Genomic DNA, 969896 nt, shown 5'->3' with positions numbered 1-969896 from the left:
ATCGTTTTCGTTTTTTCTGGAAGAGAAAAAAAAAAAATTTACCACACAATTTGAGTTGGTAGGTCACTGCTGCTTAGTACGCGTTTTCTAGAGAGTGCCAGTACCAGCACCAATATTTGCCTTGATGCCTATGTACCTTCAAGTTGATGCCTACCCACCTACGTAGCATTATCCACTGTGCGAATTGCCTACCAGGATATCCAAGGTTCTCTTACCAGGTCAGTATAAATACAAGGGACTACTGTACCCTGTTGAACTGGTTGCAGTTCATACAAGTACTAGGTAATCGTGTACTGCGAGTATGTATCGGTACCCAGCGGAGAAAAAAGTGCCAGGGAACATGTCAATCTGCTTTTGGAAAGCCTGCTAGGGATTCGCCGCGTTCCAGATGCCTAGCCGAGTCGATACAACGCATCGCTCCACAGGCGTTTACAGCATGTACAAAAGGGATCCATTGCTAATCATAGACGGGCAGACTCACATGCGAACCCCCCTTCCGCCCTGCTCTTGGACGAAAAGCCTCTTAATTTAAACGAGGCTTGACATAATCAAGCCACAGTCAATGGCAGAATGTTTAATGAAGCAGCTAAACGGCCGGAGAAAACATCCTGAAACTCGCATTGGCAATGCCGCGGGCATTTGAGTTGACGCACCGTTTCTCCCCACATGGCTTGCGGTGATGACGAGTTTGGTCAAGGCCAGGCCTGGCGCTACGACGATGCTAAGCTTTCACCCATGCCAGGGCCTGTATCTCCGTTCTGGGACAGCTTGGCCATGTCATAAACGGCAAACAACATAACCTTATTAGCTCGGTTTGGGTTGAAGGACGGGGCCCGGCCCTGCTCTGCAGAACATCGACGAGCTGACGACAACTACCCATCCCATGATCATGCTTGTATAGATCTACAGTCTAAGCAGCATGCATAGACTGCGCTTTTCACGCGTCTCAAGCTAAATATAGATATATTATACGAAGTTTGGCGGAGCAAGCACCCAAAACCGATTTAAACATGTTTTTGATCCATTCAACTTCGCCCGTCTATGCTCGCGAAGCCTTCCCAGTGTTTCGTATGCATCCCAAAGGGGACGAAGTTGCAAAGAGCGAAGGGGGCTGTGAAAAGGAAAAACAAGTAAATGCCAGCAAGATTACAAATATATATCATCAACCGGGGGATAAACGCCCGATGAGCCAAAAGTTTTAAATGTATTAGTGTTTCGAAACAAATGAAATAAAGCAACCAGCGGTTGTCAGCAGCATTGTCCGTAGCAGTTTCAAGTTGACATCCCAAACACGAGAGAGAGAGAGAGAGAAAAAAAACAGGGAAAAGGGCCAATAAGATGGAGAACATCACAGGAAACTATCATTTAAAATCCTTCCTTAGCTGGTGCGCTGTTTTTTATTGTCTGAGGTCCATCCTTGCGTCCACAGCCACACCGCAGTGACGTACATATTTTCGGCCATGTTGCCAGGGAGCATTGGTTGTGACCTCATCTCAAGGCCACGTTTAATAAAACACGCCAAGCGTTAGGCTACATGAATCGAATACGGAAAGCAAAACGCATACAGAGGTACCTATGCTCTGTGTGCTCTATAAACTCCTGGTCAGTTCTTATCCAAACAGTCGACGGTTTTGCATTTGACATTTGACATAATCTCGTTAAAGAAAAGAAAAAAAAAAGCGAATTTCTCTTTATTGCTACCAGATGTAGCATAGCCCGTCCCAAAAGCTGCAAATCTTTCGGCTACCGAGAGCCAATCGGCTACCAACCCTCGCCGCAAACTAGATCCCTTTTCCTATTGGCCAGCGCCTGGACCCTTTCATTCGGATCAGCTTGCAAGGCTCTCCGCAAGGCTTTTTTTTTTTTTTTTGTGTGTGTGTATCCCTTCTTCCTCTTCCCCTGGTCTCTCCCTCCACGATGCTGTGCCCTTGAATTTACCACAACTAGTACAGAATACTACCTAGCATTACTCCCCCCTGGAATTCTTAAACGCCCTTTTCATCGTACCTTTTTTTAGACGATTTAGGAAATGTCCGAATTAAGGGGGGGCCTTCCAGATTGGCACTTTTGCGGGCGCTAATGATTCCCGTCCTGCCGCTGCGTCTGCCTGTTGTGGACGGCGTGCCTATTCTGGTCCCATGTAGCGCGCTTTCGGTGCTAATACTAGCAGTAAATACCACCCTGATGCATGCTGCAACTCCGTGTATTCTCGTATCACGTAGACTTGATACGGAGATTTGAGTTTCAATCGCGAAGTCTAAGCCCTGGCAGGCGTCTAAACCTCTCAACCCAGGATGACTGCGGGAAATTGAAATCAAATGTCACGGGTACCGCAAATGTCACTGTAGCCACTCTCGCCTATTGACTGAATCGACTGATCCATCATCATCATTGCGTCCTCGCCGTTGGCTGCCTCATCGTTGGTTGCCTCTTCTCACCATTTTTTTTTTTTTTTGCCTTGGGTAATTACGTTCAACATTCAGAGTTGTTGTAACAGAGTCGAGAGAAGAGTCCTATCTGTCTACCTATCCCAAATTCCATACGCCGCAAGTTCTATGCAATCCCTCCCAAGTTTCTAGCCCAATTTTTCTAGGCATCCGGTCAATCCTATGTGATATCCTATGCAAACGCTCTTTTCCCCCATATTAAATCAAAACGCAATAATATCAACCATGACACAACTTCGTTTCTTGAGTCTAATTAAATTACATCCGTACGCTCATAGCCTTCAGGCTTGAGGGCAGGCTTGGGAACCTCCCGGTCTTTGAATTTGCTGACAAAAGGGTTGGGATCCTCAGCCTGGTTGAGGTTACCCAAGGTGTGGTTGACGCCTCTGTGGCCGGCCTCGTCGGCTCGAATGTACAGGATCAGATCCTTCATGGTGCGGTGGCCTTCAGGCATGTGCCAGTACTGCAAATAAATCTGTCAGTGGACGTGTTCTCGTATCGAATACATCCGCTTCTCCTTCTGTTATTCAATTACTTACTTGAACTGCAATATCAGGGATTCGAAACTTCGGGTCGGTCCACCGGGGCAACTGGCCCTCTTCGATTTCATGAATAGCCCGGGTATAAGTGTGAACTGCTTCTTCTTCCAAGTATCCAACGAATCGATGGACAATCTTGGGATGTAGAAGATAGGCAACAAAGAGACTGTTGAAGAATACACCCTGGGCACCAATGATCATGAGTTTCATAAAGAGTCCGGGTTCGCACATGGTCATGAATGTCAATAGATGCATTCGTTCGTTGTAGCTTTCTTCCAGGAGCGTCTCAATCCAACCGTTATCGCGCTTCATACCGCGGAGACTTCTCAGGTGGCGAAGCATGCCGCCTACCATGCCTGGAACTCCCGCAATGCTTTCGAGGAAGACGAATCTGACAAGCTATTTGAGAACCCAATGTAAGTTAGTCAGATTTCTTGACATGAACTGTTCAAACAGCTTGATGCAAACAGAAAATCATACCCATTGAGCCTCTGTTAGTGGCTTCTCGGCCTTAACCGCTGTCGTCGGGTTCTTCTTATCGACCTGCTGGTCTCTATCCATCCCCGTAGCCTTGTCCATGCAATATCTCGCAAACCGCACAATCTTCCACGCAGCCCAATCGCCAAATCCTCGAGGCTGGCGATGGGACGGCGTTACTTGAAGGAGCTCTTCCATTGTGTAGCCGGGGTGGGGCCATGCCGCCGGTGTGGTCTTGATATGAGGGGTGTCTTTGGCAGGGAAGATATCCTTCAATTGGGAGACTGGCGTCGTCGAGAATGCTCGGATTGTCTGGCTGTAGAGGTGGTATGAAGGAACTGTGGCCCGGCCGGTGCAGCCCAGCCTTCGTGTCAATGCTGGATGTCCAGCGAGTCTGTAGGTCGCATGGCTGTTAACCACGACCTTGGCAAGCTTGACGGCCTGCCTAGGGGCTTCAGTTTGGGTGTAAGTCATAGTGAAAGCTAAATATAGCTGTGGTTTAAGTCAATGACTAAGTAAAGTACTACCTACTAGGCAATACTGATGGGATACTTGGGAACTATGCCACAAGGCTGAATGGTGATGATACAATTGAGCATGGTCTCTGGTCTCTGGTCTCTGGGACACTTGGTTTTTTATATCAATCGGCTCGGTACTAAAATAGTATGGATGAAAGGAGGAAAATATTACAGGTCAGACGCATGCTTCTTCGTATTACCACACACCTCCTTCGGGTAACCGTTGCCCTGAGGCTGCCCGTCTCTGGATATCCGCCGCCAGCGCCGCTCTGCTAACACTGCTGGATAAGCGGGTTCGCCGTGATGAGCGCCGGTATGCAGGACAGGCACGGCGTCCAATGGGAAGAGACTCTATCAATTTTTTATGGTACTTGGTCATCTGCCAGGCAAAACGACGGGTAGTCATCCCCTATACGCACTCGGCATCTCTCAGAGTTACGAGGTCCGAAGGCAAACAGGCAAAACCTAGTCGGGATCTTTCGGGGGAAGCTGTAGGTGACTCTTACTTTTCTCCTTAAAGCGTTCCGGTCAATTTTCGATGCACGCTGTTTGCGAATATTTGCGAATATTTCCTTGCAATTAGGGATGAATCATAATCTGCTCTCTCCGTGCTCCTGTTTCCGGCGACCTGTCTGTCACATCCCGGTCCTGTGTCGTCATAGCAAAAGGATGCGTTACCAAATGTCTGGATCCCGCCATGAATTTCTCCTTCACTAGCAGGGCGACAGATCCCCACCCGTCGCTTATTGGCGACATGCGGCCTTCGGCGCTAGTTGAGTCGGTTTAGCTCTTTGAAATAGAATGCTTTCAATTGGTTTCTCTCAGCCTATAATGTAGCCATCATCAACTCACATTAGAACTAATACCTCAGCTGCTACAAGTATGAGTATAGTCTAAAAAAGCGAGTTATCGGCCCGTAACATGCCTCTTTGTTGCGAGTCAAATTCGCTCTATGGAGCGGTCTTGTATCTTAGTTCGGTTGTTGCTTACAGACAGACTAGCGTTAAATTCTGAAGCAAAAAGCGGCATTCTGCTCATTCCAAATCCACGAGATGCATAACGCTTATAGACGCAAAGAGATGAGTTTTGTTTTAGCTGAGAACTATCGACTAGGCGCTTGTTTGGCGCGGATCATAAACGCCTCCCGCCCATTAAATTTGAAAAATCAGGCCACTCTTTTGCTTCTGCAGCTGTATCAGTATTAAAGGTAAACGCTAGATAGGGTAGTACGCTCCCAGTTGCATGGAACTGATAGGGTTGTTAGTAAATCTCTTTGCATCATCAGCTTTCAACATTTTTGTCACTAGTAGAGAGACTAATCAATTGGATGGACCACGGTTGAATCAAAGTCTTCATGCAAAAAAAAAATTTCTTGGCGTCTTTCTGTGCCTAGATCTTTTAAAAATGGAATTGATTTATTTTCCCCCCTTCTTTGCGGCAACCTGTGCGGCCAAAGGGCGGCACGTCAAATAGTATCGGTGCCCAATTTTACATCCTGTATCCGGTTAGTACTCTTTAAGCTTACAAGGAAACAACGGGGATTTTATTCTCTTTGAGATAAAGACGAGAACAGAAAGGGATTTTGCTACATACCTCTCAAGCGGCGTCAAGCCAAGCAGCTTCATGCCGTTGGACAGAACAATTCGCGCAGCGTCGTACAGCGCCATTCGAGCCTTCATCAATTCCTTCTCACTGCCTACCACCTGCAAATGATCGTAGCTGCTGCTCACAGCGTGGCTCATCTTGAACAGGTAAGTGAGCACGGTGGTCGGTTCGAGGGTCTTGAGAGTGTTCTGAACGGTGTCAGGCCATTGTGAGAGCATTCGCACGACGTTAGTGGCATGCTGCTCGGTGAGCAGTGAAAGGTCTGCGCTCTGCAGGTCTTCCTCTGTCAAGTTCGCCCGACGCTTGATCGAACAAAGCCGCGAGTGGGCATACTGCAGGTAGGGACCCGTGTCACCCTCAAACGATGTCATGGCGTCCATGTTAAATGTGTAGTTGTTGATCCTGTGATTGATGATGAGCCTAGATGAATTACTAAGCGCCGTAAAGGATGGCAACTCACCTCTTGCCACTCATGTCCTGAACCATGACACTGCTGATGCCGAGAATATCTGCGGTTGCAGCTGGGTTCTCAACTTGGGCATATTTGTCCTCATTCTTTTTCATGGTCTCATGCATGTGATCTGCGCAGTCCCTCAGGATGTCATCCAAGCTATTGCAACGTGTATCAGCCAACTGTACGCTGCCAACCAATACTGTGGATTAGGGTGAATTAGGCGTGACAAGAAGAACTCACAACTTGACGGTACCCTTCCTGGTGCTCATTCCCAGAACAAGGCCGAAGTTAATGTGCTGGCAGCGGCTCGCAATATCCTTGTAGCCAAGCTGTCCAATAATCTCGAAAAGCTGTTTCAGATGGAGATCTTGGGCACTTGCCACAACATAAATCATGTGGTCAAACTTGTACTCTTCGTACTATTAAAGGTTGTTAGCAATCTTGTGGCACTCAGTAGAGTATAGTAGATATTGGGTTTACTTACTCGAGCGAGAAGTTCGCAGATATCACGAGTGAGGTACAAGGCGGTACCATCCCTCTTTCTGTTATTCCAAGAACATTAGATATTTCGTAATAATGGATCAATCTTGTTAGAGGTAGAGCATACCGAATAACAGTTACACCAAGTCGCTTTCCTTCTTTGCCAGGGAGAAGCTTGGTGAAGTCAACAAGCACGGCGCCGTTATCTACTCGGGAAATATTCTTCTCTTCCATCTCAACAGCAATCTTTGCCATTGCCTCTTCAGAAACCTGACTCTCACCTGGGATTAATAAAGAATTAGCGATATTACTCTTTTATGTCATGAGAGCTGGAACTCACCGCTGTATTTGTCAAAGGCGATGTTGAGTCGAGAATATGTCTCTATGATATGTATTAGTATTAATATACCTTGGATACAGGCAAGGCATGGTCGCCAGCCAATGGCATCTTACCCTTATATCGCTTAATGCTGAGGTCTCGGAAGATTTGCCACTGCTTGAGCACATCTTCGTCCCTATCCGTCTGAGTCAAATTAGCTGGGAGCCTCAAAATTAAATCTAGAGTAGACTTATCACTTACCATGCGCTTGAAATACCTGCGAGCTTGCTCATCAAGGCTGTTGGCCTCAAGCTCGGTAACGTCTTTGCCCTCCTTCTTTTGCGCCTCAATAGACTCCTTCTCTGCAGTCATCTCAGAGTTAATCTGCACATAGAGCTTGAACAGGTGATCAATAGGATCTTTCTTCAATGCTTCCTCGTTGCCATATTTCTCATACGCCAAGGCGAGAAGTCCATATTGCTTGCCCCAGTCTCCTAAATCTATAAGCGGATGTCAGAATTACTGTTCTTGGATGTTATAGCAGTCTATCAATCGGATGGATCACTTACAGTTAATTCGCACCACATCCCAGCCACTGCCTTCGTAGAGGTTGGCCAAGAAGCTACCGATAATAGTTGATCGAAGGTGGCCGGCATGGAATGGCTTCGCAACATTGGGAGAGCTGAACTCAACGAGCTGGGATACAGTTAGCAGCTAGCCAGCTACACCCTAAGAAGGGAGGGTTTGAGGTTACAATGCGCTTCTTGCCCTGCTTCGGGTCTTTGGGGTCCTTCAAGCCGTTGAATCGGTTACGGCCTAATGACAGAACAATGAGTTTCTATGAGATGACATGACCTCAAGATGAGGGAACATACCATACTCTTCGCCGAGATTTCGAATCATCGGAATCAAGGACTTGGATAGCGGGCTTCCCTTGAAGAAAAAGGACATGAAAGGTCCGCTAGTCGTAGGCTTGTCAAATAGAGGGTCCTCCGCAGGGAACTATCAATAGTTGATCAGCTCTGAAACATGCAATGACCAAGACTGCTGCTTTGTACCTCTTCCGCCCATTTAGTAGCAAGAGCATCTGGCTTCTGGCCCTTGATCCTCAAAGCTGGAACAGCTAGAACAAAATCACCCTTGTCGAGACCAGTCGTCCAGTTGATGGCGGGGTATATGATTTGAGAGTCTACACCAGATATTCCGGCCAAGACATTGCTAACGTGTGCCCTGTAGAAATCCAGAGGGTTGATTTCGGGATGAGCCTGGGGGTATTTCTCAGCGATGGAGTCAAGGCTCAAGCCGCTGACCAACGTTGTGAGTTGGTCAATGCCCGCTGGTTTAGCCATGTCTGATATGCTTCTTAGACAGCCGGGGGTGGAAGCAGTGAAAGCTGAGTTCCACAGAAAGGTTCTGCAGTTTGATGATTTTTGAGTATCTGAGATATGGCGTTTGTGCCGATGCAAGGAGGCAAAAGGCCGGGTCGAAGTCGATGGTGGATGCTGAACAAACGACCTCACAATCCGCGGAGAGCAGAAGCTTAATATACGATGACTGCTTCGACTGGAAGAAATCTGGCAAATCTTCATGGGAGGTGTGAATTTTTGGGGCTTGGTACCTGTGACTCAATTTTGGTCCTAGCAGGAAGTTAACCACGGGTGCTTTTCCCCACCACAGCAGAGGAATGTAGGCTTGTGAGTCGTTGGTGGGGGAGCTGCAACCTGATTTTCTCACACGGTATTTCGTTCCGCCGGTCCTCCGCACTCCAAGTCAGATATCTCTATATGAAATCGGGTTTCTTTGTGACTACAAGGATGGACGGGGTATTTTATTGCTAAAATATAAAGGAGAGATGCTTTGAATATGGCTCAAATTTCTCGTATTTTTTTAACCCTAGAGTTAATAGTTATTGACGTCCATCTTCGATCGGTTCATCAAAATTGTTGGAGGGGTCATATCTTATCTAAGATGCCAAGACGGTGGGCAAAATGGGCACCGCAACCACTTAAATCAAACTACACGTATAAATACTTGTAGTTAAAAATTGTTTACATATAGCTCTTCTTGAACTGATAATAGAATGCTATTTACTTGTATCTAGCCAAGAAAGAACCCATCAATAAGCAGAATTTGTAGCCAGCACTTCAAGCTTTCTATACGGGCTTGTGGTGTTAGTGCTTGCGGCCGCAAAATTTCAGGGCAGCCTAAGCCAACAGTTGCGAGGCTACGTGCACTAGCACTAAAAGTTTTTGCCCCTCCTTGCCCGCCATAAAATTATCCATGACAGCCTAGTAAGGACAGAACGTTTATTTCTTAGACTTGTCCAGAATCAAGCACACGATTCAACCCGGCAGCGACCACAGCTAAACGCAGTAGGCGTATCGGTTATATTAGACTACCTCGATCTCCTATTTCACGACTCCTATATCAATTATCTACCACCATGCCTCCGAAGAAGTGGGGTGAGTCACGAGCGCGCAGTGTTCACGCCTTGCGGGCAATACTGCCAATTCGCCTCTTTTCGATGCGCCAGAGCACAGCCATTCCGGCAACGTGAGAACACTCAGCTAATCATTCTCGGGAGTAGATGACGAAGAAAGTGAAGGTGGCGACTCCGCCCCTGAAACCTCTCCTGCGGCCGCGGTTGGCCGTCGACGACAGTTTGACGACGAAGAAGATGACGGCGATGTGAGTATCAGCAGCGTCGCTTTCGAACCTGCTACTAATTTGCCATCGAATACATATAGGTGCTTGACTCTTGGGACGCTGCTGAGGACTCCGAAGTAGAGCGCGAGAAGGCAAAAAAGGCTGCCGAGGCTAAGGAAAAGGCTGCTGCTGCTGCTGTCGCCAACAAGAAGTCAAAGACTCAGCGCATCGCCGAGCATCAGGCTGAACGCGCTCGTCTCCAGGCCGAAGATGACGAGGAGAGCGAGGAAGAGACAGAGTCAGCTCGCCGCGAGCGACTTCGCCGCACTGAGAAGGACGCCGATCTCAAGCACGCCGAAGACCTTTTCGGAAGCATTGGTATCAGTGATGGACGGAAGGCCAACCCTTCCAGCACCATGATTGCCGATCCTGAAAACCCCACGAACCTTATCAACCTTGCGGCCGTCCCGATTTTCAACCCTCAGACAAAACTGCAGTTTGAGAAGATGCGCGGCGTTCTCTCACCTCTTGTTGCTGCCAACACCAAGAAGGCCCACTACGGCCTCTTCCTTGAGGAGTTCTCCAAGGATCTTGTCAAAGAGCTGAACAGCGATCAGATTAAGAAGATTGCCAGTGCTCTTACCCGCGCCAGTAATGAAAAGCTGAAGGAGGAAAAGGCCGGAGACAAGAAGAAGACCAAGGCCGCCAAGACAAAGACCTCCCTCGTCGCTAGCAGGGCTGGTACTGCTGATACCGCGGCTTATGACGATGATGCCTTTGGAGAGTAAGTATTTGAAGATCCACTTTCTGAAACAACGTTTAGATCCTATTTTCTGGCTGCTTTTACGAGACACCGCTGACTTTTCTCTCTCTCTCTCTCTTTTTTAGCGACGACTTCATGTGAAGAAGTTTACGAAACCACATTCAATAAAAGCAGAAAAAAACAACTAGAACAAGCGTTATCATGGCGTTCCCAGCGTATTACTATCCCCGCCTAAAAGTAGAGATACGAAGACTCTTTAATTTCCCGGACTATATTCTCAAGCATCAATGGTCCTGGTAACGAAGCAGCATCTTGGCGTTAGCGCAAGCTGAAGATTATTCGATATGTATTTTGAAATTGGACGAGTCACGGGCAAATAGATATAACGGATGACGAAAGTTCAGAATGAACCACACAACGTGACACTAAATGCCCTTTGTCTTCAAAGCGCTTGGTCCATGGGATGGGGTGGACAATGCCACGGTTTTCGGGGATACCAAAAAGTTATGACTAGGATAATAGAACGATTTTTTCATTACGTGTTTTTCTATTTTTCTCATTTTTATTTAGTACCAGTATATTGCTTTATTAGAGTGGTTTTGTTTCATACTGCACTGCTTCAATAGACAAGAGGCTAGGGTATCAGTTAGAGATAGCTTCCCATGAAGCAACAAAGTAGTTCATAAAAAAATTCATAAAATCCCCTAATCGCCAAGAAATGCCGAAATTGATCCCACGCAGCAACGCCATCATTAAACCTCACGTCATATACCGCCGCCTATCCCGCCATAGTCGTAAATATACAGCAATTCTACAAGAATCCATCGCCCCTTTTCCCATGCAACATGCCTTCTTTTACACTTTTCTTCTTTTCTTCATACCACGTTCCCAGCCATACCCATGAATAGAGCATGGATAGCCAACGATAGCGTCCAGAATCCAACTTTCCGGAATCGCCTAACGCGGCTCTGCTGGTCTTCGACATCCTTTGCAAAAGCCTCATATGTCTCGGCAGATGCATCGTCCAAGAGACCACAGTCAAAAAATGTCCAGCTTCCGTCGAAGTCAGCTAGCGGCTTGATAATGCGGCTAGAAATCGGAATATACGTCTTTTTAGCGTTTATATACGCCACAATGGGCCGAACCAGCGCTTGGTTCACATATGATAGATCGGGGGTGAACAAGGGCACGGCAGCCTTAACATCATTGAGATGAATGCGCAAGTCCATGATAAGGAGCCGCCTGTCTTCTTCAGATTCACTTGTTTGTTTCTCAAATCCCTTCTCATTTGCTGCACGACCACCTTCTGAGATGTGTTCAGGTGCAGGGGCTCTGGGAAGAAAGCGGTAACGGTTCGCAATAACTGTGCCTTCTAGCTGATCATAAAAATCTGCTACGACTTTGGTTATGCTGTCGTCCATGTCCGCTGGAAACATGACGTCTGCGACGATGTCAACGTTTCCCTCATATATCCAACCGAATGGGCCTTCCACTCCACGGTTTAAGTGGTCAATCTTCAAGCCGTCGATTCGTAGCCTATTAAATTTTTTCCATGATTTGGACTCTTCTAATCCCATCATGACTCCTTGGTATCGACTTGAGACGGTACCATGAACCTGCCTGGGGTGGATCGTAAAGAGAGATCCGTCAAATGACCCAGACATATGGCTAGCGGATAGAAAATCGTAAAAAAGCCATTGTTTTCGCAGCCGTGGTAGCTCACAGGAGTATATACTGACTGAAAAGGGGCGGAAGCCATCGGGCTGGCGAACAGTAAGCAAAAGATCTTCCAACTTGAAAGATTCGATTTCGAAATCGCCAGGTTGGTGTTTGTGGCGATAAGAAAATGGATCGATCTGTCCCTCTGGCCAGCGAACAGAAGTGCGGTCAATGACTCCTCTAACACCGTTTACCTCTACATCCTTAAGAAGCCCTCTACCATTCCACCAGTTGAGGAATGAAAGTGTGACATTAACATTCGCAATTGTTACGTCGAATTGTGTATAGTTACCATCGTCTACGGCATCAGTCTCATGATGTTGGATCTGTCGCCCTGCAGCAGCGGCAGCAACAGCGGCAGCATCAGATGAACCTTTGCTGACAGATGACTCGATTTGGCCGGGTCTTCTCGAAACAAATACATTGCGGAATGCAATAACGCCGTTTTTCCATTTTGGAACTATAGCAGATTCGAAGACAACGGTAACGCCGGCTGATTGCGTCAAATAGTCTCCAATCCATTGCGCAAGTGTTTCTGATGATCTGTTAGCTATGCGAAGAAACCGCGGGTATGAGAACAGATAATTGTCACTGTACCTTGAGCAAAAACAGTGTTGATAGAGAAAATGAGGATAGAGAAGAAGGTTGTTGTGCCCACCAGGATCCAGACAATATGGCCCAACATGAACCAAGAAACAAATGCCCCCCATTCATCAATGTTCCAAGGTCGCATACTTCTGATAGAGACCCATTTAAATCTAACTTTAAGCCTCTCCCAAAATCCATTCGCGGCCGCCAAAAGCTCCTCTTTAGAAGGCCTATGAGGCAGCGCTGGCAAATTCAAGTATTTGGATACTGATGTTGCGATTGATTCCTGCTCTTGATCTTTTGGGTCGATCCCGGTTTGTTCGATGTTATTTTTGGATGCGGCCCCGGAGCTTTCATGGGGTTTGGCAGTCGATCTCCGGCCATCGAGCTCGCTTTTAGAATCTTCCTCAGCATTCCTCTTGCCATTGACGCTATTACTGTTGTGTTGATCACTTTGAAGAAATCTCCGCGCCGTAGCTTGAGAGACGCTGAGCGACATTCGATGCCTGTCCAGGACATTCAACGGAGAAAAGCGTCTATAGCTGCCATGGAGAGATGACGGTATACCGAGTCCAATCGACGTTGGCAAAAGACACCCATCTTTCCAAGGGGCTAATTTTGGTATTGGACTAATCTGCGCACATTGAGAGCTCGCTCTTTGCGATGGTCGATTCGACAATGGAGCTGCATGTGGAGATCGCCATACTGGAGGGGTTGGGTAGCGGCATGTTAGATGGCGGCGAACATTCTGCCATGATGAGATGCCCTTAGACATTCTTAAGGTTCATGGCGACCAGCAATCTAGAGGCGGGGCGCCAATAAAACGGTTCAAGCAACGCCTTGAATATCAGACAAAGTCAGGAATCAAGCATCGCTGTAAACGATGGACAAGCCAAGGCGGCGTAGAAGTAATTGCATGACGCGCCACTCACGTTTTGCATTGTGGATGATACCCAGCCAATAGATAAGCTCCGATAGCCATCCACAAATTTTTGAGCGCCCAAGGTAGAAACGGCATGTGGCTTGCCTACCAAAATCCAGCGCGATAACATTTTTTTTTCTCCGAGTACTTGCGACAGAAGGAAAGGCGCATGATCGCAGTCCTCTGTTACGGTTAATCTATATATTGATTCGGATTCTCAAGTATTCTCATACGCATCAGAAGCAGCTTTTATCCTTCAGCACCATGCCTGCACCTACGGCCATCAAGAAGGCGGAGAGCACCCCGCTTGCTGCAGATGTTCCATCAGCTGCTCAAGGTATATTTTCTCTCTCTGGATTTGCCTTTATCGGGACTCATAGGACTAACTCGCACATAGATAATGACCAAGAGTTCCTCCTTGATGCAGCAGACGTTGCATCAGCCGATGCTGAAGTAATGGTACCAGAAGCCCAAGACGAGGGTGACAACATGGCTATTGACGAAGAGGGACGGCCTCGCTTTGCTCCGTCCAAAGATATTGTACGCCGAAATGCCGCCTAATGGGATATTAAGAGCTACTTTGCTGACGTTTACCAAGGATCCGATGGCCAGAACCGAAACACGAAAAGTACCCATCCCACCTCATCGCATGACACCATTGAAACAATCATGGCCTTCTATCTACCCTCCCATTGTGGAGCATTTAAAACTACAGTGCCGCATGAACATCAAGCGGAAAACCGTCGAGCTAAGGACATCCAAATTCACCACTGACTCTGGTGCGTTACAAAAGGGTGAGGACTTTGTCAAAGCTTTCACTCTCGGCTTTGACGTCGACGATGCCATTGCTCTCCTGCGACTGGACGACCTTTATATCGAAACATTTGAGATCAAAGACGTTAAGACGGTGCACGGAGACAGCCAGAGCCGTGCCATTGGTAGAATTGCTGGTCACCAGGGCAAGACGAAATTTGCGATTGAGAATGCTAGCCGTACGAGAATTGTGCTCGCTGATTCTAAGATTCATATTCTGGGAGGATTCAAGAACATTCACATGGCTCGTGAATCCGTCGTCAGCTTGATTCTCGGAAAGCCCCCAGGCAAGGTCTATGGCAACCTGAGGACCGTGGCTGCTAGAATGAAGGAACGTTTCTAAGTTGGTTGGGCAGGCATCTGCGGTAGTCTTGGCGTTCAGGTGGGAAAATAATCATGATTCATGTCTTTTGGCGGATTTGATGGTCTGTATGTGTCGGAATTGTTCTTCTGCATAACGTTTGAAATAGAGCATTGCTCCCTAGCATGATGGATTTGCTAAAGGATGCGGCTGGGGGTAATATGGACTTGTAATTCATGCGCCCCTATACTTTGTACGTGGCAAATGAATTTGACGAGAAAAAAAAGCTTTATAAACATCAATTAGTAAAAAGGTGCCATTTCTCAGAAAATCTCGTAATACCATACTAGACTGGCCAACTCCTTGACGCCAAACGGGCCGATAAAAATCTCGCAACTTTTGAGCCTGAATAGAATGCTCACGATGTAAGGGAGATATCATAGCGATTTCGGTGTTTCTAGTTCTGACGAGGCTTTATCATTCCCTCCTGTACAATGTAATATACAACGGTTGAGTCATTATGCAAGGCGGCCAGGACGATTCGCTTAGCACCCTTGCGATCGTCTGGAAGGGCGTCCATGACTGCCGCAAAGTTGGAGAGCGTCCATTTCTCGGCGAGATGGACCGCCAGCACCCATTCAAACTCAGCGTCATGTTGAGCCCTTGTCCCAGCTGACTTTTCATATGCAAGCGCTGCTATCTGATCGTCTGGGTGGAGATATAAGAGGCGTGGTGGGAGGCCTCGAATCATTGGCCGCGACAGCCCTGGGATGCTAAGGATTTCCAACGATGCCCATTGGTGCTGGTCTTGGAGGTTCTCAAATACCGCAGAGGCGACATCGGCAGAATACCGGTGTGGCCCATCCATGTCAGAAATGATAATGATAGGTAGCTGGCAAAGGAAATCGTAAAAGAAATTAGAAGAGAGGACGGGAATGACCAAGTTGGTGACTAACTTCCAAGTTGGTAGCCCATGAGGTGCCTGTAGTAGGGACAAGGTGCCCGAAACAGGCATAGAAGCCTTTTTTTTTTTTTTCTTACGGCGCTGAGGTCGGAGAAATACTAGCGCTGCAGCTCCGATTTCTCTGTCTACCGATAAACGTAAGTAGTGGCCTAATCATTACCTCACAAGCACACCAGCTCCCTCGCGCAGGAGCTCTTAGGTAACTCCCTTGTTATCTTAGCAGGATACGCCCCACCCGCTTCACCCCTCCATTTTCTTCTTCTACGCCAGCAGCAGCAAAACACCACTTCTTCCTTTTCCTTCTACAAGACATCTCGACTCATTCAGCTTCATAGGAAGAGCTTGAGAAGCCCAATCGATCTCTTAACTACAGGTACGGCGGTTTTCTTTCTTGCAATGAGCATCATTCCCACTTTAGTCACCTCAGCTTTGCCCCTCTTCCTGTTTTCACCATCCAAGTTACCCCTCCATTTCAGCGGGAAGCTGCTGAAGGGACGGTGTCAAATGAGCATTGAGGCATATTTCGATAACTACTAGCGACTTACACGGATGGCCAGCTCCATCCAGTGAAAGGGATGTGCGCCAGGAGAAAAATACACTACTATAGCTCTGCTCTACCCATTTTCAAGCTTCGCAGTCAGCACTTCAGCTACCATTGCAATGTTTTTTTGCTAACAAGATCTGGTTCCTCCTCTAGAAACCTAAAATAGCTTTGAAAATGGCCATTACCAAGGTTCACGCCCGCTCCGTCTACGACTCCCGTGGTAACCCCACCGTGGAGGTCGACCTTGTCACTGAGACTGGCCTGCACCGCGCCATCGTCCCCTCTGGTGCCTCTACCGGTTCGTGCCCTCGACATCCCTCAATCCGTATAGCTGCAGGAAATAACTGGTATCCCAGGTCAGCACGAGGCTGTTGAGCTTCGCGATGGCGACAAGGCCAAGTGGGGTGGCAAGGGTGTCACCAAGGCTGTTGAGAACGTCAACACCATCATTGGCCCCGCTCTGATCAAGGAGAACCTTGATGTCAAGGACCAGTCCAAGGTTGACGAGTTCCTGAACAGCCTTGATGGCACTCCCAACAAGGGCAAGCTTGGTGCCAACGCCATCCTGGGTGTCTCCTTGGCTGTTGCTAAGGCCGGTGCCGCCGAGAAGGTAAGCGCCGTCATGTGAAACTGTCATTGACGAGTAGGAGCTTACACAAAGCAGAACGTCCCTCTCTACGCTCACATTTCCGACCTCGCCGGAACCAAGAAGCCTTATGTCCTCCCCGTTCCTTTCATGAACGTTCTCAACGGCGGGTAAGTAATTCACGCGCCTCTAGAGAATAAACCACCAGCAATCGCTAACTAGCTGATCAGTTCCCACGCCGGTGGTCGTCTTGCTTTCCAGGAGTTCATGATTGTCCCCTCGTAAGTTAACCAACAGCTTCACTTCTACGTTTACGCCTGCTAATCCCCGGTAGTGCTGCTCCCAGCTTCTCCGAGGCCCTTCGCCAGGGTGCTGAGGTTTACCAGAAGTTGAAGACTCTGGCCAAGAAGAAGTACGGCCAGTCTGCTGGCAACGTTGGTGATGAGGGTGGTGTTGCCCCCGATATTCAGACCGCTGATGAGGCTCTTGAGCTCATCACCGATGCCATTGAGCAGGCCGGCTACACTGGCAAGATGAACATTGCCATGGATGTTGCCTCCAGCGAGTTCTACAAGGAGGCCGAGAAGAAGTACGACCTCGACTTCAAGAACCCCGAGAGCGACCCTACCAAGTGGATCACCTACGAGGAGCTCGCCGCCATGTACTCCGACCTTTGCAAGAAGTACCCCATTGTCAGCATTGAGGATCCTTTTGCTGAGGATGACTGGGAGGCCTGGAGCTACTTCTACAAGACCCAGGACATCCAGATTGTCGGTGATGACTTGACCGTCACCAACCCCGTCCGCATCAAGAAGGCTATTGAACTGAAGGCCTGCAATGCCCTCCTCCTCAAGGTCAACCAGATCGGCACATTGACCGAGTCAATCCAGGCCGCCAAGGACTCCTACGCCGATGGCTGGGGTGTCATGGTCTCTCACCGATCTGGTGAGACCGAAGATGTCACCATTGCTGATATTGCCGTCGGTATCCGTGCCGGTGAGATCAAGACTGGTGCTCCTGCCCGTTCTGAGCGCCTGGCCAAGCTTAACCAGATTCTCCGCATTGAGGAGGAGCTTGGTGAGCTTGCCATCTATGCGGGCGACAAGTTCCGCACCTCTGTTAACCTGTAAATGGTAACATTGAGCCAAGGAGATATATATAAAAAAGGCTGGCCACCCAGAGAATGGGTTAATATGGGCGAGTAAAAATATAAAATAATGATTTGAAGAAACGCCCATATGGCGGAAAAGTGAATTGAGCTATGACCAATAATTATACAACAGCATGTTCATGAAGCCACGTGAAACAACCTGTTTTTGCAGTTGGACATCTCTGGTGCCTTAGGTGTTTCCCAACATGTAGATACCATAACTATCGTCGACAGCTTCAAAATATGTGACTAGAAAGCCAGACCTGAGCATCTCGGAAACAATAAGAAAAACTACACATACTACTCTCACTGTATCATTAGTTATAGAAAAAAAAACGCCTCTAGGTAGTTACTAAAGTATCATCTACCTGCTATACCATTTATTCTTACTCATTTTTTCAAATACTTTCTTTTAGTAGCTATTCCTCACTTTTTACTGATAAGTGTTATGCTATGTCTGTAACGCTTGTGATGCTGGTGGGGTGCAGATACTAAAGATAGACCAAGTTAGTGCCAAAGTACAAGGTACGAGGCCTAAGTTAAAAGAACATTGACTAGAGCAAATTCTGTGACAGTCTAAAAGTGCATATCAGCAATAAAAGTGTACAGGTACTTATTATTTTGATAAATACCATCACTAGAGCAACGCGGGGTCGAAAACACATCCCACCATAACACGAAAGCGTTAAGCCGCTAAGTCTATCAACATTCAGGGAAATTTTACCCGATAACATTATTCTTGCCCAAAGCGACCATTTACTGGCATCGGGCATTGCATCCCGTATGTTGATTCATAGACATAGGCAACTATATAGCAACGCGTTTTAACCACCGTTCAGGGCCGTTCAGAATCCATACTGTTTCGATAAATCACAGAGTTGCCGCCTTTGATGTTAAAGCAACATGGCGGGCGCCGACGATTTGACCGACTTTGACGTGATTGAGAATCAAAAGGAGAATATTCAATCCCTACCTGGAGGCCGATCAGCGAAAAAGCTGGCCAGTCTTTTCTCTCCATCTCCTCTGCACAAATTATCCACACCGACACCGACCGACACGAGAAATGTCAACGATTGCATCCGCGCAGAATATGAAGCAGAAATCGAAAACCTAGCCGAGTCCGATGATCCCTTGGACGTCTTTGACAGATATGTCCGTTGGGCTTTGGACGCGTACCCATCAGCACAAGCGACGGCAGAGTCACAGCTGCACACAATCCTCGAACGCGCGACGAAAGCATTTGTTATGTCGTCCCAGTACAAGAACGATCCTAGATATCTAAAGCTATGGATGTATTATATCCAGCTATTTTCCGATACCCCTCGCGAGACTTACCTGTTCCTCTCTCGACAAGGAATTGGCGAGAGCCTTGCCTTGTTCTACGAAGAATACGCTGCATGGTTAGAGGGCGCAGGCCGGTGGGCGCAAGCAGAGGAAGTATATAAGCTGGGGATCCAGAGAGAGGCTCGGCCAACCCAGAGGCTACTGCGCAAATTTAAGGAGTTTGAGGCAAGACTTGCTCAGCAGCCAGATGCATTGGCGGAGCCATCTTCACCGGCCCTGCCAACTGTTCGCCCCGCGCTGGCCAGTAAGATGGATCCCTTTGGCAGCTCATCACAGCCAGTGGATCCCCAGGCTCCAAGACACACCAGCGGTGTTGGCAGCTCATCTCGACCTACAAAATCCAAGATAGCCATCTTCTCTGATGCGGATGCTCAACAGCCTGCCATGTCGTCAAGGGATGCCGCCTCCAAGGGCTGGGATAGCATAGGATCCCTTGCCGATCGAAAAAAGGAAAACACGATGGAACCAAAGCCCTGGGTAGGAGAGACTCTTAAGGCGGGTGGTAAAAAGCCCGGGTCTGGGGGGACAAAACTGGCAGTGTTCAGAGATCCGGTATGTAATCCCCCACTCCCGAGAAATGTTCAGCTGTTGATAAGAATAGGACTAATGTATTGCTGTCTGTGGTGCTATGTAATTCAGTCACTCGCTCAAATACAAAATATTGTCGTTGTACCATCCAAACATCAAGTAACGGTCCATCCACAGACGGGAAAAAGAGAATATATCTTCGTTGATCTGGCAGCTGTCTATCCTACCCCTGAGGAACCCGGGACAGAAATGGGCTTTGAAGAGATTATTGCCGCACATCGTGGTTGGCTCGACCGCGAGTGGGATACTGACTATGCGAAAGAAAACGATACCTCAGATCGCATGGTACCCCTACGTGATATTGAGAATCTGACTCAAGACGCGACTGAGAAGCTAATTATTGACGGAGACCCTATGATGCTTGATGAGAATGGTGTAGCAGGGGGAAAGTCTCGAGAACCTCGCACAGGTAGAAAGAAGAAGGTAATAGAGGTAAATGAGACACAGATCAGTAAGTTTCTAGTCTTTGCCCAAGCAAAGATACTTCTTTCATAAGCCCCTAACACCTGGTTAGTCCAAACTAAGCTCGACTCTCCTTCGGGACCAAAAATCAAGAAGAAGAACGCAGCTGAGCCCACCATGACTCTTCATACAAGAGCAGCTACGGATGATATTTACGACATTTTTAATGCACCGCTCAAGCCAATATCCTTGGCAGGGGACGAGACCGGCGATGATGACGACGACGACGAAGATGAGAATGATGATGATGATGATGACGACGGGGACGAGGACGAGGACATGACCGATGCCTACTATGGAAGTGATGCTGAGAGCACTGGCACCACGAAACAAACCCACCAAGGTGAGCAAGAAGAGACGATGAAGCAGCAGATGCCATGAGCATCGACGAATAATCGGGCATCTCGACCCATAAACATATTCCAAATGGACATATGCAGATTGATCAAGGGAGCGAGGGAACTCGGGCGTCTAATTTGTTAATATAGATGAACCATCACACAGCTCGTACGTGTACGACGATGCGGAAGAAGATGACGAGCCAGAACCACCTAGGACTCGCACGATCTTCATTCCCATGCCTCCAGAAGATTATGAACCACCAACACGCCCGTATAGGGATCCGGCAGAAGTGGCCAATAATCGTCTGCCATTTATGACGCCTATTGCAGAGAGAACTGAAGTATCGCTGGACGTGGATATGGACGTGGACCGAGCTTACCAATTCAAGACGCCTAGCAAGCATCATGACCGAGCTACGCCCATTGAGGAGTTGTCGGATTCAGAACCATCGAGCAGTCCGTTGAGAGAACTTTTCCCAGAAGAAAGGCCTTTTATCAATGGACGAACACCCTTGGGGTCCAAAGCAGCTAGAGGTGTGCCCGTTAAGGGGGCCATCATCAAGGAGGCACAATGCAGTCCCGTTGATGGCGGTATCAGATTGAATATCCTGACAAACCTACATCCTCCGTTGGCAGCATACCCCGGCTTCTACGAGCATCACGGTCAAAGGTACGATCGTGGCGGAGAGATTCGAAGGTTCGCCAAAGCCGCGAGCAGACTAGGTAAGACGGGTATAGATAAGGCCACGCCGGGTAACCCTCCAGTAGTTATTGAATTTGCCGACTGCAGTTCCAGATACACCGTGAGGAAAGAACTCGGCGCTGGCGCTTTTGCACCCGTGTACTTGGTGGAAAATTTACGGCCGGACCGAGAGGAGGATGATGAAGAGGGGGTCTTTATGGGCAAGGGGGCATTCTCCGTAAACCAACGTGCCGCGATAGAAGCTTTGAAAATGGAATCTCCTCCAACACCCTGGGAGTTTTACATTATGCGCACCGCCCATTCACGGTTAGGCCCCCAGCATCGGGCTACAGCATCAATCTCATCAGCACATGAAATGCACCTATATCAGGACGAGGGCTTCCTTTTTCTCCCATATCATCCCCACGGCACCTTGCTAGATGTAATCAACTTCTTTCGAGCAGAACCCTCGGGTGTTATGGACGAGCAACTTGCCATGTTCTTTTCGATCGAACTACTACGCACCGTCGAAGCTCTTCACTCGAAAGACGTGCTTCATGGCGATCTGAAGCCCGATAATTGCCTCCTTCGTCTTGACCCCAGGTCATCATCTGCGTCATCTGACCAGGCTCTCTCTAGCCAGTGGTACGCTGATGGGCGCGGTGGCTGGGACTCGCGTGGCCTCGTTCTCATCGACTTTGGGAGAGGCATTGATATGAAAGCGTTTGTGCCAGATGTGGAATTTATCGCAGATTGGAAAACAACCGTACAAGACTGCCCCGAAATGCGGGAAGGTCGGCCCTGGACGTGGCAGATCGACTACTATGGGCTAGCAGGCGTTATCCATTGCTTTCTCTTTGGCAAATACATTGAAACTGTGCGATCCGACCAAGGGGGACTGGGACGAGGCGGGCGCAAGTACAGGATCAGGGAGAGCCTGAAGCGGTACTGGCAGACGGACATCTGGTCAGACTGCTTCGAGGTGCTTCTCAATCCAGCGTCGTTCTTGAATCATGAGGATGGCGGCAAGATGCCTGTGCTGCGGTCGATGAGGATCGTCCGCGAGCGAATGGAGGCGTGGCTGCAGGTGAATTGCGAAAAGGGGGCGGGACTGAAGGCTACGATGGGGAGAGTTGAGGCCTTTGCGAAGAGTCGCAAGTAAAAGGCATTTTTTGTCCTCTTTTTCCCTCTTTCTCTATTCTTTCTCTTTGTTTGTTTCAGCCCCTGTTCATGAGTTATGTACACCTGTTATACCCAGCAAAGTTGGAGATACAAGTTTGTGGTACGTATATTTAATGGAACGCGTTCCTTTAAAATACAAAAAGAAAAAAGAAAAAAGAAAGAAAAAAAAAACATAGAGGTACAAATTATCGCAAGATTGAAGAAGAGCAGGGGCGTCACTTTTGTTTATAAAGTCAAGCTTCCATTATAGATTGTATCGCGCTATTATCGAATCATTTCGACATAATATACATATAAGGGCCGCCTTGAAGGATGGCGGCACCTACTAATCAAACAAGGCCATACTATATAGCCAACAGTAAGCATTTTAAGATTGAGCTTTTTGCTTTTGTTTCTTCTAGTCGCTCTCTTCATCACTTGTCGCCTCCTTCTTTTTCTTCGGTGCAGCCTTCCCCTTCTTCGGGGCACTCTTGGATTTCTTGTCCACCTGATCTTGAATCTTCTTCCTTTCGTCACTACCCTTGGCTTGCAATTCCTTTTCTAGCTTTCTAAAGTCTTCCGTCTCTGGATCCATGCCAATGAGGCTCTCTAGGAGCTTGATCTCGTCGGCCCATACTTGCTTGTCTTCTACTGATTTGCCATCCGCGCCTTTTCTATCAATCGGCGTCTCCAGAACCATGGGCTTATTCTGGAACTCTTCGTGATTCATGAGGCTGTGGAAGGCTCGGAGGCCTAGGAATCCGGTTCCGATGTTGGCGTGGAGATCTCTCTTGGAATTGAAGGGTGCTTTGCTGTCATTTACTAGATATCCAATGATCAGTATGAGGGAGATGTAGAAGAAAAAAGAAAGCCAGGCAGTAACTTACAGTGAAAAGCCTTCAAGTAATCTGCGCCAACAATTTCATTGAAAGAATCAACAGTCTTTTTGAAAGTCTCGGGCGTCCGCAAATCGTAGCCCGCTGCAAAAGCATGGCAGGTGTCGATGCATACTCCCACACGAGACTTATCTTCCACCAGAGTGATGATATCCCTGAGGTCTTCCCAGGTCGATCCCACAACGTTGCCACTGCCTGCCATGTTTTCCAAAACGGTGATGACAGTCTTGGTAGCTTTGTGGGCCTTGTTTAGCTGTGTAGCGATGCGCTTGATCGCGGCGGCCTTTGTGTCGCCTCCGGTAGATCCGGGATGGAAGTTATAAAGCTTGATGCCCAGTTGCTCACACCGGTCGAGATCATCGACAAAGCTGTCATATGCCTGTTTAGCTTTGTCCTTGTCTGCCTGCGCGAGATTGACGAGATATGAGCCGTGAGGGAGGGCGTGTTCGTTGGCGTGATAGTGGTGCTCTTTGCACTGGCTTATGAAGCCATTTTTGGCCTCCGCTGTGATGGGAGGGTTGCTCCATTTGCGCTGAGATTTGAGGAACAACGCGAAAGAGTTGGCGCCGATTTGAACAGCATTTGCGACGGCATTCTGAACACCTATTGGAAAGCAATTTCAATTGTCAGCAATCAATGTTTCTTCTTCTTCTTACTTCTCTTTATATATATATATCTGAGAGAGTCTGAAGGTGTCAAAGTACCTCCTGCAGCACTGACGTGAGCGCCAATGTACATGGCCTTGCCCAGGGCCGATACAGCAGTTCGCTCTGCCAAAACCATTGCTTCTTCGTCGCCTTTTCCTTTTCCCTTGCGCTTTTTCACAGTTTTGGAAGCTTGAGCTTTCGAATCGGCATCGGGCTCCGAATCTGCTTTTCGCTTCGTCGCGGCTACAGACTGGGTTGGCTTTGAAGCCTTCACTCCGTCGATATCGTCTTCTTCGCGCTTGACAGCCTTCTGGCTACCTCTAGTAGGGCGGGGCATTCGGACGATGTGTTTTGTTATTGTGAGGTATAAATTCGGAGAATTTGCGCAAAAAAAGTACTGGGGGAAAAGAGGAAGAAGGAAAATGCAATTTGAAAAAATAGAATTGAGTTACAGAAAGTAACGTTCGAATTGCCGTGAACGTCTTCACGGTGGCGGAGGGGAATCGCGTCAGGACCTGGACGCGAGGTCAGGTGACCTTTTAAGGCAGTTACACCTACATCCATCGCAACGCCTTGAGAAAGAAGAATGAAGCAAAGAGAGCTGATGGAAGTTATTATTGATTTAAAAAAAAAAAAAAAAAAAAAAAAAAAAAAAAAAAAAAGGGGGGGGGGGGGGGTTCAAATGATTTAATCATATTATTACACGAATGCGGGCCTATAATAGTTCCAAAATGTCGTATTCAAAAGTTCTTTTGTTTTACAATCTATTGATCCATAACTTGCTTGCTTAAAGCGCTCTTACTCTGGCACCCGCCATCGATAAACTCCAACGATTACGACTACTCCTTGAAGATTTGTTTTGTCCATCCTTTTGAATTACCCTGAGTCCAATAACTCATATCCCTATCCAATATCCCTAGCAAAACAGACACACAAAAAAAAAAAAAGAAGAGTAAACATAAAAACAAAGGGGGAAGAAAGAAGGAGACAACGAAGAGAAGCCGGTGATGTCATCAGTACGCGAGTCAAGACTTAAGCAGAAATGACAAGGTCAGACGTCCGGTTTTTGGCAAACTGATCCTTGTAAGTCTCCCAAATCTTTTCAATTTCTTCGACATACAGCTCGTGGTACCGGTCCACATCCTCTTGTGACGGCTGCTCACAGGGAGGCGAGTCGATGCGGATCGGCTTGCCCACCACGATGTTGACCTGGCGACGGTAGGGCATGAGACCGACGTCGTAGTTGAGAATGCCTCGGCCATGGATTGCAGGGAGCGTAAACTTGAACACCTTCAGCACGAACATTTGGAACTTGTGGACCATCGGGTGCGTCTCCGCGGTTAGCTGGTCGTATAAGTCGTTTTCGCCAAAGGCGAGGACGGGGACCAGGTCAGCTCCCGTGCGCAGAGCCATCTTTACGAAGCCCTTTCTGCCTTTGAGGATGAGCCGCAAGGTTCCCGGCTGGGCCGTCAAGGATTCACGAGCTCCGCCGATGACGATCGTGACAGCACGGCCTGTCCCGTCGTTCTTGGGACCGCCTTGCGTCAGCGTGTTCCGGATGGATTCCTTGGACACAGAGGCCATGCCCATTAACAAGATCCAGTCGCGGTAAAAGGGAATTCGGAAATTCGACTCGAGCGTCAACAGGGTGTTTGTGATGCCGGGAAACTTTGCCGAGAAACCCAGGGCGTTTGTGCTGAAAGCGGTCCAGGCGCCGTGGGAGATGATGCCATGTGGATGATAGCCAAAGATGTACCTCCTGTCCGGTGGAAGGTCGTATGTCTTGTGCAGCCTCATGGGGAAATACGCCGCAAAGAATCTCCAGAGGGGCAGAGATCTCAGGTACTCGGATCGGTAGCTGAGCTTGCCATTGGTCGCCGCGGTCGAAAGCGTCAGATGCACCAGATACGGCACCAGGATGGGCCACGTCAGAACGTTTGCGCAAGTGAACCAGAACAGCGAGATCAGGGTGACGAGAGTCATGCAGTGGAAGAAGACGGCGGCGGTTTGCAGCCGACGAGGAAAGGGCATGCGCAGCGGCGCAAAGCGAATGCCCGCGGCCCTCCAGGCGCCAGACTCGTGGCCCTGGGTGTGTCCATTATCCGGCAAGGCAGGATATGATCGATCGTCGTCATGGCTGTGGTCTCCGTTGACCGTGACAGCGCCGTTGAGGTTTGTGGAATCGCCGTCACCGTTGCGCATCGCCTTTTCAGCCGCAGCCATGGTTGGATGTTGATAAGCAGCCTCGTGGACTATGCCACTAGGCCTCCACCATCAAGAGCTTGGGGATAGAGGCTTGTGCTCGGTTCGTCTGCCGAGCTCGTGGGTCGTCTTCGCCTGATGTGTGTTCGAGCAGCGGTCTCGCACGGTGGCGTCGATGGGTCGGGAGGAGATATGGAAATGCAAACTTCGCTCAGGCAGATGGTCGTATGTGGTGGTTGATTCTACATGGACTCGACTGCAGTAGTTGCTCAGTTGCCCAGAGCGAAGTTGCGATAGCACCGTCTCTTTGTTTGGCGCAAAGCCCCCGGCGCGCCACACTCCAGGCACCTTAAAACAAGCTGTGCAGCTGCGTCTATTACCTCATCGAAGCGCCAAGCTCCAGGCGGTGCTGCCCCTGGCCAGTGACGTGACAACTCCGAGCTAAGAGAGCCGGGAGGTACCTGCTGGAGAGCACTTGCCCGCCGTCAGAGCAGGGAACCTGCCAGTCACAGTGCCAAACACAGTAATTGCACGGAGTACTCTGTGTCAAAGTCCCGGTATATGCATAACCTCGCAGCTTGCTCAGGAGCAAAAGCAGGCCGTGGAACGGGCAAGCACCGACTGGGCAAGCCCCGTGCATGCCTGCGCCTCACGGTGGGCTGGGAAAGTCAGCATCAGCCTCGGTACAGTTCGGCTGGCTTGGCCAACTTTATCCCGCGTGCTCGTGAACAGCTCCAGCTGTTGTGCTCCGTACGGAGATCCTGATTGCTGCGCCAGGTATGCTTGCCAAGCTCTCTAGCAAGGGCCAGTACTTACTCTAGCTTAACAAGACTCGGGCACAAAACTGAACACTTCATGCGAATAAATCGTCACTCCATTCCTACAATACTCTAAAATAGAATAACGAGAGGATGCCTTTCCGAATGCCACACTGCAAGGTAGCATGTCTGATAATCACACAGGTTCTGTATACTACTACAAGATGGGAACAACAGAGAGAGGGAAAGATAAAAAAGAAATCATAAATAACCGGTCGCCATCTTTTTGCATGGAGGTTTCCACCATCCACCCAGATTCCCAAAACCTAAACGCCATTTCCACCCCCATTTGGTAGGATTCTGTGCCAGTCCAGATCGTCAAAAGAAGACCAACATGAGTTGCCACCAGTATAAAATAGAAAACAATGAAACCAAAAGGCGAATGCATTCTAAATGTAGATTGTTAAGCCCGGCTCCCCACCCATTTAGAACACACCATGGCGCTTTATGATGAGGCGCGTCGTGCTGGGTTTTCTCAGCCAGCGGGAACTCCTTCACGATTCTCAAGCTTGCTTTTCAGCGTAGTCATCTCGTGATCGAGCGATACTATCTTGTCCGAAAGTGACTTGACTTTATCTTCCAAGGTCTGGATGTAGGCCCACACGCTCGGATCGCTCTGCGCAAACATGTTGCCACTATCACCGCTTGACGCTGTTGCGGTTGGCGGACGGCCGTGGGAGAAGCCCGGGGAGGTTGCTGTGGCGTATCCTGGATGAGTCAACCCAGGCAGTTTTGGCCTATTCTGTCCACTGTGAGGAGACTGCATTTCTGACTGTCGCCTGCCCATCTGCTGCTGCTGCTGCTGCTGCTGCTGTTGCTGTTGTAGTTGATGGGATAGACTGGGTGATCGCTGTCGCACGATGCCAGAGGCATCATGGCTCTGTACACCACCGGGACTCAGTGGCTTTCCGCTTTCTGGCGCAAGTGCCTGTGAATAAAGACTAGCATTGGCACCGCTGACCGCAACGGACGAAGAAATGCTAGTATTCGGTGTGTGACTACCTCCAATACTATTAGAGATGCTCGAGCTGCTTGTCCCAGCAGCCTGGTTCTGGCCAACACCTGGGGGGTATAAGCCGGCAGCAGCTGTAGCAGACCTTGCTCCGGCTGGAGGGTACGTCCGGGCGTGACCACCGTACTGGTCTGGTGGTCCCCCGGGGATATGCTGGGCACTTAGGCTGGGCAAGCTCTGTCGCCTCAACTCCTCTTCGTCGGGGTTATCGTAGGCAATGCCCGTCATTACAGCAGCCTCATCTCCTTCAATGGCACCGTCCAGCTCATCTCCATCAGCAAAGCTACCCATGCTCGATCGCCTGCCAGCACATCCGCCCAAGCCTTTGCTGTGGCGGGCCAAGGCATCACCTCGAGCAAATTTACGATCGCATTTGGGACACACGTGGGGCTTTTCACCGGTATGAAGCTTGCCATGACGTTTTAGGTCGTGAAGACGGCGGAATCGCATCTGGCAGTCTGTGCACACATAAGGCTTTTCCTGGCTGTGCGTCAGGAGATGGCTTTTGAGGTTGTGGTGCCGAGTAAACTCGGTATTGCAGTATGGACACTTGTGTTTCTTGTTTGTCGAGGATGGCGGAGAGCCCTGGCTTTGGGCAGGCATTGGGAAGCTCATGCCCCGAATTGGCGAATCCGGAATGCTACCGCTTGTTTGTAAAGAACCGGGATAAGATAATGATCCAGGCTGTGGTCGTTCATCTTGTACGGCAACCTGCTGAGAGACGAGAGATTCGCCTTTCGCATCGACATCCATCGCCGTCGGGCTTTCGGTTACCTGAGCGCCGGCGATGCTTGACGGGCTCTGGGGAGTCATGTCACTTCGTTCTTCGATACGATCGCCGCCGTTCTGTGATATAGACAAGGCAGCCGTGGCGACCTTGGAAGATGGCTCCATGGCGGCCGTGGGGGCCAGTTGCGGCGCGTCCGCCGAACGACTCATGGCTTGGGTTCCCGCGGACATTAGAGCAGCTAAATCACGCTGACTAGGGTTCTCGCCGGGCGCGTGAAGATGCTCTTGTTCAAGCTCTCCGTCTGTTTCTTCTCTACGCCGTCGCTCGTCTTCCAGAGCCGCGGCGCCAGCCAATGGAGGCGGGGCTTGACCAGTTGCAAGCAGCAGCTTGGCGGATTTCGATGGAGGCGATTGAGAATCGGGTTGAGTGGAAGCAAAGGCTCGCGACGACGAGGAATCAGACTCGCGCCGCCTCTTGGGCAGTCTCGCGACGTCGTCCAAAGGGAGAGCTGGGGGAGGGGTTGGAGTCGGGCCAGACGGGAGTGGGGTTCCGGTAGCGATGGCAGCAGCGTGAGAGGCCATAAGAAGATGCAATAGAGAAGACGATGAAGGCGACGGCGAGTCCTGGGAGACGGATGGCATGCAGTCGCAAAAGTCGAGGCAGCTAAACCAGCGGCACCATTTCGAGGCTGCTCAAGGTGTGGCTGAATATTGTGGCGAGAGCTAGGGTAATTTTCTGCTCTTTGGATCGTTGCTTCGGCAGCCTTGTCGCGCAGTAACGCTGACTATTCCGAGACTACGCAGGTGAATTGCATGGGGCAAGCGGGTGCTCTGCGAGGTCCCGGAATTGGCAGGCGATGGCGATGGCAAAGGTGGTGGTTGATGATGAAGGTGATGGAGATGGTGATGTATTGGGGCTGGAAACAGGCTGGGGATGGGAGAAGAAAGTCGAAGTGCGGCCGGGCCAGCTTAGCGCAGTACGCGGTGCTGGGCCAGGCCAGGGAGGCAGGGCGGTGGACAATAAAAGGCGTACGGTGGGCTGCCTGCGCCACACAGCTGCTATTGGACGCCGCGTCTTTCTGCTGCAGCGCGGCACCTGCCGGGGATGACATGCCTGGACACTTGAATCATGGGAGGAGGTTGATGGAGTCATTTTGTCTCTCTCTTTTTTTTTTTTTCTTTTTTTTTTCTTGTTCTTTTTCTTTTTTTTTTTTCGCATCCCTTTTCGAATTACAATTGGTATCAATGCATAATAGTGTAGCTAGAATGGCGTGGTTTAGCAAGTGCTATCTATGTTGACATGGCAAAATGAGGTGGCTGGTTAATGTTGCACATGCCATGTTGTTGTTGTTGCTGTTGCTGCTGTTTTTAGCTTTCACTTTTTTTTTCCCCTTCCTTTTCTTTTTCGAGGATATCATTATCATAGCATCATAGCGTTGTTGACAAAGTGGATCAGCAGCGTGCCAAGCCTAGTGCGCTCCCACGTCCTCATACGGAGACCAAGCCACTTCCACGCCGGATCTCTTCAACTGGCTGCCGACAAGGAAAATAATCACGGCAAGCTAGCGCGCAGCTTGATCCGCAGGTGCCGTAAACACGCGAGTCTCGAATACCTCGGCCGTCGGCGCTGCTGGCTCAGAGCATTGGGTATCGGAAACAATCTTGTCTCGACTTAGCTTATCATTCACCGGCGTTGGTGCTGATACAAAGCGCCACCTCCTGGGTATCGCGAGGCAGTTACATGCTGATGATGTTGACATTACCCGACTTGCGCTTTGCCTTCCATCACGGAACTCGCTCCGTTCTGTAAAGGATATTGGGGGCTTAATACTGCTTAGGCACATGTATAGGCTATTATTAATGGCTACTGCAAGTAGGTAGGTCTGTAGCTGGCAACCTGGTAAAACAACAGTGGCCTACTACTAGGTTACTCCAACCAAGTGATGGACCAGGATCTCCGCTGCCTGCGTTGTACCTACTTGTACTAACTTGTCTGAACTTCCAATCAGAAATTGCCAATACGGCCAGAAGGTTATCTACAACTGTATGATTTCAAGATAGCCACATATAGGCAGTTGCTGCAATCGCTATCGGACTATCTCGAATGCCACCCGAAACGTTGATTTGCACTTGGTGCCTAGTAGAGACTTGGAAGCTTTGCTCTAGCAAGAACTACCGCAACTGCCACAAGGCACTGCGCCTCTGTCACGATGAGAGAGGAGCCACCAGTTCCACCTTTATGGATCCGTCTTGGCTCGCCGGGTGGCAAAATGCTGACAGGCAGATGGAGCAAGTGGCTGGTAAGCCCGGGCAGCGTTGCAAGCTGATTTTTGTCAGCCATGGCTTTGGCCGAGCCTAGCCACAAGTCGTGTCTGCTGAAGAACGGGGAGCAGGCCGTAACTGGTGCGTTTTCCTCGCTGCAGTAGCATCTGCATGCACGACGTTGGCGGCAGTGCCACGCCAGCGCGCCCGTTAGCTCAGGCGAGAGAGTGAGAGGCCCAGGTTCTGTAACAGTATGTCAGTGGCTGGAGAAGGAGGATGGGCCCCCTGTTTGCAAGGCTAGAAGGATCAATGGCTACTAGACAGCGAGGCAAGCAGCCAGCGAAAAGTTGGATCCAACGCCTTTTTGGCGCAAGGATAATGACGACGGGCTCTTGTTGTTTGCCATACGAGGTGCTTGTGTAGTACCTACAAGTATCTACTGTAGAAGTAATTCATTCCATCCCCTCTCGTGGATGCTGTCATGGGGAGAGAGTGACTGCTCACGCCGTGAGCTTGACTCACTATAAGTATAGGTAGGTATTCATGACGAGAGTTATCCAGTAGAGCCAGGCAGCCACACACAAGCTTCCACTGCACTGCTCATCTATCACGCACATGCTCCGCTGCTCCGTCTAGCTACGGAGCATGGCCGAGCCATCATAAGCAGTGCGGCATCTCTTCGCCGTGCTCTGCAGGCGCGCTGGTAGCACTACGGTTAACGGCTGAGTTGAGAGCGTGGCGGTGTCAAACGAGGTACATGTACGGTACCTGCTACTGCACGCTAGCCCGGGCGGCCGGGCATCAGCCACTGTCATTGCTCTGGCGCTCTCCACCTTTGCCTCGTCTTGTATGTAGACCAAGGCGTCGGATAAACAACGAGGGTCGAATCGAATACGGAGTGTTCCGCAAACGATGCTGCATGATAGGTCAACTCATCCATTAGCATGATTGGCTTGCAGAGGTTAAAAAAGAAGCAAGCACTCCATTATTTGCTAGTCTTCATAAATATTTCTAGTAAGGAGTAACAGTTGCCAGTTTTTATTATATAGAGTTTCTTAACCTAAAGCAAAAGGCTCTCATGTAAGAGAGACTGCCTGGCAACAGTGCCTAGTAGGGTAATCACTTCATTGACTTTAGATTAACTTGTCTGCCTTTTCTCTCTCTCTCTCTCCTCTCCTCCTCCTTTTCTTTCATCCTCGTTTACTTGTACCCGTTCTGTTCTTCTGTCTCTTTCAATCAACTCCTTGCACTGCTCAAGGCCCGCGCTGTTGATGGCTCCCACCAGCTATACCAATGCAGGATAGAGTCGCATAGGAAACAACACGAGCAATCAAAAGTTACCAGCTGAATCTGGCTCAGCCACTCAAGGGCGACGTCATCTTACCGACGAGTGCTAAAATACTGCTGCAGGCGGTATCATTACTACCCTACATACAGGTGCTGGCTCGCGCTGCTACGACTTCACTCTTTCTGTCACCTCTTTGTCATGGCAAACGCCAGCCTGTCACTTTCTGCGACGACCAATACAGGTATAATACTCGAACTTGTAGAACAATTACACACATGTCCCAGGCTTAAGATCCTTGGGGAGAAAAAACACGTGGAATACTGTCTATCTCTTGGCACCATCTCGAAACCTGCGCAATCGGAATGCCCCTACAAAACGTTGGCTCCATAGCCGTGCGGCATCCACCCCTACGCCGTGTCGATGAAGAGATCCCCTGATTCCCACTCCATCTACCGCTCCTGCGGATATTCCTAGATAGGTTCTATCTTTCTGTGGAGCTTCGAACCCTCGCTGCATTTCAAGCACCCAGCAACTCTGCGGAATACTATAAGCGCCCAGGCCATTTTTTCTCCGATCCATACCTACTCTACGCTGGCGTTTGCCCCATGAACGAGGGCAAATCCACTGCCTGTATGGATGAATCGAGAGATCTGTGCCAAACATCTTGGATGTCGAATTCGTCACAACATGATGCATAGTATAGTCCGACAGTACTGGGATACCTAGATACAGCGTATTGCGCGACGCTGAATCCCTCTCACGCTTTGCAGCCAATATACAGCGTGTATAGCGTGATACTTGTGCCGCACATCCACGCTCCACGCTCCAATGATACAGTATCCCGTCTCCCATCACGTTTTCATTAGCAATCCTGGCATGTGCTGTTTCATCCTTTACCTCATTCGCTTCACGTTAAGTTAAAAAAAGGACGCTTCAGCCCTCAAGAATCCAAACGGCCCCACTCCTAAGAATCAAGCCAAGGCACACTCAGAATACATGACAAGCTTGGCACATGCGACTTTTCGGGCCCAGAACATGCTGCGGCTCCCTTGGCGGCATGCTACACAGCACTATACATCATACTAGCGACCACTTTATACAGGCAAAGGCGAAATAAAGCGTGGTCGGTGCTTTTCTTCTTTTTCTTCTTCTGTTCTTCTTCGTTTCTTCTTACAAGTATTTCCTCTCACGCGCAATTACATAATTAGGCACCAACCTGGTCTGACAGCTGCCAAAAATGCATAGCTGCAGCGGAAATCAGCTCAAACAAAGCTTGGTGTTTTTGTCTTTCGGAAAAAAGGGATATATCTGACACGCATGGCACTAAAGATTCCGCTGCTGTCGATGGGAATACCTGTGCTGTTTGATGTCATAGAACCCTAGTAGGTAGATGTAGCACTACCTAATTAGTACCTTAGTAATACCCACAGCAGCAGCAGCAGCAAAGCAGCTGAAAAGCAGTAGAATCAACATGGAAACCGTCAAAATCGTTTTGCTTCCTGCCTGTGTCCTGCACTTTGCTCGTATCGACGGATCGCAATTCCGCATCCACACATCGAAAACCCTCTTTTTTGCATCTCAAAAGAGCCTAGCAGGAATAAGGAGCCGGCGTCCTCCGTAACCGTGCTTGTACCTGGCGAGCCCAGCTCAGGGGGAAAAGTGCCTCAAACCAGCCTAGCCCAGGCACCTTGCGCCGCTAACGCAAGGCACGAACGCTGTGCAAAAACACGCGTATCGCGTCACTCTGGCAAAAAAGCAGAGCGCTCTTTTACTCTAGGTACCCATCCATGCTGTTTCTGTACCTATGCTTTTGCTTCTTCTTCTTCTGCTTCTTCTTCTACTAATAACTTTCCCTGCAATCTTCATATACAGTGCCTCTACCATAGTACTTGTGCAAGTTAGTAGCTTCTAGGTACTTACCTATAGTATGATCTGCACATACCTACCTAGGCATGTTAATAGGCACCTAATATAAGCAAATAAGGAGGTCAATCACTCGCTTCGCCAGCACGCACGCACGTACAGGTACCAATCGCCGCCACCGCATGGGCCTCGGCATGGGACTCGTTGGCGCTTCCTGGGAAGGGGGCTGCGTGCATACCCAATTTTTCTTGTGATTAATTACAGCAACTGGCGCAAGCGAAATGCTGTCCTACAAGTACCAAGGTACTACACTTTTTTTTGCCTGTTCTCGTGCCCCCATCAAGGCGCCTCTCTGCAATAAAGTACTCTGGCATTGTAGTACTTAGTAGTGCAGAATACTGCCCTAGCTACGGGGCCTAGGCACAAGTTGCCGTATACCTGGCGCCCAGAAGCTTCGTACCGGCGTCATTTTATTGTTTTATCCAGCCGCCGGTGCCTTCTATTGGAAGACTTGGAACATCCTGGCTCATTTCCTGACCTGCGGCGGCGATCGTTCACTAGCAGTTCTGTTAGCATGCAGGCCGGCGGCTGGACTAGCGGCCTCTTGCGTAGGCTCGGCCGTTTCAGCGTAATGGCGATGGCCTCTTTTTTTGGCATTCTCGTCAGTCTATCCGCAACGCAGCGCAATGCAATGCAATGCAATGCTCATCCTCGCCATATATAGTATACAGCTATGTACCCTGCTTCCTCGTTTGTATGGAGTAAGCAATACGTACGTAGTACTACTACCTAGCAGGTATACTGTAAGAGACAGAAGCGTCGGTCTTGAAAGCGCCCCCTTGATCCGGCAGAGAGTCGCGGGCCAAGGCTGATGCGAGGAGCCGGCAGCAGGCTCCGTCCCGGCATCAGGCAATGCGGAATGCGGTGAGTGAGCAGCTCCACGGAGCAGAGCGCAGCTCTTCATCCTCTCTCTCTCCCCCGCTCAGCAAATTGGATTGTCGGCGTGTCCAGAGTGTACGGTACAGGTACAAGCCGCTCCTCACAATCCTCCAGCCAAAATGCGTCGTCTCTGCAACGGTCGAGTCGTAGCCGCAGTCATAGTCGTCGTAGCCGTTACTCCGTAACAGCAGCACTTTTGGTGCCTGCATATTGCGAGCGACGATTGATTCGCTTTGGCGCCAAACCGGCGCTGAAAAAGCAATTTCCCAGAGGGCACCCCCTTCTCAGGAGTGGCACCCCCTTGTCTCGCTTTGCGCACATCCCTGGCATCCCCCTCCTTAGGTTATTGATCTCCGTGGGTCAATGCCATGGAGACTGACAAGGTCCCCCCTCCCCCATGCATCCAGCTCCGTTTTTCTACCTGTCCTGCCCTCCCTTTTGACGCTTCGTTCTTGTTCATCATCTTCAGTCGTGTTGTGCCCTTTTCTTCTCCAACAGAGAGTTTTTGTCTGCTCTCTACCACACTCTTTTTAAAGTCAGGTTCATTACACCAATTACTCTCGTTTTATCTTTGATATATATCCCTTCTTGTTTTACTTTCGCCAGGTTAGTACATTCGAGGTGTCCAAAAATCGCGGTTCCTGTCCATCTTCCCCTCGCCTGATATCAGCGGCTATACTCGTATAGCATATATATCGACATCGATCAGAATATTTGGTCTAACCAGTTGCGATTTGTGAGCAGCGCGCATTAAACATTTAACCGCGAAGATGAAGTACTCGATTCTGGCTGCCTCTTTGGCTGCCAGCGCTGTCGCCAGCCCTTCTCACAACCACCACCACCACCACCACCACGCGAAGAAGGAGGCTGCCAAGGTCGAGAAGCGAGCGGCAAACGTTGTCACCACCGTCGTCGTCGGTCCAACCGCCACCCAGTACGTGCTCGATGGCAAGCCTGTTGACCCTGCCGCGGCCAAGGCCGGTCTGGCTCAGGGCGAATACGTTATCGTCGGAGAGACCCAACCAACTTACGTCCCGCCGCCGCCGCCTCCTCCTGCTCCCTCAAGCACCTCTGGCGATATGAAGGCTCAGTTCATTGAAGAGGCCGTTTCGACAGCTCCCGCGTCGACTTCGACCTCTATCCCCCCGCCACCACCCGCGACCTCGGCCAAGCCCTCGACTAGCCAGGCGGCTCCCAAATCCTCGGCCCCTGCCCAGCAGCCCTCAGGTGGTACTGGATTGACCGCCAATTTCCCTAGCGGCAAGATTCCTTGCTCTCAGTTCCCGTCCGACTACGGCGCGGTGGCCCTGGACTGGCTGGGCACGGAGGGTTGGTCTGGTATCCAGTACGTGCCTGGCTATACTTTGGCTTCGACCGTTATCAACGAAATCATCACTGCTGTTTCTGGTCAAGGCTGCAAACCGAATGCCATGTGCTCTTATGCCTGCCCTGCTGGTTACCAGAAGACTCAGTGGCCCCAGGCTCAGGGCTCTACCTTGGAATCCATCGGTGGTCTCTACTGCAATGCGGATGGAATGCTCGAGCTTACGCGCCCATCGCACCCCACGCTTTGCCAGCAAGGTGCGGGCGGTGTGACCGTTCAGAACGATCTTGATGATTCCGTTTGCACTTGCCGTACCGACTACCCTGGTATTGAGAGCATGGTTATTCCCGCATGTGCCAACGGCGGCGCATCCATTCCGATCACCAACCCCGTTGAGTCCGACTACTATGTCTGGGATGGCAAGCAGACCTCCGCGCAGTACTATGTCAACAAGAAGGGCTACTCAGCCGGCGATGCTTGCGTCTGGAACAGTGCTAAGGACCCTAAGGGTGCTGGCAACTGGGCTCCCGTCAACCTGGGTGTGGGCAAGACTGCCGATGGCACCACATGGCTCTCCATCTTCCAGAACCTGCCCACCAGCACTGCCCTGCTAGACTTCAACATTGAGATTACTGGCGATGTCAGCAGCAAGTGCTCATACATTAACGGCGTCTGGACCGGCGGTAGCAATGGTTGCACGGTAAGCACCCCCAGATCAAAAAGAAAGAAGAGACATAAAACTAACGCGAGCTTGGTAGACCTCGATGCCCTCGGGCGGCTCCGCCATCGTTCGATACTTTTAAGACGACGGCTTTGGGACGGACTTGTTGATTTTTTTCCCAGTACTTATAGTTGGATATTCGTGTGCATATTCCTTGTGCAGAGCACGTGGTGGGAGGTAATCTGGGCCATCTTTGTCATGCGACGGATAACTTCGTCGAAATCTGTAAGGATGCAAGGGGAAAGAACTCGCGATACCAGGAAGGCCATTCAGAGATCATTCGGCCTTCCACTAGTGCACTTGCGCCTCTCTTCTGCTATCCCTGGCTGCATAGCCGCCATGATGCCGCGTGTGATATATAGACATGCGCCGTCTTTGGCGGTGCACAGTACTTGGATCTCATTTAATGTTGCTTTTTTTTCTTGTTTCATTGTTGTCTACGGGTTTATTGTTTCCAAATTAAAAAATCTGCTCACGCAGCAGTTGGTCTTGGGGTGAAGATATAATGAGTCGTTGATAAATTAGAATTCCATGGCAGTTCCCGCTCCAGACTCCCTTTCCTTTCGTAGCTGATCATTCCTCTCGTCCTGTTCCTCTTTCAACCTGGCCTCCACGTCGTCCCGGAAGCCACCTAAATCGGGTGGGATGACCTGCATCTGCACACTTGGCGCGGTCTGTACAAAGCGCAGCTGCTCTGTAACGTGCTGCACGATGTCCTGTAAACGTTTCTGGGGATTGCGATTCTGTCGCGGCTCGCCCAATATCTGTTCAAGCGTTGGGAAGAGGGTGTCTTGGCGAAATTGCTCTCTCCATGGGGTATGCTCAGGCAGAATAGGGTTGATTTTGTCTTGACAGTCGATGGCTATGCTGGTCTCGTATGTCCACGCCCGGGCTACGTTCCGTGGAGTGTAGCCGCCCCCGCCAAAGAGAATCATGGGGATGTTCATCTTCTTGCAAAACGCAACACAAGCTCCATGCCCCTGCACTTGCAGATTGAACCGACCCAGACGATCTCCTGCTAGAGAATCAGCACCACACTGAAGGGCGATGGCGCCTGGGCGAAATTTCTCAACTATCCTGCCGATGATGTTGTTGAATAGCATGTCGTATTGCTCGTCAGTAATACCATCGTTGAGCGGAACATTGACGGCGTGGTGTGCTCCAGGATTATGCTCGCTCTTAGGGCCATTATCATCTAATGCGCCAGTACCAGGAAAGAAGTTGTTGGGATCATATTTATGGAATGAGACAGTCATGACTCTGTCTGTTGAGAAGAAAGCCTCTTCGACGCCATCACCGTGATGCACGTCAATATCAATGTATAAAACGCGTGGATAGAAGCGCAGCAGCTCCAGAATGGCAATGACAATATCATTGATGTAGCAAAATCCAGATGCCTCGGCCTTCTTGGCGTGATGTAGGCCACCTCCCCACGCAATAGCAATGTCGGACTGCTTGGCGCATATCTTCCTTGCAGCATCAAGCGCGCTCCCGGCAGACATAGAGCAATAATCATAGAGGCCGTCAAATAATGGGCAGTCCGAGCCACCCAAATTAAATCTCAGATCTGGGTTCTGGCTCTCAAGATCCCGAGGAACCGGCTCGGGGAGGACAGTGCCGAGAAAATCGAGATAGTCGGTAGAGTGGAACGAAGCCAGCTCCTCGTAAGTAGCAGCCCGGGTCACGAAGTTATCCATGGCAAAGGACATGCCGTATGAGTAGATTAGGCTCTTGGAGAGCGTCAGGCGCCAGGGCTTCATTGGATGTGTCATGCCGAAGTGATGCTGCTCCATGTCGGGGTTGCAGTGAAAGGAGACATTGTGGCCTTTGGGGCGCGTTATGCCTGATTCTTCCGCCATGCGTTTGCACTGTTGATAGAATTTTGCATTTTCTGCCTCGCCAGCTAAGCCAAGAGGTTGGACATACTCCTCTACGATGTCGTGATCAGGGTCGATGTCGAGTTTATGGGGGAGGTAGTTCGGTTTAGGAACACGAAATCTGTAGGTGTCCATGATGGGTGATGGTAGTGAGTCTGCTGAGACTTATGATTCAGGATCGCGATAGATGGTCAATTATGAAAGAGAATCACTTGTCGACGCAGCGTAGCGTTGCTCACCTCCTTGGTGGATGAGAGCGTAACGGCAGTGAGCGAGGGTTGGAGCTGCAACGTAAGATTGACCAAGTGTGAAAGTGAGAAGCGTTGCTTTTTATTCAGCTGTGACTAAGAAAAGTGAAGGGGCATTATGCTGAATAATTGTTGAAACCATTCCAGAGCGAAGCGAAGAGAAGGGATAGACTCTCATAACATGATGAGTAGAGATATGTAGGTGAGGGAAGTTATGGGTAGCAGCTGTAAAGTGGACTGGGATTGGCTACGCTAAAGTCTGTTCTGGATTGAAAGAGCGACTCGGCTTCATCCAGCGGTGTCACGTGAGTGATGCGCTTGTACTTCTACCTACTACTAGTAGGTCTAGTATCAAGCTTTTGTAAGGAGAGAGATGAAGCACAATAGCACGAGTACAGTTGCTATATCAAAGGTACTAAGGTACTAAGGTAGGTACGTGCAGCATGAAAACCATTCTCCTTTTTTATTTTCTCTTTAGGTACCCACTGGATTCTTCCTCTTCTTTTTTTCCCCCTTCCATTGTTCAACGATTGGTAATGACGACTGCTGTACGAGTATTTACTGTAGTCTCGTAGGTACTAGAGAACAAGCTTTGCGGAACATTTCCGGGTGGCTAAGCCTCGGAATATGCTAGAAGTCCCTGCAACCACCACCCGATTTTGACGTACTTGCATCTCCTAGCCTGCATAAACCTCCAAGCTCGCCCCATCACTAATTCTGCATCTCCTCCGGATTGGCAGCCCAACCAAGCCAACTTGTTCGCAACGCGCCGCGTCCAACTCAACTCTCCATCCTCCCTCATCCGACCCAAAGCAAGACAGGCGCCGCAGTTGAAGTGGCATCGAGGTGAGCATTTATCGAGTCGCTCTGCGCCCGTGTTTGCGTTTGCCTTGCCTTGCCTTGCGTTGCTCTTGACAACCACTCTCTGCTCTTGGAGAGGGCCCATCCACATCGTTGGAGGACTCATTCATTCGTTCGTCATTCGTTAGAGGCGCCTCCTTGCGGGGGGGAGGTGGCTATTAGCTGGTGACAGTTTTTTTTCTCTGCTGCAGAGCTATTGCCATGCACGCCTGATTATCCGTACATCTGCTGTGTCTGCTTCGTGCCCCCTACTCTCAGTGGATGGGCTATGCCTCGTCGCTTCCTCTATTCTCTTTTTCTTTGAAGCACCGTTTGTACTGCACGGTGAACACAGAATAGATGGGAGCGCAATAACCGCCTCTTTGAAGCACATGGCCCAGTATTAGCATCAGCCTGTATTTTTCAAGTCTATCTATCCACTACTCTTCACGGCTGCGCCGGTGCTCCTCCCGTCTATTCTGTCACAGCGTTACACTGTCTCATTCAAGAGCCTTTCATTTCATCAAATTGCATCAGCCTCAGCTCATTTGCTAGCCTGGCCACCTCATCTCTGGCTGCTGTTGTCTACCCTTCACCTGTTCATCATCAAATCCATGGGCTCGGCGTTGCCAAGTCATTAACCATCATGCCTAGAGACGATTTGTCCATCGATTTTGTTAAGAGGATGCCGCAAGCCGAGCCTTTAGACCCCGGCTTGATCCTCGATGACTGGATCAACCGGGTCCAGAACCTTCCCGAAGAGATTCGTTTTATTCAAGAAGAGATTTCAGACAAGGATCGTCAATATAATGACTGCATCCGCATGATCGAAGACCGCGATGGAAAGATTCAAAAGTGGATAAAGACGAATGGGAGTCATGAGCCTAACCCTAAGGAAGATGTGTTGCGAGCCCAGATCCGCGAAAACTATGCTCGGGCAGACCAGTTTGCGCAAGACAAGATCAATCTCATGCAGAGATTGCAGCTTGTCATGGATAAGCACCTGCGTAGCTTGGATATTCAGATCAAGCTGCTTTATGATCGTGCCGAACCTGGTTTCACAGATCCTGACGAGGTTCCCTCACTCCTTCGTCCCAGTGCCACTAATCACAGCGCCCCTTCAGCTCGTACATTAAACTTATCAAATAATATCAACTCAGCCGGTCCTCTGGCTTCACCTCGCAATCCCGTTGTCGGCTCTGCCAACCCGGCCATGGTTCGACTGCCCAACCAGCCCCAGATAAGACATCCTCAGGCCCAGCAGCACGTTGCACAGTACCAGCAGCACCCATCCTCCGCACCGGCTACGCCTGCCGCAAGCATAATACTGAGCAGGCAGCGAGAGAGCTCAGCCGGTCCAGCAACGAAGAGAGGGCCACGGTCTATCACAGGGCCCGGAAATCTGCCTACAACATCAAGTGGTCTGGCGAGGCATTCATCCCTGGGGCCTGGCACGCCAAAGAATGGAGCCGGAGCAAATTTGGGAGCTGGAGGCGCTGTTCGGGCAGGTAGTGCTGGGCCGAGAGCAGGGTCAGTTAAAGCGGCAGTTGGAATAGCTGGCCGCAGAGGGACCCCGACAATAAGCGGTCGGAAGAAGCCACCCAATAGGTCATCGCTGTCACGGGTGAAGAAGGCGTCCAATCGAAATTCACCAGCCTCAACGGCAGATAGTGACCTGTCAGACGCTGGAAGCGGCAGTGGCGAAGAAGACGACAGTATCGAGCCCAGACCGAGGACCAACTTGGCTAGGGATGGCAAAAATGGTAACGAAGCGCCAGGAGATGCCGATGATGACGAGGACGGTGGCGATGACAAACAATATTGCCTGTGTTATAATGTGAGCTATGGAGATATGGTGGCTTGCGACAACGACAATTGTCCATATGAGTGGTTCCATTGGTCATGTGTTGGACTTAAGAGCGAACCGAATGGCACTTGGTATTGTCCTGAGTGTACCGAGAAGTTGCGCAAGGGGAAGTAGAAACGAATAGTCCTATGCAAATAGTTCTGAACAACGAAATTGTAATCAACAGTCCCTGGCTGAAGTATTACCTCGATTTCGATTAGTATAGCCAGCGAATTTTGACTCAGAGTTTCCATTATAGTAGATTTGCCTTTGCATTGACATAAAGCTGGGATAGATGGAGTCGTACTTTACTGATGGCCCTGTTCCTGCAAGATACAGTGAACTACACCACGTCGTACACCTTCACTTTCCTCTCTCAGCTCTGTAACTGCAGCACCCTTTGACCGGGCTGCCTCGATAAAGTCGTCTAGCGAGCCACCAACCCCAAAGTATAGCTTTTTTGCAGCTACGTACGCAGCCGCTCTAGCATTACATGTCTTTTCACGATCCAAGATGGAAAAGACGAGCTGCGTGAATGCCTGCAATGCGAACGGAGAGTAGATCGTCTCTGCCCCCACCATGAGTGTGGTTGGCGCCGGGAGATTGGATGAGAACGCTGGTAACTCGTATAAACAACGAATGAACTCGGGCGACCATGCTCCAGAGATGAATGAAAAATGAATCCCGCTGGATGAGAGGAACTGCTCGAAAGCTTGGATGATTTCGGGCGATAGCTCTAGCTCACCCTCAATGTTAAATGCGTCCTGAAGCACTGGGTTTTGGGTGTTTTCAAGGGCCCAGGCGAGGAGGAAGTTGGGCAAAGTGACGAGGCGGAGGACGGATGGGTTGTAGTCAGCCAAAGTGAACGAGAGGGGCTTTTGGTGCCATTGGTTGCGTGAGATTCTCTTCATGATCCAGGTAAACATTGCCAGAGAAGGGAGGGCAGTTCCACAACCCAACTAGATCGACAAAGAAATGGTTTGTACGAGTTAGTTAAATGTTGTAAGTGAAGCAAGAAAGGGTGGTTGGAGTAGATCGATTCGAGGTTGAGGCCAACTCTCTCGTTCGTTTTCTTTTCTCTCTTTTCACGTCTGCTTACCTCAATGACACGGAGTGACGAGGCTTCTTGAGCGGCACTCAGTTCATCCTGCGCAGCAAGCACCTTGACGAGATCGATGCTGCTCTCCCAGCTCTTGAAGCCGCCTTCGTAAATGCCCGTCTTGACATCGTGTTTTCCGAGCCCGCCGTCGTCGACTCGGTCCTCTCCATTGGTCACGTCGTCATCCTCGGCCATGAGCTGCACTCGCACGTCCCACAGCTCGCGGCGAGGCAGCCGCAACTGGGTCTCACTGGCACCAGCATCGGTAGCCTCGATGTCCAGGAGATCATAGGCGATTTTGGAGGGCAGCTGCGAGAGGAAGTCAGAGAGGCTGTGGAGCGTTGCTGGCAGCTGTGGTTTACCGGGCACCGGAAAGGCACTGTAAGAGGTCGAGGCTGAGGGTTGAGCTGCGGCGAGAGCTGATGGCTGAGACTCAGCCATGTCATTTTCTATGTCGTCCCCGGCGAAGCCAAATGAGAATGACATTGTGATTGATGGGTTTGCAGTGTATGTCTATATGCTCTCTAATTTGATGGAAACAAGTCACGGCTTTATAAGCTTCTTGAGCATTTATAAAAGTCGACAAAAGGCGTGTTTCACGGAATGAGTGGAACAAAGAATGGTGAATTATTGAAGTGGTAGGAAATATTGCAAAAGATTCAGTGCTGCTGGTGGGGCTGCCGATTTGAGCTTCTTTGCAGGTCTGAGGAAAAAAAAACTGGTTCGGCGCTGTTGCGGATCTAAACCCATTAATTAGCCTTGGAAATCATTGGCCGCGGGCGACTTCATAGATGCAACATGCCTCATTGACATAGCATGGCGGTTTAACGATTCTTTTTCTCTTTTTCTTTCTCTTCCTCCCTAGCTTATAACGGTTGCCGAGGTTATTTTACGCTGCTTCCTTGGAGGAGTTCTGGCTTAGCAATCCTTATCGACTCTTCTGCTGCACCATCGGTTACACATTGGTCGATAAGAAGCCGTCGTATAAAACAGTATTTCGTCTATCCGTCACAAAGACAACTTCTCGCACCATGCGCCAAACCATCGCAAAGTTGGCATCTGCCTCGGCCGTGCAGAATGGCCTGCGGCCTAAGCCGATGGCCCTTTTGCCGCCCATTCCTCTTTACCGACGGCTTTTGCGCGCTCACCGAAAGTACCTCCCGGCAGACATGAGGCTCCTCGGCGATCAGTATATCAAGGCCGAATTTAGAGCTCATCGCAACGTGGACAATCCGGCTCATCTGGTATGTTTTGAATTAAATTAAAAAGAGACAATGAGATTCTTCTTTTCATTCATCCCGGCAATACCTAGTTCCATTTTCTCAGTCGGCATGTGATTGACTGATCTTGAATTTCCGATTTGTTAGATTGGCTTTCTCTCAGAGTGGCAGATATATGCTCAGCAAATCGAGGGCGAGTCCTGGGTTGGTGAAAAGATTGACCAGGGCAAACTTCAAAAAATGAGTGGTGAGTCTTTTTCCTAGCGTATCACTTCCTCTTTTACTCGATGCCTCTTGGTGAAGTATGGAGGCTCATTTATATACAATCTTCTAGATGAGCAAATCCAGCAGTTGTATGAGTTGATGCAGGCCATACAGAAGCATCGCAACGGAGACGATACTGAGTGATCAGAATCATTAATCGCTTGCGTAAAATACAACTTGTAGAATTAGAATATATCTTTAATAGCAGCTGTATAAATATATATATATATACCCATTTATCTATATGCTATTGTGCTTCTGTGTGAGATGTACGCTTCTTTTTTTTCTATCCAAAAGGACCAAGGGTATCTACTCTAATTTGCATGTTTATCTCCCTAATGCTTCAGCAATCCATGTTGCCTGGATTGCACTGACTTTCTTCGCGTAGTTTTTGTTTGTATACACATGCTCAAGGAACATGATGGCTTCTTTCTTCTGGCCATGCATGACACTGGATGGGTGGATGGCAACTACATGCTTGCCATTGACAGTCACAAAGCTTCCATCGGGCGCCAACATAGCCGTTCTCATCGCGAAGCCTCTAAGAAAGCATTTGATAACTGCCTCCGCCTTATCAGGCGACAAAGGAGTAAATGGCTGAGGATCAGGCGGCGGCATCTCTGAAAGGAGCTTCTCCTTCAAGCACATTCCTCGAAGCTGTCGACGAATATTCAACGCCTGCTTCATGTTGCGGATATTAATTTTGCGCTTCTTGCACCACTCTATTCTGTCTGAATTCTCTGCAGCATACAACTGCATGGTGGTCAAGTACGTGATGATGTCTCCCTCTCGTCTCTGCAGGTCTTTCCGGTGCTCCTCTACTTCCTCTGCGCCTTCCTCTGACTGTACATGAATAAAGATGTCGTCTCCGGATGTGAGGCATGAGATGGCATCAATTACTTCCAAAACGCAGTCAAACTCAGGTCCTGAGGCGGCGAGAAGAACCGCACCAAGGGGAGCTGAGAGAGGAAATCTAGCCATCGTTTCGCCTGCCGGTGTGATAGTGCCGTCATCGTTAAGAGCGCCAAGGAAATGCAAATGCAGTAGTGCCATTTCTATGGCTGCAGTTTCCGGCGCATCTATCAGCGGGAAGGCTAGCACATCCTGGATGCCACGAGCCTTCATCGTGAGGACGGCTCCAAGAACATCATTTCTCAAAATCTCAGGAAGATCTGAGTCTTGCATCGTGTCAAAGGCATCTTCAGTATAAAGCCTGAAGCACTTGCCTGGTCCTTCACGGCCTGCACGGCCTGCACGCTGCACGGCGGATGACTTGGAAATGGGCTTGGCTAACAGCGATTCCATACCCAGCCGTGGTCGGTATTGCTTCACCTTGGCTTTGCCGCAATCTACGACATATCTCACGCCAGGGACCGTGACGGATGTTTCGGCAATATTTGTTGCGAGCACGACCTTGCGTGTCATGGGAGATCTAGCCGGCAGAAAGGCCACCCTCTGTGCTTCAATAGAAAGCTGTCCATATAAGGGTACAGCAATGATTTTTGGCACGTTGGACGCAAGGCTCGTGGCATATTCCTCAATCAGCCGCTGCGCAGCTTCAATATCTTCCTGGCCGTTGAGGAAAGCCAAAATATCTCCAGGTAATGGCTCTTCCACATGGATTTTGAAAATCTTCTTCAATAGCGCGTCTTGGAGATCCGCAACCGGCCGGGGTTCGTATGAGATCGTGACTGGAAATTGCCGACCCTTGATCCGAAGCACCTCAACGTTGCTTGCTTTCTCTTTCCCTGGCGAAGCCCCACTGCCGAAAAATTCTTGAATAACGCCCACCTCAGCTGTAGCACTCATGATAATGACCTTGAGAGGGATGCCTCCCCGTTCTGTTTTATCTCCAAACAATATCTGTTTCAAAAATCCGGCCAGGAGGTCGACATCTAGGCTTCTCTCGTGAATTTCGTCAATGACCACCGCGCTGTACTGTTTCAGATAGGGATCCCGAAGAAGTTCCTGCAGCAGAGTACCCTCAGTCAAAAATTTGATCCGGGTACCTCGTGGCACCTGATGATCGAATCGAACTGAGTACCCCACGAGCCCATCCGGTCGTCCTTTGCCAAGTGGAGTGCCAGCTTCGGTTGAAACGCGATGTGCTAGGGTTGTAGCTGCAACACGTCTCGGCTGCGTAATAGCGATCATGCCTCCAACATATCCGTCTTCTTGCCGGCCTGGCAGCTTGACCTTGTGTTGTTTGCACCAAGGTTCCTGGTATAGAAACTGTGGTACTTGCGTACTCTTACCAGAACCAGTCTCTCCAACAATGACAATAACGTCGGTGCCTATGCGCTTCACGACCGTTCGAATCTCATCTTGATGCTGCCATATTGGCAACTCGCGGCGAGTCTTGAGTAGGGCTTGGTTCCCAGTTCCATTCGTGCTTCGTGATTTGTTATATGTCCCTTTCTTATCTGGCAGATTGGGTTTGGTCGTTTCCTGTGCTGTTTGCTGTGATGTAGTGTTCGTAGGCTGCTCTTGTGTCGAGTTTGGTAGTGTTGGCTTCAGACTGCTTGCGTCGACTTGTTTCTTGGGTCGGGAAGGTGTAAGATATCCTGCGACTGAGATGGTTTTGCCTCCAATTGTGACAGACCCAGAGTCTTGTCGCGTTTTACGCCTCTTTGTTGCATGCTCTGTCGCATTTGGGGCAGCCATTATTGATTGACGGAGCGAATGGCAGAAGTATAGAGGGATTGCATCAACGGTGGCGCACTCAGTGGTATCCAAATCTATCAAAATTTCAAAATTTCACATGCCTGGGTGGCAGGCTAGGCTAATTAGGTACGTAGTAGTAGTAGGTAGTACTCCGTAGTAGCGCTCAGAAAACCAATTCGCTAAGGAGCACTGGTTATATAAAAACCATATTTAGGAAAAAAAAATTGTTATTTTTCTCTTAGATAAATTATATGAAAAGAAGGTATATGAAGAGATTGTATATATATATATAACGAATAATTCATTGTACATATAAATAATTATAATTATCCATGTGTATTTTAAACAGTATTACAGTACATATTCATGGATCGCCAACTGACTAAATATAGCCTGTAGCGGCATGGCAGGCTGAGAGTGGACAGAGCGCTGAGGCTTACTGCAGCACCTGCGGCGGTGTGGGACCCAATAGACCCCAGGGTCTTGGGCTGTTGTGCCGCATTCGTTAGCGTCCAGGACGGAGTACGCATGGAGTGGGTGGCTCAGATAGGGAGTTGACACCCAAGCCTTACCACCGCATCTTTGTTCGCCTCTCGTGACATCTCCTTTCTCTCTGCATCCATCAATACCCTCCCATTATTTCTTTCTTGTTTTGTAGTTCTCGGCTTTGCATCTCGTTGTATTTGAATTCAAAAGCTCTCCAATAGAACACGATGAAGAAATTCGGCTTCGGCAAGAAAGGCGACGACGGCGACGACGCCAACCGAAATGCCCTTTTTGGCAGCCGCAAGAAGAACTCGACGCCCACTCCCTCGGAAAACCCATATGCCAACCAAGGAGGCAGCGATCCCTATGCTGAGCAAACCAAATATGCAAACATGGGCGCTCGTCCCTCACCTCCTGCAAATGGCTACAGCCCATACCAAGGAGGACAGAACGGAGCCCCTCAGCAGTCTGCCCCCTCAGGGTACGGCAGTGATCGATACGGCTCGGGTGGTGGCTACGGCTCCAACCGCTACGACAGCGGCCCTGGATCAAACTACAACAATTCTCCGGCAGCGGGGGCTAGGGGCCCTGGAGGCTACGGAGGCTTTGGTCGCGATGCGCCAGACAGCAACAGAGACGCCCTCTTCGCCGGCGCACAGGAGCGGCTCGAACAAAAGCAGCAGCAGGCTGCAACATCGGGAGCCGATTCATCGGGTGCTACCGGGGGCTCTTATGGCGGCTATGGCGAGCAGCGGGAATTGACAGAAGAGGAACAAGAGGAGGCTGATTACCAGGCAATCTTGACTGAAAAGCGACAAGTTCAGCAGGACAGTGTTGCTTCAGTCAACCGCTCGGTGCAAATGGCTAGACAAGCCAACGAGGTCGGGCGTGCTACTTTGGCCCGTCTTGGCGCACAGGGAGAACGACTACATAACACGGAGAAGAACCTCGACCTTGCGGCCAACCAGAATAAGATTGCTCAGGACAGGGCAGCAGAGTTGAAGACGCTCAATCGCAGCATGTTCGCAGTCCACGTTGGGAACCCATTCACATCCAAGCAGCGTCAGCAGAAAGCCGATGAGGAGATAATGTCTCGCCATCGGGCTGAGCGAGAGCAGCGGGAAACGACCCGGCGAGACGGCTACGCTGCGACCCAGCGCATGGAGCAGAACATGCGCCAGATTGGCAACACCGGGGCAAACCGAACAGCTCGCAAGAAGGATTATGGAAAATTCAACCTGGATGACGAAGAGGGCGCCGACGAGCTGGAGGACCAAATCGACGATGGTCTCACCGAATTAGAGGGACAGGTCAAGATGATGAACATGGTCGGCCGAGCCATTGGCGCAGAGGTGGACGCCCAAAACAAACAAATCGATCGAATTATGAACAAGGTATTTAAGTCCTGGACCTCCCTTTCTACACATGTTGTTTTTCTTTACTTTGTTCTAGATGGCTAATATCTCTTTTTTTTTTTTTTCCAACAGAGTGACGCAGTTGATGATGCTACAAGAATGAATAGAGAACGGTTGGCTCGTATTAGGTAAAGCGATGAATAGAATTTTGGTCTAGAATGCTGGGTTTTGCGTGTGTGTTTTCATAATATGGGGTATTTCATATTATATATAGGTATATATATTACATGAAACGTTTAATATTGCTCTCCATGAAGCGTCGTTCACATCATGCTGTCTGAGCCTCGCCTGTACGCAGCACCGTAAACCCTATAAATTTGTCAGGGGCGTTTAGACTTTTGCGCAAGGCTTAGCTAATTCCTCCCCAGGCATTATTGCCACTACAAGCATTTTAGTCATAGCTTGATCTGTATTCGGTAGTTCCTAAACTCTACCTTGCGTCTATACCGCTAGCGGGTGGCATCGAGATGTCCTATTAATGTACCTCCCCTCGGCCATGCGTCAGGAGACACCGTCAAACTGTGTTGACTCACACATTCGCGCTGAGCGCGTTCGCTGTCAGTGGCTTGGCTACTCCATGCTCATTTCATTGACGGGCTGATTTTCTGTTTAAATACTCGCATAAACCTCGTGCCCTGACCTCATTCTTGTTTCAATTTGCATTCCTCACCACTGCTCAGCATATGCTGCTATTCCCATCCGTGATCCTTGGTCATCAGGAGGCTGTTTGCACCCCCTGCAGTTAGTATCGCAGCTGCTTACCATAATGATATTCCATGACCGGCATTGCATTGCGGAAGTACATCGGACCTTCATAGTATGATTCGGGTTGTCTTAGTAGCGCAGGGGAACATCCAGATCAAATCGTTATAATTGTTTTCAATGGCCTCAGTCTTTACCTACGACCCGGACCCTCCTCGGGTTTCCTCGCCCTGGATTCTGGCGGACGACGCAGAAAATTCTCTGGCATCAAGTGCAGCCGTGACTCAGACCGGTTTGCTGTCCGAGTATGGCGTCACGAGGCTGGATGCAGAGCCGCAGACTGGCCCGATCGAGTATAAGCTCCATCTACTGCTTCGATCAAGACGCAGCTATGTGTACATGAGCACGGTCGACCAGAAGCGAGATAGGCTTCATGCCCAGCCTGGAGACGGGTCGGCGCTGTATTCGGCCTCTCCTGCTTCCTACTCGGCCTCTCCCACTCCTGCAACGTCGAACCAGCCACGCCAGGAACGGCTTCAGCGCCTTACGACGCAGCTGCTGTGGCGCCTGCAGCAGTCGTCGCCATATCATGCGTCGAGCTCAAGAGAAGTGAAGATCCCGAAGCTGCCTAATGGCAGCGCAGATGCAAATTCGCCGGATCTTTACGGCACCCAGATTCCTGGTCTTGAGGAATCGCAAGGAGCTCTATACGAGATAGGCGTTTCTGATGACGGACATCTTGTCGGCTTGGCCAAGGATGAGCTGGACGAGAGCATTGCGACTTTGAGAGTCATGGCAGCTAGCCTCGGATGCGGCGTTACTGTCCTGCGGATGGTGATTGTGGGTGATTGTGAATGGATCGAAATAGCCGATCTCGGTGAGAATGCTTCTCAGGGACCAACTCAGGTCACCAAACAGGACAAGCTCTGGGTAGCCGAGGCACTGATAACGCCCAGCACTGAGCTACTACAGTCAAAAGATGCCCAGCGTTACAACGAGTCCACTGATGGAACTCCCTTGGAATCTTCTGCGTCAACCACAGTGCCTGGCCATGGCAAATCTACGACACCACAGCTACGGGTTACCCTGACCGGGCCCATAGCATCGGGCAAATCCAGCCTCTTAGGAACGCTATCTACGGGCACTCTGGACAATGGCCGAGGCAAGAGTCGCCTGAGCCTACTGAAACACCGTCACGAAATGGCATCCGGAATGACCAGCTCCATTGCACAGGAGCTCATTGGATACAAGGAAAGACTCATTTTCAGCTTTTCCCATCGCAATATCGAATCATGGCTTGACATTCACGACTATTCCAACAATGGCCGCCTTGTGTTTATGTCTGACTCTGGTGGTCACCCGAGGTATCGACATACAGTGTTTCGCGGACTCATGAACTGGGCACCCCATTGGATGGTCCTTTGCATTGCTGCTGACGATGCTGAAATGACGTCTCGAGCGCATGACGTGACGGCACTGGCGCCAGACTCAGGGGATACTGACTTGGTTAAGGCGCATTTGGACCTCTCGCTCAAGCTTGACGTTCCATTGGCAATTGTCATTACCAAGTTGGATCTCGCATCCAAAGTGAGCCTGCAGAAGACCATGACCAAGATCCTTGGTGCTATAAGGGATGCGGACCGCATACCGAAACTTCTGCAGCCTGACCAACAGCCACGAGACCAGCTGTCAGAAATTCCACAGACCGACTGGGACAAGGTGCAGAGCTTTGTTGGAACCATATCCGAGCACGGAGATCTGCTGAAGCACGTTCCTATTGTGTTTACGAGCGTTTTGAAAGGGGTGGGTATTGGCCTTGTCCATGCCCTACTCGCAAGCCTGCCTCTACCTCCAGCACCCACGCCACAAGGTTCCAAAGAAGCAAGCCCTCAGCTAGAGCAGCCGAGAAATCTTTTCCATATTGATGACACTTTCAGTTTACCAAGATCGTTTGATGATTCACTAGCGAATCTAGACGGAGTTATTGTGTCCGGCCATGTCCGTCTTGGCAGCTTCTCTATAGGGCAAACCATTGCTGTAGGACCATTTTCGTCAGGCCTTGCGCTTGATCGTGGTTCTGGATCTGAATATCAATCATCGCCTGAGGGTCGTGGATCACCAGCACTGCGCGCAATTCCAGCTGCACATGCCAATGGGAACAAGATCGATGGCTCAGCATCCCCCTCAACGAATACAGATGAGTGGCAGAAAGCACGCATTGTGAGTATTCGCAACCTTCGGTTGCCTGTGGGCACATTAGAAGCCGGCCAGGTTGGATCGATTGGGCTTGTCTTCGAGACAAGTCACAGTGATCTCACCGTCCTACCAGACACTCCTCAGATTCGAAGGGGCATGGTTATCACCACGTCGTCTATGGACATGCTGGATAGTGAAGCGTCACTCCACGCTTCCCGTGGGTTCACTGCGGTGTTTGACGAAGACATTGCTCAATTCCCGCCTTCGGGGACATTGGTCAATGTCCTTTTTGCCTGTGTCAGAACTGCTGCTCGGATTCTTGACGTTTCTATTCAACATCGAGGCGAAGCAGGCGAGACACTTGGGCCACTTGACGCAGAACACAAAGCAGAAACTGCAGAAGCCTCTTTGGGAGATACAGTAACAAAAGTGACTGTAGAGTTAGTGCACAGCCGAAAGTGGGCTGAGTTAGGGTCATCAGTGATAATCATGGGAAATGGTAGCCATGATGGATCAGGTTTGCAGGGGTTTGTTGGAAAGATTACAGCCGTCATGTGTTGACCTGAAAAGGCGTGTCTATAGCTGTATATAAGTAGGCGTTTGTGTTGTGAGAAGGCGTTTTGGAGAGCGTTAAGAAATCATTGGGTCGTTAATATATGCATTGAAATAAATTATTGTTCGAACAGATATCGCAATCGCACGTCTGCACTTAATTAAAAGTTCGCTGGCTATCTTTTCCCTTTCCTTTCCCTTTCTCAAGCTCTCACTAATCCGTAGAACAAAGTCCATGTAAGAATGAATCCGGGCAACCCATTAGTTATGCCGCCTGTCCAGAGATCAAGGGCGCCTTTGTAATATCGACTGGTGTCGACGACGCTGCGCCCCTCTGCCAGAGAGCCCGGCGCCAGCTGGAAGGTGTAAAACAGGATGGTTGTTATTAATGAGAAGACGATGTAGAATAAGAAGCCGTAATAGGACTCGAGGCCAAGAATTCCAGCGCTAACGCCAAAGAGAGACGCTGTCAGGCTGTGGAGATTGGTGAGGACCTGCATCGCGGAGGTCAGGTTAGAACATGGTTGGATGGCGGAAACCCTCACTCGTGGCGCGAGAGGGAGTTAGTTTGGCGCACCTTGCTGTTATGGACGACTGAGTCCTGAACAACAGGATTGATCTGAAGCTCTTGTTCCGACGACATTGTTACGACGATGGATTCGGCGCACTCATGCGTGTATGATACAGCACTGATAAGACAGCTTGGTGACAGCTTGGTGACAGCTTGGGGTGAAGTAGCGCGCAAGAGCAGGGAACGCGGGCCGATCGCATCCGAAAATAAAGTGCGGAAAGCGTATTCCAAATTCCAACAGAGGTACGTACTTTGTACATACGAGGAGGGGCAGGAACTCGGCATGACGGTCAATTGGATGGTGGGGTTTCGAGCTTGTGCTTTGCTTTTATATGGCTGCTCGGCTCGCTGACAGCCTGGGCTCCTACAATAATTTTGCACATTTCATTCCCTTTTCTCCCGCAAAGATGTCCGAGCACTCTTTCGAGCCATTGAAGAACGACCTGCTGCTGCGAGCGGCACGGGGTGGGTTTATTGCCATTCGTCTAGCGCTGTCCGCGAATTGAGTTGTGCTTATGCGTATATGTGCGCCCATGGATAGGCCAGGTCGTGGAACGACCTCCCATGTGGGTGATGCGCCAAGGTGAGTTTTGGCTGACGAGTGCTTCTTTCACAAAGGAGGAAATTGCAGAAGGAAGCATTATAACAAGGAACAACCTGTCTGACAAAAGTCTTTTAGCTGGCCGCTACCTGCCGGAGTATCATGAAGCCAAAGGCTCCCGCGACTTTTTCGAATGCTGCCGAGACGCCGAGGTCGCCTCCACCTTGACGCTGCAGCCGGTTGAGCGATTCGAGGGCCTTCTGGACGCCGCCATCATCTTCTCCGACATCCTCGTCATTCCCCAGGCCATGGGCATGCAGGTCGAGATGCTGGACAAGAAGGGGCCTCACTTCCCTAACCCGCTCCAGAACCCGTTGGACGGGCAGTACGAGAAGGTTCTCAACGGCAAGGTCGATGTGGCCGCCGAGCTCGACTACGTCTACAAGGCGATTACCCTTACGAGGAAGAAGCTGGCCGGCAGAGTGCCGCTGATTGGATTCTGTGGTGCTCCTTGGACGCTTTTCTGCTACATGGTTGAGGGAGGCGGCACGAAGCTGTTCGCTCAGGTCAAGACTTGGATTTACAAGTACCCAGAGGAATCGAAGAAACTATTGGCTAAGATCGCCGACGTCTGTGTGGACCATCTGGCACACCAGGTAAAGGCTGGAGCTCAGGTATGGCTTTCACATTGTCCAATCCGCTTTCTCTCTTTCATGATGTTCTGCGCCACTTCGCCATCTCATGCTATGTCTTGGGTAGCTAATGATTTATCTCATCCAGTTGGTTATGGTGTTCGACTCATGGGCTGGAGAGTTGGGTCCTGCTTCGTTCAAGCAGTTCTCTGAGCCCTACCTCGCTCACATTGCTCAGAAGCTTCCCCTGAAGCTGCAAGAGCTAGGACTTGAAAAAGTACCCATGACGGTGTTCCCCAAGGGCGCTTGGTTCGCTCTCGACTCAGCGTGCAATCTGGGCTACAACGTTGTCGGCATGGACTGGCTGCAGGATCCTACCGAAGCCGTGCGGATTCGAGGAGACCGAAATATTGTTTTCCAAGGCAACGCCGACCCCGGAGTCCTGTATGGCACAAAGGCGGCCATCACCGAGGCTGTTGAGACGATGGTCAAGGGTTTCTGGTCTGGCGAAAAGAAAGGCTGGATTGCAAACTTGGGACATGGTAAGAGATGTACCCACCATATGATACATGTTTTCCGTTTACTGAATAAATTGTGTCTATAGGTATTACGCCAGGTGTAAACCCGGATAGCCTGAAGTTCTTCTTTGAGGAAATTCACCGACTGACAAAACCTTGAAAAGTCGACCAAGGAAATACAATAAAACATCATAGAACACATGTAACAGGCTCTCCACTCAGCGACAGAACCAAGTAGTATATTGTAATGATAAGCCACGTTATATTGCAAGCCAGGATATAAAAAAACCAGAATCGCTCCGTTGATCGAACGCCCTTGTGGCTCCAGATGATGTTTCCCAATTAATGCCCACAAGCACAACGCATTTTGAATACCGTTATACCACCGAGAAGACTCCGTGCCAGAATATTAACAGTCAACAAATGCGCCCCAAGAATTCCCAACACCATGAACCAAATACTTTCTATAAAAGGGCGGAGATGTAAAGCAGTGGAGAAGAGAAAAGACAGAAGAAGATGAAAGAAATGGAGTAACAGTTAAAACCAGAGGAGATGGGCGCTGTCATGGCCTCTTGCCGAATAGCCATTTCTTTATTGTTGCGGCTGGCTCGACCTTTTCAATTTTGTCTGTCCTCTCTGAAGTCTTCTCTGAAGTTTTCTCGGAAGCTTCCTTGACAGCATCCTTGGCAGCATCCTCTGGGGTTTCGTCGATGGCTTGTTCGACGCTTCGGTTACGCGCCAGTTGTTCGAGTTCATCCTCGCCTTTGAATACGTTGCCAGCGCCGCCACGCCCAGCGTACTGGGCTCCCGCGCTAAGTCGTCGGGGCACACTGTACAAACGCGCATTTTGTTAGAAATTGTATATCGATCCTGGACATTTTCGCATATGCCAGCGATAGGGGCTTTAACAAGAGAGACGAGGGCGGGTTTTGGGGATGGGTAAATTAGAGAAGGGTGATGACCTGAGGGGAAGGGATGATGCGAAAGACGAGAAAAACCAAAAAAAAAAAAAAAAAATATCCGTCTTTGCGCTATGCTAGAAAATCATCAACTTACGCCTTGACATCTTGGCGAAGACGGGTTTCGTGAGGGTCGTTGTTCTTGGTCATGTTGCCAGTGCCGCCTCGGCCTGTGGTCACAACGGCTGTTTTCAGCACCGGCGTCTCGAGATCGGAGGCCTTGATGGAGGGCGAATGCGCTGCGTCGGCCATGTTGCCCGCGCCGCCGCGGCCATGGGAAGCAAACTGAGCAGTCATGGGCGCTTGTTTATAATGGTGTTCTCTTTCTTCTTCTTCTATTTTGGGTTTCTTTCCCTTGTCGAGGATGATGGTTCTTGGGACTGGGGCGCTTCGGTCTAGACACTGCGCAGGAAGGTTGAGACTGTATGAGTCGAGAGAGAGTTTGGGTAGCCTTATGGGCGGGCCGGGTCATCTGCCACAGGGGACTTTTTTTTTTCTACTGCTGCGCTAGGGGAGGGGATTGCCATGCATTAAAAGCAAGGCCTAGCCCGGAGATGGCCTAGCGCTGTGCATGAACAGCGCTTCTTCAAACGATGGCTTTAGAGCGTATAAGACTAGGTACGTACTGGCCAACAAGCGAGTGCCTGGGGCATCTACCTACTAGGTCTAGTAGATACTAATCGGCCAAGTAGGTTAGTTAGACAGACTATGGCAGCTGGAAAGGCTCTCTTTCGTCTGTTTCCTTCTCTCCCGAACGACACCAAACAGCTCACCCTCACTCCCCCAACTGCCCACGCCACTGCTCTCAGTTTTCGGGGCCATGAGGATCCCAAGATCGATTGCGTCCCAAACGAGAAATGGGTGTGTTGCATCGTCATTCGTCACATCATCCCGTGCCCGGTTTAGCTTCCCCCCGCTCCCAGCTATCACTGCCAACCGCTAAGCGCTAGCTATTCCGGCTGCTGCAGCACGAACAAAGAGAGCCACCACTACTGCGTGCTACGACTAATCTCAAGACACATGCAACATGCGCCGAGCGGTACCTGCACCTGCTTGGAGCTGCTGTTTGGCACCCTGTGGAGCAGAGCTGAGCCGCATGGGGTATAAATACCGGCTGGCAGCTGGACTCGCTTGGCTACGGTATGTAACCTCGCCATTTCAGCCTGTCCTTTGACCCCCCACCTTTCGCTCTGCGTTTGCGTCTGCTTGTGCTTTTCGTTGCTTGAGCGGGCGAGCGAGCGAGCAAACAAGCGAATTTTTTGTTTTCTCTCCTTCAGAGCTGCCGCTGTCCTCGTTCGCAGCCATGAGCAGCCTCTACGACTCCGAGGACGACATCAGCGTCCGCGTCGCTCGTCACGACCGCTCCCCGCCCGCTGTGCGCTACGTCCATAGCCCGCCGGTGCGGGGAGCGCAGTACGAGTACGGCTCTACGCCCACCTATCTTGGCCCCGAACACCGCACCACCGTCGTCGCCGCCAGATCGCACTCGCGCACCCGATCGCCTCCTCGTGATTTTCGCGAGAGCCCTCGCAACAGCCGCGTAGTCGTAGGAGCGCCGGTGCCTCCTCCTCCTCCTGCGCCAGCCCCAGCTCCCATCATCATCAACAACCGCATCTACAACGAGCACGACTCAGACGAGGACGGCGATGACATTTACCGTCGCAGTCGCAGGCCCGCTGCAGTTCCAGTGGTCTATCGCCGCTCCTCCAGGTCCCGATCTCGATCTCGGTCCCGGTCATCCTCTCGCTCATCACACGGGCCTCGTACTGGACGCATGACTCGAGATGAGTGGGAAGCGGAGCAAGCACGCCGCGACCTTGAGCTTATGCGCCTCAATCAGGATCGTGAAAAGGAGGACCGACGTCGCGAGAAGGAATATCGTGAGGAGGCAGAGCTCCGCCTGACACAGCGCCAGCTTGAAGTAATTAAGAAGCGTGAGGCAGAGGAAGAGGCAGAGAAGCGTATCAAGATGGAGATTGAGTTTAAGCAGAAAGAACTCGAGTTTAAGCGACATAAAGATCGCGAGGCAGAGGAAGAGCAACAAAAGCGCCTAAAGATGGAGTTTGAGTTTAAGCAGAAGGAGCTTGAGTTTAAGCGACATAAAGAAGCAGAAGCGGCCGCCGAGGAGAAGCGAAAGCGGGATAAAGAATATCGTGACGAGGCTGAGCTTCGCCATGCCCAGCTTACGCTCGAAGGCATCAAGAAGCGCGACGCAGAGGCAGAGCTGGAGAAGCGTATAAAGAAGGAGCTTGAACTGAAGCGCCTCAAGGAGGAGGAGGAAGCGGCTGAGGAGAAGCGGCGGCGTGACGCCTTGGCCCACGACGCTGTTGAGAAATATAAGAAGGCCGAGGCCGACCGCATTGCTCATGAGCAAAAGATGAGGGAGCAAAACGACAAGGAGTATAAACGCCGCCTGCACGACGATCTCGTCAAGTCGGGCCTTGATGAACACGCCATCGAGGCTATCCTCAGCCAAAAGAAGGTGCAAAAGGCTCCGGCTCCGGCTCCGGCTCCGGCTCTCCCTCCAGCCCACCCTCCAGCCCACCTCCCGATGGTGCCTGCTCTCCCAGCTCCAGAGCTTCATATGGAGCGCCATACGTACACGCGAATGGCACGCAGGTACCTGTCGATTGAGACACTGCGGACTTTTAACATTGATTTTGAGTTTGACGCTGTAAGTTGGCTCTAGTAGCCTTCCTCCGCCTTCTCCCGGAATTGTTTGATATCGAACCCCGGCTAACTAACATGTTTCTAATTTAAATAGGATCCCGAGTATGTCCTAGTCAAGCGTTGGGTCCCCGAATGGGAGCAGGACCAGTTCTGGGAACATACCAAGCAAGTTCGAGAGAGGCGGACCAAGACCACCTTGATGGTTGAAGACAGGCACTCCTCTCATTCCCACCACAGAAGCCGAAGCACGGAGCTTGAGATTGTCCGCAAGAAGTCCAAGCACGACCGCAAGAGGAGCAAGTCTCCGGGACCGCTGCTTATGTATTTGGCAGGAGCTCGCCCGTCCTAGACTAATGAATGATTTATTATGAGACCATGTTTATTGCAAAAATGTTTTTTTTTTTTTTCAGGCCGAGTATCTATGTATGTAGTTAGTATTACTGCTATTGATTGGTTTTGAGGCTTGTGTTTCCTAAATGGTAGAGTGGAAAATTTTGTTAATCTTATGGCCCTTATGCAACATCTCCTATTCTTTCCTTCTTTCTCTGTACTCCGAATATGAGCTTTCTTTCGCAAAATAAACTAAAAAAAAAAATTACATTGACTTGAGACTACTCCTTGCACCGTAGCTGCCAGCATATCTACGGATAAGTTCCTCATATATCGTCCATGAAAGCGCAGAGCTCAATGCCTTACGGCTCATCCGGAGGACTAGCCCACGCCACAACGAATGGAGGCCTTCTTCAGTTACCATCCTGTAGCCAGCGTGAAGCAAATTCCGGTACTGGTCCGGTTGTAGCTGAATCCGAGTCTTGCAGACATCAATTGGGTTTGATATGGCTGAGCAGATTGCGCCCGCCGAGATGGCTGAAGCAAAGTTGACAGAGCTGGCCATGGAGGGTGTCATGGCATCTTGAGAAACGAAGGACCCCAGTCTTCTTTTCAGCATCTCGTAAATGGATACGTACATGCCCGCATAGGGGGCATCCCGGATTGCGGTTGCGCCAAAGCCCGAGAAGAAGCCCCGGATGCCTGCCTGGTGATGGATATCTTTCACGGCGGCCCACATGGATGGGTAGGAATAAAGACTTGACTCAAACCGGACCTTGATGACGGTCAAGGGCATCAGGACAAAGCCTGCCCATGTCCGTGCCACAGCGCCAGCCACCACGTTGGCCGTATTGGTCAGCTTCGGCAGCGACGACGACGAGGTGCTGTGGGTATGGATCCGTTGGTTGAGTGCATTTGACCTCTGGATGAACTCGCGGATGCTATGCAGCGATGAGAAGTAGATGGCGGATCCTATGCCCGTGCGTAGAGACGACGGCACAGTTCCCCTCCATAGCGCCCGGATCGGGTGTGGCGACTGTGTCACTTCCTTCCAAGAGCCCAGCAGTGAGAGACGACCGGATTGCTGAGTCCGCGTCTTCAAGAGATCCAGCGGCTGTAGCAGCACGGCCGAAGCTACTCCAGACCCAAGGCCAGAGAGAAAGTGTTGCACTAGGAGCTGGGATGAGAATTTTCCATAGAACGTGCCATTGTGAGACGCGCACCTGCCATAGCTGATTTTGCATTTGCTGATGATGATGTTGTTGTCGTTGTGCCCATGATAATTAGTAGTATATCTGAGTCTGACTCCTGCAACGGAGCAGATATGATGTAGCTGAGCTTTGCTGCACTGCGATAACACCAATCACAAAGAAAGCCCTCATATGGATATATAAACAAACAAAAAAAAAAAAAAAAAGTCCTTCAGTGTGCGTGGTTGTACGAATCGATAGCGCGACGGTAAGATATTAGTGCTATTATATACGGGTTCAGGTAGGTAGATGGAGGAGAGGTTGGTTAAGGTTTGGTAGCTCAATGCATGCAGCCCAAGGTTTGCGATGACGCATCTGCGCACAGTGGCTAAAAAGTGCCTGGACGCCTTTGTGTGTGGTGTTTTACCGATAATCTCCGATGACTGACTCCAGCCGCCCGGCGAGAAGTCTGTGGCGCTTGACCAAATCCACCCACTCGCTAACTCCAGCCATGGCTAACAGCATGCCAAAGTCGGCCCCTAGTCTGCCCAGGCTGCCGGCGCAGTAGAGCACCTGTGTAAGAATGCTTTCGCGGGCAACCTTGTCCTTGACAGCGGGGAGATAGACGCGGATTGGCTCGAGGAGGATGTTGACCAGGTGGATTGGGAATGTAGACAGCGCAGACGGCAGAGGATGAAGCAGATCGAGGTCATCGGGGGATGCGTTGCCCAGGTTGGTGTCTACGCTCTTCGACATGGAGACAATGCCAAAGCTGTGCTCTCGAAACACCTCAATGAAGCGTTTCAGAAACCGTTCTGTGTGCTGGCCACTGGATCGCGACTGCGGCGTCTTCTCCTGGTTCAACCGCTCGTCCTCGGCCAGTCGACGGAGAGGCTCCAATGCGTCGAGAGTAGCAGTCAACGTGATGAACCGGCAGATTAAAAAGACAGCGGGAATCATATCTTCTGCCGGCGCCGAAGATATGAGGTCTGGAATGGCTCGCTTCAGCCACCCTACCGTTCTCAGTGTAGCCGCCAGCTTCAAGTTTGGCGCCTTCAGCGTGTTGATGAGATCCGTGGCAAGTCGCAGGATGGAAACCTCAGACTCGCTCAGCACATGTTGGACCAGCTGTGAGTCCGGATACAGGGCTCCGAGGCGCTGGATGTGGCCATACAGGTCGAGCGTAGATGAGAAGCCAAGGGGTGAGATATTGGCCGTGGACGACAACAGAGTAGGGACCTGCATGAGATCCGTCAAGCGGTCGGCGTTCTCCAGCAGCTTCAGCACCTGCTTCCGGCGCGCAATAAGCTTGCTATCACCAGCCTTGCTAACGCTGGTGGAAAACTGCTCGACCTGCGAATCCAGGCTGGAGATGAGCCGACTCAGCTGCAGCACGTTGGTCGACAGAGCCGGCACCGAATCCCGTAGAGACGCATGGCTCTCGGCCGAGCTGACGACCGCCTTGTAGGACTTCTTGGACAAGCCTTGTATTGAGAGCAGAGTCGAGTTGGAGGCCTGTGAGAGAAGCTGGCGCTCTGAAGACCGCAGGGCATCGACGGGCTGTCCCGCCAGGTACGAGATATAATCCGAGGTTGCAGCATCGACATTCTGCCCGTTGCCCAGCAAATCTTGCAAAGCTTCTGCCATGGCGGAAATGAGGGAGGCCAATTGAGATTAAACGCGCATTGACTGATGAGATGGAAAGCTCGGATAGAGAGAGAGAGGCACAGATCGGACGGTGTATATCCAAGTATTTGGCTTGCCTGGGCAGGAGATCCAACGCATGGAGCAGCAACCACGTAGTGCATAAAGCACATGGTCAGGTCGGGTAATTGGAGCAGAGCAGCCAGCAGGGGGCAGTACCTGGAGCGTGGGCAGCGGCCCCTCCAGCAGACAGATTAGCGCATTCCCTCAGGTGGGCTGGTGCTTCCATTAGGTAGTATTAGGAACCCAGTGCACCGGAAAGCTGGCAAATTACTACTAATGTATGTAGGTAGCCAAGTTGACAAAACTTCTATCAATATATATTCATATTATAATTACATAAGATTTTAAAGTAAAAATTTCTAGCTTTCTACTCATTATAAGGGCTAGATTTAAGCAGGTAGTCTTCTTGTGTTAAATCAGACTATGTAATTAGCTATATATAACAAGTCGCAGTATAGAAACCTCCGTCTTCCGTCTAGAAACCGAACGGGTTTTCAGGAGCTACCGAGCGATATTGTCAGTAAAGGCAGTAGTAGAGCTTGGGGAGAAAACAACTTACTTGCTTGGGCCAGGTTGGCCCGTCGGCCGGTTGCCTGCGGCGCCAGCTTCTTCGTCTCGGGAGTCACACCGAAACGAACTGGCGGAGGAGGCCCCGTCTTCTGCGGTACAAGCGGCTGCAATGGTTTCAATCCATCCGCTCCTCCTGTTGGCTGCAGCGGCTGCATGCTCTGGAATCCGGTCGGTTGAGGCTGTAGAGCTGGTGGCAGATAGTTGTTAATGCTGCCGGAGCCAAAGGGAGACTGTGCTAAGCCAGGTTGGAAGCCGGTAGGCTGGGGCTGAAGGGCCCCGTACTGGCTTATTCGGCTTGGGTCAACATATCCAGGCGCGCCAGTAAACTGGGGCTGTATAAACTGTCCAGGAGCACCCTGGGGAAATTGCTGCAGGCCCTGAGGCTGAGGCCCAGGATATCCCGTAAACTGCGGCTGCAAGCTTTGGATCTGCGCATTATACTGCTGTTGGAACCGAGCTTGAGTAAGGTCGTTCAGGCTTTGTCCTGGTGGCGCGACCTGGCCCTGGACGAGACCAGTGACTTGGGGGAGGAGTGTGGGAGCGGCAAACATGCCTTGAGGGAGGGTAGACTGCGGAGCGGAGAGAGGTCGTTGCGGTGGCGGCGGCACGACGAGTGAGCCCTGAACTGGCGGCGAGATTGATGGCGGGATGGGTCGCTGTCTTCCTAGAGACTTTGGAGAGATGTGAACTCCAGTGAGCTGAGGGAGTTGAGCCGAAACAACTTGGTTTGGTTGTGGGACTGTTTGGAAGAAGGATGGGCTTGCTCCCAGCAGCTGTTGCTGTTGTTGCGCGGGTGGTGCTGCTGCTGCCGCTTGCTGTTCCTCGCCACCAAAATTGGCAGCAGGAGGCTGGGCTGAAGGCTCAATCTTGCTAGGTTCTAGTGGCGCTGACAATAGAGAGAGCTCCTTCAGAGATCCAGTGAGCGCTGCAGGTGTAGGCACAGGAGCAGGCGCTGGAGCTGGAGCTGCCGCTGGCGTTGGGTTGGCAGCGGGAGTGTCTGCCGGCGGCGAGGGCTGCGGCTGTGTTTGCTGCTGCTGCTCCTGCTTCGTTGGCTTCACATCCCAGGCGTCGTCGTCAAATCCTGCCGTCGGACGCTTGGGTGATTTTGCCGGGCTTGCAGGAGATGCCGGTTTGGCCGCAGTCTCGCCAGAGCTTGACGCTTCCTTATTAGTCGAGAAAACTGCCGCATCAACCACATCGCCAGTTTGCACAGCAGGGGCAGGCCGACCCTTCCTTGTGTTATTCCGCAGAGCGCCCCCTGGGCCTGAGAAGAGACCGCCATCGCCATCGCCGTTGGCTTTACTGCGGCCGAACTTGGCGTCTAGAGTACGCATGACTTTAATGATATCTCCTTCTCGTAGTCCTAGGTTCCGTAGAACACTGGCATCGACATCCGGCAGCACGCTCTCATCCATCGAGTCTCTCGTGAATGCCTGAGCATAGCGTTCACAAAGGCCCACAGCCACGTCGCAAGACAAGAAAAACTGGAACCAGTCGTACTCTGGCTTCTTGTCAATGGACGCTCCAACAGCGGAAGCCTTCTTTTGCTCCGGGGGCTTCGATCGCTTGACATCGGCCAGTGGTCTCTCGTCATCCAAAGAGATACCAGTGAGATTCTCAACATATTCGAGATCCCCGTGTGACATTTTTGCTATGGGTACAGCAATTTTCACACCATTCATCTTGTGGAGGTGTAGCTTGCCATCTTTGAGTCCAAGGAACTGCGCCTCGACGCTGAATGACTTTGATCGATCCGTCCATGTCCGCACTTTGGTTACGTCGGGTTCTGCAATCCAAAGGTCAGCTGCACGAGGTCTTTTGGCTATAAAGTGTAACTAGCATAATTGGGAGAAGAGAGAACTCACTTGTCTTACCCGCCGAATTGCTACCACTATCCGAACGTCCATTCTCGCGTCGATTCCGCTGTTGTCCCAAAATGTTACCATTATCCGGAGTTATGAGGCTGCTGCCTCGTTTAGGCAAATGCATCTCCAGGCCTACCTGCTGAGGCTCCTTGCTAGCCTTGATTGCTTCTTTGGTGAGTCTCATCTCCTCCATGCGATTCTGTTCCACAGTTGATCTGGCCCTTGATGTTGCTTGACCCTCGGGTGGCGGCGTAATAGTACCTGAGAATTCGACATAGCTGCTGGGCACAACGCCTTCCTTGCCGTTCCTGAGGCGGCGAACTTGCCACCAGTCCTCGCTCCTTGTATCGTCAATAATAGCCACCTCATCGCCCGCAGCAACGGTGACTTCGTCCTCGCCCTGCGCCATGAAATCATAGAGAACCGTTCCTTTTCTCTGTCGCTTTTGAGACCCAGCCGCGATTACTTCTCTCAGCCCCTCTGCTCGTGCAGCACCTGCAAGCTCTCCAAGAGAAGCCACAATTTCTTCTGCGGTGTCTTTAGCTCCGGCGTGGAAATCAATGCTTTTGCTGGGGCGAACAAGCTCCATGAAGACGTGCTTTCCCTCACGGGAGTAATGGGTCATCTTCTCGGCGGTCCATTCTTGGGGAGGGTCGTCCTGAGCTCTCTCGGGTGCGATCAAGATGGTGCCAGTCAAAAGATTTATGCCCAGAGTTGTTGGCATCTTCTTCTTCTTGCCCATGACTGAGACCATCTCGTTGATATTGTATAAGTGAAATCCACCAGGGATAAGGTGCCCCTTGGGCTGAGATTCAGTCGTTTGCTCTCGCTCAGGTCTGGGCGTATATTCTGCGGGTGGTGAATATGCTTGAGACTGCGGTCGCGGTCGCGTGGGTAAGGCAGGAGACTTGATAGACTCTTCATCTGATGCTTCTGGCTCTTTAAAACGCAAAGTCGGAGGTTCCCTGACAGATTGCCGGTTCTGGATGACGCTGGCGAGAGCGGCTGCCGGATTGGCAACTGGCGCCTCGTCAGACGGCGTTGAATCATCTTCAGGAGCAGCAGCGATGCTTTGGGAGGGCGGCCGTCTTGGCAGCACCGGAGCTGCTGGCGGCGCTGGCGCGCTTGCAGGAGCGGCAGCTTGCAGCTCGATGTAATTGGCCGGAACAAAGCCATACTCGCCATCCAGACCGGCGAGGATCCAGTCCTCGTCGTTGGTGTCGAAGACTTCTAACACGGCATCTTCGGGGAAGGAGAGCTCCTCATCGGTTTGGCGGGTATATTCGTAGATGGCACGCGCGTGGCCTACTGTCGCTGCCTGATTGATGGACACGAACGTTAGCCTGCCGTACGCAACCCAATTTGATGTCGCACATCCGCAGAAGTCGGCCGGGCAGCTTCACATATGGTCTTGTTGGGGGGCTGACGTAAAGGGTCGGCATGAGGCCGGGAGCTCGGGGGACGGGGAGCGCCTTGCGATGAGGATGGACTTTACCTTCTCAACGTAGTTGTTTGGGACCAAGCCGGTGGGCTCATCTTCGTCGTCTGTGCCGGCCTTCTTCTTGGCTTTCCACCAGCCATCGTCGTCGTTCTGCTCGAGGATGTACAGCAAGTCGCCGGTCGTGATGGCGAGCTCGGCATCCTCCTTGGGAGTGTAGTCGTAGATGGCCCGGTATATCCCCAAGAAGCCCATTTCGCCTTTGTTGTTCCGTTAAACACAGCTCGACGCTCGAAATGCGGGTATTAATCCGACGCGGTGGAATGCACCTCGTTGCGTGGAGTCAAGGTTTCGGGCTGGAGAGTCTAGAGAGGAGGGCTGCAGTGAGTGACGAAAACCGAGCCAGTCCCTACTAAGCCGTGCTAGCGAGTGTACTCCATGCTCTGTGGCTGCGGCAGCGATAGCGAGTTCAAGAATACGGAGAAGCCCCCCGTAGACAGGTTCCAGCTCTGCACGTATATTAGGGGTCCACTCTGCTGAGTTTCTAGGCCTGATCCAGTGACAACCGCCCGAGCTTCGGGCGCTATTAGGCATTTCGGCTCGCTTAGTCACTTTAAATATGTAGTATGTACCCATTTAAGGAGAACCGTATATAACATTTCCCAGGAATGCAAATAGATTGCTGTATGGTTTCCGCGCAGGTTTAACTTGCGCCAATCCTAAATCTCTCTTTTCCCCCCCTTCAATTCGCCAAGCATCCATGGAGTACTAGGGCAATACTGCTAAGAGGAGCTATACTTCTGTAGCAGATATTACATACTAGTAGTATTAGCCTGATCTGCTATGGAATCAAAGTACTATTGACACTAGCGCTAGCGTCTACCTTGGGTGGTAATAGGCCATCTAGTAAGGCCTAATGCCTCTACCAACAGACAGATGTGAACACTCACTTGGGAACCGTCGATGTCTGGATAGCATAACCTACACCTCAACACAAATCATAGCGGCTTGGTATAGCTGCCAGCACTAGTGTTCTCTCCTTTTCTTTATCTTTTTTTTTTTTTCCCTTTGTTTCTTTTTTTTCTTTTCTCCTTATCATATATTCACCTCTAGGGCTAGTATATTATGTGACTTGGTACTGCTGCTGACGAGCTTTGGAAGTTTGAACTGCGGTATGGTGTATTCATTTCTATTTGCAACAAGTAGTCTAAGAGCCAAAATAAACATAAAATAGCCAGTGTATGTTCCAACGCCAATTGCCTAGTTATACAAACATTTACAAAAACGCCGTCTTTCTCCCCTCCTTCAAATTCCCCCTTCAACCTGAGACATCCAGTCGTCAAACTGACTAGGCTCTTCTAGATGTTCCACTTTCCAGTCACTGTCAGTTCCTTTGAGATATGCATCATAAGAACCCCTTACATCCACACCAGGGATCACTGGATCTGTGTGTGATGCCTCAGAAGGTCCTCCCTGATTCCACTGCTCCTGTGCTGCACTCGAGCTGCTGTTGGGCAAATCATACTTCGAACTGGGCGGACAGTAAAAAAGCTTGGGGTCGACGCAAATCTTCTGAACACTCAAACCACGCTCCATTGGGACTCCCTGCAGACCAGTGATGAGAGGCTGTGCATTTCCACCGTGCAAAGAATCTTCGCTGGACCAAACATGCAATCCTTGGAATTGATCATGATCTACATAGTTCCCCGTATAGTATGGAGCAGGCTGGACTTGTAGAGCAGGAGTCCAGTAAGCTTGGGGGGGATAGGGCCGAGCCATGAAGACCTGCTGGTCGTCGAAAGTGGGTGGGTACATCTCATTGCCCAGCTGTAAGGACCCATGGTGTTCAGATAAATCCTTTTTTTTCCGCTTCACTTTATTGTCCTCGGGCAGAGCTCGATCACCGCTGTGCTCAAAATCGCCCTTGTCCAGTGGCAAGGACAGCATCGAGTCTTTATCGTCCCTCTTCTTTGAATGCAGAGGATCATACTTGTATGAGGGAAAGGCCTCTACGTGCCTTTTTCTCTCCTCTGCCGCCAGACGAGTAAACTCACGAACAAGTTGTGAGGACTCGAGGTTCTTCCAAGAATCCCCACAAACGGTCGAAACCTGTTGATGGTTGTTCTTAGTGCAGCACGTTTTGGCAACGTCTTGATAAAATTTGCGATAAAGCATGAATGCATTGAGAGGCCGCTTGATCTTCCCGGCCTTGTCAGCTTCGTCTAGCCGTACCTCGGTCGCGCGGGTAGCAAACAATTCGGCGTTCTTCAGCACAACAGTTTGAGGCACAGACGATATCACAGAGAGTGCTCTGCTAAGAAACTTGGTATGCTCTCCGCGCTTTGAGATTTTCGTCTTTCTTACTGTTTTTCGTGCCTTGGTTGGACGATACGCTTCTTGCTCAGAATCGGCGATTTTCAAACTCCTAGCAGCCGGTTGAGCATGGAGAGCATCTTCCATGCTAGAAAAATTGTACGCTGATTCAGTCATATACTGCGAGTTGGCCTAAAAATTACCATCAGCGAGTGCTTCTTCCATGTATAACGAGTAATGTTCTAGGTCAGTAGCATTGCATTGGCTTCTTACCATCATATTATAATGAGCATCAGACACTGTACGTCGCTGTGTGTAAGATGACTTGGAGATTGTTAGCATTTTTGGATAAGTAGATTCGATACATGTATTGGCTGAGCTTACCGGCAGGAGAACTTGGTTTGAGTAGGGATGGCCATGCAACGTTATGGTGGTAGAATGGCCAGACAAGCCGAAATCTGTAGTCCCCTGAATCGCGGGACCTTTACGCTCCATGAGGGACTCCGTTGAGATAATGTTGATGTTGAAAGTTGATGGAAGTAGAGACTCTGGGGTATCCTAGGTCCAAATTTATTGAATCTTTGACACAAGAGAACGCTGACGAAGCTTTGAGGAATAAGGGCCAGCGAAATGTATGAATTATCTTCAATCTTCTGTTGTAATGAAAAACAGAAGGAAAATATGCAATGAGATCACAGTTCTTTATGAACAAGAAAGGGTGGACTGTTGTCTTTGTCCCAGAGCAGCATCCTTTGATGGGCTGCCCTTATACATATTCATTCCATCTCCCACGACGTCGTCCAAACGCATGACTTACAAGGTCACAAACAAATAAATAATTAATTATCAAAGCTTCTGCCGCATGCGGTACTGTGAACCCAGTGGCATTAATTTCCTTCATCATGGGCCACTCCGTGCACCGCAGCGCAATGGACCACAGGGCCTGAACTCTGTCGCGGACGCCGAAAAGAGATAGCCTGCGAACGCAAGGACGCGCAACTACTGAGTAAGAATCATGGAGGGGATAAGAACAGTAAATATGATGGCCATACGGTATGTGCAGAGCCATCCCGAAGCGCCGAAACAGCTCAAAATGTGCGCTGCTAATGACTGTTGGTCGTGCACCTCATGTGGTTGCTCGGACACGTCTCATCGGCTTGGGGATCTCTTGCTGAAAGGAACGACCCCATCCATTGTAGGCTTCTGTTTTTTTCAGAGCTGAGTTTTGATAAATAAATGTATATATTTTGCTATTGATTATAACTACCTTTGACTTAAAGGGCTGTTGGATGAATGCGATTTATACCGTGAGTTGCGAAAGATTCAGCATCACCTTCCCCAGACGGGGCGGCGCGGATACATGCTATGGTAAACCGGCAGATGCGGCTGCTAGCAATGATTTTTTTTGGATTTATGACATGCAAGTACTTGGTATCTTCCTAAACATTGGCATCTGCTAGCCGCTCTCCAGCGAGATGGGTCCGTAGCTGGAAGGCTCCAGTTCAACCTATGTCTTTGTATTGTGTAGATGTCCAACGGAATTGCCAAAAGTCGGCGAGGCAGCCTCATCGGAACCAGCTGCTTCCTTTGAGCGGCTAATTTGTTTTCAACCATTGCAAACGGACAGGTGCCTCTAAAAATATCTTCAAGAGTATTTTACTTGTAATTACTTGAACAACGGCATCAACAAAGGTTTGAGATTGAGTGTCTTGTAGCTTTGAGACTCGTCAGCTGGTTCTTTGGGTGAAGGTTCGTCAGGTGATTATATGCTTTGTGAGATCAACAAGAATCCATTTTGAATGGAAGCAATCCTCAAGTGGAGGGACTCCAATTATCGGGGCTAGTGAGAGACATTAGCAGCTGATGTACGCATGTGCGTGACGAGGGAAACAGCGTTGTGCCGTCTCAATAAGATCTCCGTGGTCGTTTATAGAATGCCAAACAAAGCGTTGACAAGTTAAGCTGCTGGAATTAGAGATATGAAGCTTCCTCAGCGATGCCTCAAACGTGCTAGTCTGTATTGGCCTTGCGTAGCTCCCCATTTAGATAATGGAAGTAGTGGTAGGAATGACGGCAGTGGTGGCAGTTGCGGAAGCAATAGCAGCAGCAATAGCAGCAGCAGTAGCCGCAGAAGCAGGAGTAATAAGAGTAGTGGTAGAAGCAGTATTTTGACCAACATTACCTTCAGGTTCAGCCTCAGGTGCAAGTGCAGGTGCAGGTGCAGGTTCAGATCTCAGTGTAGGTTCAGGTCGAAGTTCTGGTTCAGGTTTAAGTGTAGATTCAGGTGCCATGTGACTTTTCAGCGCTGCAATAGGATCCCTTTTTTGACGACATGAGGCGCAGACAAAATGAAAATCGGGATGATCAGCAGCGGCTTCGCTGATGCCCAAGCATTTGCTGTGCTGCCATACATTGCAGCTCTCGCATGCCACGCTGTGGTTGCCATCATCCACTTGCCCATACAAGCCGCATGAGCAGTCAAATACCCAACCCTCCTCTTCGTCCTGCATGTTTTTGACACCCCCTGAGCCTTCTCCGACCTGAATTTGATGCTGTAGAAACACTCCAGCTGCTACTACAGTATCATCGCCATCGCCCACAGACACCTGAGCGTCATTCTCGTCATGAGTGGTGCGACGTTCTTCTCTCTTTTTCAAACGTTCCTCTCTAGACGCAAGCCTCATTTCGAGCTCTCTTTGGATTTTCTCCTGTTTCCGCTCCTCGCGGCGCTGAATTGCTTCTGCTTCCCGGAGATGTTCAGTCTCTAATCTCTCCTGCTCTTCTTTCTGTCGCTGCTCTGCCTTCATAGCAATTCTGCTTGACCGTTTGGCATTGGCCATCTTGGCAAGTACCTGCAACTCCTTCTCGCGTCTTAGCTCTCGACGAATTCTATCTTCTTCTTGTTTCTCCAGAATAGGCAGAAGATGGTCTCGAAGCTGTCGTCGAAGTACTTTTTCGTTTTCGTCCCGGGATGAAGCCATACTGTTGACGAGGCCCTGGACTTCTGCAAGCGTCACAGCAACACATTCCCAAGCCATGCCTCCAAGATAATTATCTTCCAAATCAGCTTCAGGGTCATCTTTTATCGAGTCTTCGAAGGAGGAAGCTGTGTCGTCGATCGATTCGGATACGCGTCGCCTTTTGCCTGGACGTCGGGACCCACGGTTTGGCTTGGGCTTTGATGGTTTACGGCTTGGAGGTGCTTCTGATAGTCGATATACTCGATTGTCATCCAGGACGTAATAGATTCGATCTTCTCTATCCCACCCATATGGCTCGATTCGCTACAAACTAAGTTAGACAGCGTAGAGAATAGAGAGGAAGTGGGGCGCACCCATGATGTTTGCTCTGTATCTTTTTGTTCTTTCATTTTCTCTCGAAGTAGCTCCGGCCGGGTCATGATCCACTGGGTAAACTGTTGCATTACTTTGATCTGTCATATGACGGTCGACGTTAGCGAATTATTGGGAGAGCCGGCTCAACTGTAGCGCTTACCTTTGTGAATACGTCGAGATCAGAAAAGGCTTTGGGGGCATTTTCGTCACCAAACGGATTTGATTCTGGCGACCTCAGAACGTACTGCATTCGAGCTTGGTTGTCAAATGCTTCGTGGCTTTGTTTAGATGTTAACCGTTGGACATTGGCTCCGGAGAGAGAGAATGCAATAAGGAATATGCATACGTAAGACCACGATGTGAGGTGACCGTTTTCAAGAGTGCTAAAGCAATATCGTCGAGACCTGGTGAATTTGGTTTGAGACATTCTGCCTCGATATACTACCGCTGTATCAGCATACAGCTACGAAGAAGATACAATAAAAGAACGCTTCACTTACTTCGATGTCAATTGATACGTTAATTGCGACAGCTTCACCAAAAATGTATATCCATTGACACAAGTTGGCGAATTGCCACATGTTACGAATCCGTTGAAGCAGCTCCATGACGTAGCGTAGCTCTCCAGGTAATAGTTACTTGGGGCGACTTTTCTTGTTTCTATTCAGCAGTCTTTTCAAGCTGCATACTCTAAAACGTCGACCTTAAGCCAAAGGTCAACGGAGCAAACGAATAGAGGATACAGGCGTGAGATAGCAAGAAGGCTTTCTCCTTAGCATGTGTAGCGAAGAGCAAATCGCGTCGTTGTGATAGGACGCGTTAGTAATTAATACCTAGTACGTGCAGCAGGGATAATTTTTAAGCTACCTAGTAGGTAGTACCTTAGTACTGGAATTTTTTTAGCCCACTTAGATAATCTGATTTTTTAAAACCAAAATGAGAAGAGTTTAAGAAGAGAGAAAAAAAAAAAAAAAAGAAAGAAAAAAAAGAAAAAAAAAAAATCGACTCATTTATTTAACAGATTTGGTTTAGTCATGATAAAAATAAAACTCTTTTAGAGAAAAGGATACACTGTTGTTTAGCTTGCTATATTGACGGACTATTTTATTGTATACTTAGCACAAGTACCCGTCTGTGGCACCCTAAACATGTATATTTACCAAGCTCTCTTTGCAAGTACCTGTTTACTGACAAATGAACAAGACAAATTCTAATACTGGCGTTGCTAGATTTAGGAGTTGAACGAGTATAAATTTATTGCTCATGGATATCATTAGATCGCTAATAATGCTCCCCATAATGTATAGATCCCATAAATGCCACCCTTCTAGGCACTTAATCAAGCCTTCTAGTTTCACAACATTTAAAACGCAATGATAAGGCCTAACACCCTCAATGTAATTCATCATTGTGAAATTTAAAGCCTCGATATATCCGATTCGTACTTATATAGCTTGGTTTTGCTTGTCCGCTATTGTAAACCTGTAGAGCCAGCCCGCCCTGTAGTCACTTCAAGTTATTCAACTTCGGCTGCAATTAGTGATCCAGCCTTCTTGAAGGGTTTGGCGCTTGCTACTAACCGCCCAGTAGGTTTGGCCGGTGTATGGACAGAACGCCCAAAAGAAGCGACAGACCTATTCAAGTTAGGCCTTGGAGTTGGCTGTGGTCCGTTCGAGACGTCCTGTGATAGACCCGGCTTTGATTTTGATACAGCGTCACCAGTGCTCCAGCGATGAGGAGAAGTAAAACCCTCTGGCCGCGTAGCTTTCATATTCAGATGCATGGGCACAGGCCCTCGAGGAGTGGTAGATGACAAAATTCCGCGCCGCATGGTCGCAGGAGTTTTACTTGGGGATTTTAACATTCCAATATCCTCGGTGTCGCTGGATGCAGTCGATTCGTCGTCCGTCCCCCGCCATGCAACGATTGGCTTCGCTGACAAGGGGAAGGACATATTCAGTGGCACGCCAGTCGACCGCGTCGGTGTTTCAATCGACCTGGCCGCAGAGTCCTGTTTGTTGTGCCTTTCCGCTAACAGATGTCGGCGAACAGAAAGTGCCCGCCAAGCGCTACGGCGGCCACTGGCAGGTTGAGGTTCACGGTTCGGCGTAAATCGCAGGCCTTGCTCTACGCGATCAAAGTCCGGGCCCATGCAGGCCTGTCTCCAGTGTTGAAATGTGCGGTTTCGTTTTTCGCTGTAACTCTTTTGTTGTACTTTAGTCGCGGTATGGGCCTGTCCGCTTCGTTGTAATGACGATATAGACCACGCTTTGAGGTACTGCCGTTGCCTGCGAGTAGCCCACAGTTCCAGCGACTGTATATCCACCTGATCATGCTCTTTAGCAATATCACCCCAAGCCGCTATTAACGCCTGCGTATAATGTTGGTAGGTGGCCAGCTGAAGCTGCACGTCTTCTTCCGCCCGCTTTTTCCATTTCTCTAAAGCGATATCAAGCTGACCATAATAGTATTTTGTATTATAAAGAGCAGCAAACTCGCTTTCAAAAGCGGCTTCAGTGGCCATTGTTCGCCAGTGATCGAAAGCCTCATAGAACTTTCGCTTTTTTCTAGAGGAAGAGACTTCCGTGTATCTCATCATCAAATATTGTCGAACCATATCCTTCATCTGGATTCTTCGGGCTTCTACAGCAGCGTCCATGATGGGTAACGTCTGTGTTGTGACAATGAATAACCTGGCGCGATTGCTCATAACCGATAGCTGTGCGTTGGCGTTACTTGATCGTTGTAAAGTATACAGAAGATTTGACGCGCGGTATGATTTCAGGTGATCCGCACACATATTTTGCCTCCATTCTTCCTGTACGAAATGTCTTCGCCAGCTGTCGAGGGCTCGTGTTACAGATATATAATCCGCCCTCCACCGAAACGCTTGCACTCGTACTGATAAGTTCCAATTGTGGAATGCATGAATGACAGCCGCAGTAGATAACTTGGCCTTATAGGCTGATGATCGCGCTTTAATCTGGATCTGGTCCTCACATTTGTCGAGAGAACCAAATAGCAGTCTAAGTGACCCGATTTGACGTGCTGTTTGAAATTGACGGCTATACAAGAGCGCTTGGTCTTGTAATTTTGACAATGTGGTAACAACGCCCTCATGTTTGTTAAACTTACGAATGGCTTGACTCTTGATAGTGTTGCTGGAGGTGCTTGATCTCCACGCCACTAACGCGCCTTGCTTCGATCTCCTGTCTAACTTCCGACGGTAGACGAGAGATATCAGGTGAGAGCACCACTGGTCAAAAACGCGAGATGCCGTCCTTGCTCGATACTTTTGGGATATAGCCGCTGCAGCGAGACGCAGCTGCTCTTCTTGGTATGATACAGCTCTTTGTAATTTCTGAACCGCTGTAAGAGCCTTTAATTGGTCGATGATTGGAAGCTGTAAACTTGGCGCACGGCTCCAGCCCTGAAAACAGCGAAAGCGAATCATATGTCTTCTAGCTACGCCTTCCCGCTCAAGCCGCGCTGCAGTCCGGTCTGCCCAATGGTTGAACACTTTACTCGCTAGATATATCTCGCGAGCTCGGGTTGCTCTTGTAAGTAGCTGCGCTTGCTGCTGTTTCGATAGCGTGTTTTTGTTCTGGGATCGAAATGGCAGCGGCACCTCGGCCTGTATTGGATGCGACGTCAGTCCGCTGTCTTTAGGTGTGGAGCTGGGGGGCGCCGGTGAGTCTCTGGCATCAGTTTTACCGGCATCTCGGTCAGCTCCAATGGGCAAATTGTGCTTGTCTTGCGATCCAGGCGTCTGATTAATCTTGCCATTATCCCTGGCATGGCTGGCTGGTTTTTGGCCATGGCCGTTGAACGGCCTAGGAGATGCTTCTCTCCTTAAAGGTAGAGCCATTCGCTCTGATTTATATCTCGAAGAACTGCGAGAAATATCGGTTTGTGGAGGTACGGCCTGTGCTTTCACGTCATCGTAAGGAATGCCATCATCTACGGCACGAAAGTCGACAGGCACGTGGTCGAAGAGCGGACTTGGATATTGATGATATTGATCGAGATGCCGTGTTGCGGTTGTAGATATTGGAGCGGAGGGGTATGTATCTGCATCCATGAGGGCGAGATCATCTTTCGTCTGGTTTCTTTTTTTATAGCTTGGTGCTTCAGTGCGAAACTTTTGGAATTCGGGGTCGTATTCTAGAGAGCCAGCGCTGTATGTCCGACGCCTCGTTCGGACGGGCGCATCTTCCTCTTTGGTAGGGAGATCATCGGGGTCCCAGTGGCCAGTGTCTACTGGTTCCGGGGATAGAGGATGTTGGGGATAATCTTGCGGAGTAGTGATGGAGTCGTCGCTGAATTCGAGGACGATGCCAATATGGCCAAGTATTGACTGGAACTTTTCTAATAAGGTGCCGTTCCCTTGCTCGCCGCCAACTCTGAACACGAGGGCGGAGAGATGTTGGTCTGAATCTGGATCAACGCCATGCTCCGGGAGAACTTCGTCATAAGCTTTGAACAATGCAGCGGCAGGCAGTGGCTTCGGGCCCGAGGCATGATCGAGCTGTTCTTGGGCTGCCGTAATGACAGCGTGTAATATTGCAATGTCTAACCTGTTAACTCGGGGGTGCGGACGGGAGGATGCTAGAGTGCTCTACCTCGATTGGAGTAATACGGCTCCTTGGCTGGAAGAGCGCGACTGGGAGATGCGCGAACGCTATCCGGCCCAGCGCCGTCGCCATATTGAGACTGCACAGATGCCACTGCAAAAAGATCCAGGTGAGCCCTCTTGATTTGTATGGATTGTTTCTCAGGCAAGGACAGCGACTTACTCGAGGCGGGATACTATATGTGACATTTGCGCATAGCTAAAGCATCGCGACGCACATGGAGAACTATGTCACTGGTAGGTAGCGGGCGCGACAAATGTGCTGGGTCGACGAGGCTCTAGGTCGAAGTACGGGCGCCAAAACAATGGGTCTGGAGCATCTGCCGTTTGATGCCCAGGCGCCCGACGCCGTAAAAACTTGGCGCGCAGGAATTTGTCGCTTATTTCCTTGTCTATTCCTCCACGTCACTTGTCCTGATAACGGCCAAAATATGAAGCTTGATGGCAGGTTACTGTAAGAAATTTGAGAGAAGATGGCGATTTCCCTTGCAAAAGCGGTATATTCTGTTTTGTTTCATGGCCTCGTATCGCATTTAGAGTTTCCTGTAGTAGAGGCCAACTGCCGGCCACATGTGCGCTTAAACAGCTCAGCTTCAAGAGATCGCTGCAGTTGCTGCTAGTCTGCCCCGCCTGTGATCGCAGAGAGCACGGGTACGGGTAGCGCGGAAGACGTACACACAAGCTCACTCCACATGAGTTCCTTTCTCTTCCAAACATATTCTCTACACTCGACAATTCAGTTTTGCTTGAGCAGATTAGCTTATTGGATACTCTGTCAATCATTGCCAACATCAAATCTCAATGGCCTTATCTGCTCTGCGTTCGGCGATCTGGGTTCCTTATCCAGTCGCCCACCCCGGCCATGGATTCTGGGGCGAACAAACGTCAACACTGAACTTCTGCGAAGAGGTGGGCAAGCTTGGCTGTGAATTCTGATTTATCAATTCATCTTCGCAATTAGAAAGATTCACTTCACTTTCATACACTAATTCCCCCCCTTTTTTAAAAGGACTATGCGCTATCGTGGTATTGTGCCGAGCTCTGCAATGTGCGTACTGCTTATAAACCTCGGTTGGATTGTCTCGCTCTATTAACACGATGGCAGACAATCACAAATGGTCTTTTCATGTGGCTTGGGATTAGAGGGATTAGAAGCTGCATGAAGGAGGACCATCCATCAATATTCCTGATTTCTTACATCGGGTACATGGTCGTGGGACTAGGCTCTATCCTCTTCCATGCGACATTGAAGTGTAAGCGCCTATGCCACCGTTCGCGATGAAGCGAGCTGACAACAGAACGTCGAGATCCTATGCAATTGGTCGACGAATTATCCATGATATATACGACTTGCCTGATGATGCATGCTAGCTTTTCTTACTCACGCTCACAGGTATTCTCAGTCGTCTTAGGGATCGGGCTCCTTTCGCTTGCCGGGTCAATCACGGTAAGCATATGTACCCTTTTTACTTACACACGTATCCGCCCTGCGAGGCAATGAGAATTTCATTCGCTTTGGGCCACGCGCTAAGAGGACATTAGCTCTATTACTACCTCACCAAGGATCCCATCTTCCATCAGGTAGCATACGCTGCTTTGACCGCTACAGTCGTCTTTCGGAGTATCTGGGTGATGGAGACGCAGGTACGGCCAGTCTTGCACGCCCAAGATCCAAAAAGGGCCTCGAAGCTGCTTAATACGATGTGGGCCATGGTAGCTACTGGTGCGTCACACCGATGAGCAAGGCGAAGTTACAGGGTCTAAGCACGCGGCTAACCACCAGTGACAGGCCTGGCGGTTTTCCTTGGTGGGTTCTTAATCTGGAACCTCGATAACTTTTTCTGTTCCCAAGTGCGACGGTGGAGACATGCAGTTGGCCTTCCCTGGGCCATTCTGCTCGAGGGCCACGCCTGGTGGCACCTCATGACCGGGTTGGGTGAGTTGAGCAGCTTCCTCCCATTCCTAATCACCTTGATTGAGTGCGAAACTGACCTGACTTCGTTCATTAGGAGGTAAGAATCCTCACCTTGATGGCCTCGATGTCTTCTATTTTCCCCCTTGTTCACATTCATAACCTCGCAACCCATGTCGAGCGATTTATTATTTTACGCCTTTGAGTATATTCCATGTCAAACATGAATGAGCTTGTGACTGACGAAGATTTGTTCTTCTTTTCTTTTTAGCCTATTATTACATCACTTGGGGCACTTGGCTGCGGCATTGTCTTGCGGGACGAGGCGACAAATACAACCTCGTCTGGCCAAGGCTGCTGACGTCTGTTCCATATCTGAAGATGATAGAGGAGGATCAGGACCAAGCAAAGAAATCCCAATAGACTTAGAGCCGCCAGAGAGCCCGAGGGTTTCGTGCTCGGGGCGCGGGTTAAATGCTGCGTCCCGCGTCGCAATGCTCTACCTGTATGTACAGTAATGTAGGTATGGTGCAATAAATAGCTGGAGAGCTTAGGCCTTGAGTAGCAATAGATTTCGGGGAATCCCACCAATCCGGGGCTGGGTCGCCACTAAAATGGCGCTAGCGCACCCACCCGTATTACTAATATCGCCCTGCAGCCACTGAGGGCGCCGGCAGCTTCTCCTTCTATCGAGGACCTGGCTGGGCCTTATAAGCTCCCTTTCATCTCATCTCACGCAGAGAGAAAAGAAAAGAGAACCCTGAACATAACAAGCCCTCGCCAGCGTTCGAAGAAGGATCTCCGCCGTTTGACTCAATTGATCATTGCACAGCCCCAGATGCCTCACGCATCGCAGGAACAGGACTCGCGATAATGGCTTCTCCATCCCCCCAGGGCCGCAGCTTCACCGTGCGCGGTGTCGCGGCCGGCCTTGGCGTTGGCACCGTGATATGCTCTGCCAACATGTACTTCGGCCTCCAGACGGGCTGGGTGTCCATCATGTCTATGCCGGCAAGCTTGATGGGCTTTGCCGTCTTCAAGCTGCTGAAGCCTCACCTGCAATTCCCCTTCACCCCGGTTGAGAATGTGTTGGTGCAGAGCGTTGCGGGCGGCATGGCCATCATGCCTCTTGGTTGCGGCTTTGTCGGTGTCGTAGGCCATCACCACTCTCCTGCCGCTTAGATTCTCCGTCCTAATTGCTGTATAGATTCCGGCAATGAACTACTTGCTGGGCACCGATGAACAAGGGCCCTTGTCATTGAGCATGTGGCAGCTCATCATCTGGTCCATCGGCCTCTGTTATTTTGGAGTTGTCTTTGCCGTTCCCTTGTAAGTCTAGTAGTGCTTCAAATGAAAGTGACGTCGCACATTGGCTGAGACGAGCTGTGTCTGTATGATACTAGGCGCCACCAGGTTATCATTAGAGAACGCCTTAGGTTTCCCAGCGGCTTCAGCACTGCCGTGCTCATTCGCGTTCTCCACGGCCGAGGCCAAGGCTCTTCTGCCCAGGAACTCGATGCCGCCGCCAAGGGGGGATTTGCCAGCCTTGCAGATAGAGATGACGACGATCCTCTGTTAGTTAATGAGACCAGTTCCAACGTAGCAGACGAGGAGCCAGAGCTATCAAAGGACGTGGACTGGGCATACAACATGAAGCTCCTACTGCTCAGTTTTCTAGTTTCCGGCATCTTCACCATTTGCAACTATTTCCTGCCTATTTTGAGAGATCTTCCCATATTTGGCACTGTTGCGGCCTCTACTTGGCTTTGGACCCTGAACCCAAGTCTCGCATATGTCGGACAGGGCATCATTATGGGGACTGAGACAACACTTCACATGACCCTCGGCGCAGTTGTCGGCTGGGGTATTTTGAGTCCTCTGGCCAAAAAGAAGGGTTGGGCCCCTGGACCGGTGGATGATTGGGAAAATGGCAGCAAAGGCTGGATTGTTTGGGTGTCGCTGGCCATTATGCTCGTTGATGCCGTTGTAAGTCTGGCTTACGTTGCTCTTCGCCCCATTCTCGCAACCCACGCTCCGAGGGCTTTAACTGTGTTGCGAGAACGGTTCCAACAATCTAGGATCGCCGCTTTGTTCGGGAGAAGTCATCAGTACTCTCCAATCCCTCATGGAGAGGAGGATCAGGACGAGCCAGCAATTCTCGATGATGACCAGGCTTCCATCGCCTCGAACGAGGATGCTGGTCTGGATGACGGTCCAGCTGAGCAGCAAGTTAGCACTCGGATTGTCACATGGGGTCTTCTCGCATCTGTTTTGCTCTGTATTCTTACAACGCGCATCGTGTTTGGCGACTTGGTACCCCTTTACGCGGTTGTCACTGCTGTTCTCATGGCTCTGGTCCTGAGTATCATGGGCGTCAGAGCCCTTGGAGAGACTGACCTCAACCCCGTTTCTGGCATAAGCAAACTTGCGCAGCTGTTCTTTGCTCTGATCATCCCGCAGTCCCACAAGTCCAGCGTTCTCATCAATTTGGTCGCAGGTGCTATTGTACGTCTAACGCCTTCTTCCATGTCCCTCTTTGAAAATCATCTAGCCAGCTAACAATTATAATCGCATTTAGTCTGAAGCTGTAAGCTATTCTCTAGACTTCCTCCCTATATATATATATGCGTATATGTATATCCTCGAGTGTCTTCTTCTAACATCTCGATAGGGTGCATTGCAGGCTGGAGACTTGATGCAAGATCTCAAGACCGGCCACCTGCTTGGAGCTGCCCCCAAGGCGCAATTTTGGGGACAAATCATAGGTGCTACCTGTGGCGCGCTGTTCAGTGCTTTTGCGTATCGTATCTACACGGCGTAAGTGCCCCTAATGAGTCAAATTTTCCACAGAGGCGACTAAATCATTGTGGTTTTCTGGCGACAGAGTATACGAGATCCCCGGCAAGCTTTTCCAAGTTCCAACGGCCTACGTTTGGATATTCACTGCCAGACTTGTAACTGGACAAGGCTTGCCGTACATGGCCAAAGAATGGGCAACTGGAGCCGGTGTTCTCTTTGCTCTCACTACCCTGGCGCGAACCTTGTCCGTTGGGACGCGATGGCGTTCGCTGATCCCAGGTGGCATTGCCGTGGCAGTCGGTGAGTATTTCCGCTCACTTTGATTTACGAGAAAATTCCTTCTAATTTTTTGCATGTCAAGGCATGTACAACGTGCCCTCATTTACCTTGGCTCGAGCCATTGGAGGAATCTTTAGCTGGTACTGGCTGAGCGTACGAAAACGGTCGACCACGCCACTCATCATCATTGCATCGGTAAGGCTTCAAAGCTTCACTAGTTATACGCTTGCTGACTCTACGTGTAGGGCTTTATTTTGGGAGAAGGATTCCTGAGCATTGTGAACTTATGGCTGCAGGCTCTAAAAGTGCCTCACTATTAGAAGCTTGCTATCGCTGGCCGATGACAAACATTTCCCGTCCATTCAGTACTCGTTAACTCCCTCTACGCCAACTTCCAGGACCATTTTTTCTCTTCTTGGCTCTCAATGGACTGGCCTTCAGGGCTGCATGTGACATCGATCTTTAGTGCTCTGGCGTTCTCCTCGAGAGCTGCAAAGGTAATTTGCCCAGAGATGGCGCCTGGCAATGCTGAAGGGGGGTTCTCCGGTGGCACCATAAGCAGACCTTGCTTCCAATGGGTCACAGTGCCAGACGGGCCCGTTGTAAACGCAACATTGCCTGATTTCGCCTTCATAAACACCTCAGGGGTCACCTCAGGCTCTGGCATAGGCTCATCGCGAGAAGTGGCGAAGAAGTTGTCGAACCAGATTAAGAAGCCGTCCAAGCCATCCTGTGGCCGCAGCAGCCGTGACTGCCACTTAGCTGTGAAGGACAGCTCTTCTGGCTTAACGGTGTGGAGGTCGAGTGTCTTAAAGGGGTAGGGCTCTCCGCAGAGAGCGGTCTGGGGCATGGCTTCGACCCTAACGTCATCATAGATACCTTCTTGCATAGCTTTCATGTCGAATCCATAGACGTCTCTCCAAAATGACACAAATTCTGACATATACTCTGTATCTTGAACGGGAGCCACCCATATAGTGGCGGAGCTGGGAACCAGCAGACCATCTGGCTTGAGGTATTTATCTCTAGCGTAGAGAACGCTTGGAAGCATAGCCTCATACAGCAGGCAGTATCCCATCCACTCGCTGACGATAATGTCGACTTGGTCCACAGGCAGCTTGACCTCCTCAATGGCACCTTTTACGCAGGTGATGATATCAGAGAGGCCATTGTTAAAGATGTTTTCCGCTGCCTTTTTGATGATGTCTGCATTATCGACAGCGATAACTTGAGCAGCACCAGCTTTAGCGCAGAACATGCTCAGGATGCCTATAAACGGGCGTTAGGTTTTTGAGCCTATGGTTGCAGTTGACTGATACGTTTGACCCTCTTACCTGTGCCACAGCCAATATCGAGAACAACTTTGCCCTTGATGAGGTGCTTATTGTTGTAAATAAAATCACGGTAGGCATCTGTCCTGACCGTATCCTTCAACATGGTTTCGTGGATATCTGGACAAAGTTAGTATTTCCAGGAATGCTGCAGGGTGGAAAGCGTCAAGCTCTGACCATTGTAACCGTAAGACTCAAAATAATAGTTTCCGCGATCCTCGCCCGCACCAGACTTGGCCTTGGATGGAGTTTGCTCCACGTCGTCTCCCCAGCGGCGATCCAGGGTTTCTTCAACGGCAAGTCGATAGTTTGAGAACTGCGTTCGGACCGCCTCCAGCTCGGCCTCCAGCGCTCGCTTTTGCGCCAGCAGCTCATCGTGAGAACCGCCCACCTGGCCAGGAGCGATGTCGACCTTGACGAGGTCGCTGTCGAGAATCTCATCTAGAGACATGATGAGAGCATCGTTCTGGAGAACGGGCTTAAAATAGCCATCATCTTCAAAGTCTGCAAGCGTTAAATTGCTTGGTAGGGCTTGTTGGTTCTGGACTTGGTTGCGAACATAATTGACGAGTTTCACAGCACCGTGAAAATCAAGCTGGAGCTTTTTTATGGTGGCAATCAGGTCGAAGTCGTAGCGCTGCTTGCAGTGGTTGAGCATCTCAGCCCAACTTGAGAATGTCTGAGAGTCGAGGAGAGACACGATAGTGGTGGACTCTTCTTCGGGCTCGACATCGAGCCATTCTCCATCATCTGATACATCAGTGGTACCAGACGATGATGATCTCGCACTCATTTTTGTGTTTGGATTATTTTCTTCACAAGCGCGTAAAATTTTTATTCACTTGCATCCGCTTCCTTCAGTGAGAGGTTTGAGATTCACAATGCCTTTTTTTTTTCTCCAACGCTGAATAGATAGGGTAACTTAGAAGATACTTGTCAAGTACCTGCTGAGGCATCAAGGTACTAGCTAATTGAGCACTGCAAGCAGTAAGGATACCTAAGCAGTACTTATTCATGTCACTAAAAATCTGCCAAACGAAGGGCACCTGTCAAGTCTAAGTAAAGTATTTTACAAGTGTTTTTACACGCAGAGATGCCCCGCCAGGCGCGCGCTAGAATCGATTCTTGTACTTCCTAGGTAGGGAAAAAAAAAAAAAATCTTCCTCCACTATGGAGAGCGAATGATAGATTTGAACTAAAAGAAGAGAGCATGTGAACTGAACAATCTAGGGCTTGAGAACAAGGTAAATGTTCCTTCATACTCACTATTTTCATATTAGGTTTGACAAAAATACAAAGATAAAGAATATGTACTATACATGTATAAAAAAAAAACTTTTGAGAAAAAATCTCCAACTAGTGTTCGAACCTGGAACTTCCAGATGAGGTAATGCCAAAGATTATTGAAATGGAGTCTGCTGGGCCAATCCCACGGTCACATCTGGTAAAAGGCAAGAGGTGAATTCGATGGGAGGTCCCACTCCAATTATTACAGTTCAATAGTGCCTTATAAAGGATTAACACTAACTTGCTTGCACATGAGTTCCCCCGCTACGATCTCTGTGCCTAATACTACCTACCTCCTCACATTAATGTTAACCAACACCTTACACCAAGCTCTGCAATTAATTACAGCACCAAACGAATTCGTAGATAGTGCCTACATAGCTGCAGAACCTCCAACAAAATTTACTTCATTGCTCTAAATTGGTCGACGACGTTGCTATTTTTCGTCTTCTTCGCTCTCCTCCTCGTCGGCGCTACCATCGTCTCCATCGTCGTCCTCTCCATCGGACACATCCTGGCCAAGATCTCGTAAACGACTCTGGTAAAGCTTTATATCAGCATGTGGTCGTTCTTTTCGCGCGCGCGAGGATAGTTTTAATGAAAAGCTAGATCACCCACCTTGTACTTCGCCAACTTCTCCTCTAGATCGCCAAATACCATAAGGAGATCGTCGAGTTCGGACTGGACTGCATCCTTGGCCTTGTCTGCATCCTTCAAGGCTGACGTTGTCTAAGGGATATACTGTCAGTGGTGTAAAGTTGAGCGTCGAGCCTGTCATCTCTTACCTCCGAAACTTCCTGCCGCAGCTTCTCAGCTTCTGACGATGCATCTTCCAGATGTTTTTCCAGCTCGTCATTTTTCTCGTTGGCAGTCTTCAGCTGTTTTTCCAGCCTCTCGTTTTGCTCGTTGGCAGTCTTCAGCTGTTTCCCTAGCTCTTCGTTCTTCTCGTTGGCCTTCTTTAGCTGAGACTCATGCTCTGCTAGTTCGTCTGCATGCTCTGTACGAAGGGCCTGTAATTCAACGGTCTTGGACTTATTGGCCTTTGTAAAATCCCAATTAACAAATCCGTAAAGGTTATTTACTGAATCATGTCTCGTGGCACTCACCTTCATCAAGTCGACTTCAAGTCTGCTAGCAGTCGCCCGCAAATCTGCGATTTCCGCTTCAGCCTTCTGCCTTGCTCGTTCTGCCTCTACCTCGTGTGCTTTTTGAACCTGACTCAATTGCGTTTGTAGGTGCTGGTCTTTGGCACTTAGTTGAGTTTGAAGCTGTCGCTCCTTAGCATCCAGTTGCTTTTGGAAATGAGCTTCTTTAGCACCCAGCTCTTTTTCTTTAGCATCCAACTCCCTTTTCAGGCGTGCGTCTTTGGCTTCCAACTCTTTTTTCAGACGCGTCTCTTTAGCATCGAGCTGTAATTGATGATTCTCGTCTTTAGAATTAAGCTGCTGCTGCAATTGCACGATTTTTTGTTCATATTCCGCAACTTTAGCAGCCTGTTGGCTTTGAAGCTTGCTAGATATACACTTCAGTTGTGCTCTAAACACTCGTTACGGCAAGGGTTTCAGTCATACCTCAGTTCCGTTGCCGTATTTGTACTTGTAGCCTCGGCATCTTCCTTGGCACGGCGATGGGCCTCTTGCGCCTCATGAAGGGCTCTCTGCAATGCTTGCTTGGCTTCGTTAGCCTCAACAATCGCGCCATCTCTCTCCTCTATTTGATGACGCAGAGAATCTACGAGCTGTCTTGATATGCCCTGTTCCATGCCATTCCTGATAACCGATACTTCCACGTCGGGTGCTTTATCAATAGCACGAACTGCCCGACTATAGTTATCTTTGAAAAATTCAACAAAAATGCTATCAAAGAACACATTGACTTCCTCTTCCCCAGTGGGTAAAGCAATTAGTGTTTGTGGTGTGACTTCGAAATCCCGGAGCAGTGGGTGGTTTCGTAGTTTTACCAGACGGTCTAGAAAGCCATCCCTATCTAGCCGCGATTCCAAAATCGAATGTAATGTTGCTCGCGGAATAGGTGAATCCTTTGTAGAAAACTCGTAGATGAACCCTAGGAGCATGGCGCACAAACCTTGTACAAGCTCCCCTGCCACGCGAACTGGCTGTGAGATTACCTGAATAAGGCCTTGGACATTGCTGCCTTCAGTCAGGAAATCGTTAACGGCATCAAGATCCTCAAACAGCCAGCCTAGAAGCAGCATTAGATACCCCACCAATATTCGGGTGTCATCATCTCGACGTATCCTTGTCAGCAAGTGTGCTGTGATTGTTTGTATGCTGGTCACAACCTCCTCGCCTTTAGAGGCGTCGCCTTCGGTCAAGCCTTTGGCCACTGCTTTAGCAGTAGGGTTGTCGTACACAAGGTGGAATGCGATAACAGACGCAAACCACACGCGGTATGAATCGTTCAAAAACACGTCACCAGGTAGCTTCAGCAGAACACTCAAGATGTTAGCAGATTCGTCTCGTCCAGACTGATACCCTTCTATGGCTCTGCCAAGGAAATGCGATTTTACTTCAGCGTGGTTAGAGAAATAGGCTGTTAGACATTGGCAGGCGGCAAATCGCAAATCAAATGCAGCAATATCGTGCACATTTAATGTCAAGTCAAGCAGGCCGTCAATGATATAGATTTTGGGAGGATGGCCATTGGATACGTTTGGGTTGCCGACCATGGATTCCAGTGGTGGAGAGACTGTGAGTGAAGCGAAGCCTTCCTGGAGGGTCATATTGTTACGGATCAAGTCTCCGCAAGTAACCAAAGCCTGTTCGAATTGTTATAATTGTGGCTCAACATATTAAAAAGCAGGGGAGTAGGCCTCCGCACCTCGGCTTTGATTTGCGTTTGAACATCAGGGTCGAACGCAAGCTGAAGGACAAGATAGCTAAGGCCATGCCTCCAGAATGTGGCTTGATTCTGATGTGTCTCTGCGGAGTTTGTAGATAGAAACAGGCGGATGATGGAGAGAAATGCGTATATGTTCCGATTAACCTGGATTTGCGCCCATTTGGCAAGATTATCTTCCTGATTCTGAGCCTCGAGTAGCCCCTTGAGCATCTCCGTGAGTTTTCCCATGCAGTCGGACTCCCTGAAGAGAGACTGATTGGCCGCATTGCCCCTCAACAGGTTGGCTAAGAGAATCAAGCAGTCCTCCACAGTCCTCCCGCCCTCAGAGAGAGAACCGTCGCCAGCGATGATAACAAATATCTTCTCAAAGGCACTCTGGAATGCAACAAGCTTTTGTATCTCAATGGAACTCGACGTCAGCAGTATCAATAGATTGATACCTTCGTTGCGAATCGCCTCCCGTTGATCGTCAAGAGCAGCCACGAGGCGGCTGATCCCTAATGGCGCAGAAAGAACACATTCTTCGGTTCGTTGAGTACGTGCGGTGAGGATTGAGCTGAGAAGTTGCAAACAATACAGACGTGAATAGAAATCGGTAGAATCTAAAAAGTCCAGGACCAGCGTGATGTTTTCTTGACGCTGGGTAAACTCATCTGCCAGCCATAATGCGATTTCGTCTGATGCTTCAGGGCTCTCCTTGTTTGGATTGAACAGCATCAACAGGGTCTCCAGCACCACCTTGATCGTATCGACATCGTCGGCATCTTTGGTGAGGCTGCCAATTAAGCCCCTGAGCGCCCCGGACGCTACAGTCGCTGGATAGTCTTTTGCGAAGCTTCGCAGGCCTAGAACCGCAGCCCGCCGATCTTCGAGAAGGGTCGCAGAACCGAGTCGCCCGCTGAGAACGGTGATCGTGTCGCCAACAGATTGTTTCGCTGGAGTGCTGGAGATGGAGAACATGTCGTCGCTCCCCCCATGTCACCAATTGAGGGAATGGAGCTTCACAATCGATTGAGCATGCAGGACAAAAGGCTGAGCTTGTAGCAATTTAATATACCGAGCTTCTAGAAAACGCCCCTACATAACACGTAGGTGGATATACGACTAGCTGTAACCACACTACAGCTTTAGGCGCATAGTAGCAGATACTAGGCGTAATAGGCAATGATTCTAGTCGCCAATGCCTTTTCCCTCTGTCATATGTATATTGTAAGCCGATCAATTCTTAAGCATACGGAATTACGATATTAATTCCCAAACACCACTTTTTTGCAACGGAGAAAAACACAATTTGGCGACTACCTAGATAAGTAGGTACCTATTATGCATAGGTACCTATACTACTACCTACTAGTAGTAGGTAAGGTAGAAGAGAGGTAGTATATTCCACTTCATCGCAGCTACAGTGCCTGTGTCTGCCACTAGGCCGCTTGTATTAGATACGGACTAGACTTGATCTGGGCTGGTCTCGTTATCTTATCAGCCATACATATGTCCTTGACGACCTGTCGCCGGGTTGACCCAGAGACGCGTTCCACAATCCGGAACAAACAAGCCTGAGCCTTCGCACTCGATCTCGCATCCGCTCCGATGTAGCCCATGCGTTAGCTACCACGCATGGTTCTTCAATTCGTTCTTTCTTTCACTTCATTGATACCCCTTTCGCAATGGCTCCTCGCCAATCAACTTCAGGAACCCAACAACGCTATCGTGCCAGACCAAGCGACATTCAGCGTGCGCGTTGAGCCCCATATCCTAAACCACCATTGCTAACTATCATTCAGCGGGCGATCCACTACCTACGAGACAGAAACGTCGATATCGCCCAGGCACCGTTGCGCTACGAGAAATCAGGCAATATCAAGCCAATACAAAGCTTCTACTTCTAAAACTTCCGTTTATGCGACTCGTTAGTGCCGTCATCATCACCCTTCTGACGTGGACTTGCCTTTTTTTTGATACTGTATAGGTCCGTGAAATTGGATTAAATTGTCGCCCGAGAGGAAAAGAATTTAGATGGCAGAGCCAGGCAATCCAGGCACTGCAAGAGGCTGCAGAAGCATTTATGGTACATCTATTTGAAGATGCACAGCTATGCGCGGTCCATGCGAAAAGAGTGACACTTATGCAAAAAGACATTCAGCTGGCGAGGAGGATTCGAGGTATATGGGGCGGGCTTGGTTGAAATCAAATAGCAGAAATTGGTATATTTATTCATTTTTCAATCTCCATGCACATGGACACGATACAGTCTAGATGTGCGCGGTAACTAGTATGTCGTGGGATGGTTCTATCGTATGAACAATGTTTACTGGCTAGGAAGATAATGCTCTTCGGTTGTAACAGCCCTACAACGTACAAATTGCGTTTCAGAATAAGCAACTTATCTTGTATACGCACCTGAAAGCGAATAATGGCGATCATGGATGGCCACGCCCGTGCCAGTGATTACCATAAGGAGGCCGCGCTCCAGGGTCTCCTCCGTGTCTCCCCTGGTGGCCATACTCGGGCCTATTCCCATACCAGCCTTGCTGCGGCTGGTGCTGCATATTTGGGGCTGCATATGAGCTGGCCCTCGGATCAAAGGCTGGCCCAGCTGGAGGCTGCCACCTCCCATGTTGAGGCATACCATGATGGGGGTTATGCGATTCGAAGCGTTGGTTATCCCTATAGTGCCCGGTATGAGATCCTCGCGAATCTCTGTACCCACCAGCATAGCCAGGCCCATTCCGACCATTGTTATTCCTATATGATCCTCCGTAGTTGTTGCGACCTCCTCGATTTCCCTTTCCTCGCAGTATTTCGATATCGCTCCTAGTCAAAATAGGCACCGGCATTCGCACTCCACGTAGCAACATTGATTTGTGAGTTTGGGATACCTGAGGCATGTCATAATAAACGCTACACCTGATTAGCCAAACATTACAAAAAAAAAAAGAAGAAGAAGAAGAAGAAGCAGAAGAAGAATTGGGGTGATAGTACCTGATTGAATGATCGTAATCTAGATCTGGCATAGATCGTCGCTCTAGGGGATAGTTCAAAGCTCCATGAGGAACCTTGTCTTCTTGCTTTTCTATTTCTCCTGCTAAGCCGTTGCTATTTTTTGTGTTTATACTGAGCCTTAAACGGTCCTGCTTCTTCGAATAGAAATTGGTTAGGATATCGTCGTAGAGCCCGTCATGGCTATCAGATAATAACAGGACGTCTTTTCCCACTGTGTTTCGTGCAACATCTTCTGGACTTAGTAAATGATACTTGCTTTGAACAGCCTTGAGGAGTCGCGGCATGTCAATAAATGGAAGTAAAGCGACTCCCTGCCATGCCATCTTCTTTCCATTTAAATCGACTTGAAATTCTTCCGGATAGAAGTCGATAATCTCGCTATCTTTTTGTAACATCAGGTCATGAAAGACTGTGGGGAGAGCATGGCGAGATGCGGCTGGCAAAACGCTCATCAGCTGTTCGAATGGCCTAGAAATCCGTCCCTTTTCGAAAACAATTTCCATCTTGCTGAGGTCTTTGAAATCAGCAGCAAACGGGGCATAATGGTAAGGATAGTACCATTCCCAAGACGGACATCCTTGGAAGTAATAGAGCAATACCCAAGCCAACCCCTCGACGTATGCCTGAGCCACCTTGTGGCGAAATTCAATGTCTTGTGGATCCTTGTGAAACTTTTGCTGGTAGTAGCGATCTTCATAGCCATCTTCCCATAGGCGCACGTTATCAATTGGCTCTACCTCTGGAGCTGGAGAGGCATTGACAGTGTCATCGGAGTCCATGGCTTTCCTCTTTCCAAGGGACGAATGTAGAGGTTGGGTGATAGGTTGGGTGATAGGTTGGGTGATACCTGCTGCTGCGCTAGAGGTATCCTCATTTTTGTTAGTATCTGCCCGCAGTCGATCTCGCATTACGCTGGCCGCGCCTTTATTGGCTAACGTCACATCTTGAGTCGCATTGCGGCTGACAACCATATCATGCGTCATATTATTAGACGAGTTTGCGGTTTGTGATGCAATGGGGAAAAGCTGTAGCCCTTTGGTAGGATCGACGTGTCCGTCAATTTTGGAAGAGCCATGCTGTCCATTTCTGGCATAACCCTCATTCTGAAGCTTTCTTCGTTTCGCAGAGGCTTCTCGGCGATCTTCCTGCTCTTTTCTTCTTTTGAAAATTGCATTTTCTTGACTGGCGAGGCCATCAAGTATGACTTGCGCTCTCGCCAAATCAATATGGCCATCTTTGGTGACATAACCGCCCATGGATGGCAAGTTCGTCTTCCAGATTGTGGTTAGAGTATCAATTCCATGCTCTCGAATTTCCAGAGCAGGCAAATGAGGTAAAAAGTCATTACCTACAAAGCAGCACATGAAGATCCAATCGTCAATTGCCCGCTCTAGGTCAAATCTGAAAGGAAGATCAGGCACAGCCAACTCGGCGGCGAGATACTCTCTTAGAACAGAAACATGCAGCCAAATGAAAGGCTTTTGAACGGGGCTCTGGAGGCTTTTGCTTTTTTCGTCGGTAGCATCATCACTTGGTTTAGCGTTTCCACGACAGTTATGCGCCTCATGTCCTTTTTGACCACATAGCTTACACGCCCTATTTTTGCCTTCCTGGAAGAAAACATCTTCACGTAGAACTCGGAAGTGAGGCTCGTGCGTGGCAAGTCCTAACATGATGAGATCGGCATCCAAGCCATAAATAACATGGCGGGTGTTGGGGTCATAGTTCGGAGAAGTGCGTTGAGATCGGATGAAGTTCATGATCTTATGTTCACCTTCACCGGGCACAGTAGCATCGGATATGATGATTTTGAGCTTAGCCCATGCTGGATCTGTGTTTAGCTTGTATTGGCACCAATACCGCAAACTCAAGGCGAGAATATCCATGAATGGAGTGCCTGGAGTAATAGAGTTGGAGTCGAAAGCTTTCTTAACGACCGTCTCCGAGTCTGCAGCAGCGAATGTGCCACCATTTTGACGCTTTAGGAGTTCGATCAACGCTTGCTTGTCCTCTTCCTTTTCCTTGGCTTCCTGGGCCGATCGAAATCGGCGGGATCGCTGTTGATTCATCTTGGCTCTTGGCGCAACTCCATCTGATTCATATTTGTTAGTTGAAACTGAGCAAAGGTGATTGTAGGCCATTCAGAGGGATGATGAGACGAGACGCCACACTTACCAACAGCAATCATCAGGATCTTTCGTGGGCGAACCATGTTCACAACGCGATCTGTGTATTTGAAAACCTCGAGCATCATTTCCTCTTCGTCAGCCGGTGCCGGCCTATCCTCTGGGTGGGAGCACGGATGGACAATTCCATTCATGTCTAAATACAGATTGTCCAGCTCTTCCCCATTAGGATTGGGCTGCGTGGTGTCGACGGGTATCGTGATGCCATCTTCGGTGACAATCGGCGTTTGTTCAATCACTGGTGATATGATTTTCGGATATTTGTTAGATAGCCATCGAAAGGCAGCGGGAATACCCATGTTGGGCCGTTGGTATCTTGATAGAAGAAAAAAATTCGGTCCGTGTTGCTAGGCAATGGTAATGGTAATGAACAGTTATCAGTTATCTGAAAGAGCGAGAGACGCGATTGCGCGCGGTCGATGTCTCGATAACCCAAGAAAACGGTTGAATTGTGCAATAAATGTCAAGGTACTATAGCCTCGTGAGTGGCTCTGCGACTGCGAATCTGCAGAGATTTCGCATACAGGCAAGAGACTATGCTGAGCGGCGCCTGAAATCTTGGCGATGCAGGTGTTGCAGGTGAAAATATACCCATATCAGATAAATGCGAGGCAAACTTTATTTTTGGACTGAGGGCGCCAAGCTAGTAGCAGCAGCGGTACCTTGGCTACGCAATACCTTCTTAACATTATATATCACGATAACGCTTACCATTCATGAGATTTTTAATACGTATATGGTTAAATCTATTAGATATTCTATTCTATACATGCATTCACACGTATGAGATTGAAAAGAATTATGGTATACTGCTTTCTTCAATAAAAGGTTCTACATGCCTAGTACCTTTGTACTACCTACTTATGTACCTCTATAGTAGTAGGGGGTAACTTGGACTAGCTTAAAAGTAGCACTAGGCCCTCTTAGGTCGTCGTGCCAAGTGCTTGTCTGGCAGTCGCAGAGGCCTGACACTCGTTCCGTTACCTTTCCGGATTTACCTTGAGCTACTCCAAGGTATATCTGGTCATACACCATGTCTATATCCAATGAAGCTCTGCAAAAGGTGATAGAGACTCTCCTGGATTCTAGAATCTCTACTAATGTTACTAGCTGGCGCTCGAGATCGAGTCCCAAGCCATTGCGGCGCAACAACAGATCGGCATGGTTCGAAGCCAGTTAGCAGCCAAGCAGCGAGAGCAACGTCTACTCCGGTTAACAATGAGCGAGGTGCAGAGCTTTGCAAGCAATTCAGTCGTTTACGAAGGCGTAGGGAAGATGTACGTGAGAGATGCACACACGCGGAGCATGGGTGTTGCGCAGTAGTGGAATTGATGCTGATGTTTCGTGGACTCTAGGTTCGTTTCTCTCCCTCCCAATACTCTGCACGAGAAATTACAGCGCCAGATGCAGGATCTTGATGGTGATGTTGATAAACTGAACCAAAGATTGCTGTATCTCGAGACCACACAGAAGAATAGCCGAGAGCATATTGAAAAGATATTACGTACCCATTAAAAGAGACTTTGACGAGCGGGCGGCGATTGAATATTTCTTGTAAAAAACTAGCTGATATTGCCTACGTCTACTTTGTATACCAAAGCAGAAGAGGGCACAATATGGGATGCTTAGATGGAAGTTAGTTGGTAGCAGCAGTAGTAGTACTAGGTAGTAGGTAGGTATACAAGCACTACTGATGCTAAATATTGCAGTGGCATGACCCCTAAAGCGAAAAGAGGGGGAGAAGAGGGGGGGGTGAATTAAAACCATAGACGACTATATGGCTATAAAATTCTGTATTATATATATATATATATAGGTAGGCACCTAGGTATATATATACATATCTACCTATATTATATAGGTACCTATATGTAGTCACATTGGGTGATATCATGAATGAAGAGCATCCCACCTTGACCTAGTCTTTTTAGAGTTACCTTGCACCGACCTACACTAGAAGTCCTCCAAGCAGCAAGCTTTGCCGGGCCAGGGATTTTTAACGCACGCGCATCATATCCGAGCCCAGCCCCTCTAGTGTATCTGGCTTCTTGCGTCCTCTTGCTGCTGCTCTCGTGCCCCACCAGGAGCTCTTGTTCACCCGCGCGGCGTGTGGCACCTGTTAGTAACATCTAGCTGTGTGCTCTCTTCTTCAGCCCGTGCAACAGCAAACGACATCATTCGCATCATCAACGCCTGATTGCCCTTCGCCCCAAGACCCGGCCCTCTCGACTCTGCTAGGCCCAAGCCCTCACCAAGCCGCAGCCGACCTCCCAACCCTCTCGAGACATCACCCCTCACTGCCCTCTTGTTTCGCGCTGTATCTCGTCACCCCGGCTGCCTGTGCCACCTCTGATCCCTGCTATCGCTGCCAACCAAAATGGTCGACAGTGAAGCGAACTCACCAACTTGGAAGTTTACCCAGTATGTGCCTCCGCTCCAATGGATTCTACTTGCAACTGACCCGGGATGCTCGCAGATGCTTCGGCGACAAGGGCGATGTTGAGGATATCACTGAAGGTTCGCCGCCAGACACTCTCCTCTGACGTATGCTGCCTGATACTGACCGCGGGGCCTAGCCGATATAATCTCAACGGTAGAATTTGATCACACGGGAAATTACCTTGCCACTGGTGACAAAGGAGGGCGGGTGGTTCTATTTGAACGGAACGAGACGGTACTGCCTTGCTCACCTCGCTCCAATTCCCCTCCAAGCGGTGGATGCAGAATCTCTAACCCGTTGTAGAAAAAATCCTGCGAATACAAATTCCACACCGAGTTTCAGTCCCATGAGCCCGAGTTTGACTACTTGAAGTCTCTCGAAATCGAGGAAAAGATAAACAAGATCAAGTGGTGCCGTCGACAAAATGCTTCTCATTATCTCCTATCCACCAATGATAAGACGATCAAGCTGTGGAAAGTTTTCGAAAAGTCTCTTAAAGTGGTGGCTGAGAACAACCTTTCCCATGATATAACACCCGGAGGTGCGGTAGGCGGTGGCGGCGGCGGCCTTCGAGCTCTCCCTACAACCCAGCAATTCAGGAACGCGGCGGATCTGAAGCTGCCTCGCCTTACGCACCATGACACCGTTGTTGCCGCCGTCCCCAGACGAACTTATGCGAACGCTCACGCATATCACATCAACAGCATATCGGTAAACAGCGATGGTGAAACCTTCATCAGCAGTGACGATCTGCGTATCAACCTCTGGAATCTCAATATTCAGGACCAGAGCTTCAACATAGTCGATATCAAACCCGCCAACATGGAGGAGCTCACCGAGGTTATTACTGCTGCGGAGTTTCACCCAATCAGCTGCAACTGGTTCATGTATGCCAGCTCAAAGGGCACAATCAAACTTGCTGATATGCGAGAAAGTGCTTTGTGCGACCAGCATGCAAAATGTTTGTATTGAGACTGCACCACATTAAACTCTTGACAAATGGGATTGAAGAACTAACCAATGGTTTAAAAAAAAACTAGTATTCGAGCAAGAGGAAGATCCTTCATCAAGGTCATTCTTTTCTGAGATCATTTCGTCAATATCCGATGTAAGATTCTCTTATGACGGAAGATATGTCTTGTCACGAGACTACCTTACTGTCAAAATCTGGGACATCAACATGGAGCGGCAACCCGTCAAGACGATACCTATTCACGAACATCTGCGACCTCGGTTATGTGACACGTATGAAAATGATAGTATTTTTGATAAGTTCGAGGTTGTATTTTCCGGCGACGCCAAGAATGTGATGACTGGAAGTTACAACAACAACTTCATGATTTATCCCTCCGATCCGGATAAGGAAGTTGAGGTGGTTCTTCAGGCGGACAAGTCAGCTTTCAAAGCAAAGAAGGTGGGCGTTCCTACACCCATTAACTCATCTACAAGCCCAACAGCTGCGAATGGTGGCAAGAAGGGAGGTTCACGGGCAGGCAGCCCGGCTGGTGGTGCGCAAGGCCAAAGAATGCGGAAAGAGACGGACGCGGACCAGATCGATTTCAACAAGAAAATACTACACATGAGTTGGCATCCATTTGAGGATAGTATTGCCATAGCCGCGACCAATAATGTGAGTCCCCTTCCGAGCCGATAAAGGATTGGAAGTCTACTGAGTGCTAACATTTCGCTGCAGCTCTTTGTATTTTCAGCACTGTAGTTAAAGGTAGAAATCTTGGAACACTGGAGAGCACACCTAAACCAAATAGCAACTCAAGGGTTGTATATGATAGTCAATACTAAGGAATAGTGAAAGAGTCAATCAAAGTCCTAATTATATTTGGGCAAGAAAAGCCAGAGGATTATAAATATAGTATAACCTTGAAATAAGACATACTATTATTAGTTGATACCAGAGAAGAAAAAAAAAATACAAAAGATATTGCCACTTATGAGATTTCCTATTCCAAGAGGAAAAGGAGGGGGGGGGGGGGGGGGGGGGGGTCTCATTGGAATCGCGACGCAAAATGATAGTATATATTTATATACATATGGTTCCTGGAAATTTATGACGAGGAGTAAATATAGAATACTATTACAGTACCAAGAGAGATTTCATTTCAATTTGCCTACTATTCATTTAGCACAAAATCACGTCTACATCCCTAGTGTCTCCGCTCTGCGCAACGCTCTACTATGTTGACCCATGCTTCAATATCGATTGCTTCTAGTAATGCGACCATTGGATGGTATGTCTTCGTCATCTGTCGACTCCCTGGAACTGCTAGACCGAGACCAAATTCTTGCTTTGCTGGCCTCTCTAGTTCTACTAGTGCGCCCCTGGGTGTGATCATTGCCATAAAGGCTTTCACTCTCTCCCTCTTCGTGTTCTTCATACACCTCATCTGTTTCAGGGGTTCTCTTGGATATCTGTTTCTCAACGAGGCGTTCTTCAACTCGTACCATCGTCTGCTGTCCCGGGCTTGGGCCTTTCACGTTGCTTTGGGCTTTCCTCGTGCTAATCTTGAACGATTTGCCTTTGAGAGCCATCCGTTCAGCCATAGACATAAACTGAGAATTTGCTGGCAAAATCACATCCAAAGTGGATCCGCTTCGTTCAGAAGCCACAGATTTCCGAGGTCGACCTCTCTTCCTTTTCGGAAGAGGATCTCCTCTTTCGCCTTCGATTTGTACTTCTTTGAAGGTGTTGATTTGGTGCTCTTGTTGTGGTCTGACAACGCCAATTTTGGCAACACCGGAAGATCTGGAGCTCCAGCGTCGTTGTGGTAAGTCTTCAATGAAATCACCGTCTCTACTATTGGCCGGCTCGTTTGAATCCAGAGATTCCGATTGACGAGTTTCTGAATCGTGAGCGAAGACCATGCCGCCTTGCTGTTTCCATGACACAAACTGCGAGTTACTATCTGCCTCCATGAGTGGTATAGACAGTGACTTCTTTGGGCGACCTCTCCCCCTTTTATTATTTCCACTTTCAATTTGCGGCGGCGACACGTCCTCAGTCGTCACCGGCGATGCTATTCTTGGCAACTTTCTTGGTGGTCGACCTCGACGTTTTGGAACAACATCCCAGACCGCCTCTTGCGTTACTCTACTCGGACGTTGTTCTTCAGCACTACTCCGTCCTTGTCCTCCTCTGTTCGCGGGTATATCTTTATGGGCTTTATCGACTGCTGAATCCTGAGCTTTCATCGAGCTCGCTGTTAGGGTTGGAGAAGCCCGAGGCGCTGCTTCAGCTTCTTCTACTTCGTCGATATCCAGGTCATCGATCTCAACATACGACGCCCGTGGCTTGGCATGTCGAAGACTTGGCTCATTAGTATCAGCCGGAGCAACGAGTATCTTCGATGCATTGTGGCTGGGCTCTCCTCGAGACGTCCCTACAGAAACTTCCCTATCCATAGGAGCAAGCGCAGTTGTTTGATTATGTACTGCTGGCAAAGTTTCTTCGGTAAATAAAGCTGGGTCCATGTTATCAAGGAAATCTGATGGCTCCGTTGTAAGCCTTGGTTTTTTCGTGTGGCTTTTAGGAATAATGAAATCGGGATCGTCATTCTCCCGTTTAGCTTTTCTCTTAGCTGCCCGAATGGTTTTTTTAACAAATTCTGGGACAGTAGATTCGTCAGCCTTAATTGACTCGGTGGAAGGCGCCTGGTATGGGTCAAAAAGTATTTTATCCGGTGTATCGTCTTGTTCGTAGTACCCCATTCCTATTCGCTGGCGTGTGAAAACTGATGGATCAGGATAATGTGATGAATCGCCACTTCTTTGCTCTCGAGCATCGACTGAGGCTGGGACTGCAACATCTTGTGGCGCGATGTCGGCCTTACTGGGGTGTCTGTCGGAGACGTCAAACGTCAGGTTGGATACACTTCCCCTATCGTGACCAAGCACTTGACTCTGATCTCCATACCCGTTTATCATGGAAGATTCTCCTAGGTTGGCAGTGAAAACAGCACTAGATTGCATCTTAGGCTCTGCATGAGATTGCTGCAGAGCATCTTGCGCTTTGGCGTTGTCCGCTTGCTCCCGCAGCCGCTGCATTCTCTTACTGTCCTTGCTACGACTTTCTTCTCCCGCAGCTTTCAACCAAGACAAGTTGTGAATTCGAAAATCAACAAGTGCTTCTACACTTCGATCGTCTGCAATTCGTCGAGTGTCATGTCCGAGAGATGTGTTCTTTGGCATGTATGGCCGTGTAATGCCTGCACGGCGGCAATGGCCGCAATTGCATATCCCTAAGCATTTAGGGCATTGCCAATGCTCATCTTCCATAACGGTCTGTGGCATGAGATCGAAAGCCCGATATAGGACGCCGTAGCAGTATCCTTCAGCACAGCCAGGATTCGTGCACAAATGTATTCGATAGCTATAATCCGGGTGGCAACAAACATGGCAACGGTGGACTTCACCCCTCTTCTTTTTTCTTTTTGGTTTCTTACTCGGCTTATCATCGCCCTCGCCTTGCTCAGAGTCGCTGGGTGTCTTTTCGCGGTCTGGTTTTGTAATGTCCTTCCAAGGGCGTCGCTGTAATGCTTCCTGACAGATCTGAGCGAGCGATTTCTTTCCTACCCTCTGTCTAGCTATCTCGAGTGGCTGTGGAGAGTTTTCCAAATCCACGTGGCCATCAATTGCGATAACAGTTGCTTTCCAAGTCTCGTAGTTATCAGCCAACTCCGACCATGACCATTGCTCACACCATTGAAGGCCAGAGAGGCAGACGCATGACCGACCCATTGCATAGCACTCCATGCAAACATCGTATGCATCCTCTTCTCCATTAGGCAAGAATCTGATACAGTGTTTACAGGTGAGAAACCGATTGAAAATGTTAGATCTGCAGTAAGAGCAGGTAACGCAGGAGTCAAACGGTAGGAATTCGACATCTTTCTCCTTGAATGCAAAGACTTCATCAAGAATGATTTCGGTAAATAGCTGAAACAGTTTCCTGAAGTCAGCCGCTAGCTGCTTCGTGCGCGGAGAGCTTCTGAAGATATCTCGCCCGAAGCCCCCGAAGCCAATCTGCATAATCTCTGACTTCTTTTCAATTTTTCGGAGCTCTGCGTGGTATTTTTGAAGGGTATAGTAAATGATAGCTTTATTCTTGTACTGTTCATCTCGGCACACCAAGCGAGCCTTGGGAAGAGCTTCATGTAGTGCGAGGTCTAAGGTCTCCACTGTTGTGCGATTCCAAGCAACCTTCATCGTTCTGGTCCCTCTGTTCCAAACTTGATGCGCAGCGAGAGGTGGAATAAGTATAAAATCGCCGACGCATTGCTCCACAATGTATACATCAAAGGGGGCCTTCTTCCACGCGTTGATTTGCGCGAAATGCTTCTCAATCTCGATATCATGGCCAAGCATCGACAAAAAATACTCTCGGACCACTTCACGATCTTTGCTTTCAGTCATGAACCAAATTGAAGTCCCCTTCTTTTCTCCATTTTCATCTCGTGATGCCTCAACCATGATGTTCTGTCCCAGCGATGCGCACATCTCCCGATGGGCGGGCGTGTAGGTTCCTTCATGGCCTATGTAGCACATGAGATTTTGGGCTCGCATTTCTTCTGGTAGGCTAGACATAAGATCTCCAGCAGAGGCAGCGGTAGTTTCGCTCTCAAAAATTTCCCCATCGCGCATGCGTATGTCTCCTTTACTTGTAAGATTTTCGTTGAGATAAAAGAGATTAGGATGAATAATTTTCCGTAGCATATCGCGCCATTCCGGAGGACAGTCAATATCCTTGAGATATAATCGCTGTCGGCGCTCGTCGCGATACGTGTTTGGAGTCCACTGATTGGTGAGCTGTTTCATGGAGCGTAGATAGTGTCCAGTGGTCATCGGGATGTCAACGCCGTTGGAAATATCGCGAACATTCTCCTCTGATAAGACAGGCAGATCAGTATAGGTTCATAGTAGCTTGGGGAAATAACGAACGTTTTTTATCATAGACATTCTCAAGCCATCCTGCGCTAAATAGCGAGGAAGGCAGAGCATCATCCCAGCCCTCAATAACAAGGGGTTTCCCGCCAGCTATGACATGTATCGCTACAAGCTTCTCGAAATCATGCTGGCCAAGACTGTTGATTTGGGATCGAGACACCCGCTGAACCCATCGGAAATTCGGTGTGCGGTCTACCAGAGAGTGAAGGTCCAGATCTGGAGGTATCGGATCAAATTTTGCCTGTGGATGTTGTGCGCTAGGCATCTTGTTTCGCGCGGCGAGGTTCAAACAGCATTAATCATGGGTAGTCGACAGAAGGTAATTGGTGGTGTAGTCAGTCGTGGCGGGATCAGTGCTACCTTCCAGCGGCCAAATGTCGACGTCGTATCGTGGCCTTGACTAGGCCATTCTAAAGCCTGCTAACTGAACCTGCGATTTGTAGAGCTCTGGGCAGGGTCGAGGCGCAAGCTTCATCACGCACTCGACGATGCTAGTAAGCGCAATGTGAAAGATGGAAAACAATCAATCTAGCCTTAGCGCGAGCTAAACACTGTCCTGCGCCCAATAGGCCTTTACACACAGGGGTATCCCAGCAGCTTACCCCAGCCTGTTGGGAAGGTAGAACTTGCAGAGAGATGTTGCACAAGAAGAGTAAAATAGAGCCAGACTAATATGCAGCTGTGGTATAGGTATAGGTAGTTACTACTAGGTAGTATAGAGGTAGCTAGTAGCTACTAGGTACTAGGTAGATACTGGGGGTAAAGATACAAGTGTATTGAATTTGATACAACCTATTGATTCAATGCATGTGCTTCATCTTTTGCAAGTGGCGCCAAGCTTTTCGAGAATGTCAATAAGGCTGGGCTACAGTAAAATAATTATCCTTTAAGATGATGGAATATTAGTTTTAGTCTACTCAGCGCGCGAGTGATAGTTGCTGGCTCGCTGCTGTCGTCGCCTTGCTGTTCTGCTGTTCTCGAAGTCGTCACTAATGGCGAATTGCCCCACACTCGGGCATTGTATGCTGTGAACACATCATGCCAATATCCAAACCATGTGCTGCTCGTTTCTCGAATGTCTCCAGTTCCAAGGTAGGGCTCTGCTTGCTGCGAAATTTCAGGTCTAGTAATGAAGTCAGGAGTAAAGTCGAGCCGCTCCCCTTTCTCTTCTTTTTCTTGGTCGCTAGGAATCTCATCTAGAGGTGCATTCCATAAGATATCTTCCCCAGGCGCACGGGCGTCATACTCTGGACTAAAGGCTAGCCCATGCGACTCATCTTCCTGTTGAGAGAGAAGTTCTAACACAGCTAAACCGTCTGACGCTTCCTGGTCCATAAATGAAGATCCATATTTGTCATCGGTCACCAGTGCCTCGGTAACGTATTCGGTGAATGCGTCGAATGAATCGTTTTGGCACTCGTTTGCAGTCTTCCGATTCGGTTCGAACGATGCCTGCTCATGTCCCTTATATGATGAGGATTCTCCAGAAAGATGTGAAGACGATCCCATGTAACTTGGTCCACCAGAAAGCTTGGAATCTGGCACGAAATTGGGCATTTCCCGTGATGTAGTTATGGCGTTCATAACCAATTTTCTAGATGCCTCAAGATGAGCAGCCGCTACTGCCAATCTTTCTTTCTGTTTGCCTTTAGTATCCCCGTATGTATTTTGAAAATCCTCTTCATTCGGTGGACATGAAGATGCAGCATCTTCTGATTCATGGCGGTTAAGAGCCGAGTCTTTCATTGTAGAACAGGTTGAAGAATTACTGCCACGCGGTAGGGAGTGGGATGTATATGGTAGAGTCTTAGCCGAGGTACCCATTGGGATATAAATATGATGCAATCACATGTAGTGGCGCTGCATTACAGATACTAAAGTATAGCTAACTGACTAACGCTAAAAAAAGAAAAGTAAATTTATTAAATAGTACTCTATAATTCTAAAAGAAATATAAATAATAATTTAGTTAAAAATATAAACATATATATATATATATATATTATTTTAAATATTGAATATATAAAAAGTTAGTAATATTATATATATTTAAAAAAAAATAATCTTGATATTATAAATTTTCTATATATAAAAAGTATATAAAATTTAAATAATAAAAAAGTAAACATTTAATAGTTGGCTGTAATATTTAATTTAAAGTCTTAGTTAATACCTATACTAGTTTACCCTCATAATATAATTATTAATAAGCTTTTTATGCATGGACTGCAAAAACGGACCCTGTTAGTGCAATCAGCCAATCTAATCATTCATACCAGGTTCCTGGCAGGGCACATTTCCTGCATGCCTGCATCGACATTCTCTGGGACCCTATGACGCTTAGGCTAGCTGTCAGAGTGCCAATCCACCACCGAGTGCGATGGCGATCGAGCAATTGCTCGATTAGTCCACTCCGGATACTTCCTCGTCCGACGTCGTCCCCTCTACAGAACCTACCAAATCGGCCGCTGGTTTATGGCCAAAGAATCGTCGCCTTCCACCAAGTCTCAAGCAAACTGCAACCAGTCGTCGACGCGGCCAATAGCACTAAGATAACGAACGATGAACATCTAGCGGAATACATCCCAGCCAAAACTGGGATCCTGTCAATTGTCCCGAAAACATGGGTTCCCTACGGCGAACTCATCCGTATTGACAAACCTGCTGGCACCTACTATCTGTTTTTCCCATGCCTTTTTTCTACGCTACTGGCGGCGCCAATGGCAGAGCCTATTGCTTCATTTGCCTCAGTAGCTACCACCGCAGCCCTGTTCTTTAGTGGGGCCTTGATTATGCGTGGTGCTGGCTGCACCATCAATGATCTCTGGGATAGAAATCTTGATCCGCATGTTAGGAGGACTCGATTGCGGCCGATTGCACGTGGTGCAATTACCCCATTCAAAGGAATTGTATTCACTGGCTTTCAGTTACTTGCAGGGCTGGGCATTCTGGTTCAATTCCCCTTGCCATGCCTCGCCTATGGCATACCAAGTCTCGCCCTCGTCCTTACATATCCGTTGGCAAAACGAGTTACCTATTATCCTCAGGCCGTCCTTGGCTTGGCCTTTTCTTGGGGAGCAATAATGGGATTCCCTGCACTTGGCATCGATTTGCTTTCAAATTCCTCCGCACTCACAGCTGCAGCATGCCTTTATGCTTCGAATATTGCGTGGGTTGTCCTATATGACATGATTTATGCCCATATGGATATCAAAGATGATGCAAATGCTGGTATTAAAAGCATCGCCCTGAAACATGAACATCAGACCAAGCAAGTCTTAACCGGGCTTGCCATTACACAAGTGGCCTTGTTAGGCGCAGCCGGAATGGCAGCCGGGGCAGGTCCCATCTTCTTCCTTGGGAGCTGTGGTGGAGCTCTCGTTACTCTGGGAATCATGATCAGGCGGGTGAATCTCAAGAGCGTCAAGAACTGCTGGTGGTGGTTTGTCAACGGCTGCTGGATAACAGGTGGGGTTGTCAGCATCGGTATGGCAGCTGACTATATCGCCAGGTCTCTCGAAGGGACTGAATCGAAATCTACGTCAGAGGTAAGAGAATTAGGCGCCTAATTAGATAGCGACAATAAACCACTCTTTGCCTGCACTTGGTGTGTCGATCGAAGTGAATGTGAGAAGATGCCCAATTCGGTGCCATCTGGTATTTGAACATGCTGAAAAATATTTCTAAAGAGATGGTATAATCCCTTTCAAAATTTTAGCCTCCCATTATAGGGCCACGACTAGTTGTGCGAGTATATCCGAGCCAGTTTCACTCCTCGCGATCCTTATGACAACACCTTCTTCTCCCAAAAGACTACTTTTTTATGATCGGGGCTTCTCCTTCTTCTCCTTCCACAGAGCCAGCAGACCGACACCAGACACCTTGACGACCTTGAATCGGACACCGGGAATATCACCCTTGGCCTTGCCCTTGCGACCGAATCCAGCAAGGAGGACTTCGTCGTTCTCGTCAACAAAGTTGAGGCAACCGTCGTTGGGGACTGTAAGCCCATGTTAGTTGATGCACCGATCAAATACATCATTTACTTGTTGTACGTACCGAAAGCAGTGACCTTCTTGCCGTTCTTGATCAACTGAACACGGACACACTTTCGAATGGCGGAGTTGGGCTGCTTGGCCTCAACACCAACCTTCTCCAAAACAATTCCCTTGGCGTGAGAAGAGCCACCGAACGGTGAAGACTTGAAAGCAGTGCCCAGAGCACGCTTCTTGTAGGCGAGATCAGCCCATTTCTGATCCTTTCGGTTGGTTCGCAGCTTGCGCGCAGCGTTGAGACCCCGGGGTTTGCCACCAGCCATGATTGCTTCGTAATGTTAGTACAAAGAATTGCTAGTTAGGGAGTCGTGGTTTGGGTGACGATAAGGTTGAGTTGGTGTTGAACATACCGATTTATGCTAATATGGCACCTATGGTTGAGTAATGTGACAACACCGAGAGCCAAAGGTTGCAGTTGCAGACCACGAAAATTCCGATAGGGTTTGCGGCCCTAGAACCAAAAGATTTGAGCGGCAGAATTTCTTCACGTGACCTCGGATGTTCCAGCCGGCCGTATTTTATCCACCGCCCAGGCGAGCTACTGACGGGCCCCACACCTCCGTCCTCATCCTCACATGCCAAATTCGTCTAGCATTGGCTGTCCTCATTAAAAATGCCATGTCGTCCACGGGCAAACCAAAAGCAATGGAGCGAGACCCCCCTCCTCTTCTGTTTATGCCTCCATCACCTTCCATCTCTCGTGTCTCGCTTCCCGGCTCTCTCACAACCAGCGTTCAAGCTCTCGGGAGACACAATCTGAAATGGAATCCCACCACCGTAGACGCCTCGCGTTCTGGGTCAGATATGCCACCGGAACAGCGACGTCCTGAGTGGGCCTTACAGACCAAGGGGAGCTATGGAGGCACCGATAGGACAGATGCACTATGGGCAGAAATGCAAGCCACGCTGGAAAAGGTGGAATTATCTGCCTCCGAAGGCACTCATGTATTTGGACCTGAGCATGACCGCAAACTAGGAGATTTGCGGACTGCTCAAATTGTACTTGCACAAGCCTGGGCCAGAAGTGAGGCAGACGATACCATAGAGACTGCTCTGCGTGACCATATGAATGACGTTAAGGGTGATGAACTACATAATCTACGAGACGGGCTGTTGGACTCGTCAAGGCCTGAGAGGGGAGAAGGGACTGATGCAGCAAAGAGCATGATGGGCACATCAAGTGGATGGCAAGGGAGTGACGAAAAAAGAGCTGACCGTCTAGGAGCAAAGTTAGTAGAAGAAACGGAGGCCGACATTCTCCTCGCGAGAAAGAGACGAGAGGCCAACGATGAATATTTTGAGCGCGTTAACGACGGTGTTATCGACGTCATTGCTAAACTTGAATCAGTAGCAGTGGCCATGCGAGCGGTAGAAGAAGAAACAAAAGATTTATGGAACGATACTGCCAGTCCTCAGGTCAAGTAAAGGGGCTGAAACAATAGATATATGACGTTTTGCGACATCAATAATACATTACCTAGTAGTTAATAGGTAAATTAATACACTCCATCGGAATAAGAAACACGTCGTCAAGAATCGGGTTAAGGAAGAGAGGGGCACTAAGAGGGAAAAAAAAAAAAAAAAAAAAAAAAAAAAAAAAAAAAAAAAGGACCATAAACTACGAGAAAAACTTGGACTTCCGACGACCGGACCAGGTTTACCAGCGCTTCCGAAGTAAGATTGATTTACGGATAGATGCTAAAGCTACCTCGGTAGATTCCATTGCGCCTATTCCGTACTCTACTCTTTGTATAAGCCGCAAATCTACTCCGTATCTGCGGAAAATTATACCTTACTAGCAATGTGTCCGTTCGTCCGACTTAAGTGCTGTACAGAGTACATGAGCTTTAAAATAAAAATCCTATAATAATTCTTATGCTATATACTAATTTTTAAAAGAAAAAAATATACATAGTATATGTATATTATATAAAGATAATAAGAATAGAAAACTTAAATTTTATATATTTTCTAATATATAATATATTTCTTAATTAAATTAAAATAATATATATATATATATATATATTATATTATAAGTATTTATATATAGTTTATAATATTATTATAAACTATAAAGTAAATTAATAAATTAACCTTTTTATTATTATTTTATATTATATTTTAAAAGTATTATAGATATGGATTTGGAGAATATTTTATTATTTCTGCTAGCGCCATAGACCAAACTTTAAAGCAGTATATCAAAAACTTACTTGCGCAGCTTCATTGCCCAGTTTATGCTCAACAAGGTATCCTAAATTCCTCTCGCGGCTTCCGTTCCCGCTACAGCCTTTTTCCTCTGGTGCTAAAGTACTCCCTCAACTTCTTCATTTTTTTATAGTAAAAAATTGCCGGCGTGCACCGAATCAGACGCAATGGGGTTTGTAGAAGACGAGCTCAAGCACTTGCGCGATGTTATCAGCGGCCTCGATTCGCGCATCAAGCAGCTTGAGCAGCGCGCTACGGGATCTGCCTCAATTGACGCAGAGAGTCTCCGTATGATCCTTATTGGACCTCCTGGGGCTGGTAAGTGTTTCAATTATGCTATAGACGAACCCCGGCGTTGAATACAACAGACAATGCTCATACGGTAATTAGGTAAAGGTACCCAAGCACCAAAGATTAAAGAGCGCTTTTCTTGCTGTCATCTGGTATGTCAATGCCAATTGAGGCTCCATGTAAAGCGCGTATAGACCTAACAGCACCTATCTTTTATGTAGGCTACTGGCGATATGCTGCGATCACAAGTCGCCAAGAAGACACCTCTCGGAAGAGAAGCCAAGAAAATTATGGACCAGGGTGGCCTTGTCAGTGACGATATTGTCATTGGCATGATTAAGGAAGAGCTTGAGAATAACAAGGAGTGCCAAGGAGGGTATGTTGACCAACATCAAGCTGCTTGAAACGGGGGAACCATTCTGACTTGGACGTATAGCTTTATCCTCGACGGCTTCCCACGTACTGTGCCTCAAGCCGAAGGCCTCGATGCAATGCTCAAGGAGCGTGGCCAGACTCTCCAGCATGCTGTCGAATTACAGATAGACGATGCTCTGCTTGTTGCTCGCATTACCGGTCGATTAATCCACCCCGCATCTGGCCGCTCCTACCATACAACTTTCAACCCCCCGAAGCAGCCTATGAAGGACGATGTCACTGGAGAACCTCTTATCCAGAGAAGCGATGACAATGCCGAGGCGCTCAAGAAGCGTCTTGTCACTTACCACCAACAAACAACTCCCGTGGTTGGATATTACCAGAAGAATGGCATCTGGAAGGGCATTGATGCTAGCCAGCAACCTGGCGAAGTATGGAAGAATATGTTGGATATTCTAGAAGGAAAGAAGTCTCATGGCTCTTCTATCTTTAGCAAAATTGCTGGAAGCAGCTAGGTCACTGAGAATCATGTCCTGTATATCTCTGCATATGAGAATCTAAGCCTGCCACGCTGATTCTGCTTACCATTATCAATCTATTAATTTCTCTCGAGAGCTTGTAATGTAAGAAAATAGCTCCAGAGATTTTTCTTCTTCTCATGCAAGACGGGCTCATAAAGTGATAATTGAATTTCAGGATTGTGATAAGAAATGATTTCTATATAGTTTGCATGCAATGCATAATAAATGATAATGGCCGCTCTAGAAGGGAAGAGTAATCTCTAAACAGAAATAATACTGTAACCGTGAAAGTCATCTACTTAATAACGTATAGGACGGGAATACGGCAACGCTAAACAATCAACTCTTTGCTCACAATACGACCAGTAAATGTTATACTCCCAAAGAGATACCATGATATACAGACGGAGCTCAGCCCTTTAAAATCCTATCTCCTCGAAGTTGCTGAAGAGTCAGGTCAGTAGAGGTAGAGCATGTCCCGTTGGCGCAACTGACCATTCACCAACTGCCTCTGTTTGTTAAGCCAGCTCTTGGGGGCATCATGTCGGCGCTGAAGCACGACGTGGTTGCTCTGAAGTCGACTTGTAAGGTCATACCAAGCCGTCGCAATAAGTGCATTCTCTCTTTGGAGGTTCTTAATGATATGATCGGATGCAGCCTAAACATTTCAATCAGCTGGCGTTCATCTAAATGCAACAAAAAAAGAGTATAGAGAATAGCTTAACTGCCTCCCAGTAACATAATTGAATTTCATCAGAGAGTAAAACATACCTTTTGTGCTGCTGAGCCTTCACCAAGTTGCGCTGCTTTCAGTTTGGTCTGTAATTCAAGCCTTTCTTGTTCTGATTTCTCAAGTTGCTGATACAAAGTGTAAGTAGGAGGTATGTGTGTATTGTATACGGCGTATAAATTACCTGATTTCTCTGAATAAGACGAGCTCGTAGCTTTTCGACCTTCTCGGTAGCTTTCTTAGCAGCTTCCGAGCCGTCGCCATCTGTTGACGAAACAGTGACTTCATTCAAATCTTTGCTTTCTTCTGATTCTTTTCTAAGTTTGTCGTTCGCTAGCAGAGTGTCGATAAGCTGCGATTTCAGTGCGTCTCGTTCATTCGCTATAAAACTAGTTTCTTCCCGCTGTCGCTCAAGCTCGCTTGTCAACGAAGTTGATATCAACTTATCCGTATTCTTCAGCTCATTTAATGCTTCTATACTATCCTTCTGGACAGCGGAGAGATCTGTTTGTGCGCTAAGCAATTCTCGGTTTTTATCACCCAGCTGGATTTCAAGGCTGTTTATTAGTTTTCGAGCTTGTTCATATTCGAGTTCCAATCTTGTCAACTCCTGTCGAAGTTTAATAAATGCTTCGGTCCTAGAGGGTAAATCATGAGCATTAATTTCTCTGCACAACAAGATAGGCATAATAAACCTACCCTTCATCAGTGCTCTCACTCATCAGGGCTTGCAAGTTGTCGCTCATGATGGTATACTTTTCGAATAATCCATTAAAGTTCTGTTGAATGCGTTCCCGTTGGCGCTTCGTTTCCTCCAGCTCTCGTCGGAGCGTGGAAACGTCTCCCGGAGACCCAACTGTCTTCCTAATCAACTCATTCTCTGCTCTCAATCTAGATACCTCCAAGGGTAGGTTGGCCTGCGGACCCCCCTCGGATGCGATTAGAAGTTCGTCTTCCAGGTTAAACGGCGTAGAAGTTTCGCTCAGATCAGCCTCTTCAACCGTACTGGCGCCACCATTATGCTGAAGCTGCTCCTGTAAATCCTGAATGAAGTGCTCGTCGTGCGTTCTTTGGGCCTGTAAGCGGAGGAGCTCCTCTTGGAGAGCCGTGACATCCTTCAAAAGTTGCGCTTTTTGGTTACGCTCATCCCACAGATGCTGCTCAGACTGCGTAATCATCTTCGTTAATTCATCCTCGGCCTTCTTGGTACGATCACTCCGCTCCCTCTCTTCCATGAGTGAACGAAGCTGCTCCTGAAGCTCGGCTCGTTCGTACTGTAAATTCTGCACTTCTCTCACTAGACTCTGTTGTGATTCGAGCTTTTGCTTGTAACGTTCTGCCATGTTGGCCTTCTTCTCGAATTCTTCCGCCTTGTGCCTCCACTCTGCCATCTGGTCGCGAAGCTCGTCAGCCTGTATATTTTTTTGCCCGAGGCGCTGTACTTCGCTCTCCAGCTGAGACACCGATTTCTGGCTACTGCGGATAACCTCCTCGTTCCTAGCAATGATCTCCATTTGTTCATGGACTTGTTCCTCTAGGTGTTTAATAGTTTTCGCACTATGTGCCCCATCTTGGGTTGCTTTCCGCAAAACCTCGAGCTCCCGATCATTTTTTTCTTTGTCATAAGTAAGCTCCTCGTGGCTCTGTTGGAGATGTTCCAGGCGAGTGATATAATCTGACAAAGTCTTCTTCATGGTATCAAGCTGCTGACGCAATGCAGCGTTTTGCTCCTCGACGAGAAGATCCATGTCGCGAGCCCCCATGGCAGCGTCAATAGCTATATCCAGATCATCATCATCTTTGGTATTCGCGATATCTTGTTGCATAGCACGAATTATCTGCATGATTTCGGCTTGTGTATCACGATCCAGGCCGTTCTGGATTCTAGGGACGTATTTTTGATTACCGGGGCCCATCGCAGCAGCTGAGACCATAACAGCGAGAAGCTTGGATATGTGGTAAGTTAAAGTCAGTCAGTTGACGTAGGTTACATGTAACTATACCTGGCTGATGCCCTGCGGCTCAGGGTTCTCGGCAATGGCATGATAGTCGAATTTCTTGGCTTGATAACTGAGTTCGGGTATTTGACGGCGGATGAATCGAAAGAGGCCTTTGTAAATGGCTTGTATATTTCGTTTGTTGCTCAAAGGTTTCGGTATGCCCGAATTTGACTCGAGGTGCGAAGGATCGAATTCGGGATCCAGCTCATGCAAGATATGGCCAAGGGTTATCCCATTCGCCAACCCTTCGAGAGACTCGGCATCGCGATCTAGATCGAAGACTCGGTTAATCTGCGAAGAGACTAGATTAGCATTCCATGACTATTTGCACATACAAAGTGTATTTGAATCGAAACATCATCGGGTTTGCTAGTACTGACAGCCTTCAGGAGTGCCGCCTGGGCACGCTGGTTGTAAGCCGGCATTTCGCTCGACATGTATTTCGGAAGAGGCTTGTCAATGTCTGAAATACCCGCTATTCATATCAGTCCAAAGCTATAGCATATCGACAGCGAGATACACCTTTCGCAGCAAAGAGCTTTGGGTATTAAGTAGGAAGGTCACGGAAGGGTACCTGATACTACCTACTAGCATGCCTCACAAATGCCCCAGTAGGGGATAGAGCATAGTGAAGGCACTACTGCTAGGGGCCGTACTACTGCTACTAGAATGCCTAGCATCAACGCCATCAGAACGCTTGCTGTAACCAAGGGTAGCTGAGGATTAATGAACCGAAATCGTTGTTTAAAAAGCTGTAAGTGAATGAAATGAATGAATTATCACAACTGTCAATATAACCTTATAGACACTTTAACTATCTAATTATTATTTAGAGAATTTACTAGGGCGTACGAAGTAGCGTTTGATCTGATACCCCACGAACTAACTACCGACTCCACTAAACCCAATCTGCAGTCAGAGATCTAATAATACTCAGCGCGCTGCAGCCTCAAACTTGTTTTCAGCAGCCTGACAACCTATACCTACACGTTACTCTACTACTCTTTAAACTTATTATCATCACCATTGCCGCAATCCTGCCGGTGGCTCACCAAATTTCCTCGCACGATTCTCGCCGACTCTCAAGATTCGCTATTCCTCTCTCTCTCTGTCTCTATTTACCGATGACAGCTCTCCCACACCAGCAATCGACAATGTTTTCGCAGGGTTCATCATTCCTTCAACAACCCTCTCATGCCATTGGCAAGAAAAGGTCTCACGAGGAGGCTTCACATAATCTCGAGCCAGATACATCAAACTGCAATTCGCAAAATAGTGGGATGAATGGTGAGGGAATGGTGTTCGTTAAACCGTGTGCGGTTTCTATTGGTGAATCAGATAACCAATCTGGCGCTCAGCTTGACGATGTGATCACTGAACAGGAAGGGAGTGGACTAGCGAATGGTCGACCTCTGAGAAGTCATAAATCCCAAAGGCTTCTCGTTGGGAGCGACCACGCGTCATCTAGTAAATCAGCATCGGCGACCGCATTGCCAAACGCAGACAGTTCAGAAAACGATATTAATGACGAGATAGTCATCGACCACTTCACACTTCACCTTGGAATAGGCTGGAAAAGGATCAAGGATAGTGACCATGTCCAAGCGGCCGCTAGGGGATGGGCACGATTTATCGAGAATAATTATCCTCTCACTAACGTTAACGTCTTGCTTGAAAGCAAAGGCCTACAGTCTTATCTAGTCGAGTCCACAGAAGGCTTCTATCTTTTTACAGAAGATCTACGTCAAGCACAATTGGTCAGCCAAAATGCAACTAAAGCAATCCAGAATTTACAACACAACCCGCCAATTTTCGACAGCATGAATATTTTAATAGCTAAAATATTAAATACAAGTAATAGTAATATTACAAATAATATATTTAATATACATAATTAAATATATTTTTTAATATTATATAATATTTATAATACTATATTAAATTTATAATTTTTTATATTTAATTTTATATTATATTCTATAATTTTTTATATTTAATTTTATATTATATTCTATAAATATTTTATTATAGAATTTTTATATTATTATTAATTATATTTAATAATAGTTAATATTTTCTTTATATTAACTATTATACTAGGTAGTACTATTACCTTTTTATTACTATTTTTATATTAGTACAGCCCCTATGGAGTTAACCGAGACTTTGGTAACTTTTTATTCGAAAGGTCTAATAACAACCTTCTCGCCAGACACTCCCTTCTTGTTCTTTGCCAAAGCGGCCTCTACACTAGCTAAACCACCTGGCACAATCACTGGTCGATTAGGCTCAAACAGGCCACGGGCAATGTAACCGTCATCGCCACCAAGATGCTTCGCGAACGGCTCACTTAAGTATCGAAGCGACGGGGTGCTTCCAAGGCCGATGATCCTAGGAAAAGTTACTTTTGACTCGCCTTCGGCGTCGAATTTCTCAAAATCCAAGACTTCTGGTAGAACTACAACAATCTTAGTTACTGCCGCTTTCGTTGACTTGACTGCTTTCACGATGCCGACAGATAGCTCCCTGGTAGATTTGGCAGAGATGGTGTCAAGGATGAAATCAAGCGGTACATTGTCTCCAATAGTGGCAGCGAAATCATCCGCCGTGGCCTCACGATCGAGCACGACTGTTGCACCTAGCTTCTGAAGATACTCTTTGTGTGCAGGACTCGAGTTGGTAATGATCTTGGAGAATCCCGACAGTCGAGCCAGTTGGATCGCATACTGGCCCATGGAAGAGCTGCCGCCAATGATGACCATTGCAGCACCATTGCCGATTTTATCCCCGCCCTTGTCCCACGGTGCAGGCAATCCATGGCCTGTCTTGTCGTAGTATGCGGTGAGTACAGCTAGGCTGGCAAGCATAATTCCGCTAGCCTGGTCATCGCTGATGTTGTCAGGGGTCTTGGCCACCAGCGCTGCATCGATCTTCGCATATTGTTGGAAAGTAGACGCATCGTAGTTCCCAATTATCCCTTGGAAGAAAACCCTTTCTCCAATACTGAAGTTAGAGACGTCTGGTCCAATGGCCGCAATCTCGCCTGCGGCATCTGATCCCAGGACCGCGGGGTAGTCTGTAATGAAGACCTCGTGGTCACGCATTTTCCAGTCTATGGGGTTGATGGAGGTCGAAGTGACCTTGATAGCCACTTCGCCAGACTGGAGAGGCTGCAGTGATCGGTCAACGATAATATGCTGCTTACCTGGGCTGGGCACTACAGCTGCCCTGAATGTATTGGGAACGGCCATGGCGCTGCGATGTAAGGTATACAGGGCGTGAGACTTGATTTCTGCTTTATATAACTAAATATAAGTCTAGCATAGTAAACTTGGTTAGAACAACAGTAGTTAGTACACCCTTGGCTATGGTTAAAGAAGTTATTGTAATAAAATTATATTTAATATATATATTTTCATTAAGTACTTTATTAATATATAATTTCTCTAGCTTTACTTTATTTATATATATAATTATAAAAATTTTAAATTTAAAATAATATTATTAATTTATATATTTATTTATTTAAATATACTAAAAGCTATATATATATATAATACTTTATATTAGTTTTTAATATAATTTTATATAAAAAAAATAATAAAAACTTATATATTATATTTATTAAATAAAATTTTTTATAAATAATATTAAGTTAAAGTAATATTTTAAATATTATTAAACTAATTATATTATAAAGCTTTATATAATAAATATAAAATATAAATAATATAAAGTTAAAGTTTATTTAAATAATATTTATATTTTTTAAAAAATAATATTTATAATAATATTTATTTAATATAAAATTAAATACTATAATAAAATAAAATAATAAAATTATATTTTTATTTTTTTTAATATATATAATTTTTTAAATACTTTTTTAAAAAAAAAATTTAAATTAAAATTAATATACTTTTATATTTATATTAATTAATTTTTATATAATTTTTTAATTTTTATTTTAAAGTTATTTAAATAAAAAAAATTTATAATAACTTTAGTATAATATATTTTTTATAATTTAATAATTAAAAACTAGCTTTAATATTTTTTTAAAATAATAATAATTTTTTAATAATAAAATTAAAAATATTATAAGTAATAGAATTTAAAACCTTTGAAAAAAGCCTATAAAAATAAATACTATAAGGTATTTTTTTTATTAAAAAAACCTATCTTGCAGGGTACTTAATAAAGTATTTTTTAATTACTTAAATTAATTAAAAAATTTAAATAAAAGGTTTTTTAATATAATTAATTAATTAAAAACCTAAAATTTTTATTTATATAAATAATTTTAATTAATTAAGTTATTTAATTTACTTTACTTTTAAAATATAAAAGAGTATTTTTATAAAATTAAAAAAAATAATAAAAATTAATAAATTTATTTATTTATAGTTTTAAAAATAAATATTAAAATTTTTAAAAAGCTTTAGAAAGCTTTAAAAAACTACTTGCTAGTTTAATAATAAAAATATATTTAAAACTTTATATAAAAATTATTTAATAATTTATTAATTAAATAAAATTTAAAAAAAATAAATTATATTAATAAAAAGCTTTAATTTTAAGTTTTTTAATAATATTAAACTTTTTATTATATTTTTTATTTATAAATAAAAAATTAAAATAAAAAATAGTTTTAAATTAATTTATATTAAAACTTTTATAAAATAATTATAATTATAAGTTTTTAAACTAAATTATTAAATTATTATTTTATATTTTTATATTTTTAAAAATATTATAAATAAAAATAATTTAAGTAAATTAAAATATATACTTTTAATAAAATATATAAAATTATAAAAAATAAAAACTAAAGTATTTATTATTATAAAATAAATTTATTTAAAATAATTAAAAAATTTAAAAAAATAAAAATAATTATATTAATTATTATATAAAATAAATAAAAGTTTTATAATTTATTATTTTAGTTTTTTTTATTTTTAATTAAATAAAAAAATTAAAAATATTTAATAATTAAATTTATTAATTAACTTTTATATAAAAAATAAAAATTTAAATAATTTATAATAAGTTTTTAATAAAAGGTTTAAAAAGTTTAAAAAATAATATTATTAAATTATATTTATATTAAATAATATATATAATAAATATTATATAAAATATAAATAATATTTAAAAAAAGAAATTAAAAAAATTTAAGTATTTATAAATAATTAAAATTATATTAAAAAATAAAATAATAATTTTTTAAAAATATAATTTATTAAAAAAGATTTTATATTATATTATTAAATTAAATATATTAATAAAATACTTAGTAAAAAAGTTTTATATATATTTAAATTTTTTTAAAAATTATTTTTAAATTATAAAAAAAATAATATATATTTAATTATTATATAAAATTAATATTAAAATTATAAAATTTTATTAAATTTTATTAAAATTATTATAAAACTATAAAAAAAAATTAAAAAGTATATATTTATATTTTATAAATACTTTTATAATATTAAGTTTATATTTATAAAATATTAAAATTAAAAATAAAATAATTTTAAATATATATTAATTTTAAAAAAATAAAAAATATATTTAAAAAAAAAAAATATTTTATTTATATTAATTTTAAATATTTATAAATTATTATTTAAATAAAAAATATTTATTTAAATATTTTTAATTATAAAATATAAAATATATTTTTATAATTTATAAATATATAAAATATTAATTATATTTATATATATATTTATAATAGTATTAATAAAAATTTAAATTTTCTAAAAAAATTATATATAATTTTATTAATTTATTTATAAATAATAAAAAATATTTTTTTTAAATAAAATATTAATATTTTAATATTTTAAATATAAAAAATATTAATATTTTAATATTTTAAATATAAAAAATATTAAATTAAATAATTATTAATTAAAAATTATTTTTAAAAAAATAATTAAGTTTAAAAAATATTAAATATAAAAAAAAATAATAAATATAAAAAAATAATAAATATAAAAATATAATAAATATAAAATAAATAATAAATATAACAAAAATAATAAATATAATAAAAATAATAAATATAAAAAAAATAATAAATATAAAAAAAATAATAAATATAAAAAAAATAATAAATATAAAAAAAATAATAAATATAAAAAAAATAATAAATATAAAAAAATAATAAATATAAATAAAATAATAAATAAAAATTAAATTTTAAATAAGTTTTAAAAATATAAAAATATTATTAATAATATTTAAATTAAATTATATAAAATTATATATTATAAAATTAGTTTTTAATTAAAAATATAACTTTTATATAATATAATTTATTTTTTATTATAATAAAATTTTTAATTTTTTTATAAATATTTAAAAAAATAATTTAAAATAAAAATATATTTATATATAAATTATTAAATTTTTTATAAAATAATAAAATATAATATTTTATAAAAATAAATATAAAAAATATATATTATTATATTTAAATTTAAAAAAAAAATTTAAATTTAATATAAATATTTTAATATATTTATAATATTTTAATATATATTTATTTATTTAAATATATTAGAGGCTATATAAAACTTATATTAGTTTTTTTATATATTTTTTATATAAAAGTAATAATAATAAAAACTTATATATTTTATTTTTTTATAAAATTAAACTAAAACTAAAGTATTTTTAATATTAATAAAATAAATATATTATTATATAAAAATTATTTTAAAAAAGTATAGATTTTTATTAAAAAATATAAATTTAAATATAATTTAAGTTTATATTTTTTAAATAATTAATAAAAATATATAACTATTTTACTATAAATATATAATTTTATAAATATATAATACTTTATACTTTTTTATTAACTAAAAAAAAATATTAGCTTAAATAAAATTTTATTATTTATATTTTAAATATTAATATTTTATACCTTATAGTTATTTTAATTTATAAATTAAAAAAATATATAAATATATTAAACTTTTTTATTTATAAATTAAAAATATTTTTTTATTTTTTTAATTTATAAATTAAAATAGCTTATAATTATTATTTTTTATAATATTAATACTTTTATTTAATTTATAATATTTATTTTTTAAAATATATATTTTAAATAAATTAAATAATAATAAAGCTTAAGTTTTAGTAATTAATTATTAAAAAAAATAAAACTATAAAGCTTATTTTTAAAATATTAATATTAATATTAATAATATTAAAAAAATATAATAATAAATTATAAAGCTAAAAATAAATTTTAAAAATAAATATATTAAAATTATTAAATTATATTATTATAATTATTTTATAAATAATTAACTTTAGCTAGTAATTTAATTTTAAATATTAGCTAATATTATAAATATAATAATTATAATATATTTAATAATTTTTTTATTATATATTTATAAAAATTTTTAACTTTATTACTTTTTTATAATTTTTAAAATATTTATAAATTATATTAAAACTTTTATTTTAAATATAATATATATTTTTATAATAGTATTTTTTATAATTAATTATATAAGTAATAAATTAAAGTAATTATATTAAACCTAAAATATAATATATTTACTTTTTTTTTAAATTAAAATTTTTTTTAATTAATTATTAATAAAAATTAAAATTAACTTTATTATAAATATTATATAAAAAATTATTAATAATAATTAAAAGTTTATTTTAAATTTTATTTAATTATATAAATATATATAAAGTAATTAATAAAAAAGTATAATACTTTTACTACAAGGGTATAACCTTAGGGGGGTATAACTTTTTATATTTTTTTATTAGCTAGAAAAAATTTATTTTTATAAGTATTTTTTAGCTTAAGTAATAAAGCTAGCTGCTTTAATAGTTATTTTTATATTTTAAAAATATACTTAAGCTTTTAAATTTATAAAATAAATATATTTTTATACTTTTTTTAATTTATAAATTAAATAAACTTTTACTATTACTTTAATTTATAAATTAAAAACACTAGCTTACTTTTATTTATAATTTATTTTTTTAATAAGCTTTTATTAATTTTTTATTTTCTAAATATTAAACTATATTTTTTAATTATTTAAGTAAACTTTTATTATTTTTTTAAATTTAAAAGTTTTATTTATTTAATATATTTATAATTAAATTAAAAAACTAATTAATACTATATTATTATTTTATATACTTTTTTAAGCTTTTTTAGTAAATATATATTTTTTTAACTACCTACTAGCTAGTTATATTTTTATAAGCTTTATTATATTTTTATTTAATTAATAGTTTAGTTAATTAATTTATTAAAAGCTTAGCTATTTATTATAATAGTTAATTATATTAAAATAATTTATTTAATATTTTTTAGCTTTTTTTATAATATAATAATAATTTTAAAATTAAAAATTTAATAATATAAATTTATAAATATTAACTTTTATAATAATTAATATAAATAAATTTTTTATTTAATAAAATTAATTTTAAAAATTAACTTTTTATAAATTTTATAATAATAAAAAATTTTAAATTTAATAAAAATAATATAATTATTATTATAATTATTTAATTAAATTAAAATTAGCTTTTTTATTATAAATATAAATTTATATATTATATAATATTATTTATATTTAAGCTTTTTTAATAATATTATAATTAATAATTTATTAAAATATTTATTAATAAACCTTAAGTATTTATAATTAATTAAAACTTAGTTTTATTTATATATATTTTTAAAGTTATATTTTTAATTATATATTATATTTTATATTACTTTAATAAATTAATAAAAGTAAATTATATTATTTAAAAAATAGCTTTTTATATTATTATTATTTACTTTAATATTAAAAATTATATAAATATTAAAGTTATAATAATAATAAATAAAATAATATATTTATTAAATTTAAATTAATAAATAAATATTATATAAATATTTTAAAATTATTTATTAATTATTAAACTTTATATAAAGGTTTTTTTATATTTATTTATAAGCTTTTTTTATTTTAATATAAAATATATATTTTTATATAAATAAAATCTTTTAATAAATATAAAAAAAAATTTATTAATTAAAGTATTAATAAGCTATTTATTTATAATATTAAGCTTTATTTATAATTATAAAAAAGTATTTTTATTATTATTATTACTTAAGTTATTATTATTTTTTTATATTTTTATTTATTTTTATTTAAATTTAAATATAATATTTAAAAAAATATACTATATATAAAACTACTATTATATATTAAAAAATTAATTATTAAAAATAGCTTTTATTAAATTATTAAAATTAATAATAATAATTTTAAGTTTTTTAATAAAATATTAATAAAAAAATTAATATATATTTTTAATAAAAAATTTAAAAAAAAAATTATTATTAATTATATTTTATATAATATTATATATTAAACTAAAATAAATTAAATTAATAGCTTAAAATAAAAAAAGCTTAAAATAATTAATATTATAAATATTATTAAAGCTTAAAACCTTTAAAAACTACTTTTATATTTATAAATAATATAAAAATATTTAAATAAAATTAAATAATTAATTTAATTTATTATTAATTTATTTAATAAAATATAAAATCTTTTTTTATTAAAAAACTTAATTAATATTATAGTAAATATATAGCTATTAAGCTTTTTATAATTAATATATATTTAAATATTATAAATATTTTTTTATATAAATATAATATTAAAGTATTTTTATTTTACTATAATATAAATATTATATATTTAAATATTAATTTAATAATTAATTAATTTAATAATTATTTATATAAATATAATTAAGTAATAATATAAAAAATATATAAATATAATTATATTATATTTATAATTATATTAATTATAGTTTAAATTTTTATAATATTTTAAAAGTTATTTATTTTTTTTTTAAAGTTTTAATAATTATTATTTATTTATAATTATATTTTTATAATTTTTATATTTATATATTAATATTTTATAAAATATAAAGTTATTTAAATTAATTATATTAAATAAAAATTTTTATTTATTATTTTTTATAAAAATATTTATTTTATTAAATAATTTTAAAATTTTTTTTTATAAAAGTATTAATTATATTAAAAAAAACTTTAGCTAAAAGTATTAAATTATTAAAAATAAATAAATTTAAAATTACTTTAAGGCTTAATAATATAAATTATTAAATAAAAAATAAATTAATATTTATTAATATTAATAATATTTAAAATAATTATATAAATAATAAATAAAGTATTAAATATAATAAAAAAGAATTATATATATTTAAACTTAAAAGTAATTAACTTTATTTTTTTATTATATTTATATATATTTAAATAATTAAATAAAGTTTATAATTAATTTTTAACTTTTATTAATAACCTTTTATATAATACTTATATTAATTTTAAATTTAATTTTTATTTATATTAATAATTAATTAAAAAAAAGCTATAATTTTAGCTTAAGAAAAAAATAAATAAATATATTATACTTTAGGCTTAATATAAATACTTTTATTTATTACTTTTATAATTATTTATAAAAAAGGCTATTATAAAAATATATATTATAGTTAAAATAAAAATTTTAAAAAAAACTTATAAATATTTTATAAATTATAAAAAAATAATAAAATTAAAAACCTTTATAATTATATAATAAAAAAGTTATTAAATATATTATAATTATTATATTTATAATATTAATTAATATTTAAAATTAAATTATTAATTATAGTTAATTATTTTTAAAAAAATTATAATATTATTATTTTATAATTTTAATATTATTAGGTAATAAAGAAGCTAGGATACAACTAGCTAGAAACTAGCTATTATTTTCTAAGCTTAAATAGATATTCTATGCCATGCTAATAAACTTTAAGTCTTTAGCTAAAGATATAAAATAAAAGGCCTAATGTAATTAATTAAAAGCTAATTATTATAAAAAAAAAAAGTATAAAAAAAAAAAGACTTTTTTTTATAAAAATAAAAAAAAAGTAAAAATAAATATAGTTTTTTAATAATATTTAGTAGCTATTTAATAATAAAAATATACCTAGCTTTACTTAATCTTTTATTACTTTTTTTATAAAATCTAGATTATAATAGTTTTATTTCTTTTAATAAAAAAAAAAAAAAACTAATAAAAATTAAAATAAAGGCTTAAAGTAAAAGTATTTTATATATATTATAATCTACTAGTTTAAAACCTATTATTTTTAATATATAAATAAATATTAATATATAGAAGCTTTTTTTTACCTTAGGAGCTAATAAAGAAAAAAAAAACCTATAAAGGTAATTTAATATAAAAGCTAGTTAGCTATAAAAATATAAATTATAAGCTATAAAAGACTTTATAAAATAAAAAAAAATTTATTTTTTTATATTTAAGAAAATATTAAGGCCCTTATATTAAAAAAGCAAGCTATTAGTAAATTAATAAAAAGCTCTTTATTAAAAAGCTTTTATAATATTTTTATATTAAAATTTAATAAGGCTTTATAGCAGGAACTTATAAATTATTAAATTTAATTAAAATTTATATTTTATTTATATTTATAAAAATATTTAAATAATATAAAAAAGGTTTAGTTTATTAGCTATAGACTTATAAATAATATATAATAATATTAAAATATAAAATAAATAAATATTAAAGATTTAAGATTATTTTTTTTTAAATATATAAAATAATATATTTTTTATATTAAAAATAAAAAAATTTAAATCATAGTAGTATTTTTAAAGCTAAAATACCTTAAGTAAGCACTAAAGAAGAAGTTTTTTATATTTATAAATTAATTTAATATAATTTTAATAAAAGCTTTTTTTATTATTTTAGAATTTATAAAAATTAAATAATTTTTTATTAAATATTTATTAAAAATAAAAAAGAATTTAATTATTTAAAAAAAAGTAAATACTTAAATAAAATTATATAATAAAGATATAAAAGCAAAAGCCTAAAGCTAGAATAAAATTAAAAATATTAAATTTAATTAAAATTTTATATACTATAATATACTATAAATATTTATTAAAGTAAAAAAGCTAAAATAAAATAAAAATTAATAATTACTTTATTATAAAACAGCAGGTACTTTAAGAAAATATTTATATATTAAAAATATAAAGGAGCTTATTATTATAATAACTATAAAATATTAGATTATATATTATATTAAAGCAGTAAGTATATTATTAAAAAGTATAAAAATTTAGTAAATACTTCTGCTATTAGATTTAATATAAAGCTAGTTTAATATATTTATTAAACTTAAAAAAAAAAAGGTTATTTAAATTTATTATAAAACCCTTTTATATAAAAATTAATAAAGCTATAGTTAAATAGCAGATAGAAAAATATAAATATTATATTTAACTTTAAAAGTAATATTTATTTATTAAATATAAAATTTATTAAAAACTTATTTTTTTTATTATTTATAATATAGTAAATAAAAGATATTTTCTTTAATAATATTAATAAAATATATAAAAAAATAATAAAAATAATAAAGCTTATTAATAATTAAAAAATTATAAAAAAGTAATTAATTAACTTTTATATTATTAATATAATAAATAATATATTATTAAAAAAGCTATAGTTTAAAAAAATAAATTCTATTATTTTATAAGCTATAGATTATTAATATTATTTTTTTATTAAAGATAGCTTTAAATTAATAGTATTAAAAAAGTAAATTAAAAAATAAAATTAAATTATTTAAATATATATAATTATAAATTTATTAAAATTAATAATATTTAATAATAATAAAATAAATTATAAATTATAATAAAATATTTTATAAAAGGTTAATAATAAAAATAAAGCTATTATATTATTATTTAAGTATAAGTAATTTAAAAATATATTTTTATTAAAAAAAGTAGTAAAATTAGCTTTTATTTATAAATTAATATATTTAATTAATTTAAAATTAAAAAAGCTACTTTTTTAAAGATTTATTTATACTTTAGTAAAACTTAAGCTATAAAAACTTTATAAATATATATAAATAGCTTTATTTAAAAAATAAATAAAAAAATTTATTAGTTTTTTTAATACTTTAGTATTATTTATACTTAAGAAAGATAATAAGCTATAACTTTATATTAACTATTATATTTTAAATAAAATAACTTATAAAAATTAAATATTTTTTTTTTTAATTTATAAAATTTTAAATTAACTTAAAAAAGTATTTATATATATAAAGTTAAATTTAAAAAATATATATTATTAAATATATATTTATAAAGGAAATAAATATAAAATAGTATTTTATTATAAATATAGCTATTATAAATACTAAATCCTCTTTTTTAAATTTATAAATACTTTTATAACTTTTTAAAGTTATATTAATTTAATTTTATAAAGGCTTATTAACTTTATTTATATAATATATTTAAATAATATTTTTATATATAGTAATAATTTAATAAAATATAAAAAGTATATAGTTATAGTTTTTTTAAAACTATAGTAATATAGGTTATATATAAACCTTTAAAAATATAAATTTTATATAATATTAATATTTTATTTTAAATTTATTATTTAATTTAATAAAATATATATAAAATATACTTATATTAAAAATATTATTAAATAACTATAACTTTATAGTATTAATAAAATACTTTTATTTTTAAAATTTATAAATTTTTATTAAAGATTTATTAAAAACTATAATAAAATTTTAACTTTTTTAATTAATAAAATAAAAAGTAAAATAAAAGTAATATTTAAATTAAATTTTAGTAAGCTAGCTATATTTAATTAACTAAAATAAAAGTTTTTAAAAAAATTAATTTTAGCTTACTATAACTTAAAAGCATTAATATAAATTAAAATTAATATATTTAAATTTACTATTAATATAATATTTATATAATTATAATAAAGTACTTAATATTTAATTATTTATTTATTATATAAATTATAAAATTATAAATTAAATTATATAATATTAAATATAAAAATACTAGCTATAATCTATATATTTTTAATTTAAAAATATTATTTTTTTTATATAAAAAATAAAATATATATTATTATAAATTACTTAAATTATAGCTATTTAATTAATAAAAAAAAGTTAATTATTAAATAAGTTTATACTTTATAATATTTAATATTATTTAACTTTTAAATTAAATAATACTTAAGTAAATTTAACTTTATAAATAAATTATTTTAAAAATATAATTTATTAAATAAAAAAGTAAAATAAAAGGTAGCTTTTAATTATTTACTTGCTTTTTTATAATAATTTTAAAATAAAAAAGCTTATATAGCTGTTATAAATATACTGCAAAAGGTACTAGAAATTTAAATATTAATAAATAAAAATTACTTAAATATTAAATTATAATTAATATTAACCCCTTTAGCTAAAAGAATTTTAACTATAATTAAGCAAGTAATTTTTCTTTAATAAACTACTTAAAAAGTTAAAGTAAATAGCTAGGATTTAATTTAATAAAAAGATATTAAAATATTACTAAAAGCTAGCTATATACTTTTATAAGCTTTATAAAAAGCTTAAAAAAGAAATACTTAAACTATAAAATTTATAAAAGTAAAAGTTAATAAATTTAATTTTATAAATAAATTACTATAATAATATTAATATATAAATAATAATAAACTATTATATTATTAAAATTAAATATTTATTTTTTATAATATATAAATAAAAATACTTATATTATTTTATAATAATTTAATTATTAAATATTAAAAAGTTAATAAAATATTTAAAAAAATAGCTAATATATTTTTTTAATAAAATATAAAATAAAATATAAAAATATATATTAATACTTATATAATTTATTAAACTATAAAAGCTAGATATTATTTATTATATAATAAATTAATATTTTTATTATAATTAATTTAACTATAGTAAAAGATTTTTATAGATTTTATTATAAACCTATTAAAAATTTAATATAAAAAATATAATTATAATATTATTTTTATAATTATAAATTAATTTATTAAATATTCTTTATATATTTTATATATAAAAAATATAATTAATAGTATATTTATTAATAAATTCTTTTAATATATATATATTTTTTATAAAATACTATAAAGTATAGTTATAAATTAAAAAACTATATTTATAAATACTTTTTAGTAAAGCTTTTATTACTTTTTTAATTATAAAAGGTAATTTAATATTGCTTTTTACCTTTAAATTAATAATTAAATAAAAAAGTAAAATTAAAACTTAAAATATTATTTATAAATATATTATAATAAAAATTAATTAAATTAAGCTAAAAAGCTTTTATTTACTTAATTTATATATAATATAGTTATTTATTTAACTTATAGCTACTCTTTAATATTTTTACTTTTAAAATATTATTTAAATCCTTTTTTTATTATAAAAATTATACTTTTTAATATAAATTAAAAAGTAATTATAAAAGTAAAATTATTAAAAGATATATATAAATTAGCCTTTACTATATTATAAAAATTTAATAAAATATATTAAAAGTAATATAATAATAAATATTAAAATAAAAGCTTTAAAGTTAATAATTAAGTTTTTATTTTTATTAAATACTTTAACTTATAGTAATTAATTTATAAGTTAATAAAGAAATATATAAGACTTTATTAAATTAAAGAAATTATTAATAATAGCAGCTTTATATATAAATTATCTTTACTATCTTTAGTTAAAATATATAATATATTTAATATTATAAATCTAAAACTATATAATAGCAGGGAATTAAAACCTAGCCTACTGCTAGATAACTTTTTTATAGTAAAAAAAATATATAAAATTAAAAAAATTATAACTTATAAATATAATAGTAAAAAATACTTTTATTATATTAAATAAAAAAGCTATTTAAATAATAAAAATATTTAAATTAAAAAATTAAACTTTATTAAGTATAAAATTTAATAAAAATATAATAATTAACTAGCCTTTAATTAATTAAAAGGAATTTATTATTAATATTTAATAATATAATATTAAATTTTAAAATTTACTTATATTTTAATTTTTAATCTAGATTTATAAAAATATATTAACTAGGCTATAGCTAGCTATTAATTAATTAAAAATAACTTATTTATAATTTACTAAAAAAAAAAAATTTAAATTTTTTAAAAGAAAAAATTAAAAGCTAATATTAAATTAAATATTAACCTTTAGTAAAATAATAATAAAATAATAGTAAAGTAATATATATTTTATATTATAGTATTTTATTAAAATATTAAATATTAATTTAAATTAAAACTATTTTTTTTTTATTTAAACTTAAGATTTAATTAACTATAAATTAAATATTAATTATAAACTATATATTAGCTAGTTTATTATTTATTACTTAAAATTTCCTTTAAAGTATTAATATCTTTATATTTATTTACAATAACCTTAGAAAATTTATTTTAAACTTTATACTTATAAATAATAATAATAATTAATTTATTAAATTTATAGTTTTAAATAATAAATTAATAATATTAATATTAATTTTATAAAAAGTATTTATATAAATATTTTAAAGTTATTACTTTTTAATAGCTTTTTTATTAATAATATACTTTATAATATAACTATACTTAAGCTTTATTACTTAAGTTTATTTATATTTAAATTACTAGTACTTTTAGAATTTAAATTATTAAAAGTTAGCTACTAGCTAGCAATTACTATACTTTTAAATACCTATTAAATAGCTATATTTAATAGCTAAACTTTAAAACTTTTAAGTAATAAGAAAAGTAAATATATTAATAAATATATATTATTTATTAAAAAGCTTATAATAAATATATTTTTTAAATATACCTAGCTATTAGTTAGCTATAGATTAATAACTACTTAACTTTTACTTACTTTTATTATTATAGTAAAGGCAGAGCTTTTATTTTATTTTTTATTTATAAGCAGTTAAATAATTTAAAAAATAATAAAAATAATAAATATAAGAAATACAGTAATTAAGTAATAAGTTAAAAGCTAGCCTTTAATATATTAAAAATAAAAATATATTTAATTATATTATTAATAATTATATTTTTTTTAATAAATAATAACTTAAGATATATAATAATAATCTTATAATAAATTAGCTGCTAGAATAAAGCTATTTAAAGGAAGGGGTATATAAACTTTATTTAAAATAATATAAAAAAAAAAAAAAAAAAAAACTATCTTTTTATTTTTAAATTCTAGCTGCAGGAAAAATATAGCTGCTGGCTAAAAATAAAATTATAACTACTAAAAAAATAAATTATAATTAAATAACTATAAGCTAGATACTAGAAAAAAACTATTAACTATTAGATAAATAAAAATAATAAAAATTAATTAAAAAAATTTATTTTAAAATAATATAAATACTAAAGGCATTAAAATATTATTAAAAAAAAAAAGTATATAAAAGAAATAATATAGTTAGTTAGTATTTATATTATTACTTTTATTAAATCTTTTTTTAAAAGCTTTATTCTTTTCTATAATATTTTCTTTATTTACTAAAATACTTTTAATATATTTTAGCTTTTTTAAAAAATCTAGGCAGCAGTAACTTAAAAGGTTAATTTTATTAATAGCCTATATATAAGTCTAGCAGTAAATTAAAAATAAAGCCTAGTTAATTTAAAAAATAATTTATAATTATTAAAGTAATAAAGAATATTAATATATTTAAAGAATTAATAATATTTAAATAAATTTAATTAATAAAAATTAAATAAACCTTAATATAAAGAATTAATAATTTAATTATAAAAAAGTTATTAAAAGTTTAAAAGTTTATTATTATTTTTTATTTAGCTTTTATAATATAATCTTTATATTTTTAAAAGAATTTTTTAATTTTTATTTATAAAGGAATTATAATAAATTAGCTAAAAATTAATAATAAAAAAATAAAAAAATATAAAAAATATTACTATATTTAAGATTATTTTTATAATCTTTTATATTAAATAATAATATACTGCTTAATAACCTTTATTTATAGCTTTATAGCCTTTTTTACCTTTACTATTACTATTATCTTTAATATAAATATAAATAATATATTTATTATTATTATTTAAGTTATAGTTAATTAAAAATAACCCTTTTAAAAGTAACCTTAAATAAATTTATAATATAAATATAAGCTAGCTTTATTATACCTGGTTTTTAATATTAATAATAATATATATAATAATAATAAAAGTTTTTTTTAAAAGCTAATTAATATTAAGTTATAAAGATATTAAATAAATATATATTATTATATTAATTATAAATTTAATATTTAAAGGTCTTATATAAGCTATTTACTTACCTTTATCTTTAGCAATAATACCTTATATTTTAGCTATAGTAAAAGTATTATTTAGCAAAAAGCTTAATAAAAGATATAAAAATAAAAATAATAAAAAAAAAATAAAAAAAATTTATTTTATTTTATATTTTTAAAAATAAAAAAAATAAAACTATAAAGAAAGTTATTATTAAATTATATTTAAATTTAATTTATTTATTTATAAAATACTACTTAATAAAGTATTATTATTTATAAATTTAAAAAGCTATATAAATTATATTTAAATAGCATTAGGTTAATGTTATAAAAAAAAGGCAGTATATTAAATAATAAAAAAGCTAGAATATAATTAACTAGAAACTAGCTATTATTTTTTAAGCTTAAATAAATATTTTATACTATATTAATAAACTTTAAGTCTTTAGCTAAAGATATAAAATAAAAGGCTTAATGCAATTAGCTAAAAGCTAATTACTATAAAGAAAAAAAGTATAAAAAAAAAAACTTTTTTTTATAAAAATAAAGAAAGGGCAGAGATAAATATAGTCTTTTAATAATATTTAGTAGTTATTTAACAATAAAAATACACCTAGCCTTACTTAATCCTCTATTACTTTTCTTATAAGACCTGGATTATAATAAATATAATTATTTTTAAAGTTTATTTTAATAATTTAGCTTTATAATTTATTATAATATTTTTTAATATTATTAATATTAATATTAATATTTTAAAAATAAACTTTATAACTTTATTTTTTTTAATAATTAATTATTAAAACTTAAGCTTTATTATTATTTAGTTTATTTAAAGCTTATATTTTAAAAAATAAATATTATAAATTAAATAAAAGTATTAATATTATTAAAAAAAGTAATTATAAGTTATTTTAATTTATAAATTAAAAAAGTAAAAGTATATTTTTAATTTATAAATAAAAAAGTTTAATATATTTATATATTTTTTTAATTTATAAATTAAAAAAGCTATAAATTATAAAATAATAATATTTAATATAAAAGTAATAAAATTTTATTTAAATTAATAATTTTTTTTTAGTTAATAAAAAAATATAAAAAGTTATATATTTATAAAGTTATATATTTATAGTAAAATTATTATATATTTTTATTAATTATTTTAAAAAAAAATAAATAATTTTTAAAATATTATAAAAATTTAAACTATAATTAATATAATTATAAATATAATATAATTATTTTTATATATTTTTTATATTATTATTTTATTATATTTATAAAAGTAATTATTAAATTAATTAACTATTAAATTAATTAATTATTAAATTAATATTTATATATATAATATTTATATTATAGTAAAATAAAAGTATTTTAATATTATATTTATATAAAAAATATTTATAATATGTAAATATAAATTAATTATAAAAAACTTAATAATTATATATTTACTATAATATTTATTAAATTTTTTTAAAAAGCTTTTTTTATATTTTATTAAATAAATTAATAATAAATTAAATTAATTATTTAATTTTATTTAAATATTTTTTTATTATTTATAAATATAAAAGTAATTTTTAAAGATTTTAAGCTTTAATAATATTTATAATATTAATTATTTTAAACTTTTTTTATTTTAAACTATTAATTAAATTTATTTTAGTTTAATATATAATATAATATAAAATTTAATTAATAATAAAAAAAATAAAATTTTAATTTTTTATTAAAAATATATATTAATTTTTTAATTAATATTTTATTAAAAAATTTAAAATTAATAATATTAATTTTAATAATTTAATAAAAATTATTTTTAATAATTAATTTTTTAATATATAATAATAGCTTTATATATAATATATTTTTTTAAATATTATACTTAAGTTTAAATAAAAATAAATAAAAGTATAAAAAAATAATAATAGCTTTAATAATAATAGTAGCTTTAATAATAATAATAATAAAAATACTTTTTTATAATTATAAATAAAGTTTAATAAATATATTATTTTATTTATTATTATTATAATTTTAATATTTATATAATTTTTAATATTAAAGTAAATAATAATAATATAAAAAGTTATTTTTTAAATAATATAATATATTTTTATTAATTTATAAATTAAAAATATAACTTTAAAAATATATATAAATAAAATTAAGTTTTAATTAATTATAAATACTTAAGGTTTATTAATAAATATTTTAATAAAAAAATTATAATATTATTAAAAAAGTTTAAATTTATTAATAAATAATAATATATAATATATAAGTTTATATTTATAATAAAAAAGCTATTTTTAGTTTAATTAAATAATTATAATAATAATTATATTATTTTTATTAAATTTAAAATTTTTTATTATTATAAAATTTATAAAAAAACTAGCTTTTAAAATTAATTTTAATAAATAAAAAATTTATTTATATTAATTATTATAAAAGTTAATATTTATAAATTTAGATTATTAAATTTTTAATTTTAAAATTATTATTATATTATAAAAAAATTAAAAAATATTAAATAATTTATTTTAATATAACTAGTTATTATAATAAATAATTAAACTTTTAATAAATTAATTAATAAAGCTATTAATTAAATAAAAATATAATAAAGCTTATAAAAATATAACTAGCTAGTAAATAATTAAAATAAATTTATATTTATTAAAAAAGCTTAAGAGAGTATATAAAATAATAATATAGTATTAATTAGCTTTTTAATTTAACTATAAGTATATTAAATAAATAAAATTCTTAAATTTAAAAAAATAATAAAAGTTTATTTAAGTAATTAAAAAATATAGCTTAATATTTAAAAAATAAAAAGTTAATAAAAGTTTATTAAAAAAAATAATTTATAAATAAAAATAAACTAGTATTTTTAATTTATAAATTAAAAATTAAATAAAAGCTTAAATATATTTTTAAAAATAATTATTAACTTTTATAAAATTAATAAATAGTTATTTTTAAAAAGCTTTAAAATATAAAGTAATTATTAAAGCAGCTGGTTTTATTACTTAACTTAAAAAATATTTATAAAAATAAATTTTTTTTAATTAATAAAAAAATATAAAATATTATTTATTTATAAAGTTATATATTTATATTAAAATAATTATATAGTTTTATTAATTTTTATTTAAATATATTATTATTAAAATATATAAATTTATATTTATATAATAATAATAATAATAAAAAATAAAGATTTTATTAATATTAATTATAATAATAAATTATTTTATTATTTTTTTTTAAAAAAAATACTAATAATTAATAATAAATAAATTTAATTAATTAACTAAAATAAATTATAACTTTAGTTAAATATACTCTAAAGCTTAATAATTTATTAAATAAAAAAATATTAAAAATTAAATAAAATAAAAAAACTTTTGTTAATTATAATAAAAAAAATATTATTAAATATATTATTTTTTTATTTAAATAAAAAAAAGCTAATTATATTTTATAAATAATTTAATTTATTAGAATTTAATTTATTATATATTTAATATTTTAATTAATTTAAAAAAAGCTTTAAATTATTATTATAAATTTATAAAAAATAAAAAATTTAAAGTATTTATTATTTATTATTTTATTATAATAATTATATTAATTTAATTATAGTTATTTTTAGTAAAGTTAAATAAAAAGCTTTAAAAAAATTAAAAATATATTTTTAGTTTTTTTAAAGCTTTTAATTAAATTATAAAGCTAGCTATATATAATAATTCTTATAGTTTTATTATATATTTATAAAATATATAATAAATTAAAAAAGTTATATAATAATTATAATAACTCTTTTAAAGAATTTAAATTAATAAATGTTTTTTATTATAATAATAGATTTAATTTATTTATTAATTTATTTTAAATTTTTTATTATAATTTTTATATAAAAGCTATTAAATCTAAATTAACTAAATTAAAAAAATATTGTCTTAAGAAAATAACTACTTTTAATTTAATTAATTATAAACTTTTTTTATTTAGTTTATTTTAAAATTTTTAATTTAAAAATTTTTATTTTATAAAAAATAATATATTATATTATTATTCTAATATAAATATTAATATTATAAATCTATTTAAATTAAAATATAATAAATAAGTTATTATTTTTATTAATTTTATTAATTTATTTTATTAATATTATTTATAAATTAATTAAAAATATTAATATAATTAATATAAATAATAATCCTAAAGCTAATTTATTTTTTAATAAATAAACTAAAGATTTTAGTACTTTATAAATATATAAAATCTTATATATTTAATTTTTATATATTTTATATAATTTATATTAGTAATTTAATACTAGCTAATTATTTTAAATATATATAAATTATATTATTATTTTAAAGTTACCTCTAGTACTTTTATAAATATTAATTTATTAATTTATTTATATATATATTTGTTTATTAATAATTATATTTTTTAATTTATTTTTAAATATATATTATACTTTACCTTTAGCTTTTTATTAAATTATTTAATTATTTTACTATAATTGCTTTTATTTTTTTATTTTTTTATTAAATTAATTTATATATATTATTATTATTATTTTAATTTAATTCTTTTATAAATATAAAATTATATAATATTTATTTATTTATTTATAATTTAAATATTAATTATATATTACTTTAAAATATTATAATAATAAACTTATAGTTTTATAATATAATTATTTTATTTTTATATTTTTAATAAATTAATTATTATATTAAATTTATTTTAAAGTTATATATTATTAATATATTATTTTAAAAATATTAAATTATATTTTTTATATTTAATTTATAGCTTTTACTAACTTTATTAATTTAATTAATTTAATTAATAAATTTAATAATTTAATTATATATAGTTTTATAAGTTTTATTATTATAAATATTTATATATATTATATTTATATTATAATAATTAAATTAAAAACTTTTTATATTTTAATAAATATTTTTTTAATAATCTAATATATTTAATTTAATAATATTTAATATATTAAAATAGTTTTTTTTTTATTTTTTTATATATTTAAATATATTTAGCTTTTATTAAATATTTAATTAAAAATATTAAACTTTTTTAATAATTTTAAAATTTTAATTATATTAAACTTAATTAAATAAATTAACTTTTTAAAATATAAAAAATATTAATATAAATAAAAGTATAATAAAAGAATTTATTTTTACTTTTATAAAATTTATAATTAATAAATATAAAATAATTTAAAAAATTATATTAATACTTTAATATAAATAATTAAAAATAAATTTTTTTTTATAAATATTATTATTTAAGTAATATATTTTTTATTACTTAAGTAATATTTTAGCTTAACTAAGCTTTTTTTTACTAGGTTTAGCAAAGACTAGGCTAGTTTATTAGAATAATATAATATATTAAAATATATAAAATTAATTATCAATAAGTATTATAATTTTATATTATAATATTATAACTTTAAACTTTTATTAAAATTATAATAAAAAAGATATTAATTTTTAAAAATATTTTTAATAGCTTTAATAATTAATTTACTTAATTATATAATATTAAAAATAACCTTTAGCTTATTAATAATAAATTTAATTTTTTTAATACTTTTAAAAATAAAATTTATAAAATAAATATTATAAATAAAGCTATTTTAAATATTAAAAATAAAATTAAAAATAAAATTAAAGCTATTATAAGTTTTATAAAAGCTTTAGTTTAAAAAATCCTTTTACTAATACTAATATAATAATATAACTTTTTTAATAAACTTTTTAATTTATTATAATATTATTATTATAATAATAATATTATAATTATTAAAAGTTATTTAATAATAAAGTTAATATTAATAATATTTTTTTTTTTAATTTATTATTAATAATTTATAACTATAGTATTTTTTAAGTATTTTAAAAATTAAATATTAAAAAAATAATAATAAATAAAATTAATTATTTATTTAAAATTATATAACTTTTATTTTAATAAAAACTAATTAAAAATAATTTTTTTATATTTTAAAAAGCTATTATAATTATAAAGTTTTTTTTAATTTATTAATATATAATATTTATTATTATTATATAAAAAAAAATAAAAAAATAAAAAATTACTATTAAAGTATAAAACCTTTTTTGTTTATAAAATAAAAAAAATTATAAAATTATAAAAGTATTTTTTATTTTTAATTTAAAAATATTTATAATAATTATTAAATAATTTAATAATTAAAAGTTAATAGTTTTATTTTAATATAATAATAGTTTTATTTTTTATAATAATATAACTTTTATTACTTTATTAATTATAATAAAAATTATAAAATTAAAATAATTTTTTAAATTTATTTTTAATATAAAATAATATAAAAGTATTTTTTAAAAGTTTTTAGCTTAAATAATATATATAAAACTAATAAATTTAAAATATAGTTTTTTAAATTATTAATATTATAAATTAAAACTTTATTATAAACTTTACTTTTAGGTTAATTAAAATAAAATATTAAAAAAATTATAATTAATTATATATTATTTAAATAAATTTTAGTAATAATTTTAAATTTTTTTAATTTTTATTATTATAATTAATAAAAAAAAACTTTAAATAATATATTAAAAAATATTTTTTTAAACCTATAATAGTAAGCCTGCTTTTATTATATTAATATAAATATTTATATTAAAATAACTTTATATTAAAAAAATAATAACTTTAATAAAGTATTTAATTTTAATATTAATAAACTTATTGTTTTAAAAGCTATAAAAGCTACTTTAAAAGCTATTATAGATTTTAATAATAAAAAAATAAAAAATTATAATAAAAATATTTTAAAAAAGTTTAAAATAAAAGTATATATATTAAAAAAAAATACTTTTAAAGTAGCCTGGGTATAGCTTTTTTTATTTATAATAACTATTAAAAAGCTATTATTAATTATTTTATTAATAAATATTTTTTATTATTAATTAATTTTTATAATATTATATTAAATATTATTAAAATTCTAATTAAAAAATAAATACTTTTTTTTAAAAATAACTTATAAAAATATTAAAATATATTTTTTAATTAATATAAATAATTTCCTTTTTTATAAAGCTTTTATATAAATAATTATATAAAAAAAATAAAATTATTTTTAAATAGCTATAAAATAAAAAATTAAGCTATAATAAAATAATATTAACTAGGCCTAGCTAAAATTATTTTTAATATAAATTCACTATATTATTATTAATTTTTTTATTTAATAATATTACTATATTAAAACTATTATAAAAGAAAATTAACTATTATTATTATATATAACTTTATATTATATTATATAATAATATATATTATTTTATATTTATTATATTATTAAAAAAGTAATTTTAAAAAAAAGTATTATTAATAAAAAAAATTATTTACTTATATTAATAATTAAATAAACCTTTAGTATTTTTTTTATAATTTTTTATATAAAGTTTATTAATTTAATATTTTAAAACTTAAATAAACTATTATTTTAAATTTAAAACTTAAATATTATTAAAAATTTATAAAAATAATTAAAATTATTTTAAAATAATAAAGTTTTTATTAATTATAACTAATAGCTAATTATAGTATTTTTTTTATTAATTTTCAATTAATTAAATAATTAAAAACTATTTTTAAATATATAATATACTTAAATAATAATAAAAGTTAAAGCTATTAATTAAAAAACTTTATAAATAAAGCTAAAGTAATTATAAACTATAAAGCTAAAAAAAATTAAAAAAAAAAAATAAAAATAAAAAAGCTATAGCTATAGCTAGGCCCTAAGTACTTAAAGTACTTAAAGTATTTAATATTTTATAATTATAAAGAAAAATATTATAAATATTATTATAAAAATTAAAAAAGTTATTTTTATAATATAAATAAAGCTTTAAAAAATATAATTATAATAGCTTTATTTTATATTTTTAATTATAATATTTAATAATTATTATTTAGTTTTTATATATAATTAAAGCTACTAGAACTTTATATTATAATTTAATATAAAAAAATAAATTATATAAACTTAAGCTTAATTAAGCTTAATAAAGTAAATATATTATTTAAATAATAATACTTTTATTTTTAACTTTATATAATACTTTATATAAAACCTAGCTATATATATTTAAATATAATTTATTTAAAAGTTTAATTATTTTAATTTATTATTTAATTGAATTTATTTAAAAGTTTAATTATTTTAATTTATTATTTAATTTAATTTACTTATAACTTTAATAATTAATTAAGTAATACTTGTTTTATAATTTATTATATTTTAAAAAAATTTAAAATAAATTTCTTAAAGTAAAATTTAAATAATAAATAAATACTTTTAATATAAAATATAACTATATTATTAAAATATATATATTAATTAACTTAAGCTTTAATAAACTTTTTTATATAATTTAAGTTATTATATTTTAATATAAATAACTTTTTTTATATAATATAAAATATATTATTTTATAAATTTTATAATTTATTTTTTAAAATTTTTTTTAATTAAAGAATTTATAATAAAAAATTAAAATTAATAAAATATATTTTAATTTTTAAATTTTTTATTATATTTTTTAATAAAATAATTAAATACTTTTATAAAATAATAATTATATTAATAAAAATATTATTTATATATTATATATATAAGTAATATAATAATTAATTAATATTATAAATAAATATTTTATATTATAAATTTTATAAATAAATTAAAGTTAATTTAATATTTAAAAGTAATTTTTTTTATATTAAAAAAAATATATAAATATAATATAAAGAAATTATTAATAAATATTAATATTAATTATATTAAAAAAAAGTATATAATATTTATTAATTTTATAAATATAATTTAATAATAATAAATTAAAATATATTTAAATATATTTTAATAAATTTAAATAAATAAAAAAAAATAATTATATAATTATTATTAAATTATATTTAATTTTAAAAATTTTTAATATTTAATTAATTAATTAATATATAAATTAAACTTTATTTTTTATATATTTTTTATTTATTATATATAATATAATTATAAATATTTTATTATATTAAAAAGTTATTATTATTTTAATATATATAAATTTAAATACTTTTTAAAGTTATATTAGTTTTTACTAGTTTTTTAAAATTTAAATTTTATTTTACTTTAAGTTTATAAAAAACTAAATAAATAAATAAATATAAATTTAATAAATAATATAAAAAATTAAAGTTAAATTTAAATATAAAAATATATAAAAAAAAAATTTATATTTATTTTATATTTTTATTATTATTTTTAATAATTAAAATTATAATAATTAACTAATAAATTTTATATATATTAATTATAAATTATATAATTTAATTTAAATATATATTTTAATATAATAATATTATAAAATATTATTAAAATTAAACTATTTATAAATTATATACTTTTTTTTTACTTAAGCTTTTTTATTATTATTATTACTTTTTTTATTATATTTTTTTTATATAATAATTTTATTATTATAGTTTTTTTAAATTTAATAAATTTTAATAAAAAATATATATTTTATTAATAATTAAAAATATTAAAAGTAATATTTTATAAAAAAAAGCTATTAAATAATAAAAATTTTATAATTAAAATTTTATTATTATTTTACTAGTAGTTAAAATATATAAAAAGTAAATAAATAAAAATAATAGTTTTTTAATAAATAAAAAATATATTTTATTAATTAAATTTATATTTAATAATATTTAAGTATTATATTTATATATTAATAAATTAAAGAATTTATAAAAAATATTTTTAAAATAAATAATAATAATTAATTATTTAAAAAAAAGTAAATAAAAGGTTTTATATATATAAATCCTAAAGTTAAAAGTAATAAAAGTAAATTTATTAATTTTAAATATATAAATAAAACTATATTTAATAATAAAGGTTTTATTTAAATATTAATATAATATAAATAAAATTAATATTTTAAAAAGCTATAAAAATAATAATTTAATATTTAATAGTATTAAAATAAATTATATAATAAAGCAGTAATTTAAATTATATTATTAAATTATAATTATTAAATATATTTTAATAATTAAAAAAGCCTTTATATTATTAATTATTATTTAAAACTTAAGTAATTAAAATTAATATTTTTTATTAAAAGTTAATTTTTTTATTAATTAAATATTTAAAATATTAAAAAAAAAATAAAGCTATTGTTTTTAAACAACTATAAAAAATTTTTATTTTTTAAATAATATTAAAAAAGCTATTAAATTAATTATTTATTATTAATAATTATAAATATTATTACTTTAGTAATTTTTTATATAAATATTATAAAAATAATATTTATTTATTATTTCTACTATTATATATATTTTATATTTTTTAATTTTTTATTATATTAATTTTTTTATTAATAAAAAAAATTATAATAAAGCTTTTATTAAATATTTACTTTAGTTTTAAAAAATCTATATTAAAAAGTAAAATAATTTTTTTTATTATTATTATAAATCTAAAAAGCAATTAAATTAATTAATATTATTAATTTAATTATTTAAAAATTATTTTAGTAAATTAAAAATTATATAAATTATAAAAATAAATAATTAAAAAAAGTTAATATTATAATTTAAAAGTAATAATATAAAATTAAAATATTAAAATTAAAAAAAAATAATTAAAAATTTAAATAAATAATATATTAAAATTAAAAATATAATAAAATAATAGTTTAAAAAACAACTATAATTATAGAAAATATTAAAGATTATAATAATAATTAATTTTTAAAACCTTTATTATATATAATAATTAAAATAAAAAAAAAAAAAATAAAAGTATTTTATTTATTATATTATAATTTTTTTTAAATTTTTTTTAAACTTAAGTAAAAAAAAAAAAAAAAAAAAAAAAAATTTAAATATTTTAAATTTAAATAAATAAAAAAAAAGTAAATAATCTAAAAAATATATATAATTAATAAATAATATTAATATAATAAAATAATTAAAATAATAATAAAAATAATATTTTTTTAATATTAATATTTATTATTTAAAAATATATTTAATAATAGTATTTTATATTTTATAACTTTTTTTTATAAGTAATATTATAGTAATTAATAAAAAAGTATAATACTTTTATTATAAAGGTATAACCTTAAGGATATATAACTTTTTATACTTTTTTATTAACTAAAAAAAATTATTAACTTAAGTAAAACTTTACTGCTTTTATTTAAAATATTATTATTTTATAGCTTATAGCTTTTTTAATTTATAAATTAAAATAATATAAAAATATATTAAACTTTTTTATTTATAAATTAAAAATATTTTTTTATTTTTTTAATTTATAAATTAAAATAACTTATAATTACTTTTTTTTTATAATATTAATACTTTTATTTAATTTATAATATTTATTTTTTAAAATATAAGCTTTAATTAAGCTAAATAATAATAAAGCTTAACTTTTAATAATTAATTATTAAAAAAAATAAAGCTATAAAGTTTATTTTTAAAATATTAATATTAATATTAATAATATTAAAAAATATTATAATAAATTATAAAGCTAAATTATTAAAATAAACTTTAAAAGCAGTTATATTAAAGCTATTAAATTATATTATTATAACTTTTTTAAAAATAATTAATTTTAGTTAATAATTTAACTTTAAATATTAATTAATATTATAAATATAATAATTATAATATATTTAATAACTTTTTTATTATATATTTATAAAAGTTTTTAATTTTATTACTTTTTTATAGTTTATAAAGTATTTATAAGCTTTTTTAAAACCTTTACTTTAATTATAATATATATTTTTATAATAACTTTTTTTATAAATAATTATAAAAGCAGTAAATAAAAGTATTTATATTAGGCCTAGAGTATAATATATTTATTTTTTTAAGCTAGAATTATAGCTTTTTTTTAATTAGCTATTAATAAAAATAAAAGCTAAATTTAAAACTACTATAAGTATTATATAAAAGGTTATTAATAAAAGTTAAAGATTAACTATAGATTTTATTTAATTATTTAAATATTTATAAATATAATAAAAAAAATAAAGTTAATTATTTTTAAGCTTAAATATATATAATTCTTTTTTATTATATTTAGTATTTTATTTATTATTTATATAATTATTTTAAATATTATTAATATTTATAAATATTAATTTATTTTTTATTTAATAATTTATATTATTAAGCTTTAAAATAATTTTAAACTTGTTTATTTAATATTTTTAGCTAAAGCTTTTTTTTAAAATAATTAATACTTATATAAAAAAAATAAATTTAAAATTATTTAATAAAATATATATTTTTATAAAAAGTAATAAAAAAATATTTTTTTTAATATAATAAATTCAAGTAGCTTTTTAAATACTTTAAAATATTAATATTTAAATATAAAAATTATAAAAATATAGTTATAAATAAATAATAATTATTAAAGCTTTAAAAAAAAGTAAATAACTATTAAAGTATTATAAAAATTTAAATTATAGCTAATATAATTATAAATATAATATAATTATAATTATATATTTTTTATATTATTACTTTATTATACTTATATAAATAATTATTAAATTAATATTAAAGTATATAATATTTATACTATAATAAAATAAAAGTATTTTAATATTATATTTATATAAAAAAAATATTTATAATACTTAAGTATAAATTAATTATAAAAAGCTTAATAGTTATATATTTATTATAATATTAATTAAGCTTTTTAATAAAAAATTTTTATATTTTATTAAATAAATTAATAGTAAATTAAATTAATTACTTAATTTTATTTAAATATTTTTATATTATTTATAAATATAAAAGTAATTTTTAAAGGTTTTAAACTTTAATAATATTTATAATATTAATTATTTTAAGCTTTTTTTATTTTAAGCTAATAATTAAATTTACTTTAGCTTAATATATAATATTATATAAAATATAATTAATAATAAAAAACTTTTTTTTTAATTTTTTATTAAAAATATATATTAATTTTTTAATTAATATTTTATTAAAAAGTTTAAAATTATTATTATTAATTTTAATAATTTAATAAAAATTACTTTTAATAATTAATTTTTTAATATATAATAGTAGTTTTATATATAATATATTTTTTTAAATATTATATTTAAATTTAAATAAAAATAAATAAAAATATAAAAAAATAATAATAGCTTAAGTAATAATAATAATAAAAAATACTTTTTTATAACTATAAATAAAGTTTAATATTATAAATAAATAATTTATTAATATTTTAATTAATAAAATTTTTTTTTATATTTATTAAAAAATTTTACTTATATAAAAATATATATTTTATATTAAAATAAAAAAAACCTATAAATAAATATAAAAAAACCTTTATATAAAGTTTAATAATTAATAAATAATTTTAAATTACTTATATAATATTTATTTATTAATTTAAATTTAATAAATATATTACTTTATTTATTATTATTATAACTTTAGTATTTATATAACCTTTAGTATTAAAGTAAATAATAATAATATAAAAAACTACTTTTTAAATAATATAGTTTATTTTTACTAGCTTATTAAAGTAATATAAAATATAATATATAATTAAAAGTATAATTTTAAAAATATATATAAATAAAACTAAATTTTAATTAATTATAAATATTTAAAATTTATTAATAAATATTTTAATAAATTACTAGCTATAATATTATTAAAAAAATTTAAATTTATTAATAAATAATATTATATAATATATAAATTTATATTTATAATAAAAAGGCTATTTTTAACTTAGCTAAGTAATTATAATAATAATTATATTATTTTTATTAAATTTAAAATTTTTTATTATTATAAAATTTATAAAAAGCTAGCTTTTAAAATTAATTTTATTAAATAAAAAATTTATTTATATTAGCTACTGCAAGAGTTAATATTTATAAATTTATATTATTAAATTTTTAATTTTAAAATTCTTATTATAATATAAAAAAATTAAAAAATATTAAATAATTTATTTTAATATAACTAGCTATTATAATAAATAGCTAGGCTTTTAATAAATTAATTAATAAAGTTATTAATAAAATAAAAATATAATAAAGCTTATAAAAATATAACTAGCTAGTAAATAATTAAAATATATTTATATTTATTAAAAAAGCTTAAAAAAGTATATAAAATAATAATATAATATTAATTAGCTTTTTAATTTAACTATAAGTATATTAAATAAATAAAATTCTTAAATTTAAAAAAAATAATAAAAGTTTATTTAAGTAATTAAAGAATATAATTTAATATTTAAAAAATAAAAAGTTAATAAAAATTTATTAAAAAAAATAATTTATAAATAAAAATAAACTAGTATTTTTAATTTATAAATTAAAGTAATAGCAGGAGTTTATTTAATTTATAAATTAAAAAAAATATAAAAATATATTTAATTTATAAATTAAAAAGTAAATAAAAGCTTAAGTATATTTTTAAAAATAATTATTAGCTTTTATAAAATTAATAAATAATTATTTTTAAAAGCTTTTAAAATATAAAAATAGCTATTAAAGCAGCTAGCTTTATTACTTAAGCTAAAAAATACTTATAAAAATAGATTTTTTTTAATTAATAAAAAAGTATAAAAAGTTATACTCCCTTAAGGTTATACCCTTGTAGTAAAAGTATTATACCCCTTTATTAATTATTAATATTATTATTATTATTTTTTTTTATTTTTTAAAAATTTAAGCACTAGATTATTATTATTAAATATATTAAATAAAAAACATAAAGCTATATAATATTAATTTATTATTTTTTATTATTAATATATATATAAAGTATAAAAAATTAAAAAAAAAGGTTTATTTTTTTTAATAATATAAATTATTTTTTATATAAATAATATTAATTAAAAATTAATTAAAAGTAATATAATAAAGCAAAAATATATATATTAAAAAAAGTAACTATAATTATTATTAATATATTAATTAATATTAATTAATATAATTAATTAAATTTATATATTAATTAAAAAATATAATTTTATTTATAATTATATTTTAAATAATAAGCTTATATTTTTATACTTTAAAGCTTATATTATTATTTTTTTTTAATTTTTTTTAAAAAAAGTTAATAAAAAAAAGTAAATAAAAATAAAAAAGTAAAAAAAATTAAACTATATTATTAATAAAAGCTTTAGTTTTACTTTTACTTTTATTTTTAAAAATAATAAATTTAAAAAGTATAATAATAATATTAATAATAATAATAATAATTATAATAATATAAAAAAAAAATTATATTCTTTTATATATATAATATTTAATATTATTTCAATATATATTTATAAAGTAATTATATATTTTAATTATATTATAAAGCAGTAAATATATAGTTATATAAATATAAAGCTAAGTAATAAAATATATAAAAAAAAATATTAAAGATTTTATTATTTAATAAAAAAATACTTTTATTATAGCTTTAATTTTTTAAGTTTATATATATATATATATAATTTATTTAAAGTATAATTTTTTTATATTTTTAATAATTATTATATAAAAAATATAATTAATTTAAGTTATTTTCTTTTTTATATTTATTTTAAATATAATATTATTATTTAAGTAATAGAATTTTATTATTTAAGTAATAGAATTTTATTATTTAAGTAATAGAATTTTATTATTTAAGTAATATTTTTACCTAGCTTAATTTATTTTAGCTAGATTTAGTAATACTTAAGTTAACTTATTAAAAAATAATATAATATATTAAAATATATAAAATTTATTATAAAAAATTATTATTACTTTATTTAATTTAATTATAATTATTTAAATTAATTAAAATTACTTAAATTAATTAAAATTACTTAATTTAATAAAAGTTAATAAAATTATTTAAAATTATTTTATTTAATTAAAGCTATTTAATTTAATTATAGTTAATTAATTTAATTTAAATTAATAAAGCTAATAAAGTTATTTAAAGTTATTTATATTATTTAAAATTATTTAAATTAATTACAAATATTTAAATTTATTATAATTAATTAATTTAATTAAAGCTAATAAAATTATTTAAAGTTATTTATATTAATAAAAGTTATTTAAATTAATTATAATTAATTAATTTAATTATAGTTTAATTTAATTAAAATTATTTATTTAAATAAAGTTATTTTATTTAATTATAATTAATTAATTAATTAAAGTTATAATAATTTTAAATTATACCTTTTAATTAATTATATATTATTTTACTTTTTATAATTTAATATTATAATTTAATATAAAAAGCTAGGCTATATAAGCCTAGGCTAAAATAAACTAGGCCAGGTAAAAATATTATTTAAATAGTAAAAATCTATTACTTAAATAATAATACTTTTTAAATATTGCTATACAAGCTGTATTTTTTTACTTAAGGGGCTGTAACTAACTTAATTAAAAAAAAAGCTAAATACTTTTGAGTTTTTATATAAAATATTATTAATTTAAGTATTTATTTTATAATAAAAATAATATAAAAGATTTTTTTATAAAAATAATATTAATATATTTATATTATAAAAGTTAATTAAAACTTTTGAAAATAAAACTTATTATTTTTATAAAAGAAATTAAAATAATAAAATAACTTTTTATAAAAAATTATTATTTAAAGTTTATATTATATAATAATATTATTTAGTATTTAAAAATAAATAATATATTATATTTTATTTAGCTTTTAATTTATTAATTATAAATATAATTTTAAAAAAAATTATTTTTATTTATTTTATTTTATAAAGCTTATTAATATAATTTTATTTTAATATATATAATTTTTTAATAATATTTTTTTATATTTAAATTCTTAAGCTTATTAAAAAAATTTTTTATTATATTAAATTAAATTAATTATAGCCTCAGGCAAAAAAATACAGCTTATATAATAATATTTTTTATTTTTAAGCTTTTTAAAAATATTAAATTAGTTTTTTAATAATATTATTTTTTTAATTAAGCTAGAATTAAGCTTATGTTTTAATTTAGTTAAAATATTACTATTTAAGTAATATATTTTTATTATTTAAGTAATATATTTATTTTATTAAGCTTAATTAAGCTTAAGTTTATATAATTTATTTTTTTATATTAAATTATAATATAAAATTCTAGTAACTAAAACTATATATAAAAGCTAAATAATAATTATTAAATACTATAGCTAAAAATATAAAATAAAGCTATTATAATTATATTTTTAAAGCTTTATTTATATTATTAAAATAATATTTTTAACTTTTATAATAATATTTATAATATTATTTTTTTTATAATTATAAAATATTAAATACTTTAAATACTTTAAGTTTTTAAGGCCTGGCTATAGCTATAGCTTTTTTATTTTTTTTTTTATTTTTTTAGCTTTTATTATTTTTTATAATTTATAATTACTTTAGCTTTATTTATAAAACTTTTTAATTAATAATTTTAACCTTTGCTATTATTTAAATATATTATATATTTAAAAGTAATTTTTAATTATTTAATTAATTAAAAGTTAATAAAAAAAGTATTATAATTAACTATAAATTATAATTTTAATAAAAATTTAAATTATAGTATTATAATATAAAATTATAATATTTATTTATAGTTAATTTTATATATTTAATATATTATATTATATTTTAATAAACTAGCCTAAGCCTTGCTAAACCTAGCTAAAAAAAAATCTAGTTAAGCTAAAATATTACTTAAATAATAAAAATATATTACTTAAATAATAATATTTTTTAATTATAATATTATTAAAATTAAAAAAACTATTTTTTTATAATAGTAAATATAATAGAAATTATTAAATAATATTATATTAAAATAAATAAAAGAAATTTTTTATTATTTAATTTCTAGTATTTTAAAAAGTTATTTTATAATTTTATTAATAAATAAAATAATTTAAATATTATAAAAATAATTAACTTTTTTATTTAATAATTTTTCTTTTAAATATAATAATATTTTATTTTTATTTTTAATAATATTATTATTATTAATATTTAAATAAAGAGTATTATTATTTAAGCAGTAGATTTTTATTATTTAAATAATATTTTTACTAGGTTTAGTTTATTTTAGCTAGATTTAGTAATACTTAAGTTAATTTATTAAAAAATAATATAATATATTAAAATATATAAAATATATTATAAAAAATTATTATTATTTTATTTAATTTAATTATTATTATTTTATTTAATTTAATTATAATTATTTTATTTAATTATAATTATTTAATTTAATAAAAATTTTTAATTTAATAAAAATTAATAAATTTATTTAAAGTTATTTTATTTAATTAAAGCTATTTAATTTAATTATAATTAATTAATTTAATTAAAATTAATTTAGTTAATAAAATTATTTAAAGTTATTTATATTAATTAAAACTATTTAAATTAATTAAAAGTATTGAAATTTATTATAATTAATTAATTTAATTAAAATTTATTAAATTATTTAAAATTACTTATATTAATAAAAATTATTTAAATTAATTATAGTTAATTAATTTAATTATAGTTTAATTTAATTATAATTAATTAATTAATTAAAGTTATAATAGCTTTAAATTATACCTTTTAGCTAATTATATAGTATTTTACTTTTTATAATTTAATATTATAATTTAATATAAAAAGCTAGGCTATATAAGCCTAGGCTAAAATAAATTAAATTAAATAAAAATACTATTTAAATAATAAAAATCTATTATTAAATAATAATACTTTAAATAAAATTTTTTATTAAAATTTAATAAATTATTATTTAAGTTATTAATATTAATATTATTATTATTATTATTATTAATATAATTAAAATCTTGTGCCTTATAGGTATATAAGATTTTATATATTTAATTTTTACAGGTTTTATATAACTTATATTAGCAATCTAATACTAGCTAGTTATTTTAAATATATATAAATAACTATAATTTATATATAAAAGCCTTTTTTATTACTTTATTTTTTTTATAATAGTATTTCTTTTAAAATAATACCTTATAGGCTTATTTAATTTATTTTTTTTAATAATAGCTAGATATTAAATATTAAGTTTAATTTAATAGTTTAAAAAAAGTAATAGCCTTTAGCTACTATATTAAATATATATATAATTGCTTTTTATATATAAAATATTTAATAAAATAATTAAAGTAGTAATATTCTATTATAATAAACTATTTAACTTTTATAATTTTACTTTTTTAAAGTATTATTATAATTAAAAAAAAAGCTTTATATTTTATTATAAATTAAGTAACTAAAGTTTAATAATTTAGCTTATAGTATAATAAATCTTTTATATATAAAGTTTTTATTATTTTATAATTTTAATTATTTTTTTATATATTATATTATTTTATAATTAATATTATATATAAATAAATATTATATATTTTAATTATAATATTTTAATAAATTTAATAAATAATTAAACTTTTATATTATAGTATATTATAATAGTATTTATATATATAATACTATTTTTAATTTTATTAATTTAATAAATTTATTATATTTATTATTTAAATAAAAAAGTAAGCTTAAGGTTATTTATTTAATTTATATAAAATATATTTTTTTAAGCTTTTTTATATAATATTAAAAAATAAAATACTTTTAATAATTTTAATAATTTTAATAATTTTAATAATTTTAATAATTTTAATAATTTTAATAATTTTAATAATTTTAATAATTTTAATAATTTTAATAATTTTAATAATTTTAATAATTTTAATAATTTTAATAATTTTAATAATTTTAATAATTTTAATAATTTTAATAATTTTAATAATTTTAATAATTTTAATAATTTTAATAATTTTAATAATTTTAATAATTTTAATAATTTTAATAATTTTAATAATTTTAATAATTTTAATAATTTTAATAATTTTAATAATTTTAATAATTTTAATAATTTTAATAATTTTAATAATTTTAATAATTTTAATAATTTTAATAATTTTAATAATTTTAATAATTTTAATAATTTTAATAATTTTAATAATTTTAATAATTTTAAAAAAACTATTAAATAATAAAAAAAAATATAATAAAAAAATAATTATTTTAAAATAAAAAAACAATTATAAAAAAAGTAATTAATAAAAAAGTATAATATTTTTATAACTTTTTTAAAAAATAATTAAATAAAGTTTTTTTACTTTATATATTTTATTTAATAGTTTTTTTATAAGTATAAATTTATTTTAATTATTAATTAACTAATTATATTTTTATAAGCTTTATTATAACTATAATTAATTAAAAGCTTAATTAGCTAGCTTATAAAATATTTAATTACTTTTTAAAGCTAAATATATTAAAAGGTTTTTTAATATTTTTTAGCTTTTTTTATAAAATAATAATAATTTTAAAATTAAAAATTTATTAATATAAATTCCTAAAGGTTAATTTATATAGCAGCTAATATAAGTAAATTTTTTATTTTATAAAGTTAATTTTAAAACCTAGTTTTTTATAAATTTTATAATAGCAAGGGATTTTAAATTTAAATAAAATTATATAATATATATTATAGTTAATTAAATAAAATAAAAAAAAGGTTTTAATATTAAATATAAACTTATATATTATATAATATTATTTATTAATAAATATAAGCCTTTTTAATAATATTATTTATAATAATTTATTTAAATATTTTTTAATAAACCTTAAGTATTAATAATTAATAAAAACTTAATTATTTATATAAGTATTTTTAAAAATATATTTTTAATTATATATTATATTTTATATTACTTTAATAAATTAATAAAAGTAAATTATATTATTTAAAAAATAGCTTTTTATATTATTATTATTTACTTTAATATTTAAAATTATATAAATACTAAAGTTATAATAATAATAAATAAAATAATATATTTATTAAACTTTAATTAATAAATATATTTTATATAAATAATTTAAAATTATTTATTAATTATTAAACTTTAAATAAAAATATATTTAAGTTTATTTATATTTTTACTTTATTTTAATAAATAAAATATACTTTTATATAAAAAAAACCCTTTAAATATAAAGAATATTTTTATTAATTATTATATTAAATAATTATTTATTAATAATAATAAACTTAATTTATAGCTTTATAAAGGTTTTTTATTATTATTATTATTAAAATTATTATTATTTTTTTATATTTATATTTACTTTTATTTAACTTTAAATAATATATTTTAATTAATATAATATATATAAAGCTACTGCTATATTATAAAAAATTAATTATTAAAAATAGCTTTTATAATATTATTAAAATTAATAATAATTACTTTAAGCTTTTTAATAAAATATTATTTAAAAAATTAATATATATTTTTTATAAAAAATTAAAAAAAATTTTTATTATTAATTAAACTTTATATAATATTATATATTAAAATAAAGTATATTTAATTAATAGTTTAAAAAAAAACTTATATTAATTAATATTATAAATATTATTAAAGGTTATAATTTTTAAAAACTATTTTTATATTTATAAATAATAAAAAAAAAATTATATAAAATTAATTAATTAATTTAATTTATTATTTATTTATTTTATAAAATATAAAAAAAATCTTTATTAAATATTTTAATTAATTTAATAATAAAAATATAATTATTAAGCTTTTTATAATTTATTTATATTTAAATATTATAAATATTTTTTTATATAAATATAATATTAAAGTATTTTTATTTTATAATAATATAAATATTTTATATTTAAATATTTACTTAATAGCTAGTTAATTTAATTATTACTTTTACTAGTACTATAAGTTATTAATATAATAAATATATTAATATAATAAAGCTATATTTATAATTATATTAACTATATTTTAAATTATTATAGTATTTAAAAAGCTATTTTTTTTTAAAGCTTTAATAATAATTATTTATTTATATTTATATTTTTATAATTTTTAAGCTTAAAAACTATTACTTTTAAAAACCTAAGGCTATTTAAATTAATTATATTAAAAAAGTATTTTAATTATTAACTTTTATAAAAATATATATTATATTAAATAATTATAAATTTCTTTTTATAAAAATATTTATTATATTATATAAAGCCTTAATTAATAAAATTAATTTATTAAAAATAAATAAATTTAAAATTATTTTAAAAGTTAATAATATAAATTATTAAATAAAAAATAAACTTATATTAATTAATATTAATAATATTTAATATTTAAAATAAATTTAAAATTAGCTTTTATTAATAATTAATTAAAAAAAAGCTATAACTTTAGCTTAAAAAAAAAGTAAATATATTAAGCTTTAGGTTTAATATAAGTATTTTTATTTACTGTTTTTATAATTATTTATAAAAAAAACTATTATAAAAATATATATTATAATTAAAGTAAAGGTTTTAAAAAAGCTTATAAATATTTTATAAATTATAAAAAAATAATAAAATTAAAAAATATTATAAATATATAATAAAAAAATTATTAAATATTTTATAATTATTAAATTTATAAAATTAATTAATATTTAAAGTTAAATTATTATTAAAAGCTAGTTATTTATAAAAAAATTATAATATTAAAAAATTATAAATTTAATATAATTACTTTTAAGGTTTATTTTATTAATTTAACTTTATAATTTACTATATTATTTTTAAATATAATTAATATTTTAAAAATAGTTATTATAGCTTTATTTTTTATTATAATTAATTATTAAAACTTAAGCTATATTATTATTTAGTATATTTAAAGCTAATATATAAAAATTTAATTATTATAATAAAAATAATAATATAGTTAATAAAAAAAAGCTATTGCAGGCTTTTTTAATTTATAAATTAAAAAAGTAATAATAATAAAGTATTAATATTTAAAATAAAAGCAATAGAATATTATTTAAGTTAATATTTTTTTTAATTAATTAAATAAAGTTAAAAGTTATATTTATATAAGATTATACTTATATAATAAAAATATTATACTTTTTTATTAATTATTATAAAAAACTATATTAAAATAAATAAAATAAATTATTAAAACTATATATATATTACTTAAAATATATATATATATATTATAAATTTAAAAGTATAATAAACTTATATATTAAAATAAAAAAATTATTTAAGTTTTAAAATAAAAAACTTAAAATTAAAAAATTTCTTACTTGTTAATATATAATATAAATAACTTACTTATTTTAATATATTAATTTAATTTAATCTAAGTTTATAAAACTATATTATATAATATATATAATATACTAGTTTAAAATATTAAAATAATTAAAATAAAATAGTTATTTATATTTTAAATTAAAAAGCTTTAAATTAGTTAATTTTTTACTTGCTAATTTAAAATTTAAATAACTAGCTTATTTTAATAAATAAATTTAATATAATTTGATTTTATAAAAATATACTATTTTATTATTATAATAAACTATTTTAAATAATTATAAAGTTTATAATAAATTAATAATAAATTTAATAATAAAATTATATTTTATATTTTTTTAAATATTATTAATATAGTTTTTAAATAAATTAATAATAAATTTAATAATAAATATTATATTTTATTTTTATTTAATTATTATTAATAAAATAATAATTTTTTTATTATATTTATTAAATTAATAAAAAAACTATAATTAATTTATTAATAATAAAAATAATTTATTTTGTTTTTTTTAATATAATAATAATATAAATTATTACTAAATAGTAACTTTAAATATACTATATTATATTTTAATAAGCTAGCCTAGGCTTTACTAAACCTAGCTAAAAAAATCCTAGTTAAGCTAAAATATTACTTAAATAATAAAAAAACACTACCTAAATAATAATATTTTTTATATTATAGGTATATATTTACTATTTAAATTTTATTTTAAAAGATTTATATTAAATTTTTTTAAAATATAATAAATTATAAAATAAATATTATTTAATTAATTATTAAAACTATAAGTGTATTAAGCTAAGTAATAAATTAAAATATTAATTAAACTTTTAAATAATATTATAAACTAAACCTTATGTTTATATAAGTTTTTTATTTAAACTATAAAAGCTTTTTATTTAAATTATAGTAGCCTGTATATTATATTAAATAGCTTATATATTATAAATTTCTAAAACTACTCAAGTTTTTATATAAGTGTATTATAGTTAAATAAATTATAAAATATATTTAAAAAATATATATAAATAAAATATTATTTAATAAGTTTTTTTATTTAGACTGTAGAGGATTTTTATTTGGACTATAGTAACTTATATACTACACTAAGTAGCTTGTATATTATAATTTTCTAAAACTACTAAGGTTTTTATATAAGTATATTATAGTTAAATAAATTATAAAAAAATCTTTAAAAACTATATATAAATAAAGTTTTTTTTAATTTATATAATTCTTTTTTTTATATTAATTTTAATTAATTATTAAGCTAATAAACTTAAAAAAATTTAACTATAGATTTTAATAGCTATATATAAGTTAAAATAAATATATTAAAACTTTTTATATAATTTATATAAATTAAAACCTTATATAAAAAATTTAATATATAAAGTTAAAAAACTAATAAAAAAATACTATTTTAAAATTTAATTTTTTAAGCTTAAATATTATAGCTATTTTTAATTATATAAATATAAAAAAAGTATATTATATAGTTTATTTAATAAAGAATATTATACTATTTTTTAAAATATTTTTTAAAAATTTTATTATTATTAAATTAATTCTTAAAATTAATTAATACTATAGAAAATTCTAATATACAGGCTACTATAGTTTAAATATAAATCTTCTATAGTCTAAATAATAAAACTTTATTTAATTTATATAATTTATTTTTTTATATTAATTTTATAAAATAGTTTATTCCCTAGATTCTAGGTTATTATTATAAAGTAAAAATTTTTTTTAAAAAATAAATATATATATTTATATTAATAAATAAAATAAATTATTTTATTTAAGTATATTTATATAGTTATATAATTAATAAATAAAATATTACTTATATTTAATATTAATATATTATTAATAATTAATTATTTAAGTTATTTAATAAATATATATATATATATTTATATAATAAATTATATTTATAAAGTTAACTAAAGTTAATAATTAATTTATATTAACTTATATAAAAGTTAATATTAAATTATTATTAACTTATATATAATTAATTATTTAATTTATAGTTAATTTATAGTATATATTTTAAAGTATAATTAAATATATTAAATTATAATATAATATTTATTTTATTAATTTTATTTTTAAAATTTATTATATACTTTTAAGGTTTATATATTAATATAATATTATAATATTTTATAATATATAACTTTTTTAATTATTTATATTTTATAAATTTTAACTTTATATTATTTTCTTTTTTTTTATATTATATTAATATAATATTAGTAAAAAAATATTTTAAGCAGTAATTATATATTATATTATATTTTAATAAAAAGTAATTAAATTATAATTATTTAAAATTAAATAAACTATAAATACTAGAGCTTTTATAATATAATATTTTTATTATATAAATATAAAAGTTAATAATATATATAAATATAATAATTATTTAATTTATTACTAGTATTATATTTAAATAAAAAAAACTTATAATAATAAAACTATTATATTTTTTATAAATACTTTATTTATTTTTTATTATATTTTATTTTAGTAATTAATAAAAATATATAATAGTTTTATTATAAATATATAACTTTATAAATATATAATTTTTTATACTTTTTTATTAGCTAAAAAAAATTATTAACTTAAATAAAATTCTATTGCTTTTATATTAAATACTATTACCTTATAGTTTATAGCTTTTTTTTAATTTATAAATTAAAAAAATATATAAATATACTAAGCTTTTTTATTTATAAATTAAAAATATACTTTTACTTTTTTAATTTATAAATTAAAATAGCTTATAATTACTTTTTTTTATAATATTAATACTATTATTTAATTTATAATATTTATTTTTTAAAATATAAGCTTTAAATAAATTAAATAATAATAAAGCTTAAGTTTTAATAATTAATTATTAAAAAAAATAAAGCTATAAAATTTATTTTTAAAATACTAATATTAATATTAATATTAGAAAATACTATAATAAATTATAAAGTTAAATTATTAACATAAACTTTAAAAATAATTATATTAAAGCTATAAAATAATATTATTATAATTATTTTAAAAATAATTAAATTTAGCTAGTAGTTTAGCTTTAAATATTAATTAATATTATAAATATAATAATTATAATATATTTAATAACCTTTTTATTATATATTTATAAAGGTTTTTAACTTTATTACTTTTTTATAGTTTATAAAGTATTTATAAGCTTTTTTAAAACCTTTACTTTAATTATAATATATATTTTTATAATAATTTTTTTTATAAATAGCTATAAAAGCAATAAATAAAAGTACTTATACTAGGCCTAAAGTATAATATATTTACTTTTCTTTCCCTTAAGTTAAAATTATAGTTTTTTTTAATTAACTATTAATAAAAATAAAAATTAAAATTAAAAATATTATAAATATTATATAAAAGATTATTAATAAAAGTTAAAAATTAATTATAAATTTTATTTAATTATTTAAGTATATATAAATATAATAAAAAAAATAAAATTAATTACTTTTAAGCTTAAATATATATAATTTTCTTTTATTATATTTATTACTTTATTTATTATTTATATAATTATTTTAAATATTATTAATATTAATAAATATTAATTTATTTTTTATTTAATAATTTATATTATTAAACTTTAAAATAATTTTAAATTTATTTATTTTTAATAATTTAATATCTTTAGCTAAAGCTTTTTTTAATATAATTAATATTTTTATAAAAAAAAATATATTTAAAATTATTTAATAAAATAAATATTTTTATAAAAAATAATAAATAAAATTTTTTATTTAATAATTAATTTAAATAACTTTATATTTTATAAAATATTAATATATAAGTATAAAAATTATAAAAATAAAGCTATAAATAAATAATAATTACTAAAGCTTTAAAAAAAAGTAAATAATTTTTAAAGTATTATAAAAATTTAAACTATAGCTAGTATAATTATAAATATAATTTAATTATATTTATATATTTTTTATATTATTGCTTTATTATATTTATATAAGAAGTTATTAAATTAATTAATTATTAAATTAATACTTAAATATATAAAAGTCCTCCTATTTGGACCATAGAGGATTCCTATTTGGACTGTAGTGGCCCGTGCACTGCGCTAAGTGGCCCGTGTACTGCAATTTTCTAAAACCACTAAGGTTTTTATATAGGTATATTATAGTTAAATAAATTATAAAAAATTTTTTAAAAATTATATATAAATAAAGCTTTTTTCAATTTATATAATTCTTTTTTTTATATTAATTTTAATTAATTATTAAGCTAATAAACTTATAAAAACTTTAAGTATAGATTTTAATAGCTATATATAAGTTAAAATAAATGCATTAAAACTTTTTATATAATTTATATAAATAAAAACCTTATATAAAAAATTCAGTTTATAAAATTAAAAAACTATTAAAAAAATCCTATTTTAAAATTTAATTTTTTAAGCTTAAATAGTATAGCTATTTTTAATTATATAAATATAAAAAAAATATATTATATAGTTTATTTAATAAAGGATATTATACTATTTTTTAAAATATTTTTTAAAATTTTTATTATTATTAAATTAATTCTTAAAATTAATTAATATTATAGAAAATTCTAATGCACGGGCCACTACAGTTCAAATAGGAATCTTCTACAGTCTAAATAGTAAAACTTATATATAATATTTATATTATAATAAAATAAAAATACTTTAATATTATATTTATATAAAAAACTATTTATAATATTTAAATATAAATTAATTATAAAAAATTTAATAGTTATATATTTACTATAATATTAATTAAATTTTTTAATAAAAAATATTTTATATTTTATTAAATAAATTAATAATAAGCTAAACTAGCTATTTAATTTTATTTAAATATTTTTATATTATTTATAAATATAAAAGTAATTTTTAAAGGTTTTAAACTTTAATAATATTTATAATATTAATTATTTTAAGCTTTTATTATTTTAAGCTATTAATTAAACTTACTTTAGCTTAATATATAATACTATATAAAATTTAATTAATAATAAAAAAAAAAGTTAGTTTTTTATTAAAAATATATATTAATTAAAAAATTAATACTTTATTAAAAAGCTTAAAATTATTATTATTAATTTTAATAATTTAATAAAAATTACTTTTAATAATTAATTTTTTAATATATAGCAGTAGCTTTATATATAATATATTTTTTTAAATATTATACTTAAGTTTAAGTAAAAATAAATAAAAATATAAAAAAGTAATAGTAGCTTAAATAATAATAATAATAAAAATACTTTTTTATAATTATAAATAAAGTTTAATATTATAAATAAATAATTTATTAATACTTTAGTTAATAAAAAAAAATTTTATATTTATTAAAAAATTTTATTTATATAAAAATATATATTTTATATTAAAATAAAAAAAGCTTATAAATAAATATAAAAAAACTTATATATAAAATTTAATAATTAATAAATAATTTTAAATTATTTATATAATATTTATTTATTAATTAAAGCTTAATAAATATATTACTTTATTTACTATTATTATAATTTTAATATTTATATAACTTTTAATATTAAAGTAAATAATAATAATATAAAAAGCTATTTTTTAAATAATATAGCTTACTTTTATTAATTTATTAAAATAATATAAAATATAATATATAATTAAAAATATAACTTTAAAAATATATATAAATAGAATTAAGTTTTAATTAATTATAAATACTTAAAGTTTATTAATAAATATTTTAATAAATTATTAACTATAATATTATTAAAAAAGCTTAAATTTATTAATAAATAATATTATATAATATATAAGTTTATATTTATAATAAAAAAGCTATTTTTAGCTTAATTAAATAATTATAATAATAATTATATTATTTTTATTAAATTTAAACTTTTTTATTATTATAAAATTTATAAAAAGCTAGCTTTTAAAATTAATTTTATTAAATAAAAGATTTATTTATATTAATTATTATAAAAATTAATATTTATAAGTTTATATTATTAAATCTTTAATTTTAAAATTATTATTATATTTTAAAAAAAATTAAAAAAATATTAAATAATTTATTTTAATATAACTAGCTATTATAATAAGCAGCTAGGCTTTTAATAAATTAATTAATTATATTATTAATTAAGTAAAAATATAATAAAGCTTATAAAAATATAGCTAGCTAACAGGTAGTTAAAATAAATTTATATTTATTAAAAAAGCTTAAAAAAGTATATAAAATAATAATATAATATTAATTAGCTTTTTAATTTAATTATAAGTATATTAAATAAATAGAATTTTTAAATTTAAAAAAATAATAAAAGTTTACTTAAGTAATTAAAAAATATAACTTAATATTTAAAAAATAAAAAGTTAATAAAAGCTTATTAAATAAAATAATTTATAAATAAAAATAAACTAGTATTTTTAATTTATATATTAAAATAATAGCAGGAGTTTATATAACTTATAAATTAAAAAAAATATAAAAATATATTTAATTTATAAATTAAAAAAATAAAAGCTTAAGTATATTTTTAAAAATAATTATTAGCTTTTATAAAATTAATAAATAATTATTTTTAAAAGGCCTTAAAGTATAAAAGTAGCTATTAAAGCAGCTGGCTTTACTGCTTAAGCTAAAAAGTATTTATAAAAATAGGTTTTTTCTAGCTAATAAAAAAGCATAAAAAGTTATATATTTATAAGGTTATATATCTATAGTAAAACTATTATATACCTTTATTAATTGCCTTTATTTTTTATTTTTTAATAATATATTTATAATAAAATTATAAAAAAATTTAATAAATAAAAGTAAAAAGCTATAAAAAAGTTAATTAAATATTAATATTATATTTTTAAAGCTTTAAAGTAATTTTAATATATTTATAAATTAAAATAAAATATTAAAAAATATAATAATAAAGTATTTTATTATAATATAAAAGTATTTAATATATATAATAAAATTAATTAATAAAGTATAGTAGTTATTTTTTTAAATAGCCTTTTTGCCTTTAAGTTAATTAATTTTAAAATAATTAATTTAAATAATTTAATAATATTAAACCTTTTAAATTTTAATAAATCTTTTTTACTAGTATTTATATATTTTTTAAATACTTAATAAATTTTTAATTATTTATATTTTATTATAGTTTTTTATTTTATTAAATATTTATATAGTTTATTTTTATTAAATTTAAATTTAATATTTTTTTTAATTTTATATTTTTTTTTAATTATAATTTTATTATAAATAATTTTACTTATATTTTTATTTATTAAAGCTTTTTTTAATAATAAAATATAAAAAACTAAATATAGTTTTAGTTTTTAGTTTTTTTAAATATTAAAAATATTAAATTTATAATTTACTTTTTTTATTTTTTTTATAATTTTATATAATTTTACTTTTTTATAATTTAATTTATTATTTAATTAATTTATTTTAATATTAATTTATTTATTTTTTTTATATATATTTATAAAAGTAAATTATATTTTTTTTAAAAAATTTATTTTTTAAACTTTATTTAATTAATATATTTTTATATATATTTTTATATAAGTTTTAATTATATTTATAATTTTATATATATTTAAATTATATTTTTTAGTTAAATTATAGCTTTTTTTATATTTTTATTATTATATAATAGTTTATATATTTTTAATTTAAAGCTATAGTTAAAAAAATAATAATATTTTTATAAATTTTAATAATATATTATTATATAAAAGTTAAGTAATTAATAGTTTTTTTAATTAATTATTTTATTATAAATTAATATAATATTATAGCTATAGTTTAATAATTTAATTAATTTTTTTTATTTATTTATTTATTTAAAAGTAATATATAATTTTTACTTTATAATTTATTTTTAATTTAGTTATAAATACTTTCTAGAATTTAAATATAAATATTAATTTTTTATTAAAAATAATATTTTTTAATAATTTATAATTTAAGTTAATAAATTTTATAAAAATATATATAAAATCTTTAGTATTTATTATTTTTTTATAAAAAATAAAGTAAATTATTTTTATTATTAATTTTTTTAATAATAATTACTTTATAATATAATTAAATAAAATTAACTTCTATAGCTTTATAAATATTAATAATAATTAAATTTTATTATAAAATAAATATTTTATATTTTTATTTTATTAATAAATATTATAGTAAAATATAATATATTTAATTATTTTCTTAAGTTATTTAATATAATAATAGTATTAAATTTATTACTTTATTTTTATTATACTTTTATATTTATATAATAAATATTTATAAATTATTTATATAACTTTTTTATATAAATTTTTAAATATTTATATTTTATTATTATAAATTAGTATTTTTTTATTTAAAGTTATTTTTTTTAAAAATATTATTAAGTTTTTAATTTTTTATATATTTTTAGATTTTTATAATTATTAAATTATTTTTTTTAATTTAAAAAACTATAGCTAATAATTATTATTTTAAATTTCTTTTATTATTATATTATAATATATATATAAAATACTTTAAGATTTTTTAAAATAACTTAAGTTTTTTATTAAATATATTTATTTAATTATTTTTTTTAATATAAATTAATTTATAATTAAACTATATTAATTTTTTAAAATATTTAATTTAATATTTAAATAGTTTTTATATTATAATAAAATAAATAATATTATTATAATTAATTTAAACTTTAATTTTATATATATTTTTATATAAGTAATATTTTTATTTTTTAAAAGCTTTTATAATTATTATAAAATTTTATTATAAGTAAAATATTATAATATTAATTTATAAAGTTTTTTTATAAAAATATACTAGATTATAGTTTTTTATTTAAATTTTATTATTTAATTTATATTTTTATAATATAATTTAATATATTTATTTTTATTTTAATAAATTTAGTTTTATTAAATATAATTAAAATTAATTTATTTATAATAGTATTTTTAAATTATTAAAATACTATAATTTTTAGTTTTTTTTATTTAAATTTAACTTTTTTTTATAAAGTTAATAAATAATATAGTTATTTTAATAAAGTTTTTAATAAATTTTTAATAATAATTTATTAATTTTAAAAAGTTTTATACTTTTTTAATATTTAAGTTTTTTTAACTTTAGATTATATTAATTTTAATAAAGTTTATTTATATATTTTTTAATATAATAATATATTTTAAAAATATTACTTTTTATATTTTAAATTAATATTTATTTAATTTTATAAAAAAATAAATATTTTATAGTTTTTATAATATTTTATAAATATATTTTTTATATTTCTTATAAACTTTTAAAAAAATTAAAATATTATTTAAGTATATAATAATAAATTAATTAATATATTCTTTAAGTATAAAATTAATTATTTATTAAAATATAGTAAGTATATTTATTAATAAATTTAAAAAATATAATAAAATATTTAAATAATTTATATTATATTTAAAATATAGTTTTTTATTTATTATTTTTTTTAATTTATATTAAGTTATAGGCTTTTTTAAACTAAAAAGCTATAAATTAATTTATTTTAGTAAAAAACTAAATATATTAATATATTTTTTTAATTTATAAATTAAAAAAGCAATAATAATAAAGTACTAGTATTTAAAATAAAGGCAGTAAAATATTATTTAAGCTAATATTTTTTTTAATTAATTAAATAAAGTTAAAAGTTATACTTATATAAAATTATACTTATATAATAAAAATATTATACTCTTTTATTAATTGCTAAAATTAATTATTAATTTAATAAAAGTAAAAGATTTTTTAAATATTTATAATATAAAAAATAAAATTTTAAAAAGTTAAAAATTTAAAAAAAATAATAATAATATATTAAAATTTTAATAATAATATTTTTAATTTTATTAAATAAAATAATAATTAAAGAAAATATAATTAAAAAAGTATTTTAATAAATTAAAATTTTTTTTTAAAATTTAGGCTTAAAATATTATAAATAATATATAAAAAATAAAAAAAAATTTTATATTATTAAAATTTATTTAAAATTTATTTAAAATTTATTTAAAATTTATATAAAAAATTAAACTTATATAAAATAAGTTCCTGCAGGCAGGCAGTAAATATAAGTTTTTAAATAATTGTTTTATTTTAAAGTTTATTAATAGCTTAAGTAAATAATATTTTATTTAATATATAAATTTTTAAATAAACTATAGTATAAAGGTATTTTTAATATTAAATAATATAATATAAAATATTAAAGTAAAAAAAATAAAATAAAAAAGTAATATATTTAATATATAAATTTTAATAATTTAAAAAAAACTTATATTAATTAATAATAAAAATTTAATTTTAATATAAGTATTAAAATATATATATTATAGTAAAATAAATTATATAAAAAATAATAAAAAAATATAAAAATAAATAAAGCTAGCAGTTATATATAAATATAAAGTAAAAAAATTAAAAAAAAATTTATATTATTTATATTAATAATAAGTATAATAAAAAATATTTATAATATTTTTTAAATATAATAAAATATATTTTAAATATTATTTAAATTTTTAACTTTAGTTATAGCTAGTATATTATATATTAATAAAATAAATTTATTTTAAAATTACTTTAACTATATAATAATATATTTAAAGTATTGCTATTTAGGCAGTATATTTTTACTATTTAAGCAGTATATTTATTTTACTAAACTTAATTAAGCCTAGGTTTATATAACCTATTTTTTTATATTAAATTATAATATAAAGGCCTAGTAGCTAAAACTATATATAAAGGCTAGATAATAATTATTAAATACTATAGTTAAAAATATAAAATAAAGCTATTATAGCTATATTTTCTAAGGCTTTATTTATATTATTAAAATAACTTCCTTAACCTTTACAGCAGTATCTATAGCACTGCCTTTTTCTATAACTATAAGGCATTAAGTGCCTTAAGTACCTTAAGTGCTTTAAATACCTAAGGCCCAGCTGCAGCTGCAGCCTTTTTATTTTTCTTTTTAATTTTCTTAACCTTTATTATTTTTTATAACTTATAATTACTTAAGCTTTATTTATAAAGCTCTTTAACTAGTAGCTTTAACCTTTACTGTTATTTAAATATATTATATATTTAAAAATAGTTTTTAATTATTTAAATAATTAAAGGTTAATAAAGAAAGTATTATAATTAATTATAAATTATAATTAATAAAATTTTTATTATTTTAAAATAATTTTAGCTAGCTTTATAAATTTTTAATAATATTTAAGTTTTAAATTTAAAATAATAGCTTATTTAAATTTTAAAATATTAAATTAATAAACTTTATATAAAAAATTATAAAAAGAAATATTAAAAGTTTATTTAATTATTAATATAAGTAAATAATTTTTTTAATTAATAATACTTTTTTTAAAATTACTTTTTTAATAATATAATAAATATAAAGTAATATATATTATTATAAAATAATATAAAATTATATATAGCAATAGTATTTAATTTTAAGTATTATTATTTAAGTAATATATTTTTACTATTTAAGTAATATATTTACTTTACTAAGCCTAATTAAGCTTAAGTTTATATAACCTATTTTTTTATATTAAATTATAATATAAAGTCCTAGCAGCTAAAACTATATATAAAAATTAAATAATAATTATTAAATACTATAGTAAAAAATATAAAATAAAGCTATTATAACTATATTTTCTAAGGCTTTATTTATATTACTAAAATAACTTCTTTAACCTCTACAGCAATATTTATAGCAGCGCTTTTTTTTATAACTATAAGATATTAAATACTTTAAGTACCTTAAATACCTAAGGCCTGGCTGCAGCCGCAGCCTTTTTATTTTCCTTTTTAATTTCCTTAGCCTTTATTATTTTCTATAATTTATAATTACTTTAGCCTTATTTATAAGGCTTTTTAATTAATAGCTTTAACCTTTACTGCTAATTAAATATAATATATACTTAAAAATAATCTTTAATTATTTAATTAACTAAAGGTTAGCAAGGAGGGTGTTATAATTAACTATAGCTTTAACTTTATCTTTAACTTTATCTTTAATATTTAAAATAGCTTTATTTATAGTATTTTTTTTATAAACTTTATTTTTAATATTATATAATTAAATAAAATTATTATTAAAGCTATTAAAAAAGTTTTTAAAAGTTAATATATTTTTTATTATAATTTTAATACAAGTTTAAAGTTATAATATTATAATATAAAGTTATAATATTTATTTATAATTAATTTTATATATTTTAGTATATTATATTATATTTTAATAAACTGGCCTAGGCTTTGCTAAACCTAGCTAAAAAGGGCCTAGTTAGGCTAAAATACTGCCTAAATAGTAAAAAAACACTGCCTAAATAATAATACTTTTAATTTTCTTTTATAGCAGCTTTAATATAGGAATATTATTAAATAAAAAAATTAATAATAATATAATTAATTTATATTAAAAGCAATCCTAGATAGGCCTAGGCAGTTAATATAATTCTGCTATAGTTTTATTTTTTACTTTATAGCTATTTAAAAATAATTTTACTTTTTTTTTATAATTATTTATATAAAGGCTTTATAAAAATAAAAAAAATTGCCTATATTAATTAAAAAATATATTTTAATATTTTTATAAGCTATTTTTATAAAATTATTTATTTTGTAATTAAAATTTTAATAATATTTAATATAGTATTATAAAAATTAATTAATAATAAAAAAATATTTATTAATAAAATAATTAATAATATTTAATATAGTATTATAAAAATTAATTAATAATAAAAAAATATTTATTAATAAAATAATTAATAATAGCTTTTTAATAGTTACTGTAAGTAAAAAAGAGCTATACTTAAGCTGCTTTAAAAATATTTTCTTCTTTAATATATATAACTTTATTTTAAGCCTTTTAAAGTATTTTTTATTATAATTTTCTTTTTTTTTATTATTAAAATCTACAGTAGCCTTTAGGGCAGCCTTTATAGCCTCTAAAGCAATAAGTTTATTAACATTAGGGTTAAATACCTTATTAAAGTTATTATTTTTCTAATATAAAGGTATTTTAGTATAAATATTTATATTAATATAATAAAAGAAGGCTTAATACTATATATTTAAAAATATATATTTTAATATATTTTTAACAGGCATATAAATTTATTACTATTTTTATTACTAAAAACAAATTTATTAATAATAAAACTAATTTTATTTTTTATTACTAGTAGTAAAACTAATTTTATTTTTTTATTACTAGTAATAAAACTAATTTTATTTTTTTATTTTAGTAATAAAATAAATTTTATTTTTTAATTTTAGTTTTTTATTAATATTAGGTTTTTATTAATAAATTAATTACTAAAATAAAAAAATAAAAATAAAATAAATTATATAAATAAAAAGCCTTTATTTAATTATTTTAAATTACTATTATTTATATATTTATTTTCTAGCTTTTTAAAATCCTTAATCTAGCTTTTTAATAATATTATTTTTTTAATAAAACTAGGCTTAAGCTTAATTTTTAATTTAATAATAATATTACTAAAAATATAAAAAATACTTTCTATTGCAATAAAGGTAGCAAAAATAGGTAAATAATACCTTACTAAAATATATAAAATAGGAAATTTATTAGAATTTAATTTTTAATAATTTAAAAGATTTTTTTATAATAAAAATAAATTAATAAATAAATAAATTATATATAATTATAAAAAAACTTACTTTTTTATTAATAATGCTTTTTTTTAATAATAATATTTTATTTTTATTATTATTATTTTTAACCTTTAAATAAAATTCTTTATTAAAATTTAATAAATAAAAATAGAATTATTATTTTTATTATTTTTATTATTTTTATTATTTTTATTATTTTTATTATTTTTATTATTATTTTTATTATTTTTATTATTTTTATTATTTTTATTATTTTTATTATTTTTATTATTTTTATTATTTTTATTATTTTTATTATTTTTATTATTTTTATTATTTTTATTATTTTTATTATTTTTATTATTTTTATTATTTTTATTATTTTTATTATTTTTATTATTTTTATTATTTTTATTATTTTTATTATTTTTATTATTTTTATTATTTTTATTAAAATCCTTAATTAATTTATTAAAAAATAAATTAATAAAGTTATTAATAATAGGCCTGTTTATTTCTTTATTTCTTTAAATTAAATAAATAATTAATAAATATAATAAAATAAAATAATAAAATAACTTATAAATTATATTTTATTTTAATAAACTTTATTATATTAGTATTTAAATTAAAATAAAAATATAATAATTTGTTTTTTTTTAAAATATATGTTTTTAAATTAAGGATTTAAAAATAAATTAAATATAAAATACTTATAATTATTTAAATTAAAAGAAGTTAATTTCATAAGGAAATATTTTTTTAATTTAAATAACCTAGCTTTTATAATATTTATAAATAGTTTATAATAGTTAATTTATTAAAATTAATAATTAATATAATATAAATAAAATAAATAACTTATTAAATTATTAATAAATAAATTATTAATATATTTTTTATATAATAAATCTAGCTTTTTATATATTTTATAAATATATAATAAAGCTATAGGAATTATTATATAAAATTAACTTTATAATTTAATAAAAGCCTTTATAAAATTAAAAATATAATTTTAAGCTTTTTTAAGTTTTTTTATTGTATTTTATTTAAATATAATTAAAATTAATTAATAAATAATAAATTAATAAATAAATAAAAATAATAAATTAAAAATACTTTTTTAAATTCTTTATTATTTATAAATTTATAATAAAAATATAAAGCTTTTTTTAAATTAATAAAAACATTAAGTATATAATAAATTAAATTCTATTAAGTTATATTATTTAATAATAATTACTTAATTTAATTATTTTATAAATAAATATATAATATAAAATAATTAAAATAAGATAAAATAAAATAAATAATGTACTTAGAGGATTTTTTTTTTATTATAATTAAAAGCTATTTTATTTTCTTTTTTAGCTTTTATTATTTTTTTTATTAATAAAGAATTAAGTTCTTAAGTATATTTAATTAGTAATATAAGCTGCTTAATTTAATTAATTAAATCTATTAATTATTAGTTATTTATTATAAAATAAAATATAAAATATATAAAATAAAATATAAAATATATAAAATAAAATATAAAATATATAAAATAAAATATAAAATATATAAAATAAAATATAAAATATATAAAATAAAATATAAAATATATAAAATAAAATAAAATAAATAACTTACTATTAAAAGTAGTATTTTTATTTTCATTTTTTAATTTATTATTATTAAATTATATAAATAATAATTTATATAATTTAATAATAATAAATTAAAGGCTAAATTAAATATATAGTTTTTTAATATATTTTAAGTTATTAAATTAATAATATAAGCTATATACTTAATATTATTTATAAAATCTTTTTTATAAACTTTTTTATAAGCTTTTTTAAAAAATTTAATAAATATATTATTATTAAATATATTATCTTTTATAATACTAAAAATAAAATTAATATAAATAATAATAATAATAATTTATAAATTAATTAAATAAATAAAAAAATAAAATATACCTTATAATATTATTATAATTTAATAAATAAAAATAAGCTTTTAAAGCTTTATTAAATTATTAAAATATATATATTCTAGTATAGCTTTTAAAAAGTTCAGTAAAACCTATAATAAAATTAATTATAAATATAAATAAATAAATAAATAAATAAAATACCTATTAATTTATATTTTAATTCAAAATTTAAATTAATATATATTAAAATAATTCCTAAATAGGAATTTTAACTATTTAAAGTCCAAATATTAAAAGTTATAGAAAAAAACCTAAAAGACTTTAAATTAACCTCTAGAAGCAAATTTAAATCTAATAAAGCTTTCTTATATATTTCTTTTAATATTTTTTTAATATTATTCTAGTTTATTTTTCTATAATCCCTTATAATTATTAATAAAATAAAATAATTAATTTATAATAAATAAATAATTTACTTATTATAATAAAATAATAATTTATTAAAAGAATTTAAAGCAATTCTATTAAAAAGATATTATTTTTAATTAAAAAAGTTAATATTATTTTATTAGCTTTATTATTATTAAATAATAAGCTTTTTTTAACTCTTTTATTATTTTATAAATTTAATAATAAATTATAATGTATTAAAAAAATAACATTAGCTTCTATTTATTTTATTAATATAATAAATATAATAAAATTAATAATAAAAATAATAACAATAATAAAATAAAATAATAAAATAAAATAATAATTAACTTTATTTTCTTAGCCTTTTAAAGATTTTATTATAAGCTATTCCAGGGTATAAGGCTTAATAATAACAAGCAAAATTAAATAATTTAAAACCCTTTAGTTAAATAATTATAAAATAGGCACAGCTAAAATAAATAATATTAATATAAATAAAATTATTTTATTATAATAAAATTTATTATATAATAATATAAAAAAAATACTTTTAAATAATATTATTTTTATAAAATAAATATTATTAAAAGCTAATAAAATAAATAAAATAACTTACCTAGTGTATTTAACTTTAATTTAGCGTTCTTTATTTAAATTAATTAATAATAAAGCCCTTATATATAAATTTTTTTAAAAAATATAAATTTTAAAATCCTTATTAAGCTTTAATTTATAATTTACTTTATTATAAATTAAATTAGCAGCGCTAATACTAGGATTATTTAATATAGAAAAAGAATTAATAATAAAATTCATTTCTACAGCGTTTATAGTAGATTAAATAAAGGAAGAAATAGCTTCTGTAGATTTAGAAGCCTCGGATTAGTTAAAATAGTCAGAATCTATTTTTATATATTAAAAAAAAAATGCTAATAATTAATAAAAAATTAAAATAAAAATAGATTTTTAAAGAAAACTAGCAGCCTTATATAATTATAATTTTTTAATTTATTTATAAAAGTTAATTTAAGCTAAATTAAATATATAAGATTTTACTGCTTATTTATTACTTATAAACAGGGTTGCCATTTAGTAACGATTTGTATTGTCACTGCGTTGAAGAAAATGAAACGAATTATTTTTGTTATTAATTAATTATAGTTTCTTTATTAATTTAATAAATACAATATAAAAAAAATTATATTTTGTTAATAATAATTAAATAAATATAAAATATAAAATTTATTATTAAATTTATTATTAATTTATTTAAAAATTATATTTTATTAATAATAATTAAAGAAATATAAAATATAAATTTTATTATTAAATTTATTATTAAATTTGTTATTAATTGATTATAAACCTTATAATTATTTAAAATAGCTTATTATAATAATAAAATAGTATATTTTATAAAATTAAATTAAATTAAATTAATATATTAAAATAAGTAAGTTATTTATATTATAAATTAGCAAGCAGGAAATTTTTTAATTTTAAGCTTTTAATTTAAAACTTAAATAATTTATTTATTTTAATATATAAATTTATTATAATTTTAAATTTATAATATATATATAAAATTTATTTAAAATATAATTTTTTTTATTTTTAATAATTATTATAAAAAAAATATAATTAATTTAAGTTATTTTCTTTTTTATATTTATTTTTAAGCTCTTTAAAATCTTTAAATTAGCTTTTTAATAATATTATTTCCTTAATTAAGCTAGGATTAAGCCTATTTCTTAATTTAGTTATAATATTATTAAAAATAAAAAAAAATACTTTTTATAGCAGCAGATATAGTAGAAATTACTAAATAATGCTGCACTAACATAAATAATAAAGGAAATCTTTTATTAATTAATTTTTAGTATTTTAAAGGGTTATTTTATAATTTTATTAGTAAATAAAATAAATAAAATAACTAAAATATTATAAAAATAATTAACCTTTTTATTTAATAATTTTTCTTTTAAATATAATAATATTTTATTTTTATTATTAATAATATTATTATTATTAATGCTTAAATAAAATTCTTTATTAAAATTTAATAAATTATTATTTAAGCTATTAATATTAATATTATTATTAATATTATTATTATTATTATTAATATAATTAAAATCTTTAGCTAATTTATTAAAAAATAAATTAGCTTTAAGATTATTATTTATATTAATTTTATTAATTTCTTTATTTAACTTATAAATAATATTAATAAAATAAGTTAATAAAATTAATAAAAAAAATAACTTATTTATTATATTTTAATTTAAATAGATTTATAATATTAATATTTATATTAAAATAAAAATATAATAATCTATCTTTTATAAAATAAATATTTTTAAATTAAAGATTTAAAAATAAATTAAATAAAAAAGGCTTATAATTAATTAAATTAAAAGCAGTTATTTTCTTAAGAAAATATTTCTTTAATTTAGTTAATCTAGATTTAATAGCTTTTATATAAAAATTATAATAAAGAATCTAAAATAAATTAATAAATAAATTAAATCTATTATTATAATAAAAAACACTTACTAATTTAAATCCTTTAAGGGGGTTATTATAATTATTATATAACCTTTTTAATTTATTATATATTTTATAAATATATAATAAAGCTATAGGAATTATTATATAAAGCTGGCCTTGTAATTTAATTAAAGGCTTTAAAAAAACTAAAAATATATTTTTTAATTTCTTTAAAGCTTTTTATTTAATTTTATTAAAAAATAACTATAATTAAATTAGTATAATTATTATAGTAAAATATTAAATAATAAATATTTTTTTAAATTTTTTATTTTTTATAAATTTATAATAATAATATAAAGCTTTTTTTAAATTAATTAAAATATTAAGCATATAATAAATTAAATTCTAATAGATTAAATTATTTATATAATTTAATTAGCTTTTTTTTTATTTAAATAAATAATATATATATAATGGATTTTTTTTTTATAACTAACAGAAATTTTTTTATTTTTTTTAGCTTTTAATATTCTTTTACTTAATAAATTATTAAGCTCTAGGGTATATTTAACTAAAGCTATAATTTATTTTAATTAATTAAATTTATTTATTATTAATTATTAATATTTTTTTAATAAAATAATAAAATAACTTATTATTATAATTAATATTAGTAAAATATTTATTTTCTTTTTTATTATTATTATTATATAAATATAAATTTATATATTTTAATAATAATATATTTAAATAATTATTAAATATATAATCTTTTAATATATCTTATATAATTAAATTAATAATATATACTATATATTTAATATTATTTTTAAATTCTTTTTTATTAGCTTTTTTATAAGCTTTTTTAAAAGAATTTATAAATATATTATTATTATAGGCATTATCTTTTATAATATTAATATATTAGTTATTTATTAGTTATTTTATTATATATATAATACATTAAATAAATAATATACTTAAATATACTTTATATATTTAATAAATTAAAATATTATTTTAAGGCCTTATTAAATTACTAATATATATATATTCCTATATAGCTTTTAAAAAGCTTATTAAATTCTATAAATAAATTAATAATACTTATATTTTTAATAGCTTTATAAAAAAATATAAATAAAATACCTATAAGCTTATATTTTAATTTAAAATTTAAATTAATAAAAATAAAAATTATTCTTAAATAGGAATTTTAATTATTTAAAGTTTAAATATTAAAGGTTATAGAAAAACAGCCATTAGTCTTTAAATTAACTTTAATTTGCTAATTTAAATCTAATAAAGCTTTATTATAATTTTCTTTTAATACATTTTAAATATTTAATTAATTAATATTAAAATAGCTGCTAATAAATAATAAAATTAATATATAATATTTAAATTATATATAAAATAAAATATAATAAAATAAATAACTTATTTATTATAATAAAATAATAATTTATTAAAAAAGTTAAAAGAAACTATATTAAATAAAATATTATTATTAATTAAAAATAATAATATTTTATTAGCAGCCTTTTATTAAAAATTAATAAATCTATTTTAGGTTATTTATTTTATATATTGAAATTAATTAAAGAGCTTTAATTTAAAAGAATAATATCTGCTATTATAAATTATTAATAAATAAATAAAATAATAATAAAATAAATAAATAAATATATAATATATATAACATAAATAACTTACTTTTTTTTTTTAGTGTTTTTAATTTTTTATTATAAGCTATTTTAGGATGCCTAGTTTAATAATAGCAAGTTAAATTAAAGGATTTAAAGCCTTTAATTATATTTTTAACCTTATAATTACAGCTATATAATAAAGAATTAGTATATAAAATAAATAAAAATATATTATTTATAATATATAATTTTATTATAATAAATTTATTATAATAAAGCTATAAAAAATAAAAATAACTTATATTATATATTTTAACTTTATTTCTTAATGTTTATTAGGTTTAATAGGTAATAAAGTTCTTATAAATAAATTATAATAAAAAACATAAACTTTAGAATCTTTATTTTCTTTTAATTTATAATCTTCTTTATTATAAATAGAATTATTAAGGCCTTTATTAGGGCTATTGTTAATAAAATTATTTATAATTAAATAAAAGCTATTAAAAGAGCTAGATTTAATGTTTATAGCTAATTATATAGGGGATAATAAAATAATATTAGTATTTTCTTTATAATTAAAATCTATTTTTAATAATAAATAATAAATATAAAATAAGTATTTTTAATTAATTAAAAACTATAAATAAATTAAAAATCTAGCAGAAATTAAGGTTATTTATAGCTAATTAATGTTTTTTTTTTTTTATAATCTATTATTTAATTTTTATATATATAAAATTTTAGTGCTTATTATAAGCTGATTATAAAAAAAATTAATAATAAATTTAAAGAAATTAATAATAAATTTAAGTAAATTTATTAATATAAATTTACTTATAATAAAATTAATAATAATAAATTTCTTTAGATTTTCATTAGAATTATATTAGTTTTTTTAAAAAGCTAAAGAAAACTAATTTATTTTATTAAAAATCCAAAAAAAAAACAAATTAAAATTGTATTTCGTTAACAAAATACAAAATTAATTGTAGTAATGAAACAAATTACAAAAGATTATTGATTAATGTAGCAACCCTGCTTATAAATATCTTATAAATACTTATAAATTAATTATATATATAAAAAACTAATTTCATTTATTATATATAAATTATTAATAATAAAATTAAATTAATTTTTTATATATAAAAAATAAATTTAGTTTTATTAATAATTTTTTATATATAAAAAACTAATTTAATTTTATTACTAATAATTTATATATAAAAAATAAAATTAATTTTTAATATAAAAAAAAAAACTAAATTAGTTTTTATTATTAGTAATGAAACTAATTTATTTTTATTTTTAGTAATTAAAAACAAAATTAGTTATTAATAATAAAACGAAAACTAAAACTAAAGATTAATTTTACAACCCTGAAAAAAACGCTTTTAAATAATATTATTTTTATAAAATAATTATTATTATAAGCTAATAAAATAAATAAAATAATATATTTAACCTTAATTTAGCGTTTTTTATTTAAATTAATTAGTAATAAAGTCCTTGTAAATGGCGCCCCATAGGTGTATAGGATCCCGTGCGTTTAATTTTCACAGGTCCTGTATAACTTATATCAGTAATCCAGTGCTAGCTAGTTATCTTAAACACATGTAAATTATACTACTATTTTAAAATTACCTCTAGTACTCCTATAAATATTACTCTACTAATTTATCTGCATATATATTTTCTTATTAATAACTATTTTTTTTTAATTTACTCTTAAATATATACTATACCTTGCCTTTAGCTTTTTATTAAATTATTTAGTTATTTTACTATAATTACTTTTACTTATTTACAGGGTTGCCATTTTAGTCTTTAGTTTTTAGTTTTTAGTTTAATAACTAAAGTTAATTAGTTTTTTAGTTACTAATTAACTAAAAGAATTAATTTTAGTCAGCTAACTAACTAAACTAATTTATTTAGTTAATTAATAACTAAAAACTAAATTAATTTTAGTTACTAAACTAAAAACTAAATAACTAAATAACTAATTAATTAACTAAAAATAAAAGCTATAAAATATACTAGGTAATAGGTTTATTTTAAATGAGTCCTACTATTTGGTCTGTAGAAGATTCCTATTTGAACCGTAGTGGCCCGTGCGTTAGAATTTTCTATAGTATTAATTAATTTTAAGAATTAATTTAATAACAATAAAAATTTTAAAAAATATTTTAAAAAATAGTATAATATCCTTTATTAAATAAACTATATAATATATTTTTTTTATATTTATATAATTAAAAATAGCTATACTATTTAAGCTTAAAAAATTAAATTTTAAAATAGGATTTTTTTAATAGTTTTTTAATTTTATAAACTGAATTTTTTATATAAGGTTTTTATTTATATAAATTATATAAAAAGTTTTAATGCATTTATTTTAACTTATATATAGCTATTAAAATCTATAGTTAAAGTTTTTATAAGTTTATTAGCTTAATAATTAATTAAAATTAATATAAAAAAAAGAATTATATAAATTAAAAAAAGCTTTATTTATATATAATTTTTAAAATTTTTTTTATAATTTATTTAACTATAATATACCTATATAAAAACCTTAGTGGTTTTAGAAAATTGCAGTGCACGGGCCACTACAGTCTAAATAGGAATCCTCTACGGTCCAAATAGGAGAACTCTTTTAAATAATATATTATAAATTAAGTAAAATATATATATAAATTTAAGCTTTAATTTATAAAAAATATTTTATTTATAATATATTATTTATTAAATAATTATATTTTACTATTTATAATAAAGCTAATAATATTATTTTAAATTTTTAAAATAACTATATTTAAAATTTAATAAAAAGCACTTATAAAATTTAATTACTTAATTTCTTTTTATATAAAATTATTATATAATATATATTTATATTATAATAATATATATATTATAAAGATTATTATAACCTATTTAATAATAATATAAATATTTTATTTAAGTATAAAATAAAATAATTATATAAATAAACATTAAAATCTTATATCTAATAATAATAATTTTATAATATAATTTATTATATAATTAATTATTAATTTAAATATATATTTCTTTTATAAATAAAAGCTTCTTTTTCTTTATTTTTATAGCTTTTAATTAAATTATTAAAAACCTATTTATTTATTTATTTATTTATTTATATATTATAAATAACAATTTTAAAAATTCAACTAATATTATTTCCTTACCGAAAGAAAGCTTTAATTTAAAGCTTAGTTTAATTAATTCCTTAAATTTATTTAAAGAAAATAATAGTATTAATTCTAATATTATTAATTCTATTTATAATAAAGAGGATTATAAACTAAAAGATAATAAAGTCTTTAGAGTTTATATTTTTAAGTATAATCTATTTACTAAGCATTTATTACCTATAAATCCTAATAAATATAAATAAATATATATTAAATATATAACTAGTTATTTTATTTATTTATTTATTTATTTATTTATTTATTTTATTTTATTAAATTCTTATTAATTTAAATAAATAATTTAACTAAATAGAATTTAATTTATTATATATTTAATATTTTAATTAATTTAAAAGAAGTATTAAATTATTATTATAAAATTATTAAAAATTTAAAATTTAAAAAAGTATTTATTTTATAATTTTATTTATAATTATTATTATTTAATTATTAATAATTATAGTTATTTTTTAATAAAGTTAAATAAAAGGCTTTAGAAAAATTAAAAAATTTATTTTTTATTTTTTTAAAGCCTTTTATTAAATTATAAGGCTAGCTTTATATAATAATTTTAATAGCTTTATTATATATTTATAAAATATATAATAAACTAGAAAGCTTATTAAAGCATTATTTAAATATTCTAATAGAATCTAAAATAATAAGTTATTTATTAAATTAAATTAACTATTTATTTATTAATTTATTATAGGCTTTTTTTTATAATATTTATATAAAAGCTATTAAGTCTAGAATAATTAAATTAAAGAAATATTTTCCTAGGAAATTAAATTTATTTAATTTAATTAATTATAAGCTTTATTTTTTTAGTTTATTTTTAAATCCTAGATTTAAAAATATTTATTTAAAAAAAAATAGCTTATTATTTTTTTATAACAATATTTATAAAAATATTATTAATTTATTTAAAATTAAATATAATAAGTAAGTTTATTTTATTATTTTATTATTATATTATTTATTAACTTTATTATAAATTAAAAAAAAAAAATAAACAGGCCAGAAATAATTACTAATTTAATTAATTTATCTTTTAATAAATTAACTAAAGATTTTAATTATAATAATAATAATAGCCTTAATAATAATTATTTATTAGATTTTAATAAAGAATTTTATTTAAAGACTAATAATAATAATAAAAATAATAAATTATTATTATATTAAAATATTATTTTATATATATTTATTTACTAATAAAATAACTATAAAAAAACCCTTTAGAATATTAGAAAATAAATAATAATAGATTTCCTATATTATTTATTTTAGCAAGGCATTATTTAGCTATTCCTGCTACCTCTGCTGCTATAGAAAGTATTTTTTTTATTTTCAATAATATTATAACTAAATCTAAAAATAAACTTAAGCCTAGTCTAATTAAGGAAATAATATTATTAAAAAGCTAGATTAAAGATTTTAAAAAGCTAGAAAATAAATATTCTAAAGACAAAAATTAAAATAATTAATTATTAATTTATATAATTTTTTTATATAGATTTTATATAAGTTATTATAAAATATAATAAAAGTTATATATAATAATTAAATTTATTATAAAATATATTAAAAAATAAAATAAAAAACTTAAATATTAATATTTTAAAAAATTAAATACTTTAAAATTAGCTAATAAATATAAAAAAAAAATTAAATTATTTATTATTAGCTTAAATAAAAATAATATAATTTTTTTAATATTTTTATATAAAAATATATTAAAAATAGAATATTATTATAATTTTTAGTTTTAAAAATATAAATATATAAGCTTATAAATATAAATATTAATTTTTTTATAAAATATTAATTAATTAGTAACTAAAATTTTAGTTAATTAGTTTTTTAGTTTTAGTTATTAATTATTAATTAATTAACTAAAATTTTAGTTTAGTTTTAGTTACTTTAGTAACTAAACTAAAAACTAAAATTTTAGTTACTAATTTTTTAGTTACTAAAAAATTAATCTTTAGTAACTAAATTAGTAACTAATTTGCAACCCTGCTTATTTATCTTTTTAATTAAACTAGTCTATATATACTATTATCTTTTCTTTAATTTAGTCTTTTTATAAGCATAAAGTTATATAATATTTATTTATTTACTTATAATCTAAATATTAATTATATACTGCTTTAAAATACTATAATAATAAACCTATAGCTTTATAATATAATTAATTTATTTTTATACTTCTAGCAGGTTAATTATTATATTAAACTTATTTTAAAGTTATATATTATTAATATATAACTTTAAAAGTATTAAATTATACTTTCTATATTTAATTTATAGTTTTTATTAGCTTTATTAATTTAATTAGCTTAGCTAATAGATTTAATAGCTTAATTATATATAATTTTATAAATTCTACTATTATAAATATTTATATTAGCTATACTTATATTATAATAATTAAATTTAAAAGCTTTTTATATTTTAATAAACATTTTTTAATAATTTAATATATTTAATTTAATAGTATTTAATATATTAAAATACTGCTTTTTTTTATTTTTTTATATATTTAAATATATTTAATATTTATTAAGTACTTAACTAAAGAATACTAGACTTCTTTAGTAATTTTAAATCTTTAACTATATTAAGCTTAATTAAATAAATTAGCTTTTTAAAGCGCTAGAGATATTAATATAAATAAAAGTATAATAATAAAAAAACTTATTTTTACTTTTATAAAATTTATAGCTAATAAATATAAAGTAACCTAAAAGATTATATAAATATCTTAATATAAGCAGCTAAAGATAAAAAATCTTTTTTTATAGATATTATTATTTTTTAACTTTATATAATACTTTATATAAAACCTAGCTATATATACTTAAGTATAATTTATTTAAAAGTTTAATTAATATTTTAATTTATTGCTTAGTTTAATTATAATTTTAATAATTAATTAAATAATATTTACTTTATAGTTTATTATACTTTAAAAAAATTTAATATAAATTTCTTAAGGTAAAATTTAAATAATAAATAAAGAGTATTGCTATTTAGGCAGTGCATTTTTGCTATTTAGGCGGTATTCTAGCCTAACTAGGCCTTTTCTAGCTAGGTTTAGCAGGGCCTAGGCTAGCCTACTAAAATATAGTATAGTACACTAGGATATATAAAATTAGTTGTAAATAAATATTATAACTTTATATTATAATATTATAACTTTAAATTTTTATTAAGATTGTAATAAAAGGTATATTAACTTTTAAAGACTTCTTTAATAGCCTTAATAATACTTCTGCCTAGCTATATAATATTAAAGATAGCCCTTAGCCTGCTGATAGTAAGTTTAATTTCTTTAATGCTTTTAAAGATAAAGTTTATAAAGAAAATATTATAAATAAAGCTATTTTAAATATTAAAGATAAAGTTAAAGATAAAGTTAAAGCTACTGCAAGTCTTATAAAAGCCTTAGCTTAAGAGATCCTTTTACTGCTATTAGTATAATAATATAACTCTTTTAATAAGCTTTTTAATTTACTATAATATTATTATTATAATAATAATATTATAATTATTAAAAAGTTATTTAATAATAAAGTTAATATTAATAATATATTTTTTTTAATTTATTATTTAATAGTTTATAACTACAGTGCCTCTTAAGTATTTTAAAGCTTAAGTATTAAAAAAGCAGCAATAAATAAAATTAACTATCTATTTAAAATTATAGCTTTTGCTTTAAAAAAAGTTAATTAAAAGTAAACTTTTTATATTTTAAAAGGCTATTATAATTATAAAGCTTTTTTTAATTTATTAATATATAATATTTATTGCTGCTATATAGAAAAGTAATAAAAGATTAAAACATTGCTATTAAAGCATAAGGCCTTCTCTGCCTATAAAATAAAAAAAATTATAAAGTTATAAACTAAAGGCGCTTTTTATTTTTAATTTAAAAATATTTATAATAACTATTAAATAATTTAAAAATTAAAGCTTAGCGGCCTTACTTTAATACAGCAATAGGTTTATCTTCTGTAATAGTATAATCTTTATTATTTTATTAATTATAATAAAGATTATAAAGTTAAAGTAGTCTTTTAGATTTATTTTTAATATAAAGTAATATAAAAGTATTTTTTAGAAGTTCTTGGCCTAGATAATATATATAAGATTAATAAGTTTAAAATATACTTTTTTTAAATTACTAGTATTATAAATTAAAACTTTATTATAGAGTCCTTCTATTTGGACCGTAGAGGATTCCTATTTAGACTGTAGTGGCCCGTGCACTGCGCTAAGTGGCCCGTGCACTGCAATTTTCTAAAACCACTAAGGTTTTTATATAGATATATTATAGTTAAATAAATTATAAAAAAATCTTTAAAAATTATATATAAATAAAGCTTTTTTTAATTTATATAATTCTTTTTTTTATATTAATTTTAATTAATTATTAAGCTAATAAACTTATAAAAACTTTAACTATAGATTTTAATAGCTATATATAAGTTAAAATAAATACATTAAAACTTTTTATATAATTTATATAAATAAAAACCTTATATAAAAAATTTAGTTTATAAAATTAAAAAATTATTAAAAAAATCCTATTTTAAAATTTAATTTTTTAAGCTTAAATAGTATAGCTATTTTTAATTATATAAATATAAAAAAAATATATTATATAGTTTATTTAATAAAGGATATTATACTATTTTTTAAAATATTTTTTAAAATTTTTATTGTTATTAAATTAATTCTTAAAATTAATTAATACTATAGAAAATTCTAACGCACGGGCTACTACAGTTTAAATAGGAATCTTCTACAGTCTAAATAGTAGGACTTTTATTTAATTTTTTTTTTAATTTCTATATTTATTTTTCTTATAGTATATTTATTTTCAGGTTAAGTTTAACTAGGTTTTAAATGCTATTATTTTATAATACTTATATTTTCTTTACTATTTTCTTATATTATTTATTTTAAAAAAAACTATATTTAGCTTTTTAAAATATCTATAGTTTTATATTATTAATTAATAACTTAAGTAAAGCTATAAATATAAGAATATTAAATAATAACTATTAATTATAAAATAAATATTAAAGCTTAAAGTACTTTAAAACTTTATTTTAAAGTTTTAGTTATTTAAGGTTAATTATTAATAGTTTTAGTATTAATACTTTAATTATTAAAAAAACTAAATTTAATCTTTTATATTTTTTTTTTTAATAGCTAGTTTTTTATTTATATTTTAATACTATATATAATTATTACTTAAAGTTAAAAAATAACTTTAAACTTAAAATATATATTTAAAAATATAATTACTTTACCTTTAGAGGTTAAAAAATAGTATTTAATATTTTTAATAAATTTAAAAAAAATATACTTTACTTTTTTATTATTTAATTTCTTTTATTAAGTTTATAAAATAAAGTACTAGATAACTATATTTATTATTTTAATATTTAAAATATTTAATTATTAGCTAAATATAAACTTAAATAATATTTTATTAAATACTTTATATAGACTTTAGTTTTAAAAATAATTAATTATTTTAAAGACCTTAAACTAATATTTTTTAAAAATACTGCCCTTTATTATTATAAGCAGTAGCTTATTATAAATAATAATATTAAAGTTTTCTATAATTTTATTTAACTAATGCTATTTTATTAAAAATACTTTTAGCTTTATGCTTTATTATACTGCCTATTACTTAAATTCTTAGTTATTAAATTCTTTAGCTTTATTTAAATATATTATTTAATAGCAGTATTTTTATAGTTCTTTATTTTTTAAAAACTATATAAAATATTAAATAAACTTTTAAATACTTTATTTATTTTTAATTACTTTATTTTTACTAAATCTACTATAGTTATTAATTAATATAATTTAATATTTTTTTTTATTATAATTTATAATATAAAATAACCTATAGATATTTATATAAATTATATTTTTTATATATTTAATAACTTAAAGTTAACTATTATATAGCTTTTTTTTTATTTTTTTTTAAAAATAAAGTTTATAAAAATAATATTTTTAAATAGTATTTATTTTATTTACTATATTTTTTAATTAAATAAGGTTATTACTACTTAAGTAATTTATTTAATTATATTATAGTTATATCTTAAGGTTAATAAAGTAAAAGACTAATGCTTATATTAATAATATATTTATTTAAAGTATAAAAAGGTTTTTAAAGTATTTTACTAAAATTTTAATAATATTTTTTTTAATAGTCTAGCTATTTTAAAAAACTATTATTTTCTTTTTATAATTAAAAAGCTAAGTTATAAATAATAAATTAAGTTTTAGGCTTAGTGTAAGAAGTATATTTATAAAAATAATAGTTATTAATATATTTTTATTTATATATTTTTAAATTATTATATTAATGTCTTTAATATTAATCTTAAAGTTTTTTATATTATTAAATATATTATTATATAGTTAAATTAATTTTAAAATAAATTTATTTTAGTAATATATAATATATTAACTATAGCTAAAGTTAAAAATTTAAATAATACTTAAGGTATATTTTATTTATTTTAAAAGTTACTATAAAAATCTTTTTTAATTTTAACTATTACTAATATAGCTAATTCTAGCTTTTTTTAATTCTTTTATTTTATATTTATATATAACTAACAGCTTTATTTAATTTTATAGCCCTTTTACTGCCTTTTTTTTTAAAAAATAAATTATAATAACTATCTTTTATATAATTTATTTTACTATAGTAAGTATATTTTAATACTTTTATAAAGACTAAGTCTTTATTTTTAATTATTATAAGTCTTTTTTAAGCTATTAAGGCCTATATATTAAATATATTACTCTTTTATTTTACTTCTTCTGCCTCTGCACTTTATATTATATTATTTAATATTAAAAATACTTTAATACTATAGCTAGTTTAAAAGTTTATATATTAAATAAAGTACTATTTACTTAAACTATTAATAAACTTTAAAATAAAGTAGCTATTTAAAAGCTTATATTTACTACCTGCCTGCAGGAACTTCTTTTATATAATTTTAATCTTTTATATAAATTTTTAAATAAACTTTAAAGAAGTAAAAGTATACTTTTTTTATTTTTTATATATAGTTTATAATACTTTAAGTTTAGATTTTTAAAATTCCTCTTTAGCCTATTAAAATACTTTTATAATAATATTCTTTTTAATTATTATTTTATTTAAAAAAATTAAAAGCATTATTTTTAAAATTTTAATATATTATTATTATTTACTTTTTTAAACTTTTAATTAGCTTTTAAAGACTTTATTTTTTATATTATAAATACTTAATAAATCTTTTACTTTTATTAAATTAATAATTAATTTTAATTATTACTTTTAAATTAAGTAATTTTTTTTTATATTTAAATATAAAAAAAAATAAAAACTTAATATATTAATAAAAATTAAATTAATTACTAAACTTATTAAAGTACTTTATTTTTAAATTATAGTATTATCTTTAATATTGCTTTTTTATTATAATATATTATATATTTAATATTATAAAGCTAAAACTAGATTTATTTATAGTATATAGACTTTATAGCTATAGATATTTATATTGCTTAATAATAATAAAATATTAATTATTTTATTATTTTTAAAGTTTTTATTTATTAATCCAGAAGTCTATTGCTTTACTATATTTAAGCTGCTATTAGTTTTTATTTAATTTTTAGCTTATTAATTTACCTTAAACTCTTAAATTTATTTCTAAAACTAATATTAAAGTTTTAGTTTTATAATTAAATTATTAAATAATAGTAATCTTAATTAATAAAATCTTTAATTAAGTAGGTTAATCTTCTAGCTATTAACTATCCTTATATTTATCTATATCCACCTATGTTTAAGATAAAATATACTAAAACTATCCACCTGTATTTAAAGTAAAATATACTAAAACTAATAAAATTAATTATTAGCTAATTTAAGGGTATAGGTATTTAATAATTTAGTAAAAGCCAGGCTTATAACTTATTAAAAATATAGGTTTAATTAGCTTAGTATACTATTATAATAACTAAATATAACCTTTTTACTTATATGCTGTAGCTAGGCTGACCCCTGCCTGCCTAGGTACTAATACTTCTTATATAGGTGCCTTTATTTACAATAAATATAAATAAAATTAATATTTTAAAAGGCTATAAAGATAATAGTCTAGTGTTTAATAGCGCTAAAATAAACTATATAATAAAGCAATAACTTAAGTTATATTATTAAACTATAATTATTAAATATATTTTAATAATTAAAAAAGCCCTTATACTACTAGTTATTATTTAAAGCTTAAGTAATTAAAATTAATAGTTTTTATTAAAAGTTAATTTTTTTATTAATTAAGTATTTAAAGTATTAAAAAAAAAGTAAATAAATAAAGCTATTACTTTTAAATAGCTATAAAAAATCTATATTTTTTAAATAATATTAAAAAAGCTATTAAATTAACTATTTATTATTAATAATTATAAATATTATTACTTTAATAATTTTTTATATAAATATTATAAAAATAATATTTATTTATTATTCCTGCTATTATATATATTTTATATTTTTTAACTTTTTATTATATTAATTTTTTTATTAATAAAAAAATATAATAAAGCTTTTATTAAATACTTTAATTTTAAAAGGTTTATATTAAAAAGTAAAATAATTCTTTTTTATTACTATTATAAAGCTAAAAAGTTTAAAATAATTAAAAAAAATATTATATATAATTACAAAATATTAAGTCTATAGTTAGTTAATTTAATAAAGGTATTAAAAAATAAATTATTTATATTAAAAAAAAAGCCTAAAGTAATATTATTATTAATAAAAATATCTTTTATTACTTTAATTACTTTAATATAATTATAAAAAATTTAAAAGGCAGTTAAGTTAATTAATATTATTAATTTAGCTATTTAAAGACTACTTTAGTAAATTAAAAATTATATAAATTATTAAAATAAATAATTAAAGGAGGCTAATATTATAATTTAAAAGCAGTAATATAAAATTAAAGTATTAAAACTAAAGAAAAAATAAAAAGTTAAAAATTTAAATAAATAATTTATTAAAATTAAAAATATAATAAAAAAAAAGCTTAAAAAATAACTATAACTATAAAAAATATTAAAGTTTATAATAGCAGTTAATTTTAAAAACCTTTATTATATATAGTAATTAAAATAAAAAAAAAATAAAAGCGCTTTATAATATTAAATTATAATTTTTTTTTATTTTAAGGCTTTTTTAAACTTAAGTAAATAAAGAAGAAAATAAGTAAAAAAAGAGGCAGGTAAAGTAAAATTTAAATGCTTTAAATTTAAACTTTTTTAAATTTAAACTTTTTAAATTTAAGTAAAAAAAAAAAGCAGGTAAAGAAAAAAGCAGGCAAAGAAGTAAAATTAACTTTTTTTAATTTAAGTAAATAAAAAAGTAAGCAGGTAAAGTAAAAATTTAAATACTTTAAATTTAAATTTTTTAAATTTAAGTAAGTAAAGAAAAAGGCAGGTAAAGAAAGGGGCAGGCAAGGAAGTAAAATTAACTCTTTTTAATTTAAGTAAGTAAAAAAGCAGGTAAAAAAGTAAAATTTAAATATTTTAAATTTAAACTTTTTTAAATTTAAACTTTTTAAATTTAAATAAATAAAAAAAAAGTAAATAATTTAAAAAATATATATAATTAATAAATAATATCAATATAATAAAATAACTAAAGTAATAGTAAAAATAATATTTTTTTTTAATATTAATATTTATTATTTAAAAATATATTTAATAATAGTTTTTTATATTTTATAAGCTTTTTTATAAATAATAATATTATTATTATTATTATTATTTTTATTTTTTAAAGGTTTAAGCATTAGATTATTATTATTAAGCATATTAAATAAAAAGCATAAAGCTATATAGTATTAATATATTACTTTTTATTATTAATATATATATAAAGTATAAAACACTAAAAAAAAATTACTTTTTTTTATTTTCTTTAGTAATATAAGTTATTCTTTAAATAAATAGCATTAATTAAAAATAATTATAATATAAACTTAATTAAAAGTAATATAATAAAGTAAAAGTATATATATTAAAAAAGGCAGCTATAATTACTATTAATATATTAGTAATATTAATTAATATAGCTAGCTAAATTTATATATTAATTAAAAAATATAATCCTGCTTATAATTATACTTTAAATATATTTCTTATATAGTAAATCTTTTAGTTTAGCAGGAGGTGCTTTAAATAAAAAGCTTGCATTTTTATACTTTAAAGCTTGCATTATTATTTCTTTTTTGATTTTTTTAAAAAGTAAATTAATAAAAAAAAAGTAAATAAAAATAAATTATACTGCTGGTAAAAGCCTTAGCCTTGCTTTTACTTTTATTTTTAAAAATAATAAATTTAAAAAATATAATAATATTAATATTAATAATAATAATAATAATATAAGAAAAAAAATAAAAAAATTATATTATTTATTTTTCTTTTATTCTTTATTGTTTATATATATATATATATACCTAGTATTTAATATCATTTAAATATATATTTATAAAGTAATTATATATTTTAATTATATTATAAAATAGTAAATATATAATTATATAAATATAAAGTTAAATAGTAAAGTATATAAAAAAAATATTAAAGATTTTATTATTTAATAAAAAAGTAATTTTATTATAGCTTTAATTTTTTAAGCTTATATATATTTTTTTTTAAATAGTATATATATAATTTTAATAATTTATCCTGCTTATTTTAATATATTTTTTTATAGCTACTCTTTTACTTTAAAATAATTATTTTTTTATTATATTTCTTTCCTTTTTTATATTATTTAATAGCCTTTTTAAAATTATTAAAATTATCAAGATTATTAAAATTATCTAAAGTATTAAAATTATTTTATCCTTTAGTATTATATAAAAAAGCCTAAAAAAGCATATTATATATAAATTAAATAAATAACCTTAAGCTTGCTTTTTTATTTAAATAATAAATCTTTATAATAAATAAAGCAGATTTATTAAATTAGCAAAATTAAAAATATTATTATATATATAAATACTATTATAATATATTATAGTACAGGAGTTTAATTATTTATTAAATTTATTAAAATATTATAGTTAAAATATATAGTAATTATTTATATATAATATTAATTATTAAATAATATAATATATAAAAAAATAATTAAAATTATAAAATAGTAAAAACTTTATATATAAAAGCTTTATTATACTATAAGCTAGATTATTAAACCTTAATTACTTAGCTTATAATACTTAACTATTATATAAAAAAAAAGCATAAGGCTTTTTTTTTTAATATTAATATTTTAAAAAAGCAGGATTATAAAAGTTAAATAGCTTACTATAGTATAGTATTATTATTTTAGTTATTTTATTAAATATTTTATATATAAAAGGCAGTTATAGTTATATATATACTTAATATAATAGCTAAAGGCTACTACCCTCTTTAAACTACTAAACTAAGCTTACTATTTAATATCCAGCTATTGTTAAAAAAAAAAAAAATAAGCCTATAAGGCAGTATTTTAAAAGAGATATTATAAAAGAAATAAAAATAAAGCAGCAGAAGGGGCCTTTATATATAAATTAAAGCTATTTATATATATTTAAAATAACTAGCTAGCACTAGATTGCTGACATAAGTTATATGGACCTGTGAAAATTAAATACACGGGATCCCATACACCTATGGGGCGCCCTTGTAAATAAGTTTTCCTAAAAAATATAAATTCTAGAATCCTTATTAAACTTTAATTTATAATCTACTTTATTATAAATTAAATTAGCGGCGCTAACACTAGTATTATTTAATATAGAAAAAGAATTAATAATATAATTTATTTTTACAGCATTTATAGTAAATTAAATAAAAAAAGAAATAACTTCTGTAGATTTAAAAGCCTTAGATTAATTAAAATAGAATCTATTTTCATTTATTAAAAAAAAACGCTAATAATTAATAAAAAACTAAAATAAAAGTAGATTTTAAAAAAAAACTAACAGCCTTATATAATTATAGTTTTTTAGTTTATTTATAAAAGCTAATTTAAGCTAAATTAAATATATAAGATTTTAATGTTTATTTTTTACTTATAAATATCTTATAAATACTTATAAATTATTTTTATATATAAAAAACAAATTTAGTTACTAAAAATAAATTAATAATAAAATAAATTTTATTTTATTAATTTATTTATATATAAAAAACAAGATTTATTTTATTATTAATTTTATATATATAAAAACAAAATGTATTTTATTACTAATATTTTATATATAATAAATGAAATATGTTTTTTATATATAAAAAACAAAATTTGTTTTTAATATATAAAAAAAAAACTAAATTAGTTTCTAATATTAATAATAAAATTAATTTATTTTTGTTTTTAGTAACTAAAAATGAAATTAGTTATTAGTAATAAAACTAAAAACTAAAACTACTAACTAATTTTATAACCTTGATTTTTAAGGCCTTTTTTTTATTAATTATAATAATAAAGGGCAGAGGGACCTAAAGTTATTACTAAAAGTTATTTAAATAGTTATATAACTAATTATAGCTTTTTTAATACTTTATTTTAATTAACCTAAAGGTAAAGTTTATAATAAAGTTTTAATCTATAATACTAATAACTTAAAAAAAGTATATTTTAAATTTATTAATTTTATATATATTATTTGTTAAAACCTTCTAAAAAATACTTTTATATTATTTTATATTAAAAATAAATTTAAAAAACTACTTTAACTTTATAATCCTTATTATAGCTAATAAAATAATAAAAATTATATTATTATAAAAAATAAATCTATTGCTATATTAAAGTAAAGCCACTAACCTTTAATTTTTAAATTATTTAATAGTTATTATAAATATCTTTAAATTAAAAATAAAAAGTACTTTTAATTTATAACTTTAAATTTTTTTTTATTTTATAAATAAAAAAGGCTTTATATTTTAATAATAATTTTTTAATTTTTTATTATTTTTTTATATAATAATAATAAATATTATATATTAATAAATTAAAAAAAGCTTTATAATTATAGTAGTTTTTTTAAATATAAAAAGTTTATTTTTAATTAACTTTTTTTAAAGTAAAAGCTATAATTTTAAATAAGCAGTTAACTTTATTTATTACTGCTTTTTTAATACTTAAGCTTTAAAATACTTAAAAAGCACTATAGTTATAAAATATTAAATAATAAATTAAAAAAAGCATATTAATATTAACTTTATTATTTAATAACTTTTTAATAATTACAGCACTATTATTATAATAATAGTATTATAATAAATTAAAGACTTTATTAAAGAAGTTATTATTACAGTCCGGGTCTTATAAGAAAAGTAATAGAGGATTAAGTAAGGCTAGGTATATTATTATTGCTAAATAGCTACTAGGTATTACTAAAAGACTATATTTATCTTTACCTTTCTTTTATTTCTATAAAAAAAAGTCTTTTTTTTTATATTTTTTTTATAGTAATTAACTTTTAGCTAGTTATATTATACCTTTTATTTTATATTTTTAGCTAAAGACTTAAAGTTTATTAATATAGGATAAAATATTTATTTAAGCTTAAAGGATAATAATTAATTTTTAACTAGTTATATTCTAGCTTTTTTATAGCTTAATATACTGCATTTCTTTTATAGCATTAACCCAGTGCTGCTTAAATATAATTTATATAGCTTTTTAAATTTATAAATAAAAAATACTTTAAATAGTATTTTATAAATAAATAAATTAAATTTAAATATAATTTAGGAGTAATTTTTATTATAAATTTTCTTTTTTTTCTTTTTAAAAATATAAAATAAAATAAAATTTTTTTTTTTTATTAATTTTATTTTTATATTTTTTATTAAACTTTTTATTAAATAATACTTTTACTATAGCTAAAATATAAAATACTACTGCTAAAGATAAAGGTAAGTAAATAGCTTATATAAAATATTTAAATATTAAATTTATAAATAATATAATAATATATATTTATTTAATACTTTTTATAACTTAATATTAATTAGCTTTTAAAAAAAACCTTTATTATTATTATATATATTATTATTAATATTAAAAACTAGGTATAATAAAGCTAGCTTATATTTATACTATTAGTTTATTTAAGGTTATTTTTAAAAAAGTTATTTTTAGTTAACTATAACTTAAATAATAATAATAAATATATTATTTATATTTATATTAAAAATAATAATAATAATAAAAATAAAAAAGGCTATAGAGCTATAAATAAAAATTATTAAATAATATATTATTATTTAATATAAAAGATTATAAAAATAACCTTAAATATAATAATATTCTTTATATTTTTTTATTTTTTTATTATTAACTTTTAGCTAGTTTATTATAATTCTTTTATAAATAAAAACTAAAAAATTCCTTTAAAAATATAAAAACTATATTATAAAAGCTAAGTAAAAAATAATAATAAACTTTTAAACTTTTAATAATACTTCTGCAGTTAAATTATTAATTTTTTATATTAAAGCTTATTTAATCTTTATTAATTAAATTTATTTAAATATTATTAATATTTTTTAAATATATTAATATTTTTTAAATATATTAATATTTTTTATTACTTTAATAGCTATAAGTTATTATTTAAATTAACTAGGCTTTATTTTTAATTTACTACTAGATTTATATATAGGCTGCTAATAAAATTAACTTTTTATATTACTATTGCTTAAATTTTTTAAAAAAGCTAGAATATATTAAAAGTATTTTAATAAACAGGGAGGATATTATAAAAGAGGATAGGGCCTTTAAAAAAGAATTTAATAAAAGTAATAATATAAATATTAACTAGCTATATTATTTTTTTTATATACCTTTTTTTTTAATAATATTTTAGCTCTTTTAATATTTATATTATTTTAAAATAAATTTTTTTAATTAATTTTTTATTATTTTTATTTATTTAGTAATTAGTTTTTTTTAGCAGCTAGCTTATAGTTATTTAATTATAATTTACTTTTTTAGTAATTATAACTTTACTTTAACTAGCAGCTATATTTTTCCTATAGCTAAAATTTAAAAATAAAATAGTAGCTTTTTTTTTTTTTTTTTTTTATATTTACTTTAAAAAAGGTTTATATCCCCCCTTTTTTAAATAGCTTTATTCTAGTAATTAACTTACTATAAGACTGCTATTATACCTTTTAATTTATTACTTATTAAGAAAAATATAATTATTAGCAATATAATTAAGTATATTTTTATTTACAGTATATAAAAGGCTAGCTTTTAATTTATTATTTAATTACTATACTTTTTATATTTATTATTTTTACTATTTTTTAAGTTATTTAACTATTTATAAATAAAGGTTAAAATAAAAGCTTTACTTTTACTATAATAATAAAAGTAAATAAAAGTTAAGTAGTTATTAGTTTATAGTTAACTAGTAGCTAGGTATATTTAAAAAATATATTTATTAAAATATCTGCTTTTTTAATTATTTAAAAGCTTTAAAGTTTAATTATTAAATATAGTTATTTAATAGGTATTTAAAAATATAGTAGTTATTAATTAATTATTAACTTTTAATAATTTAAATTCTAGAAGTACTAGTAATTTAAATATAAATAAACTTAAGTAATAAAGTGTCATGAACCAACTATATAAGATCCCTCTGGTACATACCTCCAGGTAAACCACAGACAAGATAACTAATTATGGTAAAGGAAATGTATTTTTAGTAAAATATGTACCTACTTATGAGATAAGACTGCAACTCTAAGGAAGCATTTTTATTAAGTATAATATAACTTATATAAGTAATAACTATAGAATGACTTACTATATAAGACTGTTTAAAATGCTTATTAAATATAGCTTAGATAGTTAGTTATTAATATAGTATTTATATAATAACTAAATTAGACCTTTATTTAAAGTTATTAGCTATGTGACTAAGACTGCTTTTAAGATTCTTTGTATCTTTCTGCTAATATAAACCTAACGTTAAAGGTTTATCCCTTAGGAACTAGTTACTTTATACTAGGTATAGGATTAAAATGTTATATGTTAATGACTCTTATTTAAAAAGATACTTTGGATCTTTTGAGCAATTTGGACTACTATAGCAACCTTAGGTAACTTTAATACCCCTACCTCTGATCTTATTAAGGATATAAATGGAGACATTAACCTTACTGGTGAACCTGACTGGGATAAGCTTACTACTAAGCAGCTTAAAAAACTTATTAAAAAACTATATGAAAAATAAAAAGCACTAGCCCTAGGAAAGGATATTAGAGTTACCCTTAAGCTTTAACCTCCATTAGTATATAATAGTAAGCCTATTGAACTTTAATTATTTATTATATAACTTAAGGCTTATTTTTAAAACTTTCTTATTATTTTTAAAAAGGAAGAAGATAAAGTATCCTTTGCGGCATTTTATCTTTTAGGACTTGCTTTTAAATGGTTTAGATTAATTTAGGATGATTATATAGAATATAACTTTGCTGCTAAAGACGCTACTAAAGTTATTTTTAGAAGTTTTAATAAATTTAAAGAAGAACTTAAAAAAGCCTTTAGGGATGTTGGAGAAATTAAAATAGCTGAAAATAAACTTACTATTATTTACTAGAAAGGGAAGTATTTAGACTATGCTGTAATATTTTAAGATCTAGTAATATGCATTAATTGGGGAGAATTAGTATTTGTTAAATAATTCTATAATGGATTTAAACCTGAAATTAAGAAAGAAGTTTATTAGATTGATTAAGAATAATATAATCTTTTGTTTTTTATGGAAAAATGCATAGAAGTAGATAATTTGCTATGGGAATTAAAGATAGATCTTTTTAAATAAGAAGGGAAATATTATTTAGGATTTTAAGTAAATTAAGGTAAGAAATAATAGAAATTAATTGCTAAAGATAATAATAGTATAGCTGGACCTATAGACTTTAATATAATGTAAAAGAAGAAAAAGGAATTTAAATGTTATAATTGCAGGAAGCTAAACTATATAGCTAAGAACTGTAAATCTTTAAAAAAGGAATGATTTATAATTCCTAAGCTAAAAGCAATATATATTATAGATAAAGGCAATAAGACTATTTATTTATTGGAATAATTAGGATCTTCTGAAAATAACGATAACTATGACTTTTATAAATCTATATTTGAACTTTTAAAGGTATTTAAGACACTGGATGAAGAAATTAATAATGAAATCCCTGACTGATAATCTATCCCTTAAGTTGATTTTATGAACCTAGCGAACCTAGTTAAAGGCATTGCCCTGGAAAATAATAAAGATAATAAATAATGTAATTATAGATATTATTTTAAAGAAACCTGAGATGTTATATAATATTATAAGAATTTTACCCCTGAAATTATAGTATTTAATTTATTTTAATGCGACATTATGGATAAAGCAAGTGTAGATGTAGAAAATACTTTAATGGTATTATATGCTTACTTAAATAACTTATAAAAGTAAACCTCGGAAATACAGTATATTATTAAGGCTGTTATTATTAATTAAGCACTTACCTAAGGCCTTGATTATAGAAAAATAGTTGGAGAATATAACTACATTAACCCAGTATATCTACTATATTATTAGATTAGCTGGATTAATTACATTACTTATAGATGTATAAAATATTTTAAATAGAAAGCTAAAAAAAATATTTTTTTAATATATATTCCTTAGTGTGCAATATTAAAACCCTATAATGATTTATACTGCCTTACATAGGAAGCTACCTAACAATACCGATCCCTTAAGACAGTTGTCTTAGAACCTCTTAAATGTCTAGATGAAACAAGCCTTTTTGGGTGCACTAATTAATCTTGCAAAGTATATGAATTAGGAAAATTATAGGATTAGCATAAGCAAAAAGAAACTAGAAGAGTAAAGCTAGATTGTTAATAAGAAGAATTTAAAGATTGCGATGAAATAGAATGTTTATAATATATAGATGAAAAGATTAAAAACTGGCATTATTTAAAAAACTACTAAAGTCCTTTGCAGAAGGGCAGCAGGAGGACTTATAATACTTGAATATTATTAACTTAGAATATAATAGTAAAGAAGAAGAAAAGCACCTTAATAAAAGAATTATTTTAATAGTGTTATTAAATAGGAATTTACTTAGTGTTTTAATAGACAATGGGTTAGGAAGTAATTATATATCTGCTATAACTGCAATATGCCTGCAGTTACTAGTGTATAAGAAGAAAAAATTATATTAACTTTTCTATGCTAAAGGATAAACTTTTAAGTATAATGAAGGATAGATAAAGCAATGGATTAATCCCCTGCTGCTATAAATTAGCAACTGCATTATAAATGTAGTATATAATATAGTTAATATTCTAAAATATAATTTTATCTTAGGAATACCCTAGTTGTATAAATATAAACCTAATATAGAATAGAGAACAGGCTAAATCTATTAGCGTAATAACGGAAGTACTTTAAATAGAACTAATATAGAAATATTAAAAGAGGAACTAGGTCGCTAGAAGCCTAAGGTTTTTTTTAGCTCTTTAAATATCCTTCTTCAGCACTATTGGAAAAGGAAGAAAATAAAATAAGTTTATATGCAAAGGCATGTTGCTATCTTATACTAAAAATTAATAAAACTTAATAAAGAATTGCATAAGTTAGAAATAAAGAAACTTACTTCTAAAGAATAATTAGCATTAATCTTAAAGCAATACTGGAAATATTAAAAACTCTTTAATGATTAATTAAAAGAAGGGTTACTACTGTATTTGGAATAGGACTATAAGATAGTGTTAAAAGAAGGAGAATTACTAAGGTTTTATAAAATATATAACTTAAGTGAAGGAGAATTAAAAATACTTAAAGAATAAATTAAAATATAACTATAAAAAGGATATATCTGTATATTAAAATTACCTATTGGATATTTTATTATCTTTATTTTAAAAAAAAATAGTAAACTTTAATTAGTTATTAACTATTATAAACTAAATTAAATTACTGTTAAAGATAAAACTCCTTTACTATTAATTTTATAAATTAAAAATAGATTATATAGGAAGAAATGGTTTATAATCCTTGACTTTACTGGAGCTTATGAGCTTATATAAATGAAAGAAGGAGATAAATGGAAGACAGCATTTGTTATAAGATATAGGTTATATAAATATGTGGTTATATTACAAGGGCTTACTAATGCATCTGCATTCTTTTAAAAGAGAATAAACTATATATTAAGACTATATTTAGATGACTTTATAATAGCTTATATTAATAATATCTTTATCTTCTTAAAGACCTTTAAAGAATATAAGAAATATATCTATCTTATACTATAAAAACTTAAAGAAGTAAAACTCCTTATTAATCCTGAAAAATGCATTTTTTATTTTTAATAAATAGAATTTCTTAAATATATTATTACCCTAAAAGAAATCTACATAAACCCTAAAAAAGTTACTGTAATTAAAGAATAGCTAATGCCTATAACGCTTAAAGAAGTATAAGCATTCCTTAGACTCGCTAACTATTATTAAAAATTTATTAAAGACTTTATGTAAAAAGCTACTCTACTGATAAATATAATAAAAAAAGGTATTTCTTTTAAGTGGGGGGAAGAATAGTAGAAAGCCCTTAAGGAACTTAAAACAGCAATAATATTAGAACCTGTCCTTGCTATATTTAACCTAGAAAAACCCATTATAATTAAAATAGATGTATTAATATTTGCAATAGGAGGAGTATTAAGTTAACCTAGAGAAGACGGCAAGCTATAATCTGTTGTATTTTTTTTATATAAACTCTATAGACTAGTAATATAATATACTATATATAACTAAGAAATGTTAGCTATTATTAAAGTACTTAAAGAATAAAGATATTACTGCTATAGAAGCTAGCATAAGGTTACTATCTTTATAGACTATAAGAACCTTGCTTACTTTATTACTATATGAGAACTATTAAGCTAATAAGTTGGATACTTTAAATTCTTTTTATAATTTAACTTTAAATTTATTTACTGTAAAGGATTGGAAAATAGATGAGCTAATGTATTAAGCAGAAGAGTTAATTATAAATAAGAAGTACTTAAATATATAGCGCAAGCACTATAATTTAATGATAATGGAAATATTAAATAAGTATAAATTTATATAATGTTTAAAGTCTTAGAAAGCGACCTTATGCTTGAAGAAATTAAAGAATTTGTTAAAAACTGGAAAAATGAATAATATCTAGAAAATGTTACTATAGATTTAGAATATCTTAAATGATATAGGAAAATTTAGGTATTTAAAGAACTATAAAAGAAAGTAGTTAAATATATTTATGAATATCTGCTGCATGGATATAAAGGTATAATAAAAATATATAATTAAGTTTTAATATACTATAATATTAAAAAGCTTAAAGAATATGTAAAGCATGTTATATTATATTATAATGTATGCTAATAAATAAAAGATGGAAGATATAAACCTTATGGGAAATTATAATTGCTACCTGTTGCAGAATGACCCTGGGAATTAATTACCTTTAATTATATTATTAATCTACTTTTATTAAAAGAACCATTTATAGGCATATAATATAATAGTATTTTTATAGTAGTCTGCTGATTTATAAAGTAAGCCTACTTTTTGCTGTATAAAAAGTTACACTTATTAAAAGACCTTGCTTATACCTACATAAGAATAATTACCGCTAATCATAGATTACCTAAAGAAATTATCTTAAATTAAAGATAAACATTTGCTTTTAAATTTTAGCAAGAACTTATAGCTAAACTAGAAATAAACTATAAACTTAGCACTGTATATTATCTTTAAACGGATGGATAAACCAAGCGCATGAATTAAATTATTAAAGCCTACTTATAAGCTTATATTAACTTTATACAAGATGATTAAGTTAAGAAACTACCAGTGGCTTAACTATGCTATAATAGTATACTATTAGAATCTATAAAACTAACGCCTTTTTTTATAAATTATGGATTTACACTAGAAGCATTTAGACCACTGCAAGATAAATTTAATTTAAAGAAAGTATAATTATAAGCAGAATTAATAATTAATTTATATAAAGAAATGTATGTATAACTTAAGTTTATTAGCAAGTGTATAAAGAAATATATAGATAAAGACAGAATTGCAGGACTAATTCTCTAGAAGGGAGATATAGTTTACCTGCTGCAATATTTACAAGGCTATAAACTACTAAACATTAAGATAAACAGGCCAAGTGATAAGCTTAACGTTAGAAAAATAGGACCTTATGAAATTTTAAAATAGATTAGAGAAGTTAATTATAAGCTAGCTTTATTAAATATAATGAAAATTCAGAATCTAGTCTTTTACATGTTATAACTCGAAAAAGCATAAATTAATGAAGAAACCAGAAGACTTATTCTAGATAAAATTATTGTGGAAGATTAAGAAGAAGAATATAAGATTAAAAACATTATTGCTGTACGCTAAAACCCCGAAACCTAGAATATTGAATATCTTGTTAAATAGAAAGGATACTTGGAACTTAAAAATTTATAAGAACCTGTTGAATATTTTAGTTCTTAGGCGCTAATAAAGAAATTCCTTTAGACACTGGGCCTAAATTAGCAAGCACTGCGTTTTAATTAATTATGTTAACACCGCCGCTAAGCTATACATCCACTACTGCCTTTAATTTAGCATGCTTTAAGTCGTTTAATTTATTAAGAGACTGAGCCCTGCAATAAAGCATTTGCTTACCCTGCACATTAACCTGCTGACGCTGCTCTTAAAGATGCAATAATTGCATAAAACTTTTATTTATTTATTAAAATAATAACATTAACTATTGTTAATACTTTATTAATTTCTGTTGCTGCTTAAGAAGCTTATGCTCGGCCTGGCGCTTAGCAGTATTTAAATGCTTTTTTTCAGCCGCCAAATATAGTGCTAAAAAATATAAATTAGTAAAACATGCACTTATTAGAAGCCAAGGAAAAACGCTTACCTGCGGCCAGAGAAATGCTATTTCCATTATACATCCGACCTCTACAGGTATATTCTAGACATTTACTATACCCCATCGCCATTTTGCAGGGCAAGCCATAAGAATTATAAAAAGAATAAGGTATAATAAAGACTTTAATAATCTTGATAACTATTATTGATGCTTTATGATAATTAGTCGAGCTCTTAGGAACTGAAGAATGTTATTTAGAAATACTATAAGGCATTATGAAGAAATATAGTTATTTACTACTAAAGGAAGGAAGAACAGGACTTTATGTAGTCTTAAGGCCTTAAGGACAAGACTAACGGAAGGGGGGCATTGTGTTATAAACCAACTATATAAGATCCTTTTAGTATATACCTCTGGGTAAACTACAGATAAGATAACTAATTATGGTAAAGGAAATGTATTTTTAATAAAATATATACCTACTTATAAGATAAAACTGCAACTCTAAGGAAGTATTTTCATTAAGTACAATGTAACTTACATAAGTAATAACTATAAAATGACTTACTATATAAGACTGTTTAAAACGCTTATTAGATATAGCTTAGATAGTTAGTTGTTAATATAGCATTTATATAATAACTAGATTAGACCTTCATCTAAAGTTATTAGCTATATGATTAAGACTGCTCTTAAGATCCTTTACATCTCTCTGCCAATATAAACCCGACGTTAAAGGTTTATCCCTTGGGAACTAGTTACCCTATACTAGGTATAGGATCAGAACGTCACATAAAGCTTAAGTATAGTTATATTATAAAGTATACTACTAGTAAAAAAGTTATTAAAAAGTAATAACTTTAAAATACTTATATAAATATTTTTTATAAGATTAATTTTAATATTATTAATTTTTTATTTATTTTAGCTAAAGGTATAGCTACTTATATTAATATAAGTAGCTCTTGGATAGCTTATAGCTAGCTTTTAATTTACTACTAAAACTATAAATTTAATAAGTCTGCTTTTATTATTATTTATAAGTATAAAGTTTAAAATAAATTTTTTAAAATTATTATTAATAAATATAAAAATATTAATGCTTTAGAGGAAATTTTAGATAATAAATAGTAGATTATTTAGTAAATAGCCTATACCTAGTATTTAGTTTATAGCTAGTTAAACCTTAAGTTTAAACAGAGATAGAATAGTTTTTTTTAATTTAAATTAATACTTAGTGTTTTAATAAAAATGTTATAGTATAAAATATATACTGCCTTGCTGCTACTTTACTTAAGGTTAGTATTTAGTTTAATATTAACTTTTAATTTTTTATTTTTTAAAAATTTAAATTTTTATTTTTTAGTAAATTATAATTAATTTGTTTTTAATTAATTAATAGCTAGCTATAGCTTAGCTAGTATACTTTTATAAATTTATATTAAAAATTAAAATATAAATTTTAAAATTTAATATTATATTAAATATTTATAGTAAATCTTTTTTAACTAGCTAAAGGTTAATTAATTATATTTTAATTAAATTTTATATTTAATAAAGTTTAATTTTTTAATTTAAGTATTTTTATTATTTAAATAGTGTTTTTATTTAATATAATAAAGGCATTTTTTATTGTTATATTTATAAGTTATAATTTTTTAATTTTATATATTTTTTCTGCTATAAAAGGGTTATCTAGTAGCAGGCTAGGTTTTAGTTTTTTATTATTATATTATTTTAGATTTATAATATTAAATATATTATATATTTTAATTAAAAATAGTAAAAATAATTTATATATAAGGCTGCTACTGTTAATAATTTCTTTAATTTAATAAAGTTTTATATATTTTTTTATTAACTTATAAATTAATTATTATAAATTAAAGTATTTTATATAAATAAAAACTTAATTATTAACTTTAAAGTTTTTATTCTAGTATTTATTATTATATTACTTTTAATATATTTTATTAAATTTTTATAATATAGTAAAAGCTAATTTATATATATTTTTTAATAATTTTACTTTTTTAATTTTTTTTTTAATTTATATTAAAAAGTATAATTTTTATAATAAAAAAAGGATTTAAATAATATTTTAAAAGTAAAAATATTAAAGAATAGCTATAAGCTAAATAAATAACTATATTATATATAAATTAAATAAATAAAAGCTTTTTAGCTTAATTTAATTAAATTTTTATTATAGTATACTTATAAATAGTATTTTAAGTTTTAATTTTACTTTTTTATTTAATTATTAATGAGTATTACTATTCGGGCAGTAGATTTTTACTATTCGGGCAGTACGCTTACCTTACCAAGCCTAATTAAGCCTAGGTTTATGCAACCTATCTTTTTACACTAAATTACAGTATAAATTCCTAGCAGCTAAAACTATATACAAAGACCAGACAGTAGTTATTAGGTACTATAGCTAGAAATGCAAAATAAAGCTATCGCAACTGTGTTTTCTAGGGCTTTATTTGCATTGCCGGAATAACTTCCTCAACCTCTGCAGCAGCATCTGCAGTGCTGCTTTCTTCTATAACTGCAAGGCATTAAGTGCCTTAAGTGCCTTAAGTGCCTTAAGTGCCTTAAGTGCCCGAGGCCCGGCCGCGGCCTCTCTGTCTTCCTCCTTAATTTCCTTGGCCTCTATTGCTTCCTGTAACTTATAATCGCTTTAGCCTCGTCTGCAAGGCTCCTTAACTAACAGCTTTAACCTCTGCCGCCATTTAAGTGCGCCATATGCTTAAGGGTAGTTATATTACAATATAAAGTTATAATGTTTATTTACAACTAATTTTATATATCCCAGTGCACTATACTGTATTTTAATGGGCCGGCCTGGGCCCCGCTGAACCTAGCTAGAAACAGCCTAGTCGGGTTAGAATACTGCCCAAATAGCAAAAATCTACTGCCCGAATAGTAATACTTTTATTAATTTAAGAGTAAAAAGCAGTATTAAGTTATCTTTTATAGTTAAAAAGATAGTAAAAGCTTTATTAAAAGATATTTATAAATATAGTTTTTTTAATTTATAATAAGTATTACTATTCAGGCAGTAGATTTTTACTATTTAAGCAGTATTTTAACCTAACTAAGCTATTTTTAGCTAGGTTTAGCAGGGCCTAGGCCGGCTTACTAAAATATAGTATAATATACTAGAATATATAAAATTAATTATAAATAAACATTATAACTTTATATTATAATATTATAACTTTAAATTTCTATTAAAATTATAAAATAAACTGCTACTTTAAATCTAAGACCTAGATATTATTAAAAATCTATAAGGCCGGCTGAGATTACTTTAGAATAGCAGAGTTTTTATTAATTATAACTTACAGCTAATTATAACACCCTCCCTGCTAACCTTTAGTTAACCAGGCAGTTAAAGACTACCTTTAAGTATATAGTATACTTAAATAGCAGCAGAGGTTAAAGCTATTAGTTAAAGAGCCTTGTAGACAAGGCTAAAGTAATTATAAATTATAGGAAGTAATAGAGGCTGAGGAAATTAAAAAGGAAGATAGAGAGGCTGCGGCCAGGCCTTAGGCACTTAAGGCACTTAAGGTATTTAATATTTTATAATTATAGAAGAAAGCAGTACTGCAGATGCTGCTGCAGAGGTTAAGGAAGTTATTCTAGTAATATAAATAAAGCCTTAAAAACTATAGTTATAATAGCTTTATTTTATATTTCTAGCTATAGTATTTAATAACTACTATCTGGTTTTTATATATAGTTTTAGCTGCTAGGATTTTATATTATAATTTAATATAAAAAAATAAATTATATAAACCTAGGTTTAATTAGGCTTAGTAAGGTAGGTATATTGCCTGAATAATAAAAATCTACTGCTTGAATAATAATACTTTTTATAATTATACCTTATAATATTTTATAAAAAATATATATATATTAAAAGAATTTATTAATAAATATACTGCTAGTTATTTTTTTTATATATAAAATATATAAAAAATATTTAATAAACTAGTTTATAATTATAAAAATAATATAATTATATTTTTTAAATTAAATTTTTAATAAGTTTATAATAAAATCTATATATTTTTTTATTATAATTAAATTAGCTATAGTAAAAATATTAACTTACTATATAGTAAATAATATTTAGCTTTTATAGTTTAATAAATTATATAAATATTAATATATATTTTTATATTTTATTTTATATTTTATTAAAAAAATATATTAATTATTTTTTTAAATATTTTATTAACTTTTTAATATTTAATAATTAAATTATTATAAAATAATATAAGTATTTTTATTTTTATATTATAAAAAATAAATATTTAATTTTAATAATATAATAATTTATTATTATTTATATATTAATATTATTATAGTAATATATTTATAAAATTAAGTTTATTAACTTTTGCTTTTATAAATTTTATAGTTTAAGTATTTTTTTTAAGCTTTTTATAAAGCTTATAAAAGTATATAGCTAGCTTTTAGTAATGTTTTAGTATTTTTTTATTAAATTAGATCCTGGCTATTTACTTTAATTTTTTAAGTAGCCTGCTAAAGAAAAACTATTTATTTAATTATAGTTAAAAAATTTTTAATTAAAGAAGTTAATATTAGTTATAATCTAGTATTTAAATAGTTTTTATTTATTAATATTTAAATTTTTAATACTCTTATAATATATTTATAATAGCTATATAAGCTTTTTTATTTTTAAATTATTATAAAAAAATAAATAATTAATTAAAAGCTATTTTTTATTTTATTTTTTTATTTAATAAATTATATTTTTAAAATAATTTATTTATAAGGTTAAATTTACTTAAGTATTATTTAATTTAAAAGTTAAATAATACTAGATATTATAAAACATAAATTTATTTAATAGTTAATTTTTTTTTAATTAAGTAGCTATAATTTAAATAGTTTATAATAATATTTTTAAATTAAAAATATATAAGTTATAGCTAGTATTTTTATATTTAATATTATATAATTTAATTTATAATTTTATAGTTTATATAATAAATAAATAACTAAATATTAAATACTTTACTATAAGTGCATAAGTATTATATTAATAGTAAATTTAAATATATTAATTTTAATTTATATTAATACTTTTAAGTTATAATAAGCTAAAATTAATTTTTTTAAAAACTTTTATTCTAGTTAATTAAATATAGCTAGCTTACTAAAATTTAATTTAAATATTACTTTTATTTTACTTTTTATTTTATTAATTAAAGGGGCTAAAACTTTACTATAATTTTTAATAAATCTTTAATAAAAATTTATAAATTTTAAAAATAAAAATATTTTATTAATATTATAAAGTTATAGCTATTTAATAATATTTTTAATATAAATTTATTTTATAAATATTTTATTAAATTAAATAATAAATTTAAAATATAATATTAATATTATATAAAATTTATAATTTTAAAGGTTTAAATATAGCCTATACTACTATAGTTTTTTTAAAACTATAGTTATATATTTTTTATATTTTACTAAATTATTATTATATATAAAAAAATTATTTAAATATATTATATAAATAAAGTTAATAAGCTTTTATAAAATTAAATTAATATACTTTTAAAAAGTTATAAAAGTATTTATATATTTAAAAAAAATTTTAATATTTATAATAGCTATATTTATAATAAAATACTATTTTATATTTATTTTTTTTATAAATATATATTTAATAGTATATATTTTTTAAATTTAACTTTATATATATAAATACTTTAAGTTAATTTAGAATTTTATAAATAAAAAAAAATATTTAATTTTTATAAATTATTTTATTTAAAGTATAATAATTAATATAAAGTTATAGTTTATTACTTTTCTTAAGTATAAATAATATTAAAGTATTAAAAAAATTAATAAACCTTTTTATTTATTTTTTAAATAAAGTTATTTATATATATTTATAAAGTTTTTATAGCTTAAATTTTACTAAAGTATAAATAAATTTTTAAAAAAATACCTTTTTTAATTTTAAATTAATTAAATATATTAGTTTTTAAATAAAAATTAATTTTATTACTTTTTTTAATAAAAATATATATTTAAATTATTTATATTTAAGCAGTAGTATAATAACTTTATTTTTATTATTAATCTTTTATAAAATATTTTATTATAATTTATAATTTATTTTATTATTATTAAATATTATTAATTTTAATAAATTTATAATTATATATATTTAAATAATTTAATTTTATTTTCTAGCTTGCTTTTTTAATATTATTAATTTAAAGCTATTTTTAATAAAAAAATAATATTAATAGTTTATAGTTTATAAAATAATAAAATTTATTTTTTTAAACTATATTTTTTTTAATAATATATTATTTATTATATTAATAATATAAAAGCTAATTAATTACTTTTTTATAATTTTTTAATTATTAATAAACTTTATTATTTTTATTATATATTATATATTTTATTAATATTATTAAAAAAGAATATTTTTTATTTACTATATTATAAATAATAAAAAAAATAAATTTTTAATAAATTTTATATTTAATAAATAAATATTATTTTTAAAGTTAAATATAATATTTATATTTTTTTATTTATTATTTAACTATAGCTTTATTAGTTTTTATATAAAAAGGTTTTATAATAAATTTAAATAGTTTTTTTTTTCTTTAGTTTAATAAATATATTAAATTAGTTTTATATTAAATTTAATAATAAAAGTATTTATTATATTTTTATACTTTTTAATAATATATTTATTACTTTAATATAATATATAATTTAATACTTTATAATTATTATAATAATAAACTCTTTTATATTTTTAATATATAAATATTTTTTTAAAATATTTATTATTTTATAGTAAAGTAATTATTAATTTTTTTTTTTATTTTAGCTTTTTACTTTAATAAATATTTATAATATATTATAATATATAAAGTTTTAATTAAGTTTAGTATTTTTAATTTTATTTTAGCTTTAGGCCTTTATTTTTATACTTTTATTATATAATTTTATTTAAATATTTACTTTAATTAAATTCTTTTTTATTTTTAATAAATATTTAATAAAAAACTATTTAATTTTTATAGGTTTTAAAATAATAAAAAAAGCCTTTATTAAAATTATATTAAATTAGTTTATAAATATAAAAAACTTTTTTTTAATATTTACTTAAAGTATTCTAGCTTTAAAAATAATTTATATTTTTTTATTTTTAATATAAAAAGTATATTACTTTATATATTTAAAAAAAAATAATCTTAAGTTTTTATTATTTATTTATTTTATATTTTAATATTACTATATATTATATATAAGTTTATAGCTAATAAACTAAACCTTTTTTATATTATTTAAATATTTTTTTAAATATAAATAAAATATAGATTTTAATTAAGTTTAATAACTTATAAATTCCTGCTATATAGCTTTATTAAATTTTAGTATAAAAATATTATAAAAGCTTTTTAATAAAAAGCTTTTTATTAATTTACTAGTAGTTTACTTTTTTAATATAAAGGCTTTAATATTTCCTTAAGTATAAAAAAATAATTTTTTTTTTTATTTTATAAAGTTTTTTATAGCTTATAACTTATATTTTTATAGCTAATTAGCTTTTATATTAAACTGCTTTTATAGGTTTTTTTTTTCTTTATTAACTCCTAAAGTAAAAAAAAGCTTTTATATATTAATATTTACTTATAAGTCCTTCTATTTAGACTGTAAAAGATTCCTATTTAGACTATAGTAGCCCGTGTACTGCGCTAAGTGGCCCGTGTACTATAATTTTCTAAAACCACTAAGGTTTTTATATAGGTATAATATAGTTAAATAAATTATAAAAAAATCTTTAAAAATTATATATAAATAAAACTTTTTTTAATTTATATAATTCTTTTTTTTATATTAATTTTAATTAATTATTAAGCTAATAAACCTATAAAAACTTTAACTATAGATTTTAATAGCTATATATAAGTTAAAATAAATATATTAAAACTTTTTATATAATTTATATAAATAAAAACCTTATATAAAAAATTTAATTTATAAAATTAAAAAACTATTAAAAAAATCTTATTTTAAAATTTAATTTTTTAAGCTTAAATATTATAGCTATTTTTAATTATATAAATATAAAAAAAATACATTATATAGTTTATTTAATAAAGAATATTATATTGTTTTTTAAAATATTTTTTAAAATTTTTATTGTTATTAAATTAATTCTTAAAATTAATTAATACTATAGAAAATTCTAATACACAAGCTATTATAGTTCAAATAGAAATCTTCTACAGTTCAAATAGTAAGACTTTTACTTATATATTAAAAATAATAGATTTTAAGCTAGTAGATTATAATATATATAAAGTGCTTTTGCTTTAAGCTTTTATTTTAATTTTTATTAGTTTTTTTTATTATTAAAAAAAATAAAATTATTATAGTCTAGGTTTTATAAAAAAAGTAATAAAAAATTAAATAAAGCTAGGTATATTTTTATTATTAAATTACTAAATATTATTAAAAGATTATATTTATCTTTGCCTTTTTTTTATTTTTATAAAAAAAAGTCTTTTTCTTTTATATTTTTTTTTATAATAATTAGCTTCTAGCTAGTTATATTAGGCCTTTTATTTTATATCCCCGGCTGAAGACTTAAAGTTTATTAATACAGTATGGAATATTTGTTTAAGCTTGGAGGATAATAGCTAATTTCTAGCTAGTTGTATTCTAGCTTCTTTATATTCTAATAGTTATATTATTATACTAGTAGCAGTAGAGAGATTTTTTAAGCTAAGGCTTTTATAAGATTTATAGCAGCTTTAACTTTATTTTTAACTTTATTTTTAATATTTAAAATAGCTTTATTTATAGTATTTTCTTTATAAACTTTATTTTTAAAAATATTAAAGAAATTAAATTTACTATTAGCAGGCTAAAGGTTATTTTTAGTATTATATAATTAAATAAAATTATTATTAAAGCTATTATATATATTTATTATATTATTTTTTTTAATATTAATTAATTTATAATTAAACTATACTAGATATTTAAAGTATTTAATTTAATATTTAAATAAAGTTTATATTATAATAAAATAAATAATATTATTATAATTAATTTAAACTTTAATTTTATATATAATTTTAAATAAATAATTTATTAATTTTAAAAAGCTTTATATTTTTTTAATATTTTATAAATTTTTTTAATTTTAAATTATATTAATTTTAATAAAATATATTTATATATTTTTAAATATAATAAAATATTTTAAAAATAATATATTTTATATATTAAATTAATATTTTTTTAATATTATAAATAAATTAATATTTTATAGTTTTAATAATATTTTATAAATATATTTTTTATATTTTATATAATTTTTTAAAAAATTAAAATATTATTTAAATATATAATAATAAATTAATTAATATATTTTATAAATATAAAATTGTTTATTTATTAAAATATAATAAATATATTAATAAAATTAAAAAATATTTAAATAATTTATATTATATTTAAAATATAGTTTTATATTTAATATTTTTTTAATTTATATTAAATTATAAAGTTTTTATAATTAAAAACTATAAATTAATATATTTTAGAAAATTTATTTTTTATGTATTTTATTAAACTATTAATAATTTATAATTAAATATAATTTAATATTAGTTTTAAATATAAATTTAATAAAGTATTTTAATATTAAAAATATTTAAATATATTTTAATTTTAGTTATTTTTTTAATTATTTTTATAAAATTATATATTTTATAAATTTTAAATAATATTTTTTTTATATTTAATAATATAGTTATATTTTAAATATAATAATAAATTAGTTTTTATAGTTTTAATATAAAGTTTTTTATATTATTAAAATTTTTATAAAATAAAAATTAAATTTTTTTAATATTTATTATTATTATTTATATTTTAAAGTTATATTTTTACTTTTATAAGTTTTATATTTATAAATATTAATTTTTATTATATATATATATAATTTTTTTATATATTTATATAACTTTTTGTTTACTTAATTTATTATATTTCTAAAAAAAAATATTATAAATATTTTATTAAATTTAATTATTTTTTTAAAAAAAGCTTTTTTTTAATTTTTTTAATTAAGTTATAATTTTATTAAATTATTAAACTTAAATTATTACTTTAACTTAATTAATTTATTTATTAATAAATAATAAAAGTATATATTTTAATTATATAAGTTTTAAAATTATATTAAATTTTTTAATTAATACTAAATTAAATTATAATAATATAATTTAATTTTAAATTATACTTTTAAAATAATTAGTTTTTTATTAATAATAGTATTATTATAAAAAAAGTTTTAATATTATATAGTTTAATAAATATATTTTTTATTTTATATATAATTTATATAATTTATATAAAGTTTATAAAATATAATAATATATAGTTTATAATTATTTTAGTATTTATTTATATTATACTTTTATAGCTTACAATTATAATATTAATTATATATTTAATTTAATTTTATTTTTTTTATATTTTTAATATAATTTAATTAAAGTTAATTTTAATTTAAAAATATTTATTTTTTTATTAATTATATTTTATATATTAATAATATTTATTTTATAAAATATTTATATTTTAGATTTATAATATTATTTAATATATTTTTAATTAGCTTTTTTATATTACTTTATTATATATTTTTTATATAAAATTCAATTATTTATATTATAAATAATTAATATAATTATATTATATATTAACTTTTATAAATATATAGTTAATATAAAATAATTATATATATTTTTTTTAATTATTTTATTTATAATTATATTAAAATAAATTAATTATTTTTTTTAATTTAATTTTTTTTATATTTTTAAAAAAATATATTTTAATTATTATTAAATAATAAATATATATTTTAACTAATTTATTTTAAATAAGTTTTAAAATAATATAATTAATATAAATATAATAACCTTAAGTATTTTTTATAAAATAAATATTTTAATTTTATTAATAATTATATTATTATTTTTTTATATAAATATTAAATATATATTAATATTTTTTAACTTTATTATTAATTTAATTAAGTTTTATTAAAGCTTTAGTTATAAAAACTTTTTAATTAATAATAATATTACTTTTAATTTTATATTTTTTAATAATAATTAATATTATTTAATAATTTTTAAATTTATTAATTTTAAATAAATTATTATTTTATATTATATTAATAAATATAATTTTTTTTAATTAATTTTATAAAAAATTAATTTATTTTTTTTATATTTAATATTATTAATAAAAATATTTATTAATTTAAATTACTTTTTTAATAAATTTAACCAAAGTATTTAATTTTTTTAATTTTATAAAGTTTATTTTTATTTTTATTTTTAAATTTTTAATAAAAGTATTTTATAAAAAATTATAAGTTTTAATTAAAAATTAATAAAATTTATATAAATATTAATTTATATATTAAAATAAATTTTATATATTTAAGGTTTATAATTTTTTAAAATATTTTTTATTTTATATTAATATATTTATAAATATATTTTAAAACTTTTTTAAATTTAAACTATTATTATAATATTTTTTTATAATAAATTATAGTATATAAAACTTTAATAATATTTATTTAAAATTTATTAAACTTAAGTTAATAATATATTTAAAGTTTTATAAAAAAAGTTTAAGTATTTTAGGTTTTTTAATAAAAAGTTTAAGTTACTTAAATTTTATTTATTTTAAAATATATACTTAAGCCTAAAGTTTTAAATTTTATATTTTAAATATTTAAAAATATTTAAGAATAATACTTTAATAAAGTAATTTTTAAATAATACTTATAGTTTTATAATTATTAATTATAATTTTTATTATTATTTATTTATAGAATATAATATTTATTTAAATAAAAATTTTTAATATATAATAATTTATTTTTTAAATTTTAAAATAATATTTATATTTTTAATATTTATATTTAATAATTTAAAAAATTAATTATATTAATTTTATATATTTTTTAAAAGCAATTAATATACTAGTATAATACTTTTATTATATAAGTATAACTTTATATTAATATAACTTTTTATATTTTTTTATTAATTAAATAAAAACTATTTTTATAAATATTTTTTAGCTTAAGTAATAAAGCTAGTTACTTTAATAATTACTTTTATATTTTAAAGCTTTTTAAAAATAATTATTTATTAATTTTATAAAAGCTAATAGTTATTTTTAAAAATATATTTAAGCTTTTATTTATTTTTTAATTTATAAATTAAATATATTTTTATATTTTTTTTAATTTATAAGTTAAATAAGCTTTTATTAATATAATAATTTATAAATTAAAAATATTAATATATTTTTATTTATAAATTATTTTTTTTAATAAGCTTTTATTAATTTTTTATTTTTTAAATATTAAACTATATTTTTTAATTACTTAAGTAAACTTTTATTATTTTTTTAAATTTAAAAATTTTATTTATTTAATATATTTATAATTAAATTAAAAAATTAATTAATATTATATTAATATATTATATACTTTTTTAAATATTTTTAATAAATATAAATTTATTTTAATTATTTATTAACTAATAATACTTTTATAAGCTTTATTATATTTTTATTTAATTAATACTTTAATTAATTAATTTATTAAAAGCCTAACTGCTTATTATAATAGCTAATTATATTAAAATAAATTATTTAATTTTTTTTAATTTTTTTATAATATAATAATAATTTTAAAATTAAAGATTTAATAATATAAATTTATAAATATTAACTTTTATAGTAATTAATATAAATAAATTTTTTATTTAATAAAATTAATTTTAAAAGCTAGCTTTTTATAAATTTTATAGTAATAAAAGATTTTAAGTTTAATAATAATAATATAATTATTATTATAATTACTTAATTAAATTAAAAATAGCTTTTTTATTATAAATATAAATTTATATATTATATAATATTATTTATTAATAAATTTAAGCTTTTTTAATAATATTATAATTAATAATTTATTAAAATATTTATTAATAAACTTTAAATATTTATAATTAATTAAAATTTAATTTTATTTATATATATTTTTAAAATTATATTTTTAATTATATATTATATTTTATATTATTTTAATAAATTAATAAAAATAAATTATATTATTTAAAAAATAGCTCTTTATATTATTATTATTTACTTTAGTATTAAAAATTATATAAATATTAAAATTATAATAATAATAAATAAAATAAATTATTTATTAAACTTAAATTAATAAATAAATATTATATAAGTAATTTAAAATTATTTATTAATTATTAAATTTTATATAAAGGTTTTTTTATATTTATTTATAAGCTTTTTTTATTTTAATATAAAATATATATTTTTATATAAATAAAATCTTTTAATAAATATAAAAAAAATTTTATTAATTAAAGTATTAATAAATTATTTATTTATAATATTAAATTTTATTTTTATTATTATTATTACTTAAGCTATTATTATTTTTTTATATTTTTATTTATTTTTATTTAAATTTAAATATAATATTTAAAAAAATATATTATATATAAAGCTATTATTATATATTAAAAAATTAATTATTAAAAGCAGCTTTTATTAAATTATTAAAATTAATAATAATAATATTAAACTTTTTAATAAAGTATTAATTAAAAAATTAATATATATTTTTAATAAAAAATTAATATATATTTTTAATAAAAAATTAAAAAAAAATATTTTTATTATTAATTAAATTTTATATAGTATTATATATTAAACTAAAATAAATTTAATTAATAATTTAAAATAAAAAAAACTTAAAATAATTAATATTATAAATATTATTAAAGCTTAAAACTTTTAAAAATTACTTTTATATTTATAAATAATATAAAAATAGTTAAATAAAATTAAATAATTAATTTAATTTATTATTAGTTTATTTAATAAAAAATAAAAGAATTTTTTATTAAAAAGTTTAATTAATATTATAATAAATATATAATTATTAAGCTTTTTATAATTAATTTTTATTTAAATATTATAAATATTTTTTATATAAATATAATATTAAAATACTTTTATTTTATTATAATATAAATATTATATACTTAAATATTAATTTAATAATTAATTAATTTAATAATTATTTATATAAATATAATAAAGCTATAATATCCTAACTTATACTATTATACTTAAGTATAGGGTAGGTTTTTAATTTATAAATTTAATATTAGGTTTATATTAGTAAATAAATAAATTAAAGTCTTATAAGTACTATAATTATATAGTTAATAAAGTTATAAATAATTAATTTAATTATTATTTAAAAGTATTATATTAATAACTAATTATTTAAGTTTTATTTAAAAGGTATTTTAAATATTTTTTTATATAGTAAGTTATTTTATAAAGCTTATAATTTTAATTATAATTTTTTTAAAGTAGCTTACTTTAGTATTTATAATTTATTAAAGATAGCTTATGCTTTTATAAATAATTTTCTTTTAATTAGTTTATTAATTTATAGTTTATTTATAAGTATATATTTTATAGTTATTAAGTTATAATATAATACCTTTTTTTTATTAATTTTATTTTTAAAGCTAAGTATATATTAATTTTTTTAATTTTTAAATATATTTATTTTCTTTATTTCTGTTATTTATAATTTATTTCTTTAAATAATAGTATAACAATTAATTAAATATTTAAGTTAATTCTTTATAAAACCTATAAGTATAATTTTTTTATATTATTTATTTTTTTTTATAGTTTTAATTTTAATATATTATATATTTATTATTTTTAAAAAAGAATTTCTTACTAAATAATAAAAGATTTTTTTTATTATTATAAATATATTAAATATAGTTATTTTTATAATAAAGTTCTAGTAGCTTTTTTTTATAAATAAACTTTATTTTTATATTTATTTATATTATTAATATTTTAAGTTTTAATAATAAAAGTATTAAATTAATAAAAGAAATTAAAAGTAAAAAAAAAGCTATAGGTAAAGCTTTAGAGTTTTTTTAATTTTAGCTTTTTAAGTTATAAATTAAGCTTTTTAAAGCAGTAAGCTGCCTGGCTTATATTTATTATATAAAAAATAAAATAAAAAAGCAAGATAATAAATTAATTTATTATAAAATACAGGAGTTAAATAAAAAAAATAATATAGTAAATAATTTTTAATATATAAGGGTTTTTAATAATATTAATTAATTTTTTTTTAGTATTAGCCTAAAGTTTATAAACTTTAGTTTATTAATTTTATAAAATAAAAAAACTTTTATATTAGCTTTTAAAAGTTAAAATAATTTTTTAATTTTTATAAATTCTTTAGTTTAATATATTTTTTTTATTTAATAAAATATTTAATTTTATTAAATTTAAAGTTTTAATATATAGCAAGTACTCTTTAACTTTATATATATATATTTTTAAATAATAATTTTATTTAAAATAAATCTTTTTATAAGTTTATTAACTTATACTTTTTTTAATTATAATATATAAAATACTAGGCTTTAAAGTTTTATTATATTTAATAAAGCTAGTTTATAGTTAATTTCTTTAATTTATTTAAGAATTTATAAAGTTTTATTTTTCTAATATTTAATTTATTACTTAGTTTATTAATTTTAATATTTAATACTTTATAGCCTTATAAGTATTATAATAGGTAAATTATATTTTCTTTTTAAAAAATTAATTTTATAATTTTATTTTAGTTTATATATTTTTTTATTTTATTTTAAATAAATTTAAATTATATATATATTTTTTTTATATAAATTAATTATTAATTTTACTTACAGTCTTGCTTTTTTAAAGTTAAGTTTTTCTTATAATAGTTTAAATACTTTTAATATAAATCTATAGTTTATATAAAATAATATAATCTTTATAGATTTTAAAAGTATATTATTATAATAGTATTATACTATTAATAATTTTTTTATTTAATTATTTTATATAAAATTAATATAGTATTTTAAATATACTTTAATAATTTAATTAATATATTTTATTTATTTATTTATTTAAAGGTAATATATAATATTTAATTTATAGTTTATTTTTAATTTAACTATAAGTTTTTATTAAAATTTAAAAGTAAATATTTATTTTTTATTTAATATTATTTCTTTTAATAGTCTATAGCTTATAATAATTATTTTTATATAAATATAAACAAGGTCTTCTGCTGTATATAATTTATTATATAATAAAAAGTATACTTTTTTTTAAAAAGCAGCAGACTATTATAAAAATACTATTATATTTTACTTTTATAAAGGGTTTAATAAAAAAATAAATTAATAATATAATTAAATATTATTAATTTTTATAATTATTTTACTACTAGCAGTAGTTATAGTTTTTTATATAGTTTATATTTTTTATTTTTTATTTATTAATATATACTATAGTATAATATAATATATTATATATATACTTTAAGTTTAATTATTTTATAATATATTTAAACTTAATTATATATTTTTTATATTCCTTTATATTTATACAGCAGATGCTTATAAATATATTTTATTATATTTTTTTTTAATTCTTTAAATACTTAAATTTTTTTTTTATATTTAAAGTATTTTTTTTATAGTTACTTTTTTTAAATATTTTTTATTTTTATAATTTTTATATAGTTTTTAATTTTATTAAATATTAAATTTTCTTTAAGTATTTTAAATATTATATAAATATATACTTACTTAATATTTTTTTTATTATTATAGTATAGTGCTTATACTATAAATTCTAGTATATTTTATTTATAATTATTTCTTTTACTTAATATATTAACTCTTTTATTTTCTATGCTTTTATAATAAATAAATATATAATTAAATTATAATAGAAATTTAAAGTATTTAATTTATTAACTAAAAAGTTTTTTAATAGTAATAAAGTATAAAATATTTTTATAATTAATATAAATAATAATTTTATATTTACTTTTATAATAATAATATTTTTATTTTTTAAATACTTATAATATTATATATATTTTTTTATTATAAATAAAATATTATAGTACTAGTTTATTAAGTTTATATAAAAAAAATATAATAAATTTAAATTTACTATTATTATTTAATTAATTTAAAACCTCTTTAATTATAGAATTTAATATATTAGTTTTAATTATAATAAATTTCTTTAGGTTAAATATAGTAAGAATTATTTTTAAAATAATAGCTTTTTTAAAATTTTTAAAGGCCTTTTACTATTCTTTTTTTTATTTAAAAGATTTATTTTTTTTAATTATATTAATAAGCAGAATTGCTTTTAATAAAAAGTCTTTAATAAATTTTTAATAATAATTTATAAGTTTAAAAAATATTTATAAGTTTTTAAGTATAATTAATACTAGTTATTTATTAATTACTTTAACTTTATTAAAGTTTATATAAATTTCTTTAGGTATAATAATATATTCTAAAAAGTTAATTTTTTAAAAATAAAAAATATATTTTTTAAAATTAATAAAGTATTTATTTTCTTTAAGTTTTTATAATATAAAATAAATATATTTTTTATATTTTTTAAAGGTATTTAAAAAAATTAAAATATTATTAATATATATAATTATAAAATTATTTAAATATAATTTAAGTATATAATTTTTTTTTAAAAAAATACAAGTATATTTATAAGTTTTTATAGTATAATAATATATTTATATAATTTATATTTTATTATAAATACTATTATTTATTTATATTTTTCTTTTATTTTAATAAACTTATAAGCTTTTATAAAATTAAAAGTTATAAATTATTTTTTTTTATATAGTTTATTTTTAATTTATAAAATTAAAAATAGCAGGGTTTTATTTTTAATAGTTATTTTATTTAACTTTTTATAATTAATAATTAATTATAGTTTATTATTCTTTTTTAATATAAAAATAATAAAGTATTTTACTAAAGATTTAAATATTTAAATATATTCTTTTTTAAATTATACTTTAATTTATTTTTAAAAGTTTTAAGTTTTATTTTATTAAAATTATAAATCTTATAAAACTTTAACAAAGCTTTATTTTTTTAAAACTATCTTATAGTTTTATTTTAAATATAATAAAAATCCTTTTTTTAATTATTTTTTATAAAGTTTTTAATACTTTTTATATTATTTAAAAACTTATACTAGTAAATTATTTAATTATTTAATTTTTTTAAGTTTTTAGTTTAATAGTATTATTTTTTAGTATAAAATAGTAATATATTTTTATATTTTTTATTTTAATATTTTTTTTTAATATATTAAAAAGGTATTATAGTAGGCTTAAGGAAATTCTTAAGCTTCTAGTTATTTAATTTCCTTTTTTCTAAGATTTTATTATTTTACTAATAAATCTAGTTAATTTCTTAATCTATATTAAAATTATATTTACTTAACTAAAGTATTTTTAAAATAAAGTTATATTATAAAATATTAGCTATATTATATATAGTTTTAATAATATAATTTTTAATATTTATTAATAAATAATTAATTTATTATTTAATTTATTTATTATTATAAAGAAAATATATTTTCTTTTATATATTATAACTAATATTTTTTTTTATATACTAGTAGCTGCAGGTATATTATAGTTATAGCAAATATATAATTATATTATAATTTACTATTTATTAAAACTATAAGTAATTTTTTATTTAAAAATATATTATATAATATTTTTTTTAAATATTTTTTTTTCTTTTTTACTATTATATTTATTATTTAATTTAAAAAATATAATATATTTTAAGTTTTTTTATTATTTTTTTTTTTAAAAAAACTTATTTATATTTTTTAAATTATACTAATTTAAAATTTTAATTTTTATATACTATATATACTTTAGATTTTTATAGTTAAAAAAATTAATTTTATTATATTTTTTTTTAAATATTTTTTTTTTATACTATATAAAAATTTTTTAAATTTTATAATATTTATAAAAGGCTTTTTTATAAACTTTTATAAATTTATTTAGTTTTATATATTTTCCTTTTTTTAAAATAATTACTTTAAGGGATTTAAACTTTTATTTAATATTTTATAATAAAAAGTATATATAAAAATATATATAAATAATAAAAAAAAATAAAAATTTTTTAAAAAAAAATATTATATTTTTTATTATTATTAAAGTATTTTATATATTAATATATAATATAATTAACCTAGCTAATATAATAATATTTTAAATAATTTAAATTAATATAGTTAATATTTTTAATTTTTTTTAATAATTAAAATTCTATTATAAGGCTTGGTTTAATATAATAGCCTAAAGAATAAATTATTTTTTTACTTTTTGCTATTAAAGTTTAAATAACTATTTATATAAAAATAAAAGAATATTATTTTTAAAAAGTTCTTAGGCTTTAATAATATAATTATAAAATTTAAATAATTAATTAATTTTTAAAGTTTAATTATTATATTGCCTTTAGATATTATTATTATATTTATAGTTATAATTATAATTTTATTATTTAAAATTTTTATTTATTTTAATATTTATTTTATTTATATTTTTAATTAATTAAAAATTATTTTAAAGAATTGTTTATTAGTTAAGTATTTTAAATTCTTTAGCTAGTATATTAAAATTATTTAATAATTTAGTTTTAAACTAATAATAAAAGTATTTATTTTTTTTTTTTACTATAAGGTTTTTTTTATTATTAAAATAATCTTGCTATTTTTTTTATAGTATAATTATTTTTTAATAGTAAAATAATAAACTTTTTAAATAATTTATAGTTTTTTATTATATAGTTTAGTTTTTTATAATTATAGTATTTAAAGTTTTTTTTTTATTATTTTTTTAAATTATATTAATATTTATAAGTTCTAGAGTATTACTATTATTTTTAATAATTTATTTATTATTTTTATTTTTATTTTTTTAATTATTATAAATACTTATATTAAATTTATATAAAAGATTATTAGCTTTAATATATTTTTTAATAAAAAATAAAAGATTATATTAAGTTTAATTAATATTATAGACTTTTTCTTTAATACTTTTTTTATATTTATTATAAAATTATTTAATAAATATAGTTTATTTTTATTTAACTTAAAAAGTAAAGTTTTTAAATTTTATAATATAATTAAAGTATTTTTCTTTTTAAAATACTTTTATAAATTTATTTTTAATTATTTAAACTTTTTTAATATTTTTAAATATTTTTATAAGTTTTTTTTTAAATTTTTTAAAGCTATTAAATACTTTTTTAACAGCAGGCAGGGGGTTAATTAAATCTTTAAAATATTTATTTTATATAAGTTAAAATTACTTAAGTATAGTTTTTTTAAAATATAATACTATAAAAAAACTTTTTTATTTTTAATATTAATTATATTTTTAAAGTTTATAAAATAAACTTTAAATTAAATTTGAAAAAGTTTAAATTTATTAATTTTTTTATTAAATATAAAAAACAGGTATTATTTAATAAAAATTCCTATATTTTTTTTAGTTTTTTTTTTTTATTATTTAAAGTATTAATTAATTATTTATTAATTTAAAATATATTTTAAAAATATTTTTTTAAAGCATTTTCTTTTAAATTATTTTAGTTAGGCTTATAGCTTATAGCAAGATTGCTATTTATATTAATAAGTTTAATAAAATTAAAAGTTATAGCAGGTGCTAGAGTAATTTAAAAAGTTATAGTATTATTTTTAATTATAATAGTTTAATTATTTATAAAATTCTAAAAAATTATTTAAATAAAAGTTATTAATATATAATATTTTAACTTATATTATTATACTTAAGTATAAGGTAGGTTTTTAATTTATAAACTTAATATTAGGTTTATATTAATAAATAAATAAATTAAAGTTTTATAAGTGCTGTAGTTATATAATTAATAAAGTTATAAATAATTAATTTAATTATTATTTAAAGATATTATATTAATAATTAATTATTTAAGTTTTATTTAAAAAGTATTTTAAATATTTTTTTATATAGTAAGTTATTTTATAAAGCTTATAAATTTAATTATAATTTTTTTAAAGTAGCTTATTTTAATATTTATAATTTATTAAAAATAATTTATACTTTTATAAGTAATTTTTTTTTAATTAGCTTATTGATTTATAGTTTATTTATAAGTATATATTTTATAGTTATTAAGTTATAACAAAAGTAATAATATAAAAAGTATATAAATATAGTTATATTAAATTTATAATTATATTAATTATAATTTAAATTTTTATAATATTTTAAAAATTATTTATTTTTTTTTAAAGCTTTAGTAATTATTATTTATTTATAGCTATACTTTTATAATTTTTATATTTAAATATTAATACTTTATATAAACTAAAGCTATTTAAATTAATTATATTAAAAAAGCTTTAGCTAAAAATATTAAATTATTAAAAATAAATAAATTTAAAATTATATTAAAATTAAATAATATAAATTATTAAAAAAAAAATTAATATTTATTAATATTAATAATACTTTAAGTAATTATATAAATAATAAATAAAGTAATAAATATAATAAAAAAATTATATATATTTAAATTTAAAAATAATTAATTTTATTTATTTTACTATATTTAAATATATTTATATAATTAAATAAAATTTATAATAAATTTTTATTAATAATTAATTAAAAAAAATAATAATTTTAATTTAAAAAAAAATAAATATATTATACTTTAGACTTAATATAAGTATTTTAATTTACTGCTTTTATAGTTATTTATAAAAAAGCTATTATAAAAATATATATTATAATTAAAGTAAAAGTTTTAAAAAAGCTTATAAATATTTTATAAGCTATAAAAAAGTAATAAAGTTAAAAACTTTTATAAATATATTATAAAAAAATTATTAAATATATTATAATTATTAAATTTATAATATTAGTTAATATTTAAAATTAAACTATTAACTAAAGTTAATTATTTATAAAAAGGTTATAATAATATAATTTAATAGCTTTAATATAACTATTTTTAAAATTTATGTTAATAATTTAATTTTATAATTTATTATAATATTTTTTAATATTATTAATATTTTAATAATAAGCTTTATAGCTTTATTTTTTTTAATAATTAATTATTAAAACTTAAGCTTTATTATTACTTAGTTTATTTAAAGCTTATATTTTAAAAAATAAATATTATAAATTAAAAAAAATATTAATATTATAAAAAAAAGAAATTATAAGCTATTTTAATTTATAAATTAAAAAAATAAAAGTATATTTTTAATTTATAAATAACAAAGCTTAATATATTTATATAATATTTTAATTTATAAATTAAAAAAGCTATAAACTATAAAGTTATAGTATTTTAAATAAAAGCAGTAGAATTTTACTTAAGTTAATAATTTTTTTTTAATTAATAAAAAAGTATAAGAAGTTATATTAATATAAAGTTATACTTATATAGTAAAAGTATTATACTAGTATATTAATTACTTAAATTTATTAATTTTTAATATTATAACTTTTTTATAAATAACTAGTATTTATTAATAATTTAGTTTTAAATATTAATTAATTTTATAAATTTAATAATTATAATATATTTAATAATTTTTTTATTATATATTTATAATATTTTTTAATTTTATTATTTTTTTATAATTTATAAAATATTTATAAGTTTTTTTAAAACCTGTATTTTAATTATAATATATATTTTTATAATAGCTTTTTTTATAAATAATTATAAAAGCAGTAAATAAGAATACTTATACTAGACCTAAAGTTTAATATATTTATTTTTTTTAAACTAAAGTTATAGCTTTTTTTTAATTAATTATTAATAAAAATTAACTTTAAGTTTATTTTAAATATTATTTATAATATTATTAATAATAATTATAAATTTATTATTAACTTTATTTAATTATATAAATATATATAAATATAATAAAATAAATAAAGCTAATTACTTTTAAATTTAAAAATATATAACTTTTTTTTATTATATTTACTATTATATTTATTATATATATAATTATATTAAATATTATTAATATTTATTAATATAAATTTATTTTTTATTTAATAATTTATATTACTAGCCTTTAAAATAATTTTAAATTTATTTATTTTTAATAATTTAGCTTTATTAATTAAAGCTTTATATAATATAATAAATATTTTTATAAAAAAAATTAATTTATAATTATTTAATATAATATATATTTTTATAAAAGTTAATAATTAAAATATTTTTTTAATATAATTAATTTAAATAGCTTTAAGTTTTTAAAAATATTAATTTTTTAATTTAAAAATTATAAAAGTATAAATATAAATAAATAATTATTATTAAAGCTTTAAGAAAAATAAATAGTTATTTAAATAATATAATAATTTAAAATATAATTAATATAATTATAAACATAGCTTTATTATATTAATATATTTATTATATTAATAATTTATAGTATTAATAAAAATAATAATTAAATTAATTAATTATTAAGTAAATATTTAAATATAAAATATTTATATTATTATAAAATAAAAGTATTTTAATATTATATTTATATAAAAAATATTTATAATACTTAAATATAAATAAATTATAAAAAATTTAATAATTATATTTTTACTATTATATTAATTAAGTTATTTAATAAAAAAAAATTTATATTTTATAAAATAAATAAGTAATAAATTAAATTAATTTATTAGCTTTATATAAACTTTTTTTTAATATTTATAAATATAAAAGTAATTTTTAAAAGTTATAAGCTTTAAAAATATTTATAATATTAATTAATATAAGCTTTTTTTTAAGCTATTAATTAAATATACTTTAATTTAATATATAATATTATATAAAATTTAATTAATAACAAAAAAAAAGTTTTAGTTTTTTATAAAAAAAAAGTTTTAGTTTTTTATAAAAAATATATATTAATTTTTTAAATAATATTATATTAAAAAACTTAAAATAATTATTATTAATTTTAATAATATTATAAAAGCTATTTTTAATAATTAATTTTTTATAATATAATAATAGCTTTATATATATTATATTAATTAAAATATATTACTTAAAGTTAAATAATAGTAAATAAAAATATAAAAAAATAATAATAGTTTTAATAATAATAATAATAATAAAACTTTTATAAAGTTATAAATTAAACTTACTATTATTAATAAATAATTATTTAATATAATAATTAATAAAAATATTTTTTATATTTATTAAAAGGTTTTTTTTATATAAAAATATATTTTATTTATTAAATAAAATAAAAATATAAATAAATTTAAATATATTTTTATTTAAAATTTAATAATTAATAAATAATTTTAAGTTATTTATATAAAATATATTTATTAATTAAAGCTTAATAAATATATTATTTTATTTATTATTATTATACTTTAATATTTATATAATCTTAAGTATTAAAGTAAATAATAATAATATAAAAAATTATTTTTTAAATAATATAGTTTATTTTTATTAATTTATTAAAATAATATAAAATATAATATATAATTAATAATATAATTTTAAAAATATTTATATAAATAATTAAGTTTTTATTAATTATTAATACTTAAAGTTTACTAAAAAAATATTTAAATAAATTATTATAAATAATATAATTAAAAAAGCTTAAGTTTATTAATAAATAATATTATATAATATATAAGTTTATATTTAATATTAAAACTTTTTTTTTACTTTATTTAATTAATTATAATAAATATTATATAATTTTTTTTAAATTTAAAATTTTTTATTATTATAAAGTTTATAAAAAGCTAGGTTTTAAAACTAGCTTTATAAAATATAAAATTTACTTATACTAGCTATTATATAAATTAATATTTAAAAATTTATATTAATTAATTTTTAATTTTAAAATTATTATTATTTTATAAAAAAAATTTAAAAATACTAAAGAATTTATTTTAGTATATTTAGCTTTAAAAAATAATTAAATATTTTATAAATTAATTAATTAAGCTTTTAACTAACTATAATTATAATAAAGCTTGTAAAAATATAATTAATTAATTAATAATTAAAATAAACTTATATTTATAAAAAAAAGTATTAAATAAAGTATATAAGGTAAAAAAACCTTATTTAATTATTTTTTAAAAAGATTATAAAAATATTAATTAAGTAAAGTATTTAAAATTAAAATAATAATAAATATTTATTTAAATAATTAAAAAATATAGCTTAATATATAAAAAATAAAAAACTAATAAAAGTTTATTAAAAGCTAAAGGCTATAAATAATAATAAACTAGCTTTTTTAATTTATAAATTAAAGTAATAACTAAAGTTTATTTAATTTATATATTAAAATAAAAGCTAAAGTTTATTTAATTTATAAATTAAAAAAAAATTATAAGTTATTATAATAAATAATTTTTAAAGCTTTATATTTAAATATAAAAATTAATATTAAAGTAGCTAGCCTTATTGCTTATATTAAAAAATATTTATAAAAAGATTTTTTTTAATTAATTAAATTATATTAAAAGTTATACTTATATAAAACTATACCTGTATAATAAAAAATATTATACTTTTTTATTAATTATCTTTTTTAATACTAAACTTAAAAATATTATAATAAAAATAATTTAATAAAATTAAAATATATATTTTTATAAAAATATATAAAGTTATAAAAAATAAAGCTAAAGCTTTTATTATTATAAAATAAATTTATTAATTAAAATAATTAATAAATAAATTTTTATAAAATTTATATACTTTAAAATAATTAAATAATTTTAAATATAATTAATATATAATTTATTATTAGGTATAGTAAGGTACCTGACAGTAGTATAAACTACTATATAGTATATTATATAGTATAATTAAGTATACTATACTATATATAACTAGTTCTAAGTAATAAATAGCTTAAATAAAAGAATTAAATATCTTTAACTATATAAAATAAAACTATAATAAATAATAATAATTATATAATTATATAACTATTAATATAATATTAAATAATATTTTTTTTTCTTTTATTTTTACTATTACTACTAAATAATATTAAATATTATTATTATTAAGCATTATTATTAAATTATAAAAGACTATATTATTTATTAATTAATTTACTTTACTTAAATTAAATACTTTAATATATTATTAATTACAGCTGCTGACTTTAATATACTTATAAAATAACTTAAAATAATACTTTTACTTTAAAATAACCTAAAAATACTACTTAAATAAATTAAAGATTTAAAAACTTTAAAAAAAAATTTTATACTTTTTTTATTAAATAGCAAGCTTAATATTTTAACTTAAGTAAATTAAATAATCTAGTATTAAATAATATATTAAAATTAAATAAAATAAAATTAAATTAAATTATTTAAATTATAATTACTTAACCTTAAGCTTTTATTATATTATTAATATAGTTTATTTACTTTATTTAATTTATTAATATATATTAATAAAAAAAGCTATTAAATTTAATAAAATAACTATATATTAATATTATTAACTTTATTATTTATAACTTTTTAAAAAAATATAACTATAAACTTTAGCTTTATTACTTAAATAAGAAAAATTAAATAATATTAATATTATTAACTTTATTTATAAAAAGTAATATAGTAGTTATTTTACTTAATTTTTTAAATAATAAAAAAAATATTTTATTTACTGCAGTTATAAAACCTTTTTTTTTATTTTTTATTAAAATTAATTTTCTTTTATTAATTTATTTTTTAAACTTTAAAACCTTTTACTTTAGCTATATTAACCTTTATATTTAAAAACTATTTAAAATAATAAAGCACTATATATAATAAATAATCTATATTTATATATATAAATACTATTATTAAGCCCTAAAGAAATAGCTAGTAATCTCTTAAAGGTACTTTTAAATAATTAAATAATTACTAGCTTTAATATAAAAAATAAAACTACCCTTTTTTAACTTATTTTTTTAATATATTTATTTAATAAATAATTTAAACTTTTATTTAAATACTTTATTAACTTAACTTAAATTAATAAAAAAATATAACTTAAAAATAATTAAAAATTATTAAATATAAAATACTTTAATCTTATAGTAATTAATAATATAATAGTTAATAATATAATTATTTAAAATTAAATTAATAACTTTATTAAAAGTATTTAAAATAATACTATAATTAATAAATAAATTAAATAAATTAAATTAAACTTTAACTTTTTTATAATTTTATATTAAATTAATAAATATTAATAGTTTAATTAATTAAAAAAGAATTTATAAAAATATTTATATAAAACTAAACTATAGTATTTTATTATTAGTTTTACTTTAACTATATAAATATTATTATAAAATTAAATACTTTTTATTATATAGCCTAAAATTATAAAAATAATTTTAATATTAAATAATAAATAATAATATTTTTTTAAATTACTTAAGTAACTAAATTTAATATAATAAAATAATAATTATTATAACTATATTTTTATATTAATTTTATTATTTATAAGCTTATTTTTAAATTATTCTTTAATATAACTATTAAAGAATATTTAAAATATATTTAAAAAAAGCAATAGACTTAAATTATTATAATTATATTTATTATTAACTTTAACTTTAATATTAAAATTATATATTATAAAAAACTAATAATATTCTTTACTATAGCTATTTTTATTTAATTAAATTTAAATTAAATAAAATATACTAGCTATTAATATAATAGCTATAAGTAATTAAATAAACTATATTAATATTAAAATAACCTAAAATAAAATATATATAGTAAGTTTACTAAATTTAAAACCTTAAATTATTAATATTAAGTATTTTTTTTTTATAACTAAAAGTAAATAAAACTATTATATTAAAGTAAATATAAATAAAACTATAATAATATATATTAAAAATAATTTTAATAAAATAAAAAATACTTTTTTTAATAGCTTAAATAATTTAAATATATATACTATTATTAATTTTTTTTTAAAACATTAATATTAATTTTATAAAAAATAAAACTAAAAATATATATATTACTATAAATAATATTAAAGCAGCAAATATTAAATATAATTTAAAAAAATAAAGTTATTAATTTATAAAAGAATTTAATTTATTTAAAAATAAATATTTTTATATAGCTTATAATAAAACTACTTTTATTTATATTATATTCTCTTTTATAATTACCTATACTATATTAAATATAAAATTAATATTATTTTTTAAATTAAATTAAATATAATTAATACTAAAGAAAGCTTATAAGCTTTAAATTTATTATAAATATAATTATAAATTTATATTATAAATAATATTAATATACTATATTTATTTAAATATATATATATTATTAAAACCTTTTAATATTAAATTTAATAATAAAGATTTTAAAAGAATTAAGTTAATTAAATTATTTTAAATAAAATTAAATAATATAATATCTATATTTTATATTAAATTAATTATAAATAATTAACTATAAACTTTATTAAAAATTATAAATTTTTATTTTAAATAAAACTAAATTATTAAAGTATAATAAAACCTTAAATATAATAATATATTAAAATATAAATATACTTAAGTTACCTTAAAGTTTAACTTAAATAAATTAACTATTATAGCTATAGTTAATATTAGCTATTTTAATATATTTATTAATAAAATATAATTAAAAACCTTTTTTTTTAATATTTAATTATATAATTTTAATAAATTAAATATTATAAATATAGTAAATAATTTACTTATATTAACTATAAAAGTAAAATTTAATTTTTATATAAAAAAATAAATAAAAAATATATTAATTAATATATATTTTTATATAAAAGCTTAAGTAAAGCTAATACTTAAATTAAATATATTTATTAATATAAACTTTTTTAATAAATATAATATTAACTTTATTATTTTATAATAATACTTTATAATAAAAGCAGCTTATAAAGTAATTATTTTAATTAAAATTTAATATAAAAGTAAATTTATTTATAAATAAATAATTATATTTAAAAGTATTATTATTATATTATACTTAAGTATTTATATATTAATATATTATATAAAACTTAAAAAATTAAATTTATATAATATTTAATAAATATATTATTTTATATTATAAATAAATAATATTATAAATTATATTTATACTTTATAAATGCCTAAAGTTATATTTAATATAAGCTAGATTTTTATTATTAATAACTTTAATAAACTTTTTATTTTTTATTAAAAGTAAAAAGTTAATATACTTTTTAATTATAATAATAATAATTATTTTTATATTTTAAAATCTTAAGTAAATATAATATTTAATATATATAATAACTTTATAATATATAAATTAAATAAATCTTTATTTAATAAAATATGAAGCCTTATAAATAAAAATATAAATATAAAATATTATAATATTAACCTATATCTATTGCTAAATAAAAAATATAAAGCTATATTTAAATTAATTAATATTTTATTTAAAACTATAGTAAATAATATTTATATTTATAATAAATATACTTAAAAAGTAAATATTTTTTAAAAAATTACCTTTAAATATAATATTTAAAAAAATAAAAATATTATATTCTTTTTTTTTAAAAAGAAAATATATATATTAACTTTATAAATAATTAATAAAATTAAAAAATATATATTTAACTATACTTTTTTAAATTAAAAAATTAAAAATACTTAAATAATATAATAAATAACTTTTATATATAAGGCTAAGTAAGCTAAATAAAATAATTAATATTATTTAATTATTTAATTTTTATAATTTAATAAATAATAAATAAATAATAAAAAAGCTAAATAATAATAAATTTATAACCCTTAAGTAAAATTATTATATTAAATATATACTTTATATTATTTTAAAAAAATATTATTAATTTTTTTTAATATAAAAAATATATTACTATATTTAATACTTTAGCCTTTTTTTATTAACTGCTTATTTATAATAAATATAAAGACTATATAATATTAATTAGCTTATATAGTTTAAAAATATTTTATATAATTATTATAAAATTTAAAAATAATTTTATATTTACTTAAAGATTTATAAATTAAAAACTATATTTATATTAAAAATTTATTTATATATATATAAATAATATTATAATATTTAATAATAGTTTTAATAAATATTATATATATTTATATATAGTTTTTAAGCTATTTAAAAACCTTTAATTAATTATAAACTTTAAAAAGTTATTTATTAAATATTTTTTAATATACCTATTTAAATTTTAAATTAATATATTTAACTTTATAATAATAAAAAAATAAATTAAGGTAATAGTAAATATTAAAATATTAATAAACCTTATAGATTTAAAAATATACTTTAATATAATAATATTTTTAAAAATATTTATTTATAAATTTTAATAAAAAATATAATTATTTAAAAGCTAAAAAATATAATTTTTTATTAAATTTTATAAATAAAGCTAAAAAATAAATAATATAAATAAAAAAATTTAATATTTTAAACTTTTAAAAATTATTTTTATATTTACTATAGCTAAAAAAAAAATATTTTAAATTTTATAAAACTACCTTTTAAAAAAGCTTTAATTATATTATTATAACCTAATAAAACTACTTTTCTTTAAAATAAATACTAATAATAAAAGATTTAAAATATTTTTCTTTTATATAAAAAATAATATTTAAAATAAAATAATATTATATTAAAATATATAATTAATTATATTTTTTAATTAATTATTTTTTAAATTAAAATAAAAATATAAATTAATTAAGCTAAAATTAATATACTTTATATAAGCCTGCTGTTTACTAAAAACTATAATTTAATTTTTTAATTAATTTATATAAGTTTTTATAAATTACTTTATAATAAAAAAAATATTAAAATATATATTAATTAAAATCTTAAACTTTTTAAAAATTAATTTTTAATTAATAATTATATTAATATATTTTAATTAATTTTACTTTAATATATATTATATTTTTAAAAAAATAAACTTTATTTTTAATATACTTTTAAAGCTTTTTACTTTTTATAATTAATAATATAAAGTAAATTAAAAAAAAATATTTTTTAAAGAAATATATAATAAATTAAATAATATTTTTATTAATATATACTATATAATATATACTTTTAAAATTAACCTAGTCTTAAAAGCTTAAATTTTAAAAAAATATAATAAAAATAAAAAATATTATAAAATTATTCTATAATTTATTAATAATATAATTAATATTAAACTTTTATTTTTTATAAAAAATAATCTTTTTATTAAAAAAAAATAAATAATATTAATAAATTATATATTTTAAATAATTATTTAAAACTTATTTTATTAATTATATATAATAAATAATTTTATATAAAAATAAAAAAAACTATAGCTATATTTAAAAAACTTAATATTAAGTATATATTAAAAAAAGTATAATAATATATAAACTATTATTTAATTTACTTTAAATATAATATAAAATAAATTAAATTATTAAAAGAACTTTAATTTATTATATTTTTATTTTAATTATTTTATATTATTACTATAAACTTTATTATAAAACTACTTTTAATAAATATATATATTTTTGAATAATTTTTTAACTATAATTTAAAAATAAATTTATTACTTACTATTACCTATAAATAATCTTATAAAATTATTTTAATTTTAGGCTTTATATAATATAAAGCTAAATAATAAACTTAAGCATTTATTTAATCTCTTTTACTTTATAATTAAAAAATACCTAAAGTTATAGTAAATAATAAAAACTTAAAATTTATAAATAAATTCTAAAAAGTATTTTTTTAAATAATAAATATAAAACTTATATTTAATATAAAATATTATCTTTAAATAAATAATATATTAAAATACTAAAATTAAATAATAAAAATTACTATATAATATTATATAATAACTTTTAATATATTATAAATTAATATAATACTAGCTTTATAATTTAATTTTAATAATATAATTAATATATCTATTAAATAATCCTTAAATAAACTTTTAATAAACTTTAAGCTAAAAAATTTTTTAAATTTATTTAATAAAAAAATTATTATAAATAAAAAAGTATTAAATATATTATATTAACTATATATAAAAAATATAAAATAGCTTATAGCTAAAGTATAAATATTTATAAAATAACTATATAATAAAAAGTATAATTTACTATAATTTTAAATAAGCAATAATATATACTTTAAATTATATAAAAAATATACTCTTTTAAGTAAACTTTTTTATAAATAGTTTTAATAAAAAGCTAGACTTTTTAAAATTATTAATAAAATTAATTTACTAATATATAAATTAAAAATATTATTTATTTAATACATTTATAATATAGTATAGTATTAATAATATATTTTTTACTTATATTAAATATAAAAAACCTATATTACTATAAACCTCTAGAATTTAAAAGAATTTAAATTAATAAAGAAAAATAATATAAAATATAAAAAATTATATAATATAAAATAATTAAAAAAAGTTAATATCTTTAAATAAAATTCTTTATAAAATAAAAAAACTATAAATTAAAAAATAATTAATAAAAAAAATACTTTAAATTTATTTAAATAATAAAAGAATTTATTTATTAATATAAATAATTATATTTAATAATAAAAAATATTTTTTAAATACTATATATAAAAAAAGTAAATATTATTTTAAAAATTAATATTATAATATAACTGCTTGCTAAATATATTAAGCTATAATAACTAATAAAATTTAATTATTTTCTATAACTTAATTAATATTTATATTAATATTATTTATATATATATATATAAGTTTTTTTAACTTTTTTTATATTTTAAAATAAAAATAAAAGTTATTTTTATATAAAAATATATTAATAGAAATATTTTTATATATAAAAAACTAAAATATAAAAAAAAAACTATAATTTTAATATTAATAAAACTATTTAGCTTTATTTTATATAAAAAAAGGCTAAAGTAATTAAAAAAATAATATAATATAATTATAAAAGTAATTTATTAATATAATTTTAATATAAATATTAAAAATAAAAAAAGTATATATAAAGCGCTTATAATAAATACTTTTTATATAATTAATATAATATTAAAAGATTATTTAACTTACTTTATAATAATTATAAAAAAAGCAATAGTAATATATATACTTTAAGTAAAAACCTAGTTAAAATAAAGCAGCTATAAAAACCTTAATATTAAAATAACCTTTATTATTTAATATATTAATAAAAAGTAATAATATTATTTACTTATAGTAATATAGACTTTACTAGCTATAATTTTTTTTAAAATTAAAGCAATTATATTAAAAAATAATAAAAGCTTATAAAATATAATAATTAAATATTATATATTTAACTATATATTATTTATAATTTATTATTATAAATAATACTTTAATTAAATTTTATAATTTAATTAAAATTTTATTTAAATATAAAACTTTAATAAAATAATATTAAATTAAACTATTTTAGCTATAAATAAGGCTTAAAATTAATTAAGCCTAATACTATTACTTTAATATATAAAATAAAAAAATACTATAAACTTGCTTTATAACTTTAAATATTTTAATAAAATATTTAAAAATAATAAAGTTATTTTATTAAATAATATAATTAAATATATTATTAAAATATTTTAAATAATTATTTATAAAAAAATTAAAAAAAAATTTAAAGAAATTTTATATATATTTATAAAAAATAATTACTTAAATAAAAGTCTGCTTTTTAATATAATATTATTAAAATTAAAAATCTTTATTTATTTATATAAAACTTTCATAAATTATTAAACTATTAATATAAATAATAGAATTATTTAAAATTAAAAAAACTAAATAATAAAAGACTTTTTTATTTATATTTAAAAAAAAATAAAAGTAAAAAAGTTATTTTTAATATAGTTAAATTATTTAATATAAGAAATATAAAAATATATTTATAATTAAATAATATATAATATTAATAATAGTATTATTTTAAATTTTATATTTTTTAAAAAAGTATTTTATAATTAAAAAAAATATAATATAAATAAAGAGTTTTATTAATATTTTATTTATATTATATATAAACTAAAGAAAATATTATATACTATAATAAAATAAAACTATTTAATTTAAAATACTTTTAAAAGCTATAAAATTATAATTATAAATAATAAAATAGTATTTTAAAAATTAATAAAAACTATATTATTTAAAAAAAAAGTATATATAATTAAACCTTTTAAATTAAATATAAATATTAATTATACTAAAATAAAAAAAAATAAAAAAATAAAAAGTTAAAAAATAAATAAAAAATAAAAAATAATAGTATTATATTAAATAACTTAAATTAATAAATAATTAATATTATTTATAGTATATAGTATTATATAAGTCTATAAAGCAATTAAAATAATTTACTTTTATAAAGGGGGAATTTATTAAATATAGTAAAGTATTTAATAGTAATATAAACTACTATATAGTATATTATATAATATAATTAAATATACTATACTATATATAATTAATTTTAAATAGTAGATAGCTTAAATAAAAGAATTAAATATCTTTAACTATATAAAATAGAACTATAATATTTATATATATTTAAAAACTATAATAAGTTTTTATTTATTATATATTATATTTATTTATTATATTTAATTTAATAACTTTTAATTATAAAATATAATTTTTTTTTAAAGTTTAAAAATATATAAAATATTATTTAAAATTATATATATATTTATATTATTATTAATAAAAACCTAAAGCTTTAAAATTTTTTTATATTATTAAATTTATTTATTATTATAAAAAAAATATATTTTAAATAAAATAATAATAATTTAAATTTAAAAAATATTAAATTAAATAATTATTAAAATCTTTTTAAAAAATAATTTTTTTTAATTTTTATAATTATTTTTAAAAAAATAATAAATATAAATAAAATTTTAAATTTATTTTAAAAATATAAAAATATTTTTAATAATATTTAAATTAAATTATTATTATAATATAAAATTATAAATTATAAAAGTATTATTATAATATAAAATTATAAACTATAAAATTATTTTTTAATTTAAAATAAAACTTTTATATAATATTATTTATTTTTTATTATAATAAAATCTTTAAACTTTTTATAAATATTTAAAAAATAATTTAAAATATAAATATATTTATTTAATATAAAGTTTAATAAAAATATTAATTTTTTTTATATTAAAAAAATAAAATATTATATTTATATATAAATTATTAAAGTTTTAATAAAATAATAAAAAAATTAATATTTTTTATTATTAATTTTAAAATTTTTAAATTAAATTAATAAAATATAATATTTTATAAAAATAAATATAAAAAATATATATTATTATATTTAAATTAAAAAAAATAAATAAATAATTATTTTTTAAATTTAATATAGCTATTTTAAATTTTTTATAATATTTATAAAATTTATTAATATATTTATAATATTTTAATATTATATTTATAAAATTTTAAAAAAATTTATAAATATTATATATATTATATATTTTAATAATATTTTTATATATTTATATATAAAAATAATTAAAAAAAAAATTATAAATAGTTAAAAAATTAATATTTTTTTTTAATAAAAAATAATATTATTATATTTTATTTTAATTTTATATATTTAATTTTATTAAAGTAAATTATAATATTTTAAATTTAAAAAATATTTATAATTATATAGTTTTTTAAATATTAATAATATTATTTTAATTAAGTTTTATATTTAATTAAAGTTTTATTAAATTATAATAATTTATAAATATTTATAAAAAATAAAAAATAAATAATTATTAAGAATCCTTTTATTTGGACTGTAGAGGATTCCTATTTAGACTGTAGTAGCCTATGCACCGCGCTAAGTAGCCCGTGCACTGCAATTTTCTAAAACCACTAAGGTTTTTATATAGGTATATTATAGTTAAATAAATTATAAAAAAATCTTTAAAAATTATATATAAATAAAGCTTTTTTTAATTTATATAATTCTTTTTTTTATATTAATTTTAATTAATTATTAAGCTAATAAACTTATAAAAACTTTAACTATAGATTTTAATAGCTATATATAAGTTAAAATAAATGTATTAAAACTTTTTATATAATTTATATAAATAAAAACCTTATATAAAAAATTTAGTTTATAAAATTAAAAAACTATTAAAAAAATTCTATTTTAAAATTTAATTTTTTAAGCTTAAATAGTATAGCTATTTTTAATTATATAAATATAAAAAAAATATATTATATAGTTTATTTAATAAAGGATATTATACTATTTTTTAAAATATTTTTTAAAATTTTTATTGTTATTAAATTAATTCTTAAAATTAATTAATACTATAGAAAATTCTAATGCACAGGCCACTACAGTTTAAATAGGAATCTTCTACAGTCTAAATAGTAGGACTTATTATTAAATATAATAATATATATAATTAATATTATTTAACTTTATAATTAACTTTAAGTAAATAAAATATTTAAATATTTTGAATTTTAAGTAAATAAAAAATTTAAATATTTTTAAATTAAAATAAAATTAAAAAATTAAAAATAATTTATAATATAATTAATAAATAAAAATATAATAAAATAATTAAAATAATAATATTTTTTTTAAATAGTTATATTTTTAATAAAATATATAATTAATAATAGTTTATTTATTTTTAAATTTTTTTTTAAATAATTATATTATTATTATTATTATTATTATTATTATTATTATTATTATTATTATTATTATTATTATTATTATTATTATTATTATTATTATTATTATTATTATTATTATTATTATTATTATTATTATTATTATTATTATTATTATTATTATTAAATAATTAAAAATTAAAAATTTATATTTTTTATATTATTTTAAATTTTTTAAAAAGTTATTTATATATATATTATATAAACTTAAATTTAAGTCTATAAATATATTTATAATACTTTTCATATATACTAAGCTTTCTGTATTATAAAAGGAATATACTTGACTATAACTTAAGTCTTTATCTTGACTTATTATTTCCCCTATTACTTGGGCGCGGTTAATTATATCTTCAGGTATTCCATTTAACACGGCACATTGGCTTCCTAAACTCATCAAGCCACAACCTTTACTTAGCTTAAATAAGTACGTGACTTTATCTTCTGCATCGGCAGCGTTTATGTCGCTCCTCACTTCCATGTGCATTAAGGAGAGCTGCTTATGCTGGTTTAAATAGCCATGTGAAAACACTTCATGGAAATGTGTAGCAACCAATAGTTTTGGTATTGCTGTTGCGGGAGAAAGGAAATAGTCCAGCATTGCTGTAAACATTCCAGCACCGCCATCAGCCGCAGTCCCATTTCCAAACTCATCCATAAGAACCAGGCTTCGCGATGTAGAGTATTTCATGGCTTGGAAGACTTGTTTGAGATCTAGTGCAAATGTGCTCCCTATGCGGGAAACGCTTTCTCGCGACGGCATCCGAGTCAATATTTTATCCACAGTGCCGATAAGAGCTGCTTCAGCGGGCACAAAGCTTCCGATGTGCGCAAGATAAACAATTACGGCAACCTGCTTAATGTAAACGCTTTTTCCCGATTGATTTGGGCCAGTCAGAACCAGTGCTTGAGTCCCTCGTCCTGGGGCCATACCCTCATCCCCAATAAAACAGTCATTTGGCACAAATGATGGCACCAGTAGCTCTTGGAGTGGGTGCCTCCCACCCTTGATATGAATGACATTGGCAGCTGTCATCTGGGGAGCATGCCAGTCATACTTTGCAGCGCCGATCGCAAGAGCTAGAAGTGCATCAAATTCTCCACATAAGTCTGCAGCTTCCAAGAGAGCTTTCTCGTGAACAATGACATTTGAAGCCAGCTTTTGCATCACCTCAACTTCCTTATCTGGCTGAATATTAGCATAACCGTGGTTACGTAAGGCGTCATGGAACTTACCACTTATCTTGGAGTACATATCCCCGTAATATCTGTCCAAATCTTCCATATGACGGTTTTTATAATAGGCCGTCCCGTTGTGAGTGAAAGACTTCTTCCATGAGTTATCATTTACACTTCCCCCATTAAATATGTCGTTTCCTAGCTGAGACTCCTGCTCAACTACGGTTAAAAACCCAAGCTGGGGAAGGAACACGCATGATTGGATGTATTGACGTGCCCACACTGGCAAATCTTCAGCAACACGGTTGACGACTGCTGTCAAGAAGCTACTCATGCCGTCGTATTGTCGTTTTAACGCATCCAATTCGGTATCCACGCCAGGCATAACTGAACAATACTGCTGGGACTTGGTTTCATTAAAGTTGATGGCTCTGTTGATCATGTCGCCCACCAGAGTAAGAGATACCGGGACGATTCTGTCGATTATCTGGAGGCATATTAGAACTGGTGCCTGAGATGAATCAAGAGTCCTACCTTATTGATAATGTTACTCTGGTCTGCATTAGAAGAGAACGCAATCGCCACTTCTCTCAATTCAAGCGATTGAGATACGAATCTTCTTAGTGTACCCTATACACTAATATTGAACGCCCCGTGGGAAGACGGTGAGCTAATTCCCTTATGGAGATGAGCGATTGCATGTGATACGTTGCCCATCTTCCGTAAAATAGCAACAGCACGTTTCTTCTTCTCCTCATTGCTGGGCTGGAGGAGCAGTGAAATCGTTTGGTGCCTCTCGGAGAGGATATCAAGATTCGAAATTGGCCTTAGGAACATGTATCGCAGGTGAGACCGACCCTGCGGTGTGGAGGCTAGCGGATGGAATAAACCATAAATAGAGATATTCTCCTTTTCAACTGAACTTTTGGAGTCGACACTCCAAGTCTGACTATTTGGGTGTGACTCGTGATTGATGATTTGTAGGGAGAGTCTAGACTCTTCACTGATGAAAACATAGTCTGACAAGGTGAATAGTGTAACGGATCTCACATTAAACATATACCCCATGCTAGAATTGCTAGATGGAGATACGAGTGACCGCCGTCGGTGTAGGTATATGAGAACGGCACCGGCGCAGCTCAACTGTTTTATCTAAGCACTCATCTAGGCACTGGATACCAAATGTCTGAATACTTACGGATGAAATGTTGTCGAGGTCAATTAAAGAGCTGCAACGGACTAGCTTCATGCACTGAGGTTCTTGACGGTCATGTTCCTGCAGAGCCTGGATACTACTCTTAACACATTGCCCATCCACATTGGCAGATGATGTAGTTCGGAACGAGCAGATCCCATGAGTATCGAGTGATGATAATTCTTCACAGGCAAATGTGTGAGAGAAGTCAGAGGGAGACACCAGGCGTAAAGTAACTTCTAGCTCACATTACCGTAAGTAACGGAAACAGACTGGCCATAAGAGATGCGGACCATGCATAGAAACCGCACCTTTGATAATCCTCCCAGCATGCTTTTCAATGAAGGCAAAGGTTGATTCTGGGACTCGCCGTGAAACCAGAATCGTGGTTGGTTGCGCATAGCTGAGAAATTGCTCCACCACATCTTCGCCCGCCATAGAGATGTCAGCTCCTATCTTCAAGACGCCGTCTGTAGTGCAGAAGACGCTGCATCCTAAGGTGCTCCGATCTTTGACATCGATGGCCAGGATCGACTCGCTGAGATAAGGGAGCCCAGCTTCTTCATCAGACGCGGTGCCCACTGTAGCATCCATTTTGGATTACCTCGTCGGCGACGGTTGTCCTAGGTTTGGAGACCTTTGGATGGGTAAAGTGGAAGGGTTGGGTGCTAGCTACCAATGATGGATCAAAGGAAGCAGGTATAATGCGCCTTCCCTGTTCGCTTGTCAATATAGCAGGGTACATTGCCCAGACATAAACCAAACCCATTGATATATAATAAAATTATCATATTAGAGTATGTAGTGAATTTCAATTATTGTATTAATTAATTATAAGCCTTTAATAACACTCACTTGTATCCATCGCTATTGTATGTAGTACACCTGTTTGATAATACTTGCATTATGACTTATAGAGATGATACTGTCTCGTCTTCTTCCACGCGAATCGAGTGCTCTACGCCTAATGTTTGGACAGAGGCGAGCGCATTTGCTGGTGCGATTACGGCAAACCCACTATAATAAAGTCAACGGCGAATTCGAACTCTGCGAACCGGAGAAACGTACTTGATGATAGTGTATGTATGTGTGATTTTACCTCCAGCTTTCAAAATACTGTCCTTGACCTGGTTCATAATAGCGGCAGGGGTATCTGGGTTATCAAACCAAATGATAGCTGACTTCTTCTGATCAACGGCGAACCCTAAATGGAAAAGACTTAAAGCCGCGATAAACCACAGGCACCTCATATTGGCGTAGAGAGTAGGTAGATGTTGAGTGTTGGAGCTGTATGTTGTATTGGTCGACGTTAGGAATGGGGCTCCTAGGCGGGTCAACGGGTATAAGATAAGTGGCAACGGCCACTGTCTCTTGCATTAGTGCAGTAGCTATATATACTACCTACTCTATAGATTACATACAAGTATATTTTTTTTTATTTTATTAAAATATTATATAATTAAAAAATATAATTAAATGTGTTTTAATATAATTATAATAATTATAATTATAATATTTATAACTTAAGAGTATTAATTTAAATATATATTTTAAAAATATATAATTATATATAAAAGCCATTAAAATAATATAATATAATTATAATATTTAATTATTATATTTGTAATAGAAAATATAAGAGTTCTAATATTTAAAAATTGATTTATACTTTTTTTTAAAATAAACTTTTAGTATATTTTTAATATTATACAGATAAAGTATAGAGTACTAATGTGGCTGTGAAGATGAAACTGTCTCGCTACACTATACGCCTCCATTCTCCATAAAATACTTAACAAGTTGACGTATGACTATTCCCTATAGGTAGCTATTATACAATTTATGTAGGTAAGATGATTCTTTCCCTTGAAAGCACTGTTGCGTTTCATGTAATACTCATACGATACCGGTACCTATAGTAACTGCTGTCTATGCTTCCCCTGCGAGGATGTTAGCTGTGAAGCTCTATCCGTGATGTCTAGTCCTTGCTATAATTATCACCTATATTGCCTCGAAAGCTGGGAAGGCTGCAACAATGTCCTCCGAGTTGCCAGACGACCGCACGGCGCGCCCGCCGCCAATAGATTTACCCGCTACCAGTTCTCGAGACTACCAAAATGGGCTTGGCAACTCCCAGCAACGTGCCGGCGATGAATCTACGACTAGAACAGTTGGTGGACCGGGCCTGTCGTCCTACTGGCACACTTCGTATAGCTCTCCTCATGATCGCATTAGTTTCGAGTCTCATATAGATCCCACGGCACTGCAGGCAGCGCTTCCTCCTGATATTCCTCCGCCATTGACACAATCTCCACGCTTTCCTCCAGATTCCTATCACTCGTTCGATGGAGGGTTACAATATATTGAGGAGTCGACCAATCCCTATTATGCAGATTCTGATAGAGTTCCACTCACAGCGGGAGTTCAACCGATTTCTGGCTCTCCTCCTGGAGACGACCATGGACTCCATGGTAGGGAGAGTTTTCAAACTGTCCGCGACCTTGATAGCAATCCAATTCGAGACCATGAAGGAAAAGGTCTTGGGAACCGTTCCAATCTTGGTTACTCACCTGGCGGTCACCAAAGCTATGGCCTAACGTTAGATCCCGGCGATTTTCGCTTATCGCGATCGGCTTCTACAGCTGGAGCTTTCCAGCGCGCCGGATCAATTGTTAGGGCCATGTCACAAAGAGTTGTGAATCTAAGCGGGGAGTCGGATGTTGCTGACCAACGCTCCTCTCGCTATCGCTCCCGGTCTCGCGACTCGTTAAGTGAAAGACGGCCCAATCCAACACTGTCAACGTATGCCGATGAGCCGTACTATTCTCGAGCGACTTCATCTCCGGCAGAGAAAGCCGCTCAGAATGTTTTTTTAACTACTGAGATTCCAAGTCGATTACCTTCACCAGCTCGCACAAAGGCTACTAATCCCCTCAGAGGAAACTCATTGGGAATATTTTCTCCAGAAAGTCGATTTAGATTATGGATGTGTGACTTACTTGTTAATCCCTATACTGAGCCTTTTATACTTATACTTATTGTTTCCCAAACAATTCTACTTGCTGTAGAATCTTGGCCGGATGTTTTCAGCCCCGGAAATGCGCGCCCCGAGCAATGGGGTAACAGACCGATAGATTGGACAATGCTTGCGCTCTTCATTATATTCACACTCGAGATTATTGCTAGGATTGTGGTGTCTGGTTTCATATTGAATGCAGAAGAGTATAGTACCATTGATCGCAAGAGGGGCATTCGAGCAGCGGTTGCCGATCGATACAAGTCCATCTTTCAACCACAGAGGCAAAGGTCTACTAAGAGAATTCGGTCTGCCCAGCCTCAGGCCCCAGCCTTCGCCCGATCGTTTACAACTCTAATGCAGGGGCAGCAAACTGGCCCCAAGACTGTTGAGGACCAGCAACGGTTCCAGTTAGCACGCCGAGCCTTCCTGCGGCATTCATTTAATCGTCTAGATTTTGTTGCTGTTGTCTCTTTCTGGATTACTTTTGTGCTGGCTATGACTGGCACTGAGAATCGACACCACTTCTACCTCTTTCAAATGCTCAGTTGTCTCCGTATTTTGAGGTTACTGGCTCTTACTCACGGCACTGCGGTAAGTATTATCCTTACATTAACCCGGTATGATGCCATGCTTATATACCATAGATTATCTTGAGAAGTTTGAAAAAGGCAGCCCCTCTTCTTGTTCGTGTAGCGTTTCTTATCAGCTTCTTTTGGCTCCTTTTTGCCATTATCGGCATACAGAGTTTTAAATCAAGTCTGAGTCGACAGTGTGTTTGGTTGGATCCATTGGATCCGGGTAATCTCACGGCCTCTTTTACTAACAGCATGCAATTCTGTGGTGGCTACCTAGATAATGTGACTGGAGCCACACTACCCTGGGTGAAGTTCAGTGCTGCAGGATCCCTAGAAAATCTAGTCAAGGGCACTACCGAAGGAAAAGGATACCTGTGCCCCAGAGGGTCAATATGTCTGCAACAAGAGAACCCTTATAATGGGACAGTTAACTTTGACAACATTGTCCAATCTCTTGAGTTGGTATTCGTCCTAATGAGTGCCAACACATTCTCCGACCTCATGTACTATACTATGAACTCAGATTATCCTCAGGCGGCTTTGTTCTTTGGGGCTGCCATCATGATTATGATGTTGTGGTTAACCAACCTCCTAATAGCCGTCATTACCTCATCATTTCAGGTCATTCGTGAAGAAAGCAAATCGAGTGCTTTTACTGTCGAAGCGGAGCCATCCGCCCAGCCACATACAGACGAGCGTAAACGAAAAGTTTCACCTGCTCAGCAACTGTATAAAAAGACATCACTTTTTTGGTTGCTTGTGGTCGCCTTCGCTTTACTTAGTGAAGCGTGCCGTAGCGCATCCATGTCGGAGTCTCGGAGAAGATATATCGATGCAGCTGAGATCGTTGCTACTATACTACTTGACGTTGAAATCGTCATCCGAATTGTGGCCTATTGGAGCGTGTTTCATCGAAGCTGGCGGAATATTTTTGATCTGGCTTTGGCTATAATCGATTCTGTTATCCTCATACCAGCAATCCACAATTCCCGGGTGTATGCCTGGCTGACTGTCTTTCAAGTTCTCCGAGCGTACCGACTTGTCTTGGCAATACCCGTGACGCGAAAGCTCATACTTTTGGTGCTTGGCAGTGCGGCTGGTATTGGTAATCTCATGCTGTTTGTATTTTTAATGACCTTTTTGGTGGCAATCTTGGCTGCACAGCTGTTCAGAGGGCAAATACCCGTTTATGACGATGGAAACCTAAATCGCATCTCATTTAACACCGTTTTCAACTCTTTTCTCGGCATGTACCAAATACTCTCGAGCGAGAACTGGACTGCTATTCTATACTCTGTCACTTCTTATACAAAAGCACTGAAAACCGCTTGGATTGGTGCAATATTCCTGATAGGGTGGTTTATCTTAGCATTCTTTATCTTGATCAACATGTTTATTGCTGTTATTCAAGAAAATTTTGATGTGTCGGAGGATGAGAAACGTTTAGAGCAAGTGAAGGCTTTTCTGCAGAGGAAGGAACTTGGGCGTACATCCAATAACCTCACGCTGTCTACGATCTTCAGCTTTGGAAAATCTCGCCGACGGAAGGACCCATTAGACTATGGCCCGGGCATGATGGAAATGCTTCTCAAAGACACTGTGGTACAGGAGTTCTTAGACGACGAAGTGGCTGACCCTCTCCGTCTTAACCCAGATCATAGAAATCGACCACAACGGAGCACCACAAATCTGATGGGAGACGGCAAGCCGGGCTTCTTAAAGAAGATATGGGATCGGTTTAATAAGAGCGGGCCTAATCCATTTTACTCAAATCTTCGCTTCGACGGCCCCAATGGCACTTTGGATCCTCGGCAAATGGCCCGACAGGCAGTATCAGCAACGTCAGCTCGCCGGAAAGCTCAGCGAGATTATCTCGCTCAGAATCCTCGATATAATACGTCGCTATACATATTCCCCCCCAACAGCCGCCTCAGACGCCTCTGCCAAAGACTTGTAGGCCCAGCCAGGGGTCTCGAACGCTTTGACGGGGTTGAACCTAATAAGATAGCTTGGTATTCGATATCCAGCTTTATCTACGCGTCAGTGTTTGCAATGGTTGTTTTAGCTTGCGTTACAACTCCGCTCTATCAGAAGGAATATCGAGAGCAGCATCCATCCACTGTCACTCAATGGTATATCTGGACAGACCTGGCCTTTGCTGTGATATTTACGCTCGAAGCAGCCGTCAAGATAATTGCAGATGGCCTTTTATGGACGCCCAATGCATTCCTACGCAGCTCATGGGGCATAATTGACGCAGTTGTGTTAATAACTCTTTGGATTAATGTCGTAACACTGTTGATTGACGATGGCGGCATCTCAAGAGCATTGGGTGCTTTCAAGGCGCTTCGAGCACTCCGGCTACTGAACGTGAGCGACAGCGCCCGTGATACGTTCCACTCACTGATTATTGTCGGATGGTGGAAACTCTTAGGTGTATGAACATATTTTCTACTCGGCTACTTTTGCTGGAGACTGCTAACACGATTTTAGGCTGCGTTTGTGTCTATATCTCTCTTGATCCCGTTTGCTATTTACGGACTAAACCTGTTTAATGGATTACTGGTATCTTGCAATGATTCTGGCGATAACATCTCAACTCTAACGCAGTGCTTCGGCGAATTCAACAGCACCCCTTATTCTAACGACTGGCCGATGCTGGCCCCAAGGGTGGCGTCGAATCCGTACTTTGGATTTGATGATTTTGGCTCGTCGCTTTTCACGCTGTTCCAAATTGTCAGCCAAGAAGGATGGGTAGACGTTTCTTTCGCAGCTCAGGCGATTACAGGCCTCGGCATGCAGCCGCAAAACCTAGCAAACCAGGGGAACGCAATGTTTTTTGTTGTCTTCAACCTCTTAGCCACTGTCTTTATTCTTACGCTCTTCATCTCCGTGTTCATGAGAAATTATACCGAGCAGACTGGGGTTGCGTTTCTCACAGCAGAGCAGCGATCGTGGCTTGAGCTGCGAAAGCTATTGCGTCACATCTCACCATCGAAAAGCTCATACGACGATTCAGAAAACAAATGGAAAAAATGGTGCCATAAGAGAGCCATTGAAAAAAGGGGGAAATGGTACCAGGCGGTTACGGTTGTTCTGGTTTTGCATCTGCTCTTGTTAGTAGCGGAATTCAACAATGAGCCATCGTGGTGGACGACAACCCGAGAATACGTATTCTTGCTCTTCATTCTGATATACATCACCAACATCACGATTAGGATAGTAGGTCTGGGTTGGACGCGTTTTAGGCGGAGTTCTTGGGACCTCTACTCTCTAGTAGCTGTATCGGGTGCCTTTATTGCTACACTTGCACTACTAATTGCAGACACTGGAGCCGATACATATGTGCAGCTTCACAAAATATTTTTGGTTGCTATCGTTCTTCTGCTTATTCCGAGGAACGATGCGTTAGATCAACTGTTTAAGACAGCTGCAGCAAGTCTGCCGGTCATCAGCAACCTCTTGGCCACCTGGTTTGTTTTTTTCCTTGTCTTTGCTATTGCGATGACGCAAACCTTTAGCCTAACTCGCTTTGGTGACAACGAGGGAAGTTACATCAACTTTAGGACCGTTCCAATGGCTCTAATATTCTTATTTAGAATGAGCCTGGGAGAAGGGTGGAACCAAATCATGGAGGATTACGCTGGGATTGAATCTCCTCTCTGCGTTGAGACTGATGACTTCTTTGACAGCGACTGTGGCAGCAAACCATGGGCTAGATTCTTATTTATCGCCTGGAATATTGTTAGCATGTACATCTTTGTGAATTTGTTCGTTTCACTTATTTTTGAGAGCTTCAGCTATGTTTACCAGCGTTCGTCTGGGATGGCCGTTGTTGATCGGGATGAGATTCGACGATTCAAGGAGGCCTGGCGAAGCGTTGACCCCGCCGGGACTGGCTATATCACAAAAGAGGCCTTTCCACGCCTCCTTGGTGAGCTGTCCGGAGTTTTTCAAATGCGGATTTACGAAGCAGAGGATTCTGTTCGGCAAATCTTGGAGGATGTGCGGGAAGATACAAGAGTTTCTCGCCATACTTCCATCGTCTCAACAGCTGCGCTCAACGACGTTGACATTAGTCGGCTGAACGAAAGACTGTCTCAGTTGGACATCAAGAAAATTCGCAAACGGCGCCATCGGTTTAATATATTCTACGAGGAAGTTCTCGTAAGCGCAGACCCTGATAAGGGAATTGCCTTTACCGATGTTTTAATGATCCTTGCTCACTACAACATCATAAACGATAGCAAGAGCTTAAAGTGATTCTTACTACTTACCTTTCATTCATTACGACAAAGTTCAGTTTCGCTAACGAATACTAGACTCGAGGAATTTTTGCGGCGCCGTGCACGTCTGCAACGTGTTGACGAAGGTATACGGCGGCGAATCGTGCAGGGCTTCTTTGATACGCTGTAAGTGGCACAGTGACTATACATTTTGAACATACTTATTGCCTGCGGCAGTGGACTGACTAGATTGGCTTAGGTATTACTCGCGCAAGTTTAAGGAGCATATGGAGCGAAAGAGAGCCTCTCGCATGACAACAATCCCGCAGCTTAGAATCCCAGACATCCTAGTTGAAGATGACGATGGCCTTATGTCTGGAGATGCCGAAGTGAAGATGCGACAACTTGGTGTTGATACTGGCGCGGATGAACAAAGAAAGCTAAGCTGGCACGGCAACACGATATCAGGCACCACTTCGCAAAGTCACCCCCTTGGCTTGCCTCGCTCGTCACTAACGGCAAACGAGGAGCCCAGGGGCTCTTCAACTTTCAGCTTCGAACTTGAAACGCCTGATATCCAGGAAGCTACAGCAGCAGAGCTTGAACGCCCGGCAGATGGTAGCAACCTGGCTTCGGTTCAGGACATGCTAGACGGCTCGGTATGGATTGATAGCATTCGACGCAGTACGACTTTGCGCGCTACGGATAGAAGCTCTTATCGCTATGACGACTTACCCTAGATTTAGACCGCCTACACTTTTGGCCAGTTATATAGAATGAATTGAATGGAATACTAAAGAACGTGGCTCGGAACAAAATATATTTGTTTGTGTGTATTTAGTTTTGGCCAGCAATTATGAATCTAATGCCATGACGCCTTTTGGTACTCTCCTCCGTTTCCCATTTAATTTTAACGCTTTTTTATCTTTCCTTTTTATGCAATTACCATTTCCCATTACTTAGTTATCGTGTGTTGTGGATGTCCAGGACCAGAATATCCTGAGCTCCCACTCGCTTCAAGTCATCCATGACGAGCGCAATCTTCTTCTTTTCGACCATTGAGCTCATAGCAACCCAGCCATTATCTAGTGATGTGATTGTGGGAGCACGCTTTCCCGGCGTGATCTTCGTAGCCGCAGCGATGCTCGACCGCTCAATGTTGTATTGGCACAAAACATATCGCTGGGCAGTGATGACACCACGGATACGTGCCGCAATGAGGTCTACCAGGTCCGGCTTAGACGGTGAGCGAGACTTGATGAGGACAGCCACCGACTCGACAACCGTGTCGATGGCCTTGAGTCCCGCAGCTCTCATGGTCTCTCCCGATTCTACGCAGAGTTAGTTGCCAGGTTCGGAAGGTTCTTTCTTTCTTCTTTTCTTCTTTTTTTTTTTTTACACAACAACATGCAGAGTAAAGCGTAGTTACTGGAAATAGAAGCGGCTTACCAACAAGATCCACGATGCCATCGGCGACGCCTAGCGCACAAGCTGCCTCAACACTACCGCTCAGTTCGATGATCTTGGTTCGCAGTTTCTGAGGCGCAGCTCCGCTGGACTGTGCCTCCAGCTGGGCAAAATACTCTTCAGTCAGGCTGACGAAACTCGTGCCAATGGTGCGGCCGATCAGGTCTGTGCTGGTGGCGTATTGTCCCTTCTTGGGGACCTGAACTTGGAGCTTGCATGCGCCAAACTCCAGCTCCATAACCATCTCGCTGCCCGAGACTGGCGAAGAAGGATCCTCGCTGGCGGCGGCCTTGACGGCAGCATCGTGCTCCTTGACCTGGTCCCATCCCGTAATGCCAAGGTCAACGCGGCCCTGGCCGACAAACGTGGGGATGTCCGCAGCGGGCAGGAAGATGAGGGCTATGGGGAGGTTCTTGACAAGGGCGATGTCGAGGCGGTTCTCGCGGCGAAACTGGATATCGGCGCCCTCTAGGAGATTCAACGCAGCTTGGTTCAGTCGGCCCTCTGTGGCGGCACGAGCGGCTGGTCAGCAACAAGGCATTTGTCTTGGGGGGTTTGATTGATGCAGAAGCAATTGGCAGGGTGTGTGCAGCCGAAGACTAACTTTTTGGTACCGCAAAGAGCAGGCGTCCTTCGAGACTGAGGCAGGCAAGAGAATCAGCAAATTGTTGCGCGTCACTCACTATAAAAAGAGAAGAAGGAACAACGAAAGAAAGAGATAGAGGGTGATTAAAAAATTGCTATAATAGCTGTCATTGGCTTACTTGTTGACGAGATCCATTGTTGCGACGATGGTTGACTACAGGCAGATGCAAATCAAAGAAACGATATCGCCAATTGACACTTTAAAATCGGACGACGAGGTGGAAAAGTAGTCACAGAGGTAGGTGGGACTCTCAAGCTGCGTTCGAGTCATATCGGGCCCGATCTCTCATTAGCAGCCATGTTATTCTTTTGTTCCCACCACCCAAAGCGCTAAGAGTATTTTCTGCAGATATGACAAACTTTGGATTTCAAGCCTCCGGTTGCGGCGCGACTTGATTTTTTTTTAAAGCCTCGCAGGGCCAAAGAAAAGCTGCTGGTGCTGGTGCTGGTGCTACGCCTATCCAGTAAGTCGCCTAGTAAGAGCGGTAGGTACTTGGCTGGTTAGTCTGCTGTGTTCCGTGCCGGCACTGGCACTGGCGGCATTCCGTCCTGTGTCTGATGACATGACGCTGCATCTGTTAGCGGTATTTAGGCCATCGGCAGGCTATTTTAGGACAAGGCGACACGAGACGTAGCCGTCAAGTGCCATTGGTCAGGCGCTGCCAGGAACTGCAATAGTAAACTTGGAACCTGTTTCACGAGGCCGGGAATATTCAAGACTCAACTTGGACAAGAAAGAAGGGGATAGAGGTCGAATACTGGAAAGTCACAGCAACAATAATAATGTTAACACCGATATTTCAATTATCGCAACGTGCAACGTTCATTACTTTGTATATTAAATCAGGACTAAAACTTATATACTACAGGCAAACATACCTCGATTTATCCTCGCTTAGTATTTATTTATATTGTGTCCCTTCCCCCCCCAAGGAATGTCGCGCCGTCTACTATGCCAGGTCTACATCTTTTGTTTTTAAAAAAATAAATAATTAAGAAAAAAAAAAGACGCCATACAGGTGAAACGGCGATCTTGGTTAACTTGACCTGGAAAAGAGAGCCTCCCAAGCGATTAATGACGAGAAAAGGCAATAAAACAATGCTGGGAATCCCAGCTATAACATTTTTGCTGCAACGCAGTGAGCTCTTCGCCATACCCATTCTACCATCCAATGTTCAAGAGAGAAAACAATAAATAAGAAAAGACAGATGCGCTGCGACTGGTTTCGCTCTGAAAAACGAAAAAAGAATAGTTTAAATGATATGCCGCGTTCTTCAAGTTGACATTATACGCAGTATAGCATGATAAAACCGTACCTGAAGTGAGAATGCCTGAAGTCATTGCTCAAGGAATCGACAACTCTTCCATTGCCCTTGGCTTCCCTAGCATCCTTTGCGTGTATTTAAAATGCAGGTCCTAGCCCATTGCGCGATTGTCTTTTGCTGAAGCGATTCCTTTTTGCCGGTGTGGGATCCTCGACGTTTGCCTGGCCTTTGGTCAAATGACCACGTGCAGATCGATCGCTGGCGGAGAAGCCGTCAGAGCCATTCCCTCTGCCAACTAAAGTGCTGGATGGCGTTGATACCGTCGAGGATATCTCGCCAAATGCGCTATCAGCTGTTAAAGTCTGGGACAGTGCCATGTCTCTGGCTCTCTCTAGGCTTTCAATCCACTCTTCAGCAAACGCAAGATCGCCTCCTGAGCTAGACGATGATTTCGTTTCTTCAAAGGTAAAATGTTGACCACCCTGTAAAGTTTGTAAGTATCCTGACTGCCACACAAACACAATATATATAGAACGAAAAAAAAAAAAAAAAAACGGAAAAAAAGGGAGGTGGAAGAAAAAAAATTCATCGAGAGAACTTACCGTATCGAGACACCATACGTGCTGGCCCTTAGCGTCTTGATGAGGTTTCCACGTTGTGTCAGGAGCCAAAAGTGACAGCTCCTGTTTTGCTCTCTTTTCTTCACCCCCGGCTGGAGCTAGCAAAATGCGGCCGCTTGAAGTGACCATTACAAGTCTCTGTCGTTTCTTTGTTGTACTTCCGCCAAAGAATCGAGCCAGTTTCCTATGGCCCTCATCGGATCCCTTTCCATGAGATCCGTTGGGTATTGGCGTAGAAACTACCATCAAATCCCCGAGCTTCAAAATACGTTCGTTGGTTTTTGTAAGCACAGGTGACCATTCAATGTCTAGTTGTGTTGGGGGTGGTAATTCTGTGATGATGCGGGCAGGTCGGCTAGTACCATTTGATGAGCCGCCGGGCGTATTACTTGATGGCTGTGCTCGAGTATTCGAGCTAGGGTTTGCCGAGAAATTGTTGAGTTGGATGATGTTTGGCTCCGGGGTTGGAGGGACGTAGGGTCGCAGTCGTGGAGCTTTGGACCTCCATAGGAATCTCCCAAACTGCTGCCCACTGAAGAACTCATGGTTCTTGATGTGCTCAATAGTAAGTCTCCTAGCAGGGTCAAGGACGAGCAATCGTTCGACCAAGTCTCTTGCCGGAGGAGGAAACCCTTGCGGAAACTCATATTCCAGATTGACAATCTTCTGGAAAGTCAAATATTCGCTTCCAGCCTTGAAAGGCGGCCGTCCGGCCAGTAACTGGTAGATGATACAGCCAAAAGCCCACAGGTCACTAGCCTTGCAAGCATTCTTGTGCGTGAGCAATTCAGGGCTTACGTACTCAGCCGTTCCGACAAAAGAGGCGGCTCGGCCATCATCGCCGTTCCGACTATCCGAATCTGGCCCATCGCCTCCATCAGCTTTTGTATCCTGTGCGATTCGAGGGTCGGGGAGAAGCCTAGCAGTGCCGAAATCCGTGATCTTGACGTGCATTTGATTGTCAAGCAGCACATTCTCTGGCTTCAGGTCTCGATGTATAACGCCTCGGGAGTGCATGTAGTCTATTGCGTCGAGGATCTGAGCCCCGTAGTATCGTGTGCATTCGACATCAAAGGTGCCGGTTCTCTTCAACACGCCTAGTAACTCGCCGCCGTTGCATAAATCGAGTACATAGTAAAGCGATGTCTCGTCTTGAAACGTGTAGTAGAGACGAACAATGCCAGGATGCTCCGTTAGGCGGTTTAATGTGTTCTTTTCGATATTGACATACTTGATTTTTTTCTCCTTGATGATGTGTCTCTTTTCCAAAACCTTGATGGCGTATTCTTTGAGTGTTTGGCGGTCGGTTGCTAAATATACGGTGCTGTATGAACCCTCCCCAAGAATCCGGCCAAAGGAAAAATCTCGAACTCCTTTTTTGACCTGCCGAACGACAGGACGGCCGCTCTTATCGAGCTCCCGGCGTACGCTGACGGCAGCACCGCGGTCTTTCCACTCTTCGCTGGTCGTCGGAACGGGGGCATCTCCTGCAAATCCTTGGGGCTTGGTAGAGGAGCCATCTCGCTGAGAGGGCTGTCGAGAAATCACGGGTTGAGGTTCTTGTTGGAAATGAGGAGACGACCTTTGGCTCGGCACCCGGCGGGGATATTGTGACGCTGGGCCAGAGGACACAAAGCCAGGCGCTGCTGCTGCATCGGGGCCGTCTGGCCTCAGGCCGTCCGAGGAGTGTAGAATGCGTGGAGGCTGAGCATGAGGAACGTCCAGCTGATTATGGGCAGCTGGAGCGGGAGCTGGCTCAACAGGGCCAGCGCCTGGCACGACAAGCGTTGGTGGTGCGGCCGGTCTCAATTCGTCTTGGCTGGTTGGAGCATTGACAGCATCAGTGGTATCAGAGTCGTCTGGGTTGGCTATTCGTAGCCCTCCGAGCGCCTGGGAGAGGCTCAGGTCCCCATTCATCTTGACGGTCAAGGAGCACAAGATGCTCCTTGGGGATGGCGGGCGGACTCCCTATGAAACAGGGTGACGATAAACAAGTAGCCGCAGCCAGCACGGATGGCCGTGTGCTAACTCACTTCTAGCTGCTGGGTCCTAATAATGCAGTGGGCTCAGGTCTCCCTTCATCTGGCGCATTACAGGTACTATGAGCAGGTACGAAGTACCTAGCCGGTATTGGCCAGCGTCCTGAAAGAGTAAGGGATGCCCCCCCTGTACTTCAGGTACGGAACGGTACACATTAGCAGCCCGCCCCAATGTGATGTGTAAGTCAGCAACGCAGCTTGACGCGTAAAAATAGGTAGGTACTCCGTATTGTACAAGGACAACAACAGATTATGATGCCAGCCAAATACGAAGTACTTAGATAGTAGGTATACAGGGCATGTCTATTTCATTAAATAATTATAGATAGGTAGAAAGTGGGATTACAGGTTTCTCTCCCAATAAAAGAGAAAGATCTCTTGAATTCCATTTGCGCAATTCACTACCTAGTAGTACGGTAGGTACCTACAGGTAGTAGGAAAGGCAATACCAATCTACAAGCTGCCAGTATCTGGAACTTGGCATGCGCGTCCATGCCTGCAGCGTGCTGCTGCTACCGCCAAGTGATCCCGTCAAATGGCACCAACGTCCACTAACAATACTACTCCGTAAGTACTATATACCTCGGCACTATTATAGAACCTAATTTGGATGTGCCATATGACGAACATGACTTATGCTATCGCTTATCTGAATAATTTGTTGAGAACAAAGGAACCAACCCCTCCCTATAACATCGCTGCCTTCAGCCCCTAAAGATCCCTTCCCTTCTTCTTTGCACGTCATCTTCATGTTTCTTTATTCTGTACGGACGCCCTTCCTTTTGTGATCTTGCAACAAATTCGAGAATATTCTACAGAATGAAGGACCCTTTCTTCATTCCGCCAATACCATGGCTGTCCGAGCTGGTGCGGCCCTGGTGTGACCGCTTCGACCTTCCCTCGCTACCGGACCACGTTCACGAAGTCCTCCTGTCCGCCGTCTTCTATTCAATCATCTTCTGGCCGATTTCACCACTGCTGTCGCGATTAATAGCGCCTCAGCACTACTTGAAGCTGTCTCGAAAAAGACGACTGAACTGGGATGCACATGTCGTGTCATTTATCCAGAGCACGCTGATCAACGTCATCGCCATTTGGGTTATGATAGTAGACCAAGAGAGAAAGAACATGGATTCGGAAGAGAGAATATGGGGCTACACTGGCGCTGCAGGCATGGTCCAGGCATTGGCAGCTGGTTATTTCGTATGGGATCTGTACGTGACCAGCACTAATCTGGATGTCTTTGGGCTCGGGACTTTGGCGCACGCGATCGCAGCTCTGCTGGTCTATACACTTGGTTTTGTATGTTGCACCTCCAGAAATGTCATAATCTATTTGACCCATACTAACTTTCTGGGTAGCGGCCTCTTGTGAACTATTATGGATGCGTCTTCATTCTATGGGAACTATCCACGCCCTTCCTGAATGTTCACTGGTTCTTTGACAAGGTCAACATGACTGGCTCTAGCGCACAGCTTTATAACGGCATTCTCCTGCTCTTCACTTTCTTCTCTGCCCGACTCATCTACGGTACCTTCCAGTCCTTTTGCGTCTTCAGAGACATGTGGGCCGCCGTCAACGCCCACCCTACAAAGGCATTCTCCCAATCGCTCGTCATGCAGTATGCGACTTCAGAATCCACCGTCCCGACTTGGATTGCAGTGTCATATCTCGCATCAAATATCACCCTCAATACCCTCAACTTCTACTGGTTTATCATGATGATACGGGCAGTTCTCAAGCGATTTAAGCCAAATGAAGAGCATACTAGCGCTACAGAGGTCGAAGTCGACTTATCTTCGGTTGCTTCTGGAGTGTCTATGGGCACGGGGCTGCAACATCGGAAACAGGCGACGTCTTGAAATTTTGAGAAGTATGATGATCTGCCTTGGTTAGACTATGGTGCTCGTGATGTTGTCATTTAGAAGGGTATAGAGCTTATTGGGTGGGCAACGCGGCGCAGTCAGGCGACCTAGGAGGTTGCGGGTATAATATTTGCTAGTGCTATTTGCGGGGTCTATTTTAGTATCGGGTTTTAATTGCTATATAGGACTTGTCACTGTTTAACTACTTCACGCTCATGTATGAATATAAACGAACCTATTTCTCCCCCTGCGGGAGCTTATAAAATACAAGACCTTCTTTACAAGGATTATTCTATAAAAGATAAATAATACACATATGCTAGGAGGCCGGTAAGCTTCCGCTATGCTACTGAGCGGATCCTAGTTGTTTTAATAAAACTGCCTATAAACAAATAAGGCACGGTACTGAGCCATTACTAGCTTGCTATAAATTAATACTAAAATATAAGATTATTATTATTTATTAAATAACTAGCAATTTTTCTTAAAATAAAGTATTAAAATTGAAAATAAGTATTAGTTAAATATTAGTTTTTATATTAAGAAAAAAAAATATTTAAATAAAGCAAATAAACTACTATTTATTGTATATATTACTGTCCTATATGTATACGCTAGTATTATTCAGATTGCTAACGCAGTCTTATGTAATACTAGGAGTCATACTAGGTATTACTGCTAGCAGCACCTTTATAAGACCCAGCGGGCCAGTTCCCACTTAAATCTTTTTCCATCTTTATCACATCCATCATAGCGAGGCCACCTGGGGGATCATCTCCGTCGGGATCGCTATCCCGCTTATAGTTTAGGCAGCGCACTAGAGTCCTGCACCCCTACCTGACTTGGATGCTCTGTCTGTCACTTCATCCAGAGATATCCACAGGTTATGCTGGACCATCCGACTTGGACGTCGTGAAATCATGAATTCAGCCTATGGCTCTTCTGATGCGCCCCGGCAGATGCCCATCGGAGGTCATGGCTCTACGCTGGCAATGCCTCCAATCGCACCTCCAAGCTCCGCCTCCAATTCGGCGGCTCTAGATCATCTCTATCATCACCACCAGCCGCAGCCGTCACTACGCCATCCACACAGTGCTGCCCATTCTCCGATCCCGAACCAAGCTCCTCCACCACACCTTCACTCTCAGCCTCACCATTTCCCGTATCACCAGCCGCCGCATCCAGACCGAGAACAGCAGCTGCCTCCTCTTCAAGCTCCCTACGACACGCATCCGCCGGCGCCGGCGCCGGCGCCGCCTCCTCACTCGCAGCATGTCCAGCACAATGCCTTGCCACCACCGCGGCCAGACCCATCTGAGCCCAGCCATTTGAATCAGCAACATTATGCTGGCGAACACAAGGATCAACCTCAGCGTCTCCTTGATCATCCGCATAGGCCTCATGAAATATTCACAAGCATGCCTGCCAGCACCTTGATTCATTCCGAATCGCAACAAATCGGGACAGCGAACATGCTGATTCCCTTTTCAAAAGTAGACGAGGCGACAGGTCGCAGATATCAGTGGGTTGCCTCTATACTGCCCTCAGTGACTAGGTCAAGCTAATATAGTCTCCCAAGCCTTGATGTTGCCCAACAACCTCGACGAGCCCGCATGTGTGGCTTTGGAGACAAAGTAGTATTTACCTTTCCAAAAAGCAGAGTGCACTGTTAACAGACCACTAATGGCCCTGTAGGACCGACGACCAATAACACCACCACCCTGTGTGCGGCTTGTTGTCACCGACATAGCTACGGGGAAAGAGATAGACAGCAAGTACGTGTACTTTAACGCCGCCGAATATCTTCGTTCTTGCATTGGGTCAAGAATGCTAATCTGTCAACAGTGACATTGATTTTTCTATGTTTGTACTTAATGTTGATCTCTGGAACGAAGACGGCACACGAGAAGTCAACCTTGTTCGTTCGTCCACCAGCAGTCCATCAATCTCCTCCACAGCACCATATCAATATATGGGAGAGAGCCCCCAGTCAGCCTATGGACAAAGCAGCCTTCCTCCGAGCCGGGACGCAGCCTACCCTCCGCCGCAAAATGGGGGCTACTCCTCGGATTATCAGCCTCAGCCTAACTACACACAAGGTAATAATTGTTTAATTAAATATTCACCATGAAGCAGCCACGGCTAATCAATTTCGTTTGAAATGGCAGCCTCTTCAACATATCCACCTGGCGGCTCATATGGCCCACCACAGCAGTATTTCCCACAGCACCAGTCCCAACCCTTTCGCTCAGACGCAGGCGGTCCTCCGGGAACGCAGGCGAGCGTTACATCTTTTAGAGGATATCTGCCAGATCAGACCTCCCTAACGAGAATGGCTGTGGTGGGTGGGCAGCCTCAGGGCATGTTCACACGAAACCTTATCGGAAGCTTAGCTGCAAGCGCTTTTCGTCTAGCTGATACAGAGGAGCGTATAGGCATTTGGTTTGTCTTGCAAGATTTGAGTGTCAGAACAGAAGGCCCATTTCGGTAAGTCGGTTCTAATTCATACAAGTAGAGGTGCTAATTGTCTGGGCAGCTTAAGATTCTCCTTTGTCAATGTTGCCGCGCGCGGGGGAATGTCGCAGAATGGCTCAAGGGTAAACACTGGGAGGGCTCCGATATTGGCGTCCTGCTTTAGCGACGTATTTAATGTTTATTCTGCCAAGAAATTTCCTGGGGTTTGCGAGAGTACGCCATTGAGCAAGGCCTTTGCTGCGCAAGGTATCAAAATCCCGATACGAAAGGATGCAAATCTCAAGGGAGGAGATGGAGAAGATGACTACGGAGACTAGAATTTTATTTATAATATGAGGAAGCCTGTTCACTTCATTACTACGGTTATTAAACCTGAACACAATGTTGGTGGCAATGTAGAATGTTCAACATGAGAAAGATTTAACAGGAAAAGACTAGCTTATGGCCTAAGAAGCTCTCAACTATAGCATACTAACCAACCCTTTTAGAACTACTGAATGCGTAAATTAGACATGATCTGTGATTCTATCACGTAGAAATACATTTATGTGTCAGAACATATATTATATATACATACATACGGTTCTCTATAAGCCAAAACTATCAAGCAATGACGCAGCATCTGGCTCATGAAAAGTTGAGGGTGGCGCTACAGGATGCTTAACCTGTTCACGCTCGGCCAATATCTTGGCGTGTAACTCAGACGTGTGAAGGTCGTTGACGACGAGTGAGCTTCTTCGCCTCAAGAGCGCCAATGGGTTTATATCGCCTCCTATTCTAGGCGTTGTCTGTTTTTGGAACTCCCATGTACGAACTATGAATAAGACTCTATTAGCTTTTCTGTTCATTGAGAAAAAAAAAAAAGGATCACAGGTTCAAGAATGCATACCTAAGCTAAGACCAAGGAGATCGCAGCCCATACGATCATAGAGCTTTGCGCTGTGAAGAACAAATTCCCATTCTACTTTGGGCGACACTTTGGATGCGCCTCGTAGCGTCTGTAGTGTTTGCTGTCGCAGCTGGGAATAGAGAACGACTAGAGCAGGATCGTCGGCTAAGAACGATCGAGACTTCAAGTCAGGTGAGGAAGGCGTTTCAAGGAGAGTATATATAGGGGTCTGGTATATCCGTCAGCATTCTTCACTGGTTTATTTGAAAAAGGGTGGGATTTAAGGCGGCAATACTCACAGCTAGCGCCCTCACAGCCATATCTTTTCTGCCCAGCATCCAAAAGGCCCAAGATGCAAGCCAGCGATTGCCCTCATGCGATGCCACTGTGAGGACTTCTTCCTGCAGCACTTTTCGCAGCACAGGGCCGTCATTGCCCTCATAAACGCGAGTGATTGCAATGGCCAGCTGTAAATCTTTTAACTGCCGGAGACAGACCTCGACCGCGTCTTCCAACCGGTCAGCTAATAAAAAGAAAGCTGCTGCGTACTCTATTGTTTGCGAACATTAGAACCAAAAACGTTGTGTTTTAATAGGATTTCAATGACTTCAACATACTAAATCGTCGCTTGCTAAGAAGAGCATATGCATTTTTCAATGCCGCTGTACGCCATCTTGCCTCCTCAAAGTCATGAGCCAAGAACCGCTGAGTCGTGATTTGTTCTTTATCACCGCCGGCCATACGCCAAAGCCCCTGAAGTACTGCTTTCTTGCGAAGCGCAATGTAGAACAAGCTACAGTTCACTGGGTTTCTGTTTCCATCCTTGGTATATTCGTTTCTGGCAACCGCTTCGAATTGTCGTTGCTATCCAAAAAGTTAATATCTTTGTTCTGCTCACACTCTTTGAACTGATCTACAAACCAAGTGTTGTGTGTCGGTAAGCCACATAAAAATACCGCTCTCGCGAGCGTGCTCCCATAACATAACGTTATGGTTCTGTCGAGACACGAAATCAGCGAGAATGTCTTGACTTTCGGAGTGGTATGCCCAGTTGATCTCTCTCCAAGAAAGCTGTATCTCATTGGTGCGTCCTTTACGAAGCGCGTGCTGCCGGAAGAAAAGCATAAAGCGAGCCCCGTTCTCGTCTATAGATCGGCGCTCTCGCTCAACCAATGCTACACATTCGATCATATCTACTAGCTGAATCTGCTCATGACCAGAGAGTTGGGGGACACCTAGCCGAGTGAGCTTCTCGTTAATGGATGTCGCAATTTCTTCGGTAAAGACTTCAGTATCTTCTCCATTGGTGGCTTTGTCTGAAAAATCGAAACCTGTGTGAAATGCTCGATTGGCATTCTCCTAAGCCTCCAGTTAGCAAATGGGATTATAAATATAGAGTGAAATATTCATACGGAGGTTGGTTGATAAAATTCTTCCAACTCTATTCCAAGGTAGTTATCCACAGATTCTCCTGGCACGAGGAATTTCAATGTTTTATGAAGTTCCACAAGGATTCGTCGCACAAGCTCATTCCTTCCTGCGAGGATACATTGACTTAGGAACTGAGGGTGAAAAACGGGGAGGGGGCCGTTAAATCTCTGTACTGCTTCAAAGAGATCCCATGTGCCATCTTGAAGATGAGGCAGTCTAAGGTCAGTAGTAAGGGATTCTTCGGCAGTAACCCGTCGGTCATGGACGAACAGCTGATTGCCGGCCCCAATAAGCAAATAGCCATTATCTAGCCAAGTTGAATCTCCGATTGGATGAGGTGTCAGCTCACGAATACTAATCTCACGGATTGGTATCCAGGCAGCGCCCTTGTTCAAGTAGTCGAATCTCATTTGTGATAGGAGGAGGACACGATATTGGAAGCCAACCGCTAATATGGATTGAGCGTCAGGAGTTGAAGTCCAATCCAAGTCTTGAATTGAATCTTGTAGCTGATAGTCTTGGTCAAACTCAAGACGAGCTCCGCCAACATCCCATATGGCAAGCCTCGACCTATCCGACTTTACTATTGCAGCCTTTTTGAGCATGCTGCCGCTAGCTAGTGATGGATCTGCAAATCCTGTCTCAGTACTACATGTTAATAACCAATCGACTTTTCTGCGTTCTAAATCGACACGAGCAGTCCAGAGGCCAATCCGGCCGGTTTGCGTACAGGACATGGCGATATCACGGGCAAAAATATCCAGGAAGCCAGATGATATAGGTCCAGAACCAGCAGGATCAACAGGAAGCACATACTTCAAATCATCAGCAGACTTGAGGTTAACCTGGCTAAATTCCTTGAAACCGACATCCAAAGTAGTTGCTGAATCCTTTGCATAGTTTGGAAGGCTGAGCTCCCAGACAATGCCACGCCCTTTGGACGTTATCATGGCAATATGCGCAGTCCTATAATCAGCATCTTGCGGCTTGGGCAAAATGATGAGACAAAGAGGATCCCCCGGCGCCTCATACGTACTCTGGGCAAGGCTGATCCCCCTTTCATGTCGGCAGTCCCATAGTGAGATGACAGTTTTTCTGAGGAAGACGACGAAGCGGCCTTTACGAAGGACGCAAATGCGATGGATATGTCCAGTCTCCGGAATAATGCTACGGCGACTGAAATCAAGAGCGCAATGTGAGGACCCGACGGGATTCGTCGGCGAATGTTCCCAAACGATGGTCTCACCATGGCTTGTTCTCGACACCACTGCTCGACCGCTAAAATTGCGCACTATTTTCTTGATCGAAGCAGAATGCCCGGACCATACTGAATGGAGTAGCAATCGCTTATCATTAGCCGTAGGATCAAACAAATCTGCTGCACTGCATTCAAATATAGCTATCCTGCCGTCGAAGATGTGCAGCAGTATCCGCAGCTGTCCAGTTTTCCGATTGCAATACGTCTCAATTTGCACATGCGAAATATCATCCGGATGTAGAAGGCTAGATAGATTCTCTAACCCTGGTGATATTGTTTGAGCGATATTGAAGATTTGGCGGTCGTCGGTCGAGGTGCTACCAACGTTTTCCAGAGCCCAAGCCGTTAAAAACCCGGATCGGTTCATAGCGAGACATATCTCGGGACTCCGATTTGCAATAGCTACCAAGTGGTCTAGTGCTACATCATCAGTGCTGCTATCATCTGCCATTCGTTGCTCGATGGCCCTCTCCACGGAAGCAGTGAAATCCCGCCCATCGATGATGCAGGCCAGCCATGGTTCCTGTTGAGAGACATCGTTCGGTATTGACTCAGTAATGTCAATTTTACCCCAGAGGTGCCATTGCCAGCCTTGTAGCGTGTCGGTTGGAATCCACACACGTACGTAACCATCTAGGCAGCTCGTATATAAAACATTGCCCGTCGCTTGTTCGACGTGGAACGGTTTGCGCCATCTGATGTTCGTAACGACATCTGGGTGAGGAAGGTAGGCCAAATCAAATCGAACATCGTCGGAGCCATACGTCAAACGGCGCCAGACTTTGGCCAGGTAATCATGATGACCGACAGATGCAATATAAGCCGAGTCGTATGACAGCGCGGCTATCTTGGCAGGGCTGGGAAGTAACTGTTCCCAGGATCGGCCTGAGTGCTCCCCTGTGCAGAACAGAGACAAGTAGTCGCCAGCAACTAAGAGCTCCTCTGAGCTGCCCCAAGACAATGCGCATGCTGTTTCTGAGTCGTCGCGAGGGATGTCAAAGGTAAGTTGCAGTGCCCACTACTAACATGTGAGCTCGAATAATCACAAAAGCTGCAAACGGCCTGGGTGATGTGACCTTTAAAGCATCCTCCTGTAGACCTCCAAGTGGTTTGTAGACTCGAACTTGCGTTGCCGTGCTTGTAGCTATCTTGCCCGTTAACTCGTCGATGGCTATCGCCTCTAGCGGTTCGTCATTTTCGTCGTATATGGTCTGAAGAATGGTTTGTAGTCCGTCAAGAATGGTAAATGCATTTCCAGTGATGTATGCCTACACAGTAGTATCAGCATATGGTAGGCTCGTGTAAGGTCGAGCTTCGTGCGTCGCAGACGAGGGTGGCCTTACATTCAAGTGTAGGTTGTTCCAATAACCAATAGCCAGACCTTGAAGTCTTGACTGCGGCTTACCCGGCAGGACGACGCTCATGCTACTGGATGACGGAAATCCAGCAGGCCAGCGGAAGGTTGTCCAGATTGAAGTTCGAGAGATGAAATGGCGATAAGCATGATAATGTTGAAGCTTGTATGTAAGTGAGATCAAATGACGTTGTGGTAAATTAGCAGCGGAGCTTAGCGCATTCAGCTATCAGCAAGCCACTAAGGCTTATTTCGAACTCTACAGGTCAGTCAGTCCTTATAAGGGCCGACTCAAAACACATGTTACTTTCATGCAGTTTAATATAATAATCATTAGTATTGGAATGAAACACGAAGCTGATAGGCATGTAATGCTTCTTTAACTAGAGGCCTCGTGAATGGTCTGTTTCTGCGTTCATATCACTTCGTAGGAGGAACAACATCGTGAGTATTGGTTAGGTATAAATTAAACTTGTACTGAGAACCAAATAATTTGGAAAAGGGTACCTAGTTTTGCCGGTAGATTTACGATAGACAGGAGGTCATTAGCTAAGGCGCTACTGCGTACTCTGTACATGCTCATTTAGTAGTATGTCTCCGGGCCGAGGCTGGACTAATCTCAAATCGGACATCGTATAGCAACTGGTGCGCAAGTAACTACTACTTTGTGCCGCCCAGCAGCGACACTCTGTGAGGAGTGCACACCTCAAGGTCCCGCTCAATTCTTCTTGCGCAGCCTGTTGGAACATTCACAAAATGTCTAACCCGTCACAGCTTTTTTTATTAGCTGATCATATAAAGCTATCGCTGCTCGAGTGGCAGCGTGCTCAAAATCTCGATCCCGACGACAACTCCCACAATAGCGACGTCTCGCGTTCGTTCGACCAGCTGCGAAATGGCATTGCTTCGCTAGAACAGGAGAGCGCTCGCCTCCAAGAGGCCGGCGATGAAGCGTTTGTCTCCCCCTTTCGCCGCATATATCTACAAGATCGCGGCATTTACTATTGGTCTTCTCTTTATACTAATTCTCACCAGGGCCTCCCAAGCCATTACTGAATCTCTTCCGGGACTGCATAAACAGTTTGACGAGTTAATATCTCAGTACCATTCTCTTGCCGGCTCATCCTCTCAAGAACCCGGCGAAGAAGCAGACGAACTCTCGTCCTCGGCCAACCCAGCTGCTCGTAAATCAAAAACCGTACGGTTTAGCGAAAACCCCCCTTCGCCGACCCAGGAGCTTTTCGGCCGCTACCGCGATGATCCGAATGCCGACCCTGAATCCCTCGGATATAGCGACCATGCTGCTGGATTATCCAACCAACAAATACACGCATATCATTCACAAATTTTACAAGAGCAAGATGATCACCTTGATCGCCTAGGAGAGTCCATAGGGCGGCAGCGGGAACTCAGTATGCGCATTGGTGATGAACTAGAAAGCCACATGGCCATCTTGGAAGAGGTTGACGAAGCTACTGATCGCCACTCCAGCCGACTAGATCGAGCCAAGAGGGCTCTGGGGAGAGTGGCGAAAGGTGCTTCGGACAACAAACAAATGGCGATCATTTTCGCTCTCATTGTTATTCTTGTGCTGCTAATCGCTATTTTGAAATGATCTTACTACTGCATGTCACTGCTGGATTATCATACAATATCGGTGTTGGCGTTGGCGTTGGCTTGGCGTTGAAGAAATCAGTTGGTCCTAAATCTTTGCATGCTTGGGTGTGATATCTCGGTTGCTTTTGCTATGGCACACCAACTAATCCCATAGATCACTCACACAATAATCACCATGATCGAATTTTGGCTTCCCTTTCAGGGAGAAATTTATTTCTCACACTAGTACTATATAATTAGGTATGATAGTGTTTCTTGTTCTTACAATCTAGAATTCGCTTCACGATGACTCTGTTCTGCATTTATTATGTAGCAAGTTAAAGGTGTGCCTTCACCGAATCACATCCCCTTCTTTGTCAATACCCTCCAGACTTTCGAGAATGTCACTACCTCCCAGCATCCCCGTTCCCCTTCCTACGATCTTCCCTTCATTACACCAAATTTCATGAAATTTCACACTCTTATCGCTTGAAGCAACAACAATGCATCCCTCGCGAGATTTTCGATCAGGGTGCGCTGTGTTTGACTTTGCCGAGCGTCGGGGATAAGAGATGGCGTACAGAGCACGAAGTTCTCCCTCCCATGGAATCGCTGCAACCTGCTTGCATTCTGGCCAGCTGAAAATGGCAATGCGGTACGGATGCTCTGGCTCTGTATATCCAAAGGTAGCAGCGATCTCACGTCTCGTCGATGACCAAATAAGAGCTGTCACCTGAGCCGAAACTGCAATGGTAGCTAAAGCTGAGCCTGAAGTTGTATGGAAGAAGTGGATGCATTTATTATTAGACCCACCACCCGTTGCAACCAGTCCTTCGCGCCAAGGGCAAAATGCAATGGCCTTGACTGCAGCTTTGTGTATCCAGCGATGCTTCTCTGATCCAGGGCCCAGTCTCCGGATTGGGGTGGACAATGGCCTTGCGGGGCGGTCGTCGACTGCATCCTCCTAGTCAATAGCATTATCTTGCTTGAGCAGTCGTTCTGGAGATGATGTGCAGCCTCTAGTCTGGCCAACATAACCTACTTTGGTGCTTTCAGTTGCCAAATGCCATCCCGACCATCGTGAGCTGTTTGGGGCGGATTCCTGTTTTTCGACAAGCACGCTGTCTGTATTAAAGAGGCAGCATAGATTATCGTTTCCCCCAGAGGCAAAAAGCTTCCCGTTTGGTGACCAGGCCAGACCGCATATCTGCTGGCTATGGGGTGAAACTCTAGCAATAAGATAAATTGTCCCAGGCCAGGTATCTCGTGTAACCTCCCAGCCCATCGGCCACTCTACTACATAGTAGTATATCACACCGGTATCATCACCGACAACCAAATCTTCAGTCTGCACGGCAATGCCGGGGTTAAACGGGTTTCTGGAAGGCCTCATGGTGTTTATCGGACGCCAACTCACGCATGATATTGGAAAAGGCTGTTGTACCTGGAAGCGGGAGAGACTATCATAGATGGACTTGAGCACCAAGGATCCATCTGAACGCCCGATAGCTAGGATGCAGTTCCCTCCTTGAACAGAGGAGAAGGATACCGATGTCAGCCATACATTATTCGAAGGAGATCCATGCATGGGCCGAGGCCCCGTCCCTTCAGACCAGACATATAAGACATTTCCGAGGCCGACCGCGAGCTTCTGGCAGACTGGTGAATAGGCCAACACGGAGCAGTAATAATCATCACGCAGGTCCGGGGCATCGAGAACCCTTTGATGAATTAGCTTGAACCGATAGACCTATAAGCTATCTCGGAATTTCAATTACCTGAAGGGAGCCGCAGGAAGAGACCGACGTGGCGACGGAGTGTAATTCCCTACTGAAAAGTTAACAATTTACACGCTGCTTGGTATGGACACTGCAAATATGGTCTCATACGGGGACTCTCGTATATATCGTTATCATTATTCGCGCATGTCCAAGAAGCATGCTCCACGTCTGCTAACATGGACATTGCGCGAATGGGAAAATCAGGGGTGGCAGGCTGGCAGCAAGTAAAGTCCAGTACTCGGCGAATACGGTCAATTCTTAGCGCAGACGCGACGCGGCCGTGGTAAAATGGTGAATCATCATCACGGCGACTGGGCCTCGTTGTATTCACAGACATGGTGAAGAGACGAGCCGGCGTGCTACTTCGGGCTGGTCGACGACGGTTACGATCTATCTCCAACGTCTCTGTTCCGGGAGCTAGGCCGCCTACTATCCATACGTTTCCTTGGCTTGGCTGTCTCGTGGCCGAGTAGATGAGTGAAGGAGGGCTCATCGCTATCAATCTCGATCAGCAAACCAGCTTCCACAGCTCTACCTCCTCCCCCCTTTTGGGTGGAGCTGGACAGACCTCGGCCCTGGGATTGACCAGCCAATGCTACGCGAGTTTCGCCAAAAACATGTGCTTGAGGACGCTGCGGCGTTGAGAATGGAATCAAAGGAGCCCTCTTCCTTCTCAGCAACTTCTCGGTCGGGGAGAGGTCTTGAAGAGACTTTGTTGTCTGATACACCTGCCTGCTGGGCTCATCACTATCCCGTCGAGGCACAAATCTGTCTGGAGTGCGAAGACATCCACCGCCACATTTCTGTCGAAAGGGGGGCGTACTCGTGACATCTTTGCTACCGGACGCTAGGTTCAACTGCTGCGGCTTCCACGCCAGGAATGGGCGATAACGCGCCAGACCTGAGCATGAGCCCTGAGATAGCTTCGGCAGTCGTTCTGGTATAGCGCATGAAGCCTCCGCCTTGGATCTCTCGGCTGATGTTCTTGGGCCATGATATGATCCAATTTCAAGCTCATCACTATGCGAAACAAAGCTGCCCCTAGAGTGATGGGGCGAGATTGGCGAGTCTGCAGAGCCTCCATCTATTGATCCATATCCAGAGTCAGATCTAGGAAATAGGCAGGTGACATTTGTTGCATTCTGGTCTTCATGCCGAGTATAGACCGCATTATTCGTCACTAACTCGAGCGATATTGAAGAAGTCATGGCACGAGCCAAGCACTGCCTGTAGGCCCACCCACGGCGGCCCTCGAGTCGCTCCAGCTAGGCGAAGGCGAGATTGTGTAAATGCTGCTGCCTAACTGACGACACATGGAACTGATTATTGTGAATGTTCTCGGCAGCAAGGAGCTGGCTCGCTAGACACCAATACCTAGCGATCAGTTCTGTAATAATACAAGGCTGTGTGATGTACGGATCGCCCAGCCGACGACCAGTTAATTCAACATCGTAGCCACGAATGCTACAGATACCTTGATGCTCGATGGAGGGGGGGGGGGGGGGATAGATTGTAGGGAGAGGGAGAGTAGTCTTACGGCCAAGAAGAAACATGGTTGTTGCTGGCAAGATAGAGTTGCGGATGGTGTATGCTCTTCTTGCCCGCTTTGACAGTCAATGTTGCATCACATTTGCTGCTGCTCATGTTTGCTGTTGACGACTGCCGCACAAGCGGTTTTCCTTTTGGAATATTACCTCGGCCTTGTAGGGATACACTTGTAATGTTAGTGTCTGGGTGCTTTATGCTAGCTGAGAACGGAAGGTAAGTGGTGGCAGACTGATGCATGCACGTATATAAGGCTCCAAGGCCCGTACCAGGACCTGCTTACTACTTACTTCTAGGATAGGCATCTTGGTAACCTTGGCAGCTGACAGATGCTCGTCACCAGTGGTACTGTAATCAGTTCCAACACATGCTGCTTGGGTGGTGGTATGATTTGCTATGTCAAGAGCGTTATAAGCCATATCGTGGACTCTACCAACAGAAGCTGTGATTCTATCAACCAGATACTATTGCCAGGATCTAGGTACTGTATCTACGGGGAATTATCTGCTAGTAGTAACAGTGCCTGTAGCGGCAATACCGATACTGCTACTCCGTAGTACTACTATTACCTACTACAAGTACTTCGGTATGTAGGTGTGGTAGCAAGTTGCTCAGTTGCCCAGCAATGGGTAAAATGCTAGGCGGCATAGTGATTGTAGGGTTGCATAACGGCTATTTAACTCACCATAAAGATCTTGGATTATTGGAAAAGCTACGCCACTACTCCGTAAAGGGTTCATGTTAACGTGCAAGAGCATAATGTTTACCTTAATTACTAGCTTATATCGCATTTTAATTCGCGCCGGCCACTTGCTACCCCACCTGACACAGGCAAGCAACTCCTTTGATGAACGACGATTCCCCATTTGGTAGGTAACAGCAATTAATCCCGACTACCGCTTGTCAGTTAAATCACGTAGCTAATCCGGCCCCTCTAGGCTGGGTCATCCTCTCCCTTAGGTACCGGCGCTTGCTAGGACGTGATAGCTTAAAAGTGCCAGGTGGTGTTTCACTCCTCCCATAGTACGTTCGTTGGGCTCCCTGTAAAAGTTAGAGGCCATCCTGCATCTGCTTTGCCGTCAAGCTTGTTGCAAGGCATTGGGTCGATTGGTCTGGCATTGCAACAAGTACTACCTGCCAGGCGGTAGCAGCAGCATACCTAGTAATCGTACCCAGTCTAAGTGGTCTGGGCAAATTCCTAATACCAAGGCATGTCGTGAAATATCCCTGGGTTTAACTCGTGGAGGCGCCTATTTACAGAGATGCCTTCGTCTAGCGACAGCTCCAATGTGGCCGTCATGCTCTACTGTAAGCGCTCTCTCTGCGTTCCTGCAGAGCTCCCCATGGGGTTGCTGTGAGGAGACCACACGGACTGCGACCTAAAGCCTTTCCTTCTTCGCAGGCGCCCGCTCTGATTCCTCCCCCACGGAGCTGCTTCGGCTGCTTCCTCTCCAGGGTATAGCAGAGAAAGCGCCTTCGATAAGGCGACCAACGTAAGCCTATACTCCGTCCTTGTAGTAGATATGACCTGTACATACTAAGTAGGTAGGTACCCAAGTATATACAAGATGGGGGTCTAATTCCCTAGCCTCGGGGCGCTTATCCAGGCAGGTCTCGCAGTGCCCTGTTATCTCCTGCCCAAAGAGGAAAACTGGCAGCGTCCTGGACGCGGCTTGAACGAACCTCATCTGTGGCGGCGGTGGGCCCTTGGCTGATGGATCACGCTCACGCTCACGCTTGAGAGGATATTGCAGCTGTGGAATGGCTAGCGGAGCCTCAGAGCTCGAAATACCACGTTGTAGGCGAGGCGAACTTGGAGATTTTGGCTGCGTTTGCCGATGGCAATGAGCCCTATTCCAAGATGCATATCATTGCGGCAGCACGGCGCATCACCAGCTGCATAGACAGGGCGTGGCAAGTGGCATCTGCAGCTGGCAGCAGATCGGGCGCATGGGCAGCCTCTCGCTAACTGTGACTTCTTGGAATGGGCTGGCGCTTCGCTGTGCGCCTGGGTTCTTGGCCCCTGAGACATTCCCTCCCCCCGGGAAGTCGGGTGCCTCTAAGCATATCGGAGAAATGCCACCATCAGCAACGTTGCTAGACTTGGCGAGGTGCGGCATAGTTTAGTGATATTGCGCCGGGGCTTCCCCTGGATATGCTTATCTTCTGAATCTGGGGAATCTTGGAATTCTACGAGTCGACAGCCGCCGAGAGTTGGGCACGGGACAGGGGGCTCCTGCACCCGTGGAGATGATGGCACTCTTCTGGAGCAGACAAGTGAGCATAACGTTGCGATTGATCATATTGGCAAAGCATGGGTTACATACTCGTGCTAGGAACCTGAAAGGGAAGCTTCATAAGTCAACTTTGGACATCGTAGAACAATAGGAGGCTCCACATTGACTTATAAATATCCTGCATGTCCATCTGGCACTTCAGACGAAAATTCCATCCAGCAGCGGCAACTTGGAGAGCTTCCATTCAACAGCAACTTCTTCCCTTCAAAGCCTCTTTGATAAGCTTCGCTGAATCTCAAATACATCACCATGTTGGGTTTCCTCGGAAAGTCCGTGGCCCTGCTTGCTGCGCTGCAGGCCACTCTCACCTCTGCATCTCCTGTGTCTACAAACGACGTCTCAGTTGAGAAGAGAGCCAGCGGATACGCAAACGCTGTCTACTTCACCAACTGGTGAGTGAAGCTAACTCGTGGTCATGAATTTCAGGGCTAACTATGGGCGATTAAAGGGGTATCTATGGCCGCAACTTTCAACCCCAGGACCTGGTTGCGTCGGACATCACTCATGTCATCTACTCTTTCATGAACTTCCAAGCAGACGGCACTGTGTAAGTTTCGAAGCCAAGAGTTTTCCATCTATATTCAGTCGCTGACCTTTTCAACTATAGTGTCTCTGGAGATGCCTACGCCGATTATCAGAAGCACTATTCTGACGATTGTATGACAGCTCTTTCCCCTTAGTACTCCAACTTTGAGCCAATGCATATAAACTAACATCTATAATAGCCTGGAATGATGTCGGCAACAACGCATACGGTTGTGTGAAGCAGTTGTTCAAGTTGAAGAAGGCCAACCGCAACTTGAAGGTTATGCTCTCTATCGGTGGCTGGACCTGGTCCACCAACTTCCCTTCTGCAGCAAGCACCGATGCCAACCGCAAGAACTTTGCCAAGACGGCCATCACCTTCATGAAGGACTGGGGTTTTGATGGTATTGACGTCGACTGGGAGTACCCTGCCGATGACACCCAGGCCACCAACATGATTCTTCTGCTCAAGGAGATCCGATCTCAACTAGATGCCTATGCTGCGCAATACGCTCCAGGCTACCACTTCCTGCTCTCCATCGCTGCCCCCGCTGGACCAGAGCACTACTCTGCGCTGCACATGGCCGACCTTGGTCAAGTTCTCGACTATGTCAACCTTATGGCCTATGACTATGCTGGTTCTTGGAGCAGCTACTCTGGACACGATGCCAACTTGTTTGCCAACCCGTCCAACCCCAACTCTTCACCATACAACACCGATCAGGCTATCAAGGCTTATATCAACGGAGGCGTTCCCGCAAGCAAGATCGTTCTTGGCATGCCTATCTATGGACGATCTTTCGAGAGCACTAACGGCATTGGCCAAACCTACAGTGGAATTGGATCTGGAAGCTGGGAGAACGGTATCTGGGACTACAAGGTTCTTCCCAAGGCCGGCGCTACAGTCCAGTACGACTCTGTCGCACAGGCGTACTACAGCTATGATTCTAGCAGCAAGGAGCTCATCTCTTTCGATACCCCTGACATGGTCAGCAAAAAGGTCTCTTACCTCAAGAATCTCGGCCTGGGAGGCAGCATGTTCTGGGAGGCTTCTGCTGACAAGACTGGCTCCGACTCCTTGATCGGAACAAGCCACAGAGCGCTGGGAAGCCTGGACTCAACTCAGAACTTGCTGAGCTACCCCAACTCCCAGTATGATAACATCCGAAACGGTCTCAACTAAAGACCCTTTCTTCTTCTTCTATGGTTGTACCAACATTTCAGACGTTATGGGAAACGATTATGCAGGGAGCGTTATTTTTGAGTAAATAGTTGCCTATTTATATGAATCTGTACATAAAACATTAGTATATAAGGAGACATGCAGGATCTGGAATTGACTACCGTCCCTCTCACTTCCCTCCACATATTTCTCAACATACGAAACGGTAGAATGCGGTACTTGCTTTGAAATTGAATTCTTGTGGTTTGTTTTCTACTTGGTGTTTACAAAGTGGAGGGAATCGTTATTAACGGTAAAATACAGCAGGCGATATATTTGCCAAACGAAGATCAAGTATTGAATAAAATGTAGCTGAATTTGACCAAACCATGAAATATCCATTCAGGTATTTTTGAGGGAAAAAAAGGGAAAGAGTGGCGGATGCTTTGTGCGACTCCTTGTATCTGATCTTTGTGGCCCCTTCCATGGTATTAATTCCTTATTCATGCTGTACGTATTTCGACCTGGCTTTTGTTGGAAGGAACGAACGTTGATATGTTTATTATTTAAAGTTTGGTCATGCAAATAGACTTATATAAACACGTCGTACATGGCACACCGTACGGACCAAACTTAGTTCTCTAGTGATCTCCAAAACACTCATTTTACGTTCGTCTTCTTCATTCTTCAACAGCTTTCAGTTTTGCTGCGGCTTGTGATTTTGATGCACCGGATGTGTCGCTAGTACTTGCGATAACTTGGGTTGCAAGTAGTGATACGGGGTATAGGGGACCTATGTCGCGCTAGCAGTGGGCATTTTGCTAACAAGATTAGCGCTTGCACGTGACTCGGATCGTAGCCGTGTTCACGACGCGGTATCACTTTACACCAACGTGAGTCGCAATCGTTTTTGGTCCTTGAGTGCCCGTCACACTGCGACTTCAGCCCAAAATGCAGTCACAGTACCGTGCTTATGCCCAGCAGGCGCCACAGCGATCGCCGCATCCCCCCAACCAGCGGCGTGGAGGGATTGGTATGATTTTCCAAGCCTACAGGCCAAATCGCATTTCGTCTAACCAGCCCAGGACCCATGATGTCGTCTGGACCACATCCCTCTGTTCCTCTCACACAAGCGCAAATTGCGCAACAACAACAAGCGCAGGCGCACGCTAGCGAACTGGCGAAGCGAAGAAGCCGCAAACCGACAGACAAGAATATTCCCGATGGCGTGGAGGATTGTATCATCGATCCCGATGGCGTCAAGAGATATGCCGAATTGAGAGAGATTGAGAGGTTGATTGACGCTACCATAACGCGGAAGAGACTGGACGCGCTTGATGACGCAAAACGAAGCTCCAAGGTCGCATTTATCCCCCTTTCTACTGTTTGCTTCGAGTTTTGTATAGCCCTACTGACAGTTTCTTAGTTGCGAAAAACGTTGCGAATCTGGATTAGCAACACTACCGAAGATCAGATCTGGCAGGGAGAAAGTCTCAATGCGGATTCTTTTGACTTTACTCCGGCTATGGAAGCATCTTACCGCGTGAAGATTGAGGGTTACCTCTTAGACGAAGACGATAGCGTGGTTGACCAACCGAAGAACGACCAGCCAGAGGACAAACCCGCTGGTACAGAGACGAATCAAATGAAGCACCGATTTTCGCATTTTTTTCAATCTATTTCTATAGAATTTGATCGCTCCCGGTTCCGGAGTGGTTCTGAGCACACGGTAGAATGGAGAAGGCCAGAAGGCTCGCAAAATCAAGCAGCCCCTACTGCGCCAACCGATGGCGACTTTGACGAATTTACTTTTAAGCGTAATGGCGACGAGAATATCAACATCACGGTCAATCTACAGAGACACGAGTCACCCGAGCGATACCAACTAAGCCCTGAGCTGGCGCAAGTAGTTGATATGACCGAGGCGACACAACATGAGGCTGTTATGGCCCTGTGGGAATATATAAGGCTCTCAGGGCTGCAAGAAGATGAAGAAAGGCGCAATTTTCGGTGCGATGGCTATTTGAAAAAGGTTAGCATCGTCGCCTTCCTCTTAACTTTCGATTTGTGATTACTAAATAATCTAGGTTCTTGGACGAGATTCGGGCATTATACCGATGCTCAGTGAATATGTAATGCCACATCTTCGCCCCTTGCCTCCAATATCTCTCCCGTATACAATTCGAGTGGACGAAGAATTCCACAGAAATCCCCAGCCTACGGTCTACGACGTTCAAGTATTGGTAGAGGATCCAGCCAAGGCAAACTTGCGTCCGATATTGAATAATCCTCAATACGCAACCACACTGAAGCAGGTTACCGCGCTAGATGAGCAGCTGGCAAGGCTTGTGCAAGCAATTTCCATGTCCAAAGCCAAGCACTCATTTTTCACATCGCTGAGCGAAGACCCAGCCAACTTTGTTAAGAGCTGGCTCAGCTCACAAAAACGCGACCTTGAGATTATCATGGGAGAAGCAGCAAGCGATGCTGAAAATGTTGCCGGTGATGAGTGGCGGCGGGGCGGAAATAATAGTGTGTGGAACAGCCAGAACGCCAGGGAGAGTGTCAACGTGTTACTCTCTAGGCAACGATGAGTAGCTTTGTGTGATGGTCTGAGGTTAAAGTGGACGTCATCGTAGATGTCTGGGATGAGGAATGGGAGGGAGGAAGTGAAAGTTGCAACAGTAAGTCATGAACTGTTGCTCGGAAATCTACGGTATAGATAAAGGGCCGCCTGGGTGTGGTATTTATCCAGCGAACTTATTGCCTGCACTCTGAATCAATTTGTAATATTATCTTTTCTAATGGCATGCCTTGACCCGCAGATGATTTGATGTGGCCCTAAACTCCACGGTATTAATAAACTCCAATACAAAATGAAAACTGAGAGCAGGGTTTAAAAAAAAATTAGAAGGATGGCCAGCAAGACGCTCATTGATAACGCTTCCAACTATGCACGCTCTCCCAAAGAATCGAGATAAACTATGATGCGCTAACAGAGCGTTGAGAGACCACAGGAGTCGATGGCATATTACGAATTTGCTTTATCAAAAATTCTCGTTCATCAATAAATTGTTCGTCATCAGTTCGATCCTCAAGGAAATGCGCCAGGAAGGTCAAGAGTTTCTCGCGGTTCATGAGCAAGATCTTTTGAACAGCGATGGATTTGTGAGGATTCGCAACGAACACCTTGAACACGTGAAATCCTTCGTACTGGACCATTTTCCTGTCGTCTCGGAGAAGGTTCATGCATATTTTTAGATGCTCGCCGCTGTCAACGTACGCCGTCATGACGCTGTAGTTGGACCGGTCCAGCAGGAGTTCGCCAAGGAGTTTGATAGACTGTCGCTTGGTGACATAGCTGTTCGACTGCACCAGGGTATTGTTGTACTTGTCAAAGAAGAGGTCGAAGTTGGTGGAGAGATATTTCGGAATCAAGTCTTTGTGCCGCGTCAACAGCTCCTGTCTCACAGTTAGAACATCCCGTTTCAAGTCTTTTGTGTCTGTTGTAGCATTGTTTCCCCACCCGAAAGGTCGTAAAGGCATCCGCAGCTACTTCAAAGGAGCTCTTGTTGATCCAGTCGAAAAACCTCCAGAAAACGCCTCGGCCGCTCTGGGGTCGGTTGCGGTCAATGGCAGCAAGCCCCTTGCAGCTGGATCCAGGTTCATCGCCATCGTCGTATAGGATTATGGCCGCCGCAGCCTCGTTTTTTAGAAGCTCTCGAAGAACCGATCCCGCTGGAGTGGCGCTCTCCTTGTGGTCGTAGGCGCGACAGAGCTCGACTAGGACTTGCGGCCTGTTGCACACCACGTACGACAGGGCGATGGGGTCGCTTTTTGGCGCTGCCGCCGCGGGCCGAAAGCGAAATACATAGGAGAAGATGACTTGAGTATCCTTTCGCGATTCAAACGGTAGGCGATAGAGGTTGGTAGCTAGGAGGTGGAGCAGGTCCTCGTCTATCAAAGCGGTGACGAGCTGATAGATCTGCTCGGGTGAGCTCTCAGTTTCTTAAGCTAGTGTTAATGCACCCAGATGGCTAGGCTGAGGACAAGTGGGATGGAAGAGAGGGGGTCATCAATTCCAGGGAGCGAGTACCTTGAGTGCCTTGGAGAGCGACCTTCATCTGATTGAGCACGCGAGCAAGCTCTTCGGCCTAATCGCCGTCGCGTTAGAAGCAGTGCCTCAGACGTCGTAGGAATCTGCTGCGTACCTTGGAGACCCCGTTAGGGCTTTCAAGCTTTAGGATATGCTCGCGAGCTTGCCTGGGTAGATCGGCCGCAGCCCGCGATCTGCCTCTCCCGAACAAGAAAGACATGGTTGGGGTCGTACTGAGCTTGCGAGGGTCTGGTCGTCTCTCTCTCTATTTGTCTAAACAGTTGCCTCTAGACATAACCCTCCGTCTCACATCGGCCGCCTAAAAGCCCTGCCGGAGGCGCTATTCGTTGTCCGCTTGCTCTGTTTCCAGGGCGCTCCGCCCAAGGTGACAAGCTGTGAATAGGGATGCCAACTGAGATGCGTCAGCGCGCCTCTGCTCTGTGTATACGAAGTACATGCACGGACTTGGGCCTGCTGTGCTCTATGAGGCTTAGACCCCACAGCTTACAGGTATGCTGCTGTTCTCGTGCTAGTGCCCAGGCATTATAGCCACTGGAAAGGCATGTTAGTGACTGCCCACCCCACTTACCCTCTGAGGAATAATGAGGGGCTATTACAAAGCCCCTCCATTTGAACTTTTGACTCACCCGGGCCGAAATTCAAACCTGTGAGTCGTGAGTGTTGAATCTTTCCCTTTCGCTTGACAAATTTCGGATTTCTCCCCCTCCTCTATCCAGTTTGTGTATTGGTGCGAGAGAGACGCGAGCATCATGTCTATCGATTTTCCCAAGGAAGAGGAGATCACCCTCGAGCGGTGGCGCTCCATCAACGCTTTCCATCGTCAGGTACGTCGATATGGAATTTATTTCCTCCTGGTTGAAGCGCATCCCGACTGACAAATCTCAAAGCTCGAATTGTCCGCTGGTCGCCCACCTTACACATTCTATGATGGCCCTCCATTCGCTACCGGTCTTCCTCACTATGGCCATCTGCTGGCGTCCACCATCAAGGACATCATCCCTCGATATTGGTCCATGAAGGGCTATCACGTCGAGCGAAGATTTGGATGGGATACTCATGGACTCCCCATTGAACACGAGATTGACAAGAAGCTGGGTATTTCTGGAAAAGCTGCTGTGGAGAAGATTGGAATTGCAAAGTACAACGAGGAGTGCCGCGCCATTGTCATGCGCTACGCTGCGGAATGGAGGACCACGATTGAGCGCTTGGGACGCTGGATTGACTTCGACAACGACTACAAGGTCAGACAATCTTTCAACTCCCACTTTCTCTGTTATTCAATCCACAAGAGCCATTACTAATGTACTGCTGCAGACCATGGACCCGACCTTCATGGAATCGCTGTGGTGGGTGTTCAAGCAGCTTCACGACAAAGAGCAAGTGTATCAAGGCTATCGAGTCATGCCTTACTCTACGGTGTTGACGACCGCCCTGAGTAACTTCGAAGCCAACCAAAACTACCAAGACGTTACAGATCCAGCGGTTGTCGTATCATTCCCACTGCTGGACGACCCAGACACTCACCTTTTGGCATGGACGACCACCCCCTGGACACTACCATCGCACCTTGGTCTGGCGGCGCATCCCGACTTTGAATATCTCAAGATCAAGGATGGCAAGTCTGGAAAGACCTACATCATTCTCGAGAATTTGCTCGGAACTCTGTACAAGGACCCCAAGAAGGCCGACTTTAAGAAAGTCGGTACCATCAAGGGATCAGAAATGCTTGGGTGGAAATATCAGCCATTGTTTGACTACTTCTATGAAGAATTCAAAGATTATGGATTCAGAGTCCTGAATGCTACCTACGTCACATCGGACAGCGGTGTGGGAGTTGTTCACCAAGCCCCAGCTTTCGGTGAAGACGATTACAACGTGGCATTAGAGAACGGCATCATCAACGAAAATCGCCCCCCTCCGGATCCGATCAATGAAACCGGACACTTTACTGACCGAATTCCCGAATTTGCCGGTATGCACGTAAAGGAAGCTGACAAACACATCATCAAGCACCTCAAGAAGACCGGGCGATTGGTCGTCGAATCCCAACTTCGCCACTCTTACCCTATGTGCCCCCGTTCCGATACTCCCCTTATCTACAGAGCTGTGCCTTCTTGGTTCATTCGCATTCCAGAAATCATCCCAAGCATGCTTAAGAACATTGAAGACTCTCATTGGGTTCCATCATTTGTCAAAGAGCGTCGTTTCGCCAGCTGGATTCAAAATGCCAGAGATTGGAATGTTGGAAGAAACCGATACTGGGGAACCCCAATTCCGCTCTGGGTATCCGACGACATGGAGGAGCGCGTCTGCGTGGGAAGCATTGAGGAACTCCGAGAGCTCAGTGGCTACACCGGAGACCTGTCCGACATTCACCGAGACAAGATTGACCATATCACTATTCCCAGCAAGAAGGGTAAGGGTACCCTGAAGCGTGTTACGGAAGTCTTCGACTGTTGGTTTGAGTCTGGCAGCATGCCCTATGCTAGTCAACACTATCCTTTTGAGAATGTTGAAAAGTTCAAGAACTCGTTCCCTGGTGACTTCATTGCCGAAGGTCTAGATCAGACACGAGGCTGGTTCTATACTTTGCTGGTGCTGGGAACACACTTGTTCGGTACTTCGCCTTTCAAGAACTGTGTTGTGAACGGTATTGTTCTGGCAGAAGACGGAAAGAAGATGTCAAAACGATTGAAGAACTATCCAGACCCAGCTCTTGTGATGCAGAAGTTCGGATCGGATGCCCTGCGACTTTACCTCATCAACTCTCCTGTCGTGCGAGCAGAGCCACTGCGATTCAAGGAGAGTGGAGTTAGAGAAGTTGTCCAAAAGGTACTTCTGCCACTTTGGAACAGCTACAAGTTTTTCGAAGGCCAAGTTGCGCTTTTGAAGAAGGTTGAGGGCGTCGATTACATGTGGAACGTTGGACTGGAGACCACAAACACAAATGTGATGGACAAGTGGATTCTAGCCAGCTGCCAGAGTCTGCTGCAATTTGTCAACGAGGAGATGAAAGGTATGTGATCAGCTGCTACAATGTTTAATATTCCCTAATACCCTACTGTTATAATCCCGGGACTAACACCCATTCAAGGTTACCGACTGTACACTGTTGTCCCTCGGCTCCTTGAGCTCATTGACAACACGACCAACTGGTACATTAGATTCAACCGACGCAGGTTGAAGGGTGAGAATGGATTGAACGATACTTTGCATGCGCTTAATGCTCTGTTTGATGTCCTCTTCACTTTGTGCAGAGGATTAGCTCCTTTCACCCCTTTCCTGTCCGACACCATCTACCAGAAGCTCCTTCAACATATCCCGAAGGAGTTGCAGGCCGAGGACCCTCGAAGTGTTCATTTCCTGCCATTCCCAGAAGTTAGGGAAGAGCTATTTGACGCTGAAGTCGAGCGACGAGTATCAAGAATGCAGCGTGTCATCGAGCTGGGTCGTGTTTCCCGTGAGCGCAGAACCATCGGTCTCAAAACACCACTTCGAACCTTGGTTGTCATCCACCATGACAATCAGTACCTTGAGGATATCAAGTCACTTGAATCGTACATCACTGAAGAATTGAATGTTCGGGATTTGGTACTCTCTTCGGATGAGGCCAAGTACAATGTCCAATACAGTGTGACCGCTGACTGGCCGGTTCTTGGTAAGAAGCTCAAGAAAGACATGGCTCGGGTCAAGAAAGCCTTGCCTACCTTGACTAGTGAGCAAGTGCAAAACTATCTCATTGAAAAGAAGATCCTTGTCGATGGCATCCCCTTGGAAGAAGGTGATCTGGTTGTGCGCAGAAGTGTGAAGGAGGATGAAGCCTCCAAGATGCTGGAAATCAACACAGACGGCGCATTATTGACCATTTTGGATTCTGAGATCCACCCGGAGCTGGCTCAGGAAGGATTGGCCAGAGAGATTGTCAACCGAGTGCAGCGTCTGCGCAAGAAGGCTGGCCTGCAGCCCACTGATGATGTCAAGATGGAGTACCAGGTTGTGTCTGACCCTGAGAACCTCGGACTGGCAGATGTGATGGTTTCACAAACAGCTACTTTTGAGAAGGTGCTCCGACGACCTGTCGAGAAGCGCGAGGAGGGAGCTACTGGCGAGCTCATTGCGGAAGAAGAGCAAGAGATTCAGCAGGCCATTCTGTTGCTTCGCCTTGTAAAGCTTTAAAAGAAAAGATAAGAACTAGAGGTCTGTGTACTCAATTAAATTAGAGTGAAATTTAAAATAAATAAATAAAAATTCATGATACATAAAAATTGTACGCATTAATCAACTTGTCAAACAAAATCGTTGCTATGACTACACTTTCTTCATTGCTGCCTTTTTGTTTTAAGAAGAAGTCTTGTTAGTCTCTGGGCGTGAGAGGGGGGAGAAAATATAGAGAGAGAAATGGAAGATGTACCAGATAGCAATCTTTCAATCTCAAAAATTCCCGAGCACACTTGTCCTTGGTCACGTCGTTATAATCTGCCACGATGCATTTCCCGTATGCCGTCGCCTAATGAGAGAGTTTTTGTTTTTAGTATCAGCCAAACAAGCCATACACAGCTTTTTAAACACACCTCTGCAGCGCATTTAGCAACTGCTGTTGATAGTTTCTGGATCGGGCGACGGGAGGTTTGAGGATTCATTTGTGCTTAGCTAAGTATCTTCCGGAGCTATTATATTGGAAAAAAGGAGTTGTTTGTGTGTTTTTGGGCTGCGTGGACGAATGATGGGCTGCGTATAGTTTGTGGAAAGTAGGTTTTGAGCGTCTTGGAGGAGTAGGTATTGTGTATGAAGCAAGTAGAAGCTCGACTAGCGCTGTGGGGAAAGCTGGTGATGCTGAGTGGCATGAAGCTCGCTCAATATCAACGGTTAAAAAACTTTTAAGAATTTTTGCACTTTCGAGTTTAAAAAAAAAAAAAGAAAAGAAAAAGAAAAGAAAAAGAGCAAGAAACAGGCCAAGAAATCATTTCAATCCCTTTTGAAGAATGGTCGTGCACATATATGCGCCATGAAATGGTGTGGTTTTCAAGCACTGTGGGCATTCACTGTACAGCCTATTTGATATTTTCATGGCTTCATTAATCTATCCTATAGTTGAAATGCTACTTTGCCCGGCTATCCACTTTGAGCCAGGTTTCTGGAGCTGTTATTACGGTGCTCTCTGGCAAGAATTCCAGGAAACATCATCGGATCGTTCCCAGATACGTGGCTATCTGCCATGGTGCCAGGAGGCAGAAGTGGATCCCCAGTATGAGCCTCGATGGATGATGCATGCCCTTCTGGGATTGCATCCATATGCTCGGCCGCTGTATGTGCGACTGAGGAAGTAGGCTTCTTGTTTTCCTGAAGATCTGCTCCCAGAGCGCTTGCTGGTGTGCCGTTTGACACCAGTTCATTAAATGCGAGATACCGGGTCAAACTAAATATTGCATTAGCATATACGTATACGTGAAAGAATAAAAAGAAAGAGGAGGGAAGGAAAGAAGGATGTAGAGGGTAATGATTACTTACACGTCTCTCTCCTGCAAGAGTGTATGATACCGGAACTCTTCTCTGCGATCGGGCACGTTTGTCTTCACCATCTTGTTTCCTTCTTTCCCAGGCTTTTCAAAATCTGGGCCCAGCCACTGCTGCTTGATGGCCTTTTCATATCCGCTCTGCTTCACCGAATTCTTTGCCAGCTCGCACATATCAACAGGGCTCAGCTTGTAAATCTGCGCAGCCACAGCATATTCCTCTATCAAAGGCTCCTTGGTAAACGCAAATTGCAGCGGATCGTCTGTAGATAGTGAGACATTCAGGCCTCGTCTGAAATACTGATGGAACGGGTTGCGCTCATAGGCCAAGAACAAGGCATTGTTACTCAACGGCGACATTGCGATGCCAATTTGATCCAAATAGAAAATATATTGTAGCAAGGGAACCTTCCGCAGCAACAATCCGTGACTAATACTATGGCAGCACAATGCCGCCACAGCCAGGTGCTCGCTGTCACCTGCCTCTCCGCAATGAGGTCGTAGGACGAACGTATTGAAGCCGCGACTTCGCCGGAAGTGGTTCAAGGAGGTCATATTAGCAAATAAGAAATAGATCCAGTAGCTGTAAGGAGGGTTCTGCTTCGTATCCCAGGCTCTGGGCACGGGGAACTTCCTGAAGAGTCGCCTTTCGGTTTTGCTTTCGTCGTCTACGCTGTCAAAGCCAATGACACGCTGGAGAAATACGTGGAGCTTGGGATGAGAAGAAGGATCTCTCGTGACTTCGAACAAAGGTTGGAACACATTCTTGATGACTTGCTCGAACGTATCCATCAAACCGCTGGCTTTGTAGATGTCGTAGAGGCGAGGGATCTGGACCAGCCAGCGAACGTTATGGGAAAAGAGCTTGTTATCCACAACCCACGCTGCAAGCTTATCCCACTCATCTATAGACTTGCCATAGATAGATATGCGCCACTCCACCATCTGGTATTTGCTGGACTCTAGATCAGAGATCACTTCTTTGGTAATCTCAGCTAGGTAGCGTCCATGGATGAAATTGTCCGTCTTAAGAAATATTGTCCTGAGGCGCGACTCGCCGATAGGGTTGTATTTAAGATTGAATTTATCGAAGCGATGGAACGAGTCGGTATGCGCCTGTTGAATTAGCATTCTATTGTGCCAAAAAGTCTGTGAGCTATATAAGCTGCGACTTACATGCATGTCAAGCGTGTCTATGCTTAAATCATACGCTGTTAAATTAATACTGGCAAATACTTCTGCCAAGGTGAGATGCTTTCCATCTCGGAAGAGTACAACTTCGTTTGGATATTTCTTCATCTTACTCTTGATAAACCGCAAGAGATGCTTCTGGTTCATACACGCAGAGTGGTGAACGTGTGTATCCACCTTTCTGACATTGTAGAAATCTCGATGTGGCACCTTTTTGCTGTCCGCGGTCTCTTGATATTCATTGAGGAGAACATACAGATTAAATTTTCCTTCCAGATACTGAAGCCGGCGGAAAGCAAAGCTTTTGCTTGGACCATCAGACGAAACTGCGAGAATTTCCTCCAAGTCCATATAGAATTCTCTGATAGTAGGCACTCTTATAGCGGGGGTTTTACTGGCCGACTTGTCAAATACCTGATAAATGCCTTCGCTGTCGAGCTCAAAGGTCATGTCACCACTCTCTGGCAAAGGCAGTAAGTCTTCCAAGCAGAAGTCATCTCCAATATCTTGACCGGGTTTTCTCTTCCGAGTTGGCTTTTTTCGTCCCTGAGTACTGGAAGGAGAGCTTACACCCTGCTTCCCGGTCTCATCAATGCCATGACCATGACCATGGCTCTGAATCCATGCAGGGTCGGGAGGAGGGGGATATATGTCCCAGCTAGGGTCATCTCTAGGATTGTCATTCGGACCCTGAGCCGAAAGGGCGATGTACTTGCGCCTTACATCAAGTATTCTATGGATTTGCTTGGCAATAGCACTGAGCTCAGCTGTTATGTGAGGCTCAGTATCAAAAAGACCATTACCCGGCAAGCCAACAGAAGGCTCATTGGCAATTCTTGCATCGTTGAAGGCCTGGCTAGTGGGGTCACCAGGCTTAGGATAAGAGGCATTGGATGGACCTGTTGACCCGAAGAGACTGGCAGGGGTGTCTACGATTTCTGGCTTGTCTAGCACTTTAATTAGCAATCCCGCTCTTGTCATCTTTCGCAGACGGATTGACTAATCACCATCAGTGTCGAGGATTAAGGAATCAAGTCCGTACTCGGTGGCCGGGTATGAGCCTGAAGGAATTTGTGGACTTCCAAAGGGAGTGGACTGCGGCCAGGGAGAATTTCCACTCCGCGTATCAATCTTGCTCCTCTGATAGAATAATTTTGCATCCGTTTGGGTCATCTGAAGCTCTGCCACTGGATCATAGAAGGTCGTGCGCTCTGGGAGATCGCGCAGCAGCATTCCATCTTGGAGATTGTCTTCGTGGTTCGCCAGCGACTCTGAATGCTCTTCATGGTCGATCAAGCCGGTGGTAGCCGGGCTCTGTATAGCTTCGTCGTCGCCTTCATCCCTAGTACGTACTGGGAGTGACATACTGCCACTATGTAACGCGTGGTCTAAAGGAGATTGATTAGGAAGAGTGGTTATTGGGATTTTAAACAAGCAAATCGCGGGCTACTGATCGTCAAAACAAGAGGGGAAAAGAGCTGAGGTGACGCCCGCTTTGTTAGGTGGGATAAAAATACAGCCTAATGGATCGAGTCCATCCAAGCCTGCCAAACATTCCAAACGCACATCCCTGGTAAATACTTACCAGTCATGGCTTCAGTATATTATCAAAGTACATAAATCCCCCAACAATGGCGAGAATCGGAATGCCTAGAGCGACACAATCAGAATGAAGAGTCCGATTTGATTATTTTAAGGTTACACGGAAAGGATTAGAGCGAGGAACCGCGGCAGGGTATTCTCAGGCACAAACAAAGCACTAATTGGATTAAACCTATTCCGGGCAAAGGGTCATCTAGATTGGGTCTAGCGCATATTTTCTGGGTTTAAGCCTGGCATCGGGGATGGGCTATGGCTTGCAAGATGTAGTACTTCTATAATGTGCTTCTTTGCAAGCAATGGTACCTACTATAGGTAGACGGCGAGATAATAAGTACCTTTATTAAAATATGAATTATGTGAAACTCCATATCCATCATTGAGAAAGATATCGTGAAAGTTGCTAGCGATGGTCAGCAGCATGAATGCGCCTGGCACCGATTCGCAGGTACGTTTAGTGCTATAGGTTGATCTTTTGTTGCTGAATCCCAAAAAGAGCATATAGAAGGTTAATTTTGTACTCTATATAGATTCTCTCTAAGCGGCCATTTCAAATTCTATGACAACGGCAGGTTTATCTATATACCGCCTCTTGTATCTTCAACCACAAGGCGAGATATGTACGCCGCACAACCAAAAGTCTTAACTCAGCAAGCTCTAATAGCCAATGTCAAACTTTTTTCTTTTCCTCAGCTGCAGCAGGCTTTGGGACAGGCTTTGGGGCCACGCTGTAGATTCCTGCGGCTCCAAATACGACAATTGCGCTAAGTATGGTATTGACTGAGAGGGTATTGCCAAACAGCCAAATACTTAACAAAAGGCTCATGAGTTTTCTAATACTCAGTATTATTGTAACTGTGAGCGCCGATGCGTTTGCTGCCAGAAGATTTACGCCACGAATACAGGCATATTGAGTCAACACGTTGACTGCTAGGTAGGCGAGCTGAGATGGAACTCGGGTAAGTGGCAGTGACGAAGCAAATGGGATATTAAGCTCCAGAGGAGTGCTTTTGCTCAGCTCGACTAGATTGCGTCGCATAGAAGGCATAAAAGGCAAGAAGAGAGGCAGCGCCAAAATATGGGCATAGAAGAGATTTTCTTTCCACTGTGGCCCATACTTGCGATATGTTGCTTCGGTATACAAGCCCATGATGGATGAGAGAACTTGAGCCACAAAGATAATTAAGAGTCCGACGTTAAAGACTGGCTCAGCGCTACCTTCGCTCGTTTTCTGCTTGATTGGTTAGGACGAGCAAGGAATATAAAGATTGTTTAAGCGTTACCTTGTCCTTAGAATCTGACCAGGCGGCTAGACTGACGCCGATACTCAGCAGAAATACTGCAAAAACTTGGACCCGTGAATATGTCTTTCCGCAAAAATAGCCCGCAGCCATAGTTGTTATGCTACCACCAGATCGTAAAATGATGTGAACCGGTATAGATATGTTGTAGCTAAAGGCATGATTGTTCAACACGTTGATTGTGAAGAATAGCAGGATATTGACGAGCCATCGACGAAGCGGGACGACGTTGGGAGCGAAGAAGAACGGCGGACGCGTTTTATCGAATTGCGCTACATAGCCAGTGATGGCTATGAACAGAAATTGAACAAAAGTTATAAGCGTTCCTATGTGGCGTGGATAAGTATATGCGTGTGATCAGTCTCGTATGGAACAGCGTGTATTATACCATTTGTGGGCTCGAAGCTGTAAAAGTTAAATTTTGGAACTGGTAACTGGTGTGGGCTGAAGAGGCTTACTTGATGATTGCTTCTAAGGCGTACACCTATGAGCCGGAAAGTTAATTAGCTGGACAAGACGCAGACGTGGCTATGGAGATGTAGCACATACGTTGGAGCAACATCCGCCGAAGATCAGCACGGTCATTACCGCCGTAGCAAACAAAGTTGAGCCGCTGTCCACGGCGAAACGACGGACAATATTTGCCAAGGTGGGCGATGGAGATCCCTTGTTAGACATGGACTGAACACCCTTGGCCGGTGCCAGTTTCGGTAGAGGCTCCATTACGGCTCCGATTGTGAAGTGAATGTCATATCGTGTCGAGGAATTGAGACTGCCGTGGACAGGTAATCAAGAACACTACAGTGTTCAATTACCAGGTATATATTCTGGATACCTGTAGACTAGACACTTCGCACCTAGTACTAGCTAGGTTAACCGCCAGGGGTGTATCGGAGATCAGTTATAGCATAAGGCCTAAACATAAAATATATTGTGCAAGGAAAAAGGACCAATAATACATTTAAAAACTACTAGTATGAATATTACTCCAAGCTGTTAATATATATATTTAAAAATAAATATTTCCTTACTAGGAGTATTTATAAATTAATAAATAATTAATATATATATGTAAATATATACATGTAAATATATATATATATATATACATATATTTATATTCTAGTATGTAAATTACTTAAATACATAGAATTAAATCTTACAATCCTTTTTATATAATACCTATACCTCTTGATTAATTGTTTAAAACTTAATACAATTGTAATCTGTATCCTGCCCCCATCAACGTGACTGGCCTCTTTGCGGCTTAGCGTGTTTTGGTAGCTTTGGTGGAGGGGTACTACCAGCATGACGGAGTGTGCTGCGACGTAAGTCGGATAGGTACCTAATTGCTTCTTTGGTAATTCGAAACCACCAAGCAAACACTGACGATACCGACCATAACCTCCAAACCAATCGGCATTCTTTTTGAGAGTTCCCGCTGCCCACAAACAACTTCCGCCTTCTTCAACTACTGTGGCCTTCTTCGCTCTCTCAGGCGCTGAGCCCTCCAATCCGCTGTTTAAAAAGGTCCAGTTCTTACCATCAGCTACAATGCCTACAACCACCGCGGAAACACTCTCGCTGGTCACGAGAAACGTCTCCGTCGCTCCGCTAGTTCTCCTTTCTGCGGTCGATCATTACAACCGAACAGTACAGAACAAGACCAAGAGACGGGTTGTTGGTGTTCTTCTTGGTCAGAACGATGGAAAGAACGTGAGAGTGTCGAACAGTTTTGCAGGTACGTCGTAGACTGCGCAAGGGAATCTGGAGAGATTCTGCAACTCAGAGCGGCCACACTTTCTAACAGCTTACTTCATTGTTTAGTCCCATTCGAGGAGGATGAAAAGGACCCTTCAGTGTGGTTCCTGGACCACAACTACGTCGAGTCGATGAACGACATGTTCAAGAAAGTGAATGCGCGCGAGAAGCTGGTGGGCTGGTACCACACTGGACCCAAGCTTCGCGCCTCTGATCTTGAGATCAACGAGCTCTTCAAACGATACACACCCAACCCCTTACTAGTCATCATCGATGTTCAACCGAAGGAATCCGGCGTCCCTACTGACGCGTATTTTGCGGTCGAGGAAATCAAAGATGTAAGTCGTTCATATTCTAGCATCTTGAGCAAGAAAGCCGAGCTGATTCTCCCCTTCCCCTCTCTAGGATGGCACCACCACTTCTCGAACATTTGTCCACACACCTTCGATTATCGAGGCCGAAGAGGCTGAGGAGATTGGTGTCGAGCACCTACTAAGGGATATCCGCGACGTTGCCGTGGGCACTCTGTCCACACGCGTGACTAACCAGCTTCAGTCACTTCAAGGACTGCATCTCCGGTTACGAGACATCGGAGCCTACCTCCAAAAAGTTCTCGACGGCCAACTTCCAGTCAACCATGCGATCCTTGGAAATCTGCAAGACGTCTTCAACCTTCTCCCCAACCTCTCCACACCCGATGATGACAGCAAATTGGGAAGCCACGAACTATCACACGCCATGAGCATTAAGACCAACGACCAGCTGATGGCCATCTACCTAAGCAGTCTGATACGTGCCATTACAGCATTCCACGACCTAATAGAGAACAAGATCCAAAACCGACAGCAGCAAGACGAGAAGGAGACTAGGAAAGAGGAGTCTAATATCAAGGATGAGAAGAAGGATGGTACCACCGCCAACGCTAATGGAGAGGCCAAGGAAGGCAGTGAGAAAGAAAAGCCCAAGAAGAAATGATATAGGGACAGCGAATACGAGGCTGCCTCTGAATGAAGGCGTATGAGTGCTTAGAGTAATAAAGTGAAATAGTGGTTTCTATATGTTGATGATGGCGAACTGCTAAGCAAAAAAAATCAACTGAAATAGATATTTTGCATTTCCATCTGCTTCTTAGCCGTGACAGCTGTGTTACGGGTGTACTAGAGGCCTCCAATTATGGCAGCCAACTCTTCTTTTGTTATATATTTGTCCTCAACATGGCCTCTCGGGGTTCCTCTCCATTTCTCGGCCAACAGGCATGCGAGAAGGTGCTTACAACAGGGAAAATCCTCCTGCAAACCCAGCCGAGCGTCCATCACCAGGCTGCCAAACTCTCCAGATGATATTCTAGGCTCCTGGAGCTGCTCAGTACTGCCTGTCATATCGTAGTTGGAATATGCATCCAGGGCAAAAGCACCGCAATTGCAGCTCAGCGCATCAATATGCACTGCGTATGATTTCGACGCGTGCGACGTGTGTCGCCGCCTGCCCCGAGATGCAGCCGAAGCAGCAGACTGAACACTGTACATGCATATCCGATCTTTACTGAAGCCCGTTCCCTGCTGACGGCTTAGGTCTCGATCTGTGTACTGACCTTGTCCAAGTTCAGTTTCGCCATGTTGAAGGGCGTGACTTGCGTGAGAAGTCGCAGTGTGCGATGTGCTGCCTACGATGAGACGGGTGACCAGCCCGCGATCCAGCAAGTCTAGGGCCGGCAAAAGAAGACTTGGGAAAATGACATGGAGGGTCAGTAGCTGCTGACGACAATTTGAATCGTCGCTTGTCGATTCTCCAGCGCTAGGGGGAGGTGATGGCGGAATAAGGGCCGTGTATAGCTGATGATGAGATGGGAGACAATTCCCATTCATCATTGTTGTGGAATTGGCGAGTATGGCGACTCTCTGTCGAGTCTTGCTATGTGCGGCATCGGTAAAGTGATGCTGATAGCATCTGGTTATAGGTGCTCGATTTTGATGGAGTAAAAACGCGAATACATAAGGCAAATGGCGGCGAGTAGATGTATTACATACGACGAAGAATGTTATGTAGTCGAGCTTGGATCGAGTCACAGTGCACATTAACCTGTTTTAGGCACTAATATAGGTGGTAAATCACGATACGCATTTTTATTCGCTACAAACCCAGCTGTAGCTATACTACTGGGATAAATCTCATCGACATCAATTGCCAAATTAAAAAGCAAGTACTATTTTTTTTTATCTACCTTCCTCTATACTACTACAAAGTATACTGTTTATATACTAGTACATATAACCCTACGCAATTACAGAAAAGAGTCGTACCATTATTTTATACCCACTCCTTGGGCTCCTTCAAAACGTCCACTAGCCTCTGCTCCCGGCTCTTAGGCTCTGGCTCGTACATGTACTTCCAGCTTGCCGTCAACGGCAGGCTCATGAGAATACTCTCCACTCGTGATCCAGGCGTATTCAGGCCAAACGCAGTTCCTCGGTCGTGAACCAGGTTGAACTCGACATATTTGCCTCTGCGGATCTGCTGCCACGCCTTCTCCTTTTCATCAAAGGGCATGTCCTTTCGCTTCTCTATAATGGGGACGTACGACGGCAGGAAAGACTTTAAGCAGTCCTGGATGAATGCAAAAGTGTTTTCCTGGTCACGCTCACCCTCGTCTAGGTCGTCAAAGAAGATGCCGCCCACGCCTCGACACTCGCCGCGGTGCTTGTTGTAAAAGTACTTGTCGCACCACTTCTTGAATCGAGGATAATAAGTCTTGTCGTGATTGTCGCAAGCGGCCTTGATCGTCTTGTGGAAGTGGATAGCATCCTCGTCGAAGAGGTATGAAGGCGTCAAGTCGCTGCCGCCGCCAAACCACCAAGCCTGAGATGTGCCATCGGGATTGGCCGTCTCAAAGTATCGGTAATTCAGATGCACGGTTGGGGCCATGGGGTTGGACGGATGAAGCACCATGCTCAGGCCAGCGGCGAAGAATTCCAAAGACTCGACGTTGGGATCGAGATTCTTGTGGTTTTCTCGCATCTTTGCAATGGCCGGCTTGGGCAGCGATCCGTAAACGACGCTGACACCGACACCGGCCTTTTCGAATACGTTACCCTCCTGCAGCACGCAGGTTATGCCGCCGCCGCCATTCGGCCGTGTCCACTCATCCCTGCGGAATTTCTTTCCATCGATGCGCTCGAGTTCTTTGACAATGATTTGTTGCTGCTCCTTGATGAATTTCTCCATCCGCAGGCGCATCGGAGATTCGTCGGTAATGCTGGCTTCTCTCTTCTTCTGCTCATCCTTCTCAGCAAGAGACGAGACATCAAGCTTAGCAGACTCTGCCGTTGACTAGGAGAAAAAAGACACATGTTAGTCAAAGAAGCTTTAATTACCCATTAGTTCAAACTCACCAAGCTGTAAGCCAAGGGAGCAGTGATGCCAATAGCGGCTGCTGCAAGCCAAATGGCTGCTGAGGAAGAAGCTCCAAAGCTAGCCGGAGACCGACGAGCACCTGAAGAGGAAGATACCCATCGATTGAGAGCCAATTGGCTTCTCAGAGGCCGTGCTGAGCGTAGACCGGCCTGTGTGACCACGCGCTGAACATGGCGAGAAGCCGCCGCGGGCGTAGCCATGGCGGGGTGAAGATGGCGATGGAGAGATGAGATGAGAGCAATTGAGGAAGACAGAAGAGACACGGACCAGGTGGGCGCAGCCCGGTTTTAATAGTAGAAGGCCGGCGCGACGAGAGGATAAGCCGGAGAAGAGATTTTTTGGTTTTTCTTCTTGTCGTCGTCTCGTCTTTCTCGTCCAATTCAATTGGACAATTGGCTCCTCCACTGATCGAGCCACCGACTTGCCGGTGGCGTGTTCAGTAGTTGATATCTTCCCACATCGTAGGCCATGCCTGGCTAAGGCTGATGGCGGTCGGCACAAGCTCGGCTCGGGATTCGCAGAGGGACCTTGATAGCGCTGTGGTTAGCGCAGCGGTAGCGGACCTGTCGCATCGTGTGTAGGAGGCGGCAGCTATGCCGTGGAAATGCGTACAGTGGCTCGTGCGCCATGAAGTCATCGTTTGCACATTTCCTAGGCACCAAACGAAACGTCGAAATCTATCTTATGTAAGTTCCCTCACAAGATGGAACTTCACATGGTACCAAGTAAGTAGGTATCTGTGTAGGTATGTAAGTCGACTCATCCAAGTAGCACTACTAGTATCAGCATCCATAGCATATGAGGTTGCTAATAGCCTACGAGTGCTTCGTACAGAGAAGTACTAGAATTAATGTTCTGGCGTCATGTATATAAGTATGCAGCACTTGCTAAGCTTTAAGAGATTACACACAGATACTGCTAGTACCAGGTACTCGTTTAATGGATTTGGGATTCCGCAGAGCCAGATTACAGATGCTCTCATCTTCCCCCTTGCAGATGAAAGCGAATACGGCAGCGAAGCGAGAGTTTCCGGCCAGTCAGCCTTACAAGCACTACCTGAGGTACGGGGCAGTAGCTCAGCTGCGAGAGCGCTATCCAATGCTTGGGGCGGTACCAGGTACCAGTGACAGCGGCAGCATCCACGGCATCATTCCGGGGTACAGGGGACTTTGCAGAGCGACTGACTGACTTGACTTGCCCGGTGATTGTGATTGCTGAGCACCGCATCAAGGATCCGGACAGGCTGATCATGTGGTCTTCGTGCACCCTGCCGCACGCGGGTACCTGCCCCGGGGGGGTCCGTGTTATGCGTGTACAAAGACTGAACCCCCCCTTTTCCTGCTGTTCCCTCGTTCCCCGCCGTACCCGGTCTGTACCGCAGTACTAAAGCCGCAAGTCACGGGCTGGGTGATTCACACACCGCATTCCCGCATCAAGCTGGCGCCACCGCCCCGCGCCACCCAATGCGTGCTGCTGATGGCGAGCGTCACTGCCTCCTCTGCCTAAAGCTCGCTGTGCTGTTCCACGCTGTTCTGCCTACCGCCCTCTTGCGTGTGTCATCCAGTCATCAGCCCCCCGGAAGTCACTGGGTCACTCCCGCGACGGCCACGACCGGCACCCCTCTCCTCCACTTCGTCACCACAAACAGGCTCGCCCTACTTCTACCGGCTGCATCATCGCTGCATCCCTTGTCTTCCTCTTTCTTTTCCCCCTTTCATCATCGCTCCGCCAAAACCCAGGCTTGACCTGCTTTACAAGACGACTACAAGTCCGCGCGCTGATATCGCACAAAGCACCACCTAAATCTACTGCCATCTCGTCATCGACAGCTCCCCCAACACCATCTCAACTTCAACCTCTCCAACAGCCAAAATGCGCAGCAAGTTCAAGGACGAGCACCCCTTTGAGAAGCGCAAGGCCGAGGCCGAGCGCATTCGCCAGAAGTACTCTGACCGTATTCCTGTAAGTTGACAGCTTCATGCTCTGCTCCCTACCTCGTTTCGTCGTCGTCTTACCCTTGGCTCCGCTGGGCATACATGCAACCAAGTATACTTTGTGGCTGCCTAACATCATCACCATCACCATCGTCATCAATATTCGTCCTCTGCGTTTCCCATCTCTCAAGCTCGATGGCTAACATTCCCCGCTCCAACAGGTCATCTGCGAGAAAGTCGAAAAGAGCGACATCGCTACGATCGACAAGAAGAAGTACCTGGTCCCCGCCGACCTGACAGTAGGCCAGTTTGTCTACGTCATTCGCAAGAGGATCAAGCTTTCTCCCGAGAAGGCCATCTTCATCTTCGTAGATGAGGTCTTACCCCCTACTGCTGCTCTCATGAGCAGCATCTATGAAGAGCACAAGGACGAGGACGGGTGCGTACTTTATCCCATTCCCACACCATTCCACTACACCCCGATCCAACCAACATAATCTTGGGTGCTCCTCAACAGAGCAGGAAGCTGACTTTTTGACCTTTTTTTTTTGTAGCTTTCTTTACATCACCTACTCCGGCGAGAATACCTTTGGTACCGCATAAACACCGAGGCGATACAGGGAACTTTCCAAGCCGAATATGGCTGATGCAGGCGTTTTGGTAGTTGGGCTTTTACTCTTTTTCCGTTAGGGGATATCGGGACCTTTGTTATATTGCGGATACTTTTTTATTAAACAGAAGAGCCGAGATGAAATAGATGCCCAAGGCATCCCATCTCTGTGCTGCCTTTGTCACGAGCCTTGACTTTGGAGGGAAATGATTTGTGGCACGGCGAAGGAGGCTTCATCCAGTGACGTGTGGATGCATGCGGCTATACATTTTGATTGTTTCAGCCCCTCCTGCGAGTGACTGCTGCCTCCACTTTTGCCCTTGCGCCTATCTATTTGCTTGTTTTCTGTCTCATAGTCGACAGCGAAACAGAGATTAATAACAGCTTTATCTCTCAAAGATGTCAAGTTCTAGTTAACTATAATCTCCCATTAATTGCCGTAGAAGGAGCCCAGAAGCATAATGAGACATTATTATTTATTCATATGTATAAACGAGCATTATAGGTATATCGTTTGTAGTGGTATATACGTCCAATCAAGACGCATCAATCTCGTGGTAGATGGCTTGCTTCCTTTCCTTCATTAATACTGATCATCATCAAAAAAAAAAAAAATTATCCAAAACCAAAACCAAAGGAAGAAATGAAACGAAAAGAAAAGAAAAATCAGACTTTCTCGATATGAGATTCGAGAATTCCATCGTACTGGTTCATAACCTTTTCGTCGATGGATTCGTGGAACACATCCACCTTTGTGGAGGCAAAGTTTCGCGCGCTGACCTTTCTCTCGAAAAGCACGTCGATTTCAGCAAAAGTTCGGCCGCGGGGCTCGGGGAGACGGAAGTAAGTGTAGATGATGCAGAGGAAGCAGATTCCGCCCTGTAGAAATTATATACGTGGTTAGTCAAGAACACTCTCGAACGCGGCTCGGGTAATCTCCTTACCCAAAAGAATCCAGTATAGTTGCTCCAGTTCCAAGCGGTGGGATTCAGCATGTATGGCGTCAGAACGTTGGTGATGATGCCCACGACGTTGCTGCACGAAGATGTTAGTATAATTTGGCTAGACGATATGAAATGAAAAATATCTGTACGTACTAAAGATTGCGGGCAAGGACAACAGTCTTAATCTGTAGACGACGCGATGAAAGTTCACCGACGAGGGAGTAGCAGACAGTGCCGACGGTGAGCTGGTAGAAGAGGGCCCAGACAACCATGATGCTGCCGGTGGCGAGGGAACCTTCTCTCCTGTGCGACTCGGGCACCAAACCCAGGAAGCCGAGGATGAAGAGCATGCTGCACAGGCCGCAGAGACCATACAGATACAGGGTGCGGCGTCCGATGCCCAGAGCCATCAGGCCCCATGCGCCAAAGACACCGACCATGTTGATGGCGTACTGGCCCAGGGCAAACGAGTAGGAGTCGTGGTCAGATAGGCCGGCTTGCTGAAGGAAGTAGGTGGAGTAGTTGGAGAAGGCGTTTCCGCTGAGGTTCTGGATGGCCCAGACCATGCAGACAATCTCCGTGCGGCGCAAATCCACTCCCTTGAAGCAGTCCCAGTAGGAGGCGCCGGCTGTGACCTTCTCCTCCAGGGCGGTCGTGTGGATCATCATGGCGACCGTCTCGTCGGCGTCAAAGTCGGTCTCGCGGTCCAGGCTGGTCAGGCGGAGCAGGGCATGCTTGGCATCCTGGGCCTTGCCTTGGCGGACAAGCCACCAGGGGGATTCGGGAGCGAAGTAGATGGCGATGAAGAGAGGGAGCGGCCACATCCACTGAAGACCGTAGGGGATGCGGTATGCCCACTGGTCGTCGCGCTTCAGCATGGCGAAGATGACTCCGATACCGATTTCCTGGCCAAGACCCCAGCAGAAGTTGACGTAGGTGGTGAGGTAGCCTCGCAGGGCGACGGGACAGACTTCGGAGGCGTAGGTGACGGTGAGGGTCTGGAAGATGCCCCAAGGAATACCGCACAGGATCTCGGCGACCAGCAGAGCCTTGACATTGGGCGCAGTGAAGAAGATGGCCGTGAAGGCGGCGATCATGACGAGGCAGGCCATGACGGTTTTCCTGTAGCCGAATCTCTCGGAGACAAAACCGTTGATGAAGAGACCAATGATTTCGCCGACAGCAGCGCCCTGTTGTCAACCAGAATGTTAGCCCGGCTATGGTTGAGATATTGGCAACGTTTATAGATATGTATATATATATATATATAGAAATATATATAATGGAGATATAGATTTCGGGATAAACTCACGTTACTCAAGCCTGATTGCCATCTGGCCGGCACTTGGTATTTGCCGTCTGGAAACAGCTCACCGTATTTCCTATTGAACTGGTCGAACGCATCTAACAACAGGTTAGTCTAATTATACAGAAAAACAAGACTCTCGAGAGAAGACATACAGAAATTGTTCACCAAGCTAACATCGTAGCCCTCCATGACAATGCAGGTAGAGATGATCATGCTCCATGCAATGGCCTTGGGATACAGCTTGATACCTTGCAGAAGCGTCATCTTCTGCTCCTTGGCAGTAGCTGCTCTGGCGTGCTCGATGACGGTGCGATCCCTTTTTGAGAACTCTTCATCGCCATCGACATCGATGACGCCGCCTGTGGTGGCATCTTTGGACACTTGGATGTCGCCACCATCGGGGTTAGGCGAGATCTCCTTGTCAGAAGCCATGGTGTGTGTGTTGTGAATATGAGAGTCGTGATACAAGCAGACAAGAATGTTACGAGACCTGAAGGTGGCCCGGCGTATCAACACTCTTCACAGCAGCAGAGTTTGCTGAAGAAGAGGAAGAAAAGAGACAGAGACGAGAAAAAAAACAAGGATCGAGAAGAGAAGGTGGGTGGGATCAGAGACCACCATATATAGGTGAATGAAGAAGCGGAGTAGGCACGATGCTTGGAGATGAGATGCTTGCTCGAAGCGATGCCGGGGGGGTGGTGTTAAATAAGCCGAGCCCTAGTACCTGTAAGGTATTGGAGGTCTTTCTGCTCCGGCGATCCAATGACGCCCGCCTGTTGTTCTGGAGCCGTCGATGGAGGAGGAGGTGGTGGGTTTTTTTTTTTTCCCTAGACACAATATCAACTAGATATGCAGCTAGGGTCAAAAGCCGAAGGAGAAAAAAAAAGGTAGCGAATTAGGATTCTCGCCGTCTGACGCTTTGGCTAATGCAAGGCTCTTGCAGAAAGCAAACAGTCCTTTGGAACAGAAGAAAGGAAAAAAAAGAAAAGAAAAGATTTCTTTAGCCCGCAATACTCCAAAAGCACCTCTCTGCTCTCCTCTCCTCCCCCAACGAAGAGAGGGGACATGTTTAGTTTAGCAAGGAACTAGTCATGAATGCAAAGCCGGGAGTGGCTCGTGGCGGCGGAGAAGCCCGCTTAAGCTGCTAAAAAGCCCAGGTCTAGCCTTGGTCCAGCAAGTAGAAAGGCTGCAAACAGAACCGTAATAATGGGGCAATTGAATTGGAGAATTTCTTGTGCCCCTGGTTTCTTCCACCTACGGTCGGCAGCGAGTAGGGAAACAGCAAATTTTTTTTTCTTCTCTGCCCTGGTCGGAAGGGCCATGCGACCGCCACTTTGGAGCTGCGATTCCATGGAGCAACTCGTATCAGCGCTATGGAGCAGTTGCATAACGGCATAAGCAGAGAGGGTGGTGGTTTGGCCGTGGGCTGCTAAGGGAGATGATCAAGCCAGTGGAACATCTCTTGTCTATAGACAGGGTGCAAGCTACTATTAGGTACTCTGTAGTATTAGATAGATCGATAGCACATAGGAGAGGCCATCTATAAGCAGGCTCCCCTCTTGAGGCGTTTGTCTTTGCTGATTAGAATGGTAATAATTATCCCATCAATCACATGGACATGTTTGTAGAAAGCAATAGTAACAATTAGGTACGTGTTGAAGTAGACCATCTCGATAATACGCCGCAAGGGAAAGACACGCCGGAGCTGAGGTGCTCGCTCGCTTCCCACGAGAAATCTACAGCCACCAGCCAATGACAGGCACTGCGATTCTACACACCAGGCAGCTTGTCGTCATTTGGGGAGCGCGAAACCCCACGGGGAAGGATCGCGATGCGGGGGAGACGAGACGCTAGATCGCAGCCCTTCAGCCCCATATGCTTATTCGAATCTGGCATGCTGGGGAATCGACGTGCGTTCGTTTCGCTCGCAGACTCGTTTGGCGATGGCCAGGCCATCCGACATTTTTGGTGTCGTGGGCCGCAGAAAAAGGGAGTTTGGTCCACCGGCTGTGCGGCGGCACTAGCCTAGAGGGGCGATTTTCGCAGACCTCCATCGCCGCAAATATCCTGCTTTGGGCAATTGGGATTTTTCTGATTGCTGAGTGGACCAGCGTGGGAGGGGCGCCACTCATTATTGGCCTAAAGGAGTAATATCCGCCTGGCCATGCCTGCTTTCTCGACTTGGCCGTCTTATTATCCTACTCCATACTCCATACTATCCATCACGAACCCTCACATGCCTCACATGCATTTGACAGCATTTGCGATTGCTCAGCTCTCCCCGGATTTCGATACATAGTTGCTTATTAGCTAGATGAGCTAGACAATCTCGATGCGGGGGAACAAGCATTCACGGCTATTGACCATTTGCCGACGGAGTCCAATCTCGATAGCGTCGAGTCTATATGATGGCCACGGCGGTCGTGTCGTGTAGATGGTGAGCACGACTGCATGTATGGATGGATGGATATGCCTCCTCCACCACGCCCAAGATGCCGTCTCTCGCCTCGTAAAGGGCGTGAAAGGACGCGGAAAACATGCAAAGCAGACTCGCTCGTTTTCGTCATCCTCAAACCATCTATGCCGTGATATCTTGTCCATTGACTAATAAAGGCAAGCTGCTGTGTGCTGCGTCGTCTTCAGCTTCGATCAGATAACGAACAATCTTCAGCGCCTCTCAGGGTCCGTGCCGTGCATATGCACGCCATTCGATATAGAGTTGCTCTTTGCTTCTAGAAGGCTGAGCTTATCTGCTGTTGGCGCCCATCACATCACCCAACCAACATTACATAACTGTCCCCCCCGTTTTTCTCTCATCGTCAGCCACGCAACAGCAACAACAGCAGCAGCAGCAGCAGCTCCGCCGGGAATACGTTTCCCCGTATGCCCTTCCTCAAGGGTCCTGCCTTCACTTCGGAGAAGAGTCGGAGCTTTGCTGAAGCTCTCCCGACTCTCCCCGCAAGGATTTGCATCCACCTTCTCCAGCACTTTGAGCTCCATGTGATGCTAAAACAGCTGCTAAAACAGCTGCTAAAAAAAACTCGGGCGGGGGACGAGAAACACAATTCCAGTGCAAAAAGCGTCAATGCATATAAAAATGATAAAAATGATAAAAATTGTATTAATAAATACATACAGAGACTGCTTGGAATATATATAAAACACCAGAAGAAGCAAAACACTGCTCCTGTAACACTGAGAATGTTAATATTACTCTCACCAATCCCAGGTGAATTTTTTTTTTCCTTATGCCGCCGTTGCTCCGAAGTCACCAAACTAAGCCAAAGCCCGGCCCACCGGCATTTTGCTCAGTGTCAACGCAATCGAACCATCCCGCTCCGGAGGTGTGACTGTGCCTGTCCTTTTTCGCCCGCCTGGCTAAATACCCCTTCAGCCACAGACAAGCTTCAGATCTTCGTCTGGAACCGCAATTGCCCTTCTGCCACTCTCCATTTCTGCTCTTCTCGCAGGCCTCAGAGGTGCAATTCGCTCGTCCCCTCCCCTCAACCCCGCCGACTCTTTAACTGCCTCACCTCCACACAGACGCCACCATGTTGTCCGCTCTTCGAGTTGCTAGCAGGCGAACTGCCCTGCGCCCTGCGACCCTGAACCTCACCAGCCGTGTTGCTCTGTCTACCTGGATCAACGTGCCCCAGGGTCCTCCTGTGAGTTTCATGCAAATAACAAAGCTGGTGCTGTCACAGGTCGCCTGTTGCTGACAATTGGGTTGTAGGATGTAAGTTTGATTGAGTTGATAGTGGCGGATACCTCGGTCTCTGGAGCATTGAACCATTGGACCTTTGGACCTTTGGAAGCTCGATATATGAAACGAGAGCTTCAGTTGTATGAACCGTATAGGCTAACAGAGTGTTCCTTCTCACTGTTTAGGCTATTCTTGGTACGTCTACCCTCCATTGAGTCCTGTCGTCTGTCTCTCGTCGCGCGACTAACCGTTCCATCAGGCATTACTGAGGCTTTCAAGGCCGACAAGTTCGAGAAGAAGATCAACCTTGGTACGATACCTCCACGCCCTTTCGAGCGCTCCTGGTTTGCGATAGCAACACCTGCTAAACATGTAATCATTGCGCCCTTATAGGTGTCGGTGCCTACCGTGACGATGCAGGAAAGCCCTACGTCCTCCCCTCCGTCCGCGAGGCCGAGGAGAAGATCGTCAACAACAAGCTGAACAAGGAGTACGCCGGCATCACTGGTGTCCCCGAGTTCCCTCCTCTGGCTGCTAAGCTCGCCTACGGCCCCAACCCCGCCGTCCTCGACCGCGTTGCCATCTCCCAGACCATCTCCGGAACCGGTGCTCTGCGGCTAGGTGCTGCCTTCCTCCAGCGCTGGTACTCTGGCGACAAGAAGATCTTCATCCCCAACCCTTCATGGGCCAACCACAAGGCTGTCTTCAGCGATGCCGGCCTCAAGGTCGAGACCTACCGCTACTACAATAAGGACACCATCGGCCTTGACTTTGATGGCCTGGTTGCCGACCTCAAGGCCGCTCCCCTGGGCAGCGTCTTCCTGTTCCACGCCTGCGCCCACAACCCTACTGGTGTCGACCCCACCCCTGAGCAGTGGAAGGAGATCTCCAAGGTTGTCAAGGAGCAGAACCACTTTGCCTTCTTCGACATGGCCTACCAGGGCTTTGCCAGCGGCGACACCGACAAGGATGCCTTTGCCGTTCGATACTTTGTCGAGCAGGGCCACGACATTGCTCTCTGCCAGTCATTCGCCAAGAACATGGTAAGCATAACTCTCATCCTTGATGGGTTTCCTGCTGGTGTATATGCGTAAACCAGAGCGGCCAGAGTTCTAGTCGATATTATATAGAGCCTCTCTGCTAACCACTGCTGCTTTCACTTAAAAATAGGGTCTCTATGGTGAGCGTGTCGGTGCCTTCTCCGTCACCACCGCCGACGCTGAGGAGAAGAAGCGTGTCGACTCTCAGCTGAAGATCCTCATCCGCCCTCTGTACTCCAACCCCCCCATCCACGGTGCCCGTATTGCCGCCGAGGTCCTCAGCAACCCCAAGCTGTACCAGCAGTGGCTGGGCGAGGTCAAGGGCATGGCCGACCGAATCATCACCATGCGTGCCCTCCTCAAGGAGAACCTCGAGAAGCTCGGCTCCAAGCACGACTGGTCCCACATCACCAGCCAGATCGGCATGTTCGCCTACACTGGCCTGAACGCCGAGGAGATGGAGAAGCTGGCCAAGGAGTACTCCGTCTACGCCACCAAGGACGGCCGTATCTCCGTTGCTGGCATCACCAGCGACAACGTCGGCCGCCTGGCCGAGGCTATCTTCAAGGTCAAGGGTTAAGAAGAAGAAATAAAAGTTAAAAATTCATGCATTACAATGGAAGTGATGAAATTAAAGGGAAAGGGTAGAAGAGTGTTTTTCTATTCAGGTATTAGGCGATCTAAAAAGGAAAAAAAAAAAAAAAGACCTTTTTTGCATTGTTTAGTGGCCAGATGACTGGTTTATAATAGCCAATGTAACAATAATCATGAAGAAACGCCTGATGATTGTATTATTTGTACCCATTCGCGTCTAAGCGTTTGCAAATCTCCATTCAGAATTAAAAAAGAGAGAAAAGAAAATCACTTGCGCGCTATATATACAGATTGAACAAAGATTGAAAGCGCTTTATTTATCGTTAAAATCATGACAGTCGTAATCGGTCCATGTCTCGTTTCGTATCCTCCACGTGCTGTCTTTCATCTTTGTAATCTCCGTGCCCATCTTCTGATGATCCTCCTTCTTCTTCTTGACTCTCGCCCATTTCATCTTGAGAGTCTTCTTCTTCATCATCATCATCATCATCATCATCATCATCATAAGCTTCTAGGTCAGCTTGCAGATCCTGCACCTTTTCAGCGACCCGTGTGTTGGCGTCTTTAAGGTGCGTGACGTAGTGCTGCAGAGCGGATATGCTTTCAGGGGTGTACACCTCCTTTCTGAGCTTCAACATTGTTTGCTCAGCCTGCTTCTCCGCGCGCTGCGCATCCAGGGATATATCCGAGGCGCGAAGCTCCAGGCTACGAGCAATAACGCCATGTTTGGCCTCTAGCGTGCGCACGAGGCACGTGAGGCATTCTGAAAAGAGCTGGAGGAGGTTGGTGAGAGACGTGATGGTGCGTATCCGGGCGGTCTTGAGGGTTTCCTCGGCAGCAGCTAGACCGGTGTTGAGATTCGCAAAGTCTTTTGGCAGAGAGGCGACATAGCGGTGGAGGTAAGTAGGGTTCGTGGCGGGATGGGCAAGGCGGGCGAGGCCCAAGGCAGAGGCGTGTAGGTTGGAAGATATCAAGTCGGCCAGGTCGGGCAGCAGAGCTTCAAAGCCAGACAGCGGCGGGCTCGAAAGCAACAAGGCGATTGACTCGTGAGGCAGCGTATCGACGGTATCGAGGAATGAGGGCAGGATGAGGATCAGCTCGAGGAGCGCCTCGGGCGTGGCTTCGGCGGAGGACTGGGATTGTTTCTGTTGGAGGCGCTCGCTGGCTCGGGAGAGTCTGGTGGAGGCTGCTGATGATGATGCGGGCTTCGGCTCGGGAGGCGTGGCGGTTGCGATGGCGCGTTCTAGGAGGTAGTGTTTTGCAGCTTTCTGGCGATGCTTGTCTAGACTCTAGAGCGGAACTTGTCAGTATTTAATAGTGAAGTAGATAAAGGGGGGGGGATAAAATTGTTCTTCAGAAACTCACCTTTTGCACCGCAGCCCGATCTTTGGCCTCGTCGTCGTCCTTGGTAGAGCCATCCGGGTTCAAGATGGCAGTGGTGATGACGCGATAGAGCTTTGCGAACTCCGGATTGCTCTGCAGAATCTTTTGCTCAACGGGAGGGAACATGCTTTCTCTACTCCTCCATCAATTGAACGGTCGTGCTTACAACCACAATAAACTTCTATAAAGAAAAGAAAAAGGGCAATACGAAAGAAAAGAAAAATGCAACAACAATTGGTTATAAGTGGCCAAAGATATTGCTCCAATAAGTCTGTATCGAAAGAAGTAGCGCCTCCTTACCACCACACACACACACACACACACCCCACGAATGGCTGCCCAGCCCAGCGACTTTGGTGGGGTAGCAATAAGAAGATGCCCAAAACGAGAAGCGCCAGTTTTTGGATGGATGGAGCTCGCGAAAGAACCGCGGGGTCTCGTGACTTTGCAACTTCTCAGAGTTACCTCCCTAAAGTACCTACCAGCAGCTCACTTTCACCCCGCCTAAGCTTCCCGGGTACAAGTCCGGAGCGGATCATCCAATCTTGCGCGCAACAGAGAAATTATACGACTCCAAACAACAAACAGGCCATTGCCAAAATTCTCAAAAGTTGGTGGGATCGAGGGGTCATTTTTTTCTAAATGCTCAGCGCACCCCCCCATTGAATTCGCATTGCTACTATAACCCCTTGCCAATGGTCTTGTCATAAGGCCTTAGAGGGATTCCTTTTCATTTTTTTCTACATTTCTGTACTTATAGCGGCCAACGACGCATATAAACGAAACCATCATGTCGCCAACATTATTACCCTCATCATCGGCCCGGCCTCTCATGGCTCTCGCCTCTCGCCTCTCCTCCACAGCCTCCTCCTCCTCGCTCCGACAATCTTCATTAGCGACGCCGCCGTCGTCAACATTATCAGCATCAGCAACCCGCGCCTTCTCCGCCACAGCCCCCCAATCCACCAAAACCGTCAAGCCGCACCGCCTCCCCAGCGACCTCATCCCGCCCTACCCCTACGGCGAGCGCCTCGTCTACAAGCAGTCCAACGCCGGCCTCTACGGCAGCGCCCGCATCCGCTTCGGCAACACCGTCGCCCCCAAGCACAACAACAAGGCTCGCCGCCTCTGGCGCCCCAACGTCCACGTCAAGACGTTCCTCATCCCCGCCCTTGGCGCCCGCATCAAGACCCGCCTCACCCTGCGCGTCCTCAAGACCATCCGCCGCGAGGGCGGCATCGAGAATTACCTCCTCAAGAGCAAGCCTGCGCGCCTTAAGGAGCTGGGCCCCGGTGGCTGGAACCTGCGCTGGCTGCTGATGCAGAGCCGCGCCGTGCAGCAGCGCTTCAACGACGAGAGAGTTGCGCTGGGCCTGGAGCCAAGGGAGCTGGAGGACCGGGACGACATCATCCAGTATGCGCTCGATTACGCTACTCCCGGACCGCTCAGCCTGCGGAGTAAGGCTACGTTGGCCGAGATGAGGGCTGCTTTGGACCAGACCTTTGTGCTGGGCGACGAGGATTTGGCGGATCTTGAGGGAATTCAAGAGCTGTCTGACGAAGAGGAAGCGCTGCTGATGCAGCAGATAGACCGTGCGGATGAAGCGGCAAGGACAAGCCAGATCCAGGCGGAAAAGGAAAAGCAAGGCGCTAAAGTGTAACGATTCAATCTTATAGATTTCTGTTTTTTTTTTGTATATCATTGTATGTACTCTTGTAAAATAAACCCAACTATATGACACAACTAGCACAAACATAAACTATGAAAATGCCGGATATCCTAAGTGCGGTACCGCAAAACAAAAGAGCTTTTTATGCCACCACAATCTTATATGCTAATGAAAATCCTCAACCCCAAACTTTTTCTTAAAATCGAAGGTCCCAGCCAATCTTGGGTCCGAGGCGAGGCAGCTCCTCTGCCACGCTCTGCACATCCTTGTCTCCTCTGCCACTCAGGCAGATGACCAGGTCCTCGCCCTTCTTCATCGTCTTGGCCAACTCAATGGCTCCGTAAATTCCGTGAGCCGACTCTAGAGCAGGGATGATACCCTCCAGCTGGCTGATCAGCCTGAAGCCCATAAAGGCCTCAGCATCAGTCGCGGCGATGAACTTGGCTCGCTCAGTGTCCTTCCAGGAGCTCAGCTCGGGTCCTACGCCGGGATAATCAAGACCGGCAGAGACCGAGTGTGTCTCAATGATCTGGCCGTTCTTATCCTGGAGCACATATGTTCGTACTCCGTGAAGAACGCCCTTTGATCCACCGGTAAGGGTGGCGCTGTGTCGTTCAGTGTCGACACCATCACCGCCAGCCTCAACACCCAGAAGCTTCACTGATGGGTCATTGGCGAAGGGGTAGAACATGCCGACGGCGTTGCTACCTCCGCCGACGCAGGCAACAACTGCGTCGGGAAGCTTGCCGCGCATCTCTTGCATTTGCTTCTTGGTCTCATCACCAATGACCGACTGGAATGTCCTCACAATGGTAGGATAGGGGTGGGGTCCGATAGCAGATCCGATGATGTAATGAGTGGTGTCGAGGTCAACAACCCAGGCGCGGAGAGCTTCGTTGACTGCATCTCGCAGAGTCTTGCTACCAGCCTCCACAGCTACGACCTTGGCGCCAAGCAATCTCATTCTGAAGACGTTGAGGGCCTGTCGACGAACATCCTCCTATTAATTATAGTCAGCATATAGTTTCCAAGTTAGCTGGCGATTTCGGTGGATTGAGTCTTACAGCTCCCATGTAAACTGTGCATTCCATGCCAAATTTGGCACACACAGTCGCAGTAGCAACACCGTGCTGGCCGGCTCCAGTCTCAGCAATGATCTTGGTCTTTCCAAGACGCTTGGCCAGAAGCAGCTGTCCGAGTGCGTTGTTGATCTTGTGGCTACCCGTGTGGTTCAGATCCTCTCGCTTGAGCCAGATGTTGGCACCGCCGCAGTGCTCTGTAAGACGGTCCGCCAAGTGAAGGCGAGACGGTCGTCCCATGTAGTCGTAGTATGATCGGTACTCCTCCCAGAACGAAGGGTCGTCCTTGATCTTGTTGAAGCCCTCTTCAAGCTCGGACAAGCAGTCCATCAAGCTCTCTGGAACGTACTGACCGCCAAATTCTCCGAATCGCTCAGGGATTTTGCCGTGGAGAGCTGCAAGCTGGGCCACCAAATCACTGTCTTGCTCCGCAGTGAGCCGGTCACTATCCTTGACAACTGCGCTGACAGACACTGAATCTGCGCTGGCACCCTGGTTGCCGGGCGCATCTTGAACCAACGGAACTTCTCCAGTAAGCACTGGTCGAGCATCACGGCCGCAGAGATAGGCGCAGTAGTTTTCAACGTCGGCATCGATTTGGCCAGAGGCAGCCTTTTGGATCGTAGTGATGATTTGGCTGCCGACTACGACGCCATCGGCGATGGCGGCAACGCTCTGGAAGTGTTCGTGGGTGCTGACACCGAAGCCAACAGCAGCGGGCTTGTTGCCGCTGTACTTTTTGACGCGGCTGAGGAGGTCAGGGAGATGTGAGCTGAGACTTCCAGTGGCGCCGGTAACACCTTGTCTTGAGACAACATAGATGAATGAGTCTGCGAGCTGGCACAGAATCTTCATACGGGTATCTGAGGTCGCAGGGGCGATCAAGGGGACGTATGAAAGGCTAATGTGTTTAACCCTGATTAGTATGCTTCCCACCTGAGATCCCGTAATAAAGCTGGCACTTACCCGCCCTTGGAGCAGAGCTTGCGGAATGAGACGGCCTCTTCCGGGGGCAAGTCAACGACAATGAAGCCATTGACGCCGGAGCTCTGGCAATCTTGCAGCAGACGCTCCTCACCGTAGCTGAGAAGGGGGTTGTAGTATCCCATGAGCATGACTGGGGCCTTCAAGCCGCGGGACCTGGCCTCCTTGACCATGGCCAACGTGGACTCGATGCTGACGCCATTGTTCAGAGCAATCTGTATCACATCAAAGTCAGACATGCACGTCGAATGATTTTGACCTCGGTATAGATGTTCGTACCGTGTTGGCGGTTTGAATAGTCGGTCCGTCGGCAATGGGATCGGTGAAGGGAGCCCCGAGCTCAAGGACGTCTTTTCATCTCAAAATCAGTATGACTCCCATTCTCCATATATCTCTCTTCACATGATCAAAACTAACCGGCTCCTCCCTTCTCCATGGCCAACAAGATGCCAGGAGTATCCTCCGGTCGTGGGTAACCCGCAGTCACATACGTGACCAGCGCCGGCTACAATTTTTCGAAAAACTCAGATGTCAGCGAATGCATCTTCCAGCAATTGCTACCCCGCGGATGCCGTCAATGGAGGGGCACTCACTCGGTTCTGCGCCTTGCAGCGGGCAAACGTCTGCTTGATGGCCTCCATGGTGTTCGTCTCTTGTGTCGTCTCGCTTCAAATGAAAGGCTCGATTCACCAGGATGAAGGATTTTTGCGTCGATGTCGAGATCAGTGGCAAACAAAAAAGTCGACGTCGATCGGGCGTTTTTAAAGAAGTCGAACTTTCTGGCACCCGATTCCGGATCAATGCGGTCCGCCCCTCCAGATGGCTCCTGCCACGACTAGCACCTGCATAAGCCCCACCTCCCGCAGCTGCAGCCCAGCCCCACAGGCCCGGACTTGCCCAATCCGGCAATGCTCAGCAGGCGGATGCGACATGGCTATGATCCCGATCCACGACGTTGGCCAGCCTGTATTCAGCCGCTCGACTTCTCCGCAAGATCGGTATGTGACAGCAATGCAATGCAATGCAATGTATGTGCAAGCAGCGCGTATGTACATGCGGCTGACATACAGGTACGGGCGACATGCTCGATACTCTTTTGGCTCAATCTGCCAGAGTTGCCACCCGTAAACACTTGCCTAGACAGTCTTCACCTCGTCACTGCGTACAAGTACATAGTCTACGTCTTACATCTAGTTCAAGTATGAGTCAACACTGGGAGAGTTAGAAACGAGATCCTTGATCTTGTTACCCTAGACTTTTCTTATCTTGTTTTCAATATCAATCCATACGGAAGTACTTCTTTCAGCGTTCTGCAGCTTGTCCTATTTCTAAAGAGAGATGAATTATATGATAATTACTTGTGCGGAGTAAACCAATCTAAAAGAAAGAAAAAATATCAAAGTCAAGCCACCAACAAACATGAATGAATATCCTTACGCCGCCAACCTCTATTGCCCCCCCCCCTAAGTATTTTTGCCTTTTGCCAGTATTGTTTTTTGCTTTTCTTCAGTTTGTCGAGCCAGCTCGAACAAGCCCTATTATTATAACGTTTCGTATATTCTCACATTCTTTTCTTCATCCTCCCCCTTAAACTTCATTACTCTTGGTTACTCGAGTTAGCTAGATTAAAAACCGGTCTTTTCATCAGGGTAGTCGTATGGATTATTTGTCATTTTCGGCCTTATTGGGCTCGCCGCACCGTAGATAAATTTCTCATGAAATGAGCCCCTTGCTGAACCGCCGCTTCCAACGGAACTGCTGGAAGAAGAGGCCGCCGGCTCCCATGGAGGTGGCGGGTCCTGCGACCAGGAACGCTCTGCAGGCGCATTAGAGTGCATTTGGCCACCGTCTATGCTTGGGTAGCGTATGCCTCCCTCTGCCCGGCCGCGCTCGTTTGTGGCCATCCCTATGAGAGTCTGAATCACACCAATCAAGACAATGATGACATAGGTGAGAAAAATGCCGGTAGACATGAGGGCTTCCTGTACCAGGTTGTTATGGAGCCGCTTGGTAACATGACTGACAGCTTCGCTTATTTCATTGGTTGTGGCATCGGAAGGAGAGGCAAGGAAACTATCAATGCCCGACTCACCAGACAGAGAACTGTTTGCTCCTGCGCTGAAGGTATCGTTGGGAAATAGAGGCAATTCAACGTGAGCGTGGTCGTGGACCCACGTAAGCCCCTTCTGAACGCTCTCAACCTTGAGTCCAATGACACAGTGTAAAACCGACTTGATGGGGCCCAAGAGAATAGTTCCATTGAATGCGAATTCCAGGCCCTCCTCCATCTTGTCCATAAAAACGTTGATGGTATTGTTGACCGCTCCTGTTGCGTTGCTGACATAGTCGAGGAGATCATGGTTTATGTCGTCGTTGAGACCTGTAATGACTCCGTTGGCACCATCGGCCCATGATTGAGAAACATTCTGCAGGGTTCCCACAACATTATCAGCAAAATGTCCGACTTCTTGAGCCAGCTCAGGTGTCTCTTTTTCTACTGCTCTTAAAAGAATGTATTGGAAAATGCATGAAAGGAATCCAGACAGTGCGAGTGATAGGACGAATAAGGCAGCTGGCGAGGTAGCATACGCAATGCACCAGCGGACAAGGATCTGTCGCTTCGCAGTCATCTTGCTCGTAAATCGGAGACCGTAAGAGGCAGTAAAAGGCCGAGAAGCAATGTAGACGACATCCATCGGGTCTTGATCGTTCCGGGCGACAAGCTTTGCATAGTTCCTCTGCTGCCGCCATCGACGAATCTCCAGCCACGCCATGGGAGCAATGACGGCGACAGCCGCCAAGGAAATGACAACAATGAAGGCAACTCTAGCTTTTGCCACCAATTTGAACAAGTGATCAAAGATGTTGTTCAGCGAATCGTTGTCGGAGCAGAATGTCATCTGTTGCTTTTCAGCAAGCGGAAAGGCACTCTTGTTGAACGTGTAGTTGGCATATCTCTCATCCAGGACAGTGCGTAGGGCTTCAAACGGGAGAGAGATGGCGGATTCAGTAAAGTTTTGAACGTCTTCAAACGTGGGAAGGTCTTTATCCAAGAGTTGAAGACCACTGACAAAACTGGTCGTGTTGAGCTGAAAATCCAGAAGCTTATTGAGGGGCTTTGAGAAGTTGACTTTGGGAATCTCTGAAATCAAGCTACCAAACACGGTATCTTCAATGCCAGACGTCAGATTTGCGATGCCATTTTGCAAAGAAGTGGCGATTTTGTTCATATCGCCCACCGTCCCGTTGATGAATTTGTTATAGGTCTTTGTCGCATCCGCGGTGACGTTGGCGACTATCTCAAGACTGCCGTGTATGAGAGCGGTGATAAGACAGGTGTATGTGGCAGTCAGGAAGTTGATGTAGAAGATGATGATGCCTTCAACGCCGCTGATGACAAGGTCGAGCATCTCAACCATGCCGTGGACGGTCTTTTCAACTCCGGTGGCAATGAGTTCATTGACTCCTTGAGAGAGATAATGTGGCATTGAGGCCATAGCACTGCCCACATCTTCAACCTTGGTACATGCAGAAAGAGCTTGCGTTTCGGCATCTGCAATGTTGTCTCGTAACTGAGCTATAAGAATAATAAGGCGAACGAGGAGAATAATTAGGAGGACAGTCCATCGGTTGATCCATATCTGCGAAAGACGAGCTGGAAGGCCGAGATATGGCGTAATGTAGGGAGCCGTATCTGCGCGCGGCTCTATGGACTGCTGGGGTATTGATGGGACGGACGGATCGCTTCGAAGCGTGTTTGGAACGTCGGGAAATTGCGACAGATCGCCGCCTGTGCGAGAAAAGGCCATTCTCAGGGCAATGAATGTAAAGAAGAAGAAAAAAAGCGGATAGACCGCTTGGGATTGAAATCAACGAATAAAGTTGCTCGAAAGTGGTATTAGGTGCCGATATTGGTTATTTGTCACGGCCGGCCGTTGGAGATATAAAAAGAAGGAAGTGTAAAATAGAAGAGGACAATGATGGTGAGAAGATGAGAAAATTGCAAAGGAAAAGGAAGGAAAGGAAAAGCCACAAAGGAAATGAGAAAAGAGATTGAAATGCAGAAATGCCTATTTGCCCATGGTGAATGTCTATTGTCTGAACAGAAGTAGGAGAAAAGAGTGAATCATAAATGAGCAACAAAGGGTCAGAACAATAGCGCGCAAGCACCATAATAAGAATCACTGTGAACACAAACTGAACGCTGCCCACGGGGCAAACGGAGAGGGGCCTAGCCGAGCGCATATCGATCGCACAGAGCCTTTCAAACACGCTTTTCGCCTCCCGGCAATTAGAAGAGATTCAAAACAGCAGCCCGGAGGCCGTCGATTCGACGAGAGAGGCCCGAGCAGGCATCGCAGCAGCCGGGCTGTATGTGGATCGGTCTAAGCGCCTGTCAGTCAGCGCCAGCCAGTGAGAGCGAGCCACCAGGCCGCAACAGGCAGAACCCCAAACCCGCCATCAGAACGAAACATTTTGCATCTGCCAAAAGCCGTTGCGCTGCCGGCTCTGCATAGCAGCTATTCACTCATTGGCTCACCGGCCACGAACAAGGGTCTCGATGCCAGCAAGACGCAAACGCCGGCAGACGACACTCGAGAAGCGCTGCTGCCACCCAGGCCAGAGGGCAGGTGAAACACCAGCACAAGCTGGCTGCGGCATCGATGACGTACAAGGGCCAGAAAAACACGGCGCGGACCAGCCCGAAGAGAAACAAGATCGATTGGCTGCGCGTGAATCTTGGCAAACGGAACCGCGATGCGTTCATCAGAGCCTGAGATGGCCTTGGTAAGATTAGCTGCCACTTGCTGGGCGGCGCATCACGAGACACAGCTTCGTGTTCATCTGGGTCACGCGGATATCATGGTGACGGAGACACAGAATAGATGAAAACAGCTCCAGGAGCAGCATATTTGAAGCTTCAATGTTCCTTTTTAATTATCAGGATGCTATGGAGAGCTGTTGCAGCGTTTGGGATGCTCTGGTCCAATCAATAGCCGCGCGCATTCGAGCCAGCGCTTATGTAATACTCGCTCATTGGAAGATGGAGCTGGATAGGTGCCTCGGCACTTGCATGCGCCATGAAGTCGACCATGCCATGTCGACAGACGTTTCAAACCCTCCCTGCAATATCCAAAAATGACAGATGAATTGGAGGCAGCTCCAGCGCAGCAGCTCAAACTCGCGCCGGCAAAGCGCCTATCGCCAAGTTTTACCGGGTAGTACAAAGAGGCCGGCGCTTCGGTACCTACCTAGGTATGGACTTGTATAGGTAAGGCTGAAGTATTTGCAGTGCATTCACGCGGTGACTGTCTTCATCTGAACGCAGTACTATACGCCGCATTATCTAGTAATTGGAGCAATCTCCTGGAGAATCCATAGCTCATAATGACACCACTTGATTTTCAAACAAGTAAACGTAGCTAGCTAGATGTTGTATTTGTTATAACTGATACTATAGTATATCGAGAAACGACTGGCTATATAGCTTTTCAAATGAATGAATATAGCTGGAGCATATATCTTCATAACCGTACTGTCCTGTTAAGCAGTGAAAGTGATTCGTAACCATCCCCTTTGCGTAGCAATCTGACACATATTCGCAAATACTCTACATTCCACTCTGTGTCATCTGCATATTATATCAGCTATGCTCCATAAGACCATGAGATGGAATAACGGCTAGCTAGTTAAGCCTTCTGTCCATGTTGCTTGATATATTTGCCAATATCGCTCTTGCTGGTACCGTTTGCAATAGCTTGAGCAACATTGGTATAGGTGGCATCATCGTCTTTGTGTACCGTCCAAGTTGAATCATTCTCACTCCATCCAAAAACATTAGTTTCCATTTTCTCCTCACAAGGCTCCTCCTCATCATTATCTCGCTTTCTAATCGAGGTGGTCCTCCAGCTGCCGCCCGAGATGATTGGCGTTCCAGTAGGACAGACACAAACCCCACTTTGCAGTTGCTCAATGACTATAGCACACTGATTGCCGGATTGACTTGAGAAAGCAGTAGCAATGCCTCGATTATTGGACGATGCGAAGTCCATGCAGGTTGCAAGCTGGTTCGGTTGCAAAAAACAGCATACATTCGGGGGCAAGTTTACGCAACCATCGAAGAGACCCGATCGACAGACATCATCGGTATTATAGAAATTTATATTGGCCAATTGAGTAAGTGCCAAAGAGGCAAAGCCCAGAAGAGAAATTAGAGTGTGTGGCAACATTGTAATTGTAACGAATACACTGCAAGTGGCTTGGTGAGTTTATCGAATTGGCTCAAAGTATATTGATTGTGTCTTGTAAACTTCAAAATCGCTGAGGTGGTTGATTCACTGGTATATATAGTTTTGTAGAATGTCTTCAGTAGTCTTTAAACGGTAAAACAAACAGCCTGCTGCTTGGTTAAGGTTTCTTTGCGCCCGCAGTCTTGCATATCCCACTGCTTTGGACATGCCAATTTAATTATCACCCATACTCACAATCTTTTTTCTTGATACTACTTTCAAGAGTTGGTGGTGTGAGTTCCTGTGTGTGCCGGCAAGTTTAGTGCTTCTCTGCTACTTGATACTATTCCCAAGTTATGTTATATATTACTCGTTACTATTCATCAGTCGATTTTGCATACTAATATCTTGCTAGGTGTTGCATCGGGGGAAAACCATACTGTAAAGGCAGGTATTATTCAACCAACCATAACTTATGATAATAGAGGGTCAGAATCCTTTCATGCAAGTAATACAGCCTATATTCAGTTATTTTCAAACATGGCGTGACGTCCGATTCAAGCTGCTGCGGCATTGATCTCATTGAAGATCCAATGGTTCATAGTTTTCCACAACTGAAGAAATTATTTCATTAAGGCAGAGGAATACCAAGGTTATTGTATAAGCAAAGTATGGGATTCAGACTACATAAGAAAAAATATATCAGTTAAACACTACTTGAAAGAGAAATATAGAGAATGTAGTGCATCGCTGTGGAGTTGTGAGACATTGTTTTAAATCACCTGAGCTTCGATTATATGCGCGTATATCTCATAAATGATATACTATATATTATATAAAACATAACTGCTCGTTGTTGACTGTTTGTCATAATTACATGCAAGAGAATATGATACATAATTAAGAGTGCGAATAGACATGACCAGAAATCGATAAATAGCGATCAATTTAGACAACGTTCTATAACAAACAGTCAGTACTCTTGTGTAATGGCGTATATGTATGATTTGCACCGCTACAGATAAGAGCTCAATGGCGATAATTTCCAATTAGGTATATCAAGCGGAAATATACTCGGGAATATGCCGACCCTTGCTGACTGCGTCTATTGATTCATCACATGTCAATTGCCTAACTAAGCTTATATTCATGCATTCCAGCCCACCACTTTATATTCGTATAGGAATTAGGCAGACCACCCTAAGCAACTTATAAAGTGACACGCGGGGAATTTTTCGGACGTTTAGCTTACAACTCTGTTGACGCCGCAGTCATTATCAAATATTCTGGAACTCGCGTGTGCAATAGAAGCAATGTTAGGATCAATGACTAGAGATTGAGTATGTAATTTCCGCGTAAAGCAAAGGGCCATTTACAACCGCAGCTAGGCTGCTTCAACTTGTTAAGGGCTTCACCATAACTATATCTTTCTTGCTATACCAAGAATGTATCCCGTAGCCTCTATTTCATCAAACCCGTATATAATACCTACACGGCTCGTAACTGGCTCCTGCTCCTTTCCGCCGAAACCGATCTGACGTTCCCGCAACAGGCTCCACGAACAAAACGCCCGTCACAGAATGCCCGTGATCCTTCACTGACGGGCCATCGAGCTTCCTATACCCAACTTTAGTTCGTGTAGATATTTGCAGCGTATGAACGAGGTAGCTTTTCCCATTAGCCCGCAGCTGGAGCAAGTCTGGGCCTCTCAGGCGTGTCCCATCCTACCGCCGCCGTCGGCGCCGTGATGGGGCATATCAGCTGTTATATTTGATGCCTTTGGGTTGTAGGAGCCGTTGTTTTGCTGACGGGGTTTTCTCGGGTTCCCTGAATTCCTTTCGCATACAGTTTATTTTTATCACCCCGTCAGAATGGCGAGACCCTTGTCCAACGCAGCCATCAACAGCCCACAAGTGATGAGGGGCTGAACCTTACCCTTTATGTGAAGCCTACCTGCCATCGTGATCACATGCGCGGCCGAGTTCCGCTCTGCATATCTGATATCTGGGACGATTTCGCAAGTATTGACAGTCACAGGATGTTTCTCAGGCCAAGTGATCTGCCCTTCAAGCGACAGCCAAGACCAAGATGCGGGGCACCGCAACCACACACTTTGGGCGTCTCAGAAGCACCCGCGCCACAGCAGTCTATAATAAATATCCGGCAGCCCGAGCCCTGAGGCGTATGGAAAATGACAAGTACTTTCAAACACCTTGACCGCTGACTTTGGAAACGATGCCACGCTCATGACGTTTGCGAACTCCGCTGCAATACCGGCAATTGCATTGAGATGGTCGCTGGCTTTGGCAAGGCTTAAGCGGGGATGGGATTGAGCCATCAGCTAATACCAAACGTGCAAGCCCAACTCGGAACTCGAAGAAAGCTGGCTTTTGAATCCAAACTTGTCATCCTGGAATCTTTGACAGTTGAAAATGATTGGCATGTTTGGAGTTGTATCTGGGGCGTTGACGTCCTGGCTTCCAACCGTAAATGGGGTTTGAGTGCGGCACTGGAGGAACGTATTGCCTGGTGTTAGATGAAGGATTCGTGGACTCAGAAACCATTCCTGGAACACCCATCCCCGCGATAATAGCACGGTCTGGATGGCTTCAGTCAAATACTGCCCTTTGGCTCTCTTTAATTGTTCGAAAACAAAATAGTGGCCTCTCTGCTTGCCGGCTTCTCTGTATGGTAATCGTACAAGCCTGTTAAATGGCCTTGGTATGGACAGCGTCTCATTATCTGATCCTGGCTCAGCCTCAGCCGTCAACTTAAACAACGCGTGCTGGTAAGATTAGGCCATATTGACGAGTTCTCCTCTCAGATCTGCGGCATCATCTTGAAGAATGCTGATTGGATCAATCCAGACGTACTGGATGCCAAGTTTGCGTGCCAGAGTAAATAGCATACCTGAAAATAACAGGCAAAGGCGATGTATTAAAGTCCAGCATCCTAGAGTTATAATATTGCCGTATAGTCCTCGAACACTCTGTCTCGGAGGTCCAGCGATGACTGAAGACGATATAGGTGCCACGCTTACCAGAGCACTTCGTAAGGTGAGCATGGCATTGCAACGCCTCTCTAATGCATGTTTTCTGTTTCAATGCCCGTTTTGAGCCGCATTTAGATACATTTGTTGTAAATTCCCCAAGAATAGCGATTCCCACGTGTTCTTCCTTCCTTCTTCCTGCCTCGCCTCTGCATCTCACACTGAGATTCCCTGAATTTCCACTACCTTATTTCCTTGCGTTCTTGAAACGTCCGCGAAAGCAAACAGTTACCGGTTAAACCACAATACAGGCGCCTCAGATGATGAATAGCAACTATTTTCCACCATCAAATTTAATACTAATAATCATATATCCTTTCCAACCCCCCTCAATCGATGGGACTCAAATAGCCTGACATACATCTTTGGAGCGCATTCCAAACATGTCATTGCTGGCATTCTCCTAACCACCAAATGGGCCATTGGGTCGTACTTTGCGAGTTACGGCCTGTCCTTCTCCTTAGATTCTTCAAATATTCCCATAATCAGTCTGGAGGTCTCCTAGTTGTTTGCCATAAGTATACGCAACATAACTTACTCCCAAGCCATGCACACATACATACCTTTGAGGCGGACTGCAATCAATCACCGTATCTTCAGCACTCTGCAGCTACCGTCTCCTATTCTTAATATTGTCATCATCGTGACCTCTCAATGCCACATGGTCCAAATAAAGGGTGCTATTCTCGGTAACATCCATCCACCTATGGACTATACTTTATTTTTGCGTGACCGCCATCTCTTTCTACAGGTATTTCAGTCGGCTCTGCCGATCAACGCCTGGGCATATCTACTCCATTGTCTCATCCATCCGATGAATCCAATTCGAATGACGAGACCTACTCAGACGACGCTCTGTGCGAGACGTATAGGGATTAACTGAGCCAGGTGACGGAGACTGAGAACATGCCTATTCAACATGTCCATGGTGAAAATCAAGACGAGGTCCCGGCTACGCAAGTATTTGGCCTGCGCTTTGCACCTAAATTCCCTTGGCAATCTCGAGCTCCCGAATCCGAAATCGCTTCGTCTCGAGTCAAAACCTTCCATCAATATATACTCATTGTCTCCTTGATAATGTATCTTGTCTGCAATAAATGCTTCCTCACTCTACCGCCAACGAATCCAATGTAAGTAAACTCGTTTGACAGCTCAAGAACTGCAACAGCTCCAGCAGATTCTAACATTCCTATAGAGCATATATAGCGCCCCATTTGTGCACCCATCAAATCATATATGTTTCAGCTCGTTCCATCGCCATGAGCCGATATGCTAGCTGTGCAGTGTCGGCTGCCTCCTTGCGGTTGACTCGATTTCTGGTAATTTTAAGCGCCTTATCTCGGTCAGCCACAGACATGATTCTTGTCATTATTACTGTTTTTGAATTTCTCAGCGGAATCATCCTCATTCTCATTGTTAAAAACCCGGGCAAACCATTAAATAGCAAGCTGACGTTTTGCGGCGAATTAGACTCACTTTGGAGGAATACGCTGATTTGTAGCATGTTTGCCTATATTGTAGCTAGCGTAGTGTCTATATGTGGCATTTTGATGCTCTTCGACTTGGTTCGTTGGTATACACTGTATGTTTTCCGAGAGAATGACGGGACAAGTGTGAGTATCGGCGACTCCTGGTGCCTATATCCTTATGACATGTCTACCTGGATATTCGTCTTCCTACAAACCTGTTTAGAGTATTCGTGAACAAATAGACACGTGAATGAGAACGAGGAAAGAAAATTACTCCACAGTAATAACGTGTCCTTGGTATTGAATTTAAATATATGGGAATAAGAGGCTTGCTTAAAAGCCATGCATTAAATCATTTAAAATCAGGAGCATTAACGTTCGAAAACGCTTCACAATCATCCAAATCCAAAGCCGGATTCCTCCAACCGTCCGACATCAGCAATAAAATCATTAACCACCCTTTTGCCTATGTACAGACACATTTGTTTATGCCTCCACGTGCTTGTTAGCACCAACGACGACATCCTCGATTGTCTCGTCACTGAATTTCAGATCCTCTTCAATCGAAACGTGGTCCTTGATCTTCAAGAAGACAACGGGTGCGGCCAGGATCAGGGATCCGGCGAGGACACCCCAGGTAGCGCCAAACATGGTGTTGTAAGGGGTGTTGAGAGAGTCGAGACGCCAGAAGATGGCAGCACCAGCGGACTGGAAACCCTTGTAGAAACCTATAAAAATTTGTCAGTAAAAGATGAATCGGCCAAGTTGTCCGATGGGAAAAAAATAAGACTTACCAGCCAAGTTAGCAGCCTTGCGGCCAGAGTTGGACAATGATCCCATCCACCAGTAGATGTTGGTCTGCCAGATGGCATCGTAGAATCCGTAGAAGAAGTACAGGAACATGGGTCCAATGAAGAGACGGCCACCATCGGTCCAGTCAACCTTGTTTGGCTCGTAGTTGGCCTGCGAAACCACGTCACGAGTGGGCTGCATCTTCTGCCAGGCATAACCACCACCCCAGATGGCAAAGGTGAGGACGAAAAGGAAGACAAAGGACAGCTTGGCGCGCATAGCACGGCCAATACCAGCGTAATCCAGAGCGTAGCCGTTGATAACAGCACCGATGATCTGGGCGAGCCAGTACAGCAGGTTGTTGAGAGATCGGGTACGGATGTTGAAAGCAGCAGCGTTCATGTCGTTGTTCTGGTAGGTGTAGAAAATGTTGGAAGCGAAGAACATGGGGAACAGAAGAAGAACCCAAGGAGCGCTGTAAATAGTCTGCCACAGACCGATGAACTCAGACTGCCATGAAGGGTTCTTCATCAGGACAATCTTGGTGCCATCCTCACGAATGACCTTGTCGGCATCCAGCAAGAAGAAGGCGACAACCAAGCCGAGGAACATGAGAACGATGAAGGCAGCATAGGTGCCATCGCTGACAGTGCCGGTGTGGTTCTCAATGTTCTGAGCCAGGGGGATCTATAGTCGGGAAGGGTCAGTATCAGCCATTGATGAAGATGAGCGTTTGGGAAAAAGAAGAAGAAAATTGAGAAACCCATTATAGGAGAAAAAAAAAAGGGGGGGGGGGGGGGGGGGGGGGACCACATACCAGAGAACCAATAACGGCACCAAGGTTAAAAATGATCCAAAAGGTCGAGATATAACGACCCTTCTTGTTCTCAGGAGGATAAGCCATCATGACAGCACCCTGAGCAGTCCAGAGCAGACCGGCGCACACACCGAGGAAAGCACCGGCAAAGATGACGAAGCCAACGTTCTTGTTGTGGTTGTAGCTGAGGAAAGAGGCGCTGTAGATGCAGTAACCGAGACCACCAATACCGATAGTGAGACGAAGACCGAGACGGTTGGCAAAGGTGCCAGAGAAGAAACCAACGACGGCAAAGGTAGAGTACAGAGCGACAGAGGAGTGATCCTGGGCCGTGGTGTCGACTTGGCCACCACCTCCCAGACCACTCAGAGAGTTGTACATGCCGGGGCAGAGGAAACACACCAGGGCAACCAGCAGCAGCTGGATTCTGGGCGAGGCGTAGTAGATCTCACGGCCAAAGATCTTGTAGCCCTTGTAGATCCATCCATTAGGCCGGTCAACATACTCGTTCTGGGCGGCGGCGTAGTCATCGACGGGAGCCACCTGTGGGGTAGCGTCCACAGCGTGCTTCTCCTCATCAGCCATGGCGAAGAAGAGAGGCTCAAGCCGTTCCTAATTGCTTTATAAGCCTGGATGGGGATTTTCTTTGTCGAGGATATCAACGCTCGGCAGCAAGCAGAGCGGATCTGTCTTGGGTTGGAGGAGCTGCGCACGCGAGTTCCAACGGGAGGTAGCCGAAGCCGTGGAACAAGATTGGGGAGCGGACAGTGAGGAGAAGAAGAGCTCAAGAGAGGATCCAGAGAGGAATCCGGGGGACGTGATGATATATGAATTGTCGCGGCGCAGATCTGACGGGCCCAGCGCTTTTGGAGGGTAGTATCGGCAGGGCTACCCCATCCCGCAATTGCTTCCAGGGGATGGAACGACCAAAGGGCCAAGGTCAAGGTTGCTTGACTTTTAGCACCAGACTAGCTCTCCAGCAACCACTTTCTATTATGGTCCTGTGGATGGACGGATGAGCGGCGAGGGCACCAGGTATGGGTGCGGAGACTGGGCCGGGGGGACAGGCTGGACGATGGACTGCAAAGTCACACCACAATCATCTGCGCGCGGCCTGGTACCTTGGAGGCGATTGCTGTACGAGAAAGGAGTCGAGAGAAGGATGCCGCAAACGGTGCCTAGTGCCTAGCCTCGTGCACGCAGAGTGCATACAACGTGGATCCCGGGGCGTTGGTAGCAGCCAAGAGCAGTGCGCCAGAGCCTGCGCTGGACGAGAGAGGCCCTGGTTGGCCAAGCTAAACGTTAATGAGGACGGCAATGCGACCTTGGAGGCCGGGCAGGGGTCTCTGTTGGCCCGGCGCAGGCTGAGAGTAACGGGGTGGAGCAGGAAGAAAGGTTGCATCAACAGGCTACGTGACAATCGGGAATGTGGGAAGGGCGCTGACTAGTGCTCGTACAAGCCGTGCTAGTCCTGCCACTCGTTGCAGAGGAGACGAGATAGCGGTATCAGTGGCATTGGCAGCAGAGCGGCTGCTTGGGCCGAGAGCCTTGGTGAGTTTTGGCGGCGGCGGCGGTGGTGGTGGTGGCTTTTTGGGGAACAAAGAAAAGGGTTCCGTGATGCTTTGCAGCTGATGGCCACCGGAATGTACGTACCTGCCAGCAATTGCCAGAGCAACCGACGAGACACGGCGTGGAGTGACAATTACTGGTTGGCATGTGCCTTTTGCTCTTGGCCGATGCATACCGCTATCTTCTATCTTCCATCTGCTAATTATAGGATACTGTTTCCCGACGTCGGAAGAATGATAACGAGATATCAAGATGGAGCATTACTATCTACTAGGTATGTAGGTATCACGCCCTGACGGCAGATGTGATGGCATGATACTACCTACAATGCGCTGATAGGGAGTAGGTACAGTACAAGTAACATGCTCCAACGCCTCGTATCTCAGGCGGCAGATTGGAAAAAGAAAAGTTCACGCCGTCACAAGACAAAAACCCAGCTATACGTAAAGAATTACAGATTAGAAAGGGAAAAAAAAAAGGACACTAATACCCAGCAAAAAGGAGACCAGGGTTTGGCTCTTTTTTTTTTTTTTTTGATGAGCGAGGAGCCGCTGGTGGAGCAGCGCCACTCGGCTAGGCCGCCACAGCAGCGCGCGACTGGAGATACGGGCAGAGTCGAGATGGCAATGAATATCAATGAATGGATACTACCTGTAGGTGTACTCCAATTTTAGGTGCGAGTACTGCAGTCCTGCACATGAGGTAACTTGAAGACGCTGGGCCATGGATAGGATCGGTATCGCGTGTACTCGTGGCTGTGATAGCAAGTGTGTATGTGAGATTGGACGGCTCTGTTGGTTTCAACAGCCAGGCGGCATGTAACAGCCGCACACGCATTGGCCAAAGGCAAAATGCAACCCATGTCGCATCCGATATTGCTTTTCCTGCACTAGCAGGTCGATGCAGAAAAGGCAGGGTGAACGAGGGAACAACTTCTCTGAGCCGTCTGCTGCCCCGCGGCGTGGCGGTCTCGTTGAGATTTGGAGTAAACTACTCTCTTGGTTCTATTTTATTTTTATTTTGTCTTTATTCTTTTTTCCTTCTATTTTTTGCGAATGGGTGTGGTGGCGTTGCAGTTTAGCTTGGAGTCAAACCCGCCGTTTGAATCGCGCTGCCCGTCCCCCAGATTCTTCCCCATGCCCCAATTAGCTGACTTTGTCCTCTGTTTTCTCTCGTCATTTCTCATCTTCTCGCTTCCAACAAACGCAAAAAAAAAAAAAAAAAAAAAGTGTCGAAGCCATCCCTGGCCAACTCACAGGCCGGCCACGCTACACAACCCTTCCCTCCTACCCGTATCGGACAAGGCTGGGGTCCTCGTATCTCACTCGCCATCGTAAGCTGAGCCGGGGTGGCCCCCAATTCGTCAGGCAATGCGAATTGCTCGAGGGGAAATATCCCAAAAAAAAAAAGTTGACTCTTAGCGAACAAGGGCGCTGTTTCTCTTGCCTGTCTTTCGCTCTCCCCCTCCCCTGCCTCATCACCAAAACGAACCTGTCAGCTCGCGGACGAAGGCCCGAATGGCCCCGGCTGCTGGTTGGTCACCTTGGGGATTTGGCCCAGATCGAGGCGCGCCGCCACCGCCCCTCGAAATGCAAAAACAAGCATTAGCCTTCCAGTGAACAGCGCGCTGACTGGCCGCCTGCGACCCCTGGGCGACATTTTCCAGTGGGCTAATCAGCAGCCGATGCCGCGACTCTGCGCTGCACCCTGAGGAGGGAAAAAGGTCCGGGGCGGGGCGCGCTTCGGCATGGGGGCCAGCTAGCAGCCAGTTGGTGCTAGCACAAATTATGGTAGCCACATGATGAGGATAAGAGGCTGCAGGCCGGTTCGCTGGAGCCACAGATGGCCGGCCGCTTCATCTTCGGTTACTATCAGGCCAGTGACTGATACTGCTGCTGATACCTACTGCAGCAGGCATCGATAGGCAGCAGGTCTGATGCTTGGCTCTCTAATCCCCGTGTCCGGCGGCACACATACGAGCGAGCACATGATGCAGCAGTAGGACGCACACAGCAGCATCCCACTGCCGGCGCAGCATCCCATCGCATCGCCATACGAGCACGATACCCGCGATACGATACGAAGTCGCTGCGCAGAGCCAACTGCCTCCAGCCCGGAAACCCTTCCTTGGGCGCTTCTCGATCGCACCAACGAGCGCCGGCTCCGGGGCCAAGCCATAAAACGGGTCACCCGCCTGCGAGAAGCCGAAGCGCCAGCTCCTTTGGCTCAGCAGAAAAGGGAGATCGCTTCTTTAAAGTTCCGAGTTGGGCCTAGGCCACCCATGTAACGTTCCCTCGTCCCGTCCTTTTCGGTGTCGATGTCCTCAAGCCACAAACCACAGCGGGTCATGGCGGCTGACTAACCCTGGCAGTAAACTCATCTCGAACTTCCCCATGATGCCGTACTTGTAATTTTAGCATTTCGAGATCGTGGCAATCGACTCATATTTTCAGCTCAGCCATCAGTCAGGACGCTAGACGCTCCCTTGATACTGGCACTAGCATAAGCGCCAGTGGCATCAGTGGCAGCCGGGCTCTGCAGCTGTCTGGAGCTGCCAAGAGAGGATACATACCACTCCAAGGAGCTGATGGCCTCTTGTGTTGGGCATCGCTGCACTGGCTCGTGACATTCGTCCCAGTCCAATGCCAATCCGAGGCCCTGGGGCCCGTCAAGAGGATGCGCGGGCCTCCACACTCCAATGGCTATCGCGGGGCCCCAGCTGCCTATATTCTCCCCCAGCCATATACTTGTTACAGATAGAGGTAGTACGTATTAGCAGGCAGTAATTACTGTATACCTACTAAGTAGTTATATGCACGGTGAACAGGCAAATCTTCCAATAGGACAAAACGAGTGAGTCTTTTCAGCAAAAGGATGTACACCTTTAGTAGCGATGCAGACTTGCTCCCCCTCTCCCAGTGCCTAGAAATAGTAGTAAATTTTTTAATTCCTATTCTCTTGCTTGTTCCTCTCGTAAGCACCCTCACCTCCCATAACATGCACGAGCACATGCACATGTTAACGAGTTCCCTTATCCGACTAGCCGCGAGATGCTCTGCTGCAGTCGATCCCTTTAATCTTTCTTTTTACTACTATTTTTCTGGCTACCCCTCACCAAAGCGCGCTGCATCCAAATTAAATTGCACACGCTATCCGTTATCATACAGCAGCGTGGTGGTGTGGTTCACGGTTTAATATATTGGCTCTTGCTGTATGGACGGACGGGCTTCCATACTGTATGTATGTACTGTACCCATCCATCCATCCACACCCAACCTCCCATGCCATCCATCATCAATCAACCAGTAAGAAAGAAAGGACAAAACCCACACAAACAGCGAGATAGGCAAAAAAAAGAAACCCTTTTCCCACCAAACTCACGCCCAATAACGGAGCCCACCCTCGGTTACCGGGCCATACTCCTGGTACTCTGGTACATCGAAAACGGTACGCGGTTCCAACACCTTCATACGGATCGTGCTCCGTACTCCAAAAAACGAAATGTTACATTTGCCGGGCCTGGCAAAAAAAGACTATTAAAACGGGGTCGCGCGAGGCGTATTATAGGTACGCTCATTACGTACTCGAGGTAGTTTAGTAGTTACTGTGCGCGCTAATACTACATGCCACCAGCCAAATCGCCAAAAGTCATTTTTACCCATTTTTACTCTACTGTGCGATAACCCTCATGCTTTGTTCGTATTATACGTGAGCTCCAACTGGAAACATTACGGAAATCTCCATACCTATACACGCTGTCCATAAGTCTCAAAATTATTTTTTACAATCATTCTATAGTCCTCTTGTAGTATTCCGTATCGTCTCCCCATATCAGCATGTCCGCACTCCCTGTTCCTTTCACTTATCAGTCATGGCAAAGCAACAATCCCAGGTTCCACCAACCAATCGAGCATGTTACCTACTACCTTACTCTAGTCCCTTGTCCATCTCCCAATAGTCCAATCTGAAGGAGCTGATCTCACAACGTTGGATTCCATTTCCCCGTGGCCTACCTAATGCCCATGCCCGGGCCTAGACAGCCTAGACAGTCTAGACTAGCTGGCAGCCAAGCCATCTGACATGCCTCCATCTCCATCTCCATCTCCATCTCCATCTCCCTGCCTTCTATCCGCTCCATCCCTCCATCTTCAACATAGTACATGCCTAGGCATGTGCCAGCATAGGCTTTCCGCGTCTGCCACGTGTACGGGGTTACATCTTTCATATACATCGCCATCTCGGCTCATCTCAGCCATGACTAGGCGCCAGTGACTATCGAGCTAGCCTTGCAAGTTCAAACACCGTCCCTTGTGCTTCTATCATTTGTATTCTCCTTTCATTTCAAGGGAAAAGTAAATTCAAATTTTCCTTCTTCTTGCTCTACCTGGTTTAATTTGCCATCTGATACAGATTTTAACTCCATGCTATACACAAACTCCCCTTTTACCATGTCTTCTAACCTATCTCATCCTATCATGACGCCATTCCACGACCGCTTAAGCATGTTCACGTTACACACTTCTTCCCAACAACTTGATAAAAGAGGACAGATCGTGTATCATCTCATTCAATCGGATTTGCTCCAAAAATTAGGCCCTTTTGTGTTCCAACGCCCATGCACCCAATAGAAAATTGAAAGCCAGAATCACCAACGCCGTTACTTTCCACCCCCTTCCGAACGAACGATTGAACAGAAACAAGAAACAAAGAGAAAGACAGAAAGAAAAACATCGTGGAGTGAGGCATCAGAAACGGGGCAACGTACTCCCTCAGCTCTCCTATATTCAATGAACCCCTTCGCTCGAGGTGTCTAAAAAATAACGTGCGCATTTTCATTGTAGAAACTTGGAACGACGCTCTTAGTAGCATTATAAGAGCTTTTCACCAATTCCAATTTTATGGAAGACACCGTCGTTCTGATTGACGGTTTCCTTAGTACGCCTCGGTTTAGCGGTATGGTGCCTCGCGCTTCACGATTTAACATAAAATGTAGCCAGAAAATAATGCCAGGGTATCGAAATCAAAAGCAGGCAGCAATGTATATGTGGGTGCCAGTACGTAGAATTTTTGGAATGTTCCATTCCTGGCTGGAAAGGGAAAAATGAAAACAAGGCAAGCTTATGTATCCTTAAGCTTGTGGTGTCGAGTTTTGTCCAACACGATCACGCGTAATCCAGCCGAAAATATCGGGTCGACCAGCTGCTGCCGCCGTTGCCGTTGCCGGCGACTCAGCAGTCTCTCGCTTCACTATAGGCTCGCGTGGTTCAAGCAAGAGACTCTTTCGGTAGTATGTCACTTGAACGTTCCCTTTGCTTGCTTCACGGATTTGCTGAAACTGTGCTGATAACCAGTCCTGCATATCAGGCAGCTCCGTCAGTCTATAAGGTATTTGAAACCGTTGAAGTTCTCCGATAATCTTGGACGTCTTAGAATGCTTGTCGAAGTTGACGACTGTCAAGCCGCCTGCGCCATCTACTTCAGATTCGCTCCCCAAAGATACACGCTTCGTTGACGGGTTGCCGATATCAACAAAAGTCAAGTCAGTAAGATACATGCCAAGGAAAGGCAGGCAGGGAGGGACGTGATCATGTAGTTTTGTGCGAAGAACTTTGTTGTTTTGCGACGGCTCTACAATCTCTTGCAGGTTTCGGAGCACTTCTTTACGCTTCTGTGATATCGCATCCCAAGTCTTACGCAGGCGAGTGATGGTGCTGCTATTAAGGATGCAGATGATGGCTATCAAACCATCGTAATTATGAAGTTCCAAGAATGACTGCGCAATTTTGATCCACTGCTTAATGACGGCGGCCCGCTTTTTGAGCTCTGAATGCTGAAGTATTGTTGCGGCAACCATATTTGATAGGTCGGTCGATAGAGCAGTCATGGCTTTGACATTTGGCGCATCTGCTCCGGCCTTCTTCATCCATTGGGAGGCCAGAAGCTCCTGGGGCAAGATGGAACAAAAGATGTTCATCTGCTTGACGGTTAGTTGGCGGGCAAGCTCTAGAGGATCAAAGTCGAGTATTGTAGGCGAGACGCCGCCGGCCTTGAAGGATTGCAGTGCGCTCTGCTGGCCCTTTGAGATAATAGAAGATGGAAGAGGAAGATCAGCCGGGACGTATTGGCCGATGGCCGTGTTAGTCTTGCCCATAGAAGAGACAAGCCGAGGCACCAGCGCTCCTTCATTAGACACACGAGTCGTTAGTTCTAGCAGCCGTGATCCGGCAGATGGCAATATAGAATTAAGCCGGTTCTCAGCAAAGGGAATAATGAGCTTCAGTGCATCTCGGTCGGTCTGATCGCGCCAGTGAGACTCAAGCCAGCCCTTGAAAGCATTATATACCCGCAAGCGAATCGGGCCTGATGTTTGCGGCGACTCTTCCGCATATTCAAATCGGTCAATGAGTGCCTCTGTCAACTGTATGGGAGTGGCAAAAAGCCTAAACGTCAAGTAAAATGTTGAGACGAATGTGGCATCGGGCGTAGCTTCGTGAGTGGTTAAACGCTCAACCAATGCTGGAAGTGTGCCACCCGTCACCTGGCCTTCTTTGTTGAATACGAGCTCGTGTGCGTATGTCTTCATCAACAACTTTGACTCGACATCATCAGCTTCTTCTGTATGGGTGGAGCTTCCGGTAGTGCTCAGCTCGGATAAAGAGGGCTGGTTTCGGGGAACCAGCGTTTGGTCAGGGGTAGTGGCTCGCGTTGAGCTCTGAGATAGGATACTGACTTCTGAGTCTCTACTCAGATATGTTGTGCTGCTTCCAGCACTAGAGCCAGCCATGCTATCAAAAGACGAATGAAGGTCCAGTTCGCGAGCAGAGCCATTTTCGGTCGTATCTGCGGGTATCGAGGTTGTGGTAAGTTTTGGAAGAGGAGGGAGTGTTCGACCAACAGATGTAGCGGAGGAGGCTGGACTTGATACCGCTTCTCCCACTACCGATGAGGGTCGAGAGTTTTTGGGAGACGTAGCTGGCGGCGTAGCCTCTTCATCGGGCTGGCTATCGGGGACACGAGGCAAAGGCTTATCAAGTGCCACGACACTTGGCCGCCTGGCAGGGGAGTTTGCCGATCCGACAACACTAGCAGCCTCGGATCTCTCTGCCACTGATGGTGTCCTTGATCTAGTTGCAGGGGCATTTAGAACAATTGCATCCAAAGGCAGGGCATTCCCAACAGACTCAAGTTCAAAATCTCCCGATCTCTCGATTACACCTTTTGTCAAGGCGACGCACTCTCCAGCCGCTCTCACACAGCTTGTCGCAGAATTTAGCATGATGTTGTTATCCTGTGGCATAATGATGTCTGCTCCTTCCGTTTCCGCATTCGCCAAAGTATCCCGAGCAGCGCACACCAAGTCCTGAATACGCTCCAGGAGAGCATCTCTTGATGAAACCAGGGCGTTGATCATAGAACTGCTCTGCGTACTAACCGCATCAACAACAGCCATAAGCTCTCCTCCAGAAATAGCAGACTGCTTAATGGCTGTTGCAAGCTCATGTCGCGATTGTGACTGCAGATGCAGGCGGCCGATAAAAGATCCAAGATGGGAAAGAAACTTGTCGTGGCTTTTGCTAAGACGCTCAGACACAAGGTGGTGAGGGCGAGAGAGCGGAGATGGTCCAGCTAGCGATAGTCGGTGAGCCATGTTTGCAGAAAGACGATTCATTTGTGCCGTGCTAGCTTGAGAATGCCGATTTGAATTGGTGCCAGCCTGAGCATTCAATGACGATAGTCGCTTGCTCCAGCGGCTGGGCTGGACTAGTTGTGCAGCAGCATTGGTCTCTTCAGAAGCAAGAGAAGCCTCATCGCCAGCTGTGGCAGCAGCAGAAGCACGGTCATCTGGAACTGTTTGTGTCTGTTCGGTAAACACACCCCGATCTGCGGGAGGCGTAGGCGGAACACACGTCTCTTCGATTACAGGAGGCATTGTATGAATGGTGTGCGAGGATGAGTGAGCTCGCTTATCGTCTTCGAGAACATCGAGAAATCTTACTCCCTTGGTAACGACTTTAAATGCCTTTAATATCATTTGGTCCACAACGTCATTCACTTCATCAGGGAACTCGAACGCCACCTGTTGAAGGTCCTGGAGCCGCTTCGCCGTTTTCACAAGTGATGAAAGTTCTGATAGCAGCGATTTACGGCATCTGCGTAGAGGATCACATCGCTTAATGAGCATTGATTCACGACTTAGACACCGAGTGCGCTCCTATACGGAATACGTTAGCTTCAGTTGCCCGTTGACAGCCATACCACAACAAGGTGACTTACCAGAAGATAGCGCACTCCACCAATGAGGCCCTTCATAAACTCTTGGCTCTGAAACATATGGTCCTCGTCAATCGTTGTTATTCGTAACAGGTCCCAGAAATTAAGTAACGCCTTGAGGAGGCTGCGCATTTCCCCCGGCTCGTACGCCTCGCAGTAGTTGGTTGGAAGCCAGCCCCTGGCGCCTGATGTTAGAAGTGTCCCATCTGCCCACCCGTTTGTGTGGATCGAGTGCACCAGAACAACGTCTCCTTCGTCTAGTGGTAGAGTAACGCTAGAATCGGCCATTGCGAGAGTCGGGTGAAAAGGATAAAAGGCGCGGAGGAAGTTGTGGAAAACGGGCGGCATATGGGGCGTCGATACGGAGGATAGGTCCTCCTGCGAGCCATTGGGAGTCACCGGAGGCGTCATTTGAGAGCGAAGATGTGAAGTTTCCAAACTTGATTCGCCTTTGGGAGTTTGGTTGTTTGACAGAGAGCCATCGTCGGCCTCTTCAGGTCGAGATTTTGTGAGATCCAATGGAGCCACCTGAAGGCTCGCTCGCATATGATTGTCGCTCAGCATTGGGAGGGCCAAGGACACTGGTTGTTGATCAGGTCATCGGATAACAGTCTCCCAGTTTAGAACCCAGCGCCCAACGGCCGGTATCAGATAAAGATTTAAACAAAAGCAGGCTGGGATCGGGTCCGGAGGAAAATCACAGCCAATATCCAATAGTAAGCAGGAAGTGATGGAGTCGTCTGCGTCGGGTGCCGAGAGAAGTGAAGGAAGAAGACAAGATTCCCCGCAAAGCCGTAAATGGCAGATTTGAGAATGGTCTAGCTTATTCGCTTTGTAGGTCGCGTTGTTTTAGTATTCCACGCAAGTCTTTGCTGGGAGAAGAAGATGGAAAGAGATGTGGTCGTGACGGAGCTCAGGAGCGACGAGCTGGTGGCGCAGTGCGCAGGGCAGCTCCTGAGGCAGGCTTTGGCTATGGTATCCGAAGGCGATGGAGTGAACTGGACTGCGTCATCAGCAAAAGCGCATCATGCCTCGGCGATGCTGTGTTGTGGCAAGCAGAGCCTGGCCGTGGTTGGAATGAAAGGAGGTCGTGATGGGAGGCGGGAAGCGGAGCCGAGCAGGAATGAACAACACTTCATTCGCCCGGCAGCTTCCGTGACAACACGATGCTGGCGATGGCGGGAATGGCGGAGACGACCAGCAGGTCAAGGGCCACAGAGCGATCGTGACGCCGCCTTACGCAGCAATGAACCCGTCTGTCCTCGGTCTGTTTTTTTTTTCCTTTGTTCCTTTTTGGGGGGGCTCGTGCTGGTGCTGGTGCTGGGGAGCTAGCGCAGAGAAGGCGCTGTAGGAAATAATGCTTGGTACTTACAGATTCAATCGATGCTTATGGCGCGGTATGACAGGCCCCAAGCGATATTGCGATGGGAGCCGGTGCGTCCTTGAACCGGTAAGCCGCTGCTGACTCGAGCGGTTCGATGCAGGCAGAATCGAGATCAGAGGCCAGACTTTGGGGAGAATCGGAATGCAAGACTGGCCATGCACTGCGGCGATCCGAGTCGGGTGCGCACGAGCAGGGTTGGCCGTTGTGCAGGGTTCGTGCAGTGGGCTCAAATCAGTGTCTTGGCCCCGTGGCCCAGACGCTTCCCTGGGCGGGCAGTATGTACTTCGTACCTGGGAACTGATCCCACGTTCTTGCTTCAGGCGACGACGAGAGGCCTGCGAGGGTGGATTGGTTTTTCGTTTCTCTTAATCAAAGTCGTCCAGCGGCGGCTCCGTACCCAGATACAGCCTCTGGCGGGTTCAGCCCTCTTGGCCTCTTCCACTCCGAATCTGGCGTCTCTCACAATTGTCGTCGTGCGTCTGTCTGTCGGTTTGTTTTTGCTGCTCGTTGAGTGTTGCCGCAACTCCAAGCTGATGTTCGGTTCGCCTTTCGTATTCTAGTTCAAAGCCACAAAGCAGCGTCCTTTTCCAACCAGTGGGCAGCGAACGATATTCGTATGCTCAAGTCCACGCGCAGGCGAGGGAATCGAGAGGAAAGGAAAGGTCAGACAGCCGTCTCTGAGTCTGGCGTCTCGGGGAGACTGCTGTTTATTGCTTGGAAAAGCTGGATCGGTGCGTGTCCATCTGAGTAACTACCTACTTGTTCTACCCACCCAGCATGTTCCGCCTCGCCGCCAATCACTCGCCCCCTTTGGCCAGTTCGTCACCTCCAAAGGCGTGTGCTGCCAACTCGTATCCACGCCCCTAGATGCTGCACATGTTTGATGCTGTCTTCGTCACCAGAGGCTAATGTCCCTTGCCCAGGGTATCAGAGTGACAGCAAGACAGACAGACAGCAGCAACGTACTGGCACTAGATGGCTCAGGGACCAGGGAAGCCGCCAGAGGCACACCAAGCGCCTGCGCTAAGAGGACAATCAGCAGGGGTTTTGATGGGCTGCCAAGGACATGAGCAGGGCTTGCAGGGATGCATGCAGGGGTTTTGCAGAGGTCTCCTCCGGCATCACAAAGTGGCCCCTGCCCACGCCTGGCTGGCTGTGGTCCATGCTCTCAAGCTGTCGGGCATAGCACCAGCAGCAGCATGTCATAATGCAGTGGCGCCTCCCGAGGCGACGGGAACAACGGCCAAGCTTAGACGCAAATTGGACAGAGCTGGCAGTGGAAATATGGCAATGCGGCGGCGCCGTACCATGGGAAAGGCTGCTCTCACAGCTATGAGTCTTTTTCATTCTGGATAATGTTTGATGTCAGGTCATTTACTACGAGAGCTTTTAGAGTTCGTCTTATTATGCTCCCTACTCCGCACGAGCGCCCCGATTCCAGGGCGCAATCATAGACACTGATGACCACCTAAGGAACCTTACTCTGCATTGCGCCACAATAAATCCGATGGTGGTGTCAAACCATGGAGTCAATTGCTATCAGGCATATCCTGCAGGGAGACGTTGGCCAAACCCCTAGGCATTGAGCACCATTGTCAATCTCTTAGTGCTCTTACTAAGTACTGCCGGTGTGGTGCTGGAGTCGACCTTTTGTTGAGAACAGTCTCCCTCCCTTTACGATCAATCAGATTTCATTCCAACAAGAGAAAGAAAGACGCTGTCATTCGGAAGCTGCAGCTCCGGTACGGGGCACTTCTCTCCTGAGAATAAGGAGTGCGATTTTGTATCGTATTTCAAATTGCTGACCTGCGACTACAGTTCACCACCAGATACTAGTCACCGCCGTGCAGCAACAGCAGACAGTGTGTGCGTGGCAAGCTGTGAGAAACTTGCATTATAACCAAAAAATAATAACTTGTGGGCTATTTTCGTTTTCCAAAATACAAGACAGATCTTTAAAAGAAAAAGAAAAAAAAGAGGAAAAATGAAAAATGAAAAATGGATGCTCTCGCCAGGAACTGTTTCAGCTAATCTATGCACCTAGAAGCAATCTCGCCCAAGACAGCCCGAGATCCATACGATATGTTTTACATCTGTCTCGCTGTTTTCCACCTTTTGGTTGGCGAAAGGAGAGAAGGCATCCAATTTTTGAAAGCAAAGAGAGCATCTACTGCTAGAACTTGGATTACGAGACACCTGATCAATCTGTCAGCCCACAGCTTTGATTTGTGATTCATCGATTTCTCACAAGTGCGCCGCATCCCCAGTATTCTAGGTTCAGTAGTGTCGCTCTACTCTGACACACATCCAAGTCTCTCAACTTCATATTACGAGTGCTGGCTGCATACGCCGGTTCTGACACAATCTCGTTTTATAGTAGACCTCTAAAGAAACTTCGAATTTGACATTATCCTCTCGATGCACGACCTATCTTTGGCCTACTATACGAAGCATCGACAGGAGAGGACATGCGATTAGGGGAAGTTGTTGTATGAGCTCGACCCCCAATATTCACCACTCCACGCTCATCGTTTCTTGTTTGACCTGCTGGCAGATCTCTTGGAGGTAACGGCATCGCCTCAGCCTTCCCGCATATCTATTCGTTCGCGAAAGCTGGCTCCATAACCTTATGACATGCCTTACTTGGTGGGTTAGCAGGCTAGGTCTCTCGGGGTCAAGTGCCCCCCGTGAGCTCTCTCATTTCCTATTCTGTTTTCTCCGTCAAGGCCATTTCCGGCCTTGGGTTTTGCCTTAACCCATTGTGGCTATTCAGAGCCAAAATTCGCCCTGCCTAAATTTACGACCCCCTGCCTCTAGGCGGGCCAGGCCCATCGTTCAGAAGCGAGCAGCTCAAGGGTCAAATTGGGGGCACTAACGTCTCAGTACTTTCCCATGATACTGCCAAAACTGCCTAGTAGTAGAGGTCTGGCCCTCCCCACTCCCATTCACGTGCCAGACTCGTGGAAGCAGCGAGATTCAGTCTGTTGATATCCATTTCCCCTTAGATGCAACATGCGTCTAGAATAATCATTCTAATAGATGAGTTAGTGCCTTTGGCACATACTATCATCACCAGAAATCTGGCGGCAGTATGCTTACAGCGCAGTTATCGCTAAAGTACCAGTCCAGGTCCACATCCAAATCACCAACACGGCTCTCCCCCTTCCTCTCTCGTGGTCCATGTATCCCACATAGCTTCCCATGTTGAGATGGCGTGTCCCGTATTCTATACTTGTGAGGTATAGAATATTGTGCATATAAGACTACATGTGCGTCCTAGTAGACTAGGATGTCCCAATATCTACAAGATGAGGCGGCGCGAATATTGCATCAGCGATATTTGACAGCTTATATCGTCTTACAGCTGCTATAATAGTCGGTGCCTACCATCGGTACCGCGAGAACCAGCTAGGCTGGCAGAAGTCAATGCATTATTACTACATTTGGCCATGGGCTGACCAAATAATCACAGTCTATATATACGAATCATAGCAACCAACAAATTCGCTATTTTTACAATTGGCATTCCCAACATCACCCCTTGGCTTTGTTTTACGGCTGACCGGAAATCCGTCTAGGGTAAAGACTAATATTATGAGCTACGGCAGTAGAATGTCAGCCAACTCCCGTCCCAGATCTACGGAGCCAGGTCCGCTGCTGAGCCCGCCGCTCGAGTGCGGAGCACATAGGCGAGAGCTCTAGGCACTAATATTACTATCACCTCTATGGCGTAGCGCGTGAGAGCGGCATCGGACATAACGAAGCCGCCAAAGAGTGTTGATCTAGCTTTTGCCCAGCTTCATTCCTACAAGCACTAACACTACGGCTCTGATTATGGTAGGCCATAGTTAGTATGACCAATGTCACCATGAGGTTTTTACGCCTTGAATTACAGGTAAGAAATGGCGGGTGATTGGTATTAGCTGGCTGCTTTGGTTCAGAATTATCTACTATGAATTTACAGTGTCCTTCAAGCATTAGTGGACACTGGGTATAGAAGATCAACACTGCACTTCGGGAAGCAAGCCTTAAAGACTTGAGCAAAACAGTACAGACATCCTGAGCCCGAGGAGGAACCGAGAAGCTCCAGTCTCATTGGCACCTGTACATAGATTGCGACGATCAGGTCCAGAGCAATCTGCTGGGCATGCATATGAAGCTAGGATCAACGATTCAACGCACTGGATCAACAGTAGATGGCACACATCTAGCCTTTCATTCTACATGTGAGGCTCACAATTCTAGCCCTTGATGCTATAAGAAATCATTAGAAGAGATAAAGACAATGGTTGGGCTGGGAATCATCCAAGGGGACGCGTGATTGAGATGGACTTTGAAAGCTAGGCTCTGCCAGTCGACCCCCCAACACGCTCGCTGGATTGACTCCATGTGGACCTCCATTAGGACACGCTCAATACCGAGTTAGAGTTGATGTATATTCGCTCGGTCAATAATAACTAGACTACCGTCGTCTTATAACGGGATGTATGCTAACCAAACAAAACAGATGCGACATTAGTCCATTCGATCCAGGCAACATGCTACGCTTGAGCTGTTTGGGACGAAGAACTCGAACTTCGAAGATCCCTGAAGCAACATGGGGAATAGGAAACCACGGACCATAATATGGGCCATACGGATTGCGTTCCGTCTGTAAGATATTAAGTGACAAGCTTGGACTGGCGCCTCCAGGTGGCGTTGTTTAGTGCTGTCGAAGTTGAGGGTCTGGCGTTGCTACCCTGCTTGTCTGCCGTGCCGCGGCGCAGCTCGAGACGGGTCTCAGTCAACACGGGATTGAATGCATCCTGGGGGCGGAATAGTCGTTGATGTTATTGAAGTGCGACCTAAAATCGAATGAGAAATACGAGCGACTTAGCAGTTGAGTGCACAGAGATGGAGCCCGTTATTGGCCAACTGCCAAGCGGTATTATTTGAGATCAAATTCTAATGATGTGCTTTCTTGGCGGGGCGTCTTAGGCCCGTACAGACTTCTCGGCCTCTTTCTCTGGCTTTGAAGCTCATGTATTGACAGATGAGGGAGCTTTGTTCTAACGGTCGAACCAGGACTGGGCTTATCTCGCCTATTGAAACTTGACTACAAAACTTATCATAGTCTGACCAGTCTTTCGTTCACCTCATCAGCCGCATTTTCGGTTTGCCTGAGGCTTAGGGCTAAATATCTGTACTATTAAGAATGACCCATGTCAATATCGCTCATAGTACGAATTATGGCTTTCGCTTTGGACATAACCACCACTCCGCCAACGTGCGGTGTGTACCTTTCTTTCTTTTTTCTTCCCAAATCGAAGTCATGGAAAGCGTGATGAAATTTACGTGGATTCAATATGCTGCTTAGCTATGGATACCTGGCCCCTTTCCGATCGATGGAACTGGGATTAAGGCATAATTGACAGACAGGTGGGCGTGTTAGTGAAACCGGATACACCCATACCGAAAGCAATGACATATAGTTGTCGGAAGAGGCCGATTAGCGTCACTTATATACGCCAGAATCGCGCCACTGCTGCTGCTGATCATGAAGCATCCCGAACAATTTCTCAATCTGCTAAGCTGTTGGGAAAAATTTTCGTGTGGGTTTAGGAAATGAGCAGCGTTTCGTACGGGGTCTAAAAAGCAAAGGCTCCCTATTGATCCCAACGCCACAAACCAACAGCCGCATGTGCTGAGACGGGAACGGATGCACGATATGGTTTCCCCGAAATGGCTGTTGCGCCACTGATGTCGGCCTTTAGATTTGCATGTGAGCGGTACTACTTTATGTCTACCACTTACATAACATCTGCATGGAGTAAACAGGGGATTGTGGCTCACCGGTCAGAGAGTGGTGTTGCAACAAATTAAAGCACCGCCCCGTCCAAAACGCCTCCTGCTCTCGACTTCTTAAGATGGTAATATTATATATGTATGCGAGTGGTACATGGCGTTTTGGCTTACCGGCGGCCCCCAATCTCGTGTTGCAATGGCCTCGCTGGTCTCTCAGCCACGGTCTGTGCTCCATGCCACGAAATACAGCCAGACGTCTCGTCCGAGACCGCAGTGTGTAGTGATTGGCAGTCAGAATATGGAGCACGACTCAGCTGAATGAAAGGCTTTTTGTTTCAATCCCAACGGTTCCGTACGTAATCACAGCTTTGCTTTTCCCCAGTCTGTCATTTGTCACCTGTCACGTTGGAAAAGAGACCCTTGCCTATCTATGTGAATGGTAGCCAAAGGGCCCGGAGACTTTCCGTTAGAGCTGCACAATTGGCCGGGGGGGGCATTGATCTGTGCTTTATTCGTGTACTTTGTAGTACTAGGACTCATAATACGCACGACAGACGTCTCTGGTACTCCCTTCTGATCCGGGGAATCCCTTATCCGGGGAGAGCATTACGTGGCCAAGAGACATTTACGAGAGTTGATATGACATACGCTTAACAATACACGCGTGGGAGATTGGAGTCTGGAAAGAAGTGACAACCATCATTTATTATTTAAGTTTAGTTTTTGTTTTATGCTTCAATGGACCTTTACAACATACTAGCTTGAGAAGCAGTTGCAAAAGTTGTCATCTACTACATACTAGCGTATCAAATTAAAAGTTGAAGATTTAGCATGGCTGGTATGCTCATATTCTCTATTATTTACGGCAACAAATTACTATGCTGTCCAAATTGCTCGCCGGTTCGCCGAACGTCTCGGAGAGATCGTGTTCGCTATCAACGACTTCAGATGAACGTAGAGAGTCTACTAGCATTTGTATATGGCTTGCTCGTATTGGCATCCGTACAAAGCCTCTCTTTCCGTATTCTTGAACGATGTCTATTGTAAAGACTTCCCAGAGTGCATTTCCAGAGAGAATAAGAAGCGTAAGATAAAGGACAGCGTTAGAATGCAAACGTCATTGAACTTTAAATACTCAGGTATATGCTAGTATCTTTATTGCATGTATTTCAGCTAGGTAGGCAATACGTTATCCAGGCCTAGTGCGGCATGATTGCCCTTTACATCTGAATCATCAAGGTCATATAAGAAGAGCTTGTAAGCAGCGAATTATCAGGAACCTGTAGCGGAAGCTCAATAGTTATACCTCGTGTGCCATGAACTAAACCATGGGTGAACTTGCGCAAACACTAGCAACTTGCCAATTTTGAGGTCCAGGTTGCGTGTATACTTTCATTAACGGTGATTTCTGGCAAAGAATAATTCTTCTTCTCTTACTGAAAGTTAACACGTCTAATTTATGGGCTCTTATACAACGACTATGCTACTGGGCATATAGGAGCGATCACCACATATCAATGCCACATGGTAGGCTAGACTCTATCGTCTTTACATCAGCCATGCCAGCATATCTCACGATTGGCACACCGTAAACTTTCATCTCATCTCTGGAATCATACAAGTTATCGGCGTCTTGTCTAACTTCAATCTTCACTTTACAAGTGCGTTATAGCGTAAATATGCCATGGCTGGCCGAGATGGCGTTGAATGGGCTGGAATGATGAAATTGTTTAACATATACGAAACATGATCATCATACCTCGTAAACTCATAGGTCTAATTTATTAACTTAGTCTCTAAAGAGTCGCGCAAAGCATCTGGCTGTCATCTCTTTATATCATTGTATTACTACTAACCAACCCCCCCCGCCGACGATGAACTTTCAACAATACTTGCCTAAATGAGCTTAAATAAAGAATAAAGGGTAGTTACGCATAGATATTGCTTGAAATGACGATTAAAAACATCAAGTTCATCGATTGTTCTGATATATTTGGATATTCCCGTCATAAAGGAGGGACCGATCGTATAAACTTGACCAGGCGGTTATCAATGAGTGCTTCTCAAAGGGGCCGACGAGCTATATTTCCCAAAACTTGATTAAAGATGTCGAAGTAGGAACTTTTTACTGAATGCGTCTTTGTTTTATGTCAATTAGAATATTCGAGGACATAAAGTGGCATGAGATTCTGATACATGAACTACTACCCTACGACTTTATCGGATGTGGACCATTTGTCTTTACACTATGTCCTTTCATGTCAACCTGGCTGTTTCCAGAATTCTCAGTCATTTATTTCGGTCATCAGAGAACGCGCAATTTGGCGATATTAACTCCCTTCTGCGGCTCGTAGCTGCGGGAGAGGCTTGAAAAGAATGTCGATTTCACTCGCTCCATCTATACAGCCCCATATGCTGAAATGTTGGGAGATCCCCATATGGGAGTTGAATAAATAAAAGAATAAATAAAAGATAATAAGATTCAATACTCCTCATATCAATTACTGATGGTACTAATAGCGATTTTGTTCTTGGATGCTGTTGCTCACACTGGATGTCATCTGCCCTCCGGGGCTCTCTATTCCTTATATGCTGCATTTCACCCACCACCAAACTTTATATTTCGTTTCCTCCCCAAAACAGATAATAACAGCTGCAAAACCAATCTGAAAATCTACTTAATCAGCTTCTATTCTCACGCTACAGCAAAAATATACGCAGTGGCATCTCTCGTGGATGAAGCTTCCTTATAGAAACCCGCAACTCGCGTTAGCGCTAATTAGCGCTTTTAGCCAAGATGGCCGAGTGGTTAAGGCGATGGTTTTAAGTATAATTAATTGACACCATTATCGAGAGATTCCAGGGTTCAAGTCCCTGTCTTGGCATTTTATTTTTTGCGGGTTTTTTTTTAAATGTTGTAGTAGTATAATCTGATGTGGAGGTGGTGTAATATGTTTTGCTGTGGGCGCAGTGGTATAGCTGATAGTGGAAATTGCGCAAGCGTTAGTTGGTGCGGGGTTGGTTCATGGGGCGTATAAAAAGGGAGAGAGTTGGAATTTTACATGGACACGAACAAAAGATGGAAAACGGCAGTATAAAGCAGTCGATGGGATCCTGCCGATTTAATGATTAAAGCGTGCATTGCCTCTGTTACCGCAGTTGAGGATATATTGTCCGTGTAACACGAAACCGGGAAAGGAAATGGCGTGGTGAAGGAGCTTCTCATACCTAAAATACATATTCTACTCTCGCGTTTGCTTTGTAAATGAATAAATAAGTCACAGAGCGACTCTTCGGTTGGGCTGATAAATTGAAGTACTCATTTTCCTATATATCCGAGGCCTTGAGCTGGACCAAGTATGTTGTAGCTATACTTGTTTAATAGCAAGATAAAGATTATATCGCTGAATGCAAAAAAAAAAAAAAAAAAAAAAAAAAAAAAAAAAAAAAAGTTGCAGGCAAAGAGAGTGTCAAACGGCTTTTATTTTTGTGAGAATTCATCTACATGAGTGTTGAATCGCTAGTAATGTTGTTCTACGTGCAAAAGTGCAGGGTAAGCAATGGATTACAAGACTAGGCCATGCAAAGCGAGAATGAACCACATTTCTCCCGTATCAATAGCTAATAACACGTTTGCCAGCAGCTATAGAATATAAGTGTTCCGTATTTGAAGAATAGAGGGAGAAGATTGCCGCTTCTTGTGATATAGCCGAGATTTCGGCCTGGCTGTTGTAAGTCAAATCTTACCCGATGTTCATATGTCATTCTGATAGCTAATAGCAGTTTTGGAGAGGCAATCTTAACTAGTGGAAGATGGCTGCTTTCTTTTAGATCTCTGAGGATAAATTCTTAGCTCAACTGCAAAGTAATTTGATAGTTTGTGCGTATGATAGTATTCTTTTCGTCCCCAAAATTGCTAATAACTTATAGCATCAAGTCTGCCTCGTCCTTATTGAACCATCATATCAAGGACACCAGTGACTTGAGTAATTATAATCTTCGCCAGCAGATAAGCTAGTACCCTTGGAAATCGAGAAGAAAGCCCCTATTTGCCTGAGTTGGACTTGTCTCCCCAGTAGAAGATTCGGAGTACTAGACCATATTCTGTGCAGAAACAGAAGGAAGGATTGACTCAAAAGAGATGGATTCTCGCCTTTGATTCATACAAATAAACTGGTTAACTTACTTGGCCATAGTGACTATTCCCCGTAGAAAAGGACGCAATCTATCGAGTCATAAATTCCGTTAAAACCTAAAATAAAAATATTTCTCGATGTTCTCTCTAATATCGGAATGGCCGCCAAAGGAATCTCTATTATGCTGGGAGTAGAAGCTTACAAAACATTCTACGGACGACATACACACCCACCATTGCTTACAATGCTAGACAAACAGTATTCTTACCTCTTCGCCGTAGCCATTGCAGCGGGGAAAACGCTCCGTCTCCCAATTCTTGGCATGATAGCATCTGGACCAAGCTACAGAACTACAAGAGGACATGTTGCTCCAGCAAAGGCAAACACCCCCCCCCAACTTACTTTCGAGGCCGTTGAAAAAAGCCAAGAAAACCAAGATCTCGAACACGAGGCAAAGAAAAATACAACTAGCAAAGTTTGGCAAACAAGCATAAAAAGATGAATGGGCGAATAAGCCGCGTTCAAAATGACACGCCAGCAGAGATCGAGGTGCAAAGCGGAATCCTTTCCATTTGCCACCAGCCGCGCGGAAACCGAAATGTTGAAAAGAGCAAATGCCCCGATGAGAAGCGACAACACCACTTCTTCGGTCAAGCCACGTGCACGCCCAAATTCCCTCAATAGGCAATTAGAAGCATTTAGAGGAAAACTCTCTTCCCCCAAGCGCGGCGCCTCCTTCTTTTGGGGGCTGGCTACCCGTCTGGGGAAGAAAAAACTTTAAACCCCAGGCTAGAAGGTTTCGAACATCGAGAATGAACGGTTGGAACGTATTCCTCTCTTTGGCTTTCGTTTTCTACTTGGCTGAAAACTGAAGGCGTTCGTCTTGATACTTGAGCCGTGTCGGATTGTCACTCGCGTTTACCCCAGCCCCCCTGAATATTCACCGGATAACTTCGGAAGCTGCATGCAGCAGTAAAATTGAGCTGTCGCAATACATCCAACTGCAAGCCGTTTTCGTCTCGATTTCTCCTAGCATGGCTGTCGGAGTGGCTGGAAGCCACAGCAACATAGCAGTGTCAGCGGCCCAAAAACAAGGCTTGCCCCATGAGTCAGTGGCAAAAGCCACACCAAAAGAACAAATACAGGGGAGATTTAATTAACATATTCGCCATTGGCTAATCACATCGAAGAACAAGAGCCCATACCGTGCCCAATCAAAATGCAACATGCAACAATGATGGTGCAGCTGAAAAAGGCAAATTTCGTGATCGCGCGTAGAATGTTTGCAGGAGGGTTTAGCCGCGAATTGCCGAGCCCCAAGATGTCGCGTAAGTCGTATGTAGCAGTCGCGCTACGATTGCACGGGGCCTTGGATTCCTCGTTAATTGAGTTCAGCCTCCTCCAAAATAGAAACCAAAGCATCTCTGACGCCCAAGGTTCAATTTGTGGCGATGATCTCGACCAAGTTTCCACACGGGCACGGGCTGGACCCATTGGATCCTCTTCCCGACTGCTTGCCACCAGATTCATCTGCCAAAAACCTGGGGCCCCGGATTTGCCATGACAAAGAGATATTTGCATCTCTTCAATCTTGGAGCATGCGTTTAGTCGATGGGGTAAAAACTGGAGTTGCCCAGATTCCAGGATCTCGCCTTTGCTCAACGAAGTTGCAAGTTTGTACGTAATTGAAACTCCACCATGGGGAGGGGTGAGCCGAGAGAAGCATAATGATCCCATCGTGAGTTTTGTCAACTCTGGCAACTCTGGCAAGCTACTCCGCAACAGTTGAAATATTCAATGCCGTCTTTCCCTGGACTTGGAGACGGAAGAGGCGGAGGGGAGGCGCTATCGAAAGACATGGCGGAGGGCGACTAAGAAGAACTCAGATTGTGAAAACGAAGAGCACACTGCCCAGTTAGCTGTGACTACTCACCGTCGCATTGATCAATTTAAGCTTGAATCAAAGTGATCCGTTTGGAATGGTCACAGTTCCATTATAGGTAGTATCTGCGTCGCAAAGAGGGAGAAGATTGTCGTTCAGCGGCTGCGTTTCAAGAACCAATCCGCTGCTTGGCATGGTAAAGATGCTACGCAAATGCACACGAATTCCCCAAGAGGTGATTGGGTGTCAATGTGTGGTGCACTGACGGCCCGGAGCTCGACCCTGTCTGGATGAGACCGACCAGGAGCATGCTGCTGCTGACAGTTGAACGTCATGAGGGGTTTTCCCTCAGCTGTAATAAGCGATGGATGCCAGTGGAGCGATATCGAGTTGATGATTCCAATGAGGGGGGGGGGGGAGACCAAACGCGCCATCGCCTTCAGCTTTGAGCGCTTAATGTTCGAGATTGCGGAGTATTCTCTTAATAATGGAGGACAGACTGACGTTATTTGACACTGACTCGTACAAGATTCGACAAACAATCAAACTTGTCACTGCTTCCCTGTCTAATCTTTCGGTCGAAGCGCGGCGGATCCTCTAAAAGGGAAGACAGGAACCCACCAAGGAGGAGCAGGGTCCTCGAGATATGGAGTTGACACATAGCTTTCTCGAGACGGGAACGATTTGTTGATCGTGGCCAGCTTGTGCCCTTTCCCGCCTTGCCTAGTGATTATTGTCATCACTTTCGTCCTTCAATCGAAGGGTAATAGCTCGCTCGCCTAGCTCTCTAACTCAGTCGAGTCAAGACGCGGCTGCTCCGTATCTAAATTTTGGGCACGAGGGCGACATTGAGCTTATCAGCTCGGTCTGCTTTGGTCTTAGCACCGCCATTACAGGCATACATATGCATACCGAATCGCGTATCCTGTGTACGAAGCACTAGCAGAGGGAGCGGCGTCGCCGATCCTTGAGCAACAATGCCATTCGTCCATCTGGCACGCCAGCAGAGAGCAACTAGCCATTTCCGGCTAACACTGGCCGGAGCAAGGTAAGTGCAGCGGGCATTAGTCCAGCATCCCAATAGCGTCGTGGGAGGTGGCATGAGATTGCAAGGGCCGTTGCTGAGGCCTAGTGGTCAAGCAGATTCGCATGGCCTTAGCAGGACTCTATTATGGTAGCATTCAGCGGTGTCGTCTTCCGGGAAATACGGGGACTGCATATTGAGAGGCATTAGTGTGTGTCTGGCCGATGACACCTGAAGCAATCCGCGCCTGGCTTGAGGAAAGGTGAGGCATCAGCTCTGCGTTCGGTGCTGTTTAGCCTTTTCCAACGATTCTAGAACAACACAAAGGTCTGACGGTCACTCCCTGTTGACAAATATAGACCGTCCTAAGATGCGCCCTCCGTGCCGCCTTACCCTACGGAGAATTTGGTGCTTTGCGGGGGTGGCAGAAATCGCTTCGATACATAGCAGTAGAAGCGGCAGAAGGCCAGCTAGGCAAGGCACGTCCTGCAAGCTACTTTGGCGCACCAACAAAGGCTGTTCCTGCGGGCGGCAGGGCGATGCTGACTAGGTCCGTAGGTTAAGTGAGGCGCCGTAGATATGATCCGCACTGCCAACGTGTGCTCGGTGATGTATGTAGCATCAGGGCTATCGTCCCGATATCCATGCAACGAAAAACCGTTGAGACAGCGGCTGCTGCTCCATATTCGAGGTCGAGACGTCAGCCGAACCGTGCCACTGCAAGTGGATAGAGCGCACGTGCATTGCTGCCTCTGCGATGCCGAGATTCAATCCATTCTCTCTCCACTTGACATGTGTTATCGCCCAGCTGTGGCTCTTGATTCTCGCCAACGAGCCACTTCACCCCAGACTAGTCGAGCATATGAGCTGTTCGTGGTCCGTGTGTACCGCCAAGTTTCGTATCTAGTGACAGTAGTATCCAAATACGCACGTTTAGATTGATATCTTAGCTGAGAAGAGATACGAAAACGACGCTAGTAAGCAGGGACAGCCAGTCATCCGCTCCAAGGGCGGCATGGAGTCGAGGGCATCGAGCAGCAAGGCCTCCAGCCAATCAGGCACTCTGGGTTAGCAGCCTTCCTGCGCGGATGTGGTGTCATCACGGGATAAAACAACCTCCTGCTAATAGCGCCATCTAGGTGTTAACCGGGCTTCTAGAAAAAATGTCGCATTCTAGTGTTGGCATTCGGGCTTGTGGCGGACAGTCCTCTGCCCTGGGATGCCTCAAGTGCCCTCGGCTATCATGAGGGAGGGGTCGTGTTAGCCGGACGAAGCAAAAGGCATAGCGCCACAAGCTACTGTAGTTGGAGAGCGCTAAAAGCATTCTAAATGATTCAAGGTTCTGGCGTGTCCATCTGGAGAAGAACGGGAGTTGCAATTCAGGTGAATCGGACTCTTAGCAGGGTCGACGGTCAACCCACGATTGTTATCGCGGCCTACGCATTTGTACTAGCGGCGTGGTCAGTTCGCAGACACCTGAAGGGCTACGACAGGTAGTTATGCGTCGTAAGTCTGCTAGGCGCCACTAGTGATACAGCAGATAGAACTACTCTGCGCCGCGTGTGCCTGCAATCTAGGGACGCTGGCCTGGATGGGGTTGCTGGGCGAGGCGAGAAACAAGCATCGCCAAGATCTTGGTGGTAGCGTTAAGCTAGACTTCACTCATCTGTCACGGGAGGCAAAAATGGCCATTGTGCTCCCCAATAGCCCTGCTGAGGCTGATTATATGTCGCTAGCGCTTGGCCATGACCATACTTTGTACGTCTCGTCAATACGCGATGAGAAAAGAGGCGCTGCAAGTTGGAAAGTAAACCATGTGCGTGGAAATTGGGCTGGCTGTAGGGATACAACGAATTTGAAGCCTGCGGGCGACGTGCCCGAATGACGACCAGGATGTCAAAGCGCAGTTGACTACTGCGAGCTTACTGGATAATTAGTAGTAGTAGCATTCCCTCCGGAGCAATGCCAGAAAAGAGAGCAAAGACCCCTGGAAAGACTGGGCCATGCTCTTCGGTCAGAGGTAGATTATTGGCCTCTCCCTTGCCCTAGGCAGATAAGCAGCACTTGCTGTGTTTATATTATGTAGAGCAGATATGTAAGTTGCGAAAAAGTGAGCAGACGGTCCTGTTCCTGTCTTTGAAGCAGCGGGCCTCTGCTGGCTCACGACTCGTGTTCGCCCCGCGACTTGTGAAATTGGATGGTCGGCGATGATACCAGAACGGAGCAGAGCATGCAGAGCAGACAAGATGCGACCCGCCGTCGCTTCGGGCCAAGACGACAGCTTTGGGCCAGGAATGGCAGGTCAGCAGGGCAGAAGCTTGCTAGAATGCTTCATGGAAGCCCACATCGCCACCGGGAGGGCATCAGATCCAATGGCGAGCCGTGTATAGTGCTAAGCTTGAATAGAATAGATAAACCGGCTGCGCGGGGATGCAACCACCAACCACACGCTGTCGTCCTATCATGGTGTGTGGAGGCCTAGGGACCAGGGTGTCTGTCCTTGGGCCTACCACAGGCGACGCCGCGGTTGATGTGCTAGGCAAGGCTTTCATAATGACGCCAGCAGCCGGTGTGTGATCGGTGTATGTGCTACCTTTTTGCTGTAGCGGTATGAGACAAGCGACGAGGCAAAAGTTGGCTGGCTTCTAGCTGTCGGCTGGGCCGTGAACGAGCTGATGGGATTTCGGACCAATCACACGCCTATCGCTGGATGGCATGGCAGCATGGCTATCAGCAGCAAGGCTGTCCTGCAGCGGGCGGTATCATCGAGGCGAATTTGAGCCATGTGGCGTGGGCAAAGAAGCTTGGAAGGGGAGTGTGACAAGATGGCAGCCAGGCTGGCTGGAGAGAAATGGAACCATTGCGGAGACGAGTCTGGTGATGTCTGGACAGCTGTGTGAGCGATCTGGATGCAGCGGAGTGCTCCAGAGGCCCGAACGAGAGCTGAGCACAGGCTAACACGAGTAAGTTGGTTGATCGAGCCCAGCAGATGGCGTGAGGCGTTTCTAGTCTCTGATGGCAGATGGTGATATGTACTTGAAATGGCCGTGGCTAGCTTGATATCAAGTCAATGCATGAGTCGAATGTGAGTCGAGTACCTATGGAGTGGACAGGATTCTGGGCTTGTGCATAGTGCCTGCGTATTCCTTCTACGAGGCGAAGCAGCTGTCTCTGCTAGTGCTCGCGGCTGCCACATCCTGTACATGTTAGTAGGTAGTATATGTAGTATATGTATTACAAAAAAAGCCTATCCCAATCGCCATAGCCCATGGTTGACAGCAAATGGCAAGCGGCGTGCGGAGTAATTCGCACTGGTGGTACCGTGAGGTAGCAGCAACAGATGCTGGAGGCCAGGTACCGCATAAGGGTCCTCGCCGAGATCCAGAACAGAGACCCAGGCAAATGACACCTCGATTCAGATATGCATTGTGCTGTGTATGCAGGTGCTGGCATGTACGTAGCAGTGATCAGCGTTGCCATGCGCATTGTCGCCACGAGGCTGCGTGCGCTACAGAATTAGAGTCAAACAGCATCGCTCGCCCGTACGCTCTAGCAACCAGACGCCCGGAGCATCGCCAGACGTTGCGCTGCACCTCGACTCGAGTCTCTGCAACTGTGCAAGAGGCACGCGCAGGGATTGTGCGACCACCCAATTGGCGGACTAGCCTTATTTGCGGCCTGGGGCTTGGAGTAAATGTCGCTTGCGCCACTGCCCCGTCGCGCTAGCATCTCCACGCCCTAGCGCGGCAGCCAGAGACCACTAAAAGAAGGCCGGCAGCCTCCAACCCCCAACTTCCCCGTAGAGACAGCGGGCTCCGAGCACTATCTGGTTCGCTGCTAGCGTCACGCGGCATCCACTGATAGCGGCAGCGAAACGATTTGATAATCATAATCGATGCATGGTGCGGGGGACATGATAAACGCACAGGCAGCAGGGAACGTGGCTCACCAATACTACTGTATGAATAGATGGATGCATGGGCTACGGAGTAATAGGTACCATGAGATTGCATCCTTGGTAGCCATCCAATTCATTGCGCGAGCCAGAGACGATAAGCACTGTGGACAAGGCAGTCGTTCCTAGCTCCTGGCAGCAGCACAGCACAGTAGGCGCTGCTAGCACCATCGCTGGGACTGCCGTCTGGTTTCGGGCAAACACAAGGGCCGCCAAGATCTGCACCACCAGATGCTCAATGCAGCCATGATTGGGGAAAAAGGCCCAGAGGCAAGGGGGTGCGGGGCCTTCCCTCGACCGGGACCAGGATGCAGCACGCGCGTAATAGACTGGGCTACCGATTGCCCAAGTGACGGCGTTGGAGATATGATATGCGCCATACTGGATGGCGTAGCGCTCGTACTGTGTTTATGAGCCAGCCTGCTGCACCAAGTGCTGTCTGTATACATGAGCAGCAGGCAGTTGTGCCTGTGTGCTCCCGTGCTACGTACCAGCAGCTGATAGTCCTCCGTCGTACTGTTTGTAGTGTCTGTACATGTACCTTATGCCTGCAGCTTCTGCGCTATGGCACATGTACGAGGTTCCTGTGCAGTAGTCTCAGACGAGAGACAAGGATTGGGGGTCGCAGCAGCGTGCTTCCGTCGCCTTGGCTCTTTTTGCGCACTGGTGTGGCAGTGGTACCAAGGCCATGGTCCAGCCGGGTGCGAGCGAGCAAAGCGCTGGTACTGGTACTTTGCTGCCGACGGGTTGATCAATCCATCACTCTCATGCTTAGCCCATGTGCTGCGGCTGTATAGGTTATAGGTACTGTACAGCACGCTGGACGTGCAGCAGCCCCATCCCATCCATATAGGAGACAAGGCAAGGCAAGGCAAGACAAAAACGGTATCCTGCAGCAGACAGGAGAGAAAGGGCCTTTTGCTCTTGGCTCTGCATACTATACCTTACAGTAGTAGTACCTGCTGCATGTGCCGCTGCTGGTACCGCTGCTGGTGCTCACCTCGTCCAGAAAGAAAACGACGGCGAGTGAGTGATACGATGCAAGCGTCAATACCGTGGGCTGTTTGGATCTCCCCGAGGCCCAGGCCAGGCCAGGCCAGGTCCAGGTACCTTCCGCCTCGCTTGCTCCACGGTCAAGGCAGGATCCCTCGGTCCCCTCCTCCTGCTCTCTCTTTCGCTTTCCGCACCCTCGCCGCTGGGATCGTTTCCTCGCCTCACCCCCCCGGTAGCTTTACTCTCTCAGCCTAGAAAAAGAGCTGCGAAGCTAAAAGCCTCCAACTCCGCTAGCCTCACACACCAAAAGCAAGCCTCCAAAATCGCCCCTCTGCCACCCCGGCCATAGCGCCAACACCAAGACCAGCGCCAGCACCCAGATCCAGAGCCACGACTTTCTGGTGCAACGGCCTTTGGGGTCCTTTTGGTTCCTGCGAAGGCTTCCATGCATAAATTGTCCCTTCCCGGCCCTCCTTGTCGACACCGCCCTCTCAATCGGTATCCCTGCCTCACTCGGTCCAGAGGGTTGTCGACTGGTCCCCAACTGCATCTTTTCTTTATTTAGACCAATTGTCCCCCTCATCTCTCCTCATCTCTTCTCTTCTTTTCCTCACCTCCTCCCTCTTCTCTCCCCTTCTTCTTCACCCTCAACGAGACAGACAGACAGACACAAGAAGAGCAACTCTAAAGCCTTCATCATGTCTTCTAAAGAGGAGAGTGGCAACGTCACTCCTCCCGAGAAGGGAGACAATGTCGTCGACTACCAGGCCAGCACGACAGTCATCCCCAGCGAGGGTCCTGACCGCGACCCCAACTGGTTCACGCGCAATGGCCTCAACATCGACTCCTTCAAGAAGAAGCACTATGGTGCGGGCATTGTCGAACTTGAGCGTCCCATGAAGGCTCGCCATCTTCACATGATTGCCATTGGCGGTTCCATTGGTGCTGGTTTCTTCGTCGGCTCAGGCGGTGCTCTGGCCAAAGGTGTAAGTTTTTTTTCCTTCCTTTTTGTCCTCTCATTCCCGACAATTCTGTCCTTGTGAACTCTTCCTCTTCTTGGCGCCAGCTGGAAGTCAACCAAACCCTGTTGCTAATCATGTCTTGTATTACAGGGCCCTGGTTCTCTCTTTGTCGACTTCCTCATTATCGGTATCATGATGTTCAACGTCGGTAAGTGCTATTCGTCGCACGATCTGTACCCAGTAAGACTGTGATCTGACAAGGCTCCAATAGTGTATGCTCTCGGTGAACTCGCCATCATGTACCCCGTCTCTGGTTCTTTCTACACATACTCTGCTCGTTTCATCGATCCCGCCTGGGGTTTCGCCATGGGCTGGAACTATGTTTTTCAGTGGGCTGCCGTTCTTCCGCTTGAGTTGACAGTTTGTGGTATTACGATTTCGTACTGGAACTCAGAGATCACCACCGCCGCTTGGATCAGTCTCTTCCTCGGAGTCATCATCATCATCAACTTGTTTGGCGCTCTCGGCTACGCTGAAGAGGAGTTTTGGGCATCATGCTTCAAGTTGGCCGCCACTGTCGTCTTCATGATCATCGCTTTTGTCCTTGTCCTGGGCGGTGGTCCCAAGGATGGCCGATACAACGAGTACTGGGGTGCCCGATACTGGTATGACCCCGGCGCGTTCAAGAATGGCTTCAAGGGTTTCTGCTCTGTCTTCGTCACTGCTGCCTTCTCCTTCTCCGGTACTGAGCTGGTCGGTCTTGCCGCTGCTGAGTCTTCCAACCCAACCAAGAACATGCCCGGTGCTATCAAGCAGGTCTTCTGGCGTATTACCGTCTTTTACATCCTTGGTCTCTTCTTCGTCGGACTGCTGATTAACAGCGATGATCCCGCTCTGCTCTCTTCCGCCGCTTACTCTGACTCCAAGGCCTCTCCCTTTGTGCTTGTCGGCAAGTACGCTGGCTTGAAGGGTTTCGACCACTTCATGAACCTCGTCATTCTCGCCTCCGTCTTGTCCATCGGTGTCTCTGGTGTGTATGGTGGATCCCGAACCCTGACCGCTTTGGCTCAGCAGGGCTATGCTCCCAAGCTCTTCACCTACATCGACAAGTCTGGCCGCCCCCTGCCCTCCGTCATTGTCCTCATCCTGTTCGGCTTCATCGCCTACGTCAGCTTGGACGCTACCGGCCCCGTTGTCTTCGACTGGCTTCTTGCCATCTCCGGTTTGGCTGCTCTCTTCACTTGGGGCTCCGTCTGCTTTGCCCACATTCGTTTCCGCAAAGCCTGGAAGTACCATGGCCACACTCTGGATGAGATTCCGTTCAAGGCTGCTGGCGGCGTCTATGGCTCATATCTCGGCCTTTTCATCTGCGTCATTGTCCTGATGGCCCAGGTAAGAAAATACATCCCCCATACCTGCTACTGAAAAAAAAGGAGACATTTTACTAACCTCTCTGGCTTTAGTTCTATACCGCTATTGCAGCACCTCCCGGTGAATCAGGTGTGGGTACCGCAAGCGACTTCTTCATGCAGTATCTGGCCGCACCCGTCGTCCTCTTCTTCTGGTTCATCGGCTGGGTTTGGAAGCGCGAGCCTTTCCTGAGAACTAAGAACATTGATGTCGATACCGGCCTCCGTGAGTTTGACTGGGACCAGATCAACGCTGAGCGCGCAGCCCTTGCTGCTATGCCTGCATGGAGACGACTTCTCCACCACATGTTCTAAGAGACCACAGTCTCGATGATAAATTTCTTTTATCTTCTCTTTTTTTCTCATTCAACAGATGTGTTGTTCCTCCGTCGATACAGTATGGCACCATGTGGGGTGCAGACTGGATGTAGCGAGGCGGAGGGAATCCAGATGACGATGATGTAACGCTGTATATGCAACCACGCCCACGATGCTGTGGGCGACTTCTTCCTGTAAACAATTAGCTTTTATTTCTATTATGCAACAAGATACCACGGCGGCTGTAAGCAAGTCTCCAACGGGGATGGGAATCAAATAAATATATACCTGTTCATACATGTAATCTTATCGAACCATAAAAGAAAACCCAAGTTTCTTTATTTTGTGATATCTTTGTCAAAGCCGAAGTCGGTATAGGTTTGAAAAGCGGCGCAGGTGAAATTGCTAATTTTGCTCGACGCCCTTGGTTACTGACAGGTCTCGATTTAGTTTTGTCGATGTGTTGCTTGTTACGAGCTGCACATGACGGCTGTAGACGAAGCCGACAGGGTAAGGATGGCAAAGAGCTGGAAAGGGTAAGGCAGACATGATGGCGCTATGTCGATGTCGAGTTCGTATCGGTCTCCTCCAAAAATGAGAATTTGATATCATCCCATTGATATGGTGGATGGAAGTCTGTTTATCGGGTTACTTGGATGAGAGGAGCTGGATAAAGACTATAAGATTAGATGAAGGAAAGGGGATTAAGAACAATAATGAATGAATACAGAAGTCTTTCTTTCCTTCTTTCTCTCATTCTTTTCGTTTGCTTGTCTGAGAAGACGAAATTATATGTGGGCTGCAGGGGTTGTGTGCATGTTTTCTTCACCTTTTTCTCGTTTACCTCTTCTCACTTGTTGTAAAAGCGAAAACTAGGAAAAAAAAAAAAAACAAAGCATGGGCATAGAAAACAAAACTTACCAATTTTTTTTTTCTTCTCTCTCTCATTAACTCAACGGAAGTTCCATGGACGGCGGGACGGGGGGGCCGCGCTGGATCATATTTAACATGTCGTTGACATGCGCGCCCTAAACTTTTTGACATGGACATGATTTTGGCTTCCCGTGACACATGGCTCAGCGGCAATGGCGGGCCACCTGCGCCCTACGGACGGCTTGTAATCGGAGTGAGGCGTGGGGTCCTGTCGGTGTGGGGAGGACTGGAAATCGAGCCGGGGGGAAAGGATAATACGAGCTGAGCTGAGAGTGAAGAGAAGAGGAGAGAGAAAATAAAAAGTTAAAGACATAACATACAAAGATGTATATAAACTAAACGGAAATATATATATATAGAGAGAGAAAGTGAGTCAAGTTTAAAGAAGGGGGGGCAAAGAGGCTGAAACAATTCAGTTGATATTTCTCGACAGTGAGGAAAAAAAAAAAAAAGAGGTTCCTTGATAGCTACCCCAAGTTAGGCTACCGATACATTGGCTCCCTGCCTATTTTCTCATAGGCGAACTACAACACACAAGGGGGGCGGGGGCCCGCCCACTAAGGCCTACGGCTTCTCCACGCGGACACGCAAAATCGGGAAGTCTAAGACGAGGCGAGGAACATGATGATACGACAATACCAAACTACTGCTGTATATGTACAAGCAAGGGCTTACTACATCTTTCTCAATCTAGATCGGATGCAAGAGGCTTTTTTTTTTTTTTTTTTTTTTTTTTTTTTTTTTTTTGGGTGGGTGGAGATTTAGCGGGCGCCGAGTACCGGATACCGGCCAGGAGGCCGGATTTTTGAGCCTTGGGCTTGATCAAATGTGCGGTCAGCTTGACTGCTTGTGCTGCTTTTTGGTGCAGTAGTTGCTGGCCTAGCCAAAAAGGAGACTGCTCATAGCGTGGAGAGTAAAGAGGAAATGGATGTGGGACTCGGCTCAAGTTGTGCAGGTGGTGGATGTTTTATACACTTCTCATCCCGTGATGTGGCTGAGACATGATCAACGTCCGTCAGCAAAAAGGTCGTGAAAACAACCCCAAAAGAGAAACACAGATACTATAACTTGATATTAAAGACACTAATACTACTAGTAGTAGCCTTAGAACAAAAGGGGGAAAGAAAGTCTTTGATACTATATACTAATCAGAAAGCAAATCAGGCTCAGTAATTTTGTCGCTCCACCATGCCCATCACATCTCCAACAGCCGTCCTGCCCAGCTTTTTCAACAAAATCTTCTCGTCCGCCTCTCGATATCTCTCCCACCCATCCAATCCTTCCTTGGCCTGGATACTCAGCGTCTCGTAGCCTTGCTTGATAACCTCGGCCACCTGGTGCGTTGTCAGATTGGCTGGCAGCTTCTTCTCCGAGGGGCCTCTCTCTGTCAGCATTTGTTTGTAGTGCGCGCTGACGTTGATTAGCGTGTCGATTGAGTTGCTGTTGCGGTTCCCCAGCCGATAGTTTTCTTTGAAAGATGTGAGGACCTCGCCAGACTCAAAGACTTTGTAGAAGAGGTCGTCGTATGCGGCGGGAGTTGGTAGGAACGCTTCACCAGCGGATAATGATAACGCTACCAGATTAACGACGTGGTCGAGGACGGTTTCGATATGCTGCAAGTCTTTCAAATCCGAGGCATACGTGTTGAGGAAACGGATAAGCGAGAGCAGAGACCGGAAAAACTCGGACCAATGATAACTCAATCGCGTTCGTGACCGTGAAAGATAGGAGATGATTCGGAGCATGATGCCCAGGCAGAGGACGTAGAGACTGACATCCAACCGTCTCTTCAAGTTGTGATTAATACCATCCAGCATCGTGTCGAGGACGCACGTGGCAAGCACTCGATCCCCTTTGACCAAGGGTAGATACGGTGGGCGCTGTCGACAAAGCCGTACATGTGTCTTGGATTCGTCGCTGCAAATCTTCTTGCAAATGGCCGGGTCTTCAATAAGAAGACGCAGCACCATTAGGTTCAGATGCGCATAGTACGTTGCTCGGGACGACAGGTGAGAGTGCTGCAGAAGATAGGACGTGAGTGACAAGAAGCTAGATATTGGGCGCTCGTGTTCTTTTTCGCTGGGTAAAGTCACGAGATGGAAGCAAAACAGCTTATTGGCATGGGAGAAATCATATGTAGCTAGGAGAATAGCAGCAGTTTGGCCGGGCCTAGAAGTAAGATAATGTTAGGATTCTGACACGATAACGGTTGCGGTTTGCCTCTGATGAGGGCTGAGTCATTACTTACAATTTTGTAAACAGCTGTTTTGCCGTCGCCGCGTCATACACAGGCTTCTTCTCGGGTTTTGGCCCTGGCGAAATGACTCCCAAGCCAATCATGTTCAAAGTGCTGCTCAACGTCCAGCCCTCGGGGAGGTCGTCCTGGATGTCGATGTAATCGGATCGCAGTGCCTGGCATGCATTTCCAATGCAACGAACAACCTTCTGAATGACCGCCTCATTGACAAAGTCGTTTAACCGCAGCTGATATGGGTTTTGGAATTCAAACTTGTTGTAGTTGGCAAGTATTCCCAGAAGAGTAAACGGTTCCAAGTCTTGGTCAGGTTGCTCCGAGCTTTGGATAAACTAGAATAAGCAACAGACGAAATTTCAGCAACAACTCTTTATGTCAAGCTCGCATCTCAATTTGGCCGCCCTACGCACCTTCATAATAGAAGGGAACAAGTCCCTCTGTATCATGTACGTCAGAAGCGTCGTCTGATATGCTCCAGCCGAGACAGCCAGCAGCACCTCGATAGCCTTGTGGCGCAGATCCACTCCATCGCACCATCCGTCAGCTTACAGCACTCGTTACGCAATTTGATGACAGGTGTACACACGGTTTGTCCCATTTCGTATAATCCCATCAAGAGTGCTCACAAAATCCGTAAACACCGTATCGACGTGATCAAGGCCGGCCAATATTGTTATAATGTCGGAACTCGGGTGTGAGTGCTTCTTCGTCAGCACGCAGGCGAGGAAGACGCTCAGGGTCTATCCATTCCAAGATGTTAGCGATTCGTCCTTGTCTAGCAGCAAATCGAGTCTCGAATCAATGCCGTAGAACTGCGTACATCAAGAGCATATAAAGGAGCTGAGCCCTTGCCATCCTTAACCGCCGCAATTGCCTTGCTGAAGAGCTCCCTCGTGCGCCCCTCCAAGAGCAGCAAGTCGGCCGGATGGATGTCGTTTAGTATCTTCCTCAGCGTCGGCCGATCGGGTCGCAGCAGGAAAAACTCCCGCCAGAAGCCTTCCGATTTGTCGCCGTCATCGTCGTCCTAGTGCGTTCGTCTTCGAATCAGCGCGGGCGCGTTGCATAGCGCAAAGCAACTACATCCGGAAGTTGGAATACCTTTGGCGGCAGGCCGATTTAGCTAAGATGGTCTCATTTGACACCACGGTCAACCAGAAAGGGGGGCGCTGGGCAAACCTTGAAAAGGGTTGAATAGAGCTCGATAATCTTGGGGACGAAGACCTCCGGCTGAGGTTGGCGGGTCAGCGGTGACGCCTCCATGGGAATGCGAAGTTGGCGAAATAGAGAGCTTCAAGCTCCTGTCACCAGCGGCGATAGAGACGACGTGGATGTCATTATCGTGAGGTGGGGCGGCCGATAAAGAGCAGAGCACAGCACTAAGACAGCTTAGTGCGCTGGGCACTGTAGAAACATATGGATATGATAAGCTCTAGGACAGTACTGGGGCTTATCATGCACTGTATGCACCCCAGACTGCAGCCCCGGGCCCAATCATTTTGTTTAATTGGACTTTCACGATATATCGCTCCTATGTATATGTGATGTGTTCAGCCAATACTCCGTATACATGGCGTATATATATGCATGCACTCCGGACTCCTCCTAAAATAGAAAGCCCGACTCTGGCTTCTCGTTCATATACTAAATACAGCTAGGCAGAGAAATGGCTGTAATAGTATCACGTCCCACATTTGCTGCCCAGGCGTTAACAGCGGCCGGTCTAATTAGTCGTTTGTGATAGATAGTAGTACGTAATATCTCTCAATAAGCATTATTCACGCGCGTGCGCAGATACACATACAATGTCAGATGTTAACAGAGTTGAAAGGAGCATTCAGCGTGTTTAAAAAGATATTTTTCAAATTTTATCAAGGGGCTTTTTGCATAAATACTAGGCCAAACTTTTTGTGCCTTGTGGCACTAGCCCACCTCTCTATTGAAGCAGCTTTTTATGACGACCGTCTCGTTGAGGGATAAAAGGTGATATTTCGAGACTTTTGGCTGAGAAACCAGGGAGAGGCGCCTGATGCGATACCAGTCGCATCCACTAGGCGTGAAAACCCCCCTCGCTGTAGAATCGCGAAGCCCTCTCAGGTGAAATGAAAAAGAAACAGTCCGCTACATAAGTTGTAGCGCATGCCGAGCCCAACAGCCACCACGCGTGAAGCAGCAACCTCCTCGCCGTCTCATTCTGATCTTTGATGACATCCTCAAAGTAGCAGACATTTCCTCTGGTCCTCGTGCCAACACACCTATTCCCCCCAATGTTCAGTATCATCGTACACAAGACCTCGCTTTCTGATCATGCGTCAGCGCCGAGGTACGCCGTTTTGTCGTAGAAGTCGTTATTAAAACAATGTAGAAAGTTTTTTCTCCTCTCGTCCCATCACATCATACGTTTGGGACTCCCATCTTTTCTCATCCACTATCTGCCACACAAGCTCATTTAACCAAGGATGGCGGCGCCGCCGGACTCGATGGCCTCAATTTCGCTCAGGTCGAGAGGCTGGCGGCGGAAGCGGGCAGGGAGCTCGGAGACGTCAAAAGCAACGCCCTGTGGGGGAAGGATTGAGCCCAGCTTGTAGCCCGAGGAGCCACCAATGCCAGCATCAGTGCCAATGGTCTTCTGGAGGGGACCGTGCTGCTGGGCGTGGTCACGGTAGGCACCGAAGGAGGTGTGGGTGGAAGCAGCATCACCGCGGCCGTAGTAAGCTGTGAAGCCCTCGGGAAGCTTTCCTGAGGGAGAGGCGGGGTGAGGCTGGGGGGTGTGGTCGATTGAAGCTGAGGGAAAAAAAAGTCGTGTCAGTACGCGATGCCCCTCACCATTCATTCACATGGGAGATGGGAGGATGAGACTGCATGTGCTTACAAGGGATGGTTCGGGGTCCGAGGAATCGAATCAGAGGCGTGCGCTCGGCGTGGACCGCAGCCTGTCGGAGAACTCTTGTGGCATACATTGTTGATTGTATGAGTAGATTATGTGCTGAGAGAGGAGTTGAGTTGAGTAGAGTAGACAAAAGCCGAGGGCACGATAGCGGGGTTGTCGTCGGAGTAGACTCTGTTCACACAAGACTTGAAGGATGGATATATGGGGGATTGAGGTTCAATGTCCAGCAGGCAGCGGGCAAAGGGCTATAAGAGGAGCTGGAGGATGTCAATTCGAAAGCAAGCGATGTCGAGATTCGCGCGGCGCGAAAGTGGAGGTTCTCTCGAATTAATAAAACAACGGCCGGAGGCTCGGACGGGGGCTTTTCCTAGCTGGTCGCGAGGAAAAAAATAAAAATTATTAAAAAAGGTGCGTAATGAACGCTATCCCACCTCATAGCTCTTTTGGGAAAGCCCGCTTGTCAAGGGCTTCAGGCGTTAGGCTGCCAGTCCGGGAGCCTTTAGCGCGTCCACGTCCGAATTCGGGATCTCGGAGAACCCACCGCGGCCTCACAAGCCAGCGTCTCGCGCTGTCCATTGCGCAGTTGAGGCAGCAAACTGCGGCCAAGAGAGTCCACTCACACCGTTGTCCCGTCTTATCTCTCCAGGCGCCGGGTAAGAATCGTGCCACGCATCTCCTGATCGGCGGGAGCCAGTGGCAGAATGGCTGGCGTAGGCCCCGAATCCTCCTCTTCCCCATGTTTTCCCATGAGCCGAGGGCATGATCTGGAAACTTTTGCGGTGTCATCTTACAGACTGGGCATTGGATCCTACTTGCATTACTACTGTAAATAGGGCGCGTGTCTCCCACATCTCAGCACCGCAGAGGATCGAGTATACGCCACTCCAGAATTAGGCGATGGATGGAACTTGGAAGCGGACATACGGGAGGGTCCAACGGAGAGAATCGGAGCTTCAACCACCAGCTCGACTTACTAGCCAAGTAGTCTAAGATGGCACTATTTTGTACTCAACTTGCGTTTATTATATATAGAGGTACTTGAATCATACGGTCCTCATCTACCGATCCATTTCAAGCTTTGCTGGTGGGATATACCTAGTCTTTGTGTCGAGGTTCTGGCCACGCAATCGCCTCAATCACGATCATCTCGGCGTTCCCCCATAGTTCGGAGTCTTGTTATCGGAATCTGATCCTGGTCTGTCGCCATGCACACATGCATGCATGCATGCTCGAAACGAGACGGGCTTCCCCACCTCCGCATGTCGCAGTGCGAATAGCCGTCAGCCCTGGCCTATCGGCTGCTGAATGTGAAACCCCGCGGTATTATCTTAATAATAATATATATATATATATTTTAATTTTTAATCTTCATGTGGCTCGAGATGATTCCCTCGATCTGGCGCTTACAAGTACCTACATACCTATGTGTGGCTAGATGTCTACGCAATACCACCAGAGAGGATGAGACGACTTGATATGGCTCAACTTCCAAGTTGTTACTCTTCTTGGTAACATCGAGGAATGACATGCACTAGGTAGGTAGTACAGCAATGGGCGCTTACAGATATGACGGAGGCGGCAAAAATGACATGTGCTTTGTCGTCGCAATGCCATGTTCGCAGTCGGTTGCCCAATCTGGCCATCTTGACTAATCGCCAAACCGGCAGCCAGACCACCGAGAACCGCTCAACCAATTTCCCCCTTTCGTATAGCATGTGCTTATTGAATCGAGAGAGTAAAGAAACTTTATCCTTCTAGAATTCACGCCACGAATAGCGGTCCCTGCCGTCACAAGTTTGTCGTTTTGTCTTGGTCTGCCGATTCCGCGGGTGCGCCGGTATCGTTATGCGCCACTACAGTAATTATATCCTTTTTTACTAATGCCCGTCTCAACGTCAACGTTAATGCCAAAGAGTTGCTTTGTTGCCCAGCTCATGGTTGCTTCATAAGAATCTTGCTGCTTAGCTGGGCGAATCACCGATAGCCGGCCGCTCCCGGGATTTGCGCGCAACAGCTAGGCCCTTTCTGCCTCTAATTTTATTGCGCCGTTTATTGCGCCGTTTATTGCGCCGTGAATGTGAATAGTGAGTGACACACGTGTGCGCCATACACTAGAGCTATAACCACAACCCGAGAATGTCAACGCTCAGACGTTTCTGATTCATATGATTGACGGGTGCGAGTTATCAAGGCATAATCTATGCTGCGTATAATATTTTATAGTCTTTGTAAATCAATTGACAGCAAAATATAGCGTGGGGAAATTAAACATCATAGTTCCGCCCTGCCCTCCTGTCCCATCCGTTTTGTAATACACTCTCGCTGTGCCACTTATCCTGGTATTTTATATGCTTTTAATCCGTTTCTGTGTCTTTGGTCGATGGTGAACCATGATGGTGAATCATGCATCTTCCCCGCAAAAAAATTGCCCCGGTTTCAACTCTTCTATACCCACGATTCAAGATTTTGGACAACACATCCCGCCTGGCCATCTTGTCTACGAACCAGTTTACCAATTGTGTACACCCGCTCGTCACCACTGCGCAGAGCCGACACCACAGCCTCAACCTGACTCGCCTCGATGGCCACCACCATACCGATACCAGAGTTGAATGTTCGGCACATCTCGGTGGGGGCCACATTGCCAGCTGCCTTGAGCCACTGGAAGACTGGAGGCATTTCCCAAGTGCCATATGCAATCTCCGCCGCCAATGAGTCGGGGAGCATGCGAGGCACGTTCTCGAGCAGTCCACCTCCGGTGATGTGAGCGAGACCCTTGATCTGGCCGAGAACGGGCAACAGACTCTTGACGTAGATCTTGGTAGGTGTCAAGAGGGACTCTCCAACGGTCTTGGAAGAGTCCCAGGGAGCAGGGGAAGAGTAGTCCAAGCCAGCGGCCTGCACAATTCTTCGCACGAGGGAGAAGCCGTTGGAGTGAACACCGTTGGATCCAAGACCCAAAAGGATGTCACCCTCGGCCATGGCATCCTTCCGGGGAAGCATGCCGCCGGCAGTGACAGCGCCCACCGCGCAGCCAGCCGCGTCATAGTCCTCATCCTTGTACATGCCGGGCATTTCGGCGGTCTCACCGCCTACCAAAGCACAGCCGGCCTGGATACAGCCGTTGGCGACGCCCTCCACAAAGTCAGCAGCGGAAGCAAGGTCCAGCTTGCTGCAGCCGTAGTAGTCGAGGAACATCAAGGGGGTAGCACCCTGTACAACCAGGTCGTTGACGTTCATGGCAACGAGATCGATACCCACGGTGTCATGCTTCTTCATTGCTTGCGCAATCATCAGCTTGGTTCCAACACCGTCAATGGCACCAACCAAGATTGGTGCATTCGGATATCCGCACTGCGACAGATCGACTTCGCCTCCGAAGCCACCAATCTCAGCGCTAGCTCCGGCTCTCTTGGTGCTAGCAACAGCCTTCTTGATCTTTTCCACAAAGTCATTGCCGGCCTGGATATCCACGCCAGCCTGAGCATATGTCATGGAAACCTTGCTTGTGTCTCTGAAAGCACGGTGGGCAATATCCTTGCGGAAAAATTTGCCCTCAAAGTCAATGACGTTGGACGCAAGAGCAGCATACGAGGCATCAACAGCGGCTCTGAGCGATTCTCCAACAGAGTTGATGGCAATCACGCGACCACCAGATGTCTTGAGCTGGTTTCCGTCAAGCTTTGTGCCGGCGTGGAAGATGGTGCTTCCCGCAGGAGGAGTCTGGACGGTCATGGGAGTGCCCTTGGAGTAAGAGCCAGGATAACCGCCAGCAGCAAGCACGACTGTGGCACTGAACTTGTTATCAATGGTGATGTGGACGTTGTCAAGATAGCCGCCTGTGCAGGCCAGCATGATCTCGGCCAAATCGGTGTCGGCGGAGAGCAGAGGCAGTACGGTCTGGGTTTCGGGGTCACCAAATCGCACGTTATACTCGAGCACCTTCGGGCCGGCGGGGGTAATCATGAGACCAGTGAAGAGCACGCCGCGGAAGGGCTGCTTCTCCTGTCTCATTCCGGTGATGGTAGGCACCAGGATGTCTCGATCGACCTGCTGAACCAACTCTGCAGTAGCAATGTTTGTAGGCGCGTAACAGCCCATGCCGCCAGTGTTTGGGCCCTGGTCACCATCGAATATCCTCTTGTGGTCTTGAGCCAGAGGAAGGGATTTGATTGAGTAGCCGTCGCAGAAAGTGAGGACGCTGAGCTCATCACCCTGAAGGAACTCCTCAATGACAACTTCGTCTCCAGCATCACCAAAAGCCTTGTCCACCATGATTTCCTTCAGCGCATCCTTGGCTTCTTGCTTGGTCTGTGGGATAATAACGCCCTTGCCAGCAGCCAGACCGGTGGCCTTGATGACGACGTCGTGGTTGATGCTGTCAACATAGGCAATCGCTTGGTTATAGTCGGAAAAGTTCTCGTAGGCAGCGGTAGGGATGTTGTATTTCTTCATGAAGTCCTTGGAGTAGGTCTTGCTGCCCTCGAGACGAGCAGCCTCCTTGGAGGGTCCGAAGCAAGGGATGCCGGCGTTGCGAAAGAAGCCCTCAACACCGTCCACGAGGGGGGCCTCGGGGCCAGGGACGGCGAGATTGACGCCATTGGACTGGGCGAACTGGACGAGGCCAGGGAAGTCCTCGGCAGAAACAGAGGAGACGTTGGTGACCTTGGGGCAGGTTGCAGTGCCGCCGTTGCCAGGGACCGCAAAGATGGCCTCGACTCGTGGAGACTGGCTCAATTTCCAAGCCAGAGCATGCTCACGGCCACCGTTTCCGATGAGGAGGATTCGAAGGTCGGCCATTGTTGGAAGCGACGAACTCTGACAGAGTTCCTCCAAAGACACCCAAGTCAAGATATCTTATTTTCGATGTTGAGGATGCGAACAGAGGTCCGTCCAGCACTTGGAGGGGCCAATGTCAGAAGCCACCCGAGAGAAGAAAAAAAATTTCGAGCTCAAATGCCTGCTATTTTATCTCTCTCTTAGTCGCAGCCAATGAGGGCCGTCGATTGTGTCGAGCAGCTAATTATTTTTCTCTGGACTGCATGTCGAGGTGGGGTGGAGGCGGGGCACTTGATCAGCGCGCTACGATAACGGATTGTCGGCAACTATCACTCCAAGTACCAGCAGCGCCGATTTCCTGGGGGGCGCCTCGTAAAGTGACGGGATCGGTACATGCTTGACATGTCTCACCAAATCCACCCAGCAGCAACAACCACTTATCAGCTCAGAGATTTTTTTTTTTTTTCGCGGGGTCCTGCCAACAACAACACTGCCCCTCCATGGCCGATCGGAGGCAATTCAGTCAGTCACTCTTAATAGTCTAGGCCCCACAACAAGAATCCGAATCAACGAGTGCAATTGGAAGTTAAACCAAGTTTGTTGCGTCTCAAGCTTCATCTTGTTCTTGCACCATACCGTGTAGATACCACCTCTCTCTTCGCATGTACCTCCATTGAGTCGATTCAGCCTCACTCAAAAGACAAATGACCTGAGATTCAAAACCAAGCGGCGCAATGCTGGGGGGAGGCTGGCCGATTCACCGTATAATTATCTTACAATTCTTACCACATTCAATATTAATCTCTCTCTACCAATAAAGCAACCAATTCAATCCGCAAATGTTGTGTGTTCTTATGCTAGCCTACCATGATGCAATATAGGCAACCTCGACCCCTTGATAGTCAAGAAGAGCGAAAGCATCCACTTTGACCGAATTCTCTATAAGCAAGATGTCGCGGGAAGCATCGCTTTTGCCCGGTCAAATGCCAAGGCTGGCATCGTCACACAAGAAGAGTTTAAGAAGCTTAAGCAAGGCCTCCGCGAGGTCAAGAAAGAGCATTGCTGGCAAGCTTCACACAAACCGCGGCCACAGTGAGCAGGTTGTACGTGATATGCGCATGTGGCTCTGCGATGAGCTTCGAAAGATTGAGGAGCACCAGGTTAGCTTCCTCAACGTCATTGCAGCCCGTGCTGAGCAGGAAATTGATTGCGTCATGCTTTGACATACCCACCTTCAGCGCGTTCAGCCCATCCGATGGAGCCATTGGATCCTGCCATTTGGATTCGCTTTTGCTAGCGATTTGGAGAGGCTTGGGGAGGTCATCGAACGCATCAACCGAAATCACCTAGGCTGTGGCGCTCTTACTGGCAACCCCTTCGGAATCGACCGTGATATAATTACCACAGAGCTTGGCCTTGACGGTCTAATTTAGAATTTCATGGCTGGTGTCTCTGACCGTGACTTTGTGTTGGACTCTCTTCAGTGGGTGCCATGTTCATGCAGCACATTTCTCGCTGGGCCGAGGACCTAATCATCTACTCTGCTGCTGAGTTTGGATTCGTCCGTCTCTCGGAAGCTTACTCTACCGAAAGCTCCCTGAAGCCCCAAAACCCTGACATTCGTGAGCTAATACGAGGAAAGTGGTTGTGCCTTTGGTCACATGGCGGGCCTGATGATAAAAGGGTCTCCCCAGCATTTACAACAAGGACTTGCAACAGAGCATTGAGCCGATGGCCGACCACGTCAATGCGGTATCTGACGGCATCCAGAATGCAAATGGTGTCCTGTCCACCTTTCGCTGCGAAGATGAAGGCTACTTTAGATTCCCCCATGCTTGTAACAGACGTTGCCGATTATCTTGTCCGCAAGGGAGTTCCCTTCCGAGAGACGCACCACATCTCTAGTCGATACGTTGCCAAGTCCGAAGAGACTAGCATCCCGATGAATGAGCTTTCCTTTGAGCAACTCCAGGCTATTGATAGCCGCTTTGAAGAGGATATTGCCGAGGCGTTTGTGTATTAGACGAGTGTGGAGAGGAGGTCAGCAAAGGGCGGCACTAGCAAGTCGTCGGTTTTGGAACAAATTAACAAATTCAGGCTATTAAGGCATCGCTGAGCGGAAAACAAATTTAAGGGCATGGCATCTGGTTGAAATGAAAGAAACTTGGGAGTACGTAATATTGGGACAAAAAGTTGAATTTTTCCTGAGGGAAAAAAAAAATCGTAACAACATGTACAACAAACAAATCTCAGACGGTGCAAGTGTTGACGCAGGGGATCATCCGGATGGCATGCATCCACCGCCTACCTAACCTTATGTTGAGACACTCAGTCAGTCCTGGGGATCTGCCCTGCTGAGGCAGCCGAGTTGCCGGGAACCTGCTGATGGGATGAAGGCTAATATGAACATGGAACCAGCAGCCTCCACCTCCACACTCAGCTTCTCGACGCTGCCATGGAGGCGCGAGCGAGGCCAGCTGACCGTCGCGATAGGCGGCACGGGACGAAGTCGAAGCAGCACGGGAAGGGCTTATGCAAGGCACTCTTCAGCGGCCGTCGTGCATGGCATTACGCACCAATGATGCTCTCGCCACACACCCACGACTCAACATGTCGCAATGCGGGATCGCCCTTTCGCTGGGTCTGGCTCTGCACAAGCACAACTGCGGAGAAGCATCGTGTTGGATGGACGATCCGAATCCCATCCGCAGCGCTCAGCTACCCCGCCGCCCACCATAGCCTCTCCGTTTAGGTCATAAGAATCTGGCGATAGGCCCCTAAGCAGGGGCTGCTTCGGACTATCGACTGCAAAACGGAGCCTCCCCTCCCCAGAATCTGCTTGAGTGCTGCGAAAGTTTTGGAAATTCATCCCCCTTGCGTCTCATCTCACTCCATCCTGCGAGCTACGGCGTTTCCAAATCGCATCTGGATTGGATTTTGCTCGCTACGGGTTATGCTCCTATTGGCCATTCCCTGCGTCTCATTGCCTTGTTAGCCGTAGTTGCATCGACGCCGTTTCTATTTAAATAATCGCCCCTCAAGGATCTTGGTCATCATAATAAATAGATAACACCCACGCAACACCAAGATAGCAGCTTTTTTCCTCGCTTGGTATATTTATACTTTGCCTCCCCTTCTTTCATGTCATCGAATCTTGTGCCACCTCTTTTTCTTTCCTTCTTCTGCATCTGACAGTATCGTGGGCTGTGCACGAGGCCTCTTCGTACCTGTACCTGCTGACACCTACAGCCTTACTTCAACGAGATCCGAATATAGTACACGGTACCAAATTGTTTGGAAGCCTCGCCTAGACAGGCAACCATCTTTTTTTAAGTCATTTTTATATAAGTAAACGCTATTCGCAAACTGCGCCCCCGCCCTTTCAAGATGGACAACCAAAAATTGGACTTTGTGCCCTCCGAGGTCGCCAAAGACATGCAGGTCCGAACCAGACAGCACAGAAACTTTGACAAGGTCGAGAACCAGCTCGTCGACCCAGAAGGTTCCGCTTCACACCAACTCTCCATCAGTGGCATCCTCAATGGAATAAGCTCCTGGAACCCCTTTGCCAAGGCAATCGTCAAGGGCGACATCGTCTGGCTGTTCGACAACACTGCCTTCAAAGAGGCTGAGAATGAGGAATGGCAGGCAGAGTTTATCATGGCCGTGTTCGAGAACGAGGCAAAATGCAGGGTTGCCGATGTCGTTGCCGGCATTGCTGGTGTTGTCGGCCTAGCGGACGACGCCGAGGAGCGCAGGACTATTGAACAGAGGCTGATGCCGTTTTTGTGGGATATTCGGACTGCGAGGACGACTACCGTGGCTCAGGGAGATTTGTCATTGAAGCTGGGGCCAAGCGGCTTTAATGGCATCGCAAAGAATGTCTGTAAACTTTTGCATCAGAGCAAGGGGTCTTTTACCACCAGGAAAACTACACTTGATGTCGAAGGCGTTGAAGGTGTTTTGACCATGCAGACTCATTTTGCGCTGCCTGAAGGTTGGGGAATCATCTCTGGTATGTCTAGACTGACAAATTCGTGCTTTCCCTAGTATTTTATGACACTAATCTCAATCGCCAGATATTGATGACACAATCAAAATCACAACCACTAGCGACCCCGTCAGCATTCTCAAAGAAACATTCATCAACTCTCCATCTCCAGTCCCAGGAATGCCCGAGCTCTACGCAGGCATCAAATCTTTCCTCCCACATGACACGCCGTGGTTCTACCTCTCCGCATCGCCCTACAACCTGTATCCTTTCCTAAAAGGCTTCCGAGACACCTACTACCCACAAGGAACCTTTATCCTCCGAGACTCTAGCTGGAAGACCGTGTCTGGACTTCTCTCTTCTCTGACGGTGGGCACGGAGGAGTACAAGGTTGATCGCATGAAGAAGATCAATTCATGGCTTCCGAAGAGGAAATTAATCGTATTTGGGGATTCTACGCAATCAGATCCCGAGGCCTACGGCGAGATGTAAGACAATACTCCCTCCCCCCCCAATACCTGAAGTAATGAGTAAAGCCTTGGACGCTAATCTTAAATTTTTCGACAGTTACCGAACGTTCCCCGGCTGGATCAGGATGATCTTCATCCGCAAGGACACCAATTCCTCCGCCGTTGGACTCGCGGAAAAGAACGAGCCGCAGAGATTCGAAAAGGCGTTTACGGGCATCCCCCGAGAGGCCTGGCACGTCTTCGAGAACCCTGACGAGTGCCTGGATCTTGTCAAGGCTGCGGTCAAGAGAAATTCATGATGGATTAAACATTTGGTTATTTTGGATATTTTATTTTATTTTCTCTCTCCCCCCCCCCCCCCCCCATTCATAGGAGCGATTGGTTTCCATTATTTTTTAGATATGTATGTACGATTTGAGATGGTTAATATTCCTTTCATGGCTGTACCGAGACAGAGAGACATATCTCAGTCTCACAAACTAGTACTGAGTTCTCCGTATTATCTTGTAGGTTTACCGTATATCTAAGTAAATATTCCACATATACGAATACGCAATAAACCCTGTGACTGCTCCTTGATTTTCCTATACAAAAAAAAGAATCATCATTTCTTATCCAAGATTCCAGAGAATTCCCAGGCACAACCAATCCAGACACCCGCACTGACAATTCCCGGGCTAAATGCGTTCCCTTTTGTTTTTGTGTGTAACGTTGAAAAATCCAGTTAAAAAAAAGAGAAAAAAGAAAAAACGCCTTTCGCCAACCTGTATGCAGTATATCATGCCCAACCAAAAGTGTATTATATCATTCCTTCTCCGTGCATAAACCCACACGCCTTAAAAAGAGTAACCAGTATATACTGAATGAACTCTTCATTTAGCCGCGAAAACAAGCAGATAGCCATTTCTCTATCATACGAAAAGCTGGTCTTTAATCTGTTCAGCCGTCTTTTTTGCCAATTCTTCTTTGGCTCGCTCTCCGAAAGTAAATCCGTCGTAGAAAAGGTGGTCATTGGGAACGTCGCATTCCTGGCTAGGGTGAGATGTGTCAACGCCAGTAATGGCTCGGTTGTCAGCAATACAAGGTGTCCAGACGTCAAAGAACCGCATGGCGCCATCTGCGGGCATGGAGCCTCGACCCTTGCTGTCCTTGAGACCTGATCGCTGCATTTCTTCTTCCGTCATGGCATCCAGGACATTCGCAACCAAAGTGGATTGCAGCCCCAGTCGTCGTGGGTATGGCGCGTAGATGACATCTTCGTCAGCAATTCCCTCTGTAGCACCCGCCTCTTTAGGCTGAAGTGCCTCCGGGAGGTAGCGCAGCAGAGATGTCATTGTCGGGACTGCCACGGCTGTTTCAATGCCTTCATCTTCGATTCCCTCGGGCTTGGAGTCGGCCTTTTTTCTCCATTGCTCTATCTGCTTAGAGACTTGAGTGTTCCACCTTTTGGTGAGATATGCAGCGTTGCGCAACTGAACGCCTCTCGACTGCGGTTGAGAAGGGATAGGGCGATTCTGCCAGCCTGGGACGAGAGTGATGTCGAAGAGCTGTGGAATGACAACTCGGAAGCTCTCCATTCTGCGCTCGTCGGGCTTTTTATCGGGCTCGGGGTGAGTGAGAGCCTGGACCTCAGCCTTGGTAACATTGGACCAGAAATCAGAGAAGGCAGGAGACTTGGGATTCAGCGATTTTCGATAGAGCAGTTCGATTTGAGAAAAGATATTGGTAACCGATTCGTCGATAAGCCTTTCGCCCGAGGCACGTGGAAGCGAAGCCAAGTTCCATGTTTCCCATGTACCAAACGAGAAAACCCACAGTGTCTCACGCGGCGGGAGCTTGGGAGGGGCCATGGTAAGAAATCTTTGAACCTGCGCTTCTAGGTCGGGGGTCTTTGTAGGTACGGGATATTGCTTTGGGATGTAGAAATTGTCGAGAGCAGGCTTTTCTGTAAGGTTGACTTGCTCGCTAACCATCTCCAATGCTCGAATCTCGGTGCCATAGAGGCTATTGGAAGTCAGGCCGGGCTGAGAATCGATCGGAGGCACAAATGATAGCACGGAGCGGCAGTTGAGCTGGAGGATATCAGTTAGCAATTCCGAACGTAACGAGAACTTGTGGCAATAGCTGTAATGGCAGCGCTCTCACCTGTTTGCACAGATGCTCCGGCCACGACGTCTGTGTATGCTCGGCGTCGGGCGCACTGCCCAGCAAATCCTGCGAGCCAAAAACCACGATGCGCAGATCGCTCGAGGCGGCCGAGTCGGGCGCAGACCAATTGAGAATCTGCTGGTAGTGGTCGTCAAATTGCAGCGGCACGAAGAAGAAGAGCATGAGGAGGACAAAGGCAACGGCGGTGATCTGCAGTATGGACCGCGGGCCGCCCCGCCACATGCGATGCGAGCACACGACCAGAAAGGCCTTTGCCCGCTGACTCCATTTCGACGACCCGTCGCTCGGCAGCTGGTATTCCATCGGCTTGATGAACCCGCTCATGCTGCCGCAAGCTCCCGGGGTTGGCGAGGCTGAGTAGCCTGGGAGGTGGTGGGCGGTAGAGGCGAAAAGGAGACGGCGGCTTTACAGAGCGAACATAAGACGAGGCTATGACGAAGCGCTGGCGCAACGGGCTCGACCGCGGCGTATCAAAGCAAGCTTGAAGTTGTAGAAATGCAACGGCGCAGAGGATATACACAAGAAGCCGACGCGAGCCCAATGCGACCGACCGATGAGATGCAAAACAGGAGGCCGAGAAATAAGGAGATGGTATGGGCGGCAAGAGGAGATCTGTATGTGGCAATAATACAGAGGAAAGGGGAGAAGAAGAAAGAAGCGAGAGCAGACGCCGATAGTCGAGCTGAGGAGGAGGAGAAGTCGGAGTTCCACCAGGGGAAGACTGCAGGAAGTAATAATATCGGGGGGGGGATTTTCTCTTGGATTGGAAACCCTGCCGTTATACCAAGTATGGAGCACGCGCACACGACCAAAACGCTTAGGTAGCCTGGACTAAGTACCGAATTTGGGTGACAGCAGCAGTTGATCCTTGCCATCTAAGCCTCGAGCTTAAAGCGGAGGTACGTACGCCAATACGTAAGTCGCCAATGATGCGGCCGACGTACCAACTACTTTCCCGCAGCCCATAATCACGCCAAAGTATAGGTAGTCCCTGATAGTGCTGTTGCCCAGTAATAAGCTGCCTGGCTCCTTATTACTCGGCGCTCTGCAGCGCCACATACGAAGAGATTAGCGGTACATGTTCTTCGACTATAGGCAAATCGGTCAAATGTTCTCCGGCAGTGGAGGTCTTCCATCTGCCTAAGTGTCCTTTTGCACACTGCGCCGCTTGATTACCCGGGCAGCCAGAAAGTCACTGAAACGCTGCTTTGGGGTCCAGAAGCTTCATCTTTGCCGCGTTGCCGTGCTGGTGGGCGTTTTGATGACGCCGCTTTCGGGGGAGTGGGGACGCCTTGGGAGACACGATGGCTGCAGATGCTGCTAGATGTAATCCAGAAGGTCGTGCAAATGATCGTGGGCAGCTAGCCCTAAAGCAGGAGTCGAAGACGCGATATCTACTTGTATGCTGCAGTGGCACTACTATTGCTTTTATCCGATCGTTGGACTCGAGCAAACAAACATCCATGTGCATGTACAAGGCCGACTCTGCTGGGCGTGCGAGAGCGCTAAGGTAAAGTGCATATGCAGAGAGTTCCAAGACGCATAATACGAGCTTCATGAGGGACTTGGCATACGTGCGAGGCAGACGAACCACCACCAATCCGATCGAGGCAGCGACTTTGTTCTATGCGGCGGTCGTCTCATGATCCCTCCATCTGGAAAAGGGGCACGCGACAGACAGCACAATTAGAGTATGCCAAGACTTTTGGCGCGACACCCCAGCCTTGGCGAAGTATTGTTGACTTGCGCGCAATCAGCGGTTACTTAAGCCAGCACAAATCGACAGCAGAGTCGAGATACACTAGAGAGAAAACTATCAGCTTGTTTTATTAGAGTGTGGAGTAGTGCTGCAGAAAATCAATAAAAGGTTAATGCTAAAAGCTGCACTAGGACGTGACGGTAGGAAGAGGCTGAAAAGGTCGGTTCCTAATTCGATTGTCTGGCATGTTTCGTCTGGAGTACGAAGTGCATGTACCTGCGCTTGTGCGCAATTCAGCCCGAGCTCCACCCGTCGCCCCCGGGTATCCGTCCATATGCCCATTGCATCTCCGCTATAGAAAGGGTGCCCTCGGCAGCTCAGTGGCAGGTTAAAACGTAAGTTGAGAAACTCAAGAGTGTGAAGCAAAAAGAGATACAGGACAGTCATCGAATAATGTCGCAACTTGGGAGTAAATGATGCCGATATGGGAGCTTGGCTGGCAAGGTACTGCTCATGCGTCAAAATGAGTGCCACACCCAAGCCATTAAATGTCAAGATATGGCACGCGAATGCATTTAGTCCAGCTTGGTTAGTTGAAGAGGCTTGACTATTTTCATCATGGCCTTGAAAACGCCAGATAATTTTCCTGCAGTGACATCTAGATAAGCGATCTCTCATCGTGTCGTAACCATTAGTGCCGCGTTAGCAGATGGCATGAGGAGCCTAGAAGAAGCCTATGTTGTCATACATGAAAGGACGCGGCTCAGTCTACCCCATACTCTCGATGCTGTCCTGCCAAGCCACTGTAACTTTCAGCAGCATACTGTGCAAAGCAGCACTTGTAGTGGCATCTGCGGCGCCGTTTCGCCCCTTCTACAGGTCTAACCTACAACAGAATGGGCTCATATATCTCCGAGACCCAGATTTGGTCCCAGGTTCCCGTCGGTAGCATCTTCCGGTAAGGTTGCGTCAGTCAGCTGTGTACGTGCTCCAAAATCACCGAACCGAGCCTAGCGAGCTTCACAAGGACTCTTCTATGAGGGGCCAGCATCTCTGGATACGCGTTGAATACCGGAGTGGAGATGTATTCGCATTCCGTACCTATTTCTAGTGGGAACATTACATGGGCGCTTGCAAGGAGACTCGGGCTGGGTGGTGCTTTGACCGAGGGGGGTTTCAACAGGTAAAACGAAACAAACATGGTTTACTCAATTTGGAGCATGTATTGCAAATAAGTAAATTCTAGGCAAATATCACATACTTTGTACCAATTGGTGCATTTAGAGCCAATTGTATTGCTTGCAAGAATATATGAGAAGCAGGACAATTGACCTGACTAGAGCAGCTAGAAGAGCTACCTCAGCGCATATAAATTGTAATAATGAATAGAACTAAATAAAAACTAATATAAATGCATAATAATTACTCTGGGTAACTCAGAAATGGATGCTGACAGACACTGGAAAAGGGGGCTGCCTGAGTGAGTTCAGATGAGCTGGATTTCTACCTCTTAGTTACTCTCTAGTATTGAACGAAAAAAGGGTTACCTGGGGCAATTCTTTATTATCCCATAAGAAGAAATTGATATTTATATATACCCAAGCTACATATAAATATTAATGTTTCTCTATTTCCACTGCATCTTCTCATAGCGAAGAGCCTTATATGGGACCAACTTGAGCCTCGAAGAATTGAATTATGCCGGAGACCAGAGTGGAGAAACGTTCTACTGACGGCTTTTTGAAGCTTCCATGTACTAATTAGAATTAGGTATTAAGTATTAGGCCTACAGGTAAGCATGGCTCGTGGCTAACGGCCAGCCACAATTTATGGTCAAATCTACATGTTTTCCTTTTGTACGGAGTACTCGTTACCCAGGTATGAGAGAGCTGCTGCCATGACAGACCAACAGATGCCATGGTGGAATCTATTCAAGAACTGCTGCAAACCCAAGAACAAACTCTCTTTTGCTGGGTTGAGCCCCCGCTTTCTTCAGTTGTTGCTGAAATTAGTATACAGTAAGGCAGGGGCCGCATAGGGCGCTGTACATACATCTCAAATGCGCCGGCAATCTCCTCCCTAGCATAGCCCTTGCGCCCGGTCATGTCAGCCTCTTCGATCCAAATTCTTCACCAAAACTCAGCTAAGACGGCGGCTTACACCGTCTTCCTTTGTCAATTTCGGTTGTCCCGCGGGTTTCATGGGCGCGGCTCGCTCCCTTGGGCAACCAGGCCAAGCACACGTGGCTCGACTGGCATCTGCTCCCGTTGAGACCTCAACCCAAGGAATGCTGCCTGCTCGCTACCGTTACCTGCTGTATCTGTGCCTAGCAGCTGTCAACACCGCCCTAGTGCTTGTTGTTAGCGGCTCCCCTGCCTGCTTACCGGCCCGTGTGCATTTATTTATGGGACTACCCATCGTCCGTCGATCGCCCCTAGCACGGCGTCGCACACACACCAGCTTCGCGTTGGATTATTCGTACGGCTCCATTGAGAGGCATCCATCGTTGAGCGCCCGTTTCGCTCACTCGACAGAGAGCCAGAGCGTCGACCGCGACAGCTTCAAGCACCTTGACGGACGTCTGCAGCGCTCGTCAGCCGGGCCGTAGCCGCAGCTGACCGTCGCCTTAAACCCCTCCCCGATCGAGTCAACAATGTACAGGGTGCGGCGCCGCGAGCTATGAATGCGCCTGCACTGCGTCCATCGCCCTCCGAGTCCAGGATATCTTGTGCGACCTCCTACAGCCATCTCTGACGAGGGCCGCTGCGGCTCCGACGCACGACATGCTGTCTCATTTACGATTCCACCGGCGGGGGCCCTCAAACCCGACCTCGCCGGCACCAGACCAACCCTCGCCTTCGTCTCAGTCTCCGCTCAACGCCGACTCGACATCTCCTCTTGATGCGCAGCTGGCATCATCCGCTTATGCCTCGGCCTCTGCCGCTTCTACTTCTGCCTCAGCCTCCCTGCCGCCGACTTTGCCGCCAATAGCCCGCGTGACGTCAAACGAACTCAACCTAGATCCTCCCCAAGTCGAAGAGAGGCGGGATGTCGAGAAGCCTCCGCAGCAGCCCGCCAGCCGCCCGTCGCAAACTCAGAAGCCTGGATACAGCACCGGCTCGGGCTTTATTGGCGGTGTCGCTTTACGGAACTATCAGCGGAACGTGGAAGCACAGCAAGTTGGCGACAGCTCCAAGCTCGACGGCCATGCTCAAGCTTCGCATCAGGCGCCCGCCTTGAATAACAACGACCTGCCAACAAGGCCATCACCACAGACACTGGGCAGTTCAAAGGCTACCACCTCGCACAACACTAGCAGCTTACCTTACTCCTCTCCATCAAATCAGCGACTGCCCGGGTCTACACCATCAAGTAGCGTATTGAATATTGAGCCTCAAAAGGGAAAGAAAGGGCTACCATTCCTCAAGAACCCGATGTCTACGCTATTACTGAGGAGGAAGAACAACCAAAGCCTTCTGAATACTCTCCCTCTTCCCCTAAGCGGTCGATCGGATGAGGTCACCTATGATCCTCGTATCAAGGGCACTAGGGTGCATGACTTTAGTGCGCCAAGACGCAAAACGAACGCTCCAGCTAACGATACTGTTGCTATTCGCTCTGCTTCCTTGGCCAACATTGCGCTGGAATCAGGTGTTGGCCCTCGCGACGGGGCAGATAGCCAGGGGCCTATAGTGCTGGATGGACAGCAACAGCGTCGCATGCTGAGCAGTGCGTCAGATCCGGCACGCCCCGAGTCTGGGAGTACAAACTCGCACACTATTGCCCAGTCATCTAGCGTATCTTCCGTCAGGACGGGCTCTTCTACTGCAGAGCAAGCCTTCCCGTATGACGACTATATGACTATGAAGAAGAATGAATCGGCTCTTCAGGCAAATCCCTCAGTAACTTCCCAGGCAGCCGCCCAGGATACGGATGGCTCGTCCAAGACGGTGGCGGGCTCTATACGAACCACCCGCTCCAGAAACGTATCTCTTTCATCCATACCAAGACACATGAAGAGCACGTCTTCCCGATTCAGCTTTGACATGATTGGAGCCGCCAAGCAGGAAAAGCTCTTGGAAGAACGGCACCGACAGCGAGAGTTGGATAAGAAGGCAGCACAGACCGAGCCAAGGGATTCTCGCTTCGATGACTTTGACGAAGATGCGTTTGATTACGATGCTATGATGGATGATGATGGGTTGGAAGAAAGGATACCAGGAGTCAACGCCGATTATGATGAGGAAGAAGAGCCTTATTTCGACGATCAATATTATGAGCAGGAGGCCCAGTACATCGAAGAAGAAATGGATCCTGACAATGACCAAGAGAATTTTGCTGGCTTTGAATTTCAGCGATCTAACGCGACTTCATCTCTAGCAACTCCCCAGAGCGGAGGGATGATGGCAACACCTAGAGACGTTGACGACGAAGACATTGGCTATACAATGGCTAAAGACGCGGCAGGACTGCCCATGGACTCTTTGTCATCCGAGTCTGGCTTGGTTCCCAATCAGGAGATTGATACTGAGGTGTCTGGTCTGGGGATCCAAGGCGTTGATGTTTCTGCTCCTTTCCAAACACCAGGCGATTTGAGCTCGTACTCCATGGCTGTGCCGCCGGCAGCCGGTGTTGGCCGTGGTATCGGTGATGACGATTTATATTTCGATGGAGGCATGGCTGGTTTCGGAGGTGTGTTCGCCGAAGATTTGGCTGGGGGGCCTATAGAAGATGACGGGGTGCCTTTTGACGAATCATTATTCGACAATGACGATACAGATCAATTTGGCCGGCCTCTGCCTGGAGCGTTTGCATTGGCGAAATCTGTGCGTGAAAAAAAGAGCAACCGAGGGACACCAAATCAAGAGACGGCGGAGCAAGAACCGGAAGTACCATCACAAATCTCAGAACCGCTGCCTATTTCTCAGCCAGAGACACAAGCGCTATCAAACATCGACGCAGAGCAATCAGATGAGAATGCTGACGTTGACGCTCTAAGCGACTTGCCTCCCATTTCTGAGACCACCATTGTTGCGCCTCAGCCTACGACCTACAACACTAATCCCATTGTTGCCTACCAGGCTGCTCTGGCTGCAGCCGCCCAGAAAGCTGCCGAGGCTGGCATGTTCGAACGCGCAATGCCGCAGTCCCCCACCGACGCAGATACCCAAGCCCTGCCCTCTGCAGACCTTGACGAGCTGGACGCGCCTTATCACGATGACCCATATGACGATTATGGATACGCTTACGATGATATGGATGATTTTGAGATGGACGATGATGCCATTATCGCAGAAGCTAATGCTAGCGCTCTTGCAAATGATGCTGACGGGTGGTATGGACAAGAATTCGGCTTTTATGCTGCTCCGGTTGGCGGCCACAACGCAGCTGCCAACTTGGAAGGTTATGGATACGTTGCTGGTGGGTTTTTTGGGCCCAAGGGTGCAAGCAATTTAAATCGCAGCGTCAGCGGCCGGGTAATATCCAGAGAGCCTAATCTGACACCCATCACCGAGCGATCTGAATATTCCAATAGAAACTCCCTCATGAGTCTCGGCATGCCGCCAATCAGCGGTACACCTATCGTCCAGAGTCCTGGGCTGGCTCAGCTAGCCATGATGGCAGATCGAGGAGACGAGATGAATCTGTCGGCTCTTCTTCGACTGAGGTCAAGAGCGTGGGGAGGGTCACAGGCAAGCTTGGCTTCGAGTAAGGATGGCTCCCCACGATCCGAAAGAGGGGATATTCCAGGCTCGCCACGAGGGCCTGGCTTTGCGAACGGTTTCCCTCCTACTGTCGGCCATACACGCAAGAATTCAGCATTCTCCGTTTTAAGTCGCGAATCGGATACTGGCAGTGCCCCTGCCAGCCCTACACTTACAATGCCAATGTCGTTCCTCAACCACAGATCGTCAACTGATCCTACTTTGATCAACCGAGACGCAGACCTACCAGCCGGCTGGGGAGCGGCCTCAGTATCTCCTGTGCAAATGGGGTCGAACTTCTTCCAAGAGGGCATTTCCCCGCTCAGCGATCCTCAATGCTCTCCTCCCTTTACAATGCCCAGTGTACACCCTCATGCGATGAGCAATAATCAAGAAGCCTCAAGCCCAGAAAAAGGCCATCGGCGACAGAAGGGTTCGACTGATAGTGTATCATATATGATGGAAGAAGAGAGTGGAGAGACGCGGTGGGTCATGGAGCGCCGGCGAACGGGAGAGTTTGGACAGGTGGAGATTTTGGAACGAGAAGTTGTCGAAGGAGGACGTATATAGGAATACGTCGACTCTGTGGCTGGTCAAAGCATACGAAAAAGCTGGCTCGCATACTCATAACGACGATGTAATGAGAGCGATTCAAGCGGACCAAGGTGTATACTATTGGAGATTTAGGGTGGCTTTGGAGCGCGATGTCTACTACGGAAAAGAAAAGGGAAATTACCTGAGGATTTTGGATGTATATAAAGAGGTTTTGGAGCCAGGACTATTTGGGTAGCAGAGGATACCAGCGTTTAGAAGTGCCTCAGGAGATGACTGCGACGGCTTTTTCCCTCGGAAAGTCGAAGATGCTTTACAGGCGCTAGGCGACGTTGAATATGTTATATGGGCGGAGACAACACGGCACACTGGAAGAGGCGTTTTAATGCATACATTATAGAACTGCTACGCACGAGGAACGGCGGCTCATACATGGCTCTCTGCAAACTTGTCCATCATACCTAAATGACCTGAAACATGACGGATGATTGGCTGTGGTGTTTATTTGAGCTTCTGATTGCTGCATGTTGGGGGATGCGAGGAGATGTCTCGAAGCCTAGGATACCCCTATTTTTCTTCTTATTCACTACGGATCGGATCAACGAGCGTAGACTTTTTGAAATTGCGGAATAAATGTTTTATTTTTCTACTTGATTTGCCTGAGCTGCTACTAAATTGGTTCTTGGCGTTAAGAATGATTCTCACGGGCTCATCGCTGCTAGGAAGTGAACCATAGAAGCACTCAGGTTCCTAGACTTACTTTTCATGTTACTATTTAATAACCACTCCAAACACTAGCTCATACGACCTGGTAATTCAGGCATTGCGATGCCTGTACAAAGCATGTAGTGTATGGCAGATGATAAGAAGCAGTTACATATCAGGCAGACCGCCTTCGATCTCGACGGCAGAATCACATGATAGTCATGGCAATGCGTGCTAGAAAACAGGCTAATATACAGCTAGTGGCAGTATGGAGTAAATATTGACCCATGCTGCCATGCTCCAGGCCAAAGGCGGTGAGCCCCGATGATAGCCGGCTAGTATGTAGTGTTTAGATTGGACCAGCCCTTTTTGTTGGGAAAAGACCAAAAAAAAAAAAAGGCGAATGAGATAACTGACATTGGCGAAAATCACGGCAGCCTTGCATACGAGCTTAACCACTATCGTGCCCTGTGTCCGATGACGAGGGCCAAGACCCAGAGCATGGTGCTACAAGCCCCTCGTCATTGCGTGGGGAGCAAGAGACGGCGTCTGTTCTGTTGGCGTCAAGTGGGGGGCGGGAGATTCACTGGTTTTGCCAGGAGGCGTTCGGTTCTCTTTGTTAGCATGTTGGAACGAGTATGGGGCTGTCAATCTATTTCCAAGGTTACGGATAAAAGAACTTTTGGGAGAGAGAGAGAGCCTCGAGGTCTTGGTCTTGCTTGGTATTGGTCTTGGCGCCTTGAAAGACGGTCTGGTGTCTCATATGAGAAACAAACCGTCGTATGTAAACAAAAAGCCGGAAAGGATGAAGGAGGCGACGACAGGAATGGACTTTGTGTATAAATGATGACATCCTCAGCAACACCAACAGCATGACCATGTACGACATATGCATGGTGGCGCCGCGCCGTGGAGGAGACTGAGATGTCTAAGAAGGGCAAAATGAAAGGCGCTGGCCGCCCGCTATGCATAATCGATATGATGCATGCCTTAGGTAATTGCCGCACCAGAATATCAATCATGTATGTCATCTTGGCGTACACAGCAGCTTCTCCGCATTGGAACTGGCTTGACTAGCAGCGCGAGTCGCATTCCATGTTTCTTGCCGGGTAAAAGAGCCAAGCAAGCTCGAATCCTCCATGACGGAGTGCTGTCGGTCAGCTCTCGGTTTACAGGCTGGCCAATCAGGGCGTGGTGTTGCAAGAGCTAGACTTTTGCCCAACGGAAATCCATGTCCATGGTGGTTTGGACAAGATGATGGCACCTACCGAATGCGACTCGAAGTAGGTACATGTAGTTGTTGAAGCTGGAGAGAAGAAAACGTGAGCCGAGATTACGAGAAACAGAGAGACAGAGATAGAGGAGAGGAGAGGAGAGAGATAGGCCGAATGCAAAAGAAAAAAGAGGAAACAACTGGACGGACTTGACCTGGACCCAGCCAATCCCTTGTCCTGCGCGAACAGGTGAGACAGGCATTCTCAGGGATTAATTATATCTCGCAAATGTCCTTCCGTCCAGCCAACGAAGCGAGCCCGCGATGCCACGGATGCTCGCAACTGCTCTGCTCGAGTCTGGCCGAGCTTCATTCACCCCCACTACGCCATGCCCCTCCAATCCCAGGCCCGTTGCAGAGGCTCGCGATCCAATTGCGCCTATCAGCGCCAGGCGTTGAGAGCACGGGGGAGGCGCTTTGCCGCATGCTGAGCGCTACAAGACGGGCTGCCCCCACACGTTTGAGTCTCACGGCTGCTCCGCTGATTGACTCGAGAAGCTGCAGGCAGGTCAATTAATCGAGAGAGGAACAAGTTGTTGAAAAAAAAGAGAGCTAAAATAATAGCACCAAGCTGGCCTGGCTGAGACTCCACCAAGATGGATGTTTGTCGTGATGCTGATTGGAGGACTGCCCGTCTTGCGCACTGCGTCTCAATGACAAGCTTCGGGCACGAGGCAACACATGCTGAAGATGGGATCTTCGCGTGGTCGTTTGCCAACTTAGGGTCCTTGCATGGTTGCGGTCCCTTAGCCTTGGTCGTGTGCCTTTTTGATTGTTACGTCGCGTGGTGATTTTTTTTTTTTTGCTGCCTGTGAAGTTTTCCTTCTTAATACGGCCTCTTCGCCCGCGCTTTTTTTTGATCCTTCTTCTTCTTCTCTTGTCGGTCCTACCGTATTTGCGCAGGACAGCCATATTATTTTATTTTATTTTATATCATCTCACCTTTCCTCTGTTGTGGTTCCTCAAGCAACCACAGCATTTTCCACCGGTTTCTTTTTTTGCGTCTTCCTCTACCGGCTTTGACGAGCCTTGCTTTGTCGAGGTCTGGACCGTCGCTCAGAGACCGCAATCGATCGCCTCCCTCCCTTCGTCCTATTTATATCCTCTCGGCGGCAGGGCTCCGCTTCTGGGTGAAACAGGCCGGAAAAGGTTCAACTGGCTTTTTGCGTGTGACGCTCTGTCCGATTCAATTGTGACGAGCGTTGCTGCGCTCAATAGGTAGTCGCTGCTTTTGCTCTAGGCAGCTCTCATCGTCTTAGGTTCAGGTCCAATACACTGCCCCTCCGGCTTTTTGGATAAGGCGTGCTCGACTGTACATCAACCAAGTCTTCCCTCTCTTGTGTTTCTGCGACCCAGAAGAAGCTTGCTCTTTCTGTGTGATAGGCCGGCGCATACGGTACATTTCAGCCTCAACTTGTGCTTGATCCTCATCCGCAGCCATGGCTCATGCTGCAAGCCCGGAAAAGTCAGCCCTTGACACCAGCTCAATGGAGAAGAATATCGAGAGCGGCAACGTTGATGAGGGGATACTTGGCGATGTCAGAAACGCCGACGGGTCGTCGCTGCGCAGCGGCGAGGATATTCTTGCTCTGCAAGATCTCGACCCGGCCCTGAATATGAAGATGCATCTTGTGAATAACGTGAGTGACAAAAAATAGAAAGGCTTTCATGTGATCAATGCTGTGAGCGACGAGAACACTAGTCTACCCTCGAGATTCCCAAAATTCCCTTTTTTTCCTGTAGTATTTAAGCACTGACACTGGAGTTTCAAAGGCAATTGATGAGATTGGGTGGACTGGCTACCACTGGAAGCTGTTCTTCCTCAATGGATTCGGGTCAGTTGCTCCTCCGCGCCATCACCGTTACAATCACCGTCACCATCACTACTCTGAGTGTACTCGATTCCAATATGCGTTTTGAGCAGATACCTCTCCCAAGCCCGTATACCACAACATGATATATGAGAAGTCTTTTTTGTGTACTAACCTGGCTCACCCCTTAGTTACGCCGTGGATTCCATGATCCTCCTCTTCCAATCCATTGTTGCCACCCAGGCCTACCGTGAATTTGGCCAAAAGGGCTATTCCAATGCTCTTACCATTGCTGTGTACGTCGGTATGCTGACAGGTGCCCTTTTCTGGGGTTTCAGCGCCGATGTCATCGGTCGCAAGTGGGCTTTTAACATCACCCTCTTCATCTGCTCCGGAAGCTGCATCATCGCTGGTGCTATGCCCAGCTGGCCCACGCTCTCGCTCTTTATTGCTCTCCTCGGTTTTGGTGGAGGTGGCAATCTCATTTTGGATACAACCGTCTTCCTTGAATACTTGCCAGGCAACAAGCAGTGGCTGCTCACTTTCCTCGCCGCTTGGTGGGGTTTTGGACAAGCCATCACCGGTTTTATTGCTTGGGGATTCATGGTGCCTGGGAAGTGGAACTGCGCAGACGTTGAGACCTGCACCAAGGCGAACAACTGGGGCTGGCGTTATGTGCTCTTCACCGGTGGCGCTATCGTCTTTGTCATGTCGATTCTTCGAATCACAGTCGTCAGGCTGCGCGAGACGCCCAAGTATCTCCTTGGCCTCGGCGACGATGCCCAGGTGGTAGAGACTTTCCAGTTCTTGGCTACAAAGTACAACCGCCCATGCTCTTTGACTCTTGAGAAGCTCCAGGCTTGTGGAGAGGTTCGAACGGCGCATAGCAAGAACCGATTTTCCTTTTCTGAGACTCGAATTCACTTTGCCGGGCTCTTTAGCAACAAGAAGATGGCCATTTCCACTATCTTGGTCTGGTTCAGCTGGAGTTTGATTGGTCTCTGTTACCCGTTGTTCTATGTCTTCCTTCCGTACGTTGTTAACCCAAGAACATATTATGTTCAAAATAGCAGGTTCGCTAATTATAATTCGCAGTACATATCTTGCAAACCACGGCGCAACCTTTCACCGTACCGTCTTCGAAACCTGGCGTAACTACTGCCTCACCAATATCTGCGGTATTCCCGGCCCCATTATCGCAGGTTACATGTGCAACACGAAGCTGCTTGGCCGCAAATACACCATGGCTATTGGTGCCCTGATCACCATGGCCTTCTTCTTTGCTTACACTGCTGTCAAGACCGCTGTCCAAGATACAACCTTTACCTGTTTAATCGCATGCTTCCTGAATATTTACTACGCCACGCTGTATGCTTACACTCCTGAGGTTTTGCCTAGTGCTCATCGTGGCACTGGTAACGGAGTTGCTGTTGCATTCAACCGTATAATGGGCATTGTATCAGCAATTGTGGCAACTTTTGCAAACACTCAAACATCGGCACCCTTGTATATTTGCGCAGCTCTCTTCATCATGGCTGCTGGAGTCGCGGTTGTATTCCCATACGAGCCTTATGGGCGTCGGAGCTCATGAGGTAGTCCCTCAATGAGGCTGGTGAGCTCTATTTCAACAATATAGCAGCCCCCAGCTCTGTCTTTTTTTGTCATAAAGCGTTGCGGCGGAGGGGAAGAAGCATCGTGTAATGAAAAAAAGTCGTAGATATAGTGATACCCAATAATTAGTTAAATATAGACGTTATTTGATATTTTACATAAGGTATGACTGAATATGCTGTGAAATTGTATAAAGAAGAGCTTGCGCAGTGCAAGTACATATATATACATAGTGCCGTGTTGGTATCGTGATGATTGGCTGACTAAGATTATATCATAGAACAAATGCTCACTACCCAGGATTTTAAGGCATCAATGTCGCATCCATTTTCACTGGCATCGTAAATCATCAGATGACTAGCATCTCAAATTCTTAACTTTGGAGTCCGAATGAGCCCCTCGGTTGAAATGATATCCAAAATTTCAGCACCTTTGTGCAAATATTGCCTGTGCAACTCAGCTCGCATTGGCCCGCAAGTAGCGCGCCGATACACCTCGCTGGCAAAACCCTCGACAAATGAAGATGAAGACACCCAGCCAAGCTCACGCCAAGAAAATGAATCTCAATCTGCCGATAATGGCCGTTCTTCAACGTCAGAACCCGGGGCAATGACCCGGAGACTGCAAGAGGCAACCGAAGAGGCGTTGTTCAGCGGCGGCTCAGCCGGCAAGCGTGCCGTGCAGGACGCAGGATTCTCCGAAGAGTTGAAGGAGAAGCTGCTGAGCAAGATTGCGGATGCAAAATTTCACCACGATCATTCGAGTGCTCTGGCCGCAAAGGATCTCTCATCTGCAGCTGGCGAAGGCACGAGGCATATTGCCACCGCTGCGCCATGGACTGGTGAAGAAGACGCGGCGGATACTGTGTTGAGGATGTTGGATGATGCTAAAAAGCCTCTGAAGCCAGAACTCAGGGGCACATTTCAGCCGCCGGTTGTTGATCCTCGGATAAAACGGACTCCTGTGGTGCATCCTCGTCAGAGGGTGGTGAATGCTCGGGAGAGAGCGTCGGTCTACGCCGGCATGGGCATGAAGGAGGATAAAGGCTTGAGCGATAAAGAGCGAGAAGAGATGAGAAAGGAGTTTCAATCGAGATTCGAGCCAGCCGCACGTGTTATGCCGGCAACGCCGTCTGGTTTGGCCGCGCTGGCGAACGAGCAGATTGAGAATGCCATTGCCAGGGGCAAGTTCAAGGACATTGCTCGTGGTAAAGGGATAGAGATTGATCTCGCTAGGAGCAATCCGTTTGTCGACACGACGGAGTATCTTTTGAATAGGATCATTCAGCGGCAGGAGATTGTGCCCCCGTGGATTGAGAAGCAGCAGGAGCTTGCGAAGACGGCACATACGCTTCGCTCGAGGCTGCGGACGGATTGGTTACGCCATGCTTCGAGGATGATTGCCTCGAAGGGGGGGTCGTTGGAGGAGCAAATGGCTAGGGCGGATGATTACGCTGCGGCGGAGAGGCTGCATAATCCTAAACAAGGGGCTGGAGCCAAGCCGGAACAAGCTTCTACACAGGGCGATGGGCTGGACTTAAGGCCCTTACCGAGACCATTTCGTGATCCGGACTGGGAAAAGGCAGAACATGCGTATTTGAACCTGTCGATAGAGCAACTAAACAGTATCACGAGGAGTTACAACCTGATGGCTCCCGAGTTGGCCAAGAAGCCGTACTTCTCTCTGCAGCGAGAACTGGATGCCTGCTTCGCAGACGTTGCGCCCTTGATTTCCAAGGAGATTAAGGATAGGGCTACGGCGCCGCGTGCTACTACGAAGCTGACGTCTAAGCCGTCTCCGTTTACGGGGGGCGGGATTATGGGTGGTTTGACGGGTAAGGATAACGTGAAAATTTATGATACGAGGGCGGAGCCGTATGGGTTTAAGGAGTGGTGGAAGGATGTGTGGAAGAAGGAGTAGGAAGGCAAGAAGGTAGAGAGCGTAAAATGAAAAACGCACATACGGAAAAGAATGACATGAATAAAATTATAAAAGAGTCTCATTATAATATATACATAGAAGTAGTATTGGGTACAAGTGCCTTAAGATTTGGTTTAGTCTCCGCTCGTTAGTATACTAGAATCCACTAGTTGCAAAATATTAGTTCCACAAGCCTGGGGAAAAAATATATATGGAGATAGAAAGGCCAAAAAGTTTATCTATTCTTGCGACCAAGTACTTAATCCTGTCGTGCGCTGGCCATAGCTGTATTTTTCAGTCAATTTTCCGTCAAGGAACCAAAATGAACTGTCAGCGTGATTTTCTAAGCATCTCTCCAAGAATTTTTCAACATCTTTATACTCTACTCGAGCGTTTCTATCCGGATGAAGCATCGAGTCTTGGATAAAGCTAAAGAACTGTGAGAAGAACGTATCTTTACTCAAGTCTTCATCTAGGTTTGCAAACCACTTTAAGCATATAATGGTTAGCCTTCGTAGGCAACGATGTGACACGATCAGTCCCTATTGATACATACCTTTGCGACAGATTGTTTCCGCCTTGGTTGTCCCGTCCTCATTGTGAAGAAATGGTCTTCAAACCATTCGCCTTTGTTTTTATCAGGAAAGTGTCTATCTTCGTCCACTCGCATCGTTTTGAAATGTTCAATCCCACCTTGGCCGGCGATAGCCCACGTAAGGAACTCGGCAAAGAGACAGCCAAATGCCCATATATCAATTTTCCTTGATCTTATCATACCCATATCATGTTCTGGCGCTCTATAAGTTTGATAGGCGGCGCCCATAGGTTTGGATTGCACCGTTCGGGAGATGAGCCTGTGGAATTTCATAAGGCCCAGGTCTGAAACCTTGAGCGAACCCAGTGGCGAACCATCTTCAGTAAAGTGTAAGATATTTTCTGGCTTGATATCGCTGTGTATTGAGTAGAGGTCCTCCTTATCGGCCGTTCTATCTTTTTGAGATTGTCCTTGAGGCTCATGGATACCTAAAAGATCTCGAAAAATGCCATGGCATTGCTCACAAATCCATCGGCTAAATTCTGACCATTGAACCCGCTTCTCTGTGACAATATCTTGCGGACGTTTATTCCATAAGTGAATCAGTGTGCCTCCATTTGCCCATGGGAATAGAAAGTGATAATTCTCTCCTTTTTTGAAAGCAGCACAAACCTCTATAAGATGACTATGGGGCTTAGCTTTTTGAAAAGCATCTAGCTCCTGCCGAAAAAAATTATCTTTCAAATCAAACGGCATCATAGAATGAATAGTTTTTAGGGCAAAGTGTGAGTGTTTCTGTGGTTGTTGATTAGCGCTATTGGGGGCTCAAAGCACTTTCGGATTAGACGCTTATGATTAAACTTACAAAACCGTTATGCTCCTCGTGTAACTGTACTTTTTCGACTAATCCAAAACCACCCTGGTGTTTATTGTCTGAGACGTTTGTGATAGGAAGTATTATCATATCGTCGAATTCGTAGAAGTTGCAACGCAAAGAGCTCGATTTAGGGGACTCGAAAGCTGGTGCCAAAACTGACCACTGTACTCTAGCAAAAGCCTCAATGAATTCATCATCAATTCCATCAGGAAACTTTATATAATCTTTCTCTCCCGTTTTATTCGACCACATCTTTCCAAAGTCAGGAGTGCAGTAAAATGGAAGGTCATCGTCGCACACTGAATGCTTCTGAAAGTAGTCTATAAGCCTAGCTTTGTCAAGAAGCACGAGAATGGCGAATATTTTGAAACATGGCTTCGAGATAAGAGACGAGTTTCGAGTTTGGCCATGGCATATCAGTGATGCGAGTTTTTCGTAAAAATTAGGATCACTTCTGGGAAATGCCTTTTTCAATTCTCTTGCTACCGCCTCTATATCGCATTTCATTTCCAGTTGTCGACGAGGTATGAAACGCTTCTCTTTGTTGAGCGCACAAGTTATCAAAGATTCTCTTAAAACTTTTCTCAGAGGCTTAGATTGTTCTTTTTGAGAGACTTTGTGACCAACTGGTCTCTTGGCGGCATCTGTGACTTCGCTATCAAAGGCTGGTAGCGCCATAAGCAAAAGTGACCTGATATGATCAGCAATGTGGCTCGTCAAGGAGCTCTCCATTTCTGCCTGGTTCCCACGACCTCCAGGGTTCTCAAATGATTTGGGCTTCTCTTCGCAGAATGGGCAAACAAAAGGCTCGCGAAGACATAATTGTTGTTTTGTAACAATATGATCATCAAGACGGTTGCCGGTAAGTGGATTTGAACGGCTTTTGTGAAGCGAGATATCCTCCATATGGGTTTTCCAGTCTGCTTCGTTATTAAACTCGACGGGCGTCTCATGGTCAAGGTTGCAATCCCATATCCTAGAATGCACTTTTCTAGGCCATTCTTTGGAGTGGACTATGGCCATGTGACTGCTCCAGTGGGCTTGGTGAGCGAACATAGAGCCTGGACAGCTCGTGAAGGGACATATGTACGGTAGAAGGTCTTGATTTATGTGCAGTCTGAAATTATTGATTAGCAGCCAGATCTTTTGTAAAATGAAAGTAACCGCACAGTCTTACCTCCAGTACTCATCATTTCTCTCTTTTAGCTCAGTTACTTGCAGTTGTTTTAAGCAGTATGGACATTGAAAATGGGTCTCGCCAGGCTTTGTTTGTGGCATATCTGGATATTCAACTTCCGCATAGCCTTCATTCTGCGTTGCTTTTGACTTATTTGCGCGTCGGCACTTAAGCATCAGTGTTCGTCGTCGAGCGACAATACGGGCACCCATATATTCCCTAAGGCTTGGCCTTGCTTTTGGGAATTTCGACTTGATATGCGCAATAACCTTTTCATGAAAAACCTTATCTTCGTTGCTAGTAAATATAACGAGTTCTTCTTGCGGCTTAATAGATTTTTTACTTATGGCTCTGGCTAGTTCATTTAACCTATTGAGAGCCGAGTCGATCGAAGTCAGCCATCGTTGGGACTCCTCGTCAAGAAACGTTGGATTCTTGCCACAGTTCTGTCTTACTAATTTTATATGCAGAGTTAGATCGTTGTATTGGAATAGGTCAATTAGAGCACTCACAGCGGTTGAGATTTCTTTCTATCATCTCCAGTAATGCTACTACCGTATCTTTGATCTTATCATCCTCTTGGAGCATGTCGTCCAAAGAGGCACCGGCGGTGGCTAAAGCCTTAGTGTGATCAACCCAAAGAACGAAGCTATTGCGAATACCTGTAACATCTCGAGGTATTCCTTTCATTTTTTCCTCAGGCTCTATATCTGATACCAAGAGCATGTGTTTAGTGAGGGAATCAGCATTGACTACGGATATAAGGTGTTCAAAAATATTAAAACAGATATTAGTAGCGTGGTATATGGAGGTGACTGCCTTCCCGTATTCATCAACTTCATTTTCTACCACTTGACCACTGCTGCCTGTAGTGTCCCGCATCGCAATAAACGATTTTTCAGATGCTTCGGTTTCCTATGAAATGGAAGAATAAATCAATATGCTCAGAGGTGAATAATGAAGAGTACATGTAGATGGCGGTGTTAAATGCTGCATGTACTTCGTATTATAGAGACAAGAGTTATATATGTGCGCCCCAAACCTGAGACAAGTTTATAGTTGCGTATTCCAAAATTAAGTCAAGGTATCTTTCAATATGAGGGAATTATCTACTGCCAAGAATAGACTGTTTCTTATTGGATATAATGCATGTAAGGCTGCGTATTCACGCACAGCATCTCGAAAACTGGTGATGGAAGTGCGGGGTTGCCTTGTACTTGTTCCATGGCGCATCCATCCGACATCTTCATTTCATGGACATCTGAATTTGGCCATAAATACTACTGAATCTTATTTGCTGCTCATTGTATAAAATGCACCTTGTTTCGGTCATCTTTTCTTAGATTACCTTGCTATGATGCCACGAGGCAAGACTTCATCTGCGAATCTTTCGACAATATATGACCAGCATAACTGTCTACAACAGTAAGTAGACTAAATTCGAAAGCTTTTCCTCGTGCTAATATATGAAGCAAACTTAATCGCTTAGAACGAACCCGAAAGACGCAAAAGTCTTAGAAATGTCTGAAGGGGAACAACGCATTCGCAAAGCACAAGTGCGTTTCAAGGTCTTGCAAAGCGTCCATTCTTACTTTAGCGACTGCCTTCCCACGCGGGATGATATCAACAATGGGCGATATTGCTTAACATCCAGGTACGGCTTAAGTGATGTGGATGATATTACCATTCTACGAGCAGATATCAATTTATTACCCATTACGCTCCAGCATATCAGTAATGGTCAAGCTATAAGCAAGGATATCGACCAGTTGATCAACGCTCTCGACCCTTTGTTATCTTTATTTGAACAGTCGGTGCAATTTGAAGAGAAGTCATATGGAAGCATCCCGGAACTACAGGTGAGGCTAAATTTACAAGCCTTCAAGATATTCTAGTGGACAATCGAACAACTGAAGTTGGAAACTTCTCCGCTATATTTGGACCAGTACTGGCTTGATTGCTTTTGGCTAACACCAATAAACCACTAGGTTATAGAGCCTTTCCCTAAGCTTGCCTTTCTTCAAAGTTTGGGGGGGCAATCTGGCATACTCAGAAAGGATATCTGTGATACCGACAACGCTAAGACGGGGATTTCTCTCCAGTCTGCAGCAACAGGCAATACCTTTGTGTTAGAGATTCAGCGATCGGTTTTCGGGCTGGATATTCCAAGCCCGTATATCAAATTTCCACCTCCTGGAAAGACGATAGCAGATTGCCAAGGGGTGATTGAGAGATTCAAGCAAGCCGTCTATGATATATCTAGAGATGAGGCAACAGAGTGGGATGCCGAGAGCCAATTGCAGAAGGTTACGAAAGAAGAAGAAAGCTTTATTAAGGACACACATGATTTCAACACAGCATCTTCTTCACTATTCAAATTGCTGGTTGAGCGTATCGGCTGTAATGCTGAACATACGGCAAGATTGCACCTCTCTGGCTTCCGTACAACGCAATTGGAAATGTTCTTAAAGACCTGCCATAAAGATGAAGTTTGGATACCTGCAAGCTTCATTCAGTATGTTGTTTCCTTCCTTCTTAATTTATTACCCCCCCCCCCCCCCCCCCCCCCCCCCCCTTCCCCTTCCCCCCCCAAAACAAATCCCAGTTGGCTCGTTGTCCTTGCTTTCCTCTGTCTAACTTCCCCAAACTGTAAATCTCATCAAACTGGTTGGTTATTTTTTTTTCCCCTAGTGGAGCTGATAGATCATGGTACAGCTCCTTGGAGGCCAATTTGTCAGAAACGAAATTTGAGCCTAAAATGTGTGCGTATGAACCTCGCTGTCGAATGATCCGTGGCTGTTTCAACGGAACAAAAATCTGGGAAGATTACACTGTGGGTTCTGAGACGCATGATTTGCCTATCGCAAGTTTACCATCGATGATGTCGGATCACCTTTCTAAAGAACACATCTCCCAATCAATAAACAATCAGAGCTTGGGTCAGATTAACCGAAAGATAGTTGGGCTTCTCCTTGCATGTTCTCTACTTAAACTATGCGGCAGCCCTTGGATTCAACACACATTCGAAGCAGAAAATATTTATCTCTCACCACATTCATCTCCTAACAATTCGTTAAATTCTTGGCGCGCACATATTCCTTGTAAATTGGGATCTCATCCCAGCACAAGATTGCTACCAGAGGATGTTGCTGCCATTGGTGTCTTGATTCTTGAGCTTGAGGCCAATTGCACGGCAGGATGGACTGAATATGACAAAGATTATTATACGGAAGTCAACTCCAACAGACTTCGTCTATCCCGAATCCTAAAGGAATGGAAGAACAGCCACTTCACTGATTTCTATCATGGAATTGGGATGTCTTGCTTATATTTTGAGGCTCTTGTCGCGAATTTTCATCATCCCGGTATTAGGGAAGACTTAAAGCATTTTGCGGTCTTGTACAAATGCATTATAAATCCACTATACCAAAAGCTAGTGTCTGAATTTGGAGCCGCCGCACGTCTCTTCGAAGGGGCGCCGGGTCTGTCTCTTCTTTCCAGACAGCAAAATACCTCAACCTTGAGTCCCATTGTATTATATGATGACTGGGAATCCTTTGAGCCTGATGAAAAGTGAGTGGTGCGAGAAGCATCGGTAGCTGGCTAGATCTTCGCTTCATATTTCTAACAATTAGTGTGATAGGTCTAAACATGCACAAAAATTAACTTTGGAATTAGAGGACGGCTTTCTCTGCAAGATTAAAACTCTCCGAGAGAATTTGGAATCCATCAGTCTTGCAAGAGCTTACACAGGTATAAAAACCCCAGAGCCAATTCGAATCGCGATACTTGACACAGGAATTGATACCACCGACAAGATGATTGGGCCCGCTAGCAGATCAAGAATTAAAGCTAAGCGAAGTTGGGTTGGATCAATTGAAGATTACGAAGACAGATATGGTCATGGAACACATGTTACTCGCCTCCTGCTTAAAATGGCTCCAGCTGCAGATATCTACATCGCCAAGATTACGGACGGTAAGACAGTGGACGCGAAAGATATGGACCGAATTGCTGAGGTGAGTCACTCCGCTCCCAAGTGCTAGAGTGTTGTACTGACAGTTATTTCCGCAGGCTATCGATTGGGCAATGAAAGAATGGAAAGTGCACATCATATCAATGTCGTTTGGTTATGAAAGCAAGAAGCAGGCTATTGAAGATGCTATCGAAAGAGCCTCCAAAGCCGGCATTCTAATGTTCGCGGCTGCCTCCAATGAAGGGGGCAATAGAAGAGACCGCTCTCGTCCTGGTCGAAACCCTGAGGTTATTTGTATACACGCCTGTGATGGTAAGGGCAACAGAGGAGATATGAATCCGAATCCACAACGAAATGAATACAATTTTACTGCTCTTGGTGTCGCCGTTAAATCATACTGGAAGAAGAAAAAGGTATATAAATCTGGAACCTCGTTTGCTACTCCCGTAGCCGCGGCCTTTGCCGCAGATATTTTGGAATTTGCAAATTTCAGGTGTGAGCTCAAAGAAGAGGATAAGAAGCTACTCTATAAGAAGCATGGAATGCAAGCAGTGTTCCGTTCTATGTCAAACGAGCGAGACGAGTATGATTACCTGCAACCCAACCTATTATGGGACGATGGCGATGACGATGACAAGGTAGCTGCAAAAATCGGAAAAATACTGGCGTCATTATAAAAATTCGCTATTATGATATATTATATCGTGCTTTTTGAAAGAGAGTCGGGTATGAAGAAGTGCAATAGGTTCACTCAATTCATCTTGCAAGATATCATCAGTCTACTGAACCAACTACCCAGTTACCCACATTGTCTCATTTATCTCATCATCAATAACATATTTCTCTATTTCGAATTGATCTTCTGCGTCGTCGCCCAAATCAATAACTTCGTCAACGCATTTCTCATGTGTATCATCGTCCACCATCGTTGCACCTTTGTTGTACTCTTCATCATACAAGGTTTTTCGTGCACGGCTTAGCCAATGCTTCTTGTACATGAGCTTATTAACGCGGATGCCAATAATAAAATCGGTAGAGTCTTGGAAGCTATTCTCCCACCTCATATTCTTGGAGGTATTGAATTTGGGTCCAACCTTCATAGTTAACCCGCCTGGCTCGTGTAAGCCCAACTCGACTGAAACCTTGGACTTGAAGCTCTTATGCATCCTCACTGATGGACCTCTGGCAGTCTTTAGGCCAGTGACCATATAGACGTAACTAGTCCCAGAGCCATCAAGGTAGTCTTGTACCTCTGACCGCCTCATACTTTCCTTGATATATGCCTCTGATGGTTTGAAATATATAGTATCCATGCTACGAAAGCGGTAGACATCCTCAGCAGACCTTTCAGTCCCCCAGCTCAGCTCGCCACCGAGGCCAGCTCTACCGATAAATTTCGCCCACACACCGCAGTCACCGCTTTCCATGCGCGATTTTGTCGCTGTGAAATCCCCTTGGTGGCTGCAGAATAGCTCTGTTTGCAGAATGTGTACATGGGAGTCCTCGTTAACGGGTGGTTTGTCTGCGCTACTGACATTGGCGATAATGGAGCCCAACTGTAAGAGCCCTCCCGCCTCAACTGGCGGTATGGAGAAGTTGGGCGCGATATGGTATTTAGGAATTCCCTCGCTTGACATGGTATAGGCGACTACTTTAAAATTTGAAACTCCGAGCATTAGACTTAAGAGACATATTTTTATTTTTAAATATCAAGCAGAAAGCACAAGTGGCCTGGTGGGCTTAGACATCATTCAGGCACAAATAGCCGGGTAGGCTCGGGATGCTCATTGCGACTTGATATTGGTCGGGCATAGTTGGGCACCAGCCTTACGTTTTGCGTATTTGAACTCTATGTGCAGAAAGGACTATTTACTTCTCACAACCCTGTATACCAAGCCAACCTTCTAACCTTTAGTCTTCTCATATCTTTTAAATATTGAGTTTCTCTTTAAGATTGGGCAGTAACATGGGATCCTCACCATTCAAACTCAACAAAGTTATGTCCAGGTTTCGCACCCATGGCCGAGGTAGATCTAACGAAGAGTGGAGATCGAACGAGTCACAGTGCATCCCTGGAGGATACATCGTTCCTCGAAGGTTGGAGGCAGCCCTGAAAGAAAAATGGCCCAACCAGTACGTTGTTGAAGTAAGTTAAACAGTCTTCTATAGATAGATCTTTAAATACTTGATATGCGTCCTGACTATGCGAAGATGCGCTCTAATGAGTATCGTGTCCGAGCACCGGGTAAACTTACCGACGAGGAAATCAGCACATGCTACTCGTATGGCTACTGAAATCGCTGCTGCGATAATTACCTACCCACTGATTAGCAGTTGTTTGTTCTTCATGCCTTGCAGCTGCAGGGCACTCCACCAAAGGATTTCCGTCAATTGCTGTTCTCTGTCATCTTTGTACATAATCTCATGAACTACAACTTATTTTTAGAGACACTACTCGCCTTGGGAAAACTTATAGGAAGGCAATATGGTACTGATTTTCAACGAGACTGATGGGCGCGCAAAAGGCAACTTGTGCAATACAGATTAGGCGAACAGATTTAACACATTCATTTAACTTTTCACAATTCATGGCAATAACTTGAGTCAACAACTTTTCTGAGTAGAAAGGCGTTGCAATAAATGAGCCGCAGCGGTAAGGCGTACGGTGGAGTTTGTTAAGGCGTTCTCCGACTGTTTCAGGCGATCATTTATTTCTCTTCCTTTGAGCATTAGGAGCTAGCTCACTAACAGTAGTGTGGCACCCTTAATATGTGCATCTTGCCTATAATTGCTGTAAATGGTGGCAGTGGGCTCTATAAGCGTTGCACAGCAGAAATAGATTGACTCGTATGCGTCAAAAGGAGGTAGTCAGGCTGACCACTCTACCCACCACCCGATCTGGCCCTCGTCGGCCAAAGCCGTAGAAGTTATATGGGTTCCTATTCGGAACCGTAGTGTTAAAAGGTTACATCCAAACAATCATATGAAATGTACAAATCAATAGGCAAGATCGCAGTTTGACTAAATGATTGGCTCTTATATAAGAAGATGGAACCCCTTATTTTCCCTTGAGGTTTACTGGGCATGAAGCAGCAGTATTGAGCTACTATATCTCTCTCAGTAGCCAATTCAAGCAGCTGTATGACGAATCCTGCCTAACACCACATTAAAAGCTAATGCAGTGGTACCAGAATGATCAAAGCTCCGCCACCCCGATGAAGGACGCAATACAGATTTGTATATCGCTGGAGAATGGTGCATTCAGCCATTGCACCTAACGAGTGATCATGAGTGAGAACAATGGCTCGAGCAGTTTGACGGCGTGTCAGCCTTGTTTCCATATGAGAAAGGTGACATGAGTATTTCTGTCAACCAAAGTACAGGAATTTTCAGTAATATTATTTTGATTATGAGCGGGAAAACATCCTCATTGTCCAAAATGCCGTTTTCGGAAGGACATTCATAAAAATAATGAGCAGCTTGAAATTGCACAAATCAGTTATATGAGCAAATAATAGAAACAGAAGCTGTACAGTTTCAAGGACAACGCGCGTTCTAGAGAGTACGATGCCCAATACCGAGGCAATAGGTACGCCTTCTTGATTCACCAAGCAAGTAAAAATTGCTCACCCAATAACAGTATACACTTGCAGAACAGCTGAAAGCTGGGAGGAAGACATGGCGTTGTCCGTAACGTTTATTCTAAATACGCTGACGACTAATGCGGTCTGGTTCGGCTGCAATTTGAAGGAGCAAGATATTCATGGGCATCTACTGACAGACTCTGCCATTATTACTAGCAAATTGCGTAATTTCGATGGGGAAGTCTTTCATCTAATGATGCTGCCTACCATATTTGCAGAATTCGAGCGAGCGAGAGAGACATGCCAAACTCGTACGCAGAAGCAATACGCAATTTGTGCAAAGGTTTCTCGATATTGAATCCAGGAGCGAGGCATTTTATGCATTGCATCATATCCATCAATAAAGCCAGCAGTCGATTGAAAAAGATTTTCCATCATCCAGGACTAACTTCCGTCTTACTGATATGAAGGGAAGAGTTGGTAGTTTCCTATCTGGAAAGACCCTATCAGCATCATGTTTGAGAAAATTGTGCATGCGTTTACAAAGTGCTCATCTAACTCTAGGATATCAGCAACCTTTAATAATTCAATCGGATCTGATATAACACAAAACGAAAGTACCTTTCTACCGCTGAAGATGACGAATCTTGCGCAATGCTCTGGATAAAAATCAACCATCTCAAGAACAGCTTGGAAAATTGGAAAATTGGAAAACGCAATTGCTCAAGATGCTTGATCATATATAGGAGCTTGAAGATACAAACTTTGGTATAGAGTGTGTTAATACAACAGATTTGAGGATATGCCGGGATGCATTGATAGAATGCGGCAAACGAATTGGAAAAAGGCTGCGCGATTTAATTGATGAACACAACAATTTAATAAATCTTCTTTTATTGATCGCTAATATTCGTTGTTGCAGGACCTCAATAATATCGGCCGAAAAGATGCACGGCTTAATGAAAATATATCTAGAAGCAGCTTGGCAGTAGCAGAAACGGCTCAACAAGACAGCCTTATGAAGTCTATTGCGGTTCTCAGAATGATATATTTGCCAGCAACATTTGTTTGTGTACGTTGCCCAACATATGTCTTCGATAGCCATTTTGTATCTCTCACATTTACTGATAGCCGATATATAGACATTAGAATTTCCTTTGTTCTTTCTTTTTTTTTTTCTTTTTATAGATATATACTTGCGGCCAATTGGGCAACTGAAAAAGGTATAAAGATGCCTTTTTAAGCACGCAAGATTCTTTATACAGTTGATGAGTAGACGAGATGCAGCATGTGACAACTGCTTTTTTGTCCACAGAGGCCGAACCTCTAGACTTTATTGCTAATCGCAATGATCATGATGTAGTTTAGTTGTCCAGAGGGGTGTAGTCAGCGTCAGGCTCATAGACCTCATTGAGAGAAGTCTGGATATACTCTAGCTGCTCGGTTAAGAATGCCCTCATTGCCGTGATATCGAACTTCTTGCGCTCAACCTGGCGGCGCTTCTCCTGCTGGAGAGCACGACGAAAGCGCTCTTCGAGGTTGGACAGGCGGTATTCGATATACTGTGGGTAGAGTTCGCTAATGTGGCTGATGACGCGGGAGCCAGTTAAGATGGTCTCATCGCGGACGAAAGGACTCTTGGGGCGGAAGGCGGTGACCATGGCAATGCGCTCGCGGCCACCAAATGCCTTGAGGGCCTGGTGGTAGATATAGCGTCCCTGCATGACAACACAAGTGCCCTAAGGTAACTGTTAGTGAATATGACCACGCGCATTAGAGATGGGAATGACGAGGAACTCACCATAGCGGGGCCACGGACTCTCCTCTCTTCGCCGTTCGGCAGCTTAATAGCAGTCTCACCGCCAACCATACCAGTGCAATCAGCAGCCATGGTCACGCAGACAAAGGGGAAGCTGTCATAGTGCCAGGCGACTGCAGATGTTTGATCACCATAGGTGACAACCTCCGGGGCATTCTGGTCATTGATGGAGATGTTGACGTTGGCAACCTCATAGTCGAAGGCGGGGACAAGCTCGATACCAGCAGCCTCGGAGACTCTGGAAAGGATCTCAGGAGACCACCAAGCATCGTAGGTGAAGGGAGCGCGCTCATGACCCATACCACGGACCATGTTAGCGTTGAAGTCAGACTTGAAGCGGCACTCCCGTAGCACAGACTCGCTGAAAATCTCGCGGCGGATCTGACCGATAGCCTCTTCAGTGAAGAGTGGGAAGGGATCTGTAACAGCAATAGGAGAGATGCCGTGACCCTCAAGGCCAATGTCCTTCATGAGGTGTTGGACGACCTGAGTCTTGGGAGCAACGTGCTTCTTGGGGTTCCATGCCTCCACGGGAACGGCACGAGCCTCATCGATGATCTCCTGAGGGATAACGGCAGTAGGCCGCATAGGATTTCTCTGCTTGGGTCCAATGACATGGGGAGCCTTGTGAGGCGCGACGGCCGCGACGGGCGCGTCAGTGAGGACGGCAATGGAACCAGGCATTTGTATGATGAGGGCGAATTAAATCAAAGAGATATTTTGTGAAGAGTATTTAATTAAGTTTAATGTTCTTGTTGTTTTGATGATGTTTTGACGATGTATTGATGATGTTGAGGTGTTTAGTCTGTTGATGAAAAGAATGGATGTGATGAGACCGGCTGCTTCTCTTTATTCTTATAATGTTGAGGAGGGGCGTTACGAGTTTGCCATCTACCCATATGATTAAACTAGTCTAGCAATATCCCTTCTTTGTGGGCTCTGGTCCTCGCTTTCTCTCTCTAACTCCCTTGCCGGCTGGTTTCCAAGAGACGGCGCCTAGGCTGGCTAGTACACAGCCTGCTTCCGATCATCCAACATCTCGATTCTCTTAGACTCGGTATGTGGTCACCTGGAAGCTCGAATCTGAGCCGAGAGTGGTATCGAATTCGGGCGACTTACACACACTACTCTCGGAGACAAGCAGCGAACACTAGTCTGATGACCACATTGGGGTACGGTACGTGAACCCGAGATCTCGGGTGTCTCGGCTTCCACATCCGATCCCTGTGCAAAGGACAACCCACTGCATTTAAGCCATTCCGAGCGGGTCTCAGCCTTTCATTCATTGTGGTAAATCTCCTGAACGCTCTGAGTGGAAACGAATTTCGGGTCATGCAGATTCCCTGCGTCAGGTGGTATGAGCATGGCACGAGATCGCATAAGGAAACTTCCACTCAGCTAACGCTCAACTCAAATTCGCCAGAAAAGAACTGCGACTTGCTGCTCTCTTCGTGTTAATATAGAATAACTTCCTACTGAATAAGTGCATGGCGATTTTTTTTTTTTCTGTTATGTAGATGATCAACATATTGCCTCATGACGGATGAAGGCTTTAGTCCAAAGGTTGACTCCACTCTAGCATATCAATCTTTTCTAGAGCTGATACATTAGGAGGTTTTATCATCAGCCTTACTAATTATGTCTGTTCTAAAGACAAAAACTATGACGAGCCCAGAAGTTCGTAAGGAGATGGGTTATGATCCGCGAAGCGTCCATCTCGGCTCAGGAGCCGACTACATGAACAGGCAAACCTACCGCCACCCTAGGCCGGACTAGTTGAAAGAAGGAGATAATCTGTTCCAAACGTCAGAATATTGCGTCGACGCTGTCGTGTCTTATCAAGGTTTGGTAACTTTATGGCGCAAAAAAGCCACCGTTCTAGGGAGCAGACTCCCAAAAGCTAGCCAGTCTGGAACCGATGTTGGCGTCGCCATTTTAGTATACTCGCCTTCCGGGACTCTCCGTTAACATGGAAAGAAACATGGAAAGAAACGTGGAAATGTGGCTTGTGAGGCATTGAACCCCATGGGGTTCTGCATCCGAAGTTAGTATCTGCCGTCTAACCCCCAGATTTCCTGGAGAGCCGGCTTCTAGTGGGTCACTGCGACGGTCGGGTTCCGAGATTTTCAGCCTTTCCCCGGCTTTGAGTAATTTCTATGAAGAGTGGGGCTACGCCACCGGTTTACTTGGGGTAAGGGACACCACCGCCACCATGAAAAGGTTCTTTCCAAAATCTAGTACCAAAATCTAGTACCAAGTAGCATTCTCTACTCCAATGTGTAGTATGTCGGCAAACTTGGATAAAAGTCAGGATACATCACCGCATTCCGTTCCCTGTTCTGTTCCTCTCCTCTCTCCAAACTCCTCTATCCTTCCATTACTCTTCTTTCTATTCTTTCTCTCAGCTGTCTTATCATATGAGAGGATAGACACATATCTTCATCGAAGATGTCTAATCTTGAGGCGAGTCCAGCAACATCAGAAAAGCCTTCCTTGCGCACCTCCTCCATGGAGAAGCCTCGTGACGCGCACGCCGAGGTTGTCGACCATGGCGCCGGCGTGCTCTATCCGGCCACCACCGCTGGCGAACTCCATCGTGAGATGTCTATCCGAACCATCTTTATGCTTGGTATCGGAGGTGGTATCGGCACCGCACTGTTTGTCAGCATCGGCGGTGCTCTAAACTCTGCAGGACCCGCCGGTTTGCTTCTAGGTTTTATCGTCTACAACCTTGTCCTCGCCAATATCAACAACTCCGTTGCCGAAATGACAACCTATATGCCCGTTAGCGGTAGTTTCATTCGCTTAGCCGGTCACTGGGTCGACGACGCGCTTGGTTTTGCTGGTGGCTGGAACTTCTACATCTACCTTGGTCTTATTGTTCCTTTTGAGATTACGGCTCTGAGCCTGGTTCTATCATTCTGGAGTTCCCATATACCCGCGGGAGCAATTTGTGCAGGCTGCATTGTGCTCTATATGTGAGTTTGAAAATCCATCAAAGAAATACAAGCTGGTATCAATATATACCTATATATATATATATATATATATGAGATATGAGAGACCCACTAACAGCAACTTCTCCCGTATAGTGCGATCAACATCTTTGCCGTTCGCGTTTATGGCGCGGCTGAGTTTTGGCTCTGCAGTGGCAAAGCATTCCTCATGATCCTCCTCATGATGTTTACTCTAGTCACTATGTGCGGCGGTAATCCTCAACACGATGCATTTGGCTTCCGACACTGGAAAGACCCTGGGCCGTTCCTGGAATACTTTAGCACTGGCACCACAGGAAAGTTTGAGGGTTTTCTTACGGCACTCTGGTCTGCGTCCTTCACCTGTGTTGGACCTGAATTCCTTAGCATCGCAGCCAGCGAAGTTAAACACCCCCGTACGTATGTCAAGAAAGCCTACAAGGCCCTGTATGCACGCATCCTGATTTTCTTCATCGGGGGCTGCCTGGCCGTCACCATCATTATTTCGCCTACCGACAAGGTCCTGGATGCTCTCTACAGGAAAGGCAGCGGTGACAGCAGAAGCGCTGCTGCCTCGCCTTACATTATTGCCATGCAAAATCTCGGCATCAAAGGCCTACCTAATCTGATTACTGCTCTATTTGCTACTACCATCTTCGCTGCTGGTAACACCGTACTTTATAGCGCAACCCGATGTCTTTATGGCCTGGCTCTCGAAGGCCGTGCCCCCAAATTTCTGAGGAAGGTCACCAAATCCGGCACCCCCATTTACTGCTTCGTAGTCACCATGATCTTTCCCCTTTTGTCCCTGCTGCAACTCGGAAGCGGCTCTTCCACCGTCCTCACCTGGCTTATTAACCTCGCTACCGGTGCTACCCTGATCTATTTCATTACTGCTCTCATCACCTATATCCGCTTCCACCGCGCCTGTCACGTCCAGGGTTTTAACCGCGACAAGCTGCCTTACAAGGGTTGGTTTCAGCCCTACAGTGCATGGGTTGCTCTCATCTTTGAGATCGTTATCCTCTTCTTCTATGGCTACCGATCTTTGGTCCCCTTCAACGTCAGCGGCTTCGTTACTGCTTACTTCATGCCCTTGTTCGTACCATGCCTGTTTCTCGGTTGGAAGCTCATCAAGAAGACCAAATTCATCAGGGCGAAAGACGTTGACTTAATCTGGGAGGCCCCTCTCATTGATGCTTATGAGGCCTCGCTAGAAGAGGCCCCCGTCGGCTTCTGGAAGGATGTCTGGTTAATGTTACGGGGCTGGGGTCCCAAGAAACACAAGGTGGATGAGGTCTAAAAGGTTGATATTTGAGCGCCTGGAGCCTGCTCAGTAACATTCACTTTAGCATGTGATATAATGGTATACTTTTAAAGAATCATTATAGTGTTGAGCGAAATTCATCATCTAGATATAATGCTATCTCTTTGAAACATGTTCTGCAGTCTGTCTTATATGCTTAGTGACTTGCAATTCTGAATTCAAGGTGTAAACGCTCTGCTAATAGTATTTTCCCCTGGCACTGCTGCCCCTGGTTTTCGTTCACGTTTTCAAGCAGAGAATATTCAATAGGTGCAAGACTCAACTTGGAGAAACTCCGGAGCAGTAAGTGGAGTAGTAAGCACGACAATTGGGGCCTGCCAGCAAGCCCCTCAACTAATCAGAGCCTTAGAATTTGTAAAGGGGCATATCTCATATATCAGGGTGCCTATCTCAACCACGACATCTAACACGATTATGGCATAGTGGGAAACATGCTTAATACCCTAGGCCTCCGAAACAACGGGTAAAAATATACCCACCCAGATGAGACTGCGTGGCCCAGTTCTCTCCTCCAGGTAAACATTTCCCAGTTTTCAGCGCCACTCGTCGGCAGGACCGCATTCTGCTCTTACAAAGTACATCTCGGCTTCACAAGCCGACCCCACATTCGGCATCCACAAAATACCAACACTACATTGTGCGGAGCCGAAGACGCTAAACCGTGTATATCGCTAGTGTATATGAGAAATCCTAGCAGTCTGCTACGCGTATTACTCTAGTTGCTTCTTTAGGGCCACACTGGCTTTTCTATTAGACTACGGCATTTGGAGGGTTACATTCAAGCATTGGAGGGCTCCGCCCTGCTGCAGCTGAGCTCCGATCTAGGCAAGCTTCCATGCATGTGCTGTATCCGAGAACAGATATAGATGCTGTCCCGAATATAGCTATCTCTCTCACGGGCTATCAACCCGAGGCGTCCCCGTCGTCACCCGTAATTCCACCTAAGTCTTTGTTTAGCACTCATATTAAGTGGGAATTCACCTACTAAACCCGTGTTTCCGATGAGCGTCGGCTTTGTCGGAATATCTCCAGGGCTCTTGACTGGGTGATAGTTAAGGTATGGATAGGTATATATGTGCATTATCACTTATTAGGTGTAGGTTAAACAACCGCAATCCGCAAACGTGATTTCTTGCTCGTACGACTTTGATTTATTCAGATCCCATCCTCATCTATTCCATATCCAGGCCCATAACGGAGACTATGAACACTCAAGAGCTCAACGACATTGCGGTTGCCCTAGAGAAGGCACGCATCAGCCGGACTCCTATTGATCCCCCCAAGAAAACCTACCCTAATCTTACTGCCGATGGCGCCTTCGAGGTTCAGAGGATAACCGTCCAGAACGCAGTCAAAAATGGTGATCGCCTTGTAGGATACAAGCTGGGCAACATCGCCAAGGTCATGCAAGCTGCGTTTGGCCTAGATCATCCAGACTACGGCTTCCTGTTGGCCGGCGGCTTCCTACACGAGGGCCAAAAGATCTCTCTAAGCAAGTTCATCAAGCCGTACGTCGAGCTGGAGCCTGCATTCGTCCTCAAGGGCCACCTGAAAGGTCCCAATGTGACCATCGCTGATGTCGTCCGCGCCATCGACTTCGCCATCCCTGCTATTGAGATTATCGACTCTCGTGTCAAGAACTGGGCTATCGGCCTCGAGGATACTCTGGCCGACAACGGCTCCCAGGGCGGCATTATTTTAGGCGGCACCCCACGTCAGGTCACCGACCTCAATTTACATAACACTAAAGGTGTCTTGAAGTTCAATGGGACGGAGATTATGACGGGTAACACGTCAAATATCCTGGGTAACCCGCTGGCGGCTACGGCCTGGCTGGTTAACCGCCTCGCGGAGTACGATGTTGAGTTTCTGCCGGGTCAGGTCATCATGCCCGGTAGTTGCTTGCAGGCGATGCCGATGGACAAGCCTGGACGGTGGACCTGCAGTTTCGAAGGTTGGGGAACTATTGAATTCGATGTCGTGGAGTAAAACAGGCATTGAGCAGGCCGGGATTGTATGGTTAGGCGCAAGGTTGGGTACCCATAGATTTTGATTGAGCCAATAGGATACATATGATTTTAATTACATCTTTCTCGGGTTCTAAATCGGTCCCCTCGCATCCCAGAAATACCAGAATACGCTTGATCAGAATGCAATCTCCACATGAGATTTATACTCCTAACTTTCTAAACAGCAAGCATCACGATTTCGGGGAACAGAGCTGATGCGTCTTTTCAAATGGCTGTCTGCTTCCACGTGGTGACCAAGCTTCATCGCCACCTAAGCTTTGGCTCTCCTCATACTTTTCTCCATTATTTTCTACTACTGCTATTTTGTACAGATCATGTACTCCAGATTACCCACTCGTGTTACTTAGAACTTGCCAGAATGCAGAAGAGAAAATCTCGAATAGAGTTTAATCTCATTTTCAGAGTTACATGTATCGTTTTTCACCTTTGCCCAAATTTTCCACTTCCAAATAATGATACTTTTTGATGTGCAAGTTTCACTATGCATGCGATACTGCATTTTAGTCTTTAGAATGATGGATCTTGTCAAAAGCTATGCTAAACATGGCTGTAAGTGGTGAGGGAATAGTTCAATAGGAGGATATTTTGAAGATATTCCTTGAGAACATGTTGACTTTGATTTGACATATATTAGTTGTGATATTCAAATTATATACTTGCTGCTATCAGTTGTCACGTCTGGTTAGCACGGCACTAATCGGCTTGCTCAAAAACAACGAATAGATACTGCGCCTCCCTTGCACCCAATCCCACACAGACGGATCTCAAGCTTCGAGACTATCTTGCACTCGCTCTCGCCTTCAGGACCTGTTTTACCACAAGGCTCACCTAGAGCCCATCGTCGAGAGTCGGACGTTAAAAAACGCCTGATCCATCAGGCTTTGAGTCACCCTTCGCAAAGCTCAATTCTTCCCTAGCGATATGCTGAATGGCAGTGTAATCCGTGACCGCGACGATCATGTCATATCCTTGCTCAGCAAACTCTCTCGCTTGATTCGAGTCTTTACAGTAGACGCCACATTTCTTTCCTGCTTTGCGAGTTGCAGCCAAGATTCGAGACATGGCGGCCTTCAGCTGCGAGTTAAGAATACCATTTTGGACAGGGTAGCCGATGTTGTTTCCTACGTATCAATCATAAGCTTAATCAAATTATAACTATTGCGAATAGGAGAGAGAGAGAAAAAGAGAACTCAAAAGTTTAGATTTAGTTACATACCAAGGTCGAACGGCCCAATGAAGAGGGCGTCGACACCGTCGGTGGCTGCGATCTCCTCGACGCTCTCAAAAGCCTCTTTGGTCTCGATCTGTATGATGGTGACGAGGGCGTCGTTGGCCTGGTGCAGATACTCAGTTAGAGTAGGGTTGGGTTCAAAGCGCTCGAGGGCGATGAGGGAGCCGAAGCCGCGTCGACCCTTAGGCGGGAATTTAGCGTCGACAACGAGCTGCTCTGCCTCTGAAACGGTACGGACTAGGGGGACGAGGATCTATGGAATATTTAGTTAGTATGAACATTATATAACAGTTTTGGGTATGTATAGTTTTACTTACTCCATGGGCTCCGCTGTCCAAAGCACCTGTATTCCATTTGAGTTAGAAAGGGTATTTAAGGCGGGATAGGCACTCACGCTTGATCATCCATCCTTGCATGTCGGGTAGTCTGACTATGGGTGAGCACCCTACCGCAGCGATAGCTGGGACGGCCTCGTGCATGGCGGCGTCTGTATACATCGTATCAGTGATTTACTACTTTAGATCTAGTGAGAGAAGCCTCGACTGGTTCTCACCGTCAATATTCCCGTGCTCGCAGTCGACCAAAACCCAATCCACGCCAGATCGGGCCAATAGTCTAGAAATATTGGACCCAGGAAGCATCTGCCAGGCACCGAAAGTCTGCTTATCCTCTAAGAAGGAAGACTTGAGGCGGCTGGCCGCTTGCAGGGTAGTAGGTTTAGACATGATCAAGGTAAAGAATTCTAGCACAAACAATAAGAATTTAAATCCAGAATAGATATTGTCTAACGGAATTTGAAGGTATAGGAACTGGTTTCTATAGCTATGATAGATATTGGCCTGAAAGTAATTAACATCGTAGGGAATTAACAGCAACATCAGTGAATATTCTCATAGTGTGGTGGGGAAGCAGACGCACGGATCGGATCCCGAATTGAGACAACTTGCACCGTTATCAAGCATTACCCGATCACGGATGCATCCCGAGCGGGCAGAAAGGCTAAGATTTTGTCAAGCTTTACTCCAGGCCCTAGATTTCCCTTCTCCGCATCCCCCCAACGGCTTATCCGATAGTGGATCAACTCCTCCTTTGAAAGATCGTGTGTAGTTACTCCGCATTATTGTAGCCTTGGAAGCATCCCGAGAGGGATATTGCACTTTCTTCATAGACGTCGTGGGGAAACTGGAAGGAGGAAGCTAAAGCTAGCTCTCTAAGAGGTTATGGTCCTCACTTTGCTAACAGCGGCTTCATAGTATGTCTTTAAAACGAATAAATAGCATCATTGTTTATTCATGCATGTTATAATTACTATGCCTTAATGGCTTAATGCCCTTGGTTATGCCCCCATTTCTGCTGCAAAAACATGAAGATACCTGTGCGTCGTGTGTGAGTTCAATAAAAAAAAAATCCCATGTACCCAGTTTATGCCAAACTCCTATAGTGCTCTTTTGCCCTGTCACTAAATCTGTATGCATGACAGAGTTTTGTTTAAGATGTCGGTGAAAATCTCTGCCATGGCAGAGAGATCTTGTGCTCGCATCTCCATGTGGTGGTCATGCGTCTCGTCGTTGAGCAGAGCAAAGCTAGTTTGGGCGAAGTGAAAAAAGATTTCTCACGGTTTTAAGTCTGGTGAGACATGCTTATGTTTGCAATGCTGTTGGACGACTGTCCGTAATCTTTGCTGGAACACCAGGGCGAATAGCCGACTCTGGTTCTGCCGGGTACTGCGAAGAGTACAGAGGAGTTGATTGTGCCGACCACAACTGCTGTGAGCTGTCTAAAGATCGTCTCTTTTCCCGGAGAGCAGCGACCAAGTTCCTGGAGAGGTGCGCGGAGAGGGTGTATGTGGGCGACATTCCTGTTGGTGGAGGATTTGGTGGACTTGTTGCCAGATGTTGTAGTTAGACAGTGCTTAGGTGGTTTTATTATCCGAAATTATTCAACATGAATAGAAACTTTTTGAGACCACTGCTGGGAATTGCTATACGATTTTACGCCAGCTGAGGAGCAATGAAGAGATAGGCAGCGTATAATAGCTAATGGTCCCAAGATGCATCGTTATTTAGGTCACCCCTGTGATAGTGCTGAAATCTGATCATAATGACCCATGTAGCCACATTCCCCCTCTATAGCAGGCGATGAGAAGACCACCTCTTCGGCTTCGTAGTCCGATGCGGCTGTAAGACGTGAGTTGTGGTGGCGTGGTGGTGTTCGGGTTCCTTATCCGACCCAGCGGGACTAAGAATATGAACTATCGGTTAAGTACCCAACTAATAAGCATGGCGCTCAAGATGATTTATACGCTGCCTCCAGTTAAGCCACAGGCGAGCCGCACCGCAACGGGGTATCCGAAAGTCAAATAACCTTCTAGCAAAAGGTACATGTGCCTTCCGGCTTCCTTGCTGTGTCACCTCTCAAATAACAACCTGCTGCTGTGCTGGGATGAGAATAATTCGACGACTCCCCTTATTTCGGCCCCGGCTTACACTTTTCCGCAACGATAACCATGTTTCTACCCCGCGCTAAGCGCAGAAACGACAACACGTACGGGCATATATGATGATAATTGCGAAGCAGGATCCCAATATCCCTAGCGGCCCCATAACCCGACAGGCCAAACATCATGTAGCACTTTCGGGTTCCCTCGGAATGTTACGTAAACATGGCAGCCTTTCCCAATCATTTTGATTCCCCCCCAAGAGATTTCCCCCAAGAGGTAATAGAACAAGCTTCGGGAGGTTGAATTGCCCCCAAAATAATGGTTCAAAACCGTGCACTTACCGACGGCTGGCACCCTAGGACGTGCTAAGAATGGTTAGCGGGAATCTAAACCATACTACCGACGCAACCATGTTGACGATGTCCGAGGGCAAATAACCAACTATGTATACTAGATGAGCAGAGTGCCTTTCCTTTTTTCTACTCTAGGTCTTGTTCGTCGAATCTTTAATCCAAAAAGCAACTGCTACTGCTGCTATCTCTCTGATTAAGCCTACCGCGCTTTTGACGATTTTTTGATCCCGAGAACTCACATCATGGCGCCGTCACATTTGATTTCTTCAGTAACCAATGGTGATGAAGAGAGTATCGAGAAAGTGCAGGTGGTATACCAAAGCCTTGCACCGCAGCTCGCTAATCCTGTAAGAACCGAAATAAAACCCAACTTTTGGATAAAGTATTAATGGCTATATATTAAACCTTTCTAGTCTCCCCTAGCAATGGGCGGCTTTGCAACAAGTCTCCTTACCGTTTCTCTTGCGATGATGGGCTTCCGAGGCGTTTCAAATCAGACTGTTTTCGTCGGAGACCTATGCTTCGTCGCCTGCGTTGCACTGCTTATATCAGCTCAGTGGGAGATGGTCCGTGGTAATACCTTTTCGTATACAGTACTGAGTGCGTTTGGTACGTATTCTCCCTCTTCACTAAAGGAATGAGATCTTGATTGTATTGCCATTTCTAACACTAATTATGTACTAATAAATAGGTCTTTTTTACGGTGGTTATGGCATGATAATGATACCTTCATGGGGTGTCGTTGATGCATTTGGTGGCTATACGCCTGAATTTTATAATGCAATGGGTTTTTTTATTCTAAGTACAAGCTGATATTCTCTTTATGCTTCAAAGTTGTTAAATTAACCAGATTTGCAGTTTGGGCTGTTCTAAATATCTTTTTCCTTATTGCAAGCGTTGCCTTGTAAGTTAGTCTTTAAGAGAGATGAACTTGGACTAATAGCTTCCAGTAATTTTATATACATTTGTATATTTATCACAATCGAAGTTTGCTTTACTCTAGATGCAAGCTCGTACTTTGCACTTGCAGATGGGAATACGACATTGTTCACTGCACTTCAGAAAGGCGCTGGCGTATTCGGCTTCTTGGCAGGATTGCTAGGCTTCTATAGTACCGCACATTATTTATGTCAAGATGTCCTTCCATTCAATATTCCAATGGGGGATACTTCCCGGGTAGTTAAGCGGTGGAAAAAAGCAAAGGATATGGAATAATAAAAAATCCCAATTTCTGCGGTAGTATAGAAAAATACAAATTATCCATAGGAACCATACACACCGCATGCAATTTCATGCAATTGTGTTTTTTTTTTGTGTGTGTGTGTGTGTTCTTTGCTTTATTATTATAATACCATATCATCGGAGATGATTGTAGTTTTCGGTATATGTGTCAAGTTGTGGTTATCTGCCTGATATCACTCAGCACAAGTCGACCAGCAAATGTCTCATCTTTGTTAATCTAAGGGACCTTCAAGTAACTATTCAGCTACGGCTAGGCTACATTTTAACCAGAAAATTTGGGCAGAAGAATAAGATGAGAGTATTTGGTTTTGTAATACATTTCTTAACTTTGGCGCTGCCTTGCATTTATTTTCTGCGTCTATTCTTATAATATTTGAATATTCTATTGCATAAATTTACACATATTTAAATAGATGGGTGGTCTTATAATTTGTATTCAGTATTGATTCCGCCAGTAACGATCGTCTTGAGGACTAAATAGTCGTCTACACCGTATTTACTGCCTTCACGACCCATGCCTGAGTGCTTAACCCCGCCAAATCTAGATTCTGGTTAGATCTTTTATCTTTGTGAAAATCAGGTTACAGAGGGAGTTGAAACTTACGGTGTTGCCGGATCTGATATAACGCCTGTATTGATGGCAACCATGCCAAACTCTAGTCTCTCAGAGACGCGATAGGACGTGCCCAGGTCATTTGTCATGACATAGGAAGCCAATCCTACTTCAACACTATTGGCTCGTTGGATAACTTCGTCCTCTGTTTTAAACTTCGTCAAAGCAGCTAGAGGACCGAAGGTCTCTTCGCTCATCACCTTCATTGAGTCATCTACATTACCCAAGACGGTCAGTTCAAAGAAGTTGGGACCGAGCTTCGATAGTCGCTTGCCACCCAGTAAAAGGGTAGCATTCTTACTGAGAGCATCCTGTACATGCTCTTCAGTTTTACCGATGCCGGTGGTTAGAGGTCCGTGGGTAACGGAAGAGTCAGATCCGACTCCAACACGGTACTTTTGGACTTCCTCTACTAAGCGTTTGCTGAAGCTCTTGTAAATGCCCTCCTGAACGTAGATTCTGTTTGCACACACGCAAGTCTGGCCAGTAACCTTAAACTTGCTGGCGAGAGCACTGGCCACGGCCACTTCAACATCAGCGTCGTCGAAAACGATAAAGGGGGCGTTGCCTCCGAGTTCCAGGCTCAGCTTCTTAAGGGTACTGGCTGACTGCTGCATAAGCAGCTTACCAACTCTAGTGGAGCCAGTAAATGAAATCTTCTTGACTGTATCTGACTGGCAGAGAGCGAGACCCAGTGCCGGGGTATTGTTAAGCGCTGTTACTACGTTGAAAACGCCTTTAGGTAGGCCAGCGCGCTCTCCTAGGACAGCTAGGATGTTTGAAGTAAACGGCGTTAGGCCATCTGACTTCAGTACGACTGTGCAGCCAGCGGCAAGCGCAGCGGCAAGCTTGCGGGCACCCATGGCCATGGGGAAGTTCCAAGGTGTGATCAAGCCGCATACGCCGATCGGTTGTTTGAGGATCTGTGCTCGACCTCCCGACGTGCTGTGCGGTACAACGTCGCCATAAATCCGGGGGGCTTCCTCAGCGAACCATTCGAAGAAACTGGCTGAGAAGAGAGCCTCGCCTTCAGCGTCGCCCTTGGCCTTGCCGTTCTCAGCGGTAATAACTTTGCCAATATCTTCCTTATTCTCGACAATTAGATCGAACCAACGCTTGAGTATGCGTCCTCGCTGACGGCCCGGGAGCGTCCGCCATGTTAGGAATGCTTGTGAAGCGGCCTGGATAGCGTCTTCCAGGTCAACAGTGGTAGACTCGGGACACGTTCCAATGACTTGCCCAGATGCCGGGTCTTGAATCTCAAAGACCTTATCCGATTTTGACGACACCCATTGGCCGTTGATATAACTCTTCTCAACAATTAAGCTGGGGTCTTTCAGACCAGTGGCAATTGCTGGAGCCATTGTGAGATACGTTTGATGGAGAGCGAGTTGTATGCTAGAAGAATAACTGCTGTTGAGGATACTATACCCTTCAATTATCTGGCAGCAGTGGCGCCCCTTTCAATATTTAAGACGCTCTAATTTTCTAATTGAAAGCTCATTGGGTTTGTGTTTGGTCATATCCTCCTTGCTTAAACAATGTGGGAGCTCGGGTGAAGATCCCGAACTCATCTAACAGAATATTCCTGACCGAAGAAGATCTTCGCTGATCTGATTCATGTTTTTTTGCCTGTACAAGTTACTCTCTCTCCACCTCATTTGCCGAAAGGCTGCAGTCGCTCGGGTTCTCATCCGACCGACCTCGGAGAGTAGGCGGGGGGTGCTTCCGAACTCCAAAAAGAGTACATGTAGTGCAAGGTGTCCCCACTTACTCCCTAGGCTCTAATGTTAGTGAAGCCAACCAAAACTCCACACGACGCCGCAACTTCGAGGCGCTTGGCGTAGGACACAGCTACCCGCTTATTCGGGCTTGCCTCTGGCGCATGTGATGTCAATCGCAGATTAGTACCAACTGAAATATGTTACTACACTAAAGGGCGAGTGCTACCACAAGTCATGAATTGTTTTGCGATTCCAAGCCTTGGCGATAGCTGTATCAACGTGCCCGCTGATGATTGCGCAACGCAAAAAGTCATGAAATATCACATCAGCCGCCTACAAAAATTTGGAGAAGACACGCACACTTTGTCAAATACCGATACGTTCCTTAACTGAATCCATTAAGGGCTAGAGTCACAGCAAAGGTCATTTGTGATGTAGATACAATTCCACGACTTCATATATCAACACCGTAACGCTATCGATGTAACATAGTTTAACCCCGATATTGAAATTATCTCTGAAATATCAAAAGCTCAGCCTTACAGCTTGGGTGGCGATATGGGCTCTCGAAGAGCAAGAATGACCTCGTCACTGCCCTTTTCCCCGGACGCAAGAGCACCCTCCATGTAACCCTTCCAGTCCTTAGAATATTCGGTTCCCACAAAATGGATGTTGTTAACAGGCTTCCCGTAGACATCAGAGAATGCCGTGTAGTCGCCAATAGCAGTGACGGGCGCTAAAGCACCTCTGCTAAAGGTTTCATGCTGCCAAATTTGATCTATATACTCAGCTGGGCGATGTGCCTGAGAGTCGCTTTCCAGATTAAAGCATGCTGATAGTTGGTTCAAGATGGCTGCGCGACGCTCTTGAGAATGCAATTTAGACCACTCCTCACCGGGCTGGCCGTTGACAAAACATGTGAAGCTATAGATGCCTTCCTCGTCGACACTGGTATCGCGGACGACACAAGCTGGGCCTTGGTAGCTCATAATGAAACCATTGAATCCCAGGTCCCTCCACCAAGGCTGCTCGTAAACGACTATGGCCTTGTTGTAGTGCCCCAGCCGGGTAGAGTTGGTGACCTGCTGGACAGCTTCTGGAAGAGGGGGAGAGAAATTGAGCTCTTTGTACATTGTGCTAGGGATGGAAATGATGACCTTCTTGGCCTCGAAAGTCTTGCCGTTGGCGGCAATTACGGTGACATGAGATTTTTTATCCTCGATAGAGGTTACTGGTGAAGAGAGATGAATATTTGCGCGTCCAACAAGGTTAGCAATGCCCTTGGCGATGGACTGCGTGCCGACGGAGAGTCGCATATAGTTGCCACCTGTGTGGTCATCTGCGCGGACGGCTAAAAGACCACGATTGGAGCGACAGTAGTCGATGAACCAAGCGGCGGATTCTTCTGTGGACTCGATACCGTGCATAACGCGAGTCCATAGGTTGACCATTCTTAATGTTTGAGGGGATCCGCCGAGCGAGCGGACATACTGGTCTAGGGACACCTGATCGTCTTCTGGCCGCAGACCATTGGGCTTCAATGACTCCCTCTGGATGTGGTCTCGGATTCTCTCAAGATTCGCCTTGTCTTCTGGCAGAAACTGTAACAGAATTGGGTTAGCCATCCATTAAAGCATGGTGTCTTGCGCTTAGCCCGCAAACTACAGACTGATATCTCACCTCAGGGGTGGTTCCTTGAGGGAACTCGATCCGTCTTCCATCAGCTAACATCATTACAGCCGTATGCCCTGGTCTTTGTTTGGTCACCTTGTCCCTGAGGCCGAAGCGGTTGATATAAGACCAGACTCGGGGCTGAAGGGTGTCGTTCACCCATGCTGCTCCAAGATCAGCAACACCGCGTCCATTGGATAATGGGACTGTCCAGCTTTTGCCGCCAACACGGTCTCTAGCTTCGACGACGGCGACAGATAGGCCAGCTTGCTGGGCAGAGTAGGCCGCTTGAAGGCCGCTGAAGCCAGCACCAATGACTACCACGTCGAACATTTTACTTTCTATTCCGGATTTTCTCTCATAGGGAAAAATATAACGAAAACCTAACAAAGGTTTGTAATAGGTCGGTCATTCATCTCTGGCATATATAATGGCCATATTGCATTTATATTAATTACAACGTTCATCATTTCCTGTTGTGGTATAATACAACTGATGCTAGATTTGGAAAGTACATGTGCGTAGTGCCTCGTGTCCCAGTTCTATGTTTGGTCATACGGATGCATCCGACAAACCCGACGCTAAAGTGTGGAGGCCACTACCCCACCATCGGACGCTCGCTGGTACAGAGTTCCGATGATCGGTTGGAGTGTATTATTGTATTGAGATGCACCAATACCATCTCCCTTAATGTTTGTAGCCGAGCAGAGGGGACTGCGGGGATAAGAACCACTAAAATAGTGCGAAGAATTGATAGAAGAACTCCATGTTCTCACTTCTGGGGAAGTTCTGAAGCATACGGCCTCGATGATGTCCCGGTTCATATTGAATGCATCTGTTATTCGATATTTAACATAGAAACAGGACGTCCAATCAAGCTATCACTCACACTTTTTAACAATAACAACCATTGAACTGTAAGTGCATAATGTGTTGAAAGAAATTGTAGTGGGTCTACAAAATGTACGTATCAACTGAGCCTCTGTTGAAGATACATGTATATTCTTCGCTAGGATGAAAAGAGACTCTAGAGTCCAGAAATTACAAAATGGCACTTGAGAATACAGTGAATAGAAATAGAAGCTGTCAAAAAAGATATAAGTTAGGATAGCATAAGATGGTTATTTAGTATGCCTTCAGCTTCGACCATCTCGACTCGAGACTCGAGACATCTCATGGCTAAGGTATTCCTCGCCTCTTATTTTATGGCCACCCCTCCCCGCCACGTCCCAGGTCCATGGAAACACTTGTGGAGGGCCCCATTGTAGTTGTAAAGTAGCACGTTCTCCCCCGCATTGCATTGTGGGGTGTAGCAAAGTTTTTGTAGTACCACAGCGCCAATCCCCCGAACCCGAGGAAGTCCGCCTCCCATGATTCACCTTCTCGCTTCCATTTGCCCAGCCCATCGGGAAGCCATCCCGCGTGTCGCGAACATACCAGGGTAATCCAAATCATATCTACATTGCCATTTCGATGGAATCCGAGACGCGAACTTCGCAGCGAAAATCGAGGCGGACTGCCAACGCGTAAGGACAATGGATCCCAGTCTCTCGCATGGCCCTTGCCTCAGGGGACAAAGTTTCTAGGACTAACGATGCGATTTGATATCTATATAGCTGCATCGCTTGTCGACAAAGCAAGATAAAGTGTTCCGGAAGAGATCCCTGCCAGAACTGCCAACGACGTTCGATCCAATGTCAGTTTGCAGTCGGCAATAACAAGATCTTGGTATCGGAGAAGTAAGTCGTCCCACACTTCCTCCCGCCTTCCTCTAACGATACTCATGCGATGGATCTCGTAAAAAAAAGATATCTCCAAGATCTACAGAAGCAGGCTGAAAAGAATCAACGGCCGTCCTCGACGTACAATCTCGACTCCCTGGCGCAGGCTGCGGGGTATTTTCGTTCACCAGTCTCACAACCCTCAGGACCAGTCGCGCAACACCCGGGACCAGTTGTACAACACCAGGGGCCAATTGCACAACACCCAGGACCAGAGCGGACATCGCAATCATACAACGTATCACGTTCATGCGAGATCCGAGATATTTTAAGTCAAGAGGACGCTCCATCCTGGCGGGGACTTTCTGACAACGCTGTAATTGGCATAAATTCTATCGTGAACAGCGAGTCCGATGGCAGGGCCGCCTTTATCTCTCCAGCATCCACGGTTCACGCAACTCAGCAAACTGAAATCGACCCCAACCCTGTCACCACACCGCAATATCCAAATGCTTCTACTCCTTTTGATGTTTGGCCGGACGTATATCCAATGCCCGTCAAGATTATCAGAAACAGTCAAAAGAATAGACGCACCTGGAGTAAGTCATCACTTCCCGTATACCCGCTGAATTCCTCCCTCCCAACAAATCTAACACGGCTGGACGGCAGTATGGCTAGCTCCATGGTCGACGTGGTCTTACACGATGCGTCTAATACACCTACTAAGGGAAAGATTACACCCTGGGGACCCCTCCCTTCCGCCCAATGTGGTAGATCCAGATGTTTATACTTTGACATGGGAAACCGGCTCTCCCAGCAACCCTCCCGATATCAGTGGTCTGCCCTCACTAAACCACGCCATCTACTTTTTCAACACCGTCAAATTTCATCTCAGCCATGTTTATCGGTTGTTCAAAGAACAGGAATTTGAGAATGAGATACGAGAGTTCTATGCTAATGCCTCGGAGAAGGTGGCCAAATGCCAGCTCTGGTTTGCTAAGTTTCTCCTAATTCTCGCATTCGGGACGGCATTTCATGCGTCGCCAGTAGACAGCGAGGAACCTCCTGGCGCAAAGCTCTTCGCGCGAGCCATGGCCTTGATCCCCAACACTACTACTCTGTGGAAAGATAGTCTCTTGGCCATCGAGGTCTTGATTCTGGTGTCCCTGTACCTATTCTCAGTTGCCGAAAGGGAGGCAGCTCATATCTATGTGAGAAATATCTATACCTAAATGCACTACCCCTCCAGAGACATTTCGCTAACTTTACATACTTTTGCGACAGTTAGGACAGGCAATCTGTATTGCACAGCTTGAAGGCCTACACACTGAGCTACCTGAACAAGACTTGGGACCGGAGACAGCTGCCTATTGCCGCGACCTCTGGTGGACATTATATATTATGGACAGGCACTTTTCATGCTCTCTGGGAATTCCAATGTCTGTGAAGGATAGTGACATCACGACGCCAGTCCCTTCTCCAAACGCAGGTTCCCCACTGGACAGCGCTCGAAGCCTTCAGGTGAATCTCTCGAATTTGTTGTCTGTTATTCTGACCAGTAAGCCCTAATCTTGGCTCTTCTTTCCGCATTGGCGACTCATTGTCTAATTTACAAGGGTAGCCGTATATCAACCCACTATTACCCCTTTGGCGACATTTCTAGAGCAAACGAGATCCATACTACATACCTTGGCCCGGCACGCTCAAGAGATTGAAAGGATTATCAAACTGAAATTGCAGAGCTCTGTGGGTACAATCCCTCGGAGTACCAGCTATTTAACTTTACTATATCACCAGGTTGGTCTCTATCGACTTCAAACTTGTTGGATATCCTCTGCGCAAGGTTATAAATGCAGACTCTAACTCATTATAGTGTGTAATAGTAGCCACGCGCCCCCTACTTTTCTCAATTCTCAAAGAACGGCTCGATATGCTAGAGCATCCAGGCAACGAGAACTGGGACAGCTTTTTGGCAAAGACAGGAGCAGTCATTTCGACCGGCATCAAATCAGCCGTCAAAACGGTTCAGATATTGACTAGCGAGTATAGCCTTCTCGGTATGCCTATGAGTAGTCTTGAAATATGATAGAATACTGAACATCTTTTCCAGAGTCATTTTTGCCGTACGACATCGAGTTCGCATTTGGAGCTGCTCTTCACCTAACTATAGCTGATGCCCTCTTCCCGGACGTGGAAGATTACCAAAAGAGCCGCCAGATAGCGCATCAAATATTGGATGGCTTTGTTTCGCGAGGGAGTCGAGTCGCTAAGGCGAGAAGAACAGAGCTATCCCATGTCGAGACTTTGTGTCAAGAGTTGGTTGCGGAGGTGCAGCAGCAAGGCCATCAGACGCTGCACCTGCTTTATTCGGCCGGGATTGCTGCTGATATTGTGAGGAAAACGAACGAAGAGCAAGACAGATTACTCGCCGCGTCGAGGGGTGAGCCAAGCGCGATGCTTGAAATGACTGGAGATCTCGGCAATCAATCGCCAACACTCGATGGGAACATGGAATATCTTGATGACATTGGCATTTCATCTGAAGAATTCCTTTCCATCGTCCAACAGATGGGAACTACTCTCCCAGAGAGTATGTTGACGTTGAATCAAAGCGACTAGTGAGTGTATTGCTAGATATAACAACGCGGTTATCTATTGGTAGCATAAGCATATTTTTTTTAAAGAACCACTTTAAATCCAGTCTCATATAGGCAGGAAATTAAGCTAGTAATACGTAATTTATTAACACTCATTAGTCTTTATAAACTATATTTAAGCGTTACTAATACCTACATGTAAGTTTCAGCTGCCTCTCTTTGTGTCCATTATATATTCTTACAATCGTATTATGGATATTTATCAAGAATTACATAAACATGCGGGCCAACTGTAGAGACAAACAGCTTAAAGGTGGTAGATAATGAAACCATCTTTATAGCCACCTCCTTTTAGTGCTACTTCTCTATTGCTGTTGTTATTTTTTAATACTTTACTTAATTTGCCATCGTGATAAACCCACTAAGTTGAGTTAATCAAGGCTTAGACATTCTTTTCTATGGGCTTCTTCCAATGGAGTGGACGGAGTGGCAATACGACGACAGTATCCCCTGACTTCTGGATGTTTGCTATTGTGGCAGTTGCTTTCACTCTATTAACGATTGGAGTATTTCTAGCCTGCACAATTGACAAAAGTAATAGGGTCAAGGCTAAACTACATATCGTTTAACGTGTAACTACTATGACAACGATTCAGAGCATGGTAAGAGAGTCTCCAAGCAGAGATTGTTATGAGACTTTCGGCAAATCACGAAACAGACCCGCAGCTGAACATTTAGATAGCTAATGAATACGCATATGCAACTTTTAACAAATCACATAGGCAGCAAATGGTCCCTTCATCAGAAATTTTGTTGTGGCCTTTCACGCATGGACTAAATATTTCTCTAATCAAGAAAAGCATTTGTTCCTACAATCACTAAATTTCACTCTGAAGGCAAATATGTCAGACGTATTTTCTTTAGTCAAACAAAAAGTCCAACCAAATCAAGTCAATTGAATATCTCCATACAAAATTAGGAACCTGTCGACTTGGTCGACTTCTTAGCTCTTCCTCCGAAGCCCCATCCTATCTGGTGCGCAATAGCAATGGAAACTTCCAGTTCATCTGCCCACGCCCAAACCAACCCCGGATTCTTTTGGAACATGCGGCCTGCAGCAATCAAGTCCAGGGGGGCGTCATCGGGATCTTCGCTGCCATTGATGAGCTTCTGCGCTACCTCTCCTGTCTTGATGCTTCCCACGGAGCTGACCAGCATGGAAGACTGTACCGCAGCCTTTATCTTCTTGGCAAATGGTGCTTGGTAGCCAGGCCCGCCGATAACTTTCTGTTGCGCATGATTACCGCCAGTCGATACATCCAGCACGTCAACACCGCGTTCAGCGAGGAGTTTAGCTAGCTTGACGCTCTCATCAATGGTCCAGCTTGGCCCCCCTCTCCACTCTGGGTTTGTATCAAGCCAGTCAGTGGCGCTGATGCGCACAAACAAAGGCATTCCCTTTGGTATAATCATCCGCGTAGCTTCGACTAGTTCAAGCGCCAGTCGAACACGGTTTTCAAAGCTTCCACCGTACTGGTCCGTTCGCTTGTTGACAGCCGGAGACAGAAAGCTGGAAACAAGATAACCATGCGCAAAATGCAGCTCAATGACATCGAAGCCGGCACGGAGAGCACGGCGAACGCCAGAGAGGAAGTCATGCTTAAAGCGAGCAATCTCGGCGAGCGTCATGGCACGTGGTTTTGGGTAATGCTCGTTGAAGGCCTCATTGCTAGGCCCGACTACATTGTCTGGCCAACCATCAACTTCTTCGGTTGCTATTGCGCCGGAGCTAAGCCAAGGTGCAACAGTAGAAGCCTTGCGTCCGGCATGGCCCAATTGAATGCCAATAGGAGTTTTCTGACTGTGTGCAAAATCTACATGTTTCTTTAGAGTATCAATGTGCGCATCAAGCCATATGCCTGAATCTTCGGGCGTAATGCGGCCATTGGCTTGCACGGCAGTTGCTTCAATCATCATAAGTCCAGGCTATTATATGCATCAGCATTCATATACATGTCTATTATGGGACAAATAGAGAGGTGAAAATATAACCAGAACGCGAGACTTACACCACGCTGAGCCATGCCGCCATAGTGAGTGATGTGCCAAGGTGTATGAAACCCTTCATGTGCACTGTATTGGCACATGGGGCTCACCCAAATGCGATTAGGCAGCTCGATATCACGTATCTTTAGGGGAGTAAACAGCTTAGGGACAGGTCTACCGGACGGCTGAGGCTGAACAGCACTGCCGGGTACAGGATCCTGCTCAGGCGTGTAGAACGAAACGCCTTTGGCGGCAACATTGGGGATGGGTCCTCCACATTTGGCTTGCTTCTCTGGCGCTGGCGTTCCAGCGCGCGAGACGGTGATTCCGTGATGAGGATGACAGATATGGGGGTGCGCGATGCGCTGTGTGAGATAGGCAGCCATATTTGCACGACGTGATGTAAGCTCAACTCAAGGTCATGTAGAGAAAATACTATTTGTATGTTTCAGTGTAGGAGAAAAGATAAACGCAAGAGCTTCATATGGACTATGTGAAATTATTTATGCAGAAGACACAATAAGAATAGAGTTGAAACATAATATAGCCCAAGAATGCTATACGACATTCGCATTCACAACTCATCGGCAGCGTCGGACGTGGCGCCGACTATCACTAAAATTTGAACGTTGACCTTGTTTCGTTGCTCGAAACTTCTATTATAAGCTGCGAATCAATTAATCGCAATATAGATTTTATATAAATTCGTTAAGAAAGATGGCATCTTGTCGAAAATTGCCCTGTTTCATGAGAGTAAATTGCATTCGACCCATTCTAATATATTCACACTTCTAACTTGTTAAGAACGTAATCCAGAACACATCATGAATACATCATTTTAAGCTATTCTGCTCAAGCTAGTTGGAAAGGTAAATCTCTAGAGCTTCCACATGTGTTGCCCTAATCCAATCCAGTTTAGCACCCGCGTCCTGCCGTTCCAAAAATGATAAGCTATTCCATGGCGCCCAGGCTGCAGATAATCACGGCAAATATCTTCTCAGGTTTCAGATGAATAATATTAACTTCTCTGCACTGGTCTGTAGCGGCTTGGGCAAGAGCTCAATTTAACCCAGTGTAGGCAATCTTCAACATGCAACAAGGCGACGCAGGAAATTAGTGATACTTTGGTGTTGTGAAGACGAACATTTTGTGTTTATAAGACATATTTTTTTTATTACAACTGGTGACAATCCTACTCTAGTGGGCGTTAAGAACAATATGACAGTCCTATTCAAAACGTTCGATGCTACTGGGCTTCCGGGACAATCGCGGTTCGTAGTGGCTATAGGAAGCTAACTGACACCTACTAAAAGCTAGCACTTCTATAATACGAAAATGAGAGGACTTTATCGTCATATAAAGTATACACAATGATCATGTATGTCCATAATTAGGCCGTTCCTGGCCAATCATCTTCGGCCAAAATTTAAACTTGTTCGTGGACTAAAACTTGGCAACTACTACAAGTAGATTACAGATTTGCTGTACTTATTCAACTAATATCTCGGTTCTCTTCAGCGTCATATGACAAATATTCCTACAGTTCCCCTATATTCCGCTACGAGAATTGTGCACATGAGTGTTACCTACCTTGTATTCGCAACACTGCTGCTTTTATGAGCGCTGATGCACCAAGACGTCACATGTATCAACTTTAATCATCCGTATCATCTGCACTGGCCGCTAATGGATGCAGGCTTACGCTAGTAATGAGTCGATATGGCTGTTTCTGAGTCTTTGGAACAAGAGACTCTACGGATTCCTTAAAAGTTCGAGGGATGTATATCTAACAAGGGCTTCTAAATAAAAGCATTAGCAACTTTACGATTACTTAAGAAAACTATCACCAAAGAAAACACTTGTACCTTGGCTGCTAGTCAAATTGGTATTTTCTTGTTTAATTTTCAACCTCTTTTTCTATCTAACCTAATCACAGTGTATACTTGGCCTGAGCAGGTACTACCCATAATGATCTTGACCAAAAACGCTCAACTTCTCACGCCAACTTTTACATAATCTGGGCAACTTTAGGAGCAACTGGTCGAATTCGTCAGCCGGCTTATAAAAATTCAGTATGCTTTTAATTAAACAGCCTCTAATTAACCTAGCTGCATTTCGCTCAAGGAATAGATTGGTGAGCAAGTTTTCTCATAGTGGCTTTTCTTAAGGGAGATACAAGTAAATTATTAGGCAGTTTGGGGGACTGCTTATTCATATTTAGTACTTTTGGCCGAGTTCGAGCGGTATGCTGAGAGTACCTATGGGAGAGAGGATAGAAAAGAGAGCATTAACCAGTGATATATATCCAATTTGGCTGAATTAACAATTTCTGAGGTGACTAGTCCTCATTTGGAGCTCGAGGGTAATGTAGAGTGGCATCAACACTTTTGCCGAGCGTCTATAGTGGCAGGGTTAATTAACATAAAGCGACTCGTTTTTGCCATTTTTCTTTAGGATTCCTCTAAATTTCGTAAGAAGGCAATTTAATTTTGGCAATATAGCGCGCGAGGCCTCAGGGGCGATGTAACTTAAGCAGCTGCCTGTCCGAGGCTCAATGGCTGAATAAGTTGAATTTAGGCATAATTAGACCCTGCTACATGCGAAATCTCTAAAATTGCCCTTGCATTTATGCCCGCAACAATGGATGGAGATGAGTGAGTTGGTCGCACCTTTGATGTTTAACCTATAAAAGCTACTAAAAATATGTCACAAATTTAATGTTCATACGAAGAGGCCGTTATAAACGCGCTCTAGGAATTGTAACATTGCGCGGATCCGTTCAGAATAGTCAGTTTTTAAGGAGCCTAATAACATGAGATACAGACGGCCAAATAGTTCGGGCCTTCCTATGGGTTCTCCTCTGGGCCTTCCTCTTGGCACTATAACTTCATATGGCTATTTATTTGAGGGATTTTCAGTGTTCAGAACTCTCTTCTCATGTATATTTGAAGCGTAATAGCCTAAAAGGTATGCGTCACACTGATGCTGTGGGTATAAAGCGACCTCGCAGTCCAATATATTTCAGCCGTGGTAGTGCTGTGTGATATCTTTTGGCCTTGGGTAGATATTTGTTCCTTTTCATTCCTTGAAGTCATATACTATACCGACAGCCATTATCTACTCATATTATTCTTGCCCCCTTGGTCATCATGATTAACAACAAGGCTGCACTGCTATTTGCAGCCTATGCTGGAGTGAGTGGTGTTGTGGCACAGCAGCAGACCACCTGGGGACAGTGCGGAGGGCAAGGCTACGGAGGTCCAACAAATTGTGTTTCTGGAACGGCCTGCTCAACATTAAATTCTTACTATGCTCAATGCGTCCCTGCTACCGGCATAGTCACCAGCACCACCAGAGCTACAGCAACGTCAACCGTGACAAAGTCAACAGTGACAACGTCAGCCAGTGCGTCAGCAAGTGCATCTCCGCCTCCCGTTGGCTCAGGCACCCAGTTTGCCGGTATCAACATTGCTGGATTCGACTTTAGCTGCTCTACTGACGGAACTTGCAACTTGAACGGTGCCTACCCGCCGCTGAAGAATTACGACGGCGCAAATAACTATCCAGATGGCGTTGGGCAGATGCAGCATTTCGTTAAAGACGACGGATTCAATATCTTCCGTCTCCCTGTCGGTTGGCAGTATTTAGTCAATGGTACTCTTGGCGGTACCTTGAACCCTACCAATATAGGCTATTACGATCAACTTGTCCAAGGATGCCTGGCCACGGGTGCATACTGCATCATTGATATCCACAACTATGCTCGCTGGAATACCGGAATCATTGGCCAAGGCGGCCCTACAAACGCCCAGTTCGTTGATGTTTGGACCCAACTGGCTACCAAATACGCTTCCGAGTCGAAGATTTGGTTTGGCGTAATGAATGAGCCACACGACGTCAACATCACAACCTGGGCGGCCACCGTGCAGCTCGTTGTTACTGCGATCCGCAATGCGGGTGCCACCTCACAATACATCTCACTGCCGGGTACTGACTGGCAATCTGCTGGAAGCATCATATCTGATGGTGGTGCAGCGGCTTTGGGTGCCATCACCAATCCTGATGGCTCAAAGACCAACTTGATTTTCGATGTGCACAAGTACTTGGACTCAGATAACTCTGGCACCAACTCAGTATGTGTCACGAACAACATCGATTCTGCATTCTCGCCACTGGCTACTTGGCTTCGCTCGAATAATCGCAAGGCCATTTTAACTGAGACCGGTGGTGGCAACACTTCATCGTGTGAACAGTATCTATGCCAGCAGATCCAGTACCTCAACCAGAACGCCGATGTATACATGGGATATGTTGGCTGGGCGGCGGGTTCATTCGATCCCGGCTACCCATTGGCAGAGACGCCGGTCCAGAATGCAGACGGCAGCTGGACTGATCAGCCTTTAGTCCAGCTTTGCCTTGCTCGTTAATACAAACTTGTATATAGCAAACATATAGTCTATTTAGTATATAAATCTCGTTTACGTCTGCATATGTACGTATATTCGCATCTAATAATTACCCATAGATGTGCATTAAGAGCATGATAGCGGCCGTGGTTTTCTGCTTCAAAGAATTGATGTGCGCGTATCAGAAGACGATATATAGTATATTGTGAAGCTACGACGACTGAGAATACTATACTCTTTTGATTCAATTGTAACTTGGGATTCTGTACGTTAAGCATCATTTCTCTAACATTTTTCATTATTTGCGGTAGTGGGTATGTAAGGGCCATCACCATATGCCAATGTCCAAACGCACAGAAACTAGCTCCGGCCAACGTGTTTATTTCAAATCTTGGGCCAATAAGAACATCCGAGACGAGAGGCAGTGAGGCACAGAGGGATTTGCTTGTCTCTTAATGCTACCGACAAACTCCCGGCTATCTAATGCACCCTTGGAGGGAACAGCAACCAACAACTGATAGACCCATGAGGTTACCCCGCACATAATCCGGAGGAGCTGTCGTGTACAGTCTTTTTTTCTTCATCCCAGCAGATGCCACTTGGTGTAAATGCTTTTTTTTTTTTTTTTTTTTTTTTTTGGTTAAAGGATATTATTAAGTCATTGGCCAAACCTCGTTCTGGCCTCTTTTTCAATGGAACAGCAACAGCGGCGCGAGAATAACAATAACCTCTTTGGCGATAACATTACAATCAACCAGGGCGATGTTCACAGCTACTGGCACAACACCCAGGAAGAAGAAAAGGCGAGGTGCCTGTCGGGCTTACGCATAACGGACCCCTGCCATGATAAAATTCCCATCAAGAGTACAAAAGGCGGCTTACTGGAAGATTCATACACCTGGATCTTCGAACATGATGATTTTCAACAATGGCGCGATAACGAAGATTGCCGTCTGCTCTGGATTCAAGGCGATCCCGGCAAGGGCAAGACTATGTTGCTCTGTGGAATCATAAATAAACTGTGGGATCAACGCAATGCTAAGACGTTGGTTTCTTATTTCTTCTGCCAGGCCACCGACCCGCGCATTAACAGTGCGACTGTTGTGTTTCAGGGCCTGATCTATTTAGCTATAGACAAGCAGCCAGAGCTTATCTCTCATATACAAAGTAAATATAGGCACGGAAAGAAGACTATTTTTGAAGATATAAATGCCTGGACTGCACTGTCGGAAATTTTCTCAAATATACTTAACGATACAAGATTGGAGCGAGGTTTTTTTATTATTGATGCACTCGATGAATATGTCACAGATTTACGGAACCTCCTTGATTTTATTACTACGAAATCTGCTCTATTTCCCCACGTCAAGTTGATAGTATCAAGCCGAAATTGGCCAGAGATCGAAGAAAGTATAGGCCCTTCTACAAATCAGCGAATAAGACTATGTCTAGAACTGAATGAAAAATCTATTGCAACAGCTGTTGATGTATACATTAGACATCAAATTGAGCGGCTAGCGCATAAAAAAACATCTAATAGCATAAAGAACACTCTGTAGCACGAATTATCCGCTAAATCTAACAATACTTCTCTTTGGGTCTCTTCAGAATCTCGAAAAGACTCTCGCTCGATATCCTTGAAAAACTAAATGAGTTTCCAGCTGGACTTGACTCAGTATATCAAAGGGTGATGAATCAAATACGTTCAGGAAAGGAAAACGTAAAGTGAGTATGCATAATAAAACTATTCAGAAAGAGATCTGACCAACAAAGAGAGAACCACCAAATTGCCAATCGCCAAGCCCTCGATTTTCAGACCAAAAATCGCTAAACTGCGGATTATCGTACTTTCAGTTTTTAGAACTTATACAAGACTCACGGCGTTTTTTTCCTGCAGAACAGCTCAGTGATTGCTGATATGGATAATCTACTCCAGTCATATGCATCAGCGCTTATATTTAGCCCATCGAATAGCTCAATACGCAAATTATTCAAGATAGAAGAACCTAAGTGGCTGACAGTTAAGCCTGCTGTGGACTGCGAATGGAGCTCTTGCTTACAAAGACTTGATGGTCATGGCCGTCCCGTCAAATCCGTTGTTTTCTCGAAAAATGGCTATCTTGCTTCACGCTCATGGGATGGCACTATTAAGATACTAAGTACTAGGTAGTGCCTGGTTATATTAATAGCGTAATGTAGAATAAGCTGATAGGTGTATAATTATAACTGTAAAAGCTAAATTATATATAACGACTGCGTATGATTATATATTAACTTTAAAATATAATTAGTGAGCTGTCAATAGCATTCAACAACTGTAGTATCCTCAGATTGCCAATCCTTTACAAGCTCAGCCTCCACTGTATTGTCGTCTGTTTTGCCGTCCCAGTCCTCCTCTTCCCCCCTGACGCCGATATACACCCTCCATTTATTCTTGCCCAGCAAGCTCGACTCAACATTGCGAGTCGAAAACCACTTGAAGCTCACCTTGCAGTACTGCACGGCATACACGTACTCTCCGCTCATGCTGTATGATCTTGCCGCCAGCGTATCCTTCTCCTTGCCGTGTGACATAGCAGGGTCGGCAACCCCTCCAAGTTGGATCCCAGCGAGATTCGCATCCGCTACAATGCTCACGGGTAGCTGCACCGATTGCTCGATTCCTTTGCCAGATCGTGCTTCTTCCACCGCTGCAGGGTTGACAAATGTGCAGTAGCCCACGGTGAAGTAAATCTCCTTCCCGTCCTCGATGGCATCCTCCAGCCATCGTCTAGTCCCTTCCAAGGCGCACGCACTGCAGAAGATGCTGTCCCATTGGCTCAGTATATATCGCCCCGCCATCACGGCGCGCACCTGGATGGCCTGCCTCTCATGCTTCGACCTGAAGAAGGTCAGGAGCTCCGTCAGGGAGACGCGGGCACGCGTGCTCTGGAGCCGCTGCACCATCTCCGTGACATCCTTCTCCACCTGTACGGTTGAGCCTAGGATTTTGCCGGGGAAAGGATCGTGGTAGCGACGCTGTGGATGATTTATGTCCACGACGAACCGGCCGAGCGACACGGCCTCAAGGGGTAACAGGCTGCTTTGGATTAGAATCTTTCCCGGCATCGCAGATGAGGGGTGTGTTCTAGCGGCAAGATTATTCTTTCAATCATATGCTGCGTTATGTATTGTACTTTATTTGCTCTGCAGGACAAGACAAAGGGATCGTGGCGTACGGGAAACAATAAAAAAATCCGACGGTTGTATCGCTTGCTCTGAGATATCCACCAAAGAGTGTTTAACGAGCTGCGGAAGCTGAGCAATTCCTCAACCGCAGCAAAAAGGTGTTGGTAATTGCTTTTTGGTTGGCACAGGCGCCTATCAGCTGGTGAAGGAAGATGGTGGTATTACCACACCTCAGCTGCCTAAACTCGACCTGGGCCATGTAAGCGGGGTGAAAACCGTCCGAATCAGTGTGTTAGACTTGCAAAAGGAAATCCCAATTGCACCCCGGCACAACTGGCTTAGTTACATAACCTGACACAATTACAGCTTGATTATCCCCCCCGATTTGCGCTAAATATTGCTTCGTGTTGAGCAGTGCGCATTTGATCGATGCTGTCCCACGCAGCAGGTCGTAAGCCTGGGCAAGGCAGCCTTTCGGGCGAGATTGAGCTTTCGAGAACCGGAGTGCCGCTTGTAGGGGTTATCCAGGTGATCTCTCTGACTGCTTACTCACTCAAGATGAATGTCTCCTGCAAAGTGAGAGGAGATCAACTCTGCCATGACTTAACCTTCAATGTTCCCAGCACAAGCTCTCAACTTAGTCTCCCTAGATTGACTCTTAGATTTCAGGTCGTGTTGAAAGTTACCTTCTTATATTCCCCTTTTCATGCACTCGCTCGAGGATTTCTCCTTTTGTGCTAAGAGCTAAGAGCTTCCCCCCAATAATGGCTGCAGAATCATCCGCCTATCCACCCAGCCGGGCCGCTGGAGGCGGACAAGGCGAGCGAGGTTTCGACTGTACCATCAACGAAATGGGATTAGGAATCAGTAATCTCTCCCTCGACGAGAAAACACCGGCCTGGAGAGCTCTCCGCGACACGTTGACCAAACGCTATCAAAAAAGAGAGACCGCCGTAGACCTGGACCAGGCTATCGCGGCTGGCGAGGAAGTCCTAACCTTGGCAAATGTTTCAGAAAATCGTGCATCGTATATGAGTATCCTGGCTTTCCTGAAGACAGCGCGCTTCCTTAAGACTTCAGCCCGGAAAGATGTCCAAGACGCGATCGCGCTGGGCCGGCAGGCCAAAAAGCTGTGCAGATCATGCGATCCACCTTGGCCGGCCGTGATCCGCAATCTGGGAGACGGGTTCGTTGCCCGATTCCAGTCGGCCGACCACGGTGGTCGGCTGAGTGACTTGGATGAAGCGATCGAATGCAGCCGTGAGATGTTGAGAGAAACCAAGCAAGGGACCTTGCCACACTATGCGGCGCTCTCCAGCCTCGTCACTCGTCTCATACTCAGATCGGAGAAGACAGGCGATCCTGCTCACGGCGAAGAGGCTATCCAAATTAGCCGCCAACATCTAGAGAATGCGGCGCCCGGGAGCCCAGAGCAGATTGTTATTCAACAGAGTCTGGGCTTGGCACTGCTCAGTAAATACGAGAGAACTGGCTACTGGCGGTACCTCGAAGAAACCATCAGACTCCAACGTTTAGTCACGGACACGATCCAGCACGGCGATGATTCGAGGCCGGAGGCCTGTACGAACCTTGCAGTCCTGCTGAGGAAGAAATACGATTGCACAAACAAAGAGATGGACCTACGGGAGGCGGTTCATCTCTACAAGGAGGCTGCTACGACATGCCCAGCTGTGCATCCTTCGCGGATCCGGTATCTCGCGGACTATGTCACCCAGCTGAGCAACTTAATAGGGCTCACAACTGAAGTATATACCGTCGATAATGCTCTTCGTGAGGCCTCCGAGTTGATACGTCCCATACCGGCTGCGTACGAGGGGATGGCACTCGTCCTGCGAAGCGTTGGACGGATTGCAAGTCGAAAGTACGAGCTCTCCGGCAACCCCTCTGACCTCGTCAAGGCTGTTCACCAGGCTTTGAAGTTGGCCTCACAGGCCAACGGAACAGGCCCCCAGCATGCTGAGCAGCTGCATTATGACAGTGATGTCCTGCGCAGATTGCTGAAGCATGCTGGGAATCTCGCCGCGGCCCCACAGGATAACTACATCGTGCTTCAGGTGGTAAAGGCAATGCATGCAGAGTATTGCAAACTCGTCAAATCAGACATTCTAGAATCAAGAAGTTTCGTCCACAGCCTAATGACACTGGAAAAAGATGTCGTTATCAACGCCCAGATTGTAAGCATCAGCACGAGTGCCAAGACGGATGAGGTTATGAAAAAAGAGATGGCCGACCAAGTCAACTTCGCAGTTTCCTTGGGAGCGAAAACGATACAGCATCGGATAAAGATGGTCGATTTTACGGTGCAGTTCAACCCAAAAAATGATGGTGCGCAGTACAGTTCTACGCTTTCAAGATCCTTAAAGGTGCTTCAGCACTCGCCCAAGCCGTTGACTAAGGAGAGGTATGAATCAGTATCTAAATAAGACGCCACAGTTCTACGTAGCTAACGAATTCAGACTCGCCGAACTCGTGGACCAAGCCAGAAAGGCGTATCGGGAAAGCCAGAAGTTGCAACAGCTCTGTGGACCTCTTATCAGCGACTTGGGCGATCTCGTGGACCTGCATTCTGGCGATCTTACAACGCAAGTCGATCTGCTAGATATGACGGCAGATCTCTTCCTTCAGAACTACTTTAAATCCCATGATTTAAACGATTTGAAATTGAGTCTGACCAAGGCGAAGGAAAGCCTCGCCCTACAATGCGATGGCGAGTACTCCGAGTATGTTGTTCCTTGATCCCTCCCCGCCCTTAACGCTCGATAGCGTCATGTTCGACTTAACAACCATTAGAATGGACCGCCCGGGCGAGATACGGTGTAGATTGCTTTGCAATATGACTCACGAGCTGCGAGACGTCTACCTGACCAGACGCGAGGAAGAATGGCTGACCGAGGCAATCTTCATCGGCGCCGCTGCAGTGCGGATTGTCGCTTTAGCATATCCATCCCCGAAGGCAAAGCATGACTTATTGATCAGAAGTTCTGCCCTGGTTGGTCTTGCGAATGCGTACAAGTCAAAATATCAACTGCATGGCACGTTTGACCTTCTCGAGAAGGCCATCGAGATGGTTCAGGAGGCGACCAGGCTTGACGATCAGAGCCAAGGCGCGAACGTCGACGAGAGAGGACCAAGCGTCAATGCGCTAGCGCTGATGATGCGGCTGCGGTACTTGGAGACCGGGGAGATTGAGGATCTCAACACCGGAATCCGACATATCGAAGCTTTCCTAGGAGGTGGGTAACCTGTGCCATGTGCCATGTCGCTAAACCCAAGTCGTTTTTGCAGAGTCTGCTGCTAACTCGCTAAAGATTACCGCGGCCAAGGACCACAGACATCAAGAGGGAGAAGTAGTCTAATTGCTAACCTCGGCCTGCTGTATCTAAGTAAGTGCGAGCGCACTGGAGATCTTGCGGACATCGATAATGCTATCTTCTACTGCCAGGCTTCGGTCAAAAGCATGCAGAATCTCGCCAGTGCGTATCTTGAACGGTACTTCGTAATGGGCAACGTGGAAGATCTTCGAACTGCGGTTGAGTACGCTTCTATTGTTGCTAGAGAGGCTCTGGAGAACAAAAACCCGGCTCCGGAAACGCTCGTAGACACTGGAATCATAATGATGGCAAGCTATGTTCGCACGAGGAATATATGGGACCTGAAGCAAGCGACAAAATGGCTTCTTCAAGCAGTATCTGTGTATCCATCATCTCACCTGGGGGCATCATATGCTCGTCTCGAGTACGGTAAAGCACTGGAGCTCGACTATGCGGTTAATCCGTCGCAGGAGACCTTGGAAAAATGCATCAGCGCATATAAGAGCTCTGCCGATTCAATGACCGGACGAACGACGGTGAGGGATAATGCGGCTCGGCATTTATATCGATTGTTGATATCTAACGGCCGGTATGCGGAAGCTCTGGAGCAGATGGATAAACTTGTAGAGAACGTGGCTGCGCGATGCCCTCGGTGGCTGCCATCTGCGGACCGCCAGTTCCTCCTCTCGAGCTTGCATGGCGTCCCTTCTGATATAGCTGCGGCTACACTGCAGCTGTCTTCTCCAGGAAGCGCGTATCGCGCTCTGTGCTCTTTAGAACTAAGCCGCGGCGTGCTGCTAGGCTCCATCATGGAGCTTCGGAGCGAGGCGAAGCAACTGGGAGCTGGAAATAAGGACCTTATTGCAGAATGGCACAGGCTCTGCATGGAGCTCGATTCATCTCTTCAGGAGAGGACACAAGATCAGTTCGCAACTCGACGGAAGGCTGTGCTAGAAGAGCTGATGGTAGTTATCGATGCCATCAGGCGCATCCCCGGCTATGCAGCATTTGCTCCGCCTCTCGACCTCGGTTCGATGGAAGCTCACGACCTGCAGATGGCGTCGCCCGGCTTGTTCGAAAGGTACAACTCTCTCCAACGTGAGCACAGCTCGTTTCCCGTGGAAAAAGTAGGCGGCCGCCAGACAAGGAGGCAGCGTGAGCTATCGAATAAAATGGACGCGATGCTCGCTAGGATCCGGAAATTGCCTGGTCTAGAGAACTTTCTGCTGCCGCCAAGCGAAAGCGAAGCGATTGCCCTCGCCCGCAATGGTCCGGTAATTATCATCAACAGCAGCGAGGTTGTCCATCGCAGCGACGCCATTATCATCACCAGCTCAGGCATTGAAGCATTGCATCTTCCTCTCCTCCACTATCAAGACATCCAGCACCACAGAAAGTTGCAGGAAGACGCATTAGCGAACTGGACGCTAAGAAATCTCGCCGAAAAGAACAAGCATATGAGAGAAATACTGATTTGGCTTTGGCTCAGCTCCGTGAAGCCTGTTCTGGACCACCTGGGAATGACAAGATCCAGCTCCGGGCTCCGGCCGCGGGTGCATTGGATCGGAACCGGCATTCTCAGCACAGCACCATTCCACGCTGCAGGGGATCACAGTCAAGGCTCGACCGAGAACACTATCAGCCATGTGCTCTCTTCCTATACCACGACTTTACGAGCGCTGACCTTTGCCCGCGACCACACTTCGTTCGAAGAAGTCGACAATCCAAACAAGAACAAACGTATTCTCCTGGTATCGGTTCCTGATGCTCCAGGTGCAAAATCTCTTCCTGCAGTCGATCACGAGGTTGCCGCGATTGCATCGGTATCCAAGCCGCACGCAACGGTGGTCCAGCTCAAAGCCCCGGAACCACGCTCGGTGCTACAGGAGCTGCCGTTGGCGCACGTTGTGCACTTCGCTTGCCACGCCGTGGCACAAGCCACAGACCTCAACAGCAGCCACCTCGTTCTCATGCCGGACCCTGAAGCGGTACCTTCCCATACCCGTGGCTCTAAGTGGCCGGACTCGATAGTGACCACTTGTCTCGCAGCAGGTAGACTCGCTGTCCAAGAGATAAGCGCATGTAGAGCCTCATCGGCTGAGCTGGCTTACCTGTCTGTCTGCTCAGCAGCCGAGAACCGAGCCAACACTCTTGCAGACGAGTCAATCCACATATCGAGCGCGTTTCAGCTTGTGGGGTTTAAGCATGTGGTTGGTACGCTGTGGCAGACAAAGGACCGTTGTTGCCAAGAGGTTGCGGCGGAATTCTATCGTACGCTTTTCGCAGCGGGTGACGGGGATGCCGGATTGCCAGCTCCAGAGGCACTGGATCAGGCTGTGAGGAGATTGAGGCAGCGGAACCCGGAGCGCGTTCTAGATTGGGCTCCCTTCATCCACATGGGCGCATAGGTCTCCCACCGGAATACCGGTCTTCGCATCCCATTGTATGGCCTCTGTCGCCTTCTACGTCATCACAACTATCATTAACGGACACAGTTATTGCCCTAGGCTCTCACTGTGGAAGAATAGTGATAATGAGGATGCCTAACACAGAATCATACTCGATGTTATAATTCCAACACTAGCATAATGATTGGATCAGCTATACAACACCGGAGAAACGACTTTAGTAAACAACTCTGGTTAAGAATCCAGAAAAGGAAGGGAGAAAGGATCGGTTCTAAATGCCAGAAAATTCTTTTGGCTGATTATAAAGAAGAATTTTGCCTACTTTCCGGCTAGATATAATATGATAGGTATTTCCTATTATATATTTACAATTTAGACGATGCCATTTCATTGTGATGCACTTTATATTCTCTGCAAGATCAACCATTTAATATTTATGCGTTAGCTACTGCCAGGGCATTTCTCAAGCGCGCAATGAGGACACCAGAGAAACATTTTTGTAATTTTAATGCTTTCTTCAACTAGGCATTCATATTGGACTCTTGACAGAATAGATCACGCTATGCCATATCACTTCTCTCACTCTTACTGTTTGTTAAAGTTCAATATTGAATAGAAACAAAAGTCCGAAATTCTCATAAATTTCATCTTGTACCTAGCCCCTTCCATTCACTTGTCTCTCATCCCAGATTTGATAAACAATATTTAGCTGGGCACACACTGAGAGTAGTACGGATTCGAATACGTGCAGGTGCCTGATGAACAGCATGTAGCACCGCCCCAACCTGTGCCGCCGCATTGTCCGTACAGAGGTGAGCAGCTGCCAGTGGGACCAGAGGGGGGCTTTGAAGTGCTCGTGGCCATGCTCGTAGTCGTACTTGAGGCTGGAGGAGGGGGAGTCCCACCATTAATAGCCGCCACATGGTTTGTAACCAAGCATGTGAAATCCGATGTGCCATAGTAGACGGTATTTCCATCATCAGATGACTGACCATTCGAAAGGGTATCACCCCACTGCCAGAATAGATCGGCGGCCATGCCTTTACTCGCCAGAGCAGTCTGTTGCCACGGAGACTCAATAGCACAGTGGTTGGTTGGTGCGCCGTCTAGCCATCAAGTATTGAATTAGCCAGTCATTCATATCTCCATGTTCTTTGCTGTCTAAATAACTGCAAAAAAGGGTACAGAATAACTTACATTCTTCCAACATGCATGGCTTGCCTGATGCTACGCACGCTTGAGCATGAGTTTGAATCCAGCCATTTCCCCAATCGTAGGTTTCACCCCCTGGAAATAGAATTAGTACTAGCCTTCTCTCTCTCTCTCTCTCGCTCTCTCTCTCTCTCTCTGTGTGTGTGTGTGTGCGTGTGTGTGTGTATCTCCTTGTGAGAAAACTTACAAGAATTTGGATAAAGATGAAGAGTGCTAAAGTCAAGCGTAGTGATGTTCATATAGCTAGCAAAGTCCGTGCCTTCGCCGTAGGTATATGGGTAAGAACCATCTGATCCAGTGGCGAGGCCCAGTCCTTCGTCCCCAAGAGTTACAAGATGGTTTGGATCAAGGCTCTTGATATACTGTGAGACACTCGACGCCCAATTCCAGATAACACTGGTGCTACATCCGTTGCAGCGAGGCTCATTGGCCAATTCCCAAGCGAAAATAGCAGTCGAGGTGGTATAGCGACTAACCACTGCTTGGATATACTTGCGGTATTGAGCTTGGGCCGCTGTATTAGTATACCAGGAAGTCGCATTACCGCCAAAAGCGTTTACATAGGCGTTGATTCCTCCATAATCACTCCAGTTGTTAACAAAGTTAATAATGAGCTTAAGACCGTGTGTCTCAGCCGACTGGACGACATAGTCCAGATTTCCCAGTCCAGTGGCCCCGGTGTTAATTGTAGAACCTGATGCTGATAACAACTGAAACCAGATGGTTCCGCTGCCAGGCTGTTGGTTAACATCATTGAACCCCCATATGCGAACAATTTTAAGGCCAGCAGAAGCCATATGGCTAAAAGTTAGATCAACATCGGCATGGTTGGTTAGAAATGAACACCAGTAGCAGTTGGTGCCTGCAAAGTAACCTGTTTTACCATCGATGTTGAATTGGAGGCCTGATACCGTCACATAGCTGCTGGCGCGTGGTGAAACGGATTGCAATGGTGTGGCTACTACCGAAGTTGCAGCCAACAAGGCTAGGGCCTGGCTCTTAAAAAACTTCATGCTGAAAAAATGGACATTAGACAGTCGCTAACGATGTACTCGAGAGTATAATGGCCAATATTGAGGGAGCTGACTCCCTTTATATAATGGCCATATTGAGTACAAACATTGCATTTGACGATATACAAAATAGTGGAGAAATGGAGGAATCGTATATACTTTTCATATGGTTTGCTTTAGTAGTTAGCGAGAGTATCATATTAACACAGATAGGCGTTACCTATAAGAGCTCGGCTACCATCTTCCGAATCAATTCTGGGCTAATGCTGAGTGGTAATAGGATGTCATCAATATACGCTACTTGACATCTTCCATATTCTCTACTTGAGATCAAGATCAGGCACTGTATTAACACAGGGGACACTTACCTGTTTAGGGCTCGGTCACCCATCTTCCGTGTCAGATCTAGGTCAGGTCCAAGTCGTCGTATTCACAGCCTTCCCCAGACATAAACAACATCTCTGGAAAATTTAAAGAGGAAGGTGTTAATACGGCGAGAATCAGACCATTGGGGTGACGGAAGAACCCTTCCGAGCTGTATAAGGCTAGCTGGCTTCGCAATAAGTCGATGTATACTTTATGGACCAATAGCAGCGGCTGCAAGTTGCACATAAAAGACATTCATGATGCATAGGCTTGTGGCACCTATTTACGCTGCTTTAGCCGCTAAAGCCCTATAGGCACGGTAATAGAGAAAACAGCCGCCAACTAGGGCGTTGTCGAGCTGCTATGCCAGCATCCTGTACAGATCTGCTCGAGAGAAGTCAAGATACTAGTTAATATACCTTAGAGAAAGTTGCCAGCCCAGGTACCCTCGTTCTCAAAGCTGCAGCCCTATTTATAATTGCTAGCAGCAGCATCTGTCCATTATATCATCTTGTCCATTGCTATTTTTAAGTTGACATCGAGGCACCAATTATCCCATTTAGGCAAAAATCTCGGCTAGTCTAGCGGAAAGCGGGTTTTAGTGGAGTCTCTTTTGGTCTGGGGGTGGCGAATCGGAGCTTTTGATGAAATGATTGGTTGAAACATCCGGCTTTGACGAGTGGGTCTCGATTCAGTCCCGGCTATTGTTTGCAGTTGATCCGCCGGGTTAAAAGCACAATACGGAGGTGACATGACAGCTGAGACATCGCAACATAGCATGCTCCTTTCAATCTGCTGGGTTTGCTGAAATTGGTAGCCGCTGGAGTGGGTACTGATGATATCCACTGCCGAGTGGTGCCAGCATCCCTCGTTAGGTACGGAGGTGGAGAGTTATAAAGCATCTCCATATTCCTGGCACAGATCTTGCCTACTTTAGTCTAGAAGTTTGCTGAGTCGATACCCCTGCGGAGGAGTATCATTATATCTCCCTATATTCTAATACAACTGGGCTGAGCTCAAATATCTCAGTGTATCTTGAGGAAATGTGAGGTCCACCTAATCGGTATATCCTTCCTTGTCCCTTACACTGCTGAGGTCGCCCTTTGGACTTTTCTAAATTTCTAGATTAGCGGCATTGTAGATTCTATCATTCCATAAATAACAGAATGGCTATCCCGTAAGTTTGTCAAGATGGCGATTGCTCCGTTTCGTCCCCATACGAGTTGACGAGGTCAATCCATTGGGCTAGATGAAGTTTGTTTTGTAACTTACTGGGTATAAATATACAAACCATTCCTTTCAAAGAAACGTTGCGTTATCATTGACCGAAGCGCAATTCTCGTCGCAGACCTGCTGAACTGCCGTAATATCAGAACCGGCGACACAAGTGCTTGAGCAGATGTGCACATCCAAAGAGTTTGTGCAGCTAGAGCCTAGCCGTGGTCCAGAGATACATTACCACTGTAGTCTGGAACATGTTGGAAGTTTCCTTTCGCCAGGTTTCCTTTTCTACTCTACTACCGTGAAATTAGCGACTGATACACCCTGCCGTCCCACAGAGCAGACTTTAGATGATGATATCGTCGCTAATTCATGACGAGCATTGCCAGATAACAGCACGTTGATTACTTTAATACGCATTGCCTCGCATTTTTATTTGGTGGCATTAGTTAGAGATATATTATGAGCAGAATGCGTAAACCAAGCCTCTCATTATGAGATAGAGCGGGATATGTGACCATCCTCTATGGCTTCCACCTGCACCCTCCTTCACTTACTTTTCCTTTCGGTCGTAACCGTCGAGACTCTATACTAGAGTATACCATGCCATCCTTTTCCTTTCATGGAATGAATCTCTTACCATAGTCATGTTCGACTGTTTATTCCGTGGCAGCAATGTAAGTGGCAAGTGTCTATTAAGGTTGCAATATTGGCCAAGCAAGCTCGCTAGGGTAAGAGGAATAACACACAATATAGAAACCGCGATTGATGCTTTGATCGAGACCCTGTGGTTCTCTTGGTCTCAAACGAACTTAACAGCTGATATTGGTCTTAAGTAGTGCAGTGTTTAGCAACTGGCCTATTGAAGTAAACGGAGCGGCCGTCCTCCGCAGTATTTTCATGTGCTAGGAGGCTTTATTCAATGATAATCACCTGCATGCTTTTATGCAACCCGCATAGCAAGCAGATCAATTTAGTGTCTGTGAACTAGAGAACATTAGAGTGCTTCCATGACGTCTAATTGCACGGCCCCCACTGCCTGATGATCATCTGGTAGTATTATGCTCTTTTGTGGACAATCAACCCAAATTTCTTGAGCAAAGAGGTTTCGATCGCATTTTCGCAGTGAAAGACGCTAAAATTTATCCAGATCACTAAGAATGAAGCCGCGAGGGGGGATCTCTTGCGGTAAAGTCATACGCGGAGACGATTCGAGGGTGAGCAGCAAAGGCTAAAGTCGGGGGTGGTCTATCTCCCTCTTCCTCGCAGCGTCTACATACCAGCAATCTCTAGAAGCGCTCGAAAGAGCTCTGGTTGACCTTGAGCTGACAAGTTGACCTTGATTCAACTAAATGGTTTCTACCTTGCTAGCGTCGAAGTCGATGTAAACGCAGTCGACAGCCGTCCAAAGCTTGAGTCAGAGGTTGAGTTCCACTTAAAGAAAACGGGTGCAGCATGGCATCCGAGGGGGAATAAGGGGCCAAGGCTAAAATCAAAATCACGGTCAACCTATTTTCACCAAGCAAAGACAGCATCAAAACTAATCCTAGAGAGACTTTAGACTCTCTTGCCGGTAGCCACTAAGTATGCAGCCACACAGCTATAAGCTGGCTTTTGCAGCAAGTGCAAAAGTACAGTTACTTACTTGCTGCGACGTCTACGAAAGGTGGAAAGTTATAACGCCTCTCACCTATGCCATCAAGCCCCATGTTTCTCATCTAAGCCTAAAGCAACAGGGGTTTGTCAATAAATCAAGAAATAGTAGAAATTATCAACGCGCGTTCTCTTTTATGAAATGATTTGGCTATGGCGGAAGTCCAGTTTAATGCGTGTTTTTGGTGTAGCATAGTGAGCTAGAGAGCAAGCCACTTCAGTGTGTGTTTGATGTTTGAGTCTTGAGTTTCACGCCGAGTTTACAGCTTCATTCTCTTGCTCCTGGTAGGATGATTTAGATGCAAGTAGGCAGTTTGGACCCATCCTAGCGGCTTGTCCGCACCAAGTAATACTGGTCAATCCCAACCGTCTCAGGTCAGCAAGACGGCTTTGTTCAAGCTGAACAGCTCGGGTCAAACTAGCCGACCCTCATTCTTCTAGGTGGTCTCGGTTAATTTTAGCAAATCTGTTCTAAGTGAGATACGCCTGATCCAACCGCATGATTTTCTTCAGCCTAGATGGCTTCGATTCGATGAAACAAGGGGACTTTGCTCAAACAGGATACCACCGAATCATCCAGATCATCGCGGCCAACCGATGTGACCTCGTTTAAATGAGATGGCCCCGGTGTACAGCAATAGGAGGCAGCCTCATATATGCAGGTGCTCATGTTCATGCCATTTGCGCAGCCTTACTGGATCTGGCTTAATCAGCTGCGTTTTCTTCGCTGGCATCGGGCCATGTCACCGTCCCACAAAACTCTGCGCGGACTGGCCAATGCCACACCATCAGATCATCAACCGTGGTTTTCCACAGTTTCTCGTACATAATACAATTCAACCCCAGAACCCTTAATTCCAGCCCTCCGCATTATCTCGCACGCATGTGGAGGCCGTGATAAAGGTTGCGCACAGATAGAGGAGAAAAACAAAAAGTTCCCCAAGCTCTCCGCAGCCCCTTGTTCCCGAGAGCGCCGATTAGCCGTCGAGGCCAACCATGACAGAGTGCAGTCATTGATGCTACATATACGCTGAATACGAGACGATTTAGTGACGATCAGCCACTACTAGCAGATATAGCCTTCCACCAACCAAGGGTATTTTGCTGCCAATGCTTGGGGAAGAGTCCAGAAGGCTGATCATAATATGAGCAGTGATATATGGCCATGTACAAGCGAAGTGCTACCACTCGATTCTGCATGCAACGGTGGTGCCTGGCACTAATCCGCACCCAGGCAGGACAGCACGAGGGGAGTATTATTAGCATCACCAGTAGTGCTCGTGCTAGCACCTGTTGTTTGAGCGATTAATGGTGGGCGGTGGTGCGGCTGGATGGTGAGGAAAGCCACCGTCACATATCAGTGCGAGAGGCTGAGAAACCTGACAGACGGCCTGGAGCTGTATGCGATACACGGATGCGTGCCAAAAGGACGGGAGACACCGGGTACCGAATACTTGCTCAGGCAACCGCCGCCCGATGCCCCCCGACGGATGAATGACTCGGTGCTTTGGCGGTCTGCGGCGTTACGGCGTTAGAGCGTTAGAGCGTCGAGGCGCGCCATCAGCCGTCTCAATGCTCGCTGCGACAGAGTCGTATTCCGGACATTGGGCACGTCCTTATCTTAAGCTTCATTTCGACGCAGTTATGCTGCTGCAGCCATGCAGTAATCATGTTTGGAGTACGCCCGGGCCTGGTTTAATTAATCCCCGTCGGGCCATGCTCAGAACGGGAACTGCTGCGGCCCTGAACGGCCTAGCTGGGGTTTCTTGCGCGTCTGTGATGTGTCATGATCGATCAACTGCGCGCGCGCCCTCTCTGGCAAAGCGTCTTGGCGATGTGCCCATTTACCTATACAGTAGTAGTAGTAACAGTAGTATGGGCTCTACGTAGCATTTGGCGATGCTACCAGCAACGGGCGTTGCTCCTGCCCGTAGCAGCAGGTATGTGGCAGCAAACACGTGATCGTCTCCTCAGGCACGAATCATGCAAATTTTTTTTTTCTTCCTTTTTTTTCAGCCTAGATGCAACGCCCGCGGCACTGCGAATACGCTTATTGGGGTTTGAGTTTTGCGCATGCTTCTTTTTCTTCCTCCTCAGCCCGTGGCTAGTTTATGCCAAAAACGCGCATCTGGGTGCCGCATCCTCGCCCTGATTCGCCCCAGCAGCTGGCCCGGCGGGGGCGCTAGGAAATCCCCTGCGCTATCCGCAGGCCTCGGTGCATGAGGCCCCAGAGGCGAAAAGGCCCCTTGGCAAGCCACATTTTGCCCTCGCCGTGCGCGCGCGTCCATGTCCGGGCAATTTCCAGCCCCGACTAACCAAGAGCTGCGGCTAGCAAATTGCGCTGCGTCGATTTGCCGACCCGCTACAAATCGGCACGCCGCATGCCGGTGGCTTGGAGCGACCGCACCACGGAGTTGCCATGTTTTCTTGGCAGACGCCGTCGCGCGCTCCTATTCGTTTCGGGCCTTCCAAGTGGACTCGATCTCAGAACGTGAGAGTGAGAGCGACGACAAAAAGTTCCAGAACAGGGGCCCCCTGGCCACCAGCCGGCTGCTTTGGGGCGTAGCTCAGCCATCGCAGCCAGGAATGTACCGTGGATGGCGCCAGCGAGCGAGGGACCGGATCTCAGCGTACGAATCGCGGCCCAGCGCGGCTCTCTCTATGACGAGCGATGCCATCGGCTCAACACCCAAGAGAGCGAGCTCGCCGCGTGGTGTAACTTCTGGAACTGATGGCCCGTGGGGAAGAGGCGACAAGCGAGGCCACCACAGCGTGGCTAGTGCAAATGCTCCTGGGGCAAACTCACATGCCCCCCATCCTGATAGCAGAAGCTGGGTGGACAACGTTGCAATGGAGACTGGCGATGGAGAGTGGACTGGACTATCCTTCGTAGCCTGATTTCTTTAAATCATAGCATCCCGCCGCATGCGCTTCTTCCTTTCCCTCCCTCTTCTCCCTTGTTGTTCCCTCGCTCACTTCCTGGCTTGTCTTGTCGTCTTTCGAAGGGACTTGCCTTGGGTCTGTAACTAGACAACAGTCGGATCGCAAATATGGCCAACAACCACGAAGACACCGCTGCTGAGTAAGTCTCGAACAGGGAGCTGAAGAATTTTCTTCTCGCTCCTCTCTATGCCGAATTCATATGCTTACATATCCCACCCAACCAGGCTCCACGAGGAGTTCAACGAGCGTACTCACCACGGCGAGACTCACGATCTCGCCGGAGGCTTCATTGCCGCCGACCCTGATGAGAAGAAGGACTTCACCACTCTCTCAGCAGATGGTGCTGAGGCCGGTCCCACTCCTGACGGCGAGGAGCCCAGCGAGTATGAGAAGCGGACTCTGCGCCGTATTGGCGAGAACTTGCCTGCCTCGGCCTTCCTCATCGCCATTGTCGAACTGACAGAGCGTTTCACCTACTATGGTGCCTCTGGTCTTTTCCAGAACTACATCAGCAATGGTCCTCACATCACCACCGACTCTCCTGGATTGGGCATGGGTGGCCAGGCCGCCACTGGTCTGAACCTGTTCTTCCAATGGTTCTGCTATGGTATGTATTACTAGCTCTGCCTACCTATCTGCTGGTCGCGTGACTGGCTTCCCAAAGAGCAATGTTGGCTAATTCGGCATTTTTTGGTGCACAGTTACTCCTATTCTCGGTGCCATCATCTCTGATCAGTATCTCGGCAAGTACAAGACTATCATGCTCTTCTGCTGCGTCTACTGGGTTGGTCTTGTTATCCTCTGGACTACCTCTCTGCCCGTTTCTATTGCCCACGGAGCCGGTCTGCCTGGCTACATTGTCTCCATCATCATCATCGGTGCCGGCACGGGTGGTATCAAGTCCAACATCGCCCCCCTGATTGCCGATCAGTACCAGCGCCGAACCATGGCCATCCGAACCGAAAAGGACGGCGAGCGAATCATCATTGACCCTGCCATCACCTACCAGCGCATCTACATGATCTTCTATTGGTGTATCAACCTGGGTTCTCTGTCCCTGATCGCCACCCCCTTCATGGAGAAGTACTGCGGCTTCTGGACTGCCTTCCTCATGTGCTTCATCATGTTCAACTTCAGTATCGCCATTCTCGTTATCCGCCGCAAGTCATACATCATCCACCCGCCGCAGGGCTCCATCATCACCGATGCTTTCAAGGCCATTGGTTTGATGATCATGTCTCGCAACATGGACGCTGCCAAGCCTTCATGGCGTGAAGCCAACGGCAAGACAAAGCCGGTTAACTGGAACGACCACTTCGTTGAGGAGCTCAAGCGTGCTATCCGTGCTTGCAAGGTCTTCGTTTTCTGTAAGTTTTCTGTTGGACAACTACTGTCTCTCGTGACGAAAACCTTTGACTAATAATTTATATCTAGACCCCGTCTTCTGGGTTGGTTATGGCCAGTTCTCCACCAACTTCGTCACCCAGGCTGGTCAGATGAACGGCCACGGCATGCCCAACGATTTCATGCAGAACTTCGATCCCATCTCCATTCTCATCTTCACCCCCATCCTTGACATTTTCGTCTACCCCACGCTCCGCAAGGCTGGCATCAACATTCGCCCCATTGCTCGAATCACCCTGGGTTTCATCTTTACCTCTCTCTGCCTGGGCTATGCCGCCATCGTCCAGCACCTCATCTACAATGCTGGCCCTTGCTACAAGGATCCCCTCAACTGCCCTGCTGCCACAGTGAACGGCGAGACCCTGCCCAACAACGTGCACATTGCTGTTCAGGCGCCCGCTTACGTCTTTGTCGGTCTTGCCGAAATCTTCATTTCTGTCACTGGTCTCGAGTACGCCTACACCAAGGCTCCTCCCACCATGAAGTCTTTCGTCCAGAGTCTGTACCTCTTCACCAATGCCTTCGGCTCTGCCATCTCTGAGGCCCTTGTCTCCGTTTCCAAGGACCCCGAGTTCGTCTGGATGTACACTGGTGTTTCTGCCGCCAGTTTCATCGTTGCCATCATCTTCTTCTTCCTCTTCCACCACTACGACAAGATTGAAGATGAGTCATTTGAGCTTGACCGCGAACAGCCAACTGTTCCTCCGGCAAAGGAGGTCGAGTACGAGGGAGCTAACTAATGGATGGGTGCGAGGGTGGAGTTCTCTAATGGAGTAGTTGTAGATACCAAGTGTATTATGTAGTATTAGTATATAATGAATCATTATCAAGCAAACTTAGCATTGTACGGCAAGCATCAAGATGACCCCCACCCACTGATAAGGACTTCATGACCTGACTCTTGCCTCCCGTTGCCACCTCAGAATGGAGTGGTGTGGAAACATTGCTGCTGCAAAAGCTGCTGCTTAGCTTCTCGAACGCTTCTATGCATAAAAAAAATTCTCTGATGCGGATAAAGTAGTGCCGCGCCAGTCCCTCGTATAGCGCGCCAAAGCCCCTGGTCCCACCAGCATCAGCCGAGGGCACTGCTCTAGCACGCGCTAGGCGCTCCATATTTGATGCTAGCACCACCAAGCTTGCCTAAGCAATCTTTATCTCCGTAGCGCTGTGTGGCAAATTGCCCGAACGCGTATTGCTAGCGCAGAGTAAGCGGTGATGCTCGGCAAAGAAAACGTGTAGCCAAGAAGCGCGGCGCTCTGCCAAGGAGAAACACGATGCCGGGCTGGGCCGTCTTGGCCATCTGTTCCGGCAGTGTCGCCGGCAATATTTCCATCGACATTGCCCTTGCCTTGGATGACGGAAAAGTCCTTGGCAGCTCTTGGCAGTTTGGACGCGCTTTATGAGAATAGAATTTTTTATGGGAATAAGGGAGAACAGAAAAAAAAAAAATAAGGGTTAGTGGCAGTAGCTATGAACTAGTCTAAATAATAGGGGGAAAGCTAAAAGGTTAAAAAATTTTAAACCCAAATTTAAAAAAAAGATATGACACCTGAGGGATTCGAACCCTCGCCTATTTCTAGACCGCGAAACTAGTGAGCTGAGAACAGCAACACCTGAACACGGCGCCTTAGACCACTCGGCCAAAGTGCCTTGAGATTTGATTGACGGACAGTTTCCTAATGTGTTTCATACGAGACTCCGCAGCAAATCGTCTTTGATCTCAGAGGATGCCGCAGTCTCTTGTTCATTCTATTTACAGGAGACAAAAAAGCATTGTTAACTGTAAAGTACCATACTCGATGAAGAATTCAAGCTATTAAAGTACTATGTTTCTTTTTATAAAAGGGAAGGTAAAGAAAAGAAAAGAAAAGGAGTGATCGTAGTAAAGAAAGTGTTTTCAGTGTCTTGACTTAGAATCCCGTTCCCCGTAATCACTTCTTTGGAGCCTCCTTTTTTTACACTTCGCTCTACACTTATAGCAATCATCTTTGATTGAGGATTTGAATCTAACTAGTGCTTTTTTATATTCCTACATTCTCAGTTGCCTCTTTTGGGCTTAAGCGGCGGCTGCATATAAACTGTTGACTCGAATGGCTCTTTATGCTCATTCTTTCCCTTGCCAATACAGAGAAGCCCAGGATTCCAAGACTATTTACAAGATCTACTCTGAATTGACATTTACCAAGAAATCATCTTCTTCTATGATTAGTATGCCACGCCAGCGACACATCGCCCGCTACCAGCCCTGAAGATCGCATCCGTGCTAAGATTAGCTCAAATCGCTTTCTACAGCTAATGTAACGACTAGATGGAAACGGTCTAGAGGGCGCCAAACAGAGATCTAGACACTGAGTCAAATTGAGTATCGTCAACTATTTTGCCAGAATAATGGACACATTCTAGTGCGCCAATGGTCATAAGCAGTCTAGCCTCTCTCTTCATGCCCATGCGTCTGCAATCTACATGTACCGCGTAGAATGCGTATCAAGGCCAAAGCAACCGTGTCAACGCTTCGTGTATGAGCATGAGAACGAAGAACAGGGGAAATGGCATCGAGAGGGCTTTTTGGGTATTGACTTTGTGTTATTACTCTACATATCCCATAAGGAGCTCAGCAGCTAGCTTATGGCATGCTCCAAGTTCATGTACAAAGCCAAGGTAGGAGCTCGTCTTATATGTCTAGACGAGATTGGTTCATTATCCAACTACGGTAGGTACCTTTGATCAAACCGGATAGTCTTGGTCAAATTGGACAGTGGATCGCATTTAGATAGATTTACTAGGCCAGCATTGACTCATACGCATCTTGGAGGCTATTTAAGATCAAGATTTAGCTTAGTGGCTCAAGGTGCTCTGAAATCGGAATTTCTCGCTGATAGTGTGCGTCACCATTCTTCACAATACACTACGTTCTTCATTTATCGTCACCAAAGCCAGGTGCAGTGGTATAATTAGCTCTCATTTCAATTTTTGTGCCGTCCAGCCATTCACGGCGCTATGTTTGCGCTCATTATGCAGGATTTTTTTATTTATTTTTCCTCGAGCAATAATCCTGACAAAATGAACAATGGCTTCAACAGGCCGCTTCTCTTTTTGACTTGGCCGCTGGAGTGGCGTTACTGAGTCCGTTGTAAACAGCATTTCTGTCTTCATTCTTTACCACGTCAACACTCTGCATCGCTAGTAGCTTCAACGAATTCATGAGACTCCTGCTGAGTATTTGAAAAGGTAGAGAGAAGATATCAATATTGTAAAATATTTCCAAGAGTCCCTACCTATAGGTAGCTGACTGGTAGTTAATTTACGAAGCATAAAGTCCCCCCTAATGGTTAGCTTGTCTGCATACCTAGTAGATCTTTCGTAGTAAAGGGCAAGATGCGGTCGCATCGCTGTTTGTGGAATCTAGAATCTATAAACTGTCGCTTTCTTCTTCTTCTCAATTTTTTTTTTTTGTTTTTTTTTTTTTTTTTTTTTTGCATCGAAGAGATATTATTCAAAAGCCCATATCATCTCATAGTATACGGAGTACGCAAATGGAAATTCTAGTCAGGTACCTTGGTAGCTGCTAGGACAGGGCTTTCTCCTAGGAGAAATTCCCCTCGGCATAGGCTAGCAACTGCCCAAAAATGGCTATTCCGCTGTTTTCCCTCAGCCACTGACTAATTCTCGAGCGCTCATTGGCTCGGCTGAATCCGGGGACAATAGGTACTGGAGTACATCTCGTAGAACGACCATGACATGATCGATTTCCGCGGTCCCTGGAGCTGAGCCGAGAAATTGATTTCTAACACCCGCATCTACCCTCCCCACCTCGAGCCTCCAAAGCCTGAAGCCTCAACCCTTTTGACGCTGTACACCAGCATGCACTGCGTCCGCACTGCATTTTTATGATACAATGATGAACGTCTCTTACTCTACCGGCCGCGCTGCGCTGCGCCTGAGCCGCTCTTCTTTCCGCCACTTGTGCGGCTCCAGAGTAGCCGGCTTTGCCTACCACTCTTACCCTTTGCCATCCAAGATCCCCGAACCTCCTAGGAGCGACGACATCTCCAAGGTCTCCATCGCCCAGCCAGAAGCTTTACCTCGTGTCCACGAGACACGGCCGCCCCTGCAGCATGACGCTGCACCCAAGCCGACCGCCGCGCCTCAGGTCCAATCACAGCCAAAGCCTTCTCCAGCAACATCAACAGCGCCTACAACCCCCAAGGCCACCGAAACCAATACACCAAGCGCAAAGCCCGCCACACGGCCCCGTTCCAAGCTCCGACCTCGCAAGGCGGCTATGAAGCTCACACCCGCTGCTGTTGACCAGCTGCGCGCGCTGCTCAATCAACCCGACCCGAAGCTGATCAAGGTCGGTGTACGAAACCGGGGCTGCAGCGGGCTGGCCTACCACCTGGAATACGTCGATAAGCCTGGCGCTTTCGATGAGACTGTGGAGCAAGATGGTGTCAAGGTCCTGATCGATAGCAAGGCACTTTTCAGCATTATTGGTACCGAGATGGACTGGGCAGAGGACAAACTGAGTCAGAAGTTTGTGTTTAAGAACCCCAACATCAGTATGTGGTCTCCTGCATATCGTGCAATTGATTGAGTTTCTTTTGGTATACCGATGACTAACTGGTAACAGAGGAGCAATGTGGCTGCGGAGAGTCATTTATGGTCTGAGAGAAGATTGAGAAGATCTAAACGACGATCCCAACGACCAGATACCGAGGCGGATGCCGAGACAGAATACAAAGGAATTGTACGATGGCGATGTTTAGAGAAAAGATTATTACCAAGCAAGATCCTCGTAAGAGAGACCTGCTTAGCCAATCCACATATGGGTTTTACTTTAATAGTGTTGAAGCAAGAACGTTACAATCACGGGAACAAATAGGCAATAGTATTACGGGGCAATGATACCGGCGTTAGGTTAGAGGCACACACTGTCCTTGATCAAATACATCTTAAAATACATTTTTATGAACAATCTAGCTGGAATGAAAAACGACGTGAGATATGAGCCACCCACGATTAATAATAGGATGATAGCACTTCTGTATTTTGCATCAGCACGCAGAATTGACGGCAGCAACTTTGAGTCACAGAGCAGCTTATTCCAAATTGTCCTCAAAGCCATAATGACTAAGGACCTGCCATAATCGAGCATTCTGCGCTATATCAGGAGCAAGGCCATCCTTCAAGCCGTGCCGCTGATGTCACCGCAATTCTAGAGCAATGTCACGTGACCAGGCGCCAAGCTGGGTGTTGCTATCAATATGGCGACACCAATGAATTGTTGCGTAAAGCTGTCAAAGCGTGGCTGGGCATGTTGCCTATGTCTGTGTGAATATATATTTGCGTGTTCGCACTTACTGCCCGTTTTGAGATCATCTCTATTCCACCCGAAAAATATAACCTCAACATCCTCAAATATTGGAAAAAGTTGAATCGTATCCCAGCAGTTACTTATATCATACCCTTCATCCAGAATTCCAAGTCCATCAAACAACTACCTAGTGACATCCTCTTACCAGCAATAAACATGGCACCCACCATCCAAAAACGCAAATTGGCCTTAACCACCGCCACAAAAGCATCATCAACTTCCAAAATCCGAAAGACAACCAAGCATACACCCAGAACTCTCAGCGTCGCAGCCATCATCAACAAGCCAGCATCCATCCCCGCAGACATGCAGCCACAGCTCCTTCGTATAGCGGAAAGCCAGCGCACGGATTTTGAGAAGCGCGTGTGGACGGCGCTGTGCCAGATTCCCCGCGGACGGGTCACTACATACGGCTTGCTTTCTGCATATCTGGGGACGTCGCCGCGAGCCGTGGGCAACGCGCTTCGGCGGAATCCCTTCGCGCCTGAGGTGCCGTGTCATCGCGTTGTGGCGACGGGAGGATCTTTAGGCGGCTTCAAAGGCAGTTGGCCTAAAGATGGAGAAGGGATTACGATTACTGAAAAGAAGAAACTATTGAGGGGCGAGGGGGTCAAGTTGGATGATAAGGGAAGGGTGCTGGGGACGGTCTGGTCCAGTTTTGAGTAGTAGAGGCCCGGGTTGAGGAGATTGCAAATGATGTGATGAGAGCGAATTATATATGGCGTTTATTGCTATTTTTACGATATAGGGTTAGGCACATAGCTTTCGGAATCAACTTTCTAATTAATATGATACTTGAATGACGGATCTGGTACCTCGCCAGGCTTGTACAATGCCATGGGAACTCCCAAAGCAGGTGTCCCAATGAGATCTACCTGTAGCTTCTGTGCTGCCCAATCACCGCGATACTCAATCCTTTCATACTGCTGCGCAAGGCGCACCACTAAAGAGAGGAGGAACAAGCTCCTATTAGCCAATTCATTTGCACTCCAAGATAATGTATCAGATGCGCTCAACTCACAGCAAAATGCCATTTCGGTCAGGGCAAAATTCTGGCCGATGCAGATCCTAGGACCTCCAGAGAATGGAATGTACGTCCAAGGCTTGGGTGTCCAATGCTCCCACCTCTCAGGGCTGAATATCTTCAAGTCTGCAAATTTCTCAGAAGTGAGTGGGTATAAATCCACACAAGTGTGCATGCTGAGCACATTTATTGTTACACTGTCTCCCTTGAGAAGAACAATGTCAGCCTCGCCAGGTCTCCCAGGGATGGTTGTGGTCTCCAGAGCTTGGCGCATGTTGAGGGGGGTCGCTGGATGAAGCCGAAGGGTCTCATTGAGGACCTTTTTAAGATATGTGAGATTTTTGAGTACCTCGTACGTGGGCGCTGCCTGGGGCCCAAGTTTATTCAAGATCTCTTTACGCAGTTTAGCCCACATATGGGGATAATTTGACAATTCGTACATTGCCCATGATAAGGTTGCTGCCGTGGTGTCCCTTCCGGCAAACAGCACAGACATGATTTGGTCTCGGATTAATTTGGGATCTTTAGTGTAGATGGCGATGCTGTGTAGAAAGGAGAATTCCAAGTCAGACTTGGATAGTTGTTGGAGTTGTGTCGGGCAGATAGCCAGAGTCCGTGCAATGATTGGCTCGATGAACTCCTCTATTCTTTTGATTGCTCGGTAATATTCACCTTTGGGGATCAATGGCGCAATGGGACTATTGTGTATGAGTTGAGGATCTTGTTCATAGCGTTAACTCAATGGTAGATGAACTAACTTGAGGACAAAGATATACATTTGCATACGCTGGACAGTATGTATCGCATTGAAAACTTTGTTATCTAGACTGAGCAAGAAGTGTTGGTAAACTGCGACTGAATCATGCGAAGGTTACTCCATAATAGCAATACGACATGAGAGGTTCTTACAAATCCAAGCTGCCCGCATTCTCTCCAAGCAGAAACTCAGTCGTGGTGTCCAATGACCAGCGATATAATAGGTCCTTCAAGTCAACAGGGCCTCCAGAAGAGGGAATCTTGGAGAGCAGTTTGTCTGTGCAGGTATCAAAGATGGCCAAATTGCGCAGCCTGTCTTTGGAGAATATTGGTCTGATCATGCTGCGGCTATCGTGCCAAAGCTGTCCATCCACACCAAAGATGCCGTCTCCAAGAAATGGATGCCATAGTTTATGCCACATGGGCCCATGGCCAAAGTTGGAGAAATTTATTGCTAGGATCGCCTTGATTTGTTCTGGTTCTCGGGTGATGAGGACTCTCTTGGCGCCTGTTAGACTGAACTCGGCAAACGTCCTTTTTCCAGGAGGTAAGCTATCCAGCTGGCCGGTGCACCAATCGACGAGTCTATTGTGATATTGACTCTTGCCAATCTCATAGTACAGCTTAGAAGCTGTGTCATGGCGATTAGGCGATACTTCCTAATAGAAAGGAGGACGTAGAAGAGATGATGGAGTACATAAGGATAGGCTTACCGGATAGAAGATTGCCTGCTAATACAGGCGCCCGGGCACCGCCAGCTCTCTTAATTATGATGTCTGAAGCAAGATGACGGAGCCATACTAGAACGGTGATGGCTGGTATGAGACAGATAAAAATTGTCAGGGTATGGCTTGGTAAGCAAAGTAGAGAGAAAGCCATGCCTGAAAAGAAAAGAATGCATGGGGAAAGTAGGAAATGCAGAAGGAAAGTGGAAGGGATTGGAGAGGGCGCAAAGAGATATACGATACAACAAGCAACGCCACAGGTCGCCTATTCAAGAAGATGCGTCGAGGTTACACAAATAAGTCGACGCTAAGGAGGCCAGTATTGCGACCAGAACGCGCAAACCACGCCATGAAAGGGCTCTCAAGCTAGACCGTAAAGACTAGAGAGCAGCTCGCTATTGAGCTTCTCATTGGAGAGAATACGAAGTCCATTCTAGGCTCAAGGGTCAAGGTTCCAGACAGGGGAAAAGCCGGTGCCTAGCACAGAGACACAAATATGAAGCAGACATGACAGCACAGAATCCCACGGTCTTTTACTGCTGAAAAGAGAAGCTAAAGAGCTGCAGCTATTGATTATGGCGAACAACAGCGGGCTTTTCACATCCAGGGTGTCCATTCGAGGCAGACATGCCAAGCTAACATGCAGATCACGGCACGCAAACATGTATTCCAGAGCACCATACGGATAGCGCGACTTGGGATGACAGAGCCAACATCTACAACCAAAAGTTCCAACAACACCGTTGTATCAGGGTGCACTTGAAAGGAAGACGAAACTGATATCAGAGCGAACGCCTCGGCAAATCAACGCAAGAGCACGTACGGCGAGCCATGATGCGAGCCAATGCGACGGCAGCTAGATAGGTAGAAGCAGCTCTTGGTCGACGAAGGGGAGGCGGATTTGCGATTGGCGGTAGCATCAGGTCAGGGAGCTAGCAGCTCGAAGCTCGATTGCGAATGGCTGATATACGAGCTCTCAAGTAAGGGACATGGAGGCTGCCATAGTGGGGCTGCATGGGGGAGTTGTTGATGGAGTGGCTGGACCGTAATGTGGCTACTGGGGTGGTGCAAATGTACGAAGTTAAACATTTGATGGGCATTTGTTTAGATTTATGTGTGGCGTCAGCCTATGAGATGCCTGGTGAGATGGTCAGATCTGTCGGATCGAAGACAGCTGATTTGTGAATCTATCGGATCTGGGACCATGCATGGTAATTGTGGCTGCAGGGTACCTCTTGTGGCTACTACACGGGATGAAAATGCAATAAGAGCGTTACAGAAGAGGTGGTGAAAAGAGCAACTACCAAGCGTTTCTTTTCTTTTTCTTTTACAACAGACAAAATGATCTCAGTACTACTATTACTGTAATGATGAGCAAAATATAGATGATACATAGCACCAACACATGACATGCGAGGTGGTGCTCAGGACGCCCGGGCCAAGCGAGACTTCCGGATTCTGGCTATTCTTTCAACAACTATTACTAACTAGCCCTACCTACTCAAGTGCAGCGCAGCCTTGTTTAAATTAAAGAGCAGCGGATTACCAGCGACTTGAGCCGATGTTTGAAGCCGATGAGTAAAGCCATCTGCATCAACTGGCTTGTTTGACACTTGTATACAGTACTTGCATGCAAAGCGTTTCTCAATGCAACATTGTCCAGGTTAGCAGCACAGATCAACGTACAGATACCGTACATGTACCCAGGCCCCCGGCAGTTGACAGGGCTCTTCGGCACGCCGCTTGGCCGGCACAACAATGTTCCGGTCCACCAGTCGGCGAAACTCGGGTACCCCCGTCGCCTGCCACAGCTTAGGCCGAGCCAGCCAGGAAGCGGTTTCCGCATTGAGAGCTGTGCGCCTTGAGCATCAAACCGCCCAAAAAAAACCTCCAAAAAACGTCTCGTCGAGTCGACTTCGACGTTCCGCGCCCTCTTTCTTCTCCTTGCATCTCTCTCCACTCAATTTGGCAGCCGCCAGCCCTTTCCATCATCATGTTCAACATTGGCCGCAGCCGCGCGGCGGCGTCGGCCCTCAGCGCCGCAAAGGTACGCAAACGTCGCAAAAGCTGCTCCCCATTTTTTCAACCCCTCGATGGATGCAAAAATACAACGTCAGAGGATCTAACCCGAGCTCTTGCTTCCTTCAGCTGCACGTCACCCCCTCCGTTAGACTGCCTGGCATCGCCCAGCAGCGAAGAGCTCTCAGCATCCACGAGTACCTGTCCGCCGACCTGCTGAGAAAGGTAATCACCTCACCCTGTTCACATGCTTTGATGGCATCTTCCCGCGCAGCATCCGGCTGACACGGCACTTCGATTTTTTTCACAATAACAGTATGGCGTTGGTGTCCCCAAGGGCGCCGTTGCCAAGACTGCCGCAGAGGCCAAGGCTGTGGCCAAGGACATTGGCTCTGGCGACCTCGTCATCAAGGCTCAGGTCCTTGCTGGTGGACGAGGCAAGGGCACCTTCGACAACGGCCTGAAGGGCGGTGTCCGCGTCATCTACTCTCCCCACGAAGCCGAGATGTTTGCTCAGCAGATGATTGGCCACAAGCTCATCACCAAGCAGACCGGCGCCGACGGCCGTCTGTGCAATGCTGTCTACATTTGCGAGCGCAAGTTTGCTCGTCGCGAGTTCTACCTGGCTATCCTGATGGACCGAGCCTCCCAGACCCCCGTCATCGTCTCCTCTTCTCAGGGAGGTGTCGATATCGAGACTGTTGCCAAGGAGCAGCCCGATGCCATCACTACGACCTACATCGACATCAACACCGGTGTTACCGACGACGTTGCCCGCGGCATCGCCACCGGCCTGGGCTTCAGCGAGCAGTGCATTGAGGATGCCAAGGACACTATCCAGAAGCTCTACAAGATCTTCCTCGAGCGGGATGCTACCCAGATCGAGATCAACCCCCTGTCCGAGACCTCAGACCACCAGGTCCTCTGCATGGACGCCAAGTTTGGCTTCGACGACAACGCCGACTACCGCCAGAAGGAGATTTTCGAGTGGCGCGATACCACCCAGGAGGACCCTGATGAGGTCCGTGCTGCTCAGTCCAACCTCAACTTCATCAAGCTGGATGGTGATATTGGCTGCCTTGTCAACGGCGCCGGTCTGGCCATGGCCACCATGGACATCATCAAGCTGAACGGCGGTCAGCCCGCCAACTTCCTTGATGTTGGTGGTGGTGCCACTCCCGCCGCTATCAAGGAGGCCTTTGAGCTCATCACTAGCGACCCCAAGGTCACCGCCGTCTTCGTCAACATCTTTGGCGGTATTGTCCGTTGCGACGCCATTGCCAACGGTCTCATCAAGACTGTCGAGACCCTCAACCTGAAGATTCCCATCATTGCCCGTCTTCAGGGTACCAACGTCGAGCTTGCCCATCAGATCATCAACGAGTCTGGTCTGAAGATCTTCTCTATTGATGACCTGCAGAGCGCCGCCGAGAAGGCTGTGCAACTGTCCAAGGTTGTCAAGTTGGGTAAGTTTACGGCCCAATACTATGACGAAATTTGAGAAAAAGAAAGAAAGAAAAAGCAAAAAGCAAAACAAAGAAAGAATAATTTTAGGGAAAGAAAATCACCTGCTGATGGTAGTGTTTGAATTTTAGCTCGCGATATTGACGTTGGTGTTGAGTTCACCCTGGGTATCTAGACGGTAACAGAGTCGTAAGACTGGAGGCATGGATTCCTTGTAATGTCTGTTTTTGAAGGAGGGGGGCGACAGGAGCAAATCAACCAATGGGCAAGGGGGGACCCGGGAATGATGCGGCGGTCAAGGCATTTTGTTGCTTTTTCAATAGCATATGTCGACGTATTGTGCGTCGTAGATGAACCAAAGGAAAAGAAAAAAGAAAACTTTTTAATTCTGCCAAGCTGCAGCCAAGGGGGGCAGTGAAGTTGAGGATTCCGGGGATCGTCTTTGTTGGGGAGATACTCGGTAAGGTTTCTAGGCGATAAAGCGAGGATGATCTGATTTGATTAGAGCTTTCCTTTCCGATTCGAAGCACTCGCCGTGCTGTAGGGAGAAGGAGACGCCATGTCAGCAGCCGGTGGAGTTTCACAACGATAAGAAGTTTGAAACTTCGGTCTTTGCCAGGACTCTAGAATCATTTCGGCAGGCATCCATCAATTATATGTGCCCATATCTACGGAAAATGACGGAGAGCATGGCACAGACAGCTCCAGAAGCAATCAAGAAATCGGGTGATTGTGGAATGACCGTCAAAGGAGAGCGCGTTTTGAGAGTACACGGTTAGCAGTCTAGAATGCCACAGGCCAAGAGTCCAGCGTGGATTGCGATGTGCATTGAGCCCGGTGGTTCGGAAGTCGTTCGGTTATTGCGGTCTCGGATGAATGGCAGTGCCTGCAGGGGGGTCCATCGAAGAAGCGTGAGGCGTGTGGACTGCAGGGTGCCGTATTTTGTGCATTTGCCATGGACAAGAACGGGGACGCCGCCATTGTTTCGTTTTCATTCCATGTGACGCTGTTAGTTAAGCGACGCTCTCAACGCTCTGCATTGATTTGGAATGACGACGGGCGTGTGATGGAATCTTGGAAGATCTTGGGCGCGGGCAGCATGCAGCATTACTTCATCGCCAGCAGGAAATTACTTAATCTTCATGTTTAGCGACTCGGCTTAGTCACAGCGCCTTTCCACTGGGCGCTAGATTGGGCAGCATTGACTCTTTTCGATTTTTTGCAAAGTCCCTTTTCAGCCCTAGCTGCCGCAGTGGATCGCCAAGCTAGGGCAGACGAGAAAGAAAAAAAATAGACGGCGCCCTTGATAAGAACTTTGAATGACCAAGTACTGCTCTAACAGCGTGTACCATCTGTTTTGTGCTGCTTGTAGGCCAGTTTCGCTGTTCATCTGTTAATGCTGCAACGTACCTCTTCTGGCGCCGGGGTGGTGATTGGCCAAGCTATACCCGAGAGTTCTGCTGGTTCGCAATTGCGAAATACCGACGGAGCGCCGAGAGATCTGGTGGCGCATTTTGTATCAGCTATCAGCGAGCTGCAAGGGGGTGTGCGAGAGGCGTGTGTGCCTGCCCTGTCGGCAGTGTTCGGGTATTGCCCGCGTGTAAGAGAAAGAAGGAGAATTTTCGATATCTGTGTCTATTATTATGCCATAGGACTCTAGTGTGTCGAAGATATATAATATCCTGTCCATCTCCGCAGTTTTCTTGCGACTTTTTTTTTGCTTTTGACTCATCGACAAGAACCCACTAACAATAGACAAGCTTTCCTTTTAAACATCAAACACTGCCCTGAGCAGGATCTGACTTGAGACTCTCTCTCTTATACCCTCGAACGAAGCCAGCAAGAAACGCATCTAAAAGAGGTTTTACTCAACGACCCTCACACACACACTCTCTCACTCAACTCTCATCGACAACTCGAAACCACAATCATTATGCCTTCTCAAGGACAAAGCTGGTGGGCTCGCCACTGCACTCCTCGCCCTCCCATCAACCCCGTCGTCGTCTGCACCTGCCACTACTGCTACAACAAGCCCGCCTGCGAGCTCGACTACCCCAAATCGGCCGACTGCTCTCAAGCCGGTACTCCTGTCCCGTCACGACCAGTCAGCCCCAGGAGCTCGGTTTCGTCTTCCCACGTTGAGCGCAAGCAGTAAAACAAGCACCGTTTTTTTGACAAAACGGCGAATACTATACAAGCGCTTCTCTTAAATGTTTTGAGAGAAATTCGATAGATCTGGACTTTTCGAATACATGGATCATAAAGAAAAAAGCATACACTTGGAAGCGGTTTTTCATTTTTCTGCTGTTTTCCCACCATTTCAGCGAGCAAATGCAAAACACCAACGAGAAAAAACGGCACTTCCCGATCGTTCGGGGTCGGCGCCCGGCCCCACTTTGGTGCGCCAGGCCGGACGAAACTGCAAGCAAGAAAAAAAAAAAAGCACGTCGCATTGGAGAAAAAATAGGGGACAACATATTACTTGGGCTGAAAGGGACAGATGGGGACGGTAATAATAATAGTGCACGGATATCTGCGATTTGGTTAGCGATGGAATTTTGGAATACCCCCTTTTTTTAGATTTTGATAGCATCTCCTATAAATATACAGAACTATTTTTCTCATTACTCTTTTCATTCACCTCATCTTCTTTTGTGATGTTTTTTTTTTTAGACTTGTACTGTCGTAGTCATCCTTCCTAGCCGCATCCGCAATTGCGCAGAAGCGCTTAGCTGTCTGTGATTTACACTGAAGTCATGCAGAAGCACGTTGACGTCACTCATGTGCCAAACGGCATCTTCATTTCAATAGGCATCTGCCGAAATAACAAAACTCGCATTTCCTCGTAAATACCATTATTAATTAAAATTTGCATTTCGTATCATCTACAAATTACACACTTCTCTATTCACCTGCTCTATTATGTCGCCCTCTGTCGACAGCGCCATCCTCTCTGCACTCAACCTGGACAAACATCACACCACCATCTCCTCCGCCAGCGGATCGGGCTTCTCATCCACCTTCAGGCTCTCCACCACAAAAGATGGCCAGCCTTTTGACTACTTTGTCAAGACAGGTTCCGGAGAGGGGGCCAGAATAATGTTTCAAGGTAGTTAAACTTACTTATTTCTCATTTCTCATTTCTCAATTCTCATTTCTCATCCTCACTCTCTGGCCCGGTATTGCTAATACGCCCCTCACCCGCCCTTCTCACTTATATAGGCGAACATGCCTCCCTCAACGCCATCCACGACGCCGTCCCCAACTTTTGTCCCAAATCATACTGCCATGGCCCCATGCAGCAAGCCAACAGGTATTTCCTCGCCACGGATTACCTCCAACTGGGCTACTCCGACTCAAAGGGCTCGGGCATCTCCCTCGCCGCAAAGCTGGCCAAGCTCCACACAACGCCTGCGCCTATCCCAGAGGGCTTTGATAATCCCATGTTTGGCTTCCCCGTCCCGACTTGTTGCGGAGACACAGAGCAGGACAACTCTTGGAAGTCATCCTGGGCAGACTTTTACGCTGAAAACCGGTTACGTTACATAATGAAGCGGATAGTAAAAAACCACGGCCCGGATGGTGATGCAGTCGACATGGTAGAAAGAGTTGCCAGTGAGGTCGTCCCTCGACTCGTTGGGGATGAGCGGATGAACATCACGCCAGTGGTGATACACGGCGATCTCTGGAGTGGAAACCATTCAGCAGGCCAGATCGCTGGAAAAGGTGGTCGCGAAGAAGTTGTCTTTGATCCTTCCTGCGTCTATGGCCACTCAGAGTACGAGCTCGGAATCATGAACATGTTTGGAGGCTTCGGCAGCTCCTTTTGGAGAGAATACGAGAAATTAGTTCCAAAAGCAGAGCCCGCAGAGGAATGGGATGATCGGGTCTCGCTCTACGAGTTGTAAGTGCTTCCAGATTGCAAAACTCTCTCAGAATACAAGTAAATATGGAAAGGTAAGGATGTTAAAAAAAAATGTCTTATAGATACCATCATTTAAACCACTATGCGATTTTTGGGTCAGGATACCGTGGAGGAGCCATGTCAATCATGAAGAAGCTCGTATCCAAATATGGCAGCTAAATGTATAAAAGGTATAAATACTCCATTACAGAGTGAGTTCCATCCACAATAGATAAAATAAGAAATAAAGCAGAGAGAATATGTACCAGCGTGTACAAGAGAAGATGAACGAATAAGAAAAAGAAGCATCAAAACGCCTTCCCCGTGCTCGCTATGGTGTCGTTGTTGCCATCTATCATCAAGCATATAACCAACCTCAACCAAATTGTCTAATAATCATCATCATGCTCCAATGCCCGACATAAGAAAATCTCATATCAAATTAAGAGGCCAGCATCGCCTGTCTCTCTGGTCTGCTCTCTTGCGCCTGTTCTTGCTCTGCCGGCCTTTCCGAAACTGGAAGCTTTGCGTTCGGGACTGTGGGAAGTTTCTGGTTGACGCCAGACATCTCCGCTTCTAGCGCGGCGAGCTCGTCTTCTACCTCTTCTTCGTCTTGTGCCGTGATACGGGTGCCGAGCATCTCGCTAATTTCCTGTAGCGCAAAGTCAGTATAAAAGAGAGATGAAAGGATGGAGAAAGGGAATGTTTAACGCGCAACAAGGAGAAACAAGTGAAAAATACATTTTGGTATGCAATCGCCTCCGCATTCTCCTCCATCAGCTTCTCCACGTGCTCAATGCCTCCCATCTCGGCGTGAATCTCCGACAGCACTTTGGTTCCCTGCTGCAGGCCAAATATCACGTCTTTCTGGATTTGCGCAAACTCGACGCTGGCCGTCAGCTTCTCCAGCTGCTCCAGCTGCGCATCCGTCTTCGATAACAGCGACTCTTGGTACTTCTTTCGCCGCAGCGCAAGCAGCGCGCGCTTTTTATCGCCTTTTGCGAGCAGCTGCTTGGCGATTTCAGTCTCTTTATTTGTCAGGACGGTGATGCGACGCTGATACTGGTGTAGCCTGTCGCGCTGGATCTTCATATCCAGAATCGCCCTACAGTTTCTCTCCGTTAGCGGGGAGGCGGCACATCAAGGGCGGTGATGATGCTTCGTACTTGTCCTGCTCGGTAATCTTGCTCTGTTTGCCACCCATTGTGAAATGATTTCTATGCTACGGACTCGGCCGTGTGTTTCTTCGTTGATCGACCGTGAGCCCGCAGACTGGGAATGAAGTCGCAGAAAGGCAACAAGGGACGAGGTCGGCGGATGACGAGGGTCCTTGTCGTCATTGTCTCGCTGTATCATGTGGCGCCGAAAGCTTTATCGATAGGCAGGGATTATGATAGGGAATCTCACTAGGCCCCATATTTGCACAGGTGCTGATACACACTGGGTAAGCGGTGATGACTGGTGTAAACGACAATCTGATACAGGTCTTTGCGATGGGAGCAATAATGTTTGCTTGCTTTCATTTCTTATTCTTCAATTTTTTTCAACCTTCTTTTACTTTCCCAATTTTTGTCCTAGATACGTCGAATCAAATGCTACTGCACAAGAATTATACTTTTTTGCATGTAGTCAAAAGCGGCTAGCACTGGTACTAAATTTCAGTACTTTTGCGTGTTGATTTGACAGCGCATTTTTTATTTTTCTGCGCCAGCAATCGATCGACACTCATTCCTACCATCAGAAAGGGCGACAACGCCGCCGGCAGGCAACATGGCACCGAATTTCAAGTCCCGGTTAAACCTTCGCCAAGGTCTTGATCGAGATGTGTATCAGATTATCAAGAAGATGGAAGAGAACAATGACGGCAAGCCGTTCAAGACCGTCAGCGCTGCGTACGATGCCATCAAACGATCCAACTCGAGCCTTAGCAGGCAGAAGAAACGCCCACTCGAAGACTCGATAGACCGAGTTCTACAGTTCCGTAAGGAGGAACTGGAGGATTCAGAAGATTCAGAAGCAGTCATAGAGGAAATGGAGTCGATAAAAGTGGACGACGATCGATTCTTGCTGAATCGCCAATTGACAAAGCACTGGCACGTCGACTCTGCGCCCCAAGCCATCAATGAGCAGCCTGTGGCCAAGAAACGACGGATCCAAGCCGACGGTGAAGACAAAGACGGCGCAACAAGCGGTGTTGATACCGGTACCGAGGCAGCCATCAACGGCGACGCAGTGAAAGACGTATCAAGAGCCGAAAAACAAGAGAAGACGATACAAAAGAAGTCGCCCAAGTCTACCCGTTTCAAGGTCGAGCAATTGGAAGAGCCACTGCCGCTGGGAGGTGTTGGCGAAATGCATCGCCACCTGCTTCGCCAAACAAGATACCTACTCAAATGTCCAGAGCTCTACGAAGGAAATGGCTGGAGAAGAGTACCTGGAATGCTCTTGTTCGGTCCCCCAGGAACAGGCAAAAGGTCACTTATCCGTACTGTCGCGGCGAATCTCGACGTGCCTATAATAACATTGAATGGCTGTCTTGAAGATCCGGAGCGCGTGGAAAAGAGCTTGGCTGAGGGCTTTGATACGGCCATTGGCCTGGCCCCTAGTATCGTCTTAATAGAGGATCTAGATTGGCACATTCCTAAGCCGGGAGGCACCAATCACAACGAGCACGGTAGAAAGGTGCTCAACCAAATCACACGACAGATGCAAAGAGTTCAACAAGAACAAGCCAATGTTCTTGCCATGGCGACAACATCAAGGTTAACCGATGTTGATCCCGTTGCGCTTGAAGCCGGTCTATTCGAAAGATCAATCCAGATGAGAGTGCCGGATCAGGAGGCTCGGCATGACATCCTGAAAGTGGTAACACGAAACAAGAAACTATCCGACAGCCTGGACCTTGCAGAGGTAGCAAAGATGACTCATGGTTTCGTCGGCGCGGACATGGTCATTGTCACAACCTTGGCGGAGCAGGCAGCTCAGGAGCGAATTTTCAATACGGAGGATCCAGAGGGGCGGCAGCTGGAACTCCTTACCCAACCTCCCCGCAGGGACGATATGGATGTGTCAGACACCATTTCATTAGATCTGAGACAGCCCTCATTTACAACGTTGCCGATAGAGCCCTTGACTCTCGAAGATTTCCGACTTGCCATCAAGGGCTTCACACCCTCTCTCCGGAGAGAAGGCTTTACTGTGATCCCAAGCGTCACCTGGGACCAGGTCGGCGCCTTGGAAAAAGTACGCGAGCAGCTACACATGTCCATCATTGGTCCCATCAAGAACCCGGAACTCTACCAGGAATTTGGTCTCAGGCGTCCTGCTGGTGCGCTCCTCTGGGGCCCCCCTGGATGTGGTAAAACACTCGTTGCGCAGGCCGTTGCCAACGAGGCACAAGCCTCCTTTATCCTCATCAACGGCCCCGAACTGTTGAACAAATACGTTGGCGAGTCCGAGCGGGCCGTGCGAGAGCTCTTCCAGCGCGCTCGTTCCTCAACGCCCTGCATTCTCTTCTTTGACGAAATCGATTCTCTCGTACCCCGTCGAGACAACGCATCGACCGATGCAGGCGTCCGAGTTGTCAACGCTCTACTCACAGAGCTTGACGGAGCCCAAGACCGCTCAGGGATCTACGTCATGGGCACAACCAACAGGCCCGACATGATCGACGCCGCAATGCTCCGACCGGGCCGCCTCAGCGTCCGCCTCTTTGTCGATCTCCCCACCCCTGAAGAGCGCGTAGACATCCTCCGTGCCATCTACAAGACTGCCCACGCCAGCGCCAGCGATGCCGAGTTCGCCAGGCTCGCAGCCGTCGCCCTGGATCCGCGCTGTAAGGACTTTAGCGGCGCAGATCTCGGCGGCCTGCACATCAAGGCGGCGGAGTGTGCGCTGAGGAAATTCATGCTGGGCAAGAAGTCGGCGCGGGAAATTGACGAGGAGGACTGGGAGTATGCGCTGGAGAATACGCGGTGCAGCGTGCTGAACCCGGACTCGTATAGGAAACTGGATAAGAAGCTTGGAAAGGGGGAGTAATAGTAGGTAGTAAGTGGTTGCTGCCAAGTCGTCGGCATGGGATAGGGGAGTTTTCTTTTTTCTTTTAGATTTTACAAGTTGTAGATATACCAAGCGCACGCACATCGATATGGTACAGATTCGCGTAGAGGGTACTACGTACAGTATACTATCATGTCTTCTTTCTTTTGTCCTTTTGGGGTAGTAGTAGTGGTAGCTAACTCTCCTGCGCACATCATCCGATCAAATGCAATACGACCTTGGCCGCATGACAACCCAGGGAGTTTAACCAAATGTGACATTCGGCAAAACGCTGTTCGGGATGATTACCGCCAATTCCGAGAGCCGCTGGGCGGCCGGGTATCAGAATCGGGTATCAGAATCGGGTTGTCCCCAAACCCTCCACCGCTCACAGCACATTGCTCAAAATCCAAGGACGTCTCGTAAGAAAACGATGGCCAAAAGTGTCTGGTTCGCCTTTAAAGCGGAGTTGGATATTATTGGTACAAGCACAGTGATGATGCTTCGACTATTCTAATTTGTCTATAGTACAATCGCCGCACCCCGTCTATTGATATCTCTGTCATTACAATACTTTCTTTTTTGGGTTCATACATCGCTTAAGCGGTAGCCTCCTTGAGGTAGCTGCGCAAGGCATTAGCACATTGGTTGTTTATACAATACAATAGTTGACAGTAGTTTCAGAGTGGACTTACGCGTTGAGGTCATTACGATCCTTCTCCTTCTTCAGGCCACCAAAGGCCATCTTGGTGCCGGGGATGTACTTCTTGGGGTTCTCAATGTAGTCGAACAGGGTCTTGTCATCCCAGGTGACGCCCTTGTTCTTGTTGGCGTCGGTGAAGCTGTAGCCAGGGGTGGTACCGGACTTGCGGCCGAAGAGGCCGTGCAGGTTGGGGCCGATCTTGTGGCCACCGTCCTTCTCGACGGTGTGGCACTGAGCACAACGGGTCTTGAAGAGGTTGGCACCCTTCTTAGCGTCACCTGTAGAGAAGAATGATTTAGCAACGGGGGTGTTCCCTGTGGCGGACAGAGACAGCGAAGAAGAAGGCGGAAGATTCCAATCGGCGGCATGGCGCAGAGTCGACGTCTGAAAGGACGAGGTATATTTGGACTTGGAGTGAAGCATCGAGGTGGGCATCACCACCGGCGAGGTGGCAAGTGAAAATGACGCACTGCGCCAGGCAGCTTTACTGCTCGACACGACGCCTCAAACACAAAAGAGAATATCTTCCAAGTGTTGTCATGCTTCGGCCAGTCCAAAAAACCAATCGTCCTGGTCGTCGACCGTCGTGGCCCGGCTCAATGGCTTCTCGCCGTTCTCCTTCGGACAGGTCTCGGCAACTGGATTGCGAGTGCGCGGCAAACTTACCACCAGCCATTTTGAAGTATGGGTATGTGAAAAGACAAAGGAGTCGTTAGGAAATAAAGAAGAGTAAAGAGTTTAATCCAAAGAAGAACCTAAAACCGGTTGGCTACTTTGGAAACAAAATTTTTTCTTGAAGTGGAAGAAAAGGAGAAGTGAGAAGTATAAGAAGAAAAAAAAGAAGGAGGACTAAGAATTTCAAGGAAAAAAAAAAGTTTATGACACCATGACTGGCTGCAGAGCGCAGAAACTGGCGGTGATCAGCCACAGATGTGGCGCGTGTTCCGCCAATCACGCTCCAGCAATTACACAGTCAGGCTTACTCGTCGGGCGATTGTTCCCGGGTAAAGTCGGGCCACCAGGGCGCAGAACTCGTGAGCGCCACAGCCTCTCCGACACTCGTTCTCGTCCCGGCTCCACCGGATTTTCCTTCCATCCGCGCCTTTGCCGGAGAAAAGTCGGCTAAAGCTTCTTGTCGATTTTCTGTTCTGGGGTGGGGTTTGGCGACGTCTCCATTTTTTTTTGGCCTGACATCCCGCTATTTTTTTTTGGTGGGAACTTCAGAGCAGCTTCATAGCAGGGCTGCCCGAAAAAAAAAAGTGCCAAAGCTTTTTGGCGGCTGTTTTTGTTGTTGTTTTTTTTTTTTCCTTCATAGCCTTTTTTGAGCAAGATATCACTACAACAGATCTTCCTCTCTTCTGCATCATCGGCAGTCCATCGCAATGGTGACGAGAGCAGTCATCCCGCGCTTCCTGCTGCCGTTGCAGGGGCCGCTCTGGCGTGGCATCAGGATCCCCCTCTCGCAGAACATCCACATCCGCTTCATATCGACCGACAAGCCCATTGTGCTGGAGAAGCCGGCCAAGTTCAATCCTCCCTCTCATGGATCCCGGCTCAAGCGAAACTCGATGCCGAAGCACTACGGCCCGCCGCTGACCGAGGAGGAGGTTGCTGCCCAAAACAAGAAGAGTTACCCGGGGCTTATGGCGCCCCAGGGAACGTGGACACATTGGTTCTGGCACAGCCGACTGCTGCATACCTTTATCACCATGGTAGGGCTCGCGTGGACTGTTGCCGTGAGTGTTGTTGACTGACGTTTTTTGACCGCGTAGGGCGCGCTGCTGGCCATGGGAGTGTACACCTTCTTCATGAACTACGCCTACAACTCCCCCTTCAAGGATCTCGTGCCGCCGATATCTGACCTGTGGCAGCAGCCCACTTACTTCTTCTCCCAGTGGAAGAACGTCATCCTCATGCACGAGAAGGACAAGGCTCTCAAGGCTGCCGAGCACCGGAACCGACACATCGACGACGTTGCCAAGCGGAGGTACTTTATGAAGATGCATGGCATCGAGCCCATGGATCCCGTTGCCATGGTTTTTGGCAAGGACGAGGCCAAGTCGGAGGCGGAACTCGAGGCTGCGGCCATGGGACGTGAACTGCCGCCAAAGCCCGAGGCTGAAGCCCCAGCTGAGCAGAAGAAGAAGTGGCTGGGCATTTTTTGATTGATCATCACCCCTCAAGATCATTCTATGTGCATTGATTGATTGGCAGGCAAAGCCAGATATATATGCCTGTTCCCCCCTTTGCTATTGTAACTTTTAAGATTTTGCCCCATCACATTAGGCATTAGGCATTCTCTCTCACAATGGTGAGACCAAATATGATGTACCATTATATGAACAAATATATCCCAACCAAGAACCGTAAAAAAGCATTCTTCTATGACAAGTCTACTCCTTCCAAGCCATCCAAGACTTCATCCGCAACACCTCCCTTTTCCAAGACAGCCCGTATGATGCTGTCTAAAACAGCAAATCTGGTTCCGCCCAGCGGTGCCTTCCAAACACCCTCTTGAGGGTACTCCTCCACCCTCTGCTGCTGCTGCTGCTGCTTCTTCTGTGATGACGGATCAAACGTCCCGCTGGCCGCGAAATTGCCCGTACTAGGCACTCCAGGCGGTGTCAGCCTCGACGGAGGATCGACAGTCCGCATCGACACCAGCCGCAGCTCGCGCCCAGAATCCACCTCCATGCTCTCATCCCCTTTCTGCGTCCTAACTTCGCATAGCGACACCGCCAGTGCAGAATCCGCAACGGCAAGCTCCTCTTTAGACGGGTCGAACAGGATGCTGTCTCCGACGGCAACGACCAGCAGCGTAATGGGCGGCCTTGAGCCCGCGGCTGCGCCCTGGCGGGGATACAGGAACGGCGAGGCTTCCCAGTCGTCGTCGAACATGGGGTCTTCGTCGCCTTCTGACTTGAGGCGTGGTAGTCTTGTTGAGAGGAGGGCGAGATGTGTTGTGAGGGACAGGAGGGGCAGGGGGTATGACAGCGGCGGTGATATCAGGATGATCTGCGAGCAAGATTAGTATATATATATATATATAGGTATTTTTTAAAACCATTTTCCGCTTCTTCAAAACAAAAGATGGTCAGGCTTCGCAAAAACTCACATCAAGATACAATCTCCAGTGAAATCGTCTGTTAATCCACAGCTTCTTCGCAAACTCTCCATCAGCAAGAAGCGCCTCTCTCAGCAGCTCCGCCAAAAACACCGTTCCCGCGTCGTCGTCTCTCAGGCCCGGAATCTCCACCGTCATCTCCAGCCACTCCCCTCGCGCCCCTCGCTTGTCCTCTTCCGCATCGCCGCCTCCAGCGCCGCTCGCACTCTTGACATACTCCTGATAATGCTCTCCGCCCAACGGGTCGACCGTCTTCTCGATTTCAGCCTTGACGCCCACAATGGCTTCTGTGCCGTCGGCTAAGCAGACTCGCGCGCTGCCATTTGTGCCGGGCAGGATCCCCGTCTCGGCGGTCAGAGGCCGGAACTGCTTGGCTGTTCTGCCGTCGGGGCGGATGGGCGGGCTGAGGGAGAGGGAACTGTGGAGGTATGCGAGCTCGGCGGGGGACAGGAGCGTTTGCTGGTTGGCCATTGTTCACCGCGCTTCCATGGAGATGTCGAAATCAAGGTGCGGTGGGGGGATTGATGCGGCCGTGGCGCGGAATTTGCAGGGCTGGGTATCGGATGCTTGACTGAAAGGTTTTTGGACGCGAACAAAAAAGTTGGAGCGGGTAGCTCACCTAGGTGAGCGATAAGATACGATATGATGCGGGGGTGGGTCCGTCTTTGAGACAAATGTTCTTCAGCCTTACCTCTACTAGTAGTACTTCTCGCCTGGATCTAATGTATTCTAATTCCATCGTGTCAGCATGTTAAATTTTCCTTGCTCGTATGCTGCATTGATTACTTATTGCCATGCGCAACTGGGCTAATACTTGCAGATGTAACCAACTGCTGGCTTAGCCTCATAATCTAATCGATGCTATGAGAGCATATGGCTATATGTGTATACATAAGCCGACTTTCGAAGGCAGTGAACCTTAGATCAGCCCCGTAGCTGCGAAGAGCTAGTAATTTCATGCCTAGTTCAATGGAAACTTGGAAAAAAAAAAAGCTCATAAACTGGTATATGAAACCTACGTTGAATCTTGATTTGATACAATATTGCAACAGCCAGTTATCGACCCATCAAATATACGTGTCTCAACCTCCATGCCACGCTATTCTTTTACACTATCTACAATTTTATCAACATCTCAGTGCATATTTGGTTTATTTGCCCATATATGCGTACTCTATGAACCTGTTTTTTCGAGGCCACACTCTGAACCGTGGTGGCAGTGGTCATGCACTTACCTCCTTTCGTCATTTTCCGCATGAGACGCAAAGTCAGCCCTGCCTCAGCGTCCGAGTAATGCCTATCACGTAAAACAGCTAACTGTATTGCTTGAGTTGTCACGCTAAACCAAATAACTGCGTTGCTGTATTGAATTACTGATCATGGACTGTGCTCAGCATAGATTAATAATCAGCCGCTGCCCTTTTGTAACCCGAGAGCACGATACTCTTCCTGCAAAGATTAGTTTCCGATTTATCTCTATCTTAAGAACCAGCCTAACCTTCTTCTTATAATTGTTATGTATGTTGAAGTCATATTTTTAGTGCTTAGTCAGAGTTTTAGATGTACTTTAATCATTGACAGCTCGATTGATTTAGCTATGATATATCATTGCAACTCAGCTCGAAACACCACAGATGCAGACAATATTAGGCCTAAGCACCGCCAGTTAAAATTGCATTCGAGAAACTTTCCATAAATTAAACATTTGTGTTAATCGTATCGCTGATAATGTTACTGGCATTGTCCCACTCAGGCTAGTGTTGACGAGTAATACACAAAGTAGGAATACCCTGACAACTTGCTAAGCTGAAGGGGGAAACACCCTGTGTGGCCTCCTGCGGTAATTGCGGTATTTCTGGATGAAATGGGCGGAAATATTCTCCCTATCATTGCTTTGAAATACCGAGTTGCTACAAGGTATATCCTTCCCACTTGTAAGTCGAGGTTGTTTTGCATTACGACTTAGCTGTGACATTCTGAGATAACTGGCCTCTCGTATTCATTTAGGCTGTTCACATGATGTAATTGCCTTGATTGAGCTCGACTAATCACCCAGAGCTGTAATAGTCATAATCGGAAACAATTCTAAAGATGTGCCAAGTAAATCAAACTTCTTCAAGCAAGTCATAGCCTGCTGGGACAACTATAAAAGCTATGGCTTTCCCCCTAGAAGCAAATCTACTCCCTATGAAAATCCTACATTAGAATCAACCTTCCCTTTTACAAACATACTTAATTTACCTCTTCAAAAATGGCAACTCATCAAACTGCCAAAACAAGCTATGTTCCCTATCGAGATGGGAAAATAGCATATCGCCGATTTGGAGCTCCCAGTGGTGTTCCACTGCTCTTTCTTATCCATTTCCGCGGCACCATGGACAAGTGGGATCCCCTCCTCATAAATAACATTGCAGCTTCCCGGCCAGTTATCCTTGTCGACTACGTCGGAGTCGGACAGAGCACTGGCATTGTCGCCAACAATTTCCGAGAGTGGGCAGATGACATGCTCGAATTCCTATCTTTGATCGACGTCAAGGAAGTTGACCTCTTTGGCTTCTCCCTTGGCGGATTTGTGGCCGAGATGATGACGCTAAACGCTGATCCAAAAAAGCTCAAGATCCGAAAGCTCATCCTTGTTGGAACCGGAGCAAGTGCTGGCCCTGGTATTGAGAAGTCCCCAAACGACTATACCCCCCATGCGGGCGCGCCAGATGCCGAGCTATCCAACTTGAAGGTGCTCTTCTTCCCCCATAACGCTGTGGGCGAAAAGGCAGCCGAGGAGTGGTGGGCTCGCATCCACGAACGAAACGAGTCCACGAGCGGAGAAGTCCCCACCGAATGGCTATCTCAAGGGTTTAAGGATGGCGGAGCAGGAATGAAAGCGCAAGTAGACGCCCTGGACAAATGGTCCAACCCAGAAACTAGCCGTGGCTTGGAGGGCTCTTACGACAGACTGGAGCAGATTGATATTCCTGTTTTGATTGCCAATGGCTCGGTGAGTGAATGCGATTCTAAAACTGGGGCATTATCTATTACATGAATTTTTTTTTGCAATGATACTAATTGGGAAAACCTTTTTTAGAACGACTTCATGATTCCGACTCTCAACTCATTCAACATTCAGCAGAAGCTACCCAATGCTACGCTACATGTTTACCCAAACAGCGGTCATGCTTTTCACTACCAGTACGCCGAGAAGTTTTCAAAGCAGGCTGTACTGTTCCTTGACGAATAAAATGGCTGCAATATTATTATATGTGAGAATTTAAGCTTGGTGGATGTGCCACTGCAGCGTAGCTTGATGCAAACAATAGACTTATGACTGCTAGCTTACGTTTCCTAGCCATTTATGTTGATGCTCATCTTAGTACAGCTGCTTTCTATAATGAGACTCGTACCTTTATTTGATTTGCATTCTTTGGCGTGGCTTTGTATCTGCATAGTTATAGCCGAAACGCCATTTATTAAGTATACACAAGTAGGACTATGTGAGACCTGCTACTAGTATTGCACAGACTGAAATCAAGTTGTAAGAATCATAATCTATTATTGATAGAAAATAATTCTTATTCATTTGAATAAGAGTACGCTTTGGAGTCCAGAATATCCTATATATCTCCTTGCAGGGTAACCAACTTGGGGTGTAAAACACGCTTATGATAAACATAGAGCTTATAAAGACAGCGTGGGAAAAAAAAAAGTCTCCAAGGAAAATTAGCCTCGTCGACGCACCAGGTCCAAACATATGCGATCCATCAAATCAGGACCCAGGGCAGCTATCAATTGCGCAATACTATGCTTTACGTTTGACGGCTCTGCCATGTTACCATGCCTCCAACCGACCAAGTCTGACGTTTCAAACAGCGGGCCTGTGGGAAAAATCCTCAGAACAATGTGATCTAGATCGAATTTTTCCATGTCCGCAACGGAGGGGATACCTGGCATTCCGGATTGGAAGAGAGATTTATAGCTCATGCCACTCTCTTCTTCCGTATCGGAATCCTCCGAGTTCTCGCCTGAAGATACAGAGTTTTGCTCGTGTCCAGCAGAATCATCCATGTTCATAGCGTCTGTAGCATGCAAGTCAGACTCTGGAGGAACGTCTTCAACCAGTGCTGCAGATAGGCTAGTGTAAGTATCCCTAGCAAGAATATTCAAAATGCTCTTATCCAAAAACCGCCATTCCAGGGTATCCGGGTCGAGGATATACTGTGGCCCGTAGTCTATTTTGTATCTCATTTTGGGACAGCTGTGGATGTAAAATCCAGGGTACCACCACCGGTAACCATCTTCAATCGCGAGAGCTATTTCATAAAGAGCCCCCAACTTCCCAGGGGCAAATTTGTGAACGCTTTCGTGGTAAAGAAAATAAACAGAGCTGACACACTGTGGCAATAAGTCAAGCACTCCTATGGCGACTAGAACGCCGTCCAGGCGATAGCACTGATGGTAGGAACCCAAGCGGCGCTTCCGTCCATCAGGCCCAACCATGGTCCGACGTTGCAAAGGAGAGCCGCAGAGGAATCGTCGGAAAGACTCTGGCGACCTCTCATATGGCTCATCTCCGTGGACAACTCGCTGGTAATTTTCATAGACTAGATACTTTTCCTCAGTAAAATTGTCTTCTTCGAGCGTTACAGTCCACCTGTGAGCTGGCTCAGGCGGTGTCTTGATTTGACCAATCTCAGCCTCATGAATGCGCTCTGTTAACGAAAACTCATTGTCACGCTTCTTCGTCTCTTGGCGCGACCTTGGATAGAGACGAGCAGCTTGCTTAATGTAATTGTCGCCAAGTACATGTTTATTGAAACGGTTAATGGTCTGGCGCTGACCTCTTGTTGGATAAAACTGATCTGAATCTAAGCGAATAGTGTAATGAGGGCAACAAGAAACGCGCTGATTTGGACGGTACAATAGTTTTCCTGATCGTCTCCAGCAGCGATCGAGTAGAGTGAGATACAATTCAGGGCTAAGAGAAGCAGTATTCGCATAATACGAAAAACCTACGTATGCAAAGAAAGAGGTTAGCTTTTGCGAGCAAATCAATGATCAGGTTCACCTAGAGAGTATAGCAGCTATAGGAAGCTCAAGACAACAGGGCGCAAAAGTCCAGATCGCCCGTGATATGCCTCATAATAGTATAATTCAGGGATGATGAGAAACTCACTCTGTCCAGAGGTGCCACAGTACCCGCATTTTGAGGAATTTGTATATCCTGTGAAGCTGGTTAGTACAGATAGAAAACATCAACCGGTCTGCAAACGGAAAATGTTTCGCATAAAAATTGACAAGCAATGTTTGAAGCGTAAAATATAGCTAGAGTGCAATGCTAACGAAGAAGATGGAAATGCAAGAGAGAATCCAAGATGCTGTTTCAACAAATGGAACAGAAGCTAAATGCCAATATACACAAAGTAACCAGTTTCAAACAACAGTCTCATTAGAGCGGCATACGTGTTGATCTGCGGCGAGAAATGAGAAGCAGCATGTGGCTTTGAGGTGGGATACATGAGTGGTGAGCGAAGGATGAGACGGTGGGGTGACAGTAGAAGATGGAAGGGAGATATCAAGGAATCACACAATTGGGAGCCAAACACTCAGGTCGCAGCGGCCAGACCAACTAACGGCAACCGGAGCGATTGGCATAAAAGCGTGTGATTAAGACAGCTATGATGCCTCTGGACGAGGTCACACAGGCGGTAGTGCGAAAAAAAAGAGGCTGACAGGGGTTCGCATCAAGGAAGAGTCTTTGCCAAAAGCGACTGGAAATGCTCCGAGCCAACGACAGGCACTGGACGCAGCACGTGTCCGGGCACAAGGGCACACAAGAGAGAAGGAGACCAACAGCTTCTGACTCACCAATTGGAGAAATAAGCTCGTCGGCGACGGAGGCGTCTTCAGGGGTGTGCCCACCACCGTTTTCCTCCATGGCTGCGCTTGGCACCTCGGGTCGTCCTGAAGAGGCAAGTTGGTGCGTGAGATGTAGCGGCCGTAGGAGAGGGAGCGAGCGAGCAATTGATAGACTGGTATGTATATGATGTGATGTATAGGTAGCTCTCTCAAGGCAGGCTGGCAGGCTGATAAGCAGGCTGATATGGTAAAGTATAACACAGAACAGAGTGGAAATGAACGACAAGCGTCGCGGCCGGCGAAGCTCTGCTCTGGGACTGATCTCAGCAGCTGCGCATCGGCTACAACGGATGACGCGCTGCTGTCGCAAGCAGCTATTTAACTTTGTGGGGCGTCTGTCTGCGATCTAAACTGCCTTGATGCCAGTAGAGGCGGGAGCAGCAACAAGGCGGCACACGAGAGATAGCCTGGTCGCCGCAGCGGGTTCAAGCACACGAGCGTGGATACGGCTGCTTGTTTGGCTGGATTGGGGTCCGGCCAGGTGTTGAACCAGGTCTCTTCACTGCCGACGGCCAGAGCAGCTCATGATCGAGAGACGGGGAGACGGCTGAGACGCTGCAGGCGCGCCTACGCAGAGGACTGTAAGAAAAGAGGTTCTCCAGGAGCAGCTCGAGAGCCGGCCGTGATGAGGTCGACAAGTCCAGCTGCCATGGCGGGGCGAGCTGGGGAGACTGGGTGAGGGGTCGAGGCGCTGAGGCCACCGGGATGGCGCCAGCTACAGCGGTCCGCCTAGTCCATTAGCTATCGACGCCACTAAGAAGAATTGATGTGCCGTCTTGACCAAGAAGTGGACTCCTCGTTGCTGCAGGTATAACTGCAAGCCGGATACAAGTGCAATAGCACTAGATTGATTGGCTTTTTTTTTTCTTGCTTTGCTTGCCCTCCTTGCTTGGATCCTGAAGGACGGACATTCGTGCTAGCAGCAGCACTACATCCCTGTAATAGGCACATGCATGCGGACAGATGGAGACAAGTGACAACTCAGCTGCGTCCCTCGACATTCCCTGGCATCTCTTATGCCGTCAAAGCCGTCCTCGCATTCAGCAAGGCGCTCTCTTGATATGCATAATAAACTCCCTATAAGGTAGCATCCGGAAACTAAAACTGCCTCACCCCAAAAGCCTAAGAGGCGTGGCAAATCTCTTGCCTCTCGTTGGATCCTTTTTCTCTGGCTGCAAGGGAGGGAGACACAATTCCAACGGATTTCCTCACCGTATTTCTCAGCTCCTACATGTACCTACGACTACTATCTACCTGTATAGTAGGTAATACTATCGACATGGCACAGATATTATGCACGCGCGCAGCTTTTGCCTAGTAATAGATATCTATCAGCAGCGGGACGTCTCATGCGACCCTTTCTCCATGGGGCCAAATCATGAGACGGCGTATCTATTCTTGGTGATTGGATGGAAAGCTTCTAGACTGGGCAAAATTCCAGCAAAACGTGTATACTAGGTACATGTAGGCAGTTGCTTCCAAGTACGTCACCACTGCCGATGCTCATCTAGATCAGCTTAGCTGGTGGTGCCTAAAGGGCAAATCTCGAAGAGACATGTCCATGAGGTACAGATTACCAGTCCTCCATTGCCTACATATCATGTAGTCATACTTTGCAAGCTGCTGCCTGTAAACTTGGTCACCTGTCTTGACGCATAAACCATGGATTCACAGCCTCAATCATTTATTTTATTTTATATCATCCGCCGCCCATCTCCGCAGTGATCTTTTCTCTGGTAGGATCCGTACGTTATAGTACAGAATACCAAAGTCCTAGCCGCCGTCATTGAAGGAGCGGCAGCTAGGGATCGGGTGCAGCTCGCCTGCACGGGAAAGCAGGGGGGTTGAGGCATGCAGTGCTCTCCTATCAAACTCTCAATGTGCACCTCCAGATTACGAGGCAGCTTTAAAGATGAAGCGTATATGCTGGAGTCAGAAGATTAGTCGTCATTGGTAGATCATCGTATTTGTGAATAACCTTCTAAGCAAAGGTAAACGGACTCTATATGTAGCTTCTTAGTTTTTCGATCAAAGTAAATAGAGTTGTCTGATCCAGCTTCGGTAAAGCTGTGAGGCTAATCCTAATTGCAGAATTCAGTCCACGAGCATCCCGTTTGGTCAACTCCATTACTAACAACTCAGGCCCCTATCCAAACCGACCACTGTGGAGAGGCAAACGGAAGAAGGGTAATAAAAATTATTAAAGTCTTCTTAGTTATGTGTTGTAGTATTTTAACACTAATTTCTGGTCGTGTATCTTACAGCCAATCACGCAGAAACATACTGCTGCTCCTTTCCCAGCATCAAAACCGACATTATCCCGTGCCACCTCAGCGCCGCCAGTCGCCTGAGTCTTAGTTCATGCGGGCGTCTCCGGCTTCGAGCCCCTAGTGCTATTTATTAGCACGACCACCACCAGGACGGCCGGTTGAGAGTTCGGCCAGCACGGCTGAAGCCTGTTGTCTCGGGTAGGTTAGCAGCCTGGAACATGTCTCGGTACAGAGACTCTTGTGTCCCTTTGATACCGCCAGTGCCTCCTACCTGGTAGCACTACCAAGGCACTGGGTGTGTACAGCCTGGTGACAAAGCAACACGTACGGTCCAAGTGCAGCACACTGCATACAGCAGAAGCTCCAGTGCCGCCGGTGCGCGACAAGCTAAACTCTCTTGGCCCCGTCTCCGCGTTTGGCCCCAACCTTGCAAAAGCCCTTGCGTGGGTTCCGCTCCCTGCGCTCCAGGTACCAGCACCAGCAACTTGAAGTCAACCAATAGCTTGGACCCCGGGTACTCCAGGTACATGCTGTAGCTCAACGGCTACGGTGCGCTGCGTCCAATATTTGCGCGGCCCATTGCCACTGCGGCTAATCCTGCTTATGCTCTCGTCCCATCCGTGTCCAGCTTGCGGTTCCCCGACTCGGCGCCGAGTTACATACACATCGCTTCCGGACCCTGTCTAGAACGCCATCTCGTTCCGCGAACCCGTGCAGCAGGAAAAAAAAAAAAAAAAAAGCCAGGCACCGCCTAGACCTGCATCCGTCGTCCAACCCCCACGACTCTTGGTCTTGGTCATTATTCACTATCTCCTCAACCCGGGGGAAAAAGACGAGAATAAACAACACATTTCCCTTTTCTTTTCTGCCTTCTTTAGATGACAATGCAGCGCATGTCATTGTGATTTTTACCCCCGCCTCTCCGCCAGACGACGCTCTCGACCTGCCGGTGAAAGTCTCCTGTTTCCGGCAACTTCGCTCTCTTTCTCCCTCTAATTTTTTTCCCTCCCGCGGCCGATACGCGCGGGCCGGCCAATCATCGCAAGGCCTTTCTCAGCTTTCACAGACAACCAGAGAGAACACTGGCGACGACAGCTGCCAATATGTCGGGCTCGGCGTCTAGCGTCGAGGGTTCCAACAATTTGCCAATGCAGTCGCGGACCGGGCGGAGCAAACAACGTAAGTTCCATCTTCAGCGCGGATTGCACTTTGATACTCCCAAGACGCTGTCCCCCTTTGCCCACCTCGCAGCCCCTTATTCACACTGAGTTCTTCTGCTCTGCTCCCTCTTCTCCCCCCCCCCATCTCATCTTGGTTGTCCTGTGCGCACTCTTGTCGTTCCTTGCCTTGCCAGTCGCTGCTTTGTCTTGCTTTCTGCTTGCCTGCTTGCTTGCTGCCTGCCTCGCCTCCGCCGACGCCCGAAGCTCGGGATCCCACTGACCCATCTCCCTCCTGCAGGGTACAACTCGCAAGGAGAACGACTTGTCGCCGGCGTCGTGCCACTCAGCGCAGACCGCAACTACGTCATCCTAATTCAGTCTACCCGGCGCAAGGGCTGGGTCCTGCCCAAGGGAGGATGGGAGTCGGATGAGTCGTGCCAGGAGTCTGCCGTGCGGGAGGCCTGGGAAGAGGCTGGCATCACGCTCAGCATTGACTACGACTTGGGCAATTTCGAGGAGAAACGACCGCCAAAGACGTCCAAGGACCGCTCCCGCTACTACTTCTACCAGGGCACCGTTGTAGAGCAGCTGGACGACTGGCCGGAGAAGGACAAGCGCGAGCGCGAATGGTTCACGTATACAAAGGCAATTGAGGTTCTCCAAAACAGGCCGGAGCTCCAAGAAGCCTTAAATCGGTCTTCGATGAACCGAACATGAGCCAGGGCACTCTTTGTCAATTTTTCTTTGCAAAGAAATCGCCCCTTTTATTTCTCCTTGTACATTTATATCCCCTCTCCTGGCCTCTAGACGTGTCCCTGCAACAACCCACACCATCACCAGCCATGGAAGCAGACCATACACAGCAAACAGCTCGGAACAGAAGGAGATGGTCCAAGAGCGAAAGAGAAACGGAGAGGAAGAAGGCGGTGATGATGGAAGCTGCTTGCTTCTCTGGCTGATGACGGTCGTCTATGCGACTGCAATGCCTACATCACGGCCTTTTTTTTAACATACAGAAACTGCTAACCATTTAGGGTAGGATGCCTTTGAATTCGGCTCAGGCGTTGTCGGCAGGTTTTATTTATCTATTTTTTTTTTTTTTTTCTTTTTTTCTTTTCTTCTTCTTTTTTTTTTTTTTACAATAGAGCATCCACGCAGAAAAAGAGATTTCAAAGACAAGGGGCGCGGGCATATTATTGGTGTACTGCAAGGCACAAGCTGCTCTTGAAATAGGATACACACAAAAATTAATTGTTTCCCACAATGGACCGCGTTCAACGGTCGACGGAGAGAGATAGCTAGTCTCACGATTCCTGTTTTCCTTTCCTATATGCCTCTCGCTGTTTGAGAACTTGATTTTTAGAGTATAGAATTAATTGATTTGCCATGGGCATGACGAGGGCAACTTGTCGTGTGCTGCACAAGCTAGGTACCTGCCTTAGCTCTGTGCCCCAGACACCCCTCATTCGTTGACAGGCCCAAGTACATGGGACGGTAGAGTTACCTTATGACTCAACGATTAGTTTTCACGCCGCATCAGCAAACCTTCGGGGGAGATTTGCGCGTTGATTCGATTTGTAGCTTTAGCCGCCGGCCTGATAGAATTGGCCGCTTATATGCAGATCGGTATCTGGGAGATGGCTACGTCTCCGAAATGAAGTTCAACAGTTACTAGATTAGTAGCTGTAGAATATGGTTACAGTACCAAGAAGCTGCGTCTTTGGCGAGAGGTACGAGGGACCTACTACACTCTTAAGAGGTACGAGTAGCAGCACCTTCAATTGCATAGGTACCTTGGTATACTAGTAGGTATACAGTTGTACAATGCACAAGATCACATCCAAGCAGGTCGGTTCTCAGCCAGCTCAGCAATATCGGTAGCAATTTCTGCCCCTCAGTTTATACCACCACCCAAATCTAAACACCACTGCCCCGCCATCTACGACTGCTGCAACATTGTACGTTCCTTTGGTTCATTGAGGTTCTTCAGCTTAAAACCTGCAGCCGGTATTACCTAGTGCATTAGACCCTTTTGGCCTTTTTGCCAATACATTCCACCGACGGTTCTCTGACGTACCTGTGCTGCGTACCTGTGCTGCGTACCTGTACTTGACAGCCAAGGCTTGACACGTGATATCCGTTTATCGATAAGCCCTGCACGCCGCATCCCGGGCCACAGCCGCAGGCTATCGCAACCTACTCCGTCTCTCGGCTGGACTCCCAATTGCGTTTGCTCCATACAAGCTTCGTCGCCCTTCCAAAATTCCATATTGGCCATGTTTTTATAGGCGAAGGAAGAGAGAAAACACCCATAACAAAACAAAACCACGTCTCCATGGACCCTTGAGCCCGACATTACGATTCAGATTTACCCACGCCTTGCTTCTTCGCTCATACGACACTTCCTGCCCATGCTATTATAATGGAAAACCTATCCATTTCCGATGCCCCTCCGCCTGTCGGACCGGGTGCCCAGCAGCCTTTTGCTCAGTTGCCGCCACAGATGTTCACTACGGCTGCGCAGCTTTTGGATCTCACAGACAGTACGGACTTCTTCCCTTAGGAGTCGAAAGGAAAGCGGGCAAGGGAGAGGAGAGAGGGGAAACTGTGCTAACAGGTGTCTTCACTGTAGAAAAACTCATGGTGGTTTTGCGTGACGGAAGAAAATTGATTGGCGTATTAAGAAGCTGGGACCAGTTCGCCAACATTGTTCTCCAATCAACGACGGAGAGGATATTCGCTCCCAGAGTAGACAATCATGACGCTCAGCACCCATACGGCTACTACGCAGACATCCCTCACGGTATATTTCTTGTGAGAGGCGAGAATGTGCTGCTACTAGGAGAAATCGACCTCGACAAGGACGACGATGCGCCTCCGGGATATGAGTTGGCGGAAGTGGACGTTGTGAAGAAGCTCGCCGAGGCGAAGAAGGCGGCGGACAAGGCCAAGGAGAAGTCTCGGCTGAAGAAGCTCGTCAAGATCGGGTTTGAGGGCGAGAATCTGGGTGACATTTTCTTTTAAGAAACCACACAAGTATACGACGTGCGTGCGCATGAGAGAGAGAGAGAGAGAGAGAGAGAGAGAGCGTTATGGAACCAAGAAAGGAGGCAAAAAAGAGATGAGAATAGGAGAAGGGAGAAGGGAGAAGGTAGAAACCGGCAGCAGGGAATTCTTTTGTTTTCCGTTTTATTTTATTTGTTTGTGCGCGCTGCGGCAGAGACGATTTCGGCGGCAGAATATTGTGAAATGCCCCAAATCGAGAGATGAGCTGGCGGGTAGAGAAGGAAGTAGTTTTCATACACGTTATGTTTACATTGAATGAACTAGAGGCGTTGAATCCATCGTCAGCGCCGATTTTTGTCGCATATATTTATCATGTATTACAGTGTTCGATTGATGACATGCTGCCCTGAGAATAAACGAATTTTCAATTGATATTTTTGATCAGTCGTGAAGAGGTTCAATAGCAGTAGAGAGTTGCTAGGAATATACAAGAGATATACACGTGCCATCTAAGCAGGCATCTTAATCGTTACAACACATCCACCTCGTGCCTTGGGCATAACACACCAGGCAAGGTGAAGACAGCAAATAAAAATACAGGCGCGCCATCCATCAACGCCATGAAAGACCAAATGTCGTTCTTTTCCTCTCTTCTTTTTTATACACGGCTCCAGAGCATTCCTCCTCCCACCATCATTGGAGACCACAACCTCGTTTCCTCTCAAACATTGGTATCGGAGCGCCAGGATCCCTCGTCATGCCGCCAAGCAGCCAATCCGTCAGGCCCACAAACTTGGCACCCATGCCCTTCTCCCAGTCGCCGCCTTCCTGAGCTTGCTCAATGGTATGCGTCAAGATCCGCCCCTCGGCGTCAAAGTCGAATATGAACAGCCCCGTAAAGGCCTTGTTCGGGTCGACGCCCCTCGCCAGCCTCAACCAAGGCAACGAGCTCCCGCCAGACTTCTTCGCCTTGTCATCCTTGACCCTGCGCTTCTCGCACCAGCGCACGACGAGCTGCTCTGGAATGGCGCCGGCCCGTCTGGGCAAAAAGGTCAGAGGCTCTGACGTCATGCGCTCGGCGAGGATCTCCAGCTTCACGTTGCCGATGATGGGCACGCGGTTCCATGCAATGGGGGAGGTCCAGAGGGCGGCGTTGTAGGCGACTCGGCCGGAGACGACGGGGAGGTGAGGGTGCGTGGAGGGAAATAGCTGGAGCGAGATGTTGGGGGCGAGAATGTCTTGCGGGAGGGGAGACTGGAGGAGGGTCGGGAGACGTTCTTGGAGGATTCGCAGGGCTGGTAGCAATTAGTCTGGAAAAGCTCTCCTCAAGGATCTTTTTTTTAATTCTTAAAGATCTATTAAGAATACGAAAAAGGTTGCGTGTTTTGGTCCTACTTACTCTTCCCGAGGTTTGCTTTGTTGGGATCCGGCGGCGTCTCCCGGCCTCCCATCCACACAGCTCCAGAGCTCTCAAAGTGCGTCCTCGACAAGCTATCCCGTGGCGCAGATGCTACTTTTTCCCGCAGCAGCAGCAGAGCATCGTCATCTGACTGCAATTTCTCTGAAAGACTCTCCGTCAAAGACTGCGCCGGGGCATTGGCTGGGCCGAAGCTGGCGATGCCACGGGCTGAAGCGCCGGGCCAAGATCGGAAGCATGAGCATGAGCGGCCGGCATGGCTCGTCAACGAGTTGCGCAGGGGCGCGGCCATTGGGTGCTGGAGGCGCTCCTGGGGAGGAGCTGCATGAGGGCCAGGAGAGGATTTTTGTGTCGCAGCTGTTTCGGGAAGAGCTTTCTGGAGCAAAAAAAAAAAAAAAAAGAGAAAATTTTGCCAACCACGAAAACAGGAAATCTACGGCACCGATCTCCCCATCGGCATTGGACGGCGCCAGTTTTTGGGCCGGCATTTCTTCTCAGTGCTCTTCCCGCAGGTCTTACAAGGCTACATACGATACAGTGGGCTTGTCCTTAGGGGACCATCCATTGCGGGGCCGTTCCGCTATTCCGGGGCACGATGTTTGGGGATTTGCCGGCTTGGTTTTTTTTTTTTTTTTGGCGGAAGCGCAGAAGGAACAGGGATGAAATAGATGAAGCAGACTGGAGAATTGGAATATTGCATCTTCCCAGGGCCATAGTATGCTGATGTGGATGGAGAAGGAGCATATTCTCACAGTGAGGCTCCAAGGACTTGACGTACGAGGGCTACGGGTAGATGCGGGATGTTTTCGATATGTTGCTCGACTTTGACTTTTGCTCTTACTTCTATTTCTCTGATTTGAGGATTATGAATTGCCGTACCAGTTTGTATTTGGGAAGCCAAAACTATTTCAGAAGTCCTAACGATCGTATCATCGACAAAATGACACTTGCTGATTGCAATTCCGGTCATGAGGGCAATTCTTCAAGTGACGCAGGATTTTCTTAAAGAGAGCTGGAACGCTGGAAAAGCTCGAATCACATGCGCGCCTGGCCTAACGTGCACAGGGTCTATCGATGTCATGGCCAGCGCTTCGTATTCCTGCCAAGTATCATAACACCACAGGCCACTATGTGGAGAAAAAAAAAAAAAATTCTCGAGAATTTGGATTTGGTCAAGGTCATACTGAGCTGAGGAGAATCTTCTTTCGTCTGGTCGAGAATGATGCAGCAGAAGCGCAAAGGTGAAGTCATGGCATTGCTGATGTAGGTATACATGCCTGGTGTTACATTAGTATGTATGTTGTAGCCTCAGCCAGATACGATCAGGCACTAAACCCGCTGCAGCTACAACTCAGTCTGGTGCTTCTGTACATGTACTTTGGCAGTGATGCCTTGGTCCCTATCGTGCAGACGACCCTGCCTACTAGGTACCTACACATGCAACGTACCCAGGTACTGACCTTGTAAGCAACAGTGAATGCCATGTCCGCCAGTGTGCAAGTAGAGGTACTCGCACTGCATCCGAGGCACTTAATCATTTGGTGCTAACGCAAGCCCCCCGTGCCATCACCAATCAAGCGCTAATAATAACTTGGAAATGAGCCTCTCTCTGTGACAGGTGGCCCCTGCACGTGACCCAGCGCGCCCACCGCCCATCCCATTGCCCATCCCATCCCCAGCCCAGCCAACGAGCCGTCATCTTTCCCTGACGTACTCGAGACCTTGCGCTCCTTTGACCTCGAGCCAACCATCCATTTCGATCGCAACTTGAAGCCTCCGCCACTGATTCTCGCCGCTTCTCTCTATCCTCTTTTACCAGCATCCCCTCCCGCCTACACAAACCGTCATCATGAACCCTGAGTGGTACGCGGCCCTGCCTGCCCTTTGATGGCCATATTCTCCTGAAACTTGTCTGTCTAATCCATGCTAACATATCCGCCGAACAGAGTCCAACGCTATCTGCATCCCTCGGAAGCCTCATATCCATCGTTCTGTCCGTCCCCGAGATGGAGTAACGATGTGAAGACATGACAACGGCGCCCTTTTGTTCCTTGCAAAGGAGAAGCGATCGCTGACCCCGACTCTCTTATTTCCAATCTCTAGATACGATTACCTTTTCAAGCTCCTCCTCATCGGTGACTCCGGTGTTGGAAAGTCTTGCTTGCTGCTGCGATTCGCCGACGATACCTACACTGAGTCCTACATCTCCACCATCGGTGTTGACTTTGTACGTTGACCGGACCCCCACTTTCACGAGCTTATCATTTTCTAACACCCTGTGCAGAAGATCCGAACGATAGAGCTCGATGGCAAGACCGTGAAGCTGCAAATCGTAAGTAGTGCATCTCTAGACTACCACAGCTTGTCGACACAGCGGGGCTAAGACTCTTTGATTTCCAGTGGGATACTGCCGGCCAGGAGCGTTTCCGAACCATCACCTCATCTTACTACCGCGGTGCTCACGGCATCTGCGTTGTCTACGATGTCACCGATATGGACTCTTTCAACAACGTCAAGCAGTGGCTCCAGGAGATTGACCGGTACGCCACTGAGGGCGTCAACAAGCTGCTCGTAGGCAACAAGAGCGATATGTCGGATAAGAAGGTTGTCGAGTACTCCGTTGCCAAGGTAAGTTAGCGTCTGAGTTGCAGCCTGGAACCACCACAAGTCACCTGCAGCGGGAGTCTCTGGCGCTCTCCAGGCTGCCGCTCCTCAAACCAAGACACGTGCCTCGTGAAAGCCTGAAGCTGACAACCCTGTCTAGGAATTCGCTGACAGCCTGGGCATTCCCTTCCTCGAGACCTCCGCCAAGAACGCCAGCAACGTTGAGCAGGCTTTCCTGACCATGGCTCGCCAGATCAAGGAGCGCATGGGCACCACGACTGCCAACAACACGAAACCCAGCGTGCACGTTGGCCAAGGCCAGGGTGTCGGCAACTCGTCCAGCAGCAGCTGCTGTTAAACGACTTTTATCGCTCTAGTTTCGTGTGTTTTCGCTTTGTCGTGGCCGAGTCCGGTGACAGGATGTTTAGAGCAGTGTGACGTCCTTGGGAAACGACTGATCAATGTTTGTTATGACCTTTTTCCTCCGCTATTCTAGGGTTTCAGTTTGCCCCCATTTCTGCGCATAGATTACATTCATGTCTTGTTGGATCTCGCCCCTTCAGACAAACGCACACACAACGTGGCATTCTCGCTTGCTTTTTAGGACACATTAGGGTCGGATGGGAATGGGAGAGACGGTCATACGAGAGGAAGGACGTGATACACAATCGGGATCAGGGCGCAAATTTCACGAGAGATGAAGACCTTACGGGTGCGCTGAGCTGTACTTTCACGCCTTCCCTTCCCCCCATAAATGACTTCCCTTCCACGGAGATTTCAATGTGGGAGAATAATGGACGTTTATGGAAATTATGGCCTTTTTGCAGCAAGCTTTGGTTTTTTTTTGTTGGTATTATTTGTTCGCTATCTTCGTCGCTTTCTGCTTTTTTCTATGGTGCTAAATTCCGGAAGGCTTTCCGGTGCCTCTTTTCGTCTTTCTTAAACCCTTCTTTCACGAGAACGGGGGTACCATTAATACACAGGGGAATTGCGTATCATTTCAGGTTACCGCTATTGTGCTGCTGCTCCTTTGTTGCACGTAATTGCCGGTTTTTTTCCCCCTCTTTCATTTCCATCTCGATCTCCCATCTCTCGAATATCCTGGGTGAATGTGATTGTTTTAGGACTATCTCTACGCACGAATAGTGCATCTGCCACTCAGCTAGCCAGTCCATCAAAACGCAGTAAGAGGTGAGATGCCAAAAAGAAAAATGACACAAGGGTCCCTTTTCCCTACGTTGGATTTCGTATAGAGCACTCCAATTCTTGGTAACTTTGGCCGCGAGACGATGGGCGATAAAAGTACATGTAAGCTCGCTGCTCACCATGACAAGGGCCGGGTGCTGCAAGTTATAAATAAAGGGGGGGGGGAAGGGGTTCGTTCCATATAAATTAAACGGCAATAGCAAAGTCTATTGCTTCTAATAAATTCTGTTATACTACTATCTATTACGAAGCATGGAAATTAATATACTGGAGCAGGGCACGGTAAGTTTAGGGCAGCAATAGGGATAACTTGGCCAATACCCTGTCCTTTTATTACCGAGTATCCCTTCATGGTAAATATTCGGATAGTCTCCCGGATTTTATTTCACTATCGAATACAATGAGTTCTACGGAGTAGAATAGTCAGTTTATATGTCTTCATTGGCAGATTGTTTACTCCAAGTCCGAGTCGTGCAAGTCACTGAGCAACATGTATCCGCTTAATACGCACTACTCAATTATTCGTTGTTATTTTGTGCCCAAGATACAAGGTCAGCCACCTTCAGTTTAATCCGATTTTGGTCAATATTGTCTTTCTTTATTATCTTGACAAACCTAGTGCCATTTCAAGTAATAAACAGCTATCTAATCAAGCCATAATTGCGTTCTAACTCCTGGTTGCCAACTCTTCTTATCTTGCAGTAAATTTATCTATCTCCGTGTTTTCATGTTGCACTCTGGTACAGCCCAAATCGCTCCGGATATCCGTCTATGATAATAAAATTTTGAATAAAGGGCATAAAAAACAGCACTTGTGTATTAACAGGTAAGAAAGGGAGGAGTGTAATAAAGAAGCACGCGTTGGTATAAAAAGGGGAGGGTGGGGGACAGAAGTCAACGCGCAGATAGGTTCATAATTCGTTCGAGCAATGAAAGTAGTCTAGGACTTAGCCTGACAACGCTTTAAAGAAATCACAAACTGTGATGAAATGGTGCGAAAAAAAAAAGAAAACAAATTGAGAAACAGCTACTAAAAGAGCAGCACAACGCCCAGCATATGAGATCTTGATTAGGCCAAGCCGAGAAATTTGAGGGCTTTTCGGGTGTTACCCTGACGCTCTGTCGATTTCATAAACATTGGCATAAGTCTCCGCTCTTCCAGGTCCAATTCGCTATCGTCACTACCGTGATCAAAGGTAGTCATTGATGCTGAGTCGCTGCGGAACAGCCGCCGTCGAGAGAAGGCTCGGCTATACATGGTATCCGACTTGGGCGTTTTGATGTCTATGAATGACTGCGGCCGGGAGGACGACGTCAAAGATCCGGGGCTAGAAGATTCAATCGCCGAGGTAGGCGACGGTTTGCTATGAAGCGAGCCTGAAGAACGAGGGAACTTGGTGAAGGAAGCATCCAGTGGTGCTGGTCTCGGCTTCTTGCTACTCAATTTCCTCACTTGTGACGAGGACTCAGAGTCACCGGTCTCAGTTTGAATGTTCCAGACAGTGGAAACAAATTTCGCAATGTCCTTAGCGGTAGCCGTGTATGTGAGCAAGAAATTCGCATTAGAAACTGTGAATTCCGAATGTGATGCGCGCGAGGATAGGTTAGGTGTTTTGGCTTCCGTTTTGGCCCCAGTGCTAGGACCTCCAATCTGAGTAAAAGGTAGACGGTCCTTGTTGGTAGAATCGACTATTTGAGCTACCTTGATCATTTCCACGCCTATTAATTTTTGCAGAGCCAGTACCGTAGGCAAGTGTTCTGGAGGGTACTCTAATAAAAGATACCGAATCTCCGAGTGGAGTGCCAAGTACGTTTCAAGATGGGGAATTAGAAGCGTCGCCAGAAGATACGAATTGGTGAAAGGGTTATCCGAAGTCTGGTTCGTTAGGGGTAGTGCAGTGAATGCTTGCATTGCATTGGCAAGCAAATATCTTCCAAGCCGTTAGTCTACCGTATAACATGCACAAGATATACACCAAAAAGGCTTACCGGAAATCTACCCGACCGCTGCGGCCCTGGCGGTCGCTTGACTTTGTCCCGATTGTCTCCAACTGCTTGATAATTTTTGATGAGTATACCTTGTCCACGCCTTGTTGAGATCCTATTGCTAGGATGTGGTCAACTTTTCTGCTGTTCTCTCTTTGGGAGCCTTTAGACTCAGATTCTCTAAATACAGGCTTCCATAGCCCATCAAACTCTGGAAGGAGAGAAAATTGGAATTGCCGGTAGCCGTCAGCTTCGGGAGGGAAATATACGCTGAGAATTGACCGAAGCGAATTCTGGATGGCGACAGCAGTTTGACCAGAACCAATTTCGAATTCGTAAACTTTATTTTCTTTTGCTTTGCAAGGGGGCGGTGTTTGTGCTGGCGTTGGAGGACGAATGACATTGACAATTGGACCGATTTGTTCGCTCCCAAGCGGCTGGTGAGGCTGTGAATTGGCAAAGGGGTCATAATCATCATCTGTCATGCTCAACACAGAAGTTTCGTGAGACCTATTGTTCAATGACTGGCCAAGGGCAGTCGGCAGGTGATGAGAGGCCGTCGTTGTATGTGTGGCATTGGAGGACCTCGGAGTGGAACTCGATAATATAGGGTAATTGCCAGTTTGAAAGGCTTTGATGATCAGAGAGAGCAACAAGTTTGGCGTCTTGTCTTTGAAGTAGACCAGCAAATCTTCCACCCATGGTAGTATTGGCTGAAATTGCATCTCAGCCGAAATGGCAATGTCGGTTCCAAGATGAGTGTGAAACATGCCAGCGGTGCTTTGCCCTGCGTTCACCTTTCTATCATGAGGCAGGTCGACAGTGGCCGTTGGTCGACGACTTTTAAATGCTACCGTTCGTCGGTCGATATAGCTTAGCTTTCGAATAATTGGAGGCTTAGGATCGCTAGCAACCATGAAAGAGTGTGAGCGGCGAGGAGTAGCAGAGTCTATACTTATTTCTGAAGACGCCCCCGGAATACAAAGATCCCTCAACTTGGCACTGAGCGGGTAGATTCTATCTAAGGACTTCACTCTTGGAAGTGGTCCCTTGAAGCTCGATACCGATTTACTCCTATTGAAGATGATGGGCTCTCCATGGGTGGCATGATCGTCTGTGCGAATATTGAAAGTCTCGGTTGTGGGGGAAAGCATCTCAGTGTCGTGATTTACTCCCAGAGTCGATCGACTTTGTGATTTGACAGCGCAGCTCGGTGAAGCTGAAGGTAGTTCTGCAGGGTCGAGCGGGGTTTGTGTTTGTTTTGATGGTTGGTTGTAGTCAACTAATGCAAAAGTTGGCGCTCCAGGAGCTAGAGGGGGATCGTCCTCTATGACTTCATCGTCGTCAATGTGTGCGCCAAAGAGAAAAAAAGGAGTTGCGTCGCCAAAGCCATCCGAATAGCCATATAACGGTAAGCTCAAGCTTCGTGGTCGAGTAGATGAGGTGAGATCGAGCATATCACCGGGCTGCAGATTGGCAGTCTGGCGATCCAAAGCATCAGCAGCTCTCATGGCCCGTGTTATGGGATCGTGGAGCTCTTCGTCGAACATTGCTTCGTCGCCGACAGAGCCTACGGGGCTGTGAATTCGGCTCTTAGCCTCAAGCCCAGCCAATCCATCTCTCGCTAATTGGGCGTAGACGGCTTCCGCTTCAACTCTATCTCCACCAGTCTCATGCTTCATAATTGCTTTGATACACAGTGCCTGAGCGCTCGGCGTGCCGCCGTTGACGAATGCGAGTCGCTTGTTCACCGGGGTCGCTCCTTGGAGAAAGCAGCGCGCGGCTTCATGGCGCTTGGTCAGGGCATCATGAACCTTTCGAATATACGACCGCACTTCAAAGGCCTGCTCATTATCATCATTGGCGATGTAAGACTGGACTGTAGGAAGAATGAGGATCTGAGGCGAGGTTGGCAGCAGTCGGAGCTGAGTCGATACGACGTCGGGATGGCCTTCAAAAGCAACGATATTGCCGTTTGCCTCCATCTTAGCATCTGCCATTGCGGATAGGATCCTTCAGCCGGTGTCCAGGTGAAGGTGAAGGTAACTTGAATCAGGCAAGGAGCAGCTCAGAAGTATGAGCGGAGCTGGCCAAGGAGCGTCGGTGAGAAGTCCTCAGCTGATTGACTGCGCGCAGGGCACAGGGCCACGGCGGAGGCAGTGATGGAGAAGGAAGAGTGGCGGTGGGCGAGTGACTCGCTTCCGCCTCTGTTGACCCTTTAGAAGCTCGACAAAACCATGCCCGCGATGACGCAGCGAGGGTTTCTGATTCGCTGGGACAAAGGAAGCTGTGAGGATCCGACAAGCTTGCCGGGAGCTATAGCTGCGTTTTTCTATCGGCAGAAGACGTTCTAGAATATGACAGATGACGGTTCGAGGCGTCGGCAGGGATAGGAAAAAGAAAGGGTTGACCTGCAGGGCCCGGAGGAAGTGGGCAGGACCAGAACTACCGAGTACGGGGAGCCGTCTTTGGGGAGAAGAGAAGGATGATGGAAGGAGATGAGAAGGAGAGGAGAGCGGCGAAGCGAGACGAAGCGAGGGGGATGTAGATGTAGATATGAAGATGGGAGATGGGAGGCCAGTGAAGCCAAGCATAGCAGAGCAGGCACTAAAGCAGAGTGCCGGCACACGCACGTAAGACTCGAGCACCGCTTTTACTTGCAACGGCATGGCATGGCAGACGAGAACTTCATCCAGCGCTGGCGGCCGGCAACAGCAGGTGCTGTGTATTACTTGTACGCCTGGTACCTGCTGTACGTGCTCTCTGTAGCGCGCCGTACCTGCCTCAGTAGCGAGTACGGGGATGCGCCACAGGTGGATACGCCGCATCCGCGTACGGGCTACATGCGGCGGTACTGCGCTGTACACGTCGTGCAGACATGTTGTACAAGTCGTACCAGCAGGAGCAGGCGTAGCCGCAGCAGCGCTTGGAGCACCGAGCCGGGAGTTGATCACCGCCCCACCGAGGAAACAAGGAAGCAGCCACAAGATTAGTGCAAAAATAGCAGAGCTTCATCTGCCAAGCCCAAGCCAGGCACGGCACAGTACCTAGCCTAGGTACTACATACTAGGTAGTATGTATGCTGCTGGTACCGCAGGTAAGGGAGCTCGGTTGGTGCCCGCAGCCGCAGGCCTTGCCAATCTCATCACAAGAAGCGCCTGAACGACAGCGGCGCCGGCGAAGTGAGCCCTGGGGTCCGCGGAGAGCCAACCGGAATGCAGCTCTCGCTGATGGTGGGTGCGCAGTGCACGGCTTGCTGAGCGCGCCAGGATTCGAGCTCGTCGGCCTCTCGCCGTCTCTGTTCTGGCTCTTTTCTCTCTTCGCTGCCGCTGCCATCAAGGGGGGACGGCCGTCGTTACGCATACAATATTGCGGATTACTAGTCTTGGTGTTAATTTTAACTCGTGCAGCTTGCCCGCAGAGCAACAAGGCAAAAGGATGCCTCGTGCGGTGCTACGAATCACTCGCCCAACTCAATGGCATCGAGAAAAGGGGGCTAAGGGGCGGGCGTCTGGCCTGATGCCGCCGGGCTGTCTGCATCAAGTTGCAGCCTCAGCATGATGACGTCGAGCTGTTCCAAACCTTGAGCTTCAGTTTTCTTGCGTGGCAGATGCAGATGCCAATCTCGAGGGAAAAGAAGAAAACACCATCGCCGAGAGGCTCGAGAGGCTGTCCTGATCTGACACTGAGCTCTCCTCTGATCTTAGCGGAAGCCGACGCAAGAGACTTGCCTGCTTCAGGCTTGGGGTGGGAAGACGCGAAAAGTGGCTGACAGGGGCAATGCAAAATGGGAATTGGCCAATGGCACAGAGGCCCCTGTAGCCAACGAACCGGGGTGCCAACAGCAGACAAAAAGCCCCCGGCTGGCCAGATTCAAGCATGGAGGTGCTCGTATGTACTACGGCCGGTTCATCCTGATTCTGCTACACGATGCTACCACTAATACCTACTACATGCTCTTAGTAGATAGTGCTGCCGCCTTATTGCCTCGAGAGGGCTCATCTCCGAGCCTCTCACAATGCGACCACCAGCATCTCATTGAAGCAACACCCTCCGTTGCCTCCTCGTTCAACCCGCTCACCCACACGCCACACGCTTGAGACCTGAAGCCGGGGTCCCCACACAACGGAGCGGCAATCAAAGACATTCTCTCCAGCGGCCATTGGAGGTGCTCCAGAACGCCGCCGGTGGGGACGGCCGACGCGGATTCCAACATGCACGCATGTCTAAGACTTATCGTCAAGAGATGCAAGGTGGTGTCTGATACCTACGACACAAGATGGCTACCAAGGACACAGACCCCTGCCCTTTTCAGCCTCTCTGCATCTCTAAACGAGAGACATCATTGCTGTTGCACATGCTCGCTCGACATTTTCTAGTGCGCCACTCGTCCTACCACCACCCAGGCGCCGGGATTAGCTGATGGAAACACAGCTGACCGCGACCTGGCAATCATCGCCCGCTGCCTCATCGCCGTCACAGCTCCACCAGCTCTCATTGGCCAGGAGCTGAGGATACAGCCGCCAATATCTCTACTGCAATTTTTAGTCGCACAATTCCCGGCGCTTCAATTCCTACTTTATATATACTCCAGAGCGCATGTGATCCTTAAACAGTCAGTCTAAGCTAAAGGGTGTGACACCAATCACGGCCTTATGTGTGACCGCTTATTATTCGCTGGTGCAAGCGTGTACAGGCACACTTCAAATGCGACGGCTGCTCAATCAGAAACTACACTTCATGCGCATATGAAGCGGTCAGACCTTGGCCAGATGAAGCCGTGTGACCGTTTATCCTGGGCTCTTCATTTGTCCAACAACTCCAACTTCAACGGTGTACCCAACAGTTGTCAATGCCGTCGGATATGACTTTCAAGACGAGCCCACCTGGCGCCTTATCAGGACAGATCTTGTTCTCGCAGCCAGTTTTGGACCCCGTAACGTGGTTGTGCAGAGTCTCCTCAACGCAACGCAAGCCAGTGAACCGTCTTTCCTCTCAGTGTGGCTTAATTCTCCTGGTATGATGAGGGCGAAGTATCACCCTTGCGAACGAGAAGAGACGGCACAGACCCGAAGTGAGGAAGCGAGATGGGGTGGACGCGTTTTACGTTCTATACCGGACTGAAAAAAAAAAAATAACCAGTCCTCAGGATGTTTTATCACGATTCTCCAGTTTGTCTACCAACTGGTGGTGGTTTCAAACATAGCTGATGTCAATTAATGTTAACATAGGAATTCCTGTCCTTGCGATCGATTATTGAACACATTCGCGCTGCCTTTGCCCCCATTCCATCTACAAGCTGATTAATGGCTGCATCTTTAAGCAAGCATCCTCGGTAACGACAGAATTCTAGCAGCGCCACCAGATTTCAGTGAGCGGCTTGTTTCAACTTGCGAGTCATCTCGTAAAGGTTGAACAACGTAACGCGGGGGTGTCCATGAAACAGGTCATTGGAGAGGTAGTTAGGCCGGTATCAACCGCCAGCAGGTCTCCGTAAACCCACATCCTCACGACACTCAAACATCTAACACACACCGCCATGCCGCTACATGCTAACCGCGAGTGTTTAGTCAACCAAACACGTAGGAAAGATGTTTCAACAACGCTTCTACCCATCTATTGAGAGTTGGATGCTATATCAACGACGCTCAGATCAACTTCTGGCTTCTATGCCTGTAAGGCGATATACAGCCATGAAGACAACACTCGCAATATGCCGCTTCAGCCTAGGGGGGGTAATGAACTGGATAAGGCGTCGATTACTCAGAACGAGCTTAGAGTCAACATATTTCTATGTTGATATCTTGCCGTGATAACCGTCTAGTCTACCTCTAGCAGCTGAGGAGTTTGAGTTTGCGAAAACACATGCATACCTCAGGAGGAGGAGACTCGATGGCTTGCAGGGAAATCGAACTAATAAGGTGGCTCCAGCGCGATTGCGACTCCTCAGATGCTTCAGCTCAATCATTTGCAGACAAAGCTTCACGCTGGTCTCCCGACGCTGAGTCTATATTCTTGAAGCCATTCTGTCAAAATTCTTCCACTAATGTATAACGAATACGCCAATTTTGTTGCTTATGCCTCTTCGCCCTGCCAGAGGAATTTGAAGTCGACCAAATATCTCATCTCTGCACATTTAATTCAGTTCGGCGATATGCTCCATACTCCTCCACAACACTAGCAGCTCCAGCGTATGGAGTCAGCGCTCAGATGCCTCTTAGGCCGAGTATGTACTGGAAATGGCTCATTAGAGTATATCCACAGTCCCAAGAGCCCAGGCTTCCGGGTACCGTCCAGCGTGGAGGGGAAACCCTGGTTCTATTTAACGCTTGTGATTTTCAAATACGACCAAGCTCTGCACATCAATCTCAGCAGCTCCCGGGTGATTTGCCTTGAGCTAGGTGATGCCCCTCACACAACTCGCCTCGAGCTTTAATGATCATTTTCGCTTGAATAAACCGCTCTCATTATTGCGAATGTGCGTGGAAAATACGGTAAGAAATATGATTATTGTTATTATGCGCAGTTTTCCGGTTGTTTCAGGACAGATGGAGAAATGTTCTTCAGTAGCCACTCTATCCAAGCTGCAGCTACTATAACTAGGTAGCATTTAGTCGTTTAGCAGCTGTACTATTGTGACGATTTCTCCACTCGAAGGGTGCACAGATTCTAGTGGCAAACTGCGGCTGATAGCCCAGTCTTTTGTCGCTGTCACTTTTCTCTTCCAGCTTTTCTCATTCCAGAGCCTGCAGGTGAAGCTTCTTTGGTCCGATCGGCAGCTAATCGACCAACGGCAGATGGCCCGGACCACCTTGGAGATGCCCAGGACCCCAGAGCTCCACAAATGCAGGGGTTCTCGCAAGGAACGCCGGACTGACGGGCTTTACAGCAAGATTATCTGGCCCATATGAGAGAGGGACCGAGGACCGGCTTGAATAAGTCAATGAATTAGACTAGTATTCGTACTGTCACTGAGTATTACGTATGAGGTTTTTTTTGGTGGTGGTTGTTGTTTTCTCGACACAGGTCAAAATGTAAACAAACTGTTACAAATGGGTATCTACTTATACATATGCACATGGCATTCAGAACTTGCATGTGATAGACTCTAGTGCCTGCATAGTAAACATACGGCGTGCAGGCATATATAATTGTATATAAGGTATACGAGCTGGAGATACAATTCACCATTACCTACCAAGGTAGGTACTTTAGTAGTTCGTAATTATGAATTATGCCACTGAGCTGTATACCGACGGAGCGTTACCGGAGATTCAGAGCCAACTTCAGCTAGCCTGGCGTCTCTTTGGAGAAGCTATATACCAGGGTGGTAAATTGATGTACTCGGTACCGATCACATAATTAAGAATTGATTCAATCGTAGATCAGTAGAGGTCGGGTCATCACCGGAGGTAGTTGATAGCACAAGGTAGTAATCGCTTACCGTAGTTTGTTACAGCCTCAGGTCATTCGCAGAGTCGGTCCTCGCTTAATGTCGCATCAATGCGTGCTGCCTAAACAACAACGCTTTCGTTGCTCCAATCTCATTTTTGCTATAATTGGCGTCATATGCACTCTCTCTCTCTCTTCCCCCCCTTTTTACGCTGAGTACTCGGGTGTAGCTCTTTGGTACTGATAGTAATACACCATATACAGACAGGTAACCAATGAGAGGTTGTTCAAGTCTCATTATACTGTTGGTCCAAGTGCACATACCAGTAGTCATCACATATTTTGCATCTCCCCTGTTAACCCCGTATGGATCAACAAACACGGGGTGCAAAGCAATATTTTAAGCTAATGCGTTTTTCTGTTCATACAACTAACAGGACCTTACAAAAAAGCAAAGCAGAGAAAAGGGGTGGCGAGACCGGTGGGAATCGAGGCTCGACATCAAGTTCGCAGGTAGGTAGGTAACTGTATACTCGCTTCGTAGCTCTTCTAGGGTTTCATCTAGAGAAAAAAAAGTCGGTGAAGGGCGGTTTACCGTAGATGGTTTCAGGTTCCAATATCGTACAATGCATTCGATAGTGACGGATTCCTACGTACAACTAACCAGCCATCAAGACGTTGAAAAAGGCAGGTAGCCGTCACGAAGAAACTTGGTGTCAACGCCCCTGGATCAGCCATACCGGCGCTGGCCAGTAAGCACCCGATGAATAGCGGTCAAGCTATCGTAACATGTTGAATAATGGTTTTCCTCTTTTATAATCGAATATATATTTTGTTGGCTAACAGAGCGAGGGTGCTCAATCAGTCGTCCATCAGCTCAGCAAGCTCGGCTTCCTCTTCAGCCGTTAACATGTTATCTCCCTCTGGCTTATCTTCTTCCTCTACCGGCTTCTTAGACTCTTCAATCTTCTTGACTACCTCGTCCAGGTCGCTCTTCTTCAAAGGCCATGTACGGATAGTTCCGTCAATGCTGACACTGCAGACCTTCTCAGGTAACCCCCGCGAGTCTCGCAGCAAGATTAAATCCGTCACCTCTTCGTAGTGTCCTTCCAGAGTACAGTACAACTTGCCCGATGACTTATCCCAAACCTTGACATTCTCATCTCGCCCAGCGGTGACCACCCAGTTTTCCGTTGGAATCACTGCACGGACGTAGTCTCCGTGTGTAAAGACATCATCGGAGACAAAGTTTCGCGACCGAACGAGACACTTCGCAGTGCCGTCTGCACTTGCAGTCCACAAATCGCCTTCTTCGCTTTCAAGGTCGTAAACCAGCTTGTAAACGCTTGTATCATGCTCCGCAATAGTGAGCCTCTCAACTTCGGGACTGCCGTGGAATGCCTCAGCCAGTTGCTCAACCCCATCTATCGTGATTCTCCACCTGCGGATATGAGGGTCGCTGCTCGCACTTGCAATCACCACCGCATCAGGGGTGCTCAATACGGGGTCAATGGCGATGTGCTGCACCGCAAGCATGGTCGTTGTCGGATCTTGAAGCGTGTGTAGGCGCTTGCCAGTTTCAATGTCCCAGACTAATATCTTTTTGTCTGCGCCGCCACTGATGAGAATCTCCTTGCCGGATATCCTGGTGCACACAACGACCTTGAGGAAATCTGAATGGCCACTATACTTGCGGCCAGGCTGACCTGTCTCGACGTCCCAAGACCAAATATCTTTATCCCATGAGCCGGCAAATACAGTTTTGTTCCCGCTGCCTCCAACGGCGACGCACGTCACAGGAGCTTTGGGTCCACGATATGTGGCTTTTGTTGTGCCGGACTAGACGTGATGGTGAGTGCCATATTTTACCGGAGGAAACGACTAGTATAAACACTCACTGTAAGATCTATTCGGCGGGCGAATCCTGCTGATTCGGCGATGAAGACGGCCGTTGACGGAGAAAAGGGGTCAGGGACGGCTGCCAAAATCTTGGATTTCATGACAATTGGGTCTCCATTTTTGTTGCTAGCTTTGAGAGCTTTGCGTTCTCTCTCAGCATTGGAAGCACTATAATGACGATTAATAAAGAATTCGATGAAGTTGTTTCATTAAGCCATCTCTCACTCACTCGGTCTGGAAGAAGGCGTCACGATTTGAGGTTTCCATAGTGGTGGGGTGTGTGTTGCTAAGGTCAGGATGAGATGTGGTATCTTGGTAGGGAGAGGATGAGAACAGGAGATGCAATGCAATATAAATGTCGCTCAGCCGCAGATCTTGAGTCCAGGCTGCCGTATAGCTGCAATATTTCGCCCGCACTGCTTCTTCTAAGCGCTTTTGTGATACCAAGACCCAAGGCAAAAAGGGGATGAGATGCTGGATAATACGGTGCCTAGCTAGGCTCCCGCCAAATGTAGATTTCGAGCCCCCATGGCGGGGCTCAACTGCTGCTACTGACTGACTGAACGTGCTGCTAAAATTCAGCCGCGGGGCCGCGACACCGCCTACCCAGACTTTAATTGATACGCGCTTAGACGCGTCTCCCACGAAGCAGCCCAGCGCCAGCTCTCCAACCCGCCACAAAACCCCAGCAGCTCTCACCTGCACGCTCCGACCCGACGGGCACAGGCAGCAATCATGGATTCGACAATTGCGCCCCGTCCACGGCCGAGGCCTGCGCACACTCAGGGCACGACGCGATGCGCCTACACCAAGGATGGCAGCCGGCTGGTCACCGTGGGGTCGAACAACACCATCCGCCTCTACAAGACCGGTTCGGATGGCGAGCCCATAAACATTGACGATTGCCAAGAGCAGAACGTTGCCGTTGCTGCCTCGCAGGACTTCTTCATTGCCGGGTCTGAGGACGGCACCGTCAGCCTCTACTCCCTCGCCACGTCCAACTTCGAGCGCTTCCTGGTCCGAACCTCGCTGCCCGTCCGAGATGTGGCCCTTTCCGGAGACTCGCAGTGGTGCGCCGTGGCCAGCGACGAATTGACCGTCAAGGTTGTGAACACGCAAGATATCAAGCAGCTGCGGTATCTTAACGAGCATACCCGTGCCGCTCGATACATTAGCCTGGATCCCAACGGCCGCATCGCGACCTTGTCTTGCGTCGATGGAATCATATACGTCTACTCTCTGACTGCGGACCAGCCCGAGTTGATACACAAGGTGGATGGAGTGATTGGTTCTGGCGACGCAGACTCTGAGGCGTCGGTCAAAGCTGTTTGGCATCCAGATGGCAGGGCATTTGCCGTCCCAACACCCACACGAGACATTCAAGTGATATCGAAGAATGACTGGGAGAAGCAGCGCACCTTCACCAACGGACACTCGGCTGACATCACCGCCCTCGCTTGGTCACCAAATGGTGTCATGCTGGCCTCGGCCTGCAAAGGTGGAAAGATTGTCATCTGGGAGACCAGCACTCAAAACGTAATTCAGCGTTACGACTTTTCCAATGTCATTGATCTAGCGTGGCACCCGTCCAAGAACATCTTGTCTTTTACGACCTCAGAAGGAGAGGTCTACATATACCCCGACTTTCTGCCTGACCAATACTCCCCGATGCTGAAGCTTCCCGTGCAACCAGCTCCCTTCATCCACGACCCGGCTTTAGAAATATCCGCCAACAGAAGAGCTCCTGCGCCCAATGGCCATAGACGCGACATTCCTACGCGCCCTCGTCGAGATTCTCTAGGTAGCCTTGACTCATACCTAGATGATGAAAACTATGCGGACGGCGATGATGACGGTTTTGTCGTTGACGATGATGGTGCTGGGTATACAATTGGCCAAAAGAGGGGTCGCGGCGGCGAGGATGTTGGTGATTACGCTAATAAAAGGAGGCATCTCCATCTCCCAGCCGAACCTCAATATCACGAGGCCTTCCAGCCCGGATCGACTCCATGGAGAGGAAACCGAAAATATCTCTGTCTGAATCTCATTGGATTTGTCTGGACAGTGGATCAAGATGGACACCACACCGTTACCGTTGAATTCTACGACCACGAATTTCAGAGAGATTTTCACTTCACAGATACCTTTCTGTACGACAAAGCATGCCTCAATGAGCGTGGAACCCTGTTTTCGTGTCCCCCCAAAGATGATCAGCCGGCGACTATTTTCTATCGCCCTCATGAAACTTGGACGCAAAGATCAGACTGGCGGACCCAACTTCCCAAGGGAGAGGCTGTTATTGCTATGTCACTGAGCGATTCTTTCGTTACTGTCGTAACGAGTGCCAACTACGTGCGCATCTTTACGTTGTTTGGCATGCCCTACCGAGTCTATCGTCCCAAGAGCACGCCTATGGTTACATGCGCAAGCTGGAGAGACTATGTTCTCACCATCGGCAATGGCCCAGTCGCTGCTGACGGGAACACACGCCTCCTGTATACGATTGAGAATGTCAAGAGAGACGAGATTTGCCAGAATGAAGATACCGTGGCACTACCCGAAGGCGCAACTTTGAAGAGCGCCTTCTTTTCTGATAATGGCGTAAGTCGTGACCGAAATTTAACCTCCCTCCGTCTTGAGTACTCACATTAGTTATTAGGACCCTTGCATTTACGACTCAACAGGCACATTATTAACTCTGCTACACTGGCGTCAGCCATCACGGGCCTCCTGGGTGCCTCTACTAGATACGAAGCTGCTGTCTCGTCTGGCGTCTGGCCGGAAGCACGAGACGTATTTCCCAATCGCCGTGGCAGAAGATAAATTTCACTGCATTATCCTCAAGGGCGGTGACGAATACCCATACTTCCCGCGGCCTCTCCTCTCCGAGTTTGACTTTTCTCTTCCGCTACATTCACCACAGGCGCCCAAGAAAAAGAAGAATAGGGATGACGGAGAAGATGAAGCAATGGGTGACGATGACGATGACGATGAGGAAGAGGAGCAAGGTGCTGAGACGAGGAAATTAGAGCAGCAGTTCATGCTCAAGGGTGTCCAGGCAGCTCAGCTCCGTGACCTGATCGACGCCACCTCTAGCAGCCATACCCAACGCTCTCTATTATCACGAATGGAGTTGGAAATCGACAAGACACTTTTACAGCTCCTGGCGGTGGAGTGTCGTGAGGGTGAAGATAGGGGCATGCGCGCGCTCGAGATGGTTCAGCTGATGCGCGATCGCACCGGCCAGATGATGGAGGCAGCGTTCAAGATTGCTGATCGGTATGGCCGGACGATTCTTGGAGAGAAGATTCGGGAGATTGGTGAGAATAGGGCCAGTGGGATGATGGGAGAGGATGATTTCTGAGGGTCGTCGTGATGATGGAATGTTTTTACGGCGCGGCGCCTATACATAGCTGCTGCTTCTTTGATATAGCGAAGATGGATACAATTATATAAAATGTTGGTTTGGAGCATTAGGGGGGAAAGTATGGTATTATGTAGGATTAGCGTTGGGGGCGATGGGTCGGCAAGTCCACAAGATATAGATGGATATACTGTATACTTGGAGATGAAGAATGACGATAACCTGACTTATCAATGATCTAGTATACGGACTTTGCAAATAACAATGCCAGCTTCTAAAGATTGAGAGGTCTCTGTTCTCTCTCTATGTCTGCTACACGTAGGCTCTGTATGCTCATCTCCGGGGGCACACGCCAAGCACGTGAAAATGCTCCATCCGTCTATGTAGGACAGACTACCTATTACCCGGCAAGAGCCACAGTTTGACTTTTAGCACTCTTGGGAAATAATCAGAGAACTCGATAGAAACCTTTGATTCGGACACAACTTCCTAAATCAACCTGAAAACATGCATTCCTCTAGCCCGAGTCCAGTGATTGGCACGTTTGGGTTTTGAAAAAAGGGCTTTCGCGCTAATAGTGTAAATTACCAGGAGGCTTTTTTTTTTTTTTTCTTCTCACTTTTACTCGTTCCTTACGTGGGGGGTTTCTTAGAGGCGGGGGAGTGTTTCCGTTTTGATTCTGCGAGCGTCGATTCGGGAGAAGGAAAAAAAAGAAGCAGGAGAGAAGGGAAAAGGCCCGAGAAACAAGGACTATGAAGAACCCACATGGAACAAATAGAAGACTGTCTGCTAATGAATGGGTATAGCGTAGACTCAGCTGTAAGTTTTTTTCCCCCCTCTTGCATGGCAAGGATGAAACGTGTTTTGACATCCAGGACCAGCCAAAAGCAGTCAACGTCGGCCGTCCCCGATGCATGACAGCTAGCTGCATGTTGAGGGCACAGTCTCTTTGTCTGTCTTTTTAGTCTCGGTTAAACGGTTGACGGCAGGGCAAGGTCCCTGATTCTTGCATTTTGCGTCCGAAGCTAGAACCAGGCAGCCGTGAATACTATCCTTCTGCGTTACGTAGAAAGTCTTTGATCCGTTTTTTAAGTGGGTTGGCTCGCCCGAGGGGTATTACTATCAGGACGGGCGATGGTTCCTGAATCGGGAAGAACATATGATAATGGAAATGGTGCCGGCTCAATTGGTGGTTTCTAATCACCAGAGGCTCGAGTCGAACATGTTGCATACAAGTACTTACATGTGCCTAGTGTCATCGTCATCGCAGCAAAGGCGCTGGAGCTACGGAGAAATAATTGTAGATGGCAGATCTGCCAACTGCTTATTTACTAGCTCCCGGGCAGCAAGATGTCGGTCGTGGCATCTACTTCGTACTCGGTACTGCATCGCTTCCTCGGCTGTCGCTAGAATAAGAATAATAGCGAGGCATCCTGTGCGAAGGATGCCGACGGATGTCACTGCTGCAGTAAGGCTCATCACCGAATACTCGCTCAAGCCTCGGAGCTGTGGCTGCGAAAGGGCTGGTGGAATCGGATATCCTCCTCCGCACATAGATAGTATAGAGAATTAGGTGCCTAAGGTGGCGGCGGAGTACGGAATTTGCGAGTCTGTCAAATTCGTCTCAGGACGAGATTGTCGCGCACTCCGAGTAGAATCCTTGTCAAGATCCATCGGTTCCTTTCCGGCCAGCGAGCGGGCTATACGGTAGGTATATTGCCAATGTCGTGTTAGTGCTGCTGCCACAGCGCAGATGCTACATAGCACCTCCGGTGGTGCCCTGACAGGGATATAGCAGTGACAGTTGTTTGTAGAATAGCCAATAGCCTGGATAAGTATCTTTGCTGCTCAGTCTAACGGCTTCGGCTGGTGTATCCGACGGATCGTTCAAAAGGAGGCAGTACGTAGTAAAAGACAGATGTAATTGCTGCACATAGCAAAACACGGAATAAAGCTCCAGGCAGCCACCAGAATGCCAGATGGGCAACAAAGTCTCTGATTGCCATAGTTGGAAAGAGAAAAGAGCAAGAGACTGGTCATATGTAGTTGATGTGCCGCGCCGATCTGACAGGCAATAGTTAATATAAATATGGCCATATCCCGAGATCAGCATCTTTTAGCGCCGCAGCATCCCGGCATCTTACACAAAATAACACACTACCAGCATGTATGGAGGAGCATTGGAAAGGGCAGGAGATGTAGCAGCAGTAGTGGTAGTATATACTACTACTATTGGATGTAATTTCAAGGCCATTGCCTTGCACGGCACTGAAAACAGGAGTAACATGCTGTTGCTACGGCGGTGGGAGCATGCGGGGAGCCCTCACCCCGCTGGTAATACTGTAGGTAGTACAAAGTAGGACTCGAAAAGGGGGGCATCATCAACTAGGTAGTGATATGGCGAGATATTTGGATTCTTGCCTTGGCTTTTCTCTTCTCCCCCCTTGCTCACCGGTGAGCCATTGGCCTGCAAGCTGTGTCGTACGTACATATGCATGGGCGGACGGGATATGCAGCCAGTAAATTGCTCGTAGCCACATCAGCCTGTGTCTGTGCTGCGGACGATAACTCGGCTTATTGGCGCTTTACCGACAGCTTTACCGACTCCATAGCGAGGTCGAGATGGTCCGTCAACCCGTATCCTATACCGTTGCTTCTTTGCCGAGAAGAGAGTGCGGGTCACTCCACTGCGCCCAACTCCATTGTTTGCTACCATCAAATGGGCAATGGCCACAGTTGGCTACGTGTATGTACGGAGGATGCTCCATATTATACGACAGTAGCATCTTGACTTGCTAACTGCTACAGCGGCAGGGCAGTGGCCAAGGGACGTCTCGGCGATCATGGACCAAATCTACCAAGCTCTACCTGAGCTAATCCCAGTCGTGCTACCACGGCTGGCTGCTTGACACAGGCTGCTTTGGCATCATTAGTGCCTAGGTGCCAGCACCATATCCTTGTACTGCGACTTGACTAGTCACTTGCAAGCTTCTCTCTTCTTGCTTCCTTTTTTCCAATAGAAGGACCGTCTATTATTAGACTAGAAAAGCAAAAAAGGACGACCGGAAGGCGCTTCTTACTCCTCACATGGAAGTCAAAGATGGAACTGGTGATTTGACGCCGCCGACGTAAGACTGGCACTGATAGAGGAGAGCTAGATGAGGCATACATACATGTGAAGGCGCCCGGGGAATTAAGACCACCAACCTAGTCTACAGCCTTAGTAGCCACTACTCTCTGGCTACTTTTTTTTCCCATGTGAAAGGCACGTCTTCGTCTCTGAGAAGATCTCGCGGTGACCCTTGCTTGGGCAAGGTGTGAACTGAGCGGCTAGCACGGGATGGTTTCTTTGTTTCTTTCCTTGTTATTTCTCTCTCTCCTTATCATGACTACTAGCCCAGGCTGAGGATTTTATACCGGGCTGTACCATGTTGTTCCGGTGTACTAGTCAAAATCGAGCATCACCGCATCGCCGGGAGGTGGCTTGCAACAAGGGATCAATAGTTGATGCCTGTCAGCAAGCCACCGCCAGCCCAAGTTGTCATGTTTCGCCGGTGGAGTGGAGAGCTCTTCTTTTTATCCCGTTAACCTTTCTTCAGCTCCCCGAGTAAGATCGGAATCTGGTCGCGTCGAACAAACTTGAATTGGGCGATTGGCTGATCCGAGGCAAGACACAACTTAGTAATAGTGCTATGTTGTATTAGGCAGTTTGTCTCAGTGCTTTAGTAGAGGCGGCGCGCTAAGGGGGGAGGATGTTGCTAGCGGTTGAGGGGACGTATCAGAACCGGCGTGCTACCCAAGGTGGTAGGCGTCCGGCAGGTATAGATACCTGGAGTCTGGCTTCGCGACTCTCTGCGAAGCACATGTATCCTCGGTCCCTGGAGAAAAGGAACAGGAACAAGATCCATACCGGTAAACGGCGTAGCATCAGCAGCAGGATTTTATCAACAGCATTGTAACCTGGAGCAAAAAGGCGTGCCATCAACGCATGCTCAACATGCGCTCTCCTTGTCCGTAGCAAGCACCCTTACGGGGAGCATCGGTCGCGTTGATCCCTGACCGTCTACTACGGTAGTGCAAGTGGAATCTGGAGCACCCTGGCGACGGTCAATTAGCATCCATGGCTATTAATGATGGGGAACCTCGTCTGCTATTTGAAGCTGCATCCGTTTAACGGTTGGATGGGTGTTTTATGTTTCCTAATTTCGAATACTGCTCCTTTTATCCCCCATCTCGCTTGGGACGACGCGTCTAATTCTCCTGCAGGTAGTATCTGGTCCATTTGTTCTGTGCCGGTACCAGTGACCCCCGTTGTATTACGTACAACGTCTACTCCGTACGTCTCCATATTATTCGAGTCTGGAATCATTCTAAAGGCTTGAGAAAGGCCTTCTTCTCCCTGCACGAGGTACTGCTACTACTGCTAGCAACAGCACAGAAGCTGTCATCAACTGGCATAGACACGCCAGCTAGAGTAGGCAGAGGTCTTTAGTAGGGATATAAGCTACAGGGCATCAAGCAAAACCTTGCAGCTTTGATATCACATCGTCAGCCACATCACCGATACGCGTACCTCGTAGTAATACCTCCAATCCTCTGTGATACCTACTGCCGGATAGTTACGAAGAGCACCTTGATGAAGCGTTGAGAGAAGCCTTCGATATCGACTACGAGTAGTGGGAGGCACTGTGCCCATACCTGAAGTGCTTTAGCTACTACTCTAGGTACTCTACCTAGCGCAAAATGCTGTGGTGCTGCTTCTTCAGAAATAGGTACCTAGGGGCCCAGCATTGCTAGGACCTGCAACTGCTACTTATCCATATCCATGCTCAAGCTCCGTATTTTCAGGCCACGCAGATACAGCTTATTAGGCATAGAGTCAAGATGCTTTGCCGCAGAATTCTGCCGCAAAGGCTCTCCATTCGACTCCATTTCCAGCGGCTGGTGTACCTAGAGCCTAGACAGCGCCCGGTGCCGGTACGCGCCCACTAAGCTCCAAGGCGAGTTTACCGACCCCTAGGAGGGAGTATTACTCCGTACCGTAGCTTACTTTGGGGCAACAAGTACCCAGTACAGACACTCATGCCGCCCCGTCTCATAGTGTGCAGCACCAAGGCGTGCGCCGCGCAGAGTATCCGGTACTTAATACCCTTACCGATCCGTACTAACATCATCTCCATCTCTTTCTCCCCCCCGTCATTCCCACCTCCGTAACGGCTTGGCTTCCCGTCTTCTCTACCACCAAGCATCTGCGCTCTTGTCCGCAGAGCTGCGCATCTGCATCGTCAGCCGCATTCTGAGGTATTCCTTCTCTTGCCATCGCCGTGCTGCCCGAGGCTCGTCACCGCCTCGCCTCTGTCTCGCCTCTTCTCGTCTCGTCCCCAACTCCGATCGACTCTCCCGGCTGGGACCAAGCAGCTGCATCGTCGAGCTTCGGGCGTCCCTAGTGGCCGAGAGCGAAGCATCCATCGCCTACACTAGCATCGTGCATACAGCTACATCCGCTACATTCCACACACATACTGCTACCTTACGTGGTGCGCCCTCGCGCCAGGCCCAGGTACTGCTGCTGCTGCTGTCCGGCCTTGCAGCTGCCGCTTCCAGAAGCAGCTTCAACAAGGGCCCTTTTCGTCCACGAGGGGCTGCCGTCGCCAATGCGAGGCTGATATCGACGCCTGTCCGAGCCCGAGCCTGTGCGTCTGTGTGAGCTGTGCGAGTGCGGGCACGTTCCAGCGACGACAATTGTCCTGCACTTTTGTCATCTTGGTTGCCACTACTACTCTGCTTCAACTCCACCCAAACTGCCACGACACGGCACACCCCGACCTGTCCGCCTCATCCTGCGACCAGAGGTGTAGATATGAGGTGAGGTGAGTAGCCCGGTCCCCAGAGCCTCGCTGAGCTAGCTGGCCTGCCAATGCGGGCTGTCGCAGCTCCGAGCTCTTCTTTGCGCCTCCACGCTCGCTGCCCGCCTCGCTGCCTCCTCTCCTCGTCGCCGCTACAAATCCACGACCATCGCCTTCTTCTCTCCCCCCCACCCCCTCGTTCTTCCCAATTCACTCTGCACAACCCATTCGCAGCTGGCTGACCGCAATGGGCACAGTACAGATGGCCCACAGGACCGAGACCTCTCAGACTTCGAGCCCGGCAATCGATAGACTTGAAGACTCCAACGGTGCCCGAATCGTTCCCGTGCCCATCTCCGTGTCCGTGCCGCCACCTACCATCAGCATGTCTCCACCTAGTCCCGTTGACCATCCGATGGAGGGCACTTCGCCAGAGGACAACTCCCCTCCTGGCCAGGCCCCCGACGCCGACCCCGGTGCCAATGGCAAGTCGACCCCCGGCCGGGCTGGTAATGCGTCGCCGCAGGATCAATCCGCCGTCGCGACGACAAACAACATGCCCGCGCCTCCTCCGGCCGCCGCCGCCGCCGTTCACCAGCCCAAAATAGTTCAAACCGCCTTTATTCACAAGCTATACAAGTGAGGATTTTTGATTGCTCTGCTCAGCGCTGCTGAGGAGTGTGTCCCTGAAATCGGTGACGGTTACTGATGATGGAAGCAGCATGCTGGAAGACTCCAGCATACAACATCTTATCTCATGGTCTTCATCCGCCGAAAGCTTCGTCATGTCGCCTTCGGCCGACTTTTCCAAGGTGTTATCGTAAGGCTTCCCCTTCGCCATACAGTCTCTAATTATGAACCATATGCTTACCTTTGGAATCCTAGACAATATTTTAAACACACGAATGTTTCTTCCTTTGTGCGCCAGCTCAACATGTACGGCTTTCATAAAGGTACATTTCACCCGAGTTCACTAATTTCTTAGAAAAAAAAAAAAAAGAATTGACCTAAACATGGCTTACCCTGATATAGAACGCGACGTATTCCACACTGGTAACCCAGAAACAACCCTCTGGGAATTCAAGCACGGCAACGGAAATTTCAAGCGCGGCGATCTTGTTGGTCTCCGTGAGATCAAACGTCGTGCCAGCCGACATGCTTTAGTTAACCGAGAAAATAATTTCCCTAAAGCTTCTACGTCTCAACCTGGTACTCCTGTCGAACCGATTCAGGTCCCAGCGGATAGCATTGAAGCTAGACTGGCCAACCTAGAGCACTCCCTATACGATACAACATCGAGACTACAGAGAAGCGAAGAGGCCGCCCACTATATGCACGTCAAGAACCAAGCCGTGATGGAGACCCTAAACCGACTGCTATACTTTAATCAGGAATTGTCCAAGGGAATGCTGTCGCTTGTATCCCCGGACAATCCTGTTCATCGAGATGGTGCGTTATGTGAAAACAGCAAGGAATACAATCGAAACAGAGGCCATCATACTGACTGAAAGAGTTTGCAGTCTTAACCATCCAAGGCGAAATGCAGAGGCAAGCAGAAATGCTACGCTCACTCGAGGAGCATCATGAGCCTGTATATCCTGCCAGACAACAGTTCTTTGGCAACGTTGATAACGCACCCGTCTCACCTAGACAGATGCCGCAGGACGACACCAGACGAGTGACACTCAACGTTCCGCAGGCGCGAAACCAACCATCCTATCGACCAGCTGTTCCCTCGAACCTATCCATCGGTACGCGGCGACCCTACGGATCTATCAGCGGCGGTGCTGGGTCTTCCCCTCTGCGCAATGCCGCGCCAGCCCCTCCCCCGGGGCCCCATCCTCTTTCCAACGTGGAATCTGCCTCCAACAATCTGGCCAGACGTCATACTGCCGCAGATATTCGAGCGCACGGGTGGCAGCCGAATGCGCCTCCGTTCCCCCCCCAGGCCGTGCCACCACCCGTGTGGCCGCAATCCCCTAACCGGCTTGCGCCAGAGGACCAGAGGCTGAGGGACTCACTCTCTTCATTCTCCTTGCAACCTGCGCCCACCCATGCCCACCCACTCTCAAGGCCAGCAACGCCGCCACATGCCCCCTTTTCAAACGGTAGCGGCCCTGGATCGGATACTTTCGGCAGCTGGTCATGGAACTCGGCGTCGAACCGTGAAAGTAAAACAATTGGGGCACTGAAAGAATCATCAGCGCCCCCTACTAGAAGGGGTAGCATGGCCCATATTCTAAACCCCAGCGATACAGCTGAACGATCAGATGAAGACGAAGATCCGCGAGGCGACGATGATAGGAAGCGAAAACGAAGACTATAGTACGATGCCGACGAACGTCTCTGGCATGCATGTTTGGATGATAGGAAGGATGGTTCATGACCATGGCGTATGATCTGGCACTATTGCTTACGACCCAGGGATCGCTCTCCAAGGCTGGCGTTTTTTTAAAGAATCCACCAATACTTCGCATTTGTTTTCGGTTTCGTTACTTTTGATTTTCATTTTTATTGGAATTCCAGATTGGATATTTGGGACATGTCAACACCAACCGATCAAAAATATTTCAACCATGATCTAAGATAATCGCTATTCCCGAGATAGCACATTCGCATTCCCTTTTTGATTGCATAATAAAAGCACTCTGGACTGGATCTTGACTGTCCCCATGGCATTGTTACAAGAGTCCTTCACATAACCACTGCTGCTGGACCTCCCCTCATCGTTGGCTCGCAAGACTTTCATTTTCCTCTGTTGGAAAAAACCAGAGAGGAACAGCACAAAGGCCTGACCTCATCTTGGGCGTCTGAGGTCTAACTTGGAGGGAATACTTGTTGCTGGAAGCTTCCTATTCTGCCTAGGGCTACCACTCCCATCTTCCAACTTTCGTTCGAAGCGCTAAATAAAAAGTATCTCGATAACAACCCCCCCTCCCTTTTTTTTTTTTTCAACTTGAATACTACTCGTTGATGTTACATGCCGTTATAAGAGGTGGAATTGGCTTGTGGTGAAGAGGATATAGTGAGAGGCCGAAGAGGAATAGACTCAGACAGGCTTCTCTTGAGTTGGCTAGTTTGAGTCGACAATGAAGCAATGTGGAGAATAGCAAAAGGAGAAGTGATGGGAAGGGAGGATAGGCTCGTCGTTTTGCTGTTCTGGTATTGACATTGGGGAAGATTGGGATATATTTATGGATATCTAGCAGTCTGCTGCAAATAAAGTATATATATACATACATTTATATAGCCGACTTGACATGGGTCTGTGCTGTGATACTTAGGGTCAACAATTTTTTTTTTTTTTTTTTTTTTTTTTTTTTTGAGCAGATGGTAGCCGTGCCATGGGTTCATTCTATTCTTTAATTATAATTGATATAAGTCTGCATGAAGATATCTATGGATGGCATATAGTATATACTGTCTTAATCACCTAGCTTATTAAAGATGACCTCTCTTCATCATGGCATACAAACACCCTTCTGTCATTTTTTTTATGGCTTCCAAGTGTCCAATGTATTCAAGAGCTAGAGTTGGCTTGTTTCTGTTTCTGCTTTTGCTTTTCCCTTTGCCTCTTCTTCCTCTTCTTTTCCTTCTTATTCCTTTCCCTCTCATCGTCATCATTACCACCACCGCTATTATTCTCATCTTGCACCACAGCAGCAGCGTCTTCTTCTTCTTCTTCTCCCTTGTCATCACCCATTTCCACATCTGCCAGTTTCTCCTCCTCATCCCTTTTCACATCATCTTTTTCTTCTTCTTCTTCTTCTTCTTCCACCCTCCGCGGCCTCTTCCTCTTCCCCAATCCACTCCTCCCAGGCTCCTCATCGCTCTCGCTCTCCGCAGCAAATGCCTTTCCGCCTTTTTGATTCCGTCCTCCTCCCTTGCCCTTTCCTAACAACCTCCCGCGCAGCATGCGGTCCTCCTTGGAAGCGGCGTCTTTGCCGGCGGCTTTGGCGTCCGGCACGTACCCCACGCCTTCGTTTGGCCGCGGGCCGGAGAAGAGCTGCTCGATGTCGTCTGAGCTGATGGCGTGGTGGCGGCGCTGGGTCGTCGTCGTCTGGGCTGATGAGGGTGGATTGAGCGTCTTGAGGAGGGATGTCCGGCTGGAGAGGAGGAGGGAGATTTTGTTTGAGATGGCGGCGCGGTCGGGGGCGAGGGGGAGGGGAGGAGGTTTGGAGGAGGAGGAGGAGGACGGCATGATTGGGTTGATGATTTGATGGTTGACTGATTTATGAGGTTGTTTTTTTTTATGTGGTGAAGTAGGTCGAGATAATAGAAGGATCAGAGATTATGGAGATAGTAGAGGTTCTGATGAATGAAATGAAGAAGCGGATATTGCTTTTAATGTCGCTGTCATAAACTCATGGTAAAAAATAATGGCCTAGACTCCCCATGCGATGACAATTGGTGGAAGGGAAAGTTTGGGTTGACACATCAAGGTACTGTTTTTTTGGAGGTCGCTGGAAAAAAAAAAGTTGGAGTAGCGTCACTGACAGCCTTTAGCTCTGGTGGAGTCCCTTGCCATCATTGGCATGGGTTACCGGTTTGGGAAATCAGCTGCATCCTTCCAGAAGATGGTCTCGAAGCCTCCAAGAACACAGATTTCGACTGCAACATAAAAAGAAGACAAACGTGTAGGAAGTGGCAAAGGAGCCAAGAATATTATATATTATAGTTATTCGTCTAAAATGACAATACAAAACCTGTGGAATTTTGCCTTCTCTGGTATCCTTCCCATGGCCTTGGAGCCTCCATAAAGTTACATTCTATTTTGGTATAAACATCGCGATAAGTCATGAATTTTTGATATTTATTTTTTCCCCTCATCTCATCCCGAGTCTTTAGTACCTCGTTGCCGCCGATTCAGTCAACGTGAGAACATATGGCAAGTCGTTAGGGTCCCCGTGATCTGCTAGGCGGATGACAGAGCCCGAGCCATTCGAGGACCTGGATCGGAAGCTGGCGGCTGATGAATGCTGGCTGGAGGTATAATAACGTTGTATTTGCGAGAGACCATTGCTGCCAACGCTGCGTGGCGTCGTCGGCACATTCCTTCTGCTGTTGGGTGTGCTCGGCGCAGTGCGATATGTATTCATCGTGCGTCGTCTTATCGGTCTCTGAAATGAGCGCTGGGTGCTGGCGGTAGACGGCCGTGATACAGTTCTTGGTGTAGATGGGATCGTTTCCGCCGGAGCGTCGTTGTCAATGTCGCTTTCCACCGCTGCCCTTTCATCTATTCCCCCTGGCCCTCTTCTATCCTCCTCTTCATCCTCCTCTTCATCTCCATACAAATGATCCAACACTGTAGGGTCTAAGGGCTGTATCGATCGTAATATTTCCGCAAAGAGGTGCATCAGCTCACGAAATCTCCCATCGCAGACTGGCCGTGTCGAGAAGCGAGCTGCTTCGTATCTCTCGAGAAAGTCAGCCACGGTCTCGTCCATGACAACAACGCCCAGGCCGGCGAGGTGGCCAAAGTAATCGCGGAGACTCATGCTTGGAGATCTCTGCAGCAGCTCGGCGGCTTCTGGGTCCAGCATCGGCGGGTTGGACTGGGAGGTTGGGTCTGGCGGCGCAAGTCGCAGTGCTTGCGCCTCTATCAGATTTGGAAACTCGGATATGACGGTGCCGTATTGCAAATTGGGTAGATCCGGCGAATTTGGAGACGCCCAGCCGCAATGCTCGATGGTGCCCCAGACAGGGCGATGCGGCGGCATGGGGATCGGCGTATCTCTATCCAGCGCTTCTTCGTTCCATTCAATCAGCTTTTCCCTCATACGCGCTTCGTCTTCGTCGCCCTCCAGCATTTCATCCCGCATCATCTCATCGTGTGTCTCAACCCTCGGCCTCGCCGCATACGCAATGGCCGAGCTCCTGCTTAGCCCAACCGCAATAATCTTTTGAACCGCCTGCTTGACATCGCCCTTTTCGATGGGCACCCATGATTTCGGTATCGACGCCAGCACCGTCTGGTTGACGTACAGACGCACAATGTAGATGAAGCTGACGATGCTCGCTGTGAGGACGTACGCCGACGCGATGATCCAGATGTTGTACCACTGCCTGTTGACGACGGATCGCTGGATGGCGTCGCCCGGGGTGATGAGCAGCAGGCCGCAGAGGATTATGTAGAGGACGATGTAGATGGACCTGTAAAGGATGCGCAAAAAGCGGTTGCCGTGCGCCATGTCGACGCGCGCGCCGAGACGCTGCTTCTCAACTGATTCGTCGCCGCCCTGCTGATTCGGATAAGGAGTACAATCGCGGTCGCATGGCTATGGCTGCTGGGGACGCATCCGGGACGCTGCCGTAAGTGCTGCTGGGGAGCGCAGGAAAAGGTGATACCGTCATGTCATGGCAAGAAAGAAGAAGAGAGGGTGGGCCGGCTTCGATCAGGAGGACATGATGCAAGGTCCCAGCTAATTAATTACCGGTACCTCGCCAGGAGCTTGGATGGAGTACTGCCTCGTAGGGGCTAAATGAGCAGTGATGTACTGGTACGAGATGGGCGGCATATGGCGCAGGGAATGCAAGGTACGCGAGACCTAGCCCACTAATACTGGGTACCTGGACCCAGCAGGGCAGGGAGCAGCACTAGGTACCTGCCAGCTCTGCCAGGTTTCTCGGGCGAACTCTGTGGCTGAGACCTTGTGGCCTTAGTTCCATTCATTCATTTATTCATTCATTCATTCGTTCGTTCATTCGTTCATCCATTGAGTCTTATTATGCAGGCGCACAAGGAGATTGTCGTGCTTGGGTATTTATTATTGATTCATTGTTATTGATTTGTTTGTTTAGCATTTTCTTGTTCATATATATTATTCTCTTGTTTTGTGATTGTTGCAAGCCATCAAACTCCGGTATCGTCCCATGCGATATGCGACATCCATACATAAGCTTCCCCCAAGGGATTTTCCAGTTTCTAATAAGTACATCGTGTGGTCTCGGCTCGTCCCCATCTCATGACATATTGGGTTTGTTATCGGACTTGTTCCATCTCTGGCCGCCTGAACTCTCGTCGTAGTGCTGCTTTCCTCTGCGCCCAGTCGTCGCTGGCTCTCGTTTCAAAGGCCACTCCTTTAGGTCTGACCATTTTCAACTCTTTTGCCTTTTCCTTCTTCGCCTCTGGCTTGCCAATGGCTTCTTTTGCAAACCGCAGGTCCGTGAGTGTAAGCCTCAGGTCGGTGCTGTAAGGTTCAAACTTGGAAACGACTTGCTCCAAGCCAGTCTTCATCTTCTCCAGTAGTTCGTCCACCTCAGGGCATTCCTTTAGCCCGTTGTAGTCGGTCCAGTGCAGAGGGAATTGGGCTTTCAATCCTTCCACCTTCTTGATGATTGCTGTTAAAGTCCGGATGATGCTTGGGACATCTCTGTGAACGTTGCCATACGAGTCTTCCGCCAAACTGTGCACAGCCAGTTGGCAGAGAGCGATGGCTGCGTTGGCGGGCAATGTAGGCTCAGCATAGGGACCTCCCAAGACTGCAGCAGTAAATTGTGTACGAAAATCATGTCGGATTAGATCGCCAATCCATCCAATTGACATCAAACCAGTAGCGAATTGCCACGCTTGATCCTTCAAATGATCGGGAGAGACCGCTTCTTGTTGTTCTTTGCTTAGCACTCGGTCTTTGGCGCTCTGCCACGTTTTGCGAGCGATGGGGCTAAGCTCCGAAGCGGGAGTTGAACCAGGCTTTCGCGCAAGTCTCTCTAGAGCCTGTTCAAGACCGGTTCGCAGGTTGGTTTGCCTGGATTGGCTTGTGAATATGGGGTCTTCTCTCAAGGGAGCCGATGAACGGTGCTTTTCTTCAGTTGCTTCAGCCTCAGGGGCGGCTTGTGGCGCCGGCTTTCCATAAGCATCAACATGCTCCTCGACACTTTTCAAAGTTTCCATGCAGATTGAGTACAGCTGAGACCACATGGGCCCATCCTTGCGGTCTATGTCGTTGAAAATATTCCGCCTTCGTGCCTCGCAGCTTTCGGCAGTGAGGGCCAACTCCCACATGGCAAAGGCCTGTGCATTATTCCATTGTCAGTTACGAAGAGGATGCCAGTGGTTAGCTACAATGGCCATTATGCTTACCTTGATAGAGAGCTTCTTGCTTTTGAGACCATTCAGAAGACTGCCGTTGGGATCCTTAGAGTCAGATGTTAGGGGATTATCGTTCTTCAGAGGCTTCTTAACCATGAAGACCGAGAAAGCCCGGTTACCTGCCGCCCACAAAAAGCCAAGGCCGACTCCTGCTAGAATGCATCGGTTGATGAGGTAAATATCCAGCGGCCAGGAAGACGGAAGCATGTTGGACCTGGGCATGTTGTAGAATGGCCGCAGGAACATCATGGCCCATGACCAGGCAAACGATCTTAGGAAGAAATAGTATATGATGACTGTCGCGGGCAAGGTCAAGAGAGCTACTTTGGTGCACTCGGCCAGAGCCAAGGGCAGCTCCAATAAGAGAGTTTGAAGGGAGCCCGACACGAAACCCAAGCTCTTTTGCTCAGCCGCCTGCTTTCTCTCTAGCGAACCAAGATCCAGACGGTCAATATCACGTCTGTAATGTTCAACGGTCTGAACCAGGGCGAAAGTAAACATGTAGCAGGTCAGGAAGAGTGGCCGCTCGTTTAGCCTGGCACGATCCCCGCTGAGATAATTGATCCATTGGAGGTTCGTCTCTTCGTCCTTCGTTCCCAGGTAGATGGTGCAATAGAGCAGGCTCGAAACACCATACCAGAATGCCGTCTCGTATGTTCTGAGGGCGGTGAGTGAAGACGCTAATGTTTGCAGCCCAGATCCCGTGGTTTTGATGCCGACATGGTAGCTCGCAATTCGGAGGATGAGGATGGCGAGGCCACAAGAGAAGACTAGTAACGTTCGAAAGCCCACGGGGCCGAGAGGGAACCAAGACCAGAAATCTGTAGCATTTCATACCGTGCTTTGTGAGAAATGGGCAACTTAGCTGCTAGGAAGGAGAATTGGAATCTTACAGGAGTCCCAGCTGCCCAAAAGAATCGCTTCGATGTATGACACGGCCAACAACAGGCTAGCTGTTGAGGAGAAGCGTCGATGCAAAGCAGGCTGCAGAGTGTCCTTATAAGGGGCTCTCCGCGTCGGTGTGCCTGCCATGATCGCGTCGCATTCCCTCTGAGAACTAGAATCTCGGGTTGAGAATGGACGGTGCCAGCAGGATAAGATATAATGCGGTGGATGGACCAGGTCGCTGATGGAGTAAATAAAATAAAAATCGCCGGCTCAGCAACCAGAGCTGGGCAGAGCTGCGCTACCGACGCGCCAGGCCAGGGTCTATCGACGGCATCACGTGGCGATAAGCAAAAGTGGAATGGCGGGTGGCGCCTCTGATTGGAGCGCCGCCGTTCCAGTGACTCGCATGGCGTAACGCTTCGCCGTCGCAAGACTGTTACGTAGCCGGCTTCATCCATCCGTCTTCCAGAAACAAGGCCCTGTATTCGCCGTTCGTTGTTTACAAGCGCTAGAATCGCATCGCATCGCATCGCATCCCGTGTGCGTCTTTCTTTACGCAGCGTACATATCAACAAGCACGGGCAAACATCTCCCTATTTCGCCTCGTTTCTTTTCGCCCTGCCCTTCCCTTTGGATCGCAGCGACAATGGCGTATGATCGACTCTCCAGTCTCGAGGCCGGCCAGGGCGGCGCCGGCTACAGCGATGACCCTGCGTTCCAAGACCTCCAATACGAGCTGAAAAACAAGCTGCAGTCGTTGCTGAGCAATAACCGCAAGCTTGCCAACGATGTCAACGTCCTGGGGACGAAGAAGGATACCCCTCGCCTGCGGGAGCGGGTTCACAACACAATGGAGAAGTCTCGGGAAATCTGCAAGGAGATTGGCGATGGTGTGAAGAAACTACAGACATGGGATGATTTAACTGTACGCTTGCAAATATTTGTTTCTTGCTATGCGTACTGGGAATATGAGCTGACTCACATTGCTAGAAACAACAAAAATACGAACAGACAAAGGTCTCGAGCGATTTTCAGACTGCGCTCCAAGAGTTCCAGGGCTTGCAAAGAAGGGCTCTGGAAAAGGAGCGCGCATCCGTTACTGCAGCTCGCGAAGCACAGGCATCCGAAATTACCGGCGCCGGGGGTGAAGAACAGCTGCAGCTGCAACAGCAACAACAGCTGTCACAACTAGCCCCGCAAGATGAGGTAGATTTCCAAGAGGCCTTAATCATCGAGCGAGAAGAGGAGATTCGAAATATTGAGCAGGGAGTCGGCGACTTGAACGTGCTATTCAAGCAGGTGGCACAGATTGTTACCGAGCAGGGCCAGCAGCTCATTACCATCTCCGACACCGTGGAGAATGTTCACGAAAGCACCCGCGGCGCCGATGTAGAGACTCGTCAAGCAGCTCGATACCAGAAGGCAGCTCGCAACAAAGGCTGTTGTTTGCTACTCATCTTGGCCGTCATTTTGACCATCGTTCTTCTAGCGATTTTTGTTGGCTAAACATGATTTGCGCAAAACGATACACCAAACTACTATGTAGTTTTTTTTCTTCTATACGGAGTTTTGATTCCTTTTCTCTATTTTCGGCGGAGTTCATAGTACGGTTATACTCTACGCTGACACCTTATTAAAGATGTATATACCTAGGTAGGATTCGGGATCACTTGGCATTTTTGGACCTTTCTCTTTAGCGCGTTGAATCAAATTTTATTCATCTATTCGCATCTGGTTGTTGTTTGGCATCTACTGTTCCTCGTAAATATGGCAAGGCTGCCAGTGGCTTCTGAGTGGGTTTGGATAGTTTCTGCGTCTCCTTTGGAAGCCATTTCCCGAGGATGGCCTCGTTGACATCGTTGAGAGCAAATGTTGATGCCCAGTATAAGAAAATTGCGCTAGGTAGGTCGGCAAAGAGGATGGGGAAGAGAGGTATCAAGAGAAGCGTCCGGCCTACCGCCGTTCGAATTCTCATAATAGGAGTTTGTGGCACCTGAGGAGGACTGACGCTCAGCAAAGCCTTGAGCTGGTCCTTTGACAGCCTACCCCACGACGTTCGCGCAAGCAGCGCCGAACAGATGACGGGAAGCGCATAATAAGGGTCCATGGCAGTGAGATCTGTGAACCAGAGGCACCCGCCATCCACCAGGGATTCGTCGAGATAGCGGCGAGATAGCTCGAGAGCTGATGAAACGGCCTGGATGTCTACCAACCCGAACGAATGACTGAGCCACCCTGTGGGGGCGCCACAGAGTCGTCGTAGAGCTTCTGACACGATAATAAAGGGCGCCATGCTCAGGAAGGGAGCGAATGACTTCCATCTTTGCACACCCCAGCTCTTATATATCCTTGACCGAGACCTCTCCGTCAGACCAGCAACTCGCAGCCTCCACAGTCGCTCTGCATCCTCGCCCTGGCCGTGCTTCACTGTCATGGCATGTCGAGAACTCCAGGCCGTGACCAGCGGAGTCAGTCTGTTTCTGGTGACCACAAGGCGCCGTGTGTAATACTGAATCGGGAGTCGAAATGAGAAGTTTACGCCCACGGCCACGAGAGGGATGGAGATGTACCAGGGCAGTCCGGCGTGGTGGATAAAGGTGATGCTGTCAGCTGTCCATAATACGGCATCTCCTACAGCGCTGAGGTGAAAGCTGCGCCGCCCCGGGATGGAATTGGGATTGCTTCGCGATGTGTTATAGGCCGTTTGCATAAGACGAGTTGGTGAGGCCCTGCTACCGGGCATCGCAAAGCCCCTGGCCGATCTGCTGAAGAACGCCATGGCCAATCATAGCTTGTGAATTCCCAACGAGGCAGATCAACACGCTGGTGCAGTTGCTCCAAGCCAGCACAAGCCTCGATTCAGCGAGTGACTGAGCATCGTCATGGGAACAAAGGCCGATTGAATGTGATGAAGTCCCGTGAGTGGGGCCCTGCTGGCTCCAGAGCAAATTCAGCGCCTGAGCCACATCGGCCCATAGCTGGCGCCACAGGGCCGCTCCAGAGTGGCTCGCCAAGGCCTGCGAACAAGCTGTCAAGACGTAGCAAGTCATACAGGCAGGTTCCCCCACATGCTGTCTTCACTTCTCTCCCTCATCACTGGCGATGCCACCAGCTATTCCACCCTGGCCTGTGGCATTGCGGGCATTTACATAACCTACGACGCCGTACATTTGAGCCGAATATTCAGCTAAACGATAAAAAAAGACACGAAAAAAGAAGCCTTACAGCAGACGTTGCCGATTCGAAGTGGGCGGACGCTTGCATGGCGGACAAGTGCTCGGCAGAGGCGGCGACATGCAGCCAGCCGTCGTCGTTTTGGGGGCTTGATTCCCCCTCAATGGCTCTTTTTGCGACGATTCTTGTTACTTCGCCGTTATTTTTACTCTTCATTGCTCCTCTGATTGGCTCTGGGATCGGATGGCTACTGCGGAGAAAGACAGATGGCCGGCGCATACACCTCATCAACTTGATGGACGAAGAGCACAGGAAATACCTACATCAACACCAGGACTCAGACAGCACGACGACTCCCGATAAACTGGACGCCAAAGGTGAACTCCAGGCCACTCAAGACTGGCAAGGTGTTGTTGGTTTCTTCCACCCGTTCTGGTATGACTTCTCTCTCCAGGTGGCCGTTCGCCCCTCACATGCTGTCGTTGCTTGATAATTTCCCCGTTGCATTCCATTAACATCACGTCAGCAATGCTGGAGGTGGCGGAGAGCGCGTTTTATGGGCTGCTATTCGAGCGACACAGGATCGATGGCCAAGAGCCAAGTGCTTTGTGTATACCGGAGATCACGATGTTCCCAAAGATGCAATCATTAATAGAGTCAAGGTGAGAACGAGCCCCAGCAACGAAATATCCAACACAACGCCGAGAAGCAGCTTCTGATCAAACTGATGTATAGAATCGATTCAACATCCAACTCCACGCCCCGACGATCCAATTCCTCTATCTCTCCAAGAGAAACTGGGTTCTGGCCTCGAGATGGCCCGTCTTTACACTTTTGGGACAGTCTCTGGGCTCCATAGTCTTGGCCTGGGATGCCTTCTCCCTCATGGTGCCTGATATCTTCATTGATACCATGGGCTACGCATTTGCACTTAGTCTTTCAAAGTTCCTGTTCCGAAGTGTGCCTACCGGTGCCTATGTACACTATCCGACAATTTCTACCGATATGCTGGAATCTCTAGATCCCACATCTTCCGTGGGCTCTCAGGGAGTCAACGCTGGCAAGGGCACCGGAACCAGAGGAACTGCAAAGAGGATATACTGGCGACTTTTTGCGGCACTGTACTCTTGGGTTGGATCCTCCATCGATGTTGTCATGACGAATTCCACATGGACCCAAGCCCATGTGAAGAGCTTATGGGGCCCGTACCGCCGAGAAAAAGACCGAGAGCATCCCATCGCCGTCGTATACCCTCCGGTGGCTGTTAGCGAATTCGAACACGAGGTCGAGGTTTCCGCAGAGAGCGAAAAGCAACGAGAGCCGGTCCTCATATACATTGCGCAGTTCCGTCCCGAAAAGAACCATCCGCTTATTATCCAATCCTTTGCTGATTTCATCAAGACAAAGACTGCTGCCGCAGAAAAAGCACGCCTAATTCTAATTGGAAGCGTCCGTGATGATTCAGATTCTAAAAGGGTGTACAGACTGCGTCTGATGGTGAATGAGCTGGGTATCAAAGACCATGTTCAGTTCCACATCAATGCGTCTTGGTCAGAAATCCTTGAGTGGTCGAGAAAAGCGTCTGTGGGTGTTAACGGAATGTGGAATGAGCATTTTGGAATCGGCGTTGTGGAGTACCAAGCCGCCGGTCTGATATCCGTCGTTCATGACAGTGGCGGTCCTAAGCTGGACATTGTCACAGAAGTTGACGGCGAGCCAACAGGTAAGACAAGTAAAAATTCCCCAACTTACTAAACACTTAACTAACAGGAATCCCCTAGGTTTCCATGCGTCGAATGCAGCCGAGTTTGCGGCAGGATACGAAGCAGCCCTTTCACTTTCCGACCCTCTTGCAATGCGCCTGCGTGCGAGGAAATCAGCAAAGAGATTTTCCGAGGAAGTGTTTGAAGAGCAGTGGCTGGCGCAGATGGGTCGGCTGGTGGCGCTTGGAAAGAGAAAGTAAAGTATTTGTTTTTGGCTGTTGAGTTTATTGCAGAAATACTAGGAACATAGAACTAGGAGATACCCCCTTTTCTTTTATTGATTAACTGGTTAGCGGAGGGTATATACTAATAGACATTGCTAAGAGGGCAATGCAGATATAGTCGTTGTTTTGCTCTATATAATTGGCCGTCGAAGAAAAGAGAGAAAGAAAGAGACTGAAAGATGCTGGCTAAAGAAAGACAAGTAAAAGTTCTAATCATTGTATATATAGGGATACAGTTTAGAAAATAAAGACGTTGAAACAGTCATAAAATACCCCATTGTCGTATACCTCCGTTTCCTTCTTCCACACCAGAGATCCCACAAGGATTATAAATAGGAAAGCAACAACCCAGGTTTGCGCTAATGCTAATGGTATCACTACTAAGTCTAGCTCTATTGGTAAAAATATTTATCATAACCTTCATCCCAATAAAATTCCTATGCTCCAGCTACAGGGTATATCCCGCGCTGTTCTTCTGCCTAGGCTCGCTCGCCGCTTCAAACACACCATCAGTGAACCTCCTCACTGCCTGTACAGAGCTCAGGGTTGGTCGCACCCAGCTCACATTGTGGCCTCTTTTCTCCAAACCTACCGCTACTTCATCGTCAAACATTTCTTCCAGTAGAACGTGATTCGGCATGAGCTGGTCGTGTAGCCGTGGTCGCTCTAGAGCTCCCGCAAGAGTTTCGTCATGCCCGTCGAGGATGTGCCATAACACTTGAGCGGTGGCAGAGATGATACGGGAGCCGCCAGCAGCGCCGATGACAGCGTAGAGAGTGCCGTTGGGGAAAGAAGCGATGATGGGAGTGATGGAGGAGAGAGGGCGTTTGCCGGGGCGGATGTAGTTTGCGACGGAGGGAGCAAAGCCGAACTCGTTGCTGACGCCGGGAATAGAGAAGTCGTTCATCTCATTGTTTCTGGGACGCTATGGGTTAGCTGTGAAGCGGAAGGAAAGAATAAATAAATCATCTCTTACAAAATGATGCCTGTTGTAGGTTCAACAATTTCAGCTCCAAAAAGGAGGTTAACGGTCGTCGTCAGAGATACGGCCATGCCAGACTTATCGGCAGCTGCAATGTGCGAGGTGCCATGGCTATCGGGTACATAAAACTTCTTAGGGTTGTAGTACTTGGCTGGGTGTGTCTGGTTATCCCAGATTCTCTCATGAATGGCGTCAATGTTCTTAGGGTCAAGCATTTCCTGTTCAAAGCCCTCCACATCGTCGTCCACATATTCTGGGTCGCCGAGACTGATTCGAGCAGCATAAGCAAAACGCATGGCCTCGGTAAGGCGATGGCGGGATAGATCTTGATCGGACCAGTCTTCCGAGTTATAACGCTCCATGATCTTGAGAATCTGGAGACTGACGGTACCGCCGGCAGGAGCCCCAATGCCGTGAAGCACAAGACCTCGATATGTGACATTGTGAACGGGACGAATTATAACTTTGTAATTTGCCATGTCCTCGAGGGTCATTGTCCCACCGGTGCTTTGAATAAAGTCAACTATGGTTTTGGCTGTGCATAGTATAGTGGATTAGCAACTGCAGATTGCGATATTGATAGCTAATCAATCATTAAACTTACCCATTTCTCCAGAATAAAAAACTTCTGAGCCCTGCTCGGAAATCTTTTCAAGGGTGCTACCAGAAGTCATCAGCATATTATTCTGGAGTTGGAAAGCTGAAGGCGGGGGCGCTTACTCTGCATAGCGTTTGCGTGTCATCCAAGAACCTTCTTTGACCAAGTCACCTAGCACGACTTATTAGTATATGATGAATTCACATAGAAAGGATCATCTAGACAAACCATCAGGGGCAAAGTCCGTAGCCCAGTTGGGATCCTTGGTAAGAAAAGTCTCTCCATCGGCTTTGAGAGTACTGCCCATATACCGAATAAGGTCGTTTGAAACTGCGCCGCTTGTCAGAGATACCAAAACTTTCAAAAGTGTTTTCAATTCATAGTAAATCAAAGTATAAGCAAAGAGCGGACTTACCTCGGAATCCATTTCGGGCTAAGTGAATAGCACCTTGCATGACTGTCTTCCAAGGCAGGACGCCATACTTTGTGTGCATGTACTCGAGGCCCTTCACTTCGCTGGGAACGCCGACAGCAAGTCCACCGCGAACGCTTGCGCTCACGTTGTTGTTGTACATGTCCTCAAAGGCGGCGGCCGGCGCAGCTTCTCTGAAGTCGATGGCTTCATACTCGCCGTTGGCATCCCGAAGCACGGCAAAGCCTCCACCACCGATACCCGAGTGGTACATGCCAATAACGCCAACGCAAAACGTCGTCCCAACCAAGGCGTCGACAGCATTGCCCTATGAAAAAAAAATTAGTATAAGTTCACGAAATCATAGATCAAAGTGGATAATGATAGCGATCGTGCTTCGGGTCGGGTGAGATCTTAGCAGTTTTAGCACACGGACATACCCCTCGGGCCAGCAGATCCCTTCCTATGGCGCTGCATTCTCTGCTCTCACTGGCGACGCCACCGATATGCCCAGGCGCATTTTGCTGGAAAACTTCTTGGATGGCAGCCGCATCGACGGTGATGGCTTGAGGAAGAGTAATAGCCAGCAGCAGCGACCCCAGAAGCCGAGGGCCGTGAATGAACGTCGACTCTATCCACATGTCAACAGGCCGTAAAAGATAAGCCAAGCACCAAGGTATAGTAAAATATAAGAGATGGATGTTTTATCCAAAGCCGGAGTGAAGAAACAAAGTTGGGAACTCACTCATTTTGATCTAGAAAATCCCCATGGATGGTCGGCTTCGGCGTCGGGACGTCGGGTGGCTATTCCAATTATTAATGGAACCCCCGGAGCAGTGGCTACCGAATGATATTCAGGAGACACGGGACAGAGTGGACAGAGTCGCCTCTGCGTGGAATCAACCGGCAGGGCGTGCGTTATCTCTAGCAGTGACAGATCTCGCGCCTAGCTTCGGAACACTTAGTAAACTAATCCGAGCAAGTCCCGCGATTCCACATTGGAGGAGGGCCCATATACTAGCAGATAAGAGGAGGAGCGAGGAACGGGGAATGTGACAGACAGCAGGATAAGATCTCCAACCCCTGCTGATGCACCTCAGCAGAGATCGATATAAATAGTCGTCAGTGGTTCATCCGCCCTCCCGCTGCTTGATGCCCGCTGCAGAACAGCATCATCACCTCAACCAGCCCCCGAAGCACGAACACAGACATCTCCACACAAGGGCCCGGCTGGCTATGTGACAGACTCCGTTCGGCGAGCTCCGCATCGTGCCAGTCAGCTGCACGTCCCAGCAGCCGGGCTCTGGCCTCGTGACGGGCAGCAAGTTGTGTCCTAGTGCAAGGCCCGGCAAAAGTGCTCCATTCAGTGACAACACAAAAATGGGAAGACGGACAGTCCGCCCCGGCCGCTAAGCGGTGCTGGAGCCAATCGCGGCCACGGCGCATGTCCCTATTGAGCAGCCAATCAGAGCCGGCCAATAGGTAACACTGCATATGCACGTACACAGGCAGTGATAAGATAAGACATTTTTTCTTCTCTACCTGGCTATGGTCGACACGAAGTACCTATGAAGACTCAATATAGCAGATGAGAGTGTGAATTTTTTTCTTAGCGACGAGATATTACAGCCATAGGCCGTCAGAGTGGATTCTGCTCTCGTTATTTTCTCCAATTGCTCCGGATCGCCGTGTCGTCTATGAGAGCTTTGATACGGCCCTCGTCGTGTCTCAGCATCACTACTTCATTCCTGCAGCCTTTTCGACTCCTGAGACCTCAACCCATCCATTTCCTCCGTCCATTGGCACACATGGCGACCGCTCAAGCTTCTCCGGCTGCTTCAGCCCCCGCGGCTGCTCCAGCTGCACCTCCTCAGACCAGCAGCAATGGCGCCAATGGCAACAGGCCCAAGCGACCCAACCCCAGCGGCAACAATCGCAGCTGGAAGCAGAAGAAGACCAAGCGGGAGAAGAACATTACCGAGGGGTCCTCAGAGGAAGTTTTGCGATACGACATCGAGGCTCTCCTAGAATCGCGCAGATCCGAGACAGAGACACCAGCTGACGGCGAGACTACCGCGGCGCAAGAAGACCTGCCCGCTGAAGGAACCGAGACCGAAGTCGAAGTCCTCGAGCTCTCTTCCACCGGCGATGGCTTAGCCATGAAGCCCGGTTCCAATCAAGTCTACGTTGTTCCCTTCACCGTCCCCGGAGACATCGCCAAGGTGAAAGTCTTCCGCCACCTGCGCCGCGAGAACCAGACCGTCGCCGACTTCGTCTCCATCGTCAAGCCCTCCCCGCTGCGCGACGACTCCCGCATCCAGTGCAAATACTTTGCCACCTGCGGCGGCTGCCAGTTCCAGATGCTCGACTACGCCGAGCAGCTCCGCCGCAAGAGGAGGATCGTCGACAAGGCCTTCCAGAACTTCGCCAACCTCTCCGCCGAGCTGGTCCCCGCCATCCTCGACACCATCGGCAGCCCCCTGCAGTACAGCTACCGCACGAAGCTGACGCCTCACTTTGACGGCCCGCCGGGCTTCCACAGCAGGAGGAATAAGGGCGGTCCCAAGCCCAAATTCGAGAGCTGCCCTGATATTGGCTTCATGCGCAAGGGCCAGCGCAAAGTCATGGATATTGAGGACTGCCCCATCGGCACCGACGTCGTCAGGCAGGGCATGAAGCGCGAGCGAGAGAGGATGCAAAAGGAGTTTGGAGACTACCAGCGAGGCGCAACCATTCTGCTCCGTGAAAACACCCAGCGTTATCCCGTCAATGCCACGGGCGATGCTGCTGCTGCACCACCCAAGCAAGAAGACCTCGCCCCTTACACCATCCGCAACGACAGCGAGTTTGGCATCGACATCAAAACCTGCGAAACCGACTCCAAGGCCACCACTCACGAATACATCCGCGACCACCACTTCACCAACCCCGCCGGCTCCTTCTTCCAGAACAACAACTCCATCTTGCCCGTCTTCACAGACTACATCAAGGAGCATGTCCTCCCGCCCTCGTCTCCCTCATCCATCAAGTACCTCATCGACGCCTACTCCGGCTCGGGCCTCTTCACAATCACCCTGGCCTCCGTCTTCCAGCACTCCACGGGCATCGACATCGCCGCCGACTCCATCGCCTCTGCCCGCCACAATGCCGAGCTCAACGGCCTCGGCGAAGACCGCTGCAAGTTCATTGCTGCTGACGCCGGCGAGCTCTTCAAGAACGTCTCCTACAACGCCGACGAGACGACCGTCATCCTTGACCCCCCGCGCAAGGGTTGTGACGCCGATTTCCTCGGCCAGCTGAGACGCTTTGGACCCAAGAGGGTCGTCTACGTCAGCTGCAATGTTCATACCCAGGCTCGCGACGTGGGAGTCTTGGTGAGGGGCGAAGGAGAAGGCAAGAGATATGAGATTGAGAGCCTGAGAGGTTTCGATTTCTTCCCTCAGACGGGACACGTTGAGGGCGTTGCTGTTCTGAACAGGGTAGAGAGCTGAGACGAGGAAAAGGAGTGAAAAACACTTTATAGATTTATAGATTTAATGATGTGAAGATTCCACCTTTTGAAATTACAAGGCTACTGTGATGCAATTTTTTTTTAACTCATTGAATACATGAATACACACTCATGAATGCATGCATCTAGGAGAATACACAATAAACAAAAGAGGGGCCCGCCAGAATTTTTTATGCCAACATTCTCACTTTGCAGTAGGCTCCAAAGCAAGCGTAAAGAAATATAATTCCAATCAACAAAGCAGAACAAAAAGATGCAGCACGTATCCTCCTTCTCTTCTTACTCTTGTCCCAAAAGCGCCTTCAGAGTTTGTACCGTAATCTCTAGGACCTCTGGCCTCCTAGTAAGCTTCAGAGAGTCCTTCAGAGCTTCAACGCCGCCCTCCTGAGTGACCTTTTCTCGCGCGAGTTTGCAGACTTCTGCATCTCCCGCAACCATATTGTAGATGGTAACTACGCCTCTATGCCGCAGTCCCTCGTCCGCATCCGTACACATGCCCAGGACTACCTTGATGCCCTTTTCTCGCTGTAACACTAGCTTCGCAACGCTCTCGTAGCCTGTCAAAGAAGCCAATGCTCCGCCGGCTGCACTGCGAGTACCTTCATCTTCAGCGTCGGCTAGGGCTAAAAGTATGTGGATTCGATTCTTGGCTTGGGGGTTGCCATCTGCATACAGGGCTATGCCCTCAGGGGCTTGCATTAGATTGCAGACCAGTTCAACAGCCGCTTTGGAGACGAGATTATTGGAAGATAACATCTGCTCTTCAATCTGAGACCAGGCGTTGCTAATGATGGCTCGAGGAATTTCTTCATCTTCCATCGAAGCCAGGTTAGTCAGGGCCATGAGTCCCTCAAACGTTGGGAGTAAGTCTCGTCTCTCGGCTGCGGGGTCTGGTGGAAGGATTGAGGCTAGAGGTCGAATGGCGGCACTGGCTGGGACCGATCGATTTCCTCCAAAGACGAGATTAGGATTTATGCTGATGAGGATCCGTGCGAGGGCATGGGCGGCCATTCGGCGACCCGTCTCTTCTCTTTCCGGAAAACTCGTCCATGCAGTTAATAAGAGATTAATAGCGCCCTGCTGAGCTAATGAACCACGGAACGCCTTTGTCATGGCGAATGAGTTAATGATAGATATAATAATAGCCATGGATGCCGGGGATGCATGCTTGCTGTGCGCAACAAGAACGGGCGTGAGGCCTGCTTCAAAGACCACTTTGCACCTCTTGGTGACATGATCATCGTCATCCAGAGTGTCTGGAGCAGCTGGTTTTCCAGCTGCATCTGCGTACGCCTTGAGCTGAGACATCTTCTTATCCTCTTCAGAAAGAGTAGGTCGATACCGAGTCAAGTTGAGAAAAATGCTAAGAAGTCCATATGTCGATGGTGAACGAGGGGGGGCGTCTTTCAGCATTGCCACAAGCTTCTTGAGTAGTTCAGGATCGTTAACGATTGTTTCCTTAATCTTGGGCTGCAGCGATGAATAGGCCAGGCCCTCTATAGAATGCTGTCTTCCGTGATCTTCGTCACGTAATATCATCTTGGTGAATATGCCGGATAAATCTTCAATGCTAGTGACAGCCGCCTCAACTCTAGGTTGGTTTGGGTCATTCGTTAATGGGTTCAAGGGTACTACCTTCATTCTGAGTCAGTCAGCCATAACAGATTTACGCAATTTTCTTACAGCCCCCCTCCATGATGTAGCTCCCAAAACACGGGAAACGGATTCAGATTCCTTACTCTTAGTTTAGCCAAAATGACAGCGGCCAGGTGTTGGACTTGTTCCGAATGTCTTCTCATGTTGATGGAGCCGCCTTCGCTGTGCACATTGGGGTCCGCATTCATACTACGAACTTCCCCGTCCAGATCCTGGTCAACCACCTCCTCGAGCCACTCCACGCAATATTTCTGAATGGCCTCTCGACACGCAGCGTTCATGCAAGAAGCGTTTAGCATTTCCAAACAGGCCGTTTCGACTTTTCGGCTCTTCCACTTTCTCCTCATTAGCGGGCCTAGTGAAACCAGAAACCCTTCGTTTAGGAAGAGCTCGGCGGAGAGATCCGGAACAATGGGGAAGATGGCCGCAGCGACGCAAAAGGCGACAATGTAGTCATCGTATGTGCCTCTCTTGACTCGATCAAAGAAGAAAGTAGACAGCTTCTGCTTGCCATTCTCGCCTGCGGCCCTCAAGTATGCTGAGGTGACGAGAGTAGCGTGGCCGCGGACAACGTCCGGCTGGCGCATGTCAAGATAGCACAGAATCGTATCTACGCAGTCACCGTCAATGAGATCGGTGATGGACTTGTGATCTTTGTCCTTCTCCTGCGCATCGGCGTCATCGTTGAGCAACTTGGTCAGCGCATTCAGGTCTTTGCACGTCTCTTCATCCTCCTGGCCGCCTTCCATCAACCGCGCGAAGATGAGAAGCGTCTGGTCCTCGAGTGAGGCAGCCGGACCAGAATTCTGAAGAGTCTCAGCTACGGCTGCCATCTTGAGCTTGTTTCAGATTTTGTTTGGAACAGACTCAGGCCCAAGGCTGCATTTGTAATGTCACCAGCAACGCTTTCGAGAGCAACGCGAGCAATGGCGAGTCGTGAGTGCGGCACTGGGCTCGTTGCTGCTTTGTTATAGCTCCTTGCAGGTTGGCGGATGGCAAGAATGTTGAGCAGTGCAAGACTCGGCGACGCTGAAGCCGTCTAGGAAAGTTGAAGTTATAGCGACGTCACAGGCCACAGCTTCCCCCAAGACCAGGTGAAATAAAAAGAAGCTCTGCAGATCCCACCAGGCGTCTGTCCCACTCTGATAGCATGTCGAAGCTCCGAACCCCACCCCCCACTGCGTCACCAGCGTGTTAGCGCTGCGTTACCGCCGTCCGGATAGCAGCCAGTGATATCGCCAGAGCCACCACGCTGCCGCCACGTTCATTCTGGGCCTCGTCGCTGGAGCGCGCGAGTGCTGGGCTGCTGGAGGCGCAGATACAGTTCACACCTCTGCTGGCGCCATCGGCCAATTGACTTCGGATAAGAGCCCATTATGTCGCTAGCACTGGCCCCAGGCATCAGTTTGCTTAGCGAGCTTATAGCGGACTTGTCAAGAGGGAGAGCATTTCAGCTGATGGAAGGATAAGGTGGTTAAATGACAGTCACGTGCTTTGGCGTTTGCTCCCCTCCAAGCCTCTTTTCATCTCGCGATCTCAGTCAGCCTTGCAGCAAAGCAGGACGACTGAGCCTGTCACTTGCTGGTGGTCAATCTACAGAATCGTAGCTGTTGGATGGAACCACATAGTCTTGGACATGTCTTGACGTTTTATTCTGATTGTGCCTGTTGAGCTGTGGCTGTTTGATTGCGCAACATTTCTCTCTTCTTGGCCTTACTTGACAACACCAAATCTCAGAAACCCGGCATCGCATTGCACAACTTGAGCAGCCACGTCGAAACAGCTCCGATTTTTCTCCTCCCCTCCTCGATTCTGACCTCGTAGCTGTCTCCGCCAGCCTACGTCCACTCCATCCATCCATCCATCCACCTACCCAGAAAACGAACCATCGCCGCCCAACATGGATGCCGTCGACGTCTCGGAGCACTACGAGGTCACCTCCATCGACAGCCCTCCCTCCCTCCTCTCCATCGTCATCGACACCAACCCACGTGCCTGGGCCGCCCTCGACTCCCGCCTCTCCCTCGCTCAGGCAATCTCCAACATCCTCGTCTTTGTCAACGCCCACCTTGCCTTCAGCAATACCAACCAGGTCGCCGTCATAGCCGCACACGTGAACCGCGCCGTATGGCTCTATCCCACTGCTCAGAAGCCAGCGGCCGCAAAGGACAACTCGGGAGACGTCCAGATGCAGGATGTGTCGGCTGAGACGAACAACTCTTCTTCACCATCGGCCAACAAGTACCCCCAGTTCGCACAGATCGAGTCTTCCGTCTTCTCGTCCATCCAGAGTCTCATGGCCGAGACCACCATCCAAGACCTTGATCAAGTAACAACGCAGCTCTCCGGAGCTCTGACTCTCGCACTCTGCCGCATCAACAAGGCCTCACAAGCTCTCAGCTCGTCGGATACCACTCTCTCTAACGCTGCTCCCGTTAATTCCACCGCCCCTCCTCCCGTCAAAGGCCGAATCGTCGTCATATCCGTCTCAGATTCCGAACCGTCTCAATATATCCCAACAATGAATGCCGTCTTTGCGGCCGCTCACAACCAAGTTGCCATTGATACCATTGCTCTTGCCGGTGACTCAACCTTCCTCCAGCAAGCATGCTTCAACACCAACGGCATCTTTCTCAAGGCATCCAACCCTCAAGGCCTGCTGACCTACCTTATGTTTGGACTTATCCCCGATACAGAAGCTCGTGAGTCAATTATTACGCCTACCCATGACACTGTCGACTTTCGAACGGCCTGCTTTTGCCATGGCAAGGTGGTCGATACCGGATTCGTCTGCTCCGTCTGTCTGAGCATATTCTGCGAACCGCCAGAGAACGCTGAATGTCTCACGTGCGGTACTGTGCTGGCACTCGGCAATTACGGTGCTAAACCTGCCGTTGTACCACGGAAAAAGAAGAAGAAGAAGAAGATTGTCAACGGTAGCGGGCGTGAGGAGACAGGGAGTGCTACAGGGACGCCAAAGCCTTGATTTCATTAGCGTCCTTGAAGATAATTAGGCCAAGAAGGAGAGGAAATGATATATTTACACACGCCCATTACAAAGGCTTTTTTTGATGTCTTGTTTGGAAGTTTAAGTCGCAGTCTAAGAAGGAAAGGAACGCATTCTAATTGATTATGTACCGATACCCAAGGTAGTGTAGAGATGGATATCCACTCAAAGCGATCTGCAAGATCTGTCTTGGGTATAAGATAGAGGAGTTCTGGAAAACGGGATATCTATAAGAATACAGGGGGATAACGCTATATGAATATCATACAAAAAGAGGAACGAGGTAAAAGCTTTGGCGGTTTAAATGAAGGAGAAGAAAGAAGAAAACCAAAACTTGGAGTACAACGCCAGTATCCCTTCTCACGCGCAAAGGTGCCAAATTGCCCCCAATGTCCCTTCTAGCTTGGTCTAGTCCTTGAAATGCCAAGCAGTAACTCCTGATTCCTCGTCTCTCTCTCTCTCTCTCTTTTGTTGCTGATACTTTACTGCAGCTGAACTTTGCGGCCACCTTTGGCAATCTTAGCACCGTCAGGCAGTCGTGACATGACGCATCGCGGTGCCTTTTCCAAGCCACCCATTGATGCTAGAGCAAAGGAGTCTGTATTGTGGGCAAAGTATAGATAGTAGCCTCTACTAGTCTTTTTCACGGCCATGATACCGATGGCGCCTGCGGAATGACAACTTTTCACCCCGGGGTGATCCATAAAGTCCTTAGCTATGAATGATTCCATGATGGCGTCCTCGTCATCATCTTGAACATCGATGCCGGCGGGGCCACGGCGCGTCCCATGATAAAGACGCTCAGCACATCTCTGTGACGCCATTGTGGTGGCCATGTGCTCTCCAGTGCCACTTGTTACGGCTGCAACAGTGACGTTGTCAATGTCATCCTCAGCACAAGGTACAACGGCTGTACCAATGCCAACCAAAGCGGCCGGCCCTAAGCGGCCTCGATGTTTCATTCCGATACCACCAGACGAAGATCCTGCCGCTATGTGGCCGCCATCATCAATTGCAATAGCACCAATAGTGTCCGTGACCAAATCTTCATTGCCACTATCAAACTGGAAATGGCGCTTTGCGGCCTGTGAGCTAGAATCCTCGTTTTCTTTTGACGTGTCAAGCGGGCGCTTAAGACCGCGAATGCTTATTACGGAGGCATCTCTTCCTTGTCCTTGATTCTGCCCGTCATCATCTGAACCTTCTTGGAGCTCACCGGTATTTTCACTGGAAAGCTTCGCCCCATCGAAGTGCGCCATCTTGGAATTATCCGCCAGCCTGGTGTCATCCGGAATAGCGTCTGCGCTCACGCCATTCCCACGACTACCTTGATGGATGTTTTTGGAGTGCCGTTTCAGGCGACTAGGCGAAAAATTAACGCTCACATTGCTCGTTGCGGTAGTGGGCGTCGTATGCATTGAAGCCCCCGGTGTCGGTCGCGAGGGAGGTCGGGGCGTGTTCGTTGGAGTGGAGGATAGAGCACGAGCATACGTTGCTGGATACACTGGAGGCTCAAAAATAGCATTTACGTCTGGATTGGGTGTGCCGACATATGGCGAATCAAGCTGGCCTTCATTCCATGTCCCCGCCAGGATTGCCGCAGTATGATCCCTAGGGAATACTTTATGAGGATCTGTCACTGCCACTGCATCATATTGGTACAGGGCACTGCCCATATTGATCTTGTTAGAAGCAGAGCTGGCCTTGATGTCTTTGGAGCTAATCTCGGCTCTCTTCAGATCTTCTTGCCATTTCAGGAAACGATCCCTGGAATTTCTGGAAACGAGATATTCGTTGCCATAAGTTGCCATTCCGTGCTCTTCGGCAAAGTTTCTCGCTCCTTCGCCTACGAGGGCATTTGGGGGGACTCGGCGGAGGCTTAGGGGTCTGTTGCTTGTGTCCAAGATGAGCTTGGCTAGTGAGATGGGATTTTTAACGTCTAACAGCAATAGCAGTCTGGTTAGTAGAGCAGATGGTATTCAACAGAGTAGCAAACCAGACAAGAGAATTGACTGACTTGGAACGGCGCCACAGGCACCGCTACGGCCCAAATGATCAACAATCGTCGCATCACACTCGACAGTGCCGTCGATTGATAGATTGGAGCCATAGCCGGCGTTTGTTATCTCCTTGTTCTCGAGGATAACCAGAGCAGCTTCAACCGCCTCGGTAGCAGTGGCGCCGGCTTTTAAGAATTTCATGCCCATCTCACAGGCCCTGTCGACAACCCATAGTCAGAACATGTGTCGTATAGCAGCAGGTCTGGGAATGGCACAAGGGGCAATCTTACGCAACGCAGGCTTGAAGATGAACATGCTCATTTTGATGACTGTGGAAGCCAGCTCCCGCATGGATGAAGATTGCCGGGACGCATTTGAGCTGCTTCTGACCAAGGCCAAGAGCGCGGTCGAGTGCGCCATCGGTACCACAAGTATTATCGTCCATCACTGGGGGAAATCCTTCATCGTCATAGCCACTGCTCATGCTTCGGCTAGGGTTTGGTTGCAAGCTAGTCGATGCTGAGATGTATGAGACGGCGTTGTCGGGCAGCTGCCGGTAATGAGAGAGACGATATTAATATATGAGAGAGTCGATATCAATATACGAGAGAAGAGGTGGGAACAAGGGGGCGGACTAGGGCGAATGAATTGATCCCACAAAAGGGACGAAGAGAAAGAAGAGCAAGAAAAGGGACAAATCTAGGAGGCTTTGAAGTTTTTTTTCTCTTCTTTCAAGAATGGTAAGAGTCAATGCCACCGCCTTTTGTTCTGCCAGCCGGCAGAGCGCAGTCGCCTCTGACTGGAGACAGCCGAGGAATTGGCAGCAGACACGCGGCAGGAAAAGAAAACCGCCACACTGGATTTTGAACTGCCAAAGGCTGGAGCTGCTGCAAGTGTACAGAAGAGCAGCGAATCTGGCAGGCGGATTCTGGAGCGTGGACGTCGAGTCGAAGAATCAGGCCATTAAGACGATGCAGCGGTGGGCATAATTGTTCGCAGGCGACGCCTTCCTTGCCGTTGACAGCCCGACTATTTGGATACGTGATACGTCGTTTGAACTTCTTTTCTATCTATTTGGCTTTGCTTTGTTGTTTGCTGGGCTGCGTTTCTCTTTCTGCAAAAGACCTTTTACGCTTGGATGCTGCTGTTTATAGAAAACCCAATGCAATGATTAACCGACAATGAAGAATGACTATTCCCGAGAAGAAACGAGGGGGAATGAGGCCAAAAATGAATATTTTGCAATTTGATAATGCATCGTTGTTGGAGCAGGCAAATACCTCACTTACCACCTATGTGGACCACCATTCACTCGTGAAGCTATTCGCACAGCACGCAGCACTGCATGACGTCGGGGCGAAAACCGTCAATGGGAACCTCGCAGCTCCCCACAGAAGCGCCCCCTTAACGACATAAACCCCAGTACGCAGCTAGCCAGGCGGCTTGGCGGGGCTGGCATGGTGAGATTCGTCAGAGCAACTGGAGCTGGCGCCTCACAGGCCCTCCGCCCCCTCTATCTTTAGCGGTCGTGCCTCTGTAGCCGGAGCCTGCCTAGCCACTCCAGGCACGTTACGTACTCCGTGTCGACGTCCGCATCTCCCCACCTGTCCCTAGACTCGAGCGGTCCAGCTGTCGAAGGGCCATTGCTGCGCTCTTCCGCCTCCAACGACCTCGAAGCTTCACCGTCACGACTCTGGGAGCTTGTGCCTGTGCTGCCAGCACCCTCTGCAATCATGGCGAACCAAACTCCCGCCGTTGTCATGGACAAGTAAGTATTGCTTCCTGCCGTGGATGCAGCAGCCAGCCAGCCCGCCCCTCTCTCCTCTCTCCTGGATGGCTCCAGACGACAGCTCGATGCAAGGTGCTAACTCGACACTCGTCCAGCGGCACGGGTTTCTCCAAGCTAGGTACCATCTCGCCCGTCTCCTTGCCAATGTGCATCTCGTCTGCGAAAATGCCGTCGACTGACTTGAGCTCGCTCTGCTAGGTTTTGCCGGCAACGATTCCCCTTCATTCGTCTTCCCTACCGCCATCGCGACCAAGGCTGCCAGTGGAGGCGCCGGAGGATCAGGATCGGGTCGTCCGGCCGTCGGCAACAAGCCTTCGTTCCTGACCGGAGGAGCTGGTCCCAGCGGCCATCTGAACTCAAAGCGCGGAACCGAGGACTTGGACTTCTACATTGGTGACGAGGCCATTAACGCCGCGGCTGGTCCTGGATACGGCCTCCACTATCCCATCCGCCATGGTCAGATTGAGAACTGGGTATGGAATCAGCAATTGTGATATCTTGGGGAGAGGCATTGTCTTGCTAACCGGCAATCAGGACCACATGGAGCGATTCTGGTCAAACTCCATCTTCAAGTACCTGCGAGTCGAGCCCGAAGACCACTACTTCCTTCTCACCGAGCCCGTAAGATTCCAACATGTCTGTGGTGATTGGAAGCTGCTAACACCTGGTAGCCGCTGAACCCTCCCGAGAACCGAGAAAACACTGCCGAGATCTTCTTCGAGTCTTTCAACTGTGCCGGCATGTACATTGCCGTGCAGGCTGTTCTGGCTCTGGCGGCCTCGTGGACCTCTTCCAAGGTTTCGGACCGATCCTTGACCGGTACTGTTATTGACTCTGGTGATGGTGTCACCCACGTCATCCCGGTCGCTGAAGGTTACGTTATCGGATCATCGATCAAGTCGATCCCCGTTGCCGGACGAGACATTACATATTTCGTCCAGTCTCTTCTGCGAGACCGCGGCGAGCCCGATTCGTCCCTGAAAACGGCTCAGGAGATCAAGGAAGAGTACTGCTACGTCTGCCCCGACATTGTCAAGGAGTTTGCCCGCTACGACCGTGACCGCAGCCGCTTTGCCAAGCACGTCGTGACCCAGCCTGGCGGTCGCCAGGTCACTGTCGACGTCGGTTACGAACGTTTCTTGGCTCCCGAGATCTTCTTCAACCCCGAAATCTACACGTCAGATTTCCTGACCCCGCTGCCAACCGTTGTGGATGGCGTCATCCAGCAATCGCCAATTGATGTTCGACGAGGTCTCTACAAGAACATTGTCCTGTCCGGTGGAAGCACCCTCTACAAGGACTTTGGAAGACGTTTACAGCGAGACATTAAGCTGCTCGTCGATGCCAGAATCCAGGCCAGCGAGCAGCGCAGCGGCGGTGCCCGTAGCGGCGGAGTGGATGTCCAGGTTATTACTCACAAGAGACAGCGACATGGACCCTGGTTCGGCGGCAGTCTGCTCGGCCAGACTCCCGAGTTCCGATCCTACTGCCACACCAAGGCAGAGGTACGTCATACCACTCTATCCGATTGCTTTTTGAAACATGGCATGACTGACTACTCGCTTAGTACCAAGAATACGGACCTAGCATTGTGCGAAGATTTGCTCTTCTCGGTGGCCCTGGCGGTTCATAAAAGGTGGTGTTGGAAGCTGTTTAGGAAAGGGTGCGGGGTATTAGAGACTTGGAAGATGCGTTTTTACTTTAGTGAAAGAGGATATATGCACAATATACTACATATGTATTATTTTCTGATATGTCCGATGCAAGTCACCATGAGGCATACATTCCCCCAAAATAAGTTGAGCCAGCGGTGACATACCCTTTGTGTTTTCGTTGAAATCCATTTAAAACAATCACAGACTACGTTTTCATTCAGAGCAAGTTGATCAAATATAATTCATTTCTCGTGTCATTAATTCCAAATAAACAACTGCTCGTAAACCTCGTTACCTTTACACCCCGCCATCATTTATAGATACATGTCAATAATAAGACAATCCTTGCCCAACAAACAACAAACTCTTGCCTGCCTACACCAACCCGCCAACCTATACTCCTAGATTTGTATCTGAACCATCTTGTTTTTTTCTTTTTTCTTCTTTTACTTTCTTGTTTGTTTGTTGAGCTTTTTGAGAACTTCTCAAGCACACATTTATTTGGAGGTGTCAACAACATAGCGGCCGGCAATCTTGGCCTCGTGCATCAAAGCGTAGACATCCTGGAGCTGGCTCAGGCCAATGGACTTGTAAGGAACGTTGATCAAGCCCCGTGCGAAGAAGTCGAGCGCCTCGGCCGTGTCAGCGCGGTTGCCGACGTAGCTGCCCTTGATGTTGATCATGCGGACGACGGTGTCAAAGACGGGGGCAGAGAGGTTGGCATTGGCGGGCAGGCCGATGCAGACCAGGACGCCCTTGGAGCGCAGATACTGCGTGGCCTGCTGGAAGGGCTTCTCCTGGACGGCGACGAGCAGAGCGGCGTAGGGGCCCTCGCCGTCGGGCGTGGCGGCCTTGACGTCGGCGACGATGTCCTTTGACTTTGTGAAGTCGATGAAGGTCGAGGCACCGAGCTTGAGGCACAGGTCGCGCTTCTCGTCGCCGGCGTCAATGGCGATGGCGTGGATGCCCATGGCCTTTGCGTACTGGATGGCAATGCTGCCGAGGCCGCCGCCGGCGCCGACAATGGCGATTGTCTGGCCGGGGCGGACCTGCGACTCCTTGATGCCCTTGTAGACGGTGATGCCGGCGCACAGGATGGGCGCGACGGCCTCGAGGTTGGTGCCCTTGGGGATGCGGGCGACGTGGGCGGCCTTTGCGATGGCGTACTCCTGGAACGTGCCGTCGACGGTGTAGCCCGACAGCAGGGCCTTTTTGCACAGCGACTCGTCGCTGTTCTGGCAGTAGGAGCAGCTGAGGCACGAGCCGTTGAGCCACTTGATGCCGGCGAGGTCGCCAATCTCAATGTCGTCGACGAGCGAGCCGCGGGCGACGACGACACCGGCACCCTCGTGGCCGCCGACGAGGGGCAGCGGCTTTGTGGGCAGCGGCCAGTCGCCCATCATGGCGTGGAGGTCGGTGTGGCAGACGCCAGAGTACTTGATGTTGACGAGGACTTCATCGGGGCCGGGCTTCTGGACGGGGATCCTCTTGTAGGTGGCGGCTAAGAGAAGAATGTAAATGTTAGTTTAAGAAAAGAAGATTGTATTAGAAGAAGTGTGATTTGAGGGTTTGAGAACGTACGTCCGCCGACTTTCTCGACAACTTGTGCCCATTGGTCAGTTGGAAGGTTGAGGCTGCCCATTTTGGATGGTGGTGATGTATATAGGAATTGAACTTTTTGTGTACAAGTCTATAAAGTGGAAACAATTGAATTGAATTGACTGATGAGGAAATATCAGAAGCTGAATGAAAGCTGTTGATGATGAGTGGCGATGCAGACAAGAACAGCTGGATGGAGTGACGGGCAGATGTGATTTATATAAAACTCAGAGACGCCTCTTGGGCCTAGCTCAACTCAGCTCCCAGCTCCCAGCTCCAGCCAAGAGGGCTGCAGTACAACCCAAAGAGCGTGAGTGATATCATCTCATCCAGGCATGTAAGGTATTCCCTCTCACGTATCCTCTCACTCTCTCTCTCTCTCTTTGGCCGTTCTCGGCTGGACGGACCGATCCATGATTGGGTAGCATCACTGGGGAAAAGGGGCAACCTATCGCTAGTAAAGGCCGATGGTGGTGTGGCTATTCGGCCAGACACATCTTAGCAAGAGTCACAAAATCACGAAACCGAACAAAGGAAAAAAAAAAATAGGCTCGAGATAGATAGCTGAAGCACCACATACAGTACAAACAGGCATGCAAGCTCTAGATTGGATTCGGTCGAGCGAAGCCGATAACTGGGGCGGGGCAAGTGGATTCATTCGCTGGGGCGCGCCATCATGCCATGCCGACATCATGCCATCAAGCCATATCAGATGCCCACCCGTCATGCAGCCTGCAGGCAAAAAAAGAGGGCAACCAAGACCAAGGGCAGGAAAAGCAAGCCACATCCTCATGTCCGTGGCCAAATCGACTGCATGCTGCTTTGCCCCGCCGGCCCTTTTTCAGTATTTTTCTGGATCCTTTTTTGGGCGATGCAGCTTTGGCGATGCCCCCCCACTTCGCGGGACGGCCTCATCGGACAATCCTGAGCTGTTTTGGCACTGTCGAATGTTGTCTTGATCGGCCTTACCAAGGCGTTTCTTGCTTGTTGGTTTCAATGAAATGATGAAGAAACTCCGTCGAGAAGTGATACGTCACCGAATTCAACCTCGATATGTACCTAGATTGTCGCCCGCTCTCTCTCTCTCTCGCTCTCTCTCGTCTTCGTAACACGGCTTATACGAGGCTTCAAACTTCCCGCGCTACGCTTTGGACAGTGCATATACTATCTACAAGTTTCCACAAAAGAGCTGAAGAAAGCACCAAAGAAGCAGCGCTAGGCGTAACGGAATTTGATCCAAAGAATGAAGGCAGTGCCTAGTGTCCACCTTCAAGATCCTTCCCATAGCTCCACGGACTGGATCATCTCCAGCCACATCCATCGTTTGAAGAAGTAGTTCTCCAAACCCCCCCCCCCCCCCCCCTTCTTGTTTCCTTCTGCCTAGTTCCAACTAGCAGGTATAGTTACACTTTTACTCTACACAGAGATTGGATGCTGAGCGGCAGTGACGGGCAAAAGTGGGCTTTGCGCCACACAGTCCCACGGGAAGTGAAGCAAAGAGGAAGACGAGGGGAGATTGCCGTAGATGAAGCCTCCAGATGCGGTGTAGCGTTCAAAGGGATTTTCTTTTCTAATTGATTATTTATTCATTTACGTATGTATATTAACATCATAGCTAAATTCGGGAGCGAGGAACGAGACCAGGAGAAGAGAGGTGCCTAGTCGGATTCAATTGCCTAGTCTAGATATCCAATTGCCGTGCCGCTTGGACGAGTCCGGAGAGGAGGCGGGCAATGGCGTGGGGTGTCTGATGGCCAGATGGAAACGCAGATGAAGATGGAGATTGACGGCAGCTATTGGCTTACATGCAGAAATCGGCGTTTCATTGTTGACGCTGTCCTGGTGACCAGGTGGTTCGGAGGCTGCTGCAGCGAGAGGCCGCCGTGTTAGTCGTCGTGATGGAGTAGATACATGACATGTATGTATCAACATACATCACAGCCAAAGAAAAGGCAGAGAGGTGCCAGGAATAGAACCAATCAATCATCACAGCCAGACACATGTCCAGCCACGGATCCAGCCCGATAGCAACTACACGGGACGCTATTTCGTTCCTATTCCACCAAGGCCTAGACTAATCTCCACGGCAAGGCTACTCCCAGATCCCTTTCTTATGCTCTTCTTACAAAGCCTGCCTTCTCCATATTATTCTTCCCCGTATTAGTCCCCGTTACCCCATGTTATGCCCCCTTCCATCCCCGCAAAGATGCCTCTTCACCCAACAGATTCCTCTCCTCCTCTCGATCGATTGACAGCAGCAAACCATGCCTACAAATACATCCCAGCACCAACATCACAGGCCGTGACATTCTAAACCCCCATCCCTTATAGAGGGCGACCGCAAGCCCACCCCGTTCCGCCGATAGATGCGGGACCTGATAAGCCTCTTTGGCTCGCTCGAACGGAGCATCCCAGAGCCTTCTCTTCCCAGGGCCACTAACCCTCTTCTGCTAGTATAGTTATGCGCACTAACTTTCTCTCCATCTCCTATACGATTGATTGTATGTATGTATTTACCCCAGCTTTCCCATCTCCCCTTCTATAACAATCCGGGGTACATCGATTAGGCTGCCTACTATTGATAGATTGGGCGCGGGGAACCGCGTTTCATAGGGTGGGATGCGTCAAGCTTTCCGGCCGTCGCCAGTCCGGCGATGCGGATGAAAGATTCGTTAGATGCGGGGGAAACGGAGTCTTGGGAGCTTAGAGAGCATGAGGTGTCAGCTCTATCAATCCTGGGCCTGGTAGGGATTTGCTTCGCGAAAAGATATTGTATTGTCTTATGAGATTCGTCGTCGTAATGGGCTCCATAGAGGACGTTTAGCTGGCCTTTATCGAGCAATGCTGATGGGGCCTAGACCACGTCACAAGGCGTGTCGGAAGGCGTATCGCTTGTTCCGCCAAGTCCACAATGCAGGCATCTACAAGTGACCGTGGGCCAATATCTATTGCTACATGTAGATCTACAGTTCCATTTCTCCAGCATATTACCATTATCAGCGAGAGATCTAGCTGGGCGCAAGATTAATGACGATGCCACCATCAGGCCGTCGGCGAATTTCCGAGCTGGCCCTACTAGAACTGCTTTTGGAGTTTACGTGATATCCTCCATGCTTCCTTTAGCACTTTTACATCTGAAGCTGACCATACTCTATCCTTATTTCTCTCGGTAAACATGTTGAGAAAGCTCTTCTGCGTGCTCAATCCCGCCTACTAATCATTGTGGAAAAAAGGAAAGCTGACGACTCAACAGAGATATCCCGTCAAAATGGTATCACCCTCACAGCCAAAATGCAAAGTTTTAAATGGAAGTTGAAAAGATTCATTATTTCATTAAAGAACAGACGCTCGAAATATTCATGAATAGTTGCCTCGCAACATCTTGTTTCGCTTCTCGTCTTTCATTTTCCTCCTCTGCATGCCCTTCTTTTCCTTTACGCAGTGGCAGCAACCTCGACTGACTGAGAAACGCCGTCGGCGGTGGCGGAGTTGATCTTCTTGCCGGTCTTGTAGATCTTCTCCAAGACGGTCTCGTAAGGCAGGGCGGTGACGACGGTTGCGGTCTGGTTCTCGAGGGAAACCTCGTAGCTCTCGACGCCTGGAGGAGCAAACTTTCTGTCAGCACCTTTTGCTGCTGCTGCTGCAACAAGGGGAGAGGGGACATCTGCTGCCCAAGAATATGCGTTACATACCGTCGAGCTTCTTGAGGACACGGTCAATGGCGCCAGAGCAGCCGCCGCAGGTCATGGTGACATCGAACTTGTAGGTGTGAGAGGCCATTTTTGCGTGTGAGGATGGAGTTGTTGTTTGCAAGTTGGAAAAAAAAGCGGTGGCGGCGAAACAAGCTTGTTGTTGTGAAGGTGAACTGATTGGATTGGATTGGATTGGATTGAACTATCTGTCTGGTCTGGAAGAAAAAGTTGCGAGACAAACACTTGGCCTTATAACCTGCTGCGCGCTGACCACCCGCCGGATTAATCAGATTAATAATTGATCCTTTGTGCTGATTATCGCAGCCGCCAGCCGCAGCAACCCAACCCCCACCAGAAAAAGGGAAGGTGCTCGTCACAGTCGCGCAAATTGCGCCACGGCCTCGCTGTAACTGCTTGTGTCCCAAGGGGGGGCATTCAAGTACCTGCTACTTCTATTTAGAGACATGCCCGCGCTGATTACGGCGTCACACAGGGCACGTTTCCGCGTACCGGGTACGTCAAACCTTATCCAGCGGGAGGCAATACCCCGCTAAGGCACGGTCAGCTGCGGCGGGGAGGGGCCTCAAATGAAACTTGCTCACCTGTTTTGGACCGGCTGCTACCGAGATGTGAAACGCCAGCAGGAGGCGGCTCGAGGAGGACAGCATCGACAACAAGGAGACACAACAACGATAACGAAGAGCCCTTTTTTTTCCTCTTCTACATAAAACTTGCTCATATAAAAGGGGGGAACAACTATTGTTTTGTTCCCTCGCTTCCCCTTTTTTTCCCGCTGTGTTGAGAATCTGTCCCGTCTGCTGTGATACAAGGCTTGCGGTATTTGTGCCGGATGCATATCACGGAGCATTTACACGCCCAATAGAATCACAAGAAGCGAGACAAGGAATGCAAATCGTTGGCACAAACAGCGCAAAGGTTGTGTCAGCGCTTCATCCTGCTGCTCATCTTGATAATCATTGGTAACCAGTTCATTATCATGGTCATACGGAGTTGTAATTCATACCATACCCATAAGTACCTGCTGTAGCAATCAATACCTGATTCACAAAGGAGAAGAAAAAAAAAAAGATGGAAGATAAACAATATAAAAGGTCATCATGCATAGGCTATGCTATCGTCAATATAACGAAAAATAAAAAATTCATACTAGGTATAATACACAAAAAAAAACAAGCTTATTCATAGCCCATAACCGTCTTCTTTTTTTCAACTTCACACATATACACACAAACGCGCGCTTTAGAATCGCGCCTCAACCTTATCCCGAGTCTCCTGCAGCGCCCAGTCATTCCTCGCCGTCTTGCTCATCACCTCGTCCGCCTGCTCCTTTGTGAACCCCTTTGCCTCCACCGCCGGGTTGTATCCCAACTTATTCGCCCTGCCCACCGTCTCAGAGTCCACCACCGGCGCGACCTGGCCATCGGCTCGCCGCAGCACCGTCACCACCACGGCACCGCCCAGCCCCAGGTTGTGCGCCATGGCGTACCTCGTGTTGGGCACCGCGCGGTTGTTCGCCCAGCCGCGGAGGTGCCACACCAGCTCGGCGCACTGCGCGATGCCCGTCGCGCCCAGCGGGTGGCCCTTGGACGTGAGGCCGCCCGACGGGTTGACGACGTACTTGCCGCCGTAGGTGATGTCGCCGTTGCGCACCAGCTCGTGCGCCTTGCCCTTGTCGCTGAGCCCCAGCGCGTCGAGCACAATCAGCTCGTTGGTGCTGAAGCAGTCGTGCACCTCGACCACCTGCACGTCGCGCGGCGTGATGCCCGCCTCGCCGGTGGCCTCCTTGGCCGCGTGCTGGATCATCTCGTAGCCCAGCAGGTTGATGTCGCTGCGTGAGAACACGCTCGGCCCGTCGGTGGCCAGCGACTGGCCCGCAATCAGGACGGCCTGCGACTTCAGGTGCGGCCGCTTGTCCAGAAACGCCTGCGAGACGAGAATCGCCGCCGCGCCGCCATCCGACGTCGGGCAGCACTGCAGCTTGGTCAGCGGCTCGTAGATCATGGGCGACTTGAGGATCTCGTCCAGCGTGTACACCTGCTGGAACTGCGAGTACGGGTTGTTGGGCGAGTGCGCGTGGTTGACGCGCGCAATCTCTGCAAAGTCCTCGGCCTTGGCGCCGTACTTCTCCATGTACTCCCTACCGCCGTTGCCAAACAGCTGCGCCGTGCCGGGCGCGTTGGTGATGCCCCTCGTCTCGGCCATCTGCTTGATAAAGGTGCCCGTCGGGCTCTCGCGGTCCTTCCAGAAGCTCTGCAGGCTGCCCGGGTTCATCTTCTCAAAGCCCACCACCATGACGCAGTCGTTCATGCCGCTGGCGATGAACTGGCGGCCCATGGCCAAGCCCGTCGACCCGGTCGAGCAGTTGTTGTTGACGTTGTAGACGGGGATCTTGGTCAGGCCGAACTGGTAGAAGACGCGCTGGCCGGCGGTGCTGTCGCCGTAGCAGTAGCAGGCGATGCCCTGCTCGACATCGTCGTAGTTGATCTGCGCGTCCAGGAGCGCCTTGACGCCGGCCTCATAGCCCAGCTCGGTGTAGTCGACTTTGCCCCGGGGCTTGATGAACTTGGTCATGCCCACGCCGAGGATGTAGACCGGAGCCTTTTGTTTGGGAGCCATGGCTGTGGTGTGACGTTATCCTTTCAAGAGCCCTTTACTTTTTTTTTGTTTTGTTTTGATGAGTTGTTCACGTAAAACATGTAAAAGGATGTTCCGCCTTCCTGTTACACCGTCACCGCCCCTTGTATATATAGTAGTAGTATATACCGTAGGAACGTGAGCTGCCATCGCTTACGGAGTATACGGAGTATATGCATCCCTTGCCGACAGAATGCGGGGAGGCACGCTGATCTCAAATCCGGGACGCCATGCCGAGGTTCGTTTGGCGGCGGCCCGTGGTGTCCGTATTACCCGTTTTAGCCAAGTGTTCCTATGTTGGCCTAGACATGATGCCTCTTTGTGGTAACATGATTGCAGCCGAAGCACATGTGAGCTCCTTTCGGGTGCTCGCTATTATTCTTGGCCCCGTAAACCAGTGCGATTGCCTAAGAGTTTTGTGCAAAGGCCAGCCGAGGTGTACCTACATGTATTTATGCCTCGTAGACCATACTGCTGAAAAAGTATAAAAGATTACTTGTCCTCCTCGGCAAGTCGGACCTTTTGGCCAGTAGCGGCATAAGTCGCCGACCGAGAATCACTGACTCCTTCAGAGGCACGAGGCTCATGTTTCGCAAAGAAAAGAACAATAGCAAACTGTATTTGTAACAAACAAGAAGGATGAATAACTCTGCTTATCTAAATAGTAACATCTCGGCCGAGTTCCAAGTCATGTGACGTAATCCCTAATAAGCACGGAGCATTATGGACCTTTCGGAGCTCGCAATTCTTTCGACTTTCGAAAGAGTAATACGTAGTCTGACTCCAACCGGCCGAGTCTCACGGATCCGAAGCTGATATATGTATATATATCGGCCGAGTGGACAAACTCTTCCAAACCTGCCCGAATAGCATTACGATGGAAGAGAAATGAATGGAAAGACAGAAAAGTATTTAAATAGCGTAATACCACACAGCTTGAAATATTTGTAGAAATCCATCATCAATCCAAGACATTTTCCAAACCCTGATTTGAACACATCTTGTTGAAGCTACTATAATATCTGCTCCTTGATTCATTTACACAACTGCATTTTCCCCGTCACACGACAAGCAACAAAACAACCGATAATTAATAATATTATTCTTTTATACAACTACTTTAAAAACAAAGAAAATGCACATCTTCATCTCTGGAGCCACTGGCCGCAACGGCCGCCTCATCCTCGCCGAGGCCCTCTCGCGCAACCATACCGTCACCGTCCTCGCCCGCGATCCCTCTTCTCTCACACCACACCCAAACCTCACAATCATCAAAGGTACGTAAAAAAACAACCTCCCTCTATTCGTATTTCACCAAAAATTCAAACTATTATTCTTCCCACATGAGATCAAAATTTCAAAAAAAAAAAAAAAAAAAAAGCTAATCCCATCTCTCTGCATGCAGGAACGCCAACCTCCCTCCAAGACGTCCAAACCGCCCTTTCAACACCAACCCCCCCTTCCGCCATCCTCACAACAATCAACCAGCGCCGCGTGTCAGAAAACCCTTTCGCGGCTCTATCCCCCGACACCCCCACCGACCTCCTCACATCCACCGCAAAGATCCTCCTCTCCGCCATCGCAAACACAGACTTCAACGGCCACCCCTCTCCCAAGATTGTCGTAAACTCCCTCTTCGGCGCGCGCGAATCCATGGACAACATGGCCTGGCCGCTCCGCTTCGTGCTGACCCACAGCACAATGAAGATTGCCATCAAGGACCATAACAACATGGACGAATTGATCCGACAGAGCGGCGTGCCGTTTGTCTTTGCCCGGCCGGCAAGACTAACCGAAGGGCCGACCGAAGCGGTCAGGATCTGGCCAGACAATGGGCAAGGTTGCGGCTGGAACCCGGCCATTAGCAGGGCTAGCTTGGCAGAATGGATGATTAGGGCAGCTGAGGCGAATGAGTGGGATGGGAGATCCCCGGTGCTGACAAAATAGCGAGCAAGGAACGGGGGGTTACAAGCCAGGTTGGTATGATTGGAAAACGGGAGGGCAGAGGGGAGAACCTTTTTTTTTCTCTCCTTTCCAGGTATAGACAGTGTATTTCGGGCAATAAATCAGAATAGGCAGTCACATGTTAAGAAAGAAACAAGGAAATAATAATAATAATAAGATCTCCGTCATGCATATTGCTATGCCGTACGGGTGCTAACCCTCTTTAAACCTAGCCATGTGTCCTTCATGTATTGTACAAAAAGCCAGCTGAAACAGAAAAGTCTCCTCATCTTACTCCAAAAAAAAAAAATTCACGCGCATATGGGTATCTCCTTTCTCTTCTCTCTCAATCTCTTTCTCATGAGAGCCATCCGAAATTCGACAATCATCTTGCTCAATGAGCCCAATACTCACCAATTTCTCATACTAAGCAGGTTTCCTGTCGAGGATGGGAACCAGTAACCATATTCATCGCTCGTCCAAGCCGTAAGACAAAACATTAAAACAGCAAGGAGGAATGGAAGATTTACACAGAAAAAAGAAAGGGAAAAAAAAACATATAACAAAGCCTCCGCAGAGACTGGTATCAATCCCAACCATCCCACATTATCCAGCCGCCGAACTCATGGGCATGATCCAGCATGCCTCCCATACCGTATCCTTGTTGTATATATGGCATCCTCCCATGAGCGTACGCATCGCGTTGGTATTCATTAACATTACCCAAGGATGGGTTACGAAGCTTTTCCATTGTCACATTGGTGGCTCTCAGACAAGCATTCAGCAGGTCAAACAAATTATTCGTAATCTCCTCACTTCGAATATCGGTCTTTCTCACGCTCTCCAGAACAACAGCGAGGCAGAGAATGTCCTTGAGGTCGCTGCCGCGAAGTTGCCCAATGAGCAGTTCGATTGACTTTTGCACGGTGCTGATGAGCCGTGACGGCGACCAAAGCACCAGGTCATCTGGGACATAGTTCGGGTATGGGATATAAGACGGCATATCATCTGAGAGCCCCGGAGAAGCCCTGAGTCCTTGCTGGGCGAGCATGCTGCTGTTGACAGAAGGACGAACAGCCGATTTGATAAAATAGCATACGCTCAGCGAAGCCTGGATTATGTCTCGCTTCAACAGCTGCATATACATTTGATAAATGTCGTCAAAATGCGGCAAGGTGGGGTCCAGCTCGTCGAGGTATTTTAATATCACCATACATGATCGAAGATACGCTCGTGAGATTAGCGTCGGCGCCTCGGGGGCTGCCATGGCAAATGGCCGATACAACGCCAGCAGGGGCCGTCGCACATGCATATCGAGAATGGCCCGGTTCCGCCACAGTCTGCTCTTTCCGATATCGTTGAGGGCATGCCGCGGAAATATATAGTTGATGTCTTCAATGAATCGCTCTAGCTTCCCGCCTACATCCAGCACCTCCTGGTAGTCACGGATGGTGTCGATGCGGTTAATCATATGGGCTACTTTCATCCGTGTCGGGAGGGTCATGGACGCATAGACTTGCATCTGACTATCTGTTACTTGATCCAGGGGCTTCGAGGGTGGCAGCTCAGTCATCTCTGGGAAGAGCTCATTGTCGTCCAGGTTTCGCGGCGGCCGACAAGTATAGTCGCCCTCGCGAGTGAGACAGGGCATATTAGCGAGAATTGACATGTACAAGTCCATGTCTAGAACCGTGAACCACAGCCTCCTTCTAATCTCGCCGTGGAATGGGGTCATTCGCGGCTCAAACTCTGAGGGATCTCTGTGAAGGCCCATAGACATGGCCATGCGGACCACGAATCCTAGATGGTTCCAGGAATCCTGGGGACGTGTGATAATCATCCTCTGTGCGAGCAGTAGAAGCACCTCGACCTGCAGCGTAGCAAGCTCAACAAGCTGTTTGCCTTTCAAGCTATCTAGCCAAATCCGAACCAGTGCACAGGCGGTCGGGATGTGCACGCCTTCTATGCGCTCGGTAGCTAGCCCCCTGGATTTCGTTTCATATCTGGATGACACCGCTATCACGGAGAGCATCTGCGGGAGGAAATGCTCTGGCTGTGGCTTGCCCTCCCAGTACTGATTATACTGCTCTGCAAACGTCGGGACGTGAATGATCCTATACTGGGTCTCTGATGTTTCGATATAAGCAGTCACTAGTCGATCACAGATGGCCTTTTTCGGCAGGATATCCGTCATTCTCTTGTGAATTGGCATCATGGAATCCACAAAGACTGTGATTGGAGTTAATGCCTTGGCCGATTCGCTTCGTATATGCTTATGTAGGACTTCAAAGCTGGGGAAAGGCTCTTGCTGGCAGTTGTGGGATACATATGCTTTGGCGTCGTCAAACTAACAAGCAATGTCCAAGTCAGCCATTGGTTGATATACATGAAGACATCAAAAAGCAAAAGCACAATCTTGTATCGGCTGCTTATTTGATTTACATCCACGCATCCATCCATACTTACCAGATTCAACAGCACCCGAGGGTCATTTTGCCCAAAATATCGAGTTCGCAAGGCATCGCGCTTCACCGTCAACCCCCGTATGGTCTCTGGCGCTGCCGCAACTATCCTGCCCCCGCCAAGGTCGGATCTGCTCGTGCTTCGCACAAGAACGTGCTTCTCCAGTCGTTCCATTCGTATGGAAAGGTCCTCAAGCATCGGAAGGCTCGTAGAATCGGTAGGTCTGGCCGGTCTGGCCGCAGAGGGAGCTTCGTTGTAAGGACTACTAGCCATTGCAGGGATGGTGCTATGCGAGAAGTTGCGCTTGGCCGGCCGGCTGGGCTCAGCACCCTCTGCGTCTGAGCCATCGGACAGGTTGGCCGACTCCTGGTCAGGCGCGTACTTGCACTCACGGTTCGCCTTGTGGCATTGTGAGCAGGGACAGGCACGATCGCAGCGAAGCTTGCGCTTCCGACACTCGGTGCATGACTTGACGGGTCTTGGTCGCTTGACGCTGCGCTGGGCAGGTTGCTGTTGTTGTTGTTGATGCTGCTGCTGCTGCTGCTTCTGCGCCTGTTGATGAAGTTGTTGCTGCGATGACTGTGTCACCAGGCCGAGGTGTTGGTGCGGCAGCTGTCGCGGCGAGGGCTGCTGGGACATTGAAGAAGTATCGTAGGGACTCGCTCCGTCACTCGGGTTGGAAGCATCAACGCCCACGGCGGCGGGCGAGGGAGCCACTCCCGGCTCTGTGATGGAAGGATACGTATGCATTGAAGCCATCTGGTGGGCACGGCTGGCATAGAATAGGGCAGAGATGGGGATACGGGGATGGGAGATTGTATATGGACGGCCAAACGGCCGAGTGATTCGGCCGAATCGGAGGGGAAGGGGTGGAGGGCAAGTTTGAAAACAGTATCGACCCTCAACTAGCGGAAAATGCTTGCGATGTCAAGGAGACGATGCAGGTTGCTTATCAAAATCTGGTAGCCCGCCAAGCATAGCGACAAGGCAGAGAGGGTGACCAGAGCTGTGAGACGAGGCAGAGGGAAGGGAAGGGCGTCAGAGAGGATTGGAGGCTGTGGCTTGAAAAAGAGAGACTGTTCTGACTCTCTTCCTTCTTTCTTGTGCTCACCCACCACACACACACACTCTCTCTCTCTCTCTCGTCTATCTCTGTCTCTCGTCTCTCACAGGCAGTGAGAGCAGGCAGTCACGCAAAGGCCCAGAGTGATTGGTCAACGAATAGCCCGTTTCAGCAGTTCCTCCACGCAGCTAATGTGCGTCTTCGCGGGTTTGCGTCTCCCAAAAAGGAAAAAGAATAGCAAAGATCTCTTTTCTCTCTGACAAGCCGCGATCTGGCCAGTGTATGATGAGACGGAAGCTGGGTGTGAGGTTGTGATCGGCGTGGGCTGCTGGACCCCATGTCAGAGCCAAAGCTGCAGTGCACACTCGGAGTACTCCGTACCTATTTTCCGCCCTTTTTTTTTTTTCTCTCTCTGCTTGTAATTTTCCTTCAGCCAGCGCATGCCTAGCAGCTAATTTTCTGGGACGGTCTAGCTTGCAGAAGCAAGATGTATCAAACGGACTGGTCTTAGCGAGACTGCTCGGCCGAACCATGGCCCTGCCCTTGCTTGCTGCAGAACGTCAAGCGTCGCCGGTCTGTGTGTGGGCGGGGCCCAGGTCCGGAGCTACTGCGCGACGGCCAGGAATGGCTTCGACCGGGCACAAAGTTAAGGTAAAAAGGAGTTGGACGCAGCCAAGCCAAAAGCCTCTGATCTTGGTTGGACAGGACCCGATCATCAGACGCTGCGCCGGGGATTCACCCCAGGCAGCGCCACAACCACGTGACGGCGTCTCGAGCGCTGACCCTGATGGCCCATACATGTACAGGTATGTAGGCAGTACCTTGGGTATTACGTGCGATAAGAAATACTAACATGCCTGACGGTGAGATTTCCTATCGGCAGTTGCCGGTGACAGCAGACGCTGCAAAATCAGCATGACTCGGCGCGGTTAAAACAGCCTTTGGCATTCACCCGGCTCCATCAGGCAATTAAGGTTGCCATTGCTCCGACGCTTATACCCAGGTGCTATACGGATACCTGCTACTACCAGAAGCCAGCAAGCTGTACCACGGTGATAACGAGTCCCAGCTCAAGGCAAGGTGCTCGTACTGCTCGTACAGAGTATCCTTTACCTCTCGCACACCGATATCCCAACAGCATGAATGTACATGCACCGATACGAGTACGGACATGGTATGGGAGCCGGCCAAAAGAGCATCCCAACACCCCGTCTGTCATATCGCCGGTCTGGCTGGGGTCTTCGGTCAAAAACTCTGGTCTGTGCAAGGCCCGGCAAGCTGTCACAGATATGGAGCTATGATGCCTCCATTCCACTTTGGTATTACAGGGCGTCTTATGCCTCCACGGTAGCATTAAGAGTAGTACCAATTAGTGTAGTACTGGAGCACGGTAATACCTACTGTAAGTCGCAGCAGCTGGTAGCAGAGCTGCACTAATACGGAATGCCACTTGGCAGTACCACCTGCTACTACCAGGCACTAGCCCAGCTCGAATCAGCTCTACGTGCTGTTAACCTGAAGCCATATGCCAACCGTCTCATCCCCCACGTATCCTGAGCCAATCATTCGCCTAGCATATTTTTGTACACATGCGCACTTACGTCGCAATCATTGCAGCGCTCCTGTCAGCGGCGCTGCTGTGCGGCAAGTTCCTCAAAGTATGAAATCCCGCTAGCCCCAGCACTAGCAGCGCCGGATCCCTGAACGCTCTTCAGCGCCTTGCAGCCGCAAAGAGCAAGGGGGTCCGGCGGCTCGTGCGTGGGTGGGTGCTGCCGGAGTAACGTCGTGGGCGATGCGGGTTCATTAGAAGAGAGAGAGAGAGAGAGAGAGAAAAAAAAAGTCGTCTGTAGGCAGTAGTACATAGTAGTCATGCCAGCCAGATCGATATAAGCGGTAACATTGCCGTGCCTGCAGCGCCGCCGGAGCACTTGGCCGTTTTCGCGCAGGATTTGCTGGGCACTTAACCAAGCGTTGACGAAGCAGATGCGGTTTTGATTGCTGACACAGTTTGCTCGGTATTAGTAAGAAAAAAGGGCAGAGACCAAGAACAGAAGATAAAATAAAATAAAATAAAAAATGAAAATGAGTGATGCAAACTCTCCTGAATGGCAGCGCAGCGGCAGTTACCGTGGGTTATGCACTCTTGTACACACAAATAGCACAGGCTAAGGAGCCAAACCTCCGATTTCTTACTGCTTCCAGCCCAGCTACGACTAATATCGAACACACCACCATGCTTCCCTTGGCCTTAGCTTCGGAGCAGCTTTTGCTTAGTGCTGTTTTAGCATTGCAGTCCTAGCCGAGTCCTAGCTGAGTGAGTCCTTTTGTTGCTATGGAGCCTCGCTCTTCCCGGCCGAGTGCTACGACACCCGGGTCGGACGAATGGCCATGCAGTTATTCGCACGTCGACGCCGAGAGTGTGTACTGGATTATGCAAGACACGTATCTAGGCTTGGAGAGGGATCGTCGATGCAACCAAGGCGGCACCATCGAGCCAGCGTATGTAGCTGGAGCGGTCATGGTGCATGTGGCACTGCCGAATACTACAGTACAGCGAGTGTATGAACATATGTAGGATATACCCATTGTTCCTTGGGTGTTATATGCCAGCGGGTGCTAATTATATGCCAACATATATTATAGCACCTGTAATAGGCAACTTGGAGTAGCGGTATTTGTACAGTACCAGCAAAGTAGCATCGCAGTGGTACCTTAGTACTTAGTAGTGCTCAAATCTGAGGCAGCATCACCTCCTGAGGCAAAGCTCCGGCCACTCACTCTCCTCGTTTACGCGTATTCACACGCAAACAGCAGCAGCACCGCTACTTGTCCCTCGATAGTCGTCGTCTCGCATAGCAACGACCGATTAGAAACCCACTTGCTTTGCCCAGACCGAGTCACAACCCCGTCCCCGTCAATCTCAAAAAAGGCACCCGCAGCGGGCACTGACCCTTTTGCCGGGCCTTGCTCCCTCTCCCTCTCCCTCTTCTCCTTCAATTCTCTTTTCTCCGCGGCCGCCTCGACATTAAGCCCTCGAGATGCAGTTCAGCCACAAGCCCGCTTCTTTCTTTTTCCCTCCTCCGTCTCACCGCGCAGCATAGCCATAACGGCAGAACGCGAATTGCGGGTTTACGGTCGAGGTAGGGGGTTATAGCTTTAACCGTCCCTGGCTGCAGCAAAGAGCGACACGGCTCATCGTCATTCTTGCTGTGTTTGAACTGACGGATAGACGCCACCATAACATGAGAGCCGCACGGGACAAATCCCATTGCCGACTCGGAATTTGACTCCGGAATTGCAGGCATCTCACATCTCCCAAATCCATGTCACCTCCCCCTCCCTGGCCAAAAAAAAATCTCCCCGACTTTCTCGGCTCCTCCAGGCTGGAAACACCAAAAAAGGACAAAGGGGAAAAGCGGGCAATCGGCCGATACTGACACAAAACGGGAAATACTTGTAGATATTCCGCTTGCCAAGAATTGTTAGCGCAAAGCCTGCTCTACACACGTTTTGTATGCGCGGCCGCGCCTTTTCCACATCTCCACAGCTCGCTCTCCGCCCTATCGTCATTGTGAACCAATTCAGCCTATCTAAAGGCAAGATTTGGAATTATTTGCTGTTCGTTCTATGCCTCTCTTTGCCTAAACATCATCATCTTCTTCCTCCTCCTCCCCGGAGCTAGCAAGCACTTCCATTTTCGGCCGGCGTGTATAAATAGATTCCGGGCCTTTACACACAAGGTTGATTGAGATGACGGAGTGGATCTCAATCCCCGGCCACCACACTCACTCAGCCTTTTTTTTTTCTGGCCCTACGAAGCATGAAGCAAAGACCGTAGTGTGAGAAAATAGAGACGCCGCAGCGTTTTAAAAATATCTCAAATCAGCATGTAGCGTGCTTACCATGTAATATCAGATTATCCATTCACCTACCCAGGTTGCCCAGGCACAAGCAGGAAAGCCTGCAATCCCCCCCCCTATTGGACAGCCAAGAGAGAATCTAGCCAACTTGGTTCTGATGCGCTCTTTTGTCATCGCCATGTAAGAACAAAGGCTCAGCCGACTAGGCAAATACCAGTATCTCTTTTGAGGCACCGCGCGCTCTCAACGTGGAAACTTGACCGCCACCCAAATCAGTCAAGATATAGACCTGCTACTCCAGTTACAATAATCCTACTTCGTATATAAAGTAGTATAAACTAACAGTTATTACAATCGTTCCACTATTACGTAGTAAACAAACCGCACCACCAGTCCCCCGTATTCTATCATCACTTGTCTTTCATACACCGAGGGAATTACCTCGTGCATACTCCGTACATGTATAGGCTTGGCATGATCGAACTCTGGCCATCAGCAGTACCGCTGGTCATTGCTATAAATACTTTTTTTCTAGGCACTCCGAAGGATCATGCTAGATAGGGCGGCAGACGGCTCGGAAAAAGGCGAGGGCGGGTACTTGCTTATACCCGCATATCCTAGAATCCTTCCTGCGCGCATAGAACTAGTAGTAGCAGATAATGCTCCCGTAATTCTATAATTACTGCAAATATAGTGCGCAATAGTGGTGCCTCATCCACTGTAGCTACTTTCTAAACTATCACGATACGTGCTGACTAGCCTGATGACCAGGCAGGGCAGATTTGCGCAGGTATGGATCTACATGGATGCACGGAAAAGCTCATCATCAGCAGGCATCCAATAGGAGAGCAACTACCGCTTAAGGCAAATAGTACATTCTATATACTACTACTCATAGCCCTGCAACAGTATGTATACTATCTGCGAGCTTCATCGTCATTATTCTCCTCCTCCTCCCCCTCCTCCTCTGTTGCTGCCTCGTGGGCCCCAGTCTCCGTCGCGTCAGCGGCCCCGGCACCACGTCCAAATCCAAACATCTGCATGAACCTGCGCATGAGCCCTTGGTCCTCAGCGCTCTCTGGCGCCTCATTCGCAGCATCCTGCTCAAGCCCCTCGTCCGTAGCATTCTGGTTGAGTCCAACATCCCCAATTTCGCCGTTAGCCCACTGTTGCAATGCCAGCATTTGGCGTCCGGCTGGGTTTTCTGCGTCTTCTTCATCTCCAGCAATTGCCCCTCTACCTGGATGCCCGATTAGCTCTTCCACTTGAGCAAAGAACTCCTCAAGAGCCGCCGGGGGGTGCCCCCTGGCAGTCTCTCGCTCGCGCCAGGGGAGCCTGCATCCTTCTGCCGTAAAGATGTTGTCTTCCTCCGCGGGCGGCAGCGGATCGAATTCGTAGTTGGGTTGCTGGTCAAATACATCCCACGGCAATAGCCCCATGAGAGATGTCTCCCCATTTAAGAAGACCAACCTGGCGAGGCCCATGTCAATTGGGAGGTCGGCTGCGGCCGGTGTTTTCTCAACGTCTGCCCGATCGATGCTCTTGGCCACATCTTCCAAGAGTGACTTTGCTTCGGGGCTATTCCACAAGTCTCCTACTTGATGCACATATAATTGTGTCAAAAAGGGGCGGGTTCCTCCCTCAGCTTTGATGCCCCAGATAGACGGTGGGATGTCAAGATTCAACGTTTGGAATAAGGCCGAGTATAACCAGGGAACTTTCTTCATTCCATCGACGATATCTTGCCTAGCTTGTTCGATATCGCCAATCTGCAGTCTCGCCAATATTCTGCTCTGGGCGAGATATTCTGTGTCTTCTCGTTCACCCTTTGTGTCTAGTTGGCCCAAGAAATCCAGGAGCCAGTCTGATTCGTGTGCCTTTAGAGCCAGAGAGTGAATCATATGTCTCATCGCATAAGGATCGCTACGATCCAGAGAGTAGAGTAGCTTTGCCCACTCCAGCGCAGTCTTATAAGTTCCCTTCCTTATAAGGCTTTTTATGTAGTGGTATCCCGCGAGCCAGAACTGGCGGTTCTCCGGTCTCCTGAAATCCGAGCGAGCCATTCCATGCTCGAGATTTTGCTTGAAAGACGAGAGGGCCACTCGGCCAAAGCTAAATAGGGCGCGCTCACATAGTTCTGCGGAGAGAGCCATGTTCTGGTCTTGCTTTGCCACACTGCTCACCTGGAGGAGAGTCGAGACATGGTAGGCTGCCCAATAGTTATTAGTAAAATAATTCGACATTAATAAGAGTTTAGAGAGCTACTCACGAAATCTTTTGAGCAGGTACACCATCCTCATTGGATCGCCCATCTGCACCTGCACAAAAAACATAGTTTGAACATCATCGTAGTCCTTGTTGTGTACATAGGTGTATTCGACTCCAGTTCCATCGGCAGTCTTGCCGAGCTCTTTCATGGATAGGCCTCCAGTCGGCTTCAGCGGCCAGTGCTCTCTCCCATGGATAAAGACGTTGCGTTTTCGAGAGCTCTCTGGCAGCTTGCGGTCGTCCGTCGGCCACTTGAGGAAAGTCTCTATGTCCATCTGTTGCGGCATGCCCCTTCGGCGTGCCCCGCGGCGCTGCTCCTCGTCGTCTACCGCTGCTGACTCGATAATGTCCCGGCCGAATAGGTTTCGCATCTCATTGGCGACTTTAAGGTTATAAGGGTTGGTTTTCAGAATGTTGTTGAGCGTTGAGGCATTGTCCTGTGAAGATCCATCCTGAACCCGTGGCTCAATTTTCAGCTCTCTGATGGCTCGGTCAATCTCATCATCTTGGCTGTTTTCAACATCCTGAGCCTGAGTCGCCGCCTTATTCTTCTTGCTCTTCTTCTTCTTCTTTTTGTTCTTTCTGGCAGTAGTTGGAGCAGCTGGCTCTGGCTCTTCCACAGGTGAAGCCGGTCCTTTCGCTTCTTGCTCTACCTCTTCGCTCTCATCACCATCGTCACCATCGTCACCTCCGAGTGCAGCAAACAGATTCGCCCGAGGTTTTGCCACTACAGGAACAATTTCGTCGTCGCTAGCATTGCCGTCGCTGCCTTCAGACTCCTGGCCAACCTTTGCCTCTAGCTCTCTCTGCTTCTGCAGCTTGCGAAGCTGCCTCGTCGACATTTTGGATCTCTGTGTGGACCTGGTTACTGTGTATGCCCCTCCTCGATGAAATGAGCGATTGAGCTAGAGATCGAAGCAGAGATTTTATAAATCGAGCTCAACGCTCAACGAAAAACACACCAATTGAATTCGAGGCAGTGTTCCTCCAATACCGAAATGAGTCAAGTTATTACAGTCAGTTGCACAAGACAATTCGGGTTGAAAGTCTTGGGCTTCATGTCATAATAAAGGCGAAGTTCAATGCTCCAGGTTAACCTGGCTACGCAGCTATTAAGAACTGATAGGGCTCAGCTTACTATGCGTCACGCCGCCTTGAGCTCGTGGTGGGGCTGCGCGGCAAAACCCACTCTAGCCATGACTGTTGCCCGAGAACTAGAAACTTCGAATGCTGGAGCTGGTCATGATTCACGGTAGGATGCGGTCCAAAGGCAGGTTTGGTAGATGCACTATCTACCTTACATACTAGCCGTAACTCTGCGGCACACAGCTTCACAGATCTACACGGCCCCAAGGTCCGTTAGTAACACAAACACATGTTTCTTTACTAGCATCACCGCATTAACGTGAAACCACTTGTCGTCTTGGTACATAGGTAATAACCTTGGGGGTTTCCCCTTTTCATCTTCACTCTATTCGGCAACGAGCTGAAAATGCTCTTACCCAGTACAAAGATACTAGCTTATTAAACTTCAATTGCCTGACTGCTTTGATCAGACCCGTGCTGCGCGTAGAAAATAATACAGAATCATATATCCGCATGCGTTTCCCCGGCTTCATTGATCAACATAAAAATTCAACTCATTTTTTATTTGTATCCCACTCCCGGTGAGGTTATTTGTTCTTCGTTCATCATGTATCCTCATGATTCATGGAATACCCGCCTGTGCTCCTTTGAAACGCAATCCGAACTCCGGCATCATCATCGGGTTCCGCGACCGTTGAAAACCGTAGCCCACATCCTGAGCTAAAAGCAAATCAAATATGACTAAACGTCTCCGTAGCTGCTGCAGAGCAGTTCCGAAAGGTAAACATCGCAAGATTTTGGTACATTAGTAAAAAGAGAATTACGGATAGAAAATTGTAGAGGAGGTTCCAATCGTAGTAAGAGCCTGTAATGAGATGGTTAAATGTCGCCACATCAATTATTATCTCTGAATCTTGAGAAAAAGAGAGTGTTCGTGTCGTTGCCCTACTTTCACTGATATTGAAAGTCGCCAGGTCCTAAATGAACCTTACTGGGTAGCGGCAGTGGACTGGTATTGTGGGCGAGGGCCTCCTCGGCCACCACGACTATATCCGCCGCGGCTGCCTCGGTTTCCGCGACCACCACGTCCTCGTCCGCGGTAGTTTCGGTAGCCCCCATCAACACTTCCCTGGCCAAAGGTCTCGATGTTCCTGCGTTGCTCTTCGCCTCGCCATTCGCGTCCACCAGGTTTTTGGCCGTTATTCTCAGCTCTCTCTCTCGCTTCACTGGAGATGTTATCAAAGAACGATTTCGACTTGTTGTATGCGACTGGGATGGCGCCTTCCAAGGGCTCAGAGCCCTCTGTGACAGGAACGGCAGGTGCCTCGTTCGCCGGAGAACCTGCAATGGCTTCCTTCACGACATCTTCCTTGTTGAATTTCGCATTTGACTGGGCAAAGTCGAAATCTGCGTCAGGAACTTCAACCTTGGCAGGGCGACCACCTCGTCCGCGGCCGCGGCTGGCGTTTCCGCCTCTTCCTGCGTTGATTCGCATCTCGTTGACCTTATTTGTCAAGTTGTCCATAGCATTACCGGCAGGGTTGCTTAGCTGCGCCATAGCCAGAGCCACGGCTGCTCTAGCTGCGCTAGTAGCATCTTGCACACTGCTTGGTCCAGTACCGGCTGCTGGCTGAGCGGCTTGAGCCGCCTTTTCTGCTGCAAAGGGAGGCTGGAAAGGTTTGTGTGCATGCCCAGTAAGAGGCAGAGCTGGCTGGACACGGTTGCCTTTGGGCCCAGTGGGGATGGCCTTGGGTGCATCGTTCGCCTTAACAGCTCCATTTGACGCCAAGTTCGTGGCCACAGCCTTGACTTCTTCCGCCGACGGCTTGGACTCTACTGGAGGAGCTGGCGCGTTGGTGGGCTGTCTTACTGGTTGAGATTTGGGCTCTGTTTGAGGGGCTCCCTTTGATTTGTCCGCACCGGGTCCAATAGGAGGCGGTTTCGACGGATCTTGAGCCATTGGGGGTTTCTCAGGTGCCCGCTGGCCTTGGCCGGCTTCAGCGGCTGAGGGGCCACCAGGACCTGGGGGAATGGAGCGTTACCCCAAGGACCTGGGCCACCTGGTCCAGGAGGGAAACCTTGGCCCGGAGGGAAACCTTGACCCGGAGGAAGCCAGCCCGGAGGTGGGGGGTATGGCATGTTACCAAAGCCTGGTGCAGCCATAGGGCCCGGTCCACCTCTTCCCCAAGAGCCAGGAGGCGGAGGACCGCCATAAAAGTTGTTGGGAGGGTAAGGATGCTGAAACCCTGGGGCGCCAGGAGGGCCGCCAGAAGGAGCTCCGGGAGGGGCGTTCTGGTTCGGTCCTTGTGCTCCAGGACGGGCTCGAGCCTTTTTTTTCTAACAGTTAGAATAGTACTTCAAATGAGAGTTTGGCATCAAAGTGTAAGATAAAATTTTCCCTTGATAAATCAGAAGGAAGGCAACGGAAATCTCGACATGGTTTTGCGCTTTCCGACGTGACAAAAAGTTTACATCCGCAATATTTCATCATGAAAGGGTAATATGATTTTGAAAATATGAAAAGGCATCACTTACGCCGACAATGGCCGGGTCATCGGGCATAGAAGGAGGGGGCTTGTGCTCCTTAATTGAGGGGTGCTCCTCGATACGCAAATCTTTCACATCGCTACCGCGGAAGACAATGTATTCGTAGACCTGGTCTGAAGGCGCAATCTCCTCATGAGGGGCGCCTCTGCGGCCTTCTGTGCCGAATGAGCGAACATTCTCCAGAGACACTGTTGACTCGTCCGAATTGATCTCGTGCAAAGTGCCCACGTAGCTTCACTAGAGGTCAGTGACCGTCTTTGTGAACGAGATGCATATATTCTCACCGAATATCGCTCTTGGAAATGAGTGAAATGCGGGATCTAGAGTTTCTCTTGTTAGCCCAAAGGGAACAATCAAGCGAGAAGGACTATTTGCATACCCTAAGAATTCAGACATGGTGGGCCGTGAGGCCACGTCGACCACGTAGCAAGCTGCGACCAGGGGCTATCAAAAGAAACAGATACAAGAGTGCGCCAATGCGTCAAAGACAGATAAGAAATATTAAGGAATAGTAGTAGTAAAAGAAGAAATTGTCGCGTGAGGGAGGGGGTGGAGGTTGCAGAGAGGGAGTATTGGAGTTTGTGGGAGGAGGAAAGTTTTGTGAGGCTAATAAAAACGATTGGGTAAAAGAACTGAGAGCTCGGGAGGAACCCTGTCAGAAGTGGCCGCGTCAACGCCGGCTACGCACCGGATCAACCTCGGCAATATAACCATACACCCCACACGTGTGTCCCAGCCACCAGCTACAGCAAGGCTGAAGTCGGCTGACTAGAACTCCGGTCTCATTAGAACAGGATGTTACACTTATCTTGATGAGAAGAATTTGGTTATGTATGGAGAGTTTTTTTTTTTTTTTTTACTGAGAACGCTCTATTTGACCTGTATAGTATTAAAAAAAGTAAACACAATAGACATAAATCATGTAGTCTCGACAGGGCGTGCTGAGAAAGAGATGGTTCAACGCTATTTCAACCTCTGATCTAGCTACCATTATTGCTGTAATTATTGCCCTGCTGCTACCCGTGCTTGTATGATCTGTATGTGCGAGTCTGTATTGTGCAAAAATGAAAGAGAAGAAAACCAAATCATAAGTCCAGTTGAATAAACTCCGGGTCGCCGATATAACTCCAAGTAAAGCCTTGCTTTCATCGGAACTTGCTGAAAATCACAGCAATGATCAAAAGCACTAAGATGGTAATGATGGAGATTGTAATCACTCGGTTCGTCGCCATGCTATTTACCATCAATATTTTGTGCTTTGCCATTGCCAGTGGGACATTACGTTACCTCCGAGCCATCCCCCTCAAAGTCTTGACGCTGCGGTCAACATATCCTTCGCTGTCCAAGAGGGTATCATGTGTATGGCGAATAACTTCACCTTGACGATGCAAATCGGCCAAGGTTTCTGCCCCAATAGCCTCTGTTTCGTTGGCGAGTCTCTGGCTGGACAAAAGTCGCTGTGTGCTTCGGTCGAGCCTTTCGGTTCCTGACAGCAGCTGCTGTCGTTGTTCCAGGTTGATGTCTCCAGATGGCTCATCAGTGTACCGCGAGCCGAAGAGAGCTGCGCGGTTAGAGGAAAGACTTGTAAGCTTTCGGCGGCTCGCATCGATATCGGATTCGTAGTTGCGGAAGCGCTGATTAACTTTGGCTCGTGCAGATGTCGGGATATTCTGCTTTTCAAGTCGCATTTGGCCGAGCTGCATTTATGCGAGAAAAATATTAGCCTTGTTTATGTGTTGGTACAACAGTGATAATACCAGTTCATCTGCTTCCTCCAGGGCGCGCTCAGCTTGGCTGACGGCAGCCTTGCGCGGTTCACCGGACAGATCAGGTATCTGATCTAGCTTTTGTGCCAGGTCAGCCTGTACAAGCTTGAGTTCGGCCTCGTAGGAGCTGAAAAGTTCCGAGCCAGCATCTGTGTCGAGAGGGTTCGCCATCTTGCTTATCGGGGCAAGGAGAGCAGCGGAGATAATTCGATAAGAGACAAACGGCTATCAAAGAAGACTCGCAGAAAAGGAGAGAGTCGGGGCGATGGCTTCAAAGTTTGCGATGCGTGCTGCGCTTTGCTTGGCTCTTTTGATGTTGTTGAGAAATGGCCGTCTCGGATGACCGTAGAAATCGCCGTCATCGTACGTATGCACCCAAATTCGAGACAAGTCGGCTGGGCAATAAGAGGGGGTACTGCGTTGCTGCGGGCAGCCATGTACCCTCCCTACATGATGCCTGTAGCGGAGTACCTTGCCTTAGTGCACATCGAAGTACCTACTGTAACTCTAAACAGTGCAGCCTATTTCAAGCGCAAAGCGACGGCTAAAACATGAAAGAGTGACTAAGCAGATGGTCCGTGCACTCTGGGAGATATTATCTTTGCAGAGCTGCATGCAAAATTTGCTTTTTCTTCTTCTTTTCTTCCATAAAGTTGATTCTCCCGGCTTCGAAGAATATAAAGGCTAAGCGTCTAGACTTGTCAATGGCGCAAAGTTGAGATGCCGGGTATATGAGATGCAGGTTTTCCTACACGGCGCTTTCAAGAATTGGAGATTCGAATCCCACGTTTCCCGATCCCGTTGAGTGCTCGACATGCCAGCCACCGGCTGCCGTAAGAATTGCAAAGGCGCGTAGCGGTCTCATTAGACGGTGGACTGATCCGCCTCTGGCAAGGGAGAAACGATTGACAAATTTCGGGCTCTGGTTTCTACCAGCTGAAAGCATGTGATAATGGAGGCAAACAGAAAATTTTGCTCCACTGATGTATCTCCACGTCGAGGCACGTAATTGCATCAGGCCACAGTTCTGCTGTAGAGTCTTATGCGAGTGCGTTATCGCATCCTGGCCAGTACATACTCCATACCTGGTCGTTGCGCCAAGTATTAGCCTGCCTAGTGCGCAGCATCGCATCGCTGTCATGACAAGCCGTGCTAAGAGCAGCTTATTGATTCCGGCTGCTAGTATCTGCCAGCCACCCACCACCTTCTCAGCCCCTGACAAGATGTGCCGAAATCGTTGGCTTGCAAGCCCAGATAGTGTGCTTAGGCACCTTCATCCGTGCGCCATCCAGATATGAGGTAGCATGAGAGAGGGAGTTTGACAAGGCCGCAGATCCAAGGTTCATTGAAAGCGTCCACCTCCAGCCACCTGTGGCGCTAGCTCAGCCGCTTGCGTCCTCGATCGTCCACGACCCTGGCAGCCCATTAGGAGTACATAAACCGCAGAGGAGCCTCTCCTGTAAAATCCCCGACCCGGTGGCCAGATTGTGTGTTCCTGTGGTGATCCGATCCCTTGCCTTCGCGTGTATCAGCAGCACAGACGCAGTACCCAGTCCTTCCTAGCATAGATCGCTGCATGTACTGCAAGTAACGATGCCCCTGCGAGCAGAACCGCGGCATGTGTGAGTTGTTTGATTCTCCTGCATGCTATCTATTCCGTGTCATCGAATCAGCGCCGCTACACTTATGCACAGTTCCATCGGTGGCGCCGGCAGCTCCTCCCCCCCTTGCCCTGGTCGTTCTCGAGGCCGCTCAGGTCGAGTCTCTGACATGTGCAAATGGCCTTGGGTGGTTATTTTTTTTTGGGCAGCTGAAGCTTTTCCCAGCCTTAATATTCGTGCTTCACCTCGACCTCCATCATCTATCGCCACTTACACACAAACCGCCGTTCCCATGAGCCACTCCGTTAACAGATTTACCAGGAAGAAAGTGGCCATTGTCGGCAGCGGCTGCTCGGGCATTGCTGCGCTTTGGGCCCTGAACAGGACGTATCACGATGTCTACCTTTACGAGGCCGCAGACCGCTTGGGCGGCCACGCCAACACTGTGCAGTGGAAGGCTGGCAAGTATACGACGGACGTTGACACCGGCTTCATTGTCCTAAACACTGCGACATACCGTGAGTCAATGGAGATGGTCGATTGTAATGTGCCAAACGCTTATTCTATATCTAGCGAATTTCTTGAATTTTCTGAGTAGGGTTGGAAAGCCAGCCGTCGGGGTGCCAACCGAGCCCACTGAGATGACCTTTAGCGTATCGCGAGATCGGGGTCTTTTCGAATGGGCGAGCACGAGCCTGGGCACCATCTTCTGCCAAAAGCGAAACATCTTTTCTCCCAGGATGTGGAGGACGCTGTTTGATATCGTTCGCTTCAGCCAATTTGCACTAGATCTGCTCATAGACGAAGAGGAATATGAGCCTCGATATGGAGGAGAGCACATGATGAACCATGTCCACAAGACCTTGACCATTGGAGAGTACCTAGAGCGTGAAGGGTACTCGGATGGCTTCCGAGACGACTATTTGATACCCATGACGGCTGCCATCTGGAGTGCCAGCCCGGATAAATGCGCATTAGAGTTTCCTGCGACGACACTTGTCCGCTTCCTGTTAGTCGAATATACCTTTTTGACCAGCCATCCTGGTACTGACAATTGATTTAGATGGAATCACCACTTGCTATCAACACTGGCCCTACGCCCGAAGTGGCTTACATTGAAAAATGGCGCTCGGTCATATATCGATGCTGTCATGAAGGGCTTTCCGTCCAATCACCTGTTCCTCAATACTGCCGTCAAGAACGTCTCGAATGATTCGCAGGGTCGAGTGCTATTACATCTTGAAAATGGCAAGACTGAGGTTTATGACCATGTCATCTTAGCGACTCATGGTGACCAAGCTCTGTCCATCCTCGGTGCCTCTGCCACAGAGCAGGAGCGTTCGATATTGTCTTGCTTTCAAACGACGCAAAACGAAGCAGTGCTGCATTCGGATGTGTCGCTGATGCCACGAAATAAAAAGGCATGGTCAAGCTGGAATTTCCTTACAACGTCTTCTTCTTCAACGAAAAAGGCCATGATGGATAAGGTTTGCTTGACATATAACATGAATATCCTGCAGCACATTCCAAGAAATCCATTTGGAGATGTTTTGGTCACTCTAAATCCCATCCAGCGCCCCGACCCAAGCAAAGTTCAAGGGACATTCCGCTACAGCCATCCTCTATACACTCCGTCCTCGGTGCGTGCACAAAAAATGCTGCGCTACATACAGGACAGGAGAGGGATTAGCTATATCGGTGCTTGGACCGGATACGGATTCCACGAAGATGGATTTACTAGCGGCTTGCAAGTGGCTCAGGATCATCTAGGTGCTAAGCTCCCCTTTGAGATGCGAGACTCTACCTATAGTCGTGGAAGGGTTCCCAGACTAGGTTTGCTGGACCAGCTACTGCGACTCATCATTCTGGCCATCCAAGTGTTCATCATTCAGGTGCTAGAGAGGCTGGCGCAGTCCGGAAGACAGAAAGTGGTGAAACCACTTGTCAATGGTATCCAGAAGAAATATGGACGTCAAAAATTGGCATAAAACATTGACAGATGTTGAAAGGGCCTTGTTTTCTTTCCTTCTTTCTTTCTCATCTTATTCTTTTTAGAAATATTCCCATTGCGTATGGAGTAGCCTGGGTTTTATATTTATATGATGACACGATCAGCACGATGCTGCGATACAAGATTGACATTCGAATATTGAAATTAGCAATAGATAGTAATAAGCATAAATACCGAAGCTTGACTGCAATATGAATAGATAAATTCGGATACGGCCAGCCAACTAAAGTCTGACATGTGATGCTCCATTTCGTGATATCAATCTGCTTCACCCAACTCTGTATCCGGTCCACGACGCCATCACAAGACGCCCCAATGCAATACTCCGTATATACCATCACCGAACTCGACCACATCAGACATCAAGGCAGTGGGGTACATGTTAATTGCGTTCCTGGCAGAGTTGAACTGCTGGAGCCAAATCAACCCGAGCCGAACCGCTGCCCCACCTCGAGATGTCACGCCACTGAGCGCTATCAGATTAGAGATGCTAGCGCCAAATTCAAGCTTACATGTAAGAATTACTGCCTCTTCAACCGTTTGCAAATATCGCAACGCAGCAACAATGAATACCGCCTTGCGCCTTGTGCGCAGCAGTCCTTCACGGACAGCAAGCTCATCGCCCCAATGGGCTTGCTTTTTCTGCCAGAATGCCCGGCCACAGAGCCGCAGCCCCAATTTCGCAGACTTTCGCCGCAATCTCTCCATCTCAAGACCTCGTCGAGAGCCGCAGACGCCGCCTCGGCAGCAGGCGAATGCCGCCTACATGGAAAACATTCGGGCGCAGTACAATCAGAAGAATAAGACCTCGACGTATGGAGACTCTCTCTGAGCGGGCAATTCGTGTGGAGAAGACTAGGCTCATGTGTTCTGCAGCTACTGGACCCTCAGCGCGATAATTGGCTTTCTTGGCCTGGCGTACGGCGCTGTGCCCCTCTACAAAATGGTTCGCGAAGCTTCAATCTGTCGACTGAACTGATCAATGGGCTAATCTGGCTGTAGATTTGCCAAACCACTGGCTGGGGTGGCACGCCGATCCGCGCCTATGGCCTGGGCGGCGACGAAGGCGAAGACCTCTCCACCCGTCTTGTGCCCGTCACTTCTGCGAAGCGAATCAAAGTCACCTTCAACGCTGCCGTATCTGACGTCCTCCCATGGAAGTTTGTCCCTCAGCAGCGAGAGGTCCGAGTTTTGCCTGGCGAGACGGCCCTGGCATTCTACAAGGCCACGAACCTCGGCGATCAAGATATCATTGGTGTGGCAACATATAGCGTAACGCCCGCTCAATGTGCAGGCTACTTCAGCAAGATCCAGTGCTTCTGTTTTGAAGAGCAAAGATTAAACGCTGGCGAGACAGTGGACATGCCTGTTTTCTTCTACTTGGACCCCGATTTGTTGAATGATGTCAACATGAAAGGGGTTGAAACCGTTACACTAAACTACACATTCTTTAGTAAGTTTTCATGACGCCTTGGACCCCGTCTACTTTCCATTACTGACTCAATGCAGAAGCGAGATATGATAACAATGGCAGATTCACCCCTCCTGCCTCAAGCTAAACGGCCTTGAAGATCCATGTGCCCTTGTATAATACTTTCTATGTGGCGTTGCGGCCTCTCTATGATGATATACTATAGATAGATGACCGAGGACTTTGGATAAAACACTGTATATTATTCCGAAAGGGAAGCAATCATGCATAGCTAGCGTACAAACCCAAAAAAAAACGTATTCCGCTCACAAAGGCCAATTGGAGAGCCTTTAGAGACTCTATCTCAATAGCTTATCTCGCAAATCTAATTGCAGGCGATCTACTGCTAGCCATTTTTGAGTGACTAAGCATAGTGCACGACTATCGCCTAGTAAACGCTAAGCGTCAAAGTAGGGCAGGCCAAAATCACGTGCATGACCACAGTCCGCTAAAATTTCGCCCACCAATTTGACAACCAATTTTCTGACCGCGCGACTTGTGCTGGATTTTTTTTTCTCTTTCTCTTCTCATCACCCAACGCCAGACAACAGGATTTCCTCGTCGCCCAAAAATCCAACCGCCAAAATGGTCAAGCTGAACAAGAGTGAGTTTAGCTGTATCTCCAACCAATTGATTGAATATTGGAACTAACCAAAGATAAAAACAGACGTTTCTTCCTCCCGAAGCAAGAGCCGCCGTGCTCACTTCAAGGCCGGCTCTGGCGAGCGCCGTGTCATCATGAGCGCCCCTCTCAGCAAGGAGCTGCGTGAGAAGTACAACGTACGTTGATTCGCCCAATACCAATTTTTTTCTCTATACGCGATAAAAAACTAACACTTCTCCGCCAACAGGTCCGCAGCATCCCCATCCGCAAGGACGACGAGGTTACTATCGTCCGTGGCTCTAACAAGGGCCGCGAGGGCAAGGTCACCTCCGTCTACCGTCTCAAGTACGTGATCCACGTCGAGCGTGTCACCCGCGACAAGGCCAGCGGCCAGAGCGTCCCTCTGGGCATCCACCCCTCCAACGTCGTCATCACCAAGCTCAAGCTTGACAAGGACCGTGAGAGCATCCTGGCCCGCTCCAAGGTTGGCCGTGAGCTCCGCGCTCCCAACAAGGTCTCTGCTTAAATGCAGAAACACCTAAACAACAAAAAGGACGGGACGAGGAGGTGAATAATTTTTTTCTTCAGCTTAACAATTCTTCCATGTGATGCATCCATGGCACAATAACGGGACAAGGGAATGGGCATATAATCCGGCGTTTTTAGCGATACCCGAGGCCCTGCAGGTCCGGCGTTCTCAGCAGGGTAGATGAATCGAGAATTTTACGATTCTCAATGGCCGTTTCACCAACTTGTTGTGTGAAATGCTCCATGGGAGGTGTTTCCCGAAGCGTTCGCTGTGTCCCTCTTACTTTTTGCTGCTGTCTCAGTGAGGCTTTGTGAACTCGGCTTGATTTCGCCGAGGGGCTGTCACAACCCAGCCTTTGTAGACTGCCATGGATATCTTGGCTTTTAAAGCTCTTGAAGAGCGAAGCAAGATGAGGCATATACGCAGGTAGGTCGGTTGCTCGCTTCGTAGTATGATGTGAATCCCGCTAGATAATCTCCGCGTCGACCACAATGACTGATGGTTTTCGAGGTATACGACTGGCGAAGAATAAACCCCGACTGAGACTCATACCACGAATCTCTATCGCTTGCTGAAGATTTCTGCTTGCCTTTTCTGCAACGGAGTTAGAAATTTGATAGTGAGGAACAAATCGTAGACGATAAGCCTTTTGGAGCCGTTGTTTGACTAGTCTCGCGCGTCTTACCATGTCGAAAATACAGTGCGAGTATTTTCACCTATACCTCGTACCGAAGCAAATCAGCATTTCTATCTTATGTATACCGTTCCTTCTGGCCTTCTCTCTCATTCATGCTGGATTCACAGCCAATGGCTCAAAGATATTAGCAAAGCAAAAGCAATATTATTGATCATAAACAAAATGAGATTCCTCCAAAGGCCAAATTCCCTGCTTGGTAGCAGTTTGGCTGGCCATTGAAGAGAACGCCATTTCTAGCTGTAGCAAACTATACTCTGTACAAAACCTCCACGGTCTGAACATAGCCTCATGATTCCTCACATGCCAACGTATTACATCTATCATACAATGGAATTCTAACAATAAGCGGCGCCCTGAATCTGTTAAAAAAGCAATAATGTACCGCTCCTTTTGGCCACGAATAAATGCTGAGACTGACATGGTATGATTCTCAGATGATTCGTCACTGCTAAAGAAGGCGGTAACAAAGTTGAAAGGAAATAATGCCGAAATCTCGTAATCTTCATGATAGGTATTCATACAATCCTTAAATGTGCTCGTAATAAGACATGATTCTGTTGAATCTTCGATTGAGCTGCTCTCTGCAGCATCATGAAACCGTACTGCCGTGTTCTCAAATCACCGAAGGCCGCTTCTTCGATCCCTGAACGCCTAGATAGGCATTGAGCTTGCCATCTCCAGGAGGTCTGTTTTCAATCTGTCTTTCCACCGCGGAGTTCGTCGATCCACCTTCATTGGAGTTTCCCGATTTAGTGGCCTGCTCTCGGGGAGCAGAGTTGATATTGGTGGCTGTAGGCGCAAGGGATGCAGTGGCGTGGCCGCTATAGTGAGGCAGAACACCTTGGGCTGTGGTAGACGAAACTGTTCCGGGAACTGCGTTACCACTTGAGGTACCGCGTTTCATCATCTCATGCCAGATGCCGCTGCGAGGACTTGGCCTGGAAATACTCCGTGTTAGTCGAATCGCGATGTAGAAGGGTAATTTACGAACCGAGCTTGACGCAAAGAGTTACGTCCTTTGAATACGATGTTTTTCACGTCGTTTTCGTCGGGGCTGTCGCTCTCAGAGCGAGCATTGGGACTGTCAGCAACAGTCGTCTGGTGACGACTTCCATTAAGGACTTTCTTTCCTGAATCTTGACGCGAACGACGAACAACCAGCATATCGCTATCTTGGCTAGGGGCCGTGGATTTCTGAGATGAGCCGGATTCAGTTGAGGCACCCTTTCCACCTCGTCCAAATGTATGCGGAGTACGTCGAGAAGATTGGAAAGGATCAGCTTCAGTTCCACCGTTTCTGCCACCGCTTTCAGTCTCAATCACCTTGGCCATGACGGTATCAAATTTCCGATTGAGATCCGAGTCATTGTCGGGAGATTGACTGCTGTCTGGCGAAGGTGGATAAAAGTCCTTGCCATCGAACTTTGGAAGACCGCTTTGGAGGTGGTGAGGAGCTTTGCCCCAGTACATGTGACGAGCTCGGAGTTCATCCTCAGTCAATTGTCGAGGGTACACGTAGTCTGTGTCCCGAGCCTGCTCAGCGTTCATACCAAGGGGTAGCTCTCCCACAAGATAAGGCTGAGGGGAAACATTCTCCTCGTGCATGGGTTGCATATTAACAGAACGAGGCAATTCGTCGCTGGAATATTGATTTCCTATTACGCGAGGCTGGAATGGAGGAGCCAGCGCCGCAGTGACAGGCAAAGTTGATGATTTCTTGCCGGCGGCAGTTTCATCGGGTACACCCATAGACTGGACGTTAGGGGTAGCTTGCATTGTAGCACCGTCATGGTTAGAAGGAAAAGCAATCCGCTGGCCGTTTGGTTTTCCCTTATCAGCTCGCACTATAGAGGCCTCATCTGGGAGACTGGAAAAGCTGTCGGCGCTGTTTTCTGGCTTTGCGCTGCTGTTGGTCACTGGAGACTTTGACCGATCTTCGTCTGCGGATGCAGAATCACTCAAATCGTCTTGAGACTGATCTTTTGCGAGGCATCTATCCTCATTGGCAGCCTGCTCGTCTTGAATCTTCTCGAAATGATCGATGGAGTGACGCAACGACTGCGCATGGAGTTCCATGGTTCTTTCATCAATCTGATGCTTGTTGTATTGTAGCTGGTCTTCTGTCCACTTGAGAGATGCTCGAAGCACCGAAAGCTGTCTCTTGGTTATCTGGCTGGCCCGGATGGAGGACTGATGTTGTCCAGCAGAAAGGGTAAGGTTCGGTACCGTAGGATATTGCTGCAAGGGAAGCGGCACGCCAGCTGCCTGAGCTTGGGGAATCTGTCCATTGCCCTGAGGCACAGGAGCCATAATATGGCTAGGGATAAACCTCTGGCCAGCTGCCATGGGTGGCAACATTGGGGGTCTTAAGAATCCGTGATGAGATCCCAAAGCATAGGGGTGAAAAGTACTTCCCGGCGGCACCATCCATTGTCCATTATGGATATGGGGACGTGTCGGATCACAATGGTCGGATGCAACAACCCGAGTTGGAGTCGCGTTCTCTGAAGCTCCTGTTTCACTTTGACGGTCATTATTCGCGGAGTTTGGTGGCGGCGGCGGCATTGCCACGAGGCCTTGAACATGGCCCATGGGGTGAGGAGCCATTCCTATAGCTCCGCCAATATTGAAACCTACATGCCATGGCATAATAGGATATGGGGCTGGTCCTGTTGGCATAGGTACCATTCCAGGAGCAAAGCCCGGAATCATAGCATGCGGAGGGAAAAAGCCAATAGGCTGCGGCATAGCAAACTGACCTTGCTGGAGAGGCTCTCGGCCGGGTTGGCGGCTGTTGTTGGTAGCTGCCTCAATGGTAGACTTTTCTCTGGGCCACCTAGTTGTGGGCGATGGAGAGCCGCGTGTATTGGGTACGATGCGACCACCGGCTGTAACTCGAACATGAGTCGGCGACACAACTGCTCGGTAGAATCGTTGAAAACCTTCATCTTTTTGAGCAGCTAAGCCAGTCGGCGCAGATATGGGCTGTGCTCCGATGGCATCCGAATCAGTGCGGCCACGGTATCTCCATTCAGACTCAGTGCCATCTAGCTGTCTAGCCCCTTCTCCACGGCGAGGGGAGGCATTCTCCGCACCACCGGAGATATTAGTTGGCTCTTCCATGATTTGAGGAAGCGAGCGTTCAAGGGGTAACCGTAAGACTTCGCCTAAAGTGATTCCAGCCAGTTAGCAAAGACACTAGAGGATCTGAAAGGTAGAACTTTACCTAGTTCTTGATCTTGGCGAAGCTTTGCTTGGAGCTGACCGTATAGCTCTTTTCCGATAGGTGCCTTCTGAAGATGGAGAAGCTCGTGGGGCGTGTAGGTTTGTACGGCCATTGCTAGTTTCAAGACGATGGCAGTAAATACAAATAGAAATTCCTCCCCAAGTGAGAGGAAGAAACAGAAGTGAAGAACAGTATAAGTTGCGAAGAAAAACAGTCGCGGACGAGTGCAAGCCAAAACAAGCACAACTGTAGCTGGAATCTATTCTCGTTGGTATGTGATTAGCAATCGTAGGCAAGAGGAGTTAGAGGTCTGTAGCTCTTGGTAGGGAAAAGAGGGGGAATAATTTCATCAACAGGTGCATGCAGAGCCGGAGAGCGAGGAGAGAAGAAGAAATTTACCAAGTGGGTGCCAAGTGAGCACGAGTATGCATACAAAGCCTTAATTAGGCTTCCAACGGGGACAAACTATTGAAGACAGCAGACACAAGAGGAAATGAATAGGGCGGTGCTGAAGCTGGCCGGTGATCGAAAGAGTGCAGTTGAAGTTGAGTAGAAGTGGATTGGCTTGTGAAGAGAGCAAATCGAGCACGAAATGAGCACCGACGAGCTGCCTTACCTTGGTACCAGAATCAGGTACCTTCCAAGATCTGCAGAGTCCGAGTTAGTATATGCGAGAAGGAGCTTATTTTTATTTGAGGATAGCCGAGCTGGTAGGTACTTGCCAAAATGAACTAGAGAGCAGGAAGCGGTCTTGGTAGATCTGGGAAACTGCAAGGCACACAGAAATGTTCTTCAAGCGAAGTGCAGGTGACGTCGCCGCCTGATATTTGTCAGCTTAAGATATCAAGGAGATCGAGATGAGCAATCTCAGTCTCCAACTAGATAGCGGTGTAGCAGCGTTCTGATGTTGCTGAAGATGCAACCTCTTAAGGAGCCTAGCGATAGGCTGGAGCCAACGCGGAGCAGAAGATGTCGAGTAGGTACCAAGAAGAGATTGGTCAATCAAGAAGGATGCCGTGTATCTGAATGATGTGCAGCCTCGACTGAACACCGAGAAGCTCTGATGCTAAACAAGAATTGGTTTCTGGTGAAGAGCAGAAGATTTCTGGAAAGTGCGTTTGACTGCAGTGGTGGCTGCAAAACTTGAACGGAAGGTGCAGTGCACTTGGGTGAGAAGGAACTGTGTCGATGGCCAATTGTTATCCTGCTGAGAAAGAAAAAAGCACTAAGAAGCAATTGCCTGCTCGTTGCCCCGGTGTTACGCGTTATAAGCCCCTGGAGACGTGACAGCTCGTTTCATATTACAAGCAAAGCTTTTCGTACTTTATCAAGAGTCGTGGGGAAAGGCTGCCGGACGTGTGCCGGGTCGGCGGACCTGTAACCCCCGGAGACGCAACAATATTGTGAATTGGTTGCCGAGGGGAAGCCATTGAAGGAAACCTTGTATAAATTGCTCAAATCAAGGCACTCCCACACGGTGATTGAGTTCTTGCACGCCAATTGAGCTACTCTGCCCCCCGTATTCATGATATTCTGGCTCCGGTGTACCATTTTTTTATATGTATAAAGGGCGGACTGAAAGTACCAAGCAGCGTTTTCTGAACCGCAACTGACGACAAGATAGAGTAAATGTAAATAGATAGGCCAATTCCTGTAGGGGCTCTGCAGGAATGAGCTGATTATGCCTTGCTTAGACGTAATTGTTGATAAATAGCTTCGAATGAGCAAGTTTAAATTGTCTCCCGTGATGAAATAAATGATCATGATCGTTGAATCACGAATAAGTCTAAATACAGAAATTAGCTCCTGGATATAAAGTAGAGGCAGTATTTAAGCTTGATGAGTAAATCTGTACTTATGCCATTCATCGCCATCCACTCTCTCAATTGAGGTAAAAGAAAGTTGCTAGTGAGATAATTTTCCAAGTACAGTAGTCAATCGATTCTAGATGACTTAGTCTTAGTAAGGGGACCATTATGCCTGGAGAAATGTCCATATACACCACACTCTGCAAATCCAGAAAACAGTACACCGCTGTCAATATGACAGCTGTTCAATCGGTTCTCACCTTATACAACAACACCGCCCATGTAACACACCACAACAGCCGTCATTTTTGACAGGATATTCGTTGGGAGAGAGGTTTCCCTCAGGCAATTCCAAGACAGGTCCAGCTACTCCAGAGTCATATTCTGTGTCAGCAGTGGATGAACAATGACTTAGCCGGAAGCTGGGTGATCATGGTCATAACCAAGGCTAGAGCAGAAAGGAATACTAAGTCAAATGAATTCAGCCCGTGCCGTTTAATAATCTCAAAGAGCAGGAGAGCAGATCAGGCCCCCAGTACCGCTCCAAAACTTGAATTATTTAACACCAAACCTTCATTTGGTCGATCAGGCCAGCGGGGCTGTATCATAAATGGATCTTTCGATCTATTAGTGATACGATTCAAGATGCCCCTATAATACTGCTTGAAGCTATCAAGTCTAAAGTACATGTACTTAAGATCAAGGTGCCCCAGAGCTAGCCAGCTGCATTTGCAACTAAAGATTTCACTACCCAGGACCGTACTGTTAACAAACGAGAAAACAAAGTCAGATACGATCGAACCATACGCCTTCTTATTATCTTATTACTTATAGGTGATAGCAGAGATCGCTCCGGCCTGCTTGATAGCTGGGCATTAAGAGAGATGAAGCGATGTTGCTGCAGGATGCGCAGTCACAAAGAGAACGAAAGAGTGCCAAGGGAACGCTTGGTAAGTTTCAGCAAGTGAGAGAGAAACTAAGAATAAAGTGAACAGCGTTTGCATTTATTGGCAATTTAGGTATAAAGCCCTCGCTATTGTCAATTGTGTGCCGGCTGTAGCACTCTTAGCGAAATAGCTGCCAGCTGTCTCAAGTTTATAATGAACTTGGATCGAAAAGCATTTTCTCTGCCTCTATTTTATGGACCTCGCATCAAACATTCTAGCCTTAGAAAGGTGTATGGGAACATGAATAAGAAGGGAATCTGCAGTGGTCATGAAATTGCTCTGAAACTGCATAGCTTTGATATGCCAGTATTGCCCTTAAGAAATAGACTCAAGAGCGCCTAGACAAATACAGTTGGTACTTAAGTGGTAGCAGCTGAGAGTCGGAGCACAGTTATGCACCTAGATAACTCGTATCTGAGTAATTCGCGCAAAGAGGTTAGTGACTGGGAGAATTGCCATTGTAATGTAGCTAGCGGGTTGTTCTCTTGAAGTACTACATATCTAAAGCTTCCTCATAGTATCTCGTGATCTCAGATACAAGGAGGTTGCCATGGTTGTCATTTAGTTTCGACAGTTTTCACATGTCGAACATGCAATTGCACAAATTACATGCGCTAATTTGCATCATAGCTGAAACTACTAACCTACAAATGTGGATTTTACACCCCGCTGAAGAGAAGAGCTGAACTCGGGGCTTAGACAGTAGTCTAGCAGGTCCTACAGAGACATGCAGTGTTTACTGAGCCCCCATTCACTGTTTCAAAAAGAGAATGTTACATGTGCCAATCATGCCCTCGCCAAAATCTCCGTGTGCAACCAGCCGGCCCAAAGGCAGCAGAACCCTCGCGGTGGCTCTCTGCGTTACCAAGTTAGGTTGCACACTAGCTCATGATAGGCTCCAATCGGCAGCCGAGCATGCACAAGCAAGACAAGGTCCACGCCCCTCCAAAGGACAAATGGAGCGTAGAAAAAGACAAGTTCGCCTGATGCTACCCCGCCGTTACCTGTCATCAGCTACCCTAGTGCTGTAGACGTGGGAATGGACCGAGATGCTACGAATATAGTGCGGTTGTGGGACCACCTCCGCGTGGAGCCGCTGACATGTCCTCGGCAACCGAGACCTGGAGAGAGCCGAGAAAGTTCCCGCGGTAGACTGACAGCCGCGTAGGAGTTGAGAGCAGATGGATCACTTAGGGCTCAATACATCATAGGGGGAAGCTGGTTTATAAATAGTCCGCAGTGGTGCCCGAGTTTAGAGACGGGAATTGACTTTGGCTAAATCGCTGGATGCTAGATGCTACAAGGTTAGCTGACTTGCTTAATCACTCAGCCATAAATCCACTCCTATCCGACACCGCCATTGCCTCGTTCCAAGAGTCATTCTCGTTGTACATACATCTTTTCATTCCATACTATATCCATTGGCACTCTACTTTCTGTGTATCCATCTTCATACCCGCCGAATACACTCTCGCAATGGCACCTCTTAAGCCGTCCTGGAAACAGCCCTCCCATCCCGACATTCAAGATGTCGTCGTCAGCGGAGCCGACTTCATGACCAAGAGCCTTTCAAAAGTGACTGTGCCGCCATTTGGCCTGTTCGCCAAATTCGAGTTCCCTCCTTGTGATATGGCTGAGAAGGCTACCTATGCTACGGTGCAGATGGGGAAAGACAAACACCTGAATCTCAACAGCGACTTGCTCTACATTAACCATTCTTGCGAGCCGTCTCTTGTCAGTTAAACCACCGGAATAGTGAAGCCTTTGTCGTGGACTTTTTATTGAATTTGGCTGTTAATATTTACTTGTAGCATTTTGATATGGGGAGCATGAGGATCGTGGCTGGCCCTAAGGGCCTCCATCCGGGAGATGAACTTACAGTTAGTAAAGCCGTACCTATTCGTCCTTACTCTATACCTACTCCACTGCAGTAAAAAAATACAAGTTGGAACTTACTTATCCTAATTTTGTCTTTGCTATAGTTTTTTTACCCATCAACTGAATGGGAAATGGCCCAGCCATTTGACTGCTTTTGTGGTAAAGCCACTTGCAAAAGGGTCATCACTGGCGCCAAGGACATGCCCTTTGAGCTGCTCAATGGCCTCTGGCTTAACGACCACATCCACGAGCTTCTTGAGGAGCAAGCTTCTTCTCAGCATTACCGACTTAGTTCAAAGCCTGAAAACGGTGGCGTGCGTTCCGCCCAGCTGCCGGATGCTGCCTTGAACGGTCGGGCAGAGAAGATTAACGGCACGAATGTTGATGTCGATACTCACGGCCTTGGATTGTTGCGCCGTGGAGTAACTTCACGAGAGATGAGCGGCGAGATGGGCGGCGATACTACTGTCAAGGTTTAATGTTAGTGGCCTCTATATTCAAGACTGGTTGCGTCATTGAAATGGAGGTCTGGTAGCTCATAAGGATTCAACATCCAAAAGGCTACCAAACGATTTTATTTTCACCGTCGTTTTATTTCTTAGAAAATGTTCAGAAAAGAGGAGGAGAAAAAAAAGAAGTCTAGTTGGATTGCTCGTCAAGGAAGAAAAATTATCTAAAATCTATGTACATTGAATGAAGCTGCCGCTCAAGCACACGGGAGAGCAGCGAGAGGGGAAAGAAAGCAGATAAGAAGACAAATATTACAAAATTTTCAACAATGTCTAATTCATACCTCACCTCTAGCGATATGTCTTTTCCCATTCCTCACGTTCCGAAAAGCGGCGTGCGTTAAAAGCTCGTGTGAACCGCCATGCCTCTGTATCAGCCATGTTCCAAGCTTCGAGTGAAGTGCGCATCTCAGTTCTATTGATAAACGACTTGCTCATCATGACCACTTGCTTAGCGCGATCAAGCAAAGCCTGCTCATGAGCGATTTCTTTGGCTTTGTCTGGCTCTTCGTCTTTGAGCAATCGTTCAGCTGGCACCGGGCTGCGAGACTTTCCGTCGTCCATGCCTTTCTCGGGAATGGTGAATCCGAAATGCCACTCCATATCACTAGGTATTTTGTCTTCTGCAGGAAGCCATAAGGAATGCGCAGAGTCGGCCTCGCCCGCTACCAGCTCTTTAAAACGCACAACTCTGCGACTCGAGGTTACACCAGAGCCGAGATATGCTTGGGTAACGGCACTGAGCCACGTATCTCGAGGAGATTCAACAATCCAAGTTACGTTGATGGACTCTCGTAGATTGTTCACCAATGCAAAGGACCATGGATGTGGAACTACTCCGATTGTAAAAACGTGGGGCGAGTTGCGGAAGCGGAGGCGTGGAAGCGTGGTGACGGCCATGGGGGACGCCACACATGGATAGCATTTAGGTAGATTCGGAGGACAAGACGATAGCATTGGACTTTCAGGGCAAGATGCTAAAGACTTGGCCAGCTCTAAAGCGCCTGCCAGCATGGCCGTAGCGTGCTCAGGATGGGGCTTAATGACTTCGATACCGTCAGGGAAGCTGTTCTGCCAGGTAACCAAAAGATGGTAGTTGATGAGATTATTGAGATTGTGGAGAGTACCAGCCCTATCATCCTTTTTGATAACTTTGGCATACTTGGTTTCGACAATCTTGGGGCTATAGTAAGCAAGCGGATTACTTGTATTGTTTACTGCTACTGCAGTGTCTGAAAGAGCAGTCGTGACACTCATGGCTTCTTGCATGTGCGCCACCTTTAGAATAGACTGCAGAGCTGAATGCACATCGGCTTTTGGACCAACGATGAATGCATTGTCGAGGTCTGTCCATTTCATCAAGCTTGGGAAGGTTCCGGTTCTCAAAAATGGCAGCAGCGGTTCTTGTTGAGGAACAATTGGGAGTACCGTGAACTCTGATAATATGCCTCCATCCATAGTATCCCAGGCGAGCCACCGCATGAGATCTCGCCTCAGCTCGGAATTTGATGTCATCTTTTGTAATTGGTCATAGAAGGAATTGTTCATAGCTTCGGCAGCACTTAGCACCACGGGACGGAATCCTTGTGCCCACCACGCCCGGCGCCATGTCAAAAGTAGCTCGCTTTCAGCATCTCTTTCATCCTTTGCCTTCTTCTTGTCCGTATCATAATAACAGTAGATGGGCTGGCGAGCCTTGAGAGGAGGGAGCAATACCCGCTCATCATCCAGCGTGACGGAGCTAGAATACGTTGTTGAGAGAGACCGCTCATCCGTCAACCAAGATGATCCATTGTACTTGTTAATCTTTTGTTGCAGAGGTAACTGTGGTTGTTGCTGAGACGGTGGGATGAATTTCTCAGGAGGCACGTCTTTAACAGGAGACGAAGGTAACTTGGGCTCAAATTCAGAGTAGCTTGGCAAAGCTGGAGCTTTCGAAGACAAGCTGCCGAGAAGAAGGATTGCGAGGATAGCCAAGAGAACTAATACCGCAGGGAGTCGACGAGGGCCAAGCCGAGAAAGTGGCTTGCCCCGCGCCCAAGATCGTTTGAGCATAATCTGACAGCTTGCACGATACAATCGACAACGCAAGTCCCATGCAAGCTGGGTTGGCCCCCCTCATGCATGCGCAGCTAACAGTAGCGAGATCGGCAGCAGCGGCAAGCCCCGCCTAGACCGAAGCCTTGTTGGGAATTTCGAGATGGAGCGGCATCACAACGCGTGAATACGATGCTTCGGCGGTTTCGAGTCGCGTGCAGTCTTCGATGTTGGTTTCCTGTGGCGAAGGCGGCGGAAAGTGGCGCATGGCGGGTGGCGCTGTGTGTCTGGAGAACTGCTTGCCGTGCCGAGGCAGTAGCTGTGTTAGTCAACTGACGGGGTAGAGCAAAGCTCGCTATCTTTACGAGAGGCATCAGATCAGTGCAATATTAGCGGACTCCCCCCGCGCCTAACGCAAGCGGCGGGTAGGTGATGGCTAAGGTATAGTACTTACCTATTAAGTGCCCCGTATTTCATCGTAACCAAGTGATACTAATGTCGGATGTCTAATTCAAGAAGCTCACAGAATCAGCAGCTTCTCGGCCAAACTCTCGTAGAATCAGGCAAAGAGCTGGTTTACCTTCAGCAGCTTCTACTTCGTATTGGAGGCGTCCCGCACAAGTCACACGCTAATACCGGACCCCCCGTCGCAGCCGCCACTGATTTTCTTCAAGAGCCGCCAAATCGGAGTGCTATGAGAGATCATGACCGCATAGCTTGCTCGTGCTCGTACTTCGTTTGTGCATATAAGCCCAGCTAGCATTAGACTATGGTGTGTAGCAGGCAGCAGCGCCAGTCCCCCACCAGGCTGAATCTTTTTGCCTCCGTGTAATGTCCCAAGCCTAATATCTGCACGTCTTCTGGTCCTGACTCGGCTCGCAGGCCGTCAGCCTTGATATCTCTGCCCATGTCCTACAACATTCTACATTCTTGCGCTTCTGGAGATATACCTAAACGTACTAAACATGCCGAGCTCCTTGCTGGCTGTTGCATAGCTTGGAATAGCCAGCTCACACCCATAACTCCATACATTTACCTACGCATATCGTCGGCCGGCATATAAAGTCGCACGCCAGACTTTTGACAAGGAAATCCGCCTTGCCCAGATAGGACTCTTTTGTACGGCGTGTCTTCTGTTATGCCGCCACAGTATAGTCATTCCATCAAGCCTCTGACATTCACTGGGCTCAGGCTGAGCTGCTGAATGTTGTAGGGACAGAGACGCTAGCTTGTATGCAGCTGCAGCCGCTGAAACTGGTGAATTCAGTCTTCCTTCTCAAAATTAGGTATTATCGATAAAAGCCTTCCAAGCCTCCCCAGTGCCGGCCATCTCCCCTACCGCCTGCCACCAGTGGCATCCACCGCCCGACCATATTCCTTTCGAGCGTCAACAATACGGGAGGCGTTTCTTTTCCCTTTCCATCTCTTCCAGTTTCTAGTGTAGCATCGCCTTTACCAACATCATCTCCTCGAACCAGCAACGAATTGGCCGTCAGCGAACTATGTATCTTGCTTACACTTAACTACCATCGGATCTTTCGATCAAGCCTTCCATCATGGGCTTGAAACAGTTCAACCAGGATCTAGCCGCATCTAGAGCAATCTCAATCAGTGCCGCCGTGTCTAACATTCGACGAGGAGACTCTGACGGCGAGGCCGTTTTCACCTGGTCGTCATCCAATGACGTCGCAACAACTCTTGATGTTCAGGTTCTCGTTCTTGGTGAGCACAACCGTCTCCGACCCCCGCTGGGGAGAAAGCCAAAAGCTAATGTTCCGCAGATGTCGACTCGTATCCTAAAAGTTCGAGCGTCATGACGTTTACAGAATCAGATCATTCCGCTGTAGATGTGTCTTCTATACTTGAACGCCTATCCCCCTCTCTTGCGAACAAGAACATTGAGACAATCATAAGAACTGTTGCGGAGAAACTTTCTGCCAAACTAGAGCCCGCCAATGATGCGCCTGGAGTCACCGACTCAGACAGCATGTCTGATTTCGATGACTACGACGAAGCGGGATACGACGATAACTTTGATGGAGATTCTTTCCTTCCAGCTTCCTCTAAGGAATTATCGAGCCGACATATTGAAGCTGCAATCTTTATCAGACAGTTAAAGAGAGATTTACGAATTGTCCAATCGGCTGGCATTTCGGTAGGAGTCTTTCCAAGAAGGCCGCTTCGAGATGCAGAATTCTATTCTCTATCTCTTCGAGTAATGAAGCTTGGTATCCCAGAGCATGCACTTGAGGCATGGGGTCTTAAGAATGAAGAATATTTAGTTCTCCTGTGCCGATTTGCGCCGCACTATCCGACTATTTCGGAGATTTGGAACACTACTTTTGAAGAATGGAAGCCACAGTTTCGCTTTGGGAAATGCTCAAGACCCAAGCCATCTGTTGAGACTTCCCGTCTTGCATTTACAAAGCCATTTGATGGGACCGCAGATAACCGAGAAAGTGCTGACGAGAATGGCAAAAGGAGCGATGTTAAAGGTGCCAGCGGAGGATTTGTTCCTCTATACATGTCGAATTCAATCAACATGCTGATGAATGGCGACTTTCTCAAGCTGTTGCATATGAGGCGTAGCGATGGGTTATCGTGGGACAGGGCTATTCGACGTCAAAAGTTGCTCACTAAGGAAGGGTATCACATTTTGCAGCAAGATGATCCTCTTAAGGATGACACATCCGACAACTCAGTATTCGATAATGCGATGCCATCTTTGAGTCATGATTACGCTCTGGATGACGAAGAAAAACTCAACCTCCCCATGGTGGCTATGCAGTTTGCCTTGCGGCGCCTTGTTCGTTGTACAAAGTACTGCATGGTTTGTCACCAAAGATTAGAAGATGAGTTTGAAGCTCTCAAGCCCTACGTCTGTGCTAGTCCTCTCTGCACCTATCAGTTTGTTACACTTGGGCTTGGAGCAAGCATTGAACATGAAATCATCCATAATCCTTATGTTGTCGACATCTTAATCAGTTTCTTTGCTTCAGCCCTCGCACATCCCAAGTCTATGCGGCAGTACCCCACTGGCCTCAATTTAAAGTCCGTTGACACCGGATCTAAGGCCAATCCATCTCAGCATTCTGTTGCTGAAGCTTGCTTCTTTGAAAGATCAATCCGTTTTGATCCAACTGATTATTCCAAACATCGCAGTATCAAAGCAGGAGATACTATTCTAGTAGTTATTGATGGCCTGGAACCGAGTCCAACCGCATTTATACTCAATGGAAGTGGGTAACTAGCCTCCCTCATCTCTTTTTTCTTGCTCTTCTTCTATTCTCCATTCCTTTCTCAGGCACCAACTCCATGCCCCCTTAAGGCTCATTCGGCTGTTCTCGTCTAACATTATTCCCTTTTCCAGATCTCGAGAGACATGTTTGTAAAGTGACGAATACCGTTGCCGGCATCTGCTCCTTTGAGATCGTAACAACCATGACAGGCCCTCCCAACGTCCTAACTTTACCAGAAGAAGAATGCCCTACACAAGTCTCGAACCCAACAAAAGAATGGGTAAAAGTCTTGGTTTTTCAGTATTCCAACGATGTTGATAATCTCGATGCGAGCGAACGATCGACTGCCTTGAGTTTAATGCTCCGCGGGATTCCACCCGTGTTGGATATGAGGACTTATCTATTAAACAATCCAAGCAAGCGCCTTACATCTTGGGGTCGTATTGACAAAAACGCGCTTACCCTTCTCCAGTGGATCATATCGTCCAATACGTCACTTATCCTTCAAGACGATGCAGTGCCGACTCTGGCCGACTCATCAAAGTCAGATAACCTCAAGAAAGCTGAAGCCTTAAATCCCAACAAAGTGCAGGGTATACCAGTTCATTGGATGCAATTTCGCTTTCTACAGGGGACGCCAGAACGAGAACGTCTTTTCATGAAAGAGCTAGCCGCGGTGTCGCAATCCAAAAGCCCCGAATCGCAGTTTCCATCTATATTTACCTGGCATGGCAGCCCCCTTCGCAATTGGCATAGCATCATACGAACAGGGCTTGATTTTGAGACTATTTCATTTGGACGCTCATTTGGGAATGGAGTGTACATGAGCAAAGAATTCTTAGTGAGCATGCATTACAGTGGCAAAGTGTCTTCCCCCCAGAAGTCAACTGGTCCGCGTGCAGTAAGTTTATTCATTGTATCTTTTTTGCCTCAACTACTTCTACAAACTCTACTGCTTCTCAAACAATTTGCTAATATCTTTCCTGTTACAGGAAAATTACTGGCCCAATTCTGTTCTGAGGCCGAGTTCTGCCATTTCCATTTGCGAGGTAGTCAATCAAACAAAGGAGTTTGTAAGTGTGGAGCCTCACTATGTGGTCAACAAGATCGAATGGATTCAGTGCAGATATCTGTTTGTTGCTGTAGATCCGGCGCCAGAAGCAATGAAGCAACCCTTTCCCATGAAACCTACAAATGCCTGTGTCGGGTACATATCTCAATGCCCATCAAATCAACTCGCAGTCCGTGGCACGCCGGTTCATATTCCATTGTCGGCAGTTCCGTTGAATCGGAAGGGTTTTGGTCAAAGTTTCGAGCAGTTCAAAAATCAGGAAATCCTGATTTCGAAGACAAAGGACGCATCAACGCCTGAAATTATGGATACGTTGACGTACAAGACAAAAGAGACGCCTCGAATCAAGGAAACACCGACTGAGACTCTTGATAGTGACCACGGCGAGACAGACCATGAGCTTCTTCTAGATTCTGAAGACGAAGCTATTGACGCCACCACAGCGCGATATATTAAACGCCGAAACTCATCGACGGATTCTATTCGAAGGACGAAATTAAAATCTGCAGCATATATGTCAGGCGGTGACTCAATTTCCAAATTCAAGACCAAGTTTCTGCCTGGAAGCCTAAATCTACACACTCTCCCGAGACTTCCAGATCCAAGTTGGGCTTCTTCCCCGGTGGCACTTAGGAGCCTAAACCGTGCCATCAAAGAGTTACATCAGATACAAAGTAGTAGTAGCGAAGACATTGCATCTCTCGGATGGTACATCGATTTCAATAACCTTAGCAACGTCTTTCACTGGATTGTGGAGCTTCACAGCTTCGATTTGGAGCTCCCCCTTGCTCAAGACATGGAGAAAAATGGATGTACCAGCATCGTGCTCGAATTTCGATTCGGGGCCAACTTTCCGTTTTCTCCTCCCTTTGTTCGTGTTATACGACCAAGATTTCTGCCATTTGCACGAGGAGGCGGGGGCCATGTTACAGTCGGAGGAGCTATTTGTTCCGAAATACTCACCAATTCAGGATGGTCAGCGGCTATGGCGATTGAGAAAGTATTCATACAGATCCGCCTGGGCTTGACGGAGCTGGATCCTCCGGCTAGATTAGACAAGACAAACGGAATGAATAATACACGAGACTATGCTATTGGCGAGGCAGTTGACGCCTACCAACGAGCTGCGAGAGCGCATGGCTGGCTGGTTCCGGAAGACCTCCAACAAATCGGATATGCTTGGGTAACGAATGATGATTAGAGGAGAATGTGGATATGTAGATGCGGCTCGTGGTATTCCACAAAAGTGGGCTAAACATTACTGTAGACTAGCAGCGCTGAAAGAAATAAATCTGTAGAGCCGGTAAAGGCGACATAAACAATGGAATCAGTGGAAAAATTTTAGAGGAAGTAGAGGAAGTAGATGCTAATTTGTGCAGGATTCCTTATCTTTTTGCTTCCTATTTGACAAACTAAGCGCACATGCTTGGCGAATTCCAAAAAAGTTGGCAGTTGAAGGATATAACCTAGAGATTCAGACTTGTCTCTTACCAACCGGCCAAGTAGTCGAATGTTAACGATGACTATTGGTGTAGGATATCTTGCCCGCTGGCGGTAGCAAAGGATAACGAAATATCCAATGCATCTTGGTCAAGTTTAACATCTTGATTAAAGGCTTCCAGCGGTCCCGTTAGCTTAAACCCCATTACCAATTCATTTGGGCTTCGTCCTATGGGGACACTGTTGTTATTGTTAAGGATGAATTGCAGTACCGGCATTATAGCACGTCTGAAGTAGCTATATGGTAATATATTACTATCTCCACTGTTTAGTTTTTCCTTTCGGAGCTTCCATCTGTCTGTGGATGATAGCTGGTGCCCGACTGCTAACTTTATATTTATTAATTAAAAGATTTTTTTGCCAAAAGTCAAACATAAATTTACTGTCTCTGTCACTGACTATAATTTTAGGCAGTCCCCAGTCTGCCATCGCAGCATCATATCAAGCATCTAAATCATCAGACGACATTGCCAAAATGCCAAAAAAGCTACCGGAAACCCCTAACCCAATCATCGTCACCGAACCTCCACGCACAATATGGGGTCATCTTACATAAAACTAGAATCAAGACCTCCGCAAACTTCACAAAGACTATACTCAACACAATGCAATCAATACTGCAACAATGACCCATGAGGAGCATCAAAGATACTGTGAAATACTGGTCCTTGCAGCCTTTACCCTTGTCGGCGTCCCAAAGGACCAGTACAAAATGTACTTCCAAGCATGCGTGACGAGAGTGATAAAGTGCTCGTCTTGGCTCTATAAGAGTGTTAAATGATGCGTCCACAGTGATAACCAATGTCTCATGTCTAACTACAGCAGTCTATTTGTAAGCAGCTCAGAATAGCTAGGGGAGAAATAATTAGGTTGGCCATCCAGCAGAGTATCACGTTTAATGTTTACAAATCAACTTCGATTCCGGCTGGGATCAAGGCATGTAGAACGTAGGTGATAACAACAGCGAATCTTTTTTACAACACTATAAATGACTTCAGACCGTTAATTTAAACTTCTTTGCATCAAGTTCTTGGCATTATGTAGAAACCAAAGTTGATAAGGTCAAATTAATAGAGCTATTTCGCATAAATTTCACAATCAAAGAAGGCCGCCTCCTTATACTAGCAGCCCCCATATGGTTCGTTGTAATGGCTACCTATGTTTGGTGTAGGCTATGATAATCTTCATCCACTTTGAATGCATAAGTCAAGGTATTATCGGACTAGATGTTGAGAATATGTCCAGTGCGTATGCTGTTCCGAAGACATCGCTTGATGCTGCCGGAGTCGAGGCCCGCAACATGGAAGGTGTGCAAGACACATACCACAACTACTTGAGGGCGTATTTCTCCCCCAAAAATTTTTCAATGCCTTCTCTTGGCTCCTCCTACTTCGTAATACCTAAAGTCTTATCAACTCGTAACAGAAAAAAATTGGTAATGCGAGTTATTTCTCAAATATTCAGTCTCCATCATTATAAGTCTCCATTTTTTCCTCCTAAAGGACTCATATTAAGGCGTATAATGAAACATTCATCATCCAGATTAACCGTACGTGGACGTTTGTGCGTTTCAGGGGTGCTGGAAGTGTGCTTTCTTTTTTCTCCACTTTGGGCGACCATCTGGCCCGGGCATACGCTGCAGAAGAATTTAAAGATGGAAAGACCTATTAATGTATTTGTTATTGCGATGCAGCCATTTCTCGCATCCCAACTGTCCGAAAGTCTGGTACGTCGATATTCCGGGGGAAGCCATACAACCCTCTCTTTATTAATAGTAATCCAAAAACCTAGAGCATCTACACCACAGTTGGGCTCTTCTTCAGCGAGCAAGTTTTCATCGTCTTGTGTGTTCTCTGTGTCAGAGTTCGTATTAATCGTCAATATAACTTTGATATTGAAGTCATGAGGTATCCCATTGTACCAATGCCATTCAACGCCGAGTATTAAGTGGTTATCGTCAGAGAAAGCAAATTTACTAGCATTGAAATATAAGCTTATCGTATCAACAGCACAACTACAAGCATTGATTTTTGAGCTTATATAATTTTTGACGTAGTCATTAGAGAGGGTTACTGCATGTGTTTTTGAACCAGAGGCAATATCCCAAATTTCGACTTTAACTGTCCTCACTTCTCCATCGTCAAACCCGAGAGAAGCTGCCAGTTGTCTGCTGTCAGAAGAGAATGCGATTAAGGAATTGAACTTAGGTGCGGTCCTAAGGCAGAGAAGACACTTTCTAAATTCCATATCCAAAATCTTAATAAAGCAGATATCTCCATTCCGAACTGGCGAAGTATTCTCGAGAGCTAAATATTGGCTATTAGGAGAAAAAATGGGTTTTCGAAATTCCGGAATTGTCCAAGTAAGAGAATTTTCAAAATAGATCTGTTTTGCTTTTTGAGAGGAGATATCCCATACTGCGAGAGAAGTGTGTGACAGTAAAGCAATCTTTGATGAATCAGGTGAGAACATAGGTTCGCGGTTTCCGTTATGGCCTTCGATAAAAATAGCAAATAAACGTGTTCCAGAGTCAGTATCCCAGATTTGGTATACAGCGTTCCAGATCTTGTTTCGTTTATTGAGTAGCGAAGATGCCACTTTTCTGCCATCTGGTGAAACGATCACGGATTGGGGATGTATTTCTGTATTTCGCGGGGGAGCCATCCCGCGATGGCCAACTTCTATGACGCTGATGGATCCGTGAGAGCTGCAAAAAAGTTTGTTCTCGTTGGGGGAGAAGACATGGCAATTGGCCTCCACTCCAGACTCCTGTATACATTGGCCCGACGCTATATCCCAAATTTGGACCGTGCCTCTGGTGTCAACTCCTAGCAGCTGCCCATCGGCTGAAAATGTTGGTACTTCAAGAGAACAGTGTTGTATTTCCGATGCCCATACAGTATTACCCGTCATAATGTCAAGCAAAATGAGTTTTGGTAAATGAAATATGCCGTCAGGAGTATGGAGTCTGGTAAAGGCAGCTAGATATTTACCATCTGGGGTAAATGCAATGCCGCCGACCCGATACACGGCTAGGCTATGAATAATATCGTCTGTATTAATATTGTAGATGATGATTTGCGATTCCATCCACTCATCAACAGAGATTGCTAGTATATCGCCATTGATAGGCGAGAATGCAACTCTCTTAATTGTTCCATTTAAAGATAAAGGACTTATCTGTACTTGTTCCTCTTTTTGAGTGTTCAAGTATACTGCAGTATACTTATTCTTATGGTGGTCGCCCATAATTAAGCTAATAATGTCAGGCGCAGATGGTAAAAATGATATACCGTAGACTTTTGCGTCTGGAAGTCTAATTCTTCGTACAGTTTTGTCTGCGGCAATGTCACAGACGAGCAGTAGTTTCCCATCATAAGTCAGGATTGCCAACTCGCTTTTATTCTGCGGAGAGAATTTAAACCAACCAAAGGCCGAGATCCGTCGATATGAATCAAGTTTGATGCAGCGTATAATTTTTCCCATTTCAACGTCCCAAATCCTAATTTCTGAGTTATAATGAGCTGCTAGCCAAGTTCCACAGGAAGAAATGGCCATGGTATCACACCGGTCCCCAGATTGGTCATCAAACTTCTGTATACACGAGGTCCAATTTGTACCGCTATCCGGCCATACCTTGACCCAATGCGGGGCTTCCGCACTAAATTGCTTGCGAGTGATGCTTTCAGCTGGACTAAAGAGCAATGCAGATATATAAACTTGCAAAGGAGCGTCTCCTATAGCTTTACCAAACATTTGAATAAACCGGCGAGCATCCCATATCCGTTCCTTTAATCCAGGACTCTCTGTGTTAATCTGATAATTTTATTAATTCAAGCTTCTCTTTTCACTATTGGGTAAATAAACTCACCAATAACTTTTCCAATTTACGCATTCCAACCTGACCCTGATGCATACTTTTAAGAAGACTTAAAGACTCTAACCAGTATAAATACTTCTTGCTGAGTAAAGTAGATATGAGTTCTTCGCCTTCGCTATCCCCGGATAGCAAAATTGACTTCTCAAAATGATCGATCCAATAGACACAGCAGTATCCAACCGGAGCAAGTGGGTCAGGACTTGGGATGTCTTGGCTAGTGAGGTCACTAGTCAGAAAACCTGGTTTAGACAGGCCATAAATATCGCGTTTTAAAGTGGATATTATCGCAGAGATAGAAACTTTGAATATGTGTTTGTTGATATGTTCCATGCCCTCGCAAAACAGCTTGTAGGATGCTTTATTAAGAATGAAGTCTTTCGCAGATTGGTGAATAAAGTAGACGACGCCTTTTCTCTGAGTTAGAAAATTGCCGCAATAGCCTAGCGCTTCTTCCCAACGTTTCTCTAAAGATTCGACTGTGATGTTGACACTCTCGGGATAAAAAGTCAAAGTTTCAAGCTCTTGTATGTTGAGTGGTCGGCGCGCAACAGTATTGATGGATAGGATTCGCCTGCCCCAGTCTAACTCGCCATTGCAAACCTTCGTTATCATGCGCTCATAAAGGTTATCAAGTCCCCGGGGATATCTGGCTGATTCTAGACTTCGGTCAAAAGATGGAGCTTTTTCAAGCATCTCGCAGACCAATGCGACCCAAAGAAAAGTGCCATCCGCATTATTGGCAAGATATTCTCGTATCGAGTCTCTCATGTCCTGCTGATATCTTTTCTTTCCAGATAAAAGTTCCACTTTATGGTCGATGTAAGTCTTTATAGCAGCCGATACGGATTCTGCGTTAAGCTCAAGGTTTACAATTGACCGGTTCTCGGTATACAGTAACACTTCTTGAATATCTGCCTCATTACGACTTGATACAAGCCATCGTATTCGAGAAGATGATGAAGTTTGCCTTATTAACTTGAGAAGATTCGGTAAATCTCCCAGGCACTCATCTAGAGCGTCAATAATGAAGGTAAGATCTGTTATAGAGGGATCTTCAAGTGTTCTGAGAAAAATCTGTGATAAAACAACCCAGGAATTTGAGTCTTCGAATATTAACTTCCCAGATTTGTCATACTCATTCCTGACATATGATATCAAAGATGGCTGCTTCGAGATAAGCATATGTAATAATCCACGTAAGATTGATGATGCGTTATTCAGACGTGAATCTGTTGCCTGGCAAAAGAAATAGTACAAGTTTCCAGAAAGCTCCGATCCTTGTAGTTGATCGATAATGCCGCATAACAACATCGTTTTTCCTTTTCCAGGGACACCTCTTATCCATAAGAGACATGTGCTTGGATCCTCAATCCATTGTTTATATTGATCATTCTTTAAAATCCACGCGTAAGCATCCAGCAGTAAACCGCCTTTGGTTTGTTCAATACGAATCTTGTCGTTCGGTGGGCTAGTGATGTACAAGTCCCTGAGACAAGCTATATCTGCCTGGCTCTTGAAAACCATTTCCATCTGATTCTTAGACTCCACGGCAAGCGACTTTTCCGTCTGAGGGTAGCGGCTGATCAAACCCCTTGCGGCACATGCAGCTGTTGCGGCGGCAAAATTCTCCCAAGCTTCTTTGTCGCCCATTCTATGTCCATCTCCGTATGTGGACACCCCTTTGACAATGATACAAGGTAGTTCGTCCCAGATCCCGGCGCCTTCTGTCTCGAAAGCGATGATGTTATGCTTCTGGGCAATTTGGTCGCGGTCAATTCCTGCACTGAAGCTTGTATCACCAGAGCCAAACCTTCCGATAAAAATAGATGGCTGCTGGGCAGATTCGACATCGCCATCATCTTGCAGTTTCTTCTTGTGCTCTAGGCGTTTTCGAGGGAGCAGATGGCCTTTATCACAGCCAGTTTGTTCACAGGATGCCATTCTAGATTTGCCGCATACACGATCGCCAAGCTCAGTATAATCGTCGCATATGCATTGCGGTGAGTCGTAGTGCTTGTGACAATAATTCGATTCAAAAAGCATATCGTTTGTTGAACCAGGATACTGATATGTTGCCTTGGACCTTCGCTGATATGGTTCCTCAGATGCCCGACTCTGCATCTTTCGTAAATAAGATGAAACTTTCTCTTCCAGGCGCCGTAATCCTATGTCTGTATCAAGAACAGTAACCAAATTCCGAACGTTTTTGTCTGGTCGGCCAAGACGGTCTTCGAGGGTATTCTTCTCACGGAATCCATCAGGATAACGGCGGCCCAAGTCATATTGGATAACGGTATCGCTAACAACTACATCTCCGAGAAGTAGTTCTTCGCCCGCAGCATTTGGCACACCGTCGCAAGTTCCAGTCAGCAACAGTAGTTTGATGCATGGATAGCTAGATCGCAGACTAGCCGCTGTGCCTGCTGCTGTGGCTTTGCCTGAGTTGCATAGAAGCGTGATGACGATATTGAACCCCTCCATAAAACCCGTCGTGTATGTGTTGGGATCTCCTTGAGCTCGACCGAAGGGATCTCCATCATCATCCCAAAAGCCATCGAGTACTAGGCAAACAGCATTGTATTCATGGTCTTTGGTGCAAACGATTGCGATTTCGAAGTCTTCACGACACGTTGGGCGCGTTACCTCACGAGCCGCCATACTGGTTGTTGCGTGATTCTCTTTTTATTTCATATATAGAAATAACCATGCAAGACGGAGATCAAACACACTTGGCTTGTAGATGAACGAGGTAAATGCGATGGCGAACTGACAGTGAGGAAATAACATGCTTAACAGTCGGAGAGGAGAGGACGGAGCCTGGGGCGCGAAGCCTTGGGCGCGCATTCATGCGGCTGAGATTCAGACCACCAATCAGTTTGACAAAGTCCTTCCGCCCTGAAAACACCGACCCCGAGCTCTAACATAGCCAATCATGGCCCTTGTTTAAACCAAGGCGCATGAGCCCCTGATTCCAACAAATAGCAATGAAGCACATCATTAAATTAGGACATATTTGGCTGCTTACCTTGATTCGTCCAAACAGCATAAAGAAGTTTGTATAAAAGACAACATGCAATAGTCGATACGCAACAAAACAAATTTCAGATGACGCAATTCTTATATTTTTATTCATCAATTCTTTTCTCTATATCTTTTAATATTTGTCTTGTTTCTTTTTCTATACAATCAGCATTGTGCTCATATGGATTGACGTTTCCATAAACGATATTTCCCACTCGACGCCGATTACATGATACCAGCACATATGGGCGCGCAAGCACAGACATCTCGGGAACTCCATCCAAAGTCTACGATCCATTTACTCTCTATGTATAATTATCTTTTTACATGTTATGCACGATTTTTTTTTGACTTTTCTTTCTTTCGTAACTTCCCTGGTTTTTCGAAGTGAGCGATGGGATGGATGGTATGCCAGCTGCTTCTGCTTCGTTTTGACGATATGTCAAATGTTGTTATGCGTAAAGAAGAATAAGAAAAGACCAGCGTAAAGCACAGCGCCACAAGGCCCGGCTGCGTAGCTGGTAGGGGCAGCCAAACAAAGGCATGGCCCGCATGTAAATAATGAAACCCCCCTGTTCCAAATCTTGACCGCCCAGAGATCTTATGAGATAGGTCGAGCAGGGATGAATAGCTCAGGAGAACCAATCAAGGAAATGCAGGGAGAGTTATATATTTTGGTAAAGATGGGGATGCAAGGTAAAGAAAATGACTACACCTCTTCCCATGAAGTAAACTCCAAATGGAAGCAAGTCTCATGGTCAAAATAGATGTAAATTGAGATCTCAAGAGACCACGGGAGGTGTGCCCGTGAAGCAAGAAGGGGAGGAAAGAGAGGGAGGGAGAGAATATGTAGAAAGAAAAATGAAAAATAATCAACCCAGACCAAATGACCCTAAAAATCTCAACTGCCCCAGCAGATTTGCCCGTTTCCGTTTACTCCCTTTATCAGCACTCAAATGATAATATCGCGGTGATTCATGGCTGACCCAATAAAACCAATTAGCAGCTCTCCATCAAGGCCCAAAACTTAGACGTATTGGAAAAGCGCGCTAATAGATTCTCCATGGTGGACGCGGCGGATAGCCTCAGCAAACACTGGCGAAATATCAAGCACTTCCAATTTGGGGCACAGACGACGATGCTCTTCCTGCGGGACCGAGTTGGTCACGATGATGCTATCAATCGCAGAGGCATTGACGCGGGCAATGGCATCTCCACTGAAGACGCCGTGAGTGACGAGAGCGTAAACTCTAGTTGCGCCCTCTCGCTTCAGCAGCTTAGCAGCGCGAGTAATGGTGTTGGCCGTATCGGCAAGATCGTCGACCAAGATACAAACGCGGCTGGCAATGTCACCAACAAGCATCATGCTGGCATTGCGATGGTTTGTAAACTTGATGGGACGGCGTTCCTAAAAGGTATAAAACATGAGTTTCGAACAAGCAGATTGTGGGGTTGTATTACCTTGTGAATCAGCGCAAAGTCCATGTTGAGACTATCTGCAATGGCAGTAGCTCGCTTTGCACCACCTGCGTCGGGCGAGACGATGACGGCTTCCTTGTAATCGGGTATATGGGTCTGGATGTAGTTTTGGATAAGGAATTTACCATAAAGATTATCGACGGGGATGTCGAAAAATCCTTGGTACTGAGGGTCGTGGAGGTCCATGGTGATGATGTGATCGGCGCCAGCGCAAGTAAGAAGATCAGCAACAAGAGTGCCAGCCTGGGCAACCCATTGCTTATACCCAGGTTTGGGTTGGAACCCGTTGATGTTGGTAGGGTTCTCGTAATCGTGAGTCGTAAAACTTCGTTGTGAGACATCGGGGTATACTCCATGGCCATTGGAACCGACGCTCGAAACGGTATCTGATCGCTTCGGCAATGAGTCGCCATTAACTTCTCGGGGGCTTTTCTCGGCAATGGAGCTCTTGGAGAGCTTTTCTGTAAGGCCGTTGACGCCGTTTGTGAGTCCGACACTTCGTGGTCCGCCCGGCCGCGGTGTGGGAGGGACGCTTTCGAAGGTGTAGTCCTTCTTGGATGATTCGGACGACTTAGACAGAGGGGCACCGGCTTTGTTATATGGCCAGTCAGGCTGCCTCGAGTAAGGGAACAGAGGCACCACAGCGGTCACCCGCTTAGCAGAGCCAATTTTGCATGCCGAAATCATGATGCAAAGGTCGATGAGGTTGTCGTTGACATTGCCAGAGCCAGACTGGATAATGTAGACGTCCTTGCCACGGACAGAGTCCTTGATCTCGCATCGGCTCTCGCCACCAGAAAACTTGGAGAGAATGCGGTCACAGGCCGGGATGCCAAGGAAGTTGCAGACATTCTCTGTCATTTGGGGGTGGGAGTTGCCTCCCAGGACGACGATGTTTCGAACCATTGCGGCGGTGTCGAAGACGAGCAATCAAGAGCAGATTGTCGGAGAGGAGGAGACTCCAATTGAGGATTGCGCAACGAGCTGCAGACCCTGTGAGTTGGAGGTGTCGCGTGAGGGCTTGAGCAGCGATGCTCTTTTTTTCCTGCTAGACCCGCTGTCTGGCAAGTGGGGAGCAAGGACAGAGGCGACGTCAGATAGCAGAGCCGTGGTCCTTTTGCCGATTGCGGCCGAAGTTGGAGATGCAGGAGGCGGGATCTCAAAAGAGCGCACAAAACAGCAAAGGCGATAACGGCGAGGCCACAAAGGCAGCAGCAGCAAGGAGGCCGGGAATAATGCTAGAGCAGCATGGTGACGAGATAAACAAAAGAGAAGAGGAGACGAAAAAAAGAGGAAGAGAAGAAGAAGAAAAACTGGAGGTGAGGAGAGAGGCTCTGAGTCAGGACGCCGATTCGACGACTAGCAGGAGGGCGGAACTCAAAAAAAAAAAAATCTATTGCGCATTGGCAAAAAAAAAATTATTAGGCCTGCGTCTGCTGCCGAGACGTGCATGAGTGGGGTCTGCCTCAGCGAGATGCAGCTCGTCCAGGGCAGGCTGCAGGGCTGCTACAGGGCTAAACGTGCTGTAAATGAAACCGTGCCAGCGCCTTTCCCCGCTGCCGCTGCTTGGAGTCGCCCTGTCAAGGCTGTTCCGCCCCTCCACTTGGTACTTGCTGCTTCAACAGCGCACTGTGTGCGTTACGGCACGGATAAACCATCAACGCAGATGAAACAGGTACCTACTACGGAGGACACAGTGAAGAAACTCTTGCATGTGCAAGTATAGAGTACGAAGGATGGAACTTGGGGAAGGGCATTTCTAGAGACGCTGCAATACTAATGGAGTGGCTAAAGATTGAAAACGCATTACAATTCGTGCGAGGGTTCCATGGTTATTGTAGGTATTGCTCTGGCCTCTTCACAGTTTGACCTGGCAGATGGAAAATTTCGAAGTAACAGTAAGTACCAGTTCCAGTACTTTTTTAGTTTGCCTAGCAATAGGCTTTGAGTATTTGTCTGGATTTTTGGGATATTTATAACAATTTCATTATTTATGTTTTTGGTGCAATTAGCGTGGTCGCAGGCTTTTGGGCAGTTACAAAACCACCACTGGCCGAACCGCGGAGTTGAAAGTACAGCCCTCACTGGCCGAGTAGCCGAAATGCGGGAGAGAACCCGGATTCTGGGGCTGATGTTGTGGTTGAGGCTTGGAGACATTTCGGCGGCGACGGAAGGTCTCAGTCATCGTTCATAAGAACAGCTTGTATATACCTACTGGCGGCCGTACTGGAGCCATCAAGGTTGAGAATTGCGCAATTGCTACAGTACTCCGTACACGCAAAGAATTCATCTCATCCGCGTGCTATAGGCTCTGCTGTTGGCTCAGAGGCTTCTACTACTACTAGCACCAAGAGAATTCGACATGGAACCAAAGAATGCTTTGACACGCACCTATTAATAGTGGCTGGCCTGGACAGCTACACCATGCCGCAAGAGGAAGTAATTATAATGAACAATACAGTAAAGGTTTAGCACACAATTCAAGCTCATGAGGCATTTGCCGTCTTATTCTTTCCCAGGGTTTCTCTGTTCTCCAACTTGGCCGCAGGGTCTGCCATGTAACAAGTGTGTACAAGCCTCGCTCGGTTCCCCGTACTCTGGCTTGATGATTCCAGCATACAGATTCACCACAAAATTCGCCACAATGTTGGCTGCCAAGTAGCTACGAAGCTACCAAATACTCAAGTCCGGATCTTTTGCTATGGGCATGCAGGATCTAGCTTAAACAATTACTCACATGGCAACGACTTGTCCCATCGACCTAGGACATAAGACTTTGCCGCTTCCATCACCGCTAGTTTTAACTGCCTGCATGTGATAATCCATGTACTCACTACAAGGCAAATGATGTCTTAGATCCCCAACTTTCCAAGCCCTGCATATTAGATGCATGTACATAATTTTAAGTGCAAAAGCAGAAATCCACACTGTACGACTACCGCTAGTGCAGCAGCAGCGCAGGAAATTTCTAGCGGCGTGTGTTTGGCGGTCAGCTAGAGCCAAAAGGTATGGGGGGCAATTAGTGCTGCTCTGATTGGACTATCCGTTTGGTAGCAGAAAATGCTTGCACCTCCAAGCTTTTCTTGAATCACATGGTAAATCGATCTGCGAATTGGCGATTTGCGTGCTGGGTCGCCTCTCTTGCTAAAAAGTGAAAACGGAAACATACATTATTTCAACTACGGGTTATTATTTTCATCTCCAATCATCTATTCGCTCTTTGGTGGTGTGGCTTCTGAGTTCGCCATCTTCACTGCAGCATAAACCACCAGCAAAATGAAGGTCATCGAAGCTCAGGCTGCTGTACTCACTAATTATGAAGTGCTCCAGCATCTGTCCCAGCAAAAGAACTTATACAAGCTGAGGAAACGACGCGGCCCCCCTAATCTGGAGACGGTCGTCAGAGAGGTTCGTCATGACGAGATTTATGAGATGCTCAAGACTGTTAGTCGCTGACGATTCACAGCTCATTCAATATTTACAATCACATCCCAATCCTCTAAGCCAGAAGCCCAGCACATACACCCCCAACTGCATCTCTCAACTGCTTGAACGCCTAAGCCCGTACGAGCTCTCCAAGGGTGAAGTCGTCATGATTCTCAACCTACGGCCAGCTTCTGTGGCCGCGCTCAACACGGTCATCGAAGAGATGGCGGAGCGCTTTAGCGACGAGCAACAGGAGGAAATGGTCAACATTATCTTGGAGGTTTTGGGCCAGTTTGAGGCCTCAGAACCCAATGCAAACGGCAATGCGGACGATGCCGCGGACGATGTAAACGCTTCATGAGACTTTCATCTACGATTAAAACTACCAACACCATATTCATTTCTTTTTGGGTAACATGGGCAAACAATAACTCGCTTTGCTATCTAAAAATCACATTAAGGACGGCAACAAACCGAAACACTTCACATTATCGTACAGCCACCCTCACTCTGTCCTCCTTTCTCCGTTGTCGTCGCAATGGCCGTCTTGCAGATATCTTCAAATGCCGGCCTTATCAACTCGCCCGTCACTGCCGAGCATTCGACATACCGATCTGCCCTCATCTCCTGGGCCATTCGATAGGCGTCTTGCGGATATATAATACCATTTGGATCATTCTCAGACCGCAAGTCTCTCTTCAGCCCCATTATTACCACCGGCAAAGAGTCTCTGCGCGAAAACGACTGTTTGACCTCGTTGATCCACTAATTGCAATCACATAATTTGTAAATATTAAAATACTTTTGGGGTGGATATATAGTAAATCAATAAGGCAAAAAAAAAGTCAAATAAAACAGATGCAATACTGACATATCTTTTCATATTGATGAGGCTCAAACGCTGGCTGATATCGTAGCAGATGATAATGACATCCGGATCCAGCAGCCGCCAGTTTTCCGGGCTGGAAGTATCGTAAAACTCAAAACGATACCTCCTGGATGACATGTTCACAGAAAATGTGTATGGTTGGTCAATATCACGTAGGAGCGGTATCGGATTGATCCCTTCTCCAGCCTTCACTCTCCTGCATCATAAAAGTCCGTCAGCAGAATGTCACTACCCTACGAAATGTCTGTACGCACGAGAGAAACGTCGTTTTGCCGCATTTTTCATCTCCCACGAGAAGCAGCCTAACGACCGCATCTTCCATTTTTCCCGAGGAAGAAGCTTCGATTTAATTGAAGAGGGGAGAGGGAGAGAGGCGGCATAGAGATCGGCTGCAATGAAACAGATAGATAGAGAGAGGTCATATGCGCTCAGTAATAGCGTTGACATTTTAAGTGGCGCTTCTTATCGCGCTAAGCCACAACATTCATGGTATCAAGCCACACAACTCTTTGGCCCAAAAAAGTAAGTAGCCCACACTCGATTGAGTCGTTTACAGCGAAAAAACTCACAAGCAGCTTAAGAAAAGGAAGAAAAAAAAAGAAGAGAGTCCCTATATTGATATGGAAATATCAAAAACTCTCACGCTCATATTCATTACATGCGACCTTTCCACCCGGGGAATCTAGGCCGCAAGATTTGTGGAGGTGCCATAAAAAGCTGGCCTAGCAGGGCTAGAGAAGGATTTCACTGCTGCTTCTCAACAGTCAACAACTTGGAACTGGTTCGTGAGAGGAGAGCGAAGATGGCGGACCAGGGGAATTACAACAACTGGACCAAAGCTGGCTTGATCCAGCGGGTGAAGGAGCTGGAGAAGGAGTTGAGAGTGGCTACATCATCCGGGCCAATTTCAACATCAAACAATGAGGTCGCCCAGGCGGCGCCTGAAGAGCAACAGCAACAAGCAGGAGATGGAGAATCATCCCAGCCGGTCAAAAAGCCCAAGGGCAAGAAGAAGATGGACCCCTCAAAATATTCCACTCGGTTCATCGCCCTGAAGCTGGCATATCTGGGCAAAAACTTTGGCGGCTTCGAGTTCCAGGCTCAGGGCAACCAGCCGTCCATCGAGGAGGAGTTATGGAATGCCCTCACCAAGGCGTGCCTCATCTTTCCCGAAGACGAAAAGGTCGTGGACTTTGACTGCTGCGAGTACTCCAAGTGTGGACGGACAGACCGCGGTGTTAGTGCCTTTGGACAGGTCATTGGGCTGAGAGTACGGAGTAACAGGCCGTTGCCCAAGAAGCAGCCAGAGATTGATGAAGCAGAGTTGGTGAAGGAGGATGAAGAGGATGACGTTCCCGTAGAGGGCCGAGACCAAAAGAAAAGCAAGCCAAAAGCGCCGGCAAAACCCTTTGATGACATTCGCGATGAGATCCCTTACCCCCATGTTCTCAACCGCCTGCTGCCCAAGGAAATCCGAATCCTGGCCTGGTGTCCAGCACCACCTCCCGACTTCTCTGCCCGTTTCTCATGCCGAGAGCGCCAGTACAGATATTTCTTCACGCAGCCCGCCTTTGCTCCCACGCCATCTCTCATCGAAACCTCCGCAGCAAAGGAAGGAGGCAAAGGAAACAGGGACGAGACGAAGAAGCTCATGAAGCCAGGCTGGCTGGACATCGAAGCCATGCGCGACGCAGCAAAGCGGTACGAAGGAGAGCACGATTTCCGCAACCTCTGCAAGGTCGACCCCGCCAAGCAAATCACAAACTTCAAGAGGCGCATGTTCGAATCGGACATTGTCGAAGTGAAGGATGCCGCATCCGCTTTACCGTACCTCAAAGCCGCAGGCTTCGCCCCCGAGGACATGGACCTCTCGTCCGGCGAAGCATACCCAAAAGTCTACTACTTCCACGTCCGCGGCTCGGCCTTCCTGTGGCACCAAATCCGCCACATGGTCGCCGTCCTCTTCCTCGTCGGCCAGGGCCTTGAGAAGCCCTCCCTCATCAGCGAGCTGCTCAACGTCGAGAAGAACCCGCGCCGGCCAAACTACGTCATGGCCGACGAGGTGCCCCTGGTGCTTTGGGACTGCATCTTCCCGAGCGACCTGAGCGACTCCGTAGCGCCGCAGCGCAAAGATGACGCCCTGAAGTGGATATACGTCGGCGAGGATGGGCCTAGTGGCCGGTTCGGCCAGTTTGGCATCATGGACGACGCATGGCAGATGTGGCGTGGGAGAAAGATGGACGAGATCCTCGCGGGCCAGCTGCTGCAGCACATTTCGCAGCAGGGGAACAATGGCACTACTGCCGCGGCGGTGGGCAAAGCCGCGCCCGCCATTGCCAATAGCACCAAGGTTTTTGAAGGGGGGAACAACGGGAGATTGAGCGGAAAGTATCCCGGCGTCATGAACATGAAGCTGCTGGAGTCAGCGGACGAGCAGAATGACAAGTATGCGAAGCGAAAGGGGTATGCGAACGCGGAGGACATGAGGGCGAAGAAGGGGATGAAGTCGAATAAGACAGAGGAGGGTGATGCCGTCATGGCTGACGAGTAAGAGAGGAAGTAAAAAGAAACAAAAAAGCGTGTTGTATGGGGTATATATATATATAGATTCTAGTTCTAGGATACACATCTCTGGGAAACAAAACATGGCATGTCTTATGTATCTCTTATTGAGATAACGTTTCTTTTATATATCCTTCTCCACATTCTCATGTCATTTCTCGCTAGCCACCACTCTACTATCCTCCCCTCTCCCCTCGTACAAACACTCCCTCAGCCCCCTCCACACCGTCTCGACAATCTTCCTCTTGGGCAGCAAGCCCGGAAACACCACCACGACATCCTCCTCTCCCTCCACCACCACGACGAGGTAATACCGCACCTCGAAGCCCCGAAACGCCTCGTTCACCAGTATGTCCTGGATCTTCTCCGTCGGGATGAAGCGCGTCGCCGCGCTGGCCAGATACGTCGCCGGGCTCTCGCTCGTCTGCACGCCCAGCCCGCGCAGCACCAGCAGGCTCTCCTCCTTGTGGACCCGCAGGCTGAGCGCGTAGAAGACCGCCGCGGCGACGGGGACCAGCACGGGGAGGGTCACCGAGGCGGCGATGCGGGCGAGGAGTTTGCCGCTGGGGGTGTCTTGGAAGGCGTCGAGGAGCAATACCATGCGGTCGAGGGAGAGCAGCGGCGGAAGAGAGGAGGGCGGAAAGGGTGTTGTTGGCACTGCGCCAAAGGAGCTACGCTCTTGGACCCATCGCGCATAGAGGACGAGTAGCGTGACGAGGGAGAGGAAGATGCGCAGGAAGAGGAGGAGGAGCCATAAGAGACGTAGAGGCAGCGTCTGGGGCGGTAGCGTGGTGACGGTGTATTCGGCGGTTGTGGGAGAAGGACGGCGGATGCGCAGTCGAGGAGCCGTGGTGAGCATGGTCAAGAATTATATATATATGGCGTTGTACAGGCAATTGCAGTAGAAATCGTAAAGTATTGTAATTTTTTCTTCTTGCAAATGAGCACGCTGTAAATATTCAAGTTGCTTCGCTTCGTTCTTATTCGTTTCCGTCGTAATTAGAGGTCGTGGAGTTGGGTTCGAAGTCGTGTGAGAAAGAGCATGAAGACTGGAGGGACGACCGCAGATGCGCAAATCAGGTGGTGCAGGTCATTCTATAGAGGGAGATAGCCGAATTATATGGCCATGAGTATTGTGGACGGCATGAGGTGATGGATATGCAGCATCCAAAATCAATGCGCTGTCGGCGTTATTGCTGTGGCAGTTGACAGCGCCATCTTGTAGTTGTGATTGATGGGATGAAGTTGAAGTTGGAGCTGCTCCATAGCTCTCTGCATTAATAGCACATGCCACTCTGCTGTAGCACCAAAGACCAAGCAAGCCCCCACCGGCCCAACAATTCGCCGCCTGCCGCCCAACCCTTTATAAACCAAAACAACCGCCCCTTTTGCCGGCTGTAATGGTCAAACGGTGAAGGCTCTCACTCAATACTCGCCTTTTCCACACCCACCCCCGTCAGATCCCCTCCGTTCGACGCCCAGCCCGAACGCCGCGGTGGCTGCGCGCTCGCATGGGTAACCTGCGATTGCCGTGCTGCCCTAAGCAATGGAGATGACCCTTGAGGGAGGTTTCACTCTGCAGAGAACTCTCCCCCGTCGCGTGGCGGGCTGGATTACGATCGCGGAGGGCGTGGGTTGGATGGGCGAGACGGAGAAGTCCGACATCATTTTTTGTTCTTTTTTTTTTGGTCTCACTATATAATAAACAGCCTTTGAAAAAAATACTGGACCATTGAAGAGCCATTCGAGTTTCATTTTGCATCATCTACAAGATGCGAAAAATGCTTCAATGTGGTCAAATGGCGGCAGTTGAACCCCACCCTCTGCAGCATCTTGCCCCCCACAGCGCTTATAAAAGTGAGGCCATCACACACAGCCTACAGAAGAGATACTATGAGCTCTTGCTTGCTCTTATACATAGAGTAGAACTACATCACATTATGCGTCAATGTAAAGGGACAAAATGCGCAAAATAGAAGACGTGTATAACTTTGCATCAGCTGCCTCACTGCAATACGTAAAAAGGAAAAAAAAAAAAGCAAATAGTATTGCCGCGAGGCAGCATTATATAGAACGCTAAGTCCGTCCGGCACAGCCGCATCTCGTGTAGCAGTTTATGCAATCTGTCTCGCACGTTTTCTCTTCTCTTTTTTCCCTTTTCTTAGCCGTATTAAGACGTCGCCGTCTTCCACCTTTTCACGTGTTGTTTGTTTTTGCTCCAAATCCGTCATCAGTCATAAAGAGGTAAAGTAGTAGGTTGAAAAAGGAAGAAAAAAAGGTCTCCAAGCCAGGATATACATTGCCCCGTGAGCTCATGTGAGAGATTCAAGCTTGAATCCCACACAGGTCATCTATCCAAAAAGAGAAAAGAAGAGAAGCCCTCCGATGCATATATCACACAAAATTCAACGTGTAAAACGAGAAACAGAGAAGAGAAAGATTATCTGCTAAAATTGCACGCATGCAATAAAGACAGTCGACGTAGAACAAAAAGAGGAGAAAAGAAAAGAGAAAGAGTAGCATAATGAAACAAATAAAGAGATAGTCGTCACACTATTCCAGAAACCAAGTCCTTCCATATCACACCCGGGTTTTTGCTTGCAAGATGCTGGGAATAGAGCATTCGCATCCAGAAAAGTAAGCAATACTAATAAACAGAAAAACAATAAAATAACAAAGATTGAAAAGTCGCTGCGTGGCGAAAAGGGCGTCGTTCCGCCATGATGCGACCCGTTCATTAAAACATCCCGGTCGACAGCTTCCTACCATGCCCCTCAACCGGCGATCGAACGATATCTCGATCATACAAGACAGGAGGTGGCACGCCCGCCACGGGAGACCGAAGATGGCCCATGCCGGCTGTCGCATCGCCAAAGGCCTCAAGTGGTGACCTGATGATGCTAATAGCTCCATCTTTGCGGCTGCGGCTGCCCGAGCGGAGACGTTCGGTAGCTTTGCTCATGCGACCAGAGAGACTGCCTTCTCCAAGACTGCGACCTCGGCTGTGTCCCTTGACAGGTGGTTCGGGAGGAGGAATCACTGGCACCATGCCATCGTTGGGAGCAGCTGCCATAGGCTCCTCCGTCTCATCGTCATCCATGACAATCTCAATCATACCCGAGGCCACCGTCCCAGCAACGGGAGGCTGTCGTCGTACATGTGGCAACGGTGGTGGTGGGGGAGGAGGAGGAACTGCCAGATGCTGCAGCTCTTTCAGAAAGGTAAGAGGCGCCGAAGGAGGTGGTGGTGGTGGTGGAGGCACCAGATCGCTCCTCTGTCGGCGCCATTCCGTCTCAACAATGTCATCGAGGCCCCTGCCTTCATTGGCACTCCCCTTTCTCATAAAGCGGGGTTGTTGCGATGGTTCCTCGGGGATTGGCGCAGACATGCTTCGCGGAATCATAGGTCGAGTTGGTGGTTGGTAAACCGTTGAGGGCAGCTGATAAACTGTCGATGGCAACAATGTCAGTGGCTGCTGTTGCTGTTGCTGTTCTTCCTCCTCTTCCTTTTGCACCGCCTTGTTCTTTTCCAAGGCGTATTGCGGAGAGTATTTAGGCGAATTTTGTGGGGAGTATTTCTGGGAGAACGTTGTAGGAACTGGGGGTGGCGGCAGCTCATCATTCTCGTCCTCATCTGTCTGGAGAATGAGTCTCATTGCCTTTGGTGTGGCAGGCAGACCAATTTGTGGCCCATTTCGAGCATACATGCTCCTCGGAGGTTCCGTTGCAGAGCGAGGAGGGAGATCCTCAGACAACGCCTCATCATCGGCCTCCACCAGAGGAGGAGGCTTCCTAGGTGATACTATCTCGCTAGGGTGGGGGATTTGAGGGCCCAGCTGCCGCTTTGCAAGAGATTTCCGTCGTTCCTCGAGCTCGCGTGCGGCTTGTTCTTTCTTCCGCTGTCTTTCATCCTTCATCTTTCGCAAATCGCCAGCGTGCTCTGTAGATGCAGCACGGATATGAGACAACATCGGGGCTGGGTCGCGAGCGTCACTGGCCGCCTCTCTTCGGCGGCTTTCTGTGTTTTCACGTCGACTCAAGGCGGGAGAACTACCAGGATGGCCAACGCTCCGACTGTGCTTGGCTCTGAATTCTTCCTGAGCTTGCATAGCCCTCCTAAAGTCTTCTTCGTCTTCCGATCCCTGATAATGCAAGGCCGTTGCTGACAGTGGCACTGGCGACGTTGGTGACCGCGGTGCCGATCTGCTTCGCCCATGGGAGACACGTTCACGTGTATCCAATGGTGGCAAGCGCCTGCTATCGGGGCTACGTCCATGACTGGGCGTACGTCCGCTTCCCTTTCCGCTCTTTGCCACGCTCGCTTTTCGAATTGTCAAGGGCTCAACCGTATTCTCGAAATTACGATTGCTGAGGATAGCCAAGTCTTCCGGGGACATTGGGACAGGAGATGTAGGAGATCGTTTTGGTTTGGTCCAAGATCTGGCCGAGGCTCTACCACGATCTTCAGATGGGTCACGCGATTTAGCTCGTCGCTCTCGGCTGGCGTGACGGCCAGTGGACGGGTCCCTTTTGCGGTCCTTGCTCCCATTTCTGCTTCCAGCCCCTCTGGAATAATACTGTGCCGCTTCCAGGCTGTGGATGTAATCATCCTTGTGGCGAGGGTTTGATCGGTGACTACGGCCGGCGCTTGAGTTGGATGTGATGGAACCTGCCACAGACCCTGCAAGAGGGGCTGTGCTGGGACCAGTGCCACGACGACGGGTCGGCCAGTGGTAGCGGTTGGATGAAGCGTTTGATTGTTCAGGAGACATCGTGTCCAGCTGTGTCATAGGCTGCAGTTGCAGATGTAAATGCGCGGGAATCCGGTCCCGGGAGCCGTTTCGCTGTGCTGCGTGGACTTCTTGTAGTCTACTCATGATTGTATTGTCAGGAGACGGAGGGCGCTCATTCGTATATTCACCAGCATATCCCTGAACGAAAGGCGGGAATTTTTCCCTCATCATCATTGGACTAGCTGTAGCAGCGCGCTGCATCGCTAGTCCTGTCGTCATGTTGTTGTCTTGAGTCGCAGACGACTTGCGAGAGTGGCTTGCTCGATGCTCCTGGGGTGCGTCAACGGGCTGGATGACAGCTCCGATATTTTTCAGACTATTCCTGTCAAAAGCAGACTCTCCAATTGAGGGCAAGCGCCCACGATTGAACATTTGGCCTCCAGCGCGAGCTGACGTTGGCGTATTGAACCGGCTATTGTTCGACGGCCGCAGAAGCGCAGTCGCAGGGTCATAAGCACCACTTGGAGATATAGCCGACTCAGCAATCGGCGTTACTCCAGCAGCAATCGGCGTCTGGCCTCCATCAGCCTGCGAGTAGAACTTGGCCTTTTGGTTCTGATCTCCAAACGACGTAACCAGCTTCAGCGCTGATGCTTTGGCGACACTGCGCTGAGGCCCCATCTGGATTCCTGGGGGTGATAATGGAGGGCTCAGCACCTCAGGGATACTCGGTGTGACGTTTTGGAAGCTGAGTTGCGCAGCTGACGGCGAGGTCCAAGGCTCTGAAGATTCCTGGTCGGTACATGCAAAGCAGCGAATTGCCAACTGTTGCTGACCATGCTTAACCGCCCATTCGCCCCATTTCTTGACAATGGCAACTTGGCGCTCCCAGACGCTAGGGAAAGCTACGCAAGTGAGAATGAGAGCCTCCATATACATCTTGTGCGAGATATAGACTTCAATGGCATCATTAAAGTCTCCCATGCCAAGCATAATCGTCACCGCAACGTGGATATCGCCATTCTCCAGGAGACGCTGGACATAGACGCGACCGAGCTTGTGCTGGGATGCGTGGCCACCAATGGAACTCAGTGCCAACAGCATCCAGTCTGATGAAGTCATGTTTTGAGAGCTAGCAGCCACAATGCCCGAGTCGAAATCACCCAACCACTTAGCAAGTAGAATACGGTTTGCCGATCCGGAAGGATGGCGGCTCATCTCATCGCGAATAAGGTCGTCCACTTCTTTGTTCCATCCGAAGATGGTGTTGAGCATCTGTCGACGTAAATCGTCATTGGTGAGGTGAGGGTAATTTGACGGTATCGGATGTTTATACGGAAGGTCGCTCAAACGCGAGCGAGTGTACTTGAACAGGTCTTGCACTTTAGTCTCATCAGCAGGGCTCCTCGGCACCTCATGCCTTAAACGAGAGGGCCTAAGTTTAGACTTGGATGAGGCCAACGACGGAGCACTTGTGGTAGGAAGCGAGTATCCCATCGAATAGTTGTCTAGCTCCTGCCCCTGCCGCCCCGCCGTGGAAGTTTTCAAGGAAGACCCGGCAGAGATATATGTTCCCTCTGTCATGCCTCGCGACCTTAGCGATCCTGATGGCCTGCCAGGCGTGCGTGAACCTGCCGAAGACTTGGACAAGGATGACATGCCGCTCCGGCTAGAGGCTGGACTGCCTGCATCATAAACTTCGTTATTGGGTACTTCGGGGACATTGTGCCTTACTAGGCGCTGGAAAGGAGATAGATGATCGTCGTCGCTTTCGGAGACGCTCATCTCGAGGGGAATTGAGCTTGACTCGGACTCTGACGTATGAATTGTCGTGGCAGAGTGTACTGACCTACCTCCTGTCTCTTCGGAAGTTGGGGGAGATGGCGGAAGGACACCCGCAGGGTGCTGCACGTTGGCTACCATGATAGCTGGAGAGTTGAGATCGAATTGCTGTACAGTGTTATTCGGCCCGAGAGTAAAGAGGCTCGCTCCGGGCCCATAAAGAGCTATGCCTTTAACATGCTCTAGGGTTGGGATAGAGTCCCTAGTAACATGCCTTGTTCTTACGTCCCACGAAAACGTCTCCCTGATGAATAAGTCAGCACAAGAGCGACCACCAAAAGCAAGAGGCCGCGCGCTTAGGCTGTGGCAGGTTAAGAGAAGGGCAACACATACGAGTCTGAGTATTGGATAACGCGGCCGTTCTTGGACCATCCCATCCAATTGGGGCCGGCCTGGTAGTTCTCATTTCTCCGGAGCGCCCTGACTACCTTGGGCTCTTCTGCGTTGTACGACTTGGCCACACTCCAGACCCGCAGGTCGCCGTCGTGCATCTGGACAGCCAGCATGTCCGACTTTTGCTTTGAGGATGATGCGTGCCAGGCAAGCGTGACAATGGGCGATGGTCCTCTCGAAGTTGTCAAGTTGTGTAAGATGGTAAAGCGAGGCTGCAATGTCGCGATTAAAAGCGATCCATTTTGATAGCTAGATGTCGACTCAGTAAATAATGCATTTTAGATGTTGGTATTTTATTCCATATATCACTTACCCAATGGCAAAGGTCCGGCAGTCAGACGACGGAGCCAATGCCGTCACTGCAATCTGATCTATCGTCCTAGCTGAGATGTGCTCGGACGTGGTTGGCTCAAAGAGAATAATATTTCCTTGGGTGTTGCCTATATAGCCAATGTATTAGTTCATGTCTTCTAGCTGTGCAGTATCCGTGAGCTGTCTCTTACCAAATGCTACGTTTCCATTACGCATCCATGCGGCAACTGTGAGCGTCTCGTAGGAAACAAAGCGAGAAATCTCATCGCCAGTCATCAAGTCCCACACAATAGCCGTCTGTCCAGCGTCATAGCTCACGACAAAGCGGCCGGCACCGATTTCACTCTGGTTGTCCACTGCAATCAGTTGGATGTCGTCCACATGACGAGAGAATCTTCGGTCGATGGTGAGAGTATCATGGTGGCAGCACACTATTGACGGTCCCTGGGCGTAGAGGAAAACGGATGCCGTGGCGGCTGAGGGGATGAAGTATTTGAGGTCCTTTGCTGTTGGCATTTTTGAGACGTCTGGTTGTGATGGACGGCCTCGTGCGGTTGATGATTTACCGGACCGATTGGAAACGGTATGGTTATGTGATGCGGACGACATGGCTGCGATTTTGCTGTCGAATCTTCCACGATGGCCAGGAGTAGCAGGCCCGAAATTATATTGACCGATCTAGTCGGCCTGGCACCTCTGCGTCTGCAAGGACGGTCTTTTCCCAAAAATGCAAAGTGCACTAAGTTCGTGAGACAGTACCAGATCCGGTGTCACAATCCTATTGCCAGGCCAAAGGTCCGACTCTATAGGAGCGCTCTCTGGGCGGCAAGCTGCGCGTTCTTTAGGTATCAACCATCACATGGAACCCAGCCACTGCCCACTCCCGGACACACAAGCTTCAGCAGCAAAGCAATATCGGGTTTCCTTCGGGCCGTCGACAGATGGGAAGCAAATGTTCAAGAATGTATTGGACTCGGTAAGAATAGGCGTCGAATTGGTCGATGGGCGATGGGCTAATAAGCTATGAAGTTTGTCGTTCGAAGAGAGTTTGAAGATGCAAGGCTTAGCCAGAAGGCTACGACAAGGCAAAACGGAAAAGAAAAGGTCAGGCAGCCTAACGGAAGAGGGCAGCGTCACAGCTTTGCATATAAGAGAGCACTTGTAGGCAAAAGGAACAAAGGTTTCTGTGATATGCCGGGGAATGTTAGGGGAGGGGCTGATCTGATTAGCTCGGCGCTTGTTCGAGCCGCCTAGGGATGCTCCTGTTCGAGGATTAGGAGTTGCGGATGATGCAGGCGGATGCAGGAGAGGTTTTGGCAGGATGCAGAATGGTGGTCACCCGGATAGGAAGCCAGCAAGCGATGAGAGTTTCTCTTTGTCCGCCTAGGCTTGTTTATTTCCTCTTCTGCTACTCTTCCCAAGCCTGGTGAGACGGCCAAGATCAGAAGAGGGAAAGAGAAGAAGAGGAGGAGGAGGAGAAGTAGGTAAAAAAAAAAAAGAGAGAGAGAGAGGAATTACGGAGCAGGTAGAGAGGTATGGCCCTGGTCCAAATTCTGATCCAGGATTAGGCGCAAGACACACACCACTCACACGCGGTGAGGCAGGTAGCTGCTTAGCAGTATATGGACAAGTTGGCGAGGAGGAGTAGAAACTGGAGATACGAACAGTTTCTCGCAGCAGTAGCACCAAGAACTAAGTACTATGTAAATAAGACCTGGCTGGGGTCTGGTGTGATGGGTCCTATGGAGAGGAGCCAGACGAGCATGGCGCCTATGCGGCCGTGGACGAGGCCTGTCAGTGGATGGGGTTGGCTGCCATATAAAATTAGAGTGCAAAAGCTGTTAACGGCGGCCATCTTGGGAATGGAGCGGGTCCGGTCCGGCAGCCAGAGACAGGCCTTGGCGACCAATGCGCGTCGAAGCTGCAAAATGCTTGTGCCTCCAGTTGCTCATGCATGGCGGCCATGTTTCGACTATCTGCAGCATCACGGCTCGCAAACGTCCAGAGCCTTGGTAGCAGCGCCCATAACTGCAACTGTACCTACCTCGCTACCGAGCACCGGTACCGAGTCGAGATGTCAAACACGCTGCAACGCTACCATCGCTGTCATTCTAGTCTGGGGAGCCAGGCACCTTTTTTTCCCTTCACCTCTTTTCACCCTCTTTTTGGAGCCTGCGAGCCGCCCAGACAGTCGCTTCCTGCGCGCGTACGTCCGCAGTGGGCCCAGCTAAGCATTGACGAGGCGAAAATAGTCGGGCGAGGCAAATGGCGATTGTGAGCCAACTAGGAACCATGGGCTCAGATCCTCAGACGGCCAAATTGACGACAGGTGATGTACACGCGCTAGCGGGCTGCGTACCGCTGGAGTAAAGGTCCCCTTGTAGAGGTCCCTTGCTTAGCCTCCCACCCTGGGCAAGACATTGATATCAGCCTATCAGCGCCTCTGAGCGCAGCGAGATCTTGGACGAATAGCTGGCGCTCGATTGCAGTTGCACTCTTGTCCATGCAGTATTGCTGATAATAGTGGCACTGCTTATACATATGTATGCACTCCATATCCCATGTTCCCGCGCGGATGCACGAGAGAAGGCCATTTGTGACAGGTGCGTGTATCTGCAATATCATAGACTCGTCGTATGCGCTCACATCGCACGTACAGTCCGAGTCCTACTACGAGAAGCGAGCTTTCCCTCGGCTCCTTTCCTTACCCCGACTTGCGGCGCCTCTCACCGTTGCATCGGTGGTTCCACCGCTGGCGATCTGGCCTCTGTGCGAGGATGCTGGACATTTCTGAGTGATTGAACGGTGCCTTGCAGGGGGTGGAACGGCGCAGTGAGACCTACAGCGAGCACCGGCGCCGTATCGTATCTTGTGCCGTCGATTGTCCTCCACAATGAGCTCTGGAGAGTGCATCGCCACGAGTGAACCCTTCCGTCCCATTCGTGCGTTTGCTCGGCCCTGAGCTGCTCTGCATTGCCTCATCTCGCCTCGCCACAGGCCGCCGGCAGACTGATCGTCCGTCTCGCCATGGCCAGCCATCCATATCGCGGTCGTCGTTGGAGCCAGAGGGGGTCAAGCGCAGATGCATGGCTGGAGCAGGCGATTTTGGGGCTGCGGTCGAAAGCGGGGCTGCGACGGCCTGTGGCTCAATGGCAGGAGCCGTCGAAGCGCCGAGGTGTGTCGCGCCTGCTGATTGGACGTGCCAAATGCAGGTGCGCGCCGCAGCCTGGCCAATCGGCGGCTCGATCACGCCTGCCTGCAGGGGCCTAATCGCTCTATCCCGGCCCGCTAAGCTGCGCCGCAGGGATCAGGGATGCACCGCCAAAACTCATCGTCCATTGCAGATATGAGTGGCCAGGTCGTGATAAATGCGTGCAATTGCAGTCGACGGCAGTCTCTGCGCATGACCGCGGCATCCCGCAGTCAAGGCTCTGCCGCTTTGTCACTACATCGTCAAATCACAACTCACCAGCACTCGCACATCCTTGCCCTGTTTCCATCGCGGCTGCACTTGCTTGTGCCAGACGCTTCCTGAGACAGATGGATTTCAGCTTGCATCCGCCGGCCTTAGGATTCCATTTCTCTTATTTATCACCTTTCCCCGAGCTCTGTTTACTGCTAGCCTCTTCTTGAATCAACGCGCTAACAGGTTTCTCCAGCAAGCTTGCCCGCAGTCTCCGCAATCACATCTATCCGGCTGCTCTTGCACAGTAGCATCTACCTCTCATCTCATTTGTTTCGCAAGCAAACCCCTGGTGATCCTGCTGCTGTAGGGAATTTTTCTTTACATCACTATCCTAGCAAAGCGGTATGCCCAGTTCAGGTTGGCGACGGAGACCCTTCTGCTCGTATCTTGCGCGGTAACAAAATTACCGAAAGCACACGTGCGACATGCTTTGCAATGTCTTAGACTTGTTAGCAAAGCTCCATGTGCGCAGCCATCCAGCCATCCACTGTACATAGGATCGCACTCTCTTCACATGCGAGCTAATTATTCCAAGTCAATCACCACTGCTAGTATCAGTAGACTAAGCTATTGTTATAGTAACTTGCTGCATCTCGCGCAAAGCCACGACGGGAAGGATTCTAGACAAGCAGATATCACACTGCTAGGCAGCAAAATCTATCCCAGTCTAAGTGGGTGATGGCCACTTGAGACATACAAGTAGGCGCTACCAGCCATGCTGGTCTCTCAGCGACCAACAACAAGTTTACTAAATTGGTAATCCATTGAGGCCCAACGACGACACCCGCTGACTTATACGGAGTACTATCTCGCTTTCTTCCCGCACCCTGTCGGACTGTGGCCTTGTGACGCAGCTTCTGGCCTTGCCTATTTTCGTTTTCGTCACACTCAACGCCCAAAACCATTATGGCCAGTGCGTCACTCCGTGGAGAAGACGTTGATTAAACCGCTGCCAAGCATCGCACGACCACGTTTTCTACTCCGAGACAAGACAGGGAGCCCAGAACATGAGGACCACAGACACGAGGACTTGGCATGATAGGGTGTCATTAATTTATGTCAATTTTTCCATTCATCTGTATCGGCTTGCATCTTCAGCCAACTCAACCCACAGATGATATACTATCTCCTTTCGATCTCGGATAGCGGAATCTCTTCCGGGATATTGTTGAACATTGGTGAAAGACCTACGGAGCAGTTGTTATCATCTGTGTCACATCAGAGCGGAGAGTTGAAATACGGTGAAGCAAACGGCATCAGGAGCCAAGACAACCATGACGTGGGGAGAGTCCGAGCCACCCTTGCCAGATAACATGCCTTGTGTAGCAACTTGCTGCGGTTGTTGGCATATCCGGTCTCGCTTCGGCCGTCAAGAAACACGAACAGCTATCCAGGGCGTCTGTGAGTATCACTCAACTTCCGAGCTTGTAGCCCTGCTTCAGGCTCTAGATTTGATTCTCGCATTGATATCATGTTATGCTTTGTATGACTGTCCTGAATTGTGCACAATTCCCTTTATTTAGATTTGTGCACGGGACAGTTTCGGTGACTTTCATCTGATGTTCTCAGCCATACTTTCACCAGGTATTTTCGGCCAACGTTTTCAGCTGATGTTGAGGCCAACAGCCCCAAGCTTGGACAGCTTTTTCTACATATCAGTAGTACGCAAATTTTCTGTAGATAAAAGATGTAGAACTCTGTTCAGTGAATCTCTGCACCAAGTCCTAGGCTATTTGGCGAGCATGTTGGTTTGAGGCATCTGGTTATTCTTTGAACCAAACTTAGTAGTAGTAGATGATGAATGGTAAATGTTATTTGAATGTCGCTCATATCGTACTATTCATTTACATTGGGGAAATAGTTATATCTCAAGACATCTTGTTTCCCCCGCAGCAAAATGAAAAGGCTCCTTTTTTCGTCCACCATTCCTAGCATGTTTTCGAAATTGAGAGAGACAAGAAAGCAAGATATTTTCATGTACAATATCATTGTCAAGTATCGCACACGCCCGTTGATTCTTTTCTGTGCAATATATGTCTCTTTCCAACTCAATCTCTAGAATTTTGTGAAATCGGGACTTCAACTTTCACATGCATATTCTTTCTCACTTCTAGTTAGCGATGTTCATATCACACGCTGGTGAATTGAAGCCCATTGCAAACAATTTAGAAAGCTTCTTTCATCAAGTCTCCAAGATATCATAGCTCTTCCTTTGATATCTTGCAGTTGGTATGCCTTCCCATAGAGAGTACATATTGAAACAACCCAAGTCTGTCTAAGCGTTTGCCAGAGTTAATATATGAGAACACCTGACCTGATCCATTGCCAACTATTAGCAGGAAATAATTTGGCTGACTAGAAGATACTAGGGAAGTGTGAGGGAAGAAGTTTGGCTACGACGAGGAAGGGCAGTTTCTATGTTCCGCATGAAGTAATTAGGGTGTAAGATGATATGCATTACTATCTCCAAAACTACTCGAAGGCATTCTTTGAACAAGCTTTTATTACAAAAGGGATATTCGGGACAGGAGCCTGGAGGATCTATAACAACCACTTTCTCAATTGCTGCATCCGCTGACTATCCTAAGTCGCTGAGTGTTATGGACCCAAATGTCTCCTGTGGTTGTAAAATTGCCTACACCTCCTTTTTTGAAAGACGAAAATAATGGTCCCATAATCGGGGAGTGAATGTGAGGTGACAAGAAGCAGAATAGTTGGCAAAGCTAACCCCATGCCATTACGAGTGAAAGCATTTACCTGTATGAAGGAGCTTGATCGTCTTTGATGACGAAGAAATAAGAGATCAAAGATGAATAAAGTACTTGAAGGTTACTTAGTTGTGCTTTTGCAATAACAAAATACTTGACAATCCGTTTAGTTATATTCGTTCCTTGGGTGGCAACTTAGTCGTGACATTCCTCACTCCATTTGAGGTAACCTCTCGGTAATGAATGCCTATTTCAAAGCAAACGATACAATATATGATCATTTAAGTACTATAGATCGCAGTCTAAAGATTATAAATGTTATAAGCCAAAATAGAAAGATTGAAAGCACCCCTTCTGTAAGTGATTGTAAGCTTGGATTCTCATGGCCAAACGAGATAACAAAAGATCCTCCGTCCAAACAACTTTACTTCCCATCTAGAATACACAGCGCAATAGTGCAATCATACCCACTCACTAGCAATCTAGGCACCATCAAATAGACACAAGGGCGCTTGGATAGAAGGTGTTGTGATATCAGATATCATATAGCGCGATCCCCCCTCCCCTATCCCGCTCCCGCCACATCTCTAATGCCCAACATCAAAGCACATGCATTAGATTTTGAGGCGTAGATCACATTCAGCCGTATCATCCATATATTATAGGCTGCAACTCAGTCTCAGCTTCTTCCCAGGAGTCGCCCCCAACGTCGCAACCGCGTCCAACTTGTGACAAAAGAACCGCCGCGGACATGAAGTTCGGATCACGACACCTGGGGATGTGACGGGCCCCGGTATTTCCTTTCACAGCACCGAAGCTGGCGCCGCTTAAAAGCAATCACAGCCATTCACGCGCGGCATCACATGGGGCGTATAATTAAACAGCTCAGAATAGCCACCACGTACCGGACGATACGAAGAGGAGAGAGCACTAGCTATCTAGCCAAGGCCATTTTATTTCGCATAACGCGGTCGGTTTGAACAGCCCCCATTGTTTGAGTCAGAGATGATTATAATGCCTCAGTGAGCTCTTTGTATTGGACATGACGACGAGCTCAAGTGATCACAGCTCCAGCAGCTGTAAAGACACCTGATACGTCGAAAATCCATCGAGTCTCCTCTCCACGTGGTTGGTCGATTTACAGCCAATGCGAGCACGGCAACGGTAGCATTCGGCGACTATCTGCAGCGAATAAGGCAGCAGTAATGCAGCCCTACAAGTCCATTGGCCACATGAAATCCAGACCCCCAGTAAGCTGTTCTGACAACCCCCATCTTTGATAGGGCAGAAGATCAGCGGGGGAGAGGGAAACCCTCAACAGGCAGAATCATTATCCGTTTGAGAATTTTCACGTGCTGCCACTGAGTGGACAGATGGAATCCCGAGGGAACGAACCAGCATCCAGCGATGGCGAACAGGAATTTACACCCCTTGGAACGAAGTACAACGTTGCTGTCAAATGTCAAACATGGGAGGAAATGTCGGGGTCAACCCCACAGTGACTGAGGCAGTAACCAAGCTGGGAAGGCGTCCAAAGAAGCTCCCAAAAAGGGAACGAGACGGAAACCAACCAATATAGACAGTCAAACAACAAAAGGTTGAAAAAAAAAAAAAGTCTGATGCCCAAACGGCAACATCAACGCAACACACCCCAGTAACACATCACATTCAGGTACACACTCTATTCGGGGCGCATAAGAAAGTCAAGGAGAGGAAACGAGAAGCTGCATGCAATTCAGCCCCCTCCACGGCACACCTACACACCACAGGAGGATTATCATGCATGCGTCGAACACCTCGTCACAGCCAGTGCCGACCAAGCCCGATGGGCAGTCCGTTCTTAGCAACCACCCCAAAGCAGGCGGAGTAATACATACTACATACTACATACTACATAGTACGGCTTGCAAGTAAGCTGGGCTGGGCTGGCTGAGTTGTGCACAACTGAGTAAGCGGCTTCTTACGGCCAGTATTATTCCGGTTTTCCTTTTGTTGGGGGCAGCAAAAATGCGAGACAAGAATAGCAGTGTCTAGTGTGTTCCCTTGGCAATCAGCTTTCAGCCAGACCGCAATTCCATCGCTTTTACACCGACCATCTCAGCCCTCAGGCCGGTGGTAACAGCGTGTATGTATGCCAGCACAGCTGGAATCCACTCGGTGTGCAGGGATACTCATGCACGCGGAAAAGAAAGAAAGAGATAAAAGGTACAGCAAACGAACACGGCGTCAAATGCGTGTGCGTGTGTGCGCGATGCAGGCAATTTAGCGAGATACGGTGCCGAGAGAGACAAGAGTTGGAGTGCGTATACCTAGGTATGCTGCAGTGTGCCTCGTACCAGCAGCCCAAACTTCAATTTTGCGCTTCACATGCAACCCTGCTGCATCGATCGTGCCTACATCGTACATGAGACAAACATCGGGGGAGGGAGGGGTTGGGACCACTTACAGCACACATGTCTGCAAACTTGTTTATCGCGGGCAGCGCATTCCGGCGAGCCGCTTGCTGTAAGGCATAGAGTTCTTTTTGACTATCGCCCTGCATGCGGAGGGGGGGGGACTTAATTTATTTACTTTATCAGCTTTCACACGCAGGGAGCGAGAGCTCACAAAGCGTACAGCACACCAATTAATATAAGGGAGAATATGACTGGTGTTGACAAAGTAAATCAAGGCAGGAAAAAGAGAAAAAAGGTTTACAAGCGCCCTGCATATAGTAGTAGGTAGCTTAGCTCTTGTAAGCTCTCAGACAGCTTGCTTGATAGCTGTAAAAGCCAGCGCCTTTTCAGCCCGCTAACGAAAAGTATACTATTAGCGATCCAACCAACATTGGCCGTCAGATAATACAACAGCGAATCCTTTTTGGCATCCATTACTCATATAACACGTCGCATTGCAAACAAAAAAGAAACATGGGGAGAAAAAAAAATGTAAGAATGACCAAAGGAAAAAAAGAAAAAACGTAATCATAGCGGGCGGCCGCCAGTAAACGCTGCGGCGCACGAAGTAACACTTTTGCTTTTTTTTCCTTTGCATGAATCATCAATATTGCTCAGTTTCACAGTACATAGTAAAAACAAAAAGAAAGAGAAAACAACACCCCCCCCCCCCCCCCCCTCCATGCGACAATATCGGAAAGCAAACCCGAAATAGGGAAAAAAAGAATGAAAACAACACGGCCGAAAAAAGCGCGTTAGCTCTAGCTAGCTCCTCAAGCTTGCGTTGTAGGTACATGTTCGGTCCTCTCATCCGGGAGGCACTTCACTTCAACCTGAACCGCGAAAATGGAGGGCACGCCACAGTGTCGCACCGCATAGGGTCGGTGAGCGCAACCCTGCAGCGTGGCGCTTTTTCATTAACGCTGAAAAAAAAAAAGAGGTACTGTGCAAAGCTGTCACCGACTTTCTTTTTTTTCAGCTGGGCTTCGTCGGGATTTGGGGTGGGAAAAACATCCGGGTGGCCGCAAGCTTCGTTTGTCGCCGCCGTTGTCGCCGCCGTTTGTGTTCATTTGGTGCGAAAAGGAGGGAGGGCCACAATCCCAGCTGTGTGGAAAATAGGTAGCCATGTCGGCATTTTCTAATTCAGTCATTGATTCATCCATTCATTCATTCACGCATGTGGCGCTGGGCGCTGGGGTCAAAAACTCAAAAGAATAGGCGGCAAATTCCGTGACGCCCACCTGGAGGAGCGGATAGACCACATGGCAGTTGCACAGTTTCGATCTGAAAAGCGGGACATGGAAGCAACACTTTGTTTTGAGTAGAACCAGTGATAGTATTCATCAAAAATGGGTATCTTGTCAAAGAAGAAAGCTATCTAAACTATGCTAAAGTAATCGCCCTGTTATGCCCTTGTTCCAGTCCGCCGTAGCGGAGTAATGCTGATGTTCCCAACGCCAAGCAAAAAAAAAACTAGTGTGTGTGTGTGTGAATGTCCCAAATAGCCCTGATCGCTCTTCCTCGTAGAAGAGGGTATCCCTAATAAATGATTTCCCACGCTATGATCGCTAAAAAAAGGAAAAAAAAAAAAAAAAAAGATGAAACAGATAAACTCCCAAATAATGCCGTCATAAGTATTAAATCGGAGTAAGAAGAAGAAGAAGAGCACAAAAGAAAAGCAAAGAGGTATCAAATAGGATGTCGTGGAGACAAATTAAACTCTTACGAGTTTGGGTAAAGTGTGTTCCGGGGTATCAAGTGAAGGTTTGCTGAAATGCGTTGTTGGCGCCGGAATAGAAGGGAAGAGAAAAGAAAAGCCGGATTAGGCCGATATCTTTGTTTAACCGATCTGGCCGCGGCAAGTGGCACAGCTCGGTTGAAGTGCGAAGAGAAGAGAAGAGGTGACAGTGCCCCGGTTGTGGGGGAGGGGTGAGGATGAGTCAGATTGTGTTCGGACCGCTGGTCACTCCCGTCGGCGCCCCGATTTCTTCCTTCAAGCGCTGTAAATCCTTTGATAGCGCCAAATAATGTTGCAGTGGCTGTGCTAAGACCAGTCATAACGGAAAACAAAAGTGTCGTATCGTCGTGAGACAGCGTTGGTGCTGTCGGTTTATTAGAGGCTTTGATGAGTAATAAAGCCTTGAAATGTAGATTAGAAGAGAGAAGAGCCCATACGCCAGCGCATGACCCGAGAGTGGAATAGCCGATTTGTTTTCCTACTCAGAGATGGGAGTCATGGAGGCAAGCTTGGACTTGGGGCTCTTCTTGGAGCTAACGTGAACTCGGCTGCTCTTCTTCTTGGCGGCCAGCTTTCGGCGCTCCTTCTCGAGCATGACCTGGCGGACGGCCTCGCGCTGAACAGCCAGCTTCTCGCGCTGCAGCTCCAGGATCTCCAGATCAGTAAGGCGAGGAGGAGACTGCATCATGATGGGGGAGGATGAGGCGCTGGAGCTGGCGATGCTGTGGCTGTCGTCGTCGAAGGGGTCAGACAGGAGGAGGTCGTCGTCGGAGAGGAAAGAAGTGGCTCGCTCCTCGCGGCCATACTCGGAGAGAGACTCGCGTCTGGGCCACGAGGGGAATGCGCATGAGGCATCGCGGGTGCTGCGCAGGTTGGAGGGGCTGATGTCGATGGCGGCGGACATGGCGCTCACTGAGCTGTAGGAGCTGTATGAACCGAACATTGTGAAATGTGCGTTGTGTGGAGATGTTTTTGGTGTTTGCAGATCAAGATATGGCCTGGGCCAAAATCTGGGGTTGAAGTAGTCTTTATGTGGTGATAAAGATCCGGCTCGGTGGACAATAGAGGAGTTGGCTCGGCTTCTAGCTATTGATGGCGGCGGAACCGAGGGTGTTGGTGGAGTGTGTGAGTGTGGCTGCACGCAAGATGGCCCAAGAGGATGGAGATAGGAGGATGATGCTGATGATGGAAGAGAGGATTGCAGTTTGCGGTTGCTGACCACTGATGGCACAGTAAGATGGATCGTCGAGACGAATGTTTGCTATGGCCGAGGAAGCTGGAGAGAGGGAAGCCATCGCACTTATATCGACCATCACGGGCGGCATGAGTGAATCATCTGGGTGCCGGCGGGGGGTGTGCGAAGGGGGCCGATGAGATGGGGGAATGGGGGCGCCGTTTGGAGGGCGGGGGGGGGGGGGCGTGGCAGCAAGGGATTTGGCATTGCTTTGCCGGGCTGGGGGTTTTATCAAGGGAAAAAGGAAATCAAAGAGGTTGCAGCCATTTCGCCCACGCCATCCCCCGGCCTGCGCACACCCCTGCCCCTCCCTTGTTCTGTGGCTCCGACCGGCCAGGCTGCTCGGCTTCACTCGAGATGAGAGCAGCGCCTGTTCCCCACGCCACGACACCGACACGACACGTTGAGGCGCCAGCCAGCCAGTGCAGCGCCGCGCAGCCCTACGCACATGCGAGCTCGCAAAACGGAGACGAGCCGGACACGCACCGTCACACACAAATGGCGGTGTTCGGGATTCTGACCGCCACTGCCTGTGCTCTGCGTGTGCGCTGGCGCTGATTGGGCTGGCAGCACTTATCGCGCGGCGCACGGGGGGCAGATACGGAGGGATTCGTATCAAGTGGCACACGAACACTCGACGGAACAGCAGAGACACGACCCAAGACAAAGAAAAAGCAGGATTCGCTCGTCCAGACAAACAGCCAGGCCGGGAAGCCGCCGCGAGAATGTCTGTCTCGTTGGAATATAGACGGCAGCCAGCCAACGGCTCCGCCCGGGCGTGCCCTGCTAAGCTCCAGCTTGGTAGGTTGCATCTGGCATTGTCATTCGCTTCGCTGAACGTTGCCCATTGGAATTTACGCCCACGGCGCATTTCCGTTTTTTCCCTGTGCGCCCCCAGCTTTGCTTTTGCTCGTTACCTGCTAGTCAGCAAAAGAAAAGACCAAAATTGCCCTGGTCGCGCATGGTTGGGCACCGCGGCACACCGCCCCAGCTTTCCGGTCAGCCAGCCCAAGCAGGGAGACCTGGCACCAGCACCCAGGCCTGTGATACAGCCAGTTTTCCCGACGGCTGGCCTTCCCCGGCATTCCGTTTTCCTGGATCTGCCACAGAGTCGCAAGCCCGCCGTCTCAGCGCACGTCCCGGCCCTCGGTCTGGGGAATCTGGGTAAACTATCTCGCGGGTTTCTTTTTCCTTTTTGCTTTTTCGCCTGTTGCTCCCTAGTTGCTGCTAAGATGCCCCCTTCACAAGGGATGCGCGCAATCAATCTGATATATCGCAAATCTAGCAAAAAGTCTAACACCGCGTATTAGAGCCGCTGCTGTCGGCGGAAGTGAGGAGCCTCTCCGCCGACTCTGCTAGTTACTCGTAGCAAAACTCTCTCCACAGTCCCGACTGAGACAAACGGGCCAGCACCGTACACTATCTCTTTTTATTAACGAGCAGGCAAAAACAACAAGGGAAAATTAGCTTAGTGCTGGAGTTTACTGCTTGTAGTGCTTATCAAAGCAAATATGGCCGAGAAAAGCAAACCGTGTAACAAAGACCCGAAGATGGCACAAGGCCAAAAGTAGAAAGCACATGCTTCCCAGGAAGAACACATGCCCGAAACGGACAGATCTTAGTGGCCACGAGAAGCTCGGCCGCGTTCTCCCCGAGGAAGATTGCAAGTGAGATAAGAAAATGTACCTAGGTAGAGAAAACGGGCCGCAACGGAGAATAGCCGTCGCGGGTGCCGCCGCAAAAAGAACGAGGTAGAGAATAAGATCAGTACTAATTACGGAGTAATACCAGGCCCTCCGTATCAACTGCCTGCCCGCCCAGCTATTAGTTTAAATGGCATCATCAGCACCAAGGGCATGGGACCCAAGATTGATTCCCGTCAGTACTATTCAGGGTATTCTATTCTAAGCCCCAGGTGCGCGGTAACGGAGGCAGAGCACCCGTGCCCCAGGATCACACACTGGTAATACCGTAATAAGACTGCAACAGCAAAAAAAAATGGCTGACGGAGTGACTCTGGAGAGGGGGAGCATGACAAGCTCGTGCTCTCAGCATCAAGTCTGCCTACCGACAGTCTGCTGTGTTGTTTGCTGTGCTGGCGCTGGGGAGGCGCCGGGGGTGGACCGTAGCCGGACCCGACACTCCCCTAGGTAAGCCCTCTGCTTGCCCAAGCCCAAGCCCAACCGTCGCGGGCCTCTGCTCTGTACAGTAGCCAGCCAGAGCAGCCAGACGGCCACCACCATTTTTGCGGCGCGCGTATACGAAGCGGTCGAGTGGTACACGAGTCACCGCGGCTCCCAGCCAGTCCACGTAGGTACCTGCCTGGCAGGCAGCATGTAGTATGACGGCGATACGGAGCGTGGAATCCTACGCCCAGCCAACCACGGCCACAAGATTCCAGCTCGACGGGGGAAGCAACAAATGTTCCTCTTCGTCGTGGCCTATGGCTGCCCTCCCACCGGCTGCGTGCGCGCCCTGCCATTGGCCGCAGCCAGCCAGGCGGTCAAGCAGAAGGCGTGCTGTGTCGCAGCCCGATAAGTGTCCTTCTGATCGCACGAGGTACATGATAAGGCACCCTCTCGATACCGTGACACGCTGGTACTACTGTGCAGCCTATCCGTGACCTGGTTACTGCTAGTGGCCACGACAGTCTTTTGCTAGTACCCAGCAGCATCCATTTTCTGGGCGCCTGGACAGCTCACCGTGCTTTCGCGAGGGAGGGGAGGAGAAAAAAAAACGGCCAGCTGGCGGTTTGTTTCCCCCCTCATCGCCGCTCTTCGATGCTCATGGGGGCGTGAGTCAATCGGTTTTTGCGCACCGCCATTTCGGCTCCTCCCTCCAATCGATTCGCTGGACCAATACGGAGCTGCATACATAATAATCTGGAGAAGAGGAAAAAATAATTAAGCAGGAGGAAGAGAGGAGAGCGAACTGGCGGGCTTGTGCTATTCCTGGGGAGCCGCAGCGTATCGCGAATGGTCCCGCAGGCTGGGCTGTGCGATGACAGCACCGCAACAGAAGAAGCACAGGCTCTTTGATCTGACACACACACCCCGGAATGAGCCTGACATCGGAGGTTGCAATCAAATCCTTACGATATCATACACTGCTTTCTATTCTGAGACTGAGGATTTCGCCGCTGACTGTCGAAAAGGGCAGCCCGCCTCTCGCAGGGCTGGCAAAATGCCTGATTTGCACAGTCAGATTCATTAATCTGGCATCCCAGCATTCCGGGACCCTGTGCTACGTAGCATTCCTGTCCCGATTACTAAGTTGTGCTATCTGTGAGTAACTCGGAGCTGGGCACGCGCTGTTGCTGAAAGCTCCCACTTTACAAACCCACCTATTACGGAATATTCCAGCATTAGACTATCAACCCCCCACGATATAGGCAGCGATGCCATCCAGACTAAGCAGCGCAATGCACGTATATTCATGCACTCTCGACCCGTAACTGCCGTAGGGCACATCTCTGGCCTGCCCCAACAGTCTCGATTCTTCCATTTTGGAATAATGACATATTCCACAGCTCTTCCTGTGACGTCAGTGAGAACAAAGAGTCATGCCACTGCGTTGACGTGATGCATGCCGCGCTGGTATAGGGTACCATTATGGTGCAAGATCTCACCCCGACCGCCGGAATTGCAAATGCTACAGTGCCACCAAAAATAATAATAATAATAATAACTAAGCAACGGTAATCAGCACTCCAAATGCTTCTTGATGTGTAAACCTGTATTTCGCCAGGGAGCGGGAGATCCCTTGCCGGGGGGGGGGGGGGGGGGGGGTCTGCTCCTTGCTTCAAGGGTAGCCTCCTTCAGTGAGCATGGCAACCGCCCGAGGGTTGATGATGGTGACAAGCTACTGTACTATGGATGAGTAGGGTCTGCGAGCCCACAATTGTCCACCACGATCAGATGCAAAAAAAAAATCAATTAAACAAAAATTTTCACACAAATTTTAACAAAATCCACTTACCGGCGAAAAAAAAAAAAAAAAAGAAAAAATCCCCCCCCTCTTCTTTTTTTAAACCCCCAGTCTGCCATGTTGGCCATGCATAGTGGACTCCCGGCATCTCGCTTGTCGCCCAGCTATCTCCATATATCGGGCCCCTTCACCTTAATGTTGGTTGGGAAAGGGGGTGTATGGATATCGAACCCATTATGCTATACATGGATGCTGACTTGTGGCATCTCGTTGTTATCAGACGGAGTCACTGCATCTTGCAGCGTGCAGCATGCATGCAGCATGCAACATGCGACATGCATCACAGCGATACGCAACGCACATCGCTCTCTGACCGCTCCTGCAACATGCACCTCTGACTTACGCGACAGGACCAGCCAACATACATGGAACGTAGGTATCTTTGCTCCTGTTAGCGTACCTTATATAACAAGCTGTACAGTAATAGGCATGTATGTATGTATGTAGAGTGCTCACCGCAGGAAAAATAAAATGGCAAATCGAAACGCTCGAAATTTTCCCAACCCTGACTCGGGAGACCTTCTAGATTGTTTTCCGCGCGTGTTCTCTTCCTAAACGGGAAAAAAGACACTCCCCCCCCAAAATATAGGAGGAGAGGGGGACCAGCAAATCAAACTTGGGATTTTCTCTTGTTTTGCCTTGATTAACTCGGTGGTTAATACCGAGTAGCTTAATTTACCAGCTCTGCGGAAATCGCCCATAAAAAAAAAGAACCAAAAAGACGGTCCGGACATCATCCTTTTCCCTTCCCCCACTCCTAGAGCCAGGGCCGGGCCGGCTGGGACTAAGGGCAAACCGCTCGCATTCTCGTTCTTTCTCCTCTATAATCTTCTTTGCTCTGGTCAAAGCGTCTTGGGCCCTGAGGGAGGCGGATTCCCCGGTGCGAGCTCCCAGCGATTTTTCTTCTTCGGTGCTTTTTCGTTTCAGATAGGGTCCCAATTCTATAGTTTCTTAGTTCAGGGATGTTGATGACTACGATCCTTGCCCGTGCCTTTTTTTTTTTTTTTTTTTTCGCACCTCCTCCCTTGCACCGGGATCGTCTACGCTGTGCCCCGGCGGGAGGGATTAGAATAGCCAAAAAAGCTAGCACCGATTTCTCTGCTTTTTCTTCCAGGTATCGGCTTGACAGCTGCCGTTTCCAATTCTAGCCACTACTACGGAGTACTAAGCAATATGCCGTACGTGTACTCCGTAATAAAATAGGCTATGAAAATTTTTTCTCTTCTGCTTATAGACGTTGCTTCTTTGCTGTGTGGCGTCCCGTTCCTACTCCTGGCAATAATTTCTCCGTCCTTGACAAAAACCCATTAGGAGGATTCTGAGGATGATAAAGGCAACTCCCAGATGCAGCTATTCGTATGCGTCGCTCTCGTAATTCTCCTCAATGCCTTCTCCTTTCAGCCATAAGCAGCCTTCCAGATCTCTGGATGCGAAAAACTCATTGCAGCATCACGATCAAGGTGAGCTAGGTAGACATATCGCCAGTGTTACTACACCGCGTGGAGCATATAGATGTCGGGCACCAACCCAGCCCACCTTGCCCTCTTGGAGATGGAGAACAGCGATCAACCACACACACCAAAAGACAACTTAACTGTCAACTGTGTGTGGGCTCCTATTTCATCGCAGCTTGGGACAAAGCCCTTGTCAACGCACTTTGACCGATCGCACGCCCAAAAATTGAGCGGAATCAAACCCTGGACAGCGCTGCTACAGCAGACTCGCGCTACACTAGTCAGTCGCGCACTACTACATTACGGTCCGTTTCCGAACGGTCCTAATTAGTGACCGCTGTCAAAGCAAAGAGCTACCAAACCCAGCATTTCGGAATCCTGCCCCCCCGGCCCACCAGCGCCGATTCCGAACCGCACCTCGCTCCGCTGAAGAATTTCTTCTTCGAACATTCCAAAATATGGGGCGCCCTTCCTTGCCAAATTTCCCATGCCCCGTCGGCAAAAGGGCTCGGCATGGCGAAAGCGTGGCAGCGGCAAAGCGGTCGTTGACCGATCGGCTAAATGGCAACGTTGCAGGCTTTATACGAAAGGGCCTATCGTGAACTTTTGTTGCGCGGGAGAGAAAACCAGTTGCGGTGTGGTTGCGGTGTGTTCGGTCTGAGACTTTGTGTGTTTTTTGCGCGATTGCTTCAATACCGTAAACTTTCCTTCTTGCTTCAATGTCTGATCAGTGACATCTCGTCCTTGGGGACAAGATTCGGTACTCGCTCGTCAATGCCGTGGCATGGGCGCGCGACTATATCTGCTTTGAGCAACTATCCTTATGCCTAGCATCCTTCTTGTAACAGCGCTCCCTTTGCTGCCATGCCATGAAACCGGCAAACCCGCCCAAGCATTAGAAAGCTCAATCAAAACGAAAGCAACAATGATGACTCGCGACAGCCACGACCGCCGAAAGGATGCAAGCCTCGTCGCATGGATGAAAGGATGGTGAAAGGATGGCGACAGCCGGGCGCTGACCAGGCAAGCAACTTGGGAATTTAGGCACCTACATTTCTCTCTTCACTTGTGATCCTTTGGCTTACTTACCCTCGGAAGCATCAAGGGTCTTCCAAGCTCGGTAAATGAGCTCTCTCGGCTCTCCGGCTTCTTGGGATTTTGGCACATGTTTTTTTAGCCAGGACAGCCCAGCTTTACCCCGTACTTCAGAAGCCACAAGAAACAAGAGTTCGGATTTCTCTCGGGTAAACTAAAATTAAAGCAAAGATGGCGTCAAAATGAAGGAGCAGATTCTGGCTGGGGGGGCGTGCGTGTGTGTATGTGTGTGGCTTTCAGATGCTTGCTCTGTCGGCTACGTCGCTACCCAAAGTTTCCCGAGCTATTGCGAGTAGGCCGCCCAGGTTTGGCGTTGGCGTTTTTGCCGACGAGAAGAGCCGCACACCCCTAGCTGTTCTGACCCGATTCAGAAACCCAGCTATTGCTGTCTCAAGCCACAGTACAGCAAATGAAACTTAGATTTAGGTGAGCTAAACAGGTGTGGCTGGCGTTTCCCACGCTTCCCCGGCACGATTTTGTGGCGGCGGCCCCAGTCCTCAATTTCTCGGAAGCGCTTCCCCGGCCGGCGTCTCTCGCTACCGTCCAACGACAGCCCCTGTCTCCTCTTTTCAAAAAAGCAAGCAGAGACGCTCGGATTGTCAAATCTCGACTAGGATCGTGAAGTTTTCCCTTTTGGGAACCGGTGCAAAGGGCACGGAGCGAACTATTACTGGTTTCCAAACCCACCGTCCCCTTGCTTCTTTTAATCCTGGGAGAGGGAACGAAGAGCGACGGCAACCAACGCCATGGAGCGTTCCCGAGTTGAACTCCCCCCTGCCCTGCATGTGAAGCTTTCAAAGCCAACCCTCTTGCTTCCGGTCCGGGTTTCCGGATCCCTTCCGGGTGGCTGTTGGGAGCCCTCTTGTGTTTCTTTTTGCTGTCACTTGTAAGTTTCCTGGTGTTGGTGCTTGTGGCCGTTACTGCAAAGAGTGTTTTCTGCCCGTGATATCGCCGACCTGCGGCTGAAAACAAAAGTCTACCTGTCATAAGTCATGTTCCTGCATACTTTAGTAGGTATCACTATTTTATAGGCTATATGTATCGCGATTCAAGTGAAAGGGGGGTCCCCCTGTAGCTGAAAAAGCTTCCCAAATTCGCGGGACACCAGCCCTGACCAGCCATGGAACCGTATCCTTGGGAAGGGGAGATGAAAGGGAAGTCAGGCAGCCAAGCAAGAGGGGAACGAAAAAGAAAAGAAAAGATTGAAAATTTTGACACCCGACCCGACCCGACGGCGCGGAAAATGACAAGACAGATCAAATTTCCAAAGGGTAGCAATGTCAAAAGTTTACAGTAGCAATCCCCCCCTCTTTGCTCTGCCCCCCAGACAAGGTCCCTTGTTTTGACTTGAGTCCTGCTCTGCTTCGCCCATGTTCCTGGGCCCGTGTGTTCTTAATTGCTAGTTTAGCCACCCCCCTTCTTCTTTCATGCGATTCATTCACGCGGCGCTTTGTTATCCTAACTGGGGAGGGGGAGGGAGCTTGGACCGGGTTGACAAGGACTAAAACAAAAGAGAGAGCCCCAACTCACGGATCTTCCGCGCCGTATTTAAAGTGAAGATCCACAAAAAGCGCTCCAGGAATTTGGTCGCAGGCGGACCAGTGCTCGGGGAGAAGGCATGTGCCTCCCGCGGTACGATTACTACACAAAGGAATGGAAGGGGGAAAAAAACGCGGGGAGAGCTGGTTAGATCCTTAGTCGTTTTTTTCAATGCTCACTAACAACCCAAAGCGTCATTGGTCTAGGGGTTAGGATTCAACTCTTCCATTGTCACGATTGAAAAGTTGAGGCCCGGATTCGAGTTCCGGATGACGCATTTTTTTGTATTCCGTAGCAATTCATTTTTTTTCCCTTCCTTCGTCTCTACGGTGCTGAGCAAAACACAATTTTGCTCTTAATTTCTTTTTGTCCTTTTTAAACTAGGTGCTTTGTATGGCGCCGAGTCTATGACATTGCCTTGCTCAAGTATCGCCGACGGAGAATTATGCATCTGCCTACCCGGGAAAATACTCGTCTGCATGAGATCGTGGGAGAAGTAGGACTGTTCGACGGAGTTGGTTTGTCTAGTATTACGGGTAAAAGCCATTGATGTTATTCTGCCGATTATATGGTTATTGGGATAGGGTGGATTTGGAATTAGGGTAAATGAAAATGGAGAATAAGTCCGTAATCAAGAGTTTGCCCTTCTCAATACCAAGAAAAGGCTCGGAGTTGATAAATGAATGATAGAATATGGATAGCTACGATGTATATGTGAAAATTTACGGAAAAAATGGATAGCCTCAGAAAGCGTAAAAAGCCATCCAGTTTTTTACCCATATGCCATTAAGAAATATATGGACAATTAGATCCGTTGTATTAATGCAAGAGCACATCCCCCCGGATATCAAACAACCGTTATACGGGGCTCCCATCGCCCCAGAGTTGCCAAGGTCCAACCGTAAATCAGCCTCAACGCCCACTTTTCTAAAGCCGATCTGGAGTCTCCTCAGGGCATCACTGCAGGACCACAACAGCGGAGCAAACTCCACCGTCTGTAAGTCAGCCTTGGGCCAGCCAGCATCCCATGCTTCAGTTAGGCAAGTTCAACGCTGACGGTCCACATATAGGAGCTGTCATGCGCAGAAACCCACAAAGAGCATGGGCTCTCTCTCTCGTGACGGATGGCGTCAAGACACAAGGGGGGCTGTTTAAATGGAGACAATAAATAAGAGAGATCTAGATTGGAGCAGTAAAGGGAGTCACATGGCTCTCTACCCTAGAATGAACAGACCTGCCAATACCATGTCGCTCAGAAAGTGTATACCTATATGAAAATGGAAAATGGAGCAGAACGGTTCCCTTTCCTTCCTCCTGGAGAATTATGTATGTACATGCGCGTCAAGCACTGCCCCAGAAAACCAGACGCCAAAACACCGCTGCCTTTAATCCAAAGTATGCGGGATGTCAACGACTTGTTCCCACTCTAGCTGCGCAAAGCATCTAATCGATTTCTCATCTGATCCATCATTGCCTCGGCGTCTTCCTCGTCCTCTTCTTCCTCCGCAACCGGCTTCTCCGGTTCGGGGAGCGGTGTGGTAGGCAGAGCCGTCTCTTTCTTGTCCTTGAGGACCTCTCCCAGGACCTTGTCAATCTCGCCCTCTGCTTCTTCATCTTCTAGCATGTCCATGTCCTCGGGCAATGTCTCGTCAATCATCTCCTCAATGATGCCCGCCTTCATCAATTCGACACTAAGCTCACGCATCGTCTCAGATAGCACGGGCAATCGGATGAGTGAATTGACGTCCTTCATGATACCGACACTGGCCCGGATGGAGCCCTCGATCTTCCGGACGGCAAAAGCCTCGCTGACCTGCATTTGTACCGAGTTGAGCGTCGCTTTTGTCGTGACAAGCCTCGCCGACGCCTTCCGCGTACGCACAAGCTCGCCCGCAAAAGTTCGAATATCCTTCTGCGCCTGCTTGGCCCTTGAAGGCTCTCGCTGGGCACGCTTGTCCGCTTGTATGATTAGGTTCTTGGTTTTGATCTCGACCTGCTTGAGCTGAGCGATATCGCGATCGAGCTTTCGGACGTTGGAGCGGATCAGCTGATTACATTTTCGCATCTGAATCGAGGGTTAGTAAATTTGAAAGCCTAGCCGCATATGATCAATCCTCCTAGAATGCCTTACCTGCTGCTGGGGATCCGGCTTTGCGAAAAGGGATTTGAAAGTCTCCATTGTCGGCGCCAATCACTTTCAAACAGATGGGGCTAGAAGACGACGACAATGCGGGATGGCTGAGTGCGAGGGCTCGTGGCCCAATGCTGAACAAAGTCGCAAAACTGGCTGCCTATCTCATTCGAAAGCCTGCGCCGAGCCGTAGGGCGAAGCACAAGGACGGCGCTGGTGGAGTCGGGGCTGCGGCGAGATATGCGAGGGTTGGTGAGGATTGTCTATCGCAGCGAAAAGGTCCAAGGCTGAGTTGAATTGTCACTGGGCCAAGGCGGATAGCGGTTGACTCGTAATGCGGGCTGGTGCCAGCCACAGTGTGGCTTTCGCAGTGGCTAGGCAGCCCTCAGAGCCTTGCGTTCTGCAGCGCGCCTTGTACTCTATTTTACCCCGCTGCGGGCTCTGCGATGGCTGCTGAGGCCCGGAAGAGAAGATGAAATATCCCAGCGCAGGCTGGCCATGGCCGGAAAGAGATGCCATCGACACCGCTAGGGCATATGAGGCTTGATAATTAAGCATCTGTTTAGATCCTGTAGCATGGAAAGCCGAACGCCAGCCGCATCTGCTGCTGCTACCCCTCCCAGAAGGCTCAATCCCCCCTAAGAGCCGCGCCTGGAGGAGCCTTATCGTAGAGCCTATCACTGCTCTGGGGGCTGCTGCATCAGGCGTCTAAGCTGTCGCAGCTGGCGTGGCGCGCCCAGCCTCCCAGATGCGAACAGGGCGGCGTTAGTGGGGTACCTGCTGTTCGCATCTGCCGCCGCGCTGCAGAGGGGTACTGCCGCATCGTGCCCCTCATCAGCCCTGCCCGCCAAATCTTTTGGCTTCTGACGCTTTCCATTCCCTGCCTCTGATCGTTTCACTCGCTGCTTGCTTTCTGTGTCCACAGCCTTATTAACGTAAGCTCTTCGACTCAACTCAGCATCCCACTAATTACACCTCAACCCACCAGTCCTTCGCGCTCGACCAACTTCCCACCAGCTTCGCCAATCAATCCTTTCCTTCGACAACAATCCTCACATACACCATGGCTCAGACATTGACCCCCGAAGGTGTGTAATTGTCACGCTGCGTGGATGTCCCGCTACGCCACGCAGGATTCTCTCCCCATCACGGCCTTACGATGCGTTGCAACAGCCGCGTCTCCTCCACCCCCGACTTCCCCCAATTCACTCTGATCGCTTCGCTGTTTTTGGAAGATGCCATCTAACCAAGTTGATTTCGCGCCATAGTTCTCTGGGCCCAGCGCTCTTCTGTGGCTGATGCCTCCAAGAACTTCGTCTACCTCACCATTTCCGTTCCCGATGTCGCCAAGGAGGACCTGCAGCTGGACGTGCAGCCTTCCAAGGTGACCTTTACTGGAAAATCAGCCACCCTCAAGAACACCTACCATGTTGAGCTGGAGCTGTTTGCCGAGATCGACCCCGCCGAGAGCAAGATCAACCACACTGCCAAGAACGTCGAGATGAAGCTGCAGAAGAAGGAGCTCAAGGAGGAGTACTGGCCCCGGTTGCTCAAGGAAAACAAGAAGCTGCACTTCCTCAAGACCGACTTCGACAAGTGGGTTGATGAGGATGAGCAGAACGAGGCTGCGGATGACGACATGTCCAAGTTCGGTGACATGGGTAAGTAGCCTTTTCCACTGGCCTACATGCAGCGCCGGAGTGTTATTGCATGTATTTTTTGCAGCTTTTGCTAACATTTTGGTGAAATAGGTGGCATGCCCGGAATGGGTACGTAACATTGAACTACCTCTTTGCCCTCAAATACCCCAGTCAACCCCCCTTCTCTCTTTGAGTCTAAAAAGGCGTAAAGAGATTAATGATATGAAACTAACAATCTGACTTCTCTTATTTAGGTGGCGACTTCGGCGGTATCGATTTCTCAAAGCTGGGAGGCGGCGCGGGCGGCATGCCCGACATGAGCGCCATGGGCCTGGAGGGCATGCCAGACCTCAGCAGCTCTGGAGTCCCGGACTCTGACTCCGACGACGAGGACGAGGATATCCCCGACCTTGAGGGTGAGGAGAAGAAGGAGGGCGAGGCTGCACCAAAGGCGTAAAGAAACTAGTTTCGTTGGATGACAAGATACTGCACATGGAGATGGAATCTTGGCGAGTGCCTCATTGTTTTAACGGGACCCCGACGGCAAGTACTTAGGAGTACGGATTCTTCAATTTAAAGAAAAAGATTTTCAAGTTATATTAAAAAAGCGTCTTTAATTCCGAGTATTTGCTTATTGTTCAATTCTCTGCGTGTATGTGTGCTTCGGAGGCTATCGAGTTTCAAACAAGCAGGTAGACCTAGTGTGGTATGGCTATTTCAAGCGAAAGACATTTCACTAGACGCACCCAACTCTCAATTTCAATGTCGCCTTTGTATGGATTCAGGTCTATGCTCCTGGAGTATCTATTACGACTTGTCGGACGTCAAAGATTCTTCGTTTGTAACTTGAAATACGACCGGGATTTCAAAACCAAACATATTTATCTCTTGAACATGATAGTTCCTATCATAACACATTACTAGTTGCTCAGTCTCTTCGTTTGGTATTTTCTTTTTTTCGTCGCTTAGTCCTGTCATTTCGCTAATTAATCGTATTTTACTACATACTTCACAGCACCCATTTGCCCGCCCTAGCCCAGGAGAAACGATTAAAGATAAAGATAAAAAGCAAATCTCGTGTCGAAAGGAGTTCATACTCCAAAGCCTCCAAAATCACAACGCGGACAATCTGATGCAGTAGCGGCATCTCCGTGAGCGACTTCGTATGGTGACTTGTTAACCTGTCGCGCGCTGAGCCAGTTTTCAATTTTTTTTTCTCATTTATTCATTGATATCTAAACCATGAGGCCCCATGGAACGCCGTCACACCTAGTATTGAAAAAAGAAGAATGCCATTACTGTATCTAAATTAGTCGTCTATACCAATCTCTAGATAGAGAGTTGGACTTACCATAATCTCATCCTCCATGGGAGCGTCTCCGTTGGCAGGAGCAGCGGCAGGAGCGGCGCCACCAGCAGCATCATTGTTGTTGGCATTAACAAAGTAATCGGCCATGTCTGAGTCGAGCTCCTCGGCCGTCTTCTTGGCCGGGCGAGCGTTGCGGCCGCGTCGCTTCTTGTTGGCATTAGCAGCAGCAGCTCCCTTGGCGCCGGTGGCCTTGGTTGCAGCAGCATTCTGCTTCTTGCCAGCAGCAGACCTGGGTTGAGATTTGGGTTGACTGCTTTGAAGATTAGCTCATCTCTCTTATCAGAACTAAAAGGGGTGAGACAAACGTTGCACGCTCAGCCAGGCTCTTCACCGGAGGAATGACCTTATCGGCTTGAGCAGCGCCAACAACAATTTCAATCTACACATTCAAAAGTAAGCTTGAATCCCGTCATGTTTCCTATGCGCAAGGATTGAATTACCTTGATGGGGCGGCCATCTACCAATAATCCGTTGAGAGACTGTAGTGCCCTTGAGGCACCGTCAGGCTTGCTAAAGGTAACATTGGCGATGCCTCGGCTCTGGGAGTTGGGGCCGTAGGAGAGCTCAACCCTCTTGATGGGGCCGACAGATTGAACAAAGTATTCCTAGGTGACAATGGGTGTCAGTTAAACGGAAGCAAATGGTTGCACAAACATATTGTTTCCGACTTCGAATTTCGCCGATCCAGTCCCAGAGTATCGCATCATTTCGATGTAATAAGAAGTGTAATAAGAAGACCAGCGAGCATAGCAGCGAGCAGCAACCCAGGATAGAGCATAGAGGAGCTTGGAATGTGTACACCCCCGGAACCACGCCAATGCCAGAAAACCATAGGAGCCAAAAAGTAAGAAAAAAAATCGTCCCGCATGATTAAGCCTGGTGGGAGTCATGAATGACAAAATGAAATCCACAAATGATGCCCGTTAACCAGCACTTGTTTGCAAACAGCTCTCTAGGCACATATTGCGCCCAGAGTAGACAAGCTGTTGATATTGAATACGGGCATCCTGGATACACATACACGCTGCTTTGCTCGCTTGACCAACTTGATGCCAGCAATTTCTTTTGCTCAAGGGCAACTTCTCATGACGAGTACGCTTTAGCGTCCGTCGGAAGAGTTGCTGCAGTCCTCATAGAGATATCGCATGCTTCGACCAAATACTGACCAGGTATTTGAGAGCATTCTGTGCGAAAATGAGGACAGCCTCGACTTGCCAGTGCTGCGCGTGGCATTACCCGAGCGCCGGCAATGGAAGGAGGCTTGAGCGGTTTATAGTGGCTTTGGCCAAATAGGCAATCAAATGCCTCTCAGAGGGATGACCGTCTTGACGAAGCAAGTACGGCGAGGAAGAAAACGTCGAACAAAGTCCGGAGACAAAAAAGGTCTCAACGGAAACATACCTTGATCTGCTTCTCCGTCACGTCCTTGGGCTGGGAAATGTTAGCAGATGGCCCATTTTTTCCTCCATTGATAGGAATTGAGAACAACGTACCAAATTGCTGACGATGACTTTGCTATCGCCGTGGGCAATGGCAGCTTTGGCGGGAGTGGCCTTTGAGGCAGCACCACGGTTAGCCCTTGCGGCCGTCTTTTGAACACCGCCGGCAGGGGCGGTAGCAGGAGGGCGGCCAGTCGTCGTGCGTCGCAGAGAGCGACGGCGGACAGAGTTGCGGCGCTGGGCGGTGACGATCTCGTCAAGAGGCTTGTCGAGCTTGGTAGACATGATGATGAGCTTGGTAGCTGGTAGAGGTTTGTATGAGAAGGTGTGGAAAATTCTGTCGAGAGGCGGCGTCGACAGCGGGTGGTCACGATTGACAAAAGCGACAGTCAATCAAGGATGAGTGGTCAAGGATTACGGATCGCGAGAAGCGGCTCGAATGAGGCTTAACCGAAAGAATGCGCGTGCTGGGGTTTGTGAAGGGCTCAGATCACAACAGCTTGCCGGGAAGGGAAGATTCGGCAAGGGCGCGTTTGTTCAGCGATCCAACGGACTGGAAGAGGGTGGTGAGAAAAAGAAGGCAAACGCCTGGCTGTAGTCGAACTCGGCGTGGGTGTTAAGGACGAAGAATGAGAGAGTCTGTGGTTGCGGCTGCGTGAGGAAACGAAGCCGGGCTTGGAATGGAGATGCGAGGAAGAAGAGGCGAGGTTGCGAAGAGGGGAGTCACAGCAGCAGATAAATGGACGGCAACGCGGGCGCAGGAACGCGTGCCGGCCAGAGGCTCAGCGCACCTGCTGTAGCGCCTGCTATTAGTGCCTGGGAAAAAAACAAAGGGGCCCTTCACTAATACGAGCGCTAGTAGGTGGAGGTACCTGCACCCAACATATGCCGTCCTGCCAAAGAGCTTGTACCTTGCGTCGGCTCCCGCAGCTCATACTCTCTCGTTCCAAAGCCCAGGCAGTCAGCCAGCCAGCTAGCGTAGTAATAGCATGGCGGCAATCAAGGTGAGACAAAGTCAGCCAAGCCCGCTAATGCAATAAGCAATTCCAGATTCTGGCATAAGAGCCACGATAACCCGCGGGTTCTGCCGATGGCGATATGTGCATAATCCCCGCTGGTAGAGACGTTTGCCACCAGGTCTCTGCGCCGATATGCCAGTATTGGGGCATGCATTCTATGGAGGTCTTACTATCTGGACGTTACCCCTGGCTTACTATAGATACTTGGGGAAGCGGGTGGCAAAGAAAGATCTTTGTTGACAGCCTCGCCTTATAGATCTGGACGGCAAAGAGCTGCTGGCAATGTCTAACTCGGAGTTTATTTCTGACGCACGTAAATGAAAGATGCGTAGAGACGCATCTTTGTTCCTAGAAAAGCCTGACAAAGAAGCCACTCCATAATACTTGTGTTTGCTCATAGGGACATGTAGAAAGAAGAGGGACACATATCCAAGTATCTGTTGCGGATGCTCACCAATGCGGCGCGTAGCTGTTGCTTGCTGGAACTCGTTTTTTAATCAATGGCAAGCTGACTTTTCAGGAAAAGACAAAACGTCAATGCAAATATATCGATACTAGGATCCAAATTAAAGTGCATATGCTAGGTCCGCCATAGCTGAGTGAATTCTGGAAGGTAATTAAAGCATGTGCTATTAAATTCTTGAATCCTGACGCAGTTTCCAACATCGATTGGGAACATTTTTTGATACATTTATTTCATGCGGTTTACCCTTGTATCTTCTCTTTGCGCACTTCCCATTTTACGTGGTATCAAAAGCTGGGATTTGCTCCTCTTAACGTCATGCCACCAACCCAAAGGCTTTGTTCCGTTCTCGGTCAATCGTCTTGCCATATTTATCCCTCCAAAAAATGATCGAGCTGGCCATGCGGTCCTTTGATTCTGCCCTGCGTGGTGCTCCAACGTGCCAGTAGTGTGCTGTTATTGCATTTCTTCCTCTCGGTGCTCCATCATGACTTTTTTGACACAGCGACTGGTTTGCTTTCTGAGTTGACTTCTAGAAAATGGTACACCACAATGAGCACCATGGATATGGAGCCTAGAAAAATGGCAAGCCTGTAAAGCTCGTCGTCGGAGATCATCTTGAAGACGCCGCGCTGGAACCGGAGCTTGGTCTGAGCTAGTCGCAATACCGTTGTCCGACTGTATTGATGCCAATTGGTTAGCCGAGATTCAACGAAAATGCGCAGCAGTTCAGCTCAGGATTTTCAAGCTCACCTGGTAAACTGTTATGGTCGCGATAACGAGCGCTGGATGTGACGATCTTGCAAGCAATTCTGTTAGAAGGACACCTGTAGCTCTGGCTTGCGACGTGTTACATTGGCCAGACATTGGCTCCAAATATGGCTTAGCTCCTCGCGGAGTACTGCGTACAAGGATACTTCCAGCGGCGGCATGCCTCGAAGAAAAATACGGGTCTATCACGTGACCACAGTGACTTCATCCGTCCACCGGTCTTTGGCAAACCCACCAAACTTAGACCCAACTTTGTGTCCCGCGAAGAATCGCCGCCACAGTTTTTAAAAAATCTCCTACGACATCTTTTCTCTTTGGTTCTCCCTTGGAAAGGTATTTCCGGGAACAGGAGGAGAGGGGAGTTTAGGAGATCATATAATCACCAAATCTCCTTTTCTGGGACTTCATTTCGCATTTTTTGCCGTTATACCGATCTCTTCTCTTACCCCACTAGAAGTGCCCATCAGCCATCGATTGCCCATTATGCCGCCGAAGAAAGACACCAAAGCCGGTGGTGGCAAGAAGCCATCTGCCGCCAAACTCGTGGAGGATAGGACATTTGGCATGAAGAACAAGAAAGGAGCGCAGGCACAGAGACAAATCCAGCAGATGACGGCCAATTTGAAGGGCAGTGGAAGCGCAGAAGAGAGAAAGAAGGCGGCCGAGAAGGCGCAGCGTGAGAAGGAGAAGAAGGCGGCCGAGGAGGCTAGAAAAGAAACAGCAGCACTGCTAAATAAGCCGGCCCAGATTCAAAAAGTTCCGTTTGGTGTCGACCCCAAAACGGTCGTCTGCATTTTCTACAAGAAGGGTGACTGCGAAAAGGGAAAGAAGTGCAAATTTGCTCACGATTTGAGTATCGAACGAAAGACGGAAAAGAAGAACCTATACACGGATGTTAGACAAGAGGAGGATGACAAAAAGAAGCAGGAAACCTCTGCGGACTGGGATGAAGAGCAACTGCGCAAGGTTGTCTTGTCCAAGAAGGGTAACCAGAAGACCACGACCGACAAGGTGTGCAAGTTCTTCATCCAGGCCATCGAGGACGGCAAGTATGGTTGGTTTTGGATTTGTCCAAATGGTGGCGATAAGTGCATGTATAAGCATGCTCTCCCCCCCGGGTATGTGAATTCGGAACGATTTGTAACGGCGTCACTGAATTATGCTAATGTCTACTTCTAGATTTATTCTCAAGACGAAAGAGCAGAGGGCGGCAGAGAAGGCCCTTCTTGATAAATCTCCACTCAAGACTCTGACTCTTGAAGATTTCTTGGAGTCGGAGCGTCACAAGCTTACCGGAACGCTGACACCTGTTACGCCTGAGACTTTTGCCAAATGGAAGAAGGAGCGCATGGACAAGAAGGCCGCTGAGGAACAGGCTCGCAAGGCTAAGGATTCCACTGGTCGTGCCCTCTTCGAGAGTGGCAAGTGGAGAGATGATGATTCCGAGGCGGAGAGTGAGGATGAAGACGATCCTTGGAACTTGGAGAAGCTGCGTCGCGAGACTGAGGCTCTGCGACAGAAGAAGGAAGAAGAGCGCCTCAAGGTTCTGCATGATGGATCGCTGCCAACTGCGATAGACGGCACCCCAGAAGGAGCAGAGGACGACAGCGGTGCTGGCGAGGCGGGTGAGAGCGGAGGCGATGTTACTGGAGAAGCTTCTTCGGTCCCACAGGCAGGCCAAGAAGTACCTGCTGCTTGAATGGCTGTGGATTAGTACTCAAAGCTGAGGCGATTCCAAGCTTCCCATCTGTGCGAAATCCTGCGTGAGGGAATTCCGAGCACCTGCTGGGACCAGTATGACCAATGGTCTCCAGGAGGGCCGCGGTGATTTGCTATTCGTAAAAGAAAGCTTCTTGCCTTGGATATGTGGATGGCTGTGGCGGCGGCCGTACACTTACCTCATACCGCTAGTTTACTTGCCTTGTATTAGAATGGCACCGCATCAGCTTCACATTAGAAATGATCTTGATGAGAAGGGACTCGAAATGAGTAGGGGGAGAAAAAAAAGGGGGATTAGTATTGCAGCTGACATTTCCCAAGACTGGAAGAGGCTAAGACGCAAAACAAAGACAAAAAGAAGAGCTGCAGCTGGAACAAATAGTCATCCTAAGAGTATACTGAGTACACTCCACAAGCGGCTTAATATCTACTTTACTGCTCTGTCTATAAAAACAAAAGAGAAAAAAAACTAAGGAAATTGTCTATTTCACTCTTCGATGTCTTGTTGGGTGTTATGAAAGCTAGAGAGTAACACCTCTGAATTGATATTTGTGAATCTTATTAGTATGGCGTTGTTCTCTTTAGGGCTCCGTACTCGTTGCTTGCGTGGAAGGATCGCCTTGTGTTGCACACAGCTCTCCCTCCCTGGCCGTCAAAACCGGCAATAGCATCTCATATATGACGCAGCAATTGATTATCCGGCAAGATGCAGATGAAAAGTGACACCTGCGGTATTTTCACTCGATGCAGCCTTTGGTTTGTTGTTGCCTTGGGCTTGCTCGCTGCAACGCAAGTATTCAGTTTGTTGTTCCTTGGCCCGGCCGGGAAAAAAGGGACCCCATCATGATAAGCTGCCTCCCGCTGATGACGTCCTTAAGCAGATGCCCGGCCACATGGGCAAATGTCATTGCGGACAACCCCTCAAGGTGGCCGTCTCACCCGCCAAACAGCCAATTGAGTGCATGGGGGAAGCGACTCTTGACGATGGGGCTTGATTGAATGTCGGGCTTGCTCTGCCAATGCCTTTAGGTGCATCTGCCTAGGTAGCTATCAGGTATAAGTAGCCCGAGACAGAACGGCATGTGACGACAGTTTCATGGCGTAGACTCGCTACCCGTAGTGGCGGCAGGGCGAGATAGCAGGCCAAGTACTGCAAGGCGGGGTCCCATGGCAGCACAGTGCCGCCCAGTGACCTCATGCCCTATCAGCTCCCACGCCGCGAGCTTCCCCACAACGGCGCTCCCCAGTCGGGATCTGATCAACTCCAACGAAGAACAAAGCATGGGCTCAATCCGAGGGGCTGCGGTTCGAGCTTAGCCCTGAAGACACCCCTCACCGAGCACAGTCTGTCGTCGTCAATCAGAGCCTGTTGCAGCTTCTCCCAGGCGCGGTGGCCTCTTTCTCCTCCCACGACGCCATCGCCATCGCCTGCCATATAACATCAACAGTGGCCCAGCAGCGTTTCACGCCACAGTCCAAGCGGCGGCATCGGCATCGGCACTTAGCAGCGATTACCAGCACTTGCAACAAGCGCCCATCTGGCACTCGAATCATCGTCGTCTCTCATTGTCGAGCACTGTCAAAAAGGTCTTCCGATTGACCTGTCGCCTCAATTCCATCTCCAGCCACAACTTGGCTCTCCGTCGTTCAACCTCTCTCTTTCTATCTCTCTCTCTCTCTTTACTTCCATCTGCCTCCAGCTCAACTCCGCGCTGAAGACGCCGTCGGTGTCGTCTTCTGATCGTCATCAAACAAACTCCATATCCGACTCCAGGTCAACCTCACGCTTAATCCGCTGTTCCCCGAAATCGAATCTCATAAATAAAAAAAAAACGCAAAGACATCGTCATTCTCCGGCGAGCCGTCTCCCGAACTCTGCGTTCGTGGGCTCTTGATGGACAAGAGGCTGCTGGCTGCTGGCCGTGCTGCGATCCGCGCTCCAGACTCTGGTCTCATACGAGATCGCCGTCTGAACGCGTTGTGACCGGACGCCAATTGCCAGAAGCATGAGCGCTGAGGTCAAGCGTGGTTACCAAGATGTCACAGGCCGCTCCGCATCAGCCGTTGTCATGCCTCATTCTGGGGGACGAGACCGAGAGCGGGAATGGCCCAACGCGCTCATAAAACGCTATCGCATCGAGGTCGCTGCCAGCACATCCAGCGTCTTTTCTACACTTGCGGCTTTCCCTCTCGATAGCGTCAAGACACGCATGCAGACATACCAATACCGAGGCTTCTTGGACTGCGTCAAACATACCTACCGCACAGAAGCTCTGGCGGGGTTCTTTCGAGGTGAGTTTGTGGCGAACCCATTCCATCTTGCCTCATTGTCCCCTCGGGATGCAATATCATGTCCTCTACATAAGGGCGCTGTAGGCTAATCAAGTTGCAGGTGTCACTGCTCCCATGGCGAGCATTACGCTCGTCCGCACCGTCTCGTTCTCAATCTATCGGAGGGCAAAGCATGCCTACTCCGGCTGGATCAAGAAAAACACTGGATTCGATATTCACCGCCATGCGAACACTCCTGGAACCTATCCTACCTTTTATTCAGTGGCCTGCTTCGGTGCCGCTGGCGCAACCGCAGGATCCGCAATCACATTTTTGGCTTGTCCATTTGAACTCACAAAGCTCAGCGCTCAAGTTTCCGTGCTGTTGGCGGAGCGTACTACAGACTGCAAGCGAAGTCGCGAGGTGGCTAAGAGCTACCAGAATAAGGGCACACTGAAGACTATGGCTAACATAATTAAACACCGAGGAGTTCTGGGGCTCTATACCGGTTTCCAGTTACATCTCTGTAAGCACTGTCCCAACGCAGAAGTAGCAACTTGGCAGCTCTGTTTCCATGTGCTCTCAACTATATCTAACTTGTTTGTCTAAATAGTGCGTGATACTTTGGGCACAGCCATTTACTTTATGGTATATGAAAGCGGGAAGCAGCTTGGAACCACATTTGCTGGCGATAGCCCGAACAGTAACAAGCTAGCTGTTGTTGCGGCTGGCGGCCTCTGCGGGCTTGTGTCATGGGCCATGATTTGTGAGGAAACTCTAGATTGTTCCCTACAACACTTTTGCTAATCGTGTACACTCTTCCGTAGATCCTATCGACTCAGCAAAGAGCATTTACCAAAGGAACGCTCTTCTTTATTCACGCGGCGAAAAGGTCGAACCAGCACCGAAAATCGAATTTTTCAAGCGTCATATGTATCGCGGTTTGGGAGTCTCCATGATTCGATCCTGTGCCGTCAACGCCATTTTCTTTTCATCTTTTGAAATAATTAAAAAACGCATCAAGAGCCTCGATGATGAACCCAAGGCCTGAAAACTTTGTGAGAGTCTGCACGCTGTGTCTGCATTGTTCCACCTCTCGTCTACAACTGCAGCAACTACGCAAAGAGGTATAACAACGAGGGTAATGGCGGAAGTGTTTCTTCTTCTTGTACTTGTACAAGCCAATGTATTTGGCTAAAGCTGGGCGTATGCCGCGTTTCTCTTCCGCATTTTTCTCTTTTCTCTTTTCTTATTCTTTTCTGTCTCATATTTAGGGAGTGTTTCGAGGCCCAGCCCATTCCGGCATTCCTCCCAAGTCTTTGTGTTTTCTTCTCTTCCTTTTCTAAGGTTCAAGCTTCCTTCTTTCTGGCACCCGTAACAGGCAATCGCAGATGGTTTACTGCTGTCTGAAGCCACTGGCATCACATCGTCGGCTCTATTATTATGATTTTGTTTAGCGTCAAGGTAGTGGGGAAGACTCAGAAGAGAGGAAGTGTGTATGGGGCATATGGTGAATTGTCATGTAGGTTTTTTTTTGGTAGCCACAACAGGGGAAGAAAATCAATAAAATATGCATTATACATTTTAAATGTTTGTGTGGTATTCAATTACAATTTTGTTTGTTTGGCAAGAAGAGAAGGATGCAAAAATACACGGGCACTTTAATACGTGATTTATTCATTCATGTATAAAGGTTATGTATACAGGCCTCCTATCTCACCTTGACCATCTGGCATGCAGCCGTGTATAATCGGCTCAACTACTGGCTCTCTAGGCCTAATCAGTAGCTTGATACAAAAGTTCTGCTGTTGGCTCTAACAATCACCGGCCCTTGTTCGCCACCCGCAAAAAAGAGACAGGGGAGCGATTCCTATCGACTACATCGCACGGAGTTTAGGCATTGTTGCGTATCAATGAGGAGGCTTCACAGCGCAGTGGCAACTTTGACACTCTAGTATGGGCTTGCAAGGCAATACATGGATGGACCAAGGTGGTGTATTAATTACTCGAGTTTTTGGCTGGCCGTTGGGGGTGCCGGTTTCTTGCATGCGGCCCTCCAATCTTGGGTGTAAGTGCCTGCCTACCTAGTTGGGATGCCCCGCGATCCCTTCGTCTTTTACGGTTTGTTATTAATCACATGCATCTTCGGGTCGCACCCCCTTGTATACATGCATGCACTATATAAACCGCCATTGCCGTCCTGAAATCCGTCTCATCTGGCATGGCACTCTAGATTCACAATGCGGGCTGCCGTGGGAATTGCCTTGAACGGCCTCGTCGGCCTAGCCGCAGCCGGCAATGCCAGCAGCCAATTCGACTGGACGACCATCGCGCCGTCAAAGCATCTCGAGTATCACGACTGCTTCGACGGCTTCAAGTGCGCGCGCCTGATAGCCCCCCTGGACTACAGGAATGCGAGTGACCCGCGAACCATTGCCCTCGCCATGATCAAGCTGCCCGCCGTGGTGCCGGACGACGACGCGGCCTTTGCCGGCCCCGTCTTCACCAACCCCGGCGGGCCTGGAGGATCAGGCGTCGAGTCCCTGCTCAGCGGCGGCAAAGGCCTGCGAGACGTGCTCGACAAGCCCGGCCGTCGCCACTACGAAATCGTGTCGTTTGACCCTCGCGGCATCGGCAGCAGCACGCCCCGCGCCAACTGCTTCGCGCACGACACGCTCGGCCGTGACGCCGCCCTGCTGGAGCTGCGCGGCCGCGGACCGCTCGACGGCGGTGCGCTGCCGTATGTGCTGGCGCTGCAAAAGGCGATTGGCCGGCGATGCCAGGACGCGGACGAGAGCGGCGTCAACGGCGGCCAGATCTTGGGCTACATGGGCACGCCCAACGTTGCTCGCGACATGGTGCACATGGTGGACAAGATTGCCGAGCTGCGTGCGCGTGAGGCGGATGCCCGCGATGCCCGCTTCGAGCTGAAGCGGAGAAGAAGCTACGAGGATGTTGACACTGACGATGGTGACGATGTCCCGCGACTGCAGTATGTTGGTTATTCGTACGGCACGGTGCTGGGAAACTACTTTGCGTCCATGTTTCCGGGCCGTGTTGGGCGACTTATGCTCGACGGCGTTGTTAATGCAAAGGATTACTCTTCGGGACCTGTACGTTATGGAGCAATGGAAAAAAAACATCCTTTTGATCTTCAGTTCTCTTCTTTTTGGAAATTATTGGCTAATATATTCTTGATTCGTTGTCTCATTTAGGGCTGGTTGACCAACCTCAGGGATACCGATGAACTGGCCGATCGCTTCTTCACCGGCTGCCACTTGGCTGGGCCCGAGAATTGTGCCCTCGCCCGCGAGAACGATGCGGCAGTCAAAGGCCGCTTCTACGAATGGCTCGGCAAGCTCGACGAGGAACCCATCTCCGCAGTCAGCCCGACGGGGGCCGTCGTCGTCATCAGCAGCCAGGATATCCGCGAAATGCTCGGCCAGGCCCTCTACACGCCGCGCGACTCGTTCAGGGGCTTTGCGAAAGCGGTTGACGACGCAATGAAGGGCAACTCGAGCGCCATTGTCGAGAGGCTGTTCGCGCGCCAGATTCCGAGTCTCAAAGACGCCTGCGAAGTCGATGGCGGCGCGGTGGCTTTCTTCCAGGAAGCTGGCGCCGGCGTGCTCTGCGCCGACGGCGACGACGTGTCGGGTCTCAATGCGACGTGGTGGAAGCACTACATCCGCCGCCAGGTCGGCACGTCGACCGTTTTCGGCGCCTACTGGTCCAACATCCGCATGGCGTGCAACGCGTGGAACTTCAACTTCCGCCCCAACTGGGTTTTCAAGGGCCCCTTCACGACGCCTCCAGCCGCGTATTCAGCCGCGGGAAAGCCCCTCGCCGGCCATCCCGCTGCGCCCATCCTCTTTGTGTCCAACCGCCTCGATCCCGTGACTCCTCTTGCTGCTGCGCGTGCCATGGCCGCCCAGCATCCCGGCGCTGGGCTGCTGATCGCCGAGGCGTTTGGGCATTGCGCGATGGGCAATGGTGAGAGTGCCTGCTTGCATAAGCATATTGCTGATTACTTTGATACTGGGGTTGTGCCGGATGGTGAGGCTGTCTGTGAAGCCGACTGTGGTCCCTGGGATGAGGAGTGTGATACTGTTGGAGCTCAGGTTATACACCAGGAGAACCGCGGTTACCACAGAAAATATCCATTAGGAATATTTTGATTAGGACGCTGTGCTGAGAATAACCCTAATTGTGGTGGACTAGATTGTGAATAATTATTTTTTTTCTCCAAAGTATCCATCTCTCTGAGATCTATTGAATATTTTACAAGTCCCAATGTAGAAGATAGATTATATATATATATATATATATAAGCATAAATCTGCTAGTTCTATGATACGCCTGAACTATTTAGCGGGTTGACACGTTTGTCTGAGAATCCGTGCTTCTGTAAGTCTGTTGCCCTCCTCGGAGACATTGCTCAGTGCATAGACATCCCAAAGGAACTCCAGATTGCCGTATCAGCTAGGAAAGCAAGTTTCCATCTGAGTCGCCTGAGGGAATATTCAAACTGCTGCGGTATACAGCACAGCAGGCAGGCCCAAGCCAAAACCTGATACCTAATGTTGCCTAGAGTAATCCTCAACTGCCAATATAACCGTGGTTCTCTCTCTCAAAAAAGAAGTCAGTGGTTGATTATACAACTTTCTGCTTCTTTTTGTGATACATGTAAGCTAAACCAAGCCATGCTGATCCTCAATATTTAGGTAAACCCCAAATAGCTTGATCTAATGCCATATATTCAAGACAGGGTTGGATATGGAGTAAAACCTGCCTTTCCACGTCAAACAAGTGTCGTGACGATGGTCATGCCTAGATGCCTGCTTGCACACCTAGGCCATCTCTAACGTAGACTTATCCAGCTCCATGGCTATTGGCCTATTGGTTCCCCGAACAGCTTTTATAGTAAATGGTCGACTGCATACCGAAATAGTGGTCTCATCCCCTTTATGTAAGTATAATGCCGCCATTTCTGCCTGCCGATACATATGATACGGGAGTTCCCAAAATTCTACTTCTGATGATAATTCGGTTGGCATAAATTCAGCGGGCTGAACCAACTGCCACACCTATTTCTCTGTAGGGAGTGGAGCCCCTCAACTCAATGAGCCTCACGCTCCATGAAATGGCAACCAAGTTGAGTCTGATTAGTTCGACCCTTGCCACCAATTTGAGTGGCTATAACAAATCCGCTTATAACAATATCAAATGCCTTTTTCAATTCCTCCTGCCATCGAATTTCCGTCATGTCTTCCGTACTGACTTTAAAAGCGGAGCGATTTTGGATCGTTTGCTCAGCCCAACCCTGTATAAAGGTTTGGCCAGCCCTAGTGCTGAAAGCCCTTTCTTGTCACCTGATTTCTCTTCTTTCTCTCGTGTAGCATGTTGCTTTATCTCTTCGGGTTCATCTTCATCTTTCGACTTGTTATCTTGATTGAGCTGGCCGTCAAGGGAATCCCTGGTTTTACTCTTCTTGCTCGAGGCCGCCGTGCTCTGGCCATCTTCCGTACTTTCTGCTTTGGGTGTTTCTTCAGCACTATTCTGCTCACTTATCTCCTCCGCTGCGAGGTTCTCTGCGGCAGAATGGTCACCCTCTGAGTCGCTCAAGATGACAGCTTTTTTGTGATCACCAATGGCTCTCTTCTTTCCACTAGCCTTCTTTCCACCCGTCTTCTTTCCACCAGTGCTACCGACAGAGGTGGGAATAGTGGCAGGAAGAGGAGAACCATCGGCAGCGGGCTCACCTGACTGCTTCTTAGGCCTCCCTCGTTTCTTCTTCTGCGTTGTTGGAACTGGCGACATTGCATCCGTCGCCGGCATAGGACTTTCAGCGGGCTTTATTGGTGGGGGCTCGTCAGTTTCCAGAGACTTCTTCGGGCGACCTCTCTTTTTCTTTGACTTGGCAGCTGGCGTAGGATGTGCCACGAACTCGGCATCACTCTCCTCCGCCGGCAGCTCTTCTGGCGGCAGCTCTTCTGGCGGCGGGGGCTGATCAGCCAAAGGGTCTCTGTCGTCACAGTATTCCTGATCGGCTTTCGGCCCAGGGTTTAGATCAGATGAATACTCTGGCTCAGGCTATAAAACTTCATTAGCTCTCTGAATTCATCATGCTCCGGATAGTAGCCCACCTACAGCAACTTCATCCAGACCAGGTACCGGCGCAGAAATGATGTCAGGAGAGGAGTCTCTTCGTGAGACAAAGTTTCGGTATTCTATTTTCTTGGTAGTGATTGCGCTGCCTTGCTCCTCAGGAGCCTTACTACCAAAATTCTGGAGCGAGAACATTTGGCTCCGAGGTGTATTGATGTTGGTAGCTGAGCCACTTGATCCAACCGCATACTGTGTTTGTTGCTTTAAGAGCAGATTGTTGTATTTTGGGATACCATCAGATGCTGCGTTCAAGTTATGGCCAGACACACTTTCCACGGGGGATGAGTGTTTAAAATGAAATGCGGAGTTGGCGTCGTCAATGGGCATGGTAGGGAACGGGGTGCCCGATGCCGCTACCATCTCCAGCTCACCATTAGTGATGAGAAGCTTGCTTTCATGGGGAGGCATGATCAAATCAATGTCGTTGCTTTGGGATAGAGCTTCTTCGGACTTGTCTAGCCGTCTTCGTTTCTTGTCTCGACCTTCCATAGTTTCAAGATCGTCCCAACGATTTTCAAGGGGTGTATCTGCACACAGAGGAGATTTATCTCTCCCGTATGATTGATCCGGTTCATCGTTCCCATAATCCTTCGATTGCTCTTCCAGTGCTTTAGGCGCTCCCGGACTGCTTGGTACTTCCCAAGGGTCCACTGCGCTCTGCGTCCTTTCCTGCGTCCTCTCCAACGTCCTTTCCGAAGACCGTATTGTTGGGTAATTACGTATTTTTTCTGAATGGGGATCCGTTACCGATGTCAGGGATGAATGATAAAACCCTTTAGTGGTCCGCTGAAAGGGAACGTCGGGGATTGTCATGGCCGAGCTTTGGTGAGGCGCATCTTCTAGCTCTTGCTGTAGCTGCAGCTGCACTGCTCTCTCACAAGCAGCACCATTCTGTTCATTAAAGATTTGTTGGAAGAAAGCTGAGTCTGTTGAAGCGGTTGCAAGACTCCCCTGTTCAGATGATCGCGTTTGCGCCTGACGGACTGTCACAAGAGAAGGGGCGGCAATCTGCTCGTTTGAGTCACTTTCATCATCAGAATCCGCAATAGTTATAGGGCCCATGCTGATGAATAACAAGCTTAAAAAAAGCAAAAAAAAAAAAAAAAAAAAAACAACCTCCCAGATGCCAACCCTGCTGCCTTACTTGCGGGCTTAGCTAGGAGGCTATAACAATGATAGCTGGCACAGCACTACGGACTACAACGCGGTCAGACGCACTTCACGCGCAAGCACGTGATCTGTGCGTACAAGAGCTCATTCCTCACGCATCGCCTTCCGACATAAGAAGTATGCCAAAAAAATTATCAGTGGTATATATATTATTCTCGTATTATCGATTTCTCGAGTGTTTTGCCATTTCACGCTATAATTGTAGATTCGCTAGCAAGGGACGCTGCGGCTGGCCCTTCAAGTGCGCTGCCGAGCCTTTGTACAGACTCTGCCAGATAAATGCTTCGCTTAAAAGCAACTCAATATCCTTTTCGGCCCATGTCTTGGTGGGAAGGCTTTGTAGGAACATCATAATCTCCTGGAAATCCATCTTTACCAATTTGTCAGACCACTTTACAAGAAGCGCTGCACAAACGTAGAGATGAAATTCTGAGAAGCCTTGTTCTTCGGCCTAATTTTCTGATTAGCTGGCTATTGGCTGACAATAGGCTAACAAATAGGGATTTGGCTTACAAGATATGTATCCCACATGCGAATCGTGTTCTTTACGCTGATTTCGCGCATGAGGAGACAATTCATCCATCGAAAACTAAACTGGATGAACTCAACGCCCTCTTGCTCGAGGTGTTTGGACAATTTGGAGTCAATCCTGGCAGTTAGGTCTCGCAAAGCAGTCACCTGTCTCTGAATACCAGGTTGAGCAACAATGTAGTGGTCTTGAATGCCGTCAAGGAGCTTAGTAAGACACCAAAATGAGTCTGCTTCCACGGCGTCCAAAACCGACTTGGGCAGTTGGCCAGGATCCATGCCAGTCTCAATATCAGAGTCTGTCATGTAGAGTCCTAGGAAAACTTCCCAAAACGGAGTAACTAGATCGTTAATGCCTTGAACATACCCGCTGGCAGGATGTCTGACAGCCCAGACGTAGAGGATGCGTTCCAGCGACCTCTGCGTTGCCTCGTAGCTATAAAGCTCAATATGAGGGTTTGTTCTGGGTATGTCAATGCTGATTTGATGCCAAATAGCTTCATCTAGACCCCTCGCTTTTCCAGCTGAAGAGCTGCCGGCTGTTGTTCCGCCTCTTTCAAATGCTTGCTTGACTCCATCCAGGTACTCTTTCCTCTTTCTCTCCAAAGTAGCGACTCGCCGCTCGCTATTCGTAGGGAGGTAACTGAGAAGTAGTTGCCATGTCATAGCACGGACTTCATGAGGTACACCCGACCATGCCAGCGAGCGAAGGTCGGGAAGTGATATCGACGACGCTTGGAGGAGTCGTTTAAATTTATTAATACGGGTTATTCGAGAATTAATTGCGTCAGCTTCTTTCTGCGGTGCATTACTGGGAATAGAAGGATAGTTTATCAAATGAAGCGCATTTGCCGGGTCTGTAGTAAAGTTAGTACGTCTCAAAACTGCCCAGCAAAAGGCACATCAGAGAGGCAATGGGTAATTAGGTCTGACCTCTCAATATATCCTTATATTGTGGCCGGAGGATCTTTCCCTCGCTTTTCTTCGGCATGGGGTAGGTAGGTGCCGGGCGCTCAGCTGAAATATCTGCGCTGTTTGAATATCGCCTGGCCCGGATTCCGCCAAATGAGCTGTCATTTCCATACATCGAGGGCTCTTGGTTCAAATCAGACTTGTTCTGAGTGGCTATTCGTTTCGATCTTCTCTTCATGTTTGAGAGGCTAGGGAGCCCAAAGTCGTCTCCATCGTCGTCTTCATACCCTAGCATTTCATCTTCGTCCGCTTTCCAATCATCGTTGGTATTCGACAGGAAGTTAATATAGCTTTTGAAGGGTGGCGAGGTAGAGGCCGCAGAGCCACGTGGCGGCGGTGGAGTGGCGTCACCGATGCGATTTCTAGAGGAAGACGTTGAAGGGGGAGTTCTGGGACGAGGCAAAGAAGAACTAGAGAGGTTTCTTCATCATCCAATGTTAGCGATATCGACCGGGCAGGATAGTGCGATTTGCGGCGGCATCGTACAGCGTGTCGAACTTGAGGACATCCGCGTGGGAGTACGCAGCCCCAACAACCAGATTAGAACCATCTCGGCCAGCCGGGTTCGTGGCGCTTCTTCTAGCGGTACTGTCTCGCAACGGTGGCCTCCAAAATGGAGAGGCTGATCTGTAGCAGGCAAGTGCCATTAGCGAAACGAGCGCGCTGGAGTTGAGGACGGGATGGGGTGATGCAGCATACTCAGACCGATCTAACGCGCGAAGGAATTGAGCTCCGGTCAGCAACACATCCCATTGTTCGCTGCTCAGGGCGCATTGCCCCTCGCAATCGGCCGCGATGGAAGGCTTTCAGATAACATACCGACCTGCACCATCTCCTGTGGCTATGGAGATCAGCTGTTAGCATCACCGTTCGTCGCCAGTTGTGACACAGGCCCAGGAGGGGGTTCTGCATGTACTTACTGAATTGACCGGCTTCTTGCCGCTCCCAGAGGACGACCACATGTTCACGAATGGTCGTCGAAAGCGCGAAGGGGAGGCCTCATTATGCGGGGTGTTGGGCGAACGAGTTGAATGCTAGTGACCGTGCCAAGCAAGTTGTAATCGCTGATGTTGCTTGTCCGTGTCTTGTCCACTTGTCTCAGCCGAGCTCCATTTAGGCCACGCGCTGGGACGATGCATGTACAAAGTCTGTACAGGAGGCACTGCGCTGAAGTGCCGATGCTAAGGCGGGGTAATGGCCCTGAAAGGCCGCTGGAAGCACTATTATGGCCGTGACCAACGCTAATGGCTGTACTTGTTGCCTCGCGTTGACAAGGCTGGCACCTCCTGGCCATCTGCGGAGACACCCGATACCGTACCCTACCTAGGGGTACATGCACGCTAACACAAAGGCAGACTTTAGGCGCAATATGACCGCCTCGCAGATAGTGATTGAGTATTGATGAGTATATTCTACAACAAATGCAGAGCCCAGCCTTGTTTCACGGAGAGAAATCAAGGCGCAGGAACGCCGATAAGGACGATTCAAAGCCTTGGCCGTATGCGAGGCGTGTATTCTGTACAACATGCTCTTAACCACTCACCACATTCTTGGCGAGAAATAGAGCTCGTGTTGCACAAGCACGCCCATTGACGGCGTTCTCCGTACCTGGGCACGGATTGTTTGCCTTAGTCAGCAGCTAGGTAGCAAAGCGCGGTCTGCTTTTAAGCTTTCCCAAGGAGCAACTTCATCCTCCAGTATCCTCACGCCCAACACCTACCCGTCGCCAGCAATCTCTGTCAATCTCTTCATCTTCTTCTCTCCACGTTGCCATCAAAACCATCCGTTGCTTGTTTTACAGCGAAGGAATTTTACTAACTCAGGTACTCGTCTGGTATTCGATTCGTGATAGTTTGGCGCTGCCAGCGATTCATATTCGCGGCATCTGGTATTTTCGCCTTACGTCAATTCTGAATTCACCCCTTTATCCAATTATCCATCATGACGGAAGCCGAGAACTTTGAGGACGACCTCTTCGCCGACCTGTAAGGCCGTTCAATTCCTCCAGATCTACTCATTATCGATATACTAACCTGGCGAGTTCGTAGGTACGAAGATAACGACGCAAAGCCCGCCGCGCCGGTCGCGAGTGCCGTTCATAATACTGACGCCAAAGCTTCTGAGCAGCCCGAGCCAGTAGCTGCTCCTGCTCCTGCTGGCGATCTGGATGACGCCGGCCACGATGCGATGAACCAGGATGTAGACGACGATGAAGACGACGTTGACTTCAATTTGGGAGGAGGGGGAGCCTCAAACAACACCAATATGATGCCACAAGATGACATGCCGTCGACTCCTCCGTACGGCACTGTTCACAAAGCTAGTGCCAAGGAAGATGGGTGAGTTCTCTTGTTATGTGATGCTACAATACTCCGTGTATAATCCTTTTCCCATACTGCCTGCGACAAGTGTCAGCAGCAGTGTTGCAATGTGATGGTAAGAACTATCAGCCAGCGCGTAATCCTGCATCCTGCAACCATATGATGGTATACTTTGCTTAGAGCAAAGTGTCTGGCTTGATAAGATGGGAGAGCAATCAGGTTCAGCGGTGGAATGGCCTAGTCTACCAGGGAGCAAAGTATCAACGAAGATGAGAGTTTGTCGGCTGGGGTTTATCCTGATATCACCGGGAAGAGTTCAATTAAGACGCCATCCCAAGTGAGAGATATTCCAAGGGAAATGAAAAAAGGAAGCAATGGCCTTTGCCCGTCTAGAGGCTGGTGGGGGTTCAAACTTTGATAAAGTTGAGGACAAAGCAAGATGACCTACCGACCAACTCTTTTCAATTCCATTATGGAAACTCTTCTTGTCTATTATAGCTCTCAGTCACAGAGTCTTAAAATAGCCCGACGAGAGCAGATGCACTTCTCAGGAGGCTGTAGCAAGATTGACAGCGGGTAGCGCTTAGGGTCATACCGTACCTAGCAACAGACAGTCAGAGACAGAGTCAAACGATAGCACAAAAGACGAAAGACAGAAAAGAAAGGAAACAAATTTCGACATATTTCTGGCACATTGCGTCCCTCTGCAGCCGCTGTCATGCCATTGGATATCTATCAAGCATCGCGTCGCAGTGGGGCCCATTGAACGCCGTCAATGACAACTATTGTTATAATCTCTGCTTCAACCCCGGCAAGTAAGAGGGAATGCCTTGGACATGTATCGCATCAGATTTTGGGAAAGCCGACAGTCATATATGTGTCATCTAAGGTCATGCGCATATATTCATCCCTATAAGTCCTTCCTTATACAACAGGCGGCAGGGCCAAGCACATAGCCTTAGCCCGGGATATATATGCGCGTTTCCTCAGCGGCCAACTAGGTGACAGCAACAACGTATTTTGATGGACTTTCATCATGGATCCCATTTATATATCAAAGAAAGCCGGCAACCGCCACATCTCTCCTATCATCGCCCCATGAAATTTCAGCCTCTAATCTGCGCACTACGATAAATGAGATTTGATCTGATTTGATTTGATTTGGCTTTCTTTTATCTGCATCTGCTATTTACAAAGAGCCCATAGTGTTTTGTATGCCGATTGCTAACGTTTGCTAATTTAGAAAAATGTTCATTGGTGGATTAAACTGGGAGACAACTGACCGTATGTCCCGATTCGTCCCATTGAAGTGATCTTGAAAGATACTGATAGCCGATAGAATCTCTGCGAGACTACTTTTCCCAATTCGGCGAAGTCGTCGAGTGTACTGTAATGCGAGACAGTAGCTCCGGCCGATCTCGAGGATTTGGCTTCCTGACCTTCAAGGACGCCAAAACTGTCAACATCGTCATGGTCAAGGAACACTTCTTGGATGGTAAAATTGTGGGTCTTCTCCCCTGTCAATGTTTTGGTATCAAGAACTGCTTTTGTTTTTTCTAACTTTGGTATCAAGATTGATCCCAAGAGAGCGATTCCTCGCGATGAACAAGAAAAGACCAGCAAGATTTTTGTTGGTGGAGTCAGCCAAGATACTACGGACCAAGAATTCCGGGAGTATTTTGCCCAGTTTGGTCGGGTAGTTGATGCCACCCTGATGATGGATAAAGATACAGGCAGGCCTCGAGGTTTTGGATTCGTTACTTTTGAAAGCGAAGCCGGCGTGGATGCTTGCATCAATGTGCCACTCGAGATACATGGAAAGCCCATCGAAGTTAAAAAGGCTCAGCCAAGAGGCAACCTACGAGAGGAGGAGGAAGCATCTAAACGTGGAAAATTCAGAAAGGGCGAAGACCAGTCCGGCCAGGGCGGAATGGGTCAGCAGATGGCTGGTAACAACTCGGCTATGACACCACAGCTCATGGCCCAATACTTCCAACGAATGCAGCAATACTTTGCCATGATGCAGTCACAAATGGCCATGTCCCGAGGTATGCCGATGAACCCGGCCATGTGGCAGCAAATGCAACAGATGCAGCAGATGCAGCAGATGATGGGACGTGGTGGTGGCCCTGGGCAAAACATGATGAACAACATGAACCCCCAAATGATGCAGCAGATGCAACAGATGCAACAACAAATGATGCAGCAGCAACAGGGCGGTGTTCAGGGCAATGGTGATGGTAGCTATAATGGCTATGACCAGTACCAGCAAGGTTCCCAAGGCCCTCATGGTAGTGGTAGGCGAGGTGGCCGTGGAGGCTATGGCGGCGGCGGATACAACAACATGGGTGGAGGTGGAGGAGCTCCTACATCTTGGGAGGGCATGTACGATGATGTGCCGCAACCCAATGCCAACCAGGGATCATCTCGACGTGGTGGAAGCGTCGGCCAGGGAGGAACCCCTGATCCTCAGCACTCACCACCGGCCAACGCCCCAACGGGACCAAAGAATGCTGGAAAGCCTGGCGCAAACTACCGTGGCGGTGGACGGGGTGGAAGCAGAGGCTTCCACCCTTACGCTCGATAAACGAAATGGCCAGGAATTTACATCTGATAAGGATGGTTCCCAATTTGACGTTTTAACAGTTCGAAGAGCTAGGTGGGAAATAGTAGAGACCGCTCAAACTGCTATCCGCAGCAGATTGGCCTTTTCGTCGTCACACCTTTTTTCCTTCGGAATGATGGGACATGTATTAATACTACTTAGTGAATATCCAGATTGAGGGAGCGGGCACGATCTACAGGGCTAAGCATCTAGAATAGGGTGATAGGGAGGATGATATCGGATGATAAAGATACTTGAATGGGGAGGGAGGAAGTGAGGAGGGGAAGGGAGGGGAAGTTTCTTCTTTATTACGGACTGATTTTCTTCCGTTGAAAGGGGTTTTTTTTTTTTTTTTTTTGTTTAGCTATCAAAGGGGATAGGGAAGACGATTGCACTTACTTACTATTTTTGCTTTTTTTGAGAAACAGGATCAGCTTGTGGGCTCGGGGACAAGAACAAAAAAAAACCTTTGGGTCGTTTCATTTATTACTATTAGTATGGTATAATATATCGTTAGCACTAGATCAAAGCCTAGCATTGTGATATTGAAAAAATTGCACAGATAGAAAGCATCAAAAAGGGTACGATTAAGGCAAGTAGTCACGCTTGGAAGCATAAAGAAGAGCATATGTATGTAAATAGCCTATGCATCACTGTCTTATCTCGCAAGTCTTATATCCCATAGCAACTCTTGACGCTTAGGAATTTTAACTAGCACCAAAAATCCATGTATAGAAAAATCAAAACAATTGTATTCAGAAAAAGAAGGCTCTTTGCTATCTCATGCGTCCGATCCGTTTGATATATATGCTTTCCATGCCCGCTTCCTTGCTCATGAACCCAATGAGCTGCGCACAAATCCCATACACGCTTCATGCGCCTTAGAAAAACATTGAATGCATCCTGCTCTTTAGCTAACTAAAACCATCTGCCGGCCGTTATATCCAAATCATGCTGTTGAAAGGAAAAAAAAAAAAGAGGAAGAAAGAGAAGAGGGGAAAAAAAAAAAAAATAAGCCACATTCATGTGTATCATAAAGAAGAACAAAATCAAAATAAAAAGAAACAACAGATAGATAAAAAAGAAACAAATCAAAACAAGACAAAAATTCCATAAAGCAAAACAAAGAAAAAGAAAAAGAAAAACTTCCCTAAAATCGTCTATAGTTATCACCCTCTTCAAGTTTCTTCAAAACACCGACAGCATCGGCAAGTAAGATATTTCGTCCGCCCAGACAATCCTTCTCGAGCGCCGCGCGCGCAAGGCTCACAGCGCCGGATCCAACTTGCTTATCCCGCACAGTCATTTCCTCGATCTGGCCCGGCTCCATACTCGAAACGTCAAGCAGCCATTGTATGGCGGCTTTCCGAGTTGGCGCCTTTGTCTCAGTGCGGCTGATGCCGATGTGTCCAAAGGCCCAGCAGATGAGAGCGCAGACATAGATGCCCCAAAAGTCGGAAATGTCCTTTTGCTGTGCGCGCTGGAAACGTGGAGGTATGGAGGAGGCGCTTCCATCCTTGGTCGCATATCTCGAGAGGCCAAGGAATAGGTTGAGTGCTCGAGAGGCAAATGCGGTCGCGACAGCGGCACTGCCGGAGTCTCGCCATTTTTCAAGTTCTCTCTGATGCTCCATGAAGTCGGTGGCTTGGAGCACCTTTTTGTTGAAAACCCAGCTGTCGCCGGAGACTGACAGGAGGGTATGCAGAGGAGTATAATGAAGGGCAAGATGTGACATTGCAACTGGTGAATCTGGGAACAGATTCATGATTCTGAAATGACTCATGCTAATACTTGAAGCATTGTCCAAAAGATCAATCTTTGTAAGAGATTGTCGTTGTGGGAGCTGCAGAACGAATGCGAGCAAAAACAGCGATGCATCAAAGGCAGGGATCGATGCAATATTAGCAGCAGAGATATGCTCAAGACTCGTCGCTCCAATAGTCTCTGGCATAGCTGCTTGGCTCATACGACTCCATTCTTCGTAATTTTGTGCGTCCCATAGATGTAGCGTGCCCATTGACAGCGGCACTGGAAGAGTCGCAGGGTCTGTATAGTCCAGGCCAATAATCGCAGCACGAGGTTGTTCCAAATAGGACGACGCATGGACGTCAAGAAGGAAACAGGCAGCCAATAGGCGTCTCCTTGATTCCACATGAACCCAAATGTTCCATTGTTGGGAAGCGTCGCACGATTCTATGTTCGATGGGTAGGTGGTTTGTGAGTTGATGACCTGCATTCAAGGTACAAATGAGTAAGATATAAGATGATGATTTCGTTTTACCAGATTTCAAAAAGAGAAACACCAAAATAAGAAGAAAAGATGAAGAATAAAAATTGTACAAAAAGAAATAGAAGAGAAGGAGAGAAGAGAGAGAGAGAGAGAGAGAAAGGGGTAATACAGTAGAGAAAAGAACCAAAGTGGTATCGAGCGAGAAAATTCAAATGAAATTTTTTAAAACAGATTTTTGAAAGGGGGGTATGAGATGCTCATAATCATGCAAGAAGAGAAGAGATTTAAGGATCCCAGAAAACGTATAACAGAAAAAAGAAGAAGAAGACAAGAATAAAACAAAACGCTTTACTTGAGGGCAGAAAGAAACGTCGGTTGATGAACGAGAACCAATAAATCTAGCGAGGACTAACCATTTGGTAGAGTGCCTCAAAGCGAGGCGATTTTTGATATGCCTTCTTGTTCCTTCCTCGGAAGACAGCATAATATTCGCCTAGAATTGTAGCTTGCACAACCGGCCATTCTGGAGCTCCAGAGTCGGTGTACTGGATTAGAAATGTTAGCTATTGCCCATCGATTGTAGTTGGCGTGATGTTGTATTTTCTCACCATCTTTGCCTTGTCCATTGCATAGGTATGCAGCTGGTGTCCATTGGAGCGATGTTCTACATGCTCGAGGAATTGAGTGGCGACAGCGGCCATGGCGCACTTGAGTATCTCGAGTTGATCTTCGGGTACATTCGTAGTATTTTCAAATGTTGGTCTGTGGATTATTGGATGCTGGGAATGCACTTTATCCCAGTATACCTCGATGTAAGTTGGAATCATGTCTCGAATTTGCTGACTTAAAACTGTAGGCGCTGGCATCAACGTATATAGGCCAAGAGCATCTACAGGCTCGCGGCCGCTATTGCGAGGATACATCATGCGGTCCACAGGTAGCGCAGACGGCGCTGCGATCAGAGTCTCACTTGACTGGCCCACGATCAGCTGTGGCGGGCTCATGCTGCGGACTGAAGTGTCGAGCATTTGATGTGGGCTGTAAAGATTTGGGGCGTGTTCATAGGTATGAAAGGGAGTCCCTATGTTATCCCCATAGACTGAGGCATAAACTTGCGGAGGGGTAGTAGCGTAAGCAAAAGGCATGGCGTAGCTGCCATCGGTGATGACGGGGCTTGGAGATGTGGTATATGATGGAATTTGCCCTGTCCATTCAGCGTTGTGAGCTCGACCAGTCGAATGTTGAAACTTGGAGCTGCCAGGTGCAGGGGTCGAGTAAGCACTTCCTGGAGCAGTTGATGGAATGCCCGAGCTATCCGTCCAGGTGATGCTTGGTGAAGTAGTTTCAGGCATGCAGAGCTCGGGGACGGGGGGGTTCAGCGCGCTAAGTCCAGTAGGAGGAGCTTCGTTGAAACCAGAGACAACTCTGGAATTCGGCATCTGTACGGCCATGCTGGGATCGACCACACCGATATCTGCCATCTGATATGTGTTTTGTGTATCTCGCATGTGCGGCGATTGCATTACGCTTCCTTGCGGCGTCGATCTGTTGACTGATGACCAGTGACCAGCGACTACTCCCATATTAGAGGCAGGCGTTGTAGCAGCGGCGACATAAGGTGAGGCTGCTTGCATTGAGGGTGCTGGTGGTGAACTGCTGTAAGGTCGAGCTGGACTGCTGCCAGATCGCCGCCGTCGGGATGAGTCTCGTTTCAGTCTACCTTCTTGTTCGCCACTAATGCTTATATTCAGCACTTGTCCCAGTTGTTGCGATGATATTGGGGCAGGTGAAAGACTTACTGCCTTTGAAGGTGTCGGTCCAATAGGTCTTTGCGGTGGAACACTTTCTTACAACCAGAGACTGTGCAAGATAACTCGGGTGGCTGATGACCCAATTGATGTCGTCTGGAAAGATGAGGTGGTGAGTTAGACATTCGATGATGAAAGGATGAGATGAGAGAGTGTGTTGAGCGACGACATACCTTAGGTGCTCTGCTCTTGTGAATGTCTTCCGAGCGAAAGAGAAGATCCCATGTTAGCATATACCCTTTACAAAACACGAGACATAAGCGACGACGATGAGTGACATACCTTTGGTGGTCGGCAGGTATCACACGTATGAACAGGAACTCCCTTCTTAGCCCGACTAACTCTCCCAGTAATGGGCGTCAGCTTGACAGGGTGCTCCCCTGAAGAGCCTCCTGGTATGATGGGCCTCATGTTCGCTCCGGTGTAGTATGCTGATGAATGGTTCTGACCCTGCCCATAGGAAGAGTCCATGGAGTCAGTGCTAGTGTTGCTGCGTCGACGGCCTCCAGGATGGTTATTATATCCCAGGGGTTGTGCTGCGGGGTGAATGATGTGAGGAAGAGATGTTTGGCTGGATAGATCCACAGGGATGCTATATCTGGGCATGGGAACGGAGAGATCTTGATCGATGGAGGTTCTCGAAGTTGGCCTTCGGTCCCTTCTTATGGAGTGAGAGTCGGCGTGGTCGTCTTCGACATTCATAATGTTCCTGAGGCTCCCCATTGTGGATAACCCAGATCAAAGATGAGATGCAGGTTAATAAAGATGAAGGAAGCAGGTACCGGGGAGTCGTGGAGCACAAGAGTCTATCTTAGTATACACACAGCCCAGCCGGCTGCGAGGAGGTACTGCTAGTGCCGTAACGTGAAGTGAAGCAACTTGTAAAGATCATGGATTAAAATGCCGAGTCTCTCTCAAGGAGAAAAAGCACGGATAAAGGAGAGCAAGGGTATGTTGGTGGTGTAGGAGAGACAAAAGTGGTCGACAGGAAGGAAACCCGCGGGTTGGGGTGGGAGGAGAGTCGGCGATCGTCCCAGCCTCAGCCTCGTTAGTTCACAAAACACCGGTCTCCAGTAACGATACGACCTTGGTTGCCTTTCAAGAGACAAATATAGGAAAAGGACAACGCATTACCCGTGGCTTCTGGAGTATGGAGTATGGCGGTGGTGACGGCAGCGGCAAAGAGAGAGAGAGAGAGAGAGCGCAAGTAGTCTACATGTATGTTGATGTGTGGGAGTAAACGGGACCCCGGCGGGCTAACATAGCCGGACTCCATGGTGAAGCCCTTGGATTCATGATCCTGGTTCCATGACGAGCCGTGGGCTGGCAGCTGAGCTATGGGGTGCATGTAAAACCAGATAAAACGGCATGGTATGAGTTTCTGTCTCCCAAAGCGGTGTCGACAGCATCAGCTCCCGCGTCGCTCGTACTGGGTACCTGTACAAGGACTCCCAGCCCGGGGGGAATCCAATCCCTCTGGCGCACCCCCAACCCTACCAGACTCCCACTGCTGAGCTAGACCCGGTCCGAGGCTGACAGAACCATGTCGGTAGGAGGTACTTGGTGGAGACGCCGCCGCGTGGTTGAGCCAGCCCTGCCTGCGGGAGCGAACGGGCCATGACTGGGGTAGAAACTAAAATGCTCCGTCCAGATGAGTGCTGCGAATCGTATGCCGGCTGCATACACTTCATTGGGCGCAGCACAGCAGAGAGGGTGGCGGGCAGTGGAGGGGGTAAGAAAACGTCTGCCTGTCATAAGCAGCGCCATGATTGATGGGTGTTGCGGCCGCGCCAAAGTTGGGCACACAAGGATTTCTGCTATGCCATACATACGTCCATACAATGTGCGTCGTACCGGTCGTAGGGGAAGACCTTGGCTTGACTAGACGTGCGCGCCGGAGGATATAATTAGAACGCTGCTTCTTATCGACATGCAGGCCAGGGCGTCCGCCTGCCTTCGCTGATCTCCTGTTTGGGCTCCAAGACGCGCGACAGGCTGGATGAGGACGGTTGTCCCAGTTTTTCCCGTGGGCTGGCACGGCAGGCTTGTGCACGGAATTAACGAGATGTACGAAGTACACGCTGACTTTGCAAAGGGCAGGGCAGCGCATCGGTCCCGACGGCAGAGAAAGCCAGCAAGGGGGATCCCAAGGACGGCGCGGGTATGGCGTCAAGGTCCCAGTCCCGCGGCTCCAGCGGGGTTGCTAGATGGGAATGGCTCTCGCTCGCCGGGTCCCTTAACCGTAGGCTGCTTCTTCCTTGGAGTTCGTGTTAATTCCGGCTGCTGAGGCTCGCAGCTTGTATGAGCAATTGTGAGACATGGCCGTGGCTTGTCGTGATATGCGCGCTTGGCGACAAATGACAGGAGCAGAGCTCGTTCTTTTTTTCCCGGCGAGAACTGCCGCTGACAGTAGATCTGGTAGCATACAGTAATACTTGGTCTGCTCGTACTAGCAGAGTACCTACTTGATTCCTTCACACAATGCTAGTAGCAGCATGTAATACAAGATTGAGCGTGTGTGGGCTCTTCTACTGAAGCGAAATCCGACGGCAGTGGGGACTGTCTCTCCCCCCCGACAGACCAACAGCCACAAAAAGCAAGTCTCCTTGAGCGGTGGTTGGCGCCCAGGGCATCGCGTGAGTGAAACCAGGATTTTCTGAGAGCTGCCAACGTTCACGAGAACAGAGGCGTGTCTTTTGTTTTGCCACCGAGCTGTGCGCTCATAGGCCGGCGCTGCATTGCTCTCTTCCGGTGCGCGCATCACGTAAAAAATTAGACTAGACAGAATACTGTGCGTCACCGTTTGGCTAGAAATGGCAGCGCGGTTTGCGCAATGGTTCATGATCATCAGCCAGGGTGTATGCTTTGCCCGTACACAAAAGCTCCCTTTGGCGCATCGGCGGCTAGTCTGGTAGGCCCAAGCCTAGGGGAAGACAAGGGTGGGCGAAGAAGGTTTCCCCGTCCGTGTCTCTGGACAAGCCTTTGGTGTTCCCAGCCCGCCGGAGCCACTGGCCAAAGGACCACCTCTTCAGACGCTTACTACCCTCGAAGGATTTGCTGCAGTACCTTGTAGAGAGGGCATCGCACTCTTCTATGCTTCCGTTCTAGAAAGGATCCTGCAGTAATACTGACACAGCGGTTTCACACCTCCTCGAGCTGCAGGTGATGATGCGTAAGGTTCGTATATCTCGTTCATGCGTATGCGCTGTGCTATGCAAGTGCCCTCACGCCGTCTCCTGCATCGCACAAAGTAGCTGCTTTTCCTTGCTGGAAAGGGGGCATGCGGCTGAGAAGGCATCTACCACGCATCGGTCACCTCCGTCCAAGAGAAAGCAGGAAATTTGATGCCCCCTCCGAACACGGCTCGAAACTCTTGGGAATATCGGTGAAGTTGCCATGAGCGCCTCCTCCCTGCCTTGACGGTTCCCAGAGCGACGAATCACAGCGCGCCTCTGGTTTCAGCAAGGACTGCTAACGACGCGGCGGCAGCCACCTCTCGCACCTCAGCTGGCGGAGCGCTGCAAATGAAGATGTAAGGATGGCCCAGAGCTGAAAATGGTCCCCCTCTTTCCAGCGCCCATGGTGCGCAGAGCTGACGTCCCGGTGGGCCAGGGGTTTGTTTAACAGGCGCACGCCATTCCCTTTAGTGCAATCCCAAGAGAGACGTCAATGATGGACAAGTAGTCTCCGCGTCCACGAGGCCATGGCCCGCTCCCGTGGAGCCCGAGAGTGCCCGCCATGGCGCTCCGTAATGGCCAACTAGCTCGCCGTATGGTGATGTGAATTGATGAAGCCGCTGCTGTCAAACGCAGGAGTGCCGTGCTTGCAGCGACCGCAGAATCCAGTCCGCTGTGGTCAGAACTATAGGCGGTACGGTGCTAATAGCGTCCTTTCCAAGCGGTTCTTTTGCGTACCAAGACCCATAGACCACCGGAACGTCCACATCACTTGATGGGCTTGGGAGGGTGGAGGAGCGAAGGGAGGAGGGAAAACCAGCCGTTTGGTTCCTCGTACATACATGCACCGCGGCCAGGAACCATGTCGCTGCCTCTTATTAGTCACTGTCTCTTAGTCACTGCTTCTTAGTCGCTGCCTCTGCTTTCTGACTCTCTCTCGCTCTCGCGCTCTGTCCCTGGATTCTGGTCGCCAGTATGGTCTGTGTGCATCGCAGCATCCTTGTAGATCTGGCCAAACCAGTTGCAATCTCATCTCATCTCAGCCACTCGAAGAGAACCATCCTTTTCCGCCAGCAACCCACGCTCTCTACTCGTGTTTTTTTTTTCCCCCTCCGAAGGCCCAAGGACATGAGATGAAGAACCAAGCTGGTGGTCGCTAAAGAATTGCGGGCTAACGGGCGAGTTGGGGGCCAGATGAGCTACAAATCCAGCTAGCGCCTCGCTAGTGCATCGCGAAGTACTGAGTACATGGACGTACGGCCTGCGGCAGCAGCTCCCCTTGCCTTATTCCGGAAATGAGAGCAGCAGATAGGTCTACAAGATGCTGCTGGGTATAAGGCCAGGCATTTGGAACTGCGGCCAGCGCCCGCTGCGAGTATTACTTCCAGGCGATGTGCCGCAAGGATTCGCTCAAACAGCTGCTCACCTGCCGTTTGTATGATTACCAGCATTTCGCATGCACATCGATTCCCCATCTCATTACTCGCTACCTGCCAGGAGCCATAATACTCTTCGCCATGCCGGTCTCATACCTGTAGTGTGTGCAGAGGCGGCATCACCAACGGTCCCGAGCAGAATCCATCAACGGCACTCACTCGACGGTGATTCCCCCACAAGTCATGTGTCGCAGGGGTTTCGGCGAAGGATGTGGGATCAACACACTGGTTTCATCTTTTTTGGACATTTCATGTACCTTGTAGCTTGTATTGGGCGCCACCGGAAGCATTCCGCATCCAGAGGGATTGCACATGGCGGTGGTGGTTGGCATCTCCAATGTACGTGATACCCTCACGCTATGCTGCAGCATGTTAGGTAGATAAGTACTAGGTACCCAGAGCCTACGACACCTCTCAGGAACCTGAGCACAGAGTCACCGCCAATGCGACCGCAGCACTCATTTCAAACTGCTTGTCTCAGACATGTCATGAGCCCTGACGCGCAGGTGCACGAGAAACAAGTCGCAGTGGTACGAGAGCTGGGAACAATAACATCTTCCTTGTGGCAGCGGCACGTAGCGGTATTCAGTCCCACGTTTTGCTGCAGGTCTTACTACGGCCTTGTCAATCTTGCCCGCCGGCGCTTATCTCACTGCCAGTTGCTCCGGACTCGTAGAGAGCGAGGGTAATAATGCGTCCCATTTGCAGGGCACTGGTTGGGTTGGCTTGCTGAGCCGGGAGTGGGTGTGGCGAAGCTGTCCCCCCATATCAGACGATCGACGATGTGGACTGTGCCTATTGCATACAGCATGACATCCATCCTAGCGTAGCAGGTAACTAAGCGAGCCAGACTGCTAATTAGGGATTTGGATACTAGCATACGGAGTAGATTAAAAGGAAAATTCAGTACTCCGTACTGGTACTACTATTACTACCAGGAATAACTACTCTTCAAAATGCATTTCTGAATACTACCTTGGCAAGTATTCTGTTTCCATGAAATGCGACCCTCTTTCATCCCATTCCTCGTCTCGGCGCTTACAGGCTGCACGTATTGCAGTAGAGCAGAGAGACTCGGAGACTAAGAGAACGTGCTGCATCCCGAATTGGGCTTTAGCCTATGGGACGCGGGATATTTTTAGAGATTCACCCACACCGTTTCCAGCAAAGAGGCTCCCCCATCACACGACGGTTTGCACCGCGCAGCACCACTCATGCAATGCCGGTGCGGCACATCGCCAGACATGCCACAGTGCAGTACATCAGAAGAGAATATAGAACGACCTTGCATGTGAGGCTGTAGACCTTGCCACGCGGAGCGCGCTTGTTTCGCCTAAAGGGCCATCCAACCTCTTTCTCCCCCAAAGAAAAATCATGAATCCACACTGCGAATTTCCGTATCCAGAGCATGAGTGGAATTAATAGCACAGCCCAGTGCAAAGCATCCATCAGTGCAACCGTTCACAAGCGCTCGGACTACCACCACATCGACCCAACAAGCCATGCTATTCGTCGTTTATACGCGCCGCCCATGCTCAGCTCATGGCCGAAGCCTGTACGACAAAAGCGAGCAGCGGAAATGTGGACGTCGCCTGAGCCCATCAGAGAAACACACAAGACTTCTGAAAATGGCACGAACAGTGTTTGTTGCATCCCGCTTAACGCCGTAGGGCCAGCCCATCGCCCCATCCAAACGTGCAGATACCTATTGTAATCACTCAGCCGGCCGTCATGTAGGGCTGCTGCTGCTGTGTGACTGTACACGCGTACACTTACACGCATGTCTTTCTCGCATCTGCCCATCAACGATGACTATATCCCTTCGCAATGTAACGCATCCCATCCCATAACATCGGCTATTAGCCGCCGCAAATGTCAAACCTCCACACCCTCATGCTTAGTAGCCGCAAGGAGCAACACCAGAAAGCAACCGGGCTGCCGGAACTTGAAGCGAATATCATGGGAAGAAAACGAAACAAATTCTAATATTAGCAACCGGTGCCATACATCTAGAACCCTTCTTACATAGCCCTCCCACATCAGACATCAGACGAAAGGAGAGATATCGGAGACGGGAGAAACAATGACCTGACATGGCCTGTTGCGGATAAGGCTGTATGGTAGCAATCGTACCCGGCATGTTGTGAACCCCCATGCCGGTCAATAAGGCTGATCTGTCATTCGACCGTTTTTGGCTACCGCAGAGTCGCAATTGTAAACCTCTTGTCACAGCAGCCCTATCGAGCGTACATTTAGCTCACCCTTCGGTCATCTCCTTCTCGTTGCGTCTCTTCGTATATGTAAGTGTCCCTGAGTCAGTAACAAGGCCAAACCTGTATGACCAGTGGAGGAAAAGGGCATGGAGTTAAAGTGCAGCCCATGATAGAACAATAAACATATGTAGCCTCGCAAACAAGTGTTTCATATGACAAAAATAGCTTCCATTATACAGTTCCCAATACTACGGAACTCGAATATTGGTATAATGCTCCAGAGTAGATACTAACATTGTGGAGCAAAAAAAAAATATATGCAATTATCATTTTCGGAGCCATAAAACAAAGCCCAACACGCCCAATAGTACCTCAAATCCATCTATTATCACAAATTGGCTTTCACGTTCCTTTCTTTGTCACGTGTTTTGACACCACAACTTCTCATTCTCTCGGTTCAGAAGCGACACGCCCGCGCACAGTTCCTTTGACATTTGGAGCACTTCCTTGATGCTAAATCTACGCACGGCTTGCAGCGGCTACCTCGTGGTTGTTCTGTTCTGCCGGTCTTCCATTGCCGTCGCTTTCTTCAGAGTCGTCATCGCTGGCGGGGTGGCTGTCCGTTACTGTTCGTCGATTCTTTGACATCTACAATAAGGGGGGATCATGTCAGTATGATGAGGATGGAGATGGCGAGGTGGATATGAGAAGCTAACGAACCCATGATTTCACACCACCAACCAATCCAAGCGCATAACCAGTAATGAACTCTTTCGAGTTTCGTTCTCCAGGAGTGGTAGGAGATCGTGCAATGTCGCTTGATGAGCTATTGAACCGGGCTGGGCTCTGTGGTCGACTAGTGGGCCAAAACTGCTTCAGTTCTCGGCTGAGCTCTTGGCCAGTCGTAGCCCAATTGTTGGTAATATTGTCACGGAGGTCTTGTACGTGGCGCTTGAGGTCTATCTCGTTCTTCTTCAGCCAGCTAACATTGAGCTCCTGGCGAGAAGTGCCACGCTTGAACTGTCGAGTGATGTATTTTTCGTAATCACGGACAACCCTATGTAGACATCAAGTCAGCCATTGAATAAATAATAATCATGGGTAGAAATTCGCGCGCCAGCTCACCTTGTAATGATGCCAGTGGTGCTGACGCCTTCCGTTCGCTGAGTAACGAGGAACTTGCCAGCCTTCTTTATGGGTTGATAGATGTCGTCTCCCTCGTCTGCGCCGTACGGGATGTCATCGTGGGCGACATAGTCGAGTCGATGCAATTCGAGGAATTCTGGGGTGACGATCCATGGGCAGTCCTCAATCACTTCGTCTACCCATTTGCAGTGTCGCACGGACTCAGCGCGCTCCTTTGCAGACATGACCGTCAACCCCTTGCGCTTGTGGGTCTCATCGTCGCCGGTGACGCCTACAACGAGGGTCGTGTCGGGGAAGGCCTTCTTCGCTTGCTCAAGCTGGCGCATGTGTCTATTGATCCAGTCAGTACGTCGCCCACTCCAACTTGAACGCAGCACCATGCTTGTTTCGTCAGCAGCGCAGCACTTACCCAAGGTGAAACAGGTCAAAGACTCCATCTGCGTATACCCTCACGGTGCGGCCAACTGGAGGGGCGTTTGTCTTGAAACCCACGGGATGAGTGAGTTCGCCAATGGGAGGCGGGGGCATCGTCTTCTTCTTCTCCTCCTCGACATCCTTGGATACGCTCTTCCGCGCTTTTCGGCCAACCCTCTCAGCAATGTCGACGCTGGCTTCAGTGGTGTCACTGGGCTCACCGGGATCAAGAACATTGTTGCTGCTGCCATTGTCAGGAACTCGGTCTGAATTGGCCCGTTGTCTCTTGTTAGGGTTCAAGCTCGTGCCATTGGTGGTCCGTCTGGTCTGTCGCGACGACTCTGGTGCGGTGGTATCGCCCTCCTCGCCCGAGGCATCTCGCGAGGACGTCTGCAGAGCGCCATCCTGCAAGTTGCGGTCGGCGACGGCGGCAGCGTTTCTCTTGCGCTTGCCGCTGTGGGAGGATCCGGATGGTGATGACATTGTGGCGACGAAAAAGTGAAGCTGGGTCGGGCCCCGACGCAGCCTGACGTATCTGCTCTGCTTTTTTGCGTGTGCCTCTCGCCGCACAACAAAAACAGCTCGTGACGGCTTCTCCAGCTGTGTGAAGCCACCGATCCTAGACGGGCATCGACCTGGAAAGCAAAAACACGCTGGTGTCTGGCTTCGCTCGTGACGCTCGCGTGCGCAATGTGTGGAGAGAAGGCTCCGGGGATTTGTCGCTGAAAGTTTAGAATTCGAACCGGGGAGCTTGTGATTTTACCCACCTTTGAGGTCGGCACCAAAAATCAAATTTCCCACAGCCCAGCAAGCTGCCCGCACTCCAAAATGACAGGTGGCGTGACCATACTGGAAAGGGGTTGTCAATTAATGCCAAAGTAGGCAACGCCGTATTGGGGCCCCAGCAGTTAATTTCTCATATTCATGTGTCCTTTTGTTCTCTACTCTGCAAAATACTACCTAGACAATGGGCATAACGCACTATCCCGTACCATCATCCTTTTTTCCCGCAGTCCTGGGTCTGGAATGGAGTAGCTGGTTCCTTAGCTCAGCTGTTGGGGCGGACTTGGCGCTCGCAGCTTCTCGAATTCCAAGACACCATGCTACCATCTTCCAATACGCACAATAGCCTGAAAGATTCCTACTTGCAATTGGGATGTCAATTCCGTGGCAAATTAATTCACTGCACGTAAAGACGGAAAGGAGGGAACTTTTGGTCCTTCACCCCGTCATTGATCCGACAAAACAAAAGAATGAAGAAGAAAAATAGGTGATGCTGCCGCACCAGCAATCACGTGTCAGAAGTTGCAACGATCTCGATCGTGCTCTTTTTTCTGCTCCCGCTAGCAAGGCACATCAATTGCTTGTCTTGGACCAGGATCTTGCCCCAACAAAGCATGGAAAATCGTTATTTCATTTCATTTCCCCATCACTGCTGCACAGACTATGGAGCATTGCTGCGGATACGAGGCGATGCAATAGGGGGTTTTAGTGGGATATCGCTTCTCGTTCCTCTCCAAGGATTAAAAACGATGCTAGCACAAAGTAGCATGTTCTGGTATTAGTGTGCTTTCTACGGCGCTCCGCTTCATCCTTGGTTAGGAGTTTCACAAGGCTGTGGCAAACTGCTTTGAGCCCAGAGATGATTCAGGGTAGGATGAGCATCGAGTGCGCATCGGCGGGTGCTGGGAAACTTAAATATTACCTACTATGTAGAGTTATTCGACGGTCTTGGCATTGACGATGGGTGCTACGTCATATCGTTGACGTACGTTTTATTTTTATCGCATGTCTTGGAGATTAGTGGTGCTACTGACATGGACCAGAAGCTTCTATTTTTTTTTTTTACCACGTAGTCTATACGGATTCCATTCCATACGTGCTACTGGCGGGGAGCATAGTATCATCTTGCACATGTCGGGATACATCCCTCTACAAAGCCGTCGTCCTAATTGTAGAATAAACACAAGACACCTACCATGTAGGCCTAATAGCAGTGGGATGCATATAAAAGTCTTCCACTACACGCTACCGACGCTCTCCTGCGCTTGGCTACTGCTAGTACCACCTGCCTACCCCAGACAAATTTGCTGCAGATTCTTGCGTCAGCACTCGAGCCAAGCCAACCTGATCAAACCAAAGCATGGCTGCCACGAAGACGAAGTGGGATCTGTCTTAGACACTGCATGCTGGTCTGCACGCTGTATACTGTTGGGCCGCACGTCGAAGCCCTTCCTCGTCACAGGCGAGTGCGAGTGCGAGGGAATCCTATGCCCCACGAAGATGGCGCATTACTACTCCTCCCAGCAGCTGCTGCCTTATGTGAGAGATATATTGCGTGGTTGGTGAAACAAGGCGCCTTCATGTGCCTTCTGTCTCGCGCAATCCGATCGGTGCTATTGGCTCGGGCTGTCAGTAATTAAACGTCCGCAGTAACGCCACCCAAGGTTTCCCGTATCTGCATGCTTAAATATACTATTCCCCTCTACTGGCGAGTAAGGAGAGGACTGTTGGCTATAGCTGTGGTGCACTGAGACACCGTAGCTACATCACGTCAGAAGGACATGGCCAACCCCAGAAGCTGCGCAGTAGCTCCGACAGTATAAGATGGAGCAAACAGGCACTGTGGTTTAGAGATTCGCATGACGTCGCTATGAAACTGGGCTGCCCTCGCCGCATCGTCAGAGGCCTCGAACTCAGCAAACTACTGGCTTTTGGCCGCGCCTGATTACTATGGACGGGCATGAGCACCAGCAAGAATCCCCCAACGGCGGCATCGTCGGTGCAGCTTTTTTTTCCCTTCTTTTTTGTGCTGGGGTTGTTGCTTCTAGCCAGAGTAATCCCGAGGCCCGGCCCTTTGAGCCGCCTTGGATCCATCCAAATGGATAGGCATTTGGCGTCTGCCAACATGCACGCGCTGCATGACCTTCTCGCTTCTTAATAAAGTGGAGGCAGGACCCCGGGGCGGTATCGAGTAATAAACGAGGCCGTCTAGAGGCTGATGTTATTTAGCTAATTTCACATGCGGTGGCCTCTCCGCCGTTTATAATAAACGGGAATCGCCAGCATTCTTTGCGCAGCTGCAAACCCTCACTCAAGCGCCCCCAGCTGGAGTACATGACTTGCAGCTCCGCAGCACAGTGCGCCTCCAACTGTCGTCGCCATCGCCAGCACCGCCCGCCGCCAACCAGTTCCCATAGCGCCTGCTTCGGGGCCCTCCTCTCCCTACAAATCGATCGATCACAAGCAACTTGGACGTGTGTAGCTCTCTACCCACCCAAGCTTGCACAAGCTCCGCCTTTGCAATGCGTATCCTCCCGAACCGCCTCCTCTCCTCCTCTCCATCTCCATCCATAGGTGCAAATTCAAGAAGCGAGAGCCCAATGCGACCAAAGAACGACGGCTCCGGCCCCATGGGGAGCCCAGCCTCTGGGCTGGCCCTCAAGGTTGTCATCATGAGGGTATGGCCGTGGCTCTGCAGCCTCAACGAGAGTGGTACTGTGCTAAGACGTGAGGCTTCATAGGCAAGGAATCTGGCAGCCAAGGACCGTAGCGGGACCTCGGATCCGGTAAGTACAAGTGGCAGGAATGTCTTCACAATTGCGACTATATCACGAGCTGGACCAATAATTGAGGCGATAATCACCGCAATTTGCCTAACCCCCCTCCTCTCAATGTTTTTCCTCTACACGGCCAACACACCACATATTTCAGCCATTAGCAGCAGCTTACAAACTATTTGTTCGTCTTGTAGTATCTCGTGGTTACGCTTGGCGACTCTCGTGTTGTCACCCACTCCGTCCCCAAAACGCTGAATCCCGAATGGAACGTTATCGAAGAGCTGCCCATCAACTCTGTACAGAGTCTGGTCCTCGATGTCATATGCTGGGACAAGGACCGTTTTGGCAAGGATTATCTCGGAGAGTTTGATTTGGCGCTCGAGGAGATCTTCCAGAACGAACAGCCCGAGCAGGAGCCGCGCTGGTTCCCCCTCAAGAGCAAGCGTCCCGGCAAGAAGACGAGTATTGTATCCGGCGAGGTGCAGCTCCAGTTCACTCTGATTGACACCACAGACCCTACCATCTCTCACCAGCAGTTATTTGAAAAGTTCTCTGCTCTTGTTGGCTCGGTCCCTGTCGGCTCGTCCCGAAACGTCACACCAACCGAGACCCCACTACTATCCCCGAGCGGGACAACGCGATTGGGAGTCACATCCTCCCACGACGAGGATGACGATGAAGACGATCTAACTGAGCTCGAGGAGGATATTGGTGACGATGCTGAAGATCCCTCCAAACCAGAGACTGCCGAGAAGCGCCGGCGGCGACTCCGCATCAAAGGTTTGAAGAAGAAGAGACGGCAGAATCCATATGCTTTTACCAATGGCGACTCTGATGTTGTGGGAATCATCTACCTTGAGGTCTCTAGGATCACGGATCTTCCGCCGGAGTCTAATTTGACCCGGACAGGCTTCGACATGGATCCGTTCGTTGTAGCATCTCTTGGCAAGAAGACGTACCGCACGAGGCGAGTTCGACATAATCTCAACCCAATCTTCAATGAGAAGATGATTTTCCCCGTCCAAGGCCACGAGAAGCAATATTCGTTTGCTTTCACGGTCATCGATCATGATAAATACTCTGGCAACGACTTCATCGCCTCGTGCAACCTGCCTATTCAGACTCTTATAGAAAAAGCGCCACAGGCAGACCCGGAAACGGGGTTGTACGAGGTCCGAACTCCAGAGCCGGGCCCGTCACCGGCGCCAGTTGCCACAAAATCTCGTCTCCAACGTCTTGGAGTGTCTCGCTCTTCCTCAACATCAAGCCTAAGCAAAATGATGCGGTCGCAAGGGCCACCCCCTCGATCTGTTCCTTCAAACGGTGACGGAAGCGCTCCGCAATCCAGTAGTACATCATTATCGCCCGCGGATGCCCTTAGTAACACTGCCGTTGAAGCACCATCGGAGATGGATACAGAAGATCCCGATTTTGCAGAGTACTCTATACCATTGAAGATGAAAAACCTGGACAAGTGGGAAAGCAAGCACAACCCAATTATCTATCTCAGGGCCAAGTATGTGCCGTATCCAGCTCTCCGCCAGCAGTTCTGGCGAGCACTGTTGAAACAGTATGACACAGACGAAAGTGGCCTCATTAGCAGGATTGAGCTGAGCACGATGCTTGATACTCTTGGCTCCACCCTGAAAGATTCCACAATTGACAGCTTCTTTCAACGCTTCCCTCACAAGGCTGCTGATAATGAAGACTCATGGGAGCTGACCTTTGACGAAGCCGTCCTCTGTCTCGAAGACCAACTGCAAGCCAAGAGCCGATCTGGACCTAAGACGCCTACCCTGGATGTCAAGAACCTTAGCCTCTCTGGCAAGTCTGATGATTCGGCCGAGCAGCTAAGCTCCGAGGGCTCAGGAGATTCGACGCCTCAGATTATGGTCGAGCCACCACCCGAGGCTACCACGCCAAACGACGAAGGGGAGGAGGGCTATTTTGACAGAGAAGACAGCAAGGAAGAACACGTTGTGGAGGTTCGGGAATGCCCCATCTGCCACCAACCTCGTCTCAACAAGCGCAGCGACGGCGATATCATTACACACATTGCTACATGTGCTAGTCAAGACTGGCGCCAAGTCAATACTGTTCTTGCGGGAGGTTTTGTAACGGCCAGCCAAGCACAAAGGAAATGGTACTCGAAAGTCATTACCAAAATATCCTACGGTGGATATAAGCTTGGCGCCAACTCGGCGAATATTCTGGTTCAGGATCGCCTCACGGGGCAGATTAACGAGGAGAAGATGAGCGTGTATGTGCGGTTGGGCATTCGACTACTTTACAAGGGCCTGAAATCGCGAGATATGGAGAACAAGCGCAGTAAGTAATCTTTATATTGATTTTGGCTAAGCAGGCAAGCATTCGACTGACAATATTGAACTTTTAGTTCGGAGAATGTTGAAGAATTTGAGCATTAAGCAGGGCAAGAAGTTTGACGACCCTGCTTCGCGAGACGAAATCGAAAAGTTCATCGACTTTCATCGACTGGACATGTCTGAGGTCTTGTTGCCGATTGAGGAATTCAAGAATTTCAACGAATTCTTCTACCGTGCGCTTAAGCCTGGAGCCAGGCCGTGCTCAGCGCCGGACAACCCTCACATTATTGTCTCGCCGGCGGATTGTCGAAGCGTTGTCTTCAACCAAATCACGCAGGCGACCAAGATTTGGGTCAAGGGCCGCGAATTCAATATGAAGAGGCTACTTGGAGACGCTTACCCGGATGACGTCTCGCGATTCGAGAATGGCGCTCTGGGCATCTTTCGACTAGCGCCACAGGATTATCACAGATTCCACATTCCCGTGGATGGTGTCATGGGTAAGCCCAAGACCATTGCCGGCGAGTATTACACGGTCAACCCGATGGCAATTCGTTCAGCATTGGATGTTTACGGCGAGAATGTGAGAGTACTCGTGCCGATCGACAGCGATGTCCACGGGCGGGTCATGGTCATCTGTGTCGGTGCCATGATGGTGGGCAGCACAGTTATTACACGCAATGAAGGCGAGCGTGTGCATCGCGCTGAGGAGCTCGGATACTTTGCATTTGGCGGTAGCACCTTGTTGGTGCTATTTGAACCTGGCAAAATGCGATTTGATGATGATCTCGTGGATAACTCTAATGGAGCTCTCGAGACATTGGTGAGTATTTTTTTTTTTTTTTTTTTTTTTTTTTTTTTTAGCTTGGAAGTCGGCAGACAGATTGCTTACATTGTGTTTTTCTTGCAGATTCGAGTCGGCATGTCAGTTGGTCACTCGCCTAACCAAGTACAGTGGGCTCCAGACATGCGGAAGAATGATAAGGACATTACAGAGGCAGAGAAGCAGGATGCCAAGCGACGAATTCAGGGCAGCATGGCAATGGAAGAAGAGTCACCCGGCGACAGCGGCGATGATGGCCGACACAAGAAGAGAAGGTCTCTCCCGCCCACTGTCAATACGATGGCAGCATCTTCCCTGTAGTAAGAGACGACGGGGGGCAGACATGATCGTGCCTAGTTAGAGTTATGGACGGCTACTGTACATTGGGGTTGCGAGATGATTGCTGGCATTGGATACAACTTGCATGGAAACTTCAGGACTATGGGGCATTAGCATGTTACTAGCAGATTATTAGGTGGCGCCTCAGCAGCATATATATATGTGTTTTTGTTTGAAACATGGACGAATAATTTATTTCTCGATGCTAAAACTCCCTATCCATAAGGGGCCGATGCCCTTTCCCAAGTAAACTAAACCGAGTCGGATGAGAGATATAGAGATGATTGAGTATAAAGGACACGCCTGAACTCGCAGTAAGACATTCATCATATCATGCCTTGTTGAGAGAAGAGGAAAAACCAAATGTGAAAGTCGGATTGAATATGGCACGTAGAGAGGTACAATGGCAGTTGCACAGTGATGCCCGTCTACCACGAGGGGGGGCTAATAGTGGCGGCCTCTTGATAGTGAGATTTCCATCGCAGTGAAATGCCGGGTATGTTTGATTAATATGAGATAGAAATGTGATGATGCAAGCAAAAAACAGTTTATCCCCCGCCTTTCTTTTCCCCCTTTGAAAAAAAGATATCGCCAAGATAGTTGGAGAGAAAAGACAAAAAAAAAAAAAAAGAAACCACATAGAAACTCTTTTTCAAGTCCTGATTATGCATCAATGCCGCGAAGGCGAAGACGATAGGGATGATGAACTTGACGAGTTTGACGAGGTGCTTCCTCTCCGCTCAGGAATCTTCTCGGGCGTGGGAGAGCGAGACGACGCAAATAGGATGGGCGAAGGAGCTGAGGGCGCGGCTGGCTTGGCTGCTTCTGTCGTGGCGGTTTGACGGCGAGACTGGTTCCATGATGTGTAGAACTGGCGGCACAGGTGTGCGGACATTGTGTATGTGGGAGACATTTTTTTTTTTTTTTTTCGGTGTGTATGTGTGTGTGTGAGAGAGAGAGAGAGAGAGAGAGTTTGGGAGGGAGCCTGAGAGAGAGAGAGAGAGGCTGGCTGTGAATATAGTTGTGTGTGAAAAGGGGGGGGTGGCCCTTTTTTGTGTGAGATTTATCGTATGTTCAGTGTGTAAGACTGTTTGTTGGCGTATGGAGCACTGCTGTCTTGTAGTCGTTTGTTTTGTATAGTTTTATTATTTTGGCGAGATATTCCAAACGGGAGAGAAGACGGGAAAATAAGAAGAGGAGGAGGAGGAGGAGAAGAGAAACAGATGAAACACAAAAAGAGTATTAGGGGAGAAAAGAGAAAAGAAAAAGAAAAAAAGGGAATAAAGTAGAATGCGAAAGGAAGCCCGTTTAAGAGAGTTGGATGAGCCCATCAGCTAGGCCGCCTAATCATTATTAATAAAGTGTAATACGGAGTACTCCGTTTTTTTGTAACCCCATGCTGAGCGGCAAGGACTATGTTTCGTGTACTGTGGGCTGCCAGCACAGAGACTATGGGGGTTTTATTTTATTCTAGAATATTGTATTGATTCGGTATTTTTAATTATTTCAATTTGAAGAATTACTCTGTCCTTTTTTGTTGTCTGTTGCTTGGCTTTTTTTTTTTTTTTTTCTACTTCAGCATATACCTACCTGCCTTGTAGTTCATAAACAGAGAGAGAGATAATACGATGCAAATAAATACCTTGATGGATGTACAAAACACAGTGGTAGTATTAGGCAGCAAACACTATCCCTTCCATCCCCAAAACAAAGTCTCCCCCCCCCCCCCCCCCAAAAAAAAAAAAAAAAAAAAAAAAGGAATAGGTATAATACTTGATCGTCTACATCCTGCAGGCATGTAATTCGCCCAGAGTGCAAGGCCCTGCGGCCGATCTACGCAGGTACCCTCCTTGTACCGTCACCAAACCGATTCGGCAAGTACCCAACCATGGCAGATAACCCGCCAAAAAAAGGACCAACAAAAAAAAAAAAAAAAAAAAGCTACTTGTATGTGTTCAAGCAACACACGCGAGCAGAGCAGGTAGCCACAACGCAGAGTCACATCACATCATGGTTGCGTTAAAAGTCGTTCCACCGCCAGGGGTCCAGGAAGGAAAGGAAGAATAACCTGCAAAAAAAAAAGGGAGAAAATATTAAGAGTGGCCAATCGGGTGCTCGAGATGCAGCGGGACTGCCTCTTTGGGATCCAAAAACTACTGGTTTTGGCGTAAGCTGATTTTCTTGAGTCACGTAAGCGGGAAGCTTTGGAGAGCATTTTGTGTGGATCGTTTCGTTTCGTTATTGCAGTGCAGTATCATATACACAGCTGATCCCCCCCCTTTGGTACCTGTTTCTTGCAGTATGTACGTAGTATTTTTTTTTTTATACATTCCTGCTGCGCCTTGACCACAGCGCGGTGCCTTGCCCTTTCGCCTCGTAGGATTTGCATTGTACATACGTCCTTCATCATCTTACACAGTGACTCGCTTAGAAAAACGGTGTGGGATCTGTTCGTACTCGTAGTCGGCAATCAATAAGGGGGATCTTCCTCTGAGCATTGTGGCTTTGGTGTTTTACTGTGTGTATGCATGTATGTACATGTACCGTTTTCTCAACATCGGAACTAAATGCAATAAATGCCATATAATTCTACCAGGTAATATGGAAACTTCGAATCACAAATCCAATAGAGTGCCACCAATAGTGCTAAAACATATCACACGATCCCCTAAAAATGATGCAACGCCCCCCGTCGAATTCGCCAGTTCGCTGCCCAATCATCTCTTGTATAATTCTGCTGACCTCTTTTTTTTCCTTCGGGTGGCGGAACCAGGCCTGGGGCCGTCTTGGTCTCAGCCACTGGGCTGGCTGGATAAAGCCTCTTCCTTCTTATTTCAGCTCTGTGCCAAATAATGCCCTGGAAGGGGAATAGAATTGCTCAGTAAGCACAGCTAGTTTGGTGGCGGTGTCTCTATGTCAACACATGACTGCTTAGCGTTGCTAGCTCTAGTGATCTGTAAGTCAACGGCATTGGGTCAGGGTTGAGAAGCTGCCTTGGACGTAGCTTGAGCTGCCTAGCAGCACTATTCGTTGTCTTGACTCATCAAGGGGATGACGAAGTGACCGAGGCAGGCAGCCATATGCTCGCTTTTCATCTGACAAACAAAAGTCATCAACCTTGCAAAAATTTTTTTACTTTATTTGATAATGCACAGGACTCATCAAGTTTGCCTGGACCCATAAAGATTGCTAAAATAGGTATGCTTTATTATAACCACTACTCATACACGATAGCAGTACTCATTCCAATTGTTTCCGAATCCATAAACTATTCCTAGCCTTTACGTGTACTCTGCTGTCCCAATATCACACGAGAGCAAGTAAGAATGAACAACAATGCCAACTTTTCGTATGCTTTTTGTATGAGGCAGAGGACCAGATACCAATGTCCATCTCACCATGCAGAAAGAAAGGCAAACAATGCTAAACAGGAGAGATAAAAATAAAAAAAGATTCCATAGTAATAAACTCTTAATCCCATTCAGATTCCTCCCTCCTTGCCAGATACACACATACACACGCCTAATAGAACCCATTCATACCCAATGATTGATAATCCACCAAAAAAAAAAAAAAAAAAGAAAAAAAAAAAGAAAGAACAGAAAACTCCTTCCACGGAGGAAGGGTAAAAGAGAGAGGGAAAAAAAGAGCGCCGTTGCCATGCATTTTTGTCGCTAGTAGCAATATCCAAAAACTTCAAAACGCAACTCTTCATATCGTCAGGTAAAGACAGATGAGAGATTAATAAAAAGAAATGAAAAAGAAACGTAACAACATTATAGATAAAGCATGTAAAAAAGAAATAAAACCGTAGAGGCGAAAAAAGGGGTGGAGAGAGAGAGAGCAGAGTCGCCAGGATAGTATCGTGTGCGAATCCGTGCGACATCATCTAATCTGCAATGGCGCTTTCGTCACTTTGGGCCAGCTGTGGCCTCTCTCCATTCTTTTCGGCACCCGGCAGATTGATATTGGCCCGAGCCTTGCCTTGCGCCTCCACAAATCTGTCCCAGTATTCAGGGTCGCTCTCTTTCAATGCCGCAAACAGCATGTCCTTGTGGTCCTTGAAGGCTTGGACGGCGCCCTTCTGCTTGGCCATTTCCAAGAACTCGCCACCGACATCGTCCGCAAGATCGGCTAGCACACGCACGTGGTTGGGGTCATTTTCCACGTCATCGAGGGTGGAGAGTAGGTTGACATGGTCTGTGATACCAGATCGGAATCTGTGGCCGGCACGGTGTACGCGACCTTCTTCCTCGGCCAGCTTCCTGCCAAGTATTGAGTTGCTACGTGAGAGGGGTCTAGGCTCACGAAGTTCGCCCTCTTCTTCGACGTCTGAGCCAACTGCCACCGCATCGTCCGCAGCAGGCGGCGACGATGATAATACCTCCTTCTCCCCTTGAGCTATCGGTACATGGGCTACTGCATCCTCAGGATGCTCTCGGGTATCAGGATATTCGTCTTCGAACCGTTTGATGATACCTTGCAATGTGTCGTCCAAGAATGTCAGCTTCCGCAGGTTCAACTCATCACTCGGGTTGGCTCTAGCCTTATTCAGTGCCGGCTGGAGACGGAGACGAATCTTGCGAGCGCCGGCCAGCAAGTGTTTCGAGAAATCCTTGGCCTTGCCACCAGTCCTAAGTCTAGGCCCAATAAAAGGTTCTTCGTCCGTAGAGCTGAGCTCCCGAAGGAATTCACCAGACGCACGACGGGATTCGTCACCGCGGTTCTTGAGGCAGCAGGCAAGTGCCTTGACCACACCCGTACCGCCAATGACGTAGTCTTCGTCCGGCCCTGAGCCATCGTCTTCGGGATCATCCTGGAACAGGACATCCTGGCCGACGAGATGTGCGAGCACATCAGGGTAGGAGGCGAGTTTGCCATCGACAGACTCTCCTTTTGCCTCGGCGAGTGCCGTAGTCACTGCCTTATTAATCTCGACATCATGCAGATGCTCAATGTTCTGCAAGCAGTAAGCCACAACTTGCTTTGCCATCGCTTTAACAATTTCGCCAGAGTCTTCACTGGGCACTTCGATATCCACGCAAATCATGCTGCTAGATAGCCTTGCGGCAGCCATCAGCGATGCATACAACGCACAGGCTTCTTCTTGAGCCTCCTCCGTCTTGGCGTTGGCCAGTGCCATGATTTCGGTGTTGCCAAGAAGGCTGAGGTGGCAGAGATGTTGAGCTTCCGGTACAACTTCGACAATTGCAATGGCTTGCTCCGAGGTCATGCCAACATCCGACAGGTGTAGCCGTTTGAGAGTTTGCATTTTGGGTAGATATCTTAGAATTGCGTTAGCTCTTTATTCATCTCCTAAAAAATTCACTTAGCACGGATTCTTACCTTCTGAGTAAACCAACGGCGTTGGGTGTTGACTGGAAAAGATCATGGTTGTGCGAAAGGTCAATGAAGACGAGATGCTCTAGCTTGGATAAGATGGGCAAAATCTTGCAGAGAGTCGAGGGGTTTATGTTGCAGTCCGACATGCTCAGCGCCCATAGCGGGTCAGTTTCCTTGATTGACGAGGCAATAACGTCCATGTGCTCCTTGAGATCGATTCCGCCTAGATCAAGCCCTTCGCATTTCCCAGACTCAAGATATCTTACAACATGCTGGGCACCCTCCTCGTCGAGGGGGTTGCGAGCCATGCCCAGCCGCTTGATGCCACACTTGATCACACCATCTATGATCTTGCCGAGTTGCTCCATGCTAGGTTCAGTCTCGCCGATACTAAGCATCTCGAGAGTTGATCCCGTTGGGCGATTTGCGAGAGCCTTTGAAAAGATATCTCCTATGGTAAGAGGGAGATGGACACCATTCTGAAGAGCGCCGTTGGCGTTGGCGGGCGCTTGACGCGGGAAGGGGATGCAGGAGAGATCGAGATACTTGAGCGACCGGCACTTGTAGATGAAGAGTGAAATGTGTTTCCAGCCATCTGGACCCAGCTTGTTTTCTTTCAACACAAGTCTCTCAACCACTCCACCCATCTCCTGGGGGAGAAATTTGGATTTCCTGCGTTTCGACGGCTCTGCGTATTTCGCTGCCAAGAGGCCGGCGAGAATGACCCGAACGCCTTCATCAGTAAGCCCGCTGTTCTGCAAGATAATTTCCTTCACAGGCACAACAGCAAGATAATCGCCCAGTGTGATGAGGTCCTGCAGTTGCATGAAGTAGCCTGTTAAATCTATTTTGTTTACAGCGCCATTGGGTAGAATGTTGTTGGTATCGCTCAACTGCTCAGTGATTTTCTTGAGAATGGGCGTTTCGCGAAGTTGACAGCATCTCCTATAGACTCTGACCGGGCACGTCGTTGGAAATTTGCCATTGGTCAACTCTAGAGAGCCAGCGGTGTCATAGTGAATCTCTATGGGAATGATTCCGCTTTCTTCGGCAAGTCGTCGCCTCTTTTCTTTCCTGGCCTTTCGTTCCTCTTCGCTTCGCTTCTTCTTTTCCTTCTTTCTTGATGTGTCCTTTGGAGCGGCATTTGAGTCATCTGGGCTATCCGTCTCCTTTGCGCCATTGGTCGTCGGCTTGGTTTCCTTGGCCTCGGCTGCTTCGCGAGGTTTGGCCTCAGTAGTGACGCTCTCTGTTGAGGAAGAAGAGGCCTCTTTTTGCGCTTCGGCGGTTTTGGGATGCTTCAATGCCTCCCCTTCGCCCTTTTCGCTCAACTTTTTCTTCTGAGCGTGGTCGGCGATTGGTTTAGGCTCTGCCTCGGCATCTGCATATTTTGGCATGGGCGCAATCTCGACATCAACGAGAAACGACACCCGCCTCAGCTTGTTATCCTTCAACTCGGTGATAGGACACCTCTCTCGGTCACGATCCACATTCAAAATGCGGCGTTCCACCAATCCGTGATTGATCTTGCCGGTGGGGCCAAGGGGACCGCCTCCTGATGAAGAAGACAGACGGCGAAATACGCCGAGCAGTCCAGCCTGACCGGACTTTGGTGGGGCTGGCGTGTACGGTTCATCTCCCTCAGGCTTGAGTCCATGCTGGAGAACAGCGTTCTTGGTTGGCGTAATCTTTGGAACGGGAGGATCTGTATTTGCTAGAGGCACTGGCTGGTTTTGTTGCGCAGGCGGCTGCTGGGGCTGTTGAAGGACTTGGCCATTTCCATTTGATTGGGGAGCTGCTGAGCTTGAAAATTTGGCTGAAATATTAGAGAACCACGAGTTGCGTCGGTGAGGCGGTGTTGCGCTGGAGCTGTTCTTCTCAACCGAGCCTGATCGGGAGAGACGCCGGGCGCCGCTTGAGCCATTGACAGGAATCGGCTGCGTTTGGCCGGTGGGCTTCCCGTTGGCTTCAGGCTTCCCATTGGCCTCAGGCTTGGCCTCGGCCTTGTCTGCGGTTGATGAAGGGCTGAGCTTGGGCGGGGAATCGCTGGGGACGCTTCGTGGTTGCACAGTGGCAACGGGGGATTTGGTGGGTGCGAAGACTGCCTTGTTGAATTTATCTATGCGAATTGTTAGTTTTCAATGTCCAATATCAGCGTCTGTCGAGCGACCATCATTGCGCCGATGGAATTTTGAATATGCGGGCAGCGAACGGTGGCAAAGCAACATGCCTTTGGGCGAGCCCTGCGTCATCCAACTGACGTCGACGCCATGGACTTGTTCCATGTTGGAGGGTTTACGCGACGCTCGCTCGCGGTTGAAGAGATTGTGAGCGACGACGAATAATGCGGTGTTGTGGAAATGGGCGGGAGAGGGAGAAATAAGAGGCGGCGAAAGGAGGGCCTATAAGATATGGTTAAGGTATGATTACAATATCAGCCTCGACTCGACGGAAGCCCCGTGGCTGCTCCAGCTGCGAGCGATCTAGGCTGGGGTAAGGCGAAAAGATGGGGGGAGCGCGAGAAAAAAAGACGTTAACTAAGCCCGCTGCAGCAGTGCTATCACTTAGCAGCACCCACTGTAGGGAGAGACCTGGCAGGCCAATAGCGGGGTAGATCCAGTGGCAGACCCTCTGCAAGGGCCCCCCTCTGTGCAGCCGCTCGATAGTCTAGCCGGCCCTTCTACGCCCAGTAAGCTCGCGCTCTGTGCTCTGCTTTGAGCCCGGGCGCGTCCGTCTCATTGGCACTCGAAGCAGTACTCCAGATGTATCCCCTTAGCAAGTCCGCCGCACCCGCCGCTACGCTGGCTGTTAGGGAACCCTGCACGCCCAAGTACCACGACCTGCCAGCGCGCGGGACGCTTCCCACTCGGCTAGCCCCCGGTACTTTTTAATCACGAGCCCCTCCCCGTTGAGTGCTTTTTGTTTGTCTCACTTGGCCGAATAACTTGGCTATTGGTGATTATACTGTACTATTCGCCACAGAGACACCCCCCCTGGACCATGGAGATCGCTGGCATGCGATCAAGTAAGAAAGAGGATGAGAGGCGACTTTGCTACCGGCCGGATTTGTTACGTAGTCGACACCGCGCGTGACGATTTACATGCCAGCCAGGTTCTTTTGTGCGCAGAGTAGAGCTGACTGCGATCGCAAGCCACAAGACTTTATTTACTGCTAGCAATACGCGGCACAAAAATTTTATTCGGGATTTTTTGTGGATTGAACTCTTTGATGTGGCCCCAGTTTCTAAGCACTTGCCGTCTAGCTGCCAGCCCGGCGCTGACAGGTCCCTGAGGTCTCGAAAGTCTCTTCATCCGCCATCGGATTGGCGCTTTTGTTAGTGCCATGGGACCGATCCCGGATGTGCAGCCGTGATGCAATACTTCGCAGAAGTACAAGGAACTCGTTGCGATTACACGTATCGCCATGCTTCAGCCGCCATGGATGGTTTCGACTGCTTGCCAGCGAGTCAGGAGCTCAGCGAGGCACTGTAGCATTCGCCATCATCCGTGAGCGATGGTCCGTACAGCATTCAGTTACCGTGGAAAGCTTTTGCTCAAGCAATTTAATGGCTGGTCTACCGAGCTCCGAGTGTGCCGAGAAGGCCCCCGGGACCAAGCGCAATCTAACAGTCCTTAAACCAGTCCTGAGCTCGAATAGGGAAAATAACAGCTCAATCAAGCTTACCAGCTTCGTCGATGGGTCGATATGAAGGGCCCTTTTCGGCTAGAAGAGTAGCATAATGGCTCAGAATCACGAGAGCCTTGCTGCTGGCGAAACTCCGAGTCTAGCGCAAGGGACCGACTCAGCCAAATGAAGATCTCTCATATTTTTCCTTGCTGCTTGTACTCACCTGTACGTCATTTAGGGTCAGGCGTGGCCACGGATCTGCCGCGGTGCTGCCCTAAGTACGTCCAAGTTGCTTAATTACCTAGTACCAGGTACCCTACCTATAGACTACGACATGTTGCATGTGTGGTGTATGTAGAGAGCCATTCCCAGATATGGACTTCCAGTCCAGATGAAATAGTACTTCTCCTGGCGGCCTCTTCGGAAAACATTACACAAAACAATGTCTTAAACATGTGTAACGAACGCGACATCAAAGGCTTTTCCCACCAATTTGATGCATTACCTTTGGAAAAAGTGTACTCGGTACATGTAAAAGGGGAGTTTTGATTCCGCCGACGACGACGATTCCAAGCATCCATTGTGTGATTTTACACGCAACCCGGAAGACACACCGAATCCGGTACATGCATCCCGTACTCGTACGTTAAAATGTCTCCGAACTTGACCTCGGGAATTCCCGATGCATGCCAGAAAGGGGGCTGCTTAAGCATGAACAGTTCCAAAATACGGAGAGCTCCTCCACAAAGGTTTTTTGCGTCAGTATGCACCTTTGCCGCGGGTATGAGCTAGCTTTGAAAGAGGTCGAAATAAGCGGAAGCGGCATTTATTGCTCAGTCTCCATGGACAATGGAAGAGTTTGATTGCTTCTAGCTCCGGCATTTGGATTCCAATCTCTTGGTAAGCGAATACGTGTAATTCAGCATGTGTATACATTCCGTGGAAATGAGAGGAATTTCGGGTTCGTTGGCGCCGGTCTACGAAATACTGTAGAAAGTTGACTCCCATGCGTAGTTAAGCTGCCAAGTAGACTATGATCTATCAACAATGGAATGCTTATTTCCGTAATTGGCGAATAGCATGCATAAGGATGTGTATAGCATATGCATGTTTGCTCAAACTACCACAGCACAGGCGGGTCCACCGACGCAAAGCGTAGAAGTCAAGGAGCAGTATACTTTTTCGTCCCAGACAAGCCGCTAGGCGAGCGTATGGGCCTAGAATGCTAGCTGGTTCGAAAAGGAGAAAATGGAGATGCGCCTGAGATATTTCTTTCTTTTTATTTTCTTTCGGTATTGTTCGGCAAAGTCGACGGCAAAGGAAGGGCCGGAGAAAAAAACTAAGAAAAAAAAAAAAATCTAGGGTAGGATAGCTGCGAAATGGCTAGCAGTGGAGTGAAGCATGAGTCGAGAAATTTCTTAGATGCTATAGACTTGATTATAATTTACAAACAATGTTGATGGGATGCACATATTAAAGGTGCTGTGCAACAATCGATTTTAGTGAATAGACTAACATTGTATTCGACAACACTGAGCAGCACTAGAGCTGCTATACCTCGTGTTCCGTGCCATGTATAATTGATGCTGGCTCGATATGACAGGAGAGTATTAGAGGACTACCAAATTAGGAGACTGATTCAGGTGTATCCACCTATCGCTTGACTGGGTATCACTTTGATTGACATCTGAATTTTACTCGTACTGGATACTAGAGAAAATGATGCACGAAGCAATGGATCTTTAGATCCGGAATCGAAGGTATCTTTTCATTTATTTTACCATGACCGACCCTTTCATTCCTGTAACTCCGGACCCAATATATCGAGAATCAAAATGCAACCTGCCTATATGCCCCATTTTTACTCCTCAGCCAGGATCTTCTGGATCTTGGCCTGGACGTTGGCAGCCTTCTGCTCCTTGGAGATTCTGGCAACCTTGTGCTGCTTGGAGATAGCCTTCCACTCCTCCTTGGTCTTCTTGCCCTCACCGTCGGCCTTCTTGAAGGGGTCCTCACGGATGGCCTTGTGGGCCTCGGTGTAGAGGTCCTCGAGACCGTCGGCCTCAACGTCGTTCTCAATGTACTTGACGAACTGGCTGTTGTAGCGCTCCTCATCGTCATCGGCCAGAGTCTCCATGTACTCGGCGACGTGGCCACCGTAGATGTACTTGCGGAGAGTCTCAGAGTCCAGCTCCTTGGACTCAATGTCGTAGCCAGGGAATCGCTTCTCAGAGTGGGGGATGAAGATACCACCGTCGGAGGCACCCTTGAGGGCACCGAAGACACGGGCACCAGTGGAGGTACGGGCAAGACCAACGTCGAGGAAGGCCTTGAAGGGGCGGCGCTCGCCATCGTCGGTCTCAGCGGCCTCGGTGAGGGTGAACTCACCGTCAGCCTCCTCAACACCAACAAAGGTCTTGTCGAGGCCGAGCTTGCTGAGGACACGGCGGGCGATCAGGAGACCGGTGGCGTAGGCGGCAGACCAGTTGGTCAGACCGTTGGTGATGCCGTAGGCCTTCAGCTCGTGGGCGTAGGCAGCGGCGAGGACCTTGTCACCAGAGATCTCAGAGCTGACGATCTGCATGATGATGTCCTTGTTGGTGAAGCGGACAACCAGGCGGTACTTGGGAGCATTGTACTTGTTCTTGGCCTGGGTGATGAGGCGCTTACGGGCATAGTAGTCGGTCTTGCCCTCACGTCTTCTCTTGTACTTAGTCTGGAAGCGACTGTATCAAATTGTTAGCCATATCCTCAACGGGCAGTTTCCAGAAGATCTGGAAAAAAGTTGCATTCATTGCAAAGAAAAAACTCACCTGTAGTACGCGTTGCTCTTGACGACCTTGCGGAAAGCCTGTCAAAATAATCCCCGAGTCAGCAATTTGCGCTTCAGACTGCTCGTCCTTTATCCGAAGCAACTTGCGACGACTCTCAATTACGAGCAATTGAGGGCATTTCTGCCACTTTGTGATTTGAGAAAGATCCCATTTACTGGGATCTCTCCGATAGGCCTAACTTACCATTTTGACGGTGATGCCTGGAGATGGCTGATGTGCTCCTCAAACTTGGAAATTTGATGATGAGGATAGAGGAGGAAATCTTGGTGGGCTAATTTTTGAAGCCCTAAAATTTCTCGTGCGCTACCGTCTCGCCTAGCGCCAGACTGTTGAAGCCGGGTTGGGGACGAATCACCTGACAAAATCTCTCGCTGGATCGACTTGTTACTCAGCAGCCAGAGCGTCTTATCTTATCGTCGGCTTGGCGCCGCTGTAGTCCATACCTTGCCTATTGCACTTTAGTACATGCACTCTGTGGAGCGCGGACCGAGGTACCGGCAACTGTCTGGAATCTGGGGACGCTGCATCGTTGCCGCTATTTCGGCTTGAATGCGTGTGAACCGCTTCCTCATTGCATGACATGAACTTGCTTCCTGGAATGGACACTGAAAGCTACTCTGTTGATCAAATCCTGGAAGCAATTGATATCGAAATGGAAAATTTGAAGCCCAAGGTCCTTCTATTTGACATTGGCGGTGTGTGTGTAAGTCGCCCATCTAGGAAACTGGTCTGGTTCGCGCGCTCGCAGCACTACGCGTGGCTTTCGGAGGCGAGCCAAATGCATGCATTACCTGCTTGTAATTTTGCGTAAAAAACCTAACATTTATATTCATAGGTTAAATCACCATTCCAAGTAATCTTAGACTATGAACTTGGGTTAGGAATCCCGCCCGGCTGGGTGAACTACTCCATTTCGAGATCTGGCCCAGCCGGATCCTGGCAGCGGATAGAGAGAGGGGATATTCCTATGGATGATGCCTTCTTTGAAGGATTTAACAGGGACTTGCATTCCCAGAGCTTATGGGAAGAATTCTACAAGACGCAGCAGGCGAAGAACCCACACCTAGCCAAAGAAACCCCTCCGCTGCCGAAGATTGACGGAAAGTGGCTATTCAATGAGATGATGTCTGGTTCAGGTCCAGATTCGTATGATCCTTGGATGTTTCCGGCTTTGCAAAAGCTCAGAGACAGCGGCAAGTATATTCTGGCGGCGCTGAGCAATACAGTCATCTTCCCACCTGGCCACAAGCTGCACAAGGAAAACTTTTATGATGAGCCGGTCCGCCAAATGTTCGACGTCTTCATATCGTCAGCCCACGTTGGAGTCCGGAAACCAGATCCAAAAATGTATCAACTCGCCTTAGAAAGGCTCAATAGCTTTGCCAAGGAGAACGCATGCGACCCAAAACATCAAGGAAAAGGCTGGGAGACTGGCATTTCGCCAAAGGACATTGTTTTCCTAGATGACATTGGCGAGAATTTGAAAGAAGCGCGCAGGCAAGGGTTCAATACCATTAAAGTTCCCCTAGGCAGAACGTACGAAGCTGTCGAGGAGTTGGAGAAGATCACAGGGCTGTCACTGGAAGGGCTGCATCCAAAAATACCCGTCAAGCCGAAATACCGCGAACCTCGAGCCAAGATATAATGACGATGATATGCTAATAAGAGCGATGGAAGTGAAGGGCAACTTTGGGGTATTTTAAGAGTGGAAATGATTCTAATAGATAGATTAAGATAGAAATACATTATTTGCATGACTGTAATTGAGTTTTCGGTAAAGACGACCTATTGTAGGCATTCTGTCATTCTAATAAGTTCATCCAAGTATCCAAAACACATGCAACTGTTAGCATACAAACACGCAGATGCTCTCATATCCAGAGCGGCCATCTGTATATGATTTATAGTATAATTATAGAGTGCCCATAGTATTCCGTGAATCATGGCGCTTCGACTGCTAGGGACCTAGTAGTCACCTAGCCTTGCTGCCTCTCTGTTTAAATAAATATAGAAGTCATATGTTAGCTGAATAAGGCCAATCACCTAGACGTATATGGACTCGCACCTTTGTTATATCACCTTGGCGATACTCTGTAGCGCCTCAGCTTGATGAGTGTGTTAGTTGACGTCGTCCTTATCTGACGTCGTATTTTCATCTGCCACTCCTACAGCTTTCCAGGTGCCATCAATAGTTATCTGAATCTTCTTAACATTGCCCCTGCGCTCCTCTAAAAGCTTGTCCCTTATGTAAACGAAATAGTCGTCTATCTGGAGGTTGCCGGGCCGGGCATCTTCGCCACATATAGGACAGCCCCAACTATCGACCGTTGTTGGCTCGCCCGCTTCTGGGGAAGGTTTGCTTGGGCGTGAGTTCAGCCAATTTTCTAAGTCGATACATTCAAGATGCCGGCAATTTCGACCCCGGACTGGAACGTCAAATAGTTTAGAGCTAAAAGAGTCTGTAACTGCAACTGTCAAAGTGTCGCTATTTATAATAATTTCATCTGTATCTAGCTGTAGTCGTCTGTTGATCTCGGTCTTTGTCTGATCCATGCTGATATGAGGCGCAGAAAACACCAAAGCGCGAGTAGAGCCATGATCTAGAGTGACAATGAGTTCCACAGCCATAAAATAAGCAATATTTTTCTTGATATTTTGAGGAAAACTCGGCAAATGGACCTTTACTTTATTCGCCCCCTTAACCAAAGAATTGGTAAGCTCTATGGGCAGATCATTATGATAATGCTGCTTGAGAAGAGGAGAAACTATTTCGCCATTGAGCGATAGGAAAATATACGACGGCCAGTGGGTACGGCTTATAGCCCATTCTGCAGTGTCAAAAGATGTTTCTTCATCATCGCTCAGCTTACGGCGTTCACACATGCGGAGGCGATATCGTTGAGAATGGTTGAAGTGTCGGCTCACAGGCACCATCATCGGTAACTCACCCACCGGCAACTCAGATGGTTCGCTGGTAACAGGGCGTCTACTCAGGTCTTCTTGCTCGATAACAAACTCTAATTCACTGACTCCCATATGTGGCTTCATCTCTGTTGGCTCCACCACGAATCTGGAGAAGAATTGGTAGTAACGATTCTTTCCCGAGCCTGGGCCCGGGCTAGAGGAAACCCTTCGAGGGCTACGCAAATGAGTTAGATGGAGGCCTGTTTGTAGGGACGTCCAATCATGCGGACTACTGGGATATTCCGTGGGAGGAGTCTCGCGTATCGTAAACTGACGGCTATATCGATTGGGTGTCGGAGTGCGAGACGTCTGGGACGCTGAGTTTTGAAGGTGGGGTTGTTGTTGCGACTGCGTATGATGAGTTTGAGAGGCTTGCATTATTTGTACTGGAGACTGGTGAATGCGGAGAGCCTGGGGAGTCAGTGCAACCTGAGATCTCTGAGCCGTCAAGGGGACAATGACGGTCTGAGGCTCTTGAGGCCTCTGGGAGATTGTAATGGGCGGGGGCCCCTGGTCTATCTGAGAACCCCGCGGAATTTGAGCTTCTTGAGAAGCATCCGAACCTTGAAGAATCTGAAAAGCTGGAGAAGGAGCCTGCAGAGCTTGCGCAGGCTCTATATTCTGCTGATATGGCTGGGGAGATAAAGGAGCTGAATCGTTGGGCTGCGATACTAGGAGGTGCATATTTTCGTGCCGTGCATTGCTTTGTATCTGGAATAGAGGGATCTGCAGATTTTGCGACTGGAGCAAAGTCGCTTGTGGAGAACGGTGTAGATGCTGTGTATTCTGAGCATCATCCGGCTGCTGTATATGCCAAGGGCCTGGCTGCTGTTGTGGCATCGCTCGCTGTGGCTCAGCGGGAAGAGGTGGATTAACTGGAGAAAGCAAAGCCTGACTCCCTTGAATAGACTGTCTCGGTGACTTTGGAGCTAACGCTGGGTATTGTAGACCAGATGATGGAGATTGCTCTGGGAAACCTGGTCCAGGCAAAATGGGTTGGCCCGAGGCTGATGCAGGAGGTTGAAGCACGGAGACTTGCTGAGGGTTTTGCTGCCGAGGAAGAACTTGCTGATGAGGGAGAATTTGCTGCTGGAGATAGATTTGCTGTTGGGGGAGTTGCTGGGGGGATGGCTGAGGGAGTGGCTGAGGGACCTGTTGAAGGGTTTGCTGAGAAGTGGCTGAAAGATTTGTCTGGGAACGGCACTGAGATTGTATTTGAGCTTCAATTTGTCGCCCTCGGGGTGGACGTGTTTGGAGAAGCTGAGGTTGAGGTTGAGGTTGAGGTTGAAGTGGGTATTGGGAGCTTTCTGATGAAAAGAGAGAAAGACGATGATGATGATATTGCTGCTGCTGCTGCTGCGGGGTGCTATTAGTGCTATTTACGCTGTTATTGTTAATCAGGGGCTGTGCTGGAAATTCCTGATTCGGGTGGCCAGTTGGCGGCGCGGCTACGGCCTGTCAGTCTCGTGGAAGTCTCTGCACAACCTGAAGGGGCGTTGACTAACCTTGCGAGGCAGCTTGCATTTGCTGTCGAATATTTTCAATAGTGTGTTGGTAACTCAATCTCATTGACCGGCGGGCTTCAGCCACATCTGCAACGGGTTCATTCAGCTCTTCGTACATGCGTTCTAGCTTTTGATCCATGTTGAAAAGACGGGTGGCCTCGTTTGTGAATTGATTATCTGGCACTCCAATGATTCTGCGGCTGTGGATAAAGAGTTTGTTGGCTATGGTTAACGATGGGCATTTGAGTCGCTCGCGGATATGACATTCCATCAGAGGCATCATTTGAGCCTGAGAGTCTTTCATCAACTCTGGCCACTTGATGGAAAGCGCGAGGAGAAAGTCTTGGATCTGGCTCTGCATCTGAGGGACACAATAAACGTTCTCGCTAAACCCGGGGAATTCTGAGAACCACAGCCGATGAGGAGGCGAAATCCTCTCCTCATCCTTAAACATCACTCTCAATTGGGCAAAGGCCCGATTAATGTTAAGGACAGAAAGGCGGAAATGAGCATATACCCTCGGTTTATTTATCAACCAGCAGCTGTAGTACTGATGAATCATGAGGAAAAACAAGTCTGCGTTTACACAGGCTGCGTATAGCGTGCTATATCGCGCCTTCTCCTCAGGGGTCATTGGCTCACTCCCTGAAGCTCGCTCCCTGACTATCGTAGCAGCATGGAGCATGACATGTTGTAAGGGTATCCGACGTGCATTGGGTTGGTGTGGTTGGTGTACCGGTATCTGCTGAGCGACATCGCCAATTTGACCGCCCAAGGGTTGCCCAGGAAAGTTCTCAGGAGCGGCGGGAAGAGCCGCTGCTGTTTCCTCGACAGTAGCGGTTGATTGGGTGTCTGCTCTGCCCTGAGAGTGCTCGCTGGCGGATGTTGGACTTGGTTCATTTGTAGGAGATGGAGAAGGCAGGTCAACTACTGCACTGAGTCCATCCGTGTTAGTATCTCCAGGCATAGATGAATGAATATAGCTTCTAAAGGGGCTCGTGGAACCTGAAGCATTGGAGGACACTAAGGAGGGAGCGAGGCAGTAGGGGAGACGGTTCATGGAAGGAAATTGGAAGACCAACTATGGCTGAGAGCCGGCATGTGAAGCGGCAGTATTTGAAGCTGGCCATGCATGTTGGTTTGTTACATGTGTGTTCGAGGCTGGAGCCGATGCGGGATCCAAGACAGGCAGGGCAGATGACCAGGGCAGAGTCTGTGTGTTGTTTGCATCGTCTGTTGGCTGTGGATTCTGATCGGTAAGCTTGCGCTTCTTTGTACGAGGATAGATCCCCCTAGGCATCGTTGCGCGTCTGTTGGCGGGACAGAGCCGTTAGTGTACTGGGATTTAGACGGGTAGATGCGCATATGGAGCAGTGATACTGACCAAGCAAACGTCTATGCTATCCCTGCAGCAGTTCGGGCAGATGCCTGGGCATCGAGTGTAGAACTTTGTAGTGTGCGAATACAAGAGGCCTGATTCTGAGTAAGGGAGAATTGCATCGGCGGTTGAATAGAAACATGCGTGATGAGGAAGGAAGAGAGAGGGGATGGGAACGACAGAAGGAGGACGATAGGCATATGTATTTATATCAGGCACCTTCCAATACGCTATATGATAGAATTCAACAGAGGTAGGTAACTACCTATATGAGTAAGATAAGGTATGTGTCTATTTTGCTTTGCCTTTTAGAAATCATTACATGTATTCACGAGCATAGGGGACTAGCAAGATTGGCAACGGAGCCTCGGCGTACTGCTGTCCTGGATAACATGAAGGTACATGTACCCTAGCAGCGTGCTGGCAGAGACAAAAGCTGAAAGCAGGCGCAGGTTTGCAAGGATGTCAGTCACTGCACTGTTTGTCACACTCCTCCTTTTGCTTTTCCCATGCAGCCACCGCAAGCCAAGTAACACAAACATCCGGGAGTAGGCTGCCGGGAACGAAGCATATGCACCAAGAGGTATGGCTGGTTGAGCGGTGAGAGCAGGCTTTGAATGAAATTGCGAGCAATCATACAATGTGCATGGAAGGATTCCCAGCTGCTGCTGTTTGTATGCAAGAGCTTCTGGGTGTGTATTAGCCTTAAGGCATGACTGCCATGATAGTCCAAAATATTCTGTACGACTACCGAGTATTCGTACGTACGTACGTACTAATGTACGAGCTGGACTGTCTACGACATGTACACCTGGGTAGATTGAGATACTACTTGGTTATAAGATTGAAGAAAGGTATACGGGCCAGTGGCATCAACACAATCTTGGACGCTCGACACTGAAGCTCCGGCCACGTACTGGGCAGCAATACGGGCAGTTATCTGCGTGTCATAACTGCCTTACCTACTAGGTAGGTATCTACTAGCAGCAGCTGTAGATGAACCAATACAGGGAGAAGTGAAAAGAAACATTGAGAAGTGCAAAGGGAGAAGGGGGGAGGGATACATGGTGGCCTAGAGCTGCTGGGTGATGCCCTGTCTGTCTCTTCCTAGTTCATCCCGCTTGTCGTCGTATAGGTGGTAGCATCATGTTTGCTCTTGGGGCCGCTAGCGATGCTGCGGCAAAAGCAAACAATGTGAACACTGCCTGTTGACCAGTCGCCAGGGTACGTGTATTTAGCTCCACCCACGCCGCATGCACTTTACAAGTAGTTTGGTAGTCGTACTGCACTCATACGAGCGCCGCCGAGTATTTGACCATCAGGCACACATGGCGAACAGGACAAGGCATGTTGGGCCTCTGGGCGAAAGCGGAGGGTCCCGTCACTGCATCCATGCTAACCGTTGCAACTACAGTAATGGCGGCAGAAGAAGACGTTGAACGCAGCTGCAGTGGGTATTGGACTAGGGCCAGAGCCTTGCGAAGTACGGCACATAGTACGAAGTGCGATACGGGGCAATTAATGGGCTGCATGCAGCTACTACTGGCACTAGTACCTGTGCTTGCAAGCCACACTCTACCTGCCTACGCTGCCCCGTATGGGGGCTCAAGTCGCAGTAGCTCTACGACTCTGGACCAGGGCCCCGCGACAGCTCTGACGTGACACCTGATGGTTGGATTCAGATCATGCAGGGAGACGGTCAATGGAAAGAAGGCATAGAAAAGGAAAGAAAGCAGGTGCCGAGAAGAGAAGAGGTGGGAACCTCGCACAATTGCGCTGGATTTTTGCCTCTGCGCAGAACCATATATGTAGAGGTGGCCATTGGTGCTCTACTATAGTGTGTAGCCATCTGTTTGCTTTTACTTTTTTTCTTTATACCGCGCATGAAGCAAGCTGAGCATAGGTACGTAAAGTACAAGCAGCAACTGCTCCCTCTAGCCAAGGGATTTCCCGCATTAGTAGTATCAGCCTGTCTCTCGCCTCTTTAAGCTTCCATTGTATCAGGTCGTAGGCAGGGAGTATGGAGTACATGCGAATCCGCAATGCGCTCCACGCCCTCGTGCTCGTGTTAGGCACCCAGTGGAGCCCAACAGTGCCTGGAAGCCTCTATTAATATCTCCCCGTGCTCCATTCCTGCAGCACCGCGCTCAGCTGTTTAGGGCACATTCCAGGTACTAGGTACCAGCTAGCCGCCGACAGAGACAAGGCGCTGGGCTGCCGGCTAGATCTCGCTCGCCCCTGCCATTGGCTGCCAGCCAAGAGCCCGCCCAATCGCACCACGGCACGCTAAAGTCCTCTCTTTCAACCATCCCGACTTCCACCATCGCACAAGCCGTCCAATCATCCCCTGGTCCTACGAGCTTCACTCAACCGCACAGCCCTCTTTTGGCCTCTGCTTGGTCCCGGTTGCTTTGCTGGACTCGGCGCAGTGCATCCCATAGCAGAGCATAGCATCGTGTCGAATCGCGGTGCAGTGCAGTGCAGCCACCGCGGGCCACAGGCGAGTCACGACCTTCCTCTGTGGCGCCCGCATCTTACCAGCTCCCAACTCCCCTGTCTCCATTCCCGCAGCCTTCGCCAGCCTCAAAGGGGCGTCGACAGCTGCAACGCTTCCACGCGGCCGCGGTGCCAGTCCGTACGAGACGCCATCTGAGACGACAAACAAAGCGCGGCGCAGCACACGGCCAGACGACCGCAAACGCTTTGTTGCTGGCGCCATCTCCTCTCCCCCCAGCCCAGCGCAGCCTCGAAACAGGGCCACCGACAGACAGACAACCTGATGGCCGCTATCGCCCATCACCATTCATGAAGCAGCATCTTCACCACTCCAGCCCATCCCCGAGCACAGAGAATCCGCATCCGCACGCGGCAGCGATACCCGTCCCGCCCGCCCCATCGCATCAGCTCTTACGCATCTCGGAACCACTGTCGATTTTTCACCTTTTCGGGCTACATTGATACTCTTGTTTGGCTGTTCTTTGTTTGCTGCTTGTTTACGCCGCACCAGCCCGCTCTTGAAACAATGGCTTCACGAGCACCAGCTGACGGGCTTGTCCGGCCCGATGTGGGCGATGTCCTATTGGTGATTCGTATGTCTTCTTTTTCTCCTCAGCTTCTTTCAACAGCCATTGCGCCCAGAATCTAACTATTCCCGTTTCGCCATGTAGATGACTTTCATGCCCGCAGTTCAGACGAACTGAGCCTCAAGAAGGGGGATCGAGTTGAGTTACTAGAACGAGACGATGAATTTGGTGATGGCTGGTTCCTCGGTCGCCACTGCGCGAACAACAACACTGGTCTCTTTCCCGAAGGTGTGTAATACTTCTTTTTTTTCTTTTTCTTTTTTTTTCTCTTGATTTTTTCAACTATCAAGAGCTCCTACTGACGCTTTATTTCGCTAGTTTATACCCGACCAACCCCAAGAGCCGTATCGAACCCAGCGTCAACCCCAGCTTTCCTTGCTTCGCAGCCACTTTCTCCATTGGTGGAAGTCACACAAGAAACAGCTCTTCAGGGCATGGCGAATGCTCCTGCATCGGCTAGCACGTCTGCTGTGCCTTTAACATCAACCGAAGCGCCCTCTACACTGTCGACCCCAATGCTCAAAGCTGAATCAGCCCCCACGTCTGGCTTGGGCGGCGCAGGATCCCCCGTTTCTGCGCTGGGGAGATCAGTCGGACACGATGAAGTTCTCAGCGAAACTCTCAACGTTATCGACGAGCACATCACTCACTTGCAGTCGCCCCCTGGCACCAGTGCTATGAATGCTGCTGCTACAGACTCTGGCAGTGAGTATAGTGTTGCCATTGACCACCGTATGTCGTATATCCAGGGCGAAGAAACAGACGAAGAAGAAGAAGCTGTACATACTCGTGCCGAAGTTGTGGCTTGGTCTCCAGATGACGTAGCCGAGTACCTCTTCACTGAGGGCGTCGAGAAGCACCACTGTGAAGTTTTTAGGGACCAAGAGATTTCCGGAGAAGTGCTGCTGGGCATGGATCAAAGCTCCCTGTTCATCAAGGATTTCGATTTAGGCTCCGTCGGCCGGCGCCTCAAGACATGGCAGAAGATTAAGAATCTCCAAGACGAGGTTAGCGGCGAAGAACCAGATGCAAGGCGAGCCACGCATACCCGCGGTAGCGATGGCGGATCCGAGGACGCGACGAAACGAACGAGAAGTCGAACGAGCACCCTGACAGGGAACTCTGCATCACGACCCACCTCTGTCCAGGCTAGACGCCTGTCCCTGGCTCAGTCATCTAACAAGGCTTCTCCAACCGCTCATATAACCCCAACAAACGGCACTCAGGAGAGCCCATCACGTACGCACTTCAAACGGCCGTCGGCGGCATCCATCCGAGACCTGAATCAGTCACGACGACACTCATCAACAAACGCGAACCTCTCTGCTGGTGATGGCGTACATAAGAAACAACCTTCCTTTGATCGAAACTGGACCCTTGGCGGCGCTGTCTCACAGACCTCTCAAAGGCCGCTTTCCTCCACGGGACTGCAAGAAATGCTGGGCACATCTGAGCCGGATCTCCAGGACTCAGCCGTTGAGCTAGACCGAGGCTACTTTTCTGGCACTGAGGTATTTGGAAAGAAGCGCAATGTTTTGCGGAAACGTGACAGCGCTAACCATGAGCGACAACAGAGCTACGCAGACGAGCAGAGAGTCCGCAGCGCCACGGCGCTCTCCCGACATTCGAGATACGGTAGCGTCGATTCTTTCCGGGATGGAGCGCCATCCGCCGCTCAGAAATACTACGGTATCCAGCCGACCCCCCACAAACGAACCGCCTCAGCGAATACGACTGACTCTGCTCGGCCGCCGCCTCCAGCCAAAGATGGCCCATCTCCAGCCGTCACTAAGCTGGATACTGCGATCGGTTCGGCTCATGCGGAACCATCGCCAATCTCCGGCAGGTCGCAGGGTCTCAGTGCTGATTGGCTCACATCAATGGCCAAACCAGTCGGCAAAGCCGCTCGACCAGCTATGCGAGCCATTTCAGATAAGCTTACTTTTGATAGATCCAAGGGATCAACTGACCTATCAGCCAATGACCCGTCTTCTATGCCTTCTCCCGTAAGAACAGGTTCTAGTACTCCCTCAGCCGGGCAGAGCCTTGATCTCGACTCTCATGACGCGCTCAAAAGCCCCGTCACAGCGACGGCCCCTTCCAGCAAGAGCAGTCGGAAGAAGGGCAAAAAGGAAACAAGTGCTTATACACAAGGCCTGTTAAAGATATCGCCCCAGGTGGCCATGAAGGACGCGGACTATTACGGCTGGATGAAAAAGAAGAGCTCCAACCTGATGACCACATGGAAGCCCCGATTTTTTGTCCTCAAGGGACGACGGCTGGCATATTACTACTCTGAAGACGACGACCAAGAAAAAGGTCTTATCGACATCTCATTCCATCGTGTTCTTCCTGCCGATAACGAGAGATTGACCGGATTGCATGCTACTCTGACTGGTGCAGCTGGTGGTGGGAGCATGCCAGGTAGTCACAGCATACCGCCGGCGAGCGACGATGGAGCCATGGAGAAGGGCGATGACAGCATGTTCATTTTCAAGCTAGTACCACCTCGAGCAGGTCTATCCAAAGGCGTCAGTTTCACGAAGCCCACCGTCCACTACTTTGCGGTGCCCAATCTAAAACAAGGCCGCTTGTGGATGGCTGCCTTGATGAAGTCGACAATTGAACGAGACGACACACAAGCAGTAACGACAACGTATCAACAAAAGACGATATCCCTAGCCAAAGCGAAACAAATGCGCCACCGTCCTCCTGCACTCATGAATGCCGAAGAATCTGCCGCAGCCAGAGCGGCTGATGAAGCAGATAGCGGCGTGGCTGGCATGGCAGCCCTCCAGATCGACGGTGCTCGATTAAACGTTAATTTCGGCGACAAGGATGGCTCGCCGTTGAGCGCATAGAGCCCGCTGCGATGGAGGAGGACTTGTTGAATGGCGGAAATGAATCACATGTGTCACGAAGGGCTATACCGCCAGAAGTAATTTGACATATAAGAAGAATTGGCTTGATAGCCAAATGAGAAAGACTTTGAGAGACTTAATCGATGATGAAGACTATGCAGCATGAAGACCCCCTTGCTTTTCCCCTCCCCTTATATAATAGCATGCCTTTGTCTCTTCTTGCCCAGCTCTAGTTCGCATGAACCATATTGTTGGGAGGATGACTAGGCCATGTGTCTGCTTGCTTTTTATTTTTATTTTATTTTTCCCTGCACGAATTAATCACCAAGAGGTAGTGTGCCATGAATTCCCTGGTTGCTTTTCCTTTACCTTGCGGACGCGTCAAAGAGGCTGTTTCTTTTGGCGTTCTCATGGATCTTTATAATTTAATGGGCTGTTTAGAAGTAAGAAAAAAAAGGAAAATGCCAAAAAAAAAAAAAAAAAATAAGATATTGATGATTTTTGTGGAATTGGGAGGCTACATAAGCTGCTAACATATATACGTCTCTATATTTATATCCGTTTCAATATCTTTTCCTAATCCAAATTTCTCATTTTTCCTTTTGCTTTCCTTACTCCCTTCTTTCCCTCTTTTCTTTTTTTTTTCTTCCTCTCTCCATTTAAAGACGAAGATGAGGTTGGGAAGCGCAAGAGACGGGCTATTTATAAGAGAAAAGGGGGGAGAAAGCAAAGAGGAAAAAAAAGGGGGGGTTATTTTCTTTGGTGGTGGAGTTTTTTTTTCTCATTTTCTTCTTTATATGAGTTGCAATGTTGAAAAGATGGAGATGATGATGATTGAAATTGGAGCCTTGGGGAAGACGATGTGGAAGACAACTAGGTATATCATGTGGATGGATGAGATGACTGGACTGGCGGAGAGGCTTTTGTGTTTACGGAAGAGTTGTTTCTTTCTAGTACACAATTCTAATTGAGGTTATTTCTGGCATCTTTTTTTTTTTTTTTTTTTCTTTTATCCGTGTACTTACATAGTAAATACTCAAGACGCACATTTTCACATACGGCCAGCAACCAAAAGAGAAGGCACTTTGATAAAGATAGATATCACTTTCATATAGCGGAGAGATGTAATAAATCTTTACGAACTATCAAATATTATATTCGTTCCCTGAATGGCAGAGATGGAAAACAGAGACGCTATCATAAAGCAACAAAAAAAATTGTATACCCGTGTCCGTCTTTTCATCTAGTGGCTCAGAAACGCCTCCAGAAGTTCCCTTTTGCGTCCCAATATCACCACTACCCATGCAACAGACAGGGCAGCCATCGTAAAAATTGCTCAGCTCATGTTCATTCGTCAAAGAGTCACATATAGAACCTCTATAATTATTATAATCATCACTGTTCACTCCTCTCGGATGCAATGGCTTTGGAACCCCCCTAATGCCCTTATGAATCGCCTTGTAGCTTCTGATTCATGCCTTGCAGAAGCTGGCGGATGGATTTCATAAGATGTTGCTCTACTCCTTCAAAGTTGCTGACTGGCTCGCCCTCTGCAGCCCTGGGCATTATACTTGCATCTGCCAGGCCAATAACACGATCAATAGCCGATAGAGTTACAGCTTCGGCTTTGGCTGCACCAAGGCCTGCCTTAATCGCATTAACAGAGGCATCCTTGAGGCCATTCAATGCTGCTAGCACTTTGGGTTCGAAAACAGGGGGTGTGTCTGTTGGCAGCGGGGTAGAGCCGCTGGGGGTAGGGCTTTTGCCTTTGGTGAAACCATCGATAACTTGACGAATGCCCTTAATGCAGATTGCTTCCATTTTGTCATTTTCAGTAGCTTCTTTCTTGAGCCCGATGCACCGGTTCAGAGCTGACATAACAATAGCCTCAGCTTTGGGGTTGCCAGCCTTCTTGAGGTTTTCTACCAGGCCATTCTTGAGGCCCACGACTGCAGTGAGAAGTCGAGGTTCGATAATCGGCCTAGCAGGCGTTGCTGATGTCCGAGCAGGGGTTGGGTGGGCGGTACTAGCTTGGGCGGCCGCCTGCTGCGATGTCGATGCAACAACCGGCTTCGACTCCGTGGAGGCAACCGAAATAGCCCGCTGGCCTGGCACAGCGGCAGCAGACGGTACACTGGCACCGCCGTCCTCAGCTTTGACAGGCGGGTTTGTCAAAGGAGGCGGCCGTGAGGCATAGGGCGAGCTGTAGGCTCCTGGCTGAGCCACGCCAAGCTGAGGGCGGGCTGGGGCTGCAGGAGGGCCATATCCTGGCAGTTGAATCGGGGCTGGAGGTGGAGCACCCACAGCTTGTTGAACTGGCTGCACCGGTTGCACCGGTACCGGCTGTGCTGGCTGGACTGGTTGGTGTATAGGAGGGGACTGAGAAGCACCGTACTGCACTGGGCGCGCCGCGTGAGCCGGCTGTCCAGCATATGCAGGTGCTTGATATCCAGGAGCCGGCGTTTGGCCAGGGGGGTAACCATGATGGGTGCCGGGAGCCATGTGTTGTGCAGCATATGGATAAGAGTAGTGCCCATAGGCCTGCGCAGCCACTAGTCCCCGGTCAGGAGAGGCTGCCTTTCGCTTCTTGCCAGCATCTAATTCCACACCAGGTACTCGAGACCACAGATTTGTTGTCTCATCTTTCTTAAATGCTTCGTTCCCAATCAGATTATGGCGAACGCTACTTTCCCATCCCTTGGTCTCGGTGTGGAAATAGAACCACGGGTATCTTTGGCAAATCCTCTTGTAAATTTGCTTCAATGTGAGACCGTCAGGACCTGCCGCTGTCAATGTTTCGTCAATAAGAACTCCATAGTTCTTATTCGGCTTCTGAAGTTGCTCCTCTGTATAATCCTCGATCTTAAGCTCCAGAGGAGGTGACTTGGGCCGTGACTTCTTCTCCTTCTTCTCTCTCGCACGTCGCTCTGCATCAGAGCCTTCGACACCATCTTCATTCTTGGGCTTCCGCGGCTTATACTTGCGCTTCTCGGGGCGGTCGGTTCCATCTTCGGGTAATGGATGTTTCCTAGGCCGGCCCACCTTGCGCTTGAGAGGCGGCTCAACTGGTGGCGCTTGAGGCAATGTCTTCTTGGCCATCTCTTGTTGCTGCTTCTTAAGCAAGCGTTGCTCCCTCTTTGACATGATACCGTTCTTAGGCGGCCTGCCCGGGCCTCGTTTCCTAGCTATCTGTGGCATTGAGGGATCATTGTGCGCGTCTCCTTCATCTTTGATTTCAGAATCGCCTTCGATGGATGCTTCAAGCGCATCCAGATACCCGTCTTCTCCGTCTTCTCCGTCTCCCTCGCCTTCGCCTTCGCCCTCACCCTCACCCTCTCCATCTCCCTCTTCTTCAGCTGCCTCTTCTTCAGCTGCCTCTTCCTCATCTCCCTCTTCTTCATCATCTCCGCCAAAATCGGACAGCTCGACTGGACTAACTTCCACATCTGATAATTCATCGCTTGTATCTTGGATCTGGCCATTACCGTGAGACTGTTCAAAGTCGAAGCTCATGCTCTTTCCACCATGAGAGTGCCGTTTCTTAGCAGCGTCTTCCTCCTGGTATTCTTCTGCGCCAGTTCGCCCCTTCTCGACTCCATTAATGATAAATCTGAAATCAATATCCTTGATCTGCAATCGATCGCCACACCTTAAGACGACCTTTTCGCTCTTGTAATGCACATCCTCGCAGAAAAAGCCATTCTTGTGTAATGGAATGGCCTCAAATACGCCCTCGGCCTGATTATACGCAATCTTGAGGTGTTCCCGGGAAATGGCTTTGGTCTTACTTGCGATGTTCGGACCAGGGGAGTGTATACCAATGAAGGGAACGTGCCAAGGAGAGGGCCTCAACGAGGTCAAGTCGACAGCAGCCGCCCCAGGGGTATGTGAGACATATTGGCGATTTGATATAACGTTATCTTGGGAATTTTCAACTTCTTCATGTGACGATCCTGTGGTGCTCGTCTTGCGCCGTTTTGTCGGACGTCCGTTCTCCTCGCTATCTGATTCGGGACCCAGCATGCCGCCTTCCTCGCTGACATATGATTTACTAAACTTGTGGCGGTCCTGGACGATGGGGGATGGCGGCGGAAGCCCTTTGCTGGCATTGTCCTCAGCCCGCCGTTTATACTCTTCAGCACGCTTTTCATCACGCCTGGCCTGTTCCAGAGCTCTCTGGTCACGACCAATAATGACAGCGTAGGTGGTCATCTGGAAGACACTGTCGGCAAACTCAACACGAGCAAATGACTCAAGGCCCATGTCGGTGCCTGGCCCAGGCTGCCGTAGATTATTATTGGCAGAGCCCAGGCCAAAATATCCGTCTCCCATGATATTGGGTAGAGTCACTTGAGAGGGGGTTACGGTTGGTGGTGGTGACATGGCGGGTGGTGCCGCAGACATGGAAGCCAAAGCCATCATCATGTACGCATGTCTATGGTCTATGGGGGCCTGTGGTGCGTAGGGCGTTGAGGGCTGGAACTGCTCGGTCGAAGACATCTGAGGGGCCTGCATGGCAGATGCATGTGATTGGGTCTCGGCTACAGCAGCAGCAGTCGTCGCATTGGTATCAGGAGCATCCACCATTGTAACATCCTCCGTCTTGATCTCTACAGATGCAGGTTTGTCTCTCGATTCGCCAGAATCGCCTGAGGCGTTTGCTGTTGATGGAGCGGGCGGGTGTTGGGTTGTGTTGTCGGTCTCGGCACTTGCGTCAGGTTTTGAAGGTGGTAGCGGGGTTGGTGGTTGACTGGTGATGGCATTTGCGGAAGATGAGCCTGCCGGGGCCTCTGTAGCGACTGAAGGAGCAGAAGTACCTATCGCAGCCGTTTGCTGTTGCGCTGGATCGTAATTTGATGAGGGCGATAATGATGTTGGAGGAGGAGGAGCAGCCTCGGCAACAACAGTCGCAGCAGGAACGGGGTCGTCACCGCCTTTGGAATTGGACTGCGCATCCGCCGATATCTTCTGTTCACTCTTCGTCGCAGGTGCTTCTGCCTCTGAGGTTCTAGGCTCTTGCGCTGGCTTTTGCACGGCTTCGGCCTCCATCGAGACGGCCGCAGCTTCTGGCCTGTCGGACGGCGATTCCTTCTGCTGCGCAGCGGCCGTCACTGCCTGGGGGGCCATGGTAGCAGCTGGGGCTGTAGCGACCGCAGCTGGGGCGTTTGCTTGAGCTTCGACTTCAGGATGGGCATCGTGGTTCTGATCGCGGAGGCCGTCGTGCCCGGCGCTGGACGAAGTCATCGCTGCTCGCTCGCTCGCTCGTGCAGCGTCCAGCTCGTTCGCCGCGTGTCGCTTCGTGGTTGTGGATCTCCCTCCGTGGCTGCCGTCTGACTCTTCTTGCTTTGTTTGGCGCTGATCGAGCAGCAGCAACAGCAGCAGCAGCCTCGGGCGAATAGAGAAATTGCGATCCGATTCCTCTTGCAGCCTCTTCGCTCTTGCCTTGAACTTTCTGGCGCGATTGCCGGGGAGGGTCACAGGCGCGATCCGGCGCTGTGATTGGCCAGCCTGGCGGCAGTTTGGAGCCTCCTCACCTGGTCCGGGTCGCTCTAGCCGCTAACAGCAACCGGCGGAAAAAAAAAATGCTGGAGCCCAGCAACACTTGGGCATCTGCAGGAAAGAGGCGTTTGTTGGCTCCCCCGCGTTCGCCTCTTGCCGGCGTTGCTCTTGCCTACTTTTGTTTTGTTTGCTTTTGTTTTGTTTGGCTTGGCCTCGTTTGGGCAGGGACTGCTGACTCATGCAGATTGGCGATGGGAAATTGGTTTGTATTATCGTCGTATCGTTAATTGCCGTCCAATGTCAAAGTTACCACTGATGAGCGGCTTTTTTAATCGTGCAGTCGCCTTGTGTAACATTCTTCATGCCGCATCATGGGCGAGTACGTTCCGCGAGTACCATGTGACAGAAGTCGGCTTTGGCCAAAAGCAACCAGCTTTGCTTTTTTTTTTTTTTTTTTTTTTTCTTTCGGTAACTGTTCAACAGCGATATACTTTTCTGATATTTTTCCAGTCTTTAAAACATAGCTACCACCGCAAGAGTAATGATCTGTCTCATGCTTGTACACACATTGAGCGCAATCCGCGTTATGCACATCATACCACCATCAATGCCGGCGTGTTGAGGCGTCCAAGTGATCGCTCGGCTTGGCTTATTTAAGGTCAAAGTACTTGCAGCTTAAGTACATGGCTAAGCCTCTTTCGCCGACCAGTCCGCCTTAGTTTTGCTGCTTGTACCTGCCTTAGCCGTACCTCTCACTCCAGAGATTGCAAAATATCAATTCATCCCCATTACAATAATTTCACATCTACCTATTGTCTTCTCCGACTGAATCCACTTTCTCTTGTCTCTCTCACAGCACTCCAAATTTATCCTCTTTTGAACAGCCGCTAGGCATCTGAGCACAGGGCAGTCTCGCCCGCTTTGCCGCTTGTACCGCATAGCCTGCGCGCGGCTACTGTAACAGCAGCGGGATCGCCATGGCCACTCAAAAGTTCGTATCACGATGTTGCACAAAGAAAGTTGTTCAGAAATGAACGGCCGGCAGTACAAAGACAAGGGGCTGAGGGATGTTGCAAGTGTGTTTTATTGACTACCAATAGCACCGAGGACTGTCTCAGCACAATAAGCAAAGGATTGGGGCTGCGCTTCGTTTGTATTCGAGGGTAGGCAAATCATAAATTCAAAGGCAGAACCGCCTGCTGGTTTCGATGCCTGCTATCCCCTCTTTTCTCTCTCTATATCCATTTTTTTTCCTGCTCGCGTATATGCATCATACATTCTTTTCGAAATTTCATATACATTTTTGATACCCAAATACTTGAGACGCCAAAATGCCAAGATTTCAGATTGAAATTCTCCGTCCAGGTCGCAACCACCGACCACTCCTAAACCTTCGGCCCTCTAGCTCTCAGCACTCCAGCCCCCATCACACCGACTCTGAACATTCACGCTATGTCCAGATGCTCCTCCATCAAGATGATATACCTCTACTACATAACATTCTCGCCGCTGTGCTTGTCTGGCTTCTGCTGGCGGGCTTCCTTGTCTTCCCCGGAACATTCACCAGCCTCCAAGAATCCGTCGAGCGCAAAGGTGATGATGCCCACACATTAAGTGACCAAGCCGCCAAGTTCATCGTAAAGAGCATCAAAAACATCCCACTGCTGGTCATAGCCGCGGCAATGTGCGCCATATCCTCTTTCGGAATGCTATTTCTGGCCTTTAGACACGCCAAAAACTACGTCTGGCTTGTGAATAAGCTGTTCCTGCCGGGTATGACCAACTCTCTGGCCGGCTTGGTGTCGACTCTCATTGGCGTATACTCTCAACAACACGGAACATGGAGCATCACCGCCAAGATCACCGCCATGGTTGAAGGAGCCTCGCTTTGCGTTTGCGGAAGTCTTTTTCTTTTATACCGACTTGCTTTCTTGAAACAAATCAAGGCCAGCCATGGGGAGCATTACAGTGGTTGGCCAGGCCAGCAGCGATATTCGAGGCGACTGTTTCCTGAGAAAGTATAGCAGAATCTGAAACGAAATTGAGAGCTAGACATGATAAAACCACGGATTTACTTCGCTGGCGAAGAATAAAACTGAACGAGCCTTTTTTTTTCTTTTTTTCTCTCTTTTGGTTTTGGATAAGGATAGGATAGGATAGACATTAATCATTAACCTTTACATACTTTAATTTAGGCAATTTTGTACCACTCTCGCTTATACTATAAAAATCATCACCGTAGCAATGGTGCCCGCTCACTTGAGATGATGGAATGACTGTTTTTCCAGCTCATAAAACGTTCTGAGAGCCTATACGAGAGATGGCAAAACATGCCGGCGAGGAACCCAACTGCATCATTCTTGAAGGCCAGGATACCCGCCGTCGTGACCAACATGACTGTCCATCTTTCTAAGCGTTCTTCATCTGATAGATGTCGTTGTCGCCTCGGACTATCAAGGCCGCCCTGACTAGCAGATTTGTGCCAGAGATCAGGAGCGCCTTGGTTCAGCGTATGTCCAACCTTGGCCAGCTCCAAGCCGGCGGCTACGACCATGACGCCGAGTAGGCCGTGTGGGATTTGCGTTAATAGGCTGACGAGCGTCTGACCGAATAACAGTCCCAGAACGACTTTGAAGAGTCCCAAGATGATTACACTCGCTCCGCTGCGCGCACCGAAGCGATACTGCGCTGCCAGCCCTCCAGCTCCGTGGCAGACTGGCATGGCTCCAAACCACGTTCCCGAGAGGTTCATGAGCGCCACGCTGAAACCTATAGATGTGACGGACGGAGTGGGAATGTCCGGCAGCAAGTCACTAGCCAACGCACTCACCGCGATGATGGAGTTTAGAGTCGTCAGGGGAAGCTGCCCAACAGCCATCCACAAGGCCGGAGCATCCCCCACGCCAATCCAAGACGGAAGCACAAAGTGCGGCCGCCACACCTGGAACCAAGGCAAGCTGCTCTGGTCGGAGCCCAGCACCTGCACCAGCGCCAGGACCAGCGCCAGGACGAAGAATCCCAGCGCATAGGGGAACCGCGGCATGTTCTGCGTAAATATGAGAACGAGGAACGCTGCCAGGGCCCAGAGGCGGTTGTCCAGCACGGGATGGAGCCAGTGAAGGGGCTGCAGGAGGGACGAGCCAGCGCCGATGATGAGGGAGAGGCCCGCGCCGAGCTGGATGCCTTTGACGACGGGGATGGGGACGAACGACACAGCTGCTCGAAGGAGGCCCGTGGCGCTCATGATGAAGACTGCTGCTCCGACCCATTGTCCCGCGGCGACGACGACGCCCATGGAGGGGTCTTCCCGCGCCGAGATGGCAGCAGCGGCGATGGCCTAATTTGCCGCATGAGAGACAGGTTAGCAATGAGAAGCTTTCTGGAACAAAAAAAAAAAAACGAGTAACAAACAAACACTCTTATCCCAACGAGGTAAACAATGAAAGAAGCAGCAAAGAGAAATGCCGAGGTCTAGCTCCAGGGGCAAAGAAAAGGCATACGCTCCACACATGTGCATAGTATAGAAGGAAACGGCATCGTATGCTCACTACTACTGTTACCAACATACCTTCATAGGCTGTACCGGCAACGGTATGCCAAAGATAACTCCGGTGAGCACATTGAAGACGCCGGAGAAGACAAGCGTCGAGCCTAGGTCGATGTACCCCTTGGCGGCGAGGGCGATCATCAGGGGAAGCAGCGTGCCCAAATCGCCCAAAGAGCCGGATATCTCGGCCAGGGGCGAATCTCGAAAGGTGGTAAAGTTATGGACGTTGAGGCGCCGCATTCGGGCCAGCCAGGCGGTCGCCATTTTTTGCCTCTTTTCTATTTTCTTTACGACTCGTCTGGCGCTGGGTAGAGCGTAAGATGAGACGAATGGAGGCGATGAAGATGATGATGGTGCTGAGAATATGGATGAGGCGTTATAGAGTTGTAGGTGGAAGAAGACACCAACATGCACCGGGACTATTGTCTTTCCCCTCTTCCTCTTCTTCAATACCACATATGAACAGTAGCTTGGTGTTTTTGTTTTCTTTTACAGAGGAAGCTTGAGCACTTACTCAAACCTTCAAGCTTAGGCGCGGGCCGCCATAGTCGACTCACGTGGGATGGATTACGTCGGCGGATTCAAATAGCTCTCACGTGGTGCCATCTCCAAGACATGAAGATGCCTATACTATGTACTCCGTACTATCGACGCTTTCTCCGCGGTTTTATTGGAGAAGCTACCTCCCTTCCAGCGGGGTGTGTGGCACGGCGTAAGGAGACGGGGGAAACGATCAAAATCTACAGGTCCTTTTTTCGCCGGTCGGGGCTGAGATGCTGCAAAAAAAAAAAAAGAGCGCTTGGCCAGCTGGGCGATCATGAGCTCGTCTCCTCTTCCAGGCAGAGTGTCTCGCCCGCAAGGCGCCTCTTCCCGCAGCGCCCTAGCGTCGGGTAGGGCAGCTGAGATGACGTACGTTGCAGCCCAGTTTCTTTATCCGGAGAGCCATGAAATATCACCGCTTGGTGATATCCGAGAATTCGCATCTTGCTTTGCCACACAGCCTTCCGAAAAATCTGATATGGCTTTCTTGCCTTGCGCAACTGCACTTCAGCTGGATTAAGCTTGTTTCGCCAAGGATGTTGTCGGCAGGGCCGTCGACGATGATGTCGCGTCACGTGACTTGCGGCGGACCGTTCGGTTCAGAGCCAGTGCTTAGAGAGCTTGGAGTATACGAGAGCGTTCGATTCGCGCGTATCTCGGTGATGTTGCCGGTGCAAGCAATATCGCGTCCAGAAAGAGTGCTCTGTTTATCAGGTCTCAGTCCCGGGCCGAAGCGACGCTTGCTCCCCAGAAAAGGCGCCCTTCTTAAACAGGAGAGACACGCAAAGAAGGGGGTAAAGAAGATAACGCTGGTCAGCTTATGTATTAGTAGTGCCGTTCCATCAAATACCCAAATGCGCTTCCCCCCCGAAAATACGTGCCCTCTTTTAATACATGTATCAACGGAGTTCCACCGAGATAGCTGGCACAAAAATCGCTCTGGGCCACTCAGATTATTATTAAACATCGGCCCCCATACCTTTAGGCAGGAGAGCTCATTACCGGAGGAACCGCCTGTACCGGATTTGGCGCGTGCCGTGGAAGCGCTGCGTCTGGACTGGAGACTAGAGATACGGAGCATACTAGCAGTCAATGGCACCAAGTACTAGCACAGGTGCTAGTGGCGGTGCGCGTACGGAGTACCTGCAGCAGTTTTCTCCGATGCGCGGAAATCGATATCCGGCGTTCTCCACGATGGTCCCCGCCGCGGTGAATGAAGAGGAAAAGGACAAGTCTAGAAGTCGCGGAGAGCGACAAAAAAAAAAAAAAAGGCCTGACCGCCTGGGGGAACTACGGTGCTTTTTGTTCTTATCCCTGGCATGATTTTTTTTCTTTTGTTAGTACTAGCCTCCTACTGTAGAAGCTGGTTTGTCTATTGCGGTTCATCTAATAAACGACTTATATGTCCCGTAGTACTAGCAAGAGGCGCACGGGAAGTCAATCCATTCTTGACTGACGCTCATAATGAAATGTTTAATGAAGGCCCCCAATGCAGATGGAGACCAGGCGATGCACTAGTGGCACATATACTTGTACATAGAAGCTTGCTGATGGCTACTTTTTGCATACCAGCAGCTGCCGCTAGCACGGGCGGTATCGACAACCGCTACTCACAGCTACTTGACTCTCCTGCAAACTGGTGCCAAGGCCGGGGTACCTGAAGCAAGATGAGGTCATTGGCCGACCACCGTCAGGGCGGCTCTCCAGGACCCCCGTTTTCAACGCGAAAAAGGCGACGCCAAAAACAATCTAGAAGCACACAACTGGATACCCATCAGCGCGTAGCTGATCATTGGTAGGGGGTTTGGATCCTCGCTGGGGCAAGAGAACAACGGCTGACGGAGCTAGCCCGCACCTTTTCCTTCTTCTTTTTTTGCGCGTAGCTGAGACCCATCTTGCGGTGCCCTGAGTCGAGCAGCAGGAAGGAAAATGCACAAAATAGGAAGGGTGGCCAACTCCCGAGATTTTGCCGGCCCCACCGAGAGCGAGCTTTGTCCGGAGTCCACGGAGCGGCTTTTATTTTGCAGCGCAAGCCGCCATTTTATCGGGCTTGCCGGGTAGCGAATTTAGGTGTGGAGTTTGTGCCTTAGCTCGCACGTCTGCCGCAAACAGAAAGGGCACAATTCGTTGTCACTCTGGTCCTACATAGGCCGGACTGGGCTTGCCTGGATTTGCGCGCTGCCTGTGCCGTTGCCGCCGCTGGCGGTGTGTGCGTCTGTGCTTTTTGCTGCTCTGCACGGCCAGGACGAGGGAGGGCATGACGCTGATGGGATGACTGGCGGCGTCTTGCTATGCCGACTGGGGAGCGGCAGCGCGGAACAGCAGGTAGCATTGCTGCTTGGTGCAGCTGACGATTGGGCAATCGGCAGAACCCTGAACTCGTACTCAATCGGGAGCACGGGAGTCCATGTACATGTAAGGCAAAGCAGGCTTGGTTCGTGTTTGTCTGGCCCGGCTTGATAGTAGGGCCGCTTCCAGGGTGATGTGATGTTATCTATGCATCCATCGAGCCGAGCCTCCAGCTGACGGTATCGGTAAGAGAAGTACGGTATCGGTACAACGAAGCACGCATTGTCCTTGCCTTTGATTTCCCTTCGCGGTGTTAATGAAAGGGTCTGTATGGGGTAATATGTAGAGCCACAAATAATTCGCACACTGCACAGAATCTAGCATAATGCCTCCATGGTGTGACTGCTAGTCGTGATAACAATGACTCCGTGCCAGCTAGCAGACTAGCAGCGAAGCTTGGCGTCCCTTTTCTCTCTCTTTTCAACCGTACCTACTTACTTCAAACCACATACACAAATGAAGTGGCGGCATATATCGGTCAAGCCTTGGCTTGGTGCTGCATGATGGAGACGGTGTATGTGCAAGTAGGGAGCGTACTGTAGGTACGAGTCGGAGTCGGTACCCAGTACGAACGCACAACAGGCTGGCATGAAATGCTCGCCGTCTGATTGAACGATGGGCTCTGCCGACGCGCGATATCCGTTGGAGCCGAAGCCGTTGGCCACTAGGTAGAGCTAGAATTCTGGAGGACCTGCGCAGATACCAAATCTCATTCGCGCAGCAGCTCGTCCGGTTTCCAGAATATCACTCAAATAAGCCACGCATCTTTTGATACGCGCGCGAGGGCCGGGTGTCAGAAGGTGTGTGTGGTGTGCCCCGTTATTATGGCTCGCCGGGGGGATGTACGGGGTACTTGCAGTAGCAGCTGGAGTTGGGGCTGGAGCGTGCAGCCAGCGCAGCAGAAAACAGACTCCCTGGAAACGGGCGGATAGAGAAGAAAGAGGTCGAAGATCCCTGAAGAGCATGTTTGCCTCCTGAAGGGTGCGTCATACGGGATAAGACATCTGCCACCTGGGTCGTACTACAGGTGTCACTGCCGCGGAGGAAAGCGTTCTGAAAGCGCAGGTTGCATGTACCTCCGACTGCCTCTAGTGCTACGGTACCCCATGTAGAGGCACTTGCAAGTGCTTCATGCGACAGACCCAATTGCATTGATTCGGATGCTTACCTTGTACAAGTACTTGAATGATCTCCAGCTCCAACTCAATGGCGCTCGCGGAAATATCAATTTCATCGGGGGCCCAGGTCCAGGTCCAAGTCTTGCAGGTACACGGTACACGCGACTGGTACGTGCGCTTCGTAGTGTTTTTTCCCTCTTTTTTTTTTTCTTTAACAGGGCAGGGACCAAGTCGGCCGGCGCGATTGGCAAAATTCGCGCAGGCAAAAGAAAAAAATCCACCTGGTATGGCGCCGTCATGATTTCCCCACATGGGGCGCCCGGGTAACCTGTGCAAAAGAGGCTGGGAGAGCGAATAATGGGAGCAAGCTGGCCTAGCCCGGAGAGGTAACGGAGCGGTGCTAGTGCGAATCGAGAGGACTTTGTACCTACCTTAGGAGCGAAAGTCAGAAAAAAAAAAGTGAAGAAAAAAAAAAAAAAAAAACTTGGCGGCACACTCTCGACAAGAGTCGCCGCACGTACCGGCCGAGGATGGGCGCTAAGGCGGCCAGGGTCAGGCGCATGCCGTGTTCCGATCAACGACTACAAGCTTTTTCGCGCGAGCCGGCCGCGGTGTAGCGAGTACCTCCCCTTCGCCGTCGATGGGCTCCAGCTCATGACATGCCGTACCAGGCGCGAATCCTTTTTCTGGCTTCGCGCCCGCCAATTCTTTTTATCCTGTCTCTTCTCTTTTTCTTCTTTTCTTTCTTCTCCTCCAACCCTCTCGTCCTCCGTGCCTTGGTTCGTCTCGTCTCTCCAGAGCAGTGCTGCGTGTCTCGCCAATCGTCAATCGCCCATCGACAATCCAGGCTACCCCGTCTTTTCTCTTCCAACCTTTTCGCTAAGCAACAGGACAAAAAAGGTCAGAGCGCCAGTTCAATCCCCCCCAAAAAGCCAAGTTTTCGGCCCTCCCCTGGGCATTTTTTCCCCCTTCGCCTCGCCTCGCCTCGCATCTTTCCTGCCAATTGCCAGCGGGTGGTCCGTGACGTGCCTCCCCCACTTTTCCCCTACCGAGCTCCCGCGCCTTAAAACAAAACCTCAGCGCAGTCCACTTACGCGACCTTTTTTTTTTCCAGACCCTTTCTGCCTTCATCCTCTGCACGTCTCACGTCTCACCCAACAGGTACAGACAACCCGCTCCCAATTGGTTCATTTTCCTCTTCCTTTGTCGAGCCCCAATGCACTGCACATCCAGTGGAAACACGATCTGCGAATGCACTCGACGTCGGTTCCTGTCCGTCTCATTGGATCCTGGTCATCTCGGGCGTTTTCTGAGCCGGCGCTGCTTCAGATGTTAAACCTTGTTATACTTCGCCAGAGGCTGCCACATTGGCTGGGAACTTCGCGGGGAAAAAGCTTAAGTTTGACATCTGTTCGGCCTGCCATGAGTTGCACTGGGAAATTCAATGAGATGCATTGGAACTGTCGGTTTTTGTGAGGCATTTGATGGAGTTTCCACATCGCCCTGCCCCTGTCCCTTACCGCTTCCTCACCCCTGGCACGTTCCTCGGACCTATTCATTGTTCAATTGAGACATAAATACCACTGAGGCACCCCGACACTAACTCGCCTTCTTCATCCAGACAAAGCAAACTCTCCCCTCAGACACAATGGCCGCCATCGACAAGCAACTCATTGCCGCCCGGGATGTTGCCTCCCAGCTCATGAAGCGAAAGAACTTCGCTGCCAGAGAGCCTGGTGTCATTGTCGTCTTCTGCATCGTCTTCATTGGTAAGTCGCCGCCACTCATACACATGCATCATGTACAAGGTCAATTGTTCTAATTCATCGCCTGTTTACAGTCGGTGTTGGTCTGTTTGGTCTTCTCGTCCACAAGTGGATTCAGAGGAGAAAAGCTGCCACCAAGTCTCAGATCTAGACGACATCCTGAGGCTAGGGGAAGAGGGGGTTGGACTCTAAGGTGTCGACGGAGAGGGGACGCAGTAATGGACCGTGATTGTTAAATGGCGAAATGGTGTTGCGCGCGACATTTCAGCGTGGTTATAAACAGCGACACGTTGCGCGCGTCAAAAAAACAGCAAGCCGCCCAAAGTATAATATTTTATCAACCTGACCACGAGCAACACCAGCCAAGTCGTCATCTTGTCGTCAAAGTTTGTCAACAACAACATGCGCGATATCGGCCAACTAATGTATATACGCATGCGTTATCTGCTCGCAATTCAAGCCCGCCATCGCTCTATGATCGGTGGGCTTGGCTACTATCTATTGGTGTCGGAGATTTTTGAATGGCGCGCTCGTGCTCGTGGCCACAGGAAGCTGTATTCTCTATTATCTAATACTCCTGATACCTCATACAACAATCTAGTTATTATAAAGATATAAAGTTTTCCTATTGTTCAATTCACACTCGCTCTCCTTGCGCATCTATTTCTACCGGTGATTGTCTAAGACCCAATACTAATGTTTACAAGTCCCTAAGAAAATACAGATACAAGTACCAAAAAAATCACAACCCTTCCTTGGCCAGCATGTCGGCCACGTCAAGGTAAAACGCAACCGCATTAAACGTCCTCTTCATGCCCATCCACTCGCGCATCGTCCACGCCGCCCGGTTCGACCAATTGATCAAATCCAAATGACTGACTCCCATCAGCGTCCCCTGATACACCCCCCATCGACTGCTCTCCACGCTGACCAGCCCATCATTCTCCCCCTCGGCCCTGCCCACGACGCCATACGGTAGCCTAAAGGCCCCCAGCAGCGAAGGCTCGTCAATGGCCGCCCCGTACGAAAAGTACCTGACCGACTCGTCGTCCCTCACGCGCGGGTTGAATTCCTCGCGCATGTACCGCGTCGTCAGCTGCCCAAACGCAGAGGTGCCCAGGCCTGCGCGCCGGATGATGCCGTACAGCCGGGGCAGGTGGATCGGCCCGGCGCCGCGCTCGACGAGGTAATCCGCAAAGGGGCTGCCGCGATGCGGCGTGGCGATTGTCACGAGCGACGCGACGCGGACGTTGGCGAGGGCCGGCTTGAGGCGGGAGATCATGTAGCGGGCGTCGAGGCCGCCCATGCTGTGGGCGATGATGTTTACGGTTGGCGCCGCATGCTCCTTGTGCGTGCTGGTTTGGGCGAGGATGTCGGCCGCGAGCTTGGCGGCGCGCTCCTCGATTGAGCCCGTGGGCGGGACGGACGCGGTGATGACGGTGCAGTTGTTCTGCGCGAGGGCCTGCTTGATGCCGTGCCAGTACTCAATGGGCGGGAGGAGGGCTGAGACTCTGAGTTCGGAGAAGCCGAGGAGGCCGTGGGCGAGGACGATGGGATGTTTGGGCGTAGCTGTAAATCCTTTGTCAACTTTTTTTTTTTTTTTTTTTTTTTTTTTTTTTTTTTTTGGTTTTTGAAGATGAGAGGGCTTTATTTTTGGGGGAGTAGAATGTATATCCCACATACCGTAGTTCTCGCGGATAGTAGCATATTCATCATGTATGCGTCTCCCAAAGTCACGAATGCGAGGATCGTGACTGGATTTGAGATGCGGCTTAGCGGTGCTGAAGAGCTGATGCGAAGAAGAGCGTAGGTTCGGCGGGGGACGAGAGAGGCGAGGGCCGCGATGAAGAAGCCATTTTCTCATGGCTCTTTTTTTGTCTGGATGCTATAGATGAAGCATAATTTGGAAGGGAGGGTGGCAGTAGGTGAAAGAAAGGTGTTGCTGGTAGTGATTGCGCCTTGGTGAAGCTAGATGCTGTTTTTAGTGTCGGGAAAGTTGCTGACGTCACTGTCGCAAGTTGTATTTTGAGTATGGCGGCTTTTCAAGTCCATAGCTTTACTGTGCCTTGAAATTGAGTCATTAGCCTCCTGGTTACGTGTGTTGAGAAAGATATCTAACATATCTCATTACTCGATAGCTCTCTGCATGCAGTTGTGGTTGGTATAACTTTCATATTGGCTGTGTTATGATCTGCAGAAAAATGCTACTCGGAGTTATTTACCATCCCTCATTATATACAGGTCCATAGATATGCCGCACGCGTTTAACCCATCTCCCAAATCTATGCTTGTCCAATTCTTTATGCACAAAATCTTTCTCATACAAACTCCTCCCACATATTTCCCTCAATGCAAGTAACCAATCACCGAGGTGAAAAAGAATAATAATAAGAAAAACCACATCTCATAATCAATTCAGTCAACCCTAGCTTTTGGTAGGGGGCATCTCGCTAGGCGCATTCTCATTCGTCACGCCACTATAGGCCGGCCGTGGCCGTAATCCGTCAAACGGCCCAGATAAATTCTCTGCCATGGCTTCATCGTAGCTCGGAGGCGGTACGTCCTCATAAGCCGGAATATCGCCCGGTGGTAGCTGCGGAGGGTATAGAGGATCTTGCGGAGGTCTTGGAGGCATAGCGGGTGCAGCAGGTGCGCTTGGCCGCCGGGCAATTCTTTGAGTTTGAGGAACTCCAAGATTCCCTGAGCCGCTGGCCTCGGAGACAGAAGTCCGGGGAGGCAGCCGAGGAGCTCGAGAAATGGTAACCTCCCCTGGGCGCGTGTTCCGAGCAGCTTCCAGCAGCTCAGGAGGTGGCGTGATGCCGGAAAAGACGCTGACGTTTGCAAAATGCAGAGGCAGAAACAGAGCTTGGGGCTGCGTAGAGTCCTTGGACATCTTTGGCTTCCCCCAGCTCACTCCCAGCTTAAGTTCCACTTCGTACTTTCGAGAGAGGTTGCAGGTATTGAAAGAAGGGGCGACAGTATTGGGTAGGGGCCTGCTCCTCCAGAGCTCATCTGATAGTATCAACTCTTCCCCAACTTTATCTCCCGCGCCACATAGGGGGATTTCGAGGTCTGTGTAGGAGGCAACAACCCAGCGGTTGCCTTTAGGACTGACCAAGCCATGTGCCCTGATTTCCGTCACGCTAATCAGGTCCATCTGGAACGATATCAGGTAGACTTGTTCGGGGCTGTCGACGAGCTTCTTTACAATGAGCCGGAGGGGAATTGGCTGATTGCAGGTGAGAATGGAAGGATGCGGTAACCGGGCTGAAATTTCTATTGATGGGGGCGTCGGGGCGTCGGTGATTGGGGTCGCCAAAGAGTCATTCTTTTTGCTGCTGAAGAGTGAACTGCGCTTCTTCTGTCCTGGCGTTCGTGGCTGGAAGGAAAAGGGGCGCCGAGCGAAGGCCTCTTGGCCGGTGATGGGAGGCCGAGGCGGTTCAATGGGCAGAAACTTGAAGCCGAGCTGGTAGCGCCAGTTTTCCTTCAGAAGCCCAGGCCGTTGAACCGTGACTTTGATATAATACCGGATTTCCGCCGCCATGGGATATCCAGTCAACGATGGGGGCAGAGTCGCCGTGGCATGCCGCAGATACAGCTGCTTCGTGCCGTCCATGACCCTGACGCCGCTTAGTCCAAAGAGGCCGCCGCTGGCCCCGTAGCCTCCAATGCCGGCCAGACCGCCGATTCTCGCCATGGCTTGAGGGTTGCTGCACGCATTGTTGATGGGCAGCTTGAACTTGAAGGGAAACTGGTGCTGGCCGGCATCGAGGGGATACGACCCGTAGGGACTGGAGGAGCTTTCATAGTAATCGTCTGGGAAAACCTTTACTAGCTTGTACAAGATCTTGTGGTTCTCGCTGACGAAGCTGCCCGGAGGCCCCGGTGGGGGACCGGCCCGGGCAGTGTTTGGCTCGTAGCCGTAGTTTTTGGGAACCTGGAGAGCTGTGCCGGACTCTCCCTCGAGTTTGACGACGATGGAACCGATCTGCTCGCTCCTAGGGAGGTTCAGAATGACCTTGCCGGAGACGGCATCGAGATTGGTGTAGAACTCTGGCTGGTTATCCAGCGCAATTTTGATGGACATGTTTAGTGATTCAGCCGCTCCTTGGCGAGCAGATGGGCCTGCCCGCACGGCTATGGAATGCAATGGCGAATGGTGAGCAACGAGGAAAAATAACGAAGAAACACAGAAATGAATTTTTTGCTGCTAGCTCTGCGCAATTGGGCAAGCAGACGAGAAGGCTAGTCGGACGACGCTCGGCAATGGATCAGACGAGGGCTAAATGCGGCGCAATGTCATTGTCTGCGCGCGAGACCGGCGAAACGACGCAGAGTCAAGCCGGATGGCGAACCCGAGATAATTAATAACTAAGAGGGCAAACACGGCAGGGCTGTCTCAGGGCTGAGAAGAGGACCACGCGTCAGGTCGTTTGGCGATGGAGGCGCAGCCTTAATCCACGCCGTGAGCTCGTGGGTTGGATTTTGGCGGTTGATGTCATGCCCGCAAATTGCATGGCGCGGCGTGCCTGCTGCTTAATCCGTAACGCCAGTGTGGCTTGCCGCGCGAGGCACTGACGACGTCGCTGAGGCGCAAAACCCGCTGGATCCGACCGGCGTGGCTTTCATGTCTGAAGCTCTTGAGCTTGCGGCTGGTCCTCTGCAGAAGCTTGACCGTTCTGGAAGCAGCTGCGACGAATGCAACGGGAGTCGGATGATTTGAGCATTTACTGTTTTATTTTTAAACAAAGCATCGTTGTCTTGTTCGGCGCGAGCGAGTTGGACCTAGCTTTGCTGCTGCGGAAGCCCTGTGCTTTGACGCTGAGAGCTTAGCTTGGCGCTGAGAGCTTTACGTGGCTGGCTACGAGAAGGGAGCAAAGCAACAATCCCATCACAGCGACGACAAATGGACTCGGACCAGGATGAACCGACTGGCCATCACCCGTTGACTAAATGTTTACCACGACATCCTCTGCAGGCGTGAATACCCACGTACCATGTAGGTGCCAAAACACCCGCGACGGCAAAGTTTCCTCCTCCATGCTCTGCTGCTGCGAACGGGTCACGGTTTAGGAGCTGCACTGCTTGTATGAAAGCAGCTAGTTGATGTTGCATTTGCGCTGAGGCGCTCTTCGCTGCAACTTCACCTCACACTGCCCGCCTATCGGCATCCACCTCGCCTCGTACTGCACTCTCCGGCGCATCATGTGATGGCCAGATTAATTCCATCCATTGGCCGTGAACATCCTCTGCTGGATGCGCTGTTTCTCTGATTTCCATGTCGACCGTCTGTCAACTGACGCCGGCCTGTTCTACCATTCACAAATCATGTTTGGCTCGTTGGGCATCGCCTGTTCCGCACCGGTGCTCGCGTGGAGAGAAAAACCGGGTTGTGTCTTTACGGCTGTTGGTTCCAGGCACTTCGGCTGCATATTTCACCTCTGCCATGGCGCCATTTTCAGTCCCCAGATTCTCCAGCGGAAGGTTGTTTGGCACATAGTCAGGCCTCGTCAACCTGCAGTGGATCCATTGTTGGCTCTCGCTCGCCTCTGCAGTCCACCCTTTCGACCTCGTTGCAACATCGTGATAAGTGTACGAGTAATGCCTGCTACTACTAGCTTCTGGGCTGTGAAGAACCAACTGCATAGGACAAAGGGATGATGCTTTGGATTAGTCAACTGGCTGTCTTTGATTCCATCTGACCAGAGGCCCAGACTGGATGACTTGCCAAGAATATCGAGAAGAAGCAACTTCACCTTACTATTCGATACAGCTCAAACTCGAGTACGAGCGTACAGCGGCATGGGTTTCAAAGTATGGGTTCCTCTCTGACGAGAATCTTTGCCGCGAAATCACAAGAGATTGGCATGCCGGGTCGTATTGGCATGGCAGCCGGTGTCACCAACCGCAATCAGGAAGCTGTATAACACGAATGGCCAAAAGTCGGTTGATGGAGCCAGACTGCCGGATCCTATGCTCTCCTCTCTTTGTGTCAACCTGTCTGCCTCTTGAAATGGGCTCCATCCAATATCCATGCTGCAGCAGACCAACGCACTTATGTGCGGACATAATAGGCTAGTGAGCAGGGGTGTCAACCAACAGCAGAAACCATTAGTACCACGGCACGGCACGGTATTATCCCCGAATAGGCTCTGTTACTGGCCCCCATCCCGTCAACAAGATTCTCCTCCGTCTGAAAAGAGAACTGATCGGTGGAGAGGAAAATATCATGACCCCTGCTCTAGTGATACGCCGAACGGCAGTGACTTCTGCAGCCTTAGCTCGGATGCTCTCGATCAAAGATGACCAGGGAGCTACTCCATCGGGCTGTGGCCCCCCGATCTGCCTGCCATCCTTCGAGCAACAGCTAGCAATATGCCGTCCATGGATATCTATTAAATAGCCAGCGAATCCCTAATCCGTCTCCTCCCTGATGGGATTTCCTGCCCATGGCTAGGAGCATTTGAGGTTACTGCACCAGACTACTGTTCATCATGGCAACTAACTGTGGCTCAACATGCCCTACCGAGAACGGATTCTTCTCAAATGATCTTAGTATCGGGGCCAGTGCAGTCTTCCTCGCTCTCTATGCCTTCTTGACACCCGTCACTTTTTACCAAGGGTACCGGTTCCGCACTCCAGGCTTCTCTGCCTTGCTGGCAACTGGACTCTCCTTTGAAGTCTTGGGGTTTCTAGGGAGAATACTTCTGCACCACACTCGAGATCACCAAGGCTACTTTGCCCTCACTCTATTAGGGAGTGTTCTTGGAGCAACATTTATATGCAGTGCCATGTCGATTGTACTGCCTCATATACTTGCCCTCTTCGGAGACCGGCACGCACCATGTCAATCTTTCTTTACAGCTTTCCTCTTGAGTGCTCTGCTCATAGTGAGCCTCATACTCAACATAATCGGCATTGTTTTTGTTGTTTATGGGTATGGGGGAGTAAGCGTATGTTGTTAAACTCGTGTTTATGTCCGGCAAAGTCTTTCTGCTAATATCCTCGAAAGCGTGATCGAAGTGCCGACATCATTGCTGGAGGGCTGGGTGCTCAAATTTTCTTATTACTAGTCATCTCCGCAGTGTATACTTGCTTTATCATTGGTCTGAGACCCGAGGACGAAGTTCCGAACCCAGCACACTCAGAAATCTATTATTCTAGCCGCTTCTCCAAGTTCCTCCGTTGTGAGTACTTCCCAAGTGAGCCCCAACCTAAGCAGAATATACCCCCTAACACTGCAAAGGCATGGAGATGTCAACCTTTCTCCTTCTCGGGCACACGATATATCGGATCTTCGAAATGATTGGAGGCATAGAAGGCACTCTATTCCAGAGCGAGCCTGCTTTCATGATCATGGACGCGCTTGTTCCATTCCTCGCCTGTCTCCTCTTAACGGTGGCCCATCCAGGTGCTGCGTTTGGATCATCTTGGGCTTCAACCTCCTCTCGGAAACACAAGCGTCGCGGACCTTCTCTGCCACCACTGCAAACCTCGTTTGGCCACGCCGTCCATCACCGCTACGATCCTAATATCCGCCAACAATTTTCTCCTTCTACTCAACGGCCACTTCGAGAGGTTAAGCCCCCGCCTACGTACGGTTCTTACGGTTTACCATCATCTCCACGGCCGTTGAATAAGCCACTGAGCCCGATAATCTTGTCACCAATATCGGCCCGAACGGTGAACCCGGAGAGACTAAGTGAACGATTGGAGAGGTGGGTAGTGCCGCCAGAGTTGGTAGACAGTGAAGAGCTATGGTAGCCGGGCGAAGGGCGTATGTGGAGGAATTGGATCCAACGGCATCTGACAGCGTCTGCAGAGATATTGCTCCACTGTCACTGCTTCTGTGAATACGAGGGAAACTATGCTCCCCTCATGTACAAGTATATAGACAGCAAGAACTGCGTTCAACCCGGCACATTGGGTATAATGTACGGGTCGAAGTGGTTCGAGACCCTGCAAGGGGCGAATGAGCCTATGAGATTAAAGAAATTGATTAAAGTTGTTCAACTCCCATTGGATCTCCTTGTTCCCTGGAGACTGTATTCACCAAGGCGCGGCTAGTTCGCTTACGGTTCCACAAGAATCGTCTCTTTTCCGCAGAGGGCGCGCGGATAAAGAGGATAGCTCCGTCTCGGCAGCTATCCTCGCTTCCCGCGGAAGATGTTCCCTGCTTTGCGCGTTTTTTCTCCCCTTGAATGGCGGCGCATGTTGCGTGCGCGGCTGCGATGTGATATGTAGTGCTGCGATCTCCATCACAAGGCGGTTGTGATGGTGATTCGTCGATTAACCGCCGCTTAGCAAACTTTTGGGCGGGCACTTGTACCCCCTGCACGAACCATGCCAGGGGACCCATGGAGCCGCGTATCTATCGGGATCAAAAGCTTGGATGCTCATGGAGGTTCGATTTTTCTTTTTCTCAAGATGGAAAAGCTTTGAAGCTTTGGACTATTTGAGCAGGGGGTTGTGAGGCGATTGCAAGGGACTGTAAGACGGATTTCGCCCGTAAAGGCTTGAATGGAGTCCACAAAAGGGCGATGGCACATCTTGACATCAGGTGATGATTGAGATTTGCAATTTGCTACTTCGAGCTGTCAAGCGCCCGGAATCATTCCGGCGGGGCCGTTGGAGTTGTATCGCGAGGCTTTGGGAAAACAAACAGGGTATTTCTTGGTCGAAACAAATTGTGTCGATCAAGACAAGCTCGCTTGAGGCGTTTGTCATGGGCTCTCCACATTTTGGATCCGCGCGCTGCTCGCGTCTGTTCAGTTTTCCTCTTGCGTTATGTTGGATCAGCAGCAGAAGGATTGTCCGCGGAGGATTGTACAGCCCGGCTGATGTTCTTTGCAAGTAGGGGGCCAACAACTTTTATTTCTCCTCTGAGCAGCAATGCCGCGGGAGTGAGAAGTGGATGTAGCGGGGGCGTTTTTTTTTTTTTTTTTTTTGTTTCTCCCACCATATGAGCTTGGCCGGTTTGATAGGTGGTGGAGAAGTTGTTGACTGACGAGAGTGAGGGACATTTGCGTGTGCAACTTGTTCAATTCACATGAACTCTTTAGAATGTATCGTAGGACTATGGTAACGTTGCTGTGAGAAGCTAGATTTTGTATTGAGATGTGTATCTGGTAGTGACTAGGACTTTCATGAACACTCTCTCATGTCATATAGCTTCAACTAATTCACCTCAAAAGCAAACTGTGACAATATATAAGAAAGAAGGGACGATATTTAGTGATTTGTTCATAGAGTATGAGGATATGTAAATTTACAGAATTCCATCTCGCAATAAACTGATCCAAATATCACACCTTGGAACAAATACAGGATGAGCTGTGCAGAGCCTTGATCTTTTTGCATAAGTTGGATAGAAGTTGCCATAAATGAAAAAAAAAAGGACCATGAAGAATATTGAGAAAACTGCCTAGCTGGTGTGCAGACACAGCTCACCCATTTTCCCATTTTCCAACTCAAATACTCCGTAGACACTGGACAGTTGTAACCAGTATAGTGCCATCAGTTAGCATTCGCCGGCTGGATGAAGGTCTAGCGGGTCCTTGCATGATTCCTCATTACAATTCAATGAGGGCCGGTAATCGCCACTTGCTTCGACACCTTCACTTTCCATAAACATCATGTATCCCCTGACCCCGTGCCTCATTCCTGCGAAATATCGGCCTCCATCAAACTTTTTTGATCGGCTTGGTTATATTTTTCTCCTGTATCCCCGGTACATGCTGCTCTCTTCGTTAAAGCACCTGTGGCCGCGGCAGTCCTTGGATTCAACGCAAAGCCAAATAAAGTCTGGTTCCAGATTATCTTCATTATAACTTTCTTTTCCAGGAGTTTCCTTTTGTAAATGCGAAACGTCTTTTTGAAATGACCTCCGTAGAGTACAACTATCCCCGGGACAAGGAACTTTGTCAAAACAATTATTGTAACGAACATCTTCAGAATTAGGGTCATAGAAACTGTATGACTCGGTGCACTGCGTGTGCTGCATCTCAGAAGCTTTCATCGACCTAGCTTCGTCGAAGTGTTACTGAAGGCTATGCCGAGTGATGTGTAAGAATGGGGCAATTGAGAATCGAGAAGGTAAGATTCCAAGTTAGCGGTGTAAGAGCAAAAATGATAGAGAAAATGTTCAGCTTTACCTATCCCTTATATATACCATATACCCATTTACATGGTGTTCGTTTTCGCACGTCATACGATCGCAGTTATGGTCAGTGGCAATTTTTAGGCAGACAATAGTTTTAGACAGAGGTGGTTGACTGGATGGGCTACTTGTCGTTGATGCGTTCAGCTTTATTCACCTATCCATTGAACAAACTTGGATAGGCTAGGAAAGGACGATATTACATGAGAAGAGCCTATAATAGCATGCGAGGATGTATATGTCATTCAGAACCAAGTACAATGACGGCATGTCAAACATCCCTCGCAGCGTTTTGGGCATCAAGGTGAAAGTTTATTTACATACTATTTACTTCCATTTATTACGTATGTGATTGTTTACTTGCATGTAGATATTGTAACAGGCTATATTAAAGGCGACTATCCCATGGCGGAGACTATATCTCAACATAAAGTACAATATCGTATATCACTATATCTTGACGCCTTGCTTTTCCTTTGCAATTAGCTTGGTAAATAGACTGGTCTCGAAAACGTGCAGAATAGCAGCGAAAGCGGCTGCATACAAGATGCATCATAGAAAGCAATTGTATTCATCTGAAATAGATATCTGGATGGGTGATTGCAACCAAGTGCTGATAAAGCCCCTCCGATGCAGAACTCTCAGCGCTACCTCTAAACTTTCAAGAATTTGAAGCAGGCTCCTGCATGCTGCCTCGTTACAAGCCGACGATTACGAGAGTCGATCGCCACTTGCTTCCCAGCTGGAGTTTGCAGCAAGTATCCTCCGTTGATATCCCTCATTGGCACAAACTGTCCATTGCTGTCGAAGGCCTCGACTGGCATAACTATATCGTTACTGGAACTTAGATACATGCCAGTACTTGCGTTGAAGAACCCCCTGAAGTTTCCAGTTTCAACGCAAAGCCAAACTAAGCGTGGTGCGGGATAATAGAGGTCTTTCCTATAGCATTTTGCCCAAGAAAGCCCCCCGTTATGAACGACGAGTGCCAATCCGGATTTTCTCTCCCGAATTATAAATGCATCTCCGGGCCAAGGATTTGAGTCAAGGCGATCATTTTGGAGAGGGGTTAAACCGGTGCGCTGATTGGGTAAACCGTTGTGCTGAGTGAGCATCCCAGAAGCTGCCGTTGGTTTGAACATGGCTTGGATTGTAGCTGGAGGCTATGCTGAGTGGTAATGGAGAATCGAGAAGGTGAGGTATCTCAAGCTGGTGGTGTAGGAGTGAAGAAGTATCAGGAAATTTCAAGCTTCAACCATCCTTTAAATACCCATTTACGTGGCCTTCACTCGCTTTGTAATCTTGATTATGGAGAGGCATTTTTTTTTTCTTCAGACGCGTTTTTGGACGGCGGTTTCTGGACGAACGAATTTGGACGGCAGTTTCTGGACAGACGCGGTTGTTGGACGTCAGCTTCTGAGCAACTGCGTGATTTCAGCTCGGGATAGAGGCGAATTTTTTTTTTTTTTTTTTTTTTTTTTTGGAGACAGATGCGGTTTTATACTGATGCAACTTCTAGACAGACACAGTTTTGGACAGATGTGGTTTTGGACAGATGTGGTTTTGGACAGATGTGGTTTTGGACAGAGGCGGTTATGATAGAAGCCGTTTCTACACTAGAGGTTGAAGTACGCAGCCTAATCTCTCCCCTTACATAACCAGACTGACTGCCAACTAGAGCTTGCTTTTACGCTAAAGACGGGAGACAAAGTAGGTTGCAGATCAGTCAAGTTGTAAACACTATGCCACACAGATTGACCAGTGTTTTCAATGTAGCGATATAATAATTATGTTCCATATCCAGTTTCAATCAATATACAGCAATTAAGATGCCATACGGTCGGAATTGCAAAAGTATCTTATATCGTAGCCCCATTGATGTACTTCTTACGAATTCACCGTTTTCTCATTAGCCAGAATCTGCTCATCTTTGGGGGGTGGAATTGGGAGGGGCGTGTCTTGCGTTTTTTTCCTCACTGCATGGGGTGTGGAAGGGGGTGGAAATCTTGCACTCGTTTTTGGACAGAAGCAGTTTCTGGGCTCTGGCAATCTGGACAGGCAGAGGCGGTGAACTTGGTGGGTTTTTGTCTTTTGGGTTACGTTCAGCATCATGTAGGTGCTCTGGCAGGTAATCACAAAGGGACAGGAAAAAAAGGTACCTAAGAAAACATGTATCTAGATTTTGATGTTTCTACTCTCTTCTTTCACTTTCTTCTTTTAGTATCCGGCCCTTTGTTCATAATAAAATCAGGTTTTCATTATACTGGAACAGCTTATGAGTACTAGTAGGTATAATGTTTTATGCAAATGCTGTTCCGTGGTGCACAACTCTCTAAAGTCCATAAAAGCTCAATGGATGATGTAAAGATACGTAAAGTAACTTAAGAGTACCTCTACTTCTACTCATTGTCCAAAATTGGATTGCAAAATTGCACGGAATTGTGGAAGAGTGCCGATCATTGCCATTACACTTAATGTATAATTTTGTAGCTCAAGGTAGATAGAAAGTGTGTGTGGGGGCCATTGGCTGCCGCTCTCCACAGCAATTCCGTCCCTTATGAAGCAGAGCGCTCTTGGGCCGCACTCAGGGCGAAAACACATGCCCAGATTGTGAAAGTCTTTGACGGTACGTCATGTGACTGTTATGTAATCACCTATCTATGTAATGATATTTTTGCAGAAATAATACAACCAGAATCCGAAGCAACATGACCTCGCTTTTTTCGACTGTGGATACAGGATCAACATAGGGTAACATTTGATTGGCTAAAAGTAGGCGGATACGATGCTTGATTGGCTAGATGCTATTTTGCTTACACCATCGTCGAAGTTGTGAGGGAACCATAATAAACAACACCTGTTTCTATATAGCACTACTAATTATGATTCCCTCGCGATTTGGACGGTGGATATAACTTGTATTTTAAGGAATTTAATTGGGTATATATAAAATTCCATGAATTTCAATTGGTTAAATCGCTTTTTACTCCACCGTCGAACCTGCGAGGGAACCACAATTATTGAGAACTAGCCAATTAAAATGTTTAATTCTTACTTGAGTATCTACCGTCAAAAAAGCGAGGTAATACGGTATCAGCGGAAGTGCATCCAGGCTTGAAAGCGAACCTGCACTACAAAACAACAGCGCAACAACGCTGGCTATACTGCTGAATACGGCAGTAAAAGAAGCGAATGAGAAGGGCACCCCAGTAGTGAAATGAATCATGTAATTATGCCAGTACTAAGCCGTGGCCACCTCGGCTGGCCCAGGAGGTCAGTGTCCGACATCATGGCAAGGTTACATATATAAAAATGGCTATTTTCAGCAGCTCCAAGAGCTCACATGTCGGTATATGCTGCCCTTCATCCCGTAGCATGCCGTCCAGCCTTGCCACGAGCTGCCTTGCCACATGCTGCCTTGCTGTCGATTGCTGCACTACTGCATCCCTGTTCTCCACATGCGGCCGAAGGACTGGTTGAGGTTTCATTAGCCGCCGGCCGCAAGGCGCTTCTGCCGCTGTTAACAGTCGCCTTAATATGCCATTTCTCTGAGGATCCGCAAGGCACAATGACTTCGTACTTAAAATATGATCGTTTCAGGTTAAGCAGGCGCATGTCTGGCCCGGCTGGCGAATCCCATTGCGATAGAAGAGGGCCCGTGTATAGATGATGCCGATATACCCTGCAGACTTGAGCGGCAAGATGGCATAGGCTGAGACTCGACCAGGCTAATGAGTTTGAAAACTGCATGTTGGTAGCATCTTCATCGCACAACCAACAGCTATGAAGACTACATAGGAGCAGGCTACAATCACTCAGGGCTGGTGCTCAGCCGTCTTGGACCGTATAAAGTCGCTGCCTTGTTCTTTCTCTTGGCCCGCAACCCATCTCTCATTAAATGTCATGTTATAAAACTAGCCGTCTCCATGAGCGATCAGTACACACGACGCCGATGGGCCTTGGATATGAGAAATGGATTACGAACACCTCCACTGCCTCATGATATAAGGCCTGAAAGAGACTACAGCAACAGACCAGAGCGGGGTGGTCCCGAGTACACCACGATTCAGTTGGAAAGCGACGCCAATATGCTAGGACAAGATGGTATCCGTCATGCCAATCATGGCGCAACTCGGCTCGACAGCGACAGCGACACCCTTAACGCGCCGGATCAAGATAGCGACCAGGCCTCAAGTCGGTCTATTGCGAAGCCGAAGAAGCCACAGTCAGCCTGGATCAGGCTGTCTTCAACGTGGTGGATGGAAATCGTCACCATATGCATCAGCAGCGGCTGCATGGCTGGCCTGATTGCCATCCTTGCAAGTTTCCAGAATCGGCTCACTACAGACTGGACTTTCTTCATCAGTATCAACGCCGCCGTGGCCATCGCCATCACTGCAGCACGGGCGACACTCCTCGCTGCCGTATCGGTGTTCCTCAGCCAGGACAAGTGGAGCCATTTCAATAACAAGGCGCGCCGCCTCCAAGACCTGAATATCATCGATCGAGCAAGTCGGGGGCCTTTGGGCTCCATCCAAATGCTCTTCAGCGTCCCATGGGGGTGGGCAACAGTGAGCGCGGTAGTCATGATACTATCTCTCCTCACCGATACATTTGTGCAGCAGGTCGTCTACTTCCAACCTGGAAACATATATACCCTTCAAGACGGGTCAGCAACTTTCGGACACGCGCTCAGCTATAGCGGTGGCACCAACTTTGAGTGGGGAACCTACATGCACGAGGGTATACTTTTCTTAAATAGTGATGACCGTCAGTATTATCCTAATACCTACTTCGATACAAACTACATTCTAACATGAGGTCCATAGCTATAAACGCTGATGTGCAATCTGCCTTCTTCAGGGGTATGTGGCAGACTAGTTGGCCACCTGGGGTGAACTGCACTTCCAACTGCACCTGGGACCAATCATACTTCACCATAGGTTTCAGCAGCACCTGTGCCGACGTTACGAAGGAGACTTTGGAGACTGTCCAGTGCGTGAACAACCGCACTCTCAGCGTGCCTTATGGCTTCATTGGCCCTTGCAATATGACGACGCCCAAAGGCTTACACTTCCCGTTTATCCCAGAACCCGGGGGTTCTTCAATGGCCATAAACTCTAGCAGCTGGGACTCTGAAAGCCTTGATCTGCTGGATGGCAGAAACTTCTCTAAATCTGCCGTCTGGACTTGGAATCGAGAAAACATTGATATTACCAACATGAATGTTGAGTTGAAGCCGATGCTGCAGAATTCGACAGTCGTGGAGTGTACATTTGACATCGTGATATACAACTACTCGGATATCTCATCCATCTCAAACAACTTTAACATCGGTTCATCTAAGAAAACCACCCTTAGAAACATGACTGGTGCTACAGACGTTATGCGATCAGACTGTACTTCACGTACTTGTACCCTGATGGATCAAATGATCTGGTGGAACAATACCGGCGCTGGTCTTCCAGACGTTTCCTTCTCCTTAAAGGACCTAGGAATCATTTCTCGTTTCTTCTCATCGGAAGCTTTCGCTGGTAGCATCGGCCCAATAGTCTATCCCACCGCCGCCCAACCGCCGGGCAGCACGACGGCCTTTGGCAACGGAAGCCTGGAAATCGTATCGGGCATATTCGACAACATGGCGCAAAGCTTGACGGACATGATACGAGAAAAGGGCACAGTACAAATCGCGCAAGGCCTAACGAGCAAGGCCGTCGTCTATATGCGCGTGCAGTGGCTGTGGCTCATCTTGCCGATAACATTGCAAGTGCTCGGAGCGCTGGCGCTGATCGGGGCACTGGTTGGGAGACGGCAGACCAAGGGCGTGCCGCTGTGGAAGGGTTCAGCTCTGGCCGTGCTGTATCATTCCGTTGACAAGGACGGAGTTATGGGAACTCGGGTGAATGGTCTACAAGAATTGGAGGACCTTGGAATGACACGTGTCATGCTAGAGAAGAATAGTGACAATGCTGATCCATAGCACTCACTAAATGAGGCCATATGACTGGAGGGGAATCTTGTATTGCTTTGTACTTTGTAAAATAATAATCTGGATGGTGGCGGAAGGGTTTGCTTGATTCTGGCGTATTGGTATTGGTGTAATTTGGGGCGGGGAGGTTGTTACTCTTTGAGAAATGTACGTTGTATTCATGTTTTTAGCTGTGGCGTTATTATTGTAGATAAATAATTGGAGTATACGTTTTTATATGCTTCATTCGTACCATTCGTACAATGATTGTAAGAGAGCCATAATAAGCCAGGCATCGTGAAGTCGAGCATGTGTTACGGATGTAAGTGGACGAAGATTGTGTAGTTGGATTGGCTGCCATCATTGGCAGAATTCGCTATTGGATTGAAGAAGAGAAATGGGAATACGATGGAAAAGTTTGATAGAGAGTGAGCTTTACGATGAAGTCAAAACGACGCAATGGATTCCACCGTAGTCTTTCGAACAGAACAAGTGGCTAAACGCTATTACATGCACATGTATTTACCTACCTAGTACCTACACCGTTCTCAGTAGCAGATTTTACTACTGGTTATGGCATCTCCAAGCAATGAAATGATGAGAGTTGTGCCAGCAATATTTTGCAAAGCAAGTCGCTCATTGCTCATCTACACATTGAACGTGGCTTTTGTAAATGGCCGACAGGCTGCAAAGGGCGAACTATTACGGCCACGCTGTTGTCGATCCCGCCGAAGCCACCGCCACCAAGTCGCAGGAGTTGAAACGTAGATGCAACATCGGACCGACGTGGCTGAGAGCTAGAAACCACAAAAGAAGCCAAGCAGCACAGCAAAAAACTGCCCGCGGCGTGGAGAAAAGCTCCTGGAGCCACGGGGCCAGGTCACTGAGGACAGCGTATTAGTCGACTCCACCCGCGAGGTCCAAATAAAGGCCTCTCTCACTAAGCCCTCGCACCGCCTTCTCTGGCCGCCAGCTGCGTTATCAGGCCCTGTCCTTGATTCTTCTCACTCCTCCTCTTCTCGTCTCCCCTTTAATTTCTCGCTTCCACGCGGCTTGCGCTTCTGCCTCTGATACTGCTGCAGGACATCACGCTTTGTGTCAAGCATCAATCTATTGCGTTCCCTCTCATCTGTCCATCCTCACCGTCTCGACCTTTTCGGCCAAACCCCCACCATGGATGACAAGAAGTTCCTCGAGGCATCGGCCAAACACCCCATCGTCGAGAACCACGTCTACAAATATGGCACTGCCGGCTTTCGCATGAAGGCCGACCTTCTGCCCGGCGTCTCGTTCCGTGTCGGCCTCATTGCTGGCCTGCGAAGCCGCAAGCTCAACGGCCAGGCAATTGGTGTTATGATCACCGCCAGCCACAACCCTGCCGCCGACAATGGCGTCAAGATCGTCGACCCAATGGGCGAGATGCTCGAACAGGACTGGGAGTCTCACGCAACGCTCCTGGTCAATGCTCCCACGCACGAGGAGCTCCTCGAGACCTACAAGAACCTGGCCTCGCAGCTCAAGATCGACCTGAGCTCCCCCGGCCGCGTCGTCTACGGTCGTGATACCCGCCCCTCTGGCCACAGCCTCGCTACTGCCTTGGCTGACGCCTTGGAGGCCACCAACACCGAGTACACCGACTTCAAGATCCTCACCACGCCCCAGCTCCACTACTTGACTCGTTGCGTCAACACCGAGGGCACCCCCAAGGCATATGGCGAGGTCAGCGAGGCCGGTTACTACAACAAGCTGTCAGAGGCCTTTGTCCGCGCACTGCGGGGCAGACAGATCCAGGGCCAGCTGGTGGTCGACTGTGCCAACGGCGTGGGAGGCCCCAAGCTCACCGAGCTCCTCAAGGTCATTCCCAAGGACAAGACTGGATTCAACGTCAAGGTCGCCAACGACGATGTGCTGCGCCCCGAGGTCCTCAACCTTGATGTGAGTACAAGTCTTCACCGCCACTATGCCATGTTGTCAAATTCAAATTCAGAGCTAATGTTATTGATCTTCAGTGTGGTGCCGACTTTGTCAAGACGAAGCAGCGAGCTCCCCCGAATGTCAAGCCCGCCGCCGATACCCGATTCTGCTCACTCGATGGCGACGCAGACCGTCTGATTTACTACATGGCCGACCCCGAGGCCGGCTTCTTTATGCTTGACGGAGATCGCATCTCGTCTCTGAACGCCTCCTTCATCGGCGATCTTGTCCGCTCTGCTGGTCTGGAGGAGGATATCCGAATTGGAGTCGTCCAGACCGCCTACGCGAACGGCGCAAGCACTACATACATCGAAAAGAACCTGCAGCTCCCTGTTGTCTTCACCCCCACTGGTGTCAAGCACCTGCACCATGCTGCCTGCCAGTTCGACATCGGTGTCTATTTCGAGGCTAATGGTCATGGAACCGTTGTTTTCTCTCAGGAGGCTCTTCGCGTTTTCCGAGAGAAGCAGCCCCAGTCACCGGCTCAGAAGGATGCTCTTGAGACACTGGCTGCTGTCGGCGATCTCATCAACCAGACGGTTGGCGATGCCATCTCAGACATGCTCATGGTAGAGGTCATTCTTGCCCACAAGGGATGGTCCCTTCAGGACTGGGCCACTACATACACCGACCTGCCCAACCGCCTTGTCCGTGTCGAGGTCGCCAACAAGGACATCTTCGAGGCCACCGACGCTGAGCGACGCCTTAGCCACCCTCCTGGTGCCCAGGACGAGATCGACCAGTGCGTTAGGAAATATACTACGGCTCGCTCCTTTGCTCGCGCCAGCGGCACTGAAAACGCCTGCCGTGTGTATGCTGAGGCTGCCACTCGCCACGAGGCCGATGAGCTGGCCAACAAGGTGGCCAACATCATCAAGCAGTTCGGCTCATAGTTACCATATGAGAACCCAATATATACATGGGAGAGAAAGACAGTAAAAAGAAAGAAAGAAAGAAAGAAAGAAAGAAAGAAAAAAAAAAAAATCAATATACCAAATTTTATGAAAGGCCAAAAGGAAGAAGCCGTATCATGTTTTTTTTTTTTTCAAAAAGCTATTATGATGACTGGCAAACTACACAGGGAAAAAACAGTTGACGAATTTGAATGATCGTTACGAATTACTGGGACGGCACTGCTGGAATAAAGAATTTGCAAGATTTTACAAAATAAAAGGCGATTGATAGAATTCGCGCAACTCTGACATAGATGTCCATATACCTAGGTAGTTACCAGTATTAGGGAGAATGCCTACTAGTAAATTAGCAACGGCTGAGAAGAAATTCAAAAAAAAATATACATCCAAAAAGAGTAAGAGCTACTTAGTCCGCCAATATTCGAAGTCATCTATTGTAATCTTTCTCTCCTCTTCGTTTTCTTTCTTTTTCTCTTTACCTCCTCATCTTTTTTTTTTTTTTCATCGCAGTGACGACAGCCAAACACATTGATGTCTTGATGACTGATGCCGGCCGTGCCCACTAGACGCGTGCCTCAGTGCTCGACGCGTGCACTAATGCTGGCACTGTTTGAAATACTCGGAATTCACGTTCAGATAATTTACTTGTGATTTGCTCTTCTTCCACCTCTTTATTTACTCCAAACCCTCCAATCAATTTGCTCTCTTTATCCCGACCTCTCGCAATTCACAATCTTGTTTTGGCTGGATTCTGGGATGGCTGTTCACTGCAGCCCTCGTCAGCATGGAAGACTCTGAATGTGCAAACGCCCAGTTCTTGGCCTGGGTCAAGGAATGGCTAGATATTGCTAGAGAACGCAACTCCAAAGGCGTCACAGCTTACAGAAATGCATATGAATCTCTAAAAGCTTGCCCTATCGCATTTGAGCATCCCGCGTCGCTACAGCAGCTCAAGGGATTTGGGCCAAAACTCTGCGAGAGGCTTGAAGATAAGCTGAAGCAGTACTGTCAGCAAAATGGGCTGCCGATGCCCGAACACCCTCAAGTTAGGAAAGCCAATGAAAGGGCCCAGCAAGAAGGAGGTGATGCAGAGGCAAGGCCCAAGAAAAAAACACGACAGCCCAAGGCGTACGTCCCTGCGTTTCGGTCAGGAGCCTATGCTCTAATACTGGGCCTCTCCCATCTTCCCGAAGACGTATCCTCCAGCTTAACCAAGACGGAGCTGATAGAGGCCGCTCAACCACACTGTGACGCCTCATTCACCACGCCAGTTGACACAACAAAGTTCTACACGGCTTGGAGCTCAATGAAGACGTTGGTTCAGAAGGAGCTGGTTTATGAGAGGGGACGGCCGCTACGCCGCTATGCATTGACAGACGAAGGGTGGGCGGTAGCTAAACGAATCAAAGAGACAGCGCAGTGGCAAGATGAAAACAGGTCCAACATGCAGCAAGGATCGAATCTCCGCCAGCAGCCACCATCTATAACAGTAGAAGATGAAGGCTTGATGCCCAATGTTTATGAAGCCGTAACAACAGCCGACGAGCCTTCGATTTATAAGAATATCGTCTCAGATGGCCCAGTTGTATTGGAAGATGAAGACTTGCCTACTTTCACTCCGATTATACTTTCACCTGGCTCTTTCACCGTGCACCTGCTACTCGACGTTCGAGAGGTCAGAGCCAAAACGGATCGCGACTATATGCAGGAGGAATTGGTTAAGCAAGGCGTAAAGCCAATCATGAGAAGTCTAGAGGTTGGCGATGTCCAGTGGATTGCCAAATGCCATGACCCATCGCTATTGTCTAGACACGGAGCAGAAGGGGATGAGATTGTCCTGGACTGGATCGTCGAGAGAAAGCGTCTGGATGACTTGATTGGGAGTATCAAGGACGGTCGGTTCCACGAACAGAAATTTCGACTTAATCGAGCCGGCGTCAAAAAAGTTGTCTATCTCATTGAAGAAATCTCGATGGATTCTGCTGCCTATCAGAGATATGAGGAGGCAGTGCAGTCAGCCATCGCTTCAACGCAGGTAGTTAATGGCTATTTTGTGAAACGAACTCAAAAGATTGACGACACCATCAAATATCTAGCTAAGCTGACTGCAATGCTCAAACGTACCTACGAGAAGAAGCAGTTGCTTGTCATCCCAACGAAAGTAATCACCGCACAGAATTACTCGCGCTTAATTCAGCACCTTCGTGAAAAGGAGCCCTCAGTTGGATATTATGTTACCTATCCCGCCTTTGCATCTTTAGCTTCCAAATCGGAGACGATGACCCTTAGAGACATCTTTCTCAAGATGCTCATGACAACCAAGGGACTCACTGGAGAGCGCGCTCTCGAAATTCAGCGCAGATGGAAGACACCACATGATTTTGTAAAAGCATTTCACGCATGTGGAACAGATGAGCAAGGCAAAAAGCGCAAGAAGGAGCTCGTATGCAGCGACCTGAGTCGCCTGATTGGACGTAAAAAGATATCCAGACCCCTGAGTCACAAGATTGCAGAAGTTTGGGGAGACGCTTGAGAGTTCATCGCAAGTTGAACTTGGTCGCTTCACACATTTTAACCTCTATATATAAATATCCCTAACCCTTACTAACGCTGCAATATTACTGCTTTGTGCCCTGGGTCTTTGCGATGACACGCTCAACAATCTTCTCAAGAAGAGGGATCGAAGAAGCATTGCCGTCGCCAAGAATACCGCCCAGGGACTTCTCAGCATACTTGGCCATCATGTCCACCTCGATGTTGACCGTATCTCCCTTGACCTTGTTTGCCAGGACAACTCTCTCCTGAGAGTATGTAATCAACATGATTTCCCACCATCCTTCAGCATCGTTGACTTGTGTAACAGTCAAGCTAGTTCCGTCAATGCCGATATAACCCTTGTGCACAATATATCGCAAGAAGTCCCTCTTCTTTGGCTGGAATCGGAAAGTGAGAGCATTGCCATCAGGCGTTACTGAGAGGATTTCGGCAGTTGTGTCAACATGGCCCTGGACAAAGTGACCGCCCATGCGGGTGTCAGCTCTGACGGCACGCTCCAAGTTCACCTTGCTGGACTCTACGAGCGTGCCGAGGTTGGTGATGCGCAGCGTCTCGGGTGCGACACCGATCGTGAATGTGTCCTTGGTGAAAGAAGTCACGGTCAAGCAGACGCCGTTGACGGCGATGGAGTCGCCCTCGTGGCAGTCTGTGAGAAGATTGGACCCGGGGGAGATGGTGACGGTCATCACCGAGCTACTGGTGGCGGCATCATTCTCGATCCGAGAGATGGCTAGTTTCAATGTTAGGTTGTAGTGCGATTATATAATTATAGGATACGTGCTGCTTACTTCCGATCTCTTCAACAATACCGGTGAACATGGTGTCTGATGTCAATAGAAAGAAACCTGGTTGAGTCTGAGTTGACGTGAAACGAAGCCTTGGAATCCTTTAGAAGGTTACTCACAGGCGATAGTGGAAGCCGCTCAACAAAGCCGTGAATAAGCCGAGACTACGGAATACGGTGTACAACGATGCGGGATAGACGCTTTTTGTGGCAAACAGTGAATGAGGCCAGGCAACTTTGTTATATGCTCTGTGGAGAAAATCAAAAGGGTTACCGAGAAGCAAAGCAATATGAAGAAGAGATTACAATGTAAACTGATTGATTATTAGCCTCACTCGCTTCGTTTCTCAGTCAAATAAGCATGAGGCTAGTCTTACCAATCTATAGCTCGAGGCGCTGGTTGATGCCAAAGCAGGCCCCGCATGCATCTTCGCAAGTCGAGAAGCTTATCGATAACGGCCCCGCCAAAAAATCTCAAGTTTTCAAAGCGGAATTGCAGTGCGATGCGACTGAGCCGTCACAGCGTCTGTGTTGGAACCTCCAGTCCTTATACCATTTTTCACCAACCTTGCGAATCACTTTTCAGCTCGTTTCCGCATCAATCTCTCAGCACTCTGTTTAACATCTCATTTCGCACATCGTTTCATATTACAAATCTAATTAATTATCAATCATGGCACCAGGCCGTGCCGGCGCCAAGAAGGATGCCCCCAATCTGAACAAGCTTCTTGCGGATGCAGAGACTCAGTATGAAGTGGGAAATCTCGATGAGGCCATTGCTCTCGCATCAAAGGCCCTGGAGCAAACAGGAGAAGGCGGCGACTTTGAACTCAAAGCCTTGAACTTGCTGGGCGTTTTGAACGTGGAGGATGGTGAGGTGGAAGAGGCTCGCGAATACTTCTTACGAGCTGTCAAGTTGGATGAGGAGGGTATTCTGGAGGAAAAGATTGGCGGTGGCCCCGAAAAATTCCTGTTTCTGGCTCAGCTGAGCGAGGAGGGTGGACAGGACAGCGTTCAGTGGTTCGAGCGCGGCGCCTCTGCTCTACGAAAACAGATTCAGACATTGAACGACATCACCAACAGGACACCCGAGCAGCAGGCTGCTCTCGACGAGATGCAGAGCAAGCTCGGTGGTGTCTTGTGCGCGGTTGCTGAGGTATACATGACAGATCTGTCGTGGGAGGCGGATGCTGAGCAGCGATGTGAGGCTCTCATCACCGAGGCCATGCTTATCGCCCCCAACTACGCCGAGACCTGGCAGACAGTGGCCAACGTGCGCATCTCACAAGAAAGAGTCGACGAGGCTCGGACTGCCCTGAAACGAAGCCTGGAGCTTTGGCAGGATCTGCCTCCCGAACATCCCTCGGTGCCGGAATTCCCTACCAGAGTCGCCCTGGCACGACTGCTTATGGAGACTGAGATGGAGGAGCAGGCCCTCATGGTGCTGGAGCGTTTAGTCACAGACGATGATTCTAGTGTCGAGGTGTGGTACCTGGGAGGATGGTGTCTGTACGTCGCGGGCGAGAAGCTGCGCGATGCGAAGCCCCAGCAGAACGGCGCCGAGGATGCCAGCGAAGAGTGGAAGGCGACGTGGGGCTACTCCAGGAAATGGCTGACCCAGTCGCTGAAGCTGTACGAGCAGCAGGAGTATGAGGATGAGAGGCTTGGTGAGCACGCGTCGGAGCTGCTGCAGAGTATCAACAAGGAGCTGGGTGAGCCTCCGGAAGGGGAGGATGAGGAGGAGTGGTCTGGTATTAGCGATGATGAAGACGATGATGAGGAGATGCAGGGTTAGACAAGGAAAAGGAACGGGGGAAAAAAGGAGATTAATAGTGAATTTGGATGAATGGCGTTAGACAAAAAGGGTTCAGATTACGCAGAATAAAAAAGGGCGGGTTTGATGAATGATGAGAGGTGGATAAATGAAGGCTTTTAGGAGATTTATGCTACTAGATACATACGACAATCCAAAGTTTTGATAATATACCCAAGATTCTTCACTAGGAGATTCTCTTCTTTGTTGATGGATGAGAATGCTTCCAATTGGAATAGTCAAGCGACAAAATGATAATTCTTCTCCTTTTTTTTTTTTTTCAAACAGACAATTGTTCTGCTTCTGCTTCTATTCTGTTGCCTCTCTTTTCTCTGCAAATTGTACAAGATTCCCAAAGATGAAGACGTTTTATAACTCCACCAAAAAAAAAAGAGAGAGAGAGAGAGAAGAAAAATAAAAACTCCATACATGTGTTTGCAAAGAACAGAAAAAAATCCCAAGATAACAAGATAAATGCATCATATCATATCCTTCTAAACGCTTTCCTTCCACTTAAACAGCCTCCACCTTGAGCTGCTCAACGCCATCAGCCAGCCCATCCTCCTCATCAGCAACATCATCCTCCTCAACCTTGCCCGCCAGACCCCTCTCCCAGAGCTGCCGCCCCGTCAGCTTGGTCGGCTCCTTGATCTTGGCCTTCTTCAGCTCCGCCAGCCTCTCCTCCTCCTCGCGCAGGCGCTGCTCCTCCATCTCGCGCAGGAAGCCCTCGCGCCACTTGAGGAACGTCTCGGGCGTGACGGCCGTGCCGTGGAACTTCTTGTTCTCCTCGCGCTCGGCGGCGAGGGCGGCCTCCTCGGCGACCTTTGCCTCTGCGTCGCGGCGGTCCTGGATGAGCTGCTCGGCGGCCTCCTTGAGGGTGGAGTAGAGGGTGAAGATCATGGCCATGCCGAGGTTCTCCTGGATGGTGTCGTCGAGATTGGCGAGCAGCTGGTCGCGGTCGTCGCCGACGTTGAAGTGAGGGTGCGAGGGGGCGTTGGGGGGAGCGATGATGTCGAGGTGAGGCGCGACGTCGGGGTATTCGTCTGGGTAGCGGACGGAGAGCAGGAAGCTGGGGGGTTCATTGTCTTCTTCTTCGGGGGATTCTTCGCCGGGGACGTCGAGGACGATGTTTATTCGGAATTCGGTCTCGGAGATGTCTAGACGTAGAATTGATTAGTGACCAAGTTGCTGTGCCGCCTTTTTTGATGTTTCCCTTTCTTCTGTTCTGGCTCGTCGCATTTTTTTCTTCCTCTCCATGGCGCTATCTAGAGATGGAGGGGATGTAAGACGCAGAGAAATTCGCATACCTGTGATTTCTTCGGGGAAAATGGATTCGAGCACTTCGCGCTCCTCGACCTGATCTTCGCGACCCATTGCGGCGGGTGAGATGTTGGGCTTCTTTGATAGATGGTGATGATGGAGCTGCTCCTTGGCTTGCGGTTTGCTCTTTTAGGTGGGGTTGAGAGGCTGTATGGCGGGGTTCATTCGTGGGGACGGCTGTTTTTAAAGATGGAGCTGCGTTATACGGATTTTGATGCTTGGACATTGTATGTAGATGGAAACAGAATGGAAAATATACAATTTTTGTTTCTGAAATATGAGATTTTGGATATGATCTCAGCAAAGTAAGAATAGTACAGCTAATAATGCTATAAAGAAGAGAAAAAAAAAAGCACTGGAGGGTTGAAAACTACAGCTCCTGGGAATATAATACGTATATACATGCATAAAATGGCGGCTCGCAGTTTCAATACAGGTAAGTAGGTATTACAATCTTATGCCAACGGGGTATTGTACTGCTTGCCATCACAGTACTGCACAAACCCGTCCAAATTCATCTTCTTCAGCACCGTGCTGAAGTTGGCAGATCCGGCCCCGATGCCTGAATCTGAGCAAAGATCGGCTGCCCGCGAGGGGTCAATGTTTGGAGCGCCATTTGGATATTCAATGTGGAAGACGGGCTTGCCGGCCTTGATGAAAGGCTCAAAGGTCGTGCATTCGGAGTATTCGGCGCACTGCTCGTTGACAGAAAAGTTGACGAAGTCGAGCACGTTGGGAATGATGTCGCCGGCGTTTTTCAGGCCTATGGCCATTTGGTATGAGCTGGCCACGCTATGTAGAAACTGGAGAAAGTCTATGGAATCTTGTTGCGTCAGATTCAGCCCATTGTCGTTTTGCTAAGCCGTTGGCCACACGTCAGCTTCAGTTCTTTTTTACTCTATGGAAATAAAAAGGAGGCGGCTTACATAACCATCGACGTTGTCGGGGTCGATTGCATCACAGCCCTTGGACCACGCAAGCGCGATACGATCTTTCATAATGCTGCGGACATTTGGGCTGCTAAGGTTCAACCACCGCTCGCCGGGCCATCCGTCGAGAGGCTTGCCCAGATCCGACTCGTTGAAGCGGTCTTTGTCGGGCCTGAAGTCCTCGTACGAGCCCGCGCTGAAGTAGCAGATGACCTTCTTCCCATCGCGCTGCAGCGTCTCAAACGTCGTTGCGTTGTTGTCAAAGAGGTCCAGGTCGAAGATGCTGACGTCCGGATCTGGGGTCGTGGTCGTGTTGTCGAGCTCGATGGCGTCCTGGAGCACGATTTGCCATGTCGCATTGACGCTGGGCTGCCACGTAGATGTTCGATTGGGACCGCTTGGAAGGCCTTTGGGGACAACGCCGGTGCCGGAAGAGCCTGGGCTGGAGCTGTCTTGGTGAGAGGCCCCGTGACTGTCTCGCTGCGTCAAGCCGACGCCCAGGCCGACCCCGAGTCCGATGGCGACAATAAAAAATGCGCCCGCAATTGTAAGTAATCCCAAGCGAGTCAATGGCCGGCGGCGGCCTTTGCTAGATCCGTAGAACCCCATGTTTTCTCTCTAGTTTGCATCTGTCGTGACCTAATAAGTCAATGATGAAAGGCGAGACAGTTGTCTTGATATAGATTTCTACATGATAAACTGCCGCGGAAAAGGAGCATCAAGAATATCCCGTCCCTGGCGCAGTCAACTAGGCAGCCGTTTCTTTGCACCTTTTAGTTACATATTTTACATTTCTTTTACATATTTTAACTCTTCTGGGGCCGCAACTTCATGCCATTGAGTCGCAGTTGTGATGGTTGTGGAAAAGGAGGATGCGGCGCAGCAGGGGCTATCGCTGTGGCTCAGGGTTCTATAGTTGTGTGGTAGTTCAGCGCCACAGCGAACTAGGCTTTCAAACATTGCACCACTGTCAGATAATACCAGCTAGGCAGGAATAAGCAAGAGGAGGAGCGTCATAGGGGGATCCACTACTTAAAATAGAGATTGGCAGCAATTGTGCGACAGCAGGGACCATCCGTACCGAGTACGAGGTACGTAGCTTGTGGAAAATAATTCCATTTCATGTTTGTGCAGAAAAAAAAAGCTTTGTAAGAAGCGGTGCTAGGTACTGGTACTTGGTACATGCTGCAGGAAGATGCATTAGCAGGTGCTCTGACAGAAGCGGCGATAAAACGACCGCCAGGCCGCGTGAGTGTGAAACAACCCCAGCATTTTCCATGTGATTTGTCTGCTCGTACCTGTGTATCTGGCATTTTGTACGCAGTACTTGCTAGCCCTGTCCGTCCATCTGTCGATATCTCAGCATTGGCCGGGAATTGGTGTGCTGTTCCCCCCCTTGCCTCGGCAGACACCGGTCCAGCGTACATGTATTGATCCCTGGCGCTCAGAAACGAACAGAACCCCAGCAAGGCGAGAGAGGCGAACAAAAGAAGGAAGAAAAAAACTTCAACGCCTTGGCCTGTCCAATCTGCGGCCCTGTCTTTGGCGTGCCTTGATTATGCATGGCCGCATGCGAGATAGTGCCATGCAATGCGGCGCTGATGCAACGCTGCAGCAGGCAGGGGGCACTTAGCGGCCCTTCAGCACTGTCTAGTGGCCTCTCTGGTGGGCTCGACCGCCCACGGTGGGCACTGTAGCGAGCACGATAGGCCCCTCAGCGCTGTTCCAAGGCATGCAGCTTGGATGGGGCCGGTGCAAGCTGTGCAGCCTCGCGAGAATCGCACGATTGCGCTCCTCGATGGCTTCCAGCAAACGCGTCCCAGAGTCTCGCAGGCTTTTGGCTGCTTGCGGCCAGCGGCCATTGGGCGCCAGCCGCACCCTGTTTCTGGCACGCAATCACAGGTACAGAGTACCCAGCCCAGCCGGCTGGAGGTACCGTCCGACGCTTATCTGGTCTCAGAGCAGAGCTGCGATAAAGCCCCCACCGCCCAAAGGCTCACCGGCCACATTTAATTTCGCACGATTTCAAACTAGCAAGACCTCGTACCTCAAACTCATACTGTCCTTGACGCCGCTGGTTCTTCCATCCCGGGCTGTGGCGACCCTCGAGCTTCTTTTCGTCGTCATCATCTCGTGGTCATCATCTTTTCGATTCTTGTTCCTCGATTGCTTCGATACCCATCTCCCCTCCACCTTATTTTACCTCCCCTCCGACAACGCCGTCGACCTCATTAATATTTCTAATTTTTAATTGCGACCATGGGCAGCTACACATTCAAGTGGTGAGTTTTGCGCTTTCCATACTACGACAAACGCTTTGCGCCGCCAAAATACCCCCGTCCAAAAGGGAGAAAAAAAAAATTCCGCTACTCGCACAAATGGTCACCATTTTGCGAGACCGCGAGATTAGAAACAGAAAAAAAGAGTCGAGCCTCTCCACCGGCTTGGCGCGAAAAGAAACGAGGCTATGGATTTACGCTATGAGACGCTGAGCTGAGCTGACGTTTGGGCTGTTTTCTGATCTAGGGAGCATCCCGCCGAAGAAGTGTTCGTCACAGGCACTTTCGACAACTGGACGAAGAGCGAGCAGCTGGCCAAGGAGGGTGACGTCTTCCAGAAGACTGTCACTCTGAAGGATGCATCGCAGAAAATATACTACAAGGTGGGTTGTGATACTGTTCTCGTGTAGCCGCTGCTGCCCTGATTTCGTCCGTTTTCTGTCTCTGGGCCACCTTTTGCTGCGCTCTTCTTCCCTTTCCTCTCTCCTGGTTTATGCACTGCGACATACGCCAGTCCCCTTTTTTCCCTTCTCATGTTGCAAATGCGACCGTCGTCGAGCTTGTCTTCCAGCTTCTATGCGCCGTCCATCCCATCTCTCGATTTGATCCACTGGGGGCTAGTGCCTCCCTTGTTCGCAATGCCGCAGTAGACGCCCGCCCAATCAAGCCGCACGTTGCCGTTCTACGCACACGATCCCGCGAGATGCCATTCCAACCGCGGCGCAAACCATTGGAGGCGGATCTGCCAGGCAGAGTCTAGCTGGATCGGATTGCGTCCCTTGATGGCGACCGGCGATGGGAAGCTTGTCGCTGGGCTGGCACCCGCTCTGGCTCTCGTCGCAGGCTCTGCGGCGGTTTGCGCAACTTGCCGGAACCCCCCACGGCGCTGTCGCAGTCGTTCGGGACCGGGGGCTGTGACGCAGCGCAGCGCAATGGCTCGCGGGGTTGGAGTGTTGGTGCTGATAACGGCGCTGGTCATCCGACTCACCAGCCTCTTCTGTCTCTCCGCGACTCCTAGCGCTCGCCGACCGCGACCGCAGCCCGGCGTAGCGGTGAGAAATCAGCGAACTTGTTTTGCGCCACAGCCGCAATGACAGTGGTGATCTCCCCAAGCTTGTCGGTTGGCCTGATTGGCGCGCTGCCAAAGTCCGCTGCTGATCAAGGGGACTTAATCTACTTAATTCTACCTACCTAATTCATCTCAACCATGATTCCCACTAAGCAGCCGCTTAATTGGGGGGGATTGAGCCAAGCCCCCTTGTCTTCGTACCAAAAGCCCCCGCACCGGCCTGGCCAACCCCCTTCCAAGGCTGTTGTCGTGCATATATCACGTCACACGCACCTAGATAGTGGATTCAGCCTGTTACGCACTGCATCATAGTACATATATACTTCTTTCCCGTCCTCTCCAGCGACACGAGGCTATTTCTGTCTGTGGAATCTTTTGCTGACTTTTTCTTCTTTTTTTTCGCTCCTACTTATAGTACGTCGTTGACGGAGACTGGACTGTAAACGAGTCTTCTCCCAAGGAGGCCGACCACGAGGGCAACGTCAACAACTTCATCACACCCGAGGACATTCTCAAATCCGACCCCGCAGCTGCTTTCATCAGCACCGTTACTCCTCAGTCCACCACCGCTAAGATGGCGAGCGAGCAGCCCATTGAGAAGCCTGAGGGAACCGCCACCCCCTCTGACGTCCCTGGAGGCTTCCCGGTTACCCCCAGCACTGAGCTGGATAAGCCCGTCAGCGTCAACCCTCTGCCTGCTGCCGCTGGTGCTGTCAACCCCATCAAGCTTGCGCCTGGTGAGGAGGTTCCTGCCGTCGGCATTGAGAGCATCAATGAGCATGTCAAGCTGGATAAGGAGTCTTATGAGAAGAGCGATGCTCTTCCTGGTGTCGAGGCCACCGAGCTGCCTCCTGTCACCAGCAACATGATTCCTGAATCCAGCCTCCCCGTGGTTGCCGCCCAGGACGTCCACATCAGCACTGTCAACCCTGATGCCACAACCGTCGGCCTGGCCGCTCAGGTTCCTCTGGAGGCTAAGGTCCCTGAGGTTGTCAAGGAGAGCCAAGAGAAGGCAGGCGCCGAGCCCGAAGCCGCTGCTGACCCCAAGGAGGTCGAGGAGAAGGCTCAGGTCGAGGAGGAGCTCAAGGCCAAGGTCACTGAAGCTCCCGCCACCTCTGAGGGCACTGCTGGTCTCGGTACCGAGAAATCGGAATCCGACAATACCGACACCATTGCTGCTGCTACCGCCGCCGTCGCCGCCACTGGCGCCGCTGTCGTTGCCGCTGCCGTCGCTGCTAAGGATAGCGCCGTCGAGGCCGCGACACCTGTTGTAAACGACACTGTTGCAGCCGCTGCCGATACCGCCAACAAGAACCTCCCCGACACCGTCAAGGAGAACCTTCCTGCACCTGTTCAAGAGACATTGGCCCAGCAGGAGACTGCTGCCAAGGAAGAGACACGAGAAGAGGTCTCTCCCGAGGTCCCCGCCGAGGTCAAGGAGTCGATCACTGAGGCTGGCAAGAACCCTGAGGCTGCCGCCAACACCACCGCTGTCGAGGAGAAGAAGGAGGTTGAGGCTGAGCTTCTGAAGGAAGTTAAGCCAGTCCCTGCTGTTGACGAGCCCAAGGCCGAGGAGACCAAGGCCGAGGAGGCCAAGGTTGAGGAGGCCGTGCCCGTTACCTCTGCTACTATCACCGACGTGCAGGCAATCGACAGCCCCGTCACTGAAGTTAGCAACGTCCAGGTGACCAAGACTGAGGTCCCTCTTGAGGAGGCCCAGAAGGATACCCCTGCGATTGAAGAGCCCAAGGTGGAGGCCAAGGCTGAAGAAGCCAAGGCCGAGGAGCCCAAGGTCGAGGAGCCCGTAGCTGAGGTGGCCAAGACCGAGGCCCCAACCACTGAAGTCCCCATCATTGATACGACGGTTGCTTCCGAGGCTGCGAAGACCGACGCTCCCGCCGTTGATACTCCTGTGACCGAGACCGATAAGACTGAGGTCCCTCCCACTGAGGCCACCACCGAGGCGCCCGCCAAGGCCAACGGCTCGAGTGGTTCTCACGACGACAAGGTGTCTGAGAAGAAAAAGAATCGATTCAGCGCCTTCTTCAGCCGGTTCAGACACAAGCTCTCGAACTAAGAGTCATGGGTGATGATAAGACCGCGCGTCGTCATGTTGAAACGCCTGGTTTACGTTTTTTACGGTGTCGGTTTTTCTTTGGCTGCTGGAGTGGCTTTGTTTATATGTCTATGATTCCCCACTTTGGCAGAGAAGTGTGACTTGGGTCGAATTACGTCGGATACCTGGATCACCATTTCATATACCTAAATTCATTCCGTTTCTTTTTCTCTTCCATTCTTGCGCTCGTTTCCCCCAGTCTTGCTTTGTGTCACTGGCTCTTTCGTCTGATGCTTGCTCTTGTTGGATATGCTATGTGTGTAACATGTGTCCCTATGTATGTGTGTTTTCTGAGAAAGAAAATTGGCCAGTCACATCTTATTACCGGCAGATGGATATTCGAGATGGGCCTTAGACAGCTTGTAGCTATTGTTGCGTCTCTCTTTGTGCTGCTATGGCGTAAGGCTTGGCAACTTCTACTACTACTAGTTCATTTTTATCATGTGGCATGGGATGGCAAAACCCCCGTGTAGATACTTGTGTCTGTTTTTAATGTCTATCATTATTTTTTCCTCGTTCTCTAGGCACTCTTTCCTCTTAATGGATTCACGTCTAAGCCGTAGGAAGCTCCATATGATAATTGGGTTAAAAACATTGCTAGCTTGGTCCAGACCTTTCTTGGAGTTCATCTGCGGGGATGGCTCGATGCTTACTGTGACTCATTGTCCGGGATATTTGCCCATTTCTGCAAGTACAAGGGCATACGGCCTGCCTGCTACAAGATGCGCACAGAAGAAAACGCTGGTAGCAGACCAAGATGCACCTTTGAAGGCCTTCATCATACAACTTTTCGGTGCTCAAAGTAGGCCTTAATTACTAACAATGACGGCATCTTGGCTGAATCCATATGTAGACACTGATAAGAGTCACACGCCCAATCACGTGCAGTGGCTTGCCCCCCGGCCGGAGCTTACTGTACGTGCTCGCAGATCCAGACAGCGTGATTCCCGTGCCTTCAGCCCCGCCCATCATTTGTTCGTCCGAACCTCTCTCTATCTTGCACTATCCTCCAAGACCGGGGCCAGCCGGGTCCCTTTTGGAGAAGCTCCAGTGGCCATCTTTTTCTTTTCTTTTCTCTTTGCATCACTTTCTTTCATTTTTCCTCCACCGTTCATCAAACCCTTCATATCCTCCGCTTCTCTAAGGTCTCTTCTTGCCTCGCTACTGCGGATAGTTTGACGGCAAGAAGAGCTGCGAACATCGACGTGCAGTTCGTGGGTATGCTGGACTTGGCGCCCTCCGCTTGCGATGACCTGGGAGGCTGAGCAGTCAATCAGCAAACCATCGGCCCTGACTGCTTCCATCACCTGCTCGATCTTCTCATCATGAACTCTTCGAACCCGAGCGCGGGCAAGTCCCTTCAGGTCCAGTCAAATTATCCTCCAGCCGCTCAAGCAGCACCGGCACTACCGAGTTTCGAAACGACCCGCCGCGCGAATCCAGCCGCCGGAGGCTCTCTGCCGCAGCCCACGCCCCGAAAGGGACAGAGCTCTCGGAACCAACACCGGCCTCAGCGCCGGCATCACATAGGGGAGAGATTGGTCGACGAGTACGACGCCATGGCAGAGCTTCGAGCGCTCAGAAACCCGACCAGTCGGCGTGGACAGACATCCATTACGCATCTTTTGAATTACTCAGCACCGTTGCATCATCATCATCATGACCACGGCCATCACCACCACTCGAACCCTAGGTCATATCGGCGAAATCCAACCTGGGGTCCGGGCTCGGGATACCATGCTGTTGATAAATCTAGATACGTCCACGCCAACTACCGCTTCGTCGTCTCTCCGGAGGGAGACTACTCCAAGAACGCAGCCGATGCAGACCTTTTCTTGGATTGGTCCAATGTCCTGCAGGTGATTGCTTCATCTGAGTCACAGGCGGCCTCATGCCCTATCTGTTTGTCGGAACCAGTGGCCCCCCGAATGGCTAAATGTGGGCATATATTTTGCCTTCCATGCTTGCTTCGCTTCATGAACTCGGTTCTGAACGATGAAGAGGCGAAACCGGGGAAGGGTGCCAAATGGAGAAAATGCCCCATCTGCGAAGATAGCATCTATCTTCCTGAAGTGCGACCAGTGCGGTTTTACGCCGGCCAAGAGAGCCCCCTTCCCCGAGTAGGGGATGATGTTGTCTTGAGGCTTATGGCAAGGAACGCCGACTCTACGCTGGCTCTCCCCCGAGAAAGTGGAGCGGAAGTGCTCAGCTCAGGTGATAGCATCCCGTGGCATTTCGCTGCCAACGTCCTGGACTATGCTCGTGTCATGAAGGGCACAGGCGACTATATGGCCGGCCAGTATGATGAGGAAATCGAGACGATGCTACAACAAGCCATGGAAGACGAAGCGCTGTTCGGGCAGGACAATGAATGGACTCAAAAAGCCGTCAAAGCTGTCAATGCGGCAAAAGAAAAGATTGTATCCCTTGGTGGGGCTGACGGATCCAGTACAGCATCGCTCTCTAATCCGGCGAGACAGTCATCTGATGCCGACTTTTACTTTTACAGCGCCTTGCCTCACCTATATCTTTCTCCTCTAGATATCCGGATTTTGAAAACCACATATGGGTCCTTTGCAGCGTTTCCTTCTACATTGCTACCTAGAGTTGAACACATCTCGACTGGCCATGTCGTCGATGATGCATCACGGAAACGGGCAAAGTATCTGGGGCATCTTCCTTATGGCTGCGTCATTAGCTTTTTGGAATGCGACTGGACAGATATTGTACCTGCTGAAACGCTAGAGTCATTCATGCCAGATATTGAGAAAAGGCGGAATCGCAACCGTGATAAGGCTGCACAAGAAGAGCGAGAACGCCTTCAGTCCGAGAGGATAGAGGCTGCTGCCCTTCGAAGCCTTACCGGGTCCCGACGGCCGCATTCTCCGCCTGTTGAACCTGATTCGCCTCCATTCATGGACATGTCGGAGTTTCAGCCTTTAGCGGCACCATCTGGTACGACACCACCAGAACCAAGAGCAGGGTTCTCTACCTTGGCTTCGATGTCAACCAGCCCCTCGACGCAGAGGACGGTCTGGGGTACTCCCGCACTCTCGACGACTCCTGGGATGGAAGACATTCACCCACCCACCAATACTGACGATGGGTGGCTCAAAGATGAAGATTTATTCCTCAGCCCAGCCGAGCTTGCTAGGCAAATGGAAGCCTTGAACACCCTCGATAAGGACGAGAATGGACAAAGCAGCAGTTCTCGAGGCGGCAGTGGTGGAGGCGGCGGCGGCGGCGGAGGCGGTAAGAAGAAGAAGAAGCAGAAGATTACGCTCATGAGCACTGGCGGGCGGCGTGGCATCTAGGGGAATCGATACAGTCGATATCAAAGATGATTTTTTAACCTTTTCACGGGATCTCATGTTTAAGCTAGGCCGGAATTACCTGGAGCTCGATGGCAAGTAACGCGATTTTAGTTATTTATATATAATCACCTAAGGTGCCCACCAATATAGGTATTATGGCCTATTGAGTGGTCTTGCAACGAAGAAGCAGCGGCGATGATTCACAACGAGATTCAGTTGTTAGCACGACCATTGCAAGGCCCCTCATTCTCTATGCTAGATGGCGTAGCATAATACAAGCGTTGTTTTCAAATAAATCACCATTTAAACAATAACATTCCTGTTTATGCTTATAAGTAAATAAATATATATATATATATATATATTATGCACTCTCAATTTCAATTTCAATGTCAATCTCAAAAAGTTTCGTAGATGACGCTGGGCTTCTGGATCAGCATCAGTTGATTGCTTATCGGTCTTATCGAGATAAGATATTAGGCTGCGGGGCCAGCAACTTTTGTTCAATCAACTAAAATTTTTTTCCGCTGCCTTAGCCAGCGTCGCGTTATCGCAACTAGCTTCTGCTATCAAAAGGCAAGGAAAAAGAAAAAAAAACCTTTCTTTGTTGTAGAGCATGGCAGCCAACACATCGCCAGCTCTGACGTCTTCTTCGCACACAATGACTGGTTTACCACTCACTTCGGTACCGTCAATCTCGCCCACGGGCATCAATGGCAGCGAGAACAACAAGCTGCTGCTATCTTTGCTAGAGAGCCTGCGGCCGGAGAAGCGGCACGTATTTCTGCAACCGAGCGATGCGCTGCCAACGGGATCACTGAATGTGGTGAAAGACACCCTGGAAGGATTCGCCACGGAGGTCGGCGAGGAGCAGGAGATCAGACTGAAAGAGACCCGAAAGAGGAAAAGAGAAGGGTGGCCGAGGAAGGAGGAGATTGATGTGTTGAAGCTGCGAAAGGTGTACGTTGATGGATTCGAGACAGAGCAGGTGTGGCAGCAGGCCAGAAGAATAATTGGAAGCGTGCTGAAGTTTTCGGGAGGGTTGTTGGATGAATTGGAAGAAGAGGGCGAGGTGGCTGCCGCAAAGCAAGATGATGTTGAGGACGGTGAGGAGGTAGATGACGAAGAAGAGGACGAAGAAGAAGAAGAATCGGAGGAGGATCTCGACGCAGAATTGTCCGAGGATCAATTAGAAGATAAACTAGAAGATGAAGATGAGCTCGAAGAGGACCTTGAAGAAGAGTTGGCGAATGGTCTCCACGATGAACTGGATGAGGATGGTGAAGATGACGAAGAGGATGAGGAGGATGAGGAGGACGAGGAGGATGGCCAGGAATTCGTCGAAGATCCTGATGGCCTTAACGACGGCTTCTTTAACCTCGAGGAGTTCAACCGACAGTCACAATACTTTGAAGAGCAGGACGCAAAAGGAGATCCCAATACCGATCGAAACAGTGATGACGAAGATATAGACTGGGATGCAGATCCAACATTACAATCCAAATCTGGGTCCAAGAAATCATCCAATCACAACTTAGAAGATGATGACGAAAACCCGCTACAAGACGAGGACGAGGAAGATGATGATGACGACGAGGATGGCCCAACGTTCGGCGATATGGCTCTCGACGCACCGGAAGGTGACAGCGAAGATGAAGCTATGGACGATGATGCCATGGATGACGAAGGCATGGATATGAACGCAAACGGAGTCTTCTACAAGGATTTCTTTGCGCCACCCGCTAAGAAGAGCAAACCCGGCAAGCCAAAGAAGAGTGTTCACTTCAAGCCGACACAGCCTGCCGATGGGGATGTCGACAGAGCCATGGCCGATGTGCGCCGAGATCTCTTCGACGACGAGTCAGAGAACGATTCCGAAGATGCCCTGTCCGACGTCTCGGCGGGCGACCCCAGGTCCCGACGATCAGCGCACGAGCGAAGGCAAGCCAAGCTAGCAGAGGAGATTCGCAAGCTGGAGGCTGCCTCCGTGGCAAAGCGCGAGTGGACTCTTTCTGGTGAGGCCGCAGCTGTTGACCGGCCGCTGAACTCCCTCCTGGAGGAGGATCTCGAATTTGAGCACGTCGGTAAGCCTGTTCCTGTCATTACCCCGGAGGTGACAGAAGGCATCGAGGACATGATCAAGCGACGAATCTTGGCCCAGCAGTTCGACGAGGTATTGCGCCGACGACCAGATGTCGATGGTGTGCCGAACGGAACTCGCCGTGGCATGGTTGAGCTTGACGACAGCAAGCCCAACAAGAGCCTTGCGGAGGTGTACGAGGAGGAGCACGTCAAGAATGCCAACCCGGATACCTACGTCAGCCAGTCCGACGAGAAGCTGCAGCGCGAAGAGAAGGAGATTCAGGCAATGTGGGGCGACCTCTCCAGCAAGCTCGACGCCCTCAGCAGCTGGCAATACAAACCCAAGCCCACCGCGCCCACCGTCTCTGTCGTTGCGGATGTCGCCGCCGTCGCCATGGAAGATGCCCAGCCCACAACCGCCTCCGCCATTACCGGCGAGTCCAGCCGCATGGCTCCTCAGGAGGTCTACAAGGCCGGCGCCGCCACTGCCGAGCAGGGCGAGATCGTCACCAGCGGCGGCCTGCCCCTCGCTCGCCAGGAGATGTCCCGCGAAGACAAGCTGCGCCGCCGCCGTCGTGAGAAGGAGCGCATTCGCAAGGCTGGCGGCGTAGATGCTGCTGCTTCTACGACGGCCAAGGGTGGTGCGAAGAAGCCGCTTTCTGCAAAGGCCAAGATGCAGCGCGAGACGATTGCGGACCTGAAGAAGGGCGGCGTCAAGGTGATTAACCGCAAGGGTGAGATTACGGACGTGGAGGGCAAGAAGACCAAGGTGACGGCCAAGATTGCCTCGGGAGGAAGCTTCAAGCTGTAATAAAAGCGATGAATTGTTTTTTTCTTCTTTTTTCTTGGTCAATGAGCGGTGGGGGATGGAGAGAGTGTGTGGGAAGATGAATAATTTTTTTTTTTGCATCTCTATACATACATGTACATATATAAACCTATTTCTCTGGGAAGAGAGATTTTAAAGTCTGAAATTGTCATTACATTTGCCTTTGGCTGCTTTTTAATGCATTGGGCTGATTTGTCGTTTTATTTTTTGTTTGCAGAATATGAGAATTTAGATTATAGGTAACTATAGGGAAAAGAGGAAGAATATGAGAAGGGCTAAGAGTATCTGTTTACTCATTTATTCAGAGAAAGAGTTTTAAACTTTTTTTCCTTTTTTTTTCAATTCATTTTATAGACAATATTCCTTTCACTTCTCCCTTCTTATAAAAAAGAGAGATTTGCTTAACCATTCATTCATATTCCAAGCCCCCCCTTAACTTTAATCAAGTTCGTTATGCAGCCAAAGAAAAAAAAGGTACAGGAGTCATCAGCGATACCCTATCAAATCATTACCCTTTGTGTGTTGTGTTGCGCCTACTTATAAGCTCCAGTGGCGAAAAACTGCAGAAGCGGTTCTGGATCTGCATCATTATTCAAGTCCTCTCTCTCTCTCTCTCTCTCTCTCGTCCATTGCTAGACACCCAAGAATCCCTCTTCCCGACGAAAGCGAGGCGAATACGGCCAATTATGGATAGAGTTAACTGGAGGTAGCATTCTTCCCTTTCTGAATTCATACCAGTAGGATATAAAAAAATCTTTGTTTCGGTGGTGGGTAGAAGAATAGGCTTATTTCTCAGTTTCAGCAGGCTGTTCCTCCACCACCTTGGCCTTCTTCGATTCAAGCTCGGTAGACTCCTCATCAGCCTTGCGCTTACCACCATTGTTTACAGGGATGGTAGCCTCGTCATCCTTGGGCTTCTTTTTTCGCACAAGGCCCGAAAGATCCACTGCGTTCTTGGTAGCCTCTTCAACGCGAGCTTGCACTTCGGCAGCGGATCCACCCAGGGCAGCGCCGAGAAGGCCGCCCAGAGGGTTCACTCCTTCGCTCAGCAGCTCATTAGTGCTGAGAGGGTCCTTTCGAAGGTCGACAAGCTGTAGTTTTGTGTTAGCAAGGAAAGGATAGCGAAATGTGCTGGGCGCACATTCGGCAGGGTTGAAATAAGAAGCTCTGATCATTTACAACATACTCTTTGCTCCAAGTCGGCAATGACTTCCTTCATCTCCTCGACAGCCTTACGTGACAGCTCGTTGTCTTCTGGAGAAGCTGAGCTAGCGATTTCGACTTCGATGGCCTGCATCTTGAGCCTGAAGCTCTTAATGGCAGCCTCCATCTCGACAACAGCTTCGTCGCGGAGTGTCTGATCAATCTCCTCGCGCTTGGTATTCTTGCCCTCATCATCAGCAACGGTGAGGGAGGCAAACTCTAGCGCAAGAGAGAGCTTATAATGCGCCTCAGCGATGATTTCGGACTCTTCGGGGTACAGCTCGATCTTGTAATTGAGAGATGTGCGGCCGTCCTCAATGGCGTTGGGGTATCTATACAGTACCAATCCGATTAGCTGCGTCTCGCTTCGCCAAAGGCGCTACGTGAGAAGAGGAGGAAATTGCTACGATTGAACGTACCGCTCGTTCTCGAGAGAGATTTCAGCAAGGCAGTCGTGGGTCTCTGCGAGGCGCTCTTTGATGTGTCTGACGGCCGAAGAGTCTTCCTTGGCGGCTTCTTTGCCCTTGCCCTCTGCCTCTTCTTCTTCTCTCAGCTTGTCCAGTTGCTTGTGGTAGCAGACACGGGCGAGATCGAGAATTTCAAAGGCAGTAGCAAGGTCGTCTTCTTCTTCCTCGTCTTGGTCTCCCTCTTCCTGGCCCTATATTGTTTCAAATGATGGGTAATTAGACAGCGAACACAAAATGCTGGCATATTACCCACCTCGTCTTCGTCAGACTCGTCGTCAAAGTTCTCGTCGCCCGTGAACTGGAAGAAGAGCTTCTTGCCGTCTGGAACATCATTCTTGTCGTCGCCCTTCTTCTCCTTTCCCTCTTCTGACTGGCCCGCGGCAGTGGCTACTGTTTCCTCTTCCGGTTTGGCAGCCTTCTTGGAGGAAGCCCCACCGTTTGCCTTTGTCTTCTTCTCGACGGGAGCAGAGCCGCCAAGAACGTCACTCTTGCTCTGGCCGACCTTGAACAAGCTGCGGCCGTAGTGGAACAGGATCTCGGCGTTCTCTGGTGCGGTCTCGCCGTTGATTTCTGCCTGGAGAATGCTCGCTCTCGAGAAGATGTCGGCGGCACCTTCGTACTTCTTGTGGGCGTAAAGCGCGGTGCCCTTGGCACTCAAATCGGCGAGGGTGACCTTTTTAGACTTGATGTCATCGTCCACCTCGGACTCCAGTTCTGCCTCTGCCGGTGCCGCTGCATCATCGTTGGCCTCTGTCTCTGCTTCAACTTCTCCAGCAACGTCAGTTTTGCTAGTCTCTTCGGCAATTGCCTCTGCGACAGGCGCAGCGTCTTCAGCTGGTCGCGTCTCGGCAACGGGATCCGCCATGGTGAAGAGCTTGCTTAGAAGCTTAGTAGCTAACAGACACACGCGACAGAGGGCGACGGAGTGAGCCGCAGGAGAGCAAAAGAAAGGTTCTCCTCTTCCAACGTCTATGACTTCAATCAGACAAGCTCGGCCGAGATGAATTGATGCTGTGCGACCCGAATTCGAAGCCGCAGAGATGGAATGCGAATTGCAGAAGCAGCGGAAAGCAGCTGTAGTCCAGCGCAAACAGCTGATCTTTAGACTGATTGGAAGGCCTGCTGCAGTCGTGACGTGCGTTCAGCTCTCTCGCGTCTGATTGGCCACGAGGCAAATAGTGGGGTCGGCACTTTGCACGCGGCGTGGCTGAGTGGGGCTGGGGAAGAAGAGTCGGATTCAGAGCTTCTCCAGCCTTGATCAGCGCTTATTGCTTGCTCTTGTTGCTACCCTACAGGCCGCCCATCGATTTACAGTTTTGGCTATCAGGCATGATTAGCTGCCCTTTGACAAGCTGGCACAGCGCCCATGGCAAATAACTTGGCCAGTTTAGTTGCTCTCGGGACTGGAACTTGGTCTGGGTTTCGGCTTGTTTCGGTTTGTTTTGGGGAAAGGAGTATGAAGCACCACTTGTACATACAGTCCTACATATACCCTTCACCAAACACCTGACTTCATTCAGCCTTAGCGCAAACCCGTAGCGAGAAGCGGTGCACCAACGAGCTGAAAGCAGTTACAAACCGTGAACTTGGCCCATGGAAATAGGTAACTCGTTTTCACACGTTATCATGAAGATTTAGTACATGCACCAAGCTTTTGCGCCACCCGTGAAGTCATTGCTGAAGCATGCGCTCATCGCTGTCATGTATGCAGCCAACTTGGCAGCCCAGGTTCCAAAGAGGCATTGATTTGCCCTCTTATAAATATGGCGTAAACCCAGTTGTGAACCGACGTCAGACCACAACTTGTTCACCACTGGAACATCCAGAAATTTGATTTCCATAGCCCTGCCGATATAAATATAGTACTAACTCTTGAATATCGTCAACATTCGAAGCCATGTCGTCTAACAATACTGAGGTGCCCACCGAGGTAACCATGAGCCCGTCTATATTCCGGCCAATCGAGATACTATTACTGCCATGTTCCTGAAACTTACCCAAGCTGCATTAGGAATGTTACGGCCAGATGTGCTGGCTCACCGTCCCCGTTGTAGACATCGACAGGGCCAAGGCCTTTTACGCCGAGATCTTCAACTGGGAGATCAGCCCCGAAGGCGTTCCCAACGACCGGCCCGGCGTTAAGGAGCTTTATTACTTCAATCGCGGAAAAACGCTGCATGGCGCTTTTTGCGTGATGGAAGATGGATTCCACGTGATCAACCAATCAATGGGTTCTACAGATGCCATATCCGTTCATCCGAGCTTCTACGTCAAGAACTGCAAGGATACACTCGAGGAGGTTGAAAGGCTTGGTGGCAAGAAGCATCTGTACGTTGACTCGCTCTCTGTCTTTTATCTTCTTCTATTTCTCCTGGGAAAGAAAGAGAAGATAGGTGTAAGGATACCGACGAAATGGAACAAGCTCACTGATAGTTTTCAAGGCATAAGACGGAGATTGGTGGGGACATGGGCCATTATGCTCGATTCATCGATACTGAGGGCAACTTGATCGGAATCTGGTCCAAAATCTGACTCGGATAAATGACAGCTCCATTGTCTTCAGCTAACTACTACCTAGTAAATAGTTCATGCAACTAGTCTGTCGGTGGATTGCTGCTGCTGGTAGTAATTCGACGGAAGAAATATCGTGCGTTTTATGCTTGCTTATGAAAATAAATTAATACCAAGAGCCTTCTGCTAAAGATATTCCGGCTCTATGTATATTTCTCAAGTTTGTTTGAGCATACAGAGTAGACTCCATCACCGTACCCTTGGTAGTTACTACTAGTACACTGCGGCTCATACTAATCAGGGGCCTGTACTACCCGGGGACTTGTTAGGCGACGATGCTTTTATTGCTACTCTGCCGGGTTCCGAACATCGTTGAGATGGCCCGGAAAAGCAGGGGGGGCGGGATATGAGAAAGTGGGATCCTCGGTCTGCAGCTTGACAGCGGCCGTATTCTTAAAGGACTCAGTTTCTCCAGGACCGGATGCCTGCCATTGAACTCTATCCCACGTTGCATCTATATATACTATGTATGTACATGTACTTTTATTGGAAGAAATACCTGCCTAGTAGTAAAGAAATACCGATGCTAGAAGCCGCTGCCGGAGAAGCCTCATGCGGCACTGCGGACCGTTGCCGAGCCGAACTAATAGTCTAGAAGCTACATGTACGTACATGCGTCCGCTGCAAACTGCTGTTTCTGGCAGGTTGTTCTAGTGTATTTAGATAAAGTAGTTACTGATTAGATATTGACATTTCATCTGCACAAGGCATGCTTAAGGCTCTTCACAAGTGCCGACTAGATTATATCTAATTAAGTTTGAAAGCGGGCGAAGCCTCTGCTGACCAAGCTATGGTCCAAAAATACCACAATGTCGATATACCATTGCGTGACAGCTCATGCTGTTTGGGTTATGAGGATTCCCCATCTTGGAGCGCTATCCGTGAGTTCTTGCGATACTGGACTGCTCATATGCCGGATGCCTATTCGTGGAATATTATTCTAGCCTCATTCTGTTTGGGACTCCTACACGATAACGAGATAGGCAAACGTCTTCATTATACATATCATGTACTACTATCATGCACTATCATGTATGATCTATCGCACATCAAAAGCCCGTAAGGATGACGAAGCAAAGGTTTGGCAGTTCAGAAAGCTGCCAGCGCTTGCTCCATGTTCGAAAGAAGGAAATGCTACACTACCTAATCGGTTAAGAAGCGTATGCCTACATCACATACTGCTTTCTCAAGGAACTGAATCGTTTACGCCCGTTACCTTGTACGCCCGAGCACAATCGATCCACGATAATTTGTTAGTTATACTCCGCGGGGGTCAAAACCATGATAATACGTGTACTAAATACAGATTTGATGACTGAACAACGAAACTCATCCACGCTGCTGATCTCAAATAGGGAGGCGGACTTTGAAGTACTAGTATATCCGTGGGACCTAGGTAGGTATGTATGAACTCCGTTTTTTTTTGTGGACGGGCGTAAGGCTGCTCTCCCCCCACGATATCTGGAGCCGGTTCGGTCTTACTATGCTAGCTGGCTGAGAGGGGCAAAAGCGTGATACTACTCCTGCACGCGATTTGGTGTTTTGGGCTTTACCCAGACTCGAAGGATTGAATACGTATGTACTAAAGTAGGATGCGAATTGCCTACTGCTATGTAGTGGACTCGAGGACATTCTTTTCTAGCAGTTGTAGTTTCTGATATTGCTATGGATTAGTCGTAAAATGGGCTAGTTTACCAATACACGGGTATCCTGCTGACAGTCATGGCATCTTACAGAACAAACAGGGGATCGTAATTAGTAGCTGAGACGATATTTACCAAAAAGAATCAACTCAACGCTAGTGCTGCAAAAATTACAGCACCTCCTGGTCAGAGTCTGAAGCACAGCCCTGACATCGCTTTTCCAACAGACGTGATAGGAAGGACTTGCATTCTCCTGATGGAGTTTGCCCGCGAAACGGACGGGGAAAGGATAGGGGATGAGGGAGGGCGGTATTCCGCGAAAAGGCATTACATGCTAGCAGTATAGCACTGGTAGTAATCACAGGAGAGGCTGTACAGGCAGGCGTATCTGTATGCGCTTCTCGGTGCTCCGTGGGGACTTGATACGTGGTCGAGAATTACTCCGGCTTGGACTTTGGCGGCATTCACTAATACCAACAGCAGTACTTTCTTTTTAAGAGCAAAACTCCTGCTGACACTAGAGGATACGAGCAACGACAAATTATTAGATAATACGTAGCACAATAATAATGCTAGTGCCTGCCTATCTATCACCTAGCACTTCTGGGTGATGGTACTGGCATCATCATACGCTCTCCATCCTTCGTGCTTCCTATGCCCCGTAGCAGTATTCCATGGCTCATTTTATGCCCCAAGCAGGAGGACGACTGCTTATGGAGATGGCAAGGAAATTTGGCTGGATCCAGTATCCGTACTTCCGCAAAGATAGACTGCGCCAGCGCCAGCGCTGAAGGTGATGCAATATGGAGAGCTTAAAGAGCGCCCGTCTCATTGGGGGGTAATCTCTGCCAGCTATGCGGGGGGTTCGCGCCGTGATTGGCGGAGAATTGCAGCGTCCAAAACGCGCTGGCAAATAGGGAGAATTTCTGCGCTCCGGCGCTGCAGAAAGGCCCTGTAGACGGCGCTGGTAGTGGGTCGAAAGCGAATCGCGGCGGCAAGGCTGATCTCGCTAAAGCCGCCAAGTACAGTAGCAGACAGCACAGGCCCAAAAGCTTCGCTCCGGACGGCGCAGCGCGCTAGCCAGGCCCTGCTCCAGCGCAAGCTCCAGCGGCTCCCGTGCTGGGGTTGGCAGCGACGATTTGCGGTGCACCCCACCAAAGCTGGGACCGCTGGGACGGAAACATGACTGGAGCGCAAAACCCCACGCTGCGCTGGCTTGCTAGCCAAGTACAGGCTCTTTTTCAACATCAACAAAATCCTTCTCGCGGATTCCTGGCGCATTGGGCCCAGCATCCCGTCTAACGGCACCGGCTCTGTTGCAAAGCTGCGTTGCGCGCTGCTGCTATCGTGTGATCTATCGCATAAAGTCGCCAAGCAGCGCCAAGCGCCTTGAACGCTGCTCTAGGCGCATCCTGCCTCTTCGTCCGTCTCCATCACCAAACATCTTTTGCCTCTGTCCAGGGCTTTGCTTTCTCGCCCTAGATTTTTCGCCTCCCTTTGTATTCCTTGTGTTCTCAGTCGATCACCCAGCGTCTAGTGAACTGCAGAAGAGGTTTGCAACTTCGTCCTCAGGGCGCAACCCGTGGAAATCTAACTTGGGTCAAAATAGAAAGAGGGAGACTAAAGAGGAAAAAAAGGACTTTTGGAGGGGAATTATGGTGACTGCTCTGCTCTCGCTTTTATCACGAGCCACCGACCGTTAAGCCTAGATCCTGGACCGATTAACATCTTACGACTACGACTACACGCAGCTATTTGCCCGAAAGGCCACCCGATAAACGAGCGGCACACCACCGAGCTCGGTCTCGCTTCTGGCCTATAGGAAGGATCAAGATTAACTAACGCCTCCGCTTCATGTAAGTCTTTGGTCCAAGGAGGTGCCAGGGACCTACACTGCTTTTCAGGCAAAAGAGGAAAAAATAGGGATCCTCTTTAGTTTTGGTCTCTAATCGGCGTATACTACTTGCACAGAGTCGAATCCTCTGGGCTCCTCTTATTAAGGCCTGCGATCTGCCATCTGCTTCGCCGGCGACAAGCCATCTCTGGCAAAACTGAGCCTACTCTCGCCACTGACGCTAGAATTTTCCAAGATCTTTCTCTCTCTCTTCTCGTATCACAGCTGTCGGAGACTATCCGGCCCCTCGGTTGTCAGTCGGTGCTCCTACTGGCTTATTGGAGCGGCTGCCTGCATGAGCCACAATTTTGTCGATAGACGAACACCGCCCGCATCGCAATCCTTCTGTTGCTGCGACCTGCCTTAACTGGGGTTTCGTCTTCCTCAGGGGCCTTCTGAGACCTACATTTGTAGCCTACTAGACGCCATTCTTCGCGAATAGCTGCTGCCTAGTCGAAACTCGGAGTTTAGCCGACCTCGCGGATTCAGTTACCTGGCTCGCTGTACCTATCACAGCTAAGGAGCGCATTCGTCGCCCGCGACACTAACCAGAGCCCCTTGGCCATTGGCGCTCTGGGATTGGAAGAGACTTCATCCTTTCAAAGTCCCTAGGGCCATCTATTTTTCGACTCCCCTGGGCACAGACTGTACATGTAACGTGGAGTTTGCCAGGGCCGCTAAAAGACACAAAACAAACGCTCTGCAGGCGGCGTCTTGCATTTTACCGGAAGGGCCGACCGCCTGGAGCTCGAGGGATCTGTCAGTTTTCATCGCTCGGGCCAAGCTAACCCGGCATCGCTCATACAATGGCAGCTGTCCAGCAATTGCTGGTAAGCCCATCGCCTGCGCCAGCATCCGCCCCTTCACAGCGAATCAACAACGATAGTTCGGAGTCTAGCAGCATGGAGGTTGACAGCAGCACCGGCAATGACCCGGTTATGATTGACAGCGGATTGATGAAGGGCGCGCCGCAGACGGGGGATTCTCGGATAGTCGTCATTGTGTATGGGCAGGGGCAGGAGAACGTCGTCTCTGTTTTCGCAGAGGTTCTTGGGAAGCCAGTCAAGCTGAAGCTGCACTTTAAAGATGTTGATCGTGAGGACGAGGGTTTTGTTATTGGTCTGCCTCTTGGAGACGCCAAACAGGATGTGGAAGAGAGGGACCAGCAGCTCCTCGTGGCGATTAATGCTCACTGCGTTGACCTAGGAATGCCTCCCGACCTGCATCTTTCGATCCACTGCGACTATGAGTTTCTCTATACCGAAACCCCCTTCTCTAGGCGCGACCTCGCGCGATTCATCTCATTCACATTGGGTCAGACCAGCCCGCACAGTCAGCTGATGGCCAAATCGAGGACATTCTTCATCTCCACCACATTTCCAGACGTTCATGCGGCTCTTCCCAACTTGGATATTCTCACCGTTGGGGCGGATGCGGTTGAGATCCGTGTGGATCTTCTACGCGAGCCCAAGGGCGACGGTGGCTTTTCTGACATCCCGAGCCTGAGCTACGTTGGACAACAGGTCATGCTGCTGCGCCAGAGAACAGAGCTTCCCATCATTTTCACCACCAGATGCACAGAAGAAAATGGAAAGTTTCCCATGGATAACCCCGACTTATACTATGAATACCTCTACCGGGCCGTCCAGTGGGGTGTGGAGTATATCGATGTTGAATTGTGGCTGCCTGAACAGATTCGAAAGAAGCTATACGAAAAGAGGGGGAACTCTCGCATCATGTCTGCATTCCACGACTTCTCGGGCACGTTTAAGTGGCCGTCACAATACGCACAGGAGGTTTTCGTAAAATCCAAGCAGTACGCCGATATTGTCAAGATGATTGCCATAATTAACGACCACAACGAGAACTTTGAGCTTGAGTACTTCCGCTCAAAGATAAAAGCCGAGTATCCAGACGCGCCGCCACTCTCAGCTGTCAATATGGGCGAAATCGGTCAGTTTTCAAGAACGCTGAACACGGTATTCTCGCCCATCACGCACCCCCTCCTTCCCATCATTGCGGCTCCTGGGCAGATGAGCACGGCCGAGATCAACGGCGCCCTGGCACTGCTTGGCCAGCTTCCAAAGAAGTACTTTTACGGCATCAGCAGCGCTGCTGCTCGGAACATCGCCCCGCGAGCGCCCTTTTACGAGAAATGTTTCAACGAGCTGGGACTACCGCACCAATTTGCTGTGGTGGAGCGCCAGCACAATAACCCGGCAGGTATCCAGGCATGGTGCAATCAGAGGGACTTTGGAGGTGCCTATCTCGACCCGGGGTTGTCATACCAGACCATCATGAGACACAATCCTTGGTTTTCGACGCTGCAGAACGGCAAAGGACCAATCTTGTCCGAGGCGGCACAGGGGATCGGTATCATCGACACAATCGTTGTGAAGCCTGCGACTTCAGGATTGAACACGACGCCGCCTTCTCAGTTTGAGGGCGCTCTGCCGCCGGGAGGGCAGCCGGGCTTGGCCTCGAACACTTCATTAGTCTTTGACAATGCCAGCTGGAGAGGCATCTTGTCTACACTAACTCGTGATTTAGCCCCCTCCGCTTACTTTGGCCGCACCGCAGTGGTGCTGGCATTGACCGCCGACGACGCTGCGCCAGTCTTCTTTGCATTAAAAGCTCTCAAGATGTCAAAGATATACACTGTCGGCTTCAGAACGCCCTCCACGTTAGCCCGAAACGCGCCCCCGATCGAACAATTCATCAGCATGGAAAGTCTTCAGCGTGCCCGATCTGTGGCAGACAACCGAGCGCCGTTTGTTATTATATCAGCACTTGGCCGAGGCAAGAGCAACATCGTCGGCATGTTACTGCGAGTTTTTGGAGAGGCCGATCCCGAGACGTCATCGAACACGAAAAAGGTCTTTTTGAACCTGGCCGAGGCGGCATCGCAGCAGAAGAACGATCCTGTTGTAGTCGCCGAACAGAGTGGGTTTACCGCATACGATGCGGCTGACGTTGCGGCCTTTACAACCGTCGAGAGCCTACGGCTGCTCGTCGGCCAAAACGTGCCATATAGCTTCGTACGACTGGCAAGCGGGAGGAACTTGTTCTGAGAGGCTAAAACGATTTTGATTCTGCAAAGGATTTGGCCGATATTATAATACCCACTGAGAAATGGCCTAATCCTCGTTTCGAAGGGGCAAGCGCTGAGAAAAGAGAGGAACTTTTGTCTACTGAGCTGTTTTCTTGCCTGTAATTTTACTCTTTTTCGGGAAAGGCCGACATGGAAGATGGTCGGTATCCTCTTTCTATTTTGGTGTATTTGCATCTGTGGCGTTGGGATCGAAACCAGTGGCCAGCACAGAGGGCATGCATTGATACATGGCGTATTGCCGCGAGGGAGGAAGGATGATATATGCATTTTTTCCTACTCTTTCTCTCTCTCTCTCTCTCTCTCTCTCTCTCTCTCTCTCTCTTCTACTATCTGTTCTGTTCTGTTCTGTTCTTTATATATATACCATTGTATACGGGAGATATACACGCTGTATATAGCCGATGAAAGAGAAGGAGAGAGGTTCGGGTTGATATCGGAGATTGCATTTGCATACGGAGCTGCAGAGAACGTGGATGATCTACAGCTGGGGAGCGGAATTAATACCGGCATCATCATCATTACGACGGAGACCTACCTGAATATGTATCTACTAAATATTGATATACGACACAACACAAACCTAGTTCAAATCAACAACAAGGTCCTCGGAATTGAATCTTTTGCATTGTGCTCCCCCTGGTCTGTGTCGTAAGCGGCCCCGAACGGTCAGCTTACACGCGCACTGCATTGGGCAAGATTGAGAGACGTAGGGATTTGATAGGCGAGGGGCGAAAAAGGAGGGGCGCCGCCCTACGGGTAGGTGCTTGTGCTACAGCAAAAAAGGGAAGCGCTGACCAAAGAATCCCGATTGCAGATATTTATATCCTTTCAGAGGGGCGAATGAATACTGAAAGACATGCTGCGTTGTACGGAAGGTGGGTGTTTTTTTCCCCCCTTGTCGACTGCTGCTCTGGTATTATTCCTGGTTCGTCTTTATCATTACTAAGCTACCAAATAGCTAGGGGTCTTTTTGCCTATAGCATCATAGCTCCCTACCTATGTCGGGAGTATCTGCAGACCTCGATTTGGAGTAGGTAAAGTGGCCTCGTATTCACGAACTGCTACAAGTAGGCTAGGCATGATACCCTGTGTAGGCATCTATCTATATACCTTACCTATCTCTTAGTAAGTAGTACTATCAGGAATCGAGATAGGGTTGGACTGGGCACCAGCTTATTAGGACGTTAATCTTCCGAGTCAATGCCGTGGGCTAGACGAACGGCATGGCGTCGAAAGGTAGCATCAGCTATGCATGCGCTTTGGAATAAGCGCTGACTGAAGCGAGCCATACACATGTCTTTGTTTGCAGCCGCTCTTTTGTCCAATGCCATCTCCAGACTACCTCATACCTCGCTTGCTCTCCCTTCCCTTCTATTCAAATCGTGCTTACAACGGCCTGTCTGCGGCTTGAGGATTTCGATAGCTGACACGGGAGGTGGCACGCGGACACTCCCCGTTTTCAAAGGGTCTTGAATCAGCATGCATTGCACTATGCCGAGTGTAACGGCCCTGCTGGGCTACGCGATTTGCCCACCGAACTGGCGCGGTATTCTTACCGCCGCTACAAGGTAGCAGCTTGGCGACATTAAGCGCGGGCTGGGGGAGGAAGTAGGTATTTGCCATTTCTCGCGGAAATAGATGCTGCTGAGCTTGCTGCTGTTGCGAAGACAAGCTGGAAGCGGAGATTGACACGGAGTGCATGGAATTTGATATTAGTATTCATGGCAGTCGGATCTCCTCTGCAACGATCTCCTATTAACCTTATAATCTACCTAGAAAGAGGATTATTAATAGAGACGCAAAACCGGTTTCTCTTTGTGAGATTCTCGTACAATATTACTGTACCATTCATTGCTCCGGAAATATCGACTTCTTCTTCCAGATGCGAGTCATTGCCAACAGTAGCTGGGCGTTTCTTTTCTCCCCCTAGGGGTGAGATACACGATACTGGGTACTGCTATTAACCAGGTAGGAAGGAGCTGGATTCCCCGAGTTAGCGCTTCAGCCTAGCCGAGTCCCTTGAATATTGAACCACTTTTGCCACTATTTTTTGATACCCGCCCCATGACTGTGCAATTTTTGAACCTCGCGCTCTATACGTTTAGACTCCGTATATGCACTTCGTATACCTAGGCCTAGACATATTATCTACTATCTTCAAGGAGGAAGGCGGATGGCTAGCAGTATTATTTTTGTGGAATTAATTCCGCCGAGATGGAAAAGGAGTCTTCAACAAGTAATAAAAAAAGAAGAAAAGACAAAGGAAAGGAAAAGAGAAAAAGCTTCCACAAAGTGGAGGTACCTGTAACGATCTTTGCGCTTTTTGCAAAGGAGAAACCAGAAGAGACCCCCTGTGTTGCGTGCGCACGGCCGAGGCCTGTTTCGATCGATTGATTAGATTTAGTTTTTGATGCGTCTGGTGTTTTAGCTGACTCAGTTTGACAGCACGGAGGGGGGTTTGAGCTCAATTTTGCGGAAGACATTTTGTTGTTGTCGTCAAGTCTGCAAAGTGTTTAGGTTCTCTTGACTCCTTTTTTTATTTTTAACTGGTCCTGTAATATTGTAGGCGCAGTATCAGTTACATTGTAGCAGATAGTCCCTAGTACGAAAGTAACAGCCCCGGCTCTAGTCGGGTTTACTTGTGTGTGTGGTTCTAGGCATGGCCAGGCGACCCCTGTCAAACAGAAGAAGAAAAAGGAACAATAAGAAATAAGACGAGTTCGAAAAGTTAGCCCTCTTTACCGGGAACCTTTCGCTGGGCTAAAATGGAGCTCACGGTACGGTAGCAGTTTCTGCAGGGCACGGCCAGCAGTTCCAGTTGCTTGTGACAGCCATGCCGGTCGATGAAGGCGGCACGAACCCCAGCCACCCCCACAATATGGGCACCCAGTAGGAATGGGCGAGCGTGCTAAAGAGCACGGGCTGGGCGTTAGTACAGCGCAGTAGTAGTAGTTCCATGTGCTACTGTGCCGTACAGTTAGTCGTGAGGGGCAATCAACGAGGCGCGAGGCGTGAGTAAGCGAGAGCTTAACATAGTAGCTGCAGCTGCCAGCACCCGACTCAGGAACTCAGGAATCGGAATCACGACTCGTCTGAGCGCGCGAAGCAGAGAAAGCATGAGCTGGGCCCGGTTTCTGCTCGGCAGTTGGGCGGGCCTGTCATCAAAAAGGAGAGGCCCTGTGCGTGCCCTGTGCCTGGGCCAGGTTTGAACCGGTGCGACTCCAGCGTGGCACTAGCATGCATGGAGAAGACAGACCCTGGTTCATGGGTGAGATGAGACCGCCAGCGGGCCTGATCTGATGCGGCAATACACAGGCCAGCCTCGAGATCTTTTTCGACCGATGGTATCTTGACGGCATACCCGGTGTGGTCTGCTGCAAAGGGAGGTACAGTACTTGGAGGCATAGATCCAAGACAGCTAGTCCCGAGGGGCTGACGATAGTGCTGCTGTAATCGCCGTCCATTGCATTGCATTGCATTGCTTGCTCAATGCAAACCCGCTTGGGCCTGGTCTCTCCGTTCGGTGGGCGAGGGCCAAACGAAAAGCAGCTGTCCAGAAATATGTCATATCATGTCATGTCATGCCGTCGCTTCTCTCACGAGACACGAGAACGTGGGACGGTGCGCCGTTCTCACTTGCATGAAGAGATGGGCTTGACGGCCGCCACGACATGCTCTTGTTGGAAATCCGCTCTCGTAACAGTTACCAGATGAGCACAGTACCGGTATTAACTCCGAAATAGTACTATCGTAGGTATACATACATTCAGTGCATGTGGTATTGTTGAATCACACACTGGTGCTTCGCGGGCGTTTGGTAGGGATGCTTCGGTCAAACACCGTCGCCTTCTTGTTCCCATCATGCTTCCTGGGCGTCAAGTCACTGCTGTCTGTAACCTGTAAAGCCCCACGGTATTCCAACCAAAGTCTGGCTGACTGTCTTCACAACCACTAGTATTTCTGTTATGCCGCACGCTTGCCTGTCTCATAGTCAAGGGTTCCGAGAAGCAGCGTAGGCTCGGCTTCAATTTAGTTCCAAGGAGCCTGGGGTGGCTCCAGCCTTCTCAAACTGCGGAGCACCGCTTCGTATGGCCGGCCGGCGGGCAGGGCAGGCCAGAAACATAATCAACGATATGGGCGGAATGGGGGTGGCTGCCCACTAAAAGCGACCTAGCCCGGTTCCGACCTGGAGTTGTCTGTGAGGCATTCCCAGATTCGTCCCCTTCTATGCTGCATCCCTAGTTCATAGGGCGCCAGAAGCACGGTTTACTAAACAGGCGCAGCCCACCCGCAGCTCTCTCCATGGTGGGTGCCAATCGGGGGAAAGACGCCGAGCAAGGAACAATTGAATCTCGGACACCTACAGCCTTTTGTTTCCCCAAGGGCACGAGGCCGAGTCTGGAAACTCGACCTATTTTGCACAGTTTGAGAGATTCATCCCTCGCCTCCAAGCAGCCATCGCAGTGTAGGTGGCCAATCTGCTGCTGCCCCGAATCTGCTGCGTCTTCTCCTTCTTGCATCTCGACTTTGACGACTGGCAGTGGGTCTGGAGCTGCGAGTGTCCTGTCTCGAGACCAAACGTCGATCCATCCAGATCTTGCAGCTACTTCCATACTTGTTGCTGCTCTACGCGACAGCCCGCCAATCGACGAAGCCTCGAAACAGCGTGGTCGGCCATGAATGAGTCGCAGACCAGGCCGGTGACATCCTCGTAGCCCGCAAACCGCTAGGGCTGTAAAGGCGGAAACCATTTGTCCCGTCACGTCTTCCCGGAAAGCGTCTCCTCTCTCTCTTCTCAGCGCCGCCAATCCTCGTCCGCCCGCCGCCCGCAGCCTCGCTCGCCTCTCACCGTCTTGACCTTGTTATTTTCTCCGCCAATCTGTCTTGTCCGTCCGTCCCTTTTCCCTGGCCGCTGGGGACGTCGTCGTCAACCGTGCGCCGGCATCGCACCGCACCCGCAGCCTCGGCCCGCGCGTCTGCAGCAGCAGCAGAAGCAGCAGCAGCAGCGCAATGAACGCTCCGCATCGTCCTGCGGCCCAGCCCGTGGCTCTTCCGCCGCAGCGGCCACAGGTTGGCATTGAGCGCTTGCCTGCGCGGAACGTCAACTCGGAGCCTCGTGAGTCGATGAATTGCAAGTCGTGCCGGAAGCGAAAGGTGAGTTTTCAGTTTCAACGTTTCCCCTCCTGGCTGTTCTTGCGCCGCTCCCCTATTTGATACCCACCATGATTATAAATTACTGTGCGCAAAGATTCTCGTCTGACACGGAGTCTTTCCTCTTTGTTTTGTGAATTAGATCAAGTGTAATCGTCTTCGTCCTTCTTGCGAGGCGTGTCTGGTGTTTCAATGCCCGTGTATATACGGTAAGTTCTAATTCTACCTCCTTTTGGCGGGGTCGAGGGGGGGGGGGATGTGAGATTTCACCTGGGAGCCGCGAGCGAATTTTGAATACATCGGCGTCACTGCAACCCGGTTTTTAGACTTTGAATTCAAGTGCTCATACTATTGGTCCTTTATAGATGCCGTACCGAAGAAGCGAGGGCCAAAGACTGACGTCTTGGAGGCTCTCTTGAAAAGAGTGGACGGGTTGGAAGCCAAGCTGAAGGAGAAGAATGCCGAGAGCGAACAGCCATCGTCTTCGTCAGTATCGACAACGCAAGACCCTCCAGCAGCTGAATCATCGACAAAGAGGCAGCCAGCCGAGCGAGATGCCATAGAACCTGTTGCCAAGCGACGGGCGACTGAGGAGAAGACGATGGCGATGACAACGCCTAATGTCACAGAGCTGCCGCTTTTTTCCCCACAGACGTCGACGACTGGGTGGGTTTCTCCTCGCCTTATATACATTGGCATCATCTTTATTGAATACTGATAGAATACTAATCACGACAATAGAGACCCCGCCACACCTGCCGTACAGACAGATGCTCTTCTCGATACCTATTTCAATCGCTTCCACAACAAGCCTTTCCACATTGTGGATGAAACATTGATCCGGAAACGCATCCAACTCAACCAGCTTCCCCCCTTTCTATTCAACGCCATTGCCGCCGTCGCCGCAAGGTCCGTTTTCATCCCACTCAACGTATCCTCTGACGTTTTTCTTGCCTTCGTACTCAGTTTACTGCGGACCGTCTTTCTCACGTCTCACATAGGCATACACCGCATCCCAATGGGTTTCGAGCAGCTGTCAAACTGGGCGATGACTATGCCTCTCGTGCTAGGAGCGCCATCGACATCGATGAGCCTTCCATTGACAATCTCCAAGCAATTGTCCTGTTGGCGATTGCATATACCGCCTCAGGAAAGGGGAGGAAAGCTTTCATGCTAATAAGTACGTGCATACGCCCCTCTTCCAATTTTCGCGGTTTATGCCTCTATTATATTGTAAAGGAACAGCATATCTGACTTGGGATATAGCCAACGCTATTGGCATGATCATGGCACTCGAACTCCATCGTGAGATGGACTCACAGGCACAAATATCACCGATGGAAAGGGAAACTCGAAGACAGCTCTTCTGGTCATGTTACCTATTAGATCGCTTCTCGGCATCTGGTTCAAAGCGTCCATCACTTATCGGCGACGATTGTATTGCTCTGCGACTTCCCTCATGGTCCCCAGTGGTTTCTGGAATGCCTGTGAACGGCGATTTCTTCATCTGTGGTTCCAATTTGCAGTACTTCCAGGGCAGCGGCAAAAAATCCCAGGGCACTTCGGGCATGCTCATCGACATTACGCGCATCCTAGGTGTGACAAACCGATATCTTGCAGCTGGGGGTGTCAAAGGCGACTCACATTTCCCTTGGCACTCGCTGTCAAATCTATCCAAAATCAGACAAGACTTGGACGTTTGGGCCTCTGGCACAGATGGCGTCTTTGCCTCGACAGACGTTCTTTTCGGCCAGACCGACTCAACTGTTCTCGTATTATGCAAACTCATCTACCATCTTATTCACTGTCTGATTTACCGACCCTTCCTCCCCATCAGCCTCGCCGAATTAGCCGGAAATGGACAACATCAGTCCTGGCAAATTGAGGCAACCAACATGTGCTTCTTCCATGCAAACGCCATCACAGAGCTGGCAGAAATGGGTAGGCAGATGCAGAGTATTGAGTGGCCGTCATTTGTCGGCTACTGTATCTGCACCGCCGGCACCGTTCATATCCACGGCGCGCATTACGGCAAGCAAGGCACCAGCGGCGAGATGAGCGTCTTCAGCTCCTCCGCAGACTTCTTATCACGCGAGATGCAGTTCTTGAGCGATCTGCGGTTTACCTGGGCCATTGTTCAGCACCAACGAGATATGCTCCGACGATTATACGAGGCTCACCGAGAGCTAGTAAAGACGCTTACCGGAAACGCGATGCGATATACCCCCGGGTTCCAGCTCGAGGACTTTTTCGACAGATATTCTAACATTGGAGGGCCCGGCGGACCAACTTTCCACTTCGACACAGCCAACCTTAGCTTGGCGGACGAACTGGTTGACTACTCCAACGAGCCGACGCCCTTGTCTGACGTGCAATCCCCTTGGCCTACGGAGAACAGGCCGAGCCACAAACGGAAGAATACACCACAATCCTCCCTCCAGGGTATTCCTCTGCCCCTCACTCCTACCATGTCGGTGACGAGCTACCCCCGCCAAACTATACCGATGCAGCCCGGGTTGATGGCCGCCCCGTCAAATCCTGCTGTCGCTGCCATGGCTGAGATGATGCCCACACACGTGGATCCTCAGCAGCAACAACATCACATGAGCACCATGCGCAGCACTGTGGACGTCAATTCGGCCTCTCATCCAGCTATGGCCGGCTTTGGTCTTTCGCATCCTGCTCACGCAGGTGCAGGCCCAGGTATGGCTGCCATGGGCGGCATGCCATTTAGTCCCACATTCACCTATAACCTTGCATCTTCCCAGAATGCACCGAGCGTATCTCAGCAGCCAGCCATCAACGATACCAGCGGCGGATTCGACATCATGTTTGGAACATTATCGGCCAGTGCTTATGGCAGCCCTGCTACATGGCAGGCAGGAGTTAGCCAGACCACTCCAGGCGCTACGGCTCCTAGCCCAAGCAACAAGAGCAATACGGGTAGCACTGGCACGACGGGAGGCGACGAGAAAGATCCCTTTATGAGCTTGTTGGAACAGCTTGCCAACGACGAGCAGAGACAGAACAGTGGACTGAAGAGCGAGCTTGATTTCTTCTTGTCGGGCACAGGCAATTCTTCATGAGATTGATAGCCAAAACTGAGAAAGGATATTTTCCCCAAGTTTTATCCTTTGAGCTTTGATCACCTTCTTCACTTGTTTTCTTTCCTCGGATCTTATCACTTCTATTATACGATATTGAGGCACATACACATGAATAGCAAGCTCTCTCTCTGATATGAAGAAGAATATAACTTACTAGCCGCAGAGAAAGTATACGTTGACGAGTTTAAAAGAAAGGACTTTACACACCAATTTCAACAAATTTATGTACCAAAAAAATATAAACGTTATGTGGGCTGCTATATGTATTATATGACGATTAGGGAGTAGGGTGGAGTTTTGGTCTTGCTCCATTTGTATATGTTATAGAACGAGGGTTAGGGATTAGATAGCAGGCATGTTGCACGGCTTGAGAATGCCAATGTCATGCAGTGGTTGGGCATTTAGTTATTTAATGTTAAACAAATAATGACACATGGTCCTGTACAAGAACTTGGGTGACTTGTATGTAGTACGCGTATATAACATCAATGCTTATATAACTCGACAACATCGCTGTAGAATGCATCAGTACAAAAGCAGCACATCATTTCGATATAATTAACATCATGCATCGTGCTCATGCTCATGCTGCAACTTCCTGGTTGCCTCCTCTCTAGGAGACGTCCATCCAGCTGCGGCTTGCACCGCAATGACGAGCAACCCCAATACTGCGGCAGCTCGCCACACGCCCTTGATAGCATCAGCGTAGCCCTCCACGGCAATCTGTCTCTCTTGCGGCTCTAGCTTTAACAGCTCGCCGCCGTGCCACACGAGTTCCGGACTCTCAAGCAGCCTATCGACGAGCTTCCTCCTCGCCGGACCAAGCTCAGACGTCCCGTCAAGGGCGAGGAATCCCCTGACGAGATCAGAACGCAGGACGCGGTAGAAGATGCCTCCGCCAAGGGACGTGCCGAAACTTGCGCCGAAGCCTCGAAACGTAGCAAAGAGGCTGGTGGTGACGTACTCGGTGTTGGCGTGGCTCAGGTGCAGGATGTGGACGAGCGCATAGTTGATGACTATGCCCGTGACGAAGCCGCTGAAGCAGACGGTGGCGACGAAGACGTAGGAAGGGGTCGCCGGGCGCGACAGCTCGGCCAGCGCGTAAAAAGTTGCGTCGAGGCACAGGATGGAGACGAGCAGCGAGAGGTAGTAGGAGCCGGCGCGGCGGATGTGGAGCCAGCCGATGAGGAGGCCGCCGAGGGAGAGGGCGACGTTGCTGGCGATGAGGACGGATCCCGCGGTGGCGGCGGGGCTGCCGCGGACGGCGAGCATGAAGATGGGCGTGTAGAAGATGATGCTCATGCGGCCGGTGAGGAGGCCGAGCTGGGAGAGGCAGGAGAGGAGGATGCCGCGGGAGGAGAGGACGGAGAGGGGGATGATTGGGCTGGGGGCGAGGGTGAATTCGACGGCGATGAAGGCGAGGAGGGAGAGGAGGGAGAGGATGAGGGGCGTGGGGTGGATGTCTCCTGCGAGGGAGTAGAGGAAGAGGACGATGGTGAGGATCTGGAGGGTGGTGTTTTTTTAGTTATGTTAAAAATGAAAAAAAGGGGGAATAGGGGGGAGATCTTACAAGGAGGACTGCGCCGAGGTAGTCTATGTTGGCGAGCTTTTGTCGAAGAGAGACAGCTTTGCCGTCTTGTTCAGTGCGAGAGGACGACATGGACTCTGGCAGGCTGAGATATAGTCCAAAGCCAGCCAGGAGGATGATTGCGGATTGGAGCCAGAAGAGTGATCTCTGTTGTTGACACCCCCTTAGTTTAGCAGTTTGCTTTTCATGAAACACACATAAAAAAGAAGAAGAAGAACAAGAAAAAAAAAAACTCACCCATCCAATAACCGGCTGCAACACCCCATAGACCGCCGCTCCCACAGACACGCCCAGCGTATAAGCCGTGTTCACAACCCCAATCATGACGCCCCTCCGGCGCTTCCCCGCCAGCTCAATGACGAACACCACCGACATGACAACGACGCCCGCGCCGCCAGAGCCCATAACCACCCTGCCGAGCATAAAGACCGGGAAGGAATGCGCCTGCGATGCCACGAGGCTGCCGAGGGAGAAGAGCACCGCGCTTGGCAGGACGATGGACCGCGGCGAAAAGGTGGTTGCGAGGCTGCCGGCGAGGGGCGTCAGGGAGGAGGAGGCGATGAGGTAGCTGGTGGTGAACCACATGGTTTGGGAGGGGGAGCGGAGGTCCTTTGCGAGGGAGCCTTGGATCATGGCGAGGCCGGACATGTTTGTTGCTGGAGGGGGGGGGGGGGAGGTTTTGTGTTAGTTGATGGTGATGATGATTTATATAAGTGTAGTAAATTTCATTTCAACGTACTGTGAAGGAAGATGAGGCAAAAGAGGCTCAAGGCAATGGACATGCTTCTACCGAAGCTGATGGCATGGCTCGGCCCGTCCTCGAGCGATCCACGCCGTGCTGCTGCTGCTGCTGTCGAATACGGCTGCGACGACGATGCGTAGTCGCTGATGGGAGTCGTGTCCGATATGCCGGACAGCAGGGCCGTCTCCTCCGACGGGTTGCTGGCCATGATGCGAGGCTCTCTATCTATGTCGCGATAGTCTCTGTCCATCTATTCTATTCGTTCCTCTATCCTCCCAAGAGACGTCTCGTTGGGATTCTTGGTCAGTTGTGATTTTTTTTTTTTTTTCATGCGTGTCGCGTTGGCGTTTTGTTTCTTTTTCCTCCCACGATGGTGTGCTCATTGGCAGAGTTACATAATGCGGGGGGATTATTGATTTGATACGGTCTGTGCAAAAAACATTTTCTAAGACAGAGCTATGCTATATTCTAGAGTCGTAAATCGACTATTTCATCCAGTGTTGACAAGAAACTACAATATTTACCATTTACGATTCTTTTATTTTATACGAGTTAAAACTGTGAGATTTGGGTTACAGGCTGGGCGAATCAGGTCAACGCAGCGTATATCTATTCGCAGGGTTAGTACGCGGCATGTGACAGCGGCATGACCAAACTTCACTTTCATTCTCCCTTATCAAAGTACGAAGGGTTGGCAATTATAAAAGGTATAAATCAACCTATATATAAACATTACTGATCAGGCTTTTTCTTGGATCTTTTCTTTTTTTTTTTTTCTCCCTCTTCGAAATACATGTGGGAGGCAACCATCCATCTGCTTGCTGCATCATCATCCACCCAGTTATTACTACTCCAAATCGAATGAGTGCAAGTGTCCGCTTTCTTCAACGGGTACCTTGCAGATTGGATACCACCTAAACTAGGCTAAACATTATGTATTCTCTATAATTTGACTCTTTACATGCAAAGGGAGAGATTTCTCTTGAAGATAGCTGCACGTTCTCCATGCGGGAATAGCGAGGAGCATGTGTGAATCAACGCCGCAAAATGCTCTTTCATTCACGACACGTACAAAAAGTGATTGAATTATTGATGAATACGAAATACTAGGGTTTCCCAAAAGAGATCATCTACTTTCTGTATACGTCGTTTTGTACCATCGACAGTGCATATGACAGTTACGATTTGAACGAGCAAGTGGTCTAATTTCCCCAAAGCTTCGTGGAGGTTATCACACCCAAGCACAAATCTACGCCGAATCAACCCAAGCATAAAGGGACATGAAGCAATAGTCAGCGCCATCTTTAATGCCCCAATCTCCTAAGCGACCTTGGGCCATGCAGAATCCAAACGCCCCCATGAAAGAAGGGCAGCTTCAGTGGCGTTTTTTAGAAGCCGTCACCACGTGTTTTGTGCATTCCCTTGTCTAAGGGGCATTTGCGATGCAAGCCAGATTATGTACGTCTGCCGGTGACGTCCCCAAAGTGAACATATGTCCGCTTCATCGATTCGCCTATTTACCTACATCAGGTGCAGCATAGTGGGCGATGCTAGCGTGAGAGTCGCAAGCCACAATCAAATGCTGTAAGCAGTAGTGTGTGAGGCAGAATACATGCGATACAATGGTTTTAAAGCAACGTAGAGAATTCATCAATAGAGGAAAGAAAGAGGGGGAAATATTGGATTGAGGAAATCAGAGGGCAAAGAGAATGTTTCTCTAAATACTCGTGGCTTAAGCTTCAAGGTTATTGGTTAACAAGCATAGAATGGCTCACGCGAAATGGTACAATAGTACATTCATGTGATGAAGCATTATAACTTTGTATACATCATTGTGGCGTTTGACAATCCTGTGACTATGCTCAATACGTCTTCTTAGCAGCTCTGCCCAATATGGTGAGCCGTATCAGCAGCACGCTCAGGAGCCTAAACATAGCACCTCTGCCTTCTTCAGCTCATCTCACGACTGGCACATGAACACCCGACGAGTAATATTTTAGTCTGAATATCTGTCTCAGGAGAAACATCATTTGCGCTTCGTGCTGCTACTAACGGCGGGAGGGTCCACTTTGGGCGCCGATCCGACATTGACGTTCTTGTTCTTGTTTCGGGAGGCCAATCGCATCACTATTGCTAGTCTAATACGGACGGGCCCTGAAGTCCCAGCGCGGCAGACGAGATGTGCAGCAGGGCCCGCAGAGTTCACGACAGCTGGCTGGTTCAGCTCATCTCAACACGATTCAGGTGACGATGTTCGCTACTGAAGATATGGAGCAAACTAGGTAATAGGCTAGGCGTTATGTATTTGCGGGGAAATAGAGATCGTTGAAAGAATAGTGGAGCTTAACGCCGACTTCGAGGCGGCGGTGGTTGTTGAAGTAGGGTATTTGCCTTTTTGGTCCAGCTATGTTGTCCCATTAACGTAGTGGAATTCGACATTGTGACCAAAGATACAGTACAGGTAGATACTAACTAGTGCATACTACGGAGTACATGGTAGGAATATTCATATCCTAATAAATGCATGTCTCAGACTAATGTGAGCCGCATCACGGGCTGGGGATTGAGGCCTGACCTCATACAGCAGCGGCCGGCAATGCCAGATGTACGCTTGTGCGTGCAGATTCTTGGCAGACAAAATGGCAGCTCCTATTCGCAACCGGTTGGCTTTCGTCCTATTATCCATCGCCCATCTTACTGGACCGGCTTTATTTCCGACTGTACGATTGCCTAGATAGTAATAACAGCACGGCCTGCACTATGTACCGGGACCTGCGAGAGCCACATTCGAAAGGGGCTGTTACGAGAACATATCTGAGCGCCCTAAAGACATTCGGCGCGCGCCTCGTGCCAAGTGGCGCATTGAGATGGGCGAACCGCCTGCCGCTGGGGATATTTCTGCGGCCCTGTTCGCGCAGACTCCGGACGGAGATTTACCCGGAAGGCTGGGATTGGCGGCAGTGACATTCCCAGGTCCTTGAGCGATCCAAGCTCCGATTCAGCCTGGGTTGAAGAGGGCCAAGGTCTACACATCCAAGTGCTAATAGAAACGAAAGAAGCGCAATGCGAGAAGAAGAGAGACGTAGAATGCGTTCTTCCTGTGTGTGTGCAGCAGCAGGAGGTGTGTGTGCCCATGTCCAGGCAGCCATATTCCATGGGTGCTCCCATTGTCTGCCCGCCGTTCTGCGCTCTGGTGGCGCTCTGGTGGTGGTCGGAGCCTAGCTGAAGCCCACGGTGATTTGCTGCTACGACTGAATGTAACAGCAGTAGTAGAATTGCCTGTAGGAGTAGGTAACAACTAGTCGCAGCGCATACGAGAAAACACAACTGAGAAGTCTCATATAAGAATATCTCAGCTGCTATCAGGATGATGGAGCTGTGTGTCAATCACAAAAATCCCCATTGCTTTGCTCCAGGGCCTGTCCGTTAAGCCGATGAAGGGAAATCCGCTGTCTCTTTGTCGCGCCTTTTGTCGCAGCCGAATAGGTATGTTGCTGCTGGGTGATATCCATGGCCAAGGTCCCATATCCGCCAGACCCAAAGCGGCGGACTGGGACAGGCCACCGAGTTGAAACACGAGGGCAGTTGGCCGACTACAACATACATGCATGTACAGCAGTATGTAGGATGAGTCCTTGGGGGGCAGAGGTCCCCTGGCGACGTAGTAGCTGTCGATTTCACGAGGCTCTCAAACACGCCCAATCTGCATGGAACCGTCATCTCATTGCTCAGCCAAACATAGTTGCTGTGACGTCTGGTCGAGGCTGGCGCCACGAATGCTGTAGCAGTGCTGCATGCTGGTGCCGCTGGCAGCCCTGACTGACACCGACGCCTGGATCTCGCCCAACTGGCGGCTGCATGGCGTTGCACTTTTGGTGAGCAGACAAGGGCCACGATTGGTCCCGAGGGCTCGGGGTTGGGAAGGAGATTTGCGAAACTGCTGGTAGTATTAGCATGAGCCTGTGCCAGAATACTCCATACTCCATATTCCGCAATTCTTTTGCAAGAAGTTGTCCGACGCCGTGTTTAGCCCGCAATAATTAGATTAATTACGTATCCCAAGCGCGTCTCCATCGGTATGGGGATCCAGCAGCACTTTTGACAGTGGGGCTCGGCAGCTTCAGCCGCGGGCTTGTGGAGGGGACTAGACAATGGTTTGATTTGGTTCACCGGTCCGCTGAAGAATGAGGGTACCGGATGCTGCATTGCACGATCCCACTGGATGAAGATGAAAAGTGAGAAGCGAGAAAAAGAAATGGGTCGAGGCAGAAGAGGCGGCAAAGCCTTGACCGTTTTTTGGGCTGCAGCATCTGCATAGGTAGGTACATGTCGTAGCGGTAACCAATTCTCTCGTCTGCGCTTACCGATTGTTCGCAGATGGGGCAACGAGGCACATGTACTCGTACCTTTTATGTACAAGCAGAACCCGGCGCACATGTATTTTTCTCTCCTTTCTACCTCCCTTCTTCCATTTGGCGCACACACACACACACACGCCATTTGCATGTCATGTTGCATATGGATTGTTCGTACAAGGCAATCAATCTATGCATTTGGACCACCCCAAGCAGGGAGAAAGGAGAGACCCCCAAAATGTGTTGCCGTCGGTCCGGCGTTGCGCCACCACGACACAGGCTCAAGTTTATAGGATGAGTGTGAGGACTTTTTGGCTAGGCGCTGGTTTAGTTTTCCATTTCTTACCAACTACGGAGTACCAGGGACCGCCTTGCCCTAATTCAATTCGATACATGTATGAACTGATTTATTATACCCAACCAGGAGGCCCCTAAACCTGTGCAATAACTAGCAAAGTGCTACTGTAATACCTACACACGCAGGGCAGGGCAGGGCAGGGCAGGGCCATGCGTCAAATCTTCCGTTGAGCAAGGCTTTCTACACGAAATGGCAGGCAGCCATGTTTAGAGTCGATGGCGGTAACACTTTGCGTGTAGATCCCTGGATCAGCCATCGATAAAAGCACGCAGTCTTGTGTAGGTAGTATACAAGTAAGTACAGGTACCAACAAAGAGGAGTGGATATGCATCTCTTTTATGCGCAAAAACCAACTCCCTCACCGCTGGGATGCCAGTACGTCAGTTTCGTGCATGTACAACTAACTAGTATGTATATGTATGTATGAGCTGTTTTCTTTTTCTTTTTCTTTCTTTTTTTTTATCATCAGTATTGCTACTCATGCACATATACAAGTAGATTTGATCACAAGTTGCTAAGATCTAGACAGAGTACTGTTTCCAAGCAAATACGGTGTAAACAGCGTATATTCAAATGTGCCTCGCTTCTAATTCTGCCAATGGAACATTACCCCAACCAACAGCAACTGTTTTAATGTCTGATCCGTTTGTCATTTCTTTACGAGGGACATAAGCCCATTAACCCATGCACTGTGTACTGCTGCCGGCTGAAACGAGAAACAAATAATTCCAACGCATCCAGGCCCGGTGGCCAAGACCGCTATACTTGTTGCGCGCAATGCTTCTAGGCCTCCTGCGACTGGCAGGCATGGCGGGCTGTTGGCCGCATTCACACTGTTCTCGAGCCGGTGAGGTGGTTTTCCTTCCTCCTCTCATCCTCTCATCCTCTCATCCCTTCATCTTCGTATCCCTCATTCCTCGTCTTTCAGCCTGTATTGGTTGGAACAAGATAGTCCCCGACGACGGAGAGAGGAATGCAAGTACTCATCACGTAGCAGATACACGAGCCACCCACCATTGCGGCGCCCAACTCCACCTGCGTGTCTAAGAGCGGGACGAGCCCTGTGCATATGCTCGCTAGGCCAGCCGACATGCAGCATGTACGGAGTACATGAATGCTACCATTGCAAATCCATGCCTAATAGGAGTGAGCCAGCCGGTGCTGCTTCGGTGCCCTGGCCCTGGCAATGCAGCAGCACCTCTGACAGCCCTTTTTGAGCCCCTCAGCTCTTGGAGCGAAGAGGGTGCATCATGTCCTGTCTAGTAGTATTCCGTCATCACCGCTGCTTTGGTTCTGGCATGCGGGTACTCCGTGGCTTGTAGGGCACATTCATCACGAACAAAGAATCAGGCACAATTGCCGCCAGCATAGTAGCCTCAGTATCACCACACTCAGCCGTCAGTTTGCCGTCCCAGCCCGTTGGGCATCTCGTGGCAGTCTTCCCATTTGCTCGCTATCCGCGCGTAAGTTCCGTTTTCTCTCTTTGTCCTTTTGGGACATGAGGGCGAGTCAAGTCAACTAGGCATGCAAAGCGGCGCCTCACATTAGCACAACGCAGCACGGGCTCGTCTACCGCCACTCTGTTTGGTGTAAGTGGGATGGCGCTGGTAAAACCAGTAGTGCAATGCTTGCCATTGTGTGATGTGTTCGCAGCCCGCATCGACGGGGCTCTGCTGCTGCGCGGCAACTCGCCATGAACCTCCGTCGACATATTTGCTTGTCTATTTGCCCTTTTCATCATCGTCATGTGCCTACAGCTCTTATGCGCGCTGATGGGTTTATACCGGCACAAGACACAGTAGCGCTGCTTAATCTCCCTGCTGGCATCTCCTTTGCCCGCTGTTCACCCACTTGTTCCTTGACAGGTCCTCCTGCCAAGCTGCGATGGCCTCAGAAAGGCCCGGATGCAGCTGGCAATGAAACCCGGCGTCTGGATGCGCCTCACAGGGGCATCTCGCATACCGCCACCAGGACCCCTCTTTGCTGCCGCCGCTCTTTTGCCATATATCGATGCAGGATTGGGTGGCAGAAGTGGTTGAACTGGCGGAGGAACTGTTAGGAATTGCATACATCATGGAGCCCACTAACACGGCTCTGCAGTTAAAAATTTTTCTTCTTTGTTTCTCTATTTGACCCTGCAGGGAACCGAAAAAGCTGTGGTGGTGGTATAGGCAGGTGTGCGTACTTGTAGCGTCATAAGCTCGGTATCCAAACTGGATGTGGGTGTGCCAATTGGAGAAATGAATGCTCACACACTTTTGTCTCTCCCTTTAAAAACGCTCAATAGCCGAGTTGCTTCACCGGCATCATACTAGCACACATAGCTCAATGTGGACGATTTTAAGCAAAACTAAAATAGATAAAAATCGTCATGCCAATTGCCTACCGCGCCGCTAGAAGCCGTGATGTCGATGGAGTACCCGATACTTGCTCCAAAATAGACCCATCCACCCTCGCCAAAACGGTTGGGGTGTGATACTTCCATGTACCTCTAAACGCAGCCTGGCGCGGGCGCATCGGCGGGTGCTGGTCTCGTACCGACCAACCGCTAGCCAGCCCATGTACTGTACAAGCCCTGACCCCAAGTACCCTGCAGGTATCGCAGGTAGCTTTCAGCAAGTCGCAGGCGCAGGTTGGAGGGCAGGTGCAAGCCCGCCACCTGCCTCAGAGCTGGGGAATCGTCGACCGCATCTGGAGCATTTTTTTTTCTGCTGGGCTTTTTGGCTGCAAGTGCGATCGGATTTGCAAAGCACGACTCAACTTGCAGGAGCCATTGAAGCTTAGCCTTGCCCTCGATTTCTACCTCTAAACCTCTCCCCTGCTTGGACACACATTGTTTCTCTTCCTCACATCTTCGTCTTCAAAACAGCGCAGATTGGGCCGTGGACTGTTGACAGAGATGCGCCTGAGTCTGCAAAAGCAACGTTTCTGCCAGTAGTGTCTGCACCGGCGGCAGCGAAGACACTCGTCCAGGGTACTCTCCTCCCCAAAAAAGACCCAATCTCACCACCCGGTATAATCACAGACTCCTTTATACCGGGCCAGGGAGTCAGCCGCCACCTCGGACTGGCCTGGTCGGATACCACGAGCACGACCCTTGCCGACTGGCCTCGCGTATATCCTCGTGCAACTCCCGGCTTGCTGCCGCTGCAGCGCTCAGGCTTGGAGACTTTGGCCCTGCAAGATCCCTCATCTTGCTCGCCGCTGCTGCTCCATAGCTGGTCCTCTTGCGGCCATCCTACAACATCTCCAAGCAAGACGACACCCGAGATCTAGATTCAACCCCCCCGGCAGCACGAAGCAATGGCAAACTCCGCATCAGGGCCAGATAGCTAGCTTCTCGCGATTTCCTCTCCTTTCCTGGCCTTGTCGGATGTTTGACTATCATTAGCCTTTTACCTACCTCCAAGAGGGTTCCCCTCTACCATCTTTCTCTTTGATTTACCTGACTCGGACTGCGATCTCCATCTCACCCATCTTACTACTACCCAATGCTCTCGAAATTGTCGCCATGGATCCGGATTCAGACTCAGAACCTGGTGGTTCGATGGCGAATCGTGGACCTGCCGTCTTTGCCGTCACGACGGCTACTCTGGTCCTTGCCTCAGTTTTCGTCTTCGCTCGCATGATATCTCGGTATTTTATTGTCAAAAGAGTTACCTGGGATGATAGGATCATTCTCCTGGCGTGGCTCATTTCTTTCTTTTTGTCTTTTACTATCTGCTTCGGTGTTTCCAAAGGACTCGGCAAACACGACGTCGATATTCCCCCAGAGCAGATCCCTACTCTCCGCCACTGTGAATATGTCTTCTCTATTCTTTACGTATGTCTTCACCCCTCTCTTCGCCAATTGCCTCACTTGACCCTTTTCAGAGATTAGGTTTACTGATTATACTAGAATCCGGCGTTGATGGCTACGAAAACGAGCATTCTCATATTCTACCTGCGCCTGACTCAGAACCTCCAAATGGTTCTCCGATTTGCCTCCTGGCTCACCCTCATCATTGTAAATATTGCAGGGGTTGTCCTTACGTTTATGAATATCTTCCAGTGTAGGCCGGTACAAGCTGCTTGGAACGCAGATTACAATGGTCCGACCAAGTGTATCCCTCTACTTACCGAATTCATCTGCGCCGCTCCCGTCAACATCGTTACGGATCTTGCTATTCTCGCACTTCCTATTCCTGTCCTGACTGGCATGCGGCTACCCTCGCGGCAAAAGACTATTCTTGTCATTACTTTTACTCTTGGTATTTTCGTTGCTGTTGTGGATGTAATTCGAATCTACTACCTTCAGCAGGCGATTGCCGAAGCTCCAACCGGAACCGTCACCAACCCTAGCTCGAGATTTGGTGGCCAAGCCGATTTTGCCTACAACGCCTCACTGGCGCTGATGTGGAGTGCTATCGAGGTCAATGTCGGCATCACTTGCGCTTGCATCCCAACTCTGAAGCCCCTTGTCCTTCTACTTCTGCCGTCCATGCTTTACAAACCTAACGCCCACGGGACCAGGCATACCCCCCATACAAGCAGTGAAAAGAGCCGACGAGCCTCTGAGAACCCGACGCCAGGTAGTAACAACAGCAACATTAACAACAATAACTTACCAGGAGTGGCCACACCAGAGCCAGTTGTTCGTGGCGCCCTTGGAGGTCGACACTACGACTGCCTTGGTCCGGATGCACCCATGAGTGCCATGGAATTCTTGACCACCCCCGATATGGCCTCCCTTGGAGGACCTGCCAATGCCTCTGCTAACCGCTCTCGCACAACTAACACGGTCTCGACAGACCATTCTTATGAAAATGGCATATATTTTGGCTTCGTCAACATGACTAAACCTAAGAGCATGCTCCGTGCTAATAAGAAAGAATCATGGAAATACTGCACAATTGTGGCGATCCTCTTCCTTTTGTGGGGGATTTCGTATGGTCTGCTTAACACACTAAATAATGCAATTGCCACAGTAAACAACATGAGTACAGCCCAGACGATTGGCCTAACGAGCGCGTATTTTGGCGGAGGCTACTTCTTTGGTCCTATTCTTGTTGGTGAATGGATTCTACGGCGAGACGAACATAGTCGATTCAAACGTCATCGAGACGACGAAAACATTGGAGGTTACAAGGCGACATTCATTACCGGCTTGTGCATTTACGGTACGGGCACCATCATCTTCTGGCCTTCAGCTGTAACCAACTCTTTTGGCGGGTTCATGATCAGTAGCTTTGTCGTTGGGTTTGGTCTTTCGGTCCTCGAAGTTGCTGCTAATTCCTTCATGGTGCTCTGCGGGCCCCCGCAGTATGGAGAAGCTCGCCTGATGTTGGCACAAGCGGTACAGGCCGTGGGCAGCGTGCTCAGTGGCCTCCTGGCCCAAAAGGTGTTCTTCACTTCTCTCAACGGCGTTCAATCGAGCAGCCAAAGCAACAGTACTACGCTCCTCAATGTGCAGTGGACGTATCTTGGCATTACCCTGCTTTGCGTTGTGCTCGGGCTGTTCTTCTATTACATGCCGTTACCCGAGGTTAGTGACAGCGAACTTGAGGAGTCAACCAGGCGGCTGCCTGTGGACCCGTGTAAGAAGAGTATCGGCGGCCTGCAGCTGCGAACCGTCAGCCTCATCCTGGCTGTTGTAGCCCAATACTTTTACGTAGGGGGGCAAGAGAGCAACAGCACTTTCTTCAACAGTCTCATCATCTCCATCTTGCCTGGCCAACCAAGGTCCGGGAGGATCGCCGCTGGTGGTACGGCTATTGGAATCAATGCAGCTGATCCGGACCAACCTCCCGGGCTCAACCTCTCTCTCGCTGACTATCTGACGGTTGGCCACACCGTATTTGCCATTTCGCGATTTGCCGCCACCTATCTCATTTACTTATCTGTTAAGAATCCTCGGCTACCCCAGCCACGAACTATTCTCTGCTTCAGTATCATTCTCTGCTTCATATCCGCTCTCCTTTGTGTTGTTTTACGACCTTCTAATACCAATTTATTGTTTATCCCTGCTTGCTTGTTTTTCTTTGCTGAGGGTCCAATATGGCCCCTTATTTTCGCCATCGGCATGCGTGGCCAAGGAAGAAGAACGAAACGAGCGGCCGCTTTCATAACGATGGGTGGATCTGGTCCTCTTTTTTTCCCCTTCATCATGTATGGCATTATCGTACGCGGTGGCTCCGTGCAGCATGCCTTTATACTCATCGTGGCCATGCAAGTGGCCATGATGGCCCTGCCAATGTTCCTTACATTTGTAAAGGATGCCCGACTGATGGTCGATCCACGTCCATCCCGCCGCGCACTGATGAACAGAGGTGAGCGCCCCCTAGACGTGGTGCTTGCCGACGGGGACGCGGAACTTGGCGGTACCGACTCTGTTACTATCACAACCGATTTTTTCAGAGAAACCGGACCTGCGGAAAAGGTAGAAAAGCCCCAGCGCGGATTCATTGGCATGGTGTCTAAAGGTCTGAGCGCAAAGTTACAAGGCTCTCGGCGCAAATCTTCACCAACTCTCGAAGTAGAACATAGCGAGGGCAGTGTGGATGATTAGAGATAACGTTCACGGTCTCTTCTTTTTCCTTCCCTTCACTTCTTTTGGATATTATTCTTGGGCTACATACATTGCATATATGTTTGCTAAAATCCCAGATTTTACGTATTGGTTGGACTTTGGTGTTTGGCGATGGTTGGCTTGGTTTTACATTATACCCCATTTCAAACGGAGGCTGGTTCTGGATATTGTCTGTGAGAATACAGACTAGGAGCATTTATAAAAAAAGAAAGGTTCGGTTTTATGCTTCAGCTTGGCGTACTTATAGATGAGAACAGTGTAGATAGTGTTATTATTGCACACATATTCATCTATTTGACATTGAAACTACTCATGGTGATGGCGTGATATCTTGCCCCTCCCTTTCTAAAGCAAGCTGACTCTATGAGAGTGGAATCATATCCAATCACCAGGCGGACTTGATTTCGTCCTCTATTGATGTAAATACCTCGACCCCTCGCCTTCCCAGCGCTGTTGCGATCCCAACGGCCCGAGCACCCACATGGCGCATTCTCTTATATCCTTCGCCATTATATACTCCTCCAACACCAATAATTTCCAGGTGAACTAGACGCGGATCTTGATCGAATCTGCGTCGCAGAGTTGCCACATTGCCCAGAGCGAGGGGATGAAGAGGTGGCCCCGCCATGCCACCGATGCCTTCTCCCGGGAGAGTCTCTTGATATCCGCCGGATGAGTCGAGAGAGTCGAGTAGAATGCACGAGCCAAGAGTGTTGGTCGCCGTGAGGAAGCTAAGTTTGGAGGCAGGAATGGAGATGGAGAAGGAGGTAGGGGAGGGGATGGTGGTGGTGGTGCCGAGCAGAGAGGCAACGAGAGAGTCGAATTGGCCGGCGTGGGTGTAAGGCGGGATTTTTATGCCGATGGGTATGGATGGATTGGAGGGGAGGGCGTCGAGGTAAGAAGTCAGCGAGGAGGAGGAATATGCTGGTGGGGGCAGGTTCGGGATGTTTGGGCAGGAGAGGTTGATTTCCATGGCCAGAGGGAAGGGGCAGGATGTGGAGGAGGAGAATGTCTGGATGAGGTTGTGGCAGGTTGATACTTCGGCTGGAGAGCCTGTGACGCTGATGATGATTGTTTTGGGGGGAGTAGAAGTAGCGGCGGATGATAGGGAAGAGATGATGGAGAGGTATTGGGAAAGGGGCAGAGGGCTATAGCCGAGAGTGTTGAGCGTAGCGAGCGGTGCGTCTGCTGTATCCTTTGCATTATTGATGTTGTTGGTGTTGGAATCCTCTGGCGGCCCGGAAAAGGTGCCCGAGGAAGAGGCCTTGCCCGTTGCCGGGTCGAAGAAGGCGTAGCGGTGACGGTCCGGGCTGTGCGGAAATCCGTCAATGAGGCTCGTCCGGGTTGTGACGGCGCCGGTGGAGGGGCAGAGGAGGAGATCGCGGAGGTGGGCCTCGGTGGTGGCCCAGGGAGAGGCGGTGTTGAGGAGGGGTGGGTGGAAGGAGAGTCTTGGAGGCATTTGCGTTAAATTTGTGTTTTTGTATGTATGTATGCAGGCAGGCAGGCAGGGCGGGCGATTATATGGTATTTGTCTTATGTGTGTGTGTTTGTTGCTACTACTGCGTGTGGATGAAGAGGTATATGTATGAAATGTATGTAAGCTTTGTATTCTGCTTGCGGTAAAGTGTGAAGTCCCGAAGGATTCTTTGTGCGATGACGATGGCGATAGATAAGACACACTTCAAAAGAAAAACGTGGGGAAGTAAACTTTCCGAGAAACCAAGATAAGCCCCACATAAAAAAAATAAAAACGGTCCGTTCCGCATAAGCGAACCGCAGCAGCAAGCAGCAGCAGCAGTTCAAATAAGGAAAGCATGCGAGTAATGTACTGTACTCTGTACAACATACACTAGGTATTAGACTAGTACGTACCAATTTTGCGAGCAATATTAAAAAGAGGCCAAAAGCCGGGGGGGGGGGGCATGAATCGCTTTTCTCAACCTTGGTTTGCTTCACATTTTAAAGAGCTGGGAAGCCAAAATCGCGTGAGATGTGTAGTATCACATTTTTCTGTCTCTCCCCCACAGTCGCAGCTCTTTGGCGGTGCCGTTTCCGAGAGGGGCAGGTTCTTATTGCAGGTAGTGCGCCGAAGTGTAGTGGCAGTTTAGTTGTGATGGTTTAGTAGTAGTAGTTGTAAGCATTTATAATCTCATATGGCACGCTTTTTTTTTTTCTTTTTTTTTCTTTAGCGAGACATCCATACCCCGACTTTACATAATGTGACGGATGAAAGGAACGGATATACAAGGCTTTTTTTTCTTCTACTAGTTTTCCCTCGGCGTAGAGAATGTCTTGCATATGAATGGTTTTGACCCCTCACTAATTTTGCTCTTGTTGAATGTTTCGCCATTTCATGAGTTTCACTGCGTTTCTATGATGTTGCTGTCTAATTTCACAACTCACATGCTTGCTTTACTCTATTCTCCTTGCGATAGTAGCTACTGCTGTTCCGTCGATAGAAGTTAAGCTTTGGTTTCAACAACAATCTCGGTTCAGTTATTAGCCAGATCCTGTAGTCGCAAGAAACGAACATGTAAATCACACAGCAAGAGTATCACTATTGTTTACATCATCGATTTAGATTACCAAGCGTCGAACAACAAAGAAGTGAGAGTACGCTAATATTTATTGTTATATGCAGACCTTGCTCGTTCATCAAGATAAAGAACAAATTATATACAGGAGACATAGAGTTGGAGCGCAACACATGGCTTGAAAGAAGAGAAAGAGTGAGTGAAAAAATGCAAGTCGCTCTCAAGTACAAAAAAAAAAGGAAAAAGGAAAAAGATAAGCCAGTGCCAAAACCAATGCTTATGATAAGAAAAATGCTTGCAGAGATCACGAAACCGAAAATTCACTTTTTTAACACTCAGATCGAGAGACATCTGAAATCCATAACCATAAAAAAGAAACAATTCAGAGAAAGGAAAAAAAAAAAAGCAGATACCCAGTGCTTTGTCGGAGATGTTTACCAACCGAATTGTTCACAGTGGAGCTCAACTCCGGGACCGTCAGATCGTATGCATGCCGCGGTGGTGTTGCGGACTTGTGTCATGAGACCGTCAGGTCCGCAGCCCAAGACTAGGATACGGTTCTCTACCGGTGTCTCCTCAATCTCGGTTCGAATCAAAGCAGAGATATCTGGTTTGCCACTCTTGATGGAGTTCTCATAGGCGTTCAATGGTACTGATTCCGTTTCTTCTAAACTTAACTCCTCAGAGGATGCTGAGCCGGCAGATCGAATCGGCTGAGCTGTCACAGTAGGAATTGCTTTCTCGGCATCGGTCTCGGAAGATGCTGTGGTGGGCATTGATCCTAGGCGCATCTCCTCATCTGTCTTCTCTTCCGACGATCGAGTGACATAGACTTCAAGCCGCACACGTGGATCTTTTGCAAGAGTTTCGAGGTGAGACGCAACCCAAGTAAGGTGACCTGTTCATGTCTTTGTTAGCTCATTGTTTTCATCTCTTTAGGGCTAATCATGTTTACTCACTCCTATATTTGACCAACAAGACGAAGGTGATCTTCTTGTCCTGTTGCTCAGGAGACATATCCCTGAGCATGTTGAGCACCATGCCAAAGGTAAAAGTTGAACCGCTTCCACCTGCAACCAAAAAAACCCTCTCGTACTCAGAAGCATCAGGTAGGGTACCATAAGCTCCTTCAACTGAGGCCTTGACGGTTGCACCAGGGTTTTTGACGGCGTATCGGTGAAGGTCCTGAGTGAAACCATCATGGGAGTTGACAACAAACTCCATGGGATCCATAGCTGCAATCGTGAAAGGATGTGTCTCGCTTACTCGGACGGAGGGGATCCAAAGAAAGCAGTGTTGTCCAGATACGGCGCCCAGGGGAGCCTTCTTGAGGGTTACTCGAGTGCCACCGTTTGGCAGAGGTGTAAGGGTAGCGGTGTTGTTGGCGCTGTATACCAACAAGCGGGTTACGCGAATAAGACGGTCGAGCACCCAGATACCAGCGGTAGCAATCACAACAAAAACAATCCTCTTAGCAAACATTGGCTGGTGAAGACCGACCATGACGATGGCGAGGATCCAAAAGCTCATGTGGACATAGTAGAAGAGTTCGTACCACCATCGACGAATAACCGCTCCGGCGAATCCAACAATTACAAAAGACAAGCCGGCAATCTCGCCGTATATCACACTCTCTTCCCGAAGGATGGAGATCCTTCCCATGTTCTTGAAGTAAGTGGTGTAGCAAGAGGCGTGGATGATGACAAAGCTGACGCACATGTAGCCGGCGATTTGATGCAAGATGTTGAGACGCTCGTACGACCAGGCTGTGAGGAATGCCAGGGGAGTGTTCTTCAAAGCGAGAAAGATGAGAACGACTAAATTCGCAAGGGCCATCCTAATTTTCCCCCATCATAAGCTTGTTGCACCAAGAAAAGAAGACGGCGAGTCTTCTGAACGTTTTCCATGAGTATTCTTACCATGCTGCTCGCCCACCTATGATGGCAGTGAGCTGAATGCCGGGATTATTAATGTTTGTGAAGGTGAGGATGAGGTTGATGGCAACGTAAAGAGAAACTAGGACAGCATGTCCTCGAGAAGGCACTCCAGGTGCTGTGTGAAGAAGAACACTTCGCGGTTTCCTATATTCCTCCAATCTTTGTCTTAGCCTCTTTACTACGAAGTGAGTTGACAACATCGAGTTATGATGGATTATCTCTTACCGAGACAATACAGCCAACGCGGAGACCCCTTTCTTGCCAACGTTTGTCTTCTGGGCAAGTCGTCGTCCAAGGTGGAAGACGATGGGTATCGCAGCGAGCCCTCCTACAGCGCCGATGAATTCGTACATATGCTGGTGGTTGAAGTCTTCGCTCCGTGCCATTTTCAATGGTTATGTTGGTACAAATCGATTCGGTCAAAGAATAGAGTCGAAAGCAGGGTATTTGCTCCCCAAAGATAAGGATAATGTCTCTGCTATATAACCCCCTTAGGGTCGGCAGTGATTAAAGGCAAGGGTGTGATGAGATGGAGAAGAAAAGGACAAGAGATGAGGATGAGGATGAAAGAGGAATTATGATGACGAGCAAGATTGTATCTTGCTGTGAATAGGTGAGTGGTTGCAGATGCGAAGATTCGATAGAACACCCAGGGGGGAGGTCTATATGTCCTTTCTGGCAAACACCAAAAATCTCATCAGCAACAGCGACAAAAGGGACACACAACCATCTGGCCGCTTACCGTACAAACGTCTTATCTAGACTGACCTGCAGAATAGGGCTTTCCCGAGATTCCAGATTCTATTTTTACCCTCCGAAGTGGATTGCAAATCAGACCATGCGGCTGTTCCCTGATTACGAAAGGTTGTTCCCCCCCATGCACAACAAGAAGCACGTTCCTAGGGAGAGAGACAATGTGATGGAAAGGGGATAGAGATTGCGACTTGGCATGTAAGATCAACGTTTCAAACGGGAAGGTAATCTGTCATTCGTCCGCCGTCGACGTCGTTTCGACGATGAGTCCTATTGTCAAGGTGGTTCCTGCCTTGATAATGCCTGTTAGACATGTGTTACCCCGGCCCCGACGGCGCGGGCGAATAAGAGGTTTCCAAATTGATTACCTTGGTTTTTCCTTTCTTGTGCGGGCAAGTATAATATCTTTATTAATATCTAGCAACGATATTTCATAAAATCCTCAATCGGAGGGAAACCAGGAGGAGAGCATTGGGGAGTGAGGGCATAATTCTGCCTTTATGTTTCCTCGTCGATCAAGCAACCATTCTCCTCAACCTCTCCCCCCCCCCTGTGTTTGAGTTAAAGCCTTTACGATGCAGCCACCTTCTCCTTCGACGACAGGTTGGGAACCTCGGGGGGACAAATCCATGCACGTCGCGTGTGAAAAGGGCCCCAAACTGGGACTCCATCCGATGATCTTTTGCTTCGAATACTACCAAACATGAAGCCTTCCTTGGGTCCAGAGCCCCGGTAGCTCCAAGCAAGTTTGATGCCACTGCTGCAAACGGTGCCCTACCTCCACTTTTAGGATAAAATGATGGCATGGCGAATGTCGACATGGAAAATCCCTCTGCTCTTGTGGCCAGACATCCACGACGAACCGTCCAGCAACCCTCCCAGTCAAGTCTAATCTCCTCCGCCCTTACCAGTATAACGGCCTAGCAGGGCCACTTACAATGTCACTTACTGATAATCAAAAGATCTCAGTGATTCTTGACTCAGCATAGTGTCATCTTTGCAAGAAAGAGGCAAGAGCTTAGACAATACCTAATAGACCACATCGCCCAATACCCGTCCAACTTGTAAGACGACTAAAACTTGGGATAATACATGTAACATTCCTTGCGTACACCTTCCATTACATTTCTCTGTTGTTGTTCCATGAGTACCCGTCTCCATTAACAGTATCCCACAGTCACACAAATTAAAAATTAATATCGAAGCAGAGGGGATGCGGGGGAGATGTCGACTCAATCGTTTTTTATTGTACTGATTCGTTGAGTCGTCTATTGAAGGCCCGGGGAACGGGCCGACTGATACAAACTCACCAGAATACGGCCGTTCGGAAGGTTTTATGTAATGATCAGTTCATCCAAGCAAGATGGCAAAGTGGGCAGGGTAAGGAAGATGTTGAGACACTTGACGACAATCTTCACCCCCCTTTTGGTTAAGAGCCGTTATTAGCTCGCTCTGCATATCGCGAGGGTTTGTGACAAGGTTTACCCCGACGTAAAATGACAAGGGGAAAAAAAAAAGAAAAAGAAAAAGAAAAAGAAAAATAGTTGTAAGTAGACGCCGCATTAACTTGCTCATGTCTTATACCCAAAGAGGCAGGCCAGAAGCCCACATCTTGCTACCTTGCACAACTGATGGAAACAAGATATGCTGCCACAAGCTTTTCGCCTTGTACAAGTTTCAAAAAAACATCATGAGGGTGTGTTGTCAGTCATGACTCTATCATAAATTGGCTTCGGTGATCATCCGAGCCTCATTGGTCCCAGTCCCTCCGTCTGCCCGGGAAGAGGCTCCCGAGAGGCGTCATGATTCGAATTTAGCCTCGGGCCGGCACCTAATTTGACGGAAAAGCTTGGCGAGCAGCCATGTCGAAATCTGCCGTGCAAAGCTGGCGCTGGCTAATATGACGCCCATTTGACGCCTATAATAGCATCGCCGTGCCGGAGTCGTTGCTGGTATCCCATGTCGACTTTTTGCCATGTGTGCGGCGTCGGCTTAAACTAACGTGCCGATAAGTCACAAAACGGTCTCTTGACCGGGGCCATCGAACCTTGTGTCTCTTGTTGAGATTGTACTCCATGCATGTGTATGTACTACTGTATGTAGTACATCAGATAAGCAGCATGCCTAGTCGTGGTTGGGTAGGTATCCACAGCATACCGGGACGTAGTAGCGATGCGATAAAGATTTCAAATACCACGGCACTACGTGTGTAGTCCACAGAGGACCGTGTGTCATTCGTCGGATGAACTGAAGCTCGCCGTCGCCGGCCCATGCGTCCGCTTGGCGCTGACTGAGTGGGCATCCCGGCAGAATCAAAAGCAACGGGCCTGCCTCGACCCAGCCAAGCAAGAGGCCCGTCGGCAGTGGATGCAGATCTGACAGGAACAGGGCTAGTCCCGAGTCGTTGCACCCAAATATAGCCCAGATATAGGCTGTTCGGCAGCGACGAGAGCGCCTGGAGCGACGAATCGAGATTGTGTCTCACCGGCACGGACGGCCTGGTCTGCGCTGTGTTTGGTATTGCTAGTCGGGGCAACTCTCCCGCAGCCCTACCGACACGCCCGCGACGATGAGGCGTTTGCACCCGCTGGCAGGCGTATTGCATCGTATCTCCCAGCGGCTGGATCCAGCCCCCGAGCTGCATCAACACGTGCGAGCATCCCCGGCATGGTACCTATTCGCAAGCGCAGCAGGATATTCCGTCACTGGCGACACTCCCCCTAAGCTCATATACCAGCAGCCAAGACCAGCGGCTTTTTTTTTTTTTGTGACTGGGCGACATGCCGCGAGGCCAGCAGCGTGTATCGCTCTTCCAGACGTTTGCTGTCTCGGGGCATCGGCGCTTCTCCCCGCGTTTTCTTCCCCAGACGAGCTGCTCGATGATGTCGTCGGCCACCTTTTGGCCTTTTGGCGTACGGATAAAAGTGAATGTCCGAGTTGGTGGGCATCGAGCCAAGCCTCACGAGCGTTTGACAGGCGCGGCGCCTCGCCAATCAGGGCCTCGCCCACCGCAGTGGGTTGCATTGAATTCGGGCCTGTCGAGAAATGGGTGGGCAGGAAGAGGTTCGAGGTCCGGGGGGCTGTGCGGCGTAAGTGCAGGTGGTTTTTTGCAGCAGCACCACCAGAGCTGCCAGCCCACCACTAAGAATAAGTACGAGTACGGCGGCAATACACGTATACACGGAGAATTACTACGAAACTGGAATGAATCCATGGGGAGACGGGGGCATAGCCTCGGTACGTGGAATGGGGCCGGTTGCTGACTCTGACTGGGCTTACATATATCAAGCAGTCAGAGCCTCGAGCTCCATGCGTGACGAAATACCTACTTACCAGGTAGTATAACACAGTTCAGTTCTCCCCACTAAGAGTCAAAATTGCAAGTGCAAGGTAGTCCTACCAATGACAGACGATGCTCGCTTGCCTTTGTCCTGAACAGGCACTTGGGCGTTATCAACTGCGCTTACTGCATCCAGGCAATGCATCGAGCCAAAGGGTTGCATTGCTCCGGAACAGCAGTACCAGACGGGGATATTAGGTACTGAGTAGGTAGTAGGTACTATGCAGGTAGTAATCTTGGTGGTTCCAGCATAAGGTCCCTATCCAACGCATCTCGGACATCATTATATGCGCTCGTCTTGGCGATTGATGCCAGGCGGCCTCACTGCCACCCTCCTTGATTCCCATCAACGGGCTTCATGATGCGAATACCGACGGCCATGTCGTCAACTTCAGCACAAGCCCCCTTGGCCTAATGGCTAAGGCGCAAGACTTCTAATCTTGAGATTGCCGGTTCGAGTCCGGCAGGGGGCTTCTCTTCTTTTTTAGCCCACTATGTACTATTTCCGCAGCAACTCCTGTTTAGGAAATGGGTCATTTTCCTGCTGGGTTTCTTTTTTTTTGTTTCGTGAGGCGATTCAGCTGCTTTTCTGGGCTGAACAGGCGTGGTGGGTGTGTTTCATTCTTTCAACATCTTAATAAGCTGAACGAACACCTTCCTGTCTTTCCTGTTTTGCCCATATTTTAATTTCGTTTTGTATACAGGGGAAATAATTTTCCGTCGAGTTATCCATTCCAAAACCCGAATAAATGCCCTTTTTCTTACCTACCTGTCCATCAATACTACGTAGTACAGACGAAATATTGACACGCAGCTGTGAAGACTTAACTGGCCGTTTGTTTGTCTTTTTTTTTACTGTGCTCCGAACACATGGTTCAATGCACAAGGATCTATCCCCCTCTCTCCTTCTGCATGTAGGTATTGTATGTAACCACGCAGAATGCAAGGCGAGTGGGCATGAGGCAATGAAAGATAAACATGCTCGATTAGCATCAATTTATTTATTTCCCTTGTTGCATGCGGAAGGTGTTATTTATTTAATATTTTTTTTTCCCGCCTGGTGGAGTGCAGCTGCTCACTCGCATATGCACATATTATTCAGCTACCCTATAAATACAGTGAAGAGTCCTCTGATGCCATTTGTGCCGTGCATGATGATTGGCGAATTGTTTATATAATCATGGGAAGGATTTTATTTTCCAATACGTGTATAGTATTTTCCAATTGTATACCTATATCCACTCTTCGAATATGACCCCCCAAAATGTCATTGCTCACTGGGCTGGTGACCGGCCAACTCCGGAACTATTTTTAACTCTTCAGCCTCTTACGAACCTCCCGAGAAAGGAGAATGTCTCAACTTTACTAAACGCACATCTTGTAGTTTCCAATCTTCACCAACCTTGCCTAAACGGAGTCATCTCGTCTATCCCATCGTGTTTATACTCCTCCTGCAAATTCTCAGAACATTCTATCCGTCTAAGCCATGGATCTTTGCGTGGTTTCAACATTTGTGTTTTACAAAATCTTCGCATCGCCTCAAGCCAGTATACATCCTTTGCGTCGACGACGCATTCTTCGTACATTCTATAAGCGTCCTTCCACCTGCGTAGTCTCCTGTAGCACTCGGCCTTGTAAAATTTGATCTTGGGTTCGATATTCACCATTCCTTCTGCCACTGCGAGCATACTTGCTTCATTAGCTTCGTCTAACGCTTCTATCGTCCTAGGCGGATTTGCTCTTAAATATCGTCGGCAGGCTTTTAAATGTTTGTCGATGTGACCCTGAATCCATCTCATGTCGTCTTCATCGGGCTTGAATAAACGATTAAAAATCTCTGTGGCTGGGTCAGATGGCTCTGTAAGCGGCCAGCCCGATCTGTCTCCCATGCCTGACTGCTAACAATTAAAAAAACATGGAGATTTATTCTAGCTATTCCTTAGCTATCTTCTTGAATGTGGCTCTTTGAGGCGTGTTTGTAGGCTCTTGAAGTTCGTATACGTATTTCTAAATATACGCAATCTTTGGTGAATCATTGCGTTTGCTAACTTTTTTTACGGCTTCGCAGCTTGCAGCCACTCAGCTATATTTAAAATATTTAAATGACGAATAAATACAATGCTTGCTACAATAAGTTCGTCGTTGAAGCTTTGAGGAGATTAACTTCTCAAAGGAACGGTATCATGTTCAGATTACAGCCAGGGTATTGTTAGCAACAAGCGATTATGAACAAAGTGCAGGCAACATGGATCAAAGAAGAAGCGGATTGTACAATACTGGCAACACTGTTACCATGATATATTTTGAACTACTTCATTGTCTGTTTATTTCCATCTTGCCCCACAGCCGCTCTATTTAGACTTATGACTGCGACAGTTACGCTCGTAATAGTTCCCGTCAGGCGCAGGAATTCGCAAAGAGGTTTGCATCATTGTGAGGATATATTACTGCTTCGAATATCTGTGTGGGGTATGTTCTAGACAGTCTATCGCTATTTTCTGTGAGGCCACTGCCCCTAGACGAGGCCAATCTCTGCATGCCTGAACGCGTTGGCTATGAGTCTGCAGTATAATCAAGTGTAGCCACAGGAAAAGGTAAATGTAAACTGAAAGGCATCACGGCTATAACTGCGCAGATCGAAAGTTCCTTTTTGATACTTCTTTCTTTCCGAGACGTAGCATTCGCTGCGTTGGTCTATCTGCCTACTTTTAAACCCATCTGCACACATGAAAAAAACCACCTATGTACGCCACCAAAAAAGCCGAGTCTCATCATTCTTTCATACTCCGTTATTCGCTGTCGTCTCCGCGAGCCTCCGGTCACCCCCACCCCTCCGGTATCCGTTCTTCCAATTTCTAATCCTCAAAATACTCCAGTCAAAAACAGAGAAACATACGCTTAGCACATCTTGTACTCGCTGTGACCAGAGGCAACTCTGTTTGCATCCGTAGTCTGGAAGTTGTACTCGATCTCAATATCCAAGTCACGGCGGTTCTTGTTGTTGGGCTTAACGTCAAGTTTGCAGTGGATCTCCTCTCCATCTTGTGTGGTGAGGACGTCCTTGATGTAGAAAACGGTCTGTTTCCAGTGAGTGTACTTGGTGTGAGGGCCGGTAGAGAAGCGGATGGGCTTGTGGCAGGCGGTGAAGTCGATGTCGAACCAAGAAACGAGAGCGTGGACGAAGTCATCTCGCTTGGCAGTCAGAGTGAAGGGAGTGCTGAAGGCGAGGTCGGCGGTGGTGCAGGTGTAGAGATCGAGAGTCAGGACAGGGACGGGATCGGTAACGACCGCCTTGAGATCGACAGTATCGACCAAGGGTTCTGAAAGAGCGGTCTCCTTCAGGGGAGTGTAGTCAAAGCCGTACACGTTATCCCAGACTTTTGAAAGCTGTCAGTCTAGTAAAAAATAAAATATAGAGCAGGCAACAACTTACATCCAATCTTCTCCTCCTTGTAGTCGCCATCCTCAATACCGGCAAAGAAGATGGTGGCCTTGTCGGGGAAGATGAGACCATCCTTGACAAGGTACTTGTCACGGGCGTAAAGGACAGTGTCCAGCATGCTTTCGTACAGGAGGAAGTAGCCCATCCACTCGGAGATGATGATGTCGACTTGAGGGAAGGGCAGCTCGATCTCCTCCATCTTGCCCTGGATCAGAGTGATCTTGTCTGACAAGCCGTTGGTCTTGACGATCTCTCGGGCCTTGAAGATGATGGTGGACATGTCCACACCGATGACATGCTTAGCGCCAGCCTTGGCGGCAAACCTATGAAAGAGACCATGTAAATATTATGTATTTTTTTTTTTTCCTTTTGCTCTTTTCTCCTTGTCTGTCTATTCGTTTCGACTAGATGTCGCAAAGAAAAAAAAAAACTCGACGACGGAGGGTAATCGCGAGAGGAGAATATTCGGAAGCACATACATAGAAAGGATCGCGGTACCGCATCCAACGTCGAGAACAACCTTGTCCTTAAAAATGTGCTTGTTCTGGACAATGGCGTTCATGTACGACCTCGTGCGCACCTCATCTTTCTGTAGTTTCGCCAAAACGTCAGTTTATGCACTTCTTTTTTTTCCTCTTTTCATTTTCCTCAAAGTCCTGCGCAGCCAGATGCAACCAACAATAGCGCCGCCGCATCTAATTTCGCGGCACGAGGCTGAAGGAGGGGCAGCAAATGCATGAAAGAGGAGGGGGAGATGTGCTCACCAGCATTTCCTCGTGGATGCCTGCGAATTGCAAACAAGAGTCAAGGTTAGATAACGTGTTCTCATACAAAGATTCATTTTTTTCTCGTTATTCGTACCATGATGATCGTAACTAGACGCAAGCATAATAAGTCAGCGTCGCCGTCTTCAAACCGTCCGTAATAGTCGCCCTCAGAAGTCTCCCACGAAACTTTTTTTTTTGTAGGAACCACTCTCAGCTGATAGAAAAAAACGTACCTCTTAAAGTAATGCTGCTCGCTGTGCTCCATGGTCTTGAGCTTCTGCTCAGCAAGCTCGACTTCCATGTTTTCGCCGGACATTTTCAAATTAGCAATGGGGAAAAGAAAAAGAAAAGAAACGAGGCTCGTCTATTCAACAAAGAGATCTATGATTGTCCTTTCGAGGCGGCACAACAGATGCAGAGAAAAATTCGTTTGTAAGGGGGAAAAAAAGACAAGACGCCTCTTTCTCTGTCTGGTTTATGCTTTTTGGCCTGCGGCTGGAAAGACTTGAATCGGCGGCGGCAAACAGAGACAAGAAAGGCAGGCTTGGTTGGGCAGAAAATTAAATTATCCTTGTCACCGCCTTTGGCAGGGTCCCCGCTATCCACTTTTGGACGACCGAGTTTGCTAGTCTGGCGGTCGGTGGCTGATGGTACAAAAAAAAGGGAAAAAAAAAAAAAAAAAAAAAAAAAAAAATTGCGATAGAGGCGTTGATAGAGGTGCCGATAGAGCTAGCAGAGACTTTGATAATTGCTGAGTTTGACATGTGCTCAATAGTATATCATTTTAAGACACAAATAGTATATCATTCAAAGACACAGGATATAGAAGATTGAACAGAGTTGAACACACAAGTATTCTTTTTATGCATGGTGGCTAGCATTCGGTACTGGTACTGGTAAATTGACAAACATCTTCATTGTATTATTTATATACCTGAATTTCCTTACGCATCAAATCCGAGTACCTTGGTTTCCTCAAAAGTCTTTATATCTCCCTAATCGACCTCATCTAGCCTTTGCTTCTTTTATGTCTTTTTTCTTTCCTCCTGCATCAAGCACCCGTACCTCCCAAGGTAGTACCCAACGCCAAAACGCCAATACATGCACCTTTGACAGCCGTGGCTCTCAACAAAAATGACCAAAACCACTCCTCATTCAACTGTCCTCCCCCCCATCCCATAAAAACTTAGACAAGCAGCACGCTGTTGATGCATCCCTCGTTCTCAGGGTTGTTTGTGACCTGAGCGTATCGGCCCCAGACAACCTTTCCTCCAGCAGTAACCAGACCCAACTCGCTAACATTGACCTCGAGAATGGTACCTTTGGTCAAAACACCTAGCTGAGTGTACAGAGGGTTCTGCGGGTTCTTCTTGACACTGATGATGGGCAGCTGGACCGTGACGCCGAGCTCAGGGTGTGTGACGTTGGCCTTCTTGTAACGCAGACCCATGGGTCGGATAAAGCGCTCGTACTTGGGGTTTCGTCTGGTGAAGTCGGGTCCAACAAATGTAGGCTTAGTAATGACTCGCTTCCACGCCCTCTTGTGCGTCTTCTTGCCCGTCTTGACGACCTTGAACATCTCCTCCTCGCTGATACCTCGCACCTTGGGCAGCGGCACGCTAAACTTGGCGGCCTTCTCCGCACGCTTGTTCTTGATGGCGCTGCTGAGGGCCTTTGCCGTGGAAGGGTTCGATCGGTCGAGCAGGTACGAGGGCAGAGGCTGGGTAGGCTCCTTCTCATCCGCGGTCTTGACGTTGCGCTCCTCGTGGGCCTTGATGGCCTTCTTCATCTGGATCTTCTCATTGTGGCGCTTCTTCTGGTACAGCTTGGCCTTCAGACCGCGGAGGTTCTGGGCGTCTTGCGAAGCCTTGTGGCCTTCACGGGCAATGCGCTTTCGGGTTCGCTCTTCGTGGTCGAGACGGCGGCCGTGCAGCTTGCGCCATCTCTCCATATACTCGTTCTGAGGCTGCAGGGAGTTAGAATCATCGTCTTGATTGCCATTCTACAATTCCTTCTTCTCTCAATAACATACCATGTTGGCAGTGTTGTTGTCCTGTCCTGGACTTTGCTTCTATGCAGTAGTGGAGACTGAGAGCCAGGTACGGTGGAAAATTCCCAGCCTCGAAAAAAATATGTCGGCGCCAAGATTTTATCGGACCCCGGCGCCACACTAATCCGGCCCGGCCGCAGAAAGTCGCAGGGCGCAAAGCTTCATGTCCATGGTGCGATTGAAAACACCATACCAGGGAAGGTCATAAAAGCTGCAAAGAGGGAAGAAAATAGCACCAACCAGCAGCTCAAATCAAGGGCGCACAATCCAAACCATGAGCAGAGCACTGCTTCGCTCCGTGCTGGAGCTCAGGGCCCCGAGCTCTCGTCTCGCCCCTCTATTCGCACAGCCAATCCATCGTCACATACTGCCTCGAAGCTTCAACACCACTGCGCCAATCGTCGAGCCCGTTGCGCAGCCGCATGTCAACAACGCACCAAATCCTACCGAGGACCAAGTCCGTCCTTTGGCCTTCAAGAAGAGCCACCCCACCGAGCCTCCTAAGCCAATTGACGACTCCGTGAAGACTCTTCTGCCCCTCCTCGCTGCTCAGCCAGGCCACTACATCACCGTCCATATCCACGGCTTTCCTTACCTTGTCCAAGAGGGCGACCAGATTCGCTTGCCATTTAAGATGCCCGGCGTTGTTCCCGGAGATGTGCTGCGCTTGAACCGTGCCAGTGTCATTGGTAGCAGAGATTACACTATGAAGGGTGCACCCCACGTCGACGAGAGGGCGTTTGAGTGCCGTGCTACGGTCTTGGGTACAGAGTCGGAGCCACTGAGAATCAAGGTCAAGACGAAGAGGAGGCAGAGGAGAAAGCGTCAGGCCAAGAGCAAACATCGATATACCATCCTGCGGATCTCAGAGCTGAATATTAAGAATGTGGAAGAGTTTGAGGAGGCTTCATGATGAAGATTGCTGATATGGGTCTCAGAAGAGGAAAAATTAATGAGAATGGGGTTAAAAAAAAGGCAAGAGGAAAAAGACTGACGTGGAAAATTTGATAAACGATGTCACGACGTTGTAAGGCAAATATGTATCATCTAGCGTTCAGCATATATGGATATTGCTGGCTGTACAATAACAAGAGGGCGTGAAGATAAGAGGGAAGGAAACAAAAGGTTACAACACAAATTAAACACCAATTAAGACCAAGTACTAGACGTTTCAAGCCAAAACAGTCATGATATGTGACATTCCCCACCATATCGCAAAGCAGCGTCTCCATCACAAAGTACTCTATACAGGAAAACCCATCTGTCATCCAATCCCGTCCAATTCATAACAAAAAGCCCGCTCTAGTTCAAAGTAGCGTGTATGTACACCAAAGAAAGACAAAAGAGTTGAAAAAAAGAAAAGCTATATGTAAAACTCCTCAACACCAAGCTGGTGATGCCATCATGAACGTCGTAATAGAAAATGTGTTCCTTTTTAATTTCGCCAAGACCTTTCCTTTCCCCTTATCATAAGTTTTTTCCCTCTCAAATTAAGAACGACCAAAAGGTCATAGACTTTGTTGTCCTTGTTCGTAGCTGTTCGTATTCTTTTCATTGGCGCTTTTATCCAGGTTATTACTATTAATGAGGCCTATTCCCCACGGCCTTTCTTAGACTGCTCCAGTATGCCTGTGGCCAGACGCTTGCACCCTCTGACTCTGTAGGCATGCGTTCTCGGCATCTCGAGACAACACTCTGGATGATTCTTCCTAGTAGCTCTTCGTCGATGGGAAGAGCTTTGTCGCTAACCTCTGCAGGATATAGGAATGGATCAGTCTCGTGGAGGAGTTCTTCGCAAGTTGGGCGCATATGTTGGTCTCGGTTTAGGCAACGCTTCAGAGTCCTGATAAGTGAAGGGGGGACGGGTGCGCCGCCCATGCCACGAGAGGGAAACTCGATGTGATGATCCCAGTTAATGATGGCCTGGCATCTCGCCATCTGGTTCGCAATATGGCCAAAGGGTGGTAAACCGTAGACCATCTGGTAGAGAATGCAGCCCAGGGACCACACATCGCTGGGCTTTCCGAGCTTCATGAGCTTAGGGCGACCAGGGAAACGACCGCCTCGTGGGTTGTTGGAGTCCAGCAGCGACTCGGGAGACATATAGTTGGGTGTGCCTATCTGTGTTTCGCGATGGACATTGACTGTCTCGTCGGTCTGAATAGCATTGGCAATGCCGAAATCGATAAGCTTAAGTCTGCCCTTGACAAGGACGAAGTTGGCAGGCTTCAGGTCTGAGTGAACAATGTCATATTGATGAACAGCGTGCAGGCACTCCAGCATCTCTTTCCAGTAGAAACGCACGAATACAGGGTCGAATCTGGAAGCTTCAGGGTTCTGGCGACTTGCTAAAAGAGCGTTCAGGTCTCGCTCTCCCATTTCCATAACCTACAATCATTGCCAACGGGTTAGTGGATCCAGATATGTGTCACAGCATAACAATTACAGAAAATGATTACTCACCAAACTGAGCACCTGCTTCTCCATGTTCATCTCGTAGGCGAAGAGGTTGATAACCCGATCAACTCCTTCGAGTCTCCCGAGGAGATCAATTTCGCCCTTGTACCCCTTGATAGTCATTTCATCGGCATTTTCCAAGGCCACACGCTTCAGAGCAAACATTTGCCCGTTCTCTGCAGTTACTCGATACACCTTGGCGCTGCCGCCACGGCCGAGGCAGTCTAGTCTTGTGTAAGTTTTTCCATTTACTCGTAGCACGTTTCTCCGCTGTTTGGTTGAAGTAGATGCTGCTGCTGCTGCACCAGTAGTTGAAGTAGCCGCCTCCATGACAGACATCTTAGGGGGAGGGGGAGGGGCAGGCCGTTGGGGAGTATTGTTTGCGACTGGCGCCAGTGGTTTCCGTTCTGGCGAAGCTGGCCTAGCGAAGATATGATCGGTGCTCAGCGGTCGTGCTGGAGCCTTGTCCATCGCATCGTCAAAGGAAGATTTCGGGCGCTTGTAAGCGGAGCGGACTTCGTTTTCCTTCTCGCTTGCCGAGGGTATATTCGCGGGTATATCATGATACAGCACTGATTTCTTGTAAGGTATTTCCTCCTCTTCTGCCTCCTCTCTTTCTCTCTCTAGTGGTGCATATCGCTGCGGCTCTGCTTCAGGGTCAGTCCCACGCGGTGAGGGTCGTCCAGATCCGGGACGGGATTCCATGCTAGAGTAATGTCTCCTGTGAAGCGCTCTAGCTGAAGCACTTGCACTAACAGGGCTTCCAGAGTTGAAATCCCGGATACCATCCGGGTAGTAAGGAACTTCTGGCACATCATCCATCGGGTGGTCTTGATCTTGGTCTTGCTCCTGGTGAGGATTGTACTGGTCCATTTCTCCTTCACCCTCAACGTCCTCATCGCTCTGCCGCCGCCTTCCACGTCGTGCGGGGCCGCTCAGAAACGTTCCGGGGATTTTGCCGGCACGCTTGATACGCATCGAGCTCTGCGGGTTGCCATTATCATCTAGCCGTCCTTTCGCTGAGGCATGTCGTGAGACACTACTATAGGCTGTCGGTGCCGCCGTGTTACGTGCGACAGTCTCGGGAATCTCGTAGTGCTCGTAATCATCCACCTCTATAGCAGACCTATCAGCAGCAGAGCGATCAAATGATCGACCTGATGATATCCCGGCTGAACCCAGTTTACTACGATTGCCAGAAGAGTTTGTAGAAATTCTCACGATGCGATTCCCGTTCGCAGGTGTGTTGATGTCCGCTGGCGGCTCTGACTTCTCTTCGGCAGATTTATCCCTACTCGCTGGCCGACTAGTTTGCTGGTGTCGCTGTGTTGATCGAGAGAAGGAGCTGGACCGTCGTTTTGAAGGCTGGATCTGGCTCAGGGATTGTGGCGTGTTGCTAAGCCTTACTACTCTTTTTCTTTGTACCGGGCTCGTGCCATGCTCTCTAGCAGGACTCGAGGTCCTCGATGTTTTGCCTTCGGGAGCTTGCCCACTGAGAGAGGCTCGATGTCTCCCACGCTCAGACATGGATGATATTGACGCATTCAATTGGCTGGTCCGTCTTCGAGTCCGTGGTGGTGAAGGTGGATTCTCCATAGGCTGGGCGGCAGACTCAGGCCGGCCATCATTCAGAAGCGCTTTGGTGAGAGCGCTCAGCTTCATAGGCACAGGAATCTCATCTTCAGAGCTGTCGTCGTCGTACTGGTTGGCGTTGGTTCGGGATTGCATCGCTTGAGCCTGCTGGCTCTCGCTCCTAGCCAAAGATGATCGTAGAGGAGGCTGGCGTAGAGCCTGTTGCCGCTGCGAGACCCTCCGCACAGGGCCGGCGGCCATTGGGGTCGGCGATGCAGCCGTCGCCATGTTATGGGTATATTGGTGCTGGCGGTCAAGCGGAGATACAAAAAGAAAAAAAAAAAAAAGTAATCGGCGAGCAATTCACAGTGGGCTGTTGGCAAATTAAAATAAAAATACTTTATGCGTGCCGCTTCCTCATGGTCCGGAGGACAAAAGCAATCAAGAAACTACAGGCTCTGTTGCGTAGGGGTGCATGTTCAAGGATGAAGAGAGCGGAGAGAGCTAACTGGAGCCAAAAGATTATTTTTGCCTGGGTGATGTTTGCGAAACAAAGCTGGCCAATCAGAGCCTGCCCGGTTGCTGTGGGCAACGTGCGCTTCCAGGCACGGCGCCGGCGATGGCACCAGCGCTAGTCTGCAAGGGTGGCTTTTAGGTGCGACAAGTTAAAAGGGCACTGGTTCATGGCGATGCAGGGCCCGGTTTTGCAACAATGAAAATGAATTTATTGGGCGGTGGTGATGAAGCTGCAAGACGGGATTCTGGCCTGTCTGTCTAGATTATGTGTGCGGTTGTGGCGATACCGCATGTGACGTGGAGCTAACATGTACCGGTACGCGCTATCCAATCTTGAACCACCGCATTTGGTTCTCGAGCCTAAATGGCAGCTTAGCATGAGCTGCTCATGCTACCATGACTGCTATAGGTAGTATTAGTATCTGTTAGCATCTGATGCAGAAGAATACTAAACTCGCCAGCAGACACTAACGGATATCAACAACACGCAATCAGAGAGTCTCGTATTTTTGCATCTTGGCTGGAGAATTTCCAGGCCGAATCGAGGGAGATTCACATTCTTGTACTTGCCTGTATAAGCCTTTATAGTATACCCATGTGTACGTACCTATACTTTGAGATCCTCTCCCGCTCCGAGCGCCTCCGAGTACCCGCACCCAAATTGGCCGCCCCAAACGCCGCGTTCAATGTGAATTTCCCTACAAACCTCCAGGTCTCAGCAGCATCTCCCCGTATGCTGGATTCAACCTCCACTAATTATACCGTGGCCTTTTTTTGATCCACGTCCCCTCCTTCTTGGCGCACTCTGCGCACCCTTTTCATTTTTTTTTCTCTATAACCTTTTTATAATTTCTTTACTATTTCTTTCTTCTTTCTTTTAGATATTGTTTCAATCCGTCAATGCTGGCGTCATGGCGGCTCTACGAGGCGGGAGACCAAGCTCTCGCGCCATCTCCATGATCTTGCTGCTCGTGGCATTCTTTGCGGGAGTCAGCCTTGCTTCTGTCGGTGACCAGCTGGAGGACTTCAAACGATGTCTTGACGTGTGTCTACATTCTCTTGATTGATTTTCCTGCGCAATTACCTAGAGGCTTTACTAACCAGTCTCTGAATAACAGGTCTGCAAGGTCGAAAACTGCGGCCCTGGCAAAACTGAAACCCCAATTCGTAACTCTCCCCCCCACTGTCGAGCTCGATATTCACCCAACAACGAAAATTGAAAAACCGAAACGAAAAGTCAAATCACCAGCTAACAATCGACCAATAGCCCTCTCCCGCCGCCTCCTCCTCTGGGACTGTCCCGCCGAATGCGACTACACCTGCCAACACATCATCACCGCCTCCCGCGTCGCCTCCGGCCTCAACGTCGTCCAGTTCCACGGCAAATGGCCCTTCTACCGCTTCCTCGGCGTGCAGGAGCCCTTCTCCGTGCTCTTCTCCATCGGCAATTTCTGGGCGCACTGGCAAGGGCTTAAGAAGATCCGCGACCAAATCCCAGCCCACTACTCCCTCCGCCCCTACTACGAGGTCTTCTCCTATTTTGGCCTCGCCGCCTGGATCTTCAGCTCCATCTTCCATACCCGTGACTTTGCTGCCACCGAGCAGCTCGACTACTTCGCCGCCGGCGCCAGCGTCCTGTACGGGACGTACTACACCGTCGTGCGCATCTTCCGGCTCGACCGCAAGACGCCGCGCCGGCGCTCGGTGCTGCGGGTGTGGACGCTGCTCTGCGTTGTGCTGTATGCCTGCCACATCGGATACCTAAAACTCTTCAGCTGGGACTATACTTACAACATGGCCGCCAACGTCGTCGTCGGCATCATCCACAACGCCCTCTGGAGCTGGTTCAGTTTCCACCGCTACCGCAAGCTGGGCCGCACGTGGGCCATGTGGCCCAGCATCGCAGTGGCATGGGTCATGTTCTCCATGAGCATGGAATTGTTTGATTTCCCGCCCTGGCTGGGCTGCATCGATGCTCACAGCTTGTGGCACCTAATGACGATTGGGCCGACTGTCCTATGGTATAAGTAAGTTTGGGCTACATAGCCCGTGCATGAGACGGTGACTCGACTTGTGCACTCTTTTTTCATGAATTACAAAATATATTGCTAACAAAACTTGCCTAATAGTTTCCTGGTCAAGGATGCAAATGATGATATTGCCGGAAGCGAGAGGTTAAAAGCGTAAAAGGCATGCCAAAAAAAGAGATGGGGGCCAATAATTTTGAAACTAATAGGGTAAAACATAAGGGGATAGTACATACACAAGATTTTCAGAGGCGTTAGATTTCAAAGAATCATCATTGAATTGTAATAACTTTTGGTTGAATTTGCTTGAGAATTAAAATAGCAATATACCCTATAGATTGCAACAGCCAGCGGGTATTATAGCAATCATGCGCCACAGACCATCGTCTTTCCTCAGTGGTATCTTCCCTCCCAGAGCCGAAATCCAGTGCGTTTCTGTTCCCGTCGCACATTTGTTATTCTCGTATACCGAGCCATGTATAAATAAAATCAATAAATCAAAGATTGAATAACTGATGATGATATCCCTCTGAATCGCACCGCTCGCCTGGATCCTAGCCTCCCAAAAAAAACAAAAAAAAAAAAAAAAAAAAAAAAAAAAAAACTCCACAAATCCATTACCCATTACGGACTTCGTCTTTTTGTATTTTCCCGGTCCACGGGTCTGCTTCTGATCGAATTTATCAAGACCATAAAGATTGATATCTTATAAGGAGAGAGAGAGAGAGAGAGAGAGAGAGAGAAGAGGAGCAAAGAAGTAAGAGAAAAAAGGTCATTGCATCATTCCATTACAGCAGAGGGACGACAACGAGAACTATGAGCTTAGCAAATCTCGCACAGACAGTGCTCGTCCGTTGTTGTTATTCGCCGTTCCCCGTCTGTCGCTATTAAGCATCAACAGCGCCGCAGTCGCCTCTTGGTCGAGATCGCTCTGCGGCAACAATGCAGGGCTTGTCAACGTTGATCCAGAAGCAGAAGTGCTACTGTGCGTGTAAGAAGCAAGGCTGTTGCTGTTGTTGTTGTTGTTGTTGTTGACAAAGGTCTGAGGCCCAAAGGCAGGAGATGTTGTGGTTGACCCGCTGTAGCTGTAATGTCTCTGGTCGGTGGAAACCGACGAGTATGAGTGCTGGCGATGGCGAGAGTCTTGAGCGTAGAGCGCAGGAGAGACTGAAGGTCGCTGGGGAGCAAAGATGGGAGATTGAGCCTCTGAATCAGTCATTTCGACATCCGCAGATAGGTCTTCCCGGAAAGTGGGATGGAATTCTCGAATGGGAGGCAGGGGGCTGTGTGAAGCCTCTGGCTGGTTCTGCTGGTTCTGTTCTTGCTGGGCCTTTAACTTGGCGACGCAGTCCTCCAGGTAGCGGACATACTCAATCGAAGCCTGATAGCTTGCTAGTTAGAAACTTTGCGAACTACCGAGCATATTGGGGGAGGATGGGATAACGAACCTGTAAAATGGCTAGCTTGTGCATCTCGCCGGTGCAAGCCGGGATCATGCTCTTCAGCAGCGCAAACTCCTCATTCATCTTGCTCCGTCGTCGTCTCTCAATCAGGCTGTGGGCAGTCTTCCTCGCGATTTTACGCCCGGCCGCGCTGGTTGCGCTGGGCTGTTTCTTCTTTGATTCGCTCTTGGCCGAGGCACTCCCGGCGCCGGACCCGGGCTCGGCTCCCGGAGCCGAAGTCTTGGCGCTGGCCGCCGACTTGCCGCCGGCCTTGACCGTTTCTTTGGTAGAAGTCGAGCTTCCGCTCGAGTCCTGACTTCGGGGCTTCATCTGGATGATCTTCCTGGAGCGCGTAGGGGGAGGGGGCAGGGCAAAAGTGGTCTCCTTGGCCTCTTTATTGGCAGCGGACGAGCGTCTTCGGGACTTGACCGTTTCAGCCGCTTGCACAGGATAAAGGGTCTTGGGCGATGTGGCAGTGTCCAGCCCTAGGGCTGAAGGACCGGTTGTCGAGGTGGGCGAGAGCTTAGAGTCGATTGGTGAAATGCGTGAAGCATCGGCATCGTGAATGGCAGGAGGGGGCAGCTCAAAGGCTAGTTGAAGAGAAGAGAGCTGCTGGATGCCATCCTTGCCCCTGATGTCGGTCGAGGAGCCAGGCGTAGGGGGAAGCGTTGGACGAGGCATGGCCACCACTCGGGTCAAGTACCCTTGATGTACTGCTCGATGACCAGTGTTCTGTAAGCAAACCTGTAATATGCAGACTACCAACAATGCCGAGCCCGGAAAGCCAAGCTTGCATGCACGATCGGTACCTAGGATTAGTTCTTAGGCTATCGGCCACACTCCGCGATCCGCAATCGCACGGCGTGTGGTCTCAGGCCGCTTCCTCGCACCCACCAACACGCGACCTGAAGCCGACGGCAGGGCTGTTTTGGCAAGCTATTTGCTAGAGTGGTACGCGGCACCTGGTGAGGCGCAGCCAGACGGCCTTTTTTCCCGCACTAAGTCTCGCTGTAAGTAGAAGCCTAGATGGTGACGACAGCGGCACACTACCCACCAAGTATGGAGAATTGAGATGGATCAGAAAAAGGGCGCTGAGTCCGCGGACACCGTTGTGTGGACACAAGGAACGGCAGCTTAACCGAGACTTGAGTGCCTCGATGCAAGGGTAGATGCAGTTGGTGGTTTTTGGCAAGATAAGCTATGGCTAGAGCCTTTGGTGGTGGTGTTGCAGGCGGCTTGGCTGCGTCTGCTGTGCTCGCGGGCGTTTTCTAGCGGGACAGTTGTCGTGTGAGAATTAAAAAAGGTTCGTGTGTGCCCCTTCCCGATCCAACATGTCGTGTAAACGAAAAGCCCGTTTTATTTTGCACAGGGGCTGAGGTTTGGTGGTGAGTTTGGCTTGTATCACGGCAGATTCACAAGACAAGTCGGGCGGCACGAGACCACTTATGCACCCTAGAAGAGAGAGTAGGGGACAGGAGCATTTATCTGCGGAAATAAAGAAAAAGGCAAGAGGGAGAAGGGAAAAAGATAGAGGGAAAGAGAAACAGGTTGCAGAATGTGAGCGTAAGAAAAGGGAGGATAGAAACTCGCTTGCTCATGGCAGCTTTTCACTATTTCACTAAAGCGGCTTTGTCTCTCCTGATAAGCCCTTCCCCTACAAAAACAGAAATCATTGAGAGATATGTGCGCCAGACCCCATCCCCCAGGCAAATCTGTTTTCACGGGGCCTTTGCTTCCCACGAAAAGGTCGACGAAAACGTGCCTCTGCCAATTGACCAAGCATCATCGAGAAAATGGTCGCGTGCTCCCCATGGTGTCGCCGCCGAGCCGACGAATCAGCGGCCCGGACGAGCCCATGTGGTGAGCCTCGACCCTTGGAGCAGACGCCAATGCAAGCTCTCTGTGCCGCAAATCTTGGCTTCTTGTCTCTATCTCTCTCTTTCTCCAGCTTATGACTAGTATTTCCTCTGCTTTTATCCCTCTCTGCTTGTTATTTTGGCCCACTTGCCGTCGACATGGGCAGCTTCGTCCTCTCAGACCTCGCCGGTGAGTCTCGTGCCCTCGTGCCCTTCCAACCATGTATAGCGGGTATATTAAACTCGAGCTACGGGTTGGCGTGCGATGAGCTCTGTGCATGTCAATTGTCAATTGTACATACACGGCCATTGTCTGTGCTGGGGGCGGCATTGGGTGCTGTCCCCTACGCCATGGCGCTCTCCGTGGCTGTTTGCGTTCGGTCCTAGCACTTACATGCCACATGCTGCTACTTCGTATCGTGCTTGCTTCCACCCTTTCTCTTTCGCCAAAAGCCTCACAGCGTCCTTTGATGTCATCTGTACAGACCCTCCGCCCATCCACCTTTTTACAGCTTCTCTTGGGTTTGGGTTTGAGCAACCCACGTTGGACGAGCTCGCGTGTCCAGTGGCAAAATGTGTCCAAAAGAGGGGGGGGGAGGACCCTCCTCGGCCACGCTATTTCGGCTGGCCGATTTCAATCGTCAGGTCCCCTTCTCTGATGGGAGGGCGGTGGGTGTGCGCCACTCAATGCCTCCGTGTGTGCTAGAGAAGAGGGCGATAAGCAAGCGAGTTCTAGAAACCTGGGATTCCTGCTAAGCCAGAGCCCATTGAGCTCGGCCAATTGAGCTCGGAGTTGTGGCTTGCAGGGAATGTCACGTCACAGTTTGACAATCTTCACAACACCATCGCTTAGTGTGTCTCACTCTTACTCGCGCAGCCTGTCATATCTTGGGTGAAAGAGACAAGGCCGTAGTCAAGCTCAGCATGTGCTCGCAACCAACAAAGCAGTAAATTAAAGCTGGTACTGTCAAGGTACCGGCATATAAGGTGTAACCCTCTCCACAACGGCAATTCGGCAAGCTTAGATCCCCCGGACTGTGCGGAATATAAAGTGGGATGATTGGGGGGAGAGGAGAAAAGAGGAGCGTCCACTCAGCGTGCACTTATACTTCTCCCTGGGAGCTGCGCCTCAAACCCATCGTCAATAACATGTAATGCTAATGCTCTCGCCGCGGACTTGTGTTTTGCACAATTTGTATGGCAACAGCTCGGAACATTCGGACAGTGGAATAGTGATAGTGCCTGTACTTTGCACCAAGACCCCTTGTCTTGATGTCCAGCTCGGAGCAAGCCTCGTTTATACGAATAGGATGGCACACGTTTCGCAGCAACTAGAGAGACAGACGCGTACCTTATTTTTATGTTTTTGTCTTGCGGCCGATCCCCAATGCCAAGCTTTTTACTAAGATTCTAAGTTGTTTTACTCTTATAGCAAGTGTGTATATCGTAAGATTTTGCAGTCTTGGTAAGCTTCTTTGAGTCATACCCCGTGCTTTTTGAATTTTGCAGTACTACCTGGCTGCCACTAAGGTCCAGCAATTTACTCGTGTGAAGTCGACAGTCATGCGGCCGGGGATTTTCGCAACACGGCACAGTTCGAATCCAATCATGTCAAATCTTCAATTGGCTTTTAAATGCTGCATAAGATGTATTCTCCGACCACCAGAGGCTTTATACACGCTGACAAGTCTCTTGCCCGCCCAATGCCAGTTATGGCGTAGATGAAGAGAAAAAGTCGAGATACAAATCGGTACACGCTTAGCTAAATAAACCAGTAAATTGAAGTCTGTACTGCCGAGGCTGGAGAGGCTGATTTACTGGGTTTCGAGTCAAGCGTTTGCTGGGATATATTTGAACTTTTTCTCGCTTTTATGTAATAATGATATAGTAAGCAATAGCACAAAGACACGACGCCATCCATCAAGTGTAACCCCTATTATATACAGTATATACCGAGTAGGATTCGGGTAATTCTACTTAAACCTCATTGCTAGGATACAGCACCTTTGTCGTAGTCGCAAACTCCTCCTTGATCGACCGAATGTTGACAAACCTTGTCAAGAGGTTCGCGCTGCCGGCCTTGTCGTCAGTGCCGCTGGCTCGGGCACCGCCAAAGGGCTGCTGGCCAACTACGGCACCAGTGCTCTTGCAGTTGATATAGAAGTTGCCTGCGGCGTTGCGCAGCTTCTCCTCAGCGAGGCGGAGCGCCTCGCGGTCGCTGGCGAATACGGATCCAGTGAGGCCGTACTCGGAGGTAGAGTCGACGAGCTCGCAGGCCTTAGAGAAGGCGTCGGGTGCGGCGTCGTCGTAGACGTAAGTGGTGAGGACGGGGCCGAAAAATTCGGTGGAGAGGAACTTGTGGGAAGGGCTGGACGCGCGGTAGATGGTGGGCTGGACGAAGTAGCCCTTGGAAGAGTCGTAGGTGCCGCCGACGACAAGCTCGAGGTCCTTGTCGCTCTTGGCCTCGTCAATGAAGCCAGAGAGCTTCTTGAAGGACGCCTCGTGGATGACGGGGCCGACGAAATTCGCGTGGTCCCATGGGACGCCCTGCTTGAGGTTCTTGGTCTCAGCGACGAGGCGCTCCTTGAATTCGGGCCAGAGAGACTTGGGAACGTAGACGCGAGACGTGGCGCTGCACTTCTGTCCCTGGTACTCGAAAGCACCGCGGACGGTCTGCACAGCGGCGTTCTCAACATCGGCAGATGGGTGAATCAGGTGAAAGTTCTTGCCACCCGTCTCACCTACGATCCTGGGGTACGATCCGTATCTGCCTTCAGCAACACCCTCGCCAATGGCGCCGTACAGCTTCCGGAACACGGCTGTGCTGCCGGTGTAGTGCAGGGCCGCAAATTGCTTGTGCTCCAAGACTGTCTTGGTGATCTCCACGGGGTTACCAGGCACGAACTGGATAACGTCCTTGGGGAGACCGGCCTCCAGCAGAATATTGTACACGAGCCAGTTGGATGCAATGGCGTAGTCACTGGGCTTCCAGACAACCACGTTGCCCATCAGGGCAGGGGCACCAGGCAGATTGCCAGCAATGGCTGTAAAGTTGAAGGGGCTGACAGCGTAGACGAAGCCCTCGAGCGGGCGGTACTCAAGCCTGTTCCACACGCCTGGCGAATGGTGCTCGGGCTGTTGGCTGTACAGCTCCTCCGCGTACTTGACGTTGAAGCGGAAGAAGTCAGCCAGCTCGGCGGCGGCGTCGATCTCAGCCTGCCAGGCGTTCTTGCCCTGACCGAGCATCGTGGCGGCCATGATGTCGTAGCGGTACTTGCCGGCGATGAGGTCGGCGGCCTTGAGGAAGACGGCGGCGCGGTCGGCGAAGGGGAGGGATTCCCATGCCGGCTTTGCGGCCAGGGCGGCGTCGATAGCCTTGGAGACATCGGCGGGAGTGGCAGTGTGGTAAGAGGCGACGGTCTTGGAGTGGTCTGAAGGGTTGAGCTGTTTGGAAAGGGAGGAGGTTTTGATCTGGACGGTCTGTTAGCTCCTCTTCTCGGCTCTGAGAGCTTGTATGTATCCCTGACAAGATTCAATCATCTCGTCATATGGGTCAACGCACCTGTTTGCCTCCAACGACGACGGGGACTTCGAGAGGAAGCTGCTGCTGGAGCTTCTCCACGGCCGCTGTCAGACCCTCTCGCTGCTGGCTGCCCTTGGCATAGTGTTGCTATTACACGGACTCAACATTAGCACCAATGTAATGGTTCCTTGTCTGTATTTGGTCTTCACTCACGTTGGGCTCATTGGTAATGGTCGGAGGCCTAAACGTCGCGAGCGTCGCCATAGAAGCTCTTGATGTTCGGCACCCGCAGTTGCGCAGGCCCTTTGCGCCGGCTCTTCTCAGCATAGCAGATTGCATTGTGTATGGAATATGAAATGGAAACGCTCCTCTTCTCCTTCGACTTCGTCGTCGAGTATAGTATCACAACAAATAAGAAAAGATCCTCAGAGAAAAGAAAAGGAAAAAATGGGAAAGACAGGCTCTTCCCCCAATGTCTTATCTTTTTATCCTCGTGTGCCTATTATCGTGTTTTGCAATGCTCTCGGCTTATCGCGGGTTAAAGGCGATTGGAGATGAGGGGCAGTGGGGGCCACCACCGTGACGTTAGCAGACTTTAACCTAGAATTCCCCAGATGCAAGGCGATTAAGCGTCTGGGGATTGGACAATTGGGGCACCGACGTCGGACAGTGGCTGGCCAATGGCTCCGTCGAGAGCCGTGCAGCAAAATGAAGATCGGTCGGTAGTTGGAGGCTTTGTACGTGGTGGAGTTTCTGGTGCTTAATCTGTACTAAGTTATCTACACTATCTACACTATCCACCTACTAACCTAATGATGAATGTGTACCTGGCACTATTAACACCACATAGGAAAAGAGATTTTTTCTTTCTTCTCTCTCTTCCTTTGCTGCGCTTAAGCATGGTTGAAAAGATTTTGGGTCTCTTAGTTACGTACTAGAATACACTGAATACACTGCACACCAAGCCGCCCAACTCTAGCGAATGACTATACACTCGAAAAGGAAAGTTATTAGGTATCTATTACAGCATGTCAGGCGTGCTCCGTCCCCTGCCTTGCATCATCGGTATCTCCCTTCTCTTAATCATGCCAGCATTTGGCTACTTGTCATCACATCCAACGCATCAACCCTCTTCCTCTGCAACATCCTGGGGGTATCTTATCATGAAGACCGAGACTCATACCACGAACCACGAACCGTACACCAAAAACCAGATTCTCCTTCGCCGCTGTCGTTTCTACTGGCTAGTGGCAGTGGATACAGCCCTTGAGGACGCTTCGGTCCTTGGACGATATGTCAGAAGCGGCACGGTCAAGCCGTAGCTCTCCGTCAGGCCCTCTGGATTGTGCTGGTCAATCTCGACGTTGATGCGAATGTCCAAGCTACCGTCGTGGCCTTGGCCATGGCCTGCATCTGTAGCTGCCTTGTGCTTTGTGCCAGCCCCAACCTCACCGTGATGCAAGGGCGAGTGGCCATCAGAACCCAGGAACGAATGCGAAGGTGCATCGGCGCCGTACCCTGGCACAAAGCCATCGGGGCTTCTTGTAGGAGAATTCTCAGTCAGCAGAGCAAAGTTGCGACTGGGCATTGTGCAGCTATTGTGGCTGGCAGTCTTGGTAGAGTTGCCGGGGTCCTTGTCGAATAGATCCAGCAGAGTTTCGTCCGTCTTGGAGTTGAGATGATGGATCTTGTTTCGCCTTGCCAGGAGGTTGGCGACAGCCTGTGGTGGAGGCTTGTTGACGATGGCTGACGAGACTACGTTGACCATGTATCTGCTGTCTTCTTCGGTGGGAACCTTGAGGCTGGGGTTGGAGTAGAAGCGGCCTAGAGCTGCTAAATGGACATCGCCTCCGAGGATTGTAGTTCGTGCTGAAAATTCGGCGGAGATCTTTTGTAGTTCTACAATCAGTTGGGCTCGCTCGATCTTGTGGGTCTTGGCCGTGTAGTGGTCATCAAGATCGTCGAGAAGGTCTACGCTTCCGTCAAAGTGGTTGAAGAAGCCACCGCCAACGCCAAATCGTCGGTTTAGGAGTTTGACGGGGCCAATAAGAGGGCTTCGAAGGATATTCTCTAACCAAGTCAAGCGCTGTGATGGTTTTTTCCATTAGTACCTACTTTACCCTCCCTGGAATGGAAATAAATGTGACAAGTAACAAACGTACTGGGTAAGCAATGGGAATGCCGAGTAATAGAATTAAGTGTTTGATGGGCTGGCCGGATCTAGCGGCGGCCTGCAGCTCACTGCGTACTCTCTGGAAGATGAGTTCATAGGTCTCAGGGTAGTTTACTTGGTGTCGAGTACGCTGTGATCTGGTCAGCTCTTGAACACCTGGCATATATACACATCAATCAAGCAATGGCTTACCTCAGTTCTGGCGTCGATGCCAAGTAGGGCAATACGAGCACCCAGCCGGGCGTAGATGTTAAACGAATGTTCCGCAACATAAGGTCCGGGTTTCTTCCCAACGATGTACTGCGGCTCTGTTTTCCCTGGTGCGACGTATGTATCAATCAGCTGATTGGGATCAATGCCCTGAGTGCCATCAACATCCTGATCGGCAAAGTCTAATGAGATATTAGCACCCGGATGCACGCCTCAGATATATTCTTGCTGCCATGCGTGCAAGCTTACCGGATGTATATGTAGATGGTGGCGGAGGGAGATGGTGCTGGAAAAGCATGTAGTACTTGTGGGCGGTGCCACCGATACCACGGAAAACGTCACACTGCATGAACTTATCAACATATGACCCGAAACCGTCGATAATCTGCGCAAAGTATTAGTACTAGTATGAAACTATGTGCCCGGATATCATTAGCTATACTGACATCATGGTCATCCCAGATGTTGATTTGCGGGATCTGGCCGTTCGCTGTCGAGAAGGGCTCCGTATTATACCACCGGATATAATTTTTCAGATAGTAGTCGTCGCACTCGGCGCGAAGCTTCTCGGGGAATGGATAATCCTGTCGCTTCTTGGGGTTGCCGATGTCAGTCCAGGCGCGCAAAGGACCATGAACCCTGATGCCATCATTGTAGATTTGGTCACCACCGCCAATCATGACGTGGATTGGCGCGGCCGCATGTTTCCGCATAACGTCCTTCCATAGACACGGGCCGCTCCATGCTTCTTCGTCGGTGCCGACACTGAAGCCGTTGCAAGAGTAGAACATCATGCGCATGGACTCGTTTACGGCGGGGATGTAGAAGTTGTTGACTCGCGGCTTATGAGTGGTTGAGTATCGAAGACCCAGAACCTCATATTCATATCGGGTCTCCTCAGCTTCGAGGGGTACGCTGAGGCCAAACGCCCAGAATGTGTTTCGCCTGTCTGAATAGAGGCGCTCGCCGTAGATTTGCATGTCCTGGGTATGCATCATCTTCTCGTCGCCGTGGCCTGCAGCCCTTCGCAAGACCAGCAACGGCTCATAGAGTGCTTCTTTGCCGCCGCCCTTTGTAACAACAAGGACGCTTCCGTACCAGTAGCCCTGTTCCATGCGGCGATAGTTGAGAAGAGGACCACACACGATTTCTTTGCCATCCGTCACCTCCTCTGGATGGCTGGCGACAACATCTTCGGAAGGCTGTCCTTGGCCATGAGCCACGGAGATGGGCTGGTAGTTTCCCGCTGCGTGTCCGTACCCGTTCACCTGAGGTTCAATTCGAGTAGAGTTGAGATAGTCGGCCAAGTCGTCGGTCGTGCCGGCAGTCGTGGGATCGCGCGCCTGAAACTGCGCCTCGTGGCGGGCATATTTAGTCGACTCTTGATGGCGCCATTTGCTGCTGGACGCGTATGGGTTTTGAGGGTCGATATCTACGACTCGCTCGCCGTTAACGTGTGAGTCCATGGCGAGAGTCTTTGGCGACTCTTGTGCTAGTGAATGCGACAGTTCAAACAGAAGTTTTGGCAGTGCAATTGTCAAGGGTGTTGCTCAGATGCGACTCTGGGATTCCCCAGTTGGCGGCCTCTGCGATCGAATTACCCGCGACGACCTTGTCGATTCCCCCGTCGCGCACCTTGACGGCTCCAATGCACTTAACGAGATGCAGACGGAATTTCCGACCTCTCCTTTGACAGATGCAAGTTCGTCTTTGTCTGGGGGGAGCTGGGCTTCCAACAAGCTTTTGCGTTACGGCAGACGAGAGGGCTTCCAACTGATAATATTCGCCCAGTGGAGCACTACGGGAGCTTGGGGAGCTACTTTAACGCTGTAGCGTGTTCTGGGGCCAGGATCTGGCGGCCTGCTGGACAGGGATCATAGCAGCGCCAGAAACATAAACAGGCCTGAAAGGGAACTAAAGGGGCAGCTAGTGTGGACCGGGCCCTCGCCAATGACGACAGGGTCGATAGTTTCTCTGAAGATTTCTCGCTGATCGTGGGATGCTGCGCATACAGTGAAGGCGTGCAGCGCTGACGACAGCCGAGATGACTGCGTGGCTGACTATTGCTTCCTGTGATTGCTGTTCGTATGATCTACTACTAGCAATGCCTCTCTCTACGCGTAAGAACTTTCCTGCTATTACCCCTACCTGTAATCGTGTTGGCGCAGTCAGTAGTCAGTACATGTACCACTCCACCGCAGGGAGAGTCAGATATTGCAGTGGGATGAGATGATACGATTATGCCAAGAGAGCCGCCAAGGCCCTTCAAGGTTGCCAGAGCGACCCCTCAGCTTCTCACGCACTCAAGTCACGCACACACACATGCCAGTACCGCTTGAACGGAGCAAACGGCCGAGGGTTGGACAGGTGATCAGGGGTAAGACAGCCCGAGAAAACGCCCCGAACGGTGGGCAGCTGATTGGATGAGCTCAACTGCCGGGACTCGGAGAGCCGGCCTGGAGTCGCCCTGCACCTGTGCGGGAATAGATATTGGTGCTGATTGAACGCATTCGTGGTTCCCGGCGATGGGTGCATGCAGCTGCGTGCGTCATAAGAGAGGCATCCAGCTGTCGCGACGAAGACGGCGTTGCGCAGCGACTTGGAAATTAAGAGAAGTGGACAAGCTCAAGTGAGATTGCGGTGTGGGGCGCCATGGTTTGCAGATCGAGTCCGCAGAAGCTGATCTGCTGAGGTAATCGGAACTATGTAGGGCCGATCTGCGCGATCTTGAAAAGGCCGTCTCGATGATGACCGCTCTCTATTTGGATGCGTATATAGTGCGTAATAAGTGAATGCTAGTTTCATTTCTTCAATTCAATCCTAAAATGCTTCTTGGATTCAAATATACAAAATCAATTTCATAATCTTATAGAAGAAAGCTTATCTATTTTCTCTAGAAACACTGCGCACTAGTCATTTGTACCCACGCAAGATCCAGGCCAGTTCTAGCTCGTCGTCAATTGTGGATTATGTAATCAACGCCCCTCTGCATACTACTTTGGAGCAGAAATTTTTTTCTTGCCAGCTCAAACCTCGTCTTGTTTTCAGCTCGACATGCATCTGCAGACAAATCTAGTCGAGATGAAGCTGAGCACAGCCGCGGTCTACCGTCGAAGCCGGCGATGACAATACCATCCTCAGGGGCACTAGGGGACTGGGATGTGTAATGACAATCGTTTTGCTCAGGGATGAAGAATCCTGACGCAGATGCGCAAAGCAACAGGCGGCCGCCCAAACGGTAGGTGAAAATGAACAATGTGAAATCTTCAAAACGGCATATGTGTGTACAGCACCGAGCTTTACTAGTGCTCGAATGCTGAAGGATTTTTTTACGTGCCAAGATCAATTTCCCTACTATTACCAAACACTGATGTCTTGACAATCCTAAAGACATAGTGCATGAAGTTAGGGAGACACCGTTATACCCGTATCCTTTTTTTTTTCTTCAAGAAAAGTTATTCCTGCCCTGTTTTGTGCTGTAGCTCTAGAGCCATATTGCTGGCGAATTGGACTGATTGGTGATTTCTTTTGTGCGAGGGCTGTTACAACTTTTGCCAAGGACAGAGATCGCCGCTCTCCTTTCGCCCTTTCGCCTCTTCGCCTCTCAGGGTCTTGGCTGACGACCCCTTTCACGCTACTCGATGCATATTTTGTGCAATTCGATGATGTAGCTATCCATATTCTCCTTGGGATTACTACCTACCGAGCTATCGCTAGTAGAAGCAATATTATTAGCCCACATTCGAAAAGGAAGACGACCGAAATTCTCTAGAAGCCATAATATTGGATCTTATTGCGGGACAAGCAAACCACCAGCGAATTTTAGCTGGATCTAAGAATGGGGCTATGATGACAAGCCGGAGGCCACGACGTAGCGGCGCCGCGGTGTTTGCATTACTCCATCGCTACTACAGTTAGATCCTCTTAGACGGCGCGTCCGTGCCTCGCCAAGAGTGCCAGCTATTGTGGCCAAGCCTCGTATGATTCAGCTTGTTGGGCCTCTTTTAACCCCATGATATGACTCTTCAGTATGGACTTCTTGTCTGCTGGCCCGCCCTTGTTTGTGTTAGCCGATGAGCTGCTTTGCTCGTAAATCATAGCTAATACCTAGGAGTATGTATTACTCTAGTCTCAAGGACATGTTCCTAGGAAGCTGAACTGTGAGACAACAGATCTGAAACTGGGCCTGCATGCAGCTTAGTTTTGACCGATACTAAGAAGAGTTCCACGGGGCACACACCGCTCAAAGTGTAAAGATAAGAGATTTACAGCATTATGCTTCGCTGCATGAATTGAATTACAGAGCCTGGACTACGGTGTGATCCTTTGAAGATTGCACCGAGCTTTCGACATCTTTCGACATATGCCGCGAGATTCAAATCATGCCTAAAATACGTTTTTTTCTCTCTCTTTTAGAGTATCCATATAATTACGTTACAAAGGTACACATATTAGCAACATGACCTCCGCCATGGTTGGTTACATCGACAAATCATCCGGCATTATGACGACTGCAGGGCGGCACATGCGCATACACATATGTACATCTCACCACCTGTACCTTTAATGGGTCATTTAAATTGCGCCCAATTATTTGTAGGTATGGTACGATGGCTGTGGAACCCTTTCCAGTCTTCCCTTCGACTCATTTGCTATGTATTTCTCGACGTCTCATATAAAGCAGGTTGGCCGGTAAGCATCTTGGAGTGGCGATAGAAGCCTTATTGTCCGTCTTACAGGCGCAAGCATGCGAGCTGCAGCGCGGTTCACAGACCAAGAGGCGCCCAACCAGGTGGGTAGCAAACATCAAAGGTCCCGGAGCCGATCTGCGCTTCCCTTGATGGTAGTGGCGACTGAAGCTGCGGAGAGACACGGGGTCAAGATCTGCGCTGAACGACTGGACAGCTGCAGACCTCAGCTGCTAGGGCGTTTTGACGCGAGCCGTCGGAGCACGTTCTGCACGCCTGCTGTATGATGTCTTCTGTATTGCAGACGAAACTGGTGATTCGTAGAGTTGCGCCACTTTTTTGCGGGGATGGGCCGCCTTGTTGTGCTTTATTCATTGATAGAACGGCCTTTGATGTCTCAGCGTGAGGCGGGAAATTGGCCCAAGACATTGTCGCGCAGTTTGTGACCCCGAGCCAGAGAACGATTTGCGTATGCTCCCCGAGGCCATTACTTGCTACATATGGAGTAACTTTGGGATAACTCCATGGACTTGCAGGCGCTTATCGGAAAGGCCCGCGGAAGAGCGTTTCCAACCAAGTCCGTGTGGTTGAATTGTGTAATGCTTAGATAGAGCAGCCACCGCGCCACAGCCCGTCCATTGGACAAGTCGTGATGCGACCTTAAATTTGATGGCGGAGAGGACAGGACATGGCGCACGGCAGCTAGGAAGCGCTAAGAACTGCTGAAGGTACCGTTTGGGAAAGTCCCGGGCGAAATGGAGAAAGGCCCTTGTGCGGCAATCCCTTTCTTCTTCCCTTTTGTTTTCCCAGATCGAACAAGAAAAGAACAAGAAGGGAGGGAGGCTATCTATCGCACTATCATATGTGTCCGGATTCGTCGTCTGCCTTACCTTTGAACCGAGACTGAGCGCGAACGGCCGTAGCACAGCAGCAAATACTTCCAAAGCTACTCGACCGCATCCAATTCCTGGTGGCTGTGGCGTCAATGGCACATGCAGTTTATATGTAAACGCGCAGTGAATCTCGTCGATGCTAGCTATTTAGCGCTGGCGCTGAAAAGAGACCGAAGGGTTCTAGTGCAGGCAACGAACAACCCCTGAATGGAGTAGCGGTGCCTCGCGCATGCACTGGGACGGAGTCGCCTGTAATTAATTAATTCTATGCCGGAGAGTAAAAAAAAAAAACAGAGCCCTGAAGAAGCAAAGCTCCCTGCCAGGCTGCCACACCAATTGGCAGCGCCCACGGAGGCTTGTAGGGATTCGCTGGCCCTCATCTGCACTAGCCCACGCCACCAGCAACCGCATCCAATTTGCCCATCTCCGTCATTCCGCTCTCCTGGGCGCAATCGGCAGGCCATTTTGTGCAGAGCAGCGCCTCCTGTGCCTGAGCCTATGCATGTAGCGCGCTGCAGCGACGATTGTCTTTAGCAGCGGCCGGGCTGCCGTGGCGATTCTCTCTCTCGATGCGGAGGCTGCTTCACCGTTCCCGGAAAGCCCTGCGTCTCTGCCTCTAATCTCTATCCTTATCGTGGACGGCAAAGCTTTTTCTCTCTCTCGAGCCCATCACATCCCTTCGCTCTCGTGCAGCATTGAGTCTGGCACTCACTCACACCCCGGCCATCATATACCGAGCACACACTGTCGTTACCAACAGGCCATGTTGAATTAATCTGCACGGCGTGACGGGCAGACAGGCGCATTTCGACGACGGCCAAACATCTCCCAGACCCTGCCGGAACAGCCAACATATCTACCTATTAACCAGAACCGCCGCTGCTGGCCATGCAATGAGCGGAACAGCAATCATGGCCTCGGCTGTGGAACTGCCACCGACTTCTTCCTTCTCCCAACGATCCCACTCATCTCCCAACTTACCCTCATTATCATCGCAGACAAATTCGCTCTTCGGCAGCTCTACAAAGGACTCGGCTGAGGTATCAGCTTTTGAAATACCCTCTTTCAACACTGACATAGACCTTAATCTCGACATCTCTCTTCCAACCTTTCCTGAGAGCGAATTGCCACCTCCTAATACCGAATATGTCGAGCTGGAACCCTCTCCTCCACCATCGAAAATCTATGATCACTTGCGGACCAAATCAGCAGCCTCGCTTAGCGATGGGCCTCGACAATGGCTGCGCAGCTTGACAACTATTCGAGATGCCCAGTACGACGATGCTGAGCCCATCGCCCCCCTTCCTCCGCTTAGCGAAGAAAAACGGCCCGCCACAGCAAGTGAAAGCCCCCTGAGCAACGTCGAGGCGATTCCTCCTCAACCATCCCGGGATCGCTCCCATTCGACATCTGCAAGCCTCGCCGGCTTCACCAAGAGGTCGTGGATGCCCTCGTCACGCACGCTGCTAAAGATGCAGCCAGAGACCCTAGACGAGACGAGCGTCAAGCCCGAGGCCAAGCCCAGCCGCGGCGACAAGCTGAAACGGGCTGTTGCAGCCAGTCTCCAGGAAATTACGACCAATCAGACGGGCCAAACCCGTCCAGTTGACTCAGCTGCTAAACCCGCGACAAAGGGATTCGCTCGTGCAACTAGTTACTTCTCCAGAATCAAGCAAAAGCCCGCGTCCTCGTTGTCTAAAACAAGTGACAACGTTGACTCCGATTTTAGCTGCGCCTCTTCTGCTACCAGCTTAGCTCAACCAGGCTCCAATAGCATCGACTCGCATGTCTCGCAATCCACCACTTCTGGTGAGACAAACTCCACCGCGCTCACCACAGATGAGTCGTCGATCGAAATGCCACCGCGCATGCCCGATCCTCTGTGGTCGCAGTTCAAGAACTTGGATCTAGAGTTCAGAGGGCTCGCTTCCAAACCCGTGGCCCAGAAGTGCGCACTGATTCAGACGCTGCTTTTGCCTTTCCTCAAGAGCGCTACGAGTCAGGTATCACTTAGCGGTCTGCGACCTGAGGATGTTGACTGCAGGGCTGGTGTCCTAAACAAATGGTGGGGCGCTGTCTTGGAAATGCTCGAGGCTCAACACCAGCAGCCTGTGCCGGGACTGGATCGCCAACTGCTCTTCGAGGCGGCGACCGTTATCATGATGCGCCTGGAGTGGCGCCAGACAACGCCGTATTTCTTGCCGTTGGTAGACAGGTCTCCTCAGGATCGCGTTCGCGCGAGGTCATCCACCAACTCATCTAATTCATCAAACTCGGATCAATCTGCACTGTTGGCAGAGTCAGCCGAGCACAACATCAGGACCATGTTTGTGTCCAACTTGGTGAGGCAGATGGCATTTGTGGTCGAAAAAATGTCTCTCCGCCACGTGCCTCCGAGCTTGATCGAGTTTGCCGGCAAGACTTGCGCATATGCCTTCTTCTTCGCGCCTGGTGTATCTGATATCTTGGTACGGCTTTGGGGCCTAACCCCAGACCTGATCCGCCGCGTTTCTGAGAGCATGGGCCTCACCCGCAAGAACAACGGCGAAGTTGATGCGGACATAACGGCGTCATTCCCGCCGAAGCTGAGCACCCTGGCCTGGTCCTCGCCCCGAGCTTTGTGGAACACTCTGAAGCGGATTCCCAAGATGCCTCTGCTTGTGGCGAGGGTACCATGGACGGGCCCATGGGTCATGCGCTGGAAAGGCCGCGATACCGATCTCATTTTCATCTTCTGCAGATATTTTCACCTTTTGTCCGACCAGTTTATGCCAGCAGGTCTTTCTTTAATGGAAAAAGCAACATCACCGGCCTTTGTTCTTGTTCATGCACAGCTTTTGTCGATTCTCGACAGCACCGTTCATCGCCAGGCTGCGCTTGAGCCTCCACATGGCTCTTTCGTAGCCAACTCAGCTCGAGGAGCCGAAGCGGCGGCTCTGCAAATGCCGATGCCGCCAAGCAATTTGATGAAGAGCATGTCGGAGAACAGGCTGGTGATGTTGCTCAAGGACATCCTCGCTGATAATTCGCCAACGTTTGCGGGGGCGAGGCACACATTCGCCGAATCTTTCTCCGCCCTGTTAAAAGCCGCCGCAAGCAGGACATCCAGGTACAACAGCACCGCATGCTCAACGTTGTGTGACCTATTGGAAGAGGTTCTGTTCATTTATCACCGGGCTGAGACGGTTGAAAACCCCACAAGCTATATTGACTGGGCCTTTTGGATTGATGTTTGTAAGGTCGCCTTGACCTCGCTGAATACCCTATCGGAGATTCGAATCATATCTTTCATATATACGGTGTGGGACGCCATCGCCAAAGACCCTAAGCAAAAGCTAATGGTGTGCCGCGACTGGTTGTTGACTGAAGAAACGTTCAACGCCTTTTTCAATAATTGGTGCCCAATGGTTCGAGCCTATTACATGCGGCTGCTCTGCTGGCGAGTCTGTCGCGAAGTGGGCAGCCAGGATGAGGTAGATATGTAAGTTCAAAGCCTTCTGATGATGCATACTGTAATAGGAAGGAAGGTCTAACCGTTACTAATAGGGAGATTTTCGCTCTTGCATCCAAGAGGCTCAAGTCGGTCTGGTCGCACTATCTGTATCTTAAACAGGCTGCGGACGAAGCCGGCCAGATGGGTCCCGCTACGGCGCCAATGTCACCTACCTTGGGAAAGCGATTCATCATTATTCGGCAAGAAGTCAACGTTCCGCAGCCGGGTCTCTTTGTGACTTTTGATACATTCTCTAAGGCATCGAGTATAATAGACTTGCCTTCTAGCGAGAAGAACGCTGAAGCAGGTCTTCTCGCCAAGAACGATCCCAAGAAGAAGTGGTCCATTCTGAAGTTATTATCATTCAATTCGGCGAGTTCTCCAACTCAGACTGCCCTAGATACTTCGCCTGTCAAATCTTCGGATGATGGACTTCAGAATGCGCGCCGAGAGGTTGCAAACTCCCGATCCCGGCAAAATGCTTCGATCGGCCCTCCCAAGACAGCCAAGTCTGACAAAAGCGACGACTCTGATGGATCAAATCCGGTTTTTGAAGATCCTAAATTCAATTTCAAATTTGTCCTCGGCTGGCCACAGCCGCAGCAGCAGCTGCCTCCGTTGGAACGAATGCTTGTGAGCCCGAAGCTCCCTACACCGGCTCAATCAAGACTTGGCTTCCAAGCAAAGCGTGGAGGCGGTCCAGTTCTCCCTCCGCTGATGATACCGACGAGAAGGTTTTCTGGCAGTTCTCAGGGTGGTCTGGTGCAAGCTGCAAGGAATGCGAGCCCCCTCGATTCGCCGGTTATAGAACCTCGTCGAAAGCTATCACTAGCCATAGCCACTGCAGGGATTCCGGAAGAGCCTTCTACTGCAACCGGCTCTGAGACGAGCAGTGGTGATACAACCCCTATTGAAACCATTTCTCCATCTTCTCCCATCATTCAGCCGAACTCGAATCAACAACGACCTGTTGAGGGCAAGATGGGACCCGTAAAGCCTGCAGGAGCGTTCCTGAAGAATCTGGCCTACTCTGGGCGTGCATTGTCGGAGTGGAGTCTCGTCGTGGCGGAGTGTAACAATTTTGTCGAGAGGCGCCGCGATGAAGGCATCATCACCCTCAGCGAAATTGAAGTACCACTGCTTGGCGTCGAGGGATTCCGTAAGATGGCTGGTTAAGCACATGATCTCATCAACGTGGTACGGCCTATCAGAAATATGCGTAACTTGGTTCTTAGGTTACGCTGCAGCAAAACAACAAATTTGGATTTCTATTTACGGGCTTCTTTTTTCTTTTTTTCGATCATTTACTTTTTTTTCTTGGATCATTACGAGCGATATACATGGCGTGTTATATATACTCTATATGGCCTTATCTCAACTGGCGTTGGCGATATTCAAATATTTCGATACAGCATATTCTGTTCTATACATTTTTTGGGGGTAATTAGCATGATATTTTTGGATGATACTCTGGCACTGGATTAATTGGTCGAATTTCGAGACGGCATATGAATCAGAAAAAAAAGGAAGAAAGATAGCAGAAATTATTTTTGGCACACTTGATATTATACCAACTGGCTTCACAGCAAAATAAACAACCAACAAAACACGCTCACTAGCTTCTGAACTATCCGGCACCCAGTATAAAAATCTCGATTTTACAGAGGGGAAAGTACGCACTTTGATCGCTACATAATTCTGGAGCAGCACGAACATCTCGGCGGAATTCCGATAGCTTCACAACACCTACGCGAGACTACGTTTCCTTTCTTAAATCTCTACGGTGGTCCAACTAATCAAATTATTGGTCTTTTGGCAAGAATAACCAGGCGTTTCGACGGAATGTGGTGTTCTGTGACGTTCCCCTCGGGAAGGCCGAGGCTTTCTAGCTGGGTAGTGAGAGGTAGGACTAATGGAGAACTCTAAAAGAGTATCGGTTCGGATGAAAGCAAAGGCAGTGGTTGATACCCTTCTATTGCGAGGTATGGCACCGGTGTCATGGCTACCTGGTACTTGGATTTTTGCTTTGTTATTTCAAAGCTTTCTTATTTTTTTTATCATTTGTTTCTTTCATCTTGCGAGCAAGATCTATATTTATGTGCATTTCGCTTGTGGTGCGTCCATCTGAGGAGGTGGCTGGGAGAAAAAGTGGAGGACATGGATAATACCCCTATTTGAAGCCAAGGGCGCGTTGTAGCAGCGAAAATTCAAATTCAAATAAGACAACGATAAGAAGAGGAAAAGAGTAGCCAAGTGTGACAATGTAGAGGAGTAAATCGCGGTGTGAATTTCAAACCTATCAATCTTGTATACTTGATAAATCTAGGATACATGGCTAAATATTCAGCGGCCTTTTAAATCTTGGCAAATTGGGCCTTGTAGGCGGCTCTGATCTGCTTCCTCCAGGCATCTTGCTTTTCCGTCAGGGCATCTACCCTCTCCCGAGTCTCGGGCCTATAAAATGCCGCTCTGTCGGGATAAAATTCTTCAAACTGGGGCTTCCCGTCGTTGAGCGAGACAAAATCCCTGCGGCTGCGGGTGTAGATGTGCACATCGGGTTCGAGCTCCCATGGGCGGTCAAGAGTGCTGGCGATGAGGTAGGTGACCAAGGTGCCGGCGTCGGCGTAGTGGCTCCAGAGATTGCCGCGGCAGAGAGGGCACTGGGCGATGGTCTGACCGACCTTTGACTGGGTTGGGATGGCGACAAAGACGGGGTTGTTTGTTTTATGTTGGGCGTCGGCGTCGTTGTCCACGGGGGCGACGGTTGCTGTGGTCGTGGCGTTTGTAAGATCGGCGAAAGCGGGGAGAACGCCGCACACAGAGCCGGAGGACGGAGATGGAGATGGAGATGACGATTCGGCTTTGCTGAGCGGCGTCGTGAGCGGAGCAGGGGGTAAGAGAGAGACGGCAGACGATTCGATGATTGCGTTTATGGCAAAGGCGCTGCCCATTTGACGCTGGCAGAGGGTGCAGTGGCAGGTTTGAACAAGGAGGGGAGGGAGGTTGATTTGGTAGCGAATGTGGCCGCAGGGACAGCCGCCTTGCATGGGGAAGAGATCTTTTCTCTCGGCGTAATGAGACATGATGGTGATGATAATGGGATGAGATGAGAATGGGGCTACTTGATATCGGCTCAAGATGAGGAAGGATTTTCACGATGTACAACGCAAAGGCTACAAAGGCGTGTGAGCGTGTAAGTGTAAGACGAAGGGTTCAAAAGAGGAGAAAGAGGAGAAGTTTTTGATTGTTAAGGGTTTGTAAGTGAAAGCCCAACAGGGTGTGGGGTTTCTCTTGCAGCCATTCAGATGCGACTTGATGGCCTAAACAGGCAATTGGCTGTGGAATCAGGAAAGGTGAGGGTTTTTTTTTGTGGCCTCAGGCTGGCTTGCTGAGGGCTTTTTGGCTGGCAAGGGACAGATTGATTTTGGCTAATTGTGGCTTTTATTTGTTTTGTTGTTTTCTGTTGTGTGTTTTGAAGAATGCGGGGATAGGCTCTTTTACTTTGGGGCTTTGGCTGATGGAACAGGAAGAAAAAGCATGGCTTGTACCTGTTTAGCTTTACTATTCAAGCCTTCGGCGTTTTGCGGCGGAGATGGCATTGGCATCCAATGATTAGCAGACAATGCACCGCCAAGTCTATTCTTCCGAGGGCCAGAGTGAGGAGCTACTTTGCCGAGCCGGCGCCGCAAGTGACATGTAGTTTCGCAGCAACAAGCGAGATCGAACCACGAGGCTGTGTACACAGAGCATCAAGCATCACCATTGTGGCTTTGCCTTCTGCTATCAGTCTCCAAAAGCTTGCTGAACGGGGCATGGACCTACTTATACCCAGCCCCCAGCCAGTCGCAGGATGGCGCGTACCCATAGCCCTCTGACGAACTGCGTGTGCAAAGTCGTAACCCAGAGCTCAGCCACTGGGTAGCTGCACGTGTCTTCCCCGCGCTAATTGGCCCAGAGCCTCTTTATTTCGTCAGCGCCGCGACCCGCCCCCACCTCGAATCGCATTTCCTCTTTGTCTCTCGTCCATCATTTCGTCTCTGCGCCTAGAAAATTCCAGACGAGGCCTCCCGGCCGAGATGCCTAAAACGCTCCCGTCTTGGCCTTGATTTGCGTGCTTTTGCGTGACTTGCAGGCAAATATTCTCTTGGTTATTCGTGTTCGTGTTGCTTCCCCGCCATGCCCAACACAGGCAGACCTAGTCGGGATTGCCATCTGTGCCGCAAACGGCGAGTCAAGGTTGGTGACATTCCGCCTTTTTGCTATTTATACACATAACCTACATATATGGCGGCATGATGTTCTGTCCAGCTCATCCGGTAGTGGGTCTACAGCTGTTTATACCTGCCATGTCTTAGCAGCCGCTCGTTTCGTTCCCCTATAATACTCGCTTTCTCCACCCTTGATCTCCTTCATGTCCCAGTACTTACATGTCCCTATGGAATAGTGTGATCTCGCCCGTCCTGCGTGCCAGAGATGTATCAAGTACGGCACCGAGTGTCCGGGATACCGGGATCAGCAAGAGCTGGTCTTCCGTAACGCAGACCCCACTGCCGTTAGGAAGCGCAAGAAGCGCACGTCGCAGTCTCCGGAGGTTAGTGGGTCACCGTCTTCAGCAGCATCTGGTACGGCCTATCCGACGCCGGTCCTCAGTCCGAATGGAGACTTCATGTTCACGTCTTCAACAGACGTCGTCTTGGCCAAGGGTGTCAATTGCAACGCTGCTGCTCCTCTAACGCGGCCGGTGTTTCAACACTGGACATCACACTCTGTTCCCATCGTCCTCAATGTCTATTCCAATCTCGACTTTATCCAGGATATATACAGTGGCTACAGTAACGATGGACCTCTTATTTGGGCAGCTCATCTCTTTTCCCGCACCTATGTGACCAACCTCCGTTATCCGACTGCCATATCCAGGGACGCCCACGAAGAAACTCAGCGCGAGCTGGGTACTTACCTGGTCAAGACCCTAAGCTCGGTCAACAAGGCGCTTGGCACGCCCGAAGGAGCTTTCAGAGACGACGTTCTCGCCACTATATGGCTTCTCAGCAACTATGAGGTGAGAAATTCCCAAAGCAGCGCAGTGTGAGTTGGATAACCTCTGGATCAAATGCTCACTAGTAGACAGTTACTTATCGGCTCCCTCAACCGCACGGAAACTCTAAGTCCATGGCATCTACATGCCCGAGGATTATACAGTATCCTCAAAATAAGAGGAGTCGCGCCGCTACATACGGTGAAAGGCCGCATGATGTTCTGGCCTGCCTATAGCATGGTGGTGGGTATTAGTGGTACTCCGAATGCGAATAGCTGCAATCTTTTGCTGACTTGATATGTGTACAGCAAATTCAGTCTCTAATCAATAACACAGAGTGTCCTCCGGAGTCACAAGAATGGTTCGATGCTATAGCACAGTCCCTATCCCCAGGAGAAGGTCTCGGGCTACATGTTTCTCTATTCATGATCAAAATCTGCAGTGTTCAGGCTCGGATTTTCAGTTTTTTTCGGCGGCGAGACTTCAGCGGCGCATCCAGGGAGTATAATGATCTCCTTGCCCAGATGAAGGCAGCTATACATGAAATTGAAGATTGGATGGAATCGAATCCCGTGGGAAACCACATGTTGGAAATATACGTGATCAGCCTTTACCAATCAGCCATTGTCAAAGGATTTAACGCCGTAAAGCTTCTCATCAACTTCCTCACGCATTATCCCCTATGCTCCGTTCCTCTCCAGCAACTCACTGCTGATCGAGATTATTGCATCGAAATTGCTCAAACATCAGCACAGGGGATTATTGAGACTGTTCCGCGTATTCTTGGGCCCCTGGCGGCAAAAGGAAAGGACAAGTCTCCTAAGACCGTATTCGATGCATTACGGATCATATGGCCCCTTATCTGCGTATATGTCATGGACATCTGCCGACCAGAACAGCGACTTACCGCATCGGAATACCTCTTCTACATAGGTCGAGAATTAGGAATACGACAAGGGCTGAATACTTACTCGACTAAACTGGCTCTGCCGCCCGAGGCACGGGTACCGTTTGGAGAGCACGAAGAATTGTAACGCGGCGCCAATATTTGACTCTTTTTCACCAAAATGTCTATAGAAGGAACCGTCCCCATGAAAGCTGTTGCTGGAACGACGGCAAGGCGTGTTTTGGATTTATTGGATTTTGTGTTTTAGATACCAAGGAAGAGTTTACCAAATGTGTCAATAGAGCTAGTTGTTTTGATAAATGAAACATCATATGTAGATCTGCCACAGGGTCCGCCCTACATTATTTCAGCCTGCTAGAGTATACTTCTGAGTTTTGAGTAATCAAGGTGACACGTTGTTCATAACAGCGGCACAAGTGTTACGCTGCAGAAATGCACAAGGCATCAATTCTGACGTTACCGCCGCAAATATCACGGAAACATGGCCGCACTTTGAGACAGTTTTTCTCCCTCAATCCCGGCGTTTCCACTTTTTACGAACCAGGGAGAAAAAGCTTATCAAGGGAGAGAACTCTATAAAAGTGAAACGAAGTCTTTTTGACCTCTTATCTTTAAAAACAAACTAACTAAACGTCAAATAGGAAAAACATGGCAAACAGCGTTGACCAGCATTTGAGTATCCCGGTGGTTGACTTTACCCTTGCCCGCACGGGCTCTGAAGAGGATAGGCGAAGAGTTGCGAAGGAGCTTTACGAGGCATTTAAGAATGTTGGATTTGCGTATGTGAGGAATCATGGCGTGCCTCAGGAAGTTGTTGATGAGGCTTTCGTCTGGGTATGTCGTTTACTTGTCATTCTCAACCCTCACCCACCCAAAAGCATCCGCTTCACGGAATAGTCGATTGGAATGATGGAGGAAAACCTGGCTAATTCTCATAAAATAAAGAACCATAGATTCTTTAACATGCCGCAAGCCGACAAAGATAAGGCACCTCGCCCATCAGAGTCGTGGCACCACCGCGGCTACTCGAGCGTGGGCCGCGAGAAAGTTTCCCAGATGATCTTTGACGAAGAGTCTATTTCAGCCGCGCGAAGCGTTCCCGATGTGAAAGAGTCATATGAGATTGGTCGTGATGATGAGGAGGCATCTCTGCCGAATATTTGGCCGCCTCAAGATATTCTCCCGGGATTTCGCGAGTTTTTTACCAAATTTTATGAGGTGTGCTATGATGCTGAGCTGGAGATACTGAGACTTATTGCACTGGGAATGGGGCTTGAAGAGGAATATTTCATACGATTTCACAAGAACAAGGATAACCAGATTCGGTTGCTGCATTATCCGCCTATTGAGGAGAACATTCTTCGACAGGGTAAAGCAGAGAGGATAGCCGCACACACAGATTATGGCACTATCACGATGCTGTTTCAGGACGATGTTGGGGGGCTCGAGGTAGAGGATGTCAACGAGAAGGGGAAATTCATCCCTGCGCCGTATGTACCCAACACGGCCGTGGTGAATATTGCGGATTTTTTGATGCGCTGGAGCAACGACGAGTTGAAGTCGACGATGCACCGGGTCAAGGCCCCGCCACTGGCGGCGGATGAAGACGAGGCTGCGACGAAGCATAGAATGACTAGAGCAAGACACTCGGTGGTGTACTTTGTTGGCGCGGACTTGGAAAAGACGGTGGATTGTGTGCCTGGCTGTTGGGGGCCGGACAGGCCGAAGAAGTATGAACCGGTGAATGCGATGGAGTATATACGGATGAGATTGCAGGCTACTTATTGAAGCTATTATGCAAATGTCAATGGCTCATCCTATCGTATACAGAGGTAGCTTATTGAAATGAAATGAAAGAGCATTTTAAAAGTCGTAAATGTCATATATTTAACTCATTCAAATGATTATAAATGCAATTGCGCCGTCAAACGACCAAACGGGTTAACACCTGGTTTTCCAAAAAATCTCACAGCTGCGTCTCCGAATGAGCAACGAGCAGCCATTCTCCATCGGCGCCCTGATTCCAGGTCGACGAGGCCGTAGCGTTGTACTTTTCCTTGCCCCTGGTCGCGCGGATCTTGTACGTGACGACGCCGCCCATGAGGCCGATGAAGTGCGCCTTCATGTCCTCGGTGTCGAAGTCGTCGAAGCGGTGGAAAGGCGCGCGCATGGCGTCCTTGAAGCCGTCTTCGTCTTCGGGGGAGATGATGTCCATCTTGGGGAACATGAGGGCCGCGTCGGGGGCACAGAGCTTGAGCACGGCGGCGGCTGGGTTGGCGGAGGTGATGGCGGTGCAGAGGTCGCGCTCCTTGCCGAGGAGGTCTTCGCGGAGCCAGTCGTTCATTGCAGGCATAGTGGGTGGTGGACTGACTGAGACACAGACTATGCGTTAGAGTCTTGTTGGTGTTGTGGTGTTGCTGCTGTTGATGGCGAGAGAGGGCCGCTACAGCACACTTACTGGTGGTTTCGATAGGAAATGTATCACGGCAGATTAAAGCTATTGCTGCTATTAACTAAGGATATTGGACACAAGCACGAGATAATACAAAAAGAAGACAGGAGAGGTTATCGCGAAATAAAATCTTTTTATTGAGCTTCTGCGCAGCAAGAGGTCATCTTCATGACGTCACAGCCATGGCATGGAACAATGACGTTGTGATAGCTTCAGTGGTGGAAGGATCCAAGCCTCCACAGCTATTTTCTGCACGCTCTATCGATTAGAATGTGCACCGTCTGTATTAAGTAAATTAATTAAGCCTCCTGTTCATTGGGGCTGGGAAATGCCAATGCATCGTGGCCCGTGGAAAGCATAAACTAAAACGTAAAGGATGGCTGTAGCAGTTGCGTAGTGTTAGTGCCAAAAACCGGGAAATATAGTGCTACTATTGCCTGCGCAGTGATAGCACAAGGTCTTTTGTAACCATGTTTTGCTCCACGGGGGACTTCCCCACCATGGATGACACGACTTGGGCGTCATTGATGATCTGTTGCCGGTTTGAGCCGCGGGCTGACGCGTGGTGACAGCTTTTCGAACTTGGAGTGCAATAGGAAGTGATTTTCTGGCATGTGGCTGGCCTGTGGCTGGCTTGGGGGAGGATGTTGGCGAGTCTTGAGTGAGGCGCTGGGTATATTGGTGAGTTCAACAAATCTGAGATTGCAAAACAGGAATCAATCTCATTAAACAATTCGAATAGGGTGGGGAGGAAATTTCAAGCAATACCTTTGAATAAGTAGCGGCCCGATGCATCAAATTGTTAATTTCGTCCTTTTTTTTTTCGACGTTGGTTTACGAGGTATCAAGCAACTAAGTTGTTTGTACTAAAATTCTTCCCATTTTACTTTGTAGTAGTTGAGTTTGTACTCTGCAGCTTTCTAATCTAAGCTACGGCACTCTGCAAAATTGTATTTAAACGCATCGTTTTCACGATGTGCCTTATCCCTGTGGATCCAGATCTGGATTTACGGAAGGTCTGAGCACCGATTCGACTAGGATCTGAGCTCATTTTAGCGATTGCCTGTGAATGGCTGTAGTGGAGAGCGTGATGAGATGCGACGGTTGAAAGTTCAAAAGAGTGGGAGTTTCATGGGTAGCTAGCTACAAATAAACAGTATGAGAATGAAACAGTACCTATTTCGGGACATATAAATATTCTTGCGAGTTGCAAAGTATTGAGTTATTAATGTTAGATATTGTAAAACGGCGGCGAAGTAGTAATACTGTATGAGCTGCTAGTATGCATCTCGATTGAATGACTTAATTTTGTTCCAACAGGGTCTTACTGCTACTATATAAATACCCACAATCCCCGCGCAAGCATGTCGCTTCGATTACAACTTATAACGGCACTGAAGCGCTCATAACGAGTCCCGGTTTTCGTTCATTGGATATAATTGACTCTCGTTTCTTTTTGCTTTAATTGCACTGTCGGCGACGTGATTCAGTGCAGATGGGCATGAGCAGATAATCCTTCTCAAGGCTGATAAGGCTACACGTGCGTACTCTTTGGAGTGGGAGCCATTTTCTGGCAAGAGATATATGAAGAGCTTAACGCCTGGTACTCGTAATACCATTTGAAGCCTTTGTCTTTTCAGCAAGGCAAGAATCACTACTCGCCCGTAAGTATTACCAAACCTCTCACCAGCAATCGCCCTCTTATGGATCTATTATAAAAAAAAAAAAATAAAAAAAAAAACAGGCCGCCCACTGGTAGGGCCAATAGAACTAAAAACACTTCCAGGGGTAATAGCGCTACACCGCTTGTACTGCATTGTCCTACAAAGACAATTTGTCAGTGATGCTGCCTGTGCTCCGTTAGGTGCCGCTTTTATATTAACATGGCCTGTAACATGCGATCCATGCAAGCCATTTGGCAGAGTTGCTTGTTGCTACCTTAGGCAGAAATTGGCAGAAACAACATGTCGTTGTACTTGTACCTACTCGATAGAGGCATGTAGGTACTACTATAGCTTTCCACCCATGAAAAGTCACGCTGTCAGTGCATATGCTACTGCAAGGCCTTGCATACACCGAGCACGTCTCTTCTGTGAGACATGCTGCCCCTCTTGTGTCTTGTATCCCATCAACATTGTTCTTTGCAATCCATGCCCGCTGCATCAAATGCTGCATGCCTTCATTCAATACCTAGATTGCAGCGGCTCAGCGAGATTCAATGTCTAGCCATCTCTCACAGCCGCCAAACGCGGTCTCGCGCCCGGAGCCCGACGATGGCGACGGCGACGACGCGGAGAGTGTTGTGAGCGAACGCAGCGTCGAGGCTTCTACGCTTGATTCTGATTTCTGGGAGGCCCTGCAGGTCTTCGAGACGCCGGGCTATCTTACATCCTACTTTACGCTACCCGACCTTTCTCGCAGCGGCCTTTCTGTATACCACGTTGGTGATATTGCTCTGCCGCTTGGTGAGATACAAGCGCGCCAGATTATGGGCCAAGCTAAGCGATACAAAAGTCTCGGTCACAATGATCCGTGGAAGCTGGATCCCACACAGTTCAAATTGGATTACAGTGTGTGGGGAAGCCGCCTTAAAGCCTTATATAGACACATTGCTCCTGGTCTTGGCTACTTTGGCCAGGACTGGATAGACACGACTTGCGCAACGCCCAGCGCAGTGCTCCTTTTGGAAAAGGGATGCACTGTTGATTGGTGAGTAGTCTCTACCATAGTCCATTTTTATGTACTCAAGGCTTGACGATGTGCCAGTCATTATCTTCCGAACGGGGCGGGACATATCATGATATATCTTACCTCCGCAGATCACCAGGGCGGCGAGATTGTAGTCAAGCTTCGCGGTCAAGAAAAGACTGTTTTCAATCCCAGTAAGACGGAAGAGCATTTTGCTTCCTGGTATCCGGATTCTAAACCGCAGCCCGTCAAATCAGGATACGCCCTGGTTATAGTCTTCAGCTGCGTTCCGGTAAGGAGCGATATAGGTGAATCTGCTCTCTTGGTTCGGGATGAAACGCGAGCAATCCGCCATACTCTCAAGCGATGGCTTGCTGGAAATGTTGAATCTCGTGGGAGGAATGCCCTTTATTACCCGTTCGAACGTGACTATAAGGGGCGCAAGCTACGTTTCAGAGAGCTGACACATGGAGATGAAGGCCGGATTCAGGTTCTTAAAAGATTATCTGAAAAACTTGCCTTCAAATTGTACCTTGGGCACATTGAACAAGAGCAGAAGAAGCTTGAAAATAGTGACAGTTATGAAGAGATAAAAGGAGGCGCTTGCATCACAAAGCTGGTAGACCTGGATGGGCGTTTCGTGACTAAAAGTCTCAACCTTGACAAGGCCCACGTCCGTGAAGGGTTCTTCGATGGTATTAAATGGGAATCTGAAGAACAAGGTGTATGTCCATATTGCAAATCCAAACTTCAGCGCCGAAGCAAGACTGAAACCCTTCACTGTCCTGTCTGTTAGGCTACATTTGCTAACTTTCCTTTTAGGCCCCATCTTTGATACGAAAAGGTCGTATGACAGTAAGTTCTCTCCTTTACGCGTGTCCCATGAACATATTTAACAAGTTTGCCTAGTTCTTTGTCGTTGTCCCTTCCGACGCGATATTACCATTTTTCCTCCAGCGTAGCAGCGACAATTCTCCTCCAGCAGTGGAACAAATCCCACAGCTACTTGGCTACTATGCCAGAACCTGCGTATCTAATCAGCACTCGAAGAGTTCGCTTTCCACGTTCAAAGAACTATGTGAGCTTATGTGGGACTCATCTGATAGAGAGAAGCAAATCAAGTCTTTAAAGAAGCCAGTATTCCAGAACAATGACCTCAGTGACGTTCTGAGAGCCACAATCCAGTTGAAGTGGTACCCATGGTTTGAGAAAATAGCTGCTGCCCATGAGGGATCTTTGCCAACGTCTTTCTTCAACTGGGTGCCTGAGCATTTCCACAACAGCACTAGAAACATTGATAAATGGTTTAGGCCACTCGAGAAAGGGTATGTATGTTATTGCGAGACACAGAATTCTCAACACTAACACTTGTAGGCTGTCTGCCGCGGTTCTCTCTTACCCCCGACCCAAGCAGCAAGTCAGAGCGGTAGAGACTTTGTTTCCCATTCTCATAGCAGACTCAGGCCGGCTGGTCCCCTTCCCCCTGAATCCCTCATTCGCTGGGCTCGCCAAGTTCTGCAAGAGTCTGTCAAAACTTGTGGGTCTAAAAAGCTTGACCGAAGAGATGGAGAAGCATTAGTTAAGCTTTCTTTGTACTTTGACGATCCGTTTGCTATTATATCGCAAGTGTATGTCGGACCTCTGGTTCCTTCTCTTCTACCCTTTTAGCGCGCTATGAGCTGATCTGAAACATTATACAGACAGAGTCAAATTGATCCAGGAAATAAACCCGACGCATTCGTTGGGTTTATGAGTGAAATAGACCTTTTCGGCCGCTATGACTACATATCGTACGAAAAGTCACAGGAATTGTACCGGAAGGCTTCCAAGGCTTTTATAACTTCAACAGCATTTACACAGATGCATGGTATGGAGAAAGATGAGAGTACTGGGACCAATTTCCTCAGCCGGCTTGGTGAATTTGTTTTTGGCGAGCCCATGGACGCAAATGAGTCCGATGATGGTGGCTCCGATGACGATTTCGCATGGCCTTCCGACGATGAAGATTACATGTTTGACCCTCATATGGACCTAGATGAGCCTAACTTTGATCCCTTTGGATACCATGTGCATAACCGCCAAGCATACCAACAATACGAACAATATGCATCGCTGGGTGGCAGGGCAACGACTGAGGTTGAGGGAACGCAAATCCACTACACGGCTCTCAGCTTTTGGATACAGAAAACCATGGATATAAGCACAAAGGACGACGACATATTCACACTAGCTCTTTCCAAGATGGGTGAGGTGGCACCGCAGATATCCATCGCTGACTTTCACACTTTGTGGATTCCTGTTCTGAAGGGAATGGCGCCCAAAATGACACGTCTCATGCTCGAGAAGTCCAAAGATCCCAACACACTGCTTTGGCGCAAAAATAATTATACCTTGATCAAAGCCTATCTCGATATATATGTGGGGCAGTGGCCCCAGCGCCCTAGTCTCGCGCAAGACGGAGTTGACTGCGACTGTGCCGATTGTAAGGGGCTCAGTGTCTTTTTGGCCGATGCTTCACTGAAAGTCGGTCATTTTTCTGCAAATAAGCGGCGGTGCAAACATCTCATAGAAGAACTTTGCGCAGCCAACGCCGACGTTTACACTGAGTGCATGAATTTCGAGGGGTCACCTAAGAAGCAGAAGTTGACCGTGACAAAGTCCCGGACGAAGATGCTTTCGCGGTATCGTCAAGCGTGGCGAGAACGACGGAACGAAGCAAGCAAGCATCTGGGGAGCTTTGAGCAGAAGCATCTCGCAGCCTTGCTGGGGCCCGAATGGATGACGCTTTTCAGCATGGCCCATCTTGGAGGCCCTAGCCTGAGTGATAAGGATATGCGGAAGGCCTTGAGGATGAAGACGGAAAGAACAAGCACACCCAAGGCGCCTCCGTTTTTGGAACCCTCGACCATAGCCATGTTTTTTGGGGGCTTCCGGCTATGAGTATGGAGGAGGAGTTTCTTTGAGATGTGTGTAATATTTATGGAAGATGTTATACAGACCCGGTATGCACCAACATGGATCATCAAGGCTCTATCACGATTATTGCTTGGGCGTTACTGGAGATATATCCTTGCTGCCTGTGGTCTGGGCTATATCTGCGACGATATAAAGGAACAGAAGATAATGTTCATAAGAGAGATTATATGAGAAGCATCCCAGCTGAAGAATTCGAGAGCGCTTCAGAAAAAATCTTCTCTCATTTGAAACGGTTGCGAAACTCATTGACTAGGTAGAACTCCACTGGAGGCTGAAGACTATGTTGGAAATGAAAGTTTGCATCTGGCTTGAGATTGTCTGTGGAATGGTTTCTTCGGTTTTCTTGTTGAAAAGACTTTGTTTCCTGAATGAAAAAACAGAGGTTGTGTTAGCGATTGATCTTGCACGTAAAGGGGCTCTAGCATAGGAGAGGATCACGAGTGATGGCTGCTGCATCCACAGCCTGAACACTATTTAGCGAAAGGGTAGAGAAGAAATGTGGATTCATAGCATGTTCCCTCCTCCTCATATTTTTTGTGAAAATAATAGTGGTAGTTATGCGTAATATCCCCAACGGCCATAAATCAAGTATGCACTTCTGAGCTAAATATACATGTAATCTTGACGAAATATTGCCAGTGATGCACACATCGTCAAATCGGCGGTGTATGTTGGGGACAAACATTAGTTAGCACTATAATATTGCCATTGGTTTTATACCTATACTGCAATTTATGGGCTCATTTGCATTCATCTCTGCGTTTTTGTAGCAAAAGGGAAAGCAAGCTCTCGTTTATATATATATATATATATATATATATGTATATATCTGACTTTGTTCGCCAGAGGGTCGATGGACAATCGCCGGAGGGTCGCTAGTGAGTCGCTAGGGAGTCGCCGAGGTCCCGCTGGCTCCACGCAAGCTCCACACAGCTATAACCACCTCATGCTCCATATAAATACCGACATCATTCATGGCCTCAAGTTCTTGGAATAGCAAAGAGTAAATATTGTAATAACGCTACCTAAGTCTGCTACAAATGTATTGTACTATAGAGAATCTATGACATTTGGCTGTCTCCCGGATGACCCCATAAAATATGAACCGATCCACGTGATCCCCGCACAAACTGGCTGGCAATAAAATACTCGACAGTTGCTGCAAATCCACCACCCACAATATTGATCAATCGAAACTCTTGGCATTGCCCGTACAGTGGCAAGATATACGGAAAAGGTATCCTAGTACCTCACAGCTGAAATTATGGATCCCAGCTCCAATGCCTCGCCCGTTGCAAGAGCTTCATAGCGACCTCGCCCGGAAGTACAGGGCTCATGCCTCCAAAATCGAGGACATATGGCGCTCTTTCAGCAAAGACCAACGAGCGAAATGTCTCAAGGCTGGCGCTGCAAATGGAGAAGTGCTCGCGCATTCCTTGGACGCAACTTTGGGCAATGTCTGTAAAATTGTCCCGGAGTTGAATTTGCAGGACATCACAACGGAGCCCGAGTTTCTACTTGCTCACCTCAAACACCGCGCCACAACGTCCCTTTTCCAACAGTATTGCGATGGCGCTCTCAGCAAACCAGGCGACCGAAACTTTATTCTGGAAATGATGCTGAAGAAGAAGCTTCGCCATGCCAACCCGTTCAAAGATAGCTACACTTTCTTCATGGACGACCGATATGGAAGTTCATTAAGAATTGTATCCCGCCATGACGAAGCGCTGGCTGCTTTTTCGCCAGCAATTAAAGCTGGTCTTTGTCTTCCTCAGTCGACAGGGGAACTTATTCTAGAGAGACAACTCGTGATTTTCCAGACACTCAATATCCTGATTGAGGATATCCTCGACCTAGGCTCTCAAACGAGGTCAAAAAATGAGCGATCCAAGAAATCTGAACAAGCGGTGTCGGCCGCTCTCTCGAAACTGACGATCCAAGAGCGACCGAAGAAGCTTTCTCTCCCTGAGTTGATATCCAGCGCTCAAGATCAGAGAGACAACCTTGAGGAATTTTTGAGTCTCCTCTCTGCTGAACCAGTTGTGCTCGCTCATGCTGTCAACATTCGGTTCTTCAGCCGGCCTGAACTTGTCATAGACGACAAAGGTCGTCACCTACCAGTCTTCTCTGATAAGCACATCAGTAGTGCATTCTTCGAAGCAGTTCACAGCGCCATCAAAGGTGCCACCGTATGGAATTACATATGTCGTCTTCTAGGTCTCTTAAAGGATGCGACTGCTGATAAAGTGTACCGACCAATCATTCTCCAAGAGATTTCGAATATTTGCCATCTAGAGTACAGCCGTGCTCAAGCTCAGTTCACCAGGCATGTGCAGACAGGCATAGGCGCGAAGCATTTCAAGCGTATTGCCAATTCTTACGACAATGCCGGTAACGCAAAGGTCAACATGAAGATTCAGCCTGAAGAGCTGACCAGAACTGATCCTGCGTTGCACTATGTTTTGCGCCTATGTCAATCCCAGACTAATGCGAGTAAAGCAGTTGATTGGATCAAGAAGTTAAGCGACCTGTATGAATCTCATCCCATTGATCGGGAAACTCTACAGGAAAGAGAGATTGATGCGTTGGGAGATTTGATTGTAATCACGGCATTTATCCAAGATGTGTCGCCAGTCATCTCGATGCCGGCCCTTTCTCGCAAAAAGGGACAGATGTTTGTTTCAAGGTCCCAAGAGCTGGATGTCGAATTGAATAAGCTCCGAGGCGAAATCGATTTGCGAGAGTTTGCGGTGCCAATTGATAATCTTCTAGAGCCTGGAATGACGAACGGAGCTCTGACCAAACTTGACCAGTTTGTGGTTAGCAAGACTGGCTCGAAGATGGGATTCTTGTACCAAGATCTTATGGAGGATTGCTTAGCGGATCTTGAAAACCAGTATCGGGCAACGAAAGCAAAGTTGGAGAAGAAGGAAGACATACCGCTTCCAATAGCAGCTCCCCAGTCTGTAGACGACAGAGTGGAGCAGAGGAAAGTCAAACAAAAGACCCGCCCTTGTCAGTCCACGATGTTTGAGATTATACAAATTCCCGAGGTACCCAAGAAAGAACCCGCCGAGTCAACGCAGGTATTCAAGGTCAGTCAACCGATAAGCCAAGTATTTTCCACGCTCTTCAACAAGTCTGAGGCCCGAGGCTCAATCAGTTGGGGCGCATTCGAAAGTGCTATGGCTGAACTAGGGTTTTCTGTCGTGCCGAAGTATGGATCTGTTTACACGTTTTCTCCGCCTGATAGCATGAACGTCAAAAAGTCGTTTACTGTGCACCGGCCTCACAAGTCTCGGATAGAAGGATATCTGATCCCCATATTCGCGCGTCGGCTAAAGAGGACGTATGGGTGGAGTGAAGGTACGTTTAAAGCTATATAGAGACGACAGTTCTCTTGGAGTTCTTCCTAGGAAGGACCTGGCAGGTCATTATAAAAGTGTTGTTCCGATCGTGAGCGAGGCAAGCATGTGATGAGTTTCGTTTCTTCACTGCTAGAGACTTTTTTGGAGGGGCGCAAGCTCATAGCATCAGGTTAATAGCCTGGGTAAGAGATGCCATTGTTCTCACCGGTAGAATGCTTTGATCGATGTTAGTAATTAATGGTACATGGCGAGGTAAAGATGATTTGCAAGATGCTACAGACAACTAGGGATCGCTGTTTTACTAGATGTCTAATAAGATATAAGCTTCTAGTCGAGTACGTATTCATAGGAACTACAATACGGAGTCAGGAGGGCGCAGTTCTTCATAGATCAGATGACACGGCCCTTATTTATGCTTCACACTTGCAAGACTACGCAAATGACATGCCGGTGCTTGTATCCCCTCGCCTCTCTTCACACAGGGTCACTGATAGTAGTCGAGCGTTGTGCATAATAGGCGGCTATACCAGTATGCTTGACTAACGCTCATAAGCGGCGTATGGATTTCATTGATCGAGTCGGATTATGGTCTCAGAGACTCTAGATGAGGCTGGTTCTATTTTACCATGTGCATATTGCGTCCTCCCCACGAAGAAGAGTCTGCAAGCTGCTATTGCCCAAGGTATGTTGGTTGGGCCTCTGAGGCACAGCCCTAGGTATTGCATAGGCCCACTAGTGGTTGGGGCGCCTTTTCCGGGATCCAGCTGGTGGACTAGGCGGGGTGGGGGCGTGTTTGCGAAAACAAGCCTCACAATAAGGAGCACACGGGATTGAGGCAGAGAGATGCTGCTTGTTGGATTCAATGCGCTAATGCACATGCGCTGTGTGCCAAGCTTTTTTTTTTTTTAATTAATATATATATATATATATATATATTATTTTATTTTATTGATTTATTGATTTATTTATTTATTTATTTATTTATTTATTGTTGGAATACAAAACGGGCCCCGCTCTTACCGAACGAGGTTATTGTTACGACCCGCCTCTTATGGTCGCAACAATGGGCCTACAGGGTAGGCCAAACCGGATTAACGTAGGACCGACCTACCAATCACAACGGATCACTAGATCATTGTAATGATCCAATGATCCACGAACGGATCATCAGTCTTATAAGATGATCCACGATAGATCATTAGAATCTACAAATGATCCAGCCTAATCAACTGGATATATAAGTTCACTTCTTACGCTCACTTAGATAACTTAGATAGCCAGTTGTTAACACAGTTTTACATCTACAGATTGGAAAGCACTTCTAATCCCTACTGGTGACTATTATTGTGATATCATTGCCCACAGGTTTCCTAACCTATCCGCCAACATAAACCCGAAGAACTTATTCTAGGTTTGTCCCTTGGGAATCTACCCTATACTAACTATCTAGTGTACGGTTCGTCACAGTTATTATCCTTACATAGGATATCCATTCCGACATATATGTATTTATTAATTTATTTATTTATTTAAATGTTTGTGTGTCTAGACGGAGGTATAGCTAATGGAAAAAATCAACATATTTTGTGACTGCTATGCAGGCCATCGTCAATGGAGGCTGATGGATAACGGTATTGGATGTATGGTGTATTTCTTATGGTAATAACTCAGGTATCTCGTGCAAATTATGAAGCTTTTTGTTACAGAATCAAAGTAATATATTCTATATATAAAGTTGCCTCTTGTGGTATGCATCGCTACGCTCAAAAAAATAACATTGACACCTATCATCTCCCTTCAAGGCGGAAATAATTTGATCATGCATAAGCCCCTTTCATATCCAAAAATATTCATGCATATGGTAGAAATTGAATAATGAAGGACAAGCAGAGTTAGAGATCTAGATGGAGACCTTTGTTCCTGACTTGGTCATCTAGAGCATTCAAATTAGTGTTGGACGATTTCCTATAGGCGATGGATATGTGTACAGGGTCCGAAGTGCATACTAATAGTAGAAAACTGAGAGCCTACTCCACGAAGAGCGTTGTTCTGGATAGACTTATCGTTTGTGTCTCGTGATATCTCAGTTGGAAGAGGACTATCGCTTTGAATGGCTTCACCCTGCTCCGGTTGAAGTGCTGGAGGGTGAGAACCACTCCTTGCTTTATGGCTCCATGTATCTGATACGCCTCTAGATTAAAGAAAAAGATTCAGTGAGATGAGTTGCAGCTAACATTAGGTAAGAAGAGGACGATAAATCGCCTCTTTTCCTTTAGGATCTGTGTTTGGCAGCAAACTAGTAACTTTGCTCAATGAACAACAAAGGCAGGGCTGGATGGTGAATGATGCAAAGAGATGGAATATTGGCAACAGGAATTTAAGAAAATGTAGACACGGAAGAAACTCTTCATGTATTGAGTAGTTAGCAATAAAAATAAAAATAGGCACAACTTACATGGAGGTCGTAGAAACGGCCAAGTTCTCCATATTGACGGAGTGCGAAGAATAAGAGTAGTTTGAGATGTAAGTAGAAGAGGCGCTTGAAAGAGCAGCAAGCGAAGTTCTCGTTGGGATGTATGACAGCTGAGTTTGATCATGAATAACTTATTGACAAAGCGGGCGGCGAACAGGTTTATATAATGTGAGAATACATGTGCTCAGCATATGCCAATGCATATTCTTATCTGTATAACATGCTAGCATAGTAAGGACATGAGCAGAATTAGGCAACATGGGCAACGAGAAAGGACATGGCATGGCATATCGGCTGAAGCAAAAACCCATATTAATCGAACCAATGGCACAAAGGATTGGAGCGGCAAAGTGCTTTTCTGGATGTCAGCAAATACACTCCACGACGCCAGTGAATACTAACTTTGGACGTATGCATGCCTGCATACTACTATGTAGGTAGAAGGATTACACCAAACTGGTACAGGTACCACGCTTGAAGACTTTCGGTATGAGGGCCAGCCGCGGTGAAACTGCCGGTAGGGGGGTGGTGTGCGTCTGCTGAGGTGTGTTCTAGTTAGCGGGTGATCCGACGGCGGAGGCAGGACGGCCCGTGGGATGTAGTACATATCAGCCAGTGGTAGTACATATCAGCCAGTGCTAGGCATGCATGAGGCCAAGACACCAGGGTCTGCAGGCGTAGTGCCAAGGAATACTAGGTACTTGTAGGTGCAAGATCAGGAGAACCATCATACCTACTAATACTGCCTACTACGCTGCCAGAAACTGTGGGGTGGATGGCTGGCACGTGTGGGACAAGAAACACCGCCGATCTGCTATAGGCGGCGATGCAATGCCTAGCCGTACATCCGACGAGAGCTGCAGCACGAGAATTGCGCGCATTTGTATGGGAGCTGCTAAACGGCACAACACGGTTTTTTGGGGTACATACGGTACAGTGCCAAGTGGTGAGCAGTACACCCCTCTAAAGCCCAATAGCCCAACGAATCCATCGTCCATGGGCATTTTGGGGACGCGGGGTTTATGCTCGTATCCAAAGGCGTGGCGTACGTACACTCGGATTGCGCACTTCTAATGGCTTCGCCCGCTACTTGAATATATCGGTCAGGTACCTCGCCGTAGCGGCAGTAGCAACGGTGTTCATTGTTATGAGGCTCGGGCTAGGAGCCTGTGCTACCATCTACTGTCACTTATTATCGATTGATTCGAAAGCCGAATATGCTTGCTTTCTTTCTATTGGCCAATGCTGGAATCTTTCTGACTTGTTGTCCACCGGACTCTATAGAAGGCTCAGCAAGTTCAAATAGCATACCCTTTTTAAAAAATGAAGAATACGATAATCGTCTCTGGGTTTAAGAGCCCCCATCTTGGACACCAATCCTCCGTCCATCGGTATACAATTCCGCTCCTCTCTGTCCTTTCTCTGCTCTCACAACTGAAACTTTGCCCGCATATTCCCCTGGATCTTGTTCGGACAAGAATCTGCTGTGCGTAATCATCAAGACCCAATCAGCCACCGTCTGCGATATGAGCCCGCACCACTTAGCTACAGCCGCTTGGCCTGCCTCATCCAGATTGTCAAATACTTCATCGATGAAGACATAATGTGCGCGATGTGCGCTCTTAGACCACGTAAGCTGCAATAATGCAAAATAGAGCGCCAGGTCGACACGTTTGCGCTCGCCACCCGATTGTTTGCCGTAGGCGAGCGAAGTTTGGACGCCTCTTGGGGAGGATATGAATGTATCCATCATGTTGTCAACAGAGTCAGCGTCAAACAGCGAGCGCAGCATTCCCGCTGCCATAACGCGCCCGCGTTGGGTATCATCGTAGAGCACTGTGAGGACCTGCACAAGGCGCGCATTCAGCTCCGACAGCGACTTCGCGAGGGCGATCTCGCGAAAATTGGTTGCTGCTTTCGCCGTAGATCTAGTCGATGATGATGAAGAGGCGCGACGGGGGCGCTTTGCCAAAGCAGATGACCAAAATGCAAAAATCTCGCGATCAGCTTTGAGATCTTTGAGTTTGGCATCTAATGCGTCATATTCTGAGCATAGCAAGTGCAGATGCGACTGCTCTTTTTTTAACAAGCCGCTGTAGGTGCCTATCTCGCTCTGTTTAAGCGTAACTTGTTGCCTCAGGGCTTCGCATACCTTTTGGCCCTGAATGATCTGCGCGAGCTGTTCCTTAATCATGAGAGTGTAGTTGATTGCACTGGTTTCCAAAGCAATGACTTTGTCTGTTTTGTGCCTCAGGGATTGCAGTCGTGATGCGCTGTTTTTGACATCTCCACGGAGACTGTTGATGGCTGCCTTTTGGCTGTAGTCTTGGGCGCTTGTTACTTGAGAGCCACGGCTTGTAATGCCGGTTATGCGTAAAAGCCCCCCAATGGCTATCAATCGAAAGTAAAGCATGGAAATCTTAACGGCGTGTAAGATCTTATATACGCCTACGGGGTGAGCTGCCGTCATAGCGCTAAGTCTTTCACTTGTTTGCCGTTGCAATTGGCCAAGCCATGACGCCGGCTTGACAAGCTTCTGCGCCTGTATCCGAGCAAATAGTTTCTCTATGCGGTTCAAGTTTTCCTGCTCACTGTATATTTGATCTTGCAACAGTGAAATCTCACCGTCAAAGTTCATGTTGAGTTTAGCGGACTGGCTCAACTTTGGAAAACCCTGAGCTCTCGTGCTTGCGGCCGAGATTTGCTGCCCACGATCTACAATTTCTGTCTCAGACACGCATTGTTCATGTTCAAATGGCGCGTACTCTTCGTCAAAGGGCCTTAATTCATCGATTCTTGATGTGGAATCTGTATGCTTTTGGGTTGCCGTTGTTAGAGATGCAACCACCTTCGCTGCCTCTTTTTCGAGTTGCTTTCGAGTTTGATCCAGTTCTTTGATCCGATGTTCAACGTATCCTTTAGTCTGGGCCAAACCGTCTAGCTCCACCTTCGACTTGTCTACCTCGTTGTCGATATCCCTAAGCAGCAGCTTTGATACCTGCCCGCACTGATCCAATATTGACAGCCCGAGTGATGCCTCGATAAAGTCACGCCGCTGCGTTAATGTCGAGTTTAGAAAGCTTGTTGCGCTTTCCTGGCTTAGCACAACCGTCCTGACATATGTCTTATAGTCAGTACCAAGCAGGTCATTAATAGCCTCCTGAGTCGTACGCGCGGTTGGATGCTCAAATTGTGGCTGCGGTTCACCGTGCAATGAAACGATGATGCGGTTGCCAAAGATTTTATGCTTGCGATATCGTGCAATCGTGTATCCATTGGCAAACTCCAGCACAACGGAGCAGTCCTTGCCCACTTGGTCATTGACGACATCGTTGACCGTTAATCCGCTGCGAACACACTGTCCGAACTGACACCAAACCATCGCCTCGACGACTGTGCTCTTGCCAGACCCATTTTTTCCGACTAAAAAGGTCAATCCGCGCGGAAGATCTTGTCGGAAGTCAATGGTGGTAGTGGTCTGCACGCCAAGAAAGTTGGTGATAGTGAGCCTACGCGGCTCAGCCACGAAGACGTCAGTCGATGGCTCAGTAATGGTCCTTGTATCAGTAGGTTGAGTCAACCCGTCGAGGAAGTCTCGGTGGCTAACTTCAGCCTCGCTATCCTGGTCTTCGATCTCGCGGGAGGCATGGATTATTCGCTGGCCAACCCGCGTTAACTCGTCTCGTCGCAGGAGAAGAGACCCGTTCAGGTCCAATGCTTCGACATACTTACGAACTTCCCCAACGAGATCGAGTTTTCCAGCTCGTGGCTCAGAGTAAAGATTAGAATCCAAAGCTGCGTCAGTTGTCATGTCTGGGCCAGTCTCATCATTGGTAGGCTCCTCCAAGAACTGGACAGCAGCATCACTCGCTGGCACCGATGCGCCGAATCCAGCTCGAAAAGCAAATGCCACGGGGGTCCAGTCCCGCACACTTCGCACTCCTAGCGAGAGAAGCTTTTCGCGAGCCGTGACGTATTTGATATGTGTAAGCTCGCCGAGGAGCATGACATGCTTGCCCTCGACGGTACCCTTATCAATCTGGTCATCGAGAACTTGGTGTATATCGGCCGTTATATAGTCAACAGCATGCGGGTTGGTGAGCAATTCGTGCTCGAGCGTTTCCGGATTGAACAAGACGACACCTCGTTGCTCGTCATTGAGATCGGCCCAATTCAGCTGCAAGGGCGAGCCAAGATACGTGATGCTTCCTCTCATATCGACCGTGCTGTTGTGACGGGGTTGTTTCTGTATAATGGTCTGATGGCTGTGAAAATGCCCCGTGAATGTTCGGGCTAGAGAGGCAAACCGATCCGGGCCTGTCAAGCCGCGATACGTGATGGAATTTGCCGGGTAGGGCCTGTTGATGCCAGTATTAACCACGTATCTCTGCGTGATAGCCTTGTTGATGGCGAGATGAGCGAAAGCAACCGTCTTGCTCGCCTCACTGGGGCCAAGAGCAGCCACAGCCTCGGCCAGCTCGTCCTGCTCCTCGCGAAACGGGAGCAGCAAGACGCTCCGGCCGTCCCATTCATGGCGGGCAATGCTGCTATGCAGCGATACATAGGGAGCTAAGCGGCTGATATTGAGGGCATCAAGGGCCGTGGTCTGGTAGTCGCGGCGGTAGGCGAGATCATGGTTGCCCAGCACGATGTGCACTCGCGGCACGGCGTCGCTGAGGAGGCTGATGAAGCGGTAGCACGCAGACAGCACGTGCGTCGGCTGCATCGTGCGGCTGGTTAGCAGGTCGCCGCAAATCACCACCCGCTGGACCTGGTTCCGCTTCGCCTCGGAAACAATCCATTGGGCCGTCTTCCATACCCGGTCCAGGTCATAACGTTTGAAGTGGAGGTCGCTGAGGAGCAGCCATCTCACGGCGCCGGTAAACGGTCTCTGCATCGCTGATGGTGATGATTATGGCTTTACCGATGAATAGACAAAAAAAGAAAGAATATCTCTATCCATTGCTATTGTGAGCATCGCGTGGTGATCTTCGAGATCTACAGCGATGTGTTCCTAATCGTTTTGCATTTGAATTGGAGTCTCATGGCCGATCGGATGAGATTTCTGCGTGAATCTTCACATTGTTGGATTTAATATGGGGTGCATGTATGACAGGACCCCATTATAGGCCTTATTTCTTAGGTGCTGGGTACTAATTTTTATAGTGGCTACTGGCGCTCAAGCTACCAATGAGAGCGGGGGGTTATCCGTTCAGGGCATTACAGTACAAGATGTTTAAGACCTTTTTAAGTTGAACTAGGATGAAGTATTCTGCGCTTAAATTGAAAGGAAAATATCTGTGCTGAGTATTATTGCACTCGTTTAGCACATGAACAACTACATTCTCGAATGTTTTGTCAAATTGCCCAGATGCTTAGTCTATAAGTTGGAGAGGAAATTGTTGTGCAATAATTGAACAGGGTTGCACTTAAATTTTGTGATACTGGCGGATTTGAGAGCTGTCTTATTGTCTCGGTTGTGTCTCGAAGGCATTGCAACTCAATGCTGTTAGGTAGACAACAGGGAGATATAATACCCGAGAAGCGATCCATGCTAGTCCCCAAACGCTTCATACGCTTTCTTTTCCTCTTCAGTCAGCCTCTTTCAACTGTTGCTAGTCTCCACCGAAACAAAAACTCCACCATGTTAGTTAACAAAAAGTTAAGTTCATTCACTAAGAGCGGCCCCTTGTGTGCTAGTGCCCCATTCATTCCAATTTCATCCATAATCCCAACCCTATTCTGACCTCCCATGTTGAAATCCTAAATGATTTCAGAGGCTCAATGTAACCGCTATACAAATGAGTTCGAGATAGATATTACAGTTCACAAAGATGAACAATAAATGAATACGAACAGCCATTATATTGATAATATTCCTCCAAACGATACTATATCTGTGTTATGTATATAATGACAGAGTCCCATCAGATGCATTATTGACAAATGAAGTAGATAGTGCTGATCCCACTTGAGGCTTCCTAAATACCCATATGCAGGTCACAAATCAACAACCACAATGTTTCATTCTTGCTTCAATGTACAGCGTCGACTATAATATCCATTGTCTTTATCGACGCTCGTATGTGATATTTGACTTCGTAGAGTAGGTAGCGTAGCAGCCGTTGTGTCTAAGTTCAAACACCAAGGTTCTTGGTCGAGTTATCTAACACAAAGCAGTGTCTATTAGGTCCTGTTCTATAGGTAGCTAAGGAAATATCGCACAGATGGCATGACATACCAGCAGCAGAAAATTGCGAGCCAACACACAACAAAAGATAATCTTGAGCTTTGTCTTCGCTGCCGTTTTGCGGTGTACGGGTAGTTCTTGCGCTGCTTGGTTGAGTAGCTACACGACGATTGATTTGTAGCATCAGAGGAGGAGAACCACTCCTTGCTGTGGTACTCCATAAATCTGACCCATCCCTAAAGTATGATAAAAAAGGCAATTAGATATGAAATCGATGTACAAGGAAGCGCACCTTGGCTCAAAAACTGTAACTTGTAGTTTGAGGAAACAAGGGAAGGTGAATGTGAAACGAAATTTGTTAAGAAGAAAGTAAGCTTTCAGTGTAATGCATTTGATGACTTGGCATAAAAGCTGGCAGATGATAAATGTTGACAAGAAGAAACATCTCCATTGTGACTTACAACGAGTTCTCTGTCACAGACTGCTGGCTGGTTGTTTCGAGATATGGCATTGTGAAAGAAAAAGTGTGAGGGTAAGATGCTTTTAATAAATAAATATCGAGCAGGTCAAGTGGTATCAGTGTTATCCTCCAAATGGCAATGTGATACTGATAAATTGAGATGCTTTGAAGATGGGATGATGTTGATGAGAGGGACGAGCAGAGGTTATATAGGCGGAGGTGAAGGAAGAGGAGGCGCATAGGGAGCAACAAGCAGGCCCACGAGGTGTAGCAACAAGATACTATAAGGCAAAGTGCCATCTTAAGTGATTATATTAATACACTTAGGCTAACAATGCGAATAAGACTGTTGTTAGGCACTCAAACAAGGCAATAAGTCACAGGGGCGAATGAATGGAAAAAAAGTTCCTGCTGTCAACAGGTGCAGATGAAAGCCAAGTTCTGATAAAACAGGGGCTGTAGGTGGGTCGGTTTTCATGGTCTTGCGGTCCCCTCCAGGATGGTCTGAATGTATTGAAGAAGCAATTCAAACCAAGTACTGTATATGGGGCTAAAATCCCACTTTATCTAAGACCCAGCATTCTGATTGGCTAGCGAGGTTTTGTAGTGATCAGGAACTCCATCCTGGTTGGCTAGCGAGGTTTTGTACGCAGGTAGCTGTACATTGGATCAAGGTGTGCAGCTAGGGACAGCGCAAGCCGATTCGCTCGGACACATCTTGCGTGCCCATTACCTACGACATGACAGCCGGGATATGGAGCTAAAAATCAAGTGTTGCCATATGTCGCATAGCTGCTAATACGTGTATTGGAAGATGAGGTACCTGTATGTTTTCATATACTAACATATACATATACATGCAACAGTAAAAGATATCTTTAATATACAAATAGCAAGATGTGTAAATATAAGTTAGGCTATATTAAATACCTATACCTTGCAATAACATTGGACAGAGGAAGTGCAGAAGACCGCTATTCACGTAAGTTTGCACAAAATCTGTCAACACTCGCCAAGTGTGTGTTTGCGTTGCCCTTTGAAGTAGTGTATGTGACTTTCCTATTATAAGCATATTCCTTCAAAATAATCACAATGCACAATAGTATATAAAAAGAATTTATACGTTTGCAAGAACTACATTACGATCATCGTTTTACGTGTATCATTCACCTATCAACCTCGCTGCGCATCGATTTTACCCATCGCTAGCAAGATATTATTGGGCTATTCAAGTGTGAAATCCTACATGTACTATTGCTACCATTATCGCTTACCTTTAAATACATACTTACATGTAGATACAGCATATGACACCTAAAAAATTGCCTATTTATTTAAATACAGTACTTGATAGGCAAGGCCCCCAGATGTAATTACGAGGCACATCTATAGCACTAAAATATTTCCATTTAACTTTTGTACCTCTAACGTTGTGCTAGAAGAGGCAGCGGAATTGCTAATCGCTTCACGTTTACAAAAAGATACATGTCCCGAGGTAGCTCAGCCGCGCGCCCGTATGCCACGCAATTTCTCGACGGATGCCTAATTCAGCTGAGACATGAGAGGGGTATGTACTACAGCACAGTGTGTAGCACCAGGGCGGCACAAATAGCATGAGATTGGGCTTCATTGGGCGTAGATAGCTGACGAGGACAGTAGTTGCTTCGGAGGAGTTGCAGAGCAGCGGTGAACACTGGCTAGTGGTGAGTTTAATATTGCTGGTTTTTCTGTTCGCGATAATCAAACAGCTATTAGAGCAAGCCAGAGACAGCTTGGTTGCACATCAGGCCCAAGTTTTCTGTGACTTAGGTTGGATTTTTACCCCTTTTCACATCCCCTAGATGCTCTTACAGGATTTTGTGCGTTTGTGGCTGGGTCGGTTCTTGGACTATGGCTCTTCAAGGTGCTTCGCCTACTGTATAGACCCGCTGAATACATATACCTGTTGCCTCATGTCAGGAGCGTAAGGCAACCTAGCTGCAAAAGATGAATGGACAGCTACTAGCCTTGCGGGTACTCCTATTGCAGTCTGGCAGTGGGGGCTGGACGCCTTATTTGGGCATCTTCGTCGCGCACCGTCAGGCTCGTCCAGTGTGAAGGAATGGAATCAGCCCCAAACTTTTTCTAAAAGTGAGGCGAGCGCAGCCTATAAGCCCACCGCCCATCACAGCATTGAACCCTTCATCCGCAGGCATGTGCAGAGCTTCTCCTGGAGCATTACCGCTGCAAATTGCTTCCTTTGTTTTAGCCAAACGATTGCACGCGCTTCATTCAACATGAATCTTGCCGACTTGCTTCCTCGCTCTGATGAGGAAAAATTCCTTGGCTCGGAATATTCTGAGAGGCTAGAAAAGTTCAAGCCGATTATTATTCAGTTGTACATGGGAAACTACGGCCCCGGGGGAAAGCGTATGACAAAGCGCCAAATAACTGAGTTTATGAAAGATAAATATGCTTTTCATTTGGCGTTCGTTTTCAACACATCTGACATTCGCCTTCGTATGTATGTCCGGTATACTTTTACTAATGTGATTGTTCTGCGTTTCAGGGTGAACCAACTCGAGTATAACCTCCGAGAAAAATGGAAGGTGCGCAGGCGCATCCTGAATCGCGAGAAGGACGATGTCACCACTGCTCTTGGTAAGCGGGCTCGCACTGGAGCAAGCACCTCAGACGCAACGCTTCAAGAAGGCAAGCCGTTGGACACGAAACAGCTTAAGAGACATCTCCAAGATAAAATTCGCCGCTTCGTGGTGGAACCAATGGTGCCAGGAGTGTAAGCCTCTAATAGTCGGTCCAAGTTCATCAGTAACTGGTACGCTAACTTCTTGCTAGGCTGAGCGCTTGGAATCTTCCTTATGCTGCTCTTATCAAATCAATTGTCCGACAGGCAGATAAGCCCTCGCCATTTGGAGATCTATCTAATACGCCAGGTTATATAACGATCAAAAGCCCAAGAGATGCTATCGCTGTGTCCCCAACAGCCGTTCCGTCACCATCTACGCAACTTGTTCAACAGACATGGACATATAATCAGTCAAACTTGTTCTTGCAAGGACGTTTTCAGGAACTTTTTATAAACTGCAAGAGAGAAGATCGGATGTAGGCTTCCTTTGAGTGATTTTTCTTGTATTGCTAAAACGGTACTAATTTATAATAGTGCTTTGACAAACTATTTCCACGAATTTTGGATTCATACGTTCGTTACGGCCAAATACTGGGGGCGAGGCCCTTTATTTTGGACGAAGGATATGGTATCTGCCATGACTGATACTTCGTTTGCGAACTCTGGTTTAACGCCTGTGTCTCCGGCAGACCGCCCTACTCCACTGTCCTCAATATCTCATGATGGAGCACTTCTTCAGCCCGAACAATATTGTCGATGGGTTATCCACGTCACTGAAGAACATGCCGTGCCGGGCCTTTGGGAGGATTATCAACCACCAAGTAATTTCGACCAGAACTCATGGATGCCGTGGCCATCAGGGCACCAAGCAAACCGGCCTCTTACGCATTTGATGCATGAGTCATTGACTAAGAGTGATTTCACGTCTTTGTCTCCTGACAACTTGCCAATTTCCAGTTCATTAATTAGCGAATCGATAAGCAACGACCCAAGACCACTACAGCTAGAATCTTTCAAATTCGCCATCATGGCGGGTAATTTGGAGCTCGTAGAATCAATTCTTGGGAAAGCACGGCAGGAGAAAGACCTTAATAGGTATTTCATGGAAATTTACCCCTATCATCTCGCGGCCACCTACTTGGACGGCGGCAATACGTGCTGCTCTCTACTCGCTATAATCATAAGGCATTTCAGCGGCCGATATGCTATCGCTCGCAATAACGAAGACAGTATGGGGCATACTGTATTTGATTGTTTAATAATATCCATCCTACGCTCTCACACCAACGTCGCGCCAAGGGATGTCAGCTCTGGCTTTGTCGATATGAAAAGGTATCCTGGAGAAGAAAAGGACGTGTGTGGCAGGTGGGATGCAGATTCTCCAATAATTCGCCAGCTATTCCAACGAGGTAGCTACCGTATTCCGTTTGGCTGGAAGCATCCCTTTTGCCATAGCTCCGTTCAAGCGGTTTGCCATAATCTCATAGCCATTTTTTTCCCCGGCAACTATAACCCTCACATTCGTCACCCCAGTGGGCTATTTGTCCGGCTCTGCGGCAATTGTGGTAAAAAACTAACACTTGGGACCCTCCACTTGGTAGTAGTTCTGGCTTACCATTTAGCAGCGTCGGGCGTCCAAGGAGAAACTCTATTCGGTGCTGTCGCGGTACTTGTGTGTCTACTAAGACTAGGAGCAAATATCCATGATAAAACTCAAGTATCAATCGATGATATCTTAGGAGATTCATCTGCTGATGTATGCCGTCATGCATCTATGGACGCTGATGAATTTATGCAAACCATTCCGCTCGAGACTATCGATCTCTGGAGACCAGAGTGTCGGACAGCATGGAGTTGTATGCTTGGGATTTTTCGGTTAGCTAAATCTGGCAAACTTCACCATATAAACAAGTCTCCCCCGCAAAACTCTGAAATCAACGAGTATGTTAGCTCCGATATCCAGCTCATTGGGTTGGATACTGATGGCGAGGAAAATTTGGACCGAAATAGAGCTTCCAATGACGAAGATGATGACGAAGATGAAGACGAATGTCAATTATTCGAAGAGCATTCCAATGATTCAAATTTCCCATGTGGAAATCGTCAGCTCGGGCTTATATGGGCAGTCACTCAAGCTGAGATGCTTACTTACCGAAGAATTCTCGGCGTCGACCCCTGGATTTCCGACAATTTTTCCATGGACGCGTTGAGGCAGTGGCTGGACGGCGAATCAGAGGAGGTCCAGATGCCCTTGGTGCGGGAAGAAATGCTGCAGAACACTACTCCTTGTGGTTGGTTTGTCAACCACCATTTCCCCTTTGCAACCGCAACAAGTGCGACAAAACAGCACATCATGAACATGGATGTATATCATCGGACATCATTTCACAGTGTGCCTGATTTGGGTGACATAATATATAGCAAAAAAGATGAGGAGCGCTTCGGCACGTTGAATTGACAACTGCAAACTTGCTGTAGTCTCTTGGCCGTTTCTCCTTTCTCGGGCTTCTGTACTATTTGGGATAACAAAATTGTTTATATATTTCAAATGGCACGTCTTACATCAAGCTGAATGTACGCTTAGTTGAAGTTGACGACATTGATCGAAATCCAAGATTAGGGTAGATTGCCTTCACCCGAATCTAGATGAGGAAGAGAGCCAAGATATCAAGAGGCTTTGGGCAGCGTTATCTTGTAGAGCCGGCAGTCATCCACAATCGCTTACTACTAGGTAGATAAGTAGCAATAGAATAAGGAAGCGTATCACATAATCACATAGGAACTTGGCACTGTGCATACTGGGCAATGCGCAGCGTTAGTTGCCTTTAAGCTATATCTCCCAAAACAAATCATGTAGCCACGATAAACCATAGGGAGCCATCACGGAGAATAAATCTATGGCTCCCCTCAAACGAGCGGCAAATGTTTCGTCTAGCAACGTTAAAACCCAAACTGCGACGTATCTGTTATGACGAGAAGGCCTCACACCTGAATCAGGTGCTCATGTTGAGTGTGTTGCGTGATGATGAGAAAGAGAGAAAAAAAAAGGGAAGAGGAAAAAAATCGGAAAAGTGGAGGGTTTGAAAGAATCCAATTTGGGACTAGCGTAGGCGGTGATCTCGACATGGCAATTGTGCCGTGCTTGTTACTTAGTGGTGGGGCTTGGAGTTGGAGACGAATTGGCTGGGAAATTTCGCGAGATGGAGAGCAGCACTGTAATGAGGCGGCCTGTTCCTACCGCCGTCATGTTGTTTTGGATGGACTTTACTATGTAGTAGTGGTGCCAATTGAGTAGGCAAAATGATATCACTCTGCGCCAGCTAAGCAGCATTTACTTTGGCTCCAGAGCTGTCTCGGGGATTATCTGACGTCTGGGCACGAGACAGCTGAGAGCTGAGAGGTGACGCAGTGGCAAAACCCGTAAGCCGGGGGATCGACAATGGGGAGGCTGGTGGAGGGTAGCAGCAGATATATCATGTCGATGTGTGCCCATGATGGGACACATGCTGGTGTTTGTTACACGACTCCTACCACGGCGGTGGCTGCTGGGTGGTGAGACAACTCCCAAAAGACCTGATTCATACATGCATGGATGAGAGACAAAGAGCGTCATGATGCCCGGCTAGTTTCCGATCTGCGATGTGGTCGAGCAAGCCAGCAAAGATTGGGGTATTTACTGCTGATCAAGCATCATCTCGGTAAATGCAAGAGCCGTCCTTTGCGCAGCATCTGAGCCGCAGAGAAAAAAAAACTATGCGGTAAGAGCACATGCATGCTCCCGCAAGGTGACATCAGCTCTGCAGTAGTGAAGGTCCAGCATCGTAACCCCCATGGCTCCAGATGCCATTTTGGCAGGCCGGGGTGCACGTCCATTGGCGCACGCGACCGCAAACCAACTACATACATGCACCGCATGTCGCGCGCGTCATCCGCCCAGTCTATCAAGGTGCTCAGGTGAGCCAGAGGCGCAGCTACGGTATCCAATCCTCCCTGTTTCTGTATCGCAGCACGGGGTGCGTAAGAACAGCACAAGTCCCAGCTCATATAGAGAAATAGATCCGAACGACGTGGTGAGAATAGAGTGGAGAAAACAGCCAGAAATCATTCAGATGAGGAGAGCTATGGGTGGCTTTTCTCTTTTCTTCGTTCTGCCCATCCCCTCACACGCAGAAGCAGAGTCGCGTGCTCACGCTCTAGCAGCTTGTTCGCTGCGCAAGGTGGCACCGGGTGGGCTTTGGCTGAGGGCGTCTCGTCGCTGCACGTGGAGGCGGGCCAGCGTCGAGATTGGCTCTGCCTGCGACGAAAAGAAGGGTCCGGTTGCTCGGAATACTAGGCGGGAGCTAGACGCAAAAGCCAGATGCCAGCAAGCCACCGCTGTTGGCGGGGAGAGGCGAGAGGCGGGAGGCGAGAGTCGGACAAGACGGTTCATCTGCGCCAGTCCAGACCCTCCCTTGCTGCAGGCCGATGGCGATGAGGGTTTGCAGATGCGTCTCTGTGGTTGGTCGATGCTGCGAGCGTTGCACCGCTAGGCCGTCTGTGGAGACGGCTGGATCGCATCTCGGACAAATATATTGGATCAGCAGGATCCTGGACTGTGCCATCAAGCTGCGAGAGCCGTGGAGAAGACGGGCAGTATGGATCACGGAAGAGAGCGATTTAAATGAAGAGCTGGAGAGGTAATATGGGATGTAATAGACTAACGACCGGGGGGCATACGATATTTTCGGTAGGTATTAATAGAGTTGAGCACACGGTCCAGAAGCCCAGTAGTCTTTTGCTTTTCTTTGCCTGGTTTCCCTCCTCTGCTTTTCTTGAAGGTAACAGCAGCACCTTGTACTCGGCACTGCCTACAGTATATATAATCCTCCTCCAATATCTGAGACTAGACTGTCTCAGCAGGCAAACGCGGCGAGAGCGACAAAAAAAGTTTGGGTCATCAGCAGCTGGCTTCGCCCGATGACCTCATAGGCTCAGCCTGCCACACCAACTTGTTTCCCGCTGTCAAAAGTCTTTTCAGCCCCTGGACCCTTAAAAAAGATTCGTACTTTCTGGCCCAACAGCCTCGCTGGAATCATGCACCGTTAAGCTCGGCGCTCTCAGCTCTTTTTTTTTGCTTTCTGTTTATCATTTTTGTCTGGTCTATATTCTTCTCCTTTTACCACCGTTCCTCATCAGTGCATTCTTCGCTCCGCCGACCCTACGCGCACTCGAAATCTACACACGGCATCCTTACGAAACCTAGCACTATCTACCTATACCTTTCACCTTAAAAAGAAAGAAAGAAAGAAAAATCCTCAGCTGGATTCCCACTGCAATCTTCACAACATGCCTCGCCAATGCGGCGGCGGCGGTGCTCGCCATCCAACAAAACACAAACTGATGCTGCTGGCCCTGGCATCATGGAGCGCGGGAGTCGTTGCTCTGCCTGCAGCAACCAGCCCGGACGGCCAAAAAGTCTTGAGCCCGATTGGGACTGAGTCTGCATCACGGAAATTGAACGGCCGGTTCCTGCATATCTCAGGTGCGTCCAACTAAAATCTGTGCGCATGTCTTTGGCACACACGCGCGCACACCAAAAGCTTCTTTTCCTTCTATCTGCGTTATCTATGCGGCGCTGCTATATTAGGAACCCTGCATCTCTCCCGCCCACCAATCGATCTCATCTCTGCAATCCGCCAATGCAACACTGCATCGACCTGGCTTGATTGGCTGACTTTGATAATTGATGCAGACTTCCATCCCGACGAGCTTTATCGAGTCCACACCTCCACCGAGGAGAGCGTCGCATGCCACCGAGGAAAGGGATTAGCTGGATCGTACGGCGCCGAAAAAACCGACTGCGACTCGCCCTTTTCGCTTGTCAATGCGACCTTTTCCTGGATCGAAGAGAATCTCAAGGACGACATTGACTTCGTCATCTGGACTGGCGACTCGGCCAGGCACGACAGCGACGAGCAGAACCCGCGCCACGAGCCTGAGATTCTGAGAACAAACCGAATCATTGCCGACAAGTTTGTCGAGACTTTTTCAACACCTCAACATGGGCTTAGCATCCCCATCATTCCCACATTCGGCAACAATGACTTTCTCCCCCACAATATCATGCTGCCAGGACCCAATAAGTGGTTTGCGGCTTACAGCGATATTTGGAGCCGATTTATTCCCGAGGAGCAGCGTCATTCATTTACTTTTGGCGGCTGGTTCTACGTCGAGGTCATCCCCAATCGCTTGGCCGTCTTCAGCTTGAATACAATGTACTTTTTCGATCGAAACGCTGGTGTCGATGGCTGCGCCCATCCCTCGGAACCTGGCTACAAGCATCTGGACTGGCTGCGCGTACAGCTACAAATCCTGAGAGAGCGGGGCGTCAAGGCCATTCTCATGGGCCATGTACCACCTGCTCGGACGGAGAGCAAGCAGAATTGGGACGAGACTTGCTGGCAAAAATACACCCTGTGGCTCAAACAGTATCGTGACGTCGTTGTTGGCTCTCTCTATGGTCACATGAATATCGATCATTTCTTGCTTCAAGATGTCAAGGACCTGACCCCAGAACTGGGTCTGGACAGGATTAACGCACGTGGCTCTCCAGACGAGACAATATCGATCTCGTCCAAGGAAGACTATCTTCAGGAGCTACGAGATGTGTGGGCAGACTTGCCTAAGAGTGTTGCCAGGGGCCTGGATCAGGAAACAAGGGTTGAGGATGATGAAGGGACAGCGAAGAACAAGGGCAAAAAGAATAAGAAGAAGAAGAAGAAGTTGGGCAAGATTGGTGGTAAATATGCCGAGCGATACCAGCTTTCTTTGATCAGCCCAAGTGTTGTGCCAAACTATTTTCCCACACTTCGCGTTGTGGAGTACAACATTACTGGCATCGAAGACACGCCTGTGTGGCGAGATGCATACGACCTGGCAAACCCCCCTACAGCCCTGGCACTACCGGAAGAAGACACGCGCGATTACGAAAACTTGGAAGAACTCTTAGTCGAAATTGTCAGGAAGAAGGGCAAAAAGTCCAAGGGGCCCCGTAAGCCACCCAAGGACCACGATTTGATCGTTCCCCTTGATCCTCCTAAGAGCTCGCTTCCGGGCCCTGCCTATGCTCCTCAGGTGTTCACTTTAACTGGATACACCCAGTACTTTGCCAATCTTACCCACATTAACGACGATATCCCTGATCTCGATGTTAGTGGCTTTTTGGATATCAACAAATGGCGCAAGGGCAAGCATGACCACAAGGAGCCCAAGCATGGAAAGCCGAAGCCTCGCGAGTTTCAGTACGAAGTCGAGTACAGCACATTTACCGACAAGTTCTACAAGCTACCTGATTTGACAGTAAAGAGCTTCCTGGGGTTGGCTTATAAGATGGGTCAGAAGGATATTGGTGCCAAAAGCGAGACATTTGACGCATACGACGAGGACGAGGATTCCGACACAGATGAGTTCGAAGATGGTGCTCCGGAATCGATGGGCAAGAAGGACAAGCAGAAGAATAAGAAGAATAAGAAAGAAAAGAACAAGACTTGGCTGAAGTTTTTGAGCCGTGCTTTTGTTGGCACGGTTCCCAAAAAGCAATTGGAAAAGATGTAACTTTGCTTTTTGCTTTTTTTTTACGTACCGCTCCCCTTTTTTCTTGTCTCTTTTTTTCCTTCCCCTTTTTTATGCCCTTTCTCTATATTTTTTTTATCAATAGTCATATTTGGAGCAGATGAGTTGCAGGGCATCGGCGTTTTGAGATTCACTTCAATTTGATCATTCTAGTGGTGGATGGGTTCAGCGTTGTGTACGAGGCAGGCCATGTGGTGGATTAGGAAAGGCTTTGAAGCAGCTTTTTGTTTTACATACATATCACAATAGATTTGTGGTATTTTGTTGGAGTACCTTTCTTCACGTCGGCCGATGAGGCTATGCATATATACCCCTGTTTGTATACTAGTATCATGGAATATATTTTGGATATAGTTATTATTTCTGATGAACGAAAGTTTTATTTACACTTGGTACTTGTTCAAATGTTTGTGATATCTATGACGTCATCCTCATACTCGTAGCCTTGACCACTTTTTGTTTCATTTCCCTTGTATATGAAGGGCCCGTGAAACGCAGATCCCAGAACGCGTCTGTAAACGACAGTGCAGATTGGCTGAATTCAATTTTTTCAGTCAAGCAGATGATTCATTAAATTATGGAATAAAATAGTTTGGGTATTCAGCGAAAGACATCTCGTAAACGCCTGGCATTACAGCCAAAAACAATCCAAGCTCGAAAGCAACTGGTGGATGATGGCACGACGAAATTATCAAGGAAGTGGGATTGTCTAAAAAAAAATGAGTTATTGCTAGACAAGGCACAAAGAATAGCCTAAACGCACCATGATGTTAGAGGCTGAGGTTGAGGATGGGCTTCGTGAGATGGAAACGGCGACAGCTCCTGCGACGAAGGAGATGTGATAGACGGCGATCGGATTGAGATGTCAGTGACCTCGCTGGCGCTGTCGTCGTCCAAGCCCGTCTCTTTGAAAATGGATTTTCGGCCTCGCTGGAGGTTGCTGTCGGTCCGGAAGATCATAGAGTATAAACCCTCGCCTTCACGGAGGCGATCTTGGGTTCTCTGGGAGTTGAAGGTGGGACGGGTTGGATGTGAGGCATCGCCGGTGGTGGTTGATGGCACGGAGAGCATGGTGGTGGAGGTGGTGGTAGTGGCTGGGGTGACGGCGTCCATTGTGATTGGAGTTGTGTAGATGATGCAGAATTGCGATGCTGGCTGTGGTGTGAATAGGTGAAGGAGAGCAGGTGCAGTAGATGGACAGCTTCTTTTCATGCGGGATTTGCTCTATATAGGAGGATGAGCTGCGGTATGGGTGTTAGGGATCACTGCATGCCCGGTATGCTGACTGAACAACGGTGAAATTCGAATAGAAGAGCAAGCAAGCGAGCATTGATAAGGGGTGGAAAGAAGGAAGTGAGACAGCAATTAAAAAGAGGAAAAATATCCAATGCAAGGGGGAAGATATGTGCGCTGTTCTTTTAAACTTAATATACCAATCCTGAGCACTAGAAAAAAAAAATCTTGTCCGAGCGAGGTCCGATTTGATCGAAGCCATCTTTGTTGCATCCCCCATCCATCATCCTTCCTTTTTTCCCCTCAGAAAATAAAAGGCAACCCCACAATTAATGGCATAGGTGGTTTCATAAGGATCTGCCCAGGCTGAAAGTCAGTCTATCATGGAGAATTGTGGCTTGAGCGGATTAGGTAGCTCGCAAAAAGTAAAGTGTGGCGTGACGTACAAGGCAAATTGGATCGGGTCTAGACAGCACGGCAAATTTGCCGGAGAGGGAAAAGAATGGATGGGAGCAAAAATGGTGACTTCACCCAGCAAGGATTCGGGATTTGGGAGGTGGGGAGGGAACCTGGTCTAGGGATCACAGATCGCTGAGAGGGAATGACGGCAGTCGGATGTGGGAGCTGAAACACGCCGGGTGAGACGAGAACGGGATGATGGGCCCATTGCTTATACGATACGCAGATTAGCACGTTCGTTAGTCGAGATATATAAAAAAAAAAAGCGAGACATATGATATCTTATCTTTTGGCGGGGTCACACATGAATCATGCCGTGTCACCCCATGTTTCACAGCATAGAGATTGAAAGAAACACAAAAAGAAAAAAGAAAATTTTAATTAAAACGGATGTGGGATCCCGTGCGATCGGACATCAGAACATTGTCGGGGCCTCGGCTGACCGAAAACACAGTGATCGACATGTTGGCATTACGCAAAGAGAAATAAGGAACGTGGAGAAGCTCTTTTTTTTTTTTTCTCACACAGTATGTATGCATCAATAGGATCGAGGATCTCTTCAAAGAAAAGGGGAAGGAAGAACAAAACATCGAGATCAATTCTCGTGACGTCATGTCTGGGATTATTGGTTCGACCCCTTCTCCAGAGCTGCATGCGACCTTGCCTTAACAAAAGAAGAATCTCATGCACGTAGATTGGATGGGTAAAATGGGATAAATCTGAATGGCAGTTTTTGCTGGTGCCTTGGCTGCACGCTATTGGCGAGCATGAAATATGATGAAATTCGGACATCAGAGTTATGCATGGTATGCACTGCTCGATGGCTAAATATTCAGGTTTAATATGTATATGTATGTGACAGATGGCCAATCTATTTGCCTCAATTCTTCTATGTGAAGGCGAATAGCAACTTGATCACTGGCGGCTACTTAATGAATTAGGAAAATCAGGACTGATACCACCCCAAGAGGCAAAGCGGGTGCATCATACAAGTAGTCGATTCCTAGGGAGCGACACCACATGGTATCGCCTCAAACTGCATCATGCTATCGTCGGACGACGTTTGTTTCTACTGTTCATTCGTCGCTGAATGGCCTAGTCGGACGAGGGTATTTCGTAAGGAGAGTGGAAGATAGGCGTTTAGCCGCTATCGAGAGGCGTTTAGCGGTCTGGGAGGAACGAATAGAAGTGTCACGGTTAGCATTCCTCTTTAGCAGACTTCTATTTTCTTTTCTTTGCTTTTTTTCAAGTCACTACATAAAGCCCGGCTTCACATGCTTTCCACAACCGCTGCTGTCTATTCCTCCCGACAACTTTGCTCCCGTACTGTAGAAAGCGCTGCCGCTTTTAAGACCCCTCTCTTTTTTTTTGGGGGGGGGAGGCGGCCCCGCTCATCACTTCGCTCCGGAGTCAGCATCCGGCGCACTCGTCGTTGATGGGCTTTCACGTTTGCACACTGCGATTTTGCTTGAAGATGAAGAGAGGGCGATGGCCGGAATCCAATGCCGGGCAAGATGCAGCTCACAGCTAAGCTTGTGTCATGCAGCTTTGCAGATTCCGCACCGTAGGTAGATAGCTCAGCTCAACTCTACTTATACATCCATCCACGGAGCTATATAGAATGAACAAGTCAGGCTGAAGGTCTCCAAGGCCTCACCTCCATGAGCAACGTGTATTACAGCACCCAAAGCTTCATTAACCCTCAAAACGCACTCATGGCGCCTCTCAACGTCAATTTCGCCTGTGCGCTCTACGACCGCATGGTGCCGCTGGCCAGCGGCGAAGTGCCCACGCCCGGCCTCAACGTCAACTTTGTCGAGGTCCAGCACCCGCGCGACATCTTCGACCGCATGGTGGCCAACAAGGAGTTTGACGTCTCAGAGCTGTCGGCGTCCGAATACATCACCCGCCACGTCGCCGGCGACCGCAGCTTCGTCGCCATCCCCGTCTTTGCGTCGCGCGTCTTCCGCCACTCCTTCATCTGCGTCAACACAAACCTTGTCAAGAAGCCAGAGGACCTCAACGGCAAGCGCATCGGCGTGCAGCTGTACCACATGACTGCGGCGGTGTACATCCGCGGCATTCTGCAGCACGAGTACGGCGTTGACTTGTCGACGATTGAGTGGGTGCAGGGCAAGATGGAGACGCCTGGGTCGCACGGCCAGCCGGCGGTGCTGTCGCTGCTGAAGCCGGTGAATATCACGAACAATACAGATCCGACCAAGTCGCTGTCAGATCTATTAGAGTCGGGTGAAGTGGCTGCTACGATTGGCGCCGATATTCCTGCATGCCTGAACCGTGTTCCGCATGTGCAGAGGCTGTTCCCCAACTTCAAGGATGTCGAGAGCGACTACTACAAGCGCACGGGGATATTCCCCATTATGCACTTGGTTGCTTTCCGCCGTGAGTTCTACGAGGCAAACAAGTTTGTCGCCTCGGCGTTATTCAACGTGCTCGAAGAGAGCAAGGAGATTGCACGTAAGCGGATGGAGTCGCTTGGTGCGTTGAGATACATGCTGCCTTGGCTGGGGCGAGACTTGGTGGAAATCCAGGAGACGTTTGGCGGAGATTGTTGGCCGTATTGTCTGGAGGAGAACCGCAAGACGCTGGAGGCGGTGGTGCAGTTTCTCTATGAGCAGAACATGATTGAGCGGACGGTGCCCATTGAGGAACTGTTTGCTCCTGTGAGACGAATCAATTTTCGGATTGGATAAATAGGCTGGCGTTGAGGAAGCTGATTAAATTGTATTATTTATGATAGACCAAGCGTGAGTCTCGGCCTTGGGTTTGCTTGCGATGCTTCTGCGGGCTGTTTGCACAGTAGACTACATAGGCACGCTATATAATATCTAACATGAATTATTTCATGGAATCTCATAAACTATGAATCTTATTCAACGTGGAAGTCTTTCATCCCAAAAATCTCAATATCCAACAAGCTTCTCAACCCACAGAAGCTCCAATGCCAATATCAGCCCCCCAACTTATCCCGTCCGGATCTTCATTCCGCGCAACAAACTCTATGTCTTCACCCTTCAGGCTAACCCGAAGCTGCACCCCGCAATCTCGACTCCAAAAAGCTGCGGGGCCCCGGATCCAAAATGGAAATAGCCTGAAAGAGCAAGTACTTCGTACCTCCAAGCCTGTATTCCCGGAAACCCTCCGTTGTCTCGTCTTAAGTCTCCCTCGGAGAGTCTATCCGGCCTTGACTAGCAACAAAACTTATTGCCAGACTCAATCGATCCTAACCTTAGTCTTACCCCAGAAAAAAAAAAACAGTCAATAGACTCGACGCCATCTGACACAGCCCAGCGAGAAAAGAAAAGAAAGACTCCAAAGCTGGTAGATCGCACGTGGCTCCCCTCCCTCCTCCATGACCCTGAAAGGGCTCTCGGATGGCGCATCCCATCGCATTTTCGTTCTCTAGCCCCAGCTTTTTTTTTTCTCTCTCTCTCTTAGGCTATTTTCCCCCAGAGCAATCTATCCCCAGCGATAGTAGATATCCCAAGATAGAATTTGCTACCCCGGAATCCCAAAGTCCCCGCGGACGGCGGGGCAATAAAGACCGGACTTATAATCAACGCCTCTCCCCTGTTATTGCAGCTCATCCTGCTTCCGAGTAAACGCCATGGGCGTGAAGCAGCTTCACCGTTTGTTGGTGCTCGACATTTCTTTATAACCTCAATTTCCAACCGTCTTATTTTTTTCCCCCCGTCTTATTCTCTCTCTCTCCTCATATCGGCCCTTGCCCTCTGGTTCACTTCTCATCGTCCGAAGATATACATAATACAGCTTCCACGATATTGTATCGTCTCTCTCCATGGACCCTGAAGCCAAGACTAGTGGCTTGATAAAGCCTGCGGTGCCCAATGCATCCCACGTGGAAGAGAGCTCGTCTCCATTCGAGACAAGCAGCAAGGATAGCAAGGAGCCTGTCTCGGACCTCAAGCTCGACGCCCATGGTTTGCCTCTGGTGCCGCAGCCCAGCGACCACAAGGATGATCCGTTGGTACGTCGTATCCATATCATATTCGTATTATACATTAGCCCGGGCAACGATATACTGATAACGCTTCTTTTGTTTTTTATTGCGCAGAATTGGCCGTATTGGTACAAGTGCTTTGTCCTTGCTCTGCTCTGTTTGCTGGCCTTCGTCGTGCAGTGTAAGCATATCCCACTCAACCAGCCCTGACCACAAAACTCGAAACTGATATGAACTGTAGTCGGCGCTGGTATGGTTCCAGCTGCATTCGGCCCAATTGCTCTAAGCTATGGAGTCACGCATCAGGCGGCCAGCTATCTCACGACGACGTACACGCTTTTCGGAGGCGTGACGCCATTGGTGGTTACCCCCTTTGTCAACTTGTACGGCAGACGCCCAGCGTATCTGGTATGCGGGAAAACCCTCCCACCCCTTTTTCGTCAATAATGTTCTTCAGCGTTTCTAACTCAATGTCCTGGAATAGATCTTCACTGCCATTGCCATGGGCGCCAACATTGGTTCGGCATATGCGCCATCGTACGGGACACAGATCCTCACCCGATGCATCGTCGGTGTCGGTGCTAGTGTTGCTTTGGCTATTGGTGGTGCCACGGTAAGGACTCACTTCTATGTAACCTACGCTATTGATGTTAGTACAAATAGAAATCTAATAGTTTGCGTGTGTACTAGATCACCGACATGTTCTTCCAGGGAGAGCGTGGCAAGTATATCGGTTTCTACGCACTTGCTCTTACCAACGGCGTAAGTGTATCATCCTCAAACAATACCCCTAAACTTCACGTATCTATATTCCCTTGATAAAAAAAACTCAAGAGCTGACTCAAGAGCTACAAAGCCACACTTTGGTCCCATCGCTGGTGGCTTCATTGCCCAGAACCAGGGATGGCGCTGGATCTTCAAGTGGAACGCCATCATGTTCGGCATCGTGCTAGGCTGCTTCCTGGTACTTTTCCCCGAGACGCTCTTCTCGCGAACCGAGTTCAGCACGCTCGAGAACCGCACCTACTGGCAGCGCTTCGCCTTCCACGGCAAGGTTATCAACCGCAAGCTTCGCCGGTCCGATTTCCTGCACAACTTCAAGATGCTCAAGTACGTGGCCGTGGTGGTGCCGTGCGTGTATTACATGACTGCAAACTCGTACGGCTCCATCGTCTTCGTCTTGACGGCCTCGAGCATCACCGAGAGGCTGTACCATTTCGACACTGAGCAGAACGGCCTGCTGCTTGGTATTCCGCTGACTCTTGGCTGCTTGATTGGCGAGTCTTGCACGGGCTGGATCTCCGACTGGCTGATTAACCGATATGCTCGTCGTCACGATGGTTACCGCAAGCCCGAGGCGCGTCTGCACTTGGCCCCTCTCTGCCTGTTCTTGCCTGCCGGTCTCATTATCCACGGCGTGTCGGTCTCGAATCATGCCCCCTGGATTGCCCTGGCCGTCGGCATGACTGTGGCGTCCATCGGCGTTCAGGCTGGCACAACTCTTACCTATTCGTACATTGCCGATTGCTATAAGCCGCAAGCCGCAGAGGTCTCAACCATCATCAATTTGTTTCGCCAAACGTTTGCTTTTACTATTGGATTCTATGCGCTGCCGTTTGGCCAGAGCGCTGGTTTCGACGTTGCATGGGGTGTGTTTGCCATCATTAACTTTTGTGCATGGTGTCCGCTGCTTTTGTTGATCTGGAAGGGACAAGAGATTCGTCAGGCTCAGGGCGTGCCGAAGATGCACACCGATTTGTAGTTGATCTTGTGTGCGAAGTGAATTGGGGTATACAGATAATTTTACATATACTATCACGCATATATGTGCGGCGGGCAAGCTTAATAAAATGATACACTCTGTGTTATATCCTACAATATCTATGTTGCATCACATCATAAATCATACCATGGATGAATAAATCGTACCATACATCGTACCATAACCCTTTTTACCTTCTCCATCTACGTCAAGAAAGATGCGTGCCTCTGTTCGCTACTGGACTAGCCGCTAAGCCCGCGATATATCCAATTCCTCCTAGGTGGTCAGACGAAGCTCAAGTGCGCTCTCTAGCAGCAACAAGTGGAATGTCACCGCAACTAGCGTCAAAACTGGAGTTTTATCATCTCCCCGAAGCACTTCATCTTGAGACCTGCATGATGGCCCTATTCCCGAGCCAATGATACGCCGCCATCTTCTCCCCCGCACCGGATAGCATCTCCGGCGCGGTTCCCGTATAAGTTCAAAGCGCCCCACATCTCCGGAACCGCAGCCCGTATCTATCCCGCCTCAGCTTTTCTTCCCCAAGTAGAGCTTTGGAGGAATATGAGCCGCGTAAATCAAAAATTCAATCAAATCCCCAAGACTCCAAACCTATCTCTGATTACCCGTTTGCCGTCATTTCCGAAATTCTAGGTCATATCGAACGATGATAACAAGACCCGGGAAGATGGACCTGCTTTGGATCTGACCCTCTTTCTCGGAACTCATCTCCTTTCGCAAGTTCTTCCCCCTTGTCGGATCGCCCCTGTTTCTTTCCTTCTTTCTGCAGCAATTTAGAGCTCTTTTCCAATACTATATAGACGAGGGAGATCTCACGCTTTCCTACTTCCATCCTTTCTTGGCATACACTATCCCTCTTTCACCGCTTAGACCAGAAAAATTAAAAAGAAAGAACAACAACATGGCCATCGGAAGTAGACCGGTGGCATCGCCAGAAACCTTCTCAGTCGCCATTCTCGGCGGCGGAATCGGTGGCCTGGCCATGGCCCTGTCCCTAGCCACACATGTGCCTTCTCTCAGGAACATCACTGTCTACGAACAAGCACCAGCATACAAAGAAATCGGAGCTGGCATCGGCATCGGGGTCAATGCAAGCCGCATCCTCAAGCGCTATGGCGTATATGATGCTGCCAATGCCATCTCGGGCGACCGCAACGGCATCCACCGCAGCTTGAGGCGATGGGACAATGGCGATGAGATTGTGTCTGTCAGCGCCATGGACGAGGAGACGAGCAACGGCGGCGTGCGCCAGCTGAGCGTTCATCGTGCCGAGTTCCTCGAAGTTTTGTACGAGCACATCAAAAACACAACTTGCGCCAAGCTGGAGACGGACAAGAAAGCCGTTGAGATCGTCGAGGACCAGAAGGGCGGCAAGGCGGTCATCCATTTCGCAGACGGCACCCACGTCGCAGCCGACCTCGTCATTGCTTGCGATGGCATCCACTCCAACGTACGACGACAGTTATCCAAGGGCAACGACTTGATGCCTCGCTACTCAGGCCGCGTCTGTTACCGCGGCCTTCTTCCCATGTCGGCCGTGGAAGAAGACTGGCCATATGACTCCTTTGCAGTCTCGTGGCTCGGCCCCAGCAGACACTTCCTCGTTTTCCCCATCTCTCAGAACAAAACACTAAACGTCGTCGCCTTTGTGTCAAAATCCGAGGCCGAGCTTGGCGCTCTGAAAGAGAGTTGGTCAAGCACCGCACCTCGGTCAGAGGTGGAGGCTGAGTTTTCCGGCTGGGATGAGACCGTCCAGAAGGTGGTTCGTGCCATGGAGCCTTGGCCTGGCAAGTGGAAGCTCAACGACCGCGAGCTGCTCGACCAATGGGTCTACTTAGGAGGAAAGGTGGTGCTTGGCGGCGACGCTGCTCACGCTATGCTGCCTCACCAAGGTAAGAATACCGATATAATAACTACTAAGCCTCTATCTGATAGGAATGATGCAAGATTCACTAACCTTCACATTATACAGGCTCGGGTGCCGGCCACGCAATCGAAGACTCCTTCGTCATGGGCCAAGCCATCAAGGCCTTCTTCGAAAACCCTTCCCTCGGCCTAGAAACATACATGAAGCTCTACCAAGAAACAAGACTGCCACGCGCGCAGAGAGCTCAGCTGACATCCCGTCAAGCAGGCGACGTGTACGAGATGCAAGGCCCCGAGTTCGCCGGCTTGGTCTTTGAGCAGCGTTTGCAGGTTATCCATGACAAGTTCAAGGACCGGATGACCTGGGTTTGGGGTCATGATCTGGAGGCCGATTTCAATGCGACTAGGACTCGCCTTGGTCTATAGAAACGGCGCGACAAATATGACGTGAATTTGGGCATGTTGCTAACGGGAATTTCTTTTACTGTCTTGTATGCATATGATATCATTTAAGTGTATTGCTGCTACGCATCATTACATAATTTATCATCATAAATAGAACAAATACTAGCTACATTTTCAATGTTGTCAAACCGGTGTTGAATATAATTCTAGCTTAATGACTCCAAGTGATTGTCAAGTAAATTAATAGCCGTTGTGAGAAGAACAGCTTTTATCCTAAATAGAGTCTACTCCTCCCAGCTTAGTTATACGCTGTCAATCCAATATTCCACAAACAAGTAAAACAGCGCTATTGGAGATAAAATCATCACTGCGCCCAAGGATCCAAAAACCCAGACCCCCACCCGCTGCTATCTAACAAAGCGCTTTGTATGACCGCAAATTCATCGTCAAATCCGGCCCACATAAAACCATCATCTCCATATTCAACATTGCGATCATTGTATTGTTCCTGATATGCATCTCCGTAGTAGCTTACTTCATTGTTATCCTGGTTCTGATCAGGCATACTTACCGGCCCTTTGCTCGAACTTCCGCCAGTTGCTGAGCCGGCCGGATGTCCTACGCTGCTACTCTGGTCGGAATCAGTAGCAGAGCTTGCTGTATGAGCTTGGCGGAAATTGGATCCGCCATCCTCCCTCATCGACAGCTGCTGTCTACCGCGCACTGCCAAGAGCGGCGCATTAGCAGATAGTGTGCCAATCGCTTGTAGCCGCGTCTGCAGCTGCTGGAATGAGCGGACATAGCGCGAGGCCAGAGGATGGATATCGCCACCAACTCGCTGTAGGTGTTCCAGGCCGTGGCCTATGACGTCGTCGATATCCGACGATTGTGGTATGTCTACTTTGGAGCGAGAGTGAGGGTCGAGGTGTTGATAAACTAGCAAAACGCTCAAAGCAGTGAACACATCTATCATGTATTAGCACACATGAGCTGCATGGAGTGGAGGGAGGGAGACGCACAGTGTGAGTTATGCCATGAAGAAGAGAGTAAATTTTTTTGGGTCAGGAGATGGACTTGAAAAATAGCATCGTATGCTGCCATGACACATCGCCTAATGCACAAATGTGCCAGATCAGCCTGGAAGGGGTCGGGAATTCGGCGTAAAATATAGTAGAGCAGCGTTTGTCGGTGTATAAGGAGTCGGATGTGCAGAAAGCTAGAAGAAGTGTAAGTTAGAGATCGCGCTTGAAACACATATGTAAATACTCATACCGCATAAGCAAGACGCTTCGCTGCCGCTCAAAGTGCCAGCCCGGCACGTCCGAATCGGTGCGAAGGTGCGGAGGCAGCAAATTCTGCCATACGACCAGCTCACCATCTAGCTGGATCGACATGGCCAAAAGGTCTGGCAAGTCAACCTTGATGCGAACTCTCGTCTCACGGCCTGCTGACGACGAGCTACTGCTGCCACCACCACTGCCGCTGCTACTTGGCGTGTTGTCGTATAGAGTATCAAGTACCTTGGCCAATAGGCGGCATTGAGTCACAATATGATTGAAGAACTCAATCTTGGATGGGATATTGCTGGGCTGGGTGTAATTGGACGCCTCATTGAGAAATTCGTCGTCTACTGCAAGCGGAAGGCCGACTCGGATGGCAGGTATGTCATGGATAGTAGGTGGACGGCCAACTTTGATGCTGACGAGACGGTCAATGACGAAGCAACCCCACCATACACGCTTACGGATCTCCTGCTCGACAATGTCGTTTGTGAAATCAGTTGAATCGAGATAAAGGCCCAGCTCCTGTGCTGTGCGAATAGCTAGCCCGATGACCGTCCAGCAGTGGTTGAGCTCCAAGGAGCCATGCAAGTAATGGCTCATTAGCAATAACGCTTGAACGAGCTCAATCTTGGCTTGCAAGATGCTTGAGAATGCCAACATCTTTGCCCGTTTGAAGAAGCGGGCGCGGTCTGGTTTCGCTGATGCTGAACTGCCTGGACTTCCGTGATAAGGATGACGAGTTTGGGCATGCTCACTTCCAAATGCAAACACCATATTCACCAGCCCTAGCCAAGCTAAATTGTTAGGTGCTGCCTCCTCACCACCGACGTCCTTGCTAAGCCATAGCCGTGCATACCGTTGGCGAAATGTGCCTTCGTGTAGATATGGGTTCAGTGGATGTCGGTGTTTGAAGTACGAAGCTACCAAGCGGTCGGCTAGTGAACGCTGGGGCAATTCGAACAAATCACTGCTTCCGCTGCCGTCCCCTATTCCCGCTCCAATACCAAGGAGCTCCTCAAATACGACTGTTGAAGGCGACGACTCTGCTAGTGACTCGCTACCAACTCCGGATGCCTCTGCGATGCTTCTTCTCGCAGCCAGAGCTTTTGGGATTCTTCCTGTCGATGCTGAAGCTTTTCCGGCTGTAGGGCCACCGCCTACGCCTGCTGTAGGAGTTGTAGCAGCCGCTATGGCATTGCCACCCGTATGGTCAGTGGTATTTGGTGAGGTCACCTTTGTGATAAAGTCAAAAGCTGAGGATTCTCCAAAGTACTCTCCCGGCAAAGCAGAGTGGCTACTCTTTGGCCGGTCAGAACGATGTTCGCTGCCGCTTTGGTGGTACTGACGTTGTCGTTCTGGTTGTTCTTCCGCAGTTGATGTAGGTGAAGGGGGATTATCGTGTTGCTGCGATCGTAAACCATCTCCAGAAGCTTGGTATGGAGCCGCTCTAGGTATCCCAGGAGGTGATTCCTTCGAGTATGTGCTTTCATGGCTGCTAGCAAGGAACGCCTTAGTTTCATAGTTGAATTGCATAGAAAGAGAGGATGATTAGAAAGCTTACGGTGACTGAGGAATTTGGCCGTGTTGACGAGCAGCTATGTGATCTTCCAGCAGACGATTCCGTGCTCTCAGATTCTCAATATATCTAAAAGCAAACGAGTGAATAAGGCTGCATTATAAAGGGGGAGCGATGCCGAGGAGCTGAAAAAGAAGGTTTAAATTGAAACAAATTTGATTGCTTAAGATCAGATATATAAGGGAATGGTGTCGCTATCACTCTATAAGAGAGGACTTACTCTTGTGTCACAGAAATCTTTGTGCGTTGGGGACTATAGACGCACTCCTGACGCCGCTCCTTACACGGCCCGCAGGACGGTCTCTCTCCATCGCACCGGTTCTTCTTCGTCCGGCAGAGATTGCAGGCATAGCCAATACGACGACGTTTGGCCGGCCGTTGCTGCTGCTGCTGTTGTTGTTGCTGCTGTTGCTTCTGCTTCTGCTGCGGCTCGCGAGTAGAAGAAGACGATGGGGGCTCTGCGTGGCGCGAAGACGGCTGTGGCTGGGCATATGGCTGTGGCTGCGGCTGCGGCTGCGTGTATACTTGCGAGCCTCGTCCAGTGTCCCCGGAGCTGGTGGACATGGATGGGGTGGGAAACGAGGCAGCGGCAAGTGATGCAGCCATTGGGCAATAAGCAGGCGACTCTCTCTCCACCCTTCTCTGTATCGCACAATTGCAGTTGTTTGTGAGCGGACAGGCGATCCGGACACTCGATGGGGAAATCGGAGTACGGGATCGAGGCGGTTATAAATGATGCAAAAATGGCCACCCTCGCTGGACAGCTCCCCCACACTCCACTGACGATGCGGGGAAATGCGCTACGCTAGCGGCATGATAGTTGCATCTTCAGCGGTGGCTAGCGCTATGCCTTGGTTCTCAGCGGAGCAACGTCGAGCACGCACTGAGCTGTCAACATTATTATACGCCGAGACGAAGCCGTCTCTGCCGATTGCAGGTCCAGATCGACCACAGACGCAGACAGTGATACCTAGATTATCTACATGTATTCACTACACATTGTTCTTGTACAGCGGATGGCACTCAACCTCGGCCACCCACAGCGGCCACGGCTTGGCTGCTCCCGCCATCGCTGTTAGAGCCGTGTCATGGGCCTCTCGCTCGCTGAAGAAGTGCACCCCCTCCATGCCTCCCGCAATCGTCGCCGCAGATCTCTGGACACGTGCATTATGGATGGTGTAGATGCTCTTGCAGATGGCCATCTCCAGGCTGTTGGCCGTGGCAACAAAGCCATGGCCACGCATCAACGCCACTGGATACTTGGGCAGCCCTTCGTCATCGGCTGGGCCCAGTGCTTTGGCCAGCGATGCGCCCATCTCCGTGCTGCGAACGAGCATGTCGTTACTCACTTGAGGGTTCTCTTTGTATACCGTTGCCGCATCCCATACGGGTACGCCGGTGCCTAGGAAGCCGGCGATGTGGAAACAAGCTCGTAAAGGCGTCGGTGAGATGGAGAAGGGGATCACTTCGAGTGAATGCGAGTGCACGACCGCTTGGACGCTCGGATATGCCTTATATACCTCTGAATGGATATATCGTTCTGAGAAGCCTAAGGGCGATATCTAGTCAGCGGAAAGGCCTATTGGCAGATAATGAAAGGCGATGGCAGAAAGGGAGGGGCAAACCTTTCGGTGCGTCTTCCTTGAGAGCTTCGCCGCTCTCAACATCGTATAACACCATGTCCTGTGCGGATGATACGAGCGCCGGGGCCATATACCGTGACATCATGAACACGGACTCGCTGAGGCGAACCGAAATGTGGCCGTACGCGTCCACGACGTTGTAGTAGTGCAAGATATGGCATCCATAAACATATTTACGTATGAGCTCATCGTCAGGTAAGCCAATGGCCCTAGAGTCCGTGTCTACAGCCATATTTTCAGATGGTGTTTTTGTCGCACACAAACTGTCTCCTTGTATAACACATACACAGGCTCAGCTGGATGTGACTGCCCAATGCTGAAATAAATAAGCAAAGGCCACCTCTGTGGCTAGACGACGATTCTAGATGATTTAGTGACAACGTGTTCGGGAATTAAAAAATGGATTGACGACAGCCACATCTTGTCGAAGCGAAGGTTGACTTCGACCAAAAGCATAGTAATACTACGGCGGCCAATACTTGCTTCATTTCAAATCCAACACATACCCCAATACGCCAAGCCCGGGGAGATAAAAGACGACTCCATATATTCCGGAGGCGAGTTCCGGGCGACCATCCGAAGTGGGGCCTGTTGGAGTCTCAACCCCACACCAAAGGAATGGTGTGTAAAGCAGCGAGAGGTAAAGAGAATAAAAAGACTCTACTGGGCGAGTAACTCCCGATGGAGCTCTCCAGAATTGGAATATGGACTTGCTTCCTCCTCACCCTATTGGCCTTGTAGCCTTATGGCCTTGCAGCTCTCATCCTTCATCGTCTATCTTCTCTGTTACCTAGTCTTGTTGTCTAACCTACCTTCATGTAACTAAAGGCCAGCAAGTGTGATTCCTAATTCCTAGGCATTCTGAGCCACTTTCTACGAGCCTGGTGGTAATATGTCAGTCATTCCGTGGAAGATCTATCCGCTCCATTATTTGTGGATATGTAATCCTCTATATCCAACAGACTTAAAAACATGGCTCTTCAAGAGTGGAAGCTTTCTCATCAGAATAGCCAAAGAAAAATGGTAGATTCGACCCACGGCTCGCCTCTATGTAACTCAACCATTGCCGCCAGCGTTAAACCGCATCATGTCAGAACAATAGTCGTTTTAGTGAATAAATGATGAGAGAATTTTCCTAAAATTTGATATTTGGTTTATAGACCTTTCTATAGCAAAAAGCATTGTTTGCTACATTGTTTAATGACCAAATGTAAATACAAGTAATCAATGTCAGGAGTTAGATACACTTTGCTCCCCTGACTCTTAGGATCAATCTCACACCCTGAACCGTGTCATTTATTTAATGGTATCCAGAACAGAAATCGGGCAATGGACCGTCTTTACTGTCGGTAACACATCCCCATCTGTTTTTATTAAAATCCTGTACAATGGCTGCGCCAGCGATTTCTTTGCAAACTGCTTTAGGCTTTTGAAATAGTGCATGTATAGATTGCACGAAGTCTGTGACTGGGCCTTTGCCGCTGGCGACGCTCTTACACCAGAGATTTGGGTCAGTTGGTTTTAGTTTCGGAATTGGCAGCAGTTCCTTGGTCGGATTAAGTTTTGCCGCCTGCAATCTCTTGATAACTCTGGGGTTCTGGGTAGTAGGTTTAGAGCAGACATGGATATGAAACTGCTCCATCGTCCGCGTGCGAACAGAATTCAACGCCAGAGCTTGTTTGTCAGGGTCATAATTCCTCTGAGCAAAGTCGAAGGCATCCCCATATTTCCCCGGGTTGTTGGCCATTTCTAGAATTCCGGGAAGCAGGTCTGTATTGGTTATGAGAGGCTCATCTTGGGGCAACAATATCCAGCTCGAAGGGCCGTTTTTTGAAATCTTATTGGAGGATACACACTTGGATCCCTTGAGGCAGAGTTGAAGGCTGTTGCAAAGGGTGGTATACCATATGCCGCATCCTCTGCAGTTCCAGTCCTGGGCAGTGCATCCGACGGGACATTGCGGGGCTTTGCTGTGAGTGCGCCTCTCTTTTATTTCAAACCCACAGGCGTCGCAACCTTTAACTGGGTCGCAATCATCTTTGTGGCCTTGACAGATGCAGCCAGATACATCCTTGCGGCGAATTTGATCAAAGGTACAGTAGGAGGTCTGTGCAACGACTGAGAAGGCAGGAAGGACGAGTAAGAGGAATCTGATGAAATGAATCATTGTGATCTGTTACTCTGTGAGAACATGTAGTAGAAGAATGTTATCAGAGTCAATAGATGGATTGAAACAGTTACAAACACGCCGTCGTTCCCGTGCTCTCTTTTCAATTTATACCTACAAGAATCCTAGATTGTTTAGTAGGAACAGACGCAAATTGATTGTGCCAATCGGAGGAATTCTTGGATTAGACTTTTCCGGTATTTCCGCCGCCTTGCTGCCAAGAATGTAATTTTCCAAGTCTTTCGCACATAGAAATTTAATGTTCATGTCGATGTGTGCCATGGCGTTGTCAGCCAAGAATCAGCCCCAGCCCATGCGAAGCTTATTGAAAAAGCAGCATTCTAGAACAATCAGCTATGTTGGTGTCGAGTCTAGTTGGAGTCTACAGGCTGGGAAAGCTGGAAACCTAGAGCAACTAGACGCCCGTCCATGATAGTTGCCGTACAAGCCATGGCAATGATCATGTAAAACAGCATATTATTAACTGCAGTCGACCATGAAGAATATGTTTGCATGTGTGATATAGGTATGTGCCTGTGCAATGCAGTGGCGTGCATTATACTTGTAGTTTGCAGGCTAGTGTATCGCTTCTCCAGTGCTTTAGATTTAAGCTTCGCCTCCAGAAACATTTTGCGCTATCCAAGCGCGGACTTCTGTACAACGTAAGCAGATCCATATAGAGGATTTAGACTTACTTTAAAAACTAGATTCGAGGCCTGATATTCCTTGGCGTCAATCATCTGTCAACTCCTCCAATGGCCATTCTGTGGCTGCAGAAGCTGAGGGACCGTAGAGTCTGTACATGCATGGAAAACGCATCACTATGATTTAGACCTGCCAAGCCTCGATTCCTTGTTGAAGCCTTATAGGCTAGTTGGGCCAATCAAGGGCCGAGCATAACACTTCGGCCCTATGCCGCACATGTAATTGCCTACTATACACAGCCGCTTAAAACAGCAAACCCCTGTGCATTAACTTCAGCGATAAATGCCTGGAGTGCATAATGGCTTGTAAATGTACTGTCTCTGAGTATCTGGTAGCAAAGGTACTTTGACGTGGAATTGCCTCATAGACGTAGGGCACCAGAGTGGAGCAGTACAACATGTGTTTCCTGCCATCATAAACTCCAATCAGAATATTGCCGCAGACTTTTTGTAGGGATGCCAGTGCTACAACTTGCCATGCTGTACTTATTATCATGCATGGCTCCGCGTTATATAAGCATTCAGCAGTTACCAGCGGCCTGTCGTGTGTCTCAGTTCTGGTTTAAAGAATTACCCCTCTTGCTTCCTGCGAGCTGCATAACATAGTGCTTATTGGCAGGAGTCAAATTGCTGCATCCAATGTTTTACAGTGCCATTCCAAACTGTAACTTGCTGGTATAGTGATCAATAATGTCCATACCCCGCAAAAGATTGCATATTACGGATACAATGGGATGCATACAAACTGTGACTTAGGCTAAATTTTGTGACTGGTCGTAAATCGGCATCGCTGGTCGTAAGTCGGCATCACGATCTCTATATAAGAAGCACCAATTCTCGCTTCTCGCCTGTGAAACTGTTAATTCTACATTCTAGAACTGTAGTCTCTTCCCCGCTCGTGATAATACCTATAGATCCATTCTCTTTCCATCCTACCGCCAAGTACAAAAGAAACAATGTCTGGTCGTCTGGCTACATATGACGCAAGTATCACGACCCCTCTTCAAGAGCGCATGCAAACTAACATCCTCTCAAGACTGCCAACGAGGGCCGTCTGCCCACGTACGGCAAGCTTCTTTTCGAGGCCAAGACAGCCAAGGCTGTAACCTTTGAGCAGCTTGCTCAGCTTACCGGCCGCACCGAGGTTGCAATTGCTGCGCTCTTCTATGGCCAGACAACCGCCACGCCCGAGGACGTTGACAAGCTTAGCGAAGCCCTCGATATTCCCCGCGAAGTCCTAGCGCAGCAGCTGCTGGGCTTCCCCAACCGCGGCCAGGCTGGACCGATGCCACCCACAGAGCCCCTCATTTACCGTCTCTACGAGATTGTTCAGAACTACGGCTACGCCTTCAAGGCGGTCCTCAATGAGAAGTTCGGCGACGGTATTATGAGTGGAGTCAACTTCACTACCAAGGTTGAGGCAGAGGTTGATGAGACTGGTGCCAAGTGGGCCGTTATCACGCTAAGAGGCAAATGGTAAGTAGAACGACCATTCGTGTGTTTTGGTGACTGGGCTCTGCTAATATGTTCTAGGCTTGACTTCGCTCGCTTCTAAACCCGTAATGACCATATTTATATACTTATCACTGCTTTTGTAAATTAATGAATAGTTTAGGCGGATGTGTAATTTTTTAAATAAAAATGGAAGAGACAAGGCGATTACAGCCACTGCTTGGGCATCCGATCCTCTTGAGAAATTGGAATACTTGAATTGTAGATATGTTACGAGATGTCTAGTCGCATCCCAAGCCATTGGCATAAGCCCATGTAGAATTCATTTCTTATAACTTCTTAACACACATTTGAAAACAAATCAGCTTTCAATGCACTGAAATAATCCCTTGCAAGCTGCATCTCGAAGAGGTCGCGAACATTGACGTAGACAAGGTTCTATACCGCGGGGCTGGAGATATGTTTAGATGCCGAAACCGATGACCTAGACTCGCCTATTTTCCAGCGATCAGGCGGTTTTCTAAAAGTGGCACAGCCGGTCAAGCCACATACAGGTTCTCTTATAAGTTGAAGAACTGCCGCCTTGCTTTCTTCTCTAGCCAGTCTATCTACAAGTATAATCGCTCGAGCATGGGCTCTTACCAGAACTGATTCGCTCGTTTTACATGACATTATCCAAATTTTATCACCATCATTTGTGTAAATGAAATATTCGGCTGTCGGTGTCGGCCGGTGGGTACCAGGGGTATGGGAGGAACAAAGATGTGGCAATATTCGGCGCGGTGGATTGGGTGACTAGGCTATGCTATACGCCTCTCAGTCTAATTCATTTGATCAGCTTTAGGCTACAGTCGATGTATTTGTGATCCTCTAGAACTCGAGAGACGTATATCAGGTAAACAGGCGTTCTGGATGCCATTGGGAAGTTAGGTCGGCCTACTTCAGCCACTTCTGTTCCAAAGAAGGTAGCACAGCCATAAGGCGTCGACCAGCACAGCTTGTCTTCAGCCAATAGCCAGGCTGAAACAAGGTTTCTTTTAGCTCTTACTTAATGTTCTTATGCCCTACTTAACCTTTCCTAAATATTACTCCGAAGCCGTAATCGCACCTGTGGCGCCAATCCTTGAATAGACTGACCTTGGCAGTTATGGCGGTGCTGTAAACCACTGCGATGCAGCGTCCAGAGAAGTTTTAGTCATATTGAATTGTTTCACTTTTGGAAACTCGTTCTGAGTAAGGCATCCACTTCTGCTTTCGATTCGGTAGTCCGCCGTCGTCGGTGAATTAGACCACATGGCTCAAGACTATTCGATTTCCAGAAAGTATATGTTCCACATCAATATCTTTGCAAGCAAAAGAAAAAGAGGCTATAGCATCTTCAATTTACGTTGCTATCTAGTTCCAAGCCAAAAACTAAACTAACATTATCACATTCATCTGTTCTCTTCTGCAGTCTCTGGCTCATCATGGCCAAAGTCAGGAGCAATACCATCACCTCATGGCATTTCACCGCATTGGGGCTCATGAGCTGCCTTGACGAGAAGCATATCCTCTTTAAGAATAAAAGCGGCTGAATTATGTTGAAGCGCATAAAACATAATATAAAATATCCCCGGCAGGCGACAGCGAACGGTGCTACGTAGATACCCGAGTTTCCGGAGGTTCGATAGAGTTCGTCCACGTATATGCATTAGTTCTCACTACAAGAGAAAGTTACCACATCCATTATATTGCCTCGCACCCTATCCAAATTACTAATAAAAACTCTAGAAGATCAGATTGCCCACCAAATATCAGCATTACGTCGTGGTAGAAAAATACCGGCAGAAAGAAGGTGCTAAAGCTAACTTTCATCTCGATGTTGAAAAGTTTGGTATCGTGTGAGGTCTGTCCATGCAAATAAACTATCAAGAGTAATCGTTAATACACGAAGTGATGAATGAGTGTAGACTACATTCTGGAGCTCCCTTTTGTGGGAGAGTGAGAGAAGGGGGGGGAGGGTCGAACCCCTCTTACAAGTCAAGTTTAGCCAGCCGTTCGACACTGATTAATTTCACGTCCATTTGCGATGTGTGACCAGCAGTAAAAGAGATATCAGAGTTTTATACAAATCGTTTCAAATGATATGTATACTCGCTACCTGGCCTAACCCAGTCCCGGCTCCGTTATATGGGTCAATGGGTTCCCTGGAAGTGGGAACTTGACAGTAGCCAGAGAACTGGCTCGCATCTATATGTCAAGCATCCTAATCGAGAACCACAAACTGATAGATCCAGTCGAGACAAATTTCCCTCAAAATTATCCTCAATACCAAATAGCGCGAGAACGCCGACGAGAATGGGCGTTTGAGCACTTTGTCTCTGAACCTACTCGAGTATTCGAGACAGTAATATCCATAGGTAGAGTCTCAAATTCTTTCGTCCATGTAGACATATGGCTAATTTATTACAAAGACTTACGGTCAGATAACGAGCTTGCCCGAAATACATCACAATAATACTGTGAAGCTGCTCGGAATGCCAGTTGGCCTTTCATACCTGTATATCTATCATGCGACGTTGACGACTATATTATAAGAGCTACTAGTACCGAACGCACTAAAAAAAAAAAAAAAAAAAAAAAATTGGCACGCCCTGACTCAATAAGAGCTTTCAGAACAAGGTGCAAACTTTTTCAGTTTGGGGATCCATTGAAAAGGTTTACATCGATGCAACAAGCTTGACACCAAGAGAGGCCGCATTGATGATGAAAACGCAGGTAGAGAAATACTTGTTAACGGAAGAGAAAAAAGTAAACTCTGCAAATGTAATTCTGACTATATCAACCGCTTCTTTAATCGAAGGACGCTTCTATCCGATGCCCTGCTCGAGCTCCAGATGAATATAATCATAAGATAGTTGGAACGGAAAGCTCTTTTGGCCATCATCACCGTTTTGACGATCTCGGGGGCAGCTGCTCGTACTGTCATGATGACTTGCTAGTATCAAATCAAGCTCTTCACTCAACTTATCTAAAATACCGGCCTCTACAGACTTATTCTTTCGATCAGGACATACTAAGGATCTGAGAAGCTCCTGGCCAAAATTGCCGCATATTTACAATATCTATCTTCATAAACCTCCTCCTCTCTTATAAGTCTTGTGTAGTTTGGTTGAAGAATATTGTATGCTTCTGCGTCAAGCAAGAGATTTCACAGGGTCTTTCAGAGTGCCAGATATTCTCTTTTGGCTCCTGCGTCGGAACTTTAAACTTCTGATCGACTAGGCCTTGAAAGCCTGGGTCTATTTAAAATTCACAGTGGACCAGGTCAGGTATACTAACATTATCTCGCATTGTTTACTTAAGCATGAATAATGATGGGAATTACGGAAGTCACAACGTCCCGCAGGACAACACCAGCGACAACAATTCGAAGGCTCGCAGAGGATGCATCATACGACATCATTTCGTGGCAATACGTGCTATTAGTTTGGATGCGATATATATCCTGATGGTGGAGATGGGGTATCCCAAAGTTACAACCCAACTCACTCTCACCGGTAGCTGCAAGAGGTGCCGTCGATTGCCTCTAGCCCTGGAGATGTCCAGCGTTCTCTAGCGCTCCTAACCTACCGTACCCTGTCTATGTACCTTTACCCAAAAGCAAGTGGATTCCACAGCCCGACAGTTCAGGGTAAGGGATACTTTTTAAGCCGTCCCTGTCTTCACGGCAAGTTGGGTGGCTGAGTTTGTTCATGGAGCTTGATGGAACTTAAGAAGGGTACGTCACTAATTGCATGCATGTACAGTTGACTCCCTTCCCCCTGGATTTTGGGCGTGCGAGCCTCTTATTCTTGATCAGTTCTTGGGGTAATAGCGAGTACGACGCATTGCATCCGCTGCGCTAGCCGGGGTGCCCAAGCTGCCGCCATTTCCAACCTCACGCCCCTCCAAATTTCCAGATTGACGAACCCAGTGCAAGAGTTATGGGGTCACATTATATAAAGCAAAGTCGTATGCTACATTATAGGCCTCAAACGTTCCCATATGAATACTTTTGCACTTAGTAATGGAGGCTGTAGGTAATACAGCTAGTACATCCCACGCCGTTGTTCATGTTCTAGTCCGCGAAACAAAAAAAGCCATAGAATTTGAAACTGAATTCGAAAGACATCGGCTGAAACTAAGGACAATCAACGTCTCGAGGCTATAAGGACAATCAACGATGCAAAAGCCATACGAGACAGTGACAAAATACCTAAAGAACAAGAGAGATTGTTGGCACAGATTATCGCCGATGTACAACACGCCCTCTCCAAGGCTGAGCAGGATGCCGCCAACATAAGGGCAGCGAAAGCAACCGGCAGAGTGCAGTGTGTCATCTACATGAGAGACCGCAGTTACAGGAGCATTACAGAAATCAATGCGCTGGTTGCTAATCTGGAGGGAATATCCGGGAGTCGACGCTAGGAGAGTTATAGGCTTCTGTGTGAAGAGCATCCAACAACATGACTGGAATCGAGCATAAGATGATAGCGAGGTGTTTACGAAGAGGGGATTTAAATCAAGGTACACTAGACACAATACTAGGTAGGCATCTACAGTAACGGTACTTTCTTTTCTTATAGAGTTTAGGCTTCTGTCCAAGAAATTCTTATATACAATTTCCCCAAGGAATATAATACTTTTACAACCATGTAACTAAAACCTTTCAAGAGCTCAAGGTGTTTATCCTTCGAATTATATCGGGGCCCCATCGTCCGCTCTGTCTAGACCCACTCCCACTGCCCCGAAGGACGTAGCGCCATCCACAAGCTGTTGCGGCAGCGTGAAAGCTTCAGGGTCTCAGTAGGGTCTGCTACCTACTGTGGGATGCACTTAGTTTTCAATCCTTGTCGTGTGCTGGAAATGGGATAGCCTCTTTGGGCAGGATAAGCAGCGCTGTTTTTAAGCCGCAATGTAAATTCACTATAATTTAGTTATACACCACTATAATATAGTGATATATGCGCTATATTATAGCCGGTTGAGCGCTGTAATATTTTAGCGCATTATTCTAAAAAGCGGCGTTGAAATGCTTTTCTATTATAGCTAGACTATATAATTTCCAATGCCTGACAAGGATTAAAACTAAGTGCATCCCACTGCACGCACCAATGACAACCACCAACACCGACTCCAGGCATTTCGATTATAGCCACTGGGTGGAGTGCGGAAAAGGCTTAAAGGTATAACGCTGCGATAATTAACCTTGCTGTATAATCTACTTTTAAGATTTTATATATTAATTTATTAAAATATAATTATACTTATATATATATATATATATAATAAAATATTAAATATTATAATTTAAATATTATATATAAGGAAAAAATATTTAAATTATATAATGCGTATAACTATATATTATATATTATAATACTTAAGTAATAAGTATAAGCTATAAATAGTTTTCTGCTAAAAAGTACTTTACATTAATATGTAAACAAATAGTAGGTCTATGTATATCTTAACTAGCGCCATTTCATGCTGTACCCAGTGGCTACTGTATTGAAAAGTGCCCAGTGTCGGTAGGGGTAGTACACCCATGATGCAAGCCACCGGCCCCGAGACGTTGCTGTGGAACCCGCCGGCCGGACGCCATGGCTCGACTCTGCCTCATAGTACCTGGTACAGCCGACCTGCGGGAGCGCAGGTGAAAATGGCGTACTTAATACTGTATCAAGTAAGTCGAGAACCACCCATGCCTCCGACCCTCTTTCGACGCCCTCATATTTTCGACGCCCTCTTATGAAAACCATCCGCAAAATGTAAACTTATCCTCTGCAACAAGGTCATTCTTTTATTATCTGAGCTCTATATTATAAGTTTTTGTTACTATTACTCAGTAATGGAGGCTGTAGGTAATACAGCTAACATACCTCATGTTCTATTTCATCTTTTGGTCCATGCGCAAAGAGCTAGAGAGTTCGAAGATGAATTCGAAAGACACCAGCTAAGGCTTGACATTCTCCAAGTACGCCTTTCCCGCCAGATCGAGACTTTGAGTACTCTCGGTAATGCGGCAGAGGGCAACAACGGTACAACAATACAAGACAACGAAAGATCTTTGGCAGAGATTCTCGCCGCTGTTCAACAGACTCTCTTCAAAGCTCAGAGGGACGCTACAAAGATGAGGGCCGAACTCGCCGCCAGCACTACTGCTAGTAGTAGTGGCGCCGCTGACGCTGGCAGCGGCGGTGGCGATCCCCCACTAGGCGAACAACCAGCACGGCTCCGAGCCCTGGCATTCCTTGAAAAGCGCAGGCTCCAGACAGCCAAAGCCATCGGCATAATGCAATGGGTCATCTACAAGAGAGATCGTTTTAACAGAAGCATCGCGGATATCGCTGCACTAGTTGCTGATGTAGAGACATTAGCCAGCAACCAAGAGTCGGAAAGGCTATAGGCATTTGTTTGTGATGTTCAGCGTTCATCAGCATCGCGAGGAGTAAGGTACATGTATCAATGGGTATCAAGGCATTTTGGAAATAGGAGTTGGAATAGAGGTACATAGGTATATGAACTCATAGCAATGGCGTTTTATTTTGTAACAAATGAAGTTATTATATTGGTAGTAATTCCCCCCCCTAAAAGAAGTATCACGCTGTTGCTTCTATTTTTCAAAGCTTTCTGAGAACTCAAGACATCCGAGTGGGTTAAAAATGCTGTAAAATTTCCCAAAAGAGAATCTTAAACTGGCAGTTGGCATTAGCACAGCCAGAATCAGCGCCCGAAGACAACATATCATGACGTACATATTAGGCATCTACAGCTGAGCCACGGCGTTTGACGGGTGCAGATGCAGCTGCAATTCGCTATTATTAGAGGGGAAATCGTGATTTGAACAAAACAACAAATCATTCAAACCTCAGATGGATAGAAGGATCAATAAAGCAACATCCAGGCAAGGGTTGTATAATATGTATAATGAGAAAAACAGTACCAATGACACAACTTGAGGAAATGGAGATGTAGCAATAGAAAGAAACTATTGGTGAAGACATGTAGGATTTATATAGTAAACGCTATCGAATTACTTCAATTTCAGTGTAAATATACATCCACTTATTCTATCTACTCTCCCTAGCAGCTATATCGTTTTGCACTTGACACTTCCATATAGATCTACCTCTATCTACACCCTCTCTCCATACCGAGAGGCAAAATGCAAATAAATTTTCTGCTCAATAGATAGGAGCATGCATATCAATATCGCCAACTCTCAACGACTCTCCTCAATACTAGGCACCAAAAATCTGAAAGCTTCTAGCCTGTTTCCCAGAGGCGCGACCACCCCTCCAGCTGAAAGATGAAGCTGGCAATCCTATCCAAGGGCATCTTACTCAGTAATTCAAAGAAGAACAAACACAAAATTACCAGACCCCATTCATGAATGTTTTTTTTATCTACAAGCATCTACGTCCAGTTTAGCAGATGCCACCGTGAATTACAAAATTCCAGCATCCAACATGTTCTTTTCTCCGGAATGACTTCTTTGCTTTTCTGTTTTTACAAATCCGACCATGAAACACGTTGAAGTTTCCATATTCTTTCTTCCAATGCACAAACGTTAAGTAGCCCAAAATAAAACCGCTCCCGTACCGTTCCCAAAAATACAAAACCCACGAAAAAAAAAAAAACTTTAGGTAACTATAATGAAATCAACAGCTTAAGCAGGAGCCTTCCAGTACTTGGCAGGAGTAAAAGGCATCTTCGTCACAACAGCAGCCCTCTTGCGACCGCGGACAACGACGTCCACCTCCGTGCCGGACTTGTGCTGGCCATCCTTGATGTATCCCATGGCAATGTTCTTTCCGAGAGTCGGGCTGGGAACACCGCTGGTAATCGTACCGATGGTCTCTCCATCCTTCTGAATCTCGGCGCCCTCTCGAGCAGGCGCTCCCTGGACGACAAAGCCGACCCGTCGTCTCTCGACACCAGCGCCGCCCTTGGACTTGGGTGTGAGCTGAGGGAGAATGACCTCGGCACCGTGGAATCCACCAGCCTTGCGGCGCTCCGGGGAGATGATCCAGCTGAGACCTGCCTCGACAGGGGTGGTAGTGTCATCCAGATCGTGGCCGTAGAGGCACATGCCCGCCTCGAGACGGAGAGAGTCACGGGCTCCGAGACCAGCCATCTGCAGACGCTCGGGACCACCGGTCTTCATGAGAGACTCGACAGCCTTGACGGTGCTCTCAAAAGCAGGGTACAGCTTGCCGTTGAAGGAAATCTCGAAACCGTCCTCTCCGGTATAGCCACCACGGCTGATCAGGACCGGGTGAGTCTTGCTGCCATCCGCAAGCTTGAGCTCAGCCTTGACAGTGTTTCCAAAGTAGAACTCCTTCAGGTTGATATCAGTAGCGAGGACCTCGCTCAGAATCTCAGCCGCCTGAGGGCCCTGCAGGGCAATCAGCCCTGAGCCATCCAGCCTCGTCCACTGAACGTTGCCGCCAAACTTGCCCAGCTGCTCATCGATGTACTTGGTGTCCTTTTCAAGACACGCTCCATTGGTCACCACATAGAACTCGTCCTCGCCGATTCTGGTCACAATAGTGTCATCCACAATGCCTCCTGTGCCGGGCCACAGAAAAGTCGTCAGCTTGCCGCTCATGGGGGCCACATTTCCCCACGCTGAAGGCGTCACCTTCTCCAAAAAGGCCACTGCGTCGGGTCCCTTGAAGATGTGCTGAACCATGTGGCTGACATCAAAGATGGACGCATGGTTCCGTGTGAAGTGGTGAGAATCCGCAAGAGACAGTGATGAGTACTGGACGGGCATGGAGTATCCCGCAAAAGGCACCATCTTGGCGCCATTGGCAACATGGAAGTCGTACAACGGCGTCTTCTTGAGCTCCTCTCCGCTGGATGCATTAGAGGCGCATCGGATGCTTCCAGCGGCAGTTAGCCGGCCAGCAGAGAGCGAGGTCTTGACGCGGGGCGTGACCCGGGCAAGTCTGGTGAAGCTCTTCATGGTGGTTTGATTGGCCGCTAAAAAGCGAATATGAATAAAGACAGAAAGAAGAACAAGCAAGAGTGGAGATTGAGGAAGGTATCGAAAGGAAATGGAGAGAAAGGAGAAAAGATAAAGAGGCCAAATGCTAAAATCGTCGGAGCGTTGAGCTTCGATAAGTATCAATTGGGTAATAGACTTTGATTGTGATGGTGGGGCCAATTCGGGTAGCTGCGGATTGCAGCGCCAATGCAGATCCGCACTCCGATATCGAAGCAAAAGCCTTCCATCCGGGGTTCTATAGTCGCTATAATCGCTATAACGTTTAACCGAATTGCAAACAACGCACCGTGACAAGGTGTTTGCCGCAGCTTTCTCAATCTTATTCACAGTAACCAGAGACATGCCTTTTTTTCAAGAATTCTGCGTCTTTATTGTCATACACAGTCAGAGCCAGGGTCTAACTAATTCCCAGGCTCGGCTCGGTAGGTACATAGTCATACCAATTGCAAGCGATGCCCCAAATGATACTGCGTCTACTCCTTACAGAGGCATCCAAATAACAAATAACAAGAATAAAAGAACAAGTCGAGCTCCTCCCCAGTTCTAGGTGAATACAGTCGCTTCTGCCGCCAAGACGGACTCAATAAAATGATTAGCATGGTCCGGTCAGTCATGATCGCCCATCCATTAGTTTGATTCAAAGCTGTACTTTAGCCAGCCTCCCAAAGCACGCAGACTTTCCCATCGAATGTTTTCATCGTCTGATGCCATGAGCTCCATAATCCGTCTCTTCAGGCCAATTTTCTCCAGTTGTGATCGCTTCTCGGGTACCTCTTTTACCAGGCACCCGATGTCGTTGCATGCAATCGCCAGAACCTGCTTGTCATTATCCCAGGGCTTCTGCATAATTTCGGCCAGCTTTCGAGGGACCTCGCCGTTCTGATACTCGAGAATTTTTCTTGCGTTTTCTGCCCAAAAGATGGTGCTGCGATGAGGCGGTGACCAGCGGAGGTGACCAGAGTGGACTTCCGCCACGTACTCGTCAAACGTAGTCTTCGTCTTGGTGTATTCATCAAGTAGCTCCTTCAAGTTCTGAAGATCCTCAAGCAAGTCAGGGTCGGTGAGATGACGGCCACTGAGATTCTCTAGCAATGCAGGCAGACGGGCGAGAACAGCAGTAGGGAGAAGCGTCTTCTGGTTCTTCTCGAGCAGATTGTATAGAGTAGACAGAATTAATCGAGTCGTCTTTTCCTTGGGTGATAGTCGAAGAAGGTGAGTATACAAAAGGATAATATCGTATTCGCTATGATCATGGTCAGTGAAAAGTGCCAAAACATGGACAGCTCAGATGCAGGCTTATAAATCGCAAGATGCTTACTCGTTCAACTCATCTCCAATCTCCTCTGATTCAAAGCTCAGCTGCCACAAGACCATGAGAACATGGTATAAAAGCTGCAGACCAACGCCTCCGCTCAATGAGCCCTCAAAGCCGCGCATGCTGGCAGTGCCGCTCCAGAGACTAGCTGATGAGTCGCCTCCATTGCCAACACCGGCAGCAGCTCGGAGGATGCTGATGAGTGGCGCAACAGTCTCGCTGTGCTGCTTCCAAAAGTGTACCCGGGGAACGTGTCCGAACAGCAAGGATGAGTACTCTTGCACAGCAAAATCCTGCAAGCCAGCATCGGAGCTCTGAGCCAGGCCGGACAGGTAGGTAAAGATCAGGGGAAGCGAGAGGACAGTGGCTCGAGAATCATCCTGCGCCAGAGCCATGAGGTTCGACAAAGCATGCGCGGTAAGCAGCGGGATTGGGTCTTCGTTGGAGTGGGCGCGGAAGAGTGGTAAGAAATGCTGGTATGGCTCAGGAGACTTTAAGAGTGCTTTGGCGAGCAGCGGTACGGCTATTTGCGATGACAGAACCCGTCAGTGGTAGCTCTAAAGATGAAACGAAAAGAGAATGATGAAGTATAAGAAGTGCATCAACAATTATAAATTTATGTTTGGGGTGGAGTAGCAGTGCATCAGTGTACGCGGCTGTGTTGATGCTGCTTGTTGACCATTGAATACTATTTGATGCCGCGTGGAGCCAAGAGTTTGACTTACCGTCGAGCAGATCGGCTAGCAGAACCAATATATACTGGACGAGGTTGGCATTCTTTCCTGCCTTCTCCAACACGCTGGGGCTGCCATTGCCGCCCACAAACAGCAGTCGATATCCGTCGAGGTCTGCCGTCACAATCTCCTTCCTCTGCTCGGGCTTCTTCGCCTTGTCGACGGCGCGGATCTTGGCATATTGGTCCTCCGTGAGGCTTCCCGCTCTGACAGCGCCGTCCCAGGGAATCGGGCGCTGGCGAATATTGCTCTGCAGCGAGGCCAGATAGGTTGGTGGATCGAGAGACATGGCGGCGAGGTGCGGTCGGGGACGGGATGGATGCGAGATGACGATGGAGCAAGGCTGCGACGCGCGGAATACGGGACGGGCGACGAGGGGGATATTAAATAATAGATGGATATAGAGAAGCCAAGAGAGGTGGAAGAGAAAAGGGCGAAATCAATTGAAGAGGCGATAGCAGCCCACCAGCATCCAGCAGGCTGAGCGAGGCTGAAGATGCAAAATTAGGTGAAGCTGGAGAGGAAGAGTGTCACTGTATGGCGCAGCTCTGCTCTGCTCTGCAGTGGAAGCTCCCATGATGTTTGCACCCCACCTTTTTTGGCACAGTTTATCCGGCGTTCGGCCACAGATCAGGGACCGCAGCAGAGCTCCAAGCCGCAGCTTCCAGCTTCCAGGCTAGGCAAGCCACCCCACCAGCCACTCTTCTCTCTTTTTCAGGCGGAGGGGCACATTTCACAGCGTCAATGACAGTGGCGGCGGTGTATATGACTTTCTCTACTCACATGTTATATTCCGCGTTCAGTTGCTTGCTCATCAATCGGTGACTGGATCAAAAACAGTAAAAGAGAGATTATGAATAATAGTTACTGGCAAAGCTCACTTGCGGAAAACTGAAGCCGGTGGATGTGCCGTCTTTCCCAGATGCTTCTCCCGGAGCACTTTGTAGGCTCCGAGATGCTCTTTGCAAATGGCCACCCTACACTCTGAATTGAAAGCGCAAGTAGGAAGAAGCCTTTCCAATCAACTCACATGTAAATCTCTGTGGCCTATGCTCTCTTTTCTCCTTACTCGTAGCGCTAAATATCTGCATACTAGAGATAGAACTAGCATTTTCCATCGAGACGCCATTACGCACAGTCTCATACACGCATGCAGCTATGCAGTCTAGCACCGCGCCGACGGACGAGGCGGTCGACATGCAGCAGCCGCCATGGATTACAGAAGGAATTGTGGGAAAACAGAGCGATCGGTCCATCATCTCAGGCGCAACACGGGTCAGGCGGAACAAGGCCAGGCCAGTCCCCGGTCCCAGGTTCGCTTCGCCTTTCCAGCCCATCAGAGGCTGCCAAATCGTGCAGCGGCCCAATGAGGAAGTTTGATGGAAACCGACAGACTGCCAGCTCATCCATCGCCCCCGGGGCATCTGCCACTCCGTGCAACTTGCTAAGCTGCCTAGTAGGTACCAGAGCAGCAGCTTGTATTGACTCGCTTGTACTACGTATTGCTGAGTATTTGGCTTGGCTGCTCCATGTGCTCTGTGAGACCTTGTTGTTTCTGCCATTTTTCTTCTCTGTGGCCGCCTTCACAGCTGTTGAGGCAACAGTCAGACACCAGAGACTCAGAAGTCAGATTTCGGTCCGAGCGGCCCTTGCTGCATCTTGCATCGCTTCCTAGTTCTAGTCAGGGGCTCAAAATTCTTCTTTCTTCTTTGTTCTCTTTTTTTTTTTTTTTTGGCGTGGAACTTGTTTTTGCCTCCCACCAGAGTGCTACCAGCTAGAGCGCATTAGCCTCGCTCCCGCTCTCCAACACACATTTTGCCTGTATTTTTCCCATGTCAGGTACCCTCCCGCTCTCAGATAGCACTGCTACAGTAGCACAAAGCACATGTAGCCAAGCTGCCCGCAGCCGATTGCACCATCCAACTGCCCGCATTTCTTTCTTTCCTTCTTTTTTCCTGCTTGACCGCGGCTTGCGGCCCGTTTCAACGGTGCCTGTCAGAAGCAGAAAAGGTGTGTGTGAGAGTGACATGCCCACAGCTCGTAAACGCAGCCAGATTCCTGTATACCCAGCCCATAGCAGCAACTAGAGAAAATACCTATCCAGCTAGAATAAAAGGTGTGGTGGGTATGTGCACTAGGTACCTCATCCGGGCTGCATGACGAGATAACCCAAGTCGCGGGCCTTTGTCGAGTCGGTCAAAATAGAGGGGCTGGGATTGCAGCGTGGTGTGGGTGTAAGTGGGAGGTTGGGGATTGACAGCTTTTACAGCCGATAAAAGTCATCGTGCAGCGCCGAGACCGCCAGCTGCAGCTCCCATTCTTCTTTCTCCCGGGTCTCCCTTTTTTTGACTTTGGTCTTATGCAAGGTTGATAAAAAAAAAGAACGCCATTGTCAGTGTAACGGCGCCTCTTTTCTTATCTTCTTCATCGCCGCGCGGATCAGCGCCTCCATCTCAGAGAACACCGCCATTACAAGGGCTAATTCATTGGGCCGATCTCACCCATTGCTTGTGACTGTCCTGGCTTTTCTCACATTCCAGCCGGCTCTCTTTCTCCTTCTCTGAGACACACACGAATCGCTTCTTCTCCAGCTCGAATCCGCCTCCGAGGAGCGACTCCGCGCCTCACCATGCGCCCCCTCATCGCGCTGCTGGCCACGGCGGCCATTGTGTCCGCCGGCCCATTAAGAAACGACCAGAGCGACTTGGGCTACGCCTATCTCTTCCAACGCGATGGCTGCGACGGCACGCCCTGCGGCTCAGACAGCCAGTACTGCTGCGACAGCACTGAGCTGTGCACCACGCTGAGCGGAAACGTCGCCACCTGTCTGGGGGGATACGGCGCATACACGAGCACCTGGACCGAGACGAGGACCTTCACCACCACCTACTTCACCCACTGGGCGCCTGTGCCAACGCCCACCGCCGGCGTCAATTGCGTGCCGCAGGACTCTCAACAGGCGGCCTGTGGCCCCATTTGCTGCGCCGGATGGCAGACCTGTGCTTTCCAAGGCCAGTGCTCGGCCAAGCCTGGCTACGCTGAGCCCACGCCGGTGGTGGTCGTCTCCGATGGCCATACCACGACCCAATACTCGGCCCCCTATCGAGTCACCGGAACTACGACCATCACCAGCATTCAGACGGGCACTAACACGGGGGCATCTGCAACCGCCACCGGCGATGGAGAGGCCATTGGCGCCGGCAGCAAAACCACCAACGGCAACGGCCTCAGCCCTGGCGCCATTGCCGGCATTGTGATTGGAACTCTCGTCGGTGTAGCTCTGCTGCTGCTGCTCTGCTTCTGCTGCATCGCCCGCGGCCTATGGGCTGCGATCTTCGGCAAGAGACGATCCAACGACAGCAGCGTCCGCGAAGAGGAAATCGTCGAGGAGCGCTACTCCAAGGGCGGCAGCCGCGCAGCCTCAGCCTCAGCCTACTCTCGTCGTGATCGCCACGGCGGCTGGTTTGGCGGCAGCAGCCGTCCGGGCACCTCTACCGTCGTCACGGATCGCCGTGAGAAGAGGAAGAGCAGCAGTGGAGGTTGCTGGAAGTGGCTTGGAATTGGAGCCGTGGCTGCGACTCTCTTCACGCTGCTTAACCTTAAGAAGGATAAGCGGCCGAACTCTCGCAAGTCGCCTTCGCGGTACAGCAATTCTTACTACAGCTACTCGGACTATACTCAAAGCAACAGTACGTTTCTTTTTTTTCTTCTTTTATTTTTCTTCCCTGTGAATATGAAACATTTTGCTAATGCTTTTTTTTTTTTTTTCCTTTTTCGTTTTAGCTGCCAGCTCTAGCAACGGTCAACAAAGATCGCGCAGTCGCCGCAGCAGATCCAGTCGGGGCGGACGATCACAATCACAGCGATACGCCAAGCGGCCATAGTCTTGCCGCTCTTCTGGCTGCGACGTTTTGTACATGAGCCTCACGACGCCTATCAGTATTAATGCTGTTGCTTGTTCGACATGAACATATTCATCAGGCAAACGACCATACAGTTTGAAACTGGGCCTTGCTCCCTTTTTTTATGCCCCTAATTATTCTTCCCTCCTTTCCTTATCTACAACGGTCATATATATGGCGTTTGCGGCGCAGGAAGGCGACTTGTTATGTGGCATCCCTTTGCCCATATATACCTGTCGGTTTTTCTTTGCTATTTTATGAGTTTTGCTATTTTACGTGGAATATACTTTGAAATGAAGGCATGAGAGAAATGAAAGAAATGAGGAGACAAGAAAAAAAAAGGCGGTGGAGAGAGTGATGATGATGAAGCATGAAAAGTACATACTATGAAAGACCAAGATGAAATGAATATAAGATGACTTTTGACACTCAAAATTGCTGTGTGCTCGATTTTGACGTCCATGTAATAATGTATGAATATAGTTAAAATAAAAATTGAAAATTGAAACAAAGGAAAAATTCAGCTGTGCAAAATCTGATTGTGGCTTCTTTCAAGTGAGATGCAAGAATATGTGACTTCATTTCTATCATTAGGGCTGACACACGAGGTTTCATCAGTGTGAAACATCAGTGCCATGGTTCATCTGCTAGATTCACTCTTCTCGACGACTGTATCCTCTCCCCAACCAAGGATGATGATATTTCATTCCCAGTTCATAAGTGCGGCAATAGGTCGCATATGCATGTTATGGTAGAACTACAGTGAAGAGAGATAAAAAAAGAAGTGGTCATCGCTTTCACTTTACTTTTAATTTTTTTGTTTTAAAAAAAAGTAGCCCCGTGCTACGTGACATGCAATGATGAACCTTCGCCACTCCGGAGTCCCAGAAACGCAAAAGAAACAAAGATCCTTGTTTGGTACACTTAGGCCTCCTCCACGACGTTGCCCTTCTCGGAGACGTACAGACCGTCCAAGAACTAGATTGAGCAAAAGTCAGCATTAATCCATATTTAGGATGCGGGTGCATAGAAGATATAGATATTTTCCATTCCACCATAACAGCTCCAATGGCGAGTGCACCAAAACGAGGTAAAAGAATAGAATTCCTTACCTTTCTGATATCCTTGTTGCGCACCCGGCAGATCTGCTGGATATCTGCGGCGCTCTGGGAGACGTTCTCGAGTGAGTTGCCGGTCAGGATAAGCTCATCCTTCTGGGCCTTGGAGATCTCGACATCGACACCCTCGTGCATGGTAACTCGTCGGACAATCTTCTCGCCAATGAAGTTTCGGATCTCGACCTCGAACAGACCAGACTCCTTGTTCTTCTCCAGGTTGACGTTGATGGGGAAATGGGCATAGACGTATCGCATCTTGTACTTGAAGCCCTTGGTGACACCGGTGATCAGGTTCTCGATGATGGATCGGACGGTGCGGAGGGTGGCAACATTTTTACGGTTGCCGTGGTGGATCTCGATAGAGATGGTGTTCTTCTTGGGGTGACCGAAGTTGACAGCCAAGTGACCGAGGTTCTTGGTGAGCTTGCCTATAATCCTCCAATGTTAGAATTTTCGCTTTCCTGCTGAGTTGTCGAATCTGCCGTTCAAGAGTTTGTCTTGAAGAGCGATTGGCGGATGGTGTTTCGTACCTCGGGGACCCTCGACAGTGACGATACGGGTCTTGATGCTGACCTTGACTATTCGTAGAAAAAAAATTCCATGTCAGCTTCATGATCCTTGGAAGTGCAAATTTTCCAATCGATTTATCCAAATTTCCCTTTTCTTCTCTTCCCATTGCGGCCGTTGATTCCCGTTGCCATATGCACATCCCCCAAGAGATCGTGAATACATCCCATCTCTTTCTTTCCCAGCCCAGCAAAGACACAATTCCTCCGGCGCAATCGATCGGATCTGCAATTCAAATGAAATCGAAAAAAGAAAACTTACCGCCCTCTGGAATTTCCAGAATCTCCTGGGAGTGAATGTACCTCATGGCTGCGGTGACTTGGGGATTGTCGGGGCGTTGAGGGTATCTGGAGTCGTCCGTCCGCGATCACGAATTGTTTGGCGAAATCGTGTGGGCAAGAAAAGTTCTAGGGCTCGCTCCACGTGAGCGCAAAGTCTTGTGCAGCCGAATTTGAGCCGTTGTGGGTGCCCAGGGTGGGGACTGACGAAAGAAAAGACAATGCGTGACATGGCACGTGATGTTTGAATTTTAGAAGCTAAGGAGCTTGCTGACTTAACACTGACCCAGCTGGCACGACAGACAGGCCTCAGCCACAGCCAATGCCAGGGCATGTGGTGGATGTACTGCGTAGATGCACGGCAATAAATGAGCCTGATAAACGACCGCCTTCTCCCGGCCCAAGCAAACCCATGCAGAGCCAAAAAAACGAAAGAAGTCTATCTGAGTATGAAGATGAAAAAGAAATCGCATAAACGCCAGACAGTGCTTCACTCTTGAATATGCATGATTCACCTGTTCATCTTTGATCCGGCCTTCCCCCTTGCGCTTTGCTGGTACAATATACACTCGGGCCTCCGCCACCGCGCTATGGGCACAGCCGTACTCTGTACCTCCCCGCCTGGATGACTTCCCCAGCGAGCTCTCCACCAAAGCTCTGTCCTCCTGCGAAAGACCAGCCAACATCGTCCCCCACTAGCCATAAACGTACGTCAGCGCCGCCTCGTAACCTCAGCGCGACAACGTTTGACGCAGCGGCGCACTTTATTCTTCTGCGACTTTGTCTGTTCCCACGACCAATTGCGTATCAAGGGCCGAACCACTTGGCCTTCGACTTGCGTCTTTCCGCCCCCTCCACCGAAATCCGGATCCAAACAGCGAGACATATACGGCATCCCGACAACAACAAGAACAGGGTGCGAGAGAAGGAGTCGAAGACGAAGACGAAGCAGGAGAAGCCATAAGAGAAGAGAGACTCTCGCATACAGGCGCATACCAAACACACATCGAGGAATAGCCGCCGCATTTCCCTCTCCACCATGTCGTACTTCTTCTCTACCCCCGTCGACATCGACATCGTCCTCGACGAGCCGGATGACCGCACCATGGTCGATGTCAAGCTTGACAAGAACCGCCGTGAAAAGGCGCCCCTGTACATGGACGGCGAGTCGGTCAAGGGCGCCGTGACGGTGCGGCCCAAGGACGGCAAACGCCTCGAGCACACGGGCATCAAGGTCCAGTTCATCGGCACGATAGGTACGCAGCTAGACCACTATGACCAGCAGCAGAGCAGCATCTTCCGCCGCCGCCGCTCATCTTCTTCCTCCTACTACTACTCCTCTTCCTCCACCTCTTCCTCCTTTGTCTCGGGCGCCCTCGGCCTCCTGACCCCCCAATGGACCCTGCCCTCCATCCGCTTGGGCCTGCAGCAGCGCCAACAGGTTACTGACGGGCTGGTAGAAATGTTCTTTGACCGCGGCAACCACTACGAGTTCCTCTCGCTGAACCAGGAGCTTGCCGCGCCGGGGGAGCTGCAGCACCCGCAGACCTTCGACTTTAACTTCAAGAACGTCGAGAAGCAGTACGAGTCGTACAACGGCATCAACGTCAAGCTGCGCTACTTTGTCCGCGTCACAGTCTCGCGCCGCATGGCCGACGTGATCCGCGAAAAGGACATTTGGGTCTACAGCTACCGCATCCCCCCGGAGATGAACAGCAGCATCAAGATGGACGTCGGCATCGAGGACTGCCTGCACATCGAGTTCGAGTACAGCAAGAGCAAGTACCACCTCAAGGACGTCATTGTTGGACGCATCTACTTCTTGCTGGTCCGGCTCAAGATTAAGCACATGGAGCTATCCATTATCAGGAGAGAAACAACCGGCGCGGCTCCGAACCAGTATAATGAGAGCGAGACCCTAGTGCGGTTTGAGATTATGGATGGCTCTCCCTCAAGAGGAGAAACGATTCCCATTCGACTATTCCTCGGAGGCTTTGACCTGACACCCACCTTCCGTGACGTGAACAAGAAGTTTTCCACACGATACTACCTCAGTCTCGTCCTTATTGACGAAGGCAAGCTTTTAACCCCCCCTCTCTCGGCAATATGATTCATCTTCAAATTGTGCTAACATGATATACTTCTCCATTAGATGCCCGACGGTATTTCAAGCAGTCAGAAATTATCCTCTACCGTCAAGCCCCCGACGCCCCTGTCATCCAAGGCGCAGGCATCCAAAGCCTACCCCCTCCCCCTGAAAACAAAGTTGCCCCTGCCACGGTTCAGGCATGAAGATGAAAAATAAGAAACAAAAGTGCTCATGCTTGAAATTGGCTAGACCAACTATAAATATGAGCCACTCTTCTCCTCTTTTTCAAGCCTTCTCCTTTTTTTTTTCTCTCCAACGCAGCGGCAGCACATTCAACTATATTATTTATTTTAGTTTTCTATTATTTTCTAGCATAGGGGAAGGGTTTTTTAAAACTAGCGGCGTTACGGGAAGATAGTAGTAATGTTATTGTTTCGTGGAAGTGTGTTGTCGTAGATGATATATATGTAAATGTATATACAACGATCGATCACCTTGATCCAAAAAGAATCGAAACACAAGAAAGAAAAAATGGGTAAAGCACATAAACTTGAGTCTGATTCCGATATTATAAGAAGAAAAACCAAAGTTATCCCGTGCTTAATTCCCCAAGGTATCTAAACCCATTTCATCCCTTTCCTTTCATCCTTGGGAAGATACAGGCATTAATCTACATACAAAAGATTTTTTTTTTCTTGGGCTGCGGTTCGTTTTCGTCTAAAATTCATTCATCCATTGCCCCCTTCATAGACCTTCTCTCTCTCACTCTTTCACCACCCTTCCTTGCTCTAAAGCAAATAAATAGTGCCATTTGCGTATTACACTTCATGCAATATCCATTACATCCCCTGCCTCGAATCCAAACTGGTTATTCTGAATCGCGGCAATCCGATCCAGCTCATCCTGATACTGCTTCCTGATGTCGGCTAGCGAGACGACTTTACGCTTCGCAGGCGCGTCCTTGTCTCCCGTGGGAATGCCCTCGTCGAAAATCCAGGCCTGCTTGGCATCCACGCAGCTGAGCGCGTTGATAAGCAGCAGATACTGCTTCGTGACTGGCGTATCAAGCACGTCCTCTCCCGAAATCTGGTCTCCTTCTCCAGCCAGTCTCAGCTTCTGAATCTTGTCGAGAATGACGGATGCAGCGCCCCGGAAATTGTTGTGCTTGATTCTCCAGGAGTAAAGAACCTGGTGGTAAGGGAACGCATGCATAACGTCCATGATAGTCTTGCATCTTAGCGACAGAATATCATCAACCTCTTGCTGCATTCCGGGGAAGGTCAGGGTCACCAGCTCGGAGTTATGGTACGTCTCGCACATCTTATCCACGAGCTTCCGCAAGTTGTACTGTCTCAAAGCTTGGTCTTTCATCGACAATAAAGTGGTGTGAGCCAGCTCAAACTGAGATGTGGCCAGGGCGGCGTTGAAAAGACGGCTCAGCATATCTGTCTTGATATTGGCATTCTCTGGTGCGTTCCCGGTAAACTGAATTGACAACCGAGCAAAGTCAACCACGTATGAGTAAGCCCTTTGTTTCTCGAATAAAGCTACAACATGTGAATAGTACTGAGCTAGCCCGCTGTTTAGTAGATTCCATTCTGTGTCGTCAAGGAGACCGCTGCTATGACGCTCGAGCTCAACTGATTCGCTTCCTGCGACTGGGATTAGCGCATGCTCGTTGTTTTGAAAGAATATAATCATAAAACTTACCCATGCCAATAGCCGCCTTTCTGAAATTTATAGAAGCAGACTCAAAATCTTTCAGCGCTAAAAAGACTCTACCGTGGATATAAATCGAAAAGGGATTTTGATCACAGAATGGCTCAAGTTCTAGTGCCAGATCTGCTCTATCCCGCTTGATAAGGGAACACTGGATGAGTGACGGAGATACCTCGATGTCGCCATTGGGAGAGCAGAGGTTGGTAACGAGGTCAGTGATGCTAACTGCAAGCGGCTCCTCCGCAAGCCCCTGGAAGCCCAGTAGGTGACCAACATTGGCTTCCAAAGCAGTCACAATTTGGACGTCCTCTCCCCTTTTTGATAAAGGAGATAAACTGTGTTCTGGTAGCGGGATTGCCAATTCGGTCGTTGACAGCCACTTCAGAAGCTCCAGTCTCTTCAATGTCGCGATGAGCTGCCGGAATACGGTACCAACATCTATCCTGTGGTGCAGGGCATCTTCTTCGTTGTCAAACTCAAACTCCATATGGACTAGAAGGATGAGCTGACTAAAGCATATTTTCCACTGCAAAGACATGTGCTCTTGCGCCGCTGTCATGACGAGTTTTCTACCAAACTCTGTTAGTGGATGGCTAGGGCTTCGAACTTTGTCGTCTAGTGGTGTGACCATGAGACCCAGCACCTTTCGATAGAGCTCATTTGTCACAACTGAAAAGTTGGTATCCAGTGTGTCCACAACTTGCTGGGCATCATCGTCTGTGATTCCTCGCCAGAAGCCAGCCTTGTCTGAGAAGTACTGTATCCGCTCGAGATCTGTCTTGGAAGACTCTCCAAACAACTCAGGCCTCAGTGTAGCATTACAAAGCTGCACCAAGTTGTCTGAGAAGCCTTCTACAAGTGTCAGTCCGGCGCCGATTAAATCTGCCTGCCGCGAAGATCCTTGGTCTGGTGCAGCCAGGTTATGGTAGAGCCGTTCCAAGTGGCTACATTCTCGAACAATAGAGACGATATCTGCGCAGAGAACCCAGACCATGTCGGCATCGGCATCAAGAGTGATGCCAATGGCTTCTCCTCTCTGCTTGTCAAGCTCGTTCAACAGTCGATAGAATCTTCTCCATTGCGTCTCGCTTGATGCTCTGAACTGCTCATAGTCCATTTCCCCTGATGATCCACGATCCAGAGAAGCAGTTGAACCAAGGACTGAGCAGATAGACTCAGCCAATCCACGCCCCTTGTTGTTATCTCTTGATGAGCCGAGCCCGCGCTCGTATATGGCGAGCGCCGCTTCTAACGTGGTCTTGGTAAATTTCCCTGGCTGCAAAATCATCTGTAGCCACTTCTCCGTTACATCGGTAGGATCACAAGGGCCGGACGTCTGCACTGCGAGACTTCGAGGTTCGGAAAATACGCCGTCCCAGCCATCTTCCCATGATTGAGCCATATTTTTTCGGTCAAGCTCTAAACGCTGCACTCGATATGTCATGTTGTTCTTCCATAGAGTCCACAGGTTAATTTGTCCTTCCTCTGTTGATCCTAACACAAAGTCCGCCAGTGTCCAAATGTCTGAAGAGGATGGTGTGGCAGGGATTAATGTGCATTTCGAAAACAGATCCTCGATGACAACATTATGGCTGTCTTTGGCAACAATCTTCCAAAACTTGAATTCTCCAGGGCCAATTGGCGAATAAGTTGCACAGATTCTCTGTCCTCTGGTTCGGCCAACAACCCGTGTAAGATTTGACTGGGCTGGATCAATCGACCATTTGCCCATTTCTTGAGGCGGCCTCTCGGCATTCAGCATGTCCAGTGACTGCAGAATCTGCCCGTCATTTGCATTCCAGATACGGATTCGGTGGTCAAGGCAGACGGTAACTGCGAATAGACAATTCTCGAGTCCGAAATCAGAGACCTCAATGGATGTCGCGGAGCTGTATTCCATGTTGGCTCTTCCATATTTGATAAGGTTCTTGCCTTGGAAGGGAAGGAGACTTCGTAGATTCTGTGCCCATCCCTGCACGTTGAAGAACGATTCTTTCCATAACGCAGTGGATGCTAGATGAAAGACTTAGTTAGACACATAGAACATGAGAAGAAGAAAACTTCATGTTTCCTTTTGGGCACTCTCCGGCTTACCATCATCTCCCTTTTGCTTGTCAAAGCGTATCATACCACCGTCATTGACCGTAACAAGAAGGGTATTCGCCGATACAGCCACCATCCGATGAGGATATTTGAAACTTAGACCGGCCGGGGCTTGCACTTTACAGATTTCGGGCAATCCAGCATCCACCGCGCCTTTTCTCTTGAACAGATCCGGTCGGAGAGTGAATGTGTAGAGATAGCATGCCTGATCCAACACATGCACACACAGCGCATCGTGCTCTTCCGGATCTGAAAACACCACGCATCCTTGTTGGACAGGCACCGTGAAATGGAAGTTGATGATCAGAGACGCATCTGCAGCCTTGTCCTTCTTGCTAACATCCACCGCCCGAATGCTCAGCAGCGTGCCGTCTTCCAGCACCCTCCATAGGAAGCTCCGCGGCGAGTCATGCCATTTTCGTCGGTATATCGAAGCCGCGGTCGCCAGATTCTTCAATCGAAACGTCGTCTCGTCCTCGACATCGTGGGATACCTTGGGGCGGCCTCTGCTGCCAGACCCAGACGGCACTCGAATGGTAACGATGGACGATTGGGAGGGAGGTTCGAGGTTCAAGCGGGTCTCTTTGAAGAGATACTGAATCTCACCCGAATCCATCGCGCCTCCCCAAGTCGCATACGTCTTGCACTTTGGGAATTGAAACGGTGGCGAAGATGTGGTTGGCGCAAAGTCGTTCGTTTTAGTGATGCTCAAGGTCGGTCGCGTTGCAGGGCAGAATTTCTGTCTCAACTTCAGCATCGCGCTGCGCTAACCCGATTTGGAAACGAGCTTGGTGGGCAATTGCTTGCTAGGAATCCAGCTATTATTTACACCTTTACGAAAATATTTACATGATACAACTCTAAATTGAAAAGAAATTACATAGCCGGATTTATTAAGTCTAGATGAAGATACTATGCCCCAATTCATCATGTAAATCCATGCACCCATGATCTATGCATCTATTCATCCATAGGCTCCTCTCCCTAAAGCAGACATGAAGTAAACAAGCATCCGTAAAGAAACGCCTAAAATCCATATACCTCCTCCATATGACTCCGAATTTTTTTAATCATACCTCATACAATGCAAGATTTTCCCGACTATTAATCAGTCCTTCTCCTTGTCCATGTCCTTTGGAGCAGGGTCAGTGATGCCATCCTCGCCAATGGCAAAGAGCGTATCGCTCTCTGGCAAGCAAGGGCTATCGTAGATCTTGGCAATTCGAGTCTCAGCGCGGCCCTTCTTCAAACTGATCCTCGTCGTACTGGCATGGGCAATGATATTACCGCCAATAGGCTTCTTCGGGTCTGGGTTGAACATGGCACTAGGTCCACCATCGACTTGCGCGACCACCTGGTTTGTGATGACGACTGCAATGCCGAATTCGTCCGCAAGTCGTTGCAACGTCCTCATAAATTTGGCTAAATGTGTCTGGCGGTTCGAGAGCTCACCTCGACCCGTAAAATCCGTACGGTAAAGTGATGTGGCGCTGTCAACAATGAGAAGCGAGAATCTTGTCTCGCACATCATGGCCGCCGCCTGGTTCAGAAGCTGCAGCTGGTGATCTGAATTGTATGCTCTTGCATATGCAACATTATCTAACACTTCTTCTCCAGAGAGGCCAAATCGATTGGCGACGGCCAACAATCGAACAGGTCGGAAAGTGCCCTCGGTATCGATGTACAGGCATTTGCCTTCACCACCACCCATGTCGAAAGGCAGCTGACATGTCACAGCTAGTGTGTGACATATTTGACTCTTTCCTGTTCTGAATTCTCCAAATAACTCAGTGACGGATCCAGTCTCGATACCTCCCGCCAAAAGCGTATCCAGGTTCTTGGATCCAGTTGTGATGGAGATGAGTTCACTGCGGCGTTGGTGCATTTCAGTGGCCGTTGTAAAACCCATGGGTACGAGTTTTGACGCTTGAAAGAAAGTCAGGATTTCTGATTAAAAAGGGAGTTTATACAACCGTCATACCTTCAGCCAAGATTTTGGTCGCCTTCTGCTCTGAGATGCCCTTGATCTGCTCAAGAACCCTGCGCGGGGTATAAGCTACAGACTCAACTGTGTTAAATCCACCCTCAACAATGCTTTGGATTTCACGCTTGGTTATCCCAGCAACTCCCTAGACATAAATTTATCAGCTAAAGTCCTCGATATGTATAATTAACGGCATCGCCAATGTACCTCCAAGGCTGAGAGCGGCGTGGGCGCACCAGGGCCAGTGGCACCCTCGTCGCCCATCTGGCTCCCGTCATATTCGTCTGCCATTTTAGGTCACCACAAACGATCGATCTGTCTATGTCAAGAAGAAATGAGGGAAATGCACGCTGTACGAAGAGTTTTAAAGGCTCAGTAGCCACAGTTAGGCAGCACGGGGGCAATACGAGCTTGGTATGTTGACGAACAAGGCGCGACCCGACGCGTCGAGTCAGGCCGGCAAAGGATAATTTGACGCCAGATCACGTGATGCTCTACTTGATTTCTAATTGAAACCGGATTGTTCGCCAAAGACCAGGCATCACTTATTACACATTTCACATTGGTAATACAGGGGAAGTAGAGTTTCTCATTTATGAAAAAAGAATGTATTATTTGCATTTGCATGTATTGCTCTAATATGCTATCAAAAGCCAAGCCAATTCCAAAGTAAGTCCAGACGAAAACGATTCCTTAATCCCAAATATCCATTCCAACTCCAGCTAATGCAATCGCAGAAAGGCAGACATTATAAGCTAATCCCGAGCTAAGTCGTAGTATCACATAGTGGGATGATGATGGTTGTCTTTCCGTGTTTGTAAAGTGGTTTAGAAAACGGTAATGCGGCGAGACTCGAGCTTCTTCGCCTTGGGAACACTAATGTTCAGAATGCCGTCCTGGAAACCGGCACTCACAGCCTCATGATCCACGAATGTAGGGAAGTGGAAGCTGCGAGAGAATTCTCCAATGCTGCGCTCGGCGAGCCAGTATCGGGCCTTGTCGACGGGCTTCTGTGGAGTCTTCTCCTCAACTTTCTTCTCTTCCTCAGTGGTGACGACTTCAAAGCCCGATTCGCGCTCGGTAGCCTCATCCTCGTCTTCGACAGTAGCCTGGTGAGAGCTGTTGGAGTTTCTGCGCACAGGTTCTTGCTTTTCAGTGGCAGCCTCGGTCGCTGGAGTGCTTGTACCAGAGGTTGATGGTGATGTGCCAGCGGTGTATGATCGCTCAGTCTTGCCGCGGACGACCAAGGTCTGAGGATCAGCGAATTCGATGTGGACATTCTCCTTGCTTATGCCGGGGAGTTCGCCATAGAGCTCGTAAGCATGGGTGGTCTCGCGAATATCAAACTTGGGCTGCCACTGAGGAGCAGTTCGGCGCACATTGCTGCTTCTGCCATTCTGCCTGCTATAGCTGTCGAAGTCATCGAGGAGGCGGAAGAGAGGAGTGAGAGAGGGCTCAGAGGGCTGGCAGAAAGTGCGAGGGAAGAAAGCCATTGTGTTTATTGGTTGATCTTGAAGTTGAAGAATATAGTTCAAGTTGGTAAATTGTGTATGGCGGAGATTGTTAGATAGCGTAGAGATTTATTAGAAGGCTTTGCTTTGATAGTTGTTGTTTGAGTGTTTGTGTTCGCTAGGTATCTGAGTGATGTTCTGATGAGGAAACAAAATTCACTTCTGCTTGACTTCATGGCGCACTTTATAGCTAATTGCATCACTTCAGTGGACGGTAAGATCAGGCAGGCAGCTGACGAAACTGATATTCCAAGTAAACGGGCGAATCTACTAGCATCTACCATGGGTTTCTGTTGCGCAATGCGCTGCTTCATAATTCTGCTGAACAAGCTGAAGCCTGCCGCTATACGAGCTGCTGGTGGCGGTTGCGAGGTTCTTCTGGCAGACACTAGAAGATTCCACTATACATGCAATTTCAATACGCTAAGCAGCCTACGTAATCAATCCAACGACTGCACGTCACATAACTGCCTTTGGCAGCAGGGAAAGACTCAGGTAAAATACTATGTACTTGGAAATATCTGAAATTGTAGCTTTCACAGCAACCAGATTTTAAAGTTCCGACCGCTTGCACTGTTCCATCTATTGGACTGTTGATTGATGAGGTTCTTCAAGCCTCACTGTGGCTTTGTGAAGCCAAGCTAAGCAGGTCGTAAGTGGCGCACCGTAAGTGGCGCAATCGCCACAAAACGAAACCAGCCACACTGAATAACAGCTCATTACAGGTTAGGCATTGAATTCAATGCAAGGATTAAATCCATTACTGTGTCCTCTATATGTAGCTACTAGCACTTCGATTTGGAGGGTTTGCTGATTGTAATGCCTTGATCATTCTATCCAGTCTTTTGGCACGCAAATTCTACCATAATTTGCTGAGTTACGAATATGTACTTTGGTATTTAATTGTACGAGACAGTATACTGCTTGCAACTACCGCACTTCGCTTAGAATTAGCTGTTTTTTCCCCGGCACAATAGCCACATTTGCTAACCTTAATATTCCCACTCTACGCTTACAGATATCCACCCGGTATTTGACTTTAATATAAATATATATCTGACATTGAAGGTTATAAATCAAAGATCACTCCCCACAAGTGGCGGCGTTCATCGTTGGCACCATCGTAGTGATGAGCGGGATCGGGAGCTTCTACCCGAGACATTTTATCGGCTTGCCGCCGACTCTTGTGCTCGCAACAGCTTAGTACATGAGTCAATCTCATAATGATAAATACATACTCTGCCACCTGGCAATTATAAAAGATAGAGTGCCATTAAAAGCGCAGCGTTAAAAATGATACTGCAATACAAGAAACACCTATATCTGTTCTCCGCTGCCCACCATTTTTTGTGCCATAATGTTCATAGCATCATCTCCATGATCATGTAACCATCAGTCCAGGAATCCTATATATGTATCTACAGAACAGAGTAAGACTTCTATAGGATATCCCCGAGAGAAACAAAGTCGCTGAAAAGGGAGGAAAGAAGAAGACCGTCGACAAAGAGGACAAACAAATATGATGTTATGGGCAACGTTGGCTTACTGGTTGTAAGGCCCTATTTGCTGATACCTGGGCATTCCACCAACAGATGATCTTGCAACTGCCGATGACCCATTGCCTTGTGCATTATTGAAAAGGCCAATGAGCCTCTGGCCTATAGAAGGCTCGATCTCGGTTCCATCTCTGGCGATTTTGACCTCTCGATTAGAATTCCAGGGGTTTCGTAACCCGCGGATCCGGTGAAAGGGGAGACGAGTTGTAGACAACCACTCGACTCTGAATGGCTTTCCCCATGACCGTTCGTCCTCCTCTTCGTTTGAAACAACATCGTTGCCATCAAGGCCATTATTTTCAGCATCGGCGCCTTTTTCGGATTCTTCTTGATATTTTTCCCAAAACACTGTTCCCCTCGTTGGATCATCAATGATGATACCTTTTGGAAGATATTCAGTCGCCTCCGTGATAACTTCTTTCGGTAAATCCACTTCGGTCGTCGTTCGAGGTACGGCAATAATCTTCATCGTCGAATCTAGAGATGGGCTAAACTCGGAAGCCATTCGTGCATATCCAAAATACTCTCCAGATTTATTGGCTGAAAAGATTAGATACACATTATTACATTGCTTTACTATTGTTAGCTAATGAAGAAAGTCCCTCTTTAGGTTATGGGAGTTTTTGCTCACCTTGAACGCATTCGTCAGCGTTTCTTCGTTGTGAGATTGCGTTGCCCAAATCCCCGTTCGTACACTAAGTTCGAGATCTTCAACCGTCAAACTTTTTAAAATAAAAAATCTATCATGTTTCGTTGCCAGTCCCCCTGAGGAAACAACTGTCGGGTACTCTCCACCACCAGAGGCACCGGCTGAGCCTGCACCATCAATTTTTGTAGCGGATTTACTCCTTATTTGGCTGATCGTTCTGGGAGTGTTGATCGTACTTGACGCTGGCCCGGTTGGTGCAGACAAGCCGGTAGTGCCATCGACTTCGTTTTTTCGAAGTCTACTAACGAGTCGAACTGATTGAAATCTAGATTCATGTAGTTTGAGTTGCGCGGTGATACAAGAAGCCTCGTCTTTGAAATTAGCAAAAGCGCAGTTGCTTTTAGCAATCAAAAATAGAGACTCAAGTCCTTCTGTCTCCTTCGAAACGTGGTTTACGAGGCTCATCAAATCGGTTTGAGGTGGAAGATTTCCGATCCAAACGGCATTACCTAGAGCAATAGCGCGATTAATTACGAGTTTTTAGGAGGAGAGGAGAAAGAAAAAATTATAGAGTACGCGAAGGGATACAGGGAGCATACCAGTTTGTCGAGGCTTGCGCGAAGATCCTCGAATGGAACTCTTTTGTTCTTCTAAGTCATTTCCCAGGATATCTGTTATTATGGCAGTGCCTGAAAGGGGTGGAAGTAAGAATCACCTTGGGTAGATTTCTGGGGTACAAATGGTACTTGCAGCCCATTCAAAGGCTGACTATGAGCTATGGCTTCTGTCGCTGCGGGCTGAACAATTGCTGTGCGAGGAGGTTGGTTTGGGGCGATAACCTGTTGCATGCTCGGGGCTTGAACAGGATACTGAACTGCCTGAGGGTAGTAATACTGCGTATGAGGATGTCCCATAGCCATCGGGTTCGGGTAGTATGCGATGTTTTGTCTCTGCAGCATCGTCGTGTTGAGCTGATTGATAGGTAAATGACTGCCACCGTAATACGGCGAGATCTGATGGGTCTGGTGAACATAGAAGCCCTGAGGAGCCATGTTCATCGGCGAAGGTCCCGTATATTGAGGGATCTGTGGCATGGGAGGACCCATTGGTGGTGGCGGTGGCGGCCCGGTATGATATCTTTGTTGAACCCCTCTCTGAAACGGACCGTGATGATAGTTGTTGTCTAGAGGCAAGGCATTCGCCATGGCCGTCATAATGTAGGGGCCTTGGCGATTGACAAAGATCGAAGCGGATGCCAATTCTTGCTGAAGAGATGGCGTATGCTGTGAAGTTGCGAGGTTACTCGGTAGAGTTTGGTGATTATCGTGCCCGGAGGTCGTCTTCTCGTGATCATGACTTTGAGGCACCACAGAATCTTTGGTAGTTGGTTCAGACATGATCAGGCCAACAATCTCCGTCCCAGAAGCGGGAGGGGCTGGCCGGTCGCCCATTGAAAAGAGCGGAAATGGACAAGAGCTGGTCGCTGCGCTAAGTCCTCGATCCGCCGGCACAGATTGAAGCTTAGGTGTAGCCGACTACAAGGGGGCTTTGGAAAGGATCGTGGAGTAAGTAGCAGAAGGCAAGCTGAATAATCGTTATTGGCCTCAGATTATCTAGTTAGATCGCAACGGTTGATAATGCCTGAGTCGCCCACGTCCAGCGAACTGTATCCTTGCATACTCTGGAGATGATACACCCTGACGTTCGCCACAAATGAAAATGCCCACAAAGTAACGCGTCCACTAGGGATGGGATCCTATATCCTAACTCTTATTTCAAGACGGTGGCAATGCCAGCATTCCTTCAATAGTAGAGTGAGGGTATTCCGCGATGATAGTAGGGCTCGTGAACATTCAGGTGACGTGAGCCAGAAGCTACTCGCCCTCAGGGGTGCAGCAGGACACTATTTGCCTCCAGAGCGGAGCGACAAGGGATAGCCAATCCTTTCTGGGGAAGCCAGTGTTCAGATAATGCGCGCTATGCTGCTGTAATAGAGAAGTGTGCCCGTAGCAGGGGTGATAATACCCTATGGGGGGATTTTTTTTGGCGAGGCAATGCACAAGCTGGACAGCCCAAGGCCGGGAGAGCTACAAGGCCGGCAGTTCCTCGTCAGAGAGCCCACTTCTTTGGTGGAATCTGGTGATGACTGGCAGCAGTTCTCCTAGACACTAGACTGGGGGAGCCTTCTGGAAGGTAGTATAACAGGTTCTTTGCAAGAGATGAATAGGCTTGATGAGCGAGAGAGTCTATGACGGCCGAGACCCAAGGTAATCAACGGCCACTAGCCACATCAGATCGAACCAGAGGATTGGGTCGTACTGACATACCTGGTACAAAGATTTTTCTGAAGTGGCTCAGCTACTCAGGCAGGTAGGTATTAATTTCGAATTAAGTTTTTTCTTAAAAAAAAAAAAAAAAAAAAAAGATGGCGAAGCTACTGGTTTCACGCCCTTTGGTGTCCACACCTACAAACCATTTCATCATAAATCAGTCAAACATTTAATCAATCGTGTTAACCTTGTCGGTAAGTCAAGGCCAGACCCCATGATCCAATACTCACAAGTCAAAGCTTCAGTAGAAACTATGGGGCCCTCGGTAGGTAGTCGAGGCCGTCTAGAGCTGCAGCCTTGCAAGTCTCCGCCACTTTCTTGGGAAAGGGCGTGGCTCTGGATAGCTCTGTGAGTTCCAAAGATGGAAAAGATCTTGGACAATCTCTGCAGAGCTGAATCGAAAGTCGATGACGCTGCTCCGATTATGCCTGGGACTGGCGAATCGAGGAAGATAAATCGCGTTTCGGTCTCGGGAACTACAGCTGTCCTACCCGATTCATCTCCTTGAAATCAAACTAGTCAGGGTACCTGAAGGAAATGTCTCTCAGGGCAAAACGTTTAAAGATTACACTGTAGGCAGATCCGAAGGTACTTTCTCGTGTGGTTTCAAATGTCTCAAAACTTGAATGATGCTTTGCAGCTGAAGGCAAGGCCGCTATGATTAGCTCTTAGTATCACAGGGTCCGAGCACAGTGTGGCCAAGAGGCAAGTACAATCTGAGCACGAACCAAGAATCGGATATTTGTGAGATTTCAGACGTACCAAGGTACCGGCTTGGAAATCCCTACCCTTTTGTCTGGGCCGGAACGACTGTGGAAGCGGAGACTTGCTTAGCCCCTGGCCATACTAAACATAGCAAAGGCCGCAAAGCTGCCAACATTACCGGTGCAAATCTCTGCGAGTTCCGTCAATAGGGCACGATGAGCAGCCTAGGTGGCTTGTCTGCATGAATTCCTTGTGATGGAGGTGGAGTCTCAGCGAGGTGAGGTGGCGCCGGGCTTGACCAGCGACCACATGCGTGTACTTGGCAGAATACTGGGTACTAAGCTTTGCTGCTACTTGCGGTACTGTCTAATAACTGATAACTGATGTACCGTGCTTCCAAGCAGGGCAACAGGTCAAAAGCATAGCTATGATGGGACTATTATGGAGGGCGCCCTGGGGGCGTGTGAACAAGGATTGGGGGGCTGGCCATGGATAATGGAGCCCCCAAGGGAAACAAGCAGGGGAGCCGAAGTAGTAGTGCAACTAAGGTTGCCACAATGATACCAAAAAAAAGAAAAGAAAAGAAAAAATACAAGACAGCCTGAAAGAGGCACGAATCAACTTGCACAAGTCAGCTGCTAGCTTGAACCCTGGATTGACATCTGGAAATGTAGCGGGTGGATGGGCAGCCATGAGTTGCATCAGTCACGCGAGGTTAAACAAAACCGGTATCCGGGAAACCGTATGTGGCTTTCCCGGTTCGCCACCACATAGAAATGCCACGATCCGCTGCTAGCCATAGTAAAGGCCCAGGATGAAAAGCATCACTCGGCAGCTTCATCACACTGGCCGCCGCTAGCCTCATCCAACTGCTCTAATCCACAATGCATGCAAAGCCACCAGTTCAGCGTCGTAAGCATCTTCACACCACCCGTATCTGCGTGTTTAGCATTTCTCTCGCTCGGAGCAAGCGGTTGCCAGCAGAATCAAGCAATCATAAGGGCAGCTTCACACCGGCGCCAGGCTTGCGGCCGCGGCTTCACCGAGGCTAAAAGATGGCTTCCGCGAGTCTAAATTTCAATCGTGCCAAGAAGGGGTCGATTCGTAGACGCGGAGTTCCATGTGGCCTCTGCTTTTCTCCCCCTTTCGTTTCGTTTCGCTTTGTTGCCAGACAACGCGCCACTTAGTCCATGGCTTATACTAGCCGTCAAGCCACGGAACTGAGCGCGCTTATGAGATGGATACCTCGTCCATTGCTTGAAACGACGGCCCCGGCGGCATCCACTGCTGGAAGAGTTGTGCTCGTAGCGTGATTGTGGCTCTGATCGGCATGGCTATCCCTCTTGGATGGAGTCTCGTGAGTCGCTCGCTATTAGTATTAGTAGTATCCAGATGAAGAGATTTCATGACAACAAAATGCAACCGCCTCTTGGTCTCTCTTCTTCTACTATACCAATTGATCACGGGCCGCCATGTATGCATGTACAAGTATGCAAGCACGAGGCCGAGCTACTGACGCAGCCCGCTGGGCTCTTTGCAAAGCCCGTAATGCCACCTTGAAATACTTGTAGCGGCGTCTCCTGCACCCGCCAAGTCCTCCTGGAGGGCACCCTGTTCCTAGCTTGAATCAAGTATGATCGGCGTCGAAGCTCTGCTGCGAAGCTGATGGCGGAGCCTGGGATATCAACGTCCGAGGCCTACAAGCAGAGCAAGGCTTAGTATACGCAGCTAGATATCACGTCGTTGGTTGACGGTCCATGGAATCTTGTCGATCACTTCCCATCTGTGCTATGCCGGCCCACCCACCATATCCTTAGTAGCCAAGCCTCCTCAACGCAAGGGTATGAAGCCCATCCCGCGGCCTAAAAATTCTTTAATCGACTACTGTCGCACACACACTTTGGCATTTGTCTGCGGGAGAGCATAGACTATGCTGCAATTGAAGGCTAGCTAGCATGGGGAATGCCAGTTTCCCGATAACGCAGGTATCGGATTTCGCCCAATTCCCCATGTACGGGCAATTGGGTCTGTCTAACGATGCCACAACCCTCTATCCAGCCCACAAGACAGCCGCAGACTGCTTCGCTGCACGCAGCTCGTCTCTCTCCTCTAATCACGCTATGGCCTGAGTGCTTGGGCCCGTGATCAGAGCATGCTCGACATTGTTCCATCGGCTACTGCTCCGAGGCAGCCAGAAGCCCGCCATGAGGCGCTTCCCCGCGAACACCGCCACCACCCTGGCTTGGACCCTTGACTTGGACCCTGGTGGGAACGCCTATGAAGTCAGAGGCACAAAAGTGGACAGAGGCCGCAAAGCAGGTTCTGGCCAAACCTTGACCCCTCGTATGAATTCTGTCCACCGGCGGCCGAGAAGCGCCACACCCACCTACACCCACCCACAGCCATCGACGTCCGAGGCGGTTACGTACAGCCACACTTGCACGTCCACAACCAGGAACGCGCTATGGAGCAGGTACTTGCAGTGGACGACCTCGCTGTAGCTTGCACGCCACGTTGGTGCTGCACAGTACTCACTCCTTGAGCAAAGCAGCGTACCTGCGCCTTGTTTTCCAGCGCTAGCTCTGTAAATGGCATTTCGCCTTCATGTTAGTATTACGAACTAGGCAATAAACAACAACCCTCTTCGATTCAAGGGACGCAGCCGGACTGTATGCTCCGGGAAGAGCTGCTCGGCAGTTATCAGAGAGGAAATCCAAAATGTGTAGATTCTGAAGCCATATGCCGTATTACATGGCACATTCTAGATAGAGCATTGAGCACGGAGTACACAGGCACGCAAGACATGTACGAAATGGCCCGTTTACTTGGCCAGCCCGTCTGCATTAGCGGATGCAATTGGGCGCGTTGCTGCTGCATCTCAGCATGTAGGTAGGACCAAGTTGCATGTACAGCCGCACTACTATACGAGTGGCTGGTTGCCAAGGCTGGGGCTCCTTGTCAACGGCCCTCTCGACGCTTATCCAGGGCTTCGTGCTGCAAGGGTGCAGATCTTGCCTGGCTGGGGGATGACGGCACTCGACGCTGGCCGCTGAGCTCTTGCAATGACGACATGGCCATGGCAAACCTGCTTGCTCGAGTGTTTTGTGATGCACATCAGATGCTGATGCTATATTGCCCGCTGCATTTACATATGACACCCCGCATTGTGCGCTGTGTGACGTAGCCGTGTGCAGATAGGGTACATGTCCCTACCTAGACAGCTCGTTGCTTCTGCATCTCTGGCTCTTCTGGTCCCGGTGTGTTTTCAACAGCACACAATCTGCGTCACGGCCGAGAGATCAGAGTCCCTGGTGCAGAGGGCTGAAGCGCTTGACATGACGCCACCTTTGGCAAGATCCAAGTCCGATTCCAAGGCACATCTCTATTACTCCGCATCGCTGGGGTCCCCGAGACACTACGTCTTAGGCTGAGTGGGACAGCGTTCTCGAACGCACATGTAGGCGTCCTGTCATCACCGCAAATTGGGCTATTGATGCAGTAGTGCTAACTCCTGTTCTGTTCATAGTCCCTTCATAGTGACCTCGTCTCGGACTTTTTCAGCTGTCTCGTCTGTCGTTGATTCATTGATCCCGTGCTCGACGAATGTTCGCGAAATCACGCCTCGGCTCATGTCCACAGCTGTCCAGCTCTCACCCCAGTTCAATATCAGGGTGGCAAAAGTGTTTGCAGCTCAATTCCCATCGCGGCTCCGATCAACACACAAACACGCGGCCGGAGGCTTGCAATTGGCAGCAGAGCATGAACGGTGGATCAAGCTGTCAATCATATATGGACAAACCACGACATCTCAGGAACATGGCGACTGGGTGCATCATCTGAAACGCCATCAGGAGACCTGGAGCGATAACCATCTCCCTCGCCACGATGGCTGCATGGCCACCTCAGCTCGTCGGGACTGTCACTCTCCATCCGCCCCGATCAAAACCAGTCGGCAAAATCATTCGTCCCTACTTTCTGACTATGTATCCCTGCTTCCAGGCCCCTAGTACCAATTTATTAATGGATATCTCGGACGGCTCACACGACCCTTATTGGACAAGCATTATGCACCTCATCGTTATTGCCCCGAGACAGTCGACGCATGAGCCGCAATTCTGCGAAGATACATATTCATAATACGAGTAATTGCTTGAGGCTTTGGTCTATGTGTCCCTGGCCGCACAAAATTGCACCAAAAGGGGGTCAATGGCACCTTTTAGATTCAAAGAGGAGAAAACCCCTGCCCTTTGATTTGGCAATCCATCCTACCAGCACTCAGAAACATATGGAATTGCACCGGCCGCTGTGCGCGCGGGGCATTGATCGGCCGTTATACGACGGCACTGGCAACTGAGAGGCCTCACCACGTGGTCGAGGCCGACATGTACTGCTTGCCACGTATGCGTTGTAAGGTTCGGATCCTTGCACTCGGCCGGCAGGCCTAATGCAATAGGGCCAGGCAGCGAAGCAGACCTTGACATGATGCTGTCCCCCATTGGCAGCCTTTACGAAATGCGGCGAGTCTGTTTTAGCACGGCGAAACGCTTCGAACCCCTGAAAGCTGTTACGGGCACTCCTGCGGAGCTCCACTGGCGTACGTTACATGCTTTCATCTGTTTCCCTCGATGCTAACTTGTTTGCGTCTGGGTGATGGTATTCAAGAGGAGCAGTAGGTAAGTCGTCACACGGACGCGGCGGACCAAGAAACTCATTTTCCCCATTCGTGTAGAAGTAAGGTTACCTCCACAGCACTCTATTGCTCCCTAAGATTAGGCAATAGAAGCCGATAGTGCATGGAATACCCCTCTAGCATCGTAAACTACAAAATGCGAATGTAGGAATACACTCTTCTATCTTTGAGCATGCTTCTTCTAGACTGTTAGCTACTTGGAGCGAGCTATCATGTATCAATAATGCCGATGTTGCCAAGTCACATGAAAACACCACCACTACTCCGGGATTCACTCAATGCATGATACGCAGCCGCACCAATTGCATCCATTGCAATGTCACCAACATGGCGATGAGACGCGGGAGCTTCTCGATATTCAACTATGAATATTGAAGGTTTCTGCCTACCAATCTTGGACTGAGGCGCCTTTGAAGCGCTATATATCTAGACGCCATAAAACTTTGAACCTCGGGACAGTCAGTATCCTGCCAAACCTCGAAAAAGACCCAACTAGGTATTGCTTCTTGTTTGATCTTAAACGACTACTGAACCACTACATGTACTTAAATACCAGCTACTTCTCCCAATTTACACAAATTATAGGTAATTTGATAAAATATGTCCTCTTTTTACACGGATTCTCAGACATGGCAGGCCATCAAAGCGCCATTTAATCCTTTCTCGCCCTCACATGAAGACTTCCCGATCTGTAATGAACTGCATCTACCCGACGATCAAATTTGCAGCTTCTATCAGTACCTTTTTTTTTTCTCTCTCTCTCTCTTCTGCAAGCCCGTTTTGGGGTGGCTGGTAAACTAGGCGCCATTGAGGGACGCTGAAATCAGCTCGGCTGCAGCAGAGCTCCATGGGGATTGGCTCTGCTGGCAGGGCTAATCGTCCAACCAGAGTTCTCAGAAGCAATTTTCACAACGCGATGAACTGACAGTTCAAGCTGCCTACCAGTAAAGGGCTGCCCGTCTCCGCCTCCTCCTTGCTGATCAGACTCTCGGTGGAGCTGGAAGCACCTCGCCGCCACTCAGAGCTCGTAACGAGTGCAAACTTTGGTGATGGATGTGGAGGCGATATATTGCAAGTACATGTAGACTACGGTACACACTTGTACTGCCGAAATCCTACAAACCATTTTTGGTGGTGTACACCGCCTTTGGTTCTAGATCTACCTGTGTGGGTGGTGTCATCGTGGGCTGCGTGGCTACATACATATTCTGAAGCGGAGATTGATAAGAGAATTTATGGTCACGCGGGGGAAGAGTCCAGGGGTGCGTCCAAATCCAGCCTTCTTCGGGCATTCGTTCTGAACGGCTACTATACATCGTTACGCATTTCAACAAACAATAGAAAACAAAAAACGCATCTAGTCCTTCTTTAGAGGCAAAAAGACCTCTTCGATTCCCTCCTTTGTGATAATCAACATCTGCAGAGTGTCACCAACCTCAATGTGACGCTCCACAGCACCATCAAAGGCGTCCTTCACAATAGTCTCAACCTGCGGCCGTGACAATGGACGACGCTCTCTCTCCTTCAGATCGTGGCCCTCTCCGCTGCCGGGAATGTACTGGTTCTTGAAGTTGACCTGGTTGTCCAGGAAAGGCATGATCAAGCTACCCGCAGCTCCTCCAGCTCGACATTGCTCCCTCTCGTAGCTTCCAACCGGGTCGTAGGAGTACACAGCACCCTTGCCCTCGTCGTCAAGGCCACCAAGCATGGCATGCGTGTAGTATGGGAAGAATCGCTTCTGGTAGAGAATGGTGGATAGGCGCTTGGCACATGCGTTGAGGGACATTGGCTTGCCATGTCGGTAGCGATAGATCTTGCAGATGGTATCCAGACGATCACGCAGGGCCTCGCCATCGGCGGCAAATCCGCAGACAGATAGAACTATGGTAGCATCGTCCTGGTTGGCAGTAGTGCCACCGATCTTGAAGACCTTCGGGGACATCCGGGAGTTGATGCTGTAACCGCTGGTGTGGCGAGTGTCGCCGGCCATGATGGTGAAATCGGCGCCCGAGATGGCTAGAGTAGAGCCGCCATTGTCGGTATAGCTATTGCAACAGTTAACGAGCTGGGGTTGTGTAATCTCCAGAGCTGGAGCACCTACGGGTTGAAGGCATGCTCTCGAGGCTCGCCCCGAGCTGTCTTGGGAGCGTCTGAGAATGAATAGTTGGGCCCGTTCATGAGCGGGTTCTGACTGAACATGGCGGCCATGGCTGCGGGGTTTCTGTGGTGGTGGTTGGCAGCTTCGTCGATGGTAGATGTGGTTGATGATTGCAAGCTATGCCCTGTCGTCAGGCTTGATGCTATGCTATATCGCTACAGCATGCACGCGTCAAGTGGGAGCCTTGCTAGGCCGGGATGGGGGGGTAGCTTGGATGACTAAGCGCCGGTGTTAGTCGTCGCAATTCAACAGTGACCACCCCTTTCAAGGTGTTTAGATTAACTCCGCGACTGCGCACTGCTCGACGGCTTTTACACTCTTTGTCGCAGAAAATCGCCTGCGCAGCTACACGGGAGCTTGCTCGCTGTTTTTTTCTCTATAATACATAATCAAACCTGTGTGGACATCGAGATCGGCGACACCATGCGCGACATCCGCGCCAAAGCGCTGGAGAAGATAGCTTCGCTATCAGCTACCGGACCCGCGACCTCGTTTGAGAAATCGGATCTCGATCGACTAAGCAAAGCGTGTCATTCTGGAGCGAAACCAGCCGAACATGCGCAGGCAACCCATAATTCGAAGCCAATCGGCTCCATTGGGAGAGTTCCTATGGTCAGCATAAAGTTTCTCGCATCTTAGCCTGCATGTGAAAGGCCCCAGGAGCTAACCAATTAAACTTGTTAGTCGATTCGCGAATTCGAAGTCCTCCTCGCTCTGTGCAAGACCGCGCCGAATATCCAATCCAGCCAGAGCGCTCAGAAGCTCTCGTACCGACTGATTCCTTACATCCTCGATATCCACACGCAAGTTTTCGTTTCTTCGCCCTTCTTTCGAAAGATCGAGCCGTCGCCGACCGAATCGCTGGCCTTCCACGTTACGGCCGCGCTGCTGTCGCTTGGCAATAATTATCACGAGCTACACGAGGAGATTTCCAATGGAATCTGGCACTTCACCAACGACTGTAATAAAGTTACCGAAACTGTCCTTTCGCCACATGCTGGAGATGCGGAAAACCCCCATCTAGACGATGCAATTCGTACTGCTACTATTGCTCTTGCTCTTGTTGGTTTCCTTGATGCTGTATCAGCCCAAGTAGACTTCTGGGGAGTAGATGGCCGGCTGTTTCTTATACAAAAAATCCGCCAGCTCCTCTCCGAACCGTTTCTAGTTGCAGTCGAGACGGCAATCTCGACCATCCGCAACTCTCTCAGCCAGGACCGAGAGGTTAAGGAGTGGAAGAGGCACCTTCGCCATTATGCCGCTTCAGGGCGGCCCCTTGGGGCAATGCTGCTGCAACGCAGTTTTATGTGGCTGGTCTTGGCGAGCAGCTCTCTGATGGTGGCGGACGGGCCACGCCTTCGGACAACTCACATCTTGGATATTCTCATGTCCAAGGACGCAAGTCTGAACGGTGTATCAAATCCAAGCTTAGAGGCTGATGTTAGCTCCATTGAGGCATATACCAATCTTGCAGTGGAGCAGATGCACTACATTGAAGCTGGTGCTGACTTTGTGCGACTTGGAGCACACTCTCAGCAACAGCTTGCCTATGCCGTCAAATCTGCTGCCATGATCACATATCTGAACTGTTCTCTTCTGAATGAAGAGATTGCAGATGCAGATGTTCTCACTACGTGGCTTCAAGAGGCATTGGAAGACCCTCTGCAGATGACCGATGAAACTCTGGCGTCTACAGTTCTCCAGTGTCTAGCTCTCAGCTGCCGCATCGCGCCATCCTTTTCTTCGACTGTCAGCCGGGTGCTTCCGCGATTCCTCGTCCAAACCGCACCACAGGGTAACACTGTCGGAGTGGCATCCAAAAGCTTGGCTTATGTTCTGAAGCTGCTCTCCAAGGATGCAGTCATCAGCACTCTCTACACTTTGGGCAACGTGTTGAGCCCAGGCTCCGACGCGACCATTACTGGCATTCAAGCAAATGGCACCGCTGGTGAGGCAAATTTGGCCCCTATATATGTTAACAGACATTCCACAGGAAGTGCCATTTCTCTTCAAATGAACGGCGAGGAAGAAACAGCAATCATCTACGGAAATGTTGTTCAGGCGATATGCGGCATTGCAGCGGCATGTGACGATGAGAAGATTACTGCTCTTGCCCAAGCCATGCTTCTGCAAAAACTTGACAAGGTCAACGTCAGCGTGGATACTCAGGTCATAGCTGGCGCAGCTACATTGGCTCTTAGTGGCGGCCAACTAGAGTTCCGCTCTCTCCTTAAGCTGTACTCGAGGATATGCCATATCGGCGTTGTGGAGAAAAAAGACTTCCTTTTGGGCTCAGTCAGAAGAGCACGTGCTCACATCTCTGCTCGCTTGCGTCGCGATTCTCCCTTATTCGACATCTATTGGGAGCATCTGCTGGATAGCATCATTGCTCTGGGAGATGCTCACGCGTCTGGGCAAACCACCAAAGACGCAGACGTACAGCTCGCTGCTCTGGAGATTGCCGAACTGCTTCACCCTCTCGCCGTGTTCATGGCTAGCAATGATCTTGCCTCAGAGCCACTAGCAAATGATGATTCATATGCCCTTCTTAGAGATGCATGGTTCAACATTGTGGTGCATGGCTTCATGACAACCACTGATCGTGGTAAAAAGTATATCAAAGAGCTTCGCATGATTGCCGTGCACTCGCCCGCTCTTGTGGCCAGCCAGCGTAGTGAGCAAGTCGAGAGTGACATCGAACTCAATACTGTTCTAAGACGAGGGCATAGCAATGACCGAGAGGCAATGCAGAAGAAGCTTCTTAGTGAGCTTGTACCATCAAAGGCAGCTGACATTAAGGGCCTAAGCTACCGAAAGGTCATCTTCCTCCAAGCCGCATACATGGTTGAGAGTCTTCGTGCCGATTCTGGTGATTGTACCAAGGCGTTGACGTACTTCTTGGAACCGGCCATGCGAAAGGGTGATGTGAGCAGCACCATGGAGGGAATTGCTGCGGCTGTCGTCGATAAATACTTGAAGAAGACGCTTGCCGGCATTGACCCGAGCTTCTCTTCTCAGTATGCTGCTACCCAGCTTGTTTCTATCTTCTGCAATTGCTGTCATCGCATCGAACGAGTCCAGCAGGCTGCATTTGCTTGTGCAGACCGTATAATCAAGGATGTACCTTCGGCATTATGTCATAGAACGTCTCTCTTTGCCCTCTTGGAGCTTCTTTCTCTTTTATGGACGAGTTGTCTCGAGGCAGAGACTGACATCTACACCCCGCGATCAATATTCAGTTCCAAACTTGGCAATGTGACCCTAGAGCTATCTGACGACTACGACTTCCGGCGGTGGACTCTTGATATCCTCAACCGCAAGGCCAAAGCTTGGGTAACCGCAGCTATCAATTTGGCACCGTTAGACGTCAAGGGTCTCCTCCAGACATACCTGTCAGAATTTGAGGACGATGGCGCATACGGTCATGTTTCACTTGGCCGGTCTTTCGCTTTGGAAGTTGGATCGATCGTTCCATCTACGGATAATAGACTGCAATCTCTTGACCGTGTTGGTGGCACTGCCCTCAATACGGCGTCTGATCTCATCGCCCAGTATACTACTCGTCAGGAGTACCGCTACGGCGAAATACTCCCAGATCGTGGATCTGAATTGATATCTTTTATGAATATGAACCGCCGGTCGTCGTTTGTGCAGTCTACTGTTATAGAGAGCGCTAATGCCGCCACTGCTTTGGCTCACATCGAGGCTCGAATTTTGAGCAAGAAGTCCACCTCTTTGAATGAGGTTCGAGAGATTCTTAGGCGAGCCGCTGCCCTCTTGTGCCGTGGCGGAAAGGACGAATCATCGGTTGCTCGCTACCTTGTGAACATACCTTTTGCTTTGTTCACAAAACAATCAATCAAGCTGGGCGTCTCGCTATGGCTCGGCGTGATGAACGAGAATCCGCGATTGGAGCCCAAACTGCTGAATTCTATTGCTCAGCAGTGGGAGCTGTCCATTTCTCGCAAAGTTGGCCTGTTCCATCCCGCTCTAAGCCACCCCGATCCTTTCTTCCTCAAGGAAGAATTCGCACCAAGTGAGTTGGAAATGCTAGCAAAGAGACGGCAGTTAGTGCACGACATCCTGTCTCCTCATGCTCGCTTGCTGCAATTCTTCAGCAGCCACTTCAACGCCACTAGGCTTGGCTGCCCAGACATCCAGAGGATTTTTATTCGCATGCTTGATTTGACCCTTGACGCTGTTAAAGAATGTACTTCTCATCCACTGGCAAGAGAACTGCGCTTGCAGATTGTCCTCTTTGGCCTCCAAGTTCTGCGATGGAGCACCATAATCAGCTCAACCGCCCAGTATCGCCTCAAGGAGAAGATTCTATCAGCAGGTCTCTCTTGGTTTAGGAGCTCGCCAAAGTGGTCGTTTGGTAGCAATCTTGTACAGCTGAAGACTGAGTTCCGCCTCATTTCTGATGTTCTCGCCGCTATGAAGGCCGTTTCCGTCATTGGCGCCAATACAACCGGTATCAATTCGCTCCATTCCAAAGAACAGCTGCTACAGATACTTTTGGAGAACGAGCAGTCGCGGTTGACAGTTTGGATCAGCCCGCTCAACCAGCACCATGCTCATCTGACGCTTCACCACAACTCGTCCAAGGCCGCGGTAGAGGCTTCCCTGCTACCTCTTGTTCGAACTGCCTGGGGGCAGGATCCTGCCATTGCCATTGAGCTAGCCACGAGATTCCATTACCCTCGGCTGATCCGCGAGATTAGACTGCTTCTTCTTGCAATGCCTGAGAGGGCTATATCTGAACCTGAGGCTCTTCCCCTCATTCTTGATGGACACCTGCCTGACGACGTCAATTCGCAGCTCAAGGTAAATCTTCCATTCCCGTCCCTAGTCCGTTCCCCGAAAGATTCTAACCAAAGTATTTTTAGTATCTCCTGTTCTGGGAACCGGTTAATCCTCTCACAGCAGTGACTTTCTTCCTCCCCGCGTATAGAGACCACCCCTTCCTTATCCAATACGCCATGCGAGCCCTAGAAAGCCACTCTGTAGACATTACTTTCTTCTACGTGCCTCAAATAGTCCAGACTCTACGTTATGACAATCTTGGATACGTGGAACGATACATTCTTGAGACCGCGCAGTTCTCTCAGCATTTTGCTCACCAAATCATTTGGAACATGAAGGCCAATGCGTACAAAGATGACGACGCCCAAATTCCAGATGCCATCAAACCTACTCTTGACTCTGTTATGACCAAGATGGTTGACAGCTTTGCTGCTGAAGACAGAGAGTTCTATCAAAGAGAATTCGCCTTCTTTGACGAAGTCACCAGCATTTCAGGAAAACTGAAGCCGTTCATCAAACGGCCCAAGCCGGAGAAGAAGCAGAAGATTGAAGAAGAGCTTCGAAAGATTCAAGTTGACGTCGGCGTCTATCTCCCCATTGATTCAGATGGTATCGTCATTGGCATCGATCGTAAGTCTGGAAAGCCTCTACAAAGTCACGCAAAGGCCCCGTACATGGCCACCTTCCGTATCAAGAAGCACAAGGGCGGGCTCGAGCAAGAAAACCAGCTGCTGGAAGGAACTGGAGGAGAAGAAGGCAAGGAACCTGAAGACAACACCGTCGAGATTTGGCAATCCTGTATCTTCAAGGTCGGAGATGACTGCAGACAGGATGTGCTGGCGCTGCAGATGATTGCTGCCTTCCGAGGCATCTTCCACAATGTCGGTCTCGACGTCTTCGTATTCCCATACCACGTCACCGCGACAGCCCCAGGCTGCGGTGTCATTGAAGTCTTGCCAAACTCAATCTCCCGAGACATGCTTGGTCGTGAAGCCGTCAACGGGCTCTACGACTATTTCGTGTCCAAATACGGCAACGAAGACTCGCTCCGCTTCCAGCAGGCCCGTAGCAACTTTGTCAAATCCATGGCGGCCTACTCCATCATCTCCTTCCTGCTCCAATTCAAAGACCGTCACAACGGCAACATCATGATTGACGACGCCGGCCACATCCTCCACATCGATTTTGGCTTCTGCTTCGACATCGCCCCCGGCGGCATAAAGTTCGAGCGCGCCCCCTTCAAGCTCACCAGCGAAATGATGGCCGTCATGGGCGGCTCGACCGACCACCAGAGCTTCAAGGCCTTTGAGCAGCTCTGCATCAAGGCCTTCCTCGCCAGCCGGCAGTACTGCGAGAAGCTCAGCCAGATTGTCCAGCTCATGATGGACAGCGGCCTGCCGTGCTTCAAGCCGGAGAGCGTGCAGAACTTCAGGGACCGCTTCGTCATGGAGAAGACGGAGCGGGAGGCTGCGGACTTTATGAGGGACCTTATCAAGAAGAGCTACTCGAGTTACAGTACTGGTATTTACGACCAGTTCCAGCTGCTTACCAACGGGATTCCTTATTAAGCGAGCTACATTTTTTTCCCCTCCTTTTTTTCATTCAGCCTGCCTGTTTGTGTGATTTCAATTCATTTTTAATACTTCTTTCGAGAAATATTTTTTTAGAACAACATTATTCGGTCACGCCCACTTAAAATGAGAGAGAAGGCATTAGAGGAGAGTAGAATAAGGGCCAGCCAGAAGACGTAATATTGCGCATACAATATATGCCCGTAAATAGTTTCTACTACTTCGTACTACTAATATTAAAATACGAAAGTCATTTCGCTTGCCTTGAACTATCGCTTATTATCTTAGAACACCGAGCGTCTATATCTAAACAGCGACCAGCGCAACTAATTGAGCAAATCTATAAACCCTTTAATAAAAAAAATACCAAACAAAAACCTCGTAGCTATCATGAGATGTTGGTAGTAGTAATATCGTACAAAACCGCCTTTCCTTAAATAAAGTTCATCAACTTGGCCCTATCATGTAGCAGGTTGCTTGAGCATGTGTGTAGGCGCATTGTAACTCAAGTAATCTACATGGACAAACGCCCTATCCACAATGGGAACGGACTCGAGGAAATAAGTCAGTACCTCACTCAGGTCATGGCTGTCTTTAAGTGGCGTAATAGCCGAGAGCACGATGTCCACCTCCACAAAAAGTTTGTCGCCCGCGTGATAAGCACGCAGGTTCTGAATCTGGCGGATGGCGGTGGCAAAGCGCATAGTGAGATATAGCAGCAAGTTTCGTTCATCAGGCTGGGCCGAGAACCCAGTCAGATTGCGGATATGCTGGGCGGAGGTGCGACTCCAGATAAGAATCACAACGAGGGAGAGGAGGAGGCCGCCGGAAGCGTCGAGCCACCAGATTCGGCCATAGAAGCCAACTAGAGATAGCGAAGAAAGCCCGAATCAGAAATCTAGAGGCCATCTGCCGGGGGGGGGGGGGGGGGGGGGGGGGGGGGGGGGGATATAATAGACATACCCAATGGAAACAGAATGGAGCCGATATTAAATACGACATCAGTTATTGCATCGTCAGCTCTGTTAAGGGCACGGGTCAGTTTGATATTATCCACAAATAACGAAGAAAGCAACTTACAAGGCCCGGACACTTGAATTTTTAACAAGCCGGCACCATAGCCAGCAGCCACCTTTGATTACAATGGTTGTTATCATGATGATGATGGCTGGCATTCCCAGTTGGAGGACGTCATGATTTGGGCCAGCAAGTCGCTGAACACATTCAAGGCTGACTTGGAAGAAGGAGGTCACCATAATGACCGAGAAAACTAGTACGCCAAGAGGTTCCAATCTATAGCAACCAAAATCAGAATAACAGCCTACAAACCCCAAGTTTAACGGCGCCATATCAAACTTACCGTGAGCGTCCAACGGGGTAATTGTGCTGGTCCCGCTGGCTTCCCGAGATCAGCCGTGTTGTCGTCCAGACGATAGCGGTACTCAGCAAATCAAGGACAGCGTCGACCAAAGCTGCGAGGACAGACATGGAAGGAACAGAAATGATGACGGCAATTTTACCTGCCAGAAGAATGATATTTGCAATGAGGTTGATCCAAATAGCCAAAGTCACAATGGGGTCGTCGTGATCCAAGTCAGCATCCTCCAACCACGGAAGATTTGGCCGAGGGCCAGCTTCTTTGGGTGTAGCTGGCTGAGGGGAGTGCGGTCGTGAGGGCGGCTCGCTATCGACGCCCTCGTCATCCTGGTGCTGTAACAGAGGCAAGTTCTCAGAAGAGCGGAAAATGTCTTTCGGAGTTCGCCTCTGGGGAAGTGACCCCTTGAGAGTTGATAATGAGCTGCTATTGTTCATACTGGAAGTGTTATTGATGGAGCCATATGTTCCATCAGCCTGATCTAGATGTGACTGGGTCTTGTATGAGGCTTGGGGAGTTTCTTCAGCAATAGTATCCGGGACATCAACGGATCTAAAGGCCGAAGCCTCGAGCTCATCTGCATATTCGTTCAAGAGCTCATGGGGGATGGAAGAATCAAGAAGACAGTCGATATACATGTACTGTTGAATAAGCGAGTTTGTTCTCTGGTAGAACTCGCGTCTTCAAGGCGAACAAGAAGTCAGCTCTCCGAGTATGCATTTCGCTCGCGCCAGGTGGGAGAACTATCTGCAAATGTCTAAAAGGGTTGTCCTTACATTGGTTTCTTCATCGCATTGAGTTGTTCTTGCGTCTTCCAGTACCGTTCCCAGCGATACCGCGGGTTACTCCTCCCGATGAGCCTCAAGCTTCGCGCCTGCGGACCGTGCAGGATCTGCGACAGCCGTCGCTCGTCCCGCAAGAGTCTCTCAATGGTAGCTTCATCTTCGTTGCACAACCTCGAGTTTCGTATAGGTCCCGTCTCTTCATCTTCCACGAGATGGCGCGGCACCGGAGGTGACTGCCGTGGGCTCGATAGGCTTTGCTGAGAACGGGTCCGGATCAATGTTGTCAGGGTGCTTGTCCGGGTATGCAGAGGAGAAGAGTGGAAACCATCCTCGTGGCTAAGCCAATGCCGGTTTGGTGAGCTCATTTTCTGGGCCTTGTGCGAAGACCAGCGCTACCATGAGGTCTCCGAAGCCAATTGAGCACAGAAACGAAGAAACGATTGATACCGAGAAGCTGACGCTGGAGTCGCACAATGCTTCTGATGACGTAGGCAGGCGCGAAAATCCTGCGAGGTAGCGCGAGGACAAGGCAAAGGATAATAGCGCCTTGCCTTTCTCCTGCGCGATAGGCCGCCAGCCCAGCGCCTTGGATTATCCATTCATACGAGGTACTAGTCAGCCGTTAGGCTATGCACTTGAGGCCGCCAAAGTAAGCCTCCCGTTTTTGGAACTGATGGCCCAACGCCATTGGCCCATGCGTCAGGTTGACGGGCATGAATCGACTGCTAGTAGCTCAGGGCAAGGGTGCATATCCACGAGCAGTGGGCAAACTTTGATCGATATGGCTGGTCTAGAACTGCTCAGAGGCTCGTGCTGGAAAGGCGGCGCGTCGGGGAATTCGCATCAGCCAGAGGCACCGCAGCAGCCCTAGAGAGAGAGGCGTGCCGGCCGGAAGTCAGCTTAGCGCAGGCATAAACACCCATGCTTGGTCTTTGAGATTCCAAGTGCCCGCTTCCACCGATCCGGCGAGTAGGATTCGGGCCCGATCCGGCTGATACGAGGCCTTGTGGGCGGCACTGGCAATGCGCTCGTATAGTCGCGACTGACTTTGGATGGCTTGGTCAATAGAGAGGCAAAATCCAGGCGTGGTCCGCCAAGAATGCATAAATGTCGCAGAGCAGCGTATCAGGTATCAGACAAGCTGCGACAAAAAGTCAGAACTCGAAGGAGGTCCACAGAGGATACTTGGGCGAAACATTGAGTCGCACTGCTTGATTGGCGCGCTGTACAGTGTAGGGACAAGAGATGCTTTGGCAGCTGGAGAGACGAATTGTAATCTCGTCGTAGAGTTTTTGGCGAATAGCAAAACAACTGGCTCTCCGGGCTGGGGTTGCTTTTGCCTGTAAAAATTTGGTGGCGGTGGAATGGGAGGAAATGATGATCCATCGACGCATGGGAATTGGTTTCGTGTCTTGTCTGGAAAGTTTTTTTTTATTGTTTTTATTTTTATTATTTCATTTCTCCCTAGGCACAGCTTACCACTTAGAATTTCCAAGCACCAGCGCATTTTACAAGGCAGGAAGGAGCAAGGCAATCATCACCTACCGCCCATGATGACATAAAAATTGGCCATGGAGTTCTTTCACGTTTATTACCCTTTGCCGGCTTGGGTAGGTGCCTGCTTAGCTTCATATAAAGGCAAAGCAGTACAGAAAACTGCTAGATAACCATCTTTAAAGGCATGATGCTATATAAATTTATGCTTTTTCGAAAATCTTATGCCGTAGAGTTCTTGTTCCTAGATCCCGGGTAGCCTGTTCCTGGAAAGAGTTCGAGTACCGATCGGAGGTATCGTTCCTACGCTGTGCTGCGATGTACCTGCCTGATACAGCCCATGAGAAAAGTTTAGGACGCCTTGCTTCTCCCCCCCGCATGCATTCATCCATCAAGGATCGAGAGGCCCACTGAAATCCACGGTTGACCATGCCTCATCCAGGAGCGTGCTGTCCAAGGCGAAGTGCGCACTAGCATGTGCTTGCTTGTCTGCTGCCATTTCAGCATGGACTGGACAAAGCCGCCCGGCGTCGACGGGGAGTCGGTCGACTGCTGGTGCTCCCAGGGCTGCGTTATGACGGCTGCAGGGTGGACTTCAGATGGAGCCATTGTGCAAGTATTGGAAGAAAAAATTGCATCGCCGGCGTCTCCAGTGGGCCTCCCATCCAGCGACTGGCCTGGACAGCACATGTCATCGCCCGCAATCAGCTCATGGCTGTTCTTCGAAGGCGACTGTGGAGGTGGGACCCGTCCGCATTCCACAATGCCTTCTCTTGCACGCACTCAATTGCACGAGAAAAGCTTGTTGGCGCCGATCGCTCTCCAGAAGGCTGGTGATCTCTGCTCACCCTGAAGATCAACAGTGCCGATTGCCAGGCCCTACAGCCATGACACAGAGGGCCATGGATTCCTTTGCTACGCCTGCCGGATGAGTGGGAAGCATGCCATCAACCCGGGGTCAACGCAGCCAGCCGATGCTTGGTATAGGAATTCTGCTCAAGATGAGAGCCTTGTACGCTGTATTGCACCACACGTCTGATTGCCGTGGACGAAGGTTTCTGGCAACGCCCGTCGCGCACAGAGGAAGAAATCCAAGGCGATTACTACAGTGGAGAGTTACAGTGAGAGCTACCACTTGTGCGAGTGCCTGGCGTAGCACTCGGGAGGGAGGCAATGAGACAAAGGAGAGAAAAATATTCGACTATGCCGAGACTGTAGTGTTCCGTCGCGCCAAGTCGGAAGTGGCGGGCACGTTGATTAGGCGTCCTGGGACCTGTTGTGCTCGATACCTGCACAGCTGAAGAACTGGACGCTGCTCCATCTAAAAACCCGAGGATTTTGCTTTCACCTCAGCCAAGAGCCGCGCTAGCCAGTGGCGACCATTTACCCCTGGAGCTGCGCGTTTGCAAGAGAGCTGAGACTTTAACACGCCATACCACGCATAGAGCAAAGCTCATCGACAGGTCGGCTTGGGCAGCAGCCGCACGTTTCCTCCCCGTTGGCTGGGCGGCTTTGTAGCCCCAGTTATTCGCTTCCATGGCCATCCTGGGCAGAGGCCGAGAACACGATGTCCCCTCTTGGGGAGAAAATTTTAAAAAAGAGGCGACGAAAAAAGACCAAATGACATGGACAGGGCTCTCCAGATTGTGTCTGTCCTTCCATACCGTGGTGCTAGCATTCCAGCTCGGACAGGGCACCAACAGCGCAGTTTTTGCCCGCCGCCTAAGCTGAATTGCTGGATCTGTACGAGCAGAAGCTCTCCGGAATACTCCGTATTAGCATGCATGCTTGTGTATATCGAGTGCGCCATGCTCGCTGACTGCAATCAGGCCTTGAAAGCTTTTCGGGAGGGTGCACCAGCGCCATCACCGAAAGTCAAATCTCTTGCGCCTATGCATGCACGTACGAAGGCTCCAGTTAAATACCACCCCGTACGACGGTACATGCCTGCGATGCATGTGCATGCGCACCAAACTAACTATGCACGCACATCGCTGATCAGGTCGTAACCCACAAGATCATGAACGCGTAGCTGGCGGGAGCAAAGGCTGTGTTGATGCGGGCGAGTCTTCAGAGGGGATTCTCTTCACGGAGCTCGACGTAGCACCAAGCCATGAGCCGACTGCTCTTGGCAAGGTAGGCTTACAGCTTGCCGCACCAAAATAAACCACCGCCGGCGATGGATACCAGTGGCATGGATACCGCTCGTATGTACTATGTATGGGCACTCGTACCTCACGGTGCATCAACTGAAAGCCAGTCCACCAGACGTCTCCACCCGTGATAACCGCCCGCTAACTGGACTAAGCCCCAGCCTCCACACGGTTGCCGCCCGGGCTGATGCTCCAGGCACTCGTATCTGAAGAGACGGCAGCAGCTACAGCGCGGCACATGCGTTCTTGGTGCTGAAGCGTCGCGATGGATGCTGTCCTGGCTGTGCCGGCGCTGCTTGCTGTCATCGTGCGTGCGTGCTTGCTCGATCCCCAGAATCCGTTCCACCATGGTCTGAATCCCGGGCAATTTCCACCACGCCTGTCGCAGCCGGAAAGCCAACCACACCACCTGATTCGCATCCAGTCTTCCCTGCCCTCCACCGCAATGGCTAGCGAGAAGAGGCGCCTGGATCCTCCGTGTGCGGACAGGGAAGCCAGAATGGGACGGCAGCGCCAGGCAGGGATAGGGGCGGGCGACCTGAGCACTGAACTCCGGCCTCTGGCCTGCCACCCATGGCTTACGAGATCGGCCTAGCAGAACGCAGACCGGCCGACAGGGGACCAATCTGATGGATGGTTGATGGGATGGGATGGATGGACGAGCTAGCCAGTCAATAGCCGGCACGCATCTTAACGCCTGGCCTCCTCCCGTCGCTCTCCTGAAGTTTGCATCCCTTTTTTCTTCTCTCAACCCCTTCTTGCCGTACTCCGTACGCTGTCTTGTTCCTGCCGCTCTCTTTTCATCGCCCATCGACGTCCGAATCGAGGATCCGGGTGTGTCTTTCTCAGCGACAAGTTGCGTTTTCTTGTCCTGCCTCGTATAGCCCAAGAGTACATCCGTTTGGCTCATTTCCCCCTCTCTTTGATAGCTGCCTCGGCTGCTCACTCGTTCGACGTTTTATTTTTTCCCCTTCTCTTTGGGCTTTTTTTCATCGACATACCTTTCGCTCTTCGCGCCGTCCCTTGGCTTTTGTTTGCGCTTCTTTTGGCATCATTTATCGCTACTTTGCATTATTTTTAACTGTATTCTTGGCCCCCCTTCACTAGTACTATAACTTCAATTTTCTTGCATCTTGCCTATCTATCTATTTAATTCTCTACCCTCTTTTGCTCATCGCCTTTTGCATCCTCTTCCCCTCTTCATCGGGCCCTTTTGGAATTACCAGCTAAGAGCCTGTGCTCTTGCGCGCGTTGTGCTTCCGAAATTAATGTGAGTCCTACGCCTTTCTTTGCCTAGCTTCGCGCATGCCGGACGCTCCCGGCCAACCACCTGGTCGTGTCTCAGCCAGAAATACCTTCCCACCGCCAACTTACCAACAAGGAGCATATTTGGTTTTCCCTTTGCAATCAACCGGTTCAATCAATCTCTGTTACGTCCGTGGTATATTCTCATCTATTTTGACATTGGCCGGTGGAGGAAATATACAATACAAACAGCCAACACAGAGATGCATCAGCTGACCATTTGCTAATGTTGATTTTTCCTTTATGCAGCCACCCATTGGAGCTTGTGTCGCCCAACGAGCTTGACGCCATCACTGGTGACAGCCGCTCCGACTCACTCGTCGCCTTTGTCCATCACCGGACCTCGTATCGCTAGGGTCCCAAGCCTGCTGACCGGTTCCCACCTCTCGGCGGACGGAAAATTGCTGGGTAGCGTCGGAAAAAAAAAGGTCGCCGTCGAGCTGCGAATAGGGAGGTATAGTCAAATTCTCGACCCAAGGCTTCCGATCCCGTGGTCTTCATGCCTAGATTCTCGGTTGCCTTTGCCAGGCGGAAAAGCACCGCAGACGATATCGAAAATGCTGAGGTGACCCCCCCAGGACAAGGTACATTCAGGGTCTTGGAACGACACGACTACTCTGGCGTCAAGTCGTTTGACGGAGGCGTAAAGATGGCAAAAGCAAATGGAGCCATGCTTTCAAAGCCTGATTTTCAGGCAGACGACAACATGTTTTCTGATATGAAGGCCAACCGGTGAGTTCTGACCCTTTCTTCCATGCCCGAAGTTTTTTTCTCTTGTTCTTCTTTCTCCCGGGGAGAAGAAAAGGGGGAATATATATCGACACCCGAGACACTCAACCATGCGACTTTACGATGCTTTGGCCTATCTTATGCTGACTCTGTCGCAAAGTGGAAGCGGCTTGTCCAATACCACGCACACCACGTCCACTGATACGTCTTCGCGCCACAGTAATGCCTCGACAGCACCCTCCTCGGCGGACTTTAGCGGAGGCAACTTGTTCCACGACGACAATCGAAATGGCCCACCCAAGAGTTCATCATCCGATATACACGGTCGCGGAATATCGAACAAATCCATCGGATCCAAATTCTTAGACCGAGCTGGCCGGACCTTTTCGTTCGGTGGACAGAAGAAGTACAGCATTCCCCCGCCGCTGGAGGACCCCCCCATGCCGGATTTGCCGCCGCCCATGCCCATCATGGCTGAACCAGGACGCACTGGATCTAGAGGTACGACTACATACACGCAGGCCCCAACCATTTCCCGCAAGCCAGCTCCCCGCGATATCAGTGTTATGGACATGGGTGGTGACTTTGGATCAATGTTTTCAGGATCAGGTTTCGATAAGAGGGCCAGCATGGCCACCCTAAAGAACGACGACTTGGCTTCTCCCCGGTTTCTCACTGGCAACCCGCAAATGCACCACCAGATGCCACATAGCCCGGACACCGCAACGCCGGCTCAACCGCTGCTCGGCGCATGGAACACACCCAAAAACGATGACATCGGCGATGACTATCCATCGGATGATGAAGGCCCCCCACCAGTTCCGAATCATTCAGCTCCCCGGTACCGCTCTCCAGCTCGACAAGCGCCAGTCAGGAAAGTATCACCAGCTGAGCAACCCCCAGCTCCAGCTCGCCAGACGCCAATGCACCACCCTCCGGCACCACCGCAGAGGCAGTCACCTATTCAAGAGCCTGTGCAGCCCGAGGAAGCACAAGATGACGAGGATGCAAAGCTCCTACAGGAAACTTACACTGCCATTCAGCTTCTTTCGGCTGAAGATGACGAATTTGACGAAAACCCACAACCCGGGCGATACCGGCGAGAGGAGGATAGCTTTACGGTAGTTCCACGAGCCAAGACTGCGTCCAACTCCAACAACGGAGGAGACGGAGATGAACTGTTTGATGGCAATAGAGCCCGGCCCTCTAAGCCTAACAATCGGTACATCCCTCCACCGGATGGTGCGCCTCGGAACAAAGTCATGACCCCTGCGGAATTCGAAAAGTATCGAGAAGATAAGATTCGTCATGATAGGACAAATAGCAATTCAAAGGATGATGATGAAGACGACATCAACTATGACGACGACGAAGACGAGGCTGAAAAGTCTAAGCAACAGGCGAAGCAGAGAAGGAAGCAGGAAGCTCACATGGCTGTTTATCGCCAGCAGATGATGAAGGTGACGGGTGAAGCGAATCCGACAAACGGACTTGGTATTCCAGCTTCAATGAGCGCACCACAACTCAGCCATATGAAGCATCCTTCCCTTGACCCGGCGGCAGCATCTGCCATGACCGGTGTGTCCGGAGCGTCTGATGAGGCCGACGATGATGAGGAGATTCCTCTTGCCATCTTGCAGGCACATGGATTCCCCAACAAGAATCGACCTCCAACTAGGCTCAGCACCGTGGGATCAACCCCCAACATTCGAGCCTCAGCTTTGCTCATGCCAGGACGTCCATCCTCGTCAATGGGAGAATCTGCTGCTGCCCGACGCCACTCTACCCTTCCAGCATTTGCACGCAATTTGCCTCAAGATCCCTTTGTCGGAGCTAGCATTGCCCAGCCTGCTCTCAGGGAATCTCTGTCGTTCAATGAGATGGGTATGGGCCCCAAGCCCCCGTCGCCACTTCCTCCTGGAGGCCTTGTTGGTGTCATTGCTAGTGAGGAACGCCAGAGAGCGATGCGGCGCGGAAGCCCAAGCGTCGACCCCTCAAGGCTGATGGGCAGTGGCTACAATACACCTGGAGGCACTGCAATTGACCCTATTGCTGGGATCCCTGCGCATATGATGTATCCCCAGCAACAAATGGGAGGTGGAATGCCTGGCATGATGCCTCATATGATGACGCCGCCACCGATGCTTACTGTTGGCGACCAGGCTCAGCTTCAGATGACGCAGCAAATGTCGCAGTTTATGCAGATGCAGATGCAGTTCATGCAAATGATGGCCTCAAACCAAAACGGCGGCGGACCGCAGCAGCAGCCACAACAGATGCAGTCCCCATATCAACAGCCCTACGGTGGCCTAATGGGCAATCATTCCATGGTGGACATTTCCTCTCGTAACTCCATGATTGGCGAGCAGACCCTTGAGCCTCGTCGTGGTGATTACGGTAGCATGCGAACTATGAGCATGGTGCAGCCTAACTCGGCACCTATGGCTACACCTATGCCTCACCCCGGATATGCCGGGTCTATCCGGTCGTCTGTCCATGGGTATACTCCTTCGATAGCGCCGTCAGAGCGAAGCAACATTGGCCTTCCCAATCGTTATAGACCTGTCTCCCAGGCTGTGAACCCGGCTGGACTTGGCCATATGCAGTCTCAATCGTTTTCAGGGGCTCTGTCCGCTTTTGATAACAAGAACAAGACCTCGATGAGGATTGTGAACAAGTCAGCCTCCGATGACGATGACGATGAAGAGGGCTGGGAGGCGATGAAGAATAAGAGAGATAAGAAGAGGTCTCTGTGGAGAAGCAAGAAGAATTTGAGCTCAGTCATCTGAGTGTAGATGTCGTATCGATCCTTTCCGTGTCTGTTTTCTCCCTCTCCTTTGTCTCATCTTGTGGGCGAAAAAAACAGATGTGTATGGATAACATGGGCGTGCATCTGTCTCTGGAACAAAGCGTGGATCTGTGAGTATGCGAGTGTGTTCTGTCTTGTTTTTGGATACGGGCGAGCACAAGGTTGATAATTTTGGGATATTTAACTGAGACCTCCTCTAATGCTATGCTTGGATACCATGGTCCGTCATATTATGCGGTGCGACTCGATAAAAAGAAAAAATATTAATTGGCAAGCTAGATGTTTTTTTTAGACGTCCGCTTGGGCGTCAAATTTGGTGGGAACATTCATCTGGACGGGTTCGCGTATGCATGATAGAAATGGCTCTACGCCGTAATTGAATAATTTGTCTGCAACGAGTTGTTCTCCTATTTCCTTTGTCTGGCAGAGGGATGGTCATGACTACAAGCGCTGGGGAATGAAGAGAGAAAAGAAAAAAGCATAGTATTGATATGGAATCAAGACAGATGTATCCAAAGCGCGTCTTTATTGATTTTTTTTATTGTTAAATTTTATAGTTAACTGCTAATGGATATTGTCCTACTCATTAGCTGTTCATAATAGCTGAACTCATGGAGTCGATATCTGACCCTCTATAATTTGCTCTGCAAGCGTGCCTATTTCTTGGTAATGAGTTTCGCAATATTCTTCCCTCGTATTTTTTTTTCTTTCTTTTCTTCTTCTTTGTTTGAACCCTTTCTATTGGGGCTACCGTAGATAGCTTTTGACCTTAGCCCAGGATTTTGCCTGCAGCCAGCTCATTCTTCTTGACACCCATCTCGACAGCCGCTAAGCCCCAGTCTTCTCCGTGGTTGTGGCCCTTGCCTTCCGCGCTTGTGCTAATACCCGCGCGGGACTTTGCTTGCTCATCATTGAGCACGGTCAAGACGCCAAAAATAACTGGGATGCCGATGTCGAGCTGGACGCGCATGAGGCCCTGAGAGGCAGAGTCGGCGATGTACTCAAAGTGCATAGTCTCGCCCTTGATGAGCACGCCTATGGCAATGATTGCGTCAAAGGGTCCGCTGGAATCGCCCGCGGAGAGGGCGGTTAGGTCGTGGGTTGAAGCGCCGAGGAGGTCGGTAGCTGAGGGAGCGCCGGAAGCATTGGATTGGATCTGGGAAGCGGAGTATAGCCTTTAAACGAGGAAATACGTTAGTAATCTCGGGTTTCAAGGCGACACAAGAAGCTTTTGAGGAATAGTCGCAGCGGAGGGGGGGCAGAACGAGAGGCAAGGAGGCAATACCGCTGGACAGCAATGGGAAGCTCCCAGGCACCTGGGCAAGACTGGATGACAATGTTGGACTCCTTGACACCAGCTTCCAGGAGCTTGGCCTTTGCGCCAGCAACGAGGGGCTCGATGATGGCGATGTTCCAGCGCGCATGGACAATGCCGATGCGCAGGCTGGAGCCGTCGTGGTGTTGAGGAGCGGGGCCCTTGATAGAAGACATGGTGGCTGGTTGGTAAGAATAGAAAAAATAAGGTGCTGAGTGAGTGCTGTAAGCGTGAGTGTTGAAGAATCCAAGAAAAGAAAGAAAAAGAAGGAATATGGAGCTGTTCAGGCAAGAGTCAACAGTAAGAATTAGACCAAGAACTACTACAATGCGATCCCTCCCACGGCGGACGACAAGCTTAGAGCTCGGTTAGCTGACGCTGACTGATGATTTCGGCGGGGCACTGGCGGAAGCGGAATGGCGAGGCACGGCGGGGTAGGTGCGGTGGTACGAAGTACTTTGAGCTATTTGGGCGGAAACGTCATTTTGCTGTGCAGGAGCTGGGGGGCAGGTGACTTTGGGAGCAGGTCATTCGCATGCTGCGCGATTACGGTGTGGCTACACGAGGCTTGCAGTACCTCTTCTGTCGTTGTGAGGGTTCTTTGGGGGGAGGTCCTTTTAGCTAGTTCAGCTTCAGCTGTGCCAATGTAGAGAGGTACCTGACTGACATGATGCTGGACTGCAGCTTCCCTTGCCCAATATTTCACTGAATCAACTTGGGAAGGAGAGATTGATCTAGAGTCACCGCCCAGGCAAATTAGTAGATAGATGTAGAATTGACGGTAGACACAGTATTTTAATCATCTTCAATGCTTTATTCCGATTCGATAGTCCTCGCCTTTGCCGCAATATTGGGAAATTTCCAAGGTGTTACAAGCGCATTTGTATATTTCCATTATATTGCAGTTATCTTAACCTCTACCAATATGCCCATATCAGCTCTTCCTCAATCCACTATCCGAAGTCTAGGTTCTTCAGTTATCATCACGACTCCCTGTGACGTGGTCAAGGAGCTTATTGACAATGCCATAGACGCTGGAGCCAGCTTTATTGAAGTTGCAGTCTCTTCTAACTATCTCGATACGATTCGAGTCCGAGATGATGGCCATGGAATCGACGTCGACGACTTTGATGCCCTAGGTCGGCGAGCTCATACCAGCAAGCTGAAAGCGTTTAATGAGATTGGGTCAAGAGCTAGAGAGTCACTCGGCTTTCGCGGTGAAGCACTTGCAGCGATGAACACTTTCGCTACCATCTCTATCACGACTCGGACAACAAGTGATGTGGTAGCGACTCGTTTACAACTCAAGCGCGCTGTTGGGGGAAGTGAGAATCGGTGCCCTACATCGGCCCCTGTTGGAACAACCGTTCAAGTTACCAAGCTCTTTGATACCCTGCCGGCAAGGAAACAATATTCTTTGAGAAACAGCGCCAAATACATCAAATCCACCAAAGATCTTTTTAAAGCTTATGTGCTAGCTCGACCTGATCTCAGATTGTCATTCAAAATACTGGGCGAGGCCGTCGGCGGCTGGTCATATGCTCCAGCATGTGCGGCAGAGATCAACGAGGCCACTCTACAGATATTCGGAAAAGCTCTCGCTAACAGCTGCATACATGTGTCTCGTAATTCTGCATGCGATCAAGCCGCATTTACCCAAGCCAGCCAAGAGGCAACTGAAGACTTCATATTAGAAGCTTTCATGCCAAAAACCGGGTTTGACCTCCCTGCTGTCAAGGGCAAAGGCCTCTATTTATCTGTCGACTCGAGACCACTCTCATCTACCTGTGATATAGCAAAAAAGATTACAGCCATTTTCAAAAACCATTTAAACAGAGTCACAGGTAGCAACGAATCTTGTACCAGCGTATCCAACCCCTTTCTACGACTCAATATTCGCTGTCCAGCCCATAGTTATGATGCCAACGTGACGCCACTGAAAGACGAAGTTGTATTTGGAGATGAAAACAAGATTACTGCAAGTTTTGAGGGGTTGTGTCAGAGAATATACTCCGAGCGATTCATGGCCGAACCCTTTTTATCCTCAAAGTCTTCGAGGTCTGAAGAGGAGGCAGGGGACTCAAAATCACACATAGAGAACAGTGGGAATATGCACACTAAAGATTTGAACATATTTAGCGGTATATCGCAAGGCGACCATCTGACTGATCAAGTCACTGCATTACTACCTTTACCCCGAGAGCCAGACTCACAGAATGGAGTATCACTAACCAAGATGAGGACATCAAAAATAGTCAATATGTCTCGTATCAACAGCAATTCTACTGATGAAGACTGTACTATTAACAGCGTTGATATACAAGTGCCTGTTTCACTCATGGCTGCATCTCAAATCTCACCTGGCCGGAGACCACAAGTCCCCAGAATTTCTGCATCGGAAAACATTGAACGATATCTACTCTCGAGAAAGAATGAGGGATTCAAGATAGCAACTGATGAGACAGCAACCAGGAAAAGCGACTTGCAGACAGGCCCCCCCGAATCGACCCCAGGTATATTCAACCGCAAGCCTCTGCAGCCTTTGACTGAATCCATGTTAAATGCGATGAATGGTCAACCAGATTCAGAATCAGATGTGTCTAGTGCAGAGCCTGAGATGTTGACATTGGATGATAATACAGAGAGGACAATTAACGCCAATGCCAGAGAAGAGAGAGCCCAGCAAATTTCACCTGTTCCTACTCCGTCTTCGCCGGACCATGAACCCTTGGCACTTCGTTCTCCGCGTCAGCTCAGAAGTGTTGCGGAATGGCTAACCCCTCCTTCGTCTGGCCCTTTACTAAACGTGAGACTCTCTAATTCTTCGTTTAGACCCCAGCAGAGAACAACAGCGAGAGACAGCCCTACAGGAAATGTGGCAGTACGACCATGGCCGAGAGCTCCGCAAAGTGGCAGAACAATACCCTTTATATTGCCAGGGGAAAACCGTAACCGGCGACGATTAACACACAATGAGACGATTGAACAAGAAGTAGACATACCGAGAGATAACCCGAGAGAGACCCGCGCTCAGCTATACTTCCAAGGAGTTCAAGGGTTAAATCGTCAGCAAGACAGAACGACTAATGCTTTTGAATTAGCATCACAGCTAGATACTACCCGGCGACCTGTTTCACATAAGAATTTCTTCTCACATGAACCAGGCCACCGCTCTCATATTATCCAGACTTCGTTGCTGGATAGTCAGTATTCTGGCGATATACCATCGTCAAGGAGAGCCCAAGAAGTGTTAAACGCGCGTGATAACCTCTCAGCAACCCCCCAGCGTGATATTCGCCCATCAATCGAAGCTTCCGTTTGCGGAGATTCCCAGAATAGAGCGCCTTTCAGAAATACACATGGCAAGCTGGAGGATCCGAGACTCTATCTTATCAAGAGGCGGCGTTCACAAGCCAGGCATGGTATTGCGAGGCGACTGTCATCCCGTCGACTTCCCCTCGAAGTGACACCAATTCACTTGGCGATGCAGAGTTCATCAACCTCTCGTAGGCTTTCACTGAGAAGGGTCAAGACATTGGCAAGACAGACTCGTCTGCAAGGCTACGATATTGTGCCAGGGGACTGGGGTAACGCAATAACTTTCAAAAGTATGGAGGAAGCTGGCAAGGTAGAATCCCGTCTCCAGGATGCAGTTGACTCGTGGAAGCAGACACAGAATCAGGCGATTGAAGTAGAATACAAGCTACGCTCGGCCGCCAAAGGTAAGAATCCTGCATTTACTGACCAATAACTATTTGCTGGGAAATGTGTTGGAGAGTGGAGCTACGCTAGTAGAGAAAGTTCTGAGGTTACTGTGGCGAAGGGTTATCGTGATGTGCTTTCACCATGCTATATGGACTTCCAGAGAGGGAGGGAAAAAAAGAGAGCACACGACTAGACGTACTCACCATGCAACAAAGGCTTCCTGCTCGATAGTAGCTACTACTCATCTGCCGAGCTCGCCTTATATCCACGGCTTTGAAGGTGAAGACGGGACGGAGCGAAGCTCCGGCCGAGAGATCCGGACGACGTTTGAACAGAGCGGATCACAGAGCGTTACACGCAAGGTAGCAGGCAAGCGTCATGGAAGATTTGGCATCTGGCGGTAAAAAGTGGATACGGAAGGCGGTGATACCGGACCGGGAATGCAAGTGGTAGGTACATAGCCGGGGCTGGAGTTTGGGCTTCCGAAATCTCCTGCGTTTTTAAGAAGCAGGGCCAGGGGTGCCGTTGACCCGTAATCGTGGCCTGCAGCAATATAATCAAGCAGCTTAATCCATGCTCGCGAAGAGCTATTTACAGCTGAAAGACTGTTTTCTTCTTCTTCTTTGAAACACATTTAGTTATTTGCAGAGAGAGCTGGCTTGATTGGGGTATAATTTGCGATCGAGATGAGCTGTGAGTGGGATTCTTCGCCTTGAAAACTTCGTATTAATCCAGGTACGAGCATTGGGGGTTCAAATCTTGATGGAGATCTCTCGCGAGGCCAATGACCTAGGCACTAACGTACTAGGTATACTAGTAGGCGAGGCTTTTCTGATGCATGTCTCGTATACGCGGCTGCGTAAGTGGTGGGTGGGTGGATGGACGCTTGTGACGTGGTGCTATCAGGGAGAAAAGGCATCCATCGTGACTATGTTGTGGGATGAAAGCCCAATGTCGTGTATATGCTATGTGACAGAGGGGACTAGTACCTTGAATTGACACCTGTATTTGATAGGTACGGAGTAGCGCCACCAAAGTTGGCATTACAGGTGATGTAAAGGCACCTCATACGAGTAACCAGGTGCGTATAAAAGCCACATCGGTGGCTTCTTGATGCAGAATACTACGCTGCAATGTCCAATCGCCAGCGCCAAAGGGGGGCCACGACAGGGACCCCGGCCCTGCGGCCTGGAATGGGATTAAAAATAGGCACAGGAGACCCGGGCTAGGATGGATGCCGACTAGGCCACCCCTGGTAGATGGACCCAAAGCTGGGTAAGGGCACTTCGTATCTGCTGATGATGGGCGTGAGGATCGACGCCACGATAGAAGCCTCTTTTTCTTTCTGTTTGGACCGGAAGGGTTCTATGACTGTTTACGGGAGTGATGCGAGACCGAAAAGAGCATTTTGCTTGTTTCTGCTTTTTTCTTTTCTTTTCTTTTCTTTTCTTGTTTGTCATCCTGATATGGAGCTCACGCGCATGCGAAGTACGGCAATGTTGAAGATCCACCACAAGCCCCCCCCATGGTCTTGATCTTGTCAACAGCTGTTGGATATGTTTTTTTCCGCGTTGTCTAAAAAATCACACACTGCATTGAAGTTCGTATTTCGCATTATCGGCCACTAAGCAGATCTGAGAACGGGATGGCCCCTTGGGTGGTGAGAGGACGAGAGGAGGGCATTGTGATAAAGAGGGAGTCACATACTACTCCTAGTAGCAATAGTACCTACGACTAGTATCGGTCGGTGCTAACGCAGTCCAAAGTGCTGAGCTGGTAATAACGTAAGCTTCTAGAATTAGCACCGCCGTACAAGTATGGCAATAAGCTTGTATGTAATGTTTCTGTGCATGAAAATATTTTTGGAGAGTGCGGGCATGCAAGAGAATGCGCGCAGGATGGAGGAGATACGAAGTGCGGGAGCAGAGGAGTGGGCAGTGATGGTACAAGCAGAGGAAGTGCGTGGTAGGGGTTATAGAGGTACTGCTGTAGGTACCTACTATTTAACAGCAGTAAGGTACTTTGAACGGGCACTCAAATGAATACAAAGTAGACTAGTGAGAATAAAAGAGAGGAAAAAGGAGGGGACTGGTAAGTAATATATAGTATGTATAGCTAGGTAGGTATATGTACGTGTAAATCGGCATAGGGCTGCTCAGTGCTCGATGAGGCCATTCGCGTGACGCAGGCGCACAGCACAAGACGCACAAAATATCGATGGAACGAGTTTGTTTGTGTGTTTCAGGCCACCGAGAAGAGGGCGCCATGGGCTGCTTTTGGCGCCAACGGCCGGCCTGTTTAGTGGGCTGCGGCGGCTGCACTGCCACTGCTCTGCTCCGGCCGGCGGGCACCTCTTCTGGAAATCCGCGATGGCAGCCAGCTGCTATCAGGGTTACTAATGGGGGGCCTGGATGCTGCATTGGCTAGGACGAAGCGCGGAGGATGACGTGCGCAAAAACTGTTGTTTGTCCGTTTTGGGCTGTTGGAAGGGTTCCGGCGTTGAGGCAAAGCAGAGCCAGGTAGAATGATTTCTGAGGAGACGAAAGAGAATGAAAACATAAAGATAAGGAAAAAAAAACAGGAGGGCGACTTTCAGTAGAAACAGGTTTCAGCTCGACTCGAGTTTACAAAGTGCGCTGCTTACAGGCAATGGCTACCCTACCCGAACAACACCAGCGCTCGTACTGGCGAGGGCATCCCGCGCCGCAACCGCCCCGAAGCAGCTCCTGTAGGCGCTACTTCACCTAAGAAGCTCCCGCTGCTGCTTAACACGGCGCCAACACTGCCACTCTTCCCACTCCACCCTAGCTTCTGGACCAGCTCCCAGGCCATCGTCTGCGCCGGCCAACATCTTCCAACTTTTTTTTTCTCTTGCACTTTTTTGCACATTGAACCCTTCACAAATTCTTCGCTTCTAACCTACAGTCCCTCGTTTTTTTTCCCCTTTGCGCCCGCTAGCACGGCCTTCTGTACGCTCGTTCACACAGTCTTGGTTGATGCGCTAAAGATGCGCGACCTCTGAATGCAAGCCTGCAGAGTTGGCCGCCCCCTGGCTGTCGATGCCGCCCACGATGCGTCGACCCAGTCGCCATAGCTGCGACTGCAATCACAGCAGCCACCACCAGCATGATTCTCGAATATTTTCCATGGCCTCGACCGAGGGCCAGCCTCGCCCAGCCTCGCCGCCAAATCCCGTGATGGACTCCTACTCAGCCCTGGAGCTGGATGCTTCCCAGGCTGACGCTTTGATGGAGGGGTGCAGCAGCGACGGCGTCCAAGAGGGATGCGTCATCCGAGCGCGAACGAGATGGTGCCACCCCAACCGCATCCTCGCATTGACAGCGAGATCAACGTTCGTCACCCTGATTCTGCTCCTCGCCGCCGTCGCAACGCCTGCCGCCGCCGTTCTGCTCGAGTTCGACAACTGCCTCCCCGACTCGTACGTGTTAAACAAGCCACCTCTGCTGCAATGGGTACCGCTGTATCTCGATGCCGTCTTCGACACCAAGACGCCAAACTACAACCTGCAGGTCATTGCCTGGGGGAACGTGACGGGCTCGCAGAATGTTGGGCCGCTTCCTCCCCCGGGCGATCCGTATTGGAAGGACGCCAATGAGACGAATGGCAAAATCGACGAGACGCCATATTCGGATACTCTCGCGACGACGCTGGTCAAAAGAGTCAATGTCTTGACGTACGAGCCTTACAATGACCGCTCCAACTTTTGCACAGACAGCCTTGTTAACGGGACGTGCCCTTTGGCGCCTGTGTTTGATTACACTAACAGGTAAGTCATTTGTTACCTGACTGAGTTATTGGCATCCTTTTATCCCATCTCTTCCCCACCATCTGGCTGTTTACAACTATTCCTCACCATTGCTGGGTCTTTAACGTATTATTGCTATATTATTACTGTACAATGTCAAGTAGCTAACGTAAATCTTGCTGTCCAGCTCTCTTCCCTATGTGCTTCCCTCGGTCAATCTGAGCCATGACTTTTTATCTTCTTACGCTTTCAGCTCCTTCTCCCTTACTTTTCTCCTCATCAATGGCGACAAGGCAGCCACCAATATTGGCTGTGTTTCCGCCACCATTACCCCTGACCTGGGCAGCATCTCCTGGGTGCTCAAATTCATGCCCCTCTTGGTATTGATATTTGCCGGCATAGCGGTCCCATTTGCTGGAATATGGAGCCCCTGGGGCACCACTAACATTTTCCACTGGACATCCAACTATGGACGGGACGCTGACTTACTACGGCTAGTAACTCCTGGATTTGGCGACTGTCTGCAGTATATTCAATTTATTGTCCTGACGGGTTCGCTTACTCTTGCTTACCCTGGCTTCTTTCAGCCTGTCGTGAGCCAAGTTGGATGGTCTTCCCTCATGTTCAACGAGAGCTTTTTTGGTCATACCACGCCATGGCAGAATGTGGTGGATGGAATATATGTGACAAAACCAGGCACAACATACGGGCTGCAGAAGACGGCACAGCTCATTGGTATGTCCGAGGCGGAGGATATATGGCCTGGCATGATGGTGTGGCTCCTCGTCATTATTGCTGCCGTTATCGTGCTCATCCAGGCTGGCTTTGCTATCCAATGGATCCTCCGAAAGATTAGGAAGACCTCAGAAGAAGATCTGCAGGCCAAAAACCTCCCGTTTGTCATTGGCAACGTGGTGCGCGTTGTCTTCAATTATATGCTGACTCCTATTGTGGCATTGTCATGCTTCCAATTTGTCGTCTCCGGCCAGTCGCCGGGCTACGCTGTTGGCTTGGCTGCGCTGACCCTGGCAGTAGTCATCGGCTTTGCATCCTATCTTCTCTATTTAATCATCATTACGCGCCCGAAGTCGGTTCTGTTTGATGACTTACCTACCGTCCTGCGATTTGGGCCTTTGTATAATACATACGCAGACGAGGTTGCTGCGTTTGCCCTTATCCCGGTTTTAATCAACATCATCAGGGGCGTTGCCATTGGCGCTGTTCAGCCCAGTGGTGTTGCCCAAGTTGTGCTCCTGGCTATTTGCGAGGTCATTCAGATCCTCATGATATATGCATTTCGGCCCTATCAAAGAGCCACCTCGATGAATATCTACCACAGCCTTTTTGCGCTTCTACGACTGATCATCATCATGCTTATGGTTACTTTTGTACCCAGCTTGGGTGTAACGGAAGGCCCAAAAGGTTGGATTGGCTACGTAATTTTGCTGCTTCATGCCTGTGTACTTGCGCTTGGATTCTTCCTCGGTGCTGTGCAGACCATCATTGAAGTTGCCGCAAGAATGCTCGGTGCCGGCGGAGATGATTTGTCTGGATTGACTCGCGGCGGCCTCTCCAAGATCTTTGGTATGAGGCAGCTCTCCAGGAGAGTTAACCACCGCCACGGACCGTCTCGAGCTAGCCAACTGTCTACCGCGGCCATGTTGGATGCCGATGACAGCGGCAAATCTGGTTATGCGATGCCAAGTGGTAGAGTCCGAAGCGGCTCCGTGGCCAGTCTTAGCGGAGTCATTACTCACCACAGACATCGGAGCAGCTCTGCTCTTGATAGTATGTATTCGGCACTACCCCGTAACGTTGATACTGCGAGCTCGTACGTGCCAGGAACGCCGGGCGAGACCAGTACCTTTTCATTTCTTGCATCACCCTCTGCTGCCCGTCAGGGACCGCCTGGCATTGTCATGGAATCTACTGATCCATATTACCGCCCCCCACGCAGGCGCCGTGAGATGACTGGCGATTCTGGACAACTCGAAGACCAGCGCGACTCGCTCATCATTGAACCTGTTCCTCAGCCTGGGGGAACGACTGAAGCCCCTGACGCGTCCGCGGAAATTTTACGTGGAGGCACTCCAGGACCTGGTAATCTAGCAATCAGCTTCCCTGCAAACCGACCTGACTACGCGACTCGTGAGGTTGACTTCTATTACGGTGTTCGCGGTCCTGCTCTCAATTCTGAAGGTCCAGGCAGGAAGCTGGGAACTGGTCCAGCAGATCCGACCGGGCCGGTTGCAACAGCATCTGGATGGGTTCGCAGGCTGATATTTGGCGGCAAGACTAAGGAGAAGGGCAAAGGATTCGAAGTCGTCAGAAGTGCCAGAATGCCGCCAAACATGGTTCGAAACGGAGGCTTCGGCGATGAGACCCCACCTGAAGGCATTCCTGTTGCCATGGGTGTTATTCGAAATGGGCCTATCGACTCCGATGATGATGATGAGCCTCAAGTTCAGCGGCCGAAACGTCGGGAAGGCGAGCTGCTAACTGATAATGGCGATCCGCAGTCAGACTCTGATGAGGATGATGACGAGCCTGACAGCATAATCACAGATAGACTTCCTAGGGGACGAATATCTCAATCCGCCACAGCTTTGCACTCAAAAGGAGCTGAAATATCTAACGATGATGGGAATAGCGACGGTGTCAGCTCAGAGGACTTGTCTGATGTTGAGCTCGGAGTGCCTGATATCCCACGGAAGAGTTCCAAGAGGCACTCGGCCCTACTGGATCAAAACATGCAGATCACGCCTGTTGTCCGGGTAGAGCCCGAAGTAAGCCCTCCTGGAAGCCGGGGATCTGATCGCACGCAGCAAACCGTGTCGACTGTGCACAATGGTGGCGTATCGTTGCTGCCGCGCCTCCCATTTGAGCGAAGAGGTTCTGATCGACGGTCAGACCACCAGCGGCCATCCTCAAAGTCATCACTCGACTTTCCAGATATGAGAAGCATGGACTTGACAACTCATGATGACGATCCTGCCGGTTTTGGAACTGTTTCGCAACACAGCATTAACAGGATTGATCCTCGGCATGAAGATGATGGTCATTTGAGCACTGCTGCGTCTGTTGTAGATGATGCACATTCAGGGAAGGATGCTTGAACTAAAAGCAACTGATCGGTGTTCACCTACACTACAATTGACGCTATAAACAAAAGAGAGAAAGAAGAAGAAGAAGAAAAAGATTGACCTGATCCGCTTGCGAAGCCATGAACGACAACAAGCAGCGATCTATTCCATTTTAGCAAGCTTCGGCGCACCTGGCGACTTTTGCTTTATGTTTATTTTACTCTCCTTGATTATTTAAATTTTTTTTTTCGTTTTTCCTTTTTTACTCTCCTTTGCTGTATAGAGTCATACAGACGTTATCCCCCAGCGAGATACATGAAGCGTCGTGGGAAATTGGATTTAATTCCTCTATTTTTTTTTGTTTTTATTTTCTTTGGTTATTGGTCAAAAGGTTGATACAGAAAAATTTTCAGGATTCTGATCAGGGGGATTTTGTGGTAGCAGGCGTTTTTTTTTTTTTTCCCTTTTCCTTTTTATCTCGGCACATTTCAAGCGGGAGGGGTATTTTATTTGTTTTTGATTTTCCTTTTTCTAAGGCCAGGATGATGAAGCATAGTAAGCTTCTGGAGCGCATGCCCTATGTGTGTAAAAGAAAGATTATGGGTTTTAACTGGTTTCTTCCAATGGGCCCGGGGAGAGGAGGGGATGGATATTGGGCATGTAATTAATAGTAAGCTCTGATGCAATGGATGCAATAGCTATAATCTATGTGTTTGACTTGTATTGTGATGTGATTGGTTGGAAGTATTGATGACTATGGAGCGAGTAAATGCTTTCCCTATCCTTGATGATATTGATGATATGCTTGTGTGTGAATTTTGAGAAGTTAAAAGGAAAATCGGCTGCATGATTAGCTGATGCCACCTTCGTTGCTTGAAGATATATATCTAGTAGTCTTGAGATATATACGCCAGTGCAGTAATTTTAGAGTATGATGGAAAGGAAAAGTGATGGTTGGGGCTTAAAATATTACTTATGAGATATGAATAAACAAAAAAGGTGCAGCATCCGTTGGTCTCATTAAAGTACCCATCTAGGTATACAAAAGGACAGGAAGCGCCGTTATAGTAGTCTAAAATCATGCAACTTTCAATTTTATCCATTCTACACAAAGCGGATACGCTATCCATTCGAAAATGCCTTTGTGGTAGTAGCACTTAATATATGCCACCCTCCCCCTTATTTAACGCTCACGAAACCAAGTCCCGATCTAGCCTTGCGAACAGCCCGCTTCAATGCTTGTTCTTCTACATCAGTCCACTTAACGCTCAGCTCATCCCATTTCTTGCCAGGCGTGTTGTACTCTTTGCGCCATTTGGCATGCATCTGCTGAAGCTGGGCCATCTTCCGCGGGTCGCCGGAGCCGCTGTAGATGATGAAGCCGGTGCATGGCGGAAGGGCAGCGTGGATGCGAACAAGGCGTTCCGTAAGCTGGGTCAGAGCATGCTCCAAAGGAGAGGATGCGCCAGATCCGGCCGCAGTGCCGATGGCTTCAGCTTCGGTGTCCATTTCGGCGTCCACGTTTGTTCCAGGGGGACCCCCATCGCTGTTGGAGTTCTCGACGCGATTCTTGTTCCACCATCCTTGCAGAGCTTCTAGCTCTCGCATCCGGCCCCAAACAAAGTCTACTCCGCCACCCCTAATCACCGCTCCATCTTCATCGCCGAGGACTGCTCGGATGATATTTGTCGTTACTTCTTCGTCGGACTTGCAACCGAGCTGATACGTGGCTCCTGCCCCGAGACCTTTGCTTGGGTCACCCCAATCAACAGCGGCGCTCGTCTTGCCAACTTCGATGCCGCCGATGGCAGCATCGCCTCCCTGAGCTTTATAAGCTGTGCCAGCACGCGCCAGCCTGCGGAAGAGATTTTCCCCCTGGGCATCCGATGCGCCCCATAGCTTGCCCTTTTCACATTTCTGCTTGGCAAGATCAAGGCACGTCTTGGCGTCTTCAATGCTGTTATGGCCCAGGACACCGCCCTTTTGAATTTCTCGAGAGAGGTATTTCTGGGCGAGCCACTTGAGCGAAGACTTCAGTGGAGAGCCGCGCGGGTGGGGGTATATGATGGAAGTATCGACAATGAAAGGATGGGCAATTCGGATGGCTTTTGTGTCCGACTCTAATGAGTGACCCAGGAGAATAGTGCGGGGATGCAAAATTTCAAGCAACTTCTGCTGTATGTCACAAAGAGTAGTTGTAACGGGGGCCAGCATTTCTTCTGTGATGCCGGAAAACCGCGTAACGTAGTCGATAATTGGCTTGTCGGGTTTGACAAGCTCATCTAGCACAACGTCGCCGTCCCAGTTGACAAGACTGATACGGGTCAAAGAAAACTCGCTCTCGCCCGTCATGCACATCTCACAATCCAGGGCCAGGATATCTCTGCCGGCCGTAATACTGCCTTGTTCGATTTCTGCCTCGGGGACATCGCCGTCCTCAAGTTTATCTACCTTTGTGACAACCCATCCCTCTGGGGCAACAAAATTGTTTCGTTGCTCTCCTTCTGGAAGAAGAGCTGGGTGGATTACGAAGCCGTTATCTGCCAATTCTTCAGTGGTGGCCAGAAACTCTGTGATGCGTGTCCGCTCATTCTTCCATCCATTTGGCTCTTTAGCAGGCTTCACACCCCCTTTCTGTGATGTCTTCTCCTTTGGGGCTGGTGCCGTGAGGAAAGCGGCCATTGGAGAGTGCATCTTTCCATGCTTGTCATCGCCAGGTGTCTTGACAGGCCAGAGATGGGGGAACATGTCCGCAAATGGCTTCAGAGGCTCCGGCAGCGTATCCTTGTCGAGCTTTCGGGGATAATAATCATCAGGAGACGTGGCAACATAGGCGTTCGCATCTCCATCTCCAGTAGCATCCACATACACGTCCCTGAGGCTGTTGAATGTCGCATAGTTAACGCCCTCCTTGAAGAGCGCCTCCTCCAAGCCGGGTATCATGATAGTCACAATCTTCCTGAACTGCGGCCGATGCGTGACACCAATCCATTGGGGGCCTGCGCCATCCGCGAAAATGTAGGTGACGAGATCGCGTAGGCTGCTAAGATTAAGCATGGATTGTAGACGAGCCTTGGGGGAGAATGTCAGAGCTGGGTATCCCCCTTGCCAGGGCGAGGCACTTTCTTCGCCTTCTTCTTCGGTCTTGTGACGGTTTGCCACTCGTCCTTGTCATCTGTCTGCTCCTCTATATCGTGGGGGCTCGATCTCTTAAGGCTGCTGCTTTCACTCTGGTTCAGAGAAGCCGTTTCGGCTGCAGCGTCGTCATTTACGGCGTCAGCCATGTTGGAGGCCTGATTCTCTGAGGCCGATGATCGATTTCTTTAATTGGGGATGTATCCAAGAAGAGCTAGAGAGTAATCTGAACAGAGTGCTTCTAACAATAAATAGGAAGAAGAAGAAGAAGAAGAAGAAGAATAAATAGAGGAGAAGGTGGAGAAATAAGAAGAAACGTCGTGTGTGCTGGAAGTATGAGAGTACAGGAAGACGAGATAATGGTCAAGAATCCCTCCTCAGCTCACGCTATGATGGCGAGGTTTAAAGATATCAAAGCCCAGAAGAATATGCTGGTAGCTTTATTTCATTCGTTAATTTGCTATCCAAGGCGCAAGAGATACCGGAGCCGCTCAGCATCAAACAATGAGAAAGCAGTAGCAAGAAAGCAATGATGATGCTTTTTGAAGTCTGCATAGCCTTAGCGGCGAACTTTTGGCAGGGTTTCAAATGTCCACAGCCTTCCTTATCTTATCTCAACTTACTAGTGGACAGGACTCTGCTTTGGGCCAATCACAAGCCACCAATAGCGCTAAACATCAACATCTCACTGTAGCCTCGCGGCTCTTTACCGCGACGTATCAGCGAGTCTCATTTGCAAGTGAGACGCGACAATATCATTATTATGTCAACGGATCCATTTCCAAACTTCGTATCGCTTTACTTTACTTTTCTACAGACTCTGTGTAAATAGACGCAGAACCAATGCACCACATCTCGTAAAACCTTGCCGTCTCCTTTAGAGCTCCTTTTCAACAGTTTTCATCTCATCCGAGATCTCACAAGGCCAGATGACTATGGACCTAGTCGCCGTTAGATGTGCCAAATGCGATTCCAAACTGGGCAATCTCGTCAATTTATGGACACAGATAGGCAAAAAATACATAACACCAGTGGCACACGCCGAGGAGAAGGGCGATGCAGACAAGATCTCGGCAACGGGCGCTGTGCGGATTGGCGATGCAGGCACTTTGGTTGAGGGCTGGTATGAGCATTATTCATGACGCCACATAAAATAACCACACATCATCGCTTTCTAGACTACAATTGCTAATGAAGAGTGTCCTCACATAGTGAGCTCCGAGATGCTGAATGTTCAACATGTCATACAAACATTGGACAGAAGTGCATAACAAGCCCCCCAAATCATATATTTGCCAAGTGAGCGTCTTTTGGCCATTTTATTCAACATGATGCTAAAAGGAAGGCAGTGGGCAAATCATATATCGTATCACTTCCATAGGTCTCAAAATAGCCAAAGACCTTAGGCGTAAGGCTGAGCCCAAGATACAGCGCACCCTCCAGCTCAGAGACCAGTCGGCGGCCGCAACTCAAGCGAAGCCCTCGATCGTGAGTGGCAGGGCAGCCCCTCAGAATGAAACGACTCCAAGTCGGGATAGGTTCGACATTATGCAGATCCAGGCCGATCTGGAAGTTCAGCAAGATGAGATCCAACGAATTGGCGTTGCTGGATTTCAGGTCATGTCCAATTTCGATAGCACTGTTGCGCGCCTCGAAAAACAGATGCGGCAACTCAGCGAATCCATCGCGAGCGTTCGTAGAGATGGAGAAGGGCAGCAAGCGGACATTAAGTCTCTCAAGACACAGATGAGCGACGCCAAGCGGAATGGCCAGAACGACGACGGCGTTGTTGCTCGTTTGGACCAGCAGCTTCAGACTACAGACAAAGTGGTCGCAGAGCTTCGGCAAATAATGCAAAAATCCAAGTCAGACATCACTGGCCTCCGAAGCGAGCTGACGGCCGCGAAAAAGGAGATTACAGAGGTGAAAAAGGCAAATGCACGCCTCAAGCAGGAAGCCGACGAGGCGAAACAGGTAGCACAGGAAGGTATAGCTACGTCTAAGCTGTATGCGTCTGAGGTGGCATCTCTAAGGCGAGAGATTACACAGCTGCGATCTGAGCTTGCGCAAGATAATGACCGTCGTCACTTGTCGGTGGGCGAAGATCCCTCAATCTCATCTCATCAACTGGACATTCTCGCCAGCAACATATCCAAGATTGGAAACCGCGCAAGCCAAGTAGAGTCCTTGCAGATGGAATTCGATCTCTTTAGGACTCGAATACAGCGGTTAGAAACTCGAATGGCCAACGGTACGCCCAACCCTAGCAGAAAAGATGTTCGACCGTCTGTTGGGGAATACGGCTCCGTAACTGAGCAGGGCAACCAATCCCACTATGGAACGGCCACGCGCCAGAAACGATCAGCAATAAGTAGAGATGACAGCCATATGATGAACTCGACACCTTCTAAGCGAGTGGCACTCTCTTCAGATTACCCTACCCTTGCCAATGCTGGCTATATCAGCAATGGTGAACAGCAGCAATCGTCGCCTGGGACTATGGCTTTGGTAGAAACTCCTGTTCAGCGGCGGACTACAGCCACAGCAAACAAGAGCACTGTAAGGCGTGGGAGATGGGGCTCCAAAACCTGAAAAAAAAAAAAAAAAAAAAAAAAAATGAGTATATTGCTGTGGATTATCTATTAACCCTTTTCCCCCTATCATGTGGGAGAGACGCTTGTGTAAATATCACATCATAGCCCCTCGACCTTTTGGATTGAAATTTTGGGCAAGGTCAGGTTAAAACTCGATTTAAACAGAGGTATTCCCAAAGTCTCGCTCCAGGATCTCTTTCCCAAGGCAAGCCAAGGCATTCACTTGCTTCACAACAGCAAACTCGAAGAAAGCCTGAGATTTTTCGTCGTTGGGATTTCGCCGCCATTCATCAATGAGAGATGTCTCCTGCTCTCTACCCGCCAATTTCTCAATATCATCTAAAAGCGCCTGCGCTTTGACAGCAATATCCATCTTAGCGCCATACTTGTCTGGTGAATATTTGAGAATCATGATGAGCAACATTTGGCATAGCGAGACTTGATCGATTTCTCGTAAGCTTTGCTCGATTTTCTGCTCCAGCGTCGACTTTTTGGAGACTGGTGTATTTGAGCTTTCTTGGAAAGCCGTTGTCGCAGCGGTATGAGTAATGAAGTTCGCTATTGTGAACAAGCCAGATAGTCGGATGGGATGGAAAGGCGAGGTATATTGGTACGGATCGCAGGCCGTTGCGATCAGGCATGCTACTGGCAGAGCAAGAGTAAAGTTTCCTTCCTCGCCGTATAGCATGGATATCCTAAACAGGATGTCTGGTAGTGGCGTGACGGCCCAGAGCTCTTCTTCGACTAGAGCTTTTCGCTTTTTATACTCGCTCTTGAGTAATTTGCGCCGCTCTGACGGCGACTCGATTTCTGCTAAATTACTTACTATGGAGTCAGCTGACTCGCCATATAGATTGATTATGGACTGTTTGCTGGAGTTGCTGGTTGCAGGATGTTGGCGGAATTTGGAGACATCTGGTACGAGGCTCTGGCTGTTGAGATTGACAGTAGGGGAGATGGCTGCGACTTGATAGACATTGAGATCGTCTCGGCAACGAAGGCATTGGCAAACAAACTTGTAGTGAGCCAATGCTTCTCTTCGTTTGGGCAAAGGATCGGTGTAAACTACGTGACGCAGATTCACACAATAGTTAGCTCATATTAAAGAAAGAAAGGGGATTAGCATAGGTCGAGCATCTTCCTTACAGGTATAGGCTAATTCAATCTCATCTCCAGCGCGAATGGGATTCTCAGCAATGAGAAGAGCGTTTCGTCCAATAAACTGGACTGCAGCATTGGGAATGCAGGAGTGGTTCGCCATGGCCAGCGTGGGTTCGAGAAACAAACCTATGACGCCCAAGTCGGAGTCAAATCTCTGAAAGGAATTGTTTTGAATCTGGCAAAATTAATTTACAGCGTCAGCAGGTCTCTCTCTTTCCTTCTTCTTCATTTGCAATTACTGTTTATCTCTTACCTTGCACAGCATCTCAGCTGCTTTCCGAATATCCTCTTCTGCCGTACCTTTGCCAGAAAATGCACAAGCTGCCATGGCCATGATTTCGATATCCTTCCATTCATCATCTTCCGCCGCCTTCTTTTCCAACACATGACCCTCTAGATCTTCCAATCCATCTGCAATCTCTTTACGCAGAACAGCCTGGATCAGCGCTCTCGTCGGCGTCGGTAATCGTCTCCTCCGATCCTCACCCTTAATGCCCTGCCGTAACACCTTACACTCTCGCGAATGAACTGCTTTCCAGGCCGCTGCTTGGCACGTCGCGTCACAGTATGAGGCCGCGTGGCAGCGGGAACAGGCACGGGGATTTCCCGGACGGAGGCAGAATGAGCAGACGATATTGAGGTACGAGACCGTGGGGAGGAGAATAAGAGGAGTGAAGGGAAAGATGACATCGCCAGGGGAGAAGGACTTAGTTGCGTAGAGGCCACGACCCTTGGTGGGGTGAGGCCGGATCTGGTGGGGTGAAGATGGAGAAGAAGAAGACATCTTTTTGAATTTTCCTTCTTCTTGCTTTCTCTTGTGAGTTGCAAGATAATTGCGGCGGTTGGCCAGAGAATTAGATTTTTTATGTAGGCTGGTGAGCCTAGTGATTTTTAGGTGGGTTTCCAGTGGTGAAGTTCAGGCTTGGAGGGGCAAAAGGCTAGAGGTCGCAGCAAAAGCCATATAAGAACAAATAACGTGACGGGGCCTTTCTGCATGGAGGAATTGTTGTCTTTCTTGACGTGATTCTTTGTGAAGGCTGAAGTGACTGCCACTGTTGCACATCTGGTTGAAATTCAAGGGTATCTCTATTTACAGCTAATACATATATACGCTACAGCACTCAATGTGGAAATCTATAGTTCGCCATGGTTTGGCACCTTGCCCGTGGATTTACGCGCTGCCGCCAGCCTCGCCCGCAGCTCCTTGCTCCATGGTCCCCTCTTCAATTTGACCATTCTCTCGACGTTATAATCCCAGCAGCCGTCGTCCAGGGCTGTCTTTGCCGTCTCACACACTGCATTACTCGACGCCTGGCCCTTAGGCCACTGGCCAAGCTGAGCACCCATATCCTCGTCCAAAAAAGTATCCAGCACCAGCTGCCCGACCTTTCTCTGTGCTCCGGCCCACTCCTCGCCTTCTGGGACAAGGACGCCAAGGAGTTGCTTCATACCGTTGTTTGCAAGGAAATCCTTCCTGATGTTCTCGTCTTTGATGAGGCCGTTGATGGCTGAGACTACGGCCTTGACTTTTCCGGGGGAATCGCCGACCGAGGCTATGGGATAGTAGAAGAGATCGTGGGCGCGGGTGCCATCGTGAGGGCACGATTGTTCCATGAGCGGTTGCCAGATCTTGGCCACTTCTTTCAGAGCCGAAGGATTGTTGGAGAGGGCACCAGCGAGAATAGCAGCCGCTTGTTGGCTTCGCGGAGTGACTCCTTTGGGGGTTTCGCCATCACGAGATCCCATCAAGCAAAACAGTGCCCTTACCACGTCTGCATCTTCCGTAATCTTGAGACCGTAGTAGATGTCGTGCGATAGTTCTTCTAGCCCTTCGAGACCATGGTCAAATTCTTCATCACTCGGAATAATGCCACTTTTGAGCATTTTAAACGTCTCTGCAAAGGCAATAGCCTCCACCTGTGCTTCTTCTCCTTGAGCTGGCTCCTTGACTTTGCCAATAGCATCGTATTTTGGCGCTCCTTTGGGCACTTGTACTGTTTCTGGCTGCTCCTGGTCGACAAGTACCACTGCCTGATCAACGGGCAGGCCATCCAGATCAGGATTCGTTTCATCAGGTACGTTGATCTTGGCCTCCTTGACTCCTGTCCAGATATTCAAGCGAACATGGAGTCCACTCGGCAATTCTTGGTCACCGTGAACTGTTTGGAACTCATCTGTTGGTTGAAAGACCCGAGGATAACATTCCTCGGGGTTGGCTGTGTGACAGATTAGATCCGAATTTGCTGACCCTGCTTGGGGCGAAGGCTGAGATGATGATGCCGCAACTGGCGCCGCTATGAGAAGCAAGATACCCAGAACCAATGCAAAGATGATTGGTAATGACTTGCGTTTGGACCGAATAGAAGGCATATTCGGCAACATTTAAGAAAAAACGAATATGTAATGCAGTCTAGCTGTGAGACGGTTGCTTGCTAGAAAGCCTTTCCACTTTGTGCTCTACGTAGCGTGGTGGGCTGCTGAGTTGCAATGGCAGCCTGTCCCTGTATACTCGAAGTACTGCGACTGTAGCAACGCCAGACGCCTGAAAGAGTAAGCAAAAAAGTATGCTTTTGAAGAAGAAGAAAGGGGTGCAAAAGGTCTATAATTCTGTTCATAAAACGACTGAACAAGTGATCTATAAATGAGTCAACGCTTGGAAAAGGACACTTAAGAAGATGGGTTAGGTGGACCTAAAAGGCTCTTGTAAGAGCGAGCAAAACCGTCACTGCCCAGAGGCGAAATCTGGCTTCTGAATCTTGGCGACATCCAATTGGTGGAAGGCATGACTCAGCAGTCTACTCTAGAAACTCGAAGAAAATGGTTCATTGCCACTCGCTATTATTAGTTTGGGGGGTCGTAGAGACATGGCAGAAAAGAGCTTGATTCGTGTGTCATGTTGAAAAGGCAAAAGCCATGAATGCAATAAAAGTTTTGCTCATTGTCTACTAACCACTGGTGCTTTTTCCGGACAGAAGGCCTCGTTCCATGCATAACTCAAAGGGGCTGGGTATGGCCTCGTGTCTCACATTCTACAAGCACCCAATATCAAACTCTGAACGCAGAGAAAGGAAAAAGGAAGAAAAAAAAAAAACCCCCCTCGTGACACTTGTGATATCGTCGTTTCCGTCATAAATTCACGGCGATGGCTGGTTTGTGATTATAGCTGATGGATATAAATCAAGTCTATCACTCGGGAATCTTGAGAGCATCTCATCTTACACGTTACTGCAACATCTCTTTCTCCCTGCATTGCCAGACTTCTGTTCCTCCCTGAAATAGAGAAAGTGTTGTTGTAGAATATCTTTTTAAAATGCTGTCTCAAATCTTGGTATTCTTTTACCTCTTAGCCTGCTCAATATTCGGCGTGCAAGCTATGCCAAAGGAAGCGCATTACCTTCGCAGACACGGCTATCTCTACGCTCGAATTCCAGTTCCCAGCCTGCGCCTACCCCGTTGGTCCCGGATGAACGAAGAGGTGCAGAATCCAAACAGCTGGCCAGACAGCCGACTTGAAGAAGGTTTAGCACACACAAATGCCTATGTTGCCGAAAACCAGTTTCTGGAAGATGATATGGAATTATACAGATTGTATGACGAGCTCGCGACTCCCTTCTAGGCGTGGAGATGCCTCAGTAATGGGAAAGCGTGCTGGGTATTTGGTGTAATTATTCTCACTTATTGGTTGCAATTTGGAATTCATATCAAATTTTGCAAATTTTCAGACATGGCGTGCAACACCATTTTTACAAAGAATAAGGAAAATTTTTAACCCCATTGCCTCATTACGAAGATTTGAGCTCCTCGTTTTGCAATACAATGAATTGCATGTGCGGCAGAGTGTGATAACTGAGCCCCAGTTGCTATTCATACTGTATTTCATTACCTAATGCGGTGCCGGAACATTTCCCCCAGAGCCAGAAACGCGACCAATGCTTAGCTCCGAACTTATTAGAAATCCTCCTCGCAGCAGTCGTGAGACAGTTGCCGACTCAAAATATCGCACGGCCTAGCGCCTCTCCCAATAGCACAGCACAGCACAGCGCTGCGCTCCAATGTATTGAATGGGTCGGGTCCTGTTTTAATAGATCGATTTAGGTCACGCGTTCTCCTTTCCTTGAAGCTCTGCAACTGTTAAAAGCAAAGTTTGTGTCACGAAACAGCTTCCGACAGAGGAAGAAAGAAAAACAAAATCTCGGGGTCATTGGAGCGTCAATTTACCCGTCCAAATTCCCACATCTCCTTCTTCTTCTCTTTTCGCCTTCACTAGTACCTACTCAATACGAGGAAGCTTAGTTGAGCTACCCTCCCCCAATATCGAGCTCGCTTGCGACCAGACGAGATCTCCCTGAATGCTATAAATACTCTGGAGCTTGCGATCCTTCCACACCCTCTCGCGCAGCGCAATCCTCTCTTTTCTACCACCGGCGCGCGTGCTCACACATCAGCACTTACAAGATCTCCAACAAGATGCCGTCTCCACGACGAATGCGCCTCTTGATGGTGGCGGTGATTATCACCGTCGTCTTCGTCTTATTCTACAGCTCCGGCATGGAGCCCGAAGCCGACGTCAGCCTCAAGGGCTTCTACGAAAAAACAAAGGACGCCATGGAACGAGGGACGGCGCGTGGGCAGGCAGTAATCAATTCCAAGACGGGAGAGAAGGCAGGCCACATCCCCGCCGACAAGGACGGCGACGGCGACATTGACAACGACGACAAGGTGGCGGCGCAGGAGCTTCAGGAGCGGCTGCAGGCCGTTGCGCAGGAGGCAAAGGACAAGGCCAACGAGAAGAGCCCCAAGCCCGATATGCCCAGCAAGATTATTGGAGTGGGAAGCTCAGCCGAGGGACAGGAGAAGAAGGGCCAGGTCAAAGTCGGCAGTGGTGACATTGGAGAGAGAGTCAAGCCTGAGGCGACGAGAGAGGAGACAAAGGAAGAGCACGAAGCCGAAGTCGAGATGAACAGCATCTTGAAGAAATCACCTGGTAAGCAGCCACCATGCGCTGTATTTGTGTAATGCCTCTGATTGCTAACTTGTGCGTGCGCCCGTTCAGTCATCATCTTCTCCAAAACCTACTGCCCGTATTCGAAGCGTGCCAAGGGTATCCTCCTCGAAAAATACGCCATCACCCCCGAGCCTTATGTCGTCGAGATTGACGAGCACCCGCTTGGCCCTCATCTCCAGGACTATCTCCAGAAGAAGACGGGCCGTAGAACGGTGCCAAACATTTTGATCAATGGGGTTAGCATTGGCGGCTCAGACGACATTGTTGCTCTGGACAACGACGACAAGCTCGTAGCCAAGTTCCGCGACCTGGGCCAGGCACGCGTGGAGATCTCCGAGCGCTTCACCACTGGCGCGCATCAGTAAGATGTGCGAACCAGCAGCAATGGGAAAGCGGCGTCTCCTTCTTTTACCCGTTTTTGGTCTTTTGCATTGCTTGGATCAAAACCCAAAGTCTGCGGCTGCGGCTAAATTATTTGCCTTTGGTAGGCATCGGGGTTTGATAATACTTATGCATCGGGACTTTTCTGGGCAGGCCGGCAGGGCCCCGAAACAGTTGGTGTGGCCATAATGCAGACTGCCAAGTACGCATAACTGGAGTTTCTGGCGTTTTACAGCCGTGTATGAGTACGGGTAATATTTGTTATTACGATACACTTAGTAGGTGCTCAACGGCAGGGAATGGGATTCAAATTTGAAGTGTTTGTTTAATTGCTTGCTTGCCCTCAAAGCGGGAAAAGATGGAAAAGGACGAGGCAAGCCTGGGTCAAGCCTGTTGGCTGAGCGTTCAGCTGTTTATTTCAACTTTGTAATAGTATATTCGACAGCGTAGTTCAAAATCGGCCATGTGTATACTTGCCTTCGGCACATACAGTAGAGTCTCGAGATAAGCCGTAGCTCAGGCAGGATACGGCCTCGCCCAAGATAGCGTGGTATCCTGCATCTGCTAGTGAAGCATTATGGCGGTTAATGTAGGAAAGGGCGAAGCATCAGCATGTCTTCTCTTCCTACAGCGCCTGCCACAGCCATGACAGAGTTTCAAGCCTCGTAAATCGCGCACCAATTCCTCTTTTGCTCGTCTTTTTCTTTTTCCCTTCCTCTTCCTCTTTATTTTCTCGTCGGCCATGCCTCATAGCAACCGCAATGGCGGCAGCAGCAGCGGTCGAGTCTCGCTGGGGTGAGGCCTGGACGGCACCGCTGACCATTCTCTTACCTATTTACCCAGACAAGCCCAGTCGCTGGCGCCTGTCCGCCAAACGCCACAAAGCCCGCTGCAGCGCGGTCTCGTTCTCGCCCCGCTGGCGCTATCTGTTATCAGCAGCCAGCACGAGAACGGTTCCCCCCACCAGATGCAGGGATCCGCTGCAGCACTTCATGTTCGAGGCGCATGAATGGACGGAGAGCCGTTGCGTTTATCAACGGCTGGGGTTAGGTCAGGTTCATGTTGTTTAGTTGCCGGATCCTCCAGGTGGCAGCGGTAGCAGCGCAGCAGCGGCGGCGGATCTGGTGGGCAGCGTGTCATGACGGAAGAGCCAATACTGCTGGACGAGTTTACGAATACGTCAATCGTCACGGGCGAGATACGATTGCAAAAGAGAGCCGACAAGATGGACGGTCAGGAGGACGAGGACGAGGACGAGGACGAGCGTCCCGGTCAGGCAAGATGCGGCATCGTGTCTCGTGTGTGTGTGTACCCCATACAAGTAGCACATGCGAGCGTGCGGAATGGGAGAATGGAGAAGAAAAAAAGCGTGGGGATGGCCGGTAAGCCGCCTGCTGGCTGCTTCGACAGCTGAAGCCATGCCCAAAGCAGACCCGGCCCAGACTAGGATTTGAGACCACAGTGACCACACCATCAACCGCGAGCTGAGCCTACAGTACAAGTGCGTACGAGCATTATCTATTTATCTCTCGTCCTCTAGCCTGCTATTAGTCGTTAGCAGGCAGTTGGGCATCTCAGCGGAATAAGAAGAGCCTGGGCGCGCCACCCCCTCACATTTTCCTCCCTTTCTTTCTCTACAATTACCAGTCAATCCACTGCCGCAGCCGGGATTGAAACCCATTCATCATTCTTCAGCGCTGCTTTGGCTTTTCTGTTTTGTTAGTGTCTGGAGAATTTATTTGCAAAAGGTCCCCGTTTAGCGCCGCACAAGTGGCCATCACGCAGTCGCCTCTTATCGGTTTCGATACTGACACACACTCTCCACGGCACTATTCCGTACGCTGTACTTGTTCGGTCAAGAGACGGTGGCTCACCGACCGGCGCTCTCGTCCCGAGTCACATCATCAAGCTGCAACCTCGCGTCAATCGGCTTCGCTACAGCCTATTTGACCCTTGAGGAAACACTACGCATCCTACGCGGGTGACATTACCTTCTCTCGCTCATACGCCTGTATACGCGCATAAAACACATACACACGTACACACATACACACATACACAATGTCTGACGCTCCCTCCAATACTGCCTCTGCCTTGCGGCGCCCCTCCACCAGCTCCGAGACCTCCTCCCTGTCCTCGGCCTCGACCGCCTACACCACTTACTCTTATACCAAGGAAGGCCAGCCGCTCCTCGACATTCACGAGAGAAAAGTAAAGAGAGGCCTGCGCCAGAAGGCTCGCGACATGGTGCACGACATGGGTAGCCCACCCACTGCGCGACAAGATGCCAAGGATGGCAAGGAGACGCTCAATCACGCCCCGTTGGGCGGCATGATAGGCGAACCCATGGCGAGGCCAGGCAAGATTTAGATGGAGATGTCTTGGGGCTGGCTGGTAATATCTGTCTGTCTATCCATTGGCTGGAGACTGGGGAATTACCGTTGCAGTGCAGCGCTGCACATGGGACAAAAAAAATTATGATGGAAATGAAATCTGAAAAACGGTCTCGGCGTTTTGTTCTTGGCTCCGATGGTTCATTTGGTTTTCTTTTTCTTTTTATGTACGTCTTGAAGATTTTAGTTGGTGAGCGCTTTGGCTTTTTTTTTCTTCTCTCTTCTTATTTGGTTCTCCCTTTGAAATTACAAAAGCAATATGAATGGACACGGAGACGCTTGACTTCAAATGGGTTCACACGCAGTAACCAGATATTAAAAGTGGGATGAAGCGCCTCATGTAGATATAAATGGCCATAAATCCATTCATCCATCCACCTATTTAAATTTATCTTTGGATCTCAAGTGCCCATAAATTGGAGTGGTAGTTGTATCTGTAATGTAACCAAGATAGAAAAGAAACAGGGAACAAGAAAATCCCCGAATGATTGCCCGAATCGCACAACGGTAAGTAGTTTGCCCCCTCCGAAGGAAAAAAAAAAAGCCATGCGTGATCCAGCGCCGCGATTCTATAAACCTCAAGGACACCCAAATAATTCCCCAGATATATCGCCTGGTGCCCAGTTTAACGCACCGCCGTCAATCCCGCCTGATGAAATAATATTACAGTTGATGAATCCAAATTTCATCCCCAACGCCGGGTGCCGTAAAGTCTCCGAAAATTAAGCCTTTAGATATTCTTTTCATATAATACGATGGGGATTTTGCCTCTCAGTGGCTAGCTATGATCATGCGATGTCACCGTGTTCCCATTCCTGGCGGTACCGGAATATTTGTTTCGCCTGCCATGAAGTGCTCAATGGCATCCACGCCAACTTGCCTACAAAGATTGTTAGCCTCCAGAAGCCGATACCGAATATCAAATAAATAAATAAGAAAGAAAGAAAGAAAGAAAGAAAGAAAGAAAGAAAGAAAGAAAGAAAGAAAGAAAGGGGAAATTTGCAATGAAAGTTTCAGAGCAACTCACGTCGTCAGCATCAGCCTCGTAAACTCATCCATGTCATCCGCCCGAGCATACATCCAAAACTCCTTGAAACTCATGTCTGTGACGCAGTACTGCGGCTTCTCGCGCCACGCGCGGAAGAATTCCACCGAGGAGGTGGCCTCCCAAAGATGTCGCGAGGCAGTGAAGCTGTGGCCGTCTTCCCAAAACTCTGGAGGGGCTGTTATTTAACCATGTTCGTTAATTTGCTGGCTTATACGCAAAACTTGATAGGAATAATACGAACCTTCTTCTGACTTGAGGACGAAGACAAGACACATTATGGCAAAGGACATCATGATGGTCCGCCTCGTGCATTCTATCATGATCCAGCTCTAGGAAGAAGGGAGGAAAAGTTAGTATATGGGTCTAAAGAATGACAGTGTCGTTTTTTTAGTGCTGCTGAACTCACCTCCCAGCTCTTTGGCGGCTTATCCCTCAGCATGTGTGCTGACGCTGGCAAGCCCTCTTCCAGCTCAACCTTGAGCGCTATCAAGTCTTTCACCCACGCCAAAAACACGCTCATCTCTCTCTCTGCCGCGGCCCTCATGCCCAAATCACCATCAAAGATGCGCATCGAGTTCAACAACAAAAGCGCCTGCACTCTTGCCAACCGATCCGCATGCGTAGTCGCTCTCTCACCGTCACGATGGACTTCGCGCACGGCGTCCAGCAACACCTTGAGCGTCCACCCTTTGGTCTGTGGGGTCTGTGTAGAGTATGCCGTAGCAGCGGAAAACGCTGTCAAGATTGGCTTGGGCAGCTGTGAGGACCAGAGGCGAGGGTGCATGAAGGGCGCCTCACGACGCTGAGCAAATCCTCTGTACATGTCAGAAATGGCTTTGACGATGAAGCCGATCTTGCTGCGGGGGTCGTGGACCTGGCAGACGTCGGCTGTAATACACTGATCCTCGTTTTGGAGAATAGAAAGATCACGAATAGGCTGTTGTGGTTGTAGGTGTTGCGACTGTGTCGATTGTGATGGCTGTTCTGTCTGTAGTGACGGCGCGATAGGAACTGGGGGGAGGTCCATCTTGCCACTGTCTCCAAACCCGCTCAGATCCCACAAACCACCATCACCTGTGCCGCTCCCATTCATTAGGTCGACAATGGAGAAGCCTAGATCTGCGTGCGGATGATGCGAATGAGGGTCGCAGCCGAGCCCCATCCCCGCATCCTGCTGGAGGCTCTCTGGGCTGGTGTTGGTGCCGGTTGTGGTGCTGAGGCTCTCGATATCAAAGCTCATGTCGAATTCAGGAGGCATCTCTGGCGTGGTGCAGCTGCCCTCAACGGTTGATACTGAGGCACATGAGGGTACCGTTGCCGCAGTAGAGGTGCCGGCTGGTGACTGTTGCTGATGCCGGAGTTGCTGTGTCTGCTGCTGCTGTTGCGGTTGACGCTGGTAGACGCAATCGAGTCCCTTGGCTGCACATCTAGTGCATCGTGGCGTGCGCTTATCACAGCGTCGCTTGCCGCGGACACAGGCATTGCAGCTCTTCTGGCGCGAGGCCGCAGAGCCGCCGTCAGCGCTGATGCGATCCATCTTGCGTAGGCCCGAGCCGATGCTGCTCAGCGAGCTGGTATCCGTGCCGCCAGTAAAAGGATCCATCGGCCACGGAGGGGGGGAGGTGAAAGAGTAGCTGTAGTGATGCTGCTGCTGTTGGTGACTATCAAGCGAGATCATAGATAACACTATCAATCTCCGCGCTACGCCAGCAAGCGACTGGAGACTGGGTAGTTATATAGAATAAAGCAGTGGTGATGAGGACTCAAATGAAGAGAATGAGACGGTAGATGATCGTAATAAGAGAAAATGCAGGTGAGTGAGTGGCTGTTTCAAGAAGAAGAATGATGGAAGGAGTTAGGGAACAGATATCGCCGGTGGGATGATAAGATGTAAGAGACGCCTTAGTCGCGGAAACTCTAATATTGCGGCTCGCTCATTCGACAGCGGTGCCCTCTGAGTCGGCCCCTGCAAGACGAGAAAAAAGAGAGACGATATTTCCAAAATCTGGTAGATGCAAAAATTGGAGAAAAAAAAAAGAGGAAAAGGAAAGGAAACCCTCGAAAACAATTGATCTCCCAAGGAACTCTATGCCATCATGCTACTTACAAAGATGGATAAAGCTGAAAACAAGGGTCCTCTTGCCCGGGGCGCGTCGACGAAAATCTCCGGAGACTGAAAACCACTTGACTGGGACCCGGAACCTGCCCAAGTCCGCAACTCCGCCAGCGCCAGCTCCGCAACTCCGCCGCTCTTCAATCCAAGCCTCGTTTTATACTCGATTCCGGGGCAGCAGGCAGAGACGGGCCGCGATCCGGAACTTTTTTTTTTCTCTTCGCTGACGGCGTTTTACCAAGGCCGGCTAGAAAGAAACAGGAGTGTGGACGTTTAGCTGCAATAAAGACTCCCACCACACTTTACTCTACTTTATTGAGTGACGCGTCTGCGGATTTTGAGAAATTGGACAAAGAGATTGCCATTGGTAACATACGACTCTTCCTATTTACGAGTCAAATGGTCTCTTGGACTTACAGCTGATGAATCACCAGTCAGTAGCAAAAACCACGCCCGCATCCGCCAAATCTCAGCATCAGTCCGCATCAGTCACCATGGCCTATTACATCACGCTAAAGATCACAGATCATCTTCAAATGAAAAAGTTTCGAATCATCTCAGTTGCATGAAATCGACGTACAGTACCAGATTGCCATTACATCTAATCGAATGGCATGCCTCCCAATTCCCTCCCAAGCTTTCTTAGCAAATGGGTATATACCACTGTCGTGGCCCTCGCGTCTTTAGAATCAAAGCATATCTCTCCCTTGTATATAAAAACCTTGAGCATACCTCCCCAATTTCCCCTTTCCCCCACTTCCACCAATTGCTGGCAGCCCGGCTGAGATTAGCTTTTGAATATCCACTGCCATAGTATGGCGAAACTCAAAGACAATTAAACGCCTCCCTGACCAGATCGAATCTGGTACGAAAACCACACAATATTCCAGTGGTTCTTTATGACAAAAATTGAAAAAGAAGAATAGAAGAAGAAAAAAATGCCAGACCAAAGAAAGAGCGGCCAGAATGGCTACTTTTGACAAGAAAATGCCAGTCTCTGCCGCAATTATACAGCCGCCTCCAAGATAACAAATCTAGAAGGCATAAACAATCAAGGGAAGAAGCGAAAAAGAAAATCAAAGTTCTAATAACACAGATTAAAGCCAAGGCTTCAAATGTTGATCAGCAAAGGACATAACTTTTTTTGTGCCTTTTTTGTTTTTTTTTCATCCGGTATCCGTGGTTTCATCTAGTCGCAGAGTGACTACTGTTTGAGTCGCGTGTCTTCTCTGCACATGTTCATTCAATCATGTGATTACGGTGAAAGGCATGGAAAGCGTAGATGATCATGACAATGGCGCAGCCAACAGGGCCATCAAGAGCGTCTTTTCTAGTAACGCTCTGGTCGGTATCCGTTGGATCGCGGCGCCTCATACTGCACACCCGTCATAGAGTCAGGGCCGTTCGGGATGCTGTTGCTGATAGACCGGAGAGGTGGCAGCTCAGTCCGGGGAGCACTTGCATAGGGATCAGACGAGTAAGAAGGCTGGCCAATGGGCGCAGGAGGCGGTGCTGACTGGCGATTCAGCTCTCCTACGAGTTGAGAATTCTCCATTCGCAGTCCCGACACCTCTCGCCGCAGCATATCGTTCTCGGCTATGACTGTGTTATAGTGAGACTGAAGTGCTCGGACGTGTTCAGTCTGCCTTTGATGCTCCGCAATGGCTAGTAGCAGCTTGTTAGTTTACGAAAACTTCATACGAAAGAAGGAACTACAAAAAAGTAATATTCACCTTTTGTGAGAATCTCCCACTTAGACGCCTTCGAGCCGCGCTCTTGAGGCATCAAATCGCGTAGCTGGTCAAATAGCTCCTTCATCTCGGTTCTTCGCTTCCGTTCAGCCAATTTGTGGCTTACTCTGAGCTCAGGGGTTCGGCTATAGGGCTGTGATCCCGTTGCTCCGTTACTCTCCTCAGCTTGAAGATCGGCAAGCTGCTTATGCTGCATGGTGTGGTGGTGCACAGGCGGGAACTCGGATGAGTTCATGCGGGAAAACTCAGCCCCATCTTCAAGTCTGCGCTGGCCCGGCGGCAGTCTGGACTCGGTGGTAAACTGGCTGCTTGCAATCGACTCCGTGATGCTGCTGCGGCGAGATACATCGTACGAAGATTGATTATTGGCTCTTAGATCGTCCTCCGGGAAAGCCCACGCCTGACCCTTAGTCGGCTCGGCAGCACGGGCGATATGGCTAGTCGTAGGTCCAGTAATTGTAGGGGCAGTCCTAATCACCTTTGGCTCTGGGTTTCGCTCAGCACTAGGCTGGTAGCCATTTGAAATTCTATGGTGCGCAAGAGCCTCCAGACCGGGCCTGGGGTTCCGCTGCGCATGGAGTGTGTTTTGGATGGACGACGAAGATTGGTTATTGCTAGTGTAGGGAGAGCCTCCCAGGCGCATATCACTAAGGCCCTGGTTGATTCTGCTGTCTACGCTTTCACGTCGGCTGGCCGCATTGGTAGTGAGCCCTTCTCCCAGCATTGCCCCTGAAACGCTGGCTGTGTCTAGCGAGGTCGGTCGGTCGAATCTTCGCTGGTCGGCACCGTTGGGAACAATAGCAACATTGTTGGGAGAAACCATCGAGGCCACGCTCATGTTGCTAGCAGAGGGGGAAACAACCGATTGAGGTAACATAGTGGAGGCTACGGGGGAGGGCGTCTTGTCGACTGAAGAGTAGCCAGATCCGGCAGGGCTGAGTCCAGTAACCGTGAAGGATGCTGCTGAAGTATCTATTCAGCAAATGGTGAGCAAAACAAGGGAGGGAAGCATTCTAAAATTTCAACACGAAGACTTACGCTTGCTAGAGTTCTCATGGGTAGAATAAAACCCAGAGTCGCGAAGCTGAGGGGCGGTCGTGGTATGGGAAGGTGCTCGATCGTCTCTGTTCAGGATGTTGGTGAGGCCGGCCGACTTGGTGGGCAGCGTTCGCTGCTGTACCTGCGCTTCCATCCTAGCCATACGATACGATAGAGGCTATCGCGAAGTCAGGCGTGCAAAGGAGGAAACGTAAATATCGCCAGCAACTCGGGAACGAGATCCAAGGCGAAAGGAAGATCGGCCGCGCCGGTTCGAGTGAGTGACTGTGCAAGTATGGTCACAGAGGGTGCTGTGCCGTACGATCGAATCGATGAGAAGACCAATGTTCGGTTCCTCACAGTGGTAGACAAACACGGGTAGAGAATTGGCGAGAGTGCGGGTTCCTTTGGCAAGCGAGCGCGAAGCGAAACTCTCGCTCAGGAAGAAGCGCGAGCAACACACTCAGCAAACTCGAAGGGGCTAGAAGCAGTTGTCGCTACCCATGGAGTTGGATAATGAATAGCAGAAAGAAAGAAAACAGTTATGCAGTAGACGCTCTAGAGGGGTATAAAGTAAAAAAGTTTGGACTGAATGCTGGAGGAAGAGAGGAGGATGAAGAAGAGAGGGTAAGGTTGGGACGTGAGATTTAGAATTGGATTTTTGGGAGGGGATCGAAAGAAAAGCCTGGATAGGTAGGCGAGGTACTCTGTAAAGTGTAGGGGCAAGGCTAGAGGAGCTCTGGTCCCAACTGGCAGCAGGGCCTCGGGGAGTGGAAAGTACATGTACCTGGAAGAATACCACTTGACAAAAGAGAGCAGCTTCGAGACCAGAGGTACCTTTTTTTCAGAGCCACATGCAGAATATACTGTATGTTAGTAGAACCGCCACGAGCGCATTGCAATTAGCAAGAACGATACTTTTGCATCCACATAGACGCAGCACGGGGGAAAACGGGGGAATTGGGCCTAGCAAGGCCTGACTGGGATCCAGGGGACATCCACAGCGGGTACCTTGTACGAGTGCGTGCTACACCGGAGCAACCTGGCCAGGGCAGAACAGGCCTGCAGCTACTTGCGGTGCTACTGCCAGTAGCAGGAGGTGCAGCGTACATCGTGCCTTGGCCCCAAGACTGCCCGGGGTAGCGGTACTTGGCTTGCCTGTACCGCCTCCCAGGATGATATGATATTCGTGGTGCTACGAAACTACAACTTCAACGACCAGCGGCAGCCGTACTGCGGCGCCATATGACAGAGATCAAAGCCCATCCAACATTGATGCTCGGCCCACTGGACTGGGGCTGCTATATTGGCGTCCACTGTGCTGTAGCACAACTTGGGATATGTGGGCGCGGCTGCTGCCACCACCACAGAAAACAGGCTTGAGGCTAATAACACCGAAAAACATCGGGAGGAGGGGAGCCACAAAGACACACAGACCACAGACGGGTGAGCCAGCTGGTTCTTGGGGAAGCCAAAATCAAAGGCATGGCGCGCCCTCGAAGTGCTACAGGGAACTATGGAGTGCGGCCACTCGACTCGCTCGCTCATGCTACTCCAGACTGAGAGTGGTAGTCAATGCAAACAGATGCAGGCAACCAGGGACTAGCAGCTGCAACTACAAGCAGCAACTCGTGCGCACAGGAGCCATCCATACCTGAATAGTACAAGTACAGGCGTAGTCGTCCTACCTTAGTCTGAATAGCGGCAGCGATTTTATACACACGCCCTCCAGTCTCTGCCATCCCTGCCCCCAGAGTGGTACCCTACTTGCCTTAGTACCCTACGTGTATGGTAATTCGTGCCTGTGCTTGTGCTCGTGCTTGAAGGGCCTTCCTTGTTCTCCCTGCGGGCTGACACGGATATGTATTCTCTTTGAACCACCACCGGCAGCTTGCCGTTGTGCTCAGTGTCATCTAGATCTGGCAGCAGGCACGGCAACTGATAGTGAGCCTGCGAGGGGGCGCATCCTGTTGCGACGGTAAGTCCTTGGGGCCCTTTGCCAGCTCGCGGTGCTTCCGGAAAGGATACTGCTTGCGGGAGGATTAGATTTCGAGCAGAGCCTGCCCATGGCTGGGCTGTAGGGCCGCTGGATGGGTCGCTGCAAGGCGCCTCATCGTGGCGAGGGGCCCAGGCCAATGTGCTGTGCCTGTTAGCAACAACTCCAGCAAAGGGGGGAGTTTGTGGCCAGACTGTGGCATAAAGCATAATGCAAGTGGCGGCGCGCTACCTGCCTCTCACAATACTATAAGGGCCCTCTTGAACCACGAGCTGAAAGCCTTGTGTCTCCCTTGTAGCCCTCGGCCACCGCCATGGAGCCTCCGTCACATCTCTGCCCGCTGCCACTGGCTAAACGGGGATAGAAACGGCAGCATGGCGGTCAGTGGCTTCAGCATGGTCCAGATTCGACATCGTCCCATGTCAAGCCGTAGGGCTAAGTTCCCCGATAGAATGTGCACCTCCGTCCGTGTCTATCTATGGTAGCACTAGGCTCGATGCATCTCCGGCGCACGAGGGTTTCGCACAGGCACAAGTAATCCGAGCATGTGAAGAGGATTGGCCCGGCCGCGGACGGAACCTGTGCCATGTGTGAGGGCCTTTTTTTCTGCACGCGGCGTCGCACTGGTTCCCGCCAAGGTCGCTAAAGACCACGCAACGCCCTGTTTGTTACGTCTTTCAGCAAAGACAGAGCCTCTCGTTCGCTCTCAGGAGTGCGGAGGCTAGTCAGAAGTGAGCGGCATGTATGGGGTATTGCTCCGTCTCGATTGCCACGGCCAGCTGCAAAACACGTGTTTAATGCCAGTGCCTCGAGTTCCGTTGAGGATCAAATACGGGACGTGGATCGGGAGGACGGGGGTCTGGCTATAATCGCCGATGGGGGCAGCAGACAGACACTAGCAACCGCAAGTTGCATCTGCGACACGTTTCGCCCTGGACGGCACTTGGGCTTGGAACAAGGCAAAAAGGGCCAGCTCCACTCCAAAAAAAGAAAAATTGCCATCCTTCGTTCTAAATCGTACTAGTAGTACATAGTAGTAACAGCCAAGGCAGAGCAGACCCAAGCCAAAACCCATCGAGACGAAGCGAGTGCAATTGAGCAGATGGCAATCTCAGCATGGAGAGAGAGGGGCTGCAAGCAAGCGAGAGTCTCTTTGATGCCACGCTCGGGAGAGGCGCCATCTGTTCTTCACAACTGTCTACGTATTTCTCCATCGACAAGTCTATGGAGTTGGCTGAGGCGTAGTTGCAAGTACTTCGTCTTACACTCTACCTAGTAGCAGTACTATTTGCCCTAGCAAAAAATTCGTACCTCCACTCCCCACAACACTACCTACAATTGGAGCGGCTTCGATTTGGCAGGTGCAACGCGCAAACCACTTCCCTCTAGCTTCGAGTCACATCTGATTCTACCATTTGCTTGGCTGCATCTTGTCTCATCATACCGAGCACTGCGTGTATTGGCCGTGCTTCATCTCTCCGCTTTCATACTCATGCCATTCAGAGAGGAGAGAAGGCTGCTTCCGTCCAATTCCTCGTGATCCCCATCCGTCTCCATGTGCACGGGGAGAAGAGACATCACAAGCAGTTCTAGTCACAATGGGCGTCGCGAGATTGCCATCCGCTTTTCGATTATTTGCTACACAGCCCCGTTCCCTCAATATTTTGAACCGATGAAAGCAAAGAGAGGATAGCGAGTGCGTATACCGGCTGCATTTGGTCCCGACCAAGCCTTGCCATCCTAGCTTCATCACATGGAAAAGCTAGTAGTGGTAGTACCACTACTCTACTCGGTAGCACCGCTAACAAATAGTCTAGCCATCTTCTAAGGATTTACTATTGATTTTCTCTACAGACTGAAAAGGGGAACAACCAAAGCAAGATACGTATACAGGAAGGGAACGACAGAAAACGTAATGCAGAAATTTGTCGTCTACCGGCATACCAGCCAGCTATTGACACGCCCCTTGGGCATCCAGACCGTTGTGCGGGCGCAAGCACGTTCCTTACCTGTCAAGCTGCGAGAACGTGATTCCAATCCCAGTGGCAAACCCGTTTTGCATGCACCAAAACTAGCCCTACAATGCAGAATCGGAATGGACACCGAAGCCAGAAACAGAACTGTCCATCTTTGCTTAAACGTGCGACAAACGTGCCTACAGGCATGGCGATGACGGCATGAATTGCCCAGTGCTGCCGGAAGCTACCACTGGTATTTCGTAGTAGCATTGCCAAATGCTATTACGAGGACTTCACGCAGAGTATGTTCATGCGGTTCCACTCACAACCACAAGGGACCCTGCAATGTCCGTTGTGACGGTCTTTTCAACCATTTTAACGCTATCTTTCATAGCCCAGAAATTGGTCGCGCTCTCAGCAACCAAACTTGGACAAGAAGGGGTGGAAAACCCGCCGGGTTGATTGGCCAAATTGCCAGGATGACAGCCCTGGGGGCAAACCAAGCCAGGGCTCCTCGTGCCGCTGTGGACGGGATTGACTTGGGGTGCCCACAGGTCCACTGCAGGGTGCATATGCGCGATCTTCCGCCGCCACGTGAGACTCGTTCGGCCGCCGCTCCAATTGGGCGTGAGGGATATCGGCCATATTACGTCGGGGCCGGAGATAGCGAACTTTGGGGGATAGTTACGCTGACCAACAGGCAAAATGGGGAATCTCGGTGGTTTATCGAAGCCAGCTTCAACGTGCCACAGGATCGTCAAATATCACCACAGCTGGACGGAGCACAAGCCGCTTCTTTGCTGACACATTGACCACAAGTAGTAGGTATATGCACATTTGTACATCACGCATGCTTGCAGTTAGCACAAGTTCGTGTATTTGCATTCAAACATAAGCCCAGGCGATGCAAGTCATCCGGATGAAGGAATCAAGGCAGCACGGTAAAGGGCCAAAACTGCCCTGATGGTTCAAATGTTTCGTTTCAACGCCGACGACTTGGTACCAGAAGAACTAGAGGCGCGCTGGAATGTTCTTAGACGCTTACGCTGCCCCTCTCCAAGTGGTGCTAGTAATAACGCTCCGTACCAGAAAAGCGGAAGGGGAATGCGTACGGGCCTTCAAGTGATAAAACGGCGCGCCTCTCGGCGATTCGTCTAGCAAAGCGGCGCTTATGGGGTGCCAGAAGCTTAATAACTATGGAGCTGTGTGCCACACCATGCCAACAAGTGTCAAAAAACCTCGTGGCTCGGCAGTCTAGCATGCCCTGCACGACTTACTCAGGCACGCCGCACTATCATCTTTCGGCTCAGCCGATGTGATTATCGTTTAACCATCGGTTGAACCATAGCCTTCAACACAGCCCAGCTCTGCCTTACAATCAGAAGCGGACTCACAAGGGGTGGAAAAAATCGGGAAGGAAAAACAAAATTGAGTACCTCGGCCGTTGTGATAAAACAAGGTGATCGGAATGGACCGAGGCAGAGCAAAAGCGTGTCCAGGACACCCTCTTACTCAAAATACTCCGTGCTTCAAGAGGAGTATGCAGCTTGAGGTAAGCGGCAGGGCCGCCTATGCCTATGCCTTGCCGTCTCATTCTCCTTTTGCTTTAGGTCTTCTTCTTGTTCATGGCCCGTGCGGATGCAGTTGCTTTGTATTTACATCCCAAGGTCCACTCGATAGCTCGTCAAATTCAGTCGCACATGGAGAGCGTGTGTGCAAAGCTGGAAGGGATCTCCTTGCAAGTTACTGGCGCTTCTATCACTTCATCTTACCAAATATACTGCCAGTATCGTGTACCTCGCAGCCTGAGACATGTTACTGCTCTATAACGATGGCGATTCTCAATGAATGCGGCTACGAGGGCAAGAGGGTATATACAACGCCTCTCCAATCATGAGCAAATGACGGCCTGATATCAAGCATCTTCTTTATGCTACTCCATGCAGGTCGTTCCAACAAGCCTTGCAGTCAGTCTGATTTATATGTCAGCAAGGACGCTTTTCCCATAGACTCTTCGCCCATATGTACAAAAGGCGCACGCACAAGGAGCAGATCTGACAAGATTTCGCCTTCACCTGTATGATTTCCGGATGTCTTGTGCAACGATGTTGTGGCGAACATACCGGTGCACGTATGGAGACGGCATCCCACGTGGTACTCATCCACAGCCCACACCCCTTACTGAGACATGGAACGCACTCGGATATGATATGCGCGGGCCAAAAACCAGTCCCTCCAAGCCAACTGGCTAATGATGAGCGGCGACCGCGATCTGTACCTGGATAACATGCACCGAGAACTGGCGGTTTCTAACGACCATTCTGAGAATAAGCGAATTCGACAGGGTTAACAGACCTGGGCGAGTGGCCACGTCGAAGGCCATTGATGGACCAGGGTTGATGATGGCTATAACTTCCGATTTAGCCAACCATTTACTGCCAACCATATACCCATATATGGTCTTCTCTTTTGTTGGCAATTGCAAGCCAATCTCCATAAGCCAATGCCAGTACCTATACTGTACACGACCTTACCCCATAGCAACACTCGATGTACATGCATCGCAGCTAGTCATCCAATGGCTTTTGCTGTTGGGCAAAGATGAGGGGCACTGACACTAACTTGTTGAGGATGAGAAGAGCAGGCATACAGTAATTGTTTAGGTAGGTATGCCTCATGGATGGGCTGTATTACCAGCCAATTTAAAAATCGGTGAGCACTTTTCTCAATGGACGTCGCCCTTAAACGTTCCATCTCACGCACTGCGCAGAGGCAGTGATAATAGCGTATGTCTAGTCTACGGAGGAGCATTGTTCGCTTAGACGAGCCTTTGTGCGCCTCTTCGCCGACATCTAGAATGCTGGCAGCAGCGATTTAATTCCACGTGCGATCGTATGCAGGAGGCATCTGAAACAAGATATGGCCAACTACCTACTCGTTATGAGGAATCCGAATGTGGCCCGACAAGGCAAAGTTTCACAGAAAATAACAGAGCAACAAGAAGCACAGTCGATGTTTACCATATCAATGCGAGTTGGCTTCCTCGTTGCAACCGTGGACTTGCCTGTCAACTCCCTAGAGCTGACACTCCGTTGAATATTGGTTCGATTGATGTACACTGTGCAATAAGTTACCTTTTAACTCATAAGCCTCCGTGTTTGGCAAAAGTCGTCTATGGCTATTCTTCTGAAGAGACTGCATGGGAAGTACCTCCCATATGGTCTCATGTACTCAGATCTCCGTGCAAGTACGTGGCAGTACTTGACGAATGCGAGATTTATGGAGCCATCTTGGTGCTCTTGTTGCATGAATTTCTCGTCCAGATTGGGAAACTAGACGATCGATGGTTGGTATGCGGGAGCGCTGCACTCTGACCGCAAAAGCAACTCTGATGCTCCTGTGCACTAGCAAAGGGGTGGCCCGTCAATCCATGCGCTGTTATACCTCTGTACAAGCGCCTACTAAGAATGGGCAGCACTCGTATTAGCTCTGCACTGCGGGTGCCCTCCTCTGTCGTGTCTAACCCTCGGCCATTTGCCGAGCGGAAGCCCACTGGCCAAAGTGGCTCCAAGCAGATCCAAGACCTTGACGGCGTACCCGCTTGTTGTGTTTTGACAAAAGGAAGATACAACTGTGGAGAGCCGCATTTTCATACCGCTACTGGCAGCACTACTACTATGGAGCCTGATATCTTGGTACACAGGATTATGAGTGCAGGGGAACTACTTGTATAAACCACCTCAAGTAAAACACTCCTCCAGACGTCGCCACAAGCTTTGACAGAGTTCATGCGTGGCAATAAGGCTAAAGAGTATGTGTAGTAGTTTGAATCGAAGTTTCACAACGTCGTCACCGTCGGCTAAAATTGTATCTAGATACTAATGCAGATGCAAATAAGAGTCTCAACTACTCCCGTACCATCCTCATGCCACTATCTGGGCAGAACGGGACGCAACAGACCATGTAGCTTATCAACATCATGTCCCGCAGCGCCACGTCTGTTTTTTTTTTTCCCTTCCAGGAAATCGAAAATGACGTTTCATCGTTGCCTCGTGCTGCAAAAAATCCAGAGCAGTCTCGCTGCTGCTACATGTTGCACCAGAGCTTCGTAATAGTATTGAGTATAGCAAAATGCACAGACAGGGACCCATGCATTCATCTCTTGATACTACTACGTAACGCCATACTTCCGATCATAATAACCCTAAATAACTCCGCGGGTGTTTGACAGCCATACAACGTACAGATCTAGCGAAAAACCATCCACTTGTCTAGATATCAGGACATACACAGCAACATTGAACCAGAACCATAAGCCGCAAGACAAAGGGGCCAGTGCCACCTAGGTTGCGGCTAAAATAACACGCTCAACTCTATTTTCATTGGCTACCATAACCTTTCGTGCACTACGCCACATACATAAGCACAACTCAAGACATTGAAGACAAAGGCCATACTGGACGCCAATTCTCTGGTATTCCACGCCAGGAATCAGCAGCATGGTCGGAACTGGTTGGGTGTCTCAAAGGAGTGCCTGATCGCACATTTAGCTGATATCCACCGTCTCTGTAATGCATTTTACTGTTAAACGGCAGGTAACGTCTTACATGTGGCATTCCCATGCAAAAACACATGGAAAAACGGTGTAGCAAGAGCCCGTCTATATCTACCTTGTATACTTCTTATGAAATGAAGGGCTATTTATGAAACAAGTTTGCTGACATGTTAACCAGTGATTTGCTCAAGAAACCGCTCCAATGAACAGATACGTTGTGTAGCCTCCTCGATGTTCTCCAAATAAAGCATGTATACCAGAATTTCGTTAAGGGAGGAGGACCCTCGATGCGGATCCTTTTGCAACTTTGTGTCAAGCGAGCCTCGATCTACAAGGCAGAGAAAAGTCAAACCAGCCATCGCGCCTTAGGTCACCGCAGATGAATGATCGACCGGCTCCGATAATTCTAAAGCGTTAATTTGGAGGGTCCATGCCACTCAGATGTGCCAAGAGCTTGGGTCACTTGCTGGCTACCGGACAAGTGTTTGCCATCCCAAAAGCAGGGACGTCATTTCCCCCCCTCTCAGCTGCATTGCACGAAGAACAAGGGTTGCTTTTTATTCCCCCCTCCCCTTTTGCCACCGAGCCGGCTGCTCGCTCTAGCATGTGCTCCCTGTGGTCGACAGTGTCCTATCATCATCGTAAGCGCCCCTGCCATGCAGGCACAGCGCTGTCACCAGACTTTAGAACCGAAATTTAGATAATTTTGCACGTTGGTGCGGCGTGGCGTGGCGTACACACGCATACCTGAAAGAGTGTGACGATATCAAACAAAACAACTCCGAGAAATAGGAAAGATCCGGAGATCCTACCTAGTAGTTAGTTGGCCTTGGCTCACATGCCTCCAGGCGCCCTTCGCTCTCACAGTGGCGCCGCCTCACCGCGCCTCACAGAACACAGGAGTATTCTGATTTGACGGTACGCGGATAGAAATGGGCGATCTGCGTCCTGTAAGGCGTTCTACTTTATGTAATCTTTGGCAACCGAGGAGAAGGGATCATTCATCTTGCGTCAGAAATGATGAGACGAATGTGCTGCTGTACAGATACACGGCTCGAAGGTATTTGTCGTTATGAAAGATGTCTGATGAGCAGATGAGCAATATACAGGACACCCCCTTCACCACATATCCTTTATCAGAGAGAGGGAATGTTCAAATTCATGCCTGACGTTTTCGTCGTCTTCCGGGGGGGTTCAATTAACAGCCGCCTGTTTTTAATGTCTTAAAGGACGTGAATAATTTGAGACCCTGTACAGAGCCAATGGGAAGAAATAAAAAAGGACCCATGATTTGTTACTGCCAATAGATGTACCAGCCGTGAAGTCTCAGAAGCGAATCTGTCTAGGACACACCCCGTACTGCTGGCCCATAGATGGATCTATGGTCTATGGCCTTTGGGTGTTGGCTGTTGGTCGCCTCCCCTCTCTCTCTCTTATATCTGTCGGTCCAGACTGCTGGTGGCTGAAGTCAAAAGCAGAAACGAGATTCTTAATTGCTACATAATAATGGGGAACGCTAATCTTAACTCTCGACCCTCCATGTGGCTCCCGTCGTCGCCAACACTATTGCGTTCCCGCCGTCCCGTGCTTGGCAGGAGTGTTGGGAATTGTCTCTCTGCAGTTTGTATTGGACCTCTTTCTGAGACTTGTGGCTGAGACAGTGCGAAATCAATTATAAGCATAAGTACCCTGTTTATAATGGATCTAACAAATATCACTCCCCTAATCAAGCCTTGTGTATACAGCATTAAGGAGTAAAATATATTGGAAGCAAGAGAGGTTGAGTGAGATCTCATTGCTGGTGCCATGGTCAGCTAGAATAGCAAACATCATGTTGGCCCTGCCTCCTGAGAGGGAAGAGCAGCCTAGATGAGATCATGCAGATGTGGAATTTTTTCTCGATGGATCCCAATATCTAGTTCATCTTAAAATAATCTGCGCGGTAAATCTTGCTCTGAAAGTCTATTTGCCCCCTCTCCCCATTGATTAGAAAGTTGAATTTGTCATCTGTTGGTGAAGGAAACTCTTCATCGAGCTTGCACACATACAATTATGCCATGTGGACCGAATATAACAATCTTTGTATCTGAATGGAGAAACTCTTCCATCTAGCTTATTTCATTCTTTCCCAAATGGTAATCGGCTGCAGAAATGCCTTCCAATTACGTACTTACTATCTTCTAGCCAGAGATGAATATCCTAGACGACATATTTAGAGCATAGATATCGAGATCTGCTGGGACGAGGGACGTGGGCTGGCCAGGAGCAAGAATTAAATGATGCGGTGCGTTCCATTCATATCTTAGGCCCTTCTCCTCACTTCACTCAATATACGTTGTAGTAGCATTTAGCAACTGCCATTGGGATGTTGGCTCCTGTTGCCAAGGAAGGCCATCTGATAAACGTGATCGGCCGAGATGCCCGTTGAAAGCCCCCGCGGCAGGATCCAGAAGGTCGATAGACGAATCCGTTTCTACTATCTCACAGTATTTGAGTTCCAGAGCGCAGGTATCCGGCAAATACGAGATGCGTTAAATCAATGCTGGGTTAGGCGAGAGCATCAGGCTCATATTAGAGAGCAAAATATCGTCTTGTTAGTCCTGTCCAGAAGTAGCGATTACAAGGAGCTTGTCCGGCAGCAACTCTCGACAATGAGAGCTGCTTAGTAAAGAACTATTGCCGCAAATTCCCTATACGCCTTTTTTTTTTTTTTCTTCTCCAGATCATGAGGCATATACGCCAACGGTATACATAGCAGCGATAAGATAGCTGGACTGCTTTGCGTCTGGTCTGATAATCTTATGGCATACGCAATCCTATAGTTGATCCAGCAAATTATCTTTCAGATTACGTCAGTATTGCAATGCTACACAGTTTTTACCATTAGATTCAATCTGAATTCTAACTTATGATACGGAATCTGTTGAAATGTTGGCGAAGGATCCGCTAAGAACTGGGTTACATGATCTGCTTTATCCCTTCTACCTTCTATAATGAGTCTCTGTTGATCTAGATGGTAGGCGGGGGGTTGACTTGTGCTGCATATGCGCCGTACTAAAGACAAGCAGCTAGAGGATAGCATGACTTCGATACAAGGAAATGCGTTAGACTGCTTTAATGATTGGCTCATTCTGAGATAGAGAATAGACCATAGAAGGTGAGATGAGTAACCTGGAAGAAAACGGTACATGCTGGTAAGATGAAACAGATTTTAAGGAGTATGTATTTATAACGTCAATTAATTCTGCATCTCACATTGTCAGGGGAAGGGGAGTGATGACATAGACCAATGCAATAGAGTAATTCTGATAATCCGTGCGCAGTCGACTTAAGAGCCTCTACTGGGTAACCTAAATCTGTGTTTCGTCTGGAAGGATATGGTAGGTATAAAGTGATGGGTCGTAAGCAAAGCGATCAATATGTACATCAAGCTTCTCTTATCTTGCTAGATATGCCTAAAGTTTGCATATAGCGGCACAGATGGATCACTCGTACCCACCAATATCGTCCTCATCCTGAGAGACAAACTGTGAATCATCTTACGATGCCCTTCAATCTGGTCCATATCATTTCCAGCTTATTTGCGTAGGACTCAATAAGCAGACATGATCATCTTTTTCGTCCCCATTGGGTAGTTTTTTGTACAATGATCTTCAGTAATTTATACATTTTCGGTCCCCTTTGCCACCTGGACTATATACAAAGGTTGGAGGGAGTGGAGTGACACGTAAATCAATATAAATTAAGAATATATAAATGAGGCTCACAAAATGGAGAAGCGAAGAAACACATGGTTCGGACAGGGTAAGATAGGAAACGGCTATCCCCGAGCTTACTGGAGCAGAGAATGCAACGCCATAAAAAAGAGCTCATCGCAACAAAATATTCCGTTGCATCGGCTCCGACGACTTTCCAATGGGGTCCATAGGTTCTTATGTTGCCAAATGCCCAGATGTCCAGAAAGACCAGGGAGCTTTGACCAATGATCGTTGCGCCTGGAGGTTAGCAATAGGTTAGTAAAATATCCTCAGTTCTTGTAATAGGAGTAACTCATGGTGAGATTGGAAATCAAGCTACAGAGCTTATTGGCGGCCGATGTATGAGAGAGTGTATGGAATTGTCTTGATGTCCTTTTCTTTTCCCCTCCTCCCCCTTAGGAGGCTCTCCCCCATGTTGTTATGCAAGTGCAAAGATTTCCCCATACGCTCATATGTTTATATGTAGAAAACCCCAACCAATAAAGATGAATCGACACAAGTCTTCCTGTAGTCATTTCCACCATGTGACTGGCGACAGTAGATGGATGTAACCAGCCAAAGCCAAGATCCTATACGCAAGTAATAATGAATTACATCTTGCTGGCAATCTCTAGATACCTACAGGAGTGTGTGATACACAGTACACCCTAGCAGTCACTCTATTCTCATCCTTTGGAAACAGGTTAAACCTTGTTGAGTCGCCATCTCCAGCTCCTCCTTTCTCTCCCGCCGCACTGCCTTTAGGAAAACAAAATCCCATCCACATCTGCCTTCCACATAACGTTAGGTCCTATCGAGAAATATACTTGGCATTTCGACAGCTACACTGTACTAGCCACTTTACGCCACATAAAACGATCTGTGCAGGACATTGCTAATAAGTACATGTGTATGTGTCTGTGATTCAGCCTCTACCGCACCGAAGCGACATGAAGCCGTGGATCTGCTGCGAAGCAAGGAGCCAGCTTGTGCCACCACACCGACGGCACTAGAGAGAAAAAAGAAAAGTCAAAAGGGGAGAGGGGTGTGCGTGTGTGTTGGGGCCGTGATACTTGCAATCTTGCATCACCGGATGGATGGTGGATGTTGCCCACGGCCCCCAAAAACTGGGCCCGGCAGGTTAAACCGATCCTGCGGGACAAATGAAAGCTGTGCTGCACGGCGATAGGACGAGATCCGTTCAAAAATACGGGAAGGAGACGGGAAGAGAGAGGCTGGACTGAGACAGAATAAGGGAGCAAAGACCCCCAGTCCTTTCTTTTCTTTTTTTTTTTTTTTTTTTTTTTTTTTTGCGGTGAGGCTTGCCTAGCGAGGTTGTACACAGGCAGGGCTCATATATTGATTTACCCCAGCCACTTTATTTTTGCTCTTATTTGCGTCTCTGTGGAGCTCAATAAAAATCAAATCTAATACATAGTAGACTT

General features: G+C 44.7%; 283 protein-coding genes and 4 non-coding genes across 305 annotated transcripts; 139 read left to right on the top strand and 148 right to left on the bottom strand.

The window, feature by feature from the left end:
- Positions 1-2700: 2700 nt before the first annotated feature.
- On the bottom strand, positions 2701-3937 carry AOX1_2 (Alternative oxidase, mitochondrial precursor; the record flags this gene model as incomplete). Its single annotated transcript, XM_024900496.2, has 3 exons — positions 2701-2910; positions 2987-3385; positions 3467-3937. The coding sequence occupies 3 exons, from the start codon at positions 3935-3937 to the stop codon at positions 2701-2703; spliced, it is 1080 nt and encodes a 359-aa protein (XP_024759399.1).
- Positions 3938-5390: 1453 nt separating this feature from the next.
- On the bottom strand, positions 5391-8711 carry TrAFT101_007501 (uncharacterized protein). Its single transcript, XM_066128065.1, has 14 exons — positions 8561-8711; positions 7898-8476; positions 7715-7841; positions 7594-7655; positions 7409-7535; positions 7101-7339; positions 6974-7043; positions 6861-6902; positions 6648-6801; positions 6525-6582; positions 6281-6459; positions 6047-6196; positions 5575-5988; positions 5391-5476 (listed from the first exon to the last, which is right to left on the bottom strand). The coding sequence occupies exons 2-14, from the start codon at positions 8426-8428 to the stop codon at positions 5470-5472; spliced, it is 2160 nt and encodes a 719-aa protein (XP_065984180.1). The 5' UTR covers positions 8429-8476; positions 8561-8711; the 3' UTR covers positions 5391-5469.
- A 252-nt stretch (positions 8712-8963) lies between these two features.
- Positions 8964-11131, top strand: HCR1 (Translation initiation factor 3 subunit J component). Its single transcript, XM_066128064.1, has 5 exons — positions 8964-9130; positions 9216-9301; positions 9427-9527; positions 9587-10269; positions 10374-11131. Exons 2-5 carry the CDS (start codon positions 9283-9285, stop codon positions 10387-10389), a joined length of 819 nt encoding a protein of 272 aa, XP_065984179.1. The 5' UTR covers positions 8964-9130; positions 9216-9282; the 3' UTR covers positions 10390-11131.
- On the bottom strand, positions 10771-13430 carry TrAFT101_007499 (uncharacterized protein). Its single transcript, XM_024900452.2, has 2 exons — positions 12565-13430; positions 10771-12502 (listed from the first exon to the last, which is right to left on the bottom strand). The coding sequence occupies exons 1-2, from the start codon at positions 13328-13330 to the stop codon at positions 11124-11126; spliced, it is 2145 nt and encodes a 714-aa protein (XP_024759402.2). The 5' UTR covers positions 13331-13430; the 3' UTR covers positions 10771-11123.
- Positions 13431-13578: 148 nt separating this feature from the next.
- On the bottom strand, positions 13579-15621 carry TrAFT101_007497 (uncharacterized protein). Of its 2 annotated transcripts, none has more exons than XM_066128062.1 (2): positions 14939-15621; positions 13579-14878 (listed from the first exon to the last, which is right to left on the bottom strand). In XM_066128062.1, exon 1 carries the CDS (start codon positions 15604-15606, stop codon positions 15049-15051), a length of 558 nt encoding a protein of 185 aa, XP_065984177.1. In that variant the 5' UTR covers positions 15607-15621; the 3' UTR covers positions 13579-14878; positions 14939-15048. The 2 variants fall into 2 exon arrangements, with proteins under 2 accessions (XP_065984177.1, XP_065984178.1); XM_066128063.1 differs by having other exon boundaries at positions 14609-14878; positions 14934-15542.
- On the top strand, positions 13615-14948 carry PNO1 (pre-rRNA-processing protein pno1). The gene is made up of 3 exons (XM_024908466.2): positions 13615-13814; positions 13875-14017; positions 14076-14948. The coding sequence occupies exons 1-3, from the start codon at positions 13742-13744 to the stop codon at positions 14631-14633; spliced, it is 774 nt and encodes a 257-aa protein (XP_024759403.1). The 5' UTR covers positions 13615-13741; the 3' UTR covers positions 14634-14948.
- A 105-nt stretch (positions 15622-15726) lies between the features above and the next one.
- Positions 15727-18203, top strand: TrAFT101_007496 (uncharacterized protein). The gene is made up of 6 exons (XM_024910011.2): positions 15727-15928; positions 16253-16397; positions 16456-16709; positions 16764-16855; positions 16916-16966; positions 17020-18203. Exons 2-6 carry the CDS (start codon positions 16274-16276, stop codon positions 17813-17815), a joined length of 1317 nt encoding a protein of 438 aa, XP_024759405.1. The 5' UTR covers positions 15727-15928; positions 16253-16273; the 3' UTR covers positions 17816-18203.
- Positions 18204-18545: 342 nt separating this feature from the next.
- Positions 18546-22862, top strand: TrAFT101_007495 (uncharacterized protein). Of its 2 annotated transcripts, none has more exons than XM_024904146.2 (4): positions 18546-19731; positions 19819-20218; positions 20282-20572; positions 20718-22862. In XM_024904146.2, exons 1-4 carry the CDS (start codon positions 18739-18741, stop codon positions 22412-22414), a joined length of 3381 nt encoding a protein of 1126 aa, XP_024759406.2. In that variant the 5' UTR covers positions 18546-18738; the 3' UTR covers positions 22415-22862. The 2 variants fall into 2 exon arrangements, with proteins under 2 accessions (XP_024759406.2, XP_065984176.1); XM_066128061.1 differs by having other exon boundaries at positions 19781-20218.
- On the bottom strand, positions 22648-24407 carry TrAFT101_007494 (uncharacterized protein). The gene is made up of 3 exons (XM_024902002.2): positions 24014-24407; positions 23301-23912; positions 22648-23235 (listed from the first exon to the last, which is right to left on the bottom strand). Exons 1-3 carry the CDS (start codon positions 24291-24293, stop codon positions 22832-22834), a joined length of 1296 nt encoding a protein of 431 aa, XP_024759407.2. The 5' UTR covers positions 24294-24407; the 3' UTR covers positions 22648-22831.
- Positions 24408-24988: 581 nt separating this feature from the next.
- Positions 24989-26179, bottom strand: TrAFT101_007493 (uncharacterized protein; the record flags this gene model as incomplete). Its single annotated transcript, XM_024908467.2, has 1 exon — positions 24989-26179. The coding sequence occupies one exon, from the start codon at positions 26177-26179 to the stop codon at positions 24989-24991; it is 1191 nt and encodes a 396-aa protein (XP_024759408.1).
- A 1272-nt stretch (positions 26180-27451) lies between these two features.
- TrAFT101_007492 (uncharacterized protein) lies at positions 27452-29359 on the bottom strand (the record flags this gene model as incomplete). Its single annotated transcript, XM_024900526.2, has 1 exon — positions 27452-29359. One exon carries the CDS (start codon positions 29357-29359, stop codon positions 27452-27454), a length of 1908 nt encoding a protein of 635 aa, XP_024759409.2.
- Positions 29360-29574: 215 nt separating this feature from the next.
- Positions 29575-30190, top strand: TrAFT101_007491 (uncharacterized protein; the record flags this gene model as incomplete). The annotated part of the gene is made up of 2 exons (XM_066128060.1): positions 29575-29746; positions 30174-30190. The coding sequence occupies 2 exons, from the start codon at positions 29575-29577 to the stop codon at positions 30188-30190; spliced, it is 189 nt and encodes a 62-aa protein (XP_065984175.1).
- A 5335-nt stretch (positions 30191-35525) lies between these two features.
- Positions 35526-37725, top strand: TrAFT101_007490 (uncharacterized protein). The gene is made up of 3 exons (XM_024900564.2): positions 35526-35675; positions 35814-37093; positions 37152-37725. Exons 2-3 carry the CDS (start codon positions 35840-35842, stop codon positions 37194-37196), a joined length of 1299 nt encoding a protein of 432 aa, XP_024759410.1. The 5' UTR covers positions 35526-35675; positions 35814-35839; the 3' UTR covers positions 37197-37725.
- On the bottom strand, positions 37411-39464 carry TrAFT101_007489 (uncharacterized protein). The gene has a single exon (XM_024908468.2). The coding sequence runs from the start codon at positions 39124-39126 to the stop codon at positions 37636-37638; it is 1491 nt and encodes a 496-aa protein (XP_024759411.1). The 5' UTR covers positions 39127-39464; the 3' UTR covers positions 37411-37635.
- A 443-nt stretch (positions 39465-39907) lies between these two features.
- TrAFT101_012040 (uncharacterized protein) lies at positions 39908-42279 on the top strand. 2 transcript variants are annotated; one of them, XM_066129450.1, is made up of 2 exons: positions 39936-40085; positions 40734-42172. In XM_066129450.1, exon 2 carries the CDS (start codon positions 40765-40767, stop codon positions 42058-42060), a length of 1296 nt encoding a protein of 431 aa, XP_065984174.1. In that variant the 5' UTR covers positions 39936-40085; positions 40734-40764; the 3' UTR covers positions 42061-42172. The 2 variants fall into 2 exon arrangements, with proteins under 2 accessions (XP_024759412.1, XP_065984174.1); XM_024906870.2 differs by having other exon boundaries at positions 39908-42279.
- Positions 41357-44046, bottom strand: TrAFT101_007488 (uncharacterized protein). The gene is made up of 3 exons (XM_024904147.2): positions 43827-44046; positions 43025-43764; positions 41357-42884 (listed from the first exon to the last, which is right to left on the bottom strand). Exons 2-3 carry the CDS (start codon positions 43508-43510, stop codon positions 42234-42236), a joined length of 1137 nt encoding a protein of 378 aa, XP_024759413.1. The 5' UTR covers positions 43511-43764; positions 43827-44046; the 3' UTR covers positions 41357-42233.
- On the top strand, positions 43802-44743 carry TrAFT101_007487 (uncharacterized protein). The gene is made up of 3 exons (XM_024908469.2): positions 43802-44268; positions 44392-44491; positions 44579-44743. Exons 1-3 carry the CDS (start codon positions 44056-44058, stop codon positions 44650-44652), a joined length of 387 nt encoding a protein of 128 aa, XP_024759414.1. The 5' UTR covers positions 43802-44055; the 3' UTR covers positions 44653-44743.
- On the bottom strand, positions 44713-47272 carry TrAFT101_007486 (uncharacterized protein). Its single transcript, XM_024908470.2, has one exon. The coding sequence runs from the start codon at positions 47170-47172 to the stop codon at positions 44836-44838; it is 2337 nt and encodes a 778-aa protein (XP_024759415.1). The 5' UTR covers positions 47173-47272; the 3' UTR covers positions 44713-44835.
- Positions 47273-47756: 484 nt separating this feature from the next.
- On the top strand, positions 47757-49325 carry TrAFT101_007485 (uncharacterized protein). The gene is made up of 2 exons (XM_024902003.2): positions 47757-49052; positions 49146-49325. The coding sequence occupies exons 1-2, from the start codon at positions 47886-47888 to the stop codon at positions 49203-49205; spliced, it is 1227 nt and encodes a 408-aa protein (XP_024759416.1). The 5' UTR covers positions 47757-47885; the 3' UTR covers positions 49206-49325.
- A 115-nt stretch (positions 49326-49440) lies between these two features.
- TrAFT101_007484 (uncharacterized protein) lies at positions 49441-52759 on the top strand. The gene has a single exon (XM_024908471.2). It carries the CDS (start codon positions 49956-49958, stop codon positions 52530-52532), a length of 2577 nt encoding a protein of 858 aa, XP_024759417.1. The 5' UTR covers positions 49441-49955; the 3' UTR covers positions 52533-52759.
- On the bottom strand, positions 52585-53301 carry TrAFT101_007483 (uncharacterized protein). The gene is made up of 2 exons (XM_024900512.2): positions 53101-53301; positions 52585-53017 (listed from the first exon to the last, which is right to left on the bottom strand). Exons 1-2 carry the CDS (start codon positions 53164-53166, stop codon positions 52727-52729), a joined length of 357 nt encoding a protein of 118 aa, XP_024759418.1. The 5' UTR covers positions 53167-53301; the 3' UTR covers positions 52585-52726.
- Positions 53302-53454: 153 nt separating this feature from the next.
- HEM12 (Uroporphyrinogen decarboxylase in heme biosynthesis) lies at positions 53455-55126 on the top strand. Its single transcript, XM_024904148.2, has 5 exons — positions 53455-53559; positions 53636-53677; positions 53774-54309; positions 54416-54809; positions 54872-55126. The coding sequence occupies exons 1-5, from the start codon at positions 53502-53504 to the stop codon at positions 54943-54945; spliced, it is 1104 nt and encodes a 367-aa protein (XP_024759419.2). The 5' UTR covers positions 53455-53501; the 3' UTR covers positions 54946-55126.
- On the bottom strand, positions 55003-56217 carry TrAFT101_007481 (uncharacterized protein). Its single transcript, XM_024910012.2, has 2 exons — positions 55842-56217; positions 55003-55615 (listed from the first exon to the last, which is right to left on the bottom strand). The coding sequence occupies exons 1-2, from the start codon at positions 56039-56041 to the stop codon at positions 55348-55350; spliced, it is 468 nt and encodes a 155-aa protein (XP_024759420.1). The 5' UTR covers positions 56042-56217; the 3' UTR covers positions 55003-55347.
- Positions 56218-56900: 683 nt separating this feature from the next.
- TrAFT101_007480 (uncharacterized protein) lies at positions 56901-58988 on the top strand. The gene is made up of 2 exons (XM_024910013.2): positions 56901-58418; positions 58509-58988. The coding sequence occupies exons 1-2, from the start codon at positions 57048-57050 to the stop codon at positions 58761-58763; spliced, it is 1626 nt and encodes a 541-aa protein (XP_024759421.1). The 5' UTR covers positions 56901-57047; the 3' UTR covers positions 58764-58988.
- A 21-nt stretch (positions 58989-59009) lies between these two features.
- Positions 59010-60022, bottom strand: TrAFT101_007479 (uncharacterized protein; the record flags this gene model as incomplete). Its single annotated transcript, XM_024908472.2, has 2 exons — positions 59010-59914; positions 59968-60022. The coding sequence occupies 2 exons, from the start codon at positions 60020-60022 to the stop codon at positions 59010-59012; spliced, it is 960 nt and encodes a 319-aa protein (XP_024759422.2).
- Positions 60023-60357: 335 nt separating this feature from the next.
- Positions 60358-61581, bottom strand: TrAFT101_007478 (uncharacterized protein; the record flags this gene model as incomplete). Its single annotated transcript, XM_024908473.2, has 1 exon — positions 60358-61581. One exon carries the CDS (start codon positions 61579-61581, stop codon positions 60358-60360), a length of 1224 nt encoding a protein of 407 aa, XP_024759423.1.
- A 366-nt stretch (positions 61582-61947) lies between these two features.
- TrAFT101_007477 (uncharacterized protein) lies at positions 61948-65981 on the bottom strand. Its single transcript, XM_024902657.2, has 4 exons — positions 65572-65981; positions 64077-65394; positions 62201-63997; positions 61948-62142 (listed from the first exon to the last, which is right to left on the bottom strand). Exons 1-4 carry the CDS (start codon positions 65767-65769, stop codon positions 62117-62119), a joined length of 3339 nt encoding a protein of 1112 aa, XP_024759424.1. The 5' UTR covers positions 65770-65981; the 3' UTR covers positions 61948-62116.
- Positions 65982-66819: 838 nt separating this feature from the next.
- TrAFT101_007476 (uncharacterized protein) lies at positions 66820-68322 on the bottom strand (the record flags this gene model as incomplete). The annotated part of the gene is made up of 3 exons (XM_066128059.1): positions 66820-68019; positions 68101-68151; positions 68212-68322. 3 exons carry the CDS (start codon positions 68320-68322, stop codon positions 66820-66822), a joined length of 1362 nt encoding a protein of 453 aa, XP_065984173.1.
- Positions 68323-72303: 3981 nt separating this feature from the next.
- On the bottom strand, positions 72304-76303 carry TrAFT101_007475 (uncharacterized protein). Of its 2 annotated transcripts, XM_066128058.1 has the most exons (4): positions 75959-76303; positions 75785-75889; positions 72743-75734; positions 72304-72686 (listed from the first exon to the last, which is right to left on the bottom strand). In XM_066128058.1, coding segments are annotated over exons 1-4 (3102 nt in total). In that variant the 5' UTR covers positions 75960-76303; the 3' UTR covers positions 72304-72682. The 2 variants fall into 2 exon arrangements, with proteins under 2 accessions (XP_065984172.1, XP_024759427.1); XM_024910685.2 differs by having other exon boundaries at positions 72304-75734.
- Positions 76304-76502: 199 nt separating this feature from the next.
- TrAFT101_007474 (uncharacterized protein) lies at positions 76503-78384 on the top strand. 2 transcript variants are annotated; one of them, XM_066128056.1, is made up of 7 exons: positions 76503-76704; positions 76805-76843; positions 76901-77048; positions 77103-77242; positions 77338-77518; positions 77585-77731; positions 77805-78384. In XM_066128056.1, exons 1-7 carry the CDS (start codon positions 76597-76599, stop codon positions 77867-77869), a joined length of 828 nt encoding a protein of 275 aa, XP_065984170.1. In that variant the 5' UTR covers positions 76503-76596; the 3' UTR covers positions 77870-78384. The 2 variants fall into 2 exon arrangements, with proteins under 2 accessions (XP_065984170.1, XP_065984171.1); XM_066128057.1 differs by having other exon boundaries at positions 76503-76843.
- A 26-nt stretch (positions 78385-78410) lies between these two features.
- TrAFT101_007473 (uncharacterized protein) lies at positions 78411-83260 on the top strand. Its single transcript, XM_024900580.2, has 9 exons — positions 78411-78859; positions 78915-79036; positions 79111-80212; positions 80286-80294; positions 80379-80524; positions 80592-80806; positions 80868-80980; positions 81031-82245; positions 82309-83260. Exons 1-8 carry the CDS (start codon positions 78581-78583, stop codon positions 81103-81105), a joined length of 2061 nt encoding a protein of 686 aa, XP_024759429.1. The 5' UTR covers positions 78411-78580; the 3' UTR covers positions 81106-82245; positions 82309-83260.
- TrAFT101_007472 (uncharacterized protein) lies at positions 81030-83026 on the bottom strand. Its single transcript, XM_024906872.2, has 3 exons — positions 82294-83026; positions 82120-82236; positions 81030-82054 (listed from the first exon to the last, which is right to left on the bottom strand). The coding sequence occupies exons 1-3, from the start codon at positions 82907-82909 to the stop codon at positions 81168-81170; spliced, it is 1620 nt and encodes a 539-aa protein (XP_024759430.1). The 5' UTR covers positions 82910-83026; the 3' UTR covers positions 81030-81167.
- Positions 83261-83477: 217 nt separating the features above from the next.
- Positions 83478-87438, bottom strand: TrAFT101_007471 (uncharacterized protein). The gene is made up of 6 exons (XM_066128055.1): positions 86245-87438; positions 84975-86182; positions 84510-84915; positions 84189-84443; positions 84022-84132; positions 83478-83941 (listed from the first exon to the last, which is right to left on the bottom strand). The coding sequence occupies exons 1-6, from the start codon at positions 87223-87225 to the stop codon at positions 83840-83842; spliced, it is 3063 nt and encodes a 1020-aa protein (XP_065984169.1). The 5' UTR covers positions 87226-87438; the 3' UTR covers positions 83478-83839.
- Positions 87439-87813: 375 nt separating this feature from the next.
- HH3V (Histone H3-like centromeric protein hH3v) lies at positions 87814-88639 on the top strand. Its single transcript, XM_024910014.2, has 3 exons — positions 87814-87999; positions 88050-88174; positions 88235-88639. The coding sequence occupies exons 1-3, from the start codon at positions 87933-87935 to the stop codon at positions 88448-88450; spliced, it is 408 nt and encodes a 135-aa protein (XP_024759432.1). The 5' UTR covers positions 87814-87932; the 3' UTR covers positions 88451-88639.
- A 46-nt stretch (positions 88640-88685) lies between these two features.
- On the bottom strand, positions 88686-92016 carry RAT1 (5'-3' exoribonuclease 2; the record flags this gene model as incomplete). Its single annotated transcript, XM_066128054.1, has 3 exons — positions 91444-92016; positions 89248-91360; positions 88686-89166 (listed from the first exon to the last, which is right to left on the bottom strand). Exons 1-3 carry the CDS (start codon positions 91751-91753, stop codon positions 88686-88688), a joined length of 2904 nt encoding a protein of 967 aa, XP_065984168.1. The 5' UTR covers positions 91754-92016.
- A 397-nt stretch (positions 92017-92413) lies between these two features.
- Positions 92414-93294, top strand: TrAFT101_007468 (uncharacterized protein). Its single transcript, XM_024908475.2, has 3 exons — positions 92414-92517; positions 92565-92731; positions 92810-93294. The coding sequence occupies exons 1-3, from the start codon at positions 92488-92490 to the stop codon at positions 92967-92969; spliced, it is 357 nt and encodes a 118-aa protein (XP_024759433.1). The 5' UTR covers positions 92414-92487; the 3' UTR covers positions 92970-93294.
- Positions 93295-93309: 15 nt separating this feature from the next.
- On the top strand, positions 93310-95878 carry PAB1_3 (Protein phosphatase PP2A regulatory subunit B). The gene is made up of 6 exons (XM_024908476.2): positions 93310-93875; positions 93931-93971; positions 94031-94128; positions 94198-94855; positions 94935-95524; positions 95588-95878. Exons 1-6 carry the CDS (start codon positions 93832-93834, stop codon positions 95609-95611), a joined length of 1455 nt encoding a protein of 484 aa, XP_024759434.1. The 5' UTR covers positions 93310-93831; the 3' UTR covers positions 95612-95878.
- Positions 95879-96102: 224 nt separating this feature from the next.
- On the bottom strand, positions 96103-100117 carry TrAFT101_007466 (uncharacterized protein; the record flags this gene model as incomplete). Its single annotated transcript, XM_024906873.1, has 2 exons — positions 96103-99791; positions 99847-100117. 2 exons carry the CDS (start codon positions 100115-100117, stop codon positions 96103-96105), a joined length of 3960 nt encoding a protein of 1319 aa, XP_024759435.1.
- A 614-nt stretch (positions 100118-100731) lies between these two features.
- On the bottom strand, positions 100732-101598 carry TrAFT101_007465 (uncharacterized protein; the record flags this gene model as incomplete). Its single annotated transcript, XM_024908477.2, has 1 exon — positions 100732-101598. One exon carries the CDS (start codon positions 101596-101598, stop codon positions 100732-100734), a length of 867 nt encoding a protein of 288 aa, XP_024759436.1.
- A 546-nt stretch (positions 101599-102144) lies between these two features.
- On the top strand, positions 102145-103455 carry TrAFT101_007464 (uncharacterized protein). Its single transcript, XM_024910015.2, has one exon. It carries the CDS (start codon positions 102186-102188, stop codon positions 103419-103421), a length of 1236 nt encoding a protein of 411 aa, XP_024759437.2. The 5' UTR covers positions 102145-102185; the 3' UTR covers positions 103422-103455.
- Positions 103430-104431, bottom strand: CRP28 (40S ribosomal protein uS12). The gene is made up of 3 exons (XM_024900527.2): positions 104258-104431; positions 103912-104175; positions 103430-103852 (listed from the first exon to the last, which is right to left on the bottom strand). The coding sequence occupies exons 2-3, from the start codon at positions 104168-104170 to the stop codon at positions 103674-103676; spliced, it is 438 nt and encodes a 145-aa protein (XP_024759438.1). The 5' UTR covers positions 104171-104175; positions 104258-104431; the 3' UTR covers positions 103430-103673.
- A 38-nt stretch (positions 104432-104469) lies between these two features.
- TrAFT101_007462 (uncharacterized protein) lies at positions 104470-105475 on the top strand. Its single transcript, XM_024908478.2, has one exon. The coding sequence runs from the start codon at positions 104526-104528 to the stop codon at positions 105330-105332; it is 807 nt and encodes a 268-aa protein (XP_024759439.1). The 5' UTR covers positions 104470-104525; the 3' UTR covers positions 105333-105475.
- A 644-nt stretch (positions 105476-106119) lies between these two features.
- On the top strand, positions 106120-107544 carry ADK1 (Adenylate kinase). The gene is made up of 4 exons (XM_024906874.2): positions 106120-106436; positions 106509-106561; positions 106631-106785; positions 106846-107544. Exons 1-4 carry the CDS (start codon positions 106286-106288, stop codon positions 107297-107299), a joined length of 813 nt encoding a protein of 270 aa, XP_024759440.1. The 5' UTR covers positions 106120-106285; the 3' UTR covers positions 107300-107544.
- Positions 107450-110837, bottom strand: TrAFT101_007460 (uncharacterized protein). 2 transcript variants are annotated; one of them, XM_066128053.1, is made up of 8 exons: positions 110610-110638; positions 110416-110510; positions 110039-110326; positions 108735-109981; positions 108220-108673; positions 108077-108163; positions 107801-107963; positions 107476-107749 (listed from the first exon to the last, which is right to left on the bottom strand). In XM_066128053.1, exons 2-8 carry the CDS (start codon positions 110470-110472, stop codon positions 107733-107735), a joined length of 2313 nt encoding a protein of 770 aa, XP_065984167.1. In that variant the 5' UTR covers positions 110473-110510; positions 110610-110638; the 3' UTR covers positions 107476-107732. The 2 variants fall into 2 exon arrangements, with proteins under 2 accessions (XP_024759441.2, XP_065984167.1); XM_024900562.2 differs by having other exon boundaries at positions 107450-107963; positions 110416-110837.
- A 1311-nt stretch (positions 110838-112148) lies between these two features.
- TrAFT101_007459 (uncharacterized protein) lies at positions 112149-113374 on the bottom strand. Of its 2 annotated transcripts, none has more exons than XM_066128052.1 (2): positions 113241-113374; positions 112149-113030 (listed from the first exon to the last, which is right to left on the bottom strand). In XM_066128052.1, exons 1-2 carry the CDS (start codon positions 113284-113286, stop codon positions 112213-112215), a joined length of 864 nt encoding a protein of 287 aa, XP_065984165.1. In that variant the 5' UTR covers positions 113287-113374; the 3' UTR covers positions 112149-112212. The 2 variants fall into 2 exon arrangements, with proteins under 2 accessions (XP_065984165.1, XP_065984166.1); XM_066128051.1 differs by having other exon boundaries at positions 112149-113026.
- Positions 113375-234676: 121302 nt separating this feature from the next.
- On the bottom strand, positions 234677-237248 carry TrAFT101_007458 (uncharacterized protein; the record flags this gene model as incomplete). Its single annotated transcript, XM_066128050.1, has 7 exons — positions 234677-234688; positions 234756-235465; positions 235517-235946; positions 235994-236016; positions 236590-236602; positions 236658-236890; positions 236966-237248. The coding sequence occupies 7 exons, from the start codon at positions 237246-237248 to the stop codon at positions 234677-234679; spliced, it is 1704 nt and encodes a 567-aa protein (XP_065984164.1).
- Positions 237249-237565: 317 nt separating this feature from the next.
- On the bottom strand, positions 237566-237904 carry TrAFT101_007457 (uncharacterized protein; the record flags this gene model as incomplete). The annotated part of the gene is made up of 2 exons (XM_024901076.1): positions 237566-237671; positions 237723-237904. The coding sequence occupies 2 exons, from the start codon at positions 237902-237904 to the stop codon at positions 237566-237568; spliced, it is 288 nt and encodes a 95-aa protein (XP_024756340.1).
- Positions 237905-238540: 636 nt separating this feature from the next.
- On the top strand, positions 238541-245352 carry TrAFT101_007456 (uncharacterized protein). The gene is made up of 5 exons (XM_024902787.2): positions 238541-240264; positions 240318-242684; positions 242742-244507; positions 244571-244660; positions 244734-245352. The coding sequence occupies exons 1-5, from the start codon at positions 238690-238692 to the stop codon at positions 245212-245214; spliced, it is 6279 nt and encodes a 2092-aa protein (XP_024756341.1). The 5' UTR covers positions 238541-238689; the 3' UTR covers positions 245215-245352.
- On the bottom strand, positions 245226-247034 carry HIS1 (ATP phosphoribosyltransferase (ATP-PRTase) (ATP-PRT)). The gene is made up of 4 exons (XM_024910213.2): positions 246706-247034; positions 246546-246580; positions 245924-246445; positions 245226-245805 (listed from the first exon to the last, which is right to left on the bottom strand). Exons 1-4 carry the CDS (start codon positions 246720-246722, stop codon positions 245438-245440), a joined length of 942 nt encoding a protein of 313 aa, XP_024756342.1. The 5' UTR covers positions 246723-247034; the 3' UTR covers positions 245226-245437.
- Positions 247035-247400: 366 nt separating this feature from the next.
- TrAFT101_007454 (uncharacterized protein) lies at positions 247401-250485 on the bottom strand. Its single transcript, XM_024901114.2, has 2 exons — positions 248455-250485; positions 247401-248334 (listed from the first exon to the last, which is right to left on the bottom strand). Exons 1-2 carry the CDS (start codon positions 250387-250389, stop codon positions 247990-247992), a joined length of 2280 nt encoding a protein of 759 aa, XP_024756343.2. The 5' UTR covers positions 250390-250485; the 3' UTR covers positions 247401-247989.
- Positions 250486-251231: 746 nt separating this feature from the next.
- TrAFT101_007453 (uncharacterized protein) lies at positions 251232-252658 on the top strand. The gene is made up of 2 exons (XM_024905516.2): positions 251232-251813; positions 251873-252658. The coding sequence occupies exons 1-2, from the start codon at positions 251331-251333 to the stop codon at positions 252371-252373; spliced, it is 984 nt and encodes a 327-aa protein (XP_024756344.1). The 5' UTR covers positions 251232-251330; the 3' UTR covers positions 252374-252658.
- A 477-nt stretch (positions 252659-253135) lies between these two features.
- Positions 253136-255358, top strand: VEL2 (Velvet complex subunit 2). Its single transcript, XM_024901124.2, has 6 exons — positions 253136-253898; positions 253956-254010; positions 254072-254151; positions 254222-254475; positions 254545-254863; positions 254913-255358. The coding sequence occupies exons 1-6, from the start codon at positions 253297-253299 to the stop codon at positions 255166-255168; spliced, it is 1566 nt and encodes a 521-aa protein (XP_024756345.2). The 5' UTR covers positions 253136-253296; the 3' UTR covers positions 255169-255358.
- TrAFT101_007451 (uncharacterized protein) lies at positions 255159-260188 on the bottom strand. 2 transcript variants are annotated; one of them, XM_024910214.2, is made up of 9 exons: positions 259773-260188; positions 259506-259697; positions 257153-259447; positions 256662-257099; positions 256358-256604; positions 256040-256290; positions 255741-255969; positions 255433-255665; positions 255159-255344 (listed from the first exon to the last, which is right to left on the bottom strand). In XM_024910214.2, the coding sequence occupies exons 1-8, from the start codon at positions 259851-259853 to the stop codon at positions 255439-255441; spliced, it is 3960 nt and encodes a 1319-aa protein (XP_024756346.1). In that variant the 5' UTR covers positions 259854-260188; the 3' UTR covers positions 255159-255344; positions 255433-255438. The 2 variants fall into 2 exon arrangements, with proteins under 2 accessions (XP_024756346.1, XP_065984163.1); XM_066128049.1 differs by having other exon boundaries at positions 255159-255665; positions 257153-259697.
- A 302-nt stretch (positions 260189-260490) lies between these two features.
- Positions 260491-263097, top strand: TrAFT101_007450 (uncharacterized protein). The gene is made up of 2 exons (XM_024901102.2): positions 260491-260736; positions 260819-263097. The coding sequence occupies exons 1-2, from the start codon at positions 260540-260542 to the stop codon at positions 261396-261398; spliced, it is 777 nt and encodes a 258-aa protein (XP_024756347.1). The 5' UTR covers positions 260491-260539; the 3' UTR covers positions 261399-263097.
- Positions 261592-264914, bottom strand: TrAFT101_007449 (uncharacterized protein). Its single transcript, XM_066128048.1, has 4 exons — positions 263729-264914; positions 263269-263655; positions 263158-263206; positions 261592-263100 (listed from the first exon to the last, which is right to left on the bottom strand). The coding sequence occupies exons 1-4, from the start codon at positions 264366-264368 to the stop codon at positions 262344-262346; spliced, it is 1833 nt and encodes a 610-aa protein (XP_065984162.1). The 5' UTR covers positions 264369-264914; the 3' UTR covers positions 261592-262343.
- A 1097-nt stretch (positions 264915-266011) lies between these two features.
- Positions 266012-269020, top strand: CHIT46 (Endochitinase 46). Its single transcript, XM_024910215.2, has 5 exons — positions 266012-266198; positions 266255-267394; positions 267451-267549; positions 267610-267659; positions 267728-269020. The coding sequence occupies exons 2-5, from the start codon at positions 267252-267254 to the stop codon at positions 268708-268710; spliced, it is 1275 nt and encodes a 424-aa protein (XP_024756350.1). The 5' UTR covers positions 266012-266198; positions 266255-267251; the 3' UTR covers positions 268711-269020.
- A 580-nt stretch (positions 269021-269600) lies between these two features.
- Positions 269601-271612, top strand: TrAFT101_007447 (uncharacterized protein). Its single transcript, XM_024901074.2, has 4 exons — positions 269601-269722; positions 269775-270049; positions 270116-270721; positions 270777-271612. The coding sequence occupies exons 1-4, from the start codon at positions 269641-269643 to the stop codon at positions 271281-271283; spliced, it is 1470 nt and encodes a 489-aa protein (XP_024756351.2). The 5' UTR covers positions 269601-269640; the 3' UTR covers positions 271284-271612.
- On the bottom strand, positions 271445-273207 carry TrAFT101_007446 (uncharacterized protein). Its single transcript, XM_024908795.2, has 4 exons — positions 272901-273207; positions 272786-272843; positions 272216-272697; positions 271445-272151 (listed from the first exon to the last, which is right to left on the bottom strand). Exons 1-4 carry the CDS (start codon positions 273003-273005, stop codon positions 271672-271674), a joined length of 1125 nt encoding a protein of 374 aa, XP_024756352.1. The 5' UTR covers positions 273006-273207; the 3' UTR covers positions 271445-271671.
- A 239-nt stretch (positions 273208-273446) lies between these two features.
- Positions 273447-277057, top strand: IRS1 (Isoleucine--tRNA ligase, cytoplasmic). The gene is made up of 4 exons (XM_024905517.2): positions 273447-273630; positions 273694-274047; positions 274121-275822; positions 275901-277057. The coding sequence occupies exons 1-4, from the start codon at positions 273556-273558 to the stop codon at positions 276980-276982; spliced, it is 3213 nt and encodes a 1070-aa protein (XP_024756353.1). The 5' UTR covers positions 273447-273555; the 3' UTR covers positions 276983-277057.
- Positions 276986-277653, bottom strand: TrAFT101_007444 (uncharacterized protein). Its single transcript, XM_024901149.2, has 3 exons — positions 277378-277653; positions 277218-277313; positions 276986-277135 (listed from the first exon to the last, which is right to left on the bottom strand). Exons 1-3 carry the CDS (start codon positions 277444-277446, stop codon positions 277115-277117), a joined length of 186 nt encoding a protein of 61 aa, XP_024756354.2. The 5' UTR covers positions 277447-277653; the 3' UTR covers positions 276986-277114.
- A 104-nt stretch (positions 277654-277757) lies between these two features.
- TrAFT101_007443 (uncharacterized protein) lies at positions 277758-281196 on the bottom strand. Of its 2 annotated transcripts, XM_066128046.1 has the most exons (5): positions 281096-281196; positions 280518-280898; positions 279496-280457; positions 278315-279435; positions 277758-278222 (listed from the first exon to the last, which is right to left on the bottom strand). In XM_066128046.1, exons 1-5 carry the CDS (start codon positions 281100-281102, stop codon positions 277919-277921), a joined length of 2775 nt encoding a protein of 924 aa, XP_065984160.1. In that variant the 5' UTR covers positions 281103-281196; the 3' UTR covers positions 277758-277918. The 2 variants fall into 2 exon arrangements, with proteins under 2 accessions (XP_065984160.1, XP_065984161.1); XM_066128047.1 differs by having other exon boundaries at positions 280518-281196.
- A 363-nt stretch (positions 281197-281559) lies between these two features.
- TrAFT101_007442 (uncharacterized protein) lies at positions 281560-283272 on the bottom strand. Its single transcript, XM_024908796.2, has 5 exons — positions 282960-283272; positions 282869-282894; positions 282799-282815; positions 282393-282736; positions 281560-282340 (listed from the first exon to the last, which is right to left on the bottom strand). Exons 1-5 carry the CDS (start codon positions 283131-283133, stop codon positions 281780-281782), a joined length of 1122 nt encoding a protein of 373 aa, XP_024756356.1. The 5' UTR covers positions 283134-283272; the 3' UTR covers positions 281560-281779.
- A 391-nt stretch (positions 283273-283663) lies between these two features.
- On the top strand, positions 283664-285291 carry RPN8 (proteasome regulatory particle subunit). Its single transcript, XM_024902104.2, has 3 exons — positions 283664-284151; positions 284238-284509; positions 284577-285291. Exons 1-3 carry the CDS (start codon positions 283965-283967, stop codon positions 285144-285146), a joined length of 1029 nt encoding a protein of 342 aa, XP_024756357.1. The 5' UTR covers positions 283664-283964; the 3' UTR covers positions 285147-285291.
- Positions 285292-286359: 1068 nt separating this feature from the next.
- Positions 286360-288284, bottom strand: TrAFT101_007440 (uncharacterized protein). The gene is made up of 2 exons (XM_024908797.2): positions 287561-288284; positions 286360-287498 (listed from the first exon to the last, which is right to left on the bottom strand). The coding sequence occupies exons 1-2, from the start codon at positions 287780-287782 to the stop codon at positions 286479-286481; spliced, it is 1242 nt and encodes a 413-aa protein (XP_024756359.1). The 5' UTR covers positions 287783-288284; the 3' UTR covers positions 286360-286478.
- Positions 288285-289454: 1170 nt separating this feature from the next.
- ATG8 (ubiquitin-like protein atg8) lies at positions 289455-290119 on the top strand (the record flags this gene model as incomplete). The annotated part of the gene is made up of 3 exons (XM_024901142.1): positions 289455-289544; positions 289738-289955; positions 290071-290119. The coding sequence occupies 3 exons, from the start codon at positions 289455-289457 to the stop codon at positions 290117-290119; spliced, it is 357 nt and encodes a 118-aa protein (XP_024756360.1).
- A 430-nt stretch (positions 290120-290549) lies between these two features.
- TrAFT101_007438 (uncharacterized protein) lies at positions 290550-294284 on the bottom strand. The gene is made up of 5 exons (XM_024911072.2): positions 292532-294284; positions 292383-292474; positions 291224-292260; positions 291071-291161; positions 290550-291005 (listed from the first exon to the last, which is right to left on the bottom strand). Exons 1-5 carry the CDS (start codon positions 292809-292811, stop codon positions 290793-290795), a joined length of 1713 nt encoding a protein of 570 aa, XP_024756361.1. The 5' UTR covers positions 292812-294284; the 3' UTR covers positions 290550-290792.
- A 1646-nt stretch (positions 294285-295930) lies between these two features.
- Positions 295931-297702, top strand: GOT2 (Aspartate aminotransferase, mitochondrial; the record flags this gene model as incomplete). Its single annotated transcript, XM_066128045.1, has 6 exons — positions 295931-296044; positions 296113-296193; positions 296268-296277; positions 296342-296392; positions 296476-297125; positions 297253-297702. 6 exons carry the CDS (start codon positions 295931-295933, stop codon positions 297700-297702), a joined length of 1356 nt encoding a protein of 451 aa, XP_065984159.1.
- A 134-nt stretch (positions 297703-297836) lies between these two features.
- TrAFT101_007436 (uncharacterized protein) lies at positions 297837-299442 on the bottom strand. Its single transcript, XM_024905518.2, has 2 exons — positions 299082-299442; positions 297837-299005 (listed from the first exon to the last, which is right to left on the bottom strand). Exons 1-2 carry the CDS (start codon positions 299223-299225, stop codon positions 298046-298048), a joined length of 1104 nt encoding a protein of 367 aa, XP_024756364.1. The 5' UTR covers positions 299226-299442; the 3' UTR covers positions 297837-298045.
- Positions 299443-299711: 269 nt separating this feature from the next.
- On the top strand, positions 299712-300935 carry TrAFT101_007435 (mitochondrial 54S ribosomal protein bL28m). Its single transcript, XM_024901078.2, has one exon. It carries the CDS (start codon positions 299890-299892, stop codon positions 300757-300759), a length of 870 nt encoding a protein of 289 aa, XP_024756365.1. The 5' UTR covers positions 299712-299889; the 3' UTR covers positions 300760-300935.
- Positions 300729-303574, bottom strand: TRP3 (anthranilate synthase / indole-3-glycerol phosphate synthase). Its single transcript, XM_024904420.2, has 6 exons — positions 303425-303574; positions 303249-303336; positions 303111-303181; positions 302814-303046; positions 301833-302748; positions 300729-301768 (listed from the first exon to the last, which is right to left on the bottom strand). Exons 1-6 carry the CDS (start codon positions 303470-303472, stop codon positions 300965-300967), a joined length of 2160 nt encoding a protein of 719 aa, XP_024756366.1. The 5' UTR covers positions 303473-303574; the 3' UTR covers positions 300729-300964.
- A 510-nt stretch (positions 303575-304084) lies between these two features.
- On the bottom strand, positions 304085-307740 carry TrAFT101_007433 (uncharacterized protein). The gene has a single exon (XM_024901123.2). It carries the CDS (start codon positions 306638-306640, stop codon positions 304457-304459), a length of 2184 nt encoding a protein of 727 aa, XP_024756367.1. The 5' UTR covers positions 306641-307740; the 3' UTR covers positions 304085-304456.
- A 480-nt stretch (positions 307741-308220) lies between these two features.
- Positions 308221-309122, bottom strand: TrAFT101_007432 (uncharacterized protein). Its single transcript, XM_024908798.2, has one exon. The coding sequence runs from the start codon at positions 309059-309061 to the stop codon at positions 308522-308524; it is 540 nt and encodes a 179-aa protein (XP_024756369.1). The 5' UTR covers positions 309062-309122; the 3' UTR covers positions 308221-308521.
- A 4638-nt stretch (positions 309123-313760) lies between these two features.
- On the bottom strand, positions 313761-316768 carry TrAFT101_007431 (uncharacterized protein). Its single transcript, XM_024910216.2, has 3 exons — positions 315189-316768; positions 314374-315058; positions 313761-314307 (listed from the first exon to the last, which is right to left on the bottom strand). The coding sequence occupies exons 1-3, from the start codon at positions 315771-315773 to the stop codon at positions 314066-314068; spliced, it is 1512 nt and encodes a 503-aa protein (XP_024756370.2). The 5' UTR covers positions 315774-316768; the 3' UTR covers positions 313761-314065.
- A 407-nt stretch (positions 316769-317175) lies between these two features.
- TrAFT101_007430 (uncharacterized protein) lies at positions 317176-318416 on the bottom strand (the record flags this gene model as incomplete). Its single annotated transcript, XM_066128044.1, has 2 exons — positions 317176-317194; positions 318265-318416. The coding sequence occupies 2 exons, from the start codon at positions 318414-318416 to the stop codon at positions 317176-317178; spliced, it is 171 nt and encodes a 56-aa protein (XP_065984158.1).
- A 183-nt stretch (positions 318417-318599) lies between these two features.
- Positions 318600-319168, top strand: TrAFT101_007429 (uncharacterized protein; the record flags this gene model as incomplete). Its single annotated transcript, XM_066128043.1, has 3 exons — positions 318600-318636; positions 318854-319040; positions 319129-319168. The coding sequence occupies 3 exons, from the start codon at positions 318600-318602 to the stop codon at positions 319166-319168; spliced, it is 264 nt and encodes an 87-aa protein (XP_065984157.1).
- Positions 319169-320397: 1229 nt separating this feature from the next.
- TrAFT101_007428 (uncharacterized protein) lies at positions 320398-326364 on the bottom strand. Its single transcript, XM_024904422.2, has 2 exons — positions 325032-326364; positions 320398-324969 (listed from the first exon to the last, which is right to left on the bottom strand). The coding sequence occupies exons 1-2, from the start codon at positions 325590-325592 to the stop codon at positions 321886-321888; spliced, it is 3645 nt and encodes a 1214-aa protein (XP_024756374.1). The 5' UTR covers positions 325593-326364; the 3' UTR covers positions 320398-321885.
- An 88-nt stretch (positions 326365-326452) lies between these two features.
- Positions 326453-333047, top strand: TrAFT101_007427 (uncharacterized protein; the record flags this gene model as incomplete). The annotated part of the gene is made up of 9 exons (XM_066128042.1): positions 326453-326462; positions 326733-326885; positions 326973-327143; positions 327336-328154; positions 328242-328329; positions 328457-328662; positions 328793-329646; positions 329991-330638; positions 330920-333047. The coding sequence occupies 4 exons, from the start codon at positions 326453-326455 to the stop codon at positions 327437-327439; spliced, it is 438 nt and encodes a 145-aa protein (XP_065984156.1). The 3' UTR covers positions 327440-328154; positions 328242-328329; positions 328457-328662; positions 328793-329646; positions 329991-330638; positions 330920-333047.
- Positions 333048-334987: 1940 nt separating this feature from the next.
- TrAFT101_007426 lies at positions 334988-335081 on the top strand. Its single transcript has one exon. It is a non-coding gene; the product is annotated as a tRNA-Leu (tRNA).
- Positions 335082-337511: 2430 nt separating this feature from the next.
- On the bottom strand, positions 337512-338069 carry TrAFT101_007425 (uncharacterized protein; the record flags this gene model as incomplete). The annotated part of the gene is made up of 1 exon (XM_024910217.1): positions 337512-338069. One exon carries the CDS (start codon positions 338067-338069, stop codon positions 337512-337514), a length of 558 nt encoding a protein of 185 aa, XP_024756375.1.
- A 1122-nt stretch (positions 338070-339191) lies between these two features.
- On the top strand, positions 339192-340415 carry TrAFT101_007424 (uncharacterized protein; the record flags this gene model as incomplete). Its single annotated transcript, XM_066128041.1, has 4 exons — positions 339192-339262; positions 339609-339788; positions 340217-340305; positions 340378-340415. The coding sequence occupies 4 exons, from the start codon at positions 339192-339194 to the stop codon at positions 340413-340415; spliced, it is 378 nt and encodes a 125-aa protein (XP_065984155.1).
- Positions 340416-340567: 152 nt separating this feature from the next.
- Positions 340568-340735, top strand: TrAFT101_007423 (uncharacterized protein; the record flags this gene model as incomplete). Its single annotated transcript, XM_066128040.1, has 1 exon — positions 340568-340735. The coding sequence occupies one exon, from the start codon at positions 340568-340570 to the stop codon at positions 340733-340735; it is 168 nt and encodes a 55-aa protein (XP_065984154.1).
- A 3396-nt stretch (positions 340736-344131) lies between these two features.
- On the top strand, positions 344132-347203 carry INDA1_2 (Amino-acid permease inda1). Its single transcript, XM_024907014.2, has 4 exons — positions 344132-345172; positions 345299-345356; positions 345420-346540; positions 346612-347203. Exons 1-4 carry the CDS (start codon positions 344885-344887, stop codon positions 346870-346872), a joined length of 1728 nt encoding a protein of 575 aa, XP_024756377.1. The 5' UTR covers positions 344132-344884; the 3' UTR covers positions 346873-347203.
- A 1711-nt stretch (positions 347204-348914) lies between these two features.
- TrAFT101_007421 (uncharacterized protein) lies at positions 348915-351368 on the bottom strand. Its single transcript, XM_024908799.2, has 6 exons — positions 351239-351368; positions 350883-351086; positions 350649-350802; positions 350473-350585; positions 350057-350394; positions 348915-349977 (listed from the first exon to the last, which is right to left on the bottom strand). Exons 1-6 carry the CDS (start codon positions 351320-351322, stop codon positions 348975-348977), a joined length of 1896 nt encoding a protein of 631 aa, XP_024756378.2. The 5' UTR covers positions 351323-351368; the 3' UTR covers positions 348915-348974.
- A 1140-nt stretch (positions 351369-352508) lies between these two features.
- TrAFT101_007420 (uncharacterized protein) lies at positions 352509-353019 on the bottom strand (the record flags this gene model as incomplete). The annotated part of the gene is made up of 2 exons (XM_024901159.1): positions 352509-352843; positions 352932-353019. 2 exons carry the CDS (start codon positions 353017-353019, stop codon positions 352509-352511), a joined length of 423 nt encoding a protein of 140 aa, XP_024756380.1.
- A 1306-nt stretch (positions 353020-354325) lies between these two features.
- TrAFT101_007419 (uncharacterized protein) lies at positions 354326-357861 on the bottom strand. The gene has a single exon (XM_024910218.2). It carries the CDS (start codon positions 357747-357749, stop codon positions 355395-355397), a length of 2355 nt encoding a protein of 784 aa, XP_024756381.1. The 5' UTR covers positions 357750-357861; the 3' UTR covers positions 354326-355394.
- An 817-nt stretch (positions 357862-358678) lies between these two features.
- On the top strand, positions 358679-358951 carry TrAFT101_007418 (uncharacterized protein; the record flags this gene model as incomplete). The annotated part of the gene is made up of 1 exon (XM_066128039.1): positions 358679-358951. One exon carries the CDS (start codon positions 358679-358681, stop codon positions 358949-358951), a length of 273 nt encoding a protein of 90 aa, XP_065984153.1.
- A 269-nt stretch (positions 358952-359220) lies between these two features.
- TrAFT101_007417 (uncharacterized protein) lies at positions 359221-359751 on the top strand (the record flags this gene model as incomplete). Its single annotated transcript, XM_066128038.1, has 1 exon — positions 359221-359751. One exon carries the CDS (start codon positions 359221-359223, stop codon positions 359749-359751), a length of 531 nt encoding a protein of 176 aa, XP_065984152.1.
- A 1364-nt stretch (positions 359752-361115) lies between these two features.
- On the top strand, positions 361116-362488 carry TrAFT101_007416 (uncharacterized protein; the record flags this gene model as incomplete). Its single annotated transcript, XM_024910220.1, has 3 exons — positions 361116-361743; positions 361808-362207; positions 362287-362488. 3 exons carry the CDS (start codon positions 361116-361118, stop codon positions 362486-362488), a joined length of 1230 nt encoding a protein of 409 aa, XP_024756383.1.
- An 81-nt stretch (positions 362489-362569) lies between these two features.
- TrAFT101_007415 (uncharacterized protein) lies at positions 362570-365256 on the bottom strand. Its single transcript, XM_024908800.2, has 2 exons — positions 364335-365256; positions 362570-364261 (listed from the first exon to the last, which is right to left on the bottom strand). The coding sequence occupies exons 1-2, from the start codon at positions 364680-364682 to the stop codon at positions 363101-363103; spliced, it is 1509 nt and encodes a 502-aa protein (XP_024756384.2). The 5' UTR covers positions 364683-365256; the 3' UTR covers positions 362570-363100.
- A 3010-nt stretch (positions 365257-368266) lies between these two features.
- Positions 368267-373198, top strand: TrAFT101_007414 (uncharacterized protein). Its single transcript, XM_024901145.2, has one exon. The coding sequence runs from the start codon at positions 368841-368843 to the stop codon at positions 372330-372332; it is 3492 nt and encodes a 1163-aa protein (XP_024756389.1). The 5' UTR covers positions 368267-368840; the 3' UTR covers positions 372333-373198.
- Positions 373199-373276: 78 nt separating this feature from the next.
- Positions 373277-373645, bottom strand: TrAFT101_007413 (uncharacterized protein; the record flags this gene model as incomplete). Its single annotated transcript, XM_066128037.1, has 3 exons — positions 373277-373354; positions 373437-373526; positions 373607-373645. 3 exons carry the CDS (start codon positions 373643-373645, stop codon positions 373277-373279), a joined length of 207 nt encoding a protein of 68 aa, XP_065984151.1.
- Positions 373646-373666: 21 nt separating this feature from the next.
- Positions 373667-374050, bottom strand: TrAFT101_007412 (uncharacterized protein; the record flags this gene model as incomplete). Its single annotated transcript, XM_066128036.1, has 1 exon — positions 373667-374050. One exon carries the CDS (start codon positions 374048-374050, stop codon positions 373667-373669), a length of 384 nt encoding a protein of 127 aa, XP_065984150.1.
- Positions 374051-374141: 91 nt separating this feature from the next.
- TrAFT101_007411 (uncharacterized protein) lies at positions 374142-377853 on the top strand. 2 transcript variants are annotated; one of them, XM_024901088.2, is made up of 4 exons: positions 374142-375932; positions 376066-376127; positions 376295-377134; positions 377199-377853. In XM_024901088.2, the coding sequence occupies exons 1-4, from the start codon at positions 375732-375734 to the stop codon at positions 377692-377694; spliced, it is 1599 nt and encodes a 532-aa protein (XP_024756390.2). In that variant the 5' UTR covers positions 374142-375731; the 3' UTR covers positions 377695-377853. The 2 variants fall into 2 exon arrangements, with proteins under 2 accessions (XP_024756390.2, XP_065984149.1); XM_066128035.1 differs by lacking the exon at positions 374142-375932 and having other exon boundaries at positions 375993-376127.
- A 195-nt stretch (positions 377854-378048) lies between these two features.
- TrAFT101_007410 (uncharacterized protein) lies at positions 378049-379779 on the top strand. Its single transcript, XM_024901093.2, has one exon. It carries the CDS (start codon positions 378105-378107, stop codon positions 379632-379634), a length of 1530 nt encoding a protein of 509 aa, XP_024756391.2. The 5' UTR covers positions 378049-378104; the 3' UTR covers positions 379635-379779.
- On the bottom strand, positions 379713-383118 carry TrAFT101_007409 (uncharacterized protein). Its single transcript, XM_024901143.2, has 5 exons — positions 382736-383118; positions 382224-382677; positions 381035-382163; positions 380191-380964; positions 379713-380122 (listed from the first exon to the last, which is right to left on the bottom strand). Exons 1-5 carry the CDS (start codon positions 383103-383105, stop codon positions 379874-379876), a joined length of 2976 nt encoding a protein of 991 aa, XP_024756392.2. The 5' UTR covers positions 383106-383118; the 3' UTR covers positions 379713-379873.
- A 349-nt stretch (positions 383119-383467) lies between these two features.
- TrAFT101_007408 (uncharacterized protein) lies at positions 383468-388017 on the top strand. Of its 2 annotated transcripts, none has more exons than XM_066128034.1 (6): positions 383468-383648; positions 383713-384082; positions 384212-384738; positions 384939-385796; positions 385867-386242; positions 386298-388017. In XM_066128034.1, the coding sequence occupies exons 1-6, from the start codon at positions 383578-383580 to the stop codon at positions 386874-386876; spliced, it is 2781 nt and encodes a 926-aa protein (XP_065984148.1). In that variant the 5' UTR covers positions 383468-383577; the 3' UTR covers positions 386877-388017. The 2 variants fall into 2 exon arrangements, with proteins under 2 accessions (XP_065984148.1, XP_024756394.2); XM_024901091.2 differs by having other exon boundaries at positions 383696-384082.
- On the bottom strand, positions 386911-387882 carry TrAFT101_007407 (uncharacterized protein). The gene has a single exon (XM_024898686.2). The coding sequence runs from the start codon at positions 387873-387875 to the stop codon at positions 386991-386993; it is 885 nt and encodes a 294-aa protein (XP_024756395.2). The 5' UTR covers positions 387876-387882; the 3' UTR covers positions 386911-386990.
- An 83-nt stretch (positions 388018-388100) lies between the features above and the next one.
- On the top strand, positions 388101-388818 carry TrAFT101_007406 (uncharacterized protein). The gene is made up of 2 exons (XM_024901119.2): positions 388101-388345; positions 388411-388818. Exons 1-2 carry the CDS (start codon positions 388166-388168, stop codon positions 388492-388494), a joined length of 264 nt encoding a protein of 87 aa, XP_024756396.2. The 5' UTR covers positions 388101-388165; the 3' UTR covers positions 388495-388818.
- Positions 388819-391147: 2329 nt separating this feature from the next.
- On the bottom strand, positions 391148-392286 carry TrAFT101_007405 (uncharacterized protein; the record flags this gene model as incomplete). The annotated part of the gene is made up of 2 exons (XM_024901125.2): positions 391148-391522; positions 391585-392286. 2 exons carry the CDS (start codon positions 392284-392286, stop codon positions 391148-391150), a joined length of 1077 nt encoding a protein of 358 aa, XP_024756398.1.
- Positions 392287-394050: 1764 nt separating this feature from the next.
- TrAFT101_007404 (uncharacterized protein) lies at positions 394051-395880 on the top strand (the record flags this gene model as incomplete). Its single annotated transcript, XM_024910222.2, has 2 exons — positions 394051-394580; positions 394695-395880. 2 exons carry the CDS (start codon positions 394051-394053, stop codon positions 395878-395880), a joined length of 1716 nt encoding a protein of 571 aa, XP_024756399.2.
- Positions 395881-397107: 1227 nt separating this feature from the next.
- TrAFT101_007403 (uncharacterized protein) lies at positions 397108-397893 on the top strand (the record flags this gene model as incomplete). The annotated part of the gene is made up of 1 exon (XM_024901130.2): positions 397108-397893. One exon carries the CDS (start codon positions 397108-397110, stop codon positions 397891-397893), a length of 786 nt encoding a protein of 261 aa, XP_024756400.1.
- An 896-nt stretch (positions 397894-398789) lies between these two features.
- TrAFT101_007402 (uncharacterized protein) lies at positions 398790-399890 on the bottom strand (the record flags this gene model as incomplete). The annotated part of the gene is made up of 5 exons (XM_024901122.2): positions 398790-399055; positions 399151-399418; positions 399483-399508; positions 399560-399652; positions 399719-399890. 5 exons carry the CDS (start codon positions 399888-399890, stop codon positions 398790-398792), a joined length of 825 nt encoding a protein of 274 aa, XP_024756401.2.
- A 2310-nt stretch (positions 399891-402200) lies between these two features.
- Positions 402201-402771, top strand: TrAFT101_007401 (uncharacterized protein; the record flags this gene model as incomplete). The annotated part of the gene is made up of 3 exons (XM_024901117.2): positions 402201-402305; positions 402372-402567; positions 402650-402771. 3 exons carry the CDS (start codon positions 402201-402203, stop codon positions 402769-402771), a joined length of 423 nt encoding a protein of 140 aa, XP_024756402.2.
- Positions 402772-403623: 852 nt separating this feature from the next.
- TrAFT101_007400 (uncharacterized protein) lies at positions 403624-405177 on the bottom strand (the record flags this gene model as incomplete). Its single annotated transcript, XM_024905520.2, has 2 exons — positions 403624-403741; positions 403805-405177. 2 exons carry the CDS (start codon positions 405175-405177, stop codon positions 403624-403626), a joined length of 1491 nt encoding a protein of 496 aa, XP_024756403.2.
- Positions 405178-406076: 899 nt separating this feature from the next.
- Positions 406077-407541, bottom strand: TrAFT101_007399 (uncharacterized protein; the record flags this gene model as incomplete). The annotated part of the gene is made up of 2 exons (XM_024907015.2): positions 406077-407138; positions 407218-407541. 2 exons carry the CDS (start codon positions 407539-407541, stop codon positions 406077-406079), a joined length of 1386 nt encoding a protein of 461 aa, XP_024756404.2.
- A 1065-nt stretch (positions 407542-408606) lies between these two features.
- TrAFT101_007398 (uncharacterized protein) lies at positions 408607-411613 on the top strand. Its single transcript, XM_066128033.1, has 8 exons — positions 408607-408734; positions 408825-408947; positions 409017-409528; positions 409599-410140; positions 410214-410487; positions 410551-410726; positions 410803-410986; positions 411040-411613. The coding sequence occupies exons 1-8, from the start codon at positions 408682-408684 to the stop codon at positions 411546-411548; spliced, it is 2373 nt and encodes a 790-aa protein (XP_065984147.1). The 5' UTR covers positions 408607-408681; the 3' UTR covers positions 411549-411613.
- An 841-nt stretch (positions 411614-412454) lies between these two features.
- TrAFT101_007397 (uncharacterized protein) lies at positions 412455-414040 on the bottom strand. Its single transcript, XM_024911073.2, has 2 exons — positions 413596-414040; positions 412455-413512 (listed from the first exon to the last, which is right to left on the bottom strand). The coding sequence occupies exons 1-2, from the start codon at positions 413956-413958 to the stop codon at positions 412502-412504; spliced, it is 1374 nt and encodes a 457-aa protein (XP_024756406.2). The 5' UTR covers positions 413959-414040; the 3' UTR covers positions 412455-412501.
- A 2576-nt stretch (positions 414041-416616) lies between these two features.
- Positions 416617-418027, top strand: EGL2_1 (Endoglucanase EG-II). Its single transcript, XM_024908802.2, has one exon. The coding sequence runs from the start codon at positions 416722-416724 to the stop codon at positions 417997-417999; it is 1278 nt and encodes a 425-aa protein (XP_024756407.1). The 5' UTR covers positions 416617-416721; the 3' UTR covers positions 418000-418027.
- Positions 418028-418357: 330 nt separating this feature from the next.
- On the bottom strand, positions 418358-418892 carry TrAFT101_007395 (uncharacterized protein; the record flags this gene model as incomplete). Its single annotated transcript, XM_066128032.1, has 2 exons — positions 418358-418492; positions 418875-418892. 2 exons carry the CDS (start codon positions 418890-418892, stop codon positions 418358-418360), a joined length of 153 nt encoding a protein of 50 aa, XP_065984146.1.
- Positions 418893-420149: 1257 nt separating this feature from the next.
- Positions 420150-421354, bottom strand: TrAFT101_007394 (uncharacterized protein). Its single transcript, XM_024908804.2, has one exon. It carries the CDS (start codon positions 421084-421086, stop codon positions 420277-420279), a length of 810 nt encoding a protein of 269 aa, XP_024756409.2. The 5' UTR covers positions 421087-421354; the 3' UTR covers positions 420150-420276.
- Positions 421355-421910: 556 nt separating this feature from the next.
- On the top strand, positions 421911-427211 carry TrAFT101_007393 (uncharacterized protein; the record flags this gene model as incomplete). Its single annotated transcript, XM_024907016.2, has 4 exons — positions 421911-423568; positions 423624-423887; positions 423958-424400; positions 424476-427211. 4 exons carry the CDS (start codon positions 421911-421913, stop codon positions 426884-426886), a joined length of 4776 nt encoding a protein of 1591 aa, XP_024756410.2. The 3' UTR covers positions 426887-427211.
- Positions 427212-427259: 48 nt separating this feature from the next.
- MAN1 (Mannose-6-phosphate isomerase) lies at positions 427260-429924 on the bottom strand. The gene is made up of 4 exons (XM_024901165.2): positions 429332-429924; positions 428286-429269; positions 428084-428173; positions 427260-427992 (listed from the first exon to the last, which is right to left on the bottom strand). Exons 2-4 carry the CDS (start codon positions 429109-429111, stop codon positions 427592-427594), a joined length of 1317 nt encoding a protein of 438 aa, XP_024756411.2. The 5' UTR covers positions 429112-429269; positions 429332-429924; the 3' UTR covers positions 427260-427591.
- A 4713-nt stretch (positions 429925-434637) lies between these two features.
- Positions 434638-435249, top strand: TrAFT101_007391 (uncharacterized protein; the record flags this gene model as incomplete). The annotated part of the gene is made up of 1 exon (XM_024904428.2): positions 434638-435249. One exon carries the CDS (start codon positions 434638-434640, stop codon positions 435247-435249), a length of 612 nt encoding a protein of 203 aa, XP_024756412.2.
- A 152-nt stretch (positions 435250-435401) lies between these two features.
- TrAFT101_007390 (uncharacterized protein) lies at positions 435402-437438 on the top strand (the record flags this gene model as incomplete). The annotated part of the gene is made up of 4 exons (XM_024901110.2): positions 435402-435433; positions 435519-435901; positions 435996-436661; positions 436729-437438. The coding sequence occupies 4 exons, from the start codon at positions 435402-435404 to the stop codon at positions 437436-437438; spliced, it is 1791 nt and encodes a 596-aa protein (XP_024756413.1).
- An 803-nt stretch (positions 437439-438241) lies between these two features.
- On the bottom strand, positions 438242-438348 carry TrAFT101_007389. The gene has a single exon. It is a non-coding gene; the product is annotated as a tRNA-Leu (tRNA).
- Positions 438349-440495: 2147 nt separating this feature from the next.
- Positions 440496-441673, top strand: TrAFT101_007388 (uncharacterized protein). Its single transcript, XM_024902789.2, has 2 exons — positions 440496-441257; positions 441329-441673. Exons 1-2 carry the CDS (start codon positions 440594-440596, stop codon positions 441364-441366), a joined length of 702 nt encoding a protein of 233 aa, XP_024756416.2. The 5' UTR covers positions 440496-440593; the 3' UTR covers positions 441367-441673.
- A 335-nt stretch (positions 441674-442008) lies between these two features.
- On the top strand, positions 442009-442887 carry TrAFT101_007387 (uncharacterized protein). Its single transcript, XM_024908806.2, has one exon. It carries the CDS (start codon positions 442229-442231, stop codon positions 442736-442738), a length of 510 nt encoding a protein of 169 aa, XP_024756417.2. The 5' UTR covers positions 442009-442228; the 3' UTR covers positions 442739-442887.
- On the bottom strand, positions 442852-445410 carry TrAFT101_007386 (uncharacterized protein; the record flags this gene model as incomplete). Its single annotated transcript, XM_066128031.1, has 5 exons — positions 442852-443015; positions 443094-443794; positions 444006-444483; positions 444566-444667; positions 445401-445410. 5 exons carry the CDS (start codon positions 445408-445410, stop codon positions 442852-442854), a joined length of 1455 nt encoding a protein of 484 aa, XP_065984145.1.
- A 1009-nt stretch (positions 445411-446419) lies between these two features.
- On the top strand, positions 446420-448455 carry TCA9 (Succinate--CoA ligase [ADP-forming] subunit beta, mitochondrial). The gene is made up of 4 exons (XM_066128030.1): positions 446420-446624; positions 446726-446821; positions 446913-448062; positions 448192-448455. Exons 1-4 carry the CDS (start codon positions 446571-446573, stop codon positions 448233-448235), a joined length of 1344 nt encoding a protein of 447 aa, XP_065984144.1. The 5' UTR covers positions 446420-446570; the 3' UTR covers positions 448236-448455.
- Positions 448456-449979: 1524 nt separating this feature from the next.
- TrAFT101_007384 (uncharacterized protein) lies at positions 449980-450355 on the top strand. The gene has a single exon (XM_024910223.2). The coding sequence runs from the start codon at positions 449994-449996 to the stop codon at positions 450213-450215; it is 222 nt and encodes a 73-aa protein (XP_024756420.1). The 5' UTR covers positions 449980-449993; the 3' UTR covers positions 450216-450355.
- Positions 450356-450885: 530 nt separating this feature from the next.
- On the top strand, positions 450886-452282 carry TrAFT101_007383 (uncharacterized protein). Of its 3 annotated transcripts, XM_024908808.2 has the most exons (3): positions 450886-451169; positions 451283-451964; positions 452048-452282. In XM_024908808.2, the coding sequence occupies exons 1-3, from the start codon at positions 450983-450985 to the stop codon at positions 452142-452144; spliced, it is 966 nt and encodes a 321-aa protein (XP_024756421.2). In that variant the 5' UTR covers positions 450886-450982; the 3' UTR covers positions 452145-452282. The 3 variants fall into 3 exon arrangements, with proteins under 3 accessions (XP_024756421.2, XP_065984143.1, XP_065984142.1); XM_066128029.1 differs by having other exon boundaries at positions 451283-452282; XM_066128028.1 differs by having other exon boundaries at positions 451100-451964.
- Positions 452283-452406: 124 nt separating this feature from the next.
- Positions 452407-453168, bottom strand: TrAFT101_007382 (uncharacterized protein; the record flags this gene model as incomplete). Its single annotated transcript, XM_024907017.1, has 3 exons — positions 452407-452616; positions 452706-453069; positions 453131-453168. The coding sequence occupies 3 exons, from the start codon at positions 453166-453168 to the stop codon at positions 452407-452409; spliced, it is 612 nt and encodes a 203-aa protein (XP_024756422.1).
- Positions 452919-456355, top strand: TrAFT101_007381 (uncharacterized protein). Its single transcript, XM_024901106.2, has one exon. It carries the CDS (start codon positions 453735-453737, stop codon positions 456000-456002), a length of 2268 nt encoding a protein of 755 aa, XP_024756423.1. The 5' UTR covers positions 452919-453734; the 3' UTR covers positions 456003-456355.
- Positions 456356-456448: 93 nt separating this feature from the next.
- On the bottom strand, positions 456449-457552 carry CYC1 (iso-1-cytochrome c). The gene is made up of 3 exons (XM_024908809.2): positions 457372-457552; positions 456698-456983; positions 456449-456626 (listed from the first exon to the last, which is right to left on the bottom strand). The coding sequence occupies exons 1-3, from the start codon at positions 457379-457381 to the stop codon at positions 456602-456604; spliced, it is 321 nt and encodes a 106-aa protein (XP_024756424.1). The 5' UTR covers positions 457382-457552; the 3' UTR covers positions 456449-456601.
- A 356-nt stretch (positions 457553-457908) lies between these two features.
- On the top strand, positions 457909-459068 carry TrAFT101_007379 (uncharacterized protein). Its single transcript, XM_024901099.2, has 2 exons — positions 457909-458417; positions 458478-459068. The coding sequence occupies exons 1-2, from the start codon at positions 458088-458090 to the stop codon at positions 458868-458870; spliced, it is 723 nt and encodes a 240-aa protein (XP_024756425.1). The 5' UTR covers positions 457909-458087; the 3' UTR covers positions 458871-459068.
- Positions 458782-460404, bottom strand: TrAFT101_007378 (uncharacterized protein). The gene is made up of 2 exons (XM_024907018.2): positions 459821-460404; positions 458782-459720 (listed from the first exon to the last, which is right to left on the bottom strand). The coding sequence occupies exons 1-2, from the start codon at positions 460298-460300 to the stop codon at positions 459088-459090; spliced, it is 1113 nt and encodes a 370-aa protein (XP_024756426.1). The 5' UTR covers positions 460301-460404; the 3' UTR covers positions 458782-459087.
- A 1676-nt stretch (positions 460405-462080) lies between these two features.
- Positions 462081-463064, top strand: TrAFT101_007377 (uncharacterized protein; the record flags this gene model as incomplete). The annotated part of the gene is made up of 2 exons (XM_066128027.1): positions 462081-462824; positions 462912-463064. The coding sequence occupies 2 exons, from the start codon at positions 462081-462083 to the stop codon at positions 463062-463064; spliced, it is 897 nt and encodes a 298-aa protein (XP_065984141.1).
- A 259-nt stretch (positions 463065-463323) lies between these two features.
- Positions 463324-466602, bottom strand: TrAFT101_007376 (uncharacterized protein). Its single transcript, XM_066128026.1, has 3 exons — positions 465689-466602; positions 464997-465044; positions 463324-464832 (listed from the first exon to the last, which is right to left on the bottom strand). Exons 1-3 carry the CDS (start codon positions 465756-465758, stop codon positions 463544-463546), a joined length of 1407 nt encoding a protein of 468 aa, XP_065984140.1. The 5' UTR covers positions 465759-466602; the 3' UTR covers positions 463324-463543.
- Positions 466603-469112: 2510 nt separating this feature from the next.
- TrAFT101_007375 (uncharacterized protein) lies at positions 469113-469886 on the top strand (the record flags this gene model as incomplete). The annotated part of the gene is made up of 2 exons (XM_024908810.2): positions 469113-469188; positions 469468-469886. 2 exons carry the CDS (start codon positions 469113-469115, stop codon positions 469884-469886), a joined length of 495 nt encoding a protein of 164 aa, XP_024756429.1.
- Positions 469887-471254: 1368 nt separating this feature from the next.
- Positions 471255-472581, top strand: TrAFT101_007374 (uncharacterized protein). Its single transcript, XM_024901075.2, has 2 exons — positions 471255-471712; positions 471802-472581. Exons 1-2 carry the CDS (start codon positions 471592-471594, stop codon positions 472191-472193), a joined length of 513 nt encoding a protein of 170 aa, XP_024756431.1. The 5' UTR covers positions 471255-471591; the 3' UTR covers positions 472194-472581.
- A 9-nt stretch (positions 472582-472590) lies between these two features.
- Positions 472591-474048, bottom strand: TrAFT101_007373 (uncharacterized protein). The gene is made up of 2 exons (XM_024908811.2): positions 473575-474048; positions 472591-473470 (listed from the first exon to the last, which is right to left on the bottom strand). Exons 1-2 carry the CDS (start codon positions 473882-473884, stop codon positions 472869-472871), a joined length of 912 nt encoding a protein of 303 aa, XP_024756432.2. The 5' UTR covers positions 473885-474048; the 3' UTR covers positions 472591-472868.
- A 1393-nt stretch (positions 474049-475441) lies between these two features.
- YPT1 (GTP-binding protein of the rab) lies at positions 475442-476554 on the top strand (the record flags this gene model as incomplete). Its single annotated transcript, XM_066128025.1, has 5 exons — positions 475442-475452; positions 475696-475819; positions 475877-475924; positions 475993-476220; positions 476357-476554. The coding sequence occupies 5 exons, from the start codon at positions 475442-475444 to the stop codon at positions 476552-476554; spliced, it is 609 nt and encodes a 202-aa protein (XP_065984139.1).
- A 1356-nt stretch (positions 476555-477910) lies between these two features.
- TrAFT101_007371 (uncharacterized protein) lies at positions 477911-482019 on the bottom strand. The gene is made up of 2 exons (XM_024901084.2): positions 479392-482019; positions 477911-479333 (listed from the first exon to the last, which is right to left on the bottom strand). The coding sequence occupies exons 1-2, from the start codon at positions 481386-481388 to the stop codon at positions 478472-478474; spliced, it is 2859 nt and encodes a 952-aa protein (XP_024756434.2). The 5' UTR covers positions 481389-482019; the 3' UTR covers positions 477911-478471.
- Positions 482020-482603: 584 nt separating this feature from the next.
- Positions 482604-483488, top strand: TrAFT101_007370 (uncharacterized protein; the record flags this gene model as incomplete). Its single annotated transcript, XM_066128024.1, has 3 exons — positions 482604-482621; positions 483096-483279; positions 483352-483488. The coding sequence occupies 3 exons, from the start codon at positions 482604-482606 to the stop codon at positions 483486-483488; spliced, it is 339 nt and encodes a 112-aa protein (XP_065984138.1).
- Positions 483489-487119: 3631 nt separating this feature from the next.
- TrAFT101_007369 (uncharacterized protein) lies at positions 487120-489149 on the bottom strand. Its single transcript, XM_024901070.2, has 3 exons — positions 488909-489149; positions 488679-488847; positions 487120-488619 (listed from the first exon to the last, which is right to left on the bottom strand). Exons 1-3 carry the CDS (start codon positions 488944-488946, stop codon positions 487642-487644), a joined length of 1185 nt encoding a protein of 394 aa, XP_024756435.2. The 5' UTR covers positions 488947-489149; the 3' UTR covers positions 487120-487641.
- Positions 489150-489313: 164 nt separating this feature from the next.
- On the top strand, positions 489314-492312 carry TrAFT101_007368 (uncharacterized protein). Its single transcript, XM_024910224.2, has 2 exons — positions 489314-491280; positions 491339-492312. The coding sequence occupies exons 1-2, from the start codon at positions 489415-489417 to the stop codon at positions 492041-492043; spliced, it is 2571 nt and encodes an 856-aa protein (XP_024756436.2). The 5' UTR covers positions 489314-489414; the 3' UTR covers positions 492044-492312.
- A 4946-nt stretch (positions 492313-497258) lies between these two features.
- Positions 497259-501197, top strand: TrAFT101_007367 (uncharacterized protein). Of its 2 annotated transcripts, XM_066128023.1 has the most exons (6): positions 497259-497913; positions 498147-498528; positions 498611-498709; positions 498775-498842; positions 498922-499338; positions 499410-501180. In XM_066128023.1, the coding sequence occupies exons 2-6, from the start codon at positions 498152-498154 to the stop codon at positions 500213-500215; spliced, it is 1767 nt and encodes a 588-aa protein (XP_065984137.1). In that variant the 5' UTR covers positions 497259-497913; positions 498147-498151; the 3' UTR covers positions 500216-501180. The 2 variants fall into 2 exon arrangements, with proteins under 2 accessions (XP_065984137.1, XP_024756437.1); XM_024910225.2 differs by having other exon boundaries at positions 497259-498528; positions 499410-501197.
- A 28-nt stretch (positions 501198-501225) lies between these two features.
- Positions 501226-502356, bottom strand: TrAFT101_007366 (uncharacterized protein). Its single transcript, XM_024908812.2, has one exon. The coding sequence runs from the start codon at positions 502088-502090 to the stop codon at positions 501410-501412; it is 681 nt and encodes a 226-aa protein (XP_024756439.1). The 5' UTR covers positions 502091-502356; the 3' UTR covers positions 501226-501409.
- Positions 502357-502733: 377 nt separating this feature from the next.
- Positions 502734-504080, bottom strand: TrAFT101_007365 (uncharacterized protein; the record flags this gene model as incomplete). The annotated part of the gene is made up of 1 exon (XM_024911074.2): positions 502734-504080. The coding sequence occupies one exon, from the start codon at positions 504078-504080 to the stop codon at positions 502734-502736; it is 1347 nt and encodes a 448-aa protein (XP_024756440.2).
- Positions 504081-504871: 791 nt separating this feature from the next.
- Positions 504872-507013, bottom strand: TrAFT101_007364 (uncharacterized protein; the record flags this gene model as incomplete). Its single annotated transcript, XM_024911075.2, has 3 exons — positions 504872-505903; positions 505973-506802; positions 506875-507013. The coding sequence occupies 3 exons, from the start codon at positions 507011-507013 to the stop codon at positions 504872-504874; spliced, it is 2001 nt and encodes a 666-aa protein (XP_024756441.1).
- Positions 507014-507318: 305 nt separating this feature from the next.
- TrAFT101_007363 (uncharacterized protein) lies at positions 507319-508598 on the top strand. The gene is made up of 2 exons (XM_024905525.2): positions 507319-507794; positions 507860-508598. Exons 1-2 carry the CDS (start codon positions 507516-507518, stop codon positions 508373-508375), a joined length of 795 nt encoding a protein of 264 aa, XP_024756442.1. The 5' UTR covers positions 507319-507515; the 3' UTR covers positions 508376-508598.
- On the bottom strand, positions 508565-509767 carry TrAFT101_007362 (uncharacterized protein). The gene has a single exon (XM_024910226.2). The coding sequence runs from the start codon at positions 509646-509648 to the stop codon at positions 508587-508589; it is 1062 nt and encodes a 353-aa protein (XP_024756443.2). The 5' UTR covers positions 509649-509767; the 3' UTR covers positions 508565-508586.
- A 127-nt stretch (positions 509768-509894) lies between these two features.
- On the top strand, positions 509895-512292 carry ALG11 (asparagine-linked glycosylation protein). Its single transcript, XM_024908813.2, has 4 exons — positions 509895-510478; positions 510570-510705; positions 510779-511766; positions 511825-512292. Exons 1-4 carry the CDS (start codon positions 510132-510134, stop codon positions 512004-512006), a joined length of 1653 nt encoding a protein of 550 aa, XP_024756444.2. The 5' UTR covers positions 509895-510131; the 3' UTR covers positions 512007-512292.
- Positions 512214-515425, bottom strand: TrAFT101_007360 (uncharacterized protein). 2 transcript variants are annotated; one of them, XM_066128022.1, is made up of 8 exons: positions 514768-515425; positions 514463-514653; positions 514026-514350; positions 513839-513940; positions 513733-513781; positions 513617-513672; positions 513007-513547; positions 512214-512947 (listed from the first exon to the last, which is right to left on the bottom strand). In XM_066128022.1, the coding sequence occupies exons 1-8, from the start codon at positions 514769-514771 to the stop codon at positions 512479-512481; spliced, it is 1737 nt and encodes a 578-aa protein (XP_065984136.1). In that variant the 5' UTR covers positions 514772-515425; the 3' UTR covers positions 512214-512478. The 2 variants fall into 2 exon arrangements, with proteins under 2 accessions (XP_065984136.1, XP_024756445.2); XM_024902105.2 differs by having other exon boundaries at positions 514463-514790.
- On the top strand, positions 515060-517652 carry TrAFT101_007359 (uncharacterized protein). The gene has a single exon (XM_024901154.2). It carries the CDS (start codon positions 515720-515722, stop codon positions 517511-517513), a length of 1794 nt encoding a protein of 597 aa, XP_024756447.2. The 5' UTR covers positions 515060-515719; the 3' UTR covers positions 517514-517652.
- Positions 517574-520599, bottom strand: TrAFT101_007358 (uncharacterized protein). Its single transcript, XM_024901135.2, has 2 exons — positions 519273-520599; positions 517574-519168 (listed from the first exon to the last, which is right to left on the bottom strand). Exons 1-2 carry the CDS (start codon positions 520020-520022, stop codon positions 517813-517815), a joined length of 2106 nt encoding a protein of 701 aa, XP_024756448.1. The 5' UTR covers positions 520023-520599; the 3' UTR covers positions 517574-517812.
- TrAFT101_007357 (uncharacterized protein) lies at positions 520372-522975 on the top strand. Its single transcript, XM_024901121.2, has one exon. It carries the CDS (start codon positions 521090-521092, stop codon positions 522173-522175), a length of 1086 nt encoding a protein of 361 aa, XP_024756449.1. The 5' UTR covers positions 520372-521089; the 3' UTR covers positions 522176-522975.
- Positions 522305-525635, bottom strand: TrAFT101_007356 (uncharacterized protein). The gene is made up of 4 exons (XM_024903871.2): positions 525477-525635; positions 524487-525340; positions 524214-524413; positions 522305-524135 (listed from the first exon to the last, which is right to left on the bottom strand). The coding sequence occupies exons 2-4, from the start codon at positions 524678-524680 to the stop codon at positions 522679-522681; spliced, it is 1851 nt and encodes a 616-aa protein (XP_024756450.2). The 5' UTR covers positions 524681-525340; positions 525477-525635; the 3' UTR covers positions 522305-522678.
- Positions 525583-527892, top strand: ARP3 (Arp2/3 complex subunit, actin nucleation center). Its single transcript, XM_024901139.2, has 6 exons — positions 525583-525964; positions 526081-526103; positions 526184-526458; positions 526520-526606; positions 526657-527490; positions 527553-527892. Exons 1-6 carry the CDS (start codon positions 525930-525932, stop codon positions 527616-527618), a joined length of 1320 nt encoding a protein of 439 aa, XP_024756451.1. The 5' UTR covers positions 525583-525929; the 3' UTR covers positions 527619-527892.
- ADH1 (Alcohol dehydrogenase) lies at positions 527863-529807 on the bottom strand. The gene is made up of 2 exons (XM_024901111.2): positions 529222-529807; positions 527863-529141 (listed from the first exon to the last, which is right to left on the bottom strand). Exons 1-2 carry the CDS (start codon positions 529280-529282, stop codon positions 528138-528140), a joined length of 1065 nt encoding a protein of 354 aa, XP_024756452.1. The 5' UTR covers positions 529283-529807; the 3' UTR covers positions 527863-528137.
- Positions 529808-532544: 2737 nt separating this feature from the next.
- Positions 532545-533240, bottom strand: TrAFT101_007353 (uncharacterized protein). The gene is made up of 2 exons (XM_024901101.2): positions 532932-533240; positions 532545-532837 (listed from the first exon to the last, which is right to left on the bottom strand). Exons 1-2 carry the CDS (start codon positions 533017-533019, stop codon positions 532674-532676), a joined length of 252 nt encoding a protein of 83 aa, XP_024756453.1. The 5' UTR covers positions 533020-533240; the 3' UTR covers positions 532545-532673.
- A 64-nt stretch (positions 533241-533304) lies between these two features.
- TrAFT101_007352 (uncharacterized protein) lies at positions 533305-533599 on the bottom strand (the record flags this gene model as incomplete). The annotated part of the gene is made up of 2 exons (XM_066128021.1): positions 533305-533481; positions 533534-533599. 2 exons carry the CDS (start codon positions 533597-533599, stop codon positions 533305-533307), a joined length of 243 nt encoding a protein of 80 aa, XP_065984135.1.
- Positions 533600-534042: 443 nt separating this feature from the next.
- TrAFT101_007351 (uncharacterized protein) lies at positions 534043-536040 on the bottom strand. Its single transcript, XM_024908814.2, has one exon. It carries the CDS (start codon positions 535566-535568, stop codon positions 534192-534194), a length of 1377 nt encoding a protein of 458 aa, XP_024756454.1. The 5' UTR covers positions 535569-536040; the 3' UTR covers positions 534043-534191.
- Positions 536041-536721: 681 nt separating this feature from the next.
- TrAFT101_007350 (uncharacterized protein) lies at positions 536722-537708 on the top strand (the record flags this gene model as incomplete). The annotated part of the gene is made up of 2 exons (XM_024902790.2): positions 536722-536863; positions 536992-537708. 2 exons carry the CDS (start codon positions 536722-536724, stop codon positions 537531-537533), a joined length of 684 nt encoding a protein of 227 aa, XP_024756456.1. The 3' UTR covers positions 537534-537708.
- A 1-nt stretch (position 537709) lies between these two features.
- On the bottom strand, positions 537710-541745 carry TrAFT101_007349 (uncharacterized protein). The gene is made up of 3 exons (XM_066128020.1): positions 541438-541745; positions 539997-541381; positions 537710-539877 (listed from the first exon to the last, which is right to left on the bottom strand). Exons 2-3 carry the CDS (start codon positions 540750-540752, stop codon positions 538117-538119), a joined length of 2517 nt encoding a protein of 838 aa, XP_065984134.1. The 5' UTR covers positions 540753-541381; positions 541438-541745; the 3' UTR covers positions 537710-538116.
- Positions 540932-541706, top strand: TrAFT101_007348 (uncharacterized protein; the record flags this gene model as incomplete). The annotated part of the gene is made up of 2 exons (XM_066128019.1): positions 540932-540937; positions 541530-541706. 2 exons carry the CDS (start codon positions 540932-540934, stop codon positions 541704-541706), a joined length of 183 nt encoding a protein of 60 aa, XP_065984133.1.
- Positions 541746-543699: 1954 nt separating the features above from the next.
- Positions 543700-544448, bottom strand: TrAFT101_007347 (uncharacterized protein). Its single transcript, XM_066128018.1, has one exon. It carries the CDS (start codon positions 544359-544361, stop codon positions 544050-544052), a length of 312 nt encoding a protein of 103 aa, XP_065984132.1. The 5' UTR covers positions 544362-544448; the 3' UTR covers positions 543700-544049.
- A 1077-nt stretch (positions 544449-545525) lies between these two features.
- Positions 545526-548280, bottom strand: TrAFT101_007346 (uncharacterized protein). Its single transcript, XM_024904433.2, has 2 exons — positions 547186-548280; positions 545526-547125 (listed from the first exon to the last, which is right to left on the bottom strand). The coding sequence occupies exons 1-2, from the start codon at positions 548024-548026 to the stop codon at positions 545834-545836; spliced, it is 2133 nt and encodes a 710-aa protein (XP_024756459.2). The 5' UTR covers positions 548027-548280; the 3' UTR covers positions 545526-545833.
- Positions 548281-548543: 263 nt separating this feature from the next.
- On the bottom strand, positions 548544-551124 carry TrAFT101_007345 (uncharacterized protein). Its single transcript, XM_066128017.1, has 2 exons — positions 550806-551124; positions 548544-550598 (listed from the first exon to the last, which is right to left on the bottom strand). Exon 2 carries the CDS (start codon positions 550228-550230, stop codon positions 549259-549261), a length of 972 nt encoding a protein of 323 aa, XP_065984131.1. The 5' UTR covers positions 550231-550598; positions 550806-551124; the 3' UTR covers positions 548544-549258.
- Positions 551125-551650: 526 nt separating this feature from the next.
- On the bottom strand, positions 551651-552945 carry TrAFT101_007344 (uncharacterized protein). The gene is made up of 3 exons (XM_066128016.1): positions 552575-552945; positions 552105-552514; positions 551651-552050 (listed from the first exon to the last, which is right to left on the bottom strand). The coding sequence occupies exons 1-3, from the start codon at positions 552752-552754 to the stop codon at positions 551963-551965; spliced, it is 678 nt and encodes a 225-aa protein (XP_065984130.1). The 5' UTR covers positions 552755-552945; the 3' UTR covers positions 551651-551962.
- Positions 552946-553252: 307 nt separating this feature from the next.
- TrAFT101_007343 (uncharacterized protein) lies at positions 553253-556486 on the top strand. 2 transcript variants are annotated; one of them, XM_066128015.1, is made up of 4 exons: positions 553253-554205; positions 554506-554702; positions 554758-555193; positions 555248-556486. In XM_066128015.1, exons 1-4 carry the CDS (start codon positions 554177-554179, stop codon positions 556170-556172), a joined length of 1587 nt encoding a protein of 528 aa, XP_065984129.1. In that variant the 5' UTR covers positions 553253-554176; the 3' UTR covers positions 556173-556486. The 2 variants fall into 2 exon arrangements, with proteins under 2 accessions (XP_065984129.1, XP_024756461.2); XM_024904434.2 differs by having other exon boundaries at positions 553253-554702.
- Positions 556487-556719: 233 nt separating this feature from the next.
- On the top strand, positions 556720-558000 carry TrAFT101_007342 (uncharacterized protein). Its single transcript, XM_024908815.2, has 4 exons — positions 556720-557008; positions 557072-557141; positions 557198-557648; positions 557705-558000. The coding sequence occupies exons 1-4, from the start codon at positions 556761-556763 to the stop codon at positions 557752-557754; spliced, it is 819 nt and encodes a 272-aa protein (XP_024756462.1). The 5' UTR covers positions 556720-556760; the 3' UTR covers positions 557755-558000.
- A 170-nt stretch (positions 558001-558170) lies between these two features.
- RPL26A (60S ribosomal protein uL24) lies at positions 558171-559608 on the top strand. Its single transcript, XM_024910227.2, has 3 exons — positions 558171-558270; positions 558334-558446; positions 558518-559608. The coding sequence occupies exons 1-3, from the start codon at positions 558252-558254 to the stop codon at positions 558794-558796; spliced, it is 411 nt and encodes a 136-aa protein (XP_024756463.1). The 5' UTR covers positions 558171-558251; the 3' UTR covers positions 558797-559608.
- A 501-nt stretch (positions 559609-560109) lies between these two features.
- TrAFT101_007340 (uncharacterized protein) lies at positions 560110-562834 on the bottom strand (the record flags this gene model as incomplete). The annotated part of the gene is made up of 3 exons (XM_024904435.2): positions 560110-560434; positions 560488-562663; positions 562723-562834. 3 exons carry the CDS (start codon positions 562832-562834, stop codon positions 560110-560112), a joined length of 2613 nt encoding a protein of 870 aa, XP_024756464.2.
- Positions 562835-566731: 3897 nt separating this feature from the next.
- TrAFT101_007339 (uncharacterized protein) lies at positions 566732-568161 on the top strand. Its single transcript, XM_024901105.2, has 3 exons — positions 566732-567211; positions 567289-567357; positions 567460-568161. Exons 1-3 carry the CDS (start codon positions 566765-566767, stop codon positions 567832-567834), a joined length of 891 nt encoding a protein of 296 aa, XP_024756465.2. The 5' UTR covers positions 566732-566764; the 3' UTR covers positions 567835-568161.
- TrAFT101_007338 (uncharacterized protein) lies at positions 567701-570143 on the bottom strand. Its single transcript, XM_024908816.2, has one exon. The coding sequence runs from the start codon at positions 569917-569919 to the stop codon at positions 568156-568158; it is 1764 nt and encodes a 587-aa protein (XP_024756466.2). The 5' UTR covers positions 569920-570143; the 3' UTR covers positions 567701-568155.
- Positions 570144-570932: 789 nt separating this feature from the next.
- TrAFT101_007337 (uncharacterized protein) lies at positions 570933-575630 on the top strand. Its single transcript, XM_024904436.2, has 4 exons — positions 570933-571623; positions 571683-573140; positions 573272-574041; positions 574133-575630. Exons 1-4 carry the CDS (start codon positions 571458-571460, stop codon positions 575411-575413), a joined length of 3675 nt encoding a protein of 1224 aa, XP_024756467.2. The 5' UTR covers positions 570933-571457; the 3' UTR covers positions 575414-575630.
- A 3932-nt stretch (positions 575631-579562) lies between these two features.
- On the bottom strand, positions 579563-582255 carry TrAFT101_007336 (uncharacterized protein; the record flags this gene model as incomplete). Its single annotated transcript, XM_024910228.2, has 1 exon — positions 579563-582255. The coding sequence occupies exon 1, from the start codon at positions 582248-582250 to the stop codon at positions 579563-579565; it is 2688 nt and encodes an 895-aa protein (XP_024756468.2). The 5' UTR covers positions 582251-582255.
- Positions 582256-582684: 429 nt separating this feature from the next.
- On the bottom strand, positions 582685-585443 carry TrAFT101_007335 (uncharacterized protein). The gene is made up of 2 exons (XM_024910229.2): positions 584075-585443; positions 582685-584021 (listed from the first exon to the last, which is right to left on the bottom strand). The coding sequence occupies exons 1-2, from the start codon at positions 584996-584998 to the stop codon at positions 583641-583643; spliced, it is 1305 nt and encodes a 434-aa protein (XP_024756469.1). The 5' UTR covers positions 584999-585443; the 3' UTR covers positions 582685-583640.
- A 1925-nt stretch (positions 585444-587368) lies between these two features.
- On the top strand, positions 587369-587879 carry TrAFT101_007334 (uncharacterized protein; the record flags this gene model as incomplete). Its single annotated transcript, XM_024911076.2, has 2 exons — positions 587369-587500; positions 587559-587879. The coding sequence occupies 2 exons, from the start codon at positions 587369-587371 to the stop codon at positions 587877-587879; spliced, it is 453 nt and encodes a 150-aa protein (XP_024756470.1).
- Positions 587880-587906: 27 nt separating this feature from the next.
- On the bottom strand, positions 587907-588784 carry TrAFT101_007333 (uncharacterized protein). The gene is made up of 3 exons (XM_024902106.2): positions 588662-588784; positions 588390-588603; positions 587907-588283 (listed from the first exon to the last, which is right to left on the bottom strand). The coding sequence occupies exons 1-3, from the start codon at positions 588727-588729 to the stop codon at positions 588002-588004; spliced, it is 564 nt and encodes a 187-aa protein (XP_024756471.1). The 5' UTR covers positions 588730-588784; the 3' UTR covers positions 587907-588001.
- A 194-nt stretch (positions 588785-588978) lies between these two features.
- TrAFT101_007332 (uncharacterized protein) lies at positions 588979-591446 on the top strand. Its single transcript, XM_066128014.1, has one exon. The coding sequence runs from the start codon at positions 589066-589068 to the stop codon at positions 590956-590958; it is 1893 nt and encodes a 630-aa protein (XP_065984128.1). The 5' UTR covers positions 588979-589065; the 3' UTR covers positions 590959-591446.
- TrAFT101_007331 (uncharacterized protein) lies at positions 590996-592190 on the bottom strand. Its single transcript, XM_024910230.2, has one exon. The coding sequence runs from the start codon at positions 591826-591828 to the stop codon at positions 591121-591123; it is 708 nt and encodes a 235-aa protein (XP_024756473.1). The 5' UTR covers positions 591829-592190; the 3' UTR covers positions 590996-591120.
- A 469-nt stretch (positions 592191-592659) lies between these two features.
- TrAFT101_007330 (uncharacterized protein) lies at positions 592660-600009 on the bottom strand. The gene is made up of 4 exons (XM_024904437.2): positions 598440-600009; positions 598250-598376; positions 597877-598185; positions 592660-597787 (listed from the first exon to the last, which is right to left on the bottom strand). The coding sequence occupies exons 1-4, from the start codon at positions 598855-598857 to the stop codon at positions 593707-593709; spliced, it is 4935 nt and encodes a 1644-aa protein (XP_024756474.2). The 5' UTR covers positions 598858-600009; the 3' UTR covers positions 592660-593706.
- Positions 600010-605627: 5618 nt separating this feature from the next.
- On the top strand, positions 605628-605924 carry TrAFT101_007329 (uncharacterized protein; the record flags this gene model as incomplete). Its single annotated transcript, XM_066128013.1, has 2 exons — positions 605628-605672; positions 605706-605924. The coding sequence occupies 2 exons, from the start codon at positions 605628-605630 to the stop codon at positions 605922-605924; spliced, it is 264 nt and encodes an 87-aa protein (XP_065984127.1).
- A 3149-nt stretch (positions 605925-609073) lies between these two features.
- Positions 609074-609538, bottom strand: TrAFT101_007328 (uncharacterized protein; the record flags this gene model as incomplete). The annotated part of the gene is made up of 1 exon (XM_024903879.2): positions 609074-609538. One exon carries the CDS (start codon positions 609536-609538, stop codon positions 609074-609076), a length of 465 nt encoding a protein of 154 aa, XP_024756477.2.
- An 8557-nt stretch (positions 609539-618095) lies between these two features.
- Positions 618096-618181, top strand: TrAFT101_007327. Its single transcript has one exon. It is a non-coding gene; the product is annotated as a tRNA-Gly (tRNA).
- Positions 618182-619021: 840 nt separating this feature from the next.
- TrAFT101_007326 (uncharacterized protein) lies at positions 619022-620692 on the bottom strand. Its single transcript, XM_024905529.2, has 2 exons — positions 620036-620692; positions 619022-619969 (listed from the first exon to the last, which is right to left on the bottom strand). Exons 1-2 carry the CDS (start codon positions 620081-620083, stop codon positions 619331-619333), a joined length of 687 nt encoding a protein of 228 aa, XP_024756479.1. The 5' UTR covers positions 620084-620692; the 3' UTR covers positions 619022-619330.
- A 268-nt stretch (positions 620693-620960) lies between these two features.
- TrAFT101_007325 (uncharacterized protein) lies at positions 620961-622537 on the top strand. The gene is made up of 4 exons (XM_024908817.2): positions 620961-621123; positions 621304-621696; positions 621787-621804; positions 621930-622537. The coding sequence occupies exons 1-4, from the start codon at positions 621099-621101 to the stop codon at positions 622130-622132; spliced, it is 639 nt and encodes a 212-aa protein (XP_024756480.1). The 5' UTR covers positions 620961-621098; the 3' UTR covers positions 622133-622537.
- TrAFT101_007324 (uncharacterized protein) lies at positions 622419-625155 on the bottom strand. The gene is made up of 6 exons (XM_024903882.2): positions 624538-625155; positions 624446-624475; positions 623485-623649; positions 623350-623423; positions 623027-623294; positions 622419-622973 (listed from the first exon to the last, which is right to left on the bottom strand). The coding sequence occupies exons 1-6, from the start codon at positions 624766-624768 to the stop codon at positions 622971-622973; spliced, it is 771 nt and encodes a 256-aa protein (XP_024756481.1). The 5' UTR covers positions 624769-625155; the 3' UTR covers positions 622419-622970.
- A 2064-nt stretch (positions 625156-627219) lies between these two features.
- On the top strand, positions 627220-628435 carry TrAFT101_007323 (uncharacterized protein; the record flags this gene model as incomplete). The annotated part of the gene is made up of 2 exons (XM_024904439.1): positions 627220-627854; positions 627916-628435. The coding sequence occupies 2 exons, from the start codon at positions 627220-627222 to the stop codon at positions 628433-628435; spliced, it is 1155 nt and encodes a 384-aa protein (XP_024756482.1).
- Positions 628436-630461: 2026 nt separating this feature from the next.
- TrAFT101_007322 (uncharacterized protein) lies at positions 630462-631777 on the top strand (the record flags this gene model as incomplete). Its single annotated transcript, XM_024901166.2, has 4 exons — positions 630462-630747; positions 630848-631252; positions 631340-631492; positions 631554-631777. 4 exons carry the CDS (start codon positions 630462-630464, stop codon positions 631775-631777), a joined length of 1068 nt encoding a protein of 355 aa, XP_024756483.2.
- A 1103-nt stretch (positions 631778-632880) lies between these two features.
- On the top strand, positions 632881-635095 carry TrAFT101_007321 (uncharacterized protein). The gene is made up of 2 exons (XM_024904441.2): positions 632881-633839; positions 633942-635095. The coding sequence occupies exons 1-2, from the start codon at positions 632967-632969 to the stop codon at positions 634899-634901; spliced, it is 1833 nt and encodes a 610-aa protein (XP_024756484.1). The 5' UTR covers positions 632881-632966; the 3' UTR covers positions 634902-635095.
- TrAFT101_007320 (uncharacterized protein) lies at positions 635057-637953 on the bottom strand (the record flags this gene model as incomplete). Its single annotated transcript, XM_024901144.2, has 2 exons — positions 635057-636816; positions 636874-637953. 2 exons carry the CDS (start codon positions 637951-637953, stop codon positions 635986-635988), a joined length of 1911 nt encoding a protein of 636 aa, XP_024756485.1. The 3' UTR covers positions 635057-635985.
- Positions 637954-638254: 301 nt separating this feature from the next.
- GYP1 (GTPase-activating protein) lies at positions 638255-639796 on the bottom strand (the record flags this gene model as incomplete). The annotated part of the gene is made up of 3 exons (XM_024908818.2): positions 638255-638512; positions 638575-639446; positions 639523-639796. 3 exons carry the CDS (start codon positions 639794-639796, stop codon positions 638255-638257), a joined length of 1404 nt encoding a protein of 467 aa, XP_024756486.2.
- A 1250-nt stretch (positions 639797-641046) lies between these two features.
- Positions 641047-645203, top strand: TrAFT101_007318 (uncharacterized protein). The gene is made up of 5 exons (XM_024901107.2): positions 641047-641546; positions 641610-641900; positions 643126-643166; positions 643222-643385; positions 643456-645203. The coding sequence occupies exons 1-5, from the start codon at positions 641503-641505 to the stop codon at positions 644467-644469; spliced, it is 1554 nt and encodes a 517-aa protein (XP_024756488.2). The 5' UTR covers positions 641047-641502; the 3' UTR covers positions 644470-645203.
- Positions 645204-645637: 434 nt separating this feature from the next.
- TrAFT101_007317 (uncharacterized protein) lies at positions 645638-649248 on the bottom strand (the record flags this gene model as incomplete). Its single annotated transcript, XM_024907020.1, has 6 exons — positions 645638-646717; positions 647131-647262; positions 647326-648451; positions 648517-648621; positions 648699-648724; positions 648808-649248. The coding sequence occupies 6 exons, from the start codon at positions 649246-649248 to the stop codon at positions 645638-645640; spliced, it is 2910 nt and encodes a 969-aa protein (XP_024756489.1).
- Positions 649249-649573: 325 nt separating this feature from the next.
- TrAFT101_007316 (uncharacterized protein) lies at positions 649574-649873 on the bottom strand (the record flags this gene model as incomplete). Its single annotated transcript, XM_066128012.1, has 1 exon — positions 649574-649873. One exon carries the CDS (start codon positions 649871-649873, stop codon positions 649574-649576), a length of 300 nt encoding a protein of 99 aa, XP_065984126.1.
- A 5699-nt stretch (positions 649874-655572) lies between these two features.
- TrAFT101_007315 (uncharacterized protein) lies at positions 655573-658545 on the bottom strand. The gene is made up of 4 exons (XM_024901109.2): positions 656906-658545; positions 656476-656826; positions 656071-656407; positions 655573-655998 (listed from the first exon to the last, which is right to left on the bottom strand). The coding sequence occupies exons 1-4, from the start codon at positions 657391-657393 to the stop codon at positions 655870-655872; spliced, it is 1305 nt and encodes a 434-aa protein (XP_024756491.1). The 5' UTR covers positions 657394-658545; the 3' UTR covers positions 655573-655869.
- An 825-nt stretch (positions 658546-659370) lies between these two features.
- Positions 659371-664159, top strand: TrAFT101_007314 (uncharacterized protein). Its single transcript, XM_024904442.2, has 5 exons — positions 659371-660371; positions 660435-660479; positions 660665-662798; positions 662866-663617; positions 663705-664159. The coding sequence occupies exons 1-5, from the start codon at positions 660216-660218 to the stop codon at positions 663936-663938; spliced, it is 3321 nt and encodes a 1106-aa protein (XP_024756492.2). The 5' UTR covers positions 659371-660215; the 3' UTR covers positions 663939-664159.
- TrAFT101_007313 (uncharacterized protein) lies at positions 663981-666454 on the bottom strand (the record flags this gene model as incomplete). The annotated part of the gene is made up of 2 exons (XM_066128011.1): positions 663981-664056; positions 666372-666454. 2 exons carry the CDS (start codon positions 666452-666454, stop codon positions 663981-663983), a joined length of 159 nt encoding a protein of 52 aa, XP_065984125.1.
- A 652-nt stretch (positions 666455-667106) lies between these two features.
- TrAFT101_007312 (uncharacterized protein) lies at positions 667107-671795 on the bottom strand. The gene is made up of 3 exons (XM_024910232.2): positions 671527-671795; positions 669303-671415; positions 667107-669241 (listed from the first exon to the last, which is right to left on the bottom strand). Exons 1-3 carry the CDS (start codon positions 671579-671581, stop codon positions 667846-667848), a joined length of 3564 nt encoding a protein of 1187 aa, XP_024756494.1. The 5' UTR covers positions 671582-671795; the 3' UTR covers positions 667107-667845.
- Positions 671796-674324: 2529 nt separating this feature from the next.
- Positions 674325-676067, bottom strand: RPL5 (60S ribosomal protein uL18). The gene is made up of 3 exons (XM_024902107.2): positions 675942-676067; positions 675738-675775; positions 674325-675650 (listed from the first exon to the last, which is right to left on the bottom strand). Exons 1-3 carry the CDS (start codon positions 675942-675944, stop codon positions 674786-674788), a joined length of 906 nt encoding a protein of 301 aa, XP_024756495.1. The 5' UTR covers positions 675945-676067; the 3' UTR covers positions 674325-674785.
- A 165-nt stretch (positions 676068-676232) lies between these two features.
- On the top strand, positions 676233-677518 carry TrAFT101_007310 (uncharacterized protein). Its single transcript, XM_024901136.2, has 2 exons — positions 676233-676461; positions 676594-677518. Exons 1-2 carry the CDS (start codon positions 676339-676341, stop codon positions 677401-677403), a joined length of 933 nt encoding a protein of 310 aa, XP_024756496.2. The 5' UTR covers positions 676233-676338; the 3' UTR covers positions 677404-677518.
- Positions 677511-681744, bottom strand: TrAFT101_007309 (uncharacterized protein). The gene is made up of 5 exons (XM_024910770.2): positions 681612-681744; positions 681310-681537; positions 680228-681162; positions 677824-680170; positions 677511-677751 (listed from the first exon to the last, which is right to left on the bottom strand). Exons 2-4 carry the CDS (start codon positions 681525-681527, stop codon positions 677877-677879), a joined length of 3447 nt encoding a protein of 1148 aa, XP_024756497.2. The 5' UTR covers positions 681528-681537; positions 681612-681744; the 3' UTR covers positions 677511-677751; positions 677824-677876.
- Positions 681745-683898: 2154 nt separating this feature from the next.
- On the bottom strand, positions 683899-684483 carry TrAFT101_012039 (uncharacterized protein). The gene has a single exon (XM_024903886.2). The coding sequence runs from the start codon at positions 684406-684408 to the stop codon at positions 683968-683970; it is 441 nt and encodes a 146-aa protein (XP_024756498.1). The 5' UTR covers positions 684409-684483; the 3' UTR covers positions 683899-683967.
- Positions 684484-684627: 144 nt separating this feature from the next.
- On the top strand, positions 684628-687549 carry TrAFT101_007308 (uncharacterized protein; the record flags this gene model as incomplete). The annotated part of the gene is made up of 4 exons (XM_066128010.1): positions 684628-684694; positions 684773-684916; positions 685007-686199; positions 686263-687549. 4 exons carry the CDS (start codon positions 684628-684630, stop codon positions 687547-687549), a joined length of 2691 nt encoding a protein of 896 aa, XP_065984124.1.
- A 671-nt stretch (positions 687550-688220) lies between these two features.
- Positions 688221-688520, top strand: TrAFT101_007307 (uncharacterized protein; the record flags this gene model as incomplete). Its single annotated transcript, XM_066128009.1, has 1 exon — positions 688221-688520. The coding sequence occupies one exon, from the start codon at positions 688221-688223 to the stop codon at positions 688518-688520; it is 300 nt and encodes a 99-aa protein (XP_065984123.1).
- A 47-nt stretch (positions 688521-688567) lies between these two features.
- Positions 688568-693103, bottom strand: TrAFT101_007306 (uncharacterized protein). Its single transcript, XM_024908819.2, has one exon. The coding sequence runs from the start codon at positions 692791-692793 to the stop codon at positions 688996-688998; it is 3798 nt and encodes a 1265-aa protein (XP_024756500.2). The 5' UTR covers positions 692794-693103; the 3' UTR covers positions 688568-688995.
- Positions 693104-693820: 717 nt separating this feature from the next.
- On the top strand, positions 693821-695288 carry TrAFT101_007305 (uncharacterized protein). The gene has a single exon (XM_024898742.2). It carries the CDS (start codon positions 694380-694382, stop codon positions 695070-695072), a length of 693 nt encoding a protein of 230 aa, XP_024756501.2. The 5' UTR covers positions 693821-694379; the 3' UTR covers positions 695073-695288.
- Positions 695282-696859, bottom strand: TrAFT101_007304 (uncharacterized protein; the record flags this gene model as incomplete). The annotated part of the gene is made up of 2 exons (XM_024903889.2): positions 695282-696385; positions 696617-696859. 2 exons carry the CDS (start codon positions 696857-696859, stop codon positions 695282-695284), a joined length of 1347 nt encoding a protein of 448 aa, XP_024756502.1.
- Positions 696860-701132: 4273 nt separating this feature from the next.
- Positions 701133-703025, top strand: TrAFT101_007303 (uncharacterized protein). The gene is made up of 4 exons (XM_066128008.1): positions 701133-701502; positions 701717-701763; positions 702224-702371; positions 702443-703025. The coding sequence occupies exons 1-4, from the start codon at positions 701262-701264 to the stop codon at positions 702517-702519; spliced, it is 513 nt and encodes a 170-aa protein (XP_065984122.1). The 5' UTR covers positions 701133-701261; the 3' UTR covers positions 702520-703025.
- Positions 703026-703110: 85 nt separating this feature from the next.
- Positions 703111-704232, bottom strand: TrAFT101_007302 (uncharacterized protein; the record flags this gene model as incomplete). The annotated part of the gene is made up of 2 exons (XM_024904444.1): positions 703111-703937; positions 704052-704232. The coding sequence occupies 2 exons, from the start codon at positions 704230-704232 to the stop codon at positions 703111-703113; spliced, it is 1008 nt and encodes a 335-aa protein (XP_024756506.1).
- A 561-nt stretch (positions 704233-704793) lies between these two features.
- On the bottom strand, positions 704794-706455 carry TrAFT101_007301 (uncharacterized protein; the record flags this gene model as incomplete). Its single annotated transcript, XM_024910233.1, has 1 exon — positions 704794-706455. The coding sequence occupies one exon, from the start codon at positions 706453-706455 to the stop codon at positions 704794-704796; it is 1662 nt and encodes a 553-aa protein (XP_024756507.1).
- A 2407-nt stretch (positions 706456-708862) lies between these two features.
- On the top strand, positions 708863-710132 carry TrAFT101_007300 (uncharacterized protein; the record flags this gene model as incomplete). Its single annotated transcript, XM_024903892.2, has 3 exons — positions 708863-709321; positions 709381-709555; positions 709615-710132. 3 exons carry the CDS (start codon positions 708863-708865, stop codon positions 710130-710132), a joined length of 1152 nt encoding a protein of 383 aa, XP_024756508.1.
- Positions 710133-710367: 235 nt separating this feature from the next.
- On the bottom strand, positions 710368-711830 carry TrAFT101_007299 (uncharacterized protein; the record flags this gene model as incomplete). The annotated part of the gene is made up of 2 exons (XM_066128007.1): positions 710368-710739; positions 711819-711830. The coding sequence occupies 2 exons, from the start codon at positions 711828-711830 to the stop codon at positions 710368-710370; spliced, it is 384 nt and encodes a 127-aa protein (XP_065984121.1).
- A 1091-nt stretch (positions 711831-712921) lies between these two features.
- Positions 712922-714070, bottom strand: TrAFT101_007298 (uncharacterized protein). The gene has a single exon (XM_024901113.2). It carries the CDS (start codon positions 713667-713669, stop codon positions 713181-713183), a length of 489 nt encoding a protein of 162 aa, XP_024756509.2. The 5' UTR covers positions 713670-714070; the 3' UTR covers positions 712922-713180.
- Positions 714071-716128: 2058 nt separating this feature from the next.
- On the top strand, positions 716129-718720 carry TrAFT101_007297 (uncharacterized protein). Its single transcript, XM_024905533.2, has 2 exons — positions 716129-717297; positions 717357-718720. The coding sequence occupies exons 1-2, from the start codon at positions 716454-716456 to the stop codon at positions 718505-718507; spliced, it is 1995 nt and encodes a 664-aa protein (XP_024756510.2). The 5' UTR covers positions 716129-716453; the 3' UTR covers positions 718508-718720.
- A 739-nt stretch (positions 718721-719459) lies between these two features.
- On the top strand, positions 719460-721847 carry TrAFT101_007296 (uncharacterized protein). Its single transcript, XM_024908820.2, has 2 exons — positions 719460-720430; positions 720505-721847. The coding sequence occupies exons 1-2, from the start codon at positions 719669-719671 to the stop codon at positions 721360-721362; spliced, it is 1620 nt and encodes a 539-aa protein (XP_024756511.1). The 5' UTR covers positions 719460-719668; the 3' UTR covers positions 721363-721847.
- Positions 721848-721906: 59 nt separating this feature from the next.
- MUS81 (Crossover junction endonuclease mus81) lies at positions 721907-724031 on the top strand. The gene has a single exon (XM_024905534.2). The coding sequence runs from the start codon at positions 722168-722170 to the stop codon at positions 723914-723916; it is 1749 nt and encodes a 582-aa protein (XP_024756512.2). The 5' UTR covers positions 721907-722167; the 3' UTR covers positions 723917-724031.
- Positions 723925-725093, bottom strand: TrAFT101_007294 (uncharacterized protein). Its single transcript, XM_066128006.1, has 2 exons — positions 724844-725093; positions 723925-724784 (listed from the first exon to the last, which is right to left on the bottom strand). Exon 2 carries the CDS (start codon positions 724623-724625, stop codon positions 724002-724004), a length of 624 nt encoding a protein of 207 aa, XP_065984120.1. The 5' UTR covers positions 724626-724784; positions 724844-725093; the 3' UTR covers positions 723925-724001.
- Positions 725094-725225: 132 nt separating this feature from the next.
- TrAFT101_007293 (uncharacterized protein) lies at positions 725226-726730 on the top strand. The gene has a single exon (XM_024908822.2). The coding sequence runs from the start codon at positions 725397-725399 to the stop codon at positions 726516-726518; it is 1122 nt and encodes a 373-aa protein (XP_024756514.2). The 5' UTR covers positions 725226-725396; the 3' UTR covers positions 726519-726730.
- A 188-nt stretch (positions 726731-726918) lies between these two features.
- Positions 726919-727993, bottom strand: TrAFT101_007292 (uncharacterized protein). The gene is made up of 2 exons (XM_024907021.2): positions 727844-727993; positions 726919-727693 (listed from the first exon to the last, which is right to left on the bottom strand). The coding sequence occupies exons 1-2, from the start codon at positions 727908-727910 to the stop codon at positions 727050-727052; spliced, it is 711 nt and encodes a 236-aa protein (XP_024756516.1). The 5' UTR covers positions 727911-727993; the 3' UTR covers positions 726919-727049.
- A 15-nt stretch (positions 727994-728008) lies between these two features.
- TrAFT101_007291 (uncharacterized protein) lies at positions 728009-729464 on the bottom strand. Its single transcript, XM_024901086.2, has 2 exons — positions 728783-729464; positions 728009-728713 (listed from the first exon to the last, which is right to left on the bottom strand). The coding sequence occupies exons 1-2, from the start codon at positions 729392-729394 to the stop codon at positions 728312-728314; spliced, it is 1014 nt and encodes a 337-aa protein (XP_024756517.2). The 5' UTR covers positions 729395-729464; the 3' UTR covers positions 728009-728311.
- A 1670-nt stretch (positions 729465-731134) lies between these two features.
- On the top strand, positions 731135-734809 carry TrAFT101_007290 (uncharacterized protein). The gene is made up of 2 exons (XM_024904445.2): positions 731135-731447; positions 732549-734809. Exon 2 carries the CDS (start codon positions 732708-732710, stop codon positions 734208-734210), a length of 1503 nt encoding a protein of 500 aa, XP_024756518.2. The 5' UTR covers positions 731135-731447; positions 732549-732707; the 3' UTR covers positions 734211-734809.
- Positions 734810-735227: 418 nt separating this feature from the next.
- TrAFT101_007289 (uncharacterized protein) lies at positions 735228-737872 on the top strand. Its single transcript, XM_024908823.2, has one exon. It carries the CDS (start codon positions 735575-735577, stop codon positions 737561-737563), a length of 1989 nt encoding a protein of 662 aa, XP_024756519.2. The 5' UTR covers positions 735228-735574; the 3' UTR covers positions 737564-737872.
- Positions 737873-738154: 282 nt separating this feature from the next.
- TrAFT101_007288 (uncharacterized protein) lies at positions 738155-740767 on the top strand. Its single transcript, XM_024908824.2, has one exon. The coding sequence runs from the start codon at positions 738180-738182 to the stop codon at positions 740454-740456; it is 2277 nt and encodes a 758-aa protein (XP_024756520.2). The 5' UTR covers positions 738155-738179; the 3' UTR covers positions 740457-740767.
- Positions 740493-743222, bottom strand: TrAFT101_007287 (uncharacterized protein). The gene is made up of 4 exons (XM_024910234.2): positions 742398-743222; positions 742097-742335; positions 741661-742009; positions 740493-741565 (listed from the first exon to the last, which is right to left on the bottom strand). The coding sequence occupies exons 1-4, from the start codon at positions 743007-743009 to the stop codon at positions 741260-741262; spliced, it is 1506 nt and encodes a 501-aa protein (XP_024756521.2). The 5' UTR covers positions 743010-743222; the 3' UTR covers positions 740493-741259.
- Positions 743223-743903: 681 nt separating this feature from the next.
- Positions 743904-744829, top strand: TrAFT101_007286 (uncharacterized protein). Its single transcript, XM_024901137.2, has 3 exons — positions 743904-744074; positions 744156-744472; positions 744586-744829. Exons 1-3 carry the CDS (start codon positions 744042-744044, stop codon positions 744674-744676), a joined length of 441 nt encoding a protein of 146 aa, XP_024756522.2. The 5' UTR covers positions 743904-744041; the 3' UTR covers positions 744677-744829.
- A 2786-nt stretch (positions 744830-747615) lies between these two features.
- TrAFT101_007285 (uncharacterized protein) lies at positions 747616-752437 on the top strand. The gene is made up of 3 exons (XM_066128005.1): positions 747616-752120; positions 752179-752239; positions 752323-752437. The coding sequence occupies exon 1, from the start codon at positions 749059-749061 to the stop codon at positions 751321-751323; it is 2265 nt and encodes a 754-aa protein (XP_065984119.1). The 5' UTR covers positions 747616-749058; the 3' UTR covers positions 751324-752120; positions 752179-752239; positions 752323-752437.
- Positions 752438-755761: 3324 nt separating this feature from the next.
- Positions 755762-759788, top strand: TrAFT101_007284 (uncharacterized protein). The gene is made up of 6 exons (XM_066128004.1): positions 755762-756518; positions 756658-756724; positions 756881-757181; positions 757257-757424; positions 757517-757695; positions 757782-759788. The coding sequence occupies exons 1-6, from the start codon at positions 756375-756377 to the stop codon at positions 759599-759601; spliced, it is 2679 nt and encodes an 892-aa protein (XP_065984118.1). The 5' UTR covers positions 755762-756374; the 3' UTR covers positions 759602-759788.
- Positions 759789-759878: 90 nt separating this feature from the next.
- TrAFT101_007283 (uncharacterized protein) lies at positions 759879-762280 on the bottom strand. The gene is made up of 4 exons (XM_024901151.2): positions 761950-762280; positions 761448-761866; positions 761193-761357; positions 759879-761125 (listed from the first exon to the last, which is right to left on the bottom strand). The coding sequence occupies exons 1-4, from the start codon at positions 762200-762202 to the stop codon at positions 760187-760189; spliced, it is 1776 nt and encodes a 591-aa protein (XP_024756527.2). The 5' UTR covers positions 762203-762280; the 3' UTR covers positions 759879-760186.
- A 7113-nt stretch (positions 762281-769393) lies between these two features.
- TrAFT101_007282 (uncharacterized protein) lies at positions 769394-773512 on the top strand. Its single transcript, XM_024901083.2, has 2 exons — positions 769394-770488; positions 770564-773512. Exons 1-2 carry the CDS (start codon positions 770177-770179, stop codon positions 773210-773212), a joined length of 2961 nt encoding a protein of 986 aa, XP_024756528.1. The 5' UTR covers positions 769394-770176; the 3' UTR covers positions 773213-773512.
- TrAFT101_007281 (uncharacterized protein) lies at positions 773495-774885 on the bottom strand. Its single transcript, XM_024908825.2, has one exon. It carries the CDS (start codon positions 774690-774692, stop codon positions 773619-773621), a length of 1074 nt encoding a protein of 357 aa, XP_024756529.2. The 5' UTR covers positions 774693-774885; the 3' UTR covers positions 773495-773618.
- A 939-nt stretch (positions 774886-775824) lies between these two features.
- On the bottom strand, positions 775825-778753 carry TrAFT101_007280 (uncharacterized protein). 2 transcript variants are annotated; one of them, XM_024901072.2, is made up of 5 exons: positions 778447-778753; positions 777930-778366; positions 777687-777848; positions 776727-777604; positions 775825-776665 (listed from the first exon to the last, which is right to left on the bottom strand). In XM_024901072.2, the coding sequence occupies exons 2-5, from the start codon at positions 778088-778090 to the stop codon at positions 776202-776204; spliced, it is 1665 nt and encodes a 554-aa protein (XP_024756530.2). In that variant the 5' UTR covers positions 778091-778366; positions 778447-778753; the 3' UTR covers positions 775825-776201. The 2 variants fall into 2 exon arrangements, with proteins under 2 accessions (XP_024756530.2, XP_065984117.1); XM_066128003.1 differs by having other exon boundaries at positions 776727-777848; positions 777930-778375.
- A 3444-nt stretch (positions 778754-782197) lies between these two features.
- Positions 782198-782270, top strand: TrAFT101_007279. The gene has a single exon. It is a non-coding gene; the product is annotated as a tRNA-Arg (tRNA).
- A 2142-nt stretch (positions 782271-784412) lies between these two features.
- Positions 784413-786544, bottom strand: RMT1_1 (type I protein arginine N-methyltransferase Rmt1). The gene is made up of 6 exons (XM_066128002.1): positions 786240-786544; positions 786101-786114; positions 786004-786023; positions 785719-785828; positions 785231-785562; positions 784413-785174 (listed from the first exon to the last, which is right to left on the bottom strand). Exons 1-6 carry the CDS (start codon positions 786320-786322, stop codon positions 784696-784698), a joined length of 1038 nt encoding a protein of 345 aa, XP_065984116.1. The 5' UTR covers positions 786323-786544; the 3' UTR covers positions 784413-784695.
- Positions 786545-786897: 353 nt separating this feature from the next.
- On the bottom strand, positions 786898-788116 carry NSA2 (Ribosome biogenesis protein). Its single transcript, XM_024908826.2, has 2 exons — positions 788039-788116; positions 786898-787972 (listed from the first exon to the last, which is right to left on the bottom strand). Exons 1-2 carry the CDS (start codon positions 788039-788041, stop codon positions 787193-787195), a joined length of 783 nt encoding a protein of 260 aa, XP_024756535.1. The 5' UTR covers positions 788042-788116; the 3' UTR covers positions 786898-787192.
- Positions 788117-788256: 140 nt separating this feature from the next.
- TrAFT101_007276 (mitochondrial 54S ribosomal protein bL21m) lies at positions 788257-789264 on the top strand. Its single transcript, XM_024908827.2, has one exon. The coding sequence runs from the start codon at positions 788331-788333 to the stop codon at positions 788967-788969; it is 639 nt and encodes a 212-aa protein (XP_024756536.2). The 5' UTR covers positions 788257-788330; the 3' UTR covers positions 788970-789264.
- TrAFT101_007275 (uncharacterized protein) lies at positions 789131-792803 on the bottom strand. The gene is made up of 2 exons (XM_024910235.2): positions 790520-792803; positions 789131-790444 (listed from the first exon to the last, which is right to left on the bottom strand). The coding sequence occupies exons 1-2, from the start codon at positions 792371-792373 to the stop codon at positions 789638-789640; spliced, it is 2661 nt and encodes an 886-aa protein (XP_024756538.2). The 5' UTR covers positions 792374-792803; the 3' UTR covers positions 789131-789637.
- Positions 792804-793480: 677 nt separating this feature from the next.
- Positions 793481-795191, top strand: TrAFT101_007274 (uncharacterized protein). The gene is made up of 4 exons (XM_024908828.2): positions 793481-793644; positions 793720-793768; positions 793869-794628; positions 794731-795191. Exons 1-4 carry the CDS (start codon positions 793513-793515, stop codon positions 794786-794788), a joined length of 999 nt encoding a protein of 332 aa, XP_024756539.2. The 5' UTR covers positions 793481-793512; the 3' UTR covers positions 794789-795191.
- A 251-nt stretch (positions 795192-795442) lies between these two features.
- On the bottom strand, positions 795443-797578 carry TrAFT101_007273 (uncharacterized protein; the record flags this gene model as incomplete). The annotated part of the gene is made up of 3 exons (XM_024904448.2): positions 797125-797578; positions 796077-797068; positions 795443-796009 (listed from the first exon to the last, which is right to left on the bottom strand). The coding sequence occupies exons 2-3, from the start codon at positions 796749-796751 to the stop codon at positions 795443-795445; spliced, it is 1242 nt and encodes a 413-aa protein (XP_024756540.2). The 5' UTR covers positions 796752-797068; positions 797125-797578.
- A 1922-nt stretch (positions 797579-799500) lies between these two features.
- Positions 799501-801978, bottom strand: TrAFT101_007272 (uncharacterized protein). Its single transcript, XM_024904449.2, has 3 exons — positions 801663-801978; positions 801489-801596; positions 799501-801397 (listed from the first exon to the last, which is right to left on the bottom strand). The coding sequence occupies exons 1-3, from the start codon at positions 801786-801788 to the stop codon at positions 799904-799906; spliced, it is 1728 nt and encodes a 575-aa protein (XP_024756542.1). The 5' UTR covers positions 801789-801978; the 3' UTR covers positions 799501-799903.
- A 338-nt stretch (positions 801979-802316) lies between these two features.
- TrAFT101_007271 (uncharacterized protein) lies at positions 802317-805616 on the bottom strand. Its single transcript, XM_024910236.2, has 5 exons — positions 804279-805616; positions 804082-804217; positions 803815-804014; positions 803612-803752; positions 802317-803535 (listed from the first exon to the last, which is right to left on the bottom strand). Exons 1-5 carry the CDS (start codon positions 805296-805298, stop codon positions 802687-802689), a joined length of 2346 nt encoding a protein of 781 aa, XP_024756543.2. The 5' UTR covers positions 805299-805616; the 3' UTR covers positions 802317-802686.
- A 4088-nt stretch (positions 805617-809704) lies between these two features.
- TrAFT101_007270 (uncharacterized protein) lies at positions 809705-815188 on the top strand. Its single transcript, XM_024901129.2, has 2 exons — positions 809705-812894; positions 812960-815188. Exons 1-2 carry the CDS (start codon positions 810307-810309, stop codon positions 814080-814082), a joined length of 3711 nt encoding a protein of 1236 aa, XP_024756544.2. The 5' UTR covers positions 809705-810306; the 3' UTR covers positions 814083-815188.
- TrAFT101_007269 (uncharacterized protein) lies at positions 815173-816140 on the bottom strand. The gene has a single exon (XM_024901096.2). The coding sequence runs from the start codon at positions 815987-815989 to the stop codon at positions 815261-815263; it is 729 nt and encodes a 242-aa protein (XP_024756545.2). The 5' UTR covers positions 815990-816140; the 3' UTR covers positions 815173-815260.
- A 784-nt stretch (positions 816141-816924) lies between these two features.
- Positions 816925-819204, top strand: TrAFT101_007268 (uncharacterized protein). Its single transcript, XM_024908830.2, has 4 exons — positions 816925-817142; positions 817351-817965; positions 818035-818184; positions 818250-819204. Exons 1-4 carry the CDS (start codon positions 817083-817085, stop codon positions 818973-818975), a joined length of 1551 nt encoding a protein of 516 aa, XP_024756546.2. The 5' UTR covers positions 816925-817082; the 3' UTR covers positions 818976-819204.
- A 785-nt stretch (positions 819205-819989) lies between these two features.
- On the top strand, positions 819990-820710 carry TrAFT101_007267 (uncharacterized protein; the record flags this gene model as incomplete). Its single annotated transcript, XM_024901085.2, has 1 exon — positions 819990-820710. A coding segment is annotated over one exon (645 nt), but the record flags the coding sequence as incomplete, so codon positions are not given.
- A 7-nt stretch (positions 820711-820717) lies between these two features.
- On the bottom strand, positions 820718-821382 carry TrAFT101_007266 (uncharacterized protein). Its single transcript, XM_024901140.2, has one exon. It carries the CDS (start codon positions 821199-821201, stop codon positions 820815-820817), a length of 387 nt encoding a protein of 128 aa, XP_024756548.1. The 5' UTR covers positions 821202-821382; the 3' UTR covers positions 820718-820814.
- A 2136-nt stretch (positions 821383-823518) lies between these two features.
- TrAFT101_007265 (uncharacterized protein) lies at positions 823519-824013 on the top strand (the record flags this gene model as incomplete). Its single annotated transcript, XM_066128001.1, has 1 exon — positions 823519-824013. One exon carries the CDS (start codon positions 823519-823521, stop codon positions 824011-824013), a length of 495 nt encoding a protein of 164 aa, XP_065984115.1.
- Positions 824014-824097: 84 nt separating this feature from the next.
- Positions 824098-825567, top strand: TrAFT101_007264 (uncharacterized protein; the record flags this gene model as incomplete). Its single annotated transcript, XM_024910237.2, has 4 exons — positions 824098-824712; positions 824811-824843; positions 824898-825313; positions 825363-825567. The coding sequence occupies 4 exons, from the start codon at positions 824098-824100 to the stop codon at positions 825565-825567; spliced, it is 1269 nt and encodes a 422-aa protein (XP_024756549.2).
- Positions 825568-825737: 170 nt separating this feature from the next.
- On the top strand, positions 825738-826928 carry TrAFT101_007263 (uncharacterized protein; the record flags this gene model as incomplete). The annotated part of the gene is made up of 1 exon (XM_066128000.1): positions 825738-826928. One exon carries the CDS (start codon positions 825738-825740, stop codon positions 826926-826928), a length of 1191 nt encoding a protein of 396 aa, XP_065984114.1.
- Positions 826929-828244: 1316 nt separating this feature from the next.
- On the top strand, positions 828245-830834 carry TrAFT101_007262 (uncharacterized protein; the record flags this gene model as incomplete). The annotated part of the gene is made up of 1 exon (XM_024908831.2): positions 828245-830834. The coding sequence occupies one exon, from the start codon at positions 828245-828247 to the stop codon at positions 830348-830350; it is 2106 nt and encodes a 701-aa protein (XP_024756550.2). The 3' UTR covers positions 830351-830834.
- Positions 830835-832224: 1390 nt separating this feature from the next.
- Positions 832225-832819, bottom strand: TrAFT101_007261 (uncharacterized protein; the record flags this gene model as incomplete). The annotated part of the gene is made up of 3 exons (XM_066127999.1): positions 832225-832265; positions 832339-832523; positions 832788-832819. 3 exons carry the CDS (start codon positions 832817-832819, stop codon positions 832225-832227), a joined length of 258 nt encoding a protein of 85 aa, XP_065984113.1.
- Positions 832820-834156: 1337 nt separating this feature from the next.
- Positions 834157-837849, bottom strand: TrAFT101_007260 (uncharacterized protein; the record flags this gene model as incomplete). The annotated part of the gene is made up of 1 exon (XM_024908832.2): positions 834157-837849. The coding sequence occupies exon 1, from the start codon at positions 837700-837702 to the stop codon at positions 834157-834159; it is 3546 nt and encodes a 1181-aa protein (XP_024756551.2). The 5' UTR covers positions 837703-837849.
- Positions 837850-841543: 3694 nt separating this feature from the next.
- Positions 841544-844921, top strand: TrAFT101_007259 (uncharacterized protein). Its single transcript, XM_066127998.1, has 6 exons — positions 841544-841922; positions 842004-842231; positions 842291-842557; positions 842616-843646; positions 843707-844022; positions 844092-844921. The coding sequence occupies exons 1-6, from the start codon at positions 841732-841734 to the stop codon at positions 844537-844539; spliced, it is 2481 nt and encodes an 826-aa protein (XP_065984112.1). The 5' UTR covers positions 841544-841731; the 3' UTR covers positions 844540-844921.
- A 990-nt stretch (positions 844922-845911) lies between these two features.
- Positions 845912-846610, top strand: TrAFT101_007258 (uncharacterized protein; the record flags this gene model as incomplete). The annotated part of the gene is made up of 2 exons (XM_066127997.1): positions 845912-846035; positions 846138-846610. The coding sequence occupies 2 exons, from the start codon at positions 845912-845914 to the stop codon at positions 846608-846610; spliced, it is 597 nt and encodes a 198-aa protein (XP_065984111.1).
- A 796-nt stretch (positions 846611-847406) lies between these two features.
- On the top strand, positions 847407-849674 carry TrAFT101_007257 (uncharacterized protein; the record flags this gene model as incomplete). Its single annotated transcript, XM_024901087.2, has 2 exons — positions 847407-847602; positions 847813-849674. The coding sequence occupies 2 exons, from the start codon at positions 847407-847409 to the stop codon at positions 849672-849674; spliced, it is 2058 nt and encodes a 685-aa protein (XP_024756555.1).
- Positions 849675-850445: 771 nt separating this feature from the next.
- TrAFT101_007256 (uncharacterized protein) lies at positions 850446-850904 on the bottom strand (the record flags this gene model as incomplete). Its single annotated transcript, XM_024908834.2, has 1 exon — positions 850446-850904. One exon carries the CDS (start codon positions 850902-850904, stop codon positions 850446-850448), a length of 459 nt encoding a protein of 152 aa, XP_024756556.2.
- A 1392-nt stretch (positions 850905-852296) lies between these two features.
- On the top strand, positions 852297-854287 carry TrAFT101_007255 (uncharacterized protein). Its single transcript, XM_024908835.2, has one exon. The coding sequence runs from the start codon at positions 853046-853048 to the stop codon at positions 854096-854098; it is 1053 nt and encodes a 350-aa protein (XP_024756557.2). The 5' UTR covers positions 852297-853045; the 3' UTR covers positions 854099-854287.
- A 303-nt stretch (positions 854288-854590) lies between these two features.
- TrAFT101_007254 (uncharacterized protein) lies at positions 854591-857242 on the top strand. The gene is made up of 6 exons (XM_024907024.2): positions 854591-855393; positions 855481-855547; positions 855608-855774; positions 855851-855979; positions 856057-856128; positions 856223-857242. The coding sequence occupies exons 1-6, from the start codon at positions 855205-855207 to the stop codon at positions 857126-857128; spliced, it is 1530 nt and encodes a 509-aa protein (XP_024756558.1). The 5' UTR covers positions 854591-855204; the 3' UTR covers positions 857129-857242.
- An 808-nt stretch (positions 857243-858050) lies between these two features.
- TrAFT101_007253 (uncharacterized protein) lies at positions 858051-859441 on the top strand (the record flags this gene model as incomplete). Its single annotated transcript, XM_024906239.2, has 2 exons — positions 858051-859041; positions 859122-859441. The coding sequence occupies 2 exons, from the start codon at positions 858051-858053 to the stop codon at positions 859439-859441; spliced, it is 1311 nt and encodes a 436-aa protein (XP_024756559.2).
- A 146-nt stretch (positions 859442-859587) lies between these two features.
- On the bottom strand, positions 859588-862954 carry TrAFT101_007252 (uncharacterized protein). The gene is made up of 5 exons (XM_066127996.1): positions 862500-862954; positions 862265-862348; positions 860693-862198; positions 860440-860636; positions 859588-860386 (listed from the first exon to the last, which is right to left on the bottom strand). The coding sequence occupies exons 1-5, from the start codon at positions 862883-862885 to the stop codon at positions 859785-859787; spliced, it is 2775 nt and encodes a 924-aa protein (XP_065984110.1). The 5' UTR covers positions 862886-862954; the 3' UTR covers positions 859588-859784.
- A 214-nt stretch (positions 862955-863168) lies between these two features.
- On the bottom strand, positions 863169-864290 carry TrAFT101_007251 (uncharacterized protein). Its single transcript, XM_024902791.2, has 2 exons — positions 863905-864290; positions 863169-863828 (listed from the first exon to the last, which is right to left on the bottom strand). Exons 1-2 carry the CDS (start codon positions 864152-864154, stop codon positions 863272-863274), a joined length of 807 nt encoding a protein of 268 aa, XP_024756561.1. The 5' UTR covers positions 864155-864290; the 3' UTR covers positions 863169-863271.
- A 776-nt stretch (positions 864291-865066) lies between these two features.
- On the bottom strand, positions 865067-866171 carry TrAFT101_007250 (uncharacterized protein). Its single transcript, XM_024908836.2, has one exon. The coding sequence runs from the start codon at positions 866087-866089 to the stop codon at positions 865223-865225; it is 867 nt and encodes a 288-aa protein (XP_024756562.1). The 5' UTR covers positions 866090-866171; the 3' UTR covers positions 865067-865222.
- A 1355-nt stretch (positions 866172-867526) lies between these two features.
- Positions 867527-868485, top strand: CYN1 (Cyanate hydratase). The gene is made up of 3 exons (XM_024908837.2): positions 867527-867776; positions 867830-868269; positions 868327-868485. Exons 1-3 carry the CDS (start codon positions 867750-867752, stop codon positions 868346-868348), a joined length of 489 nt encoding a protein of 162 aa, XP_024756563.1. The 5' UTR covers positions 867527-867749; the 3' UTR covers positions 868349-868485.
- A 5500-nt stretch (positions 868486-873985) lies between these two features.
- Positions 873986-874854, top strand: TrAFT101_007248 (uncharacterized protein). The gene has a single exon (XM_024911078.2). The coding sequence runs from the start codon at positions 874118-874120 to the stop codon at positions 874673-874675; it is 558 nt and encodes a 185-aa protein (XP_024756565.2). The 5' UTR covers positions 873986-874117; the 3' UTR covers positions 874676-874854.
- Positions 874855-875655: 801 nt separating this feature from the next.
- On the bottom strand, positions 875656-877390 carry TrAFT101_007247 (uncharacterized protein). Its single transcript, XM_024908838.2, has one exon. It carries the CDS (start codon positions 877238-877240, stop codon positions 875939-875941), a length of 1302 nt encoding a protein of 433 aa, XP_024756566.2. The 5' UTR covers positions 877241-877390; the 3' UTR covers positions 875656-875938.
- Positions 877391-877632: 242 nt separating this feature from the next.
- TrAFT101_007246 (uncharacterized protein) lies at positions 877633-879909 on the bottom strand. Its single transcript, XM_024902792.2, has 3 exons — positions 879323-879909; positions 878601-879120; positions 877633-878525 (listed from the first exon to the last, which is right to left on the bottom strand). The coding sequence occupies exons 1-3, from the start codon at positions 879618-879620 to the stop codon at positions 877910-877912; spliced, it is 1434 nt and encodes a 477-aa protein (XP_024756567.1). The 5' UTR covers positions 879621-879909; the 3' UTR covers positions 877633-877909.
- A 1752-nt stretch (positions 879910-881661) lies between these two features.
- TrAFT101_007245 (uncharacterized protein) lies at positions 881662-883690 on the top strand. The gene is made up of 2 exons (XM_024902108.2): positions 881662-883020; positions 883115-883690. The coding sequence occupies exons 1-2, from the start codon at positions 881961-881963 to the stop codon at positions 883213-883215; spliced, it is 1161 nt and encodes a 386-aa protein (XP_024756569.1). The 5' UTR covers positions 881662-881960; the 3' UTR covers positions 883216-883690.
- Positions 883691-883789: 99 nt separating this feature from the next.
- Positions 883790-885322, bottom strand: RPL9B (60S ribosomal protein uL6). Its single transcript, XM_024908840.2, has 4 exons — positions 885180-885322; positions 884882-884929; positions 884346-884779; positions 883790-884211 (listed from the first exon to the last, which is right to left on the bottom strand). Exons 1-4 carry the CDS (start codon positions 885223-885225, stop codon positions 884158-884160), a joined length of 582 nt encoding a protein of 193 aa, XP_024756570.1. The 5' UTR covers positions 885226-885322; the 3' UTR covers positions 883790-884157.
- Positions 885323-885581: 259 nt separating this feature from the next.
- On the top strand, positions 885582-887988 carry TrAFT101_007243 (uncharacterized protein). Its single transcript, XM_066127995.1, has 2 exons — positions 885582-887271; positions 887349-887988. The coding sequence occupies exons 1-2, from the start codon at positions 886236-886238 to the stop codon at positions 887486-887488; spliced, it is 1176 nt and encodes a 391-aa protein (XP_065984109.1). The 5' UTR covers positions 885582-886235; the 3' UTR covers positions 887489-887988.
- On the bottom strand, positions 887833-891864 carry TrAFT101_007242 (uncharacterized protein; the record flags this gene model as incomplete). The annotated part of the gene is made up of 3 exons (XM_024902793.2): positions 887833-888937; positions 888996-891017; positions 891099-891864. 3 exons carry the CDS (start codon positions 891862-891864, stop codon positions 888111-888113), a joined length of 3615 nt encoding a protein of 1204 aa, XP_024756572.2. The 3' UTR covers positions 887833-888110.
- A 125-nt stretch (positions 891865-891989) lies between these two features.
- RHP51 (RecA recombinase Rhp51) lies at positions 891990-893638 on the bottom strand. Its single transcript, XM_066127994.1, has 3 exons — positions 893299-893638; positions 893089-893236; positions 891990-893033 (listed from the first exon to the last, which is right to left on the bottom strand). Exons 1-3 carry the CDS (start codon positions 893380-893382, stop codon positions 892216-892218), a joined length of 1050 nt encoding a protein of 349 aa, XP_065984108.1. The 5' UTR covers positions 893383-893638; the 3' UTR covers positions 891990-892215.
- Positions 893639-893665: 27 nt separating this feature from the next.
- Positions 893666-894780, bottom strand: TrAFT101_007240 (uncharacterized protein). The gene has a single exon (XM_066127993.1). It carries the CDS (start codon positions 894582-894584, stop codon positions 893919-893921), a length of 666 nt encoding a protein of 221 aa, XP_065984107.1. The 5' UTR covers positions 894585-894780; the 3' UTR covers positions 893666-893918.
- Positions 894781-896144: 1364 nt separating this feature from the next.
- Positions 896145-901426, bottom strand: TrAFT101_007239 (uncharacterized protein; the record flags this gene model as incomplete). Its single annotated transcript, XM_066127992.1, has 7 exons — positions 899900-901426; positions 899368-899769; positions 899135-899272; positions 897523-899088; positions 897407-897457; positions 896790-897316; positions 896145-896729 (listed from the first exon to the last, which is right to left on the bottom strand). Exons 4-7 carry the CDS (start codon positions 898256-898258, stop codon positions 896145-896147), a joined length of 1899 nt encoding a protein of 632 aa, XP_065984106.1. The 5' UTR covers positions 898259-899088; positions 899135-899272; positions 899368-899769; positions 899900-901426.
- Positions 901427-903471: 2045 nt separating this feature from the next.
- Positions 903472-903849, top strand: TrAFT101_007238 (uncharacterized protein; the record flags this gene model as incomplete). The annotated part of the gene is made up of 1 exon (XM_024901118.2): positions 903472-903849. The coding sequence occupies one exon, from the start codon at positions 903472-903474 to the stop codon at positions 903847-903849; it is 378 nt and encodes a 125-aa protein (XP_024756577.2).
- A 1627-nt stretch (positions 903850-905476) lies between these two features.
- Positions 905477-906825, bottom strand: TrAFT101_007237 (uncharacterized protein). The gene is made up of 2 exons (XM_024910772.2): positions 906634-906825; positions 905477-906577 (listed from the first exon to the last, which is right to left on the bottom strand). Exons 1-2 carry the CDS (start codon positions 906738-906740, stop codon positions 905890-905892), a joined length of 795 nt encoding a protein of 264 aa, XP_024756578.2. The 5' UTR covers positions 906741-906825; the 3' UTR covers positions 905477-905889.
- TrAFT101_007236 (uncharacterized protein) lies at positions 906755-913425 on the top strand. Its single transcript, XM_066127991.1, has 3 exons — positions 906755-907302; positions 907375-911517; positions 911580-913425. The coding sequence occupies exons 1-3, from the start codon at positions 907114-907116 to the stop codon at positions 913062-913064; spliced, it is 5817 nt and encodes a 1938-aa protein (XP_065984105.1). The 5' UTR covers positions 906755-907113; the 3' UTR covers positions 913065-913425.
- TrAFT101_007235 (uncharacterized protein) lies at positions 913230-916488 on the bottom strand. Of its 2 annotated transcripts, XM_024908841.2 has the most exons (5): positions 915219-916488; positions 914428-915123; positions 914148-914360; positions 914031-914089; positions 913230-913932 (listed from the first exon to the last, which is right to left on the bottom strand). In XM_024908841.2, the coding sequence occupies exons 1-5, from the start codon at positions 915590-915592 to the stop codon at positions 913529-913531; spliced, it is 1746 nt and encodes a 581-aa protein (XP_024756580.1). In that variant the 5' UTR covers positions 915593-916488; the 3' UTR covers positions 913230-913528. The 2 variants fall into 2 exon arrangements, with proteins under 2 accessions (XP_024756580.1, XP_065984104.1); XM_066127990.1 differs by having other exon boundaries at positions 914428-916488.
- A 403-nt stretch (positions 916489-916891) lies between these two features.
- On the top strand, positions 916892-917574 carry TrAFT101_007234 (uncharacterized protein; the record flags this gene model as incomplete). Its single annotated transcript, XM_066127989.1, has 1 exon — positions 916892-917574. The coding sequence occupies exon 1, from the start codon at positions 917197-917199 to the stop codon at positions 917572-917574; it is 378 nt and encodes a 125-aa protein (XP_065984103.1). The 5' UTR covers positions 916892-917196.
- A 1565-nt stretch (positions 917575-919139) lies between these two features.
- On the top strand, positions 919140-919469 carry TrAFT101_007233 (uncharacterized protein; the record flags this gene model as incomplete). Its single annotated transcript, XM_066127988.1, has 1 exon — positions 919140-919469. The coding sequence occupies one exon, from the start codon at positions 919140-919142 to the stop codon at positions 919467-919469; it is 330 nt and encodes a 109-aa protein (XP_065984102.1).
- An 821-nt stretch (positions 919470-920290) lies between these two features.
- On the top strand, positions 920291-923697 carry TrAFT101_007232 (uncharacterized protein; the record flags this gene model as incomplete). Its single annotated transcript, XM_024910239.2, has 2 exons — positions 920291-920911; positions 921069-923697. Exons 1-2 carry the CDS (start codon positions 920679-920681, stop codon positions 923695-923697), a joined length of 2862 nt encoding a protein of 953 aa, XP_024756584.1. The 5' UTR covers positions 920291-920678.
- Positions 923698-924227: 530 nt separating this feature from the next.
- Positions 924228-925371, bottom strand: TrAFT101_012038 (uncharacterized protein). The gene is made up of 2 exons (XM_024908842.2): positions 925003-925371; positions 924228-924892 (listed from the first exon to the last, which is right to left on the bottom strand). Exons 1-2 carry the CDS (start codon positions 925206-925208, stop codon positions 924487-924489), a joined length of 612 nt encoding a protein of 203 aa, XP_024756585.2. The 5' UTR covers positions 925209-925371; the 3' UTR covers positions 924228-924486.
- Positions 925372-925957: 586 nt separating this feature from the next.
- TrAFT101_007231 (uncharacterized protein) lies at positions 925958-928783 on the top strand (the record flags this gene model as incomplete). Its single annotated transcript, XM_024910240.2, has 1 exon — positions 925958-928783. The coding sequence occupies one exon, from the start codon at positions 925958-925960 to the stop codon at positions 928781-928783; it is 2826 nt and encodes a 941-aa protein (XP_024756586.2).
- A 2758-nt stretch (positions 928784-931541) lies between these two features.
- Positions 931542-936289, top strand: TrAFT101_007230 (uncharacterized protein). The gene is made up of 2 exons (XM_024901116.2): positions 931542-932524; positions 932691-936289. The coding sequence occupies exons 1-2, from the start codon at positions 931797-931799 to the stop codon at positions 935617-935619; spliced, it is 3657 nt and encodes a 1218-aa protein (XP_024756587.2). The 5' UTR covers positions 931542-931796; the 3' UTR covers positions 935620-936289.
- Positions 936290-936568: 279 nt separating this feature from the next.
- On the bottom strand, positions 936569-939273 carry TrAFT101_007229 (uncharacterized protein). Its single transcript, XM_024902109.2, has one exon. The coding sequence runs from the start codon at positions 938641-938643 to the stop codon at positions 936766-936768; it is 1878 nt and encodes a 625-aa protein (XP_024756588.2). The 5' UTR covers positions 938644-939273; the 3' UTR covers positions 936569-936765.
- A 194-nt stretch (positions 939274-939467) lies between these two features.
- Positions 939468-941313, top strand: TrAFT101_007228 (uncharacterized protein; the record flags this gene model as incomplete). Its single annotated transcript, XM_024902110.2, has 3 exons — positions 939468-939844; positions 939934-940020; positions 940071-941313. The coding sequence occupies exons 1-3, from the start codon at positions 939651-939653 to the stop codon at positions 941311-941313; spliced, it is 1524 nt and encodes a 507-aa protein (XP_024756589.1). The 5' UTR covers positions 939468-939650.
- Positions 941314-941348: 35 nt separating this feature from the next.
- On the bottom strand, positions 941349-943308 carry TrAFT101_007227 (uncharacterized protein). Its single transcript, XM_024910773.2, has 3 exons — positions 942730-943308; positions 942462-942651; positions 941349-942380 (listed from the first exon to the last, which is right to left on the bottom strand). Exons 1-3 carry the CDS (start codon positions 943258-943260, stop codon positions 941473-941475), a joined length of 1629 nt encoding a protein of 542 aa, XP_024756590.2. The 5' UTR covers positions 943261-943308; the 3' UTR covers positions 941349-941472.
- Positions 943309-943471: 163 nt separating this feature from the next.
- TrAFT101_007226 (uncharacterized protein) lies at positions 943472-945329 on the bottom strand. The gene is made up of 2 exons (XM_024908843.2): positions 945167-945329; positions 943472-945111 (listed from the first exon to the last, which is right to left on the bottom strand). Exon 2 carries the CDS (start codon positions 944856-944858, stop codon positions 943611-943613), a length of 1248 nt encoding a protein of 415 aa, XP_024756591.2. The 5' UTR covers positions 944859-945111; positions 945167-945329; the 3' UTR covers positions 943472-943610.
- Positions 945330-945786: 457 nt separating this feature from the next.
- On the top strand, positions 945787-946092 carry TrAFT101_007225 (uncharacterized protein; the record flags this gene model as incomplete). The annotated part of the gene is made up of 1 exon (XM_024908844.2): positions 945787-946092. One exon carries the CDS (start codon positions 945787-945789, stop codon positions 946090-946092), a length of 306 nt encoding a protein of 101 aa, XP_024756592.1.
- Positions 946093-946943: 851 nt separating this feature from the next.
- On the top strand, positions 946944-947846 carry TrAFT101_007224 (uncharacterized protein; the record flags this gene model as incomplete). Its single annotated transcript, XM_024904452.1, has 2 exons — positions 946944-947460; positions 947530-947846. The coding sequence occupies 2 exons, from the start codon at positions 946944-946946 to the stop codon at positions 947844-947846; spliced, it is 834 nt and encodes a 277-aa protein (XP_024756593.1).
- Positions 947847-949000: 1154 nt separating this feature from the next.
- TrAFT101_007223 (uncharacterized protein) lies at positions 949001-949276 on the top strand (the record flags this gene model as incomplete). Its single annotated transcript, XM_066127987.1, has 1 exon — positions 949001-949276. One exon carries the CDS (start codon positions 949001-949003, stop codon positions 949274-949276), a length of 276 nt encoding a protein of 91 aa, XP_065984101.1.
- A 647-nt stretch (positions 949277-949923) lies between these two features.
- On the top strand, positions 949924-950232 carry TrAFT101_007222 (uncharacterized protein; the record flags this gene model as incomplete). Its single annotated transcript, XM_024907026.1, has 1 exon — positions 949924-950232. The coding sequence occupies one exon, from the start codon at positions 949924-949926 to the stop codon at positions 950230-950232; it is 309 nt and encodes a 102-aa protein (XP_024756594.1).
- A 239-nt stretch (positions 950233-950471) lies between these two features.
- Positions 950472-953422, bottom strand: TrAFT101_007221 (uncharacterized protein). Its single transcript, XM_024904453.2, has 4 exons — positions 951710-953422; positions 951545-951632; positions 951283-951478; positions 950472-951135 (listed from the first exon to the last, which is right to left on the bottom strand). Exons 1-4 carry the CDS (start codon positions 952979-952981, stop codon positions 951054-951056), a joined length of 1638 nt encoding a protein of 545 aa, XP_024756595.2. The 5' UTR covers positions 952982-953422; the 3' UTR covers positions 950472-951053.
- Positions 953423-953932: 510 nt separating this feature from the next.
- On the bottom strand, positions 953933-957067 carry TrAFT101_007220 (uncharacterized protein). Its single transcript, XM_024901071.2, has 3 exons — positions 956206-957067; positions 955150-956139; positions 953933-955081 (listed from the first exon to the last, which is right to left on the bottom strand). Exons 1-3 carry the CDS (start codon positions 956366-956368, stop codon positions 954747-954749), a joined length of 1488 nt encoding a protein of 495 aa, XP_024756596.2. The 5' UTR covers positions 956369-957067; the 3' UTR covers positions 953933-954746.
- Positions 957068-960553: 3486 nt separating this feature from the next.
- Positions 960554-960971, top strand: TrAFT101_007219 (uncharacterized protein; the record flags this gene model as incomplete). Its single annotated transcript, XM_024903919.2, has 1 exon — positions 960554-960971. The coding sequence occupies exon 1, from the start codon at positions 960639-960641 to the stop codon at positions 960969-960971; it is 333 nt and encodes a 110-aa protein (XP_024756598.1). The 5' UTR covers positions 960554-960638.
- Positions 960972-969896: the final 8925 nt, after the last annotated feature.

Source organism: Trichoderma asperellum, chromosome 4, assembly GCF_020647865.1.
Source record: "Trichoderma asperellum chromosome 4, complete sequence".
NCBI lineage: Eukaryota > Fungi > Ascomycota > Sordariomycetes > Hypocreales > Hypocreaceae > Trichoderma > Trichoderma asperellum.
The sequence above is the reverse complement of the archived record's forward strand: the minus strand, read 5'-3'. Positions and strand labels throughout refer to the sequence as shown.

Bases quoted from the DNA above. Each gene is read 5' to 3' on its own strand.
- TrAFT101_007501 (XM_066128065.1), bottom strand. From the start codon at position 8,428: ATGAAGATTTGCCAGATTTCTTCCAGTCGAAGCAGTCATCGTATATTA. The intron at 6,903-6,973 runs GTAAGATGCCAT...TACATATCATAG, and splicing joins CAGCATTAAGCGATATAAGG to AGACATATTCTCGACTCAAC. The intron at 6,802-6,860 runs GTGAGTTCCAGC...TATTAATCCCAG, and splicing joins CGCCTTTGACAAATACAGCG to GTGAGAGTCAGGTTTCTGAA.
- HCR1 (XM_066128064.1), top strand. The intron at 9,528-9,586 runs GTGAGTATCAGC...GAATACATATAG, and splicing joins ACGAAGAAGATGACGGCGAT to GTGCTTGACTCTTGGGACGC.
- TrAFT101_007499 (XM_024900452.2), bottom strand. From the start codon at position 13,330: ATGTCTAAGGGCATCTCATCATGGCAGAATGTTCGCCGCCATCTAACA. The intron at 12,503-12,564 runs GTACAGTGACAA...ACAGATCATCAG, and splicing joins CAACACTGTTTTTGCTCAAG to AAACACTTGCGCAATGGATT.
- PNO1 (XM_024908466.2), top strand. From the start codon at position 13,742: ATGCCTGCACCTACGGCCATCAAGAAGGCGGAGAGCACCCCGCTTGCT. The intron at 13,815-13,874 runs GTATATTTTCTC...ACTCGCACATAG, and splicing joins TGTTCCATCAGCTGCTCAAG to ATAATGACCAAGAGTTCCTC. The intron at 14,018-14,075 runs GTACGCCGAAAT...ACGTTTACCAAG, and splicing joins TTGCTCCGTCCAAAGATATT to GATCCGATGGCCAGAACCGA.
- TrAFT101_007497 (XM_066128062.1), bottom strand. From the start codon at position 15,606: ATGCCTGTTTCGGGCACCTTGTCCCTACTACAGGCACCTCATGGGCTA.
- TrAFT101_007496 (XM_024910011.2), top strand. From the start codon at position 16,274: ATGGCCATTACCAAGGTTCACGCCCGCTCCGTCTACGACTCCCGTGGT. The intron at 16,398-16,455 runs GTTCGTGCCCTC...CTGGTATCCCAG, and splicing joins CCCCTCTGGTGCCTCTACCG to GTCAGCACGAGGCTGTTGAG. The intron at 16,967-17,019 runs GTAAGTTAACCA...AATCCCCGGTAG, and splicing joins GAGTTCATGATTGTCCCCTC to TGCTGCTCCCAGCTTCTCCG.
- TrAFT101_007495 (XM_024904146.2), top strand. From the start codon at position 18,739: ATGGCGGGCGCCGACGATTTGACCGACTTTGACGTGATTGAGAATCAA. The intron at 20,219-20,281 runs GTAAGTTTCTAG...ACACCTGGTTAG, and splicing joins GGTAAATGAGACACAGATCA to TCCAAACTAAGCTCGACTCT. The intron at 20,573-20,717 runs GTGAGCAAGAAG...TTGTTAATATAG, and splicing joins CACGAAACAAACCCACCAAG to ATGAACCATCACACAGCTCG.
- TrAFT101_007494 (XM_024902002.2), bottom strand. From the start codon at position 24,293: ATGCCCCGCCCTACTAGAGGTAGCCAGAAGGCTGTCAAGCGCGAAGAA. The intron at 23,913-24,013 runs GTACTTTGACAC...GCTTTCCAATAG, and splicing joins TCACGTCAGTGCTGCAGGAG to GTGTTCAGAATGCCGTCGCA. The intron at 23,236-23,300 runs GTAAGTTACTGC...TTGGATATCTAG, and splicing joins TTACTTGAAGGCTTTTCACT to TAAATGACAGCAAAGCACCC.
- TrAFT101_007490 (XM_024900564.2), top strand. From the start codon at position 35,840: ATGAAGTACTCGATTCTGGCTGCCTCTTTGGCTGCCAGCGCTGTCGCC. The intron at 37,094-37,151 runs GTAAGCACCCCC...CGAGCTTGGTAG, and splicing joins GCGGTAGCAATGGTTGCACG to ACCTCGATGCCCTCGGGCGG.
- TrAFT101_007489 (XM_024908468.2), bottom strand. From the start codon at position 39,126: ATGGACACCTACAGATTTCGTGTTCCTAAACCGAACTACCTCCCCCAT.
- TrAFT101_012040 (XM_024906870.2), top strand. From the start codon at position 40,726: ATGCCTAGAGACGATTTGTCCATCGATTTTGTTAAGAGGATGCCGCAA.
- TrAFT101_007488 (XM_024904147.2), bottom strand. From the start codon at position 43,510: ATGTCATTCTCATTTGGCTTCGCCGGGGACGACATAGAAAATGACATG. The intron at 42,885-43,024 runs GTAAGCAGACGT...TTGTCGATCTAG, and splicing joins CGTCACTCCGTGTCATTGAG to TTGGGTTGTGGAACTGCCCT.
- TrAFT101_007487 (XM_024908469.2), top strand. From the start codon at position 44,056: ATGCGCCAAACCATCGCAAAGTTGGCATCTGCCTCGGCCGTGCAGAAT. The intron at 44,269-44,391 runs GTATGTTTTGAA...CCGATTTGTTAG, and splicing joins TGGACAATCCGGCTCATCTG to ATTGGCTTTCTCTCAGAGTG. The intron at 44,492-44,578 runs GTGAGTCTTTTT...ACAATCTTCTAG, and splicing joins CAAACTTCAAAAAATGAGTG to ATGAGCAAATCCAGCAGTTG.
- TrAFT101_007486 (XM_024908470.2), bottom strand. From the start codon at position 47,172: ATGGCTGCCCCAAATGCGACAGAGCATGCAACAAAGAGGCGTAAAACG.
- TrAFT101_007485 (XM_024902003.2), top strand. From the start codon at position 47,886: ATGAAGAAATTCGGCTTCGGCAAGAAAGGCGACGACGGCGACGACGCC. The intron at 49,053-49,145 runs GTATTTAAGTCC...TTTTTCCAACAG, and splicing joins TCGATCGAATTATGAACAAG to AGTGACGCAGTTGATGATGC.
- TrAFT101_007484 (XM_024908471.2), top strand. From the start codon at position 49,956: ATGGCCTCAGTCTTTACCTACGACCCGGACCCTCCTCGGGTTTCCTCG.
- TrAFT101_007483 (XM_024900512.2), bottom strand. From the start codon at position 53,166: ATGTCGTCGGAACAAGAGCTTCAGATCAATCCTGTTGTTCAGGACTCA. The intron at 53,018-53,100 runs GTGCGCCAAACT...TCCGCGATGCAG, and splicing joins CAGTCGTCCATAACAGCAAG to GTCCTCACCAATCTCCACAG.
- HEM12 (XM_024904148.2), top strand. From the start codon at position 53,502: ATGTCCGAGCACTCTTTCGAGCCATTGAAGAACGACCTGCTGCTGCGA. The intron at 53,560-53,635 runs GTGGGTTTATTG...GCCCATGGATAG, and splicing joins GCTGCTGCGAGCGGCACGGG to GCCAGGTCGTGGAACGACCT. The intron at 53,678-53,773 runs GTGAGTTTTGGC...AAAGTCTTTTAG, and splicing joins CATGTGGGTGATGCGCCAAG to CTGGCCGCTACCTGCCGGAG.
- TrAFT101_007481 (XM_024910012.2), bottom strand. From the start codon at position 56,041: ATGACTGCTCAGTTTGCTTCCCATGGCCGCGGCGGCGCGGGCAACATG. The intron at 55,616-55,841 runs GTAAGTTGATGA...GCGTTTGTACAG, and splicing joins CTTCGCCAAGATGTCAAGGC to TGTGCCCCGACGACTTAGCG.
- TrAFT101_007480 (XM_024910013.2), top strand. From the start codon at position 57,048: ATGAGCAGCCTCTACGACTCCGAGGACGACATCAGCGTCCGCGTCGCT. The intron at 58,419-58,508 runs GTAAGTTGGCTC...TAATTTAAATAG, and splicing joins TTGATTTTGAGTTTGACGCT to GATCCCGAGTATGTCCTAGT.
- TrAFT101_007477 (XM_024902657.2), bottom strand. From the start codon at position 65,769: ATGGGCTTCTTGGGGATATACCGGGCCATCTACGACTACACTCCCAAG. The intron at 65,395-65,571 runs GTAAAGTCCATC...TCCATCAATCAG, and splicing joins CAAACAACTACGTTGAGAAG to GCAGCGACAGTAGGCCACGC. The intron at 62,143-62,200 runs GTAAGTTGTTTT...ATCGCTCGGTAG, and splicing joins GGCCAACCTGGCCCAAGCAA to CTCCTGAAAACCCGTTCGGT.
- TrAFT101_007475 (XM_024910685.2), bottom strand. The intron at 75,735-75,784 runs GTAGAGCACTCT...TTAACAGGTTAG, and splicing joins GCCGTATTACTCCAATCGAG to ACATTGCAATATTACACGCT.
- TrAFT101_007474 (XM_066128056.1), top strand. From the start codon at position 76,597: ATGGCCTTATCTGCTCTGCGTTCGGCGATCTGGGTTCCTTATCCAGTC. The intron at 76,844-76,900 runs GTGCGTACTGCT...ACACGATGGCAG, and splicing joins ATTGTGCCGAGCTCTGCAAT to ACAATCACAAATGGTCTTTT. The intron at 77,049-77,102 runs GTAAGCGCCTAT...CAGAACGTCGAG, and splicing joins CTTCCATGCGACATTGAAGT to ATCCTATGCAATTGGTCGAC.
- TrAFT101_007473 (XM_024900580.2), top strand. From the start codon at position 78,581: ATGGCTTCTCCATCCCCCCAGGGCCGCAGCTTCACCGTGCGCGGTGTC. The intron at 78,860-78,914 runs GTAGGCCATCAC...ATTGCTGTATAG, and splicing joins GTTGCGGCTTTGTCGGTGTC to ATTCCGGCAATGAACTACTT. The intron at 80,807-80,867 runs GTGAGTATTTCC...TTGCATGTCAAG, and splicing joins TGGCATTGCCGTGGCAGTCG to GCATGTACAACGTGCCCTCA.
- TrAFT101_007472 (XM_024906872.2), bottom strand. From the start codon at position 82,909: ATGAGTGCGAGATCATCATCGTCTGGTACCACTGATGTATCAGATGAT. The intron at 82,237-82,293 runs GTCAGAGCTTGA...AACTTTGTCCAG, and splicing joins TGAGTCTTACGGTTACAATG to ATATCCACGAAACCATGTTG. The intron at 82,055-82,119 runs GTAAGAGGGTCA...GCCCGTTTATAG, and splicing joins CGATATTGGCTGTGGCACAG to GCATCCTGAGCATGTTCTGC.
- TrAFT101_007471 (XM_066128055.1), bottom strand. From the start codon at position 87,225: ATGTTCTCCATCTCCAGCACTCCAGCGAAACAATCTGTTGGCGACACG. The intron at 84,916-84,974 runs GTATGACTGAAA...GTGTATATCTAG, and splicing joins AATACGGCAACGGAACTGAG to CAAGCTTCAAAGCCAACAGG. The intron at 83,942-84,021 runs GTGGGTGATCTA...AAGCTTTACCAG, and splicing joins AGAAGTTGGCGAAGTACAAG to AGTCGTTTACGAGATCTTGG.
- HH3V (XM_024910014.2), top strand. From the start codon at position 87,933: ATGGCTCCTCGCCAATCAACTTCAGGAACCCAACAACGCTATCGTGCC. The intron at 88,000-88,049 runs GTGCGCGTTGAG...ACTATCATTCAG, and splicing joins CAGACCAAGCGACATTCAGC to CGGGCGATCCACTACCTACG. The intron at 88,175-88,234 runs GTTAGTGCCGTC...GATACTGTATAG, and splicing joins AACTTCCGTTTATGCGACTC to GTCCGTGAAATTGGATTAAA.
- TrAFT101_007468 (XM_024908475.2), top strand. From the start codon at position 92,488: ATGTCTATATCCAATGAAGCTCTGCAAAAG. The intron at 92,518-92,564 runs GTGATAGAGACT...TAATGTTACTAG, and splicing joins CCAATGAAGCTCTGCAAAAG to CTGGCGCTCGAGATCGAGTC. The intron at 92,732-92,809 runs GTACGTGAGAGA...CGTGGACTCTAG, and splicing joins TACGAAGGCGTAGGGAAGAT to GTTCGTTTCTCTCCCTCCCA.
- PAB1_3 (XM_024908476.2), top strand. From the start codon at position 93,832: ATGGTCGACAGTGAAGCGAACTCACCAACTTGGAAGTTTACCCA. The intron at 93,972-94,030 runs GTTCGCCGCCAG...CGCGGGGCCTAG, and splicing joins TGTTGAGGATATCACTGAAG to CCGATATAATCTCAACGGTA. The intron at 95,525-95,587 runs GTGAGTCCCCTT...ATTTCGCTGCAG, and splicing joins CCATAGCCGCGACCAATAAT to CTCTTTGTATTTTCAGCACT.
- TrAFT101_007464 (XM_024910015.2), top strand. From the start codon at position 102,186: ATGACGCTTAGGCTAGCTGTCAGAGTGCCAATCCACCACCGAGTGCGA.
- CRP28 (XM_024900527.2), bottom strand. From the start codon at position 104,170: ATGGCTGGTGGCAAACCCCGGGGTCTCAACGCTGCGCGCAAGCTGCGA. The intron at 103,853-103,911 runs GTACGTACAACA...ATGGGCTTACAG, and splicing joins CAAGAAGGTCACTGCTTTCG to TCCCCAACGACGGTTGCCTC.
- TrAFT101_007462 (XM_024908478.2), top strand. From the start codon at position 104,526: ATGTCGTCCACGGGCAAACCAAAAGCAATGGAGCGAGACCCCCCTCCT.
- ADK1 (XM_024906874.2), top strand. From the start codon at position 106,286: ATGGGGTTTGTAGAAGACGAGCTCAAGCACTTGCGCGATGTTATCAGC. The intron at 106,437-106,508 runs GTAAGTGTTTCA...TACGGTAATTAG, and splicing joins TATTGGACCTCCTGGGGCTG to GTAAAGGTACCCAAGCACCA. The intron at 106,786-106,845 runs GTATGTTGACCA...TTGGACGTATAG, and splicing joins AACAAGGAGTGCCAAGGAGG to CTTTATCCTCGACGGCTTCC.
- TrAFT101_007460 (XM_024900562.2), bottom strand. From the start codon at position 110,472: ATGTCGAGCGAAATGCCGGCTTACAACCAGCGTGCCCAGGCGGCACTC. The intron at 108,674-108,734 runs GTAGGTTTATTA...TTTACCCTCTAG, and splicing joins AGTGAGAGCACTGATGAAGG to GACCGAAGCATTTATTAAAC. The intron at 108,164-108,219 runs GTAATTTATACG...ACTTTGTATCAG, and splicing joins GTCTTATTCAGAGAAATCAG to CAACTTGAGAAATCAGAACA.
- TrAFT101_007459 (XM_066128052.1), bottom strand. From the start codon at position 113,286: ATGGCCGTTCCCAATACATTCAGGGCAGCTGTAGTGCCCAGCCCAG. The intron at 113,031-113,240 runs GTAAGCAGCATA...TCAGTATTGGAG, and splicing joins AGCTGTAGTGCCCAGCCCAG to AAAGGGTTTTCTTCCAAGGG.
- TrAFT101_007456 (XM_024902787.2), top strand. From the start codon at position 238,690: ATGTCCTCCGAGTTGCCAGACGACCGCACGGCGCGCCCGCCGCCAATA. The intron at 242,685-242,741 runs GTATGAACATAT...ACACGATTTTAG, and splicing joins GATGGTGGAAACTCTTAGGT to GCTGCGTTTGTGTCTATATC. The intron at 244,661-244,733 runs GTAAGTGGCACA...AGATTGGCTTAG, and splicing joins CAGGGCTTCTTTGATACGCT to GTATTACTCGCGCAAGTTTA.
- HIS1 (XM_024910213.2), bottom strand. The intron at 246,446-246,545 runs GTTAGTCTTCGG...GTGCCGCCACAG, and splicing joins GCTCTTTGCGGTACCAAAAA to AGGGCCGACTGAACCAAGCT. The intron at 245,806-245,923 runs GTAAGCCGCTTC...AACTCTGCGTAG, and splicing joins TGGCATCGTGGATCTTGTTG to AATCGGGAGAGACCATGAGA.
- TrAFT101_007454 (XM_024901114.2), bottom strand. From the start codon at position 250,389: ATGAATGGGGACCTGAGCCTCTCCCAGGCGCTCGGAGGGCTACGAATA. The intron at 248,335-248,454 runs GTAAGTTCTCTC...CAAACTTTACAG, and splicing joins ACGTATGGTGTCTCGATACG to GGTGGTCAACATTTTACCTT.
- TrAFT101_007453 (XM_024905516.2), top strand. From the start codon at position 251,331: ATGAAGGACCCTTTCTTCATTCCGCCAATACCATGGCTGTCCGAGCTG. The intron at 251,814-251,872 runs GTATGTTGCACC...CTTTCTGGGTAG, and splicing joins TGGTCTATACACTTGGTTTT to CGGCCTCTTGTGAACTATTA.
- VEL2 (XM_024901124.2), top strand. From the start codon at position 253,297: ATGAATTCAGCCTATGGCTCTTCTGATGCGCCCCGGCAGATGCCCATC. The intron at 254,011-254,071 runs GTAGTATTTACC...ATGGCCCTGTAG, and splicing joins TGTGTGGCTTTGGAGACAAA to GACCGACGACCAATAACACC. The intron at 254,152-254,221 runs GTACGTGTACTT...ATCTGTCAACAG, and splicing joins GGGAAAGAGATAGACAGCAA to TGACATTGATTTTTCTATGT.
- TrAFT101_007451 (XM_024910214.2), bottom strand. From the start codon at position 259,853: ATGAGCGTCGTCCTGCCGGGTAAGCCGCAGTCAAGACTTCAAGGTCTG. The intron at 259,698-259,772 runs GTAAGGCCACCC...ACTACTGTGTAG, and splicing joins GGAACAACCTACACTTGAAT to GCATACATCACTGGAAATGC. The intron at 259,448-259,505 runs GTCACATCACCC...ACATGTTAGTAG, and splicing joins TACAGGAGGATGCTTTAAAG to TGGGCACTGCAACTTACCTT.
- TrAFT101_007450 (XM_024901102.2), top strand. From the start codon at position 260,540: ATGTCTAACCCGTCACAGCTTTTTTTATTAGCTGATCATATAAAGCTA. The intron at 260,737-260,818 runs GTTTGTCTCCCC...AATTCTCACCAG, and splicing joins CAAGAGGCCGGCGATGAAGC to GGCCTCCCAAGCCATTACTG.
- TrAFT101_007449 (XM_066128048.1), bottom strand. From the start codon at position 264,368: ATGACTTCTTCAATATCGCTCGAGTTAGTGACGAATAATGCGGTCTAT. The intron at 263,207-263,268 runs GTATGAGACCAT...ACTTTTCAGTAG, and splicing joins CGATATATACGAGAGTCCCC to GGAATTACACTCCGTCGCCA. The intron at 263,101-263,157 runs GTAATTGAAATT...AATTCATCAAAG, and splicing joins CTTCCTGCGGCTCCCTTCAG to GGTTCTCGATGCCCCGGACC.
- CHIT46 (XM_024910215.2), top strand. From the start codon at position 267,252: ATGTTGGGTTTCCTCGGAAAGTCCGTGGCCCTGCTTGCTGCGCTGCAG. The intron at 267,395-267,450 runs GTGAGTGAAGCT...GGGCGATTAAAG, and splicing joins GCTGTCTACTTCACCAACTG to GGGTATCTATGGCCGCAACT. The intron at 267,550-267,609 runs GTAAGTTTCGAA...TTTCAACTATAG, and splicing joins TTCCAAGCAGACGGCACTGT to TGTCTCTGGAGATGCCTACG.
- TrAFT101_007447 (XM_024901074.2), top strand. From the start codon at position 269,641: ATGCAGTCACAGTACCGTGCTTATGCCCAGCAGGCGCCACAGCGATCG. The intron at 269,723-269,774 runs GTATGATTTTCC...TAACCAGCCCAG, and splicing joins CCAGCGGCGTGGAGGGATTG to GACCCATGATGTCGTCTGGA. The intron at 270,050-270,115 runs GTCGCATTTATC...ACAGTTTCTTAG, and splicing joins ACGCAAAACGAAGCTCCAAG to TTGCGAAAAACGTTGCGAAT.
- TrAFT101_007446 (XM_024908795.2), bottom strand. From the start codon at position 273,005: ATGTCTTTCTTGTTCGGGAGAGGCAGATCGCGGGCTGCGGCCGATCTA. The intron at 272,844-272,900 runs GTACGCAGCAGA...GACGGCGATTAG, and splicing joins GCCCTAACGGGGTCTCCAAG to GCCGAAGAGCTTGCTCGCGT. The intron at 272,698-272,785 runs GTACTCGCTCCC...CACTAGCTTAAG, and splicing joins CGCTCTCCAAGGCACTCAAG to AAACTGAGAGCTCACCCGAG.
- IRS1 (XM_024905517.2), top strand. From the start codon at position 273,556: ATGTCTATCGATTTTCCCAAGGAAGAGGAGATCACCCTCGAGCGGTGG. The intron at 273,631-273,693 runs GTACGTCGATAT...CAAATCTCAAAG, and splicing joins TCAACGCTTTCCATCGTCAG to CTCGAATTGTCCGCTGGTCG. The intron at 274,048-274,120 runs GTCAGACAATCT...GTACTGCTGCAG, and splicing joins ACTTCGACAACGACTACAAG to ACCATGGACCCGACCTTCAT.
- TrAFT101_007444 (XM_024901149.2), bottom strand. From the start codon at position 277,446: ATGAATCCTCAAACCTCCCGTCGCCCGATCCAGAAACTATCAACAGCA. The intron at 277,314-277,377 runs GTGTGTTTAAAA...CTCTCTCATTAG, and splicing joins TTGCTAAATGCGCTGCAGAG to GCGACGGCATACGGGAAATG. The intron at 277,136-277,217 runs GTACATCTTCCA...TAAAACAAAAAG, and splicing joins GATTGAAAGATTGCTATCTG to GCAGCAATGAAGAAAGTGTA.
- TrAFT101_007443 (XM_066128046.1), bottom strand. The intron at 280,458-280,517 runs GTGATTAGTCAA...TTAAAGTGCTAG, and splicing joins CTTAATCCTCGACACTGATG to ACAAGCCAGAAATCGTAGAC. The intron at 279,436-279,495 runs GTAAGTCGCAGC...CTAATTCAACAG, and splicing joins TAGACACGCTTGACATGCAT to GCGCATACCGACTCGTTCCA.
- TrAFT101_007442 (XM_024908796.2), bottom strand. From the start codon at position 283,133: ATGGAGCCTCTACCGAAACTGGCACCGGCCAAGGGTGTTCAGTCCATG. The intron at 282,895-282,959 runs GTATGTGCTACA...TCCGGCTCATAG, and splicing joins TCGGCGGATGTTGCTCCAAC to GTGTACGCCTTAGAAGCAAT. The intron at 282,341-282,392 runs GTAACGCTTAAA...CCAATCAAGCAG, and splicing joins GGTCAGATTCTAAGGACAAG to AAAACGAGCGAAGGTAGCGC.
- RPN8 (XM_024902104.2), top strand. From the start codon at position 283,965: ATGCCTACAACCACCGCGGAAACACTCTCGCTGGTCACGAGAAACGTC. The intron at 284,152-284,237 runs GTACGTCGTAGA...TTCATTGTTTAG, and splicing joins AGTGTCGAACAGTTTTGCAG to TCCCATTCGAGGAGGATGAA. The intron at 284,510-284,576 runs GTAAGTCGTTCA...TCCCCTCTCTAG, and splicing joins CGGTCGAGGAAATCAAAGAT to GATGGCACCACCACTTCTCG.
- TrAFT101_007440 (XM_024908797.2), bottom strand. From the start codon at position 287,782: ATGGCTACGCCCGCGGCGGCTTCTCGCCATGTTCAGCGCGTGGTCACA. The intron at 287,499-287,560 runs GTGAGTTTGAAC...TTTTTCTCCTAG, and splicing joins CTCCCTTGGCTTACAGCTTG to TCAACGGCAGAGTCTGCTAA.
- TrAFT101_007438 (XM_024911072.2), bottom strand. From the start codon at position 292,811: ATGGCTTCTGACAAGGAGATCTCGCCTAACCCCGATGGTGGCGACATC. The intron at 292,261-292,382 runs GTGAGTTTATCC...GGTTGACAACAG, and splicing joins GGCAATCAGGCTTGAGTAAC to GGCGCTGCTGTCGGCGAAAT. The intron at 291,006-291,070 runs GTAAGGAGATTA...TAATTTCTACAG, and splicing joins ACTATACTGGATTCTTTTGG to GGCGGAATCTGCTTCCTCTG.
- TrAFT101_007436 (XM_024905518.2), bottom strand. From the start codon at position 299,225: ATGTTCCCTCCCGTTGAGCAAAAGATTCTGCAGAGCAATCCGGAGTTC. The intron at 299,006-299,081 runs GTGAGTTTCTGA...GTTCCGCTCTAG, and splicing joins ATCGGGCTGCGGTGCAAAAG to AGTCTAGACAAGCATCGCCA.
- TrAFT101_007435 (XM_024901078.2), top strand. From the start codon at position 299,890: ATGTCGCCAACATTATTACCCTCATCATCGGCCCGGCCTCTCATGGCT.
- TRP3 (XM_024904420.2), bottom strand. From the start codon at position 303,472: ATGGAGGCCATCAAGCAGACGTTTGCCCGCTGCAAGGCGCAGAACCGA. The intron at 303,047-303,110 runs GTACGAACATCT...GATGTGATACAG, and splicing joins CTATTCAAACCGCCAACACG to ATTGCTCTGAACAATGGCGT. The intron at 302,749-302,813 runs GTAAGTGCCAGC...TAAACACATTAG, and splicing joins AAGCTCTGCTCCAAGGGCGG to CCTTTCATACGTCCCCTTGA.
- TrAFT101_007433 (XM_024901123.2), bottom strand. From the start codon at position 306,640: ATGGCCTTTTCTCGCACAGGCGGCGATCTGTCGCAATTTCCCGACGTT.
- TrAFT101_007432 (XM_024908798.2), bottom strand. From the start codon at position 309,061: ATGTTGCCACACACTCTAATTTCTCTTCTGGGCTTTGCCTCTTTGGCA.
- TrAFT101_007431 (XM_024910216.2), bottom strand. From the start codon at position 315,773: ATGGCTGATGAGGAGAAGCACGCTGTGGACGCTACCCCACAGGTGGCT. The intron at 315,059-315,188 runs GTATGTGGTCCC...TCCCGACTATAG, and splicing joins GTGCCGTTATTGGTTCTCTG to ATCCCCCTGGCTCAGAACAT. The intron at 314,308-314,373 runs GTAAGTCTTATT...AAATTTTTATAG, and splicing joins CAAGGCTGCTAACTTGGCTG to GTTTCTACAAGGGTTTCCAG.
- TrAFT101_007428 (XM_024904422.2), bottom strand. From the start codon at position 325,592: ATGCTGAGCGACAATCATATGCGAGCGAGCCTTCAGGTGGCTCCATTG. The intron at 324,970-325,031 runs GTAAGTCACCTT...TATTCCGTATAG, and splicing joins GTGGAGTGCGCTATCTTCTG to GAGCGCACTCGGTGTCTAAG.
- INDA1_2 (XM_024907014.2), top strand. From the start codon at position 344,885: ATGTCTTCTAAAGAGGAGAGTGGCAACGTCACTCCTCCCGAGAAGGGA. The intron at 345,173-345,298 runs GTAAGTTTTTTT...CTTGTATTACAG, and splicing joins GCGGTGCTCTGGCCAAAGGT to GGCCCTGGTTCTCTCTTTGT. The intron at 345,357-345,419 runs GTAAGTGCTATT...AGGCTCCAATAG, and splicing joins TATCATGATGTTCAACGTCG to TGTATGCTCTCGGTGAACTC.
- TrAFT101_007421 (XM_024908799.2), bottom strand. From the start codon at position 351,322: ATGGAGGCGTCACCGCTGACCCGCCAACCTCAGCCGGAGGTCTTCGTC. The intron at 351,087-351,238 runs GTTTGCCCAGCG...CGAACGCACTAG, and splicing joins TCTATTCAACCCTTTTCAAG to GACGACGATGACGGCGACAA. The intron at 349,978-350,056 runs GTAAGTAATGAC...TCTTACTTCTAG, and splicing joins AAACAGCTGTTTACAAAATT to GCCCGGCCAAACTGCTGCTA.
- TrAFT101_007419 (XM_024910218.2), bottom strand. From the start codon at position 357,749: ATGGCCGACCTTCGAATCCTCCTCATCGGAAACGGTGGCCGTGAGCAT.
- TrAFT101_007415 (XM_024908800.2), bottom strand. From the start codon at position 364,682: ATGAGCGGGTTCATCAAGCCGATGGAATACCAGCTGCCGAGCGACGGG. The intron at 364,262-364,334 runs GTGAGAGCGCTG...GATATCCTCCAG, and splicing joins CGGAGCATCTGTGCAAACAG to CTCAACTGCCGCTCCGTGCT.
- TrAFT101_007414 (XM_024901145.2), top strand. From the start codon at position 368,841: ATGCTGTCTCATTTACGATTCCACCGGCGGGGGCCCTCAAACCCGACC.
- TrAFT101_007411 (XM_024901088.2), top strand. From the start codon at position 375,732: ATGGCTCATGCTGCAAGCCCGGAAAAGTCAGCCCTTGACACCAGCTCA. The intron at 375,933-376,065 runs GTGAGTGACAAA...GGAGTTTCAAAG, and splicing joins AGATGCATCTTGTGAATAAC to GCAATTGATGAGATTGGGTG. The intron at 377,135-377,198 runs GTACGTTGTTAA...TATAATTCGCAG, and splicing joins TTGTTCTATGTCTTCCTTCC to TACATATCTTGCAAACCACG.
- TrAFT101_007410 (XM_024901093.2), top strand. From the start codon at position 378,105: ATGAGCCCCTCGGTTGAAATGATATCCAAAATTTCAGCACCTTTGTGC.
- TrAFT101_007409 (XM_024901143.2), bottom strand. From the start codon at position 383,105: ATGCGGGACACTACAGGCAGCAGTGGTCAAGTGGTAGAAAATGAAGTT. The intron at 382,678-382,735 runs GTGAGTGCTCTA...ATATAAAATTAG, and splicing joins AGAAAGAAATCTCAACCGCT to TAAGACAGAACTGTGGCAAG. The intron at 380,965-381,034 runs GTAAGTTTAATC...CAACAACCACAG, and splicing joins ACGAGGAGCATAACGGTTTT to AAACACTCACACTTTGCCCT.
- TrAFT101_007408 (XM_066128034.1), top strand. From the start codon at position 383,578: ATGATGCCACGAGGCAAGACTTCATCTGCGAATCTTTCGACAATATAT. The intron at 384,739-384,938 runs GTATGTTGTTTC...ATCATGGTACAG, and splicing joins ATACCTGCAAGCTTCATTCA to CTCCTTGGAGGCCAATTTGT. The intron at 386,243-386,297 runs GTGAGTCACTCC...TTATTTCCGCAG, and splicing joins ATATGGACCGAATTGCTGAG to GCTATCGATTGGGCAATGAA.
- TrAFT101_007407 (XM_024898686.2), bottom strand. From the start codon at position 387,875: ATGCTCGGAGTTTCAAATTTTAAAGTAGTCGCCTATACCATGTCAAGC.
- TrAFT101_007406 (XM_024901119.2), top strand. From the start codon at position 388,166: ATGGGATCCTCACCATTCAAACTCAACAAAGTTATGTCCAGGTTTCGC. The intron at 388,346-388,410 runs GTAAGTTAAACA...GACTATGCGAAG, and splicing joins CCAACCAGTACGTTGTTGAA to ATGCGCTCTAATGAGTATCG.
- TrAFT101_007398 (XM_066128033.1), top strand. From the start codon at position 408,682: ATGGAATCCGAGACGCGAACTTCGCAGCGAAAATCGAGGCGGACTGCC. The intron at 410,727-410,802 runs GTTGGTCTCTAT...AACTCATTATAG, and splicing joins TAACTTTACTATATCACCAG to TGTGTAATAGTAGCCACGCG. The intron at 410,987-411,039 runs GTATGCCTATGA...CATCTTTTCCAG, and splicing joins TAGCGAGTATAGCCTTCTCG to AGTCATTTTTGCCGTACGAC.
- TrAFT101_007397 (XM_024911073.2), bottom strand. From the start codon at position 413,958: ATGGCTGCCTATCTCACACAGCGCATCGCGCACCCCCATATCTGTCAT. The intron at 413,513-413,595 runs GTAAGTCTCGCG...TGCATATAATAG, and splicing joins GCGGCATGGCTCAGCGTGGT to CCTGGACTTATGATGATTGA.
- EGL2_1 (XM_024908802.2), top strand. From the start codon at position 416,722: ATGATTAACAACAAGGCTGCACTGCTATTTGCAGCCTATGCTGGAGTG.
- TrAFT101_007394 (XM_024908804.2), bottom strand. From the start codon at position 421,086: ATGCCGGGAAAGATTCTAATCCAAAGCAGCCTGTTACCCCTTGAGGCC.
- MAN1 (XM_024901165.2), bottom strand. From the start codon at position 429,111: ATGAAGTTTTTTAAGAGCCAGGCCCTAGCCTTGTTGGCTGCAACTTCG. The intron at 428,174-428,285 runs GTAAGTTTTCTC...TTCTATTTCCAG, and splicing joins TCATCTTTATCCAAATTCTT to GGGGTGAAACCTACGATTGG. The intron at 427,993-428,083 runs GTAAGTTATTCT...CTTGATGGCTAG, and splicing joins GCCATGCATGTTGGAAGAAT to ACGGCGCACCAACCAACCAC.
- TrAFT101_007388 (XM_024902789.2), top strand. From the start codon at position 440,594: ATGATGAACGTCTCTTACTCTACCGGCCGCGCTGCGCTGCGCCTGAGC. The intron at 441,258-441,328 runs GTATGTGGTCTC...AACTGGTAACAG, and splicing joins GTTTAAGAACCCCAACATCA to AGGAGCAATGTGGCTGCGGA.
- TrAFT101_007387 (XM_024908806.2), top strand. From the start codon at position 442,229: ATGGCACCCACCATCCAAAAACGCAAATTGGCCTTAACCACCGCCACA.
- TCA9 (XM_066128030.1), top strand. From the start codon at position 446,571: ATGTTCAACATTGGCCGCAGCCGCGCGGCGGCGTCGGCCCTCAGCGCC. The intron at 446,625-446,725 runs GTACGCAAACGT...TGCTTCCTTCAG, and splicing joins CGGCCCTCAGCGCCGCAAAG to CTGCACGTCACCCCCTCCGT. The intron at 446,822-446,912 runs GTAATCACCTCA...TCACAATAACAG, and splicing joins CCGCCGACCTGCTGAGAAAG to TATGGCGTTGGTGTCCCCAA.
- TrAFT101_007384 (XM_024910223.2), top strand. From the start codon at position 449,994: ATGCCTTCTCAAGGACAAAGCTGGTGGGCTCGCCACTGCACTCCTCGC.
- TrAFT101_007383 (XM_024908808.2), top strand. From the start codon at position 450,983: ATGTCGCCCTCTGTCGACAGCGCCATCCTCTCTGCACTCAACCTGGAC. The intron at 451,170-451,282 runs GTAGTTAAACTT...TCACTTATATAG, and splicing joins GGCCAGAATAATGTTTCAAG to GCGAACATGCCTCCCTCAAC. The intron at 451,965-452,047 runs GTAAGTGCTTCC...AATGTCTTATAG, and splicing joins CGGGTCTCGCTCTACGAGTT to ATACCATCATTTAAACCACT.
- TrAFT101_007381 (XM_024901106.2), top strand. From the start codon at position 453,735: ATGGCACCGAATTTCAAGTCCCGGTTAAACCTTCGCCAAGGTCTTGAT.
- CYC1 (XM_024908809.2), bottom strand. The intron at 456,627-456,697 runs GTAAGTCCACTC...TGCCTTGCGCAG, and splicing joins GATCGTAATGACCTCAACGC to CTACCTCAAGGAGGCTACCG.
- TrAFT101_007379 (XM_024901099.2), top strand. From the start codon at position 458,088: ATGGTGACGAGAGCAGTCATCCCGCGCTTCCTGCTGCCGTTGCAGGGG. The intron at 458,418-458,477 runs GTAGGGCTCGCG...TTGACCGCGTAG, and splicing joins TGCATACCTTTATCACCATG to GGCGCGCTGCTGGCCATGGG.
- TrAFT101_007378 (XM_024907018.2), bottom strand. From the start codon at position 460,300: ATGGCCAACCAGCAAACGCTCCTGTCCCCCGCCGAGCTCGCATACCTC. The intron at 459,721-459,820 runs GTGAGTTTTTGC...TCTTGCTCGCAG, and splicing joins ACTGGAGATTGTATCTTGAT to ATCATCCTGATATCACCGCC.
- TrAFT101_007376 (XM_066128026.1), bottom strand. From the start codon at position 465,758: ATGGAGGAAAACGGTGGTGGGCACACCCCTGAAGACGCCTCCGTCGCC. The intron at 465,045-465,688 runs GTGAGTCAGAAG...CCAGCTTCACAG, and splicing joins CGAGCTTATTTCTCCAATTG to GATATACAAATTCCTCAAAA. The intron at 464,833-464,996 runs GTGAGTTTCTCA...TTGCATACGTAG, and splicing joins CTGTGGCACCTCTGGACAGA to GTTTTTCGTATTATGCGAAT.
- TrAFT101_007374 (XM_024901075.2), top strand. From the start codon at position 471,592: ATGGAAAACCTATCCATTTCCGATGCCCCTCCGCCTGTCGGACCGGGT. The intron at 471,713-471,801 runs GTACGGACTTCT...TCTTCACTGTAG, and splicing joins GCTTTTGGATCTCACAGACA to AAAAACTCATGGTGGTTTTG.
- TrAFT101_007373 (XM_024908811.2), bottom strand. From the start codon at position 473,884: ATGGCCGCGCCCCTGCGCAACTCGTTGACGAGCCATGCCGGCCGCTCA. The intron at 473,471-473,574 runs GTAAGTAGGACC...AATTGCTACCAG, and splicing joins CAAAGCAAACCTCGGGAAGA to CCCTGCGAATCCTCCAAGAA.
- TrAFT101_007371 (XM_024901084.2), bottom strand. From the start codon at position 481,388: ATGGCAGATGCTAAGATGGAGGCAAACGGCAATATCGTTGCTTTTGAA. The intron at 479,334-479,391 runs GTAAGCCTTTTT...ACGGCTTGGAAG, and splicing joins AGCGGTCGGGTAGATTTCCG to ATATTTGCTTGCCAATGCAA.
- TrAFT101_007369 (XM_024901070.2), bottom strand. From the start codon at position 488,946: ATGGAAACCTCAAATCGTGACGCCTTCTTCCAGACCGA. The intron at 488,848-488,908 runs GTGAGTGAGAGA...TCGTCATTATAG, and splicing joins GACGCCTTCTTCCAGACCGA to TGCTTCCAATGCTGAGAGAG. The intron at 488,620-488,678 runs GTGAGTGTTTAT...CATCACGTCTAG, and splicing joins CCCGCCGAATAGATCTTACA to TCCGGCACAACAAAAGCCAC.
- TrAFT101_007368 (XM_024910224.2), top strand. From the start codon at position 489,415: ATGGATTCGACAATTGCGCCCCGTCCACGGCCGAGGCCTGCGCACACT. The intron at 491,281-491,338 runs GTAAGTCGTGAC...ATTAGTTATTAG, and splicing joins CCTTCTTTTCTGATAATGGC to GACCCTTGCATTTACGACTC.
- TrAFT101_007367 (XM_024910225.2), top strand. From the start codon at position 498,137: ATGGGCACAGTACAGATGGCCCACAGGACCGAGACCTCTCAGACTTCG. The intron at 498,529-498,610 runs GTGAGGATTTTT...TGATGGAAGCAG, and splicing joins TTTATTCACAAGCTATACAA to CATGCTGGAAGACTCCAGCA. The intron at 498,843-498,921 runs GTACATTTCACC...ACCCTGATATAG, and splicing joins CATGTACGGCTTTCATAAAG to AACGCGACGTATTCCACACT.
- TrAFT101_007366 (XM_024908812.2), bottom strand. From the start codon at position 502,090: ATGCCGTCCTCCTCCTCCTCCTCCAAACCTCCTCCCCTCCCCCTCGCC.
- TrAFT101_007363 (XM_024905525.2), top strand. From the start codon at position 507,516: ATGGCGTATGATCGACTCTCCAGTCTCGAGGCCGGCCAGGGCGGCGCC. The intron at 507,795-507,859 runs GTACGCTTGCAA...TCACATTGCTAG, and splicing joins AGACATGGGATGATTTAACT to AAACAACAAAAATACGAACA.
- TrAFT101_007362 (XM_024910226.2), bottom strand. From the start codon at position 509,648: ATGGCGTTCTTCAGCAGATCGGCCAGGGGCTTTGCGATGCCCGGTAGC.
- ALG11 (XM_024908813.2), top strand. From the start codon at position 510,132: ATGGCGGACAAGTGCTCGGCAGAGGCGGCGACATGCAGCCAGCCGTCG. The intron at 510,479-510,569 runs GTATGACTTCTC...ACATCACGTCAG, and splicing joins GGTTTCTTCCACCCGTTCTG to CAATGCTGGAGGTGGCGGAG. The intron at 510,706-510,778 runs GTGAGAACGAGC...ACTGATGTATAG, and splicing joins CAATCATTAATAGAGTCAAG to AATCGATTCAACATCCAACT.
- TrAFT101_007360 (XM_024902105.2), bottom strand. From the start codon at position 514,663: ATGTGGATAGAGTCGACGTTCATTCACGGCCCTCGGCTTCTGGGGTCG. The intron at 514,351-514,462 runs GTATGTCCGTGT...TTTTTTTCATAG, and splicing joins GGGATCTGCTGGCCCGAGGG to GGCAATGCTGTCGACGCCTT. The intron at 513,673-513,732 runs GTAAGCGCCCCC...GACTTCTGGTAG, and splicing joins ACACGCAAACGCTATGCAGA to CACCCTTGAAAAGATTTCCG.
- TrAFT101_007359 (XM_024901154.2), top strand. From the start codon at position 515,720: ATGAGAGCTTTGATACGGCCCTCGTCGTGTCTCAGCATCACTACTTCA.
- TrAFT101_007358 (XM_024901135.2), bottom strand. From the start codon at position 520,022: ATGGCAGCCGTAGCTGAGACTCTTCAGAATTCTGGTCCGGCTGCCTCA. The intron at 519,169-519,272 runs GTAAGGAATCTG...CTCAGAATGAAG, and splicing joins TCATTTTGGCTAAACTAAGA to GTAGTACCCTTGAACCCATT.
- TrAFT101_007357 (XM_024901121.2), top strand. From the start codon at position 521,090: ATGGATGCCGTCGACGTCTCGGAGCACTACGAGGTCACCTCCATCGAC.
- TrAFT101_007356 (XM_024903871.2), bottom strand. From the start codon at position 524,680: ATGAGCAGTGGCTATGACGATGAAGGATTTCCCCCAGTGATGGACGAT. The intron at 524,414-524,486 runs GTAAGATTGCCC...GGTTGTCGACAG, and splicing joins CATCTTCAAGCCTGCGTTGC to GGCCTGTGAGATGGGCATGA. The intron at 524,136-524,213 runs GTCAGTCAATTC...TATTGCTGTTAG, and splicing joins TGCCTGTGGCGCCGTTCCAA to ACGTTAAAAATCCCATCTCA.
- ARP3 (XM_024901139.2), top strand. From the start codon at position 525,930: ATGGCGAACCAAACTCCCGCCGTTGTCATGGACAA. The intron at 525,965-526,080 runs GTAAGTATTGCT...ACACTCGTCCAG, and splicing joins CCCGCCGTTGTCATGGACAA to CGGCACGGGTTTCTCCAAGC. The intron at 526,104-526,183 runs GTACCATCTCGC...TCGCTCTGCTAG, and splicing joins CACGGGTTTCTCCAAGCTAG to GTTTTGCCGGCAACGATTCC.
- ADH1 (XM_024901111.2), bottom strand. From the start codon at position 529,282: ATGGGCAGCCTCAACCTTCCAACTGACCAATGGGCACAAGTTGTCGAG. The intron at 529,142-529,221 runs GTACGTTCTCAA...TTCTTCTCTTAG, and splicing joins TGTCGAGAAAGTCGGCGGAC to CCGCCACCTACAAGAGGATC.
- TrAFT101_007353 (XM_024901101.2), bottom strand. From the start codon at position 533,019: ATGGCCTCTCACACCTACAAGTTCGATGTCACCATGACCTGCGGCGGC. The intron at 532,838-532,931 runs GTATGTAACGCA...TTGCTCCTCCAG, and splicing joins TGTCCTCAAGAAGCTCGACG to GCGTCGAGAGCTACGAGGTT.
- TrAFT101_007351 (XM_024908814.2), bottom strand. From the start codon at position 535,568: ATGGCTCCCAAACAAAAGGCTCCGGTCTACATCCTCGGCGTGGGCATG.
- TrAFT101_007349 (XM_066128020.1), bottom strand. From the start codon at position 540,752: ATGGCTTCAATGCATACGTATCCTTCCATCACAGAGCCGGGAGTGGCT. The intron at 539,878-539,996 runs GTAAGTATGGAT...ATTGCTTGTTAG, and splicing joins CTCGGGTGCTGTTGAATCTG to TTTGACGACGCCAAAGCATA.
- TrAFT101_007347 (XM_066128018.1), bottom strand. From the start codon at position 544,361: ATGCCTGCAATTCCGGAGTCAAATTCCGAGTCGGCAATGGGATTTGTC.
- TrAFT101_007346 (XM_024904433.2), bottom strand. From the start codon at position 548,026: ATGTCGACGAGGCAGCTTCGCAAGCTGCAGAAGCAGAGAGAGCTAGAG. The intron at 547,126-547,185 runs GTGAGTAGCTCT...ACTATTGGGCAG, and splicing joins GTACCTGCTCAAAAGATTTC to CCTACCATGTCTCGACTCTC.
- TrAFT101_007345 (XM_066128017.1), bottom strand. From the start codon at position 550,230: ATGGCTCAAGATCCGTCGAAACCGCCTCCTATTGGACCCGGTGCGGAC.
- TrAFT101_007344 (XM_066128016.1), bottom strand. From the start codon at position 552,754: ATGGCGAACCCTCTCGACACAGATGCTGGCTCGGAACTTTTCAGCTCC. The intron at 552,515-552,574 runs GTATTATCACTG...GCATAAATGCAG, and splicing joins TGGAGGAAGCAGATGAACTG to CTCGGCCAAATGCGACTTGA. The intron at 552,051-552,104 runs GTAACGTAATGT...GATGGTAAATAG, and splicing joins TTGAGGGGGATGGCTCGGAG to CATGGCGACGAACCGAGTGA.
- TrAFT101_007343 (XM_024904434.2), top strand. From the start codon at position 554,228: ATGCTATCTATTCCGTGTCATCGAATCAGCGCCGCTACACTTATGCAC. The intron at 554,703-554,757 runs GTGAGTCAATGG...TTCTATATCTAG, and splicing joins CCTAAACACTGCGACATACC to CGAATTTCTTGAATTTTCTG. The intron at 555,194-555,247 runs GTTAGTCGAATA...CAATTGATTTAG, and splicing joins ACGACACTTGTCCGCTTCCT to ATGGAATCACCACTTGCTAT.
- TrAFT101_007342 (XM_024908815.2), top strand. From the start codon at position 556,761: ATGAATACCGCCTTGCGCCTTGTGCGCAGCAGTCCTTCACGGACAGCA. The intron at 557,142-557,197 runs GTTCGCGAAGCT...ATCTGGCTGTAG, and splicing joins CTGTGCCCCTCTACAAAATG to ATTTGCCAAACCACTGGCTG. The intron at 557,649-557,704 runs GTAAGTTTTCAT...GACTCAATGCAG, and splicing joins ACTAAACTACACATTCTTTA to AAGCGAGATATGATAACAAT.
- RPL26A (XM_024910227.2), top strand. The intron at 558,447-558,517 runs GTACGTTGATTC...CTCCGCCAACAG, and splicing joins AGCTGCGTGAGAAGTACAAC to GTCCGCAGCATCCCCATCCG.
- TrAFT101_007339 (XM_024901105.2), top strand. From the start codon at position 566,765: ATGCTAGATGCTACAAGGTTAGCTGACTTGCTTAATCACTCAGCCATA. The intron at 567,212-567,288 runs GTCAGTTAAACC...ATTTACTTGTAG, and splicing joins ATTCTTGCGAGCCGTCTCTT to CATTTTGATATGGGGAGCAT. The intron at 567,358-567,459 runs GTTAGTAAAGCC...TCTTTGCTATAG, and splicing joins ATCCGGGAGATGAACTTACA to TTTTTTTACCCATCAACTGA.
- TrAFT101_007338 (XM_024908816.2), bottom strand. From the start codon at position 569,919: ATGCTCAAACGATCTTGGGCGCGGGGCAAGCCACTTTCTCGGCTTGGC.
- TrAFT101_007337 (XM_024904436.2), top strand. From the start codon at position 571,458: ATGGGCTTGAAACAGTTCAACCAGGATCTAGCCGCATCTAGAGCAATC. The intron at 573,141-573,271 runs GTGGGTAACTAG...TCCCTTTTCCAG, and splicing joins CGCATTTATACTCAATGGAA to ATCTCGAGAGACATGTTTGT. The intron at 574,042-574,132 runs GTAAGTTTATTC...TTCCTGTTACAG, and splicing joins AGTCAACTGGTCCGCGTGCA to GAAAATTACTGGCCCAATTC.
- TrAFT101_007335 (XM_024910229.2), bottom strand. From the start codon at position 584,998: ATGGTTCGAAACATCGTCGTCCTGGGAGGCAACTCCCACCCCCAAATG. The intron at 584,022-584,074 runs GTAATACAACCC...TATACCTTTTAG, and splicing joins ACTTTGCGCTGATTCACAAG to GAACGCCGTCCCATCAAGTT.
- TrAFT101_007333 (XM_024902106.2), bottom strand. From the start codon at position 588,729: ATGGAAGATGCGGTCGTTAGGCTGCTTCTCGTGGGAGATGAAAAATGC. The intron at 588,604-588,661 runs GTGCGTACAGAC...TTTATGATGCAG, and splicing joins GGCAAAACGACGTTTCTCTC to GAGAGTGAAGGCTGGAGAAG. The intron at 588,284-588,389 runs GTCAGTATTGCA...GATTGCAATTAG, and splicing joins TCATCAATATGAAAAGATAT to TGGATCAACGAGGTCAAACA.
- TrAFT101_007332 (XM_066128014.1), top strand. From the start codon at position 589,066: ATGCGACCTTTCCACCCGGGGAATCTAGGCCGCAAGATTTGTGGAGGT.
- TrAFT101_007331 (XM_024910230.2), bottom strand. From the start codon at position 591,828: ATGCTCACCACGGCTCCTCGACTGCGCATCCGCCGTCCTTCTCCCACA.
- TrAFT101_007330 (XM_024904437.2), bottom strand. From the start codon at position 598,857: ATGTCGTCCGCATCACATAACCATACCGTTTCCAATCGGTCCGGTAAA. The intron at 598,377-598,439 runs GTAAGAGACAGC...TTGGCTATATAG, and splicing joins TAATGGAAACGTAGCATTTG to GCAACACCCAAGGAAATATT. The intron at 597,788-597,876 runs GTATGTGTTGCC...CTTATTCATCAG, and splicing joins GTTATCCAATACTCAGACTC to GGAGACGTTTTCGTGGGACG.
- TrAFT101_007326 (XM_024905529.2), bottom strand. From the start codon at position 620,083: ATGGAGACTTTCAAATCCCTTTTCGCAAAGCCGGATCCCCAGCAGCAG. The intron at 619,970-620,035 runs GTAAGGCATTCT...CCCTCGATTCAG, and splicing joins AGCCGGATCCCCAGCAGCAG to ATGCGAAAATGTAATCAGCT.
- TrAFT101_007325 (XM_024908817.2), top strand. From the start codon at position 621,099: ATGGCTCAGACATTGACCCCCGAAG. The intron at 621,124-621,303 runs GTGTGTAATTGT...TTCGCGCCATAG, and splicing joins TCAGACATTGACCCCCGAAG to TTCTCTGGGCCCAGCGCTCT.
- TrAFT101_007324 (XM_024903882.2), bottom strand. From the start codon at position 624,768: ATGTCTACCAAGCTCGACAAGCCTCTTGACGAGATCGTCACCGCCCAG. The intron at 623,650-624,445 runs GTATGTTTCCGT...ATTGTCACCTAG, and splicing joins TGACGGAGAAGCAGATCAAG to GAATACTTTGTTCAATCTGT. The intron at 623,424-623,484 runs GTAATTCAATCC...TTGAATGTGTAG, and splicing joins TAGATGGCCGCCCCATCAAG to ATTGAAATTGTTGTTGGCGC.
- TrAFT101_007321 (XM_024904441.2), top strand. From the start codon at position 632,967: ATGCGGGCTGCCGTGGGAATTGCCTTGAACGGCCTCGTCGGCCTAGCC. The intron at 633,840-633,941 runs GTACGTTATGGA...TGTCTCATTTAG, and splicing joins AGGATTACTCTTCGGGACCT to GGCTGGTTGACCAACCTCAG.
- TrAFT101_007318 (XM_024901107.2), top strand. From the start codon at position 641,503: ATGACGGAAGCCGAGAACTTTGAGGACGACCTCTTCGCCGACCT. The intron at 641,901-643,125 runs GTGAGTTCTCTT...TTGCTAATTTAG, and splicing joins GCTAGTGCCAAGGAAGATGG to AAAAATGTTCATTGGTGGAT. The intron at 643,386-643,455 runs GTGGGTCTTCTC...TTTGGTATCAAG, and splicing joins ACTTCTTGGATGGTAAAATT to ATTGATCCCAAGAGAGCGAT.
- TrAFT101_007315 (XM_024901109.2), bottom strand. From the start codon at position 657,393: ATGTCATCACCATCCGGATCCTCCCACAGCGGCAAGCGCAAGAGAAAC. The intron at 656,827-656,905 runs GTAAGTGCTGCG...CTGGATCAATAG, and splicing joins TTTGACCTGTTTCACCTTGG to ACACATGCGCCAGCTTGAGC. The intron at 656,408-656,475 runs GTGAGCTGGCGC...ATGTCTACATAG, and splicing joins ACCACTGGCATCATTACAAG to GGTTGTCCGTGATTACGAAA.
- TrAFT101_007314 (XM_024904442.2), top strand. From the start codon at position 660,216: ATGCGTATCCTCCCGAACCGCCTCCTCTCCTCCTCTCCATCTCCATCC. The intron at 660,372-660,434 runs GTATGGCCGTGG...GAGGCTTCATAG, and splicing joins TCAAGGTTGTCATCATGAGG to GCAAGGAATCTGGCAGCCAA. The intron at 663,618-663,704 runs GTGAGTATTTTT...TTTTTCTTGCAG, and splicing joins ATGGAGCTCTCGAGACATTG to ATTCGAGTCGGCATGTCAGT.
- TrAFT101_007312 (XM_024910232.2), bottom strand. From the start codon at position 671,581: ATGGAACAAGTCCATGGCGTCGACGTCAGTTGGATGACGCAGGGCTCG. The intron at 671,416-671,526 runs GCATGTTGCTTT...CAATTCGCATAG, and splicing joins GACGCAGGGCTCGCCCAAAG to ATAAATTCAACAAGGCAGTC. The intron at 669,242-669,302 runs GTAAGAATCCGT...CGCAATTCTAAG, and splicing joins GCCGTTGGTTTACTCAGAAG to ATATCTACCCAAAATGCAAA.
- RPL5 (XM_024902107.2), bottom strand. The intron at 675,651-675,737 runs GTGAGTTTTTTC...AATTTGATACAG, and splicing joins AAGAGCAACGCGTACTACAG to TCGCTTCCAGACTAAGTACA.
- TrAFT101_007310 (XM_024901136.2), top strand. From the start codon at position 676,339: ATGAACTTGCTTCCTGGAATGGACACTGAAAGCTACTCTGTTGATCAA. The intron at 676,462-676,593 runs GTAAGTCGCCCA...TTATATTCATAG, and splicing joins TTGACATTGGCGGTGTGTGT to GTTAAATCACCATTCCAAGT.
- TrAFT101_007309 (XM_024910770.2), bottom strand. From the start codon at position 681,527: ATGCCTAGGGGGATCTATCCTCGTACAAAGAAGCGCAAGCTTACCGAT. The intron at 681,163-681,309 runs GTTGGTCTTCCA...GGATGGACTCAG, and splicing joins CATGCCGGCTCTCAGCCATA to TGCAGTAGTTGACCTGCCTT. The intron at 680,171-680,227 runs GTTAGTCAACGC...GACAGGCCGTAG, and splicing joins AATGCAAGCTGCCTCGCAAG to CCGCGCCGCCAACTGGCCAC.
- TrAFT101_012039 (XM_024903886.2), bottom strand. From the start codon at position 684,408: ATGGTGATGGGCGATAGCGGCCATCAGGTTGTCTGTCTGTCGGTGGCC.
- TrAFT101_007306 (XM_024908819.2), bottom strand. From the start codon at position 692,793: ATGACTTCGTCCAGCGCCGGGCACGACGGCCTCCGCGATCAGAACCAC.
- TrAFT101_007305 (XM_024898742.2), top strand. From the start codon at position 694,380: ATGCCAAGATTTCAGATTGAAATTCTCCGTCCAGGTCGCAACCACCGA.
- TrAFT101_007303 (XM_066128008.1), top strand. From the start codon at position 701,262: ATGCCGTACCAGGCGCGAATCCTTTTTCTGGCTTCGCGCCCGCCAATT. The intron at 701,503-701,716 runs GTCAGAGCGCCA...TTTTTTTTCCAG, and splicing joins TAAGCAACAGGACAAAAAAG to ACCCTTTCTGCCTTCATCCT. The intron at 701,764-702,223 runs GTACAGACAACC...TTCTTCATCCAG, and splicing joins TCTCACGTCTCACCCAACAG to ACAAAGCAAACTCTCCCCTC.
- TrAFT101_007298 (XM_024901113.2), bottom strand. From the start codon at position 713,669: ATGTTCAAACCAACGGCAGCTTCTGGGATGCTCACTCAGCACAACGGT.
- TrAFT101_007297 (XM_024905533.2), top strand. From the start codon at position 716,454: ATGAGCGATCAGTACACACGACGCCGATGGGCCTTGGATATGAGAAAT. The intron at 717,298-717,356 runs GTCAGTATTATC...TGAGGTCCATAG, and splicing joins TTTCTTAAATAGTGATGACC to CTATAAACGCTGATGTGCAA.
- TrAFT101_007296 (XM_024908820.2), top strand. From the start codon at position 719,669: ATGGATGACAAGAAGTTCCTCGAGGCATCGGCCAAACACCCCATCGTC. The intron at 720,431-720,504 runs GTGAGTACAAGT...ATTGATCTTCAG, and splicing joins CCGAGGTCCTCAACCTTGAT to TGTGGTGCCGACTTTGTCAA.
- MUS81 (XM_024905534.2), top strand. From the start codon at position 722,168: ATGGAAGACTCTGAATGTGCAAACGCCCAGTTCTTGGCCTGGGTCAAG.
- TrAFT101_007294 (XM_066128006.1), bottom strand. From the start codon at position 724,625: ATGACCGTCACCATCTCCCCCGGGTCCAATCTTCTCACAGACTGCCAC.
- TrAFT101_007293 (XM_024908822.2), top strand. From the start codon at position 725,397: ATGGCACCAGGCCGTGCCGGCGCCAAGAAGGATGCCCCCAATCTGAAC.
- TrAFT101_007292 (XM_024907021.2), bottom strand. From the start codon at position 727,910: ATGGGTCGCGAAGATCAGGTCGAGGAGCGCGAAGTGCTCGAATCCATT. The intron at 727,694-727,843 runs GTATGCGAATTT...TTCTACGTCTAG, and splicing joins TTTCCCCGAAGAAATCACAG to ACATCTCCGAGACCGAATTC.
- TrAFT101_007291 (XM_024901086.2), bottom strand. From the start codon at position 729,394: ATGGGGTTCTACGGATCTAGCAAAGGCCGCCGCCGGCCATTGACTCGC. The intron at 728,714-728,782 runs GTAAGCCGCCTC...CCAACGGCTTAG, and splicing joins CCGACAACGTCGATGGTTAT to CAAAACGACAATGGGCTGAA.
- TrAFT101_007290 (XM_024904445.2), top strand. From the start codon at position 732,708: ATGGCGAGCGAGCAGCCCATTGAGAAGCCTGAGGGAACCGCCACCCCC.
- TrAFT101_007289 (XM_024908823.2), top strand. From the start codon at position 735,575: ATGAACTCTTCGAACCCGAGCGCGGGCAAGTCCCTTCAGGTCCAGTCA.
- TrAFT101_007288 (XM_024908824.2), top strand. From the start codon at position 738,180: ATGGCAGCCAACACATCGCCAGCTCTGACGTCTTCTTCGCACACAATG.
- TrAFT101_007287 (XM_024910234.2), bottom strand. From the start codon at position 743,009: ATGGCGGATCCCGTTGCCGAGACGCGACCAGCTGAAGACGCTGCGCCT. The intron at 742,010-742,096 runs GTACGTTCAATC...GGTACTGTATAG, and splicing joins ATCTCTCTCGAGAACGAGCG to ATACCCCAACGCCATTGAGG. The intron at 741,566-741,660 runs GTATGTTGTAAA...ACAAAACTACAG, and splicing joins TTGCCGACTTGGAGCAAAGA to CTTGTCGACCTTCGAAAGGA.
- TrAFT101_007286 (XM_024901137.2), top strand. From the start codon at position 744,042: ATGTCGTCTAACAATACTGAGGTGCCCACCGAG. The intron at 744,075-744,155 runs GTAACCATGAGC...AAGCTGCATTAG, and splicing joins ATACTGAGGTGCCCACCGAG to GAATGTTACGGCCAGATGTG. The intron at 744,473-744,585 runs GTACGTTGACTC...ATAGTTTTCAAG, and splicing joins CTTGGTGGCAAGAAGCATCT to GCATAAGACGGAGATTGGTG.
- TrAFT101_007285 (XM_066128005.1), top strand. From the start codon at position 749,059: ATGGCAGCTGTCCAGCAATTGCTGGTAAGCCCATCGCCTGCGCCAGCA.
- TrAFT101_007284 (XM_066128004.1), top strand. From the start codon at position 756,375: ATGAACGCTCCGCATCGTCCTGCGGCCCAGCCCGTGGCTCTTCCGCCG. The intron at 756,725-756,880 runs GTAAGTTCTAAT...GGTCCTTTATAG, and splicing joins TCAATGCCCGTGTATATACG to ATGCCGTACCGAAGAAGCGA. The intron at 757,182-757,256 runs GTGGGTTTCTCC...TCACGACAATAG, and splicing joins CCACAGACGTCGACGACTGG to AGACCCCGCCACACCTGCCG.
- TrAFT101_007283 (XM_024901151.2), bottom strand. From the start codon at position 762,202: ATGGACAGAGACTATCGCGACATAGATAGAGAGCCTCGCATCATGGCC. The intron at 761,867-761,949 runs GTACGTTGAAAT...CCCCCCCTCCAG, and splicing joins TTGCCTCATCTTCCTTCACA to CAACAAACATGTCCGGCCTC. The intron at 761,358-761,447 runs GTGAGTTTTTTT...TGTCAACAACAG, and splicing joins TGCAGCCGGTTATTGGATGG to AGATCACTCTTCTGGCTCCA.
- TrAFT101_007282 (XM_024901083.2), top strand. From the start codon at position 770,177: ATGGATCCGGATTCAGACTCAGAACCTGGTGGTTCGATGGCGAATCGT. The intron at 770,489-770,563 runs GTATGTCTTCAC...TGATTATACTAG, and splicing joins ATGTCTTCTCTATTCTTTAC to AATCCGGCGTTGATGGCTAC.
- TrAFT101_007281 (XM_024908825.2), bottom strand. From the start codon at position 774,692: ATGCCTCCAAGACTCTCCTTCCACCCACCCCTCCTCAACACCGCCTCT.
- TrAFT101_007280 (XM_024901072.2), bottom strand. From the start codon at position 778,090: ATGGCACGGAGCGAAGACTTCAACCACCAGCATATGTACGAATTCATC. The intron at 777,605-777,686 runs GTAAGAATACTC...GGGGAAAATTAG, and splicing joins ATAGGTGGGCGAGCAGCATG to GATGGCCCTTGCGAATTTAG. The intron at 776,666-776,726 runs GTGAGTAAACAT...AGACATGAACAG, and splicing joins CTTGTTGGTCAAATATAGGA to GTCACCTTACTTGGGTTGCG.
- RMT1_1 (XM_066128002.1), bottom strand. From the start codon at position 786,322: ATGTCCGGCGAAAACATGGAAGTCGAGCTTGCTGAGCAGAAGCTCAAG. The intron at 785,829-786,003 runs GTGAGCACATCT...GCGAAACTACAG, and splicing joins GCATCCACGAGGAAATGCTG to AAAGATGAGGTGCGCACGAG. The intron at 785,563-785,718 runs GTATGTGCTTCC...TCTCTTTCATAG, and splicing joins GGTACCGCGATCCTTTCTAT to GTTTGCCGCCAAGGCTGGCG.
- TrAFT101_007276 (XM_024908827.2), top strand. From the start codon at position 788,331: ATGAGCAGAGCACTGCTTCGCTCCGTGCTGGAGCTCAGGGCCCCGAGC.
- TrAFT101_007275 (XM_024910235.2), bottom strand. From the start codon at position 792,373: ATGGCGACGGCTGCATCGCCGACCCCAATGGCCGCCGGCCCTGTGCGG. The intron at 790,445-790,519 runs GTGAGTAATCAT...CAATGATTGTAG, and splicing joins AGAAGCAGGTGCTCAGTTTG to GTTATGGAAATGGGAGAGCG.
- TrAFT101_007274 (XM_024908828.2), top strand. From the start codon at position 793,513: ATGGCGGCTCTACGAGGCGGGAGACCAAGCTCTCGCGCCATCTCCATG. The intron at 793,769-793,868 runs GTAACTCTCCCC...ATCGACCAATAG, and splicing joins CAAAACTGAAACCCCAATTC to CCCTCTCCCGCCGCCTCCTC. The intron at 794,629-794,730 runs GTAAGTTTGGGC...CTTGCCTAATAG, and splicing joins CCGACTGTCCTATGGTATAA to TTTCCTGGTCAAGGATGCAA.
- TrAFT101_007272 (XM_024904449.2), bottom strand. From the start codon at position 801,788: ATGCAATCTGCTATGCTGAGAAGAGCCGGCGCAAAGGGCCTGCGCAAC. The intron at 801,597-801,662 runs GTGAGTGAAGAC...TCCGTGTAATAG, and splicing joins CCATTACCAATGAGCCCAAC to CAACACTATGCCAAGGGCAG. The intron at 801,398-801,488 runs GTGCGTTGACCC...CAGACCGTCCAG, and splicing joins TCGTCGTTGGAGGCAAACAG to ATCAAAACCTCCTCCCTTTC.
- TrAFT101_007271 (XM_024910236.2), bottom strand. From the start codon at position 805,298: ATGGACTCACACGTTAACGGCGAGCGAGTCGTAGATATCGACCCTCAA. The intron at 803,753-803,814 runs GTAAGCCATTGC...ACCAGATCACAG, and splicing joins GCATCGACGCCAGAACTGAG to CGTACTCGACACCAAGTAAA. The intron at 803,536-803,611 runs GTACGTTTGTTA...AAACCATCACAG, and splicing joins GCATTCCCATTGCTTACCCA to CGCTTGACTTGGTTAGAGAA.
- TrAFT101_007270 (XM_024901129.2), top strand. From the start codon at position 810,307: ATGAGCGGAACAGCAATCATGGCCTCGGCTGTGGAACTGCCACCGACT. The intron at 812,895-812,959 runs GTAAGTTCAAAG...CGTTACTAATAG, and splicing joins AGCCAGGATGAGGTAGATAT to GGAGATTTTCGCTCTTGCAT.
- TrAFT101_007269 (XM_024901096.2), bottom strand. From the start codon at position 815,989: ATGTCTCATTACGCCGAGAGAAAAGATCTCTTCCCCATGCAAGGCGGC.
- TrAFT101_007268 (XM_024908830.2), top strand. From the start codon at position 817,083: ATGCCCAACACAGGCAGACCTAGTCGGGATTGCCATCTGTGCCGCAAA. The intron at 817,143-817,350 runs GTTGGTGACATT...CCTATGGAATAG, and splicing joins GCCGCAAACGGCGAGTCAAG to TGTGATCTCGCCCGTCCTGC. The intron at 818,185-818,249 runs GTGGGTATTAGT...ATATGTGTACAG, and splicing joins GGCCTGCCTATAGCATGGTG to CAAATTCAGTCTCTAATCAA.
- TrAFT101_007266 (XM_024901140.2), bottom strand. From the start codon at position 821,201: ATGCCTGCAATGAACGACTGGCTCCGCGAAGACCTCCTCGGCAAGGAG.
- TrAFT101_007259 (XM_066127998.1), top strand. From the start codon at position 841,732: ATGAATCTTGCCGACTTGCTTCCTCGCTCTGATGAGGAAAAATTCCTT. The intron at 841,923-842,003 runs GTTCGTTTTCAA...TCTGCGTTTCAG, and splicing joins AAATATGCTTTTCATTTGGC to GGTGAACCAACTCGAGTATA. The intron at 843,647-843,706 runs GTAAAAAACTAA...ACCATTTAGCAG, and splicing joins CCGGCTCTGCGGCAATTGTG to CGTCGGGCGTCCAAGGAGAA.
- TrAFT101_007255 (XM_024908835.2), top strand. From the start codon at position 853,046: ATGAGCAACGTGTATTACAGCACCCAAAGCTTCATTAACCCTCAAAAC.
- TrAFT101_007254 (XM_024907024.2), top strand. From the start codon at position 855,205: ATGGACCCTGAAGCCAAGACTAGTGGCTTGATAAAGCCTGCGGTGCCC. The intron at 855,394-855,480 runs GTACGTCGTATC...TTTATTGCGCAG, and splicing joins ACCACAAGGATGATCCGTTG to AATTGGCCGTATTGGTACAA. The intron at 855,548-855,607 runs GTAAGCATATCC...TATGAACTGTAG, and splicing joins GCTGGCCTTCGTCGTGCAGT to TCGGCGCTGGTATGGTTCCA.
- TrAFT101_007252 (XM_066127996.1), bottom strand. From the start codon at position 862,885: ATGGCTGCATCACTTGCCGCTGCCTCGTTTCCCACCCCATCCATGTCC. The intron at 862,349-862,499 runs GTAAGTCCTCTC...GTTTGCTTTTAG, and splicing joins AAGATTTCTGTGACACAAGA to ATATATTGAGAATCTGAGAG. The intron at 860,387-860,439 runs GTGCGTCTCCCT...AATACATGATAG, and splicing joins TTCATGGCATAACTCACACT to ATGTGTTCACTGCTTTGAGC.
- TrAFT101_007251 (XM_024902791.2), bottom strand. From the start codon at position 864,154: ATGGCTGTAGACACGGACTCTAGGGCCATTGGCTTACCTGACGATGAG. The intron at 863,829-863,904 runs GTTTGCCCCTCC...TATCGCCCTTAG, and splicing joins CAAGGAAGACGCACCGAAAG to GCTTCTCAGAACGATATATC.
- TrAFT101_007250 (XM_024908836.2), bottom strand. From the start codon at position 866,089: ATGATTCATTTCATCAGATTCCTCTTACTCGTCCTTCCTGCCTTCTCA.
- CYN1 (XM_024908837.2), top strand. From the start codon at position 867,750: ATGTCTGGTCGTCTGGCTACATATGAC. The intron at 867,777-867,829 runs GCAAGTATCACG...CATCCTCTCAAG, and splicing joins GTCGTCTGGCTACATATGAC to ACTGCCAACGAGGGCCGTCT. The intron at 868,270-868,326 runs GTAAGTAGAACG...AATATGTTCTAG, and splicing joins ATCACGCTAAGAGGCAAATG to GCTTGACTTCGCTCGCTTCT.
- TrAFT101_007248 (XM_024911078.2), top strand. From the start codon at position 874,118: ATGGAGGCTGTAGGTAATACAGCTAACATACCTCATGTTCTATTTCAT.
- TrAFT101_007247 (XM_024908838.2), bottom strand. From the start codon at position 877,240: ATGAAGAGCTTCACCAGACTTGCCCGGGTCACGCCCCGCGTCAAGACC.
- TrAFT101_007246 (XM_024902792.2), bottom strand. From the start codon at position 879,620: ATGTCTCTCGATCCACCAACCTATCTGGCCTCGCTGCAGAGCAATATT. The intron at 879,121-879,322 runs GTAAGTCAAACT...CATCGCAAATAG, and splicing joins GCTAGCCGATCTGCTCGACG to CCGTACCGCTGCTCGCCAAA. The intron at 878,526-878,600 runs GTAAGCATCTTG...CCATGATCATAG, and splicing joins ATTGGAGATGAGTTGAACGA to CGAATACGATATTATCCTTT.
- TrAFT101_007245 (XM_024902108.2), top strand. From the start codon at position 881,961: ATGCGCCCCCTCATCGCGCTGCTGGCCACGGCGGCCATTGTGTCCGCC. The intron at 883,021-883,114 runs GTACGTTTCTTT...TTTTCGTTTTAG, and splicing joins GGACTATACTCAAAGCAACA to CTGCCAGCTCTAGCAACGGT.
- RPL9B (XM_024908840.2), bottom strand. From the start codon at position 885,225: ATGAGGTACATTCACTCCCAGGAGATTCTGGAAATTCCAGAGGGCG. The intron at 884,930-885,179 runs GTAAGTTTTCTT...TTCTACGAATAG, and splicing joins TCTGGAAATTCCAGAGGGCG to TCAAGGTCAGCATCAAGACC. The intron at 884,212-884,345 runs GTAAGGAATTCT...TGCTCAATCTAG, and splicing joins GCAACAAGGATATCAGAAAG to TTCTTGGACGGTCTGTACGT.
- TrAFT101_007243 (XM_066127995.1), top strand. From the start codon at position 886,236: ATGTCGTACTTCTTCTCTACCCCCGTCGACATCGACATCGTCCTCGAC. The intron at 887,272-887,348 runs GCAAGCTTTTAA...CTTCTCCATTAG, and splicing joins TCTCGTCCTTATTGACGAAG to ATGCCCGACGGTATTTCAAG.
- RHP51 (XM_066127994.1), bottom strand. From the start codon at position 893,382: ATGGCAGACGAATATGACGGGAGCCAGATGGGCGACGAGGGTGCCACT. The intron at 893,237-893,298 runs GTACATTGGCGA...ATTTATGTCTAG, and splicing joins CGCCGCTCTCAGCCTTGGAG to GGAGTTGCTGGGATAACCAA. The intron at 893,034-893,088 runs GTATGACGGTTG...CTTTCTTTCAAG, and splicing joins GACCAAAATCTTGGCTGAAG to CGTCAAAACTCGTACCCATG.
- TrAFT101_007240 (XM_066127993.1), bottom strand. From the start codon at position 894,584: ATGGCTTTCTTCCCTCGCACTTTCTGCCAGCCCTCTGAGCCCTCTCTC.
- TrAFT101_007237 (XM_024910772.2), bottom strand. From the start codon at position 906,740: ATGGCCGCCATGTTCAGTCAGAACCCGCTCATGAACGGGCCCAACTAT. The intron at 906,578-906,633 runs GTAGGTGCTCCA...CTGTTGCAATAG, and splicing joins CGAGAGCATGCCTTCAACCC to CTATACCGACAATGGCGGCT.
- TrAFT101_007236 (XM_066127991.1), top strand. From the start codon at position 907,114: ATGCGCGACATCCGCGCCAAAGCGCTGGAGAAGATAGCTTCGCTATCA. The intron at 907,303-907,374 runs GTCAGCATAAAG...TAAACTTGTTAG, and splicing joins CCATTGGGAGAGTTCCTATG to TCGATTCGCGAATTCGAAGT. The intron at 911,518-911,579 runs GTAAATCTTCCA...AAGTATTTTTAG, and splicing joins ACGTCAATTCGCAGCTCAAG to TATCTCCTGTTCTGGGAACC.
- TrAFT101_007235 (XM_024908841.2), bottom strand. From the start codon at position 915,592: ATGAGCTCACCAAACCGGCATTGGCTTAGCCACGAGGATGGTTTCCAC. The intron at 915,124-915,218 runs GTAAGGACAACC...TTCGCCTTGAAG, and splicing joins AATGCGATGAAGAAACCAAT to ACGCGAGTTCTACCAGAGAA. The intron at 914,090-914,147 runs GTAAGTTGCTTT...TGCCCTTAACAG, and splicing joins AATTCAAGTGTCCGGGCCTT to AGCTGACGATGCAATAACTG.
- TrAFT101_012038 (XM_024908842.2), bottom strand. From the start codon at position 925,208: ATGTCTTCTATCAAGGGCCCCGCTCCTCAACACCACGACGGCTCCAGC. The intron at 924,893-925,002 runs GTATTGCCTCCT...CCTCGTTTAAAG, and splicing joins CTTCCCATTGCTGTCCAGCG to GCTATACTCCGCTTCCCAGA.
- TrAFT101_007230 (XM_024901116.2), top strand. From the start codon at position 931,797: ATGCCGCCCACGATGCGTCGACCCAGTCGCCATAGCTGCGACTGCAAT. The intron at 932,525-932,690 runs GTAAGTCATTTG...CTTGCTGTCCAG, and splicing joins GTGTTTGATTACACTAACAG to CTCTCTTCCCTATGTGCTTC.
- TrAFT101_007229 (XM_024902109.2), bottom strand. From the start codon at position 938,643: ATGCTTAATCTTAGCAGCCTACGCGATCTCGTCACCTACATTTTCGCG.
- TrAFT101_007227 (XM_024910773.2), bottom strand. From the start codon at position 943,260: ATGTCTTCTTCTTCTCCATCTTCACCCCACCAGATCCGGCCTCACCCC. The intron at 942,652-942,729 runs GTAAGAGATAAA...TAATTTTGCCAG, and splicing joins CAGCTGAGATGCTGTGCAAG to ATTCAAAACAATTCCTTTCA. The intron at 942,381-942,461 runs GTAAGGAAGATG...TGCGTCACGTAG, and splicing joins GATTGAATTAGCCTATACCT to TTTACACCGATCCTTTGCCC.
- TrAFT101_007226 (XM_024908843.2), bottom strand. From the start codon at position 944,858: ATGTTGCCGAATATGCCTTCTATTCGGTCCAAACGCAAGTCATTACCA.
- TrAFT101_007221 (XM_024904453.2), bottom strand. From the start codon at position 952,981: ATGATCTCGCTTGATAGTCACCAACAGCAGCAGCATCACTACAGCTAC. The intron at 951,479-951,544 runs GTTCGTATTATT...GTTAAATAACAG, and splicing joins CGTCCTCAAGTCAGAAGAAG to CCCCTCCAGAGTTTTGGGAA. The intron at 951,136-951,282 runs GTGAGTTGCTCT...CAATCTTTGTAG, and splicing joins ACGAGGCTGATGCTGACGAC to GCAAGTTGGCGTGGATGCCA.
- TrAFT101_007220 (XM_024901071.2), bottom strand. From the start codon at position 956,368: ATGGCTAGGATGGAAGCGCAGGTACAGCAGCGAACGCTGCCCACCAAG. The intron at 956,140-956,205 runs GTAAGTCTTCGT...TTTGCTGAATAG, and splicing joins CCATGAGAACTCTAGCAAGC to ATACTTCAGCAGCATCCTTC. The intron at 955,082-955,149 runs GTGAATATTACT...AGCTGCTACTAG, and splicing joins GTGGGAGATTCTCACAAAAG to CCATTGCGGAGCATCAAAGG.